Raw genomic sequence first — 1,101,672 nt, 5'->3', positions numbered from 1 at the left:
GATGTAGGAAGGAGTTAGGGGCAGAGGGGGCGAGGCAGGGAAAGATAAAGGGAAAGGCCCCGGAGTCAGGCTCCTACCCATCCCAAGAATACAGAGATAAGACAGTAAAAACAGAAAAAATAAACCTCCCTAGCTCCAAAATGTTAGGAAGTATCCCCCTTTAATGGCTACTAGGCTCACAGAAACCCCAGATGTAGAGAAATATTATGGAGGAGAGATTAACCGGTGAGAAGGAAACACCTTGTTTGTGCTCATTTTATACAGAAACATCTTGTTTGTTACACGTCCACCATATTCCTTCTAAATGTCCACCCCGACATTGACAAGAAATTTACCAACTTCCCTGGTCAGTGTCCTGTAAAAGACAGACCCTACAAGCCCTCGGTGGCGACCCTGATGGGACCCCTCTCACTTTTGAGAGCTTTCTCTGTATCTCTGCTTAATAAGCCTCTATGGCTTTGCTCGCTCTCCGTTGTCCATGAGACTCATTCTTGGACTTGGTGAGACAGGAACAAGCTGTCTCGTGTCAATACCATCACACCCCTACCCCCTAAAGAACCCCCCCCTACAAATTCCCAAGATGAGTAATATGCCTAACGGAATACCACCAGCAAGTCTATGCTAGTAGTCACCCCAAACATACAGTTAGGATTCAAACTTGGACCATCTCATCCAAGGAACAGACCTTTTAACCACCATGAATTACAAAGAGAGCCAAGAAACGGAGTTGTAAGGACTGGCGTCAATGACTTTCTTCTGAACTGAGCAGTCAGCTGCTTAGAAAGACACTTTCCACTAGTGATAATCTCATGAAAAAATATCTTTATTTGGAATGACTGTTTTTATAGAGTTATGGTCATAAGCTCATATCTTATTCATACTCTAACTCAAGAAAAGATCAACATTTTTACCTTCTATCTTTTTTTTCTCCGAGGCTCAGCTCTTTTCACTTGTAAAATTAAAATAAAACACCTACCTGTATGGGGTTACAAGGATTAAATTGGATAATATGTCAAATGCCAAAACACTTAGCACAGTGTCTGACACAAACAAGACCTAGAAAATTTTACTTATCTTCCTAGAAAAAAGAAAGAAAAGAAAAAGTGTTTCTAAGGCTATCTTCATGTATTAACCACATAAAAAGGTCAGGTGCCAAAATAAAATATATATCATTTCTGTTTAATGGCTCTATCTCTTAATTTTCTTTGGAGATATACTCAAAGACACTTTTTTTTTTCTGATATCATCATTCTGCTGAGATCTTGAGAAAGGATTTCAGTGATTTCACAGATGAGAACGAGATAGGAAGCAGGGGGGCCCATCTTCACGATCTTTCATAAACTTCATTCCAGAAGAGCTAGAGCATGTGCATGGCATCCGGCCCAAACGCACCCGAAGTCTCTGTCCCCCTGACTACCAGAGCCACCAATCAGCATACAGCCCAATGCCCATCTTTGAGGAGACTGTATTTTGAGTTAGAGACCGACTCCCAAACTCACAAATCTGATTCCATTAAAATTGATGTGACTTTATACAATCTTCCTTTTCAAGAACTCATCGTATTATCTTTAAAGACTTTTAGCCTCATTTCTTTCTTTCTTTGGTTTGCAGAATTGAGAAGACAAATAGGGGAGAAACCATTATTTGATGTTATGCAGGGAGTTTAGCAAAATCCTTGCTCTATCTGGAGGGCAGCTCTGGGTTCACATAGGAGTTCACAGTTTGATGCTACACACTGGGGCATCTCTGGTGAAGAAGAGGACCATTGTACATACTCCTATTTTTTTTTTTTAAAACTTTTTTTTTATTTTTATTATTTATTTATTTATTTATGATAGTCACAGAGAGAGAGAGAGAGAGGCAGAGTCATAGGCAGAGGGAGAAGCAGGCTCCATGCACCGGGAGCCCGACGTGGGATTCGATCCCGGGTCTCCAGGATCGCGCCCTGGGCCAAAGGCAGGCGCCAAACCGCTGCGCCACCCAGGGATCCCCATACTCCTATTTTTATAGGATAATCACTCTTCATTACCTGATGCTTAATTCAATGTTTCTAAAATTCAAAGCCCATATTAATCTCATTTAACACAATAGCAACATTCATTAAAACACATTTCTTACTTAGTCTTGATGCCTTCTTCACAATTGTCATATTAGAGATAATGTAGTAGGGATAATTTTGTTTTAATGCTGAGACCTAGAGTCCCATCATTTTTGTTGTTATTGGTGCAGATAATAAACTATTAAATTCCAATATTCTAAAAGATTGCTAAAATGACTGAGCATCTGTTAGTTTGAGCTCTTTCTCCCTAGGGCAGCGATTTGAATTTTTGGAAGTTAAATTTTGTTTGGTTATTTGTGTTTGTTGAGGCAGGAGTATTTAAATCTCAATACAACTTTTCTTCCTTCATGTGAAGGAATTCCCAAAGAGTTTATATTCTCTTTCTACCTCCCATCTGCCCTGCCTCAGGCATCTAAAAGGATTCTGGTAAGGAAAACTAGAATGTTCTTTACTCTGTTGGAATGAGAAGAGACAAGCCTTCTGGGGGAAGAGAAGGGTTTGGTAATATTTTCCCAGTCTTTGGGCCCAAGCCCTTCCTAAAATAAATAATTCAAACCGTTAGAGATGTTTCAGTGCCTATCAATCCAAGGTGCAGAAGGGTGTGTCTGGTGGCTGCGCTGCCAACGGCTAATCGAAGACTTGCTTATCATGAATGTATTCATGTAGGAAATAACTTGGTCTGTTCAAATCTTACACAGCCCATGAGACCCAATTCACAGCTCTGAGTAAAACTGCAGACTCCCTTTGATAAGATTGTGGGGGGAAATGTGAAATATTTTTATAAAAGTAGAAGCACTGTAAAGACTTCAGGTAGATCACTGATGTGTTTCTGGACTTTTCTGTCAATAGCATCGCTAGAATTAATTGCTCACATACAGCTACTCTGCTATCCCCTCACTTCACCTGCACACACGTTAAACTCACCTGTCTTGACAGGAACAAGCAATTATTTTGGGATTGTTTGCTATACCAGTGTTTAGTGTAACTACTCTACTGTACCACTGAGAATGTTTCCTTAGTTTTTGAATTTTGAGGAAGCCATACATCATATTTTATTTTTATATGTCTCAAAAATGAAACAGATCATCTTCATAGTTTCTCGGTGCCTCTTAAAGTTTATAAAGTGGAGGAATTCATAACGCCAGGACAAAACGTGCAGCTCTTGGTTTTCACTGAGGGGTTTGTAAGTACTGGTTTTATCCTCCAGTTTATTTGGGGATCTATTTTGTTTCATGTAGAGGAAAGGAGAGTGGATTAGGGCCCTGGAAGAAGAATAAAATAAATTGTGATTTTTCACTTCTCAAATGTTGAATGTTTTGTATAGATTTTCAATGGTCTGTACGTGCCAAGTGTTTCCCTGTCAGTTCTATATCTTTTACACTCTTATAACGTCGGCTGTGGCTCTTCTCATGCAGACACAGAACCCAATGAGTGAAAATGCTAACCAGCCCAGAGCCAGGGGCTGAGAGGTGGGAATTAATTTCAGTCTTCAGATTTTTCTCATATTGAACTTTACTAGATGGATAGTGCTGACCCTTGCTCTTATTAATTCACTGACCTTACATTATGTGATAAAAAATTACTTAAGGAAAATTTTATTTGACAATTTGAGGATGTTATATGACTGTCAAAAGCAAATTATACAATTTTTTCTTCTCTAACATTTATGCTTTCTTGCAGTTTTTAAGTTTTATCAGTCAACATACATTTCACTGAGTTTCTCTTGTGGGTAGGACCTCCTAAGATTTCCTTTAAAGGGGACAAAAGGATCCATGAAACATGGATTTTTCTCAGAGGAGGTTTTGGAGGGAGCTAAGGCAGCCCAGTAGAACATAAACAGCCATTCAGGCACTGCTTGGTTAACTACCCACTAAGTAACATAGAGAATTCATGTTAGAGGGAAGGTAGTCAGTGGGCTGGAGCTGTTGGGATGTGGCACTTGTCCTAAGCTTTAGAAGCAGCTGCAGTGTAGGGTAAAAAAAAAAACAAAAAAACAAAAAAAACAAGAAAACAAAAAAACTAAAATGGGGCTCAGCAGACCTTAGTTCTCACTTTAGACTGGACTTGAGTGAGTCATAGAATCACCCTGTGTCTCAGTTTCCTCATCTATAAAATAAAAACCTTGGGTATAGTTTAAGGGCTTCCTTCTCAGTTCGGCCAGGTGTGGTGTTCTAGTCGCCATTGTTTACTCTTTTTTTGCTCACTTCTTAAATACGGAAGTTTTATTTTCGGAGCTTTCCTGTTCTAAATCTGTGCATTCTCAGGGTTTATCTCATCCTGTACATGTGGTTCAAGCCAGCATTGCCTGAAGTATGGGATATAAACCACTGTGGGAATGGAATGATTTTAGGGGCTCATGCTCATCCAGTTAGCTAATACTGAGTCACATAATGAGAACCTCATGTCCATTTTAATGCTTTTTCTATCCAGTGTGCATCAAGTTAGGTATGAAACTTAAATGCTGTTCTAAAATGGGCTAACCATCCTTGGTAATAGAGGAATGCCATGCCTTTCTTTCTTTCTTCTTTCTTTCTTTCTTTCTTTCTTTCTTTCTTTCTTTCTTTCTTTCTTTCTTTCTTTCTTTCTTTTTTAAAATTTATTTATTTGAGAGAGAGAGGGAGAGAGTTTGTGAGTTGGGGTGAGGGAGAGGGAGAGAATCTTCAGGCAAACTCCCCGCTGAGCTCAGAGCCTCACATGGGGCTTGATCTCATGACCCATGAGATCATAACCTGAGTTGAAACCAAGATTTGGATGCTCAACTGACAGAGCCACTCAGGTGCCCCTACAGGAATGCAATGCTTAAGAGCAGACCTTTTTTTTTTTTTTTTTAAGATTTTATTTATTAAAAAAAGATTTTATTTATTTATTTAAGAGAGATAGTGAGAGAGGGCATGAGCAAGGGGGATAGGGAGAAGCAGACTCCCCGCTGAGCAGGGAACCACCCCAACCCCACCCACAACATGGGGCTCAATCCCAGGACCCTGTGATCATGACTTGAACCAAAGGCAGTTGCTTAAGTGGCTGAGCCATCCAGGTCCCCTAAGAGAAGCACTTTTGACAAACAGGGATAGAATCTGACACTGTGTCTTTGTAGTTAACTTTTACTCACAGCAAGTGATACTGACTTTCTGGTGGTAGTGATAGTATAAATTTGTCCCTTGATTTATTAAAGTAAAAAAAAGATTCATTTGAAGAAAAACTTTAAGTAAATATGTGATCCATACTAGGAGCAGAATTATGAAGGTGCTGTGGTATGAGAATGACTGGAATTTGAGAAATGGTACACTAGAGATCTAGAAAACCACTAATGCATCTTCATCCTCAATTGATTTATTTAATGGTTGTCAATGAACTGAGCATGAGCTCCAAAAGGCACAGTATGGATCTGGATAATAAAAAAGAGTATCAGATGTTATTAGATGTAAGAGCACTGACTTGGAAATGATCTCACCTGGATTCTTCTAATTGCCTCAGTCTCTTTGCTGAAGAAATCTGTGGGTGGCCCAAAGCAGAGGTTTTCAAACTTTAGGTAGGGGCATCAAATTCACATGGAGAGTTTCTGAAAGTATAGATTGCTCCCTTGCACCTTCAGAATTTCTGACTTAGGGCCCGATAATTTGCATCTCCAAGATACCTGATCTGGAGACTATACTTGTTCTAAGCTAAGCCTTGGACAAATTACTTATAACATCTTTGGGTCCCGTTTTCCAAGGAAGTATTTAGCTAAATAACATAGACTTACAGAGTTTTTTAGAATTGGAAGCAATGGATCCTGTGTGTCCTAAAGCATGTTATGGTTATCATTGCTGTTTTTTTGAGAAGACTTAGATGCTATTTTAATCATTATGTGCTTATATTAAGGTGTATTAGAAAATCACAGTGCCTCAAGCCCATGATTTTCCTGCTCAAGAGGGGCTTAATATCAGTAAAAAAAATACTGAGTAAAAAATAATATGGGTCTTTCTTAGGTTGTGATGGGAAATATGAATAACGGAATTGGGAAATGCTGATTCTTAAAGCCTTATCTCTTGGCTGGATCTCCATTTTAAACTTCAGTTGCAAATAACCAATAGATTTTTTGATTCCTCTCCATGGTTTTAGGTCAAGCATTCAACAACTCTTTTTTTGATGATAGTAAGTGCTTCCCTAGTTGGTTTTCCTTCTAATCCATCCGTTCTTCACATTGTTTCCAGTGGAATCTCCCTAAAGTACAAACTGGAGCATGTTACTCCTCTGCCCCCAATTCATCAATGGCTTCCTAGTGGCTAGAATAAAGTTCAAATTCCTTAGCATCTTACACAGGCCAGGTGATCACCCTTCTACCGTCACCCTCCACTCTTCTCCCATATTTACCTAAGATTTGTTTTTATTGAGCTACTACACATATTGGATAGCTCTCCTCCTCCTAGATCCCCGGGCCTTTGCACATGCTAGTTCTCTGCCATAAGTACCCTTCCTCTTTTTTTTTTTTTCCTTCCTCTGATATTCTGACTGATTCCTTCTCAGTTATCAGGGCTCAGCTGAGCCCATCCCCCAGGGTAAGACACTGTGCATGTCTATCATAATATCTATCATTGTATTTTTTTTAGATCATAAAGTGTATGATTAGAAATTTCAAATAAGACAGAAGTGTAAAGAAAGCCCTCCTTCCTAGCTTTCCCCAGCCTCACTCTTCCCCCTGGAGGTAACACTATTAATAGTGTAGAGTGTTTTCTAGCCCTTTTAATCTGCATTTACAAACATACATATAAATAATAAAATCTATCTAAGAATATAGTTCAGCAGCTTGCTCTTTTTTTTTTCATTTCAGATCTCATGGGCATCTGTGTACATCAGGGCTTGAAAATATATCACTGGTTTTTTTTTTTTTTTTTTTTTTTTTTGGCTATTGCCTTTTCTTCAAGGAGAGATCAAGGAAAGAGACTGACTTTCATGTCTCCAGGGTTTTTTAGAAATGTTAGAGAATCTTCATTTAATGCAGCAACTTGTCTTATTTTTAATCCTTATTTTATGTCCTTGAATAAAAAATATCTACACTGTTTTCAGGAGAAATTTCAAGTAAAACTTAATAACTGACATTTCTTATATTATTTATCTATGTATTCATTTATTTATATCTTCACTCTTATGCCGCCTGAATGGTTTTTGTCCTTTTGACCCTCTGCCACACTTCTAGGACCCATACTTGAATTTTTTATATTTGAATTAAACATTTGGATGTTTTAAAATATTATTGAATTTGATTTTCACTGTGACTCTGAGAGCTAAGCAAGACAGAATTATTCCTCTTTAATAGGGAGGGAGTTGAGGCTTAGAGGAAGTTGCCTACCCACAGCCTCAGCATTCTGTCCCACAGCACCATGTTCATGTCCTCTGGCTGTCTCTTGTTTGCTCAGGACTCACCACTGTGACGTCCCCGCAGAAATACTCTGTATCTACACCCTTTGATATAAAAAAAATCTAGTCTGTTTAGTTTTCTTTGGATGAATTAATTAACACTAAAATAGTCACACTAAAGGTGACTTATTATGGCCCTTCTCAGAGTCATTATTATAGGAGTTGATGAATCACTCTAAATGAATAAGAATCAGTAGGAACTGCTGGAGAAAATAGTTTTAATCTAAATAGACTTTTTGGTGTACCCCAAACAATTTTATATGAAAGATCCTTTGAGGGCAGCCCGGGTAGCTCAGTGGTTTAGCGCCGCCTTCAGCCCAGGGTGTGATCCTGGAGACTCGGGATCGAGTCCCGCATCAGGCTCTCTGCATGGAGCCTGCTTCTCCCTCTGCCTGTGTCTCTGCCTCTCTCTCTCTCTCTCTCTCTCTCTCTCTCTCTGTGTCTCTCATGAATAAATAAATAAAATCTTAAAAAAAAGAAAGATCCTTTGAATCCACATCTGTGAATGAAGTCATAACCTAATGCTGTGTCTTAGAAGGACACAACCAGCTCTTAGCATACTTTTTTTTTTCATATTCTATTTTTTCACTTTTTTTTTTTTGTGATCCATTTCAGTCAATTCTTCAAGTAATCCTGAAAGGAAAGTCAGACTTGCCTAATTTTTTGGAAAACTTTTCTTCAGAATAGCTGACAAAGTTTTTGAACCTTTGGTATTCATTTTTAGTAATAACCCTTCACAAAAATGACCAAAATATTTTCAGAAAGTAGACCACTGGGGGACCTTTCTACTGTGCAATTGCCACCTGACTCTTGAGATCCCAATTCAGTTCTGTGAACTGAGATTTTCATTGCTACAGGATGATTGGGAAAATTAATAGCAATTTTCTCAAAGCACTTGGAAGTCCATAGAGGCCATTTATTGTTTCAACAAGATATTCTCCCTCTAGCATGTACATATTATTGTTTACTAAACAATGAGGGCCCAACGAGGAATAAGACTTGCCCCTTGCAAAGAGTTTGCCTTTCTTCCTTATATCTGCATGAAAAGATTTTCTTTTCTCTAAGAGGGATATTGGCACTGAAATCTCTAATCTTTTCAGAAGGATAACTTTTTTTTTTAAAGAACTAGGCTGCATCTTTATCAGCCTGATTTTTTAAAAAAAAAAATCCCTGTGGTGCATTTAAATATACATAGAAAGATGATCAGAGACTCTAGGAAGAAGGCAGAGCAGTGTCCTGATGGGAGTGAAGGAAGGCCAATAACATCTGTCCTCTGAATATGGAAAGGAGCTGCAGGTGGCATAAACAAGGGTCTGGGCAAACTAATTAATACATGAGAGGACATCAGGAAATGGCTTCTCTGGTTTGCTGTAAATGAGATTTAATGAAGTTTAGAAAACAAATAAAAAAAGAAAATCTGGGAATAATCTAGAAATAGATCTGGTTTCTCCTATTATCTCAGTTTGTGAACCAACACTCTATCAATTATTTGTCGTATAATGATGATGTTATTAGTAATAGTAGAGGTGGTCGTGTAAAGAGTATCCCCAGTGAGCTCTGTGCTAAACATGCTAAGTACAGATTGAGTCTATCCTATCCTTCACATAGTCTTTGGAGTAGGTGCTGGGATCCTATTTTACAGATGAAGACTCTGAGTCTCAGCACTAGTAATCTGCTCAAGGATGAAAGCAAAGAAGTGCAGGAGTATGAGCCAAACCCCGTGGCAGCCAAACCAGCCGAACATGGCCCCTCAAGTACTTATGCTTGTTGACTTTTCCATACTGTGGATTGAGCTGTGATGTTCTTCATGTGAGATAAGCACAATGAAAAACCGAAGTTGCAAATGAGGAGCTCCTCTGGCATTCCAGGACTCAATATTCTGCAGCATTTACAATACTACTGATAAAATAAATATTGTGGGGGCAACAGTTTTGATATTTTACTGTATTCTTTGCATTAGCTATCATTTAGGCAACCACATTTAATGGGCATCCACTTTGTGAAACTGACTTAAATAGTGTGTACACTTACTAGGAAAAAAGGATTCCTGACTCATCTCTAAGAAGCCGTGTGGAGATGGTGATCCTGGGGAGATGGGGAAGAGGAGAAAGGGCATAAGAAGAGGCAATGAATGATAATGCTCTTCACGTTTATGTCATTGATGATTAGAACATTCTAAAAAATTTTTTTTTTCATGACTTCTAGTTTATTATCCTCTTTTGGCCTTGACATGTATCCTCATTGATTTTATCAAATTAATTGAATACATTCTGCACACATTCATATTTATAAATTAATCTTCTGAAATGTTGTAGCAATTTATACTTCAACCAGGAAAATGTACTTAAAGTGGTTTTCTCTAAGGATTTTTCTTTAAACCTGGAAAATTTCAAATGTGATGCTAATTAATTACCAATACAATTAACAAACAAATTAGTTTGTGATTGGAGAAGACTAAAAGGGTCTTGATTCTTTCTTCTTACTATAAATTGAAACAGCTAACAGAAAATAGCTGTGACACTGTTCTTGGTATGATGATGTTGGCCTTTTTGACTTTTTTGTCTTCATAAATTTTCTTTTAAAAAATATATTACAATAATATTACATATTTACTTTAGAAAATATAGCATCTTAAAATTGGTTTGCATTGCAGAAGATAAAGCAACATGTGGCAATTGCTTAATTTCACTACCTCAGCCACTTTAACTGAGTAACCTTTGTAATCTAAATTTACCCTGTTTGACTTCCTAATCGTCTTCCCCTGCACACCCTTCCCAATTCCTATCTCCACTAGCTTCCCCTCTTCCCTGTGTTTGTTTACCCTGATGGAAGGAACACTGAACCAGAAATGAGAAGCCATGAACTGTGCTTCCAAACCCATATGCTAACAGTATGATCTTAGGAAAGGCCCCCTATGGCTACAGTGGATTGCCAAGATGGCCCCAGATTTCTCAACTTTTATATTCATACCCTTTGCTTATATCCTCCTGCGTTGACTCTGGGCTGGACCATGTGACTTGCTTTGACCAATGGACTTTAGCAAATGTGACATGCACAGAGACTTGCAACATGGTTGCACATTTGGCTTACCCTTTTGCTGGTCTTGGAACTCTGTGACTGCCACATGAAGAGACGTGGCTTGGCTGGCCAAATGATGAAATATGTGCGACCCCGTCATCCTATCATCATGGACAGACACTGAGCGAGGCCATCCTAGGTCAGCCAGTTGCTGGCTGACTCACTAGTGAGGCCAGCTAAAATTAGCTGAGCTAACCCAAACTAGAGGAACCTGCCTTGCTGATTGACAGAATTGGAACTCCACAAATGATTTTTTTCATTATGTTTTGGTCTGGGTTGCTCACAGCAAAAGATAACTAATATAAAATCCAATTAAAAAACCCAAGCAATGAATGACAACATATCTACTATCTACCCCAAAATACTGTTGGAAATTACATGAGTTAAGAAAGTAAGGATGCCTGTGATGGATAAAACTTCTGAAGAGCAGTGTTCAGCAGTGTCTTGTGTTTGATCAGCAACTGGGTGTTCATCGAAGAAATGAATGGATAACAAGCTACACAATTACTAGGTGGCAGTAGTGGCAGCAATAGAATAGCCAAATATTTTAGATCCCCAAATTAAGACATTTCATTTTTTAAAAATTTAAAATGTTAATATATCAGCCATGTTGAGAGAATTGTAAAGAGCAAGACAGAGCAGCAATGGCCATCTGAGCCAACTGGGCTCTGGTCACAGGCAGGGCAGCAGTCCCGTCAGGGTTTTCTCATTGTGGTCAGGAAGATATTGCCAATCACTGTCTTCCCTGTTGGCATTAAACCTTTCCCAGTTATTTGACTTTGATCTTTTAAATTTTACTTACTTTTTAAAAGGATTTTATTTATTTATTTGAGAGAGAGAGTGGGGGCTAGGGAGGAGCAGAAGCAGAGGGAGAAGCAGGTTCCCGGGTGAGCAGGGAGCTGATGCAGGCCTCAATGCGGGGCTTAGTGCAGGGCTCGATGTGGGCCTTGATCCCAGGAGGCCTTGGCTCCTGAGCTGGGCCAAGGGCAGATGCTTAACCGACTGAACCACCCAGGCACCCCTACCTTTTTTATTATAGCTTATCTCGGTTCTATCTGAATATCATTCCCATGACAGTAGTTATAGTCTCCATAAAAAAAATTTTTGAGAGCTAAGTTTAGAGGTATAAAGATTCTACTCTGTATAATTGCAAGGACTACATAGTAACTCAGAATTATTCTAATGGGAGCAACTATTTTCTGAGCTAAAGATAATTAACTCAATAGGGTCTATAAGGAATACGTCTGTGTACTTTGATTCCCATTTATCTAGTGGAAAAATATTTTTTTTCAATCTGATTATACTGTAAAATAAAGATCATATAGAGAGTACACAAAACCTAAAGGTAGTATTTTTTGAAAAATTATAAAATGAATATCCATGTAACACCATCCAGGTGAGAGATGGAGCCTTGCCTTCACATCAGAAGTTCCTTGCTGGTCACATTCTCCCCCTCACACTCTGTCCTTCACTAACCCTGATTCAATCCTGAACTCGAAGCCCGACCTGAATCCTAACCCTGTTAGGTTAACCACAATCTTTAATGATGATCAAGGTCTTGATTAGTTTTATAGTTTTACCCCCTCTGCAGAGTTAACCAGCAATGTGTGAAATCTTTAAACACTACAGTTTAGCTTTGCTTGTTTTTAATTTTATATAAATGAAGTCATTCTGTATATATTCTTTTGCACCTTGCTTCTTTCACTTATGCTATTACTTGCTTTGTGAGCTGTAGCTTATTAAATTTCATTGACAGGTGCTTCTCCATGCATGGATACACGAGACAATTTACTGTTGATGGACACATCAGTAGCTTCCAACTTTGGGATCATATAAGCAGTGTGGCTGTGACTATCCCTTAACATCTCCTCTTGCACATGCACACACGTTCCTCAAGGCAGTGCCCTTTTTGGGTCATAAGATAAACATATCTTCTAATTTAGTAGCAGAGGCCAAACTATTTTCTAAAGTGGCACGGCCATTTTGCCTGCCTCAAGTGGTCTGAGCGTTCTCAATGTTCCACGTCCTTGTCAGCACTTGCTATTGTCATTCCTTTAATTTATTTTTATTTTTAAAAAAGATTTATTTATTTATTTGAGAGAGACTAAGAGAGAGAACACAGGTGAGAGGGACAGAGGGAGAGGGAGAGAGAATCTCAAACAGACTCTGCACTGAGGGTGGAACCCAACATGGGACTTGATCTCACAACCCTGAGATCATGACCTGAACCAAAACCAAGTTGGCTGCTTAACTAGCTGAGCCACTCAGGGGCTCTCAGATTTTTAAATTTTGCCAATTTGGTGGGCATGTAGTAGAATCTCCTTATGATTTAAATTTGGATCTTCTAGTTATTTTATGAGACTGAGCATTCTTTATACATTTGTTAGCTATTCAGTTTCTTTTTTATGAAGTGTCTGTTCATGATACTTCATGTGTTGTTTATGAAGTGTCCTTTTCTACGCTTTGTGCCTATTTCTAACGTTTTGTAGGGTTTTGTGTTTTTTTTTTAACGTATTTTGGATATGAATGTTTGTCTTGTTTTACATGTTACAATAACTTTTTTCCATTCTTGGGATTTGTTTTTGTTTTTGTTTGTTTTTACTCTACTAATTTGTATCTTTTGATGGATCCCAAAGTTCTTAATTTTAATATACTGAAATAGATCTAATTTTTCCTCTTTTGATCGCTTCTTATGTCTTACTTAAGAAAACCTTTCCTACCAGAAGACACAAAGAAATCTATCAGCTCCTAAAAGCTTTAAGCTTTATCTTTCACCATAAGCGTATAACATACCAGGTACTGATTCTCACCCGTGTATGAGCTAAATCTGTAATTTCATTATTTTCCATATGGATACATACTTCTTCCAGAACCATCAGTTGAAAAGAACATTATTTCTCCACTGCCCTGCTATGCCATCTTAGTTATAAATCAAGTATTCAGGTAGGCATGGGCCCTTTTCGACTCCTTATTCTGCTTCATTAGTTTACTTGTCTATTCTTGCACTAATGCCACATCTTCTTAATTATCGTTACTTTATAATAAGTCTCAATATCTGGTAGAGCAAGTCTTTATGGTGGTTCATCCTCAAGAAAGTGTTAGCTATTCCTTCAGGGAAACCAGAAAGACAAATTTGGAATCTACTGGAATCATTCAAGCAAAAGATGGTAAGAGCCTGCATTAGGATCATGGGTATATGATGGAGGCGAGGGGCTGGTTTTAGAGCAGTTCAGGAAAGAATCGGAAAGAATGCCAAACCATTACTTATAAATGATATGAGGGAACAGGCTTTGGTGGGGAAAGATTATATGAATATATCAAAGAGAAAATAGTGAACAGATAGCAGCTTCTCCTAAACAGGCTACCTACAGGCTATGTGGAAACTTTTACAACAGTAAAGTTTTGGAAGGTTAAAAAAAATAAAAAAATATGGAGAACTTTGAAAGAACCGGAGACCTACAGTAGATATGAAACTGGTGATTGATGATAAATATATTAACAAGAATTATGCATGGCTCCACTTTGTTTAGTATTATTTTTCCATTTTTGACATTCCTAGCAATAAGTTTTTCAATTTCTACATCTGGTGCCATTCAGGTAACTTGATTTGAGTTTGTAACATAAGTCTTGCTGAAAATGCATTCAATATTTTCCAGTTGATAGTATCTTCCAGGCTTTGACTCATCCTGTGTTTTCTAACAAACTCTCTTATCATTTTTTTCTTTTATACTGAATATTTTTTTCTGATATATTCTTTAACAAGTTCAAGAAAAGCAGATCAAACAATAACTAGGCTAGTGTGGTCAGACTTCATATTTGGTCCCATTCCTGTTAAGAGATTACTTAATAAGATACATATTAGTTTGTGACTGCTAGTTGATTATTAGAGAATTTTCATTTGCTTTGAAATGTAGGAATATTTAATGTAGTAATTACACAGTCAGATGTTTCACACCCAAGATCACACCTTCTATTTCTATTCCTTGGCCTTCTGAGTTTTGCACTTTTAAAAGAAATGGGCCCTCTGGAGCATGACAAATTTGACTTAAAGGTATGTGCAACAGGATGTTATTTTCTGTCAAAAGCTAATAAAACTGTAGGTTCTCTCTTCTTGTTTAGAACTCATGGGCTTGAGAATTGCTAATGTAAATTCTAATCTTAGACCTGTTGGCATGGCAAATTTGGGAAAAAAAAAAACCTCAGATAATTGCTCAAGAGGTATAGATTAAGGTTGCAGTAACTATAACTAAGACATGTTTAATTTAGTGAATTTTAACCTGATTTTCAAAAGTAATAGTGGGATTTACAAATGCGAAAAGAAAAAAAATGATACGATGTAGGGACAAATGCAGCTTAGAACTTAGATGTACCAAACTTTGTGTGTGTGTGTGTGTGTGTGTGTGTGTGATATTGGTGTGGGTGAGGAAGGTTGTTTGAACTTTTCAGCTGTTAACTTTTCAGAGTGAAGGATCAAATCTCTGAAGCAATAGTGGCAGGATGCCTGGAGAAGAAAGAAATAGACCCTGACTGCTCCTTAAGAATGTATGGTATGTTAATAAACATGCTTATAGATCCAGCAATTCCACTTCTGGATATTTATCCGAAGAAAATGAGAACAATAATGTGAAAAGAGCACCTCTGTGTTCACTGCAGCATTATTTACAATAGCTAAGATATGGAAGCAATCGAAGTGTCCACTGACAGATGAATGAGTAAAGAAAATGTATATATGCACAGCGGAATATTATTCAGCCATAAAAAGAAAGAAATCTCGCCATTTGCAACAACATGGTTGGATCTTGAGGGCATTATGCTGTAAGAAATAAATCAGAGAAAGACAAATACCGTATGATCTCACTTAACATGAAATCCCCAACGCCCCCCCCCCAAGACACCCCGCAAAAATCCAAAAAACAAAAGCCCAGAGCTCTCAGATACAGACTGGTGGTTGCCGGAGGTAGGAGCTGAGGGATGGGCAAAACGGGTGCAGGGTCCAAAAGGCACAAGCTTTCAGCCATAGGATAAATAAGTAACGGAGGTAGCGCACGGCGCGTGGCTGTGGCTAAGAACACCGTGTTGCATACTTGAAAGCAGCTGGGAGACTAGATCTTAAGAGTTCTTATCACAAGAAAAAAATGGTTGTGACTACGTGAGGACACGGATGTTACCTGGACTGACTGTGGTCACTTCACAGCACCTCCAAACAGCATGTCGTTAGCTCGTACACTTGAAAGCGATGCCACGGCGTGTGTCACATACACCTCAGTAACAAAAATAAGTATGTTTACGTGGTACGAAGTGTGTCCCCTGGATTCAGGACGTGGCGTAAGTCACAAAACTTGGGCTCAAACTCAGCCGCGTTTTGGGATGTGTCATCTGTGTTTTGCCTCTCAGGGCACATGGTTTGCTCTGGATGGTTCTTTCCTGGGGCCTCCGCAGTGAATTGAAGGGAATTCCCCCCGCGAGCTGGTGTGGAGCCTCCAGCAGATCCTGCGCTTCCAGGCAAGGCGTCCTCTCCGCTTGCTTTTCAGCGGTCGTAACAGGTGCTTCCCGGAGTGGGGCGGTCACGCGTTCCCGTGGGGACAGTGGTATCAGGAGCGGAGCTCGGTGTACACCAGACTGCACCAAAGGGTCTGGAGCGGCCTGGGTCTAATCGGGAGACAGAAGTCACATCGTAGGTCGGACTGAGGAAGTTTGATATAAGAATCTTTAGCTGCAATAAAAGAGTAGCTGGAGCTGCAAGTGCCTTTATTTAGCACCTAAGTGGGGCTGGAGAAGACTGCGGCAAAGACGCCCTTGGGAGGACTTGAGAGCTCTGGGATAAGATGTGCGTTGGCCTTTAGCTAATGGCAGAGAGGCGGGCGGCCTGGAGTCGTAGGCAAGCATTCGGCGCCAAGGTCGCGGGGGACCGTGGCCTGGTCGCGGGGCTTGGGCCCCCGGACACCTGCTGCCCCTTCCCAGGCTGGGAACTGCCAGAAGCCTCTTTGTCTCGCGACGCGCCTTGGGCACCCCGAGCTGGGGGAGCAGGCCGAGTGTTGAGAGGGTCCCGGGCTCTGGGAAGCAGCGCATTCAGGACGTGCGTGGCCGCCCGAGGCCACTCGGTGCTAACACAGGCGGGGGCAGTGAAGGCGGCCGCGTCAGCAGCACAGAAAGACTTGGGGACGCTCTTCTCTCTGTGGGAGGAGGGCCCTGAAGAGAATGCGGGCAAGCAGCCCCCCCTTTTTTTCCCTCCTGTTGACAAATGACTCAAAAAGTTTGATATTTTTCAGTGTGTTATGGAATATTAATTTGTGCAGTTATATAAAATGGGGCAACTTCTTATTTGTGTTTTTAAAGATAAATGCAAGCCTTCGAGAGAGTCACATTCAAAGAAGCATGTCCAGGTAACCACAAGTGATAAAACATCCAGCCCCTGGACGACAATAAAGGGGACGCAACTCGTAAACCCAGGGAGCACTTCTACATCCCTTTTCCGTCTTTGCCATGATCCTTTCTCATATCATTTACGTTGGAGCCTCTCTTCTGTGACCCTCACCCTCACAGAACAAGTCTCCTTTGTCTCCCGAGCCGCACGCCTTACTCTCTTGCCTCCTGTCGTTGTCTTTCTCCTCTTTTGTCCCTCAGCGTTGTCTCTCTTTCCCTCCCTTCTACTAACTTTTCTTGCCTCCTTAGGTTTCCTCTCGGGCCCTCGGCTGGCTAACCCAGGCCTGCCCGACTCAGTCCTTGAACTAGTTTGTCAGACAAGCTCCTCCCGAGGCAGAGGCGGGAGGAGCAGCAGGAGGGGGTCTCATTCTCTTCACGGGGGGGGGGGGGGGGGGGGGGGAGGCTGGGAACATTAACCGATTATAAATCCTGTCCCCTTCACACTTTCTCCTCATCAATCTTTGTTGACTCCTGCAAAGAGATATTCAATATTCAATATTTAAATGTTCTTCTGGAAGTTCTTTGAATTTACAACCTAAGGCCACCCTATCCTTCTTCCTCTTTACTGGGCTGTACATCATTTCCCTTGGTTCCTTGGGAAGGACAACCGGGGGAGGTGTGAGCCCGCGTGCCCGCGCACATGCACACACACGCACAGTCACACATCATTCTCCCTCTAGAGAACCTTGAAATCCATATTAGCATTTAAACTTTTTTGCCCTCTAGTATCTCTGCTCCTTAGAACTTGCAAAGAAAATGTATTTCCTCGGGGACCACATTCAAAGTTCCATGTTCTTTGGAGGCGTTCTCCTGCACAGGCAGGCACCAGCGGGAGTGCCAGGGAACGGCACCTGGGTGGGCACCCAGACACTGTTGGGTGCAGCCCTGCCACATTGGAGGCACGTGAGAATGCACAAGACTCCATGCTGGAACTTCAGGCAGCTTCTTCTTACCTGCAAACTAAAGAAAATCACGTTATGATGGTTGAAATACATCTTCGTTCATTATTCTTTTAAGGAGTATATTGGATTTTACTGTTTTGATGGCAGTCAGCCACGATTTACTTTCTAAAGGTGGTAGCCATGGTTTATAGACTACCTCGGCTTCCTTTCTCTTCTGGAGACGCGGTAAGATTATGCTGCCTATGGATCAGGTGACTAGAATTTCCAAGCCAGAGCGTTTCATTGGTACCACAAGACCCTACTGAGTTGTCTTTCTTTCTTGGCAGGGCAACTGGTCACCTTCAAGATGGTGACTGCTCCATCAGCCAGGCCCTAGTGCCGGAAGATAAAAGGCAGAAAACTCAGCCGCTCTATGACAGACATGTCACGTAGGAGAGAAATAGGCATTTGTTGTTCTAAGGCACTAAGATTTGGGGACTGTTTGTTACTTAGCGTAATCTTATGCTGCTTATGTAATTTAGCTTATCTTTACCAATTCCCTAAACACAAACATTTCTCTTTTCCCTACTGACAGTATTTTTTTGTCTTGGATAAGTACCTTGACTAACTATAGAACTTTAGAACTATTGTGCAAACTTCTCTTTTGTGATCTTTCTGCCTTTGGTTTTTGGAAGAAACATTTATGAAATTAATACAAATAAAATTACCTTTGTAGCAAGGGTCCCCATATACAGGCTATGTCTTTATTAAAATTATTGGAAAGTGAGAGCTTTTCACTAGTGTAGATCTTGTCTGATTTTCTATATTAATTTCCAGATGACTTCCTTCATTGTCTCTCACTCATTCATTCGTGTATTCATTTATTTACGTTTTTGTTTACTAAATTATATGGATGCCAGGCACTGAGCTAGGTTGGAGATATCAGTATGAATAAGGCATAGTTCCTATCATTATTTTTATATATATATTTAAAATATTTATTTATTTATTTATTTATTTATTTATTATTTATTCATGATAGACATAGAGATAGAGAGAGAGAGAGAGAGAGAGAGAGAGAGAGAGAGAGAGGCAGAGACACAGGAGGAGGGAGAAGCAGGCCTTATGCCAGGAGCCTGACGCGGACTCGATCCCGGGACTCCAGGATCGCGCCCTGGGCCAAAGGCAGGCGCCAAACTGCTGAGCCACCCAGGGATCCCTCGTTATTTTTATATTAAATTACTAACCCATTTCTTTTTCTTTAAACCCATTTCTTGCTTAGAAAATCTAGAGATTGTTAAGACAGAAGGTCATTTTATTTTATTCTTAAAAAGATTTTATTTATTTATTCGAGAGAGAGAGAGAGGGAGAGAGAGAGAGAGGATGATAAGGGAGAGGCACAGAGCAAGAGGGAAAAGCAGATTCCCCACTGAGTGGGAAACAGGGTCTGATCTCAGGACCCTGAGGTCATGACCTCAGCGGAAGTCAGATGCTCAACTGATTAGGCTGCCCAGGCATCCCAAACAGAAGGTCATTTAAAAAATAGTTTGCATTTAAATATGTAAATATATTAAATAAAAGATATGTAAATATCTTGTACATGATGAGCAGATTTCAAGCTCTTCCAAGGTATTAAAGAAATGTATATAAAACAGGCGAGGAGCTTCTTGTTAATTCCATCTACGTTTAAATCTTACAAATTTTGAGATGACCAACTTGAAGTATATTCTACATGTGATAGTAGCTTTTATGTGTATTCGGTAAAACCAAAATAACTGATCTAGAGATACATCAAAAGCTTGGCGAATTGTGGAAGTGGGTAACTTTTATTGTAAACTTGTTTTCTTTGCATATACCGAGTGTGATGATGTTACATATTTTCCCACACATAATGGTGCTTCGAAACGGTCATGCAAGCGCAACAATGGTATCCTCCAGTCGCTGAAATAACTCATTGCAGGGGTACTTGGCTCTCATGGGAAACCTTGCTGGTACCTGCTGTATTCGGTCACTGGATAGCTTCCCACCATTGAGTTCTGAGTTTGGTTTAAAAAGCTACAGATGATGTTTACCAGGATTAAAAAAAAAAGAATTACAAAAAAGCAACACAAAAAGAGTAGAGCCCTTCCAGGTTGAGCCCTAATAGGGAAGAACTAAGAGACGAAAATGTATTGGAAAATGTTCACATGTAGGTGATGAATTTTTAAGATGAGAAATGAGGTGGTTGGGTCACAGGCATGGGATGAAGAGTCTCTCTCAGAACAAGCCTCCTCGGCTGATTTTTAGGTAAGTGTTTCTGTTGAGGCTAACGTCGTATCTTCAATGAGTGTGCGTATCCTTCTGTCTCGATGATAATCCTGAAGATTTCTGAAGTGTGACAAAATATATTCTCTAATGTGTGCCATATCCCAATGTCATATTCATATTTGGGAAGAAAATATTCTATGATATTATGTTGAAACATTTATATGTGAAATAAAAATTTATTACTCTTTTCCTGTATTTGCCACCAGAGATGCTCTTGGTTTTTCCAGTGAGTTTTTAAAGGGCTTTTTATCTCACATTCCTGCCAGTACTTCAGGTAACAGTTTGTTAGCTCATTAAGTTCAGGAACATCAGAGGGTAGACTGGGTCCTCAGGGACGGAGCAATGAAATATAGTGTATTATATTGGTGTTAATCCTGTCCATTGACACTAGAATTATAAAAGCATTATATTACAGTAAATTTGGCTCATTCTGATAAGGATAAATGGGAAAGAAGGTATAAAAGTCATGCTGTTTAATACTAATTTTTTGTCTAATAAACTTACAGAGAAGCAGTTTCAATCATGGGGAGTGAGAAAGATGGGGAGAAGGACAGAGGGCCACAGCAGAGCGTATGTGATATCATGCCTCTCGTAGAGGTCAATGGAATTGTTAATATTTCAATATACATAACATTGGCCAGGTATTAAAAATAGGATTTAAATGTATGAGAGAAACTTAAAACTATCTGAGAGATCATGGACCTCTTTGAGAGCTATGGATACGCACGGGTGATAATATTGACTGAGAACCATAGATAAATGAAAGAATTTGATTTAATTTCTGGCTTCTTTTAGAGAAAGCCATTTGAACACACACACATACACACACAAGCACATTCATTAACCATCTGCTCTAAAATCAAACAGCATAAACATAAGCCTTTAGCCAATATATCCAATAAATGCTAAAAAGCACATTGCAATCCTCTGTGGGTACCATTTAAAGGCGAGAAAGAACATCAGAAATGAAGAGAGGACACAAGGCTCTGTGGTATCTAATGAGCAGTGTTCTCATTCCAGCTGGCTGGGCTTGGAATTCCAGCATTACCTAGGACCAATGCAGACAGAAATTATGGCTTTCTCAGTGAACTTTGCTCACGGTTCTTTAACGAACATTATTCTTAAACTGAGAGGCTACTTTGAAGAGAATAGCTCCAGCCAGCCATCGCTCATGGAAGGACTCTCTTGGATATACTGATTTTGATATAGTGATACTACATCACTGGACACTCGTGAAGGGTGGAGATGAAGGTAGGGAACAGTGGATGAGGGAGGATCTCTCCCAACCCCCTTCCAGACCTATGCTTTCTCCAGTCTATGTGGACTATGCAGTAGAAAATTCTGCATAAGAATTAAAATTCTTGCTTTGTCTATGTTCCAGCAATGTCATGGCCACCCTTGGGGGTGAACTGGTCTATTCATACTGTAGAAAAATGAAAGTTAACAATGGTGCACTTTCCTGCTTACTGAGTCTGCACTCTGGGTAGCTTAGAAGTCTTTAAGTTGCAAGGTCATCCCCAAATCAATATTATCTGTATACATTATTAATCATTTAGCAGTCCACAGATATTTACTGAGTGCCAAGTATGTGCCAGGCACTATGTTGGCTGTTGGGATAACTGACTGAGCAAACACAGGCACGTACAGTTTCACCTCTGTGCTTTTCCTGTGCTGGAAAACATTGCATCTTTCTCCCAGTATTTGTTCTACTTGAACTCCAAGGCCAAGCTCAAGTCTCCATCTGCCCTATGAAGCTTTCATTCACTACTGCTTCCCAAAGCACTTTCTCTACCACGTCATGGTATTTAATTATATCCTTTCTGAGCTTCCTCTGCGTCTCCTATTTCACCTAGCACAGTGCTTGCTGGCCATGTAGATAGCTCAATAATTACTTCCGATCGATTACTTTCCTCTCAACATCATACTATTATTATGGACAAATAAGAAAACAAAAAGAGAAAGTGCTTTGGACACACACACACAGATAAAGAAAATGCAGTTAAAAATCTGATACTTGGTAAGAATATCAGGATCTATAACAGGAAGGAAAAAATAGCTTTCCTGTCAAAGCAAAGTAACAAAGGTTCTGCAAGCTGCTACAATTTTGTAAGAAAGATAACGGTCTTCTCTAATTTGGTTTGAAAATTCTATATTTGTACCTGAACTGTGTTTTAGTTTAGTTGCAGCCTCTATGTTTGAAAGTAGACAGTATCGCTCAGGCTTACTCTTTGTTTTTTTGTTTTTTTTTTGACTCTTTTACTAAATGACTGCCACATGCAAATACGTTTTCTGTGCCCAAAGCAATAACTAGATGTTTAAAAAAAAGGCACCCTTGCCAAAAGAATTCTGCTTGACTGTCTATCACACAAATTAATTCCTCTGAAAACAGGCTATTTTCACATTTGCTTTAATGGTGCTCAGAGCAGGTAGTTGTGATTTTTTGCTAGGTCTTACACTCATGCGCCCTCTGAGTATTTTGTTTGGTTATGGACCATTAAAGAGTGGGGATGATAATGTTCCATCATTAGGCGATCATGCAGAGGATGAATTTCTCTTTCCGACAAGCAGAGTTAAAAGACGATTATTCTTTCCCCACTTTCTTCCCCAACTAATAGATCATTTAAAAGCCATAGAAGTAGAGCCTTTTAAAGAGCTCCAGGAAATATTTTTAACAGTGATAGTATATTCTTGCCCAATTTAGAACCAAAAAGAAAAGAAAAGAAAGACATAAGAATTCCTGGGGTAAAATGTTCATGTTGGTGATTCCTTCCTTGTCCTCCCCCAGGGTGTGGTTCCGCCACTGCAGGCCAGCCAGGGTTAGAGAAGAATGTTGCAGCTTTCCCATTGGGTATTACGGTCCTCAAATCTACGAACCTAAGCCAGGCTGCTGGCCTCAGAATGCACGAGGTGCTGCAGTTGTCCGACTTGCCCATTTGTATTGAAACCCACTGGATAATAATGAATCAGCATCGTTCAAAAAGACTAAAACACATTAAGATCTTTTAGCCATTTCAATATTTCCTAAATGAAAGAGGTCACTTTCAAGACAATACTTAGCATTCATATTCAAGGATTTTGAACTCAGTGAGTTTTAGGAAAGGTGAAAAATATGTTTTCATAATGCCTTGCACATGACGTATTAGATGCTTTGTGTATTTCCTTAGTTAGGAAAGTTCCTTGGTGAACATACAACTTGCCAGAGAGCAGTTGTGAATAATGATGTGGTGAAGAGCACACACTCTGGGTCAGACCACTGGAATTTGCCTCTTATGCCCCGTGTGGATTGGAAGAAATTGTTCAATCTCTGTAGTGGGCTGACTGGTGGCCCCAAAAAAGATATGTCTCTGCCTCAACACCCAGAATCTGTGAATGTGAGTTTACTCGGAAAAAGAGTCCTGTGGATGTACTTAAATTGAGCATCTTGAGATGAGATCCTTCTGGATTCTTGCATGATCCCTAAATCCAATGACGTGTGTCGTTATAAAAGAAAGGCTGAGGGATATTTGAGAGAGACACACAGAGGAGACGTGGCGTGAAGATGAAGGTGGGATTGGAGTTATGCATCCACAAGCCCAGGGCCACCAGAAGCTGGAGGAGGCAAGGAAATGTCCACCGCCAGAGCCTTCAGAGGGAGTGTGGCCCTGCTCACACCTTGATTTGGACTTCTGACCAGCAGGCCTGTGGACGAGTTTTAATTTCCGTTGCTTTAAGGCATGCAGTCTGTGGCCATTTGTTACCGTGGCATTAGGGAGCTAACACAACTTCCCTAAACTAGAGTGTCTTCAACTACGAAGCAGGGATAACCGTGGAATAATAACCGCCACAAAGAGTTGCAGTGTGGACTGAGCGAAGTTTGTAATGTAAGAGCTGTGCGTGGGGTTAGGCATAGAGTAAGTATTGGTCAGTCTTAGAGACGACTGTTGCTGTTGTTCAATGAATTCTTGTTTGGTGAATTAATTTCATACTTACTAAATCTAATGGTGACTAAAATATACAAACTGGAGTGATCTTAATTCTTCTTGTATAAAATATTCAGAACTTGTTGGCCTGCCATTTCCTTTTGAAACCACTCCCCCACTTCTGTCTGGAGCGTCCAGATAAGTGGTATCACTTTCTCCATTGCAACCCTCTTAATTATTAGAGGCCCAGAATTAGGAGAACATGTTAAGGTTTTCTCACTCCCTTCAACTGTTATATTCTATAAGTTTTGCGATAATCAGGCTCAATGGCAAAAGTTTTTCCCCCATTTTTCCCTCACTTCTCTTCTTAGAGCAACAAGTTTTTATACCTGCTGGAATTTATATATATGAATTTTTAATATATATTTGTGTATATAATTATATAGAATAGATAATAAATTATTATATATAATTATATACTATTATATGATATTTATAAATAATAATATACTTTTATATATGTCCTCTCCTCTCAGAGATGCCCTTCACTGAGGAGCTCTGCTTTAAAGGGGGGATATTCCCAGACCATTACACAATACATTTGTTAACAATCACTGATTAGTAAGAGATCATTCGTTATTCTCATCTGCTCTTTTCATTCGAGTGCCTGGTCAGGATATCATAAATCTAATATCCCAAGATTGAGAGCCAGGTAGTCTCAGTGTTATATACTCAGGACCCACAATATTCAGCAGGGTATCCGGCCACTCCATTGATGTTCATTGAATGGACAGAGGTGGGAAATCCTGACTCCTTGGTCTGGCACAAGAAACCACTGTTTGTTTCTTTTACTGTTTTGTCTCTAGGATAAGCATAGACTGTTTCCTTCTGCTTTTTCTGCTTACGGATCATGACCAATGTCGATGTCTTCTTCAGCAAAATAGGAACATGCGTTAGCTACGTGAGGACAATTAGCTCTCAGGCATAATTCTAAGAAGACGTGGGTTATCTTTGGTGATCTCTTTATACATGTGTGAAAGTGAGCATTCCTTCTAAGGATCTGCTGACTTGGGGACTCACAATTGAGTTATGCCGTCTTTTCATCTGGGGATTGAAGCATGAAAATCACATTTATGAGGGTGTTTCAAAAAAGATAGGAGATACAGTCTTGTCTGTGATATAAGCTGAGCCTTTCTCTTCGTGATGCCCAGGGCCATGGTTTCTTTCTTACTCTTCAAGTCTAGGCCAAGATACCATAGAGAACATGGACAGTCATCCCTTCTGGATTTGGATATTTATTTATAAAATGTTTTATTTATTTATTCATGAAAGAGAGAGAGAGAGAGAGAAAGAGAGAGAAAGAAAGAGAAAGGTAGAGACACTGGCAGAGGGAGAAGCAGGCTCCATGCAGGGAGCCCGACATGGGACTCCATCCCAGGTTCCCAGGATCACACCCTGGGCTGAAGGCAGCGCTAAACCACTGAGCCACCCGGGCTGCCCTGGATTTGGATATTTAAAAACAAAACTCACATGCATGCAAAAGGATAGTCCGCCCGATGCAAGCCAAGAGATATGCTACTAAATTGAGGAAAATCACATGTTTGTAGAGTATAAAAGATTGTTTTATGGAGCATGAAGATCTATAGCCCTGGGAGGTTCTATTTCAATTAATAGAAACAACCAAGATATCCTTCAATAGATGAATAGTTTTAAAAATGTGATAAATCTACACCATGGAATACTTAGCCATAAAAAGGAACAGACAAGAGATACATACAACCTGGATGAATTTCCAGGGGATTATGTTGAGTGACAAAAGCCTATTACTAAAACTACGTACTATGTGATTCCATTTGGGTCACATCACTGAAATGACAAAATTATAGCAATGGAGAACAATTTAGTACCTCTTGGGAGTAAGAGGAAGATGGGGGTGGAAGGGAAGGTGTGCCTACAAAAATGCAACACGAGAGGTTCTTGGGGAGATGGAAATGTTCTGGGTCTTGACTGTGTCAATGTCAAAATCCTGGTTGTGATATTGTACTATAATTTTGCAAGATCTTGCCATTGAGGAAAACTGGTCATATGGGTTCTCTTTATTATTTCTTAACAAATGATATGAATCTAAATTACCTCAAACTAAGCAGGTTAATTATACAAGTGAATAGTGATGAGAGGATGATGACAAGAAGATGATACCACCAAATGGAGTAACTAGATTGTCCTCTACTTAGCTATAAGTAAGAGGGATAGTTGTATAAAGCATTGCTTTACAGTTAAAATAATGTATTTGAGACAATATAGAGCGGGGAACTCAGGCGTCTGATGCTGTTGATGCTCAGGCGTCATCCCCTGGCAGGGATGGTAGCTTCATATACATAATTTTAACTGTAGCCAAAGTAAGACAGAAGGCTAGCATGAAAAATAGCATCATTATTGTGCCTTATTGCTAAATTAGAGGTATTCTCAGCTGCTTAATATGCTGTCATTTCTCTTCGTCACTTCATATAGATAAAAAACACTAGTGGTTCTATTGCATGAGAGAAAATCTTAGTTTGAAGTATATTAATAATAGTACTAAGTCAAATTTCAGTAGGGGCACTTGGATGTCTCCTGTTGGTTAAGCTCCCAACTCTTGGTTTCCGCAAGGGTCATGATCCAGGGTCGTGAGATAGAGCCCCACATGAGGCTTTGCCCTCAGCCTGGGGCCTGCTTGAGATTCTCTCTCCTTCTCTCTCTTGCCCCTCCTCCCTCTTGTTCTCTCTCTGTCTCTCTCTCTCTCTTTCTCTCTCTCTGAAATAAATAAACGAAATCCTAAATTATGCAAAACTGGGGATTATTTCTAAGACACTACTATAAAACTGAAGAAAATAGGGACACCTGGGTGGCTCAGTCAGTTAAGCAGCTGCCTTCAGCTCAGGGCGTGATCCCAGAGTCCTGGGAGCCCCACATCTGGCTCCCTGCTTGATGGGGAGCCGCCTTCTCCCTCTCCCTCTCCCTGCCACTCCCCCTGATTGTGCTCTCGCACTCTCTCTAATTAAAAAGAAACAAAACTTAAAACTGAAGAAAATATAATTCTAGTGTTTTATTTTCTCAAAAGTCAAAGTGATGGAGAGTGATTTGAATTTGGAGGAAGTTACTGCCCGGTAGACTGAGATTGCTGGTTGCTTACAGTTTGAGGTACAGGGGTGGTACCTGGCAATACAAAATGGACTCATAACCTGCAAGTGACTTTTGGCACATATTATATTTAAAATTTGTTTTTCAGATAGAAAAGACTATATTTAAATTTTAGTCACAATATCCCATACAAACATGCCCCCAACATTGAAACGTCTTACAACAGGGAGAGATTATTTGCATTTATAAAATACTTCAATTTTTCTGAAACAGTAATTAAGAGACCTCACTTGATATGATTGCTAACAATACAGCACATGCAATGTTGAAACATACCAGTGTCTGAACTCAGAAATAAATTTCCCTACGTTTCTGCAGCATTTTTACTCTTTTTTTGTTTCCTTCTAGTGTGTAATCAGTTGGCTTGTGGTTCTCTCTCTGGTGACAATTTTATATGCCGCATATATCCTAGTCAGCTGCATAGAGGCATCAAACCAAAATAGCAGGTCAAAATAGCAGGGCATATTTATTGCCAGGCACTGTGCTCAGCATTCACATGGGATTATCTCACTTCATCTTCACAACCACCCTATGAAGAGGACACTCCTATTATCCCCATTTTCTAGATAAAGAAAGGACGGCAGTTTCAACGTTGGTAGCTTGCCCAAAGCCGTACAACCCCTTTGTCTAGTACTTAAGTGTGTGACTTAATGTGGCAGTTTATTTGCCTTATAATTATTTTCTTTGGAAAAAAAGGGGGCTATCTTTATTGTTACCTAATGGTGATGTTGGGGTCACAGGTCTGGATTAGAACCCAAACAGGTCCACTGCACTAATCTTCACTTCAGACGGTACCCCTCCAAGAGTAAAAGGGGCTATGGAGTATCAGTTACTAGAGACGGCATGACTTCGATACCTAAGAGCTCCATTTCTGGTGACACTCACATGGAATCACACTTTTAGGGGGGACTGCTAGCCGCTTTTTACTTAGTTTTATGAAGGGAATCTCTGAAGCCTTCTGAGAAAAACGGGATCAGAAATCATGAATTATGTTGTGTTTGGATTATGTGATTATGGAAAAGTTAATCGAATGGTCTAGAATTGCAGTTTCCAAAAAGTTGTAGAAACAAAAACTACATGCCTACAAACCGAATGTTTCTGACCACAGCTTAATACCCGGACTTCTTTCATGGGTCAGCTCATTGTTCAAATCTTGCCATCTGAAATGTGGACTCTTCCATTAATACTTTTAAGCCTCTTTGACTACTTTTCTCTTTCTTCTGTGCAAATACTTCACATTCTTGTGAATCAAAACTTCCCCGTGCTGTTTATATCACCCTTTGGGCTCTCCACCTCCATCATTCTTTACACCGTTCCCTCTGCCTATTTCCCCCTCCTCATTCCTGTGCCCAAGCTATATTCTCTTTCCCAAACATTTTCCGATCCTCTAAATGGAACACAACCTTGCCTTTCTTTGAAATGCAGCACTTATATTGAGTATCACTAATAATTGTAACATGGGCTGTTTCCAAATTTGCCAGTATTAAGAGTTTGCATGTATCCGCTCCTTTCACCCTCACACAAAGCCTGTGCTACCTATTCTATTATTGCCCCCATTTTCCAGATGAAGACAGGTAGGTGGGTAAGCATGATGGGACTTACCCATGTTTATAGAGCGGGTGAATTGCCGCTAAGGGGTTAGAACCTCTGGCCTCAGACTGCAATTGCATTAATCACCTTCTACCTTGTGATATGATTACACTTAAACATTTCATATCTCCTTCTGGATCACACACTTGATCACAAAAATAAACCTCCCTTCCCCATTTCCACATTTCTTTTTTTTTTTAAAGATTTATTATTTATTTATTCATGATAGAGAGACAGAGACAGAGACAGAGACACAGGAGGAGGGAGAAGCAGGCTCCACGCCTGGAGCCCGACGCGGGACTCGATCCCAGGACCCCGGGATTGCGCCCTGGGCCAAAGGCAGGTGCCAAACCGCTGAGCCACCTGGGGATCCCCAACATTTCTACATTTCTATGTCCCTCTGGAGCTTTATGTGGTAAGGGCCTAACATATTTGTTGAATTAAGTTGAAGTTCTTTCAATGGTTATTATAATAGCTCTTTGGGAGGTAAATAAAAACTTTCAGGTATTTGCAACAGGTAAAAAAAAAAATGTATCTGGAAACACATAATTCCCACTGTATAAAAAGACTTACTTCTTCCTCTTAATGCTTTCGTCTTTCCTGCCACCACCCTGTTCCCTATATCAGTACATGTAAATGCCACCTTAATCTTCGGAAGAGTGTGATCCTACATATTGAAGTGAAGTGAAATATCAACATAAAAGATAATGCTTTCTATTCTTTCTTTGCTTTTCATTGTCTTCTTTTATAATCCACACAATTATCTGGTTTTGGTCCTACCGATTGTTCAGTATGATTGTCCTTATCAAACATAACTATGTTTGGTACAGAAGAATTTCAAATAGTTATTTCACATTCTTATATAATAAACAGAGTTGATCTTTGGCATGTGTCCCCTCGCTCTCCCCCAGTTTCAAAGTGTTACTTAATAAGGGGCAGAGGTGTACTTAGCAGCCTTACATTCCCTGCTGGTCTTTACCATCTGGCACATTTTCTTGAAGCTTGTGACATAGATTTTTTTGAATGTCAGAGCAGGAAAACTTCTTGTTGGAGAGACACATTAGATGTCAATCATCATTAAAATAGAGATCTCTAGTGTCAATTCCCACAAATGGAAGAATTCCTGCCAATCAGCGATGGGGAATGGTGTTAGTATGGTGAGGGCAGGACAGCTTCTGACGCTGGTGCACCCATGCGGGGGTTAGTACCTGCCGGGTTCTCATTTGCCCCGTGACCTTTAACTTTGGGCCTTACCACTTAAAAATTCTTATTAAATCCTGTGTTAAAAGACTACTTATGAATTCATAGTTAACTTTCTAATACCACTGTCATTATCAGAGAAATAGCTTAAATATGTAGCATATCTGAAAGTCTATAATGGTGTTCTAATCCCAGCAATTTCACACTCAAAAACCTAGTCATAAAAGAAACCATACCCACCATTTTCAAGCCTATCAGATGATTAAAGGATATACACTCCCCAGAGAGTGGCTGCAACCATACTCCTTACTTCTTACTGAGAATCTCCCGTGTGCAAGATTTACCATTCATTGACACAAGGGACCACTACCCAGTATAATTTGTGCAGGGTCTCTGCCCTCCAGGGAGTAAAATCTTGTGAAGAAGTCAGTATGTGCAGAGGAAGATAACTATAATACAAGTCAGCGTGGGATAATTTTACAGATTTGAACCGATAGAGTAGTTGTTTTGGGTCACAAACTTAAAAAAAATTAAAAAAAATTTTTTTTTTTTTTTACCACACTCCACTTATTAAGGTCAAATTCTCTATGGTCCAGTCAGATCATTGATGGTCACTTTCCAGGAGAAAAGAAATGGGTAAAAAAAAAGCGACCAAGAAAGATTTAAGTAAAATCTGTTGATACCAACATTACGTGAATCACCTGTAATTAAATTTATGAGGATATGGGTTCATGCTTTTAATTTTTATAAAGCAATGCTCTAAAAACTAAATAACAGTTTTATCACATTCCATCTGGCAATATATTACAAATTATTAAAATAGAACAAGCTCACAGACCACACTAATGACATATCAGTGTACACGCAAATTTTGAGGAAGTTATAAAATCATCTAGTTTAACAGTGGTGTAATGGATGAATAAAAAATAAGGTCTTCAATTCCAGTTAGTAGACAATCAAAGATGCAAACTATTCATGCAAATATGCATTACTATCCACTATGGACTTACCCAGATGATCCTATAAAAACCAGGTTAAAATAATGATAGCTGACATTTATTAAGAAGCCACTGTGTCCAGCCCCTACTCTAAATGCCCGGCAAGCCCTTCCTTTAATTTTATGAGAAACTGCCAAGGAAATTGGGGAAGAGAGAGGTTGAGCAATGTGTCCAGTCCACAGCTAGGTTGTCCACTTCAGAGCTGATATGCTAACCTCTGTTGCTAATGTCCAAGGATGGGAAAGGGTTCAAAAAAGAAAAGTGAAAATTGCACTCACTAGACATCATGACAATATGAAAGTACTCTGATGATGGGTCAATCACCAAGAACATAATATGGTGAAATTTCCTACTATTTTTGAGTGGGTGTGCATGAACGAGCTTGGTGTGACATTTCAACTCTAATAGGACATTGAATTGGAGTTCCCTGCAAACTTATTGATGTAATGATCTTAATATATCAATACCAAATTTTAGTACACTTATCAATTCATGAAGTCCCTATACCTTAGTAGCAAGTGGAAATAAAAATACTCTTTTGAAGAAAGGTCTAGAACTTTTGGTCCAGTGAATGGTGCAGCAGAAGAGACTCTCCGGGCCCAGCAGCAGCGAAGGGTATTATTATTTGTTTATTTTTTTAATTCAATTTATTTAAACTAAAAACTAAAAATAAGAACAGTTTATCCACTTCTATCCTTCACTCCCCACCTCTGGCACTGCCCATCTATTCTTTGTATTTTTGAGCTTATAAAGATACATATATATATATATATTTTTTTTGATTCTACATATAAGTATAGCATATGACATTTGTCCATCTCTGACTTATTCCACTTAGCATAATGCCCTTGAGGTCCATCCATGTTATCTCAAATGGCAGGACTTCACTCTTTTTTATGGCCGAATGATATTCCATTATATATTATATACATCTCATATTATCACAGTTTTGTGTATACAGAATCATATATCGCTATTATACATAGTTTCATATGTATAGTATCATGTATCAAAATTTCCGTGTCTTGGCTACCTATTTATGATAGATATATTTTTATATATATCTATATATATATATTTATATATATATATAGATATATTATTTATATGCTGCGATAAACGCAGGGGTGCATATATCTCTTTGAGTTAATGCTTTCATTTTCTTTGGATAAATACCTAGTAGTGGAATTGCTAGACCATATGGTACTTCTATTTATAATTTTTGAGGAAACTTCATGCTTATTTCCATAGTGGCTGCACCAATTCACATTCCCACCAACAGTGCACGAGTGTTCCCTTTATAACCTTGCCAACACTTGTCATTTCTAGTCTTTCTGATAATAGCCGTTCTAATGGGTATGAGGTGATATTTACATTTATGTGATGATTAATGACACGGAGCATCTTTTCATGTACCTGTTGTTTAATCTGTATGTCTGCTTTGGAAAAATGTCCATTCAGATTTTCTGCTCATTTTTTAACTGGATTGTTTATTTATTTATTTGCTATTGAATTGTATGACTTCTTTATATTTTTTGTATATTAACCCTTTATCAGATATATGATTGGCAAATATGTTCATCCTCTCCACAGATTGCCTTGTTATTTTGTTTATTGTTCACTGTGCAGGAGCTTTTTAGTTTGATGTAATTCCATTTGTTTATTTTCGCTTTTGTTGCTGTTGCTTTTAGTGTCAGATGTGAAAAATCATCACCAAGACCTATGTTAAGGAGATTGCCACCGATGTTTTCTTCTAGGAGTTTTATGGTTTCAGGTTTTATGTTCAGGACTTTAATCCATTTCAAGTACTTAATTTGTGTGTATGGTATAAGATAGTGTTCCAGTTTCATTCTTGTGCATGTGGTGGTCCAGTTTTCCCCAACAAAATTTATCAAAGAGATTGTCCTTTCCCCATGATTATATTCTTGGCTTTTGTTGTGAATTAATTGATCATATATGCATGGGTTTATCTCTGGGCTCTCTTATTTATATGTGTGTTTTTTTGCTCTAATACCACGCTGTTTTAATTACTATAGCTTTGTAATATAGTTTGAAGTCAGGGAGTGTGATGCCTCCATCCAGCTTTGTTCTTCTTTCTCAATAGGTATTTTAAAAAACCTCTTCAGGGATTTTTATGGTTTCATACAATTTTTAGGACTGTTTTCTCTATTTCTGTGAAAAATGCCATTAGAATTATGTCAGAGATTGCACTGAATCTGTAGATTGCGTTGGGTAGTATAGATGTTTTAACAGTATCATTTCTTCCAATTCATGAACAAATATCTTTCCATTTATTTGTGTCTTCTTTAATTTCTTTTATTAATGCCTTGTAGTTTTCAATATAGGTCTTTCACTTCCTTGGTTAATTTATTCCTAGATATTTTAGGATTCAATTATAAGTGGGTTATTTTCTTAATTTCTCTTATGATAGTTCATTATTAGTGTATTGAAATGTTACATATTTTTGCATATTGATTTTTTTGTCCTGCAACTTCTCTGAATTTATTTATTAGTTCTAATGGTTTTCTGAAGGAATCTTTAGGGTTTTCTATACATAATATTATATCATTTGCAAATAGTGGCAGTTTTAATTCTTCCTTTTTGATTTGGGTGACTTTTATTTCTTTGTCTTGCCTAATTGCTCTGACTAGGTGCTGTGGCTATTTTTTGAAAAAAATTTTCTGGATCAGAAGAAAAGGAGTGCCTTTTACTTTGAGACAGAGTTGGATTCTAATAGTGATTATGCCATTTACAATCCATATTGCTTTGGGAAGTTATTATGTTTTGTACTTCTATTCTTAGTTCCTCATCTCTAATATGGGAATAATACTATTTAACTTACAGGACTTTGTGAAAATTAAGTGAAACAGTACCCAAAATGTTCCTATCAAAGTAGGAGATACAGCAAAAATTTGATAAATACTAGTTTTCTCTTCTGCTCATTCTACAAGAAGAGTCTTTAATTATTCCCGGGTAGTTTCATGATTTGTAGCATAATTCTTTTTTTCTTCCACATACTCAAATGAGAGGCAGCCAAGCAGAACTCAGAAGCCACCATGTTGAGTTAAGAGACTTTGTTCAGTTACTGCCATTAAAAATATTGTATAATCAGGGTGCCTGGGTGGCTCAGTTAGTTAAGCATCTGACTCTTGATCTCAGTTTAGGTCTTGCTCTCAGAGCTGTGAGTTCAAGCCCCATATTGGGCTCCATGCTGGGCCTGGAGCCTACTTAAAAAAAAATACTGTGTAATCTAGTGACTCTGCCTCTTAGCTGCCTTCATTATTTGTAAAAAAAAAAAAAAAAAGAGGGTGATGGGCCCGATCATCTATAAGCCCTAATAGCTTTAACATTTCACGGAAGAGATACAATTGGAAATGTAGATCCCTCTTGTTAATAGCAAAAAATAAAAAAAATATTATGTGCTTGGAAATTGAATGTCAGCATTGCTTCTAGGAAGACTTATCTGGATTTATGAAGTTTTGAGCACTTAAGTGTTTCAAGACCCCAAGGTTATGACCTTTAGATAAGCAGTAATTAGTTTTTCTGTTCAAATTTTGCTACAGAGCTATAAAAAAGCAAATTGGTGCATAGGATTTTTTTCTGATGATGCTGAGTGAACTAGTTCTGTTCCAGGGGAGGGAAACTACCCTGAAACCATTTGTCAGCTGATCTCATTTTACCATTCATTCATTCTTTATTTGTTATGCTTTCACTATGTGCCAGGCAGTGAGCTAGGTACTGAGGAGCTGAATGCACACACCTTATGTTTATAATCCACCTAAAGAGAAGGACAATTAGCCACTTAGTAAAAATAATAAATGACAGAATGTTATACTAATAAAGTGCAAGGCACCTATCGTCATTATTTTAATAATAATGTAAACACTTAGTAATAATAAACACTTAGTGTGTTTAATAGGTTAGAGAAAGCCTATTGGAGGAACTTAAAAAATAAGTGGAAAATGATTGGGAGTTGTGGGAAAGACCACAGTGTTTCTGTTCGAGTATGAATGATGACCCCAGATAGTACATTAGAAATATCATGTTTGAGGGTTTGAAAGAAGTATGATGAGGCTGGGAATGCTAAGCAGTCATTCTGGAAAAGTACATGGCTCCAGAACATTGTGTGGAGAAAGGGGGGCGGTGGTTCTTGTAAGCCTTTGGAATGTGTCCTGCAAGAACCACTGAAAGAGGCAAAACAAGACCAGATATTTCAGGCTTGAAATTGTGGCGTATGCATTTGGACAGGAGCAAAGTTTGAAGCAGACAGACAAACTAGAAGTCCTTTGTGAGAAGATGGTAGAGCAGGATAGGTTGGTGGCAGTGAAGAGAGAGAGGGAGAGACAGACAGATGTCTGTTGTGAACCACTTAGTGTAAATTATGAGGACAGAAAGCCTATAAAGAAGAAAGGGAGTGGGCGCCTCAGGGGCTCAGTTGGTTAAGCATCTGGCTCTTGATTCTGCTGAGTCATGATCTCAGGGTCCTGAGATTGAGCCCCAAGTTGGTCTCCATGCTCAGCGCAGAGTCTGCTTGGGGTTCTTCCTCTCCATTTGCCCCTCCCCCTGCTTATGCAGGCATTCTCTCTCTCTCTCTCTCCCTCTCTCAATAAAATAATTAAAAAAAAAAAAGAAGAGGAAAAGGAAGATGTTCCTCTGCCTGCACTGCTTATACCCTAGGTCCCCAGGTGGCTTACACCTCACCTCTTTCAGGACGTTGCTCAATTACTTCTCAGAAGGCCTTCTTTGGGCCCCTCTTTTAAAATTATTCTTTCTCATACCATTCCCTTTCTCCTGCTCCTATTTTCTTTTTCTCCATAATATTATTCTCTGATAGTCTACGTGATTGTTTCCTCATTTACTTATCCATCTCTCTGACTTATTAGGATAGAAGCTCCATGAGGTAGATTTCTGTCTGGGTCTCTGGTATCTGACACACCAGAGTTGCTCAATACAATTTGTTGAATGAATGATTGAGAACAGCATAGACAAGGGAGGTTTTCGTAAAATAAGCTGGAAGAGTAGAGTATGGGAAGCCGTGGGAAGCAATGCTGATGGGAAGGGTCTAATAGAAGCAGGGAGGTGAAAGATAGAAGGCAGAAAGAAAACATGCAATGCCCCAAGATCCTTAAGGAGGTAGGTAGGGATAGGACCTGGCAGGGGGAAAGGAACCGACTGACCCTGGTAAGCTGACAAGCTATCTTTCATTGTAAGTAAAAGCAGAAGAAAAGATGAGTGCAGATGCTGCTGTGTCTGTTGGTACGGGGATGGGAAGATGAGAAACAGATTTCCAGCAGCATCCATGCTGTATTGTGATTCCTTTGCAGCAGTGCTGAACAGCCTGGTGGCAGGCACAGGTGGGATGGAGAGCTCCATTCAAAGAGAGCGAGGCTTCACACTCTGAAAATGAACAGAAGAATGAGAGAGGTAGGGCATTTTGGCAAGAAAGTAGTTAAACTATAGGCTGTAGATTTAAAGTAAACTCTGTTGAAGTATACACAGACAGAGAGCTGCCCATGCCATAGAAATACAGCTTGGTAAAGTTTTACACCCTCAACACACCTGTGTAACCAGGACTAGGACAGTATCATGAATTTTGGAACTTACTGCTGAGTGGATAAGAGTGAGGACAGATGGGAGAATGTACCAGGAACAGGAAATGATATTCTGATGAGATTACAGAATCCAGGGCACCTGGGTGGCGCAGTCGGTTAAGTGGTTGTCTGCCTTCAGCTCAGGTCGTGATCCCAGGGCCCTGGGATGGAGCCCCATATTCGGCTCCCTGCTCAGTAGAGAGTCTGCTTCTCCCTCTCCCTCTGCCCCTCCTCTGTCTTGTGTGCTCTCTCTCACAAATAAATAAAATCTTAAAAAAAAGATTAAAGAATGAGGCAGAAGTTGAATGAGAGGAAAGATAGGATGTTATGACTACAGAAAGACGGCTAAGTGTTTCATTCCAGGTTCTAGGTTTTGGTGGTAAGCTTGATGTGGTCTTGGGGCGGGTCACTGATGTCAGAGGGGAGGAGCTCATTTGGTGTCACTAAAGCCAAGACTTTTGACAAGGTATCTACTTGAAAATTTGGGTCATCCAGGGCAATGGCAGGACTTCAAAGTCTTAAAGGCGCATACAGGAGGGACCTGGAGTTCAACAGGTAACGGCAAGGCACAATGGTAGGTGGTGGAACAATGGAAGCTGGCCTTAAAAGAACCAAAAAGATGAAGAAAGAACAACAATGAAGGGCGAGGGGTGTTGAAGTTGCAGTATGGTTTGGAGGATGGTGACCCCACCTTCGGCTTCTGTGGAGCAGGGGGCAGGGGGGGACGTTCAGTCCCTGCTTGAAAGGGCTCCAGGGCAGGTGGACCCTGGGGCAGAGCTAGTGGCAGGGGAGGCCAGGGAGTGAAGGGGATTCCCATGTGAAGGTTGGTGTTGGAGGAGTGTGGAAATCCATGAGTGGATTCCCAGAGCATATAGGGGTGGGTTGGGGGGGGGCAAGGAGGTGAGTAAGACATTTTGTCTTTTTGACCAGGACGACTGTTCACCTCTGGACATTGTTACTGCCCCTTTGATTGCCTCATGGTAGGATTCTTGTGTCTTCTCTTCCCTAGATGGTCCCTATCTCACTTCATCGATTTCCTAAGTGTTCTTCAAGGGGAATTTCATTTCCTCCTGTGAGAGTTGGTATTCTTTGTAAAATTCTGATTTCATCTAGCTCCTTAAACTCACCTCTAGCTTTTAATGCCTTGCTTGGGTAAATGATTACATTTCAGACATTGCAGAGGATGATTCAGGAAAATTTGGTTACCTCAATGACCAAAAGAGGAGCCATTATTTCTCTTTAATTTTTTGAAGTAACTTAGCTCCTTCCTTCTTCCTTCCTTTCCTTCCCTTTTTGCTTTCTCTTTTTTTTCTTTCCTTACTCCAATTATAACATTTTGGTATAAGGACTACGTTGTTTCTCTGCCATTCTCCATGAGTGGTCTATTATTTTATTTTACTTTATTTTATTTTTTTAGAGAGAGTGAGAAGGGGTGAAGAGAGAGGATCCTAAGCAGGCTGCATGCCCAGTGCAGAGCCTGAAGCAGGACTCGATCTCATGACTCTGAGATCATGACCTGAGCTGAAATCAAGAGTCAGATGCTTAACCAACTGAGCCACCCAGGCATCCCCTGAGTGGCTTATTTAGATTGCTACCTTTTCACTCAGTAAGTCAAAACACTTATATCAGTCCCTTTGCACAGTATTAAAGACCCTAATAGCTACAAACTCTGCTTTGATGGAGGGTTGGCAGTTTAATTTTTGAAACTAAAAGGTGTCTACCACTAATGAATGGACTTAAATTCATGGCAAGGATTCTGATTTGAGGGAGAAAGCAAAGAAGGTAAACAAGGCCCTACTGTCAAATGAACCATTACAGGAGCAAGATGCTAATCTTCAATAACACTTCCTGATTTAATTAAGCATAATAAATACAGATGAAATCTAGGTTTACTCTCCTGTATCTAATCATTATATGATATATCCTTATTTCTAGAGGGGGTATTTAAGATACTTTCATTCACGTACTGCAGATGGTGTCTAATGTTTCAAGTCTCCATGGAACATATTTATTTAACATCTAATTGAGTAAGGCACCATGCTGGGTATAATGTCAAGAAAAAATATCTTATAAGGTTATAACGTAGGAGGAGAATTATGGAAGCATTTTCACATTTCTTTTCCTCATATAATCTTGCCCTAGTCTTTAAATATACCTTAGGGTTTTAAAACGTGTAATTTATTTATTGCTCTGTTTTAAATAATGGTAGAACTTAAGAAATTCCATTTTTAAAGAGCCACCACTTTAACGCATTCTGTACACTATCACCTTCAAGACATCTTAATACACAAGCACGTGAATACATTCATGAGTAGCATAAATAAACAAATGTAAAAGATGCATATTATAGACACATTACAAATGCGGATTTATTATAATACAGAATGGGATTCTTGAGGAGGCAGTTCTGTTAATATTTTTTATGTTCTCTGTATGTGACATCAACTATATTTCAGCTCCTTAGGAAGTGTTAGGAGTTGTCTTGCATGAATAAGTTAGTTAAATTCCTTTCAAGTTTGGCCTTAAAGTTGTTTAATAAGTATCAGATTATTTTAATGTGAAAATATTTCGTTTATTTATTTATTTATTTATTAAAGATTTATTTATTTATTTGAGAGAGAGAGTATGAATACGAGCAGGATGGGCAGAGGGAAGGGAAAGAGAATCTCAAACAGACTCTGTGCTGAGCACAGAGCCCAAATGGGGCTCAGTCATCACGACCTGAGCTGAAACCAGGATTTGGTCGCTCAAGAATTGTTTCACCCAGGTGCCCCAAAATATTTCACATTTTAAAAGCAGGTATTCTATTCTTCCTGAGTTTTCTATTTTCCAGGTTAAACAGTACCAAGTTTTCCATCTGCCTTTTTATATGACACAGTCTTCTATTTTTTAAAGATTTACTTATTTATTTTTAGAGAAGGGGTGGGAAGTAGAGGGAGAAGGAGAGAGGGAATCTTAAGCAGACTCCCTGCTGAGTGTGGACCCTGACATGGAGCTTGATCTCGCAACCCTGATACCATGACCTGAGCTGAAATCAAGATTTAGTCACTCAACAGACTGAGCCATCCAGGCGCCCCTCTATGACAGTTTTTACATGGCAATCTGATTGTCTATGTCTGAGGAAACTCATTTGTTCATATCCGATTTAAGGCATAATACCCAGAAACAAGTATAAAATACTCTTAACAAAGTCTGATTCATGAAAAGCAGAAGTTTCACTTCCTACACTTGATCTACTTAACGATTATTATTAATGGAACAGATTTTATAGTAATTGGCTTATTTTGTCAATATATCATCATTTGTACTTTATTCATTGTCAAATAGACCCCTTAAGGTTTTAAAACTCCTGTTAATAAGTAATAGCCATAACAGTTGTAGCTATTGAGTGCTTAATAGCTGACAAGCACTGTTTTAAACACTTGGCACATCTAACAATTATTATCCTTCAGTAACCTTACAAATCAGGTATGTTAATTCTTTTTTATTTATTTTTTTTGGTTTCAAGTTTTTATTTAAATTCTAGTTGGTTAACATATAGTGTAATATTGGTTTCAGGAGTAGAATTTAGTGATTCATCACTTTCTTCTTTAAAGATGAGTAAATTTAGATGTTGCATAAGGCCATGGAGTTAGCAGGTGGCAGATCTGGGATTCAAAGTTGGGCAGTCTGGATCTGGGCTCATGTTCTTATCTTGCAGTTACCTTTCCTAGATAATCTGATTTACATACTCAGGAACTGTAGATGCAATTATTACTATTTAAAAGAACATTATACTTTGGAATAGTTTTAGCTTTACAGGAAAGTGCAAAGAAGTAGTTTTCCACATACTGTGCCTCTAGTTTTTCCTATTTTACATAACCACTTGTAAAAACTAAGAAACCAACATTAGTGCATTACTATTAGACTGCATGCTAAGTTTTATTTTAATTTCACTAGTTTTTCCACTAACATCTTTTTTTCTGTCCCCAAATGCCATCTAGGATACTACATTACACTTAGTTGTTTGGTCTCCTTAGTCTTCTCTGGCCTATGACAGCTTCTCAATCTTTCCTTGTTTTTGATGACTTTGACAATTTTGAAGAGGACTTGTCAAGTATTTTGTAGAATGTCTCTCAATGGATTGGTCTGATTCTCTTTCTCATGATTAGACAGCAGTTATAAATTTTGGAGAACAATGCCAGCGAGGTGAAATGCCCTTATTGCATCATATTGGGGCACATGCTATCAAAATGATTTATCACTGCAGATGTTTTTTTTTTTTTTTTTATTGGAGTTCAATTTGCCAACATATAGCATAACACCCAGTGCTCATCCTATCAAGTCACTACAGATGTTAACCTCAATCAGCTGTGCAGGTTGTGTTTGCTAGGTTTCTTCATTAGAAAATCACCCCCCCCCCTTTTTTTTCCTTTTTATTTTTTAATTAGAGATTTTGGTCCAGTGTTTCCCAAGACATGTTATATAAAAATACTAGATTTGTGGGAAATTAATTGGTATTACTTGAATTAAGGTAATAAATTAACTAATTTATTACCAAGTAAATATGGAAAATATTGGTAAACAAAGGTATGAATTTTTCTTTATTGCAGTGCTTCTCAGTGCAGGTTTTTTTTAAGATTTTTTTTATTGGGGTTCAATTTACCAACATACAGAATAACCCCCAGTGCCCGTCACCCAATCACTCCCACCCCCCGCCCTCCTCCCCTTCTACCACCCCTAGTTCATTTCCCAGAGTTAGCAGTCTTTACGTTATGTCTCCCTTTCTGATATTTCCCACATATTTCTTCTCCCTTCCCTTATATTCCCTTTCACTATTATTTATATTCCCCACATGAATGAGAACATATAATGTTTGTCCTTCTCCGACTGACTTACTTCACTCAGCATAATACCCTCCAGTTCCATCCACGTTGAAGCAAATGGTGGGTATTTATAATTTCTAATAGCTGAGTAATATTCCATTGTATACATAAACCACATCTTCTTTATCCACTCATCTTTCAATGGACACCGAGGCTCCTTCCACAGTTTGGCTATCGTGGCCATTGCTGCTGTGAACATCGGGGTGCAGGTGTCCCGGCGTTTCACTGCATCTGTATCTTTGGGGTAAATCCCCAGCAGTGCAATTGCTGGGTCGTAGGGCAGGTCTATTTTTAACTCTTTGAGGAACCTCCACACAGTTTTCCAGAGTGGCTGCACCAGGTCACATTCCCACCAACAGTGCAAGAGGGTTCCCTTTTCTCCGCATCCTCTCCAACATTTGTGGTTTCCTGCCTTGTTAATTGTCACCATTCTCACTGGGGTGAGGTGGGATCTCATTGTGGTTTTGATTTGTATTTCCCTGATGGCCAGTGATGCGGAGCATTTTCTCATGTGCATGTTGGCCATGTCTATGTCTTCCTCTGTGAGATTTCTGTTCATGTCTTTTGCCCATTTCATGATTGGATTGTTTCTTTGGTGTTGAGTTTAATAAGTTCTTTGAAGATCTTGGAAACTAGCCCTTTATCTGATACGTCATTTGCAAATATCTTCTCCCATTCTGTAGGTTGTCTTTTAGTTTTGTTGACTGTATCCTTTGCTGTGCAAAAGCTTCTTATCTTGATGAAGTCCCAATAGTTCATTTTTGCTTTTGTTTCTTTTGCCTTCGTGGATGTATCTTGCAAGAAGTTACTGTGGCCGAGTTCAAAAAGGGTGTTGCCTGTGTTCTTCGCTAGGATTTTGATGGAATCTTGTCTCACATTTAGATCTTTCATCCATTTGAGTTTATCTTTGTGTATGGTGAAAGAGAGTGGTCTAGTTTCATTCTTCTGCATGTGGATGTCCAATTTTCCCAGCACCATTTATTGAAGAGACTGTCTTTCTTCCAATGGATAGTCTTTCCTCCTTTATCGAATATTAGTTGCCCATAAAGTTCAGGGTCCACTTCTGGATTCTCTATTCTGTTCCACTGATCTGTGTGTCTGTTTTTGTGCCAGTACCACACTGTCTTGATGACCACAGCTTTGTAGTACAACCTGAAATCTGGCATTGTGATGCCCCCAGCTCTGGTTTTCTTTTTTAAAATTCCCCTGGCTATTCGGGGTCTTTTCTGATTCCACACAAATCTTAAAATAATTTGTTCTAACTCTCTGAAGAAAGTCCATGGTATTTTGATAGGGATTGCATTAAACGTGTATATTGCCCCGGGTAGCATTGACATTTTCACAATATTAATTCTGCCAATCCATGAGCATGGAATATTTTTCCATCTCTTTGTGTCTTCCTCAATTTCTTTCAGAAGTGTTCTATAGTTTTGAGGGTATAGATCCTTTACCTCTTTGGTTAGGTTTATTCCTAGGTATCTTATGCTTTTGGGTACAATTGTAAATGGGATTGACTCCTTAATTTCTCTTTCTTCAGTCTCATTGTTAGTGTATAGAAATGCCACTGACTTCTGGGCATTGATTTTGTATCCTGCCACGCTACCGAATTGCTGTATGAGTTCTAGCAATCTTGGGCTGGAGTCTTTTGGGTTTTCTATGTAGAGTATCATGTCATCGGCGAAGAGGGAGAGTTTGACTTCTTCTTTGCCCATTTGAATGCCTTTAATGTCTTTTTGTTGTCTGATTGCTGAGGCTAGGACTTCCAGTACTATGTTGAATAGCAGTGGTGAGAGTGGACATCCCTGTCTTGTTCCTGATCTTAGGGGAAAGGCTCCCAGTGCTTCCCCATTGAGAATGATATTTGCTGTGGGCTTTTCATAGATGGCTTTTAAGATGTCGAGGAATGTTCCCTCTATCCCTACACTCTGAAGAGTTTTGATCAGAAATGGATGCTGTATTTTGTCAAATGCTTTCTCTGCATCTAATGAGATCATATGGTTCTTGGTTTTTCTCTTGCTGATATGATGAATCACATTGATTGTTTTACGGGTGTTGAACCAGCCTTGTGTCCCGGGGATAAATCCTACTTGGTCATGGTGAATAATTTTCTTAATGTACTATTGGATCCTACTGGCCAGTATCTTGTTGAGAATTTTTGCATCCATGTTCATCAGGGATATTGGTCTGTAATTCTCCTTTTTGGTGGGGTCTTTGTCTGGTTTTGGAATTAAGGTGATGCTGGCCTCATAGAACGAGTTTGGAAGTACTCCATCTCTTTCTATCTTTCCAAACAGCGTTAGGAGAATAGGTATGGTTTCTTCTTTAAACGTTTGATAGAATTCCCCTGGGAAGCCATCTGGCCCTGGACTCTTGTGTCTTGGGAGGTTTTTGATGACTGCTTCAATTTCCTCCTTGGTTATTGGCCTGTTAAGGTTTTCTATTTCTTCCTGTTCCAGTTTTGGTAGTTTGTGGCTTTCCAGGAATGCGTCCATTTCTCCTAGATTGCCTAATTTATTGGCGTATAGCTGTTCATAATATGTTTTTAAAATCGTTTGTATTTCCTTGGTGTTGGTAGTGATCTCTCCTTTCTCATTCATGATTTTATTAATTTGAGTCTTCTCTCTCTTCTTTTTAATAAGGCTGGCTAATGGTTTATCTATCTTATTAATTCTTTCAAAAAACCAACTCCTGGTTCTGTTGATCTGTTCCACAGTTCTTCTGGTCTCGATTTCGTTGAGTTCTGCTCGAATCTTTATTAACTCTCTTCTTTTCCTGGGTGTAGGATCCATTTGCTGTTTTTTCTCTAGCTCCTTTATGTGTAAGGTTAGCTTTTGTATTTGAGTTCTTTCCAGTTTTTGAATGGATGCTTGTATTGCGATGTATTTCCCCCTTAGGACTGCTTTTGCTGCATCCCAAAGATTTTGAATGGTTGTATCTTCATTCTCATTAGTTTCCATGAATCTTTTTCATTCTTCCTTAATTTCCTGGTTGACCCTTTCATCTTTTAGCAGGATGGTCCTTAACCTCCACGTGTTTGAGGTCCTTCCAAACTTCTTGTTGTGATTTAGTTCTAATTTTCAGTGCATGTTTAAATGCCTATCTGCATTGTACTTCTCCAAGAGAAGATAATATGTAGTGTTTCCAAATTTTGTATGATATCATAATAGTTAAAACATCTCATTTTGTAAAAAATACTTTAGGAATGGCTGCTTTATCTTGGATCCCATCATACCTTCTGGTCTAATTACAGCTCATTGATGTCTTAGAAGACACTTGGCAGAGAGTCACCTGTAAAAGACCACCTACAGGGATTAATTTTACTATTTCTTGGCATGTCCATCAAATTATTTATAAGATGTCATGTGACTTCATCTTTAATGATTATTACTTCCATTAGCATTCCAATTGAGTTCATTTTTTCCCAAAAATTGTTGACTTATAGGCCATGTAGTAGTACATAAGTATGACTATACTCTTGTAAAGTCATAATTAAAATATTTTTTGGAACTGTTATTTTGGAGTTTCTGTCATAGTTTGCAAAATACCTTACATAAGCTCATTGGTAGCAAATTTTCATCACTGTTTTGGAAGCAGTGAGTAACTCAAAGTACAATGAATGAAGTCAGTAATCAAGATGGGTAGTAGAGTTAATTTTTAAAAATGCAACTATAAAGTAAGAAAAGTGATTTTTATGTGTGTCCTGAAAATTCTTTTTGATGGTTATTTCAGGAAAAAGTCCAAACAAATTTTTGGCAGGATCATGGAAATAGATAACCTCTAAGGTTTGGGAGGTCCTTAAACTGGCATGCAAGAGACTCTTAGATAAGCTCACTGTTAAATTTTGACAGAGACTGATAATTCTTATGGACTTGGTGGGTGATTTGTCCAAATCATATACCTAGTAAGGGTTAGTGCCCCAATCTACTCTACAAAATCACTCTTTATAGTACTACTGTGATATCTTCACTTGGTCAACCACGACAAAGAGTCAGGCATCTTTCCTCTCCACCTAATTCCCGGCACCTTTCCTATCTACACTGATGATGTGGCAAGTAGAAAATCAGGCAGCAATGGGATTGTCAGAAGTGAGATGTGTGACGGGGCAGGTGTCAGGGTAGGACTGTGTCAAGGGCAAGTATTGAGAAAAATGAAGCCATTTCTTTTGCGTATCTGGGAGAATGTTGCTGGAGTTGAGATCCTGAACTTCCTCTGCTTTCTTCTCTAAATTCTTCTCACCTGGTTGTCCTAAACATTTAATTCGAGTGATCAAGGGGCTTTCAGACTTCACTAATTTTTAGTTATTATCTCCAGGTTTTTAAGTAACCCTAATAAGCACAGATTACCTCTTTATGTTTTTTACTTTCAATATTTTTTTTGTCTCCTGAGGAAATTAATATAGCTACAAGTAATGCCATGAAATTCACTGAAACGACATAATTTCAGTGAAACCAATGTGATTTCATTCAAAGTAGGTCCATTCTGGCAGAGAGAATTGCATTTTCCTCACATTTTTTTCCCCCCTTATTAAGGCATTCCTCTGCCTCTGGTCTCAAACAGTTTCTCAGTTTCTTTGCAGGAGGTCTTCTTTTAAAAGTTCTTTTCTGCCACAGCCTATTTTTATTCCTCTCTTTTGTATTTTTATATTATAGCACTATTCCACATCTCAAATTATTTGGAAGAATACATCCATTTAAGTTAATATGACTTCTCAGAAATACTTCTTTCCTTAAGTCTTACTTTGGATTTTTTTTTTTTCATGGATCATTAGGATGAATAAGACAACTTGGGTCCAATGAAGAAGAACTGGGGAACTGGGTTTGATGTCAGGGGACCTGGGCCTTATCATTGAACCTCTCTGAGCCTCAGTTGCCATGTGGAGATCCCATGGGTAAAGGTGAGGTTGTTTTAGGTATTATATTCACAGACTATTGTCTCACAGACTTATAGGATATGATTATGACTCTAGGAATCATAGCCATGAAAATGAAAGACAACTTTAAAACAAATGTTCCTTTTTGAACTATGAAAAGATAGTGTTTTGTTAACCAAAGATATTTTCCCTTTTTAAAATATTTTATTTATTTATTTTAGAGAGAGAGAAAGAGAGACCATGGGGCGGGAGGTGGGGAGGAGCAGAGGGATAGGGACAAGCAGACTTGTACTGAGCGCAGAGTCTAACACGGGGCTTGGGGCTTGATCCCAGGACCCTTAGGTCGTGACCTGAGTTAAAATCAAGAGACAGATGCTCAACTGCTCAACTGACTGAGCCACCATTACCCCAAAGATATTTTCTCATACTAGCAGAAGTATGGACTTCATTGCCCAGCTTTTTCATAATTTGTCATTCTAAAAATAAATACTTCCCCTCCTCCCCCCAGCATTTCTATACTCACAGGTACATTCATTTACAGATAAATAAATAATTCCCAAGAGTTTTCAGATAATTTTATTGGATAGTTTTTATCTATTTAAAATATAATAATTCTTATCTATTCAAAAATTATCTGTCAGTCTTGGAACTGTCCTCAATACCTGCATGTTCAGTTACACACTATCACATGGTTATCCTATGTATTTCTGTCATTTATAAGCACACCAACTAATACTCATCAGTGTTCAGGGGATGGTCCCTTTAAGAGGGAAAAAAAAAACAATTTTTTTTTTATTTTTTCTTTTTTTAATTTATTTATGATAGTCACAGAGAGAGAGAGAGGCAGAGACACAGGCAGAGGGAGAAGCAGGCTCCATGCACGGGAGCCTGATGTGGGATTCGATCCCGGGTCTCCAGGATCGCACCCTGGGCCAAAGGCAGGCGCCAAACCGCTGCGCCACCCAGGGATCCCTAAAAAAAACAATTTTTGATGAGAACTAAAATCTAAGGCTGCCAGAATTTTTAGGGCACTGGCAATGGTTGTTATGTGGCTATGAAACACTGTCCTGTTTAACTCATACCCCACCCGCATTACTTTCAGCAAGACTACAAATCCCTGTGAACTTGTTTATGGGGGATCCCTCTTACTTAGTTGGAATCAGTCCCTCAGGGTCATGGAATAGGATGTACTGAGACACACAACCATGGTGGATGCAATATCTGGACAATGGCTGACAGGGGCTGGAGGAAAATCCATCAGGGCCACCCTGCTTTATCTCCAGAATGACAGAAAGAAGAAATTCCAACTCCACCCAAGTTCCTCACTCAGAAGTGGGCAATTGTTTTCTGTTAGCAGTTTCTAGATGATAGTGAACCAACAGCTCCCTTAAATTCAGTGCCCATCACTGTGACGGGTTTAGTTTCACATGACACCCCCACCCCTACCCCTTTAACCTCCTGCTTGAATCAGTAGTGTATTTAGTGTTACCTGAAATATGGTGCGAACTTCTCAAAGCAAAATACAACACATATTTCCTAGTTTTTAACAAAGTAGAGTCTGTACCTTCTGAGACATTTTGGTTGCTTTTCTTTATTTTGGAATAAGGAAGCTGGGAGGATACTGATGGCGGACTCTGCTCGACTCACAGTTAGTGCGAGGGACAAGGACCGTATAAGTGTTTTGGAGAATTAGTTATAACCATTTAGCTAAGGCTTTTTAACACTTCTAGGCTATATGAAAAACAGTGAGAAACACTTATGTTTTTTCTCAGCTGTTTGCATGTATTTGGGCAAATTTGGTTAAAGTCATACTTATCTAGCCAGGTAGAAACAAGCTGCCTCTTTTCCCCCTAAAACATCTGTCAGTATTAGTTTTGGCAGCTTTTTTTGATTCATTGCCTGGTTTCTCATTACCCACACCCGTTTTCATAGGCACCCCTCTGACACCTGTCATCGCCAAACAACCATCAACTAGCTTGGCTTTCACATCATGAATTTACGTCAAACCTAAGAGAAGGTTAGCACCTAATGCCAGAAAGGTGCAGTTGGTTTTCCTCTTCACTCTTTATCTCCCACATCTAAGACACTAATCATAGAAAAGGGACCAGCATCTTTCTTTTTCCATATAGGAAATGTCTGTCTTTATGTTAACACTAAGGGCTTTCTGAGTCTAGGAGACAAAAAAGGGATAATTTCATGTGGAACATTACTGATCAAGCAATACCTAAGGATTAAATTTTGAGGATTTTTAAAATTCATTTTTATCAATAGATAGGAGCCAAATCTCTATTTTTCACTGACTTCCATTCCTACATATGTTTATTGATTTCCTTATTGAATGGTAGGAGTCAAGTAGTATTCATTTTCCAATGAGGTTGGAGCTATGCCTGAGTAGAGAATATTCTCTATCTCTTCTCATACCACACTTCTCCAGTTAATACAGTCTACAGCTATATTTATGTAGAGGGAAAAGTGATTTTATATTTATATGGATCCCACTATGATGTAGACAGGTGTCCTCATACTATTCTTATGGGGTAGATACAATTATCTGCACATCTTTTTCTTACAGATGAGGAGATTCAGGCTTGGAATGGTAAAGTGATTTTCCCAAGATCACAGTTTCTAAAAGGAGGAACCAAGATTTGTACACATCTGTCAACTTTTATAGCCCCTCCTAACTTTATTAGCAGCTCAGTCACCATAACATGCACAAGAGGGGACAAAACAATAAATAGTCTTTTGTTACTATCATGTAAAATGAAAAACTAAAAAATCTAACAAGTTAAAGTGAGGTCCTGTATCTATCAGCATCTTCTAATTTCACCTACTCTCAAAACCATGTGATTGCAATTAACATGAACAAACGTAAAGAAGTCAATATTTACAAATGATTTTCAAATTTTAATTGTCATTATTTAGTCTGTATTTCTGGACATCAGAATAATTTATTGACTTGATTTTAGGCATTCCCCACAGATTACAAAGTCTAGGTCTTGAAGGATAAGATCAGAACATTTGTATTTTTTATCTATTCTGCATTTTAAAATACAAATTAGGGGAAGCAGCAGATCTGCTTTGACCTGCTGAATCATGCATGGGAGTTCTGTAGGTGTATTATTATCGTTAATTCATATTTTCACTGGGGACTGAAAGTTCTCATTTGGTTGGCTGGACAAAGTATGCCATTAATCCTTTTTTCTCTTTTTATGGCTTTATTCTTCTCTGAGATGGTAACTTAGATCAGATGCAGGAAACCGTCTCTGGAAAAAAGAAGAATGTTTTTATTTATTCTAACTTGGATATTCTGAAGTCTGTCATATTTGGAACATTAAAATACTATGTGCTTGACCAATCAAGAATGGCAACTGTTGGCTACACAAAAAATCCATATGGAAAACCTTCTCCCTTTTATAAAGCACATACAATGTAGTCAATATGACACAGTTCAATATCATATTCGTTTTATGTAATCAAATGAACAGCACATTTATCCAGAGAGTGCTAATATAATAGAATGATTATCAGCAAAGCAGAAGACTTTTTATATCCATGCTATAATACAATGATGTATGTGAAATTTCAATAATGGCCTTCTCTATCGGGAAAGGGTGGCATTAATTGAGTTGGTTTCCCATCAGAGGGTGGTAATCATCAGCTTTCCAATGGTGTTGATTTTTATGCGAACACAAAATACCAATTCATCCCTAATGATATTTTCTGTAATAATAGAGATATTAATTCAAGTTCCCTTTTCATTTCCCAGATCTTTTTTTTTTTAATTTTTATTTATTCATGATAGTCACAGAGAGAGAGAGAGAGAGAGGCAGAGACACAGGCAGAGGGAGAAGCAGGCTCCATGCACCGGGAGCCCGACGTGGGATTCGATCCCGGGTCTCCAGGATCGCGCTCTGGGCCAAAGGCAGGCGCCAAACCGCTGCGCCACCCAGGGATCCCTCCCAGATCTTTATATTTACTATTCAATCACTCTACTTCTGCTCTCAAGGAATATGTGCAGACCTTGCGGGAGAGAGAAGCAAGACAAAGACAATGCCCTGGAGAATGTACAGTCTCTTAAAGGTGACAGGCGTCAATAGGTAATTGAAACGCAGTGAGTTAAGTGTTATGTCCACTTCTCACCTCCCTGTACTCCTCAAACCCATCATGTGATCGAAGCCATCAATAATCTCCCTAAAGCTAAATTCAACACATTTTGCTGTTTCAGTTGGCCTCCTGCAAGTGCTTCGCATTGAGAGCCATTCCCTCTCTCTCTCAGACATCTCTTGGCTCTTGGATTCTATAACATTACTTAATCTTATTTTTCTCCTATTTCTACAAATACCACTTTTCATCCCTTTTTAAAAGGGCATTTCTATCTATCCTGTAGTGGCACCCAGAACTTATTTTCTTTTTACTCTGCACATTTGCCATTACTTCAGTTATAATCTTTGAACTAATGGTAAAATCTGAACAGCCACAGGTGTGAAGGCAGATGGAGCCATGGGCATGGCGGACCAGGGGACAAATGATGAAGAGAGGAGAGGGAAGGGATCTTAGGGGCTAGAGCCAATATACTGTGGGGGAAGGGAGCATTCTGTAAAGATCCTCAGCCTGTGATTTAGTTGGCCCCATAATTTTAAGGTCAGAAGTCACAGAGCTGCTTCCAAATTGCTTTCTCAGTTATGCTTAGATACTTGTACTTTGTCCGAAACTAGCAACCTTTTCCTCAAAGACTTTCTTCTAGTCATAAATGCTGCTCTAAAATTTAAGAATACACAGTTCCTCTCTTCTCTTCCTCTCAGACACAGTAAAATTGTTTTTATTCTGAGAGGAACGACATTGCAACGCATATTTTCCTTTTTAAATGGAAACTTGTGCAAAAAGTGTCACCCAAAGTTGGTATGAAATCAGCAGCTGCCATTGGAGGAGAGAGAACTATAGAAGTGAGGGCAGCAGTGAGACAGGTGATGCGGGCACCTCTGCATGCATGAGCATCTGGAACGTGTGTGTGTATGTTTGTGCATGTGTGTGTGACAGAGAGATAAAGAGGCAGAGACAGAAAGACAGAAAGAGATAAGAATGGAGATGCTTTTATTGCATGGCTTCTCAGGCATTCCCATTTAGGTGTCTCTCATGAGAGAAGAAAGGGGCACACATGTAACCTAGGAGAATCCATCATGGCCTTGTGCCCTTCTGGAACATCAAGGTGAAAATTCAAAGTTCTTTGAAAGATTATGGTTCATTTCAAGAAAGAAATCAAAAGTATCTCACTCCCTATTTTAGCCATGCCTGTTTTCATATGAAAAGAATATTTCAAGTAACTTGCCAGAAAGATGCTATTGCATTAAATCAAACAATTTCAGAGAATGGTGCTGAAACTGATAAAGGCAATCCCATCTGATAGGTTCACAGTCCTGGCAGTTTTGAGAGCCCAGTTTCAGAGGAACATAAACCTACTAACGGGAATTGTTTTTATCATTGCTTTTCAAGCTCTGTTGCACTGGGGAGAAATATTCTGATGCTGCCGAAAAGGCAGCAGGGTGCAATGCTTTCAGTGCCTCTTGGTGGAAATTTTGATAAGTGTATATTCTTGTGTGTGTCATTTAGCAGATTAAAAGGGACTTTGATGGTACTCTCTACTGCTCTAGGTAGATCATTCATTGATTTACTCCAGAAAATACTTTTTCACTGCCTACTATGTGCCAGGCACTCTTCTGTTACCATCAGTGAACTTGGCAACCAGTTTTTATAAGGAAGAAAGACAACTGAAAATACTATTGATTATTTTAAGACTGATGCTATATTTTAATTTCACGTAACTGACAAAGAAGAAGGCTATAATTTCCAAAATAAATCTCTTCATCTAACGTTCAAACATATTTTTATCACGGTGACCATGTTATGTATATTGAAAGCATTCATTTATTCTTTGCGCTCATGGACTGAGATATTTACTTTCAAATTAATATCTGATAAAGAGGTCAATTTTGAGAGTTGTTCCTTGCCATAGCACGCATAGTGGTTTTGTTTTTCTATCAAAATTTCTAGCTACAGGTCGGGATCAGATCATTACCTCTCCTCAGCCGCTCCAACACACATTGCTCTGATAGAGCACATTTTCAAAATCACTTCCATTTCCACTATAAATTTAAATTAAAGTAAAAGGCACATTCGTTGCAGTGAGATATTCCTGGTGAATGATGCAGCATCTGTCTGCTGGGTCTCAGGGTCCCTTGTGAGGGCCATGGCTCTCTTGGATTGTCATTGTCTTCAGACCAAACTGTGGGGCCATCCATGCACATCTTCTAGTCCAGGCCTACCAGGGCTTATGAAATATCATTTTTCTAAAACCTGAGGACAATTTTCTACAGACTCTCTCACATTGCTAGGATACTCAGTCTTGTGCTCTACCACCCGGTGAACCCGGATGCTTGGATGAGTGTACTTACCTCTTTTTGTAAAAGAATATCACAGCTACCTTACAATGTTGTCTTAATGATGCCTTAAATTTCTTAATAGAAAGTGCTGAGCACACCGTCCGTCACATAGAAAGCACACACCAGGTTTAGTATTCTAGAATATATTCGAGTTTTTAATAGTTAATTTTAAGCAAATCTCTTAGTTCACACAAACTGAGCTTTCTAATTCATGATATAAATTGTTTTCCAAATCCATCTTTCTTCTCTTCCCTTATTTTGCCCCACACCATATGTTTAGAGATGATATTTGGATAAGTAGTCCATATATCAGACCACAGTGTAAGAGCAAAGATGCCTGCTAAGCACAAAGCTGAATGTCAGGACAGGACCTAGTGGCTGACCTAGTTGTGGGAATTTTAATTCAAGAAGTTTTAAAAATGTGTCTGAGTTGTGTATGCCTACCCAAAATTTGCTTTGCAATGAGCTAGACGTTTTGTATACTCTTTTGTTTTATTTTCTTGTTAGGTGCATTTTATTACTTGCATTTTACAGATAAAAACAAAGAATGAAACATCTGAGCCTTGGAAAGGTTAGCGGCTTTTTGAAGAACTTATAGTTAATCACTGGTTGAACCAAGATTTGAATACAGGACATTTTGGTTCGAAGCCCTGGGTAGATGTTGCCCTATTAAAACAGAGCAGAGAAGTTCAGACATTTTGACAGCACCATCACAAACTTGATGAATTTGTTCTTGTTTATTGATTTTTAAAAGTATTAGCCAATTGAAGACTAGTGAGAATCAAGGACAAGTAATAATAAAGAAAAATGTATCTAGGCATTTTGATCTCCATGGACGCTCTATGATTTGAGTGAGTTATGGCTCAGGAAAACATGGCTTATCAGACATCATGGGGGCAGGTGGTGAATTGGTTTGGAAGGATTTAGATGCTGGTGGATTGATTCATTCCCCCCGAGCCATCCGCTTAGAGTCTGAACCAGTTCTTACTGGATTGGTCAAAAGGATATGGCTCTTGCCCAGGTTGTCTTAAAGGCTCTACCTACCATCTTAAAAATGTTCCATAGTTCATTTAAAAATAGCATTCATACTTTTAAACTATAAAACAATATATATTTATTCTAGAAAGTTTCTAAGGTATTCAGAGGTATTTCCTTCCAGTTTTTGTCAGTGCCTATGTAACTTGTACCAAATTCAAGTCTTTATATGCTTTTCTCATATAAAACAACTATACCACATACATTTTCAGTATCATTCAAAGATTCTTTGATATAGTGGGTTTTATTTTATCTTATAATAATATTGTTTTTCTCATTATATATGCATTCTAACAAATATCCCTTATTGCAGACAATTTGGAAAACACTAAAATGCAAATAAAAATTACCAGTAATCATACCACTCCAAGATAATTACAGCTAATTTCTTTCCCTATAGTGTTTTCCATGCATATATGTGTTGGATATGTAATAGTAGCTCATTTTATGGAATATGTCCTATGTTCCAGATGCTATTCTAACAACTTTCAATCCTTAGAGTAACCCTATGACATCGATATTATTATAGTCTCCATTCATTTTGGAGAAAGTGAGGCACATGAGGTTTGAAAACTTGCCCAAGATTACACAGCTAATGATAACAAGAGTTGAGATTTGAACCCAGGCAATCTGCTCCATGTCAATACTCTTTCTTCTGATATGATACCGCTTCTCTCTATGTCATAAGAGATTATATGGACTAATTTAGAGACAAACCTTAAAAATGTAACGCCACTATATTTCATTTAATGTGGGGCATCATTTATTCTGTTGCACCATTATTTTATGTATCACTAGGGAAGAAAAAAGCTATCAATTATAACTGTAAGATGCCATTGAGTATAACCTACATCTCAATTTCAGAGATGTCAAAATGTGAAAAAAGTGCCTTTAAGAAAATATAAAATCCCACATGTGATGAATGTTTTCTGTCATCAAAAAAGCACCACCAAAAGCATTCTTTAAAAATACCATATAAAGGTGGTCTGGGTGGCTCAGTTGGTTAAGGGTCCAATTCTTGGTTTCTGCTCAGGTCCTGATCTCAGGGTCGTAGGAGTGAGCCTTGCTTTGGGCTCTGCGGTCAATGGGGAGTCAGCTTGGGATTCTCTCTCTCCCTCTCCCCCTGCTCCTCCCCCTGCTCATGCAAGTGTGCGTGTTCGCTCTTTCTCTCAAATAAATAATCTTTAAAAAGATAAAAGTACCATAGAGTATTGTACCATATACATACACTCCAATTTGTTATTATTCAGTCCCCTAGTTTTTTTTCTATTTTTTTCCTAGCTAAAAAGAATGCTGTAAATATGAATAATATTCTGCTTATGGACCTAAATATTTTGCACATCTCGAATCAATTCCTTGGAATAAGTTTTTGGTTGTATATTTTTTTTGTCAAAAAGTGTCAATATTTTACTATTTTTCATATTGTAAATTTGGGGGAGGGTATTTTACTAGTTATTCTCATGTTCAAAACATATATACTCATTTTACCTTACATTTGTGGTGGAATTTTTCATTTCATTTGGACATTTTCTTCTTCTCCTGCTCAAATGGCCTCCTCAAAACCTGAAAATGAATGCATTCTAGAGTTTACACTGGAAGCTAATGAAGACATGTCTGAAATAAAATATTTTTAAAAATATTCAGTCTAGGCTACATTTGTTAAGAAAGAAAAAAAGAGAAGTTAATTGAAATTTCAGGCTCAATTTTCAAACTTCATCATGGCTTACATGCCCTATTTCTACACTAACTCACCTGTGATTGCTTATCCTCCAGTGTTTATTTCAGTTATCATGCTTTTTAGTTCTGGAATTTCACTTGTTTCCTTTTATAGTTTCCACTTCTCTGTTGAGATTCTGTGTTCACTCATTAAGTAAGATCCCTTTTTCTTTTACTTCTTTGAATACATATATAACAAAAGCAATAGAATCTTTGCTAAGCCCAGTATCTGGGCCATCTTAAGTTTGGTTTTTATTGTTAATTTTTTAAAGAAAGATTTGCTAAAGGGGCATCTGGATGGCTCAGTCCATTGGGCATCTGACTCTTGATCTTGGCTCAGATCATGATCTCAGGGTTGTGAGATGGAGCCCTGCCTTGCCAATGTAAAGAATAACACCCCGTGCTTACCATATCATGTACTCTCCTTAATGCCCATCACCCAGTCACCCTATCCTCCCATCCACCTTCCCTTCAGTAATCCTCTGTTTCCCAGAGTTGAGTCTCTCATGGTTTGTCTTCCTCCCTAATTTTCCCCCACTCTGTTTCTCCCCTCTTCCCTTATGGCCCCTTTCACTGTTTCTTATATTCCACATATGAGTGAAACTATATGATAATTGTCTTTCTCTGATGGACTTATTTCACTCAGCATAATACCCTCCACTTCTATCCACATTAATGTAAATGGTAGGTAGTCATCTTTTCTGATGGCTGAGTAATATTCCATTGTGTATACAGACCACATCTTCTTTACCATTCATCTGTCAAAGGACATCTCGCTCCTTCCACTGTTTGGCTATTGTGGACATTGCTGCTATGAACATTGGGGTGCAAGCGTCCCATTGTTTCACTACATCTGTATCTTTGAGGTAAATCCCCAGTAGTGCAATTGCTGGGTAGTAGGGTAGCTCTATTTTTAACTCTTTGAGGAACCCCTCCACACAGTTTCCCAGAGTGGCTGCACCAGTTCACATTCCCACCAACAGTGCAAGAGGGTTCCCCTTTCTCCACATCCTCTTCGACACTTGTTGTTTCCTGTCTTGTTAATTTTCCCCATTCTGACCAGTGTGAGAAGGTATCTCATTGTGGTTTTGATTTGTATTTCTCTGATGATGAGTGACGTGGAGCATTTGTTTATCTGTCGGTTGACCATTTGTATGTCTTTGGAGAAATGTCTGTTTATGTCTTCTGCCCATTTCTTGACTGGATTGTTTTGTTTTTTGGGTGTTGAGATTGATAAGTTCCATATAGATCTTGGATACTAGTCCTTTATCTGATGTGTCATTTGCAAATATCTTCTCCCATTCTGAAGGTTGTCTCTTAGTTTTGTTGACTGTTTTGTTTGCTGTGCAGAAGCTTTTTATCTTGATGAAGTCCCAAAAGTTCAGTTTTGCTTTTGTTTTTCTTGCCTTTAGAGACATGTCTTGCAAGAAGTTGTTGCTGCTGAGGTCTAAAAGGTTGTTGCCTGTGTTCTCCTCCAGGATTTTGATGGATTCCTGTCTCACATTTAGGTCTTTCAACCATTTTGAGTTTATCCTTGTGTATGGTTTGAGAGAATGGTCCAGTTTCATTCTTTTGCACGTAGCTGTCCAATTTTCCCAGCACCATTTATTAAAGAGATTGCCTTTTTTCCGTTGGATATTCTTTCCTGTTTTGTCAAATTTAGTTGCCCATGGAGTTGAGGGTCCATTTTTGGGTTCTCTATTCTGTTCTGTTGATCTATGTGGGTGTTTTTTTTTTCTTTCCAGTACAATGATATCTTGATGATCGCAGCTTTGTAATAGAGCTTGAGGTCAGGTATTATGATGCCCTCGGCTTTGGTTTTCTTTATCAACATTACTCTGGCTATTTGAGGTCTTTTCTTGTTCTATAAAAACCTTAGGATTATTTGTTCCAAAGATTTTTGGATTGAATATTGAATATATAGGAAATATGCTTTTTAGATTCTGGATTCTGTTACATTCTGAAAAGAGTTCTTAGTTTAGAAGCCAGTTCATTTGCTGAACACTTTGAATTGCTCTAGACTTTAGTTTGTCCTTTGCTGTTGCATGTTTGGGGAAAGCTTAGGTTATTTCCTCTGGCTTGGAAGAAGAGACATCTGTCTCTTCTGCAGATCTTGTTGGAGCTTGGTTTTAGGCTTTCTTACACATGCCCAGAGTTGATCTTATAAGGGCATGATCCTTTCTTTTAAAGTGTGGTGTTTCTGAAGTCTCAGCTGTGTACTGGAGTTGCTATTAACAAGCTGCCCACACTGGTGGTGCCAAACTCCAATTGTTCCACAGAGGGGCTCTTTCTGTAGTATGGCTTCACATCTTGTAACTCTCTTCTACTCTCAAACACAAAGCAACCAGTATCTCTTCTGCCCTGTGTGGCCTCACTCTAAACATTGGCCCAGCAGTCAGCCATGGACTCACAGGAAACCCATTCCATCAACAGGGACTTCATGGTTCCTTTTACACAGTCACCATGTCTAATGACTGCAGTTCTCAGTCTTTTCACTTACTCTGAATTCTATTCTCTGTCTTCTCCACTCATGCTCTGCTAGGACTCCAGCTCTTTGTGCTGTGTTGAAGGAAATTATCCCCAGGCAGGAAGTGGCGGGTACTGGTGAGGTTTGCCTTGCGAGTTTCACTTCTTTCTGAGGTTGCAGTTTTGTAATGTCTGTTGTTTGCTCTCTGAAACAGTAGCTGCATATACTTTGTCCAGTTTTATAGTTGCCTACCATGAGAGGTCTAGTTCAGTACCAATTATTCTGTTGTGGATGGACATTTTCTGTTAAATGCTGAAGTGCTATTTTTACACCTCTTCTCTAAACATACTGGTATTTCTCTAGGAGGCACAGGAGGACAGAATGAGGAGTAACTTATGCTAATTCACCATCATACTTTTTTTTTTTTTAAAGTAGATTTATTAGCACTTGCCAGGAGTTAGTCTCAGGGAACGTAGAAAAGGAACAGATAGGTATTCACAGTGACAAAATCTTTCATGACCCAAATGCTGTGTATTTCCTACCTTCGTCATGGTAAGTCTTAGTTCAGAGATACTCATTCTGTTCGTTTGCTCCTGTGATGTTAGAATCCTCACCACACCATCCTATAGCAACTGATTACTAAGCTTTGTGTGATTATTTCCAGTGACAGGGAACTCAGTGCTTTTTAAAGCAGCCTAGTCTATCTTTGAATGGCAAAATTCAAAGCTAGACAATGTTTCATTTTGTTGAGGTGAACTCTTTCTCTTAAAGTCTTCCATCAAGTATCTTAGTTTTATTGGCTACCAGTGACTCATAAAACTCACCTTTCACAACAGCTCTTCAAATACTAGTAGACAAAGAGACTATTCCTACTGAATCTGCTGTCCTCTGTGGTTTGTTGGGAAATTGTTCCGAGGCAGAAAATGGAGACAATTGTGGATTTTCTCCTTCTTGGAATTATAGTCTTATATTGTCTGGTTCCCACCCCCGCCCCGAAACACTTATTTTGTATACTTTGTCCAGTTTTATAGTTGTTTACTGTGGGACGTCTGAGTACCAGTTAGTACATCATGTGGTGTTAACATGTTTTACATAGCTTGATTTTATATTTTTGAGAACTCAAGCTGTGGTCTCAAACCTTGGAATCATACCAGTGTCACTGAGGCTTTATCAATTTATTAAGTGCTCTATAATCTCTGTGAGGTAGGTGTAATTTTATCCATATTTTACATATAAGGAAACTGATGCCTTTCTTCACATAGCAGTGAAGATATTTGGTCAATATTACACGGCCGGAAAATGAACATTTCTGGGCCATATTCAGAACAAGAAGTAATGTGCATTTAGGGTAGATTTGGTTTTTTTTATTATCTCTTTTGCTGAGTGAAAGTCTGATTACTTTTTGGCCCTTTGCTAGCTTTGGCGAAGCTTATCTCTGATATCTCCTAATCTTGATTTTTTTTTTAATTTTTTTTTTATTTATTTATGATAGTCACACACAGAGAGAGAGAGGCAGAGACACAGGCAGAGGGAGAAGCAGGCTCCATGCACCGGGAGCCTGACGTGGGACTCGATCCCGGGTCTCCAGGATCGTGCCCTGGGCCAAAGGCAGGCGCCAAACCGCTGCGCCACCCAGGGATCCCCCCTAATCTTGATTATTAAAAACATAAAATTACATCCTTATTTCATTCCAAGTTACTCATGGAGAGTAGAACTGATTACAATTTGAAACCAGAAACTATTTTGGGGGATTACAAACCCCTTATTGGAATGTACGGTCCAAAGAGGCACTAGCTTTTTGTCTATTTTGTTCACTGCTATATCCTAATGCTTAAAAGAGTGCCTGGAAAGAAATGTACACCTAATAAATATTTGCTGAACAAATACAATTTTATATTTTGTTCAATTTCATAGAGGATAGAACCACATTTTTAACCTTCTTTGTCTTGCAACTATCAAGGATAGCTGTATTCCAAATTTTTCACTTGCTGTAATACTTTCTAAAACCAGAGATTATTTCCATTTTTTCATCGACTTCTTTGTATATATTTACCTTTTGCCTTATACAGATGTTACCTCTCATGTTAGAATACGCCAACACAAGGCTTGTTTTAAGGATAACTTGATATTGGTAGAGTATTAGAGATTTCTCATTTCTTTGACATAAATAATAATACTGATGCAGAGGTAGGTATATTTGGGCCCCAAAGTGCAGCATTTTTACAAGATAGACACTTCCTTTAACAAATTAGTTTCTCTGACAGTTCTGAATTGCAAAGACGAAGAGTACGTTATTACAATTATTTATTTTTTTAATCAAAGAACTATTGCACTTGAGTTTTTCTCCTATATACCATATCTTTTCAATTCGATTTTCATATATTATCATTGTTTCATGGAGCTTGCTAGTGTGACTTCATGAAATCTTGTTTTCATAGCATGAAATGCCAAAGGCTCCATTCCCCAGGGATTAAAAGTATCCAGTGCATATTTCATGCAGTCACTAAAAGGAAAGCTTTGAAATATGGCCACATGGTGACCTTTTGTGCTTGGGAAAATTGGCCAAACCAGCCTGGGCCTGACAGAGGAGAAAGGCAAGTAAGATGAACAGTGTGTTGTGTGCATGTATCCTGTAAGAGTGGGGCATCTTTTGTAAAAATATAAATACAGGACAATTCTCAGATTCTGAACGACCACTTTTGGAAACTATTTTCTTCTTAAAGGTAGCTTTAAAAAAAAAACAAAAAACAACAGCTTTATTGAGGTATAACTGGTATACTGAAATCTGTACAGGTTCAAGTACACCAACCAAAGGAGTCCCGACACAATGGTGATGCTGAAAGCATCACCAAAATCAAGGTCATAAACATACTGTTGATAGTTTTTCTTTAACTCTTTGTCTTGATGAGAAGAATGTTCTTTATTTGGTCAATAGGAAGGAGCTTTTTGGGTTGCAAATGGTCAAAGAGCAAGCGAAAGCTGCTTGGTCAATAAGGAAAGAGCATAAAAGAAGAGATGCCTCTGTTGTTAAGAGCTATCTCAAAAGAATGTTTATTTTTTTATTTTTTTTAATTTTTATTTATTTATGATAGTCACACACACACACAGAGAGAGAGAGAGAGAGAGAGAGAGAGGCAGAGACATAGGCAGAGGGAGAAGCAGGCTCCATGTACCGGGAGCCCGACGTGGGATTCGATCCCGGGTCTCCAGGATCGCGCCCTGGGCCAAAGGCAGGCGCTAAACCGCTGCGCCACCCAGGGATCCCTCAAAAGAATGTTTAGACATAATTTTTCTCACAGAAAACAAAATATCTCTTGTAGAAATTGTACACAACATTATGCCCCTCTTCTTCCTCTTTCTCTTCCTCTTCTTCTTTTGCATAAGGTAAATAAAATATGCCAAAGATGTAAACATTAATGAAAACTCTCAAATATCACTGGCCTTATCGAAATAAACAATTTGTAGAGACCATAAAATAAAATAAAAGCAATCACCCATCTTCCTGAGGACAAATAACTCATGGCAATCTTTTTTACAATGGAAGCCTTTTGTCAGCTAGCATTCTGTTATTATCATTATTTTCCATCTTACATTCATTTTGTAGAAGCTGCACAAAGACAGCAGGTGAGAAAGTGTTCCAAGGTTTATGCTCAAGGACTGGATGCACTTTGGAACCATCCCTGGTTCCCCTCTCCCCACCTCACAGCCAGGAAATCCCGTGGGCATTACTCAGATCCTGTCGCTTCCCAGCATCACCACTGCCGCCACGGGACACATCCCCATCTCGCCTGGCTTCTGCACTAGCCTCCACAGGTTCTGTTCCACCCTTTTTGTACAATCCATTTTCAATGCGGTGGTTGGAGTTGGCCCTTGGATAAGCACACCAAATCACGTCACTGCTCTGCTCAAACTCTGCAGTGGTTCTGTTTCACCCGGAGTAAAACCCTGAGTCCTTAACCACGGCCACGAGGTCCCAGCCCAGGGGGGCTGGTCTCCATTATTGCTCTGATGTCATCTCTTACCCTGTTCTTGGCAATCATTCCACACCAGCCCCACCGGCCTTCTTGCCTCTTGACTACATCAGGCATCTTTCTACCTCAAGGTCTTAATGTGAGCTCTCCTTCTTGCCTGAAGTGCTCCTTTCCCAGACGCCCACCCAGATATCTACTTTTAAGATCAAACCTTTGCTCCAACCTCACCTTCTTAATGAGGCACCCCCTGCCGCTGCCGCCCTAGTTAATATTGCAACCTACCTCGCATCCTCCACCCTGCATTTCCTGAGTCCCAACTCCCCTTTTTTAAGGAGATATCGCCTCTTCCTATACTATATCTTCTTTATTATAAAAATGTTTTTTTTTAATTTTTATTTATTTATGATAGTCACAGAGAGAGAGAGAGAGACAGAGAGAGAGAGAGAGAGGCAGAGACATAGGCAGAAGGAGAAGCAGGCTCCACGTACCGGGAGCCCGACGTGGGATTCGATCCCGCGTCTCCAGGATCGCGCCCTGGGCCAAAGACAGGCGCTAAACCGCTGCGCCACCCAGGGATCCCTCTTCTTTATTATATTTACTGTTGTCATTAATCTCTGTCTGAACCTGCTTCCTCCCACCACCAAACATGAGCTTGATAAGGGCAGATAGTGTTTTATTGTCTGATATATGCTAAGGACCTAGAACTATACTTGGCACATAGCAAGGTCTCAATGAATGTTTAATGAGTGGATAAAAGTTATTTGGTTCTCTGAATGAGTGGAAATCTGTGGCTGCTATTTAAAGTTTCTTATCAAACACTTTAACATTATTTTAAATTAGTTTTTTGAATAAGCAATAGGAACACACGGCCCACAACTGAGAAGGAACAAAAGGGTATATAGTAAAATTAAGTCTCCGTCACATCTCCCCAGGTCATCTTTTGAGAGGCAATTCATTACTAGTTATATTTCTTCTCAAAGGAATTCTATACATTTAGAAGCATATACACATTTATAACCTTTTATATTAACATAAATGATATCATTTTATTCATCTTGCTTTTGGTATCTAACAATGTCTTGGTGATTATTTTACTATAGTACATAGATGACCTCTCTTGCTTTTTTTAACAACTACACGGCAATCCATTTATTTATGTACTATGGGGAAGCTATTGTTTCCTCTGACGTATAAGGCTGCAATCACTGTCAAGTGCATGTGTTAGCATAGTTGCAGGATATGGTTCTGGAGAAGGAATTGCTGGGTCAAATAACATGCATTTTAATTTTGAAATATACTGCCAAATTGTCCACGGAAATGTTACCAGTGAACACTTTCCCCAATGTATGAGGATTTTTATACTATTATATTGTGTGTTATTAAAGATTTTGATATTTAATTAATTTTGTTTCAAATCAACATGGCTAATAATAAAAAATAAAAACACGATGATAGTACAGAGTGAAAGCTCCCGAGTCTTTGAGATCCTTCATTTACAACCTCCCAAGATGATCAAGGCTAGCAGCATTTTGCATGTATGTTCAATACATATGTTAGCATTATATATACATGTAAAATTCTTTGCGGAGGTGCCTGGATGGCTCAGTTGGTTAATCATTGGCTCCTGTTCTCAGCTCAGGTCTTGATCTCAGGGTCATGAGCTCAAGTCCCACACTGGGCTCCACGCTGGGCATGGAGCCTACTTAAAAAAAATTCTTTTGTACACAAGTATAAACACAATATAATAATACACTGCAACTTTTTCATTTGACAATATATCATGGGTAACATTCCAGTTAATACATATAATACTGTTTTATTACCTTTTTTTTGGCTACACAATAGAATATATACCATGGTTTGTTTAACCTAGTCTGTACAGATGGAAGTTTAACATATTTTAAGGATTTTAATTGCAAACAGTGCTGCAAAGGATGGCTCTGTATGTGCATCTTTAATTTGTTGTTTGTTAATGCAAATACACTTCTAACAGTCAAAATATATGCGCATCTAAAATTTTGATAGTTCTTTCCCAGTTACCCTCTAAAATAATGCTGTTCTTTAAATTAGATATCTTGTTTCCTTACATATCGTTGTCCTTTATCATTATTATTTGTGAGCAGAATTGGGATTTGTTCCACTGATGTGGACTGGAGTGTGTTCTAATGGGATGTGACACTGGAAAAGGAAATAACCTTTCCACTGCCAGTGGGGATTCTCCCCAATTCAGAGACTTCTGTGGAATGCTCTGTGTAGCAAACCCAGTGTATTTCAGATTTCTGGAGAGGCCTGCACTGCTGAGAAGGAGGTGAAGCTACTGAAGTTAATGGGGAACTTTGTTACTTTTAAAATTTTGTGCACTGAGGTTACCGTCCTACAAAAATGTTTCCCATATGTGTCCTCAATTCTTCATGGTGACTCAGAGTTGCTATTATAGCAAATGAATTGTCATGAATTTTGCATTATTGTGATCATCCTTAAACATCCTTGCATGCTGCCTAAACTCAAGAGACACAGTTATTTACATATATTTTCAATCTATTTTAAAAGGATATATACATGGTAATCCAACAGCTCATTCATTCTCCGGTCTCGATAGGAAAACTGGGCAAACATAATGCAATAGTTTGCTAGTTGATTGCAAGTATACAACGGAGTGAACTACAAAATAAATTACTTCTAATAAAGATGTAAAGGTTGGCAGGCACGAAATCCAGAGAAGTTGTTGTTGTTATTTTGTTTTCCCAGAGGTAAGCAAACTATTTATTGAACATTTGTGCCAGACTTGTTTTATCTATCAAATGATTTCCCTTTGTTTACTTTGGAAATTTTTCGTCTACCATTTTATAGGGAATAGCTAAATATTTAAAGCACCCCACTTTGTAGATTCTAGACTCCAAGGCATTACTTGTGACAGCTTCACAGGGCAGTTGGTTATTTCAATACCAGGCCAGAGAATGGAGAGCAGAAGCAATTATAAAGTACAATCACCTTGTTGTGGCGGAGATGGGGCAACAATAGAATAGAGCCAACCAGAAGCCATGTGAGAGGAATCTGGTAAGAACCAAAGTTCCAGCAAAGACAGGGGTCAAGGTCAAATGAGGTGAGGCAAGAGGACCTATGGCTTAAGTCCAAGGAAGTGGTTCCCGAGTTTGAGTGATCATAGAATTGTATGATGATCTTTGTGAAAAAATAGATTCCAAGGTCTCACTGTGAGACTCCAGTTGAGAAATCCTAGGGGGGAGGGGCAGTGGGCAGCTAGGAATCTACATTTTCACAGCTGATCCTACTGCAGATAGTTTACCTACTGCGCAGTGAGAGAGAGTCAACATCTGGAGAGTTATCCCAGCCTAAGGATCAGAGGTTTGACCAGAGCATCACTGTCAGGCGGGGTCACTGTACTCCACTGGGCAGAAGATGCTGCTCCCATTTTGTTTAATGTACCTGGAAGAGGCCAACTATCCCTGCACATGAATCTGAGCTCTCGTGGAGAGATAGACATAAGAGAGCCCATATCTTACACTAGACAAAAGTAGTGTCAAATTGATAGTTCTGTTTTAGTTGTGCTACTGTCCTTTGACATTTGTGACTTGAATTCAGATCTAACCTTTTGTGACTTGAATTCAGATCTAACCTTTGAAAGTTTGTGTAGCGTTCACTTTTACTCAGTTTTTCCTGTTTAAGAAGCTAATTTGGCTTTACATTTAAATTCTTCCCACTCCAGCCTCCATTTGAACAGTTTCTATGTGTCTTCCTTTTTTTTCCATTCTCTTCCAAATGAAAGTTTGTTTTCTCAGTAGGAATAGTGAATGACTTTAAATCGGACAACCTAAAGAACTACTAGTTTCCATGGACCTGTGATTGACCTTAATCAGAGGATCTAAACTCAAATGCATCAAAAATTTTGGGGAAGAGGGAATGCAGGGAACAGGGTGTGAATCAAAAGGCAGTTACTTCAAACTGATAAGTGTATGACCTGCCTAAAAACATTAAAAATGCAAAACAAAGCACTGTGTCATCAGAATACCATATGATTTCACTCATAGGTGGAATTATAGGGGAAGGGAAGGAAAAATAAAATTAGACAAAAACAGAGAGAGGGGCAAATCATAAGAGACTCTTAACTCTAGGAAACAAACAGGGTTGATGGAGGGGAGGAGAGGATAGGGTATCCGGGTGATGGGCATTAAAGAGGGTACTGGAAGTAATGAGTGCTGGGTGTTGTATGCAACTGATGAATCACTAAATTCTACCTCTGAAACTACTAATACAACATATGTTAATTACAATGAATTTAAATAAGAAATTAAAAGAAAAAAAACAGGTCTTCAGACCAAATTTTGATGACCACCGTTCTATTTATGTCCTTGACTTAAAAGTCTTACATTGGTCAATCTGTAGACCCTATCTCAGTTGGTTATGACTTCTTAGTGATACTATTTGAGTGACACTGCAACAAAATGCTGTGTGCATATTAGAACACAAGATGGTACAACAGGAATTTGGGGATATATTAGGAAGAGCAAGAATAAGTAGATAGGGAAGAGAGAGAGAGAGAGAGGGAACATACAAGCAAACTACCTACTATATGCATGACCTTGAGTAAGCTACAAAGATTCTCTGAGCCTATTTCATGTGTAAAATGGAGACTGCCTTAAGGTTCAAAGGAGATAATACTTATAAAACTTAATACACTGCTGGATACATAGTAGGCACTAAATAAAATCCCTTAATTGACTTTATGTGACAAAATTTACTGAGAATATTCTGAAGAAGATGGGATGTCTGTAGCACTAACATACTATATATTACGTATAGAGGGAGAGGGAGTAGACTAGTATCAATATAATAGTATGAATATAACATCTATAATGTAAATATATATTTATATGTAAATATACTATATGCTTATATATAGTATATATTTTTCTAGCACTAATATACTATATATATATATTTGGTGGTGTGAAATATGATACAGAGCCCTGTCCAAGGCTAAGTTGGAAATGTTAGATGCAGATTGCTCACAGCTGAGAACAAGGCAGACCACGTCCTATGGCTACTAAATTCAGAGGCACACTCCTACTGAATTTGTTTTCGTCTTTGTTTTCCCTTTCTCTGTCACTTCTTGCCAAATCCAGGAAAGGCACTCTTTTCTTGAGTTTTTCTGAAAGGCAATCCCACCCAGAGGTTATGGAGGGAACCACTGCTCTGGGTTTGGGAAAAGGGTAGGCAAAAGAAGTCAATTTCTACCCAATGACAAAGAGCAGGTTTCAAGGACGGCCTAGCTGGGCACCTTAGACGCTCCGATACGCCCACACAAAAGAGCCAGGGCCAGATTTTTCCTAGAGAACAGAGCTTGAACTCCTCAGCTTTGGAAATTTCCTGTGGTCTTGGAGAAGCTGCATATCCAAATGAGTAGTGGCCGGATCCATTCCTTTTCCATTGATGTCCCATTACCTTTCTTTCACACGTGTTCTGTGAAAAAAGGGGTCACCAAAAGAAGGTGAAGAGAACTGTGGGGAAAAGATATTACCGAACTAAATGATAAGATTATCTGAACTGGATTATCTGTAGGAGAGAGATAAAATCTTACATCATACATGAGGGAAAGTTTGTTGGATTTGACCGGGCATACTGAAACGGGCACAAGAAGTGTTGTGGTCTGGGCAGGCTGTGGGGAGGAGTAATACTGCAGTTTTAACAACATAGCACGCTTCGGGCAGCACATGTCTGAGGTCTTACTCATACTCATACCTGCCACACAGGTATTGCTCTGAGCAATCTCCCCTCTTATGTTTATCTTGGTAGCTCCCCTGTTCATTGTCCTAACCTCCCTATAAATAGCTGCATGCAGGTTACAATGAAGGGACCCCAGTGTGGAGCTGGGCTCCCGGACTCATTTCTGCTCGGAACTGCTTCATTTCTATGGTTATCACATCAGCAACCTTGACCTCATTAAGCTGAGAATCCAAAATATTGTCTGAATACCTAATGTGAGTCAAGTGCTGTACTCCGTTAATTTTCGCATTTCTTCATTCAAGATTAATATTTGTTGAGAGCCTGTTTTGTTCCAGATACTCTTCTAGGTGCTGGGAACACATCTTTGAACAAAACAAAGCCCCCCTTTCTCATAAAGTTTACACTCCAGCGGAGGCATGCAGATACACAAACAAACAAGCACACCAAACTAAGCTATGTTCTATGTCAGGGTAGAAGATGTGATCCAGAGGGGGAAGTAGTGTTTGAGCAAGGATCCAAAGCAAACGTTACATGAGGCCATGTAAATACCCACAAGAGTGTTCAAGGTAGAAGTTACAGGTCCACAGTGGCCTTGAGACAGAAGAGTACCTGGCACGTCTGAGAAACAGCAAGGAGACCCACAAGGCTGGAGATGAAATAGTTGGTGACATGGAAGTAGTTATCAGGGAGCTCACCAGGGGCCAGATTGTGACCCATCATTGAAGGCCCTCAGAAGGATTTTGGATTTTATTCCACTGAAATGGAAAGGCCTTGGAGGGTTAGAGTGTAGAACTGACGTTTTGAAAAGATCATTGCTACGTGTATGGAATGTGTCGATTGCATGGACTGTGCTGTGATGAACACGGTGTCACTTTGTTCCCATGTACGATGATAATGCACACACTCAACCCGGAGTGTTGTCCTGTTTATAAGGCAAAGTGTGCTTCAATTATTGTTCCATGGAATGATATGCCTCATGTGATGAGATGCCTCGGACGATGCAGTGCTTGAAGGACTTGCTGTTGCCTACGCGTGTCTTTAGTTGAAATCTGTAGAATAGTTTAGCCTATTTCAAAAGTTGTCGTGACACTGAAATCTGGAAATGTTCTGTTCCACGCTTTTTGCTCTTTACATTTCATAAATGCTCTAGCAGACCCGAGTCTGTCTGCTGGAATTAGGAAGTGGTGGTAAGTATCTTAGTTCAGTAAGTCCTAACTTAAAGTGTTGTGGCTTAAAAAACATCGTATTGTATAAAAACTGGGATCTTTTTCAAGCCTTATTAAGAAGTTTTGCCTAATGTCAAAAGTGACTAATAAAGGAACAAGGCATCTTGTTTCCACATAATTGTAAATTAAAGCACCCCAGAGATGGGCAAAATCTTTCCGAAAAAAGAAAATAAACATTAAAAGAAACAATTAAAAAATAAAAAGTGTTGTAAGGCTTCAATTAAAACCAAGAGAGAGCTAGGGTCAAAGACAAAGGAAAATGTATGAGCCACAAAAAGAGACTTCAGAAGACAGCAAAACACCACTTTTAAACCATGTTTGAAATGTCTTGGTGATCCTCATTAAATGTTCTTTATTTTTAGAATAAGCTGAAATGTTCCTGGAAACTATTGTGACATGGCTAAAAAATAAGATAATATATTCAACACATAAGCTAGGAAGGCCGTAGAGAAAGAGAATATGGTGTTTTCCCTCACAGCTGAGTTCCTTGGTGAATTAGGCTCTAAACGTCTGTGAGAAATTATTACTGAGAAATGAGATAATACCCCAATACGAAATAGAATATATTGTCACTGAAAACAAACTTGCATATTTTATTTTTCTCCATAAAACAATAAATTATACCCATTTTGTCAGTAATGGACTTAATAGTGAGCTAAAATATAATTAAAAATGAGGGAATTAAGTCAATTTTTTATTAGGGGAACACTAAACTAGAAATATGAACTTCTCTACTTCAAGAGGTAAAAGGTCTCGATATGCTGATTGATGTCTTTTTAAAAGATGCACAACTTTTGGTGATTTAGGCTGTTGTCAGGCTACTTTTGACTGTGCCCATTAATCAAAATATTTCATGCTAAATAATTTTTATATATTTCTTCCAAATACAATAGAATTGTTAGTTTCTATATACAGTTATACTTACTTGTTTTTGAAACGTGAAACTATCTGGAAGGACTCGTTACTTGTGCACTCCACGGTGGTGTGTGGATTCCAAACCCTGAAATAACTCAGTTGTGAAGGCTAATGGAAAAGAAATCCTTGTGCAAATCAAGTAGACGGAAACCCAGGAACATATATGACCTCGGTCAGTCGGCCTAATCTTTTTATTTTTTAAAGATTTTATTTATTTATTCATGAGAGACACACAGAGAGGCAGAGACACAGGCAGAGGGAGAAGCAGGCTCCATGCAGGGAGCCCAATGCCGGACTCGATCCTGGGACCCAGGATCACACCCTGGGCTGAAGGCAGTGCTTAACCGCTGAGCCCCCCGGGCTGCCCAGCCTAATCTTTTTAATTACAATTTTCTTCATCTATGAAAATACAGTTACAGAAATATTAAATGAAATATCATCTATAAACATCTAGCATAGTAGATGCTACATAAAATTTTTGTTCCTTTACTATCTAATGAATCAATTGAGGGATATCTTGATGGTGGTTATATATAAAAATTGACCCCAATAGGTAAATTCACGCTAATTCATGAATTTAAAGCAAAAGGGAATCGAATCAGTATTCCCTAAACTGTAATCTTGCAGCTAACATGACATAATATTTAGCTCCAAGCACAGACAAATTGGGAGTAAATGGCTTGTTTTGATGCCTTCAGGTTTTTAAAATTTTGCACTCCTTTTCTTGTTCTGTTGTTGTTCTCTCACTGCTTGCTTTTTGAGCAACCTATATCATAGATTTACAGAGTCCTAGAGTATGAAAGACTCTTGATTAGAACATGAGAAGCCTTTGTTCTTATGTAGCAGTTCCATTGACAGCCTGCCTAACAGGTGGTCATCCATCCTCTACTTGCATACTTTCAACCAAAGTGAGTTGTAACTTGTCTAAACACACTTATATTTTTTAAGATTTTATTTATTTATAATAAATACTCAGAGAGAGAGCACAAGCAGGGGGAGTGGCAGGCAGAGGGAGAGGGAGAAGCAGGCTCCCCTCTGAGCAGGACCCTGGGATCATGACCTGAGCCAACTGAGCCACCCAGGTGTCCTAAACACACTTAGATGGAGCAGTAATCATTTTTTCAGACCCCCTGGAAGCTGAGCATTTACTTGCTTTGTTTATAACAATGGAATGTGAGCAAAAATGATACACATCATTTCAAATCAGAGATTTAAGCCATTGAAGCACCCATCCTCCATATACTCTCTACTTCCTTCGAATGAGCCAGATCTTGGATTACAGCTCCATGCAGCTTTAACCAGGCAAACAAATAAGCAACAATAAAATGAAAAACCTCAAAACAATATTGAAGAGCCCGGGCTCCAGAATGACAATCACCCTCTGTCTGGAATACTGTGGATTGTTACATAATAAAATAATAAAATTCTATCTTCTTTAGGCAATTGAATTAGCATTCTCTCTCTATTATTATTATTATACTCTATTATTATCCTAACTCATGCAAGAATTAGGCTATTCTATTCTCTGGAAAAGATTGGTTAAGACTGGGTTTATCTATTTTTTTGAATGTTTCCTAGCACTGGCTTATAAAATCATCCAAATAGATGTTTAGAGTTCATCATAATGTTTTTAAAATTTTTAAAATCACTGCTACATAACTAGAAATTGGTTATGTCCCTCTTTTTACTCTTTTTAAAATATAAATATGTTTATATGTTTTATTTTATTTTTTAATATTTTATTTAAATTCAGTTTGCCAACTATATAGTATAATATCCAGCCTCTTTTTACTCTTGATATTGTTTAGTTATTTAAATTTTTTCTTTACCATTCTCACCAGTTATAATTTTAGATTATATCTGTCATTTCACAGAAGCAACTTTGGCTTTGTTGATTTTTTATTTAATTGTTTTGTATTTAATTCAGGTTCTTTATTTTTTATTTTATTCTTGTTTTTTTGGGAGTTGATTCTATTCTTTCTATCCTAAGTTATTAAGTGAGAAATTTTAATTAATTTCTAATAGGAAACCAGTATTATATAGAAGTATGTTTTTAAATTTCAAAATTTAGAAATGAAGTAGACATCTCAAGGAATTAGTATCAATTACTGAGAAGGATATATTAAAATATTCTGATATTAAATTTGTCAGTTTCTCTTTGAGGTTCAATTCCCTTTTCCATCTTTTTTTGCTTTATATAATTTAAAGATATGTTAGTTGGTGCAAATAAAAATATATATATATTTACTGTTTTTAATGTCTTTGGACTTACTGATACATTTTCTATTTGTTTTCTTTCTTTTTGCCTTTTCTTGAATGAAATTTTATTTTCTTTTTGGTCCATTTTCCCTCTTTACTGTGTTGAAAATTAAACACTGTTATCCTAAAAGTTTAAACATGCACATTAAACACAACAAAGATTTAATCTAATAACGCTACCCTCTCCCCAAACAATGCAAGGATTTTCTAAATGCTCTAACATCATTGCTATCTCATACAGTCAATATTTATTCAGATTTCAATATGCTTACTATTTTCTGCGGAGGTTGCTTTTAGGCAACAGGGTTGAGCAATGGAAACTAGATGGAAGTGAAAGGGCCACCACAACTACCAAGCTGAAGGCAAATATGCTCACAAGTGACACACCTCAAAATAGCCGTAGACCCTAACCAACCATGGGGTACTTACAACCAGGCCCAGTTACCAAGTAGGGAAAATCCCCTATGTTCCCATATTGCCTCACTCCCACCTATAACTGTGACCCCTTGCCATTGCCTGGTGGCAGGCAGTCTCTGCTTTACCATCTTGCCCATGGCTCCCTGGTGGTGTATTCAGTAAACTTCTATCTCCTTTGTTCTGCCTTGCGTGAATCCTCCATCCCATGGGGTTGCTGCACATTTGGTGACCCCCTCATCCTATCAAGGAGACTCCCACATTTTCTTTACTCAATTTGTCTTTTTCATATTTTATTTATTCCTTCTGGAATCATATTCTTTATCCTGAAAAAATGTTTTTTTCTTGCAAAAAGTCTTATTGTTTCCATTTGGTCTTAAGCTTGAGAGAGGGCTCCTGGGTTATTGAAAAGCTGCCAGGTGGCTGGAAGGAGAGGCGGAGGCAGAAGGACTGGTACCAGGGGAATGTCAGAGGATCGCTTCCAGGCCACCGGGCTCCAGAGACTCCTAGTCATGCTTGAGGGTGAGCCTTTGGAAGAAATAACTTGTCCAGTGAGCCTGGGGGCCAGCCAGCCTGCAGTTAGTCAGGTGGTCGCCATCCTCTAGATGACTCTCACCTCCTCATCCAGGAAGTGGTTCTCTAGGAAGTCTTAGAGGTGGGGTCTGCACAGGTGGAACCCAGGGCATGCAGATCCAAAGAGCCTATTTCAGGTTCTCCAGGACTATGGCACCTTCCACAGTGTCCAAGGTTTTACCCCACTTATCTTGGGACAGCTTCTGCACATGTCTGAAGAGGATGCCCTGCCTGTCCCCACCTCCTGCGCTGGTTTTGCATTTTCTTCTTTTTTTTTTTTATTTGTTTTTATTGAAGTTCAATTTGCCAATATATAGTATAACACCCAGTGCTCATCCCATCAAGTGCCCTCTTCAGTGCCTGTCACCCAGTCACCCCATCTCCCCACCCACCTTCCTTTCTTCAACCCTTTCTTTGTTTCCCAGAGTTAGGAATTTCTCATGGTTTGTCTCCCTCTCTAATTTTTCCCACTCAGTTCCCCTCTTTTCCCTCAAAGTCCCTTTCACAATTTCTTATATTCTACATATGACTGAAACCATATGATGATTGTCCTTCTCCAATTGACTTACTTCACTCAGCATAATACCCTCCAGTTCCATCCACATCGAAGCAAATGGTGGGTATTTGTCCTTTCTAATGGCTGAGGAATATTCCATTGTATACATAAACCACAGCTTCTTTATCCATTCATCTGTCGAAGGACATCTCAGCTCGTTCCACAGTTAGGCTATTGTGGACATTGCTGCTATAAACATCGGGGCGCAGGTGTCCCGGCATTTCACTGCATCTGAATCTTTGGGGTAAATCCCCAGCAGCGCAATTGCTGGGTCGTAGGGCAGGTCTATTTTTATCTCTTTGAGGAACCTCCACACAGTTTTCCAGAGTGGCTGCACCAGTTCATATTCCCACCAACAGTGCAGGAGGGTTCCCCTCTCGCCACATCCTCTCCAACATGTGTGGTTTCCTGTCTTGTTAATGTTCCCCATTCTCACTGGGGTGAGGTGGGATCTCATTGTGGTTTTGATTTGTATTTCCCTGATGGCAGGTGATGCGGAGCATTTTCTCATGTGCGTGTTGGCCATGTCTAGGTCTTCCTCTGTGAAATTTCTGTTCATGTCTTTTGCCCCGTTCATGATTGGATTGTTTGTTTCATTCCTGTTGAGTTTAATAAGTTCTTTATAGATCTTCGATACTGGCCCTTTATCTGATAGGTCATTTGCAAATATCTTCTCCCATTCTGTAGGTTGTCTTTGAGTTTTGTGGACTGTTTCTTTTGCTGTGCAGAAGCTTCTTATCTTGATGAAGTCCCAATAGTTCATTTTTGCTTTTGTTTTTCTTGCCTTCGTGGATGTATCTTGCAAGAAGTTGCTGTGGCCAAGTTCAAAAAGGGTGTTGCCTGTGTTCTCCAGGATTTGGATGGAATCTTGTCTCACATTTAGATCTTTCATCCATTTGAGTTTATCTTTGTGTCTGGTGCAAGAGAGTGGTCTAGTTTCATTCTTCTGCATGTGGATGTCCAATTTTCCCAGCACCATTTATTGAAGAGACTGTCTTTTTTCCAGTGGATAGTCTTTCCTGCTTTGTCTAATATTATTGACCATAGAGTTGAGGGCCCACTTCTGGATTCTCTATTCTGTTCCATTGATCTCTGTGTCTGTTTTTGTGCCAGGACCACACTGTCTTGATGACCACAGCTTTGTAGTACAACCTGAAATCTGGCATTGTGATGCCCCCAGATATGGTTTTCTTTTTTAATATATTCCCCTGGCTATTCGGGGTCTTTTCTGATTCCATATAAATCTTAAAATGATTTGTTCCCACTCTCTGAAGAAAGTACATGGTATTTTGATAGGGATTGCATTAAGTGTGTGAATTGCCCTGGGTAACATTGACATTTTCACAATATTAATTCTGCCAATCCATGAGCTTGGAATATTTTTCCATCTCTTTGTGTCTTCCTCAATTTCTTTCAGAAGTGTTCTGTAGTATTTAGGGTATTGATCCTTTACCTCTTTGGTGAGGTTTATTCCTAGGTATCTTATACTTTTGGGTGCAATTGTAAATGGGATTGACTCCTCAATTTCTCTTTCTTCAGTCTCATTGTTAGTGTATAGAAATGCCACTGATTTCTGGGCATTGATTTTGTATCCTGCCACGCTACCGAATTGCTGTATGAGTTCTAGCAATATTGGGCTGGAGTCTTTTGGGTTTTCTATGTACAGTATCATGTCATCTGTGAAGAGGGAGAGTTTGACTTCTTCGCCAATTCGAATGCCTTTTATTTTTTTTTTTTGTTGTCTGATTGCTGACGCTAGGACTTCTAGTACTATGTTGAATAGCAGTGGTGAGAGTGGACATCCCTGTCTTGTTCCTGATCTTAGGGGAAAGGCTCCCAGTGTTTCCCCATTGAGGATGCTATTTGCTGTGGGCTTTTCGTAGATGGCTTTTAAGATGCTGAGGAATGTTCCCTCTATCCCTACACTCTGAAGAGTTTTGATCAGGAATGGATGCTGTATTTTGTCAAACACTTTCTCTGCATCTATTGAGAGGATCCTATGGTTCTTGTTTTCTCTCTTGTTGATATGATTTATCATGTTGATTGTTTTACAAGTGTTGAACCAGCCTTGCATGCCAGGGATAAATCCCACTTGGTCATGGCAAATAATCTTCTTAATGTACTGTTGGATCCTATTGGCTACTATCTTGGTGAGAATTTTTGCATCTATGTTCATCAGGGATATTGGTCTTAGAATTCTCCTTTTTGGTGGGGTCTTTGTCTGGTTTTGGAATCAAGGTGATGCTGGCCTCATAAAATGAGTTTGGAAATATTCCATCCCTTTCTATCCTTTGAAATAGCTTTAGTAGAATAGGTATTATTTCTTCTTTCTTTCTTTCTTTCTTTCTTTCTTTCTTTCTTTCTTTCTTTCTTTCTTTCTCTTTCTTTCTTCCTTCTTTCCTTCTTTAAATGTTTGATAGAATTCCCCCAGGGAAGCCATCTGGCCCTGGACTTTGTGTCTTGGGAGGTTTATGATGATGCTTCAATTTCCTCCCTGGTTATTGGCATGTTCAGGTTTTCTGTTTCATCCTGCTCCAGTTCTGGTAATTCATGGTTTCCCAGAAATGCATCCATTTATTCTAGATTCCCTAATTTGTTGGCATATAGCAGCTCCTAATATGTTTTTAAAATCGTTTGTATTTCCTTGGTATTGGTTGTGATCTCTCCTCTTTCATTCATGATTTTATTAATTTGAGTCTTTTTTCTTTTTAATAAGGCTGGGTAGGGGCTTATCTATCTTATGAATTCTTTCAAGGAAACAGCTCCTGGTGTTGTTGATCTGTTCTACAGTTCTTCTTCTGGTCTCTGTTTCATTGAGTTCTGCTCAAATGCTTATTAACTCTCTTCTGTTTGGTGTAGGTTTTAGTTGCTGTTCTTTCTCCAGCTCCTTTAGGTGCAAGGTTAGCTTGTGTATTTGAGTTTTTTCCAATTTTTTGAGGGAGGCTTGTATTGCGATGTATTTCCTTCTTAGGACTGCTTTTGCTGTATCCCAAAGATTTTGAATGGTTGTATCTTCATTTTCATTAGTTTCCATGAATCTTTTAAATTCTTCTCTAATTTCCTCATTGACCCATTCATCGTTTAGCAGGATACTCTTTAACCTCCATGTGTTTAAGGTTCTTCCAAATTTCTTCTTGTGATTGAGTTCTAGTTTCAAAGCATTGTGGTCTGAAAATATACAGGGGACAATCCCAATCTTTTGGTACCAGTTGAGACCTGATTTGTGACTCAGTATGTGGTCTATTCTGGAGAAAGTTCCATGTACACTTGAGAAGAATGTGTATTCAGTTGCATTTGGATGGAAAGTTCTGTAAATATCTGTGAAATCCATCTGGGTCCAGTGTATCATTTAAAGCCCTTGTTTCTTTGGAGATATTGTGCTTAGAATATCTGTCATTTGCAGAAAGGGCTGTGTTGAAGTCTCCCAGTATAAGTGTATTATTATCTAAGTATGCCTTAACTTTGGTTATTATTTGATTGATATACTTGGCAGCTCCCACATTAGGGGCATATTCATGATTGTTAGGTCTTCTTGTTGAATATACCCTTTAAGTATGATATTGTGTCCCCCTTCATTTCTTACTATAGTCTTTGGGATAAGCTTTAATTTATTTGATATGAGGATTACTACCCCTGCTTCCTTCTGAGGACCATTTGAATGGTAAATGGTTCTCCAACCTTTCATTTTCAGGTTGGAGATGTCCTTAGGTCTCAAATGAGTCTCTTGTAGACAGCAAATAGATGGGTTTTGCTTTTTTATCCAGTCTGAAACCCTGCATCTTTTGATGGGATATAGTATTCTTGGCTGCATGTTCTTCTCATTTAGGACCCTTTATATATCTTGCCAACCCTTTCTGGCCTGCCAGGTCTCTGTGGAGAGGTCTGCTGTTCATCTGATATTTCTCCCCATATAAGTTACAAATCTCTTGTCTCAAGTTGCTTTAAGAATTTTCTCTTTATCTTTGGGCAGCCTGGGTGGCTCAGTGATTTAGAGCCACCTTCAGCCCAGAGCATGATCCTGGAGACCCAGGATCGAATCCCACATCCGGCTCCCTGCATGGAGCCTGCTTCTCCCTCTGGCTATGTCTCTGCCTCTTTCTCTCTGTGTGTCTTTCATGAATAAATAAAATCTTAAAAAAAAAGACTTTTTATCTTTGAAATTTGCAAGTTTCACTATTAAATGTCGAGGCATTGAATGGTTTTTATTCAATGATTTTGGGGGGGGGGTTCTTCTCTATCTCTTGGATCTGAATGCCCGTTTCCTTCCCCAGATTTGGGAAGTTCTCAGCTATGATTTATTCAGATATGCTTTGTGGTCCTCTCTCCCTCTCTCAGTCTCTTCTGGAATCCCAATTATATGTAGATTCTTCCTTCTGAGGCTGTCATTTATTTCTCTAAGCCTTTCCTTATGGGCTCTTAATTTTTTTCTCTTTTATCCTCAGCTTCCTTCCTTACTATCAACTTGTCTTCTATGTCACTCACTCTTTCTTCCACCTCATTAGCCCTAGCAGTTAGGACCTCCAGTTTGGATTGCATCTCATTTCATTGATTTTTAAGTTCAGCCTGATTAGATATTAATCCTGCAGTGATGAAGTCTCTTGTGTCCTTTATGCTTTTTTTTTTTTTTTCCAGAGCCCAGTAGCTTTATAATTGTACTTCTGAATTGGCTTTCTGATATCAAATTGTAATCTAAATTCTGTAACTCTGTGGCAGAGTACTGTTTCTGGTTCTTTCTTTTGTTGTGAATTCTTCCTTCTAGTCATTTTGCTCAGTGCAGAGTGGCTGTATGAGCGGGCTGCATTAAGAATATCAACCACGACCTGAGTAAATTTCACCCTAGATTATTCTTATAAGGTCAGAGACCAGAGAATGAAAGCAAAGACTTTTGTTCTGAAACAAAAGGACAAAATAAAAGGACCACTAAAGTGAAAAACAAAATTTAAGACAAAGTAATAAAAATAAAAAGCCAAAAACCAAACCAAAGAAGAAGAAAAAAGAAAAAAAAAGTAAAAAAAGAGGAAAAAGAAAAAAATGGAGGATGGTGGTGGTGGTGAAGAAGTTGTAGTGGTGGGAGAATGTAGTCTACCTGAGGGGTCCTAGAGGGTAATCCTCTTGGTTCTGAGTGTATTAAGTTCTGTATGTTAGAAGATGCTCAGTCCCAAATTTATTTAAACCAGTAATACTTGTAGAGAGCCCCAACATTGACCACCAACACATAAACAAGATAAAAGAGGGAAGCCTAATGGGAATGAAGAGAGAATATAATCTCACAGAATGAACCAGCACAGTGTTCCACTTGGTTCTGGGTGCATGTTGGTCATATTTCGTAGGTGCTAACGTCCACCATTGTAAAACAAAACAAGGCAGAAAAAAACAAAAGAACAAAAAATAAAAACCCATATCTTGTATATCTCCTAAAATTAAATTGAGTATGTTGAAGGGAATCCAGAAGTGAAAGATGTATCTAGGACCTGTAATTGTAGAAATATGAAAGTCAAAAAGGAAAAAACTTAAAAATAAAGAGCTGGTAAAATATTGTAGTTAAGGTGGGAAAAGAGAAAAATATTGGAAATTTTTAGTCTGATATAAAAATGAGTCTTAATGGAAAAAGAAAAAAAAAAGGAAAAAAAGGATCCTCTTGCTCTGTATACTGTTTTCCCTCAGTCCTGGAGCTTTCTAACACTGCTTGGTCAAGAGCTTGCTCTTCCCCTGTCCTTCCAGCTGGTCTTCTGGGGGAGGAGCTGCCATGCTGATTCTCAGGTGTGTGCACCTGGGGAAGATGTTCCACCCCCCCTGCTAGGGTGCCAGGCTCAGTGGGAGCTGTTGACCCTGTGAGGTCCCTGTACCCTGATGGCCCTGCCCCTCCCAGGCACCAGGTGAAACCAGGAGGAACAATAACACTGGTGGTGGCCAGCTCTCCAGCTCTGGAGTCAGCTCCCCACTAGTAACTAACACAGTCTCCCAGTCTGTACTGGCCTACGTGCTCTTGGAACCAGCGCAGGGGTGCTGCTCTGCACAGCTTGGGGGTACCCAGCAGCAGGAGAGTTCTGGCTGTTCTGTGCCCTCCCTGCTTCTGCCTATCCCAGGGGAGAATGCAGGATCACTGGCTTTGTCCACTTGGGCACCCTCAGCTAAGAGCTGAGGCCAACCAGGTCTCTGCAGGGAGGAGGGTGAATCAGGGCCTGCTGTTGCATCTTCAAGAGATGCTGAGCACCTTTCCACTTCTCCTCAGCCAGCCTGTGGAAGAAGCGGCCCACACTTCTAGAGCCACATGGTTGTGGTTGAAGTTTCTAGAAGCCCAGAAAGGGGTAGTTGCTGGAGGCTTGCAGGGGCATGTTACTGGGCAGTTGATTGTGACCTCCAACCAGGTGGAGTAATTCTGACTAATCTGGGAGCTCATGGGTGATTGGTAATAAGAGATAAACTCAAAATAGGGTGTTGGCTGGTCCTGGAGGCAGAGGTGGCCAAGCAGCTGGCTCTGAAGTTTGCCACTGGAACAAAGGTTGGAGGTAGTGGGAGGGCTGGTAGAAAAGGGCGTGCTTGGGTCTCTTCCATCCAGACGTGGTTGAAGCAAGAGGCAGATCCCAGGACCTCTGGGTATACTGCTATCCTGAAACATATTTTTAAAAAATATAGTGGAAGTATCTTAATTGAAAGTTGTCATTTTTTTAGACTAAAAAGGTGTAATTTCATTTCTTTTTGAAAGTTAGTTTTGCTGTTTATGAACTTATAAATTATGAGTTATTACTTATCAGCATCTTGAAAATATAATTCTAGATTGTGCTATCGCTGAGAAATCAGATGTCAGTCCTCATCCTCCTTCCTATGTAATTAATTTCCTTTTTCTCTTGAACTGACTTTAAAATTTTCTATTTCTTTGTTATGTGTAGTCATACTGTGATATAATGTTTAAAAAAATGTTCTGCTGAGAGTTCATTTGGTTTATTGAATCGATATCTTAGTATGTTTAGTCAGTTCTGGATATTTCTCAACCATTATCTCATCAAATATTTTCTCTGCTCTATTGTGTCCTCCCGTGGAGCTCCCTCCAATTTGATGTAGGTCAGGTGTGCCCACCCTGTTCTCTGTGCATTATCCATTTAGTGATTGCTAACACCATTTCTCTGTCCCTTTCTCTTGTAACTAAGGAAACCCAGTTTTAGAGGTAGAAGTTTTCTGAGCAAAGATAAAGGCAAAGATTTGTTACTTAGAATCTCCTCATCCTCGTTTGATGTAGAGTCTCTTTGTCAGATGCTTCCTTTTCTTGATGGATGTTTCCAAATCTACCTATAATGAAGTTCAGACAATAAGTGCAAATACTTTTCTCTCTGTTCTACTTTATTCTGTTAATTTCCTTGCTGTCATATTTTTAGATGTTCTTAGTCCCAGACTTGTCCAATTTTGATGGTTTCTGTATTCTTAGCTAGACAAAGCTCATTGAGTTTCTTTGATTGCTTAGATTAAAAGTGTATTATCTCATCTGCCCAGAAGGGTTAGTGAATTAGGTGCCCGAGCACCTTTGAATGACAAAGTGTCATCTCCTTTGTGAGTCATTATGCTGGGCTCCTAGATCTTTGTATTTTGTAATCATGAGCACTCATGTATCGATGAAAGTTTTAGAAAGGTGTCTGGGAAGGCCCTAGAGAATTAGGAAGAATGAACTGGTTGTCATCAACATGTACAAAGAATCCTATTTTTAATGGCCTTTGGTGGGGGTATGGTGTGTTTAATATACCACTACTTTCTTAAAGGACAATAAAGTTGGTTTCTTTACTTTTGTTCTGGTAACTTTTGAAGGTAGTCAACCATACTATATGAGGGGGCAAGACCTAATGAGTTAGTAAGACTTTAGTTTAATGAAGATGAACAGGCATTAAAAGAAAGGAATCCTGTACTTTTTGAGTAGATTCCTTATTATTGGCTAATGAGGGCCTTGAGAATGCACATTTTATCATTTACTCACTAGTTTTGGTATCTTCAATTTTAATTTATTATTTTTATTAACTAATTTTAATTTTTTTTGCTGGTTTTATAGGCCAACAATGACATGTTTTAATTTTTATTTCCTTTACAGTGAGTGAAGTAAACATCATTTGCAGGTAATTATTGTAGTATTTCAAGGTAAAGAAACATGCTAGATGTATACTTTAGAAACAAATATTGGAGTACCTGCTATATAGGGTTAATTTATGGGTTCTATTAGGTGCAGAAGTTAATAGAAGGAACAGCTCAATCTAAAAATCATGGAATGTTACATGAAGGAGATAATAACTTGAAAGATGGAGATTTGTGATCTAAATACTTGGTTCAGGGTTCTGATTCACCTAACACTCATTCACTAGTAAGTAGGGTTAGAATTTTTAATCAGAGCACTTGATGTGACTTTTGTTCAAAAGGGAAAGGGACAACGATGAAAAATTTGATGTGGGAAGTAACCATATGTGAGCCAGAAATCTACATCCAGCAAGTAGGGGCCTGGCAGGTTCCAGATAATCTGTAAAGTCTTAAGTAGCCTTGACCATGGGCTGCATTCATTTAAAGGGGTCAACCTAGGGAATTAAGTCTGGCCAAGAAGGATGGAATTTCCTAGGTCATGCACTTGCTTCAATGTTCTCAGAAAGACAAGCTAAGTGGAGTAGATGGGAAGGGGTCTAGTCTGCCTTCAGAGTAATGGTGGGAGTAGAGGTGTCCTTTCTGCTCAAGCTCTTGTAGGAGCAGGGTGAGAACCTTCTCAATTTGGAAGCAGTAATTCTCCTGTCCCTTTTGATATATAGAAAATAGTTCAAATAAGAGGCAGAGGACCAAATTCCCTAACTTTTATAAAGTGAAATGTTATTCTTGAAGTGGCTGGTCAGACTGCTCATAAACACTCAGATTTGGGCATGAGTGAATGTTAATTTAAGGGAGTGGGGGGTATGGTGAATCATTATTTACAACTCTCTGTATATGTCTTGTACCGCTAGAGTTTCTATTGTAATTTAAATGAAGGTTGTTTGGATACAGAGCTTGATCTTTTGATTACAATTATCCTGAAGTGGTTTTCTTCCTTTCAAAGGCAAGGGGGGTAGCAGAGCAGGAAAAGAGAGCATTCCCAGGTAGGCATAGGTGAGTAGGACCGCACAATTGAGAATAAACCAATTTGGACATTTGCCGTCAAGGTGTGTTAGCAAATAGAAAAAGAAGTGCAAGCAAAACATTATTTTCTATGCTTAAAGGAACTGAATATGGTTCTCAGGCCGTAGAACGATACCAGCCTGAACTAAACTCTGTACAGCTTTTCATTCTTTGTGGGACTTCTGAAAGCCCTAGTTAAAGCTTCTCTTTCAGCTATTATCGAGGAGAGAGATTGAACTTGTTGGCCAAAGCAATATTTGTAGTCAAGTTTCTGACCTCTAGAATGAGGAAACAGGTAAGCAATTTCCTTTATGGAATGCTCCCTTGCACAAGGCTTATTGCTTTGTGTGTGTGTGTGTGTGTGGTTTTTTTCCTTTTTTTTTTAAAAGATTTATTTATTTATTTATTCGAGGAAGAGAGCATGGGTTTACCTGTGAGTCGGTGGGGGGTGGGAGGGCCCTAGGAGAAGGACAAGCAGACTCCCTGCTGAGCACGGAGCCCTACATGGGGCTCCACATGAGGCTTGATCCAGGGCTAGATCCCAGGACCCTAAGATCATAACCTTGAGCCAACATCAACAGTCGGACACTTAACTGACTAAGCCACCTAGGCACCTCTCTTGGGTGTGTTAAATTTGCAAGGCATCACCATCATATGTGATTCACACATTAAAACTGCTGATAGAAACAAACCTGGCCAAGAAAAAAACATTTTTTTGGTAGCACTATTATAGAATGAGAATAATAATAATAATATATTCTAGTTCTTTTTTCCAGTTGATATATTGCTCTCATTCTATCCACTCCGTTAAGTTTTATCTCTCTCTCCTTTTCAATCCTAGTCAACTTTTCTTTATCTGTTCCTACCTATTCTATTATCTTATTTCTACTTTTATTCTTCTAAGTATTCCTCTTCTTTATTTAGATTTAGTTTTCCTCTCTTCTTTAAAACTCTATCTCAGGAACCACCACGGGAGTCTGTGTTGCTATTATTGACCTGCTGACATTGTTTTTGATCAAAAGCCTGAATTGTAGTTCAATTACATTGTTGAAGATTTACCTACTAATTGATCTGGGATGTGAAGTCATTCTTCCGGTGAAAGACCTAAAAAGGGTTGGTGAAAAGCCTGTAATGGAGGTGAAAAAAGCAAAGAAAAACAACATGGAATTTTTACTTGTTCATTTCTAGAGCAGTGTAGGAGAGATATGTAAATAATGAGGCTATTTATATCAGCTGTCACTCGGCTTCCCCGAGAAGTAACTGCAGCTCCTTTAAACAGTTCTTCCTGGCATCTATTTGGATGGGTGATAACTGTAAAGCACTTTCAGTGTCAAGAACTATACATTTTAATGCCATTTTTCATTTTAATCGAGTTGGAAGCTTTGAGAACAGTTCTGATGGAAATCTTCAATTGGCCCTGAAGATTTACATTAAACAGTCACATTAAACAGTTCAAGGAAAAACAACAAATACATTGTTGTCTCAGCAAATGCATAATCACATACACGACCAATTTGTAATTGAGGATGAAAGAAGAAAAAGAACGCTAATGTTTTGGAACTGATTGGACATATTTCCCACTGGATATAGGATTTTTTCCCTGATTTTAAAAATGCAAACATTTGGAGTATTTAAAACAAGTCTGCTGCTGTTTTGCTAAATATTTGTTAAGACGCTTATTTTGCTTTTCTGGAAAACATCCTGTGCTCTAGGCTATGTGATTCTTTTCAAAGTTTCTTTTAGTAAATGTTTTTATTGAGCTCATGGATCCTATGCTTGAGAACATACGTTTTTATAGTTTTATTTTATTTTTTAAAAAGAGTTTATTTATTTATTCATGAGAAACACACAGAGAGAGGCAGAGACAGAGGCAGAGGGAGAAGCAGGCTCCCCACAGGAAGCCTGATGCAGGACTCAATCCCGGGACACTGACCACTGAGCCACCCAGGTGGCCCTATTTTTTAAAGATATATCAGGTATATCTTTTCCTCTTATCTTTTACGTTTTTAAGTGTACTAACTCTAAATCACATGAAGCTAACTCACTGAGCATGTATCTAGAAATAATGAAACTTAAAAATTGGACATTTAATTCTCTGGCCCACTGTATTAAAAAAGCTTTGTAAATCGTTTTTGTGTTCTTTTGTTTCCATTATACAATTCAGCATTAGGAAAATTAATATGCTTTGTGACTCATTTGTTTTCCTTTTGTTTCCATTCTATAGTTATGTATTATTAAAAATTGATACTATGCTTGCATGAGAAAAAGCTCTCTTTTTATTATCAGGACTAGGGATCTCGGTTCAATTCATTTCTCAACATGCACAATTCAAAAAAAGAATAATTCTGTCCCTTCAAAAGCTTTGCTGTGGAGTCGATGTTATGTCTTAAGAAACACACAATCTTTAGTGTTCCGAATACATATAGAATGTTAATTCTGTAAAACTGGGTAGCAAGATTCTAGCCATAGCTCCTTCTGCTGGGCACCATTTTACTTCTTTGGATCACATTCCCCTCATTGGTAAAATTGGAAGCCATACTTTTAATTTGCAGGGTTTGAATATAAGAGGAAGTAATTGATGACAAATGCTTTGCAGCACATGGATCTTTCCTAATGCAGGAGTCAAGATTGTCTTTAACTTTGCAGATCTTCACAAATAGTCCTTCTGTGACCTGTAAAACCCATGTGAAAATAAAAACTATCTGATAACCCAGACACAAAAGCGCTTATCCTAGCCATCACACTCACCTGTTAGTGATGCTAGCAGTTTATTTCACCTCTCTGTTTGTCAGTGGATTCAAATATACTGTCAAGATAAGGAGATGGACTCGTCTTACAGTACCACTGTGAAGCATAATCAATAAAAAAGAATTTCACTGTTTAGAAAAATCACAAAAGACATCATAAATGCTATACAACAGTGTTATAATTCTACCTCCCCAGCATAACCTCTGGGATTAGTGTGTTTCTGTATCCAAATAATGCACTGACTTCAGTACAAAGGAAGCAAATGTAATTTTCCTGCCCATTTTTCACATCCAAATGCTCTTACTTCCTGAAATAGTTCATTCAGATTTGATAACAGTCACATCTTCATTGTACACTGTGTAACCTCTGTTGCTTAACGTTTTCATAAACCCAGAGAATTCACACACATGTAGCCCCTGATTATTCACTGCTTTGGGAACAAAAATAGAAGGCAAAGCCACAAGCTAAATGGTGTTTAGAGAACATTCTTGGAAATGACCTCTGATCATGGGGAGAAAAGCAAAATCTTAGACGGATCAAGCCAGTTTCCTTGAAATACCTCACTCGGTCTATCAGAGTATCAGTCTGCAACAACACAAGGTGATTGGAAAGCAAAGAGATGCACAGGCCAACACTATAAATCTCCAAAAGAGCTAAGTGAGAGATGATATTATTCATACTATTTTTTAAAAAGTATTATTTATGTATTTACTCTTGAGAGACACACAGAGAGAGGCAGGGACATAGGCAGAGGGAGAAGCAGGCTCCCTGCTGGAAGGCTGATGCGGGACTTGATCCTGGAATTCTGGGATCATGCCCTGAACAGACGCTCAGCCACTGAGCCATCCAGGACATCCCTATTATTGAAACTCTTACTAGAGTTCTTGGATGTGTTAGATCGTGGTGAAGTGTGTTATTTTCGTCCTGCATCCACCTTGAGGTGGAACTCACCAACTTGCCTTGTCCTCTTTGCCCATGCCCCTGCCCAAAGTAGATACAGTTCCACTACTCATTAGCAAGTGAGTGAAATTCTACTTGAGGTTTAGTGGGGAGTAGGGGAGAGAGTATTTCAGAGAATGGGAAGAGCACAAGCGAAGAAGAAACATGAGTATTCCAGGAATTGAATGGAGGTAAGTGTGGCCGGAGCCTGGAAAATAAGTAGGAGCAGGTGTCGGATGGAGCTGAGGACAGGGAAGGGGACTGTCTTGATAGGCCTCATAGGCCAGAGTAAGGATTTTGGTCTTTAAATCCTTCAAAGGTTTTTAAACTGGGACAGGGTGTAGAGAGAATGGAGGCCATGTACCCCCGTTTCTGTTTTCCTGTGATAGCTCTGAATAGAATTAGTAAATTGAAGTAAGAGAGAGTAAGTAGGGATGGACAAATAATTAGAAAGCCTGTGGTTATCCACTTTTGACATAATGGGAGCTTGCACCTGAGAAGTAGCAGCTGAGATGGAGGGAAGTGAATACTTGTGAGAGTTCACTGGGTTTGATAGGAAAGTGAGGAAGGGAGCTTTCAGAGATGGCTGATAGGTCTGAGGCTTGCATAACAGGATGAGAGAAGGTGGCACCATTCACTGAGACTGAGACACTGGAAATAGGGAAGATCTGGCCAGGATTTCTTGTTTTATATGCTGATCTGGAGAGGCATGTGAGGAATATATATGGAGATTGGCTCTATGAGCATGGAGTTCAGAGAAGAGACCTAAGTTAGACATAACATTTTGGATCATTCCTGTATAGTTGCTTTCTTGTTCTTTATTTTTTAGATTTTGTTTTTAAGAAAGCTCTACCCCCAAGGTAGAGTTTGAACTCCCAACCCCGAAATCAAGTCACATGCTCTACTGACTGAGCCATCTAGGTGCCTCGTTGTTAACTTTTAAAAAAATAGATTTATTGAAATAGAGTTCACATACTGTACAATTCATCCATTTGAGGCATAGAAATAATTCCATGACTTTTAATGTATTATAAATACGCCCACACCACCAGAGTCTATCTTACAGCATTTTCATCTTTCCAAGAGGAAAATTTGCATGATTTCACTGTCACCTCAGCCTTTCCTTAACCCCAGACCCTAAGCAACTATAGATCTACTTTCTGCTTCAATGGATTTCCCTGTTCTGGACGTTTCACAGGGATAGGAGTCATATAGGATGTGGTCTTTGCATCTGGCATCTTTCACTTAGTATCCTATCTTCCGGTTTCATCCATGTGATTGCAGGTATCAGTACTTCATTTCTTTTTGTGTCTCAATAATGTTCCACGATATGGATGCACCACATTTGCTTACCCAACAGTCATGCAGCTAGGTGTGATTGTCTAAGAAAAGATTAATGTGTGAGAAGAAAATAGGGCTTCATGCCACACTTTAAGAATTTCTTACATTTAATGGCCAGATGGGAAAGAATGAGTTTGTAAAGCACATGGAGAGAGAACAGCCAGAATGATAGGGGAAAACCATGGGAATTTTGTGTCTTGGAACCTAAACAGCAAGAGTATTTCAAAAGGAAGGAAAAGTTAACAGTGCCAAACACTGATGTGGCTGAGTGGGGTGTAGACTGAAGAGTATCTCTCAAGTTTGTGGGTATGAAGCTCATTAATGACTTCAGCAAGAGCTGTCTTGGTTGAGTGATGAGGGTACACATCATCCTGGAGCAGATGGAAGAGCCAAATTGAGAAAATGGGGACAGAAGATGTTAATAACAACAGCAATGTTTTAAAGAAGCTTGACTGGTAAAGACAAGAGAAAAGGAGAAAAGAAGCTTGAGACCCAAGGCATATGTGCGGCCTAGGAAAGGTTTAAGGAATCTTAACCAGATCTGAATGATTTAATTGTGAGGAAGAGGTGGGCACCTGGGTGACTCACTTGTTGAGCATCTGCCTTTGGCTCAAGGTGTCATCCCAGGGTCCTGGGATCGAGTCCCCCATTGGGCTCCCCACAGGGACCCTTCTTCTCCCTCTGCCTTGTGTCTCTGCCTCTCTGTGTGTGTCTCTCATGCATAAATAAATACAATCTTTACCAAAAAATCAGGAAGAAGAGGTAAAAACACAAAAGAGATCTACAACAAGTGAAATGGTTCCCCACACAAGATAGAAGAATAGACCTCCTGCAGGAAAAGAAATAATCCTTCCATAGTAACAAGAGGATAAAATGGATACAGTCCTAGATGGGTGTGTATATTTTTGACATTTGGAAGATGGGAGGATGCCCATTGTCAGGCTTGTGTTTTCTCTGTGAAGCGGAGGTAAGGTCATGTGGGAGGAGGCAGGGAGACAGGTGTTTGAGGAGGGTAGGGAAGGTTTGAAAATGTCATTGGGGATGCGGGAGGATGAAATGGCCAGTGGAACTTAGACTTCTGGGCAAGACTGTGGGCTTGGTTGAGGTGTGATCATGAATTTGTCATGGAATCCATCAACAATCAGATATTTATTGTCACTTCTTCTGGAGGTTTTCCTACACTCCTTAAAAATGGGTCACTTCCCTCCCATCATGGCCCATAACCTGAAGATGAGGTTTAGACCTTGGCCTTTAATTTTCTATTTCTGTTCTATCCATCAGTGCTCATTTATTCAGAAATATTTATTTAGTGCAAGTACGTGCAAGGCTCTCCACTGCTTTGACAATTCCCTATTCTTCTCTCACGCCTACCTCTTTGCCCTTTAGACTAGCTTTCTCCTGTTTCCTTTTCACTTCCTTCTTTCCCCTTTGGTTCTATATCTGAGGATTGGGAGTTTTTAGGATTTTCCCCAGGTTCTAATGGCTTTCATTCATGGACAGAGAAGTATGTCAAGCCTGGAGGTGATATGTATTAGGACCCACAATTAGATGGGGCATGGGTAGTCTGCAAAGCCTGTGTTACCATGGTGCCCATGTAGACCTAGGATAGAATATGTGGAATGTGTTATATTTCAATGGTTTATTTATATGTTCTCCTTACTAGACTGCCAAGTATGATAATTCGTGGATTTCAGTAACCACATTTGTTTGTTTAATAAATATTTATTGAATTACTATATGCCTGTGAATTACTATGTACAAGAGGGAGGGGGATAAAATTAGAGCATTGAAAAGAAACAATATTTTTTTCATGGAACTCAGAGTCCCATAGGATAGATACATGGTTGAACATATACATTATAATATGATGTGACAAAGGCCAAAATATAAGTATGCAGGACAAAATAGTTAATATAAAAGAGTGTGGTCAGGGAATATATTTGGTGAGAATTTAAAATGATTGCAGTGGTCAGTTGTTTACCAGGCAGGAAGAAGATGGAGCAGGTGAGTGGTAGAGCCTTATAAGCAGTTGAAACCATTAGCCTTGCTAAAACCTACAAAGTTTGGGGAAGACCAACAGGAGGGAAAAAAGGAAACAGGCAGAGGCCAGATTGGGAAAGGTCTTTTTATCCACACTGAGAGGGCTTTATTTGACAGGTGATATAAAGAAGTGAAGAGCTTTAAGCAGTTAGAATGATGTGATCTAAGTTGTCTTTTTCTTTTTTTAAATATTTTATTTATTTGAGAGAGAGGGAGAGGGACAAGCAGATCCCACGGCTCAATCCCACTACCCTGAGGTCATGACCCAAGCCGAAATCAAAAGTCAGCCACTTATCAGACTGAGCCACCCAGACACCCCTAAGTTGTGTTTTAGCATAATCATTCTGGAGGTAATATGGAAGATTGCCTAGAAAGATTGAAACTTAGAAAAAGGTGATCAGTTAAGAGTTTAGACAAGAGATAAGGATGTCCTGAACTAGGTTGTAGGAGTGTCAATGCAGAGAAAAGCATAGATCCAAGATTCATGGAGAGGAAGGAATCAGGTGGACTTGTGATTGACACAACGCAGAGGAAGAGGAGAGAGAAGACTGAAAAGTGACCCCCAGATATGTAGTCTGTGTGGCTGGTGGCACCACCAATGATGACTCTGAGTACTAGGTGAGGATCAGGTGTGGAGAGAGTAAAAGATCCACATTAGACACGTTAATTTGGGAGAGCCCTTGAACCTCAAGGTGGAGGTACACAAAAGGCAGATTTACAGAGGTTAGGGAAGAGGTCTGTGTGAGGAATGAAGAATTGTAGTTTTTAAGCTTGAGAATAGCAATTAAAATCATGAGAACAGAGGAGATTGCCAAGCAAGGGGTAAGAGTGAAAAGAGGAGAGACTGAAACATAGAAGCTTGGGAAATACGAATAGTTAAGGGTGTGATAGAAGGAAAAGAGAAGACAACATAATAGCATAAAAGGGCTAGAGAGGTAGAGGAGAAGAACCAAGAGAAGCCAGTGAAGGAGACAGGTTCAAGGTGAAGGGTAACGAGTGTGAAAAATGGAAAGTGGTGAGGATCTGGTCTTGTTCATTGGTTTGAGAATTAGCGTATCTTAATGTCTTTTGTAAGTACAATTCCAAACGTAGGCATGAGGATCGTAGATTGGTGTCAAAAATTATCAGCAATCAGATATTGCCGGGTTGAGGGATAAATGTTAAGTGAGGAAAACAAGAAATGAAGTGTACGTTCAAATACTTTTAAGTGTTAACACCGCCAAGACGATGAAAGGGTAAAAATAATTTAGTGTCCTCCAGTAAGAGGCTCATTAAGCTTTTTTTTTTTTTTCTTTTAGGTACTCTAGGGCCAACAGGTGGGATGCAGATTGTTCTGTATGGCTCCACATGCCACTATAATCAATGGTGAGTAGATATTACCAAGAGAGAAAGTATTATAATAATTAAGAGCTATAGAAATGTCCTCTTAGCAAGGAGGGAAATTCGTTACCCTAAGACATGTTGAAGATCTCTGAGTAGCCACTTATCACAACACTGGAGATGAAAGTTCTGTATCATTTAAGGGTTTGAGAGAGAGCCTCTTTCACATGAGACTCTGTTCAATTATTATCTTTTGTTTATAATGGCGGAGAGCGGTAATTTGAATTTAGATTATAACTCTAGGTGACAGGCCTCTAGACTTGCTTTATAATTCTCATTTTTTGTACTTTTTTCTTCCTGTTAAACCTAAGCATGTGCTACCAGGAAACTCTTTGCCTTTGATCCCTACCCCATTTTGCACACACCACACCCAGTTGACCAAAGTGGTCTCTTCTCTCATCCACGTTAACCTCCTTTCCCTCCCAAAGCCCTCTCAGATTAGCCTCGTCCAAGTTCCTGTCCCGTTGGTTGTTCCAGCCGACTCTTCTCTTACTGGCATGTGCCAATCCACAGGTCAGTGACACAGCCACCACTTGTCAGGGTGTCAGAAAATCTACATGTACTTATATGGTTTCCCAATTTGGCAGGCAACTGCCATCCTGTATCAGTGTCCCCTGAGTCCACCCAAAAATTTAAAAAAGAGTGACCTTGCAAACAAAGAGCTGATAGGAAAAAAGAGATTATTGTATAAGATGATACACTGTTTAGATATGTCATGGTTTCCTACGAGGAAAAAAAGCCAGGTTCAAATAAATAAATAATAATAATGAGGAGGGGACAACAACAGGAATGTGATTACTGTTTTCTATTTATATGTGTTAATTGATTCATGAATGATAGTCCTGAACTGTATCCGTTCCTGTTATACGTACACATTACCACCAGGGCTCAGAATTCATTTAAAGTGAAGCTATTAGAGGTAACTGTTTTCTGACTCGTTGACCTGCGTATAAATACTGCTTTATCTTTCCATAATATATTATACATTAAATCGCTTTCTTGAGATGAAAGTGCTAAATATAAATTGACATTTCGCTGGTTCAGAATTAACATTATAAGATCAATTGATATACTTACCTCACAGAATTACTTATTCCTTTTATGGAGCCCCAGCAGCTATCAAAAGCCAGGTAGTTAGGCAGTACGGGGCTGAGGCTGTAGGGTAGTGCAGTACGGGGAGGTGGCTGGGCTTGCTGGCACCTAATGGCCGGAGCTTGCTCTGACTTCACACTTTCTATTTTGGACTGCCTTGCCGTCGGGCTCCTGGTATCAGCTGTTTTTGAGAATGGACTCACCTCTAAACAACCTCCTTCCCTGCCTCCCTCTCTCTCTCTCTCTCTTTTTGGATAGCTTTTCTGTACACATAATAAAAATAAATATATGAAGCAAGTATATAAATCAAATGTAAATCTGCTATGAGTGTGTTAAGGGGCTCTCCTTTGAGTAATTGCATAATTTTTAGAGCACAAACATGTCATCAATTTTAGGTTCTGAGAGACCACACATGCATATATTACCAATGAAATAGATTGGTCAAGGGAGCACAAACCATAATTGATTATGCAGTTGCTATTGCTTCTTGTTTTCATTTGGATTCTGGATGTATAAACAATATTTATTAAATCATGATTTTTTGGTTTTATACTCAGAACTTTAAGGTTTTTAGCATTCTTCCATTTATTGGGTACAGCTGTTGGCTTTACTGACGTAGCCGAGATGGAAAAATTTTATTAATAGAATAATGAATAGAGGTTGGGCTTGCTTCAATAATAAATAGCTCCTTGAGAATAAGTAGTATTGTACTTCCCAGGCAGCTGTGGGCAGTGAGGAGGGGGAGCTGGACGGAAGTGTAGTCTTTGGGATGTAATCTGGCACAGAAGGAGAGGAGGAGCCACTAATATGGCAAAAAACTGTGAGATAGATGGTCTAAAATCCACCCCCCCCCATAATGCCTATAATCTTCGGGAAGTGTATCATACTCTGAAAATCAGGTGACCAGATATTTTGTGGAAACATGGATGGGACTGAGCTTCATTTCTGAGATAGAGCCCAAGGAAATAAGGTTAAGAATTTACAGAAATCACAGAAAGGAGGATTCTGAACTTAACAGGCCATGATATTGACTGTTCAATCCAAATTTACTTAAATTTTTAAGGGAAGCAATGCCCCCAAATAATTAGTAGGTTACATCTAAATAAGAGTTAGCATAAAAGTGAAAGACTAAGTAGAAATATTGCTCACATTCTTACAAATGGCTTTTAACTGCATGTTGGCATAAACCTGTAGCTACCATATAGACAGGATATTACCTTTATGTAGTATAAACATACATGGACTTTTTTTTTTTATTACTCATCTCAGATTGATTTGGTATTTCTGGGTGGGGATCTACTAGCCTTTCCATTCTCGCAACTTCTCACAGAGTCTAGTAGATTTCAAGGGTAGTTAATTAATGTCATTGATTGGCCTGCTAACTGAGTGACAGCAAGAGTAGGTTTCCTGTCTGCACGAGTGAACCCAAATATGGAAGGGACAAAGGCATTGACAAGAGAGTTGGAAAAAATGGAATAAAAGAATTAGTAGAAAAAAAAAAGAATTAGTAGAAAGAAAGAAATATTGAGTACTCGAGATCTACATAATGGACTTACATAAAAATTAGGGTAAAAACCTTAATTTTGTTCCACGTTGTGATATGTCATTAAAGTTTCAGTAAGTGATACATGCCATCCATCAAACAAAAACCAAAATTAAACAAAACCCAAAACTCTGTGGCTTAACAGAAAAAGAGAGGCATTTTAATGTGAGGCAAGCTTAGGTGTGATCCAGTGGGGGTATAAATAGAAACGGAGTCTGTGTTTCTCCAAGTATGATTTGCAGACCATCTGTATTATAATCACGTGACGCACTCGTTAAAATGCAGAGGTATGAGCCCCACTCCAAAGCACCACGTCAGAGTTTCTGGAAGAGAGGGCTCAAAAGTCTGTTTTTAATCTGCACCCCAAGTAATTCTGATGTACTCAGGTTCGGAATCACTGTCCTGGAATGCAGATTTCCCTATGGTTTCAGAGTTGATGGATAGGATGGATATTACAGAGGAGGAGGAAATGACGAGGGAATACTTGTTGGACACTAGACAGGCTGATGTGGCAGTGAACTTGGCTCTATAATAAAACAGACCAGGAGTTGACTAGATAATACCTTGGGCAAGCCCTTTAATTTTTCTGATCCTCTGTCTTCCTTCCTGTGAAATGCAAGAAAGAGTAGTCCTTTAGGGTCATCGTCATGAATAACGATCATTTGTGTAAAGAGCCTGACAGGTTGTAGGGCTCCTCGTAAATCAGGGCTCTAATCCCCTCCCTGGGAAAGGAGGTTTCACTGTGCTCAAAGTTAACAACCCTAGATCCCAGAAAACTGCCTGGAAGTGTAGGGATCTCACATTTGAAGAAAATGTTTTATAAATAGGCCACCTAACCCAATCCAAACATCACCAACACCACATACATGGAGGACAAATAAGATTCCATAAGAAACCCATGCCCGAGAGAAAAGGAAATAAAATTTGTCCTAAGAACGTGGTAAAATAATACATACTTCCTACTGCTTTGTGCCAGGACATGATTAAAAAGGAAAAGTGTGATTTCCTAAAGAGCGAAATAAATTATTTCAGCTAAATTTGATGGGCTTGGAAAGATAAATGCCGCAGATAACAAAGAAACTAAAATTATAGCTCCAAGGAAGTAGGAGACGAACATCAAGTTTTTGTTGTGTGGGTGATTTAATCTCAGAGGAGCATGACAAGAAGACCTGAAGTGAGGAGAAAAGAAATGGTGGGTAAAGCTTGTAAACGCTCAGTGTCCCTGTAGCAAATCGATATAGTTCTGACTTTGTTTCTAGGAGGAAATAGCCGTTTCAGGCCCCCGGTCCTGATATAGCAAGTTAGGGTTGCAAGATCACGTAGTTGCAAAGGACTTTTTTGAAGTGGGGAGTGTAATCCATTTTTTTAAAGTTTTCAAAGTGAGCATTTGGATGATTGTCGGAGGTAGATTTTAATTTTTATAGCCTTTTTAAAAAAAGTGGGGGAAGGGGCATAATGTCTTCTTAGAGGATCCTAGCATCATTTCTTTTTTGTAGTTAATTACGTGGTTGAGGCTCTGGTGTTGAACCACTAAAAAGAGAAATATTCTGGTAGTAGTTAGATAGTTGGCATCAGGCACTTAGCAAAGAAAACAAGACGTCTTTATAAGTTAGTTGGTGTAGTTTCCCACCCCCAGCTTTATTGAGATATAATCGACCTATAACATCGTGCCAGTGTAAGCTGTATAGTGTGTTGATTTGATGGGTTCATATATTACAAAATTATTACCGCCACAATGTCAGCTAACACCTCTATCACATCACATGATTCCTATTTCTTTTTTGTGGTGAGAACATTTAAGATCCGCTCTCTTAGCAACTGCCAAGTATATAATACAGCATTATTAACTATTATCACCATATTGAACATTAGATCCCAGAACGTATTCATCTTATACCTGGCATTCTGTATCCTTTGAGCACATCTAGCCCATTCTCCTTCACTGCTAACCACTACTCTGGTCTCTATTTCTGAGTCTTTTTTTTTTTTTTTTAGATTTTATCTGTGAGATCATGCAATATTTGACTTTCTCTGTTTGACTTAGGCCTTCATGGTGCATCCATTTTTGTCTCAAATGTGGGACTTCCTTCTTATTCATGGCTGAATCATATTCCATTATATATATATGTATATACATATATATATATATATGGCACATTTTCTTTATTCATTCATCCATTGACAGACACTTGAGTTGTTTCCTATTTTGCCTATTGTGAATGATACTGATTTCATTCCTTTGGATATATATCTAAAAGTCAGATTTCTGGATCATATGGTATTTCTAGTTTTATTTATTTATTTTTTTTAGGAACCTATGTTATTTTCCATAGTGGCTGTCCCAATTTACATTCCCACCAACAGTGTCTGAGGGGGTCCCTTTTCTCAATAAACCCACCAACACTTCTTATCCCTTATGTTTTTGATGATAGTCAGTCTGACAGGTATGAGATGGTATCTCATGGTTTTGATTTGCATTTTCCTGAAAATTAGTGATGTTTAGCACTTTTCACATACCTTTTGGCCATTTGTGGAGCTTCTTAATATCTATTCAATTCCTCTGCCCATTTTTATTTTTATATATTTATTTTTGAAAGATTTTTATTTATTTATTCATGAGAGACAGAGAGAGAGACGGCGGGGGGGGGGGGCAGAGACACAGGCAGAGGGAGAAGCAGGCTCCATGCAGGGAGCCTGACGTGGGACTCGATCCCGGGTCTCCAGGATCATGCCCTGGGCTGAAGGCAGGCACTAAACTGCTGAGCCACCCGGGCTGCCCCCTCTGCCCATTTTTAATCTAATTGTTTTTCTCATATTGAGTTGAGTTCTTTATTGACTTTAGATATTAACCCCTTGTTAGATATATTATTTATAAATATTTTCTCCCATTTCAAAAGTCGCCTTGTCATTTTGTTGATTGTTTCTTTGCTGTCCAGAAGCTTTGTGTGTATGTGTGTGTGCAGAAACTTTTTAGTTTAATATAGTCCTACTTATTTATTTTTGCCTTTGCTACCTTTGCTTTTGGTATCAGATTTAAAAAAAAAAAAAAAAACATTGCCAAGACCATGTCAAGGAGATTTATCCACATGTTTTCTTCTAGGAGTTTTATAGTTTGGGACTTTAAATCTTTAACACATTTCAAATTAATTTTTGTCAGTGATGTCAGATGGAGATGCAATTTCATTTTTCTGCATTTGATTTTCCAGTTTCCTCAGTGGCATGTTTTGAAGAGATTATACTTTCCTCATTGAATATTATTGTCTCTTTTATAAAAAATTACTTGATTGTATATCTGAATATCCTTTTCCATTGGTCTATGCGTTTATTTTTACACCAGGATCATAGTGTTTTTATTAGTATAGCTTTGTAGTATAGATTTTTAAAAAGATTTTATTTATTTATTCATGAGAGACACAGAGAGAGGCAGAGACACAGGCAGAGCGAGAAGCAGGCTCCATGAGGGGAGCCTGATGCGGGACTCGATCCTGGGATCACGCCCTGAGCCAAACAAAGGCACATGCTTAACTGCCGAGCCACCCAGGTGTCCCTGTAGTATAGTTTGAAATCAGGAAATATAATGCCTCCAGCTTTGTTCTTTCTCAGGGTTGCTTTGGCTATCTGGGGTCATTTGTGGTCCCATACAAATTTTAGAATTGTTTTTTCTATTTCTGTGAAAAATGCCATTACAATTTTCATAGGGATTTCATGGAATCTTTTTTTTTTTAAATAATGCCATCCAAGAAATAGATTTGACAATACTACTCAAGAATTTTTTTTAATGATTATGTTTTTTGCCCGATGCTAGGATTGATTCTTAGCTTAAATTGAACCCAAAAGTCCTTTCAGAAACAAAAGATCAACCGTTTTTCTATTACTAATAAAGAAGAAACCACCAGTAAAGAAAGAAAAAGGAGAGAAAGCTGTGGACCACAGAACCCAACAGGGAGGTCCTTCCTCATTTTGTGTACACCTGACAGTTCATCAGACCCTATTGAAAAAAGGATAAAGTTCCCTAGAAATGAGTTTATCATAATTTTATTATTTATGCTATTAGTTTATCATAATTTTATTATTTATGCTATTAACACTAGATGACAATAGACAATCTGATAATTGTAGATTTCCATGGGAAAAATGCAAGACATCCAAAATAGAATGATCAGAATAAAAAAGGAGCATCCCAGATTAATCTAGAAGAAAATTGTTCATTTGACCATACCTGACCAAAGGTTTTCACCATTTGCTAGGTATTGGATATTTAGAATACATGCTCCATGATATTACTAAGCACCTAGTAAATACCCAACACATGCGGGAGAGTCAGTGGCCAATTAAAACATAGACTATGTTGTCAAAGAGTCTAAGGAAACTAGAATTCCACATATTGTCTGTGTGTGTGTGTGTGTGTGTGTGTGGACACGTGTATTAAATATGAGCTTAATGTGTTCTAAACTATAAATGGTCATATTTTGTAGAATAAACTTTTTCATTCATTATCAATCTTTTCACTGTATTTCTTAATGAACTGCAAGACTACGCTACTGAGAGATAGCTAGAAGAGGCACGTTTACCTGGTTTTTCAGTCTGGATAGCAGTGACTCTTTATGACCAGGCCACCTGTTATATCCTCTGAGGAACATGGCTCTAGCAGGCTTATTTGAAGCTCGAAGTGCTATACATTCTGAACAAAGACACATTATTCCTTTAAAATAAGAAAAAAAAATCACTGTGAATGGTTGTACAGAAAAAAGCGATGCTAAGTACAATAGATAAAATAGTTATTAGCTTCCCTTTAAGAGATTTCAACAAGAATCTAAATCTTTTTATGGGGGAGAATCCAATTTTTTCACAAGGTGTATCATTATCATCTGGGCATAATTCATTGGCAGGGAATGATTCCTTACACAGATACTGGTGATAATATAGCATTTGCATTTTTCAGAACTTTATGTTTAAAAATGAATAATGGGTGAGAATAGAATCCTAATGTGTTTCTATCTTCACTGAGACACCAACACCTCGCTAGCATGACTTCATTGTGCCAGACCCGGCTGAAACTGCCAGTTTGATATTTTTAAAAGTATCCCTTCTAACCACCTCACCTAAAACTTCAAAGATGATTATTATAAGCTTATTACATCCTCTTGGTGATTTTTGGTATTTCTGGTAGAGGAAGTTTGCTTTATTTTGACATATGGTATAATGATCACATCCAAATGGACAGCATGGACTTCCACCAAGAGGCCTTGACTTGTTCCTTCCAAAGCTATTTAGTGTCCTCAACCAGACAGCCGTAGTCATGCTTTTAAGTTTTCCACCTGATTTGAAGGGGAGGCGAGAGACCAGCTTGACTATTAATATATCATATATAATATATATGAGTTCAAAAGCCTTCAGTTAGTTTTTTCTCCTCAAATTCATACAAATGGAGTCACATGTGAGAGTAGTGCCTTCAATTGCTTCCATAATGATTAATTGCTGAGCAACAAAGGCTTCCGCAAATCCTCTGAAAGAACATCTTGCTGGCTTACAATTAATGCCTCTCCTTTGACAAAGTCACTAGCAGGAAGAGGGGGAAAGAGCTGATGTTCAATAGTGAGCACACCTCCATTTGTCATAAGCCCAAGCTAAGCTTTTCACAGCTGCTTTTCATTTTCTTTGTCTCCAGCCCAATAACCTCTAAACAAGGGAAATCTCTCCTTAGTTATGACATGACTGAAGCACAAAGTGTTAGCTTTTTGAAACATTCCAACCCAATCTCCTTCCTTTCTCTTAAATACTAAGCATGAAGTCATAAATTAGAAAATGCATAGATTTTCGGTTATAATCCCATTTATTAAGGTCTGACAGAGTAACTCCATCTCGTTAAATCTAGTTGCAGTGCAGTAAGATTTATTAAAGGGAACTGTAATGCATCTCGTTAAAAGAAGAGCTGGGCACGTCTACTATATTCAGAGTTAATGGTGATTTAGAAGAAATGTGCAGAACATTTATTTTTCTTTCTGACTTTATGACATTTTTGAAAGCCACAAAAATAATAAACTATAAAATGTAATTCTTCTCTCTAAAAGATTGTCTTGTGGGTCTGGTATTTCTCACTATCTAAAATGCATTACTGTACAAATTTTGCAGGTACACGCATCTCTGTTAACAGCAGAACACTTGATAACAAGGAAGCCAATTGCAACAAGTCCACGTACTGTGGAGCCGGAGGTGTTCTTCAGTTACTTTCTCATCTAAACGGTCCCATAAGACAATGTAATCTTGGTCCTTTGGCTCTTGCATAACAAACCATTAAAAATAGAAAAATCATCTTAGTGGTAGGGTTATTCTTAAAACTCTGATGAAATAAGCAACAGCAGACTAGTTAAATGGCTAAATAGCAAGATAATAGAGATCACTAGTCGGTTGTTTTTTTAAAATTTTGCCAGGAATGAAAAAAAAATCTGCAAATGTTGCAAATGTTGCTTCGTTGCATTGGCCATTCATATAGGAATGCTTCGACTGGGCCATAAGATCATTCAGTGGTGTATGCCTGAAGCGTATCGAATAAATGTGAAAGAATATTTTCACAGCATTCTGTGAACATGAAAAAATAACTGGCTTCAAAGGCACATATGGGTGTTTTCTTCTATAGGTCCCTCTGGCTGCTGCACACCACTGGGTCAACTGTTTTAATAGGCAAGCGTCTGTGAGCAGCAAACCCAATGTTTTCTGTATCTATTGGTCCTATGGGCACGCAGCAGTCATTCATCTCTATTGGTCAAATCAGTGATGGAATGACTAAGTTGATAGGAGATTTTTATTTTTTTGACTTATAGGTCTCTTTACGTTTTTAGCCAATAAAAGATAAAGTATCAGTAATAGGGAGAAAAAATATATTAATGTCAGTGGTTGGAAATGCAATAATTTGCCAGTTCTTCTATGTGAATTGTCTGCCCTTTGATTTGTGGGCACTGCCTTTGGGCTTTCTGGCTGCCTTTTTTCTTCTACACGATGTATCCTTTTTACTTTTTCTCCCATTATTCCCATGCTTTAGGACCTGGCTTTCCAACTACAGTCCATCCTTATTATCACCTCCTTCATTAGCATAGTGGAGTGTTAATTGTATTTTGACAACTGCTTTCTATTTTTGTGTCTTCTATTCAATGCCCTAAATCAAGAAGGGATCATTTCTTCACTGAAAGGAAAATCTTCAGTGGAATAATAACAATAAATAGTTTAGTTATTTTTTTTAAACAGAGATATAATTTGGTCTGAATAAAGATGAAATATTTCCATTATGTTTTGAGCTGAAAAGTTAAGGTCACAGGAATGAAGATTAAAAAAAGGCAAGCCAAAAAAAAAAAAAAAAAGGCAAGCCAAATGAGAAATAAGTAAGAAGAAGGATCAATTGTTAACTAGCATTAGCCAATTATCCAGGTAAATGCACTTTGCTCTTTCATTCCCTGTTTGTGGCCAGTTTACAGAATGGAGACAAGAAGGTTAAAGCAACACTCACAATTGAAATATTTTTGTAACTTCACTCATTTCACTAGTAGCAAAGATTGCCATCATTTATTGGAATTACTATGTGTCAGTCTTTGTAGTGAGAACTCGACCCACATCAGCACACATTTAATCTTCAGAGCAACTCTATGACTTAGACTAAATCTCCATTTTATAGATGTGAAAACTGAGATTTATAGAGGCTGAGATCATATAGCTACTTAGCGGCAGAGTTATGTGGATCCAAAATCCATGCTTGTAACTGAATACTCATCTATGAATTTTTTTTAAAGATTTTATTTATTTATTCATGAGAGAGAGAGAGAGAGAGAGAGAGAGAGAGGCAGAGACACAGGCAGAGGGAGAAGCAGGCTCCATGCAGGGAGCCTGAGGTGGGATTCGATCCCAGGACTCCGGGATCATGAGCTGGGCCAAAGGCAGATGCTCAACCACTGAGCCACCCAGGGATCCCCTCATCTATGAATTTAATGAACATTACTCTGCTGCTGCTCTCAAGAGGACACAGACTATTTGGGGGCACAGGCTTAAATTAATCATTAAGGCTATGTTTGAATTTATATCTTTATTTTATTTACTCATTCCTTTTTTAAAAAAATATTTCATTTATTTATTCATGAGACACACACACACACACACAGAGAGAGAGAGAGAGAGAGAGAGAGAGAGGCAGAGGCACAGGCAGAGGGAGAAGCAGGCTCCATTCAGGGAGCCTGACATGGGACTCGATCCCAGGACTCCAGGATTACGCCCTCGGCCGAAGGCGGGTGCTAAACCACTGAGCCACCCAGGGATCCCCCGCCCCTTACTCGTTCTTTTTTTAAAAGAAGATTTTGATTATTTGAAAGAGAGAGCACAAGCAGGGGGAGGGGCAGGGGGAGGGAGAAACAGATTCCCCTCTGAGCAGGGAGCCTGATGCGGGTCAATCTCAGGACACTGGGATCATGACCTGAGCTAAAGGCAGACGCATAACCAACTGAGCCACCCCAGCGCCCCTGTTTCAGGTCTTATATTCAAGTCCTTACCTCACTTTTAGTTGATTTTTGTGTATGGTGTAAAATAGTGGCTATTTCATGCTTTTCTGGCTGTCTAGTTATCTCAACACTATTCGTTGAAGAGATTGGATGTTCTTGGTTCCTTTGTTGGAAATTAACTGATCATAAACATATGGGTTTATTTCTGGGCTGTCTATTCTGTTCTATTGATTTTTTATGCCATTTCCATATTGTTTTGATCATCATAGTTTGGTAATATAGTTTGAAATCTGGAAATGTGCTCCTTCTAGTTTTGTTCTTTCTCAAGATTTCTTTGGCTATTCTTTTGTGGTTCCATAGAAATTTTGGGATTGTTTTTCTACTTCTGTGAAAAGTGCCATTGAAATTTTTATAGGGATTGCGTTGGATCTTTAGATGTTTTTAAGTAGCATAGAGATTTTAACAGTATTAATTTCTAATCCATGAGCATAGAATATCTTTCCATTTATTTGTGTCTTCAAAAATATGGAGTAGCTGATGGATTAAAAAAAAGACCCAACCATCTGTTGCTTATAAGGGCCTCACTCCAGCTTTTTTTTTTTTTTAATTTTTTTTTTATTTATTCATGATAGTCACACACACACAGAGAGAGAGAGAGAGAGAGAGAGAGAGAGAGGCAGAGACATAGGCAGAGGGAGAAGCAGGCTCCATGCACCGGGAGCCTGATGTGGGATTCGATCCCGGGTCTCCAGGATCGCGCCTTGGGCCAAAGGCAGGCGCTAAATCGCTGCGCCACCCAGGGATCCCCTCACTCCAGCTTTAAGGACACATAGAGACTGAAAGTGAAGAGATGAAAAAAGTATTCCATGCAAATGGAAACCAAAAGAAAAGCAGAGGTATCTGTGCCTACATCAGGAAAAGAAATAGACCTTAAGCCAAAGGCTGTAACAAGAGACAAAGATTGTCTTTATGTAATGATAAAGACGTCAATTCATCAAAAGGATATAACAGCTGTAAATATTTCTGCATTCAACATAGGAGTACCTAAATGTATAAAACAAATATTAATGGACCTGAAGGGAGAAATAGGTAGCAATATAATAGCAGAGAACTTCAAGACCCCACTTTCAACAATGGATAGATCATCCAGACAGAAAGTCGATAAGAAAAAATTGGCTTTAAGCTACATGTTAGATCAGATGGACTTAACAGACATTTACAGAACATTCCATCCAACAGCGACAGAGTATAAATTCTTCTTTAGGAGAATGTTAGGCAACAAAACAAGCCTGCGTAAATTTAAGAAGATTGAAATCATATCAAGCGTCTTTTCTGACCACAATGGTATGGAGCTAGAAATCAATTATAAGAAACTGGAAAATTCACAAATATGTGAAGATTAAGCAAATGCACCTGAATAACCAATGAGTCAAAAAAGAAATCAAAAGGTACTATCTTTTTTTTTTTTTTTAAAGATTCTATTGATTTATTAGAGATAGAGAGAGAGAGAGACAGAGACACAGGCAGAGGGGAGAAGGAGACTCCATGCAGGGAGCCCGATGTGGGACTCGATCCCAGGTCTCCAGGATCACACTCTGGGCTGAAGGCGGCGCTAAACCGCTAAGCCACTGGAACTGACCCAAAAGATACTGTCTTGATGCAAATGAAAGTAGAAATACAACATACCACAGCTTATGGGATGCAGTAAAAGCAGGTCTAACAGGAAACTTTATAGTGATAAATGCCTACGTTAAGGAAAAGGAAAGATCTCAAATAAAGAAGCTAACTTCACACCTCAAAGAACCAGAAAAAGAAGAACAAACTAAGCCCAAAGTTCTAGAAAGAAGCAAATAACAAAGATCAGAGAGAAAAATAAATGAAAAGAGACTAAAATAGAAAAAAAATAAAAGAAACTAAAAACTGTTTTCCTTTTAAATTTGCCACTTTAAAAAAGTTATTTATTTATTTATTTATTTATTTATTTATTTATTTATTTAAAAGGGAAAGCATGCACATGCATGTGGGGTGAGGGACAGAGGGCAAGGAAGAGGGAGAGAGAATCTGAGGGCAGAGCCCAACTTGGGGCTTGATCTCAGGACTGCAAGATCATGACCTCAGCTGAAATCAAGAGTTGAACATTTAACTAACTGAGCCACCCGGGCACCCCTTGTTGTTTTTCTGGGTTTTGTTTGCTTGTTTGTTTGTTTTAGAGAGAAAGCACATGCGCATAAGCAGGGAGTAGATAGGAAATGTAGAAGGAGAGGGACAGAGAGAATCTTAAGCAGGTTCCATACCCAGTGTGGAGCCCATCTGGGGCTCAGTCTCATGACCTTGAGATCATGACCTGAGCCAAAATCAAGAGTTGGATTCTTAACTGACTGAGCCACCCAGGACCCTAAGAGCTGGTTTTTTTTAACTATAAATAAAACAAACTGTTAGGTAGACTTACCAAGAAAAAAAGAGGACTCAAATAAACAAAATTATAAATCAAAGAAGAGACGTTACGATTGATACCACAGAAATACAAAGCATCCTAAGAGACTACTGTGAACAATTATATGCTAACAAACTGGATAAATTCCTAGAAGCACACAATATACCAAGACTGAATCATGAGGAAATAGAAAGTCTGAACAGATTAATCATTGGTAAGGAGATCAGATCAGTAATCATAAACCTCCTAACAAAGAAAACCCCAGGACCTGATGGTTTCACTGGTGAATTCTATCAAATATTTAAAGAAGAATGAATACCCATCTTTCTCAAATTCTTCCAAAAAATAGAAGAGGAGGAAATACTCTCAAACTCACTTTATGATGCCTGCATTACCATGTTACCGAAGCCAGGAAAGGACATTGCGAGAAAAGAAAACTATAGGCCGATATCCCCGATTGAACATAGGTACAAAAACCCTCAACAAGTTACTAGCAAACTGAACTGAACAATATATTAAAAGAATCATTCAGGGCAGCCCGAATGGCTCAGTGGCTTAGCGCCGCCTTCAGCCCAGGGCCTGATCCTGGAGACCTGGGATCGAGTCCCACGTCAGGCTCCCTGCATGGAGCCTGCTTCTCCCTCTGCCTGGGTCTCTGCCTCTCTCTCTCTGTGTCTCTCATGAATCAATAAAATCTTTAAAAAAATAAAAAAAATAAGAGAATCATTCAGCACAATCAGTTGGGATTTGTTCAAGGATGTTTCAACATCTGCAAATTGTGATACAGTACAATTAACAAAATAAGGGTAAAAAAAATCCTATGATCACCTCAATAGATGCAGAAAAAGAATTTGACAAAATTCAATATGCTTTTGTGATAAAAATGCTGAACATCCTGGGGACAGAAGGAGCTTCCCTCAAAGTAATAAAGGCCATATATGACAAACCTACAGCTGATGCCACACAGTAGTGAAATGCTGAAAGCCTTTCCTCTAAGATTAGATTCATCTCTTTTCTTCTTGTCCAATATATCCATCAGAACAGTTCTTGGTTCTAACTCCAAAATACATTCTTTCCAACGTTCTCAATCATGATCACTATCACTTTAGACCAAGATACTACTGTTGTGATGCCCTCACTATTGTAGGACCTCACCAGTCGGGTCCTGTGTTTCCACAGTCTTGTCTCCTCTACGAATGACTTCTTGCATTCACCCATTTAAATAATTTCTCAGTACAAAGGAATTCTTCCTTTAAGTCATAGGAACAGACGTGTTCTTAAAAATAAACACTACCTTTAATTCCACAAAAGATTCAGGTTTGGATTTCTTTGTAGATTCTCCCCAATTAGTAGTTATTTTGCAAGTTGCCATCCAGATTAAGCCATCAATGAGCACAGGGGAGGAGTGTTGGCATTTTTTTATTCTTGGGGAAATAGACGTAGGTTTCAAATATTTTACATACAAACGATGTTTTTATTACAATTTCTTTGCTGTACAAAATTGAGAAACAAGCTTCCGTTTGTGGATTCCTGCTTAAAGGTCAAGAACATAGTCCACTGACTACAATGAATCTGTGTGTTTTTACCATGATCGTGAATAAACAAAAGGCAAGCCACCATTTCTGTGATTGCAATGTTCCTCCTATTTCATTTGGTTCTTATAAAAGCATCAGGTGAATAGCTCTGCCTCTATTTTCACTGTGTGACCATAATAGTAAACAATTACAACCAGGCTCGTTTTTCTTATTTACAAACAACAATTTTTATTAATACTTCACTATTTTAGCTTGTGGATGACAAAAGTCACAGGGCTTAGGGGCTAAAGAGGAGGGGAAAGTTAGGGTATGTATTCTACTTAGATTTGTATCTTCGTTAGTTAATGCTCTGTTTTGCTTCCTGAAATGTCCTCTGATGTCAAATCAATAACACTTAAACCATAAGAGAACCCAAAGACTAAACACTTCTAAGGGGGAAAAAAAAAAGATTTGTATGAGCGAATTGGGTTCCAAACATACTAAGAAGCAGAAGTGATGGTTGTTAACTTGGTTATGGTATGGAAATTCGGTTAATAGGGATTCTGAGGATGACCGCTGGTCACATCCTCACTCTGGTGTGTAGATTAGAGCCTAAGAACTGTTCTCCTCCTCCTTCTCCCCTTTTTCTCCTCCTCCTTCTCCCCTTTACCTCCTCCTCCTTGTCCTCCTCCTTGTCCTCCTCCTTTTCCTCCTTCTCCTCCTCCTCCTTCTCCCCTTTACCTCCTCCTCCTTCTCCTTCTTCTCTTCCTTCTCCCCCTTCTCTCCTCACATCCTCCTCCTCCTCCTTTTTTCTCTTAAGAAGTCTTCTAATTAATGCCCCTCTGACAGTGCACATACAAAAGACAGATATGCCTGTTTGTGGATTCCAGGGCCTATTACTCATTTTGTTTCTCAGCTCTTGGATTCATCCTCTTGTCTGGTCTCCTCATCCTCATCCTCCCCAGATCTTGGATATTACTAACTTAGCGACTTCCACTTTACTACTGTATTTACTCCTCTGTGTATTCAGTTGAAAGCACTGCTGGGCGGGAAGTAGAGAAGAAGGAAGTGTTAATGCTATGAAGTTTCATTTGACTACATCTCTAAGATGTATAATGAAAAGCTCTTGCAACTTTAAATTTGATTTGCTATAATTGAATTGTGGTTACAACTCCCTAGCAACATGTCTATTAAGTGAGGAAGACCTGTGTTACTGTTTCTTGGCAAACTGGCTAACTGGAAGGCAAATTTTTATCAAGTGGTATGTAGTGCTTGTGCTAATGGAAGAGGTATTTCAAAACTGTTCATAATGATAGGTATTTTTTAAAATATTTTATTTGTTTATTCATGAGACACACACACACACACACAGAGAGAGAGAGAGAGAGAGAGAGAGAGAGAGAGAGAAGCAGGCTCCATGCAGGGAGCCTGATGTGGGACTCGATCCCAGGACTCCAGGATCACGCCCTGGGCGAAGGCAGGTGCTAAACAGCTGAGCCACCCAGGATCCCCATAATGATAGGTATTTAATGTATTAAAGGATACATACAATATTTGTGGTTATTTTTGAATTCTTTGTATAAATTATTTACTATATAGGCCTCACGAAAAATTCGTTACTAGCTTCTTGGTGAGGCTGGCATTTTTTATATATACTTTTGGGCTACTCCTCATTGTTAAAATATAAGTTAGCTGTGTTGCAAGTTATTTCTAAAATGCATCCTGGTTATTTTGGTTCCAAACTCCTCCAGTGCTGACTAGGAGGGTCTCAGTTGTTTTCAGCTGTTCTTTTTTAAGAGGCAAATAATAATCTATATTGTTAGTGGTTAGTATAGAATTTTTTCTTGCCTTTCAGAATTGGAGAAAATCCCTAAGGGTTAAGAGCAAGGCATTCATATGGGATGGTGAGACTTCTGTGGTTTTTTTGCTGTGGTTAAATTTGCATTTAGGCGGCCAGTACATGGGAAATGAAAGATAGTCTTAGTGGTTCCTGGAATTTAAGTGTTCTTGGATTCTTGTGCTACAGAAAAAATGAACATGGGAGTTTTCTCCATCCCAGGTAGATGGCTGAGAAAAATTATTTGACTTGCAACATATTTGGGGAAAAACTAGGAAGTCCTGTGAAATTTCAAGAAAATAAGGTATAATGTATGCGGACACTTGAACTTCTCCTTTATGCTGTGTGGCCCCAAACCTCTCATGATACCTTCTTGTGTTCCTTTTCTCTAAACTAACTCTTTTCTCCCTGATGATTGTGAATATTTTTGCTATTTTGCTGTTTGGTTCTATTAACTGTTTTACTTCTTTTATTAAAAAAAATTCTCTTTGCTGTTATTCAAGTCAGTCACTGTACAGAGATGATGTTGTCTCTTATTATAAATGATGGTTCCCCATGTAGTCTGTGAGACAGTACGTCAGAAATTACAAAGGCACTTAATGTGTAGATTCCTCCCCCCCCGCCGTGTGTGTGTGTGTGTGTGTGTGTGTGTGTGTATCTGTTTCCTGGGTTTTACCCCATTTCCCAGACAATTCTTATACAAAGCACTGTGTGAAAACCCTTCTGGCACATTCTAAACCACCACACATGACCCTTACAGAATAATGAAGGTTGTTCTCAGTTGGGTCAGATACTCAGATAGTAAAAGTTCTTTAGGGGGGTTATGAAGAGATGAATTTAATTTTTAATTTAAATTCAATTTGCCAGTATATAGTATATATCATTAGCTTCTGATGTAGTTTTCAGTAATTCATCAGTTGTGTCTAACACCCAATGCTCATCACATCACGTGCCTTCCTTGATCCCCATCATCTAGTCACCTGGCCCTCCCACCCATCTCCCCTTCAGCAACCCTCTGTTTGTTTCCCAGAGTTAAGAGTCTCATTCATGGTTTGTTTACCTCTGATTATTTCCCATCCAGTTTCCTGTTCTTCCCTTGTGGTCCTCTGCACTATTTCTTATATTCCGCCGATGAGTGAAACCATATGATGACTGTCCTTCTCTGATTGACTTATTTCACTCAGCATAATGCTCTCCATTTCTATTCACATAAATGTAAATAGTAGGTAGTCATCCTCTCTGATGGCTGAGTAATATACATATCACATCTTGTCTATCCATTCATCTGTTGAAGGACATCTTGACTCTTTCCACAGTTTGGCTATTGTGGTCATTGCTGCTATGGACATTGGGGAGCAGGTGTCCTGGTGTTTCACTGCATCAGTATCTTTAGGGTAAATCCCCAGCAGTAAAATTGCTGGGTCGTAGGGCAGGTCTATTTTTAACTTTTTGAGGAACCTCCACACAGTTTCCCAGAATGGCTGCACCAGTTCACATTCCCACCAACAGTGCAAGAGGGTTCCCCTTTCTCCACATCCTTACCAACGTTTGTTGCTTCCTCTCTTGTTGATTTTCACCATTCTCACTGGTGTGAGGTGGGATCTCCTTGTGGTTTGGTCTGTATTTCCCTGATGGCAAGTGATGCAGAGCATTTTCTCATGTGCCTGTTGGCCATGTGTATGTCTTCTTTGAATAAATGTCTGTTCATATCTTCTGCCCATTTCATGATTGGATTGTTTGTTTCTTGGGTGTTGAGTTTGGTAAGTTCTTTATAGATCTTGGATACCAGTCCTTTATCTGATGTGTCATTTGCAAATATCTTCTCCCATTCTGTAGGTTGTCTTTTAGTTTTATTGACTGTTTTGTTTACTGTGCAGAAGCTTTTTATCTTGATGAAGTCCCAAGAGTTCATTTTTGCTTTTGTTTTTCTTTCCTTTAGAGACGTGTCTTCCAAGAAGTTGTTGCTGCTGAGGTCAAAAAAGGTTGTTGCCTGTGTTCTCCTCTATGATTTTGATGGATTCCTGCCTCACATTTAGGTCTTTCATCCATTTTGAGTTTATCTTTGTGTATGGTGTTAGAGAACGGTCCAGTTTCATTCTTCTGCACATGGCTGTCCAATTTTCCCAGCACCATTTATTGAAGAAACTTTTTTTCCAGTGGATATTCTTTCCTGCTTTGTTGAAGATTAGTTGCCCATGGAGTTGAGGGTCCATTTCTGAGTTCTCTATTCAGAGACAGAATTTTTTTCTCTCTGTGTATATGAATATCCCTCTTATGAGTTTTTTCTCTTTTACCGGAGTTTCCTGTGGGTTTGGGGTATTAGAACGAGACCAGGTCATTGTAGCTTGTGAGGATGTGCCAAAATGAGCTTAGAGGTAAGGGGAAAAGAGGCAGAAAATAGCATTGAAGCGGGCTTTCATTTTGGGGCAGTTCTTGGATTAAAGTGGACAGAGCAGATAGGGTCCTCTCAGCTTTCACAAGGTTCAGGGAATGGAGTCCTGGCTAGTAATAAGATATTTCTTTGCTTGGAAGACATCATCTTTATTGTAAATGCTCCTTGGAGAAATTGCTGGTGCAGCTAACTTCATGGAAGAAAATGTGATATGACTGGTGGAGTTACGGTTCTACTTCAAGTCCTAGGAGACATGATTAGCCAAGAATGCTACAGAGAGAAATTGTGTATGTTGTAGTTAGCAGTAAAAGTCCTAAGGTGCTTCTGAGTGTGTCACTATCCTGGGGGACCTATGCCTTTTTTGACTGTCATGTCACATTTAAAAACAAAATAAAAATAACATGATCCAAGCCCATTATTAAAAAAATCAAAGTTATCAGTATTAAAAAGCCTTTTTGAAGTCTTTCCCTTGATATGTGCTCCTGGACTATCACTATGGACTTTCTGCTCTTTAATTTCTAAAATGTAGTTTTGTTTGGGTTCCATTTGATTCTGTGTTGACTATGAGAGCCCCAGTACTCTACGTGTTCAAAGCAGGTTCAACTGCTAAAATATAGCCTACACCGCAGAGAAAGGAAGCCTTGTAGGTCCTTTCCAGGCATTTGCAGGCCTGTGGATGGGTTCGTGAACTCTCACAGAGGGATGGTTTAACCCACATTCATCCTATTTAACTTGACCATTTAAAAGGCTGACCTTTTTATAATGTAGCAACTAGAACAGATTCCACATCTCTTTTATGGTTGAACTGCTTTCTTTCTAACTTGTTATTTTTTATGTGTGAAAGCTTTAGATCAGATACTGAGAAGCTCATCACACTAAAGGGAGCTTAATTAATGTCAATGGAAAATTCACAGAGAAAATAAAAGCAGCAAGCAATAGAAATCACATAGGCTAGATCTAGAAGCCCATTGGGAATAAGCCCACGAGGCTTAATGTCTGAACACAGTCTATCAGATCAAGGAAGGGAGAATAAAAAGTTGAATCTAAGTTAAAAGAGAAATCCCTCATTGCTAGCTCAAAATTCTGCATTCAGAAAATCCTAAAGGACCAGACATCCAACAGAGTCAAATCCCTTTGCTTTTTTTCTTTTTTATTTATGTTAAACTAGATTTTTGTATGATATGGCATGTGATAGGGCAGGCCTCCAGGGAAGCCTTTCACAGGTGGACCTAGGGCCTGGTTTGGGAGTGAAAGTATGGCTTGGAGTATGATCACCTTGGTGACCTTTATCACACAAGTATGAATGTTCTTTCAGGCGAAGCCAGGAGAATCATCAAGCACTTAGCATATGTTGGGTCTATGACAATTGTAGATTCTTTGGGTCACTGTTTTCTAATGGCTTCTATCTTCTTGCTCTAGTCTTCACTTGATTTGACCCTTTGGTGGTGTGACATGGCACCGTGGACCAGTACTCTTGAGACTAATTCAAAAGACTGAATCTAACAAGATGTTTAACATTTCTTAATTCTCCTGCAACCTCTGATTATGCTTGCCATTTGTGGATTATGTATTTTCTAAGGTCTAGGTTATAAAAATAATCAGACATTTCCCAAATAGTTGTTTGGCTGTTGAGGGTTCTGATAGAAACGCCAACAGACTTTTGTGCATATTGCATAGATTGTCGTGGGAATGTCAAGAGCTTGCAGTCTTTTTGGTAGCATAGCAACAATTCCAGGCATGACTGTTGTCAGCACACTCAACAGAACAGCATGTTCAGGGCTTTCTTGTAAGGCAGTAGTAGCTGAGCCAGTCTGACCCAAGCTTGCCCTGGACTGATTATGCCATGCAAGGTGCTAATCCCGTGGAAGGGAACTGAATTGTGTTTCAAAACATTCCCCTTTTGTTGTCTTATGAATCAAGTTGTGTTTAAGGGCTTTTGTTATTTATGTCCACACATGAAACACATCTTATGGTATTAAGATAAAAAAAAATCCTCTTATATTTCATTTAAGATGTTAGCTCCAAAATGACTAAATATTTACTGAAAAAGGAGAGCTTTCTGTCCATTGATGTGATTGTCTGGACATTAGCTTATAGTTATTGGTTTAATTTGCTCCACTCCTCTCCCCTCAACAGTGATTTTCTTTTTTTTTTTTTTTTTAAATTCTTTATTTATTTATGATAGTCACACAGAGAGAGAGAGAGAGAGGCAGAGACATAGGCAGAGGGAGAAGCAGGCTCCATGCACTGGGAGCCCGACGTGGGATTCGATCCCGGGTCTCCAGGATCGCGCCCTGGGCCAAAGGCAGGCACCAAACCACTGCGCCACCCAGGGATCCCAACAGTGATTTTCGAAAACAAAGTAAAACCAAACCAAACCAAATCCAACCAAAGAAAGACCAAGTAAGTTCTGCAACACCAAGCAGCTAACGTTTGGGCATCTCCACTATTTGCACAAACAAAACCAAGCATTTCACTAATATCATCTGATATTCATGAACCCTAGGGGTTATTATTATCCCCATTTTACAGATACAGAATCTGAGGCCTAGAGAAAATGATTTTATCAAAACCACAGAGAAAGTTGGAGGTGGGATGGAGGGCCAGGTCTATCAGACTTCAAAACCTGTTCTACAAGCCACTTTCTCTTTTTCTTCAAGGACTGTGATTTGCCCAGCACGGGGCCTGACACGTTAGGCCTAGAGTGACTATGTTTGGACTGATTTGATCCAGCTTGACACATATATTCAGTTATAAAATAGTGGAAGGTAAGAGGGTGCTCTCCATTTCTCTAGATACTTTTTTTTTTTGTTATTAAGGTTTTAATTTTAATTCCGGTATAGTTAATATACAGTGTTAAATTAGTTTCAGGTATACAATACAGTAATTCAACACTTCTGTACCTTAGTCCATGCTCATCATGATATGTGTATGTACTCTTTAATCCCCCTCATCTCTAGGTTCCTTAAATTATATTTGGGATTCTTTTGGAGAAGTCGGAACGCCAGGAACCCAATATAAAACTCAAGAACCTTATAGATGTGGTATAGACAGCTCTCTTACTTGGGAACTTAGTTTTCATGGCCCACATGACAAGCTGGCAAATGGGAGAAGTGAGGGACATTTTGCTGAAGGAGTCGAATGAGGTGAGTAAAAGGGAAAGGAAATGGATAAATTTGTTGTTGCCTCAGAGGTTAATGGAAAATATCCATGCTTTGCTGAGCATAACTCACTGCATAAAAGATGTAGCAAAGTTGCTTAACAAGGTCACTCAGCTCTGGGGAGATTTTTGATCTATGTTCAGTCAAATCCTTTCACCTGCAGTGGCCGGTCAAACTTTGCAAGTGGAGTCAACCAAATTAGTCACCCGAAATTCAAGCGCCTGGATTGCACTTTCTTAGGATTTAATTCCTTGTCACTGTCGCCACCTGGGAATGACACCTCCTAATTGAGTGTATTCAGTGATGCCCAGAGGCTTCTCTGCTATAAGCCCCAGAGGACACCTATTTATCTTATTTAGATTCAGGCTATTTGCTGACGAAAGGCATTTGTGTCAGCAGAAGGAGCCAGCTTTGGAAAATAAGGAAGATTCCAACAGTGTAGTGATCAGTTATCACTGCATCACTTTCTAGATAAACAAAAAAGAAATAAAATTGTTTAAAATGTTGAAAGAATAAACATCGGGTTAAATATTAAAACCAGCATTTTTTGGTCTCAGCTGCCATCATGAAGCATAGTGCCTTGGCCCAATTCCAAGCCACTCAGTATAATGTTTCTATCCAGAGCCCACAGTAATGAGAGGAGATGTCAAAACCACCTATTCATGGTGATGCTGCATTACTCGAGGTCAGTCTCCTGGAAATCCTTGAACCTTACTATTTGAATTTTATCATAATGAGCTGTGATGACATGCCTTGATGGATTCTGTTTCTGAGAATATTACAACACGTTGACTGCTTACTATGATGTTCTAGCAAAAGACTTGTTTTCGTAGGATTAGATCTATTGACTTCTTGTGCAGTGACTGAGCTCTTCAACAATTGTCACCACCATCTTGGCTGAAGTATTGGGTTTAATTAGATGCCTCTCACCTGAACTATGGCGGCTACTTTGGTCTTCCCCGCTCTTGTTACTTCCCACACCAATTATTCCTATGCCTGCCTATTGCTGAGATATGAATCATAACTTTGTCTGTGACACTTTTTCTGCACATGCAATTTTTATGTCTCCGTATTGCCTACAAATGAAATCTAAAAATCTTAACCCAACACAGTCTTCCAAGTATTTGTCCCACATTTAACGGTCCTGCATTGAAATCTAGCAGTGCCCTCTGTATGCAACAGATATTCTTCTCCCATATTTTTGCTCATGTTTCCATTGTCTCCTGAAATTCTCACCTGCCCTGTCTTATGGACATATTTTCCCTCTGAAAGCCTATCTTCTTCCTTGAAGTTCTCTGTTGCTCTCAACAAGGTATATTTTCTTTCCTTTGAACCTTTGTGGTATTTAGCATCTCTCAATGGTAATTATCTTTACTCTTCATTTTCATTCTTTATTTTGTCTCTATGGTCATTTATAAATGTGTATCCTCTAACCAGGTTGTAAGTAATACGAGGTTTATGTCTTATCTTTGTTTTACATACAGGAGGATCTTAGTTAAAATTTATTGATATGAATTGAGCTCTTGCTATTAAGGCCAATTTAATTTCTTCCAAGCTTCCACTTGTTTCTTTTCCATCAAGAGAATAGTATCATTGGTGATACTCTAGCACCTGTAAGTTCATTTAACAGTATTTGAAATACTAATGTCTGTTGGATGTGATCCATCTCTAATGTGGAAAGCAAGTGGGTTAAAGCTCATAGGAAGAGGTTACATTTTTGTCTGAATTTCCTCCTACTTTGAGTTCTGTCATCACAGGAATTAGCCTCCTGTGGCATTTAATTACTTACAATGCTCCAAACTACTTGTCATTCCACAAAATTGGTTAAACATTGTGTTTTGTTAAAGATGATAAGTAAAGCTCATTTTCCTGTAATTCTACATATATTTACTCTGGCAGGAACTTGAAGGTGGAGATTGTACCCAGTAGCCTTTTTACACTTAACTGTTGTTGTTGTTGTTGTTGTCATTTTTTTGTTTTAGTTCTCAACGTCTCCTCTGGCATTTCAAGTACTCCAGAGACGAAAGTGATGGGTATGTGTTTCAACAGTTTGAAACTATACTGAGACTCCACTCAAGAATAGTAGCATTTCAAACTGAATTGAAGTGAAAGTTCATCTTACAGGCTATCATGCTTCATGAGGGACGCACAGGACAAGAATTTGCTAAAGGGTCAGTGGGCCATTCAATGATATCTAGTTCTCTCCGGTTCACATACATGCCTGAAGACTTAAAAGCCAGCTCAGAACTCCAATGACGTTTCAGGCAGAAACATAAATTGGAATTAAAGTCTAAGTTTAATTAAAGTTAAGTTAAAACTATTGTTCAAAATATTATTTTGGCAGCTTATACACCATAATTTAAGCTTTCTGTGTAAACTCTTCAAGATCTGATATGTGTGTATAATTATACCCAATCATTAACTTCCTTAATGCCTCTGTAATGGCACCTATTGTACTTTTGTTGTCTAGGGCCTTTTAGGACAATCTAGAACAGTTAAATAATTTCAAGATAAAACAGAAAAAAAAAATCCCTCTCCATTTTTAGGCATGGACTAGATACCATTTTTTTGGCCTAACTAAACTCTGAACTGCAATGACAGTGACTCTATTTATATATATCATAGTTACCATCAAGAAAAAGGTGTTTAGGGGCACCTAGGTGGCTCAATGGGTTAAGCATTTGTGTGGTTAAGCGTCTAGTTTTGGCTCAGGTCATGATCTCAGGGTCCTGGGATCTAGCCCTGCATTAGGCTCCCTGTTCAGTGGGGAGCCTGCTTCTCCCTCTCCCTCTGCCTCCTCCCCCTTGCTCATGCTCTGTTTCTCTCAAATAAATAAATAAAATATTTTTATTTTTTAAAGAAAAAGGTAAGGTGTTTATATCTATTCCTGCTGGTGTTAGAACTTGTATACTTGCCAGCCTATACAGCTTTGAGATGTTGTTATAATGGGCTTTTTATAAGCATGATGATACATCTAACTTCCAGTTTCTGTTGTTACTTTCCTCTTTATTGGAATATAGCAGCAAAATTAATGACCTTTAAAATAAATATGCACTAATTTTAGAATAATATGCCTTAAGTTGCTCTAGAAATAGCGGTACTGCAGAGGCACAGTCTGGTGAGCAAACTTAGCTAGTAATCATCCCAGCATGATGCCAGGTACTTTTCAGTTGACATCAGTCATTCTCAGCCACGTAGTGCTATGGGGCGCAGAGGCTTTGGGATTATGCTCAGTGACATTGTTTTGTGATTGTTAGCATTAGAAGGTGGCTCCTGGATGAAGGAGCAATGGAGATTATTCTGGAGCCTACGTTTGAAAAAGGCAGCAGATCACCAACACTGGCAATGTGTTGTATCTTAGAGAAATCTTAGCAGACAAACACTTGACAGGACCACAAAATTAAAAAGACTGCCAAGTCTGGGACGTTTTTGAATATATTAACTTTTTATGCAGTAAAGACAGAATGGCCCAACTGATAATTGTACATGAATTCTGGCTGCTATTCCAGTGCACATTTTCATAACTTATATTTAAACTTTTTAAGTTGAGGTATAATTGACATACAACAATTATGTTAGTTTCAGGTGTACAATGGTTTGATATTGTGTATATCAAAATAATCACCACATAAGTCCAGTCTAGTCTATGTCACTACATAGTCCCCAATTTTTTTTCTTGTGATGAAGATTTTTAAGATGCCCTTCTCACAATTCTAAAGACGTAATACATTATTAACTATAGTCACCATGCTGTATATTGCATCCACTTGACTTATTTTATTTTATTATTATTTTTTAAAGATTTTATTTATTTATTTAAGAGAGAGAGAGAGAGAATGAGAGAATGTGGCAGGTAGAGGGAGGGGGAGAAGCAGAACTCCCACCAAGCGAGGAGCCCACTGCAGAGCTTGATCCCAGGATCCCGGGATCATGACCTGAGCTGAAGGCAGATGCCTGACTGACTGAGCCACCTAGGTGCTCTGACTTATTTTATACTTGGAAATTTATACTTTGTGACCTCCTTTGCCTCTATAGCCCACTCCCTGCCCCCTGCCTTTGGCAACCACCAATCTGTTCTCTGTATCTATGAGCTTGTGTTTTTTGTCTTTTGGGTTTTACGGTATTACTTTTTCTGTGTCTGATTTATTTCACTTGGTATAATGCCCCTGAGGTCCATCTATGTTGCCACAAATGGCAAGATTTCATTCTTTTTTTATGGCTGAATAATATTTCATTGTGTATTTTCTCTTTCTGTTCATCTATGGATGAGCAGATAGGTTGTTTCCATATCTTGGCTGTTGTAAATAACCAATATGCGATAAACCCCTATGCAATAACCATAGGGGTACTTATATATTTTTTTCAAATTCGTATTTTGTTTCTTTGGATAAATGCCAAAAAGTGGAATTGCTGCATTATATGGTAGCTCTATTTTAAATTTTTTTGAGGAACCTCCATAATATTTTCTATGCTGGCTGCACCCATTTAAATTCCCACAAATAGTGCACAAGTATTCCCTTTGCTCTACAACCTCACTCACTAACACTTGTTATTTCTTGTCTTTCTGATGTAGCCATTCTAACAGGTGTCAGGTGGTATCTCATTGTGGTTTTGATTTGCATATCCCTGGTGACTAGTGATGTTGAGCATCTTTCCATGTACCTGTTGGATAAATATTTTTTGAATATTTGTTTAAAATCAGCTATTATCTCGATTTTATAAAATGGTAAAAATATATAACTGACAATGTTTTAAAGTATTGGAAACTATCTCAATGTTTTTTCTTTTTAAAAAAGATTTTATTTATTTGAGAGAGAGAGTGCGAGTGAGGAGGGGTGGTGGGTAGAGGAAGAGGGAGAAGTAGACTCCCCACTGGGCAGGGTACCCTACTTGGGGCTGGATCCTAGAACCCCGAGATCATGACCTGAGCCAGGGAAGACACTTAACTGACTGAGCCACCCCAGGGTCCCCTCATTTTTTATTTTCTTATGAGAAAACTAATACTTCTTTAAACATTTTAAAAGTAACTTGATTTTTTTGTGTGTGTGACCCAAACCAACCTGTTAGTAGAAAAAGCTATTTTTGGAGCCAAGCATATTGCAGTATGAAGGGTGGGTGAAAACTGTTTACTTTGTTATTTTTAATTCATAGGATTCATAGGCATTTCATATAGACCACCCTGGGTCAGTTCTATGTTTATAAATTTGTGTCTATCCATATTTTGGTCAGAGTGCTGGCAGGAAGCAAGTGACCTTTGAGGTATGTTTGATGAAGGGGCTGTTTTAAAGTTGCGGGTAGCTCGGACGCCTGGATGGCTCAGTTGGTTAAGTGACCTGCTCAGGTCATGGTCTCAGGTTGTGTGATCAAGCCCCAGGTTGCTCGCTCAGCAAGAAGTCTGCTTGTCCCTCTCCCTCCTCCTCCCCCTCCCCCTCTGTCCCTCTAGTACAAGTGCCTGCTCTCTCTTTCAGTCTTAAATAAATAAATAAATAAATAAATAAATAAATAAATAATAATTTTTTTTTTTAAAGGTTGTGGGTAGCTTAAGCTAACCAATAGGGAATGCTAATAGCAATTATGGGAAATCATTACCATCTTTGGCCTGATGGAACAATGAAGGCATTTTTACTGGAACCATGGGAAAGGTGTGGCTGCAAGAAAGGGACACTCAACAAAACAGGTATGTAGCTACTGTCTCCCTGCTGGCACGGAGGGAGCTGGGGAATCACTACATTCTTTTTCAGATAGCATTCCAGCACCCTGCTGTTCTCCGCTGGCCACACCCAACCAGAAGCCAGGGGCAAGGTAATTGGTTGATCTGATCCTCAGGGGCTAGCCCCTGGGTCATAGAACAGGAGGGCAGTAGTGGATCTGGACAGTGTGGATCTGGAAGGTCAAATGGAAATGCTAGCATACCTATTATATCGTCAGATCTTTTAAATAATGACAGTGAACATGTTCATTCACATGTGTTGGTAGAAAATCTTACTGGCAAAATATCTCAAAACCTTAAAAAAATTCTAATTTTAAAATGTATTGTAAGCAAATTTTATAAATATGCACAATGACCAAGCTTACGAGAATGTTATTCAAAATAGTGCTTAAAATAGTATAGAATTGGAAATAGTTCTAACTGCCTTAAAGCAAGAAATTGATGAAGTAAGCTGTTTATTTAATTTCTTTTTTTTTTTAGTTTTAGTTTAAATTCTCATTAGCGAACATACCATGTAATATTAGTTTCAGGTGTACAATATAATGATTTAACATTTCCATACAACACCCAGTACACATCACAAGTTGTAAGTTGCTGTTAATTGATACAGAGAAGTAATATTAAATCATGTAAAATGATACAGAAGCATATCTTATGATGTGAAACTCCATCTCATAATTTTTTTTTAAGATTTATTTCAGAGAAAGAGAGTGTGGGTGAGTGGAGGAGGAGCAGAAGGAGAGGGAGAAGGGAAGCAGACTCCCCACTGAACATGGATCCAGATATGGGGCTCAATCTCACAACCCTGAAATCATGATGAGCCAAAACCAAGAGTTAGAGGCTTAACTAACTGAGCCACCCAGGCACCCCCCATTTCATAACTTCTTATAAAATAGTCTTAGGGTATGACCTTATTTTTGTATGTAAAGAAACAAAAGATTAGAACGGAGGTCATCAAAAAACAGTAGCTTTTCTGGTATATTATAGATGATTTTTTAAATACATGTATTGGTTTGTCCGTAATTTCAGTATGTTTTTCATGGTGAATATACATAGTGACTTGGTAATTCAAATAATATTTTCAGTTAGGTCAAATAAAAACTATGCTGAAAGGGGAGCCCTTGAAGGCCTTGCATAAGGAACAAGGCAATTTTGCTTCAGTTAGGAAGCATAAGGTCCATGAAAGTCCCTGTTGGGATTGTAGAAATCCCAAACTGAATCAGGAGTCAGGCCGACGGAGGGGCACCTGAGTGGTTCAGGCAGCTAAGCGTCTGCCTTTGGCTCAGGTCGTGATCCTGGGGTCCTGGGCTGGAGCCCTGGGTCTCCGGCTCCCTGCTCAATGGGGAGCCTGCTTCCCTCTCTTCCCTCTGCTCCCACCCCCACTCATGCACACTCATCTTTCAAATAAATAAATAGAAATCTTTAAAAAAGAAACAGGAGTCCAACAGATGGAGTTCAAAACATTCATGTTACCACTGATGAAACTTTTAGACCAGAGCTTAGGTAGACAGAAGCAATAGGTCGCCAAGTTCTATTCTCAGACTAAGACAGCTAGCTCTTTCCGTTAGAGCTGGCTCCTTACCCTCTCGTCTGTGCGCTCCGGGGCCCTGTCCCTGGGTGGTGTAGACAAGCAGAGCAGTGTGCTCCGGCGGGAAGGCCAGTCACAGAAATAGCTGTGTAGGCCCAGTTCTTTGTCTAAACTCAGTAGTCTGAAAAGTCAGTTCTTCTCTCAGGATGGAGAAAATAATGAAAGAACTGCATGGGAAAAAACCCACCAAATACTTCACTCTTACATTAAAAAAAAATCAATATATGGGTGCTCATAAGCTCCTGTTATCGTTTCTTTGATACCGAGCTAATAGGAATTATATTCAAATTAATACAACAGACATTATGTCACCTGCTATCAGCTACGTCATTGACAGCTGCTAGGGATGTACATATGAATAAGACCTGGCCCCTGAAGAGCTCACACCCTAGAGGAAGTAATAGGATCACACCCCGCAAAACTAACCCGCAGCCCTCTCTGTATGTTCAACTGCCTCGCTCACCTGTTTATACTTTAGGCTCTCAAAGTCAGCATGTCCACAACAAAATTCATTATCCTTCCTTGTGAAATTGTACCTGTTCTTGGTTTCCCTTTTTTGGTGAGGGGAACGGTCAACCCAGTGGCTTATGCTGAAACCTGGAAGTCCTCTTCAGCAACTCTTCTCCTTTAATCCCACATCCAACAGAGGATCAAGTCTGGTCAAATCTATCCCTAATTATCACTTGATTTCATTACCCCTTTTCCATTTAAATGGTCTCTTTCATCTGGGTGATGCCAGATGCTGCCTAATGGATCTTCCTGCCCACAAATTCCTATCCTAAAATGCTGCCTCATGTTGGCACTAGAGTGACTTGTATTATATGCATAATTATGTTCTTTCCTTATATAAAAAGTATTGGATGACTCCAAGGTTAGACTACAGCCCTGTGGGCAAAGATTCCTCTTATCTTCTCTCTCTAGTTTTTGCACCTCATTTCTCAGCACATGCTTTTTGTTGTTTATTTTTATTTTGGTGTTCCCAGCATAACAAAATATATGTGGTCTCCTTGTGTGGCATTCTCTTACTTGTCTGGTCCTTGAACCTATTGTAATTTTTGTTTGGGATACCCTCTCCCACTCTGACAAATTCCAAATTGTTCTGAAAACGCTATTAAAGCAGCACTCCAGTGGTTGAGTTGAATTGCCATCTTCCAAAAGCTATATCTAAGACCTAACCCATAGGTATCTATGAATGTGACCTTATTTAGAGAAATTACACTTTTACAGATGTGATTAAGGCAAAGATCTCAAGGTGAGATCATCCCCAATTAGGATGGGCCACAAATCCAATGGCCAGTGTCCTTATAAGAGACGAAAAGAGAGAAGACACAGAGACATGCAGAAGGCCACATGGGTGAGGAGGCAGAGATCAGCATTGTGCTTCCACAAGCCCAGGAACAGCTGGCATCACCAAATCGGGAAGGGAAAGGAAAGATCATCCCCTGGAGGATGGCCATGCCAACAGCACATTGATTTTGGACTTGTAGCCTCCAGAACTTCGAGAAAACGGATTTCTGTTGTTTTAATCCATCCATTTTGTGGTCCTTCGTTATAGCAGCCCTAGGAAACTAATGAAACCCCTTCCATGGTAAGCCTGTCTTGGGGAAGCAGTATCAAGTTTACGGCTGTACATGCGGATTTTGGTCTCAGGCAGACCTGTATAGTGAACTCACCTTAGTAAAGAATAATTGTAATTGGGGCTAGATTTCTGATTTCTCTGAGCTCCAGTTTTTTCATCTGTAAAAGGAGTCATAATATTGACCCTATGGGATTGAGGGGTAAATCATGGGAATCCCTGGATGATGTATAAGACAATAAAGACAACCGATGGTATTATTCTTCTTCTAAAACCCTTACCCCCTGTCAAAATTAAGTGCCTCCTTTTTCTGTGTTCCCTTAAGCAACTTTTACAAACTCCCATTATGGTGCTCATTACTTTGTAATCCCTTTATTTTATTTTTTTTTCTTCTTTTTTTTTTTTTGTTTGTTTGTTTGTTTTTTTTTTTATTTATTTTTAATTTTTTTTAATTGGTGTTCAATTTACTAACATACAGAATAACACCCAGTGCCCGTCACCCATTCACTCCCACCCCCCGCCCTCCTCCCCTTCCACCACCCCTAGTTCGTTTCCCAGAGTTAGCAGTCTTTACGTTCTGTCTCCCTTTCTGATATTTTTATATAAAATATGTTTACAAATATTTTCCCCCAGCTGCCTATCACACTCATTAAAGGCACAACCATATCTTATTCACTCTCATCTGCCCAGTATGTCAAACAGAGCCACGCATGTGGTAGGCAGGGACAGTTGAATCGAGGGACTGTGGTACCATGGTGCTTTCCAGGACGGGGCCTGGCGCTACACTACAGAAGTGGATGTTATTCTGTGGTGCTCTGCAGGACTCAAAGATCTATAGGACTTATGGGAAAACTCTTGCAATTTATGCAGAGACAGCAATTGACCCATATAAACCCATTTATTATTGAACTGCTTTATTGGTTTTTTTTTAAGATTTTTATTTATTTACTCATGGGAGACACAGAGAGAGGGGCAGAGACATAGGCAGAAGGGGAAGCAGGCTTTCTGCAGGGAGACTGATACGGGGTCTGATCCCAGGACCCGGCATCACAACCTGAGCCAAAGGCAGATGCTCAACCACTGAGCCACCCAGGTGCCCCTGAACTATTTTATTTTCAATTTTAAAATCACAGAATCATAAACTAATGCAGGCCTATATCTTCATGACGTTGCGCAATAATTTCTTCCTCTAAGTCTATGCTGAGACTCCTCCCCTCCCCCCTTCCTGGGCCACGTTAATACTTTCATTTTCTGTTTTATACATTTCTACTGTTGCACTTTCAGAACAGAATAGTTCACATTTATTTACCTAATTGTCTAGGCTATACAGTGTTTGAGGACAAGCTCCACGTATTATGTCTTTATCTTTAGTGCCTAGCCAGGTGCTTAAGTGTGTAATAGGCAATAATGTGTATTTCTTGAATGAACAAATGAATGAATAGAATCCTATTGTTTACAGGTGATAAGAGGCAAGATCAGAGATATTTAAATTGCTCCCAGTTACCTATTTGAAAATATGAGATCAAAACACAGAACTATCAGGACCACGTTTTATACTTTTGCCCCACTACACTGAAAGGCAGATACTATTTGGGGAAATACTGAGTCCTATCCAGTATGGATTCTAATTCTCACATGGAGTCGTAGACTTTGCCTACAAGTTAATCATTCACCGCTTCCTATTTTCCAGCCCATTGAAACTTGGAACACAGAAGAATTGCGAAGCCTGGATGGCTTGTCATGGACGAGGCTGGTCTCTTCCCAGGAGGCTGCTTTCCCATTTGAATCATAATTCATATGCTGTGCTTTTTAAATTTAGGCTTCATGGAATGTCAAACGTTTTTTATCATGGGTTGCATAATGCAGCCCATTTATGGAATGGCCGTGGGTATAATAATCTTTTCCATAAGGCTAGTCCCACAGAGGGGAGGGTTCCATCATGACACGGTGATGAAAGCTAATTACGTGTCTCCATCCGTAATCCTTCTTCCGTCAGGCCAAAGAATGACTATCAGGAGATCGCCAGCTGGACCACGCTCCTCTCTCGCTCACACTCTGTCAAGGACTTTATTTACCACGGAGACGGAAAGTCTCTTTCCTCCTGCCTTAGGGCTTCTCCGTATAATTTTGACAGCCTTTACTTTATCAAAGAAATTGCGTCAATTTAAAAACTGTAGCCTCCCCCTCACTATGGGCGAATATCAAATTTTAGATACAGAAGGAACTATTTAATGCCGATTCAAAAGAGAATTTAAGGCCAAATTAGAAAAGATTTATCCTCTTGAAAGGCCATTAGTGTCATAATGATCCCTGTGGCATCCATCCCTTCAACAAGATTTCTTCAAGTTTGAGTTTTCTCCAGCCTCCCCTATTGTTGGATGCTCTAAGAGGGAATACATGGCCCGGGCGTGTCAGGGTACGTATATCCTCACCAAAGGGGGGCCACGTTGAAGATCCCAACCTGTATAGCTGTAGGGAAGGATTCCTGATCGATGAGGTAGTTGGTAGAGAGACGTAGAGGCCAGCATCTCCGAGGCTGATACATCTCATCAAGTGGCAGAGCCAGGGCCACTAAGGACTTCGTGGGTCTTTTCCAAACAGCAGCAGACACGTCCTTACAGATCAGGGCGTACCCTGACTTGGTGTGTGGTTTTTCTCCTGCTTTTCTAGGCATAAAGCAAGGGTGCCATGGCTTAGCTGCGCACTGGAAACTTGCACATTGTTAATATCTGGGAGCTCTTTAAGGAAATCTAACGATTGGGCCCCATCCTGGTCCAATTAAATCACAATGTCCCGGGATGAGAGCCAGGCATGGGTACTTTAAAAGAGTTTCCTAGAGCATTCTTTTGGGCTTTAAAGCCATATCCAATCTTCAGTTTTAACTTGTGGTCACCTTAGGGGTCTGACATAGTCCTCAGAAATGTATTTGAAACGTCACAGCACGACCTTCCACTGTGCACAGGCTACCAGATTGGTTATAAACTGTGTTCTCTTGCCTCGGTTACCCTTCGTGCTCACCACCACAAACTCCCTCCCCAAGGCACAGTTTCCAAACAAGTACGAAATGCCAAATTTAACTGAAAGGTCAAATCAGAGTAAGACCAGGGTGAACAGATGCTACGCCCCGAAGAGTTCTCGCTTGAAATGCCTAAACAAACACGACCAGGGGCAGGTAAGTGGCACCGGGGAAATGTTCTAGGGACACAAAGTCTTTGCTCCATTCCATCTGCTCTTACTTCCATTTAGTCCGGCCGTCGGAGGTACCCTTGTGTGCCTCCCGCACTGCTCCCTGACCGTAATCGGTTGCATCTTCCCCAGAGTTGGACTCAAGGTGAAGTCATCAGGAAAGACCTTATATATCCAGTTAAGAACCAGTTGAGATGGAAAGAAAGTGCCTTATGTGATCAAATCAAGCCTTTTCTCCCAGCGATCCACCTGAACACCTGGCTGACAGCGCTCCGAGAGAGTTGGCTCCTGAGGCCAGGCCCCGGGTCTGGGGCCTCCACCATCTGCTGACCTGAGAGGAGAAGTGTTAGGGTTGCTCCTTCCTAAGTAGGATTCACTACTTGTGCTGACAGGACTGCAGCTGTGGTGAAACCTCTATTTGTTCCAGTAGGTTCTTTCGTTCCCTACCGGACCGTCTTGTAAATTGGCAGTTATAAGTCATGACAAAGAGACCCTCTCGAGGTTGGCAGGTGTGATGAGTAAGTAACATGCCGACGTATCACCTGCAGTGCCACGACCTCTCAGCTGTCCCGCTGAGATAGGAGAAACCTCTCCACCTTTATCAGCTCTCGCCAGTAAGTATGAAATCTCAGTTTCTCTTCACCACGAGCCTTGGACCTTAGTTGGATTTAATCTTGTAGCAGCCTCTAGTTTTCCTGCTCTTTGAAAAGTCGAATCTATGTAAAAGGAAATGGAGTAAGCTGGCATCGCTATCGGGCTCACTCCAAGTAAATTCACTGGCTGATGAAAAACACCATCCCCTAGAGTGGAAGGAGCCACTGAGGAGCAATCCCTCGATGGATTAGCAGTTTAGGGCTAGATTGGATTATGGCCATCAGATTTAACAACTAGAGTTTAAGGGGCGCCTGGGTGGCTCAGTCGGTCAAGCACCTGCCTTTGGCTCCGGTCATGATCCCAGGGTCCTGGGGTTGAGCCCCTAGTCAGGCTCCCTGCTCAGTGGTGGTCTGCTTATCTCTCTCCCTCCCCCTCATTTTGTGCTCTCTCTCACCCGCTCTCTCAAATAAATAAATAAAACATTTTTAAAAAAGAAAAATCAGTTATAGAGTCATTATGTTTTATTTTGTTTATTTATTCATGAGAGACACAGAGAGAGAGGCAGAGACACAGAAGGAGAAGCAGGCTCCATGCAGGGAGCCCTACATGGGACTCGATCCCGGGACTCCAGGATCATGCCCTGGGCCAAAGGCAGGCGCCAAACCATTGAGCCACCCAGGGATCCCCATAGAGTCATTATGTTTTTAAAATTGGGTCCACTTCATCAGATTGTCCTCTATTTAGGTTTAGAAGACTCATATTTATTTGTATTTATTTTATTTTGTTCTATTTTGTATGTGGCATCAAAGGTAAATAGTATGATTTCACCCCATCTTTCACATAGTCCATTTCCTGCATGTCAAACACTAGTAACTGAGTTTCTATAAAAAAATAAACTTACATTGATGAGGCCTTTGTTTGGGAGTATCATAATTCAAACCTCCCCCCTTTTTTGGAGTGGCTACTGATCCTGATGGGTTTTTTGTTTGTTTTGAGTTACCATTATGGCCATATTTCTGAAACTAAATTCAATAATAAATTCTCTCTACTAATCTCCCAGAGAAGCTAATTTAGTTTTCATGCACTTAGATTATAATAGCTTTTAAAAGAAATATGGATTATAAGGTGACATTCAAAATTCTTGACCTATTATTAAAAAGAGCTATAATATATTACTACATTTATAATATTATCAGAAACTCTTAATCCACTGATTATTCACTTGCTAGACAGTGAATGAGTCACAATTCTTTAGAAACATTGTGATTTATCATCTTAATAGGAACTTGAATATTTTAGAAATGAGACAGGGTATAACCTCAGGACTCTTTTCTGCTATTGCCAGAATGGTTATTCACCTGGGAAGTTTATATAACTGTTAGCAGGATATGCTCAGTGAATGGTGTCTGTGCTGCACAGCCTGGAATTGCTTTTCTATTTTTCTTATAAATCCCTCTAGTCATTAGGCCACCATGGAATAATGGCCAATGACTCATTGCTTTTAAAATGGAAAGGACCCAAATTCATCTCAGCCTTCTGCCTTTCTCCTTATTTTGTAAATATATATAACTTGATATCTCTGGTTATTGTTTTGTATTTGTATATTTTTTAAAAAGACTCATTTATGAGAAAGAGAGAGAGAGAGGAAGAAGTGTGTGCAGGTAGGGAGAGGGGCAGAGAGAGAGGGAGAGAGAGAGAATCCCTAAGCAGACTCCTGCTGAGCGCGGAGCTGGAAGCGGGTCTCAATCCCAGGACCCCGAGATTACCACCTGTGCCAAAAGCCAGAGCTGGATGGTCAACCAACTGAACCACCCAGATGCTCCCCCCCCATTATTGAATTTTTTAAAATAAAAATATCCTCTCTTTGTAGTCTACTTGCAGCCCATTCCCAACTGTTGGAACCACGGTGGTGAGTGGAACTATGCGGAGCTGCTGGGTCAGGTATAGATTGGGCTTGTAACACAGAAGGAATCCTGAGGTTCCTAGGAAAAGCAATTCAAGCTGCTTGGAAACAGTGGTGCTTTCATAATTGTTGGCTAATGTCTTGTCCTTTCTCATCTCATTACAGTTTTCTCCTTTTTTTGGAGAGCCCCGTTTCCTTCCATTTTAATTATAATACTTCATCCTCCTGATCCTAGGAGTGCTAGCATAACCCAAGCTGGAATACAGAGTAATTGCTTTTCATTTTGTTGCGTGTGCTTTAGGGATTATGTCCAAAACATCTGTGCCAAAACCATGTCAAGGGAGTTTCCCCCTCTGTTTCCTTCTAGGAGTTTCATGGTTTCAGGTCTTTAAGTCTTCGATCCATTTCAATTTCATTTTTGTGAGTGGTATAAGCCAGGGTCTAGTTTCATTGTTTTACATGCGAAGATCCAAATTTCCCAGTCCCACTTACTGAAGAGACTCTTTTTTTCCCCCATTAAGTAGTCTTGACTCCCTTCTCAAATATTACTTGAGCGTGCAAGCACAGGTTTATTTCTGGGCTCCTGATTCCGTTCCATGGTGTATGTGTCTGTTTTTATGCCAGTACCATATTGTTTTGATAACTACAGCCTTAATATATAGCTTGATGTCAGAAAGTGTGATGCCTTCAGGTATGACCTTCTTTCTCAGGATTGCTTTGGCTGCTTAGGGTCTTTTGTGCTGTATTTTCCACTATCAGGGCAAATAGCCACTATCACCAAAACTAATACACTTACATGAAAAGCATCTTATTATGAATATTTTCTTAGCAATAAACATGTTTATTTTGTAATGATATTTTTATTTTTCGAATATCAATATTTTGATTAAAATTTTAAAAGACTAAGTCTGAACTGTCCAATGACCCTGAGATTAAGAGTCGTGTGCTCTACCAATGGAGCCAGCCAGGCAGGCATTCATGAAATGTGCTTTATATAAAAAAAAACGTTGAACAGTTTAGTCTTCACAATTCTTGTCTTATTTATTTATTTATTTATTTATTTATTTATTTATTTATTATTCATTCTTGTCTTATTTAAAGTTTAAAAAAGCCAGACAAAATATTCTGCTTTTTCCTCTCATAAATAGTTTCTTCATTTAGATCGAATGAATAATATATGAAAAAGAAATATTCATTCTCTAACTGCAGGAGCAATTATTACTCTTACAAGCTAGATTATCTTTAATGGCATCTGATTACCCAGGACTCCAATGTCTTTCCATGAGTTCACTTGGGGAGATACTCTTGCAAACCTCACTGGCCTCCTGAAGTTCACTGTGGTCAATATTATAAACCGTATTTACAGCATTCCCGTGTCACTTGGGGTTGATCACTTCGAGAGATTTCCTTTTGTGTCACACTGACTGGGGCTGAGGCTTTGGGGCGTCAGCAAAGGCCCAGTGATAGAGCAGGACTGAGGTCTCTGCAGTGTGACAGGGCTGGGTGTGTCAACAGGAGAAAGAAACAGGAGACTGTTTTGGGTGTGAATCAAAGCCCTTTGAGCCTGGGAAACCTGATGTAGAGGGGAAAAGACAGCAAGAGCACCATGGTGGAGAGGATCAGAGCAAGGGGAGCGTCAGCTATCTGCTCTGATACGTGCAGTTGGAGGTCTAGAGGAGCAGAGCCGGCTGCTGGGAAGACTTAGGAATGGCTCTCAGGGAGCTGATTGTGGGAATGTTGGGATAGGGCAACCAGAAGTCTAGACGTCGGGCAGACCAGACCCCAGGCAGGGAATATCATCACTGGAAGGAATGTGCTTAGTCCAGAATCCAGGTAATGCAGGACTTAAGTCACTGAGGACCTGTGTAAGGGCCGGGAAGCTCACATTGTACTGGAACGTGAGGAAGGGCCCAGTGGGCGGGACTCAGTCAATCCACAGTGCCATGGGCTTCCTTGCTCTGAAGAAGATGTTTACTGATTCCCAACTTCAGCTAAAATCAGACTAAAAATAGTATCACTGATAATATTAGTAGCTAAGACTTACTGAGGAATTTCTACATTCTAAGCACTGTTCTAGGTCCCTTCTATGTATTAACTCATTTAAATCTCAAAGCAACCCTATGAGGTAGGTTCTGTCTTTATCTACAGTTTATGGAAAATGAAATCAAGGCTCAGTAACTTGCCCACAGCCACACAGCCAGGAAGCGGTGGAGCCCAGGTTAGAAGCGGGCAGTCTAGTTTCAGAGCCTGTGGTCACTTTGCCTTTGGGCCATTACAGTACTACGCATCATATCGATGTCAAGCGCTGTCCCGGGTTGGGATTTCTGGGAAGCAGATTCTGAGACTGTCCTTGAGATCCACACCTGTGGGAAATGAAACAGGATTGGGGAGATGGAGAAGTTAATCCATGGGAGCTCTGGAGTCAAAATGACTTGAGAGCGTTGTTCCACGTTGGAATAGAATGACCTGGCTGCCCCAGGAATGGCATGATCTTGGGACAAGACAGTCCTCGGTAACTGAGGCATTTATAAAGGAGCATACAGCGAAGGCTGCCCATTGACACCATTCCTAGAAATTGAGAATTTTCTTTTTTTTTTTTAAGATTATTTATTTGAGTAGGGGAGGGGTAGAAGGAGAGGGATAAGCAGACTCTGAGCTGAGTGTGGAGCCTGACATGGGGCTCGATCCCATGACCCTGAGATCACAACCTGAGATGAAACCAAGCGTCAGATGCCTAATTGACTGCACCCCCAGATGTCCCTGGAGAACTTTCTTAAGGGGGATTTTATCTGAGCAGTGCATCTCTATGTCCATTACAAGTGCACTCATATTTTCTGAAAGAATCTAGAAAGTATTAATTGGACTTTAGTCCACTATTCATGTTCCTTCATAGAATGACCTTAAATTCCAATTTGCTCAACACAATTCTGGTTCACACTTGTATTTCCAGAGTAATTATTCATAAAAGTGTTTGGGTTGGATATAAATTGTTTTGCTTCCTGATGTCCTTCTCTTTCTTCTTATTCCTCTACTAACCCTCTTTTTTTAGTTCAGTTTCTAGAAAACTTTTATTTTTATAGAGATAAGCACCCTGACTTTGTTTATAAAATCTTTCAAAGATAAAACAATTACCAGGTCTGCCATCATCTATCTTTTATAAGCATGCTAGCTGAAAGAAAAACTTGAAGTTTGAAAATCACAATTAAATATCTTTTCTTATATTAATACTCATGGGATGGTATTACCCAAGGATAAGTTTTCTTTAGTCTTGTAAAATATAAAGATGACTCTCGAATTCCTTAAGACTGGGTACATAAATAGAATAAGGTCTGTTGCAAAACTTTCACAGAAATTTTGTTTTAAAAGCCGGAATGAATGAAAAAATCTTCAGGTCTCCTTACGCTGTATTCAAATGAAGCAATATCAATACAAACGTGTGAATTTTGCTAGGACGGTCACACCCCATATCCTTTACCTTGGAACCAAAATAGCTTTGCCAATTTTTCTCAATTATTTGTGTGAGTTACAAGGCAGTGTCCCCTAAGACCTGAGAAATAAGACTGTACATATCCTTCTGCAATGGCCTCCCAACTAAATTTCTTTTCTCACAACCTATCAGGAAGGGTTGCCTGGCTTTTAGAGGACAGTCGTGATTGTGATTTTCCCTGGTGATGCTCTGCAGTGCTCAAGGCCTTCTGCCTCATGGCCCCTCCTACCTACTGGGAAGGGGAGTCGCCCTGCGCCCTCTCAGGGCTGAGCTAGATGCAGCACTGATTGTTTTGAGCTACATCAAGTCAGTCCTGTTGCTTGCACACCTTGGTCATGGATCACATGTGGATCACATCAAATCCCTGGAGTGGGGCCAAGGACACACCACAGGTCCTCTCTGCTCTCTTGTTTCGCTCAAGTTTGGTCCAGGCATCTAAACACAAAATATCAAAGGTAATATTTGTGCCCTGCACATGAGCTCACTAAACAGATGCCTGGAGGGTCACTGACCTATCAGTTTATCAGATAACATTTTATTAAGGTAACAAACATATTGTTATAGTTAACATTTTATTAACATTTCATGAATGTCGTTAAGATTACATTTTCAAAGAGCTAAATTGGTAAGTCCCTTAGTGGGCACATGTTAAAGATTCATAGATTTATTTGACTTACTGATGTTACAGAATGACAAAGTTGAAACTACACACATATACACATGTGCCTGCGAAAAATGAATTATGGGAAGAATGCTAACTAAGAGTGAAAACTGGAAAATGCTGTACAGGGCAATACAATGGTAACTTCTAGGTTATCTTTTCTAATAGTAATCATTTTCATCTCTCCTGCACAAAAATAATTTGCGACTTACCCATCTCTTTTTTAAGTCTGAGCCCTAATAACTAATAAATAGTAATTCAAATAAAGTCACATTTCTTCGGGAGTCAAACAACCTTCAGGGAATCAGATATCCCTTGGGTGGACTTGTTATATAATGTGCTGGCATGATTTTGAAAGAGCTTGCTGTAATATTCTTATTTTGAAAAAAATATTTTATTTATTTGACAGAGAGGAAGAGCAGAGAGAACTACTTATTTATTTGACACACACACAGAACTTGTACAAACAGGGGGAGCTGCAGCAGAAGGGAGAGAAGCAGACTCCCCACTGAGCAGGGAGCCTGATGTGGGGCTCCATCCTGGGAGCCCCAAATGAGCTCATGACCTGGGCCAAATGAGCCACCCAGGTGCCCGTTTGCTGTAATATTCTTGCCTTATTTTCAAGTTTTAGATCATTTTTGCTAATACAGATACACCATAGCAGGACTCTGATTCCCTATTTAGGCTGAACTGAAACCCCAATACATACAGAAGGATGCGCAGAAATAGAGTTCACATTTAGTGAATCAGGGGCCCCAGTAGCTCAATATCGGGACAACTTGATTAACATTAAATTTTTTACAAGATCATCTGTTTCTGAAAAACATCCCCAATTCTACATGTGGCTAGCCACATGACACATACCAACATATCAGTCTGTTAGTGTCTCAAAGCACTTTCTGAATTTTAATTAAAAATTATTTTGTAAATCCATATGCTTTGTGCATATAAACATTAAAAATAAAGTAATTATATGTAATGTAATTGAAATTGTAAAGATTGTTCCACTTCCGATGCACGAGGGAATATAAGAGTTTGCTAATCTCATATGGCAGCAGCCTTTGCCAACTGGCTTTTCTCCAGAACTATTACTCGTTAATGTTCCTAAATGTGCTACTATCATCACTGTTCAATAACAGAACGTTGTACAGTAATCTGAAGTATCTAGAGAGAATTGAGAAAAACATACTGCTCTCATTTTTGAACCATTTCCTTTTTCTTTCTATAGGAGGAAACCAAGAACTGGATTAAATAATAATAATTATTTATTTACTTAAATATGTCTATTTATAGGCTGTAAAAGATATTGGCAATCAAGGGCACTTAGTTGTGCATGAAGAAAATTTGGAACTGGTTTTTCCAGTGAAAAGACACATTTTACTAATTCTAAACTGCTACCTACATTAACCCACATTTTTGAATATATATTTATCTTTTCAAAGAGTTTTGTCTCATTACTTGTATTTTTATATGGCTCGTATATGAAATAAGCCTTCAGATGGGGCTCACTCCTGTGCAGTATCTTTCTTTACTCTGCAGTGAAACTCACTTACTAAGAAAAATAATCGTTCGTGAAGACTTCAGTTTTTCTAGGAAGGCACAAAGAAAATGTGAGATATTCATTATAATGGGAACACAAACATTTTTCTTTGACTTATTCTGCTGCAGAGAATTTACTATTATCTACTATGAAGTTCACATTTGTGTGTTTTTAAAGAATTTCAAATAATTGGTGATGTTGACCTTCTAATTCTGTTAGAGAATAAACTGTTAACCCAGTTTCTCTCTCTCTTTCTTTTCTTTCTTTCTTTCTTTCTTTCTTTCTTTCTTTCTTTCTTTCTTTCTTTCTTTCTTTCTTTCTTTCTTTCTCTTTCTTTCTTTCTTTCTTCTTTCTTTCTTTCTTCCTTTCTTTCTTTCTCTTTCTTCTTTCTTTCTTTCTTTTCTTTCTTTCTTTCTTTCTTTCTTTCTTTCTTTCTTTCTTTCTCTCTCTCTCTCTCTCTTTCTTTCTTCTTTCTTTCTTTCTTTCTTTCTTTCTTTCTTTCTTTCTTTCTTTCTTTCTTTCTTTCTTTTCTCCTTCTTCTTCTTGCAAGTCACATTAACCTCTCTGCCTCCTAAATATTTTTTTATTAAAATTCTATGTCTACCACACTGTAGAAGTATCCTATGGAAAATCACAGAAAATTAAGCTTCCTTGTCTATTGTTGATTTGATATTCAATGGAGTTATATTAAAATTTGTCTTCAGTGACTGCTTTTTCAGAGGTCATAGATCTCAGCTTTTGGATGCCCATCATTGAATGTTCTTTTTCCCATGTTACTTGGTAAAATGATATATTTCAGATCAGGGAGATAAGTTAAGAAGCCAACTTGATCAGATTACAAAAGGTCATTCAAGTACCTTTTTTTTTCAAAGTGGTTTGTTTATAGTCGGACTAAGTGTCAAGAAATTCTGTTATGCAGTTGTGCACAGCAGGGATAAGATAAAATGTACACAGGACTAATAGCAGTGTGGGAAATGAAGTAAAATCCAGGAGTGATAGCATCATACTTAAGTGGGATAAAAGTTACTATTTTTTGATTGAATGACTCTATAATATAGCATCAATTTTACACATATTAAAGAAGTATGGACATGCTTCTTAAAAGTATAAAAAGTGTAAAATTATTATGGACTTAATAGTTCTTCCAGTTGCCATAGGACACAGAAATATTTTGAATATCTGTTTGGTCCTTCTTATCTGCAGTACTTGCACTATATTCATCCAGAATAAGGAAAGAAATTCCTTAAATATATGGGTTCGCTTTTGAATCACAGTGCAAAGATTCACTATGCTTTAAGTACTCAGCAGATATTTCTTAAAGGCACAAAATTGAAGACAATTCCTATATTTGTTACTGAATTGTAAATGAAGTCTTAAAGCTGCATAGCTGAGATATGCTTAACTACATCATTTAAGGAGGGATCATTACTTAACATTCTTACTACAAGTCCATATGAAACAAACAAAAACTTTTTATCTTTTAGCATCCATATGATAGGGAGAAAAATTACTTCTTCATTGAAGTCAAATGCTTTAAAATTCTATTTATTTGTCTAGTTTTTTTTTTTTTGAAGATTTTATTTATTTGAGAAAGAGAGCATGTGAGTGGGGGAGGGAGCAGAAGGGGAGGGAGAAGTAGGGGAAAAGAATCTCAAGCCGACTCTGCACTGAGTGTAGAGCCCTATGCAGGACTCCATCGCAGGACCCTGGGGTCGTGACTTTAGTAGAAACCAGGAGTTGGATACTTAACCACCTGAGCCCCCCCAGGTGCCCCTAGTTATTAACAGAGAACTAGTAAAATAAATTATGGTGTATCATTGCAATGGAATGTTCTATAGTTCATTAAAAATAAGAGTAGATCCATATTTCCAGGAGAAAAGTCATGTGTTATATAGCACTAATTGCTTAAACAAAGTTTTAAAAGACTCCCTTCTGTATGTCTTTTATCTTTGTGTATGCTAACAGTTTCCTAGAAGGAAATCTAGAAATCTCCAGTGAAAAGTTTGGCTGTGGATTTGAGTGGGAAAACTTTTATTTTTGTACTCTTATGTAATGTTTGGTTTTTAAAATTCATGTTGATGTTTTACTTGTAAAATTTAAAAAAAAATGAATTTGATTATTTTAAAGATTGGCTGGTTTTCCTCAGACCCTACTTTCTCAATGTTGTATTCTGGAAGGGGGAGGTTTAAAATAGCAGAAACTCTGCTTAAACTAGCTTATGCAAAACATGGAAGATATTTTTTTTTTCATTTATCATCTTTTCTTTCTGCTGTTCTTTATGGGTTGGCTCCATTCCAACTTTACAGTGTTGTGAAGGAGACAGCTCCTGCCAGCATTGAGGCTCACATCCTCATGGCTTTATTTACCATTAGACACAAAAAGGGCTCTCCACCCCCAACACCCTCAGCCACACAAAGGAACTCTGATTATTCCAACTTGTGTCATTTGCCAAAACCCTGAACCAATCCAAACATAAGGAATGGTGTTTGCAGACATATGTGATGTGATTGCTCCAAGACCCAAAGCCAATTATTGTGGTAAAGAAAATGCAACCAGAATTTAAAGAGGGCAGCCTCTTTCCCAGATAAGGGAGAGGTTCTAGGCATGGCAGAAACCACAACACATAAGCACTACATTTGGGAAATATATTTAGATATTATTATGATTAATAAAGTGGAAATTATTTAAATGTGTTAATAAGTCAACAATGGCTTTTGCCATCATAGATTTTCTCAAACATTAGACACTAAAAATATAAGTTCCTTTTCATAGGAAGGGGATACAATTTTATTGACATTTTACATTTTCTCATGTTCAGAGAGTTGAGACCACTTGGTTGAGGTCTGGAGTAGATTGTTGCTAGTATCCAGGGAGAGTGAGAACAGATGGGGAGAGATTTGGATAGTAGAAAGTAGAGAAGTTGGAAACAGCCAGTTATGGGGGCAGAAAAGAGGAGAGTAAAAATTATGTTATTCTAATGTTCTGGTAGTTATTTTTAAAACTTCATCATGAAATAAGAGTATCTAGATATATAACAGCCATGAATCAAGCCTAGTAAGGAATATTTTGTCTTCCACTTTTCCTTTTACTCAATACAATTATGTAGAAGCAATATCTTTTATTATTGTTTATTTAAGACAAGAGTATTACTGTGCAAAAGGGTATGGGAATGCCAAACCTAGGGAGAAGTGAGCAAATTAGGGAGACAGGTGCAGGACTTTTGGATTTGGGTTTGGTTTTTATAAGAAGCATTTTCAATAGCAAGTGCTTGATGGTACTATCAAAATGTTTTTGGCAGAGCGGTACTGAGAAAATCCCACTGGGCTCCAAGGGCGAGAAAGAGTGATTTAATAGTGACACTGTGTCTTGGTGCTGCTGTTTTGGTCAGATAGTGAGTATACCTGCAGCTATGGGTAAACTGAGGTGCTAAGGGAGGTTGAAAGGATCAGCTATTACATTTGAAAAATGTTTTTTACTGTAAGAAACATCACTTCCATCATGAACAACACATATTTCTAAACACCTACTATTTGATGTAGGTTTTTAAGTTTCTGGGATGAATTTGAACTGCCCCTTGCAGCAAGGAAATTCATTAAGGGAGAATCTGCCATCAGCCTCTGCTTCCTAATAGAACTTAATGAATACATGGACCATATAAATCACCGGTAATTCAATGCTTACTTAATGTTTATGGCCCAAAGAGGAATCGGTTGGTTCTACTGAAATGCATTACAGTAGAACCTGTAGAAAATACAGGGTATTTTCTGGGATTGTCCAATCTGGGCTTTAGAGTTTTCCCTGAAAATGGCAGGTTCAGTGTTTTGGGGTTCTTTTGGCTTTTTTTATTTTTATTTTTTATTTTTATTTTTTTTAGTTTTAGTTTTTTTTTTCCCCCCACAAATGTTTGAAGGAATTTTGCATCTTGGGATTTTAAAAAAAGCCAACAGAGGAAATGTTAGTCTCCCATTACTAAATGTCCTCCTGGCTATGGTAGCTTGGACAAAAAGTAAATGCCTCAGGGATGGAGTCCTAATGCCCAGTCCTAGAAGCAACATAGAGGGGTTGGTGGCCACCATGGTGGTTTTGCCCAATGCCTCATGGAAGCAGCCACCTGCAGGCCGTGTAAGGTGTGGCAGGGCCACCTGAGCTTCCTGGGGACCCTCTGTTTTGCCAGCCACACAGGGCCAGGGCAGGACAAAGAGCAAGAGCGTGTGCTTGCCAAGCCCTGGAGTCAGAGATGAACATAGCTTTCCTGGGCTAGTGGCCCCATTGGGGTAAGAAATGAAGAGTGAGCAAGGAGGAAAACACAAAGAAGTGCCAATGGTGGCAAAGTGCAACCAGCTATAGCTACAGGCACTGCGTGGGTTTGGGCCAGAGATCTAGCCCCCAGCCCCTTTTAGAAGGAAAAAGACAACCAACAGCCATCTGAATTTGTGAATGGCTGTCTAATAATCCCAGGACAAAATCAGGACCTACTCAAGCCTAAATTTTCCTAATATGGCTGCAGAGATGTTTGGTGGAAAGTTTTGCTGAGTATGTTATGGAATGGGCTGGGAAAGACCCATAGGGCTTCCTACAGAAGTTGAGTCAGCCCCTCCCTCTCTGTGCCTAGCAAGTGTGAACTGTTATGGACACTGGCCCGGAAGACAGAGGCCAGAGAACAACAGCAAAGGAAGAAACACAAACATGGAGTAAATACTGCAAAAGCTAAACAATCAAAACAGAGTTGAAGGACAGACAAGCTCTGCAACCAGAACAAAATCATTTGGCAAATTATGAAGCTCTGGAAGGACCCACTAATATTTCATCTTTGGATTTTATGAAAGTATTATTTAGTAAATGAAGTCCAACAATACAGAAATATCACATTAGTTCTAACTTCAGTATTGCAGTGACTTTTAGGTGTAGGAGTAGAGGTTGGATTGGGTCTGTGGACAGTCATCGTACATTAGCATTTTTTTACGTTACAGATTCTTTATGACTGCTTTAGGCATTTGCCATTTTGCAGTTTATATACCAAAATGAGAATAATGTATGGAGAAAAATATAGATTATTCAAAAAACAGTTCACAACAGGATCCTGTTCGGGATGAAGAAAATTATGAAAAAGTCATACCTGTCCCCTCTGAGGTGAAAAATGTGCTTTGTCTTAAATGAGATACAGTAAATTCATCGTATCTTTTATCATTATTGGTAATTTGTTGGAATAGAATCATTTTTGCTTTCTCAAAGCCAAACAATATTATGGGTAAGTACTTCTGTTTTTCTGATTTTAGCCTTGAAATATTAGTAATAATTGACTCTTCCTTTTATTTCATTTAATTAATTTTTTTTGAGAGAGAGAGAGAGTGTGAGCAGGGCAGAAGGAGAAGACTAACACTGTAATTTAAAGCTTGCAGTAAAAATGCCACATATTGTGGTCCCTTGGAAGCAATTTATTCTTACTTGTGCTAAGTAGAAATGTGACATGTTTAAGATGTCTTGTCAGCTAATTTGCTGACTATATAGATATCACTTTTGTTTTTTATTCCGTTCTTTGTTTCATCTCACATGGTAGTGTTGTACTGTGCCCTTTGATCAAGTAGGTTCAAAGCAAAAATTTAAATTTCAAATTCATTTTAAGGAATTCTTAAAGAGTAACAGCTGGGTTATGCTGAATAGGTGGTAAAGTATTAGAGTTTGAAAAAATTTTGTTGGGAATAGTAGTAATTTGGTGGAAAAAGGTGGATTATATTAAAATGAGAATGTGTTAGAGGAGCTTAAAGACTTTCTTCAGTTAATTGGTATAAATTGAAACTTTTCACTATTAAGCATGGCTTTTTTAAATGGATAACCCCACCTATGCAAACTAAGTCAGTCAGCCACCTATGCAAATATCATATGATTTCACTCATATGTGGAATTTAAGAAAAAAATAGATGAGCATAGGGGACGGGTAGGAAAAGTAAAATAAGGCAGAAACAGAGAGGGAGACAAACCATAAGAGACTCTTAACTATAGAAAACAAAACAAATTAAAGGTCGCTGGAGGGGAGGTGGGTGGGGGGATGAGGTAACTGGGTGATGGGCATTAAGGAGGGCACTTGATCTCATGAGCACTGGGTGTTATATGCAACTGATGAATCACTAAATTCTACCTCTGAGATTAATAATACAGTATAGGTTAACTAAATTGATTTAAGTAAAGAATTTTTTAAAATAAAAAAATAAGATGACCCCACAATTTTATTCACTATTAGGATTTAATACCTTATTACTACTGTTTTTCCTACTTCCAATTAAAGAATTTTGTTACAAAAAGTGCCCAACAGCTCTAATTTAAAAATGAAACCAGCTACAAAATGAATTTTGATACTTTTTTTTTTTTTTTTTGTAAATAAACGACTCAATTGATAACCTGATTTAGGATTTACTATTTAAATGTTCCAGGCTCGGGGAATCCCTGGGTGATGCAGCAGTTTAGCGCCTGCCTTCTGCCCAGGACATGATCCTGGGGTCCCGGGATTGAGTCCCATGTCGGGCTCCCTGCGTGGAGCCTGCTTCTCCCTCTGCCTGTGTCTCTGCCCCTCTCCCTCTGTGTGTGTGTGTGTGTCTCATGAATAAATAAATAAAATCTTAAAAAAAAAATGTTCCAGGCTCTCTTGCATAGGAATTATTCCAGGGTATTTCTCCAATTCATTTGTTTAACAAATTCATATTAAGAGCCTACTATCTTTGCTAAGTGTTAAGGATACAGAGGATGTAATTCACTGTTTTTATTAGTCTTATAATTTTATGAGGGAGCATAGACATTAATCAAGCATGGTTAATTTTCATTATTTGTGGATTTCATATTTGCAAATTCATTTATTTGCTAAAATTAGCTTTTGTGGTCGTTTGCAGACATGTTCAGAGTGGCAAAAATTTGCAGTGCCTGTGCATGCTTCCAGCTGAGGTGGAGCAAGGCAATGCTTTACCTTCTTGTTTTCGTGTCCATACTGTAAACAAATGTACTTTTCACGGTCTTGGTGTTTAGTGTCACATTTTCCACTTATGCTTTTTGTTGGTGATTTACCGATTTTAAATGGCTCCCAAGCATAGAGCTGAGGTGCTGTCTGGTGTTCATGAGCTCAAGAAGGCTATGATGTGCCTTCTGGAGAAAATATGTGTATTACATAGGCTTCCTTCAGGCGTGAGCTTTAGTGCTGTTGGCTGTGATTTCAGTGTTAATGAATCAACAATATATATTAAATATACATATTTAAAACAGAAACACATACAAAACAATGTCATGTAATGGTTAGTTGATGGAAATGCTGTGACTAGAGGCTTCTTAGAAGAATCTAACGATTCAATGTTCATGGTGACTTTATGTAATGTAATGAACAAAGAATAGCAAGAATTGGCTAATTAAAAGTGGACAAAATACTTTAAAGACAGGACCACATTGAGTATGGTATCTGTTTTATTAGATATTATAGAGCTCATCATAGAGCTTATGCCCTATTTTGTCATATATTTATACACTTATTTGGGATATAGAACATTGTGTTTCTTATCAAAATGTACAGAATTTATATTCAACAGGACATAGAGCAAAAATTTCAACTTAAAAGATTATAGATGCTTATACTTCTGTCTTCTAAGTTATTATTGGTAGTATCTAAAACTTTTTTTGTTAAGGACTTTTTAAAATAACCTATAATTATCACACTACTTCATGGCAATTGGCTCTATGGTGTGGTATCTGGGAACACATGAAGGAGAATGAGAGAACTTTCAATACTTCAATGTTGTTCCTTAAATGTACTGGATTGGAAACCAAATATGTCTACCCACATTGTTTTTAAAGATTTTATTTATTTATTCATGAGAGATACAGAGAGAGAGAGAGAGAGAGAGAGAGAGAGAGAGGCCAGAGACACAGGCAGAGGGAGAAGCAGACTCCATGCAGGGAGCCCAACGCGGGACTCGATCCCAGGACTCCGGGATCATGCCCTGGGCTGAAGGCAGACACTAAACCACTGAGCCACCCAGGCATCCCTGTCTACCCACATTTTAAAAGATTGTGCTGGTTGTCTTTCTCTGATTCATATAGATGCAGCTTTATTTATTTAGTAATTTTAAACTTAGGATAAAGATTTCAGGAATCCTATCATCATTATCTTCTTACTATCTAAGCATTAGTCTTTATGAGATCTCAAAGAAAGCTACTGTTAATATATATTTTTTTACCTCTAATACTGTGAATTACTCTTTTTCTTAATCAAAATAAAACAATGAAGGTTGCTTCTGAAGGGTGTATATGTATATATAGAGTTAGCTATTGCTTGGAAGTTTGAAAAGTTTTGTTTTACTTATATTTCCTTGTTTTAACACAACAAAAACTTCTGCAGATCACGAAGGCAAGAAAAGGATGAAAACCTTAGATGACTCGTAAAACTGCTGTTTTTGTTAGTCTAAAATGTCAAAACCCAGCAATTTTATATGGATGCAACTTATGGATCCTCCAGTTGGCCAGCTGGTGGTGAGGAGTGGCTGTTAAAGCTGCCAAATGGAGGCCGGGGTTTGGAAGCAAAGACCATCTTTATCTGCCAAATGTCAACACAAGCCATTGCCTTTTTCTTCTTCTTTTCTTTCTCCCCCCCCCCCACCCTTCCTTCCTGTCTTTTTGGTAACAATTTTATTGAGATATAATTCATTTACTATGAAATCTGATCATCTTTCTTTAAAACAAGAGAAAAAGTCTATACCTTTATTTATTTACTTTTTGGTAAGTTTAAATCCTTGCAGGATGTGGCATCAGCTGATGCTGTGGCCAGTGGACTTAGCAAGAAGGTTGCTTCAGAATTTGACCTGACCCATGCCACTGTTTCCAAGAGCACAAGTTACTTTTCTCCAGATTACTCTGGTTTTATTCAGTTTGCCACCAGGAGTCACTGTGTTATTCTGCTTTGTCCACATAAGCACATCTCTTTTAGTTTTATATTTAAATTCAATTTAATTAACATATACTGTATTATTAGTTTCAGAGGTAGACTTTAATGATTCATCAGTTGCATGGAACACCCAGTGCTCATTACTTCAAGTGCCCTCCCTAATGCCCATCACCCAGTTACCCCATCCTCCCATCCACCTCCCCTCCAGCAACCCTCAATTTGTTTTCTATAGTTAAGAGTCTCTTACGGTTTGTCTCCTTCTCTGTTTCCAACTTATTTTACTTTTCCTTCCCTTCCCCTATGTTCATCAAAAATCATATGATATTTGTCTTTCTCTGACTGACGTATTTAACTTTGCATAATACCCTCCAGTTCCAACCACGTTGTTGCAAATGGCAAGATTTCTTTCTTTTTTTTTTTTCGGGTGGCTGAGTAGTAGTCCATTGTATATATGTACCACATCTTCTTTATTCAACTGTCAATGCACAACTGGGCTCTTTCCATATTTTGGCTATTGTGCACACTGCTGCTATAAACATTGGGGTGCAAGTGCCCCTTTGAATCACTGGTTGTGTACTTTGGATAAACACCTAGTAGAAGCACGTCTCTTGCCTAGATAGAATTCAGTCTCATCTTGAGTATCCTGAAGGTGTTTACCTTCAATTTTAAGAAGAGCTCGGTGCTCCCTCTGGTTTCAGAGACCCCAATTATAGCCAGCAAAAATAGCCTTGGGCCATACCCTTCCAGATATATTTGTGGTTTTAGGAGCCTCCGCAGGCTCCAAGTTGGTGCTAGAACTCATCTAAAGTCTACAATTCGGTGGCTTTTAGAATAATGACTTTTTAAAGCTAATGCAAGGTCAGTGGCTGAGATTTACTCATACGGATGATGACTGTACCAGTCAGTGCTTAACCAGAAAAGCAGAGACAGTAGGAGATACATATTGCAGAGATGTATTTCAAGGAATTGACGTATGATTGTGCGGGCCAGCTGGGCAAGTCTGAGATTCATAGCACAGGCCTTCAGGAAAGGCAGGCTGGAAGCTGTTCGCGTGGCCTGAAGTGGCAGTCCACAGGTGGGATTTGTTCGTCAGGGAAGCTCAGCCCGGCTCTTAAATCATTTGAAACTGATTGACTCTGGCTCATCCAGATTATCTAGCATAGTCTCCCTTACTTAAAAGTCAATTGATTGTTGACTTTAGTCACATCTACGAAATACCTTCATAGCAACAACTAGATTAGTACTCAGTTGAATCACTGAGTAGCGTAGCCAGGTTGACACATAACATCGATCATTACAATGACCTAGAAAAACCTTTTCAACATCTGAGTAGAAACAATGAAAGGATTTTATAGAAAGACACAAAACTGAAAAGCTATTTTATGTGCCAGAACACTCCGCCATGCATTGAATTCTAGTCTTGCTTCTGCTAGCTTTCAAAAGTGGTTAGGGGTTTTGTTGCCATTATTATTATTTTTCTGAGACGTTTGAGAATAAGTTGTAGACTATGATATTTTACTCTGAATGTTTTAGTGTAAATTTCCCAAAGATGGGCATTTTCTTATATAACCACAGTAATCAGAATCAGGAAAATTATAGTAGAAAACCATAACAGTACTAAATTCTATGGACCTTATTAATATTGACAACTGTCCCACAAATTAAAGCAAAGAAAAATAATAATTCAGAGTCTATCTAGAATCATGCATTACATTATGTCATGTCTTTTTAGTGTCCTTTAATGGGATAGTTTCAGTCTTTGTCTCTCATGATCTTGATTATTTTTTTTAAATTTTATTTATTTTAGAGAGAGCATGCATGTATGAGCATTTACACGTAGATTTACTATTTTTACTATTTTCTAGATAGACTTCTACACCAGAGATGTACAAAAAATGTCCTAAGAAGCATAATTTGTTATAACAATAATCAAGAACAACTCAAATGTCAGTCAAAGTAGAATTGGTGAAAACACCTACATTGATCCGTTATGTCAAAGGGTGCAACAACAAAAAACTCAAGCCAACTGAAAAAGCTCCCAGTGGCCAACGCTGGAACAATGAGAGCAAGAAAATAAATTAACAAAGCAGTATTTTGTTATAAGCCAAAGTTAGAATTAGATAAAGGTTGCACACACTGTGAATACACTAACTGCCATTGAGTTGTTCACTTTAACACAGTTAATTTTATTTTCATGTGAATTTCATTAAAAAAAAAGGCAATTAGCAGCAGGATTAGCACACTAATAATAAAGTCAATAGGGTAGCATGACATCACTCCAAATTCTTCCGTAACAGTCTGTTTCCTTAGATTTCCAGGGGAAAAAAATTCTATGGTGAGAAATAATTGGATTTTGTATGGTAGGGAAATAAGAGCACAGAGAACTGATATTTAGAAATTTGCTGTCTAAGGTATACACTCTCCAGCAAGTATAGTTGGGGTCATATGGACTCAAAGTATTAACAGTTGCTGTTCATGAATAAAGGGGTCTTTCATTTATTAGATTCTTTTTTTAGAAAGTGGGACACTAAAAAGCAGATTGGCAGCTTTTTGCACTTGGACAGGACTTTTAAAATTTTGACTGTTAGGGGGACCCTGAATGTCAGTATCTTTAGATTTTTTTCTCAAGGGCTGGTCAGATTCTTCAAACAAGTAGGTTGTAATTTTTAGCAAATAAAAATATATGGTGCTCCACTAGACTTTATTTCATTTAAGCAAAGAGTAATTTTGTAGCATAAATGTGGCCCAATTATCACTTACATTGACAAATTATTCATTTCTCTATCTGAAAATCCAATTTAATTGAGCATCCTATGTTTTATCTGGCAACCATATAGACAAGCTCCTTATAATCTCCTGCTTGGTGTATAGAATTTTTTTTACATCTGTCAATTTATTATTTTTATTTTTTATTAAGTTTTTAGTTAAATTCCAATATGGTTAACATACAGTGTTATATTAGTTTCAGGTGTACAATATAGTGATTTGACATTTTCATACATCACCCAGGGCTCATCCCAATAAGTGCCCTCCCTCATCCCCATCACCTATTAATCCATCTTCCCCCCCACCTCCCCTCTGGTAACCACCAGTTTGTTCTCTATAATTAGGAGTCTTTCTAGGGGCACAGAATTTTTGCCGTAAGCATTCCTAGAGTTAGTGTCAAACAGAAGACTGGAGCTACCATGTTTCTTATATAAGATTTCAATGAAAGCCTCAGTTTTTACAATCACTATCTATTTGATCCCTCAGGAGAATAAACTTCCAGTCTTCTGCTGGGGCAAAGGCCTTTTGGCAACTTAAATCTTCTTAATCAACTTTTAAAATTCTACGTCTAATTTTAGTTCCATGTTTATGCCTACTTTCAGTCCTACCTTCATCCTTACTTCTAGATTTCTAGATGTACCTGTTAGTGTCAATTCCTGATGAGTTTTGCCATCTCTGGTGGCAACTGTGTCTCTTCTAGGCTTTCTCTGCACCCAGTTTAGGATTAAGCCTACTCCATTCTTTTATGACAGTTATCACTTACCATCTCTTTTTCAGCTTTATAAATGCCTCTGTTTGGGGAAGAAGCAGAAGCATATATACATCTTTAAATGTTCTTTAAGCAGAAGTCAGACTGTCTAAGTCTGTTCAGACTCCTATAACAGAATATGCTAGACTATTATGCCATACTGGTTCTAACAACAGAAATTCAGTTCTCACAGTTCTGCAGGCTGGGAAATCCAAGGTCAAGATGCCAGCCGATTTGGTGTCTGGTGAGATCCTGCTTCCTGATTCATAACAATCCATTTCTTTCTGTAAAGTCCTCACTTAGTAGAAGGGTCAAGAAAGTTCTCTGGGGTCTCTTTTATAAGAGCACCAATCTCATTCATTAGTACTCCACTCTCATGACCTAATCACCTCTCCAAGGTCTCATCTTCAAATACTATCATATTGGAGATTCAGTTTCAATATATAAATTTGGGGGGCACACAAAAATTCTATAGCATAGATCTAGATGTTTTCGTAGATAGCATTTAAAAAACACAATCTTAAGTAAACTCTCCCTGACAATAAAAAGTGAGAGAATAATTCCCATTCATCTGATGAGGGAATATAATTTTGATTAAAAAGTCAGAAAAAATATTTTTGAAAATGCATTTCACTTTTTTACCGATATTAGGAAACCATATCTCAAGCAATTTATTTATATTAGAGTATTTTAATATTTATATTAAAATATTTAAATATAAACATCTTGAGCAAGTTGAATTTTATACCAGGAATATAAGGATTTTCTTAACCTTTAGGAAATCGGTCAATGTAATTAATCAAAGACACACACACACACACACAAATATATAGTTATATCAAATAGAAGAGGCATCTGATTAAATTCACCATATCTAGTTAAGAGAAAAATCCACAGATAGGGTACCTGGGTGGCTCAGTCAGTTAAGCATCTGACCCTGGGTTTTGGCTCACATCATGATCTCAGGGTTGTGAAATTGAGCCCAGGTCGTGCTCTGAGCTGGGCATGGGACTTGCTTAAGATTCTCTGTCTCCCTCTTCCTCTGCAATGCACCCCCCAACCCTGTGTGTGTATATTGTCTCTCAAACAAAGCAAAACAAAACTTAAACAAAAAAACAAGAAGAAAGAATAAAAGAAAAGAGAAAAATTCACAGAAAACTGGAAATAGAAAAGTAGGGGCACCTGGGTGGCTCAGTCGGTTAAGTGGTTGCCTTCAGTTCAGGTCATGATCCTGGATCCTGGGATCAATCCCCGCATCGGGCACTTTGCTCAGCAAGCAGCCTGCTTCTCCCTCTCCCTCTGCCTCTTGCTGTCCCTGCTTGTGTGCTCTCTCTCTCTCTCTGTGTCAAATAAATAAAAAAGAAAAATAGGGATAACCTATCTTCCTACCAAATATCAAGACTGAACATCGTATTTATCTACCAATTATCAAAACTAAACTTCATATTTATCATTAAGAGCATTCCAATTCATGTCAAGAACAATGAAAAGGTGCCCCCTATCTCTGGTACTAATCGGATTGTACTAAGAGCTTTAATCAGCTCAGTAGGTGGGAATATGAAATAAAATATAGCTTTTACTCTTTACAAAAAGAGATAGTCTACCAGGAAAATTCAAGAGAATCCTCAGGCTAATTATTAAAACTATATAAGAGAAGTCAGCACACTGTGATTATACAGTAAATATACAAAAGTGAATTACAACTTTATACATCAGCGGTTTTTTTTTTTAATTGAAAATGTAGTTTTTCAAAAATAGAGGAAGTATAAGTACTTAGGTAAAAATCTAATGAAGTTTTAGATTTTTACAGACAAAAATATAAAACTCCATGGAAAGATATACCTGAATAAAAAAAAGTTTACGGCTTGGAGAATTCAAAAGAACAAATATGTCACTTAACTCCTGATTGATTTTATTTTTACTACAATCCCATTTAAAATTCCAATAGGGTTTTTTGTGATTTTTATATGAAATTTTAAAGGCCAATTCAAAAATTCTCATCTATAAGTTAAGGATTAAGAATAACCCACAAATTTGAGGAGGGCAGACAGTATGGATTCACTTTAGCAGATACGAAGATTTATGATGAAGCTGTAGAAATTTAAAAAGTGACAAACCAATGCAAAGTTTGAATACCAGACTAAGGTAATGCAACCAGGAGCTAAGAATGAGACTCAATTGTGTGAAGCCACTTTGTAGATTACAGAAGTGTCATTACAATTCCAGGAAGGACAGATGGTCTGTTCAATACATGGTGCTAGGACAATTTGAGACAGTAAAATTAAATTCTTATCTCACAATATGCATAAATTAATCTCAGACAGATTAAAGGCCTAAATGTAAAAAACAACACTTCCAAATACTTAGCAAAAATATTGGAGAAAATATTGTCTCAGCATAGAGGAGGCTTTCTTAAATAAGATGCAAAAAAGCACAAACCAGAAGTTAAAAGAATTGATCATTTGGTTTACATCAAAATTATAAATTTCCACATTTCAAGAGACACAATAATCAAAGTCATATCTTAAGAAAAAAAAATGTTTTCAACAAAGGATTAGCATCCAGAATGTTTAAAGGACTGCAAAGCAATAAGAAAGAAGACAGCATCACAATTCATAGGTGAGTGAGCCCAAACTGATCAATACAAATATGAAATGGCATCATTATTAGCCAGGGGAATATAAGTGAAGATGTGGAAGAAATATTTTATGATCATCAGATTAGAATTTTTTTTTTAAAATCTGAAGATATTAAATATCATTGAAGAAGTGGAGGAACAGGAACTCTCATACGTATTACGAAGGGAAGGGTGTAACTCAGTGCGACCATGTTGGAAAATTACTTGCTTGTCTTTACAGGATGCTCTGGCTTTCAACCCAGAAATTTCACTTCTGGGTACATATGCGTAAGGAAATATATGGCAAGAACCTTCAATGAAGCATTGTTTTTAAGAGAGGAAAAAACTGGAAACAACTTAAATATCAACCAGTTGGATAGCAGATGCATTAGTCGGGGTATTTTTTTTAATAAATTTATTTTTTATTGGGGTATTTTCATATAGTAGAAAACTAGTCAGCAGTTAAACATGAATGAATAGCACTGTACGTATCAACACTGACAGTGCTATGTGGGACACAGAGAATCATAAATGGGAGTTGAGAAGTAATAGGTACAGTTTAATAGGAGTTTAAAAATATGTATAGGAACAATATAAAATATTTTTATGGATACATATGCATAGAGCAAAATTGTAAAATTATGCACAAAAATGATAATACCAAATTCAGGATGGAAGTTACATGTGGAAAAGAAGAAGGAGATGGAAAACAGCAAAGAGATACAGTAGGCTTTAACTGTATTTGAAATGTCTAATTTCCTTAAAAAAAAAATCCTCTAAGGCAAATATAGCGTGATATTAAGGTTGACAAAGCTTGTGTTAAGTATATTATTCTATAGTTTTTCCATATGAAATATTTTATAAAACAAAATGAAGATACAATTTAGGCATAAAAATGAGAAACTTCAGAGCATAAGTTAAAATATTGGATGTATCATGCCGCAGGTCACTCTAAAAATGCTTCTTTCTTCACTTCTGCTAGTGGGCAGTTTTCTCTGGCCTGCCTCCCTAATGAAGAAAACCCAGTAGCAGAATCTCTCATTGTATTTTAAAAATAGAGATCAAGTCCTGCTAAAGTCAACAGGCCTCTAAGTATTTTTATTGGCCATTTACTTGGCAACTCCATCCTACTCCCAACAGCGCCCATCTCACATCTTCCCACCGTTTCCCTGATTTCTTTCCATCTTGGTTTCTCATTCTTGTTTGGTCACCTGTCCCTAGGAGGACATCGGGTGGGATGACGTGTCCCTAGGAGGACATCCCGGTGTCTGTTCCTTTTCCTCTCCAGGCTCAGAGGACAGGTCCCCTTTTTCAGGAGCTCAGTGCTGCACCCTTAGGCATATCCCGAGCACTTTCTCCCTTCTACTGTATCCTCAGCCTCTTCTCTCTGACTTTCTCACTTTCTCCGTGTCTGTTCTCTTATCTGTAAGATGGAGGCAATACACACTAGTTTCCAATGTTGTTACAAGCATCAAATGAGATCAGAGAACCTGTGAAAATGCTAACTTTTCCTATAACAGCTATATGTCTTCAAGTATTGTGATTTATACTCTAGGTTTTTAAGTGTAGAAAGATTTTATTGGCTCCCTTAGAAAGGTTTTATATAGTATTGTTCTCTAAAATACCTACAGAGAACAGTTGCAAAAATAGATTCATAAGCAGAAAGCAGGAAAGGAAAACAGGATTACATGTATGCCAAGTGTTAAGAGGGAACTGAAGGGAAGATACTTAAAGGTATGAGTTTGCAAAGAATTATTCATTTGATAGTCATTTTGGGTTGTCTTCGCTCTACTTTTTTCCCCATAAGGTGATATTTTCTTCTCTAGAACTAATCAGAAAAATGTTTGAGTTCTGAAAGTACATGTTTTAAAATTGATTTAAAAAAATGACGTATTGTCTTATGTTCAAATTTGTAAATTGATATAGCGCTTTGAATGAACAGCAGGACATAAAAACACTTTTGAACAGGAACAGTATTATGAAGCATTACAGATGCTTCTTTTGGACTAGCTGCTCATTTCCTAAATAGATTTATTTGATAGCTTTTCTCATTTAATAAAAGGATGAATTAGAAAAATATGAACAGATTGTAATAACCAAAAATAAATGAACTTGACAACCTGGAAGAGGAGCAATTGCCAATGGACTGAATAATAATGTAGGAGAACTTTGGCATGAACAATTTATGTATGAATAAGAAAATTCTTGACATTTAAGTTTAGAACAGACTGCCTAGAGTGGATTTTGGAAAAAAAAATAACATTTTTAATATCCTAAAAAGTATTTTCTAAAATATATTGTCAACTGTGTTTTACCTAACAATTTTAAATATCTTGCTTTTCTCTCCACCTCCTCCCTTCTTCTTTTATTTCTAAAATCAAAAATAAAATCTTGATAAAGATGACTCTAATGAACACTATAGAACTTATTATTTTGATTCCGTATTACCCCTAAAAAGTGAAAAAGTCCATCTTCGGCTTAAATATCTTGATTACAGTTGGTATCTTTGAAAGTAGAATCATCATCTTTTTAGAATTTTCATTCTAGCTGTTCCTTGCTACCTGTGTAATCCTTTTTTTTAATTTAAGTTTTATTTTAATTCCAGCTTAGTTAACATAGTGTTGTATGAGTTTCTGGTGTACAATATAGTAATTCAACAGTTTGATACAACACCCTGTGCTCATCATGACAAGTGCCCTCCTTAATCCCCATCCCCTATTTTACTCTCTCCCCCCAACCCATCTCCCCTCTAGTAACCATCAGATTGTTCTCGATAATTTAAAGTCCATTTCTTGCTTTATCTGTTTCTCTCTCTCATTTTTTCCCTTTGCTTATTTTGTTTCTTAAATTCCACATATGAATGAAATCATATATTTACCTTTCTTTGACTCTCTAGCTCCATCCATGTCATTATAAATAGCAAGATTTCATTCTTTTCTGTGGCTGAATAATATTCCAGTGTGTGTATGTGTGTGTATCTCACACCTTCTTTAGCCATTTTTATCCATTGATCAAGTAATGAACATTTGGGCCGCTTCTATCTCGGCTGTTATAAATACTGCTGCTACAGACATGGGGGCGCATGCATCCTTTTGAACGAGCGCCCTGCTGCCTGTGTGATCTTGAGCAAGTCGCTTAACACCGCCGAACCTCAGATTCCTCATATATAAGAAGAAAATAATAATTCAAGAATATTATGATAATCAAAATGAAGTAATGTCTTTGACAGTATGTTAAAAACTATACATTTTATGAACTATACAAAAATAAGACCTTTACGTGTTACACGGTATCATTGCCTCATTGCAATTGTCCGGAACCACGTATCAGAGCATCTGGGCAATTGAGCTTTTATTTTTCTTTCATACATTTGGCATTGCGGAGAACCATCCAAGCAGCCAGAAGCCAATTCTGCATGAATCTAGTTAAGCATTTAGTGGAGGACCTTAAAGAGGGGATCGACTCTCTTTGGATTGCAGCTAAAGAAGCGAAGGCACAGAAAGGGAGAAACCCAAGGGAAAAAGCCACAGCTCACTAACAATTAGAGCAGGACTCGGGGCTCAGGTGTCCTGAATCTTTCCTAATGGCAAACCTTTCATTCTTCCATCCTACCTTCCTTCTCGCAGGATGGGGATACAAACCAGCGTTTATGGACTCTGAGCTCGCTCTCAGGCACTTTCTGTGGGTTCTTCCAAACGACAAGCATTGGTTGAAGGGGAATTTAAAGATAAAGAAGGCACCGCCATTGCCCACAAGCAACCACCGAGCAATAGAAGAATAAATGTGTCTGAAAAGAGCTGCGATAAACTGGGATATGTGCTTTAATATAAAAAAAAATTTTTTAAAGGGTCAGCACTAATACTAACGAGGGGACCAGAGAGGTCAGCGTAGATTCCTGAAAAAGGAGCCGCCGACTGATTTTCACGGGGACTTGTGTGTGTGTGTGTGTGTGTGTGTGTGCGCGCAGGGGAGGGGGTGGACCTGAATGAGAACACCCCAAAGAAGAAAGGACAACGTGTGCGGAAGTAGGGAGGAGGGCGGCCCGGGCTCAGCGGGTGAGCCTCTGCCTTGGGCCCAGGGCGTGACCCCGGGTCCTGGGATCGAGTCCTGCATCGGGCTCCCTGCATGGAGCCTGCTTCTCCCTCTGCCTGGGTCTCTGCCTCTCGCTCTCTCTGTGTCTCAATAAATAAATAAAATCTTTAAAAAGAAAAAAAAAAAAAGAATAGTGACGTCTTTGCAGAACAGCGGGCCCGTGCAGCCCAGTGCGGGCGGGCGGGATCCCCAAGAGGAGGGCGAGCAGGGCGAGGAGGGCGAGGAGGGCGAGGAGGGCGAGGAGGGCGAGCAGGGTGCCAGCTGGGGGGTCCCTGAAGGACGATGGTGCGGGTTGCTACTGCTCTGGCTTAGAAGTGAGACAGTCAGATGGCACGCAGATGCCTGTGAATAGGCAACCTGAACCAGCGCTTTAGTATTACCACTCCTCTGGGCATCCCCTGCCCCACAGGTTTGGTCATTTAAAAATTTCAAATTAAAAAAGCAACTCATGAAAAAAAATGTAAGAATCAATATGCCTGTCAGTTACATTAATTTCTGCTGGCCAGCATGTTCAGGGAAAGGGATTTTCAGCAGTAAGCTCATGACTCAAGGAATGTAGGGGCGAGGAGGGGCGAGGGGGGCGAGGAGGGGCGAGGGGGCGAGGGGGGCCGAGCTGGGCGAGGAGGGGGAGGAGGGCAAGGAGGGCGAGTAGGGGGAGGAGGGGCGAGGGGGGCGGAGGAGGGGGAGGAGGGGCGAGGGGGGCGAGGAGGGTCGAGGAGGCGAGGAGGGGCGAGGAGGGGCGAGGGGCGAGGAGGGGGAGGAGGGGCGAGGGGGGGCGAGGAGGGGTGAGGGGGCGAGGAGGGGGCGAGGGGGGCGAGGAGGGGGGAGGAGGGCGAGGGGGCCGAGGGCTAAAAGGCGAGGGGGAGGGGGAGGAGGGCAAGGAGGGCGAGTAGGGGGAGGAGGGGCGAGGGGGGGCGAGGGGGGGTGAGGAGGGTCAGGAGGGGGAAGATGGTGAGGGGGCGAGGGAGGGGCGAGAGGGGCGGAGGAGGGAGGGCGAGGAGGGGCGAGGAGGGAGGAGAAGGGACGAGGAGGGAGGAGAGGGAGAGGAGGGGTGAGGAGGGTTAGGATGGGCGAGGAGGGGAGGGGAGGCCGAGGAAAAGGCGAGTAAGGGAGGAGGCCGAGGAGGGGAGGAGGGCCGAGGAGGGCGAAGGAGGGGAGGAGGGCCCGAGGAGGGCGGGCGCGGCGCGTGTGCGGCGGGGAGCTGCGGGTCTCCGGGCGGCACCGACCCGGGTCAGCGGCTGGTCCCTCCCCAGCGCGGCGGCGGCGGCGGCGGCGGCATCTCCCCGCGCAGAGCCCGGAGGGTTGCAGGGGTCACTGCGGGGGCGACGGGGGGGCGCGGGCCGCAGGGCTCCGCGGCCAGGTGCGCGGCCGGGAGCTCGGGGAGCCTACGGGGAGGGCCCAGGTCGCACAAGGGTGGCGACAGCCGGACGGACGCCCTGGGGTCCGCTGCCTAACGCCGGCAGCCTCGGGCCGCATCCCCGGGCGGGGGACCGCGCTCGCGACCCCCAGGGCGCCGGAGGGCCCCACGCGCATCCCGGCCCCCGCTAACCCCGGCGGGGCGCCCCGAGGCCCGGTCACCCCACTTGGGCCCGGGGCCGCCGCCGTCCTCTTGACAAGTGGCCTCAGCAGCGCAGGCTGCGTCTCCTGGAAGGGCCGCTGCGGAGGTCAAGGGGTGTCGGGTTCCTTCGCGTCCCTAAGGCAGGCGGGAGAGACTGTGCCTTAAAAATCCATTAATACAGCTGGTCTTTTTTTTTTTTTTTTTTTTTTTGATTTTTAAAGATTTTATTGATTTGTTCACGAGACACAGGCGGAGGGAGAGGCAGGCTCCCCGCGGGCCGCGTCCTGAGCCCAGGCAGATGCTCAACCCTGAGCCGCGGGGCCCCCATCCAAGCCCATCGCTCGTCAAAGTCCTCAGTTTCCTGCTCCGAGGCTGAGCAGCCGCGCCCCCGCCTTAGTCCGCGCGCTCCGAGGAGCAGAACCAACAGGATGCGCGGCCCAAAGCGCTGCAGCCCGGGCCCAGGGCAGTCGGCGGGCACCAGCCTTCTCGCTGCCGGGGCCCAGTTTGTTTCTGTGCAGGCCTCGGCCGTTGGACCAGGCCCGGCCACACTGCAGAGGGCGATCTGCTTTACTCACTGATTAAAATATTGATCTCATCAAAAAAAAAAAAAAAAAAGAAAAAAAAAACCCTTTCACAGCAACATCCAGAATAACGTTTGATCAAACACCTGGGTGCCATGGCCCAGTCAGGCTGACGTGCAAAGTTGCCCATTGTACCATCTCAAAAGCATGTTCCGAGAATTAAATGATTTAATACGCGGGAAACACTTAGGACAGGGCACCTCACATTCATTGACTACTAAATCCTATTATTTTGTGGTTGTTACTATTCAAGCAGTTACTCAGCGTGGCATTGGAAAAAAAAATGCTGTTTTATAGCTCGTATAAGGAGGATATGAGACATTTTAAGTGATCATGAAAAATAGCAAACGTGATGGAGATAAGAGCTTCCTAGTAAATTGTCGGATGTTCGCATTCAAATTGAACCTTTGTCAAGAGAAATACATTTAGGTATCTATCCCAAAGCAAATAGACTGGAAAAAAAAATTTCTTTTACAGAGCTTTCCTTGGCACTTTTAGAGATACAACTCTTTCTTTCCCCGTGGCTAGAAAAAGCCCAGTTCCTCAGATCGGATCAGGAAAAGTAGCTTGCTTCCATTTAAAGCTCAAATCTGTTCCTCGTCTTTCTCTCTCTGTTTTGCTACTGCTGGGAAATCAGTGTAAAATTAAGGCCCAGCTCGTAAAGTCTTAGGCCGCGGCAGAGCTACATTATTCACACTTAGTTCAAATGAAGAAGTTCGTGACAACCAGAGAAGTCCTGAAAGATCCACAGGTCCCAGGAGGACTTGGCTTTCTGCCCCATAGATCATTCGAGAACGTACCTGGGGCCACCCTGCCCGCCCCCTGTCGCCTGGTCCTGGGGATCCTTTGCTGCCTGCTCGGCTGCCCGCCTGCGGACCTGACCCCTTCGCCCAGAGCTCAGAGATGAGCAGGTGCTCGCTGGCGGTGATGTGCCCTCCCTTTCTTCATTAATTGGGAATTCCCTCAAAGCTTTTTTTTTTTTTTTTTTAATTATACTTTGTCGGGAACTCTCTACTCAGATTCCTTAATAAGCCATCTCTTTGCTCAAACAATTTTCTGACTTTCCATTTATTTCAAGATGGTTTGAAATTACCATCTTATATTATAAACACCCTTGGTCCCCCCCACCCCCCCACCGCCCATGGACATTGAATTGCTTGCTTTCCCCTCTCTGGCATCTGGGAGTTCATCCCACGTGTCGATCACTTTGAAGCTTTGGGTATGAAAAAGCGTTATTCTGCTGCTTTCCTTTTGTCCCAAGCTCTTTGTTTCTCAGCCTTATTAATAGTTAATCTTACAAAGGCCTCTGCTCGCTTTGCAACTGCAGTCGTCCCTAGGTGGGTGTTGGTGTAACGCAGCCGGCCAGGGTGAGGAGGGGCAGGTGGAGTGGCTGCTCGACTGGGTGAATTGAGGAAATCAGGCAACGGTGTTATGGTGCCCTTTGCCCCTCCTCTTGGGTCCCCCCGCCCCTCCAACTCTTGAAGCTGTGCTCCTCCCTTTCCGTTCCTCCAGCCAGTGCTCCTCCTCTGCTTGAAGATCCTTCTGTCTCCGAGAAGCTAATTTTTACGTGGGAGTTAAGGACCTCATGGTGCCCAGTACGCGCTGGTTAGCTAGCTTGTGCAAGCCCACCCTGAATGCCTGTTAATCACTCTCTTGAGACCCTAGAGATCCCATCCTCCCTCTGTGTTCCCATCCAGCAGAGTATGCAGAAGAATGTCTGTTCAGCCTTTAAGGTCAGCGGCTCTGGGGATGGCCAAGTAGGAGCATCTCCCTTGGAAGGAAAAATGTCCGGGTGGCAAGCCTTGATAGCCTTGCGAACACTGGCGGTGCAGGAGGTCAAGGGCCACCGATAGTCGCTGGGTTAAGTTGCTATGATATAAAAACTTGCTGCAGGTAGATGGCCATAGCAGACGCTTTGTCCAGCTGGCCACTCCTCAACTCCCTGTCTGTAACTTCCCCCAATACACCTATGTCTCCATCCCTGTCTCCAGTTCTTTTGGCTTAGAGTCCGCTGGGGTGTGGTGACACGAATGTTACTTCTTATTTCCCTTTTACACGAATACCATCCGAGGAGAGCAATGTTCAACCCAAAGAAGCAAGAGTTGAACCCAGGCTCCTGGGTTGGGTGGACAGCATGTCCTTCCAACCACATTATATAGGTGGTTTCATACTCTATTTGTCTGAGAGTCTCTAAGGGAGGCCTCACGATGCAGTAGATCGCGCTGCTTCCCGATAAGTGTACAAAATATAATACAAACTCCTGGTTCCCCATTCCGACTGCCCGGCCGTGCTGGTCTATTCATCCCCCAGTTGCTGACAGTATTAGCTGCTGATCATTCACAGCCTCAAAAGAATTCCCACTCACCAATCGAAGCCTCCTACCTTGAAAATTCCTGGGCAGTTGTCCCACCTCTGGGTCAGCCCACCGCCTCGGCCAGTGCTGACTGGGACACAGTACACAATCCCAGCCACCTCACCTACAGCTCGAGCTACGGAGGGTTACAATTCAGGCTCCTGACTTTCTCATAAATAAACTCAGAGCCCGAAGCTGGTTTCAGCTAACTCACATCCTTGCCTAGGACAATGCCTTTCCCTGTTCTGTTTCCTGCACTTCCTTCTAGAGTTATCCTGAGAGTACTGCCTCAAAATCAGTTGCACAAGAACGCACCCTTAGGCTCTTGCTTCTAGGGGACTTGACTGAAGGCTCTGAGCTTTGGGAACCAGCAAAGCATGGGACCTGAAAGAGAGGAGGGGGCATATTTTGCAGAAAAAAATCTGGTATTTAAAATTAAAAAAAAAATAGCTCTGAAGCATCAAGGAGAAAATCAGAATTTTGGCTTTTTATTTTTTATTTTTTTTTAAATTTATAATAGTCACAGAGAGAGAGAGAGGCAGAGACACAGGCAGAGGGAGAAGCAGGCTCCATGCACCGGGAGCCTGACGTGGGATTCGATCCCGGGTCTCCAGGATCGCGCCCTGGGCCAAAGGCAGGTGCCAAACCGCTGCGCCGCCCAGGGGTCCCAGAATTTTGGGTTTTTAAAAGGGTTTTGTATTGCTTACATTTTGAATTACACGTGGCAGGACGTCTAATCTCTTGAGTGCTTAGTTACTCTATATGTCTTAATCAAACATTGGCAGGCAGGAAGGAGATCTCTCACAGACTTTGTTTTTCAGTCACTCAAAACTGCATGCCTCTGTGGATTCATTAAAGGAAAAATATATATAAATTTTATTTTATTTTATTCATTTTTTAAAAGATTTTATTTATTTATTCATGAGAGACAGAGAGAGAGAGAGAGAGGCAGAGACACAGGCAGAGGGAGAAGCAGGCTCACTGATGTGGAGAAGGAGCCTGATGTGGGACTCGATCCTGGGTCCCCAGGATCACACCCTGGGCTGCAGGCGGCACTAAACCGCTGTACCACCGGGGCTGCCCTATATAAATTTTAGAATTCACAAATTTAACGATGTGCAATTCTCATAACTATAAATGAATCTTCCAAAAGAAGAGCTTTGGTGAGTTTCTAGGTGGTGATGCCTACTGCAGGGGTTTTGCATGTGGCCACTCTAGGAGCTAATCCTGCTCCAGGGAGGTATAAGAGGCTCTGGTATTTTCTGCATATTAGAGGAGGTCAGACCACTTCCTGTCAAAACCCCGAGCTTATTTTGCTGGACATCCTGTTTAGAAATCTCTCTTGGGGTGCCTGGGTGGCACAGCCAGTTAAGCCTCCAATGCTTGGTTTTGGCTCAGGTTGTGATCTCAGGGTCAAGCCCTGAGTCAGGCTCTGGGGAATCTGCTTGAGATTCTCTCTCTCTCTTTCTGCCCCACCTACTCATGCTCTCTCTCTCTCTCTCTCAAATAAATAAAAATCTTAAAAGAAAAAGAAAATCTATCTCAAACACAGGGAAAACCAGAAGAGTTTATTTAACCTTCCATGGCAGCAGCTTAGGACTGACCATGCAGCTGTGCAAACGTAGGTCATCCTCCTAGTAGATGGGCCGTATCTCTTCAGTGTTCTAGAGCCCAGAGCCTTGTCTGTGTCGCTTCACATCTCACACTGAAAGCAGCTAGATCCATCCATGTAAGGCACGCTTTCTGCCCATAAAGTTAACACCTCCCTTGTTCTCATTCTGCATCTCCTATGGTTTTGCTCTAATTAGAGGACTTGCCACCCCATCCCTGATCTACTTCCGGGCCTTCTCACTTCACCTTGGTGTTTGGGTTCACGTGGTTTGATTCTCTGCTTCTCCTTTACTTTCCCCTCTTTCCTACCTCCTCACAGGAGCTTCTGCAGATGGCTAACCCACTTGGGCATCTTCCAGGGTTGTCCCTGCCCTGACTCGTTTTTCAGTCATACTGTTGTCTCGTAATGTCTTTGACAATGTCCTTCATGTATCCCTTACAATAGAATAAGACAAGTAGAACACAAGGGAAGCCACCAAACAATCACTGCCGAGTTCCAAATAGATTAAGCTCTGAGATTCTACTACCTTTGCTCCAAGTTCTGTGACACCCCAGTGGGATGGAAGGTGAGCTGATTTCTTGAACCTTTCCATTGACCTCATCCCATCGACCAGGTTTCTCACTAGGGGGATGCTAGCTTACAGGATGCCCCCCTCTCCATGTTGCAATTCCTAAAGCTCTGGGACCAGGGTCAAAACTCTTTTTCTATGCTGACTATATGGTTTGCTAACTATCTCTTATTGCACCTACTATGTGCACATCTACACTGTGCCAGATACTCCTAGTCATTATTTTTAATCCTTATTGCTCATGCAGGGGTAAGTGTTATCTCCATTCTGCAAATGAAGTTGTGATTGAGAAGGGTGAAGGTGAGACATTAAGTGACAAATTTGATTAGTGTCTGACTTTCGAGCCTGTATTTCATTGTCTCTTTTTTTACTGTCATCCAACCCCTCATCTCAGCCTAGCCACTGTCATTTGCAGGGTCCCCCCGTGTTAGTTATCTCTTGCTGCATAGCAAGCTTAATGGCTTAAAACAACACACATTTATCGTCTCCGATTCCATTGGTCAGAAGGCTGGCCGTGACTTAGCTGGCTTCTTTGCTCAAGGTCTCACAAAGCGTAAGCAAGGTCTCAGCTGGGCTTCATAACGTTTTGAAGCTTGGCGTCTTCTTTCAGCTGTTGGCAAGATTCATTTCTTTGCAGCTATATGGCTGACAGCTCTGGTTTTATTGGCTGTTGACTGGGGGTCACCCTCATCTCCTAAAGACCTCTCCAACTTCCATGGGCAAAATACGGCTGTCACTTCTTGAAGAGCAGCAGGAGACTCTCTCTGCAGTGTGCTATGAATGGAGTCTTATAAATTTACCATAATTAGAGGAGTCATATCCCACACCTTGTCCATACTCCATTGATTAGAAGCAAGTCACAAGTCTGACCCACACTCAAGTGGAGGGGATCCTGTGGGGAGGATCTTACTGGGGTCACATGAGGATGTTTCTGCTACACTCCCTTACCAGAATTCTCACAAGGCTGCTGGGGAAGGTTAGGAAGGCATAGCCCGGAGCACAAGAGAGAAAGTTCCTGCTGCAGCTGCAGGTTCCAGCTGCCATTTTTCTCCCCCATGTAAGTGGGGAGGATATTATTTATCTACTTTGCAGGGGCAGGGTGACAATTTGGCCATAGAATGCTTTTGATACCCATGATGAAAGGCTCTTTATAAAGCCAAAGTACATTTTTTTCCCCAAAAAAGAAAAATAGAAAGAAGTCATCTGTTGCTAGGGAAACCACAACCTTTTGCTGTGCTTATTTGGAAAAGAGGCATATTCAAGAGTCTTCACCGTAGGAACAGAGATTGTGCTTTATGTTGGTGAGAATAAACAAAGGAAAAATATCAATCCTCTCGAATGAAAAAAAAATCCATTATCTTGTATCTTGCTGAAAAGATTTTATTCTCAGGGGTTCAATTCAAGATTCACCCCTCTTTCCCCCTGCTATTTTTGTCTCGAAATTTCCTTTGAAGTTGGCGGAATCTTTGGGTCTCGGCAAAACGCGAGAAGCTGAAAGGAGACTGGGCAAGCTAGCAAAAACTCCTTTCAGGCTGGCCTGTGTAAGAGGCTATGGGCTCCTCCCCTTCTGTCCAGATCGTGCCTGGGCACTAAGTCAACAAAGAGTCTCACAGCATTCCCTCTGGTACTCATGCTTAGCATGTCACCAGACTTTTCATATCATTGCTTAAATGATCACATTCTTCTACAGACACTGTGGTTCGAGTCATGCTTCTAAAAAGGCAGTTCTGTTTTCAAGTATCTGGAATCTTAGCTACAATAGTCTGATGCAATTGGACTCAAAATACTGCCTTTAGACCCTGTAGATCCAAGTCTCCATTGTGGCGTGGGAAGCGCTTCCTCTTCGAGTGCCCTGGTGAACGGGCCCCAGGAGCACAAGCCTCCCATCCGCAGGGCCAGGCTGCCTGCCACCGTCTCTCGAGGCCCAATGGAACTACTGGTTACAATCTCTTCAGGGATTTTCTGGGGATATCTTACTTGTGGAAGGGTGGAGGGGACACAGAATGGGGCTAGGAGGAGCTAGTAACTAGAATGTTCTGACCTACAGAAATATTGTTACATAACATTGGTGTATGTCTGAGAACATGACTCTGGGTTATCTTCACTTAAAATCTAAAAATGAAGAGAAAAGGCTTCTGGAAATTGAGGAGACTATTAATTTGGATTGGCCTTGTGTGTAGCCTGAATGCCATGAATTCCTCTCCTGTTAGTCTCTGTAGGAAAAGTATCCCAAAGTGGATTTTATGTCTTCTCTCCCTAGGTAAAGAACTGTGTGCTGTTGAAGACTGTTTTCTCCAACTCCTTCAAAATGTCCATGATCATCAAGAGGCTGGGGAGAGGAGTGTGGATTCAGGAACCTGAGGTATCCAACACCCACGTTCTGGGTAAGTAGAGCCTCGCAGGGGGGTTGCTACAATGCGAACGGTAGATAGTTACCTAAGAAAGGGAATAACTATTTTATTTCTACTTTTTGTCTGGAATGTTCTTCTCATACTTCTTTTCTCTGTGAGACTACTTGTGTCCTCACGAGGCACTATTTTATTCATTATTGTGGTGACATTAAAGCTTTTTAATTCAAGCTGTTAAATTCTCTCTTGGAAAAATTCTCAAATGATTGCAGCTATAGTTTAAACCAATCTTACACTGAAGATCCTAAATATAATTCAAATAGATGTGGAATAAAAAATGCATTTTTTGGTTCAACTTAAAAGAGTTAAAATGTGAAACTTGAAACAGTGGTTAGAATTACTATTTTGCCATAGTCATTTGTATCATAATAAGAAAGAATTATATGAACTAGATTTCTAATTATCATTCAATCTCAATAGGGCTTAAATTTATAACTTTCTAAAGGAAAAAACAGCCATTTTAAATTCTGCATCTGCCCACAAAAGAAACATTACATGAAGCCAGATGTGTGAATTATGGCAAATTATATGGAAAACTTTAGGGAATATGAGAAGTAGGAAGGTTTGAAAAAAGCAAATGTGCCATTGTATTCCCCAATTTTCAATATTACTATACTAATAACTAAAGAAACAATGATTTTTGTTAGAAGCTAGGAGTGAAAATGCTAATATTCTTCTAATTACAAGTTATGGGCAGCATAATATGTTACTAATAGCACTAGATGCTTTGTTAGTATTCATAGTGTAAGAAAAAAAATCAAAACCACTCAGTTTGACATGGTTGCATATCAATAAAGCTTAGCTGTTTTTAAGCTCTTCTTCAAAAGTAAATCTGACAGGCTAGTTTAAAAATATCTATCTACAATCTTTGCCTTGTAGGTTTCTACATTGATGTGAGATAAAAAAAGCATCAAGAAGGTAAATGAAATGGGCAGAAAGAGTAAGAAAAATTGGAAACACTTAACTGTGGTTAGCTTGGTCTGCCTGGAGATAACAGAGTGTATGGCTTACAGTGGTAAGTTAACTCATCAAATGTATTTACTGATAGTTCATCTACTTGCTATTTTAGATCGATTCATAGCCTAAATATAACGCTCTGGGAGCAGTAGTTTCATAAAGTGGAAAAGAGAATTAAAAATTAGATATAATTCTAGAAAACAATTCAAGAAAAAATTTGCTAGGTTTGAGAAAAATCCATCTTTCAATGTCAAATTAAACTTAATTCTATGGCTATATTAACAAGTTAGGAAATGACAGGTGTTGGCAAGGATGTGGAGAAAGGGGAACCCTCTTACATTGTTGGTGGGAATGCAAGCTGGTGTAGCCACTCTGGAAGACAGTATGGAGGATCTTCAAAAAGTTGAAAATAGGACTACCCTATGACCCAGCAATTGCACGATGAGGTATTTACCCCAAAGATACAGATGTGGGGAAACAAAGGGGCACCTGCATCCCAATGTTTATAACAGCAATGTCCACAATAGCCAAACCATGGAAGGAGCTGAGATGTCCATCGACAGATGAATGGATAAGGAAGATGTGGTGTCTATATATATAGACACACACATACATACAATGGAGTACTACTCGGCCATCAAAAAAAAAAAGAAATCTTGCCATCTGCAACTACATAGATGGAACTGGAAGCTATTATGCTGAGTGAAATAAGTCAATTGGAGAAAGACAATTATCATATGGTTTCACTCATATGTGGAATATAAGAAATAGTGAAAGGGACTATAAGGGAAAGAAGGGAAACTGGGGAAAAATCAGAGAGGAAGACAAACCATGAGAGACTCTTACTCTATGTTGGCGAATTAAATGTAAATAAAAAAAGAAATTGACAATTAAAATGGCGAAGTTTCAAATACATGACTAGAAAATCTCCTATTCTTTTTCATTGGCCAGATACTGTCATGTGACTTGTCACGCCGCATTTGTCGTGGAGGGTGAGATAGTCACAGACTCTGCTGCCTCTGCCTTGTTTTGCTCTGTGGAAGAGGAACAGACATGACATCAGATTTGTATTTTTCAAATCTCACACTCCCTTTGTGCATATACAAATGCAGATACGACATTTTATAGTTGAAATGTACTTTACCGATCAACGAATGATAGATCTGAGACCTAGAGATATAAAGTGGTTTGCCTCAAGTCATGAAGACACATAGTATTGGAGCCAAGACTAAAGTGGAAGATTTCCTGGTACTTAGTTCAGTGCACTCACAGCACGCCACTGAAGCACCAGAATTCGTTTTAATTGTAGGAAGTAAATATAAAAGTGTTATACTGTGATTTTTGGGACTCTTTGTGGACTTCCACAGGACACGTTTTCCAAATGATTTTGGAAGCTTACGTTAACACCTGCTGCTTTTAAATAAATGAAAACGTTTTCATTCTTTATAAATTTTTCCTGCTTCCACTATAAGTGCCAACAACGGTACCCAAGCTGTCAGTATCTCCATTAAAAAAATACAACAGAAAGTGGTTTAAAAAGTTTTATTAAGGAAATGATGAGCTGAATTAGAGCCAGAATTGTGACTTGGATGTGATTGGTTACTAATTTCCATAGTTTGTCATCTTTCGCTTTCCCACAGATAACTGCGCTGATAGAGACCCCAAGAAGATTGAGCAGTGATTTAAACATCTTTTATTGAGGTTAGCATGTTTAAAATGAAGCAAGAAATGCATCTGGTTAGAATTCAGAGTCTTTGCAGTGAATTGTTTCAATAACAATGCTGATGCCAGTGGATTTTAAATATTCTTAAAAGGGTTTGCAAGTGCACACCAACATTAGGGAATAGCCCATGGTCACTTGGAGCTTAGTGGTAAGTGCTAATGTCAAGGGTTCCAGCCAGTATTTTCCCTGAAATCCCAAAGCCATTATTTGATAGAACTCGAATTCAAACTTGCCTTGTCAGATAGACTGAGACAAATCTAGCATATAAAGGTTAGTGAGCAAGAAATCATACTGAACTGAACTTTGCCTTCTCAATAAAGAGAAGTTCTTTTTTTTTTAATTTGTTATAAAACTGCTTTATTTATTTATTTATTTACTTATTTATTTTTTTGGTATTTTTTTTATTGGAGTTCGATTTGCCAACATATAGTATAACACCCAGTGCTCATCCCGTCAAGTGCCCCCTCAATGCCCATCCCCAGTCACCCCATCCCCCCGCCCACTTCCCCTTCCATTACCTTTTGTTCATTTCCCAGAGTTAGGAGTCTCTCATGTTGATAAAGAGAAGTTCTTAAAGGAACTGCTTGTTGGGGACCAGAATTTGGCCTTGACATCCTCAGGTCAGGCTGCGGATCTCAGCTGCTGTCTTACTACAACTTGGCATTTTTAGGGACTTGCATAGCCCATAATATGAATCCATACTTAACTCTTTAATATGATTCTGATCACAGTTAGAAGCATGAAGGCTAAGATAATATTTTTGTGGTTTTTAAATCTAGAAAAAAGTTTTAATGAGTAAGGTTTGGTGGGACATTTTCCTCTCAATTTTGTCACTTTGATGTTGTCACCTGGCATAACACAATGAGAATACAGCCAGATCTTAAAACTAGGTGCCCATATCTTACCCCTATTTGTGATACGTAGAGGTTGGCGAACTTTTACTATAAAGGACAAGATAGTAAATGGCTAAGGCTTACGGGTCATGTGGTCTCTGTCACAATCACTCAACTCTGCTATTGGATTGCAAAAGTAGCCACATGAAGTAGATAAATTAATGAGCACCACTGTATTCCAGTACAACTTTTCGCACAAAACCAAGATGTAGGCTGGATTTGGCCGATGAGCTGTAGTTATAGTAACATATCTAGAGTGAGAAAACTCTTCCTAAAAAAAAAAAAAAAAAAAAAAAATTCCCTAAGCTTTGAAAGTCTCTTCGCTAAACTCCTGGGAGAATGATTCCGTGGCATGAGTTTTGCAAAAACAGTTCTTTGTAACTTTATCTCCATTCATAGGATATGTGAATATATACTGAGGTTAGTTGGTGGGAAGCAAAAGAAAAAAATCAACCATTATTCTCTTCATTTAACAGATTATGAGGGAGTATAAGACTAACACTTGCAGAGATTACAAAATAAATGTAACTGATTTGTCAATGCCAAAAGATAGAAGTAATCAATTTAGATCACTGCAGCCTGGAAGTCTACTAAACAGAATGAATTATCCAGCCCATTAATTTAAGAATTGGCTTGTGTTGTGAGAACTTCTCTAGTTATTGATACTCTCATTTATATTTTGGCCAATGAAAGAGTAATTTGCCATTGTAATTGACCTCTTAGATCTTGAAAAAAAAAAAAAACTAAAGATAATTCCTATTTTTGAGGCATATGTTTTATCATCTGAATTGCTGTTAAGAATTTATAATACCACTGGGTAAATAAATAAGCATTGGCCAATAAGTTGCTTGAGGAAAACCAGACAGTCTGCCAAATTAAAAAAAAATCAAATATAGGAAAAGTTCAACGTATTTCCTGTGTACTTTCAAGATATTCCATTTGGTTTTTAGTCTCTGCTTAGGGAGCAGAAGCTATGAGAGTATTGTTTCTAGATACGCTGTACTTGTGTTTTTATAACTTACATGAATTGTAGACTGATAAGGGCTGAGGAGGTGTTAGGACCAAGAATGAAGTTATAGGGCATGATGAAAATAATAGAACCAATATGCTTGATAAATAAGTTTGTTATAGGTTCAATGAAGAGTAGAAAATTAATAGAAAATTTATGCTAAAATATGAATATGATAACCAGGCATATGTAACACTTGATTTAATCATTTTTTGATTCTAGAAAAGGCAAAAATGTGATGGCCAACCTACAGGATAGCCTCAGTGTTCCTGCATTCTGATATTCAGTCCCTTTGTGTAGTTGCCTACCACAGTGAATAAATACGGACTTGTGTGACCTATGGAATGTATAAGAAATATGACTTTTGAGGCTAGATCATAAAAAGCATTTTAACATCTGATTTGCTCTCTTGTGGGTGGCTCATTTATTTTTAAGATATATATTTAAGGTGTATAACATGATGATTTAATATACATATAATAGTGAAATGATTGCTATAGTCAGGCTAATTAACATATCTCCTTACCCAGGCACCATTTTGTGTGTGTGTGTGTGGTAAGAGCGTCTGAAATCCACTCACTCAGCTATTCCAGTATTCAGTACAGCATTATTGCATATAGTCAGTCTCCTGTTGTACATAGATCTCTGGACTTATTCACCCTACAGAACTGCGACTTTGTACCCTTTGACCAAAACCTCCCATTCCCACCCCCACAAACAGCCTCTGTTATCTCTCTGCTTCTGTGAGTTTGACTTTATTAAAATACATTCCATGTATAAGAAAGATCCTACAGTATTTGTCTTCCTCTGTCTAGCTTGTTTCACTTAGCCTCATGTCCTCTAGGTTCATATTGTCACAAATGGCAGGATTTCCTTTTTTCTTGTGTTTGAATAATATTTCATTATATATATATAGAGAGAGAGACACTTTCTTCATTTACTCCTCTGTTGACAGACACTTGAGGTTTTTTCCCATATCTTGGCTAGTGTAAATAATGCTACAGTGAAATGGGAGTGTAGATATTTTTTCAAGATACTGATTTCATTTCTTTTATATATATCCCCAGAAGTGGGATTGCTGGATCATATGGCAATTCTATTTTTAATGTTTTGAAGGATGTTTATGCTATTTTCCATAGTTTACATTCCCACCAACGGTGTACAGAGGTTCCCTTTTCTTGACATCCTTGTCAACATTTGTTATCTTCTGTCTTTCGGATGATAGCCATTCCAACAAATGTGAGGTGATATCTGATTTACATTTTCTTGATGATTAGTGATATTAAGCATTTTTCCCCATATTCCTCTTGGCCATTTGTATGTCTTCTTTTGAGAAATGTCTACTCAGGGCCTTTGCCCAATTTTAAATTAGATTATTTGTTTTCTACCATTGAGTTGTTTGAGTTCTTATGTATTATGAATGTTAACTCCTTATCAAATGTATAGCTTGCAAATATTTTCTCCCAGACCATAGGTTTTCTCTTAACTCTGTTTTCTTTGTAGAGCTTTTGGGATCATATTCAAAAAATCATTTCCAGGCCAATGTCAAGTTTTTTCCTGTTTTCTATTTTTATGGCTTCAGGTCTTTAAGTGTTTAATCCATTTTGAGTTGATTTTTGTTTATAAAGTGAGATAAGGTTCTAATTTCATTCTTCCTCACGTGGGAAACCAGTTTTCTAAGAAATATTATTGAAGAGATTGCCTTTGTGCCATTGTGTATCCTTGGCATCTTTGTTGAGGATCAATTGACCATAAATGCATGGATTTACTTCTGGGCTCTTTATTCTATTTCATTGGTCTCTATGTTTATTTTTATGCTGGTAGCATGCTGTTTGATTACTATAGCTTTGTGGTATATTTTGAAATCAATACTGTGATGTCCTCAACTTCTTTAACTTCTTTGTTGCTGTTCAAGGTCATTTTGGCTATTGACAGTTTTTTTTTTTGGTTCCATAGGAGTTTTAAGATTGTTTTTTTCTATTTCTTTGAAAAATGTCATTGGAATATTGATAGGGATTGCACTGAATCTGCAGATTGCTTTGAGAAGTAGGAACATTTAACATTATTAAGTATTTACTGACATGAGATATCTTTGCATTTATTTATGTCTTCTTTAATTACTTTAATCAGTGTTTTATAGTTCTCAACATGCAGACCTTTCACCTTACTGATTAAATCTATTCCTAGTATTTTATTTATTTTATTTTATTGTATGCATTATCAACAGAGTTGTTTTCTTAATTTTTTTGGATTATTCATATTTAGTGTTAAAAATGCGACGGACTTTTGCATGTTGGTTTTGTTTCCTACAACTTTACTAGATTCATTTATTAGTTCTAACAGTTTTTTGGTGGAGTCTTCAGGATTTTCTATATATAAGATCATGTTATCTGCAGAGACAATTTTACTACTTCCTTTCTGAGCTAGATGCATTTTATTTATTTTTCTTGACATATTAGTCTGGCTAAAACTTCCAGTACATCACTGAATAGAAGTGACAAGAATGGGCATCCTTGTTTTGCTCCTAGTCTTAGAGAAAAAGCACTCAGCTTTTCACCATTGAGTATGACGTTAGCTGTCAAATATGGCCTTTATTTTATTTTATATTTTTAAAGATGTATTTATTTATTTGAAAGAGAGAGAAAGAGAGAAAGTGTGTGGTGGAGGGGCAGAGGCAGAGGGAGAGAGAGTCTTAAGATGACTCTGCACTAAGCACGAAGCATGACATGGGGCTCAATTTTACAACCCTGAGATCACAACCCTGAGATCTAGACCCGAGCTGAAACCAAGAATCAGAACCAGCTGTGCCACCCAAGCACCCCATATATGGCCTTTATTATGTTGAGATACATTCCTCCTATAGCCAGTTTGTTAACATTTTTATCATGCAAGGGTGTTGAATCTCGTCAAATGCTTTTTTGGCATCTATTCTGAGGATCATATGATTTTTATTGGTTTAATTTGGTTAATGTGGTGTATCACATTCATTGATTTACATATGTTAAAACATTCTTGTATCCCAGGGATAAATCTGGCTTGGTGATGGATCATGGATCCTCTTAATATTCTGCTAAATTCAAATGATTAGTATTTTGCTGAGAGTTGTTGCATCTATCTTCATCAGGGATATTGGCTTGAGGTTTTCTTTCTTTGTACTATCCTTATCTGGCTTTAGTATCAGGGTAATGCTGGCCTTGTAAAATGAGTTTGGGAGTGTTTTTTTCCTCTTTAATTTTTGGGAGAATTTTGAGTAGAATTGGGCTAATTCTTCTTTAAATATCTGGTAGAATTTACCAGGGAAACCATGGGCTAGTTATGGAGTTTTCTTTGTTGGGAGGTTTTGGATTGCTAATTCAATTTCTTTACTCATTATTGGTCTGTTAAAACTTATTTCTTAATGATTCTGTCTTAATAGGTTGCATATATCTAGGAATTTATCATGTCTTATTTGTTGTCCAATTTATTGGTATATAGGTTTCTTTCCACTTGCCCTTTAATTCTTCTCTTGAATTCAATTTCCTGCATCTGGATTCTCTGTATTTCTCTTTCTTGATTCAGTTCCCTATCTTAACAATTCCAGCTACCTTGACCTTCCTGAACTCTGAACTCTGTTTTCTCAACTCAAGAGAACCACTGGGTTCTATTTGGGTTCTGCCTCCCTGCATTGCAACCTGAAAACTCTCTCCTGGCAGTAAGTTGGGGCATTTTTAGATCCCTCTTTGTTTCCTTTTTCTCTCTCAATTCTGCCTATTGGTTCATATAGTTGGTCTAATCTTTTAGTCCTGGTTACTCCTTAATGAATAAAAGGAATTCTAGGGGAGGGGTTTTGATGGGATATGGGAGATTTTCTTGTGGTATAATTTTATATCCAGGATATGAGGTAAAGTTCATATAGTTGGTCTAATCTTTTAGTCCTGGTTACTCCTTAATGAATAAAAGTAGGAATTCTAGGGGAGGGGTTTTGATGGGATATGGGAGGAGATTTTCTTGTGGTATAATTTTATATCCAGGATATGAGGTAAAGTTTTACTGTAGTGCAATATCCCATAAAAGTAAAATCAGTTTTAGTATGTTTTCCAAATACATCAATTCTTGACTTTCATACCTTAAGCGAATTGTTAGGAAGATTATAATTGGTGATTATTTGCCTCATTAAGTAACCGTAATATTATGTTTAAGCATAAGAATATTTGTTATTAATTGAAGAATTGAAGGTAATGTTATTTTTTCCTGCTTCATATATGTAATATTTAAAAAAATTCCATTACTTAAAAACTTTTTAATTAATTGTATTATTATTAGGAAGTTTTGCTTTAGGTACTAATCATATTCTTTATATACTAAACCACTAAAGCTATTGATTTGTGATTTGGTTAACAATATTTAGTAATCTTCCCTAAACAAGATGCCTGGATCAATTAATTGTGTGTAACCATGTATAATTCTAAAGTTCTCTAGGAAACACTAGCTTTGGGTCACAAGTGAAATCACATTTATTTTTATATCCCAATTCTGAAGATTCTCAACAATACCCTTCATGTTCAAGCAGTGTCTTAAAGCATTTCTCAGCTATTTCTGGAAATCCCCAAAGGCATGTCTCATAATGCCTATAAACCAGTCTTATATCAATGAATCACCTGCGGTTCATCATATAGCATCCACCATTTTTGACATTCACTATATATAAAGTCACTGCATGAAGTCACTCTGCTGATATGGCTGATGGCACTCATGGTGAAAATATCACAGCCTTTGCCAAGAGCATCATCTCATGATTCTTAGAGTAATAGCATAGTGTTGGTTTCTATAGAGAATATGCTTGGAATTTCTCCCAAAGTCACTCTTAAAATAGGTCAATTTCTGGCATTCATTCTTCACACAGAATCTCTCAAATATTTTATTAAAAATAGTTCCATCAGCTTCTAGCCTTTACTTTTCTAATCAATGTGATTCAAGCTGGTTTAAGGGAGTTTAAAGGGTAATAGATATAATAAATTTACTTAATTATCCTTTTTCCTTTTCTCCCTAGGGAACCTTGACCTAACCAAGCTACGACCTCTTTCTTCATAACAAAATAATTACCTCCATGTGTATTAAAGTATACAAATTATGTACTGAAAGAGGATGGAGGCTATTCCTATCAACAAATCAAATTACCGAGGTACTTTTAGAAAATTGATGCCAGAGAAGTTTTGAATAAATACATTATAAAATTCCCAGTCTCTATTAACTAGGGATGATTAATCCTATTTTTTTAAATCAATATGTATCAATACATGGGTCATTTCCTATAACTAGATTGTGTAGTTTTCCTGAATAATGATCCATTGTACTAAGTGCTTTACATCTGTTAACCTAATTCTCACAATAACTTTATGCATTAGAAACATTCATATCTCCATTTCATAACTTCCCTGAGTTACTATAGGTAGACAGGAGAGGAGCTGGGACCAGAGCTGTGTTAGTCTTACTATGATGCTTTGCCACTTTAAAGAAGTAAACTCTATAAATATTTAAGTTGATTATAATTTTGAGCCCCATTTTGAACACTTGTACATTTTTGATATACCTTTAATACCCATTTATCCTTTAAAACTTATAAATAGTCATATATGGAATTTAAGAAACAAAACAAATGAGCAAAACAAAAAGAAAAAAAAGAGAGACAAACCAAGACGCAGATTCTTAAAAAAAAAAAAAATTATTTATTTATGAGAGACACAGAGAAAGAGGGAGAGACACCAGCAGAGGGAGAAGCAGGATCCCTGCCAGAGCCCAATGTGGGACTCAATTCCAGCACCCCGGGATCACGCCCTGAGCTGAAGGCAGATGCTCAACCACTGAGCCACCCAGGTGTCCCGAAGCTGATTCTTAATTATAGAGAACAAACTGATGATTACTAGAGGAGAGTTGGGAAAGGGGATGGGTGAAAGAGGGGATGGAGATTAAGGAGTGCACTTGTCCTGATGAGCACTGGGTAAATGGAAGTACTGAATCACTCACTAGATTATATACCTGAAACTAATACTACATTGTGTGTTAACTAACTGGAATTAAATTAAAACTTCATAAAAATCATAAATTATTTTTTAAAATTGTCAGATTGTGGATGGAGCTACATAAGCTAAGTATATGGATTAAAATAGAAGATTCAGGGGTCCCTGAGTGGCGCAGCGGTTTAGCGCCTGCCTTTGGCCCAGGGCGCGATCCTGGAGACCCGGGATCGAATCCCACATCGGGCTTCCGGTGCATGGAGCCTGCTTCTCCCTCTGCCTGTGTCTCTGCCTCTCTCTCTCTCTCTCTCTATCTCTGACTATCATAAATAAATAAATAAAAATTAAAAAATGAAGATTCAGTAAAACCACTGTGTATTTTTAAATATCTTATACTGACTGTACAAGATTATTTTATTTCTCTTTTATTTTTGAACTTTTAACATATTTTCCTACATATATACAAACATATATACATACTTATATTTCTTGATAATGCTGGATATTTGGATATTAGTCTATTATACTTGAAGATTATAAAGATAATAGTTTTGTTTTGGGGTACTGTGGATTGGTATCTTTTACTCTTTCAAGTGTCATAGAGATACATCTGCTTAAATTCATTCCAGTGTGCCTAACTCTAGGCACAGTAATGGACCAAGACAATTTTTTTCTTTTTCTTTTGTTGGTTTTTTTTTTTTTTTTTTTTTTTTTTGAGTAGACTCTATACCCAGTGTGGGGCTTGAACTTACAACCCTGAGATCAAGAGTTACCTGCTTTACTGACCGAACCATCCAGGAACAACAACAAAAAAGTTTTTTTCAAATACATTGCTAATCTTTAATTTTTTTAAAAAAATATTTTATTTATTTATTAGAGATAGAAAGAGCATGAGCACTTGCACAAGTTGGGAGAGAGGCAGAGGGGGAGGGAGAGGAACAAGCTGACTCCACACTCATCACCTAGCCTGACAAAGGTCTTGATCCCACATCCCTGAGATCATGACCTGAGCTGAAATCAAGAGTGGGTCGCCCAACTGACTGAGCCACCCAGGCACCCCAAATACATTGCTAATCTTATTTCACTGCATCCTCTTGTTTAAAACACTTGATCCATCTAACACATTCTAATGTTAATACGTTAGAACTAAAAGGGGGAAGTAGGAAGGGAAGTGTAATCATTTTGTGCTCTGAGATAGAAGTAGCACTCTTGCCTTGGTGTCAGGGCCAGCTGTGAGAAGTCGATTTCAGATATTTGTCTAGAGATTTATCTGGAAAGAATATTGCCTGCAACTGTCATATGATATCCTCAGTCTAGGTACTTCTCTGTAATTATGATCGAAGGGGCCCCTTGAACAGGCTCTTGAGCAATCAAACAGCTAGTCGTTCCCTTGGTGTGTTGGTACACTGCATGCAGTTGGTGTGTCAAGTCATGGAAGCAATGGGAGAGGATTTTGGTAAGGGAGAGGTGGACGATTCCGATTTGAGTAATTAGGGTGTTGCAGTGTGTAGCTTAGAGACACTAAATGTCTGGGGGGGGTCAGATGGTCAGAAGAAGGGGTAACATGAAGGAAAAAAAAAAGGAAGCATGGATTATGTTGATTTCAAGGTTTTATTGCACTTAAACTCTGTGTTCAGCTGAATTCCAGGGGTCAGTGCTATCAGTCGCATCTTTGACTCTACTTAGATATGTCTACTTATCCTAAACCCAAACAATGTTTCTCTTGCTCCTCAGTTTCCCTGAGAGTCATTTACTTTTGTTTTTTCTGCCCTCTTTAATTCTCTGTTGATTAAGGCTTAGCTTTAAAAACATTTTTTTCACCTTTCCAGTAGGAATCCAAAGAGTTCTCATCTTGAAATATCACTTACTAAAATTCCTTTTCAAGTTAGTTCATTAGATAGCCACCAAGGGTTAAGGATTGTTATTTGACACATTTAATAATTTGTATTGTACACACGAGCTATACTGAAGCATCTGAGAAATGACTTCTATGGAGTCCTTTGCAATTGACAATGACCAACACCAGGAAAATATTTATGTCAGAGGAGAGTTTGTGGAGGTTCCTGTTCATGGAACAGGGTCATCTACACAGTGTGTAAACAGGTTAAATGCCATTCACTGCAGTGGGGCTTTCAGAAGGGTCAGCTTTCCTATCCAGCAAGTCTTTTAACTGTGTGATTCTTTATGTAGGCTTAATTCTAACTTTGTCTATACCTTACCAAGTGTATTTGGACATAGTACTAAATATACACATTCTAATTCTTTTTCTCAATGATGTTTTCATTTTTAAGCAGTTTGTCGTATTTAGAATATGCTACTGTATGTTTATGATCTTATATGATTATAAGAAAATTAAATGATTTCTTATGATGAACTGAATGGACACTTGTCTTTCTTGAATGCATGGGGAGTTTTGCCCTTGTATATGCTGCATAAGAAACATCTAACCAATATCAAACATAATATATCCTGTACATCCGTGTAACCAATATAGATGTAAACCACATGTGGCAAACATGATTTGCCACGCAGATACCCCTTCGAGAAGGTATGTTTGTTAGCTGTAGCCTCCTCTTGTTAACCCCTTTGGGCCCACCTTAGTTTGTGAGTCAAGGTCATACTCTTCTTGAGGTGAGGCAGTCAGTGGTGAAGCAAGATAGCAGAACAAAGGCATAGCCATTTCTACCCAAATGCGATTCCTCTAACAGATCATCTCTGCTCCTGTGCTCCCCCTGGGGTAGGCAAATGCTGTTAGATCTGCATGGCTGCCCACAGGTCGTCCAGCCTGATCCCACCTCTTCTTTTCTGCTTTCACAGATGTCACCCCCCAGAAAACTTTCTGTACTCTGAACTCTGTCTCAGCATTTGTTTCCTAAAGTCAGAACCCAGTTGCAATTGTAGAGTTTTAAGGTTCACCTTAAGCTTTTGGCTTTCCTTTTAATCTCCAATTTCTCCCTAGAAATGTAAGAATTAAAGAGAAAATCTTGGGTGCCTGGGTGGCTCAGTTGGTTAGGTGTCTCTTCAGCTCAGGTCATGATCTCGGGGTCCTGGGACCAAACCCTTAGGTGGGCTCCCTGCTCAGCGGGGAGTCTGCTCTTCCTTCTGCCTCTGCTTCCAGCCTCAAATAAATAAATTAAATGATTCTTTAAAAGAATTAAAGAGAAAATGTAACATAATTCAGTCTTTTTTTGGATAACTGCTATTATTGTTCATCCTCCCTGGGCCTTCTAGTTGCATGAAGAGAGTGAAACCAGTGTTTACAAATATACCTGTCCTTTCCTGGCCTCAATTTTAGTGCTACGGAATGAAGATGGCCATCTGCAGAACGTTAAGCTCAAATTTAAGCACCATCTTATCTTTTTCATTAAAAAGGAAAAATCCAGCCTATCTTTCCAGCTTGATAAAATAGACTACTGCCTTCTAATTGGTCATTTTAATAAAAAGAAAGTGACTGGTAATCATATAAGCTTCAGCTATTTAAAAAATGTTGCTTCAGTAACTGTTATACGTGTCTGCTCTAATGAGCTTTCCCAGATCTCTATGTGCTAGGAAATTCATTTGGGTTATTTAAAGTCAATTGTATGAACCTTTAAACATGCAAAAATGATGTTAGTACCCTATCCTATGGTTTCTAAACTTTAAACTAATGCTGAGATGGTTTTTATTGGGTTAATTGGCTAAAATATGAAGTTTCTAATTGCCAAGTCCATACAGTGTGTAGAGGAAAAAGAGATGAAATTCTGCTTTCATAGGATAAGATAAAAGCTCTTTACAGCTTCAGTTGGCTGGCTGTTGAGAAATTAAAGAAGGTAACAGCAAAAGACCCAGAAAATACTCCTCTTCCTGGAGTCTTTTTATTCTCTAGTTTTCTCAAACCATTACGGAATTTTCAACATAACATTTTTAAAAGGCCTTATCTTAACAATTTTAAAAGGCCTTATCAACATGTCTACATTTCTATCACAGCCCTGCTACCCGCCTTTTGTGTAAAAATGGCGTCGTTTAACTCCCTTTAAATTTGGTGTTTTGGTCTATAACAAACTTCTTCAGGAGGCTGTTGTAATCACCAAATGGGAAGGTATACATGAAAACACTTTGTAAGCTTAACAAGGTCTATGCTGGTATCAAGTAGTAGTAGTTGTTGTTTTGTATTATCAAATCTAGAAAACAGAATGTATTGATTTTGAAAAAAGTTATTAGGTATTTTGCAAGGAAAATGAGGCAAATGTATTATTATCACAATATCGTCATTTCAACCACAAACAGCTTGGACAGCTTGGAAGGGCATAGTGACTGTGACTCAAGTCAATCAATTTCTGTGCATTTGAGATTTGGCCATCATAGAGCGTGCAACGAGACATAAATCTTTTTGCGAGATTCATTTGCTAAGTGACCATGTACCTCTGAATTTGAAATATATACAGTTGCATGTATTATTGAGGACTTCTTGGTTTTGGTATAACATATTCTTGCTCATATATTCTTGAATTCCTTCTTTTCTTCTCTTCTTTTTTCTTTTTCTTTTTAGTTAAGAAATACTATTTGTATGGAGTCATGTGTGGCTATATATGTGAAATTATATGAGGAAAGCTTTTCATGGCATAACTTGAGCCAACTTTTTTTTCCAGCAGGGCTACCTTTCTTATAAGTATCTTTCTGTATCCTGGAGCTCATTTATCTTACTGTGGTATTCTTCTGCAAAGGTAATCTGATTTTATTAAACGAGGGAGTGACAGGATGTTTCCTGAGATGTGTTTTGCCAACGGGAATATGGCATATAATGTATAGGGCCTTAACTAAAAAATCATCAGAAATCCTATATAGGTATAAGTCACTACATCAAAACATATTTCTGTTCAAAACAACATATTTATGTTCAGTCCAGAAATATTTTTTGAATGCCTACTATGTGTCAAAACTTTGGAATTGTTGAAAATACAACATAACTACCCAACAAAAGGAAACAAGATAGCCATTATTCCCTCATTAATACATTTGATTTTCTTTGGGTTTTAAAATAAAATTTAATACACTCGCTTCATTAAAATTTCAAACACTACGTAAGATTGACATAAATGAAAAGTGAAGATCTCTTCCCTCCAAAATTCCCATTAACACTCCTTGAAGTAACCACTCTTAAAGTTTGTTGTGTATCCTTTCAGAACGTGTACATGTGTATGTTCAGTATTTGTTCAGTATTTGCTGTAACAAAATACCATAGACTGAGTGTATTAAACAACAGACATTTAAGGCTTTTATTTACCACAGTTCTGGAGGCTGGGAAGTATAAGATGAAGTTGCCAGTCATTTCAGTTCCTGGTGAAAACTCTCTTCCTGGCTTGTAGGTGGCTGCCTTCTTACTGCATCCTGAATGGTGGAGAGAGGGATCTCTCTCTTTCTTACTCTTCTTATAAAGCCACTGATACCATATTATGAGGGACCACACTCATGATCTCATCTTATACTACCTTCCAAAGGTCTCATCTCAAAATGTCATCCCCTTAGGTTAGGACTTAACATACAAATCTGGAGGGAGGGGACACAATTCAGTCCATAGGATGATAGGTATATACACACACACATATATGTAAATATATGAAATATATATAATGTTATATGTGTATATATAAAACATTTGACTATATTTAACAATTTGAATCATATCATACTGATGGTAAAGCATTGTAATTTTTAAAAATAGATTTATTTATTTATTTTAAAGATTTTATTTATTTATTCACAAGAGACACAGAGAAAGAGGCAGAGACATAGAGGGAAAAGCAAACTCCTTGTAGGGAGCCTGATGTGAGACTCGATCTCCGGACTGGGATCATGCCTTGAGTCGAAGGCAGGCGCTTAACGGCTGAGCCAGCCAGGTGTCCCAAAATAGAATTTATTTTTTTAAAGCACTTGTAGGTTCACAGAAAAATTGAGTGGCAGTATAGAGACTTCTCATATATCCCCTGCCCCTTCACGAGCATTACCTACCCGCTATCAACATCTCCTTTCAGAGTGGCACATTTATTACAATCAATGTACACACTGACACATAATCATCTCCCAGAGTCCCTAGTTTAAAGGGATTCACTCTTGGTCTTATACATTCTACAGGTTTGGACAAACAGAATTACGTGTATCTGCCACGATGATATCATACAAAGTAGTTCATCTGCTCTGAAAATTCCATGTTTCATTTATTCATCCCTCCTTCTTCCCTAACACCTACTGATCTTCTAACTCTCCCCAGAATTTTGCTTCCAGAATGTTACGCAGTTGGAATTACACGGTATGTCATCTTTTCACCTTGGCTTTTTTTCACTTAATAATGTGCATTTAAGTTTCTTCCATGTCTTTTCATATCTTGATGGCTCATACCTTTTTAAGCTCTGAACAATATTCCATTGTCTGGATGTACCACAGTTTATTCATTCACTTACTGAAGGACATCTTGGTTGCTTCCAGTTTTGGCAATTATAAATAAAGCTAATATAAACATCTATGTGCAGGATTTTGTGTCAACATAAGTGATTAATTTCTTTGGACAAATACAAAGGAGGGAAATTGCTGGATTTTGTATGGTAACAATTTGTTTATACTGCCAAACTATCTTCCAAAGTGGCTGTACTATTTTACATTCCTACCAGCAGTGAATGAATATTCCTGTTGCTCAACATCCTCACCAGCATTTGGTGTTGTCAGTGTTCTGGATTTTGGCCATTCTAATAGGTATGTTTTGTTTTAATTTGAATTTCCCTGATGACATTTGATGTGGAACATCTTTTCATAGGCTTATTTGCCATCTCTATATCTTCTTTGTCGCAGTGTCTGTTCAGGAATTTCCCTCATTTTTATATTAGGTTGTTCGTATTCTTATTGTTGAGTTTTAGGAGTTTTTGTTGTTGTTTGTTTTTTAGTTTATGGATAACAGTTCTTTATCATATATATCTTTTGCAAACATTTTCTCCCAGTGTGTTTTTTGTCTTGTCATCTGCTTGATAGTATCTTTCACAGAACAGAAATTTTTGCTTTTAATGAAGTCTAGCTAATCATTTTTCCTTTCATGGATCATGCCTTTGGTGTCTTTGCTACACCCAAGATCATTTAGGTTTTTCTCTTATGTTATCTTCTAGGAATTATATAGTTTTGCACCTTGCATTTAGGTCTGTGATCAATTTTGAGTTATTTTTTGAGGGGTATAAAGTCTGTGTCTAGATTTTTGGGGTTTTTTTGCATGTTCATTTCCAGTTCTAGCTCTACTTGTTGAAAAGATTCTTTTATCCATGGTATTGCCTTTGCCTTTGTTCAAGATCAGTTGGCTATATTTATATGGAGCTATTTTTGAGCCTTTGTTCTCTCCCATTGTATTATTTCACCAATACGACATTCTCTGGATTACTGTTTTATCATTCGTCTTGAAGTCAAGTCGTGTTAGTCCCCCAACTCTGTTCTTTCAATATTGTGTTGACTGTTTTGAGTATTTTGCCTCTCCATATAAACTTTAGTATCAGTTTGTTAATATCCCCAAGATAACCTGCTGAGATTTGATTGGGACTGCTTTGATTTTGTATTTCAGATTGGGAAGAACAGACATTTATTTGACTATTAAATTTTTCTATCAATGAACATGGAATATCTTTCATTTATTTAGTTCTTCTATGATTTCTTTCATCAGAGTTATGTAATTTTCTTCATATAGATCCTATACATATTTTGTTTTATTTGTACCTAAGTATTTTATTTTGAGGGATGCATTTGACTAATTTTACATGAATAATTTTCATTGTATGAATAATGCAGTAAAAATATTAAGGAAAATTTCAAAAAAATAAAATAATCAAAATAATGTTACGCATATAGTTTTGCTTATTAATATTCTCTTCCAGTTATTATCTATATGAATACCTAATTTGCAGTTATATTTGCATATATTTGCATTGCAAATACCCTTTTAAATCCCACGCTTAAAAAATTGACATTGATGTGAATGTTTTTCTTGTGACTATGTGGTCTTTATCATTAGCCTTGTCAAAAACTGCAAGTATGTATATCATTATTCATGCCTGTCAATAGCTGATTTTTTTTTTCTTACCATAAGTAAGAAGTTGGTTTTAAAATTCACAACTTACTAGGAAAAGTAGTAGGAAAATACTCATATATGGCTATAAGTATTCTGTAATTTTCTAGTTTTGTGACTTTGAGTAAGTTCAGAATTAACTGTTAACTATGCTTCATTTTTCTTATTTATAAAGTAGGTTCAAGTAATTCATATTTTTCCTGAAGTGTAATGAGGGGTAAATCCCATAAGCTATTTTAACTCCTTAGACTATTTACTAGCTTATAGTATGTGCTCAATAAATGTTGCATGTATATGTTTATTAATCAAAAATATTAACAAATACTTATTAAAATGATTAACATATTTCAAATGTTAGATATACAGTTAAATCAACACCAGACATTTTGAAGTCCACAAGGAATACTATAAACCAAAGGATTCTGCAATAATTTTAGCAAAAAAGTAATCCAGTATTAAAGCTATTTTTCTTTTCTGTTAACACAACAGTAAAAGATGAATAGACCAGTTATGGATGACTCAACTTTTCCCATTAATCAGAAACTTCAATTGACTCAGTTGATTGCTGACAGCTATTTTCTGAATATTTACAGAAGGCAGTGAATGGATGACCCACAGAAATATTATTAGGAGAAGATGCCACATAAAAATGCAGTAGACCGTGAAGAGTTTACTGTACTTAGCAAAAAATATAACATTCCCAGGGCTTTATCCTTGCCAGTGATGAAATAGTAAGCCTTTATGCCTAAAATGCTGGCATTCCAGAAAGATGGATGTCTTCTTTCAAAGTTCTCCTGAACAAGCCATGAAGAACAGCATTAGCTGACCCTAAGGGTATGGTTGACTTTGCTACACAGAGCAGCAAGAGTGACCTTAATTCCATATCCATCAATGAGATTTATGATCTGCTTATAAAAGGCAAAAAGCAGAAAATACATTAAATGCTAATAGAATCCACAGTAAAAACTTTACAAGGAATATACATATGCATGCACATATGCACACATACACGAACATGGATATATTTTGATTGTTGCTTTGCCAGAAAGATATGCAGAAGGACCTTCAATGTGTGTCTTGATTCAAAAAAGGCTGAAAATGATGAAGATATATATTTTAAAGTAAGTCATGGCCTTACCCTCCTTCTTGATACTTCTAATGATCCTGAAATTTTCTCTTAATGTTTTTTGTTGTTGTTGTTGAGAAGGAAATCTGAGTAGATTGGATCTATGCATAATCATTTTATGGTTGAGCAAAATTTTATGTTCCTCTACAACAATCCAAGAGAGACTGGGATTTCTTCCAGGAGCTATCCTGTGCTTCGTTAATTTTAAGGCCACCTTCAACTACACAGATCGTAGTTACTTAAGAAGAATTCCTATACCATAAGGACAGATAAAATTTCTATTGGATATTTAGGCATTTGATTCTTTTCCAAAAATCATGGGGAATGTTTTCTGAAATTCTAGGGACAAATGCAAAATTGAGCACATTCAGGAATCAGGTGATCTTTCTTTGCAACAGTTTATGTAAAAAACAGTTTCATCAAAAATTGTTTCCTGCTGGAGTTAAAATAATAAAATAGAATTTCGATAAAACCATTTGCAACTTGGAGAAAATCGGAAGTTGAAATTTGGGTTACCATCAAATTTTTAATAGTGTAAGAACTCTAGTCTTGTTTTCAGAAAACTAGGGGAAAAAAGACAAGGAAAATTTACTCTGTATGAAGATTTTTAGTTCACAGAATCTTACACTTTAACAGAGCCTAGACATCATTCAGCCCCTGCCACACCACCCCATTAAAAGACCATCTCTCCTATTTTCCATGGTGTTTTTGTCATATGATCATTCATATGCCCTGATATTCCAGCAGTTTTACTGTTGGACACTTCTAGTTGCTGAAATCACTTATATGGAGATGCGACTCCTCCTTAAAATACTCACTAATTGTTACTGGATCTGCCTCGAATTAGGAGAGAAGATTTGTTTCTTTTGTTTACTGATGTCATTTTATGAAATAAAAAAGTCATAACAGCTTTAAGAAAACTATTTTGCTCTTCTCAATCTTTTCTTGCTTAGGCTAAGCCGAGTTATACACACAGATTTTGGAGCCCAGCTGAGATAAGATTCCTCTTTGCCTCTACCTAATTTTGTGGCATTGTTGAACCTTTCTACATCTTAGTTTCATTGCCTATCAAATAGCTAAGAAGCAACTAACCTTGTACGTCTCTGAGACTTAAATAACAACCCATACTCTCAGCTTTTTTTAACTACTATTTTTAATTTTCTTGAACCATTCCTTGTGTAACTTAAATCCTTAAGAGGTAGAATGGATCCAGATAAGTTTGATTTGAATCCATTTCTTTGAAAAAGGTCAGTGTTTAATTTCTGTAAGTTTCTGGGAGTGGAGGTTGAGAGAGACAAAGGGCAGAGAGAAGGATGAAGGGAGGGAGGATGAGAGGAAGAGGTGTTTGTGTGGTGCAGTTACATTACTCTGGCATCTGATGCTCAGGGATTTTAACTCCATTGAAGTCTTGCTTTTCATTTTATGGATAATATTACTTCTTTTATTTCTCCTGGAGTCAATCTAAACATGAAATTCAGACCCTTTTTTTTTTTTATTTTAAAAGGATTTAGAAAAAGTTTCCCCAAAATTTGCCACTTTAGGGACATTTTGTAGACTATTTTGAGCTGAAGGCAATCAAAACCCAGTGGCCTTAAGAGAAACTTGTTTCCTCCTTTAACAAATTCCAGAAAAAACTAAGTGAGAGTTCTTTTCTAGTATTAGAGTTATTACCAGAGATAGATTTTATGTGATGACCCACCCGCATGGCAGGACAAACATCTAATTACCAAACATTGGCTCTTCTTATTGCCCTATGACTAGCCCTCCATCCTTTGAAGCCCCAGGTTCCTATCCCATTGCTGAACGTAGGATGTCACATATCCTCATTTTACCTTTCTGTCTTTGAACCTCTCGTGTTTGTGGTTTTCCTATATATATACAAAAGTAGATTTTCTTCTGTTAATCTGTCTCATGTCAATTTAACTTTTAGATTAGCCATTAGAATCTTTGAAAGGTAGAATAAAATCTTTCCTCCCCAACAATTACATGCACTCAATCATACACACATATACACATCACATCAAGTCTCTGACTATACAGAAAAATTAATAAAAGTTTGGGAAATTAAAAAAGCTTTTGTTTGTAGCATATAAAAACTTAAATATGTGACATCTTTGTTCTTGCAGGGAGGGAAAAATAATTTTCCCTCTATCCTTCTAGGTTCTTGGCTAAGATTGACGTGTAATAAAAAGATTAACAGGAGAAAAGCAAACATACTGAATAACATGTACGCCTCCGGTATACATGGGAGGTAACCAGGAAAACTGAGTAACTCCCTGAAAAGGCCCAAGCCGCCACCTTAAACACCATCTCTAGCTAAAAACAAAAGAGATGTTGGGGGTGAGAGTGGGGGTGGGGGTTGGTGGGCAGAGACCGGTTATGGGAGGCTACCAGGAAAAGCACAATCAACCAGGGTAGGGTTGCTATGCATTAAGTCATTGCCAATAAGTTTCTTGAGATTTAGAGGCATCCTCCTCTTCCTGGGACAGAGAGGCAGTCACCCTTCCAAATGGAGATTTCTCTTATAAATGTAAATGTCTCTTACAAAAGGGTAACTTCTATTTAGTTGTCAAAATATTTCCTATTTCTTAAAGATAATCAACCTAAAATAATCCTTTTGCCAAAGAGACATATTTTAGGGGGCAAATTCTCCTCTTCATTCTAAAATGGTTTCTCTAGGGGCACTTGGGTGGCTTAGTTGGTGGGGCATCTGCCTTTGGCTCAGGTCATAATCTCAGGGTCCTGGGATCAGCCTCACAGGTCTCCCTGTTCAATGAGGAGTCTGTTTCTCCCTCTCCCTCTGCCTCTCTTCCTCCCCTCCATTCTCTCTCTCTCTCTCAAATAAATAAATAAATCTTTTAAAATTTTTTTAAAAAATAAAACATTTTCAAAAAAAAAAAAAAATAAATAAAACATTTTCTCTACATTCAAGTATGTGTCTTTGTCACTGCTCTTTTCTGGTCTCCTCTCCTGCAGAAGCAAGAGCACCAAAATTCCTCTAGGGAGTTTCCCTCATTAAAAGGATCAGATTCTTAAGATGCAATTAGTCTAAGAGTATTAGTGACAGCTATTACAAAAATGATTTGGCTCTAATTAATAAATTTCTTTTTTTAGAGATCTTATCCTTTCATAAAATTCAATAACAAAATAATGTAATCCGACAGAGAGTTTTTGGTATTGTCAATGTGGGGAGGCAGTTTAGCTATTTATGGAAGATCTTTAAACAAGAACAGTTTTTATTACTTTGAAATCACTTGCAGATGTTATTCAATATCTTTGCAGTTGCCATAAGATCAAAACTAAGATATGGCACTTGTTACAGCCATCTGTTTAATGCTTCATTGAGAAACTTTATTCTTTAGCTTTTTTGATGTTACTTTTATGAGTCTAAATCTCTGCAAAGGTAATGTTTAAAATCATTGTCTTCATGAGTACCTTACTTGTGGGGTTTTAAGCCTGTCTTCACTACTAAATGAGATTATAAGCTATATGGAAGTAGATATTCTGGTATGTTGTTTCCTGTTATTTGCTTATCATTTGGCACAATGTCTGGCACATGGGAGAGTTTCAGTAAATGTTGGTAGAATGAGTGAATGAACGAAAACAATTTTTAAGATTCAACAGAATAAAAATGGCAAAAATCACTCAATTCATTTTTAGATAAGGAAAAAAGGGGCCTTAATAACTGTCTAGTTGCCCAGTATAAAAAAATTAAAACCACAGTTTCAATTATTATAAGCATTGTTACTATGATTGGGCATTAATCATAATCACATACTCAAAAAGCCTAATTATGAGTTGATATTACAATTAAAGGTTATGGAGAAAAGCAAAGGAACAGAGCAGTGAGGCCTAATTTTGGTAATGGTTGAAATTGCTGTTTGCTACTCATATCAGAATAATAATTATTGGAGCACCTGGGTGGCTCAGTGGTTGAGGATCTGCCTTTGGTTTAGGTAGGGATCCCAGGGTCCTGGGATGAAGTCCCACATCTGGCTCCCTGCGTGGAGCCTGTTTCTCCCTCTGCCTATGTCTCTGCCTCTGTCTGTCTCTCATGAATAAATAAATAAAATCTTTTAATAAAAAAATAATTATTGGTAAAAAATAGTATGGGAATAACTTGTTATTTTTTTAAAGATTTATTTATTTATTTATTTATTTATTTATTTATTTATTTATGATAGACATAGGGAGAGAGAGAGAGAGAGGCAGAGACACAGGAGGAGGGAGAAGCAGGCTCATGCAGGGAGCCCAACATGGGACTCGATCCCGGGTCTCCAGGATCGCGCCCTGGGCCAAAGGCAGGCGCTAAACCTCTGAGCCACCCAGGGATCCCCTAACTTGTTATTATTTAGATAAATGTAGATAGAATTTTTGCAAGAACCATTTCTTAGATATTAATATACAATCACCACCTTCCTCTCTCCTCTTCTAGTGAAAGACAGAGATCCAAGAGTCTGAATTCTGAAGCCAGGCTGTCTGGGTGTAAATCTCAGCTCCGTGCCTCCCAAGTCATTCATCTCTGGACAAGCTGCATAACTCTCATTGCTTCCTTTCCCCACTTGGAAAATGGAGATGATAATGTACCCACTGCCTAGTATTATTTAATATTTCTAATCTCCTGGCTCCCTCTCTCTTTCTCTTTCTCTATCCTTCCTTCTTTCTTTCTTTCCTTCCTTCTCTTTTTCAAAGCAGTATCCCCTTAATTGCTGCATCCTTTTATAACAATTTTCTAATGTGCTTTATATTAAACTGAGCCATATGAAATTGGTTCATTGTTGAAGGGGAACAGAATGTATCACTTCAAATCTGCCTCTTTGGCGAAAGGATTATTTTAGGCTGATTATTTTTAAGAAACAGAAGACACAGGAAATGTAGATATTACTCTGTTATAAATCACATTACAAGGGAAATCTCCGTTTGCAAAGACTGTCTTTCTCTCTATGTGGGAAAGAGGGGGATGCCTCTAAATCTCAAGAAACTCTCATCAGTGAAGAAGGTGATGACTTAAGGCTTAGCAACCTTACCCTGGTCTATTGTGTTTTTCCTGGTAGCTTCCCATAACTGGTCTCTACCCACCCCCCCCCCCCCAACCCCACCCTACAACACTTTCTTTTGATTTTAGCTGGAGATGATATTTAGGGTGGTGGGCTTAGGCCATTTCAGGGAGTTACTCGGTTTTCCTGGGTATCTCTCATGTAATACAGGAGGTATATATATTATTCAGTTTACTTTTCTCCTGTTAATCTGTCTTTTTATTACAGGTCAATCTTAGCCAAGAACCTAGAAGGATAGAGGAAAATTATTTTTCCTCTCCCACAATATTTTTTTGGGAGAGACTATAAAATGGGAATATATAGTCTTTAGGAAAGATACAACAAACTTAAATGAGCAGATAAACAAAGTTTGAGTTAAGATAATGTTTGAGTTAAGAATTTCTTTATTCTTTCCATAGAGAACTCTTTTTATTCCCCTACTGAAGAGGACTATGGCAATTATTACATTACATTTTACCCCTACAACTTTATTTAAGACTTTTTTTTTTTTTTACATTTCGACATCTCTGACACTGGGATGCATTTTACAATCTGTAGAGCCTAGTAGTTACTGTCATAGAGATGCTCCGGTTATCATAGAGTGGCTGTCATTGTGTGTACGTGGATGTATTTTTAAAAAATATTTATGTATTTATTTTAGAGGGAGGAGGGGCAGAGAGAGAGAGAGAGTGAATCTCAAGCAGACTCCCTGCTAAGCAAGGAGCCCCCATGACTCTGGGCTCAATCTCACCTCCCTGAGAACATGACCCAAGCTGAAATCACCAGTCGGTTGCTCAATTGACTGAGCCACCCAGGTGCCCTATGAATTTAGTCATAACTGTACATATTGTCATTGGATTTATGTGCATTGCTGATATTAAATATTTTGAGTTTAATTGTGATTTGAGATGTCTAAAATATGTTAATCTATGGTTTGGCCTTTTCTGAAATCTATAAAGAAAAGCGAAGGAAACAAAACAGTGAAGACTAATTTTGGTATTAATGACACAAATATTTGTCATTGTCATAATAATCACAATTGTATTATTTTCTTCAAAAGTAAATACAAGTGCTTTGTGGAAGCTCACAAGAAGAGAGACTCACAAGAAGATTAAGTTGTGTTATATTTTGTTACCAAACTATTTTCAGAATGATTGCATCTTTCACTGTGAAGGCAAGATAAATTGTTAAAATCCTCAGATTGGACTTTTTAAAATTTCAAAGTAGAGATTGATGGGATGAGAGAGGTTATTTCAAAAAGTATGATGTGAAAAACGTATCTACATGAAAAGAAAGTATTTTATCATAGAGCAATTAGTATTTAGTTAGTTCTTTTAATAAGCAGTACATAAAATAATGATGTATCGTGCAATCAGTGTCATTTTAGATTCACTGAGACAAAAGAGAAAGTATTTTGAGTTTGACCATTAAGTGCAATGGATTTTAATTTCTTCAAAATATATTACTTCACTGCTTCCCCTGTGTGAGACAATAGAAGAATTAAATGCTGAATTGGTTTCCTAGGGCTGCCACAAAAGTACTACAAAGTTGGTAGCTTAAAACGAGAGAACTCTATTGCTCTTCAGCTCTGGAGGCTAGAAGCTCAAATTCAAAGTGTTAGCAGGGCCATGCTCCCTCTGGAGCCTGTAGGGGACAGTCCTTCCTTGCCTCTTCCTATCTCTTTGTGGTGCTGTCAATCCTTGGCATTCTTGGCTTGCAGCTGCATCAATTCTGTTTCTGCCCATGTTGCAGATGTCTCCTTCTGCATCTGGATCTTTGCATGGTCTTTATCTCACTTATAAGGACACCACTCATATTGGATAGGGCCTGCCCTAATGACCTCATCTTAATTTATTACATCTGCAAATACCTTCTTTCCAAATAAGGTAACATTCACAAATGATGAATTCTAACAGAGGTTAGAATTTCAACTTTTTTTTTTTTTTTTTTTTTGCAGACACAATTTAGCTCATAACAAATGCTATTTGTGAAACAGAAAAGATAATAGAGATATGTGTTCATCCCACAAACTGCTTACATTTTGGTAGAGTATATATTAATTATTTGTATAATCCCTTCCTTTGTGTATGGATGGAACCTGTTCCTTGCTTCTAACAATGGAATGTGGCAAAGGTAATGGAATGTCATTACTGTGATTACGTTATAATACATACAAGGCTTTGTCTTGCTGGAAGACATATTAGAGAAGCTGCCCCTAACTGGCTCTGAAGAAGCAAGCTGCCATGAGTAAGTGCCCGTGTTGGAAAAACCCATGTAGCAAGGAACTGAGTAGCCTCTAGGAGTTAAGGGCTGTCACCAGCAATAAGCTGAAACATCTCTGTCATGCAGACACAAGGAATTGAATTCTGCTAACAATCCAAGGAAGCTTAGAGGCAGATTCTTCTGTAGTCGAGCCTCTATTGACAATCACACCCGTAGCCAGAACATAAATATACGGTACGGCAAGAGCTTAGAGCCAAGACCCAGCTAAGCTGTACCCAGAATTTGGGCCCACAGAAATTATAAAATAATAAATGTGTGTTGTTTTAAGTGGCTAGGTTCGTAGTCACTTGTAATGTAACAATATAAAACTAATACAACATAGATAATATTATGAGCTTTTCAGAGTGGTTGTAAGAAGTAAATAAGGGATGCATGTAAAAGAATCAATAGAGGGCCTAGCATATTGTAGGCACTAAGCACGTTAGTTCCCATGAGTTTCCTTTCTTTCAATCTAGAATATGAAATTCTAGTCACAACTTGAAACTAAGTCGTTATTTAAAATGTGATGAAATGGACAATAAATTGACCTGCATAAAAATTATGTGTATTAACACTTTGCTGCTTTTAATAGTAGTATAAAAAAATTCAAAACCAAATTTGTTAGAACGTTCATACTACAAAAAGAGATACACAGATTCAAAGCAATCCGCATTAAAATCTCAATGAGATTCTTTACAGACATAGAAAGACTATCCTATGGAATTCCCATGGAAACAAAAAAAGACCCCACTAGTCAAATTGATCTTGAGCAGAAAAAGCAAAGCTGGAAGCATCATGCTTCCTGATTTAAAATATATTACATAGCTACAATAACCAAAATCATATAGTACTGGCATAAAAACAGACATGTAGCCCAATGGAATGAAGTAGAGAGCCCAAAGATAAGCCCACACATGTGTGGTCAACTTATCTTGGACAGAGCTGTCAAAGATACACAATAGGGGAAAGACAGTCTTTTAAACAAATGATTTGGGGAAAAATGGAAATCCACATGTATGAAAAGTATGAACCTGGAAACTTATCTTACATCATACACAAAGATAAACGCAGAATAGATCAGAGATTTAAACATGAGGAACTGCAAAACTAGAAGAAAACATAAGAAAAACGTCATGACATTCCTTTTGGAAATGATTTCTTGAACATTACATCAAAAGCACCAGCAACAAAAGCAAAAATACAACAAACAAACAAACAAACAAACAAACAAACAAAAACAACCAGTGGGACGACATCAGATTAAAAAGCTTTGCACACTGCACAGCAAAGGAATCAATCAAAAGTTAAAAGGTAACCTACAGATAAGGAGAAAATATTTGCAAACATCCATCTGATAAGGGGATAGATACTTCTCTAAGGGTCAACAGGAATATGATAAAATGTTCAATGGAGAGTCACATTATATCATTAAAACAAAGAGAATAAGTGTCAACAATGTGGAGAGATTGGACTCTTGTGTACTTTTTGTGGAAAAGTAAAATGGTGGGGCCATTATGGAAAAGGGTTTGGGTTCCTGAAAAACTTAAAAATTGAATTAACATAAGATCCAACAATCCCACAGAAGTATATATCCAAAATAATTGAGATCAGGATCTCAAAAGAGATATATGCACTCCCGTGTTCTTTGCAGCATTATTCATAATAGCCAAAAATACAGAAATAATCTAAATGCCCACCAACAAAGGAATGAACAAAGAAACATTTATCGTTGATGAGAAATCTTGTATCAGTCTAGTTTTTGTTCCTTTGTAAATAAACTCTTTTCTTTCCTCTTTGGAAGCATTTCAAACCTTCGTTTTATTATCGGTATTCTGAAATTTTACAATTTTATGTGTTCTACTTGGTATTTGTTTGTATGTTTGTTTGGTTATTATATTGGTTAGTTGTAGGTCTTTAAATATGAAGCCTGGGGTCTTTTCCTTCTAGGAAATGCTCTTATGTTATCTATTCTGTGCTTTCCTTTTCCAAATTTTCTTTATTCTTGCTCTCTAGATTTTCTAGATTTAGAAGGTAGATGATTTCATTTATGTGTATATTCTATCTTTCCTCATATTTTAAAATTTAATCAGTCAAGTAATAGATAGCCATAGTATTTTGTATTTCCTCTTTATCTTCAATTTTACTATTGGATTTATTTTAATTTCAGCAATCATCATTTTATTTTATTTAAAGATTTTATTTATTTGACAGAGAGAGAGAGCACAAGCAAGGGGGAGCGGCAGGCAGAGGGAGAGGGAGAAGCAGGCTCCCCACAGAGCAGGGAGCCCAGTGCAGGCCCCATCCCAGGACCCTGGGGTCATGATGTGAGCCAAAGGCAAACACTTAACCGACTGAGCTACCCCGGTGCCTCTGCAATCATCATTTTAATTTCAGAATTTTTTCTTATTCACTGAACAAGCATGCTGTTCTTGTTCTATGTCGACGGTATCTTATTAAGTGACTCTGAGGTATTAATTTTAAGTTCTCTTCTGTTCCCTGAATTGTCCCTGTCTCTTTGAGTCTTTTTTTTTTTTTTAAGCTTAAAATTACTCTTTTATATTCAGAGGTGCTTCTTCAACATTTAATATTTTCTGGTTGTCCTGTGTATGATTGAAACAAAATAAAAGTTGATTTGAGACCAGCATATTGAGCTTGTCTTTTGATGGCTATGCATCACTTTAAGATGTTTGGTAAACACTGATGACAATATTGGGACCATGTTGCCTAGATCAGGAGCCCAGAATTATTTAATTATTAATAATTAAATTATTCATTTAATTTTTGTTTACTTAGAGAAAAACTTCTAGATTTTTGTGCTTTGATTTCTTTGTTTAGATCACGGAGTTAAACAATTTGGGAGGCCATTGGAAAAGGAATCTTTTATATGAATGTTATAAATATACTGTATTTATATGTGTTCAAAATTTTTTATTGATAGGAGTGCATGATTGGAAAAGATTTCAGAGCTCATTGTTGACAACAATCTATTCAAATGAATATGATTTTTAAATGAACATGATTCAAATGAAATGAATCCATCAATTAATTAATGAAAGTGAATTGAAATGAATTAAAATGAAATGAACATCAAATAAACATGATTGAATCATTTAGGCTTTGGCCTATATGATACAAATTAAATGGCCTTTTACATTACATTAAATGGGCACTAAAATTAACTTCAGCGTGTTTTTTATATAACTAAAACATGGAGTGGGATTGCAACAGGTGACAACATGAAAATCATTTCTGTATCAAGATAGGTAATCCTATGGGTGCTAGTTCATTGATATAAAATATTGTTTTTATATAAAATCATTCTAAACAGAATGTAATCCTGCTGAATATGCTTGCATGTTGAGCTCCTTTCTTATGAGGATAATTTGAGCTTTGGAAGTACAAGAAAAGTAGTACTATCGTGCCCTATCCAAAATGCAAGTCAGCAGAATTCTGTGGAAGTCCTAACCATGACAGAGTACATGACATAAGGAGTAATTTGGCTAATTCCTCAGGGGATTTTAAGAAAGATCTTGTCTTGCAGGCATTATCTAGTTTCTGTCTTCTCATTAATTAGCAAATACTTTGTGCAGATACTTTACAAGGCAGTCTAATAATAATAATGATGATAATACACACAAATGACAAAATCTTCCTCATGTGTAATAAAGATTTAATATAATTTCCACTTTCAGGAAGTTTTTTTTTTTTTTTCTAAATGTAAGCATGTTTTATTTTATTATGGTAAGAACCTAGTATTTTAAGTATTTTCTTAAGTTTTTAAGTGTAACAACACCTTATTGTTAACTATAGGAACAATGACATGCATCAGATTCCTGCAGTTTGTTCAATGTATTTAACTGAAACTTTATGTTTATTGATTAGTAACTCCCCATTTCCCCCTTCCCTTAGCTCCTCGTACCTGGTACCACCACTCCACTCTGAATCTATGAATTTGACTAATTGGCATACCTCATGTAAGTGGAATCCTGCAGAATTTGTCTTTCTGCGGCTAACTGAACTCGGGATAAGGTCTAGGGTTCTGTCATGCTGTCCCATATTGGAAAATTTTCTTCTTTTTTAAGGGTAAGTACTCTTTTTCTCTTTTCTTTTTTTTTTAAAGATTTATTTGTTTATTATAGACAGAGAGAAAAAGCACAAATGGCAGGGAGGAGCAGAGGGAGAGGGAGAGAATCTCGAGAAGATCCCCTGCTAAAAGTGGATCCTGAAGCAGGGCACCAATGACCCAGAGATCATGTCCTGAGCCAAAATCAAGAGGCAGAGGCTTAATAGGCTGAGCCACCCAGGTGCCCCAATGCTAACTACCTTTTTTAAAGCTAAAAGGTATACAGTGGCATATATTCCATTACATGACCATGCCAAATTTTCTTTACTTATTCATCTGTCAATTGTAGCCCAGATGTTTCTCAACCTTGGCTATTGTAAATAATGCTGCAATGAGGTAAGAATGCTAATAACTCTTTGAGATCTTGATTTCAGTTCTTTTAGATAAATACCCTGAGGTGGGATTACTGGTTCATATGGTAACTGTGTGTGTGTGTGTGTGTGTGTGTGTGTGTGTTTTCTTTTTGGGAGAAAGAGAGAGAGCATTCACGAGCAAGGGGGGAAGGGCAGAGGGAGAGGGAGAGAGAATCCCAGGTAGGCTCCATAATCAGAGTAGAGACTGACACAGGGGTCAATCTCATGTCCCCAAGATCATGACTCTGAGATTATGACCTCTGCTGAAATCAAGAGTTGGACACCCAACTGACTGAGCCACCCAAGTGCCCCAATTCTATAAAATTTTTTGAGGAAATTTCATAGTGTTTCTCATAGCAGCGATACCAGTTTCCTTCCCACCAACAGTGCGCAAGCCTTCAAATTTCTCCATATCCTTACCGATACTTTTGGTGTTCTTGATAATAGCCGTCCTAGCAGTGTGGTGTTGCATCATGGTTTTGATTTGCAATTCCCTGCTAATTAGTGATATCGAGCATTTTTCGTGTATCTGTGTCTTCTTTGAAGAAATCTTTATTCAACTCCTCAGTCCATTTTGTAAATCTGGTTTTTAGTTTTTGTAAATTAATTTTAATGAAACCTAATTCACTGTGCAAATGATTTTTCTAATTTATTTTGTGAGACAAAATAACTTAAATGTACAGGGAAACTCACTTTGCTTTTGCCATCTGCCTCCTCTCCAACTGTCCCCCCTTTCTTTATTTGTTCTTAATTCTGACAGAATAATCTGAAGAGGAGTAGGAGCTCTGCTGTGAGATCTCTCTTTCTTTTTTTTTTTTAAGATTTATTTATTTATTCATGAGAGACAGAGAGAGAGAGAGGCAGAGACACAGGCAGAGGGAGAAGCAGGCTCCATGCAGGGAGCCCGATGTGGGACTCGATCCCAGGTCTCCAGGATCACGCCCTGGGCCGAATGCAGCGTTAAACCGCCGAGCCACCCGGGCTGCCCAAGAGATCTCTCTTTCTAATACTTATTCATTGTGATGCTAAGCAATTAGTTTCATTTTGTCAAATGCATAAGGATAACACAACAACAGTGGGCTCATTAGATTGTTTGGAAGACTGAATTAGATAACATACGTGACAGTGCCCAACATTGGCTAAGTAGACAGTGTAGTCTTGAAAATAATTTTCCTTTTCTGGTCTAATTTTTACTCTTCCTATCCAGGTTTCCTTTATTCCAATTGACCTTTAGTTAAGCTCTTTGTAATGTATTATGTACTATGTCCAGTCTAGTACATAATATCTTATACATCTTAATCCTTAGGCAATTTAGATCCGTCTGAAAATATAGCCCACCGATGCAAGATCCCATAGCCAAGTTCAACTTAGCTATTCTTTCATGGAGAAGTTTCCTTCATAAGAGAAACCAAAATCAAAGTTATATAAAACTCGAGAATCTCCTAACTCTGGGAAATGAACAAGGGGTAGTGGCAGGGGAGGTGGGCAGGGGGTTGGGATGACTGGGCGACAGGCACTGAGAGGGGCTTTTGATGGGATGAGCAGTGGATGTTATAGTATATGTTGGCAAGTCTAACTCCAATAAAAAATATACCAAAAAAAAAAAAAAAAAAAAAAAAAAAAAAAACAACCACGAGAATTTTGGCCGGTAAAGACCTTAAAGAATTCTTTCTATTCTAATATTTTAGTTTGTAGATTACCCTTGTCCTTCATTTTTTCACCCTTTTTTTGTCTGCCTCTTAGCTATTTTTATAGCTCATTAGTGCCTCTCTCAGAGGGTGGGCAATGGAAATAAAAGAAGCTGAAACTCAAACTCAGGCAGTACCTATGTAACATAAAACAGACCTTCAGGGATGAAAGAAAATCCATGGGGTCGGCTGTGGGGATCTTAATGACAGAATTATACTCACTATTTGATTTCATCGTAATCCACACAGTGCTGGCCAGCTACTTAAAATCATTTTATTCTTGAAATAGTTGATTGGTACTCATTACTCCAGTGATATCCATCAGCCAGCCAGGCCATCAAGCATGCTTGAGTAATTGTCTTGATCTTTGACTGTTGGGATGTGTCTCCACATACCTTTTAGTCCCATCCCGGTCTGTGTGCAGATCCACTTACCTATTCTCATTCCACATCTGCTTACTAGGACTTGGCATCTCAAAGCAACTTCAAATTTAGTAGAAACCTGTCAGATACACTATATCCTAGGAACCAATATAGTTAGTGACTTCAAGAGGATAAAAAGATTGGATTTTACTCACATTTAATGATTCAATGAAAGAAGGATTGGTTTACACTCTTGAATGATCTGTTCTGTGTAAGGTTAGGCTACCAGTAGTTTTCCATTTCTTCCTGAGAGTTTGTTTTTCTGTAAATGTCATAGTCCTTGCCAAAAGTATAACTGACAAAAAACTGGCTTGTTTTTTAAAACATCAAAATCCAGTTTATTACAACTGGTTACATCGACAATAGCTATCTTCGTGTTATATTTTGTTAACATGTTCTATTCATACAATTGATTATGGAATCATGGATGTCTGTGGATTTCAAGTAAGCCTGCTTTACCTTCTCATGAGCATGAGAATTAAGAGTGGGATTGCTGTGTATTGGCTTGATATGATTTCAAACCCACTTGTTTGTGACTTAAGCAAGGTTGTTTTAATCTACCTATTTATGACAAAGACAAAAAAATGAGGTTGTTTTTAGAAGTAAAGTTGTTTTGACATAATAACGAAGTAAGTTGTGTCAGGGTGTCATCATATCATCTGTTCTTACTGGTAAGGACTTAGTAGCCCAGCTCCTAAAGTGTCCCACCTGGAGCTTATCAATAAAAACATGAAGAAGCAACTATGGCAGGAGGACATTTAGATGATAATACTGTGAGTTTGTGAAGACTATCCAGAGTGTTCTATCTGGGCCAGGTAGCACTTTGCTGACCTAAAACGGCTCTCTAAAGATCTTGGGGCATTAGCTCCTGCCACAGTCAAGGTAACTCTTACCAGCAGTGACAAAAGCCATTCAATGGGCCCCCAGGCCCTTTTGCCCATGTTCCTTAGCGACATGTTCTAGCAACAGGGGATTTTTATTTATGCACGGGCAGCGGGGCATGAGCTCTTCATTGGCTAAGCCTTCTCTCCTAGTACCAACTAGTGTAGAGGTGCACCTCGACTAAATTTGCACTTTGTTCCTTTTCTCTCGTCTTGCCTGGGACAATAGTGTGATTAATCTATCATTGATTTGAAATATGTTATTTCTTTATTGGCTTATTAAGCCATCCCATATGCTATTAGTTTTTGAAATTCTTGCAGGGAATCTGCAATAAATAAATTGTTGGCAGAGACAAATTCAGTCTCTGAGTATTAATTTGCCTCCTCAGAACAAAACAGGAATATAGTCACTTGAGTAGTGTGTAAATAAGTTATATTTTAGAAGCAGCACTAAACTTCTGGCCAGAATACTTCTCTATTGTTTAGCAATATGAACTTCAATAAAACTTCTGAAAAACCTATGTATTAAGTGTTTCTTTTAAATTCAGTGTCACTAAGTCTTTTTTCCCATAGAAATAAGATAGAAAGCCCTGAGAAACTCCTACTCAGACACTCGTTGGATATTTCATTTGCCTATTGTTGGCTTAACATTGTTCACACCAGTTTTCAAACCTTATTCAGGTTCCCAAAAAAGTGTCTTTGAAAACTGCGGTGTTAAATATTGGAATTCTGACCCCTGCCCCCTCCACCACCAGCACCATTGGTTGAAATGACCAAAACTGCCTTCTCCGTGTTGGAATGACCCCACTAAGGGAAAATTGGAGTGACTGTGGCAGAAGCGTTTCCTGTCCAGGTTCACGTTTACAATATTTAGACTGAAAACACTTCTGACAGGACATGCTGATGAGGCAAAGAGAAACGGGATTAGGAAGAAGAAGGAGGAACAAAAAATGAAGAATTTGTATGAAGAGAAAGGAACAAAAGGTCTGTCATCTCTTGAATTTAGAACTATAGGAATATGTCCTGTGTCCCATGGTCTCAAAGAGAGGGAAGCCAGTTGCTGAAAGTCTAATCTTCTTTGAATATCTCTTTATTATTATTATTTCTAGAGGAATTAGGCTGAAAAGGAAATGTGTGAGGTAAGTTGGCAAAGTGTAAAATTCATTTCACACCCATTACTGGGTCTCAAGAAACTAACTCAAAGATTTGAAAGGACAAGTCACTGTACGTGTGAGGAGTAATAACCTGGTCTTCAGAACACTGCAGTGGCAGACAATAATCCCTTTGTGAAAACTTATGACAGTAGTGAAATTAATTAGCTTTCTCCTCCAACTGTGTGAGGGCTACAGCAAGAGTTCGAGCTCAGAGGAACATCCCAGCGGGGAGCATGGACTTCAGAAGGGAACAAGGAGCCAAAGTATTTTTCTTTCACCAAATTGTCATGATCATGTCACAAAGCAAACGGATGAAAACAACAAAGATGGCACTTTTTTCCCATCTTGAGCATTTAATTGAGATCTTAGGTTGCTTTTAAAAATGAAATATGGGTAATTAACTCTCTTATCAGACAACAGCCAGACTGCAATGATTATTTAGAATAATTAGAAAGGGAGTCTGTTCTATAGTCAACATGACCTTTTTCATTTATTAGGTTGTTTATCTGGCTGCTTTAAAAAGTTTTTCCAGAAACTTTTCTTTTTAACTACATGGGTATCTTTGTCGTCTTTATTAATTAATTGATTTTTAAAAGTCACATTCAGAATTCCACGCCTTGCATTTGCAAAGGTCAGGAATGTGTTGCACATAAATAGCCTGGGGGGGCATCCTATAAATAATATTTCTGATTTTAAAAGGTCATATGAAAAGGAAGAAAAAATTCCTCTTTGTATTTCATGTGTCTCAGACATATCACGTGCTTTTTAAATGAGCCCTTTGCCCAACATACCATGTAATAAGCTCTTAACAATATTTCCCTCTCTATAATCTGGATTTTACTGGGACTAGGTTAGAAGGAAAGAATATGCCTCGTATGGCTTAGCAACTGGTACACATCTGATTAGGAGAAATTATTGGAAGCATGAGACTTTCAGAATTAAAAGGAATGTTAAAAATTAGCTTAAATAACTTATGTTACCAAAGAAGAAATAAAGACCAGGGATGTTACATGACTGTTCTAGTAAAAGAACTACTAATATCAGAGTGGAGCTAGAACCTTGGTATTCTGATTCCAGTTTTGTACTCTTTCTTAATGTTATCAGTGAGCAACTGGAAAGTATTTCCTTTAGAAAGGAAGTATTTCCTTTAGAAGAAGGGTCTTCACAAAGCACATTCTGAAAAAACAAATCCTAATTAGAATTTATTTTATTTATATTTTATTTTAAGTAAATCTTTACTGAAGTATGATATAAATATATAAAGGTGTCAAATAATACCTGTATAATTTCATGAAGTATCTCAAGTGATACTTTGGAACCAAAACTCAATGAAATAGAATATACTGCAACTGAGAAGCTCCCCCTTGATCTTTCCTCAGTCTCTACTCTTACCTCCTCCTCAGAGGCAATCACAATTTTGATTTCTGTCTCCATATATTGGGTTTTGACTGTTTTTTAACTTTATATGTAATTATGTTCTTCTGATCTGGCTTCTATTTCTTCAAGATTTTGTTTGTAAAATTTACCAGTGTTGTTTTACACATTTTGTTCCTTTTTATTGATGTGTGGCCATCCTTTGTATGAATATGTCACCAATTGTTTATTTGCTCCAATACTGATGACTGATTAGGTTGTTTCCAGTTTGGGACAATTACAAATAATACTTCTGTTGGAATTACCCAGAATTTTTAATGTTATCTATCCTGGAACATGAGTAGTGGGGTCTTACTGTGATTTTGATTTTCATTTTCCTAATTGCTAATTATCTTGAATACTTTTTCATATTATTTGTTGACCTTTTTGTATTTTCTCTTTGGTAGTGCCTGTTCAAGTCTTTTGCACATTTTTCTTTTGATTTCTCTACCTTTTTCTTATTGATTGGTAATAATTCTTTAACCTTTCTGGATGAGTTATTTGTGAGTTAAACACATTACAAGTATATTCTTGACTTTTTACTCTCTAAATAGTATGTTTCGATGAAAAGATGTTCCTAATTTTAATGCAGTCCAATATAACAAGTTTTCCTTATGGTTAGTGTTTTTTTGTGTGTGCCCCACTTAAAAATATGTGCTTATCTTCAAGACTTTGAAGATATTCTCCTGTGCTATTGAGTTGATTTATTGCTAAACCTTTGATATTATATCCATAAACCACTTGAAATTGTTTTTGTGTACATGATGTAAGGTAGAGAACTGACATTATTTCTTCTCATAAATATTCCCAAGTTTTTCAGTGTAATTTCTTGAGAAGACTGGACTTTCACCACTGTTTTGTAATTCCCCTTTTTTCCTAAATAGTGTGTCCTTTTATGGATGTTTTTCAAGACTTTCTTTACTGTTCCATTGGTCTATTGGTCTTTGTGCCAATACCATATTTGTCGAATTTCTCTCTATTCTATTTTTTTAAAATGCCTATTAGTCATAGGAGTTGGCCCTTTCCTTCCACACTCTATTTCTTTTTTTTTTTTTTTAAGATTTTATTTATTTATTCATGAGACACATTCTCTCATGTGTCATGAGAGACACAGCGACACAGGCAGAGAGAGAAGCAGGCTCCGTGCAAGGAACCCAGTATGGGATTTGATGCCGGGACTCCAGGATCATGCCCTGAGCCGAAGGTAGACACACAATCGCTGAGCCATCCAGGCTTCCCAATTCTATTTCTACCTGCAGCATTTTGGGTAATTTTTTCAGATTTATTTTCCAGTTTATTGGTTCCTTCTAATGAATATTTAATTTGCTGGAAAATCATTCCATCAATATTAAATTTTTGTTTTGAAGTTCCATTAAAGTCTTATCCTATTCATAAGATTGTGTTTATTTCTTACATCTTTAAACATGCTTATATTCTTTCAGATTATGTTCCATTATCACAAGGTTTTTATAATATTAATGTTTATTTGATGACTCTCACAATTTTGTTTGGGGTTTATTATATGTTCATTTTTAGTTAGGATTTATTTTTTCTGTGTTAATCCCTCGTGACAAGAAGAAATTCCTCTGAAGAGGTTCAGGGTTTGCTCCTGTCAGGTACCTTGTTATCATTAGTCTGGGGACAATTTTTATGTTGAATCTCAACTTTCTGGGCTACATGCCAATGCAAACTCAAAATGTGTGTTAAGTCAGGCCCAAGATTTCTTAGCCATCTATTTTTTTACCCAGAAACTTCTTAGTCATAAACCTTATCATATCTCAAAAAGAGTGGAAATAAGGTCAGGTGTGCCTTGGCAATAATATATGTGAAATATTCCAAAAAAGGAAAAAATATAGAACAAATATAAAATGTCATTTGCAAGGTAAGGATATGAAGAAAAGAAAACCCTCGTACATTGTTGGGAGCATATATTGGTATAGCTTCTATGGAAAACAAAAAATAATATTACCATATGATTCAGCCATTTCATTTCTGGGTATTTGTCTGAAGGAAAAATGAAAACACTAACTTGAAAAGGTAAACACATTTCATGTTCACTACAGCATTATTTACAATGGCCAAGATATGAAACAACTTAAGTATCCAGCCCTGGGTGAATGCCTAAAGAAAATGTGGCATATACATACAATGGGATATTAGTCAGGCATAAAATAGAATGAAATCTTGCCATTTGCAACAACATGGATGGAACTGGAGGGCATTATGCTAAGTGAAATGAGTCAGACATGGAAAAACAAATACCATATGATTTCACTTATGGTGAGATCTTTGGTTTTTGGAACCAAATGGAAACCAAAATCCAAGCTTATGGATGCAGAGAATAGGCTGGTGGTTGCCAGGGGCAGGAGGAAGGGGCGGGGCGTGAAATGAGTTAGGGAGGTCAAAGGGTGCAAAATTCCAGTTATAAAGTAAGTGTTGAGGATGTAACCTACCCATATGAGGACTATAGTTAATAATACTGTATTGCATACCTGAAAGGTGCTAAGGGAGTAGATCTTAAAAGTTTTCATCAAAAGGAAAAAAAATGTGTGTCTATATATAGTGACACATGTTAACTAGCATTATCATGGTGATCATTTTGCAATACGTAGAAATATTGAATCATTATATTGTACATCTAAAGCTAATATGTTATATGTCAATTGTATCTCAATAGCAAATGTCATTGCTTTTTATCTCATATAAGGATGCTATTCACGTATGTTCAGTACAAATACGCCTTACAATACTTAGTCGCCTTCCTTATTACAACAGTTGTAATAACAAATTGAAAATCTAATTCAAAAACAGGGGGAAATCTTCTTTTCTGTGGTAGGCTGCCAGTGGAATTTTGGCTCTGAAAGAACGCGTATTTAGCCTTTTCCTCATCAACATTTCGTAGTTATACTTCATCTCCGCCCGGCCCCACTTTGGTTAATGACAGAATGCAAACTCTGACATGCCTGCCATGTCTGATGCCATGTCTGCTGTACACTTAGGTATACAACTCCAGTCATTGCTTACGTGACTTCATTGCTTCAGTGACTATGTATTAAACGGATCAGATGAACCAGAGAGTTTTCATCCTGCCACCAGCTGTTCTAGAAACTAAGTCTCATTATGTATACTAAAGGCAAATACACAGCACTTTGTGAATCATGCACTCTCTTTCAGATCAATGGTCAGAAGGATTCCAGGCTTAGCAAAGAAGCAAATAATGAGAGAAAAAATCAAGGAGAGCAGGGTTGGAGTTAATTCATCTTTGTTACAAATCTTCATCGCAAAAATATTGGCAGCACCAGCCGTGAGATTCTAGCTAAGGATGAAAGGAAGAAACTCCTATTGTCGTTCTCCTGGGGAAATAAGGACTAAAAATGAATTGGACTGGGGAAAAAAATACCAAGTAGAACATTCTCATCTGACTGATCAGATTTCTTCATAAAGCAGCATATCTAAGAGTTTCAACTTGCTCCTGGAGAGAATTGGAAACATGGAGAGATGCAAATTATAGGTGCAGTAAGAAGGAAAGTAAATCCAACAAAACACTTTCATTCCTTTTATTTTAGTGAAATATTTCTACCTTTTGAGAGAAAATGAGTGAAAATATCAGTGAGGGTGACAAAACATGAGAGACACCTAACTCTGGGAAACAAACAAGGGGTTGTGGAAAGGGAGGTGGAGAGGGTTGGGGCGACTGGGTGATGGGCACTGAGGGGGGCACTTGGGATGAGCACTGGGTGTTATGCTATATGTTGGCAAATTGAACTCCAATAAAAAAATAATAAAAATAAAAAATAAATAAAAAATAAAAAATAAATATTTCTGCCTTTTTTCACTCCTAATTTCATTTTTATTTTTATTATGGTTCATGTAATTCATGAAATCCTTAGTTGGCACTACAACAATCAAAACTGTAAGCCTCCATTTCCATGCTAATGTGTCAACTGGGAAACTTTTCCTTTTGTATCACCTGGATTTAAATGTTCCCTCAGTCACAAATTATCTTAAAGTGGAAACTGACCTAATGAGAGTTGAGAGTGGTTTTGCACTGGGAATAATTTTATTCAATTTGTTAAACTCTCAGAATCTTAATAATGGATTTTTCATGTTTAAAATGTTAGAATGGAATTTGATTTTATTTTGCATATACCTTCTGCAAAGTGTCAATTAGCTTTTTCCTAGATCTAAGTGGGTTTTATATAGGTTGAGTTACGATGGATACTGGCTCATGTATGAGATAAGGAGGACATGCAGTTGGTTCCTTATTTTAGAGGCACTGGTAGGTTGGTGGTGAAACCTGTCAGGCCAACTGCAAGAAGACCCACATTCTAAGCCATCTCCCCTTTGCCTGGGCCAAGATACTAGCTCATGTGAAATTGCAAATGCTCTTGTCATTGCTCTCTTTCTCTTCTCAATAGGAAAAAAAAATTAATCCTGCTACAGATAAAGGTTAGCTATTTAATGTACCAAATGAATTAAACCAAGGAGAATATGGAAACTGCACAGAATTTCCCAAACATTTCTAGTCATTCTTAGCTTGACCAAATGCTGTAAGTAATTAATTCTGTAAGAAATCCTAACAAATTCAAATATTTAAGGTCAGATATATACCTGGTTTGGAATTGGATTATATTTAGTTTTTTTAAAAAACTTAACATTTATCTAGTAAGCTTTGGCTCTGTCCAAGCAGAATGGTACAAGACCAGAAGTCTAGCAGAAATTTACCTACTTATGACTTAACTTTCTATTTTTCTTTAGCTCCAATGAAGATAAATTTATCCTTACCTTAATGCCACCTCTCTAATAGCTAATGTTTACTGAACACTCATTTTATGACAAATCTGACAATCCAGGTGATAGCCAGTAAATAATTTATCTATCTACTTATCACCTATCTAGCTATCTATCTATCCATCATCTATCATCTACACTGATTCTCAAGAAAGACATCTATAAGAAATTATGAGTATATTTGCTGTAAATGGGTATTGTGTTCTTCTAAGTGTTTAAAGGCTGCATTTTTTTTTTCACAGCAAAGGTTCATATTATTGAATTTCTTTTGCTCCCTAAAGTTTCCTCTTATGTCTATCTTCAAATTAAATTACATAGCATCAGTTAGGGTTCTTTCAGTTACAAGAGACAGAAAGTACTTAGATTAGATTAAACAGAAAGAATAGTAGCAAAATATTATCTTATGTAACTAAAGAGTCCAGGGACAGCTTGATCCAGACGCTCTGGAGATGTCATCAGGATCATATTTCTTTCTGTGTGGTGCCAACCTTGGCTGCCACCGGTATCGGATCTACATGCGCCAGGACAGGCATGACTTGCTTTCTCCCCCCAGCAGATCCATGTACCTCTCAGAGCTAATTTTACTCAACTTCATTTTGTCATGTGGCCATTCTTAAGCTAATCACTGTGCTTAGAGAAATGCTATGCTTTATTTGTCCAAGCCTGGATCATATGTCCACTCTTGGTAATGGGTTGAGGGAAGTGGGTGGGCCTATGTGATCCATGTGGACTAATGATGGACATTAGTAGGTGTTCAAATAAAATTTAGAAAATTATCATTATAAGAAGTGGCATAGATGCTGTATGGTAAAAAAAAAAAAAAAAAAAAAAAAAAAAGGCATACTACAGTGTCCCTAATACTTTACAAGTGATATGGACTCCCTTTGTAGAAAAGCCATGGTATTAGGGCAGAATGAATGAAAAAAAATGACATCAAATACTGAATTTTATGGCAAAACATTTAAAAATGCTAGGTATTTTTTTTTTTTTACCAAAGACCAGAACATCATTTTTGTAAATTAGCTATATAAATGATAGATAGTGAAAATAAGATTACCAATATTAATTGATGACTAAAAATAAATAGAAAATGTTTATTTTTAATAAACTAAAACTTTTAAATATTAAAAATACTTAGATGCTGTATAGGAAGATAAAAAATTCTTCATTGAATTAAGAATCTGGTCTATTCTCCAATCCAGAATTTTTGGCAAAGGGTCTTATTTTGTGGAGAAAAGAAAGGACAGATACTCAGAGCATTGCTTTTTTTTTTATGATTTTATTTATTTATTCATGAGAGACACAGAGAGAGAGAGAGACAGAAGAAAGAGGCAGAGACACAGGCAGAGTGAGAAGCAGGCCCCATGCAGGGAGCCCAACGTGGGACTCGATCCTGGGTCTCCAGGATCAGGCCCTGGGCTGAAGGCAGCGCTAAACCACTGACCCACCCCAGCTGCCCCAGAGCATCGCTTTTTCTAAGTGACCTCATAACAATGTAACTTCCATGTCAACACACTTCACAAGTCCCCTGGTATTTTATTTGCTGCTCTTCTCCTGGCCTTGTGGGTAATGTCTGAAGTATGGGGCTGGCATGTCCTACTCAGTCCTCTTGCTATCACTAGTGACACAAGATTATTGGAAAAGGAGTTTAGTTAGTAGGAAAGTAAGCACAAATTCCAAAAGCAGAAAGCATATGGAAGCTGAAATCCTTCATCGCACTTCATGCCCATGGTCTAGATATATTTCACTTCACCCTCAGTGTCTAATGAGATGGAGAGATTTTTTTGGTCCTATTGTGCCGTTGACCTTAGAAAATTACACACAGGGGCACCTGGGTGGCTCAGTGGTTGAGTCTGCCTTTGGCTCAGGTCAAAATCCCAGAGTCCTGGAATTGAGTCTAGCACCAGGCTCCCCACAGGGAGCCTGCATCTCCCTCTGCCTGTGTCTCTGCCTCTCTCTGTGTGTCTCTCATGAATAAATAAATAAAATCTTAAAAAAAAAAAAAAGAAAATTACATACAATTTAACCCTGGCTAGGGTAACCAACCTTTCCAGGTGCTTGCATACATTGCAATTGATTATCTCTCTTAGGGAATTAAGATTTCTTTTTTTTTGATATTTAATGGCTGTCATTAGTGAAAGAGGTTTTTTATTTTTCCAGCCTTATTAAAATATAGTGGATATACAATGCTGTGTAAATTTAAGGTATGCAACATAATGATTTGGTATATGTGTTCGTTGCAAAATGATTACCACAATAGAGTTAGTTCACACATCTATCGCCTCACATACTTACCGTGTGTGTGTGTGTGTGTGTGTGTGTGGTGAACATTGAAGATCTACTCTCTTAGCAACTTTCAAGTATATGATACAATATTGTTAACTATAGTCACCATGCTGTACACAAGATCCTCAGAGCAAATTCATTTTATAACTAGAAGTTTTTACCCTTTGGCCAGCATCTCCCCTTCCCTCTCAACCCAGTTCCTGGCAATCACCATTCTATTCTCTATGAGTTCGGTGTTTTTAGATTTCACATATAAATAAGATTATACAGTATTTGTCTTTTTCTGTCTGATGTATTTTACTCAGCATAATGCATAGATAGATGATCGATCACATTTGCCTGGTAAACTTTGAAAAGCAACTGATTAATCACGGGGTGGGGAAGTATATGATCAGAGATTGAGTGATTAATGGAACTTTTAACTTAGAAACTTAGAACTTTTAACTTGTAAATTAGATGTGCAAAGATGAACACAGTACTGCTGTTTCCTTCTGAGGCATAAGAGGTTTAGAATTTTTGCTTATTAAAAAAGTGGATTATGTTTACATTTTCATTGCATATAAGTTTGCCACCATTTCAAAATGAGTAAGAGAGCTTTATGACTAACTGGCTTTAGTTCTTTTGGAGTCTTTTGTATGTTGGCAATGGTTACATTTTCATGCACTCAAAGTAATATTACTCAGAATACTATTACTAAAAGATATAGCTGACACTTATTGAATATTGACTAATTGCCATTGCTTCTTGTAAGCACTTTTTTTTTTTTAAAGCGGCAACATATTTTTAGGATATCTTTTTTTTTTAAATTTATTTATGATAGTCACAGAGAGAGAGAGAGAGGCAGAGACATAGGCAGAGGGAGAAGCAGGCTCCATGCACCGGGAGCCCGACGTGGGATTCGATCCCGGGTCTCCAGGATCGCGCCCTGGGCCAAAGGCCCATGCCAAACCGCTGCGCCACCCAGGGATCCCACTTGTAAGCACTTTTAAAGACTTTTTCTCAGTTCAGATTCCTGAACAGAAAACCAAATCTGCATATCTAACTGCCTCCTGGACATCTTTCCTTGAGTATTTTGAAAACACCTTATCATCTTCAACCTCAAACTTTCCCTTATTCCATATTTTCTAGGTTAGTAAACTGCATCTTTGTCCAGTCAATCCCTCAGTCTTGGTTTTGGACACTATATTTGGCCTGTTGTTCTTTCATTCCATCCTGATTAATGAAGGATCAATCCCTTTGTAGAAGTTAATTCTAGTTGCAAAATGCCCTCCATTCTTCATCTCCATGGCTGTCACCGGGTTTATGTTCCCTGCAAGAGGCTTTTATGGATCTTCTTATCTCTACCCTTGCTGCCCTCTGACCTATGCTCCACTCTGCAGTCAGAAACATAGCTTGAAATGCCAATATGCTCATGCCACTTCCTTATGAAGCACCATCTACCTTTCCATCTGCCTCACTGTCTCCACCCCTACTCCATACTTCAGCATTTCTGGATATTCAGGTCTTAGTTTACACAACACTTCTTCAGAAGGATTTCCTTGACTTCTTACAATCATTTTGGTACAGCTATCATAAGTCAAGAATATATTTCACTTTTAACACCTCACAATTATGTATATGCTATGCTATCTTCCCCATAAGACACAGAACACAGAAAGGCAGGAAATATAATCACATTCACCATAATATTTAGATTGTCTAGCATAGTGTAAGCAACTCCATAAGTATTTTTTGAATGAATGAATAAATCATTCATGGTCCTCCAGTTCCAAGCCTGGGCTCTTTACACTATGCTATTCTGTTCCTAAGTACATTTGTATTTAACTTTTCATATCATAAAATTTAAATATTTGCCACAGGGCTTGAATAGGAATACCCAATATACAGTCAATTACAGATATTTACATTTTGTTTTCTATTTTAGACTATAGTTTAGTCTTTCATAGTAATAAACTTCTCAGGGTTTTTATTTTTTTATTTTTATTTTTTTTGTAAATCCTTAGTAAAAAGATCAGAAAGGAATGGATGCTTTTGAGTGAAAGTGATTAAAGCACATTTTAAATAGTGCTGGATTATCCTAAGGCAAATTAAAAATGTGCTTCAGGGGAAAGATTTTGAATATTGACATTTCTTGAGAAGAAAAAAAGTAATCCTGATGAAAAAAGTCAGAAATTTGTTAAACTTCCTATAACTCATCTTTATCATTGATTTTACTTTTAATTATACAAGAGGGCCCATAATATCAGGATTACTAAGGGCCTTAACAGGACTCAATTTTGAAAATTAGTATTGAAGAAAAATGTTTGATTTTCTACATTTTCTAAACCAAGGATCTTTTCCTTTCTATAATAATAAATGAGTAGTATCATATCTCAGATACTATGGTAGGTATTTTACATGCATTATCTCGAATTCATGTGATCATGAAAGTTAGGCATTATCCTCCCAGTTTTATAGACAAAAAAAGAGAGAGAGTTAGAATGGCCGGGTAATAGTAAGCTCCCTGGCCTGCACTTTTTTCTGGCAGGTCACACTGGTTCACTGCGTGTGACAAGGGATATGACTTCTTCTTCATCATATTCATCCCGGTAAGACAATTCCAATGCTGACTATGCAGTAGGATTGCATATATTGCTCCAATCTGCTTAAATTGGCTACTGTGCAAAACTGATGTGAAGCCCTAGCAGCTCAATAGAAAATCTATATGTTCCAACAGAATGCCCACAGGGAAGCAGCAGATCTCTAATTTGGAACAATCAGCACAACAGGGAGTGTGGCAGGGCTGTTTTAAAGAAATATACAAGAGTTTCAGTCATTGTAGTTGACAGAAGAACTGAGATTTATAGTGAAAACTAAGCATTTTCTTTAGAATCAGTCATTGCATGGGTCTGGAGTCAGCAGCTGAATTTCCTTCATTCAGGGCCTGGTTATGTCACTAACTGCCGGAATGATGTTATTTAGACACAGAACGGTATTCAGTACTCATAAAACTATGGATAAAATTTGAATAAATAAAAGTTTCCATGGTAAAACCAGTTTGATCCAATAAAGTGATTGAATAAATCAAGTTTACCCAAGAAAGTTTGGAAGTAGCTAGAATGAATTGGGGAAAAGCTGCAATTGTAATTTGTGAGAGGTACTTCTTGAAGATGTGATCTACCTTTTAGAATTTTTTGGCTTCTTTCCCTTAAAGCGACGTGGGCCAACACCAGCTGTTCTCCTTTGGGGGCACGGGTATATTTTGGATGCTCAGAAAGAATGATCGCGTGGAGACCTGGATACAACGTCAAGGAGAACCCAATGTGTATATGTTTGCCAGCATTTCTGAAGATATGTGTAAGGAAGGTGGTAAGAAAAGTTAGTAAATCATGTGGTAATTTAGTCAATGTAAAATGAGTACCTAAAAACCAAAGAACTGCCCTTATCCCAAAGGCAGCGTAATATTTTTCCTTAGTTTTAATTCACTAGAAAATTTCCTCTTTCTCTCTTTTTAGATTTCTTTTTCACAATGCACAAATGTAAGGCAGTCCTTCCCTTTCTAAGCGAACCTCCTGCTGACTATTGGCCCTTCCTCCCCGTCTTAGTGCGTTCTCCTATGATCTCTACGACACTGCCTGTCTGACTTTCTACTTGGTGCTTCTTGCCTGTTCACATAAATTTCAGTGAGTCACAGTGGCTGTGCCTATTATAACAATTCAACATGCAGCTAATTTTGTAGTTGCAAATGCACCAACTTTCTCGAGAGCACGGGACATGATGTTTAGAATATAGTGCTCATAAAGCCAAGTGTCTTTATTCCTAATTGTAGATTAATTAGTGTCACTCAGAGAAATCATCCATTTTAAGGGTGCCATTAGGGATAATAATCTCTGACCCCAGGGATCAAGCATGTCATTACATATAAGGTGAAGCAAAGGTTGTCCATGTCCCCTGAGATCCATTCTTCACTTCCTCCACAGGAGGCGTGAATAAACACTAAGGAAAAAGGCTAGATGGCATTTCTCAGCTTCCACCGCAGCAAAGTGTGGCCATGCATCATCCGAAGCTATTTAGTGGGGATGGGAATGATACACTGGATGGACCTGGGTACCTAAGCCTCAGAGTAGGAGAGCCCAACCTTGTAGTGCCCATCTCCAGCCTTCTTGAGAAAGAAATTAACTCCTATCTTGTTGAAGACAATGTTATTCTGGGTCTCTGTTACTCAAGTGTGAGCCAATCCTAAGTGACCTTATTATAAAGGAAAGAGTGTGTGCCAAATTTAGTTTATGCACTCCTATAAGGAAAAAACTGTGATTGTCTCCATAAACTACTATTGGTTTAATTTAGAACTAATGTCATCAGAATATTAATCAAAATGATGAAAATAGTTGAGCATAATACTTAATAAGTGAGCCTTCAGGATTATAATTTTCATTAGCCAATTAAGTTTAACCAAAAAAATATTCAGTGTGGGTAGCCGGGGTGGCTCAGCAGTTTAGTGCCGCCTTCAGCCCAGGGTGTGATCCTGGAGATCCAGGATTGAGTCCCGTGTCGGGCTCCCTGCATGGAGCCTGCTTCTCCCTCTGCCTGTGTCTCTGCCTCTCTCTCTCTCTCTCTCTGTGTCTCTCATGGATAAATAAATAAATAAAATCTTTTAAAAAAATATTCAGTGTTATCTATTAGATAAAATTACATGAGAACATATACAGTTCACCTGATTAAGTACCAAGTACATAGTGATTGCTCGGTAATAATTGTATTTTCCTCCTTCTAGTTAAAGGCACTGGGCTTCCCTTATAAAGCTCTTGCTATTTATTTTTATTATAAATATCATTAGAAAATAGTAGAATAGTTACTTGCCCTGACCTAAAAGATGCCTCCACTATAAAAGCTGTCAGATAATCTAGTTATACTCTTTAGAATGATTTTTTTTCTAAATATACAAATTGTTTTATTTTAAAGTAGCAATTTATTCCCACTAGGTACATAGTGACACTAATGGGGCTCGATAAACCACACCTCTTGGAAGCAATGCCCTCAGGTGGTGATTGTGTCTTCCAACACTGACACTGGGCTTGGCCAGGTGATTTGGTTTGGTCAACAGGACATCAGCAAACACAGGGCAAACAGAGCTTGATATACATTTACACAGTGTAGTTTGCACTTTTAGAATGTTGCCGCCACCTCTTTATGAGGCTTGGACTAGCTTCCTTTGGGATGAAAGATCACACAGAGAAAAGAGTCCAGCTGTCCTGGCTCCCCCAAAGAGCCCAGCTCTCAATAATCCTCCAGTCAAAGACAGCTGCTCATGTGAGTCTGGGTGACATCACCAGAAGAACCAGAGTCATGAGAAATAATAAATCATTATTGTTTTACACTAGTAAAATCTGGGGTGATTTGTTAGCCAGCTCTGGATAACAGATACATTCATACACAAAAACTTCTTTGATGTGTGAGATGTTTATATGTATTTCATGAGAGATGGATTATACGTGGATAGCACCTTAGCAAAAAAACTTCCCTCATCTTTCATGTGTTTGACCAGAAATGACAGGAAACTATTAACTACTTGTGCATTGCGTAAGCTCTAACCAGAGACTGACACTGAGGTTGGCTGCATTAGGAGCCTATCCATACAACAACACATTTTATTTATTTTATTTTATTTTATTTTATTTTATTTTATTATTTATTTTTTATTGGAGTTCAGTTTGCCAACATATAGCATAACACCCAGTGCTCATCCCGTCAAGTGCCCCCTCAGTGCCCGTCACCCAGTCACCCCCAACCCCCCCACCCACCTCCCTTTCCACCACCCCTAGTTCGTTTCCCAGAACAACATAAACTATAGAATAATGTATCATAAGAACTTTTAAGTATTTTGTCTTTAAATTTCAGAAACTTTAGTGGAAGCTGAAACTCTAGATGGCAGAGAGAAAGAGAGGAAGAGGGAGAGAGGGAGGAAGAGAATGAGATTCATTCTGACTATATTTTTAAGAAGCAAATGACTGAGAAACCAGTCATGCAACACACTACACTGTTTGCCTGTTTTCTAAGATATCCCTTTGTGTGTTAATTCCATTAGTGAGAGATAGTGGTTGGAGGCTACTAGATATGGAATTAATCTGCAAGCCAGGCCCAATCAAATTCCCATTTGCTTTTCTATCTTGATGGAATCTGCTTTCTAGACCAATGTTTTCTAAATATTATGTCTTGAAGTCTTTTTAGGACATGGAAACAAAATATAAATATAAATATTAACATAAAATATAAAACAAAATTAACATAAAATATAAAACAAAATTTAAATATTCTGTTTATGTGTATTAAATGGTATTTGTTCCATAATTTTAAAATCTCCATTCCAACTCTAAACTATCCCTCCTTATCATTTGCAAAACAAATGAACTCACTGCTAGTGAGGGTCCTTCCTTTTGATTCAGGCTTATGATAATTCTGACATTTTTTAGAGTAAAGTATATATTTTATTACAATTTTGTTACTTTGATAAATCATCTTTCATAGTTATTCCAAGACTCTTTTGTCATATGCACGATATGCTGGTTAAATACTGAGTCTGAAAACCAGAATATCTACATCCTAGACCCAGAAGTAAGAGTGTCTAGTCACATGACTTATAAACAAATGATTTAAGTTCTCTAATTAGCTTTCACTTCAAAACACAGGCTTAGTAATGTCCTCTCTGTTTTCTTCAAAAACTTTTTGAAAAACCAAGCAAGATCACCTAGGTGAAGGCATTAATTGATATTAATAATGCCTTATAATTTAGCGTGAATAATATACAATATTTGAAATTATAACTGAAAGATCCTTCCTTAAAATTTTCTCATTAAGGGGATCCCTGGGTGGCTCAGCAGTTTAGAGCCTGCCTTTGGCCCAGGGTGTGATCCTGAAGACCCGGGATCAAGTCTGCGTCGGGCTCCCTGCATGGAGCCTGCTTCTCCCTCTGCCTGTGTCTCTGCCCAACCCCCTCTGTGTGTGTCTCTCATGAATAAATAAATAAAATCTTAAAAAAAATGTTTTCTCATTAATTCATAAGTACATATGCATTATGAATTTGACTCAGTACATTGAAGATAATTCTATGGACAGTGGACTAAGAAATAGCCAGCTCTGAATATATTGACAGAATATTATTTAGCAGGGGCTCCCTGGGTGGCTCAGTCGGCCCAGGTCATGATCTCAGGGTCCTCAGATTGAGCCCTTATTCAGGCTCTGTGCCTGGCAGGGAGTCTGCTTGAGGATCCGCTCTCTCCCTCTCCCTCTGCCTTTCCCTGCTTGCACTCACCCTCTCTCTCTCTCTCTAAAATAAATATTCAATTTTCCAAGGAAAATTATACACAGAGAAGCAAAACAAGTTTTTAAGCAGAATATATTCAGGTCGAAAAGAACAGATACTGAAGACAGGACACTCTCTGTAACACCGTGGCTAGGACGAAGCAAACAGCTGTGCTCTTCACTCTGCAAGAAGATTAACTACAAATCAACCACACAGCTCTGACAGCCACACCGAGAAAGGCCCTGTTACACGGAGGAAATGCTTTATGCCAACATTTTTTTTTTTTTTAACCAACTGGAATAACAAACAGTTTCAAATGCAGTGTCAGGTAGGATGTGTTCGCAGGGAAGACGCTGTGGGGACACAGGCTGCAGATGCTCCCCTGCCCAGGCAGGGAGAGTGGGGAGCCAGCCGATGGACTTGGTGTGGTGAGAAGAGGGATCATGCTCAACAGCTTTTTTTTTTTTTAAAGAAATATTATTGAGGAGAAATAAGAAAACTTCAAATCTGGAAAAATGAAAGCATGAGGAAATGACACATTATTATAAAAGATCCTGTGCCCACTTTGGGGACTTTCCAAAGTCATAATAGGATTATTTTGCCTTTTGAAATTGTTGGTTAAACATGATGTGAACTTTATTCAAAGTGACATTTGATCTACTTTGCTTCATTTCAATTATGACTGAATTTCTTACTAATATATCTTGGCATTTGATCAGTAAAATGTTTATCATTTCCTCTGAATGCTAAATTTTCTTTGTACAGCAAACAGTTTGGAAAAAATATCCTAGGATATACAGAAAATACATTACAATGTTATTTCATGCCATCAATCTTACATTTGACTTCAAAAACATTATTTGAATCATTTGCATGAAAACAAAATCTTTGTCTTTTAAGAGTTTATCTCCTCCTGCTGCTATTTGTCTTATACTGGATTATGACTTCAAGTGAGGGAAACACAGCAGGAACAGATGAACTCTTAAAAATAAAGATCCTGTTTTCATGCAAATACCTCTAATAATTAAAACAGAGAAATGGGGAAGTGCAATTCGTACACAATTCTCCGACAAAATCCAATAGAGTTTTTCAAGAATGAAAAGGCTTTCATGTTTTGATTTAACATCTGAAGTCAGTGGAGTTTGCATATGTTACTTTGATCTTTAAAACCTTATGTGGTCTTGATGCTAGTGACTTTCAATGAGGCCTCTTCGATTTCCTGCAGTCCTCTTTCTCCAGAGGGCCAAGGAGGAACTAAACAATTGTTTTTTCTCAGAGTTTAGTTTGCAAATATTTGCTGTATTAGAAGATAATAATGATGTGTGTGTTTAGAAGTACATATATGTCAGTGCATATATGTGTGTATATATATATATCTAATTGTTACAACACTTTGTATTCTATTTGATTAGCAATTTTTAAAAATATTTTATTTATTTGAGAGAGAGAGACAGAGACAGAGAGTGCACAGAGGGAGAGGGAGAGACTCCTCGCTGAGCAGAGAGCCTCATTCGGGGCTCCATCCCAGGACCCTGAGATCATGACCTGAGCCAAGACAGACACTTAGCTGCCTTGCCACCTAACCCACTGAGCCCCCCAGGTGCCCCTGATTAGCAATTTAAATTAAAATACATTTCTCTGACAAAATAGTAGTTTTCAGTCATTTCAAAGATGGGAATCAATATTTGTTATCAAAGAACTTTGTCCTGTGCTAGGGCCTGTCTAGGACAACATAACAACTCTGCAGCTCTGCAAACCACCACAGACCTCCTTTGTAGGAGTTGCTCACTCACGTAGTATCAGCGCACAGGGACCTGAACCTCACGGTGACAATAGCCCTCTCTCCCTCTGCTTCACTGGGAACACCCAACCTCCTGTAACAATAGTAAACAAAGAGTGATGGAGGGAAATCCCGTAATAAAGAAAAGTATAGAATCAACGAAAAGCTGCTGTTTCTCATCCTCTCCTGAAATCTCCTTCATCCCTATCTGTAAAATCTATCCTCTTTTCTGCCCACACAGGCATGAAGTGGATTGATTTTTTTCCTTTTTCCATGGTTGGTGAGATCCCTTGTCAGTCCTTTGCCACAACTTTGCAATTAGCAAGAAACCTCGCCCGAGGAAGCTAACCGTGAGCTCAAACTGGGAAAACTGGATTTGCTAATCAAATGAGTGGAAGGTTGCTGTTCTCGAGATGTGAGGACTTAGGAATGACTTCTCAAAATGATGATTTTGTGGTTTAGATAAGCTGTGGCTTGGGTGATGATCCCCAGGATATATGAGTGACATCAGGGACAAAGGTTGACATCTGCAAACAGGCCCCACTTCTTCACTTACGAGGAGCCTCATGCGGTACTTCTTTCTTCCTGGCACCTCAGGCCTAAGGTAAAGCTCTCAAACCTACCGCCTTCTCTTCTACTTTAACCCAGACTTTTGGAGACTAGATAGATAGATAGATAGATACACAGATAGATAAATAGACTGATAGATAGAGATGATCTGTCTACGGTGGCTTAGGCTTATTCATGTTTAAATAGATGGGAGGCAGATGGAGATCACCTCAGTATAAAAACAAAAGCAAGAACAAAACCAAAAAAATGACAATGACCGTCTGAAATCGAAGGTCGGACCTCTGGGCGGATTGTAACTACCCCTGAAACAGAAACCACCAGCCAAGTCAATCCTGAAGATTCTATGCTTCTCAATTACAAAGGGCGAACATCAGGTTTGTGAGAATGATCTATTCTTATTTAACCATTCAGTTTTAGTTGTTCTTGTGATATTTTACGTTGATGATAAATAATAAATATGCAGAAGCAGTAAGTTGACTTCCAATTGTCCTCTTGCCTACAAATCTCACAGGAGCCATTCACTTTTTGTCACCAGTTCGACCTAAATACAGGAACATGGAATCACACTCATAGTTCTGTAATACGTTCTACGTTCCCGGTGTTGGTGCATGGCCATAGCACAGATGTCACCCTCCACACGTGAGTGTGAGCCTTCCGTGGCCGGTGAAGAGGCATTCATGGATGGTACAGACCACACTCAGACTGGCCTTGTCAGCCTGACCCTGGGGAATAGTTGATCTTTTCTCCTATTCTGCGGCATTACCTTAACGTATCATCAGTTTGTTTAGTGTAAGAAATGCACCTTTTCTAGTCTAAACCTGTTTTTACTGTGAATTGCTCAAACAGATGTTAAGAAGAGTATATTAAGGAGGAGGCTAACACTGCTAACAGCCAAGGGGATAACTCTTCCTTCTAGTCTTCTTTTTTTCCAAATCATTTCCCCTTTGGTCACCATAGATATGTCAGTTTTCCTTTCTTCTCTTACTCTTCTAGTCCCTCCAGATTTAGGGCAAACTCTTTGCTTAAACTTTTTTTTTTTTTTTAATTAATGGCACAACTTTAGATAATAATCAGAACGTCACTAGCCTAACACCTGTGATCTGGCTCTTAAAAAAAGCAAATTTTAATTAGTATGCCTCTTGATGCCATACAATTGGCTACAGTAAGTAAAGAAAAGATTTCCTTTTCTAAAAACCTTTACCGAATGGCCTACCTGGTTGACCACTGGATATTAACAAAGTCCTGTGGTGTGAGAAACCCAATTTAAGAGCAATAATAATGAAAAGGTGAAGAAAGCCAAGACTGCCTGTGTCAACTACAAAAATGAGATGAAAACATTTGTCTAAGCCTTTACTATTTTATTAATACTATCTTTCCCTAATTTAAAACTTCTATTGTATTTGAAAGGAATAGTGACGACTGAAGGGAATGTATGATTAAAGAATTATTTTAGGTTGAATATCTGCAAAAAGCTCCCTAGAGCAAATACCTGTTACCTCTTCACCCAAAGCATTCTCATTCTGTGCCAGGCCTTAGTTTGGACACTTAATCCCATCAATCTGATTCCCTGCAGGGCTATCCCATAATTACAAAATTACATAGGTCCAAAATGTGCATAACAGACACTTGTTCATTTCCCTTCTGTTATAATCTGGTTAAGTTTCCCCTTCTAATACAGTAACTATATCAGCGAAGTATTTTACAGTGGTATGATGGTTAATTTTTTTAAAATTTAAATTCAATTAGCCAACATATAGTACAGGTATGACAGTTAATTTTATGGATCAACTTGGTTGGGCCATGAAGTACTCAGGTATTTGATCAAACATTGCTCCTGTGAGGGTGTTTTTGGATGAGCTTAACATTTAAACCAATGGACTTTTAGTAAAGCAGATGCCTCCATAATGTGAGTGGGCCTTATTCAATCATTTGAAGGCTTGAATAAAACAAAAAGATCAGCCTCTCCCAAGCAAGAGAGCATTTTCTAGCAGATTGCCTTCATCTACATCATTGGTTCTTCCTGGTTCTAGAGCTGACTGCCTTCAGACTCGAGCTGGAATATTGACTCTCCTGGGTCTCTAACCTCCTGGCTTACCTTACAGATTTCGATTTGTCAGCTTCCATAATCACATGGGACAGTTCCTTATAAGAAGGAAAGAAAGAAAGAAAGAAAGAAAGAAAGAAAGAAAGAAAGAAAGAAAGAAAGAAAGAAAGAAAGAAAAAAAGAGAGAGAGAGAGAAAGAAAGAAAGAAAGAAAGAAAGAAAGAAAGAAAGAAAAAGAAAGACAGACAAAGAAAATGTAATGAAAATCATGACCTATCCTTTCTGAATTGGTGGAAAAGTCTTGGGAAGTTTGGACCCTGCCTTCCATGGAGTAAGACCTTAGGACCCTGCGTTCCATGGAGTAAGACCCTATTTTTGTTCTGGCCAGCACTAAGGATCCTTCTAGTTCTGGCTATGAATTTCATTTAGTCCTGGGCCTGGTGGTCCACCCAGCACATCTTTTTTTTTTTTTTTTTTTTTTTAAGATTTATTTATTTATGATAGACGGGGGGGGGGGGGGGGGAGGGCAGAGACACAGGAGGAGGGAGAAGCAAGCTCCATGCCAGGAGCCCGATGTGGGACTCGATCCCGGGACTCCAGGATCACGCCCTGGGCCAAAGGCAGGCGGTAAACCACTGAGCCACCCAGGGATCCCCCACCCAGCACATCTTGGTACGTGAACAATTTGCCTCTGCCACAGCGACCATCACTAGCTTCATCCATTCTCAAGCTTGCTAGCCAAGTAACATCTGCTTTCTTCTAGAGTTCTACCTAGAGCACATGGGATTTGGGATACCTGTCATAACACACATGAATCTAAGGAGATTTTGGAGTGCTACCTCTAGTCCAATCTCTGCCTCAAAATGCTGTGCCGCTCCTTTTATATTACCACTTTGTGTTGATGTGAAGTGCCGTTCAAAGAAGTGTCCTTAATGAGGTGGGAGCAGGATGCAGGAGCCCTCTGGGTCAGATGTTAACACAAGTGAGGGATGAAGAGATCCTGAACATAATTCCTTTCAGTTTCACCTTCTCATCTTCTCCAAATACCATTTTCTTTAGATTTTCCCTTACTTGTGGAGAATTCCTTTTCTATGTTATTTTGCTTCCTTCTTTATTTATACTATATGCTGGAGTCTAGGCAAACTGCATTAATACTTTTTCTAGGTAATAACCTTCCTTCATGGTGTAGCCATAATGGCAGAAAGAGTTATAGGGGAAAGAACTGGGCTAATAAGAAGGGAAAATACATTGGTTTAATATTTTTAAAACATGATTCCTGTTACATTCTGAAAGTGACACTACTTCCTTTGATCACTTGGCCATTATGATATTATATTGCTACATTTATATCTGTGGGTTTCCACTAAATGGGATCGAATTCTTTCTTCTTTAGTTTTTACTGACAGTTGAATTGAACAAATAAAAATAAATCAATATTCTATAGGTTCACCACTTGAAATATAAAATTTTGGGTTCTGTGAAAGGTGGTAGTAAATCTTTTATAGAAATGGAGAACTTTATAAACATTTTATTTGGGTATGTGGTTCCTTAACATAATATTACCTTCAAAATGATTAAACAGCCAAAATGATTTGGGGGTTATGTCATGGTTAACTGCAATGATCAAACTATGCCAATGGTTTCACACTTTGAGCTGAATATTATACAGTCGACTAATGTTTATTACTATATGATTTACTTATTATTTTTAAAAATCTCAGAAATCGGAATAGGTTCTGCTATGGTTGGTGGTTTTAGAATATTTTGCAACATGTATCAATTAGGGTTTATGATGTAAATGGGCTTTTTTTCTGCGGACTACTCTGACCTCAGCTGCAGAGGCTGGTGGAAAAAGAAGAAAACCTCAATTTAATAGCTAGTGTTCAATGTTCTGGGTCCAGGGAAGCATAGGAACTCAGTTCTGCATGAACCACAGGGTTCTAACTTGGCTCTTTGGGTGCTCTAAGCGTATAGGGTGGGCCATATCTGAAGTTAGGTGGGTGACACAATTCAGACATGGGAAAGAATCACAGAGGTTTGGGAATCTGTGTCTTAGGTAGAGGTTTCTTAACAGCTAGACAAGATGTGAAGTCCTGATCAGTTACCCTCAGGTCAGAAAGGGCTGCAATCCCAGTGGGGAAAAAGAAAATCCACTGATAATTTTACTTAGAGCTGAGAAGTATGACAAGGGCTCAAGGGTTCAAGGAAAGCTGTGGCCTGAGCGAAGGAAGCGTTGAGGACACACTTGCTTAATGTGATCCCAGCCTTGGCAGAAAGATGAGTTCTACAGCTCCTCGGCTGGCCTCCGGTCAGCGATGAATCAGAAATGGAAACACTGGTGACTTGGGCAATAAGCACAGATGTTTAAAAAGCAGACATCCTTCTCTTCCTCTGGTCCTTGTTAAAGGGTTGACCTTCTTTGTCATTTCAAAAACATGTGAAAACCACGTTGGACATCCCTACTACTTTCTCTGTTGTTGTTTATTCATTCAACAGGTTATTATTGGGCTTCTGCAAGGTCAGGGGTGAGGATGTGGAGCTTAACAAAACAAGTAGAATCCCTGTCCTCACTGAACAACCTTTCTCATGGTGGGAGAGATTGAGAGCAAGGAAGTAAACAAAGAGTCAAGAGAATTTCATGGTATGATAGACTCGGAGGGCAATAAACTAGGTACGCTGACAGAGAGTGGCCAAGCGGAGGGCACTCTAGGTGGATGGGCAGAGAAGGCGTTTGTGAAGAGGCAACTCTTGCGCAGAAGTGTCCATGATAAGCAGGGATTGGCCACGGCAAGATCAGAGACACCACAAGGAAAGCACTTAAGGCAGGAAAATCTTGGATCCGTTGAGTTCTATTGAAAAGCTTGTGAGACCAGACCACAGTGAGAGAGGAAGAAGGCATCCATTGTGAAGTAGACATGAAGGAGACCATGAAGCCTCAAAAGTGACAGCAAGGAATCAAAATTGTATTCTAATACAGAGAGAAGCCATCAGAAGGTTTTAAGCAGTATTGTGATAGTGTCACTTTTTTTTTTTATTTGCTCTTTTTGGGGAAGCAGGGGAGAGATTGTTTGCCGGGTTTCTCCACTGTTTACTGATTTTCCCTTTCCACGCACTCATCTTTGTAGGTAAGTCATTAAATCGAGGCCACATCCAAGGAGAGGAAAATTAAGCTCCACTTCCTGGAAGGGAATGGAATGTATCTTTGGAATTATTTGGACATTGCTTTATGCAGGTTGTATATTTAATCCTTATTACAACCTTATGGGCTACATGTGCTGCTCCTATATCCTGAATTTACAGATAAGAAAACTGATGCATGCATAGGGCGCTCACTTAACTTTCCTAAGATCGCTCAGTTAGATTTGATAAGGAGCATCTAGTTCTATAACGGCAGTTTTCTACCCCTACTACTACTGTTATTTCCTATAGATCCTGATTAATGAAAACAATCTGGAAAATTAATTATGAAAAAGATGAAGACTTTTGGTTCCCTATCCAATACCATTAAGCGTAAGAATAGAGAAATTATTTTATTTTTATGATTTTTGGAATTTTTGAACACCTGACCACTATTTCTGGGTAATAATTTCATATTTTCTAGGACTAAAGAAAATCTCTTTTAAAAAGATGTTATTTATTTATTTGACAGAGAGAGAGAGAGAGAGAGAGCACAAGCAGAGGGAGCAGCAGGCAGAGGGAGTGGGGAGCCCAAAGTGGGGCTTGGTTCCAGGACCCTGAGATCGTAACTGGAGCCAAAGACAGATGCTTATCAGGCTGAGCCACCCAGGTGCCCCTAAAAAACATCTTGAATGCATATTTGATCACTTACAAATCTAAAGAAAAGAAAATACAGAAGGGATGTGCATGTACCATTTTATGGCTGTTGCTAAATCAATTCTATTAGCATTATTCCTGGTTTTAATGTGACTAGTGTTTCATTGAACTTATTTATAAAGTTATTATGGTATTATGCATCATAATATGTTTGAATAAGCTGATGATCCATAAGCATGGCTCTTCTGCTTTGTTTACCACTTTTATGTTATGTGTCTGGTGATTTCCTGTAATCTGGAGGAGAATGTTTTTATGGTATTATTCTAAAAATATAAAAATTATTAACAAAAAGTGTATTGTTTGGGGGCTTCTTTTTAAGACGAAGAAAATGTTCAAAAGTTGTTGTGTCGGTCCCACAACTCTGTAAATAGACTACAAATCGTTGAACTGTATGCTTTCAAAGGATGAATTATATGGTATGTGATTTACATCTCAAAAAGGCTGTTAAGAAGAATATGGTTTAATTCTGTCACAATACACACCCGTGTATTTTGCCTTAGAGTGAGGAATGGCTACGTCAGTTTTCTAGATTGTACCTTCTCGTTTGGGCCTCAGTAGGCAGCACCAGCCCTAGGAACGGTCGTAACAAGGAACAGTGATTAGGTCCTAATGTGCCAGGTCCTATGCTGAGCATTTGGGCACATTATTTCATTTAATTCACAAGGATATGTAGCTGTTGTGTCCACATTTAATAGATGAGAAAGCTGAAGCTGAGGATGGTAAGTAATTTAACTTCATTAACACAGCTGGTTAAGTAGTAAAACCGGGAAGTAAAACAGTTCTGATTTCAAATACTGTACTTTAAATTCCTGTCCTCAAAATAAATAAATAAATAAATAAAATACAAATAAATAAATAAATAAATAAATAAATAAATAAATAAATAAATTCCTATCCTCTCCTGTGATCCCCTCTTATGATGGTCCCTTGCATTGAGATAGTGAAAGATAATATATGTCTTTCTGGCATAAGAATGATTTTAGGCTGATGGTTTTTAAGAAACAAGCAGACATAGGAAATGCTCTGAAAACCAAGAAATTACCCTTTTGTCAGAGACACTTACAAGAGAAATCTCCATTGTCTCCTTCTGTGTACCAGGAAGAGGAGGGAAGACTAAGGTTCTAGAAACTTATTGGTGGAGAAGGCAGGAACTCAATCTGTGTAACAACTATACCTTTGATTGCTGTTTTCTTTTTTTAAGGTTTTACTTATTTGTTCATGAGAGACACACAGAACGAGGCAGAGACCCAGGCAGAGGGAGGAGCAGGCTCCATGCAGGGAGCTCCATGTGGGACTCGATCCCAGGACCCGGGATCACTCCCTGAGCTAAAGGCAGATGCTCAACCACTGAGCCACCCACGCATCCCTTTGATTACTCTTCTTTGCTGAGTAGCCTCTGATGACTGGCTTCTCCCCACACTCTCCTTCCCCAACATCTTCTTTTGTCTTTAATCAGAGATGTTATTTAAGATGGTGGCTTGGACATTTCAGGGAGTTACTCAGTTTTCCTGGGTCTCTCTCATGTACACAGGGGTATACATGTTGTGAAGCTTCTGTCAGTTTTTCTTCCGATAATATATCTTGATTTTAGGGATTGATTGACTGATTGATTAGAGAGAGAGAGAGCACGAGCAGCAGGGGGAGACGTACAGGGAGAGAGAATGTCAAGCAGACTCTGAGCTGAGCACAGAGCCCCACACAGGGCTCGATTTCACCACCTGAGATCAGAACCTGAGCTGAAACCAAGAGTCAGCCACTCAACCAACTGCACCACCCAGGTGCCCCTGTTAATCTATCTTTATTACAGTGGGGTCTCAGCCAAGAACCTAGAAGGGTAGGAGAAAATTATTTTTGTTCCCCCACAGTGGAAAATAGAGTAAATGATTGCAAATGTTCTGGAGAAGAGCAAAATATACCACCCCAAAATATGCCTCTTTGGCATATTGATATTTTAAGCCAGTTATTTTTTAAGAAACAGGAGATACAGGTGAAACTCTGAAAACTGAATAGTTAACCTTCTGTAGGAAGCATTTACATTTTTAAGGGACATATCCGTTTGTAAGAGTGTCTTCCTCTCTGTACCAGGCATAAGAGGATATCCAAATCTCTAGAAATGGAAAAGGCATGGAGTTTGCTTAAAAAAAAAAATCAACCAAGTAGATTTAAAGATCTCACTGGCTTTATTCAAAGATTTATGGATCAGGAAGCATCCCAAGTAGCACGTAGAAAGATGCTCCGAGGAGGTGTACAAAGTGGAAGGGTTTTCTAGGTAGAAATGGGGCAGGGCAATTAGCAAAACTCAAGAAAGGATTGTTTCCGGCAAGGTCACCTTCCCTTAGGGGGAAAAGCAGGGAGGTTTGTTAGGTGGATTAACTCAACTTCCGCTGGCGGATGGAGAGGGCTCCTTGACACATTACCTTAGTGCTGAGCAGAAAATTCCTGATTGACTGGTTAAGACTACTGTCCTGGGGGAGGTTGGAAGCGCAATTCCATTAGGTAGCAAGCTCCAGTTTGGTGACTTGGGCGAGCATCAGTAAGTCCATTGGGGGCCTAGGGTTTTCTTTCTAACAACTTAAAGCTCTTTGTAATTTGCTTCTGTTTATTGTACTTTCCCTCATAAACTCCCATAACTGACCCCCTACCCCCACTGTCTTTCTTTTGTCTTAAACCGAAGACGATATTTAAGGTGATGGCTTTGGCCATTTCAGAGAGTTATTCAGTGTTCCCGGATCTCTCCTATACACAAAGGAGGCATATCTGTTATAAAACTTTTGTTTGTTTTTCTCCTGTTAAACTGTCTTAGGTCAATTTAAATTATTCGCCCAGCCAAAGGACTAAGGCAGGATGAGGGGAGATTTCCTCCCCTGCAGAAGTTCCCTTGAGGGATACCCTTTTTCTCTGTACTCATTTTGTCTTCCTTACCCTCCCCTCCTCCTTCTCTGTCTTCTCCTCTTCATCCTCCTTGGTTTTGGGCTGAAAACTAAAAGATAATGAAGAACTTTGGGAAAAAGTAGAAAACAGAATTTGTAATTCAGGAGTAATGGTAGTTTAATTAAATTCTGGCTCTCTTCTGCAAGTTTTATAGAGGAAAAAGATATGGTCTTGGACTTTATTGTGCTATAAAATCTTGATTCTAATTTCTAAGATTAGACTTTCTTTTTAAGGTTACCATCTGTCTGCTACTGGTTCAGAGTGGCCATAGATCACTGGGCTTGTATAGTGGGACATTCTGGAAAGAGAAGGGGAGCAGAGGAGATAACTGTTACCTAGTTTTTGGGTGGGGCGGACTATCCATTTTTTCCCAAGAATATTGCCCTTCATAATCTATGAAGGCATCATGGTATTTTCTGTCATTTAATGTCATCATATTTATCAAATTATATATCAAATATTCATTACGTGCTTCCTATGTGCCAAAGACGTTCAGAGGAAGTCTCCCCAAATTTGCCACTTTGGCATGTGGACTGTTTTGAGTTGAAGCCTATTGAGACCCTATGGAATCAAGAGAAACTTTTTGCCCCTCCCTTAATTTCTTAGAAGAATCTAGATTGGACTACTTTCCAGAATTACGTGGAATTATCTGAGTGACCCATTTGTATGGCAGGACAAACATCTAATTACCAAACTGCTCTTATTGCCCTGTGAATTGCCCTCCACCCTTTGAAGTCCCAAGCTTTAATCCCACTCTTTAGCCAAGGATGGCATATATACCTCATTTTATCTATGTTTGAATCTCTCACGTATGTAGAGTTCCCATACATACAAAATTAAATTTGATTTTCTTCTGCTAACTGTCTCAATATAATTCTCAGTCCACCCAAAAGAAACTTTCAAAGATAAAGGAAAATTTTTCCTCTTCAATAGTTCATAGCACTATTGCACAGTATTGGGGCCAGGAGTAATTGGGGGTCTTTATTATTCCCGGAATTCCATCAGCCTCTCTGCTACCACACGTGCCCCCAGATAAATATATAACATAAGTAAAAAACATTTGCTTTGAAAATGAAGCTTTGAGCAAATCCCCTAATTTGTACCTACTTTCCCCTTTAATAGAAGGTGCTGCTAATCCCTTATTATAGAGGAATTTTGGAATTACCACTCTTGTTGTAGATATTTGGGGAGAACCCAAAATTTATAAAGCATTGTCTTTTCCCTCAAGGAGCTTAAAATCTAATTGCAGAGTAATTACACAAATCTGTGGGGAAAGTAAATAGCAATAAAATACTCACCATTTTTTATAAGGCACCATTTTTATAAAAACTCAGTCTCATTTTCCACTCTTTAAAATCAAATTCGAAAATCCGCAAGAAGGGGTGCCTGGGTGGCTCAGTCGGTCAATCATCCGACTCTTGGTTTTAGCTCAGGTTGTGATCTCGGAGGCCTGGGATTGAGCCCCAGATGGGGCTCCCTGCTCAATGGGGATCTGCTTCTCTCCCTCTTCCTCTGCCCCTCCCCCTGCTTGTTCACTCTCTCTCTGAAACAAATAAATAAATCTTTTTTAGAAACCAGTAAGAAAATGCCCAAGGGAGCTGGAGGCAGAGTGGGGTGGGACACCACGCAGGGGAGGGCAACTGGCACAAGCGGGCATGTGTTGGGCTAGGTGTTACGATGGGTGGTGGCACTGACGGGATGGGGGGCTGTGTGGCTGGATGGCTGTGGCCATACAGACCAGACCCCCCTGGACCCTGTCACTGGGCTGCCCATCCAGCCAGGCTGCCCTCCTGTGATCGTAGGCAGAGGAGGCCTCTCCCAGCTTAAGGGCAGAGAGGCTTCAGAGGCCAGGCCAAGCCAGTGTGTCACAACCTGCAGTTGCTTTTCTGTGGTCCCTGAGCTTGGGTGCTTAGGCTAGGGGGAGGGGTGAGGGCTGCAGTGAGGGTAAGGAAAGCAGAATTCGCCGTCCCCAAATATCTTTTTGCCATAAGGATAATTTTAGGCTTAGTATTTTTAAGAAACAGCAGACAAAGGGAAAGCTCTGAAAACCAAGTAGAAGTTACCTTTCTGTAAGAAATATTTACATTTATAAGGGAAATCTCTCCTTAGAAGGGTGTCTTCCTCTCTGTACCAGGAAGAGAGGACTGACTAAAACTCTAGAAACTTTTATCAATGGAGAATGCATTGACCTAAATCTACATAACAACTTTACTCTGTTTACTGTGCTTCCCCCCCCCACCCCATGGCCCTCCATCACTGGTCTTCCTCTACTCACCATCTTCTTTTGTCTTTAGCTAGATTTGTTATTTAAAATGGTGTCTTAGGCCAATTTAGGGAGTTACACAATTTTCCTGGGTCTCCCTCATGTACACAGGAGGTATATGTGTTACCAAACTTCTGTTTATTTTTCGCCTGTTAGTCTTATCTTTATTACATTGGATCGTCAGCCAAGAACCTAGAAAGATAGAGGAAAATTATTTTTCCTCCCTTTCAAGGGCAAGCAGCACCTGCTGCCAATACCACCCTCCTGGCCAACCCCCATAGTGTCTAGGAAAGGTGGGAGTGGAGGCAACTAGTGACACAGGGGCTTTTTGGAAGGAAGGTGCAGGAGCCCAAGTCACTGCGGGAGGCCAGGGAGACAATGGGCCCTCTCCTCTACCAACTGACTTGGACAGGACCATGCAGGGCTCTGTTCCCAACATGGTAGGTATCCCAGTGGGAAAATTCAAGTAGGTTTGCCAATTCAGGTAGTCACAAAGTCAATATGAGTTCCAGAAGCATTCACAAGAAGAAGGGAGGTCAAGAACCAGCTTCTAGAGCTCAAGACCCAGATTTCAATCCTTTTCCACCACTGACTATGTGACCCCTGGCTTTAGTTTTCCTATCTATGAAATGGGAAAATAATAGCACCCAACTCAGAGGATATGGTGAAGAGTAAATAAATTAAAACAATTAAACTGTATAGAACAGTTCCTGACAGCACAGAGTGATGTGTTAGCTACCACTACCACTATTGTTCCAGAAGGTGGGGCAACCTCAGGTTGCCGTGATCAGGGGAGCCGCTATGAAAACGGAAGTCGATTGTGCTGGGTTTACACAAAAGGTTAAGATTTGAGTGGAAGGAACTTTTAAATCAAGACACTAGAACACTATGTGTGAAGAAGTGCATAGTGTTTATCATTATAACACTGCAACTAATTTTGTCTCTTCTGCGTCTCATCTGATCAGGATCCCAGATAAAAGCTATTAGCACCTACTATCAATTTGTAATGGTGGGAAAGAGAGAATCATTGCAGCTAAACGGTTTCACAGTGCTTTCTAATCATCATAATATTAAAGATGATAGTCGACACAGAGAAGTTCTAATGGGCCAAGCATCGTTCTGTGTGCTTTCCATGCATAGGTGACCTCACTTTATGTCAACAGTTTTAAAAGGTGTTTTATTTTATTTTTTAGCAGATAGTTGATTGAGAGGCACAGGGAAATTAGGGACCTTGCCTATGATGCCTGTGCTAGACAGTGGTGAAGATAGGCTCTGAATACAGGGAGCCAGGTGCCAGAGTCTTCATTGAATTTAACCCATTAATGAGGCAAGAAAATAGGCTTACAATGGTGTAGACAGAGAAGGTGTTATGAGGGATGCAAGATTTCGGTACCCTTGAAATCCTATCGTTTAGTCTACTTTCTGCTCTGTCCCAGGGTATCAGGGTTCTGGTGTCGAGAAGCTGAGAAACAGAATGAACAAAGCAACCTGATGATTCCAAACCACTGTGTGCAATGTGTATAGTTACCAAATAGGTAAATCTGGGGATAATTTCTCTGCATTATGAAAAGTCTAATGTGCTACAGTTGGTTTAAAAACATTAGCATTGGGGGGTCATATTTCATTTTATATTCTCACATTCACGTTGCACATATCCACTTTTCTACATAAAGTCAGCTCAGAAGTTGGCTTTGAGCTTTGCATTTTACTAGGTAGGTGGATACAAAACCTAGCCTGGAGGCAGAAGCAGGAACCAAATATCTCAGCAGGACCTTTCCAGAACTCTGATTCTTGGGTTATACAGCAACCTGAGATAGGTAGGAGAAGTGACTCTTGGAACAATTTCCAGAAGGATCACACTCCATTTGTCATTTCATGTTCTTGACCCAGAAAAAGGAGAAGCTATTTAGATGCAGTGGCTGGAACTTTCACTAAGTAAACAAATAAAATTAATGGAGCACAGTGTGTGGCTCTGTGTGTGTGTCTTTCCATCCCAATGTCATATGTCATGAATGATTAGGAAGTTCTAAGCAAGATGAAGCAAATAGCAAAGCAATTTGTAGTGTAAAATGTAGATTTATTCAGCAAGCAATGCTTTTGACCACATGGAAGCAATGATAGCTCCTTAGGAGTTTATAATCATGGTACTAGATTGCAAAGATGGTTTATTTGAATAATAAATAAGATGCTGTCAATACTTGCCAAGAATGACATTTATTTACTCTTTATTATATGGATATTAGCATGTGCTGTAAAAAATTAAAACAGACATATATGACTAAAGTGAAGAGACTTTGGATTTTAGAAGATGTGAGTAAACGTGCACCTTTTCTCATCGTTCATTCTTTCCATGTCAAGTCTGCCACATTTTATTGCCAGTTACTTTGAATATGCTTCTTTGCATTTACTAAAATGTCTAAGATAGTATTGTTCCTCCACGGTTGATCACCAGAATTACCTGGAAAGATGTTTGTATAGAGCTTTTATTTATTGAATTTATTCAATTTTACTATTGAATCAATTTATTGAATTTATTCCTTATCATTCTAATTCAGTAACTTTGTGTCAGAGTTCAGAAATCTCTATCTAGATTATTTTATGATTATTAAATCGATTAGATTTCTAAATTATTGCTTCCCTAAATAATCAAAAAGGGCTTCATAAACTTGACTTGAGCTCAAGCTTCCCAAAGCTCATTGGCACACTTACCAAAAAGGAAGCATAATATTTATCAAAGGTCAACTGCATGCCAACCAATTTACTCACATTTTAAAAATTTTATCTAGTAGCCGAAGCAGTTATGTAAGCAATGTATGTTCGCATAGCTGATAGATAAGAGTCAGGATTCTGATTCTTTCCATCATGTCATACTACTCTGAAGCAACTGTTTTGGCTTTATAGAAGAAAAAAATTAATTGGATAAACACTTTCCCTTTCAAGCAATTATTTCCCTGTTTATGAAGTAAGTGAATATCTTTTTGTATCATTGGAACTCGGCGGTTAAATAGGATAAAATATTTGTGACTCTTATATAACAGAAGGCAAATATTTCGGTGATCAATAATTATAGGCCAGTGATAAAACAGTTTAAGGAAAAAGTCCAATATTTTATGGTAGTAGCAGAAAAAAATAATTTTTGTTTCTTGTTTGTTTCTTGTTTTAAGGTTTCAAATCCTAACTCCTAGACATTTCTCTCTTGTAATTTCCTGGTATATATAATAAGTGGTATTTTGTTATATAGGAATAAATTAAGCCACCCATCCAAATTTACATTATAAGCATACATTACTAGGACTTACGCCAGTAGAATTTGCAGTTTGTCTGGAATCTAAATTCACTGATAAATATCCTGTCAATACTATTTACAGTCAAGACTGTGATTTTGCTGTCATTTAGATTTATTTTAATACTAAGACATTTCATAATCTTAACCAAGCTTCTCCTTTGAATTCAAAACATTGTCAGGGCTGGGAGTGTTTCTCTTGTTAAGATGACATTCTCTGGGAAAATGTATGTAAATAAAGAAACCGTTGAATTTGGAGGAAAATGGGTTTGGGCCTCCAGGAAACAGTGAGGGTGGGACCCAGTGATGATTTGGCATGGGACTCTGGGATCTCACATCCCAACTTGTTGACAAACAGTAAACGCTTATACTTTTGTGATGTCTCTCTTTTTGAATATTTGTTTATTTGTTTGAGAAAGAGAGAACACATGAGCGAGAGGGATAGAGGGAGTGGGAGAGAGAAACTCATGCTGACTCCATGCTGAGCAAGGAGCCTGACATGGGCTCAATCTCACAACCCTGAGCTCGCGACCTGAGCTGAAACCAACAGTCCGTTGCTTAATCTACTGAGCCACCCAGGTGCCCCTGTGTTGCCTCTTTGAGATGCACCACCTTTCTTCTCTAAAATTGTCGATTTTCCTTTTATCCTCATGGCCTAATGAGTTTACATTGTTCAGATTTAAACAATGGCAGGATTTATATCTCCACATGTATTTTTGTGGGAAATAATAATCAGAACAATTCAAATAAGGCAAAAGTCCATGAGAATAGCCTGCTTGTATCCTTTAAATTCATCTCTTCCTTCTTGTCCCATCCCTAAACGTGGTATGCATTATGTTAAGCTGTTTTCTGTGTATACACTTGTGTAGGTTTGGCTTTCTTTTATATATATATATATATATATATATATATATATATATATATATATATTTGAGACATTTTATTCAAACCCTTTGTTGTCTTTTGTTATTGTTTTGCTTTCCTTTTTGCAAATCTTTACAAATACGGATAGATTTCATTCTTTATTCAGATTGTTATGAACAATAGACATCCCTATACATAAGTTTGTATTCATGGGCTGTACTTTTTGTAAGATATATTCTTAGAAGTAGGACCATTTGGCTGAAAGATATGCACATTCAAAATATTAAAAGATATTGCCAGATTGCTTTCTTTTAATTGCATCCATAGAGTATGAGAGTTTCTGAATACTACACCCATTTCAAAACAAAATGTTCTCTTTTAAAATTTTGCAACTGAATGCCCCAAAAGTTAGTATCTTTATCTTATTTTGAATTCCATTCATTACTAAAATAGGGAGTCTATTTGTATGTTTTAATATTTGCAGGTTATTTGCATTTCTTGTTCTGCTAATTCTTTGGAATCTTTGGCCAATTTTTACTGAATTTGTAAGAACTCTTTACATATTATGGAATTTACCGTTTACCTGTTACACAAACCATTTATATGTTGTAAATATTCTCTTCAAATTGTTGCTTGTGTTATAACCTTGCTACACCATTCTCTGAAAAGAAGCTTTAAATTTGTATGTAATGAAAACATTTAATTTTCTGTTATGACTGCTTAGAACTGTTTAGAAATCTTCTCTCAACCTAGAATTATATTTAAAAGCTTTCCTGTATTGCCTTCTAATTATTTTTTACATTTATTTTTTACATTTAGATATTTAAATCTATCCAGAATCCATTTTTAAAAATTATACAAAATAAAATCTAAATTAATTCTTCCCCAGAGTTACGTTATATCTAATTTCCTGAACATCACTCATTTACCATCCCTGCTTTAATAACCACTAACATATAGATATTTTCATAGATTTATATAATTTTACATGCATATACTATATATTTATACATATACTATCTATGAATGTAAGCAGGCTGCATGTAAATATATATATAGTCTAATATATATATATATATATATATATATATATATATATATATATATATATATATTTGGGTATTTTTATTTCCCTGAGGTTTATTTATTTCATTGAATGCCAATAGCACATTATTTTAATTAATGTATTTTATAATACATTTTGGCATATTAGAGGGCAAGTCTCTACTCATGATCTTTTTTCTCACATCTTTTTTTGTGTACTCTTATACATTTAATTTTCCAGATGAACCTCAGAATCACCTTAAGATCCATTTAAAAATCCAATTGAGATTTTGATTATGTTTGCATTGAATTTATAGGTCAATTTGGGAAGAATTTATGTCTTTATAATATTGAGCCTTCTCAACCAGAAAATTAGCATGATTCTCTACTGATTCAGGTATTCATTTATGTCCTTCATTAAATAAAGTGTGCTTTACATCGGTTTTGTACATTTTTTCTGAATTTTATTGCTAGGTATATCATCTAGGACTAGGTTTGGCTGAAAGTAAAAAAGACTCCAAGTAATAGTGGCTTAAATAGGGAGGAAGTTTCTTTCCTTCTCATGTGCAAGTATATCACAAAGGGTTGGTATGATAGCTCTGCTGCAGTCTGCAGGGCCCCAGGTTCCGTCCACTTTTCCCTGTCATCTTTCAGATGTTAGCTCTGGTCCTCATGATTCAAGGTAACTGCAAGAATGGCAGCCAACATATCTGTATTCCAGGTGGGAAGATTGAGGAAAAGATAACACAAGAAGGAGGCAAGGTGACCATCCAAGTATCTTACAAGGAAGGCTTCTGGAAATAGAATGTTTCCACCTATTCCCACTTCTATCCTGTGGCCAGAATAAGAAGTCCCGTGGCCACCCCCTAGTGACAAGGGAGTCTGAGAAATATTTCCTTTATTCTAGGACACTATGAGTCAACAGAAAGTCCAGCATGCTATTAGAAATAAGGGACAAGTGGACTTTAGGGGACAACTAGCAGCTCCCACCACAGTAAATGCTTCTTACTTTTTGTTGCTTTTATAAACATGTTATTCTGCAATTTTTAGCACACCTTTACTTATGATTACGTAAACAGAGTACAAGTCACTTGTAACTTGAGAAGTAGTGTTTAAAAAATCCTATCTGATAAAACATAGAACTACATCACTGTGTAGTTAATAAGAGGACCAAGATGAGATCATGTGGCAGCCTGATGGAGTTCTAGGGTCAGGCCATAGGATCCAAATACAACGTGGTGCTGCCTGCAGATAGTTCTGCACTCTCTGCCTACTTTGGTTTGCTGGGGTGTCAGACAACTTAAGGAATAGTTAGATCAAACAGTACTCCTTTTATTGATACCATTAGGGAAGATCAGGCTGGTAAAACCCTGTAAACATGGGAATCCACCCTGTCCTCTCCTGCAGTTGCCCCCAGTTGCCTGTCCAGCATCATTCTCTTTCCACGTGCCCCTCATCTAAAGGTACAACTTTAGCCCACCTTTCATTTAGAACTGGCACCCAGAGGAAGCAGGGTGTTACTTGCATTACATCAAACCCCCATCAGTGGGAGGTACATTACAACCCAGGTTTTTGGAAGCATATGCATGTTGTCATGTAAGTCAAGAAAAAGGTAAATTATAAAAAGTGAGCACAAATCACATATAACTCCAGATCTTGAAAGTGCAGAATATTCTTTTTTCTCCCCTCCCTCCCTTTCCCTCTTCCTTCCTTTTTTCTTTTTCTATAAATTTACAAGAGGACTGTGAGATGTGGGGTAGATTGATTTGCACAGCTTTGCTGTTAAATCATCCACTCTGCCACCTATAGTGTTCAAGCTCTTCCCATATCATTAATCTCAACTACTGAGCTGATGGGAATTGGACTCTAGGAACAGGTTGTCTGCCAAAGGAGATGTCCCCAGGCGACTGTTTACAATAGTTCTACCAGTAAACCAGCTTTTTGGTTTTTGTTTTTAAACAAACCAAATAAAAATAACAATCTGTTTTCCCCATAGGCTGATGAAATAGTTCAAAATGCGTTAGAACTGAGATGAAAATAAATCACCTCTCACACCTTCAGGACTTACGAAATTGTAATAACTAAGAAAAAATGTATAAACAGTAAATAAAGGACTCAGTTATACTTTTAGTGCGTGGATATTCTTGCCTGGAGTGAGACAAAACCATTTGTGTCACATTCCTTCCAGGCATCGCCGTGTAACGTGGTGGGGCTTAGTGGTGGGGATGAGAAATTCAAAAGTCAGGCAGTACTGGTTTTGAATCTCACCTTGACCCATTTATGTAATTTTGGCTACGTTATTTGTTCCTGCTGTGGTTCAGTTTTCCCATCTTTTGACCGAGGGTGATAACTACACTTTCCCAGTAGTGTTGTGAGCATCATGCAAAGATTTTAGACCATAACGAACTCCGTAAACATGAGCTATTATATTATATGAATATTACTATTTCTATTCTTACCATGTGAAGTTTTTTATCTAAAGTCTGGACTCTAAGGGAGGCAAGGGAAGATCCCAACCCTTAACATGCTCATAGCATAGTTTGGGAGAATATACATAACCAGTTATAATATATCTGATAAATAAAGGTATAATGCTTCTTATTAAGGAAGAAATCATTCTGTTTTTGTTGTTATGACTTCTGATGAATTACAAATAAAGGCCTCCAGTGAACCACACTTCCTTGTATTTATGCCTCTATGCAACGCGATACTAGACTCTCTCTCGTAAGAAATAAAATCTACTCTGTATTCCTTGTATCTGGACTGGCCCTGAGGTTTCTTTGGCAAAAGTGATGTTGTATGACTTGCAAGGCTAGACCTTAAGAGTTCTTGCTATTTCACTTTGATCTTTTGGAACACTTTAGCCACTATAATGAAGAATCACTGTTTAGCTTCCTGGAGGATAAGAGACCATGTGGAAAAGAACCAAAGCACTCCAGGCAACACCCCATGCCGAATGCCAGATCGGTGAGCAAGGCCATCTTGGATCATCCAGCCCCAGCTGACCCATGAGATGACTGCAGCCCACATAAGTGATTGCAGGAGAAACCAGCAGGGGAACCACCTGCTTGAGCTCAACTCAAATTACTCATGGACAAGTAAATGGTTTTAGTTTTAAGCCACCAAGCTTTGCAGCAATAGTTGGTGGTTTGTTACGCAGCAATAGTTAACCAGTCAACCAATCCACTTTTGTATTTCATTTTCCTCTATAGACTCTTTCCACTCACAATTTAAAGGCCCAGAGTTGTGCTTGTGCATATTTCTATAAAACACACATGCTGCATCCTAGGACTAGATGTTTCAACTTATGCTTGCTAAGTCACCGTTCAGATGGAAAGATCTTTCTTTGAAAGGAGGGAAGTTGCAGTATACAGACTATAAACCATATGATGTAAGAAAGAACAGACAAGTTTATATTCTTTGAAGGTATCTGCTTGAAATCTAGTGAGGATGCTTTGCACCGATATTGTAAAATCAAAGTAGATATGCGGTAATGTTTTAATAATTAGAATTCTGAAGGGCCATTTTCCTTGGCAGTTGAAACATTTAAGAGATCAGGAGAAACTGGAACCTGAACCACGAAAGGTTTAACCATACTTTGTCTCAGGGAATGTCAATCATTTCATCTTTGCAAATGACCTAAGACCAAGAAGTAACCAAGGCTAGATGCAGGAACTTAGGGAACACCTCAGAGGTAAGCCATGTTCTTGAAAACAAAGACTTGAAGAAGATAGGAAAGGTGAAAATGTAGGAATTTTAGTGGTTGAGAAAGGGTAAAAGATGGGTGTTTAAACGTGGTTTGCCCTAAAATCTGAAAGAAGAAACAATGGAGGGAGGGAGAAAAGGAAGGAGGGAGGAAGGAAGGAAGGGGGGAGGGAGGGATGGAGGGAGGGAGGAACTTTCTGGGAACAGATTGGAATCTTTCCAAAAGTCTAAACCAAAACCAACAGAGGTCTCATTAACTGAAGAATTGAAACTCCTTACAGCTCAGAGTAAGGAAAGCCCTTGAGAGAAAACCAGGGAAGGGCTTCTCCAAGGTCTGGGAATCCTTGTAGAAGTCACAGTTTCCTGGCAAACTTACTTGGGCTCATGTTAAATAAACATCTCACTTTGATTGTTTCTATTTTTCCACTTCATAAACTTAGTTACACAAACAAGTTAAGAATTTCAACTGTATTTTGGTTTGACAATATTTTGCTGTAAAACTAGAGGAGAACTCAATCTTAAAATACAGATGAAGTAAAAAAAATATAGATGAAGTTCTCATTTCCTTAAGACACAATTTATTGAGAAATGTATGGACACACTATCTTTGCTTGCTTGTCCCCCAATTACTTTCAGCTCACTGCAATCAATTTTTTACTCCTTGTCAATCATTGACTCTTCTAGTCCCTAGTGTGCATTGGAGACATTTTAGTTTTTATTTTTCATGTCTAGTGTAAAGGACTTAACAAGAATGTGCACTTCATAAAATTCTCTCTTCCCATGATATCTTTGACTCCGGGTCTCCCATCTCTCTAGATTCCCTCTCTCTTTTTGTCCTTTAAAACGCCAGTGGTCCAAGGTTCTATTCTTTTGTTGGAACTCTTTTTTCCCATAGTTCTTCATGTCAATATTATCCACCCTCCTTCATATTTTTAGTATCACCAGCAAGTTGTTTACCCCAAGATCTGTGTCTTTAATCTTTATTTCTATCTCAGCTTAAAATTTGTGTATTCAACTGTCGTCTGAGCATCTCCTGGAAGTTCCTGCCATCTGACACTAATCTTATTTTTATTTCCCAAACTTGCTCTCCTCCCACTCCCACTTTTTGTCAGTATGAATTCATCTTGTCGTATAAGATAGAAATTTCAGTCATTCCTGACTTTTTTGTCTTCTACCTCAAACACTAATTAGTTACCGAGACCTGTTGACTAGTATCAACTTTATTTTTTTTACCCATTTTTAAATTGGTTTATTAGTTTCATATTAATGAGTTGTGAAATTCGATATATATTCTACACATGAGTCTCTTATTATATATATAATTGGCTGATATGTTGTCCTGTTCAATAGGTTGTCTTCTTACTTTCTTGATACTGTCTTTCAATACAGCTATTTTTAATCACAATGAAGTCCCATGTATGTGTGTATTTATTTTTAAAATTTAGTTTTTATATCAACCTTAGATAGTCAGGAATATATGTTTAGTCTCTCACTTCTCCCATCCAATTATAATGTCGCCATCAGAGGTTTCTTTGTAAAACCCAAATCTAATCATCCTGCTTAAGTACCTTTGGCGGTATTTTATTTTCTATCAGTTTACAAATCACTTCAGTTTAATAGAAGTGACACTTCACAGGATGGTTTCATGGTACATTTTAGTCTCATTTATAGCCACTTTCCCTGCAATTAATACTGCTACCACAGAACTATGCTGCATTTCCCGAATATATCATGTAATATCATACTCCATGTCCCTGCACTTGCTAATCCATTTGCATGGCTGTTCTTCTTGTCCATCTGGTTATGAAATAGAATAAGGAATGAAACATTCCCTAAGACACAGCTCACATGCTGTTTGTGCTATGAAGTCATTCTTGACAGTTTCAATTTTTCCTCATAGTCTTTTATAAGAACTTTCATATACAACTTATCACACTGAATTACAATCATTTGTTTGTCAACAACAGTAAACCTCAAATATCCAGTCCCTAGCATAAACCTTGACCTTTGGTATGATAGTCATGTTTACACCAATCCTACGGTTTGTGAATGAATGGATGATAGCACTTGATTTTCTTGTGCCAGACTGTGATATTCTCTGTCATATTTCTAACACAAATCTTCAAGCTAAAATAAAAATGTATGACTTTGTAGTAGAAATATGAATCCTTCTTATTTAGTGTTTCCTTTCAAGAAAATGTGCTAGAAAGATTGACATTAATAAGACAAGTGTTGATGACTTGATTACTTTTCTCCTTCTCACCCCCAAGCTGGTTACGGAATCCTTCGGTTACTGATTATAATACTCCCGGCAATGGTGATTTTCATCTTGTTGAATGTGAATTATAGATTCAAGTCTGTAGCCAAATCAAGGTTCTTTTTTATCTGATTTAAATTTCCACATCATGAATAATCTTATCAGCTTGCACTTTTCAGTGCATTTAGTTAAGTTTGTTTGGAGGCTCCATACATGGTCTTGTATACTTCAATGAAAGTTTAAATGTGGTGGTTATTTAGAAAATTTTAGAGTGATAGGTGATTTTTAAAAAGATTAAAGACAAAACATATATTGATTTTCTTAATGGTGATTATTCAATTTTATTTAAAATACCCATTTAAAAATTCTGCCTTTTTTCTGGGTTAGTGAGCAGATAATTAAACAGAAAAATCTGATTAAAATAGCACTTGTTAGAAGTTAGAAATCCAATGATTTTGTTTGTTTTTATTTCATTCTTTAAATAGTTACATATAGGACACCTGGGTGACTCAGTGGTTGAGCATCTGCCTTTGGCTCAGGTTGTGATCCTGGAGACCCAGGATCCAGTCCCACACTGGGCTTCCTGCATGGATGGAGCCTGCTTGTCCCTCTGCCTGTCTCTGTGTCTCTCATCAATAAATAGTCTTTTTTTAAAAAAAAAATCACATACAATTCCATTGAATAAATGGATAATGATTTAACTAGATCTTGACTGAAAGACATTTGTATTGCCTCCAAGTTTTTGTCATTATCAGCAATATTGATGTGAGATTTTTTAATAAAAATCTGTTGTCCAACTTTCAGATTTTTCTCAGAGTGATAGAAGAGAAATGGTATCTCAGAGTAGCTTTTCTTTTTTAAAAGAGTTATTTATTTATTTATTTATTTATTTATTTATTTATTTATTTACTTATTTGAGAAAGACAGGTTATGCACAAGCGGGAGGAGGGGCAGAGGGAGAGTGATTCTCAAGCACACTCCATGCTAAGGGCAGAGCCTGACACAGGCTTGATCTCATGACCTGAGCCAAAACCAAGAGTCAGGTGCTTAACCAACTGAGGCACCCGGGTGCCCTTCACACAGTAGTTTTAAAATTTTATTTTCCATTATCAGTTCTTAAGATCAACTGAACATCTTGCTATATGTTTAAGGACCATATGCATTTCTCTTTCCATGAGTTGTGTGTTCATATATCCTGCTTATTTTTTTTTAAGATTTTATTTATTCATGAGAGACACACAGAGAGGCAGAGACACAGGCGGAGGGAGAAGCAGGCTCCCTGCGGAGAGCCTGATGTGGGACTCGATCCCAAGACCTCAGGGTCACCGCCTGAGCTGAAGGCACTCAATCACTGAGCCACCCAGGGGTCCCATATATCCTGCTTATTTTTTATCGTTGGTCTTTTTTTTTTCTAATTTAAAAATCTATTTAAATATTAGAATTGTTAATACTCTGCCAATAATAAAGTATCATATAATTTGGAAAACATGATATATAGTTGGAAAAAATGATATGAATTAAAGATATTTTTGTGTTTTAATTTTTTTATCCTGATCATTATTATTTAAATTTTTTCCATACACAAGAGTATGGAATTTAAAAATTAAAATTTATTTATTTAGTCCAGTTGATCATTATCTTAGTGCATCTTGATTTTGAGTATAGTTAGACAAGTTTTTATTCAGATCCAAGTTATAGGAAATCTCTCTGAAGAGAAGAGGCAGAGGAATGTTATCTCAGAGATGATATGCCTCTGATGATATGCCTCATGTGTGCCTCTGGACACTTGAAAGAACCATTCTAGAAGGTGATAATTTCTTTTGTATATCACATGCATATTAACTTTTTAATGCTACACTTTGAAAATTAATATTGTGTTTAGTAAACTTTAAATATTTACCCAGTTTCTTTTAGTGATAAGATGATTTTGTACTTCTCAGCTAATTAAATAGAATGCTCTCACTGAGGTCATTTGAGGTCTTTTATCATAACTCAATATTGGAAGAACGTATTAATATACTCACATCATAGAGATGGTTGCAAAGAATCACTAATTTATCATGTGATTTTAAGTGAGTTGACATTAGTGGACTATGAATGGTAAAATGCATAAAACAAGAATAAATTCCTTTACTGGTTTGAAATCTCCCTGGTGTAACTGCTACATGAATATTAGAATTTTGCAGCTACTTTAAAGAAAGTCTTATGCAAATAGATAACCATATACATTTTTTTCCGGTACCAGCTTATATTCTTTGGATATGCAACAGATTCTTCCTTTCATAATAACTCCCTCCATATATGGTAGTAATTTAAAGACTTCATACACATATTAGCCCCTCCAAAATCTTATCATCTTATATTATGGTAAAATACCCAATATACGACATTGTGCCTAAATAGGTGTTCCCAATTGTATGTTATCATTCGTATACAACCAACATGGTATAAAATTTGTCAAGATTTAATTTAGATTACTAATAACTTCCCAGTTTGAAGACAATTTCATTATATATTTTTAAGCATCTCAAAAATATCTGCTGCATCTTATTTTTTTCTTTTTATAACAGTGAGAACTCAAAGATATGGTGTTGAATAGCTCATTCAGGATCACAGACTTAGTAAATGGTGGAACCAAGACCCAAGCTCTGGTTTCTAGACTTCACATATTTCTCTAATACTCCTACCCAAGCAAAAAGATATGAATATTTTAACATACTGTTCAAGTTGTTTATGAGTTCAACCATAAAGTGCAAGATTTTTCAACTAATTATCTCTAAATGATACAAGCAGAATGAGTATGTAAAAAATGAGCTTTTTAATATGTAGTATAAGCACAATTTAGCATTTGAAAAATACTGTTAGTTCTGTGTCAGAATATGTGAGAAGTGCACCACTATTCTCTGTGAATGCTCTCTCCCAGAGTTTTCCAAATAATACCACTGTCAATTTCACATACTATAGTTTTGTTTTGTTTTTTTAACATTTTCACATAATATTTTTTAAAAGAGAGAGTTTGGAGGTAATGTTGATCACATCCTGTATCTTTTCAATGCCCGAATAAACTTTTAAAATCAATCCATTAGTTTGTTTTTTTTGTTTTTATGAAGCTGGGAATGAAAGGCTTAACTTTTCATGAAATGGGATAATTTTGAAGCAAAATGGACTGATTCACTGGTTGTTGCTGTGACAGGTAATGATAATTGACATAAAATAAAGAATTCAAGGAGATAAATTGTGATGTTTACAATGGTTTTATCAGCAAAGACTTCTTGGAGGAAGTAACATTTGAACTGAGGCCTTAATGAGGTCAAGAAGAAGATACCTGGGATAAAAATATTTGAAGAAGAGAAAAATGTCCAATGCAATGGCTCTGAGGAGAGAGTGTGTCTGTCTGGTTGGAGAAATAGCCAGAAGCCAGTGTGGTTGCAATTAGTGAGTCAGAGGGTGGTAAGTTATGCTAATGGACAGTTAGCCAGTGCCAGGTCATATGACTGTTGAACTTTGTAAATTTAGGTAAAGACTGAATTTTTTCTAAGGATGAAGGGAAGCTACAAAAGAGTTGTAAACAAGGAATGTATCAGCCTTAATGTCTTAAAGGAAATAATATGACTGCTCTGTGGAGGAAAGACAGAACAGGAGCTGAGAATTGGATAGGATGATTTGACCACATTCTAGGTGAGGATGAAGGATGGCTTGAAATGGGGTGATAGCAATGGTGGAGAAGTGGAGTGATAAGATTTGTATTATGCTTTAACAGAATTTGTTGTTGGATCTGATGTGGGATTTGATATAAAATGAGACACCGAGAATGACGGCACATAAATGACAGTGCCTTTACGGAAAGGGGGAAGCCTGAGGGAAAAGTGTTGGTACTAAGAGTTGGCTTGAGAAACTTATTCAAGTGGAGACTTTTGCATATATTAATCTGAGGTCCATCAAGAGAGTTGAGTCTGAAGTGAGATTTTAAAGCCCTCAACATAAAAATTATGTGTAAAGCCAATGAAAATGGAAGAGATCACCCAGAGAATTAAAGTAGATAGGGACAAGGTAGGATGAATAAATCCCTGGAGCACACCTGCACTACATGTTGGAAAAGGAAAGATATCCATCACAGTAGATAGAGCATGGTCAGATATGAGAAAAACTAGGGGATATGGTGTTCCAGAAACCAAATGATCGTCTATGGCATTTTGAGAAGGATATGATTGAATGCTTCAGATGTCCCCAAGAAGTCAAATAAGATGAAGACTAAAAATAAAATACTGGAAGAAGTATTGCAGAGGTCATTGATTAACTTGACAAAAGCTGTTTTTGTACAGTGGATGGAATGAAACCCTGACTGGAGTGACTTCTAGACAGAACTGGTGAGCGTGAAAATAGAATTAAAAAGTGTGGACAACAAATTTTTTTTCTGTACAGTTTGATTTTTTTTTTTTTAGGATAGGAGAAATGCCAGTACACTTGTATGCTGGCCATAAGATCCAGCAAAAAAAGAAAAATGAATAATGCAAAATAATTCAGTGTACTTGAGGAGGATCACTCTTGGGCAGATAAGAGGAAATTGGATCTAGGGAATAAGGAGAGCTGATACCTTAGTAAAAGCAGGTGTATTTTTTCTGTTTTACAGATGGTATAATGCGTGAGGATGAGGAAGCTATCTAATGAGAAAGTCTTCATCTCCATGTGAGAAGGAGGGGTGGATTATTGAGGAGTTCAAGAGAGAATAGAAGTTAGGAAATTATTGACTGAGAAAGTCAGGATGAATTGACTAAGGCAGTAGAACTGTAGGCAGCGATAAAGGTTCACTGAGATTGGAATGGTCTGGAATAAAAGTGACAGATCATAAACTTGAGCTTGATTTGGGCAATGACAGATCATAAACTTGAGCTTGATTTGGGCAAATACTTGAGCTTGATTTGGGTCAGCAAATGTAGTAGAGCAGGTGAAGAGTCTGGCAGCTGTCGTTTCTAAGTAGTGATCATGTTTAAGCCTGAGAGAATGACCATATTAGTTTTCCAAATAATTTTGGGGTTTAGAGGACACCAGCTTTCACATAGGGATACACACCACAGTATTGTTCTTGTATTAGAGAGATTATCTGATATTACACTTGTTATTAGTATTCTAACAAGGCCAATTAGTGTTTAGAGTAGGCTTCTATTCCAAAAAAGAGTGTTAATTCCAGAAAGTGAAGCAGAAACCCAATTCTTACAATGAGAAGGAACAAAGATGAGAGAAATGTGTTGTTCAGTGAGGACCCAGGTATCTATGATATACCCTGAATCTAATGCATTATATCTTGTCTCAGACAGCAAATCCAACTAGGTAGGGCCTCCTAATATATTTTTCTGGTTGGGTTAGGCTAAATGTCCATGTGGGACTGGGCCTCCAAAGAAGAACCAAGATCATGACAGATAAATAAATCTGAAAAAGGCAGGACTGAAAAGAGAGTTTTGAAGAAGTTTATAGAGTTAGTAAGAGTTCAAAGTTGTCTACTGGAAGTATAAAAGGGAATGGTGGCTCTAAAGTTAGCTGAAAAAGTAAAACGTTTTCAGGACCAGAATTGAATTACAATGTTTGGTGAGTATATTTGATGCTGTTTTCATTCAGCTAAGATTTAAAAAAGAAAGCCTTCATCTTGCGACAACAGAAAGCATGCACATCCATCTATAAAGATGATTTTTTGTTGTTGTTGTTGAACTAAACTAAAGCACAAACTGATCATGTATGTCCTTGGATAGAGGATATTGAATGACAGAGGGTACAGTATCTTTAAGCATAGTTTTACAATCAGTAAGAAAAGGCTATACAATCTGTTTTTTTTTTTGTTTTTTTTTTATAAATCCTCCATAAAAATAGAGGGCTTGACATTGAATTGTAACAAGGAAAAGGCAAAGCTATGGGGAGCAAAGATGAAGTTGTGCAGAAACTTTTTCCAAATGGTCAAGCTCAAAGCAATGTCAGAACATGACACCTCTCTATTAAGTGGGTAATTAACACACTCATGAAACAGTTTTCAAATATCAAGTATTTAAAAGAGTTTTGTACAGATGTTGGAGCTCATTCAATTTGTGTTCAAATCCTCTGAGAGCTCCTAAGAGTACCGATATTTTACACTCTTGATTATAGCAAATCCTCGTGCTTTAGATCCTCCACAGCAGGAAAGACAGACGTGATACCAGACATGACACCCTGCCAAGCCATGTAGGGTGTCAGGGATTGCCACAGCTCTGCAATAGACCTCTATTTAGTGTTAGAGGTCAAGACCTCATCGATGCTGCTCACACCAGTTCCTCAAAGGAGATGGTAACTCTCATGTAATTTTCTGTTTCTTTGTCAATAAATGTCTTGCTGAACGATGAGCTCTTTACATAGTAGAATTTGCTGATAAATTTCAACTCCGTATTTTACGGCTTCTTAGATCACCATCACGAAATTGATTCACACCTTGTAAATTTCTGTTAAGAAGGGTTTTCCTATGTTCTCTATGTCAAGGAATAAAGATCGAATAAAAATACTTCTTCTTTTAAAAAATTTATTGCCTTCTCTTGTTTTTAATATACTGAAGGCTTTGTCCTGTATTATTTGCTATATAGAATGCTTAATCCTATTTTGGTGGCCATTGGACTCAAATCCTATTTAACTATGCTTTTATTAAATCTCTTAAAAAAAGAAGGGGGGGGCACCTGAGTGGCTCAGTGGTTGAGCAACTGCCTTTGACTTAGGGCGTGTTCCTGGGGTCCTTGGATGGAGTCCCACATCGGGCTCCCTGCATGGAGCGTGGTTCTCCCTCTGCCTGTGTCTCTGCCTCTCTCTCTCTCTCTCATGAATAAATACATACAATTTTTCTAAAAAAGAAATCTCTTATTAATCTTTTTTCCACCAACATAACTTAGCAGCAGATGAATGCTGCTATTTTCTAAAAGAAAAAAAATAATTATTCTGTTTATTAAAAGCATTAGATAGTTATGAGAATTTGGCTATAAAAATATAGTAGCCAAAAATAAAAAAGATAGTTACATTTTTTTAAAGATTTTACTGGTTTATTCATGAGACACACAGAGAGAGGGAGGCAGAGACCCAGGCAGAGGGAGAAGCAGGCTCCCTGCAGGGAGGCTGACGCGGGACTCGATTCGGGGACCCCAGGGTCACGCCCTAGGTCAAAGGCAGGCGCCAAACCTCTGAGCCAACAAAGGATCCCCGATAGTTACATTTTAAATTGTAAATAATGATGTTTAAAAGCTCTTTTGATGACATTTCACTGTAGTTTTTTCTTTAAAGAAAACTTAGACTTAAGTTGACCCAGCTATTTTACAGATTCTGTGTGTGTGTGCATGAATTTTTATATTGTTGATAGTTTTTTGGACACATAGAAATGTACTAGTCGCCAATTTTCATTCATTCTCTCACAATGAATGAAAAAAATAATTCTCTCAGAATGAATATTTGATTTAGAAGAGAAATACTTTATGTAGGCTATTCAACTGTTTCAGGTACTATTGGATATAATTACATACTTTTAATGGTTTATTTTAAGAAAGTGTGTTTTTTTATACATTGTGAAATTAATGAATAATTAAAGCTTAATACAACATGGCTTGACTAATTATGGGAATATATATATTTCAACTTACTGTATTACTTAAAGTAAAATATTTTTTCTTCTACTCACATATCACTAAAGTATATATTCTCTCTACTAAATAAAATTGAGAAGGCTTCTTTATAAAGGTTTTGAAAATTCACTATTTTGTAAAATGACTCTAAGTCTGAGTCATAATTCTGCCAAGGGTTAACTGTGGAATCTTATAAAAGCCACTTAACCTTTCTGGGTCTTAGTAACATCATCTAGACATGGTTTAAATGATTTCTGAGATCCGTTTGAGCTTAATATTCTAAGATTCTGTGAAATCGTCAAGCTGTGTCAAGATTTTTATGAAAAATAGATAACAATGCAATTACAGTGCCATGTCAGTTGTGTTATGAATAGCTGTAATAATAAAGTATACACATTTATCAGTAGACGTTTCTTTAGTGAGCCGGTGTGCTGACCACCGAAAAGGTAGTGTATTTTCCCCGTAAAAGGATTCAATTTTTAAAGTAAATACTCTCATCTTCTTAAATCCACAGGTGGAATAGTTTGCTACCCAGGGAAATCTGAAAGAATTATGCTTATGCTTACACAAGGTACGTTGACTTTAGGGATAAAATACATAATGCACACAGCAGATTAGATAGTTTTTCCCTTAGAAAATGACTTGTTTTAAAAAGAACTGGGTAAAAAAAAAAATAAATAAAAAATAAAAAAAAAATAAAAAGAACTGGGTAAATATAAAGACTACCTAATTTAAATATTAAAAACAAACAGATCTTTAATAACAAAACCAGCTCTTAACAGTTTCAGAAGATTTTCTTAAGCATTTACTCATCTGATCCTCATAATGTGTTAGAGAAACAGCACAGATGTTACCATTTCTATTTTACAGATGAGGAGAAAGAGTGAGAGAGGTGAAGTGCATTTTCCAAGGACTTACAAGGAATGCAGAGGTACCAGCTTTCCCACCCTCCTCCCAATCCCACAGGGGTGTCCTTGGGCTCTGTGCTCCATGCTGGGGGAAGGGTCAGGAACAGGAAATTCAGTCTTGAGGTCAAGTATGCTAGGGGAGACACGAATAGGTCAGCAGTTATCTCAGCAGTTGTTGGGAAATAAGAGTAGCTTCATTCAATCCTCCTCAAAGATGCGGGTGGAGGGTTTAGAGGTCTCTCAGTTTCTTCTTGCTTGGGAAACTGTAAGAAGGTGAAAAATCAGGCACAACCTTCTTTGAGAATAAAACACACAGTTCTTTTCTAAAGGATCCTATTTATATTACACAAAAACATAAAATAAAAACATATAAAACAGACCTTAGAGTGTTGACTTGTGAAACTTGCCTCTTGGCCATGGCTCCTTACTTCTCTCCGTGCTCCTCCTCCCAAGAGGCCTCTGTAAATCTCACAGTCCAAAGTCTTACCTTATCCCCATGTTTCCATCTCTTCCCAGGAAGAAAGGAATTCTTCTGAGATCTTGTTAATTCAAGCGTTTCAGTTGCAGCCTGTAGGCCGACTGCAGCTTATTCTGCTCACTTGCTCCTGATATTGTAGGAAGTAGGGGGGGTTCTGTTCTCCAAAGCGAGTGGGCATTCTCATTCTCATTTAGTCTTTCCCACACAACCCAGCAAAGTTGATGCTGCATTTCTCATAAAATACCTAAAATTATGATGTTTCAAAAGGTGAATGTTGATTTTCTTTCAAAGGCTGCCACAACAGTATCACATGAAGAAAGCTTACTTAGACTACTATTGTGACTTAGGCCTTTCTAAGTCACATTGAATGAATAATCCTGACCTTATTTTTCTAAGAAACAACTGACAAATTGCAGGGTCTGCTTTTTATATACAAGGACCAATTCATTAGCCATGAATAACGCTGAACCATCTGGTATGGGAGGAGTCACCCCAATGTAGATTATTTTGATATCAGATTTTCTGCTGACTAGGGATGAGGTTGTATTCAGTTCATCCCAATGATGTGTGTATGTATATAAATAGATATGTATATGTGCACATATGTATGTGAATGTGTAGATATATCATGTGCATATGGATATGTAGATATGATATTCAATTTTCACTACTTCATGTGGCCTTTCAATTTGACAAATCTCTAAGTATTGCTTTCATGTTAATAATCACCATGAAAGACTTTGCCAGTATTTTCCAAAATTTTCAGTTTTCTTTTCTTTTCTTTCTTGCCACATGCCTCCTTGAAACTAAGTGTGGCAAAGTGACTTTTTGTGGGCAGGAACAACTGAATGAAAGTGATGCATGTCACTTCTAGTAGAACCACTTAAAAACCACTGCAGCTACTTCATTCACATGACAATATAAGAATGCAGACTTCCCAGGTGCCTGGGTAGCTCAGTTGGTCAGTTCAGGGTCCTAGGATGAAGCACTGCATCAGCCCCTGCTCAGTGAGAAGTCTGCTTCTCCCTCTGCCCCTCCCCCAGCTCATGCATGTATGCTCTCTCTCTCTCTCTCAAATACAGAAATAAAATCCTTAAAAAAAAAAAAAGATAGACTTCTGTCCCTAGAGGAATCCGTGTTGGGCATCAAGAGTGAGTGAGAAATAAGCCTTTATAATTTTAAGAGTGAGATTTGGGGTGTTTATGAGAACAACACAACCTAGCTTATCCTGACCATTAGAGCAACTCTTACCAGGATCTTTTAATTTGTTGAATCTTGCTACTTCTTTTCTCTCTTTATATCCCTGATCTCTTCTAATGCTATTATGCTCTATGGAAATAATTTTTATTTTTTTATCAACATAGCTTTATGGAAGTTTGTGTCTGTTTTTATAGATATAAATTCTGTCATTAACCTCATGCTAAACTTATTGTCTATTTTTTCCGAATGCTTTAAATATGCAATATTTTGTAACCTAATGGCACAATTTTTAATATTGCTACAGAGGTCTTCTTCTGAACAAATCATTTAGAAATACTTGAGTATTCTATAGAAGAGGAATAAGAAGAAGAACACATAGGCAAAACTCATAAGAGGTATTAGGTGTGTATATATAATGTGTAAGCAGGTAGCTTGTGAGATGTAGGCCGAATGCATAAGATGAGCCAAATAAGATAAATAAGGTAGTAAGCAAGCTCTGTGTGAGATGAACATAGATATAAAGATAGATTAAGAGACACCTAATATTTGTGGCACCGTAAATATATGGGAGGCACTAAATATATGCAAATGCTTGAGTACTCCTAAGGTTTTAATTTGGTCACTCGTTGGTAATGTCCATTCAGGCCTTATATGTCTTCTACTCAAGAAACACAAATAAAATCCATAGCTTCTCATAGGCTGAGTCCAGTGAGATTTTTCAAATGGTGAGTCCGTGATTGCTCAGGCACACTTACCCTGCATCTCTCTGGTAGAGCAAGTATGTGTTCTGGTCCTAGGCTTCTTCTGTTTGTGGAAACTATTTACTCAAACCTCAATTCTTGTGCTTGTAACTGTACCATTAATGGATAGTGTAGCTCAGAAGAAAGAGGTGACATCCCTCTGTGTGTACGTATATATATGTGTATGTGTGTGTGTGTACACACAAAGAGAGAGCGACAGAGATAAGAGAGACAGAGAGAACTGCATAACCCAAAAGCTAGGTAGTACAGTCTTCCACTCTGCTTGCATACTATTCCAAGTGCATAACCTTTGCCATCTGTTCCCCTTTGTTTCTTGGTACGTACCTTAATTGATTAAATAAATCATATTATTTGAGCATTTTAATTTGTTCCATGTGCCTTTCTCTTCTGTGGCCTTTAGGATCTTGCCTGCCAGTATATTAAAAGGAGACCTCTGCATCAAAATAATTTGCATCATGACAGGTTCTTCATAACAGGATGTATTCTATTTTAAGGCTGGACTAGTAGACATTTTTACAATACTAGTTTGGCTGCTATATTTGATGATTATTAATTCTGCTATACAACCTTTGAAATATATTTGTAGATATGCATATTTGTTTTATATTTCTGAGAAGTTGCCCAAAGAAGAATGTACTCAATGCCACAAACCATCCTCCAGTGCACACTCCTTCAAACAAGTGGATATCCAAAATATTTTATGACTCTTTCACAAACTTTGTTTAAGGGCCTTTTATGTGTAATGCATTATATTAGATAATGTGGAAATTACAAACGTGGAGGGGATATAACATCTGTTTTTAAGGAGCTGATGTCTTACAGGGCAAGGAATGTTCGTTGAAAGATAGAATTAAAAATGTAAAATGTAAAAACATACCATGATAGAGTACAACAGAAATCTAGAGGCAGGATCCAGAAGAAGGAGGGATGTCATTTATAAAAAAAGAATCTAGAAAGGCTTTTGTGAATTTAGGAATGGAAGTCACATGTAAAGATAAATATTTGTCAAGGAAAGCTGACTGCCTGCTATGGGAACTTACACAATGCCGTTATCTTAGAATTTATAAAGTGGCAAGGTCAATTCAGAAGTTAATTTGTCTTATTTTTAAATGCAAGGAAGCAGAAGCAAACTTAATAATTCTGCTACTATAGTAAAAGCACACCGAAAGTTTATAATTCTATGGCAAAATATTGAAAAAACATGAGTGCAAACATCTTGGGTCAAAAAGCATGTATTGACCATGGAGTTATCTTCCAGAGGACAAGATTACATAGTTATTCTTAAAATATCCTTTAAATGTAAACTTCATACAGTACATAAGTTGCCATTAAATAAAATAAGACTTATAAAATATTATTGCCAACTCTTACCAATCTCACGAATCTTGCCATTTTAAATATGCTCCACTGTAACAAAATAGATAAATCAATGATTTTAGAAAACTTAGAAAAATACCAACATGCATTCTTTTGAGTGTAACTAAAAATATGGGAATGATACAGTGCTTCTGAAATTTTAGCTATTCTTTTCACTTTTTCCTTGTTTAGTTTTTACATGACATGTTTAGCTGCTATAGTGATCTCGATTTCTTGTGAACAGAGTAATAAATACTGCTATATATATATATATATATACACATACAAGACATTAATGGGATTATATGTACATGTATATATTCTTGCCCAATTTTCTAGAAAATACCAGATCTTTTCTCATCATGCCTCTTCATCCAAGTCCAAAAAATCCGGCAGGGTCAGCATGGTCGGGCATGCAAGTTCTGTCCAGGGTGCTGAAGCCAGCCTTTCTGACTCGAGTCCATAACCTCACCATGAATCCAGTAAAGCACTCCTTTACTGCTCTACACTTACGTGACTAAGGAAATCTCAACTGCACACTCAAGAAATTGCCATCATTTTTTATAGATGGCTCAGAAATTAAAACCCATTAGTTAGTCCAAGTCTAATATCATGCCTCAGCCTTGCGTGTACTTCAGAACTCTTGAAAGAGCTCACTTTAATAAGTACACAATAGACTGATCTGTAGACTGGAATCATAGTTTAATAGTTTATGGAATCATAGTTTAATTTTCAAATAAACTGTACCTAAGTGAATGCTTACCAAGAGGGTAAGTGATGTCCTTTTAGTTGGGAAATACTAATAACAAGCATTTAGTCTTTCCAGATACTGTTTGAAGCACTTCATATATATGCAATCATCACAACAACCCTATAAAATAAATACTGTTAATACTGTCATTCTATAGATGAGGAGCTTAAAATTCACAGCTAGAAAATGGTGGAACTAGGATACTGCACCAGGAATATGGGCCAAAGTATTCCCTTATTTCTAATGCTGTTGTGTGTATGTGCTCATTAATAATAATCAATTCTATCTGGTAGTTACTTAAATAGAGACAGTATTGCACAGTGATTAAGGAGGCTCAGAGGATAGACTTGGGCTCTAAATACCACCTGGGACATTAATAGTCACAGCAACTTTGCAAGTTGCTTTCCATTTCTGCACCTCAGTTTTCTTATCTATAAAATGAGTATAGAGCACTGGGTAGCTCAGTGCTTGAGTGTCTGCCTTTGGCTCAGGTCGTGATTCAGGGGTCCTGGGATCGAGTCCCGCATCAGGCTCCCTGTAAGGAGCCTGCTTCTCCCTCTACCTATATCTCTGCCTCTCTCTGTGTCTCATGAATAAAGAAATAAAATCTTTAAAAAAATAATGCTTGTTGCATAAAGTTGTTGTGAGGATTAAATGAGTTAAAGTATGTATTCAAGAAAATAGCTGACATATAAGTCTTAAGGAATATTATCTGTCATTGTTGCATGTTTCCATGAATGAATCTCTAACCAGATTTTTGATAAATTTTGTCATGTTCATAAGAAATTTGTAGCCAAGGCAGCCCAGGTGGCTCAGCGGTGTAGCGCTGCTTTCAGCCCGGGGTGTGATCCTGGAGACCTGGGATCAAGTCACACTTCGGGCTCCCTGCATGGAGCTTGCTTCTCCCTCTACTTGTGTCTCTGCTTCTCTCTTTCTCTGTGTCTCTCATGGATAAATAAAAAAAATCTTAAAAAAAAAAAAGAAATTTGGAGCCAAAGGATATGGCTTAAATATTTAATTTAATTTTAATTCTTATACTTTGATTTTATGGTTTAAATATAAATGTTTGGAGGCACCAGGATGTCTCAGTGGTTGAGTGTCTGCCTTTGGCTCAGATTGTGCTCCCGGAGTCCTGGAATCGAGTTCTGCATCAGACTCCCTGCAGGGAGTCTGCTTCTCTCTCTTCCTGTGTCTCTGCCTCTCTCTCTGTCTTTCATTAACAAATAAAAAATAAAAAATATATATATAAAATAAAATATATATTAAATAAATAAATAAATAAATAAATAAATAAATAAATAAATAACTTTCACTGTGTTTCCCTCCCACATATACATCTTCTAACTTCGGTCTATGTAGCTGAGTAAATAAGAAACAATTATAAATTGCAAATGAAGACATCCAGATAAGCAGTGTTTTTCATTGTGCAGCTAGTTTACAATATATGGTACTGATAACATAAAGATAACCAATGAAAAATATTATAAATATTTAAATAAATAAATAAAGTTAATAAAGTTATAAATATTTAATATGATTAAAATTATTCTGTGTTTAATACCTAGGTACCTCATGAAATTTTGGTGTACAAAGAGAAAAACCAAAATGCAAAATTGAGTTTTATATTAAAAATTTCAAAGTCAATGTGAGAAGTAAACAAGTAGAGGTATATATATCAAGGAGCATGGAAATAAAAATGAGGAGAGGCATCTGAGGGAGATTTCAAAGAGTGTAAGTTTTTGACCTTCTGGATTAGTATGTTGTCTGAAAGAATAGCTTTTAAGGTGCAGGTTTGAAGTCAGATTTCGAGTCTTAATTTTACACTTTATGGTTGTGTGAACTCATGAAAACCCCTTATGCTTCATCTCATCTATTGAGTATTAAATGACATAATGCATACAAAGTAATTAACTCAAACTCTAGCTTATTGGTTTTCAGTGTAGTGTTTCTATTATGGAAGATGACAAAGAATTTGCCATGGAAGGGTTATTGAGTGTGGCTGAGTAACTTTTAGAAATAGGAAGATGACCTAAAGCAAAGAAGGAGGAAATGGCACTTAAGTAAAATGTAAGTGCATGTAGGTTGAGCAGTAGAAGAATAAACTAGAAAATTAGAAAGAGTCTAGATTTTATTTTTAATATGAGTATTCTTTTAATGTATGTGATGGAATACTTGATTCCTGGGTGAACACATAATGACAAAGTCAGTATGAAGTCAGTCATGTTTTACATGAGCTAATATTTAATCACAGTAGCATATATTTCTTAAAAAGTAGTATGTGTATAATTAAAGCTGATTATTCCACAGGGTGCATAAGGATTTACAAGCTATTTGTAATAACTCTAGTTGGCAACTGCTACCAATGATAAAGAACACTGAAGATTTTGCCTAGGGAATGACATCGTCAGGTTTGCATTTGAGAAAAGGATACTCTGTTCATGGTTGAAGGATGTATTGTGTAAAGGTAGAAGAGAGGGTGAGGCTGTAGGCATGAAATCAACTAGAGTCCCTTTCAATGGTTTGGAGAAGGGTTATGTATCAAGACATGTCTGTCTCAATAGGAAACGAAGACATTTAGTAAAGGAAATAATTACTGATATGTGAGCAGAGTTAACATAATCAATGGGTTATGACTAGTAAGAGTAGGAAGCCATTACCACCCTTAAGCCTTACTACTAGGTTTACTTCTCTTACGGTGTCATGAGACCCTCGTCGAGGGCAAGAATCATGGGGAAAGCTGTAATCATGGAGCACAGTATGCATCCGAACCACAATGAAGCCGAGAGGGAATGAGGGAAATATAAACTCAACTCTTTCTCTTCCCACTCTCCAAATCCTTCTGGTACCTCTGAACCAGTCCCCACCAGAAGCTAGGGAGCAAAGAAAACTCCAAAGAGGTCCACTCTCTGGAGAAGTGAGAAAAGCAAAAAAGAAGAGAATTAGGGGGTCAGGCAGAGACTAACCAGCACAAGATGAAAAGGTCTACATAAGAACAGTGGCAATGAGCATGCAGAAGTGGGAATAACTACAAGAAATGTTTACAAAGTAGGATCCATAGGACTTGATGACTCTATCATATCCCATAGGACTCTACAAACACACCTAATAAGCTGGAAAACATGCAATGACAGAATGGTATGATGTCAGTTGTGTTTTAAAATAACTGGATTTAATTAATCAAAGTAGAATAATTTGTTTAAAAAATAGTTGCATATATGCATTGATTATTCCAGTGGAGTACACATGAGAGGAAAGATCTTGCAGTGATATTTAGATTTCTTACTTGAAGACCTGGATGAATGGTGGAATTATTTACCTAGAAAAGGATTACAAAAGAGATAAAAAGGAGAAAGAGGGGCTAGAGTTGGAGTTAAGAAAAGGAAGTCAATAAGTTGCATAAAGTTCATTTTAAAAATTTTATTTTATTTTTAAGAGAGAGAGAGAAAGAGAATGGTTGGGGGGTGGGACATGCTGAAGGAGAGAGAGAATCTTAAGCAGGCTCCACAACCAGCACAGAGCCCACATGATGCAGGACTCCATCTCACAACCCTGAGATCACAACCTGAAACAAAATCTAGAGTTGGACACTTAACCAACTAAGTCACCTAGGTGCCCCTCATTTTGATTTTTAGCAATATTATTTAGTGGTGTATTGGAGTTTATAGCCAACGTAGTAAGATAAGAATAATCAAATAAAAACTATAGATAATGGCAGTAAGACAATATTTTTTTTTTTTTTTTTACCATTGACAGGTAATATATCTGCCTAGGAAATCCAAGAAAGTTCAAAACTAAAAACTATTAGAATGAAAGAGAGTAATAAAGTGGCTGCTTACAATACCAACATACAGTGATCAATAGCTTTCTTAATCATTATTTACAATCCATTAGAAAATAGAATGGTCCTATGTGTGAGGATCACTTTTAATGGTTGAAATCCTCATTTATTAGACACTAGTTGGGTTAATCAAGTTCCCAAAGACTTTTAAGTTAATATAGCTCTAGAGTTGCAGTACTGGCAACTTGTTTGGAGAAAGGTACAGCATACAGGTCTACAGTGGAACATAACAATTTCATAGCTGGTCATCATTTACTGAGGAAAAAATATCTCTGCGTGAAAATTACCCTCCCACCTGTTCAGGACAACTGCAGAGAAAACTCTCCTGCTTAGATAAATGGCTTCAGGGTCTCAGGTTCCCTGGCAACAACTCCAGAGAGCTTATTAATGTGATATCAGGAAACTAAACTATGATTTTATAACATTGACAGTTCTGTTAGACTCAGCAGTGTATTGAAAAATGGGATATTGGTAGGCCCAAACAATTTTTTCCACTTCATTTTTTTTTGAAGTTTTATTAATCCCATGACCCTGGGTCTTAAAAGCATTGGTTTCCCTTTTTTTTTAATATTATAGATTACTCTTTAATGAACATCTTTGTAGATAAATATTTTTCCCCTGGATTTCTGCTTACTTCTCTATGATACATTAAAAAAAATCAAAACACTACCTCAAAGGCTATAAAAATCCTTAAAGCACTTGGCATGTATTATAAGTTATAAGAATCTTTACTTGATAATGAAAAATTGTATCTCAATTTTTTAATTTGAATTTCAGTTTAATTTTCACACTTTTTTTGCCAATGGCAAAAGTTTTTTTTGTGTTTTTTTAAAATGTCTCTTTTCTTCTTATCTACTGAGGTTTTAGTGCTTTTTATCAATTTATATGGACTTGTTATATATCGAATATGCCAACAATACCTGCTGAAAACACTTAGTCCAGGTTATTAAACTTTAAATTTTAATATGGTATTTTTGATATTCAAAAGATTTTGTTGTTTAATAAAATATATTACTATTTTAATTTTTGATTTCTTTCATTGCTTTTAGAAATTCCTTTTCTATATATTCTTAATTTATTTATTTTACAATGTTTAACACAAGTCTGTCTAGACCTAATTTGGCTCATAAACCAATAAAGCAAATAATTTAACTTGTACATCAGATCTTTATTACATAAAATGGGAATAGTGATTGTACCTACCTTAGAAGCTTGCTGTAAGGTTTAATTAAGTTAATTAATGTAAAGGGCTTAAAGCAGAGCCTGGTGTGTAGTGGACATTCAATGAATGTTAAACATTATTATTCACAACCATTTGTCCAAGTTCTAAAATCTAGAAATCTATGATTATGGAAAAGAATGTTCACAACTCATTTGGCATAAAATGCGACTGAACTGCTGTATGGCTTATTTTATCACGCTTGGTATGAATCTTCATATACTTCACTGCAGACAGAATGCTGTGTTTGATTTCAGGGGTGCTGGCCTAGGCCCCTGTGGGGATAATATACAAAATACATTAAATACTCCATGCTTTCTTTCTAAAAGAATAAGTGGACAAAAAGGTTTTAGAACGCAATTAGGTCCTGAACCTGGATTTGGGACTGTATTAGTTACTGGTCAGCTGCTAAATGCTGGGTACCATTTCAGGGATTATCTGCGTGTTATTATTTTATTCAATCATCACGATGATCCAGTAATACATTTATTCATTCAACCAGTAGTTTCTAGGCTCTGTTCAGGGTGTTTGGGATGTATCATTCATAAAACAGTTTAATTTCTCCTTCTTGCTCTGAGACGGCATCTCATTTCCTTGAGACTACATCATCACTCTTGTCATAATGAATAAAATAAACTTTTGGGAGGAGTGAGAACGAACACTATATTAAAAGTACACTAGATTTGCACATGTATCTTGATTTAAAAATATTAAAATAAATCGAGGAAAATTAGTTTGGATTGTATTTTACAGGACAAAGTGAGGTTCAGAGAGATTAAGATATATTGAAATTAAGGTATAGTAAAAGGTAAAATTGGAGTTATCACCTTTTTTAAAAAAAAATTATTTATTTATTCATGAGAGACACAGAGAGAGGCCGAGAGAAGCAGAGTCCCCACAGGGACCTTTTGAACCTCTTTCCACTGTTCCATGTTTATGCCTATTGGAAAGGTCCCTAACAGAATAGATTTCCTTGTCCCCCTCTCCTCTTCCTTCTCCCTGTTCTTGTCCTAGTCGGTGAAATCAGTTACACATAATTTAATGTTCACAATATCTGTTCAGGTCATAGCTCAGGAGGCCCTGTTTAGACGTGTTACGAATATAACCCTACCTTTGTATCCCACTTCTATTCTACTTTCTTTCCTTGTAAAATCCTCTCAAGTGAGAGGTGTATAAGACTGGTATCATTAACTTCCTTTTCCAAATGAGAAAGATAAGGTGACTAGGTTAAATGAATTGCTTAAGTTATAAAATACATCATTAAGAGAGTTAGGTCCAGAAGCAAGTTGGTAGCATTCTGAGCTCTTTCCACATGGCTCCCAAAATACTTCAGGAATTAAAGTGGACTTGGAAAATCAGGAACGTCTCTTAGGGTCTTTCCTTAGCAAATATATTTGTCCCTGTTTGCTCCTATAATAGTTAAAAAGATAGAACCTTAGGAAAGTAGTCTGCTGTAAAGATTAAGAACTATGACTCACTGAGAAACAAAGGGTTGCAGAAGGGGAGGTGGGTGACTGGCACTAAGGGGGGGCACATGATGAGATGAGCACTGGGTGTTATACTAACTATATGTTGGCAAATTGAATTTTTAAAAACTTAAAAAAAAGAGCTATGACTCAAAAATCAGAAAATTACCTCCCTGTTGTGAATATTTCATTCTGTGTTGTCCTTAATTCTATGCCTATAAATGGGGTCAACTAGGATAACTGAAGTAACTTGGATATATATACATATACAAAACAAGATCTGGCTGGAAATATTGTAGGCAGATCATTCATGCTACTATTACAGCTGAAAATGATGAGCATCTGATTAAGAAAATTTCCTACTTAATACAATGAGGAACTAATACAGGCTTAGGGAAGTCAGCCTCTCTACTTCGCAAAAACTTTCATTTTAGGAGAAATTGTATACATACCTTTTTTTCATAGCCTGCTATTGCTATACATAGTGTTCCCTTTTCATAAGCAGTGCTGCAGTTTCTTTCTTTCTTTAAAATATTTATTTATTTATTTTAGAGAGAGAGCACAAGTTGGCGGGAGGGCAGAGGGAGAGAGAGTAAGAAGCAGACTCCTCGCTGAACCAGGAGCTTTCACAGGGCTCAGTCTCACAACCCTGGGATCATGACCTGAGCCGGAATCAAGAGCCCTAGGCTTAACCAGCGGATCCACCCAGGTGCTCCAGCAGTGTGGCCATTTCAAAAAAGTTTTCCTCATCTCTTCCTTCACCTTTAAACAAAAGCTGTTCCTCTATGACCACTTCTATGTCATGTTAGGGCCAATGACCAGCACTACAGACAGAGCAACTAGAAAATGAGCATAAGATCATGAGATGGGCCGCCTGCCCTGTAACATAAGAACGCTTAATGGCAGAAGAACACACTGAAGCCAAAGTAAAAATTACATTAATATCGAGATCACAAGTTTGCAATAAATTAATTAGTCTGCTAACATATCTTTTATGAATACAAGGATCACTATTGTTTGTATACATTATTTAATTTATGAGAGATTAATACAAAAAGCTAGTTTAGCGGGAAATCTCGAAAGAATGATAATCTGCTATATGTACCTTCTAACCTTTCCACAAATCCACTCAAATAACCCGTGTTACCCGAGTTGCTGAACATCAGCCAATTATCAAAAAGGTAAGATAAAAAAAGGACTTTGAAGAAATCTATACGAAACCTTTCTATTTAAAGAAGCTCAGTTATACATTTGCGTCTGGGGAATATTACTTTCTGTGATTAAAAAAACATATGGGACCTTTGAGATATAATATGTAAAATGATCTATTTTCCTTGTTAATATTCACGGCAGGGAAGAAAGCCTTAATTTGAATAGGTGATCTAGTTTACCTTCCCAGACCCACAAATGGATTAATTGTATAGAGAAGATAGCTTTGCTGAGGTTTTGTTTTTACTTAAATTAATGGCTTATGGTTATTTTTTTTTAATTTCATTTTATGGTGATCTGTCTCCAAGTGCAAAAATCCCTGCCTTTGCTTTATATCTAAAACTCTTTAAGGATAGATGGAAACTAAAATTTATTTGGTATCCTGAGGTTCTTTTTCCTTGTAAATAACCTTGGAAACATTCCTCAACAGGGATAATGAAAGTAAAATTCATGTTGAATTTAGTAACTGATGACAGAGTTCCCAAAAAACACATTGTCCACCTTGCCAAATTAAATATATATGTATATATATACACACATACACACACACACACTATATATATATATATATATATATATATATATATATATATATATTTAAATGAAATCATCATGCTTCCATTTTCTCAAGGCAAAATTATCTAAAAATTGCTGTTGTGCCATTATGAGGGCTGGCTGTATGCATTCAAGATGGCAGAAAAAAAATCTTAAATTTGACTTGTTACTACTTTAGTTGCCTGGACAATTTTTGTAATCTCTCTAGGTACCTGTTTTTTCATCTGCAAAAGAAGTTAATAACACATTCATGTTGGCCGGGTAATTTTAAAGATCAAATGGACTAATGCCTGTAAGCACTCAGCACAGTATTTGACACATAATAAAGGCTTACTAATATTCGTTTTGCTTATTATTTATTATTTATCAACAGTTAACAAATTTGTACCCAGGAGAACTTGTTTTTAAAAAGCAATTAACTAAAAAAAAAAAAGCAATTAGCTATTAATGAGTTTATTAATTCAGATAAAACCAGAGTATAAAAGTTTTATAGTTCATGAAATCCACAAGGGAAAATATTAAAATATGTCTACTTTCCCACCCAAAACATTCATTGTTTTGGTGAAGAGAATCATGTATCAATATGAAAATATGGAGCAGAGCATCAATAATCGAGGCAAAGTTAATATTTCCACTCTGAATCTTCAATTCTAAGGCTTAATACATTTAAATAAGATTAGTATGTAAGTTAGGTTTGTAAGATATGAGCTTGGATATAAATTTTTTCTAAGAAATATGATCCTTTTTTCAATGTAACAATTGAATGTTTTGTTTTAGTTATTTATAGTCATCCATTTGGATAAAAATATCTTAAAATATACAAGAAGCATGACTTAAAAATTACAAGTAGGGAAAAAAGAACGCAATGGAAGTGGGAAATGTCAGTAACCCAGGCGGGGATCTTGGTAGGTTGATACACACTGGGGAAGAAGTTCTAGAGATGTAGTCAATTAACTTTGTTAAAATAGAGGGCCACAGTGAGAGCTCCAACACATTATTTTTAATTTTCTAAAACAGCTAGAATAATAAAACTGATTATTTTTCCATAGGACCCATAAACCTAAATTATGAGGGGGTGATTATTAAGCAAGAACATTTATCTGGGATCAAAGAACTGCAATTCGGAAAATGCAGATTTGGGTAGTTACCCAAATCGCATTTCACTAGGGAGCAAAAGTCAGGAGTTTTTAAAGCAAAGAGGGATTGCTTGTGTATGTTATTTACAAAGAGTTTTTGATTGGCGTTGGTGGCAGGAAAAAAAAGAAATCTTGGCTGAAAATAATTAGTTGCCAAGCAGTCTCTTACTATAGTAAGTTGTAGGTGTTTGGGCAGAGTCCTTGGAATATTTGTGGTTTGGCCCAGTTCAAAAGTTCGTGCTTCCTCCCCTAGGAAAGTGAATAAGCCCACATCCTTAATGGCCTGTTGATTCCATTTTAAAACCTTTTGACATAAGTGACCTATTTCATTCCACCTTTCACAGACCAAATACATTATCACGTATGAATGTGTTTCATTTTTCTTAAAGGAAGAGATAGAGGTTTTACTTTCAGCCCTTTAGAGCAGTGATTAAAAAAAGAAGTGAGGGGTATTTTTTTTTTTCTGATCTTTTTGGTTATATGTCTAAGTTTGCTAGATCTGTTAACTCCCTATGACCTTCTTGTCTCCACACTTGTGTGTTAGTCCAGAGAATGCTGAAGGACAGCAAGATAAACAGAGGCAATGAAGATAGATGGGGCATCAGAGAAGCAATCTAGGAAGGAAGGTTTACAGCTTGACCTTCTGATATACTTAGAACAGCATCATTAGCAGTTCTAATTACTTTTTTTCAAGCAATTAGATTGTTTGTCTATTCTCAAAGACGGTCATTGCTTACATTACCAGATTCTTACCTCTCTTAGGTTTTTTTTCATCTACTTTCTTTCCTAGTTGCCCTGATTTTTAAAAATACTCATTTCTAATAGTTGTTCGTGCATTTTATATGTTCTTTTGTACTTTGATTCGGAGGAAAGGCTAAGTGGCCATTCTTAAAAGTTTTTTTAAGTCTCTGAAAAGAATAAGGACATCAACAAGGATGCGAAATACTTATATATTAACAATATAATACATAAACGGTACTTAAAATATTTTAATTTGAAAACAAATGTCAACACTTGCAGATTTCCTATTTTCAAGCTATGTGCATCATGGTCTTTCTGATACTTTATTTTTTTTTTTTTGAAGATTTTATTTTCATTTGAGAGAGAAAGAGATAGAGCACAAGCAAGGGGAGAGGCAGAGGGAGAGGGAGAAGCAGACTCCCTGCTGAGCTGGGTGCCCAACATGGGGCCAACATGATCCCAGGGTTGTGGGATCATGACCTGAACCAAAGGCAGATGCATAACCATCTGAGCCACTGGGGCGCCCCAGCGTGTTATTTTTTAGAAATAATTTCTGATCCTGCTCTTTCACACTTAATTTATTACCCTTTCCTAAGAAAAGTCCCAGTGGATTTCGCAATTCCCCAATGGATTAACAAGCCTCTTGAAGAAAGTTGTTATTGTATTGGGTCTTTCTCTTGGCATTTACAAAGATTAAGATGTTCCTAATTGTACTTATATTTGCAATGAACTCTAGTCCTGGTGTCTACACCTCTAGAGGACGATGGTGGCTGAAGCCACGGGCAGAGTCAGCACGTCCCTCAGTGGCGGTCGTCAAGTTTCCTGGCTGCCCCGCATCACCCGCTGATGCTCAGTTTCTTGCAGGGATGACAGGGGCAGGTAACTGCGGGGACTTCCAGGGACCCCGGGCCGCTCTGGTTAATGAGTGCGAGCTCAGCTGCCCGGATCTGTTCTGCTTTCTGCGCGAGGCCGCCCGGGGGCGGTGGGGGGGGGGGCGGCTGGGTCTCGGATCCCGGGCGCGTGTGCGTTCCTGTCCCCGGCCCCCCGAGGCTGTCTGTCTGTCTGTCCCCCCGATAGACCACCGATTGACACTGTAAAGAACGTGGGGCCCAGACACGGTGGACGTCACGTGCTTGATGGCCTTCGGGGAGCCTGGGGCTGGCGTCGGCGGGCGGCCGCGAGCAGGCCGTGGGGCCCCCCCGGGGGCTGGGGTCCGCGGGCAGCGCCAGCCGCAGCGTGTGCACCGCTCAGCCGCCCCTCGCGGAGGCTGCCTCGGCGCCGACCCCCAACCTCCTCGCCGGGGCGGGGGCTCCGGGGGCGCCGGTCCTTGCGCCGGCTGTCACCTAGCGGCCCCGGCCCTGGGGCGCCCGAGCGGCCGGGAGGCCAGAAAACTTTCCCCGCGCCCCTTGGCTTTGCCGTCAGCCTCCGCACCGACTCCGGCATCGTTGCCGCGGGGCGCGCACTTCGGGCCCGGGCTTCCCCCCCATCCCGGCCCCCGTCTGTCCCGCCCCCCCCCGGGCCCTCCGCGCAGACCCGTCCCGGCCGCACCGGGGACTGCGCGACCCAGAGCGGGCAGGTGGCGGGCGCCCCAGCTCCGCCCCCATCCCGACCCCCGACCCCCCACCCCCCACCAAGTCCCTCCGCGCAGACCCGTCCGGGCCGGGCCGGGCCGCGCCGGGGACTCCGCGACCAAGAGGGGGCAGGTGGCGGGCGCCCCAACCCCGCCCCCATCCCGCCGCCCAAGCTCCTCCCGCCAGCACCGCCCTCACCCCTCTCCCCCCGCAGGTCCGCCCCCGACCCGCTCCTTTCCTGCCCCGCCTCGCCCCTCCGCGCAGACCCGTCCGGGCCGCACCTGGACTCTTCGACCGAGCGCCGGCAGGTGGCGGGCGCCCTCAGCCCCGCCCCCATCCCCGCCCCCATCCCCATCCCTCTCCCCCCCAGCTCCGCCCCCCGCCCCCCTCCCCGCCCCCGACCCTCCGCGCAGACCCGTCCCGGCCGCGCCGGGGACTCCGCGACCGAGCGCGGGCAGGTGGCGGGCGCCCCCAGCTCCGCCCCAGCCCCGTCCCCATCCCGGCCCTAGTCCCGCCCCCGGCCCCGCCCCCACCCAGGCCCCGCCCCCTCCCCCCCGCCCCTCCGCGCAGACCGTCCGGGCCGCGCCGGGGACTCCGCGACCGAGCGCGGGCGGGATGCGGGGGCGCCCCCGCTCCTCCCCGCCCCGCTCCTCCCCGCCCCGCTCCTCCCCGCCCCGCCCCGCCCCGCTCGCCCCCGTCGGCGGCGGGGACTGCTGGCGTCGGCCCGCGCGGCTCCCCTCCGCCGGATGACATCATGGGAGCCGAGTGAGGCCGGCCCGGCGAGGGGGCGGGGGAGCTGCGGGCCGAGCCGCCGCGCGTCCGCGGGTGGGGAGGAGCGCGCCGCCCGCCGCTGACAAAGGCTGGAGCTGCTGCGCCGCGGGCCGCCTGTCGCGCTCGGGCCGGTGGCCGCCCGGGCCTCGCCGTCCGCCGGTGAGTGGCTCTGCCGGGAGCGCCCCCGCCCCGCCCCGCCCCGCCCCGGCCCGGCCCCGGCCCCGGCCCCCGACCCCGCGCGGCTCGGCGCGGCCCCGGCTCGGAGCGCGGGCGGCAGGTGCCGGAGCGCGGGCCGGCGACGAGCGAGGCTCCGGGGGGGACCCCGGCGGCTGCAGCGCGGGCCCGCTCCGTCCGGGCCCCGCCTCTCCGGGGCCGCGGGGCGCCCACCGCGCCCGCCCGCCGGGTCCTGGCCGCCAGCCGCGCCCCCGGGAAGCGCGCCGGGGCTCCCGAGGGCAGCCCGCGTCCCGGCGGCGGCGCCCAGTGCCCAGGTGCCCGGCGGCCGTCGGGTGGGCTCGGGCTCCGGGCGCCTCGCGTGCTGCCGCCGGCGGGGCTGGGAGCGGACTCGGACCCGGGGTGTCCTGCGCCCCCGGCGGCGGTCGCTGCTGCAGGCGCCGGGCGAGCCTCGCAGCCCCCGGCGGCCGGCGGACCGGAGTCTCCGCGAGCGCTCGAGGCACCGCCGGGTCGGGGACGTCCGGGGCGCCCGGGGCAGCAGCGCGCTCGGCGCAGGGGCGCGGCCGGGCAGGTGCGCGGCCGGGCAGGTGCGCGTTTTCCCGGGGCGCCCGGGGCAGCCGCGCTCTCGGCCGCAGGGGCGCGGCGGGGCGGGACAGGTGCGCGGCCGGGCAGGTGCGCGGCGGGGCGGGGCGGGGCAGGTGCGCGGCCGGGCAGGTGCGCGTTTTCCCGGGGCGCCCGGGGTCACTCGTAGTGTCGGGCGGTCCCTGCGGGCCGTGGGGGCTCCAGCGCGGGGATGCGCCGCCTCGCCGGGGCCGGGCTTGGGTGCTGCGGGGACTCCGGGCTGCGGGAGCCGCAGGACCCCCGCCGACCCCCGCGCCCCGAGCCCCGCGAGCCCCGCGCCATCAGCGAATTCCCCGGTTTGCCCGGACTCCGGCTTCCAGGTCGCAGAGCACTGGCGGTACCTACCGGGATGTCCGATTTCAGCGTGGAGCCATTTCCAAAAGAAGCACGAAAGTTTGCTACTTTGGGGCTCCGTTACCTTCTGTTGGGGCTTCGTCCGCCGCGATCTAGAGCAGCCGAGGTGTGAGCCGGGGCCGGCGTGGGCCGGGGCGGGGCGGGGCGCGCCGACTGCCCGCGGTTCGCGGCCCAGGTTCCAGGGCCCGCCTCCAGCCTCCGAGCGGGGCCCGGCCGGTGGAAGAAAGTAACAACCTGTTATAACGCAAATCGCAATTTTACTTTCTTTTTCTTGAAAAGGCTGGCTGGCTTGCCTTGAGACCCTTGCTTTTTCTTTAAAGGACAGGTGATCTTTCCAATAGCGTAGAATAAAAGTGAATTTTCTTGACCAGCGATTGATCTTCTGGTAAAGTGGGAGGTCTCTTTAGAACAGACCTAGGGGAGGATGAGTGGGATTTAACCATGTGGTGGAAGTGGAAAAGGAGCTGCCTGGATGAGATGAGGGAGGGAGATTGTACTGGATGTAACTGGTGGGACTAAAAGGATGTCACATCAGTTTTTGGCTTTTGCAAAAGCTCACTATTGGCCTTTACACACTCGTCGCTCCTCCTGGGAAGTCAGTAATTAGATTTTTGATTGTGTTAGGTTATATTAAGAGGTCCCTGATACGAGCTTACCCGGATCCAGGGCTTTTGGGGTTAGCAGCGACATTTACTCCGTGATTCAGAAGTAATTTTATTTCATTGTTTCCTGACTTCTCATCACAAAGGGCTCCACCTGTTTGTTCAAAAGTTTTATTGCTCTTTAACTTTGCTGTACGCTTCCCTTTATAGTAAAAGTTAAGGGGCTTTAACATGAAGGTTCTTAGAGAACCTGTTGCCGATGTTGGCTGCCTTGCTTACATATTAGAGTGACAAAATCTCTTTGAAATAAGCCCAGTGAACATAGGGGCTGCTGATGTGCTTATGCGATGGGGTGTACCCAACATAAAAATACGCATTTGTTTCAAATATATGTAATCCCAGTCAGACAGTGAGTGAGCAGTCGTAAGCAGGAGGCATACGGCATTTGGCTAGTGGTATTTGGGAGATGATAGTTCCTTTAACAATAGAATATGTTATTCCCTTTATGTGGTAAGTAAAAATCTCCATTAAAGGTAACAGGTTACGTTTTATGTTTGAAATCTTTGGCTTTGAAAATATTTACCCAAGAAGGTAAACAATGACCTGGGTGCATACACTAGACATACACTAGAATATGTGAGGAAAGTGCTCAGAAAGTGTAAGCATCTTATAAATATATATGATTTCATATATTTGATAGGCAGTACAATGTTGTCTTTAAAAATACGAAGTAAAATAATATCCCTGAGCTAGAGAGAGAATATTATCACGATGTTTTTTAAGGTATTCACAAATACTTGGGCATCTTGTTACATCCGGTTGCTTAGCTGGGGAGGTAAGAAGAAGTTGCCTTATAAGACAAAGGCAAAACTATAGTATCTTGCCCAGAGGAGGCAACAGGGATGTTTCAAGGTCATAGAAAAGAGCGTGATGTCAGAATGCTGGAAGATTCCTAAGAAGAGAGTATGTAGGAGGACTAGGTTTCTATTAGACGGCCTCCTGTTTTCGCTGTTGCAGTTGTCTGATTTGAACAGCTACTGTAGGGTCTGTAACACAGCGAATCGCTCCGCCTTCCTTGAGGCAAAATGGTATCTTGAACTCAGTCAGAGATGGTCTTATGGGCTTTTCCATGCTGTTTTTCAACTTCCAGTTTAAGGATGTTTTATGGATCACAAAACATGCAGTGTTGACTTTTGTGTAGGCCTTCCATACGGAAATTGGTCAAGTAAAATCTTTTTGACTGAGAAGTTTTGGTGGCTCAGCTTCTTTGGAATTGTAAAGTTAAGAGTGATAGTCAACTATTGTGAAACGGTAGAAAACATTCCAGAGTGTGAGAGTATCTTATTTATTGGGTTAAAATAGCATCGTTAGTGGAGTTTTTAAAAGCCAAATTCAAGGAAATTTGACACAAAATCTCCAGAAGCCAGAATCATCCTTTTGTTTCGTATTGGACACATTGTGCAACTGAATGGGCCTCGATGACACTATTACTATTTTGTTAGAGTTTTCGTTTTTAAATAACCTCTACCCCCAAGATGGGGCTTGAACCCGCGACTCTGAGAGCAAGAGTTGTGTGCTCTGTTAACCGAGCCAGCCAGACACCTCTATCACATATTTTCTATTTCCCAGTGTCAGAATGATGAACCCTGGGTCGGAAATACGTGTTCTGGCCTGGCTTGGTCATGCAGCTGAGGACAGGCTTCAGATCTCTTGAACATTAATTTCCTTCCCTTCAAAATAAAGACGGTAATATCTGCCCTGCATTTCTCACAGGGTATGGTGCACACAGCAAATGAGCTGATTTCTATTTTACACAACTAGTATTTTTAATTAGTGGCATTCTTGACAATTCATTTATTGCAATTTGTCATAAAAGTTGTTAAATGGGTTGTTGTATGTCTTTAATTGCAAGTTTACTAGCAACAAATTCCCTCATTTTTTGTGCCTGAACATCTTTTTATACAGCCTTTATTTTTAAAGACTGTGTAAACAGGACATAGAATTTTGTTTGGCAGTTTTTTTTTTCTTTCAAACCTGTTGGTCTTGTGGTTTTGAAGATCATGTGTCTTTGTCTCTGGCTGATTTTAAGATTTTTCATTTGTCTTTATTTTTCTTCTATTTTACTCTGATGTTTCTAGGTAGTACAGTTTTCTTTTTATTTATCCCCCTTAGAATTTGAGGAGCTTCCTGAATTTGTGGATTGGTATGTTTTCGATGAAATTCATCGGCAAATTCTTGACACAGAGCTCTACTCCACTGTTGCTTTTCATTTTTTTTCTGAGATCTCAATTATAGGTTTGATACATGGTTTCACTGTGCCCAACATGCTCATACTTGTTTCACAATTTTCTCCTCTTTCTTTCTCTATATATACTTGTGCGAATATTTTCCTTTGACTTTTTCTTCCAGTTTTCTAGCCTGCTTTCCATCACTATACCTGTTATACTGTCAAGCTCATCTATGGGTTATTACTCTAGTTACTGTATTTTTTCGGTTTTCAAATGTGCATTTCATTCTTTTCTATAGATACCAGTTAATCTATTTTTTCACCTTTTTCCTCTGTTACTTTGAACATACTAATCAAAATTCTTTTAAAATTTTGTCGGTTAATGCCAATAATTGGGTTACTGTGAGCTTTTTTTTCAGTATCTCTTTAGTCTTGGTTTTAGTAATTGAGTATACAGATTCTAGAGGCTCTAGATGATTCATTTAAGTCCAAAGAGTTGTCAGCTTTCCTTCTGCTAAGCAAAGAAGATGGAGAGGTGGCCAGTCCTGTACTCTAATCAGTGACTGGGCTGAGTCAAGTGCTAATAGTCTTCATACCTTGGAGGGGAACCTAGCTGCTGAGGCATAGATATTTAGAGCATCCCCTGGAGCGTTCACAGGTACTAAATACAATTCAGGGCAATACTTCTGAGAATCCTGCTCTTCGGTTCAGAAGCTTTCTTCCTAGCATCATCTGTATAGCTTCGTATGGCAGCAAATGTCATGGGTAAAACTATGCGTGTGTCACCTTGATGTTTCATCGTTTATTTCTCACTCAGATCTCGGTGCCTCCTGTCCCTAATGTCTTTATCTCCAGCCCCACAAAACTGCTAAAACGTCTGCTGGATTCCCTGTCCCATATGTGTGGTCCCCTGCTCAAGCAAAGCCCATATTCTCAGCTCTTGGTGTCTGTCTAGATTGGCAAATGCCCCCACTCTTCAACCCGGGGGGAGAAAAGCATCATCAAAATTAAGCTCCCCCCTTCAATGCCTCCTGCATCTGAAATCTTGAAGCTAGTAAATTCAACTTCATGGTGACTAAATATAATAAATTGGCAAAACTCGTCTTTCTCCTAGGAGTGCTCTACACGCAGCACACACACACGTGCACACGTATGTATGTAAAAACTCACTTTTTTTTCTGAACATAGGCATCCCATGATCCGTGAATCACTCTAACTTTGCAGATGGATCCCACATATAGGCAGTGAAGAATGCAGGAAAGCCTGGAGCTTCCCTCTTCCTAGAGACCGTTGTCCTTTATCAAGTTGTTACTGATAACAGAGTGGTATCTTGTCATTGGCATATAATAGAGTCAATAAGTTAATAGCGTGTCAACTTCTTTTCTCATTGGTATGTGGACGACTATCCCCCAAACAAGAATATATTTCTTCCAGAAGAAATGTTGCAAATGGTAGTTAGTAGCTTTAGAAATAATGTCTTTAACAATATACTTCAAGTAGGGCTTAAATTAACTACACTTCTGTGGATTGACCTAGAATTTTTGTGGAATCTGTCTAGCGACGGATGGATACTCAAAGTGAACTAAAATATACAATGCTATTTTTAAGTGATTGTATATTCCAGATAACATATTAGAAGTCACCGAGCTTCCGTCTTACAACCAGGGTGTTCAGAATGCCGGGAATGGGGTCTACCTGCCCGCCTTCCCCTCCGTGGCCTGCGCGACGCGAGGAGATTCGGGGAGCGTGGGGAGAGTGAGAAATTCGGGGCCGTGGTGTGGCTTTGCTCGTTATCTGAGGCTGACGCTCCGATGAGCAGTGCTGTGACTCTCTCAGGGTGTGTCCCGTGCCCTTGGGCCTGCCATACATCCTTTCAGACTCACTTCCAATTGTGTCCACGACCCTGGCAAACGAGGTAGGCAGGCCGTGCCTCAATTGTGTTGGCTTCTCACCTGGAACTAATGCTGAGTACCTTTTGCCTTCTGCTTGGTGGTTTTAGCAGCGTGCCTTAGGTCTCCCTCTGCCCCTAAAAGTGTAGCCTCAAAGTGGGGAGGAGCTAACGCCCCTTAAGAAACCCCTCAGTCAGTGGGGATGGGTGGGCGGTTGTGCGGGAAAGAGGCTTCTGCAGTTCCTCCCAGGGGCCAGGTGGAGTGGAGCCTCACTTGGCCACGGTGACAACCCAACTCCATATACTTGTTTGGGTTGTATTTCCTATTTCACTTTACATGGTGCTTCATTCTTATTCTCTGGGGTTGCCTTTTATTTTGTTATTTTTAAGTATATTTATTTATTGATGAGAGAGAAAGAGAGAGAGAGTTAGAGAGAGAGTTAGAGACACAGGCAGAGGGAGAAGCAGGCTCCACGCAGGGAGCCCGATGCAGGACTCGATCCCAGAACCTTGGGGTCACGACCTGAGCCAAAGGCAGCCGCTCAACCGCTGAGCCACCCAGTTGTCCCTGGGATTGCCTTTTACTATTAGCACATAAGTTTTAATTTTGCATTCTGCTTTTAAAGAGAACTTGGCCTAAGATTCATGCCAAAATACTTTTTTTTTTTTTCTGTAGAGGAAAATGAAAAAAAAAAAAAAAAGAAAGAAAGAAAAAGCATCAGACTAAGCCACATCCATTTACGGTGGGAAAGGTGGTAGGGAAAAAGCTAAAACAATGTATTTTTCAAAGGTATTTGGTTTACAAATCCGTCATCTTTCAAGTTACCAAGTGAGGCCAGTGAAAGAATTCTTTTACTAACTATGAGGTCATCCGTGGACCTAATCAGTTTCCTTCCCTCCCTCCCTCCTTTTTTACTTCCCCTTAATATATATTCCCTGATTAGGTTCTGGTGGTATAATGAGTAGTAAAATGTGGCGTGATTACTGCCTCTTTGGAAAGTTTTATTTCTGTGAAATTAATTAGGTAACTACACAAACAGAAGCACACGTGCCAGAGTGAATGCCTTGAAGGACAAGAACACAGTGACCAGAAAGCCTGTTGTAGGAGTCTGACTTAGCGAGGGAGATCCGGGCCAGCCGCCTTGAGAGGGTGACACTTGAGCTGCCATCGATCAACAGGATGAAAACGAGTTAATTAGATGGAGAGAGAAGGGAAGAGTTTTCTAACAGGGGGACAGAGGAAGCGTGCTCAAGACCTGTTGTCCGGAAAGCTTGACAGTTTCGAGGGAGTCCAGATAAGCCCGAAGGAGGGCGATGTGCCAAGTAGGAGGGACTGTCACAAAATGCTGCTTTGAGTATTAAAGGATGAAATGTGTACGCATGTATGTATGTGATTGTGTGTGTGTGTGTGATGGTGACAGTAAGGAGGGGCCTTGTGAATAAACCAGATGATGTTGGAGCAAAAAGCAAATCTATGCAGGACCTGGGGAGAACAGTATATAATCCATGCAGACTAACAGATACTTAAAGTCATGGATATTTAAAAATGTGAGAATTGTAGGAATTGATGATTTTTAGTTAGTGGATTTCTAGTTACATAGAGTTGAAAGATAAGGGATGAGGTATTTATTCATTTATTGATGGATTTATTTGTCCTACCTCTTGATGATATCTTAAGACCTGCATCAAAGCTTCTAAAACTCTATATCTAAGTAGTTTTATATTGTTACAAAATTTATAGATTTTAATTAGTTATTTGTTAATTTTTAGGGTCGTAATTGTAGGTAGACTTTTCTCTTTTAAAAGCATTTCAACTAAAATTTGACTTGAGATTGATTTTAACAGTGTAACACGGAGCGTCTGTAGAGATGGTGCTGAAGCATGGTGCAGGGCCACATTTAATTACTCCGTCCCAGATGAGTTCCTGTGCTTAAGTTTTAATAAAGTTAAATTGCCTGCGTACTCACACAAGTTTGGATTCTGGTTCTGCTAATTCCTCCCAAATTTGAAATTCAGGGAACTAGAGTCAAATTATTTTCCACTTAGAGCTATATTTCCTTTGATATTTCTTAGCAATTTTGCCTTAATGGAACCCAAAGTTCTATTCCAGACACAGTGTGAAGTGACCCTTTTTAAGATTTAGCATAATATATACAAGAGCTCTTGCCCACAATTCTCCCTTTTTAATTATATACCTTGGTTTAGTTTTATTGGTTACTTTCAAACTTAACCTTTTATGAAATCTCTTAATCCTGTATTGTTTTTAAAATGTTTAATAAGGGGCACCTGGGTGGCTCAGTGGGCTGAGCATCTGCCTTTGGCTCAGGTCCTGATCCCGGGGCTCTGGGATCGAGCTGGTGCGGTGTGGGGCTCGCTGCTCAGTGGAGAGCCTCCTTCTCCCTCTCCCTCTGCCCCTTCCCCCCGCCCCCCAGTATGCACATCCCGTGCTCATTCTCTCTCTCTCTCTCTCTCTCTCTCTCTCTTGCTCTATCTCAAATAAATTAATAAAATCTTTTAAAAATGTTTAATAAGTAAATGGAGAAACAAGTATTTATTCAGTAATTACTACATGACAGGAAGATTTGTACCATGAACAATAAATAAGAAGGGATTAGAAGTGGGGGAATTAATTGGGCAGATTATCGAGATGTTGAATAACAAGTATAAAAGGTAAAGTGTGGGACTTCTCGATTTGTTCCTTACAACATTCATAGTAGAGGATAACTACCCTTGGACTGTGAGAAACAAAATCGGAGAAATATCTCCTCCTTTAGTTTCTGTAGACAGACACAAATTAAGAAACCAATCTTAAAAGCAGTGGTAATAGACACTGTTTCTGTGGACTTTTGTCATTAGGGTGAACCATAGTTACCAATACTGTTAAATACTGTTAAAATGTTGCAAAAGGTGTTAAAATTTTTCCACCACTCAGGACTCAGTAACTTGGTTTTTCTTTAAACATTAAAAGGACGTATTTCAAAATGTTGATGGTGGTCATAGAACTATTGTTGGTTTTTTTTATCCAACTATTTTATCCATATTTTCCAAATAATCTTTAATAGGTATGATTTATTTTTGCTAAAGTAAATAAATACTTGAATGAAAAGAAATGACCATCTGAGACAAAACTTCAAAGTGATAGCTTCCGTTAAATCTGAATTGTTCTCTTGTGGGGGTTGGTTATTTTTTTTTAATACTTTTGTGCATGAATCGCAATATCTTTTATGATAGAATTACATATAGAGAAAAATGATATGAAAGGAATCTTCTATTTCATGCTAAGTTACACTCAATGGAGATACATCTAGTGGGAGAATTTCTTTGAATAATTTGACTCTCAATGGTATAGGATACAACTCTTACTGGGATCTAAGAATTTTTTTCCTTGAAATATAGTGACACAGTACACAGCGTTACATTCTTTTGAAGTGTACAGCACAGTGACTGGACAGCTGTACATTCATCACGCTGTGCTCAACACAACTGTAGCTACCATTTGTCACCATACGATGCGATTTCAGTACCACTGATTATGTTCCCTGTGCTGTGCCTCTTATCCCTGGGACTTACTGGTTCCATGACTGGGAGCCTGTATCTCCCACTCCCCTTCACCCATTTTGCCCATCACCCAGCCCTTCCATTCTGGCATCCATCAGTTTGTTCTCTGTATTTATGGGTCTATTTCTACTTTTTATTTGTTTTTTGGATTCCACATATTAGTGAAAATTATACGCTATTTGTCTTTTTTGGACTTATTTCACTTGGCATAATACCTTCTAGGTTCATGCATATTTTTGCAAATGGCAAAATCTCATAATTCTTATGGCTGAGTAATATTTCTGTGTGTGTGTGTGAGAGAGAGAGAGAGAGAGAGAGAAAGAGAGAGACCACATTTTCGGTATACCTTCTACGGTCTATGGACACTTGGATTGCTTCCATCTTGAGTATTGTAAATAATTGCAATAAGCATAAGGATGCCTGTATCTTTGAATTAGTGTTTTTTTGTTTTTCTTTGGGTAAATACCCAGTAGTGGAATCAGTGGATCAGATGGTAATTCTATTTTTAATTTCTTGAGGAAACTTCATACTATTTTCACTAGGGGCTGCACTGATTTACATTCCCACTAACAGTGCATGAGATTTCCTTTTTCTTCACATTCTCATTTTTTTCTTTTTGAGTCTGGCCATTCTGACAGACATAAGGTAATATGTCATTGCATTTGCATTTCCCTGATAATGATATTGAGCATGCTTTCATCTGTCTGTTGCCTAACTGGATGTCTTTTTTGGAGAAATGTCTTTTCAGGTCCTCTGCCCATTTTTTAAATTGGAATTAATGTTTGTTTTAAATAAGTTATTATCATCACTGACTTATTTTAGTAAATAACTAAAAGAACAATTTAAAATTACCAAGTTTTCCTTTTATCTGTTTTGTGAAGAGCAAAGAGTAACCTATATTTTTTCCTTTCTCTCTCTTTTTTTAGTGGTGGTAACAGTTATGTCGATTGCAGACTCTGAACTCACAAGCCCTTTAGTCCACATGGGCTCCTACTCACTTAGCAGCTGTGGTGTGAATTTGATCACGTGCACCCACCTTATCATGTGGTTGCTCGGGGGGTGTCTATGCTTTTAGAAATGAAATGCTTTTATATTCTTCCTCAATGAGAGAAAAATGATTATATTTTACTTAGGGAAATGTCTGTTACGTAGAGAAAATTTGAAAATTTATTTTTAAACAGAAAAGCTTAGTTTCCCTATTAGAGAAATGGGAGACAATGGTCATTGGAAAAGCTGACTGACTCTAAGCCATAAAAAGCTGTTTTAGAATAATGTCTATTCATTTGTGAGGGGACACTGGCCCAAATTGCTTAATGCTTTTAAATGTTGATTTCCTTTTCTGCAATACATGGATAATAGTACAACTTTCTATGAGGGTTGTCATGAGGATTAAAGGTAGTAAGTAAATCTCGTAATAAATAGTAGGTATTTAATGTAATAGTTCATACCATTGTTAAAGTTAACATAGATTCTTTAAACTGTCAGGTATAGTTTTTTTTTTTTTTAAATGAGATGTATGTTATACACAAAGTTTTGAGTTGTCTTGGTACTTTTTAGGTGTGGATGAAATTTGGAGATTTAGTTGCATGAGACAAAGAAATTTGGCAACAATAACCACCATCACCTCCACGTAGATAAACAAAGGAATAATGGAGAGTATTAATAATTGGCATCATTATACAGCAAGTGTATATTTTCCCTTTCTCTTCCTTTCTTCTTTCTTTCTTTCTTTCTTCCTTTCTTTCTTTCTTCTTTCTTTCTTTCTTTCTTTCTTTCTTTCTTTCTTCTTTCTTTCTTTCTTTCTTTCTTTCTTTCTTTCTTTCTTTCTTTTTTTTCTTTCTTTTTTCTTTCTTTCTTTCTTTTTCCTTCTTCCTTCTTGAATTTTCAATAATGAAAGCATTTCACTTTGATAGTGATATGAAGGAAACTTTATTTGAAGGATAAGTTAATTGCTTAATTATTATTTTGTGAAGCGTATGCACCATAAACATCCCACCTGATATCAAAGGGTATTTTTACTAGACCATAGTAGTATAGTAAACACAATGCAAAATAAAAGAATAAGTGTGGAGTTTTTTCAGCATTTTATAGCTGTCAAACTTCAGGTAAAGCATATCTATTGTAAAAAAATTTAAACGACATAGAAATATTGAGTGAAAAATAAAAGTCCTCTTTAATTCCCTTTCAACTCAAAAATATTGACTTTCTTCCTGAGATTTATCTAAAATATATACATTTAAGTCTCACATACACCATATACAGTGATGCTCAGATAGATAAGAACATACACATTTTGATAAATATGCATTGTGCTGTGCCTTGTCGTCTTATAATGTCTCTTGGACATCTTTTTTTCATGTCAATGTAGTCTACCAACTGTATGGTATTACATTTATGGAGGTGTTCTCCAATTATATTTCTAGAAAAACTTGCGTGTGGGCATAGAGACATAAATTTATGATAATGTCATTTGTGCTAATGTAAAAATTCTAAAAATTATTAATTATAGTATCTTGAAGCAATTGAATACTATGTAGATGTTAGAATGAACTAAAATTTCCATGTGTCAGTGTAGCTCAATCTTTAAAATTTGAGTGAAATAGGAAGCTTCAAAGGATAATTATAATGTTATATCACTTTCAGAACCCTTACAACCATAAAAGTAATTTTATATATTAGTTATAGCTACTTAAATATGTAGTAAAATTGTGAAAATGTAGAGGCTAGATTTCTGTTTTCAGCAGATCTTTACAGGCCTGTCTATCCTTACAGATGATGATATTCTCAGTGTGGTGGTTGTGTCAGTTTACATGTCCTTCAGCAATGTTTGAAGAATTATCAGATTTCTTATTTTTTGCATGTAAAAATCTAAATAACTCACTGGTGTTTTGTTTTCCTTTACACAGTTAGTGCTGTTGACCATTTTCATATGTTTTTAAAAGATTTTATATATTTTACATATTTATTTGAGAAAGAGAGAGCATGTGTGTGTGTGAGCAGGAGGAGGGACAGAAAGGGAGAGAGAGGATCTTAAGCAGAGCCAGACACCGGGCTCCATCTCAAGATCCTGAGATCACGACTGGAGTCAAAACCCAGAGTCCAACCAACTGAACCACCCAGGTGCCCCAGAGCATTTTTCATATCTTATGAGGACCATTTAAATCTTCTCTTTTGTACATTACCTTTTAAATACTTTGTTTTTTCTTTCCCCTTAAGTTCGGATTTTTATAATTCACTTCTAAGAATTGCTTGTACACACCTTAAGTACTTTCTATCGTTTATGTTCATCGAAAATACTTTCTTGTTCTCTCTTTAAAAATTGTATTACAATGTCATTTATTACGTAGAGATTTTGAAATTTTATTACTCTCAGTTTTAACATTCATTTCCTCTATAAATTTGGCTTTACTTGTTGGAGGAGTCTTTTCTTAAAGATTATAAAGAGATTCTAAGATCCAGTTCCGTATTGAAGGCATTAATGCTTTGCACTAAGGTCTCTGGCATAGTTGGGATTTTTTCTGGTTGTTCAAAAGTGGAGACCACGATCCACTCCTCAACCCCTGGCCTATAACATAGCCAACTGTTCTACCTTAATTTTTCCATTGATTTGTAAGGCTAAGTCTGGCATATGTAAGTGTCATATATTTAAATCTATTCTGTCTAATTCTGTGCCAATGCAATACTTGATTCTTCGTTCCTTTGAACATTATAAGCTGTCTTTATGTCTGTCAGAAAGAATTCTACTCCTTAGTTTTCAAAATTGTCTTGGCTGTTTTTATAAACTTTTCCATGTTATTGTGGCATCTGTCTGTTAAATTCCATAAAACATTCTACATGATGGATATTCTTCAGTTGTTTCTTTAGACCAGTTCTCCATGGAGCTCTGTCCTTTGTGATTCTTTGGCTTCTGACTTCTTATTGGATTTAACCGGTGGGAGGCACCAGCAGGAGCCTGGGGAGAGAGCGAGCGAGCTAAGGGAGTTTATTGCTCTGGCTCCCTCTCTGGCTTTAGCAGATGTGGCAATAGATGGGTACATACTTCTATTCCCACAAGTCCTGTATTACAAGGCTCCGGTTCCATCTGGATTTCCCTAACTCCAGAGCTTCCCTTCCATCATGTCTGGGAGGTAGTGGTGGTTGTGGTAGTGAAGGGAGAGATAACAAGCAACATCCTTCCTTTAACTATCATCACATCTCTGTACCAAGTCCCTTTGGATGTGATTTATCTTTTCTTTAAGCCTCTGGCTTATCCCCTGTTGGGGTTGGAAGTGCATTGATTTTATAGTTTAATTTGAGAGGACTGTCATTTTTGAGATAGAGCCTTGTAATCCACATATATGTTACACATCTCTATTTATCTAGTTCTACTTCTGGGTGCTTTGATGATATTGTAAACTTTTTTTCTATAAGGATCTCCCTTAACTTCTGTAAGTCTTATTCCCAGGATGATTACTGTTTTTTTTTTCATAATTGTGAATATTTAAAAAGACACACATTCTAAATTGTTGTTGGTGATGAATATTGATTTCTACATGTTGACTTTCCATCCAGCAAACTTACTATTTTGCTTCTTCTGGTAGATTTTTTGAGGTTCTTTTCTATATACTGGGTAGATAATCATGTTGTCTCTGTATCATAAAAATAATAATAACAATCATTGCTGACACTTATTGAGAACTAACTTTTTTGAAAGGTACTTTAAGCAGAATCACTTATTTAAACTTTATTTCAAATCTATGATATAGATACTGTTTTTATTGTGTATTTATACTTTAAAACAATTTTTTTGAAAAATTTATTTATTTTTCCCTAGTTTTATTGAAATATAATTGACATAGAACACTATATAAGTTGAAGGCGTGGAATGTGAGGTTTTGTTACACATATGTGCTATGAGATGATTACCACAGTAAGTTCAGTTAACACATCCATCATCCCATATAGTTCCTTTTTTGTGTGCGATGAGAAATGGGAGATCTCGTCTCTGAGCAAGTTTCACGTATTCAGCGTGGTATTGTTAGCTACAGGCAGCATGCTGTACACTACATCCCCAGAACGTATTCATCTTATAACTGGAAGTTGTACCCTTGTGCCACCTTCACTAGTTCTCCTCCACCCCTGGCAGCCGTCATTCTTCTTCTGTTTCTGTGACTTTGGAGTTTTTAGACTCTACATATTAAGTGAGAACAGACAGTGTCTATCTTTCCCTGACTTATTTCACTTAGCATAATGCCCTTATTATCCATGTTGTTACAGATGTCAGGATTTCCTTCTTTTTTATGGCTAAGATTTCACTATATATATATACATTTTCCATATCCATTCGTCCACTGATGAACACTGAGGTTATTTCCTTGTGTTGGCTCTTGTGAATAATGCTGCTATGAACATGGGGGTGCAGGCAGTGATTTCTATTACTTCAGATATATACACAGAGGTGGGACCGCTGGATCATATGGTAGTTCTATTCTTAATGTTTTAAAAAAGCTACATACTGTTTCGCATAATAGCTGTACTAGTTTACATGCCCACCAGCAGTGCATATGGGGTCCCTCTTCTCCACATCCTCACCAACACTCGCTATCTCTTGTTTTTTTTTGATAGCAACCATCCTAACAGGTGTGAGGTGGCATCCTATTGTGATTTCAATTTGCATTTCCCTGATGACTAGTGATGTTGAGTATTTTTCATACGCCTGTTGGCCATCTGTATATGTTCTTTGGAAAAGTGTCTATTCAGGTCCTCTGTCCATTTTTAAATTGGATTATTTATTTTTTATTATTGGGTTGGAAGAGTGTCTTGTATATTTTGGATATTAACTCCTTATCAGGTAGATGATTTGCTAATATTTTCTCCCATTCCATAGATAGACTTTAAACAAATTTTGATTTTTTCTTTTTCTCTGCAGATTTTTAGTTTAATATAGTCCACTGCTTGATTTTTGCTTTTGTTGCAGTGCGCTATTGGTATCATATCTAAAAATTCATTGTCAGACCAGTGTCAAGGAGCTTTTTCCTTATATTTTCTTCTAAGAGTTTTATGGTTTCAGATCTTACATTTCAGTCTTTAATCCATTTCAAGTTAACTTTTGTGAGTGATGTAAGGTAGGGTTCAATTTCCCTAATCGAGAAAAAAGAGGATAAATAAAATCAAAAGTGAAAGAAGCGACATTATATCTGATACTTCAGAAACACAAAGGAATATAAGTGATTACTATGAACACTTCTATGGCGATAAATTATACATTGCTACCAAATGAATATTGGTGTCAAAAAGTCAGAAATAATATCAAGAAAAATAATATGAACATATACTAAAACAAGAACAGCATGAAGAAATGGGGTTATTTCTAGGAGTATGTGGGAAGTTTAATTTTTGAAAAATTAATCTATTAACATAATTCATCCAGTTAACATTTTAAGGACAAAAATTATCAGAGATGTTCAGTAGACACTCCACATTTCTGATTAAAATCATTAGTAAAACAGTAGAAGGAAAATTCATTAGTATGGACGAATGCATATCTAACCTGTTACAATTTTGAAAATTCAAAATCTCTGAAAATATAAGAATCTCTTCTATCACCATTATTATTTTGTAGTTTTCTGGAGATGGTGGTCAGAGGCTAAGAACATGTATCAGGCAGAAATTTGGACAGGAGTAGACGAATTTATTGTTGTTTGAAATATGACTGTACAACTGTATGGTAGGGGTTTCTGTGAAAAATCTCCCTCCCTGCGGTGCTTGGGCCCTCTGAACAGATGTCACTCGTAACAAGATTGTCTCCCTTTGGTAGCCAAACTATACCTAAAACACAGAAGAAATGTAGATCTTATGTTATAAATGAAGCAGCCTTGCTGTAGTGCAGTGGTTTGGATATAGGTACAAAAGCTATGTGGCTGGTAGTAATGGCAAATGGTGAAGGAATTATTTTGAATCAAACTACTCTAGAACACATAGAAATGAGAAAATCATTCTAATTCTTACGGAAAATGTGAATAGCATATACATTGAAATAAATATGTAAAATTTTTATAATATAAAAAGATCCAACATAAAATTTCAGTATACTAAAAAGCATACTGAAATGTAAACACTATGAATGAGATTATATAGATAACTGGAAAGTTTTAGGCAAAAATGTAAATATTTTGTTAGAGTGCTAAGATTAGGGTTGCTTTATTTCGTTTTGAAAAAAATATATATTTAATATTGTTAAATCATCTTTTTAGGAAAATGTTTCCAAAAAATCATAGCATTGTTACACGGTTGTGTAGAAGGGTCAGGGCCTAGTGCTGTGCATATACAGCACACCCTGCCTCCTATGAAGGTGTAACACAAGAAAAGCACAATATTAACCTACATTTATGTTACTATTTAATTTTCTAATAGATTGTAGGCACATACATTTTTCAGTTTAGTTATCACTACATCTTTCACATGCTGGCTTTTCTGCAGGTGTGCAAACTTTAGAAGAGCCAGGACTATGTATCCATGGGGCCTGCCCGACAGCCTGGCCATAGCTAATTATCAGACATAAAACCCCTGGACTGTTGGTTGGAGCAGATCACCCCTACAAAGTATGTAGGCATAGAGTATTATCCATATTTTTATGAATGATAAATTTGTTTTGAAAGGTTAATGATTGGGGATCCCTGGGTGGCTCTGCGGTTTGGCGCCCGCCTTTGGCCCAGGGCGTGATCCTGGGGTCCCAGGATCGAGTCCTGCGTCGGGCTCCCGGCATGGAGCCTGCTTCTCGCTCTGCCTGTGTCTCTGCCTCTCCCTCTCTCTCTCTCTCTCTCTTTGTCCATCATGAATAAATAAATAAATAAATCTTAAAAAATAAAAAAGAAAGGTTAATGATCTTGGCCTAATAAGGGTTGGCAGAAAGCATTCTTTTGTATTAGGAACCCTATTATTGTGCTTCCTGGGTTACATCATATTACTAGTAACATCAGGAGGTCCCTACATTCTCTATTCAACAGGAGAATCAGTGAGGTGATATGTGGTGTCAACCCAATATATAAGGAAAAATATACACAGATGCCTCTTGATGATAATACCCTCATTGACTAATAGCGTACAAGCAATTACACCGAATACCAGTTTTGTTTACAGCTGAAGAGCCAGTTCAGAAGTGAACACATGATGCCTTTAAAACCTTTTACTCCTTGAAAAAATGAGTGGGAAATATCAGAAAGGGAGAAAGAACATGAGAGACTCCTAACTCTGGGAAACGAGCAAGGGGTGGTGGAAGGGGAGGAGGGCGGGGGGTGGGGGTGACTGGGTGACGGGTACTGAGGGGGGCACTTGATGGGATGAGCACTGGGTGTTATTCTATATGTTGGCAAATTGAACACCAATAAAAAATAAATTAAAAAAAAAAAAACCTTTTACTCCTTGAGTAGCCTTGCCTCTAGTGTTCTTTCTTCCTTCAAAGTTCCCTGCCCCAGAACTTGCTGGTGAAATTTGGTGGCTTCTCTATGATAGGATCCTGAGAATTCCTTTTAATCACTGACATTATTTTCATATTTTTGATCCTTTCTTATATTTCCAGCTACTCAAGAGAAAATGTACAGTCATAGTTTTGGGACCCTGGCATCCTCTCTCAAAGATAAGAATTAACTTAGATTGGTCTACTACTGTTTGTCAAATACTCAAATATTTAGACTTCTTACTTCTTGAGAAAGAAAATTGGCTTGTCTTAATATACTTGGTTTCTGCCTTCATTTCTTCTCAGATCCAGTCTATATTTATTACATTTTTTTATTGAATATCATCGGGAAATGTCTTTTTTTGGTACCATTTATTGATTCTATGAAAGTTTGCCACATGTAAGTTTGAAACAGAATGGAACACATGCACATTTTGTGTATACTACATTGTTTTCTTGTAGGATTTACTGTTAATAAACCTTTTTCCGCCTGGAGTATTGACTTGGGATTATAGCAATTGTGTATGCAACAAGAGTTTATGTGTCCTAATCAGGATTTCTGTTAGGTGTTGTGAGAAACAATTCTACCAATTATATTTTATAGAACAGAATATTTCCAGAAAAGCAACTAGAATAAAAATGAGGCAGTTGGATAGGTTCAAAACTAAAAGAAAAGAAAATATCAAAATGAGAAATTGGGACAGAGGAACAATTCTTTGTACATATTATTATGTAGATGAGTTTCTAGCTACAGCAAAAGTCTATGTCTCTGTTGCTCAGTAAACTGTGTTAAATAGTGTCACATAAACTCCCTGTTATTTTAGATTTCTATTTTCTTCCCCTGTCTTAATTGTCCTTTGATAGATCACAAATTACTATTTATATTTTAGCTACTAGTAACAGAAGTGCACCTTTGGAACCTCGGTTGTATTGGTTACTGCTTTGTGTTGTCAAAGATAATTCCTGACCTCTGGGTAGTAAAATGTGACTGGTTTCCAATGCAATTAGTCTTAAGTGTCTGTGTCAGTAAATTTTGGTAAAAGGCCACTGATGGAGGTAGAACTTCGTAGATAGCTCTTGTATGGCTTTGACCTTCATCCACACAACTCCTATGCGCCCTGGTGCTCATGTTTCTGGGGCATTAGCACTAATAAAAACAATCGTCGTTCATTTAGATTTTTCTGGGGTGGAATGCAGCACCATTTTCTTCTAAGAGTTCAGATAATGGCCATTTTAAAACGAAATAGGATTGTTCACATGGGTTTGGAGGATTCTGTGTTTTAAAGTGTGTGTGTCTCTGTTGCAGAGATGATCACATATATATAACTGTCCATAGATTTTAGAAATATTCATTGTTCCTCGGAAAAGATTTTCTGCGTAAGCCATTGTCTTTATCTGTTCACCTACTGTATCTTCCATATTCCAGGGATACTTAAACTACATATTTGGCAATAAAGCCATTTGGTGTTTATTGAGGGGAAAAAAATGAAGAGTCAACCTTAGAATTCTACAAATACTTAACATACCCATGAGGTTTCGTATGCCTCTGACACTCTGGATTTATGTTAACACTTTTGGGCCAGCCAGGTAGGGATACATGATTAGATTTGTTAGCATTCATTTTTATAAATGAAATGACATGTTTTATGGTCATTACAGCACAGGGTTATGTATATAATTTCAAAATCCATTCCAAAAGTTATAGATGTTAAGCAGAGTTATACTTTAGGAAGTTTCCTTTTAAAATTGTACACATTTAAAAGGGAAACATCCGAAAGGCATGACAAGCATTGATGTTTATTATGCGACAGTAAATCCTCCTGGTGCAGGGTTCTTTCGACTGTATTCAACTCCTGCAACCAAAAACAGCTTCCTGAGATTGTAGGGAAATACAGGCAAAGCTCATAGTTGCACAAAGGTCTGCAAAAACAAGAGAACTAACTATCACAGGGGCAGAGTTCAAGTAAAAGAAGGGGAGGGAGAGGGACTGAGAGAGAAACTGACTCTTCCCAGATAAATAGCAATTGCAGTAAATACTGCACATATTTTGTAGTATCCGTAATGGAGGAACACAAGTTCCATCACAGATCCATGTTGTACAGAGCCATGTGTTAGCAAGTGGGACAATAAATAGCTAGAGTTAAGAGAGGGCAGTGGTTGATGAAGGATCTGATTTAATTTGAACTTTGGATAACTGTAGACAAAAAGACTAAGAATTCTTGTAAGGAATATCAGACCTTTGATATAAGAAAGCACCGGTTTGAAAAACAAGTGTGGAACATGCAACTTTGGAGGAAGAGAAGACAATCAGCTGTCATAACATGCAGAGGATACACAGGACCGAGGTGGGTCCGTTCCAGCTGTATTCAGTCAGTGTGTCACCAGTGCTTTTTGTGGATGATTGACCATTAGGACCAGAATCCTTGCACGTTGTTAGGTTCATTGTATGTGTATTTACTTAGCTAATTGTTAATAAACCATATGCATATGGCTTATTTCCAGTTGTGGGTTTAGGTATTCTCTTCTAAATATTTGTTTCCATAAAATTCAGAGTTGGAATATCCTTTCGGCCATTATTATAAAAAAGCATGCGAAAACAATTATTGCAATTGGAATTTTAGGTCCCATAGCAGGGATCACAGTGTTAAGGGCCATTTACTGCAGTGTTTCCCCAGGTTCATCCATGGATTAGCTAAATCAGAATATTTTATTTTTTTAATTTATTTTTTTAAAGATTTTATTTATTTATTCTTGAGACACACACACACACACACACAGGCAGCAGAGGGAGAAGCAGGCTCCATGCAGGGAGCCCGACGTGGGACTTGATCCCGGGCCTCCAGGATCACACCCTGTGCTGAAGGCGGCACCAAACCGCTAAGCCACTGGGGCCGCCCCAAATCAGAATATTTTAGAAAGGCTATTTAAATGCAGAGCCCCACCTCAGACTAAGTCTTTGGGCAGAGCTGAGAAATCTAGATTTAAACAACTCGCTTAGGTGATGCACGTATACGACAAGCGCCAACTTTACAGAATGCTCTTAGAATAAAGCCTATTCCTGTTTGAGTGTGGACGCACACCACAGCCGTACAACAGGCATTTTTTTTTTTTTTTGGAATCTCATTTTTCTTTCCAGCACTTCGCCCTCAAACCATTTTAAAGTGAAGAAATAATAGAGACATAAAGGTCTACAAATACCAGGAATGTTTGTTATGGATTCTTTAGAGACTGAGAATTCTCCTGCTTCACTCAGCAGGGGGGCAGATGCCTCAGAGGCCTTTCAAGCCCCTGGTAGTGTCACAAGTAGCCACCTGCTGTGTTACACATATTGCAAAGCCTGGGGGGAAAACAGATTTTTTTTTTTTTTTTTCAGTGGATGAAGCTGGAAGCTTTTATCTTGTAGATAAATCCGGTGGGAGGAAAGCCAGGGGCTTTGCTGGGTCACAGAGTCATCATTATGATGCTCTTGCTAATGATTGCACTAGGACAGTTAATGAGATGAGCTGGGGCGAGTGTGGCTGCATAGGTGCCTAGTACCTGCCTGGCATGCTGATGCCATGGACTAGTCCTGGGGGTTGTGCTCACACTGGCTGCCCACATATGACACTCTCTGAAATAATGCCATTTTTTAATTTAAAAAAAATCGCTATCAGTGGTTCGCAGATTTTGGTGAGAATCACGGTCACCTGGAGAGCTGCTCAAAAATCCAGATTGCTGGGCCTCACTCCCAGAGATTCTGACAGATTGAATTAGAACAACAGTCCATCATTTTCCCAGTGGCCTCTGTCTCCGGGGAGATGGGCTTGCAGGTGGTCACTAAAATACAGGCACTATGTTAGAGCACGACCAGGACTTGAGAGTATTTTTAAAGAAGAGACATCGTTACAGCGAAGAATAAATTGAGCTCTAGATGACGCCTTATTTATCTCGGACCCCAGCTAGCTCGTTGAAATTGCAGCATACAAGTAATTTGAAAATTCCGGTGCATATGCAGTTGGTCACACTGTATTTTTACCTTATGCATAGAGTGGGAACTGTGGACTTCTCAGCCTGATGTAAGGCATATCAGGAGGAAGGACTTCAGATGAGCTTAACTGGGCATCAAATACTCGAGGAGATGTTCGTCTTCAACAGAGGAAGTTGCTGAGGGGTCCGTGTTGGTGTGCAGCAGCAGCAGCAGCAGCAGGAGCAGCACGACTGAAGGGTTTCACTTGAGACACACCTGCTGAAGTTTGTGTGGAGCTCTTAAATGCATCAGACGACAATACTCAAAACGGTGGCAAATGAGAGAAAGAGAGAATTTCTCCCAAAACATCACCTCGGGCACAGAGAGCACTATCTCTCGGAGCCACCACACGCGCAATGCCACACATCACTGGAGTTAATAGAGCGCTTAGAGGCACGACGTGAATGTCCACATCTTCCAAACAGCCTCTAACAGCTGGGTGCAGAGGAGAAGAATTGCTTTCCTTATAAATCCACCTATTGAGCCAGCAGTGTTTACTCTGAATCCCCAGAAGAAAATCAGAATCTTTGTTTTTGTAATGTAAGGTTGGGCTTTCTGGAGTAATTAGAAAAAGTCCTTTCTTAAATAGATTGAGAGATCAGAATATGTTAGCCCGCCTTCCTCCAAACATTTTAAAAGAAATTTTATTTATTTATTCATGAGAGACACAGGCAGAGGGAGAGGCAGGCTCCCCGCAGGCAGATGCTCAACCACTGGGCCACCCAGGTGCCCCCTCCTCCAAACACTTTTTTTTTTCTCCAAACACTTTTAAGAAAAATGTTATTGCTGTGAAAATACATGGACAAAATGAAATGATCGTTGGTGCCTCCTTTTACATTCCTATGTTTTCATTTTTTGGTAATGTCCAGTTGCTAAATGTCCGGTCTTATCAATACCTAGAAAAATCCAGTTCTGAAAAGACAAATATTAATAACATTTCCTATCTTATAAACTATGTGGAACTTGCTTGAGTAGCCAGAAAACAGGTTTCATTTTCTTGGAATGATATGAATAATATTAATCTAATTACAACTTAATTCGCAACCTGATGATCTCATTCCTTCCTTAATGATGTCTGCTTAAACGAATGAACTGCTTAAATTAACCAGGTCTACTAACTCCCATTTACTCAGAGTGCTATCAGCTGATGCCTTTTTTCAGGCTTTTAATGACCCCAAGGCAAAAAATCACATTGAAAACATCATTTCTGGGACGCCCGGGTGGCTCAGTGGCTGAGCACCTGCCTTCAGCTCAGGTCATGATCCCGGGGTCCTGGGATCGAGTCTTATGCCTCTGCCTCTCTCTCTCTGTGTCTCTCATGAATAAATAAATAAAACCTTAAAAAAAGAAAGCATCATTTCTTTTTGCAAATATCCTGTTTAGTGTCATTTTTAGATTCTTGCTTTTCTGTTTTTTCATCTCAGTTTTTTCTTAAACCAAGCCAAGGCTTCTTTTAACTTCTAAGTCTTTCTCTGTTGCAGAGGAAACTTCTCTGGGCCTCATATCCAATATTGGTGGGCCAATAACTCTTTTTATTTTTTAGCATTTAAGCCCCTCGGTCATGTTGCCTATCTCCAGGCTATGCACTTCTGACCTCTGTCTATTTCTAGTTATTCCGAGATCCTGGGAGCTTCTGGTGTGCATCTCAGTCTTTCCTACCCCCCTGGGCTCACAGTCCAAGGAGCAGATGTTTCCTAGCCAATGGGGCTCTGCAGGTCTGTTCCGAGCCACACCTTGGGCAGTAGTTGTATACTGTGGACTATCATAAGCTCAAGGACGTTGAGGGGCAGATTTTTGTGCCTTCTTGGGGAGTGATTCATATTCTACTTACTAGGAAAAAATAGCCCACCGTGTATAATTTCTGCAGTCCTTCCTCTTTCTTATCATTCTCACCTTGCCACCTGTCACCTGAGCGCTGGAGATTTACACAATCTATGGGAGCATCTGAAACTCTTCCTGATGCCATGATGCCTTTTGAGGTTGGTTGACATTCAGTACTAAAGCTAAAATAATAATTCATATTCATTTCTGCAATGCCTCTGCCACTGTAGGGTCCTGAATTTCTTCTATATTGAAGATCGATTGAACTATAATTGGAATTATTCTCTTAAGCGTGTTTTATTACATTATTATTTTTTAAATTGGCATTTCTTATATGTCTTATGTGTTGTGTGTGTGTGTGTGTGGGGAGAAGATTCCCTCTGCCCTTCTAGGTACTTTTTGGCTGGTCTATTAATTAAATTGACATCCGGCAATATGGAGAAGAAGCCCCAAAGGGCAAATAGGGCAGTTGAAGCTTATATGCCATTTTGAGCTAACGACAAGGGGGTAGGGGCCTGGGAGCTTCAAAGGGAAGGAAGGTAATTCATAGGAAGAAGGTAAGAGCAAATATTTGGTAAAGAAGTGCTTTTCATGCCACACAGAGACAATGGGACACAGAGAGGACGATGAACAGTGCCTGCTGTGCTTCCCCCAGCTTACCACACCTAGTCCATACTCTTTGTAGCTCTGTCTGTGGTAGCTCTCTCTCTTCCTGAGCCCTCTATCTAAATTCTTAGAGGCATTTAAGGGAGAGGCAAAAAACTCTTTTTGAGGTCTTCATTGTCTTCAGCTCAAAATAGTTATATGCCAAAATGGCACATTCTGGGCTGGCATATTCTGCTTCCCCTCAGTGGGTGTGGTAGCCTAAATAATGCCCCCCATCTCCATTTCCTGATTCCCATAACCTGTGAACATTACTATCTATGGGTATAGTGTGTGTGTGTGTACATGTACATATATATGAACACACCTACATACAGACACACAGAAAATGGATTTTGTAAAGGTGGTTAAGTTAGAGTTCTTGAGAAGGGGGGAGTCATCCCGGAATATCTGGTTTGGCCAAATGTAGTCACAACAGTCCTTAAAGAGGGAGATAGGAGGAGTCCTAGTTGGAGAAAGAGATGTGATGACAGGAGCAGAGACTGAAGCAATATCCTTTGAAGTCGGAAAAGGCTCCAAGCCAAGGAGTATAGGTAGACACCGGAAGCTGAGAAAGGCAAGGAAACAGATTCCATCCCGAGAGCCCGCAGAAGGCATCAGCCCTGACAACTCCGTAACTTTCCAGTGAAACTGATTTTGGATTTCTGACCTCCAGAACTGTAAGATAATAAATTTGTGTAGCTTTGAGCCACTAAACTTGTGAATATTATAGCAACAATAGGAAACTGATATGCTTGGCATAAGTATGAAGGAGAGTATTAGACTTGCTTTGCCCTAATGATGGCAGATAATATTTCCCAATATTTTACTATGCTATAAAATTAGATCAGCACACATGATTTTTGAACATAAACTCTGGGCACAGTGAGGTAGTATCATGATAACAAAAATAATAATACCTTTTTATTTTCTAGGATTTTTGAAAATATGTGTTGGATTAAATATGTATGTGCGTATTACGAACATGAATATGCTTTGCATTCATTGCAAAGATTACAGTTTAACCCCCCACAGCTCCATGAAATATGTGCTGTCGTCTTGGGGCACCTGGGTGGCTCAGTGGGTTAAACATCCGACTCTTTTACTTAACTCAGGCCTTAATCTCAGAGTCGGGAGTTCGAGCCCTTTGTTGGACTCTATACTACTGGGCATGGACATACTTAAAAAAAAAAAAACATATGTGCTATCACCCCAATTTTACAATGAAGAAATTGAGGCTTAGTTGACCAAAATTATTCTATCACTAAGTGATAGGATGGAAATTCCAGCGTTGGTGTTTCTGACTCCAAAAGCCAAATATTCATTTAACCACTACGCTATTTTGTCTTCTGTATGTTTGCAATTTCTTAAAACCCTTTGAGCACATTACATGTGACTTTAGTGTTTTATCTCAAATGCCAAAGACATAGTTTTCCCTACCTCTTCCTTGCTTTTCCTTTCATACTATTTTCCTTTACAGGTAACTGCTATGTACTGACAAAACATCCCTGTAAGAATTGTGATTCTGATTATGATATTCAAGTTCTATAAATTATAGAGTATTTGAAGTCTTATGAAAACCCTTCCTCTTTAAGATTGCATTAATTCCAGAAGCATTCCTGCCAGAGGACATAAAAACTATAATATTGGACAAACACTGGAAAAATAAGTACTGCACTTTAAAAAAGATATACTAGAAAAAATACCACCAGAGTTTCTTATATAAAGATTAGTTCTGAATGAGATTGTTAGTGGAAAACGGATACTTTAAAATTGGGAGATGTTGAGTGGCTAATGGTTTGATAATATTAACTTCGTGCTTTCTTTGAATAATACTGTTGGAGATGAGAATGGAAATGCAGAGGCATTGTAATAACTTTCTCCAAATTTGACTTCTGTTCAGGAGCTGGGCCAGAAAATGTTTTTATAGTTTATTTAGCATTTTGAAAAGTCCAATGAACTCTTCCAAGTTACTAGTATAGGTTTTAGAGGACACGTATTAAATACCATGAAGTTAAACATGAATTTGTGGGCAGATTTATTGTGGTAACTGACAGTAGATTGATTACCAGAATTGATTCAAAAGCTCTGGTAGGGAGAGGGCTTTCTTTTTCTCCTCTGCCATTATTCCACTCTGTTCCGTGTGCATCACTACTGTCCTTTTATGTCTGAAAGAGTAAAACTTTTCCAGATAGGAGGAGATCCTCAAGTGTACAAAAGCTTTGCTTACTATTAGAACTTTAAATCAGGTTTTGTGGGTCGGGAACTGTCCTTGCTAGAGAAGATTCTTGAAGAAGACAGGGAGCTTGTCTGGCTTATTCTTTCTGGTATCTCCAGTATCTGGAAAAGTGCCTGAAGTATAGAAATGTATCAACAAATACTTTTTGAATGTATGAATGAATTGGCCATACATTCCCTGCTATGGTCACATAAAACTAACGACCAGGAGATCATATATTTGTGTATATAAGAATCACGTCTCCTGTTCCCTTTGCTTTTTGCCTCACGATGCATGCTTGTTATTGTTATTAATTCATTCTCTGACCATAGTTTTATTTCTGTGTAGAAATGATATTGTTAACTGACCCCCAACCCCCATGAAGTTTAGAGCCCCGTGGCTCTCAGATCAAGCTCTAAGCCCTCTCAGAAGGGTTTCAGTATGTTCCTTTTTACTTGAATCCTTTGTGAGGACCCAAGGAGAGTGATGTCTCCTTGTAAACAAGGTACCATTTATCTGTGTCTTTGGCTTCTCCAGATCATGAGAACATACTCTGAAATTCAGAAGAAATTGGCATTAGACAAATCTCAACTTTAATATAGGAAGTAGAAGAGTCTTGTTCCTATTACTAAGTATTTTAATTAAATCCCTCTATTCCTCATTTTTTACTGCAACAAATCAGTGTGAACTCCCAGTCATTTCTTCCTGTCCCCAAATAAAGGCAGAGTATAAATTAGCACTGCCTACGTGTGATCTGGGCTGCTGAGCAAGCTCTATACTTTTAAACAAGACTGATCTTCTACAAGGTCAGGCACATTCTCTTGAAGCCAATTACTGGGCAAAATGTCTAGATTTTTATCTCTCCCTCCTCTATCTGGTCCTAGAAAATTATAGAAATACCAGATTACTACTCCCTGTGCCCCCCCTTCCTCCGGGCAAGTGTTCCATTCTCTTTAATTTGGTTTATTATTTAATTCTACTTGCCCTCCCTTTTCCAAAGAAAAATTTAAAAGTCTAATAGGATTTAAGGATAAGGCTGACTTCTTAAATGTTGTGTATTGGCAAACTGAATATACCGAATAAATTGTATTAAATGTCAGGAGCACAAATACTTTCCATTCACTTTAATTAGCTTTAAAGTAGATTTTTTTCATTTTGCTCCTTTGAACAATTTGGTTCTTGAGTCTGGTTTATCTCACTATCTCTAAATTAATGTCCATGAAGTATAAAAACTCCTTAGTGACTCCAGAACTCATAATGAGCAATTTTCCTTAGTACTGTTTTCTATTAAACAGTAAGAGTTTCATCATATGTTTCATTTTGAGGGGTAAGATTAGGAACGTTCTGATTATTCTAAGGGAAAAAAATGGCAGCGCGGTGGAGATATAGGAACTAAATAATTAACCCACTTTGGGAAATGGGGTTAGCTGCCTTTTGTTAGTATGAAAAATTAAACGAAAATAAAAATAGCTAAGAAGAGGCAAAGGAAATAAATTCAACATCATTCATTAATATGACACAGGTACAGCAGGTGCCTTGAAAGAGTAGGACGATGGAGGACAACATCTGGCCCCTTTGCCTGAAAGGGAAAAGAAAAGAACTTACTGATTCTTTGTTGTTCCGGCTTTGCAAGCTGTGTAAGTCACCAGTGGCAGTTCTCATTAAGCAGCATTTGGAAGGACAGACAGAAATAAAATCTGGGATATCTGATAATGGAAGACATTTGAAAGAGGTTTCTGGGACTGCATATCACTTTATTCAGCTCAGTCCAAAATCAAGTGTTCTCTCACAATGTATTTTTATGTGTTCCTCATTGTATTCATTCAACAGGTGTTGATCACCTAGTATGTGCCAGACTCAGCTCGAGGCCCATAGGAACATCGGTAAATAAACAGAAGTCTACTTCTCCCCAGGACAGACTCTCCTGGAGGGCAATCCAAATTGTAAACACTAGGCCAGAATGAATTAAAAAAAAAAAAATCTAGAAATGTGAATGCTGCTATATAAGTCTTTTTAAAAAAAGGGATTAAAAATGAACTAATTAACATTATATTTTGCCTACGTTTATTTTTTACTTTTTATTTTTTTGGTTCAGGATATGTGAAGAGGCATATGAAAATCACTCACTGTAGTGTATCTGGGTTTTTGTAAACCTGCATTCACTCTCCATTTGTTCAACAGATTAGTAACCCTAGTGCCAGGTATTGGTTCTATGCGCTGCACAGTGAACCCATCCTCTAAAATGATTCAGCAGCATCTCTGAAATGAGAAGACTGAGCAGTCCACATTTGGCTGTTTGTATTTCAGCATATAGACGTATGTACGCAGGTTTGAAGGTGTCTGCGTTTGTCGGGACCATTCATTACTGCACTTAGTACTAGAGATACCAAGGGGCAGAAGATGAAAATCTGGTCTCCAGGGCCTTTTGGTCTAGCCATTAGATGTATTCTTTAAATACTAAATGTGTGTGAACGGTACAGTTTAGGTATGTATTCCTTTCGTAAAATAATGGATTGTAGAGAACCATAAAACATATTTACTTTTTAAAGGTATGGGGAATTTTTTCCCCATGGCAATAACTCTACCTATTCAAGAAGGTTTGACTCTGTACATTTATGGAATATAAAATTTTAGTTATTCTAATATTTCTTTTGTCTCATTATTACTTAGACCCAACTCCTAAGAGACTCATTTTCTATATCCTGATATATCCAGGGCATTATCTGTTTAGGTCTGCTTAGCTCATTTACTCAGAACTAATGAGAAGAAAGTCCCAGCTCTGATACCCGAGGGAATGGACTGCACATTTACCATCTTGGCTCTTCACTGTAATGGTGACTTTGACTCAGCAGCAGTCAAACCATTGGCCTGATGACATTCATCTTCATGTTAAACATGCTCTTTATAGAAATACCCAATCTTGTTCATTTAATTACCAATGAATGCTTTATGAATGATTTTTAATATTGTGAGAATCATTGAAATAGGTTTTAGTATATTCTTATTATAGAGTTTCCTATATTTGCAGTGTGTTAACAGGTTCTGGAACTCAAGATTACAAAAGAGTGTTGGCAAAAGTGAGGGGAATAAACAACTTGGGAAAACATGGAAGCGGATGATAAAATAACATAACTGTATTTGGTAGGGAAGCCAACTCCTAATGGTAATACTTGCAGTTGACAACCGTTGATAGCGAAGCAGTAAGCAGAGTCACATCTGCATGATATGTGAATTACAGAAACAGTTTAAAGTTGTGACTTAATGGATTACAGATTTAGAACCTAGCATAGTGCTTGCCACCTGAAAATTGTTTAGTTACCGTTGGCCAAAGGGGAAAAGTTAACTAATGAGTCCCTGAGTTGACTTTGGTTATGAAGAACCAAACTTTTTAAACACAGAGAGCTGAAGACTATAGTTTAATCTTCAGTTTTCTTAACTTTCTCAGTTTCTTAAATTGCCTGGGGAGGTCAGTTCAGGATAGGTGGTTTCCTTTGTTGATAGTTGACCTGCAGCTGGACCCAGTCAGTGGGAAGCTTTTTACTCCCACCCCTGTCCTTGGAATGTTCCACTCACCAATCCCATAGCCAGAGAGTTGTGTAGACTTCACAGAGTAACGTGTTGTTAGACTATCTGGACCGCGTATGTGACTCAACACAGTTAAAAACCTCAATCTAAATTTGTAAGAGTCCTACAGGCAAGTGCAGAGATCTACTTATCTTGGGCACCACATAGAAAATGAAATATATGAAGAATGAAATTTTTGTCAGTGAAGGTGAACCATTCGTTGTTATATTCAGGCCACAGCAATAATACACACAGAGTAAACAGAAGACTCTTTGTGCTCAGAACCAAGAGCTCCAAAACTTACCCAGTACTGGCTTGGTGTTGGGCTAGCTTTCTTGCTCTCTCTCTCTCTCTTTTAGGAGATCACTTGATTCTCACTATGGTGTGAGAGATTGATGGACAGAAGTCTCCTGAGCCATAAAAAGCCAGTTAATATGAATTATCACTCACTTATAGGGGAGAAAGATTTTTGTACACAGCCAGCTTTATTTTACCCCTTACCTGTGATGGGACACAACCTTTGCTTATAATCTCAACAAGAACAGAGGGGCGGGTGTTTGCAACCTGGTGGTAGCCTTGCAAAGTTTGCCTGCCACGCCAACAAAAACCGGCGAGAAGAAAGTAGTTCTCGTACTGACAACCTTCACAGATTTTATCATTAAAGCAAATGTATCCTAAATACATGTACAAGCAACTCCTACTCTGAAAGAAAGTGTTCTTTCAATAGATGGGTTTCTGCTTCCAAGATGCATTACATGAAATATGGATATTTGCTTTAAAGGAAAATAAATAATAAAAAAAAAACTTGTCCTATAACTCTTGCTACATACTATAAAATAAATGCGATAAGGAGACTGATTTGCATGAAAAAAGGATGGTAGGGACCTCTGGATTCCATGAGGCTGGTAGTTTATTTTAAAGTGGATGTTGCACATACTGTACTTAGCCGGAAAGACAAAATCCTTTCTGGTTACTGTCTCCATTCTTTTTTGCCTTGACCAAATGCCCACATTACTGTACAACACCACTGCCTGCTATTTACTCAGCATTCCTACCTGACAGGGGCTTTCCTGCAGGCTTATTGGCAATTTTCACAATAGTCGATTTGGTTGTTTAGTCTCTTATCTATCCAGAAGACAGCGCTTTCTTTCCCTACGGTTGTCTGGTTAGAAAATCTTCCTTTTCGCAGCTGTGAACCTTCTGCCTCAGCAGTTTATATTCATGAGTTTGATACTAATGTTGTCTCTCAGTACAGCCAATGCAAGTTCATTAACTTCCTTTGAACAAGGAACTCTGTTCTCTCCAAAACTACTTGTTTTTAGTCGAAAAAGAAAAAGGTTTCTGTGAAAACACCGTAGAGTATCCTAAGCTTGCCTGATTGGTGATGGGGAGAGAGAATAGACATCCGTACATAATAGTCACCTCTGATTTTTATTATGCAAAATCTGAAACGCACACAGTGACAGGAGGACAAGGAAGTGAGCCCCGGTGTTTCTGTTGCCTGGCTTCCACCGTGATCAACTTGTGGCCAGTCTTGTTTTGTCTTTCTTTCACATTCCTCCCCTTCCCCCAGATTATGCTGAAGCAAATCCCAGACATTTCATTTCCCTTGTGTATTTCATTATTTGTATTTAAGGGCTAATAAAAAAAAGATGACCCAGGAAAGCACAAGCCCACCTCAAAATGAGCAACATTGGAAGTATAGTTTGATATAGGCAGCTCCTAATCAACTAATCACATTAAAATGTTTCCTTTCTTTTTTTTTTTTAAGATTTTATTTATTCATTCATGAGAAACACACACACACACAGAGGCAGAGACACAGGCAGAGGGAAAAGCAGGCCCCATGCAGGGAGCCAGATGCGGGACTCGATCCTGGGTCTCCAGGATCACGCCCTGGGCCCAAGAGCCCCCCCACACCCTCGGGCTGCCCCAAGTGTTTCTTTTCTAAGTCAACTTGCAGAATCTCTCACTCAAAACTATGCTCTGCTGATGCTGACTCGGCATCCCCAGTGCATCACAGATGCCCAGTTAATCAAGATGCCGTTAAAATGTGGCACTAATTGCACTGAGTTCTAGGTGCTGAAATCAGGGCTTTTCTTTCCTGTGCTCAAGGGCGGCCCTGAAGTAAACCTCCAAATGCAGTAAAGCTGATCCTTTCTGCGTCCCGAGCCCCACCTCTCGCCTGCACGTCGCCCTTAGGCCTCAGAGCGGTGGCCTCGCGCCTTCGCGCCTTCCCACCTTCCCGGAGCTGCTCCCTTGCTCCTGGCCCCATGCGATGCGCTGGTCTCTCCGACTCCCAGTTCCAGAGTCCATTTTAATAGGAAAGCAACCTGTACACCAAGATATGTGAGTCAAAAATAATCGTTTTTGTAAAAGCAGCCTTTTCAGTATTTTTGATAACAGCCTTTGGCTATGGTCTAGCTCATTCTTGTCTTTTTCTGTTTGCGTACCTCTCCTTTTTAAAAATCATTTATTTGTTATTTTTTGCATACCCTCTCATTTTTGTTTGTTAAACCTGCCAAAGGAACAGACGGAATAAGAGAAAAAGTTGGAAGGGGAAGAAGAGAAGATGGAAAAGAAAGACACAGGGAAGGGGAGATCTAGGAGGGAGTTGAGTGCTCTGTGGGACATTGCCCTGTGTGGGACCCTGGCATATTTCTAAAGAACAAAAACACGGGGAATAGGAAAAATGTATGGGAATGTCCATGTCTTTATTAAAATGATTTTTTTAATGGCAGGAACATGAGAGTTTTTATCGTCTTCTCTGCCATCCTATGTGGTTGAAATTTTACTTAATAAGGTTGCAGATAAGCTAGGGTATATACATATATATAATATATATTATATATAATAGTATAAGAGATTGTAATGAGGTGGAGAATATTCAGAGAAGTATTCTGAGACTTTCACTTTACCAGCGTGCAAAAAATTCATCCTGAGAATATACATATACACACACACAATAGATGGGAATATATGTGCACATACACAACACACAGATCACGTATGCATTCATAGCACTATATAGAAGTGTGACAAAGAGAAGGAAAACCCACCTTGGGGTGACTTAAGACATTTTTTCAAATGCTTTATAAAGTTACCAAGTTAAGGCTTGCAATTTTAAAGAGAAAGAATTTAAGTGCTCTCCGGTGGCATCGTAGAGCGCTGAAATCCACTTGTAGGCCAGAATCCGAGGAATGCCCTTTTGTTTTTTCTCTTCAAAATCTTGGGTGGCTCAGCGGTTTAGCACCTGCCTTCGGTCCAGAGCGTGATCCTGGAGACCCGGGATCGAGTCCCATGTCGGGCTCCCTGCAGGGAGCCTGCTTCTCCCTCTGCCTGGGTCTCTGTGTCTCTCATGAATAAATAAATAAAATCTTTAAAAAACCCAAATCTTGTGTTTTAACAGGTTGTTTGGTGAAGCATTTCAAAGAATGCTCTAAATCACCTTATTTCCCTTTTTCTTTCTTTCACAAAACCTTAATTATTCTCCACTGTAATTAAATCTTGCAATTACACTATTTTTTTAATGTTACTTATTTGGAATGGCCCGCTCTTTACTTTCCCATGTCTATGCCACTGGGAACATCTATAGGCTGATAAGAAGAGGTGAAGCTATTCACTTAGGAGAAGAAATGTTACTTTTTTTGAATAAAAGGGGAAGACAGAAATACTAACTGGTGGTATAAAAAGGTCTGAAAATTATTTGACAGATGTTTTCATCAGAAGGGTGCTAATGGTTAAATATCTCAGGCTTTCAAGCTGCTTAATTATCTATAAAGACCCAAAAAAGGTAAAGCTTTAATTCGAAAATGGCTGTGCTTTCATGTGTCTGCAAGTAACATTCAAAATTGCTTTTATAGACCTGGGTCATCATCATACTAGAGCTACTACGCCTGGCAGAAAATGGGATTTTAATTTTTTAGCAAACATAGGTAGAGTTTGAATGGTGGGTGACAGCTTCATTTCTCAAGATGTGGGTAAAACCTGCGTGCCATCGTACAACCCTTCAGACAGGAGCTCTGTTGCCAAGTAGGATGGTGGTGGTCTGTGTGCTGTAATCGAATCCTGCATCAGTCGATATTGTGCTTCTGGTCCCCTTAGTTCCACGCAGGGGACCGAGTCCACGTATGCTCTTCCCCATGTGCTTGCAGTATTTTTACTACATCTTCATATTCGAATATCGTCTGTCCATATATTTATAAGGGCAAGTACATCAGCTTTATTATTATTATTATTTTTTAGATTTTTGAGCATATCTGATTTGCAACGTCACGTTACTTTCAGGTGTACGACACGCAGTACATCCAACTTCTCTAACGTCACGCCGTGCTCCCTGCAAGTGTAGCTCCCATCTGCCACCCTGCAAAGCTCCTACGATGCCCTCGACTATATTCCTTGTATTCCTGGGACTCATTCGTTCCATAACTGGAAAATCAGTTCCAATTTTTAAGTGACAAATTTAATAATCCTGAATTTCACAAGTCGCACAGGTTGAACCCTGTGGAGCCTTCGTTCTGTGATTGAGGGCGGAGTTCAGGCCTGCCTGGGAGCACCACCGAGCCCTTTGCAGCAGTCCTGGCTTCTTGGAGAGGCAGGCTGAGTGAGGGAAGGAACCGAGACACGTTTATTTGTGACCTTGTTCCAGGAGCAGCCTTTGTCCCCCGTGGTGGGGGGTGAAGATGCCCCCCCGGTGAGCTGTTTTTCTGGGAAGGCTTTGTGGGCCCTGAGCAGACACTACACTGCTGTGCTGGGCAGGTGACAGAGTGGGGTTTGTGGGTGAAAAGGCTATTTCTTCTCATCTCTCTCAGGTTCTGGAAGTTAATCAGATGGTTTAGAAGCAGAAGGCCAGAGTGCCCTTGACATGGGCCTGGCCTTTTCACAGAGGCTCTCTCTTGGTCACCCCAGTAGAAGGGCTGGAGCCAGAGGGGAAAGCTGCGCAGACAGACGCTGTGTGCTAACTGTTCATCTATTAGACCTCCGGGGAACACGGGGGCCCCGCCGAAGGGGTGGTGGAAATGTTACCTGAGTACAGGGGGGCTCAGAGCCCTGTAACTTGGGCACTAACAGAAGTGCACCTTTTCTTCCTCCCTCCCTCCTTTCCGTTCCTTTCATCACAGGCTGGTGAAGTCTGGAGCACATCGACTACTTCTCTTTTAAAAAAATTTTTAAAAGATTTTATTTATTTATTCATGAGAGACACACAGAGAGAAGCAGAGACACAGGCCGAGGGAGGAGCAGGCTCCATGCAGGGAGCCCGACGTGGGACTCGATCCCAGGACCCCGGGGTCACGCCCTGAGCCCAAGGCAGACGCTCAACCGCTGAGCCACCCAGGCGTCCCCTTTTATTTTAATTGAAATATATACTATTTTAACACTTTGGGCAGGAAGGGGTTGTAAATTTAAGAAGAATCAAATGTCACAATTTCCATACATGAAAGGTTGTCGCGGAGGTCAAGGGCAGTTTGCTTTGGCCAGAACACATCTTTTAATTTCTACCGATAATGAGGATTTTGTTGGTTTCTGGCAGTTTTTAATCTCATTCCAGGAATCAGATGACAGAAGTTTGTTTTGGGTGGAAAGTCCCCTTCTTTCCCTAATGAAGTAAAGCTGTAGAGCGTTTGGGGGAATCATTAGGGGATGTTAGAGTTGTAAGCATACAGAGTGTCGCATGTCCTGAGGTTGGTAGGTATTTGAAATACATTAGTGATCCCGCCGTGAACAAAAATTCCTAATTGGGAGTTTATTCTGTGGCAAGGATGCTTAAGCTAGGGATCTTTTGTGGTTTATTGCAAGCCACTTGACTGTTAGCGTGTGAGTTATGTAAATTCACATTTAATTTAAAAATCTACGTATTTTTTGTCTGTTTAAATGAATTACGTAGGAGTTGATGCACTGATTCAGCTAATGATTGGTCTTTGTTCTCCAGCTGCCATACTATCATTAGAGTTTGGCTGCTCTAGGAAATAGGTAAAGGCTGACACGGAAAAGAATTTTTAGTTACCTGCCTTGGCAGGAACATTCTAACTTTAATCGGAGTGAGGTTTTAAAGTATCTCTTTACATTGGATGGATACCCAGTTGGGGAACTCCTAAGTCTAAATAGTACTTCTCGCAGTTTTCAAAATAAAGAAATAAATATTTGCAGTTGTCGCTAACATTTCATTATCCTTCAGAACACACCTAATTTGTGGGGCTCATTTTCCCTTTAATTGTTCAGATATGAGAAAATATGTCCCATATTAAAATATTGGTCTACCTCTAACTCTAGAATATTCTCCACAGATATTTTTAAAGCCCCTTAAAAATTCACGCTCCGCAGTTAACCCTCGGCTTCTCTGATTCTATCTACTCTCCCTGAGGGTACAGGACAGCCTGTATCTTACATCCTGATGACACACAGGTTTTGCCCTTTTTTTTCTTTTTTTAGTTAAAAAAATTAATTGAGGTATAGCTGACATATAACAAATGAGTTTAGGGGGTTACAGCATAGTAATTCCACAATCCTATATGTCACACGATGCTCACTATGATTAAGTGTAGTCGCCATCCGTCACCATACAAAGTCATTACAGAATTATTGCCCATATTCCACATGCTAGACTTTTCATCCCTGTATCTTGTTTATTTTATTTTATTTTATTTTATTTTATTTTATTTTATTTTATTTTATTTTATTTTATTTATTTTTTTATTTATTTTATTTTATTTATTTTATTTATTTTATTTTATTTTATTTTATTTTATTTTATTTTATTTTTTATTTTTTTATCTTGTTTATTTTAAATGTAAGTTTGTACCTCTTAATCCCCTTCACCTGTTTCTCACAGTTTTTAACTCCAGCCAACCATCTCTCCTGAGTCTCAAATCTGATGCCTGATTGCACACTGGCCATCTATTCTTGGATGTTCTCCACCAACCCATGCTTGGCCAGCCCCGTGCTGGACATCTTCCTCCCATCTCTAAGAATGGCTGGCTGAACCAGCTTTCCTCCTATACAACCCAGAAACTTCATGAGCCATAAAGTCATCCCAGATTCTGTTACTTCCCTAAATTTTTGTATCAATTGGAAACCTAGAATTAAAGATTGGTTTCCTTCATTGCTGTTTTATTTTTTTCTTTCTATCGACATTGCTTTAGAACAGGGTATCATCAGTTCTCCCCAGATTACTGACCTGGCATTCGATGTGGCCTCTGCGCCGTGTCACCCCCTTTAGTTCACCCTGGACCCAGAGTTCAGGACTATCTGAGCTTGTCACTCCTGACTTAAAAGCCTTTCAAAATCATGTTCCCAGACATACGATATCCTTCCTATCTTGCCCCCCTCGTGTCACTGACTTTGGTCCCACTACTTTGGTCTCCCTACATTCCTCACCCCTTGCCTCAATTTAACACCACCTGTTACAAAGGTACTTGAGCCTCCCTCTGTGATGCCATGAGGCTTTATTCTCTTATCACTTAACCAGCTTTGTGCTTCACTTCTCCTCCATTCTTCAAGACGCATCTTAATGGGCACCTCTGGAAGGGGGTTTTGTTGACTGCCATTGAACCACGTCACTTCCTCTGTTTTTCTCAAAGGACTCTGCATGTACCTAGCACCGCTGTCTGTGGCCCTGGGACTTGACAGTTGCTGGCTGCTTGTCCCTCTTCTCATTAGACTACTTGAGGTCAAGGCTATATTTCTTATTACTTTTCTATCTCTAGTGCTCATATAGCATCTGGCATATAGTAGACACTCAAATGTAATTTGGCTGACAGGAATCCAAGATAATGACAATAGCTAACACTGATTAGTGCCTGTGTGTGCTAGGGATTGTTCTAAGTCCTCTACATGTTTTCACATTTATTTCTTAATTTAATTCTTTTTTTTTTATTGAAGTTCGATTTGCCAACATGTAGTATGACTCCCAGTGTTCATCCCATCAAGTGCCATTTAATCCCTATAACCAGCTTTATGGAGCAGGTACCGTGATTAACCCTAACTGAGACACAGTGAAGTGGAATACCTGGGATAACAGCAAGGAAGCAGGAAATCCGAGATTAAACTACAGGCAGTCTTTTACTGGGCTCCAGAATCTGTGTTCTTACCTTCTGTGTATGAATAGATGAACTTTGTGGTTTGATCGAAAACTTAATAGTTATCTCAGAAAATTTATACTTGTCTCGTTGCCAAATCTAGTTTAGATAAATAAAACTCTACAAACAGCACTTTGAATTTGTCAGACAGATATTGCTCTGCTCTATATATCATCAAATATTAGCTTCCTATAGTTATTTTGTGTTATGCCCAATTTCTCTTCCACCTACCGATTCATGGGCCCTTGCCCATTTCTCTGGTAGGTACAGTTTCCTCTCCACTAGGCACAGTTTTCCTAGCAAATACCTAGAGTCGTCTATTGTATTATTTTATTGTATCTATTGTATTATTATTATTGTAGTATTACCTTTATCTCCCTAGGCATCCAGTTAATCCTTATTTTAAGAAATAATAACTTTCATAGAACAGCTTTCCTTTCATTCAAATTTAACTTCCTTTTGAATGTAGTGCAGACCTGCTGGGTGTCTAGATCTGAAGATGGTCTGGATGAAAAGGCCCAGCTATTTTCGTAAAAAAAAAAAAAAATTATTTGAGTGTAGTTATCGCATGATGTTACATTGCTTTCAGGTGTACAACGTAGTGATTCAAGTTTAGACGTTATGCTGTGCTCACCACAGGTGTGGCTGCCATCTGTCACCATACAGTGCTGTCACAGTGTCATGGACTGCATTCCTTATAAAATCCAGCCGTTTTGCCTCTAGTCCTATAACAATGACCACACCCCATCCTGCTTTTACGCTGCATTTAGCCTTGTTTAGGAACTTGCTGTTTCCGTCATTGTAACCTCAAATGTGAGCCACCATCCTGGTGAAGGTAAGAGAGACGTGAGAAGTAAAAGACATCGTTGAAAAATTAAGATAACAGCAAGCTTTATTTTGCTGCCTGATGAGACAATATACTGATTCTGGAGTTTGAAATGGAAGCCATTATGGATATTTTTACCATTAAGACACGTTTTCAAGCACTTATAACTGAAACTTTTGGAATAGACATAAAAATGTAAAATAATGAACTGTGACTTTAGTACTTGCTGCAGTGTTCCATAAAAGTATGTTTTTGAATCTTAATGGAAAATGTTTTTATTTTTTATTTTTTTTGCTTTTATTTTTTTCCCCTTGCCTACTAGGTATCAAATATTTTGTGTATTGTATTTATTGCCATATTGTATTACACATTTTTTATGAAGTGGAATGTTTCTATCACATTTTTATACATCCTAGGGTTCCTATTTTATTCATGAGAGTCTTATTTGTCTATGTGATCTCTTAGCTGTTTGGTACAATTCTTATATTGGCTTTGTCAATAAGTTTTTCTTAAGATTTTTTTAAATGTAAATTAAAAAATTTTGAATTAGAGCTTTAAGTCATCTGACATTAACTTTTATGTATGGAGCAAGTAAAATTAGGGGGTCTGATTTAACCTTTTAAGGTGTGTACCCAGTTATGTCAATTATTTATACATAATCCATAATTTAAGAAAACCAGTATTGAACTGCAATTTTGTCATAGAAGTTTATGCAGAAATGCATGTACACACATATGCATATAATATGGATTTATATCTTTCCATTGATTTATTTATGTTTGTTCCCATGCTAGTAGCATATCAATATAATCATTATCTGTAGTATAAAGCCCATCTCTTTCCTTCCCAATATTTCTTTGTTGTTGTTGTTGTTACTGTTTTTAGATATTATTGGGAATTTATTTTTCCATATGAGCTTCTGTATCATTTTATTCAAGAAAATACAATTCATCTCCATTTCATTAATTTTTTTTTTTAGTTTTTCAGAATAATTTTATTATTTTCTTCATATAGATCTTCAGACTTTCTTATGAAACGTATTTCTAAAAACATACTTTTGTGGCTCCTGCAGATATTTTTTCTCATTTCCTTTCAAAGTATTTATTGTTGAAATAGAGAATATTGATTTTTTTCAAATTAATCCTGTGTTCAGAAATTTATCAAATTATCATAAGGATAAAATCATATTATTCATTTATCACACAAAGTTTCATATATTCTTTACCATTATTTATACAGATAACTTCATTTTCTTGTCTAATTATACTTATGAGGACCCCCAAGTTCATATCAAATGATACTGTGACTCCCTATGCAATCCCCAATTATAATTTGAGTTGTTTTAGTGTTTCAGTATTTGGGATCATACTAGCTGTTGATTTTTGTTAGGTAATTGTCATTACAGGTAATTAATGTTCTTCTATTTCTATTTTACTTAGAATTCCTTTTAGGAATATATGAAATATATCAACTATGTTTCCTATTACTAATGATGTGATTATAAGATTTTCCCCCTCTGTTTACTGGTAAAATTGATGTTATCAGATTTCCCGAAATTGAATCACTCATATGCATATTAAGAAATATTAAGAAATATGCATATGTGATTCAATTTCGGGAAATCTGATGACATACTAATTCATATTCTTTGTGTAAACCCTACATGGGTCATGGGATATTAGCCTTTTTACACAGGATTAGATCCTGTTTATTAATATTTTATTTAAAATTTTGCATTGACATAATTAAAATTGGTTTCTTTATCTGTTTGATCATTATTAAGTTTTGGCATTAAAGTTATGCTGTCTTTTTAGCATCAGCTGAAGAATTTTGCATGTGCTTTCACATTGTTAAGTATTTTAAAACTTTGAAAATATTTGTTCTTTAAAGGTTAGATGTTAGATTGAATTTTGCTATGAGTCCGTCTAATTCTGGTTCTTTTTAAAATAGATTTTCATCACCTTTGCAGTCTTTCTGTTGATAATTGATATATGTCAAGATTTCTACTCCTTCTTAGATCCAGCTTAGACATTTAGATATTGCTATGAAATATTTTGTTTTCTGTTTATTTAAAAATTTATTGCCATAGTTTCAGTTACAGTGTTTTCATTCATTTAATGTCTGCCATGGCTGATTATGTCTCTTCTCAATCTGAATCTGTATTTTATGGTAGCTAGCCCCTCCTTAAGCAATTGTCTATCTGTTTCATTGTTACCTTCATGGAAGTTTTGAATTTATTTGTTTTCTCTGGTTTTAATTAATTTCTGCCTTGAATTGTATTAATTTCATTTTTCAGCTTTTAAAGTAAATTTTTGTTATACCTGTTCTTATAAGCATGTTTATTGATATGTTTTTATCTTTAATAATAAAGGCACTAAAAACTGTTTACCTAAATATAGCTTTTATTACGGCCCATGTATTCTCAGATAGTGTTTACTTATTTATATGCTATTCATGTAATTTGTATTTCAAATACAAATTTGCACTCTTTTTTGATCCATGGGTTATCTTAGTATATTTATTACTTTGAAATAGGTTAAGATTATTTAGCATTCCTAAATTTAATGGAATATGGTCAGCATATCTAACCCATGAGATCTTTGTAAGAAAAAAAAACACAAGTTTTTCTCATGGTCAGCTATATGATTTGTTTTTGTTAATGGCCACGTACATACTAAAACTTTTCTAATTGAGGAATGTAAGATTCTATATGTAGAAACACTTAAGTTAATTTCCTTGATTTTGAAAGTGAAATTCCTCTTTCTCTTTATGATTTCCATTTATAAATTTTTTCTATTTTTAATAACGGTTCTTCCTTTCGTTTTTAAATTTTTTTTTTGGTAACAGCTTTATTGAACTATAATTCACATATACAATTCGCAAATTTAAAGTGCATGGTCATTGTTTTTAGGGTTTTCACAGAGTTGGCCAATAGACACATGAAAAGATATTTCTTGCTTTAGCCATTTAGCTATTATATTTTTGTATGTGTAAGTTTATAAGCATCATGTCTCTTCATAAATTATATCTTTTGTGACTATATAATATGCCACTTGACCTGTATAGTTATTTATAGTGGTTCCATTTATCTGATAGCATTATTGCCATTCTTTGATTTTTTTTTGTTTCCATTTACATTGTTTTTGCTTTACCAATCCTTTTTTGTTATCTTTATCACTTTGATTTTAGTGAGTCTTTTATTTTATTTTATTTTGTTTTTTTATTTTTATTTTTTTAGTGAGTCTTTTATTAATAGTTTATAGCTGAGGTTTGCTTTTTAATTCAGACAATTTGTCTTTTATTATTTTTTTAATTTTTATTGTTTTAGAAAGATTTTATTTATTTATTCATGAGAGACACACAGAGAGGCAGAGACACAGGCAGGGGGAGAAGCAGGCTCCTCGTGGGGAGCCCAGTGTGAGACTGGATCCTGGGACCCCGGGGTCACGCCCTGAGCCAAAGGCAGATGCTCAACCACTGAGCCACCCAGGTGTCCCCACAATTATTTGTCTCTTAATTGGAGAATTTGTTACATGACTGATATACAAGTTTATTTTTTGTATGGATAATAATAACCATTTTCCCTCAGAAGAAATTCCCTTCCTTTTCCTTCTGCCTCACGCACCACACACACACACGCCAGTCTATTTTTGCTTCTTTTCTTCCTACTCCCTCTAGGCTGAGACATTTTAATCCATTGCCCTTCACCCACAACTCCTAGTTTTGAAGTCACTGTAATACATATAATTTCACTCATCTGTAGAATTTAAGAAACAAAACAAAGAAAGGAGAGACAAACAAAAGAGGACAAATTGGTGGATGCCAGAGGGGAGGTGGGTGGGGGATAGGCGAAATAGGTGAAGAGGATAAAGGGTACACTTAACCCTGATGAGCACTCAGTTATGTATAGAATCATTGAGTCATTATATCATACACCTGAAACTAATATATAACACTATGTTAATTATACTTCAATAAAAAATAATTAAAAAATTACGTTTGTTGTCAAAATTAAATGAAAAGTACTTAAGACATGGCTTTTGATATGTAAATAGTGATTAAGTATTGTTTACTGTAATTATTACCATTAATTACACTATTTTCCACTTGGATTTATCTGTTAGTAAACATGTTACAAGAATCATTGGTCACCATTATTTACTCTTACCAAGTGTAGGTCTCATGTTCTCTTTCCAGGTCATATTTCAGTTGGAGGTTATGCTAATCTACATGTTTGCATCACAAATGAATGACTCCTTAGCTTGGTCCAGGATTCTTGGGGTGCAGTCCTTGAATTTCAGTCTCTAGATGTTTTTCCAATACCTTTTTCTTCTGATGTTGCGGGTGAGAAATCATGCAAGTCTGATGACTTTTTCCTCTGCAGATAACTTGTTCTTTGTTGATGGAATAGTGTAATATTTTTTCTTTCTGTCCTTGATTGGTCAGGCATTTTTACCAGGATGTATCATGATTTTTATCTCCTTGTATCTTTTCTCCATTACTAAAATATATGCTTTACCTGATTTTTTAGGCCACTAAAACAGCGTCAGCGGGATCCACATACTCTTTAAATTCACATACTGTATCCTATTGGACGTCTTAATTTTAAAAATTATTATTATCTTTTAGTATTGTTTGCTAGCAGTCTTTTTCTTTGTATTGCACTTGTATCTCCTTAGGTATTCTGATATAGTTTTTGTTGGTCATCAACTATCTCCAGCGGTTCTCTGTCACCCACGTGTTGTTTACTTGATTTTCTCTCCTCTTTGTTATTGGATCCCTTCAAACATACTGTGAGGTTACTTTAAAATCATGTGTCTTGGAGTAGCCCAAGTGGCAGTCATCCCACACAAAACCGTGCCTCACTATTTGCCAGGTCCTCCCCTAGCACTCTCTGATGCTGGTCTTCAGGCCTTCACTCAATCTGTAGTTAAGAAGACCCACACCAGATCTAGTTTCTCGAGATAAATCAGCACCTCACTTACACCTGTGTGGCCTTTGGCTCAGGAAGGGCAGTGAGAGTGGAGCTGGGACTGGAAGGGGAGAAGGCCATGTCTGGTGGCCATCTCTCAGGAACTGTAAGTTCCCAACTGTGTTTTTCTGAATTTTTAAATTCCTAATCATATTTAAGGACATGACTATAATTTTATCTTGAGGAAGCTTTTGTTACTGTGGACTCACCAGTTCCAAGGGTCTGGATTTCTTTTAAGGATCTGAATTCCTGGGTCTTTCTTTCCTGAGCTATAGTTAGTTGATACATTTTAATATTCAGTCATCTTCTCTCTCTATGTTTGCTTATGCATGTAATGTCCATGTATATCAGGGTTTTAGGTGTAGTTTCATGAAAGAAACCCATGTTAGACAAGAAGCCTCTATTTGCTCATTGGTGGCTTTCAGCTGGTGGAGATGAGGATGTGCAGACAGCCTGGTTCCTTTCCTTCAGAGTTCTCTGATTTCTTTGACTTCATTCATATGAAAAGGAATTCATCTTACCCACTATTACCCATCATTTGAGGAGCAGTAATGCCTTAGTTCTGTGTCTAGTGTTGTGCGAGGCCTCTCCTTTCATTCGAGATTTTGGGAAATATCTGGCAGAGAATTCTGGAATTAATTCCCTAATAAGCAAATTCTAGCTCAGAAAGTTTTCATGATTCCTAGAAAAATTAAGTGGAATGCAAACTCTATGGAGATAGATACATTGTTTTGGTTTCCATTATGTCTCCATCATCTAAAATAATTTCTGGCATAAAGTAGGTGTTAATAAAATTTTTTGAACAGAAAATTGGCATCTGTAAGTCACGGACATGTGAATGTATAAAAAAAACATATGATAGGCATTGTCCTGGACTACATGATTTAAAAAAAAATACACATAAGTTTTTGCAGATTGTTTAGTCTCATTCTAGGATGTAAATAGGACTCAGGCATACCCAAGCTACGTAGAAGTCATTCACAAAGCCTATTATCTCACCTATGTCTTTGTTTTCCTCTTCAAATAAATTAACTGAACTAAAGAGGAAAAGCAGTTCTTTAAAATATGCAGTAAAACTTTAAGAATATGACATTTTTGTCATGTAAGGTATCCTTACATCAACGAGCTTTATCAATGATAATTTTAAAGACATTTCTATGACATGTGGGTTTATTAAAATAGAACATTTTTAAAAATTAAAACGATTTTTTCTCTCTTTTCCATGGAAGAAATCTTGCATATAGCAGAGTTTTAGGGTGTGAATCGGCCAGATGAAGGCACCTTCTGTTTGGGATGCTGTGTGTCTTCTTTGCTCACTGTGGGCATCAGGAAAGTACAATTGTCTTTGGGAGTTGGCCCAATTCAGGTGTCCAGGACAAAGCCTGAAGAGATTCTTTAACTCTGTGCTTTATAATGACAACCAAATAAGATGAGTATTGTCAAGTCATAGGATGAACTGAAGATTATATAATTAATTTAAGCAGAAAGTCATAAATCTTCTCATATGTAAATATGCCACAAACACTATAGGTTAGTGTTCTGGTTTTAAATTTTAATTTCTTTTATAGGAAGTATTTTCATGTCTAACTAAAATGTAAGGGCAGCCCTTGGTAATCTAGGTTTTGCAGGGTGTGCTAACCTGTTTTTTGTCACGTCACACACAAGGCATCCTGCTTCAGGGCATTCAACAATAACTGCATCGGATCCCAGTGAAGGTATTCAAGGGTCATACTTTAGAAGGTCACCATTCAAATGCACTTCTACAGACCAACTGTCCTTGTTCCTCAGTGTATGAAACTTGAGGTAATTCCTTCTGTATTTACCACATTTTTAAAATGCCTGCCACTTCTTTTGTCCCATACTGTTTTCTCTCTTTGTAGGGTACTCTTACTCTCTGACGTCTGTCTCTGTGTCTTTCTATGTGATAGCCAATCATTTTCACATAATGGTTTCTGAATTAGGTTGTAGTAATAGGAAGACTTTATGGTCTTGCACTTTTCAGAAGGGAGAATCAGTTCCAGATTGAGTATGATAAAACCAAATGGCCCCTTCCCACATCAAACAGTTCCTCAGGCTATGGGTTTTACTTTTTAGCTATCCCCCATATGGTGGCAGGTTATAGTGCACTGTCTTCTTCCAGAATGCAAGTCTGTAGTTGTTCAGAGCTAACATTTTTTTTTTTTTTAACAATAGCCACGTACTAGGACCTGCTCTAAATGCTTTACGTTTGTGAATTCATTTAATCCTTACACCAACTCTATCAAGTATATTTTGTTGTTATTCCCATTTTTGTAGATGAGGGACCTGGCATAGACATACATTAAATAACTTGTCCGATTCATACTTTTAGTAAAAAGAAGAACCAGGATTGGAATGCAACCGGTCAGGCTCCCAAGTTCACGTTTGTAACTGTTATAACACGCTGCCTCTCAAGACCTTGCCTTTGCACTCTTTCTGGCAATAAACAGAAGTACAACTTCTGACTTGTCAATACTAAATGTATTTAAACCAAGAAATGGAATCAGGTTGTAGTTCTTGATTCTAAGTGGAAACAATCCCAAATTGCACAGCTGCGTCTGGACGTGTTATTACCTGGGTGTTATGGCTGATTAATAGATCCTGAAAGTTATTTTTTTTAGCCAGACATTAAATGCCTTACCAGGAAGGTACAGATGAACAGAGATCAAGACACAGTCCCCTAATCCGCATCTCCCACCTGCTCGCAGCCTGTATAGAGCCACTTATCCCTTGGCCACAGTTTCTCCTAGCCATAATCAATACAACTAAAATCCTGCCCATCTGCAGCAGCCTCTTCTACGTTATTTGATTTCCTTCCCAAGGCACAGTCTCCTGGTTGTTTCTCAAAATTCACTCTGTCTTCTTGAGTAAAAGTATGGCTCAGACAAGACTAGTTTCCAATTCTACTTCTTCAAAGGGTGACAGGTGACTAGGTTTCTGTCAATGAGAGGAGGCCAGATATGGATAGGGTGCTCAAGGAGGCTCTTCTCCGCTTGCTTTCTCTTGCCGAGTTGGTGGGTACTATGGTTCCAGGGCAAGCCGCCATCGTGGACCATGAAAACATGGGTCATCTTTCACGACTGGCTGGAGGTGAGCTAGAAGGAGCCTGGGTCTGAGTACAGCTTTAAGAACCTGCTCTACTAGCCATGGACCCCACATGTTCTGACTTCTTTTAAGTACAAGAGAAATAAACCTCTGACTTGTTTAAGCAACTGCTATTTGGGGTCTTATGGTATCCTATGGCTGACCTTAACTAATGCGTTCTCTACATAGAGTGGTACCAGTTTCGAATAATAGAACAAAAGGACAGTGGAAAACCAGGTAAACAAGGACACCTGGGTGGCTCCGTGGTTGAGCATCTGCCTTTGGCTTAGGGTGTGATTCCGGGGTCCCGGGATTGAATCCCACATGGGGCTCCCTGCATGGAGCCTGCCTCTCCCTCTGCCTGTGTCTCTGCCTCTCTCTCTCTCTCTGTCTCTCATGAATAAATAAATAAAATCTTAAAAAAAAAGAACCCAGATACTTTAAAAAAAAAGAAAGAAAACCAGATAAACAGGTTAATAATAATTTACCCATGATGTTGTTTACAGTAGATGTAATTGCTTATCTTGGAGTAGTAGAAATTTATTTCTTTTACTTACATTGCTTTTCACAGCAAATAGTGTTTATCAGAAAAATGCCTCTAGAACATTATCTGCTAGAAAGAAAATATAACAATCAAGACAACACTAGAATAACTCTTAGCATAAAAGATATATTTTTTTCAACAAAAAGATATACTGGGTGGCTCAGTGGGTTAAGCGTCCTACCCTTGATCTCAGGTCAGGTCATGATCAGGGTTGTGAGATGGAGCCCCACGTTGGAGTCTGCACTGGGCATGGAGCCTGTTTCAGATTCTTCCTCTCTTCCCCTCTCCTGGGCTTCCTCGCCCTCCCTCTCTTAAAAAAAAAAAAAAAAAAAAAAAAAAAGATATTCTTTGATTCTCATACGGATGAAGTCTTTCACTTCATTTGGCAACGTTTTTTTTTTTTTTTATTATTGCTGCTTTGAAAGAAGTTGGGTTTTTAACACTATTTTTGATAGGTTTGGTTGTTACTGGTTTTTATTTTTAATTTTTTTCTCTATTTTTAAAAACACCACATTGGTCCTGGTATTTAAACAAAACTTTTCTTGCTTTCTCTCCTTTTCCACCTCTTGCTCCTAAACAACTTACTGACTTGGTTGCCTCCCCAGAATGAGCCAACTGAGATCTGAATACTAACTAGTAAGCCAAAGCTGTTTATTGCTCTAAAAAGTAGCTGCTGGTGTGACGTCTTTCTCCTTAATTTACCAACATTCCCCTTCCCCCCAAAGTACTGAAGTCACTGTTACCTCTGGCATGGCAGGCTGGGGCCCAGGGGTCAGCAGAACTGACTTCCAGTTTGGACCCTACCACTGATGAGCTGAATGACTTTGAGTAATAAAAATTGTTAACATCTAATCACTCGTCTGATGAACTTGTAGGCAGTTTTCTGATCACATGTTTTGCATGTTTTAGTTCGTTTGGTCCACATAGCAGCCCATTGAGATGAGTATTATCATCACTTCCAGTTTGCAGATTAGAAAATTGAGACAGAGATTAAGTAGTTTGCTTAAGATTTTACAATTGGCAAAGTAAAGGAGCTAGACTTAAACTCATCCAGTCCGGCTCTAGAACCTGCGTTCATAGCCTGTATCCTGTTCCTCAACTTCTTTTACTACTCTGATACCATTACTCATTTCTGAAATAAAGCTGCTTGTCAGCCAATCTTTTTGATAGCTTGAATTTAAAGAGTTTGTTATTAATGTAGCATAACTAGATTATTATTGGGTACGACCTACTTATGATTCACAGGGATCGCATATAACTAATAGTCTCCCAATACCCCCCAATGCACTAGCTGGATCCCTCGGGACAAATAAATTTCCTGAGGCCACTGAAAGCTTTCAACTTTTTGATACCCATCGGTAGCCAGCCTGGAACAGCTAGAACAAGTTCTAAATAATCTACACAATGGACTGTTAATTCAGACACTAGACAAATTTGTCTCATATGTTTTTTTTCTCATATTTTTTTTTCCCTGTTGCAATCTGACAATGATCCGTTGGTATGTCTACCTTCCTTCCTTTTTTTTTAATTTTTATTTATTTATGATAGTAACACACACAGAGAGAGGCAGAGACACAGGCAGAGGGAGAAGCAGGCTCCATGCACCGGGAGCCCGACGTGGGATTCGATCCCGGGTCTCCAGGATCACGCCCTGGGCCAAAGGCAGGCGCCAAACCACTGCGCCACCCAGGGATCCCCTCTACCTCGCTTCCTTATGATAAACGTAGTTGACTGGATCCTGATGGTTTGGAACGCAGTTTTGCATCTCGGAGTGATTTTTACCTTGTAGAATTAGAAAACTTTGATCTAAATATTGCATATTGGTGTATTAAGTTCTCACATATCTACCATGCTTTCACAGTGGTTTGCTGACTATTGTATCAAGATGTTAATGAGTCTTTTGCATTACTTCAGTATTTTCCGCAAGATGGCATTGTAATTGAAAGTTAAAGGTCTGTGGAAAAAATTTTTTTTAGGTTAAATTAACCCAATACAGAATAAAGCTAAAGTTGGCCTTAGATGCTCTTATTGGCATCGTTCACTTGGTTTTAATGAGATCTGAAGTGTTTTATGGAGCATAGACAATCTTGGCGCTTAGTGCATAAAATGCAGCTTGGCCAACTCCCTCAGCATCCTGCCATACTTGAGTAAACTGTGGAATAGCTTTTCTGTGTTTTATTCATGTACCGCATTTGATATTTACTTGACAAGTGACTTTTAAAATAAAATTTGAAAGTTGAATTGTCACTATTACAGATAAGAGTTTTTAGTGTCGTAATCAAAAAATATAAATTTTCCAACATTTTCTTGGTTGAGCAAAGAGAAAAGGACTTGAGAGATTTCATTTTCCTTAGCTTAGGAGAATAAAAGGCATTGCACTATAAATGTAGTGAAAATAGCATCTGTCATACAGTAAGGATTTAATAGATGTTAAGTATACGAGTAAGAAGTAATAGGATGGCGTGATGGTGACCTTAAAAGATGTGATGGCCACATTAATACATTACTGACAAAGGACTAACAAATATTTATTTAGGATTTCATGTGGCTTAAAAATAACCAGGTATTCTCTAGAATATGATAGATTTTCTGACATACATCATTACTGGTGTATCTTAGTTTGGTTGGATTTCTCCAGGGTCAGAATATGGCTCACCCTAGTTGGTGCAGGTGTAAGTATAGACCACCTAAACACCTGTTGGCCATAGTAAAGGTATTTTTGTAAGTACAACAAAAAAAGGAATTATCTAGAGTCAGTGATTTACATCCACCTCAGAAAACTTCTTAGGTAAAATAAGCAGTGAAATCTTTCGCTGAGCCTGTGCGTGGTATGAAGACAGAGAGCAGTTATTCCTACGTGACTTTCCCTAGAGAAGCCTGATGCATGAGATTAATCCAATTGGTTCCAGCATTGTATGGATCTGTTGTGCTGGCAAATACGATAAAAGATAATTAACCTTATAGACAAGTTGTGATGAACACCACATCTTAAGATCTGAACCTGAGAGAAAGTGCATTTTTCTCTAGTCTTTACAGAAGTCGTGATGAAAGAAATGATTTGTTCTGATACAGACTGGAGAATGCCATGGAACAATTTGGGGTAGACAAGACTAGTCAACAGAACATGCTGAATGAGCATAAATGAAGGATTCTCTATAGAAGCTAAAGGATTTTAACTTTATCTTCAAAACAGTGACGGATTTTTCAACAAGAGAGTGTTGGAATCTGATGCTTGTTGAAGCACTTCCTTTGGCATCTGAATAGAGAATGGATTAAAATGGATGCGTTTGAGGCTGGTTTTCTTTTAGGCAAAAGGTAATGAAGATCTGAACTAGGGCAAATTAGTAGGGTACAGAATGAGTGATGGATTTGAGAATCATTTTCGAGCAAAAATATGTCAGAGCTTGTTAATTGATTGAATGTGGAAGAGGAAGGAGACTCATCTGACTCAGTTTGCTGGAATGAGTGACTGGGTAGATTTATTTTTTATGCATCGAATTAGGCAATCAACGGAGAGGGGTGTTTTGAGAAGATGATGCATTCAGTTATTCATGGGTTTTGTTTCATTTAAAATACACATGATTTTGGAGAAGAAAGTCATTAAGCTTAGTACTTATTTAGAGCTGCTGATATTGTTACTTAGGGAAAAAGAAAGGAGAAGAGGAAGAGGAAGTTGGAGGCCTCAGAGAGGCCAGAACCACTTCATTGTCCTGCCCTGGCTTGTCCTGACCTTTGTTCTTCTATTTCTGAAATGTTATCTGGGAAGCGTGTGTTTACTCTGCAGAGGGTCTAGACTTTTGGCCCATCATGTTCTGAACTGAGATACTGGGGGAGGTCACCGCCGATCTGTCCTGGTTGCTTAGTAAGTCAGGTGATTGGACGAGAGTCACTGCAAATCTACACATTGATATTTAGAAATCTACAATATATTAGTTTGCTTGAGTTTCCCGGACAAGGCATCCTTAGTGCCAACATCCTCAGTATTGGAGGGTGTAAATATATTTTCAGAGAAATCCTGAGTGATCTCCCAGCTCATTGTTCTAAGGTAGAGTCATGGAGTCTGTAGATCTGTAGAGGCCATGGAACTCATGCAGGGCTTACCGTGTATGTCAACATTAGTTACTTTTCTAGTGTAAAATATCTGCCTCTTCAACATGAACCTATCTATCTTTTATTTTTTTTAAAGATTTATTTATTTATTCATGATAGAGACAGAGAGAGGCAGAGACACAGGCAGAGGGAGAAGCAGGCTCCACGCAGGGAGCCCGATGTGGGAATGTGGGACTCGATCCTGGGTCTCCAGGATCACGCCCTGGGCCAAAGGCAGGCGCCAAACCACTGAGCCACCCAGGGATCCCCAACATGAACCTATCTTGAGTTCAAAATGGAGAAGGAGGAAACTACTCTGAGTGGCAACCGAATAAGAAGTTTTTATGCAAATAGCATTACTTTCTTTCCCAAGCTTAGATTGTTAGGGTCAGTGTAAAGAACATAATTTATAGGTGCTTCATTTGCTTTTAGTATTTAGGGGCATCTGGGTGGCTCAATCAATTAAGCTTCTGACTCCTGATTTCGGCTCAGGTCATGATCTCATGGATCATGAGATCGAGCTCCTCTTCGGGCTCTGCACTTAGCAAGGTGTCTCCTTGGGATTTTCTCTCTCTTTTCCTTCTGCCCCCCCCCCAATAAATCTTTAAAAAGAAGTAAAAAAAATAAAGTACAGCTTCTTGAGGAGAGTGCTTTCTGTACTGTTCTAGGAGAACATCCCAAATATAATAATAATATTGCCTTGAAGCTTCTGGGATATCCATGTCCTGTATATTGAATTTACCTTTCCTAAGGTTCAGTTGGGAACTCATCAGAATTCTTGGAAGATATGAGAGCCGATTCACCTGTGCCTGGGGTAATGACAATTAATACTGTCATCTGTTTTATCATAAGTAGTGCCATAGGTAAAAATGGAATTTTTGACTTGCATTGAGAAAAGTAAATGATATATGGTCATCATATGTCTTATTTGAAACTTGGGGATCAAAGAGAAGAAAAATGCCAAAAAAAATCAGTTCAAAATAAAAGATAAGAGAATCTTTGTTTGAAACATTAATTACAAAGACATAAAGCTTCTCTCCATCCCAGGAAGAATTTCATGACATATATTTAATTATATTATTTAGTCTCTTTATTATTTGATGCATAAACATTAGAATCTAATTTCTAGCCACCATGCAAATATGTACTTATTATGTGAAACAATCTGCCACCAAAAATTCTTTGGGAGTAGATATAATCCAAAGGGGGTTTCAAATTCTTCATAAATTTCATCTAATCAGATCATGAAAAAAACTCACACAAAAGATAATCACCAAGATTAATGTGACTCAAGATGATATTTGGAACCACAGTTTTTCCCCCTAGCAACTGGGAACAAACGACATGAATCTCTTTTTAAATGTCTCAGAACTTAAACACACAGTTTGGACAGATGGTCAATGGAAAGGTTTCTTGTAGAATCGTCCAATAAATTGTAATCTTTAAGAAAATGCTATTTTCCATTAAAATATGCACAGCAGAGGCATCAGTAATTGTATATATACCATTCCAAAATGTTCCCAAATGGTTAACTTTTCTGTCATATTAAGTCATAAAGCTGAAGAAGATGTTTCTATAACTGAGATTCCTGGTTGTTTTGTTTTGTTTCTGCCCTAGGATTGCCCTGGAGAATGACGGAGTTTATTTAAGAGAATCTTGGGTGTTTGGTGTTTTGAGTAGTAATCCTCTTAATAATAGCTCAGTACATGTCTGTCTGCAATTCAGTATAGAGCACAGTCAACTAAAAAGAATAACTGTTTCAAGAACACTTACGTGTTAGCATACTAAATAAATGATAGAGAGCAACTTTGCCTCTGGAGGCGTATGTAGCATTTACAATGCTTTTGGAGTGGTTCTACTTTTTCTTTTCCCTGGAAGTTTAAAAGATGAATTGTAAGGCAAAGCATCATAAGGAGGAAAGTGTTCTTAGTGGAAGTTTGAGCACACAGTCTTAGAGCTAGGTCTTTAAAATGGAGTCTTTTCAGGTTTTAATGTAGACCTACAAATTGCTAGACGGAGAAGAAAAAAAAAATGGTATTTATCCTCCACTGTCATTATTACAAACATTTCTAAACTCTGTGTGATAAATTACATTTTTGTGTTTTCCCAATTATCTCATTTGGATTTATTCTCTAAGTTTTCTTATGCAACCATATTTTTACTATTTTATTTAGTGATTTAAAATTAAGGAGCTATGAGTAGCAGCCTTAAGCAACTATATAATTTCTCTTAGAGCAAATTGTTATGCATGGTAGAGGATTAAATACCATGAAATAATAACTATATTATCTACTGTTGTAAATAAATTTCAATTTCCTGATAAAGATAAAAACGCATTTTCATAAACAGTGGTTTTAATGGTCTCTTGAATCATTTTTTAAAAATAAAAATGCTTTCATTTCCTAGTAGTCCGATAAAACTCAAATTACATTTTTCCTAATGATTTGGAAAATAATTTAAGAGAAACACCATTTTGTGTGTTTGTTTGAATAACAACAACAACAAAAATGATTTGTTGTGGAAGAGACTTCCTTCAGCGCATGAGTCTGGTTTTACACTTTGTTCTTGATATGGCAGCTATCAGGCTTCGGAAAAAGAACAAGCCATGTAGTAGCTATTTCTTATTTATTATTAAGTCATTAAACAAAGCCCAAGGGTGCTGCTACCTGGCTTGCCCAAAAGTTCCTCATGCGTACCCAGTTGGCTGGTTTAGTTCCTTTTCCCCCCTTTAACATCTTGAGAAACACCATCTAATACATCTTACTCAGTTGAACCTGATTCAGTCCCACAACTAGTTATTGGTTGGTTACTCTGTTCTTGAACTGGGCTAATCCTAGAATTAGGAAAAGACATGAATTGCCCCTCTTTGCAAGGCATATATAATTGTGTCGAGAGCGCAAGTCATATTTCATTGATTTGTCCCAACCAATTTTATTGATTTACCCACCACCACAGACACTTACTCTGAATTTTGGTGCCTTGCACTCAGCTCCCTGCTTGGGAGTGCTGTGCTGGGTGTTCTTGATCCAGAGGTGAGCACGGAACCTACAGTATTCTGTAGGCTTGCTAGCTACCCTTGAGGGACTCTACCAAAAGAGTGACATGTTGGCTCTTTCTGGAATATAGAGGGAGGAACAGGGCAGATATATGGAGAGAAAAGCAGAGAGCTATGGTATAAACATACCTTCACATAGACAAGTATGATATACATAGTCACATATATGGTATGTACACATGTAGAGAGCGTGGATAGGGATGTAAGCCGTGTGTGTATGTGTATGTAAATGTGTGTGCACGTACACACATACTCCCGTGCACACGTGCGTGCACACGCACAGAGTATTGATTGCGGATTAACCAACGCTTGGTAGTTTCCCAGAATTATAGAGCTGAAAGGGATTAAAAATTTCTCTGCCACACATGCCAATGGTGAGATCAACCTTCTTTGAAAATATCTAAGGCAAAATACGGTACGCTTGGAACTGATAGGACACTGCATGTTAACTATACTGGAATTAAGGAAAAACTATCTAAGGCAAGTGATCCTGTAAGTGAATTTCTATCCTTTCTCACGTTTGTTTATTCTTGCTACTTAATTTTTCTTTATGCTCCAGTTGATGCTCTTTTTTGCGTAATAGAGATTTTTATTATCTATCATCTGTCTGTTTTTAGTGATGAGATTTTTATATAACCTTGAACTACACTCTCTATTTCTTCTCTGGTTCTTATCTGCATGGTCATTTTATGAAATCACATGTTTAAAGATATTTCTTATGTTTCATTTTCCCTTAAGTAATAGCATTTGTAATCATCTTGCATAATTAGCTGGGCTCTTCTGGAGCTTGAGTGAGCAAGAACGACAAGGAGTGCGGAGTGAGCTGATTTTCTAAGAAACTGGTCATGCTCACACATCAGCACCTTTAGTGTGTGTGATCTGAGATCAATAGATTTCTACCGGCGATATCATTTTAAATCTTTACTGATTTCTTTGTCCTGGGATCCAGAAAAGAAAGTAGCAGATAATTTATTTCCCGCAACTGCTTGTTTAGTTCAATCTAAGTATAATTTCTAAGTCGATGTTTGCTGATACATCTCACATTCAGTGCTAGGCTTTGATGAAATTTCCAGACTCCTCTGCAAATTATGTCAAGTTGTAAGCATCATTATGATTTTTTTTTTTACTTAGAATTAAATATGTCATGTTTAGGTTGGTGGTTTCTGAAAGGACGCTTGATCTCACTACTCTAGGTAGAGAGGCACATTTGCTAGTCCTGTCACTCCAGCTTTTCTCATACATTGCTCTGTATTCATTAGTGTGTAGTTACTCCATCTGGCAGATATAAAAGAGTCAGTGTAGCTATAAGACAACTTGAAGATTTGACATGTTTAGTAGGCTCAAGGGGCCAATAATGTGAATGAAGACACATGATTTGAAAGCATTTACAGCACAATAGTTTTGAAGACTTGAACATTAAGCTCATATATTCTTCCCGAAAGGAGGCTCTTTTGAGAGTTGTAGAGGAAAATATTCTCTTCCCACTTTTAGGCCACCGCTCCTCCATTGTCCTGAACCCACCACTCCCACTGTTAGTCTTTCTAGAATAGTCTGTCCTGTTCCTGAATAGCACTTAATCATAATTTGTACTTTTATATCTGTATGTATGTTATATTTATTTGGTCAGTATCTGTCTTCCTAACTAGAGTGCAGTCTCTTTGGGCTCTTGCCCTTTTGGGAACTACAGTTGTTTCCCAGGTCTTCTAGTTTCTCGACCTTGTTGCATTTCTGGAGTTTCCTTTTGCTTTTGCGTACTTTTGTGGTGCCTGTACTCCATCTCCTAATTGGAACACCAATTTAAGGCATAAACTCTTTCATAAGTTAATCTGTACCTTTAGTAGGCACCTTTAGCATTTGGTACCGTCCTGTATACAAAAGATGACAACCTCAATCCACGAGAAGAATATTCCTGTTGTGGTCGAATTTAATTTCTAGTTAGGTCAGTGCAGCAAAAGTGGAATGGCACTGGATTCAGGCTTTCCCTTCCTTTTGTCCGAGGGATTGGACCGGGGATGGGGGGTAAGTAAGAGACCGTGAGGTAGACGGAGATGCCACGGTTGGGAGGAGAGGGGCCCTGATCTACCCTGGTCCCACATCACTTACCAACTGTTGACAAGCCCATCGTTTAATCTCAGCCTTCAGGAAGTAAACCGGTTGCTGCCACTTTTTCCTTCCATTCCTGTGCGTGGAGCCCCTTCAGATCCATTATTTTTAAACGCATCCAAGTTAATTTGGTTACTCTCCTTTATGCTGGGCTGGAAGGAACAGTGTGAGACTTGCTTGGGTTTTTCTAAATCCCTGAGAGGCACAATTCAAGTTCTCCTTTTCTCTAGATTTATAAAGTTACCTGAGGGTTCTGCAGGACAGGAGATGAGTTGTGGGTTGTAGAAAAGTCTAGTTTGTATTCCTTTTGTGTTCATCCAAATCTTTTAGATCCTTTGTTCAAGCAAGTGTTTTTCCTCTTCTTCCAGGTCAAAGCACTTAAAATGAAAAAGTCAGAAAGAAATAAAGATTATAGGGACATAGTGTAGGAAAATATGCAAAATGTGTGTCACATCTTTACATCTCACCTCCCTTCCCAAAGTTAAAATTGCTCATTGAGCAATGTTGTCATTGATAATCATTCGTTTGTGGCATCAGTATTTTTTGTAGAAGAGGCTAAATTAACATTTTTCTCTTTTTATTTTATTTTTATAAACCTTCTGGATGCACACGGAATTACATTAGGACATTCGTTTATCTTTTAACCTCGATAGTCCATCCCAGTTTTAGAATGAATATTATATCCTTTGTCACAGCAAGTATAGATTATAATCTAAATTCAAGGAATATCAGAAGGATCTGGGAGGTAACCTGAAATCAAGTGACTATTAATGATTTCCTGAAACAAAATAATCTTATTGCATCGAGAAGACTTATTTAAAGCCAAGTAGTAAAAAAAAAAAAAATAAAATAAAAAAAATAAAGCCAAGTAGTGTGTAGGACAGAGATGAGGCAAAATAATGGGGAAGTAAGTTTAGCAACATCATCAAACAAGCCTTGATTTATTTCTGGCCTGGAGTGCAGCCTTGGACTTTTCATTCTAGAATACAATTTCTTAAAAAAATGAGGTTGGTTGGTTTTAGCAGAGAACTCCTCAGGATTTCATAGAATTCTATAATTTTAATAAAAGATAAAGAGTTCCAGCTGAAGAAAAAAAATGCCACAATCTTGATGAGATTACTTAATTTTTTTTAATGATTATTAAAAAAATGGTCCTGACATGTTATGGAAAGATGAACAAATCTGGAGACTACAACCCTTGAGAATGAATTTTTTTGGACAGTGATAAATTCTGGGGAATGAAAATTCCTGGCTGTGTTTTTCTCTATGAATCACATTTTTATTTCCTATTTCCTATATAGAGACAATAACATTATTTCACTTTAATGTAGCTTTGTGAATAAGACCTATGTGCATTAGTAACAATTAGTAGTAGCATTTTAAAGGTTCAAGGCATTATTAAATATTTGAAGAGAGTTTATTTACTTATTTTTTGAAGTGAGTTTAATTGTAACATGCTTCAGTATTTTTTTTTGTATTTGTGAAATCTGCTCACATATGAAAATATGCAGGAGCTTTCATTATTAGTTCCTGATTAATAAAATATGAAATGAAGTTTGTACAGAAATACTTTAAACGAATAAGATACTTTTTTCTATGAAATACCACTACTCAATTTTTGACGTAAAGATTACTCATGAAAGCATGGGATTTTAGGTCGGAAGATGTGTTATTCTCAACTTCCTCATTTGTTCGTGCTGTCAATTATTGGCGCCTCTGGAATAGGACCCAGGTGGTCTGATTTCAAATGCAGGGCTGTTCTGATCCTATAAGTCACTCAAGGCTTCTTTTAGTTCTTTTCAACATCTGATCTTTTCCTGTCTAAAATATTCTCTTCCCACTTTTAGGCCACCGCTCCTCCGTTGTCAGATTTGAGCTAGATGGCCTTCATCCTGAACCCACCACTCCCACCATTAGTCTTTCTAGAATAGTCTGTCCTGGTCCTGAATAGCACTTAATCATAATTTGTACTTTTATATCTGTATGTATGTTATATTTATTTGGTCAGTATCTGTCTTCCTAACTAGAGTGCAGTCTCTTTGGGCTCTTGCCCTTTTGGGACTACAGTTGTTTCCCAGGGCCTAGGACACTGTCTGGCACAGAGGGCACAATAAATCTTCAATGAGTAAGTACAGGTGAGAATTGATGAATCCTTCGAAGGGGTTCACTGGAATCACAAAGATGTTGGGAACTCAGATTTTGTCTACATTTACGAATCTATTTGATGAAAACATTCAGATTTATCAAAACATAAAAATCGAAAAGCAATTTTTCTAAAAAAGAAAACTAATTAAAAAATGAATGGCTTATTTACTACATTTGGCTTTCTTCTTCCCACAAACAAAACAGAGCAAACAAACGAAAGCCATCCTGTGGGCCCAGTAGCCATAGACATAATCTTGCTGTTTAAGGACATTTGTAAAGATGCGGCATGTGAACAGAATAGCTGCGTCAAGGACATAACATTTTGTTGTGAATATTTAAGTTATCAGGAAGTATTCATAGGTTCTGGAATCACGGGTGTTTTCATTGTACTTTAGGGAAATAGCATCTTGCCATGTGCCTTGCCACAGCCCTCGTCACCTCAGAGTGACTTAACACTTCAAACCCACACTAGCTAACTACTTTAGAATTTATGTACATTCTCGGAAATTATTATTACAGAACTCTGAGCCTGAGCTGACCCCTGCTGACTGACTCTAAATAGTTTGAAAATGAGTAAAGACATGGAGAGTGGAAAGGGGATACCCAAAGGGGCCCCACAGGCCTTCTCAATTGTCTCAGATGCACTTGCTGTATCATAAGAGCTCATAGTTTGCTGCATAGTAATGTGTGCTTTAAACTGTTGGCTTGGTTTGCTTCTTTAGAATTTAATAGACTGTTGCTAGGGGCCTCACAATTTGCATTTTCCTCCCCCTATACCTTGCTCTGTGCTCATGAGTTCATGGATTATCTTCAGGGACATCTATCTCTACTTGTTTTTCCCCCTTTGGTTATAGCTAATCATGTCACATTGTTTCTGATATTTCTCTTCCAGTCTCCTGCTTATGATCCTAATTGCAAGCTTCTGCACGATTTCGGGGCTTGCAATCTTCTAGTCTTTAGGGATTAATTCATAATTTGATTGTTTTCAGGAATGTGATTTAGAGTGAAATAGCTTGCAGTAGTCCATTTGGTAAAGAATCGAATAGTATGTCAGCTTGATATCTTAAATGCCAGCGGTGGGTAGGGATAGGGGAGCTTTTACTCAGATTTATCAGTGTCTTGGGGTGTTGATGATCACAGTAAAAGCCCATAAGACCTGTAACTTTTCTCCTTCTTAATAGCAACTAAGGAAATAAAATTCCCTTTCCTTTGTCTGTCATGAATTTTACTTCAGATCCCAGACCTGAAACTTGTGTGTGTGTGTGTGTGTGTGTGTGTGTGTGTGTTGACAGAGATTGGAGGAACGGAGTAGAAGTGGTTATAGTGGTAAGGGTGTGCTAAAATAACGTCAAACCCCGTGAGTTATACATTTAGTTAATAGTACTTGTTCCAAGGGGGGACAAAAACACGTGAAAGGGCATGACCACAATTCCATGAAGAACGAAGGATGCCTCTTCTGTGCCAGGCACAATGATAGAGGGTGTGCTCACAATCTTGATGCTCCTGGAAAGTGTTCTCACCATAGATGCAGCTGTCATTTCTTGGAAGAGAAACGTGTATTCTTATTTAAAAGTTGAGTTTCTTTAAGTTATTACACAGAAGCCAATCATACAGGTTAGTCACAAATGTTAAAGCAGAGAGGGGCCTACCACGTTTCAGGGGCTAAGCCTCACTGAGCTGGGTCGCAAGTACGTGTGTTCACACATGGGGATGCTTTATTCCCAATTGGGGAGAAAACATGGATCAACTCAAGTGACGGAGGTAAGACTACAGATCCCACGGTGGTGAGCCTGTGCAGTTCGTAATGTCTGGCCACTCCCACTCCAGAAAGATAAACATTTGTTGGTGACTTTAAAGATCTCTTTTGGAAGACCTTTATTGGTAAACATGATGATATCCTTGGAATTACGTCTAACTCAACTTTTCATTCTGCCGGTAGATTCCTTTCTTTCTTCAAGCCTTAACAGAGTGCTGATTAGAAATATTCTTTATAATAGAACTCATAAACACTAAGTGTTTTTGGGCTTTTCCTCAGCCTTATCTTCCAAAAATGGAATTCTCTGTGTTTTAGGAGTTATGACACCAGGGTTAATAAAGCTTCGCCATTTCTCAAAAGAGAGATTTGAGAAATTTAAGTTGATCTTCAGATTTTTCATGGCAAAATAATGAAGTCATTTTTAATTCAAGATATGTTAAAGTTCAGATATGCCATTTAAAATTTTTAATTGTGTTATTTTGGAACAATGGAACAATGTGCTTGTGTAGGAAGGATTTAATGAATCAGATACAAAAGACAATAGCCCATAAGAGGCCCAATTTAGTAGAGTTCCCAGAGGGTCTCTTATAAGCGTTGGAGAAAGTGGGAAGAGGCCTTTCCTATTATGCGGTGCTCAGTCTGTGCATCAACAGCGACAATTATGTAAGTTGACCTATGGCTGCATTTGCCATCACCACTTTTCAAAAGACCCGTATAAATCCTGAAAGCTCCATCAGTTAAACCTGCTGTGCCTCCGTATATGTCAAAGTATCTTACTCCTACCTTAGAGAAAAAGAAATCCATACTTCTCTCCTGGACTAACCTGTCCTCTGCCCCCTTTTCTTTTGCCTCCTCTGCAGTCCGAGCTCATCATTTGTCTTTGGTCTTACAACATTCTCTGTCCTTTCCCCTCCTTCATGCCATTCCTTTTGCAATTCAGTTTTTCTTTCATACTTCATTTTGACTCCTTTGTCACAGTCAGCTAAATTCATGACCTCTACCAGCCTTCAATCTTCCTAGAATGTTTTCCCATCCACTTTGGGACATTTTCATTCCTTTTGCCATCTAGGAGATTGAACCTTTGGCATTCCTCCTTTATTTTATTGATTTTTTTCCCCTGTTGGTTTTCTTCTTTGACTCTTTGTTTATTCACTCATTAGATGTATGAGTTCATTAAATTTCTGGCATTGGCCTTTTTTATTGGCTCAGCCTTCCCTCCTTGGGTGATTCCACCCAGGCCCAAGGCTTAGCCAGGAGTTTGGTGCTCATCACTCCTGAATGTACACATCCAGCCTTATCCATTTTCCTCAGCGCTGAAGGGAACTTTTTTTCCGTTGGATGGACTTTTCCACCTATTTATTCTATAGAATTAAGTGTGGTTAGATCCAAACTTATCTTTTTTAGACAGCCTTACAATTGTTCTGTGTCTCTTATAGTTTGATAGCTACTTTTTACCCAGGCTAGAATATCAGTAGGTAGGGCTCTACTTTCTTTTCCTCATTTGTCAAATTCTGGCAATTAAATCTTCAAAATATTTCTCTTTTCCAATTCCTGTCTTTCATTTCTACTGCCATTGGTGTGGTTTGGCATCTTTGGGTTCTTCAGTCTCTAATGCCTTGTTTCCTTTCGCATTTTTTTCACGTAGCCATGAGAATTAATTGCTTCTCTATAAAACTTAAATATCTTTGGGCATTTTAAGATCTGGTCTTACCTCAATTTAGAGTGTCTTTTTTTTTTTTTTTTTTTTTTGATGAAATCTCTCCAAAGACCTCTTCTGAACAAATTAAACATGCTAGGCATTTATGTTTGTGTGGCTTAGCTTCTTGTTTTCCTGTCTTCTCTTTATCTGTTGCATCCTCCTTATTTCTTAATGCTCAGTTTAAATGCCACTTCTTTTTGGTCACCACCCTGAATCAGACTGGCACATGAGTAAATCTCTCTCTTTTATCATTTTGCATGTAATTGTTGTGCTGATGCACTTATGACCTGCAAACTAGTATCACTGTTAATTTTATGCATGTCTTTCTCCACCAGTATTGTAAAAATGTTGTTCAAGGAGTGGGAATTGTCCAGGAGACTGGGAAATCTCTAGAGAGGAGATTGGGGGCGTTGGAAAGTAATACCATTTTTGGAATTTCAGATTATATTGAGACTTCCATGGATAGATGAGAAGGCCAGGCATAGGTTTTAGGATTTATAGGTATATCAGAAGCTCATTATGGCCAGCAATCAACTCCCATAACTATATAGCAGTTGGCTTCAGCCAGCCAAGTGTATAATTTATTGTCTGGGATATTGTTTCAGGCAGAGGATTGTGAAGGAAAGCTTAGAGCGGCCATTAAAGCAAACTCTTAGCAATAATGAAAATGGTAATAATGGTAATGATATTACGTAGAAGGGGAATAGAGGAGGAAGAAGAGAAAGAGCCACTTAGGATTGAATTGAATGCCTAGTCTTTCCGAAGTGTTCTGGTCCTCTAAGCCTAGGTATAGGTATCTTAACTTTTGATTTTTATTTGTCATTTGTAGGTTGCATGGCTACGGATCGGTTTCCTATATTTTTATTCCACTGAACACATTTGCTAATATAATTTTGTCAGGTAATTAGTGAATTCTATTGAAAATTGAAATATTTTACTTCTAATGAATGTACTTTGGGATTTATTTTTAAGATGTGCTTTAGTTGAAAGAATCCATAATCACATATATCTTTGTTTCAGAAAAGAGAATGCTATGAAAGGCAAAATCATCCGTCTTCTGTGTCCTTCTCTAACTTTTTTCCTTTGCAAGAGGTGAAAATGCATTGCATGGAGTCACAGCTCAGTAGCCAAAAAGTTTGGTTATTGACCTGAGAACATCCTGGAAGATAGACTGGAACAATATTTGTGGTACCAAATAGAAAAACTCTCCTCTGTACGCTTAGAGTCTGTGTGGCCTCAGTCGGAATGCTTTGACTGAGCTTGTCAGATTTAATTCAAGAAGCAAAAATCCAATATTCTTAAGCTCCAACAAATTGTGCTTTATGTACTTTTGATTACTTGATTCCTTTTCTTTAAGCTAATACTGCATTTCAATAATAATGGCAATTTCTAAATTTCCCTTTTATTATTTCAGGCCTGCTGCTTTCTGATGCAATAATTTCTTTCCATTACAGTATTTCTAAGATTTCCATTAACATGTCAAAGTTGTCAGGACTTTTGGTGTTATTTTTTTCCATCCATTAAAACATAGATTTCAGGATTATTGTGGACAGTTAAGGGATTTGTCCTCGGAGGCTCTCTTAATGGAAAGAACGTAGCTCTATGAAATGAAAATAATGCTACCTCCTTCCACAAAGCCTAGCACAAAGTGGGCACTCAGGATTAGTTGGATGAATACATGCTTCCTGTATGTTTTTTTAATTATGCAGGTTATTTTCCTGTATGTTTTTTAAATGATAATTTTGAGGGGCCCCTGGGTGGTTCATTTGGTTAAGCATCAAACTCTTGGTTTTGGTTCAGGTCATGACCTCAGGGTTGTGAGATTGAGCCCCTCATCAGGTTCTGTGCCAGCACAGAGTCTGCTTGTCTCTTCTTCCTCACCCTCTACCTCTCCCCTGCACTCTCTGTGTCTCTAAAATAAATAAAGAAAATATTTTTTTAAATGATGATTTTGAGCAGATACTTGATTAGTACGTATATTTCAGGAGGAATATATTGTGGGATAATACGAGTGCATATTTTAAGATATATTTTGTTTAAAATGTCAAGATTTTTAAAGAAAAACTTGAAACACATTTGTTTTTCTGTGCCTTATTTTACTTAGCCTTTCTTTATTCTGAAAAATCATCTATCATTTTATTCTAGAGTACACCCGAAAGTGAATTATCTTTCATCTATCACTTAACTCCCTGTAGCTGTAGCAGACTACCCCACTTCGCTTCAATTTTTATGTTAGTTTAACTTGGAGAATATTAAAGTATAACCTTTTTCTAGAGATACTCTCAAAAAAAGCAAGTCTTTCCAGTAACCAGGGTGCTATTTGCTATTTGTCTACAGAAGCAATAATATATTGCCCACAACCTTAGAGACTTAATACTTGTGTAAGCATCTTCAAAGAAATGCCCATTTTTTAAGCTCTGGTCGGTGTTTAGTCTAACTGTAGAAAACAAACTTAAAAGGCCTTTGGGATAATGTTTAAGAGATAACTGTAAATCTGTGTGCAGGTATTGTACCACATGTTATAATTTGAAGCAAAATATGAAAACAAAAAATATACAAGAGAATTGTCTATATTCTGGGCTATAACACAGGTGGTAATGGGTTACTCCCCATGAGTATTGACTGCTCAGACGTTGTAGAAAATATCTGTTACAGAAGGATTTCAGTCATAGGGTTTTTTTTTTTTTAATTTTTTATTTATTTATGATAGTCACAGAGAGAGAGAGAGAGAGGCAGAGACGCAGGCAGAGGGAGAAGCAGGCTCCATGCACCGGGAGCCCGACGTGGGATTCGATCCCGGGTCTCCAGGATCGCGCCCTGGGCCAAAGGCAGGCGCCAAACCACTGCGCCACCCAGGGATCCCGGGTTTTTGTTTTTATTTGAACTTGTACTCATTAAGAGAGGTGCTGTTTCAGGCTAATTAATTTGTTTAGTATATTTGCCCTCTCTTTGCGATGTAAACTCACTTTGGAGGGGCCTTTAGTTTTTAATCTGTTTTCATTTAGCATTTTAAGTTACTTTTATGTACTGTTCCATATAGTAAAAATACTACTTGGTAGTGGGTGTTTCATAAAGAAAAATGCATTAATGTTGACATATCCAAGTGCTTTTACCTGTTAAGAGTAAAAATTGTTAATATGTTTAGAGTCCTTTTAAAAAAAACTCTATTTGGATCTTCTATTTTTATCCCTATCATTTGGCATTATATGAAGATATTTTACTAGATTAGATCGTTGTGGATTAAGACCTGTCTTGCAAAGTTATCAGAATTGAAAAATCATAAAGCCTCAAACTCAGGAAGTTCATAGTATCCATCTATTTAATATTTAAGTAAGCATATTTAAGTAAATTTTTAAAAAAGATTATTTATTTATTCACGAGAAACACAGAGAAAGAGAGAGGGAGAGAGAGAGAGAGAGAGAGAGGGAGACAGAGACACAGGCAGAGGGAGAAGCAGGGTCCATGCAGGGATCCCGACGTGGGACTCGATCATGGGTCTCCAGGATCACACCCTGGGCCGAAGGTGGCACTAAACTGCTGAACCACCCGGGCTGCCCCATGTTTAAGTAAATTGAGTCAAATAGGTTCTACATTTTATGGCTTGCTCACTACTATACTTTTAATACCCTTTATATTTTAAAATAATTTTGAATTTATAGTTACAGAGAAGTTGCAAATATAGTATAGGCAATTCCTACACACTATTTGTTTTTTCCAGCTTTTAACATCTTCTATAATCATGGAACATTGAAAAAATGAAAAAATGAAAAAAAGAGCCCATTAGTTCTTACTGCAGTATTATTTAAATTTTTTTTAATTAAAATTCAATTTGCCAACACTCTTAACTAAACTACAGGCTTTGTTCAGACTTCACTGTTTTTCCACCAATGTCCCCTTTATATTCCATGATCCCATCAGGATACTGTGCTGTATGTCATTGTGTCTCCTTAGTCTCCTCTGGCTTGTGACAGTTCCTCAATCTTTTCTTATTTTTCATAAACTTAAGAGTTTTGGGGAGAACTACTCAGCTATTTTGTAGAATGCCTCTCAGTTTGGTTTATCTTACTTTTTTTTTCATGAAAGACTAGAAAATAATTCTACAGAGATGAAGTGCCTTTGTCATCACATCATGTCACATTGGGATACATGCTATCAAGGTAATTTATCACTGGTCACATTAATCTTGATCACCTGGAAAGAGGAGTGTTCCCCAGGCTTCTGTGCCCTAACGTTGCCTTTCCCTGCCCTTCCCATACTCTTCTTTGGAAGTGAGTTAAGTCCAGCTGACATTCAAGGTTCCCTCCCTATTTTTAATGATTTAGGAAATACGTGGAGGAAATTTCTATATTGTTTTAATTGAAAAGAGCTTTAGTAATTCCTACAATTTCCTGTTTGCTTTCTATAATCAATCCACTATATTAACCTGGTATGTCAATTGTTTCTCTTAGTACTACAGATCTATAAGATAGAGGTTATTATTCCATTTTATAGATGTGGAAACTAGAGTCAGAGATTAAGCACTTTGACAAGGTCGCAGAGAACAAGGGCATGAACCAAGGATTGTTGGGTGCTGAAACACTTGCTTTTAACTGCTGAGCTATACTACTTCCTTGATAGACATCTCACACCTTAGCCATAAAATTTGGCCATAAAAAGTTTCACATACTCTTCATTCTGGCTTTTTCATTCTATTTAAATAAAACATCCCATATGTTTGGAGAGAAGAAACTGGTGGTTACCAGAGGGGAGGAAAATGGGGGAATGGGTGAAAAAAAGTGAAGGGAATTAAGAGTACACTTATGATGAGCACTGAGTAATGTGTAGAATTGTGAGACATTATTATATTGTACACTTGAAACCAGTATAACCCTGTATGTTAACTATCCTGGGATTAAAAAAAATGAAACATAAGAAGAGAACCTGGAAAATAATAAAATGATTAAAAAATGTGTATTTGGAGCAAGTATTTTTATATTAAAATGTATATCTAACTTGAAAGTTCACCTTTTCTAGATAACATTTTCATGACGAAATGCTTTGCAATCATAAAGTAGATGTGGGATCTGAATTTGAGAGTGACTATATGCAAGTGCATCGATATTAAAGATGTTGAAACTCTGCTAGCAGTTAAAATTTCTTTGACCATCAATGGAATATTTGTACTGTGTGTTAAAAAAAATCAACAGCAATGACAGATACGGAAGAAATGTGACCCATCTTCACAAAGTCAATGATCCCCTTCCTATTGGGGAAACTTAAGCATTACTGATTTTGTGACAGTGGTCTTGAGTCAAAAAAAAAAGTCATTAAAACCTTAATTATTTCTTAAGTTAAAGTGAAGTTATTTTTTAATTGAGAATTTCTAAATGCTTCTTGATATGATTTAGTCTAATTATATAGAAACAAAGCTGGGGATTTCTGTTTAAGGGATTTCTACTTTGTTTCGGAATGCCAGACAGATTTCTCTTTTAACTGTTGATGTGTGTATGTTATGGTTGTTTTGCTTTCAGATTCATCCTTAATTCCTCTTCATTCCATATAAAAGTTATATTTAATCAATTATCAAGTGCTATTGATTGTAACTAACTCCTCAATATACCCTCCATCCTCCACCCTGCTGTATTAGTGTAAGTCATCTCTTTCCACTTCTTTAGTGAATGCTGTAGCTCACCAGCTGGTCTTCCTCCTCATATTTTTATTCTTTTCTTGTATCTTATACCTTGATTATGTGACATATTTTCTTAAACATTCCAATGCCTCCCTCATATACAAAATTGATATTCTAAGATATATTCACAAGTTGCTTAAAGACTTGAAAGTTTGTCCAGTTCTACCCCATTGTAAGCAGTTGCCCTTATAGAATCTTATACTCCCATGACATTGAATCTAATGTGGTTCAAATAAAATCTTGCTGTTTTATTCTTTCATGACATTTCCTACTTTTTTCTTGTGGGGAATGTCTTTTAGTGTCCTCTGTGATCATGATAGGTCTCTAAGTCATTTCACCCTTATACTCTGTTGTAATGATTTGTAAGTATACATTCTTCCCTACTAGACTGTAAATGTCTTGAGGCCAGGAAATATGAGATATTTTATTTGCGTTGACAATTTCGATGACAGTGAAATGCATGTGAAATAGAAGTTTAATAAATACTAAGTTGAATTGAAACTTATAATGTATAACAGATATATCTTAATTGATTGTGTGAACCTGCTAAAAATGTTATTGATTTGAGAAGATTTCATAGAGAAAACAGAAAAAAAAAGGAATTGTAAGGGAGAGGAAGAAAGAAATAAAGATCTTAAGAACCAGGTGATTTATGCAGCATGTGAAAAAAATATCATCTAGGGGCGCCTGATTAAGCACCCGCTCTTGATTTCAGCTTGGGTCATGAATGTAGGGTTGTGGGATTGAGCCCTGTGTGGGGCTTCATGCTCAGTGTGGGGTCTGCTCAAGGATTCTCTCCTTTTTCCTCTCCTACACCTTCCATCCCACGTACTTTCTCTCTCCCTCTTTCTCAGATAAAAAAATCTTTAAAAAAAATATATCATCTAGAGTCAGGACAGCAAATGTTTTGCTTTAGTATGGACTCTAGTCAGTTGGTTGTGGCTGGAGCCAGGTGTGGGAAGAATGGTTAGTCTCTAGCAGAATTCACAGGTAAAGAGAGGGGCACCTGGCTGGTTCCGTCGCTAGAACATGTGACTCTTGATCTCAGGGTTGTCAGTTTCAGCCCCACACTGAGTGTAGAGATTATTTAAAAATAGAATCTTTAAAAAAATAGTAGAGATGCAATGGGTTTGTAGTGCTTCCAGGGGCACAGGAGGAAGGATTGGGCTTGTTGAATTACATCTGGAGCAGTAGTTCTCAGCTTTTTTGAATGTTGAATATACACGTATTTACATGGGAATATTGTTTGGATTGAAGCATAAATAAGATAGTTTTCAAGCTATTCAGTTTACTGTCCCCTAGATTCTTAATGATTAATGCTTATACCAGCATGTCCTGATGCTCAGGTGGAGAATTGTTGATCCTCAGCAATGATTTCCAGCCATTGGCCTTAGATTTTTGTGGGGCAGAAGAGCTATTGCAAGGGCCATTCATGTCTACAAACATAACAAATGTGATCTTCAATTTAAAAAAATCATTCAATTATATGTACTAGTAATTTTAAAGACATATGCCAATTATTGTGGTCTTAAAAATTATCTAAATATTAATGTATAGTAGCTTCTTATCATTATGAGTTTTCTCAATTAGTGAATATTGAAATACCATAACAATATCATATAGCAACACATTATTTTTTTCATGTTCAAATGGTTTCTTATACTCAGAGACAGTGGAAGACATTGGTTAAAAGAAGAAGACACGGAACCAGATTTGACTTTCATGGGTGTTGTTAAAGAACAGTGCCAGGAAAGTCGAATTCAGGGTTAGGAGAAAGAATTAGTTATATGGCATCCAGAGTCATACAAGACTACTAGAAGATTTTAGGGAATGGTGACATTGATATATCAACATGCAGGAAAGACAGCTTGCTAAATGTGATTTAAATTATTACAAAACACACATGCTTCTGACTTTATTGTCCTAATAACATTAATTGAAAAAAGTCAGTTACTAGTATTAAGGCAAATTCATGGGCACTGTTTTTCATTGATTCTAAGATGCACGTATTTTACACATCTTTACCATTTCTGAAATTAACATGAAGCTTGCTATTGTCCAATTGCTGATTGAGATATGGTTTTTGTTGCCTCTCTATGGATAGATTTGGTTGTGGCATGTGTCATTCCTGGTGGCATGGCAAGACAACCACAACATCTCGGTGGTTCAGTAGACAAGCTCTGTGAAAACTATTCACAGGGTATGGGTTTCCTCTGCGTTATCCAAAAACTGTTTATTGACATCTTCTGGTAAGATCAAGAAAGCATCAGCATCAATACCTGCAGTGTGGATATAAAAAGCTTGGAGACAATATTAGAACTCTCTTTTAAGAAATACTGCCTCACCAGTTTACTTGGTGGCATAGAGGATAATTCTGTATGAAAAAGAAATAAACACTGATTACTTTGAATTGTAAAATGTTTCATAGAAGTTTGACTCAATGTGAAAAAAGTTTTAGAAATTACTCATAAGCAATTATTTTGCATGTATTTTTCAACAGGAATTGGTAGAAAGAAATCTATGGTTAAATTAGTCCAAAAGAGCTCTTTCAACAAGTATTAAGATAAATATTATGAGTGATATGAAATTAAAGTGTCAAGGATTTAAACAGCAGATGTGTTTTTTTCCCTTCCTTATTGGTAGAGAAAATATGAGATACTTATAGTTGATAGCATCTTAAATTAAATATAATAAGGCAAATTACCACTGGTTGGTAATATGTAAACCAGAATTCACTGTTAATTGAAACTTTAGCAAAATCTTTTAGATAGTATCAACAGTATTTGTTGAATGAATGAATAGCATTAGAATATCTTAGAGAATATAATACATCTAAAGCATCTTTGTAAGTGATAATTTATATGTTATTGCATTTAAAATGGTAATCCAGACATCACTCTCTATAAATCAGATCATTTTGTTATAAAAACAGTAATTCTGTGAACAAGTAGTTTAAAGAAAATTTATTACACTTATATTCAAAGCACTAGAAATGACATGTAATAAATGATTTTAATTATATGTAAGTGAAAATCCATTACATTCGATCTTTTCCAAAACAGACTTTCTTGTCTATTACTGCAATCCAAATTTATTTGAGTGATCAAGAACATCGTTTTATAGTGTTGAATTATAAAATCAAATGGAAAAACTATACCAGTCATTCACAATTTAATTCTTTTTTTAATTTTTTAATTTTTAAATTTTTTTTTCACAATTTAATTCTTAAGCTTTTGAAAGTTGTAATCTGAAGACATGCTTTATCATTAGCAGAGTTTGAGTTCTCTGGATACTAACATGTTTTCTGGGCTACTGAGTGTTTTTTAAAATTTCACTTAAAAATTTAGATAAACAATTGTAATACTACAGATAATAATATTTTTAAAAATGTCTGCTTAAAATGCATAAATTCGGAAAGATTAATACATGCAAATATATTTTAAATAGGATCCTAGTGACTTATTTGTACCTGAAGTTATTTGGATCTGTTCTTCTTTTTCCTTGCTTGAAAATCTATTTTTAGAAGTTAAGTAGAAATAGATTTGAAGGATAATTCTTCATGATCTTTCATGGGCTACTATATGACAATTTGAGATGACATAAAATCAATTCTTAGCTGTTATATAAATGAAATATGAATACTTTTCAAATTATTTTCATTATTTCACAGAATTTCCCTTTTTAAATTATATGATTAAATATTCATTTATGCATTTTATCTGTAAGCCACATAATTGAAATTCTCAATATATTATTGGCAAAAATTAGGTAAATAAATAAAAAATGTTTTTTGTTTTTTTGTTTTTCTTGTCTGGGGGAGGGATGAGGGAGTTCTTGGGTTCTTAACTTCTTCTGAAGCAGTCTTTTTTTTCTTTTCCTCAATCATGGTTCTAATTTAATGACATAAGAATTTAAAATGGGGAGGATCAGTTTTAAGCTTTAGGAATGATTATGAATATAAATGACTTTTGCAAAGCTTTTCACTAGGAAACCTTAAGAGTGCATCTAACATTCTTGCAATGCAATATTTTTTGTTTCAATTAATGAAATTTCAAATAATGTAAGAAATAATGTGTAGGTTAGGTCTTCTTGATTTTTTATATAATTATAGAGACGTTACTGTTCATCTGTTCATCAGTCTTGTACTGGGTGATGGGCAAGCCCCAGGATAAGTCAAAGTGTGGAGAATGTAAATGAATAAAATAAAGCTTCTGACTTGAAACAGTACATTTATTAGTAGGGAAAATAGGCAAATAATGTGTGAATGCTATTTTAGAGTCATGTGTGAGGTGATTCAAGAGAGGGAAATGTGTATATGGTGAAGGATTTAAGAACAGTTTCAGAGAGAGTGGTGAAATAAGAGAAGTCATAAAGGAATTCCATGAAGGCATAGAATTATTAAGAAACAGCAGGTCATTTGTTATGGCTGAAGGGTAGACCCCAGTAGTAGGAGATGAAGCTAGAAAGATAGGCTGGGATTAGAGCATAAGGAGCTGAATATTTTGATCTTTATAGTGATAAACCACTGAAGTATCTAATATTTATGGTATGATATGGTCAGTTTTTTAAAGGTCCTTATAAAAGCAGGATTGAAAATGGAATGGTAAGAGTGTTTAGAGGCACAAAGACTTATAACCTACAAAATTTTGATCATATGTGAAGTAAGGGAGACAGACTGACCAAGATTGACTCAGTTGTTGCTTCAGTCAGGGGAATGATGGTTTGAACAAGAGGGTTTTCTTTAAGCACTCCCAGCAGCCCACTAACCTCCTACCTTCTGCAACATTAATGTATTGTTTTCCTAATTTCGTTTATTTATCTCTGTGTTTTCTTGTAGTTCACTGAAGTTCCTTAAAGAATTATTCTGGATTCTTTTTAAAAAAGATTTTAATCATTTATTTATTTATTTGAGAGAGAGAGAGAGAGAGAGAGAGAGAGAATGGGAGAAGGAGCAGAGGGAGAAGGACAAGCAGACTCCATGCTGAGCATGGAGCCTGATGCCGGGCTTGATCCGTCAATTCTGACTGAGAAAGAGTGACCTGAACCAAAATCAAGAATTGGACACTTCACTGACTGAGCCACCCAGGGATCCCAAGAGGATTATTCTGAATTCTTTGACAGTTCAGTTCTCCATTTCTTTACTGTTATTGGAGCTTTATTAGTTTCCTTTGATGGAGTCATATTTGCCTGATTTTTCATGATCCTTGTGTTGATTCCTTGCATTGATACACATCTACACATTTGAGTAATTGGGTTTCTTTTCCAGACTTTTGGTTTGACAAGACAGTTCTTTACCAGGCAGCTCAGTTTGGATTTCCGGGTGCATCTGTTGGTAATGTCCTTGGACAAGTGGGGCCTGCTAATATGGGCTGGTTTTGGGTGGGGCAGCTAATCAAGTTCTGAGGTCAGGAATGGTGATGGTTGGAGGGAGAGTATACCACGTGGATGAGAACAGATGGATAGGACTGCTGGCTTGGTTCTTTACCCAACAAAGGATGGGTTCTGCAGTTGCCTAGGTTCTCTGTCTGGGGCTGGGTACTATATTTAGTAGTAGGTGGGCTATGAATTAACCTGACTCTAATCCTAACATTAATCCTAACCCTAAAAAAAGCTTCTGCACAGCAACAAAGTGAAAAGACAGACTACAGAATGGGAAATAGTTTTTGCAAACCATATATCTGATATGGAATTAATATCCAAAATATATAAAGAACTCATACACTTCAATAGGACCCCTTCCTCTACATAGCCTAATTAAAAAATTGGCAAAGGACCTGAATAGACATTTTTCCAATGAAGATATATGAATGGCCAACAGGTACATGAAAAGATGTTCAGTAGCACTAATCATTAGGGAAATGCAAATTGCATATTAAAACCACCATGAGATATCACCTCATATCTGTTAGAATGGCAATCGTCAAAAAGACAAGAGGTAACAAATGCTGGCATAGATGTGTAGAAAAAGAGAACTTTTCTGCACTGTTGGTGGGATTGTAAATTGGTGCAGCCACTATAGAAAACTGTGTAAGGTTCCTAAAAAATTAAAAATAGACCTATCATATGATCCAGCAGTCCACCTCTGGGAATATATCCAAAGGAAATGGAAACAGTAAATTGAAAAGTTACTTGCATCCCCATGTTCACAGCAGCATTATTTATATTAGTCAAGACATGGAAACAACTGAAGTGTCCATTGATTGGTGAGTGGATAGAGAAGTTGTGGCATTCATATAAAACAGAATATTATTCAGCAATAAAAAAATGAGGAGATACTACCATTTGCAACAACATGGATAGACCTTGAAGGTATTATACTAAGTGAAATAAGTCTAACAGAGAAAGATAAATTCTGTGTGATCTTTCTTAGATGTGGAATCTAAGGCAAACAAAACAAGACAAACCAAACTCAGAAAAAGAGATCACACTTGTGGTTACCAGAAGCAGAAGGTCAAGGAAGGAGAAATTGGAAGAAGGTGGTCAAAAGGTGCATCCTTCTAATTTAAGAGAAAAAAGTACTAGGTATGTAGTGTGTGATATGATAACTATAGTTAATGCTGATGTATGATCTATAGGAAAGTTGTTAAGAGAGTAAATTCTATGAGTTCTCATCACAAGGAGAAATTTTTCTTTTTTTCTTTTTCCTTTTCCTTTTATTATATCTATATAGGAAGGTGGATGGTAGTTTAAGCTATTGTAATCATTTCACAATATACGTAAATCAAACCATCATGCTATATACCTTAAACTTACACCATGATGTATGTGGATTATTTCTCAATAAAACTGGAAAAAGCTGTGAAAAGCAAAACTTTAAAAGTTTTAGAAGAAAAAAGGAAGAGTGAATGTCACTTATTGTTCATCCATCATTAGCCTCTCTAGTCTCCAGTTACTGGTGTTTGTTTTATAATGAGCACTGATATTTACCCAGCCAGAAGATATCTATGGTAAACAAATGAGGACAACAACTTAATTAGGGTTAAGTTGAAACTTACAGAATTAAAAAACAAAAACAAAAACAGGATATAGTAAATACCAAAACAACAACAACAATAAAAAAAAAACTCAACAACTCAGAAAATATTTTATTGGGGACATTTCAAATCTCAAGCATTCAAGATTTAAGTCCTTTTTACTGATCCAGTTGCAGCAAATTGTAATAAAACAATTTGAAGAGGCAAGGGATAAAAAAATTGTAGTAATAGGATTTGTTTATAAGTTTTCATTATTGAGAACTAAACTGGTATATATTTCCCTGACAGTCAGTTATAAATGCTACACGATTTCTGAGAAAATAAAGGTGTAAAATCCTCACATATGTCTTGAGTCTTTTCTAAAGATTTCAAAAGGACTTCATTCAGGAATAGAGCAGGTCTCTAGAAATGTGGTGAGAGATGAAAATTTGGCTGGTACTTACATAATATAACCAGGGTGAGAGGATCATTATAATTATTGGACAGAAGGGAAATCTCTTTTTTATTTATTATCTTTTACTGTGATATTTCATCTGGCTTGATAACTTTGTCTTTTTTTTTTTTTAAATCTTCTCTCACAGTTCATTAATTCTGCTTTCACACCTAGGAATTCTCATTCTGCTTATTTCTTTTTTAAATTTTTATTCATACAGCTCCTCCTTTTCTGATACGGAGCAACACAGTCTCATCTCCATCATCAGGAAACATGCTCTTTGTGATCCGAGTGGCTATCACTAAAAGCCCTAGCTAGGTACCATATGCTTTTCTTATTATTTCATTTCTTGGAGTTAATTCCAATGGATTCTCTTTTCCAACCCCTACTGAAATCCTTATTTTAAAAATCACAAATCTGAATTTTAATCTATTTTAGAGTATCCCATGTAGTTCTGGCTCTTGTAGTAAGATTTTTTGTATCTGTCTTTGTCCTTTGCCAGTAACTCTGGCTGCACCTAAAGTCCATGAAAACTCAGACCTCACCATTGAGTCTCTTCTTACCTTGAGAATCTGCAACCCAGGATTTTCAAGCATAAGGTTCATGGATTTAATCTTTGCCTGTGACATTTCTGTTTCCTTCCTACACCCACATAACATTTCTTTTTTAGATACTCATAAGCTTCCCGTAGCAGCCTTAGTTAAAATTGTATCTTTGTGTTTCTGGGCCAGTTTATATTAATAGTTGTAGAATTCATTTCAGTGTGCTCTGATTTTTCACTTTGAGAAATATATCACTGTGATCTAATGGCTTAGTAAACAAATTTCTAAGAAATTTTATTTCTGTGTGCAAAACCTTATGTGATACAGTCAACAATGAACTGTTGTCAAGTGAACTTCTGGGATCTTCTGTGAAGACAGATACTAGTTTAGGTTTCCTGTCATGCCAGTCACTGCTTCCACCAAAATGATGAAAGAGATATTTTTCTTTTGCATATGCTGAAGAGATACTGGGAAGATCTCTAAGCTTGACTAAGGGATTACCTATTTAAATCCTAGTAAAGTTGCATACAAGGTAATCAGGACCAGTGATGTACTCTCAATGACTTTTAAAAATTTGACTTGCTGACTCTAAGGAATGCATTGGAGTATATTCTCTTAATCAGGATATCCAGTGACATGCTTGCTGCTTTGATATTGAGATCCCTGTTACAATATGACAACTTCGTCTTAAACTGTATTGTCATTTAGCTTATCCTGGAGGCTGTCCTTTGGTGTGACAGGCAGGAAACCTCATTGTTAAATGATGACGGGTAGTCCTTGACTATTTGCCCTTAAATGAGTTCATTTTTTATGAGAATGAGTGGTTTTCTCTTGTTTCCGCTCCCATGAAATTCCTACCATACACTTGATTATTGATAGTGGACTTTGAAGAACCCTTGAACTGAGGGAAAAATGACCTTTAATTCATTCACTTTGCATTATGTATAAACACACACATTATGTGCATATGCATACGCACGTGTCATATAAGCACACATGAGGAACAGTACGTGAGATAATCTAGCATATATTTCTGTGCTTTTTAGGAAAGGATTATCGCTCATGGTATCAAGGAACTGCATCACTTTCTGTCTGCTGCTAGTACTTTATATTTTCTGAAGAAATATGTTGTTTTGGGAAAGTACTTGAAATGAATGATTTAGCAATTGCAAATTACAGATTTTATTTATTTATTTGTTTGCTTATTTGTTTATTTGAGGGGAGGGGGCAGAGAAAGAGAGCAGAGGGAGGAACAGAGAGAGAGGGACAGGGGGGCTCCAGGCTGAGCACGGAGCTGGATGTGAGTCATGACCCTGAGATCATGACCTGAGCTGAAATCAAGAGTTGAGCATTTCACTGACTGAGCCACCCAGGCACCCAATTGTAAATTAATTTGCAGTAGCATTGACAAAATTGTGAATAGGTTTATAGATAGCAGCGTGTTTCAAAGATGTTGAGTGATTGATAATAGAAAAAAATAATACCGTTCAGTGATTGTTGGATTTAGTTTTTTGACCACTAATGGTCATATAGAGGGGAAACATAGTTTACTTTGTTTTTAAATGTGATGTCTCGCTGATTTCTTATGTAGAATTGCAAGATAAAATACATGCTATCCAATTAAATTCAAATTGCAGATAAAAAAGGAATACATTTTTAGTATAAATATGCAGTATTTGAGACATATGTAACTAAAAATAATTATTCCCTGTTAATCTGCAATTCAAATGCAGCTGGGTGTCTGAATCCAGAGTTGAACCTCAACCCACTTAACTCACTTGATGACCATGTGGCTTTATTGCTATGGTCATCGTATTGCTTAGGAGAATAATGTTACAAGGATTATGATGAAATTCCATATTTGGAAGGGGAGGGAAGAGTAAAAATAATCATTTTGCAAGAGTTCACATACATTGTAGAAAGTAGCATATTTTTTATTTTTCAGGTATTCAGTGCTTTAATTTCACAGTGATAGATAGGAAAGAGCTGGTAGCTCTTACCTGAACATATGATCAGCATGACCAAATCCATGTGTGATCTCATAAAACTTATATGTTAATCTTATGGGATGGATTTTATTTATTTGTTTGTTTATATCCGTGTTTCAGGTATACAGCTGTATAATTTGACATCTGTATATATACATAGTGATCACCACCACAGCTCTTGTCCTACGTCGCTGTAGAGCTGACCTTTTTCACACATTGTGCTCACCCACAACCTCCTTTCCCTCTGCCAACTGTTAAGTCTGGGTTGTTTTATTTTGCTCATTTGTTTTGTTCTTTTAGATCCTACATGTGAGTGAAATCATATAGTATTTGTCTTTCTCTGTATCACTTATTTTGCTTAGCACAATACCCTTAAGACCTTTGCATATTGTCATAAATGACAAGATTTCATTCATTTCTTTGGTTGATTAGTATTCCATTGTATAAGTATAGCACATCTTTTTTATCCCTTTTTTTTTTTTTTTTTGATAGACTTTCAGGTTGTTTCCATATCTGGGCTATTGTAATAATGCTACAATGAACATGGTGGTGCATATAGCTTTTTGAATTAATGTTTTTGTTATATTCACATAAATACTCAGAAGTGGAAGAGCTGGGTTATATGGTAGTTTTGTCTTTACTTTTTTTTTTAAACATTTATTTATTCATAAGAGATATATAGAGAGAGGCAGAGACATAAGCAGAGGGAGAAGCAGACTCCCTGCTTGACACCCTGAGCTGAAGATAGGTGCTCAACCACAAAGCCACCAGGAGTCCTTGTCTTTAATTTTTTGAAGAACCTCCATATTGTTTTCCATAGTGGGTGCACCAATTTACAATCCCACCAACAGTGTATGAGGGTTCTTTTCCGGGGATCCCTGGGTGGCGCAGCGGTTTAGCGCCTGCCTTTGGCCTGGGGCGTGATCCTGGAGACCCAGGATCGAATCCCACGTTGGGCTCCTGGTGCATGGAGCCTGCTTCTCCCTCTGCCTATGTCTCTGCCTCTCTCTCTCTCTCTGTGACTATCATAAATAAATAAAAATTAAAAAAAAACAGTGTATGAGGGTTCTTTTTCTGCTAACACATCAGTTCTTTTTGATTCTAGCCATTTTAACATGTGTTGGGTGATATCTCATTTTGGTTTTGATTTGCATTTCCTTACTGAGTGATGTTGAACATCTTTCCATGTGTCTGTCGGCCACTTATATATCTTTTTTATTGCCTCTGTTTGCTTCTAGGAATTTTATGGATTCAGGTCTTCAAGTCTGTAACCAATTTTGAGTTTTTAGTATAGTGTAAGATAGTGGTCTACATTTATTCTTTTGCATGTGGCTGTACAGTTTTCCCAACATCATTTATTGAAGGGACTGTCTTTCTGCATTGTATGTACTTGGCTCCTTCTTGGCTGCTCTGTCATAGATTAATGGTCCATATATGTATGGGCTTACTTCTGGGCTCTCTGTTCTGTTCCATTGATTCGTGTGTCTGTTTTTATACTAATACCATACTGTTTTGATCACTATAGCTTTGTTGTATAGTTTGAAATCAGGAAATATGCTGTCATCAACTTTGTTCTTTTTTAAAATTGCTTTGGCTAGTTGGGATTGTTTTGTGGTTCCATACAAAGTTTAGAACTATTTGTTCTAGTTACATGTATCCTATGTAAATAGCAGTCTGTTTTAAGTTGATGGAAACTTAATTTGAAACATTTAAAAGCTTTACCTTTTTACTTTTCCTCACACTTTACATCTTTGATGGCACATTTTACATTTTTTATTTTATGCTTCCCTTAACTAGTTATTAGAATTTTAGTTAATTTTACTACTTTTATCTTTTTACTTTCACGCTTGCTTTATAAGTGATTGATTCACTACCTTTGTTACATATTTACTTTTTTCAGTGATATTTTTGTATGTTTTCTTATCTTTCTTTCTTCTTTCTTAGTGTTATTTCTTTTTGACTTAAAGAAGTCCCTTTAACATTTATTGTAGCGCTTATTTAGTGGTGATAAATTCCTTTAGATTTTGCTTGTCTGGAAAGGTCTTAATCTCTCCTTAAATTCTGAATGGTATTGTTACTGAGTAGAGAATTCTTGGTTGGTAGTTTTTTTTCTTTGAATATTTCATGTTACTTCTTCTGGCCTATAAGGTTTTTGCTGAAAAATCTAGTTATAGTATTATATTATATATATAATCTATGTATTTATATTATATATTATTTATATATTTTATTTATCATATATATTTATATTATATAAATATAATATATAATCCCTTTTGTAATATAATATAATCCCTTATATAATCCCTTATATAATATAATCCTTCACATAATAAAATCCCTTATATAACAAGTTGTTTTTCTCTTGCTGCTTTTAGGATTCTCTCATTATCCTTTTCTTTTACCATTTCAATTATAGTCTATCTTGGTGTAGATTTCTTTTGGTTCATCTTATTTGGAACTTTTTGCACTTCCTTGACCTGAATATCTGATTTCTTCTTCAGATAATGGAAATTTTCAGCAATTATTTCTTCAAATAATTTTTCTGGCCTGTTTTCTTTTTCTGGGATACCTAAAATGCAGATTTTATTCTACTTAATGTTGTTTCCAAGGTCCCTTAAGGTAGCTTCACTGTTCTTAATTCTTTTTTCATTTTGCTGTTCTAGTTGGGTAAGTTCCATTGCCTTGACTTTCTACTTTATCCAGTCTGTTATTGAACCCCCTTTAGTGTATTTCTCAGTGCAATTATAATTTCTATTCATCTTTTCTTCTATTTTTTACTTCTTTGTTGATATTCTTACTGTGTCCATCCATTCTTCTCCTGAGTTCAGTGAACACCTTAATGACCGTGACTTTGACATTTTTATCAGGTAGGCTGCTTATCTCAGCTTTGATTAGTCTTATTCTGAGGTTGTGCCTTGTTCTTTTGTTTGGAACATATTTCTGTCTACTTATTTTGCCTCTCTTTTTTCTATGTATTTGATAAGTCATCTACTTTTCTTAGTCTTGAAGATACAACATAGTGTGGGAGATGTTTTATGCAGCTGAGAAGTACAAAATCCCCTGGTTACCATAGCCAAGTGAGCTCTGTGTACCTTCCTGTACGTACTGATGTGGTCATAGCTGTGGTGCTTAGATGGGTGGTGCTGGCACTCGGTTTGGCTATGCAACTGTGATGGCTGCAGTGCATTTGTGAGTGGGGATGGTCCCTGGCCCTGCTCTGGTGGGCATCTGGGACTGCTTCAGTTGTCATGAGATTGTCAGTGGAGCATGCCCACTGGCATTAGTAGGTGAGAGGGGGAATCCAAAATGGCTTCTGGTGGCGCCAGTATTAGTAAAAGAGATGGTTCATAAAAATGACCTCCACAGCATCTCAGTCCCCAGAGAGAGTCCCTGCTGTTTCCTGCCTCTCCAGCAGAGGCTTTAAGTTTAGTAAATAGGTCTCCTGTACCTATAGTCTATGTGCTTCACAAGCTGGTGTTTTTATGCTGTTTTCTGAATTTGAGTGAGTTTGTGCATTAGCCCTTTTAGAGCAGGTTTTGAGTTCTCTACAGTTTTATAGTTTTTCTGAATGTAATCTCTGTCGACTTTCAAAGCCCAGTATATTGGGAAGAATCTAAGGTTTAGGGTGTTTGAGGTGGAGCTTAATCTCTTGCTCCTAAGGGAAAAGTTTCATACCTTTGTTATCCTTCCCAATTGTGACTTGCCCCAGCTGGGGTGTGGTTTTATTTTTGGTGAATCTCTGTCTTTTCCCTCTTGATGCTGTCCTTTTATCCTTTGTTGTGGAGGCTCTGTTCATTAAATATTCAGTCCTTTCAGAAAGACTTTTTCAGGGTCCTTTCCATATGTAGTTGTAGATTTGTTGTGTCCATACTGGGCAGATGAGTTCAGGATCTTGCCATCCTGCCATCTTGAATCCAGTTCCTAGAATATTTACTTACTTACTTACTTATTTATTTATTTATTTATTTTTTATTTTTAAAGATTTTATTTATTTATTCATGAGAGAGAGAGAGAGAGAGAGAGGCAGAGACACAGGCAGAGGGAGAAGCAGGCTCCATGCAGGGAGCCTGACACGGGACTCGATCCTGGTCCTCCAGGATCACACTCTGAGCTACAGGCAGCACTAAACCACTGTGCCACCAGGGCTGCCCTAGAATATTTATTTTTAATCTCAGTGGCATCAGAATATATAGAGAGCTCTACTCAAAATTAGCTTTTTTTAGAAATGGATATGATTTGGGTGATAAATTATTTCTCTAGGAGAATTGAGGGGAAAAAGTTGAAGTGCTTTTTCAAAGAGAAGAGGGAAAAATGTAAGATTATGTCAGTTACAGAGAGAGAGATAAAATGAAAGGTCAGTTGTGTTTGAAATAAAAATGAGCTGTCATCCAAGAGACTTCATGACAAGTATTGAGAGTCTATGTTTCTATCTGTGCCAACTTTTCTTTTTAACACTGTGATTCTCTAAGTGAAAAACAGAAAACAATAATAGTTAAGTAATAACTTATTGGGTTATTAGTGTGTTTATTAGTTTGTTAAATTAATTTAGGTAAAATATTTTGTGCTGATATTTTTAAAAATTCCTGATGGAATTTGTTAATCATGTAAACTTGCAATAAGGAAGCCCTTAGGAATAGTAAGATATGTGAAAAGTAGTGTTTTATTTTAAGACTAAACTCAAACAATGCTATGTTATTTTTGTTTCATTTGTTTCATTGTATTTTCATTAAGAAAATATCTTAACTGAAATCTAACAAGTGAGATAATATGTATGAAATACTCAGGGTAAATGATTGACATATACTAAGGGCTTAGATACTGTGGGTTGTTGTTTTTTATTATTCACATGATGAACTTTCTGACACAAGTTTCATAAAAATCACATAGCCAGAGCTTGTGACTAAGATTTCACTTTATTTTTTAAGGAGTTGAACATGAGTAGACTATCCCTCTAAATACTGGAGTGGGAGGAGGGAGGGAGGAAACAGCTTTTTTTATAGTCATTTCAGTATATGGAGTTATTCCTTGTTCTTCCAATTATCTACATTTAGATTTTTATATTGGTGCTTTATTCTTCTATTTGCATGTTTACTCCTCACCAAGAGTGCTGGTGGGGTAAGATGAGAACAAAGTCGTCTAGGTTGCTACCTTTTTTCATGAGTTCTGCTGTGAAAGAGTATGACCTGACATAGAATTAGTTTTTATTTTATATAATCTGTGACTTCAGTTTAGCTTCTTTAAAAAGATATGCTTTGAAGATAGAAAAATTACTAGGGTATGCAATTTAAATAATAAAATGTTCTTATTAGTAAATAGCAGTTCATTTTTTAGACCCTTTTTTGTTATAATGAAATATTAATGTCTAGTGACATGTCTTACAATGGTCTTTGTTGTGAAGCTTTTACTATCCTTAAAATCTATAATCATGTTATTGTGTAGCATGTCAGGTCATTTCTTATAAACACTATTTTATACTCCTGCAAAAGTAGTAAAACCACTTTTGTAAAATAAACACTCATTGAAGAGATTGCCATTTTATATTTTATTATGTGATCCATACATGAAAGAGAAATAAAATTAGCCACTATAAATGCATATGTGTTTTAATTAAGATTCTAAGAGAAACTTCATTCTGTGTTACTTAAAAACCCAAGTTATTTGAATTACTTTGCATCCAATTTTTCTATGTTGTCTTTGGAAAAGATGTACCAAGTATATGTCATTGAACTATATTTTACTTCTCAATGTCTATCAAGGAAGAAAAATAGTTACGATGGTTGGATATCTGTGCCTTTGGACCAGTTGTTCTTAACATACGAGGCCATTGTTGGCGGCCAGGCATCTCTGAGGGCAATAAAGCATATCCCGGAAGTCAGAGAGTAAGACTAGACTATTCTCCATTTTCTTAAACAAAGCTATTTAAAACTGTTTAAACTTTTTAAAAACACAAACTGATCTTTAAGCTTTTACAAGCTGAGTTGCTTTTTTTCGAGATATGCAGTCGTGACCTGAATACTCAAATATTTAATTATGTAGTTGTTAGGATGTTATAAAGTTCTATGTGCCCAGAGACACTGTAAGACATCCTATTTCCTCTAGGATTTTTCTACTTTGGTGAACTGAGCCAGACCAACTATCTTTTTCTTTTTTGTCTTCTTTAGCTTAAGGACTGTGATAGACTAGTTGGTGCTAAATGTCTTTCCCTTTGGTCTCCTCTTCCTTATACATCAGAATACTTAAGTGATTAAGTTATCAGAATCTTTTAGTGTTACCTAACCTCCACATTAAAATATCTAAAACCTTATCATCTCAGGCCCTAGGCTTACTCAATTTCAGTATTTCCTATCTCCAATTCTTTTTTTTTTTTTTTTAAAGATCTTTTAGATTCTGGTTTCTTATCTTTTTTTTTCTTTTTAAATATTTTATTTATTTATTCATGAGAGACACAGAGAGAGAGAGAGAAAGAGAGAGAAAGAGAGTCAGAGACACAGGCAGAGGGAGAAGCAGGCCCATGCAGGGAGCCTGACGTGGGACTCGATCCCAGGTCTCCATGGTCAGGCCCCGGGCTGAAGGCTTTGCTAAACCACTGAGCCACCCCGACTGCCCCCTATTTCCAATTCATTGCTTAATGCCCTCCAATGGAATTGATTTCAAACATATACTAAATTAATCTTATTGTTGAATCCAATTGTCTTTTTTTTAAAGATTTTATTTATTTATTCATGAAAAACGCACATAGAGAGGCCGACACATAGGCATAGGGAGAAGCAGGCTCCCAGATGCCCCCCAGTTATCTCTTTTTAATAAGTCATTCTCTAACTTAATAATTTTGCCTAAGCCCAAAAGAATTACTGATTCTTCTTTTATAACAAAATAGTCCCTTGTTATAAATACAACAAACCCAATCAGAGTTCAAAATCACACTCCTATTTGAAAATCCCTGTTCCCTTTGTTTCTATAATGTTTACTACCTCCACTATGCTCCATATACACTCCTTCTTGAATTTTCTTCTATTTTCCTCCTACTGTTTTGCTTTTCTTGGCAAATTTTTAAAAATGTCTCTTTTGGTGCTTTTGGTTCATGTTGCCTTTTTTTTTTTTTTTTTTTTTTTACTGTGTATAATCTACAAAGTCTTTGGTGAGTACATATATACTGATGAGTGACCAAGATTTTCCTGAGCTGCTAGCACTTCTAGAAATCCTCACTTGGATACTCAGAATGTCTCAAAGAGAATTCATCATGATGCTTTTGTACCACAAACCTCTCTTTCTCTTTCTTTCCGTCTTCTCTCACTTAGTGGATCATGCCATTTCCCCTTATTTCCAAGGCATCTTCCTTGAGGGCAAGTGTAGAAACAGACTTTGTGAAAAAAAATGTGAGCAGTTCCTCTAAAGTGGCTTTTATATGTTGTGAATATGGCAGGGAAGGTGTGTTTGTATTGAGGAGAGAGGAAAGACATGACATTCTGAATCCAAAGTGTGGAAAATGAGATTATGAAGTAAAACAAGTTGGCTTTTGGGGACAATATTGAATATCCATTTGAATTTTTTTCAGCACGAGAACTGAAAAATCACGGAATGACATAGAAAGAGTAGTAATAGACCTAATTAAATAAACTACTTTACTATATCATAAAGGTGGCATTTCAAATTAGTGGAAAGAAATGAATTATTCAAGAAAAGATGTTGAAACAACAGGCAACTACTTGGAAAAAGAATAATGTTGGTTTATTCCTTGCAACATGAACCAAAATAAACTCCAGATGGATTATAGATTTATGTTCAAATATTGAAAACAAATTTATTACACATGTCAACTTAGCTGAGAAAAATAGAAGGCTGTATGATTTTCGCAAATGTAGGTACATTTCAGAAACAGATATGAAGCCCTTGAAGGTATAAATTCAGACTTCTTTTTTACATCTCAAAATTCTTAATATTTATTTTTTAAATATTGTTGACTCATTATACTAAGTAAGTAGATAGTGGGGAAGCCACTAGGTAAAACTAGTATAGATTTTTTCCATTTTCCTATTCCTGAGTTCACTCTACCTGGATATGAAGACATTGGCTGTAATTATGTAGTCCTGAAAATTTTTCGGATACTATTAGGACAAAAACTAGTGATTACTAAGTGAACCAATGAGCAGTTATGCAATCCTTTGGGGAATGAAGAGAGGAGAGAATGAGATGTGTTCTCAAAGTATTTGTCTCAGGACAATATGGGAAAGATCCGTTGCTCATATTCAACCTAAATACCCAGAAGTCTTGAATCAGATGTTTCTCAGTGTTTCAGTTATATTCTTATGTTACTGTTTCGTATAATCTTCAGGAACCACAGGCATCATTAATTGGCAAAATTACATGAATGACAGACAGTAGTGAGATTGAGCCCCAGAAATATTCAAGCAAATGTCTGATTGTATCATGACTGCTTTTAACTTGTTAAATTCATTCATGGCACAAATGACTACTGAATAACTACCACAAGGCCTCCTCCTTGAGGCCTGAGCATACAAGTCCTAATACTTTACATCGAAGAGCTCACATTAAAAGTTAAAGGCGGTAGAGTTTAGTAAGCACTGTAATAGGAATAAAAGATGTGGGAGCACCATCCGGACCTGGTGAGTAAAAGAACACTTCCCTGAGGAGGTGATGCCAAAGTTAAATCACGAATGATGACGGCAAGGGTCAGCCAGGAGCAGATGTGGGGGGAGTGGAAGGGAAAGGCATTTTCAGGCAGAAGAAAAATACGTATATGGTTATGAGGCAAGAGACAGTATGGAGCATTTATAGAGTGATTTAGTGGGGCTGGACTCTAATAGGCAACACTAGGGAGTGGCCAGATGGGGGGCTAAAGGTCTGGATCATAAAGAACCCCTATATCATGCTACATTCATGACTTTATCATTAGGGCAATATGAAGCAGTTGACTTGAGACCATTGTACAGCCATTTCCTATTTTTTCCTCTCCATTTCCCATTAATACCGAACAGTATTTTTGTTCATTTGTAAAATGACTTCAGGAACCAACATAGGGAACATTAGTGGCAGACTTTAGGGTACAAAAATGCCACTTTTAGGAATGGCTAGTGGAAAGTTGTTTTCACACAAGTATTTTTAAGATGTTTTCAAGTTGACAGTGTCATTAAATTTCGTTTAGTGTCAGGATTACAATCAAAGCTGTGAGAAATGTTTCATTTTGTGGGGATGGCTTACTGCAGCCTTAATTCCATGATGTCTAGTGGTTCTGAGACTAGAGGGGGCATCAGAATCCCCCTGAGGGTTGGTTCAGCACAGCCTGCTGGCCTCACCCCAGGAGCTGTGATTCAGCAGGTCTAGAGCGGGGCCTGAGAATCTGCATTTCTGACAAGTTCCAGGGGATGCTGTTGCTGCTGGTCCCACATCACACTTGGAGATCCACCGTAGGGGAGTGGGGGTTTATCTGCGGCACCAGCGATGGCCATCTGGGCTGCACATCACACACCTCACCGCAACCTGCAGAGGAGGTTGGTTTGTCCAGGTTTTTCTAAGAGATGAATTGAACTAATCACAAAATGTCTTGCACTTTGGCAAACCTCAGTCACACATCTAAGACCAGGACTCTGCCTCTGAGGTACCTGCAACTGAAGACCCGCCGGGTGATTCTCATCCCCACGTCAGTCACGTGTCAGCTGGCCCACTGTCTTGCGTCCGCTTCCTTCCTTCACCACTTCCCTCTACCCTGTGGGCCTAGCTTCTAATTTACAGATTCTTCCACAGTCAGGCCTTCTCTGAATGTCACTTCCACCTTCTTGCATTAACTGAATCCCATTTCCGTGGAGTTTGTATCTTCTCCCTCACATCACATATCTCCAGGAAGGATCCTCCTTGCTCACAGCTCCTGCTTTCAGATCATTCTAACTCTTTCCTCCCACCATTCTGTCACCTTGAATGCTCAAACCATCTGGTTCTACCAGTGTCCTCACTCCTACCCTCCAGCTTGCTAATTCACCAATATTGTGACTCTTTGCTTAAAACTTTTGCAGCCCTGTCATCCTACATCCTGGCCTTCTAGTGCAAGGAACTGCTCACCTTTCTCCACTGCTACTCACTGGCATGGTTCCACGACAGCCTTGTCACCCATGATTTTACAATCTCCAATATCTCAGTTCCAACAAGTTGCTCTCCGGATACCGCCTACCAACTCCCCTTATCTAGGAGCAGTGATTCAACGGCATCAGCCCTTCCAACACATTTACCCATTCTACTTTGTCATCACCACCATCTTACCTCCCTTCTCACATAATTCCTTATTATAAACTCCCTTGTGAAGACCCTCAACTCTCTTGTTCTTTCCCTCAAAAACACCTAGCTGGGCTTTGATGAGAACATTTACCGTTGCTTGCCTTATTTGAACAAAAAGGGAAATATTTTGTGTCTTATAATTTGGAAGTATGAGAATTCAAAACAGCTGGATCCAGAGATTCAAGAAGGATCACTAGCTTCTATGTCTGCATCTCTTTGTTCTGTTTTTCTCTCTGAGTATTATTCCTAGGCAGTGAGAAAGACTCCCCAGCAGCAGGAGACTTAAATAATCCATAAAATCAGGCGACTTAGCAGACAGGAGATCTCTATCAATCACTTATAAATGACTTGACTCTCCTTGCACTCTGTGTCCGTCTCTACATCAATCACTGTGGACAGTGATTTCTTATTAAGAATTCAGTCTTTGAAGACATTTGGGCCCAGGTTCAAACTTCAGTTCTGCTTTATACTAGATTTATGAGTTTAATGGAATAACCTTTCTAAACCTCAGTTTACTCAACGCTAAAAAAAAATAGGGATAATGATAAAATGGGCATAACAATAATATTTTTCTCATAGAATTATTGAGAGGTTTAATTGAGATAATCCATGTACTTGGTATAATATATGGCACACAATAAATATTCAAATATTCAATGAACTGTTAAATCTCATAATCTATTTTCATATGAGATTAGACAATGCTCCTTCAAATAACTTCTGTCTTAGAGTTTAATTTTTCTTATTGTTTTATTTCTAGACTAACACACAACTTAAGAATCATGGTGTAAAGTTTTCAAAAAGCTTTTGTTGGCTCTTTAAGGTTTGTTAAACCTATAGATAAATTGAGTGAACCCATGGGTTCCCCAGAAACATGGTGCATTTATTTCTATATTCCTTGGTAAGTTTAGAACAGCTTTTATATTTCTCATTATATATATTTGTAGATATAGAATAATGTTGGTTGTCCTTGAAAATGGGATTGGTTTTTAAAATCTTATTTTTAACTGATTTTTGCTTGTATATTAATAATCCATTGCTTTTGAATATGCACTTTATAATTTGCCACCTTTCTGAATGTTCTTAGTTCTCAGAAGTTTGTATATTGATTGGATTATGAGGTAGACTGTCTTGTGCACAGATGATTTTCTGTCTTCCATTTTATAACTTAAAACTTTCATTTTGTTAGTACTTTGAGTAGAACTATAAGAATATTTCAATAGATGGCAAGGAATAAGGTGATTACCTTTTTAACTTGTTTCTATAACTTCTAGTGCAGGGTAAGAATGTAAAAATTTACCCAACTGTGCTTTTGGCATCTATTGAAAAGAATATATAATTTTCTCTTTTAAATTATTGATGTGATAAATTATATTAATCAGTCCTTAAAAAATGATTTTTTTTAAGTTTCTAGAATAATGCATACTTAATTGGGTATTTGGTTCACGCTACATAAAGCTGGTTTTAATATGATAATATTTTAATTAGGATTTTTAATTTGTATTCAAAACTAAGATTGGTCTGTGGAATTTTGATTTTGTTTCTTTTGTCATATTTAATATCAAGGTAATTTTAGTCATACACAGTGATTAGGGAGGCGTTCCATATTCTTCTACACTCTGGAATAGTTAAAAATAATATAGGAGTTATATCTTCACTGAAAGTTTCATAAGACAAAACAATTCTCTGTGCCAAAGAATATTTTTTTGTGGCAATTTAAAAAATTTTAACTTTTAGTTACTTTCTAGCATACTTTATATATTTCAATTTTTATTTCTTCCCATTAAGCTTGATGTATTTATCTAAAAATGTTCAATTTAGGAACATTTAGATTTTATTATTACATATTTTTAAAAAATATTTATTTACTTTTTTCAGAAAGAGAGAGCGAAAGTGAGAGAGAGAGAGAACACACCATAGGGGGAGCAGCAGAGGGCGAGGGAGAGGCAGGGAGCCTGATGTGGGCCTTGATCCCAGGACCCTGAGATCACAACCCAAGTCGAAGATGCTTAACTAACTGAGCACCCAGGTGCCCCTTATTACAGAATTTTAAATTGAATCTCTTATTTTGAAAAAAGGTCACTTATGTATGTAACAACTTTCATTTATTTGTGTTTCTTGCTTATTCATTTTGGCAGAGGTGTTGTATTTTATTATTCTTTCAAAAGAACTATTATATTTATTTATTAATTCTACTATTTTTCTATTTTTTTCTGGTAGATTTTTTATGCACTTCTTTCCAAAAAATCCTTTTACTCTCTTTTCTTTCTTTTTAAAGATTTTATTTATTTGTTTATGAGAGACAGAGAGTGAGAGAGAGAGAGAGAGAGAGAGGCAGAGACAAAGGCAGAGGGAGAAGCAGGCTCCATGCAGGGAGCCCGACATGGGACCCGATCCTGTGTCTCCAGGATCACGCCCTGAGCGGAAGGCAAATGCTCAACAGCTGAGCCACCCAGGCGTTCCTAACTAAAAAATATTTTAAATCTTGTATAAATTTTCATCAGGTTAGAAATTTGGCTGCGTCCCCTTCATTGTTATGTATTCTAACTCTTGGCTTTTTCTCCCTGACCTAAGAGGTATAAAGATCACATTTTAAGTGGTGTACAGATTTTGGTTAACCATTTATTAATTTTCAGGTAAACTAGAAAACTGATCTGAAGTGGGAAAAACCATAAAGGGGCCTAACTAATACAGTGTTAGCTGTGTATGTATGCATTTGCACGTATAGATTTTTGTAAATCTGCATGGTTTTTTTTTTTTTTAAAGATTTTATTTATTCACAAGAGACGAGAGAGAGAGAGAGAGAGAGAGAGAGAGAGAGGCAGAGACATAGACAGACGTAGAAGCAGGCTCCATGCAGGTAGCCTGATGCGGGACTTGATCCCGGGTCTCCAGGATCAGGCCCTGGGGTGAAGGTGGCACTAAACCACTGAGCCACCAGGGCTGCCCAATCTTCATGGTTTATTCGTGGGTTTACTTTTACCCTTCTTAACTCATTGCTCAGTCTAAATCCTCTGAGGGTGGAAAATACAGTAATCAGATGGTGTGAAAGAGAAATTACTCTAGGTGTGTAGAGCACAGCTATTATTTGGTTTTAACTGCACTCCTCCCCCCCCCCATTTCTTTTGTATGACAGACTGATTCCAGAGGAATTAATCCATATTGGGTTTTGTCATCTATGTTAAGGTCTCAAAATCTCTTGACAAAAGAGGAGATCAAAGAATAACTGTATCTGCTTCTATTCAGATACATTTTATTTCAAAAGCATACACAGAGGAGCTGCTGATAGATCCTTAGGAAAACATATTCACATGGAACTTCCAATCACACTGAGCCGTACTCGAAAGATTTTTGAAGGTCAACTCTGACATACACTAACATTATACTGTTTAACCCAGGAATTATTTTAGTCTTTGATTAATGGGCATATGTTTGGTATGTAATATAATTTTGTGAATGTAAATCAAATTGTAACTTAATTAGGTTGATTTAGTGGCTTGGGAGAAAGCTTTAAAAATTCCACCCCCCTCCCCAATTTGTTGCTATTTTTGTCTTTTAAAAAAGTTTTTTACTTATTAATTTGGAAACTTGCTTTTAATGATGGGTCCCTTAATTGGGGACTAATGTGAATGCACTACTTAGCCAGTTTTCTGTAATAATCCCTGCTATCTGGATTTAAAGGTACATCAATTTTTTCTTTTCCTCATTCATTCAGTAGACTCTTACTGACTACACCTAAGTGCTAGGTACTGCACTAGACACTAGACAAATCAATGGTGGCTCAACACGGGGTCCCTGCTTTCAGATTTACAGTCCGGTAGGAGAAACAGAAATTGTTAAAATGTGAAAGTGCATTTGTGATACATGTCACAAGACATACGTGTTGCTATGCCAGCATACAGTAAACAGCCTGGAAGGACAGGGAACCACTGTGGACAGGATGGATCTTCTGCTGAGATTGAAAGTTGAACAAGGATTTGCCAGGAAAAGTGAAGAGAAGATCCTTCTAGGGAGGGAGAGGAGCATATAATGTGCCCTGAGATGGGATGAAACAAAATATATATAAAGAACTGAAGTAAAGTCTAATGTGGCTCTATTACAAGTCAGTAGGAGAGCAGTTGAACAGAGGCAGGAGAGGAAGATGGAGCCTGCGTTCTACAGGGCCTTGTATGAGATTTGTTCTCTATCCCAAGTGCAATGTGAGGCCCAAGGAGTGCTTTAAACTGGTGGTGTGATCTGATTTAAATTTATTATTTCATTTAAAAAATATTCATCAAGTGTCTGCTGCCTGTCAGACATTGCTCTAGGCGTGAAGTTACAGCGGGGGCTAAAGTAGGCAACAGGCTGTCATCTTGCAGCTTATGTGATGCAATGTTTAATAGGTCAGAGATGGCCTCACAGAGGAAGTGACATGTGAGCAAGAATCTGCAGAAAGCGAGGAGATTCAGGGAGGGAACAAATGATGCAAAAGCCCCACAAATGCAAGTGGACCCGATGAAACGATTGTAGTTGGTCCAGAACGGATACCCCAGCTCAGAGAAGACTGAGCTTCCTCCTGGGATGTTTGCATGTTGGCTCTTTATATATGTACATGCATGCCCATGCAGCCATGCACTGTGCGTGCATATAGTGGGCCATAATTTAAGCAATGGGCAGGGATAAAATGGGTCACAGAGGTAACGTAGAAAGAGAAGAGAGACTAAGGCAAGGTTGTATGGCTGGCTGGAGAAAGATGAAGTGGCTCAGAAGATGGGAGAAGAAGACCCACAAGTCCATTGGGTGATGGAATTCAAGGAGAAAACACACTTGTGGCTACATCGCTAAAGGCTGCTGAGAAGTAAGGATAAGAACTTCAACATATTGTGAATTTAGTAACTTCAGTGTTAAGAAATCCTTCTCTGATGGAGTAGTGGAAGCCCAGGCCATTAGAATGGGATAAATAAGATATGGAGAATGTGAGAATAGGTCAATTTTTGAAAGCTTTTCAAAAATATGAAAAGAAGAGAATAAATTATTATTATTATTATTTTAAGATTTCATTTATTTATTCATGAGAGACACAGAGAGGCAGAGACACAGGCAGAGGGAGAAGCAGGCTCCCTGCCAAGAGCCCTGTTCCGGACTGGATCTAGGGACTTCGGAATCAAGACCTGAGCCAAATGCAGACGCTCAACCACTGAGCCACCCAGGTGCCCCATAAATTAGTATTTGAAAGAGATTGTTGAATTGGAGGGTTTTTTTTTCCCCATAGGGGAGACTGTGGCATGTTTAGAAGCTGATGAGATCAAACTGAGATGGGGATGTTGAATATACACATGAAAGTAGGGAAGATGAATAATAGTTAAATTGAGTTAACTCTAACTAAGCAAGTATCATGAATTTTTGTGGTGGCACAACTGTGGAGAGGCAATGTCTCTTCAGTAAACAAGGGAAAATGACATTATCTTTTCTTAGTTGAGTATTTGACTTTGGTCATTCACTGCCTCATTCTTGCTTCACCAAAAATAAATGAAATCTACATATTCCATACCTTTGCAATGCATGATGGTTTATAAACAGCCCAATTTTAGGAGCTGATATTAAGTACCTGAGTGGAATTTAATCAGCCATTAATCTCTTTCTCAATTCTGAGTTATTTATCAACTTTATGTCAAGGGACAAGGAAAAATTATCCAAACATTGTTTAGTACAATCATCATTAATTAGTTAACACTTACCGAGAGAGGCTTTTAACCTTTTTCTCCCCCAAGGATTATTCTAATGTCAGACTAGAATAAAAAATATCTATAGTGACTCCTAACTCTTCCAGGCTTAACATTTATTATAAGTCAATTAGCTCTCTACTAGAAGCGAGGGGATGAAGGGCTGGTGGGAGTCTGTGTAGCGGCAGCAGAATAAAACAGAAAAGGAAAACAGCTTCTAGGAAAATCCTTCCCAATTTCTCTTTAATAGTTTTATATTTTTGACATGATTAATGACCCATTTTTGTTTATCCTCCATTTCTTTTCGTGGAACTCCTTGTTGATAGGCAGTTACTACATTTAGATTAAGGGTAAATTAGCTTTATTTCTTATACTTTTACAATTTTCAGAATACTATTTACTCTTAAGAGTAGACTCTGAAACACATGGTGTGTCATGTAGAGAGTTACTAAATCCTGGCCAAATGGGAATATTTCAAACCTAATCAACACTAGCGTTCTTTACTTGCACAAACAATGAATCACAGGGGATTTGGGAATGGTTTTCTCACATCTAATAAAACTTTCAAATTGATTTTTCTTTTAATAATTTATTTCCTGGCTGATCCATATGAATCCCTCTTATTAAGAAAAAATGAACTATCTGGGATTCACTGAAGAACCATATAACTCCTTGCTAATCATTCAGGGAAATATTCCAGGCTTAAGCAACTTAAGACTAGATATTGAACCCACAATTTGCCGTAAGAAAACTCTAAAATACAGATAAGGCCCAATAAGTCATCTTTATGGGCTGAGGGGATGGTTAAGTCGCATGTGTCCAAGACTTAAAATTTGCCACCCACTTGCTCACCAAGAAGGAAAAGCTCCAGGTAGAGTAGAACCTGAATAAACAAGATGCTTGTTTCTTTCAGTAGAAAATAATTTACCATCACTGTCTAGTTAGTTTTAGACTGGGTAAATTTAGCTTTGTGATTTATTGCCTAAGACATTTTCTTCTTTACAGTAAAGCCTCATGTCAAAGGAAGTGATTTTGGAGGGTTGCGAACCTTTGATAAATTACCTGCAGTTCTGGCAGTTTGAGCTGAATATTGATTTCTCTATTCCTCTTTTAAGAAGAACATTTATATTTGTTTATTCCTTTTTCAAAAAAAAAAAAACTTTGGAACAGCTCTTGCTTGCTTTCTTCTTATCATAGTTTCAGGGATTTGACTTGCTTCTATGAATAAGCTGGTGCATTTTCAGAAATTGTCTGATTAAAAACCCAACTAATGGAGTTTCATTAAATTTTAATTACTATGACTAGTGAAACATATACATCTGTCTTACTAAGGATATTCTACTATAGTTAAGAGTTATAGTAATAGCCTCTGTTTAAGATCAGTCACTTGAATCTTTTCTAAGTCTTGTGCATGTTGGAAGTTAATTTTCTTTCTTAGGAGGCCATATTCATTCTTGTAAGCTAAACAAATGAGTTTTATGTCTTAGCTTAGATGGCTTACCACTGTCCACTTGTTCTTCAGTAAGAATCCTATAAAAACATTAACTTTTATTTTTCTATGAGTTTAAAATTCAATGCATGCCTCGTGTGTAAAAGTTGAATTACAGACAGTTAAAACACATTATCCCACTAATGTAGGAGCTAATATTTTGGTGTGTTTTGTTTGATATTTTACATTAAAATATCCTTGCATTATATTTGTATATAATTGTGGACATGTATATACAACCGTGCATTATAAATCTACACTTAAGAACATAAGTATGTGATATACTATTAACTCAATTGGAATATAACTTAGCAATCCATTTCTTTATTGTTGGCTCTTTGGGATTTTCCACCACTGTAATTTCTCAGTTTTATTATGTGAATAATATAGATGTTAAGTGGAAAGTGTAAATGTAGAGAATGACTTTAAAACAAATACTAGTGTATACTTGAAAAAATAGAATGATGCTTCTCTCTTTCCAACCAAAATCTTTTCAACCACTCAAAATCATTGCTTCCCTTTGTCCTTTTCTTTGATTTTCTTATAGTTTTAGCACACCCAGATCTGCTGCTAAGAAGTACCTTTTTCATATCTTTGAACTTTATAGGAATGTAATAATATTTTACATATTCTTTCCCTGCTCTTCTTTTTCTTTTTTTCACAAAACAACATGTTTGGGAGATGCATCATATCTGCGTGTGTACTTATAGCTGATTTATATTAATGGCTTCATATTATTTCTTTGTTTGAATAGATTCAAGGTTTTACTTGTATTTCTGGAAATTTGGGTGATTTTCATTTTTTTGCTGTCACAAACAATGTTGTAAGCATTCTGTATATGTCTTCTGGTGCATATGTGCAAGGTCCTCTTGGGTAAACGCTAGCAGCAAAACTGCTGGGTCATCACATATACATATTTACAACTTTATTTTATAATGCAGTATTTCATAAAGTGGCTGTATTAATTTACATTTTATTAGCAATAGAGAAGAGTTCCTGTTACTTCACATTTTTATATACATCTTTATATCACATATAATAATACTTAATTTTAGACTACTTAACTTTTACCAGGCTAGTGGATATAAAAGAATAATTTCATTAATGAGAATGAGCTTCTTTTGATGTTTATTAGCCATTCTTTTTTCCTTTTTTTGTTCATGTATTTCATTCCTCTTTTTACATTTTTTTGTTGATTTTTGAGAGCTTATTATACCTATTCTTTTTTTAAAAATATTTTATTTATTTATTCAGAGAGAGAGAGAGAGGCAGAGACACAGGCAGAGGGAGAAGCAGGCTCCTCATGGGGAGCCCAATGCGGGACTCGATCCAGGGTCTCCAGGGTCACGTCCTGGGCTGAAGGCAGCGCTAAACCGCTGAGCCACCCGAGCTGCCCTGTTACAACTATTTAAAGTTTATAATTTGTCTTGCCACTTTGTGATATCTTCAAAATATAGAAGCTTTTTATTTTATTTATTTTTTAAAAAAAGATTTTATTTTATTTACTTGACAGAGAGGAGAGAGAGCCCAAGCAGGGGAGTGGCAGGCAGAGGAGAGGAGAGGCAGGCTCCTCACAGAGCAGGGAACCCATAGGGGGTCCATCTCATGACTTTGGGATCATGACCTGAGCCAAAGGCAGACATTTAACCGACTGAGCCACTCAGGTGCCCCTGAAACTTTATATTTTAGTGTAATCCTTTATGCATTTTTTCACCTTGGCATTTGTATTTCTTGATTGTATGACATACTAAAGGTCATAAAAATTCTCATTTATTATTGTGTAAAAGTTTTAATATTTTTCTGGAATCCATCTTGATTTTTGTTTATGGTATGAGATAGGTATCAACTCCAATTGTTTTCCAAGTAGATAACCACTTGTTCCTTTGCTGCTGTAACAAAGTTTAGACCCGTTTATCATTTTCCAGTTCTGTACGTAAGAGGTCAGACATGAGTTTCATGGGACTAAAATCAAGTGGTCAACAGGACTGTGTTACTTTCTGGTGGCTCTCGGGTAGAAGTGATTTCCTTGCCATTTCCAGCTTTCAGAGACCATGAGCATTCTTTGCTTTGTGGGCTCCTTCTCTTATCTTCAAGAGCCAGCAGGGTCACATTTCTCTGACTTTTGTTCCCTTGTCACAATTCTTTCTTTCTGAACTTTGTCACTTTTAAAAACTCACATGATTAGATTAAACCCATCTGGGTAATGTAGGAAAATATCCCCACCGATAGTGTGTATTCTTTATTGTATCAGGAAAGTCCTTTCTGCTTTATGAGGCAACATGTATTCACAGGTTCTGTGCTTAGGGTATGGACATTTTTAAAGACCGTTGCTCTGCCTGCTATTTTACTTGCCCTAACATCATTGATTAAATTGACCATCATTTACTTAGTGATCTGCAATGACATCCCTATGAATTATCAGAATTCATATAAGCATTTCTCTTGCTCTGTTTTATTCTTTTGGTCTCTCTATTCAGACATCCTAGTATGTGGATTTATTACTGCAGCTTTCAAATGAGTCTCAAAACTTGTCAAGGATGATAAGTAAAATGGAGAGTATTGAAGTAGAGAGATTGGGGGTGTTAGACTGCAATTTTAAATAGGATGATCACAACGGCTTCCCACAGAATGGGACATTGAAGAACACACTTGAAGGACATAAGAGGGTAATTCCTGTTTATCTGGAACAAAAATCTCCCAAGCAGAAGCTACCAGAAGGGCAAACACCCTCAAGTAGGAATATGCTGGAGTTTTATGGAAGAGGAAGGAGGCCAGTATGACTGCAGCAGACTCAGCCACAGGAGAGTTCAGAAATTGAGGCCAGACGGTCGGTATATGGGTGCCAGATGGGGGACATTTCTCAAGCCATTGCAAGGATTTTACTTTTACTGTAAATACTGTGAGAAAGCAGGAGAGGTTCTGGAGTAAGAGTAGTAGCATAAGCTCTTATATGTTTTAAATGAACACTCTAGCTCTGTATTGAGAATAGATCGTAGGGGTCAAAAGGAGAAGCAGAGGGGCTGTTTAGGAAGCTCCTGCAAAAAGTTTCATGAAAAGAACAAATCAGCAAAAAAAAGTAGCAAGTCCAAGCTGACTGTGAAAGAGAAACAGAGAAATCTAAATCTTATCTCCTCATCTTGAATCAGTAGGCTAAACCCTCTTTGCAACCAAAAAAAAAAAAAAGGAAAATTAAAAACAGAACCCAGCCCTGACAGTTTTACAGGAGGAGATCTAGTAAACACGTAAACAGCAGTTAATGTTACAGAACTCAGAGGCAGGAAAATGGGGCACACACCCCAACTAATGTTATGAGAGAGATATAACCTGTCTGTTAAAGTTAGTTAAAAGTAGTACAAGAAAAGAAAATTAAAGGTAGGTCCCTTTCAAGAATATAAACCCCCAAATCATTAGAAAATGGTCACGAATGAAAAAACCGTACATGAGACACCTCCAACTGAACCAGAAGGCCTGGCCTTCACTACACCATGACCAATCTTTTCTTCTAGTAAAGGCAACACTTCCCGTCAGGTTGCTGAGGTGTCTTACGGCCTGTTTCTTCAGATAACATTCAGAATTGAGCCTCCACTATAATCATTTTAGTCCAAACAATTATTTTCATTTTAAGAGGTTTAGTGTGTGGTTCTTTTCCTTATCTTTCTGGATGATTTTTAATTTTCTAATATCCCTTAGAGTTTGATCAGGAAAAGAGAAGCCACACTATTTATTCCAGTAATAATGGTTTATTATTAATTAGGGGCTTAGAGCACCGTTGGGAAAGCTAGGGAGACAGACATGGGAAGAGCAGCTAGACGGGATTAGAGGAGCCCTGCTTTGTATCGGGGATCTCAGCCTGAAGGTCTGCGTGGGGACAAACCCCAGAGCTTAGGGGGATTTCTGAAGAGGCTGTAAATCCCACCGGGATTGAAGTGGTCTGCAAACTGTCCCGTCTGCTAAGCCTGCCAGGTCTAATCCCCAAACTTCCTGCATATAAAGAGTCCTCCTCCCTCCCCCTTTCATCTGTCATCAGTTCCTTTCAGTAGCAATCTCCAACCTGTGCACCTGGTCAACACAGTTCCCAGACGTAAATGGGAGTGATCAGGGTGGTGGCAGGCTGGCCATACCACACAGGCTTTTGTTTGTGTGTGTGTTTGTTCTTTACTCATAATTTTGATTCCTTTTTAAATTGCTTAACCTCATTAGCATATTATTCATAATTTTGATTCCTTTTTAAATCGCTTAACCTCATTAGCATATTATTCATAATTTTGATTCCTTTTTAAATCGCTTAACCTCATTAGCATATTATTTATAATCTATATGTAATAATACAAACCTTTGAAGTCTTTTTCAGGTTTGAGTCTGTTGCCCATGTTTCTGCTCACTCTCCTTTGCTTTTCTTTATCATGTATTTTGTGATTTTTGTCTTTAAGGCTCGTGGTCTTTGAAATTTGATATATGGGATTTCTGAAGGCCTGGTTTGATGGGGGTGTTCTTCCAGAGAGGATTTATTTTATTTCCCTTTTATTTTGTTTCTGAAGTCTGAGGGCTATCATACAAACAGAATCATAAGAATTTATTTCAGCCTTAAAGATTTGCATTCTAGTCTGACAAAATAACATGGACAAAAGCAACTTTTAAAAGAACCAGTCACTAAAAGAACATGATAAATTCTTCAGACTTCAGACTGTTACCAACCTGACACCATTTTGAATTAAATTCTCAGCTTTGCAGGTTGGGGAAACAAACAGGTAGTGTGAATTTTGGCTGAAACCTGCTTGAGACTTGAATCCTGATTACAGACTCCACAGGGAGCACTTTCTCCCTGCACTCACAGCTAAAACCATAGGGAAACTTAACTGGCTGTCTTGCAGAGCTTATTTATTTTTTGTTTCTAGTTCACACTTTTACTGAGCGTGCAACACATATGAGGATCTCAAAACCAGTTTTGTACTTTGTATGAACCCTGGGTTTGTCTCCACCCCTCTTACTCCCGTGTGACTCAAGATGTCAGCTGCTGCAGTCATCTCAAGGTTGACTGGGGGTGGGTCTTCCTCCAAGTTCCCTCACATGGTCCTTGGCTCAGTTCAGTTCCTCTTAGGTTGTTGAACTGAAGATCTCAGTTTCTTGCTGGATGTTGGCAGGAGCTAGGAGCGGCATGGACCTCTCCACTGGGCAGCTCACAACGCGGCAGCTGGCCTTATCCAAGTGAGTACAAAGAGAGATCAAGGGAGGGAGAAAGGAAGAAGGGAGAGGGTATTTATTTTGTAAGCTAATTTTATAAGTGACATCTTATTACTTTTGTTGTATTCTCTTTAGTGGAAGTTAGTCACTAGGTCTAGCCCACATTCAAGGTGAAAGGACGACATAAAGAGCCTCATGCGTAGGAGGCAGAGATCATTGGAAGCCGTTTTAGAAAGAGCCACAATATCTTACCCAGAGTATGTCATATTCAGAGCTTCGTAATACGATCTCTTCTCTGGTCACTCTAACAGAAATGACTCTTCCTCCTATATACTTCCATCTCTCAAGTTTTCTTTGACTCTCTTATGACATACAGACCTCTATTTTAGATATTTGTGTCTATCTTGATTTTTCAAAGGCATCTAAATTCCGTGAATATTGGCCTGTGGTATTAATATCATTTCATCTCACCAAACTGTAGCAGCCTATTCAATATTGACTACATACTTGATTGTTAATGAATATTTCTTAAGTGGCTGAATTGAATTATTAACTTACCTCTGTTTTTCCCCTAACTGGAAGAAGAATTTATCATGTTCGTTTAGTGACTGGTTCTATTAAAAGTTGCGTTTGTCCATTTTATTTTGTTAGACTAGAATGCAGATCTTTAAGGCTGAAATAAATTCTTATGATTTTGTTTGTATGATAGCCCTCAGTTTGTTTATCTAACCCCTGTTTTTATATGCATAGTTCCTCTTGAAATAGGCCACTGGAGGGAATTCATCAATCTTGGTTTCTCTTCTGAACTATAAAAATAAATATTTAATATTCAAGTTTAGAGAAATAAACTTACAAGTCAAAGGGTTAGGTAGGTTGTGAGACTCACTGGTACTATGAAAGCACAATGCTGATAAACGTGGGTCCCAAGAATTCTGATTAGAATATCAGAGGCAATATGTAGACACTTATTTGTTTTGAGAATGGACCGAAATAATGAGTACATTTAAAGCTATGATAACTATTAATATTCTTAAGTTGGAAATATAATTGATTTCTAACGATAATAACCATTTTTGCTAGTATTATTTTAATAGTATTTTATGGATTTTCAATGCCATTCCATTCATACTCAATATATCACTTCATCCTTAGTAATATTTTAAATTAGGCAAGATAGCATATGCTGTTGTTCATATTTTCTTGCCTTTAATTTTAGTTTCATTGTGGAAAGAACAGTAATATGAGATTCTAGTCTCAACAGATTTTTAAGTATACAACACAGTGTTGTTGTATATGGCATAATACTGCACAGCAGATCGCCAGATGTCTTGGCTTATTCACATTGGTTAAGTGAAATTTTATATGCATTGGTTAATAACCACCCTTTTCCTTCTTTCTCTAGCCCCTGGAACTGCCATTCCATTCTCTGTTTCTGTGAGTTTGACAATTTTAGATGCCTCATGGAATCATGCAGTATTTGGCCTTCAGTAATTGACTGACTTCACTAAGCATAATGTCCTCAAGTTTTATCTATGGTATCACACAATGCATGACTTTCTTCTTTTTTAAGGCAGAATAATATTCTATCTATCATGGAGTCTGAAGTTAGAGTAACAGACTTAACAAGGCCATGTATCCAAGGAAGAATAGACTGGATCAGATTTCTATTTCTCACAAATGACCTGCTTGAGTATAGCTTTTATGATCCCTTTAGCACTCTGTTCTAAAGATAAGACATCCATTTACATTCTTATTCATTCATTTAGTATTAGTTCAGCATTTACTGCATATTCCAGGCACTATTTTAACTGTATGTAGGAGTGAACAAGCGTGGTCCCTGCTTTCATGGAATTAGAGTCTCTTAGCAGAAACAGATATTAAACAATAAAGTCTCCCCAGTTATTTTAAAATTGTAAATGTGATAAGGTACCAAATGGCCAACAGTGGTTCGTAATTTAGTCAGAGAGGGAAAGCAGTTAGGGAAACCCTCCTTGAGCCAATGCCATTTAAGCTGAATTATGATCGATAATTGGTAATTTGTCAGGGAAAATTGGTCCAGGCAAAGAAGAGCAGACACAAAGGCTGAATGTGGGAAGAGCTTGTGTTGGTATCAGAGTTAAAATCTGTGTGAGTGGCTGGATCAGAGTGAGGGAGGAGACTGGCAGGTGCCATATCACCACCCATGGCCCTGTAGTTCATGCTAGGGATTGGGAGTGTCAGTGTGGATACAAAGTGGTATAAGTTGGGAGCAAAAGCAAGATCCCATCAAAACTATATCTCGAAATGCCTTTATTTTATTTTATTTTATTTTATTTTATTTATTTATTTATTATTTTTTTAAAGATTTTTTTATTTATTTATTTATTTATTTATTTATTTATTTATTTATTTATTTATTTATTTATTCATGAGAGACACAGAGAGAGAGAGAGAGGCAGAGACACAGGCAGAGAGAGAAGCAGGCTCCATGCAGGGAGCCCGACGTGGGACTTGATCCCAGGACTCCAGGATCATGCCCTGGGCCAAAGGCAGGGGCTAAACCACTGAGCCACCCAGGGATTCCCAGGTTTTTTTTTTTTTTTTTTTTTTTTTTTAATGCAACTTAAACGTGTGCCGTGTTCACTTTCAAGAAATGTTGAGTGCTTAGTACTAGCCAGGCACAGTCCTTAGCTACTTGCATAAAACATATATTTGAGATTTGCAGAATTTCTTTAATGGAGAATCCAAACACAAGGTCCATATCTGTCATCTGGATATTTTTATAAACTCCTTGCAATGATTTTTATTTGTACTACTTTACAGAATTATAACTGACTGTGAAGTAGGTAATGATAATGGTCTTCTCTTCTATTTTTAAAATTTCTAATTATTTAATGGTAAAATTTCCAAATGATGGTGACAGATCTTATATCTCGATTTTGATGCTTACTAAATCTCCATGCCTCAGTTTCCTCATCAGTAGAAAGGAATGGTTGCGAGCAGTGTTTTTCATATTACCCTGCAGATGAGAAGGAGATTTTACTTTCCCATCAATGTATTATTGTTGAGCTGCCTCATTCTAATCTTGGCACAGTTTTTCATTTTAAAAGGTATAAAGATGATTAAACGCAATTTAAATTTTTAAACATATATACGTATTTGCAGGTATCAAATGTAGTTTTGTGGTTTACATTCACAACACATATTAAAATTTCTTTGCTTTCTTTCTCATGCCATTGTTTTCTAAGTGTGTGTGTCTCTTCTTAACCTGTCTCTGATTCTCATTCCTGTAGTCTTCCTCAGCCTCCTTCTATCTGCTGCGTCTCACTTACTAACACACATAGACGCACACTGAACTTGAAAATTATTCTCTTCTGTTTTTCTTAAAGCTTCCCAAAAGTCTTTCAAAAAATCAGCCTTTGTAAACTCTTACTTTGCTCACCCACCCTTCCTCTGCCCTCCTCTTCTTGCTACAATTTTTAACTTATGCTATTATACTAGATAGGGGAAGTACATACTCAAAAAATTTTTATTACCTTTATCGTTATTAGATCTCTCTGGTTCCCATGTATGAGGGACAGGATACAATGCTTTTTGATTCACTCTAAAATTCATCCCACTCAATGAATACCCACTTATTCCTTCTTTTTCTATGATTGAGAGTTCATAACTGTCACTGTCACAAACACTTTAGCATCAGTATAACTGAGCACTATATATCCCTGTTTCATATCCCAAACACGTGCTGGCATCTTACCTGCCCAAAGTTCCACACAGTCCAGTGGTGACTTCAGAGTTGTCCACCCAGGCTTGGTCTGCAAAATGAAAGGAGATTGGCTCCCCATTAATAATAGTGATCTCATTTCTACTGGGTGTACAATTGGCATTGTTTCCTCAGATGTACAAGTGGAGATAATGATTTACCTTATCAGATTATGAAGCATATTTGTCTTCTAGGGCTACTGTAAAAAAGTATCTTGAACTGAGTGGCTTAAGCAGGAGAAATTTATTGCCTTATGGTTCAGGAGAAGTTCAAGAACTTCTCACTTTGTGAAAATGTTAGAGGAGGGACCGTGCCAGGCCTCTCTTCTAGGTTCCAGTAGTTCCTTGACTTGTGGTAGCAGAACACAAATGTCATATGGCATTTTTTTTATATAAGGACACAATCATATTGGATTAGCATGTCCCACCCCCATTCATTTTACATAGTTACATTTTCAGTTTCCAAATAAGATTACATTTTGAGGTACTAGGGATTAGGACTTTAACATTCGAATTTATGGGGGGACACAATTCAATCCTTAACATGAAGATTGAATGAAATTATATATGTGAAGAATTTAATGAAATAGCTTTAATATAGAAAACAAAACTACATTATCTCTTCATTATATATTTACACCTTAGTATTATTGGCGTATATGTAGGCTTGTTAAAGATAGAGTTACTCATCTTTGTGTTCCCCACTCCTTCATAGCTGATAGCACGGGGCTACTCCAGGTAGTAAATATTAGATAAATGCTCTTTGATCCTCTATATGCTATTGCACAATTAGATTCTGTATATCTACTAAAGTTGATGTTTCTGTGAGTGTCTATGGCTAAACACAAAGTCAGAAGTGTTTAGTAAATCTCTGGAGTGAGGGAAAATCGCATGGGTGAAATTATCGGCCAGGTTTTGCTCCCTTCAGCTGTGTGTCATGTTTGGTTGGTCAAAAGAAATATCTGAAGTGCAGCCCTGGAGCACACTGGGTAAGTACGCACAGCAGGCGAATGGTTACTGGAAAAAATGTGCCAACTAGAGAGAGAGAAAAAAAGGAATAGTTAATTTAGCATTTGTTTAAGTGAAGAATGATCTACAAGTTCCACTAAATTTAAGTAGTCTTAAAGGACATTTCATTGACAGATTTATCTTATAGTCCCTTACTTTGTGTAACACTGCTTCGTACAAAGCAATTTATTGAACTCCATAGTCTCATTATTCTGGAGGTTTATAAGGTTAAAAATACCTGGAGTTTTGTGAGCGGCAATAGCATGAAGTGGGATATTATTAATGCTGAACATGTATACGGTACCTATGAACACATAAAGACTGAAGCTTGATGGTCAATGACCCCGAGTTAGAAGAAGAGAAAAGAGAAAACTTTATATTAAATTTTTTTTAATGTCAAAAGAAAAGAACGTACCTCCATATTTCTTGGATATTGTATTTTCACAACTTGGTCAGTGGTTCTTATTCCTGGTGGGATGTAGGAATCACCTGGAGATATCTAAAAACCTGCTGCAAATCAATTGAATCATTGCTGGGGGTGGCCCACTGGCAGCCAGTGTTCAGAACCACTTTTGGACCAGAGTTTTTTCTAGTGGCCACTGAGGATAGCAAGACCTCTAGGAAATGTAAATTATAGAGTGGTAACTGAAAACGGTTTAGCTGATCTCCAAAGTGCTGAACATAGTAAACCTAATGGATACTTTGGAGTGACCGAATCCAAGCAAATTCTGGAAATCATGTCCCAACACTATTTCAAGAGCCACACAGAATTTACGTATATACATGTGTTTCAAGAGTGTCGTGGATATACCATTCCTGAAGAAAGCAGACTGCTGAACTGTTACCTGCCTAATGTTTTATTTGTAGTTATGTAACCTAGTTAATCATTATAGAACAACCAACATTGATGGGTAGGTGATGCACAAGTCTGGCATGAAGTTAGGAGGAATGTGATTAGCTTTTTCACCATGGAAGACTAGACTCTGTGAATTTAATACAGATTTATTGTTAATTGCTAATTTTTTTTCTGGAAAAATACCTAGGTTTTGCCTATAGATATTAAAAACGTGGTGCCTATTGTATAGGTAGTGCTTGTAGATTTTTCTCTACCTTTTTAAAAAAGAGCTAACCATTTGACATGAGAATGGACAGATTTTCAATGACCACATAGTTGATTTTATAATCTCATTTATGCTGGTTCATAAATACTGACATATTTTTGGACCCCAAAGGTTAGTATTTGCTTCTATAATCCAAACATGTCATTATTTTTCACCATTAATAAAAGCTTTAAACTTTAAAGATAGCAATTCCCCCAAATAATCAAACCAGAACTATTAAAGTGAGCAAGAAGAGTGATAAAAAATAAATTAAAAAAATAAATTCAGACGTTCTTTGAATACATATTTATAATCAAAGGACTACAGTGTATTTTGAAGCCAAAAGTAAAAATGCATTATAAAATGTCTGCATAAAATGATCAAAACATGAGCCCCCAAGTACATTTCCTTGATATAGTAATTTTTCTCACATTGCAGAAACTCATTTTAACAATTGCATTCAGTGGCAAAGAACTGTAAGACTCAAAAGTAAGATTAACTATAATCCATAGGATAGAAGATGATTAAAGCTCTGAATTAGGAAGAATATCACACCCTTAATTAACTGTGGAACAGAAACCAGAACTCAGATCTCCCAACTCCTAACAAGACAGTGTTACCTTCTATGAATCCAGTCTATAATCTTAAAAAAGAATTTTTTTTGTCTCTCTCCTTTACTCACTGGCTTAATTTCTTGCTTTGATGCTGGCTTTCACTTAAATTATCCAAAATATAAAAATAGGAAAGTTTAAAAAATATTGTTTCTATCTTAAAAAGTCAAGAATTTTATTTTCCTGTATTTCCCTTCAGAACCTATTCAGACACACAATTTTATTACAGTTTTCCTTTCTTCATTTCTTACATATTTAACACCATTTTATACATCATTACATCATATATTTATATATTTTATATTTTGTTTTTTATGTTTTTCACATACATATTTTGTTACTAGCACGTTTTTCCAAAAATATGAATTAGTTATTACGTCACTATAAAATTTTTTTTTACGTCACTATAAAATTTAGCCTAATAAACTATAAAACAGACATGTTAGAAAGAAAAAAGAAAAGTGTAGAATGGAACTAGTGATTTATCGTAACACATTAGCAGTAAGAAAAAGTTGCAGGTATAAACAGATTTGTGGGTCAGCCTGGGGGCGGGTTGGCTTGTGTTTACATTCAGAATAGGCAGCCTTTCATTTCTGCATCACATTTTAGATTTACTTTTCTTTTTCTTTTTTAAGATTTTACTTATTTATTAATGAGAGAGAGAGAAAGAGAAAGTGAGCACGGCAGAGGGAGAAGCAGACTCCATGCAGGGAGCCCAACGTGGGACTCGATCCCAGGTGCCCAGGATCAGGCCCTGGGCTGAAGGCAGCGCTAAACCGCTGAACCACCTGGGCTCCCCACATTTTAGAGTTTCACTGAGTGACTGCGTTGTAATTTTAAGTAAGACTTCACCTACAGATTGATATTTGTGACATTTCCAGTATTTGTAAATATTATGTGATGAACAGTGTACGTAAAGCTCTTTTTTTTTTGTCTACTTTATAAGCATAAGTTCCCATGAAGATGGAAATGTTTGAGCCTTAAAATGTAATATTAGGTTATTTTCCATAGAAGTCACAAATATGCTGGTGTAATCAATTTATGAATACATTGGCTTTCTTATAGCCTTCTCACCCGAGAGTGTCATTTTATATTTTTTTAAAGATAAAAAACACTTAGAATTAACGGGTGATACAGTATGAGCATTAAAAAAATATGATCAAAAGACACACCAAATTGACTGTCTCTGTTTATATTCCTGGCTTTATGTATGTCTTGGGCATAGTTGTTGGAAGTCTTCTTTTAACTTATTTTATAGTACTGGGTTTATTCATGTGTTTGACCAATTCTTGGATTTAGCTTGATTGATATTGTCATAAAAAGTTATTTAGAAAAACTAGACTTCCAAATTATTTTAATAATATTTTTCATGATTTCTTTTATAATACCTAAAGTTTTTTTTTCTTTTTCCTTTTTCTTTTTATTTTTTCTCTATTTTATTTATTTATTCGTGAGAGAGAGAGAGAGAGAGAGAGAGAGAGAGAGGCAGAGACACAGGCAGAGGGAGAAGCAGGCTCCATGCAGGGAGCCCGATGTGGGACTCGATCCCAGGACCCTGGGGTCATACCCTAAGCTGGAGGTGCTCAACCACTGAGCCACCTGGGCATTTTTTTCAATCTGTAGTCAGTTCCCTTTTTTTTTTCTTTTCCTGATAGTGCCCATGTTTCTTTCCTGTCTTTTCTGATTATTCTTTGAAGATAGTTTTTAAAAATGTTGTTAGCTCATTGTTTTTATCTTTATGATAATATTTTCTCTTTTTCCTTTTTTTTTTTCTGACTTGTGTTACAAGTAAGTACACATTTTCAGTCTTTTTGTTTTCACCTAGATGCAGTCAGGAATATAAATTTTATTTTGAGCACCACTTCAGATATAACCTAAGATTTTGGAAGACAGTGATATTATTTTCATTCAATTTGAACTTTGTATTCTCTTTTCTTTAATATTTGAATTATAAAATTTCCAGATACTTGGATTCTTGACTCTTATTGTTGCTTTCTAAGTATTGTATTGTGATCAGTGATTAGATAATAACTTTTATGATATAATAAAAAAATTTTCTTGGGCATGGAGTATCTTCCCATTTGTTTGTGCCATCCTCAATTTCTTTCATTAAGGTATTATAGTTTTCAGAGTACAAGTCTTTCATCTCCTTGTTTAAATTTATTCCTAGGTATTTTATTATTTTTGGTGCAACTGTAAGTGGTGTTTTTTAAATGTCTTTATCTTCAACTTTGTTATTAGTATATAGAAACACTTGTGATTTCTGGATATTAATTTTGTATCTACTGTTTAACTGAATTTGCATATTACTTCTAGTAGTTCTTGAGAATGCCTTCATGGTCTACTAGCTAGTCAAATTTAATAAATATTTCTTTTGTATATTATTAGAAGATTTATTCTCTATTAACTGAAGGCACAAAACAATCAGATCATTTGTTAATTATATCATTCATAACTTCGATGCATATCTTGTTTTTTACAATGCATTTGGTCTAAAGAGTTTCTAAAGAGTTATATGAAGTTATCAAATTTTTATAATCTGTTGACTTTTCTGAAATTATATCAGTTTTTCTGTATATATTTTAAGGATGTAAGATGCATAAATAGTTGGGACTTATATCATTTGGTATCTTTGTCCTTTTGGACAAACTTTTCATGCTCACTTCAGCAGTATATATACATTTGGACAAACTTTTCCTCTTTGATTTTAATAATTCAAGAACTGTTTTTTTTTTTTTTTTTTCCCAAGAACTGTTTTATTTTGTCTGGTTACTTGTGGCATCCTATTTCTTTTTTTTTTCTTAACAATCTGGTGCCATTTGATTTTAGGTGGGTCTGTTACAAGCAACCTAAGTTGAATCTTGGTACCTGTGATATTCTCCATCTCTTTAATAGTTGAATGTAACTTATTTTATGCATGGTATTATTGAAGAGTTTAGACTAATTTCTGCCATATTATTTTTTTCTACTTTTTTTGTTTTTGCTTGATGTTTGATTTTTTTTTTTCTCTTTTTCTTGTGATTTGGTAGATCATTGCATTTGCCTTTCACTGGTTTGGCATTTATAATTTATATTATTTTAGGGGCTATCCTTAAATTTTTGTTTCTGTTTCTTAATTTTTTCCCAGCTTTATATTTTGAAATAATTATAGACTCATGGAGTTACAAAAATTGGATAAAGATATCCATGTACCTACCACCCGGTTTTCTCTGATGATAACATTTTACATAACTACAGCACAGTCCCGAAAACCCCAAGCTGGCATTGATATATATATATATTTATAATGATATATTGATATCATTATATTATATCAATATAATGATATATATATATAATTTAGTAGTCTGTACATTTCACTAGTTTTTACATGATTCCTTTTTTATATGTGGGTATATATTTCTGTGACATTTACCACATGTAGAGGTTTTTGTATAATCTATACCAGTCAAGATACAGAACTGCTCTATCCACAAAGGGACTCATTCATACTACTTTATGGTAATATTACCTTCCAGCCCACCCTTTGCTTACCACTAATCTGCATCGCTACAATTGTTATTATATAAGAATATTATATAAATGAAATCATACAGTCTGTAAATTTTGAGATCTTTATTTTCATTTTGCATCCAAATTTTCTGTGATTCTGTAGTTTGTTTCTTTTTAATGCTGAGTAGTATTCTATTGCATGGATGTCCCAGATTTTGTTTATCCATTGACCCCTTGAAGGACGTTAGGTTATTTTGAGTTTTGGTCTAGTATAAAAAAAGCTGCTATAAATATTTATGGACAGATGTTTGTGTGGACAGATGTTTTCATTTCTTTAGAATAAATGCAGAGGAATATGCTTATTTTTAAAAAGATTTTTAAAATTTATTTACTTGTGAGAGACAGAGAGAGACAGAGAGAGAGAGAGAGAGAGAGAGAGGGAGAGAGAGAGGCAGAGACACAGGCGGAGGGAGAAGCAGGCTCCATGCAGGGAGCCCGACGTGGGACTTGATCCCAGGTCTCCAGGATCACACCCTGGGGTGAAGGTGGCACTAAACCGCTGAGCCACCAGGGCTGCCCTATGGAATTTTTTTAAACAATCGAAATCATTAAAAAAAAAGAAATCCATTGGTGCCTTGTGATGTTTTGGAATAAAATTATTTAATTATTTTTCACATGTCTTCCTTAACCTTCCTAAAGTCATCAGTTCATTATTTCATCAATTTTGAAATGTATCCTTTATTTCAAGATTTATTTCTCTCCCATTAAGATTTTATTGTTTTAGCAGGCAGCTATGTGTGTAGTATTGTTGTCTGTGAGAATTCTGCTGGAAGAGTGAGTAAAGCAATATAGAAGTGTTTTCATTGAAGCCAAGTTTTGAATTTTTCAAAATCACCGTGAATCATAAAAGAAGCAGCAATAAAAATTTCTTTTATCAATATTACATGAAGTAATTTGCCTTTACCATCATCCTGATACATAGAGTGCAAAACCACATTCGTTTACATACTGTATAAAACAACAATTTAAAGATCAAAAGTGATCATTATTTCAATGTGAATTTCTCTTTGGCTTGAAGCTAAAATTTGGCATTTGTGGGGTTGTGCAGGATTTGTCTAGGAGAAGGGCCAACAAAGAAAAGCTGCCAGGGCAAACATTATATTTCATTACACATAAACATCCTCAAATGTTCTCAGTCTTATGCCTTATACTTCTTCTTTTTTCTATTGATCATCTCATAAAATGAAAGCAAGAGATTGTGAGTTTGAATTGAGTAAATATAATTATATGTTCTGTGTTTGAAATGGTTATACCTTAGAACTATAGAAAGAAATGGCATTCGAGGCAATGTTAAGCAGAGCAAATTCAAATAGATTTTTGCTAGGGAAATAGAGTCCACAAATGAATAACTCAGAGAAAAGAAGAACACAAGGTTTGTATTAAGTATTTATTTTAATGTAATGATTAGCACATTGTTGACTATTTGTATTCAATCACGATGCTCGTAATAATTGTTCATTGTAATATATTTCTTTATCTTTGTTGTGGGTCTATTAAATGTAAGAAAAAACGACATCTTTCAAAGCCTTCTCAGTGTTTCTCTCCCAAATTAAAAACAGAACAAAATAAAACAGGGAATAATGAGTTAGCTCAGTTAGCACATGTTTAATACTCTTGGTTGATAGATTTGAAGGCCTTGATTAATCAAGACTCCTCTTCCTCATTGCCCTTTTACATCATAGTTCCTTCTTTTCCTTGTTGTGGCAGTGTTGTTAAAATACTTTATCATCCTATTTTGCTAGATTCTAGTAATTTTTAAAATTTAAACTGCTTTAGTTGTAATGATGTTATTAGTCATTAAGTAATTAAAAACCAAATTCTAATTTATAATGCTTTATGATTAATTGATGATTTTTAAATAGAGAACTATTCAGAATGAACTTAAGATATTTTAATGAGATATAGAAAAGGTTATTATAGCTAACATACTTAGCATTTGTTGTCTAACAGATGAACTTACAAGTTTTTGGGAATGTTTTTTAAAATATGGTTTTCAGTGATTCATTTAGTCAAAGCAGATTCTGCTCTTTAGAAAGGAACATTTCTGTCAATCTTCCAAATATATTCTATAATGCAAGCTTCTAATTAGAAGCTTTACCACACAAACTTTGCATCAGGATTTTGGCATCACATAAATATTGCACATTCTTGGTTTTTTCGTTCCCAAGACACTTAGTCATTTGCGTGTGTGTGTGTATTTCTTAAAAGTAACTGATAGTTTCTCTTTAATTTACTTTGATTTTGAAATCAAAATAAAATCATTATCAAATACCCTAATTTAGTTACTACTTGGTTTTATTTTTTTATTAATATTAATACAACTTTCTCTACCATGATGAAAGTTTACTCAGTTAATGTTTTATGCTTATAAAGGCTAAGGGCATAGGAAGGTCTTGAAAGCTAGTCACGCCGAGTTTTAGTCTCAATATTTTCATGTACTTACTCATTTATTAATTCATACATTCATATATTGAACCAATAGTTATTGAGTGCCCTTTTGGGCTCTAAATTTGGAGTGGGGCTACAGAAATACTTCAGATACTGGAGCTATACCCCACCTCCAAGTTAGAATCTTTGGACTAGATGCAAGCCATCTGCACTGCACGCTGTCCAAATTCCTGACCTACAAAATATGTAAGCAAAATAAAGTGGTTGTTGTTTATGCTACTAAGTTTAGGGGATTTGTGTTACAGCAGTAGATAATTTGAACAGATGGTAAAAATAAATTCTTTGGACAAAATAAAAATTGTTATACTATCTGTCTTTTGATATCTCTGCTGGAGCAGAGAACCTTTGATAGTGCAAGTGTACAGATACTATATCACTACTGTCATGCCTGTTGAGATTCTTATGCCTCGGTAAGGCCTCCTCTCCCAGATTGTCAGTAGACTGACCAGTCACACATCCTTTCCATTGAAATTGCAGTCTCCCCCACAAATGTCTGCCCACTCAAACCAACAGAACCCGTCCTCTTGCACTGGTCTGTAAAGTACCTACAGCAGTGGATGGGCAGTGCTGGGACATGCCCCTAATGATGTGAGATCCTTGTAGAAACTTAAGAGGTTGGAGTTCATTCTGATGCAGAGGCAAAGCATCTGGTAAAAAATGACCTAGTCAAGGAAAGGGGACCCCCTGACCCTACCTAGAGAATCTCAGAGAGCTACCTATATCTAGTTGTTTCTTTCACTATCCGTCCTCCTAGGCTTAAGTAAAACAGTAATGAAAGGGTTACCAACATATATACCATAATTCCATTTCTACAAATAAAAAAATATGGGGGATCCCTGGGTGGCTCAGTGGTTGAGCACCTACCTTCAGCCCAGGGTGTGATACTGGCCTCCCAGGATCGAGTCCCATGTCGGGCTCCCTGCGTGGAGCCTGCTTCTCCCTCTGCCTGTGTCTCTGCCTCTCTCTCTCTCTCTCTCTCTCTCTCTCTCTGTGTCTCTCATGAATAAATAAATAAGATATTTAAAATATAAAAATAATATGTGTGTGTTTGAGCATGTATGCGTGAAATCTGTCTGTGAAAGAGTAAAAGCCAGCCTTGGAGGGAACATGCCATATCACCTAGAGTGGATAATTACTTCTGAGGATAGAATTAGAAGAGATAGGAGGGTGGGTTAGAAAATGAGAGTTAACTCTCTGTTTCTGTCTCTATCCTTCTCTCCCTCTTTTTTTTTCCTTTTTTTCTCCTCCACCCTTCCTTCCTTCTCTCTTTTGTTCTGAATATAGCAGAACTAACTCATTACAACTTAGATCTCATCACAGATCATAAAGATCTGTGTGTTTAAAAACTTGGTCTCCCAAAAGTCACGTATATTCCACATTTTATCAGACACCCCATACGTATCATGGCAGATGAGCTCAGTCTCTTTTGTTTCAACTGTTACGCAGCAGCCAGCTCTGCCTAGGTGCCAATAGACATTCTTAGGTGCATCCTGACACCTTTTATCTTATGTCCCAGGTGCATAGCCCTCTTCCCCTGCCGACAGGCTTTTTTGTTGACTCCAAAGTGTGGGTTGCTAAACATTCGTGCAAACAAAATTCAAAAGTGTCAGAGATTTAATAGTCCATCACAGAAACTTTTGACCATTGCAAAAGGGAGACAGTCGGTAAAGATCTTCCTCCTCCACCCACCATGTAATGTCCTAAGATGAACTATGTGTGGCAACTCAGAAGACAATCCTGTAAGATTGCAGTCACATTTAGCCATGGCCCATTTGATGAAGCATCCTCACATTATATCTTGCGTCTGTCCTATTTCACTCCCTTTGTGTGGCACTCCTGTTGACTGGGATTGCACTTTATAAAATTATAACATATGAATCTATGATTCAGGCTCTGCCTTCTGCTAAACCTTGTATAAGACACATAGAAAAAAGGTCTTTTTCCATTTTAGGTCTCTTGTCCAAACCTCAGACGCATACTGTCTTGGCAAATTGTTCTCAAAAAGAATTAAGATTGTGGCCAAATGTTAATATAAGGCTTGAACTCAGTGAGTGCTGAGAGTGCACTGGGCCAAAATATCAAGTGAATATTTTTGTATGAATATAAAAATACAAATATAAAAATTAGATTTCTACTATAGTAGAAAACATTTCTTGATATGAGTGGCCAAGGCCCATTAAAATGAGCAGTGAGAATGATGATTGAGATGCAGAGTTCAGATGATGTGGGCATGTAAAGCAAGATGAAGAATGAAGTCTCCATTGGAACTGGTCCTGGAAACTTGTCTAGACAAGTTTATTTATTCAAGACAATATTTATTGTCAAGACAATATTTATTGCGGGAAGCCATCTCTAAAAGATGGCTAAAATTCTTCCAAAGTAAAACCAAATATAATAAAACATATGAAACTACCCCACATGCTAATACCTTAGAGGTCACTTTTAATGAATGGTTTACTATTTATATTCTAATAGAAAAAATTTTAAATTCATGAGTTAAAAAGTGAACTTAAAGAACATCATTGAAAGAATAGAAATAAAGCATATGACTGATGGGTACCAGAGCCGGAGCAGGAATGCAAGTCTCTTGATTCTTTTTCTCTGTGTCCCTTGGGGTCATGCAGTCTTTTAAATGACCAGGTCTGCCCTGTGTTGTAAATTCAGCATCCGTCTCAAGGCCTAGCACCTAGAAAATACTCAGTGAGCATATATTGAATTAATAAATAGCTGTAACCACACCATAAATTTTTAAAGTGAAGATGTTCTCTTGCTACACTTAAAACTCATACTTACCAAAGCAAGATAGGAAGGAAAGAAATGCTTTCTGTAAGATAATAATGGTATCCAATTAAGAATACTTTCCTGCATTTGGAAGATTTTCATCAATGTGAAGTCAATATTAAGTTCAAGGAAATTGCAGAAAGAAACTAACACACACATACACTTGGAAGAAAAATTCTGTGAGATTTCAAGTTTTCAAGAGATGATCTATTTTAACACTAATGCTTTATGATGTCACAAGTTTGTCACCGGAAATGTTGATGGGCTCACAATTTGGGTGAGTTACCAAAGTCTTCTAAGTACAAAGCATTTTCAAGTTTTGTCAAAGCACTTTCTTGTTCTCAAAGCAGCTTTTTTTTTTTTTTTTTTTTTTTGAGAGAGTGAGAGAGAAGAGAGAGAGAATCTTAACAGTCTCCATGCCTAGCACGGAGCCCAACAGGGGCCTTGATTTCACTACCCTGATCTTGAGATCATGACCTGAGCTGAAAGCAATAGTTGGATGCTTAACCAACTGAGCCACCTAGGTGTCCCTCAAGCATGTTTGAATTAGTGCTAGTGTACTGTGCCCGACAAAGCAGTCTGTACACTGTGTAATCCCACAGGAAAATCAAAGCTGTTTAGGACTGCCTAACTATAGTCATGTCAAACCACATGATTAGGAAGATCTCTAGGGAGGCATCTTTTATTTTGATATACTACTAAAGTTTTTTTAAAAAGTTCTCAAGTACTGAAAGAAAATTATATTATGAGTAATAGAAAAATTGGACCATTGGCAAATTTTGAGATAATGTTTTTAAAACTGCGGTATACTTTAAGTATAGGCAAGAATTAGTACATAGGCAAAACTATGCCTTAATCCACACAAAATAGATGCTCCAGAGTTCTTGCAGTAAAGGTCAGGACACAGCCATTTTGCCCCTCACTCAGAGCCTCTTCACCTTTATTGATACTCAATTTAAATAGAACTGTAGGCTGTGCCACATGCAGAAGAATGAAAATGGACCATTTCCTTACACCATAGACAAAAATAGACTCAAAATGGATGAAAGACCTAAATGTGAGATTAGGAATCTTTCAAAATCCTAGAGGAAAACACAGGCAGCAACCTCGGTGACCTCAGCTGCAGCAACTTATTGCTAGACACATCTCTAAAGACAAGGAAAACAAAGACAAAAATGAGCTATTAGGACTTCATCAAGATAAAAAGGTTTTGCACAGCAGAGGAAACAGTGGTCAAAACCAAAGGACAGCTGACAGAGTGGGAGAAGATAATTTACAAATGTCTTATCAGATAAAGGGCTAGGATCCAAAATCTATGAAGAACTTATCAAACTCAACACCCCAGAAACAAATAATCCAGTCAAGAAATGGGCAGAGGACATGAACAGACATTTCTCCAAAGAAGACATACACATGGCCAACAGACAGGTGAAAAAATGCTCCGCATCGCTGGGCATCAGGGATATGCAGATCAAAACCACAATGAGATACCACCTTACACCAGTCAGAATGGCTAAAATTAACAGGTCGGGAAACCAGAGATGTTGGAGAGGATGTGGAGAAAGGGGAACCCTCTTGCACTATTGGTAGGAATGCAAACTGGTGCAGCAACTCTGGAAAACAGTATGGACGGTCCTCAGAAAGTTGAAAATAGAGCTGCCCTACTACCCAGCAATTGCACTAATAGAGGTTTATCCCAAAGATATAAATGAAGTGCCCTGAAGGGGCACCTGCACCACAGTGTTTATAGCAGCAGTGTCCACAATAGCAAAACTGTGGAAAGAGCCCCGATGTCCATGGACGGATGAATGGAAAAAGAAGATTTTTATATATATAATGGAATACTACTCAGCCTGAAAAAAATTTGAAATCTTTCCATTTGCAATGATTATGCTAAGCAAATTAAGTAAATTATGAGAGTATTAGGCTAAGCAACATAAGTAAATCAGAGAAAGACAGTTATCATATGATCACACTCATGTGGAATTTAAGAACAAAACAGGCTCATTGAGGAATGGAGGGAAGAATAAAATTACAAAATCAGAGAGGGAGACAATCCATAAAAGACTTTTAATCACTGGAAACAAATGAAGGTTGCTGGCGGGGAGGGGAGTGGGGGGATGGGTAACTGGGTGATGGGCAGTAAGGAGGGCACAGGAGGTAATGAGCACTGATGAATCACTGACCTCTACCTCTGAAACTAGCAATACATTGTGTGTTAATTGAATTTAAATTAAAAAATGAATACATTAAAGGCTCCCCCCTCCAAAAAAAGAACTGTAGGCTGTAAGATAGAAAAGCTTAGGAAATAAAAAGGTTTGACACTAATAGAAAAATCCCTCATTTAACCAGAAAAATAAGTAGCCAATTTGACCAGAATTTGGCTAATTAAGGTTTTATGTTTCTAAATATACATTGTTTCATTACAGACATGCTTTCTTTCTATAGAAACTCATTTAGTAACTATTTTTCTAGATTCAGTTATAATATTGCTGCTTGAAAAATATCTTTCAGGCCCATATTTTGTTAAAACTGTAAAACGGGCACTTTTTTAACCTTTTCAGATGATGTTTAGCTTCAAATCTGTCTTCCGAGGAAGATTTAAGGGCATAAATAAATATAAATTTACTTCATTAGTGAACAAAATGTAAAATCATCAAAGGATGTCTTCTGGAGGGCTCAGTTCTTTCCTTGTGAAGAACAGAATATGCCACCCCCAAAATATGTCACTTTGGCATGTGGATTATTTTCAGCTAAAGGCAGTGAAGATACAGCTGATTCAGGAAGAACTTTTACCTCCCCCTTAAGAGCCTAAAATAATTTAAATAAGAGGCCTGGCCCAGAAAGAGATCAACTACCAGGATGTAACTTTTTTTTTTTTTTTTTTTTAATCTGAAAGACTTAGCAATATGACAGGGGAAAGATGTAATTGCCAAACATGTGTTCTTTTTATCTTCCTGGGAATTCTCCTCTCACCTGTGAAGGCCCAGACCCCCATGCCATTCCACACTCAGGATAGTGTATAAGCTTCAGTTGCCTGACTGCGTCTGGATCTCATATTTTTATGGGGCTCCTGGATTTAATGGAATTAAATATGTTTTTGTTCTGTCATTGATCTTATGGCAATTGAATTATTACACCAGCCAACACACCTAGAAGGGAAAATAAAAAAATTCCACCCCTACACTTATAAAGTGATCCAAACTGTGCCTCAGTGGCAGGGTTAAGGTGATTCACATTTGTAAACTTAAGCCTTTTCATCTGCAAAATCTTTTAAATGTCAATATGAATAAAGCTAATCATTGTTAGCTAATGGATGTATCACAATTTTTCTCTGTTGGCTGAGTTTCTGTTTAGATGTTCAGTCACTACAGAGACAGAGGAATGGGTTCTCAAATGCCAGAGTTTTCTGAATATGTTTTTGAATTTTGAACTCAGAGTTATCAGCTCAATGGATTATTTTTTCAAGAAAAAACTATGGAATGTCTCTACTCTAAAAGTTGGGAAACTATCAGTGCTAACATGTTTTTAAATACATTGATTCCATGTGAATTTCTACTTAGAGCTTCTAATAGAGACCCTATAAGTAGTAGTATCTGAGAACATTGTTATTTTTGTTCAATTGTTTTGAATTTTAGAGTGGAAATAATGGCTTCCAATCTATAGATAAATCAACAATATTTAAACATTTCTTGAATATCCCTTAAAATATGTCACATGAATCAATATTTCATTGAGGCTTTCCAAAGTACTTTTTAGCAATCTTTTTTAAAAAAGAGATAATAGGTTTTTATTTTAGTATTTTTAAAAAACACATACTCTTAAATCAATCCTTCTTTTTTAATATTAGTAAAAACTCCATTCCTGAAATATATTTATGTATCTTTTCATGTTTTAGTTTGGCAACTATTAGGCCAACTCTAGATCAAAGCACTGAGCTTCATTTAGGAGGGATAGTTTAAGGTCAGAAAGAAGCTCTTTTTGAGTGGCATTATTTTTTTAAAAAGAGAAGAAATGTTAATAGAGTAGAAAAGCAATATCAAAATTCTTTGCAATTAATAAGGGAAAGAATTATTTTACACATTTTTATGTTAGATATTTTTATATTTCTGTGTGTGGATACGTGCGTATTGTAAGTCATAATACAGAATGTATTTGATATTGTGGGTTGTAGACAAATAACGAAACTAAAACAATTTAGTAACAAGCTTGATGTAAATTATTCAAGGGAAAATAATCCATGGGTTGAGGAAGTACAGTGTCTCACCAGCAGTGGAGCGCTCTTTTCTGAGGGATTTTGTCCAAGAGCTAGTTTTATAGTGCATTATAGACAATGTGAAAAGGGGCAAGATTGCCTGGGTTTATATATTAATGTTACTTGGAAAGATCAGGGAACAAGGAAGTAAGTATGGAACTCAGAGTTAGCTTGGTATTTGAGGTTTGGCTAATTGAATATACTGTTTCTGGTCAAGTAGAGCATTTATAGGAGCATGTAAATTTGATATGCTGATGTGGCATGCCAGGCAAGAGTGACTCTGTCTTGAGCCTAGAAATTCATTTCAGTGGAGTCAGAATATTTGAAGGTCCTTAGTCTTAGAGATGCCTACAGATAAAGGGAAAAGAAGTAAAAGTAGAGACAGTTACAAAGATAAGGAAGCACAAGACACGGCAACATCAAATGCTAAGCAAGAAAGGGACGATACATGGAGTGATCAAAATTATCAAAGGGTGGACTAAGTGCTTCATGTTTAAATGAATTATAAGCCAAAGCCATCAGATTTGACAGGAAAAAGGTTTTTGGTGTCAACGAAGAATGTAATTTTAATTAAGCGTTGGATGCGATGGCCAGACTTTTTATTTTTATTTTTTATTTTTTAATAATAAATTTATTTTTTATTGGTGTTCAGTTTGCCAACATACAGAATAACACCCAGTGCTCATCCGCCAAGTGCCCCCCTCAGTGCCCGTCACCCAGTCACCTCCACCCCCTGCCCTCCTCCCCTTCCACCGCCCCTAGTTTGTTTCCCAGAGTTAGGAGTCTCTCATATTCTGTCTCCCTTTCTGATATTTCCTACCCATTTCTTCTCCCTTCCCTTCTATTCCCTTTCACTATTATTTATATTCCCCAAATGAATGAGACCATATAATGTTTGTCCTTCTCCGATTGACTTATTTCACTCAGCATAATACCCAGACTTTTTAAAGAATTAAGGGCTTATAAGGAGATGAAGTCATGTCATCAGGTATAAGTGATATCTTCTAAGATTTGAAAATAAAGGAAGTGAGTAATAGTTAAAGAATAAATCATGGTATAGGGAAAAGTTGATCAACATGGTAGAAAGTTCAGTCTATTTGAGAGAGATGTTTGGATTTTGAAATTTAAAGAACCAAGTGAGAGAGAGGAAGGTGAAGTAGTTACACAATGCAGAAAGCCAAGGTGGATTTACCAGTATAGAGAAGGAAAAGCTTTTCTCTACTTATGAGTTCTTTTTGCTGGTCTCTTAATTAAATTGACATAAAACAGATTAAGAGGAGAAAAGGAAATTTAATTTCATTTGAATGAGATCTCCTTGAAGACATGAGAGGCTCAAAGACAGTCGGGCAGTGAGGAAGACAATTCGTAGGAAGATGGGAAGAGCAAATGTTTGGTAAACATACGTTCGCCATGTCATGCAGAGACTGTGGGACCAGAGAGGAATTTGAGCAAGCAGGCCCTGCCTCGCTCCCCCCAGCTTGCCACACCGAGCCCTTGTTCTTTGTAGTTGTATCTGCTGACAGCTCTCTTGCTGGGCCCTCTAAATTCTTAGAGTCATTGGAGAGGGGAAGTAAAATCTCTTTCCGAGCCCTTGATGTCTTCAGTGCAAAATAATTCATGCACCAAAATGGCACATTTTGGGAAAGGACATTCTGGACCCCTTCATGCCATGCAGTTTGCGGAAATAGACAATGACCAGTGAAGTTGGAGATAGGCTCAAATAGGAGGGTACATTCAGGAATGTATCAGATTAACCCAGTTGGTAGAGTCAGAAAAATTAGCCTTTAAATTTCAAAGCCATCATTTGAAATGTGTTCTAGTTCAGCTTTCTTTATTCATGGATTCTGTATTTGCAAATATACCTACTCACTAAAATTTCTTTGTAACCCCCAAAGCAACACTTTTGGCATGTTCACTGTTGCCTAACATGCACACAAAAGCATGAGTTACCGGATCCCGACGTTCCCAGTGACACTAACTTCTTGTTTCAGTCTTACGCGGTGAACGAGTCTCCTTTTTGCAGTCTATTTTGTGGCATGTTTTCTACATTTTTTTGTGCAATTCATTCGTGATCTTACTGTGTGGAATGGCCCCGTTGAAATGGCCCCAAATGTAGTACTAAAGTCTAGTAATTTCGTGTTCAAGAAGGCTGTGCTATACCTTATAAAGAATGTTAGAATAAGAGTATGTTAGCTACAAGCATCATTCAGGCATGAGTTCTAGTGAGTTCAGTGTTAGTAAAGCAACAGTGTGTATTTAATTCAACAGAAGCAGGCATGCAATGAAATATTTTTTGATCAGTTGATAGAAATATGACCAGATAATCACAGAGACCTAATATATATAGTATTTCTCCTAGAAATGGTGGTTCAGTATTTGCTAATCCAGTGTTTACAGTGACTATTTAGAACATAACTACTGTGAATGACAAGAATTAATTTTACTTTTAAATAGTCTGTATTTAAATGGATTATTTACCTGGAATATTAATAGTCTTTTAAAATATTTCTCAGTTCTGTTTTATTGTGCCTTAATATTTTTTTGACCAGGGGGCATAGTATTTGATAAAACATTTTTCATAAGTTTCTATACTGAAGCAAAGAAAATGTATTTTATCTTTTCACAAAAACCCAAACTAATTATTTGGAAGAGACTTCATAATAATTGATTCAATTGTATGGATATTTCAGGTGATAAGCATTAAAAATGATTTTTGTGTTGGGGCACCTGGTGGCTCAGTTAAGCATGTGATTCTTGATTTAGGCTCAGATCACGATCGCAGGATCATGGGAAGAGACCTGCTTTGAGCTCTGTGCTCGGTGGGAGTCTGCTTCTCTCCCTCTCCCTCTGCCGCTCCCCCTGCTTACACTCTCTTTTTCTCTAAAGTAAATAAATCTTTAAGAAAATGATTTGTGTGTTAAAACGAATTTTTTAAAAAAGTTCTGAATACTATTATCAACGTTTATGCTATAAATAATAGCTTTGGTATGCATCGGTATGGCATATATTGATACGTGTGTTTTCTCCATATGAATTTGTATCTCTAAGTAAAAATTCATTTATAAAGTTTGGTCAATAGTGTGAACAATTCCTTGATGTTTTCTAAACCTTCTGTTTTATTGGTTCAGCTATTTTTTCCTACAAGCATTTTTACAATAATGTTACTATTTATATTATCAGCGAGGAAACCTGCTAGAGAAATGAAAAGTACTTCAGGGCAGTAAGCTTTAAATGTTTTTGGTGGGAAGTATGGAATAAAAATGTTTGAGGACAATCTTCTTTTTTAAAAATTTAGTTAAGTTTTGCTTAGTTAACAGAGTATTAGTTTTTAGGTAGAATTTAGTGATTTGAGGAAGACCTAGACATGGCCAACAAGCACATGAGAAAATGGTCCGCATCACTGGCCACCAAGGAAATACAAATCAAAACCACAATGAGATCCCACCTCACACCAGTGAGAATGGGGAAAACTCACAATGCAGGAAACCACAAATGTTGGAGAGGATGTGGAGAGAGGGGAACCCTCCTGCACTGTTGGTGGGAATGTGACCTGGTGCAGCCACTCTGGAAAAGTGTGTGGAGGTTCCTCAAAGAGTTAAAAATAGACCTGCCCTACGACCCAGCAATTGCACTGCTGGGGATTTACCCCAAAGATGCAGATGCAGTGAAACGCCAGGACACCTGCACCCCGAAGTTTCTAGCAGCAATGTCCACAATAGCCACACTGTGGAAGGAGCCTCGGGGTCCATCGACAGATGATGGATCAAGAAGCTGTGGTCTCTGGAATATTCCTCAGCCATTAGAAACGACAAATACCCACCATTTGCTTAGACATGGATGGAACTGGAGGGTATTATGCTGAGTGAAATAAGTCAATTGGAGAAGGACAAACATTACATGGTCTCACTCATTTGGGGAATATAAAAAATAGTGAAAGGGAATAAAGGGAAAGGAGAGAAAATGAGTGGGAAATATCAGTGAGGGAGACAGACCATGAGAGACTCCTAATTCTGGGAGATGAACAGGGGTAGTGGAAGGGGAGGTGGAAGGGGGGTGGGGGTACTGGGTGACGGGCACTGAGGGGGGCACTTGATGGGATGAACACTGGGTGTTATGCTATATGTTGGCAAAATGAACTCCAATAAAAAAATAATTAAATTTAAAAAATGGCCAAAGGGGAAAAAAAAAGAATTTAGTGATTTGTCACTTAAATACAACACCCAGTGCTCATCACAAGTGCCCTTTTTAATACCATCACCCATCCAGCCAATCCCTGACTCACCTCCCTCCTATGGTTTGTTTCCCTCTTTCTTTTCTTCCTCTCTAGTTGTATGTTCCTATGTTTTTCTTTTTTAAAACCTGTTTTCATTCTGAGAATGAGATCATATGGTATTGTCTTCTCTGACTGACTTATTTCACTTAGCATAATAAACTCTAGTTCCATCCATGTCATTGCAAATGGCAAAATTTCATTCTTTTTGATGGCTGAGTAATACCCCATTGTATGTATATACACCACATTTTCTTTACTCATTCATCGTTTGATGGGCATTTGGTCTCTCTGCATAATTTGGCTATTGTTGATAATGCTGCTATAAGTGTCCCATTGCGTGTATCCCATCAGATCTGTATTTTTGTATCCTCTGGGTAAATACCTAGTAGTGCAATTGCTGGATCATAGAGTAGTTCTATTTTCAACTTTTTGATGAACTTCCATACTGTTTTCCAGGCTGCACCAGTTTGCTTTTCCCCCAATAGTGTAAGAGGGTTCCCCTTTCTCTGCATCCTTGCCAACACCTGTTGTTCCTTGTGTTATTAAGTTTAGGTATCTGACAGGTATGAGGTGGTATCTCATTGGGGTTTTAATTTGTATTTCCCTGATGGGTGACACTGAGCATCTTTTCATGCCTCTGTTAGACATCTGGATGTTTCCTTTGGAAAAGTACCTATTCATGTCTTCTGTCCATTTCTTGACTGGGTTCTTTGTTTTTTGGGTAGCTGAGTTTGATAAGTTCTTTATAGGTTTTGGATACTAGCACTTTATCAGATATCATTTTCAAGTATCTTCTCCCACTCTGTAGGCTACCTTTTAGTTTTGTTGATTATTTCCTTCCTCGTGCAGAAGCTTTTTATTTTGATGAAGTTCCAGTAGTTAATTTTTGCCTTTGTTTTCCTTGCCTTTAGAGACATATCTAGAAAGAACTTGCTATGGCCGAGATCAGAGAACTTACTACCTGTGTTCTCTTCTAAGATTTTGATGATTTCCTGTCTCACACTAGGTCTTTCATCCATTTTGAATTAATTTTTGTGTATGGTGTGAGAAAGTTGTCCAGTTTCATTCTTCTGCATGCTGCTGTCCTGTTTTCCCAAGACCATTTGTTGAAGAGACTGTCTTTTTTCCATTGGATATGCTTTCCCTGCTTTGTTAAAGATTAGTTGACCATATAGTTCTGTGTCCATTTTGGGGAGGCCAGTAAAATTGGGAGTAATTTGGTGTGCAATATATATAACTAATAAATTGTTTATTATTATTACTTTGGATTAAGTATTTAAATGTATTTTTGCTTGTATTGCTCACTGAGGTTTTTGAGGAGTAATTGAAAGTAGCTTTGGGGGTGCCTGGGTGGTTCAGCCAGTTAAGCCTGCAACTGCTGGTTTTGGTTCAGGTTGTGATCTCAGGGTTGTTGGTTTGAGCTCTGCATTGGGCTCCATGCTCAGTGTGGAGTCTCCTTAAGTTTCTCTCACTATCTGCCTCTGCCCTTCCCCCTGCACATATGTGCACACATGCACATGTACTCTCTCACTCTCTCTCTCTCTCAAATAAACCTTTAAAAAGAGAAGAAAGTAGCTTTGTACAGGTTGGGGATGGTCTAGATGGGTGATGGGTATTAAGAGGGTAGTTATGATGAGCACTGGGTATTGTATGTAAGTGATGAATCACTGAATTCTACTCTTAAAACCAATATTGCACTGTATGTTAACTAATTAGAATTTAAATTAAAAAATTGAAAATAGAAAAAGCTTTGTACTGAAACTCTAGAATATTTGGAGTATCAGGAAGATCCTAATCCTAAAGAGGATTACTTTCTACAATAAATACAAAAAATAGCATGTTAACAATAGAATAGAAAAGATAGAACACAAGATAGAACACAAGCTTTTCCCTGTTTAAATATGTAAAAGATGTAAATACATTAGTACATAAAATAGAACAGAAAAAATAGAATACTGCTTATTTACTGTAAAAGGCCAGGATGTGAAAAGTGAAAGAAGAAGGAAAAAAGAATTAAAAAAAAAAAAAAAAAGATTCTGCATCCAGCCATGGAGCCCAACGTAAGGCTTGACCTCACAACTCTGAGATCAACACCTGAGCTGAGATTGAGAGTTGATGCTTAACCAACTGAGCCCCCGGGAACCCCTAAGAATGAATTCATTTTTTAATGTCAGTTACTACATATAACTAGGTTTCTTGTAGTTTCTTTCTAGTTTCATGTAGCTTTGGTGGAGAAAGAAGAGCAGCAAAGAAATTAAGCTAGAACTTAAGAAGTAAACTACAACTTTTATCAAGACGTTCTAGATCTCAGCATTTATGACAAAAGGAGCAAAACACTAGGACTAAGTTTTAGGTCAGGCTCAAGAATTTTCCTGAAGTATAAATATAGTTGTTATGTATCTAATACGTTACAACTAGTATGAGCTAATGTGAATATGAACTGATAAAATTCAATGTTCTAAAAAGTGAGTTGATGCTCTTGTATGTTTTTGTTCTGTAGCACCATCTAAGATTTGGAATTTGAGATATGGGGAAATGGGGATTATGTCCGTGGTTTTGTATGTCAGGAAGACAGGAACTAAGCTGGATATAACGAAGAATACATTCTTGGAAAGTTTGCATTGGACACACATGAGGGGAGAGTGAATTAAGAGAGAAAGAAGTCTGGGGGGAGGGCAGTTTTAAGGAATGTCTTATGGAAGGTATGTGAGAAGAAAGAGGTGTGTGAAGGAAGAGAAATTAGAGCAAACTGGAGCAGGAAAAACAGAGAATAGAGTGCTGCAAAGACATGGATACCTCAACTTGATTTAAGATACAGTGAAACTTACGTTGGTGTAAAACCACGTTTTTCCTCTTAATCAGGTCCCAGCGAAGACTGTCACACTGTCTACCTCACTAAACCTGCTGAGTAGAAATTTGGTTGCTAAGGTAAAGAAGGATTCTGGTAAGGGTGGTTTAAGTGGAAACCTTTCCCATTTTATCTGATGTTAAATATCTTTTTAAAAAATTCTGTATCTGTCTTTGATTCAACATCCTATGGAGCCTAGAAATCACATCATTTTCATTGTATATTTCTGTGGATTTAAGAGATTAAGGAGAATTAGTTCTAATACCAGGGCATATCTCGAAAAAGCTTATTTCAAATAAATCCATTGTAAAATTTCATCATCTTTATCTTTGAATGTTCCCCTTAGAAGTGTATGAAAGTAATGCATTTTGTCAAGGGAAAAAGGACACGTAGGCTGAAACCCTGTATTGGTCATTTATCATGACTACCATAGAGGTGTCAATAAAATAATTTTACTGACTAAAGCAAGGTAATGAATGAAAGATTTGTATTATTTTTATGATCATCTCTTGTTCATTTCACTTAAAGTTTCTGGCAAAATTAATTACAGGAAAGATACATATGAATATATTATGGTTTTGAAGGCATGCACCATAAATAGCTCTTGTATAGTTTATTCAGCATGTGCATACATTATAAGACTTTAGAAAAAGGTGTTGGAAGCCTATCAGATGAAATGTATTTCTGTTGTTTATCAAGATATCAATAACTCTAGCTTTTCAAACCATTCAGTAGTATCCAGAAGTTAATTGTTATCTTTCATAGTAATTTTAGATAGGAGACAACTCCGGTGTGAGTTTCCCATGGGTGCTCTCTGCTTCATCTTTATTTTTTATTTTTTTGATTCATCGTAATAGAACTCAATTGATAGAGGCATTCCAGAAGTAAATATTTAAGGTGGTAAAGCATAAATTCTCATTTAAAAAATATTTCAGAAATGATTTGCCTTCTGATTTGAATTTCAATTCACAAAATCTATGTGGCAACTACATTATAAGAAAACATAGCTTTCTTGTAAATTAAGATATTTATAAAATGGCTTTTTAGAGATAACATTTACATTTTATGATTCTGGTTTCTTTTTCTGATGGTGATGATAGTATTGGTGAATCCTTCCTTAGGTTTCAACAAATTATTTATAGGATTCAATTTCCAAATATATAAAATAAAGGAGACATTTATTTTTCCACAGACTGATCAGCACAGTAATATCTCAAGATCTGCTCTACTTGGCTGGGCAAGTTGTAGAGACAGAGACTGCGAGGAGTCTACTCAAGGCCTGGTTTTTAAGGGCATGGGCACCATCCATAGGTATTAGTCTTGTTCTATCATTGGCCCCGAATCCTTCAATCCAGGATAGTGGTGTGTTATCAGAGGCAAGCAGAGCCAGGCCCTGCTGAGTGCAAGGTGGGAATGAATAGAAGAATCAGGCAGGCAGCCATGCAGACAGATTTTGGTCTGTAAGTGGTGACTGAGGAAAGTTCTGGGGATTTGGGTGGGATAATGAGTAAAATGTCAGGCCCCGAGAGATTATGTCATTGCTCACATTAATAAGACAACAATTCAGAAACAAATGAGCAAGCTTGGGATCGGGTTATCAGTACCCTCTGAATAGTCCGGATGTCACCTTAGAAATAAGCAGAAATGAGCAGTCATGACTGCTGCATCCCAGACTAAGAGCTAGAGAGCAGACTTGCAGATCTCTTCTATTCACGTATTTAACAAACACAAGGATGCTATTAAGTACCAAATACTGTGTTAATGATTCTGACTCCAAGAATGATTCTGAGTCCAAGAATGCTGTGTTATAGATGCTTAAAAACTTCTGTATAATGTCAGCATTATTTCTAAAGCAGAGCTGAACCTATGACTAGGGTTCAGGGAGAATTTTTGTGGAGGTAGGAGATGAGAAGGACTTGACAAAGGTAGTTACTCTCAGTGCTGAATCTCATCTTAACTGTGCAAGAAGTTGTATAAACTGGGCCATAATACATCATAAGTGGATGTGTTTTTGTGTACGTGCATGCATGTTGTGTAACTATTGCATTTCGCACTGACACTGAAGATACAGCTAGAATTGTATATACGTAAGATTTCTCAAATTTTAATACTCCTTGACCAACCAAGCATAGGATGAATTATTTTATTGCCACAATTGAATCTAACATATTAAAAGACATTTTTATTATGATATAATTCAAGGGTTTTTGTTTGTTTGTTTTGTTTTGTTTTTAAGGCCAGGGTTTTTTTTATTCAGTATATTGAGATCTTGTTCATGGGTGAAAAGAATAACCACATATTAAATACAGTATTGTCAAAGAATCTATAAAACAGTTGAATGGCTGCCTATAGGCCAAGGGTGAGTTTGTGGTGTAGGAATAGTATTTCTAATCTTCAGGATATGAGAGACAGGAATTTGTATTTTTTTTTGATTATCAGTTGTCATTAATTGACATAAATATTTCTGTGCCTGATGCCTGTCACATATACTTCTTTGTCATCATATAATCCCTTGTCATAGTGAGACATTACATGAACCCGTGACTTCATAGACTCCCTTGTCAACGTGCGCACGTGTGTGTGTGTATGATAAGTCTTCATAAACACAAAGACACAGGTAGATTCACCTGTAGTTCCAGGAATAATATTTAAGCACTGTGAGAAATTTGTGGTGCTTTGCAGCAAAGATTATAAATGTTGTATAATATCTCTATATATTAACCTTCAAAAACTAGCAATCATTTTTGTTCAGCAGTCAAGTGAAGACAGTGATTAGAGCCAAAAGATGATGAATGAAAATGATATGGCTTGATTAAAATTAGGTTTTACTAAAATTAGTACTGACTTTGTTCTTTGTGAACTAATCAAGCTTGTCATGTAAGTTGTTGCCTTTTTTTTTTTTTTTTTTTTTTAGAATAGATTCTATGTAATTGAAATAATATGGTGATTTAATTCCAAAAATTTCACACTGGTCAGTCATCCTATTATACATTTTATAATACCATTACATGAGTTAACTCAAGATACTTACTGATGATATGACTAGGGGTCATTTAATCATTTTTATTATAATTATAGCATTAAAGCATATATAAGTTGTCCATAATCAGTCATAAGAACCTGGAAGTAGAGTTGGTTATAGAGTTAAGAACTTATTCTCCTGTTGAAATACATTACTCTCACTTACCTTTATAAGTCTGACCTGTACCATTACAGGTTCAGGGAAAAGAGTACAGAAGAGAATGCATTCCGTTAGTAATTTAATGTTCGGTATTCATGTGTAATTTGGGCTGAGAGTTAGGAGCAAAAGACAGGAAATTTGGTCTACAGCCGCGAATTTTGATCCTTAGCATTTAGTCCCCCACTGCACATCATCAGAATGCCTACACACATTAATAACTCTTTCATTCTGTTCTACTGCTTAGGATTGTGTGCGTCAAGCACGTCAGGGTGTCCTGTTCATATGTCCCTGCTAGACTTAAAATATGACATATTAACTGTTTCAAAGTTTGAAGGATTTACATGTTAGATTTGCTCTTTTTTGATCCAGATTGCAGGAGTGCGTTCAAGGGGAAAGGGAGATTCTAACCTATTAAGAATCTAATAATTGGAGTTTCTAAATTTTAGCAGGCTTTAAAGAAATCAATTCTTCATCAATGGAATTATGGAAGAAATAATTATGTGAGGAGTACTATAGAAGAAAATTTCTGTTGCAATGTGATTGGGTGACCTGTACTTTTATCTTACCTCAAAACTGTATTATTATTACTTTAAAAAAAAATCTCTTATACTTTTTCTTTCTTTATCAAAGTAATGTAGACTCAACAGTAGAGAGAGAATTTGGACAAGGTGAAGAAAATGCATCATTTCTTTTTGCTCCTCACCTTAAGTCTCAGACTTTTTATTTAGATTTTTTTAGTCTCAGACTTTTATATCCATCCACATCTTGTTCACTAAGCTAGGATTTACTACTTTTACGGAGGAACTAGAATTCCTTACGCATTTATATTCTATTTTTATATATGTATTGTTCTCAGATTTCGAGGCAGCAGTGCTTTCAGGGATAGGATTGTTCTGATATTCCAGGGATTCTAAAATTTTAGTACGATGTTTGTTTGAATTAATACTTCATTCTTGTTTCACCAATCTGTACATTGAGCAATAAAAATAAATGCCCATTTAAACTCTTTACCGAAAGTAGTAACGGTAGCACATATTAATTATTTATTGCTGCATAACAAATTACTCCCAAATTCAGCATCTCAAAACAATTTAAGAGTGGCTTAAGTAGGTGATTCTTGCAAGAGTATCTAATGATATTGTAGTCAAGATAACCAGTCTGGGCTACAACCAGTGGGAGGCTGAATGGGGCTGGAGGTTCCACTTTCAAGAAGGATCACTCACATGACTGTTGACCCAAAGGTTCAGTTCCTGACTGTTGACTCAAAGGCTCAATTCCTCATTGGCTGTTGGCCAATGAATACTAGAATACTAGAAATGTCCTGAGGCAAGAATAAAATTCCCTAAACTGGAATATTAATTTCTTTGAATGCTAGTGGGTAACGTTAGAGAGTGCTTTGGGTGCAAGTAAACTTAGAAACTCAACAACCAAACAAATTTATCAAATTAAAAGCATTTTTTTGCCAGAATTTTCAGAGCTTTTAATTTTTTTTTTAAGATTTTACTTATTTATTTGAGAGAAAATGAGCCTGAGCGGGATTGGCGGGATTGATGTGATGAGGGGGTTCTACCCCAGGACCCTGAGATCTCAACCTGAGCCAGACGCTTAACCAGCTGAGCCACCCAGGTGCCCCTGGAGCTTCTAATTTTTTTAATGTGAGTCACTATTCTCTAAGAGGAGACTATAATATGTATGTTATATGTCACTAAGTATGTTCCCAATATATATTTTACCAAGCAACACTTTATTTAAAGAGTGGTATCACTATTTCATGAAACACACTGGTAGGCTATCTCCAGAGGGATTTGACTGCTAAGGAATTTGAACTCTGTGTGGCGGCATGAAAATCACTCCTGAGAGCATTTCCATTCACATTTACAATGAATAGTGAAATTTTTTATGCATGAATCTTCTCAGAACATTAGGCCTAGCTCACATCAATATCTGTTGGCTGAAGAATGAACTCAACAATATTTTTCATCTGCTCTTCCAATAAGTTTATATTATTGCACGCACCTTTCTGTTGCCTTTTGAAGAAATGCTCGAGTCCTCAAATGTTGCTAGGAACTGCCAGAGTTGTTACCATATATATGTGTTTGCATAATAGCTCCCAGCTTCTCCCTTCATATTCTGGCTAAATCAGAATGAAACAATAAAATCATATTTCCTCCCTATAGGTTTACTGTTTTTGTTTTGCATTTCTAATACTTCATTATTGTTTCAATTCCACAATGTTCCCAATGAGGTCTTTCCTCAAATTTCTCCACCTCCTTTCATATTCCTCCTGTATAAACTGATAAGTAGTTCATGCCCTCTATCAAATACTGCCCGTAAGGTAGCGTAACACATGTCATCAACCCTGAGCATCATCATTTGTAAAATCTACAATCTAACCTTACTGTTTTTGATTAGTCACACATATGTTATAAATGATTTCTCCCTCTCTCCTTTCTTCCTCTACCTTTTCCTCCCTCCCTCCCTCTCTCTCTCCATTTTTAACTATTTGGCAAATGGTATAAATGGTACCTGTGAAAAGCTGAGTGATGGGGATCACCATGTCTGCATGTGCTAACAGGGCTTATTTCTTTAACACAAGCTCCTTTTTCTTTAACACATTATTTTACTTACAATTTAGTCTGTCTACCTTCTTAATACACATAAATCATATATTTCTTTAACATACCTGGAGAGCCACCTTTTTTTTATGATGTCCTCCTTTTTTTAAAAGAAGATTATATTTATTTGTTTGAGAGAGAGAGAGAGCCTGGGGAGGGGCAGAGAGAGAGGGAGAAAGGGTCTCAAGCCGACTCTTCACTGAGCATGGAGCCTGATACAGGGTCTGTCTCTATTCTGATACAGATCTCAAGACCAAGACCTTGATCTGAGCCAAAACCAAGAATCAGCTGTTTAACTGACTGTGCCACTCAGGACACTCTGCCCCTTTTAGGACATCTTTCTGCAATATTTCCCATAAATTGACTTCCTCATACACATAAAGCATATAGAACTAAACTAAATGAACAGGAAGGCAGGAGAAAATAAAAAGACACATGTTGATTCAAAATCTGAAATGCTAAAAATATCAACTGCTATTCTAAAGAAAAGTGTTGACAGGTGGTATTCAAATACATACATATATTTTTTTTTTACTAAAATGACAAAACAGCTCACATTTACCTTCTATAGAGAGTATAATAATAAAGTGTACCTGCCTAACAGATTGAATTAATTTAAAGATCACCTACATAAAATTTCAACCTTTCTAGCTTATTAAATTATAGTCAATTTCTGGAAGATGTTTGATAGCAGACACCAACTGTTATCTCCTTATCATCCTGGCCCGTCAAGGCTTTTTCATTGTTCACTGCTACCTAAACCTTGCTTTCTTCAGGTATGGGTATATGTCCCTTGCACTCAGGGAACGTGATTCAGAGAATTATCACAATTTATCAAAAATAATCCTGATAAACTCATTTTCCTTAGCGCATGATTGGTCTGGGAATGGACATATTACCCGGTTTTGACCAATAGAATGTGAACGATCTACTGGATAGCATAGCCACTTACCCCTTCCCCTTTCTTTTTGGAACACAGATGTTCAAAAGTGTAGCAGCAACTGTTTTGTGACTTTGAGGTAATATGCAAGAGTCTAGAAGTCAACAAAGTATTGATGGAGGAAGGGAGAGAGAAATCCTGTTTTTCTGAAAGCTTCACTGAGCATCTGTAATCAACCCTGGGTTTCTGTCTCTAAATGTCTATTTGAGAAAAATAAATCATCATTTGCTTAATTCACTGTAGGCAGGTTGGTTGTTTTTTCAACTAAAATAATATCTATTAGATGAAAATTTGATGCCGTATATTTATTTTTACTTAATTATGGTTTACACGAATTAAGTTACTTTTTGAAAACTAAGTTAATGCTGTGTTTTCATGAATTTTATTTTCTACTCTTCCCTGAGATATCAGTTGTTCTCTCTGATATTTAGTTCTCCCATAATCACTATCACAGTTTCATGCATTTTGCCCCAGTTATAATATAATTTGTATAATTCCTTATCTAGTATCTTTTTTATTCATTAGATATTTGCTATCTTAGATGTGTTGAACATTAGAGCACAAGATATCCCATAATGTTGATTATGAAATCAACTTAAATCTAACTTTTACATTTAACACAGTAATACAGATTTACTCCTGTGTGTCTTCAAGAATGGTTTCAGTGTGGAGGTGATGTTCTTCTTGTCAAGAATTCATCAGCAGATTCATATACTCTAAATGCCATGCACGAGATTTAATAATGTCCATTAGTGTATGTTTCAAATTATGGAGTGCATCTTTTGAAGGATAAAAACTACTTTGAAGTCTTCCAGACTCCACTAAGAAAAAGAGTAGAACAAAACAAAAATATTTTGAGAGAGCAAAGGGAAGTTACCGAAAATGCCCCTGAAACTATTTTACCCAATGATGTTCCTGCTGCTTTATTTTTGTCACAGTAGTGGGTTTCATTTCTAATAGCTTTGACTATGATCTGTAGGGATGACAAAGTGTAATTTCCAAAAAATTAGAAATGTAACCCTCATACAAGTACAAAATGTTTACTATTTTATTCAAATAATTAATTAGATAAGACAGATAAGATGGCAAACCAGGAACAGCTGGGAAACTGGGATTACTTAGTCCATTTGCAAAAGCATTAAAAAGTGTCAGAAGAAGGTTGCTTAGGTTACATACACTCAAAGGTGGTCATCGTGACTTCCAAGGCAATAAAACCATCTTTTCTACTGGATACAAATCTGAGTTAACATATAGTTTCACAACATCTTTAATTAACTATAATTAAATAGACATGGCAAAGTCAAACAGGTACATTCTCCTGGAGATTTAAGTAATCCTTGAGTCGTTTGCTTAACTATGTACGGTGTAACATTAAGAGAGCATATTGACCACCAGTTTTTTTTTTTTAGTCGTTTTTCTGAGTTTTAATTAAATTTTAAGAAGTTAATCAGAGATACTCTACAGTTCACAATTTTTAAAAATGTTCAGAGGTACTGAATTTTTAAATAGCTCCCTTTGAGTTTTGATAATTCTTGCTTCCTAAATCATTTTAGTGTTATGAAGGCATAACCCATATACTACCTCCTACCTTGTGTTAACATTTCATCTGTGAGACTGAATTGAAATATTGTGCTATAATATATCTCTCTGAAATTCATAAAATGAGACTGGGTCAATGTATATATGAAATACAGTGGAATGTAAAGTTTTGTATTCTAATTGATTCTTCATTATAGAGATAAAATTGATGCCTGTTCTCTATATCATATATTACCATATTGCTTCAAAGAAAATTTGAAGATCATTCATTTTAGACTAGAGATTAAAAAGAAAGAACCTGAACTTCAAAACTGATTTCCAAAATGGGGTAAAAGCAACTGGTGTGGGAAGACAGATCTCGTTTTATTAATGGATTGCTTGTTTTTTGAGCCATCTTATTCTTTAGCTACTAATTGTGATAACTATAGGACTAAATATTCAATTTTAATAGTATTCTATATGATTAATAATAAAAATATGCTTCACATCTTTATAATTCTCCTCATTGGAGGCACAGTTGAGACATCCCTAGGAACACTCACGTAAGGGTTTCTTTACAAAAATGCAAGTCTCATGTGAAACAAAACTAAGATTATACTTCTCAAGAGGGAACTTTAGAGTAGAACATTAGGGATAAAGTAATATCTGTCATAACCCAAAGACTAATGTCTGGATATCCTAAGAATTCTAGTCTTTTGGATACCTTCTACATTGATAGCTAAGTAAAATGGCTCATGCCTAATTTTCTAGCAAGGATTCTGTGTAGGCTGGTCATCTTTGCACCTCCTTTTCCTAACCCCATTTCCAGCTCACAGTTGCACCTCCTGTGGCTCCTGTCCTTTCACCCCATTTCCCTTTATTCTCCATGCTCATTTAATGCAAACCTGTGAACTTGAAAGACTTCCGAAAGTTTGAGAGTGAGATAGAGAGATGACAACATAGAAAAGAATAAAAATACCACCTAAATTTGATTACTTAATACTGCAGTTCTCAGGCTCTGATGGTCCTTTCTCATTACAGAAAAGTCATTTCTTTTCTTTTCTTTTTTTTTTTAAGATTTATTTATTCATTAGATAGAGTGAGAGAGAGAACAGGAGGGAGGGGGAAAGAGAATCTGAAGCAGACTCCACACTGAGTGTTGATCCTGACATAGGGCTCAGTCCACAACTGCAAGATCATGATCTGAGCCAAAGCCAAGAGGTGAATGCTTAACTGAGTGAGCCTCCCAGGTGCCCAGAAGAGTAACTCCTTAATGGCTATTTCCAGTAAGGTCTCTTCTTCATTATTTCTAGATATTTCACTATTGTTCTAGTCTCATTTGAATGTCAAGTATTTATTTCCCTCTGTATAATTTTATTTGCTTTATTATTGGGGGAAATTTAGCACATTATCTAAACATTTTTCATAAAGGCTTTGATTATCCATTGAGCCTGGCCTATTTCAATTAAAAAATATTCTTAAAACGTATTTTTAAAGAAAAGGCTTGAGACTTTTATGATGAAAATACTTTCCCTCCCCTAGATAGCAGAAGTTAGACTGTCTTTTTTTGAAAAGGGTCAAGTTTATTTTCCTCTTCCAGTTATTAACGTATACCTCCACTAAAAACCTTCTTCACACGTGAGCCCTGCTTTCACATGGTTTTCTCATGGAATAAGATACCTGGGGGGGCATAGATAATCCCTTCACTCTGGGAGAGTCACCGGGGTGAGGGCCTTTCCTCAGCTTGCTCTGGGAAGTTTTTTCATCGTTTATGTGGAAAGATAGGAATACTGATGTGTGGGGAGCACCTTTCACATTGCAATTTGGCTTCCTGGGGATGTACGTGTACTGGAGCTCATGAGTCTGCTCTTCCCCTTTGTGTTGTAACTATTTTAATAAGCCTTATAAATGTCTGAACAGGACGTACTCCTGAGACAAACGTAGGACACCAGTGCTGGCATCTGGCACAGTCTTTATCACCAAAGGTGTCATTAGTCATTTCCTGGCAAGAACTATTTTTACTTACTTGATTGTAATTATTTGAAAATGACTGGTTTTGGGCACCTGGGTGGCTCAGTCAGTTAAGCATCTACATTGGGCTCAGATCATGATCCCAGGGCCCGGGGATTGAGCCCCACATCCAGCTTGCAGCTTAAAGGGGAGCCTATTTCCTTCTACCTCCACCTGCTGCACCCCTGCTTATGCTCTCTGTCAAATAAATAAATGAATAAATAAAATCTTTAAAAAGCGAAATAAAAATGACTCTTTTTTTTCAGAAAAAAATGTTTTCCCTTTGTAATAGGTTATCTTCTATCCTTAGTAATACTAGTTGGCACTTTTCCCGAAGCTTATATAGAGCTTTTAGCCTTTGATAGAGAGATGAATGAATGGTAAATGAATACACGGAGTATTTTTTTGTTTTGTTTTGTTTTATTTTGTTTAACAAATGTCTTAAAACTTTTACCTTTAGTCTTATTGTATTCCAGGCTAAATCAATTAAAGCTTACATCAGTATCCCAGCTAGTAGAATGTAGGCAAATGATACTTGTCCCAAAATTGTTTGGGGAAGTTATCTGTTGTATTTGAATGAGGTTATCCAGAAAAACCTGGCTAACTACAAGTGAGTTGTAATTTAGTACTAATATTTAGTCTGAAGTAGTGGAATTTTATTCAGCGGTAGAAGAGAATCATCGGCAAGCTGTTGAAACATTGACAAATTTTTGTAATCTCTGATAAATGAGAGTGATAATGCGCTTGCTCTAAGGTTTCCATTTATTTCTAGTAGTTCTAATCCTGCATTTGTATCCAACCTATATTTATTTTCATGCTATTGATTAAGGTGTATACATTCTATTTCTGGAACATTTATGAAAATAAATTTGGTAACTTGTAATTACATATATTTTAAAAATTAACAAAATTAATATTCTTGGATTCCAATAATTAATAATATTTGTAGATCACCGAGAAAGACGGAAGTATTATCACTTAAAAAATATTATCATCTTTTTAAAGGCAGGAATTTTCCCTACCGCAGCAGAGACCTTTATAAGAGCCTTGCTTTCACATGGTTTTTTTCATGGAATGAGATACCGGTAGGACATAGATAATCCCTTTATTTTTCAAACCGGTAAAAAAACTTAGAGTATAAGGTCTGTATTTTATAATGAAGCTCAGGATAATTAAAATTTAAATATTTTTCTTCATCAGTAATTAATCTAATCCAAGAAATGACTTCACTTTATTAATAGAAAAATTAACTAAACTTGATCATTTCTTTGTTAGTAATTGGGTTCCAGCTAATTAAATTTTCACATAATTATTTTTCAATCTGCCACCATGTCTTGTAAAGCATATTTTTTTCTTCTTTTTCCTTATTAGCATCACATACCCTTTCACCTTAAATTGGGAGATTTAATGAAATACTAATGAGACTTTCAGATTCAAAAGAATATTAAACAATGTTATTTTCCAAGGCATTTAGAATAAAGAGCTGAAATTGCACATCATTTTTTCTTTGGCTACCTGACAATTTCTCCTAAAAGACATTTTTATTTCCAAACAAATCAACTTACAGTGTTAATACTTATGGTGTTTTCTTTGATAAAGGTCAAGGGAGAAAATGGCTAAGCCACAAAGGGAAATACTTTCATGTATTCAAATGTCGGCATAATTACAAACACATTTTTTTTCATAAAGACTTTCAATGCGGTTTAGGTTTATTCTGTCCTTGGGAAACATTTCCTGTGTTGCTGACCCCATGCAAAATTGAGTCCTAAGTATTCTCATTAATTATATAGGCCTTAGATGAGAACCAAGTTAGTTTTATTTATTTATTTTTGCTGTATATTCTTTGATCACTTCTAATTATATTGCAGCAGTTTTATTGCATGATTTTTTATGGAATAGGAAGATAGTTCAGAATTTTCTCCAGCATGGCTGAGTGAAAATTGTTTTTACTGCTGTCACTTTAGAACATTACATTTCAACTTTATAACTTATTACTGGTAATACTGTACAATTCTATGGGACTGCTATCAGTTTTCTTGATTTATTTTAATGTTCTTTTTTAAAAATTTTATTTATTTATTTATGAGAGACACACAGAGAGAGGCAGAGATACAGGCAGAGGGAGAGGCAGGCTCCCTGCAAGGAGTCGGATGTGGGACTCTGATCCCAGGACCCTGAGATCATGACCTGGGCCAAAGGCAGGCGCTCAACCACTAAGCCACCCGGTCGTCCCTTTTTATTTTGATGTTCTGGTATTCCTGCTTAGCCTCATCTCTTTCTCCTCAAATCCTTTAAATTTTAGATTCTCTCTCAATGTCACTTCATTAGTTCTTTAAGTTTTTGACCAAGTATAGCGCAATCAAACTATGTCAAGAGTCAGATCGGTAATGGGAAAATATGGTAAGGAATTCAGACAAGAGGAATTGGTGGGGATGGTGGTGAATCAGAGTGTATGCCTTATCTAAAAGGCCTTAAGGTTTTGTTGTTGTTGTTTTAAGATTTTGTTTATTATTTATTTATTTATTTACTTATTTATTTATTTATTTTCGAGAGAGAGAGAGAGAGAGAGAGAGAGAGAGAGTGCAACTGTTGGGGACCAGCAGAGGGAGAGGAGCTTCACATGCGGGTTGATCTCACAACTGTGAGATCATGACCTGAGTGGAAATCAAGAGTCAGAACCTTAGCAGACTGAGCCATCTACGTGTCCCTAAAAGGCATTTAAAGTGTTGAAAATATACTAAAACTTTCTGCTTACCAGAGGAAAACAGATGCTTGGCTAGAAGTTGCCCAACAATCTACCAAATTGTGACATGTCTTCTAAACTGAGAAAGAATCTGAAGATCAGAATTTTAAGCACCTCAACTACTGACAATACTGTGGTCGAGCTACCAGTGGGATCAGGATGAGTCCTTTACACACTCTTTGATCTGAGCTCGGGATCACATCGTCAGATCATATTGGGCATTTGAAAACTAGAGACATTTTCTTGAGGATAATGGGGGTTCAGTGAAGTGAAATGATAGTAAACAAAGGTGTGTTTTAGAAGGAAATTTTGTTTATATTAAAAAAATGGATCGTAGGCTTGCAAATACAATATGGTTTCATGTTAAAGAGATAGGAAGCTATCAGGGATTTGTGTCACAAATTGTGAATGTAGTTGCTTAAAACAACATCCGTTTATTATCTTAGAGTTCTGAGGTCAGAAATCTGACTGGCCGCCACCCAAAACTACTGCTGCAACTTCTCTTCTAATAATACCATTTCTTTCCATATTGTAGTGCCTGGATTAAGTACCTTATTTGTATTTGCTTATGTAAACGTCATAAGAACACTGTGAAGTTTTCAGTGTTGTGCTCATTTTAAAGATGAGGAAGCTGAACAGCGATGGTTACTGGAATTTTTTCCATCAGCAACTGATATTTCTCCCATCGTGCTCCCTTTCCCACCTCACCTAAAAATGCAAAGGAAATAAGGAGTTTCCTAGGATGCAGGAAAAAGTCGAGCTATGGCTGGTGTGCTGAGTTATTCCTCTCCCTACTCCAGGGTATTAACGGTGTCACTTTAACATTTAGCTAAAGTAGTGCCGTCCTTTCTCCTCCCAACGACTCAGAAGTAACTTTTCATAAAAGTCCCATAATGGATCCCTCATCGTTCATGCAGGAAAATGAGAACTATTACAAATATTGCGAACAATTACAGGGGATTTCTTACAAAAGTTTTGGGACCGTTGGAGGAAGATGGAAATTGATGTATCTCTGATATTAATAATTCTTAGAAGGTTTTTTTATCCTGTTGAGATAAAAAAAAAAAAAAGGAGGGAGTGGGGAAACCAGAGGCCAAGAGCAGTTCTGCGACTGGAGTCCACTGCTGCCTAAAGACTGACACTGCAGACACTTCAAAGGCCGCTCGAGTCTCAGGCCACCTGCTAGTGACAGCATGACCACAGACTCCACTGGAGGCAGAAAGAAGAAAAGTTTCTGCCTCTCACTCCTTCTTTCTAGTGTTTTGCACTCGTAGAAACCAAACTAATCCAGCAGGAAGGAGAATCCAGAAAATGTGATTTGTGGGTTTCCCAGTACCTTGAAATAGAAAGGGCCTGGAATCGTCCAATGACTGGGATGCTGAGGACAAAGGCTATGGGACACTGGGACAGTTCGGGAAGCTGTTTGTTTCTTCTTCATACCCATCTTCCAGTCTTCTCCATCGATCCTTCATTCTTTTCCTCCGTTTTGGAGGTTTTAAGGGAAGGAGATGTCTTTTTTTTTTTTTTTTTAAAGAAAGGGAGAGAGATTGCAAGAGCAGGGGAGGGGTGGAGGGAGAGAGGGTCTCTATCCCAGGACTCTGGGATGACCTGAACTGAAATCAAGAGCCAGATGCTTACCTGACTGAGCCACCCGGGTGCCCTGTCCATGTATTTTTGAAGAGTCCTTCCCTTGTTGAATTTCAGCGCCATCTGCATTGCTGGAGTCTTCCTGCTTCATGGTACAGTCCGGACACAATGTCTCCTTTTACCCATACTGTCCACCCCAGGCCTGTACTACCGTAGATCTTACTGTTTTTATTTTGGGAGAGAATTCTTGAGATCAGTTTGTTTTCTTAAATCTGGTCTTCCGATTGAAGTTTTGATTGCAAAAATGTTCAATTATAAAGATATTCTCTTACATGTTGTCTAGAAGCTTCATAGTTTTTGCTTTAACACTTAAATCTACAAGCCACCTCAAGTTGAATTCTGAGTACGGGATGAGATGGGTGTCAAGACTAATTTTTTTTCCATAAACACATTTCTTGTTACAGCATCATTTGTTACAAAGGCATTCTTTTCTTTTCCCTGTATATTCAGCCAGATATTTTAAATATTCCATTTTTTCCTTTTGAAAGTCTTTTAGGTGTATTTATCTTTATTTTTATGCTTGCAGTAATTTAAGAAGCACTTACAAAAATGTCTGCTTTTGTTTGTGTTTGCTAACCATGGAAAATTAAATAGTGTTCAAAGCATGCCAGTAAGAACAGTATCTTTGTTTCCGAATAAGAACAACCTTACACTTGTAAATTTATTTCAGAAGAGCTCCGCGTGACGTCTAGTTGATCCTTTATAGTGCCACAAAATACTCAATTGAATAGGAAAAATAAGGTGTCCCTAGTAAGTGATAAAAAAAACCTCTCATTTCAATTTTTACCAATCACAGAAAAATATCCAGAGTTAGACATTTTAATTTATCCATTGTTAGTGCCAAAATGGTAACATCTCTCCCCAACTTTTCTAATTCTCCAGGGTGCTGGCTATTGCTTATAGCTAACTCTCTCTCAAAAGATATACAGAGGAGTGAATGGGAAAGTACTAAATCGGACATGCAGAGTCGTTCTGCTGTGCTTAAAGCCCTATTAAGGCTCAATATTTCTGTTCATCTATTGATTTTTAATATGCATATCACATTTTTCTCATTATGCATGTCACTGCTTTAGTTTTTGTGTTCCATTTTTAATTTAGTTTTAATTCACAATTTTTTAAAGTAACAATGCCATGAAAGTATGATAACGAGTATCATTTTGTAACTTAGTCATATATTTATTTTTATGAGAATATTCTGATTAGAGTATATTTGTTAGTACTGACAATGTAAAATAGACAATTTGCTTCTTGAAAATTTTAATTTCACTATAATCAAGAGTACAGTATTTAGTTTCAAATGTACAGTATAGTGATTCAGCAATTCTTTTTTTTTTTAAGATTTTATTTATTTATTCACGAGAGAGGCAGAGACACAGGCAGAGGGAGAAGCAGGCTCCATGCAGGGAGCCCGATGCGGGACTCGATCCTAGGACCCCAGGATCATGCCCTGAGCTGAAAGCAGATGCTCAATGGCTGAGCCACCCAGGTGTCCCTGATTCAACAATTCTAGACATTAGTCAGTGCCCATCACAATAAGTGTACTATTAACCCGCTTCACCCATTTCACCCATCTGCCACCTCCCTCCCATATGATAATAATCAATTATCTATAGTTAAGAGTCTGCTTCTTAGTTGGCTTCTCTTTCTCTTTTTCTCTTTACTCCTTTGTTTTGTATATTAAATTCCACAAATGAGTGAAATCGTATGGTATTTACGCTTTTCTGACTGACTCATTTCATTTAGCATAATGCCCTCTAGGTCTATTCATGTTGCTGCAAATGTGAAGATTTCATTCCTTTTTATTCTTTTTTATGGCTGAGTAATATTCTGTTGTGTGATCACCTGTACATTTATGTGTGTGTATGTACACACCACAGCATCTCTGTCCATTTATACTGCTGCAGTAAACACAAGAGTACGTAAATCTATTTAAATTAGTTTTTTTCTATTCTTTAGTAAATAGCCAGTAGTGGAATTACTGGATCTTAGGGTAGTTTAGTTTTAATTTTTTGAGGATCCCCATACTGTTTTCCACAGTGGCTGCACCAGTTTGTTTTCCCACCAACAGTAAACAGGGTTTCCCCTTTCTCCACATCCTCGCCAACACTTGTTGTTTCTTAGCGCTTTGATTTTAGCCACTTTGACAGGAGTGAAGTAATAGCTCATCATGGTTTTGATTTACATTTCCCTGAAGGTGACTGATGTTGATCATGAGCATCTTTTAATGTGCCTCTTGGCTATGTAGGTCTACTTTGGAGAAATGTATGTTCATGTCCTGTGCCCGTTTTTATTTTATTTTATTTTATTTATTTTATTTTATTTTATTTTATTTTATTTTATATTTTATTTTATTATTTTATTTTATTATTTTATTTAATTTTATTTTATTATTTAATTAATTTTATTTTATTTATTTATTTTATTTTATTTTATTTTATTATTTTTTAAAAATTTTATTTATTTATTCATGACAGGCACAGAGAGAGTGAGAGGTAGAGACACAGGCAGAGGGAGAAGCAGGCTCCATGCTGGGAGCCCGATGTGGGACTCGATCCTGGATCTCCAGGATCACGCCCTAAGCCAAAGGCAGGCGCCAAACCGCTGAGCCACCCAGGGATCCCCAAGCCACCCAGGGATCCCCAGTGTGCCCGTTTTTAATTGGAATTGGATTATTTGTTTGTTTTTGGTGTATAAGTTCTTTATAGTTTTTGGATACTATTCCTCATCAGAAATGTCATTTGCAAATATTGTCTCCTATTCAACTGCTTGTCTAAGAGTTTTGTTGATTGTTTCCTTTGCTGTGCAGAAGCTTTTTTATTTTGATGTACTCCCAATAGTTTATTTTTGCTTTTACTTCTCTTGCTTCAGGAGACATTTAGAAAAATGTTGCTACGGCCGATGTCAGACATTACTGCCTGTGCTCTCTTCTAGGATTTTTATGGTTGCAGGTCTTATATTTAGGTCTTTAATCCATTTTGAGTTTTTTTTTTTTTTTTTTTGTATATGGTTTTTTGTTGTTGTTGTTATGGTGTAAGACAGTGGTCCAGTTTCATTCTTTTGCATGTAGCTGTTCAGTTTTCCCAATTCCGTTTGTTGAAGAGATTTTTTCCCAGCGCATATTCTTGCTTCCTTTGTCAAACATTAATTGACCATATAATCATGGGTTTCTTTCTGAACTCTCTATTCTGTTTTATTGATCTATATGTCTCTCTTTGTGCCAGGACCATAATGTTTTAATTACTATAGCTTTGTCGTGTATCTTGGAATCTGGGATTGTGATATCTTTAGTTTCGTCTTTTTTTTTTTTTTTTTTTTCCCTAAGATTGCTTTGGCTATTTGGTGTCTTTTGTGGTTTCATACAAATTTTAGGATTATTTGTTTTAGGTCTCTGAAAGATTCTGTTGGTATTTTGATAGGGATTGCATTAAGTCTGTAGATCGCTTTGGGTAGTATGAACATTTTAACAATATTTGTTCTCCCAATTCATGACCATGGAATATCTTTCCAATTTCTTTGAAGACACAGAAACTATGTTTCTGTGTCTTCAACTTCTTTGATCAAGATTTTATAGTTTTCTGGGGTACCTTGGTTAAGTATCTGTCTTCAGCTCAGGTCATGGTCCAAGGGTCTTGGGACTGAGCCCTGAATTGGGCTCCCTGCTCAGTGGAGAGTCTGCTCCTCCTTCAATCTCTGACCCTCCTTCTGCTCATGCTTGTGTGCTCTCTCTCTCTCATTGCTGGTAATCCCAGTATTCAAATTTTTTATTTCTTCTTGATTTGGTTTGAAAGGTCATATGTAGACATCTAGCAATTTATCCATTTCTTCTAGATGGTCAAATTTGTTGGCATATAATTTTTCATAATATTCTGTTATAATCCTTTGTATTCCTGTGCTGTTGGTTGCTCTTTCTCTCTTTCTTTTCTGATTTTGAGTCTTCTCTTTCTCTTTCTGTCTTTAATGAGTCTGGCTAAAGTTTATCAGTTTTGTTGATCTTTTCAAAGATCCAGATTCCAGTTTCACTGATGTGTTCTATTGTTTTTCTTTTAGTTTATATTTTGTTTATTTTCACTCTAATCTTTATTATTTCATTCATTGTATTTGTTTTAGCTTTTGTCTTTTCTACTTTTTCTAGCTCCTTTAGGTGTAAGCTTAATTTGTTTATTTGAGATTTTTTCTTCTTGAGGTAGGCCTGTGTTGCTGTAGACTTCCTTCTTAGAAATAGTTTCATTGTATCCTAAAGATTTAGATGGTTGGGTTTTCATTTTCATATGTCTCCATATATTTTTGGACTTCCTCTTTGATTTCGTGGTTTCCCATTCATTGTTTAGTCATATGTTATTTAACATCTATATGTTTGTGTTCTTTCAGATTTTTTTTCCAGTGATTGATTTCTAGTTTCATAATGTTGTGGTTAGAAAAGATGCATGGTATGACTTGAGACTTTTTGAAATTGTTGATTTGTTGAAACTTGTTTTGTGGACTAATATGTGCTGTATTCTGGAGAGTGTTTCATTTACACTTGAAAAGAATGTGTATTCCACTGTTTTACCATGAAATGTTCTCAATATATCTCAGAACCATCTGATCCATTGTCTCATTTAAAGCCATTGTTTCCTCACTGATTTTCTGTTCAGATGATCTATGCATTGATGTGAGTGAGGTGTTTAAATCCCCTACCATTATTGTATAACTATCAATAACTTCTTTTATGTTTGTGTTTAGCTGCCTTATATATTCAGGTGCTCCCATGTTGGGTCCATAAATATTTATAATTGTTGTATCTTCCCGTTGGGTTGTTCCATTTATGCTTATCTTGTTTGTCTCTTGTTACAGCCTTTGTTTTAAAGTCTATTTTATCTGATACAAGTATTGCTACCCTGGCTTTCTTTTCACTTCCATTTGCATGATGAATGCTTTTCCATCCATTCACTTTCAACCTGCATGTGCTAAGGTCTCTTGTAGGTTGCATATAGATGGCTCTTGCTTTTTTATTCATTCCATCACCTTTTGTTTTTCGATTGGAGCATTTAGTCCATTTACATTTGGAGGTATTGTTGATAGGATTATACTTACTGCCATTTTGTTACTTGTTTTATGGTTGTTGTTTTTGTAGTTCTTTTCTGTTCCTTTCTTTCCTTGGTCTCTTCTCTCACTGTTTGCTGGCTTTCTTTAATGATGCACTTGGAGTCCTTTCACTTTATTTTTTGCATATCTATTACTGGTTTTTGATTTGTGGTTACCATTAGGTTTACATGTAATATTTGTTCATAGAGCAGTCCATATGCAGTTGATGGTTAAGTTTGTACCCATTATGAAAACAGTAAATTTTTACTCCTTGCCCTATCCCCTCCGTGTTTTCAGTAAATGATGTCATACTCTACATCTTTTTATGAATCCCTTGTCAGATTTTTATAGTTATACTTAGTTTTACTGATTTTATGCTTCTAATTTTTCTTTCTCTTGCTTATGGTCTTTCCTTTCCACTCAGAGTCCCTTTTAACCTTACTTGTAGGGCTGGCTTATTGGTCTTAAATTCCTTAACTTTTCTTTGGGTTGCTCTTTCTCTGTCTCTATTCTGAATGATAACATTACTGGGTAGAGTATTCTTGGCTGCAGATTTTTTTGTTTCTGCACTTTGAGTATTTCATGCCATTTTCTTCTAGCCTGCAAAATTTCTGCTGAAAAATCAATTTATAGCCTTATGGGGTTTTCTTGTATGTAACTTTTTTCTCTTGCTGCTCCTAAAATTGTCTCTTTATTACTATTTTTTTTTTTTGCCATTTTAATTACTGTGTATCTTGATGTATACCTCCTTGGGTTAATTTTGTTGCAAGGGGCTCTCTAGGCTCTCTTGCCTCCTGGATCTGGATTTCTCTGTCTTTCCTCGGATTCAGGAAATTTTCAGCTATTGTTTCTTCAAATACGTTTTCTGCCCTCTTTTCTCTCTTTTTACCTTCTTTCTGGGATTTCTATAATGTGAATATTATGCTTCATGGTGTTACTGAGTTCCCTAAGGCTATTTTGAGTTATCATTAGCCTTTTTTCTTTCTCCTGTTCAGCTTGATTGCTTTCTGTTAGTCTTTCTTCCAGATCACTTCTCGCTTTTTCTGCTTCCTCTAGTCTACAATGTATTTTCTTTGGTGTATTTTTATAATTAGTTATTGAGGTCTTCATCTTGATTGTTTTTTTTTTGTTTGTTTTTTCCAATTTTTGTTGAAGGTCTTAGTTAGTCCTCCACTCTTTTCTCAAGTCCAGTGACAATCTTTTGACCATCACTTTAAATTTTCTATCAGGCATATTACTTACCTCTATTTTGTTTAGATCTCTTGCTGTACATTTGTCCTGTTCTTTCATTGAGCCATATTCCTTTATGTCCTCATTTTGTCTGATTCTCTGTGTCTATTCCTGTGTATTAGGAAAATCAGCTCTGTCTTTTGCTCTTGAAAGTAGTCGCCTGATGAAGAAGATGTCCTTTGGTGCCCTGTAGTGCAATGTCCCCTGTTCACCAGAACGTGGTGCTTCAAGGGTGGATTCTATGTGTGTTGCAGGTGCCCTACTGCTGTGGCTGAGCTTTGTTTTGCATTCAGTCCAGTAGTTTCAGTGCTTCTCTTTGTCTATTGTTAGGAGGGTTTGGTCCTGTGTTGTTTTTGGCCTGTCTGGGTCTACCTTGGGTTTCTAAGACAGGCATTCTCACATGTCAGTTTGCTTCCCAACTGCATCTTTGCTCTTCTTGTTCTCTTTTATGTGACTCCGTCTCTCCATTTAAATGTGGAGAGTCTGTTCTGCCAGTCTTTGATTTGTTTCCAGGGTTATTTATACAAATGAGGGCATTAGCTAGTTGTAACTGTAGGATGAAGTGAACTTAGGGTCCTCTGACTCTGCTGTCTTCCCTGGAGGTCTAATCATATATGATTTCTTATTGTGATGAAGAATTAAAACATTTCATTTGAAAGTTCAATCTCAAAAACTCTCAACTATATTTTTTTAACTTAAGGTATTTATTAAAATCTCCCTTTCCTGATGTCTAAAAGTTATTCTTGCAAACCAGTTGATATAAGTTACACTTTTCAAAATTTTATTTAAAATTATTGTATAATTGGCATATAACATTTTATTAGTTTCAGGAGTACAACATAATGCAGTATCTGTATATATTGCCAAATGATCACCATAGTAAGTCTAGTTAGCATCCATCAACACACACATCATGAATTTTTACTTTTTACAGTGAAAACTTTTAAGATCTCTCTTAGCAACTTTCAAATACATAAGATAGTATTATTAACTATAGTCACAGTGTTGTACACTACATCTCTTGTAATAGTTTATTTTATGGCTTGAAGTTAATCTTTTGATCATTTTCACACATTTCTTTTACTCATTACTCTTGCCCCTGACAGTCACCAGTTCTGTTTCCATGAGTTTGGGTGTTTTGTTTTATTTGTCTTTTTTTGGATTCCACATATAGGTGATACCATATTGATATCATATGGGATTTATATTTTATTATGTGATTTTTTTTTCACTTTGCCTACTGCTCTCAATATTCATCCATGTTGTCATGAATAATAAGATTCCTTTTTTATGCCTCAGTAATATTACATTGTGTGTGTGTGTGCATGTGTGTGTGTGTGTGTTACATCTTCTTATGCATTTATCTATTGATGGAGACTTCGGTTGCTTCCTTACCTTATTTAGTGTTTTCATTTTTTTTTTTTTTTGTCTGAATGCCCAGCAGTGCAATTATAGAGTCATGTGCTATTTCTATTTTTAATTTCTTGAGAACCCTCCATCGTGGCTGCATAAATTTACATTCTCACCAATGGTGCATGAGGGTTCACTTTTTTCTCATCCTTGCTGACACTTGTTATTTCGTGTGTTTTGTAATAGTCATTCTTTTGGGTGTGAGGTGATATCTCAATTTCATTTTTCCAATGATTTTTTAAAAGATTTTATTTATTTATTCATGAGAGATACAGAGAGAGAGGCAGAGACACAGGCAGAGGGAGAAGCAGGCTCCATGCACCGGGAGCCCGACGTGGGATTCAATCCCGGGTCTCCAGGATCGCCCCCTGGGCCAAAGGAAGGTGCCAAACCACTGCGCCACCCAGGGATCCCAACCTTCAGTCACATTTTGACCCTTTGCTATTTTGCCCTCCTCCCACATATTTTTGTTTGTGTGTATTTATATATGTGAATATATTTGTAGATATTTGTACACATATATATATTGGAGTCTGAAATAAGATGATGAAACAAACACATGTGTGTCTTTCCCCAACTCAGGAAAGAACAGAAATTAAAGGAAAAAATCTGTTGACATCCTTGGAAAGATTGAAAAGAAAAGAAACTTTTATTAAATAGTTTAGAGCACAAGCTCTGGAGATAGACTTATTGGAATTTTCAGTGTTTGACTTATCACATAATGGTTAGATGATCTTATATAAGATACCTTAGTTTTCATCATTTCATTCCGTGGCAAAATGGGGCAATAATTGTTTCTTACATGACTGTCATGAGGATTAAATGGGAGAGATGTGTGCCAAGAGTTTTGCATAGTGCTTAGGACGTAGTATAAGTTCAGTAAAAGTTGTTGTTGTGTTGTTCTCATTATTCTTTTTCTCCTTCTGCTTATCAGCATCATAATCATTGTTAGAGAAATTATTAGTTACTTTCAAAGAAGGCCAAATTCCACATGACACCACAACAATCTTCCTTCTCAGGGACTATGTTTCATCGAATTTTTACATTATTTCCTTGATCTCTCTCTTTCCAATTTTCTTTCCTATTAAGAATTCAAACATGTTGTAGTGTCTTCCATCTTTAAAAAAATACTCATTTAAATCTGCCTCTGCTCTATCACTGTTCCTTCAAAGCAAAATTTATCAAAAGAATTGTATAACATGTCATCTTTACCTTCTTCCTTCCACTTTTGATTTCAGCCATTACCATATGGCTAATGAGTTGGACAAATTCTACAGCTGTGTTTCTCCTTTACTCCCACACCCAGTACTTCTGATACCATATGTGTGGGTTTTTCCCACACACCAAGCAATTCTCTGTGATACTGAGTGTCCTATAATTCAATTCTTTTTTTTTAAAATACACCCTAATTTAAAGCACCAGGTTTAGAGTTTATATGAGACTTTGTTTGTTTGTTTTTAAAGATTTTATTTATTTATTCATGAGAGACACAGAGAGAGAGAGAGAGAGAGAGAGAGAGAGAGAGGTGGAGACACAGGCAGAGTGAGAAGCAGGCTCCATGCAGGGAGCCCGATGCAGACTCGATCCCGGGTCTCCAGAATCATGCCCTGGGCTGAAGGCAGCGCTAAACCGCTGAGCCACCTGGGCTGCCCTCAATTCAATTCTAACCCTAGTAGGAGTTAGTACAAACACCACAAGTTAAGGTCTTAGTCCTTCACTTCATAATTCAGTCACAATTCAGTCCCCTGGTTATCCACAACTTTGGTCCAACTTGGCTGCAAATTGGAGGTTCCCATAACATGTTCCTTGATCAATTTGCTACTTTAGCTCACAGAACTCAGGGAAATGCTTATGCTTAGTTTACCTGTTTATTATATGATAAATGGCATAGCCAGGGATATAGATGAACAGTCAGATGAAGAGATACATGAGGTGAAGATTTGAAGGGTCAGGCAAAGCAATTTTTGTCCCCATGATGCCACCCTCTTGATAGATGGATGAATGTCTCTGAATCCCAAAGTATGTTGAGATTTTTTATGGAAACTTCATTACGTAGGCATGATTGATTATTAGCTCTATTTCTAGCCCCCCTCCTCTCTCTAGGTAATGGAGGACTGAAATTGGTAAGTTTCTAATTATGGTCTGGTCTTTTTGGTGACCAGTTCCATCCAGGAGCTACCAGGAGTCTTCTTATTAGAACTGAAGACATTCCTATCACTCAAGAAATTATAAAAATCTTAGGAGCTCTGTATCAGGAACCTGAATCAAAGACTAAATGTTAGAACAAAAGATTCTCCTAGCACTCCTATTTGCAAGTTTTCTTTATGAGCTCTGTATCAGGAACCAGAGGCAGAGACCAATATACATACTAATTTTCCTTCTGCCTTTCTGACTGTATTTTGTTCACATTGCTGGCTCCTGCTTCTTTTTAAAAATATTTTATTCATTTATTTAACAGAGAGGGAGAGCCAAAGAGCACAAGCAAGGGGAACAGCGAAGGCAGAGGGAGAAGCAGGCTCCTCACTGAGCAGAAAACCCGATGTGGGGCTTGATCTCATGACCCTGGGACCATGACCTGAGCCGAAGGCAGACACTTAACTAACTGAACCACCCATGCACCCCATCCTACTTCTTAATATACCCTTAAATATTGAAGTCCTTAAGGCTTAATACTGGATATATCTGCTTATTACTTAGCTTTGTTCATCTAATCTCACAGTATTAAACACTATGTCTATGCCAAGGTACGTTAATATCCATATCTCCAAATGATTTGAATCTTCAGAGCTCCAGCCCATATCTACAACTGTCTACCAGACTTTCCCTCAGACACACAGGTATTCCCACAGACACACAGATATCTCAAACTTAATATGCCCCAACCTGAACTCTTAAATTTTTCTTCCATATCTGTCCTCTAATTTTCTTCATTTTCATTTATGGAATCCACATTCATCCAATTGATCCTTCTAGAAGCTGAGGTTAGCCTTGATATCTCTCTTTCTCATCTGCCCTATGTATATTGCCATAAAACTGTCAGTTCTACTTTAAAAATGTTCTGTAGGTTTAAGTCATCAACTTCTCTATGTCAGCATCTCAGAAATGCTGATAAATGATCCAACTGTTCTCACACATAGGCAAATGTAATCATCATTTTCTTATCACTATATTTCTTCCTTGTAATCAATACTTTTTATTGCGATCAGAGTGATATATCAGTTTTTCATTACATGTTCTTTACTTTATACCAAAAACTGAAATAGTCTAGTAAAACTTTCTTTTGCACCACTAGTGGAAGGATAATTTTCAAGGAAAAAATAGAAAACATTTAATTATATGTAACTGGCCTAATCAAGATGTTTATTCAAGTAACTCATTTCAGAGCCAATAAGGCCTAATTATTTATTCTTTTTCACTGTTCTTTAAATCCTTTTTTTCTTTTGGTGGTTTAAATTCTTCTCATCGTTAGTTCTAAATTGCACATGCTTTTCATGAAACCTAACATTTCTTCTAGTGGCCACTCAGTAAAATTAATTAAGATATTTTTCATATCAGTAAAATATTCCAATTATAGATACATGTTAAATGAAGAGGATTGATTTTAGAAGAGGCAGTGATTCATGAAAGGAAAAGGCAATTTGTAACGTTATATTTATATAATGGGGACAATTAAAAGCACTGATATGATTAAAATATTTCTGGAGAAGACACACTAATCTGCTTTTTTCACTTGCATTTGCCTACATAACATTAGTCTGAGGAAAAGTGTCATTTCTTACAAGCTGGATCAATGATCAAGCAAGAGAGAAAAAGATAGGACTCTTTGTAGGTGTATCAGGTAAGAACAGTGCTACAAAGTAGAACAAAAGAGTTCTTGTTTTGTTTCATTTTGGTCTTGGCCATTCCTTGTTCGCCATATATCGGGATCTCTTTGCCTTGATGTTGGTTGCTTTCCACCATGCATTTTCCAGAAATATATCCTAAGTCAGCTTTGTAGTTTCAGAAACTGTCTGACTACTAATCCAGCTACTTCCTCTTCTCCCTGGGTACACAGCTAGACTATCTGTACTGGACTTCCATGATATTAGTATGACTGAGTTCCCGCCAGTGAACTAGGAACTGTGAATTGTAAGAAGATTCCAGCCCTGGGTTTGTAAGCTTTCTTTGTGTGATATTCTATACTCCTGAGGCTTGATACATAGGTGAGCATGGAAATCTTAGAAACCACATTTGGAGGGAATTGTTCCTGAATTACCATTTAGTGGAGAGTCATCTGATGAAGAAGAACATTTTGTCTTTACCTTAATATCAAGCCATTGATATTTTTGATGCTGTATCCATCAAAAGAGCAATGCCTTGCCTTACCTTACTTTACCTTACCTTACCTTACCTTACCTTACCTTACCTTACGTTTCCTTACCTTTTCCTTACCTTTTTTTACCTTTCCTTACCTTTCCTTACGAATACAGGGACACCTGGGTGGCTAAGTGGTTGAGTGTCTGCCTTCAGCTCAGGGCATGATCCTGGAGTCCTGGGATCAAGTCCCACATCAGACTCCCTACATGGAGCCTGCTTCTCCCTCTGCCTGTGTCTCTCTCTGTCTCTCTCTCTGTGTCTCTCTGTTGAATAAAAAATCTTTTAAAAAATAAATAAAGTTAAGAATACAAAGGAGCTTAAATGTCCAGTTTTCATTATCTAGAGCTTTCACTCATTCCCTTCTTTTGAAATAGCACTGTTTTTATATGAATCTGTAATGGTTCTTATCTTTACTCTCTTGCTTGATCATTTGTGCAGCTTGTGAGGAATGGCAGTTATCTCCAGACATGTTATGTAGACATATCCAAGTGAGGGAGCAGAGAGTACTGTGTTTCTTTGGCAAATATCTTTATTTTTTTATTATTTATTATTTATTTATTTATTTATTTATTATTATTTATTTATTTATTTATTTATTTATTTATTTATTATTTTGGCAAAATCTTTAGATGGCATCTGGGAAGACACAGATTTAACTTAAGTTTAACCTCTGCAGTTGGTCCATGGAGTTTCAGGTTCAGTTAAAATGCCTTTCTGGATATTTAAGGCTGGGCATTAAGTAAAACTGGTATTTCTGAGTTTGCAACGGGAGCTCCAAGGAGATAAAAAGAATCTAAGCCCAGGGGTATCAGAAGAAGCCATCTTTTGTAAATGTAAAATTAAATTCTGGGACTTCCCTTCATAGAACACTTTGCACTTACCTTACCATTGCACTTGAGTCAAATTTCATAGTATTCATGTGGCCTACCAGGCCCTGGCATCCAGTCTGGCTTCTTAGCTTCTTCTTAAGATTTCTCTAGTTTGTTCCACTCCCATAAATTATTCCATCCCTTGGAGAGCTCTTTAATACTGGGGATTCCAATATGTAGTCAATCCCCCCTTGCTTGGGATGCTCCTCTCTGAAAACTTTGTCTAGAAGCTCCTACCTTCAAGGCTTGGCTTAAATATCACTTATTTAGTGATGTCTTAACTACTTCCATCCCAGTCAAAATTGTGGGTTTTTAAAAAATTTTTCTTAATAAAGTATTGTTTTCTGTTATTGAGGTGATCACAGTTTGTATTTATAAATTGACTTTTGTGGTGTTTTGCTGTTTGTTTTATTCCCATATGCATTTGCTTATTCCCATATGCATTGCCTATAATATAGTATTAGGAAATACTTGTCAAGATGAATAAATGAATGAAATTAAAACAGAAAATTGAAAAGTCTATTAAATTTGCTGGCCTACTATTGAGTAAACATTTCCAAATTGGCAATGCTATACCAGTGTGATCATGTTATACAGATGTATTAGGAGATAATGTTTTTATGCGTTCTAAAATGCAAAAATAATGATGACTTCATTTTGGCATATATATTATTGTTCTTCAGTTTTGTTAAGAATGGCCTTCATTTTCCCTTCCTCTCTTAAAAATAAAATCAAGGAGGAGAAGTACTTTCTGTTGTCAAATGAGTTTATGCGATGAATACTTAGTGCCTTTATACAGTAAGTTCTTGGTAAATATTAGGTATTATATCACTATAAAAATTTTTGTTTAGTATATATGGTACAATTTAATGAAGTTATTATAAATTTTCATTTGGTAAAATACTTATAATTTTATAATTAAAAAAGATTTTATTTATTTATTTATTTGAGAGCAAGGGAGCATGAGCACAGGAGATGGGGGCAGAGGGAGAGGAAGAAGCCGACATCCCACTGAGCAGGGATCCCCACCTGGGCTTGGTCCTAGGTCCCTGCAATCATGACCTGAGCTGAAGGCAGATGCTTAACCGACCGAGCCACCCAGGTGCCCCAGATACTTACAATTTTAAATTTGTTTTTTCTTTATGTGTTTTACAGGGTAATTTTTGTAAAGTGTTATTGATTTACACTTTTAGTTCCAACAGTTACTATATATAATTGCTACATATAGTGCTTATTATTCCAATTAAATATATGAAGATCCTATGTTTACTTACATAAAAAAATATAGCCTAATTGTTAATAATAAGTAATTTTAAAGGGATTGAGGCACTGATTCAAAAGTCACTTTATGAATTTTTGAAAACTAATCTTTCCTTGTTTCAATTAAAGATAAATGTAGAGTTGGATGTTACAATAAGTTTTAGTCTTGAGCTTAATTTTTATGTTTACATTATTAAAGTTGAGCCTATTTTTAGTGATCATTGCTGAAGTATGAATTTAGTTGTATATCCTCAGAAGATAATTACTATGAAATATATCATTCTGAAAAGTTCTGCCAAATTGTGTAGTGTGGTTGGATTTTTAGTTTCCATTGATTACCTTACAGTTTATTTTTATTATCTTTTTATAGTTGTAGAGATATCTGTCAGTGTTTTAGGCTAATTGCATTTCAAGAATAATTAGAAAGATGTTTTGTTAAGTGGTAAATTCTGGCTCACTGTATCAGTTGGATAGTCAGAGCAGAGATATTACAGAAACATTTCAAATTCCTAGCAAGTATTTTGGAGAAAACAAACAAACAAAAATGATCCCTTCGTACCATCTAGTCCCTGGTGGTCTGAGTGGCATCTATGTGATTGCTCATTCAGGACATTTTTGTTTGTTTGTTTATTTATTTATTTATTTATTTATTTATTTTTAGTTTCTGAAATTTTATTATTTTTAATACATACATTTCACAAATAGAAGCTTTCAAACACCACACACAATCCCATAACCAAATGTTTCAGTTTTGTCAACATTCTTTAATTATTTACACTGTTGTCACACTTTTGGTTATTTTAAATTAAGGAGAAACTTAAAATCTTATATTACATAAACCTTAATCCAAGAAAATGGACAATGCCAGTTTGTTTCATGTCAGTGTATATTCCTTCATAGGAAGAGACAGCCTAGTGATTTTAGAGCAGGTACTTAGCTACTGTACAGACCAGGGTTCAAGTCTAGATGTTTCGGTGTGATTCTTGAGAATTTACCCCACACAAACCTTATTTTTGTTTCTCTAATGCAGATGACAGTAGTGCTTCTATCACTGAATTGTTATAAGTAGTAAATAAAATAAAAGTTTTTTGTATGAATTGGGAACATACTGACTGCTTAATAAATACAAGCTCTCATCATTACTAGGTAGGGAAAATGCAGCCAATTTTTATACACAGGTTGTCTCTCTTTCTGTCTATGACTAACAGTGAAATTAATTCTTAGGTATCAGTTTTTAATGCAGGATTAAGAGTGAGGTTTTCATTTAGGATTAAGTAAGAATACAGGATTTTAAGGCATTAAATCGTAGGAAAGGATACAGTAAAACACTAGATGAGATTAAAACACGTCCTCAAAGAAAATGTTCACTGCATTTGGTTACTTTTTGTTTTAAGATTATTCGATACTATTTTATTCATCTTTGTTTATACTAAAAGAAATTGGGTTCCTTGATTGTACAGAGACATCTAATACCAGAATGGTAGGAGAGAATTTCGTGTCGTAAATGTAAAATTAAATATTTAATGCTCCCATTTAAATTTACAAGCCCATGAAGAAATTGCCTTCTGATGAAACTGAATGAGGCTGGAAGTATTGCTGCAGAGAAAATTCTTAGTACTCTGCTCTGAGTGTCTTTTGACACCTTCAGCATTACCTTTGACATTCTTTTCACAGCCTACGCCATTACTAGCTTTCTGATGCCTGTCATAGGATGCATTTTCAGGGTTCCAGGCTTTCTGAATCAGACAAGTTTCTTGCATATTTTATTAAGCACAAAGTTTTTAACACAGAATGGTTAGATATAACTGGGTCATTGCTACTGAACAGTGAATGACACATTTAATGTCATTTTTCACTGGCAAAATCTGCTCTGTACTTACAGTGAAATATGACTCACACAAAGTGAAAGGCTCATATTATTTTCCTCTTGCCAGGCTGTCTCAAAGAGTGAAAAGTAAAATCGTGATTTTTAAAAAACAAGTTCCTTTATGGAGGTACATGCCTAAAGTCAGGAGGAAAACATTATTCATCCCAAACCATTTCTGTAAGTGAAAGACAGGTTTTTTTTTTTTTTTTTTGGGGCACTGTTAAACATATATTTTTAATGTTTGTTCTTTTAACTGTGTTCAAAATGATGAACAATCAAGATGTATCATCTTTTGCTTTGAGGCAATGACATTAAATCTGGGAGATTTTTGACTTATAATGAGACCTCATGCAGCAAGCTTTTATGTAGCTTGCTATCAACTGTATCTTAGCACATAAAGAATAATAGAGCCTATTCCTCATATTTAGTGAGAAGAAAAAGTCCCGTTAAAACAATTACAGAAGAGACAATAGGTGCTAGTACAGTTATGTTCAAAGCATTATAACGAAGTAATGATTTTGGAATTATAACACATCTGTTAATATATAATTATTTTATTGCTTATAATTAGAATTAACTTGCCTGTGGATCTGTATGTAAACACAATAGTTGAATAACACAAATTTTATAAGTTATATAAATTATACATTTCTATTTCATTTATACTTCATTTTCAGTTTTCTTGTCTCTTCCACTTTCTCCCTGATATGCCTCTACCATCATGGATATCTATTCTCCAGTAGGGGTGTTTTTGCCAGGGCTCCAAATAAAAAGTGAGACATATCTCTATGATTTTCAAAATTCTCCAGGAAGGGTTAATTTTACATGTCAATTTGGCTGGGCTCTGGTGCTCAGATGTTTGGTCAAATATTTTCCTGGATGTCTCTCTGAAGGTATTTTTTGGCTGAGATTAACATTTAAATTGGTAGACTTTGAGTAAAGCAGATTGCTCTCCATATTTGGTGAGCCTCATCCAGTCAGTTGAAGGCATTAACAGAACTAAGACTAATCTACCCTTAGCACAAAGGAATTTTGCCAGCAGACTATCTGTGGTTTCAAACTGTGGCTTTTCTCAGTCTCCAGACTGCTGGTCTACCCCATCAGATATGGATGCACTAAGCCTCTGCAATCACAAGCCAATTCCTTAACATAAATTTCTCTCTATATATACACATTCTGTTGGTTCTGTTTCTCTGGAGAACTGTGACTAACACAAGTCCCCTAACCAGCTTAAGTTTCTGTGGAGTTTTATATCACCCCTGCTGTTTGGCCCTGAAGAGGGAATATATACAGCAGGGTCCCACATGATCATTCTATAGGTATCATCTTCCCATCTTCCCTTCTCTTCTCCTGACCCTTCAGAAACATTTGCCTTCATCCACTTCTTCCCCTTCCTTCCCTCTTCCTCTTTTCTTCTCTTCCTCTCTCCCTCCAACTTAACTTTCCTTTCCTTTCCTTTCCTTTCCTTTCCTTTCCTTTCCTTTCCTTTCCTTTCCTTTCCTTTCCTTTCCTTTCCTTTCCTTCCCTTCCCTTCCCTTCCCTTCCCTTCCCTTCCCTTCCCTTCCCTTCCCTTCCCTTCCCTTCCCTTCCCTTCCCTTCCCTTCCCTTCCCTTTCCTTCTTTCCTTTCTTCTTTCCTTCTTTCCTCCTCTTTCTACATCTCTTTCCCCCTCTCTCTATTTCATCTTTTCTGAGTATCCAGAAAGAAACAGCTCTATTATCTTATACCCTCCCTTCTCTGTGGTTAATTATAAGCTTTCTGCTTGAGTCTGCAAGGCTTAACATGTAAATTTTTAAGGCAAAGCTCTTATAATTCTGAAAATCCCACAAAACCCCAGTTAATGCCTGATTCAAAGCATTGAAATCCAGGGCTTTCATGATTACTTTCCATATCAAGAAAGGAAAAAAAAAAAAGAAAGAAGAGCAAACAAACAAGAATCAGAAACTCAGTCCACTCCTTTCTTCTGTGTGGTGTGTGTGTGTGTGTATTGCCAGTTTGTTTTAATGATGGATAGAATTAGGTCAAAAGAACTCTTTAAAAGAATGAAAATTACATTGACTACATCAAAATGCTCTCCCATTACAATTACTGTAGGTTGGCCAAGGAAATTCAAAGGAAGAAACATATGACTTAGTTTCGAGGGTTCTGAAGAATGCTCTTATGTTTTGCAAATGACATAGCAAACAGTTGGAAGTATTTGGGGACTATGATTATTATTATCTGGGTATAGCAGAAGGAGGTAACAGGACATAAAGTAGCAAGATACGGTGGAAGGGTATGGATTTTAATCATACAAAATTGGATTTTAAATGCTGGTTCTAATCCTAGCTATGTAACTTGGACAGGTTTTCTTTTGTTTTCCCCCACAAGCTAATTTTTTTTCATATATATGAAATATATATATGAATATATATATATAAAATGAGATTTTTTTCATATATATATATAAAATGGATCACCACAAAGCTGCCTGATAAACATTTTTGGAAAATCTATTTTTACACGTTCTAGTCTTCTAAAAATGCTTATCAAATTATACCATTCTTTGGCTTTATATATCTTGTTACATTAACAAGGGTTAGAAAACCCTATTTCCTATCATCATAACCCATAACCACTTCCTGCCTCTGTAATGGTATTTCAGCCTACTTTTACCCCTTGCCCTCTGTGATTCAGCCATATGGAACCATCTTAGTTCATGAAATCCCCTGGCATTCTCTCACCTTTGGGTTTTGGTATAGATTGTGTCCTCTCCCTGTGACTCTCATTCAGCTCTCTTCTTAGCTTAGGTAACTCCTGTTCACCTTTCAGATCGTTTATGCCATTTTGTTGGATAGGCTTTCTAAATGCTCTAATCAAATCAGCTTCCTGAACTGTAGGCTCCCACACTGAAACTAATTCTATGTAACTCTCATAATACATGAAATTACTTGTTGCATGTTTTTCTTCTCTACGAGTTGCAAACTCCAGTATAGCTAAAATATTTTTGTTTTGTTCACTGTTATATCCCTAGGACCTAATGTAGTCTTTGACTATGAATGCTCAATAAGTATTTTGTTTAAGTGAGTAGAAACATAAAACACCAAATTCAGAGGATGAAATTATCTTTGGTTATGTTTTCCCTTTATCTCCCTAATATTTTTAGAAATATAATATATACTTCATTTATACCAAAAAGAATTAAGACCTTCTACATTATACTAAGGAATTTGGATATTAAATTCAAAGAATTCTTTCCACAAACAAAATTCTTAATTTCTATCCTCAGGTTTCCCTGTTCTTCCCCGTTGAGTTGACACCACCATCCCTCTGGTTGCTCAAACCAAGAATCAAGATGCTGTCGTTAATTATTTCTTTCCCTTCACTCTCATATGCAATTTATTAACAATTCTTTGTGACTACCTTCTAAGTCACCATTGTTTCCCTTTTCCAAGCTACTAACGGGTCTTGATGGCACAGCTGCAGTAGCCTTCCAACTCTTGTCCGATTAAAAATCCATTTTCTCAAAGCAGTCTTTTAAAACATAGATCAGCTTTTGAACTGAGAAGACTTCAGTATCCTCTTGCCATTTTAAGATAAAATCCTTGTGCTTTTTCTTGATCTGTAAGGCCAGTGTGAGTTACTTCTAATCTCCTCCGCTCTTTCCTCTGTCTCACAAATTTTAGCCAAACTGAGCTGGCTTTCTTTTTGTTTCCCTGTAATCCAGTCTTTTCTGCCTTGTGCCTTCACACTGGCTGTTCACTCTGCCTGGAATGCTTTCGGCCCTGGGTCTTAGCTTGGTATTTACCTTCACAGGAACCAACCTTCAATCTACATGAATCTCCAGTTGCTCCCTGTAACACCATTCTGTTTTCTTCTCTTCCTAGCACTTATTACTATCTGAAATGATCTGTTTTGGTTGCTGATTTATTTTTTTCTTTACTCTCACTGAGATATATAAGATCCATTAAAGCAGGACTCTCTGATTTTGTTTAACTGCAGTAAACTCGGTGCTGAGGTTGTGGAAGACATTTGGTTTTTGTGGAATGAATTATTGAAGAAATATATACCATTTTTGTAGAGAGATAATCGTGGGAGCAATTTAGTTTGCAAACATTTGTTAAACTATTTGTGTATCTGATAAGAGATGGTGAGGACTTGGTAGAAAAAGGATATGAGAACAAAGAAATATGTTACAGAACTGTGCCTTGAAAGATTAAATACAATTGAACTAGTTAGGGAAGAAGCACATCCACAAGAAAGCACAGGAAACAGATACGAGATATATTTAGAAAATATATCTGAGTATAGCTCAGAGCACAACACATCAGGGGGTGGGGAGGTGAAGTGCACCTTATTTTCTTGGTTATCTTAATCTTGTTAGGACTTACGCTGTCCTTGTTACTTCTTTTGGAAAACATCTCAAGATGACTGTTTAATGTTCACAATGATGTTTTACAGACATATAGTGCATAAATAATATGACAGGCATAGGAACCCAAAATAATGTGATGAATAAATCATTGTAGAGGGAAAGCCAGATAGATAGGCAGCCAATGATACAGTGTAGTAACTGCACTGGTACAAACATCCATACCATGTTGTGTGCACAGAAAAGGGGCACTTCTTGGAACCCAGAATCACCCAGGAGGACCCCCTAGAGAAGTGCTATCTTAACTGATTTTTATAGAAAAAGTAACCCAAAAGCAGCTGGGGAGTACGAGGAGGTCTCAGGCAAAAAACACATGAGTAAAGGCACATAGATGAAAAAGTACAGTGCTTTTGAGCACAGTTTCAACATTTCGTTTCTTCTGGAGAATATAGCTTTGGGTACCAGGGAATGAGGGGGGACTGAACCATATACCCAGGGCCCAGAGCACAGAGGACTGATAATATACATCCTGATGAGCCGATTGGGAAGACGCTGGGAAGCCTCTGAAACTTCAAGCAGGGGACAAACATGGTTATATCTGTACTGTAGAAGTATCATTTTTCTGTTAGCCTGGTAGATGGATTTGTGGGATGCAAAGTAGGGGATAAAGTTCAGTATCAGAAGTTTATTGGGTAGCTGTGTACAAAATAATGTTGAAGGTCTGAAACTCAGTAGTGACAGTGGGGATGTACAGAATGGAAATACTTTGGGAGTAAACCAGGGAAATTTATAAATGTTTATTTTCGAGACAGTTTACTTATGCTCATTAGGATTATTTCTCTTGCCTTGTGTGGGTTATAGGATTTGGAACATATGATCAGTCTAAGCACACGTAAATCAGCAATCCAAACAGGAGTGTTAAAATCTATAAAAATTTTACTGCTGGGATTTGGGATAATTTCTAGTTGCTGTTTCTCATTTTATTTGAACATATTGCTTATATCCTTTTAGTAAGGGTTTTAAGGAAATTTATTCTATTTTCCTGGAGTTGTAAACATTTAGCTCATACTTCTCCTTTTTGGTTATGGCACCTATTAGAAGGTTGGACAAAATGATCCTTCTCGATTCACTGATTAGAAAATAAGACCAACTCCTCTGCCCCAACCCACCACGGTATTTACGCAAGGCCTTGGAGGCATTTACTGGTGGAATTATGGCTCAGACACAGATTTCCGAATGCTTATTCTAACTCTTCTCAATAGATCTCTGTATTGAGTTATCTTCTTCCTAAATATCTTTCCCCTAAATTCTATACACTGTGAAAAAATTATTTGAGGGTAAATACTCTTTTTAAATAAGGTATAGTTAGTAAACATAGAACACATGCCTAGTAACTGCTGAAAAAGATCTCATGATCCTTATGTAAGAACTAATTAAAACCAGTAATATTATTTGCTTTGATTACTAAAACCAGAGAAGTCTCAGAAAGGAGAAAACTATTTCTCTGTAGAGGGGTATATATGGCTTTGTAATTTTATTCCTGTATCATTTGCCATATGTAAAATGGTTAAATGTTTTGGTTTAGTTATAATTTGACAGAACAGATACAACTGAGGTGACATTATGAGTGAGTGAAGTCACATTTATGATATTTTATAGCACTTTAATTACATTTTAGAAAGCACCAATAAAGGAGAGATTTAGCTTTTTTAGAAGATTATTTTAATATTTTGTTTGTTCTTTCATTTGAGAGGAAATCACACCAATGTCCTTTTCTGCTTTCTGTGCTATTTATTATTTTTTTAAAGAATTTATTTATTCATTTTAGAAAGACAGAGATGGGGAGAGTGCAAGCTGGGGAGGGGCAGAGGCAGAGGGAGAAAGAGAATCCCAAGTTGACTCTGTGCTTAGTGCGGAGCTCCACACCAGGCCCAATCCCTCAATCCTAGTCCATGACCCGAGCTGAAACCAAGAGTTGAATGCTCACTTACCTGAGCCACACAGGCATCAATCCCTGTGTTATTTATTGTCTGCTATGCATATTCTCAGGTTTCTTTTAATCTAGTCTATAGATTCAGGGATAGAATCAACCAGTTCCAGGTCTCCAAAATTGAAAAATCAAATGAGTGATTGAGAAGAGTGATTTACTGATAGTAAGACAGAGATTCTTGTGCTTTCGCAAATTATCTTCAGTGTGGGCATCAGATAATATATCTTTTCATCTTGAGTCACACACAGCTTTTTAAAAGGAAGCTATAGGTGCTAGAATAATTTGTCTGCTTGACCCGTTTTACCTGTCAATTCTTTCGCACATAATATTAGAAAGTATTAACTAGGACAACAGTTTTATAGAACATTTCACTATCAATTATCTTTTTTCTCTCATTCATTCTTTTCTTTTTTAAAATTGTAACTCTTATATAGGAAGGCACTATAACTTAGTTAGGAATTTTTGCTCCTGCTTTCAAATGAAATAAGCTTTGTAATGAAAAGAAAAAATGGAAAGAAAAAATTTACAATGAAAGTGTTGATGAAAAGATAAATTACAATGAATTTATTGCTAAAGCAAATTTTATGTAATTTTGGGGAAGATGCCTATTTTGCTTTATATCTTATTTTATATTTTATTTATTTTGTTATTTTTAAAGATTTTGTTTATTTTAGAGAGAGAGTGAGTGCATGGGTGTGAGAGGAAGAACCTTAAGCAGACTCCCCACTGAGCATAGAGTCTGATGTGGGGCTTGATCTCATGACCTTGAGATCATGACCTGAGGCAAAATCAAGAATTAGAGGCTTAACCGACTGAGCCACCCAGGACCCCTCATATTACATTTTAATTAAGACTTTGATTTACAAACCTGAAGAAATTCAATACAATTATTATTTTAATAGTATGTCGGAAATTACTTAAGTGGTGCAGAATCATTGTATAGAATCAGCGAAGCATCCTTGGGAACATTATGCATATATCCATTTTAGCAAAAAAGTGGGTAAAAGAGATATCCTAGAGAGTAGTAATAACTAGCAATAATCAATAGCAATAAAAAGTAGTAATTAATCATAGGAATAGCAGTAATCTAACAGAGGACATCATCAATGATACCTTTATTAATCAAGGCACATAGCAGTGTATCAATTGCTGGAAAAATGCAGCATCACAACTATATCGAACTTGAATTTTTGGTACTGACATCTTTATTGTTAATATAATACAGAATTATAAATCTCAATAGATTCTAGTCATGTCAGTTTTAGTTATTAATACCAGATTTCAGTTGTTCCTAACTCAAAGACACTGTGTGTAAAATTAAAAGTCTATATAGAATTTCAGTAAAAACTCAGAAAAGATTTATAATTTTTGATTAGTTTAAAAGCCAGAGAAAAGGAAAATGAACACAAGAAAGGGAAACTCTAAGGAAAAGGAAAAGGAACACAAGAAAAGGAAACTCTTTAATATGACCATAAAGCTTAGAAACCATGTTTGAAGTGCCATTTGTCTATATTTATAGAACTTTAGTACTGGTCTAGATAGTCTATCAGATTCACTTTAGTTCTGTAATTATCTCATTTTTTAAATGATGAAAACAAGACCATAAGCGTCTCAATTCTGGATCTAGGAACAGGCCAGAGAATTTGAGAGCCAGGATGAAACCACAGATTATATACTGGGTCCCTGTGCTGCACAACAGAATAACTTTGTTTTCGTTGTCATGGAAATTGTTGGAATTAAAAGATTTTGGAGATCTTAAGATTTGTACTTTACTTAGTTTCACTATTTTTACCTTATTAAGCTAGCTAAAATATTTTTCATATCCTAAATATATCACATTTTCTATAAAACATAAATATAAAAAATCCATATCTCTTTTTACTTCTTTCTTCTTCTTTTTTATAGTAGCATGAGAATCTTGAGATTTTACATTTAATATTTTATTTGGAAAAACACCTTTTTTACTCCATAAACATATGAGTGCTTATTACATGAAAATCAATTAGCTAGATATGGGGGTTGGTGGTGCAATGATTAGTAAAACATGAATAGTATTCTCAAAGAACTTAGTGGAGCGAGTATAAGGAAAATGTTTTCTTTTAATAGTAGAATTTTCAGATGTGTACATTGGTGCATTAGAGTTTACCATAATAATTCATTTTAGAATTTCTGAAATACTGAATTTTATTATTTGATATCAATGGTTAAAGCCATGCTTTTCTCCTTTCTTATGAAAACCTATTAGATGCTCATAGAACATGGCCTTAACGTTTTGATATTAATTAATAGTATCCTGCTAAATTTTATTGTAGAATGACAGCATATAATTAAGAGATGTAGAGTGTGAGTGTGAAAAGTTAATTAACTGCAAGATTTTGACAGACACCAGGTAATTAAAAATTAAAATGAAAATAGTTTTTTAAAAAAATTTAATTATGCTTTATTTCATATTATGATGCTAAGAAAAGTGAAAGGGGATGTTTTCCATTAGCTAGATTTGTTCATCCATCATGGTAGTTCTCACATTATGCTCCCAATGAAGTCGTAATGCACTTCCCACCTGCAGTGCCCTTAATCTGTTTCTGAAAGTAATTTTAGAAATTAGAATACTGCTGTGGCATTAAAGTTTAATACTTCATTGGCACCATAGGCAGAAACCACTATAAGAAAAAAAACCCTACAAAATTGAAAATAAAATAATGTTTCTTACCCTTTTCTCTTCACAAAGAAATGGAACTTGTGTGTAATACAGTCATAAGGACAAATAATTTAATTTGTGACTCACTGTAATGCTCTGGTAGCATTAGCTATTCCTTATTACGTTTTGCTCTCAGTTTCCTGATATTTTCATTTTGTCGATGATTCTGATTGATGTTGCCAGATTTTGAAGGAGCTCATTCTTGTGAATCGTGGACCATGATCATTAGGATCTTTAAAATGGGCTCTTGTCTAGTGCATATTGAAATCTTTAGACCACCAACACCACTTATTTAGAACTTCTGACCACAAAAATAAGATTTCTTGGAGTATGTGAATAAGAGCCAGTTGCTTGGATAACACAAGGCTCTGTTTGGGGAGTCAGATGACAGGTACTGGACTAGTAGCCTAAATGTTGCAGGTCTCCTTATAGGACTCTAATTGACAAGTGCTAGAAGATTCAGGACAGCATTTAGTTTTTCACCAAGTATTTATTATTGAGTGTTTACTGTGTGATGATTATTATTCTAATACCGAAGATGAAATGGTGAGGAGACATGTAACTGCCCTCCTGGAGCATCCATTGGATTGTCCGTACTTAGGTGGACAGAAGTGATTTTGATTCATGAAGTGAAATTCATTCATTCTATTGAAGAAAATCATGTTAAAAGTATCTTCCCTTTATCTTTCTTGGAAACTCAAAATTTGTCTAGAAACTTTTCATAAGGAAGGTGTCAAGTGGAAGACAAAAATCCTTGGCATAGTAGCTGAATGCCCCTAGTGTGGACTAGTGTTCTGAGTAATTTCTTAGTGGGAATAGAGGAATTCTTAATATGCCTAGAGGAATTCTTAATATGCCGAGTCTAATCTACCTTTACCAATTTTACTAAATATTTGTATTTTAAAATTCTATAATTTATTATTTTTTAAAGCATTAGTTGGTTTTAGAGAAAAATGTGAAGAAATCTATTTGCTTCAACTTTCTAATATATTATGTATTTTAGAACTATACCAAATAGTGATTTTCACAAGTACAAAAATCACATTTTTAGTATAAACTTGAATAATTCTGTAATCATATTTAGAGTCATTGTTCAAAATTGCACTTCTTAGAGCAAAAATAAAATAAATAACAGATTTCCAACAAATATATATAGGCAGTTACAGAGGTAATTACAAATATACTCAGAAAGTAGAACAAGTTATTGGTGAAGTTTCTTTGTTAAATAATACTGCGCATTACATATTATAGAAAAATAATTAATTTTTAGCATGTGTTGTAACAAACATTTGTTTTATAGCTGAATTAATCAACTGATGTGCTGATTAAGAATCAGCTCTTGGGCAGCCCTGGTGGTTCAGTGGTTTAGCGCCGCCTTTAGCCCAGGGCGGGATCCTGGAGACCCAGGATCGAGTCCCACATCAGGCTCCCTGCATAGAGCCTGCTTCTCCCTCTGCCTGTGTCTCTGCCTCTCTCTCTATCTCTCTCTGTCTCCCATGAATAAATAAATAAAATCTTTGAAAAAAAAAATCAGCTCTTGACATATGTGAAACAGAGAATGAGGTAGAAGTGTTCAGTGGAGATTCAGGTCTACCTATATAAGGATTAAGAAAAGACATACTTATTTTGACGTGAAAAGATTTTGCACTGAGTTTAATCCATACTCTGAGTCTTGATTATATTGCATATTGAAGGAAATAGTGAAAATTACTATTATGGTCTTGTCACTACCACCAAATATTATTCTTTTAGGTATGCCAAGAAAACCATGTAACTTTGCTTGTCAACTCTGAGGTCAGCTGACCTTTGAAGATAAAGACAATTTACCAAGTGTTGGAAAGAAAACAAATAAAATCAAAAACAATATGAAAATGAAAATATTGTTTCTTGATACCAGAAACACAAGACAAGTTCTGTGATTTCAAGGAACGTGTCCAAATAACCATCTTAGTAATTAATGTACCCTAAGCCCAGAAAAGCCTAAACCTAAGCTTCAAAACTGAAGGAGACAGATTTCTAATTTTTATATATCAGGGGTTTCCTATGAAGATGAAGTTCAATAATCAAGAATTTAACAGTCTCTTGATACTCATTCTAAAATTTTTTCCTTTGAGAAAATATTTTCTCTGTATACTTGGATATATGCAAGAAGCACAACAAAATGTGGTAAAAGCAGGGATAAATAGTTTCTAGGGAAAAAAATAGTTTCTAGGGCTGTACGCATTCAAAAGTCAGATTTGAATTCTGTGAACTGCCCGTTTTTCCCTTTTTCTTCTCAGCTTTCTAGTTTTGAGTGTGTGCCTTGCTCACTGACTGCTTCTGGAGTGCTAGAAATGGCCCTTAATGAGAAAACATTCATACTTTCTGAATCCCTACACGACCTGAGTATTCTGAAAGGCTTTACCGTGCCAGAAATGATTGCCATTTATAGTAATTTATGTTAGATTAGATATTTTCAATTTCTAGAGTCAAACAGAAAAGATAGGAACACTGATAGGCAGTAGAAGCTCTTGGCCATTGAGAAGATTGAATAGATCTATGTTAATGAAAATAATCATAAACAATATAATTCCTTTCATTATGTAAAACAATTGTGACAAGTAATTCTAAAAGATTGTGCTTTATTTTTATTGCTAAATATTATATTAATTTTTAAAAATTTATCTATAATTGAGATGCACAGTGTCAAGCACTCAGGCAGGTCCTAACATTAGCAACTGTTGCCGCCGCTAGGTAGGCCTGTTAGGTTTCCATCAATTAACCAGTAAGAGGACAACAAGCCCAAATGATTTAGACAGTTTCCTCCTTATAGAGCAGCAGGCGGCATGAGCTCCAGGTCCACGTCAATTCCTGATATGGAGGAGGCCCCGTAGACACCCTAAACACCGTGATTCTGTGTCACAGCTGAGGAACTCAGGAAATCCCTGACTCACAACAGAGCTGCTACTACACCTGCTCCTCCTCCACTTCCGAGAGGGACATTATCCATATCCTGCTCTGGAAACCACTCTGCCCTCTGGCCCAGAAGAGACCCTTTCTTTATTATCCTGTAATAGCCCCAGGAGAGGGAGGAGAACCTTATTATCCTAGTTTAGAAGCAGATCTGTAGCCTGACCCACAGCAGGTATGTCAAAGTCCTCAAATAAAACCATTGAAGTCCTTTGCTCGGGTGTATGGAAATATCAGAACTATGGGGAATATTTCCCAATGCACACATCCATCCAGTACCCATAAATGTGGTCAGATGCTGAGAGCCTAAGTAAGATTAGAATATAACATGCATTATACCCAGATGATGATTGCCTCAGTCATAGTTTAAGGCAATTTGATGCCATTTCCAATCATTTTTAATATAGTCTTACAAACATAAAACATACTTTTGACACACTTAGGCCTCCTTGACCTGATCCTTGATCATACCTTTGGACATACTCTCCCTTCTTAGCTTTGGGATTTAGTCACATACCTTCAAGGCCCTGTCCAATACCAGATACCAAGGTATTGGTATCTCTTGTATTAGAAGAAACTGATAATATCTAATTAATTAAATGGTAGGAGATAAGGATGAACTCCTCTGAGATCTTTAATTTACCTAAAACCTAAGATTCCCTAAATAGCTCAGCATTGCCCTGAGGCTTTTACTCTTATGGGCCTCTCCTAAGAGGAAAGTCTAAAAAGGCATAGATATGAGCAAATCTTAATTTTTTAAATCTAATTTTTAATTAGAAATGAGAGAGCTCCTTCTTTTCTCAGATCATACTGTCTCCTGTTTTAAGAAGGATTTGACAGTAGAGCAAGGCAAAAAGCTTCCTTCCAAACGAGTACCAATAAATGGAAGTGGCTTGTAGAATGGATCACCGCTTCAATGACAGTCAAAAGGAAGAAGCTAGGAGTGAGCAAAGTATCTTTTCTCAGAATCTCATGCAATTGGGTCATATAGAGCCTGGCTAACAATGATATAGAGTCTTCAGGGATGGCAGATTTTTGAAGGGAGAGCCGTCTACTAATATAACAATCAATAGAAGCATTTTTTTTTTCTATCCTTGAGAAGACCCTGAACACTAGTTAGGCACATTATTCACCTGGCGGTTGTGGGGCTTCAGGATTATTCCATGTTCTCAAAGATTATTGAAACTAGAAATCCTATTTTCCTATTATGCCCTATTGTCCTATTAAGCCCTCAGCTAAAATAACAGACTGTTGCCAGGAAATGTAGGTAAGACCTTACATATGTTTTTTGGGTAACTAGTTCTACTATCTCCTGCGAAATCAAAGGAATTTTAGTGTTTATTTTCCCTGAAAATAACTGACTTATTTTTGTAAGTCACCTGGGTATATTCTCGACCTCAGTGAGGAAAAGTTTTATATTTGTATCTCCCCAGAGTTAGTAGCGAAGATTTGTGTAAATAGCTCTTCTTTTAGGAGAACGGAGTCTCAGGTGACTTGAAAACAAGCATGAAATTTAATTGTTGAAATACATTGCTTTCCTACAATCTATATATCTCCAACGACTTAATGTTTTTTCAAAGAGTAGATGGCTCTATGGTAAAACCTGTTGTGCTAGCGCATGGCAACATTAGATAAGACCTCCCTGCTGTGTGCAGAACTTAGAAATTGATTAACCTTGGAAAAAAATTTCCTAATAAGGTTATTGAATATAGTAATTGTAATATTTCTGTTATTTAAATAAAAGCTAAATTCAATAAAATAAGCATTCACCCAAATGCCTTATGTGTGCCATATGTTTACCACATAATATCAGCATTAGAGCCTTAATCAAACTAATTTAGTATGCTAATGCTGACATAAAGCAAATCCAAACAGAAATAAGCCTCCGAGTAGGGATTTATTTGGTATTTTTGCTTTTTCTTAACACTCATCCTTGTTATCTCAAGATAATTCTCAAAGAATTTATGAGGGCAACCAAATTTATTTAGAATGACTTACTGTTTCATACCAATGTTAATTTTATTTTGCTTCTTAATTTTATTTTGTACTTTTTAAAACATTGTGGTAAAATACACATAAAACTTAACCATTCTCACCATTTCTATGTACGCAGTTCAGTCGCATTGAGTACTCTCACTTGTGCTACCGTCACGACATCCACGCACAGAACTTTTATCATCTTGCTATACTAACATTTTTATTCAATCCACTCTCTGCTGGTTTGGGTATTAGTATCCAGTCCATAATCACTAAGAAGCTGGGCTGTCTCCCAGGCATTGTGGCTAGCTTAAGACAAAAGGGACAGTCTGGTTCTTGCTCTGTTCTCTTGTGTATGCCAGATGGTCAGCTCAATATCGAGAGCCCATTGTCGCCTCCAGAGCCATACTCCAGGAGAGCAGTGTTTGGTTATGTCTGTGCTTAAGGATATTATTCTATACTGAATTTTAAACCAAATCATTTCTTTTTCATTTTGTTTTATTTATATTTTATTTAAATTCAATTTGCCAACATACAGTATTACACCCAGTGCTCATCTCATCATGTGCCCTCCTTAATGCCCTCTTCCATTTACCGCATCCCCCCCTCCCAACCTCCCTTTCTGTGACCCTTTGTTTGAACCAACTCATTTCTGTGGAAGGTTTTCCTTTCTGTCAGGCAAACTCCTGGCTGCTGTTGAGCATTGGTATAACGTTTCTCGTTGCTTTCTTCAGTGCAGATTGTATCTTCTTGTGAATATAACTTGACGGTAGTGGTGTAAGTCTCGGTAGAGGGGAAGACTGACTTTCTCTTTCTTGTGGAAGCTAAGAGTTGATTCCCAACCAGTAAGTAGGTAGCGTAGCAGGGAAAGGTTGAAATCAGGTGTGTAGGAAAAGCATAAAGATAATATTTGCTGGAGATGCTATCTTTCTCAGTTTATTTCAAATCAAATCTTGCGATTTTATACAATCAGTGGGTGGTGGGAAGAGACAGAAACTGTAAGTGGAAAACTAAAAAGCGGTTTAGGAGAAAATTGGAACATCCAAGTGGTTTGCCATAAGGTATACGGAACTTTGCAGAGAGAATATTGTATTGCTGAATAAATAGATTTACATTTTAGTGAGTCTCTGCCCTTGTTGCTGAGAAAATATCTATATCTGAACCTCAGGTTTTCCATTCCTAATGATTTCCCATTACTCTCAGAAAGATGTCCAGACTCCATACCAGAACTTTCAAGAGACCCCAACAACTGGTTGGGGTCTGGTTCCTTCTACAAAGGAACATCATCTTGGAACACTCTTTCTTCCTGCTTCTCTCTTTCTCTTTCAGTTAGCTAATAAAGCAGTAATTTCCTTTCCTGCCTCTGCTTAAATGTCACTTTCTTGTGAAGATATCTTTCTCCTTCTCCACACTTGATTAAATCCCCCGGTATATGCTCTCCTAAAACCAAGAACTTTATTTCTCATGAAGTTCGTTGCACTTTATTTTTTTAAATGCTTTTATTTATTTATTTGAGAGAGAGAAAGAAGAGAGCACAAGCAGGGGGAGAGAGAGAGGCAGACTCCCATTAGCAGGACTCTGGGATCACGACCTGAGCCAAAGGCAGACTTTAACCGACCAAGCCATCCAGGCGTCCCTCATTGCATTTTATTTAAATTGGGGCTATGATTGGCTTTCTTCTCTGCTATATATTATATTCTATGATGGCAGTTACCTGTAATCTTGTCAGTGTTCCATCACCAGCGCTGTGTCTGGCTTATGCCATCAGCCTGGGATACTGATAAAGTACATAAATACACATGTAAAATATGTGACAGTAAAAGTGCTGAAAGAAAACATAAGATATTTCCTTTATAACCTTGGAGTGAGAAGGCTTTTCTAACTCTGATTCAAAATTGAGAAGACTGAACGAAAGAAGAGATTGATGGTTTTGACCACATAAAAATTAGAAACTTGTACATAGCAAGAAATCCCATAAACAAAGCAAAAGGCAGGTGACAAACTGGGGAAGAGATTTTCCACTCCTATTACAGACAAAGGGTTGTAAAGAAATAGAACAACATCTCAGTGGATCAAAGAACAACGCATTTAAACAAAGAGTTCTTTGACATACTTTTCATGCGTAGCATTGGGAGAGTTCAAAGGTTGGTAATACACTTGTTTGGTGAAACTGGGGGGGAAAAGGCTCTCCCCCATTTTCATGATGGAGTGTTTGAACATTCCCTGTAGACAATAACTTGTCAATAATTAAGGTTGCAAATTGACTCAGTAATCCCACTTTTGAGTATTTAACTTAGAGATAAATTATATTTTATAAATTATATTTTATATTATATAAATTATATTATATAGATTATTATAGTAACAAAAGATTTAAAATAAATCAACTGTCCATCAATAGGTCACAAACTGAATAGATTAGTGTATTCCTAAAATAGAGCACTATGGATGAGAGAATGGAGAAGCTCTTTGGTTTTTAACATGGGCATGTTTCCAGGCACCCGGGCGGCTCAGTGGTTGAGTCTGCCTTTGGCTCTGGTAGTGGTACCAAGGGCCTGGGATCATGTCCCACATCGGGCTCTCCTCTCCACAGGGAGCCTGCTTCTCCCTCATCCTATGTCTCTGCCTCTCTGTGTCTCTCATGGGTAAATAAATAAAATCTTAAAAAAAAAAGTCGGCAAAAATAAATAAATAAAATTAATAAAAATAAAATAAAAATTAAAAAATGGGCAAGTTTCCAAATTTTATTGTTTCAAATAAAGTTTTAAAATTCTTTAATATTGTTTAAAATTATAATATGCTATATAAAGTATAGCATATTATCTTAGGTATCAAAAAAGAGTAACTCTCTACTTTCATATATGACTACTCTGTGTATAGCCTCTCTAAAGAATAGAAGAAGATAATAAGTGTGATTACCTACAGTGAAGAGGGAGACACTGAGTAGATGGGAATAAGGCTGGGAAGTGAGTTTTTCAATGGTATACATTGAAAAATGCTTTTTAACTTTTTCATTTTTGAACCTTGCAGGCATATTATGTATTAAAATTTGATAATAAAACAATTAGAGAACGGAATATGTTGGAAGTTTTAAAAATATTAAATACAAGGAAAGTATAGGAAATGAGCTTGTTTATATCAGAGGGAAGTTAAAGCTAAATGGGCAATAGTCTTCAAGCTTAATTCTTGGACTCAAAAATGAGGGATTTAGACCTTGATATCTTGGTCACTTCAAAATCTGAGACCTTATCATTTGTCATGAAGGTTTTTTAGAGAACCCTTTAGAAGTTATAGCCCAATATTTTCTATCTCCATTAAGAATAGCATGAAACAGTGTGAGAAGGAAAAATATGATGTTGGAAAAATCCTAGGAAAAATATGATGTTGGATTCAATGGAAAAATATGATGTTGGATTGGGAGAATTTCAAATTATCCGTTTCTTATAACAACAATCTTGACTTACCCATGTTGGGCATTACTATGTAATGACTTTGAGAGCTTCCTCTTTGTAGAAGTTAAAATAATTTACTTATAAATAACATCTGATTAATGTTATGGCCTATAGTAATTTAAAAGTATATAAAGTTAGAAAAATGACTCCAACTTCTTCAGTCCTATTCTGCAAAGATAATTATGATACTGTAACTGTTTTTTCATGCACAAACATCAGACATTAAAATATGTGCATATGGTATATTATGGAAGTACAGAAGAGAAGGAAGGAAAGAAAAAAGGGAAGAAGAGAGAGAGGTTTTCTTTGCAAAAGAAGGAGTTTATCATATAATTCTTTGCAAGTTGCTTTTTTCACTTATACATATGGCTTGTTTAAACTTGATACACCTACCTCAGAAGATATGTTACATATGATTTTTGCTTTTTGAAATTTATTAATGTATTACTCATACCTTAAGGTGGCTGATTATATTTTTGCAAAAATTGTGTGAGAAATTAATGGGATAAAAATTGCTACATAGCAGTAAAATTGATATTTATATGTATAATATTTATGTATCTATATATATACATATTTTGTGAAATTATTTGATAAATATAGATCTACTTGTGTAGACTGCAAGCTCCATGAAGGCGGAGATTTGTACCTCTCTTCTGCTCATCATTTTATCTCTACTTCTGAGCTTAATTTCTGGCATGTGCTAATGCCCAAAAGTCTATCAACTACGTGCGTGAGTCCAAAATTCCATGGTAGGGAACAGATGGGCAAATGAAAGAACTTCAGTTTGAGGGCACAAAACAGGTTTCATAAGATAATTCTGAGATCTTACAAGATGGAATCCCCCCCAAAAAATCACTTCAAAGTTATTTATTTCCATGATAGTTTTTAAATGAAGTTCCTATAATGAACAGTGCTGAATTATGATGCTTCTTTGGGAAGGTGATTTTATTTTTTGCACCATCAAATGTGCTAAGTGCTGCTTAGAACATGACAATATAGTCTCAACTCAAAGATTTTCTTTAAATAAAATGTATTTTTGTTCCTTAGATTTGTCAGCTTCTTTAGACATTGCTGCAACACAATTCACAAAGTACTGTTATTTTTAAGTTCTGTGTCAAGTTAATGTATTTCAGCTGTGACTATGTCACAGCTTCTTGAAATTCTGTTTGTAGTATCACATTACAAATTCCCCGAATGTAAACAGAATCAAATCATTTGCCAGCATCAGCCTTCTCTCTTGGGACTCAATCATGCATACCACCTACAAAAGATGATGTGTGTTGTAAATTAGGACTTTAGGCAAAAGGTGAGTTTTCCCTTCTTTTTCTATAAAGCTCATTAAAATGGACCAACGAACAAAATCCACAGATAAGCATTCCATCAGTAATGAAACGCTTAATAGCTACAAAACACTAGGAAGCTAATCACAAAGGCATTAAAATTTCTACCAAATCAGGGTCCTTTTAGATATCTGTTCATTTCCCTAGAGGGCACTGTGCAGTGGGAGATGCACACAGATTAATAAAATGAATAAAGGAAAGATGATGTAGAGAGGATTGTAAAGCATAATACGTATAAATATATTCCTTACCTTACATACCATACAATATATATAAATTTATATATATATATCTAGTGTGTGTGTGGTGTGTGTGGTGTACATGTGTTTGATATACACATAAATGTATATACCAGAGTGATAAAAAGAGGTACACAAGACCATGTTGGGAGCTAACATTGAAGGTTGAGTAGGAGTTCATTAGTCAAAGAAGGAGGTTAATGTATTCTAGGCAGAGAAAATACTCAAGCAAATGCTTTGTGGAGACAAAAAGTTGGTGGGTGTGGGGACTTAAGGAAGGCTTAGGTGGCTGACATGAAAAAAGAAAAGAAACAGCCTTGCGGGAGCTTGCAGGCCATACTAAAATTTTGCTTTTATCCTAAGAGTAATGGCACTCTAGTAAAGGATTTAAAGTAAGAAAATGAAATGCTGAGATTTTTATTTTGAGAAGATTTCTTTGGCTGCAGAATTAAAAATGAGTTTTAGGGAGGAAAGTGTTGCCTAGGATGGATGCAAGTTGCCCAGGCATAAGACTATTATTATATGGTTCAGGTAAGAGGGATGACAGGTAAACCCAGTGCAGTAGAGACAGAGATGGTAAATGGACATTGCAATTCCACCGGCCTTTATCCTTCAAAAACTAAATTCTACATGAGTCTAAATTTTACTGCTCACTAATTAATTACTTACAAAGTCTTAACAGATAGTAAGATTTAGGGGTGCCTGGTTTGCTCAGTCAGTGAGTGTCTGACTCTTGATTTAGGCTCAGGTCATGGTCTCAGGGTGGTGAGACGGAGCCCCGTGTTGAGCTCCACCTGCACCGTGGAGTGGGTTTGAAAGTCCATCTCCCTGTCCCTCTGCCCCTCCATCCACTCAAGTGCTCGCTCCATCTCTGTCTAAAATAAATAAGTAATATCTTTAAAAAATAGCAAGCTTTAAAGTAACTTGTAAACCGAATTTATTTCTGAGGATTAGGGTGAATTAAGCATACCTGTGTATTTGTTGTCTGGATGTAAATAAAATGTTTGGTATCTGCTTAAAGATGATATATCACTATCCCTTTTGCAACATAAGTCCCCTTATAAAATGAAGGAGAATCATGTGAGCTATCATATCTTAATAAGCCTTAAGCCTCTATTCTATTGTTTTTTTTAATTGTTACCAGATGCTGTATAATTTTCAGAAGAGGTGCAACCCTAAATTATAATTTAACTATTATTAGGTGAACATTAAATAGACATCAGATTGCAATTTCATATGATTGACCTTCTTGGAAGATTAGTTCAGGTAATCTTCAGTTTTACAAACTCCTGTGTAAAAGTGCAAATGACAAAGCTTTCTTCCTCTTTTCTTCAAATTTAACACATGCTGACTCGCTGAGAAATCTGTATCTATTACATCCAATAAAATTCTTATCAGAGCAGAAGCCATAATTCAACATAAGTTCTGAACTTAAAAAAATGTACGTATGTGCCTCATTGTGAAATTTTTGACAACTATACTTCAGAAAAATTTCATTTCTTTTTTTTTTTTTCATTTGTCTTTTTATTTCAGTGCTCTCATTACTAAAAGATGTGACCTTTTTTGGAATTCTGTGATTTCAGTCAAGAAGCAATTATTCAGCACTTATGAGGTATAAATACTAGTCATTGCTGGAGATTTGGTGGTGAATGAAGCAAACATCCAACATGGAGAGTTTTACCCTCCAGGATGGAGTTACATTTTGCTGGTCTGTCCTTGCTGTAAACAATCAGCCGGTATTCAGATTTTCCTGCCACTGGAAATTACTGAAATATTCTTAGGCTGAACAAAACTTTCTTCTCAGTACTTTTCCCATCCTCTTTAGTCTTTTTATAGGTTATAGACCATCTAATTGTTTTTATGCAAATCAAATTTTCTTTTGAGAGAAAAATATCTCCTAGAGATTTTACCAGATGGAGAGTAATTAACTACAAATGAGAAGACATATTAATAGTATCTTATAAAAAGGACATTTGTCATAATAGCCTTTCAGAAAACATGTATAAAGTTTTCTTATTAAAGTGTCCTTTACAGGGGCACCTGGGTGGCTCAGGGTGTGACCCCGGGGTCCTGGGATCAAGTCCCTTATCAGGCTCCCCACAGGGACCTGCTTCTCCCTCTGCCTTCGTCTCCGTTTCTCATGAATAAATAAATAAAATCCTTTAAAAAAAGGAATAAAGTGCCCTTTACAACATGTGTATGTGTGTGCGTACATGCACGTGCGTGTGTGTTTTAATTCCAGCTAATTAATTCTAATAGTTGACTTTTATGGTAACCCCTAACAGTAATTAGGAAAATCGCATTTTTCAATGGTTTCTGTACCATTTGGGGGACATATTGAAACTATGAATATCATTAACTATGAATAATATTAGTTGATATTATTAACTTTGAAACGATTCAATGTTATTACACAGTGTACTATTTCATAATCCACATAACCTTGCTACTTTTTTCCTTTATTCGAGTCCAGGTATTACATATTTTGCCATGTGAACATGGCTGTGAGAAGTCGATACCCCAAAAAATGACAATACAGGGCTGATGAAAAGGATTTCCTTGTTAATTCTTAGTAATTTTGGCTTAGATTTAATAAGAGTTTACTCTGTACAGGACCCTGTGCTACGTGGTTTTCTTAAAAACTAGTTTTATTGAATCCTAGAAGGAAGAGGCTGTGATTTATCTTTACCCCACCTCCTGCTGCTTCCACCCCTTGGGGTTATGCACCTGATTGAAACTGCTTGTGCAGCCAGGAGATTCCTAGGTAGTGCCAGGTAGTACCAGGGTGTGTTCTCTTCCTGAACCCTACCACCCGCCAGTAGAGGCAAAGCTGGTGCCCTCTGCTTTTCTTCTCTGTGAACTGAAGCCCTGAACTTATTCTCTTACTCTTACTATAATCATTTTACCTTGGATAAAAAGCCAACAAATACCTGTGACGTCAAATTTTTCAACTCATAAGAGAAATGGTTCTCCATTTCTCTGTAATTTCTGCTTTCCCTAGGCCTGTAGTCCGATTACTGTTTTATGACATTTTTCCCACCTAGAGCTTTCTTTCTTTGAAACTTTAACTCCTGTAGTTAAGTGTACCATTTTTTTTTGGAAAAGTCAAAATTTCATTATTATTTGGCATAAATCTTTATCTTAAAAGAGAAAACACTAACCACCTCCCCCCAAACATGATACAGTATTTAAAATTGTAGCAATGTTTAAATTTTCATATGCAAAATGGTGCCACCAGTAATCAGTGGGAGGCACAGAGCACATCACTTACTGCTTGAGGTCCTTAGGTCGGATGGGGACGTACGTAAATAATTATAATTGTTTTCTGTTATCTCATTAATTCAGAAGGTTACATCAATGGGGATAAGGAAACCTCACTGACGTTATGTGTCCACCTTGGACTTCTCCCTGCAGCTACGCTGGCTTATCTGCCTTCCTTCGGAGAACCCCATCTCCCCAGGACCTATAACTTTGCTCTTGATTTTCCACCTTCCCTTTATGAATTCCTCAGTTTGGCCTCTGTGTAAGTGTCCCCCCCTTTTCCCCAGAGGCTTTCCTATCTACTCTGGCTATATCAGTGGGGGGCTAGGGCCCTCCAAGATAAAGGTACCTGTATAAAGAATTTATCCCTTTGCTAACAAGACTCTCCACAATAATTGCAAGCAAGATGAGACAACTTTATTTTTATTATTTTTTAAAGATTTTATTTATTCATGAGAGACGCAGACAGAGAGGCAGAGACACAGGCAGAGGGAGAAGCAGGCTCCATGCAGGGAGCCCAGTGTGGGACTCCATCCCAGGACCCCGGGATCACGTGCTGAACTGAAGTCAGATGCTGAGCCACTGAGCCACCCAGACATCTTGAGGCAACTTTATTGTATTATAGTGAAGTATTTTAATTTAGAGACATGTTCTGTATTTGAGTTATGAATGTAATTGGGTTCAAGGATGTTTTTTTCAGGAAACTGAGGGGTTATTTGATTTGTGACAGTGTTGCTGCATATCAGTGCCCTGCTTTAGACACATAAGAAGTGTTCTCTGGCGTTCCCTGTAGGGCAGATTGCTACCCCTGAGGACCTCTGATGATAGAATTATTGTTCCTCCCTGACTACTCAGTGCAGTGATTTATGATCTGAAGGAAGGGGTGCCAGGATTACACTGAAAGCCATGTTCTCTCTCTGTGTGTCTCTTTCTCTTTCTCATGTGCACGCACGTGCACGCACACAAACACACATAGAGAAATTTGCATGCAGGTTAGTGTAGGTGATTTATCTGAAGTCATGAAAACTGTAGCTCTTAGTTTCTGCTAGGTTTAGGACCATCCATTTTTCCTCTTTAAGAAACAGCCCTAAGTAAGTGTCAATATTAAAACTTGCTTTAAAAAAAAATAAAAAATATAAAACTTGCTTTTTGTTGACTTAAGTCTGGTGAATCTGTATACTTCATTAAAAGGCCTACCTTATTAGAGGGAAAATAACTCTTTCTTAGTTTTACTTTGAACTTGAAGGTATATCTGTATAGAGTCTGAAATGTTGGGCTGCATTAATTGTTTCCCCAACAATATCCTTTGGCATTTACAAGTCATGCAATTTTTGGTGCATTGGCAGTTGCATTACTAGAAGTAAAAAATGTTGGATTCTGTATTTGGTCCTGACCCTTACTAATTGTATAGTTTTAATAACTTTATAGCTCTGAATGTTGATTTTATTACCTACAGGGTGATCTCTCTTTTGATCATAAGGAAGTTATTTATGTGAAATAACTCCTACATTTAGTCATTTGATTAGGATTATGAGCAGCTTCCATGTGTAGGTACTATTCCAGATGCTAGAGATAGAGCATGGAAGACTAAAGTCCTACTTCTTTTCAGCTTCATTGCAATACACTTGAAAATTCTCCACAAAGGTAAATATTAGAGAACGATGTCTAACTTTATTATGTATTACTTATGTGGCTATGCAGTCCGCTTAATTAAAGTGTCGGTTTCCTAAAGTAAGAAACATGCCTTAATTCTGTTATATTCTCTGTAAAATATTTATATATTTTTTGTGTACATATATATATAAATATTTTACAGAGAATATAACAGAATTAAGGCATGTTTCTTACTTTATATATATAGTAAGAGTCCAAGAGGGGCAAGGAGCAGAGGGAGAGGGAGAAGCAACTACTCCCTATTGAGCAGGGAGTCCAATGCAGGGCTCAATCCTAGGACCCTGGGTTCATGACCTGAGCCAAAAGCAGATGCTTAATGTACTGAATGCCTACTCAGGTGCCCCTAAATTTTTTTTTTTAAGATTTTATTTATTTATTTAGAGTACGTGTTTAAGTGGGGGGAGGGGCAGAAGGAGAGGGAGAGAGAGAATCTCAAGCAGATTCCCCACTGAGCATGGAACCTGAGGTGGGGTTTGATCTTACCACCCTGAGGTCGTAACCTTAGCTGAAATCAAGAGTTGGACACTCAACCCACTGGTCCACTCATGTGCCCCTATGTGAAGTCATTTAAAAAAGTTATGATTTTTTTCCCCTTGAGATATGCATCTGTCTGAACAGAAAAAAGTCATATAATACCTTCAGGTAGTGCTGGATGATACTAAAAATTAGAGGATATTTTGCTTGTGTATCTGTGCTTATGAGTAGCACCAATGAACACATTAGGGTTAATAATTCAGTCAAGTCTAGGTAGAAAATAATTAGGTCTCTCTCACTCAGCCTTTGGCATTGCTGTCTCAGTGGCCAATCATATTGAGTCAGGGTCTGAGGTAGTGAGATAGGAGATATTTTTAGGTCATACTAATACCTCTTGTTATTAAAAAGTCTCTTGAACTTGGTCTTGAGGGAGTTGGCTAAGACATCTTTTAAAAAATATCAACAGATTGGTATTTTAAATCATTTTTAATCCCATTTCCCAGCAAATGTCTTTCTTTCTTTCTTTTTTTTTTTTTTGGTGATGGGCTTGAGAATAATTGATGGGTAATTTTAGGAATATTACTGGGTTATTGAAGTCCACATGAAAATAATTTAGAAAAGGTTTATGTGGCCATATTGGTCCGAATTTTCCAGAGAAACTGAACCCATAGAGTTGATGTTGCACTCTTGAGTCTGAAGACTGCAGACTCAATTCCTTCTGCAGGCACAATTCCTTCCTTTTATGAAGATCTCAGTCTTTTCACTTAAAGCCTTCAGTTTATTGAGTGAAGCCCATCCACATTATGGATGGTATCTCCTTCACTCATTCTACTGATTTAAATGATAGTCATACCTCAAAAGATAGCTTCATAGCAACAGCAAAACTGGTATTTGACTAAGTAACTGGGTACCATCACATAGCCAAACTGACACATAAAATTAACCATCACAGTGGGGTCTTATGAAAAATGAATTATAGACTTTATATTGCTTAGAAAAGAGATACAGTAAATAAATATTATGGAGAAGACCTAAATTTTACCATTAGAACTATTAATATGGTCACGTGTGGGAAAATAGGGGACAAGGTTGTAGGAAACTGTACCTAGATTTATACCTTGAAGGTTTACATATTTTTAGCTTTTATCTTTTATTATTGAGGTATAATTGACATACATTTTCTTAGCTTTTATCAACATAAATTATGAAGAATTTTGTAATAACAGTATAGTGATTGCAATGATATCAATTGCTAGTTGCATATTCCATGCTGATTATCTCATTTCATTTTCACAAATCTAAAGTAGACACTAACATTATCTCTACCATAAAGATGAGAAAATTGGTGCCCAATTAGGGTGAGACTTGTGCTAGCTTGCAGAGATAGTAAGAAGCAGAGCTAGGATAACTGTGGCATGTGTTCAGGATTTTCTGCAGCTATCATGGTTGAAGACAAGTCCTAAATGAAAAGCTCTACAGTTTTTAGTCCTTAAATACACCATCTAGATGGACCCAGAGTATGTTACAGCTAATTTTTATAAGGAGAAATTCCCTTTCCTCCAAATTATAAACAATTAGCTGGCATTTAATGCCTTTTAAAAGATATGGTTCTTCCTCCTTAATAATTGCCAGAATTTGTTTCTCAGTCAATCTTTTCTATGAAGATTGTTGGGTGTTAGGCACAGCTCTACAGCTAATTACTCTTGTTTTTAAATAAATATATTAGAACAACATAAGATCACTTTCAGTGTCACCTCTAACTAATGGAAAAATATGAAGTCTTATAAGCTTCATAAAAACACTTAGCTACTGATGTTTCATACCACCTTGGGAGAAACAATTTCAACATGTCCAGTAATAGGATTGAGTTTGCTCTGCCAGCTTTTCTAATACTTTACCACTCCTCACCTTATGCTCTTGGTTGCAGTTTACTCTCTGTCTTCTGAATAGCATCATAGTTGGGTTTCTAATGCCTAGCACAGTATCTGGTGCACAGTGCTTAATAAATAATTCTAGAAAAGAAGGAAGTTAGGAGGGAGAGAATATTCCATAGATACATTCACTTTTTAGCTCTGTATTTACTTCAGTGTACTCCTTTATTTATTATAAACCACGCTTTTACTTCTGTAATGGGCAACGCAGAAACTGACAGCCTATAGAAAATTTATTAGTGTTCATGCAGGTGATTATGCAGTCTTCTCAGCCCTCCTCCTGTATTGTCTTTCTGCATCTCTTGCTGTGGGTTTGTCACACATTTTAAGGCCCAGGATTGCACATTTGGATCTCAGCATGTGCCAAGCCATGGTGAGAAATGTTTATCTTTGAACTTTTATTTGAATGCAGAAAGTAATATTGACTAGCATTTTCTAAAGGAAAGTTTTAGGATGCTGGTTGATACTGTAATGTCAAATAATTTCTGCAGAGTAGTTACCCTTTTAAAAACCTCTTCAGAAATATTCCTTAGCCATAGAATGACCTTTGGTATAAACTTGGGGAATATGTGTTAAGGAAAGATGGACATTGCATTTGTTATTATTGTAATTTAATAATTTGTCTAATCTGCTATTGTAAAAGTAATCTACATCGATGGTATTCAGCTCAGAGAGTCAAACACATTCAGCTTTAGTTTAAAAGTAATAACTAGAAAAATCAGTCCTGGTAAGATTCATTTTGATCGAAGTACAATTGGGTAGCCAGTATTATAGCCAAATGTTAATATTATTGTTTGTCATTTAAATCTAATCATATTTACCATTACTTTTTTTGTTTTGGTTTTGTTTGTTTTTAGTATAGACTTCAAGAACAAATTACTTTTCAGGTGAAAAATTAATCTGTTCTAGAACTTTTATTGAAATTGCTCCCAGAAGTCTAAATGGAGAATTAAATGCAAGACCTAAATATTTGGAAATAAATAATTTGGTTTATTTTTTACTCATAATTTGCACATTGTACTTCATCAGTTTCCACTCCATTAGATTTCAATTTTAAGAATTCTGTGACATAACTATTACAGTGACATTTAAAAAAATTGTCCTTTGTATAATAATCAAACACACAAAAATAATGGAACTTTAAGAAAATCACATACAGATATTTTTACCTTAATTTTCGTCCTTTAATTTTCTTTAAAAAAGATTCTCATGTGGGGATGGAGGTGGTAAAATTGTGCTCCCAGTGTATGTGGTGAAGAGGAAGGGAAAATATAATAACTTTCTTTCTTAAAAAAGATTTTATTTATTCGAGAGAGAAAGAGAGAGCACACAAGTGGGAGCAGGGAGGAGCACAGGGAGAGAGAGCGCGAGCGAGAGAGCGAGAATCTGAAGCAGAACTGGTACTGAGCGTGGAGCCCTACTTGGAGTCAATCCAATCCCACAACCCTAAGATCACGATCTGAGCCAAAGCTAGCAGTCTGATGCTTACCCGACTGAGCCACCCAGGCGCCCCAGTTCGATAACCTTCTATGGAGTTTGTAACTAGCAAAGTTTGTTCTTCTATGGTCTGATATCTTTCCTGATATAAATTACAGACTTGGAGGAGGTAAATTGACTTTTAACTCAGAAATTGTTTTGTGTGCTCAACTGAGATTCATTATTTTTTTTTTTAAATAACTTGTCAATGCCTATTTTGTATATTGGGAGACACTGGTGAGGAAGAAACTTCTAGTTGGCTCAATGAGCTTTCAATATTATGAGAAGGACTGGGCAAGGCTTAAAGTTTTACACTAATTCTTTATGAGAGAAAAGTAAACTGGGGCCTCTAGTGCTTAGAAAATGTTACTTTATAATATTCATCCTGACTCAACAAGCATTTAAGTGGTTACTAGAAGAGATATGCTGTTTTTGCTGCCCATAAACAAGGATGTGGTTTTCTTACAGGTTTTTACTTTATTATATTTGACTAATTTACTTGTCCTCTCTGTTCTAAGGCAATAGGTAAAAGAAGGAAGCCACACAGAGGACAAGTTGTAGTTCCTGGTCCAAGAGACTAGAGAGAATGAAGAGTGATGGATGGATATGAGGTAGAGAAGAAAGGAGTCACTAAGGATGGGGAAATAGAAGTGATTAGTATAAACATTTCGTATCAGCCTGCAGTGTTCTATTTGACCTCTTAGTTCTATGCTGTGGGTACAGATGCATGTTGGAGAGGGTTGCTGCGATGTGGAGACCATGGAACAGGCCAGATGGATGGAAGCAACAGTGAATTCTACAAGATAGAATGCAGTATTCCTTCATCAAGTCAGAAGGACATCCTTAACCAAAGTAGAAAAAAAACTAGAAAAACATGGGATTCATTCTATCACCGTTGTTTTCTTAAACTTTCATTTGCATGTTGGTGAGAAATCTAAATAGCAAAGTTTAAAGGGCCGAATGCATTTTTATTTTCTTAGCACTCATTTGCAACATAATGAGACATTTGAATGACAGGAAAAGTTGGTACACTGAGGAATTTGATAATGAGTTTTATTTTTAAACGTACTGTTCTTTAAAAATATACATAAATTCCAGTTAGGCTTTGGATTCTAGTATTTGCCTTTCTTCATAAGGTTTGGAAAAAACTAATGTACCCTTGCTTTTTTTCTTTAATGGCATGGTAATGTGCTTTGATAATATTTCTTATTTTTTAAATTATTTGAAAACTATTCCTGGAATCTCCTAATCACTTAATTCACTTAGTATGATACAGTATAATAAGTGTTGTGATCATATGTGGCCACTGGGTTATACATTTTCGAAGCAAGTGGGTGGACATAAATAGACACATATATATTTATTATGTTATTACTCTCTTGTGAATATTGTTAATGTTGCTTCATTATATAGTCATTTTTCTAAGTCAAGAGTAAATTACAGTAATGGAAACATTCAACTTCATAATCACTGTCTCTTTGTACTATTTACGATGGAATTTACAAGCTTTTCAATATTCTCATTGGAAAGGAACTATTGAAATAAATGGAGAATGATAAATGTTTACTAAAAGGGCAAAAAGTACTGTGAATTGCAAATGTGTGCATAAGAAAATAGGACATTTTTTCCTGGTAGGCTAATTACACTTACCATTCAGTTAATTGCAGTATTTATTGAATGAAAGAATAAGCATTTTAAAACATTGGCTACATTAAAGGGTAAACCTTTTATTTTCAATTTGGGATCTATATTAGAAGCCAACAATAATTAGTTATATAATTCTAAGTTGATGTCATCAGATTTTCTTTGACATCTTTATTATAAAGTCCATATGAGCCATTATAATTACCCATGAACATTTGTAGCCTGTGAACAAGAATACGTTTTTCATGCTAATCTGCACATCATAATGGCTTCCCCCCTGTGTTCTAGATCACATTTCCTCTTACCTCTACAGGGATTTGTTCCATCAGTTTTGAATAAATTTCTTCCTGCCATTTAGCTAACTTTTCACATGTTCTCTAAAATTCATTGTAAGGGTGATCTCTTCTAGCATTCTTAGTCAGATTTACATGGCTCTGCCCTGCTCTGCACCAGGACATGGTTCTCCCATCACAATCATAAAAAAAAAAAAAAAAAAAAAATTACACTATGACTAATGATTGACTGAGCATCTATAACAGAATATAAGCCTTTCCAGGGCAGGAAACATAAATAAGCCAATCATTGTTCAACACCTATTAAGTGCTAGACGTGGTCATATACAGTATCTCACTTATATCTTCACAATAGTAGTGATAGTGGAGGATAATGCTGTCTCTGTCCCAAGCTCAATAAACATTAATTGATAATATTACTAATGCCAATAATAATGTTCTTGGTGAGCCTGAGAATATACAGGCTAAAAAATAATAATGTTATAAACTCTATCACCCATTTAATAGGTATCATTGACATTTATAACAGCCTCTGAAGTTATTTTTATTTAAGGCAGTTAATTTCTGCTAAGCTTCATGAGGAAATATACCTTTGCACATATGCTAGGGCTTTTTATGGCCAATACAGAATAGTTTAACTTACTGTACTTCGAGAACGACACACTGAAATTTTCCACAAAATGAGTTTACTGTTTCCATCAAAATATGAAAATTTAAATTTTGATTATAAGTGCTGGTTCGTGTTCATAGGACCTAAAGTGCTATCCTTTCTGTTTTTCCTTTTGTTTGGTTTTCCTGGACACCTGCCTTTATGGGAAGATAGCTGAGAATTTTGGCTTTCAAAATACACCTGAGTCCAATTAAGTAGGCGAGGAACACAGGGAGCAGTAAGAGTAAGAAAAACTGGCCAGGAAATGGCATACGAGACACTGTTGCTAAATGAAGGGTAAATGCATATTTGTGGAGGTGATAGATTTTTATTTCTCCAAGTGGTTTTAAATTGCTTGGCTGTGCTCTCTGGCTGAAAATGATGTATAAGTTACTAAGTGAGTGAGTCATTCTCGTAAGTACAGAAGGTAAGAGGGGAAGGTTGGGCCACTAAAACAAATTACTCACGGCACAGCAGTATGAAAACCAGTGTCCAGCAGGCTTGGGTGGTCATATTTGTACAATTTTCATCTTTTTAAGAAACACTTTCTTTTAAATATGTGGAGAACTCTTTGCTTTTAAAACTATTTATGCTTTTAATGTTGCATCCATAAGTTACGTGTCTCTTTTTGGGGTTTATGAATTATCATTATCCCAACAGAATATATTTTAAAATTAGGAGCCTGTTTAGAGACTGGTTATTTTCTCTGTAATCTATGGCCTGTCTTTTTAAAACACTCAGCATAGTGATACAAGATTTTTTTTGGATAACTTGATTATTATATACGTGAGGAAATAATGAAAACCCTTAAACTAGATTCACACTTCATTTGGACTTTGATGGAATTTTATTAAGCTGAACAAGCTCACCAAACATGCCTATATATTTATCATCTTGTGCATGAAATAAGGGTGCCAGAGGAAAAGGCATGAAAAAACAAAAGGAGCACTTCAAAGGCAAGAATCCTGATTAGGCTGATGGAATTCTATCCCCAGGTTGATTTTTGATAGGCATAAAATTCTTTGAAATTCTTATCCCAAATTCCAGTGAGAGTGTGTCTTGTTAAGAGCTGCGCCTATCATTCTCTGTTCCTTGCATGAATTAGTTTCTAAAAATTCATTGCAAAGGAGTGGCTTCATTATTTGCTGAGTATATTCAGCTCGTATTCCTTCATATGTGAGACAAGCAGACATGAAAGACCCAAACCAACTGAAATGACGTTTCACTCCTCTTCTTTGGCTCTCCAAGGTGCTTAATGGCTCTGGTGACAGGGCAGCCACTTGACGTGTGGGGTAATAGAGACACGAGAAGGAAGGAATTGAAGGGAGGAGCACTTAGGCTTAGCCGACAATCTCAAAAGATGAAGGAAGCAGTGGAATTTAAGGTCACCAGGGAGACCTGAACTCCAGTCATCTCACCTCCCCTCAACGCCCACCCACGTGTGATCTAAAGTACAGGATCCTTCAGCCCATACATGATTTGTGTTTTTGTTCTACAAAAGATTCTTTAATATGGAAACTACCTTCAGGGGGCACAAACTACTTAATGGAGTGAAAGTGAATAGCATAGATGTCTTAGTTCCGGCTGCTGTAACAAAATGCCCTAGACTGGGTGGCTTATAAAACAGATACATTTTCTCAAAGTTTTGGGGATTGGGTGTTTGAGATGAGAGTCCCGCCATGATCGAGTTCTTCCTGCCTTGTGGACTGCCCATTCTCCCCTTGTTCTCACATGGTGGGGGCAGGGGTGGGGGGGGCGGGAGGTTGGGGTGCAGAGAAAGAGAGAATAGGGAAGAGAGAGTGCTCTCCCCTGTCTCCTCTTACAAGGACACTCATCTTATAAGATCAGGGTTCCATATGATATCATTTAACCTTAAGAAGCTCTTAAAAGCTCTGTCTCCAAATACCGGCATGTTGGGGTTTGGGACTTCAATGTATGGATTTTGGGGGAACACAAACATTCAGTCCATAACAATCTATATATAGTACTAATTGTCTCTGGATCAAAGCCTTTACCAGGAAAATGGCCAGAACTGTAGCTTGAAAATTCTCTCCCTTTATCACAGGATTGTTGAGTCATCTGAAATGTGCTCTTTGCATTTCGAGGCATCTGGTCCCCTTCTCTTACTTACTTCCTCCCTTTCTGCATTGCACTGACTTTGGTGAATTCAGTTGTGGCCATAGCCAGGAATCTTTCTCTTGTATTGACGTCACCATTCTAGATGCTTTCTTCTAATGGTTGAGTGGGTCAGGGAGGAATGCAGGGAGGATCCTACTTTCTCCCTTGCTGTTTATTATTATTATTATTATTATTATTATTATTATTATTGTAAGACAAATAACTTTTATTTAAAAATGTTACCCATTATTGCATATTTGGTTTCATTTTACCTTTATATAAACACTATATGATAGAGTTATCTCTAAATGAGATTAGTGATTTCTGGGTTAAACAGTTAGAAACTGGTGGAGTCATGATTCAAACCCATGTTCACATGCATTCAAAGCGTTTGATAGTCTCACAGTCCACCCAGGTTTCTCTAGTTTAACAACAGATCAAGGAGTCATTGAAGCATTATTTTCTTATACCACCATAGCAGTCCACACTTGGACCACAAATTATTTTGTGTCTGTAATTTCACATATACAGCTCACCTAGTTCAGGCACTAAATGGAAGTTAGTACTGGGAACTTCTTTGAGTAGGTTACTTTTTTATATCATCTCTGAATAAGGATTAAATTTATCAGGGATTCTCTTTCTTGGCCAGATCTGAATGTTTATTCAGAATGTCTTAATACATTTCAAAATATTGTTCATGAAATGCTCTTATCTTTTCATATATATGCAGGGTCTTTTCACTCCTGATACTTGTAATTTGTATCTTCTATATTTTATGATCAATCTGGGTAGAGGTTTATGTATATTATTAATATTTTCAAAGTACCAGCATTTTTGGTTCATGGATTTTCTGTAGTTTTTAAATCTATATTCTATTTCATTGATTTTCTTCTTTAATATTTATTTTCTTTTTTCCACTTACTTTGGGTTTACTTGCTTTTGTTTTTCCTGTTCTTAAAAAAGTGAGGTCTTTGAACAGAGGACTTTTTTTTCCCCTCTTCTATTACAGGAATTTAGTGTATATTTTGTTTTCATTTTCTTTTTTTTTTTCTTTTTTTTAAGATTTATTCATCGGAGAGAGGGAGAGAGAGGGAGATGGGGGAGAGGGAGAGAGAGTCTGAAGCAGACTCAGTGCTGAGCACAGAGCCTGACTTACAGCTGGTTGCCACCATCCTGATATCACCCACCTGAGCCGAAACCAAGAGTTGGACACTTAACTGCACTACCCAGGTGCCCTTGTTTTCATTTTCTTTCAGTTCAATATATGCTTTTTTTTTTTTGACTTTTTCTTTGACCCAAGGGTTATTTAAATATGTGTTATTTACTTTCCAGTGCTTATGAATTTCCCAGTACCTCTGTGCTGTTGATTTCTAATTTAATTTCACCGTGCTCTGAGAACATACTTTGTGTTGCATTGAAACTTTTACGTTGAGACTTACTTTGTGACCCAGATAGAGTCTATCATGGTAAATTTTCCACGTTATCTTGAAAATAGTCTGTTTTTTTGCTGTTATTTACTGGAGTTTTCTATAAATGTCAACTAGGTCAAGTTAGTTGATAGTGTTAGGAATTGCATGTAGTTGCTAATGTTATGATTGTTTTTTCTATTGTTTATTCAAAGAGGGTATTAATTCTTTCTCTTAATTTTTGATTTGTCAATTTCTTCTTTCATTTGTATACATTTTTTTAAAAGATTTTATTTATTCATGAGAGAGAGAGAGAGGCAGAGGGAGAAGCAGGCTCCATGCAGGGAGCCCGGCGTTGGGACTCAATCCCAGGACCCCAGGATCACGCCCTGAGCAGAAGGCAGGCGCTAAACCGCTGAGCCACCCAGGGATCCCAGTTGTATACATTTTTGCTTTATGTATTTTAAACCTTCAATTTGTCCTACCTTTTATATTTTTTTCTTTCCTTTCTTGAGTTCTTTTGGATTGACTGAATGTTTTCTTTTATTCTAGTGTTTTCCTCTACTAGTTTGAAAGTTGTGCACACTGGTATTCTTTCAACATTTACACTCCTAACATGCATATTTTAAAGTCAGATATCAATCAGGATCTCAGACTTCCTTCCGAACATTACAGGGTAATTTCTTTTTTTTTTTTTTTTAAGTAATTCTTTTCTTTTAAAAAAGATTTTATTTTATTTATTCACAAGAGGCACAGAGAGAGAGACACAGGCAAAGGGAGAAGAAGCAGGCTCCATGCAGGGAGCCTGACATGGGATTTGATCTCATGTCTCCAGGATCAGGCCCTGGGCCAAAGGCAATACTAAACCACGGGGCTATCGGGGCTGCCCACTACAGGGGAATTTCAATCACTTTATTTCCAATTACTCTGTGCCTCATTTGTATGTTATTCTGGTTTTCTATTTTAGTTTTATCCCTATTTTTAATTGCTTTAATATTATTATGACAATTTTATAAAGTATTTTTTTCCTTTTCAAATATTACCATATATTTATCCATTTGCTTCCTTTTTATTTCTTCCTCTACCTAAGACATTCTCTGTGGAATAACTTTATTTTTGCTTGAAGAACATTCTTTACAGTTTTGATTGAATAATTCTGTTGGGGTCAAAACCTCTCAGTATGTTTCTAAGATTTTCTTAATTTATCCTCATTCATAAATGATATTTTATTGAGTATAGAATTCTAGGTTGACATTTATTTTATCGCAACAGTTAGGAAATAGTATCCCACTGTTTTCTGGATACTGTTGTTGATCTTCAGAAGTTGGCTTTAGTAAAATTGTTGCTCTTTTAAGATGTGATTTCTATCTAGTTGCCTTAATGCCTTTTGTGTGTGCATTCTGCTCTCTCCCCATGATTTTGCTAAATGCTATTTTCTTTTTTATTTGCCCTGCTTTGAATTTTTTGGGCTCTTGCATTTGACTATTAGGCTTTTCATCCATTTTGGAAGACTCTCAGCCATTGTCTCTTTAAGTTTTACCTCTGTCTCATAGTTTTTTTTTTTTTTTTTTTCACCTGGGACCTTAGTTATATATTGTTCTGAGTATCTTTTTTTGACCTCATTTCCTTTTTTTCCCCCTCTTAGATGCTACCCATATGGATCACATTAATGCTCTCATTTGCCCTCTGGTTTCCAGATATGTCCAAATAATGTGAGGCACAGATAGCAAGCAGATCAGAAGGAGGGAGGAAAGTGAATCTGGCCACTTACTGCTATTGTTCCCTCATTGCCCAGTGAATGACCATTTACTAAAGGTCATAGCTCCCATAAGGCAGCCATCCTCATAGTTGTCCTCTCTGGCTTCCATTATCCTTTCTTTCTTTCCCTCTCTAGGTCTAGAGTAGTGGCGCTTCCCACAGTCTAACTCTTGTATACTAAAATATATCATGTAGTTCCCTTAAACTGGCCCCAAATTTGTAAAAGGTCACTCTTAACCTCTCCTCAGATGACCCAGTTTGTACTGTTTCTCAATCAGACTGTTTCTCATGGATATTTATGATACCTCATCATTGTATCCTTAATGGCACTTAATGTGCTTTTCGTAATTGGTACCTCTGTGTCTGTGTTACGTTTGATGTAATTTCTTCCAGTAAAGCCCTATTTCTTTAGTTGTTTTAAGATGAATTTTTTAAAAAGATGTATTTATTTGAGAGAGAGAGAGAGAGAGAGAGCCAGTGAGCACGTGTGTGTGCTTGCAGCCGGGGGATGGGGCACAGGGAGCGGTAGAGAATCTCAAGACTCATTGATGAGCTCAGAGCCCTAGGCAGGGTTCAGTCCCAAGACCTGAGATCATTGGGGATCCCTGGGTGGCTCAGCAGTTTAGCACCTGCCTTTGGCCCAGGGCGTGATCCTGGGGTCCTCGGATCGAGTCCCACATTGGGCTTCCTGCATGGGGCCTGCTTTTCTCTCTGCCTGTGTCTCTAACTCTCTCTCACTCTCTCTGTGTGTCTCATGAATAAATAAGTAAAATATTAAAAAAAAAAAAAAAAAAGACCTGAGGTCATGACCTGAGCCAAAATCAAGAGTGAGACTTTAACTGACTGAGGCACCTAGGCCCCTCCTAATGATGATTCTAGATTAAATGATTATACTTCTAACTTGTAAAAGTTCTGTTGAATCTTTATCAAATTTGTTTGATAATTTATTATAATCTGGTTTTCATTCATGTTTTATCTTCTTGTTTTATGTCATTGTACATATAAAACATATTTTTTATATGCTGTCTGCTGACTTTTGTATTTGAAGTCTTCGTGAATCTGATTTGCTGATAGTTATTTCTTGCTTCTTTCTTATGCTTTGCTTCCTTTAGTGTTTTGTGGCTTTTTGAAAATGAGTTCATATATCTTAGAATTTAATTTATGGAAATTTTTTAAATCTTGGGAATAAGACAGTTTCCAACAAAGGATTGATTTTTTTTTCTCCACCACATCCTTCAGTGAACTATATCAGGGGTCAGTATAAATGAAAACATTATTGGAATTGGGTCCATATGGGGGATGGCTCATGATTATTACTAATTATGAGCATCGAGCTAGGTATGTCTAATTCATTTTCATGGAACTCTGTTTATAACCATTTGGTGTTCTGAATCTGTCAAGTGGATTTCTTCTTTTAAGTAATCTACTTGGGAGAAGCTCCAGGCTTTGTCTTTTAGGCTTTAAGCTGGGCTAACATCAAGCCAAGTTTATGGAGTCTCATAATTATCTTCAAGGTGAAAGCCAGTATTTTACTCTTACTTCTATCTTCATTTAAGTGTTGACCTGAATAATATTTATTATTATTGTTGTTTTTATTATTATTGTCATTTTAACATCTAGTGAAGAGATTTAAGAATATGCTTCCTAAAAATCTTATTCAGCATTCATAATTGTTTTAGTTGAATGGTCATTTAGTGAATCTTGTTGGTGAAACTGCTAGAAACAGTAGGCATCATTTTATTCTTATCCTCTTGTCATTTTGTATTAGGTATGTCTTTTTTAAAGAGCATAGAGTCCATTTTACTTTTATTAAATCTGAGATTTCATGTCTTTTAATTACATGGTCTGTCCTATTTTATCTTGTTACACGCTCTCAGATCTTCAAAATTCCTTACCTGGGTTATTCTTTAAAAGTTTTATGGAGAAAGTAACCCTTAAGCTGAATTGTGATGAAGACATAACTGTCAGTTGGGGTTTTGTAATAAGAGAAGGAAAGAACACTTGCTGTCAGTGGTTGAATTCATATGTTCATTTTGGGTCACGCTATTTCCATATAAGAAAATTATATCTAAAGCTTTCTTGTTTCATGTTAGTTACCTTCCTAAGAAATGAGTTTTCCTGATAATGGATATTTTATGGTTCTTTAATTATAAAACATTTTCTAATCCTAATATTTACATCAGAAACCTAAAGTCAGATTATAATAATGAAATTTTAATATGCATTTCTAATGAAATATGAGACTTGAAAACCAATAAAGTCTTTGGAATTCATCTGTAGTTAGGATGGCTGATAATATTTTATTCCACATAACAACAATAATAAAAATAATGATAGTGGCTATCTTTAACAATAAAAAAAAATAATGGTAGCGACTGTCTTGAATAGAATACTAAGAAGGATACAAGGATTAAGTCCTGGCTAAGTAGGAAGATAACATGAGAGATAAGTAGTATGTTTCAACAAAAGCATTTTATAGGCCAAAACAGTGAATGTCACATATCTGTCCAGAGTGATTAAGTTCAATGTGTTCATGTTACAGATGAAGAATAAGATCCAGAGAAGAAACACAGTCTCCTGGAGTCAGGCAGCTCTTAAGAAGCAGAGAGAGGATTTAGCTCCAACTCTGACTAGAAATTCAATTCTTTTTTTTTTTTTTTTTTAAAGATCTTATTTATTTGAGAAAGTGCATGAGCGATCAAAGTTCAATTCTATTCTACTTTATCTCCTGTTAGGTTACAAGTTTTTTCTATCTCTAATCATTTTTCCCAGAAATATTTCATAATTATTTCATTACAGCTTTTTTTATACTGATGTTATAAACTTTTCTACATACCTATAAAGAATCATGTGGGCTAATGTTCAAGCTAATAATGGGAACATTCTGTAATGATCTGCAGCATACAAAAGCCCTCTTGATTGCCTGAAGTGAGGAAAATCTCTATTAACTACTTAGTCATTATTTCCAATACAGTTTTTTAAAAAGTCATTGTTCAGTGGCACCTGGGTGGCTCAGTCAGTTAAGTGTCTAACTCTTGATTTAGGCTCAATTCATGATACATCAGGATTGTGAGCTCGAGCCCTGTGATGGGCTCTGTGATCAACGTGGAATCTGCTTGGGATTCTCTCTCTCACTCTAAAATTTAAAAAGAAGTCATGGTTTAGAGTAAAGTACAGTAACAAAGTCCTAATGAATTGATTTTCCAATTCTTCCTTGTTTGTGTCTTTTATCTACATTGTCTAATAAGAAAGACAAAAATGTTAATTCTATTCAAAGCAAAAAATAAATTAGATATATTTTTTTCTTAAATAGGACTTTTTTTACAGTGGTAAAACCTGTCTGTGACTATTTATGCAATTTATTTAACAGAGATGTGGTATATATTTGCACCATTGCACATAATACCTAGTTCCCAACAGTTGTCAGTTGATATTTTTTAGCATCAACTATATGTGTGGTATTAATCATTACAGTAGCTCTGTGAAGTTGATTATTTTATTATTTCCATTCTGTATAAGAGCAAACCAAGATTTGGAGAGATTAAATAATTAGGCCACAGTCATACAAATCAGTAGTGAAATGGATTCTAAATATGTCTGATTGCAGCACTTGAGTATGTTGACCGCAGCACTGTACTGAAAGCTAAATGGTACTAAAATTAGGCATTAACAATGCATAAATATTTCAGATATCTAGATGTAACATTTCTGAGTACTATGATTATTGAGACTCAAGTTTATGAGAAGTATGTATAATTATTATATAAATTGGCTGCTCAATTAATGAATCATTTCAGAATTCAACATCATAAACATATGTCAGTCAAATAATTAGGTGGTTTCAAAACAATTATCTTTAAAAATAAAATCCACAGTGAAAAGGAAATGTTACTGGAATAGTATGTGGCAAGCAGTAGAAGAAAATCGAAGAAGAAATATTGGAAAGATTGAAAATAATCAGAAAACAGCTTATTAGAACTTGAGTAAAAAAAACTCCAAACTCAGAAAATCTAGAAGTCTCAGAGAACAGCTATTTATTTGATATTTTGTGTGTGTCAGGCCCTGCACTAGGTGGTAAGAGTATATAGATGAATAGGATGTATTTCTTTCTCTAAAGGAACTCACAAATTACCACATAAACTCATCAACAGTTAATAATAGTAGAATGTAAAGTACTAAAACCATTCTGGGGTAAGAGGGATTTACCATTCTGGGTAAAGAGTGATTAATTCCATATGTAGTGGGAGAGCTTAGGGCAGGACAGAGTGTGGGCAGGGGATGGGTGCAGGAGGGTCTGGGAAGGCTTAAGGACTGATTTGGGATCTAAGCTGATCCTTTAAGGATGACAGAATTTGACCAGGTGGAGACAGGGAGGGGCGTTTTAAATTGACTGTAAGCAGAAGGCACAGAGGTAATATCTCGTGCTTCGGGGAGCGGTATGATAGGAACAGGGAATGTTTATTATTGGAAAGAGTGTGTATTCTTTTTCTATTGCTGTGTAACAAACAGTCAAAAATTTAGCAGTTGAAAGCAGCATTCCTTTTTTTCAAACAATTAAAAAAAATTTAATTCCACTGTAGTTAACATATAGTGTTAGGTTAGTTTCAGGTGTACAATACAGCAATTTAACAATTCTGTAAATTGCTCTTAAGTGGACTCTTAATGCCCTTCACCCATTTCACCAATGCCTCCCACTCACCTCTCCTCTGGTAATCATCAATTTGTTCTCTATTATTAAGAGTCATTGTTTGGTTTGTCTCTTTATTTCTCTGTTTTATTTCTTAAATTCCACGTATGAGTGAAATCATATGGTATTTGTATTTCACTGACTGACTGATTCCACTTAGCATTATACCCTTTAGGTCCATCCATGTTGTTGCAAATGGCAGGATTTCATGCTTCTTTATGGCTAAGTAATATTACATTGTGTATATTATTCCGTATCTTCTTTATCTTTTCATCTGTTGATGGACACTTGTGCTGCTTCCATAATTTGACTATTGTAAATAATGCAGCAATAAACATAGGGGTGCATATATCTTTTTGAATTGCTATTTTTCTATTCTTTGGGTAATACTCCAGTAGTGGAATTACTAGGTCATATGGAAGTTTTATTTATTTTTTTAACGAACCTCCATATTGTTTGTCACAATGGCTGCACCAGTTTGCATTCCACATCCTCACCAACACTTGTTGTTTCTTGTGTTTTTGATTTTAGCCATTCTGATAGGTACGAGGTAATATCTCATTGTGATTTTGATTTATATTTCCCTGATGATGAGTGATGTTGAGCATCTTCTCATGCATCATCTGTATGTCTTCTTTGGAGAAATGTGCCTATTCATGTCTTCTGCCCATGTTTTAATTGGATTACTTGTTTTCTTGGTGTTGAGTTATATAAATTCTTTATGGATTTTGGATACTAATCCTTTATCAGATATGTTATTTCCAAATATCCTCTCCCGTTCAGTAGGTTGCCTTTTAGTTTTCTTGATTGTTTCCTTTGCTACACTGTGTGCTTTAAAAAAAAAAAAAGTAATCACAATCGATTAGTTTTGCTTTTGTTTCCATTTTTGGGGAGACATATCTAGAAAAATGTTGCTATAGCTGAGCTGATGTCAGAGACATTACTACCTATACTCTCTTCTAGTATTTTTATGGTTTTAGGTCTCACATTTAGATCCTTAATCCATTTCGAGTTTATTTTTGTGTGTAGTGTAAGAAAGAGGTCCAGTTTCATTCTTTTGCACATAGCTGTTTAGTTTTCCCAACACCATTTGTTGAAGAGACTGTCTTTGTCTCCATGCATATTCATGCCTTTTTGATAAACATTAATTGACATATAATCGTGGTTTTATTTCTGGACTCTGTTCTGTTGATCTACATGTCTGTTTTTGTGCCAGTATCATACTATTTTGGTTACTACTTTTTAGTATATCTTGAAATCTGGGATTGTGATACCTCCAGTTTTGTTCTCTTTCAAGAATAGTTTGTGGGATGCCTGAGTGGCTCAATGGTTGAATATCTGCTTTTGACGCAGGTCATGATCCCAGGGCCCTGGGACTGAGTCCCTCACCAGGCTCCCTGTGGGGAGCCTGCTTCTCCTTTTGCCTATGTCTCTGCCTCTCTCTCTGAGTGTCTCATGAATACATAAATAAAATCTTTCTTAAGGGGTTCCTAGGTGGCTCAGTGGTTTAGCACCTGCCTTCAGCCCAGGGGGTGATCCTGGAGTCCTGGGATCTCGTCCCACATAGGGCTTCCTGCATGGAGCCTGCTTCTCCCTCTGCCTGTGTCTCTGCCTCTCTCTCTCTCTCTCTCTCTGTCTCTCATGAATAAATAAATAAATAAAATCTTAAAATTTTTTTTTTAAAGATTACTTCAGCTATTTTGGATCTTTTATGGTTTCATACAAATTTTAGGATTGTTTTAGTTCTATGAAACCTGCTGTTGGTATTTAAGAGTATTTGTTCTCCCAATCCATGAGCATGGACTATCTTTCCATTTGTTTTTTTCTTCAATCACTTTGATCATTGTTTTATAGTTTTTAGAGCACAGATCTTTATCTCCTTGGTTAAGTCTATTCCAGGTATTTTATTCTTTTTGGTGCAATTGTAAATGAGATTGCTTCACTTTCTGCTGCTTCATTATTAGTCTATAGAATTGCAATGGGTTTTTGTGTACTGATTTTGTATCCTGTGACCTTACTGAATTCATTTATTCTAGTAGTTTTTTGATGGAGTCTTTAGGGTTCTCTATGTGTAGTATCATGTCATCTGCAAAGAGTGAAAATTTTTCTTCCTTACATATTTGGATGCCTTCTGTTTGTTTTTTGGGTCTGATTGCTATGGCTAGGACTTCAGCACTATATTGAAAAAAAGTTGTAAGAATGGACAGCTTTGTCTTGTTCCTAATCTTAGATGAAAAACTCTATTTTTGACCATTGAGTATGATGTTAGTTGTGGGGTTTTCATATATGGCCTTCATTATGTTGAGGTATGTTTCTTCTAAGCCTACTTATCTACTTTGTTGAGTTTTTGTTTTTTGTCTTTTTAATCATGAATAGATGTTGGACTTGGTCAGATGGGTTTTGTTTGTTTGTTTTATTTAGTTTTAATTTAGTTTTTTTTCCATCTTTTGAAATGATCCTCTGGTTTTTATCCTTTCTCTTGTTGATGTAGAGTATCTTGTTGTTGGATTTGTGAATGTTGAACCACCCATGTATCCCAGGAATATATCCCACTTGATTGGGGCACCTGGGTAGCTCAGTGGTTGAGCATCTACCTTTGGCTCAGGTCATGATCCTGGGGGTTCTGGGGTCAGCTCCCAGCATCAGGCTCCATGCAGGGAGCCTGCTTCCTCTGCCTATGTGTCTGCCTATCTCTCTCTGTCTCTCATGAATAAATAAATAAAATCTTTAAAAAATCCCACTTGATTCCAGTGAATTATTTTTTTATATGTATTGTTGGATTCAGTTTGCTACTGTTTTGTTCAGGGTTTTTGCATGTATGTTCATCAGAGATATTGGCCTGTAGTTCTCCTTTTTTTGTAGAGTCTTTATCTGGTTTTGGTATCAGAATAAGACCGTCCTCAAAGAATGCCTTTTGAAGCTTTCTTCTCTTCTATTTTTGAATTGTTGGAGTAGAATAGACATTAACACTTCTTTAAATGATTGTTAGATTTTACCTGTGAAGCTGGTCCCGAATTTTTGTTCTTTGGGAGTTTTTTTATTACTGATTTAACTTTATTGCTTGTAATTGGTCTGTTCAAATTTTCTATTTCTTTCTGATTCAGTTTTGAGAGATTGTATGTTTCTAGGAATTCATCCATTTCTTCTAGGTTGTCCAATATCTCACCATATCATTTTTTCATAATATTCTCTTATTAATCCTTTGCATTTCTGTGATGTCAGTTGTTATTTTTCTTTTTTCATTTCTGATTTTGTTTATTTGGGTCCCTCATCCTCCCCCCTCTCTCTATTTTAATGAATCTGGCTGAACATTTATCAATTTTATTGATATTCTTAAAGAATGAATTCTAATTTCATTGATATCATCTGTTTTATCGTTATTTTCGTTTCTGTTCCATTTATTTTTTTCTCTAATCTTTATTATTTCCTTTCATCTACTGGTTTTGGATTTTGTTTGTTCTTATTTTTTTAGCTCCTCTAGGTGTACAGTTAGATTGTTTATTTGAGATTTCTCTTGCTTCTTGGGTTTGATCTATATTGCTATTAACTTCCCTGTTAGAACAACTTTTGTGCATCAAAATATTTTGGTCTGTTGTGTTTTCATTTTCATATGTGTGTATTATTGTAATTACTCTTTGATTTCTTGATTAACCCATTCATTGTTGAGTAGCATGCTATTTAACCTCTATATATTTCTGTTCTTTCCATATTGGTTGATTTCTGGCTTCATAGCATTATGGTCAGAAAAGATGCATGGTACAGCTTTGATCTTTTTGAATATGTTGAGAGTTTATTGTGGCTTAACATGTGATCTATTCTGGATAATGTTCTATGTGCATTTGATAGAAATGGTCTTCTGTTGTAGGATGGAATGTTGTGAATATATCTGTTAGATCCATCTGGTCCAGCATATTATTTAAAGCCATTGTTTTGGGGCATGTGGGTGGCTCAGTCAGTTAAGCATCTGACACTTGATTTTGGCTCAGGTCATGATCTCAGAGTTGTGAGATCAAGCCACACATCGGGCTCTACACTGGGCAGGCTTAAGATTCTTTCCCCCTCTCCCTCTGTCCCTCCTCCTCCCTCCTTCAAAAAAAAAAAAAAGACATTGTTTCCTTATTGATTTTCTGTTTGGATGATCTATGCAATGATATAAGTGGGATGTTAAAAACCCCTACTATTATTGTGTTACTTGTGAATTATTATTTCTTTTATGTTTATGTTTAGCTGCCTTATGTATTTGGGTGCTCCCATGTCAGGTGCATAAATATTTACAACTGTTACATAACAATTTACGATTGTTACATCTTCCTGTTGAATTGTTCCATTTATGATTATCCTGTTTGTTTCTTGTTACAGTCTTTGTTTTAATGTCTATTTTGCCTGATATAAGTATTGCTACCCTGACTTTCCTTTCACTTCCATTTGCATGATGAATACTTTTCCATCCATCCATCCATTTTCAATCTCCATGTGTCTTTAGGTATGAAATGAGTCTCTTGCAAGCAGCATGTAGTTGAGTCTTGTTTTTCATTCCTTCTGTCACCCGGTGTCTTTTGTTTGGAGCATTTAGTCCATTTACATTTAAATTAATTATTAATAGGTATTAATTATTGCCATTTTGTTACTTGTTTTATGGTTGTTTTTAATAGTTCTGTGTTGCTTTCTTCTCTCTCTTCTCTCATGGTTTGTTGGCTTTCTTTAGTGGATTGTATTCATTTCTCTTTAATTTTCTCTTCATTGTTACCTGTTTTTGAATTATGGTTACCATTAGCTTTGTATGTAACATCTTTTACATATAGCAGTGTATATTCAGTTGATGGTTGCTTAAATTTGAACCCATTGTTTACTCCTCTTCCCCTACCCTCATGTTTTAGGTATATGGTGTCATACTTTGATCTTTTTATTTTGTGAATCCCTTGACTGTTACAGATATTCTTATTTTTACTGCTATGTACTTCCTAATTTTCTTACTCCTGCTTATGATCTTTTCTTTCCATTCAAAGAGTCAGTCCCTTTTAACATTTCTTGTAGTGCTGGTTTGATAGTCATGAATTCCTTTAACTTTTGTTTGTCTAGGAAACTCTTTTTCTCTTCTTCTATTTTGAATGACAGCCTTGCTGGATAGAGTATTCTTGGCTGAAGGCTTTGTTTTAGTTTTTTTAGTTGTTTTGTTTTGTTTTGTTTCAGCACTTTGACCATTTCATGCTACTCTCTTCTAGCCTGTAAAGTTTCTGCTAAGAAATCAGCTTATAGCCTTATGAGGTTTCCCTTGTATGAATTTGTTTTCTTTTGCTGCCTTTAAAAGTCTATCCTTATCACTATTTTTTGTCATTTTAAATGCTGTGTCTCTCATTGTAGACTTCATTGAGTTGATTTTGTGGCAAGTCTCTGCCTCCTGGTTCTGGATTTCTGATTCCTTCCCCAGATTCAGATTCCTTCCCCAGATTCAGAACAGTTTTAGCTATTATTTCTTCAAATACATTTTTTGTTCCTTTTTCCTCTCTTCTTCTTCTGGGATCCCTATAATGAGAATGTTGTTATGCATGATGGTGTCACTGAGTTACCTAAGTTTAGTTTCATTTATTATTGTTTTCTCTTTGCCATTTAGTTTGGTTGCTTTTTATTACTCTCTCCTCCAGGCCACTGATCTTTTCTGCTTCCTATAATCTACTGTCTATTTGCTCTAGTGTATTTTTAACTTTAGTTATTGAGTTATTTGTCTCTGATTTTTTTTTTTTATATTTTCTATCTCTTTGTCAGGGTTTTACTGAGGTTCCTCCACTCTTTTCTCAAGTCTCATAAGTATCTTTATGACAATTACTTTAAATTTTCTATAAGGCATATTACTTCTTTCTGTTTTGTTTAGGTTTCTTGCTGTGCTTTTGTCCTATTACTTCATTTGGAACATATTCTTGTCTCCTGATTTTGTCTAAGTCTCTGTCTGTTTCCATATGTTAGGAAACTCAGCTGTATCTCTTGCTATTGACAATAGGGGGCTATGCAGAAGTGGTTCTCTAAGTGCTCTATAGTGCTATGTCGACATCCCTGTTCACCAGAACCTAGTGCTTCAAGGATGTCTCCTATGTCTGTTGCAGGTGCCCTACCATTGTGACACTGAGCAGATTTTTTCTTTAGTCCAGGCATCTGCAATGGCTCTCTCTGCCTGTTGTCAGCAGGGTTGGGTTCTTTTGTTGTTATTTGGCCAGTTTGGGGCCACCTTCAGCATGAGTTGAGTGAGACTAGGCATTTGCCAGAGCTGCAGTAGCACCGAACTTCAGGGCATTTTCACTGTGTTGTCCCCTGAGAGACTTTGGTTGGTGGGTAGGGCCTGTAGTCCCATGCTGGGGCTGTAGTTGGACTGGTGTATGTGGTTTTCTTCCCCCTCCCTTGTTCAGGAGTCACTTTGGAGTGATGGTGGCCCCTGTCAGGACTGGTTATATACTGTCAGGCTTGTAGCATCACTTTGAATAGGCTCCAAGTAAGAGCATATGGGGCAGGAGGGGGTGGGCAAGTGCACAGGAGAACATGGTGGTAGGTGTGTGGTGTTAGCAAGGTTTGTGGAAGTCTGCTGTGGGAGGGGATCTGGAGTTACTTCAGAAAACTGCCATAGGGCTGGACAGGGCAGGTCCATGAGGTGAGGGGCACATAGTACCAGCAAGATGCTCTTGTTTTCCTTGAGGGGATGCCTGACTGGAGGGGGCACATCCACAGAAGAATGTGTGGGTGGAGTGTTTTGGTAGCTAGTTAGGTAGTGAGTATTGGCACTTTGCTGGTTGTCTGCAGGCATCCATCTATCTGGTGGGAAAGGGAATGGTGTCTGCTGGCTCCCTTATTTCTGGAGAAATCTTTCAATGATCTCTGCCCCTCCAGCACAGCTCTAAGAGTACTGTATACTCTCAGCATTTTTCAAGCTGCTGCCTCTATGCTATATCTCATTGAGGCTGTTTTTAGTGCTGTCTCTTTAAGGGGAAGAACTCCACCCTCTTGGCCTTTTCAGAATATGCCCCACTGATTTTTAAAATTCTAGGTGTTAAGCCCCACTTGTTATAAGAACTCTCAAAATCCAACCTCTGGTTTCCAAAACCAAATGTTATGGGGATTCATCTCTGTGAGGTCCCGCATGCCTGGCTTGCCTGGCATGGGGATCTGATCCTCTATCCTCTCTGCACCTGTAGCATCCCTTCTTCTTGTTGGCAGTGCCGCAGGTCCTTTTAGCTCTGGATCCTGTCTCTGCCCTTCTACCTTCTTTGATGTGACTTCATCTCTACATTAAGCTGTAGAGAGCCTGTGCAGTCAGTTTGTGTATTGTTTTCTGGGTTATTTACACTGATGTGGGTGTTATTTATTTGTATACACGGGAAATGGTGAGCTTGGGGTCCTCCTACTCCAGTGTCTTCCCTGGAAGTCTGAAAACAGCATTCCTTTTTTGCCTTACAGTTTTTGTGGGACAGAAGGCCAAGCATGGCTTAGTTGGGTTTTTTCCTAAGACTCTCAAAGGGCTTAAATTAAAGTGTCGGCTAGCCTACATTCTTGTCTTGAGGCTTTGACTAAAGAAAGATCTGCTTCAGAACTCGCTCGTGTTTTAGGTGAAATTTATTTCCTTGAGTCCTTAGCTTTGGTGGTAGCTTGCTTCTTCAAAGCTAGAAACAGAGATGGAGTCTCTGCTTCCTCTAGTCTATGACTTCTAGGCTGTCTTAAAGGAGTCATCTGTTTAGGTCAGTCTTACCCAGGATAATCTTCCTTTCAATTAATTGATAAGGGATTTTAATTACATTGGCAAAATCCCTGCACCTTTGCTACTTAAAGTAATCTAAGGAAGTTAATGACATCCTGTCACTTTTGCCTTATTCTCTTGGCTAGAAATATGACAAGATTATGCCCTATTATAAAAGGTGGGACTCATTGGGAATCACCTTGGGGGATCTCTGTCGATGAGTGTGTAATAATGATGGATAGGAAGGAGTACGAGACAACCTGAGACAGGAAGTCACATCTTGTAAGTTACAACCATTCAGACTAAGACTAAAATCTTTTCGTACAGTATCCGTACTACTTTTCCATCATGGCATTTTCAACCAGCATGTATGTATAGGTATGATTGTTTAACTAATGCTGTTAGTGCCTTTCTTCTTCCATAACCTATGATCTCTGTGAGGGCTGTGTTTTTTCTTCCCCTTAATCATTCTTTTTTAGGCCTAACACAATGGCTAACACATAACATTTTTTCAATTGAGTATTCATCGAATGTACTAAATTACACTAGAATTTTGGACTTGAGTTCTATTAGAATTACAGAACCAGAAGTTTTTGAAACTGAGTGTTGCTTTACTCATATTAAGTCTAGTCAAACTGTGGGGATACACTGAATGGACAGGGTGGGTTATTGCTAAGAGACTGTTTGACAACCTAGGCCAACCTTGTTAACAAATACCAAATTGCAGTGGCTTAAACCAACTACAGTGGTTTGTTTTAGTCTTATTTGATTTGTTTTTTAGGTTTTTTTCTCACTAACGTCACAGCTCAATGAGTAGCAGGAGTCTCTCTTCCATGGCGTGACTCAGGGACCCAGCATCTTTTAGGTAGTAAAATCACACATACAGACACATATATATGAATACATGTGGACAAACACACACACACAAACATGCACACATAGACTCTCTGAGATTAAATTACCAGACTCTTTGAAGCAAGCCAGTATACCAAGGAATAAAATCCTTGCATGGATGATTATGCAGAAGAGTTTGTGAGCTTACATCAGGGATAGTACACATTAAACCAGAGGTAATACACATCTTTTCCTTCTATGTCTTTTTGCCTGGAACTTGACCATATGATGGCCTAACTGAAAGAATAGTTTGGGTAATGTGTTTAGCTATGTGGCCAGGAGCAAAAGGCAGATGAATTGGCGAATAATTGGCCAGTCTCTGCCACAATTGGTCTTTCTTATTGCCAAATACCTATTGTCTTTTGTTTTCTCCCAAAACTGGAACGCTTTTACCCACTCCCCGAAGAATATAACTTAAAAATCCCATCCAGTTATAGCAACTGCTCAAAATCTAATCTCTTTAAATAATGTGCAGTCCTTCGAAATGGTTACAAATGTGATTATTGGTGTTCGAGTTGATTACCAACTAAAATCAAAATACAAGTTACTTGCTTTCCATTTCCTCTCGTTCATCTCTAGCCAGTATGCAATGGTAGGGCAATACAGAATATCAGTAAAATGTCTCATTCAGAAAATATGAGAATGGGAGATACAAAGCAATCACAGCAATGCTGAGGTCCTGCTGGGCAAGCATTTGATAGACTCTACCCTGGAGATAGGAAAAACTAGATTTTGCTTCTCCTTTCTAAGAGAAATGCCTTTATTCACTTTTCTCTGTGGATTCTCTTTCTTCTCCTGGGAAGGTATTTCCTGTAATTTATCCTTTTTGGGCCATATCTGAGCTGGGTGTTGGAGAGAATGCACTCCCGAGAGGCTGCTCAATCTTCACAGCCACCTTTTGCTGAAGCAAGCTTGTGGTCCTGAAAGGTGTTTTATAGCTCAAACCATAAAAGGCTATTTTATTCTGGGTTTGCTGTTTCTTTGGCATATCATTCCTTTAAAACTTGGTAGTAAGTTGTAGACAATTATACGAGCCTGTATTTTCCTAGACATTCTGAAGTCCAATTTATTTCTTTATTTCTTTTTCCTCGTAAGTCTCTCTCATCTTAAAGGAAGATACTTTGAGGCCACAATAGATGAAAAGGCCACACTTGACATTTGATAGAGATTGAATCTTGTTCAAAAGAAATTGGCTGGGCATTTGTTGCTCACGGCCTTTTAAAATTCTCTCTCATACAGTTGCAGGTATAGAAGCAAATGGATCTTCCAGTCTTAAATACTTCAGATTTCTGTGTTTCTTTTCAGCCCGTGTACCATTTTGTTTTCAACTGGTACATTGGCCTGTTCTTTGCTGAGCACATTCTTTTTTAAAATATCTTGCCAAAGACAACTGATAGAAGTCAATTGCACAGTGCTATAAGCCTTTCCAGCCGATGTTCCCGAAGCTCCAGATTCCGTACCATTTGTCTTCTGAGTGATCCCAGGTGGCAGCTTTAACAAATATTTTACCATCACATGACATGGGCCACGATTTTTTCAGTTTCTGATAACAATTTATCTTCTGCCAATTGGCAATTAAAATTAATGGTAAGCTTTTTTAAAAATAGTAAAACCAACCTTTTTTCGAGGTACCAATTTTGGTACTGGTTATCATATGTTCACTACTGTAACAAACAATCCAAAATCCCAGTCTCCTAATACACTGAAAATTTCATTTTCACAGCATAGTCTACAGCAGGTTGGCAAAGATGAGGGGTTTAGACTCTATCCATGAAAACACCTCAGTCTTAGGTTCCTTTCATCCAGAAGCCCCTATTATCTAGGGTCTTGAAGTTCTCTTCTGATTCCTCTGGATCTGACCAGAAGTGCAGAGAAGGAATGTGGAAGATTTTGTGGGAAGTTTATAGTCCAGGCAGTACACATCACGGACCAGCTGGTATATATCACTTTGCTCAAATTCTTTTGGCCCAACACTGTCACGAGGCCTCATCTAACTGCTGGAGAATCTGGAAGAGGACATCTAGCCATGTGCTCGGGAGAGTATGGGAAATAATTTTGTGACTCTTTAGCCAGGGTCTTCCATTCCACTAGAAAGCTCTGGTAACAGGATTAAGCAAGATACGACAAAGACTAAATTAGGCACTGAATGTAGAAAAGAAGTGATTATTTATTCACTTAGTAAACATGTACGGAATGTCATCTCTGATCCAGATAATGTGCTTAGGTGAACTAGACAGCCCAAATTACTGCCCTCCTAGAACTTACATTACAGTGAGATTTAGAAGGCATCTTGCTCTTACTCTGCACCATATATAATCATGTCACATTTAAATAATTTAATATGGTATATAAATTTAACATGAGTATTATTAAAAAGCATATATTAATGATTATCTATCTATCTATCTATCTATCTATCTATCTATCTATCATCTATCTATCTATTTCTGTCTGATATTTAGAATACTCTTCTGGGTGTGCGGAATGGAGTTAACCTAAATCAGTATTTTGTACCTCTGTAGCTAGCATACATTCCCAGTGGGTTGATGTCCAAACCATGCTGAGGCAGGTGGGTGATAAAGTTGCAGGACCTTAGTGGAGGGGGAAGGATTCTTAGAAGCAGAAATTTCATGGAGACCATGTTATTTAAACTGGGCCTTAAAGGAAAGGGATGAATAGAAGGAAACAAGCTGAAAAGAATATTCCTGGTGAAGGATGGTTGGGAACAAATGTAAGAATAGGAATGGGAATAGTGAGTATGAAAACACATATATGGGTCAGTTTGGCTGGGGAAAGGTTGCTTGTGGGACAGATGTGGTAATATTGGAATTAGAGACCTTTACTTTTTCTATTTCATGTGTTTGATTTAAATTTCCTTATAAGAGGCAAGTGTAGATTTTATAGTCATTATGAATTTTAAGCGAATTTGTCCTCATCAAAATTGTACTTGTTCTCCGCTATAAGTGCTGCCCCCATATGGTAAGATGTTGAAATGTGGTAGGAACAGTCTTTTTTAGCCAATTAAAACATTGACTTATTTCAGTGCATGCCACTGACTAAACATAAGTTAAAAGACAAGATCTTGCCATTTCTTTTGGGTTTTGAATATAATACTGCATGCATGTAGATACTTTTCCAATATGCTGCTGATGAGTTTAGCCAAGTGAATATAGAAACAACTGCTAAGAATGACTAAAACATTCTTCTGAAGAATCATCAAAAAAGATTGGAAAACCTTACCGAATTACCATTGAAGTTGTATTTTTTTTTTCATGTCTGTTATGGATTGAATTGTGTTCCCCACCCCATATGCTGCATTTCTCACCCATAATATCTCAGAATGTGATGTTATGGGACTTAGGGTCATTGCAGATTGTAATTTAGTTAGGGTGAGGTCATAGTGGACTAGGGTGGACTCCTGATCCAAAGTGACTTTTGTCCTTATAAGGTGGACATGTGAAGACACAAACACAAACGAAGAATGTCATGTGAAGACTAAGGCAGAGATCGGCCTTATGCAACTGCAAGCCAAGGAATGCTAAAGGTTTCTGACAGACTGGACATTAGGATGGGGAAAGGAAGGACTCCTATACAGGTTTCAGGGGAGTATGGCCTGGCGGGCACCTCGATTCTGGGCTTCTAGAGCTGTGAGACAATACGTTTCTGTTGCCTTGAGTTACCCTGTTCATGGTATCTTATCATTGTAGCCTTAGGAAACCACTGCAATGTGCAATGGAATAAATCCAGATGTACAGTTTTTGACACAGGGTAGTTTGCACTGTTTTTTATAAATTGTAAAGTCTTCTTCTTCAGTTCTTAAGGAAAATATTTTGTGTTATCCTGAATAATGAATGCCTAGAAGTTATCTTTTAAAAATATTAAATAATGGGGCAGCCCCGGTGGCTCAGTGGTTTAGCACCACCTTCAGCCCAGGGCGTGATCCTGGGGTCCCGGGATCGAGTCCCACATCGGGCTCCCTGCATGAAGCCTGCTTCTCTCTCTGCCTGTGTCTCTGCCTCTCTCTCTGTGTCTCTTATGAATAAATAAATACAAGCTTTAAAAATTAAAAAAATAAAAATATTAAATAATGATGTTAATATCAGCTTAAAGAACTTGTTTTCCAGTGCTATTTTTTAGTTATTCTTCAGAAGAGTGTTTTAGTCATTTCTGTTCTTAGTATGTTAATATTGTCTTGATTTTAGATTTGGTTAAAATATAAATAAGATGTATAAATATACAATATGTAAATATATACTGTAACATCATCTCAATTATTTGCATTTCTAGAATTATATTCTAGTTCTGAAGAATTTCCATTAATAAAAACATGAATAAACTTATATGTGGGTATAAATCAGTGAAGTAAAAAGCAAATTATAGGAGTGAGAGAGGCAGCAAAATCATAGGAAAACACCTTAACTGATAAATGAAGATAATGACTCAAGAACAATGAGTCATTTAATCTCTGAAAAAGCCTCACGTATTTCATCTGTAAAACTGGTATAATACAGAGATGCTTTGAAGATCCAATAAAGGAGCACATCTCTTCAGCTGATAAAATTCTTGGTGCTCCAAGTACTCACAATAGTCCTGGTAACAGTTGTGTGGCTGTTAGGCTGGAGGATCCTGAATAAGGAGGGGAACTGTGGGGCACTCTTAGCCTCTCATAAAATGGCAACAATTTGAACTTTCTTTTCCCTATTTCTCTATCAATACTACGTTTTCCCTTATTTTCCTATTGAAGCCAGAGCTAATTTTAATCAGTTCAACAGTAGTTTTCAACCATGTATCAGATCTTTTTAAATGAACAATTAATATGTAAAGACATATTCACTATTTTCAAGAACTTAAATGAAAGTTTGGAGTTATTAAGACTCACTTGGAGTTCTTGTTAAAAATGTAGAATTGGGGGTTTCACATCTAGAAATTTAAATTCAGTAGGATTGCAGTAGGATCCAGATTCTGTATTGTAACAAGGACCTTAGATAATTCTGGAATTTTTGAAAAACAAACAAACAAACAAACAAACCTCTGGTCTTAATGATCAAAAAAATGATTGAAACAGCCCATTAAGTCTTCATTACCCGAAGTCTAAGTTCTTTATTACCTAAATGGAGACTTAAAAATACATGATTTTTTAACACTAATATATGTTACCTTTTTAAAAAAATTATTTAAATTCAATTAGTCAACTACAGTACATCATTAGTTTCAGAGGTAGAGTTCAGCAGTTCATCAGTTGCATGTAATACCCAGCACTCGTTATATCACGTGCCCTCCCTAATGGCCATCACCCAGTTACCCCATCCCGCCACCCACCTCCCCTCTAACAACCCGCAGTCTATTTCCTATAGTTAAGAGTCTCGCATGGATTTTCTCCTTCTCTGATGACTTCCCATTCAGTTTTCCCCTATGATCATCTGTGTTGTTTCTTATATCTCACATCTGAGTAAAACCATATAATTGTCTTTCTCTGATTGACTTATTTGGCTTAGCATAATACCCTCCAGGTCCATGTAAATGTAAGTATTTATCCTTTTTGATGGCTGAATAACATTCCATTGTATATATACACCACATCTTCTTTATTCATTCATCTCTCTCCATGGACATCTTGGCTCTTTACACAATTTGGCTATTATGGACATGGCCGCTATAAACATTGGCATACAGGTGCCCCTTCAGATTAATACATTAGTATCTTTGGGGTAAAATACCCAGTAGTGCCATTGCTGGGTAGTGGGGTAGCTCTATTTTTAACTTCCTGAGGAACCTCCATACTGTTTTCCAGAGTGACTGCACCAGCTTGCATTCCCACCAACAGTATAAGAGGGCTCCCCTTTCTCCCCATCCTTGCCAACATCTGTTGTTTCCGGAGTTGTTAATTTTAGCCATCCTGACTGGTGTGAGTAGGTATCTCATTGTGATTTTGATTTGTATTTCCCTGATTCCAAGTAATGTGGAACATTTTTTCATGTGTCTGTTGGCCATGGGTATGTCTTCTTTGGAGAAATGTCTGTTCATGTTTTCTGCCCATTTCTCGGCGAGATTATTTGTTCTTTGGGTGTTGAGTTTGATAAGTTCTTTATAGATCTTGGGTCCTAGCCCTTTATCTGATGTGTCATTTGCAAATATCTTCTCCCATTCTGTAGGCTGACTTTGAGTTTTGTTGACTGTTTTGTTTGCTGTGCAGAAGTTTTTTATCTTGATGAAGTCTCAATAGTTCATTTTTACTTTTCTTTCTCTTGCTTTTAGAGACGTGTCTAGTGAGAAATTGCTGCAGCCGAGGTTGAAGATGATGCTACCTCTGTTCTCTTTTAGGATTTGGGTTGATTCCTGTCTCACATTTAGGTCTTTCATCCATTATGAATTTATTTTTGTGCATGGTGTAAGAATGTGGTCTAGTTTCATTCTCTTCCATGTGGCTGTCCAATTTTCTCAACACCATATCCTTTTTCCATTGCATATTCTTTCCTCTTTTCTCGAAGATTAATTGCCCATAGAGTTAAGGGTCCATTTCTGGATTTTCTATTCTGTTCCATTGATCCATGTGTCTGTTTCTGTGCCAGTCCCATACTGTCTTGAAGATTACAGCTTATAATAGAGTTTGAAGTCCGGCATTATGATGCCACCAACTTAGCTTTTCTTTTTCAGCATTTCTCTGGCTATTCAGGGTCTTTTCTAGTTCCATAAAAATTTTAGGATTATTGGTTCCAAGTCTGTGAAAAATGTTGATTTTTGATAGGGATTGCATTGAATGTGTGGATTATTCTGGGTAGCATAGACATTTTAACAATATTTCTTTTTCTAATCCATGAAATATTTTTCCATCTCTTTGTATCTTCCTCAATTTCTTTCAGAAGTGTTCTGTAGTTGTTAGAGTACAGATCCTTTACCTCTTTGGTTAGGTTTAGTCCTAGTTATCTTATGGTTTTTGATGCAGTTGCAAATGGGATCAATTCCGTAATTTCTTTCTTCTGTCTCATTGTTAGTGTATAGAAATACAACTTATTTCTGTGCATTGATTTGTATCCTGTCACTTTGCTGAATTCCTGTATGAGTTCTAGCAATTTTGAGGTGGAGTCTTTTGGGTTTTCCACATAGAGTATCATGTCATCTGCAAAGACTGAGAGTTTGACTTCTTTGCAATTTGGAATGCGTTTTATTTCTTTTTGCTGTCTGATTGCTGAGGCTAGGACTTCTAGTACTATGTTAAATAACAGTGGTGACAGTGGACATCCTTGTCATGTTCCTGACCTTTATGGAAAAGCTTTCAGGTTTTCTTCATTGCTGTGGGCTTTTCGTATATGGCTTTTATGATATTGAGGTATCTTCCCTCTATCCTTACACTGTGGAGATTTTTAATCAAGAAAGGATGCTGTATTTTGTCAAATGTGTTTTCTGCATCAATTGAGAGGATTATATGGTTCTTGTCCTATCTTTTATTAATGTGATGTATCATATTGATTGGTTTGCCAATGTTGAACATTATTCCTTTGCAGCCCAGGAATAAGTCCCACTTGGTCATGGTAAAGAATCCTTTTGATATACTGTTGATCCTATTGGCTAGTACTTGGGTGGGAATTTTGGCATCCATGTGCATCAGGAATATTGTTCTGTAATTCTCCTTTTTAGTGAGGTCTTTGGTTTGGGGATCAAGGTAATGCTGACCTTATAGAACAAGTTTGTATGTTTTCCTTCCACTTCTATTTTTTGAAACAGCTTCTGAAGAATAGGTATTAGTTCTGGCCCTGGACTTGTTTTTTGAGGTTACTGCTTCAATTTCCTTGTTGTTATAGGTTTGTTCAGGTTTTCTATTTCTTCTCGTTTCAGTTTTAGTGTTTATAAATTTCTAGGAATGCATCCATTTCTTCTAGCTCACCTAATTTGTTGGCATATAGTTGCTCATAATATGTTTTTAAAACTGTTTGTATTTCCTTAGTGGTCGTCATGATCTCTTTTCTTTCATTCATGAGTTTATTAATTTGGATCCTTTCTCTTTTCTTTATGAGAAGTCTGGCCAGTGGTTTATCAATTTTATTATTCTTTTAAAGAACCAGCTTCTAGTTTCATTGATTTGTTTTACTGTTCTTTTAATTTCTATTTCATTGATTTCTGCTCTAATCTTTATTATTTCACTTCACCTGCTTTGCTCTTCTTTCTCCAGCTCTTTTAGGTGTAAGTTTAGCTTGTATTTGAGACTTTTTAAATTTTTTCAGAAAGATTTGTATTGCTATGTACTTTCCTCTTAGGACCACTTTTGCTGCATCCCAAAGGTTTTGAACTGTTGTATTTTCATTTTCATTTGTTTCCATGATTTTTTGAAATTCTTCTTCAATTTTCTGGTTGATCCATTCATTCTTTGGTAGAATATTCCTTAACCTCCAAGTATTTGAGTTCCTTCCAAATTTCCTTTTGTGATTGAGTTCAAGTTTCATAGCATTATGTCTGAAAATATGCAGGGAATAGTCCCAGTCTTTTGGTATTGGTAAAGACCTGATTTGTGACTCAGAAAAATCTATTCTGGAGAATGTTCCATGTGCATTTGAGAAGAATGTATATTTTGTTGCTTTGGGACAGAATGCTGTATGTTACTTTGGATTAAAGGATGCAATTAAAGTATGAAATTAAAAGATGAAAAATTTTTTTTTTCATTTTTCAATGTTTAATACCTAAACTTCCAAATTACTTCAAGAAAATCACAAACTTCTCTAAAATTAAAGGTAGGCAGAGTCCAAAACAAGTATTTTTACCTATGTAAGCCAGATACACAATTGTATTGGAAATAGTTATTTTTGCAACCCCAATTTTTGTCATTTTCTAGTGTTTGAATTCTATGTGATCTTGCAGAAGACCTGGTGAGTTTTTTTTTTTTTTTTTTAGTTTTCTTTTTTTATTTTTTATTCTTTATTTTTTTTTATTTTTTATTATTTTTTTAATTTATTTTTTATTGGTGTTCAATTTACTAACATACAGAATAACCCCCAGTGCCCGTCACCCATTCACTCCCACCCCCCGCCCTCCTCCCCTTCTACCACCCCTAGTTCGTTTCCCAGAGTTAGCAGTCTTTACGTTCTGTCTCCCTTTCTGATATTTCCCACACATTTCTTCTCCCTTCCCTTATATTCCCTTTCACTATTATTTATATTCCCCAAATGAATGAGAACATATAATGTTTGTCCTTCTCCGACTGACTTACTTCACTCAGCATAATACCCTCCAGTTCCATCCACGTTGAAGCAAATGTGGGTATTTGTCATTTCTAATAGCTGAGTAATATTCCATTGTATACATAAACCACATCTTCTTTATCCATTCATCTTTTGTTGGACACCGAGGCTCCTTCCACAGTTTGGCTATCGTGGCCATTGCTGCTATAAACATCGGGGTGCAGGTGTCCCGGCGTTTCATTGCATTTGTATCTTTGGGGTAAATCCCCAACAGTGCAATTGCTGGGTCGTAGGGCAGGTCTATTTTTAACTGTTTGAGGAACCTCCACACAGTTTTCCAGAGTGGCTGCACCAGTTCACATTCCCACAAACAGTGTATGAGGGTTCCCTTTTCTCCGCATCCTCTCCAACATTTGTTGTTTCCTGCCTTGTTAATTTTCCCCATTCTCACTGGTGTGAGGTGGTATCTCATTGTGGTTTTGATTTGTATTTCCCTGATGGCAAGTGATGCAGAGCATTTTCTCATATGCATGTTGGCCATGTCTATGTCTTCCTCTGTGAGATTTCTGTTCATGTCTTTTGCCCATTTCATGATTGGATTGTTTCTTTGGTGTTGAGTTTAATAAGTTCTTTATAGATCTTGGAAACTAGCCCTTTATCTGATATGTCATTTGCAAATATCTTCTCCCATTCTGTAGGTTGTCTTTGAGTTTTGTTGACTGTATCCTTTGCTGTGCAAAAGCTTCTTATCTTGATGAAGTCCCAATAGTTCATTTTTGCTTTTGTTTCTTTTGCCTTCGTGGATGTATCCATTCCTGATCAAAACTCTTCAGAGTGTACGGATAGAGGGAACATTCCTCGACATCTTAAAAGCCATCTATGAAAAGCCCACAGCAAATATCATTCTCAATGGGGAAGCACTGGGAGCCTTTCCCCTAAGATCAGGAACAAGACAGGGATGTCCACTCTCACCACTGCTGTTCAACATAGTACTGGAAGTCCTAGCCTCAGCAATCAGACAACAAAAAGACATTAAAGGCATTCAAATTGGCAAAGAAGAAGTCAAACTCTCCCTCTTCGCCGATGACATGATACTCTACATAGAAAACCCAAAAAACTCCAGCCCAAGATTGCTAGAACTCATACAGCAATTCGGTAGCATGGCAGGATACAAAATCAATGCCCAGAAATCAGTGGCATTTCTATACACTAACAATGAGACTGAAGAAAGAGAAATTAAGGAGTCAATCCCATTTACAATTGTACCCAAAAGCGTAAGATACCTAGGAATAAACCTAACCAAAGATGTAAAGGATCTATACCCTCAAAACTATAGAACATTTCTGAAAGAAATTGAGGAAGACACAAAGAGATGGAAAAATATTCCATGCTCATGGATTGGCAGAATTAATATTGTGAAAATGTCAATGTTACCCAGGGCAATATACACGTTTAATGCAATCCCTATCAAAATACCATTGACTTTCTTCAGAGAGTTAGAACAAATTATTTTAAGATTTGTGTGGAATCAGAAAAGACCCCGAATAGCCAGGGGAATTTTAAAAAAGAAAACCATATCTGGGGGCATCACAATGCCAGATTTCAGGTTGTACTACAAAGCTGTGGTCATCAAGACAGTGTGGTACTGGCACAAAAACAGACACATAGATCAATGGAACAGAATAGAGAACCCAGAAGTGGACCCTGAACTTTATGGTCAACTAATATTCGATAAAGGAGGAAAGACTATCCATTGGAAGAAAGACAGTCTCTTCAATAAATGGTGCTGGGAAAATTGGACATCCACATGCAGAAGAATGAAACTAGACCACTCTCTTTCACCAGACACAAAGATAAACTCAAATGGATGAAAGATCTAAATGTGAGACAAGATTCCATCAAAATCCTAGAGAAGAACACAGGCAACACCCTTTTTGAACTCGGCCATAGTAACTTCTTGCAAGATACATCCACGAAGGCAAAAGATGAAAAATTAAAGGATAAAAAAACCCTTTTGAAGGAGAAAGTAAGATGAAGAGAAAGAGACTTTAGATAAGAAGATTCATTTTCATGAAGAAACTTTTTCAGTGGAAATCCTAAGTCCACAGCCTCAACAAAAATTGTTAAATATGTACAGGACAGAGATTAGAAAACATATATTTTGCTGCATGAAAATTTTTCAAATTGAAAAAAATAACACTATATCTTTGTTTCATTATTTGTAATACACTTTTTAAAAAATTAAAATTAAAAAGAATCACCCAACATGGTGTTTGAACTCTCAACCCTGAGATCAAGAATGCCATACTCTACCGACTGAGCTAGCCAGGCACCCCTGAAACACTATATCTTTAGTAGGATTAGTGGAATCTTAATGAATTACCAGAGTTCTTGAAATGTTCAATAATGCTAATTCTATAAAAATCATAAAGATGCAGTTGTTTTTGTTTAAGAAAAAGTTTGTGTTGGTTATTTATAATGAACAGGTATGACTTTTTAGGTGGGTACAGCAGGATATGGTGAATTAGGATAGGTCTCATGCTCGAAGTTGGGAGATGTGAAGTTAATCACCCTATGTCATTAATTATTTCACTAAGTTTATCCAGCCTTTAGTATATCTGGAAACATCATTTCTACATCTGTAAAATGAGAAACAGAGGCTAAATAATTTTTAGGTTTTGTTCCATTTCAAAAAGATGTAATTCTACGTTTTTGATTTTCAAAGTATCGATTAGCAAATTTTATTGGAATACTGGAAATTTATTATTTTTCTTTAAAATGGCCTATTGACAAGACATTTTCATAAACATCTATTTTTGAACATTAATTATTGCTGATATTTACTCCATAAAACATGCGAAAGTAGATGTAAAGTGTTATACTTTTTTTTGAAAAGTATTCATTTGTAGAAATTCATACCTATTACCGACACTGTATTAATAAATGTATCCAGCTCACATTATGTTAGCTCTCAAGTGGTGCACAATACAATGTTGGCAGGTAAATAGAGTATTCACACGTATCTGGAGTTTTATAGTTTTCAAAGCAATTTCTGAAAGTTTTATTTCAGTTAAGGTTAGAAACTGAACTTTATTTCAATCAGAACTTCAAAGAAAAGACATGAATATGTTAATGTATTTTAAACCCTGTTGTAAATATGTATATATTACACATATTGTTTTATCTGATTTTTATAATAGCATACGTATTTTAAAAGTTTACATTAATATTAAAAAACTATTTTCAATGCATAAAAATAAGACATTGTTTAAAATCATCTATGATGAATTTTTAAATATTTTGATAATTTGTATGAAGTATATTCTGGAATTTGGCATACTTAGTCTGTGGCATAAAAATACCATTTACTCATCAACACTGATCTTTAAAAAGTCAAACCACTGTTTTTCCAAGTTGACAGAATTTTTTCTCTGCATATGGGCATGCTTTCTTTATTAAAAGAGCATTATATCTCTTTTCTACCTACATATAGGTGATATTGTATAAATAATAGTGTTCGCTCATTTTTCTGTATTTCCCAAATTTAACATTTCATGTTTATATATTTTTATTTTATCTCAAAGGTTCTTGATTACCTTCCCACCTCTTCCCCTGTGAGGTACTTGAGGTAGTTATTCCTTCCACAAACTAGAAAGTTTTCTTTTTGGTTCAAAATATAGAAGTGATTTCTAAGTAGATAAGCAGACAACAAGTGTATTAGAGATTAATAGCTTTCTTTTATATGTCAAAGATAGTTTGAGTTACTTCTTTGGTGGTTGAGCTTTAGTGCATATATGTGTGTTTCTGTGTGTGTGTTTGTATATTTAATCTAATCATTATGTTTTCTGAAAACACAGTTCATATATACTCTATCAAATTCTCTGGGAAGTTGGGGGAGAACATTTTTTAAAAAAACAAAAATGACAAAATAAAATACTTTTTTAAAATTTAGAAGTGATGTTGATACCATCTTGGATAAAGTAATCTCCTCAAAGTCGCTCCAGTTCCACTGTTTTAATTTAATTATACTACGTATCAGCACCTGAAATTACAATTTGGTGTGTATGTCTGTATATAGGTACCTATTTAATATTTTATTTCTGCCTTTTCCACATTTCCACTAGAATATAAAAGCTCCATAAAGGCAAGAATTTAGTCATTCTTATTTAGCACTGCAACCACAGGACTCAGAACAATGTGTGGCAAACAAATGAGTGGATGGATTCGAATTATATGTGCCGACATCTGCCCACCCAAAGCATTCTCTCAAACCTGAGGATTTGAGAAGGCCAGGAAAGATGTAATTTTATAAACAAAGGAAGTAAAAATTGAATGTGATTAGTGGTTAGGGGATTGAGAATGTTGGCAAATGATACTTAGGGTGAGTTAGAAATACTACTGGTCTTATTTTTTTTATTTTAGATATGAAATAATGTAAAAAAAAAAAAAAGAAAGAATGTGAAAAAATAGTCCAACATTCAGTGCTTTCTTTGCTGGTAGCCACTTCCAATGGAAGGAGGGAAGCCTGTTTTTCTATTTGAATGAACCCTTAAGGAAAGTAACAGAGCTGAGTTTTCAGAACCAAATTCTATGAGCATAGCAAAATTCAGAAATTGAGATAAGGAATCTCTGACTGTCAATTGTACTAAAATTCTGAGCACCATTTCTCCTGGGTGAGACAAGTGCCCTGTGGGGAATCTTAACTTCAGGCAAGGGACTGTTGTTTGCAACCTAGGAAAGGTAATTCTATCCTTGGTGTGTCCATTTGCAAAATTTTATAGGATACAAGTAAAGCTTTTACCACGCAAAGGATATCCATTTTGTCACTACCACTGACGGAATGGGTAATAGTTTCTATATTGTAATTTTGTGCTTATGGGCAAATGGATGCGCAACCAGTCTTTCAAAATCCAACTGGCGGAGTTTCTGTATTTTTATCCTTGGAACTGTCTCAGCTTTCTTGTTCATTGTTGTCTTTGTTTCCTACTGTTATGTTAACAAACTATGAACAAACTTACTGGCTTGAAACAACTGAGATTCATTTTCATATAGTTTTGGAGAGATCCAAAATGGGTCTCACTGGGGTAAAATCAGATGTCAACAGTGCCTTCCTTCTGGGGGCTCTAAGGGAGGATCTGATTCCTTGCTTTTTCCAGCTCTTATAGAAAACCCTCATTCCTTGCCTGTGTCCTCCTACTATCCTTAAATCAAGTATTTCTCACACTTTTGTGTGACATTTGTAAATGTCTCACATTTCTGACACTGACACTTCTCCCTTGCTCATTTAAGGACTCTTGTGATATCGTTGGGTCCACTCTGAGGATCCAGGAAAAGCTCACCTGACTAACAACCGTGATTCCATCCACCACCTGAAGTGTCCTCTGCCAAGTAACGTCACCTATTCGTAGATTCTGGGGGTCAGGAAGCAGGCATCTTTGGGAGACCATTTTTCTGCCTACCAGATTGTATATTTTCCTTATGAAGATTTGGGCTTTTCCAAAAACGAATACAGCACTAGAAAAGGAAAAACTACACTTTCTCTCTGGTTGGAATGGCCTCAGTCTAAGATAGAAAAGAATCTAAAACCTTGTTTATTTCTGGTCAGTTCCTTCCTCAGAGGGTAAGGCTCAAGGCTGAGGGAGCAGGGTGAGGTCAGAAATGTCAGGGCCGAAACTTATTTTTTCTAATTAGACTTTTCCATTCTTTAGAAGAAATGCACATCCTTTTATACATAACTACTTATTTGCAGACACACAGGTCTCAAATAGCACTTCTTGTATAATGTTTTTTGTACATTCCCTGCGCTTAATGGAACATGGGAACCTTGGGAAAGTCTTGAAACCAGTGCTTTGCATTTGCAAAGAACAAAACACTGGGAACTCTCAAAGTTTTTAGAAAATAAAGTTAATAAAAATCATTTAAACCTCTATTATTGGGGCACCTGGGTGGCTCAGTGGTTGAGCATCTGCCTTTGGCTCAGGGCATGATCCCGGGGTCTGTGGATAGAGTCCCACATCGGGGTCCCTGGGAGGAGCCTGCTTCTCCCTCTTCCTATGTCTCTGCCTCTCTCTGTGTCTCTCATGAATAAATAAATAACATATTAAAAAATACTATTATCTGTTCAGGTGAAATTTAATAATAAGATTCATGTATTTGACCTCTGTGATAGCTTCTAAGTAAGAATTAATCTCTATGATTAACTTGCAGTGGCATTTCACTTTCTAATTGCGTGCAGGTAAAATTAACAATTGCTTTTTTTTTTTTTTTTTACTGTTTTTAACTCTAACATTGTTTTATGAGGCAATTGTACAGTGTCTAAATAGAAAAACTCCAGACGCAGATAATTTATCCTGTTGAATAACAAAGACATTTCTGTCAATAAATCAGGAAATCAGATTATTTTTCATGTGGGTCAGGCCCAAGTGAGACACTCATAACTCCAATAAAAGCCATGATTAATGATGTTCGAATATTAGAAGTTCGAAATTTTGACATAAATTTATTAAGTATCCAGAAATCCATAAGATAATCCACACCTTAAACATGCAGTCTTAATTTCTTTTCACTACTCATCCAACTGCACTTGAGTAGCTTTTTATTTAACTGACTTTTATGTTCAAGACTATGTGGATTCATGGTATTCCTTACCAAACCTTGAATTTTTATTACTGATTCAAATCTAAAAATGATTATTTTTACTGGTGTAGTCCTTGAAGCTATTGCCAGAGAACTAGCTTTAGCAAACAAAGACAAAATATCATCAAAACATCTTGGTTAAAAAAGAGATAAAACTCTTAAAAATAGCCATGTCTCAGAAGAGGTGATATGAATGATACACTTTCCCAGGCCTTACCCATCTCCTACTTGTCATGCCACAAAAATACTTTCTTACTGTACTCTCTGAACCATGTATTTTTGAGATGTTGTCTGTTGGATTCAATAAAAATTCACTTCTTCAAATGTGAGGAGCTCAGAGGGCGTCTGTAATTCATAGAGGACACTAAACCTGTGTGATCCTTGCCTACAGGAAATTAAATGTGTGTGTGTGTGTGAGAGAGAGACAGAGAGAGAGGGATAGTCAATTATATTTATCTATCTATCTATCTATCTATCTATCTATATATATATATATTTAACATTTGTAATTTATTATACATAATAACAAATTTTACATGTTATACATAATAACAAATTACAAATGTTAAATATATATGACAATTACATTAGTGTCTTTGTCCATGTGAATTATTATGGATGATAAGAAGAAAAAAAAAGGCACCATTTGCGTAAATCTCCAAAATTACTTAATAGGAATTAATCTTTTTTTTAAAAATAAGAATTATTTACAATGGCATAGTGATCAGTTAGCCAGAATTTTCTAAAGGAATTGAGACTTATTTAATAATAGTCAACTTGGTTAATTGCATTTTTGTTAAAATGACAATTTTCTTTTTATTTGTGGACCTTAATGGAATGGTATTGGAACCCTAGCTTCAGATGGTGGCTTATGTAAAGTCAGTATAGAAGTGGCCTGGCTCACCCAAAGATTTTAGACTTACTGGGAAAACTAAGTATGAACAGTGAAGCTAGGAGAGGGATAAAGCACTGGTGGACTGGGGTAGTGACTAATTGAAAAGTGGCTGTCGACAATCAGCAGTAGTAGATGACTTCAGTAGGATTGGATCTATGGAGAATGGAGTTTCCCTGAAGAATCTGAATTGTCTGTTTTCACTAGTCCAGTAGTGCTTACTTTTACACTGTCTCCTTTTGGAACTATATTTAAGAATTGAGAAAAATCCAAGGCATCTGGGTGGTTTAGTTGGTTAAGCGTCTGCCTTCCGCTCGGGTCATGATCCCAGGTTCCTGGGATCAAGCCCCATGTGGGCGGGCTCCTTGGTCATCAGGGAGCCTGCTTCTCCCTCTGTCAGTGTCCCCCTACCCATAGTTGTAGTTTCAGGATCTTCTGGTCCCTGGGACTAGAATTCCCAGGTTAAGTTCATATGTTTTGTTTTAGTTTTTAACCTCAGTTCAGGATAATCACAAGTGGGTGATTGTTACCATAAGGCATTTTTGGTTATAAGGAATGAAAGGAACTGTACTGTTTCTTAGAACATGACAGTTTCCTAATATCTCAATTGAATTTGATTATTAAAAAAACCTACCTATGATCGTGTTAATTTTGTTTTATTAAATTTTTACCCGATTTGAATATTCTACAGGTTATTCTTTTTTGTATTTAGCTAAAATCCACAAAGACTTTTTAAACTTAATTTGCATTCATCTGCGTAATTACATGGGAGTATCAACGTTATTCCTAAAGGTCACTTGAAACAGTTATTTCTATACCTTTGGGAGGATATGTGAAGAATTTGTAATTTTATTAACCAGGTTGTCCTCTTATTTACCTAAAGCTTACATATTGCCATTTAGAATGATGCCCTCTGTTGCAACTAGTAGGCATGCTATTTTTTTTCTTTTCTTTTTTTTTTTTTTTTTAACTTTTTTTTTTAAATTAAAAGAGCCAACCTTGCTGTCAAGTGCACTGACTGGACAGGACAAAAGCTAGATGAAAGAACAACTGGGAGAATGATTGGTCTGGTAATCTTAATGGACGTGAGAGGAGGAGTTCCTTAGATAGGTTTCTTAATAGGGCTTTTTTTTTTTTTTCTTTTGGTAAGTAGTTGCCATGAATTGCTAAAAAGGAACTTGCTCTGGCTGTTTTCCAGATGAAGCAGATAACAGTTAACCCTGGTTGATTATATAGAGAAGAAGCCAGTAGGTATATCAGAAACAAATGGACCCTAACAGATCTTAAAATAGTCCTGGAGACAAGAAAATATTCTAGAAGTCCTCATCCTAAGAGAATGCCAGGGGTAGGGTATATTTGCTAAAGGAAGGATCAGAAAGCCAGTGTTGCCTGCTGCTACCACCAAAGGGAGCGGTTGGCGATTAGTGTCCATCCTCCCCCTGCCCATTTTCTCTTTCTACTTAAAGATAAACTCATCAAATAAACCACCCCATGAAGCCAATTCCAGAAGCTTCCACGCTTCCACTGAAAATAATAGTGTCAGGTTATGGGGGCCTGTTACTTACAGGACCCCTTGACACTTAGGTTTGCAAATAGGTTTTGATTCTTGTGCTAATCCTAATGAATTGTTGGAATGGCCTTGGAGCACTGTCTTGATGATGTTTGGGAGGCCATGTTCAGGTCTGTTGAATAAGGATGTTATGATTAGTTGGAGATCTCTTTTATGGGTATATAGGTACAGCATGAGTAACTTAACTAGAGTTCAGCTAATAAATACATCTATATCCTTAATGTATAGGGGCGTATTTTATGTTGATATGGAGGGAGAAACGTTGGTGCTGTTAGAAGTCAAAAGATAAAGGCTCAATTCAGAAATGGAGATCTTGATTTATTAACTGGTCTTTAGATTATTATTATTATTATTATTTTTGGTCTTTAGATTAAATAACATAGGTTATACCTGAGAAAATAGGATAAATAGCAAACCTTTGTTCTTGGGGGCAGGGCAAGAAAAAAATGACATGAGATATGTTATCTTTTGTCCAGAAATTTAGACCCAGAGTGGGTCTAAGTCTAATTTAGTATCTTATTTTCCTAAAGGTTAATACAGTTCATGATATTTATTATACATTGTATTTTAGCATTTACAGTAGCCATCAAATACACAGGCTGTGTTTAGTGTTTTTTAAATTTTAATTCTCTAGGGTTGGTTTTCCATTCTGCTTAAAGCATCTTTGAATTTTCAAACAAAGACATTCTTTTCTCCTGCTCTGAAGAAGCAAGCCTTGCAGCAAGGATGAACAGCTTCTCCTTTCAGGTCTGTTTTTTTCTTATATAAATACTACATGTAGTTCATGTAACTCCAGCACTTTGATTTTATTTTCCTAACCCCTTACTGACAGGAGAAGGTAGACATGTTACATATCCCTCCTCATTTTTCTGGCTTTAAGTGGCTCAGTTGCTGCTAACCAGTATTTGAGGTTTTATGTAGGGGAAGTCACTGCCTGTCAGAATGTGAATATTACTTATGCAAAAAGGATTAGGTTAACGAGTGTGAGATCTGGGGAAATTTTAAAATATCAATGCTTTCTACTTAAGCTTGGGTGCAGGAAAATTGAATAATGTCATTTTTTGAGATTTTCCAGATCTCTTCCAGGTAAGTTAAAATGTTAAGACAACAGCATTTCCTCTGGCACATGGCATTCATGTATGTTTATTGTTGCATATTATCAGGTTTTCTAAGACTTTCTATGTGTTATCTATTAGCTAAGATTCCCAGTTTTGTGAATTATCATGTTTATCTCACCATAGATCTTCATAATTATGCAGAATTCTTAGATGTCTGTTTTCATTTACCAGGCCATAGAAAGAGATCTTTGCTTTAGTATCCATTTCATAGGTAATTTAATTTCAGAGAAGGGGAGTGAGGAGTTCCAATGAGATAACCAGGAATAAAATTCTGACTTTTTTTCTATTTTGATTTGTGTGATGGCTAAATCCTTGCCTTACCAGTGTAGGATTTCAGAATACATTTAAAAAAAAAATTAGATTGCTCAACAAAGGTAGCCTTTGCATTTCTACTTGCCCATACAAGACTTCAGTCCTTTTCAATGGTCTTATATATTCCCGAGAACCTCTGAAGGAGCTCACTCCCATGCTCAAGAAGAACCTTCAAATGAAGGCATAACACCAGTGCCCTCTCAGGCCCTACCCCTCATGAGATCACCAAGACAAGCTGGGTGATGGTGAATGACTATCTCTTGCTGCTGCTCTTCACTGTCACCAACACTCTGCCCCATTCTGTCCATGCTACTTCATCTTTCCTTAACTTACCCAAATACAAGCAGGATATAACTGCACATTTTTGGTAAGTCTGTCTAAAAGTTTAGGGAGGGGGCACCTGGGTGGTTCAGTCATGATCTCAGGGTCCTGGGATCAAGTCCTGCATTGAGCTCTCTGCTCAGCAGGGAGTCTGCTGCAGGATTCTCTCTCTCTCCCTCTCCTGCCATCTCCAGAATAAATATATCTTGGAAAAATAATATAAAACTTTAGGGAAAACTAAAAAAAAAAAAAAAAAAAGGAGTAGAATGCAGTGCTAACATGCACCAACAGAGTTGGTTCCCACAGAAAACACAGGTTTTCCTTTTACAGGGTCTGTTTCAAGGGTGCTTCTTTGTGTAGCTACTGGCTTGTCCCCATTATGCAGGTACCCCAAACCCACTATTACTAGTCCTCCAAGAATATCTATACCTTCTAATCCACGCCCTACTTTTTAGGAGTGACTCCAATCTCCAGGGTCAGGCCTTGTTCTCATATTCTCACTTCTGGTCACAGTATCTTACTCTTCTGTGGCTCACTAATACAGCAAACCCTTTATTTCATCTATAAGAATGTCTTCTTGTATTGGCTCTCTCCCAGGACAGTCATATCATTTCCCAGAATGTAGTTTGGCTAGTCTTAAATAGCCCCCCATATAATATAGATGTTAATTTTATAGGGCATATTGGACTTACCCAAGCCCAGACCATTTTCTTATTAATGTCTTTTATCAAATGTCTTTCTGAAGATCTAGGCTGAAGTCTTAGGGGCCTTAGGTTTTTCAGAGTAACTTCTCAACAGACATACATACACAAATAGTAGTCAAATATTAAATTTATAAAAGAGATTTTATTTATTTATTTATTCATGAGAGAGACACAGAGAGAGGCAGAGACAGAGGCAGAGGGAGAAGCAGGCTCCCTACAGGAACTCTGATGCCGGACTCAATCCCAGGACCCAGGATCATGACCTGTGCCGAAGGCAGGTACTCAACCACTGAGCCAACAGGTGCCCCCAAATATTAAATTAATACAGAAAGTCTCCTCCTGAAGAAGCATTCAGGTTAATGACTTTGTCCAGAAACAATAGGAGATGACTCTCTCTATATTTAGATTAAAGAACCTTTCTAAGTTATTTTTCCAGAACTAAAGATGAGACTCATGCCATAGATCATGTTAAAAGTGCAGCCCAAACTAGTTGCAATTTAAAAATGATAGCTTCTCCATAGGTTATGCCCTTTAAAGTTGGCATACAGCCAGCCAACCAACCAAACAAAATTAAAATATCCTTTTATACTTGTTTTTGTTGTTATTAACTTAGTTGTTAATTGCTAGATAAGCCTTCCTGATCTCTTGAGTCATAAATAATCTCTTTTCCTAAAGTGGTCCATTAGTGCTTTGACCCATTCTGTTTCATGGGCTTTTTAATCATATTTGGGTACTGTGTCTTTTTTACTATATTGTTAATTCTGAAAACAGAGACTAAGTAATTTTTATTTTTGTTTCTGTGACTCTCTCTATACCACTGTATCCTACTTTTGGTAAGCACACCTCTGTTTTTGGTAAATAGATGTCTTTGTATGTACCTCTTTCTTAAGAATACGAGTCTTACATTATGGACTCTTATTTAATTTTTATGACTGCTTTAAAGCAAATAGTAGTAGACTCTTAAAGCTACAGGGATGTTCCCTTTAATGCTCATGCTTACTGATACAGAGGTTGTCATGTTAAGAGGTTAAGTCAGATAAGCGGGTGACTTCACTCCCTACACTACAGTTTTCTCATTTATGAAATGAGTATGCTAATGGTTCCTTCCTAGTAGTGCATTGTAAGGACTACTTGAAATTATTTCATTAAAAAGCTTTCAGAATAGCTTAAAATATTTTTTAAATTTTAATTTATAGCTTAAAGATTTTAGCTCAGTCATAGTGAGGGGAAATCCTTCCCCAGAGACATGGAAATAGTACAAATGATTAGATATAAGCCTGGAATTTACCCTTTATCATTAATGATGTACTTTGTGCATTGTTCTCAAATTGAAGATATTGAATTTGTTTCTTTTTTTGCTTGACATATTTTATGAGGAATACATATTTGACATATTCCGAAAAAGGAAAAAGAGCTATTATTATTAGATATTGGCCCAGTGAACCCAATCCATAGATAGCATTTGCCTGGGAAATCTGAAACCTACAATCCATTAATATTATGAAAACATGTTGATAGTTGAATTTTTCTTCTGCTATTAAAAAATAATCACTCTGTTGATGTTGCATGAAAGATATTACCGTGTATTTTATCATCAAGTTTTGTCTGTCATGTTCGATTGTCATAATATCATAGAAATATATTAACATAATTATTTTTTCAGAATAGTTCTTTTTTGACATATTCTGGAGTTTCAGTCTGGTAAGTAACAAGGTTGTCTATTAAGAAAAATCTTGAAGGAAGTTCTGACAACTTTAAAGTTAGAAAATGTGTCAGAATTATAATACAAAGTAAATGCCAGTGGTAAAAATTACATTAATACTTAGACAAATGATGAGGGCTGTGAAATTTGAATCGAATGGAAAGGAAGCATTAAGACAGCAATATATTTGACTAAAGTAAAATTTGTCCTACACTTTCAATCTCAAAATAAATTTTCTAATTTTTTAAAAAAGATACGAACAAATTGTTTAGACACTTAGTTCCTTTCATTCCCTTGGAGGCCCACCAAGACTGTGACATAAGTCTTATCACTAATTCTCTTTTCCAGAGATATAACTTAGTAATTGGGAGAGTTATGTGTCAAAAGTTTGCATTCCTGTTCTCAAGTTGTAAAGTGACATGTTTTTAGATATAGCTAGTCCTTGCCTGGCACTATATTTTCCATACCCTCTTCTCTTATATACTGCATAGACCATCTCCTTTGGTAATGATTAGATACAGGGAAATATGTGGCTTTCACAGTCTCAAGTAATCTTTTGCTGTGGGGTGTTTATATGGAGGGGGTAAAGCACCAGATGTTATTTATACATAGCAAACAAATGACTTTATTCTGAAAGTGGGAATAGATTTGTCTTAACTTTTGCCTGAAGGCAATCTATTGCAGCTTACGTCCTCTTGGTCACTTGGATCTCTGCCCTATACTCTGGCTTGTGATGGCTCCTTACGGCCTTTTTGCATCACCATGTCATTTTAGATTGAATACCACTCCATTCTCTCACCTTCTAAGTAACTCCTATTACAGTCTTGGATGCTGATAACTTAATTCTCAGGATGATGGAGTGAATTACAACCTAAGGAAAAGAAATAATGAAAACTAAAATTTGATGCTAAATTATAAGTTTGTAGGGGAGAAGAAAAAAATGCTTTAATTTTTACAAGAGTCCTTTCACAGAAACATTTATTCCTCATTTGATAGAAGACTCATCAAATTCTTGTGACTTTCCTAAGAAGAGCACTTTACTTCTTTTTATTATTAGCTTTGTCTTAAAAACTATGCCTAAGGATCAATCTGATTGAAAGAAAGAAGGCACTTATAGTCCCTTCCCAAGAGCCATCTATTCAAAATCATCATCTTTAGCTACACAAAGACCAAGCAAAACTTAGAAATTATAGTTGTTTTCTAAAAATACTTTTTGATATTGTACTAGATCAATATTTTAAGGAGGCTTTTCACTGTCACTACCTTTTAAGGATTGAGGAATTGAAATGTTCACTACGAAGAAGAATGCTCATTTCACAAAGAGAACGAAGGCATTTAAAGGCACTGTTACGAGCCCACTGAATGAGACAAACTCCACATAACTCTTAGAATCAATAATCTGATAACAAGACTTGGGAAAAATAGGTTAATGGACTTTTCTAGCCAGTTTCTGTCTTAAGGATGATTTTTTTCTGCTGTATTATACATTTGTTTATGTTAACTGGTTTACTGCATGTATAGTCAACCAGGACCAAACCAAACAAAACCCAACCCTTTCCTTATCTTTAAGTATTAAATTCTTCTTAAAAGAATTTTACTTAAATTCTTTTAAGAAGAAGCTAAGCTTCAAAATCTTGACTCAGGTAGATTAAAACATATTGCCCAGGGATCCCTGGGTGGCTCAGCGGTTTACGCCTGCCTTTGGCCCAGGGTGTGATCCTGGAGCTCCAGGATCAAGTCCCATGTCGGGCTCCTGGCATGGAGCCTGTTTCTCCCTCTGCCTGTGTCTCTGCCCCCACCTCTCTCTCTTTCTATGTCTATCATGAATAAATAAATAAAATCTTAAAAAAAAAAAAAAACACTGCCCAAATTTTAGTGGACAAAGTGGGTAGACGTTGTAAAAAGTAGTCCTTACGCAATGGTGCTCAAATAGAATTTTTCATAGGGGATTAAAGTCGGAGCCAAACTTTCAGAAAGTATTTTGGGTGAAATCTGTCACTTTGATTACTTCCCAGTGTGAGGTTGATTAGAAGTTTCTGAGTTTTTTAAAGAGATGTTTCTGTGTCTCTTTAAAAAATATCCTTTCTTAAAATCTGACTCAGTCCATCTGAAAAAACAAATGAAAAGGAATATTCTAAGTTTGTGTATAAATTAGACATAAAGAGAGCACTTGCCCCAAGTAAAACCTTTGTAATGAGATAAAAATCAAGGTTCTTAAAATAAATGCTATTTTTTCTTTTGTTCTTTCTATATTAAAGCATAATTGACATATTAGTTTCAGTGTACAACATAATGATTTGATGTTTGTATACTTGCAAAATGATCACCACGATTGTTCCAGTTACTATCTATTGACACACAAAATTACAAATATTTTTTCTTGTGCTGAAAACATTTAAGATGTACTCTTTTACAAACTTTCAAATATACATTATTATTAACTGTAGTCACCATGCTGTACATCATAGCCCCATGAATTAGTTTATAAATAGAAATTTATAACTCTTGACCTCTTCTACCATCCAAACTACCCCCCCCAACCCAGCTCCCATCTGGCAATCACGTCTGTCCTCTGTATCTATGAATTTTCTTTTTTTTTTTTTTGGTTCATTTGTTTGATATTGATTTTTTAAATTTATTTTTTAAAGATTATTTATTTTAGAGAAAGCACACAAAAGTTGGGGAGGGCAGAAGCTGATGGAGAGGGAGAAGGAGAAGGAGAGAGAGAACCTCAAGCTGACTTCCCATTCAGCAGGAAGCCTGACATGGGGCTTGATCTCACAACTCTGAGATCATGAGGAGAAATCAAAAGTCAGATGCCTTACTACCTGAGCCACTCAGCTACCCCTGTTTTGATTTGTAGATTCCACATATAAGTGAAATTGCGTGGCAAGATTTCATCATTTTTATAACTTAGTAGTATTTCATCTTATATTTATATATGTGCATATACCATGTGTTATTATCCATTATCTGTTGATGGACACTTAGGTTGTGTCCATATCTTGGGAATTGTAAGTAATACTGCAATGAACATGAGAATATATATATCGTTTTGAATTAGTGGCTTTGTTTTCATGGGATAAATACCTATAAGTGAAATGGGTAGATCAGATGGTGGTTCTTTATTTAATTTTTTGAGGAACCTCCATACTGTTTTATATAGTGGCTGCACCAATTTATATTCCCCCCAACAGTAAATGAGGGTACCCTTTTCTCCACATCCATGACAGCACTTGTGATTTCTTGTCTTTTTTTTTTTTTTAAACAATAGCCATTTGAACAGGTGTGAAGTGATTTCTCACAGTTATTTTGATTTGCATTTCCTCATACTTAGTGATGTTGAGCATCTTCTCATGTGCCTGTTGGTCATCTATATTTTTTTTGGAAAGATATCTGTTCAGATCCCCTGCCTATTTTTTAATTGGATAGTTTGTTTTTTGCCTTTGAGTTGTAGGAGTTCTTTATATATGTTGGATATTAATCCTTCATTGGATATAAATTTGCAAATATATTCTTCCATTCAGTATGTTGCCTTTTCATTTTCTTGATGGTTTCCTTTGATGTGTAGAAGTTTTGTTTTTTAACTTGATGTAATCCCATTATGTATTTATTTATTTTAAAATATTTTACTTATTTATTTGTTAGAGACACAGAGAGGGAGGGAGGCAGAGATAGGCATAGGGAGAGGCAGGCTCCCCACAGGGAGCCCAAAGTGGGACTCCATCCTGAGACGCTGGGATCACGCCTGGAGCCAAAGGCAGATGCTCAAATGCTGAGTCACCCAGGCGTCCCTCCCTCCAGTATTTATTTTTTATTTTGTTACTCTTGTTTTTGGAGGCAGCTCCAAAAAAAAAATCATCACCAAGAACTACGTAAAGGAGCTTACCACCTATGTTTTCTTCTAATTTTATGGTTTCAAATCTTATAGTCAAGTCTCTGATCTATTTTGAGAGTCTAGTTTCTTTTGCATGTGGTTTTCTGTTTTCCCAGCATCATTTACTAAAGAGATTGTTCTTTTCCCATTGTATTTTCTTGACTTTTTTGTTATACATTACTAGTCATAAAATTGTGGGTTTTATTTTGGAGCTCTCTATTCTGTTCCATTGAGCAGTTTGTTTCTATGCCAATACCATTCTGTTGTGATTACTGTAGCTTTGTAATATAGTTTGAAATCAGGCAGTATGATGCTTGCAGCTTTGTTCTTTATTATGATTGCTTTGGCTATTTGGGATCTTTAGTGGTTCCACAGAAATTTTAGTGTTATTTTATTTATTTCTGTGAGAAACATCAATGGAAATTTGCTAGGGATTACACTGAATCTGTAGATTGTTTTGGGCAATATGGATATTTTAACAATATTATTTCTTATTCCAGTATATGGATATGGGATATCTAGTATATGAGCATGGAATATTATTTCAATATTCCAGTATATGAGCATGGAATATCCTTCCATTTATTTGTGTCTTCTTCAGTTTTTTTCATAAATTTTCAGTGTACAGGTCTTTCAGCTCCTTGGTTAGATTTAATTTTGTACACTTAATTTTTTTAGATGCAGTTATAAAAAAGGTTGTTTTGTTCTCTTTCTGATAGTTCATTGTTACAGTATACAAATGCAGCTTATTTTTGTATACTAATTTAATATCCTGCAACTTTATTGAATTCCTTTATTCAAACAGTTTTTTTGGTGGAGTCTAGGGGATTTCTATAAATAATTTCATCTCATCCACAAATAGTGACAATTTCACTTCTTTTTCTTCCCAATTTGGATGCTTTTTATTTCATTTCCCTGCCTAATTTTTGTGATTAGGACTTCCAGTCCTGTGTTGAATAAATGTTGTGAATCATGTTGATTGATTTATAGATGCTGAGCCATCCTTGCATTCTTGGAATAAATCCCTGTTGATCATGGTATATGATAATTTTAATGTACTGTTCAATTTGGTTTGGTATTTTCTTGAGGATTTTTTTGCACCTATGTTCATCAAGGTTATTGGCCTATAGTTTTCTTTTTTTGTGGTGTCCATGTCAGGGTAATGCTAGATTCAAAAAAATGAGTTTAGAAGTCTTATTTCTTCCAGTTTTTGGAGTAGTTTGAAAAGGATAGGTATTAAACCTTCCTTGAATATAAGGTAGAGTTCACTGGTGAAGCTATCTGATCCTAGACTATGGTTTGTTGGGAGATATTTTGATTATTAATTCAGTTTCCTTACTAGTAATTTTTCTATGGACATTTTCTATTTCTTCATGACTCAGTATTGGGATATAGTATATTTCTGTGAACTAACCAGTTTTTTTCTAGATTGTCCACTTTGTTGGTATATAATTGTTCGTTGTAGACTCATGATTTTTTTTTGGTATCATTTGTAACACCTTTTTCATTTCTGATGTTATTATTTGAGCCTTCTTTTTCTTAGTGAGTTTAGCTGAAAGTCTGTCAATTTTGTTCATTCTTTCATCCCAGTTCTTAATTTTATTCATTATATTCTCTTTTTAGCTTTTATTTTCACCCTGATCTTTATTATTTCCTTTTTCCTATTAACTTCTTTATACTAGATTTGTTTGTTTCTCTTTTTTCTAGTGCCTTTAGGTATAAAGTTAGATTGTTTATTTGAAACTTTTCTTTCACTTTTCAAGGTAAACCTTGTATCACTATGAACAATCCTTTTAGAACTGCTTGTGCAGCATCCCATGGATTTTGGTACATTTTCTTTTCTTTTTTTTCATTTGTCTCAACGTTTTTTGATTTCTCCTTTGATTTCTCCATCAACCCATTAGTTGTTCTGGTTCATGTTTTGAAATCACCACATAATTGTGATTTTTCTAGTTTCCTTCTTGTAATTGATTTCTAGTTTCAGTCAGTTGTGGTCAGAAAAGATGTTTGATTATTTCAGTCTTCTTAAATTTTCTGAGATTTGTTTTGTGATTTAATATACCATCTATTTGAGAGACTGTTCCATGTTCATTTCAGAAGAATTTATATTCCACCACTTTTGGATCAGACATTCTCTATATATCTATCAAGTCCATCTCGTGTAATGAATCTGTTAGGATTGTGTTCCCTTGTTGACTTTTTTTGTCTGGATGAGCTATCCATTGGCATAAGTGCATTATTATATTTCCCTGTTAGTATTGTATTGTCAATTTCTGCCTTATAGTCTGTTAGTACTTGCTTTATATACTTAGGCACCTCTGTTGAATGCATAAATAATTCACAAATTTTATGTCTTTGTATCGGATTTTTTCTTTTAATTATATAATCATATACTTGTCTTTCATTATAGTCTTTGTTTTAATCTGTTTTGTGTTATATAAGCATAGCTCCACCAACTTGCTTTTGTTTTCCATTATTATGAGTAAATATCTTCTCCCATCCTTTCATTTTCATTCTGTGTGTGTCCTTACATCCGAAGTGAGTCTTTTCTTGTAGGCGGTTTATAGATGAGTTTCATTTTTTAAAATATCTTTTGACACTGTGTGGTTTGATTGAAGAATTTTGTCCATTTACATGATACTTATAATTGATAGGTACTTATTGCCATTTTGTTAATTGTTTTCTGGATGTTTTGTGCTTCCTCTCTGTTCCTTTCTTCTTTGCTTACTCTCTTGTCTTGTGGTTTGATGATTTTCTTATTGTTTTGCTTGGATTTCCTTCTCATTATATTTTGTATCTACTATAGTTTTTGCTTTGTAGTAACCATGAAGCTTACATATAACTTTGCCTTTACTAGTGAGATTTTTATGTTAACATACTTTCTTGTTACTAAATAGTGCCCTTTCTTTTTAGGTTAAAGAAACCTCTTTAGCTTTTCTTGTAAGACTGGTTTAGTGGTGATAAACTCCCTTAGATTTTGCTTGTCTGGGAAATTTTTTTCTCTCCTTCAATTTTGATTGATAATGTTGCTGGTTAGAGTATTCTTTGCTGGAAGTTTTTTCCTTTCAGCATTTTGGATATATCATGCCCCTCTCATCTGACTTACCAAGTTTCTGCTGGTAGTCTTATGGGGATTCCCTTGTATATAATAAATTGTTTTTTTCTGGCTGTCTTATAAAAATTTCTCTTTAACTTTTGACATTTTAATTATTGTTTGCCTTGGTGTGGCTCTTTTTGGGTTCATCTTATTTGGAACTCCCTTGGCTTCCTGGATCTGGATGTCTGTTTCCTTTCTCAGATTAGGGAGTTCTCAGCCATTACTTTTTCAAATATGTTTTCTGTTTCTTTTCCATCTTATCTTCTTCCCCTGGGATCCCTATGATACAAATATTGTTCCATTTGATCTCTTCTAGGTCCCTGAAGCTATCTTCACTTTTTAAATTTTTTTTTTTCTTTTTGCTGCTCTGTTTGATGGGTTCTAATGCACTGTCTTCCTTGGCCCTGATTCTTTTTGTCCCTTTTTTTTTCGTTTTTTTCCCCCGCTTTATCTAGTCTGCTATTGAACCCTTCTAGTTTATTTTTCAGTTTAGTTATTGTATTCTTCAGCTCTGTGACTTCTGTTTGGTACTTTCTTATATTTTCTATCTTTTTGTTGAAATTTTTGCTGTGTTCATCCACTCTTCTCCCATTTGGTGACCATCTTTATGACTATTATTTTGAACACTTTATTTAGTGAAGTATTTATTTCTATTTCATTAAGGCTTTGTTTTATTTTTTTTATTTTATTTTTTTTTTTAGGCTATATCTTCTTTATTTTTTGGATCATATTTCTCTGTTTCCTTATTTTGCTTGACTCTGTGATTTTATATTCTTGGTGAAACAGCCACCTTGAAGGAGTGGCTCTGTGTAGGAGACGAACTTTATTATTCAACCTTGCTCTGGCACTTGATTGTCTCTTGAACCTTCGTGATTGTTTAAGCAGCCTGATTAATTCTAGATAGCTTACAGTTTCTGATGGTATACCAAGATCTGTCAGTGTCTCTAAGAGGGGGATCTCAGTCAGCCTCTGGTTTCAGGCTGATTTGGAGCCAGACACTCAGGCTACAGTTTTAAAAATACGCACATTTAGGGGTACTTTGCTGGCTTAGTTAAGCCTTGACTTTAAGTCATGATCCCAGAGTCTTGGGATCAAGCCCCGTGTCAGGCTCCCTGTTCAGAGGGGAGTTTGCTTCTCCTTCTCCCTCGGCCCCTCCCCTGATCCTTTTCTCTTATTTAGTTTCTCTCTCTCTTTCTAATAAATAAATAACATATTGAAGACATTTTTAAAAAATAAAATACACACATTTATAGTTCTGTGTGATCACAGTTGTAGACCCTACTTGCTCGTTGACCAGGTGGTCTGGAGGTGTCCCTTGAGTGACATAAAAATCAGGGCTCCAGATCAGTGTAAGGGCTCCTTTCTGGGAGGTACTGGTGAGTTTAGTGAGGCTAAGGCAGAGTGCAAGGTTAGCATTTCCCAGTCTACATTCTCTGAGAGCACCTCTGCAGTCTCTCGATGTGTGGTAAACCTGAATTCTGCCCCAGAGGCTGAGGTTCTAAAGCTAGTAATTAGGCTTTTTAAAAATATATTTTTTAATTAGGCTTTTTTTTAACAAAAAAACTGGGGGCATGTTTCAGTCTGCTGTTTTTCACCTTCAACTGATAGCCTGCCAAGACCTTTTTCTCCAATAATTTCACTTCCCTTGGGCCTAGAAATATAAAACCCCTTGGCCACTAGACTCAGGAGATCAGAGTGTTCTATATGGGAACTGCATATGCCTACTGGTTTTGGAGATGCTATGGGAGTGCACAGGTTCTAGGAGTTCCCACCAGCTTTTCAGCAAGTATGAGAGCACAGAGCTGGGGTCTATCCACTGGTTTTATCGAGGCACTGGGAGAGTACAGGCCAGGGCACATTTGGTGGTTTTAAGAGACAGTGTATGTGGGGGGTACCTGGGTGGCTCAGCAGTTGAGCATCTGCCTTTGGCTCAGGTAGGGATCCTGGGATTGAGTCCCACATCGGACTCCCCACAGGGAGCCTGCTTCTTCCTCTGCCTGTGTCTCTGCCTCTCTCTGTGTGTGTCTCATGAGTAAGTAAATAAATAAATAAATAAATAAATAAATAAATAAATAATTAAATAAAATATTTTTCTAAAAAAGTAAGAGACCATGGGACAGTGCAGGGGCAGGTTACACCCACTGACTTCAGTGGGATAGTGGGAGAGTTTTATGACTGCTTGGGCTTCCAGTACTAGCAAGGTAGAAGGAGAATACAAAAATGGTTCCCGCTAGCACTGGTGCTAACAAGATAGAGGGAGAGCACATGCCTGTTCCTCTGTCTCTGAAGAGAGCTCCCAAAGTCCTGTGTTTGTCTCTCTGGCAGGTGCTGTAAGATTAGCAGATCTCCTTCCCATATAGTTTAGGCCATTTTCAAACTGCTGGTTTTGCACTAGGTCTCCTGGTAAGTAAGTTTGCCTACATGCCCTTTAAGAACAGAATCTGTGCTTCCTACAGCCTTTGGGTCCTCTGAACATAAGGTCTATTGGCTTTTAAAGGCAGAACTTTGGGGGCTTGTCTCTCTGGTGCACGTTTCAAAGGTTGGGGTACTTATATGGGGCATAAAACTTTTGCTTTTCAGGGAGATGCTCTGTATTTTTTTAAGGCTTTATTTATTTATTCATGAGAGACACACAGAGAGAGGCAGAGACACTGGCAGAAGGAGAAGCAGGTCTTCACAGAGAACCCGATGTGGGACTCGATCCAGGGACCTGGGAAACACACCCTGAGCCGAAGGTAAACAAACACTCAACTGCTGAGCTACCCAGGTGCCCTGAAATGCTCTGTATTTGTTAGATCTTTCCCAATTGTAGGTCACCATGCCTGGGTTGGGGTTTTTGGCAGGACCACATCTCTGCCTCTCTTCCAGGTCTAGATGGTGACTCTTTTATCCTTTGTTGTACAGGAACTGTTCAGCTAGTTTTTAGGTCTTTTCAGAGGGAATTATTCCTTTGTTCCTTATGTAGTGTCCATGGGAGATAGTGAGTTCAGGATTTTCTGACATTGCCATTTTGAACTGCTTTCTGTTTCTTCTTCTTCTTCTTCTTCTTCTTCTTCTTCTTCTTCTTCTTCTTCTTCTTCTTCTTCTTCCTTCTATTTCTATTGAGCAGTAGCACAAATTATCTTAAATATTTCATTATTATATATCTATTCATCACAGAACATCACCCCTTACCATGGTATGCTGAAACTGTCATCTGCAGAGGAATAAGAAATGGAAATTTGATCACTGAAATTAAGGACTCTAGATGGAAAATGTAAGGGTAACAATTTCTCTACTGAGAATAAGAAGAAATGTTCTTAGACTACTCTTTGAGAGATTCAGTTGAACAAAAGGAGAATTTTCTAAAATGAAAGTAGGGCTCTTAAGGCATTCACACTGTTGTTAAGGGAGACCAGAAACTCCTCTAGAAATTTCCAAAGACATGATAGACTCTCATAGTCTTGAGAATAGTATTCTATTGATGGTAGCAAGGAAAAGTAGATAACAACTTGAGGAAAACTGTAACACACATATAAGGAGTCTATACACAAAGTAAGAGACTATCAAAGCTAGAGTGAACCAGCCTTAGAAACATTTGTCATCCTTTAGTGTTGTTTATTAGTTTAATTTAAAAATGGAGAAATGTTTTAGGAAAAAAAAAGATGCATTTATTTCCTTCAACTTCATGTTTAGAGGCAGTTTTAATTGGATTTATTAGTACAAAAAAGAATTAAAAACCAAAGGAGCAAGGGAAACAAGAAAGAAGCTAAAGTGAAGGCTTGGAAAAATAGAAAACATTTTAATTTACAACGAGATAAAATAGTTTTCTGGCACAAAGATGTATAAGTATTACCTTGTTTCTCATAGTCATTACTTTTTTCTAGGCAGATATATCACTTCTAATGTATTTAATATTATAGGTAGAATTAATATGTTAATATTTTTAGCCTTCAACATTTTAAAAATGATTTTCAAAAAAAAAGTGTTCAGCTTTGAATTACTTCATTTTCTAGAGATTGCTGAATGATAATAACCATGTTTTACTGCAAATGTAGAAAGGCCATTTTATATTTTCATGATCTTGATACCATGGTACTTGAAGAAGTGCTATAGGGACATATTTGTTTATGATAAGTCATTAAGACCTTATAATGAAATCATAGAATTTGGTTAAAGTTACATACTTATCTTTAATCATTATCTTTGTGTTATAAATATATTTTTTATATGTCTCATCTGGCTCCAAATATCTTTCAATGTCTTCTTCTTCCTGTGTGTCCTCATTATAACCACTATCTGCCACCACACCTTTTGGAAAATAGCCTTAGCTGAGTGGCTACCAGTATTTATTCAGGCACATAAATGCCAAAATGAATCTTCCTCCAAAAGAGCTAATATTTCCCACATAATGGTGCTTTTATCTGGTTCTCCTTAAGAAATGGACATGATTTATCTCCTAACTTTCCGCCGAATCTTCACTTACCTGGAACTGTATTACTTTATATATAAAATTATTTATGTGCTCTATTATGTGTGGACGTATAAGTGGTTGTGCCTATTGGTGCAATAAAGGTAATCTTGGTGAACGTTTCATATATTTACATTTATATTATGCTAACACTTTATCTAAATAGGTATGTCATTTGTAGTCCTATATGTATATTCACGTAGATATTTGTAAATATATTAGTAACCAGTACAAATATTTTAAGAATAGAGAACATGGGAAGCCCGGGTGGCTCAGAGGTTTAGTGCCGCCTTCAGCCCAGGGCCTGATCCTGGAGACCGGGGATCGAGTCCCACGTCAGGCTCCCTGCATGGAGCCTGCTTCTCTCTCCTCTCTGCCTCTGTCTCTCATGAATAAATAAAATCTTTAAAAAAAAAAAGAATAGAGAACATTTTTTTTCTCTATTTCTTTTAATTGTGGCACCATATAAAATGTATTCTAACCTTATAAGTTTATATCAACTGTATCTTCCCTCTATGTACTTGCAAACAGATGCAGTCTCTCTCTCTCTCTCCCTCTTTTAAAAGATTCTAGTGTCATTACTTTAGGGCTTAACTGTAAAAAAAGATTCTAGCTCTGGGTTTAAAAGAATCTAGATTTCTAGAGTGGACCTCTAAGCATTCTGATTTGCTAGGATTAAGAGAAGATTGAAGCATCTGTACTTTTAACAGAGAATTTTAGAGATTCTGATGGCAGATATTTCTTGGACCACATTTTTGAGTATTCTGTTCCAGATGATGATCAACTAGGTCAGTATCAAATGCAATTTATGGATCAAATTAATTTACCTCTGTTGATGGCTTTAGTAATAAATATTAGCAGATCCTTCACTAAATTGTTGAGTGGTCTTACTCCAAGAAGAATACCAGAATTAAAAAAAACCCTACCGTGTTCTATATTCTCTTTGTAATTAACCTCATTGCTGTGGGTTGTGTTTCCAAATGGAACAATATAGTCATAATCCACTCGTAGCTCCTCTCCAGTATTTCTAATTTAAATGTAGCTGAGGAGACTCTGCATGGAAGGGAGATGACATGAGCTGCACCAATAACCAAGAGGCTCCATTCCTTTTCTTTGGATAAGAAGGTCTCAAAAACAATGATCAAAGCAGGTTCTGCATGGAACTCCTTCAGAAGGCACATAAAAAAATCGAGATGTAATAGCAAAAGTACTCATTATCCTGCCTAACCCTGACAAGGTGCTATCCAGGTACAGAATACTTACTTCATACCTTGGTTGTGTGGGGAAAATAACTGATCAATTAAGCTTGGAAAATTAGTTTTTCTCAAGACTGATACTTTGGCAGACCTCATAATAATAAGTAATACTTGTGCCTTATTAAGCACAAGTATTAGTGCCTTGAGTATTGTTTTTTTTTAATTGGTAATACATGCAATATGCTAACATAAATTCAGAACTAAAAAAATAGAGATAGAAGTAATTTTCTGTTTTATCCCTGTACACAGACCTCTAGTTCCCTCCTTAGAGGTAACCGCTATTAGGCATTATATGTGTATTTCCAGAGTCTGTTGAGTATGTGATGTGTGTGTCTGAAGGGGGGTCAGGGGTGGAAGGATATAAATAATTGCAGGTCAGGAAATTCCCTTGATTTGAAAATAGCAGGAGACATGCATTGAAGAGTGACTTAGTGGTCTGAGTTAATGTCACTGAGCAGCATATTTACCACCAGAAAGCCACTTAGATACCAGAGGATATATAAAATATTCTTCAAGTAAGCATGTAGTCTGTGAGGGGGAAAAAATGGAGTTTTTAAAGCAGATACTGCTTTCAGCAGACAACAGAAATTTAAATGAGATGCATTTTAACATAATGAAAATTATCAGAGTTTTAAGATTCCCTTCTGAGACTGTGAAAACACTGGTACTGAATACTTGTTCTGGCAAAGTAAAATCAGTGAGTACCCTATTGTACTAATGTGTTTGGAAAGCAATCTGGAAGTAAAAGGAGAAATTGTTTCCCTTGACCCATTCATGAAATTTCTTTGTAATATCTAAAAAGGTTTTAGAAAGATAAATAATAATGGCCCAAAAGGGGTAACGTTCCTACTGATTATTGAATAAGAATGAATTTGAAAAATAAAACTTTATTTGAATGCCTACTATTTATAAGAAACTGTGCCAGGTTTATAAAACACTGGAGGAATTTTCATTGTAGTTAGGAAACCATATATGTGAAAACATCTTTGGCTGTATCTGTTTAGAAAGTGAGGCTATTCTAAGTGGAATCTGGGAATCACATTCTTTTCAGACTAAAGCTACTCTTTGTGTTTCTTGCAAAGTACAGTAGCACTTTTATATTAATGAGAGGATCACTAGCAGGGGATAGATGGGTAGTGTTCCCTGCATGGATACGCCAGATGCTCCTTTAGTACATATCAAATTTCAAGAATTTTAGTTCTTTTTTGGACTATACTTCTCCTAGCCCTTTCCAACAGCCTACATAATTAATTTTTGGTAAAGTTATCCATAATCCGGTAGTCTTTGGACATCAGAGTATATCACAAGTATATCACCTTATTTTATTTATTTATTTTAAAGATTTTATTTATGTTTCATGAGAGACACAGAGAGAGGCAGAGACACAGGCAGAGGGAGAAGCAGGCTCCATGCAGGGACCCCGATGTGGAACTCGATCCCAGGTCCCGGGATCACGTCCTAGGCCAAAGGCAAATGCTCAACCACTGAGCCACCCAGATGCCCTATATATCACCTTCTTTTACGTAAAATTCCTTTGTTGCACATATGTGTGTGTGTTTCTGCTTATATTTTAATGTGATGAAATTTTAGTTAAAAAAAAGACTATAAAAAAAAAAGACTATAATGATTTTGAATCCAATAAAAGGATATTCATCTTCCTTGTCCAAGTTCACCACCAATTAAAAGATAGGAAATATGATGACTGGAGATAAAAAGTAAGTTTCATTCTTAATAAAAGCTACATCAGAATACATAGCTTAAATCCATGAATACAGTGGACCTGTCCTCCCACCTTGAACTAGGTAAAATTTTCCATCTAGTCATTGGCTCAGTTGGGCAGTTGCAGTCTTCCACTACAGGGCACACCCTTGATTGCAGTGAACGAGAACACTCTGGAATGCATACATCCTTCTGAGACCTACTTAGAAAGTGAACCCTGAAGGGATTGAGTTGATTTTCCCCGTTCCTTCTCTCAAGTGCACCCATCCGATTACTTATTTTTCTTCCTCCCTGGGCAGTTGATTTCAGATCTGAGACAACTACAGTACAAGTAGTGCTTGGGACATTGTATTCTACTAGAAATTAAGGAAGTTTAAGGACTAACAGGACCATGTTCAGAGGAATGATAACCAGAGGTTTGAGGGTGTTCCTACAGGATACATTCATGACATGAGTATCCCCAGATGATAATATCTACAATTGATTATAATATCTGGTATAAACAATTCATGAACCCCAATAATAATAGATATTTTTCAAAGATGTGTTAGATATAACTGTATACAGAATGGTAGAATTGGAAATTCAACATTTACAACAGATTCAGGGAAAGGTCATCAATTAATGGTAAAACCATTATGTCAGTGATTGTTGAGGAATAGGTTATTCAAATGTTGGCAAAAGAATCCAGCAAAGATTGCAGAAGGAAAATGTACATTTACATTTTGTCCAAAACTGCCAGTCATGATCTTAGCCAAGTGAGTACATTTATAGTTGATTATCACGTCTAGTAGGGCAATGTGATAATTTTTAACTTTCTGATATGATGCAGCATGAGGAAAATCATCTACAATGCATTCTTGCTTGTAATGTTACCCTGAACACCCCCAATCCCAGCAAAAGGAAGAAAGAGGAAGGAAGTTAAGGGAAGGAAGGAAGGAAGGACAGAAGATGGGAATAGATGAATATAGGAAAGGAAGAAAGAAGGAAGGAAGATAGGGAGGGAGGGAGGGAAGGATTTCTATTTCTGCCCAGAACACTTGGTCACTCTTGAATCATTTACACTACTAGCACAAAGGCAGCTACCGGCTATTGTTTATTTTGTTTAAATTTATTCTGTTGGCTATTCTGTGTAGGATTTCTTACTTTTAGGAGCTAGTACATTTCAAGTAGCAATTCAAAAATTAGTATTAATGCTAGTAATGATATTGGTATTAATAGGATTTATAAGTAAATATTCTCTTGTAATTTTTCTGGTGAGGACTAATTAGTCAACACATTCCTGAAAAAGTCATTTGCTTTTTTAAATAGAAATTTACATGGTATGTATCATATGTATTCAATACACAAACTTCATGTAGGAATTACATTTTTATGAAAAGCTGGTTAATTCACTGAAGGCCACTCAAGAGCTATGCTAATTAAAATGGTGCTGTTTTATGGAGCAAATGATGTATCCATAGCTACTCAGACTAACAGTTACAGGAAACTAGTTTGTAAACAAGGCCATCGTCAGAATTTTAAAGGCTTCTTTGATAATTAATTTTTAGGATTTCCAGGTTCAAAACCTAGAAGGACAGCCACAAATAGTTTCCTGTTTACCTATATTCATTCAAAAGAGGAAAGTATAAATTTATATTAGTAAAATATAATATTAATTTGTTTTTCTCCATCAGTTCTTGGAAACTATCTTTTTCCTTGATGAACATTACGATGCCATTATAAAAACTGCTCTCTCAAGATTTAAAGCAAATTAGGTTTATGATTATGTGATTGTGTTTCCAAATGCCAAATGTAATTTGCTCTGACAGGAGGAATTTTCTCCCATAGACAAATGTTCAAGTTCTTCCATTGTTTAATGGCAAAATAAATAGAAAATTTCTCTTTTTGTACCTGAGTATACTTTATTTAGCTTCCCTCCATCTGCTCTGCAAATGCTCTTGTAAAACTGTATCCCATGGCAACCCCCAATGGCATTTTAGCTCTGTCTCCCAAGTGAGCTCATCTCTCCCAGGGAAACCACCTTAGGACTGCAAGGACAGCATTGCAGTAATTTGGAAGGGGCCTGGTTTTTGAGAATCACCCCCCACCCCCAATTTCCAATATGGACTATAGGTATAGCATATATATTCCTTTATGCTTACAAGAAGATACTTGATTTTCACATGATGTTTGAATCCTGTTTAAAACCCAAAGAAGAAAGGGAGTCATGTTATTTTACAGAATCACTACTCTCCTGTCTGTAGACAGAGAAATGACAGGTGATCATTTTTTTTTATCAATGTGAGGGAAGTCTTCCATCCTAGAGAGTTACATGAAATAAAAGCTTATACATTTTGAATTTTAGTGGGAAGAAAAACCCTCAAGTCCATTTATTTCATATTTATAATATATAACTACACCAATTAACTTGTTAATTTTTGCTGACAGAATTTTGGAATACTGGAAAGAATAGTGAGCCAAAATCAGCTAACCTGGGATGTCTTACCAGGGGGGGCACTTAGGTCAAAGTGTTTGGAAGTCATTTAATCTTGCTAAGCCTCCTTTTTCCAGTTTAGAGAATGGGTGCAACTTCATAAGGCATTGTGAAGATAAGAGATTCTTCTAAGAATTTTTCATTAATGACAAAGCACCATGCAAGGTTTATTGTACCACTCACTCTACCTCAAAATTTTATTATTGTGAATATTATCTATACACAGTTAAAACAGTGATACTGTAGCTTTAAACACATTTATTTAAAACAATGAAATGAAGTGAAATTCTAAATGAAATCATTGGTATTTGAAATCTTGAATGAGAAAAGAATAGTAAATTGCTTCCTGCCTTTTTTGTCTTTCTTATGAAGCCAAAACACTTCATAACATTATCTGAATTTAAAAATTGCTTTTATACCTTTGAATATACATCCCTATTTAATAACTGTTTTCAAAATATAATTAATTTGAAATACTTTAACATTCTGTTGTGATAAACCACTATGAAGGAACTAAAATTCTCAGATGTGCTTAAAAATATGTTATTTTAAAAATATCTTACTCTTTTTCCTTCCAGTTGTCATTGGTGCTTAAATTTAAAATTATAATGTTTATAAAAGTAAAGTATGACTTTTGCTTTCTAATGAATCTTATTCAAAACATTACTCTAATTTATTACAGATGCTTTTACAAAACTCTGGATTGTACATTACAAATACGCTTGATCAAAAAAAAAAAAAGACAAATATGCTTGATCAAAATTTGGTAACAATAGCAGTAACTTTCTAAAGTATATGTGATGATTTTAGAAAAATGTTAAACTATAAATTTATTTAGAACAAGAATTTCTTAAAAAAAAAACCTTTAATGTTTGATTATATTTACTAATACTGAAGAAACCATGGGAAAGAATCTACATGGAGCCAACATTTATGTATAATAAAAATGATATAATGAAAAAATCATGTACATAATAAAATCATATTATCAATAATTCAAAGAAGAGTTAAAATAAGTTAACTGGAAATGCTGTTATCAGTGTACTTTTCAGTGACTACCTCTTTGAGACTTTGCCATCACTTTGGATAATTTATTCTCAGATAATTTATTTCAGCTACAAAATTAGCAGGAGAGTCCCAAATGGATTTATTTTGGCTTAACTACAACCATACAAAATAGGAAAGTACAAATTTATATTACAAAATACATTAATTTTTATTGATATATTTTGAACTAAATGTATTTTAAAACTATATTTTTTGAACTAAATGTTTTTTAAAGGTATTGGAATTATGTTTTTTAAATGTGTTGTCAAACTATTATAAAACTGCTTAATCAAGTTGTTTTTGTTTTCATTTTTGTTTTTTGTTTTGTTTTTTAAAGATTTTATTGATTTATTCACAAGAGACCCAGAGAGAGGCAGAGATATAGGCAGAGGGAGAAGCAGGCTCCTGGGAGGGAGTCTGATGTGGGACTGGATCCTGGGACTCTGGGATCAAGCCCTGAGCTGAAAGGCTGTTGGTCAATCACTGAGCCACCCATGTCCCAAGCTTTATCAAGTTTTAAAATGAGTTAGATTTATAATTATGAATTTGTATTCTTATTTATTTTTTATGTATTTATTTTAAACTTTGTTTATTTATTTGGCTCCATGCCCAGCTTGGAGCCCAGTGTAGAATTGAATTCATGACTCTGAGATCAAGACCGGAGCTGAGATCAAAAGGCAGATGCTCCACCAACAGAACCCCTCAGGGGCCCCTGAATTTGTTTTTTTAAATAACAAATCACACTTACCGTGACAGGAGCTCCTCTTTCCTCCTCCTAATCACTACTATTCTGATGTAGAACACAAAAAAATGCACATTCTAGATGGGTTAATATTTTGCTAAAATATCACTTTAAGCTTCTCTGTGGTAACCTTTTCTTCTACTGGCCTTAGAGCCTTTTAGTTAGGAGAAGTATTTAAAATGTCAAGCCCTGCACTCTTAATCTTACCCTTATTTCAGTTTCCTTCATATTCTAAGCAATCTAGTTCAAAAGCTAATAAATGGAACCAAAGGTAGGCATTTATACAGAATGGGGGTTGAGCTGTGAGATAATAGAGCAGAGTGTTGGAGTTCAGGAAGCATAAACAGAGCCCACCTGGGGGAGTGCTGGCCTCCTATAAGGTATTGGACTCTGATCCTGGTGAACAGAGTGGCCACAAGAAGAAAGTAATCCCATGCTGGATGTTGGAGCCCAGTAGAGGGAGAGGTCTACAAAGGGAAGTGGATCACAGGACATGGTGCATGTTATTTCATGTTCGCAGAATATCTTTAGTGTACGGTGGGAATGTTGGGTCAGTGGGTAAATCCATGAACAATTTTGTAGGGTATTGCCGAGACTTTACCATTCTGAGTTCTCACCAGCAGTGCGTGTCTGTGTCTGTGTGTGTGTGTGTATTGTTTCCTTACAGTTCTGCCTAAATGTGTTCTCAAGGTTTGTTTGTTTTTTCCACAACCTGATAGGTGAGAGATGATACCTGAGAATATTTTTAAGTTGCATATTTTTAAGTTATGAGTACATGAGAATAATTTCATGTGTTTAAAGATCATTTGTGTACAGGCATACCTTGGAGATAATTGCAGGTTTGGTTCCGGACCACCACCACCAAACAAATAATGACGTGAGTCAAATGAAGTTTTTGGTTTCCTGGTACATATAAAACTTGTTTCCATTATACTATAAAGTGTCCAATAGCATTATGTCTAAAAACTGCAACACACATATCCTAATTAAAAAGTACTTTACTTAAATTAAAAAATGCTCACTATCATCCAAACTTTCAGGGAGTCATATCTCTTTGCTGGTGGAAGGTCTTGCCTTGGTGTTGATTGCTGCCGTATGATCAGGGTGGTGATTGGTGAAGATTGAGGTGACTATGGCAATTAAAAAAAATCAGACAACAATGAAGTTGGCCATATCCACTGACTCTCCCTTTCACAAATGATTTCTCTGTGGTGTGTGATGCTGTTTGATAGCATTTTACTCACAGGAGAACTTCTTTCAGAGCTGGAATCATCCTCATAAAGTCCACTACTGCTTTATCAACTAAGTTCCTATAATATTCTAAAACCTTTGTTGTCATTTCAACAGACTTCACAGCATCTTCACCAGCAGTGGATTCCATCTCAGAAATCCACTTTCTTTGCTCAGCCATAATAATCAAATCCTCATTCTTTCTGGTTTTATCATGAGATTCCAGCAACTCAGTGTCATCTTCAGGCTCGACTTCTAATTCCAGTTTTCTTACTATTTCTGCTGCATTTGTAGTTACTTCCTCCACTGAACTCCTCATAGCCCTCCATGAGGGTCAAAATCAATATATTTTGAACTTCTACTCATGTAGATATTTTGGCCTTTTCCCATGGATCATGAATGTTTTTAATGGCATCTAGAATGGTGAATCATTTCCAGAAGGTTTTCAATTTACTTTGCTCAGATCCATCTAAATACTCTGTGGCAGCTATAGCCTTACAAAATGTATTTCTTAAATAAGAAGACTTGAAGGTTAAAATTATTCCTTGATCCACGGCCTAAAGAATGGATGCAGTGTTGACAGGCATGAAAACAACATTAATCTTGTTGTCCTTCCCATCAGAGGTCTTGGGTAACCAGGTACTTTGTCAATCTACAGTAATATTTTTAAAGGAATTTTTATTTATTTATTTTTTGATCAGTAAGTTTCAACACTGAGATTAAAATATTCAGTAAACCATGTTGTAAACAGATGTGCTGTCATTTAGGCTTTGTGGTTTGTGGGTTCCATTTATAGAGCAGAGGCAGAGTAGAATTCCCATAATTCTTAAGGGCTCTAGGGTTTCCAGAATGATGAATGAGCATTGGCTGCAGCTTAAACTAACCAGCTGCATTACCACCTAGGAAGAGGGCCCATCTTTTGAGGTTTTGAAACCAAGCATTGACCTCTCCTCTCTAGCTATGAAAGTCCTAGGTGACATCTTCCAATATACAGTTGTTTGTCTACATTGAAAAGCTGTTGTGTAGTGTAGCCACCCTCATGAATTACCTGAGCGAATGTGCATAACTTGCTGCAGCTTCATCAGCACTTGCTGCTTCACTTTGCACTTTTATGTTATGGAGGTGGCTTCTTCCCTTCTTGTAGCCTCCTTACCCCTTTCAGCCTTCATGGAATTGGAGAGAGTTGAGTGGATTAGGCTTTGGTTTAAGGGAATGTTGTGGCCGACTTGTTTTCCTATCCAGGCCACGAAAACTTTCTCTATATCAGCAATAAGACTGTTTTGCTTTTTTGTCATTTTTGTCTTCAGTGGAGTAGAACTTTTTGTTTCCTTCAAGGACTTTTCCTTTGCATCTGTAACTTAGCTACTTGTTTGGTGCAAGAGATCTAGCTTTTGGCCTGTCTTGGCTTTCAACATGTTTTCCTCACTAAGCTTAATCATGTCTAGCATTTGCCTTAAATGAGAGGTGTGCAGCATTTTTTTTTTATACTCGAACACTTGCAGGCCATACTAGGGTTCTTAACTGGCCTAATTTCAGTATTATCTCTCAGGAAATAGGGAAGCCTGAGAAGAGAGAGACTAGGGAATGGTCTGTCAGTGGAGAAGTCAGAACACAATATTTATCCAATAGGTTCTCTGTTTTACATGGCTGCACATGGTCCATGGTTCCAGAGCAGTTACAAGAGCAACATTCGAGAGCACTGATCACTGTCACCAAAACAAATACAACAATAATGAAAAAGTTTAAATATTGAAAAACTTACGAAAATGTGACAATGAAGTGAATAAATGCTGTTGGCAAAATCAGACCAATAGACTAGCTCAATACAAGGTTACTACAATTCCTCAGTTTGTAAAAAACTAAGTATCTGTGAAGCACAATAAAGTGAAGCACAATAAAATGAGGTATTTCCATATCTTTTCATGTGAATTCTCTGTTCGTACTTTTTGGCCATGTATTTTTTTAATTTAAGCATAATTAATGCACACTGTTATATTAGTTTCAGGTGTACAATATAATGATTCAACAATTCCACACATTTCTCAGTGCTCATCAAGATAAGTTTACTCTTAATCTCTTTTATCTATTGTTCATCGATGCCTTCACCAACTTCCTCTTTGGCAACCACCAGTTATTGGTATTTAAGAGTCTGGTTTTTTTGTTGGTCCTTTTTTCTTTGTTTGTGGTGTTTCTTAAATTCCATGTATAAGTGAAATCATATGGTATTTGTCTTTCTCTCACTTATTTTACATAGCACTATACTCCCTAGGTCCATCCATGTTGTTGCACATGTTAATATTTCATTCCTCTTTTTATGACTAATATTCCATTATATATGTATATATATACCCCATCTTCTCTATCCATTCATCTGTTGATAGACACCTGGATAGCTTCTCTATCTTGGCCAGCACAAATAATGCTGCAAAAAACATAGGGTGCATATATCTTTTTGAATTAATGTGTTCATTTTCTTTGGGTAAATATCCAGTAGTGTGATTACTGGAATGTAGTACAATTCTATTTTTAACTTTCTGAGGAACCTCCATACGGATTTCTACAGTGGCTGCCTGAGCTTGCATTCCCACCAATAGTGCAGGAGTTCCTTTTTTTCTACATTCTCACTAACACTTGTTATTTCTTGTGCTTTTGATTGTAGCCATTCTGACAGCTGTGAAGTGACATCTCATTTTATTTTTGATTTGCACTTCCTGATGATGAGTGGTCTTGAACATCTTTTTATATGTTTATTGGCCATCTCTAAGTCTTCTTTGGAAAAATATCTGTTCATGTCCTCTGTCCATTTTTAAATTGGTGCTGAGTTGTTTAGGTTTTTATATGTTTTGGATATCCCTTATCAAATATATCATTTGCAAATATCTTCTCCCATTCAGTAGATTGCCTTTTTATCAGTGGTTTCCTTTGCCGTGTAAAAGCTCTTTAATAAAACATTTTTTCAAAAAAAGCTTTTTATTTTAGTGTAGTCTCAATTGTTTAATTTTGCTTTTGTTTCTATTGCCAGAGGAAATATACCAATTGTCAAAGTTGCTGTCTATGCTTTCTTTTAGAAATTTTATTGGTTTCCGGGTCTCATATTTAGATCTTTAATCCATTTTGAGTTTATTTTTGTGTATGGTGTAAGAAAGTGATCTAGTTTCACTTTTTCGTGAATGTAGTTGTCCAATTTTCCTAGCACCATTCTGAAGAGGCTTTTATCCATTGTGTATTCTTGCTTCCTTTGTCATAGATTAATTGACCATAAAACTGTGGGTTTATGTCTGGACTGTTCTGTTTTATTAATCTATGTATCTATTTTGTGCTTACCATACAGTTTTGATTACTATAGTTTTTTTTAAATTTTTATTTATTTATGATAGTCACAGAGAGAGAGAGAGAGAGAGAGAGGCATAGACACAGGCAGAGGGAGAAGCAGGCTCCATGCACCAGGAGCCCGATGTGGGATTCGATCCCGGGTCTCCAGGATCGAGCCCTGGGCCAAAGGCAGGCGCCAAACCGCTGCGCCACCCAGGGATCCCTGATTACTATAGTTTTGTAATATATCTTGAACTCTGGGATTGTAGTACCTCCCACTTTGGGCAGTTTCTATAGGGTTTTAAATTTGTTTCTCTTTAATTTAAAGGAGTATGGTCAGTATTCATGGCTATTTGTCTAAGAGCTTAGTTTGTATATTAAATTTGCTTATGGTACATTCTGTCATTAAAAAATGTATATGAATACATTTGTATCTTAAACATTTTAAAACATTTGTATGTCAGTGAATATATTTGAATTTTCTTTTATTGCTCCTGGATTTACATCATTGTCAGACTATTTAGCCTTCATGTGGTAAGGACTAAGCCATAGTTTTCTGTTATTGTTGTTGTTTGTTGCATGTATTCAATTTATTATTTTTTTAGATTTAAATGTCTTACCTACTTAAGGCACTTCTGCTCTGTGGTGTTACATACAGATCTAATTTTATTTAAAAGACTACACATTTGTAAATACATTTTTATTTAAGAATTTATTTTTTCTTTCAGAATTGTATTGATGAGTCTAATTCTTCAGCGTCTTCTGTGTGTACTTATGGGCCAGTACAATATGTTTCAATTATAAAGCCTTTATGACATGTTTTAGTATTTGGTAAGGGCAAAATATTCTCCTTTTTTTTTTTTTTTTGGCAGAGTTTGTGTTTTATTTATTTTTTTTTTAATTTTTTTTAAATTTTTATTTATTTATGATAGTCACAGAGAGAGAGAGGCAGAGACACAGGCAGAGGGAGAAGCAGGCTCCATGCACCGGGAGCCCGATGTGGGATTCGATCCCGGGTCTCCAGGATCATGCCCTGGGCCAAAGGCAGGCGCCAAACCACTGCGCCACCCAGGGATCCCGAGTTTGTGTTTTAAAATGAAAAACCACCACTTTCATTCGTCCAGCTTCTGAAGGAAAACAAAAGTTCTCAGCATTCTTGGGAAATACTTAAGAATGTATAATTAACTTGATAAAAAATATTGTTTTATGCTTGTATCACATCTTTCATAAGTAATTTAAAGTTTTCTTCATAGAAATTGAATTCTTTTCCTGATAAATTTATTCCTAATCTGATTTTGTTGCTTTTTCAATTTGAGATATTTCCTTGTATTATATCTAGAAATATATATGAAAGCTATTAATTTTGAAAGTCAATTTTATGTTTTTCTGTCTTACTAAATTTGTTGTTTTTACATTGTCGGAGTTAGCATTGTTTTTGACTTGGAGTTTCATCATTTGCAAATAGATATTAATCTACCTCTTTCTTTTTATTGCTTATATTTCTAATTCTTTTTTTCTTATCTGATTGCTTTTACTACTAACTCCATTGGTAATGAGCACCACTGTCTCATGTCTTAACTTTAGTGAGAAAGCTTAATAATTTCCTCATGTAAGTGTTGCTTCAAATGAAGGAGTCAAGAAAAGAATTAAAAATTAAAATTAAAGTTAAATTTGACCCCACTGACTGAGAAGGGACCATATTCCAAATTCTTATAACATTAGCTTATATACTTAGGAAATACATAGGTGTACATCAGATCCAACATAAATGAGAATTTCTTTTAAGGTAATTATTTTCTGAGGTGTGAACTCTGTACCAGGTAGTTGGAATTTTCTTTCTATAAATATAACTTAATGATAAGTAGCAGCATAAGAGATTGAGATTAAAGTATAAAAACTGAAGGGCTGTTAAAGCCACTGGCTTTTCTGACCTGTAATGGTTCTTACTTCTTAACCCATCCGTACCTACCTAGCCCCATCTCTCAGAAACATGTGCATCCAGTGAGTGATTCTTGATATCAGATGTGCCTGGGATGTACAAGACATTTCATGTGTGTGCTCTGTTTTCTATTTCTATGCTATGTTTTTTGTCTTCCTGCTTTATTGAGACAAATAAAATTGTAGGATATTTAAAATGTATAACTTGATGATTTGATATACATATTCATTGTGAATTCCTCTCATGGAGTTAATTAACACATGTATTACATATTTACCTCTTTGGGTTTTTGTTATTGCTCTTTGTTTTGTTTGGTGAGAACATTTAAATTCTGATCTCAGCAATTTATAATTAAACAATGCAGTTTTTTTCAGCCATAGTCACAGTGTTGTACATCAGATCCTCAGATATTATTCATCTTATAATGACACTTTCATCAATCTATATCCTCTTTTAGCTTGAAGTTGGTCTTGGTTAAAGTCTAGTGTCTCATGAACTTGACTGTCATTCTGAGCCTGCAATTCAGGAAGGGAATTATAGTGACTTTTGCATGATAGGTAATTCTATCATGTCAAGTATGTACTTACCAATTGCTATTGATAATGGTCTTAAGAATGAATTTTCAGTGATACACCACATTAATAAAAGAAAAGATAGAAGCCATGTGATCCTATCAGTAGATGCAGAAAAAGCATTGGATAAAGTGTAACACCATTCTTGATAAAAACCTTCAACAAAGTAGGGATAGAGGGAATATACCTTAGCATCATCAAGGTCATATGTGAATGACCCACAGATAATATCATTCTTAATGGGGTAAAGCTGAGAGCTTTCCCCTTAAGATCAGGAACAAGATAGGAATGTCTATTCTCACCATTGTTATTTAAAATAGTACTGGAAGTGCTAGCCTCAGCAATCAGACAACAAAAAGAAATAAAAGGCATCCATATCAGCAAGGAAGAAATCAGACTTTCACTCTTCACAGATGACATGATACTCTATGTAGAAAACCTGGAAGATTCCATCCAAAAATTGCTGGAACTGATACACAAATTCAGCAAAGTTGCAGGATACAAAAATCAACATACAGAAATCTGTTACATTTATATACATCAATAATGAAGCAGAAGAAAGAGAAATCAAGGAATTGATTCCACTTAAAACTGAACCAAAAACCATAAGATACTTAGGAATAAACCTAACCAAAGAGGTAAAAGATCTATACTCTGAAAACTATTGAATACTTATGAAAGATATTGAATAGGACACAAAGAAATGAAAAAAAAAAAAAACTATCCCATGCTCATGGATTGGAAGAATAAATATGTTAAAATCTCTATCCTACCCAAAAGCAGTCTACACATTTAATGAAATCCCTACCACAATATCACAAGCATTTTTCACAGTTACAACAATTCTAAAATTTGTATGGAACCACAAAAGACCCCAAATATTCAAAGCAATCTTAAAAAAGAAAAGCAAAGGTGGAGATACCACAATTCTGGACTTCAACCTGTATTACAAAGCTGTAGTCATCAAGACAGTGTGGTACTGGCACAAAAACAGATGTATAGATCAATAGAACAGAGTAGAAAACCCCGAAATGGACCCAGAAGTATATGGTTAACTAATCTTTAACAAAGCAAGGAAAGCAATATCCAATGGAAAATAAGACAGTCTCTTCAACAAATGGTGTTGGGAAAACTGGACAGCCACATGCAAAGGAATGAAACAGGACCACTTTCTTACACCATACACAAAAATACATTTAAAATGGGTGAAAAACCTAAATGTGAGATAGGAAAGCATCAAAATCCTAGAGAAGAATATAGGCAGCAACATCTTTGACATCAGCTGTAGCAACTTCTTGCTAGACCTGTCTCCAGAGGCAAAGCAAACAAAAGCAAAAAATGAACTATTGGGACTTCATCAAGATAAAAAGCTTCTGTACATTGAAGGAAACCATCAACAAAACTAAAAGGTAGCCTACAGAATGGGAGAGGATATTTCCAAATGACACAGTTGATAAAAGGCTAGTATCAAAAATCTATAAAGAACTTAACAAGCTCAGTACTCAAAAAGCAAATAATCCAGTTAAAAAATGAGCAGAAGTCATGAATAGATATTTCAGATGTCTGATGTACAGATGGCCAACAGATAAATGAAAAGATGCTCAACATCACTCATCATTAAGGAAATACAAATCAACACCACGATGAGGTACCACTTCACATCTGTCAAAATGGCTAAAATTAACAAGACAGGAAAGAAACAACAGATGTTGGCAAGGATATGGAGAATGGGGAACCCTTTCATACTGTAGGTGGGAATGCAAATGAGTGCAGCCAGTCTGGAAAACAAAGTTTTCAGTATTCAAAATGTTTAAAATACCACTATCCTATGACCTAGCAGTTACCCTCCTAGATATTTGCCCAAAGGATACAAAAATACTGATTTGCAGGGACACATGCACCCCTATGTTTATAGCAGCATTATCAACGGTAGACAAATTATGGAAAGAGCCCAAACATCCATTGACTAATGAATGGATAGAAGTGATGGTACAGACACACACACACACACACACACACACACACACACACACTGGAATAATACTCAGCCATCAAAATGAGTGAAATCTTGCCATTTCTAATGACATTGATGAAGCTACAGTGTATTACGCTAAGCAAAATAAATAAAGGAAAGACAAATGCCGTGATTTTACTTATATGTTGAATTTAAAAAACAAAACAGATGGACATAGGGGAAGGGAGAAAAAAGAGAGGGAGGCAAACCATAAGACACTCTTAAGTATAGAGAACAAACTGAGGGTTTTCGAGAGGAAGTGGACAGGGGATGGGTTTAATGAGTGATGGGCATTAAGGAAGGCCCTTGTTTTGATGAGCACTGGGTATTATATGTAAATGGTTAATCACTAAATTCTACTCGTGAAACCAATATTATACTACATGTTAACTAACTGTCGTTGAAATTAAAGAAAGAAAGAATGGGGCATAGTTGGGTGGCACAGTTGGTTGAGCATCTGACTTAGTTTCAGCTCCGATCATTTGAGATTGAGCCCCATGTAAGGCTTTGTCCTCAACTGGGCGTGTGCTTGAGACTTTCTCTCCCTCTCTCTGGCCTCCTCCTCCTCTCTCTCTCTCTCTCTCTCTCTGTCAAATTATAAATAAATAAATCTTTTTAAAAAATGAATGTTGAATGACAAAAATATTTTCAGCATTTAGGATGATCATAAGGTTTTTCCCCATAAATCTACTTATATGATGAACTGTGTTAATGCATTTCCTTTTTTTTTTTAAAGATTTTATTTATTTATTCATGATAGAGAGAGAGAGAGAGAGAGAGGCAGAGACCCAGGCAGAGGGAGAACCAGGCTCCATGCAGGGAGCCCGACATGGGACTCGATCCTGGGTCTCCAGGATCATGCCCTGGACTGAAAGCAGGTGCCAAACCGCTGAGCCACCCGGGGATCCCTGTTAATGCATTTTCTAATATTGAACCAACCTTGCATTTCTGGAATAAATCTCACTTTGTAATAATATATTAAGTGTTTTAATGTGCAATTAGATTGCTTGCTAATATTTTACTTATGATTTTTTGTGAACAGACCTATATATATTCATTTGTAGTTTTCTTATATAGTGCAGTTTTATCAAGCATTGTTATTATATTCACTTCATAAAAAATAATTGGAAATATTCTTTTGTATATTATCAGGAACAATTTATATAGCATAAACATTTGGTCTTAGGCAATTTGATTGACTTCACCTGTGGAAATATCTGGGCCTGGTTCTTTTGTCTGCTTTATAATTTTTCTCCTTCTTTGGAAGTGGATTCATTTAAGCTTTTTTTCTATGCTACTGTCAGTTTCTGTAAAATATATTATCTTATGAAATTATACATTTCAGGTAGAGTTTCCAATATATTTGCATATACTTGTGCAAAATATCTTAGGAGTTTTGAACATCATCGTTTCAAGAGTTTTTATGTTGTTCTTATTTATCAGCTGGTGTTCCTATGATTTCTATCTCCTATTCATTAATTTAGCTCATGGTTTTTATGTTTTTATTAATTTTTTTCTCAAAAGATAGTTTATTACTATTTCTTTACAAAATATTTAACCTTAGTGTTTGCATTATCTTTATTTTTTCCTTCCTTTAGATTTACTTTTTTCCAAGATGTTGAATTTCACACTTAAATATTTTTCATTTGTACTGACCTGTGTATTTAAAGATAGGAATTTCCTTTGATTAATGATTTTATTATATATCATAACTTTGACATCCTGTCAAAGTCATTACTTTTAAAAATATTTTAACTTTGATGTAAATTATCTCCTCAAGTCTGGAATTGAGGAAGTTTCTAAAAGTTTTGATTGTCAGATTTTAACAATTTTTTGTTATTATTTTTTAGTTTTATTGAATTGTGACTAAGGGAATATTGTTTGTATTATTTCTACTCTGAGACTTGCTATAATTTTTTAAGCAACTAATGTATGGCCAGTTTATATTAATATGAAGGTACTGTGCCTTCTATTTTTTGTGTATAAAAATCTTAATTAGCTTTTTAGGGTTATATATATATATATATATATATATATATATATATATATATCTTTATGTATTTATTTTTCCATTTGTGTTTTCACTGGAGAATGAAATTAATGTTTTCCTAGCAATTTCTTTCTTAATTTGCATGAGTTTGTTTATTTTGAAGGTGGTTGTGGTGTTTTGTTTTGTTGCGTTAGTGTTTTTGGATCTGAATTTTACTTTCTTGTAGTACGTTTGGCATTTCATTTTATTTGCATTAACTAGAATACCTTTACATATCTTTTTATATTTTGCTTTTTTGAATCCATTTTGTTTATTGTGGATTTTATATTCAGAATAGAATTGAATTTTGCTATAAAAAATTAAAGGTGAATTGAGAAAGTTTACATTTATTAAAGCTAGTAATATATATTTGTTTTCAGCTCTGTCTTACAAAAATCAAGTTATCATGTCTATTACATTTTATATAACTTTAATTTATTAGGTTTTCTGTATACTATCTTTTTTATTTAGCAAGATTTGCATCTTTATTTTAGCAATTATATTTGTCTTAATACTTGTTGCAATTCTCTAACTACCTATTTACTTATCTTTCTGTTATTTGGTTTGTTAGCTCTAGGTTTAAGTAATACTTTTTTTTTTTTTACATACTTTCTATGTGCCAACCAGTATAGCCTTCTCTCTTGCTTCCCTTCTCATTTCATAGTTGAATCATTTTTACTTTGTCTAAGTTCATAAGCTTTACTTACTATTCTTCCACAAACATCCTAACCTGTATTTTCCTCTTCGGTTCACAAAGAATGATGCAATGTTCATCACTACCTGATTTGCCAAAATTTCCCTAATCATCTCTTGATTAGCTAGAGCTCTGTCAAAGGAAGGGTTCATGAATATAGCATCCCCTGAGTACTTGAAAGCTTAACATTGTTTTCCTAAGCCTTGATGCTTAAGCATAACACAGCTGTATATAAAATCATCTCATACCTTTCATTACTTCATTGAAAATGTTTCTCCAGTATTTCTGTATTTGGCATATTTCATTCAAGAAGTGCATGGTCAACCAAATCTTCATTAGTTTCTCCATGAAACATTTCTCCTTTGCTAGATGTCCAGAGAATTTTTTTCTATATATCAAAATTTAATAATTCTATTGGGATACTTATTAGAATATGTCTTGTATTTGACTTTGATTTTCGAGTACAGATCGGAACTTTCAGTACATAAATATAACATTTCTTTTTGGAATACTTTCTTGAATTATACTTTTATATATTACTTCTATCTCATTATGTGATTTTTTTTTAGTGACCATAATTATATGTATTACAGATTGTTTGCTTCTATTTATCTCTTTGCTTAAATTGTCTTTTTTTGTACTTAGAATTATGCACTCTGATTGATGTTATCTGTGTTCTGACACCACTGGGACTCTACTCACCTGGGTTCTATATTTCTAATCTACCTCTGCTTAGGAATGGATGTGAATTCTCAATATTGATTCCAAATAGTCACTTACTTGTTATTGAATGTTTTATAACTGTCGCTTAATTATGCCATAAAATACGGGTGATTTTGTTTCATATCCTTATTGATATCTATTTTTTGGAGGAGGCATAAAGAGATTCAAATTGAGGCAACTGAAATTTTATTGTGGAAATCAGAAATTCACAATTCAGTTATTTAGACAGTTTCAATATTAATATGTTCCAGTATTGAATTTTCTGCTTTAAAGTTTGATATATTTGATAGTCTTTGCAGAGAAATTCTTTTTTCTTTTTTAAAAGATTATTTATTTATTCATGAGAGAGAGACAGAGAGAGACAGAGGGAGAGAGAGGCAGGCAGAGACACAGGCAGAGGGAGAAGCAGGCTCTATGCAGGGAGCCTGATGTGGGACTCGATCCTGGATCTCCAGGACCACACCCTGGGCTGAAGGCGGCGCTAAACCGCTGAGCCACCCGGGCTGCTGGAGAAATACTTTTTAACAATTTAAATTTTGAAAAGTTACATTTACATTTGACAAAGGATATTCTGGGAAAACATTTAAAATTATTTGGTAAATTACTACTGCAAATACTTTGCAATGCATCACAAATGTCATGCTAAAGAATGTCTTAAGATTCGTAGTTACTGTTATCATGATTGCTCATGAATACATATTATTAGTAGATTAGGTCAATATTAAAGTACCAAATAGTTTTCACTTATAGATATCATAATCCACTATATTGCATACATCATCTTGAAACTTTGTCCTTGGGCCCTAAATTTCAGTATCACTTAGGAACTTGTTAGGAATGTACAATTTATAAGTCCAATTCAGAATTACTGCATCAGAATCTGTATTTTATAAAGGTCTCTAGATGGTATATGCACATTAGAATAGGATAAGCATTGATCTAAAATATTGAGAAAGTTTTTTTTAATATTATAATATGTTCTTTTAAAGTAGAAATTATTCTATTATTTAAGGAGACATAGACTTGACATATTGATATGGCTTTTAATTTTGGATGGGCTAACATCTAAGATTGGATGGACTAACAATGGAATTCATAATCAAATTAAGTCATCTTTTTTAATTCTGGTCTTGGCCCCATGGCAGAGATTAGTATCAATGTCAAGAGATTCAGCCATTATCGCTTTGATTTTTTCTCGTGCTTCTAAGAGATACACATACATACAGACACTGATGCACAGACTTTGGGTTCTTGCATATATTTTTTCTATAGAACTTTTTTGAAATGCTTTTTATCTGCATTGTTCAATACTGCAGATAGCTACATGTGCCTCTTGAGTTTTTGGAATTATTAAAAACTTGATAATTTATAACTAATTTTAATTGCTTAAATTTAAATTTACATGTGGTTATTAAGAAATTAGTATGCGGCTACTGTGTCAGAGAAACTATGTTTTTAGAAAAATTTTTATTACTTAAAATTAAATTTACATGTTACTAATGTTTTCCGGAATAGGAAACTCTAAAACAGAAACTAGCAAACTATGGCCTGCTTTTGTATGGTTCATAAACTAAGATTTTTAAAAATATTGTTAAAAGATTATAAACACACACACACACACAAGAATATGCAGTAAAACCTAGAGTATATGCAGCTTGCAAAGCCTAAAATATGTAGTATCTGGCCATTCACAGAAAACGTGCTCTGACGTGTTACATTTACTTAGTGCAGCATGCAGAACTAGGAAATAAATTTAAAAGCAGGTGTTTTGGAATGTATACCATTGTCCAGCCTTGTCATCAAGAGATTTATAAAAAAAATTGCTTGATAGCTTTGAGATTTGAGGTTATGAAGCATCAGTTTAACTTACATATTGAATATTCATAATGTTTTCATGTTTATGGTTGACAAATTTTCAATAACATCCAAAATTTAAGTGAGGCCAAGAAAATTGTAGAGATCTTCAGCGTCATAAGACAATATCAGTGCTGGTCAAAGAAATTTTGCTTTCAGACCAGACAGAAAAATAAGAAGTTTAAAATTGCTTAGAATTTTCTTTTGAACATCACTTCCTCAAATCAAAATTTTACTGGTCTATTACTTTTTTGTATATTTTGTATTTTTTGTGTATATATTTCATATATTTTTCATATGTTATGTTTTATATATTTATGCATATATTTATGACATCCACTTAGTCATCAGTTTTTCCCTCTAAGTTCTGAATTTTAGAAATCTGCAAAAACTACAATTTGTTGCAACTCCTGGAAAAAATTTCTCAAAAATGTATACATGAAAATACTGAAAATTTCAAATTACCAAATTCTCAGTCATTATAATTTATTATACAAAGCTTATTATATTATGAACTGTATCTAAGATAATTTGAGTAACATTTAGGATTTCCTTCAAAGAGTGATTCATTACTTCTGCAATAAATCTAATTATTCAACTTTATATATTATTTCTTAAATATGTGTCATATTACTTGATGCCAATGTTTGTAGTCTGAATAAATATCCTTTCATAATATTATCAAGTTTTACTATGATCTTTGCCAAATGCAGAAAATTTTCAATTATCACTCTCAAACTTTCTTGGATGATCTTCTGAACACATTTGCTTTGCCAGAGTCAAAATTATGTATATTATATGTTCAAAAACATGCCATCTCTTATTTTAATTTAGTGTCTCTTCTTCAACAAAAGTAGTTATTGATTTTTCCAAGTTAGATTTACATTTTAAATACCTGACACTGTGATTGCTGTTCAGTCTACTTTATTCATGTTTACTCACTCCCTGTAATTGATTATAGCTCATTCTCAAGTACTGATTGATATTTTTTATACCTGCATACATTCAGACTAACGACAAGATTTTCTGCATAAAGTAAACAGAATATACTGATTTTTTTTAATTTGAAAGGATTGGAATATGACAAACATCCCATCTATGCTGACTTTTGTAAAGTCAAACTTTCTTTTATGAGATGAATGATTCTTAGCAAGAACAGCTCATTGATGATTATTAAATATCTGTCCACATTTTGGGACTTTAGGGGAATACATTTGGTGTAATGAATTTTTCAGGATTTTGTTTTTCTGCTAATTTTTCTTGAAATTTACTAGTTAGGGGTGTTTGGGTGGCTTAGTTGGTTAAGTGTCTTCCTTTGGCTCAGGTGGTGATCCTGGGGTCCTGGGATTGAGCCCCATGTCAGGCTTCTTGCTCAGTGGAAAGTCTGCTCATCCCTCTCCATCTTCACCTCCCCCTGTTCCTGTGCAAGCTCTCTCTCTTTCAAGTAAATAAATGAAATCTTGAAAAAAGAAAAGTCACCAGTCATTGTAGACATAGAAGTGGGAGATAATTTCACATCCTGTTCCATTTGTGATGATTCATACTACAATCTGCTAAAACTAATAGGTCTGATATTTGTTTCCCTACCATTTTGTTTTCATTCTGTTCCATTCTCCAAAATGTTCTTCAGGGTTCTAAATAATTTTCTTTTTTTTTCCCCCCTTTGGTGCAAGGTTTACATTTTTTGTTTTTTTGTCTCAGTAATTTTCATTATAATAAAATAAGCTTATAATAATTGTGTTCTAGTAACTTTATTGTAAATTTTACTGTGTTTCCACCACTTAGGGAAGATAATAAAGCATAATATAACATCATATAATAAATAACTTACTTTGGAAAACAACAGCAAATTTTATTTATTTTTTATTTTTTTAAAGGTTTTATTTATTTATTCATGAGAGACACAGAGAGAAAGGCAGGGACACAGGCAGAGAGAGAAGCAAGCTCCACGCAGGGAGCCCGATGCGGGACTCAACCCCAGGTCCCCAGTATCATGCCCTGGGCCAAAGGCAGGCACCAAACCGCTGAGCCACCCAGGTGTCCAACAGCAAATTTTAAAACATCATTTAATTTTTCTAATGATCAGATTTCCACACTAAATATTTTTTATTCTGTCACAATGAGTTGATCATTATATAGTAATCTCTTATTTAAGTCTATGTCAGTATTTATTTTTGGATTACTACTGATTTATTGGTAGCAGTTACATAATCATTTGTATCATAATGAAAGCACCTTCTAGACCTCAACAGGGGACTCTGCAATACATTTACAGCACTGTTGCAGTAAACAAAATATAGTTGATGTGAACTTCAATGAAAATATAGTCATTACATTAATGTGGTGAGAGATTTTTTAATTTTATGAATACATATATATTACATATTAAAGTAGATAGGTTAGATAAATAGATATAATGATTGGTGGATATATCAATTCAAAGCTCAGCTACTTTGAATTGATATTTAGAAGCACATGTTGTCATAGATGTTATTAAATCCACACTATATTGTGGTTATTTAATCAAATTTGTTTCTCCTTTATAAGCTCTAGTAGAATGATGTACATTGACCTATTTTATTACAATAGAACAGTTTATCCCATCTACCAGAAGTTAGGCATAATAATTGTATAAACAAACTATTTTGGGTTTAATATTTATAATAAAAATATAAAATAAAACTGTTTGAAGAGACTGGGACACCCTTGGATGTACTATGTTCAATCTGAATAACCAAACCCATCCAGCAACTTTAGTGAAACAATTTCACCTTTAACTTAGAGTCTCCCTCTTTCTGAAAGAATCTGGAAAATCATCATGGCGGAGTGGTTTGAAAGATAAATTGCAGATCTAATCATTATGTACCATCTGTTGATTAAATCATGACATTCTCCCACTTCTGCTTGAATAATTTATTTGTGGGATAAATTTATCCATACAGTTCTTTATTCACTTAATTCTTTCTCAGGATTCTCTCTAGTTATTTATAATTTTGACACCCACCTCACCACATGGCCAAAGATGTAAGAATGCTAGAGGTCACCACAGTTTTGTCTCAGACTCCCTCCTTTTTCCAAATACATGTCACTTAACGTAAGCTTTGTTCCTTCCTTTCTCCCTTCTTCCCTTACTCCCTCTCTCCTACCTTTCTTCCTCCCTGTTCCCCTTCCCTCCCTTCCTTCTTTGCTTTGTTGACTTGCATGCCTTATTACACAAAAGGAAATAGAGCTTGGATAAGTACATATGAAGAAAAAACCCATCTGGTTTATTAAGCTTTTGAAAGACTAGCTTGGAGAGCCTAAATTGATGAAGTAACCATGCCTAATAGTGATCTCATGCAATTAATGTCAGTATAACTTATACACAATTTGTTAGGGTTTTTATTTGTTTCCATTACGATATTAGATCCATTGGTATTTCACGATACTTTATATTTGGAACTCCGATGTTAATAATGAAATTCCGTTTAAATTGTATAACCTGTATAAGTCAGGTCCTTTGAAACATGGAAAATGTTCATGTTATCCAGTTAATTTAAGCAAAACGAGGCAGCTTAAAGCTGGATGACAGTAGTTGGACTATTCTGAGCCAAAGAAGGATACCTTTAATTTGTAAAAGAAGTTATCTGCAATTGCTGATGGGTATCTGATCGGTCATATTCTGTGTGTTTTGGGTATTTGAGAATGGAAAACTTATTTAAAAAACATTTAGTGAAAGTAGAAATAAAACGAGGACTTATTTGCTTTTAAAGTTGCATTGATAACTTACAAATTCATATCAATTCTCATATATACTGTATTCTTCTCTTGTAGAAACTTTTTTGTTATTGTGATTTCTCGGATTTTCAGTTTGTTGTACATTGTTTGAACTTCATCTTTCTACCTTATGTGCTTACAGTGTGTTCCTAATGGTAGCAGTCGACTTTCATAAATCAATGTATTAATTCTACAGACAAGCTTATTTTAAATAACTATTACAGCCTCCACTTTAGCTCCCTGTACATTTATTCTATAAATAGATACAATTCTAAAATGAAAATGTCATATTTTACCTACAACTACAATGTTTACATATTCTTTGAAAAAGAATATCCTCTAATAGTTTGTTAAAATACCACCTTGTGGGGACACCTGGGTGGCTTAGCAATTGAGTGCCTGCCTTCAGCTCAGGGCGTAATCCTGGGTCCCAGGATTGAGTCCCACATCCGGCTCCCCACAGGGAGCCTGCCTCTCCCTCTGCCTGTGTCTCTGCCCACCCCCCCGCCCGTGTCTCTCATGAATAAATAAATAAAATCTTAAAAAAATACCATCTTGTGATCTTTTTTCATGTACAAAAGAATAAGGAGAGATTGTAAGAGACTGGTGCCAACTCACTGTATGGACAACTGGCATTCTTATTCCTTTCAACCAGACATAGGCAATTCAATATTGAGGCCTTCTATTGAAGTGAATCCTAAAACAAATAAAGGATGGAATAGTTGGTGTTGTTTTATACATAGGGATGTGAAAGGCAGTGAACCAGTTGACTTGTATTTCTTCATGGTATGCTGCTTAGAACGTGTAAGGCTCCAAAAGTGAACCTGTTGCTTAGCGTCGCACAGTGTTCTTTTGTATATCTTCTAAATGCTCCATTTTTTTACTCATCCTCATTATGTTTAAAACATTCTGTGGATTTCAGACTATCTTCATGAAATAACTATATCAAACTGGGACCAGGTATTCTAGTTTGAGTTTTAGTTTGTCCTCTGACTTTGGAGCCATTGCTGTATATTTGCTGCTCAGAGGCATCTGAATGTCATAAACAACTTTTTTTTGGTCTTATACCAGAAAAATTGTTTTGAAGTTTTTTATTAGAGTATAAACCTTCAGTTGATTCATTCTTAATATACTGAAGTAGCTTGATATTTTCAAGCTATTTAGAAATTGATGGAAATTCTTTCTCACGACCTGAATGTTGGTACAAATGGCATTAGGAATACTCTTTATTGTATTATTTGGTTTAAAGATTATTTAGATAGGCCTAGAGTTGTACGCTATATATGTGGTCTTTCCATTAAACAAACTTAGTTTGTTATAGTTACTTTTTTTTTAAGTTCAATGTTTAAATTTTTAAGTTCAATGTGTAAAATTTAAATTTTCTTTTTCAGGAAATGTGCCCGAGAAGAGTTCTGAGAGAATATATTCAGTTGTCCTCCTGTGATTAAACAAGACGCTGCTGTATTTTGTAAGTTCATCTATTTTTATCTTAGATAGAGAAGACTTTCTTTGCAGACAACCATATTTTTCATTTGGAATTAGAGTCAAATTTTCATTAATGGAAGGGTTTTAATTGATTGTTTTTTTTTCCCAAAGTTTCTTTTACTTAGATTTTATTCAATTTTAGTGAATAGCATTAATTTTTAAAATGAACTGTTTCTTTATATCTATTAGCCAATATTTTAATGACTTGTGATAAGAACTTTATCAGTTGAGCTAGATGAAAGGAGAAGTGCTGTCAATAATACTGATTTTTCTGGGCAGTATATTGGTAATTATAATGTCCTCCGTTTCAGTAAACAAATATATTTAATTTTATCTATAATAACTCCCTCATGATGATAACTGAATACTGATTGTCTTTGGGGAAAATATGGATTTTATTTTGTTACTAATATAACTTTTACATTCAAGGATTATAATATTCATCATGATGAAGTGCGTACTACATAACTTTGATGTACTAGAATCTAATATTCATACTTTCATATGATAAAAGGAAAACAAGCAAAGGCTTCTGTGTGAAGAGTCATGAATGACATTAAATTGAGTGTCTCCTGAACCTTCAAATTTAAAACCCTTCTGGTTGTTTCAAAGTTAAAATATTTTTTGATTTCAGTTTCTAAGCAGTTTAAAGCAAATAGTTTCCCCTCTTTTTTATAAGCTACCTTCAGATACTGATATAAGATAATCTCATTGCCTCTAATTAGTTTCCTATGAAAGACCCAGTAGAGTGAAAGAATGTAATACATGTCATTTATTTTGACTTTTGCTTCCTTCCCTTCCCTTCCCTTCCCTTCCCTTCCCTTCCCTTCCCTTCCCTTCCCTTCCCTTCCCTTCCCCTTCCCCTTCCCTTCCCCTCCCCCTTTCCTTCCCTTCCCCTCCCCTTTCCCTCCCTTCCCCTCCCTTCCCCTCCCTTCCCCTCCCCTCCCCTCCTCTCCTCTCCCCTTCCCTTTTTTCTTTTTTCCTTTCAGCAGACTATTTCTACCAAACAAAAAGAAACATTATGCTGTATCTGTTCATAATAAATACAAGATAAATCAAATAAATGAAAAGATATACCTAAAGGTTTGTAATCTGTGGCATAGTAGCCATTCTAAATGCTTTTCATCAGAAGTATTTTGTTAGCTAGTATTTTTAAACAACTTAACTAGTGTTGACTATGATAACATTAAGCCCACACTTAAAGGCAGATTTTAGAAGCCTCTATAGTAATTTGGAGAGCATGAATCACTTCAGAAAGATCTTGAAATTGATGGAGAATCACATACAATTAAGGGAAATTTGTAAAGACAAATATTAACATGTGTCATAAAGAAAAAATACGGATACAGATTAACACAAAAATGATCTTAAGTTATGGCATAGCAATTCCACTTTTTTCAAACCCTATTCTTTTTAAATTTATTTTTCAATTTTATTGAGAAATAATTGACATACATCACTGTATAAGCTTGAGGTATACAGCATGATGGTTTGATTAACATATATAATGAAATTATTACCACAATAGGATAAGTTTGTACCTTTTGACCATTTTCCTTTAATTTCATCTCCTCTTACCCTCTGCCTCAGTAACCACATATTTGATTTATTTTTCCATGAATTTGGTGTTTTCTTTTTAGCTTTTTAAGATTCCACATTTAAGAGAGATCATACAGTATTTGTCTTTCTCTGACTTATATCACTTAGCATTAGCTTTTTTTTTCTGAAGTTTTTATTTATTTATTTTAGAGAGAGAGAGGCATAGTGAGAGAGAACACGATCAGGGAGTAGAGGGAGAAGTAGGCTTCCTGCAAGCAAGGAGCCCAACGTGGGGCTCAATCCCATGACCCAAGCTGAAGGCAGACGCTTAAGTGACTGAGCCACCCAGGCACCCCATAGGCTTTCAGGTTCCATCCATGCTATCCAAATAGTAGAATTTTCTTGTTTTCCTTTTTATGGCTGAATAATATTCTTTTATGTGTGTGTCTAGTCTATACTAGATAGACAGACAGATAGATAATATATATTATGACTTCCTTATCCATCATCCATTGTTAGCCACTTAGATTGTTTCCATACCTCCTTAGTTATGGTAAACAGTGCTACTAAGAACATGGGAGTGTAGAGGTCTTTTCAAATTAGAATTTTTGTTTCCTTTGGGTATATTCCAGTAGCATTGATGGATCAAATGGTAGTTCTATGTTGAGTTTTGCTGAATAGGATGGTGATAGTGGGTATGCTTGTCTTGTTCCTGACGTTAGAGGAAAAAAATGTCAGTCTTTCACTGTTGAGTATGATGTTAGCTCCAGGTTTGTTATACATGGCTTTTATGTTGAGATATGTTCTTTGTATGTCTAATTTTTAAGTGTTTTTGTAATGAATGAATGTCGAATTTTGTTAAATGCTTTTTCTGTATCTGTTGAGATGATTATATAATTATTTTCTTTCATTCTATTAATGTGGTGCATTATATTGATTAATTTGCATTGGCTAACTATCCTTGCAAACCAGGGATAAATCCCACTTGGTTATGGTGAATGACCCTTTTAATGTGCTGCTGAATTTGGTTTGCTAGTATTTTGTTGAGAATAGTGAATTTTTTGCATCTCTATTCATCAGGGATATTGGTGTATAGCTTTGTTTTCTAGAATATCAGAATCTGGCTTTGGTATCAGACAAGTGCTGGCCTTAGAAAATGAGTTTGGGAATGTTCCCTCTTTTTGTTTGGGGGAGCTTGAACATACTTGGTATTAATAATTCTTTAAATGTTTGGTAAAATTCAACAGTGAAACCATCTGGTCCTGGGCTTTTCTTCATCGGGAGATTTTGGATTACTGACTCAATTTCTTCTCCCTTTTCTTATAGAAATGGAGAGGGAGAGAGAGAATCTTAGGCAGGCTCTGCATCTAACACAGAGCCCATTGTGGCTTGATCTCATAGCCCTGAGATCATTACCTAAGACAAAATCAAGAGTCAGATGCTTAGCCCACTAATCCACTAATCCACACAGGCACCTCTCAATTTCTTTAATTGATCTGTTCAGATTTTTTATTTCTTCTTGATTCAGTCTCAGTATGTTGTATGTTCCTATAAATTTTTCCATTTCTTCCAGGTTGTCCAGTTGATAGGTATATAGTTGTTCTTAGTAGGCCTTTATGATCCTTTGTATTTCTCTGGGCTCAATTATTTTTATAATTATTTTTCTTCTTGGAAACCATGGAGTCTTTACCTAAAATACTGCATTTAATAAAAATTGTTGATTTTTTACTAAAGATTTATCTATCTGTGTATCTCTTAAAATACATTTTTGATCATTGAATAGCAATAGTATTCAATGACTATACAATTTATATTAATAGGAAGCATTTGTTGAATATTTAGAATGTATCAAATCCAGTGCATGAAAAATGGCCAAGAAATTTGGTGTTGAATTTGACCTGTACAGGTTTATCAGTGGTGAATATACCTTTTCTATTTGGATTTTATAGAAGTCTCCTGTTCTACTACTACATCAGTTCCTACACATCTAAGAAATTCAATTTAGGAACCATGAAGGTATTATTAGAACTTAGATTTGTAAAATGTAAGAAAGAGTTTTAAGAGTCAGGAACAAATATATTTTTGCCTTTGGTCTTACCCCTCTTTATTATTCTGAATGCTTGTGATGTATTCATCTAGTGAAAATCTGTAGTATATGGAGAAAGTTGAGGAGAAAAATAAAAATTATGGTCAGAAATTCTGAGAAGCAGTATCTCTGATAAAAATTTTAGAGAAATAGTATTCATTTAAAAAAGAAAATAGTGAAATAACTGAATATTATTCTTCATATATATGAACTGACTGCAAGGAAAGGTGGACAGTTCATTATTTTGTAGTTATTTAAAAAAAAACAAACTATAATAAACCTGGACTGATAACAGTATAGATTTTCATGATGTGAGAATTTTTAAGCACTTAAATACCTACAGGTAGATGTTTCAAAATCCCATATTTTGAAAGATCTCTTAAAGTAAAGCCTATCCCATATAACAGGGACTATCTAGTAGAAAAAATGCTAATTAATTTAACATAACATCTTCTAAATCTGTGATTAAATGATCATAAATTAGTTACTGTTTTACCTTCTGTAATAGGTCATTAGCTTCAATCAAATTGGCTTTGATTTTTTGAAACCATACAGAGGAGGAAGCTAACTGGTTTAATAAAACATCTCCTGCTCAACGATGGTCCCAGTTGAATAACTCTCTAGTCCCTAGTGGAGAATTAGTACAGTTTTCTCTAAGGTTTAAAAGATGATCAAAGTAGATCATTTGCCTTTGGCGGAAGATCTTTCCTACAGCTACGGTAATTTTATCTGGCTGTAATTCATCTAAACAAATGTTTTAATGAGCACATTAAAAAAAATCACAGCTATCTTTTTACTGCCCATGATTGCTTTTCCCTTAAGAGAGGATTATATTTCACAGGTAAAGCCTATCAGTAGAGGCTACTCCCACACCCCTCCAGTATTTTAGACACTGAGTGATTTAAGCTTAGAATTAACTGTCTTCTGGCTTACAATACTACTTATTTCATAGACTTTGTTTACCTAGACATTCAGTAGAGATGAAATTACCATTATATTTTTTGAGTTTAAAAAATAAATTCAGGAATACAACAAAATGAGTATTTGTGCTAAGAACTGTGGGAAATAAAAGTACAAAATGTGAAAACTGCTTCTAAATTGCTATAATCTCATTGTGGAGCAAAATCAGTTATATAAAAATTAGATGTAGAATTGAAATCACTAAAAAGTATAGACTATAATTCTCTCACCTTCCACAACGTCTTAAGGCTATCTTTTGTACGCCACATATTTATTCAAAAAGATGTAGAAAACAAGCAATCACTGAATGAACGAACCGTTGCATTTATTCAGGAATCAGTGTAATCAAAATTGGGATGTAAAATATTGGTAAACCTTAAATGGATAATTAATAGCCGAGATCACAGGATAGAGTAAGAACATTCTTAATGTAAGAATTTACTTAAGATATATTGATACTTGCCAGATTTAAAGATATTGGAGAGAAAATTTTCTGAAATGAGTAGTAGGAAACAAAGTTAAGTAGATAAAATTAGTTGAAATCATGAAAGATCTTAATTCCATGGTGGGAAGCCTAGGCTTTTATTCACTGGGAGGGACAGTGAAGAGAAACATTTCAGTGAAATTCTTTTCTATTAATTCTTAACATTTGATGTGAGAGGAAAGGGTGGAAAAAGAATCAAAGATGATGCCATAGTTTTAACTCTGAATAAGTGGGTGAATGTGCAATGAATGGTAACATGAAAATTAAAGCGGTACGGTGGATGGGGCAGTTTATATGAATAATGCATACAGTGTGATCTTCTAATTTTGGAAATATTCTGAACTTACTTTTCAGAAGTTTCTTATCTCTAACATATTTTTACCTCAATCCCATTCTTATTTTTTTTTATCATTGGCATTTTTTATAGTAAAACAAATGGGTCATTTGTATTTATTTTTATTGTATACTGTTGCTGCTACTCTAGTTTATCCAAAGGTGAATTTTTAAGTGAAAAAACCTGAGAGTTCTTGAAATGTTGAAAAAAAGAATATTTGTTCCTTTTCTAGTAGTTTTTACCCACATAAAGTCCAGAGTTGACATTCAGGAGTAATTATTTGTTTTATTAAAGACATCAGTTTATTTTGTATTCATGGACATTTTGTAGTCACAAAATGGATTTGATTCTTTGTTTCATTTACAAATACTGGTTTTACTTTCCTAAAAGATAGACACTTGGTCAGAAAGATTTAAGTATGAAGTTGCAGCCCAGACATTTCATTTGTTGGTTGGCTTGTTCCATGATAGGCACCTATTTATGCTATGGTCAGTTAGTAACTTAGATATTGTTGAGAAGATAAAATGATGCTTACCCTGATGCTTAAAAAAATTTATTGAGCTATTTAAGCAATATTTGTAACACTATGCATAGGGTATATGAGAGTAGTAGAGATAGCATAATTACCTACTGAAGAAAGTTGACATAAAATAATAAAAAAAGTAACTTAATGGTTCCCTAGGTGCCAGTGAAGAGTAATGTAGAGTAAAAATGTCTATTAGTAACTCTTAATGAGGATTATGAGAATCAGAGAGATTTGTTCTTGAGGACTTGTTTGGGGCTCTAGCAATCATTTGTGATAGACTGGAGTTAAAACAATGATTTCAGCAATGCAGACTAATATTTCACATTCTGGGTTTAGATCTACTTTTACCATTTTGTTTTTTACATATATCACAATCTACTTTTTTTTTCACAATCTACTTTTTATTGCCATTACATATTATCTAATCTAAAAGTAATTTGTGGTGATTGACAAGACAAATGTAGACTCTGAGCTCAAAACCAGTAGTATATGATGCATGGGTTATGCTGGGCACAAAATTGAACAGGAGATTGTGCACATTAAAACCAACCAAACAGCCCAGTGAACAAGTGTGTTGGGAAAGCTGTAGCATCTCAGTGTACATTTGAGTTTGTTAGATTCCTAACAGGAAGGATAGTTCAATGGAACTCATGCGTTGTGAGGATGCTGATCCATTTGAACAACATAATGGCCTATATTCTCAATAGAGACCTTGTAAAATGTGAGAAAGACCTTCCAACACATGATCAGCCTTTGGTAGACTCCTGAACAAAACTTAATGCAATTACATGAGGAAGCAAAGTGATTATGGAAGCTTTCTGATTATGTGGAAACACAGGGAAAAAGCCTGAAAAATTCTGAAGGAGTAAATGTTGGCAGCGTATTCCTTAGACAGTTATCTTGAATATGAACTGTCTCCCATAGGCTTTAGCCTATATCGCTGGCCATTCTGTTTATCATCAGCAGTTGAGGAACTTCCACTCAGGATGAAAAGTTTTGTCAGGAAGAAACTCTTAAATGCTTAAGAGAGTGCTAAGTGGTTATCTAGAAGTTTTGTGTGTCTTCCTCTTAAAGATAGGAAAGAAAATCCTAAGACACACTACATACCATTAACCTAGTAAAGCCTTAAAGTTATCCTTAATGAATTGAATCTGATTAAAACTCCATTGTGACAAATTTGTTAGGTAAACACAGTTTTCAAGTAGAGTGACGGAAAATGTGCACTTTTCCCCTGCTCTCTCTTTATCTGTGTTCTACCCTAGGGAGTTATGGCACTTTTGTTATTTGGAGTAAAGCTCTTAACACCTCTAAATGGGAAAAAATTACTCTGTAACAGAAGTATAAATGCGTAAGTGCACAAATTAGAAGTCTCTAAGAGGAAAATTCACAGTTTCTTTTCAGTTAGCGGTTTGTGTATAGAATAGAGATCAATACAGTGAGCATCAGTTCAATAAATAACGATTTTTTATCCATTATTCCTTCTCATGAGTTGCAGCAGTGGCCCTTGCTGTTAGGAGAGAGACGCTTACTTCTTCTTTGTCCATAGTTACTATCGGTTGCCTCCTTGGGCATCCATGATACAAACCATGATAGAATTTAAGAACCTTAGGCTCTCCATTTTCTTGCTTTTGAAAAGTTAACAACACCCCCCCTCCCCCAACACGCAAGACTTGAATGTGTTGCAAAAATTCAGATGTTATAATCTCAGAAAAATATTGATGAAATTTCCTTTTGAATTATTTATTTAAAAAAGATTTTCTTCAAGTGTGGCAAACTCTGATTCGTTTTCTCAGCATAATTAACAACCGTGACTTCCTATTTCATTTGTATTAACATTCACATTAATGAATTCACCTTTTGCTTTGCTCTGTACTTGATATTGAAAACGTTTTATGCATCATCGATTCTTACTATGCTCCAGATAATTGGTCCTTGTATAGCAACTTATATAATATAGGTCAGAGAAAAATAAAGACTTTTCCAAGAAATAGAATTTGTCTTAAAACTGATTTTGTTTCAGTGAGGTCATTATCAACATGGAAGATATTTTGACAACAAATCTATAAAATTATAGAAATTGAAAAGTATGTAAGTTAAATTCATAATAAGACAATCACATAATTTTGTTTAGTTCAGTCTATTTAACTGTATTTAATAGACTGACAGGTAATATTGTTGCACATAACCTCAGATCTCCCTAAAAATTCCAGCTTTCTATTATTAAGTAAATGAAAATGAGCTTCTTGCAATCCATGCAGTGGTAGAAAAATGCATAATATCAATCTGCTGAGATGTTCTGATTTCCAGACTATTATTTCACGTTTGTCATTCTGTGAGCCTTCTATGGGTTGAGCAAAGTATACAAGTCCGACCTTTTATTTATGCCCTTGAGAATACTGGTTCAGACTTTCTACTGTATTTTGAGGAAACTGTGAATCAACACTTTGTTGATGACAAATGCAGGTGCTTGACTGTGTTTTGAGTATTCCACACACAAATCCGGCATTGGTCATATTTTGAATGCTGAATCCGCACAAAGGAGTAATTTCTGCTTCACAGTAGTACAGAAAATTCTACATTTGGAACAAAAGAGGGGGAAAATTGGGCCATTTACATGGACTTTTCCTATGGTTAGAGCAGTTCCTCAGTGTTCTTAGTCTAAAGGCAAAATGGTCATGTAACTAAATGCATTATTCATGATGTTTGTGATCAGATGAGAGTCAGCAACATAGATACTCAGCTTCAACCATTGCACAAAAATAGTCAAAAGAATTTTCGCAACACATTCAAGTCTTAATCTAAGTATATCTCTCTTCTCTGATTGAGAAATCCCCATTCTTAAAATGACTAGGAATATGTCCCTATATATTGGTGGTGATACCCTGTCACTTATGTTATGACACAGTAAATCACACAAATTTTAAATGCCAGTCCTAGTGTAAGACTGAAGCACAAGACTGAATATTACACTGTGGGATAAGACTGAGGTGTATTATGAGCTCAACTAGAGGCGGAATTAAATTATCCCCTTGAATTGAGTCATGACATTTTAAGACTGCTCTTTAATAATTCCTTTTCCCAAAAGAAGCATTTCCTGGTAATATTTTCTTTTCTGTGTGTGTGTTTTTTTTTTTTTTTCCTCTGCTCTCGATTTCAGGATTGTCTTCCTAATATACTTGGTCTGGAACAATTAGATATGTGACAAACTAAACAAAAATATGTTTTATTATGAATTGAACCTACATATTGTTAATAAACAGGAAAGATCAGCCAGCACTTATTTTTAAATTAGAATAAGTGTTAGCTAATGTAATGGCCTTATAATGATCATGTCTAAAGATAATATGAAAATCTGTTTTAGGGGATCCCTGGGTGGCGCAGTGGTTTGGCGCCTGCCTTTGGCCCAGGGCGCGATCCTGGAGACCCGGGATCGAATCCCACGTCGGGCTCCCAGTGCATGGAGCCTGCTTCTCCCTCTGCCTGTGTCTCTGCCTCTCTCTCTCTCTCTCTGTGTGACTATCATAAATAATAAATAAAAAAAGGAAAAAAAAATTAAGAAAATCTGTTTTAAAACAGGGATTCTTTAAAAAAAAAAAAAACAGGGATCCTTAATATAATTTCTGTGCTGTATCAGTAACCAGTCAGAATCTGAAAGATTAAAATATACATGTTTGTGTGTATATATATATATATATATATTTGCTATAAGAGCTTTTTATAAGGATCTATATAATTGCAGGAGCTGGTGAGATGTCTCTAAGGCTGTCATGTTTGCATGTGATGCTGGAGTGTAAAATTCTGAAAAACAGGATAGGCATTTGGCAAGATAAGACGGATGTTAGGTGTTAGGTGGAAAAGAGCAAGCTGTAACTCCAAAGCATTTGTTGAAACCAAAGAAAATGGTTTGAAACTCATGTCACTTCTTACTTTTTGCTGCTTTACACTTGGATGATGTCTATGTCATACATGTTTCAGAATAATATTTTTAATATTTTAAATGCATAAAATAAAATGCAGAAATTACCCAGAGAATCGGTTATATTAAAATAGTCATCAAAACATGGAGAATCAAATTCATGATATAGTAACAGGTAGGCTTCGAAACATGCTAAATAACAAGATCCAGGCAAATATTTAATGTTTAAGAACAATAGTAATTTTGAAGCTGTGGTGAGAGTAAATCATACTTCATGATATTTGTAACAAAATGTGATATGAAAATAGTTTCTATGATGAAAAGTTTATCGATGAAATCGATGAAAATATTGCTATTGTGGTTTGTTGGCTTAAATCATACTTCAAAAAAACGATCAATTTTCATCTAGAGGTTAGTGAAAATAAAGATACGACTTTTCTTTTCCTAATCCACATGCACAGATCATCTGAATTTTATTTATGGACCCCATTGATAGGATCTGTAAATCCTAGGATGGAACCCCTCCTTTGGGATGTCTCTGGTATAATAAGCCTCACATTTTTTTTTTACACATCTATAGTTATAAAGTCTTAATTATAATGAACAGCATTTCAGTAGGACTCTGTGAAAAGTAAAATTAACATTACCACGGGAATTGGCATGCTAAATTGTTAGTAGGCTCTCTAGGGTTTTCCATCTAGCTTTGAGGACTTCAGTGATTTCTTTATAGTTTAGACAGAGTAAAATAGCACCATTTGGGCTTCTGAGTATGGCAGTCCCTAAATATTTTCAAATAAATTACTTTCCATCTGTATTTTACTTATAGGGGATTTTTTTTTTTTTTTTTTTTTTTTGCATGCGGTAAGATTGAATGGCTTTTTTTTTTTTTTAAGATTGAATGGCTTAAATGGATATCGGTATGTGGATATAAAGGGAAGTATTTAATATTAGTATAGAATATCAAATTTCTGTCACAGAGTGTTTTTAAATTGTGTTTTCTTTAACTTTAGCCCTTTGTTACTCTGTGTTCAACCTTATTTGTTCCTGCATGCAGTCCTTAAGAAAAGAAGGACTCCGGAGGCATGATTTTAGTTTTCTTTTTTCTTTCTTTGATAAAATGAGATTACATTGTGTAAATTTTTTTTTCACATTGTGTAAATTTAAGGTGTAAAAGCTGTTATGTTGATGCACTTATATATTGTAATATGTTTCCTCTTGAAGCAATTTTTAATCATGGTTTTTAAAATTTTTTTACTGATATAGTTGATATGCAATATTACATTAGTTTTAAATGTACAACATGATGATGACATTTATATATATTATGAAAAGATCACCACAATAAACCTAGTTATCATTGTCACAGTATGAAGCCATTACAATATTATTTACTCCCTATGCTGTATTTTACACCTCAACTACTTTTTTTATTTTATAACTGGACGTTTGTACCTCTTGATCCCCAATCTGTCTCACCCATCTGCCCACACTCTTCCTCTGGCAACCACCTGTTTGTTACCTGTATTTATGTGTCTTTTTCTCTTTTGTTACGTATGTTCATTTGTTTTGATTTTTTAGATTTCACATGTAAGTAAAATCATATGGTATTTGTCTTTTTCTGTTGGACTTCTTTCACTTAGCATAATACCCTCTTGTCTATCCAAGTGGTTACAGAGGACAAGACTTCATTATTTTTTATGGCTGAGTAATACTCCACTGTGTGTGTGAGCATGTGTGTGCGTATCTATGGGATGGATTATTGGATTATATAGTGTTTGGAATTGTTGGATTATGTGGTATTTATTTTTAACATTTTAAGGAATCTCCATATCGTTTTCAATAGCATCTGCATTATTTTGCCTTCCCGCTGATAGTGCATTAGGGTTCCCTTTTTTCCACACCCTTACCCACACTTGTTATTGCTTGTTTTTTTGATACTAGCCCTAATGGCAGGTATGAGGTGATGTCTCATTGTGGTTTTGATTTGCATTTCCCTGATGATTAATGATGTTGAGCATGGTTTTATGTGCCTGTTGGCCAACTGTGTGTATTCTTTGGAAAAAATGTCTATGAGGTCCTCTGCCCATTTTTAATTGGATTATTTCAGTTTTTTGGTGTTCAGTGATATGAGTTCATTATAGATATTGGACATAAACCTCTTGTCAGAGATACCATTTGCAAATATCTTCTATTCTGTAGGTTGCCTTTTAGGTTTTTGGTGATTTCCTTCACTGTGGAAAAGATTTTTAACTTGAGGTAGTCCCATACTTTATTTTTGCTTTTGTTTTTCTTGCCTGAAGAGACAGATCAAAAGACTATTGCTAAGATCAATGTTCAAGAGTTTACTGCCTATTTTTTCCATTAGCAGTTTTATGGCTTTAGGTCTTACCTTTTGGTCTTTAATCTGTTTATTTTTGTATATGGTATAAGAGTGGCTCAGTTTTATTTATTTATTTATTTATTTATTTATTTATTTATTTATTGGCATGTATCTTTCCAGTTTTTCCAAGAGCATTTATTTATCTTTTTAAGATTTTATTTATTTATTCATGAGATCCAAAATGAGAGGCAAAGACCTAGGCAGAGGGAGAAGCGGGCTCCCTGAGAGGAGCCCTATGTGGGACTAGACCCAGGACCCCGGCATCATGATCTGAGCCAAAAGCAGATGCTCAACCACTGAGCCACCCAGGCGCCTTGTCCAAAAGCACTTATTGAAGAGACTGACTTTTCCTCGTTCTGTATTTTTGCCTCCTCTGTTGTAGATTAATTGACCATATAATCATAGTTATTTTGGGGCTTTCTATTCTGTTTTGCTGATGTATGTGTGTGTTTTGGTTCCAGTACCCTGCTGTTTCGATTACTACAACTTCATGGCATAGTTCAAAATCAGGGAATGGGTTACCTCCAGTTTGTTCTTCTTCTTTTTAAAGATTGCTTTGACAATTTGTGGTCTTTTGACAATTTCTTCCATGCAAATTTTAGGATTATTTGTTCTAGTTTTGTGAAAAATACCATTGATATTTTGATAGAGATTGCATTAAATCTGTAGACTGCTTTGTATAGTATGGATATTTTAAGAATATTAATTCTTCTAATCTTTGAGCACAGAATACATTCCCATTTATTCATGTTGCCTTTCATTTCTTTCATTGTTGTCATAGTTTTCAAGGTACAGATGTTTCACCTCTTTGGTTGAATTTATTTCCCGGTATTTTATTCTTTTGATGCAATTGTAAATGAGATTGTTTTCTTAATTTCTCTATCTGATGGTTTGTTATTCATAATAGAAACACAATATATTACTGTATAGTAATTTTATATTCTGCAATATTACTGAATTCATTTGTTTATTGCTTTTAATATTTGAGAAACCAAAAATAATGAAAACTAGGATATTTTTTTCTTTGGTGGAGGTTTAGAGTTTTCTGTATTTACTGTCATGCCATCTGCAAAATGTGACAATGTTACTTCTTCATTACTATTTTGATACCTTTTATGTCTTCTTCTGGTCTGTTTGTTGTGGCTAGGATTTCCAATGCTGTGTTGACAAAGGTGGTGAGAGTATTCTTGACCTTTAAGGGAAAGCTTTCAGTTTTTCACCATTGAGTATGATGTTAGCTTTGCGTCAGTCTTATGTTATTTATTATGTTGATGCATATTCCCTCTACACCTCCCCTTCATGTTGACAGTTTTTATCATAAATGGCTATTGACTTTTGTCAAATGCCTTTTCTGCATCAATTGAAATAAAAGGATAAACTTCATCTTTTTTTTAAGATTTTATTTATTTATTCGTGAGAGACACAGAGAGAGTGAGAGAGAGGCAGAGACACAGGCAGAGGGAGAAGCAGGCTCCATGCAGGGACCCTGACGTGGGACTCGATCCTGGGTCTCCAGGATCACACCCTGGGCCGAAGGCGGCGCCAAACCTCTGAGCCACCCAGCCGCCCTCAACTTCATCTTAATATGGTTATCATGTAGACTGATTTGTGGATATTGAAAAATCCTTTCACCCCTGGAATAAATTCAGTCAATCATGGGATATAACCCTTTTAATGTATTTTTAAATTCAGTTTGCTAATATTTTGTTGAGGATGTTTGCGTCTATGTTCATCAGGGATATTGACCTGTAATTTTTTTATGTGTATGTGTTGTCTTTGGTTTTGGTATCAGGGTAATGCTGCCCTCAAGAATGAGTTTGGAAATATTTCTTCTTCGATTTTTTGGAATATTTTGAGAAAAATAGATATTAAATCTGCTTTAAAAATTGGTGGAATTCACCTGTGAAGCTTTTTGGTTCTGGATTACTTGTTGGCAGTATTTTGATTACTAGTTTAAGCTTACTAATATTAATTGATCTAATCAGATATTCCGGTTTTTTTCTCTGTTGCAGTCTTAAAAGAGTGCAAGTTTATAGGAATTTATCCATTTCTTCTAGATTGTCCAATTTGTTAGTGTATAGTCTTTCTAATAATCTCTTATAATTCTTTGTATTTTTGTGATGTTAGTTGTAACTTCTCTTAATGATTTTAATTATTTGGCCTTTACTCACTTTATTTTAATGAAACTGTCTAAAGGTTTATCAATTTCTTTTATCTTTTCAAGGAGTCAGCTCTTAATTTCATTGATGCTTTCCATTTTTTAAAAGTCCCTATTTCATTTATTTCTTCTCTGATCTTTATTTCTTCTACTAACTTTGGGCTTCATTTTTTCTTCTTCTTTTTGCTTTCTTTTGGCATAATTTAGATTTTTAAAAAAAATTTATTTCCTGAGGTGGGCCTACATGGCTATAAACTTGCCTCTTAAAGCTGCTTTTGCTATGTACAGTAGGTTTTAAAGTGGCATTGTGTTTCAGTTCTCATTTTTCTCCAGGTATTTTTTTATTTCCTCTTTCATTTTTTTGTTGACACATTGGCTGTTCAGTAACATGTTGTTTAATCTCTACTTATCTGTGATTTTTCCTGTTTTCTTCTTGTAATTGATTTCTAGTTTCATACTATTTGTGGTTAGAAAAGATGCTTGATCCATATTGCATTCTATTTTTAGTTGATGGTTATTTAAGGTCAAATTCATTCAAAAAACTCTACATTTTTACTCCCACCTCCAAGTGTTGTGTATTTGACATCATATTTTCATCTTTTTATTTTGTGTGTCCCTTAAGTTATTATTGTAGATATAGTTGAGTTACCACTTTTAACTTTCTTACTAGCTTTTTAAGTGGTTTATCCATTACTTTTACTATATGTTTGTTTTTATCATTGAGATTTCTTTTTATAATTTTCTTCTAGTTACGGCCTTTTCTGTTAATAGAAGTCCCTTTAACATGTCTTATAAGGCTGGTTTAGCGGTGATGATATGTTTAACTTTTGCTTTTCTGGGACTCTTTAGCTCTCCTTTAATTTTGAATGATAATCTTGTCAGGTTACAATATTCTTAGCTGGGGATTCCTTGTAAATAACTAGTTGCTTTTCTCTGTTTTTAAGATTCTTTCTTTATATTTAATTTTTGACATTTTAATTATAGTGTGTCTTGGTGTGGAGCTCTCTGGACTCATCTTGTTTGTAGGTTTCTGTGCTTCCTGGCTCTGGATGTTTCCGTTTTTAAGTTAGGGAAGTGGTTAGCTATTGCTTCTTTAAGTAAGTTTTCTCCTCTTTCCTCTCTCTCTTCTTCTGGAATCTGTTTAATTTGAATGTTAGTATACTTGATGTTGTCCCAGAAATTCATTCAGTTATCCTCATTTTTTTTAAACTGTTTTTTTTTGTTGTTGTTGTTTTTGTTGTTGTTATTGTTGTTATTTTTGTTCATTTGGGTGATTTCTACTACCCTGTGTTCTAAATAGCTGATCTATTCTTGTGCATCATCTAATCTTCTGTTGCACCCCTCTAATGTATTTTTTATTTCAGTCATTATATTGTTCAGCTCTGATTGGTTCTTTTATATTTTCTATTTTTTTGTTGAAGTTCTCACTATCTTCATCCATTTTTCTCCTGAGTTCCATGAGCATATTTTTGACCATTACTTTAAACTCTATCACGTAGGATGCTTATCTCTGTTTAGTTTTTTTTTTTTTTTTTGAGGTCTTGTCTTATTCTTTCATTTGAAAGATTCTCTTCTATTTCCTTATTTTGCCTCAGTGTTTGTTTTTGTATATTAGGTAGATAAATTACATCTTTTGGACTTGAAAGAGTCATCTTATGTAACGGGTACCTTGTGATGCCCCAAAGTCCATTCCTTTCTGATCACTGGAACCAAGTACATCAGAGATGTCTCCTGTGTGGGCTGACATGGGTTCTTCTGTTATGACTGGGCCACCTCTGCTGTGGGCATGCCAGAGGGTGAGGCTGGCCCCTGGCCTGGCTGTCTGCAAAGCCCTGTTGTGACTCTTGTAGATGTGCTGGTGGGGGAGGCTAGCTGTTCTGGGGGGCACTGGTCCAGGCCAAGTCCATCCACTGGTCATATTGGGTGGGAGCTACTTTGGGGAGGCATCGATCCTGGCTGAAGCCTCTTCCTGGGTGTGGCAGTGTGGGAGCCACTTTGGAGGGGCACCTGCTGGGGTGGCCAGGTAGGTAGGGTAAGTATATGGGTGGGGAATGCCAGGGTGAGGTGAGTGGTGTTAGCAAGGTAGATAGTGTCAGAAATAGTGCTTACCAACACCAAGCAAGCTAGAAAGAAAGAGTAATATATATATATATAATATAAAATAATATAAATATATTATATATAGAAAATATATAATATTTTATATATTATATATAATATTTATATTATAAATAGTATATATTATATATAAGTATATATAAATATATTATATATACACCACCTGCCAGTGTTTTTGTTCCAGAGAAAGTTCCTATAGATTCCTGTTTCTTTAGCACATGCCATAAAGTCATTCAATAAATCTCCTTCATGTATATAGCACAGGCATTTTTCAAACTGCTGCCTCTGCGCTGGATCTTCGAGTGAGTGAATCTGTATGCCAGCCCCTTGAGAATGGCATTTCTGTTTTCTATAACCCTCTGACTCTCTTGGAATTGAGACTTCCTTGTCTTCAAATCTAGATATTGTGGGGGCTTATTTTCCTAGATCCTCAGGCCTGGAGTGCCTGATGTGGGGCCTGAACCTCTTGCTCCTTAGGGACACCTCCCCATTTGTGATAGTCCTTTTACTTTTGGATTATCATGCTTGGTTGTGAATCCTGACTAGACCTTGCCTCTGTATCCATCTGGATGTGACTTTGTCTTTATATATTTAGTTGTGGAAGAGCTGTTCTGCTAGTTTTCAGGTTGTTCTCAGAGAGAGTTGTTCTATATGTATGTGTAGTTTTGGTGTTTTCATGGGATGAAGTGAGCTCAGGATCCTTTTACTTCATCATCTGATCTTTATACTCCAGGTTTAGCTTTTTTAGATTCCATATATAACTGATATCATATATTGCTTATTTTTCTCTGTCTGACTTACCTCATTTAGCATAATATGGTCAAGGTCCTTTCACATTGCAAATGGCAGGATATCCTCCTTTTTTGTGGTTGAAAACTATTCCATTGTGTGATATATACCCCTTTTGGCAAACTATATATTGTGTATCCTGGTAAGGAGCTAATATCCAAAATATATAAACAATAAGCACAATTTAATATCAACAAAACAGATAATCTGACTAAAAATAGGCAAAGAGGGGGCACCTGGGTGGTTCAGCTGGTTAGGCGTGAACTCTTGATTTCAGGTCTGGTCATGATCTCATAGTTGTAAAATGGAGTCCCATGTCAGAAGCCTGCTTGGAATTCTCTTTCTCCTTGTCCCTCCTCCTCCTCCTTCTCTCTCTCTCTCATTAAAAAAAAAAAAGCAGAAGAGAATTTTTGCATCTATATTCATGAGAGATATTGGCCTGCAGTTCTCTCTCTCTCTTTTTTTTTTTGTAGTGTCTTTATCTGATTTTGGTATCAGGGTGATACTGGCTTTGTGTAATGAATTTGGAATTTTTCCTTTCTCTTCTGTTTTTAGAATAATTTGAGAAGACTAGGTATTAACTTTTTAAATGTTTGGTAGAATTCATCCGATGAGCTGTTTAGTTTTGAACTGTTTTTGCAGCATTTTTGGATTACTGATTCTATTTCATTGCTGGTAATCAATCTGTTCAAATTTTCTATTTCTTCCTACTTTATTTTGATAGGTTTTATGTTTCTAGGAATTTATTCATTTCTTTTAAGTTGTCCAATTGTTGGCATATAAATTTTCATAATATTCTGTTACAGTTGTTTGTATTTCTGTTGCGTTGGTGGTTATTTTTTCTCTTTCATTAATGATTTTGTTTAACATATTAGCAAACAGAATCCAACAATACCTAAAAAAAAAATACAGCACCATCAAGTGTGATTTATTTCTGAGACACAAAGGTGGTTAAATATTTATGAAATAATCAACATGATACATCACATCGGTAAGAGAATGGGATAAAAACGGTATGATCATTTCAATAGATGTGGAAAAAGCATTTGACAAAGTACTACATCATTCATTATAGAAACCCTAGGTCAAGAAGGAACATACCTCAACATAATAAGGGCTTTATATAAATAATCCACAGCCAATATCATACTTAATGGTAAAAAAGTGAGAACTTTTCCCATAAAGTTAAGAACAAGAGAAGAATATTTATTCTTACAATTATTATTTAACATAATCTGGAAGTCCTAGCCACAGAATTTAGACAACATAAAGAAATAAAGGCATTCAAATTGGTAAGGAAGAAGTAAAATGCTCACTATTGCAGATGACATGATACTATATATAGAAAACCCTAAAGACTCCACCAAAAAACTCCTAGAACTAATAATGAATCAGTAAAGTCACAGGATACAAAAAGTAATGTACAGAAATCTGCTGCACTTAATAATGAAGCAGCAGAAAGTGAAATGAAAACAGTTGCAATTACACTTGCATCCAAAGCAATAAAATATCTGGGGATGAGCTTAACAAAGAGATAAGAGACTCTTAAAAATATAAAACACTGGTGAAGGAAATTCATGATCATGCAAATCAATGGGAAGGCATTTCATACTTACAGGTTGGAAGAATAAATATTGTTAAAATGTCTCTACTACCCAAATCAATCTACAGATTTAATGTAATCCCTGTCAGAATACCAATAGAATTTTTCACAAAGCTGAAACAATCCTAAAATTTCTGTGGAACCACAAAGACCCTAAATAGCTAAAGCAATCTTCGAGAAGAAAAACAAAGCTTGGAAGGATCACAATTCCAGGTTTCAAGTTATGTTACAAAATGGTAGTAATTAAAACAGTGTGGTACTGGCACAAAAATAGACACACAGATCAGTGGGTTAGAATAGAAAATCCAGAAGTAAACCTACAAATTTATGGTCAACTAATCTTCGACAAGGGAAGAATGAATACACAATGGGAAAAAGGCTTTCTCTTTAACAAATGGTGTTGGGAGAACTGGACACCCACATGCCAAAGAATGAAACTAGACCATGTTCATACACCATATTCAAAAGCAAATTCAAAATGAATTAAAGACCCAAATGTGACACCTGAAACCATAAAAATCCTAGATGTGAGCATAGGCAGTAATATCTCCAACATCCGTTGTAGCAACATTTTTCTAGGTACGTCTCTTGAGGCAAGGGAAACAAAAGCAATAGTAAACTACTGGGACGACATCAAAATAAAAAGCTTTTGCACAATGAAGGAAACATCCAGCAAAACAAAAAGGCAGCCTACAGAATGGGAGAAGATATCTGCAAATGACATATATGATAAGGGGTTAGTATTCAAAATATATAAAGAACTTATACAACTCAAAACCCAAAAACTAGTTCAATTAAAAAGTGGGCATAAGACATGAACAGACTTTTCGCAAAAACAAAAAACAAAAAACAAAAAACAAACAAACAAACAAAAAAACAACCATACAGGTGGCCAACAGAAACATGAAATGTCACCGAGCATCAGGGAAATGCAAATCAGAACCACCTCATACCTGTCAGAATGGCTAAAATAATAATAATAATAATAATAAAAACAGAAGAATCAGCAAGTGTTGGTGAGGATATAGAGAAAAGGACACCCTTGTGCACTGTTGGTGGGAATGCAAGCTTGTGCGGCACTGCGGAAAACAGCAGGGAGCTTCCTCAAAAAAATTAAAAATAGAACTACCCTAAGGCCAGTAATCACATTACTAGGTATTTACCCCTACAGTACAAAAACATGAATTTAAAGGTATTCATGCACCCCTGTGTTTGCTGCTGCATTTTTTACAATAAGCCAAACTATGGTGGCAGCGCCCATGTCCACTGATAAATGCCCAGATGAGTAAACTAAAGTATGGTGGTGAAGGATTTATCTCAAGATGGCAAAGCTGGTGAGCGGCGGGTGGTGAGCTGTAGACCTTGCAGTAAGAAGTCTGTATTCCATGAAGGCTCTCGAAACTTTCTTTTCTCCTTTCCAACTACTATGGGTATTATTTCTGGTTAGTGTTTCTTTGTGTAAATGACAGCTTCTAGAACATTATTAAGTATTAGCGATGATATGGGTGCCTTTTAGCTGTATTCATACCTTAATGGGATTGCTTTTGGTTGTTTACTATTAAAGTTCTTTGGAGAAGGGTATTCTTATTTTATGATAAAGGTAGCTTTGATAATGTGAAGATGTACTCTTACATTTCTGTTGAATTCAGAATATTTCTATAAATGTGTTTTGAATACTATTAAATTATTTCAACAGTAAGATGATCATAGGTGTTTTTCTTTTGGATCAAAAATATATATTTTGAGAGGTTTCTAAATAGCTAACAGTCTAGTGGTAAATAGCACTTAGTCATGGTGCTAAATTGAATTTACCTAAAGTTTGCTTTTAATATTTGCATTTATATTCTTTTTTTTAAAATTTATTTATTTATTCATGAGACACAGAGAGAGAGAGAGAGAGAGCCAGGGACACAGGCAGAGGGAGAAGCAGGCTCCATGTAGGGAGTCTGACGCGGGACTCAATCCCGGGTCTCCAGGATCACACCCTGGGCCAAAGGCGGTGCTAAACCGCTGAGCCATCCGGGCTGCCCTATTTGCATTTATATTCTTAAAGTAGCTTTATATTTTGTAATCTTTGTCAAGTTTTTATATCAAAATCACATTAGACAATTCTCAGTCTTTGTGGATACTTGTACCTGGTCTCTTATTTCCCCACCCTTTCTCTCCGAGCCAAGAATTGGTTGTAAGAAGGAAGGGCTTATTAACATTATCGAAGGTTATCCTTATGGCACTAGGGTCCATGGCATCACCTTAATGACTATTAAGCTGTGATTGCTGGCGTCAGCGGATGCCAGTCTTACTCCATGTTCTCTGAACTTTGTTAGAGCTCAGTGACTCCTTCTTGGGCCACTTTGGGCACCTTGGGCTGGATCGTATTATGCAATCCTTTATTCTTTCCTCCACTTAAGTCTCAGCTCACTTGGCTTATACCTGCACCATGCCAGATTGCCGTTCTCCCCTCACTAAGCTGGGTTCATGGCAGGCTGCAGGCTTTAAAATACGTGTACATACATAGAATAACCGAAAGAGACTGAGAAGTACAAATCATTTTCTTTCCTTTGCCTGAGCACAGTTCAGCTCCTTTAACATGGTGAGCTGTCTTTTCAGTTCATTCTAGGCATGTCCTGCACAGCAGACATAAGAAGGTCCTGAATGGTGACGCGGATCTTAACTATTCCTCTCAACCTGTCAAGTGTGCTCCTCCTTCATTCGGAGTGAGATCTTAAAGAGTGACTTGGGACGTGTGTGTCAGTTGGATAACAAATAGTGCTGTGGTTGTTTCTATTAGAAACATTAAGTTATTGCTGAATTGGCCATCAGGGTGTTGGAAGAGCTGGAGGGGTAAAAGAGGGAAAGATGAAGTTTGGGTCAAAAAGAAGAAAAGATGAGGCAACTCAAGAATTTGTAGCTATTGTTTTTCTCTTTTGCGCTGGAGATGCAAAAACTTCCCCAATACGCTCTAAGGGTTGTGTGCAGAGAAGGCTTCTTGCTGGATCCCAGATGCCCAGGAGCTTAGTCTGGTCTAAAGCAACTGCGCCTAGAATTCTCACTGCCTCTGTCCTCTCCTTCAGTTCTGAAGCTTCTGCGTCACTGTCCTCTTGCCGGATGCCACCAGGAACCTGAAGTGAAGTCACATTTCCTTCTTCCCTGCCTACTCATCTTCAGTCTGTGCCTCTTGTTCGAAGACTTTATTTTATTTTTAAAGATTTTATTTATTCATGAGAGACACACACAGAGAGAGAGAGAGACAGAGACACAGGCAGAGGGAGAAGCAGGCTCCATGCAGGGAGCCCGACATGGGACTCGATCCTGGGTCTCCAGGATCGCACCCTGGGCCAAAGGCTGGTGCTAAACCACTGAGCCATGCGGGGATCCCCACATCATAGACTTCTTAACAACAGTGCAGAAGGATGGGAATGGAGATTCAAAGCAAAGGGATGAAAGAAACCTTTGATTTCTCAGTGTCTCTTCTCAACTTCAGACGCATATATAATTTTTGCACAATAACCGTGGTTTCACGCTCTGCCTAGTATGATAAAACTATATTCCTACAAATGTAAGGAATGGCTCTTAACCTCTTTCCCAAAAGGAAGAAGCAGTGTTTCATTAGGCCTCATATCCATCCCTGAGGATGGCAATTCTTGTGGTTTAATAATAGTCCCACTGGATCTGCTGCAACCTAAAAATTATATTCTAAAGTATACTACTTCTAGCACTCTTTATAAAACATATAAGGAAAAGGAAGAGGGAAAAATAAGTTAATATATTCAAACAAATAAGAAAAGACCATACGAATCTGTAGCTAATGGCTCACTTCTAAGACTATAACTTCCTTGTCACCACCATTCTCTGTTATTAGCCAGAACCTCGATTTATAAAGGTTCTTTATCTGAGAGACGACCCAAACTTTTATTTCCGGGAAAGCTTATTCTGCAGTCCTGTATCCCTAGGGTTACTATAGTTTTCCATGAACGCTTACTATTGGATATGGAAGAGTAAGAAGCTCCAGAAAGTCCCTGGGTTCCAAGCATAATCTTCTCTGTCTTAGTGTGTACAAGTAAACCAATTTCCTTCTCATAATTGAGATTAGTCAGTGGAACCAGTAAAGTTAACTTTCTTCTTCACCAATTAGCTCAATAAGATGAAAATTCAGTAGTAGACTAGTGGCAGTTTCAATGTCCAGTTAAATTGAAACAGTATTTTATGCCTTGGGGGAAGCATTACACCCTTGGAAACAAAGAACTATGAACCATTAAAGACAAATGTTTTGGAAATGGAAGTAAAAATTCTGCAGGCCGAACTGGTCTAATAGAGAAATCCTTTCCACTGAAACCTTGATTTCTGGACCCAGTTATTAAGCATCACAAACTTATTTAATCTGTGTATCACACCCTTTAGGACTGCATTTCGACTATACGGAGCACTTGAATTGGGACTCCAGTAGGCTAGTCTGCCTTTGATGCCGGGTTAAGTCCCTTTGGGTTAAGATAAGGTATGTTGTAAGAACAGCAACTTTCCTGACGTAGCCTTTTTTTGTTCTTTGGTTAAAACCAATGTCGTCTGGGATAGATGATGGTAAATAAAGCCTATATGGGTTTCCAGACTTTCAGGCTTGCAGAAACATTTTGCTCAGCAAGAACAAATGCATTACCGGAATAAACGCCTGTTCCAGGGAGTGCAACTTGCTATTCACACCCGGATGGAAGAGACTCAGTGTAACTTAACCTACTGGGAAGTGGCTTGCTGGTTTCTTCCCAGCAAACTATTGGTGCAGTAATTGAGGACTTAATATTAGTTTTTGTTGTAGGCAATTTAGGCACCCAGCAATAGTAGTAGCTAGATAAGCCTCTAAGAAGAAAGACCGTGTTGTTGAGCCATGTATGATTGTTGTCCCCACCAATATGGCTACTTTTTGCCCACTTTACTCTGGGGTGAGGGGAGAAATATGACAAACATGTACATTTTGAGTCATCTTTTAAATTTTTTCTGCCTGATTTTTTGGATCTTCTGCATAAACATACAATACAAACACACACTCATATACAAACACACACACTCCATTTTGTTAACACTTCATGGGTTTGCTTAGATGCTGTTTTCTCTAGCAGTTTCTCTATAATCCCAGGAATTGGTTAGGTTCTCTTTTTTGTGTCACATGATGCCCAGTATTTAGTAACATTACAACATTTGTAAACTATATTGTAATTACCTCTTGAACAGCAGTCCCAATTTGACTGGAAAGTACCCGTAGATAGGCCATCTCTTGTTCATTTTTTAATCTCTATTTGCTAATTCTTGTTTGTAACATAGTATTTATGCTAATACTTGTTGGCAGCAATTACAAGTTTTTACTTAATATTTGCATTTATTACTATTTGGAAGAATATTTTTAAAAAATCAACTGTTTATCCTTTTTTGAGTGCTCATCCAAACTTTGTTATTAAGAATACCTATTTTTATTAATCTATATTCTTAGAATATGACACTAATTTCCTTTTCTTAAAATGCATTGGAATTTTCCATAGGATTGCCTGAAGGATTTGCTTTACAGAATATTTCAACATTTTAAAAATGTGTATGTTATCAAATACATAGCCTTATGCATAATGTTTAAATCCAGTAGATATCATTCAGTACTCTCTATCTTTTATTACTTATTTATTTTTAATCTATGAGGTCTGTCAGTGACTGAGAGAGATGTGTTAAAATTTCCCATTCCGTCAAAAGCTGGTATTTGTTACCAGACTGATATTGGTGTGATATTACTTCTTTCACAGTCCCTTTGGGCACTGGTTAAATTACCTTCTGAAGTTTGAGAATGAGTGGAGACTCATGGCAGGTCCTTCGTCCTGCAGTCATTTTCAGGGTTGCTCTGCTCTTCTGAGGTGGAGTGATTTCCTTGGTCCACAGCCTGGGTCTTAAATGCTTCAGTTAAGTGGGATTCATGGAGACAATAGTCTTCTTCATGATCTTTTCTGCCCCAAGCTTCTGTGTTTTACTCATGGTGTTCAAACGAGAGCCATTCTCTCCCCGACCAGTTTTTTTCAAACATCACGAACATTCTGATTAGTTTCTCTCTTAGGTTTGTCATTTTGACGTCTGCACTGCTTTTGCCACCTGATGATGTTTCTTAAACTCATTCTGTCAATTGTCAGTTTATTTCAGTCTCACTCAGATTTTGGCCGCTGTATTACCTGTTGTAATATATTTTCTGTGCTACAACTTTTTGCCTCTTAATATTTTCTTAGGTATTTTATTAATGAATCTGGAGAATGATTCAAAGATAATGTGATATTTTCAACCAAAATTCTATGAACACCATTATCATGGAGCTGCACTATAATGTCTTATGAATATGCTTTTTATCTATTGCTTGAATCATGGTACTTAGAAATTTATCAACTGTAAATGGAATAACAAAAATCATTTGTAGAAATATCTATTTTATATTTATTTAGGATAAGTTCATAGACATTTAATGATCAAGTCATTGAGTTACAATATTTCTAAGCCTTTGGTATACAGTGAAAACTTCTTTCCAAATAGTTTGAGTTTTTTAATATTTACATCAACACATCATGAAACCCTTTATTTCGATAATTCTCAGCTATACTAAAATTTTAATTCAAATTCTCTTTATCCAAAATTGCATGGCGAAGTGGTTTTTCATTGAATTAATTTATATTTAATTAGTTAATGATTTTTGTATTTTTTTCATATTTCATTAACTCCTTGTATTTCCACATCAGCTTATTGTGGGATAACATATTTTGCCTCTTTATCTTCAGACTTTTATAATATTTCTTACCAGTAAATATTCTAGTTCAGTATGAACTCACATCAACTTTTTATTTTTATAGAAGTATATCTTTTGTTAAAAAAAATTATCAGATATTATATCTAATCAGCATGTATTCATCTTTCATGAATACAAATATGAAGGTAAAAATCTAATACATATTTTTTTTCTAATCTAACATTTAGTTGCATAGGTGATATTAGGTGTCATGCTTTGTTATTTAGTTAATTCTTTCTCAAGAAGACATAGAAAATAAAACAGGTTGTAATGAATACTATCTGCTTTTCACAAGAAAGGGACACTATTACCTTAAAGAATAGATTTTATAGTTAAGTGCAATTTAAGTTACTGCAGGAAATGTAATGCTCCCAGCTAAATCTTAGGAGTACCACCAGGATCATTCTAGCTAAGCTGTATATTTCCATCCAGCTCAAACCACTTTTATGTTGACTCTATCAAAATATTTCCAAACATACATACATACGTACATTTTTTTAATTTATTTAAAGATTTATTTATTTACTCATGAGCGACAGAAAGAGATAGAGAGAGGCAGAGACATAGGCAAAGGGAGAAGCAGGCTCCCAGCAGGGAGCCCGATGTGGGACTCGATTCCGGACCCTGGAATCATGCCCTGAGCCAAAGGAAGATCCTCAACCGCTGAGCCACCAAGGTGTCCCTTCCCAAACATTTATAAGTCAAATCTATTTCTATTTTAGGATATATCTCATCTTACGTGTAATTAAAAACAAAGTAATCCCTTATAAAATATGCTTCTATGTCCAAAAATTCTGTCTCTCTATTTCTATGATTATCTTACTAAGATTTTTTTGGGGTTGATAGGCTTTATTATTTTTTAAAGATTTTATTTATGTATTTGACAGAGAGAGCACAAGCAGGGGGAGCAGCAGGCAGAGGAAGAGGGAGAAGCAGGCTCCCTGCTGAGCCAGGAGCCTGATATGGGGCTCAGTCTCAGGACCCTGGGATCATGACCTGAACCTAAAGCAGATGCTCAACTGATTGAGCCACCCAGGTGCCCCATGGATTGATGGACTTAAACGATGTCATCTGAACCTTTACCCTTCCATGTTACACATAATCTTTTATTTTAAACATTTATAAATATGAAATAACCTTGATAAGAAAACGTTGTCATTGAAATCAATTTTATGTTAACTTTTCAACCTATAGAATTATCTATCAAGCTATTCTTACTACTCTTTGAAAGCCAATTAATCTATCACCTTTTGTGGAAGTAGGGTAATATTTGCATATTTGTGATCAATGCATAAATCATGAATTCTGAAAGACTTCCAGTTATCTCTCTTGAAGACTAAATACATTGAGAGGAACAAATACACTTTTAGCAAAGTTGGTTAGCTATATTATTTCTCTGGCATCTAAATTAGTTCTGCTTCTGACTTCTGATTTCTGATTCTAGGGAAGGGAAATAATTTTTTGGTCTCTAATATCCCTTCATGTATTGGAAGACCACTTTAGGTCATGTCTCAGATTAATATCTGTATTTAATTTTCTGTTGCATTCCAGTGTCAGTCATCCTTTCCTTCAAATGTAATAGTGATTCTGGAATTACTGGAGTGATGAGTCGTGATGATTTTTCAGATCCCAGTTGGGTTTTGTGTCTTAGAGGGTCTGAGAAAATTCTGTCAGTTATGGAATAGAAGGAATATTTATTTCCTTGAGGAGACCACAGAGTTGTTTTTTCTAAAATCCCTTGGATTTATGCTAAACTAAACATTAAGTTACCTTAGGCTAGTGTGCATATAGCTGGGAACCTGGGATGAAGAGAATTGGCAGAGGAATAAATTGATTGTAAACAAAGAATATAATTTTAATTAAATATGTAATTTTAATTGACTCAATGTGTTTTTATGACTTTCATCCATTGATGACTACTAGGAGAGCCTACATGAATCCTTTATCCTACCATCTGTTTCACTCTTCTCACTGATGGTACGTAGTACACATGGCCTGTATATGTTTTTATTTCTTCATATTCTTACACATAAGAATTACAACTACTTTTAAGAAGACTAGAAACTTTTTTCTAATTAAGAATATGATTATGGGGGCACTTGGGTAGCTTAGTTAGTTCAGCATCTAATCTAACTCTTGATTTCAGCTCAGGTCATGATCTCAGGGTCATGGGATGGAGTCCTGTGTTGGTTCTGCATGGAGTCTGCTTGAGGTTCCCCCTCCCTCTTCCACTGTCTTTCCTTCTTGCACTTTCTCTCTCAAATAGATAAATAAATCTAAAAAAAAGAATATGATTATGTTAATTCATTACACCATATCACTTTGAAATATTTATGTAATATTTTGTACACATAATATGGAATAGTTCTAGCCAATGCTAATAAAGAGGGAGAGAAAATATTTCCTCTAATCATAGAGATGTGGTTACTGACTCTTTTTTAGCATTCTTAAGTCTCCAAGATAGATAAAATCTTAGTAAATTGTCCAAAACATCCAAATCCAATTGGGTAAGTTACTGTGTTTCATTTCTGAGTTGAAGTCATGTAGTAGCACCTCAAAGCATTTGTCTAACAATTTGTCTGCAGTTGCTAAGACATATTCACTTATCTCTTCATTAAATAAATATTTGTTACATACATACTGTGCTCCAGACATTGTAACGAGAGCTTTATTTTATAAACCTGCTAAGTTTTTAAGGTTAGTTTTCATATCATTATATACCTTCCATTTTGGAATTATTGTTATATTATTTACTTTCATATATTTCAGAGGTATATTCCTCCTCTCAAGTCACCATCCATCTTCCCAAAATTATATTAAGTGATATCCCTCTACGTTCACGATGGCAAATCATTAGCAGAGATTATTTGTGAGTTTTTGGTGATAATTGACATTCCTAATTAGTATTTTCTTTTTCACCTATTGTCTATTAATTCCTTAAACTCTAATGTGATGTGGTTGACTGACAAAAAATAGAGTATGAATTCTTCTGGGCTTACATATCGACTCTGCCACTTTTTAGCTATGTGGCTGCTCACCTGAAGATTTGGATTCTTAATGTGTAACATGGGCATGTGAAAGAGTTCAGTGAGATAATGTATGATATATAATCAACATTCAATAAATATCACTCTTAATAACTGGTATTTACAGTAGTGAAACACATTGAACTTTTCATGATTAAATGTGAAATATACTAATGAAGAGTCTAAGGTTACTATTGGCCATTTATATGTTCTTTAAAGAAAGCACATAATATTTTGAAGCAAAAATTTTAGTTCAGAAAAATCGTAATGTATTGTATTTTTCTAATGATAGTCACTTGAGAAGATCACCTCCATAGCAAGTGTGTAATTTTAGCTGGCATTCATAAAGTTCACATATCAGTCTTAGACATAGGAAATAGAGGTGTGCCCAGGTGTGTCAAATTGAACAAACGCTTGAAAAATGGAAGCATATTTAGAAAAAGAAAAGTTATTTTTTATCCTTTAGGACTAATGATGTTTAGCCTTTGATAAAATTATGTCTCAATCTTTAAAATGAGTCAGCAAAACATTATTTTGGAAGATTGTGCTTCATTTCCTTTTAATTGGCTTTTCCTTCTTTTCAGTTATTTTTGTCAACAGAAGTCATCAATTCCTTATAATAATTAAATTACTCGTCCTCATAAAATTTTTATGTAACTCATAGAACCAGGGTATTTGGCAAGATTTATGTTTTTCATAATTCAGTGTTTACCTGGCTTCAGTTGTATCCTGTTTTATCTCACTCCTATCCAGAAAAATGATGAGGAATATATAATCATAATAGTTTTATAAGGTTAAATTTGCACTAGAATTGTTTCAGGTATATTGAAAAAACCTCAGTTGGCATTTGTCTTTGAGAAATCTGTAATAACCATACTTTTCTTTAGGTGCCCAAGAGTTTTATTCTTGATAACTATGCATTATTTTTAATGCTCAAAAATTCTTACATTACAATATTCTTTCTTTAGTCTATGCCTTGATGTCAGTGAGAATTTGGCAAATAAAGTGACAAAAATGTACTTAAAGGAAATGTGCTACTGGTGAGAGTGTAATATAACTTGTTATTACTGTTCTGTACTGTTGGGTTGGAAAATATAATCCTCTTGTATCTGAGTAGTTTTATTTTTTTATCTTTAGCTCAATTATGTCACTATACATAGGTAAATAAGAGATTCTTCTAAAGTACATGGTTTTGAAAAAGCTGACAATCTCTTTTTACGTAAGAGCAAATTTAACTTGGACTAAATCTTTGTAATTTATTGCTTCTAAAAATCTCACAGAACTAATAGTTTTTTATTTTTCTAAGGATTTAAAATAAATTAGAAGTCAAAGCATATCTTAGATTGATACGAAGGCCTATATAAACAGTCTTGAGATACGAATTTTGTTGTGACTCAAATTATAGATCCACTTGCTGGAAAACATGCCAGTTGCTGGAAGTGGGTACAGCTTCGAGCTGGGGTGGTGCTGTGAAATGTACCATTGGACTTCAACAAAACAAAGCAGTGTATTTCTTTGGAGTCCTCCTTTTGCTGATTGCATCTATACTGTTTCCTTTGTAATAGCAAGGCGAATCCTTTGGCTGGCTGTTGTCCATTCTCTCATACCATTGTTGTCCCTTTATGAGCTAGGAATAGAGCCACCACACCAAGACTCACTCCTAAAATGCCCTTTTATTTATTTATTTTTAAAGATTTTATTTATTTGAGAGAGAGAGAGACAGGGAGACAGAGCAGGAGCAGGTTGAGAGGCAGAAGCCAACTCCCTGCTAAGCAGGGAGCCCGATGTGGGGCTTTGATCCCAGGACCCTGAGATCATGACCTGAGCGGAAGGCAGATGCTTAAACAACTGAGCCACCCGGGTGCCCCTTAAAATGCCCCTTTAGAAAGCGTATGGCAAGTGGATCACTAGCATATCAATTTAATTTTGTATGACACTTGGTCCAAGAGAAAGCCAACTGATTATTTAAATAAAAACTTTCAGTAACTTAAATTTTTTCTACACCCAACCTCGTCTGAATTTATTTCACCACCCCATAGACACCATAGCCAAGACTTTCTCATCTCTGACTCACTGCAGCTCCTCCTTTAGTTTTGAGAAGAGGCAGTAGAGGCATCCCATTGGTGACTTCTTTTATCCTTTTATAGTATAGCTATAAAAATATCATGTGTTCAAAGTGAGGGGAAGGAAGGAAGTATAGTAAATAGGGAGGCCTTCCCTGTCAAAACCACTGTTTTACATATCTTTTCTAGTGAGATATAGGAGAAAATATCTCAATACGTGCAAAGAGCTTTGAAATAGGAGATTCAGGGCAGAATCATGGCAACATGAGTTTTTAATGTCGATTCTAATTTGAGTCCTCCACATGGCTGGTGCTGATTTGTAGCAGTGATTTGTGAGGATGTGCTTCATTACAATCCTGTCTCTCCTCTGCTTAAAATGGATTGCAAGTCGGGATGAAGGCACCAAATTTGGCTAATTTCAGGAATGATCACATTGCTTGCTTCGTGGGTTTGAAAATGAGACACAATTTATGAATTGGACTATTTTTAACACATGCAATTTTTTTGCCATTACTCGTAACAAAGCAATAATATAATGCCCAGTTACTTGATGTCTTTTGTAGAGTGCCCTTCTAATAATTTGCCAAGTTAAAGTACAGATAATATTGGTATGTATGCTTTCCAGGAAATGTATATATTTTTTTTAATGAGGTGAAGATTTTATACTCCTTTTCTACTTTTTCTTTTTAATTTCTTATAAAATTGACATCCTCCAGATTATAAGCTAACTCAAAGCCATGTTGAATACCAAAGGTAGGGGAAGGGCAGATAATAATTATTATAAAGTTCTTTCCTATGTTGCTTCATTTACTATGCATTTTTTGGCAAAGTATACAATGGGGTTTATACATTGATATATTTAGGCTGATGAATAAGAAATGGAGCATCTGTTGCTAATATTCTAGAGGATAATTTGCTTCACTAATACATAATTTCATGCCTTGTGAAAAAGGGAGAAACTTTTGACTGCTGAAGGTGAAACGAGAAGATAGGCTTCACTGGAGAAAAACAAACTTCCTGTTCTTTGGAGAATTTGACATTTACAGGGAATATGCATATGCATGGATGGGGAGGAGAAGCCTTTGGGGGAAGTAGCCTCCTGGGGCTGTTTTCATAATTTGGAAAACACAGATATGTGAATAAGTCGCCTTGCTGTGTTGGCAAGATAGACAAGATGACATACACAGACCGTAGTGAACAGGCCTACGTACATTTGCCAGCCAGATGGTACAAGACAGTTTATTAGGAGTGTTTTTAGATGATGTCTTCATTAGTCTTCTTAGTCAAGATGACTACTAATCTAGCTTGGCTCCAGTGGAGCCATGGATAAAATGTACCCATAGTGGGAAAAAACAAAGGCTAAACATATACATAGATAAGGGTCTACTGACCAGATTTCTTGGTAGCTCACAATGATAGTGAAAGACCCAAGATCTGGTTTCTGCATTATTCTGTGTGTGTGTGTGTGTGTGTGTGTGCACATGCACGCCATGTGTGTGCATGCATGCTTTCAGGACTCGTAAACCAAGTTAGGAGACCTGGACAATATGAAAGGCATTTTTTTTTTTTTTTTGCCACAAAACTAAGAAGACACCTTGTGCTATGCTGTTAAGTGATGAGTAAAGGAACATTCACAAAACTATGTATAACTTCCCGCATTCTCCTGGAAAATCTCCCAGGATTCTGGCAAGTTTTTCTTCTTTGGAGAACTCAGTTTGTATCTATGGACAAGGAAGAACAGTATTTTTTTTTAATTTAGGGATTTTTCATAAAAGTTCTTATTTTACAAAAGTCTTTCTTTGCTAAGTTATTCCAAGAAGTGCTTACATATTACAAAATAATATTGTTTTGTAATAAATTTATATAAAGTCAGTTAACAAAATCTGCTAGAATTATTATGTTATGTGCTTTTCTGCATCAGAAATATTACAATTTTGGGCAGTCCTGGTGGTGCAGCAGTTTAGCACTGCCTGCAGCCCAGGCCCAGGGCGTGATCCTGGAGACCCAGGATCAAGTCCCACATTGGGCTCCCTGCATGGAGCCTGCTTCTCCCTCTGCCTGTGTCTTGCCTCTCTCTCTCTCTCTCTCTCTGAATGAATAAATAAATAAATCTTAAAAAAAAGAAATATTACAATTTTGATAATTTAATCTATAAATAGTATTTCTCAGCTTGAAGATATTAATCTTTTTTGGCATTCTTAAATTACAATGATGTGAAAAATTTACCAATCATAACTGCTTTGACCTTTGTTCAGCAATTTTAAAAGTCTTTTTTTTTTCTGTGACTTGAGAATTTCACATATAATTCCCTGAGAATTTAGGTACTTCTCTGGTTTTCATGCTTTTAAAATATTTTTATCTTTTACTTTTGACTCTTCAGCTTGTGTTGCAAGAATACATATTTGACCATGATCAAAAAAAAAGAGAATGTGTATATAATAATGTACTATTGAACAGGATTCTTTGAAATCTATAGAACATAATGGAGAACAAATCTTAGTAGAAGCTTCTGGTTCACTAAAGGAAAATGAAGGAAGCGTTTCTTTGAAAATGTTTACCTAGTCTATGACTCAAAAAATTTCTTCTAGTGAAAATCTAGGCTCCATTTTCTCCCTCAACCCTGCCTGCTCTCATCTCTGTGAGAGTGGAAATACCGTCAGGATGTATTTTGATGTTGGAAAAGCTGGGAATCTGTCTTATTCCGTGTAGTCTCAGGACTACTTCTTCGTGTAACATAGCCACATGGCCTCTTAACCAGATGGCCAAAGTACGTACCTGTTGTCACAGGGCGAGGCTTCCAGGCCTTCTTAAGGCTTAGGTTGAGAAGTGGCAGTGTCAATTTTTTTTTATTTAAATTACTTTCTTTTAAGATTGTATTTATTTATTTGACAGAGAAGGAGAGAGAGAGCAAGAGAGAGAACAAGCAGGGAGGGCTGCAGGCAGAGGAAGAGGGAGGAGCAGACTCCCCACTGAGCAGGGAGCCTGACATGGGGCTCCATCCCAGGACCCCAGGACCATGACCTGAGCCAAAGGTAGATACTCAACTGACTGAGCCCCCCGGGCACCCAGGCACAGTGTTAATTTAACTGAATTCTCATAGTGAGCCTTAGTGACAGCCCCAAATCAAGAGAATTAGATTATACTGGGGCATGAATACTAAGCTGTGGCTTATTTTGAGCAATGTATTAGACTACTACACTGGTATTATATCACCATTCACTCTTTCCATAGTAAAGTTGTAGAGTATGTGTGTTGTGAAATTCTATTTTATTTTGATAATGGTCAAATTATGACTACTGGAAACTAGATAAATAGAAGTAGAAAAAAAAAAGATGAAATTCACCAAAAGGAAAACACATACAAATCCTTTTACAAATGAATGTAAATAATTAGGAAAGCTTCTAGATGAGAAGATTCACTGAATTGCCATGTTGGAAGCTCTTCCTGTTTTATTAAATTAGGAGTTTTATCAGGTCCTGGTAATATTTTCTTAGGTATCATTTCATAATGAATTTTTAAAGAGATTTTATTTATTCATTAGAGACACACAGAGAGAGGCAGAGAGAGAGGCAGAGACACAGGCAGAGGGAGAAGCAGGTTCCCTGCGGGGAGCTCAATGTGGGACTTGATCCCGGGACCCGGGGTCACACCCTGAGCCAAAGACAGACGCTCAACTGATGAGCCACCCAGATGTCCCTTATAATGTATTTTATTAAAAATAAGAAGACATGTTGTCTAGACAAATACATTACAATAAAAAACTTGTACATATTTATTAACATTGTGAAGAATAGAGTTTCTATAATAGCACTGGCTGTGGCAGTCACTATAACTGTTGATTGCTTTTTGGTAAATAAGTATAATCATTGTGATCATTTGATTTCCATTTTGTTTTATTTAATTTTGGCTGATCTAACATATAATGATGTAACATATAATGTTAATATCATAATATAAAATATATTTTCTAGTGAAATAAGAAGCAAATACATAATGTGATAGGAACATAGACAAAAAGACCGGTTAAGTAGTTTCCAGAGAAATAAAAAAGGCCATAAAAAGATGTCTAACATCCTTAAAAAGAAAAGAAATGCAATATAAAGTAATAGTGGTGTACAATTTTTCATCCATAAAATTTACAAGAAAATAGACCCATATTTTGGGTAGAGGGATTGTAAATGTGATTTCTAAACATCAACACATTATTATTATTTTTATTTTATTATTATTATTATTTTTTTAAGAAAATTAATTGTTGGAATTCTTTGAGTCCTAAAATGAAAGGTGTCTTTCTTCAAAGAGATACTTGTTCTCTCTCTGTTAAGCCCCTGGCTCACTACTCTGAAAGGATGGCCTCTTAGATCCCATCCGTGCTGTGGGGGCACACTCTGGCATTTGATGCTGTCCCCTACTCCTTGTAACTATTATCACAACAAAAGAATATACATCATAGTGACTTAGTTAATACTGTTCTGTATACTTGAAAGTTGCTAAGAGAGTAGATTTTTACATTGCTCAGCACACACACACACACACACACACAAATTGTAATTATGTGAAGTGATGGATGTGTTAATTAACCTTATGTGGTAATCATTTTGTGAAATATACATATTTTAAAAAGCATATATCATTCAATTTGGCAAATGCCATCAGGACAGAGTTCTAGCTTCCATTTAATGATCAGCATTCTAGCTATCACTCAGATTTTTGGCTTACATATCAGCTATTACTGCAATAATGCTGTGTAATAAATAATCACAGTAGTTCAGTGATAGACAAAAATATGGATATATTGCTGATATATCTGAGGCGGTTCTGAGAACCTGAGGGGCTTGCTTAAATGTGCAGGGGTCAGCTTCAGTCAGCAGAAGACGGCTACAGCTGGCATGACGGTGATTTGACACCACTTAGGATGGTCCTCATCCTCTCCCTGAGACGAGATAGGGCTAGCCTAGGCGCAGTCCTCTCCTGGCTCTCTCAAAGGTTATGAATGAAAAAACCTAAACGCCTAAGCACCTTGCAAGCTCCTGCTTTTGCAGCATGCTCACCAATATCCCATTGACTCAAAGCAAGCCACATGGTAAAACCAGAGGCAGAGTGGGAGGTCACTACACAACAAAGGGTAGGGATACACTTTAGATTGAAAAATGGGGGCTTTTTTTTTTTTTTTTTACAATTTAGTGCAACTTAGTAATTTCTTATTACCTTGTCAGTTTTGTGATGCTGTTACAAAGTTTATTGTTTTTATATTTACCTAATATTTTTGCTGCTTTTGTTGGTTTAGATGGTTGAAATAGAGTAGCCTAAGAGAACAGAAGCTGTTTTCATTGATTTGTTTTTTAAAAAATATCTATAATTACTGATCTATTTTAACATTTTGAGGCAAGTGTTGTCAAATACAAAACACATAATTACAGTCATCATCACAAATGCATGAATAATTAATTGAACTAAACATTAATGTAATTTAGGGATGTGTTTGTTTTGTTTGTATAATCAGATGAAAGATTAAGTCTTTCACTTAATAATTGATTATATAGAATTATAAAATAATAAAATGAAGAAAAAATGACTCATACTACACTCTCTAAGAAATCACTACAGATAGATTTTTAAAAATAATTAGTGTTATTTATACTACATATAGTATTTCATTTCACTTCAGAACATTTTTTTTAGTTGATAAGTACTCCCATACTAATACTTTTAATGACTATGTTATTTTATTTTATTGTTTATCACAATTTATTCAGCCAAACTCTTATTTTTAGACAGGTTAGCTATATTTTTTCAATATTATAAATAATGCAGCAGGGGAATACTCATGTAGATTTTTATGTATTTTATGTTTATTTCTTTAGGATACATTATCTGTAATAAAATGAATTGATTGCAGTTTATGCCCATTTTCAGGGATGTGATACCTATTTCTTTTCTTTAAGAAGAAACAAAATATTATTTTTATTTATTTATTTATTTAACTTAAAAAAACTCCAGTGTAGTTAACATACGGTGTTATATTAGTTTCAGGTATACGATACAGTATTTCAATAATTTATTACTCAGTACTTCTCATAATAAGTGTACTTTCAATCCCCATCACCTATTTCACCATCTCCAGCCCACCTCTCCTCTGGTAACCATCAGTTTGTTCCCTATACTTAAGAGTCTGTTTTTTGGTTTGTCTCTCTTTTTTTTTCCCTTTGTTCTTTTGTTTTGTTTCTTAAATTCCACATATGAGTGAAACCATATGGTACTTTTTTTTTTTACTGGCTTCTTTGGCTTAGCTTTATACTCTCTAGATCCATCCATGTAGTTGCAAATAGCAAGATTTCATTCTATATTATTTATTAACAATATTCTATTATATATAATAGGGCACTATTATGCTGTATACATATATATATCTATATATATATATTATGCATATATAAGCTCTTTATTCATGCATCATTCAGTGGACATGGGTGCTTCCATATCTTGACTATTGTAAGTAATGTGGCAATAAGCCAGAGGGGTGCATGTATCGTTGAACCAGTGTTTTCTTTGAGTAAACACCCAGTAGTGCCATTACTGGATCTTTTGGTAGTTCTATTTTTACTTTTTGAGGAACCTCCATATTATCTTCCACAGTAGCTGCACCAGTTTGCATTCCCAACGGTGCATGAGGGTCCTTTTACTCTACAGGAATGTGATAGGTATTTCTCTATTTGCCTCCAGAAAGAGGCACATGTTTACCTGTTGCATGCTCCAGAAATGAATGAAGACCACTACAATGAGATCAAATTGAGGATATTTATTCAGAGCTTGCTGTATCAAAGGAGTCCGTCACTGTCACTTGCATTTGGTAGAGACTCAGAGGCCATCAGGCAAGACTCAGAGGCTGTCAGGCAAGTGGGAAAGCTTTATGGTGAAAGAAAAAGAAGGTTTACAGATATACTCTGATTGGAATTTATTGAAATGTGAAAGTTGGAGGCAAGCTAACTAGCAGCAGTGCATCTTATGTGATGGGTTTGGGGAGCATATTTAGTTTTCTCTAACTGGTTCTGTGTTGGAAGCAGGGGCAAAACAAAACAAAAGCCTAGAACAACGTGTGAGTTGTTGATCAAATTCTGACTGTTCCTGGGCCAGTTGATGGCAAAGGTTTGATTTTTTGACTTGTTTTTTGTAGAAATTATAGTGTGGCTTCCTGGACTTCTTATATTGAATTCTATTGCCATTAATGGTTTGGCTATTACTAATTTGTATATTCAGTCTTTCAATACCAAAAGAACCATCTAAGAACTAACTAAATGCTTAATTTACATTGTGATTGTATTTATTTCAAAAAAATCACTTTTAAATTAGATATTCATGGAAGGCTTTGGCAAAATAATTGATCAATAGCAAAGTCTCAGCAATTACCAGCTAATATTATTTACTTATTTAACTTTCTAAAATAGTATATTAAGCATATTACCCCTTAAGCAAATTAATGGCATTTAATTTCCCATATGATTGCCTTATTCAGGCAGCTGTAAGAGAATGTCATAGACTGGATGACTTATAAACAACAGAAATTTGTGTCTCAGTGTTCTGCAGACTGGGAAATCCAAGATCAAGGTATCGGCAGGCAGATTGTGTCTTGAGAGCCCACCTTTTGATTTCATAGAAATCCAGGTTTTTTTTAAGACTTTATTTATTCATGAGAGACAGAGAGGGAGGGAGAGAGAGAGAGAGAGAGAGAGAGAGGCAGAGGGAGAAGCAGGCTCCATGCAGGGAGCCCGACATGGGACTCCATCCCATGTCTCCAGGATCAGGCCCTGGGCTGAAGGTGGCATGAAACCGCTGAGCCACCCGGGCTGCCCTAGAAATCCAGTTTTTTGCTATGTCCTCATACAGCAGAAAAGGCAAGGGATATTTCAGGAGTTTCTTATAAAAGGACACTAATCCCCTTCATAAGGGATCCAGCCATGGGATCTAATCACCTCCCAAAGGCCCCTTCTCTCAATACCATCACATTGGGGATTTAGGTTTCAATGTAAGACTTTTGGGAAGACACAACATTCAGGATAGCAAGGATAGGTGAAAATCTTTAGCTGATTCTCAAGACTTTCATATTCTGTCCCTAATGGTACATCCAGGAGTCACATGCCTATTCATAAACTCAATTCATAAGCCATAACTTATTTATGTCTGCACAAGTCACTGTATATTAAAGAAAGTTTGTTTCTGAATCTATTAGTTTTCCTTTTCCAAAATTCTTTTCTCCTTTTATATCTATTTGAGTTTTACAGTTCTTCAAAACTCACTAATTTTCTACCTCCTATATTAAGATTAGTTACCATCAGACTCTCTCCTATTTTTATTGCACTTGCTATCATGAGTACTAATTTGATATTGTATGCTAATTTATTCCTATCTTATATGACCAGTTCAATTATATGCAGAGGCAAACATTCTTACACAGCTTTATATCTTTTTATTGCTGAATGTAATAACTTCTATTAATAGGTACTCACATATTTCTTGATCAATTAATGTTTTCTTGTGAAACCAAGGATCTAGAGTGCTAATAAAGTTCTTTACTAGAGAAAATTACTTAGTTTCAGGATTTTAGTGTTCCCATTTTTGTAAAGGAGATAATGCTTTAAATTTCCTTTCAGAGAGATGAAAAAGAGAAATTTAAAGTTTATCTGTTTCTAGAGAAGGCATTATGTAACGAATAATAATGCTGGCAGGAAAACAGAACTAAGCATTGGGAAATAATAAAGCATTTATATTTGTTGTAGGAAACATATTATGACCTAATGTCAGCAGTTTCTATGTTTCTTGCTGCTTATCTTCTACAGTGTTTCAAATAGGGAAGAAGTCATGCCTTTTGTCTGTCAGAAATGACTTTTTCCCTCCAGATTTTGACTAGCTCAAGCTACAGAGCAAAAAAGCTTTTATTATTCCTCTTTCTGATTTCAGTTTTTTTGAAGAAAATCTACAGATGATGGTCATATTGTTGGCGCTGGAATTATCTATTTGATATGAATTCCACTTTCTGGCAGGACTAAAAATTCATAAAAGACAAAACGAAACATTTCTCTTTCAGATCAGAGTGGGGTATTTGGGAAGAAGAAGGTATAAAGTTTTATTTCATGTAGTGTATACTTGCAGTAGGAGCCAGAAATGCACAGCAGGGCGAGAAATTTTAAAAGCAAAATTTATCACTAAGAAGCTATGGATTGTCAGTAACAACCTGAGGAGATTTCTTACAGAAAAATACAAGAACAGCAAAGTGTTTCAAGTAATGGAACAAAATAAAACTTTAAATATTCATTATAACAAGTTGGATTAATTTAGGGGAAATATCATTGTCTGTGTTTGCTTTATTAACATAAATTTTTAAAAACATATTAAATAAAATAACAACCTCCCATTAAATGCAAGTGAGATTAATATAGTTTTATTCCTTGATGGATAAAGATGCTGTGTATTTTAAAAATGTTTAATATTTTCTTATATTTAAAACTACTGTATTTTAAATCAATATTAATTTTTGTTTTGAAAGGAATCAGAGAGAAAATATTTTTTTTGGTGAATTGGAGGTTTATTTGTGAATACTGTATACCAAAAAACTCAACTGCTAGGGAAGAATTATATTTTCTTTTAAAATTGAAAAATACTATAAAGTTGAAGGTACTATTTAACTATTATTTTTACAAACTATATTATCATACAAAAGAACTAAGACATTAATGATTACTTTTTAAATTCTAAAGACAATCTATAGCTCAAAGATCAAAAAAGATACTTATATTATATAACTGGATATTTTTATATTACATAATTGGATATTTTAACAATGCATTGTGATGTTTGGCCTGGCATAGAGGGTTCTGACAGATTGCATTAAAAGTATTTAATTACTCACTAATATTCAGGAATAGAATTTACTTTGCACTTCCTAGAAACCTTTCCAAATGAAGTTACATAGTATAGAATTAAAATAAACATGTAATTTTTCATTAAAACCAGGACATTTTGAGGAGGAAATAGAGCACTGACTAATATGTTGGGCCAACTGGAGGAAATTTGGGCCATTCTAGGCAAATCAGAATATGTTGTCATCCTCTAAATAGTGCACATTGAACCCTTACCCACATCCCCAACTCACCAGGTTTTTCAATGAACTCTCCCTTTTGGTTTCATAGTCATGTATACATTTTAATATGATTCTCGATAAAGACCTTTTTATTTATCTTTTTTGTAGAGGGTGGAGGGGAAGACGGAGAGGGAGAGAGAGAGAATCTTAAGCAGGCTCCACATCCAGTGCAGAGCTCCATGTGGGGCTCAGTCTCACAACCCTGAGATCATGACCTGAGCTAAAATCAAGAATCCAATGCTTGACCAATGGAACCACTTTCCCAGGGTACACTAACACTGGATTTTATTAAAGGCCTCTATATATCACTTGTGTCATGAAAATGTTAAATATGATACATAACTCTTTTTTAATTTTTAGTTTTTTAATTTTTTTCATAACTTCTTTTTTTAAATGCTATTTTTCATGTTTGGAAGCAATGTTTGCAACAACTCACTTTCTCTGTGATGCTTACAGAGATGTAGAAATGTAGTTTAAATTTTAAGAATAATACCTATATTAAAAATATCTATATTATAAGAGTTCAAGATAAAATCTAGAAAAATTTGAGGACAATTAAAAAGACTCTAATTTTTGTCAAAATTAAGGGAAATAAAAAGGAACTAAGCTTATCCTATGTAAGGCTAAGATGATATAATCTTCACAGATGCCAAATTGAGCCACTTGAGTACAAAGTTACTTTCTTCTTTTCCCATTCTCATTTCCAATTCCCATTTTCCCATTGAGAATACTTCAATAGACATATTCTAAAAAAAATTGAAGATGTAGGGGTAAATAGTTATATCCTAAGGTACTGAATGAAGTTTCATAAATGAATCAGTTATTCATATTTGGGGACACATGATGAATTGAAGAATTGAAAGACCAAGTAGGGAAGGTTGGAATTCAGAAACAAAGTACCCAAATAATATGACAGTTTTTAAAAGAAAATACTAAAAAAATAGCTTGTGAACAGGTAGAAATAATAGCATTGCGAGTGGGAACCAATGAAATACTGACATGAATGTCTTATGATTAATTAGTTCCTTTTTGTCTTTCTTTGTTATTCAACTTGTAACTTACTGGACTGTTGTAAACATAGAAAGACCAGTCATCTTTTAGATAAAGTCTATTATGATGACTTTACAGAGTGTGCAGTGATAGGTTAGTTGTTTGAATTTGTAAGTGATAGAAAAACCACTGCCAAAGAGTATTGATTAATAAATTGATGTAAATTTTAGGACCATCCTTTAGCAAGATGTAACTTGTCTCTTCAAAATTTTTGTAAGCAATAATATGGGCAGGAGATTATTAAAACACATCTATCAAATCAGAATGTGATACATAATTGAAAAAGATAAAATACACGGTTTAGGAGAAATGTGGGGAAGAGTATCTCCAGTGGTGCATATAGAATTCATCTTTAGATAATTTTAGCTATTTAGGTTGAGTGGAAATTTATCTTCTTGTAACTTTTACTTTTCTCTGTCTTTATTCCTTGGGAACTGTAAAGTATTTTGAATCTTTTTTTTCTAAATAAAAACTATTCAGTTATTTGAAAGCTCTCATGATTATATTGGTAAAAATCCTCAATTTTTCCAATTACTTGTCCAATGACATGATTTTGCATTGTATACAGTATTTGTTATTACTATTGGTCAGAGGATATTTTTATACACTTTATCACATCTTATTCCAGGATAATAACTAAGAAATATTATCTGATAAAATTAGCATGGTATGTGATTGTCATCTCCCTTTTTTGAGATTCGATTTCCTGTTAATATAGCTGGAAAGCATACCAAAAAGTGAGAGATCACTATCTATTAAATTTTCCAACGTATTTTTTAGTGTAAGCTTATTCTAAACTAATGTTTATATAATTTGTAGTAAGATTAAAGTGCAGGTCCTTAGCTAAATTCTTGTACTTTTATGCTATACTAGCTAACCTAGTATCAAAATATGGATATTTTGGGAGAAAAAGAGACTGTACTTCATTTAAAAATCTCTGTTTTTATTTGTACAAAACTATGATATAGATAGAATGTGACCCAGAAACAGAGCTAAAATTTGATTTTGCAAATTGATTTATATACTAAATTATCTGGTTTGTTTTAGAATTTTCATCCTACACATTAGAAAACTGAGACACAAAGAGGATAAACAGCTTGACAATGTTTATGTCAATACTAAGTGGCAGGCCTGAGAATCAATTAAAAGGGTTATTTACGTACCTACATCTGTGAACTTGTTGCAAAATATTTTGTTGATTTAATTCTGTCCATCTTTTTTTTTTATTTTTTTATTTTTATTTTTTTATTTTAATTTTTTTTTATGATAGTCACAGAGAGAGAGAGAGAGAGAGAGGCAGAGACACAGGCAGAGGGAGAAGCAGGCTCCATGCACCGGGAGCCTGATGTGGGATTCAATCCCGGGTCTCCAGGATCGCGCCCTGGGCCAAAGGCAGGCGCCAAACCGCTGCGCCACCCAGGGATCCCTAATTCTGTCCATCTTGATGATAAATGTTAAGGCCACATTTTACTATCAAATTTTCATTAATTTAAAACAAGTATACAATTGAAAGTCATAAGATAACACAAATTTGTGAGTTTCACATAGTATGACGTTTAGGATAGATTTCATTGATAGGAACTAACAAAAGTGAACCAGCCATCATGATTATGGACATCTGTATTTATTTATATAGGTCAGTGTTGATTGGAAAACATAAAATTAGTGTAACGAAGCTTGCATGTTGTTTAATGCTATTTTTATTGCTAAGCTTGATGCTACACAAAAGCTGCAATGCCTCTCACATAGCCAGGACTTTTTCCCAATAAATTATATAATGCCAAGAAAGTTGAAGCATGTTTTATTTATCCATCCTAAAAGTGTACCAATCATGTAGAATTTTTATTGTGATTTTGAAAAGGCTAAAACAGTAACAAAGCTTGACTTGGTCTCAACCCAAAAACCTTGTCTTGGAGCATCCAGAATTGCTTATCACATTGCTAAGAGAAAGAACCCATACACGTTGGAAGGCACGTGGGGAAGCTATGTTCTGGAGATGTCAGGTTGGTTTATGAGGAAGCAATCTGAATCGGTGCCTCTATAACAGGACATTTTTTCTATCAGAGTCACTGATAATTCTTTTAATATTTTGAAGCAAATGATGGAGGAATTGGCAGCTCTAATTTCCTTTCAATATACAACGAAGTGAAGCTGCTGCTTCTGTTCTTTCAATACAACCAGCTCTAATGTTCAAGCATCAGCTATCAGTAAGGAATTCCTATTTTATGAGCCCCTTTTGCAAACCACTAAGGCCATCATTATCTTCAGATGGTAAAATATCTATGCCAAGCCAGATGTCAACTGGAAAGAAATTCTTGTTACTCTGCATAGATGGAGCACCTGCACTTTTTGGCAACATATCTGAATTTAACTTAAAGAAAGAAGCTCAGCAGGCATCATGGTGACTCATTGGTTTCTATATTGTGGATATTTGCATCAAAGATTTTGACAGCTATCCCAAACCGATCTCTTGCATTGCTCTGTTGTCAGTTTCATCAGAGACAGGGGTCCGAACAACCAGCTTTTCAAGAGGTTTATTTTAAAATCAAGAAATGGAATAAAACATGAGGTTCCTTTTAACTATATTAGTGAACATTCGCTTTCAGTGGATATGTCTCAAAAAGATCGACAAGACTTGTGGTGAGCATCCCATAATGTATAGAGATGTGGAATCACGATGTTCTACACCTCATACGAATTAACATTGTTCATCAACTATACTCCAAAACAAAATTTAAACTCAAATTTAAGGGCAACTGGGTGGCTCAGTTGGTTAAGTGTCTACCTTCGGCTCAGGTCATGATCTTGGGGTCCTGGGATCAAGCCCTGCATCAGGCTCCCTGCTCAGCAGGGAGTGTGCTTCTCCCACTTCCTCTGCCTGCCACTCCCCCTACTCATACTCTCTTTCTCTCTCCCTCTCAACTAAATAAAAAGTCTTTAAATTGAAATTTAAAAGTTGATTACATTTTAGCCATTTCTTTGAGGGAAAATAATTGCCTTTGTCAGCTAAGGTTACGCTTGACTACACGTAACAGGGGGAATACAGTGTTACTTAAAGATAGAAGCTTCTACGTCCCTCTCACATAAAGAGAGTCCAGATATAGATAGTCCGAGGGTCATGGCATTTCCATCACGGATCTAGGCTGTTGTCTTCCTTCTTCTCGGCCTTAGCCCATTGTTTCTATCCTTACAGCTACCTCATAAACCAAGATGGTTGCTTCATGTTCGAGTTATCATTCTCCACGAAAGATGAAAGACAAATGGGCATTTTTTTTTCTTCAGCTACATCAATGCAACTTTCTTGGAAATCCTATACAACATACATATTTATATGTCCCCGGCCAGAATTCAGTCCTGACCATATCCAGTTATAAGGGAGACTGGAAAATCTAATCTGAATCATATGATAATGTATCTAGAGAAATAGCTAGTTGAAAGTAAATGAAAAGTAAAAATGGAAGAAATGGAAGTAGAAATGAAGATGGGATAAGCAATTGCAGTTTCTACCAGTTGACTTAGAAAAATTATTTGGATGTGTTTCTTTTTAGCTTGACTTAATTGATGGATGTTCTGGCGATAGGAATAAGTTAATGCTTTTCAATCAAGGCACTGCAGTCGTCATTATAATTATTAAGACAAAGGTATGAGTAAGGCCAGCTATATAATTCGTGGGGCCCCCTGCAATATGAAAATGTAGGCTTTCTGGTCAAAAGCAGGAAAAAAGCTTTTTGTTTTCATTTGCAGTCTCTCTCTTGAAATGTCACGGTGTTTTTATTTGCTGTTTAATGTCATATCCTCTCAGACAGAGAGATGCTCCTGGGGTGAGTACCAAATTCATAGTGCTTGGGTCACCACTCTGCAGCTCCACACAAACCTCCCACTTTCACATGTAGACCCGTGCTGGGGACAGGGTGGCTGCAGACACTTATCAGTGTGGGAGAGAGAGGTTGAGAATCTGTCTGCCTTAGGGAGACTGGGAGGGAGCAGAATGAAGGGTCATATGGAAGCCGAGGCCCCAAGCCCCCTGGCACTTGCCCCACTGTCCCATCAGACTTCACTAACAAAACACAAATTAAAGATAATATTGTTAGTAGCTTCACCCATTTCCAAACTGTTCACTTAGAGTAACAGATTGGGGAGAAGAACTCATATAACCAGGACTCCCTTTATGGGATTATTTATCAGTACAACTGCACAGGGCTTCATATTCGGAAGGAAACTCCACTGCATGGCACATGGAGACTAAACCTTTGTGGCTGCCATCTCAAAATTCTTAACAATATTATCTGGTTTGGTTTAGTTTTGGATTTTCCAGAGACAAACCTTGACAAGAATGTTCCTGTGAAGGTGATTCATTAGGAAGTCTTTCCAGAAAAGCTCAGTAGGAGAATGGAGAAGTGGAGCAGGAAGTGCAGGAACCCAAGTGGGATTCTAAAATGTCTCCTGGGAACTTAGCTTCAAGTGCTCAGGAGATCTCTTCAGCCAGTGTAGGTCACTAGGTCACACATCTGAGTTGTCCTGCAGTGGTAGGAGAGATGGATTATCTATAGCTCCATACCTGCAGTTGAAAGGTAGCCTCAGGAAGAAGTTCCCAGGTACTGTTCCCCCAGTAGCATGCAGCCCACATCAACTGGGGCAGTCTGAAGGGAGCCCTTTGATAAGGAAATGGAGGTACCAGTTGTAGGAGACCGAGCACGCAGAGTCTGAGCATTGTTGCACTACTGGAATGGTAAAAGGGACAGGGGATGTGGCCTAAGCACCACGAGCATGTGCTGTACTAACTATCCAAAACTGAAAGGCTAGTTCTGTGGGCTACAGTTGGACATTTTCTATTTTTTGTTTTTTTTTTCCCTGTTGCTAATATTCATAGACAGTTGGAAACATTGTGAAGTTCTCTGAAAGTTACTCCTGCAAGGTTGATGTTTGCACCTTGTCTTGGTGACGAAGATGAGCAACATCAGTAATGCAGACTGGACTAAAGAAGAACAGATTTTAGTTGAACAAAAAGCTAACAGTCACTTCTAACATTCACAGATCTTCAAAAAATCAGGTCCTTCATGTTAGAAGCCACATCGGGCAGAGTTGATAATGGGGATATAAAATAAAGCTGATGGAGAGTGTGGCATGCATATGTATATGTGAATTCTTCTATAAAGTAACTATAAATTTAATCAAGTTTCAAAGCAGTAGTCCCCACAGGACCATTACTCTGGGACTGGATTCTTTTCCCTAATCCATGCTACTACTTACTTAGCATACATTAAACCCAAAAGAAGAATGTTTAAGTTGACTAAAAGTTCAGTTTTAATTTACATGTGTCTATAATTACAATTCATTTTACTTATTTATCCATCTGCTAAATATTTGTTTAGTACTTAGTGCCTGTGTTCTGGCAGAAGAGGGCTCAGTGAAGATATTCTTGACCACCCACACCAAAGGGCTTTCCCAACTCTAATGTCTTATCACTTTATCCAGGGTTATTTCCTTAATTGCAGTTTTCACTAAGTTACTGTCCCTTTTTTATTTGCCCACTTATTTATTTCTTTATTCTTTTATTTTTTATAACCCCCACCATATTGATTAGAGGACTGGATTAGAATACCCAAAATAACTTGCAACATTCATATTACATGATGCTATAAAAAATATTTTTTTAAACGATTAGAGACATTCCAAATCAAGATGGGCTTCTTCATAACATAGTTGTTTATTACTACTGTGCTCTCCCATCTTGGTGTCAGGAGCTGACGTGGGTCTGGGATCTTATCTTGCATAAAAGATAGCAAGTTAGCCTGCAAACTTCACAGATCCTGAGAGAAGACACAGGCCTTTGGGTCATCGTGCCTGGCACAAAGGCAGAATAAGCTTCAGCTGCATCAGTTACTCTTTCTTTACAAGTTTCTGAGAGTGATGAGGAGCAGCCCAGTTGCATGCTATGCAGGGAGTAAGTCTTTGTCACAGCCAAGGAACCCTAAATTTCAGAAACTTTTAATCTTCTAAGGGACTGCTGGTAGGCCTATTCAATCTTTGCCCAGGAGGAGGACATTATCTTTATTATCCTGATTCGAAAGAGACACAGTCTCTAACTTCTAAGCCCGTCTGCTATGCAAACATCCTTGAAGAGATAATAGAAAATAAAACAAAAAAAAAAAAAGCTGTCACAATATGTATAGAAACACACCTCAGAGGAGTTGTCTCAGAACACTAGTGCTAATTTTCCGTGTGTGTGTGTGTGTGTGTGTGTGTGTGTTTAGTAGAAATAAGCAAGCATTGTCATTTGACTTATTTAACTTCTGTTATTTATTGTCTGGAGGTCAGAGTATTATGTATGTATCTTGATGTATTCAATATCTGAAATATCATTGTGTACTATTTCCTTTCCTTGGATGCAAATAAAAATTCTTTTGCATTTTGAGAGGGTTATGTGGGTAAAAGCAGAAGTGCCCTGTAGCCTAAAGTATTAGAATTTCTTCCTTATGTTGAAGGAAGCCAGCTAATTTTCTACAAATTCTGTATTGTCTCTAAACTTTTGTGGTCTTAATGCATTCTGTGTTTTGTTTTCCCCTCAGCACTAGGAGTAACGTGGCAATTAAGTATCTGGACTATGGGATTAGATCTAAGGCAAATGCTGACTCTGCCAGTTACTAGTTATATGTTCTTGGGAAAGTTAGTTACCCTCTGTAAGTCATGGGTACCTTTTCTAGTAAGGGAGGAAATAGTTAGACCGATCTCATCAAATTTTGAGATTTGGTAAAACATCTGACATGTTAACATGCAAAATGCCACCTATTATAACAAATCTAATTTGGGAAATATAGAAAAGCATGATAGGTTTATGTTTCATAGTTTTGTTTTTTTTTCCCCCACTAGGAAAAAACACTATTAACATTCTGGTTTATCCACTGCAGGAACATAAACACACACACACACACACACACACACACACCCCTCACATATGGAGTCTGTCATATATATTTATGTTCTAAACTGCCCTTCCTTCTTAAAAGTATGTCAGGTACATTTCTTTTTTAAATTTTATTTATTTATTCCTGAGAGACACAGAGAGAGAGAGAGGCAGAGACACAGGTAGAGAGAGAGGCAGGCCCCATGCAGGGAGCCTGATATGGGACTCGATCCCGAGTCGAGACTCCAGGATCACGCCTTGGGCCGAAGGCAGGCGCTCAACCACTGAGCCACCCAGGCATCCCATGTCAGGTTCATTTCTCAAATTGGCTAAATATTCTATAAAAGACATGCTTATCTGTGGCTGTACAGTATTATATCATGCAGATATACTATAACTCAAGCAATGCATATACATTTTTATATATACCTCTGAGATGAACATCATTATATATAAGATAAGATCCAAGGAGGAGAATTGGAAGGCCTAAAGGAGTGAGCATATTAAAATCTTTTGAGACATGGTACCAAATCGATCTCCAGGGTTCAGCAAAATGGTGATAGAATCTGCCGTTTTAAAAGAATTACTCGGGTTGCTGTGTAGTAATCGAAGGCAAGGGAGGAAGTGGGGGTGTGAGTTAGAATAATACATGTCGAACTTTAGGGTGTCTATGATCGCACGGGACACCATTCAAGTGCAGATGCTAATTCAGTGGTCTGCAGTGGGCCTGTGACCCCACACGTCCAGCAATGTCGCAGATGATGTGGATGCTGTCTGCTGATCTGTGGACCATTTTTGAATAACAGGAAGCTAAAGGACAATTTCAATAATTGAGTTGGGAGATCATGGTGGCTTAGATGAGAACATAGCAATGGAAATGTGGAGGTTTGGTGTATTTTAAAGGTAAAGCAAATCTAATCTTTAATAGCCATTTCTCTCTAGCCCAGTTAATTAACCTCTCTGATCCTCAGTATCATAATTTGTGAAAAATGGACTATGATACATATGACCAAGATTGTTGTAATAAACCAGAAAATGTTTTATGAGTAACTTTTTCTATTTAATACTTTGGACTCTTGCTGTTAATTAATAGTCAAAACATATTAGCTTTTAATAGCATATTTACTCTCTAGAAATTTTTGGTAAGAGAATTTTATAGAATTGGTTTTTTGATGCTTTTTTTTTTCTCCTAATCTCTAGATTAGGGGTAGATGAGATAAGTAAAGGTATATAAAATCTTTTGTAAAGGCAGCTAACAGATAATAAGATTTATCCTACTTAAGGAAAAGAAGATGAAACATTTTACTCTGACAATTAATTCTAGACAGATATCTTCAGTCATTCATTTGTACTAGTTGAAATATTCTAATGGGAAAAATAACTGAGACAAAACTTCCAAAGAATTGAAAAGGTTTTTTTTTTTTTTTTTTTAAAGATTTTGAAGCTTGGGATCCCTGGGTGGCGCAGCGGTTTGGCTCCTGCCTTTGGCCCAGGGCTCGATCCTGGAGACCTGGGATCGAATCCCACGTCGGGCTCCCGGTGCATGGAGCCTGCTTCTCCCTCTGCCTGTGTCTCTGCCTCTCTCTCTCTCTCTCTCTGTGTGACTATCATAAATAAATAAAAATTAAAAAAAAATAAAGATTTTGAAGCTTGAAGCCACAATGCTAAGAGCTGGATAAATTGAGATTTGCAAATTTTTAAATGTCAAAGGCAAAACTTTTAAGGAAAACAGTTTCAATGTTATTACTGGGTAGGAATGAGATGAGCAAACTGAAGTAAAAAAGGAGACGGGATTTTGATGGATCACAAAGACAATAAGATATATGAAAGAGAAAACTGGAGTCATACTGCATTTCTTAAAAGTGCAAATTAGTTTTTTACTACGTTGCTTTCTTAAAGAACATTAAAAACTGAACACAAGATAAGGTCAAACAATTTGTCCAAGGCCTAGCAGATGACCTTTGGTTTTCTTCGAGGTCTTGCATTTTTTTTTTAGAAGTGTTCAGAAAAAGGAGCTGGCAGGTGATATGAAAGTGTAGTTTAGATGGTTTGATTAAAGTCTTTGTTGTTTAAATCCTCTCTAAAGTCATCAGTCATCACTTATTTGGGTTCATTAGCTTTTCTTCTACATAGAATAAGCTATATTTCATATTCTTGAGTTTTAATTTGGTACTGAGCAGTGATGTGCTTTATGGATTAGTTTAGAATAATTTGCAATATTTGGAATCAACATTTATGAGATAAGTGTTGTATTTGATGGAAATGCCTAATAGATTTCAAGTGTGAATCAGAGGGGCACCTGGGTGGCTCCTGTCAGTTAAGAAGCATCCAACTCTTGATTTCAGCTCAGGTCATGATCTCAGGGTTGTGAGATCAAGACCATTTTCAAGCTCTGTGCTGGGCATGGAGACTGCTTAAGATTCTCACTCTTAAGCACTGGGAGTTACGCTATATGTTGGCAAATTGAATTTAAAAGAAAAAAAGATTCTCATTTTTCCTCTGCCTCTCCCCTTCTCTCTGTCTCTCCCCATCTCTTAAAAAATATATATAGTGTACACAGAAATAAAAGTATAAATGTGTTTAAGCTTAGTTTTAAAATTTTCTGTTTATAAAATCAAAACTGAGGAATAATATGTTTTTCAGATGATTTGGGAATTTGACACCTGATAGAAGACCAAGGACATTTTTTTTTCAATTTCATTTTTATTAACATGATGTTGTATTTCATATCTATTGAGACTTTTGTTTTGTTTTGGCTTTTTCCTTTCCTTGTTTTGGTAGAAAAAAACAAAATATGTTAATTGTCATAACCATTTTTAGAGAATTTCGGATGTAATACATACTGTCCTGGGAAAGAAAATGGTGATATAGAAGGAAAAAATAATACTCTCTTTTAGGAGCTACAAGTCTAAATTGGGAGATAAGGTAAATGAGAAAAGATACTTACAAATACAAGACACTAACCATTTGCCCACAGAGGATTTGTATAATATGAACATCGGAATTTATCCAATTAGAAATTTCTTTAGGCCTAGATGGTCAAGGATGAAATTTTTTTTTTTTTTTTTTTTTTTTTTTAGGATTTAAGCTAAGCCATGAAGGATGGCTATGATTTTATTCAGCAGAAATGGCCCACAAATATCTTTCTGGAAGATACATATATGTTCAGAAAACCAAAAAGCAAGAACAGATTAGACTTAGAATATCTATGTAGTCACATGGAGGGTGAGCACAGTAGTAAAACCTGCAACATTAAGTAGGGATATGTCACTATATTAGTTTTCTGTTGCTGCCATAGCAAATTACTAAAATGTAGTGGCTTAAAATCATTTGTTTATTAACTTGTAGTTCAGCAGGTGTTGGTCAGCCTAGGCTCATATCCCAAGGTTCTGGAGGAGAGTCTGCTCCCAGGTCATTCAGGGCTCCCATTGTCATTTCCTTTGGTTGTAGGACTGAGGTCGCTGTTTCCATGCTGCCTGACAGCTAAAGGCCATTCTCCGCTTTATTGACGTCCTCTGGCAGGACTCTATTTACGTGGATGTCATTAGGATCAGAAGTAGAGTGACCAAATAAGTGTTTTAAGAAAATTAAGTGGGCTATGCTTAAAAGCAAATTTCCTTTATTTCAAATATATGTTGGTTTGTTTATTTATAGATTTTATTTATTTATTTATTCATGAGAGACACAGAGAGAGAGAGAGGGCAGAGACACAAGCAGAGGGAGAAGCAGGCTCCCTTCAGGGAGCCCGATGTGGGATTCGATCCCGAGTCTCCAGGATCACGCCCTGGGCTGAAGGCAGACACTCAACCACTGAGCCATCCAGGCGTTCCATGTGTATTTATATTTAATAACATTTATGAAGACTTACTTTTCTTTGGGGAATATTCATTTATTTTATATAATTAAGTTTGTGGTAGTGATTTTGTCCTGAGGTTTAAACTCTAATAAAACATATTTTTAAAGTCTTTTTATAAAAATATTAATCTGTATTTAACATGAATTTCCCTTTTCTTCATCAAGCTATCCCTTTCTCTTAAAGAAATCTGAAAGCATTTTCTCTCCCATAAATTTTTTTTCTGTGAGCTTTCATCAGAGTAACTGACTGCTTTCTTTCTCCATGTAGATGGTCATATTGGTCATATTTCTACAGTTTCTTTTACTAATCCTCATACTAATTATGTAATTCAATTTTCTTTGCACTCATAGATTACATTGGTGTCTTGAAAATATTGTTCTTTATGTTGACTGACGTATTTCAGGATCTAATATATTTATTTTTATTAATATGTCTTATCTTGAATTATAAACTCATTATAGGATAAAGGTGATATTTCTGCTAATAAGCTACTACTTTTTAGGGTAGAGCAAAGACATATTAAGCATTTAATGACTTATTTTGGTGGGAAAGATTCAAACTATTATATTCATATTGGTCATTTAAGATATACGAATAATTAATGTCAGATAATACTCTGAAATAGTGCTTATAATTGGAAAAATCTTCACTGTCTGCATCAATTAATCAAAAACTGGAAAAGAGCACCTATTATGTATTGGGAGACAATTCTCCATGGGTCTTTTGTGTGTCTGCACATCTTGTGAACAGAGGCACTGACAGCTTTTGTTCTGGATGGTCTTTTTAAGAATATTTCCAAGAGAAACAGACCTGGAAAATTAGAAATATTGTCTCTTCCGGAAAAGAAGGAAGATTTGTTGGCTGTCCATATAAAAATATGTTGCTCTGGGGCAAAGGCTCATTATAAAACATTAAGATTGAGATTCCTCTCCTGGAAAGCAACCCACTGCATATGCAGATGTCACCTCTCTATGTCAATATGTGATAATTGGGGTGTGGGGAACTGGGGCAAGAAAATGATCATATTTTGGCCAGTGCTATTGCTGTGGGTAATTAGCTGCTTTCCTCTCTGACTCAGGAATTCTGTGTTTCCTCAGCATCTGCGAAACTGAGGCAACCTAGCTTGCGAGCTTGCGAATAGAGTAAGATCCCAGACCCTTCCTAGTTCTTGACATTATGTTTCAGATATTTTGCTGCATGTATAAAATAGAATAAACTATATTTTTGCCCTCATGTAGTTAATAATCCATCTGGGCTTGTATTTTTTTTTAATTTTTATTTATTTATGATAGTCACAGAGAGAAAGAGGCAGAGACACAGGCAGAGGGAGAAGCAGGCTCCATGCACCAGGAGCCCGACGTGGGATTCGATCCCGGGTCTCCAGGATTGAGCCCTGGGCCAAAGGCAGGCGCCAAACCGCTGCGCCACCCAGGGATCCCGGTCTGGGCTTGTATTTGATACAATAATGACAGAAGAAAAAAATTATGAGGAGGAAGTTTATTACAGGACCAACTATTCTTTTAACTGTTAGTCCAGTATATTTCCCTTTTTTTAAACTAAGCCACAATACTTTCATCAGTGTAATTCCATTATTTCTGCATAAGCAAAAAAGCTTGACTAAATTTCACATAACCCTAAAAATTTGTTGAGAATATTAATTTAAAAGTAATCAAAGTTGCACTCACTTAGAAACTTTAAAATCTTTTAGAGTCTTTGTTTTTCATTGTTGTTTTTTGTTTGTTTAGTTAGTTGATTGGGTTCTTTTTGAGATTTGTAGGAATACTTTGATTTTTGCTTTTAATTTTCATACAGTATATTAACTCTGTGTGTGTGTATGTGGTGCATGTGCATGTCTGTGACCTTTGGTATTTGTAAGCAGAACTACATCAGTTCTATAATCCCCCAAACTGCTAGAGGGTCCTTATTTTTTTAATTATTTTTTTAAGTTTTTGAAGATTTTATTTATTCATGAGAGAAGAGAGAGAGAGAGAGAGAGAGGCAGAGACACAGGCAGAGGGAGAAGCAGGCTCCATGCCGGGAGCCTGATGTGGGACTCGATCCCGGGACTCCAGGATCACATCCTGGGCCGAAGGCGGGCGCTAAACCGCTGAGCCACCCAGAGATCCTCAAGGGTCCTTATTTTAATTTCCATTTCCTTCATTACTGTAAAGGTTATCTTTTCTTGTATTTCCTGATCACTGCCCCTCCTGCTTGAGTGCCTCTATACCAAATGAGTAAGGATTCATATTCTAATTAAAATAAATCATTTCATGAGAGGTGAGGTTAGACTCAGGCAACGGATGGCGCATGCCTGGAATTAGGCCTCAGAATCTCCCTAATAGCCTTCCTCCCTCTGTCCTCCTCAAACCACTTTAGGGTGTCCTTTTTTAAAAAAATTAAATATTACTTTCTCTCCCGATCCTAAAATAACTACCACAGGATTGTTGTCTGGAAGTACAAAGGGAACAGAGGAACTGAGATTTTAAAATGGAACTGAGGTTTTAGTGATCAGGACTCTTTAGGCCAGTGGTTCCCAAACCTTAGCCTACATTAGAATCACTAATCATAATCACTATTCATCATAATCACAATTCAATCACTAACTGATTGAATCAATCAATCAATTTATCAATATAAAAACATTGATTGCTGGGTTCCACCTCCATAGTTTCTGACTCAGTGTATCAAAATCAGAATTAGCGTTCATAATAAATCCCCAGGTGATACTGATGCTGCTGGTTCTGGGACCATGCCTTTGAGAACCACAATTCTATGCTATTGGCAAAATAGATGAGAATCACTATGGTGGTAGTTGTGGCCTATAAATTGATAAAGTAGACATGAATCTTATCCACAAAAGGCTTCCAGGTTAAAAGAAGAGATAAGACATGTAGAAGACCGTGATTTCCAGCAGAAAGTCTAAGTGCCATAACGAAAGGTGTCAATATAGTGCTGCGGAGGGTGAAGGACGGAGAGGTTTCTGGCAAAGGTCTAAAGGGTGTGGAGGTCCTGGTAACTAGGGTAGGCTTCATAGTTCTATTCATGGCTAAAGTCTCTTCTTGCCACATAAATACTCACTCTGCACATTTAGATGCTTCCATACAATTCCACTTATATGACAAATATCTAAGTATACTTGCCACATGCTGAGAGCTGGAGCTGGATGGCATGGTTGGCTTCATAATATAATATGTGGGAATAGCTTTATTACATTATGATTCTTTTAACATTGTCATTATAAGAATTTAAGAGATTAAAATTGAATTTAGGACCTCAGAAACAATAAAACCGCACATTTTTAGGAAAGGTGGTAGTGAACATCTATTTGATAAAACTATGCACGCATTTTAGAAGGGTGGAGTCTTTCAACCTAACTCATCAGATGGATATTAGATTAAACAATTCAGAATTTTGGGCTATATTCTGCAATCCTTTGCTTAGAAAATGGTCTTTCTAAAATCAATTTCTATGCTGAAAGCTAAGCACAAAATAAGGCCACTTCTTTAAATACAAGACAGGCATAAGTAAAACTAACCCATTTGCTGGTGTTGAGCAAACTCTTACTTTGAGTCTTAAAAAGGAAACAGGAAAACATCACCATGTGTATATTTAGTGCAAAATCCAAAACCATACTGATGTTTAAAATATATTTAGCATTATCATCTTTTAAAAATCTACGTATCGGGCAGCCTGGGTGGCTCAGCAGTTTGGTGCTGCCTTCAGCCCAGGGCGTGATCCCGGAGACCCGGGACCAAGTCCCACGTCGGGCTCCCTGCAGGGAGCCTGCTTCTCCCCCTGCTTGTGTCTTTGTCTCTCTCTCTCTGTCTCTCTCATGAATAAGTAAATAAAATCTTTAAAAAAGTGAATAAAAATAAAAATAAAAATCTACTTATCATTAACACACATTCATCCCAATTCAGAAGCCTAATTAAAAAATAATTTCAAAAATAGTTTTATATTTTTTAATTCTATAAATATATTTCAAATATTTTTGTATCTATGATTAGTTATATACATGAATTATATAAATTCAAATATGTATTCTAAAAATTTCACAAGGTGTATTTTATATTATCCAAGATGAATATGCACATTCTTAGCCTCTTTCTTTTTTCTTTTTTTTCCTTTTTAGCCTGTTTCATTTGGTCATTTCTACAAGTCTTAAGTATCATAAAGTTGAACTCAGGTTTATAGTACTTAGTGTGGGGAAAAATCCACCTATGCAAATGCTTTGCAGTAAACAACACTTTATTTTCTTAAACCAGACGTCAGGAATTCTTGAAATACTCATTTAATATTCCCTGAAACTTTACTACCAAGTAGCACTGTACTACAATAGGAAAGTAATATGACTATGCTTTTATTTATTTATGTGGTGTGAAGATGTGGAGAGAAACAGTGTTTTACAGAAAATTAACTTGAGCTATAGTGAATAATAGATGAAAGTTCATGTTTCAGTGTGCCTTCTCTTCACAGTTCTTTCTCTTAATGAAACTTCCAGGGAGTCGATGTGTTTGGCCATGTGAAATTGGGAAGTGTGATAGATTTTTTTTTTTCTGATTGTAATTACATGCACCCTGTGTCTTTGGTGGTAATAGCATTTAGAAAGGACTTCTGTGTTAAGAATATCACCACTGTTCACCTAATTTTGTTGCATAGGTTTTTACTGTTGCACAGTAAATTCAATTTTAACCCAATTTCTTTCCATGTAACTTTATTGGCATGTCAAAATCAATACATGTTGCTCTCCAAGGCAAGAAGTTCCACAAGGAGAGTCAGGTTTTATACTAAGCCTGTAGCTCCTATTACTTTTTTTTGAAACATCTCAAAAAGTTGGATTGGCAAATTGTGAGTTTATGTTGAATTTAAAAAGTAAAGCAAATATACGGAGCTTTTTCCATTTCTTCAAATTAACGATGAGAGCTGAATGGATTATTTTACTCCCTTATCTGATACACACATGTACATTTATTTCTTCAAATTCTATATGTTAGAAGTTTATATAGACTATAAATTTGAAATGCATTGAATTAATGAGTTTTCCTTCAGCTGAAGTTGCTTAATGATCTGTAATCACACCTCATTGCCTACCTATTTATTTTATTATTATTTTTATTTCATGTGTTTTATTTTTATTTTATTTTTTTTAAAGATTTTATTTATTTATTCATGAGAGACACAGAGAGAGAGAGAGAGAGAGAGAGAGAGGCAGAGACACAGGCAGAGGGAGAAGCAGGCTCCATGCAGGGAGCCCGACGTGGGACTCAGTCCCGGGTCTCCAGGATCAGGCCCTGGGCTGAAGGCGGCGCTAAACTGCTGAGCCACCGAGGCTGCCCTATATCATGTGTTTTAATCACTTACAGTCATTATTATCTTTGATGCTCAAATTATCCCTTGTTTGACCAGTAGAGCTTTTTCAAGGTGACTCCTGTGCCCTCCTGTTGGCATCCCTGCAAGTTGTTTGAGGTTTTTAAACAACCTCAAGGTTGTTTGTTAGGTTATTTCTTTTTAAAATTAAACATATTATGTTGCTTCTCTCCAGTCATCATTCCCAATACTGGTCCCCTAATACCCCTTTACTTTTATAAATATATATAAACTATTCAATTTATTTAAACCCCAAATAAAAAAAAACCCAAATAAAACAGTTTAACCATTTCTTCCCCCACCCCCATCCCTCTGCCTCTGGTAACTACTTCTCTGTTCTTTGTGAGATTGGTTTTAATTTTAGGTTATATGGTGTTCTTTTTTCTCTAACTTATTTCACTTAGTATAATGCCTTCAAGGTCCATGGATACCATATGTGAGATCTATTTATCTATCATCTATCAATCATCTATCTCCCATATTTTCTTTGTCCATTCATCCATGAATGGATACTTAGCTTGCTGCCATATCTTGGCTCCTGTAAATAATGCACTTTTTATTTTGCTGATGGTTTCCTTTGCTGTGAAAAGCTTTTTCAGTTTATTATAGTCCCACTTGTTTATTTTTTATTTTCTTGCTTTTGCTTTTGGCACCAGACTAAAATAATCACCATCAAGACCTATGTCGAGGAGTTTACCACCTATGTTTTCTTCCAGGAGTTTTAAGATTTCAGGTTTTATTTTCAAGTCTTTATTCCGTTTTGAGGTAATTTTTGTGTATGACATGAGGTAGTGGTTCAGTTTCATTCTTTTACATGTGGCTGCCCAATTTTCCCAGCACCATTTATGTTACAGACTGTTCTTGCCCCAGTGCATATTCTTGGCTTCCTTTGTTGTAAATGAATTGACTGTATATGCATAGGTTTATTTCTGGTCTCTCTGTTCTGTTGCATGATCTGTGTGTCTGTTTTTATCCCTATATCATGGTGTTTTAATTACTATAGCTTTGTACTACAGTTTGAAATCAGGGAATGTTACACCTTCAGTTTTCTTTTTCTTTTTCAAGGTTACTTTGGCTATTTTCAGTCTTTTGTGAATCCGTACAAATTTTAGGATTATTTGTTGTATTTCTATGAAAAAAAAATGCCTTTGGAATTATGATAGAGATTGTACTAAATCTATAGATTGCTTTGAGTATTTAAAAATATGAATTCTTCAATCCATTAACACAGAATACCTTTACATTTATTTGTGTCTTCTTCAACTTTTCTCATTAATGTCTTGAAGTTTTCAATATATAAGTCTTTCATTACCTTGATTAAATTTATTCCTAAGTATTGTATTCTTTTTGATTCAATTATAAATTGAGTTATTACCTTAATTTTTTATGGTAGTTTGTTATCAGTGTTTAGAAGTGCAACAGATTACTGTATGTATTGATTTGTATCCTTCAGCTTTAATGAGTTTGATTAGTTCTAGCAGTTTTTTGATAGAATCTTTTGGGTTTTCTACATATAATATGCTATTTGCAAATAGTGAGTTTTACTTCTTCCTTCTGAATTTGGGTGTCTTTTATTTATTTTTCTTGCCTAATTGCTATGACAAGGATTTCAATAGTGTGTTGAATAAAAGTGGTCAGAGTGAGCATGTTTGTCTTGCTACTGTTCTTAGAAGAAAAGTTTTCAACTTTTCACCATTGAGTATGATGTTAGTTATGGGATTGTCCTATATGGCCTTTCTTATGTTAAGGTATGTTCTGTCTATACCTCCTTTAGAATTTTTAATCGTAAATGGATGTTGAATTTTGTTAAAAGCTTTTTCTACATTTATTGAGATGACCATAATGATTTTTATCCTTTCTCTTGTTAATGTGATATATATATACATCACATTGACTGATTGGCTGGTGTTGAACCATCCTTGTATTCCTGGGATAGATCCCATTTGGTCATGATGTTTGACTCTTTTAATTTATTGTTGAAGTCATTATACTAATAAGTTGCTGAAAAGTTTTGTATCTATGCTTATCAAGGATATTGACTTATGTTTTTCTTTTCTGTGGCATCCTTTTTTGATTTCAATGATCTCTGCTCTAGTCTTTGTTATTTACCCCTATTAACTTTCCATATCATTTCTTCTTCTTTCTCTAATTATATGAGATATAAAATTAGGTTTTTCTTTCTGTATTTGAGGCTTTTTTGTTTCTTGAGGTAAGTCTGTTTTGCTATGAACTTCCCTCTTCAAGCTGCTTTTGTTGTATCCCATAAAATTTGATATGTTACATTCTATTTTTTTTTTTTTGGTATCAGGGCATAATTATGAATTCTCTTTTAATTTGTTTTTGACCCATTTGTTGTCTAGTAGCATGTTGTTTAATGTCCACATATTTGTGAATTTTCCACTTTTCTTCATGAACTTAATTTCTAGTTTCATACCATCATGATGACAGAGATGCTTGATACTATTTCAGTCCTCTAGAATCTATTAAGACTTGTCTTATGGCCTAACATGTGATTTAGCTTGGAAGATGTTTCATGTGCACTTAAGAAATAAGGTGTATTCTATTGCTTTTGGATGGAATAATCTATAAATATCTGTTAAATCCATTTGTTCTTAATGTTTCATTTAAGGCTGATATTTTCTTATTAATTTTCTGTCTGGATGATTTATTCATTGATGTAAATGGGTATTAAATTCCCTACTCTTATTCTATTGCTATTTCTTCCTTTAGGTCAGTTAATATTTGCTTCATATATATAGGTTCTTCTATGCTAGGTGCATAAATATTTACAATGTCATATTCTTTTGTTGGATTAACCGCTTTATTGTTATGCTACACCTTTCTTTGTTTCTTATTACAGTATTTGGTTTAAACTCTTTTGTTTGATATAAGTATAACTACTCTATCTTTGGGTTTCCATTCTCATGAGATATCTTTTTCCATTCCTTCACTTTTAGTGTATGTGTGTCCTTACATGTTAGATGAGTCTCTTGTAGACAGCATATAGGTAGCAAGTCTTGTTTTGTTTATTTATTCATTAATTATTTATTTATTTTGATTTTGTTTTCACTTTAATCCATTAAGCTACACTATGTATTTGACTGGGGAATTTAATTTAATCCATTTATATTTAAATTAATTATTGGTAGGTATATGAGTATTGCCATTTTGATAAGTGTTTTCTGGATGTTTTTGTATTTCCTTTCTGTTTCTTTTTCTGTTGATCTCCTCCTTTGTGGTTTGATTACTTCCTTTGGTGGTATGCTTATATTCCTTTCCTCTTGTTATTATTTGTGTATTTACTGTAGGCTTTTACTTTGTAGTTACCATGAAGTTTGCATATCCATTTATATCTATGACAGTTCATTTAACGTTGATGACAACTTAGGTTTGACCTCATTATAAAGCTCAAAATTTTTACTGCCTCCCTGAATTGTATATTTTGTATATTTTGATGTTATATTTTACACAATTTTATCTTGTGTATACTTATCCAATTTTGTAATCATAGCATTTTTACTACATTTGTCTTTTAATTTTCATAGTAATTTTATTTAAAAAATTTAATATATATATATATATTTTTTAAGGATTTTATTTATTTGACAGGAAGAGAGCACTCATGTGAGCAGGGGGAGGAATAGAAGCAGAGGAGAGAGAGAAGCAGACTCTGTGCTGAGCATGGAGCCCAACTTGGGGCTTGATCTCATGATCTGGAGATCATGAGCCAAAACCAAGAGTCAGATGCTTAACTGACTGAACCACCCAGGCACCCCTTAATCTTCATACTAGTTTAGAAGGGATTAACCCACTAACTTTACTGTGTACCCTTCCAGTGGTATTTTTTTTCTCATGTGTATTTTTGTTATTAATTAGTGTCCTTTCTCTTTAACTTTATTTTATATTAGTTTATTTTTAGTGAATTATAAACATTATTTGTTTGTAGCACTTGAAACCATGCAACTGGACATAATAAATTTAGTAATATAAGTAAGGTTTAATAATCTCACTTTATAACAAATTATCTTTAACATAAAATAATGCCACAGGATTTATGAGTGTATCATTTATAAATTGGTAAACAGTTATCTAGATAGAGTGAAATTGAGACCAATGGATATAAGAAAAAAAGATTAGGGGGAGATGTCCAAATTTCATTAAAATCGTCATCAAATCAGATTTTTAAAATATACCACATTAATAGAAAACTTGAGATACAGTAAGGCCAACGGATCATGAGACAGTTATCATTAAAAAGAAACTATCTTACAATTCTCTGGAGAAGGGGAGCATGTCACGTAATGGAGGGGGCCACACAAGGAAGCACAGGGATTGAGCAAGAATATTGTGGTGTTCACTGGAAGGAACTGGTGAATCAGTGTAGGTAGGCTTAGATTGGCCAGTTTTAATGACTTTAGAAGGCTCTGTGGCATAGGGGCTGTCCATAGTTTTCTGGCATCTGGCTCTGGGGTGATTATACCTAGAGTATAAGAGCCTTATAAAGAAGGTGGTTGTAGTTGTGGATGCTAAATTGGTTGATTTTGTTTTGAAAAGTATGCTCCCAGGAGCAGGACTCTTCTCAGAAAGAAAGAATGTCGGTCAGTGGGAGAGAGGCAAATGAAGAGGGCAAGAAGTCAAAGGAGGGGATTTGAAGATTATTATGGGGCTATCCACAGCTGGCTGTATCCAGGAGACATGGAAAGCAGCTGCTAAAGCATAAGTTTGCAGAAGCTAGAAATATGGTTAATATATTAGATGAACTGGAAAATATATCTGTCTTGGTTACTCGGGTTTGTTCCCTAGACTCATTCTCTGCCTTCCTCTGCTGTTGTTCTGGGGCTTGAGAGTCTGGCCTTACTGTATTGCATCACTCCATCTGCCTTTCCTTCAGGATTGCAGTTGTACTCAGCAACTTCCAAGGATTGGAAAGGGGAAGAAGAATGGGTCTGGGCAGGTCTGGACATTTAGCTTCTTCTTGCTCCCTTCTGACCTTGTTCTGCCTCTAATTATAACCTCTATTAGGCAGCACTTCACCACCTCAGCTTTTCCCAGTCTCTGGAAGTATTCACCTGTCCCTTTATACTTAGGGCTATGAATTATCATTGTTTCTACCCCATGAGTGCTTCCGCATCTCTTAGATTTTCTGCATACGTCTTTAAATGATCTCTTCAATATGCTATCTTTAATTAAACTATGACTATGTCATTTTTTTCCTCTGATGATACTCTAAAATGCTGCCACACTATTCCTAGTAAGGCATGGCCCTGCCAGTTCAAGCTTGGTGAAGAAAGGTGCCCTTTGTACTAATAAAAGGATGCCTGTTGCCTTTGTCTAGCTCTACAGCTGGATGCAGGGCTTTGTTAGTAAGCACAGGCTCCATGTTAGCTCCTGGTAGCCTCCCTGCCTTGTTCTTCTCAAATTAGACAAGAGAATAGAAAAACTATGCTGCCCTTCTTCCTATGGAAGAATAGCAAATAGAGAGAGAAATGGAAAAGTCCCTGCCTGTCACACAAAAGGTTTATGGATGTGATTCTCTTTCTTAATAGAAGTATACATTAAGAATGTGACTCTGCTGGTAATTCATAATTTTATAAGATTGTATTCATTTAGATAGAATAATACTGTGATTCTTAAGCATTAAGATATGAAAGCTATAGATATTATGTTTATGGCCTTCTGTAACAAAATATTATTTTACATTTTATATTCATTGATTTTTCCATTATATATATTATGGACTTACATATGAGGTTATTTATATATGGAAACACATAAGATGTAGAACTTCTTTTTGATGGAAATTTACAGATATATTGATGAGACCCAACTTGAGCGTGCTCTGAACTAATATCTTCTAGAACTTAGAGATTTTGTGAGGATTTGAGAATAATTTGTACAGAAAAATTAAAGCATTTCTAATAAGGTGGGCATGAGGAAGAGTAAAAAATGAAGATGAGGGATAGAGGAATTTAGATAGCCAAAGATGATTATAGCAGTACCCAGCAAACGGAAGACCGGAGAAGCAGACCTACTGAGGCTGGGAAAGGGTTCCAAAATAGTAGTTGATAGGTGACTGAGATTTATTGCTTATCAATGTACATTTTCATTTTTATAGTATATTCATACTTTCTAACATTAACTATAGTTGTAACCAGGCTTTGGATTTCATCATTCCTCGTCTCTAAGTACATTTTCTTTCTTGATCACCTGAGAAGTGACATGGTTTTAAATATCATCTATATTCCAACAACAATTAGAAAATTTCTACCTCCACTCTTGTCCTCTCTCCTGAATTTCAAACTTGCATTTTTAATCGCCTACTGGATACATTTGCTTGAATGTCTAATAGACATCTCACATTCAATATGCCTTTCCCACTCTCAGACCTGCTCAACCCACTATCTCAGCTGGACACACCACCCTGCATCCATTTACTCAAGGCCAAAATCTTAGGGTTGCATTTTGTGCTTTTCTCTTTCCTTGTATTAAATTAACTGTGAAATCTTGGTGCTTCTACCTTTTATTGGTGTTCAATTTGCCAACATATTGAATAACACCCAGTGCTCATCCCATCAAGTGCCCCACTCAGTGCCCGTCACCCAGTCGCCCCCATCTCCGGCCCATCTCCCTTTCTATCACCCCTTGTTCGTTTCCCAGAGTTAGGATTCTCTCATGTTCTGTCTCCCTTTCTGTTATTTCCCACTCATTTTCTCTCCTTTCCCCTTTATTCCCTTTCACTATTTTTTATATTCCCCAAATGAATGAGACCATATAATGTTTGTCCTTCTCCGATTGACTTATAAATACAGATCTTCAAAGCAGTTTGCTTCAGTCTTTCAATCCCCCCTTCAAGTTGTTGTATAGAAACAATGACAACCAGCCAGTGGTATCTGTCAAATTGCTGAGAAACAAATAAACAAAAAGAGTTGCTTGGAAACCATAATTTAAGGGGGTGTATCTCTGGGTGGAGTAAATACGTTCTCAGAACCTCATTACCATTAATTCAAACTAAAACATACAGCATTTCATGGACCCATTTTTAACAGCTTTTTAAAAATAAAACTCTCTTAATTGAATCTAATTTCTTTAAGGTTTTCATCCACATAAAGTTTACTTAGAACCCCAACCCAATGTGTTTGTTTTCAGTATTTTCATTTAAAAAGCTTAACAGTTTTTTTTTTGCCAGTGTCAGTATTTCCTCCTCCTCCTCCTCCTCCTCCTCCTCCTCCTCCTTTCTTCTTTCTTCTTCTTCTTCTTCTTCTTCTTCTTCTTCTTCTTCTTCTTCTTCTTCTTCTTCTTCTTCTTCTTCTCTTTCTTCTTTCTTCTTCTTCTTCTTCTTCTTCTTCTTCTTCTTCTTCTTCTTCTTCTTCTTCTTCTTCTTCTTCTTCTTCTTCTTCTTCTTCCTTTTAAAATCTTCTTTTAAAATATTTGATGGTTTATTTACATGGAAATACTGGGTTATGTAGGTATTTTGCTTCCTTGAGAAGTTTATGCACAAGTTTCTAATCAATAGGCAAACAAAGAGGGAATTTTATATACTGTACATTGAAAAGTATGTTTAGTTATTTTCTTTCTAAAAGTTATGAGGTTATTAATTTCCTAAACTAGTCCAAGGAATTTGCTTTTATATTTTATAGTTAAGGTTTAGGTAGTGATCGTTACTCTTCTAAACCTATGGAGAACCTCCAAATTGTATTCATGTAAAAGAGGATGAATATTTAACATAAATCTACAGAGAAGCTGTGGATATAAGTTGTGGTTGTCAGGTTGTTGATGAATCGTTTATTTACCATGAGCACAGAGTAATGCTACTGCTACTCCCTATTTATACCCTGTGTATGTTTCTGCATCCATTTACAAGATCCTAGGTGAACCTTTTAAATATTGATTTCCCTAAAACAGTTAATAAAATAGTTGACTCTTTGATAAGAGACAATAATGTCACATATTCACGTAATACATCTTAAAAAATTATACAACTACTCTTCTGTTGGTCAAAATGCTGACTAAAATATAAAAATTTATTCACATGCATAAAATTAATGGAAATCAGTGGCATTTTCTATTCGATATCTTGCTAACAGTATAACATGCTATGATGCACAACGCCATTGAAGGCATCTGGAAGATAATCCAGCCCTGGAGAAACTATTGTTTCATATTCAGGGGAATGTGGACTTTGTGTTCCTGAAAGACCTCACTGAGATGAGGGACAGGCTGTTGACCAATAAGGTTCAAGCTGGGACGTGTGTCAATGCCATAGCTCTGTGTGAAGTCACTGCCCCCCCCCCCCAAGAACACTGGAAAGACCTCCTTCTTTTAGGCTTTAGGGATCTCCAGGGGCACCATTGAAATCCTGAGTGATGTGCAGCTGATTAAGACTAGAGACAAACTCGAAGCTAGTGAAGCCACACTGCTGAATAGCTCCCTCTTCTCCTTTGGGTTGAGTATCCAGCAGGTGTTTGACAGTGGCAGCATCTGCAACCTTGAAGCATTTTGGCAACACAGAGAAAGTACTTCCTGCTTCCTGGACAGAGACCACAGCATTGCTAGCACCTGCCTGGAGATTGGTTACCCAGATGTTGCATCCAGTACCTCATTTTAACGTCATGAATAGAGGCAAGTCCTGGCTTTCTCTGTGTAGACTAATTACATCTTCCCACTTGCTGAGAAGGTCAAGGCCTTCTTGGCTTATCCGTCCGCATTTGTGGCAACAGCCCCAATCAAAGTTGAAGCAAAGGAAGAGTTCAAGGGGCTGGAGGAGGATATGGGATTTGATCTCTTTGACTAATCACCAAAAAGCAACCAAGTCAGCCAGCGTCTATTTGTAAAACAAGGAAATAAAGACTTCTCTAAAAATATAATAATAATAATAATAATAATAATAATAATAATATAATATTATATGTATTTAGAGGTAAATGTGTGGAAGTCAAGTCATAACATATACCTTTGTTAAATTCTCTGGATGTGGGAACAAGAGACCTGTATATGAGATGCCCAACTCTCATCTCTTGTCTGAGTGACTTAATAAAAATTATTTAACGTCTCTGAACTTTCGTATTGTCTTTTATAAAAGTGGGCTAAAGATGACAAATAAGCATTCTGAGAATTAAGTTAGTACTACACCTACAAAAAAAAAACAATAAAAAAGAGCTTCGTAAACTGAAATATTTCTTTTTGTAAAGTACTGGGCTGTGCCATGATTTTTGTTTTTTTAATAAAATTAGTGTTGTCCATAATATTTACCATAGAGTCTTTTCAAAGTTCAGATGAAAAGCTGTTTATGAGGTAGTCATGACATATACTTTATCTTTTGAATGAAAAATAGTGACAATCTTGCAGGTAGTATTTTAATTTTTATTTTATTAACTGTAATGTTTCTTGATCTCACTCCATACTGTATTGACATATACCTGAGTCTTGGTTTTATCCACATATATATGCATTTGGTTATTTAAGCTTGTTGCAACCTTAACTCTGTTAAGTGGATTTGTTAATTTGGCCTTACTTGTATATTAAAGAATACTTTTATTGTAAATTTTACTCAGTGATAGATGAGTATAGATGAATTAAACATATATTATAATAAATACTTAAGAAACCCAAACCACAAAAAATATTTTGACATTTTCTCTGTCACTATAGACCCTAAAAGATTTGTCTTAGTTGGTGATGATGACTTATAATATATAAATAATTTGCCTTGGATTTTATTTTATTTCTTATTTTATTTTTTTACATTTTATTTATTTATTCATGAGAGACAGAGAGAGAGGCAGAGACACAGGCAGTGGGAGAAGCAGGCTCCATGCAGGGAGCCAGACATGGGACTCGATCCCGGGTCTCCAGGATCACTCCCTGGGCTCAAGGTGGTGCTAAACCGCTGAGCCACCCGGGCTAGCCTACCTTGGATTTTAGAGTTGTTCATATAATTAAAGAAATTGCAAACTAAATTAATTTTCTTATATGCAGTCTCTAGTTTAATAATTCTGAAACTCAGTTTAGTCATTGGCCACTTTTGAGAATCAGTGTAAGATATTATTCTTCTCTACAGAAGAAGATGCAAATTCCCACACACTGGATATATTGCATGAGGTTTCAGAAGATTCCTGGATCTCTATTGATGTCCATAGATCCACAGCACCCATATCATGGTATCTTGCTTGAGTAATGAATTATTTTTTCTTTCTTAAACTGAGGTATAATTGACATAATGTATTAGTTTGAGGTGTACAACATCATAATTTGGTATTTACATATATTGCAAAATGATCACAGTAAGTTTCATTATCATCCTCCACTGTACATGGTTTTGATTTTTTTAATGAGACCTTAAAGTCATCATCACAGGAACAACATTTTGGAGTAGTTAGTTTTATTTAAAAAAAAACAGACATTTGGATATAATTTATAACACAAAAATGAAAAAGAAACTTTCCTGTAGCCCGATCTGGAGGAATTCACTTTTCTCTTGGCATTAACCATGCCATCAAATCCTGTTATACAGCTTCACCTATAATAACTGGGTGTTACATCATTGAACTGAAACAACATAGTTTTAAACCAGTCTTCTTGCTAGTAAACATTTAGCATGCTTATATTTTTTTAATATTATAACGCAACTACAGAGAACTCACTTGTAGCTAATGAAAGATTTCCAGAAGTCAGATTGTAGAATGAAAGGTTACAAACTTTTTTTTTTTTTTAAAGCTTCAGGTTAAATTACCCTCTGGAAATGTTTTACCAGCTTTAATTACTACCAAGAGTTGATAGCCAAGGTCCCACTTTGCTGAATCCTTGCCCCTACTAGATATTGGTACTCAAATACAAGGCTGCAACTTTTGAATATAAAACTTAGAATTTCATGATTAAGTAGGCTTTAAAAATCAAGCTAAATTATCTATGATTTATACAGTATCAAAAACACCTTTGACTACTAGGGTCTGGTCACCACAAATGTGGCAAAGGAGTAGAAGCCTCAGAACAGGCTTTTCTACTCGTGATACTTGGAGCTTGGAAGAGCAAGGATCAATAAAGTAGGCAAACACAGCTGTTAGACAACCAGAGTTTGTATCTCAGTCTTAAGGCATTTTAACTATAAAATCATAGGCAAATTATGTAATCACTCTATCACTCTGAAATCTGGTTTACGCCTTTGGAAAATGGAGTTAATATCATTGTCCATTTCATAGATTTTTTTTTTGCCAAGGTTAAATATTGCAAATCAGGATCTTAACATGGTACATACTAGGAGTAGGTAAACTTAATATAACTTTACTATTATTATTCTTTGTTGGTATTGGTAACCATTTTTATGATATTGTAGCCTGTTGCAAACCAAAAAATAATTTGGGCAATGCAGATTTATTTCATTATTGTATAATCATTTTGGGTACTTTAACTTCAGAAAGATTTTTTGTTGTACTTGGTGTTTTGGATATATTCTGAAGTTCATTTTTATGAAGCTGATGACTAGAAAATCACGGTTTAATGTGTTAAAATTGGATAGAAAAATGAACAATGGAACATATGGAAAAGTGGGAAACTAAGGTGAAATTGCAAGGCATACTTTTGACTCCTCAGCATATTTGTCATAAAGGAATCATTATGCCTCTTGTACATTTTTCTGTTGCTTTTTTTCAAAGAAAGTAAAATTTTAAGAAAGATACTTCTAACAAAATATCTCTGAACTTGAACATCTTTTTTATTTTAGATGTAATTACCCATTTTTAAGTAGACATTGTAGTTTCAATTAACATGATATGTTGCACATAATCTAAAGCAGCAGTATCCCACTTCAGGCTCTTGCTCCAGAGGCAGTTACTGGAAACCATTCTTTTACTTTTCTTAGTGAGTGCACTCATTAATATTTATTACTCATACTTCTAATTCTTGCAAGTATTCTTGGATTACCACAGACACAGATAAAATTTAGCTTATTTAGGGACGCCTGGGTGGCTGGCTCAGTGGTTGAGCGTCTGCCTTCGGCTCAGGGCGTGATCCTGGAGTCCCTGGAACAAGTCCCACATTGGGATCCCCGAGGGGAGCCTGCTTCTCCCTCTGCCTGTGTCTCTGCCTCTCTGTGTGTCTCTCATGAATAAATAAATAAAATCTTAAAAAAAAAAGAAATTTAGCTTATTTATATAACCACCTCCAACCATTGCTACTCCCCCATGTTTTAATGTTTTAAGTGAGATTATTATGATGAGCTATTCTATGAATAGCTTTGCAACTTTAAATACATAAAGAATCTCCTATATCTTGTTCCATGAGCCGCAGACATTAACTTTTGACTTTTTACGACAAGCCATGAGAATTTTATATTCTCATCCCTAAACCTCCATCATTTATCTCCCTTCAACTTCCCATAAAATTCCGATACAGCTTTGTGTGGTGGAGGGTTGTTTGTCTTGCTCCCCACCTTTTATAGACCAAAATGTAGCATAGCTCTCTTACATGTTCAAGATTATCTTCTCGTACCATCTTCTTCTCTCCACTTACCTACCTCTTCTGATCCTTTTCAATTCACCACTCTAGTCTCAGTTTGCCAGTTGGAAATGCCTTCTTCTCAAAGACATACTGGTGCATTCATGCTGAGAGTCATGCTGCAGTGCTTATCAGTTCCATATAAATATATTACTATGTGATACTAGGTTAATCGCTAAGTAGAGCCTTTTATAAGCTTTAACTCCTCCGCAATGTGATTTTCTCCCGCTTTCTTGCATTCCCTCCGGTGCCTAATACCATTCTGGACACCCAGTAAACATCCTTCAAGTTGTTTAATTGTAAATAAAAGTCATTACACTCAGGCATGTCATTTACGTTAGGGTGAATCTTTTGTGTTAAAATGAACCTTTCATAGAAAATGCTTCTGTCAACAGGTAGTTTGATCTTGAAGAAGGATGAAAACATAGATGGCAGGTCATTATACAAGGTTACTGGAGAGCCGCTTTTCATCTTCACTGACAGAGTTTATGTTAAGAAGAAGGTTTAGTTTTAGGAATAATATTAAAAATACTGGTATTGCATTTGAAAGGGTATAGAATAGAAAAAAATATATAAACTTATGTTCTAAATTCTTTAAACAACAAACTAGATTCTCATTTTTCTCCCAAAAAAAACCCATCTTTGATGGGGGGAGAATACTTGTGTCCTAAGAGATACTTTAACTTATTACTATAGTAAAATAACATTCTGTTTGGGTATTGTAATAGCACTGCAGGCGACAGATGGCAGTTCCACTTGTGGTGAGCCCAGCATAATATGTAGAGTTATCAGATCACTATGTTGTACACCTGAAACTAATGTAACATAGTCAACTATACTTCACTAGAAAGAAATCAAATTCTAAATTTAAAATGGACTTTTTATAAAAGATTTTATTAAAAGTGTCCAGAAATACTATTGTTTATAAACAGAGGAAAAAGGAACATATGTCTTATATATTGCTTTGTATATTGTATACTGTCCCCTAAATGGTTTTACTTTTCCAAGGGTTTTTTCTACTGACTGTTTTCAGTTTGTCACTTATAAAATCTCTATGAAATTAGAAGCCAGAAAGGAAAAGAAGACACTTTTTCAAAAGTTGTTTTCTCAAAAGAATACAATGTTAAGAGAAATATAGTTTTTTAAAAAAACTTACATCTGTGAGAAATAAAGCATTTAAAAATTATCTATGGATTTAAAAAGAGCATTTGAAGCTATGAAATCCCTGATGTGTGTTTCTCATAGGACTTTAATGGCTGCTACCTACAAATCCTAGAGTAAATTTAAAAAGTTGCTCCAAGTGTCATATTCAAGTAACCCTAAATTTATCACTTAATAAAGTCACTAGAAATCAATACAAAGAAGATGAAATTTAATAAGGTTTAATATGCCCAGCATATTAAATGCACACTACACCTATTTTTGGACAGCAAGTGGTGTCCATCAGTGCTTCCCAGTCCATGGAAATGTTCCATTCTTCTGTGTATAATGAGGTGATCACTAGCCACATGTGGCCGTTGAGCACTTGACAGGTGGCTAGTATGACTGAAATAATGAATTTTAATTTCATTTGTTTAACCGCATGTGGCTAGTGGCTAATGTATTGGACAATACAGTCCTAGAGAAAAGGAGAAGTTGGATACAATGTTAGTGTCCTGGCAGGAAGTAGTTGTACAATCAACAGGACTTAAGTACAATTAAATTGTGACAATATATTTGTAGAAGTAGATTACATCACAGAATAGCTCAAAAGATGGGAAAGAGTAATTGAGAATCATTGTAAGGCTCTTACAGTACAAAAATAAAGTAATATAAAGAGTGGTTTTCAACAAGTAGTGCTGGGACAATTAGATGTCCCTGGGCAACTAAATTGACTTTGACATAGACATCACACCTTGTATAATGTTAACTCAAAATGGATCACATTCCTGTGTATATGATGTAAAACTATAAAACTTTTATAAGAAACCAGAGGAGAAAAATCACTTTTTCCTTTTGCTAGGCAGAGTTCTTGGATACGATACAAAAAGTGTACTCCAAAAAAAAAAAAAAAAAGAGAGAGAGAGAGAGAGAAAAGAGTAATTGGACTGTATAAAAATTAAATATTTTGCTATTAAAAAAAATACTTAACTGAAAAGACTCCAGGAAAGAGTCCAGCAAAGTAGGTACAGGGATGAAGGAAATAATAAGGCCAAGGCGAAGCCCAGAAACAAGCTGGGGCGGGGTGCCTTTTTACCCAGAGTTGGTGGGGCTAGAGAATCAAATGATGCTACCAAAACCCAGACCAGCTCAATTCCTGGGAGGGGGCCCTCCAAGGGGAGCTGCATTTGGTGAGGAGATAGCCATTGGCAAAACTATGGAGGCAGGGGGTACCCCAAGAGATAAATGGTCCACCTGTAACGTTTGCTCTCAACTTTCCTACTTTTACTTCCCAGGTGGACTCAGGAGGGTGGGAGAGCCTGCCTGTTGTAGGCCACGGAGGTTGGCTTCTCAGCATGTAACGAGGAGCAGAGGGAGAGCACGTGGGCTGGGGAGAGTGCTCCTCTGATACTACTCTCTTTACCAGTCCGTTTCTATTTTCGTCCTTTGATTAACTTCAGGAAAATGCATTCCAGGAGTGCCTGGGTGGCTGAGTTGGCTAAGCATTGGACTCTTGGCTTCTGCTCAGGTCATGATCTCAGGGCTCTGGGATCGAGCCCCAGGTTGGGCTCCATGCTCAGTGGGGAGTCTACTTGAGATTCTTTTTCTCCCTCTCCTCTTTCCCCACCCATGCATGTCTGCTCTGTCTCTGTCTCTCTCTTTAAAGTTAAGAGAAAGAAAAAAGAAGAGAAAAGATGCATTCCCAACGTGGAAGGAATCTGCAGATCCGTGGCCACCATCTCTTTACAGAGCAGGGCAGTTCAGTCATAGTCTTACCTGTATCTTAGATTATACTGAACGTCTAGGTATTTTGCTTTCTTCCAAAGCTATTTTTAGTTTGATTTGTGGCCAAAACTCCCTCTGGAGAAAGCTTGGGGAGATCTACAGTGTATACTTGTTGCCATATTGCAGTTTTTCAAGATAACCAAACCTCCTTCTAAGTTAGTATGTTGCAGGTCTATAAACTGATTTAGGTCCAGGGGTAAAGGGGTGGTGAAACCCCAATGGTGATTTGATTCAAGTTTATCCCCACCACATGCAGGAGCTTTATTTCCTATTTTATCCAGAATTCTTGGTGAATACTCTCACACTGATAGTATTGGCTTCATCCTAAATCACAATTTCTCGTTCTTACTATATCATCCTTAGATTATTTCCCAACACCGCCTTCGGCTCTTACCAAATGAAGTTATCAAAGATCCTGCAATTAAAAAAAAAAAAGAGCCTGCAATTCCTTCAGTGTATATGGTTTCCCCTTTTGGAAAGGACTATGCACTTTTGTCTCTGGTTAGTACTCGAGTGTAAGACTCATTATTAGGCTGGAGACAATGAGGGGTGATGGTGATGATCCTGAGAATAATCGGCATGTTGGAAGGCAGCTGCACAAAGTGAAGTCCCTGAAACATTTCTTTGCAGGGACGACCGCTTCTGGGAGCTAGAGTTCAGAAGCTGCTTCCATTGACAAGAACATTTCAGGAGGATTTGTTTTCATTTCAGAATTTCAGCTTTGATGGGTTTTGCCCAGGGTCTAAATCCCTGTGATTGTGGCTCCACGCCTTCCCAACTGGTTTGTCTCCATTAGCATGGGTGATTTGGCAAGTTGTCCACTTCACTAACATTGCAACTCTGCGTCTCCTACAGTTAGACCTTGGGTTTGATCCTTAGCCTTGGTCTTCCTAATCTACGACAAATCAGGGAGTTTTAAAGCTGCTATTAACATTCTGTATAATTCACCTGTGACGTGAATTGATCACTCATCGTTTTGGACATATATTTATCTGTGTGTAAATTCTTTAGAATAGTCAGAAGGAGTCATCCCATCCCCAAATCTTTGCGATCTCCTTTTTTTTTTTTTTTTTTTTGCTGTAAAAACTAAGTGCAAAAGGCAGTTGATCACTCAATGATTAGCGCTCAATCAGGAATTCATTTCATGTCATTCTAGTGAAAAAATTGAAAATTGTGGCTTTGCAATCACACTTTAGCAGGTTATCAATCTGCTCAGGTATATATGAGAGCAAACTGGTCACAGAATCCTGCTCATGATACCAGTTTTTGTATCTGCGTTGTGCCAGAAAACAACGTATTCATAATGGTTTTACTAAAAATAAAGGAGTAAATAAAGCTAAGTGAACCAAAAGGAATAGCGAGGCGGTCCACAGGTAATCATAGTGAGAATCCTGGTGGGAAGAGCAGAGAAAATAGTGCATCTGGAGAGATCTAGAGCAATTGAAGAACCAACCACTCAACAGGTGTTACAGCTAAACAGAAAAGCAGCTACTGTTGGAATTTTAATGAAATAGAGAGGAGATTGGGAGGGTAAGTACCTTGACCTCAGCCTCCACAACCCTCCATTCCCTGCTGTGCCTTGCCTGGCAAACCCAGCCAAAGCCAGAGGATAAAGCAGCAGAGCCGGGAAGGGCAGAGACTAGGAGAGAGGCCAACAGGAAGTAAGGAGCATAAACATTTTAAGAGAATGTCTGGCAATTTTTGAAAGACCAATATGTTAACTTCTAATGTGGCTACAGATTTTAAAGTAAAACTTCAAGTAACTAACTTCGCAAATGGATTTCACGGTATAACGTAGGTGCCACCCAAGAGCACCCTGTCCTGTTGTATGAAAAGTATTATGACTTGAAAACTCTGTGTCATTCTGTGAGGTGTCCATTGTTACTTTGGTAAGTGAAGTATTTGCATTTGGTGTGCAAATTATGGCAAGCCACCTAACTGTAAAATGCAGATGGTTCCATTTACTAGTTACATCGCTTACACAACTGCATGCAAATAGTAACAAACACAAGTATGATAATTACTATTTTTTTAATTTGTCTTTGTTAGGAGGTATGTAGTGGCATCTAATTTTGACTTGATTTACATCGCCAGATTACTAATTATGTTGAACGTTTTTTTCATAGGCTTATTTATCAATTATATATCATTGATGAAACATCCATGAAAATAATTTACCAACTTTGTGTTGGGTTGTCTTATTGTTGAGGGATAACAACTCTTTTTCATATTTGCAATGTTTAACAATGCTGCATGGACAGATAAAGATTTAGGTATAAATATATATATATATATATATAAACATAGGTATAAATATTTGTAATCATATAAATAAAAAATTGAAAATATATATATATGTGGAATAAGAAAGTAAGCCATGGAGTAGAAGAAAAAATATATCTTATATATTATTTACATATTTTGTTATATATCATATATATGTATATAATATATAATATTTTCTCCCATTCTGTCTTACCTTTTCATTTTTTTAATAGTATGCATAGTATATCAAAAATTGTGGGATGTGGGATGATATACTATATTTTCATTTTCATTCATTTCTCAATGTTTTTGAATTGCCCTTGAGATTTCTCCCTTGGCTCATGGGCTCTATTCAAACATATTGATTGATATCCAGTAATTTGGGGGATTTTCTAGATTTCCTTATTATTGACTTCTAATTTTATTCCATTGTAATCCGAAAACAAATATTCGATTATTTCACCTCATTTACATTTATTGAGTATTTTTCAATGCCCAGGGTATATCCTTGTGAATGTTCCATGTGCACTTGGAAAGAATTTCTGTTCTGTAGTTCTTGGGTGGACTTGGTAGACAGTGTTAGCATTTCTTATAATGAAGACCACTTTATCAGTTATTATTTGTGTGAAAATTATCTTATTTTTGTTTTGGAGGATATTTTCTTTGGTATTTAATTTGGAGTTGACAAGTTTTTTTTTTTTTTTCCAGATGTACTAAAGAGAAGTTGGTGTGATTCTTATTTTTCTTCTCTCTCTCTTTTTTTTAAGTTTATTTATTTATTTATTTATTTATTTATTTATTTATTTATGAGAGATACAGAGGGAGAGAGAGGCAGAGACACACAGGCAGAGGGAGAAGCAGGCTCCATGCAGGGAGCCCGACGTGGGATTCGATCCCGGGTCTACAGGATGTATAAAGGGGCCTTTATACAGATTTCTAGAGCTCTTTCTCTTCAGGTTCCTTCTGATTCTTTGCTTCACAAGTTCAAGCCATCTTTAGTTCCTTCCACCTCAATCTCTATATCCTTCACTAAGATAGACAACCAGGTTTTGGTCTTTTTTTTTTTTTCAATTTTTATTTATTTATGATAGTCACAGAGAGAGAAAGAGAGAGAGGCAGAGACACAGGCAGAGGGAGAAGCAGGCTCCATGCACCGGGAGCCCGATGTGGGATTCGATCCCGGATCTCCAGGATCAAGCCCTGGGCCAAAGGCAGGAGCCAAACCGCTGCGCCACCCAGGGATCCCCCAGGTTTTGGTCTTATTCTTTTCTGTACCAGAGTCCAGAAATTGCCTCTAGACACATTGGATAATTATAGAAATCATCTCATTGATTCCCTTTTTCATGAATCACGATCTGTGCTGCCTGGATGCCTGATGCCTGGAAACATTTGTATTTTTCCCAGTTTCATATTTCTTCACAGCTGTTTATACTAATAGACGGTGGGAGGGGAAGCTCAGAGCAATGGAGGCAGAAATCTCCCTACCGTAATTTTTAACATTTATACCACTCCCTTCCTGGTACTATCTACCTTGTTTCTTGTATCATTACCTGAATCTGTGGTTTCCATTCAGCTCCTAGGTATTTATAATTTAACTTTTTGAGAGCCTAGAATGTTTGTGATCTATGTGCTTTATACCTTTTATATAATCTAACCACAGGCTTCTTAACTTTTTACATATTGATCCCAAATGAAACAATAGCTTTCTAGTACTCTCATAAAAATTCTTATCTAACAGTAAATGATTGTCTTTATTTAAAAGCAACCTAATATTAGCCTCTTTTTAAAATTAGCCTTTTATTTAAGAGAAATGATAGATTATTGGACAATATGTTTGCATAAGCTTTAAACTCTGTTTTAAGGGGAGATTTTATGTGATAATTTTAATATGGTCTAAATGGTCATCACTTTCTTTCGTGTCTTATTTATTTGTTTACTGTAGCTATTTTTAAGAAGATTTTGGGTAATTGCATTCTTTTCTACAACAGATGAAAAATCATCAGTTAATTTTAAAATTATAAGCAGAGATTTACATTTTTATTCCTTTATTATGTTGATGCTATTTTCTGTATAAGTAGTAAACATTTTAGTAGTGATTGTTCTTCTATGAAGGAAAAGATATCAAATTTAAAATTATGTAAAATGTTTATAATAAAATCATAGTTCAGATTGCATTTTATTTCCAAACAAACTATTGATACTTGTCCATTGTGGGGTCTGGGAATAAGTACCTCTTAATATTCTTTTCAAGTGTTCTTTCTTCTTCAGTGTAACCTCTTCAGGGACTAAAAATAATTATTAAATTCAATCCAACTAAGAAATTGTGTTAGTAAATATTCTAGCCCAAATATTATTCCTTTAAAATATCTTAGACAAAGTTGTTCAGTTTCTCTGTGTGTGCCTGTCTGTGTCTTTCTCTTTCATTATAAATTTATGTTCACTGAATGTTTTATTTAATTTACCAGACAATTCCTCAAGAGCTCTTAGGGTAGTAAATTAAGTTTGTTTTTAAAGTTTAGGTACTTCTTGAGATTACTTGGCATCCATGGTGACTGCCATCTGTGAAAATTTTTAGGAAACAATCTTCTGCTGAACACTTACCTTTTCAGTTCAATGATTTAAAATCTTGCATAAAAGCAGTTTAGAATCTCTGTGTTTCGATTAGTTTTTCAACCAGTTTGAAGTTAATTTTCTAGACTTTGACCTACTAGTACTCTATTGACTCCACATTTTTGGAGAAATGTCCAAATAGCATGGGAACTTGTGATAGATATATTCATTTTGCCTGCTACTATGAAAACAAAGACATTATTATAGAGCGCATTGAGCGGAGTGTCTGCTATTAAAGTTTGAAGAGCAATCATTGTTTGACTTTGTGGCATGGACTGCAAGGGCAGCATAATCAGAGTACAATGATGAATCTGATTGGCACCTCACACAATCAATATTGTAGTTTTTCTGCATTCTATCAGTACTTTCTATTAACATCTTCTAAAGGTGCTTGTGTCACACAGAGTTACATTTAATCTTAAATCAGTCATTGACTCTATGTGAGAACTGAGCCAGTCGCATCTTTCAGAGCTTTAGTTCCTTTCTCTGTTAAATAGAGATAATAATTCTGCCTAGAGGGCACCTGTGTGGCTCAGCGGTTGAGCATCTGCCTTTGGCTCAGGTCATGAGCCCAGAGTACTGTGATCTAGTCCCATGTCGGACTCCCTGTAGGGAGCCTGCTTCTCCCTCTGCCTCTCTCTCATGAATCAGTAAATAAAATCTTTAAAAAAAATTATGATGAGAGCCAAATTGGATAACATATATGTATAGTGCCTGATACATTATTTGGCAGATAGTAGATGGCTTAACAAATAGTAATTGCTATTGTCATCATTATTATTTTCTACAATATAACAACTCAGATTCGTAATAATAATACTGAGCTACTCCAACCCTCTGATAATGAAAAATTACATTGTATAAAACTACAGTTTGTATTTAAGGTATATGCTATTTCCTTAAAATTCTCAGTTTTAAAAAAGTATTATTCGGCTTAGCATGCATATTTCTATTTATTGAACAAGGGAAAATAATTCCCTTTACATGTAAGATAACTGAGTTTTAGGGGCACCTTCGTGGTTCAGTCGGTTAAGTGTGTGCCTTCAGCTCAGGTATTGATCCCAGGATCCTGGGATGGAGACCTGCTTGGGCTCCCTGCTCTGTGGGGAGCCTGCCTCTCCCTCTCCATCTGCGCTCCCCTTCTCCGCCCCCCGCCACCCTGCTTGTGCTCTCTCACTGTCAAATAAATAAAATCTTGAAAAAAAGGTTCTGAGTTTTACTGTGTGATCGGATGCCCCTTTCTTAAGAGTTGGAAAGAACATACCCAATTATATTTTTAAAAGTTTAGTTTCCTATTCTTTTGAATATAAGTACAGTTTTTATGATTGAAACATTTATGATGTAATCTTAAATTGCAGACATGAGTGGTTAACTCGTACATAGTGCTTACTCCATGACAGGTCATATGCTAAGAAGTTTATGGGCATTATCTCATTTAATTTACCATAGTACTCCTGTGTTAATAATTAATGGTGTTTATAGAAAAGACAATGAGAGAAAACTCTCAGAATCTTATTGGCTTAGGAAATTGAAAAATCTAGACAATCATTAATACTGTTAAAAATAAAATATTTGAATGATTATTATAGTGTTCTAATAGATTTTGGAGATCTAACCATAAATACAGATAGCATCCTCTAAAGATGATGTAGTATACATCTGATAAATCTTTTGGTTTATTCTTCTTAGGGAGTAATAATAATGCTCTTAAATATTGAATAGCCCATTTTCAAATAGTTTGTAGCATTTCATGCTTCATTTTATATCCTTTAATCTTCTTTAAATATGTCTTTCTCTTTGAAATTTTCTTATACTAATAACTTCAAAAAATCTTTAGTACTTCAAAGTTAACTGTTTTAGGAAACTGTCCATATTATTTCTTCCTCCTTTTAGAGCTTATAAATGTAGAATTCATGTGTGTGTGCTTCAGTCAATCACTGTAGTTAGAAAGAGTGTGTAATCGACAAACAATATATTTTAACATCTCGGCAGGTAAATTCCTTACATTTGTTGCCACAAGTTGATGACTTAAGTCTTCTGTGATAAGATCTAACCTCCTATTCCCTGTGGTTTTCTCTTTCATTTTCTCTGCTATCTTTTATGGTAAGCCATCAATAGCAGCTGGCTCTCTGACTATTCATATTGAATCTTATTTTAATAAAGTATATGGTATCATAATGCTAATATCTTTACACAAGGAGCAATCTTACATACTAGGTAAACACAAATCTGATGTCACAGTCTCCACATTAAAAGATACTTCAAAAGTTATTGAATCCAGTTTATTTTAAATTTGGCAATGTCACATTAGTTTCAGGTGTGCCACAGTGATTCAACTTCTATTTATGCTATACTCACCACAAATTCAGTCTTTAAAAAGATTTTTACATTTATTTGTTAGTTGTCTCAATAAGTGGTTGTGTATCCTCTATTTGGACATTAAGGTTCAAACTAAAAGAATATCTGTTTTTTATTTCCACAGAGCTCTAGTTTGTCATGATTTTTTTCCCTCATATTGACTCAGATGGACCTCTAACTGTTGAAATAGGTTCAAGACAGGGAATACATGTTCCATTACTTCGAAATACACCTGGCTTGCAACTTGAGTTCAACCATTTACCAGTTGTCCTATCCTATTTTTCTGGCTCCTTCAAGCCTCTATGACTACACATACAAGAACACACAGAATGCAGACACCGGTGTGCACTTTTCATTCTCAGGCTACTTTCAAAACTGCTTTTCTCTGGTCTTGGATCTCACTATATCATCCTTGGTCTTCTTGTTCTATCCTTAGCTACTTGCCTTGGACTTGATGCTCACAGCTCTTACCTAACTAATGCTCTGGCTCTTGATCTTTCTCATTCCCATTTTCTTTTTTTTTTTTTTAAGATTTTATTCGTTTATTCATGAGAGACACACACACACAGAGAGAGAGAGAGAAAGAGAGAGAGAGGCACAGAACACAGGCAGAGGGAGAGGCAGGCTCCATGCAGGGAGCCTGACGTGGGACTCGATACTGGGTCTCCAGGATCACACCCTGGGCTGAAGGCGGCGCTAAACCACTGAGCCACCCAGGCTGCCCTGTCATTCTCATTTTCTAAAAAGACACGCGATCTTAGAAACCAATAAATACTACTCTTCTCCTAAGACAATCCTCAGGACCCTCTGCTTCATCTGGTCCTTTTAAGCATATTACATATTACACATATTGCATATATTACATATTACATATCATGCCTCATAGGTTTTCCTGGTTTTGCTCTCATGGGAGGCAAAATGAGTAACATGTCTTTCTTGATGCTTGGGTTTCAGCAAATTGCTTTCTAACTTTTGTACACCCAGCATCTGCCTCCCACCAGAAAGTATTTCTAACCTGAAGAAAAATGTCACCAGATTTGATGAGCAATAGTCTATTACATAGAGTTAAAAACCAGGATAGCTGAAATGTAAATTTATCCTTTTAAAGATTACTTTCCTCTTTTCTAGAAAGAGATCATACCTATCTTAGCCATCTGAATATGAAGTAGGTAATGGTTAACCAAAACTGCTTTAATGCATAAAAAAAAGTGTTAAGTGTAAACAATGAAATTAGGAGTTAAGGTTTCAGTTGTTCCTTATTTTCCATTAACTTTATTATAATGGTAAATTTAAAAGTTGGTATTTCCATTCATATCAGAAAATAGATTAGAGCATAACAATCTTAAAAATAACAATGTATGCAAAGGAAATAGTGAATTTAGCACACTTTTTTTCTCTGGGACCATTATATTAGCTACTCTAAGTTAATGAGTAACTCTTATCTTATTTCACTTAATTATTTCTAAAACTCTGCCACAAATATAAACTATAAAGAATAGGGGAAAGCAATATTCTCAAAACTATCAAGAGATGTTTTTCTATACTCAATGGTCTCTTAAAGTACATTGTTCAATTGGAGTTATAGCCAGTTATTTTTTAGTAGCTCAGTAAAAGTGTATTACACTTTTAGGGGAGGGTTAAGAGTAAAAATGGTTGGAAGAACCTGTCTATAGGAATGAATTCGTTTCCTAGGGCTGTTGTAACAAAGTACCAAAAACTGGATGGTAAACCACAGAAATTAATTGTCTCACAGTTCTACAGGCTAGAAGTTCAAGATCAAAGTGTCAGTAGTGCCCTGTTCTTGCTGAAAGCATTAAGGAAGCATCTGTGGCAGCCTCTAGCTTCTGGTAGTGCCTTGGCTCATGGCAGCACAACCCCAAATTTCACCCAGCAGTCTATCTCTATGCATGTCTGTCTCTGTGTTCAAACTTCTTCCCTCCTCCCCCCGCCTTTTTTTGAGGACACTAGTTGTACTGGATTGGGGCCCACACTAACGACCTCATTTCAAATCCATGGCATTTTTAAAGACCGTTCTCCATATAGAATAAGAAGGTACTGTGGGCTAGGGCTGAATTATGTATTTGTGGGAGACATAATTCAACCCATTATAGGGAGTAGTATAACTCATTGAAAAGAAGTCTTATTAAATTCTGGTGGGATTCCATGTCCTATTTCCAAAGGTCTACAAGGAATATATGCTAGTTTTTAAAAAAATAAGGATAAGTAATTTGTCTTCAAAAAGATCAAGAAATAGTTTTGTAGACTCACTGGTCTCATAAAATACATTGCTCAATTTTGGGTTAGACCTATTTATTTCTTAGATTCTATTATTTTGGACAAAAACACCCAACACCTTAAGCTTCAAAAACTGGGAAATTAGTGGTCATATATTATTTAAGGCAGCGTATTTTTTTATCTTATAAAAGCTTTATTTAGTGTATTAAAACTATTCAGTAAAGTGGGTAAATCAAATTTTCATTTTAAAAGTTGGAAAATATATTATGTATTGGTTTTGTCAAAAGATGGTAATTTCTAAGTTCTATTTCCCTATTAAAAATATTGTGATAATTTTTACATTTGGTTGAGAAAAATTCTAGGTGAAATAAAATAGATATATGTTCATCTGATAGGACCACCCTGAATTAAAGATACTCTCTATAAGAAAAATGCTTATTAGGGTTGGCTAAAAATGTGTGACTGTCCATAAATAACTTAGAAAATCAATACTCCTATAGTCAGTTACACTTTCATTCTCTCAGTGATATTAGATACAATGTTTTGGCCATGACATTCATGACTATGGAAAAATTGCCCAAGTCTGCTGATTATTTTGGAATTTTAGAGATAACATCCTATTTAGTGACAGAAAATGCAAAATATAATATAATAATGATTTTGTTATTATGAATATCTGCCAGATATGAAAGAAGAATATATAGATTTGCTTTCTGAATTTGACCTATTGTTTCTTACATGACTTTTCAAAGTACTGATTATATTGTCAAAAGAATCATTTGTCCTAAATACAATTTACTCTGAGAACATTAATAACATTGGCTTAATGACTTTTTTTTCATAAACAGTGGGTAATGAGAGCAAAAAAAAAAAGGAAAAAAACCTAGATAATCCTCAAACAATAATTATTCCTTGAATAATAAAAATGAGCTCTTTCAGAAATTAAAAAAAAAATCTTTAGTAAAGGACGATTTCCAAAGAGAAGATACATGTAATTCACAATTATACTACAAAATGTATTTCTTTCAGACTCACTAAGAGAAAGTAAAAGCATAATATAAATAAATAAACAAATAAAATAACTTGTTTTTACTTTAAAACTCATCTAAGCTTTATGTTCATCATGTTGGTTCAGATCATGCAAAAGGGCAAAGAGTCTCTGTGAATCAGGGGATTGTTCTGCATTGACTCTGCCATCAACTAGTCTTCACTTATGTTAAATCATTCAGTCTACCGGGACTTAATTTGGTCATCTGTAAAATGGTAGGGTGCTTTCTGATTTTTCTTTTAAATACAAAATTCTATGATTCTGTTTTCTACTTAAACTCAATAGACTAGAAAGAGAGGTTTATGTATAGGGAATACAAATAAATTATATTTGAGCAGATACATATAACTTTATATGTGGACTCACATTTTAGTTAGGAATCCAAAATGACATCATTTGTTTTGTGTTTTTGTGTATGTGCTTGTGTGTATGCACTCATGTGTGTCTGCATCTGTGTGTGTTTGCTTGATTAGGATGGTCAGGGCCAGTTCTCCTTTGCTTAGTATCTTAAAACCATACAAGAAGCACTTAGTTAAATTTGCTCTTTAATTTTCTGATGCACTGTTAGAATTTTGACATGAATGAGGAGAAACCACTGTTTTCTTGTTTAAGTCATCAAAAGGCTGAGAGGAGCTGTGTTGCTAGGCTCTGAGAAGGCTGGGGTTTATGAGACTTGAAACACATAAGTGTTAAGTTCCAGAATATGGAAGGGGAGGGAGAGCCACTGCCCTGTCACCCCCACTACTTAGAGATAAGGGTGGGGAGGTTCTGAAGCAAGTCACTTGAATACCCTCTCTCATGCCTCCAATTTGCTACGGATGCCAATCGATCCTTCTTGGATGACTGCTTTGTATTTTCTGAAGATGTCTGAAGAAATAGATATTTACCCTAAGAGCTTTGATCCTATTTGCTTTTTCTTCAGTCAGATACCCTAGTATTTTGAAAGTCATAGAGAATATTAACGAAGATTAACTATAGATTTATGTACTTGGAGACAAGGCTGCTTAATTTTATTTGCCAAAATAAATCTTGTTTTTTTTTTTTTTAAACTCTTTTTTTTTATATATTTTTTATTTATTTATGATAGTCATACAGAGAGAGAGAGAGGCAGAGACACAGGCAGAGGGAGAAGCAGGCTCCATGCACCGGGAGCCCGATGTGGGATTCGATCCCGGGTCTCCAGGATCGCGCCCTGGGCCAAGGGCAGGCGCCAAACTGCTGCGCCACCCAGGGATCCCCTAAATCTTGTTTTTTAAACAAAATTTTAATTTCACTTATCTGACCAAGAAAATAAAGTACAACATATTTTATTGTATTTAATCCTAAACTATGTTCCTAAAGCTGATTAAATATTAATGTATGCTTACCTTCCTTAGATTTTTTTTAAGATTTTATTTATTTAATAATGAGAGACACACAGAGAGGCAGAGACACCGGCAGAGGGAGAAGCAGGCTCCCCACAGGGAGCCCGATGTTGGACTCGATCCCAGGACCCCGGGATCATGACCTGAGCCAAAGGCAGACTCTCACTCACTGAGCCACCCAGGTGTCCCCCTTCCTTAGATTTTTGATTACTTACAACATGCAGTTGTTTTGTGTTTTTTAGAGAATTGAACAAAATGATTGTTTTTCTCTTCCTCAGCAAATTAAAATGGAGCAAAGATAGTCCTATGAAGTTAGGAAGGAGATTCTGTTTCTGATGAGACTCTTTTGTCATGAGCATAATATGAAAATACAGTCTAGTAGAAGTATTTCAGTGCCTGCTATAGTTATCACACATTTTATGTAACTGTGACAATGACAATTGCCATTGATTCTCAAAAAGACTGAAATAAATTCGTTGGCTCCATTGTAGTCTGCTTTCAACTTCAGAAAACAGATGTGTCCAAAATTAGGACCAATACTTCCCAAAGAATAAAATCAAAGACCTGGAGAGGTCATCTGACCCCATCATCCTGTGTTTAGTATTGAAGGTTGATCATTCAGTTGCTTCTGAAAAGTCTTCAGGGACAGAATTTCTTTTTTTTTTTTTTTTTTTTTTTTAGGGACAGAATTTCTGCATTGAATGGATATTCTTCTAATTACGAAGGGTGTTTGCACATACCAAATAGAATCACGGTCGGATTTCCACAGTCAGACAAAACCCAGGAAAACACACCCATTTAGAAATGCTTCATTACAATGCAGATTTGTTACAAACCTAGAACCAGAAATTTTAATTGTTTTTATTTTTTTTCTTATTGAAATTTTATTTTTTTCACATTGATCTTGTTTTGCTTATTTGAATTTTCTATAACTCTACATTAGCATATGCTTCAGCATTTCCCTGGTAGAAATAGCCCCCCTCTGTGTGATTTCCCCCTTCTCTGTGAGATACAAATTTTAATGCCGTGATGTCTTGCTCACCTGTTTTTCCCAGTAACCTCTGACAGTGGCCATCAGGTGCACTGTTCATTGGTGGGTCCAAAACCCACTCAATCAACAGGGATGTGTTATGAAATATCCTTTCCCCAACTCAAGATGCCTTGTTTCCATTTTCAGAATCCATTTAATGTTCTTATCTTTATTACTTATATGACCGCCCTTGATGCAGTTACAACTTAGATACTGCTTTGCATGGACTTGTTCTTTCTTCTAGCCATTGGCCTGGTTTCTTTCCTCTCTTTCCCCAAGTTTTAGTTAGTGACACATGCTAATGGCCATGTGTGGCCTAACCCAACTGATAAAACTTAAACAAATTTTCTGTTATTTCAACGAGTGTCTTGAACTTGCACGTGCCAGTCTCACACTCATCTCTGTGAGGAAGTGACTACAGACCTTCTCTCTGCTAAGCCCCAACTTGGACCCCAGTTCCTCCTTAAGATCATCTATTTACACCTGTGATGATTTTGTTTGGTGTTCAAATCTTCTTTGACACTTTACATTCTGTATTGTGTTTCAAATATTGATTGTATTGTCCCATGTCTTTCTCAGACTGACTGACCTGTGTCTGTCATATCTCCTTAGTGACACAGCAAACTCCTTGACTACTGAAATTGTCCCTTATAATTTTGTATGACCTCCTACCCCTTAATCCCTAGCATGGCTCAGAAAACATAGAATATTCTCAGTAAATGTGTGTTGCATTATGAGGCTGTCCAGTTAATGCATCAGCAGATATTTACTTGGTTCCTTGTCTTTGCCTGATACTGTGTTTCTTTTCTTCCTTAATTATAGTAAAAATATACCCTTTAGAGGCCTCTCTTTTTTTTTTAAGCTGACAAAGATTGAAGTAGGTCTTACTTAGAGAAATCAGATGCATATTTTTTCTGTTTTCTTTTACAACTGGAGACGACTTAGGTCATCAAGAACAAATTTAGAATCTCTTAGAGAAAGCTTCCGTCCTAACATTAGAATTACCAACTGCAAATGCCAAATTTAGTAGCCAGAGGCAGTAATTGAGGTACTGTTCCCAGAGCCAGAGGGTTGGAAGCCACAGGGTGGAAGCAAAACAAATGTAATTTGGGCATGAGTATGCAATAGTGTCCAGGTGGAGAGTGAATGTTCCAGAAGGGGTTTCAACACTAATTAGAGTGAATAGTTTCCACAAAAATCAAGTTTGGAAGTCTGGATCATGTTTTGAGACTGTGTACACAGATACAAATTAGCTGAATGATTCCAGAATCCACAGCTCCTGTCTGGTAGCTTGGCCGGTACCTGATAGTGCTCAGTTGTTGAATGCGTAACAGGCCTCTCGTTTATTCCCTAGGGTTTAATTACTGCGCAGGATGGACCGTGCTCCCATAGGAGAAATGCATTCCACAACATTTTTTTTTTTTTTTAGGTTTGGATCGTTGCACAATGAGTCATCCCAGAGCAACTCCATGCTTCTAGTTGGCAGAACAGTTTGGGAGCTTCTTTAAGAAAGGTGTTAGGTCCAAGTCATTGACGTCAGGTGATGTTACGTTCCAGCGTTCTAAGGCCGTGGAGCACCCCAGAGTGTTAAAAGCCCCTTTTCCCCCCTCAGTAGTTTCAAAATTGTGGAAATCCAGTTTATGGGACCACCTAATACAGTACCAGCTAAATGTTTATTAAATATCCTGGTTATTCATTTTTCTTGTTATTTCGGAAGCATTTACTTGAAAAACCATAATAAACCTTCTCTTGTTTAGTATCTAAAATGCTCCAGGAAGTAAATATCCTTTTCCTTGAAATGTGATTTACATTTTAAATTTCGAGATAAAGCTAATTGAAATAACTCAACCACATAAATCACATTAACTTGAAATTCAAATCTGATTTTTGAAAAATCTCTGAGTAAACAAAGGATAACTCACATGCATAATGAGGTAAAGGATTAAGACAGCCATTTAGTTAATTCAGGCTAAAAATCTCCTTTCCTGTAACATCAATGAATATTTTAAGCAAAAGTACTGGAGTCTAAATTATCTGGAAAGCTGCCTTAGCTTTTCATGGAGTTTTTCATGGAGGTAAACACTAACAATATTACTTTTTCTAAACAGATTCATAATTTACATTTTAGTATTTGTCACACACCATTAAATTTACAGACTTCTATTTCCAACCTTCTCTTAATTAAGATAGTCCTTCTAGACAGAGGGATTAATGATTATTTTTTTCTTTTAAGATTTTACTTATTTATTCATGAGAGACACAGAGAGAGAGGCAGAAGGAGAGACAGAGGCAGAGGGAGAAGCAGGCTCCGTGTAGGGAGCCCGATGTGGGACTCGATCCCAGGACCCTGGGCCAAAGGCAGGCGCCCAACTGCTGAGCCACCCAGAGATTCCCCTGATTATTTTTAAAGTAAGGAATTACCCACCTCATAATTACAGGTCATAGGTGTGATCCTTAAGCTACAGCAATTTTTAAGCATTATCATCAATTTAACTTTGGACATGGCATTTTTGGAGGAGTTTGGCTTTTAGTCCCTTCCTTGAAACTTCTGTATTTAACAAACATCCGGTGTAAACGAAGAGTGATGATGAGCAAACGCCAGGGTTAGGGCTTCCTAACCTTCTTGTTTTTTACTATTTTAAAGCAGAAATTTGTCACACGGCAAACTTTAATTAGCTTATTGTTCTTAAGCTATTATATTGACATAGTGCAGTGGTTCTCAAAATTGGTTTGTATCAGCATCATCTGTGAGTCTTTAAAAAAGATTTTATTTATTTATTTGAGAGAGAGAACAAATGGTGAGAGGGGCGGAGGGGGGGCGCCCCGACCTAGGCCTTGATCCCAGGATCCCAGGCCCCTGACCTGAGCTGGGGCAGACGCTGAACCCAGTGAGCCGGCCAGGCACCCTCATCTGTGATATTCTTAAGACCTGCCCGCTTCAGGTTCTTGCTGCGGCCTTATTGAACTCGGATCTCTGGTGAAGTGAGTCTCAGGTATTTATGTGTCATGATACCTCCGCAGGTGAGCCCGCTGCATGGGAGGAGTGAGGGCGTGTGCCGCTGCAGAGCTCCTGCCAGGGGGGCCACTCAAAAGGAACTCACATTAGAGCAAACCTAAAAGTATATTGAAGCATTTATTTCTGCAAATCTTTAAATGAAGGTTTTTTGTTTGTTAGGTTTTTTTTTTTTTTTTTTTTTAAGCAATCTTCATAGTGATTATTGTTGGCTAAATTGCCAAGGACAATACTTCTCCTTTCTACCTTTTGTCCCTATTCCGACTTCTAAAGACCTAGAGCCGTCACATGGAAAGGGCATTTCTGCTGTGGAATACAGAGCTAGTTAGAGATGCACTGCAGCCAGAAGCTGCTCTGAAGATCTCCTGTGTGACTGGGGACAAATTAGAACTTATAAGCAATGTCTGAGGATGTGTAAAAATGACAGATTTTTGGAATTTTGCTTCCTTTGGGGCGAAGAAACACAAAAGATGCGGAGAGATCCGATCTATTCACAACGTCTGGAAAATATAAAGCACGTGCATCTAAATTGAAAAAGAAAATTCTGTCCTTTTAAAGACAAATCCCCGAATCCCCTCACAAGGAGGGAGTGATCACGGGAGAGAGCCATCTGAAAAATGTAATGTATTCTGAGAATTCACTCTACTGGGAGATTGCGTTTTTTCTTTTTTTTTTAATTTCAAGGGCAGAAATTTTGATTAACCATTTAACACCCCCCCCCCCCCGGCCCTGTATTAACCGTTGAGGACACGGTGCCACCCTTGGCAGGGGCTGTTTGCTTCCCCGGGAGGCAACAGGAGGCCCGCGGGGACCCCAGCCAGGAGATCCCGGGAGCACAGGGAGCTGCAGGGGCGCCCTGGTGCTCGGGCCTCCCCGCGGAGCCCTCGGGCCTGCTCCCTTCGGTGCCGGGGTCCCCAGGGCGGGGCGGGGCGGGGCAGGGCAGGGGCAGGGCTGGGGCAGGGCAGGGGCAGGGCAGGGACAGGGCAGGGGCAGAGCTAGGCTGGGCAGGGGCAGGGCTGGGGCAGGGCAGGGGCAGGGCAGGGGCAGGGCTGGGGCAGGGCTAGGCTGGGCAGGGCTGGGGCAGGGCTGGGCTGGGCAGGGGCAGGACAGGGGCAGGGCAGGGGCAGGGCTGAGGCAGGGCAGGGGCAGGGCAGGGGCAGGGCTGGGGCAGGGCAAGGACAGGGCAGGGGCAGGGCTGGGCCAGGGCAGGGGCAGGGGCAGGGCTGGGCAGGCCGCCCATGACAGGCAACTGCACCCGCTCCGGCTCCGCTCATATATATATATATGGAATGCTTAAATGCAAGATCCAAGAAAGTTCTGGAAGGGAAATTAGCAAACAGATTTAACCTCATAGCATGGGGTCAGTGAGGAAAATTAGATGGTTTGGAGTGAGGTCGGTTCATCTATATCTTGAGAAGCCATGACCCTGAGGAAGCCACCGGGGAAGGTCCCTCTATAAAGAGGTTCATAACTCCGCATCCCTCCAGCTCTCTCTTTCTCTAGTTGGGTACAAAGATTGACCAGTCCAGCTTCTTTAAATCTCATTTGCCTACTTCCGTGAGTGGGCCACACTTTGCTCCCGTTAATCCACTTTTCCCTTCTTTTTTAGATATATTAACACCACGTGTTAGGCCGCAATTAATTCACCTTAGAGATTTGGCTTCTTGACCTCTGTCTCTTACAAAGGTAATCCAATTCTTAGACTTCTAGGTGTGACTTAATTTCACACTCTGTAACTAGAAATTATGATGATCATGTAAATTCCCACATTTAGCCAACTAGCATGTATTTTTAAAAAAAATAATTATTTAAGATTTATAAGCCAAGGGGAGGAGGGCGGGGGGTGGGGGTGAATGGGTGACGGGCACTGAGGGGGGCACTTGACGGGATGAGCACTGGGTGTTATTCTGTATGTTGGCAAATTGAACACCAATAAAAAATAAATTTATTATTTAAAAAAAAGATTTATAAACCAATGTCTCTGAGGCCTACTGTATTTCAAACATTGGAATAAACCAGAGATCACACCAGGGGTGTTCCTGCCACCTGCATTGCGTGCTGCCACACGCTCCGTCAGCACAGAGTCCATATCTCAGATGATAGTTTCGTAAGAGGAGAAAAGGGGCTTCAGATGCTTTTCTTCTAACCTCTTCTCGCCCACAAATTGACCATGCATGGCAGCCATGCGTTAGAAGGTTTGAAGAGAAAAACACACAAACAAAAACACCTTTGATTGTAGGTACATTTTTCTTTACTGTTTTCATGATTTTATGATATTTCTCTACTTCAATTCCCCCCCCCCCCTTTTTTTTAAATGAATATTTACCTCTCCTTCCTTTTTCCTAGGGTTAGGATGCCCCCTTCAAGATCTCCTCCTACTCTCGTTTCCAAGGACAGCCACACTGGGCTACCTTTCCTTATTCAGACTGGTTGCTGACCTGGCAACTTGAGGGAATTGAAAACAATATGGCATTTTGATATATATTCTTCATTTTGAACAGAGTGGATAAATTATTATTTATCTGGAAGATGATTGATTAATTCTATTTTTAGTAGAAAATCATAAAAGTTAAATAACATAATCTCAAAGCCAGAGACTAAATTGAGATTAGCCGATCTAATTTCACACTTTATGTGTTTCTTTGTAATTATGGTACCATAACTCTTTCACATTCCTTAGCAAAATTTTTAGAAATCAAATGACCCAAGGGGCACCTGGGTAGCTCAGTGACTAAGTGTCTGCCTTCGGCTCAGGGCATGACTCCGAGGTTCCTGGGATCGAGTCCCACATCGGGCTCCCTGCAGGGAGCCTGCTTCTCCCTCTGCCTGGTCTCTGCCTCTCTCTCTCTCTGTGTCTCTCATGAATAAATAAATAAAATTTAAAAAATAAAAAAGTGACCCCAGAATTAGAAAGCCTCTTAAAAATTCTTAATTCCAAAAAGGAAACCCAAAGAGAATAAACAACTTGCCAACATCACATGACTGGTTCGTGGTAAAGTTGGGACGATAATACAGGCCTTGTGACTGCCAGTCTAGTGTCCTTTCTATTATTACTGCATTTGGTGATTTGTTCCTCAAGGCACAAAAGTACAGTCCCAAAGATTTAAAGAGTTAATATAATCCCCAGATCTGCTAGACTCTGAATAGGTTGAGTTTGCGTTTTTGCGGTTAAAGTTACTTGCCTATGACCCATAAGGTCCAGATGGGTATATAAAATGGGTCCCATTTATAGAATATAGCTGGAGTTAATTTAGTCAAAATTCAGAAAATAAGATATAATTAAATAATAATGGGCAGAACAGTAGCGAGGACACTGCACTGAGATTAAGCATACAGGACATGGAGTCCAGCTCCACCAAAACCTCTTAAGTTTGAGTGAGTCACTTACCTCTTCAGCTTGTCCCCTGGAGAAAAAGTACATTTACTAGATCCTGTTTAAACAGTAAGGATGTTTTATTTTCTTCTGTTATTACTTGAACGTAATCATCTGGTCTCGCTCCACTCTGGGCACGTAAAGGCCATGATTGTCTTCAAAGGTGTATTTGGCTCACGTATGATAGGACTGAGTAGTGAGGGAGGGCTCACCCTTAGGGGATACCTGTTGTCTTGCTACGTATCATTCATTCTTCCTTCTGGTACCAGTGCTCAGAGAACCAACCCTGTCCTTCCTCAGCCTTGCGATTGGGGAGGGTCTTGATCGCCTTACACCAGTCAGTATGTCATGATACTGTGTCATCATAATTGGTTCAGGAATAGCTCTATAACTCCACCAGAATCAATGGCACATAGAAAAATCCTTTAAAGGACTTTTGGGGAGGGAAGTCGCATTATTCCTGAAGACCTCTGGAATAGACTTACTCTCCTTTTCTGGACAGTTTATATGAGAACATGAGTTCTAGATTTGGACATTATGAGGGAAAAGGTTGGAGCTTCAAGGCTGACCAGAGATATTCTGATGCTGAAGCTGACTTGGAAATAGGGAGGGCAGAGGAAGAAATGTGCACATTTCCCCTGCTCTTTCTTTAGCTGTGTTCTACCCTAGGGAGTTGCAGCACTTTTGTTATTTGGAGTAGAGCTCTTAACACCTCTAAATGGGAAAAAAATTACTCTGTAACATAAGTATAAATGAGTAAGTGCAAAAATTAGAAGTCTCTAAGAGGAAAATTCCAGTTTCTTTTCAGTTAGAGGTTTGTGTATAGAATAAAGATCGATACAGGGAGCATCAGTATGGACGAGTGACTGGGTTAGTCCTTGCTTGAAACCAACCCCTATTTAAAACCAAACCACTTTCCAGTGAAGTGATTCAATTCCTTTATTGTTTAAACCATTTTTTTTTTTTGGTTGAGTGTATATCACAACATAACAGGGTGCTGAAGGATTCTTTGTCAAAGGGTGGTCACCATAGTTTTCTGTATTGTTACTTGAGCAGCAGCTGACTTCAGAGCTCGGAGATAGCTGAGATCCAAGTAAAGTAATTACAGACATTAATTTATGAGTAACTGTGCATATTTACCCAGAACGCTCTGTTTTAACTAACTGAAATACATTTTTAATAGATGTGAAATGCTTTGCGGAGAATACCAGGGGGGAAGAAGGCTAGTTCTCTTTTCTTCAGAAGAATACTTTCCAACCTCTGAGTGTCAGTGGAATATTAGAGTCCTATGTGCTTATTATAGCGAATCCCACTGAGTCTACTAATAGTACTGAAATAGTTTTATATAATGAAGACTAGGAAATATCCAGATTATTATTTACTTTCAGCAATGACATTACCATAATGTACATTAGTTTTCTTGTTTAAAACAGATGTTGTGGGTAATTTCATTAATAACTAAGACTGAATAACACATCTTATTGACAATTAAATTATTCAAAACAGTAATGCTGATACACCTTGAACAGTATTTTAATCTTAAAAATTTTTTTATTTTTAAAACTTTTAAAATTTGAATATAGTTGATACACAGCATTATATTAGTTTTAGGTGTACAATATAGTGAATCAGTACCTCTACACATTATGATACGTTCATCTCGAGTGTAGCTACCATCTGTCACCATACAACTGGATTACAGTATCATTGACTATATTCCCTATGCTGTGCCTTTTTTCCTGTGACTTATTCCTTCCAGAAAGGAAGCCAGTATCCCCCACTCCCCTTCACCCATTGTGCATATCCACGCACCACCCCCACCTGCCTCTGGCAACCATCAGTTTGTTCTGTCCTTACAGATTTGATTCAGTTTTTTGTTTGTTTGTTCGTTAGGCAGGTAGACTGTCAAAAGTCCTCTCTGGTGTGCATTTAAAAACTTTTATTATGCATTCATGGCTGGTTTAATGAGACTCAGTATGATCATTGTGTTTCAAAGATCGTTGATCAAAAATCTTGATGTGGAGGTGTCTTGGGGCATGGGAGGCATAGATAAAGCCACGCTTGTTTAATTAGGCAGGATTTTTAGAACTTGCTGATTGGCCAGCATTTAACTCGATCTTTTGCAGCACTGACAATGCCAATGTGGATTTAGAATCCCGTAATCTGAAGCACTGATGAGGAAAAAGGATAGCAGTCTAAGTATTGCTTTCCCCTAGTTCATGCCTACGAATATCACCCAGAGCCACTTGGAGCAGCCTTCATAACCTCCAGGTGAAGATGAGAAATGACATCTATTCGATACTCATTCTGTTTCCTGTCTCTGCAGCTCTGTTAAATAATTGAAATAGGCATGACATGAGGGTACAACTGGTGATAAGACTTTGCTCTTAAAAGAGTGACAAGGAGATTGAAGAAAAGGACAGTGTTCTGGGGTGCTGAGTGTCTGACTTGGGCTTTCAGCCTCTCACTTTACACGTTGATCATTCCATTCATCAAACCTTGCAAACCTGGGTATGAAAACAATTGCAGAGGATCCCTTCACCCAACCACGGCCAAAGAATACAGTACACATTCTCTGATACAGAGGAACACTTTGAATTCTTTAGGATTTGTACTTTTGATGTCAACATCAGAAAGTTTCTTAGGGAAAAAGTACTGGCAGCACTAAACCATCGGACATGCAGTGCTGCAGGGCACAGCAAATGAAGCTCAAGCGTAAGATACAGAGTAAAAAGGTATTTGTTAGGTGAGGCAGCAGTGTATGTTTTCACAAATTATTAAATTCTTTACAGATAGCAGTTATTCCCATCCATAAACCATACCAATTATTCCTGCCTTATTCCTAAAAAGCTCCATGGAGCAGTGAACGGCTATGAATGCTTCATATGTGGAAGTTATATGCTTACGTCGTGTAGACTTAGGTCCACAGCACAGTTTTAATTTCCAATTTTATTTTTCAAAATCAATTTTCATGATATTACAAAATATGAGAGAGACCTGTTAAATTTTACGAAGCTTTAGAAATTCAGATTCTAGCAATATGTTTTATTTTAACCTGGAACTACTTTCTATATGACCGTTTACTGTGAAACTACGACTATAGTTCTTTCAAGTTTTGGAGGAAGGGATTTCTGCATACGATTAGCCAATTATACGGCAAAGGATTCACCTTTGATCGTTGGTGTTACCATCTAACTCAGACATGTTGTTTGGTGCCCAATGGGAGTATAATAGAAACTCACACTTTAGAATTAGAAGGAATCTCTTTCATGTCACTTGATACTGTCTGTGTTGAGAGGCAAGAGTGAGGTCATTAAAAGCATGTTGGGCGCAAATCTGAGCTTTGCACTTAGCTGTGGGATCTTGGTGAGATTACTTAACATCTGTGCCTGAGTTTCCTGAGGTGTAAAATAGTGACAAATATGAGGACTACTTTATAGAGTGATGAGAATTAAAATGAGTTAATGTTTCTAATGCAAGGGAGATTCATTGGGACAAAATAAACACCATTATGTGTTTGATAAATGAAAGTGCTAAAGAAAGCAATTCCCTGTGTTCACCATATTTCTTATCAGCATATTTTATTACTCATAGTGAACATGACTCATTAATTAATACCTTCCATTAATGATGAGGTGATGAAGAAATATTTAGGGTCACATGGCATCATAGAAGGAGCCTTTTATAATGATAATGACCTAAAAAAATAAAAAGCTAATTCATTGCTATTTGAAGTTTGCCAACACTCTGACCTCTGCTTGTACAGACCATATCTATTTGCTTTAGATAAGTGAAACCTAACCTTAAGGCTTTCTGTTCCTTTCTTAACCTTAGTCTCTTAGCTGCTAGACTGAGAATTCTCCAGAGTCAAGAATTTGCAGAGCAACACATGCTCCACGTGTGAAATTTCACTTTTATTCCATGTACATATTGCCAGGTCTTCCTTACTTATGCTAATATTTTTCAAAATTTCATAGGTTTTTAATTAAAACTGAATACTGTAGATAAATGTTATTTATTTTGATAGTTCTTTGTACTTCATCTTTATTGTGGTAACATTCTTAGTTGCCTCTTTTTTTCCCCCGTTTCTTTAGGCATTAAAAAGAACAGGCCATGTTAGGAAGAGCTAAAATAGCCAATGATATTGAAGGGAAAGTTTTTGAAAGTTCATATGTATAGGATAATTTTGTGAATATTTGAGTACTTATGGAAAGCAGTTTTTTTCCCCTAAATTATGGTAACACTTAACAAAATAACATCATGCTGAATAGCTTTTAAATGGTCTTCAACTATACAGTGATGACTTTTTTTTTTTTAAAGATTTTATTTATTTATTCCTGAGAGATACAGAGAGAGAGAGAGAGAGAGAGAGAGGTAGAGACACAGGTAGGGAGAGAAGCAGGCCCCATGCAGGGAGCCCGATGCGGGACTCGATCCCTGGACCCCAGGATCACGCCCTGTGCCGAAGGCAGGCACTAAACCCCTGAACCCCCTAGGGATCCCAAAGGTGATGACTTTTTGTTATAGCTATTGAACTTAAAGTTACTGGCCTGGTTCAATTCTACATGAATTGTACTGTGAAAAGTATTTTCCCTTTGGGTAAATCAGTGCTGCACACACACACACACACACACACACTCATATATTTATAATCATCATTATTAATCTATTACTAATTATTGAACACATACTGCAAGTTCAATAGGAATTGTTTTAAGTACTTTTCATGATAACTTACAACTTCTCTATGAGATAGTATTTTAGTTGCTATTTCTGTGCAATGAATTGCCCCAAACTTAATAGGTTAAAACAACCATTTTATAATGTTCATGAATTCTCTGTGAATCTGACAGTATGCAGTGGGATGTTTTACTGTTTGTGGCTGTGACTCCAAGTGTGTGACTCTGAGGTGGCTTCAGTACTAGGGACTGAGATTTTCTGAAAGCTCATTCATTTAGATGTTGGGCATCTGCATTGGAGGATCAGAAGACTAGGATTGCCAAATGAAAAATTACACGTGACCTCTTCATGTGTCATTGCATCCTCACAGCATGGTACTTTGGGTTAATTAGACTTCATACGTGGAGGCACAGGTTCTGAGTGAGTTTTCCAGAAAACAAATCAGAAGCTGCATTGCTTTTTATGACCAGCCCTCAAACTCCACCCAGCACCAATTTTGGCAGTAGCCATTTAGTCATTTTTACCTAGATGCACCAGCAGTGGCTATAGATCCCACCTTTTTTCTTTTTTTTTTTTAAATTAAAGTTTCATGGACATATAGCATTCATTAGTTTCAGGTGTACAACATAATGATTTACTATTTGTTTATATTGTGAGATGATCACCTTAATAAGTCTAGTTACCGCCTGTCACCATACACAGTCACAAAATATTTTTTTTTATTATTGTGGAGAAAACTTTTAAGATGTACTCTCTCGGGAACTTTCACTTTATTTATTTGTTTGTTTGTTTGTTTATTTATTTATTTATTATTTATTTATTTATTTATTATGGCTTAACTTTTTATTTTAGTAAAATTCAAACACAGCACATGGTGTGCTAGCATCTGAAACCAATACGATGAGCAATTACTAACTTACAGTGAGTGACTTGAGAGGTTCAGTGTCCAAATTCAGCAAGTTTCAATCCCTCTTGTTTACTGAAAGTATTGCTGGCTGATAAAACTGAATGCAAGTCACCAATTATGGCACTACACAAAGATAACCACATATTTGAGGATTGAAAACATGCCAGACAGTCACTGAAAACCAAACAAAACACAGAACTAAACAAAACTCACAGAACCTTTGGGAATGTGGATACTTCCTATCAGTGCCCACAAGTGTTTCATTAATATTTTAAGACAAATGTATCAAAAGCTTGGCATGCTTTAATTTCAAGTTGCCAATTTTGTCTTATATCTTGTCTGACAATTTACAGCTAGTCACATCACCAGTGTCAGGTCTGCTTAATTTGGCTCACTCTCTTACTAGAACTTAACATGAAAAGCTCACACTACCCTGAAATACATTATTTCACATATGGTAACATTCAACACTCGAGTGCCAGTGTTTTTGTACTATTGTTTGGTTGAGTTTCTTTAAACTTTTAAAGAATTCACTTTTAGACTTATAGAAATATTTGTCAAAATGTTCAATAAATGCTACACAAACTAGAAGCAAAAAGGATCTAAAATCTGTCATGTGCAAATAGTTTTCTCTCAAGTGTCATTCTGTGGTCCCAAGTAAAATTTCAGAATCTAGTTCTTAACAAGCTGTGTTCAACAATCTCTACGAGAAAAACTAAGATTGGAAGTTTAAGGACACGTACACAAGATCTCTCTCTCTCTCTATTATATATATATATATGTGTGTGTATATCTTCTCTTTGCAGTAAAATAAGTACTTTGTAAAAAGTTATGGGCAAAATATACAAGAATCTAAACCTAGACTAAGTGAAATAGTGGCATCGCAAATGATAATACTGTCAGGTGCACCTACTTAGTGGTTTTTAGAACAGGGCACAATATACTTGAAAACCTATTGGACTTTAAGAAAGATTTTGCCTTAAATTTTAAAGACCACTACATTCCGGTCACAAAAGCAGCAACAGAATTCCAAGTGGCAGAGGCATTTTTAGTGGTGGACAATCACCTTTGGCCAAGCTTATCACAGAGAGACTATAACCATACTGGGAACCTGTGCAACTACAACAGACTGCAGCTGCACTATCTAGACATCTTATGCACTTTATTACGTATTTTCAACCTGTGTGATCTCAAATATTTCAGTTTGTTGCTGTTCTGACCTACAGTCTATAGGTATGAGCCATTTTGACATTTCAGCACAGCTCAAAGAAAGTAAAGTGAATCTGCATTAAAATAAAGCCTGCTGCATGATCCCTTCTGCTCATATCCTCTCGACCAAAGGACACTAACACTAGCATGCCTGAAAGACCAAAATCCAACCAGTCCCATAAAAAGACTGGTCACTCCCATGGCCAGCCATCCTACCATTTCAGTATTATTACAGCAGGCATTAGAAGAATCTAACCAAAAAAAAAAAAAAAAAAAAAAGGAATCTAACCAGTTGAAATCTCCTTCAAATACTTTTGTTATTAAATCTTTAAAACTTTCCCGTAGGAGTAGTATGCCCACATTTGCTTACCTTAAAACTAATAACCTAAACATTAAAAGAGAAATTACTTAGTATTTACATTAACTTTGAAGAATGCTGTGAAATCTATATGAGTATATTCATACACGGCACCTCATCCTGCCAAGGATGGCTCATATTTAACAACTCCAAGATTCTGGGTGCCTATCCAGGGTAGAGTGAGCAAATCAGAACTTTGATTTAGTCCAGTTTGCCACATTAGAAACTAATTCTGCCTTCAGATGTTTTTCTCTCCAGGATGCAAGTACCAGAAAGTCCTAACACAAGGTACTGCCTCAGTTTTTTTTATTTCCCCTCTTATCTACGGATGAATTGAGGATTCCTGTTAAGTTGTATCACACCTGTGTGCCAAGGTTTGGTTTTGCCAAGTTGAGTAAGTTTAGTTTTTCCAAACGGTTGATATCTTGAGCTCTACTGAGCCAACAGGACAGCAATATAATAAGTTGTCTAAAGTTAAAGTCACAGAACATTAATAAACAAGTGACCCTCAGTCACAAAATTATAAATGCCGATTGGGATGAGAAAAAGCAGGAGAGGGGTTAATCCAAACTAGAGCAGTTGAATTTTCAAACCAATTTCTGAATAAGGCTCTCTCGATTGTTCATTTCTTCTCGTGACTTTGAAGCTCCCTTCAAAGAATCACACCTGGTGATGTACTGCAGGGTCTTGAAGCTGTAAGGTATAGTCTGGTAGGTTCCATGTGGGCTCCATATTAGCTTGTTTGAATGGGTGACTTTGTTGCAAAGTAGATTCAGTTGCCCCACCAGTGAATGGCCTGAGAATTCTACTTTCCACCATGTCCATCACCACCGTAGAAGCCTCCCTAGCCACCTCCACCATTTCCTCTGCTGCTGTGAACCACCTCCAACACTATGGCTGCTGCTTGCATGTCTGCTCCTAAAGCCTTGGCAACTTTAATTTTTTTTTATTTTTATTTTTTTTAAGATTTTGTTTATTTATTCATGAGAAACACACACACACACAGAGCAGAGACATAGGCAGAGGGAGAAGCAGGCTCCATGCAGAGAGCCCGACGTAGGACTCGATCCAGGGTCTCCAGGATCACGCCCTGGGCTGAAGGCGGCGCTAAACCACTGAGCCACCCGGGATGCCCCCTTGGCAACTTTTAAACATGGAATATAGTGACGTTAACTGTAGTTGCCGTGCCATACATTGCATCCCCATGACTGACTGACTGATTGATTTAATAACTGCAGGTTTGTGCCTTTGGACTCCCTTAACCCATTTGCCCACCCCCACTACCTGTCTCTGGAAACTGCCAATCTGTTCTCTGTTTCTGTGTGCTTGTGTGTGTGTGTGTGTGTAGATACATGCATGCATCATATATATGTATCTGTATATACTACACATATAAGTGGAATCACACAGTATTTTTCTTTCCCAATCTGACTTATTTCACTTCATATAATGCCCTCAAGGCTCATCCATGTTGTTGCAAATGGCAAGATCTCATTCTTTTTTATGGCTAAATAATATTTCAGTGTGTGTGTATGTGTGTGTACATTATCCATTCATCTGTTGATAGACACTTAAGTTGTTTCCATCTCTTATCTGCAAATAAGGCTGAGATGAACATGGGTGCGTCTATCTTTTTGAGGTAGTGTTTTTGTTTCTTTAGATAAATACCCAGAAATGATATTCCTGGTTCATACAGTAGTTATATTATTAATATTCTGAGGAACATCCATACTGTTTTCCATATGGCTGCACCAATTTACATTTCCACCAAGAGAGCACAGTTGCTTCCTTTTCTCCACATCCTTGTGAACGCTTCGTATTTCTTGTCTTTTTGATAGTAGCTGTTTTGACTTGTGTGAGGTCATATCTCATTGTAGTTTTGATTTGCATTTCCTTGATGATTAGTAGTGTCAAGCATCTTTTCATGTACCTGTTGGCCTTCTCTGTGTTTGTTCTCTGGGAAAATGTCTATTCAGATATTCTGTCCATTTTTATTTATTTTCAATTTTCTTTTTTTCCCTGCCCATTTTTAAATTGGATTATTACTCTGACTTGTTTTTGCTATTGTGTTGTATGAGTTCTTCATCTATTTTGGATGTTCACCCCTTATCAGATATATGAATTGCAAATATTTTCTCCCATTCAGTAGGTTGCTTTTTCATTTTGTTGGTGTATCCTTTCCTGTGCAGAAACTTTTTAGTTTGATGTAGCTGCACTTGTGTATTTTTTTATTTTGTTGCTTATGCTTTCCAAAAATGTGATTTCCAAAAAATCGTTATCAAATCTCATGTCAAGGAGCTTTTCCCCTGAGTCTTCTTCTAGCTCTTGGTTTCGCTGATCTTTCCTATTGTCTGTTTAGTCTTTACTTATTTCTGCTGTAATCTTTGTTGTTTCCTTTCTTTTACCAACTTTGGGCTTTGTTCTTCTTTTTCTAATTCCTTGAGGTGTAAATTTAGATTGTTAACTTGAGATTTTTCTTGTTTCTTGAAATAGGCATTTCTTTCTATGAACTTCTGTCTTGTATTTCCACTCTTTCAGGATATTTTTTTAATTCACTTTTGATTTCTTCATTGACCCATTTGTCATTAGGTAACATATTTTTTCATATTTGTGAAATTTTCAGTTTTCTTTCTTGTAAATGATTTCTGGTTTTATACCATTGTGGTAGGGAAAGATGGCTTGATTATTTTTTTAATTTGATAACACTTGTTTTGTGGCTCATTATCTGATCTATCCTGGAGAATGTTCCATATGAATTTGAGAGAAATGTATACTTTCTTGCTTTTGGATGGAATGCTCTGTATTAAGTCCATCTGTTCTAATATGTCATTTAAGGGTGATGCTTTTCTTATTTTCTCTCTGGATGATCTATCCATTGATATAAGTGGAATATTAAAGTATCCTACTTTTATTGCATTGCTATCTATTTCTCCTTTTAGATATTTGATTTCTATATTTCAGTGCTCCTTTATTAGGTACATAAATATTTACAGATTTTCTTGTTGTATTAACTCCTTTATCATTATGTATGATCTTCACTGTCTCTTTGTTTTGAAGTATACTTTGTCCGATATCAAAGTTTAGCTGCACCATATTTCTTTGGTTTTCATTTGTATGGATATCTTTTTCCATCCCTTCACTTTCAGTTTATGAGGGCATCAACCTTATGTCTGCAGTGAGTCCTCTTTGTAGGCAGCATATAAATGAGTTTTGATATTCATTTGGCCATTCTATGTATTTGATTAGAATATTTAGTTCATTTACGTTTAAAGTAATTATTGATAAATATGTACTTATTGCCACTTTGTGAATTGTTTTCTGGGTGTTTGGTAGTTCCTCTCTTTTCTTCTTCTCTTGTTCTCTTCCTTTGTGATTCCTTATAGTGGTACACTCAAATTACTTCTTCCTTATCTTTTGTGTGTCTACTGTAGGTTTTTGCTTTGTGGTTACCATGAAGCTTAAATATAAAAACTTCTATTTATAAAAGTGTCTGTTTTAAGTTGATATCAACTTAAGTTTGAACACAGTGTAAACTCCTACATTTGTACCCCCCCCATAAATTTTATGTTTTTGATGTCACATTTTATATATTTTTATCTTGTGTGTCCCTTAACTAATTGTAGTTAGGGGTTATTTCATTCTTAGTTAATGTTATTTTTACTACTTTCATTTTCTAACCCTCACTCTAGCTTTTAAGTAATTAACCCCCTACCTCTACTGTATATTTGCCTTTTCTAGTAAGGTTTATACTTTCATATGATTTCTTGTTACTAAGTAGTGCCCTTTTTTTCCTGCCTAAGGAGGTGCCTTCAGCATTTCTTGTAAGGCTGTTTTACTGGTGGTAGATTCTTTTAGCTTTAGCTTGTTTGGAAAATTATTTCTCCTTCAATTCTGAATGGTAGGTTAATTGGATAGAATATTCTTGGTTGGAATTTATTTTTTTCAGCTTCTGGCCTGCAAAATTTGTGCCACTCACTTTTGGCCTGCAAAGTTTCTACAAAAAAATCTTCCAATAGCCTTATGTGGGGGTTCCCTTGCGTATCACAAGTTGTTTTTCTCTTGATTAAGGTTATATCTTTGTCTTTGTTTAAGATTATCTCCTAAGATTATCTTCTTGTGTTACAATATGTAGATCCCATATTTCGCTGGAAATAGTGTCAGACAACTTTGGGTTCATGTTTTTAAACCACCACTATTCTTCTGGAGCCACCATTACTTGCATTCCTTCCCTTATATTGCAGGGTACAAAATACAATTATTTTTTCCCCAAGCCCTCTGAAGTCTCACTCTATTTCATCATCAATTACAAGTCTAGGACTCTGCCATGTAAACTTTCCAGTTGGGTTTTTGAATACAGTTTATCTAGTATGGTTGTTTTCAATCTGAAGAACCTAAAATAAGCCGACAAGTCATCTCTTTACTACACATTTAGCCTACAGTGGCTGAGTGACCTCCGTAGACACTCCTATTCAGAAAGGAGGGAGATAAAAGACACACAGCAGTCACTGGTCCATAACAATTCTGAAATCCAACTGCATATTTTTCATGAGTGCTTTGACTATGGTTTATTCCTACTTCTCTAAAGCAGTTTTTGGAGACTCAGTTCTGCTCTGTATCTCTTGATTACTCCTTTTACTTTATTATCTTTTTCCCATAAAATTTGATCTGTACTTCAAATAAGAAACCACCTCAAGCTTGCTTCCTACTCATGAAAGGTGGCAGGTCCAAAGGCCTCTTTTTATTTTGGACTCTCTCTGTTTATTTCAATCAAAACTGACCAATTTCTTTAAACATTTTGTAGGTTTCCTGCGTTTTGATTTATAATCCATTGAATTAGACTAAAGTCATACCCACAGTTCTCTAAGGTAAACTCAACTGTGTTGGCTTCATGTTAGACTGATGGACAGGATCTTAAAATTATCAGAATATCTATTATTTAACAGAGGGAATTTGCCAGGGATGTTCTTAAGATCCTTTCATGGCTTTTATTTCTTCCAAGGACTTAGGAGGCACTATTTCCAATCTTTCTAAGTTCTTACCAAAGAGTTTACCATTCCCTTGACCCTTACCATTCCCTCGACCCTGAGATGTTTACATGAAAGGAATCAGGATTTGATATTTTCCCTGAAGCATTTCTCTAATTTGAGACTCTTTTTCTGGGAGAGATAGGGACCGAGAAATAGTTTTGTTTTTAAATAAAAGGAGCAAGTCCTGCCTCTTTCATATTTCCTATAAATTTTGCTTAAAATCAAAAGTTTTCTTTCAGTTTTTTGCTACTCTTATATCTTATCATATGTAACTTGTAAATCCCTGTAGCTATTTTCCCCATCATCAGTGGTAATGTTGCCAAACTTTATGCCAATAACAATGGTCACCCTTTTTGTTAACCTCCAATAATAATTTCTTTCCAAATTCCCCATTCTTTATCAATAGTCTCCTTGAGGTTTTCCAAGCTCTCACAAATCATCTTTTCAAGGTCTGTATTAATCAGGGTTCCTCAGAGAAACAAAAGCAATGGAAGATTAGATAGATAGGCAGATAGAGATGAATATAGAGAGATGTATAGAAAAAAAGATAATTATTACAAGGAACTAGTTCACATTATTACAGAGGTTAAGAATTACCAGGATCACAAACTGGTGATCTGGAAACACAAGAGACCCTGTGGTGGAATTTTCTTCCTGAAAACTGTCAGGCTTGAGGACTCTCCCCCGCCCCCCCCAAAAAAACGCAGTTTTTTTAGTTCAAGTCTGAAGGAAAAGATGCATGCCTCACTTCAATCAGTCAGGCAGAAACAGTTTGTTTTAGCCTTTTAGGCTCAGTTCTATTCAGGTATTTAATTGATTAGATTAAGGCCACTCAGGAAGGGCAATCTGCTTTACTCAGTCTAATGATTTTTTTTTTTTTAGTCTAATGATTTAAATATTAATTTTATCTAGAAACATCTTCACAGACAGACCCAGAATAATGTTTGGCTGAATGTTTGGGAACCCATTGGCCAGTCAAGTTGACACACAAAATTAACTGTCCCAGGGTCCTCTAAACTTCTGCTGGACACCTGTTTCCAAAGCCAGGGCACATGTTTAGGGGTTTTATGGTAGCACCTATCTTCCAGGCACCGTGATTCTGTTATGGTTACAATTGCTACATAACTAATTACCCCAGAACTTAGTAGCATAATACAAACATAATTATGTTTATGAATTCTGTGGGTTGGAAATTCAGACAATAACAGCAGGGATGAAGCATAGTAGCATCGCATCATCCCTTTTAATTGTTTGTTCATTCATGTTTCTTCTTTTTTTAAAAAAATATTTATTTATTCATGAGAGACACACAGAGAGAGAGGCAGAGACATAGGCAGAGGGAGAAGCAGGCTGCATGCGGGGAGCCCGATGCAGGACTCGATCCCAGGACCCCAGGATCATGCCCTGGTCCGAAAGCAGATGCTCAACTGCTGAGCCACCCAAGCATCCCTGTTCACTTATGTTTCTAATACTTGCCTTAAGATGACACCAAAATTAAAAGTGCCAACTAGAGTACCTGCACATGCCATTTTTTGTCACTTGCCTTCTTCACAGCATGATGATGTCAAGATAGTCAAATTTCTTAAATGGACGCTCAGGGCTTCAATTTCGAGTATTTCAACAATCAAGGCAGAAGATGCATCACCTTTTATGATCAAGTCTTGGATGTCATGTAACATTATTTTTACTTGAGAATGTTGGTTGAAATAGTCACAAGCCCATTCTGTTCAAAAGGAAGTGTCACAGACCCTGGCTTTTGAAGTGAGTCATGTCAAATAACTTACGAATCATATTTTAAACTACCACAGATTGGGGTGTCTGGGTGTCTCAGTTGGTTGACCATCTTATTCTTGGTTTCAGCTCAGGTCATGATCTCAGGGTCATGGGATCCAGCCTCAAGTCGGGCTTCATGCTCAGTGTGGAGTCTGCTTAAAGATTCTCTGCCTCTTCCCCTGCCCCCATTCTCTCTCTAATAAATAAATAAATAAGTAAGTAAATAAATAAATAAATAAATAAATCTTTTAAAAAAGAATTAACCACCACAAATGGTTACTGTCATCATCTTTATTTTATAATTCAGGTAATTTGGGCCCAGAAAGATGTGGTATTTTTCCAAAAATATACACTTAATAAGAGGTAAAGCCAGGATGTAAATCTAGGCAATATGACTCCAGAGGCCATATTTAAAGCTACTCTATTACCTTATTTTATTCCCAATGTGCAACATACAGGTGAGTTTTAGCATGCTAGACCTTAAAGAGGAAAATTCATGGGACGCCTGGGTGGCTCAGCAGTTGAGCGTCTGCCTTTGGCTCAGGTCATGATCCCAGAGGTCCAAGATCAAGGCCCACACAGGGCTCCCTGCAAGAGTCTACTTCTCCCTCTGCCTATGTCTCTGCCTTCTCTCTGTCTCTCATGAATAAATAAATAGAATCTTTAAAAAAAAAAAAGAGGAAAATAAACTCCCATTTAAAATTGATCATGTATGTATTCAATATGCAGTTAGTTGTGCCAACAAGAGCCAAACATGGGCTAGGGTACTGAAGATACAGTAGTGAACAAAAGGGACATAGTTTGTCTTAATGCAGCATTAAATCTATTTTCTCATTGTTTTTCTAAGAACCCACTTCTTGCAATAGATCCTTGTAGTTTTTTAATGTGAATGTTTATTTTTACTATAGCAGTGATGGCCTCTATTTATTTTTGTCTTCCTATATTCAAGGCCTTTTTTTTTTTTTTTCTTTTTGATAGTGCCTCTTAATGTCGTTTCTGGACTTAGCTGTGTGACTTCCTTTGGCTGGTAGGGAAGTAGAAAGAATGATGGAAGTTGAGCCTTGAAAAATACTTATGCATTAGCATTTGCCCCCCTGCTTTTCTTTCAAAGTGGTTAAAACCAGAGCACCAGTGGATGATAAGAGAAATGAAGACCAGTTACTTCTGTTGTTCTCAGCAGTAGATAGCCCACCAGTCGCTGTATGCGGAGTGAGGCTGTCAAGGACCAGTAGCCCTTAGTTGACTGCAGATGTATGGACAAGACCAGGAGACTATCCCAGGCCCAAATATCTGTTGGAATCATGAGCTAAATGAATGGTTGTTGTTTTAAGTTTTGTGGTAGTTTGTTACACAGCCACAGAAACTGTTATATATTTCTTTAAAATATATTTTATGTTTTTTTTTGTTCTAGAGCCTAACTTTGCACTCGATAAATTTCTACAGCTTGTTTTGATATTGTCTCTGAAGAGGTTAAATGTAGTTTTTATGCTTGCCACATTTTTTTTTTGAAAAGACATGACAATCTATTTTAATACCACATTTACATATAGAAATCATCTTTGCTAGATTGGTTAATTTCAGCTGCTAAATTAACTTTACAACCATAACAATTACATTGATAGTGACTAATTCTGGTTCTTCCATTTAGATTTCTATACCTAATGGAGCTCTTTAAACATATATGGAAGACTTTTTAGTACAAATATACCTTCTAAATAAATCAAATACTTAAAAGTAGAGCATACATTAATTTTTAAAAATGAACAATTTAAAATGCAAACTGCAAAATCTTTTTCATGGGGCTCTTTCCCTTGACTAATTCATATTTCAGTCTTTATATGACATTTAAATGACACAATAAAAGGCATAAATACTTAAATATATAATGTCTTTGAAATAAAATATTATAGTTTCAGTAATATTAGATGATGTCTCAGGAGACTGAGTCTTCTCATCTTTATAGAAACTCTCCAATTTATCGTAGATTAGAGAACATATTTTTAAAAATATGGGCGCAAACACTGACTTGTCTTGATCCTTTCAACCATTTCCTGGCTTTGTTTCTTTTGTTTAGGCTTTAGCTTCTCCAACTCTACCCTGGTTTAGCCTCCATGCTTAACACAATTAGTCTTGCTTCCCTAGCGTGCCAGCTTCAAATATCTGCTCTCTTCTGACCTCTGCAAACGTTCTTAGATTTACTGCCTTTACAGTTTCTTATGGAGAGGGACTCTCTCCACTAGTTTACTTCTATGGATCTTCACTAACAGGGCTAACCTCACGGGCAAATCTAACATGATAAACCAGTCCCCCTATAAAACACTGCAATTGAGTTATATGTAATTCAACTGTTTTTTAGGTTTCCTATGGCCAGTAACCAGGGGCTTTTCTTCAGTTTTGGGCACAGAAACCTCATTTCTGCTTTAGGGATCGGAATTTACTGTTTCCATTTACCTGTATTGCTTTGCCCCTAGGTCTTTATGTGACTGACTCTATCCATATGTCTGAATTTAAGTAGTACCACGGCTCCCTGTTCTGGTTTCTATTTGGTTTTATTTGCTTCATTAATATGGATCACAGTCTGAAATTGCCTACTTCTTCTACTTCTACTTGAAAATAAGGCACATAAGTGAAAAGTGTTTTTTCTCTCTTGCTGGTTATATTCACAGTGCCCAGAGCAGTGCTGGCACTTTGCAGCCTCATGGGGAATACGAAATGGAGAAATCATATTTAGAATTAGTGAGATGATAGTCTCACTCTAGTCTGTACTGTTCAGAACTTGCCAGAAGTGTTGTATTAATTCCAATTTTTGCATTTTAAGAGCACTATCGACAAACTAAAGTATTCCAAGAAAAACTCAGGTGAAGAGGCTTGAAGCAATTTTTCTATAAAAAAATCTGTCTTTAGAGGATGTATAGGTGTGTCTGAGAGAATAACTATTGTGCATAAAAACACAATTTTTGGAACTATTTGGATAGTTGGCTTAGAGGAAAGGGATTGAATATGTTCTATGGAGCACTGGAGTGCACAGCCTAGAGTGAAAAGGACACTGAATGTCAAATTCTGATAGGAACTTAAATTAAAAGTAATCAAACTCATATTTTTAGATAAAGAAAAATAGGCCCTTGAGTGTTTGTACCAACATATGCCCCCAAGATGTTATAGATCTTGAGGTGCAGAGTTAAAACTCAAATCCAGGTTTCCTGACTCTCATTGATTGTTCTTTACACTATAATTTATTTATTTTCCACTTAAATATCATTATTTTCTCAAAAACTTGAAGGAGCTTGAGGCTCCCTTCATTAATTTGTTCATTCAGCAATCTATTCAACAAAAAGTTATTGAGTGTTAACTAACTGCTAGCTTTCCAGCAGTTAGGCATAGAGTGTTATTCACATAGATGAATTCCTGATCCTCTCAGAATTTACTTTCCATCATGTGTTGGAAAAAGCATTTGACCAAGTGTGATTACTGAGTTCAGATTACTGAGGTTAGTCTTGTAGGGTGGTAGCATTTTTCTCTATACATAAGAACATATTAATATCAAGAATTGGATTTTTCAGGGACGCCTGGGTGGCGCAGCGGTTGAGCATCTGCCTTCAGCCCAGGGCGTGGTCCTGGAGACCCGGGATCGAGGCCACGTCGGGCTCCCTGTTGGAGCCTGCTTCTCCCTCTACCTGTGTCTCTGCCTCTCTCTCTCTCTGTGTCTCTCATGAATAAATAAAATCTTAAAAAAAAAAAGAATTGGATTTTTCAGTGTGAAAATAAAAGGGACGCTTCTTGAAGCAGAAGAGCTCCCCTGTCTCTGAACCATTCCAACAGGTGGAGAGGATTTGGAGGAAATATCTTAGAGGAGATTAAAGTTCCAAGTGGAGAGAAAGTCGAATTCCTTTTCCTTCAGAGTCTACTATGCTCTGTTTTGAAGCTTGCCCAGATCACGGTTAATCTTTTACAAAAGAGCTAATGGATGGTGCAGTCCTCAGGTGGTCCTTGGACCCGTGGGAAAACAGCCTAGATTGCATGGTTTAGATCTGGAGAACTCCTGGGTCCCTGTTATTAATCTGATTATTTTCAAGACAGTAAAAATAGAGGTTTAAGCATACTATACAATTTTAAAGTAGAAGGCTTCTCTCCAAACAAGTATTTTTAAAACACCTGCCATGTGCCTAACACTCTGAAGAGATGTCACGAACAGAAGCTGGAAAGGTGTCATGCCATAAGAGTAATTAAGTCCTTGTGCTGTATTGGAAGCTCTGTCTCTCTCAGGCCATTGAAATGTATAAGCTCTACCCAGCCCTTGCTCTGTCCTCATTATTATCTTGTCTTTTCCTTGCCAATGTCACTTCGGTGAAGTAATTTATTTTTTTTAAAGATTTTATTTATTTACTCATGAGAGACACAGAGAGAGGCAGAGACACAGGCAGAGGGAGATGCAGGCTCCATGCAGGGAGCCCGACGTGGGACTCGATCCCGGGTCTCCAGGATCATGCCCTGGGCCGAAGGCAGCACTAAACCGCTGAGCCACCCGGGCTGCCCCGGTGAAGTGATATAATAAGTGAAATGTACGTTTCTTAGAATATAAGTGCTGTTTATTTAAATAGTGGTTGCATATTTCAGATCATTTGGGGACTGCATTTGTTGCCATTCTCCTTAATTCTACCCCCAAACAAGTGTTAAGAACTGAATAATTTCAGTACATTGGATAGCATCCTTTCCATCTTTGCACTCTAATCTACATATTTTTGTTGAATGATAAGTGTATTGATTAATAAGCTACACTGCATCAAGTTTAAGAAAAATTGGATCATAGAATCATACTGTATATAGCATATATTTCTGTTTCATGTCATTTGTTTTGATCTGTTGCCCGTCCAGATGGACTACAACATATGCCACTTTGAACACTAAAGATAAATAATGAAAGGATAAACTTACAGTCTGAGAAAAATCATTTTTAGTCTTACATTAAATCTAACTTATTTTTCTATAAAGGCAGGAGACTGTTAAAATAAATATTCCTGTTGCCCTGTCATGTACCAACTTCATTGTCAAGAGTCAGTTCCCCAGGAAGTATTATTTCTTCCCTGAAATCTATCACCACACTGACAGAGATCTCTCCGAACATATTTTAAGCATCCTCATTCCAGCACAAAATTTGCTTTAACTTGTAGAAAATGCCATAGGAAACATATTGAATTTCATGATGCCACTCTTACGTTTTTCTTACTTGAAATGGTACTCTTAGATATTGAACTTAGCACAAGATAGGAAAATGCAAATAATTTAAGAGTTGTACATATGAAGAGAGGATCCCTGTTTCTCTGGCAGTGAGTGAGCTACATTTCTCCTCTAGGAATACCTTCCCACTCTTTTTGTGTCCAAGTTCTCAGAGAAGCTGTTGACCAACCCAGAGAATACCTACCCAACTGATTGGGTCTCTGCTGAACACAAATCCCAACCACGTACCTATGGCTAGCTGCAACGCCTACAAAGGCTGCTTCCCCTCTGTGAACTCTGACATCCAGGCTATTTCTAGAACCTCTAAGTCCTATAGACAAGCACCGCTACAACACCACTTTCCCTGCTTTACACAGGTCAGGGGAAGGAATTAAGCCTAGCCCTTCTAACTGATGCACTGTGGCTGGACACAGTGAATTTGGGTAAACAATTTCTGAGCCAGGGAGTCTACTCTTTTTTTGTTGCATTTTATTCTCCAGGGCTTCTTTTAATTCAGAGCTGTTTGCTGGAAGAGGGGCAGATGGAAGAGAAGTGGTGCTGAGTGAGAGAGGAAATGATTGCCAAGTATTAGGATTTGGGTAGTCTGCATCTATAATCCTGTGCTTCTCTTAAGTGCAAACAGTATAGTGTGCCCAACTGGGAGAGAAGCCCAAAACCACAGGAAAGCAGAAAGCATTTATTCAGTGCTCAGCATAGAGTAAGAGCTGGGCAAATGCTGGCAAGGTATAATGGTGTTTTTGATGAATGTTCTTTGCATGCGTTAAATGCTATAAATATTATTTAATAACAGTAATACATGCAAATGATTGAAATTTTTCTGAACTTTCGAGGAAAACATAGTACATGATGATAATCATTGCCTTTGCAACAAGTAGTAAAATGTGTTTTCAGATGCTGAAATTTGGAAATTGCCCAGCTAGAAATTCAAGTCTAAATTTTCCTCACTTAATTTTGACCTGTTTACATAACAGAAGTGTCTTTAAGTGAACATTAAAAGTCCCTTCCAAAAATGAAACAAGACTTTCATTTTCCCATGTGCATAAGGTACAGTGAGTAGGACCCAATGAGCAAACAAGAGGCTATTGGCAAATAGAGAATTCTCATGGAGATAGAAGAAATCTTGAATTTGTTGCTGTGACTAGAGAAATACTTGCGGCAAATGAATATTTCTAGTGGCAAATACCTGCCCTGGTCTAAAAGACATTTCCAACCATGCAGGAGGGACTCCTATGAATTTTATGTGTCAAATTGGAGGGGTTTTTTTCCTTCCAAGATTTTATTTAAATTCACATTAGTTAACATATAATGTAGTATTAGTTTCAGGAGTAGACTTTAGTGATTCATCACTCCCATAGAACATCCAGTGCTCATCACAAGTGTCCTCCTTAATGTCCATCCCCCACCCACTTCCCCTCCAGAAACTCAGTTTGTTCTCTGTAGTTAGGAGTCTCTTATGATTTGCCTCCATCTGTTTTTTATCTTATTTTATTTTTCCTTCCTTTCTCCTATGTTCATTTGTTTTGTTTCTTAAATTCCAACAACAAAAAGACATTAAAGGCATTCAAATTGGCAAAGAAGAAGTCAAACTCTCCCTCTTCGCCGATGACATGTTTCTTAAATTCCACATATGAACAAAGTCATATGATATATGCCTTTCTCTGACTTATTTAGTTTAATATACTCTAGTTCTATCCACCTCCTTGCAAATGGCAAGATTTCATTCTTTTTGATGGCTGAGTAGGATTACATTGTATATGTATGTATTCCACATCTTCTTTATCCATTCATCAGTCAATGGACATCTGGGTCATTCCATAATTTGGCCATTTTTGATGGTGCCTGCTATAAACATTGGGGTGCATGTGCCTCTTTGAAAAATTGGAGGATAATTTTGATTTTTAAATCAGTGAACAGGTTGCTTTTCATAATGTGGATGGGCCTCATCGAATCATTTGAAGGCCTGAGTAGAACAAAAAGATTGGACTCCTTGAGCAAGAGGAAATCTCTGGTAGACTGCTTTTGAATTTCATCTGCACTGTTGGCTTTCTTGGGTCTCTGCCTACTAGCCCACCCTGCAGATTTTGGGCTTCCCAGCCTCCATAATTGCATGAGCTAATTCCTTATATTTAATCTCTTTATATATGTTATTGTAATGAGTATATATGTTATATACATATAAATATATATATATATATACATATACATATATGTCTTTCTCTTTGGTTCTGTTTCTCTCTGTTTCTCAAACACCCTGACCAATACAACTACCATCAGCCTTCAGGTGTTCCTTTTTGTTGCACTAGCCCAAGGAAAGAGTGGGGACCTGGGAAACTAGCTGGGTGATAAGGCAGAAAGTGAGAGAGCATAAAAAACATTGATGCCTTTGGATAGAAACACTGCTCTTGTAATGTTTTGATTGGACTAGTTATGCAAAGTGCCAGTCATTTGCCTTTCTTAAAACATGTCCTCAAAGTTAAAAATAAATAGATTGTGAGGAATGCAGTAGCCTAGTAAGATCAAGTATTGATCACTGATCTTTTATTTCCCCTTTCCTTCCTTCCCACTATTGCTCTTGACTAATCTCTATCAAGGAACTTGTTTGACTCTGTCAACAGGTTAACTAAGTAAAAGATAATTTGACAATATCACTGCTTGGCTTAAGTGACTTTGATTACTCTCTACTGCCTTATTAGTAAGTCTAATTTCCTTGTCACAGTACAAACGGTACCTTAGTGACCTGATTCCAAAAAACGTTTCTCCTTCCCCATCTTGCCAGGGTTTTTTCACTCTCCTGTTGCTGTAGACTTATTGACTTACTCGTCACTGTCTGAATGTACAACTATACTGACATTTTCCCCCTCTACTTTGTGTAGAACAGTTTCCTGTTCTTGGGTGGTTGAATTGTTAGGCCCAACACAAAAGGGAACTGAGTTGTAAAATATTTTCCATTCCCCGAATCAGAAAAATCCCTCCTTTTTTTCTGTCAGAGCACTTTTTTTATATGTCTGTAGTCCCATTGTTAACATCAGTTTTTGGTAGACTTTGCTGCATGCAAGTTTGACTCTTCCTGAAGCTCTAAAGTAGACCAGCCTGGCTTAGAAACTCAGCTGTGCCACTTGATAGCTGTGTAACACTGGTGAGTTACTTCCTTGTTAAGGTCCAGTTTCCTCATCTGGAAAATTGTGAAAACAGTAGAACTATTTTATGTTTAATAGTATTATTAATTATAATGAAAGTATTTAGAATAGTGCCTGACAATATAGAAAGAGCCCTAAAATATTACCTTCCATTCATTTATCTCTTGGCTCTTTGAGAAATGTTGAGTGTCTATTATGTGTTGGGCATTATTTGTCATCATCACCCTTACGATTTTTGAGTTCACATTCATTTTTCAGTGCTGAACTTGTAGTCCAATAAATGTCACATAGATATTCATTATATGTTTATTGATATAAGAATTTCTTTGGTCATTAGGCTTAAACACTGGGAAATTGGATGTTCAGTTTTTGTTCTATTTATTAAGGTAAAAAGATACAGCCTATGGCTATGAAAAAAGTGCTTTATACCCTAAAGCTGTTTTCTTTAATGGCTCAGAATTTAAATAACCTAATTAAAATGAAATAATATCTTCCTTGTATGCAAAATAGCTATGTTTATAAAGGTATAACACATTGTGAAATTATATTGGAAGCATCAGTTTATAAATGGTACGATTCTGTATTTTTGTCTTAATGTAATATAGCATTTTAGTATAATTAGATATAAGTTTAACTTCTGAAATATTAATAATCTCAACTCTTTGAAATAAAATCAATGCAACTTTGCAGGAACTACATATATAACATTAGCTGTTAGTAATAACACACAACCTCTATTGCCAAATGCTTAAATTTTATAATTTTTGTGTTTACCATGTGTAACATTTCTCAGTCGTCAGTATAATGTAAGTGACACACACAATTATGAGAAACACAAATAAAAGTATGTCTTTTCCCGCAAAAAGATACTGCACACCTTCTCAGGTATCAAATACAGGACCTTTTAGGTGAGTCTACCACCATCTGTGTCATATACGAAGTTTAGTAACAAAGCATACTCCTTGTTACGTGCTCTGATTACGTGGCTTTCCGGATGCCTGAATTGGTCCACTTATGGGATAATTTACATCAATTGACTTGGTTTAACTGTATAGTATTAAAATATTTTCAGGCTAATAGTGCAGATATTATAAATTCAATGCTATTTTAGAGGTGGATATGTCACGTATTCTGATAAAAATGTCATAGTAGAAGTGGAGCCAAGAAAGAGGTGGATCTGCATTCTTAACACAGCCATTTGGAAATGTTGTAGAATTTTACTATCTCATTGTCTTAAAAGAGAGCAATAGAGCCTAGTCAGAAGGAGCCCATTCATAGAGAGTTTCCTAATCTGTGAAATGTGGATGCTAAAAAAATATTTCCTAAAACATAGGGTAATCATGAGGATTCAATGAGTTGATGTTTTTAAAGTACTTAAAATAGTGTTCTAGCACTGTGGCAAGCCTATGCCTGGATATCTCACTCTTAACAAGAGCAATCCTTCCCATGTTTGAATGGAGTGCTCGGAATCTCCATAGCTTAGAACAAAATCTCGTTTTTCTCGCCCATCTTCCACTAGTCTATTTAGTAGCTGGGTGCTGTGACTATATTCCTAGTCATCATTTTTCCAGGTTCCAGTTTAAAAAGTGCTTATTAAATGTCTCATCCCTTGCGTTTTTTAAACCACTTGAAAATCTAACATTCCTTTAGTGTTTCAATCAGTTTAGTGTTTCATTTCAGTTCACAGACGTAATCCTTAAACTTCGGTAGAACCCTTGCCATGTAGCACCATGGAAAAACTATCAGTAATTCACATTTTAGATTGAATTTTTATTTAATTTTACCTAAAAAACAGTCCGGCACCGACTATAAATGTGAAGCGCTGTTAAAAGAATTATACCAGTATAATTTTGACCCAGAATTAGCTCAGAGCTGATCATTTAAGGCAATGTTTCTGAATCAAATGTAGGAGGCACTGGAAAATTTTGACATGATTTGTATGTTTGTAGGAAGTCACAGCTATGAGGGACTTTACATTGAATGGCTCTGCTAAGGCAGAGATGAACCACATGGCACTGCCCATGGAGAGAGTTACAGAGGAAAGAAATCACAAAGGAGAGCAGCCAAGAATGAGAAACTTAGTAGATAGACTTATTTTCAGACTTATTTATAAGTTTTTGGACTAACAGTTTAGAAAAGAGGGTTTTGGGATTATCTTAACTTGAGGGTTCTCAAAATGTGGTCCTAGGCCTGCAGTATCAGCATCATTTGTTATGTTTACTTGTTTTCAATAATATTTTCAGATCAATATTTTCAATACTTCAACTTATACAAATACCTTGGGGTAAAATCCAATGATTCATCACTTGCATACAACACCCAGTTAGAAATGCAAATTCTTGGGCCATATTTCAGGTCTTCTGAATCAGGAAGTCTGAGGGGATGGAATCCAGTAATCTGGTTTTCACAGACCCTCTAGGTGGAGCCTTACCATAACCTAACCCTTACTGTATGTAGATAATTATTCACATTCGTGATTAAGTTAAGGCTTATGAAACTTACATCATTGTGATCTCTAAAGAATTGCTGCATGTAGAAGTCATGTATGTCTTTTAGTTCTGAAGATAGAAGCAGTTATTTTCTGCTTCTTTAGTGATAATGAAGACATAGACAGCTAATAATCCAAAGTAGTATTTGCTTAATATCAAATGGTTATCAAATTTATTATTTGTAATAATAAATACTATAGGTATTCAGAGAAAGTAGCATACCCACAGAAGCAGGTGATTGTGGAAGGGGTCAGGAAATGGAATTTAGGAGATGTGGATTGTCTTGTTCTAGCTCTGGATTTCTAGGCAAGCCTTCAGCTTATTTATAGCTGAGAACAAACCATCCCAAACTTGGTGACCTACAACAACAGTTTATTATTATCTCTCATAATTCTGAAGGTCTCCTGGAGTTACCTGGGAGATTCTTGCTTGGGTTCTCTTGTGTGGCTACAGTCTGAGTGCAGCTGGGGTGGAGTTCTCCAGAAGTTTGACGCAGCTGGATGTCACTGAACACCACTTCTCTCAGGCCTTACTTGGCCTCTTTCTCTCTGCCTCCAGTGTCTCATCCTCCAGGTGTCTCCATAGGAGTTGGGTTTCTCACAGCATCATGGTCACAGAAAAGAGCTCCCCTTACCATGCGGCTGGCTTCTGAGAAAGGAAGTGGAGTTCCAAGTGCTCTAAAAGACCTGGAATTGACGTAGCGTCAGTTCCACCCTGTTCTATTGGTCAAAGCAATCACAGATGAAGTCCTGATTCAAGGGGAGGGAACACGCGGGTGACTGTTTGGAGGTATGGTGTGCTGGAAGGCCATCTTTTGGAGACTAACACAAGTCACTGATAATTTCTGGAAAATGCTGAGTATGGCTTAGATGATCTCTGGAATATTGTTTCATGTAGTTTCATCTTTGCATGATCCACAAAACTTCCCTCCATAAATTGTAATTCACCAAGGAGAGAAGTAACATGTATCTGGAGTAAATATGATCAATTTTCTATTCCTGTGGCATTCTGCTTTCAGTTGGTTACCGGTACAGGGTGTTGAAAAAGAAAAACCAAGGAAATATTTCTTTAGGTTATCAAGCCACTAGCAACCTCCCAGAAAAATAGGTCTCTGATGTTGATGAAACATCCTTGCTTTAATTTTATCTCTGTAATCAGAGCACACTAATACCGCAGGCTGTATCACAATCTCGAAGTGATGATATATATCCAATGCATTTTTAAAGTCAGTAATACCTTATAAATTCAGTTTAGTGTTTTTTTGGGGAGCTCTAGTCCCATTAAAGTTATTATTCCTTAAAAATAATGGTTCTATTCTGACTGAGATGTTTTTTGAAATACAAAACTCTATAGAGAAATGCAGTGCCCTTTAGGAAATCCTATTGAGTGGAAATAAATGTGAATTACCTTAGATTTTTTTGAATATACAGACTCTGTTGTTCAGAGTATTTACCTCATGAGATCAAGGCAGATGTCATATCCTTGAATGAAAGTCATTGAAGTTTTTCCATAGAAGCAAAATAAAATTCTAATCTCTAAATAATGAAAAATTTCCTTTTAAAATTGCTTATTCTTTAAAAAATTGTAAAGGACTTTTAGAAGATTTGAATTTATACTAGAATCCTTATGAAGCTTTCTTGCTAGAATGCCAAAACCATCTTTTGTTTAATATATTACTGTAGTGTCTGAAATTTTAAAATGAAGAATGGAAATGTTTATATTTTGTGCTTAGACAGTTTCTTCTTTGACACTATTCATATTTGAATGCCTAAACAGAACATTTTTTTCCACAGTTATAATACACAATATGTGTACAATAAAGTACCTGCTATTCGAACTTAGGTCATAATCATTGCATAATTTTTAATTATACTCTTTATCAGTTAATTAGGGGATGTGGACTTGTGCTTTTCCACAGAAGACATTTTGCTTCCTCATCTAGCAACCTCTAACTTGAAGCCTTCCTAGACCACTCTATGTAAGTTGTCAGCCACAACACCCCACCTGCCCCCCCACCCCAACTCATTGCTTGCAAAGACCAAGCACAGGACTTGGCATAATGAAAATATGCAATTATTTGGTGATTGAACCAAAATCTTTGTCTCTTTAGTTGAATGGAAGGTATTCCTGGTCTCAAATAACTTTACTTTGCACCTTTGAGTGTCTGTCTTTTTTAAAAGATTTATATTCTTATTTTCGAGAGAGAGAGAAAACATGAGCAGCGGGGAGGGGCAAAGGGGGGGGGAAGCCAACTTCTCACTGAGTGCAGAGCCTGCCATGGGTCTTCATCTTGGAACTGGAGATCTTGACCTGAGCTGAAACTAAGAATCAGACACTCAACCGACAGCCACCCAGGCACCCCCACATCTTGAGTTTCTAAGATCACCTGGACTAGGGCTGAGTCTATTAGTTTTTTAATTGCAGCATTTCCCCATTGAAAGGAAAAGCCTATGATGTTTTTTTCCCCAAAGCCAAAGAGATGGCTTTTTATTGGAGGAGGAGGGGGGGAGAAAAATATTAGAAAATCTTCCTTAGAAATAAACCTTAACATAAGTACTAACAAGTTATATTCAGTGTTAATCTTTAAAATGTTCTATTTTTACATATGGGAAAGTCACATTTTAAACATTTTAATTGATAAATATTTCTTAATTTTAAAATAAAAAGGAAAATTGAAAATTTCCACCTAGCCCCCAGAAAACTGGGTCATGACAGTAAAATGAATGGAACAAATGAAAATCACTAGAGCGTATAGTAGAAGAACAATGACTATTGTCTTCTAAAAAATGACAATATGTTCTGCTATTTACAGCATTTCATCATGGAGTTCCGAGTCTGGTAATGACAATTAGTACAATTACTCTCAGTATCTTCAGCATCGCTGTATCAAAGAAAGTATTTTTAATCTTATTCTTTAACTTTAGGGAAATCCTTTTCCCCAAAGGACTAAAAAGAAGTTACATAAATTGTTTTTAAAGATTTTATTTATTTACTCATGAGAGATAGAGATAGAGAGAGAGAGGCAGAGGGAGAAGCAGGCTCCATGCAGGGAGCCTGACATGGGACTTGATCCCAGGACTCCAGGATCACGCCCTGGGCCGACGGCAGGTGCTAAACCACTGAGCCACCTGGGAACCCCAAAAAGTCACATAAGTTTTTAGATCAGAGAATGGCATAGGTATTTGCTAAGAAAGGGTAATATGGCAGTTGAGTTGTCCCTTTGATCATATAATGATGCTCCAGCTAATATGGGAAAGTGTGATAGATTAAGATATCAATTGTGGGGAATAGTACATGACATTGTTTTGTTTTGTTTAGTGTTTTTGACACACAGTGTTACATTAGTTTCAGGTGTACAACATAGTGGTTCATCTTCTCTATACATATGTTATGCTGTGCTCACCCCAAGTGTAGCTACCATCTGTCACCATACATCTTCATGACAATATCATTGGCTATATGATAAGTTTTAAGCGACTGGCAAGTGATGCCTTCCCACATAATTTTTTTGTTACTTTATTTTTAATTATTATTTTTCTTTTTTTGTAAGTAATCTCTACTCCCAGCATGGGGCTTGAACTTAAGCCCGAGATCTCAAGCCAAACTGACTGAGCCAGCCAGGTGCCCCTCTTTTATTTTCTTGCATCCGTTAAATGGGTGCGAGATTAAAAGGTCAGTGGTACTCAGCTAGTCTCACATGTTAACAATGGTAGAAACATTTGACTTTCATCCCTTCGAAGAGCTGAAGAGTCAGGGATGGGGGGGTCTCATACGTTTCTCTGTCGCCTTGTCTCTTTGTCTCATTTTTTACCTACATCCCTGGATGATTCGAGAAGGAAAAATAACAGCTCATGTTTTTGAGCATCATGTTTTCATTTCATCTTAAATGAAAGCACTAGTGCTCATTTTAAATATAAAAATAAGCAGTATCACATATGTTAGTCTTCCCTAAGATTGTTAATGCTCAGTAGAGAGATGGTCAATACAGGATTGGGTAATTATTTAATAATTATCTTACAGATGAGTGTGTAAGTTTTCTGTTGCTGCTTATGGACTGAATTGTTTCTCCCCCCCCCCCCCCAGGTTTATGTTTTAGCCCTAACCTCCGAAGTGACTGGATTTGGAGATTGGGACTTCTATGGAAAGAATTAGGATTAAATGAGGTTATAAGAGTGGGCCCTAATCCAGTAGGATTGGTGTCTTTATGAGAAGAGGAAGAAACTCCAGAGAACTCTCTCCACACACACAGAGTTAAGGCCATGTGAGGACATAGGGAGAAGGTAGCTGTCCGTCAGCCAGACAGAGGTCTTAAAGAGAGATCTCACCTCCCACCAGCAGTGACAGCACCTTAGTATTGGATTTCTAATCTCCAGTACTGTAAGAAAATACATTTCTGTTGCTTAAGCCACTCAGTCTTTGGTATTTGGCAACCTGAGAAGACTAATTTAGCTGCTAAATGAACTTACTCCAAAATTTTCTGGCTTTAAACAATCATGATGTTATTTGCTCCTGATTCTGAGGATCTGGTATTTGTATATAGTTTGGCAGGAGCAGCTCTTCCCTGCTCCCTGGTATTGACGAGGTAAGATCAACTAGGTGGGGGACAGGGAGGAGATTTCAAGGTGACCTCAACTCACATCTGGGGCTTGGTGCTGGCTGGAGAGTCACAGTCTTTTTTCCATGTGTCTTTTCTTTCATATGTTCTAATTTTCCAGTGATAAGATGCCCTAGACTTCTTTACATGGCAGATGGGTTCCCTCTTTAAGAAAGTAGAAGGTGTAAATCGTCTTAAAGCCCAGATTCAGAACTCCCAGGATGTCACTTTCACTATTTTTTATTGGTTAAAACAAGTCATCCCAAATACTCTGAAACTACTGGGAGACTTTGTGCCTGATAAAATGAAACCACATTATCAAGAATGAACTCTCTTTTTATGTAATAATTTCAGTGGATTGTAGAATTATGGGAGACTTTAAATGACCAGTTTAGAAAAAAAAAAAATGACCAGTTTAGGTGACTAAGGCAATGTAAATAACATAGAGCAAGAAAATGGAATGAAAAAACTGTTCTTAAAATTTACTGAATATTGCTCTTTTCCTAACAAAGGCTAAACTTTATTTTATGCTGTGTGATCCCAGGTTTTTATCAATATGTAAAATAGTATCTTATATGTATAAAGAAACAGCTTATAAGTATGTATAAAATCAAGAGAACATATTTTCCATCAGTAGGTGAATGGATAAAAATATATGGCTATACATAGATATATATCTCACATCTTTATCCATTATGTATATATAAGTATATATTAGTATATATACACACACAATGTTGTTATACAGTCAAAATAGAATATTACTCAGCCACAAACAAAAAATGAGATCTTGTGATTTGCATGAATATGGATGATCTAGAGGGTGTAATGCTGAGTCAAAAAGTCAGAAAGAGGGATCCCTGGGTGGTGCAGCGGTTTGGCGCCTGCCTTTGGCCCAGGGCATGATCCTGGAGACCTGGGATCGAATCCCACATCGGGCTCCCGGTGCATGGACCCTGCTTCTCCCTCTGCCTGTGTCTCTGCCTCTCTCTCTCTCTCTGTGACTATCATAAATAAATAAAAAAAAGTCAGAGAGAGAAAAACAAATACCATATGATTTCACTTACATGTGAATTTTTTAAATTTTTTTACATGTGAATTTAATAAACAAAAAAAAGAGACAAAGACAGAAAAACAGACTATTAAATACAGAAAACAAACTAATGGTTGCTAGAGGGGAGGTGAGCGCAGGGATGGGTGAAAAAGGTGAAGGGGAATAAGAATATACTTATTGTAATGAGCACCGAGTAATGTATAGAAATGGTAACTAATTATATTATACACCAGAAACTAATGTTTGGCCCTGTATGTTAATTATATGTCAATAAAAAGTAAAACATGTTCATTCATTAATTACAAAGCTAGCAATTATTTATTGAATGCTTACTACCTACTATGTGACAAGCTTCTGAACGCTGGATATACAGTAGTAAAATAAGAAGGTCCCTAATTTTATTATCCTTAAGAAAGTCCCTAACAAAATCATTGTAATCATTGTAATTTTAATAGTAATTTTAAGTTTCTGGTGGGGAGAAACATATAAACATACAATTATGTGTTGAGCAAAGTGGTATGCACAATTAAAAAAAAAACACAGAAAAAGAGAGAAAGTGATTGGGAGGCAGCTGGGAAAGGGAAAGGTTGCTATTTTAAATAAAGTGCTCAGGTTAAATCTGTCAGGAAAGGTAAAATTTGAACACCTGAAAGTAATTAGGGAGTTAAACATGAAGATATCTGGAAGGAAAAGCCTTCTGTGCAAAGGCCCTGTGACAGTAATGTTCTGAAATGTTCTAGCAAGCACAACTGAAGCACATGGGGGAAAAGATGGAGTTGAGAAGTATTCAGGGTCAGACATGCTATTTTAAGACTGAATTGTATTCTAAATGTGATCAGAAATTATCTGGGTTTTCAAAAGGCTCTCTGAATGCGGTATGGAAAATAAACTGTAAAGAAACATGGTTTGAACAGAGAACCCATTAGGAAGCTATAACAGGAGTCTGGGAAAAGAGATAATACAAATCAGTATCTAGGTGATACTTATGGCTGTCCAGGTAACTGGTCAGAGTCACCATATCCAATGATCTACCTGCAGGTTGGAAGTTGGGAGTAGAGAAATCGTCAGAAATGACTTAAATTTTTTTCAACTTAAAAAGTTTGAACAATTGAGCAACTCAGTGATGAGTAAGGGCTATTTCCTTGATTGGAAACATTTGAAAAAGAGCCAGCTTTGGTATAAAGGAAAGCAAGAGTTTAGTTTATATGTAGAAGTACCTAGTACTATTTCTGGCACACGTCTAAGTAGATGCTCAATCAATCTGGCATCTTCTTTTCCTCCTTCAAAACTACTTTTTCTATAACACAATAAAAAGGTGTCCCTCCAGAAAGGTAGATAAGAGCCAAGTTCTTGACTTGACAGCAAAATAAAGCATTTTGGCTATGAATTTTCATCAAAGCAAATTTGAAATTGGTGGCTGGTATAGTTTCCTGGACAACACACTGCTATCTACTCATTTTTATGCTAGTTTTGTTTTGTCTGCTTGAGCTTAACCAAAAGAACTAAAACCATTGCTAAGATTAATTTCTCGTTGGTTACTACACATACACTGAATTTCAGAAAGAAATTTATCACATTACATTGGTGATTTTGGAGTTTAATAAATGTTTTAGAATTTAGTATCATGGTTTAATTACATAGTTATATTTTTTTTCCAAAGAAGAACTATTCTCTGCTTAACTGTGAAGTTTCTATTGGTAAATTCAACTTTAAAAATATAAAATTATGAAGAAATTTTATTATTTACTTTTATCCAATTCTTTAACAATAGTTATTTAAGTAATGAAAGCCACATGAAGTTTATAAATTTGGGGGGAAATTAGAAATCATTTTCTGAGTTTTCTTTTTTCTTTTTTTAAAGATTGTATTTATTTATTCATGAGAGACACAGAGAGAGAGAGAGGCAGAGACACAGGCAGAGGGAGAAACAGGCTCCATACAGGGAGCCTGATCTGGGCCTCGAACCTGGGACTCCAGGATCACACCCTGGGCTGAAGGCAGACGCTCAACCACTGAGCTACCCAGGCACCCCATTTTCTGAGTTTTCTAATAATATACATGTAATGTAGATAAATATCCTAGGTTAAATGAGATGAGTAGCAGCAAGGATGTTTTTGACTCAGCACTTTGTGTATTTTGGCTAAATATGTAACCGTTATGATATCTTCAGCTTTAAAGTCCTTGCAGGAAGACACACAGCTTTATAGGTGTTATTTCAAATTGAACGATGAGCATATTATTTAAATGCTTACTTAGATATGTACTATAGAAGGTCATTTTGCCACTCCAGATCTCCTTGTTCATTTCCCCCCAAATCACTTATCAATTATATCAACATATAAATTATACTATTTATTTAAAATGGTTTGTGTATCATATATTAAAATTCTATATCTAACAGAATCTATTTTACTGATTTTTTTTTGTTTTTCTTGGCTTTATGGAAATGTTCTCTTTGGTATGATCTTTATTTGTTTCTTAAGACAATTAACTGACATGAAAATCTTAGTGCTAATTTACAAATTAGCTAAAAAGACCTACTGTTTAGCCTGTTCATTCCAACTGTGGCATTCTGGCAACAGTGCTAGCTTCCTTCATTGATCAATTCAGTAGTGACTTCACTAATGGGATTTCCAAAGTACAAAATGATTATATGCTGTGTTATTTATGTAGCAGTGGTTCCTTGGGTAATTATTTTTGAGTCCCTGCTAGATGGTAAACATTTTTAATAGATACTTATTGAACGAATGAGTTGAGGAAATCTGGCTTAGGACTATGACTTGAGCAGAGATTTCATTTTACTTTGGAAAAATTTTAGATCTACAGAAAAATTTTGAACATAGTATGAATATTCCCATATACTTATCACCTGTCTTCCCCTAATTTAACATCTTACATAATTACAATTTTTACCTATTGCTTTTATCAAAATTATGAAATTGACATTGCTACTATCCTATTCACTACAGACTTAAAAAAATTCACCATTTATTCCAATCATGCCTATTTTTATGTCCCAGGATCCAATCTAGGTTACCACATTGCATTTAGTTATCCTGTGTCCTTGTCTCTACTTGTGAAAATTTTTGAGCAGACTTTGACATGTGTCCAAAGTAGTTGAATGTGTAGAGTTTCTAATATATTTTGTATAAAAATGAAATTTGTTCCATTTATTTATCAATTCCATGATTGCTGATTAAATAACTATCATAATATACTGTTATTGGCACTGGATATAAACAGAACTATATTCTCATGCCAGAGAGGCGCTTCATTTCTTGTGAGCAAATAATTCCAGCAATGACCTAAGTGCTGCAACAGAAGGTTAGGGAGGATACAAGGGAAAACATCTGACTACAACTGGAAACATTAAGTCTTGAAGGAGAGAGAGACTTTATAGGTAAATAGACCTAAGACAGGGAACAGCATATGCAAAGGCACAGGAGTCAGCACAGTTACTGACAAAACTGTGAAGTGAGTGATTGAGTGATTAGAAAATATAATGGCCAGGGGAAGCCAGATCCTGTAGGACTTAAATGTTGTGCTAAAAACTGTGGCTGCATTTCCAAGGCAATGACAGCCACTGAATTTTTTTTTAAAGCAGAAATTCTAAGACATTCTCATAGGATCATTAGATTATTCTGGGAAGTTATTCCTGTTTACCAGATTTTTAGTTAGAACACTGTTTTTCTCAAAGATTCAATTTCCTTTAATGTTTAATAAGGATTCATAAATACTTTAGGACTCATGCTATCATTCATAAACATTTTTAGAAGTTAACTCTCTCCGTAAATAAATTTTAGTAACAAACAATGAAAAGATACCTATGTCTTACCTTCTTTGTCCAAATTCACATATTTTCCTACAAATAAGAAATATAATGAGACACTAAAAGTAAAGGCAACAAAAGCAAAAATAAACAAGTGGAACTCCATCAAACTAAAAAGCTTGTGAACAAGAAAAGCTATCAACAAAATGAAAAGGCATCCTAGTGAATGGGAAAATTTTTGTAATTTATATATCTGGCAGGGGTTAATATTCAAAATATACAAAGAACTCCTACAATTCAATAGCAGAAACAAAAACAGCCCAATTAAAAAATGGGCAGAGGATCTATTTTCCAAAGAAGCCATATGATGGTTAACAGGTATATGAAAAGATGCTTAATATCACTAAACATCAGGGAAATGCAGATCATAATGATAATGGAATGGAATATGGATATGGATAATGGAATGGAATATCACCCGATCCCTGTTAGAATAGTTACTATCAAAAAGAGAAGAAATAAGTGTTGGCATGAATGTGGAGAAATGGGAACCTTTGTGCACTGTTGGTGGGAATGTAAAGTGGGGCAACCACTATGGAAAATAGTAGGAGGCTCCTCAAAAAATTAAAAATGGAACTACTACATGATCCAATAATTCCACTTCTGGGTATTTATGTGAAGGGAATAAAACTCAAACTTGAAGAAAAGATACCTGCACTCCCATGTTTTTTGCAGCATTACTTACAATTGCCAAGACGTGGAAGTAACCTAAGTTACAAGGATGAATGGATAGAGAAAAGGTGATATGTACACACACACACACACACACACACACACACACACACTCAATGGAGTATTATTCAGTGTTAAAAAAGAAGGGAATCTTGCCATTTGAGACAACGTTGATCATTATGCTCAGTGAAACAAGTCAGACACAGAAAGACAAATACCAGGTGATCTCACTTATAAGTGGAATCTAAAAACAACAACAAAAGACCCAAAACAACCAAAGCCTGAAACTCGTAGATACAGAGAGCAATTGGTGGTTGTCAGAAGTGGGGGAGGAGGACGGGTGAAATAGGGGAAGAGGTCAAAAGATACAAACTCTCAGTTGTAAAATAAATAAGTCCCAGGGATGTAGCATGCAGCATGGCGACTGTAGTTAATAATACGGTATCGTATGTTTGAAAGTTGCTAAGAGAGTAAACTTAACATTTCTCATCACTAGAAAAAGATGTGTAAGTAAACATGGTGATGGGTGTTGACAAAATCTATTGCGGTGATCGTTTCACAATACACACAAACCAGATCATTATGTTGTATTTCTAAAACTAATGTTATGTGTCTCTTATATCTCAATAAAAATACATCATGGATATGGATAAAACTGAGGACGGTAGGGGAACATAAAGAATATTGCTAAAATCTGTAATCAGTTTTCTGAGTGTGGAGAAAGGTGTTGCTTTTATGAAAGGATTAACATTTAATATTGCACTGTAATTTAACTAACTAGAATTTAAGTAAAAAATTTAAAAAGACAAAAAATAAAAATAAAAGGACTAGCATTTTAAAATCCCAAATAGTTTAAATAGTCTGTTGAAATCTCCAAGTCAAGCACCAAAGAGAAGAATTTTATCTTGAGCTTATATAACGTACAGGGCCAAATTACCAGTTTTCAGGCAAGGCCATGCTGTTTTTTTGTCCATGTGTTGGAAGCCAATATTATTTCGATCTTGCCACTTTGAAGCATAATCAGCATCACTTGAGAGCTACTGAATCAATACCTGCATTTGTAACAGGTTCCTCTGTGATTCACATGCACATTCAAGTTTTAGAAGCACTAATTTAAGACATTTTTTATTAGATTTTTATTTTTTTTCTTTTTTTAATTTATTTTTTATTGGTGTTCAATTTACCAACATACAGAATAACCCCCAGTGCCCGTCACCCAGTCACCCCCACCCCCCGCCCTCCTCCCCTTCTACCACCCCTAGTTCGTTTCCCAGAGTTAGCAGTCTTTCTCCCTTTCTGATATTTCCCACACATTTCTTCTCCCTTCCCTTATATTCCCTTTCACTATTATTCACATGCACATTCAAGCTTTAGAAGCACTAATTTAAGACATTTTTTATTAGATTTTTTTATTAGATTTTCAAATTTATATGAAGAAGAATGTGATGGCCATAAATAAAATCTTGGCTATAGTTTATTTTTAAAAGAAGAAAACTTGTCAAGACAATGGGCATGCTAAAATTCTTCTTGAAAGGAAAGAATGTTGCATATAATTATCAATCTTTTTAAGTATGCATTTTATTTTTGCCGAAGAGCTTGAAAGGGACAAATGGGAAAATTGTTTTTAAGCATCTCTAAATGTCACCTCATTATATTTCACTCCTTCTGATTATGTATTTTTAATGAGTGAATTGAGATTTATTGTTTCAACCTTCCTAGAGAGTTTTAGTTATGGAATATTAAATGCTGGATTCTTGAACCTACCAATGAAATATTTGGGTTTATGTTAAACTTGACTTTTCAAAAATTCTTTTACAATTTTTTTATTTCTCAGGGATTTAATTATATCCTAGTGTTCTGTATGATTTCTGCAAGAGCTAAAACTCCCCACTGTATTTTAAGTGAAATTTTAATTGATGAAAGTGACAAATGATTTACCTTTCACAGGACCTGTATTATTTAATTATTTCTGTGTATATGTAAAAGTGTCTTCGGCTTATTATATACAAACTATTGTTAGAACTACATTGATTTTTGCCTTTAAGAAATTAGCATCAAAATATGGGATGCTAGCTTGCTCATGAATAATTCTGATTCAGTTCTCTGTTGTTATTTAAGACAGAGGTCAGGAAACTTTTTCTGTAAAGGGTCAGATAGTAAATATTTTTTGGTTTTGTGGCTCATATAGTGTCTTATGTATTTAGTTTTGCAATTGTGGCATAAGTATAATCATGACCAATATATAAACAAGTGAATATGAACATATTCCAATAAAACTTTATTCATGAACACCAAAATTCCAATTTCATATAATTTTATTCTTCCTTTGATTTCTTTTAACCACTTAAAGGTATAAAAGACACTTTTAGCTCATGGCCTGTACAAACAACCTCTAGGTTGGATTTGGTTTATAGGCTGAGTTTGCTGCCTTCTGATAGAGGACAGTGCGTATATGAATGTATATGGACAGTGGATCACTATTGACTAGAGATTTAACAGGAACCTGATGCCTTCATCATAGTAAACCATAACATTGGCATTATGTTTTTGTTGATTTGAAGGGGAAACCAGAAACAGAAAGAGAGAGAAGTAAAGAGAACTAAAAATCGTTGTGAATTTACCGTGAACCCTGTGTTCCTCCTCTTATATATTTCATCTTGTAGCTTCACCATACCCTGATAAAATACATAGTGTTATCAGCATTTTACACATGAGAAAAATTGAGGCTTAAGTATTGTTTTGAGGCCATGCAGCAATTCAATGGCAGAATTATTCCAGGTCTGACTCCAAAACTTGAGATATTTGTACTATATCACACTGGCCACAAGGACTCACCCAATGGTAATACATACTACATATTAAAACAGAATTATTTTTAAAGAGTTAAAGGAGACTGTCAGAAAATGGAATATTTATTTAGAACCTTGAGGTGGAATTCTGACAAATGGTTGGAAGGTGGAAGACCGTCCACATATAGGGGTGCAAAGCTCATAAGAGTGTAGAAGCTGAAAAATAGACAGATGGGAGATCCCTGTTAAGCTCCCAGTAGACATGACATCGTCTTTCATGTCATTCCCCTTCATTTATCTTCTTCTTCCCCTTTGTAATTTCTGGCCTTTGTAGCCTAATGAAAATGGACTGGTTTACATTCTTCTTTTTACTAACTTGTCTTTGTTCTTGGCCCAGATTTTCATAAAGTAAACTCCTTGCTGATCATTTCGGAATTCCGTGTCCTCTAGAAAAATTTCAGAAAACACCTTCCAGTTTTCCACCAATTGTACTTGGCGTTGTGCTGTAATGAAAGACTAAAGGAAGCAGTTGATAGAGGTTATGGCTTTCACACCCATTGCCTTTTGTATTTTCTCAAAGTAGATGCAGCCCGTAGCTATTTAGATGATATGTAAATTATATTGGTCACAATATTTGAGGTAAATAATAATTACTACACAGGTGGAGTGGTGAATATGCATCTTATACAAACTCTTTTTTTTTTTTTTTGTATGGTGGGCTTTTTTTTTTTTATTTTGTATGGTGGGCATGTTGAGAAACACAACTCACACTTCCCTCTTAATAACTCAGTCTCACAATTACTGTTTTGCTCAAGTTTTAGGCATTTAAGTTGTTCTTTGTGCAGGAATCCCTCATAGCCAAAAGAGCTGAGGTTAAGACTTAACACAGAACATTTGCAGGAGAATCTAGAGTAAATGTTACAAAAATTATATGAGACAGTTCTACAGTAACACATTTCGCATGTCTTTGGGTTGACATTTTCTGCAATGTACATGATTATATAGGATAAAGAATAAAAGGCTGTATGAAAGATTCTCTCACCAATGAAATCTACCATATTAAAAAGTGTTCAACTTTGATTCAGGAGAAGGAAAATCTGGCTTTATATTTGGAAGAGGATGCTCAAATGTATGTTTCTCGTAGCCTAATGTTTATTTAGGGAAAATTAAGCAATTTTCATGGAGTCTTAAAGAGATAAGAGATCAATAGAATTTTTGTTGCTACTAGTGACTATTTTCCATGATTTAAGAAATGTCCTGTCTGTTATAAATGTTAAATTATATGACGAAATAAAGAATGAGGAAGCACAGGAAATACTTTATGAGTGTTGACTTCTGCAATTCACACTATGTAGTATATTTTGAAATAGTAAGATGGGGACGGTCTGCTTATGAAATTATCATTGTAAGGTACCTTTAGCGATAGCTTGTTGAAATAGCGTATATTTGGGGCGCTACAGCCATGGGTCCAATCTTTCTTTCCTAAATGATACTTTGGGCTGATCTAAGGTGTTCCTTTATCTTCAAACTCACTTGTCTTATCTACATAAGCTACCCAGGCAAGACCCGGAAAGCAAGCTATGAACTCTAGTATGTGCTTTTGACAATTATCCGGAGACTCTTTCTGCTTTATCTTTCTACTTTTTCTCTTGCGTTGTCTTCCTTAGTTCCTGGATTTCAATTCTTGGTCCTTTGAAGCATTTCATGACTACCTTCAGTCAGTCAGAGTTTTTCTCTCTCTTATTTGCGAAGACTTTACTTTTCTTCTTGATATTAGCTCTGGTTTTAGTTTGAACCTATGCATTCTCCACAAGAAAGAACCTGTTTGCTTAAATGGGCATATTTTTCAGATTCTGCTATCTGTTACCTTATCACAGGCTCACACTTGTGTTCATGGTTCTTTGCCTCTAGGTAGCAATCTGCTTTGTAGGTAAGAGTTCAGGCAAAGGGTTAATTTAAAGGCAGCAGAGGAAGAGTAGGAGTTGGTGATAAGTAGATTTAAAGACAAAATTACAGACATGTTTAAGGACAAGTGTAAATATAGTTGACTATTTCCAGAAGTAATAATCCTTTTTATCTCCTGACCTCTGTTAAGATCAATTTGACTTATTTCATCTAATGTTTCAGTTGGAAGTTTAACTAATTTTTCAGAATATCCTCAAAGTCAGTGAAGTAATAATTTTATTCTTTCTTTTTTTTTGAAACTTAACTCTGTCCAAGACTTGACATCTCATGCTTTTGCAATAACTGTAGTAGTCTATAAATTAATTAAAAGTCACTTGGCTCATTGCCTTTCTTGTACAGTGTCTTGTGGAGCTGACATCAAGGTGAGGTTCTAACATCAAGGAGAAATAGGTGTCTTTAGATCGATTCCTTGAAAATACATTTTTAATAGACTTATTCATATAATACAAATATTCCTATAAATTAGTATATTCTGTCATCCTAAAGAGTCATTTATAATAGTCAAGCATCAGAGCATGGATTACAGGAACCTCAAATATCACAGAAGCCCTTGAATGGATCAAATGGCTCCAGGATTAAAATCTTGCTCCCATTCACCATCCTGTACCCTAGGATGTTTCTGATTTTGGAATCTCATGCTCTTCAACTCATTATACTAATCATTGAGGTTTTTTAATGCTTTCTTAACTTCAGTTACTTGCTCAGGTTTCCATGGTATTTCCAAGTTGCTACTGACTGCTCCATTAAATGTGGACTTCTCTACTTGTTTATTCTTATTTTCCACTATTCCTCCATATTATATACCTGTCACAGCACTGCACTTAGATTTTCTTCTGTGTCTTTGCTTTTGTTGTTTATTCTATTTATTATGCCGTCTCTTCTCTTCTACACGTTAACTGAATTCAGTACATACTTTTAAGTTCAATTCATGTCCTATCTACATAAAACCTTAAACAAGTTCACCTTGATCAGTCTTTAATTTTTTATGTGTATCATCTTTACTGAAATAACTGGCAATTAATTGTTACCAATTAAAAAGTTGGTTACTTTTCACTAACTTGGGTTGTTTTCCCAACTTGATTGCAAATTTCATACAGTTAAGGAATTAAAGTTTTTGCTCTATGAATTCCTAAAATACATGTATTAAGTTCTTAGAAGACTGCTCTTTCTAATGAAAATAAGTGTGCTCCCTAGTAATATATCAGGACAGCTACAATTAGTTTAACCTCTAAGAACTGGCTTCTTAATATGAAAAAAAAAGTAGCTAATTATAATGTCTGATTTGATAGTAACATTGTTAATGAGCCATTAAAACAGATAATACAACATGTAATGTCATTTTAGGACACTGAATATTTAGTTTAAGATCCTCTTGTATGTTTTGTGCCTTTAATTTTATAGCTAGATATTGGTTTGGTGCCTTATGTAGGTTTGTAATGTGCTGTAGTAGAAGACCTGCCATGACCAAGAAATGAAAGTAGAAGGATAAGAAGGCAAAATATGCAATCAAGAAGGAGTAGTGATGGCTGGGAATGAAAGCAGAGAAGTCCACATTGGGGAATATTAATATATACCTTTAGAATTTTGGTAATAGTCAACAGAAATAGAAACAGGTCAATCATATGTCTCTCTATATTCTCAAAAGATGTAATAACTACAAAACAGTGTTTAGTCCCTGGTATGAAATAGAAAAAATAAGAATTATGAACTAAAAGTAATTCAGCATACACAAAAGGAAACAAAGTTACCTAAAAGGCAGGTGGCTGCTAGACAATATAAGCTATTCTACTAATTTCCTATATCTATTCTAAAATGTTACAAATTTAGTGACTCAGTACATCACAATTTATTACTTTTCTAGTAGATGTCAGAAATCTAAAATTGGTCTACAAGGCTGTGTCCTTCAGGAGGCTCAGGAAGAGAGCCCATTTCCTTGACTTTTCTATTTTCTAGAGGCTGCATGCATTCCTTGGCTTGTGGTCACACATAACCCTGACCTTTGTTGTCCTATCTCTCTCTCTGACACTGAATCTCTTGCGTCTTCCTTATAAGAACCCTGTGATTATATTGGGTCTGCCTGGATACTCTAAAATAGTCTCTCCATTTTAAGATCTTTCACTTAACCATGTCTTCAGAACCCTCTTTGCCATATAAGGTAACATATTCATAGGTTTCAGGGATTCAGACATGGACATCTGTAGGGAGACATCATTCTGGCTATCATAACTACAAGGACACTAGCACCATACCTCATCATCTTCTACTCTAAGTACATGGAAAAGGGTGACACACACACACAAAATGCTTCCATCTGGAATTTTTAGACCATATTGTCAGTAAATTCTTATCGTATGAAGTGAAATACTTTTCTCCAAATGAACTTAGGTAGAGCGTTCTCATGAGGCAAAATTTTCTGATGTATTATTCCTCATTTACACCATTTCTTTGTGCACATGCTGATCCAAAACATTCAGATATTCATTGTTCACTGAATATGACATTTTCTTTCATATCCCACAAGCTTGTATAAATGGCAAATGCCTACATTAAAAAATTCTGTTAATATGTGACATATATTTAAATACATATCTGGAATTTCTTTATCTTTGTAGAATTTGGTAGGTTTTCTAATGGCATAAAGTGGTAACATATCAACAAAATGTTGCAGTGATATTCAGTGGGCATTTTTATTAGTAACATAAATCCGTCCCATGGAAGACATCATGGAAATTTTAATTATTTTTTGATTACTTAGAGCAATTATGAAGATGCTACTGTGACTTTAAAAGCATGGGCACAGGAGTGCCTAGGTGGCTCAGCGGTTGAGTGTCTGCCTTCGGCTCATGGTGTGATCTTGGGATCTGGGATCAAGTCCCACATCAGGCTCCCTGCAAGGAGCCTGCTTCTCCTTCTGCCTGTGTCTCTGCATCTCCCTGTGTCTCTCATGAAAAAAAAAAAAAATCTTTTTTTAAAAAGGCATGGGTATAATCAGGTAGAGATAGCAAAATTACCTAAAACTAAATTGATCAACATTGATTGTCCACTTGTGCTCAGCATAATCTGAAGCCTTTGGGAGAACCCAAAATGAGTGTAAGCATGATCTGTTCTACCAATCTATGTAATACATACCAATCTACATATATTTATAGAAACTAAATTTCATTAGAAATTGGAGATGAGCATAATAGTCTTGGGTTAGAAGAGTTAGGAAACTTTTCTGGAGAATACAATTTTAAGTTGAGCCATACAGGTGCATTGGTTAGGCAAAAATGACACCATGGGCCAACAGACTGAGTTGAGTTTATATAAAAGAATAACATGAAGAGAAAACCACGGTTAGATTGGGTTGATATTACAGAGTCTATTATGGACAGATTTAGTGGGGTAACATTAAAAGGTCTTTTAAAGACCAGTAGAAGAATTCAGACTTGATAATACACAGGATATTTAAAAATCAAACAAACAAAACCCTAGAATGTAAGGTGTCTCCACCCCACATGACATAGAATATATGTCTTGAGGTGTTGAGGGGCAATGATGGGGATTTTTGTCTATTTTCTTTTCACTGATATGCCAGGTGCTTAGAATAATACCTGATATATATTGAATTTTATTTTTTTCTTTTTCCCTGGGTGTACTAAGAGTACCAGATGAGGAGCTGGGTTCTATTTTTCTGTAACAGAGATCTAGGAGTAGGGACTCTGTGAGACATTGAACTGTCCACTCAGCATTAGAAAGATGACTCTGTGCAGGCTCTTTCAGAAGACCAAACCATCTCCAGACTCTGTAAGGCATACAGCAACCATTTCTAGATAAAAGCCTGTTTCTTAAACTAAGAAGCAGAACATTTGAATAAATTTTCATGATATACTTGTGAATTTATCCCTTTTTAAAAATCTATTGTATTCTTTGGAATGTCAAAATGACTCAATAAATGAATTAGTTATACACAGGGAAAGTGCAATTTTCAATTAAGTTCGTATGCAAAATATTGAGTTGCTAATAATAAGTTTCTTTAAAGAGCTAATAAAGTTTGCAGCTGATGTAAAGATCTGTAATTGTGGCATTGCCAGGACTGAGTTCAATAATCCAGACCCAGGGGATTTTTTTTTTTTTTTGTAACTTAACTGTTAGACAAGCTAATATAGAAATAGTACTTGTGGCGATTTTTGATACCATTTGAACATTATCCTACTTGCACCTACCAAACATAATGAACCCAAACAGATTGAAAACATAGATATTATGATTATTATAAGAGGTTTTCTTTTATATGACAGCAGACATTTTTAGTTACTTTATTTTTTTTTTCTTTAACAGCTACTCTCCAGTTAGTGACCTAAAATAACCCTTAAGTTTTCATGACATAGACCCCCAGGGAAAAAAGTGTCTGGCCTACAGTCAGGAGTTCAGAGAAAACCAGAGATTTTTTATTAAAGGTGAAATTTTTTATTTTCTTGAAATCTTTAGGAGTAGAGGCTAATGTAGAAATGAGAGGGGCATACCATATATCTGAGACTCCACTTTTGTGAGTGTTGCTTATGTGTGTAAGACAGTATCATTTTGTATTTTACTTGTTCATTTAAAACTATATCAAAAATAAATTGGCTCATAGAGATAGAAGGGTGAGGTAGCAACCTGTGCTTGGAGTCCCATGGAGATAGATTTATTTATTGAGAGAGAGAGAGAATGTGTGTGAAGAGGAGGGGCAGAGGGAGAGGGAAAGAGAGGATCTTCAGCAGGCTCTAGCCCCTGATGTGGGGCTCAGTCTCACAACCCGGAGGTCAAGCTTGACCTGAAATCAAGAATTAGACACTCAACCAACTGAGCCACCTAGGTCGCCTACTGCCATAGATATTAATAGTTGATACAAGCAAGTTTATGATTCTCAGCCTATAACTGCATCTAACCACTTTTTAAATTTTTTAAAAGATTTTATTTATTTATTCATGAGCGATACACAGAGAGAGGCAGAGACACAGGCAGAGGGAGAAGCAGGCTCCCCATGGGGGGCCTGATGCAGGACTCCATCCCAGGATCCCAGGATCACCACCTGAGCCAAAATCAGATGCTCAACCAGTGAGCCACCCAGGTGCCCCTGCATCTAATCCCTATAGATTGATACTAATCCTTGTAAGACTAGAATCAACCAAATCGTCATGGATGTCTCTGGACATAAGGCAGAATGGAAAACCGGGAGTAACTGGATTTCTAGTCAAGTAGTAACATGTGCTTGTTCAATTTATGCCTCTAGTTAATATGACTTTGAACAAGTTATATTATGGATGTTGCCCCAGTATTGCAAGTTGGGTTTTTTGGAGCAGGTGTTAAGAGGAGTTTGGGGTTTGAGTTGTTTCCTAGACATCAACATTTGAGGAGAAAGAGAGAGGAAGGAGAACTGAGTTGAGGAGGAATTTGAACTGCAGGGGAGACGCAACACAGCTTTGGCTTCAGGCTGAGAGCTGAGAGCTGAGGAAAGAATGCTGCACATCGGAGTGGCCCATGAGTGGCTGCAATCCTTGCGCTGCTGTCCCCCTACCTGGCACACTGACTCACTGGATGGGACTGTCCCTGAAGGGGCATGTCAGCAAGCGAAGTGGCTTTCTGTAGCTTAAACAGAAACTTCTGTAAAGGAGGTGACATCTGGAGACAATCTGTGGGTCACAGACACCCCAGCTAGGTGAATCCTCCTTCAAGGGCAGCATATTTCCCTGTCTGCCACCCTGAATCAGCAAATGGCAGATTTAGTGAAAGACTGGGGTGAGCATTTTGTATGAATGGTAACAGGTGAATCATAAGAGGAATAGAAGATTAACATTGTACCAAAGTATGATTGTGCCCATATGAAGCCCCGCGTCAGACTCTCTGAAGGCTCCAGAACCAAAACAAGCACAGAGGTGCAGTCTGAAACACCGTAAGCGCTTAACTTGCAGAACACAAGCGTCAGCTCATCCGTTAGGGATGTAAGCGCATCCTCTGAGTTTCGTTTGTCTTGAATCTGAGTCCCTTTCTTCTGGAGAACAGAATGTTGATTTTCCTTTGGAAAATACTATTGTCCTGTTGGGTCAAGTGTTCTGCTGTCTCGTGGCCTGGGAGTAGGCACCTGACCTCAGCTCAGCCAACTGGGTGCATTTTCCCTTGATTTTGATTTTTGAGAGGCGTGGCAAAGTAGGAAAGAAACGGCTGAGGCTGACTCCAGGTGGAAACTGCCTGAAGAAATTGCCCTCAAGCCTTGTTGCTTCCTTGACTCCTGCCCTGCTTGAGATCTAAGTATTATTACAGCTTGGTTTTGATTCTGTGACCTATGTAGTAATCTTCCAGTAAATTCCTTATTTCCTCCAGTGAGTTAACCAGAGCTACTTTGAGTTGCTTTACAAAGTAACCTTCCGCCTTCTACCTATGGTACCCAAGCTGCTCTAAGATAATAATAATTATGATGGGGATCCCTGGGTGGCTCAGCGGTTTGGGGCCTGCCTTTGGCCCAGGGCGATCCTGGAGACCCGGGATTGAGTCCCACATTGGGCTCCCGGTGCATGGAGCCTGCTTCTCCCTCTGCCTGTGTCTCTGTGCCTCTCTCTCTCTCTGTGTCTATCACAAATAAATAAAATCTTTAGAAAAAAATAATAATTATTATGATGATAATTACCATGTAGTATAAGCTGATTTTCTAGATGAGAATGCTGAAAGAACCAGTACATCCATTTTGTTTTTGTTTGTTTGTTTGTTTGTTTGTTTTTTAGGAGAACTCTCCACCAAATAAATATAGTTCCACATCAGAAAGAGGGTAATGGTGGATGGTGTGGACTATAAAGGAATTAATGAGTGAAAACAAAGAGAAAGCTAATTTGCGTAAATAACTTTAATTCATTATGTGTGAATTTTCAGTCAAAAGAACTGTCCAAAATGGATCTGGGGAGGTCAAGAGTTCCTCCTATTAATCCCTATGGGGAGCTAAAATAGAGGAGAAAAATGTGCTGTTTGACTATTGATGAGGATGGATTTCCCTTCAATCTTCCCATCACAGTATACTCCACGATCACTGCGCAATTACTTGTGAGGGAAATGAGCCTTTCTCTCTCCGCCCAGATAATAATTCACCCCTTCCTTGAGCTCACATTCTCTGGAATACCTGCTTGTCCACAGAGGTAGCATAATGTCAAGAAGCTGCCCAAGAGGCTTGTAGGACAGTCACCTTATCATCTTGATGTATGTCTTAACAGGAATGACAGACAGAGAAATACTGTCTTATCCAGAAAGTCATGTTTCTAGAAGAGCTGGATATGAAAGGGATTGTTGAAACCCGTGGCTAATTTCTCTGCCTCACTCTGTTATACTACAGCATTTTCAGAATGACATCCAAATTGGCCATGGTGGTTTTGATCACTTTTCCAGGGCACCGATGATATGGAACATTACAGCTTCACAGATATTTCACAAAGTCAGGCCGCAATTTATGAAATAGATACTATAAAGCAATAGAAAATACATATTTTAACATGCCGTTTTATTGTTCGTGACAGGAAATACAACAGCTTTTATGGAGAAAGTGTTTCTAGTGTAACTACCCCTTCACACCAAATTTCTTATGTTGCACGTTCGACTTTGACCAAAAAGTAAACACAGAAGAAAGTTCTTTGGCTTAAGAAGCATAATATGGAACAAAATAAACAGGTTTTACTTTATCGTATTTATATGAAGTATATCTGATGTAAGTTAACACTTTTAAAAAATCAAAGCATAACTTTAAGCTAAAAACATTTGCGTAGCATCTTCCAATTGCCAAGCACTGCTTTAGGTGCTTTACATATATCGGATCTTTTAACCAGCTGTGCAACAGCTCTTGTGACACGGATACGATTATCATCCTCTTTCACAAACGAGAAAACTGCGGTGCGTAGGTGTGCTGTCCTCCAGGGACAGGCCAGGAAACGGAGGGATGTCTCCCGAAAAATCAGTGGTAAAGAGAAACCTGTCCATTGGGCAGAGTTCGTAGCAGTAGTATATTTTGCTGGTTTTGTGTGGATTGAGAAATACCCATGAAGGTCACACAGGTACTAAGTAGCCATAATTTGCAATCAGGGAGGCCCATCCAAAATCCAAGCATTTATTCTTTACCGCTGTCTATCATACATCACTCGTTGCAATCAGAGAGCCCTGTTTCTTACCTGGTGCTTCACCTGTCATGCTTACCCCCTGCTTGGATGGTTGCTCCTGTGCTTTCACTTTCACAGTTTTTTTTGGAATATCTTTTCCTTTCCCTTAATTCCATTCAGTGCCCATTTCAATCCTAGCTCCTTCACAAAGCCTTTCTCGACAACCATAGCGAAGATCGAGCTTGCCCTTCTTTTCTCTGTTAAAGCTCGCAGTGTGTGTATCCGGCCACCCCCACTGCTGAACACCTCACCCTTTTAGCAGCAGAGATCAATACAAGGCTCCAACACGGCACCTTTCTCAAGGGCAACCAGCCAGCCTCCTAATTGTTCAGTGATTGCATTGGATACCTTCCAACAGGAAAGAGCCAGTGATTTGCCCTCACTGGAACAGGATTCATATTCTGAATATACATTTGCCCTCTCTGCCCCAAATGCTTCTATTAGCACCAATATCTGTGATCTTACTTACTTTTGTTTTGTTCCTAGGACATTGCCTAGGACCACAGTACTCATTTCACACCAAAAGAAGTGTGCTAATGGGCTCATGCCCGTGGAATTATCTGGTCTTATTCATGCACTCTGTCAGTGTAAAGTAAGTAGCCCGAAAGAATGATGGAATGGTCTATTGAAAACTCAATCACAGTGCAGTTCAGAGATTATACATGCTATACAATCTAAAAAGTGAGATTTTTATCTTATAAAATGGAAAATCTGTTATGAATCTGTGACCATGATAGATCATGTCATTTTTTTTCTCTCTCTTTTTTAAAGATTTATTTATTTATTCATGACAGACACATAGAGAGAGGCAGAGACAGAGGCAGAGGGAGAAGCAGGCTCCATGCAGGGAGCCCGATGTGGGACTCGACCCGGATTCTGGGATCACGCCCTGAACCAAAGGCAGATGCTGAACCGCTGAGCCACCCAAGCGTCCCAGTGTCATTTTTTTTTTTTTTTCTACAGCTAGAATATATGGGTCTGGAAATCAAGGGCGGAAGAGGGAGTGGCGTCATTCACTGTTTCACTTCCTAGCCCATTTGCAGAATTTTTGCATTTCTTGCCCATAACTTAGGCTTTCCTGGTTTGGATTTCTTAACTTCTATTTTTTTTTTTTTTTTGATTTCTTAACTTCTTGAGGGAAAAATTCTTTCACCAGGGGACACAATGGTTTCACTGAGTTAGAAGTTGAGACTGCCATCTGGCTATTTTGTGCTTCGCCCTTTAGTGAACCAATGAGCACATTATTGCCCTGACTGGCATGATTAATCCTGATACAGAGGAGTAACTGGGTGACCGCTACTATTAGAAGCTGGAGAAATGTGTCAGTGAGTCCAGCCCGTTATCTGCGATGCCTCCAAGCCCAGTGGCAAAAGCTAGTGAAAAATTATAGAAACCCTATATAGGACCGCCGAGGATTCAGATTTTTTAGAAATGAAAATGTAGACTACCACACATGCTGCCAGAGACAAGGGGCATATGGAATTGTTAGTCGAATAAAGAAGTTTAAGAAAAACAACAATTACGGCTCTATGACCAGTTACAAAATGAGAGCTTCATCAATATGGGTATTTTATTATATATTTGTGTACTTGAGTATACACACATGTGTATATGTTTTTGTACGTCTGTGTTCACTGATTTCCCTCTTCCTCCCACCTCATTTTCTTTATTATTTTATGTAAGGCATGGTGGTGGTGGTTTACTTCAGAAGTTAGTCTTAAGGTTCTAGAAATATTCAGGTGAGACGGTGACTGAAAATTGAGGAGTAATGAACATCACCAGAGAGGTATCAACTGCTGTCAGAGTATATGATGGTTTGGATTTGGAACCTCTCTCTTTAGGGAGAAGGAGTTATTTCATTTATAGAAAGATATTTGCAACTTGTTATACAGAAGCCTAGAATTGGTACCGTTTTGATGGGATGGACTCTGTCTAAACTCACTCTTACGTACTCTGGGGATGCTGAGCTTGATAATCTGAAAATTACTTTCTCCTTTGTCAGCTGATTCCCGTGAGGTCACCCAATCAGGAAAGCTGGAGGGAGGTGGAGAGGCAGGAAGGAAAGTCTTGTTCCTGTCGGCATTCAGACCAAGTTCCTGATGCCCCTCTCTGTGTTCCTGACGTCCCAGGATTAGCCAGATGTATCAATCAGGCTTCTACAGAGAAGTCGCCTCGGCTTCTAGGATGTGTATATGTTCAGAGAGGGTTGTTTTAAGGAATTGCTTCATGTAAGTATGGAGGCTTGGCAAATCCAAAACCAAAGGCTGCCAGTTGGGAGATTCAGGGAAGAGCTGCAGGTTGGAGTTCAAAGGAAATCCACTGGAAGAATTCCTTCTTCTCCGAGGAGGAGGAGGTTAGTCTTTGTTCTGTTAAGGCCTTCAATGGATTGAATGAGGCCTAGTTACCCTGTAAATCTGCCCTACTCAGACTCTACCAATTTAAATGTTAATCTCATCCAAAACCGCAATGTTTTAGCGTGGGCGCTATAACAATTTTAGTATTTTGTTGAGAATTTGTACATCCAAAAAAAAAGAATTTGTGCATCCATGTTCGTCAGGGATATTGGCCTGTAGTTTTCTTTTCTCAGTAGAATCTTTATCTGATCTTGGTATCGGGGTTGTTGGCCTCATAGTATTACTTTGGAAGTTTCCTTTTCTACTTTTTGGAATAGTTTGAGAGGAATAAGTAATAACTCTTCTTTAAATGTTGGTAGAGTTGGCCTGTGAAGCCACATGACCCGGGACTTTGGTTTGTTGGGAGATTTGGAATTACTGATTTAATTTCTTTGCTGGTTATGGTTCAAATTTTCTTTCTTCCTGTTTAAGTTTTGGTAGTTTATATGTGTCTAGGAATCTGTCCAGTTCTTCCAGGTTGTCCAACTTGTTGGTGTATATATTTCATAATATTCTCTCATGATTATTTGTATTTCTGTGGTGTTGGGTATTATTTCTCCTCTCTCATTTGTGATTTTATTTATTTGAGTCCTTTCTTTTGTTTTGATAAGTGAGACTAGAAGATTATCAATTTTGTTAATTTTTTCAAAGAACCAACTCCTGGTTTCATTGATCTCTTTCATTTGTTTATTTGTTCGTTCCTATATCATTTATTTCTGCTCTAATCTTTATTATTTTCTTCCTTCTGCTAGATTTAGACTGCTTTCTTGTTCTTTTTCTAGTTCCTTTAGGTGGAAGGTTAGGTTTTTATTTGAGATTTTTCTTGCTTATTGAGCTAGGTGAGTATTACCATATAGTTCCTCTTAGGGCCGCTTTTGCTTCATTTCCATGTTTTGGACTGTTATGTTTTCATTTGTTTCCATGTATCTTTTTATTTCTTCTTTGATCTCTATTCATTGTAGAGTAGCGTGTTGTTTAACCTCCATATATCTGTGGGTTTTTTTCAAATTTTTCTTGTGGTTGACTTCTAGTTTTGTAGTGTTGTGGTCACAAAAGATGCATGATATGAAAAAAAAAATTTAAAAAAAAAAGGGATCCCTGGGTGGCGCAGTGGTTTAGCGCCTGCCTTTGGCCCAGGGCACAATCCCAGAGACCCGGGATTGAATCCCACGTCGGACTCCCGGTGCATAGAGCCTGCTTCTCCCTCTGCCTATGTCTCTGCCTCTCTCTCTCTGTAACTATCATAAAAAAAAAAAAAAAAAGATGCATGATATGATTTCAGTCCTTTTGTATTTGTGGGGACCTATTTTGTGACCTAAAATGTGATCTATTCTGGAGAATGTCCCATATGCACTTGAAAAGGATGTGTATTCTGCTGTTTAGGATGGAATGTTTGATAGGCTATATCTGTTGAGCCTATCTGGTTCAGTGTGTCATTCAAAGCCATTATTTCCTTGTTTACTTTCTGCTTAGATGATTTGTCCATTGGTGTAAGTGGGGTGTTAAAGTCCCCTACTATTATCATGTTATTATCAATTAATTCTTTTGTGTTTGTTAATAATTGTTTTATGTATTTGGGTGTTCCCCTGTGGGTGCATAAATATTTATAATTGTTATATCTTCTTGTTGGTAGTCCCCTTTGTGATTGTATAATGTCCTTGTCTCTTTTTACAGTTTTTGTTTTAAAGTCTAATTTGTCTGATATAAATATGGCTACTCAGCTCTCTTTTGATGTCCATTACATGATATTATGTTATGTGTTTGATGGAGTCACTGAGTTCCCTAGGTCTGTTCTGGTGTTCCATAATTCTTTTTTCTCTCTTTTTGTTCAGCTTCATTATTTTCTATTATTTTTTCTTGTAGGTCACTAATTCACTCCTCTGCTTCTTTCAGCCTGCTGTTCATTGTTTCAGGCCTGTTTTCAATTTCATTTATTGTCCTCTTCATCTCTGATTGATTATTTTTTAACTCTTTTATCTCTGTGATAAGGGTCTCACTGATGTCTTCTCTGTTCTTTCAAGCCGAGTGAGAATCCTTATGATTTGCTTTATATTCTCCATCAGGCATGTTATCTGCATCTGTTTTATTTAGAGCTCTGGCTATGGCATTGTTCTTTCATTTGGGATAAATTCCTCCATATTGACATTTTGCTAAGTCTTTGCCTTCTTCTCTGTGTTAGAGAAGCCAGTTATGTCTCCTGCTCCTGAAAGGGGTCATGTAATGCCTGGGGACTGGTGCACCAGGGAGTGTCCCTAGTGTGTGCTGCGTGGGCTTTGCTATTGAGTTCTGGCTTCTCTATCCTTCACCCAGTTGTCTGTATAGGGTATCCTTGTTTGCTGTGGGCATTATTTGTTCCCTGGCCAGAATGTGACAAGTTTTAACTAAATGTGCTCTGGTCTGCTTGTGAAATGAGATCTGACACTGGCTCCACCAGAACTAAGGCCCTGCAGAACTGTCTGGTTAGGAGATGTGGTATGGGTGGGGTTTGTGCTGGTGTTTCAGGGGAGAACCTGCCACACTGGGAATAGGTCAAGCTTAAGTGAGAAGGGTAGTCACGCCAAAGCATGATGGATGGGGCTTGGCGTAAGCAGGTTAGGCAGCCACTGTCCACACTGAGCTGCTTTCGTCAGGTGGCTCTGTGTTTATGCTGAGGGTCAGGGAAGGGAAATAGCAACAGCCAGCACCTTTGTTTTTGCAGATGCATCTTTGTGAATGCTGCCTCTCAGGGAAACTCCCCAAGAAGAGCAAATAATCTCCCCACTGTGTGCCCCAGATGTTTCCCAGATCACTGTTTCCATGCTATCTGCCCCTAGGTTGTTTGCCCACCTTCTCTCCAGAAGTAGCACAGTGTCCTGCAAGCTCTTTCTACCAAACTCGCTGACCTTTCTAACTCCAGACTTTAAGCCCCACTGGTTGCAAGAACTCACAAGACTAAGCCCTCATTTTCCAAGCCAATGGCTTTGAGGAAACATTCTCCTTGTGTGTTCCCTCATATGCTCCTTTTTCTCGCCCTTCTTGGCAACCATATCTCCCTCTTTGTAGCACTCTTGATCCATTTCTCCCCTAATCTATGTCTCACACTTCCTACCTTCCTATATGTGCCCTCTTCTCTCTCTTTAGGTGTGAAATTTATTCTATCCATCCTCAAGTCAATTTCTGGGGTATTTAGGATGATTTGATAGTTATCTAGTTGTGCTTGTTGGGCTGAGACAAGCCTAGGGTTCTCCTACTCTACCACCATCTTGAAATTTCCTTGGGTGAATCAGCCCCCAAAATCTTAATTCATTCCAATATGGACTCTGAAGTCTAAAAAGTTCAATGTCTCATTTAAATATCATCTAAATCAGATGTGAATGAAACTAGAAGTATGATGCATCCCTGAGCCAAAATTTTTTTCTCCAGCCACGAACCTTTGACCAGATGAGTTTTGTGCTTTCAGAATGTGATGGTGGGGTAGGCATAGGATAGACAAATATTTCCCAGAAAAATCCAGACTAGTATCTGACCAAATATCTGGGCACCATGGCCCAGTCAAATTGACATATGAAATGGTCATGTGAGATCACACTACCCTCAAGGGTGCAAGCCATAGCTTCTTTCAAACTCCTTAAAAAAAAAAAAAAAAAGATTTTATTTATTTATTCCTGAAGACAGAGAGAGAGACAGAGAGAGAGAGAGAGAGAGACAGAGAGACAGAGAGAGAGAGAGAGAGAGGAAGAGACACAGGCAGAGGTTGCCTGGTATGGGACTTGATCCCAGGACTCCAGGATCATGCCCTGGGCCAAACGCAGGCACTAAACCACTGAGCCACCTAGGGATTCCTTCTTTCAAACTCCTGAGGAAGTATCTTTACCAGGACCTCATACCCTTCTCAAGGATCTGAGTCCTAACTCTGCTGCAAACTTCCTTTGAACTTCTGAGGTATCGTCAGAAGGTAGTTGGTACCTTTATTCAAAAGGGTTTGGATTCCAGTACTATGGTGACTCTCTGAACTTTTAAGGTTTGAAAACCTTGTATCTTTCCTTTTATTTCCCCAGTCTGGGAAATGATACCTGGTTCCTTCCATAATTATCTAACTTTTTGTTTTTGTCCTTATCTGCTTTAACAGTTATCAACCCCATTTAACAAATTCCCTTTGTCAAATTTTCCAAATTTAAATATTTCTTGCCATTTCTATTTTATCTGTTAAATTATATGTAATATACTATAATTACTCTAGTTCAAGATGTTTAGCAAAGTACTATAGACTGTGTGGCTTATAAATAGCAGGAATTTATTACTCACCCTCTGGAGGATGGAAGTCTGAGATCAAGGTACCAGCATGGGTGGCTTCTGATGACGCCCTCTTCCTGGTTCACTGCCGACTCTCTATTGCTGGGCCCTCACGTGACAGAGAGCAGAGATAGAAGTAAGATCTCTCGTGTCTATAAAGCCACTAATCCCATTCATTCTCATTTATCCTCTTGACCTAATCACCTCCCAAAGTCCCCACATCCCAATATCATCACATTAGGGAGTAGGATTTCAACATACAAATTTTGGGTGAACACAAACATTCAATCCATTGCAATACTTCTGGCTTTCCTGGGAACAATCCTAATTTATGTTTATTTTTCTAGTGTATTTTAATAGTGCCTTTTTCACTCTCAAAAGTATCCTAGTTGAACAATAAATTATATGATCATGGCAGAACTATAGAATAGTGTACTAGAAATCAGGATACTTGGGATCTGGTGTTGGGCATGTAAAATAAATTAAGCTGTTAGTAGTTAAGTCGAAAGTTATGCACAGATTTTTGGCCATGCAGGGGGTTGGCACCCCTAGTCCCCACATTGTTCAAGAGTCTATTGTATTTTATAGCTTTCAGAATATCAAGAAAGCAATGAGTACCTGACAGACATGCTTTATTAGTTTGCTGAGACTGCCATAATAAACAGCATGGACTGGGTGGCTTAAGCAACAGAATTTTATTTTTTCTTAATTCTAGAGGCTAGAAATTGAGATCAAGGTGTTGGCAGATTTGGTTTCTCTGAAGCTCTCTGTTTGGTCTGCAGGCATCTACGTTCTCACTGTGGCCTCACATGGTCATCCCTTTGTGTCTGTGGCTTAATTTTTTCTTTTCGTATGGACATCAGTCATGTTGGATTACAGCCCACTCATACCAGTCACTTTTTAAATTAATTACCCTTTTAAAGACTCCATCTCTAAATACAGTCAAATTCTTAGCTATTATGGGTCTGGATTTCGGTATAAGCATTTTGGGAGACACAGTTCAGCTCCTAACGCTTGCTGACCACACATCCCAGCCTGTTCAGAATAATCCCAATTTATAGCTGATGTGCTGGGCAGATGTTTGTGAAAGCCTCTTCTCAATCTCAGAAGTGTTTCATTTTAGACCATAAATTTGTGGTTTTCCTATTTAAAGGTTATAAAGTTACTTAAATAAAGTCACAATCTCTCTTATTTTCTTTCTTTGTCTCACTGTCATTTCTAAGACGATTTTACATATATAATATATTAGAACAGTGGGATCTCTGGGTGGCTCCGTGGTTTAGCGCCTGCCTTCAGCTCAGGACGTGATCCTGGAGACCCAGGATCGAGTCCCACGTCGGGCTCCTGCATGGAGCCTGCTTCTCCCTCTGCCTGTGTCTCTGCCTCTGTCTGTGTGTGTGTGTGTGTGTGTGTGTGTGTCTCATGAGTAAATGGATAAAATCTTTAAAAAATATATATTAGAACAGTGAAATTTCAAAATTTATACTAAAACAATTATGTGTTTTAAATTGTATTACATTGAAAATTTAAAACCCAGTGAAAGGAAATCAGAAATTAAAGTGCTTACAGTAGATTTGATCGCTCTATTCATACACAGTTTTTCTTGAGTTTGTTACTTTTCGTAGTACTTTTTTATAACCAGTTTTTATAATATTAATATATAACTTAAATCCTGATCTTAATGTTTTTGTTCACAGACTGCTAGTAACAGAATTAGAATGTCATTTCTATACAGAGCTTTCAGTCAAGAAGAATATAGCAACTCACCCTTCTGAAGTTACAATAATGCAATTTAGATTATCCCAAGCCAATTAAATTCTTCCTGTCCTGTTTTCTTCACTGTAAAACATGAGTTATAATACCAACTATCCTAGAATTCTAAAAATTGCAAAGTTCACATAAATGCTAAGTGGATTCCTCTGCATCTACCACTATCTCTTCTTCCCTATTCGTTTTCACATTGCCTCTCTTCTAGCCCTTGTCATGCTGTTTATGCTATATTTTTGTTCTGACCTAGCCATTGGGATATTAGATTGAGGCAAAGGCATTGTGCTGGTGTGGTTTGTTATACTTTGAATGCTGCAGAATGATTGGCATATACATAAAAGTAAATATTCATAGAAGGGAAGAGTAAATTAATGACAAAAGAATGAATGGATGAAGTGGATAAAGGCAATTTGCCTCAACTTTCTCTACTGTAGCAAATTACATAAAAGATCCACGTTAGATATCCCAAGGGCTTGAGTAAACTGTACGTATGCCATTTAAACATCAAATGCTTAATTCGGAAATGGGCAATCCTAAAAAAGAGGAGAACTCATGGGGAAAAAATTTACAAAATTTTTCCTTGTTCTTCACTTGGCAGAAAAAATTTTAAATCTCGGTATTAGTACAAAAGCTCTTTGCTCATGAGTCTTTGGTTGCATGAGTGCCTGTGGTCTCTATCCAAACAGAATGCTAATCTAAAAATAAGTTTGGTCTAATATTTTGTCTTAGAATTCTTATAAAATGGATACATATTAACTCTAGGCACATTTTTAATTTAACAGTCATCTATAGAAATTCTTCCATCTTTCTTTTTGGAGGACAATTTGGTTATCCTTGGTCTCATCTTTGTATATAGTCTACTCTAAAATTACTCTACATACTAATCAACAAACCTGTTTTGTTTTAGTAGTGGAAAAGCTACTTGTTAGGATCATTTTAAAAGAAGTATCACAATCATGAAATCACGCATAAAAATCTAGATTTCACTTTGATAATATAAAGTAGGCACTTCTGCAACTTAAAATTTGCATGGCTTCATTACTATAGAAAACCTCTTCCCTCTTTTTTTTAAAAAAAATTTCTCACATGAAAGCGTTGGCTGAATATGCTATGCATATTCCCACACTAAACTTTAGTTTCAATGCATGTAACTACTTTGGCCAGTTCTTTACAAGGATAGTCCTAGCAATTTATTTAAAATTGAAATTTCTCTTAACTACAAGGCCTGAATTATGAATCTCATTAGGCCTGTCTTATCTGGAGTCATGTGAAACATGAAATCCAACTGGCGGTTGGAACTGACACAGTCTAAGAAGGGAACGCTAATCACATCAAGTTGTGTTGTTTCATTTTACATGTCGAAGTGTGAAGTCTCATTACAAAAAAGGGAGAGAAAGACCAACATTTGAGCTTATCTTAGTAAAAAAAAAAATTGAAATACTATTTGAAAACTTCTCTTTCCCAATCTAAGATGTCTAACTGAATGGGGATTATTAGCCATTATAGCATTTGGATAGCTTCACATTAGCTTTGTTTACTCCAAACTGGATTTTTAATCAATTGTTTTTAGTAATATTTAACTATTCTCTGCACTACACATTCCATTCTAGAACTTTCTCCATTCTAATTTTGCTAGAACTTTCTGGATGATAATGCCTGCCCAAGTTTTAGTTTGTAAATGGTGAACTTTTCCTCTTTTAGTCTCCTCAAAATATAAATGTCTTAGTACCAAATAAATGCAAAGTAAATCTTAAGTGAAACTCTGCTGTACTACATATACCAGAATGTATATATTTTTTAAGAAATGTTAAATAGTGATGATTCTAAGGATTTGTGAGGATGTAGAGCAACTGAAATTCTCACGTAGTATAATAGGGGTATACATTGATGAAACCATTTTGGAAAATAGAATTACTAAAACTGAACATATGCACACACTGTTTCCCAGAAATTTCATTCCTATGTATGTGCCCAACAGAGAAGAAGAGTACATGTGTCAGCAAAAAGACAAGTACAAGAATACTCTTAGCAGCTTTATTCATCATAGTCCCTAATGGAAGGAACCAAAATATCCATTAACAATTGATGGACAAATACGTTGTATTTATACAGTGCAGAGAAGAAAACAAAGCAAAATAAAACTACAACTGTTTGCAATAACGTGGAAAAATCTCACAAAATGTTAAATGAAGGAAGCCAGGCGTTAAAACATACATAATGGAAGATTCCATTTATGTATAGTTCAAAAACAGACAAAACTAACTGATAGTTATTTGAAGTCAGGATAATGTTTATCTCTATGAGGGATGTTAACTGGATGTTATGCGTCTTGATCTAGGTGATAATTACATAGTCATGCTAATTTATTAAATGAAAAAAAGGGGCACGATTAAAATTTTGTCACTTTATATATAGGATATCTCAATTAAAAAGTTCAAATGATATTTCTTTTTTTAAAATTTCATATGACTATTATTTGCATACGGACCTTGAAAGGAGCTCAAAAATTCAATACTTTAAATATATTTTTAAAGAATGTTATTTATTTATTTGAAATAAATAGGAGAAGGGATGGGGGAAAGGAAGGAGGAAACAGACTCCCTACTAAGCATGGACCTCCATGTGGAGCTTGATCCCAGGACCCCGAGATCGTGACCTGAGCCGAAGTCAGATGCTTAACTGACTGAGCCACTGGGTGCCCCTAAAACTAAATACTTCTTGGTGCAGAGGAAACTTTGGGAAAGTAATAATATATTTTAATCATTAACTTTCTTTTTTTATGTTGGAGATTTTATTTTTCCCCTTTGCTAGGATGCGTTTATTAATGTCAGATTTCTGTTCATTTGTTAATTAGCAAGAAAGTAATGTGTTATTAACTAATTATTAACTAATAATTAAACTATGCCCTCCAAAATAAGCAGTTACTCTGTGAGATTCAGTTTAGTAAATGTCCATCACATTTAAATTCAATTTTGCCAGTCTTCTTATAGTCTACCCAAGTATTTATCTTCTATGCTCATATGAAAATTACTAGATTTTTAAAAAATTCAGTAACAGATACAGATTTTCATGGATAATTATTTCTTTTGAACAAAATTCTAGATGTATCTTCCTTGGCCTCTTTTATTTTTTAAGCATCTCATATTTGTGTTGAATACAAAAAAATAATGTAGCAATGGGTTGATTTAGAATAATTATTTCCATGCCAAATAATTATTTCTTCACAGTTATTAAAGATGGAGCTATTAACTAAAGGTCGTTTCCACTTGGAACTACATATTACATTCAGTTACTGAGTTATCTGGGATGTTTCTGGAATGTGTCCTTGCATAGGAGGTAAATTTGTGGGCCCCTCTGTCCCCAGCAAATGCTGCATATCTGCACCTCTGGTCAGAATGACTTCATGTATGAACAAAACCTTATGTTGTTTTCCAAATACTCTTTTTCTTCTCTCTCTTGGATGGAATTAGTCTGCCAGAAAGTATTATCAGATAAATAGAAAAATAGATTTCAAAGCTGCCAGTCTTCGGCCAAACACCATCCCTTCTCGTGACAAGGTCTTTAAAAATTTTATCACTGAGTGCAGTCCTCTCTGGGGAAACCAAATTCAAATCCATTGGAGAAAAAGAACAGGAGAACTAGTTTGTTTCTTTCGGACCTTAGAAAACTCTTTGGGATTTAGGATTCTATAGTTTTGCTCATGACTACAAGTCATTGTCAAGTTATTTTATACCTGTACCCATAGGGCTGGGCCAAAAATAAATGGACTCATGGAGATAGGGATTTATCTCTGGCAATAAACTTTGTGTAAGTATGTATCATGTTCCTGTTTAATTTCTTTTTCCTCAGATTTATTACATTATGGGACGCCTGGGTTGCTCAGTGGTTGGGCCGCTGCCTTGGGCTCAGGTTGTGATCCGGGGATCCAGGATTGAGTCCCTCATCGGGCTCCCTGCTGGGGACCTGCTTATCCCTCTGCCTGTGTCTCTGCCTCTCCCTCTGTGTCTCTCATGAATAAATAAATAAATCTTTAAAAAAATCTTAAAAAAAAAGATTTAAAAAAATCTTTAAAAAAAGATTTATTACATTATGAATTAATTATAAATGGGGTAAGGAGGAAAGGTGGACAATGAGAGCAAAGTGTTGTGCACTTAATGACCTTAATCTATTTTTCATTAATAGTTTTTTAAAATTCTGTAGTGGAATGTTTAAAAAAAAAAACTTAAATTTTTCATTTCACGCCATCAAAATGGTACTTTCTTTCCAAATCAAAATAAATCTGATCAGAGCCTAGGGGTGGTGGCGGGGAGTCTACAGCTGAATGCCGCCTATTCTTAAAGTAAAAATATCTTTTAAATGAGTTTCCTTCTTGAAAAAAAATCAGTGTATTGGTCATAAAATGCTGTTGTTAAAAATAACTGAACAAATAAAGTTTGCTTTGAGATGCACAGGTTTCAAAGTATAATCTCATATTTAATTCTGTAAAGCTCTCAGTCACTTGTTCTCATTTTCCTTTTCCTATATGTTTAATTAATTATACACATTTAATTTATCTTTCTTCCTGTTTTTTCTAATGCTAATGTTATTTCTTATAACTAAGTAAGATACGGAATAAAATAATTTTTTTGGAAGAATGTTTAATGGAAAATTAAAATAGCTTTTCCTGAAAACAAAAACAAAAACAAAAACTTAAGAGCTTGGCCTTCAGGGTAAAGATATCCAAGTTGGACATCCAGCTCTGGTACCTCCTAGTCATGTCTCTTTGATCAGATTTCTTATCCTCTCTATCCCTCCGTTTCTACATCTGAAATAGTTATACCCACCCATAGTGTCCAAATGATCAAATGAACTTACGTTTATAAAGGTTTTTTTTTTAAGATTTTATTCATTTATTTTTTATTCATGAGAATAAATGACACAGACAGAGAGGGAGAGGCAGAGACACAGGCAGAGGGAGAAGCAGGCTCCATGCAGGGAACCCGATGTGGGACTCGATCTCAGGACCCTGGGGTCACACCCTGAGTCAACTGCTGAGCCACCCCGGGATCCCTATGTTTATAAAGTTGTCAGCGAATACATGCTTTATTAAATAAAATAAATAAATAAATAAATAAATAAATAAATAAATAAATAAGAGCTCAAAAGGAAGTAAATAGGAAGGAACTAACTCATCACCCCACCATTGACATAGCCTTTAATTTTGTTAATATGTTCTTTTCTGTCATTGCTCCTTGTTTTATGAGACTTATATGCACATGGATCTGACTATATTAGACTACGTTTTCTGATAAATTTTGTGCACGTTTTATATCCGTATCCTGCTTCTTTTCCATAGCTCATGATGTCTCTTCACTTGTAATACTTGTTCTAATCTTCACATGTCCAAAGTCCAGCCAGCCTTGAAGGTTTTAGTCAAAGATATTGACACCTTCTCCCATTATTTTCTAAAAAAATAAGATGTTAATTTCCTCTTCCTCTAAAATTATGAAGCAAGTTGTTCATTTATAGCATTTAAGTGCTTCCTATCTTGTGTTATAGCTTATTGAATATGCCATGTCACCTCCTAGACTGTAGATCTGTAGATGTTGTATAAATCTAAACCCTATGTATTGAGCACAATTCATTGCACGTAGTAGATGTTCAACAAATATTGTTGAATGAATTAATGAAAGTTTGATTTAATTACATATTAATACAAAAATATATTTTTTTCTAAAAATCAAATATTCTAAAAATGTTTATTGACAGGATGAAGTAAAATATAATGTTAAGTGGTATAAAACTCTATAAGCAGTATGATTTCAGTTTTCTAAAATAAAATATGTATTCACCTCCTACCTATCATCTATCTACCTATCCATCTATCTATCTAACTTGTCTAACCTAATGTGAAAAGACTGGCAGGAAACTTCCAAGATGTTGACAGTATGTATGTCTGCATTATAGAATGTGGGTGATTTAAATTTTACTTTTTTGAAAAAATGTCTACAATTTCAACATATCACCTTTATAATTGTAAAAACTTAATATGTAACAATGTAAATGCCTATAAAAGATAAGATTATGTTAGCTTAGAAATATAAGGCATGTAACATCGTCTTTGAATAGTTTAAATTAAATAGATATAATTAGATTAAATAAATTTATCTTCTGGCTTTTAGCATATTGATCTTAGACTCACTGAGATGAGGTAGCCCATAAGATAGTGTGTCCTCTTTTATTCTAAGTACAATAACTAATTTGTAATAAAACCATAATGTTAACGTGGAGAAATAAAAAAATAATTTTCAATAAGAAATCTTTAAAGAACTACTAAATACTTTCCATATCGAGCTTTTAATTTTGAAAACAAAATGTAGTTTTAACTTATTCTAAACATGAGAAATCGGGTAGCCCAGTGGCTCAGTGGTTTAGCACCGCCTTCAGCCCAGGGCGTGATCCTGGAGACCTGGGATCGAGTCCCACATCGGGCTCCTTGCATGGAGCTTGCTTCTTCCTCTGCCTGTGTCTCTGCCTCTCTCTGTGTGTCTCTCATGAATAAATAAATAAAATCTTAAAGAAAAAACATGAGAAAGCAAAGAGCATGTAGAAGGAAATTAAGAAATACCTATAGGGAGCTGAACAGGAAGTTGGTGAGACACAGCATTAGAATTTTTCTTAAATGATTCACTTTCAAAATGATTTTCACAAAAAAAAAAATGATTTCCACAGTGGTGCACTTATAAGGAATAAAGACTGTACATTTTGTTGATTTTAGAAAAAAATATTTGTCATTTCAAGAAAGCAATTGGAAATGAGTTTAATTGATCTTCCAAAATTTATTTTCAAGAGGTTATTAAGTATAATCATCTTTTACAGTTAAGCAACCTTGGGTCACCATTAGCATGCTCTTCAAATACATATTTTATAGCTTTTGTCAGAAAGTCTTTCTTCAAACCCTGTAAAAGTACACGTACTTGATATTTGTTTACTTAAAGAATACCTTCATCTTTGGCAGAGTTTCTTCTATTTCTCTAGTTCTTAGAATAAAATATTCTTATGATTTACTTGACTGGGCTGAACTGAACTTTATTGGTAAGTGATTTTTCTTAATAATTGCCCTGAAAAACATTTGTTGAAAGAAAACACATTTGTTATGTATCTATTGGAAGAAACAACTCCATGTAATAAAGTGGAAACAAAGGAGTTTGCTCAATGAAGAATATCTATTGACATGGGTCATTTGGCATTAAAAGGGAGAGTTAATTACTCTTTGTGACCTTGCTTTATTTAGCTGAAATATATCAAATGTAGTTATGCAAATACATTAGAGAGACACATTTGAAATTCAAATGTTATAAAATCAAACGCCACTAATTCAACACCCAAGTCATGAATTGCTCACAGAATTGCAAATTTCTGTAGTTGTATGTGAGTAACAGATGGATGAATTGAATTTGTTCAATAGTCTTTGTGTCATGGGAAGCCTTACTACCAGAGATGTCTTGGTAAAGTATAGCAGGTCAGTTTCAAAGGAAACTCATTTTGTTGAATACAAAAAATTGGCCTAAAATGAAAAAAAAAAAAAAAAAAAACCTATTCTATTTTTATGATGTGGGAGATACTAAAGTAGCTAAGTACTCAAGATTCATGAGAATTTTTTCCCAACAGAAAAGTATATTAAATACTTTAGAAGAATAAAGGAGAAAGTCACTTTTTCCTCCAAAAATTTTAACCCCGGTTTTTCTGAGAATTGAACAGTTCTGATCAATCAGAAATTGATTTTTTTCATTATCATGGTATCACCTTTATATCTTTTTTCATTCAACAAAACTGTAATATTCTGGGGAAGAAAATAAAGCCATTGAAGAGAGTCCCCAAAGTATGTTCTTACATTTTGCTATCTAATTAAAGATAATTATATTGTCCCATTTTGTGCTCTTACAATTCCGAGTCATCATGAGATGGTTCTTGAAATGGTTCTATGAACACCATCATCCATGATGGTCCTTTTTCTTAGAAGCTACCACACATTGCCCTTGGATTGAACGCAAAAATATAAAATAAGTATAAATTTCTAGATCTACATACTTTCTTTTGAGCTGATAAATTTATTCAACCTAACAGACTTGTAAACATCTTAAGTCTGATGCCTTGAGATTTTTAGTTTTCTCTTTAGGCAAGATTATATTTAAGCTACTCTAAATGAATGAGGGTCTTCTCAATTTCCAAACATCTACAGGATAATTAGATTCTGCAACAATTCATTGTATCATATGCTGTTTAAGAACATTTCCGTCAGGCTGTGTTTTCTTCTTCTCATTTGTATTTCCTACTCAGTATTTTAAGCTAATATAGTTTAAGATTGCTCTCCTAAGAACCAAGACATTTGCTATCAGTCCTGTTGGAGAAAATTCAAATCTATAATTCAAGATTTGAACATGATAAATTTTTCAAATTATATATCTCTTAAGTTTTGACATTATTAAAAATTTACAGGTTTTCTTTCTTACTATTATTTTCTAAATTATACCAGTTAGGTAACTTTGGGCTGAATCTCTTTTACTTTTTATGAGCTTCTGTTTATAAGATGTTACATTGTTCAGAGGGCGTTCCTTAAGAATCTGTTTAGTCCTGGAAATTTAACCCTAAAACACAGAGGCATGGTTATCTTCAAGATTTATTTTTCCAGGAAGACTCAGTAACTCATTTCACTCAACATATTGCAAATTTCAGTTAAAATTTGAAGCTATGGCAAAAATACTTCCAGGCTCCTGACCCTTCTCTCTCTGTCAGCCCATCTTTTACCAGGACCCCCGACAGTACATGTGAGCTCAGAAGTAGAGATCATGGATCAAACTGAGAACATAATGTGGGGGAACATTCCCAGGACCACTGGAGGGAGGCACACAGGAGCCATGTAACATAATCTGCCTTCAGAGAACTGGCAGGCTCTGGAGGACAACACCACCATTCTTTAAGAAATCTGAAAAATATAGAGTGAATAAAGCAAAGTATGGTAGGCTTGTAAAAGGCTAATAATATAAGAGTCATTGCAGGTGAAAGCAAAGGGTAAAACCAATAGAAAAGAAGACCAAGGAAGCAGCGTCAGGGTTCAGCAATACCAAGCATGGCATATCCTTGACCAACCAGGAACTTCATCCCTGACCAATCCTGAGAGTTTTTATACAACTAATTCTTGGAAGAAGGTGAACAAATGGATATCCTGGTACTTATGCATGAAAAGCCATATGTCCATGTTTCTAGCTGGACCAGGGTGCTTATGGGGGTGGAAGAAAGCAGATCTTGACTTCACACCATTTCTAATCATACAATTTCCTAACTGGTCTAGGGTCAACAAAATGATTCTGCCTTTTGAATACCATTTCTTTCTTTTTCTTTTTTTAATATTTCATTTATTCTTGAGAGACGCAGAGAGAGAGAGAGGGAGAAGTAGGCTCCCTGCAGAGAGCCCAATGCCGGACTCGATCCCAGGATCCCGGGGTCCCGCCCTGAGCTGAAGGCAGATGCTCAACCACTGAACCACTCAGGCGTCCCTTGAATACCATTTCTATGTCAGATCCTGTACATGTGATTATCTCATTTTAATTTAATCTTTCTAGGAATCTTTCTAAAAGCTTATGAATTATTAGTCATCCTCATTTTGAAGATAAAGATATGCACTTATGAGACTTAATTACCTACCAAGATCACACTCTAGTGAGGAGTAGATGTTGGATTTGAATCCGGGTTGTGCTCTTTTTCTTAGTGATATATATGTTTTTCTGCTTATTGCTAGATCTAATATCGTACACTTCCTATTAAATGCCATTAAAATGGAGGAGCCCTGAAGACATAGGCTAAAAATCAGTTTTCTAGCTCAAGGGACTTGTTAAAATATCTTTGGATATTTTCAGCTATTAAAACAATTCGGTAGCCTCTTTTGAAAATAAATGCATTGAGGCTACTGAGGGGGGCACTTGGCGGGATGAGCACTGGGTGTTATTCTGTATGTTGGCAAACTGAACACCAATAAAAATAAATTTATCATTAAAAAAACAAAAAAATGAAAATAAATGCATTGATACAATAGAATTTATGTTCCTATTATATACGGTTCCTTACATGGAACTATATAATTGAGTGTAATGATAGGAAAAATGGAAGTCCTTTAAAATATATTTTTTTTAATTAAAAAAATCAACATGTGTATTTCTAATTATAAATAATTTCTATTCATTGTACAAAAGTAGGTAAAATAAAGTTAAATGTAGAGAAAGAAACATGCACACAAACTTTCCAATTCAAGATGTCATTTTTATATCCTTCCCAGTTGTGGAGGTACAATATTGATCTTTTGGTTAATTTGTAATTTTTAGTAAAGTATTTTAGATAATTCATATTTTCCTTCTTTTTATAAGTTATTTATTCACATCCACTTTCTTATTATTTTTTCTTTACCTTTTTTTTCCCAAAGATTTTATTTATTTACTCATGAGAGACACAGAGAGAGAAAGAGAGGCAGAGACACAGGCGGAGGGAGAAGCAGGCTCCATGCAGGGAGCCCGATGTGGGACTTGATCCCGGGTCTCCAGGATAAAGCCCTGGGCCAAAGGCGACGCTAAACCACCAAGCCACCCAGGCTGCCCTTTTCTTTACCTTTCTTAAAGGACTTTTTGTCCTGTCTTGTAAACACCGGCCAACTCTAATATCTTTCTTCAATATTTTCGCGACAGATTTTAAGCAAATGAAAAATATTCTGACATGTGCTCTTTAAACGAAATACAAATCATAATAGTACTTGTTAGTCAGTGGTAACACTGGATTCCTGCTCATGATTTTGAGAGAACTTAGTATCATTTCATGGATCGAATGTCAATATAATTTCTTAAGTAAAAATAAATAGCCTTTTGCTTTAGAAATGTTTATGGGCTTGCAACAGCATATCTGCCTATAGGGAAAAAATTTTTTAAAAACCCATCAAACTCATGTCAGAAACATTAATTTCTTACAGGTTTAAACTGCAGGAGAAAAGATATTTATTAAGACTGATTGTTAACAAACATCCATACATAAATTCCACACTGATGGGAAAACACATGTAAATTAATGCAGGAAGTATTTTATTTTTCTCACAGAGCTTGTCTTGAATAGATAATGCATTTATCTTTTGTTCCTTACTGCTGATTTCTAATCAATTAATTCTCAATCCACACATTAAAAAATGAGCATACAATAAATAAACGAATAAACAAACAAACAAATAGAAAAGGGAATGACTTTTAGGTATAAACTTTTTTATTACCGAAAAAGAGGAAAATGTTACAAACACTTTAATGGACAAAATCATCCATAATTACAAAGTAGTCTGTTTCTGAAGATAATAATTTTCCCATCACTTAATTTTTACTGTCATACCATCTCCCCAAAATCAAAGATGCTAGATTTTCATAACCTTCTCAACCTCTGGCCCCTTTTCCTAATACTCTTATAGTTCATTGCAATTATCTTCATATGTTGCCTCACCTAACCTTGTGTTCTTTTAGAATACCTGACATAACTGACAAAACTCTGGTATCTAAAATATACAAAGAACTGGGATGCCTGGTGGTTCAGTGGTTCAGTTTTTTGGCTCTGGGCGTGATCCTGGGGTCCCAGGATCAAGTCCCTCATCAGGCTCCCCACATGGAGCCTGCTTCTCCCTCTGCCTATGTCTCTGCCTCCCTCTCTGTGTCTCTTGTGAATAAACAAAAAACACCTTTGAAAATAAATAAATAAAAATAAAACAAAATACATAAAGAACTCTTAGAACTCCACAGTAAGAAAATGAATGACCTGGTTTAAAAATGGGCCAAAGAGAAGATACCTCACCAAATAAGACACAAAGATGGCAAATAATTGTATGAAAAGATTTTTGACATCACAAATTGCAAAATAAAATGAAATATCACTATGCACGTATCAAAGTGGCCAAAATTCTGACAGCACCAATATTGACAATATCAAATATCGAAGAGGATGTAGGACAGCAAGGATCTCCTTCAGGACTGTGAGGACGCAAAACGGTACAGCCACTTTGGGAAACAATCCGGCAGTTTTTTTTTTATAAAACTAAATATACTCTTAGCATATAACCCAGCAATTGTGCTCCTTGGTATTTACCCAAAGGAGTTGAAAACATATGTCCACACAAAACCCTACACGTGTCTATTTATAGCAACTTTATTCATAATTGCCAAAGCTTGGAAGCAACCAGGATATCCTTCATAGGAGAATGGATAAATAAACTATCATACATTCAGACAATAGGATAGTATTCTGTGCTTAAAAAAAAAAAATAGCTCTCAAGCCATGAAAAGACATGGAAAAACTTCAAATGCATACTACTAAGTGAAAAAAAGCCGATCTGAGAAGGCTACATAATGTACAATTCCAACAAAAGGACATTCTGGTAAAGGCAAAAGTGTGGAGACCATGAAAATGAAAGGATCAGTGTTGCAGGAGCTATCAGGGGAGGGATGGAATGGAGGAATTAGTGAAGCCCAGAGGATTTTTAAGGCAGTGACACTATTTTATAGGATACTGTGAGTGCATGCGATTATACATTAGTCAAAATACAGAATGCACAACACCAGGAGTGACCCCTGATGTGAATTACGGACTTTGCATGGTGATCCTGGGTCAGTGTAGCTTCGTCAGTAGCAAGGAAGGTCCACCCTGGTGGAGGACTTTGGCAGTAGTGGAGGGAGCGTGCACGTGGGGGGCAGGGAGCGTATGGGGAATCTGTACTTTCTGATGATTAATTTTGCAGTGAAACAAAAATGTCTCCATAAAATACAGTCTATAAAAAGGGATAACCCTGGAGGTTCCTGTAGATGACTTGTCTGATAGTGCTGTGGAGAATTTAACACACTTAGTAGAATCAGGGCCAAGTAAACTCTCTGCGACTTGAGGGTTTACTTGCACTCGGCGCTCACGCCCTCACACACCTGTGCACCTGCTGCTCCTCTCAGATTCTGGCCTGTTCTGGTTCTTGAATGACTTCTATTGTGCCAGAATGGGGTAACTCCCAGTTTGGGTGCCAGTGTTCCTAACTTGCATCTAGGGGTAGGGGAAAGAGGGTCACTGGCTCTGAGACAAATGCAGTAGGGCCTGCAGGAGTTTATGGGGTTCATTTTGGAAAGACTGTGGGTTAGCTCCCAGTTAAATGCACCCGCACCTACACTCTCCAGAGATGTGCATCATCTTGCCCGGCTCTGGCATGCTGCGGAGCTCCGAGCTCTGAGCTCCATGGCCCTTCTGAGAGGCACCTTACAACAGATTCAAACCCGCTTCTTACAGAGGTCGGTGGTAGCAGAGTTCATTTCCACGCTTCCTAAACCACCCAGTGGGCCATTAGAATGAAATACTCTCTGCCCGGGTTTTGAAAGCAGAAGGCTTTTGGATCAAACCAGTGGCCAAGTAGGAAATTAAGTCAAGGTCTCCCTGAGCTAGGCCAGTGTTAATTCTACCGACTGACTGTTTAGGGGTCCTGTAACTGTTCTAAATATAATCCCTAATTTAACAACTATGGTTCAACAAACTATGTATATTTTAGCAATAGACTTTTAGAACAGTTTTAGATTTATAGAAAAATTGGGCAAATAGTACAAAAGGTTTCCATATAACCCCTCCCAATAGTTTCGCATTATTAAAATCATATTACATTAATATGGTATGCTTATTATAATTAATGAGCCTTTATTGATACATTATTAGTAACTGAAGTCCATTGTTTATTCAGATTTCCTTATTTTTTTTATCTCACATCCTTTTTCTGTTCCAGGATCTCATTAAGGATACCATGTTACACTTAGCTGTCATGTCTCCCTAGACTTCTCTTGGTGGTTACAGTTTTTCATACTTTCCTCGTTTTAGATGACCTTGACAGTTTTAAGATAGGATACTCCTCTACTGAAATTTTTCCTGGTATTTTTCTTATAGTTAAACTGAATTTATGGGTTTTTGGTTTTGGGTTTTTTTTTTTTAAGATTTTTATTTATTCATGAGAGAGAGAGAGAGGCAGAGACACAGGCAGAGGGAGAAGCAGGCTCCAAGCAGGGAGCCTGACGTTGGGACTCGATCTCAGGTCTCCAGGATCATGCCCTGGGCTGAAGGCGGCACTAAACTGCTGAGCCCCCTGGGCTGCCCGAAGTTATGGGTTTTTGGAGATGAAGAATGGAGTGATGAAGTTCCATTTCTCATCACATCATATCAAGGAAGTATCTGTTACCTTCCCCCCCCCCTTTTTTTTTCCAAAACTACCTATGAGTTTCCTTAATTTCTTTTTTTCCTCTCTACTCCCCCTTCCAATGCTGCCCACTCAGATTTTACTCTTCACATAAGAGCAAAATGTACTCTGTTTTTTTTTTAATAGATTTTATTAATGTATTTACTTACTTAGAGGAAGAGTGCGCTGGAGCCCAACGCGAGCCCTATGCCGGGCTTCCCTTGGGGTTCGATCTCATGACCCTGAGGTCATGACTTTAGAGTCTGACAGTTAACTGACTGAGCCACCTAGGCACCCCTACTTTCTGTTTTTTAAATAAAACAAAAAATGCACCTGGTTTAAACACTGTCCTCCCCCTAATGCATTCCTTTACTCTGAGAATAAAATATACTAAGACCTCACCTTGTTTTGCAAATCCTCTGCCTATCTCTCCAGCTTTATTTTACCTACTTCCCCACTTTGCCCCAGCCATGCTCTTCCTAGAACACACCAGCTCCAACTATTCAACACAGACATTATGCAACAGTAGCTGAAAGACCCACTAATAAAAGCTAGTGTACAGTCAGTCCCTAAGGTAACGGTAGGTGCTTACCTAAGACAAAAATGACAGCAGTGAAACCGAGTTAGAGTCTGAGACATGTCTCTAGCAAAGATCCATTTGGTTTGTATTATCTAGAAGCTTCACTCATTATTCCTTTATTCTCCTCCTGAATCTTAGAAATTCTTATCCACTAACTTTCCACATATACTTTGGAAAGTTATCAGGCTCTCAACAAAATAAACATGGCTGATATTTTGATTGATTGTTATTTATAAAGTAATTTGAAGTATTTGATATTTTTATTGTATTGGCAAAATGGTGTATATTTAAATGGTGTATATTTAAGGGAATATTTAATTCCCTTATGCCAAAACTTTATTCTTTTTTCTAAGAATAAAGCATTACTTCTCTCTTCTTTTCACTTTCTGGTTATTTTTTTCCCCAATATTGGGAGAGTAGTCATATTTTAAATTCCATACCCTAACAGTTGTAATCTTGTAAGTATTTCCTCTTATAACTGACTGTTTTATTGTATGTATTTAATAGTCTGTAGGAAGAGGATTTAAATTTTATGACTATTTGCAGATTTTTTTTTCTCTCACATGCATTGCTTTCTGAAAACATTTGTCAAGCAATTTCTTTCCCAGAGAACTTATAAACCCTTAACTTACAGTAGGGAAAAATTACATTGGAAAAGTCTGCTTTTTAAAACATTTTTGTAATTACATTTATTGTGAAAAAATGATTGCTACTTTCATGAAATGGTATTTATACTAAGAATTTGATCACAATGTCCGTAAAACAAAAGAAAATTAGTTCATAGTTAACATTTTAGATGATGTTGAAGGATCTTGTAAAAAGTCCCTTTATTATTTTTGAAAGATTATTTATTTATTTTAGAGAGCATAAGCAGGAGGGGCAGAGGGAGAGAGAGAGAGAGAGTCTTAAGCAGACTCCATGCCGAGCAGGGAGCCTGACACGGGAATCAGTCTCATGACCCTGAGATCATGACCTGAGCTGAAACCAAAGAGGTGGACGCTTTTACCGCCTGAGCCACCTAGGCATGACTTTTTCATAAGTTTTGATGTCTTTTCCTCTTCTAAATGGAAAGTGAACGAAAATTCTTCTATACACTATGTAAATAATGTAAAACTTGAATAATAACTATAAAATACTATTTATTTCGATGAATATACAAAGAACACATCAAAGAATGGAAATCACTGTGCTGCCAGTTGCTGCTAATACCCCTGTCTGCTTTAATAGCTGCCATCACCTGCTGTGCAAATGTTAAACATATAATCAGGGGGAATGAAAGGCAAGAGTCCAATCAATTAACATTTATTGATGCCCAGAATATGCCGGGTTTGTGCACTTTGACTGTGGTGACAGTTACAATAAGTGACAGCAAGAAATGCCAAGGGGAAGGACACTGGAGCACCAGCGATCAGAAAACAGTAGAATCGGTGTTATGACAGCTTCATGTGTCTCACACAAGTGTGCCATTACAAGGTAAAGCTCAGTTTCTCCTCGATTATCTTCATCTTTATCAAAAGCATATTAGACATTGGCTAGCAAGTTGCCTAGGTTAAACCCCCAATTTTTAGTGCAGATTGTGGACCAAGGAGGGGAATTCCCTGGCACTTGCCCATGAGAAATGTAGGATTCTACAGAGTGGGATTTCAAGACTCATTTGTAGGAAAAATAGGAACTTTCCTTGTTAAAGGAAGAAGGTTCCAGACATTAGAAGATAGCATTGAAAAAGACTTACCATTTATATAGTAGAGTCCCAGAGAAGGGATATACTCTGAGTAAAGGCTAGTGTAGCTTATTTTTATCCCAAATTAAAGCAGCCACACATCCCTCTTTGGGGATGCAAAAAACTAATCAAAAACCCTATAATCATCAAAAATAGTGAAGTTAACATCAAGCTCTGTAGCCAATATTGAACATCATTATGCATGTGTGTTCTTCACACAAAACATAAAAAACATAAAGTTACTTTTTGCTCTGTAAGGTACTTTGACTCGTTAAAGAGAATAATATAATAAGATCTGTCTTTTATTACAACTTTGTAATTTAAAAAAAACCCAAGGCTTTAATCTCTAAATGTCTCAAAAATCTGTTCAGATACTGTTATCAACAGACTGTTCCACCAAGAAAACTTAGATTTGATTGCAAATTATAATAGAACATTTTAACTTTCATGATGTATCATTTATCTAGGAAAAGCATCTCCGTGACTTGTTTTAAATTATGAGTGACTTGCTTTATAATAATGTATCTTTTAATTTACATAGTTCTTTATAATTGTCAAGAGTATTTTTACATATTTTATTTCATGTGACATTATCCATAGTGACTTCCAAAATAATTTTCTTATTCCTGCAGCGTTACATTTTGGTTTCCATGGATTAGACTAGGTTATGGCCACTGGACAATTTTGAAAATGCTATTGTTATACTGACAGGCAATGTGATTGTTTTGTTTTGTTCTGTTTTACTTATTTCACTATAGCAGATAAAAAGAATAAATGTTAGCTGTCTCAATGGTCAATGTGGATCACCACATAATTTAGTTGAAGCTAAAAAATGGTAATAACCAGGAAAATGGTCAAAACAATCAAATTAGCCATGGTTAAATCCAATCAGAAGCCAACTTTTGTGGATTTTAAGGATTCTTATGTGCAAATATCTTTTTCCACTCATATCTGTCTTTGAGGGCAATCCCAAATGTCGCTTCTTTCCCCATTCCATATAGCAGTCTGGATAAATCTACATTTAAAGGTTGCTGGTTCTTTGCTCCTCTTTTTTTTTTTTTTTTTGGTCAGACCCAAAAGAGAAAATTCCTTGTGTGTCAGTATCTATTCTCTTCTCCTTAAGTAAAGATTAGCTGGACACACGATGTCCTAAAATACTTACTGCCTTGTTCCTTCTCCCTCTCGGCAACTAGGAGTGACAATCCCTCAAGTCCTGTCAGTAATTTGTAAGCAGAAATGTTCTCATAAAAGGAAGCAGGTTTCTCTCCTATTTTTTTTTCTTCCTCTTGGCTGGAATGCAGATGTCATGGCTGGATCTAAACCATGGAAAGAATCTACATTCCTGAAGACTTCACAATGCTGGTCCATACCAGCTCTAGACTAAGGATTTTTTTTCTAAGAGGAAAAATGTCTTACTTTGACCATTCTATTAGTTTGCTAGAGCTGCCACAACAAAGTACCACAGATTGGGTTTAAACAACAGAAATTTATTTTCTCACAATTCTGGAGGCTAGAAATCTGATGTTAAGGTGTTAGCAGAGATGATTTCTTCTGAGGCCTCTCTTCTTGGCTTGCAGGTTGCCATCTTCTCTCTGTTTTCACATCGTCGTTCCACTGTGCGTGTGTGCTTCCAAATTTCCTCTCTTACAAGAAAGCCAATCATATTGGATTAGGGCCCACCCACATGACCTGACTTTATCTTAATGACGTTTTTAAAGCTCTATCTCCTAAAATATCACATTTTGAAGTACTTAAGGTTAGGACTTCAACATACAGATTTTGGCAGAATAGAATTGAGTCCATAACACACTCTTTTTTTTTTTCCCCACTTGTAGCCAAACATTCCTGACTGATAAGATATAGAGGATATCCAAGTGTTATAATTACTGATGGGGAATAGGTCATTAGACGATTTGACTTACATGTATGGACATAGTAGGCTTCCTAGACCTTTCATCTTCTGAAACACTGACTTCCCAATCGTCTTAGGCACATACATCCCCTTGACAGGGAAAGTCTGTCCCACTAAGCTTATTATAGTAGAGCAGAGACCAAACAGAAAGTGTGCTAAGAAAGAGTACCAGAAGGAACTAAACCATATGTGTACAGTGATTTCTCCCAAAGCCACCAAACAGATTGCTCATTCACTCCCATCCTCTGAAGATAAGTGATGAGAAGAGAGGACAGACTTCAAGTCTCTAATTAAAAATGCTTCACATGGATGACTCTTGATCTTAGGGTTGTGGGTTCAGGCCCCACACTGGGTGTAGAGATTACTTTAAAAAAAGAAAAAAGATGGTTTAGGTTGCCTGGCTGGCTCAGTCAGTAGAGCATGTGACTATCTCTGGGTTTTAAGTTTGAGATCCACATTGTATACAGAGATTACTTTAAAAAAAATTCTCTGCATGGAAATGTGAAATAAGGAGAAATAACTTTTCTCTCAGTAATAATGCTGAATAAAGTACCTTTCACATATCTGCTACTATTAATATTTTTTTCATGTTATTTTGTATTTAACCTTCTATTAAAGACTGCTATCTTATTGCAAAACCAAAAATCTTGAGTATGTGACATAAAAGTTTACCGCATTTATTATTAATCACTCTATCTCTTATATGGGAGACTTTTCACCAGGAACATTTAAAGATTACTACTTGGGAAATTTTGTAAAGTTTGTAATATCTGAAATGTTATATGTATATCATCGGAATAAAACATAATACATGGGGAAAAGAACATACCATTGAGAAAATGTTGAAGCCCTGAAAACAATGTGCTCTCAAGATTTAGCTCATTTGCTGGCATGGACCTGAGTTTGGCAAATGATGGCCTATGTGCCAAATCTGGCTTTGGGCCTAATTTTGCAAATAGTTTTATTGTAGTACATTATTTATGTAACAGTTATGGCTGTTTTATACCAAAACATCAGAGCTGATTTATTATAAGAGAGATTGTATCACCCACAAACCCTAAAATATTTACTATTTGGCTCTTCCTGAAAATATTTGCTGACCTAGGCCTAGAAAGAGTCATATTAAATACTATCATTTTTAGCCATTGGTTTAACTTTTTGAAATGCTAAATTATATGATTGGTTAGATATAACTTAGTTATTCATAGAAAATTTTGATGGATTAATTCAGAGATAAACTAATGAATTCTACATTTGTTCACAAACTGAAGATTTGGTCCTTATGTGTAAAATTTTTTGCTACGCTGAGAAAATTATGATGCCTCCTAATCTAGGCTAAGAACCAGTGTTCTAGTTAAGATACAATTAGATCACTTTGTTTCCAGTGCACCCTAATGAGAAAAATATGTCAATAATTTTTTAAATCAATTTAACACTGTAGGTAGTGAAATTTTTTTCTCAGTGTATTAATAAGTAAAGATATTTATTCATTAACATGTCTCAGTTTTATTAATTTCAAATACAAGCTACCTCTCCGATACTGTCTTTTAAATATACATATCCAAATGACCTGATCGTTTTCTAGTACATGATAAAAAACAACCACAGAAAACTCTGAAGTCATTTACTATATTTACTATGGGTTACCCCATTTTGCTCTCTGTGAAATTAAAGTTCTTCAATTCTTCAAAATCTATTCAGAGTTCATTCCTTAGTATAATGTATTAGATTATGGAAGATAAGCCTTTATTTTTAGCTCACAAATCTGAATGCAAATTCTGATTAACTTTTGCTTAATGAAAAAAAAAAAGAAATTTAGTGCTGTGTTACAAACCTTGCCCCTCCCACTGTACTGTTGAACCCCGTCCCTTATAGAGGGCAAATATTTTCAATTACAGACATAAAGCTTGTTTTCTCTCCCTTGAAAATATTTTGTAGTGTTTCACGGTAATTATAGTATGAGTGTGGATTAAACATGATTATAAGTGTCATTTATATTTACCACAGTAGGATACAACTTATGGGCTTGCAGTGACAGAAATACTTATGTTTGTGCAGATGAAAGATAATGTTAAGCCTCTGAAATCGGAATCCTGGAGTGCTGCAAGAGTTTATTACCATCTCACATTCAAACGCTTACTGTTCCTCTTTCTGCTGGTAGTTTTCCATAGTAACCACTACCTGAACACATTTAATTAAATTATTTAGCAATTTAAATTAAATTAAGTTAATCCAGAATGGGCTGTTTAAAGAAAAATATTACTCTACAGTGTATCAGTTAACACTTATTAAAAGTAATTTTTAAGCCTACGAGTGCCACAAGAACTATAGTATTGGGGAAAATTATAATGTTAAAAAAGAGAAAATAATGAAATGTGTTATTGACTTTATTTTCTTAATGTTGTGTTCTGGCAGAAGGAGAGAAACTTCATTGATCCACTGGTTTTGTTCTCTATTGTCCCTATAGACTGATAATTCTTTACTGAGCATGTGTTAGTAAATCTATTTTTTTTTAATTTATTTATTTATTTTTTTATTGGTGTTCAATTTACTAACATACAGAATAACACCCAGTGCCCGTCACCCATTCACTCCCACCCCCCGCCCTCCTCCCCTTCTACCACCCCTAGTTCGTTTCCCAGAGTTAGCAGTCTTTACGTTCTGTCTCCCTTTCTGATTTTTTTTTTTTTAAAAGTATGTAGCCTTTAAATCCATCACTTCCATTTACAGGAATGTAAATGCAGATATTAGATAGAAGGACACCCAACATGGATTACTTAGGATAAAAAAAAGGTCAATCTTTGGCAATATGTCAGTTGTGATCTAGTCCTGTGATGAACTATCGCACAGCCATTTAAAAACAGATATAAGATTAATTTTAATTGAATCAATAAATGCCCATAAATTATAAGTGTAAATAAATAAAATGCACTTACATATATACACCTATGTATAATATGTAAAAATATATAGATGAATACAAAATACACACAAATACATACAAATGTAAAATATATAAATTTTATAAGCATATGAATTTTGCTTAATAGTTATCACTGGGGTGTGGGGTTTGCATTTTTTTCTCCTCTCTTCTCTTTTATATTTTCCTAATTTTCTTTACTATATATTGTATTGGTTATTGACTAAGACAACTGGGAAGTGCATTCAAAATTTAAGAGCATTGATCAGCTATGAGTTCTAGGAACACTTGCTCTGCGTATGGCAGTTTTTGCTGTTATACACCCGGTCAGTTCACACTCTCCAAGATGCAGTGAACATATTCCCGAGTCATCTATGCGCAACTGTCCTTTCAGTTCGAACCAGTGATTGTTACCTCTCTTCAGATGGAGCAGAACAAATATTTTGTTCACATAGTGGGCATTTCATTGGCACGTCACCATTTACAGGAATTTAAACGTTTTAAAGTGATGTGCTTTTTCACCCCAGGAGAACTAATAGAACCAGTAAATTACATAGCTGGAAATGATCCTTTTAGTCACCTGTTCTCCCCTTCTTATTTCCAGCTGTAGAACTGAGAACTTGGGTATAACTAATATCTTGTTTGAAAGGACCAACCTACCTCAGAACCAAAGTGCATTGCTGTCATTCCCCCATATTTCACTTATATGTATATTAGACTGTACGCATGAGACAGTGCTTTTACTATATCTTTTTTTTTTAATGGAGCACAAATGATTGTTTTTGTTTTAGTCTAAAGTTAACCAGCCATCCTGATCTGTTTGGGATTCTTGATTTTATCACTGAAAGCCCTATATCCTGATAATCCCATTATTGCTGGTAGATACTGATGAGGCAGGTTATTTAACATCCATGTATCCAATCTTGCCAACTTGCACTAGAGAACATTGTGTTAAATGCACCTGGCTGGAGTTTACACATTTCAGGTCAGTGATCTAGTCTTAGCTTCTCGTATTTAGTGTGATTGTAGTGAGATGCACACAGGATTACTCTTTGATCACGTTTTGCATTCCTTGACCCAGACATCATGGCTCACCATTAATTCTCTAATTCATCAGACTCACGTAAGTCTGCCTTGTTGGATGTGTCCTCCATTCTGGGTAAATGAAATTCATGGACTTTTCCTTTATAGCACTTCTAAGTTTTGACCCCTGTGATTTAGGAGTACCCAGAGTTCCCATCATCTAATTTACATGTTTAGCCTTCCTCAAAATCCAGCAAAGATTGTCCACCTACATAATATATACACATGATCACAACTCGTTTTACTCCACTTGGCATTTGATGAAGTTGGAATTTTATTTTACGTCAACTAATGTTGACTCTAAGTATGTTTTCCATGTAAGTATATTTTGATGTCTAATACAGTCTTCATAAGCAACTTGTAAGTTTCTTTTTTTTCAGCTTTGAGATATAATTGACATATATCATTCTATAAGTTTAAGATCCACACATGATGTTTTGCTACATGTATATATTGCAAAAAGTTTAGCACAATACGAATCATCACATCACATAATTACATTTTTTTGTCTGTTGTTGAGAACCTTAAAAATCCACTCTCAGCAACTCTATGCAATATAATATTATTATTAACTATAATCATTGTGTATATCCCCACAAATTATTCATCTTATAACTGGAAATTTGTACCCTTTGGCCACCTTCATCCTTTCCTCCGTTCCCCACCTCCAACCCTGACAACCAACAATCTGTTCTCTATTTCTGTTGGTTCATTTTTCTTTACACCTACATATAAGTGATATCATACAGTATTTGTCCTTGACGGACATGTTTTACTTAGGCCTAAAGACTTCAGGGTTCATCCATGTTGTCACAAATGGCAAGATTTACTTCTTTTTTATGTCTCAATAATATTCCAGTATATATTCATTTATCCATTTGTAGAGACAAGGGTTGTTTCTATGTCTTGACTATTGGGAATAATGCTGCATTGAATACGGGAGCGCACACGATTCTTCAGTACAGTGATTTCATCTCCTAACGATGTATACCCAGAAGTAGAATTGCTGGATCATGAGGTAGTTCTACTTTTAATTTTTCGAGGAACCTCCATAATGTTTTCTATGGTGACTGTACCAATTTGCATTTCTACCAGCAGTGCACTAAGAATCCTTTTTACTCACACCTTTGCCAGCACTTAGTAACTCTTGCCTTTTGAAAACAGCCATTCTGAAAGGTGTGAGGTAAGACCTCACTGTGGGTTTGATTTTGCATTTCCCTGATAATTCGTGGTCTTAAACACTTTTAATGTACCTGTTGGCCACTTGTAGATCTTTTTTGGAAAAATGTCAGTTTGGGTCTTTTGCCCATTTTTAAATAATAGATTATTTGGGTTTATTTTTGATATTGAGTTGTATGAATTTTTTACATATTTCAGATGATTTGTAAATATATATATTTTCTTTGTTTTTGAAGGTTGTCTTTTCGTTTTGCTGATGGTTTCCTTTGCTGTGTAGAAGGTTTTTAGTATTGATGTAGTATTTATTTTTTATTTTAGTGTTTACGCTTTTGGTGTCATATTTATAACATCATTGCTAAAACAAATTTTCAGGAAACATTCCCTATGTTTCTAGGAGATTTATGGAGTCAGGTCTTATATATTATATAAGGTCTTATATAAGATATATATAATATATATATTTAAAGATTTTTGTTTATTTTATTATTTATTTATTTATTCATGAGAGAGAGGAGAGAGAGAGGCGCAGAGACACAGGCAGAGGGAGAAGCAAGCTCCATGCAGGGAGCCCGACTGGGACTCGATCCCAGGACCCCAGGATCACACCCTGGGCCAAAGGCAGGCACTTAAACCACTGAGCCACCCAGGCTGCCCAGGTCTTATATTTTGAGTTAACTTTTGTGAAAGGTATAAGAAAGGGTTCTAATTTCATTGTTTCACATGTGAATGTCTAGTTTTCCCAGCATTGTTTATTGAAGGCTGTCTTTTCTCCATTGAGTATTCCTGACTTCTTGTCAAATATTAGATGACTGTATAAAGAAGGGTTTTTTTGGGGGGGAATGGGGGCTCTCCATTCTGTTGCTTTGGCCTACGTGCCTGTTTTTATGCCAGTACCATACATTTTGTATTACTTTAACTTTGAAATATAATTTGAAATTTGCAACAGTTATGCCTCCAGCTTTATTTTCTCAGGATTGCTTTAGCTTTTTGGCATCTTTGTGGTTCCATACTAATTTTAGGATGGTCTTTTACTTCTGTTTCTGTAAAATATGCCATTAGAATCTCATTAGGGATACCATTGAGTCTATAGGGTACTTTGGGAAGTATGGGCATTTTAATAATATCAGTTCTTCAATCCATAAGCATGGGATATCCATTTATTTGTGTCTTCTTCAATTTCTTTCATCAGTGTCTTAGAGTTATCAGTGTACAGATCTTTCACCTAAGTATTTAATTGGTTTTGATGCTACTATAAATGGGATATTTTTCTTAATTTATTTTTCAGATAATTTGTAATTCTGCAGAATCACAACTGACTTATGTTGATTTTGTATCATGCAACTTTGCTGAATTTATTTATTAGTTCTAACAACTTATTAGTTCTAACAACTTATTATCCTTATTAATAAATTAGGATTTTATTTGTGTCATATCATGTAAATATCAAAAAGAGACAATTTTACTTTTTTTTTCTGATTGGGATGGCTTTTATTTATTTCTTTTTCCTTGTCACTCTTTCTAGAATTTATAGTACTATGTTGAATAAGAGTGGTGAGAGTTGGCACCCTTGTCTTGTTCTTAACCTTAGAGGAAAAACTTTTACCCCTTTACCATTATATACAATGTTAACTGCGGGTTTGTCATATGTGGCCTTAGTATGTTGAGGTATATTGCTGCTATATCCAATTTTTTGAGAGTTTTATCATAAAATGTTGATTTTTGTCAAATGCTTTTTCTGCATTTATTGAGGTGATCATATAATATTGTTACAATTTTATTTTTATTCCAGTACAATTAACAGCGTTGCATTAGTTTCAGGTGTACAACATAATTATTGAACAATTCTATCCATTATGCAGTGTTCTTCATCATGATAAATGGACTCTTATTCCCATTCATCTATTTCACTCATCCCCCACCCACCACCTTTCTGGTAACCAACAATTTGTTCCCTATATTTAAAAGTCTGGTATTTTTTGTTTGTTTGCCTTTTTTGTTTTGTTGTTTTGTTTTTAAATTCCAAGATGATCATGTGATTTAAAAAAAAAAGATTTATTTATTTATTTTAGAGAGAGAGAACATGAGTAGGGAGAGGGGCAGAGAGAGAGAGAGAGAATCATGAAGCAGGCTCTCTGCTGAGTGTGGGATCTGACAAGGGGCTTGATCCCAAGACCCTGAGATCATGACCTGAGCCAAAATCAAGAGCTGGACTCAACCAACTGAGCCACCCAGGTGCCCCTGAAAATGATCATGTGATTTTATCTTTCACACTCTATTACTGTGATGCATCACAATTATTGATTTGCACATATGGAAACATCCTTGTGTGTGAAGGATAAATTCTACTTGTATGGTATGCGATCACTTTCATATTCTGTTGAATTCAGTTTGCTAGTCTTTTGTTGAGAATATGTGCACTTATATTCCTCAGGATATTGAACTACAGTTTTCTTTTCTTGTACTGTCCTTATTTGGCTTTGGTATCAAGGTAATTTTGGCATAAAATGAGGTTGGGGTGTCCCCTCCTCTTTGATTTTTGGAAGAGTTTGAGAAAAATTGGTATTAATTCTTTAAATGTTTATAGAATTCCCTAGTGAAAAACAATTTGGTCCTGGGCTTTTCTTTGTTGGATGGTTTTAATTACTGATTCAATCTGCTTACTCATTATTTGTTCAGATTTTCTGTTTCTTCATGATTTAGGTTGTAGGCTTCTAGGAATTTGTCCATTTATTCTGGGTTGTCAGTTTCTTGGCATACAGTCATAGTAGTCTCTTACAATCCTTAGTATTTCTGTGGTATCCCCTAAGTTTTGGTTTGTTGTATTTCGACTTCCTGTCGTCTCAAGATTTTTAAAATTTCCCTTTTGATTTCTTCTTTGACTCAATGGTTGATCAAGAGTGTGTTGTTTAATTTCTGTTTATTTGTGAAATTTTCAGCCTTATTCTTGTTACTGATTTCTAGTTTCATTCCATTGTGATCAGGAAAGATACTTGATACAAGATTTTTAAAATTTCCCTTTTGATTTCTTCTTTGACTCAATGGTTGATCAAGAGTGTGTTGTTTAATTTCTGTTTATTTGTGAAATTTTCAGCCTTATTCTTGTTACTGATTTCTAGTTTCATTCCATTGTGATCAGGAAAGATACTTGATATAATTATGATATATCCAAAAATATTTATGATATTTTTATGATATGATATGATATTTTTGGGATATATTTATGATATATCCAAAAATATTTCATGTACACATGAGAAGAATATGTATTCAACTGCTATTGGATTGTAGGTTCTGTATGTATCTGTTAGGTCCATTTGGTTTATAGTATTGTGCAAATCTGATGTTTCCTTATTGAGTCTTTGTTTAAAGTGGAATAAGTCCCCAACTATTATTGTATTACTGTTTATCTATTCTTTTAGTTTTCTTTTATACATGTAGCTGCTTTGATGTTAGGTACACAAAATGTTTGTAATCGTTATATTATCTTGATGGACACTTTTATCATTATATAATGACTTTCTTTATATCTTTGGACCATTTTAAATATAAAGTCTGTTTTCTCTGATATATGTATGGTTGCCCCTGCTTTCTTTTGGTTTCCATTTGCTAGAAATATCTTTTTCCATCCCTTTACCCTTTCAGTCTTGATTATTAAGGCTAGAGTGAGTCTCTTATAGGCAGCATATCACAGGATCCATTCAGCCATTCTGTGTCTTTTGATTAGAAATTTTTTAAAGGTCTTACTTTTTTTTTTTTTTTTTTTTTTTGAGAGAAAGGCAGAGATGCAGTCAGAGAGAGAGAAGCAGGCTCCATGCAGGGAGCCCAATGTGGGACTTGATCCCGGGACTCCAGGATCACACCCTGGGCAATTGATTAGAAAATTCAGTTCATTTACATTTAAAGTAATTATTTATAGATAAGGACCCATAATTGCCATTTTGTTAAATTTAAAATTTTTTTTAGGTTCTTCATTCCTTGCTTCCCACCTTGCTGTCATTGTGACTTGATTACTATTTATAATGATATGTTCACTCTTTTATCCTAATCTTTTATGTATCTCTGCAGCTGGATAGGGTCACTATATAGAATTGCTTGTCAGTTCCATAACTATGTTCTGCAGTTGGGTGTAGTCACTGCCTGGCCTCTCTGCTTGGGCAAGGTCACATGTTGTGTTCAGCATTTTGCAAGACTATTGGCTGGGTTCTGCTGCAGGGCAGGGAAGTATTGAATGTAGACTGGGCTGTGCTCCATGGCTGAGTATTAAATGTAGACTGGGTATTGAAGCTGCCCAAGGTTACTAATTTAGACTTGCTGGCTATTTGAGACCAGAGGGTACACATAACAGCTAGATAGGGCTGCTGGCTCAATTCTTTGCCCAAAGCACACCTACAGGATAGGCTCTGAGGCTGCCTGGATTCTCTAGTGACATGGACTGGCAGCTATTCTTAGCAATTGAAGGGCTTTGAATTTGCTTCCATGCCCAGGCAGGGTGTTAGAACAGGCTATACAGCCAGTAAGGCCCATTGGTTGGAGACCTGAATGAGTCAGAACCTCCTACCAAGCTTCAGTCAGGGCCACTGGCTCAGTTCTCCAGGTAGACAGAGCTGCTTGCTGTGATTTCTGCTGAGGTGCTGCTCCAAGCATGGTTCTAGGATGGGCTACATAGATACCCACATTTTCTATACCAGCTTCTTGGTTAGGCAGGACTGGAGGCTACCCTTAGATGTATGCTGGGCTTTGGAGTTGCTTCCCTGTCCAGGTGGGGCCTAGAGCAATCTCCATGGCCAGTATAGCCCCTCAATTCTGTGAGATGAAAGGTATAAAATAATCAGAGGGAGCTTCCCATTGAACTCCTTGGCCAGATAGAGCCATTGGCTCCACCACGCAGATGGGCAGAACCACTAGCTGGGATCTCTGCTTCAGTGCAGCTTTGAGGAGGTAAGCAGTTTATCAATGTCCGATCACCAGTTACCCTCAGACCTGTCCTCTCTTCTCTGTTTGTATCTGATACTCAGTGGTCAAGCCCCACAGATCTCCTCAATGTTCCCTATGAAGCAAGACCCACGTGTGCTTCCTGGGCAGGACTTGCAATGCTGGGGAAGCTGAATATCTATCTTGGGCTCTTTTTTCCCCCCACTGAAGATACTATAGGCTTAAGTGGTTCCTCTTGGGACAGCACTGTGCCAGCCTGGGGGAGAGGTAATGTGGTCCAATGTAGCTGCTCCTCTCACCCTCCTAATATAGTTTTTCTCAGTCTCTGTGGTACGAAGGCGTGCTTCACTATCATTTCTGGGTTTGGGGATTTTCAGTCATGCCTTATCTTTTCAGTAGTTGCTAGCTGGTCTTCTTGTAAGGGGATTGAAGTCAAGAATGACCTATATTGCCATAAGTCACTCCTAACTTAAAAGGTTCTAGGTCTAAAATACAATTAGTAAATATATTTTCTGTCTTTTTGTCTCTCTGTCTCTTTCTCTGATGGTGTCAATAGAGTTATCTTTAAGTAATGCATGCAACACACATTTTGAATGTCAAGATGCTTCACTAATACTGTTGACTTAAACCTTTATCTATGGCAGGGTGAAATTTCATTTTGATATGTGCAGAAGATGATTGCAGGTTTTGGTATTAGCTACTGATTAAAATCTTTTGTGTGGGCAAGATGTAGGCTGTGTTTTGATCTTCTTAATCTTGATTACCAAGCTATATTGCTAAATTAATCCTGTGAGATGAACCATCAAGACTATATGTCCTCTTATATGCTTGTCATTTATAGGCATCAGCTTGTCATAATATTTGGACAAATATCTTGAGAATGGAGTGTGTTATGTGCGTCCAGTTGAGCTGTAATTTTTAAAGGGATGCACCAAATGTATCCCAGTGCCAGTCTCCAGTCCCTTGTTTTATTCTTAAGACACCTTACTTCTGTTGGTGTTAGAATAGGTGAGCTGGGTGCTAGAAACTCTTGCATGAGTTTCCACATGTATTATCCTGAAATAATAAGCCTTAGGGAAATAAGCTAGGAGTCAGACTTTCTTAGTATTTGAGACAGTTTGAGCTAGTGTCTAGGAGAAATGAATCAAAAAGAATAAGGCAGACTGACCAGAGCAAATACAGAATTACAATTCTAGTTCATTTCAGGCTGTCAGTTCATATAAACATTTTCCTTTCATACACTATCATTATCTTATTTGATTGAAAATGAAATCTAGAAGTTAAGATTATTGCAGAAAGTTATGATCTCAGAAACTCTGTACAAATATATATTTGATTGATTTAGCACGAAATGTGTTATTCTTTTATGATCTAGGGACTTTGTTTAGATGGCAACATTGATAGACAAATAAGGTAGGCAGCATCTCTTAACCTGTATGTGTTCCTCCAAAACATTACTAAATTTTATACTGTAATCTATTGCTACTCTTAGAATTCATTTGTCTCCTGTATACTCCCTACTTTTTCTTAAAAGGAAACTAAATAGAATGACACAAACACACACAAAAAACCATCAAGCTTTTACTGACACATAAAATGTATATTGCATTCATTTACAGTTTAACGTTGAAAAAGATATATAAAATAAAGATATTGCAGTACAAATAGAGAATCTAAAAATCATACAGAATAGGAAATGCAAATATATAAAATATATAGTGTGTATGATTAAGCATACAATTTAGCTGTGTGCTTCCAAGGCAAATGTGGATAAGGACTGCTCTGTAATTCTTATTATCTAATAATGTGCATCAGTTGTTGAAGGAATGGCAATAGTTCTGGCACTAAACTTTATAAAATAATTTATCACATGGATCCAAAAACAAGAGTCAGAGACCATAACTGATAATATCCTTTTTTAAAGATTATTTATTTGAGAGAAAGTGAATGAGAGAGAGAGAGAGAGAGAGAGCTTGAGCGGGCAGGAGGGGTAGAGGGCGAAGGAGAGAGACAAGCAGACTCTTTGCTGAGCATGGAGTCTAACATAGGGGTTGATTCCAGGATCCTGGGATCATGACCTGAGCTGAAGCCAGTTGCCTAATTGACTGAGCCACCAAGTGCCCCATGATAATATCTTAAGAATGAATTTGTAAAAGATACAGAGAATATTCTTCATAAAAATATTTTACCTGTTGATTTTCAATGAAAGCCAAAAGCCAATGATTACATTTACTGGCTGAAACTATGTTGGTAATTTGGTGTGTATGTCTTCTATTTGATATTAAAGTCAAGCTTTAGACACCTGGCCACTAAAGAACAAGAGATAGTGTTTTCCTTAAGTAGTTTTTGTCCAATGCTGATTTTATTGAGTAGGACTTTGACAGAATCAAGTGAGTCATCAGTTCAATGGTAAACTTCTTGTCCATAGCCTGAGGTACAAAGTGCAAACCTGCTATATTGCTGATAAAGGAAAGAACATATTATTTGGATTCTAGCCAGATACATAACAAGCTCTCTAGTCCATCTTTTAGGTCCTCTCATCTTCATTCTAGCCTTTTGTGTCCCTTCAACTTGACTAATATTCTGACTCTCCAAAGTAAATCCTAATGAACCTGGATACTTCTCAGATTCTCCCTTTATACCGTTTTTCTCCCCAGTTGCACCTTAAGGCCCAAGGGAGATGCTTCATTCTCTGTGAATAGAAGTTGATGGGGAAGCTGTTGATGAGGAACAGCTAGTGGTCAACAAGAAATTCCTCCTGTGGGAGATGGGATGAAGCTGTAACTACTTAACCGTTAACACTTTTGTACTAAATAAACTATCAGTAGTTCTAGTGGTTCAGAAATAAAATATAGTGACATTGTGCCATATATCCATAGGATAGCTTTTAACTTTACACAGAGATTTAACATCTTAACATATATTCTTGTCTGTCTGAAAGATGTAGAATTAGTATGAATTATAAAGCTACTTATGTTAATAGGGAAAGAATGGAAAACATTTTTGAGCTTTTCATATAAATTGGAAGATCTAGTAAAAGAGTTTTCTAATGGTAACTAGTTAAACTGACTGTATGACTAGAATACATTATCATCGTAAGATATTCATTCACTCATGCTATTTTAAGGTTGCATTTCCAGAGATCAGATTGAGGAGGAGGCATCAGTAAATGTGGATTTTCCAACCTAAAGGATTATCTTAAGAGTCTGATCATGATCTCAGCCTTCATACACATTACAGTTAACATTAGAAGATATTCAGAAATAAAGCAACAGTCCAGGTTGCCTAAATCTGTGACAATGTCTTCAGGGATTTGGATTGGACTTTATTTACATAGCAGAACTGTCCCTAGCCCTACTTTCAGTGGACATTTTTTTCTTAAAAAAGTTTCTTTCTCCTTTGTCTGTGATAGAAGTCAGATGTATATCCTTGAAAATATATGCAAAATACACTTGAGATTGAGGTTAGCTCAATATTGGGATAGCCATGTTCTACTTCAGAAGTTTAAGTCATTAAGCTTTAGAGAAACGGTTTAGAGAAGAGTCATTAAAAGAGCACATTAAGCTTGTTTTAGATTTAGTAAGTTGTTCAAATAAATCATTAACCATGTTAATGAATGTTCATATTGGGCACTTAATAAATATTTGTTGAATGAGATTGAAAACTGTAATAGGCTTGCCCATTTAGAATTATTTTATAATATTCTTCACTTTCTTTGTTCAAAATTAAAGTATAATAATGGTCATAATACCCCAGTTCTTCAGCTGTAGTATTAGGGATATCCATGTTCTCTAATAGATGATTTTAAGTCTGTTAAGTATCATCATAATGCCCTTAGGAATCATATTCCAACATACTTTAAATATTTGTTCTAAAACATGAAACATAACATTTTTATTAATAATATCTCTTAAAATATAGAAAAACTATTTTGAGGCATAACAGTAACAATGTTTTTGCTTTTGTAGTAGAGCAGGTATCAGTTATTTGCTTTCCTTAGCAATGCAAAATACAATTTAGAAATCATGTGTACTGATCCACTGCATAACTGCATGTATTTGTTACATGGCTAAAGAACCAGCACTGGGAGATTCAAAGGGGGTTAAAAAGTTCATACACACACACTCATAAAAACACACATACTTTTTTTTAAATTTAGAAATATCTAGGATATATATTAACTGTTGCTCCACCTGGAATGGGGTATAGGATTGTTTGGTTCATATGAGAGAGACCACATGAGCAGAGAGGAGGGGTAGAGGGAGAGCAGGGAGCCCAGTGCAGGGCTGGATCTCAGGATCCCGAGATCATGCCCTGAGCTGAAGGCAGATGCTTAACCACTGAGCCACCCAGGGAGCTGAGTGGGAACAATTAGGGGGATAAACCATGAGAGACTCCTGACTCTGGGACATGAACAAGGGGTAGTGGAAGGGGAGGTGGGTGGGGGGTTAGGGTGACTGGGTAACTGGCACTGAGGAGGGCACTTGACGGGATGAGCACTGGGTGTTATACTATATGTTGGCAAATCAAACTCCAATGAAAACAAATGAAAAAAAAAAGATTTTTTGGTTCACAGCGATAGAGGGGTTTTCACAAGGCAAACTGTTGTCTGCTCTTTGTGGGCAATACGAGTCATTCTGGTGTCAGCATCAGCAACGTTGAAGACAGCAGAGGGACACTTGGTGAGTAGATGAGTTGTGAGAGCATTTCAGCTTAGGAAAGTGAGGTTTACTCATTTCTGGCCCTGCTTCTTCAAGTTCTAGTTCAACTTTCAAAGCTCTGATGCAGTGTATCGCAAGGTATTTGTTTAATACATGAAATAAAGGTTATTTAGTTGAGATAATTTCAGAAACACCTGTTTATCTCATTTAAATAAAAGGAGATAAGCATACAATTGTTTATTTTTTTTATTTTTTTTTTCTTTTCAATTGTTTAATTTGCTGTTGTAGTCAAAAATTTTATCATTATTTTAAATAACTGAATTGGATTTTTTTAACCTAAAATCTCCAATTAGTAATGAACATAAAATTTATGTAGAATATTCAATAGTTGGTAGAATAACAGAGTTTTTATTCTATATAAACTTTAAAAGTATCTTTTTACTGTGTAATGATTTAAATAAAATATGTGTAGTGATTGAAGTGATTGTACTTAAATCTCTCTTATTCAGAAAGTACAAATATAGATCATATGAAAGGCCTAATGCCAAATACACTTATTCTTTATTTAACATATGGCATGCTTGTAATAATTCCTTAACTGTTTTCAATTTGGTTAATAATATTTTCTGTTCTAAAACTATTCAAAACATAAGTTTAAGGCAAATTTCTATATATGTTACCCGTTTAGAATTTAGCCTTGGTATCTTATAAAACTGCTATGAATCACTGAACCACCACCACCCCCACCAAAAAAAAAAAGACCTGCAGAATAACTTCAAGTTAACCTGCAATTAACTAATTGTTAGAAAATTCTAGAAATCAGAATGGCAATAATCAGAGTCTTTTGGCTCTTCAGTTTTGAAGACCTTCTACTTATTAGAAATCATTTTAGAAGTGGAGGTCATTGGTAACAGTCTGCAGGGTATGAAGGGAAGTGCATTTGGAAGTATAATTTTGAAGGTAATGGGTTGAAGAAGACAACACTCCTCTGAGAAGGGGGGAATGGGACAAGTATTGGAGAAGGAGAACAAGAGCCCACACTATGCGGTTGCCCTTACTGGAGCCCTAAAGAAGGAGTGATGGTGGATTTGGCAGTAGTTTTGGAGAAAGTGGCCATTATGTATAGCAGGGAATTAGGACAAATGATGTTCAGAGACTGGAAAGTGCATCCATTTGCAGAAATTAATAATAATACTCTTACTGTGATTGGCAATTGGATCCATTCTAGAAACAGAGTCACTTATGATTATTTCCTTTTGATGAAAAGATGACAACTGCAGTTATTCTCTCAGTCTGGAAATCTTTAATCTAAAGTTTGGGCTTTTCTAGAAGCACATACTGAGAATTTCCTCCCTGGAGCTCTTTGTTTAGGCGTGAAAAAGGCATTAAAGATGCAATAGGTGGTTTTAACAAATGTATGCAAATTACATTATGATGAAAATTGTGTCTCTAAGATTTTCTCATTAAGAGAAGGGCCAACAATCAGTAAGTATAAAATACTTCACGTCTGCAGTTTGATATATTCACTGTTCCAGCACCACTTAGGGTACCCTGTGAGCCAGCGATAGCGTTCGCTTGGTCTGTGTGATCAACTGTCTCTAATTATGGTATCAAAACACTTGAAAGGATGTGTATTGCTTTCTTAATATTTAAGTAGCTTTTTTTTTTTAATTCTCACTCTCTGATGGTAATGCTCAGTATTACACCTGTAGAGCTAATTGAGAGATCCCTGTGGGGTCTAAAGGTGTGCATGGCAATAGCCATGTTGGTCTGCTTTGATGTTTTGTCAGTAATATCTTGTTTTCGAGCATTGTCGAGTATATCTAACAGTGCTTTTGACATGTGTTCTCATCCATTCCCACAGACTTTTCATTGCCCCTCTTTGAGGAGGTATTTGGGGATATGAAAAATACTAATGAGCTGAGGTTGTTCCCCACTGGCAACATTTTTTCTGCTCATCCAGCAGTTTTACAGCAGAATTTTTCACTTAAGTGATGTGATATAATTCCATTCTCCACATGGAAAAATGGAATTTATTTAGTATTAATTTTAGAGAACTAGAGCTTTTAGACATAAAAGACAACAGCAGTCAAGCACTTGATGCAGAGCCGTATTCACACTGTTGTTTATTCTGGAGTTCCTGAAATGAGTGCTTCAGTAGATGGGATAAAGGGGGAGATTATAGATGCCTTGGTTAGTCCCATAAATTTTGCAAAACCTCTGAATATCTGAAGTAGAATACACCAATTGCTCTACAGGGAAGAGAAATGCCATTCCTGCTGTAAATCTTTACTGCCCATGCCTTTGCAGCCCATTTGTCTGTCTGTGCCGTTCTATAACAATTTTAACTCTGAAAAAATATCCCCAGGGTTGAAAACTTATTAAAACTCTCTGTGTGGGATAAGTATGCTGCCTTGGGTGCTCTATGGAGCTGCAAAAAAGAGAGAAGGCTGGTCCTGCCCCTAGGGGCAGTAAATCTAATGAGAGCCAGAGGCAAATAAAAAGGACTGTGTACAAGACAGGTGACCAAATATTAATAAAGACACCTACATTCATAAAAAAAAGGCTGAATAAAAAGCTTGCCATCAGGTTAGTGAGCTATACTATGCCAAGAACAGGACGTGCACTAGCCCTACTGCTACTAATAACTACCACTGAAATCCTCTGTACACTAGGCGACTTGTTTACCTCATATTAAATCTTTATCACAACCTTTAAGATAGTATGATCATCAGTTTACAGAAGAGAAAGGTAATTTCTTTTTTACTAATAAGACTTTATTTTTTAAGAGTAGTTTAAGGTTCACAAAAAAAATGAGGGGAAGGTACAGAGACTTTCCGTATACTCTCTGCCCAGCACATGCATAGCCTCCCTCGTTATCAACATTCCCCACAACAGTGCTTCTCTTCGTTACCATTGATGAACCTGTGTCAACACATCTCCACCTGGATTCCTTAGTTTACATTAGGGTTGACTCTTGGTGTGTACGTTCTATGGGGGTGAATAATGACATATATCCGTCATTATGGTATTATGTAGAGTATCTTCACCCTCTCCCCTGAAATAACCTCTGTGCTCCCTCTATTTATTCCTTCCTCTAATCCCCAGCTGCTGGCAGCTGTTCATCTTTTAACTGTCTCCATAGTTTTACCTTTACCACAATGTCATACATTTGCAACCATAAGATATATAGTCTTTTCACATTGGCCTCTTTTACTCAGAAATACGCATTTCAGTTTCCTCCCTGTCATTTCATGGCTTGATAGCTCCTTCCTTTTTAGCACTCAATAATATCCCATTGTCTGAATGCACCAAAGTTTATTTACCTATTCATCTAACTGAAGGACATCTTGTTGCTTCCAAGTTTTGGTGGTTATGAGTAAAATAAAAGCATCTATAAACATCTGCGTGCAGGTTCTTGTGTGTACATAGTTTTATAGCTCATTTGGGTAAATACAAAGCATGATTATTGGATGCTATGGTGAGAGTATGCTTAATATTGTAAGAAACTGCCAAATTGTCTTCCAGAATGGCTATACCATTTTGCATTTTGAGAAACAATGAATGAGAGTTCCTGTTGCCCTATATCATTCACAGCATTTGGTGTTATCAGTGTTCTGGATTTGGCCATTCTAATAAGTATTTAGTGGTATATCACTGTTGTTTTAAGTTGCATTTCCTTGATGACATACGACATGGAACATTTTTTCATATGTTTTTTTTTTTTTTTCCATATGTATATCTTCGTTGGTGAGGTGTCTGTTAAGGTGTTTGATCAATTTTTTAATCAGGTCGTTGGTTTTCCTTTTGTTGAGTTTTGAGAGTTATTTGTATATTTGGGGTAACAGCCCTTCACCAGATATGTCTTTTGCAAATATGTTTCCTCCCAGTCTTTAGCTTGTCTTGTCATTCTCTTGACATTATCTTCAGGAGATCAGAAATTTTTACTTTTAATGAACTTTGGCTTATTAATTCTTTCTTTTGTGGATTGTGCATTTGGTTTTGTATTTAAAATGCCATCACCATACCCAAGGTCATATGGGTTTTCTCCTATGTCATTGTCTAGGAGTTTTATAGTTTTGCATTTTACATATATCTATGATCAGTTGTGAGTTAGTTTTTGTTAAGGTCTATGTAGATGTCCAGTTGCTGCAGTGCCATTTGTTGAAAGACTACCTTTACTCCATTTTATTGTCTTTGGCTTTTGTTCCATCGTATTGTATTTGGCTTTTGTCGGAGATAAAAAGGGTCACCCAGCTAGTTTATCCTTGCCAAAGCCGGTTTAACCCAGGTCATCTATTTACTACTCTATGATGATTCCATAGTATGTATCATTTACAATCAAGAAGTATGATTGTAAAGGTTCTCAACAATTTGGCATAAAATTGTGCCGTGAACTAAAGGATAGTAAAATGCAATCTAGTTCTTTTTATGGTAGATAGACCTTAACCTGCCATAAATATCTGGCATTGCTTAAACAGTTTTGCTTTTGTCATCTTGGAACCATTCTCTTTTAAAATTTTTTTTTTATTGGAGTTCAATTTGCCAACATATAGCATAACACCCAATGCTCATCCCAAGTGCCCCCCTCAGTGCCTATCACCCAGTCACCCCAACCCCTCGCCCACTTCCCCTTCCACTACCCCTTGTTCATTTCCCAGAGTTAGGTGTCTCTCATGTTTCGTCACCCTCACTGATATTTTCACTCATTTTCTTTCCTTTCCCTTTATTTCCTTTCACTAATTTTTGTATTCCCCAAATGAATGAGGCCATAATGTTTGTCCTTCTCTGATTGACATTTCACTCAGCATAATACCCTCCAGGTCCATCCACGTCGAAGCAAATGGTGGGTATTTGTCGTTTCTAATGGCTGAGGGATATTCCATTGTATACATAGACCACATCTTCTTTATCCATTCATCTTTCGATGGACACCGAGGCTCCTTCCACAGTTTGGCTATTGTGGACATTGCTGCTAGAAACATCGGGGTGCAGGTGTCCCAGCGTTTCACTGCATCTGATATCTTTGGGGTAAATCCCCAGCAGTGCAATTGCTAGGTCATAGGGCAGGTCTATTTTTAACTCTTTGAGGAACCTCCACACGGTTTTCTAGAGTGGCTGCACCAGTTCACATTCCCACCAACAGTGCAAGAGGGTTCCCCTTTCTCCACATCATCTCCAACATTTGTTGTTTCCTGCCTTGTTAATTTTCCCCATTCTCACTGGGGTGAGGTGGGATCTCATTGTGGTTTTGATTTGTATTTCCCTGATGGCCAGTGATGCAGAGCATTTTCTCATGTGCGTGTTGGCCATGTCTGTGTCTTCCTCTGTGAAATTTCTGTTCATGTCTTTTTGCCCATTTCATGATTGGATTGTTTGTTTCATTGCTGTTGAGTTTAATAAGTTCTTTATAGATCTTGGATATTAGCCTTTTATCTGATAGGTCATTTGCAAATATCTTCTCCCATCTGTAGGTTGTCTTTTAGTTTTGTTGACTGTTTCTTTTGCTGTGCAAAAGCTTCTTATCTTGATGAAGTCCCAATAATTGATTTTTGCTTTTGTTTCTCTTGCCTTCATGGATGCATCTTGCAAGAAGTTGCTGTGGCCAAGTTCAAAAAGGGTGTTGCCTGTGTTCTCCTCTAGGATTTTGATGAAATCTTGTCTCACATTTAGGTCTTTCATCCATTTTGAGTTTATCTTTGTGTCCTGTGTAAGAGAATTGAACCATTCTTAAAATTAACTATTAATGATTAAACCACGGCATTGACATTTAATTCATTGTTGATCCATTAATACACATGTTTATGATATGTCTAACCTTTCCGTTTAAAGTTCTCAAAGAACCAGCAAGTCTGTATTCCCTTAGTGCCTTCCATAATACAAAACATGTAAGCATTCTAACATATGTTAAGTCAAACTGAATTGAAGACAGAATATCTTAACTGAGACTTTCTCACTGCTTCTATCAGCTGCAATGTTGATTTTCTATCACATACAGTCTTTGGTTACCTTTCTATAACCAATAGATGACAACCATTATATAAAAAAAAGTTGTTTATGGAATAGATTAAATCAATAGTAATTAGGATTAAAGAGATCTTTTTTAAAAAAAATTTAAATTAATTAATTAATTTGACAAAGAGACAGAAAGCACAAGCAGAGGGAGAGGTAGGGAGAAGGAGAGGGAGAGGGAGAGGCAGGCTCCCCGCTGAGCAAGAAGCCCAGTGCGGTGCTGGATTCCAGGATGCTGGGATCATGACCTGAGCCAAAGGCAGATGCTTAACTAACTGAGTCACCCAGGTGCCCCAAAGAGATCTTTAACCTTCTCTTTGTTGTTTACCTTATTAGACTCATTTACAGAAGCCAACTACAGGGTAAGTCCTTAAGTACTATTTTTTAAGCCGGAGCCTATTGTGGGGATTGCATATCCTGGGAAAGAGGTTACAGAAGCAAGAGCAGTTGTTAGATCAGAAAGGTCACCATATGGAAACATTGAAAAAGAAGTTTTTGAAGAAATAAATTCTGTAAATAGGAATATAATATGTTTGCTTGCCAGTTCTCCCTAAATTCTTAAATTTAATAGAGTGGCAGTCAGAATTCATTCATTCAACAAGTATATTTTCAGAGTCTCCTATGTACCAGTCATTATTCTGAGCTTGAGGTTTGGCAGGGAACAAATCTTCATGGAGTTCATATCCTAGTGGAGTAGGAAGACAATAAAAATTAATATAAAAGACCTATCTATTGGATAAAAACAAATCAGAACAGAAAGATAAGGATTTCTGGGGAAGGGGATCAATGAAGCTCTCACTGAGAAGGTAACATTTGAGTAAAGACAAAGAGCATGAAAAGAACAAGCTATGTTGATACTGGGAAACTGACTTCATGGCTGAGGAAAATCATTGCAAAAGCCCCGACTTGCAGCATGCCTGGTGTGTTTGAAAAATAGCATAGCTTGAATAGCAAAATGTACCTACCATGTTGCTATTTAGTAAGGAAGGGAAAAGCAGGTGTGTGTGTGTGTGTGTGTGTGTGTGTGTGTGTAGTGGTGGCTGAGATTGGGAGTCTATTTCCAAATATGTTTGAGCTATTTATTAGATATTCCAATGAAGATTTCAAGAATTGAGGGGTATGTATGAATCTGGAGGTCAGAAGAGAGGGTCAGGATATGGACATTTAGGAATCATACACATTTAGATTGTGTTTAAAACACAACGAGACTGTTAATATCAGCCAAAAACTGAGCCCAGATAAAGAACAGAGGTCTGAGAACAGATCTTTGGGGTGTTCATATGTTTAGAAAGGGATATGAAGTAGAATTGGCAAAGGGAATGGACATAAAGGATAAGGATATAGGAGGAAAATGAGGAGAGTACCATATCTTAGAAGTGAAGTGAAGAGTGTTTCAAGAAACAGAATAATCAATCATATAAAGTGCTGCTTATAAAGTGAAAACTGACAACTAACCATTAAATTTAACTATGTGGAGCCATTAGTGACCTTGATAGGAGAAGTTTTAGTTAAATGGTAGAAGTAAAAGTCTAGTTACAATTGGATAATGAAATCAGGGAAGAGGACATCATTTAAAAAAAGGAACTATGGGCAACTTTTTGATGAGTAGGAATCAAAGGAACAGAGTAGCTACTATAGGATAAGGTAGTTTGTCTATTTAATATGAAGAAATTAAAATGTATTTGTACATTAATGGAAAGAGTGAAGTAGATAGAAAGACACTGATGATATTGGAAAAAGCAGAAAATTATTGGAATGATGTTCTGGATACAAAGAAATGGGTTGGAGTACCTGGGTGGTTCAGTCAGTTAAGTGTCAGATTCTTGGTTTTAGTTTGGGTCATGATCTCCTGGTCATAAGATAGAGCACCACATCAGGCTCCATGCTGAATGTGGAGTCGGCTTCCGATTCTCTCCCTCCCCTCTCTGCTCTTCTACTTGATCGTGCCGACACACACACACACACACAACTCTCTCTCTCTCTCTCTCTCTCTCTCTCTCTCTCAAATAAATAAATAAATAAATAAAATCTTAAAACAAAAGAGGAGATGAGTGGTACTCAAGCAGAGCACTAGAGGGCATGGGCTTACATAGGGCCAGGGAAAATTTATTCATAGGAAAAGGAGGAAGATAGATACATGAGCACAGTTGCAATTTGTTGGATATATGGAGTGGCGGAGATATCTGAAGTTCCTGTATTTTCTTAGAGCCACAGTAAGCCAAGTCACAATATGAACACAAGGCTGGGGAGGAAGCGCAGAAGTGTGGAAAGAGAACTCCAGATAGCAGTGTAATTGCTGGGTCCACTTGAAGTAAGTAGTCTTAACTGAAATGGAGACCAGTTAGCACAATTGTTTTTGTTTTTCTTTTTTTGTTGTTGTTTTGTTTTGTTTTTGTTTTTCTTAGTATCTTCAGATAGATACTGAATAGGCATCAGATGGAATTTACCAGTGTTGGAATTTTTCCAGGTATGAAGAGTCATGAGAATGCAAAGAATGAGAGGATGAATGGATATAAGTGAGTAATAATGATGGACTTTGAAATCTAGGTTTTATAAGGATAAAGGTGAGAGCATAAGTTAGGCAAGAGACAGAAAATGAGGGTAGGCTCAGTAAATTATATATCCCAGTGGGACTAAAGAATTATTGGAGTCACATATCTAAAGCTAGAAAGATATGAAGTACTAGGCAAGAAGTAAGATGTCTGATCTTGAGATTAATGATATAATGTTGCTTCTGGAAATGACAAGGTAAATGTAGTATGACTCAGCCTAGATTGGTCATGATGGGTTAGTTCAAGGGGTGAGATCAAGGGACTTAGAGGCCACTGTGTTTAAATGGTTATTAATGTGGATATTGAAATTACCAAGATTTATTTAGGGATAGTAGAGTGAACAATGGGATAAGAACTCAAATATTCAAAAAATGAAGGGGAGTGGACCAAGGGTGAACTGGCAGCAATTGAATTCATGTGGATGGTGTGATTTGGTGGTACATATTTTTATTTTTAGGCAGGAGGGTAGGGGAATTATCTAGAAAAACTTAAGGAGCTTGGATGATTCCCACCTCCCAATTATGTGGCATCAGGGCTGTGGGGGAAGAGAGTCATCATTGTACATGTGAGATGGTAATTTCTCATTGTGTTCAATTATCTTTTTCAAGCACTTGAGAAAATCAGCTATTTTTGATCAGATAAGTGCTGGGATAGTAGTCAGAAAGACTGATATGCCAACTGTGGATAAAATAGATGGCAGGCAGAGATGTAGGAGGGAGATCAACAATAAGGCTATTTATTATACCTGCCCAGATGAGAATTATAAGAATTTTGGAAGGAGTGCCAGAGAAGGACAGTTTGGGGGAAACCAAGAAAAATACTGTATGATGAAGGAATTCCAAGAAGATGATTGACATTCTTAGATTCTCAGAAATCCCTAAAGACATAAGGATGGGATACTTTATATTACCATTTACAGACCAGAAAACTGAAGCACAAAGAAAAAAATGATTAATCCAAATTGCTTGACTGATTACTACCAAGCTGGAAGCAGAGTTCAACCTTCCTGACTACCAGACAGTGCTGCGGCACAAACAAAACAATCAGATCCCAACTGAATCCTGTAGTCTCTGTTCTTCTTGCTTTTATCATCACGGTTACTGTTGTCATAATTAACTGCATGCTAATAAACACTAACTTGAATAGAACAGGAAATTATTCTTGATTCTTTTTCAACACAATATATATTTAACATAAATTTAACGGAAAGCAAGAAGACACAATCAAAGAAAAATAGGAAGATGCAATCAGAGGGAAGTGTTCGTACACTGTATTGTATGATTGGTTTTAGAAAATCATTTTTATTTCACAAAACAGCAATTTCAGTGTCCAACAGTGCTACTCACAGCAAAGTCATTGAACCACTTCTGCTGGGAACCTTTATCTCCCATTTTCATATGTGCTGATTGTCAGGTAGTGGGGGGTCATGTCTTTGCAGTGAGGGCAAATGAAGGGGTCAAGGGTTAGTCCTGAGAGAGTCAAGGGGCGTTGTCCGTGTATTTCCTGCATTCAAGTGATAACTGAGGCACTCACTGAGCATACCCTCTCGCAATGTATGCGATTAAAGCATCTACTCATACATCAGTAAACTCAGAAGATCAAAAGCAAACATTGGTCGCCCCAACTGTCCCTATACGACCTTCTTCAGAAGAAGAACTTCCACAGCATCAAACAGGGGACTTTCCTAAGTATGTGGGCCAGCAGACTGAGAGATGGAAACCCTCAAACACATCCTCTGCCCTTCCTGCCTCCCACCTGCACTGTGCTCCCTTTGGAGGGCAGTGACTAACCACACAAACAATTAACTGCAGAGACATAGACGTAGCCTCACTTTTATTTCAGATTATAGTTGTTATGTTTAGGTTGAGATGATTGCCTTTCCGTAGCAAATATGGTACTTATCATCTACCAGGCATCACCTTTTGAGCCAGTTCATCAAGCACCCAGGAAGTGTCGCTAGCTCAGGAAGGCAGCTTGTCCTGAAATGATTCATTCCTGTTTAGAGGAAGGTAATTATTATCATAATTGTGTATGTAGACATCTTAATCATCTCAACTACTGGAGACTTTGGTGCTGCAAATTTTCTAGTCATTGCAAATGCATAAGTTCTACATGCTTGTTTGTAGGTGGGACTGCATATATGTGCACGTGTGTGAATGAGTGCACTTCTCATCTTTCAGCAAGATGGTTTTAAAGTGACTTCAGTGTGTACCCATCTCCATTCGTACAGAGGTTGACAGTGAAACTTATCTCTTCATTTATTAATCCTGGATTCTATAATCTATATAGTTTTGCACTGAGCATGTTGAGTATGAGGACAAGATTATCGTTCAACTCTTGCTTTAAATTTACATAAGTAAATACTTATGTGGCAATTTTGACAAATACTTAGATAACTATGGTGCAAAGTGCCAAATGCTACAATCAGGATGCTGTAATAGCATAGAGGGAAAATTGCCAAACCACCCCAGCCTTGGAGGAAGGTTTCTTCTCATAGTTAGCTGAGTCCTGAAGAATGATGTTAGCCCACTGTCCCTAAGAGGGAATAATATTACTTTGTACCTGAGTGGCCTTGTAATTCCGAATCACCATCTCATACTGCCTTATTTTCTGGGATTATGCAAGAAAAAAGGGACATAGGTGAAACCATTTAATTGAAGTGTCAAAAGTTAGCGTTAATACAAGTTAGTGAGGAACATCAGGAGTGTTCCTATGCTGTTTGACCAGAGATCAAATTTTGAGTAGGTAAGCGGTTCTTTTTCTGGCTGAATTATTCATGCTGCCTGTGAACACTTCTCTGATGGTGTTGGTTCCTGGCTGCCTGACATATGGTGGATCTCTGGCTCACTCTTACATTCTCTAATGAGGCTTCAGTGAATGTTTTAGGGATGCTACTAAATGTCCCTTCATCTCGTCTTAAAAGAAAATCATTACTATTAATTCGTACACGTATTCAAAAGACACTTATTAAGTAAGCTTCAACTATGTGCCAAAGGCTCAGTTAAAGTTTCTTAATGTTTTCTCATATAAATTTTAGAAATAGTAATTAGCTATTCAAAAATGGAGACCAAATTATGTAAATTTTTAATAATTATTTACCCAGCTCCCCTTCCCATTTGTATGCTTAATGTGTCAGAAGACAATTTTCCATGGGTGTCTTGCATTCGGCGTATCTCGTGAGCAGAGGCACTGCCTGACTTTGTTCTAAACTATCTTTTCAAAGATATTTGTAGAGCAGACAGCCTTGGAAGATAGAAATTGTGTCTCCATCAAGAGCAAACGCAATTTGTTTACTGTCCAGTATAAAGAAGATAATGTCTCTCTCAGACAAAGGTCAGGCGAGCTTACCATCCTTTATAAAACGCCTGTAAGCTCAGGGTTCCTGTCCTGTAATGCAGGCCTTTGAGTATGCAGGTTAGCACCAGGCCCTCTCTGTGTTAACTTGTGGAAGGAGCTGGCACAAATGTTAATCCTCTGGCTATGGCTGTTGCTGTGAGGAATAAGGTCATCCGCCTCCGACCCTGGAGTCTCATGTCTTATGCCAACATCCATGAAACTATGGTGGCCAACTCATTCTCTTGCAAATAGGGTAAAATCTCAAGACCCTTTACCATTCCTGACATAATGTTCTCTTAAATTGTTTTTCTACACCATCATCTTCTTTCCTTATAGTGAACAAAATAAGTAAATACAAGTAATCTACAAACAAGTAATTCTTTTTTGAAAAAGGTCACTTAGGGGCACCTGGGTGGCTCATTCAGTTAAGCATCTGCCTTTGGGCTCAGGTCATGATCTCCGGGTCCTGGGGTTGAACCCCCTCGTCAGGCTCCCTGCTCAGTGGGGATCTGCTTGTCCCTCCCCCTGCTTTCTCTCTCTCAAATAAATAAATACAATATATATATATTTTAACTCACTTAATATAGTGCTTTTATTCTTATACCTGTATTCTTTAGGATAGATATTTGCTGCCTGATGACAACTATAGCAGCTTGCATCTTCAAAACTCAAGCAGCAAGTTTATCAAGGGGTATTCTTTTGAGACTTAAGACATGTTTATTACATGGACATAATCATAACTATAAAGCAACATTTTTGTTGTTCTCAGTAATTAAAAATCAATATGCATTTACCCCATTGTTTTTTCCAGTGAAGGCAGCCAACTGCCGTCCTCCCCATCACCCTCTCCCAAAGCAGAGTAAGATTTAAAATGTAATAAACAGAAGTCTTGTCCTAAGGCACCTTAGCCACATTTTTAAAGCATATTTTTTTTGAAACCAAGCTATATAGAGCCTCAGTGGACCATCTGGTTGGATTGTGACCAAGCTTAAAGGGTCTGCTCCCACTTCAAACATAGTTTCACTCCTGTACGTTCTGTGTTTTCACATGTCTGTCTAAGATTTTAGGCATAAATGAATGAGAGAATGAAGGAAGGAAGTAATATATGATGAGGATATAAATAACTACTCTAAATTTTTCATTTAAAAGGTTTCTAGTCTGGGAGAGAACTGGTTAGGACAGTGCAGTGTTCATGCTTTTTCTTCCTACTTGTTAACTTAAAATGTGAAATTGAGCAGGTATGGCCATTTGACATTTTTAATTTTCTATATATTTAAAATTAAATAGTTAAATACTAATGGGCTGAGGTTTTTTGTTTGCTTGCTTTTTCTGTTTGTCTTTAATCTGTAGAGACCTTTTACTACATGTTTACCTGAGAAGAGAGAAGTTAGGGGTACCTGGCTGGCGCAGTTGGTTAAGCAACTGACTCTTGGTTTCATCTCAGGTTGTGATCTCAAGGTCATGAGAGTGGGCCACTTGTTGGGTTGTGCACTCAGTGGCACAGAGTCTGCTTGAGACTTACTCTCTCTCTCCCTTTTTCCCCCTCCCCTCCACACATGCCCTCTCTCTCTCACACACACTCAAATAAACAAATTAATAAATCTTAAAAAAAATAAGAAAGAAAGGGGGGAGGTTAATACCAGAGAGTATCATTTGATGATCATGAAATCAGGACACAGTCTTCTACCCAAATTACTTGCTAATGAGACAAAAGGTCATCATGAAGATTATTCATCATCTTTAGGAGGATGATTATTAAGTAATATATATTAAAGGAGGAAAAACAGAAGTACAGGGCAATTTGTTGTGCTTTCTGCAGTAACCCGCTTTGGCTGTCTTTGGATTAGCCCCTAGATGATAAAAGGAATCAATGTTCCACTAATTCACAGTAGTGAGCAAGTCAGGAGGAAAGAGATCCAGAGCCGTAGGGAACAGTGCAGTGTATTATGGGAATGCACTGGAAAGCTCCTGCTTGTCCTGTGCAATGATGACAACTTTTTTTTTAGCCTTTTGTTTTCTTTTACTTTTGGAGGTTGAGAGAGCTCATAAATTTCTGTAGGCCAAAGCACTCCTTTGTGCAACATATTTTGGAGAATAAATGCTGTGGATCTATATCCACTGGAAATTTATGTTAATCTTTAAAAATGAGAAAACAAAACCCAAAGCAAGAACAGTGTGCAAATCATTCAATTAGGAATCTTGGTGTTGTGTTCTTTGGTTAACACCTTCTGTTCTAGAGTTCCCTCTTGCAAACTCAGGCATTAAAATTATTTACCATATGAGCTAGTGATGTCATTTATCTCCATGGGACCTCAGTAAGAAATGAGGAAGACAATTACCTTCTCATAGTGAAAATTTAATTACTGTTTGTATGCTGCCAAGATAAAGCACGGAAATAATTATTACTAAAACATACAACAGAGCTCTCAAAATTGTGACCTGACAAGATTTTGGTGACCTTTTCTCTCTTCGTATGGTGTCTCTTGAGCTTTGAAGCTTGCTTTCATCTCCAGTGTTTGAAATATAGGTTAATTATACTAAGTAGTGTGAAGTCAGAAAAATAAAATGAGTATAAACAACAGTAACATATTTTAAACTTGCCTGACACAGTTCTCTGAACATTTATGCATGTATGAGACACTAGTCTGTTACTGGTATTGTACTAGGAAGCAAAAACAGGTCAACTTTGAGCTCTAACATGTATTTTGGCAGTGACAACAGAGAGCTGGCTCATCCGGGGTTAATGATATTTCCAGAATTTGAATATTATCAATCCGAAAATATGTAATTATTATAAAAATCAAACCTGTTACATCACATAGCGTATCAACCACATGTGCACTAAAAAAATAAAATAATAAATGGTAAGTAATAAATGTAGAAATAAAAATGTGTATCTGTTTCACCAGGAAAATAAATGGTCTGAGTGTTTAAATGGAAGGAGTGTAGTGCAGGGAGTTGGTTTTACAGATAATGTAATTGCTGATGAACCACTCCTCATTCCTCTGTATGTCATGTGATATAATCCTTGATTCCTTTCAGATCACCGTACCTCCCTCTTCTGTAGAAAACACTAGCATCAAAGCTCATTCTATCAAACTGTACCACTTAATACCCGCCTTTGTTACAATCTGTAGGGCATTGATCAATCCTCCCTATTCCTTGAGAATGTTAGCTTCTAGATAATGATCTTCAAATTGCTCTCACTTCTGTTCAAAATGGATATGTTTCTTAAAAATTGTTGCTGTAATAATTGATCCTTTCAGTTTTTTTTTTTTTTTATAAATTTCTTTGTCCTTGTCTTCTCCAATATTCTTCTCTCTATCCCAAATACGACATTCCTTCCTAGGGCCCCACCTTTAACAAGTTTAGTTTAATAGAATTTTCTGCAGTGATGGAGATGTTCTGATCCTATGCTGGCCAGTATAGTAGTCCTACAGACTGAATGTTTGTGTCCCCTCAAAACTCATATGTTGAAACCTAATCCCCAATGTGATGGTATTTGGAGGTGGGGTCTTTGGGAGGTGACCAACTTATGAGGATGGAGACTTCATGAATGAGATTAGTTCCCTTATAAAAGTGACTTCAGAGAACTCCATTATCCCTTCTTCTATCTGAGGATATGGCAAGGAGATGGCCACCTTTAAACCAGGAAGCAGTCCCTCACCAGACACAGAATCTGTTGATGCCTTGATCTTGGACTTTCCAACCTCCAGGACTGTGAGAAATAAACGTCTGTTGTTTATAAACCACCCAGCCTATGTTATTCTCTTATTCTGGGAGCCTGACCAGAGTAAGACAAGAAGCCAGTAGCCACGTGTGGCTATTGAGCACCGAAATGCAGTTAGTGTGACTAGGGAAGTTAATTCTACTTTTATTGAATTTTGATTGATTTAAACAGCCACATGTGGCTAGTCATGGCCATCTCATACAGTACAGCTTAGACCTTGTCATTAATAATAACTCTTCCTGCTCCTTCATCTCATTTTTGTGTATAACCCCTTTCTCACCACCATGCTTATACTTCTAGCTCACTTTCTTTAGAGCCAGTCTCCAACAATTGTTAGATATCTGCCCCCTAGGCCTTGAATCCATTGACCTTACTACTTTTCACTGTCTTTAGCCCAATGACCTTCTCATCAGCCTCTTTACACAACTCCCGATTCCATGATCCATCATTGTAATCACTTCTTTGTAAATGCCATTCATCTTGCTTGCCCTTCTTTTCCTTCTGGGTATTTGGTAGGCAGAGCTCCAAGCCTGCTTAAATCTAATTCTTTTCCTGCTCTGGACACTTACTTGTGCCTTGAATGTAGCTGGAGAGAAACATGCGAGCCTCCCATATCTCCCTTTAACTTCCTGGCCACTTAACCATAAGCAGACCTTTAGAGCTGCTCGAAAATCCTATTTATCTAACTTATTCACTCTCACTAACCTAAGCAGCCATTTCATACCTTTACTTCTCTCCTGAGACCCTGAGGCCTCACCCATCCTTCCTCTCAATTGATGTCCTTTCTTCATATTTCACCAGAATAGAACCAATCAAAAGAGAACTTCCACAAGCCCTTGCACTATCATCTACCCATGTCTGGATCTGTGCCTATATACTTGACAATTCCCTCCTTTTGTTGGAGATAAAATGCCACACTCTGAGCTAAGGCAATGCTGCAATTGTGACTTAGATCCAATTCCCTTCATCTTACTCAAAGTCACTCATGAAATTTTTTCAGAAATCATCCATTTTTTCCCTTGTACTCCATAGTTCCCATCAGCTTACCAGCACGCTGTCATTACACCTATCTTAAACAACAGCAGAAAATCTCATAACCATAAATTTTAGCTATACTCTATTTTTCTATTTCCATTGACAGCAAAAATTCTCAAAAAAAATTGTTCACACTTGCTATTTTTACTTCATGCCTTACCTTTCCTCTTGAGCCCACTCAAACAAGATTCTCTTTGTCTTCATTGAAATTATAGTGTCACGGTCCAGTGACTTTCATTTTTCTAATTTATTTACATTTTTTAAAGGTAAACTGTTTTCTTGTTTTGTAGGTTTTTTGTTTTGTTTTGTTTTTATTTAAGCAACCTTTACGCCCAAGGTGGGGTTGAATTCACACCCCAAGTGTAATTTAATAGCCTAATTTAATAGCCAGATATCAGTTGTCTTCTGACAGAGTGTTTGACCTAGGTGGTTACTTTCTCCTCCTTTTATAACGCTCCCTTCAGTTGATTTTCAGGACACCCCACACTCCCATGTTTTTCCTCCTACTTAACTTTATTAGCCATTTGTTTTCTCTCAGACTTTTCTACTGGTTCTGTACAACCCCCCCCCTTTTTTTACAACCCCCTTATTTATCAATCTTGTACTACTCTAGGGCTGAATCCTTAAACCTCTTCTCTATTTCCACTTACCCCCTAAATAATGTCATTCATCTCTTGAATTTAAATCACATCTATATGCTGATGACTCCCAAATTTATACCTGCATCCCAGATATCTCCCCTGAAGTCCTTTTTTTTTCCCCTGAAGTCCTAACTCAATACTTGACACTGTACTTTGATGTTTAATAAACATTGCAAATTTAAATAAAATCAAGTTCTAATCCTCTCTTCTCCAAAACCTAACATTTTATATTGCCCCCCTCTCATTAAGTGACTGCTTCATTCTCCTAGTTGTTCTAGTGCAAAACCTCAGTGTTATCCTTCATTCACCTCTCACCCTTCTTCCTACTTCTTCCCCTGAACCACATCCAAACCATTAAAAATGAATCCAGAATCTGGCTACCTCTCTTCATAGATGATGGATTATGATGCCCAAACCATCATCATTTTTCTGCTACTGGAAGAGCCACTTCATTGGTCTTACTGAATTTACCTTTGCCTGCAATCTCATGACAACCAACAGCTAGAACAATCCTTTTCAAACCAGTTTAAATTTACACCCCTTGGCTCATTCTCCATTACCTTTAAAGCCTCATCACTTTCCATGCTCAGATTCTCCCTCTACACCAGCCACATTTTCTTGCTTTTCCTGGAGCATTATCAGACCTATTCTCTTTTGCATCTGCCCTTCCTTCTGTGTGCTGGGATGGCTGTTGTATCTCTTCATCTTTACTATCCCTTTTTATGGACTCCTCAGCATCACATTTTTGAAAATGCCTTACCCTAGATGGCTCTGGTTTAGAGTCTACCAGTAGAGCTTCTGGAGGTTCTTGAAATTCACAATGTTTTAAATTCTTAAAAACTTAAATTTTGGTACTTAAACCAGTACCCATACTGCTGGCTGAAGATTCCCTGACCTTCCCTCCCCAGCCCTTCCAAAGCTCATGTAAGTGTCTAACGTGTATGAAAACACTTCATACTTAGAATATAACGAATGACTTCTGTTTTCCTGAGTGAAACCTGATATATGCTCTGCAAAAAAATAATCTTCCTTTTAAAGCTATCTTCTACCCTTTTGACTTCCTTCAGATATCTACTTTCTGTCTTATGTTAAATAATATCCCCCCGTTTCTTATCTGCATTTCCTAGTTTATAGGCACTGATTTACCTCCACAGTATTTATTACTGTATGACATACTTATAGTAACCTGCTTATCTGTTTAATGTCCTTGCCTCCCTGATAGAATGTAAGCTTCTTTAGGCCAGAGATAGTTTCTTTTTCATTCACTGCTACATTCTCATTACAAGAAGCATGTCCAGCATATAGCAGATTCCCAATAAATATTTGTTGAATGAAGGAAGAAATAAAGTAGATTGAACTTTAAAAATGAACCTGATACTAATGCTTAAACATTAACCCATTTAATCCTTTTAACAACACAATAAAGTGGATGTCAGTATCATTCCATTTTGTAGGTGAGGAAACTAGGCAAATATACATCAAATAATTTACCCAAAGTCTCACAGTTAATGGAGATTAAGGGTCATGGTTTGATCTCTGCCAATCTGGCTTTGAAATCTATACTTTTATTTTTGGCATTGTGTCGCTTCTCAAAAAACAAACGCCAAGCAAAAATAGTAAAATTGGGGAGAGGAGAGCCCATTTTAAAATTTCAAAACATCCTGAATATTTTGTGATGTAAACTTAGAAAATTCTTTTTAGTTATTAATTCTGGCATAAAAGCATCAGAAATGGCAGCATGCATTCCTACATTTGAAATATAACAAAAATAGCATATGGCATTTATTGTTAAGGAAAAAATATTTTTTGATCTGTAGATAATGGTTTGGCAGTGATCACCTACCAGAAAGAGTTATTATAAGGGTATATGCAGAAGTGAGCTAAGGATGATAAGGGGGTCAGAGTCACCGTCTCGGGAGTTATGTCTTCTGGTCTATAAAATATATTAGAAAGGGAATCAAGATCAGAACATGATTATCATTGCATAAGAGGGATGACCAAATGCGACCTCAGGAGATACGCAGGCAATTTGAGGACTAAGTTCCAAGAAATTTGATCAGGATCCCTTTGGTCAGTCTTTTATCTATTATCCTTACCCTTTTAATTCCACTCATGTGACATATATTTGTTGAAATATGTTTCGCTGTACTACATGGTGATAAGATTATATCAGAGAATATGACACAGTTCCTGCTATAGTTACATTTTAGTAGGAACACAATAAATTACCATATTCTATAGCCCCTATTGGTTAAAGGTGAAGCCTCTGGATTCCCACCTGTGTTCAGGTCCTGCTTCCAAGACTATATCTGAGCAAGATATTTAATCTTTCTGCACCTCTGTTTTTTCATCCCTAAAATAAGAGATGAAAAGAATATCTACCTCATAGTTTTTTTTTTTTTTAATTAAGGACACAGTTTTTATTATTTACAGCAAAAACTTAAAAATTAAGAGTGGCATAATGAATAAATGCTAAGATAAAGAGAGCTTATAAATCATTTTTAAAAAGACTAACAACTGAGACACCTGGGTGGCTCAGTGGTTGAGCATCTGCCTTCGGCCCAGGGAGTGATCCTGGAGTCCCCGGATCAAGTCCCACGTCAGGGGCCCTGGAGGGGCCCTGCTTCTCTCCCTGCCTGTGTCTCTGCCCCTCTCTCTGTGTCTGTCATGAATAAATAAAATTATTAAAAAAAAAGACTAACAACCAACAGGAAATTAGGTAAGGGATATTAACAAATGGCTCTTAAACATATGAAAAGATGCTACTTCACTGATGCTAAGACAAATGGAAAATAGCACTAAAGGGAATACCACTTCTCACCTACCATCTGGTAGGTGGATCAAACAGTTTGAGAGCCCCATGATAGAGAGGGAGGGGCCAAATTCTCAGGCTGCCATACTCTCATGATGAGAGTATAAACTGGTCGCACACCAGAGAAGATCAGTTGGCCACATCTATTATGCCTTGAATGTGCAGCCTCTTTGACCTGCCGTTCCAACTCTGCGGGTCTACCCTCCCATCTGTGCTCACACCATTGGAGATGTGTGTCCAAGGGTGCTCACCACAGCACTGTTTGTTAGCAGAGAGGTGGAGATGACTTCAGCGTCCATGGGCAGGAGCTCCAGGCAGCCCTGGATGAGCCCTCTGTGGACCTTGTTCTTCCTCACCTGGAGTCCACTGACCAGCTTGGCTCGAGGCACTCACAGAAGGGCTATTGCAGTCCTTTTATTCTCACACAACTATGACATCAGAACATTTCTGATACCAAATGTATGGGAAATTTTGCCTGCAATTCTCTGCAACACCAGCTGGGTGACCTACTATTTAATTCAATTCTAACACTTTCTCCCTGGAAATAGTGTCAAATCCCACAAGATAAGGGCTCAATCCCACAAGATTGCCCCCATCGCACTTCAGATGCCAATCACAAGTAATAAGCCCCCTAGCTGTGCAACTTCTATCCAATTTGGGTGTCATTTAGAGATTCTTATGACCTCCTCCTTGGGTTTAGTTAATTTGCTAGAGTATCACAGAGAACACAGGGAAACCCTTACCTTTATCAGTTTATTGACGGATATGATAATGGAGACAAATGGACCGCTGGATGAAGAGATGTATTGGATAGGGTCTAGGAGGGTTTTGTGCACAGGAGTTTCTATCTCCGTGGAGTTGGAGTGCAACATCCTCCCACTATGTGTATGTGTTCATCAACTTGGAAGCTGTTAGAACCTGTCCCATCTTCCTCATATAGGTGTGATCAATTATTAATTCCATTTCCAGTCCCTCTCCTCTCTCTGGAAGATGAAGGATGGGGCTGAAATTTCTGAGCTTCTGATCATGGTTTGGTCTTTCTAGTGGAAAAAGACCAAGTAAAGTAGTGACCAGCCATCATCCAGGAACCATCTAGGAGCCCACCCTGAGATGCCTTATTAGAAAAATTACTCCTAGTACTCTTATCAGTTAGGATTTTATAAGGGCTTTAGGAGGCCTATGTCACAGACTGGATCAAAGAGCAAATATTAAAAGAGTGTCTCCTAGTGTTCTTATCACTCAGGAATTTGTAAAGGTTTTAGGAGTCTGTGCCAGAAACTGGGGGCAGGCATATATATATTTTTTTTCTTTTTTTAAAGTTTTTTTTTTTAATTTTTATACTCATGATAGACACACACACACAGAGAGAGAGAGAGAGAGAGTCAGAGACACAGGAAGAGAGAGAAGCAGGCTCCACGCCAGGAGCCCGACACAGGACTTGATCCCGGGACTCCAGGACCACACCCAAAGGCAGGAACTAAACCACTGAGCAACCCAGGGATCCCCTATTTTTTTTTCTTTTATCCCATATATCTCATCCTGTGATTCTTGGTACTGAAACTTAGCTCAGGCATCAACTCAGAGGTTAGCTAGCACTTATTTGATACCATGCTATAAAAATTGATGTAATTTATTGTGCGTGTTGATTTACTTAGATATGTGCATCTAGTTTCACTGGGGTTTGTGTTGTACTCTTTGATGTCCTTAGCATCTAGCGCAGTACTTGACCTGTGGAGCAGAAATTAAACAGCAACAAAATAATAGTGCTTGCTGCACCCTAAACTGTATGGGAGGAATGTTATGTTCTACAAAAAGAAGATCTCAGGCTGCCTCCCAAGAAACCTTCAGAGGGCTTGTATCTTGATAAATTTCCAAATATCTGTCTGGTCCTCGGCCTTAAGTGTTTAGTAACTTGGCTTGCACACCAATACTTAATTCACTTTTAGGAGTAGACTCTAACATAATTAGATATAGAAGACTAGACTACTATTTATTAATTAACAGTGAGAAATGGCTCTTATGCAGACAAGAATACTCAAAGTGCAAGTGATCAGCACGTTGTTTTGCTAAAGACAGACCTATGGGAGGATTGTCAACCGATACATGTCGAATAAATAATGAAGCAAGGCAAAAATGCACAGGTGAGCAATGGAAATAGGGATCCAGAATTCAAGGGAGAGTTCTGGGTTGGAAAGCTTGGTACTTGAAGATGTCAAAATGGAAGTCTTTTAGGCGTGAGAATTTGAGTCAGGGAGAAAAAAGGGTTTGGGGTAATAGTTTAGGTAACCCTTGACTTTTTCGTCCTAGTTTTCAAAAAATGCCTCTTCATCTTAAGGGAGGAAGCTTCCTTGCACCCCATGGCTGATGTTCTGGGCTTTGAACTTGTCAGCATCAAGGATCTCTTAGGTTTTTTTCCTGCCCAAATCTCCATCTTTCCTAAACCTTGACTGTGAAAAGTGTAACATCCTTATACTTTGGAAGTGAGAAATCCTATGTAGTATCCCTCACATAGGGAATCTACACAGGTAGATCACAAAAGGTGATCACAAAAGGCTTTTCATCCTTCAATTATATTTACATTTTCTGCATTTTTTTTCTTACATGAATAAAAGAATCTCCAACCTCATCCTCCTCTCTGTTCACTACATTGAACTTATTTAACCACAGAATTTGGATAATTTTGGTAATGCCTCCCTCACGTATATTTTCCTTACAAACTGCCTCACAATAATTTAAACCAATGGTCTCCAAAAATTTTTTTAGGGAAACGCTGTATTATTTAAAAATATTACCACAAATTCCTCAATATATTTTATTTTTCTATATTTATTAATAAGCTGTATACAATAAGCTATGTCCTGGGTTATTATATTGTGTAAGACTATAAAACATACATAAAAATAGAAATTTTAAAAAGTGAGAACTGATAAAATACGTATCTTAAAATGTATTATATTTTAAGTGTTATCTATTACAATGGTTTTATATAATAATTAGCTAATATTGCAAAGTCCTAATCAAGAAATGGCACATACCACTGATGATACATAGAGGACTTGAAGCATCTTTCAAATAGCAATCTTAAAAATTTTGTTATTTGTGACTCCATTTAGGATCTACTTAAATCATCAGTATTTCGTATCTGTAATGTGCCTGAAAAAAGAGTTTGGTATCCCTTTTTACAATAACTTTTGGCTAGTTTTACTTTGTTATTTTCAATTTTATTCCTCTTTAAGTCTGCTATACACCACTTTGTCCAATGAATGAAGGTTAATTTACTATACTGGATCAAATAATCTTAAAATCCATTGAAAAGGGTATGTCTAAACCAAGGGAGATTGAAATATGCTAAAAATAAATGATCCAGGGAGCCACTGTCCATTTGTCTTCATGAGGGACATACACTTTTAACTCAAAGAACCTTGCAGAATGTGTTACAGATTGAGTGAGGATGCTGATGCTGGTGCCAGTCATTGCATATTAATGTGTAGTAAAGCTTAGTTTTCTTTATATTTACATATATGTAAATCCCCCTAAGTCCTATGCACTGCCCCATTTTCTTATTTTACTTTGGCTTCGCAACTGGCTTAAATGCAGTAAGCACTTTTCCAGATTTACCCCCAAATGTCACCAGCTGCATAGGGAAGTAATTCACATTCCTGGAGATTGGGGCATTAGCTTTAAAATGACAGTCATTTTTTAAAATGTAGGTCTTGTCTGTCTCCCGGCTGGGCTATCTCCTGGTGTATAACTACGTTTATATAAGTTTGAGAGGGAAGCTTAAAGGTTGCAATTTAGATCAAAGATAAAAGAGGTCTCATTAAATGTGTTCAGGGTAATTTGAAATCAATCATCTCTGTGCTAATTGTGTTTAAAGCCCTGGTGACGCCAGCAACACCTGTGATCTTCCCAGGTACCAAGAGATCTTGGAACTGGGGACTATTGGTAAAAATGAGGAGAATGAGGTGAAGGTGCCTGTAGCACTGCTATTTTATTACCTTTGTTCCCATGGGTTCTCAGAGGAAAGAAAAGCTAGGGACAGTCCATTTTGCAAATTTATTTATTTAGAATACTTAGAAAAATGAAGGAATGCCCAAATATGCTCATAAAATATAGTACATTTTAAGATGGAGAGGAAAACAGTAGAGATGTGTTTATTTTATTATTACTACCAAGTTTACTTAATAAAAACTCCCTTCCCCTTTTTGGAAATACTTTAAACAGCAGTTTGGCCCCCAGATCCTAATGGATGAGTTATCCCTATCAGGGTCTCCCCAGAGACCACTTAAACTGGACCATTCTACAAAGTTATGGTTCCTTGGGCTACTCCACTAAGTGACTTGGGCATATCTGACAATCAACCATCAATTCCTTTATTCAGAAACCAGTTTTAAGATACTATTTATAAAACCTAGTAAATCAGAGATTTCTCCATCATTGAGTAAATGAGGAAGTTTCTTTAATAATAACTGCTAGAGGAAATGGCCAGTAATCACACTATATGTGATTCAAAGACATGTTGATACTTTCACCCACCAAACAAAGATTTCTGAACATCAGTTTGTTATTTTTGTGATAGGTTGATTAAATATCCTTAGATCTGGTGGAGACTGGGGCAGGCAAAGAGCTCAGTATTGATGGGTATAGAGACTGAATATTTACCAGCAGTGCCCTGTAAGTTGAGTTGCTAGATTTAGCGAGTAAAAATACAGGACACCCAGATAAATATTAATATAAAAAACAAAAAAAAAATTTTTTTTTAGTACAAGCATGCCCCATGCAGAATTTAGGGCATGCTTGTACTAAAAAAATTCATTGTTTTTCTGAAATTCAAATTTAACTAGGCATCTTATGTTTTATCTGGCAATTCTATCTATAAGCCTCAGGGAAAAAATATTCCAACCATAATATTTCGTAAAATCTCTAGTATTGGCCCTCAGTATTCTGTTACCACAGAGTACATTACCTGAGCATTTTTTTCATAGCATATCTGAAGACACCTTAATTAAGAGTTGGATTGCTTACTAGAAATTTTCAGCAGGTTGACAGACAATAAAGAATACAGTTAAGAACCCTTAATGACTGGGTGATTATGAGCTTTCCTATCTTCATTTGTAAAATGGAAAAAATACCTCTGTATGTAATTATCTGCTTTAAATAAGAATCAGTAATAAATCAGCTAAATGGAATTTATTTATAAACGGAATAGAATGTAGTATTATTGCTCATACTCAGTGATAGAAGATAGAAGCAAAAGGATATTTACATCCGCTTCCCTTTTCCCATCTCAGTTCAAAAACAAGGCTTAATGCTTAAAAATGTAGACTGTAATGCTTAATTGACTTTCCTGCGTTTGGTCATATTATCCGTGATAGCGCAAGCACCCAGTTCCAGCTAGATATCTTTCTAAAGCATCTTGAATATGTTTTGCTGTTGACTTTTATTAAACTTAAAGTACTCTGAATTCCTATAAGGTCAGCCCTATCCGTATTCCAGTATTATCATCAAAGTGCATTCCAGAGGTGAGTAGGTGAAAATGCATATGCTGTGGTGCATCCTGAAGAGTAGGAAAGTGGATCATTTGGAGGAAAGCAGTAGATGTGACCCACCAGGCTTCAAACTCTCAGGTTGCATCAACAAATAGGTAGAAAGGTGGCCAAGTCCCAGGTGTCAGAGTGGAATCTCATGGGCGTAACATAACTACATTCAAACCAGAGATGCCAACATCTCTGAGCACCTTAGTTTGTTTGAATGATGTGTGGTTAACTGGGCCTCCTTTATTGTTTTCCAGTCATTTGGTATTTTTGTTTACTTCCAGTGACGGGAAGCTGTATAGGCAAGAGCAAGTGGTAGCAAAGGGAGCACCTCCTATGCTTCCAGGACACCTGGGAATAAGTGACAGTATGTGGGAAAAGTGTGATGGGCTTGTCTTTTGCACACCTGGCTCCCAGGTGCTGGGAATTATGTATATTTCATCTTCTCTGGGGTGTAAAAAATATATTCATGAAATTATTTTTTAACATTTTAATGTGATATCAGCATTGGGCATCTAATATCATAACAGTGAGAGGAAGAAGAAAGCCTATAAAAAAAAAAAGGTGAGCCAGTGGTGTTCTTCAGCGGGCTATGTGAGAAGTCGCAGGAGACGGCAGTCAAAGTAAGACAGTAATTTGCACTACTCCTATAAGATGATGAAACCTAAATATAGGGCAATTTGTTTATATATTCATAATCCCTTTAATAATACTGCAACTGTTTAGCTGACTGAAACAGCAGTTTCTGCCTGAAGGTAAGAGCCTAGATTAAATAGCTTCTAAGATTCCCTCCTCCCTGGGACCTGTGAGCTCTCAGGCTGTCTGGGGACCTTCTGACAGCCCTCAGTGGTGTAGGGTAGCGTTATGGTGTCATCTTTGCTTCGGCAAAAAGAGGTTAAGTGGATTCACTGATTTCATTATTTCCACCAGAGACGCAATCTTATATTTATTTCAATGATAAATGCTTCCCACGATTGTGGACTCTTAAAAGCAGCTTCAAAACCAGAGATCCAAAAATCTCTTTTTCTCTCTGCTCTGTGAAGTACTATATTTCTGCAAATTAAAGTGAGAAGTAAGTCTCTTGCCCTGTAAAAAGTGAAAATAAACCAGTAAATAGGATCTGATACCGCAGACAGTACTCACAATCCACTATTTATGCAGCTTTCTTCGTGAAGTGACCAAGTTTTTATTTATAGATGTTTTCACTGGGGTAGACTCACAATCAAGATATTTCGTTTTCATGGCACTCCCTTGAGAGGATGACAGTCAAGAAACATTAGTCTACCACGTTTCCTCACGTGTAAGAGGTAGAGTTCAGGTTGCTGTCAGAGTCAGTAAGTAGTGCCCATCCGCATGCGTCGACTGTTGGTGTTGGGGTCATGGGCCCAAGTAAAGTTCACCGGTGCGTTTCTGTTCTTAAATCTTTTTGTGGTATTGCCCATATTTGATACATGCCTCATCTCTTCTCCCACCTGATCCCCACCAGATTGCTTCTGGTAAGTTCACGTACTTCTCTTCCCCCTCTCCCATGTTCACTCATTCTGTAAAGGAGACACTTGGAGGACAGAAAACATGTCATATTTATTCCCCCTCAGTGCTTAGCAGAGGGCACAGGGGGGTGGCAAGGATATGTTTGTTGAAGAGTTTTGTTCCTCACACCTCACAGAGTGAATTGGAGACATTCTGCAAGTTTAAATGTGTGCTTGGATGTGACGAGACCATGAGGTGTGAAGCTCTCCGGTGTGTGTTCCATGCTGTGGCCCGTGACAATGTCAGTGTGTCAGACCCCTCAAGCCGTAGTTTAATCTCTACTTATTTCTAATGCATCTTGGGGTAACATCCTCCTCTTTTCCTCAAGTGACTTTGTCAGTGTGGAGGGATGGTGGTGCCCTCACACGGGTAGGACAGGACGTGTGGAGCAGGAGTCCAGATGGACACTTGGGATGTCTGTTGAATATTTAACAATTTTAAGTCAAGCTAATGTACTTTAAATAAATATGTGCTGTCCTACATTGAAAAATATAACTTTATGAAATCATTTGCCTTTTGAAAGCATAAAAGCTATGTTTTTCATAACTACAAATTAACAAAAATTCAGATATATTAATTTAATTATTGTTGCTTATGTCCATGTGTGCCTTGTTAATGGAACAACAATGTTTGGTGGAATAATGCAATAAAACCTTCCTAATTCATACCTTATTTTATATTTGTTCAAGGAAAGTTATTTTCTAGCTTTTTTTTTTTTTTTAAGCTATTCAAGACACATACACACAGAGAAGAGAGAGAGAGGCAGAGACACAGGCAGAGGGAGAAGCAGGCTTCACGCAGGGATCCTGACCTGGATCCTGAGGCTCCAGGATCATGCCCCAGGCTGAAGGCGGCTCCAAACCACTGGGCCATTGGGGCTGCCCTATTTTCTAGCTTTTATTTTGACAAAATAACTATGCTGTTACAATCAATACTTTTAATATAACTTGGATTCCAGGCAAAATAATAATCCAAGGATTGAAAGAGTAAAACATTACAGGGTTCAAAATATAGAAAATGCAAGTATATTGTAACAATGTCCATTAAGGTAAAAGTAATATATAAAAACTTTAAATTATTTTCATATTATTTATTATGAATTATTTTTATGAATACTTATCTGTTGTAATTAAAAGGCAAATTATAAATTATATTTAGTAAACCCCCAAATTTAAAAGCCAAATTATTTTAAAGGCGAAAATTCAGGGTTTTTTTTTAACATTTTTATTTAAATTCCAGTTAGTTAACACTGTAATATTAATTCCAGGCGTATAGTATCATGATTCAGCTCTTCCACGCATAACCTGGTGCTCATCAGAACAAGTGCTTGTGATGAACCCTGGGCATTATACGCAACTGATGAATTATTGAAAATTATATCTGAAACTAGTGATGTACTGTACGTTGGCTAGTAGAATTCAAATAAAATAAATAAATACTTTATATGAGACAGATTAACAAGAGAAAAAAAAAGAACAAATACTTAATCCCCATCATCTTTTTAACCCATTAGTCCACCCCAAAGGTGAAAATTTTAAATTTATTTTCTGAAAAATTTCTTATACTTTATTAAATAATTTTATACAAATAAAAGTATTTTCAATTCTACATTCACGTAGTTGCTGATGTATTGATCAGCATCAGTTTTCATGTTATAACTCAGTATATATATATGTGTGTGTGTGTGTGTGTGTGTGTGTGTATAGACATACATAGTGTCTATGGATAGTACATGTATATAGTATTTATATATTTTTGATATAAGTATTTGTAGTAAACTACTATATATGTAGTATGATGACATTTGACAATATTGTAAGTTGTTTAATATTGCAAAATTATCATTATTCACCATGGACCACTGTTGTAAATGCCTTGCTCGTTCATTATGTCAAGCACCATGAATTCAAGCCTAAAGACAAGCAGAATTTCCAAATAGTCCCCATACTATATTCACCGCCTTTTGTGTTCAACATACACACACACACACACACACACACACCCCCCTCCAACTCCGTTATCAAATAAACCTTTGAATTATTAAAATTGCGTAGGCTTTTTGTAAGATTCAAACAATATGTAGCATATAAAGTAACACATGAAGTTCCTTTCGTGGAAGACCCCTTATGTACTCTACTTCTCGAGTAATTAGTTAACAGTTTGATATAGAACTTTCTAGATGTTTGCCTGTGTGTAACACACATACACATACACACATACACATACACGTGCACATTCTGTTTTTCAGTGTAGGGCAAGCTACGTTATATATTAGCTGAAACTTGCTTTTCCACTTTAAATGATGCATCAAGGGCATCAACCTCCCTCTTTGTTTATAACGTAAAATGGATTTAATTATATCCCATGAAGGATGTTCAGATTATTTCTACTTTTTAAGAATAATTATAAATAACTCTTCCATGAAAGTTAAATGTATATAAATGTTACATAGATTTACCTGGTATATATGGGTACAGTTGTGCCACCTGACATAGCTGTGCTGGTGTCCTGAGCTTGCCCTTTTCTAAGGATAACATCTCCTTGCCTTGGTTGTCCCACGGCTGAACCCCAAGACCCTGCATACCTCCTCCTGATTAAAAAACTACAGAAGTGATACCTGGCCCACAGACAGTCGCCAGGACTTTATTACTGTGTGCTCAAGTTATACAAAATATTAAGAAAGATTTTTCTCTATTATAGCTCTTTTTAAGACCACCTGAAAAAACGTGTTTCTCTTTTAAAATCCTTCCCTGGTGAATATCTAAAATACTGTTAATAATTGAATGCTTAATATTGTTCTGTGGGAGCAGGTTGTCCTTTGTTACTTGTCCTTTCTCAGAGGACAGAGATTTTGGATGCCTGTATATTATCCAGTTTCACACAAATGAACACTCTCACGCTTCTCTCCAGGTCCAGTCCTGAGCATTTCTTTTTTTTTTTTTTTTAAGATTTTATTTATTTACTCATGAGAAACATATAGAGAGAGAGGCAGAGACACAGGCAGAGGGAGAAGCAGGCTCCATGCAGGGAGCCCAACGTGGGACTCGATCCCGGGTCTCCAGGATCCCACCCCGGGCTGAAGGCGGCGCTAAACCGCTGAGCCACCGGGGCTGCCCAGTCCTGAGCATTTCATGGGAGGGAAAGGGGCATCATCCAGATAACACCAAGAATTAACTTCTCTAAATAGCCTGCAATTGCTAGTACAAAAGGCTGATTTCAGATGGCACATAGATAATGGTACCTATGATTTATTTTTTAATTCTACGTGAACCACAAACTACTGAGAGTTTATCTTGTGGGCTTAGGAAGAGTCCTTCAGTTATGTCTGTTCTACTTCAGTTCTTCTCAGCATTCATAAATACTCATGCCACTGGATTCAAGGTCATGCCATCCCTCCTGCTAAACTCCAGAAGTACAAAGGGATGGGATGGGATTGAATCCAAAGGGGGCCGAGGGCATCTCAGATCCTGAGTTAGAAGAGCTTTTGACCCACCCCCACACACACACCCCAGGAGATTTCTGAATTCTTAAAACCCAGGCAACCCAGACTCAGTACCTTCTTGGTTGACTAGCAGGACACAGATTCAGTCTGTTTGGATCTGAGCGCAGATTCATATTGATGAGCAAATAACTTTTTTTTTTTTTAAACCAATACCTTCCAACTCTGCTGCGTACTTCCACTACTACTTACCGCCCCTTTTTTAATGCTCATCAGGATAAAGAAGCAAACCTGTACTTGGAACGTATCTGCCAAAAGTCTATGTGATGACAGGGCACTTAGCAGAATTCCCACAAGTGCTTGCCAGATGAGGTCAGGGAGAAAGAGAAGCAAGCAAAGGGAGCAGAGTGCTTTGTTCCCTGACAAAGTGGCTGGAAGAGAAGAGTAAGAAACATGCAAAGACCCTCTCCAGATAGCTTGATAAACGCCCTACAAATCCACGTTGAAAGTACAGATTCATCTCCTCCACTTGCATGCCTCTACCTACATGCACACCCGCGTGTGCACACGTGCTTGCATGTACTTGAATGATGAAGGCCACGGGAAGAGATTCGGCTTAGTTCCAAGTGTAGCCAAGTCATTGGAGCGCTTTAGACATTATACGGTTACCTTTTTAAAAGTTAACTCTGACTGCTCCGTGAAGATCATGGTGTAGGAGACCAAGAATATGAGCAGGACATCAAGGGTGGTGGCAGTGTAAGTAAGACTTCTACGTTTCAGACAGTTGGCATGTAAGAAGGTGCTTAGTGAACTGGGGAGAAGCAAACAAGAGTTTGGGGACTTGGCAGGTTGAGGTGTTGAACGGGGATTGGGCCTATTAATCTATAGATAAGGAAAGTAAGAGGCTGGGGTGGTGAGACGGTCTGAGAGTACAAGCTTCCATTCTCCGGGCAGCAGGAGAGGATGTACCTCAGCGACTCTCAACCCTGTGTGTCCATTAGAAAAAAAATAACAGCACCCACATCCAAGTACAGACTAATTAAATAAACATTTCTGGGGTGGGGCTGAGGTGATGGTAATTTTTAAAACCTGTCCAGTCGATTCTGGTGGGGATTGAGGAACATTTTTGGAAGAAAGAAGGGGACTAACTCCTAGACATGTACAAAGAACAAGATAAATGGTGAACCTATTGAGATGAAGTCACCGATGCCTCCATCGCTCAGACATCTAATCAAGAACATTTCTGTAGCAATGAAAATAACTGATCTTGAGATCACAAGTGATGACAGATAAAAGGAGCTCATAAGATAAGACTGTCATTATCATTTATCCAGTACAGTTCTAAATACAGTCTTCATAGAGTTACGCACGGATAATAGCTACCATTCAGAAATCTGTAGAGTCTTAAAAATATATTTTAGGGCTACTTTTTGCTTCCTAAATCTTTAAAGAATCCTGATTAAAGAGTGGTTTGGCACAATTAAATATATGATTGAACCCATAGTTATTTTATTGTGGCTGATTAATTCATCATCAAACATTATTAGCTCAGCATTTTGCTCTGCGTAGTTCTCTCTACTAATATTTCTTCTTTTAATTATTTGGAAGGTCTAGCTAGTTAATTTTCTGACTTAACTAGTGAATTGATGAAAAAATATTTCACAACCACATGCAAGTTTGTAAAAATAATCAGCAGTAGGCTGTAAAAAAAAAAGCAAAAGATAATACTTTGTATTTCTGTCCTCATCTGTTCTTTTTAATCTTTCTTTTTCAAGAGGACAATATCATGTATTTTCATGATTTCTAATATTACTTCTGTACCTATAGCTATAAAATCTATAACCCTAGGTATCCCTGGGTGGCTCTGGTTGAGGGTCTGCTTTTGGCTCAGGGCATGATCCCGGAGTCCTGGGTTCAAGTCCCACATCGGGCTCCCTTCAGGGAGCCTGCTTCTCCCCCTGCCTGTGTCTCTGCCTCTCTCTGTGTGTCTTTAACCAATAAATAAATAAAATCTGTGAAAATATAATAAAATAAAATAATCTATAACCCCAAGCCTAATCTCAATCCTATTTCACAAGAATTCTTCAAACTGTTAGCTGAGGACTTGCATACGGAGGCCCTGCTGGCATCTCACACACCATACTGACTAGGGAAAGCAGCTAGGAATCTGCTTGGTTTTTTGGGTAAGATGTATTTATTTAAAAAAAAATATATATATATATATATATATTTATTTATTTGAGAAAAAGAAAGAGAGGGAGAGGGAGAGGGAGAGAAGGAGAGGGAGGCAAGCAGGAGAGCCTGATGTGGGGCTCCATCCCCGGACCCTGAGATCATGACCTGAGCTGAAATCAGGAGCCGGTCACTTACCCGATCAGCCACCCACATGCCCCACGGAAGCTGTTTAATAATCCAAATGAGAGGTAGTGCTTAATTAATTAAGCAGGAGATAATGTGAAGACACTGGACTTGTGATACATTCTAAAATCAATCTTTGTAATCTGATGGCCGACGAGAGGCTTGGGGAAGACAGGAACCACGGATGACATCAGCATTTCCAAGCCAGGAACCTGAGGGAATGAGAAGTCTTAGCCAAAAAAAGGAAGTTTTCGGTGACAAAACAATTTTTGAAGGGAAGTTCCGTTTTAGACCTGCCATTCCTTTAGGAGACCGAGGTGTATGTACTAGGAGTTGGCTGTTGGGGTTGGATTTGGGGAAAGAAGTTAGGGCTGCATTTTTATATTTAGTATTCAGGTGTCAATTTTTGCTGTCTAGAGTTTGTTCAAGACAGTTTCTGGGCATTTTGGTACGTTTAAAATGAGGACATTACGTCTAATACACTCAAGGTTTTTTAAAAAAAAATCAAATTCTAATATTTTACTTAATCTACCATATGCATGTGTCTCATGGTTCTGTGCTCTCTCATTCGGTCATTCTCTTTGCCTAAAGTCTGCTTTCTTCCCTTTTCCAAATATCAGTTTATTGGTCAGCCTTCAAGGTGTGCGAAATTGCCTTTCCTTAGAGCTCCTAGTGAGATTCAGGTCATCATTCCTCTGTCCTCCCCCCCCCCACCAGGCAATAGTCCCCAAACAAGTAGAATTAACCTGACCCTGTAGTATTGTTTGCATAAATCTTACAGTTTACAAAATCCTAATTAGCTCACTTTAGCACAGATTCTGTAGTTGGGTTTAAACACGGAAAAACCGAGGTCAGTTTCCACACATTAGCACCTGCAATAAAAGGAGACGAAGACTTCAACATTGTATTCAAAGCAAAAGACAAGGTTGAGGAGCCCAATTTCCATTCTGTCACCGGACAGGGTAGGTGGTGCTGTGGAACTTGTGAGTACTTCGCACTGCATGTGGTGATGTGGGATGTAAGGAAAGGACTGGATTTTCTTTTATATTGTGATTTTAAGCATCATCAATTTAAGGTTATTTTGGAAGAAACTGACAGATTTTTGAGATTTCATAGATTTTGTTGCCAAGTCTTACTGAGTTACTTTTTCCCATCATGACTTTGGCATTGAAGAGTTCTAAGAAACTCAGAATCGTGGCCCTCCCAGTGAGTCCCCTGTGGATGTCCCAAAGCTGTGAGAACACATCTAACTAAAGACCAACCGAAGAACAAATTCACAGAAATTATCACTGATACATTAAAAGGACATGCAGGCATTCAAAATCAAATTCAATGTGTGTATTAAGTTAAAGCAAATAAAAACAAGCCCATTCCACCACTATGAGTTGTCCTGCGCCAGCTAGAGCCTCAGAAGGTGAATCATAGAGATGCTATGTAGACACAAAGTCAAAATCTGCAAAGAGATTAACAAATTTTATTGCATTTGAAAAGTACTTCAAAAAAATAATAAATAATAAAAAAAAAGAAAAGTACTTCATATCTCTTTGGTCAAAGTGTAGGCCTCAGAGTATATGTGATGTGTGGTTGTTTTTTTTCCCTGTACATTTGGAACCATTTTGGGAAGAACAAATAGAAAACGTACCTTCAAATATCCCAAAGGCAAGTAAAACAGTGCAGAAGTTTTCTGAGAATTTCAGTTAATCCAATGCTTTCATTTGTCTAAAAAAAATCTACCCTTTATAAACTTTTGTGAACTAAGCTAAAGCGCCACCTCAGTGATTTAAAATTGCACCAAGAATAAGCCAAGACCCTTAAGGAATATCCTCTCCATCACTTACTTGATTAGATACCACATGTCTCTCAGAATATCTTCCCAACTTCAGTCCGTATCTAGCTGATGCCTGTAGCCGCACAACTTTATATTAATAGTGTCGATCTGATTTTTTAAAGGAAGTGTACTTTAATTGCTAGCTGACTATACTTCATTGAAACGTCCAATGCAAGTGACCCACTAGTGAAAAATGCCAGGCACTTGGATATCCCTTTGTCTATGCTTCTTTGGGACTTAGAGTATTTGGGGTGGAGAGCTTATGTTACACACCAGAACTACCATACCAGCTTTTTTAAAAATTTTTTTTATTTATTTATTCATGAGAGACACAGAGAGAGAGAGAGAGGCAGAGACATAGGCAGAGGGAGAGGCAGGCTCCATGCAGGGAGCCTGATGTGGGACTCGATCCCGGGACTCCAGGATCATGCCCTGGGCTGAAGGCAGATGCTCAACTACTGAGCCACCCAGGGATCCCCATACCAGCTTTTAAAATACCATATAACTCTACTCCAAAGATAAAAAATAAAAAATAAAAATAAAAATAAAAAAAATAACTCTACTCCGGTTGGCACATAAAACAGCTTAGGCTTCTGAGCGTCCCCTTGCCACCTAGCTGCCCTAGCACCTCTAGTGATCCAACAAGCACAAGGGTCATATCTGTTGCAATGGTAGCACCCGTGCCATACTGGCTGTTAAATACTCTGAATGCCGCTCTCTCTCGGTGATTATTGCTCTGATGTCTAGATCTGTCTCTGCTGCCAGACTAAGATCCCTATAAGAAATCAGCCTAGACGTCATTCATGCTCATGGCCTTCCAGTGTCTGAGACATAGAGGGGGATACTTGGTACATTGAATTGAAATCTTCAAAAATTCTTTAAAAAGAAGTGTTGAACCCAATATTCAGGTTTCAGTGACTGTCTTAGCCCAGGTAGTCTGGAAGAAAGAGGCTGAGGCAAGGCTGACATGCTCATGCTCTGTTAGGCGTAGAATCTCAGAGCAGCACAGGTGAAGGAAGGCCTTTGGGAGGTTCTACATTCTCTTTCTTCCCATAGCTTCGCACGGACACTTAGCCAGTTGGCTTGCACACAGCTGTGTGCAGAGAGAACTTGTGGAAACGCTGGGCCTCAGAATAGGCCCTGAGCAGGGAGGGCGGGCAAGGGATATTGTGTCCTTTTTTCCCATTTTATGTCTCTCACCAATCTTAGTTTTTTTGCACGGGGGCACTAAATCGCACACTCCTGGAGCCTGTGACCAGGCCACTAAAGGCAGATGCCGGGGACGCCAGAGCTCCTGTGAATCACCACCAGGTAACGCAGGCTGTCAGAGCAGCTGACACACGCCAGGCCTGACCCAAGCCTGACTCCAAAAGAGTCGGAGATAACCAGGGTATTAGGAAATGAGGCGACAGCAGCAGAAGGGCTGTGATGGGAGCAAAGGGCCAAGTCCCAGGGGCTAAAGGAATCCAGATTGACACATAAATAAGAAGCAGCTCAGCTTCTAAGAAGCTGTTCCTTTTGGACCCTTAGACTTGGTCCCCCCACCCTACACCATAACCCTCGCTACCATCACAGAGGATGTGAACTTACTAGATAGAAAGCATAACAACAGACTTTACTTAGGTTTCAATTTTATCAGTCTGATGGAAGGAGAAAAACCTTAAGAAGTTGATTCCTTTTCCAGTTTCTAGTGAATTCGGTTTCCCTAGTGTGACTTTATTATTTTGAAATAAATGTTGAGAAATATCACAACATGTGGCCATATATATATTTATGTATATATACACACATTTTCTGGTATTCTGGTATGGACTATCTTGAAAATATTTTTTCATGATTTTTGTTTGTTTCCTAGCTTTGTTGAGGTACGATTGGTAAATAAAATTATATTTTTTAAAGGATGTGATGTGATGATTTGGTAATCATATGCATTGTAAAATAATTGCCACATTCAAGTTGATTAACACATCCGTCACCTCAAATGGTTGTGTGTGTGTGTGTATGTGTAGGGAAGACTTAAGATTTACTTTCAGCAAATTTCAAGTATACAAGTATTATTAACTATAGTCAAAAGGTGTACATTACCTTCCCATAAATTTTTCATCTTGAAACTGAAAATGTGTACCTTTTGACAAACGTGTCTACATCTCCCCCACCCCAGGCAACCACCACTCTACTCTGTTTCTGTTGAGTGCAGCATTTTGGTTTTTTTTTTCTTGAAAGTAGCTTCAAAGTAAAATATGGATGATTTGTTTTGACAAAAACACTTCTTGAATGCAGATAACTTGTAGTTGACCATATTTATCTCTTAGTTCAAGATATAGCAATGCTGTGATATAATCTCTTCTGATATAAAAGCAAAGAAGTTTACCTGCCACATTACCTGTTGTTGCAGAAAAGGCAAGCCTGGGGCACCTGGGTGGCTCAGTGGTTGAGCATATCTGCCTTTGCCTCAGGGTGTGATCCCAGGGTCCTGGAATCAAGTCCTGCAATGGGCTCCCTCCAGGGAGCCTGCTTCTCCCTCTGCCTGTGTCTCTGCCTCTCATGAATAAATAAGTAAAATCTTAAAAAAAAAAAAAAAAAAGAAAAGAAACGAAAAAGAAAAAGAAAAAGAAAAAGAAAAGGAAAGCATGATTTTCAAGTGTATCTTGCCTCAGATAATTCTTTGTTGAGAGCTTTCAGCTTCCAAACAGCCGCCGAGTCTGCTTTTATCTTCTGTTATGGGTACAGATTTACCAGTTTTCAAGTTTACCTGTGTAGTTTTTAATGAAAAATTAAGGGTTCCTGCATTCTAATCAAGTGTTGTTTGTACCTTCCCTTTGGGCAGGCAATCGACTTAGTTTTACTTAGTTTTACACCTTTTCTTCAGGGTGACACACTGGCTCAGACAGCTCCAGAAAACATTCCGTTGACATAGGACAAAAGGATTGCCCAAAACAATGCAAGATACCTAAGGTTATTTTCAATTAGAATGTAATGACACTGACATATTTAGAATTTGGTTCCACTGCCTAGTAAAACATCCAATTCCATCAAATGCTTGATTTTATTGTGTTACTTAATTTTTTCTTCCTTTAAGCTGCTTCTTGACCAAGTTAATTAATAACAAACTCTGGTATCGAATATCCTTCTTGCCTAATAAAACTCAATTATTTTCTACATTAATGGTCATGAAATTAGCCATTTTAATAAACTGTGCAAAACAGACTTTTACTGGCATTTGATTTTGGATTGCCCATTAATCATCATCATCATCATCATCCCTGGGCTCAAATATTAACAAATGAAGATGTATTTTATAGAGCTGCATAATAAAGGAATAAGCATAATATTTTCATATAATATAAATGAAGATATCAAATGTATAGCCTGTGACCATTATCTTCTATGTCTGGTTTTATAGAGTCACATACATACACTTTAAGGTAATCAACCAAATGTGATAAGTTTATTTTAAAATGATCATGCCTTTCATGGCAGTTCACTCATCTATTCTGCATTTCAGTTTTTGTCTCTTTTACTGTGAATTCCTCCAGATGGCAAAGACTTATTATAAAGATCTCTATATGACCTCACATAACACCATGAGCAAGAAGGTACCTAGTAAGTAGTTTTGATATTACAATAGATAGACAAAAAAAAACAGTTGAATATTAGTTACACTATTTTACTCTATCCAACTTGAGTTTTTTTTTTTCTTTTTTTTTTTTTTTTTTTTTTTTTACCAATTGGATCTTTCACAAAATACCTCCAATTGTGCCAGATTATGTAAAAAAAAAAAAATGCTGCTTTGCAGTGATTTCTTAAATATGATTGTGAATGAGAATCCTACCGTAATGTGGAGAAAAAAGAAAAAAAGGTACTTTGTCTCTCACATATGAAAACCCATGGTTTATGTTTCATTGATTGTTTTCTTTGGTTTCAAGCTATCTTAATCTTTCTTGGAGTTAGTATATGGGAAAGGCAACATCTCTAGAATGAGTTTCTTTTAATTCACCCCATTTTGCTTGACTAATGTGTTGGGTAAATGGGACAGCAATCAGGGAAGAAACATGCATTTCAGATTTTTGTCATATAAGTTAATTAACTTTAAAAAATAGTTTCATACTGCTGTATGTAAAACACTATTCATAGGAAATCGACAAACAAAACCAAACAAAACAAAAACTTGAGTAGTAGGCAGAAATTCAACAGCTCTTCTATTTTGTCCATATCCTAAATATAGTTGGACAATGGCAAGAGTAATAGAAAAAAGGATTGGTTCGGGTGATAAAGGTTTTCAAATAGAAAATATTTCTGACGCATCTTAGTGAAAATAGTCATTTGGAGCAAGTAGACACTAAGTATAACACAGGAATTAAGAGAACTCTATATGGAAGATTGAATAATAATTCTATTATCAATCATGTTTTTCTTATATTATTGTACTTGAGCTACATGGAAATCCTGTTTCACCAGAAAATTGACTATTAAACAGTGTAAAGTGTGGTTATGTGTTGCACCTCTGACTCAGTAACCAAATTCCTACAAGATTAATATTTAAATATGCAAATGTCTTAGATTTAAATATCTTTCGTATTCAGGCAGTCTTAGGAGAGTTCCCTATTTCATAAGATGCCAATTTCCAATCTTGTTCCCTCCACTCTTTTTACAGTTGACTAAGTAAGATGCCAGCTTGAGATTTGGGGTTATGCCAGAGATACGCCAGGGCATGGACTATATATAATAATGACAAGAAAGTCTTGATTTTTAACAGTATAAATGTTGGACAAAGTCTTCTATCAACTTACCTAAATCATGAAGGGATTCATAAATATAGCTACACAGTTTTGAGTAATGTAGAATAGTCATTGCTTTAATATTATTTAATAGACTTTGTGTCTTTTTATCTTAAAAAGCAGACTTTAGTAATATTCTTTAATAGGTGAACTGCTCGAAAAAACTTTTTTATTTCAAGATTTCTCTGTCCTCCTTGTTTGATAGAACCTATGTGGAGAGCATTTTCAACAGTAGCAACGTATTATATGCAATTTGTGTTTTTATTTGATGGTGAATTCTGGGGTCAAAGAGAGCAAGAGATTAATGGCCCTAAAGCAGATTTTACACCTGTTCTGGAATTGCAGTCTCTCAGGTCAGGGCTTCATTTCTGCAACGTCCTGGATGTGCAAAATTGAGTCGGTTTGCTCATCATCTGAACAAATCTGTTGGATTGCTCTTGTTACTGAGATTTACCATAGCCAAAGGTCATTAAGCATCTTTGTAACAAATTCCCTAAAGAATAGTCTGCTATTTATACCTGGCCGCTCAGAGGCCCTCGTTAAACTTGCAGAAATCCTTCAAGTTATCACAGATCTGGAATATGAATGACCCCTCAGTGTTAACGGAACTCACTCCTGTAATCCCTGACCTACACCAGGCCTTCCTGGGTTTTTTCCTGCTTCTGTAGGAGTCTTTTTTCTCTGCCTGCAGTAACCTTGCTCCTTCTAGGCTATTGTTTAAAGCTTCAGACACTTATGCATTATGAATTAACTTTTAAGAAGATGTTTGGCATATTGTAAAGAATCTATTAAATGTTACTGAAAAATGTGTAGTCAGGAGTATAGCAACAGGCTCAATATCATATTAGAGCTTTCTATTTCACGTCTCTATTCATCTTTTCTGGAAAAAAAAAAGGATCCTCTGAGGTTGATTGTCATCACAATCTCTAAAAGGATATAAAGTCCACCAATGTCCCTTTTCATTTTATTGTGTCAAAAAACAAAGTTTCCTTTTTTTGTCTTTTATCAGCAATTTAACGTTTTTCTCCATAAAGAAAGAGTACATTTTAAATGTCAAACTTGTCTTCAGATGGATCTTCACAGATGCCATTTTAAAAGTTACTATTCACATATCCAGATTTAGCTCTCATGGAATCAGTTCCAAATTACACATTTGTTTATGTATAAGTATAATCTTTTCTCTTTTGTGGTGAAATTAGACAGTGACAGTAGAACTCTGCCAAAGATCCTGAGTTTTGATGTATTCGAATTAACTTTTATTTTTCTCTTTTAGCATTAACTGTTGAACAGTTTTCCACAATATATCTTAAATTCACTGGTTTGGTGTCACATCTTTTTGTCATTATAGTAGCTTGCAGTTTTTGTGATATCCTCACAAAACGACCTTCTCTCTTTATAACTTTAATTTTAACGTGCATTTTTTTAAATAAAACATTCTTATACATTCTGTGTGTAGACAGTGTTCAGAGTGTTCAGCTTTGGTTCATAAGTGTTTGCTTTTCACTAGTGTATAGAAAGTGTTTTTTTGGCTCTCTGCATTTCTTCTTTCTATTTCAATATTCATTGAACATTATTGAATATCTGCTGAGTGCCATGATCTGGTTTTGGTCCTGGATATATGAGACTCATCTGAAAACACCCTTATCCTTTCCTTAGAGTGCTCTTAATGTAGGTGGGAAGGCAGGCGATGAACGGGTAATAATAATGCAGTGCGGAAGGCACTCTGCTGGTAGGGTAGACAAACTAGCAGGTTCACACAGAGAGGGCAGCAGATAAGGAACCAGGCAAAATATTACAGGGTTATTGCTGAAGTAGTCTACCATACAGAGCCTGACGAAAGTATGAGGGCAGGACAGAAACATCACAGGCATATGAATACAGGACAGACTGCAAAGTGCCTTACCAGAAGGATCAGTTTCTCAGAAAAATAATTTAAAAAGTAATTTTTTGAGTGCAGCCCCTCTGGGAAACAGGATGGAAGCTCCTCCAAAAGTTGAAAATAGAGCTACCCTACAACCCAGCAATTGCACTACTGGTATTTACCCCAACGATACAAATGTAATGATCCATAGGGGCACCTGCACCCCAATGTTTATAGCAGCAATGTCCACAATAGCCAAACTAAAGAAAGAGTCCCAATGTCCATCGACAGATGAATGGATAAAGAAGATGTGTTCTATATGTACAATGGACTACTACTCAACCATCAACAAAAGAAGTCGTGCCATTGCAAAGACATGGATGGAACTAGAGGGTATTATTGCTAAGAGAAATAAGCCAATCAGAGAAAGACAGTTATCATATGATCTGACTCATAAGTGGAATTTAAGAAACAAAACAGGATCATAGGGGAAGGGAGGGAAAAATAAAACAAGATGAAATCAGAGAAGGAGAAAAACCACAAGAGACTTTTAACCATAGGAAACAAACTGAGGGTCACTAGAGGGGATGTGGGGGGGGGTGGTGGTGATAGAGTAACAGGGTGATGGCCATTAAGGAGGGCACGTGATGTAATGAGCACTGGGTGTTATATAAGACTCATGAATCACTGACCTCTACCTCTGAACCTAATAATACATTATATGTTAATTAATTGAATTTAAATAAAGTTTTTAAAAAATAATTTATTGAAAGTTAATATACCTTAAAAAAGAAAGATATAACTTTTATCATTTTGCATTTTGGATATTGCTTTCTAATCAGTGAAAGTGTAATATTTAAAATTTGGATATTTCAGAATATTTATGTCAGTGCTTTTGGAATTTGGACAAAGTAATTTCAGGGAATAGCAAAGAATACTTTATGTCAAATAAGTGTACTATAAAAATAAATTCTTGGTAGTTGATATCTGTCAGCATTATTAGGTCAAATGCCCATGATAAAAGGATATTGAGTTTCAATAACATATTCATCTTATTTTTGACATTAAAATGTAATTCTGATTAGGTCATACACAATAATTTGAATGCTAAAAAATACGTACCTTTTACTGTATTATATAAAAAACTGTGTGTTCAGTTAACCTCATATATGGAAGGCAATCCACAAATAAGCTTACATATGTTTAGTATTACAAAATTTTGTTAAAAAAACTTATATTTATTATGAATACTAGTAGTTCTCTAAAACCTAAAGACATCAGATGGCAAGTTTAAACAATAAAATATTGGAACTCTTTTTTTTCTTACATTTTATACGAGTGTCACAATTGAAGACTAGGTGGAGAGGGAAAAGAGAGATTCATTATGAACGAGTAACAAGGGTTTTACTGATTTTTGGCATGTATTTGAAGATAAGAAATATATTTATCTGAATGTAACATTTATAACTTCCAAAAGAAGGTTAAATGAACTACAAAATATATTTGGAATATAGTTTGGAAGACCAGGCTTAAAAATAGACAAAAAAGGGGGTGGCTGGGTGGCTCAGTCGGTTAAGCTGCTGATTCTTGATTTTGGCTCAGGTCCTCATCTCCGGGTCCTGGGACTGAGCTCTGCAGCAGGCTCTGCGCTCAGCAGGGAGTCCATTGAGGATTCTCTCTCCCTCTGTCCCTCTGCTCTTCCCCTTGCTTGTGCCCTCTCTCTAACATAAATAAATAAATCTTTTTTAAAAATAGGCAAAAAAAGATGAACACCAATGGTGGGTGATATTCAGGCACTAACAAATGCCCAGGGTTACATTAAGAATGTAAAATATATACCAGAAACTTTCGAAATTATTAAATTATATCTTTAATTGACTTCTGGTTTCCTACAGGCCAATGTAAAGAGAGAAACAAAGCTTTTTCAGAGGTGTTAAAGTCAAAAATATAAAATCTCTTTTTTGGTAATAAGAAATTTAGTAGAAATTTCAGCTGGTGGTACAGGGAAGGGTAGGAATAGAGAACAATAGTCCCTTAGCATGGACAAAATGGAAGGAAAGTTGTATACAAAATTTTATTATCTCACAAGTTTTGCCAAACTTGTCAGGAAAAAAAAAGACTCTACATTCATAAAAATGGTGAAAGTCCCCAAAATAAACTTTGAAATTCAAGCAAGTCTATATTTACACTCATATACATTTTTTCATGTTAGCTATGCAGAATTTTATATTTATATTAAATAATGAAAAAATAAATAATGAAATAACCTAGTTGTTATGTCTTTAAGTGGGACAATAAGAAGTGTTTAAAATATTAGATATGAAATGTTTTGTCACATTTATCTGTTATAAAGGCCTATGCCTTTCAGAAGCTTTCCTTGAGTAAAGAGTGACACATCATCTTTGAAATCAGCCCAAAAGCAAGAGTTAGAAAGGAACCTTCCTGGAAGCCATATTTTTAGGGTCAACGTGGATAGTAAAAACTATTTATTTGAAAATTTTAAGCAAAACTACCAGATATTCCAGTGACTTTCAAGATATAAGACATAAATCTCTAGAATGGATTGCAAAGTTATTGCAATCAGGACTTAAATCCAGATGGCAGTGCATTTTCTCAATAAATCTGTATTTAAAATACAGTTACTCTTAAGTCAATGGCTTACTAAACTTTTTATAATAAAAAGATGTTTCACACTGGAAAAAAACAGTTGGAAATCCCTATTTTATTCAAACACCTTTATGAGTATTTATAAAGCTACTCAAGAAATTATGTTTCTTGACTTTTTTCCTTCTTACACACTCACACTCTCATGCCCTTGGTAAACAGAATTCTTGAAGAAATGGACATGTCTGGTGCACAAAGCAAAATGTATTCTTCAAACGGATAAAATTCTATAAATAAAATGCTATAAATTTCACTCTGTCACTAAACTGTCTCATTTTAAGAGAAATGAAGGTGGAAATTAACCTATTTTCAGCCCAGTAATGATTATTTTGCTTGGGACTTTCAGTAAAATCTCTTTAGTCACTTTTTTTTTCTTTTTTCAAATTTTTATTTACATTTCAGTTAGTTAAATATAGTGTAATATTAGTTTCAAGTGTAGAATTTAGGGATTCATCACTTACGTACAATACCTAGTGCTAATCACCAGTGCCCTCCTTAATGCCCATCAGCCGTTTAGCCCATCCCCCATGCACCTCCTATCCAGTAACCCTCAGTTTGTCCCTGTAGTTAAGAGTCTGTTTCTTGGTTTGACTCTCTTCCCCCAACCCGCACATCCATCTGTTTCCCTAAATTCCACATATGAGTGAAATCATATAGAAATTATCTTTTTTTCTGATGAGTGACTTATTTCACTTAGCTAATGCTCTCTAGCTACATCCACGTCATTGCAAATGGCAAGATTTCATTCTTTTTATGGCTGAGTAATGTTCCATATATACCACTTCTTCTTTATCCATTCATCAGTCGATGGACATTTGACTTCTTCCCATAGTTTGACTATTGTTGATAATGTTGCTACAAACATCAGGGTGCATGTATCCCTCTGAATCAATATGTTTGTACCCTTTGGTTAAATACTTACTAGTAGGATTGCTAGGTTAAAGGGCAGTTCTATTTTTAACTTTCTGAGGAACCTCCATACTGTTTTCTGGAATTTGCATTCCCACCAACAATGTAAGAGGCGTTCCCTTTCTCTACATCCTCACCAACATCTGTTGTTTCCTGACTTGTTCATTTTAGCCATTCTGATGAGCGTTAAGGTAATATCTCATTTTAGTTTTGAACTTTAGTCACTTTTTAATCCTAAAAAAAGTAATACACATTCTTCTGTCAATATCCTGTAGTTATTTATTTTTCCTACAAAGGTAAAAATAACCCCAATCAAAATTTCTAACTCCATCTACAACCTTTCTCTGTAGTAAGTGCCTGAACCATATAATTTAGAACAATTTGTTAGAGTAATTAAATCATTAGTCTTTGGATATGTGCACTTTTCTACTGGCTATTGATTAGAACTGTATATTGAAATGAAGTAGAGTTTTCACAGACCTGAAAAATAGAATCTACATTTCATTTTTTAAAATAAGTGTTTTTCAAATGTTATAATAGTATTATATTTACAGAAAATTTGTGAACATAATACAGACTTCCTGTATATTCTTTACCCAGTTTCCCCTATTATTATCTGGCATTAGTATGGTACATTTGTTGCAATTAATGAACCTATAATAATGCATTAAAATTAACTAAAGTCTGTGCTTCATTTAGACTCTCTTCATTTTTACTTAATGTCATTCTTTCGGCAGCTCATTCAGGATATATTACACTTAATCTTCATGTCTCCTGATGTTCTTTGGACTGTGACAGTTTCTCAGACTTGCCTTGTTTGAGCACCTTGACAGTTTTGAGGATTATTGGTCAGGTATTATGTAGAATGTTTCTCAACTGAGACTTTTCTGATAACTTTTCTGATTTTTGGACCTCAGTTATAGGTTTGGGGGACGAAGACCCCAGAGGTAAAGTACCATTTTCATTATATCTTAAGAGGGTGCATCCTGTCAACATGACTTCTCAATGTTGATACTGATCTTAATAACCCAGCTGTGGTGGGGCTTGTCAGGTTTCCCCATTGTAAAGTTACTCTTTTTTTCCATCTTCCCCAATTGTACCCTTTAGAAAGAAGTTAAAACTAAGTACAGTCTGTAATGATGTGTGGGGAGTTCATGTTTCTCCTTTGTCTATGAGGTAATCTATCCGCATAAATTATTTAGAATTCTACTTGAGAGATTTGTCTAATCTCCTCCATTGATTTCTTTATTCAGTCATTTATTGCTAAAATTGTGAACTCATGGATATTTTTTTGTACGTTTTAGGTTACAATCTCAAACCACTTTATTTTCTTCTTGGATAATTCCAGCTTTGGCTCCTGTGTTTCTTTGGCATATACCCATAATTGTGTTTGGTTTGCTTGTTTTGTTTTGTTTCTCAGAATTTCCTTACTTTCTGGCACTACAAGTTGCTCCAGGTCATCTTCTGTATTTCCTTCCCCAAACCAGAAATCAGCCATTTATCCAAGCAGCCCTGGTTCCTTTCATTGGAAAATAGTATTAGAAACCAACATCTGGGTACTAAAGTGTCATTGCTTCTAGGCCTTCCCAATGGACAGAGCAAGGAGACGAATGTGTGTAAACTAACACATGCATATACACATATTTATAAGTATTTCTATATGTAATCCTATGCATCTATATATGCTAAACATGAGTTCATACTGATGTGTCCAACTGAAGTCATACTGATGGCTCCATCTCTAATACCACATGGCATGTGCCTTCTCCCATTGCTTATCCGTAACCTCCCACTCCAACACTGAGAAACCTGGCCTTTGTTATCTGCCAACCACTGACTTAATTGTCCAATTCCAGTATATGTGTATAGCTGTACCACAGTTGTGAGCCCATACCTCCATGGGTAACAATTTTATGACCACAGTGCCTATATATGATTTTTTTTTTTTTTTTGCTCAATCTACAGACTTCACTTATTTTTAAAGTTACTTAAGTCAGCACATTTTCTTTCACACTACACGGCGATAGTTTCCTACATTTCTAATATACTTGGATTGTGTTTCATTTCCATCTTGGGATCCCCCAGCCTCTTAGGTGACATGACTTAATTTGCATGCATTTCAACATTCGTGCTCTGTGCTTTGAAGTTCTGTAGTTGTTCACAAATGTAAGTCTAATGTATCCACCATTACAGTTTCATATAGAGAGTTCCACTGCCCTACCATGGGTCGCTTTACTATTGATATGGTTTTGCTCTTTCCAGAATGTTATACAACATTCATCCATGACTTTTTATCACTGAACAGCTCTTTCCTTTTTATTTCTTTTTTTTTTAAGATTTTATTTACTTATTCATGAGAGACACAGAGAGAGGGGCAGAGACACAGGCAGAGGGAGAAGCAGGCTCCATGCAGGAAGCCCAGTGTGGGACTCAATCCTGGAACTCTGGGATCACCCCTGAACCAAAGGCAGACGCTCAACCACTGAGGCACCCAGGTGCCACTCCTTTTTATTTCTGAATAATTTACCATTATAAGGATGTACCACAATTTGTTTATCCATTCACCTATTGAGGGATATATTGGTTGCTCTCAGTTTTTAGCATTTATGAATAAAGCTACTATAAATATTTATGGACAGGTTTTTGTGGAAACATAAGTTCTTAAATCAGTTGGGTAAATAGCTCCAGGAGTAATTGCTTCATTGTACGGTATAAGATTATGTTTACCTTTGTAAGAAACTGCCCATTGCCTTCCAAAGTGGCTGTTCTGTTTTGCATTCACACCAGCAATGTATGAGAGTTCTTGTTGCTTTGTATTCTTGTTAGCATTCGGTGATTTCAGTTTGCTGGGTTTGAGCCATTCTAACAGATGTTTAGTGGGTATCTCATTGTTTTGAATTGCAATTCCCTAATGACATATAATGGGGAACATCTTTCATATACTTATTTCTCATCTATGTAACCTCTTGTTGAGGTGTCTCTTCAGATTGTCATTTTTTACTTGATTGTTTGTTTTATTATTGTTGAGTTTTAAGAGCTCTTTGTATATTTTGGATACAAGTTCTTTATCTGATATACAGTTTTTAATATTTTCTTCCAGTTTGTGGCCTGAGATTTTATTCTCTTAAGAGTCTTTCACAGAGTAGAATTTTATAATTTTAATAAATTCTAACATAATTTTTTTCTTTCACAGATCATGATTTTAGTGTTGTACCCAAAGTTACCCACATTTTCTCCTTTTCTTCCAGAAGTTTTATAGTTTTGCATTTAAATTGGGTATGTGATTAATTTTGAGTTAATTTTTGTGAAAGGTGTAAGGTTTTGTATCTAGATTTGATTTTTTACATGCAGATGTCCAATTTTCCAGAACCATTCATTGAAAAGACTATCCTTTCTCCATTCAATTACCTTTGCTCTTTTTCAAAGACAAGTTAGCTAAAATTGTGAGTCTTTTTTTGGACTCTCTTCTGTTCCATTGTTTTTGTGCTTTTCGCTTTTGCTAATATCACACTGACTTGATTAGTGTAACTTGATAGTAAATTTTGAAGCTGGTAGTCTGAATCTTTCAGCTTTGTTCTTCACTATTGTGTTGGCTATTCTAGATATTTTCCTTTCTTTATATAAATTTCAGAATAAGTTTGTCAATACCTACAAAATAGCTTGCTGGGATTTTGATGGGATTGTGCTCAGGTCTTAACAATACTGAGTCTTCTTATATCCATGAACACAGAATACGTCTGTTTTAATTTAGATTTTCTCTGATTTTTAAGATCAAAATATTGTAGCTTTCCATATAGATCTTGTAGCTATTTTATTAGATTTATATCTAAATATTTCTTTTTCGGGTGCTATCGTAAATGGTATTCCTTTTTTACTTTCAAGTTTCAGTTACCGTTGATGGTATGTGGGCATATAGACATATAGGAAAGTGACTGATTTTTGTATATTAACCTTGTATCTTGCAAATATTTCTTACACTTTGTTATCATCTCTATTTTCTCCTTCTGGTATTCCAGTTATGCACATGTTTCATCTTTTAAAATCGTCCCATAGTTCTTGGATATTCTGTTCCTTTTTTTCTTTTCTTTATTCTTTCTTCCCTTTGCATTTGAGTTAGAGGCTTCTGTTGCTCTATCTGAAAGCTCATTGATACTTTCTTTGGGCATGTTCAGTCTACTAATGAACACATCAAAGCATTCTTCATTTCTGTTGTAGTGTTTTGATTTCAAGCATTTCCATTTGATTCTTTCTTAGAGTTCTCATCTCTCTGTTTATGTTACCCATCTGTTCTTGCATGTTATCTACTTTTTTCAATTACAGCCCTTAATATATTAATTATAGGTATTGTAAATTCCCCATCTGATAATTCTGATATCTATGTCACATGTGACTCTGCCTCTGATGCTTTTTAATGTGTCCTCAGGCTGTTTTTTCTTGCTTTTACTAGGCTTTCTAATTTTTTTTTGTTGAAAGCCACATATGGTATATCAGGCAATGGAAACTGCAGTAAATGCACCTGTAATGTGTGTTTCTGTTACCCCGGCTAGAAATTGAACAGTATTTAATGTTTGTTAATAGGTATCAGATGCTGTAGATTCTTCTAGTATCTATGTGTTTGTCCTGTTGACTTTGAGCCTCCCCAGGTACTCCTCCTCAAAGAGAGCTTGCATCCAATTTTTTCATCTGTAATCTGCTGTTCTTATCCTGAAGCCCTGTTGATATGATGGTAAGGTACAGTGGAAGAGAAGTGTGCTGTAAGTTTATGATTAAATCTAAGTCTTTAATGGCCTGTGGCCTTCACATTGTCTCTTAGCTTCCCTCTTCACCTTAGATGGGTCAGGAAGGCTATAAAGGCTTGGAGTGTGAGAAATGCCTTTCATTCAAGTAGGTTAATCTGACTCTGCTAAGATATTTTCCCTGAGTAGCTCTTATAGGGGCACTGTAGGGGCATTTCATGGTGGTTCCTCTTCCTTTTCCCTGCTAGAGCCACAGTGGCATCTTTCTTACCTATTTATCATGAGATCTAGATAAGTTACCTAGTGATAAAACTCAGCAAAGTGTAGGCTCTTATTAAGATTGCCGCCTCCAGGAAGTTCTTATTCTCAAGCTAGTCCACATTGTGCCTCCAGTAATACATCAGAATTCCTGCATGTCACCACCGGTTTGTGGTTTCAGCAACTTTTCTTCATGAAATCAGCTATGATTCGTGCATTCACCTGTCTCTCCATATTTTTGGGTGAAGGTTTGTTCTATAATCTCATTCTCTGATGGTTCCAAGAAAACTAATTGATTTTTAGTTTGTTCAGTTTTATCTTTTTATAAGGATAGGAGTGATGATCTTCAAACTCTTTACATGTCAGAACCTAAGCTAGAAAACTTCTCTTTGCACTGCCTCGCCAGAAGAGGCAATGAGAACCCTATTTGCTTTTGTCATGACATTTATTTATTAACCACCAGGCCTCCCCACAAGACTAGAGTAACTTAAAAGACTTCCCATAAAGATGAATGCTTCTAAATGTAATTGTAAGGTAGAGGGAAAATTATTAAAAATAATATTGTATATTAAACATCTTACCTATAGTTCAAGAAAAAAAAAACACTGAAAAATTTGAACCTTCACTATGAGTCACCTTAGGATATTCCCATTGCCTTACTTTACTCAGAAAGAGCCCTTCCTTATCTTACTCATTTTATTATCAACAATTATTTATTGGGCTCTATGTCAGTTAGAGTTATACACCCTACAATACAACGAGGAACCTCTCTCTCCATTTGAGAAACTTCGCATCCAACTCACAGAAATCAGAAGGCCCTCAGGACATATCTTCATTTTGTTGCTGGGTGAATTGGGGAGACTTCAGACCCTGGGCCTTGACCCAACCCATCCCAAAGGTGTTGCTGAAGGTTCTTGGTCTTGTCATGAAAAAGAATTCAAGGACAGACATGCAATACAGTAGATGAGTGACATAAATGTGAAGATTTAAAGTACATTCTCAAGATGTGAGAGCTGAGAAGATTAAGAAAGAGCTCCACGCTTAGAGTTTGGGTTTCTATATTTTATGGGCAGTTTTTAACAAGGGGATGGAATATTCATTACTTGGGATGAGGAAGCAGGATTTCATGCTTTTTCTTCCTAATTTGGTCAGGGGTTTCCTGTCACAGCACCCACCATTTTGGGCCTGTCCAGTTTGATCCAGCTTCTTGTGAAGTGTTGCCAGGACAAGCCTGTGACTTTCCTGAGAGCTGGCCTCCAGTTATCCTGTCACAACCTAACTAACCACCTTTGTGGTTTGTAAACTTAACAAATAGAGTTATCTTGTCGAAAGCCTATCTGATCTAAATTCTTCCAGAATTCATCCTTAGCTGACAGTCTTTGGTCTTTGACAGTCTTTCAGCACTCTAAGCCTTTGAGAATAATTCGTAGTTGTGTGTGAACACTTCAGAACATCTACACAGAGATCCAGGGTTGCAGCTGGTGTGTGTTTTAGGCATGCATGTTATAGTTTTCTGAGTGTCTAAGGAATATTCTTAGAAAACACACACACACACACACACACACACACACACACATACTCCTTTAAAGAACAAACATTAATTCTCAGAGATGTTGCAGTTCAATGAGGAAGGGAAGCATATTCCCATCTGTCCCGTCCTTCCCTTATTCGTGAGGTATTTCTTTCATGATGGAGATTGACTTCATTATTATTACAGGGATAGAAAATGTTCAAAGTTGAGATTTATATTTCTTTTTTTAAAAATATTTTATTTATTTATTTGAGAGAGAGAGAGGGAGAGAGAGTGAGAGTCAACAGGCAGAGAGGAAGAGGAAAAGAGAGAGAGAATCTCAAACAGACTCCTTTCTGAGAATGGAGCCCAATGTGGGGCTCGGTCTCATGACCCTGAGATCATGACTCAAGCCAAGAGTCTGATGCTTAACCAAGAGTCGGATGTTTAACTGACTGAGCCACCCAGGCACCCAGAGATTTATATTTCTTAATGACACTTAGCAAAAGAAATCTACAGAAAAATCTCTGAAATTTTCAATTGAAATACCCTTTGAAATCCTTAGATAAGGACTATTTTCAAGTCTCAAGTCTGAGGGTGGCTGTCTGTTTGAGACGGAGGGAACTTTCTTGGTTATATGAACATGGTGAAGATGGGACGCATTTGGCTAAGCCCTTAACTATGCTGGATGTGATATGGTTGGAAAATTTTAGAAAGGAAATAGTTGAGAAGGAAGAGAAGCAGGGTGGGGTCAGGCAATTGCATCTCTTTTTTGTGCTGGAAAGATTAAATTACATTAGTCTTGAGGTACAATAAGGTAAGTGTAATAAGCTTCACTGGGAGAAATAAGCAAAGCTTTCTCTCTGCCAGGCTGCACAACTCCAGGAACACCACTTTTGTGGTGTTTTATGTGAAAAGCATCCCTTGAAGCACAGTGCCATTTATAGGGACTAGGATGTGAATGAGCCTCCTGGAATTATGCAGCACAGCTAGTAGTGGCGGAAACCTTTGGAATAGTAATCATTTCAATTTTCATGTAAATTATTTGTAATTTTCTTTTCTTTGAAAATTCATCTAAAATTAGCCTTTTCCTTTAGCTGATATACTAAAGGAAGTATCTTTTCTGAGTTTTCATAGTACTCATTGCACTGCTATCAAAAAGTCCACTTACTTGTCACTTTCCCCCATCAGCTCTAAACTCAGGGACTACCCTGTACTGAGAGTTCTGAGCACAGTGTCTGGCACAAAGGAAGTATTCAGTAAATGTCTCCTGAAATGAAGTAAATTATTTTCCATGAGGTATATCCAATCGCCTTGCATTTTTTTCTTCCTAATTTTAATTTGTTGTCAATTTAGCTCACAGAGAATACACTGTGCTCTTATTTATTAAATTAAATATCTGCTTGAAGTAGCATATTAAAATTAAGCTTAGTTAAATCTCAATTTCCTGTGATCATTATATAAGTTGCTCATTGCTGCGGCTCACATTAGCTTGCTTTAATGGTTAGATAGCAATTAGCATAAATGCTTAATGACCACTTTGCTATTCTGATATGTTACTAATGATACTTACAGTTTAAAGTGCTTTAGGGTTAATTATAAATGCTCATAATTTGCCTACCCTTCTGACTGATAATACATTCTTACACCTAAGACTATGGTAAGTACTCTAGACCTGTGTAGGAAGAATGTTTGGTTTACAGAGGCCCAGTAGTCAAGAGGATTAACCCTTGGGTTATCTCAAATCACCTAAACTATTTCTGAAATTTCTACATTATCATCAATGATTCAAAAAAGATGTCTTAAAAATGAGACCAAAGTCTGGGGGTTTTGCAAAAATGGAAAAGGAGCTACTGTTTGGAGCGCCTACCACTGTCTCTTACAGGAATTTATGAGATGAGGCAATGGATGTCCCCTTTTTTCTCCCTACTGCTCTCCCTTTCAATTTGCCTACATTGTTTTGTTGTGTTTTGTTTTGTTTTTTGAGGCCATTTAAACTTTGTTTTCTTCCAGATATAATTCTTTGAGTCTAAGTTGTTGATAAAGTCAGTAGATATTTATGACATAAAGCAAGTCATTAATCAAAATTTCTCTCTAGTAATCTGATGTGAATGTCCGGATGTAGTGATACAGCCATCGCAGGCCTTTTAAAAATATTTTCATGGGATCCCTGGGTGGCGCAGCGGTTTGGCGCCTGCCTTTGGCCCAAGGCGCGATCCTGGAGACCCGGGATCGAATCCCACATTCGGGCTCCCGGTGCTTGGAGCCTGCTTCTCCCTCTGCCTGTGTCTCTGCCTCTTTCTCTCTCTCTCTGTGACTATCATAAATAAATAAAAATTTAAAAAATAAAAAATAAAAATATTTTCATATATTCTTAACTTATGTAATAAAAAGCTAAAGTGAAGCTATGAATTTGGGTCATGCTTATCATTTTACACATTTAGGTTTCTTTGTAAATATTTCTATAAACATGTTCAAATCTAATTATAAGCTTTGCCATCTTCTGGGCCCTAGCCTTGTATCTTCCTCTCCCCCCCCCCCATAACAAAGAGTCTAGTGTCTATGGTGAATATTCTGTGATGATTATGAACATGTTATTTAGGTAAAAGCAATACATATTTTAGTTTGTTGAATTATGTAGCCTTCCTGGTCATTCTAGAATTAAGATAATAACTGTTACACGCAAAATAAAACTAGAATGCTATTGACATTTTATTATACCACTTCAGCAAGTGTAGCCAAAATTTAACAGCTCTTATCACGATGACTTGTTGATGAGCAGTTCAGCAAAAACAATTCAGAAAGATGATTCACACAAGCCACCTTGGGGCGGACATGGAAGGTCAAGAGGAGCAGGCTGTGCTTTGGGATTGAGTAAATAAGTCTACAAATCTGAAAACTAGACAGTCAGAAATATCCTAGTTACTTTTGAATATTAAAGTTCTCTGGAATGTTGCACTGAATCCAGCTCAAACAAAAAATGACAAAGTGTAGCTCTTTCGTGCCTGCCTCAGTACCTACAGTATAGCAGGGGTTCAAGGAATACTTAAGGATTCATGTTGACTGAGTGAGGAGGAACGTAGCTATAACCACCACTACCACCACAAAGGTGTGCTGCAAATGAAATTAAATCTATCTAATCTCCGGAACTGAATGGGAAATAAGAAGTTGGTTGCCTTTAAAAACATATCCCAGAATGGGTACTGATGATAATCGTATTTCATTGGGCCACTTTGTTATGCTTTTTATTTTATTATACTTTTTAATTCATGCATGAATCCAACATTTTATTATAAGTACTGAAGTGATATTTAATTATAGAGTTAATTTTTTTTTAAAAATGGCAAATGACTTACAAGTAGAACATTTGTTTATACTTGATTAAACTGTTTTGGTCATTATGTATCATTTCACTCCTTGCCTTTGAATAAAGATACTCATTTTCATTTACTCTTAGCACACTTCAAGAAATGTAATTAAAAGCTGATGAGTAACCAAGATACTGTGTACTGGGAATGTGGAAATATTTACTTTCTGTGGAGTGTGAATTAGTCGGATATGCAGATTTTGTATAACATAGATAAGAATTTTCAATAAAATCTCAAGCAATTGAATGGTTGAACATTAATAACTTGGTGCTCATTCAAGCAATTATTTTCAAGCTCCCCTCACCATTTCCCTGTACCTCAAATGAATGATTCACCTAAATTGATGGTCTTATTAAGAAATCCATTCCACTGAATATCTAAAACTTAATTATATGCAAGATTTTTATTGAGGTATAATTGACATATAATATTGTATTAGTTTCAGGTATAAGACAGAATGATTTGATATTTGCTCATAATATGAAATGATCATGTCTACTTTCCCCTGTCATCATATAAAGTTACATAGTATGCAAACAATGTTATTGAGTATATTCGCCATGCTGTACATTATATCTCCATTACTTATTTATTTTATTTGGAAACTTGTACCTTCTGACTTCTTTTTGTCCACCCCTCAGCCCTCCTCCCTCCCAGCTGACTGTCCAGTCTGTCCTCTACATTTATGAGCTTCGTTTTGAAAATTTGTTCATTTGTTCTTTAGATTTCACATTTAAATGAATTCACACAGTATTTGTTTTTGACTTATTTCATTTAGCATAATACCTTCATGGTCCATCTATGTTGTCACAGATGGCAAAATTTCATTTTTTTATGTCTGAGTACTATTGCGCTGTGCATATATCTTCTTTATCTGTTCATCTGTTGATGGACACTTTGGTCATTTCCATATCTTGGCTAACGTGAATAATGCTTCTGTGAGCATCGAGGTGCATCTATCTTTTCAAGTCAGTGTTTTCATTTTCCTAAGATAAATACTCAAAGCAGAATTGTTTGATCATGCGGTAGTTCTATTTTAACTTTTTAAGGAACTGCCGTTCTGTTTTCATAGTGGCTGCATCAGTTTACTTTGCTTTCAACAGTGTACAAAGGTTCCCATTTCTCCACGTCCTCACCAATACTTGTTATTTCTTGTCTTTTTGATAATAGCCATTTAGACAGCTGTGAGGTGATATCTTGTTGTAATTTTTATTTGCATCTCCCTGATGATTCATGATGTTGAGCATGTTTTCATGTGCCAGTTGGCCATCTGTATGTTTTCTTGGAAGAAAAGTCTATTCAGATCCTCGGCTTATTTTTTAAACATTTTGTTGTTGGTGGTGGTGAGTTATATGAATTCTTTATAAATTTTGGATATTAACCCCTGATGGTGTATATGATTTGCAAATATCTTCTTCTATTCAGTAGATTGCCTTTTTATTTTGGTGATGGTTTCCTTCATGGTGCAGCTTTTGATTTTGATTTTTAAAAATATATATATTTTTGCTTTTGCTCCCGTTGACTTTGAAGTCAGATTCAGAAATATATTGCCAAAAGTGATGTCATGAGTTTATTGCCTATGTTTTCTTCTAAGAGTTCTATGGTTTCGGGTCTTACATTCAATCCTTTAATCTATTTTGAGTTAATTTTTGTGTATGGTATAAGACAGTGATCCTGTTTCCTTCTTTTATGTGTCGCTGTCAGTTTTATCATCACCATTTATTGTACGGACTGTCCTTTCTCCATTGTGTATTCTTGTCCTGTTTGTCATAAATTAATTGAATATATATTCGTGGGCTTACTTTTAGGTTCTTTATTCTGTTCCATTGATTTGTGTATCTGTTTTTATGTCAATACCAGGCTGTTTGATTACTGTAGCTTTGTAATAAAGTTTGAAAACAAGGAGCATGTTGCCTCTAACTTTATTCTTCTTTCTCAAAATAGCTTTGGTTATTTGGGCTCTTTTGTGGTTGCATACAAATTTGAGTGTTATTTGTTCTATTTCTGTTCTAACTGCATTGAAAAATACCATTAGAATTTTGATAGAGACAACATTGAATCTATAGATTTCTTCTAGTAATGTAGACATTTTAACAATATTAATTCTTCCAGTCCATGAACATGGAATTTCTTTCCATTTATTTGTGTTTTCTTTGGTTTCTTTCATCAATATCTCATAGTTTTCAGTGGACAGATTTTTTTACCTCCTTGGTTAAATGTATTCCTAGGTCATATTGTATTCTTTTTGATGCAGTTGTAATTGAGGTAGTTGTCCTAATTTCTCTTTTTTGTAGTTTAAGTGGGTTTTCTATATAAAAAATCATCTCAGTCACAAATAGTGACAGTTTTACTTCTTTCTTTCAAATTTGGATATCTTTTATTTCTTTTTCTTACCTAATTTCTCTGGCTAGGATTTGCAATACTATGTTGAATAAAAGTGGTAGGAGTGGGCATCCTTGTCCTGCTCCTTTTCATAGAAGAAAAGCTAAAAACTTTTCACTATTGAGTACGATGTTAGCTATGGGCTTGTCATAGATAGCCTTTATTATGTTGAGCCATATATCCTCTATACCTGTTTTATTGAGAGTTTTATCAAACATGGATATTGAATTTTCCCAAATGCTGTTTCTGCATCTATTAAGACAATCATATATGATTTTCATCCTTCATTTTGTTAATCTGGTACATCATATTGATTGATTTGTAGATGTCAAACCATCCCTGCATCCCTGGATAAATCCTACTTGATCATGGTGTATGATTTTGTTAATGTATTGCTGAATTTGATTTGCTAATATTATGTTGTGAATTTTTGCATCTATGTCCATCAGGGATATCAGTCTATCATTGCGTGTGGAGTGTGTGTATGGGGGGTGTGATGTTCTCCTCTAGTTTTGGTAGCAGGATAATGCTGGCCTTGTAATACGAGTTTAGAAGGATTCCCTTCTCTTCAGTTGTTTAGGAAAGTTTGAGAAGGATAAGTATTAAAATCTTTGACTGTTTGGTAGAATTTACCAGTGAGACCATCTGGACTGTTTTTGAGGGGAGGTTTTTAATTTAATATGAATTGTTCTATTCAGATTTTCTATTTCTTTATGATTTACTTTTAGAAGATTGTATGTTTCTAGGACTAAGTCCATTTCCTCCAGGTTATCCAATTTGTTGGCATATAATTTTTCATAGTAGTCTCTTATGACCCTTTGCATTTCTTCAAGGTCAGTTGTATCTTCTCTTTCATTTCTGATTTTATTTATATGAGCCCCCTTTTTTTCTTAATTAATCTAGCTGAAGTTTATCAATTTTGTTTTTCTTTCTAAATAACCAGCTCTCAGTCTCATTGATCTTTTCTGTTGTCTTATTAGTCTTTATGTCATTTATTTCTGCTCTAGTTTTTGTTATTTCCTTCATTCTGCTAAATTTGGGCATCATTTGTTCCCCTTTATCTCATTACTTTAGGTGTAAAGTTAGATTGTTTATTTAAAGATGTTCATGTTTCTTGAGGTCGGCCTGAACTTTCCTTTTAGAACTATTTGTGCTGCAACCCATAGACTTTTTTATTTTCATTCATCTCAAGGTATCTTTTAATTGTTTCTATGACTCCTATAATGCAGATCTTATTCTGCTTAATGTTATCCCATAGGTCCTTTAGCTGTCTTTACTTTTCTTATTCTGCTTAATGTTGTCCCATGTCCTTTAGCTGTATTTACTTTTTTAACTTTTTTTTTTTATTTTATTTTTTATACTGTGTTTGGGTGAATTCTACTGCCTTTGTCTTCCAGGTCGCTGATCTTCTCTTCTGCATCAGCTATTCCGCTATTGATCCCCTCTAGTATATTTTTAAGTTCAGTTATTATATTCTTCAGGTCTGCTTGGTACTTCTGCTTGGCACTCTCATATTTTTTTTTTATCTACTTGTTGAATTTCTTTTTCCTCTCATCCATTCTTCTCTTGAGATTGGTATCTTTATGACCATTACTTTGCAGTCTTTATCAAGGAAATTACTTATCTCCATTTCATTAATTTTTGTTCCTGGAGTTTTATCTTGTTCTTTCATTTGGAACTTATTCTTCTGTTTTCTCACTTTGCTTGACTTCTCTCTTTCTGTGTATCAGACAAAACAGCTATCTCTGTCTTGAAGAAGTGGTCACAGAAAGATGGCAAGTATTTCAGTGTCTGGGGTTGAGACCCTTCCCTAAACTCCCTTTGATTGTTTCAATCCCATGGAGCCCAGAAAGTTTCTGTGGCCACCAGAACCAGGTTCAACTGACATTCTCTGAGAGGACTGCATGCACCTGTTGCCTTTAGTGAGGCGTGGAGGAGCCTGCCTTTTGGGTTTAGCAAGGTGGTGCTGCGAGGATGCACCAAGCTGGAGTATGCCCACCTCCTGGGTTTAGTAGGTCAGGGTTGAGATTCAGTGCAAGTAGTGATGACAAGGTAGAGGGAGAGCACAAAAACGACACCCACCACACCTTTCTTCCAAGAGAGAGTTCCAATAGGCCCCTGACACTCTAGAGATGCTTTAAAAGTAGGCAGTGGATCTTTTTCATATATTGTTAACCATTTTTTAACCTGTTGCTTTTGTGCTGGTTCATTTGGTTCATTTGCTGGGTCCCAGGGCAAATGAACCTGTACAAACACTTTAAATTAGAAGTCTTGGTTTCCGATAACCCTTTAGGTTTCCTAGATATAAGACTCTCTGGTTTTCAAAGACAGACGTTTGGAGGCTTGTACCTCTGCTGCAAGTCCTAAGAGTTGGGAGCCTGATGTGAGGCTTGTGCCCTTGATTCTCAGGGATATTCTTTTTATTTGTGGGTCTCTACACTGGGAGCAGAGTTTTTGACAAGACTCTACACTGGGAGCAGAGTTTTTGACAAGACCATATCTCTGCATCTCCTACCCATCTCAGTGTGTCCTTTTTATCCTTTGTTGTGGAGGAGCTGCTTAGTGGGTTTTCACATTTTTTTTAGAGAGAATTTTCTTTTTTCCTCTTTTTTCTTTCTTTCTTTCTTTCTTTCTTTCTTTCTTTCTTTCTTTCTTCTCTTTCTTTCTTCTTTCTTTCTTTCTTTCTTTCTTTCTTTCTTTCTTTCTTTCTTTCTTTCTTTCTTTCCTTCTTTTTCTTTCTTCTCTGTCTTGCTTTCTTCCTTTCCTTTCTTTCCTTTCTTTGTGAGAGACACAGAGAGAGAGGCAGAGACACAAGCAGAGAGAGAAGCAGACTCCATGCAGGGAGCCCGATGTGGCACTCGATCCTGGGACTCCAGGATCATGCCCCGGGCTGAAGGCAGGTGCCCAATCTCTGAGCCACTCAGGCATCCCCAGAGAGAATTTTCTATATGTAACTGTAGATTTGGTGTGTCCATGGGAGGATGTAAGTTCAGGCTATTCCTATGTTTCCATCTTGAACTGCTCCTCTAAAGTGTTTTTTTATATAAATTATCTATTTACATTGTTCAGATCCATTTAACTTGAGTATTTTGTCATTTAGAGTAATAACTCATCAATCCGTTAGTGCAACCTTTCTTTATGTTACTTTTCTTAGTGCTATGAAATGTGCTATTTTGAATCTCTGAAATGTTATAAACCACCAGATTGCTAATTGCTTTGGATGCTGTGAAAAATAATTACTACACATTATTTTTGATATTTAATTGACAGTGTAATGCATTTAACTAAAGACCTGCAATAAACTATTTCTAATTACTGAGTGTGGTGGAGTGGAAAAGTAGGCTGTAAAACTTTACAAGGGAAACAATGTTTCCTCCATTACATTAAAAAGTCATTGTTGATAATACTTTTCCACAGACAAAAAACAAAAACTTCCCCAAATGGAAAATTCTGGAAAGCTACAAAGATTTATAGAATACTTTTACTTGGAATTCAGTGGGGAAAATTTTTAAATTATTATTTTTGAATAGACTGTGCTGGTGATGGGGTGATGGATGTCATGCCATGCCTGCACTACAATTTCTCCCTCTTCAGTTGGCAGAACTTTATGAAGGAGATAATCATGCCACTGCCAGAATGAGTAATCTTTATCATTGACCAGTGTTCAATTTATTTTGCATCTGTAGGGCATTCAGCTGAAAAGCTCTACCTAATTTTAGATGTCATTGAAATATGTAGATATAGGAGGAACTGGAATTGTTTTTAGCTCCCAAGGTAAGAACTCCTGTTATAAACTGCTTCTTAAAAATAACATTTAGAACCAGATGTAAGGAATTCCCACAGTCTAGAAGTGCTACAAATTGGAGTGTAAAGAATGTTAGGCTCTTTGAATAGATATGTTCTGTTTTCATTGCCTTATATTTGGGATATTATTAATAATCAAAATACTCTTTTTTTTTCCTTACCATAATCTCTGGTTAAAATATGATGTTTCCATTGGTACGTCTTTAAATTGCTTATTTAATTTCAATTATGTACATTTTCCAAAAACAGACAACTAAAATAAGTGAACTGTTTCAGGGAATGTAAATTATTTTCAGAATTTCAGAAATTGAAAAGGGATAAGAGGAAGGAGAAAATGCTGGGCTGGTGTGAAGCGATAGCCCGTAACCCTCACAGAATCCCAAACAACACGCGAACACCCGAGATCTCAGGGGATTTGGCTGATGCCTCACAAACCTCCACGTTGGTGAGTGAAAAGTTATTTTTTCCTCAAAATGGCTTGTATGTAAATTGAATGATGCAGAAATCTGGAAAGGGATAACTTTTAAAGTAAACATTATTCTTGTTTACAATAACATTTGCATTAGCATTATATTGTTCATATAGATTCAGTGTAATTTATATTAATAAAAATATCTAATGTCATATACTATTAGAGCTTAATTCAGATTAAACAAGAGTTTCTTTTTCCTTGTATTTCTTTTGACCTTGCCCTTTCGTTATGTTAGTGACCTTAAAGAGTTAAAGTTTGTATCTTGCATTCTACACTGTGTAATGGAATCAGTAGAGGAAAATGAGTACAATTATCCAAAAATAATGAAAAATCAGAATCATGCCCTCTGTGTTTTCCCATATATGTTCTAAAAATGTCTGAAAAGAGGATTAAAATTATAAATTTTATGCAAAACTCTGAATTAAATAATTGCAAAAATAATTTGAAGACTGAATCAATATTTTACTTTTTCTTGTTTTGTTTTCTGCTTTAAGTTCAACTACCCAGCTGTAACTATCCATTGTTTCCCAGTGACTAGGAAAAGAGAACTCAATACCAAAGGAATTTTCTGCATTCTTTGTTTAGATTTGGTTGCAACATTCTTCATTTTTATGTAAAGTAGAAAAATTGTATTCAGTCTCTAAGTTTTAAATTGACATGTTAGATATATTTTAATTATTGTTTTGCCATTTTATATGAACACAAGTGTTTTCATTAGCCTGATTTATTAGTTGATGAATGTATAATTAAATATGAGCAAAGATTTTAGGTTTTTTTTTTTACTTAGAGTTATTTGATAAGTTCCATTATTTTATTTTATATTATTTTCCTATTTTTATTTTTTTTTTAAGATTTTACTTATTTATTAATGAGACACACAGAGAGAGAGGCAGAGACATAGGCAGAGGGAGAAACAGGCTCCCCACAGGGAGTCCAGTGCAGGACTCAATCCTGGGACTCAGGGATCATGCCCTGAGCCGAGGGCAGACGCTCAACCACTAAGCTACTCAGGCGTCCCAATAAGTTCCATTATTTTAAATAGAAATAATAATCCTGAGCAAATATTATCGAGTGAATATCAAGAGAAACCACCTGAGGGAATAGCCATTAGTCAACAAAGCATAGAAGGGGGAATTTTGCTTAAATTCCATCATCTTAGGTTGTGAGGAAAGGGCTGGGGGTATGAAAAAAATACATGTAATGTAGTGATATAGTCAAAGTTCTGAGGAATAGATTTTTAAAATTATCATCTGCCTTGTTTCATCTCAAACATGATCTTTAGTAAAATTTTTTTCAATAAAACTGCTTGGCATAAGTTAACACCATTTAAAAATATGTTACACAATAGTTATATATAAAGCTGGACTTTGTCAAGTATCATGTGAAGGCTAAAAATTTTAAAACAGAAAAATTCTTTTGTGCTTTTATTAGAATGACTTTAGTGCTTAATTTATATTTCATAGAACCATAGACCAAAACCATAAAAATTCTTGAGTAAACATTGGCCTTGCTTTCTCCTATAATTGGGTAACCTAATATTAGTTTAATTTACCAGATGTGGACTGTGGCCCAGAAAAAATTAATTGAATTTCCCAGTGTCACTTAGCTAGTAAATGATAAAAAGATTGCTGGAAGCCAGGATTCTCAGGGCAAGGCTTTTTTGTACTACACCATGCTGCCTCACTTTCTTGATGACATTTCCTTCCCATCCAGATACTTTTAGTAGAAGGAAAAGTCAGGAAGTTACCAATTTCATAAATCCAGTAATTAATATTTTAAAATCTGATGCTGTCTTGAATGGATAACTTCTAGCCACTGAAACATAATTTCACCATCTGTTTCTTAACAAAGAAAAATAAAATATGACTTTCTTATGTCATAGCCAGTGTGTCTTAGGCAGCTCTCCTTCACTGTCAAATGATGATTCAAAGATACATGAATCCTCCTGCCATCTTTTAATGCTCCTTCTTAAGGACATGGCTTCTTAGGTGCCTGAGGAAAAAGGAGAGACTATGGGAGTCATTGTGCATATGCTATTATGGAGCAGCCTCGAATGTGTGCATACTCCTCCACTGACTAAACCTATCTCATGGCCCCATCTGAACTGCAGTGGAGGCTGGTAATATGCTAGGAAGCCATATGACCAAAGAAGAGCAGATGGAATTAGGGGGCGCCCAGTCCATCTCTTCCTTAGACCTCTCTCTGGTTGCCAAATATTCAAGTCATGTTTGCACTCCCTCATGAAAAAGAGTTATTACGTTAAAAGAGAAATAACACAAGTATTTCAGTCACTGGGTTCAGTTCAACCCCATGAGCACTGATTACTTATTGTCCTCATCAAGTGGTGATGATGGTGAATCACCTATGAATAAATTATCTGTATTTTGCAACCAACTCCCAACATACATATATACCAACATATAGGAAAGGAGTGGGAAAAGGGAAATCACAATAATACTCATGCTTGGAAAAAGAATCGGGTACACATATGGAAATCAGAGGTGAAATCATACTAGACAGACATTTTAAAGTCTCCCTAACCTAGAGGTCAGGGAGGATCCTTGAATAGGCTTTGACCCTGATCCCTGGAAGATCGTCTTTGTTTGTGGTCTCTCTGGCCTCTGGACGAGCTCTTTGGGAAGTTCTTCATTTCCTTTTATTCTCCTTGTCAACTTTTAAATTGCCTGTTAAGGGTTGTATAACTTTAAAATATTTTTCCTATTTTGGGAAAATTATGAGACTGAATTGTTTTAAATCTTAAATGTTTTAAGGTTCATATTTCTGGGATCATGGTATTTCAGTACTACAATTTTCAGAAATCTTCAAAGGGTTCTGGTCTATTTGCTTCCTGATAGTCCATGTGCCTAAGAAAGCTCTTTCTTGGATGCCCTTGACTTTCTCTTCTCATGTATCTGTCTCAAGATGACAGTATCTTGAAAATTAGGCTGGAGGACCGCATCCTTGACCTGATCTTTGTACAGAGATACTTTGTTCAACTGAGAAGTTTTACTCAGTGTCAGCTCTAAATCTTATATTTGTCTTGAACTACTTCATACAATTGTAAATTTTCGCTGCATCTTTGTTACTCAACACTTGCATCAATGTCATATCTCATCATCTGGGGTTTAGAAGAAGCCAGATGTTTTGTCCAGTGAGCCCCCAAACTTCCATAGTCTCCTTATACCCAGTCAGAACTGCTTTCATACTCGTTCATGAGCTTCTTTGAACACTTTGCTGAATGTAGCTAATAGTTATTAACATACATTATTAATTTTTGTTTTCCCATCTATTTTGAGTATTGCCAGCCCAGCAGGTCCACTGTCTGACTCTCAAGTTAATCCAAACAGCAGTTTTGCCAAGAGCTTTGCCAAAACATCAGCTAGATGGCATTCTACCTTTGAAATTGGTTTCCTTGCCACCCACTGCCCCACCACTAAGCAAATGACAAATATTTTAGATTTTTGTTGTGGTCGCATAGGCTTTGATCACAAATTTCTATATTTAGGTAGTTATAAAAGTTGAGGTACAGTAAGGAAAACAGTAAACAGTAATTCTAACAAAGAATGTAATATGAACATTTATTCAATTGGCTCTTGGAGGACTGAAAAAGTTCTTTTTTAAAAAAAATGTGTGTGTTTAGTAACTGTAAGAAGTGACAACCACCCATACGGCGAGGTGACACTGGGAGGAAGCAGGAGTTTTTTGAACCTAAAAGGCTGAAGGAGAAGCTCCTCAGAGTTTAAGGAGAGATGCTTCTCAGCTGTTGTGGGAAACTTGAGTTCAGGGGAGGACCCTAAGGATCTTCGATCTAGACCCTGAAGGAGAAGCTCCTCTCAATCCTTACATATTTAAGTGGGAGGAAGAAGGGATGGTACACTAAGAATAGTTATGAGAGTGTGAAAAAAAAAAAAAAACTTAGGAAATGGACCTGCCTTTCACTGCTGACTTAAAAAAATCATGGCTGCGATGACACTAGCAGAAACAGGGTAAGCAAGAAGCAGCTAATCCTTGCTCTGTCCCTGTCTTCTAGTTTCCATTAGCACTAGTATTGGCAGAAGCTGACCAAGAGGTCAGTGTCAAAGGAGAAATCTGGTTTGAAGGCCCGTAGCTCCAGCATCTTGAAGTGGAATATAGAACTGATTTAGAGCTGAGTAATATCAGCCTAGTAATTGGTATAAAAAACTATGAGTAGGAGCTTGAACAAATAAACTCAGAAATTTCAAAGGCTTAGCCTGATTGAGCTTTGCTTTTGCTCATGACTCACTCATTTGACTCTCCATCAATGAATGCGTAGATCCCTGCTCCTTCCATCTCTTGGGACTACTGTCTTAAACAAAGGACGTCTGAGTTTAGCAGATGAAATAAGGGAAAGAAAATGAGTGGATGACCATGGAGCTATCTGGTTAAGTTTGAAAGTGATATGCATCACTTCCGCCCTGATGCCCTTGGCTGGAAACCAATGACAGACCCCAGGGTATCTGTCAGAATGATGAGAAATATGGTCTTCCTATATGACTAGAATAAGGAAATTGAAAGCATTCAGCCAGCATCTACCACAAATGCATTCCTTTGAGAGGAGGCAGGTTTGTCCTATATTTCCATTTTGCATATACCCATACTTTTATTACTCCTCTGCTGTCATCCAGGGCATTTGAGGCTTTCCCGTACAAATCATACTCTATCTAAAGATGACGGTGGAGATGAGGAGGAGGAAAAGGGAGAAGGTGATTATTAAATGCCAGGAGTTTCCTAAGTATTTTACACCTATTCTCATTTTGTGAGTATTAACTCACAAGAATCTGATGAGGTAGGTATAATCATTATCCCTGTTTTGTTTTGTTTTGTTTTGTTTTTTTAAAGATTTTATTTATTTATTCATGAGAGACACAGAGCGAGAGAAGCATACAGAGGCAGAGGGAGAAGCAGGCTCCGTGCAGGGAGCCCGATGCAGGACTCCATCCAAGGACCTTGGGATCATGTCCTGGGCCGAAGGCAGGTGCTAGGCCGCTGAGCCACCCAGGTGTCCCATTATCCCTGTTTTGGAAAGGAAACTGGATAAGTTGGATAAGGAAATTGAGGCATGGAAAAATTTTAAAACCTGCCCAAAGCAACCCAGGTAATATTGATGAGGCTGGGATTCCAGCAATCCAAACAGTCTTAATCTGGAGGGCCCCTCTGCCGTGTCTCCTCAGGTTGGGGGGAAAACAGTCATTATTTGAATTGTATGCATTTGGCTAAACACAGATTGTGAATGAGATAATAATATATGATAGTGGGGCATAAAGACAAAAGGGCCTTTCCTTAATCTCATGATTACATGTGACTGTTAAGATTATTCTCTACTCTGCACTGACTGACATATAAATATGGCCAATTTTATAGTCATTTTCATCACTCTCATCAATAATTGACCTAATTGAAAAGAATAATTTTGTTTTGTTTTGTTTTTTATTTATTTGAGAGAGAAAGAGACAGAGAGAGGGTGCAGGAGCCAGGAGGGAGGAACAAAGGGAGAGGGAAAAGCAGATTCCTCACTGAGCAGGGAGCCCTACATGGGGCTCAATCCCAGGACCCTCGAGATCATGACCTGAGCCAAAAGCAGAAGCTTAACCAACTTAGCCACCCAGGTGCCCCAGAATAGGGTTGTTTGTTTGATTTTTTTTTAAATCTATAAGGTAATTCAGACTACCTGCTTTTTAAATTCAGAAAATATTTATTTAGCTTAAATAAATTTCAAATTGAATAAAACCATCAAGAGATTTGAGAGATTATAGTTATTAAGCAACCATCTCTTCTCTACTGCACCCAAAGGGGTGAGAGAGCCCCTTGTAGGACAGCTAGGGAAGAAATCTCTCTTTTAAATTTATTGTAACATGGTTCACATGTTAGAAATAAAAGCAAAATGCCCTAAACTGACTGTATCCTTAAGCAATATCCTGAATGAAATCAGAGTTTTGATATTATATTTAAAGTGAGAGTGAAGGAGATAATAATCAGAAATTAAAAGGGGAACAGATTTATGAGTTAAAAATATCCATAGAAGACAAAACGGGGAGATCAAAAATGTCTTTTTTTAGGTAGGCAACAATGACTCCAAAGAAAATCACTTTCCTATAATCAATGATGAATCTTTGAGGCTATAAATAGGTATTCATTAGGTAGAGAAGAAGAACAGTGTCACTTGATGTGTTTGATGAGGTAATTTGCCACTTCCAACCATGTATTCATCAGCTTAGGGCACATTGCGCATCCTTCTATGTACATGGTCCAGGATGAAGTGCTTACAACTCTAGAATTAAGAGGGAAGCCTAGATAAGAAAGCATTCAAGGATTTAATATCTGTATGTTATACATTTATAAACCTGTATAATTTTCAAAGCAGTCTTTATGTCCATCGTTTCATTATAGCTCACAACCATACTGAGATGAACACAATACAAATTTAATTATTCAGATATATAATGATATGGAGCTGTTCTTAAGAGTCTTGATTCACTTCAATTCGTAAGGCCACAAGTCTTCTAGTTTCTAGGTTATTTATATACCATACCCATTATGAGAAGTTGATACTGTTGTTTGCATTATACAAGTGAAAATATCCTAACTCAGAAAGGTCAAATAATCTGAGTAGCAGGCAAGAAGGGAGAAATGGTAAGTCTGATTTCTTCTGATATTTTTTTAGGTTTTATTTATTTACTCATGAGAGACACACAGAGAGAGGCAGAGGCACAGGCAGAGGGAGAAGCAGGCTCCCTGTGGGGAGCCCGACATGGGACTCGATCCCAGGACCCCGGGGTCACGCCCTGGGCTAAAGGCAGACACTCAACCACTGAGCCACCCAGGCATCCCAAGAATCCCATTCTTTATCATTTGGTGAATACTGGCATCCCCTGGATATCATACAGAAAATAAATGCATAGAATTTGTATAACTTAAAATAATTAAAATGACCTTACCATTTAACTAAACAATAATATCACAAAAGCAAAATTTGATGAAAACAAAGGCAATAAGTCATTAGAGCTTCTTCTATAGACAGTTGGATATAACATTTTATTTTCCTTATTCTAAGCCAAAACTTGAAATTGAGGTGGAGTGGCTATCACTTGCTATGCATAGCCATATCCAAATATAGTAAATTGAAGTTCTTTGTGTTAAAATTAACAAAATTATTTATTTATTAAGATTTTATTTATTTATTCATGAGAGACACAGAGAGAGAGAGAGGCAGAAACTCAGGCAGAAGGAGAAGCAGGCTCCGTGCAGGGAGCCCAATGTGGGACTCGATCCCGGGACTCCAGGATCACACCCTGGGGCAAAGGCAGGTGCTAAAGCGCTGAGCCACCCAAGGATCCCAACAAAATGTTATAAATTACTGCCTTCTACTCATAACATTCGGCAGTGAAATTGGTTAAATTGATTAGAGTGTGTTGTATTGAATCTAGTATATATTTAATCACCAAATTGGGGTGAAGAATTACATCCTTTTGATTATTGACCATAAAATTTGATCCAAGTCAACTGTTGAATCACAGATGTTAGCATATCAAACTGAGGAAGAAAGTAATCTGCTTCATAAATTAGTAATATGGGGGTGATGTGTATTATATAAGTTAAGGAGATGGGTATGTGGGCCATGTATATATTCTTCATAGATCATTTCTTTTTCTAGATCTTTCCATGGCTAGCTTCTTTGTTCAGAACTTGGTATATCTTCCTAGCAACCTTGATTAGAGTTACTCCTGGTCTCGCACCCATTTATGCCTCACCCGTTCATTCTATGCCAGTTCTGTGTTGCTTTTTTTTCCACAGACTCATCTTTATCTGAAAATATTCATATAAGCATGAATGCATGTTGATTTTTCTGTTTCTCTACTTTGGATATAAGATGAAAAGGGGAGATCTGTCTTATTTACCTGTGTATCCCTGGTCTTTGGAGCATAATAGGAACTTAATAAAATTTCTAGAATGGATAAACAGCTTGAGCAGAGAGCATGAACTAAGGGAAAGCGAGTTTTGTTTGCTTATAAAGCTCTATTAAGTGTAATAGCTCATATATTAAATCCCTTCTTTTTATCACAAATGCCATACGCCTCAAGATATGGAAGAACTAATTTAAAAGATCAAACAATTCTGAGATGGTTTCTATGACCGAAAATTTTAGTTTTTGAAGCTAAAATCAAGATTGTAAAAAAAAACATTCTACTGAAATAAGATGCTACTTTCAGTAAGAAGTTAGTGTTGGAGGTAGTTTGCCCAATGCATAAGACATAGAAATGTAAATTTGTCCTTAATTTGAAAAAAATCAAAAAAAATTTTTTTTAAAAATCACACTTACTAATTAATATTTATCAGAGTCATTGTCCTCACTTTCTTCCTAACTCGGCCCATCATTCACTTTTAGTCTTACCAGGCCAGGGCAAATCACTCATCTGCCTACAGACAGTGGACTAGTATTGTCCCACAAATATTTCCTCTCCTAGAAACCAAATAAAAGGAAAATAGAAAGAGGAATTGGAGTATATTAAATTTCCCACTAAACCCACAGACTTATTTTCAACAGGCTCACCTTACTTCTCTGAGCCGGTGGACCAGTTGTTTATTGTGCAGTGGTCTTATATGCATTCTGAAATGCAGTCAGGGAAGATAGAATTTTTTCTTTTTTTTTTCTTTTTTTTTTTAGTTTTTTTCTTAAGCTCATTTTCTTTTCCCTTTTAAATCTTTCCTACTTGATCATTTATCAGTTATTGTTTTTAATCGCTATTACAAAAGTCTTTACTAAGTACTGCCAAAGTCTATAGTGAATGGAATCTAAAATTTTATTAGAATAACTGTAAAACACAAATGAGGGAAATTAAATAAAAGACATTATGCCTTTCAAGAGCTTTGATTTTTGTAAGAAAGTCAAATCATTAAAAATATAGCCCAGTGGTTGTTATAGAAACAGATTGAATTGAAGAATGCAAAGGGGGAGATTGGTGCTTCAAACATCACACTAGGAAGAAAAATTACATTCATTGTGCAGCTTAAGGTAATGTATTAACTTTAATTGTATAGTTACTGAACAGTGTCAAAACATGATTATTCACAATAAAATAATTGATCTAAAAATGCTCCTCATATGAAGAGATCTTTTCCTGTAAGGAGTAAATCACGAGATCATGTTCATAGCTGCTTGTTATCAAAATGTGTCATGACTGTCTGTTTAATTTAGATATAAATTAAATTGTGAGCTCCTCTGAAAGATGTGGAATTCTACTATTTGTATAGTATTTAGAACACATTGATTTTCAAATATTTTAATCTGATTATGAGGACCAATGAGCAGAGTTGCGTATACCCAAATAGGACAGGCCTCAGGTGTGTATGTGAAATTGAGGCACACAGTTTTTCTCCACTCCCAAATGACACAGATGACAGGGAGGATAAGTTGACTTGATATTTGTCGAGTCAGCTTGTTTTTGCCTCAGAATAAAAATTGTACCTGGAAATAAGTGGAACGTGTCAGAGTCAGACTGAAGAACTCAGAGCTATTTCTGTGTAACAGTCTTCTTCAATCTTATTCAAAAGACAAGTAGGATCGAGGTCTTAGGTAAATTTATATCTCAAAACACAATAACTAATAGTATAATAATTTTTAAATGCCTTTTCTATGCCGGAAGAGATTAGATGTGTATCTCAAAACTTCATGGTAACTCTGAAAGTAGGTTTTGCTGTTCGCATTGCACAGATAGAGGAACTATGGTTGAGAAAGATTAGAAAAGTAGAAAAACAGGAATCCGGAGTTCTAAATGATTTCAGTCCTCTATGCTATCTTAGAGAATATTTTATTCATATAAATATTTGACAGGCAGTTATATGATATAGCATGACGATTCTTATCCTAGAATAGCTGCTTTTTAAAGATTTATTGATTTATTAGAAGAGAGAGAGCACACAAACTAGGGGAGGGTATGGAGAGGGGTATGGAGAGAGTCCCAAGCAGACTCCCACTGAATGTGGATCCTGAGGACACAGGACTTGATCTGAGGACCCTGAGACCATGACCTGAGATCATGACCTGAGGCGCAATCATGATTCAGAGGCTCAACCATCTGAGCTTCTTAGGCACCCAAATAAATTATCTTCTAATCCACCATTATAGCTATTGCGCTACCTAATGAATGAATTGTTTTGTATCCAGGGTTGTGAATTGCTGAGTTGTAGTTTGGGGCTCCAGAGCTGTTGTTACCATGGAACAAAACAAAGATAAATGAATCACAGAGGAAATCAGTGATTCAGAACAGTTCCCTCAGTGTAGGAGGTCCCTTCATTTATTCATTTAACTAGTCTCTATTGAGAGTCAGCTATGTACCGAGCGCTATGCTATGCAATAAATATATATTATTGGAGGAAAAAAAGACACCGTGCTTGATTAACCTCAAGAACCTAGTCAAGAAAAGAAGTAAATGAAGAGGTCAAGAGTAAGATACACAAAGGGTGTCAGAGAAGCCCTTAGATGGATACCTAACCCAGCTGTGGAGGTTAGCGTGTTCCCCAAAGACCCCTAAGAGTTATAAAGACTGATATAAAGAGGGTGGTGGTAAAGAGAGAAGAGGAAGGGGCATTTTGTGACGTTATATAAATGTTTAGCATGGAAAAATTAAACCTCTGTGTTCTGTTTACTTTTAAAGACATATCGTCTATTTTGTGTAGTAAGTAACTGAGAGAAATACACGTAAACTAATATCAAAGATGATAACTTTCCATAAATAGTAGAACTAAACTAAATATTTTTTTGTATAATTTATCCAGCCTTAACATCCAACATGTAGTTTTAAATATTAGGCTGTAGCAGCACTTCTAGTAATTAAGTGGCCACGTGAAGGTAGGCCCCATTGAGAGAACAATGAGCCTTCCCAGTGAGCAGTGCAGAGGAGCTGTGTGTCAAAACATATTCTTTTGAGGAGGAAACATGTACCTGTAAATGTATATGGATTTGCTCACTTGGCAAAACATACAGTGGGAAAATAATACAATAAAAATTAACGTTTGTTGAATACATACTAAGGACTAGGCTCTGTTCTGGGCACCTGATAGGTTAGCAATTCATTTATTCTCCAGGACAGGCCTGTGTGAAATATATGAAACCCCCATTTTCAGGAGGAAAGAGGTAACTTGCCATGTTTGCCCTGCTACTAAACCTCATTCAAGCATCCATGCTCAGATACTCTCTTTCTTTTCTTATCTTTTCTCTTCTAAGATTTTATTTATTTATTTGTGAGAGAGAGACAAAGAGAACACAACCAGGAGGAGGGGAAGAGGGAGCAGGAGAGGGAGCAGCAGACTTCCTGCTGAGAGGGGAGCCCAGGAGCAGGACTTGATCCCAGGACCCGGAGATCAGGACCTGAGCCAAAGTCAGACACTTAACCAACTGAGCCACCCGGGTGCCCCCCTAATACACTCTTCTATGATGTAGAGAATATGCCCAGGGAAAGATAAAAACACTGACTTTATTAGAAAAACATTTGAGATTCACATTTCAATCCGAACTTGTTGCGCATTTTGTTGAATACATTATATATTACATTGCATATATTGTGTTATATTGTGTGTATTTTATATATTGTACAGATTATATACATTACATTGTATATACACACATTACGCATATTAATATATATGTGTTATTTGTAAAATATTCATAACACTTCTTTAATATAGGTATTATATTCCCCATTTCACAGATAGGGAAACTTAGGTTTTGGCTAAATATTTGCCAAGGGGATTTATCCAGGATTAGAAATAGGTCAGTTTAGTGCATTTATATAGGAGCGCTAATCCTTTCTGAGATTTTTATTTGCATCTACTAAATGTTAAAGTGCAAATGAAGTATAGTTTAAATAGTGTTTAAAATGAATTTGGAGATGAAAAACATACTTTCTGGATTTATATTTGAAATAATTGATTGGTTGAACATCCTCTTGGATACTAGTAATTATCAGCTACATTTCTGGGGAACTGGATAAGGTTATTTAATATATTCCCTTGTGTTGGCTTAATTTGTTTCAACCATTTAGCACAATATCATCCAGTATAATGTCTGTTCAACATATGAGGCAAATCCCTTAGGTTAAAACAACCTTTTAGTTGATGGCCTGTTAAATTATTTTTATATCACCTTAGTAATTGTCAACGGTAATTATTAAGTGGAATAATTCATGAAGACAGCCTTGTGACTCCACATTAGGAAACCAGCAACTCAAATGAAGATATGGGAACTTAGCCACCTGGTTTCCATGTATGTGTTCAGTGCAGCCTACAGGAATAAAATTTAATTTAACGATCCAGTAATTCTTTAAAGATAAAAAATGAAATCGCTTTCACACTGCAGTTACCAACTTGTCAACTTTCGCAGATACATCATCACACCAACCAAATTTTATTACACTTACGATGACAAGACTGCAAACAAAAATTGGTTGTCCTGTTTTTGTGGGTTGAGTAATTTTACCTGTGGAGATGAGACAAATCAGCGCTATTCAGTGTGTATAACATTGTTGATGTTGTTACTGCCTCTTCAGTGTAAGAATAAACTTAAAAATTAGTGCAGTTATATGCATAGTGTTTTGTCAAAGCCCAAAACCACATTATTCACGATATTTTCTGAAATGTCTTAGGATTAGGTCCACTGCCACTGGCTTGTATTAATTTTTTGTATTACAGAGACGCTTAATAGTGGAAAATTGTTTAAGAAAACCTGTTCTTTTACCTAGTCTTCATGCAATGTGTTTGCTGATCTTTGTGTTACTATAATACATTGATTTTGTTACACACAAGGAGATGCAAAGATTAAAAATAAATCTGCTTCTCTATAAAAAAAATTTTTGGACTTTCTTCTACCTTCTTACATTTAACAGGGACCAAGTGATGTTTTCTTATGAGTTTAAAATTGTCTCTCTCAAATCATCTACTTTTCTTTAATACTTGATTTTCTATTCAGATGTATACTTCCCTTACAGGGTTGTGATTTACCCCTTTGTCTTCCTGAGATCCCAAAGAAGGATTATATAAATACACAAAAAAGGAATAAATCCATGACAATGAAAAGAGATCCCAACATATTTCAGAAATACAGAAAGCAGAATTTATTTCGTTTCTCTATCAATTTTGATAAGTGACATTTTTCTAGAGATATGACCATTTCATTCAAATAATATGAGATTCTCAAACTTATTAGCATAAAAGTGTTCATGTTATTTTTTAATTCCTGTAAGACCTGTAATGATGTCCTCTTTTCCTTTCTGACAGTGGTATTTTTAATTAGTCTCTTTTTATCATATTTCTTGCTAGTTATAATCATTACATTTCAAAGAACAAATTTAATACTTTGTCATTTTGTTAACATCCCTGTTGAGATATATATTAAATACTATTAAGTCTACTAATTTAAAATATACAATTGAATAGTTTTAGTCTATTTACAGAATTGCACAACCATCAGTGTAATCTAGTTTTAGGACACTGTCAGCATCCTCAAAGAAATTTTTATCCACTAGGAATCAGTCACCAGCCCTCCCTCCAACCCCCCCAAGCTTAGGCAACTACTAATCTACTTTTGTCTCTATAGATTTGTCTATTCTGGATTTCTGCTACAAGTGAAACTGTACTATATGTGGTCTTTTGTGACTTCTTTTACTTTGCATGATGTTTTGTTTTGTTTTTCTTTTTCCTTTTTTTTTAGAGAGAGAGAAAAAGAGAACAGGTGCATGAAGGGAGGGACGGAGGGTGAAGGAGGGAGAGAATCTTAAGCAGGCTCCATGCCCAGTGCAGAGCCCGACACCGGGCTTGATCTCACAACCCTGAGATCATGACCTGAACCAAAATCAAGAGTCAAATGCTCAACTGACCGAGCCACGCAGATGCATTTTTTTTTTCAGTATGATGTTTTTGAGGTTCATCCATCTTGTAACATGTGTCAGTACTTCATTCCTTTCTGTTGCCAAATAGTATTCCATTGTATCCATTGTCTGAATACACCACATTTGGTTATTCATTCATCTATTGATTTGAGTTGTTTCCACTTCTTGGCTCTTGTGAATGATGCTGTTATGAGCATTCCCATACAAGTATTCATATGAGCATATATTTTCATTTTCTTCAATTAGATGCTTACAAGTAAAATCAAGTGGCCATATGGCAACTCTATATTTTAAACAACACAAGGAACTGCCACAATATTCTCTATAGTGGCTGTACCATTTTAAACTTTCACCAGGAATGTATGAGGGTTTCATTCTCTCCAGCACTTATGATTGTCTGGCTTTTTAATTATAACCATCCTAATGGGCATAAATGGTCATTGTGATTTTAATTTTTACTTTGCTTAATAACTAATGATGGAGAGCTTGTTTTCAGGTGTTCATTAGCCACCCATACATCTTCTTTGAGAAAAAGTCTATTCAATTGTCTTTTTACTACAGAGTTGTCAGAGTTATTTATATGTTCTGAACACAATTCCCCCATTATATATGGTTTTTATATATGGAAATATTTGCAAATATTTTCTCCCAGTTTGTGAATTGTCTTTTTACTTTCTTGATAATATTCTTTGAAGCACAAAAACATTTCATTTTGATGAAATCCAACCCATCAATTTTCTTTTTTATTGCTTGTGTTGTTACTATTGCGTTGAAGAAATCACTGCTTGACCAAAAATCAGAAAATTTACTCCTGTGTTTTCTTCTAAGAGTTTTATAGTTTTAGCTTTTACATTTAGGTCTGTGAGCCACTTTGAGTTAATCTTTGCACATGTTGGGAAGGAGGGATCCACATTCATTCTTTTGAATGTGGGTATTCATGTAATCCAATCATTTCTAGTACCATCTACCACTAACTAGAAAAGACTATTCTTACCTATTCAGCTTGGCTGAGTATTTTTAATTATTCTGTCCTTTTGATTTACTATTTTATTTTATTTACTTTGGGTACAATTTGTTGTTTGTTCTCTAATTTCTTGAGACAAATACTTAGATCATTGAATATCAACTTTTCTGATATGGGCATTTCCAGGCTATAAATTTTCCACTTTTAAAACATAGCCTTTAGGGAATCCCTGGGTGGCTCAGCGGTTTAGTGCCTGCTTTCGGCCTAGGGCGTGATCCTAGAATCCCGGGATCAAGTCGCACATCAGGCTCCCTGCACGGAGCCTGCTTTTCCCTCTGCCTGTGTCTCTGCCTCTGTGTGTGTGTGTGTGTGTGTGTGTGTGTGTGTGTGTGTGTCTCATGAATAAATAAATAACATCTTACAAAAAAAGCATAGCCTTTTAAAACATCATTTCCTTATATGACATAGGAAATATATTATTTTTTAAACTATCGTGTAATTCAAAATAGTTTCATACTTTCATTGAATATTTTTAGCTCACAGGATATTAGAAGTATGATTTCTTAGCTTTCAAATTTGGGGGGATATTTTCTAGTTATCATATTATCATTTTTTGCATCTTTTGAAATTTGTTCAAATAGCTCAATATCCCACCAAATGGTAACTCTGATAGATGTTTCATATGTACTTGGAAAGAATGTGCATTTTGCACTTGTCAGGTGCAGTGTTTTATAAAAATCAATTAGCTTAAGTTTGTCAATCATGTTTTTCAAATACCTGTATTCCCACTGATTTTCTTTTTGTTTGCTTGTTCTGGTAGTTTTAGGGAGGTATGTTATTGTCTTCCACCATGCTTATAGGTTTATCTTGTTAATGTTACCAATTTTGCTTATATGTTTTGAAGCTGTGGTATTGGTTTCATAAAATTTGATCTTCCTCATCTACTAACCATTTTATCTTTACAAAATGTTCCTCTTTATTCACAGTAGTGATTCTTTCCTTAAAGTCTACTTTGATATTATCTTTGTTATACCACCTATTAGTTTTTGTATGATACATGTTTTTTACATTATTAATACTTTCATTTATATTTAAGTTGTGCCTCATATATATATGTATCTCATTAATAGTTGTACTTTTGTATCCACATGGAAAATATTTGCTTTTTAATTGAATTTAATCCGATGGCTTTTAATTTTGGTGTTTTAAATCTGCTATCTCATTATTTTTGCATGTGTGCCAACTATTTCTTTGTTCCCATTACTTTAATTTGAATCATAGCTCTACCACTTCCTACTTGGGTAATCATGGGCAAAGTTCAGAATATTTAATTGATTTGATCAAGTCTGACAGCCCTGGATTGAGAATTCAGCCCTCCTAGCTCCTAGTTCTGCCTCTGACTGTGATTCATGGTATTTTCCATTCTGAATCTGCCACTCACTAGTGGTGTATCTTTAAATTAGATATTTAACTTCCCTGTGATTGTAAGCATATGGTGCTTTTATTTTTTTATTTTTTATTTTTATTTTTTGTATATTTTTTATTAAAGTTCAATTTGCCAACATATAGCGTATCACCCAGTGCTCATCCCATCAAGTGCCCCCCTCAGTGCCTATCACTCAGTCATCCCAACCCCAACCCACTTCCCCTTCCACTACCTCTTGTTCATTTCCCAGAGTTAGGAGCCTCTCATGGTTTGTCACCCTCTCTGATATTTCCCACTCATTTTCTCTCCTTTCCCCTATAATCCCTTTCACTATTTTTTTTTATATTCCCCGAATGAATGAGACCATATGATGATTGTCCTTCTCCGGTTGACTTACTTCACTCAGCATAATACCCTCCAGTTCTACCCATGTTGAAGCAAATGGTGGGTATTCATCATTTCTAATGGCTGAATAATATTCCATATGGTGCTTTTAATGTTGCTTCCCACCAAAATTGCATTCTTATCTCTACAAAACTATCTTATATTTAGAGCAATTATTAAAACCCATATTAGAATTATTTATTTCAACTTGATCACCTAAAATTCTACTCCTTCAAATGATTCTCTCACAGTTTTCGGTTATACCCTGTGATCAAGCTCCCTCTATGCTTGTTGCTGCCAGAGGTCTGCTGGGTATCACTGTTTCAAAGGAGGACATTTTCTTCTGCTGTTGATTACTGTTTCCACCCCTCTGTTAGCTTTGGCCAAAGGGGCCTTTCCTATTCCTTGTCTTTATCTACCTTATTCCCAAGGTAGAACTTTACTCCTCATAGCAGAGAGTAAGTTACGTCTCTTAACTAGCCCTGAAGAGCAAGGTAAAGAGTAAATGTGCGTCAGAAAATAAATTACAACTACCATGCAGGTAGGGTTCTGAAGATGGATCCCTATAAAGCCAGCTTCTTCCAAGTACAGGGAAACTTCTCACTGGAGATATTCTGAGAGCTTTATGCTAATTCCTTACACTAAGGAAAGGAAGTAATATTTCACTCAATCTTGGCTAAGACTATCATGCATTGCCCATCACCAGCCTATCCCAGGGGGAACGGTGCCAAGCTCAGTCCAGTTCATTTTTATTTTTTTCTCCCAAGAGACTCTTTATTATATTATTCTTTCCATGTTACAGATGGGAAAACTGAGATGAAGACATCTCAAGCAAATTTTCCCAGTTACTAAGCCAGGTAATAATAAAGGAAGAAAAAGAAACTTTTTCTAGATATAGTAACTCTTTATATAAATTAATTATGTATGATTTTGTGAAATACATGTGAAACTCTCAAGTTTGAGATGTATAGTCAAAATCCATAGATGAGTTGCATTCCTCATCTGCCTACCTTTCTAGAAAGATTTCTGGCTGAGATTTTAAGAACCCTGGATATGATCTAATCTATTCCTATACACGTATTATAAATGATGGGAAGAATGTTATCCTAGCTATTGTATTGGACTTTATTATAAATATAATTGATATATTTACATGATTTTGCAATAATAAGTAAGTCAACCTATTTAGAAAGCTACACTGATCTAAGTATATGCCCAATGAGGACAAGGTATAACTACAAAAATTAAGACTCCATATGTGAAAACAGTCATATTTTCTCATAATGCTTTATTGAAATTGAACATGCATAATAAATCATGTATGTCCTATTTTAGTTAGTGTACATATCAAAATTTATTTGGTTTTATTTAAAATTACTTGAAAGAATGGAGAGCAGTCTATATAATTTCTCAGTAGTGTTAATTTGACAGGTTTTTGTCCAATTCCTGTTACTGTTCTCTTAAAATTACAACTTTTATGTGCATAAAATGAGATTACTTTACACATGCTTTTATTCCTGTGTCAAACACAGAATTAACTCAGGTACTGATTTACAAGTGCAGTTCTTTTGTTTTGTTGTGTTCTTGGTGAAGAACATATGTGAAATACAAAAGCATGTTGCAACTTCTTTTTTTTTTTTTTTTTTTGCTGTAACAAGACAATACATAAAATGGCTTATGTTCATTGCCTTTGCTTGTCAGAATGGTTGAAAAATGAAGACAGGGCTCCCAGTGGTTCCCGTTGCTTACTGTGGATGTGGATGTGATGATGAGATTATAGCTCACTGTGTTTTCCTTCTAATCGCCTCAGGGGAGTTTTGACTGATATTACACAAGGGTGGGCACACTGAAACACACTGTTCCCCAGCAATTGTCTCCATTTCCATAAAAATCTCTGAATTACGTGCACTTTATTCAGTTGTCTTTCTAAATAAAATACCATGCTCCGTGTCATGTTATTCTTGTTTCGTATGAAAGTAGCCCAGATCACCGGTCTCAGGCAAAAATCATAAATGACATTTTGGATCAAGCGTTCAACTGAGCTAGATGAAGGAACTTAAATCAAATTTTTCAAGTGTGGGGAGCTTTTTGCTACAACTTTCTAGTTTTGCCAAATGAGTTATAATAAAAATCAGAAAACAACTTAATTTTTCACGTCACTGTCACATTAGCTCATTTTATTCTCACATCAATTACGTGTATTGTGGAGGACAGATATTATTGCCTCCATTACACACACAAGAGCTTGAAGATTAAGGGGTTGATTCAGGGTCACACAACTTATCAAGGACAAAACCAGTACTGAAATCCCGTAATCCTGACTTTCTGCCTAAACTCTTCATTTTCCTGAATTTTGTACCATTCTAATATCTTTATGAAAAGCATTACATTTATCCACTTGCCCAAATTAGAAAGTACATTTTTTTCCTGTCGTGTACCTCCAATCCCTTAGAAAGTGTCTTGATAAATCTACCTCAGATATGTCTTTTCAATTGTCCTTTCCTCAGTTTGTGCTTTCATATCTGCCCTGTAATATTTCATTGGTCTCATAATTTGTCTTTTCCTTCCAGATCATACTGTGTCTAATCTGTTTTGAACTTTGCTTGAACGTTATCTTTCCAAAGCATAAAAGGAACCTACTGCTCTAAAACCATCAGGGGCTCAGTATTGTCTCTCACATGCTGCGAGCTTGTTAGTGTGGTGTGTAAATGAGGACCCTCACCCTCAGCCTATGTATGTATGTATGTGTGTGTGTATGTATTTATTTATTTATTTTTAAGATTTTATTTATTTATTCATGAGAGACACAGAGAGAGAGCCTCTGTGTTTATTAACATGAATTCCTTAAGTGGTTCAAACTCTTGCCACATAAACTACAAAACCAAACTAAAGTCAAAACAAAACAAAACAAAAAACAAACAAAAAACCCACAGGAATGATGAATTCCAGCTTACAAATTCCTTCAGACCATTTTCTGTTGCCTTTCATTGTGTTTATGGATCAGCTTTCAAGTTCCCTTTTTCCCTGAAACCTGTCATCTGGCAGTTTGGCATTTTATTTTCCTTTATTTCTGTTTGGATTGGGATTTAGTAAATACCTGACTTTGGACTTGAGACTTGGTTTTAAGCTAGCAGCACCTCTGGGTGCTGTGCCTAGAAACATCCGTTGGTTCTAAGAACAGAAAACTCAGTTGAGAGCTATCTGGCTTTCATTCCCTTTATCAGTCAGGGTTCAGTATGGGAAACAAAACTACTCTGGGAGGCCAACTAAGACAGGCATTAAGCTGTTGGAAAGGCTGAAGTATTTTTCAGCTGAGCTTCTTGGAAATCCTCCTAGAACTATCTACTCTTGGGCTCACTGAGAAGAGTGCTAAGTCTGAGACCGCTATTTGTCCTAGACAACGCTGGAACAAGAACCCCCACCCACTATCACAACTGTCTCTCTGCATCTACAAAATGAATAGCAGATGCTTTACTGCTGCTGAGGAAGCTTAACATTTTCACAACCCCTGATTGAAAGAAGGCAGCAATTGGCTCACAGGCACCAGAAAGAAGACCTCATTTCAACTTCTCTAAATCTCAGGACAATGTGTAATCCATGGACCTAATTTGCATGAGAACCCTAGCTGCAAGGGAATCGGGGAAAAGCTGTTTTCAGCTTTGTAAATCTGGAAGGCTACAGGGATAGAGGCTGGGTGAGCAACCCAGGGTCCTCAGCATCCTTCCAGCTCTGGCTTCTGTGCCACTTCTCTGACAACTCCAACCTTCCCTGCCTCTCCCCTCCGAACTTTCTTTGTTTCAGGTATAGCCCAACTCCTTTAGGCCAACTTGACCCATCCATTTGTTATGATTGCAGATAAAAATATATGTATTAACGATAAGCAGAAAAAAAGAAGGAAAAACATTTTTAGATAATCTATGAAAACTTTTGAATTTATCAGACATTGTTACATCTAGTCTGCAGTTAGCTTCCAAATATTAACTAAAGCAGGTAAGAACCTGGAGCCAACTATAAAACGAACTCCATTCCTGGAATTCTCACATATTTTGAACTAAGCTTTTGAAGGCTCTAATTAATATGTTTACAAATTGGATTTACCCACAAAATCCTGACACTCTCCATTGCTCCAGGCTACAAACACTGTATTTTAGAAACGAAACCCAAAATTGGACTGACCAGGTACAATCTAGCTGCTATTTGAAAAGTAGTTTCAGAAAATTAGGAAGTCAGGCAAGGCCAAGTTATGAACCCGGCAGACGCCAGAACAGGCGAGAAGGTTATCTCCTGTGTGTAGGGGGGCCTGTGGTCCAATTGTTTATCTTAATTAATTTACACACAAACATAGCTATTCCCATTCTCTTCAGTCCAGACCTCTGAGGAAACTTTTAAATTCATAATATAAGTGTGCATTTCCTAAAGTAATGCTGGCATTTGAAAGAGTGTTTCCAGAGATGGAAGTTTGGGTTTTTGATATTGGTGTGTGTGTGTGTGTGTGTGTGTGTGTGACAAATATGCTCGTGACACAGAGTGTCTATAGTAGGGTCTATGAGATGACATTCAAATTCCTTAAATTTGGGTTTTTATACTAGCTAAAACAGGCCCTCTGGTCTTCTCTGCCTTTATATTGCAGAGTAAGGATGGAAAAATTTTTTATCATTTATTTTCAGAATATGATGGTGTCTCATGAACTGTTTTGAGCATCTCTGAGTAAAGTAAATTCTTTGGAAATCCACCACAGACAGGTCCTGGGTGAGGAAATATGCATGGAATGGTCAGAAATGCAGATTTAAAAAATATATCTTCCCTTTCAAGTGCTCTTTCCTCTTGCTTTTTTGGGGTGTGAAAGGGTTCTGGTTGTGCTATCCAGCACCCCACACTCCAGAGTTGATTCAGCTGGTCGGCCTGGCCGGTGAGGTGCCCCTTCCTAAACTCTTTGTTCTTTGGGTTTTTTTTTCCATCTGTCCTGACCCTGTGTGTTCATTTGAAAAGACTATTGGGATGAGAAACCCATGTTTTTTGTTCTTCAGTCATGCACAAGTAGCTGGATACTCCCTGTCTGGGACTGACAAAGATGGTCTTCTGCTTTTGCTTAACAGGAAATTCAAGATGTAGAAATTATGAATGTCTTTGTTGAATTTATTTGTCAAAAAATCTAGAACCCATAGCACTTGTTTTTTTAACAAATTTCTTCTTAGTATATAACACAGATTCACATAACCAGAAGAGTTATGAACAGTGAACAGTGGTGTTCAGGGCTAAGAGAGAAATTAAAATGGAATTTTATTATCCACAGCAAATTATTTTTTTCCTTGTGAGTTGTTTTTGAGGACTTCTGTGTATAAAAACTGAATACTTACTTTTCCTATTTTTAATGTAAATACCCCCTTATCCCTCTCTCTCTCAACATCAGTTTTACTTACATCTCAATAAAAATGTTTTTACCTTACTTTCATAAAAATACTCATTTTAATCCCTTGAAATGTGCCTCCATTCAGCTGCATTACTTAAAAGTCTTGTTTATGTAAGAAAAATAACCACAGGATGAAATTCTGTAATAGCTGAGGCATTCGATTTTATTGAAAAATGAGAAAAATAAGAATGATATAAAATGTAAAAGCAAGTAGGAGGACCAGATGAATATAAGATTCAATTATTTCTCATACTTCATTTCAGTCTTCTAGTATCATTCAAGATGCTTCTGTAAAGTTAAGACAAATCTTAAAGAAACGGGGACATTTAAAAAGTAAACTGAAAGCAAAAGTTGTCAATTATGATGGATCGCAGGATCACCAGAGGAGTCTCTGTGGGTGTGTGTGTGAGGGTGTGCATGTGTGTAGGTGCACATGTGTGGGTGTTTGGTGGGTTAGAACACACATAGTCGTGCCTCATCTCAGATCCTCTGAATCCACACCAGTGGCATGCATTCCCATAAACAACTTACACCAGAGCCTGAGTCTCATCTAGATTTGTGCTTGTTTAGCTGTATTGGTTTAAATCCCCAAGCAAGACAGACAAAGGTCTTATTTTCATTGGCAACATGTCTAATTGTATGGTCCATTCAGTTTCAAGTTTGCAAAATTGCAAAATGGATTCTATATATGCATAGGGCACGTAGAATGCACAATATTACTTGTAGCTTAGGAAGCGTCCCTGAAGTAGATCCGTGATACATATCATTGGCCGTAAGTAGTAGAAAGGAGTTTCTCTGTTCAGCTGTGCCTTACTGAATGCTAATCATGTGGCAAGCATTGGACTAAGCTGAGGGACGCTCTGCTTTTGTCAAGCCTCTTCAAGGAACTTACAGTCTAAAAGGAAACATTTAATTCAATGATAGAAATAATTCACTAATCACTATTTTATTTAATTTTTAAAAAGATTTTATTTATTTATTTATTAATGGGAAACACAGAGAGAGAAACAGAGACACAGGCAGAGGGAGAAGCAGGCTCCCTGCAAGTAGCCTGATGCAGGACTGGATTCCAGGACCCAGGGATCACGACCTGAGCCAAAGGCAGATACTCAACTGCTGAGCCACCCAGATGCCCCACTAATCACTATTTTAACCGACGTATTTATTCGGTGGATTGATAAATCATGTCAGTTAAAATATAAATTTAATCCAGGTATTACAAAGACATTATTTGACCTCAGTTCATGTTTTTTATAATGTGACTGATTAGAATAATCCCTTATAAAAGTGTCATGTGTTGTAATCTCCAGTTAGGTTTTGATCCCTAAAATAGCTACTTCTCTCTCCCCAAGGCTTTTCTAATCCAATGGAGAAAAAGTCAATATATTGATCAAAAATCTGGTTATTGAAAGACAATTGAAGCTCCGTAAAGCATCAGTATTCCCAGAAGAGGTTCATAAGTTAACAGTTCTATGCCAGCGCAGATCTTATATTCAGTCTAAGCTGAATGAATATAAGGTGACATTCCTTACGATCTGCCTCTCAGAGCTGATATAAGAATGAATATAATATGAATGCTTTTAGTTTCCATTGGGAATGGCAGCAAAAAAGAGATGTTTTTATTACTGGTTCCCTTTCCGATTCTAAAAATGAAAATGTTCGTATTTTCTATATGCACAAGGAACATAAGTTTACATAATCTTCAACTGTAAAACATATTTTGTAGTCATTAGTTCTGCAGAGATAAAGGTGAGGAGCTCATAAATTTTACCCAGTTTTTCTTTATGGGAATTGTGAGAAATACCTCAATGTTGTCATTTATAAGTTAGACTCGCTAATATTATTTTTCTGTTGTGCCTCCTTTGATCATGTTGTTATCTCTGTTGGGAACAGCTCCACGCACTTCTTAGCTGCTCCCAGAATTATCCGTGGACTTATGGAGCTAAGCATAAATATCATAACAGCCTTGTAGCCTTTGGAAAGTAAGTCTTGTTATTCTCTCCAACACCTATTGTTTCCCCATAGCACCTATTATGTTTTCTGATGATTTAATCAATATGTTTATTTGTTTATATTTGTCTGTTTCCCCTATGAACTCTATGAAAGAGGGTGTATGTTGGTTTTGCTAAATTTTGTATCCTAGTGCCTAATACAACACACTTAGGATCTCAAATATTTGTTAAATCTATAAATACCACTGGAATGAATATAGTCAATGAAATGCATGTTTATGTGCAATTTTAGGGTACTTGTTTTTGCAACTATAACTTTGAGTGATTATTTTATGAAATGTTTTTAAGTCTTCTATCAAGAAGGGCAATCAAAAAGTAAAATTTCTAAAGTGAAGTTTTTATATAATTAATTGTGATTATTTTTCTTTATATTGCCTTTTTTCCTAAACCCAAGAAAGAAGAAATGTCTTCATTGATGTTTGTTAGACAGTTACCCTTCAGAGACGTGTTTACAACTGTTGGATTCATAATGTGCAAGTAAATTGCAAGTGCCAGATTGCACTAAAAATTGCAAATTGCACTACAGCGTTGTTACATTACTAGACAATAAATTACAGAAATTAAACAAGGTATGGTAATAAATCAGCTAGAGAATAAAACATTCCATCAGCTATTTTGAACATCTCATAAAACCTTTTGGCTATTTATCAGTATTTGATATCTGTGAAAGTTTCATGACAACCAAAGGCCAAAACATATACTTCCTATCCTCATTCACTGAGGATAGTTTTACAAAAGTGTTCACTTTTATATAATAGCCAATGCACTGCCATCATCTCCACTGGAGGGACATAGGACAGTACACTCAATGTCTGGATAGCCATGCATAATCAGCTTTAATGAAGCCTCCGTTCATACAGGAAGAGGTGAAAGATGGATCGCCAGGAACTGACCTATATCATTATCCCATTGAAATATTAAAATCAGTGACCAAACCTTAAGAGAAAAATATTTTGGTGAAGAATAATTAACTTAAATGATCAATCATTTTATAAATATGAAATTCTGCATAACCATTTATATTCATTCCAGATTTTAGAACTAATAGTTTATAAGCTGAGAAAAGATGGATTGTATTCAAAGATAATTTATTAATGGTAAATTCCTATATAAGAGAAAGGTGTCATACAAATAAATACTATGGGACCTTTTTTGAGGGATAAAACCTCTAGGTTGGATTAACAGCTGCTCCCCATGACAAATGAGAGTGAACAAAGTAAGGTTCAGTATTGTTAAAAAGTAGAAAAAGAGAAGTACGTCCAAATACACAGATACTGAGAGCATATAGTACCAAAAATAATAGCGGGTCAAATGTTACTTTTTCTCATACAAGTTTCAGCCTCTTAACACCTAATTTAGGACAAGTGTTCATTGTACCAATCACACAGCCTTTAGATCCTACTGTGAACATATTTATAATTCAATAAATGATCCTGTAGAATGACTGGAAAAGAAAAAGTGTGATCAATACAGCAGAGAAGTTATCAGTGGGAATTCCTGAGCAAAGAAGAGCAAAGAAACGTAGAATGAGAATACAGCATCTCATAGCTCACAGGGAAGACTGTCCTTAACGGAAAAATAATGCTTTTCTCCAAGAAGGACCTGTATGGAAACTTAATTTTAAAAAATTAGGCATAGAGGGTGCTTGGGTGGCTCAGTAGTTTAAGCATCTGACTCGATTTCAGCTCAGGTCATGATCTCAGGGTTGTAAGAGCGAGGCTGTTGAGCTTTGTCCTGGCCATGGAGCCTGCTTAGGAGTTTCTCTCTCCCTCTTCCATGCCCCCCCTCCAAAATGTAAAAATAAAATAAAATAACAAAATAAAATATTAGGCATAGAACCTTATTTATATATATACACACAAACACTTTTATTATACATTTATACTTTAATATATATTATATATTTGAATTTGTGAATTCATATAAAAGAAATACATTATCAATATAAAACCACAAGGGAAAAATAGAGAAAGACAAATACCATGTTATTTCATTATATGTGAAATCTGAAAAACAAAACGAAACCAACCAACCAACCAACATGGGTACAGAAAACAAACTGATGATTGCCAGAGGGGAGGGTGCAGTGGGGAACTGGTGAACTTGATGAGGGGATTAAGAGGTATAAGCTGCCAGTTATAAAATAAATAAATCATGGGGATGTAATGTACAACATAGAGAATATAGTTATTAGTATTGTAATAACCTGGTATGGTGGCAGAGGGTAACTAGATTATCAAGGTGATCATTTAGTAACGTATAAAAATATTGAATCACTGTTATACTCCTGAAACTAATATAATGTATGTCAATTATAATTGAATTAAGACATATATGAACTAAAAAGGATTTTATAAATTTTAAATTTCTATAGAAAAGGAATATATTAATTTTCTCTCAATTTCTATTGCCAATTTTTTAAATAACTCAATTTTAAATGTACTTTTGCTTAAAAGCACATTGACTATATTTCATTAAATATAAAAAGCTGAAATACAATTTTCCTGAAGGCTTGACATTTTTTAATCATCCTTTTTTTTAAATTTGATCATCCTTATCATTCGTTTTCTCTAGGTTATATTATTTCAACATACTTTAATTATCTCTTCTGATCATTCTACTTTGTAAATGTTTATGCTCTTGCAGTGATAATGATAAAATAGTTGAATCAGGATGGAAAATTATTGACTTAGTTAATCATCTAAGACTAATGACCACTGATATGGTTTTCGAAACAACAATCATAGTTTACATTTGATCATAACCTGCATTTGGTTGGGAAATTGCTTTTGCTGTAAAATTTGAAAAGTAATAGTCTCTTAAATCTCTACTTAAATCTTTGTCTTTTATTAGACAAAATTCAAAAGTGATCAGAGCAGAGTGTTTAGAATTTATTAGATTTGAGTGCAGATTATTATCTATAGTTGATCCAGGCCAACTTATTTTAAATTCTCTGATACTCAGTTTCTGCATCTCTAATGTGAGAGCAATAAACCTTCCTTGCTGGATAGCTGTGAGATCTTCTATACTAAGCAGGTGGCAAAGCAATTAGCATTATAATTTTTTTATGACACAAGCTTTGGACACCAGAATACTTCTGGAGAACTAAGTTAATATGGAGATGTGAAGGAAATTCTTCATCCCTTCCCTTACTCCGTGGTGGCCTAAAAGTCTACCTATTTCATAAGTGAGTGGCATTAAGACTAAAGAAAATAAAGTGAGACCATATGTGTTCACAGCATAATGAATTCAACAGCAGGTGAAGGGGAGGAGAGGTATGAGTGGTAATGGTCATAGAGTCCACAGTTTATAGCGGGTTTTCTCCACCCAGATCCATGAATGGAATTCCAGGCACTACAAATCACCGTATGTTTAAAGTTCTTTGTGAAGTATATTTTCCTGGAGGAAGGAGTCACAAGTTTTATCATGTTCTCAATGCCATCTATGACCTCCATACCTCAAATAGCTGGCTTAAAATACAGCACCTTTCTTTCTTTGCCTTACTGTTTGAATAATTGGCAAATAAATAGATGGTAGTGCGTTTTTAGTGATTATGTCTGCATTTTCCCAATAGTGTATGCTTGTTGCAGAGAGTAGAAATAATGATAAGGCAGGTGACTTTTAGAATGGAAACTCAACAGAGAAGGAATGAGCCTTCTTTGTGATAAAACAAGAACCATGTGATCCAATGCACAGAGTAGATGTTCATGATAAGAATTGCAAACCACTAATCCATACAGCTACATAGTCCTTTCGACTCCCAACCTAGAAATCAAACAACAAATGATTTGTATCTAAGAATTCAAAGTTGAGAACATGGTTAAAAGACAGGGTAAATGGGGGACTCCTAGGTGGCTCAGTGGTTGAGCATCTGCCTTTGGCTCAGGTAGTGATCCCAGGATCACTGGATCGAGTCCCACGTCGGGCTCCCTGCATGGAGCCTGCCTCTCCCTCTGCCTGTGTCTCTGCCTCACTCTCTGTATCTCTCATGAATAAATGAATAAAAATCTTAAAAAAAAAAAGACAGGTAAATGGGATGCCAGTTGAGCATCCAACTCTTGATTTCAGCTCAGGTCATGATCTCAGGATCATGGGAACTGAGTCCTGCATTAGGCTCTGCACTCAGCCTGGAGTCTGCTTGAGATTCTCTCTCTCCATCTCCCTCTGTCCCTCCTCCCCTCGCTCATGCTCTCTCTCTATAAATATGGTAAATAAAAAGTGATTGAGTCTGCAAAGCTTATAAAGAATCATGCAAAGTTATGATTTTATTAATTTTATCTAATGACATGATCTTATAACCCCACCAATTTTTTTGCATGTCTGCTGTCAGAGGCAGTATGAGGAGGTGATGCTATTGAGGGAGTCTTGGTCTGTGCTTTCTCTTGCCAGAGGAGCTTCTATTTTGTGATACCAGAGGCACAGATGGTACTTTGCCAAGGTGGGATTGTAAATGAATAGTTCTATTTTCTGAACCAGTAAAAGAGAAACTCTTTTTCCCAGGGCCTTGGCAATCAGTGAGAGATTTAGAATTTGAAGTTGCAACTTTCCACTTCTGTGGTCTTTTGTCTACAAAAGACAGCTTTTCCTTGATTTGTTAAATTAGTCATTTCTCAATTAAGTTGGAAGAGAAATGGAAAACTAGAGAGAACCTAAAACCTAATTAAGGCAGTCACTTTCTAATTCTGCTAACAAAACTCTAATGAACTTTTAGTTTATTCTCTTGGAACTTTTAGATTTTTGTCCCATAGTACTGTTTGATTTGCATCATGGTGTTATTTAATTTACCACAAATTTACCAGCCTGATGATTGATATTATTTATATTTATATTTAATATTATTCCACAAATATTTATTGAATACCTACTATTGTCAACCCTATACTAGACATTGCCTATATGGGATTCTTGACTTCATGGTCCAGATAGAGAAATGGCCATTAATTAACTAACCAAACATGCACAAAATGTGAAATTGCAATTATGATGGATGCTAGAGAGGAGTGGTAATTGTATAAAAGTGTACATAATTATAAAGGAAGGCTGCTTGGAAGAAGCAACAGTTGTGTGGGACCCGAAGGGCAAGAGCTAGTTGAATCAAGAAGGGAGGAAAGTGTGTCCCAGGCTGAGGAAACTGCCTGTAAGCACCCATGGTAACAAAGATTATGGTGTGTGTGAAGACCTAGGAGGCCAGTGAGATTGGAGCAGAAAGAGCTGGCCGACCTACAGGATGCAGCTGGAGAGATGGGGCAGGACCATACTGGGCAGCGTAGGCTAGGTTGATGAGCTTTCTTTTTATCCTAAGAGGCTAAAACATTTTAAGCAATTAGGTGACATGATTACATTATCCTTGCATTTTAAAAAGCTCCACCTGCAGTATAGAAAGTGCTGTGGGACAAGAATTAGTTGTGGATAGACTACCTGGAAGGCTATTTTGGTGTCTCAGGAAAAAGATGATAAAAGCACAGACTGGAATTCATGGGAGGTGGTGTTTAAAGGTGGAAAGAAGTGAATGTGTATGAAATCTATAGAATCAACTTGGCAGGATTCAGGCTGCCAAGGGCTAAATGTGGAATGAGAGACGAGAAAGATGCAAAACCACCCTAGCCTTCCAGCTAGCAGAATTTGATGAATGTGTTCCTATTATTAGAAAACACTGGAACAGAGTGGGTTTGGGTAGAGTGCGGGGAAGATAGTAAAATTCATGTTGGCTATTATGAATTTGAGAGCTTTTTGAATATCTAAAATAAGATGTCAGTGGACTTTGAATAAAAGATTTGCCACCAAAGAGTGGTCTGAGTTAGAGATATATATTAGTATGCCATTGAGTCTGTGAGCATGAATGATTTTCCCTGTGAGAAGGGATAAAATGAGAAAAATGGATGGCCTAGAATACGGTCTGAGAAATTATAAATTTTAATAGCCAGGTAGTGAAGGATGGCCCTGTAAAGGGAGGCAGAGAAGGAGCAGCTGGAGTTATAACAACTAGGTTGTGACGTGGAGGTTTCTAAATGGGAGTGCTTCGAAAGGAGCGTTGAGGTTGGCATTATAGAATATTGGTGAGAGGGCAGATAAGAATGAAAAGTGTCTATTGTATTTGATGGTTCAAATGTCAGCAATGACCTTACCAAGAGCTATTTCAGTGGAGTGCGAGGAGGGAAGCCTGATTGGCATGACCTGGAGAGTGAGAGGTGAGAAAATGGAGACTGTGGGAACAGACAACTCCTTTGGGAAGTTTGTGAAGAGAAGAGAGCCTTACCTGGAGGAGAACACAGGACCAGTTGTATGTTAAAAAACAAAAAACAAAAAACTTAGATATATTTTCTTTTTATCATCACACAGACTTATACATGTTTAAAGGATGATGGGAAGACTTCACGTGAGACGAAGAGGCTAAATATAAAAGTCAACAAATAAATCATTTAGGTTATGGTTTCTGGAAGGCAGGAGGGAATGAAAACTGTAGCATCAGTAGGGAGAATGGCCTTCGAGACAAAAGTACAGTTTCTTCGTTTTAATAGGAAGATGACAGAAAGGGTAGGTGTATTTGCAGGTTGGTTTGTGTCATTGGTGTTGTGAATGTCAGGGAGGGGGGTGGTTTGAGAAGATGAAGAAATCTCTATCTGAGATTTCTAGTTGTTGTTTTTTTTTTTTTTTAAGTAGGAGGTGAGATCATTTCTGAATATGAGGAATTTGGAGAGGTAGGAGGTTATCAGAGGTTTGATGAGATTTGAAGTTTTGAAATGGTTGGGGCAGATTGGAGAGAAAGTTTTCAGAGAGACAGAGTAAGGTTCACAGAGGGTATTTCAGGGTATTTTTGAGTTTGGTAATCATTAATTTATAATGGAACGAATCTGACCTACTATGAATTCTCAAGCAGCACTTCTTCTCTGGGGAAGCCATAGAGAACTCAGATGCGCATTGTTTCATTCAGACCTGTAGTTCTATGCCATCCACGTGCAATGAGACAAATAGTGAGGCAGGGACACTAGAAAGTATGTTAGTGACATTTTTAAAAACCTATTGATTATCAGCTTGATAAGCAGAGAAGTGAAGAACATAGAGAGAGGCAAAGGAATGGCATGTCCAAGAGTGGCTTAAAGATGACTGTCATGGGCATGATTGAATGATAAAGATGGTTGTGGAAGTGCATTCATTAGAGATGATAGCAGGTCCAAGCTGTGACTCTGGGGTAGATAGCTGAAGTGGAAGAGGAGAGAAGAGCATCGGGGATAAAGAGAAGAACATTGGACAGAGGAAGCCATGGTGATGACGGATCATTAGGATGAATATTGTCATTAGATAATTATCAGCCTCTGGGCCAAAAGAAGGTATGAGCCTGGTGCCAGAGTCCTCAGTGAAAGAGGAGAAGTGAACAGGATGTCTGCAGGCATTAACAAGATGGTCAGTGTGATAGTTTGTGATATTAAAAAGTGTGATATCACACTGTGATAGTTTGTGCTTCAAAAAGATAAGTAGGTATAAGGGAGCTTTAATGGGGAACAAAAGGAATGCCAATTTAAGTTCGTGACCATAAAGTTGATGAGATGGTGAGAAAATAGCCCAAACTGCAAAACTAGTATCTTCAGAGGCAAACCAGAAGTCGGTCTATGAATAGAGAAGATATGGGGGGCTTTGCAGGTGACAGTTCCAGAGGGTAACATGGAAGGATTTGCGAGGAGGGGAGGGAATTAATGGCTGAGTTAGGGACAAAGAAGGTCAGAAAAATCTGGAAACAATATACTTGGTTTAACATGTTCCCTTCTTATCAAGAGATAACAGAAAAGGTTTTTTAAACCAAAAGGAAATATTAATTCACTTTGATTAGAAAAACAAATATTATGACATGCATCCCTTATATCTATCAGGATTCGTGAAACATGGACAAAGGGATGTTTTGCAAAATCCCACAGGATTAACAAGTGGAGAATCTTTTATTATCTTTCCCATAAAAGAAGCAGATTAAAACATAACAATGGAATAGGAAACAATGGAAATATTAGTAAATGAAGCAACGTAGAGCAAGCTAAAACAGCGAAGTAATAGTTTTATTATAGGTACTTTCCCCATTTGTTTCCAAAAAACATATGAACCCTTGACAGCAATGCCATCAAGTCCTGGTTGGTTGGTAAATTTTATTAGTAACTCAACTGAAGGTCCGTACTATGAGGGTGCCGTCCCATTAGACATATTCTTCAATGCAACAGATGACGAAGTGTGGCCTAAAATTGAAAGTAGCTCCTACTAATGAGTAAAGAGATACAGGGTAGGAACCATTTGACACCAAGGAAAGATGATGTGCTCTCTGAAATATGTGAGATAAATAGATAGATACTTATATATCTATATTTACAAATCTGGATATATAAAGCAGAAAAAACAGTGTGATGAGGAGAGCAACCAGAATTGAAAGGTCATAAAGGAACAGCGATAGAAACAGGGAGACGTTGGTTTTTTTTTTTTTTTTATCATTTTGAGTAGGTTGTAATTGTTGAAGACATGTCTAGCATTGTTTTTCATCTTATGATTATTTCCTATATATATGTATTTTTTACTATTTCCTATAGAGTCTAAAATAGTCTGGCGCTTGCAATCACGCAACTAAGTGTAAAACTGGTGAGAATGTAATGGATAAAAGCAAAGCCTGGTGCAGTGAGGCAGTGAATAGATGTGAGATCACGAAGATCCAAGTCCCGCCCAGTCTCCACCACTGAGCAGCTGTGGGCCTTCGCCAAGTTAGTAGTTCCCCTGACCCTCAGTTTCTTCCTTTGTAGAGATCGCCATGAGTCCCGGGAGGGTGGCTGGGAGGGTGGTGTGAAGTTCTGTAGATAGTGCGACAAAGTGCCCGACTTACCAGATCTGCTTCGCGTTCTTTCCTTGAGGTCGTGCCCTGTAGACCTTGACCATGGGCTTGGGAACCAGACACCAGATTCCAGCCCTACTACTTACTCGCCCTTGAGCTTCGGCCAAGTCTCTTATCCTTCCTGCACTCCAGTGTTCTCCTCTGTAAACAGATAATAACACCACTTATCTCAGAGGGCTGTTGTCAGAATTAAACATGTTTATGCCTCTTTAAACACAGCCCTATGCGTAGTAAATATCCAATAAATATTTATTTGTAAAGACTGTCTTAAATGCATAAATTATGGAGTAGTATTAACTAATTAGAAGCTTGTGTTTATGGTATCATTAAGGTTAGGGTATCGGCTCAAGAAGGGGAAAATGTATGAAAATAAAGAGTTTTGGTTGAACCATATGTCATTTTTTAAAAATCACACTAAGGCGGTTCACTGATCTGATGTGGTCTCCATGCTTTTTCAAGATCAGTATAATTCATGGTACTGACCTGCTAACGAGCATATAGGACTCTATAAGAAGTGCTCTCCTGCTCGTGGATCAGCCTCAGTTTCTACTCCCCTCTCTCGGCCGATCCTTCAATGCCTTTGCAGCAGTTTAGATGTAATTACAAACATCTGGTCCCACTGATGTCCCTTTAGCTTTACAGTGTTATTGCTCAAGCTCCAGACACTCTTTTTAGAAGCACCATTTTATTGTTCATTTAGTAGAAATGAAGCAACTCTGAGTGCAATATGGTTGCAATGAAATAAGTAATTTCTGGCAACCCGTAGAGACAATGTTACTACTTTGTTCTTGGTAAATACATGTGCACTTCCCTTGAACATATTACTAGCAAATAGTATTTACTTTTTTCCATCTCCAAAAAAGGGGAAATGAAGGGAGATAAGATGACTTTTCTGAAAAAGATAGATGCTATTTTTATTGTCCTTCAGTTGGCTCATTCCCTTATACTTTTGCAGATAGTTTGCACGTTTTTTTGTTTGTTTGTTTGTTTGTTTGTTTTTTTCTATGAGAAAATGACTAGATGCTCTTCTGGAATGCCTCTTGCAATCTTCTGGTATCTTACACAATTTACATAGACCAGGCATAAAAATCATTAAAATTCTTGGAAGATTTTGGTAGCCCTAGTATTCTGAGATCTTTGAAGAAAAAGGTTTTACTAATGGAAAAATAAAAGCACAGAAAGGTCAACTGCGCAAAAAAACTTGGCCATGGGGGCTTGTATACGTGGTTGGAATCTCAGCCCTTCCACCAGACAGCGGTGTGATCATTACTGAGGTATTTTCTTTTTCTGATCCTCTATATAAAGTAGGGCTATTAATACCCATAAAGAGGGTTGTGAAGATCATGTGGGTTATTCAACCAATACTGTGCATTACCCATAATAAATGCTCTGTTAAATTTCGTCCCTTCCTTATCAATAAGTACACGTTGCACATAATTTTAGCCAACAGTTTTCTACATCTGCCACAAAAGAAGTTTCTTCAAAATTGTAACACGGTTACGTAGGTATTAAAGAAATATAAAGTGAGACCATTTATTTACAAGTATATTCATTATCAGTAGGATCTCTGGTTGTTCTTAAAGTCTTGATTTCAATGGAAAAACTCATGAGAACGCATTATGATAAAAGTAAAGTATACAAAGATTTTCTTATTGTTTTGAAGCAAAAGTATTAAAATGTATTCATGTAATATTTAAAGTAGATGCCAACTTAAACTTTATCATTATAATGTTCCCCTTATGACCATACTTTCTGGAAAAACAAAACAGATTTTCTTTATTCCTGAGTATATCTGGTTAGCAATTGTGGCCTTTTCATTCTATTTTAACTTTTAAAAAATGATGCTGACTGTTTTTCCCATGGATACACTTATTCAAACTTCAAAAGCTGGTAGAAAAACTTCAAATTTTCAAACTTAAATAATTTTATTATATTTCTTTTGATAAATAATAAAATTCTAAAGAGAGATACAGATATTTTATGCAGTTGTAGAATTTTAAAATTATTATAGCTTGTTTATATAATGTCAACATCTCAAAATCCTGTAGTGTTTGTTGATATTTTTTATAGAAAACTAAAATAAAAAATAAATGATTTGCCCAAAGTCACACAATACATGTGTTTGACCCAGATGGATCCTAAGTTTTCTATTAGACCCTCTCAATTTCTATTATGCTGTAAAGTTTCTTTCCCCTAAATAACATGTAGTTGTGACAAACAATTTTATAATCCTATTATAATGATTTTTTTCCCAATTATATTACTTACTGGCTTCTGAGATGTGTGGTGTTTGCAATTAATTTAGTCATTTTATAGGTTTATTTTTGGCTGAAACTGCTTAATGAAGTAATCCGAATCTTGTATATAACAAAATTAAGTGAATGAAACTAATTTGTATATTAAAATATGGGTGGATGTAATGCAATTTCAGTTTTTGTTCTTTAATCTCTTTTTAAATTAAGTTTTTAAAATTTTAATACCAGTATAGTTAACATACAGTGTTATAAAAAAAAAAAACATACAGTGTTATATTCTTTAATCTCTTTTTCAAAATATAATTGACTACAAGAAGCTTTGTAGAAGTCATACCTATATAATATTCTAGCATAACATTCTGGCTGGGTTAGCATTAATGCATGCTACGTGTTGTCGGAAGGAAATCTGGGGCCAGAGTCGTCTTGTGACTAATAACACCTATTTACAGATGACCAACCAGGATAATAAAGTAGTTTAACAGAATTGAGGCAAGATATCAAGCAACATGCAAAGAAACCAACAGAAGGGTCTGAGAGTAGAGTCAATATTTTGGGGTCAGACAAATATAGGTTGGAATCCCAGGTCCTGCACCAGTCAGCTCTGTGGGAAGTGTGGTGAGGGTTACTTAAGCACTGAGACCCTTGGATTCTTCTTCTCTGAAGTCACTGAGAGGGGTTCAGTGGCAAGTGCATAAGCTCAGAAATCAGCTTGGCAGCATTCAAGACTCAAATCCATCAAATCCAGGTAGCTTCCAACGTGTGCTAAGTGCACAATTCCAAGTCCATAAACCTCTGAAATCCCAGTGATTTTAATAGTTTATCTGCCTTCAATACCCCTCCTGTGAGGACCTGAACTATTTATAATGTTCACTTATCCCACTTAATGTGAAGGGTCTACGTTTTGCTGCTGGCATCACCCGATACCCTATTCTGATGTTATAAAATTTAGAATTCATGTATCATACTGCCTTTTAAAATAAAATAAATAGTAAAATTCTGAATTCCAAAGCTCACTTCCTTCCAAAAGTTTCTAAGTAGATGCTGTGATCTATGCCTACCATCTCAAAGCCTCAGTCAGCTTCCCCATCTTATGAAATGAGGATGAAAACCATGCCCGAATCACTAAATTGTGGAGACTAAATGACATATGGAAGTTGCAAAAGTTTCCTTGTGTCCTTTCATTCTGATCTTGGTTTTGTCTTTGTTTTCTGGAGAAAACAGTTAACATGAGCTCTACCCTCTTCACAAATCTGTAATGCACAATAACTTATTGTTATCTGTAGACATACTATGTTTTGTAGTGGATCTGACACTCATCTTGTATAACTGTAACATTATTATTATTATTATTATTATTATTATTATTATCATCATCATCATCATCATTTAGGGAAGAAGAGAGTGAGGAGAGGGGCAGAAGAAGAGAGAGACAGAGAATCTAAAACAGGTTCCACGTCCAGCACGGAGTCTGATGTGGGGCTCAGTCTCACAACCCTGAGATCGTGACCTGAGCCAAAATCAATAGTTGGATCTTAACCAACTGAGCCACCGAGGCACCCCTATAATTGTAACTTCATACCAAGAACTTGATTATTTTTGGATAGAAATTTGAATTTGATACTTTGTAAAAGAACATTGAAGGCCAAAACAAAAATAGGCATCATGGAAGATTTCAAAATATTGTTAGGCACTTTTAAATTTATTTGTGAATAATACTTTTTAAAAATGCTATTGAATTACAGACTATGGAGAGCACCATTGTCCTTCAGAGTTTAACATTGCTAAAGATCTTAAATCAGCCCAGAGGGGAGGCATCCTCAGACCTATACACTGAACTTTCCCTCTTATTCTCTTCCTCTTTTCCCTTTATTTTTTTAGAACCTCAGCAACCTGAGGATGGAGTCCAGGCTGGGGAGGGCTCCTAAAGGCTGACTCTAAAAGGGTCGGTTATTGATTGCCAGGCCCCTGGTACCAGTCTCTCCCAGTTATAGCTTGGTGGTCAGGCATTCAAACTGGAAGTGGCTACCAATCTGATGGTTTTTGCTTAGTTTTCAATGGGACCATTTACAGGAAACCTTATAGAGAAAATCCAATGACAGGGGAAAAAAAAGTAAAGTTTTGTAGAAGTTACTGAACTTGATGAAAATCTATACTTACTTGTATCACTTTATTATTTATACAATACAAATTGGTCCTTACACTCTAAAATTATATGTTTATTTTAAAATAGTTTTCATTTTGACCAAAAGCTGGTCACATATACATCATATATGTGTACATATTCAGCGTTTATATATATTTTTTACATATATGTTATATAAAAGTAAACAAAAGAAAAGAAACATCTTTTGCTCATACTGATATCCTCAGCAGATACTATTTGCTCCTTGTAGTTTTGGCTTTCCATATAAAATGTGACCTTTTCTTCTGTCTTATTCTGTAACTGATTCCCACCCTTCACTCCACCTTCTTCCTCTTACTTTATCTGTTCTATAGCCTATAAATAATAATGAGGACATGATTTTAGATTTAAAGTCATAATAAGAGTGAACCAATAGCAATTTAACATTTTCAGTTCTTGTGGAAATTTTCTCTTACCAATGAGATAAGCAGAAATGGTATTTATGACTAAAGTGCTCTTTTGAAATAAATAGGAAAGTGTGAAATATTATAGATGTCATTATAAAATGCAAATATCACAGCAGAGTGGATTAGACAGAGAGGTCTCAGCTGGGTTTTGCTTGAACCTATTACTTTGTAAATACTGGTAAAAAATTTTTCTTTTCCTCTCAAATAAGTAGATAAATAAATAATAAATAAATAAAATATTTTAAAAAGAAAAAAAGAGGCACCTGAGTGGCACAGATGGTTGAGCATCCAACTCTGGGTTTTAGCCCAGATCATGATCCATGCTCAGCGAGAAGTCTGCTTGAGATTCTCTACCCTTCCCCTTGCCCCTGCACTTGCTCGCTCCCTCACTCTCTCTCTCTCTCTCCCTCTAAAATAAATAAATAAAATCTTTTAAAAAAGTTTTTCTTGTTATTAGTAAGCCACTTTGCATTACCCATAGCCATGCTAGTCTCACATAAATCATGACATTTTTGTGTGTTTACCAGAGAATATTATTATTAATTGGCTTACCCATAACTAAGTATTTTAAAACTTTAAATCTAAAATCATGTCTTCGATATTATTTATAGGCTATAGAACAGATAAAGTAAGAGGGAGAAGGCGGAGTCAGGGTGGGAATCAGTTACAGAGCTACAAGAAGGGAAAGAGGAACAAGAAGGCTTGATGTGTTTGGGATGACAGAGTAGAGATGGTTGCTGGGTTTGAGGTCCCAGCTCTGTGAAGTGGCTGAGACAGTCTAATCTAACCTCCACCCAAGCAATATGTCTCATTTATCTCATTATATGCAAAAGTGGATTTAAAAGCATTTCCACGTACCCTTCCTCTCACATTCCCATTTCAAGATCCTTGCCTTGCTTGTATGCGTTTTACCAATGCTGTTGCTGACTCTGAAAAACATTTGTGTTGACCGGTACTAAATACCTGAAACGTACAATGAAAAGACATTTTAATTGATACCTCCGATTGAAATTTCCTTTCAGCTGTAGCATTTCAAATTCAGCCTGCAGAACTTCCACTAAAGTAGGGCAATCAAGCCGGGGGCCGGGCTGCCAGTTGTGTACTTGAATCAGAAAAGCTTATCTAGAAGAGCCAGGTAGTTACCATGGAGAAGGGGTGTTCCAGGCAGCACGTGATCAGTGACATGGACATTTTGTTGTATGTGACCAGGAGTTATTATTGGATTTGGGTTAGCTGTGGTTTTTGTTACAATTCCATTGCCTAGTCAGAAATAAACTAAAGTCACTCAGTATCTGCATAGAAGTAATTTTTCCTCTCTCTCAAAATACTGTGTCACAAAATAGCACAACAGGAAGCTTGCGGTGCTGGAAATGTGTGTGGGACTGAGAGGAGACAATCCGGGGGAAGAGCCTGGTTTTTACTGTGATTACCCACTGAGTCTGTGACTAATCACTTCAGGGTCAATTCTGTAATTCAGAAGTACAGGCTTTTAAAATATTGTTAGAAAAGTGGCAAACCTTTGGATATAACAAATTTATAACAAAAATAAAAACTTGTAGAAAATACAGGAAAGCATAAAGAAGCAAATAAAAATTACCTGTGATTTCACTATCCAGAGTTAAGTACCATTAAATCCTGGATATATTTGTTTCTACTGTTTGTTCTATATCTATTTCTTAGAAAGATTTATTTATTTATTTGAGAGAGAGAGCACAGGGGTGGGGCGGAGGGAGAAGGAGAGTCTTGAGCAGACTCCACGCTCAGCGTGGAGCCCCACGGGGGGCTCAGTCTCAGGAACTTGAGATCACAACCGGACCAAAACCCAAATTCTGACGGTTAACAACTGCACCACCTGGAAACCCCTGATCTATATCTATTTTTTTAACATAGTTGGAATAATTGCACATATGAAATATTAAAATTTTCTTTTTTACATTTAAACAGAACCCTGTTCACTACTTTACTGTAAAGTCTTCATTGAAATTATTTCAATAGCGGGCTGCCTGGGTGACACAGTCAGTTAGGCATCTGACTCCTTGTTTCAGCTCAGGTGTGATCAGGGTCCTGAGATCGAGTCCCACCTGGGAGCCCTGCCTCAGCATGGAGTCTGCTTGGGATTCTTTCTCCCTCTGCCCCTCCTCCCAAATAAATAAATAAATAAATAAATAAATAAATAAATAAATCTTTAAAAAAGTAAAATTATTTCAATCAATAATACTTATATATTAAATAATATTTGTAAGATAAAAATGAGATGAAAATTATAAAAGCTGCTTGGAACAAGTACTAAATCGCTTTCAAAATACCAGTTTACATATCCATAAAGGGTTTACAAATACCTATTTCACATGTAAATATACACACCATAGTATATACATGCATACACAGCATATAATATTTGACCCAAAGCTGTAATTCGTCTTGCATTTCCTTTTATCCATGATACATCTTTGAAATGTTTTTTAGCCATTTAGGTTTTCTCTTTGTGACTTGCCTGTTTATGTATTTGACCCATTTTACTCCTTGCAAACATCATTACCATCTTTTATCGATTTATATAAGCATTCCACATAGTAATTCTTTCTTTGTGAAAATGGTAGCACATACTGTGCTACATTTCTTTTGTTCAATTACATTTTCAAGAGTTTTTGACAAACCAAAGTTATATTTTATCTAACATTTTTGTATCATCTTCCATTTTTAAGCTTAGAAACTGGTTTTCGCCCCAGTGCTTGTTCGGTATCGACCTTTTTGGTTTCTTCTAGTTTTTATGGTATCTTTTTTATATTTATCTCCTTATTCCACCTGGAATTTGGTTGGTTGAAGACTATTTTATTAACAGGATTTTTTTTTTTTATTGTGAATGGTCATACTGTTTTGGACCAATGTGAGCAAATTTATTGGTTGACAAAATTGGGAAAGGAGACATTGTACCTGAGGAGAATAGTAGATGGGACCAGACACCAGGATACCTCTAACATGTCTCCTCTCTGCACACAAGTTTCATTTTCTTTTTTTTTTAAGATTTTATTTATTTATTCATGAGAGACACAGAGAGAGAGGCAGAGACACAGGCTGAGGGAGAAGCAGGCTCCCTGTGGGGAGCCTGATGTGGGACTTGATCCCAGGACCCCAGGATCACACCCTGGGTCAAAGGCAGATGCTCAATGCTGAGCCACCCAGGCATCCCCCCAAGGCATTCTTAAGAAAGAATGTCAATTGTCACATAATGGGTCATGTGTCTTCCCTAGGTCCAGTATTAAAATTGTACTCTGCATACAGGTCAGAGTACTCCCCACCTTGAGCCACATGGCTGGACAAGGAAAGAAGTAGTTTCCCAAAAAGGAGGGGCTGCAATTGACAGGAAGGGACAAGGTGCTAGATGGACAGGAAAGTACTGGAACTCTGAGGTGGAAAAGAAACTTCCTTTTAGTGTTCTGTTGGAATTTGTGTCCCTTTTTGGAGTTTTCTGGAGTTTGCCCAATATCCCTTCATCCCTCTCTTCTCACTCATCCGGAATGTGGAATCAACTGAGGCGGGCAAAAAAAGACATCAGACAAACGGCAATTAACACATTAATATATATCTTGTAAAGTTGACTGGAGAAGATAACATTCCCATTACCCAACAGTTGGATTTTTAGTACGTTAATGCTAAATTGAACCTGTCCTTTCATGCTACACCTTTGCCCCTAATAAGGGAAAAGCTCCCTGGTAACCCCAGTAAAGAGATGAGCAGAAAATCCAGGCATCTCCCCCAAGGACAGGTGCTTCCACGTTTGGAAGGGATTTTTCTTGTGAAAGCGAATAAAACGAAACCAGAATTAGGAGGATCCCTGGAGAATGCAATATTTAAGAGGTTGATAAATGAAGAATCCTCAAAAGGTCCTCCAAAAAAAAAAAAAAAGGCATTTTGACACCAGATAAATGGCATTTATCTTGTTTGAAGATAAACAAGGAGAGGCTTCCGTAGGAGAGCCTGGTTTGTGTTAGTGTTGTGACCATGAAATCCACCCACTGATCATCATCACTCTGTCACTACACAGCAACTAACATGGTGGCATAGAATTTAGTAATGCTAGACTTCTTTTTTTTTCCCCTTTTGAAGATTTTTATTTTTATTTTTTTATTGCCCATGTCCACTTTTATCCCAGGGCATTAACACATAGCATAGAGATCTGGCTAGTTTAAACAATTGATTTTTGTCACCTTGAAAATCTACTCCTTTTTACTGCCATGTATTTCTTTCTATATTTTCCAAATATTCTGACAAATCTTTCAGTTGTACAAAACAAAAAACCATTTCAAATAAAGTAAAACAGAGGGTCATAGAGGAAAGGAGGGGAAAGTAAAATAATACAAAATCAGAGAGGGAGACAACCCATAAGAGACACGCAACCATAGGAAACCAACAGGGTTGCTGGAGGGAGAGGGTATGGGGAAGCTGGGTGATAGGCATTAAGAAGGGCACTTGGTGAAATGAGCACTGGGTGTTATACGCACCCGATGACTCGCAGAGCTCTACCTCTGAAACTAATAATACACTATATGGCAACTAATTGAATTACAATAAAATTAAAAAATAAGCAAAAAGGCACTTGTTGGCTCATATTAATGGAAAGAATATGGAGATAATTCATAGAATCCAGACTTTCATTCACTTAAGGAATATTTTTGAGCACTTGTAAATTAGTCATATAGCAATCAGTAATACAAATACAAAGTCTTTGCTTTTTTGAAGCTTACATGCTAGACTTCTTAACGGAGCATTGTGTGCTCCAGTAATTTCAAGCCTATGTCCTTGTCAACATAAAGAAAATTTGGGAGCCAATAACTCTAGAATCCAATGTCATCGTGTGTTGACTATTCAATTAGGAAAATCTAATTGAGAATTGATATTGAACATTTGATTTTTTTTCGTGCTGCCACTGCTGTGCAGTAAGACAAGCTCAATTTAATAAATACATGTAATAACTCCAAAGTGCCATGGTAAATTTTTCAACAACTTTGCTTTTGAGTTTCAGAATGTTTGAATTTAAAAAAACAAAAAAAAAGAATGTTTGAATTTGTGTCTTTTAGAAACGGGTTTTTCTTTTGTTTTTATTCATTATAAATTTGTTGAATCTTAAGGAAAGCTATGCACGTTTCTGTGTACAGTGTATGATATGTACAAAATCCCGTCTTGCCTTCATGGATAATACAGGCAGCGAGTGTGTCTCGGCATAATCCAAAGGTGAAAAAAGCAGGTCATTCCAAAATTGGAATCCTTGAAATTTCCAATTTTGTAAAGAGTTAATTAATCAATTTATTTGGAGAGAGAGAGAGAACAGAGAGAGGAGCAGAGGGAGTGGGACAAGCAGACTCCATGCTAAGCAGAGAGCCCGAAGTGGGGCTCGATCCCACGACCCTGAGATCATGACCTGAGCTAAAACAGAGTCAGCTGCTTAACCTACTGAGACACCCAGGTGCCCCCAAAAGAGCTGTTTTTAAAATGAGTAATTTGAAACACAAGCGACTAAGAGGCAATGAGAATTGGACATACAGGGGACAGTGAGGACAGTACAGGAAGCAGACTAAACGGGAAAATTTGAAGAAAAATGGTGAGGTGCAAATAAGTCGTTCCTGTTTCAATGCACCAGCTAATAGGCATCAATACAAACTTCGAATCTTTACTCTATGAATGACTCATTCAAATTTGCATGGAATGTTATTTCATTACAGTTGTAGTTCTCTAGGAGATAAAACTTCTTATTTTCTCACAAGAGAGTACAAAACAGGAAAGTTTTAATTATTTGATTTAGTCTGATGCTTCTTGCATGATTTAATTAAAAGTTTAATTACTGACCACTGATTTTTCCTCTAGATATTTTCATATTGTTTTCATTCAATAATTCTGTTGAACTGTAATTTTCAAAGTTAAGTTTGTCCCAGAGTCTCCTAGAGAGCTTGTTAAAACAGACTGCTTGTTCCCTGACCCTGGAGTCTCATTGAGCAGATCTGGGGTGGAACCTGGGAGTTTGCATTCCTATCAAGTTCCCAGGTAATGCTTGGTGCTGCCAGTCTGAGAGTGACGCTAGGCCAGTGTTGTAGAGAATTGATGGTACCACAAAATGGAGGTACTTATTACTGTACTTGATTTTCAGATATTTCAATTCTTGTTCTGAAGTGAACCATGTCTCTGGATGTTGGCTGCTTAAAGTTGGAGATTTGCAGGACCTGTGGGAATACGGTTTTATTAGTGAGAGAAGTTGTCTATGAGGAGTGCTGTGTAGTGCTTTAATGACGGTTCTTTAATATCATTTCACTGAGATCTCAGTTTGACTCAAGAGCTGTTTCTAAAAGATTATTTTTTTCTCAATCAAGGGTGCATTTTCAGCACTAACATGTCTAGAAAAGGAAGGACATCCTGGAAATGTATAAAAGCCTGCCTGCCGTGGTGCAGGTTTGCAGAAGCATGGTTTATGAATCAGCTGTTGTTTCAGCTACAAAAACTCAGAAATTCAATGCTTAGTTTAAAAGTGGCTTCAAATAATTCTTCCAAGACAATTACTCTCTTATATTTACGTAAGAATGTACCTATATAGAAATATTTTGCTAAAATACACTATTGACTTTGCAATTAGGATTAAAGACTGGGATTACTTCCCCCCCACACACCCCACAACTAATTGAAATGGAAAGATAATGACAAAACCAACAAGTAAAACATCTACAGTAGGGGAAAAGAATGACTGACTTAAGCTTCCTGTAAAAATACCACCTTTTACTAACAGTATGACAATCTCAAGTGGCCACTGTGCTTGCGCTGTATGCTAAGTATCACATGAAGGAGATTTGTGATTGCAAAGCTAAAAGATATTTAATACTCACTGGGTCTAATTAAAATGTAAAGTGTAGAGACACCTGTGAATTCAGTAGACAGCATGAGTATACTTTACAAACACATGTTTTACATTAAGAAAATATTATGTGTAGATATTCAGAAATAACTTTACTTCCCAATGATGTATACCTATGAGGACCACTCCATCCAGAAATTCCAACTGGGGTGTTTTCGCAAGAGTTCAACAGATTTAAATGTCTAGTGAGTTAGAGGAAACACATTAAGATGAAGCTTAATGGAGTCGTGAGGTAGTAAATAAGTGCTGCTTTTATTACTTGAATAGAACACAAAGAGTCATTTCTTCTAAATGAAAGAGAAAGTGAAAGAGTGAAAGAGAAGTTCTGAATCAACATTAGGGTAGTCAAGATAGTGACATACTATTGCATTTACTGTGATTGGAAAAAAGCACCTGGATTACCTTAACTGATTCGGTGTATCATTCCCACCACAGAGAAGAGCTCAATGTTTTGAATGCATCTTGCTTTTTATAAACAAAACAAGATCCTGATAGTAATATGTACAAAGTTATAATACAGGCCTTGCGAAAATCAAGTGAAATTGTGATCAATGGTTTCTTCTCAAGAACTGAAATATCTAATGTATGTGCGAAGTTATTTTTGCTTTCCAATTTCAAATACCAAGAAATACTCTTCGGGTGCCTGGGTGGCTCTGTGGGTGAAGGGTCTGTCTTCAGCTCAGGTCATGATCTCCAGGTCCTGTGATCAAGCCCCCACGTCAGGCTCTCTGTTCAGTGGGGAGTCTGCTTCTCCCTCTGCTGCTTTCCCTCATTTGTGATTTCTCTCTCGTCTCTCAAATGAGCAAATAAAATCTTAATAAATAAATTAAATTAAATAAAAAAAGAAATACTCTTAACATATTCCTGTAAAAATAGTGCGACTGATGAACCGTATGCTGAATACTTCCCCAACAATTAAAAGAAAAAATAAATATATAATAAATACATATACAGCATGGATGAGTCTTAAACCTAATGTTGAGCAGAAGAAGCCAGGGACACAAAGCATATTCTTTGTTATTCTATTTGCGTGAAGTTAAAGAACAAGCAAAACTAGTGGATAGTTTTAGTGGATAGTGATAGAAGTCTAACCATTACGTCTTGTGAAGAAGAACTGATGGGGAAGAGGAAATAGTGAGCATAGGGTGCTGAAAATATGTGTTTTGATCTGGGTGCAGCCATGGGTGTAAACAGATGTAAAAACTGCATTGTGCTTTATTTATACTTAAGATTAGTATAAATCTTCACCAACTCTATGTTATACCTCAGTAAAAGAAGAAAACAAATTACTATAACGATTTCAAGATCTTTCGGTGGCACAATTTAAATATTTAAATATAACATCTTGGGAACAGAACAAAAATGAGACTTCACTTATAGAATTTCAGGAAACTTGTATGTAGATGTCCAGGGACAATTTTTTTCAGGAACTAGGTACATGGAATATTACACTCTATCCTTATATTAGCTTTTGGATGATTCCTAAGAGTCCATTTGAAATCCTTCCAAGATCAAGAATTCATGGATTCTCTGTGACTTAACAACAGAAAATTTAAGACTTAACCTGTTATAAGTTCTGGATAAAAGATTAGCTAAAATGTTCAGAATTTTTGTTTATTTGGCTTTCTTTAAAAACAAAGCACAATCTTTGTTTTCTCTCTAATTCATAGTGACGTAGTGATGGTATTTGAAAATCCTTAAGAATTGCCTGTGGGGAATAAAATGTGAATGTCGGAGTCTTCTGTGTGTGCCAGTTATAGACATGAGCAATTTTAAGACCTGGTGTCCTTCCCCATGAGTATTCCAGTTCAAGGTACAGAGAGAGTCCACAGGATTTAAGAGGAAAATAATTGATTTCAGAGACACTTTGAACTTCTCGGTTATTACCCGTTTATTCACTGATGTGAAAACTGGCCTTGTTCCCTGGAGTTTAGAGAGGTTGGCAACACTGTGCCCAATGTCTTTCCCCTGATAGAACATCTCCAAAAAGATTTGCGATTTCCTTTTACAGTGATTCTTGATGTTGTGTAAAATCTGAAGACTTCATTTTTGAAAAATCAGTTTAAAAAGGAAATTGTATCAATAATTATTTAAAGCCTCAATACCTGATGATACTTTGTTGTTTCTAGCTTTAATGCAGTAAAAAGAAAGCCAAGTATAGTTTACATAAAATAAAACCTAGAATTATATTTTTATTTATCTTTTTATTGTCACTAGAATTTTCTGTGTAGAAGACTGTTTAGAGGAGGTGGGAAAGAAGTGACTCTTAATGTGTATTAATTTGTATTTAAGATATAGTAAAAAGAAGGAAATCCTTAGGAATTGTATATTCAGTGTTTTAGTAAAATACAGTAACAGGAGAAGACAGCATATGTGCTAATAAAACAAGAGGGCATACTGGTTTACAATTATTAATAGCAATTTAAAATTTGGAACCAAAATAATGCAAATTTAATTTAAAACTATTAAAGATTTTAGTTGAATTCTTCATCATTAAAGAATTAAATAATGATTAATGTTATTTTTAATTTTTAAGCTCTGTAAAGACATTACATGTTTTAAAGAAATTTCTTGGGCAGCCTGGGTGGTCCAGTGGTTTAGCACCGCCTGCAGCCCAGGGCGTGATCCTGGAGACCCGGGATCGAGTCCCACGTTGGGCTCCCTGCATGGAGCCTGCTTCTCCCTCTGCCTCTCTCTCTGTCTTTTATGAATAAATAAATAAAATCTTTAAAAAAAGAAATTTCTTATCCCATAATCTAGTGAAGAAACATCAAATATTTATTAGTAGGTGCGCTCATTTGTCTTTTATTATTAGGTTTCAGTCAATTATGGTTAATTACCTTTTTACGTGCTAGTTGTCAGTTGCCTGATTTAGCAAAAATTGAACTATTTAAATCATTTGTGTCTTTTCAAATCTTCTCATACATTGTATTCACTTCGAGAAGGGTACACAGCATTTTTGCAAGCATGCTAAAAAAAAAAAAGTGGATTCTTTCATCAATAAAACTTAGAAATTGAGGAAGATCAGACAGTGTTTTGTGACAATCATTAGAAGAAATCACTAAGCGTCTCTTTGAAGGAACACTTAGCTAAGTGCAATCTCATAGAATTTCTGTGATGGTGGAAATATTGTCTGTAATTTCCCAAAAGGTAGCCACTGGCCACAGGCAGCTGTTGAGCGCATGCACTGCGCCTGGCACAAACGAGAAGCTGTTTCATATTATTTAATACATTTAAATGTCACATGGCAAGTTGCCACTGTGTCGGGCAGTGCAGCTTTAGACTTATAAAAATCATATCGAGGCCTTTGGTGAAGACAGTAATACCTACTTGGCTACTACAGGTACCACTGAGAAGATGGAATAACCCAAAGTTGGTTTGGTACATAGACTGCGCCTCATACTTTCTAGGTGTTGTAGATAAGTAATTTTCCTTCCTTTTCTCGTGTGGCTCAATACTTAACCATTACTGCTGCTCCTAGAGATTTGCTGACCTCTCAGTACTTTTTATTGTTTCCTGTTCTCTTTATGTTCTTCTTCTAAAATTCTCTCTCTCCTCTCTTTCTCTTTGTCTCTCTCTGTGTCTCTCTCTTTCCTCATTTAACTAAGCAGTCCATCCACTTCACTGTGTTGTTATTTCTCTTCCTTCTATTTCTACTCACCGACTTTTGTTTTCTCCTTCCCTTTTTGCTGGAAAAGGGTACTCAGCAATTACTTCCCCTTTTCAAACTACTCTGTAGTTTGAATGATCTTGCTTGATTACAATTTGGCATTGAATACAGGAAGAGTAAGTCTGACCTGAGAAAGTGTAACTATAACCCACATCTCATTTAGTTTAGTAATTCAAAAATCCCCTTAGACTGAGAATCAAATTTAATGTGATACTATGTTGGTAACGTTCCCTAAGTACAAAGACATATCCACTTTTGAAGAATACACCTTCAATGGAGGCCTCCAAGAACTTCCAAGTTAATGTTCCAAGAAACATGAGCTTAGAGTCTAAAAGTATACACAAATGCAAATGACTCTCATATGAATGCAAGCACGAAATGACAAGAGACGGCAAAACGAGACCCATAAAATTAACATCTTAAAATTATCAGACGCAGAATATTAAATAACTATATATGATATGTTAAAAGAAGTAAAAAGAAACTGGAATTATGGGTAAAAAGAAATTCTTAAAAATATCACTAGACTTAGAAAGTCAAATGGATCTCTAGAAGTAAAAAAAAAAATGTATTATTAAAGCTAAAAACTCAGTGAGTAAGTTAAGCAACAGGTTAAACATAGCTCAAGAGATTATTACTAAACTGAAGTATTAAGCTAAGTACCCAAAATGAAGCACAGAGAAAAAGAAAAGGAAATTATAAAAGAGATAATCAAAGCTGGGAATAATGTAACAATATCTAATATGATATCTATCTTGAATTCTGGAAGGAAATAATAGAAATAAAGGGGTTGTGGCAATATTTGAAGAAATAATTTGGCAACTTCAAGAATTAGGGTTTTGGGGTTTTTCTTGGTTTATTTGTTTCTTTCATTTAAAGATTTTATTTATTTCCTTGAGAGAGGGCAAGCGTGAGAGCAAGAGAGAGAGAGCACAGAGGGAGAGGAAGAAGCAGAAGCCGACTCCCCACTGAGCAGGGAGCCCAAGGTGGGGCTCAATCCAGGACCCTGAGATCATGACCTGAGTGGAAGGCAGACACTCAACCAACCGAGCCACCCAGGCACCCCAAGAATTGTATTCTGTTTGTTTTTGAGTATAGTGGACACACAATGTTATATATTAGTTTCAGATGTGCGACTTAGTGATTGGACAGGTTTATACGGTGCGCTGTGTTCACCACAAGTACAGCCGCCATCTGTCCCTCTCCATTGCGGTTATAGTATAAAGGACTGTGTTCCTTATGCTCGGCCTTTTATTCCTGTGATATACTCATTCCATATCTGGAGGCCTGTATCTCCCTCTCCCCTTCACTTACTTCCCCCAAGCTCTCCTCTCTCCCCACTCTGGTAACCATCAGTTTGTTCACTGTGTTCACAGGTCTGATTCTGCTTGTTTGTTTGTTGATTTTTTTAAGATTTCATTTGAATGGAATCATATGGTATTTGTCTTTTTCAGTCTGAGTTATTTCACTTAGCGTAATACCCTCTGCATCCATGCATGTTGTCACAAATGACAAGACCTCACCCTTTTTTATTTCTGCGTAATATTCCATTATGTATCTATATACCACATTGTCCTTATCCATCTGTCTATTGATGGACACTTATGTTGCTTCCATGTCTTGGCTATTACAGATAATGCTGCAATCAACATAGGAATGCCTGTATATTTTTGAGTTAGTGTGTTTGTTTTCCATGAGTAAATAAATACCCAAAAGTGCAATTACTGGATATATGGTATTTCTATTTTTGATTTTTTGAGGAACCTCCATATTGTTCCCACAGCGGCTCTATCAGTGTACACTCCCACCAACAGTGCACAAGGGTTCCTTTTTCTCTTTATCTCTACGTGTCTAATGTACGCGTCTACATTAGACAAACCGAGCATAAAAGTTGTGAGATATGATCAGACTTAATGCATTCTTAGGCCATTTTGTTACTCAGGAGGAACATAAATATATCGCTATACTTCATATTTTATTAAGTAGGAAGGTTAAAAGCCATAAAACTACCAGTAGGAAGGTTAAAAGCCATAAAACTACTAAAAAGGTAAGAATAAAGTATAGAACTACCAAAATAGTGAAGGGAAAATAATAGAACAAGAGGAGTAATCCAAAACACATCCAGAAAAATTATGGGGATAAATAAGCATCACAATAGATATAATAAATTAAGTATTCTCACAAATTAAAAGGAAAAGATTGTCAGACTGTACTAAAAAATATAGTGGATACTTGAGTGGATCAGTCGGTGAAAGGTTTTAGCTCAGGTCATGACCTCAAGATTTTGACATCAAGCCCGACCCACATTGGGATTCTTGCTCAGCCCATAGGCAGCCTAAGAGTCCCTTTCCTTCTCCCTTTGCCCTTTCCACTGCACTCACTTCTCTCTCCTCTCTCTAATTAATTAATTAATTTGAAAAATAAAAAAAAATAAATATAGTATTGTGCTATTTTTGAGAGCTACACATAAAGACACAGAAAAGTCAAAAAATAAAGGATGGAAAGAAAGAGGTTACGTAAAGCTAATATTATCCCTTCACCCTTCCACTGCTCCTGCCAAAAACAAAACAAAACAAAACAAAAAAACAGAAAACAACACACACACACACACACACACACACAACCAACAAAAAACCCAAAACCAGAACTTACATGGCAATAGTGATATCAACTAAACTTTAAATCAAATTTATTGCTAGATAAAGCCCAACTACATACTAATAAAAGTTTCAGTTTCCTAGGAGAAAATGATAATTATGAATTTATATGCATTAATATCGACCAAAACTTGACAGAATTACATGGAATAATTGATAAAGCCCCATCCTAATGGAAAAAGATGTAACACATTTCTGTCAGTAAATGACAGATCAAGGGAAAAAAAATAACAAAGTTACAAGAAGCCTAAACAACATAATCTGATCATTTTAACAAGATTGCATCTCATACCAGTAAGAATTAGTTAGAAAATATTATTAATATATGTGGGAATTAATCCAACCGAAAGTGCGCAGCATCTATGCAGCAAACTTTTATTGAAAAACGCTGACACAAGATGTAAATCGATGTGATTGGATAGAAAAAATCAATTTTGCAAGCTGAGATTTTTTATGAATTTGATTGGTAGATACAATTCACTTCCAACAGAGGTTGATAAAATGAGTCCCAAATATATACAGAGAGAAAATAGGTGAAGAATAGCCAAGACAGTTTAGCAAAAAAACAAGATGAAGGATAGAACTTACAGTTTAAAAGGATGTTCTATTGATTGATTTTAGTGGTGGACTTAAAACTGTTTTTTTTTTTCTGTTTTTTTTTTAACTGGTTTTTTTTAACCCCCCAATTAGTTAATATACATTTTATGTCCATGTGCTCTACTTCACAATTTTTTTTAACTAAAAGAGTATAAATTTAGAGGCTTATCTGCAGATTTGATGACTAAAATCTAGGTTATGATATCATAACTATCATATCATAACTATTGGTACTGATATCAGTACCAATATCATATATATGGTACTCTTACTAATTGTCATTCACCTTTAAAAAATAAGATGTATTTTAATATAAATGCAATGCTTGTATAATTTAGAAAATGTGGAAAATACAGAAAATATACAGTTAAATCAATAAACTAAAAATCACCGTGAGTTTTACCATCTAGTTTAAGCACATTGAAAGTCATTGTACTTCTACTTAATGTGTGCATTTGTTTGTGAACGTGTTTGTGAATTTTTATGGAATTACCATCTTATTATGTATCCATTTCTGTTATACTTTTTAAATGTACCATTACAAATTTATCATTTGATGTGTTAGGAATTTTGCAAAACTAGACATTTCTCTTTTGAAAAAACGTAGTTGGAACCGATAGACTTGGTCAAGCAGTGCTTTGAAGAAATAGCAGTATTTTAGAAACCCAAACCTGACAGTGAGGCAGAGAGTAATTATGATCATATCGCTGAAAATATGTATGATGCGTAGGGAATATGTATTTTCAGTAATCTAAAAAAAAAAGCAGGGAGAAGAGAGAGGAAATACACATCTCACACACTGATGGGAGTCTGAACCCCCCGCACTGTGCACCACAGCTGCTACTCTGTTCCTCCCTAAAAGGACGTACATAGGGCTTTCCTTCAGCAATTCCCTCACAGAGGATGTTTCCACTAGTTCGCATAGTTGACAAATTTATTTATATCAAGAATCACTGCGAGAGAAGACATAAAGTTGAACTGAATAGTATGTCCAAACACCTTCTACACTGTCCCTTCAGGCTCTGCCTAAAGTCACATTTATCTCCAAAGCCAGGAATATCTTGGGTAGTGTTCCAAGGGAGAAGCAAGAGAAATTTCCTAAAGGTTGAGAAATTCCTCCCTTGATATCCACATTTTCTCCGCCAGCTGGTTGGGGAGAATTACAGGCTTTTGTGCTGATCTGGTCTCCAGCAAGGGATTTTTATAAACCCAGCAATGCTAGTAACACTTGAGACTTTCCTAAATGCTGTTTTCAGTCTGTGGAATATATCCCTGTTGCTGTCTAACAAGAGAGAATAGTAGGATGGTATTTGCATTGCCATGGCAACTTACATCGCTAGATTGAGATGACATTTTTGCCTGTTTAGTTCTACTTTTCATTTAAGGATCACATTTTTTTTTTTTACTGCCTTTTAATTGGAAAAAAAAACCACAAGTGGGTGTGCATACACAAGGAGAAAAACTGAAATTTACTTAACATCTGCTGCGTGTCAGACACTGAATCGAGTTGTTTATGTACATCACTGCATGCGTCCTCCAAGAACTCTGGGAAGGAGGTCTCGGTTCAGAGAGGAGGAGGCTTAGAGAAATGTCAGTGTCTTGCTTTGCTTAAGGTCAGATGTTATGAGGCAGCAGAACCAGGGACCATCAGAGCCCAGAGTCCTCTCATTCCTGGGCCCGTGCCTTCCTCACTACCCCACGCCTCCTCCATGGTTTCTGGCCAGGTTCCTTGTCTAATTGTCCCCTATAACTGACAACAACCACCTAGTGAAATACCAGTAAGTACCTTGAGATGTACATTTTTTTTTAAGTGTTGTGCTTCTTAATGTTTAAGTCTAAATTCCACGTATGGAAAATTGCACCTAAATCAGGATTGACTGATTATGTACTACTCTTCAGTTAAAATGGTTATTCAAATGCTTTAATTGCATGCCATGTGCATTAGAAGATGATACCAATTAAGTAGTTAGGGTTTAGCTCTACATACGATGGGGATTTAGCTGTGCACTGTGGAAAAAAAAAAGTATATCCATATCTTAATATAATTTTACAGATATAGAATGTGAAATATGCATTGCAAACATTAGATTATGATTTGTTGAACATAAAAAGATATGTGTTGGATTATATTTTGAACACGTTGATGAGAAGAGCAAAGTAACAAAAATGAATTCTATTTACAAGTCGTTGAATTAAAATTAAGCTGATGATTCAGCTCTTCGTAGAATCTGAATATTCTGTTTATTAAAAATGGGATATCATTTCTATACATTTCATCATAGGACTTCTTTTTTTCTTCAAATAGAAGGACGTAAAGGCAAATGCAGAGAGAAGGTTCCTTAGTGATAGACTTTAGGAGATGCTTACATCGTTTTGTTGAAATGGTAAATGTTGTTAACCCTAAGGCATTGGTGACAAGAGAGGGAATGAAACTGAAATTTCTCCTTATTGATCCTGTCTTTTTGAAGAGGCAAGGGAAAGGAAGTGGTTTGATGTCAAGGAAAAAGTGACATCATGGTTTAAGCGCCACACCATTTCTCTTTCTCTCCAACCAACAAAAAAAGTCTCAGAAGCAGTTACTGTTTGGATAGTTGAGGGACATTAACATTTGAAATCAGGAAAATTTCTACTTTGAAATCAGGAAAATTTCCACTCAAGGAATGTGGGCATAAGGCAGGGAGGAAGTGCTGGTGGACTAGTGGGCCCTCGAAGCAGAAGGCCTACCGGGAAGTGTGGAAAGGCTGGCCTGAGGCGTACAGCAGGGGGAAGGAAGAGTGATTGTGAAGACACTGGAAGCCTGACTTATTCACGGGCAATCAGAAAGAAATCGAAGGGAAGAAACAAATTGAGGATGCAAGATTAAGTTGGAAAAATTATGTTGGTTCCATGGAGCCCGGGGCCAAGTGGGGGGGACCTGCCTGGGAGGATAGATCTGCGGGTACCAAGGAGGGGAACGCTCTCCAAGAGCCGGGGCCTCAGCTCTCTTCTGCAGCCCTGTAATACCCGCCCTTGTCAGTCAAGAGGTGGTGCTTGGAACTGGTAATGATGTCGCATTTTAGCAGAAAAACATTGTGATTGACAGATTATTCTGAAAAGTTCATATGAATATGTATAATTTCCAGAGCACAAAAAAAAAACCACTAAAATGTTATGAGTCTTATACATAATTACCTTTAAATGAAACTGTAGCGCTCAAAATAATTTCACGTGATGTTCTTTCGGAGTTCAACAGTGCTGTAAGTGGGCTTGGTGTTTTACTCGGGCCACGTTTTAATAGAAACCCATCTGCAATGGAATAACTGTAATAGTAGCATACAGACCGTCCAGCAGTGGCCATATATCCACACGCCCGTCGTAGGTCTCTAAATCAGAGGCAGTTCGTTCTCAAGTGGAAGAAGAAAACACGTTCGGAGATGCCTTTGCTTGGGCAGCGAGCAAATGTGCTCCTACTGTATTATTTTCTTTATTAGGCCGTTGGCACCCCTAGGATGCTGTGGTTTTTATGTCCTTAGAGCTCCTTGTTGCAGGGGCCTCTCGTGCAAAATCAAAAGTCATCATGTGGTTAATTTTCTCACTCCTTTTCCAAAAAAATATACTGAAAGGACCCTGAAAACGTGGTACATATATTCAGTGCTAAGGGCGTTGATGAGAGACTCTTCCTGATGTAGACACTGGCCCTTTGATCGCACCCCTGGTGCGCTGACCACCCCCCGGCCCGGTCACCCAGCAGCTCGGGAAATCCTTGCTACCCTCCCGCCGTAGCTGAGAAGGTGGTCCGCTCTTCTTCCCTTGCTTCTCATCCCTCTGCTGCCTGAGAAGATGCTCCCCTCCGCACCCCCACCCCCAGCACCTTTGATTGAGTTTGAGGTCATCTGTGGTGTCAGAGGATGGACAGTTCACGCTCACCACTGCACTTGCAAGGTCCAGGCTCTGCATTTCTCTGGGTCCATTTCCTAAGAACTCTTCCTTCAACCTCTTAGATTCTTCTAGATAAGCTGAGTCTGATTTTACTCTGAAGTGCAGGTGGATTTTATTTCAGATCTTTGTGTAGCTGAAGAGACATTATTAGCATCTAAGAGAAATTTGCATGGACAGATGAAATATGCTGCCTTCTGAGGCCTCATGGAAATCCTCCCTATTAATAACCACATTAGATGGAAGACTTGGGTTTTTTATCGTTTCACCATCTTTCTTCTATCAAGTGGTTCATTTCTGTCCATGTCACTAGTAATTTTAAAAAGCCACTGCCAAAAAAAAAAAAAAAAAAAAGCCACTGCCATCTGTCTTTTCAGGACTAAGGGCATTTGATTTCACAAATAACAGCAATAAGGGCCCATCTCACCTTTTGGAACGATTAAAACCATAGGAAAATCCAGGACTATGAAGCTGTGTGCTCCTTTTTAAATTTTCTTGTTAAATACAGGGAGCAAGTAATTGCTGTACATTTCCTTCTCTTATTTTTTACCATCAACAAGGCCCACAAATGCCAAGACCACAAGAAGCTACCGTAATCTCGGTTTATGACAGGCCAAAATGAGATCTCTGAATGGATGGTATCATGGGTGAAATGTGCATTTTGTAACCCGAATCTCCGGGCTCCACCTGGTTCAGTCTTCACTCGCGTCTCACTCAAAGAATAACAACCAGAAGTAAAAATAATAAATTTTTATTTGACTGTCTCAAGGCAGAGGGATGGAGATTTAATATAAAACTCTATCACCATTTCTCCAGATCTTCCTTTTCTCATTCGTCCTGATTTCAAATAGCCCAAAGCCACTCCAAAGACTCTCTTCATAATTCACTTTCACTTCCATGGCAAAACGATCTTCCACACTCAAGCCCTGCTGCATTTCCTTCTCTTTCTGCCAGCCCCTGCCACCCACATTTTGCCGTTGTTGTTATCTTTATTAGGTGGATCACATTAGCATCTCTGGTTGCACTCTTTCTCTTTTTATTCCTTCCCTGGGGTTTATCCACTAAGCAAAACTCTCAAAACAAATCAGGCCCAGAAACTGACTCAGAAAGCAAATATCTTGGCTCCTTTTAAGTTGGGGCAAGAGGAAAAATCATGAATACTCATGTGTCAAGAATGTTTATTCTGTTTGGTATACATCGACACACATGTGCCGAAATGCATTTCAGAAGCTGTTATTATGATTCTGTAGTTTCATCACCAACTATAAGAAAGACATTCTCGCATTATATTAATGAACTTTTTAAACTGATTAAGGTGTGGATTTAATCTACAATGTTACCATGAATTAAACTTCAGCATCTGCTAATAAGCCTTGAGAAACTACATAGAATCTTTGCATTATCTGACCTTAGAGGGAGGCACCTATGTACATAAACACCAAAAAATACGTCTATGTTTCTAATATATGTTAACAAGTTCATCTTTGTTCACATATGCCCTAAAAAAATGAAATGGATATCTGAGACAATGAGCTATTTGTATGGTTCATAAGAAAAATAAATAATAAGTGTTAATAATTTGCCAAATAGTTTGTAGCAGGTTTTTGGTGGGAGATTTAAATGCATTATCTCATTTAATTCTCTGAGATTTACTGGGATAATATCAGTTTTCTCTTGTCATACATGTAGCACAAGGCAGAGCTAGACTCAAACCCCATTTATTATTCTTAGTTAAGTTTCTTGTGAGTGAATGACTGCCCTTTGCACCCACCCATTGTTTATACCTACCAAATGCTGTAATGACATCAATAAAATAAAAGGCATTCGATAAAATATTTGAAAAGATCAAAATTCTTCTCACTCTAGATATTTATCATGTACATTCTTTTTTGTGTGTGATTATTGTTATTGAACTGGTGCTCTAGGAACTCTTCAGTGTTACAGTATTTTCAAATTTGAAAGACATGATTTTTACTTTTATACTTACATAATTAATGACTATATAAAATAAAGCAGATGTATCATTTAACTCTATAATGCTCTTAGATTTTTACTTAACATGTGACCTTTTTAAAACATTTTTCCTTAAGATTCTCCAATCTAGTTCCCACAAATCCATTACTGACAAATTTAAAGAAAAAAAAAAGAAAAGAAAGCTGAATTACTGTCTTTTCTCTATATATTAAAACAATGATGATTGACGTTATTAATGTTTACTCCAAGAAGTATATCTCAAACTTTTTTTTTCATGTGCATGTATCGAAATCAAATACTTATTAAAATGCCATTTTTATACCCCACCACATTTCTGCTAAATATACAAATACAAATATACAGATATGGGAAGAGAAGGCCAAGAATCTGCATATATTTCTCTGCACAGTATTTGGATGTTTAAAATATGAAGTAATGAGCAACAGAATAAAAAAGAGTTTTACATTAAACCCAAAGAATAAAATAAATATCCGTGAATCAATATTGATACTAATAAATGTTTGAATAAAAAAGTAGGAGAAAAAGAAGCAAATGTATTTTTCAGAAAAATTCCAAATTGAAAAGGCATAAGGAATGAGAGAAATAGAAAGCCACCATTAGAACACCCCAATAATAATGGCTACAGGTAAGATTCACTGATAGGTATTAAAATTAGTGGGGAAAATTTGAAGGAGGAACAGTATATTTGCATAGCCCCGAAGTATCTTCCCCCAAATATGTATTAATCATGTGGCTATTCTAACATATTTTCCATTGTTTGATTCTGCTCCCTGCAGGGGTAAAGCTTAATTCCCCCTCGCTGACATGCAAGCTGGAGTAAGGGGCAATACTCTAGGCATCAGTAGGAACAGGTATCCATAGCACGCCCCTCCGGGTGTGATGCAAGGAGAAAGGCACTTCACCTCTAGTGTGCTGGCTCCAAATGCCTAATCCTAGTCTAATAAAAGATAAGACAAACCCAAATGGACGGGCATTCTGCTAAATACCTAGCTTAGGAGTCAGATTCTAACGTATCAAGATCGTGAAAACAAATACTGAGAAACTTTCACAGATCAGAGACTAGGGGAACTTGTTGAATGAAGGCAACCTGGTTTTCCTGATCAGATCCTGGGAGAGAAAAAGACATAAGTGAAAAAACTAATGAAGTCTCAATAAAGTCTGTAGTTTAATTACTCTTATTGTACCACTGTTAATTCATTTTGATAAATAAACTTAGATAAAATTTTAACACTAGGTTGAACTGGTTGAGGAGTATACGTGAAGTCTATCATTTTTGTTGACTCTGTATTATCTTTAGAACCTCAAGTATTAGGTATTACAGAAACACCTCATACCAGTGAGAATGGTGAAAATTAACAAGATGGGAAACCACAAATGTTGGAGAGGGTGCGGAGAGAGGGGAACCTCTTGCACTGTTGGTGGGAATGTGAACTGGTGCAGCCACTCTGGAAAACTGTGTGGAGGTTCCTCAAAGAGCTAAAAATAGACCTGCCCTACGACCCAGCAATTGCACTGTTGGGGATTTACCCCAAAGATACAGATGCAGTGAAACGCCGGGACACCTGCACCCCGATGTTTCTAGCAGCAATGTCCACAATAGCCACACTGTGGAAGGAGCCTCGGTGTCCATCGGCAGATGATGGATAAAGAAGCTGTGGTCTGCGTATATGATGGAATATTCCTCAGCCATTGGAAATGACAAATACCCACCATTTGCTTCGACGTGTATGGACCTGGAGGGTATTATGCTGAGTGAAAAGTCAGTCGGAGAAGGACAAACATTATATGGCCTCATCATTTGGGGAATATAAAAAAAAGTGAAAGGGAATAAAGGGAAAAGGAGAGAAAATGAGTGGGAAATATCAGAGAGGGTGACAAACCATGAGAGACTCCTAACTCTGGGGAGCAAACAAGGGGTAGTGGAAGGGGACGTAGGAGGGGGATGGGGTGATGGGGTGACGGGCACTGAGGGGGGCACTTGACAGGATGAGCACTGGGTGTTATACTATATTTTGGCAAATCGAATTCCATTAAAAAAAATATACATACATACATACATAAAATTTTTTAGAAAGTCCTTTTTGGCTCATATGGTAACATATTTGTTGGAGGATTTGGATATGGACATCTTTAAGGGGGACATTGTCAGCAGTAAACTTGTTAATTTTAATCATTGGAAAGATATTGTGCTAATATATTAGCTATGAATGACCTCTACATGACTAAATGTAAAACAGCAGAATCTTACATTTATTCTTTGGTTTTTTTTTTTTTTAAGATTTTATTTATTTATTCATGAGAGACAGAGAGAGAGAGGCAGAGACACAGGCAGAGGGAGAAGCAGGCTCCATGCAGGGAGCCCGATGCGGGACTCGATCCCAGGACCCCGGGGTCATGCCCTGAGCCAAAGGCAGACACTCAATGGCTGAGCCACCCAGACGTCCCTTAGTCTTTAATTAATGGCCACTAACAAGAATGAAGTATTGTTCCTTCATGTATTCTTACATTGTGTTTCATAAGTAATTTTTTTTTTTGAGCATGAAGAAAGAAAGCCATTGTCTTTAGTTTTGTTTTGGTTGTGACTAAATGAGAATAATAGAAACTTGCTTTATTTATTTATTTATTTATTTATTTATTTATTTATTTATTTGAGAGAGAGAGAACACAAGGGGAGGGGCTAGAGGGAGAAGGAGCAAGAGAATCTTAAGCAGGCTCCACACTCAGTGCAGAGCCCAATAGAGGGCCCCATCTCACTCTCTTGAGATCATGACCTGAGCCAAAATCAAGAGTCAGACGCTTAACTGACTGAGCCACCTGGGCACCCTTAGTAGCATAATTTTAGAGCAACGTTTGACAGTACTTCTGTTCAGAGAGACACCTTAACTATGATTGAGGATCAGGGTGTGAAATACCATCTCCTTTAGATAAAATGCCTGCAACACATTTTGAATCAGAATAAGCTAGAGAAATGGACAAGTAAATTGTGGACATCTGTATGAGAAATTATGGGAAAATTTTCAGGTGTAAATTAATATACTTGAGGGAACAAATGCCATTTACGTCGTTTTTCTGTATGTGATAATGGAGAACCACAAGTTGAAATACTTCATTGGTAATCACATTCAGTTCTGAAATCAGTGATTCTGATCCCTAGCAACACTAGACCTACACACTCAGTGCAACTCAAATGTAACTATCTGAGAGTTTCTTAGGACTAATTATTTCTCTAGGAACTCTCTTGTCCCAGTGTGGCTACGAACACATTTTTCCATTCTTCAGTCAGTGTCTTGGCTGGTACAAAAGGTTGTTGATTGAGAGCCCAGGCGGTGGTTTACAGGAGTGAAGTTGAGAGGCCTACAAATCAGACAGAAATCTTTCTTTGCATGTGGGATTTGAATTTCACAGCGAATACTTGGTAGACCTATGAATCAGGAATATCTCAAGTGGAATATATACTTGTGGGCATCACGGGCTTTCCATCAAAGTTGCTGTTAGGGAAAGAAAAATCTGACTTGAAAATTAATCACTAGGAGAACATATCTGTTAATTGCTCATTATATTCTTTATTTGCTAAGCATCTGTGACTATTGAATAATTACTGACTTCAGCAGTTTCTGTGAAACAGCATTGCCTCGTAGTTATTGTTCCAGAAATGGAGAGCCAAATAGTAAGCAGAGTATTGAAGATTATATGTCAATGGCACAGAAGAAACCGACCCGCCAGCTGAGTTGTTCGGCGTTCCATGACAAATTTCTCCTGGGTCTCCACACACGTTCAGTGCATTTAGGATTCCTCCAGCATAAAAACATTCATCCATCCATCAGGTCATCTCATCTACCTCCTAAGACTATCAAGCAGTACTTTAACTGAAAGAGTCACAACAATTGAAGGAATTTAGTCCTCTTATGGGTATACATTCGTTCCTATTATGCTATTTACCAAAATGAAATTTTTACTATGGTCCATTGTCACGGGACAGAGTATTCAGGATACATGAAATTTTGGCCATAAACGTTGATTTTACAAAAACGAAAAAAAAAAAAAAAAACATTAGTGAATATTACATAGAGTAAATGTCCTCTTTATCAGCACAATCAAAACCAACCTTTGGTCATTAGAAAAATTGATTTAAAAAAAACAAAATTATATAAATGCATGTTTATTTACTAAGGTTTAGGAGACACGTTTCCTTTGAAGAGGGAACCACTAATTGGAGTTATTTGCTATCTTGCTTAGACCATTTAGGATTTGTCATTTTAGTTTATTTAAATTGAATCAAGCGCTAAAAGAGTTTGATTTAAAAAAAAAAAAGCACCCTGAGATCCAAATTCTTCTAAATATTAACATTATTTAATCCATTCTTTACATCTTCACGTGCACCTTATTCAACAATATTTTTATAAGTATCGACTAGCCTTTTTGTATAGTTCCAAAATTACAGTGTTAGTGTCCATGTAAGCAATTCTTCTTTTAATAATAGTAAATGAATTTGCATACTATTTAATTAGATAATGTGATTGATGCTATTGTAGAAATAACTACCTTTCTGCAGAATCACTTTTCTTCTGTATATGCAAGGCAATATTTTCAAATTTCCCTTGTAGGTAAAGATAATCATGTAAACAAGAATGTGAGGAAAAAGTGTGCTCTGGTCCATTAAACTTCCCAGAAAACTGGCTCTGTGCCCTATTTCACTTCTTGCAGACTGTACAATAATTACTAGAGCAACATCAAAGCCGGATATTGAAAACAAAATACCTTCTTTCTTCACCTGGGTCCCCAAAGACCTAGTGGGGAAGTCCTTTTAGCATCAGTTGGGACTATCCATTCTAGAGAGTGAGAAACAAACTTCAACCAGCTTGAACCATTTCATTTTCATTAATCATAATACAGAAATTAATGTCTTGAGGTGAGGTGCTGCAATAACAAAAACTTAAAATATGTATCATTAGGATGGGGGTCGTGCAGGAGGCTGCAAGCAGGAAGCAAACAGACTCTACAAACTGGAAAGCTCTAAGCTGGATTTGATCAGGGAAAAGTATTTGATGAAACTGTGACCTGTACTATCTAGAAAGACATACCAAGTGCCAACCAAGCCCATAATTCCAAGAGAAACATTTGGAAAGAGGAAGAATATTAGTGTGCATTGGCTGCTGCTCCATGCTGCGAACAAACTATTACTAGAGATAGACCAGCTTTGCCTGGTTTGCAGGCAAACAACAAGATTAGAAAAAACTCATTAACACAGGGCCAAGAAGTTTCAGAAAAGCCAATAGCTCCTGTATCCCCAATAAGAGAGATTGTTGTACAAAAATATTTTTTTAAGATTTTATTTATTAAGGAGAGACAGAAAGAGGCAGAGGGAGAAGCAGGCTCCATGCAGGTAGCCTGACGTGGAACTCGATCCCAGGTCTCCAGGATCAGACCCTGGGCTGAAGATGTTGCTAAATCGTTGAGCCACCCGGGCTGCCCATACAAAAATCTTTTAATGCCCTCTTCACATTGCGATATTTTCTTGCCATTTTCCTATAAGAGTCCCAGCCTTTCAAAACAAAGGAAAAAATTTTATTTATTTTATTTATTGTTTTTACTTATTTTTTTTTTTTAGAAAAAAATTTTTAAAAATCTACATTCCCCACCTCTTTTGCCCCTAAAGACTGATGATTCAGGACCAGGGCCAGGGCTTGCGTTAAGTAAAGCAAAGCGCCCATGGTACAAAATGTAAGGACACACTCCCTCCCTCTCAGGTGCACCTGTAGCTGCCTCCCTTGTCTCACTCTGGGCCCACCCTTGGTTCTGTCCCTTAGACGTGTCCCGTGAGACTTTTGTTGCTTCAGAAGTGACTGTGAGCTAACTGGGATTTACGGCTGGTGAAAGTAGTAGCAGAGGCAGTGGGTTTTCCAGGTACTGCAGTGGGACACGTCTAAAGTTTAGAACTCTGAGGGTCGGAAATGTTACTATTTCCTAGTTTTGTGATCTTTAAGGTTTCTTTAAGCTTCAATGGTATCACCTGTGAAAGAGTAATAATAATTTGTATATCATGCAGTGGGGGAGAAAAAATACCTTATTCCACGGCCCTTTCAAGTTCTCAGCTAGGGCCCCATAAAAAATGACAAATCAACAAAGGAAAAGCATGCAATTTATTTAATACAAGTTTTACGTGGCATGAGAAGAAATGCAGACTTGAGGAAGTACTTAAACGTAGTTTTGTGTGAGGTTTGATGAAGAATGGGAAGTTGTAGGGAAATGTGATAGGATGAAAGAGAGGGTATGAGCTAAGTGTAGTAGCTGGGACAACAACAATTTGTTCAAATTTTTGTAGGTGACTTGAAGATAAGGAAGTCTGTACCCCAACCCCTCCCCACCCCGCCCAGGTGTAGAGAAGGCCCCTCTCACCATGAGGGTTCTATAATCTTCATGGAGAAGTCAGAAAGTCCTTTCTGTACATGCTCGTTCTTAAATTCCTTCAGCTTAAAATATTTAATATACCAAAGTGTTCTCTTCTGGGGTAGCATGTCCTAGACTCCATCATAAGCTAATTTTGAAAATGAAACATAACATGGCACAAGGCACTGAGCAGATAATCAATAGACATTAGTTGTGTTTTGTTAACATCATGTATTGCTTTGGGAACTACGTCATCCATGCTTCTGATCTTTCTTAATCTCTCAATCGAAGAGACCAACGTAATTTCCCTTGTTCTTTTGTCCCTGGCATGGCAGTGTGCTATTATTTTAATAATCTGGATCTCCACACTATCATTTTTCTCCTCACTCAATTTCTTATGTTGATAGTCAACTGGGCACGTCAGTTCTGAGACCAAAGGCTGCACATCTCTTGCAGGCTTGTTAGAGACTGGAATCCTAAATCCCAGTCCTCTTACTTCCTACTCTTCAGCCCCAATGCCAATGCCTGTCTTCACAGCACGCCCTTGCATTCATGCTGTCCATCCCTGTGGACATGCACCTGCTTACCCATGACTGCTTGGAGGACCGTCCCGACACTCTGTCTTGATCACCATACACTGCCTGTGGCTATACTGCTGGACACTGTCAAGCTGCCTTAACACTTTTTCCATTGCGTATTGTTCAATATACCTTGAACACTGATCTCATCTCAAGGGGTTTATCTTGCCTTTCAGTGAGAGTGCTTGTGTTTTTTTCCTGCCCAATTTCCATTTTTTTTCAAGGGTTGTCATAATACTAAAGCCATTCTGTCCTGATTTAAAGGAAAATGTTTTTTCTCCCTTTACTGAGTCAAAGTAATAATTTTCTGCTTGGAAACAGTGGAAGGGCACTTTCTCTAAATTTTTAATATATATATTCCAGATATTTGAGCACATACCAAGAAACCATAGTGTGATATGCCTATTACATATAGTGGTTTAATCTTAAGATGAACATCGTATAAGCAGCTCAGAGGGCAAGATGTATCAGATGTTAGTCTGAACGAAGCACTGACTCTATCTCATTTTCCCTGTGCAAGAACTGAAGAGAACATTCTGGAATGCCACAGCTTCCTTAGATTAACGATAATGTGCATATCTTGCCTTTGTAAAGGCAGACTCTGGCTTGGGCACCTCCATCGGTAGGTATGAATCACGTAAGACTACTCCAAATTTAGACTCATTTTGTCTTTGTCCCTGTTACAGAAAAATGTTTTCTTTTTTTCTATTATCTCTTCTTTTTCTGGATTCTTTTCCTCCTTTACTCCTACTGTAGAAAACCTTGAACCTTTGTAAGACGACCTGTGATAATTAATCACATTCCACACAACTCCTGTGTTAATATTTTCCTTCCCTACTGATTTAGCAGACTGGATTGCTTGCCAACCTTCAATCCCACTTATCAGCCGACCTCCTTGGTCACTGGTTTTCTTATCTCACTCACCCTCCCTACCATGTTAGTCATAACGTCTTCAGTTCCAAGTAGTGATTCAACATGAATCATGCTAAAAGCTCCCTCTCCAGCACCCCCAGCACCCGAGTGGGTCTCACATGCAGAAAAGTCCAAAGCTATATCCAATTCCCCGCCAGGTGGAATGTAGGTCAAGACTTTTTTTTCTCTTCTCTTAAATTAACTTTTCCTTATGTCTTACACCAGTCAAAACTCCTATCCTACCAGCATGTGGATCCCAGCAGTAAAAGGGTATCTTCCCTTAGAGTTCTGGCTGCAAAGTACCAAGGAGGAGCCTGACTCACCTTGCTTCAATCGCAGGCTGTTTTCTCAAACAAGAATTGTGGCCAGGGAGGCGTGAGGGGCGGCATTCTTACTGGCCAGGCCTGGGCCCCTTGGACACTGCTGTGGGAATATGCAGAGAGCTCTATCAAAATCACAGGAAATGATTTCCTCACAGAACAAATACTTCTATTATCAGAGAAAAGAAGGTGTGGTTGGCCATCAGAAACCGTCCACCCATCGACTGCCCAGTATCCAGGCACGCTTTTTCAAACTTGATATTCTTAAATGTCTCATTCGTATAAACCAAATATTCCTGTAAAATCAGAGCCATAATGTCTCACTTTCTGCTGGAAATTCTCTTCTCCTACAGCCTTCACCTTCAAGTCCAGGACTGCTAAATCGTGAGCCTTCCTCTGTGATAAAGCTCCAGAGTGTCTCCTCATGAACAAAGAACCTATGTCTAATATTGAAACTATGGATAACAAGACATCCCAAATATAGTGCTGGAAGTTTCAAAAGGAATAACATAAATTTTTAACTTCCGCTTTAGAAAAAAGAAGAGAAATGAAATATAATATGTCCCATTGGGCAGCGATAACAAGGATTCCTGCCCTGGAAAAGAATGATTTCCTTGGTGAGTTAGTTTGACAGCCTTCCCTGCTGGGCTCCGAGAATGTCTTTCTTGTTTACTGTCATGACCACATTAGAGAAATTTCTCCTTCTTGGGGCTGTGCATTTCACTTTTCAAAGGTGTGGGTTTGGAGTTCTATGGGCTTGGCTTAAGTTTTATTTATTTTTTAAAAAGATTTGATTTATTCATTTAAGAGAGGTAGAGAGAGAAGGGGGGGGACAAGCAGGGGGAGGGGCAGAGGGAGAGGAGAAGCAGACTCCCCGTGAAGGCAGGGATCCATATCAGGACTCAAGATCATGGCCTGAGCTGAGAGCAGATACTTAACCAACTGAGCCACCCAGGTGCCCCTGCCTTAAGTTTTAAACAACAACAGGTTCTTCTTTGCCAGATTTTGGGCATAAATAATGTCAGTAAGTTTTAGGCAAAACAAAACAAAACAGTATCACTAAGACTATGCTTGCATCATGGAATTTGATTACTATCCCATTGAGTGAACAAAATTGAAAATACTATTTTTGCCTAAACTCATTGATATAGGTCTTCTATAATAAAACACATCTTAAGAACAAAAATAATTTCTGTAAAATCCTCACTCTCTTCATTGTGTGAGAAAGATTATGGCCAAATTCCCAAGTAAACTCTTCAACGACTGGCTCTTATTACAGAAAGAATCTACCAGAGACAGTGAGGAGAACGCCTCCTTGTAGGTGAATTATACTGAAGGCTGTCTGCACGGTACTTCTCAGGCACGAACGGTCTTCTGCCTATTCAAATCCACATCCATCCCTTTATTCATTCATTTCCTGCCTCATTTTTACAAAGGATTTGACATAGCTTATAGGAATGCATACACTATAAACAATATATAAATAACTAAAACCAGGTAAGGAAAAAATACGTTTAAATAGAAACTTAAGGGATCCCTGGGTGGCGCAGCGGTTTGGTGCCTGCCTTTGGCCCAGGGCGCGATCCTGGAGACCCGGGATCGAATCCCACGTCAGGCTCCCGGTGCATGGAGCCTGCTTCTCCCTCTGCCTGTGTCTCTGCTTCTCTCTCTCTCTCTGTGACTATCATAAATAAATAAAAATTAAAAAAAAAAGAAAAAAATAAATAGAAACTTAAGAACTGGAAAGAGGAAGCCTTTGGAGGAAGAAAAGAGTAAAAGAGATATGTTGTACCTCTCCATTTTAAAGTTGACCAAATCGTTTAAAAGGAAAACAAGGAAAAATAATAATTACATCAAACTCAAATTTAGAACAGTAGACTAGGTACCACAAAATGAGAAGTTGCTATCAGATATTAAGTCCTTTGTACCAACCCAAAGAACTTAAAATAACATATTATTAAGTGACCTTTAGTGAATATCTACCGGTGCTCTGCACTGTGTTAAATATCTTACATATATTATTGCTTTCAAGGCTAGTAACAAGCGTTGGGTAGATATTAAGGTTGATAATTAACTATACACTGTAATGACCAGAATCTGATGGATTGGGCATGGATTCTTACTGGTCCACTCTTATATTTTGCCAGGTATTCTAAGTATGTTAAAAGTCTTTCTTTTAGGATGAGAAATAAGTCTAAAAGAGGATAAATAGTTTCCCCAGGGAACTGATGGCGGATTTAGAAATTTACCATCCCAGTATTGCTGACTCCGCAATCTGATCAGCTAACTTTTTCACTCTTCTGTTCACACCAGCAGTTCGTAGTCAGTTCTATTTCCAGAAAATCATAATTTATTTAGTGGAGGACAATCTTCAGGACCTTAATAATGTCTCTTCTTCTTGAGGAACGAGTACTGAAAACTTGAGGGGGCATGAGAGAGACAAGGACAAGACACTAAGATACTGCTCAGCATCAAAAACTTTGTGAGTGCCTGAGCGTGCTCATCCTGATTCTAGGTGTTGGACAAAGCTCGTGCCACATATATCTTACATGTTAGCTCTCTTCTTTCTGCACCCCATCCTAAGAGAGCAAAAGCAAACCTCGTAGAGCACTCATCCTCTATTCCGTGTGTAAGAACAAAGGTTATAGGCATAGGACAGATCCTGAAATAATCCCTTCAAGCCTCAGACCCCATTATTAGGAGTAAATTTTTGTTATATATGCATCTGAGTATTTGAAAGGTAGGGAAGTTTGTTTGCAGAATGTTACTTAAAATCTAATAATGTGTCTCCTTATTTGTGGATAAAAGTGAATGACTGCTGGCAAAGGGAAGTGGAGAAGTGGGCTGATCTCCTTGCATGGGGTAAACCCCATCAAGTGACCTCAGTTTGATCTTCTCTCTAGTCTGACCTTTTCTCTAATCTGGCCCTTTACTATTCATAGCAAAATGGCCATGAGGTTGATTGGCGATGTGGGGAACTGGTTGTTTCAGGGTGCAGAGAAAGAGAGCAGCTTTGCAGTTCTTTTTATGAAGCCAACAGAACTCTTCAGAAAAATAATACCTTTGAAAGGATTGTCATTGGTACAACGGATCTAGTGTAGTTTAAATGTTATGAAGTGAATGCTCCAGTCTCTAACTTCTGCCTTGATTGTAGCTTAATTGTACTAAAAAGGTTTAAAAAAAAAATCACGTTCCATTCTTACATTTACATGCTATCGAGAATATTCCTACATTTATACGCCTTGGTTTGAGATACTGAACTAACAAAAGGAACAATGTGTCATTGTAATGAGAAGTCAGGTTTCTAAGATCAACCTGTTGAAAAGAAACTCAGTTTTTTAACAGCCTGCTTTTTTTAGGCTTGTCACTGAGTTAGATTCTCAAAAAACACCTTTTGGTTGATTTGATTGCCCTATTCTTACTTCTGGGCAGTATTTAATTTTCAACTTAATTTACAAGAAATTGTTAACATACCGTATTCAGAGCTCGTGCCAATCTGAGGTATACAGAACTATTAGGGGTGGACTAATGAGCCACTGAAGTATTCTCAGGAAATTAATAAACAGGATTTTGCATGGAAAGCACTCCTTGCTGCCAGATGTGACGTGTTACAAAAAAAGAAAAGAAAAGAAAAAGAAGAAAATGATTTCTTTGGGGTTTCTGAGAAATAGTTTTAGGTTTAAGGAGAGAATAAGATGTTTAGTTAAAGAGCTCTATGATGAAGGGTAATATTTTACCTATTCAAGACTATAGTCCCCAAAGTTATACTCAAGAGTTAGTCCCTAGGCCTTGGGAGTTCAGCTACCGGATCTTGTTGCTTGGGTCACAGACCTCAGGGGACAGCTGGCAAGGAAAAGTCAGTCTTCTGAAACCAAATTCATACTGCTTTTTTTTTGCTTTACTGCATACTTTTAAAATGAATGATGTATGAGGACAAATAGTCCCCACACACAGACAAAAGATTTGAGCAGACATTTAACCCAAGAAGATATGAAAATGGTAAATATGCACATGAAAAGAAGATACCCAGCATCATTGTTCATTAGAGCAGTACCCATTAAAATTAAAACGGATACCATTGCCCGCCCACTAGAATGGCTACAATTTAAAAGTGTGAGAATGCCGGGCAGCCCCAGTGGCGCAGTGGTTTGGCGCCGCCTGCAGCCCAGGGCGTGATCCTGGAGACCCTGGATCGAGTCCCACATCAGGCTCTCTGCATGATGCCTGCTTCTTCCTCTGCCTGTGTCTCTGCCTCTCCTTCTCTCTGTCTCTATGAATAAATAAATAAAAAAATCTTTAAAAAAAAAAAAAAGTGTGAGAATGCCAAGGGTTAGTAAACATGAGGAGCAACACTTTTGTATTTTTTATGAAGTTAAACATATACTTATTTACCTTATAACCCAGCAACTCTAATCATAAGACAGTTACCCAAGTGATTTAAAAATGTGTGCCCATAAAGCATGTACTGAAATATTTGTAACAGCTTTATGTATCATATCCAAACTCTGAAAAAAAAACAAAATGTTCATCAACTGGTAAATAGATAAGCAAATTCTGATATATTTAGGTGGTGAAATCCTGGTTACCAATAATAGAAAGGTATGAATTGAAATACGAGCAACATGGATGAGCCCCATAAACATTATGCCAAGCGAAAGGAGCCCAGACACACAAGAGTACACACTATGTGACTCTGCTGATAATACATTCTTGAAAAGGCAAAACCGTAGCGATTGAAAGCAGCTCAGGGGTTGTGAGTGGCCACAGAATTGGGTGGGAAGAGAGCGACTGCAAACGGACAGTAGGAAATTTTTTGCAATGATGTGACTATTCTGAATTATTCCTGTGGTGGTCAGTTGCTCAACTGTGTACATTTGTCAGAACTCATCAAATTGAATGTTTTAAGTTGGTTAGTTTTACTGTAAGTAAACTATCCCTCAATAAAAATGACAAGAGAAAACAATATACAATATAGAGGAGGAAAGCAGTAAGTAAAAGTGCCATCACTTGCTTGGATAAGATCGCCTCTTGTACACAGTACTTTAATACTCCTGAACATTTTTCAGAAAATGAAAATACAAGCCTGCCAAGTCAAACAAACAGATAATTTCTAAATAAAACTTATGGTCTCTGCTGATTCCAAGTTCTTGATTTTTCAGTATTTATCATTATGGTATTAAGAACATAACTTTATTTATTTATTTGTTTGTTTGTTTGTTTATTTATTTATTTTTAAAGATTTTATTCATTTATTCATGAGAGACACACAGAGAGAGGCAGAGACCCAGGCAGAGGGAGAAGCAGATTCCCTGCAGGGAGCACAATGTGGGACACGATCCCGGGACTCCAGGATCACTCCCTGGGCTGAAGGCAGACGCTCAACCACTGAGCCACCCGGGTGTCCCTAGAACATAATTTTTAAAAAGAATCAATTGTAAATAACCCGTATTATTTTTCCACAATGAATATTTAGTATATTACAATAGAAGTCCTAAAGCATAACCCAAAGTGTCCACAAAAGCCACAAAGGACTTTAAAATAATGTAATGCAGACATCTGAGAGAAAAATAGATGCATAACTTCACACGATGTTTTTAATTTATGGATACATCTATTCCTCATTAAAAAAAAAAAAAAGAATGAGTGAAATGGTCCGTCAATATCAAAAGAAAATCTCTTTTTGTGGAGTTTATATTCTCAGTAAATTCCAGCTGCAGAGCTACCTTTTGAAAGACCCATTCATCTTCAGAGAAGGCACAACCTTATCATCATGGAGATTAGCATACAACTTAGACATGATTCATTGACCAAAGCTTCTGAGAAGGCAGTGTCTTGACCCAGATGCAGATAATCATAAAACGCTCTGAATCGCATGGATTGAAAGTCTGTGTGTTTTCTCTTTAAATATGAATTACAAATGATTTCCTTTGCAAAGGGGTTGAATCAACAAGCAAAACAGGTTAGAGTAGGAGTTGGTGAAGAAAGTCACAACAGCAGTGTGTCTCGGGCGGTGGAAAAATTGCCACGGATTGTTCTATGCTCTCAAAACTAGTTATTTCACCTACGTGTTGATAGAAGGTGTGTACTTTAAATTCAAATCTTTGTGGATATTCTCAATCATGTGACCACACTAATCCCTCTACAGCAGTGATGATTTTAGCAAGAACTGCCCATAATAACTTCCATATATTGTCTGACTTCTATAATTTTAGCAGAAATTTTACAGAAAACAATTTGAATTATCTTCTGTGTGTAAAAAAATGTGTTTGAGGGTTGGAGACGTGGAAATAATGTGAGAAACAGCCCCCGATGGAGAGTCTAGAAAGGAAGAAGACGTGAGAATAATCAAGTATTATCAAAAGCAAAGTGCATTAATTACTTGCATAAGAATGAAAGCTAAACACGATTGGACTATTTGAGCTTTTTCTGGATGCACACTTTAAGAGTCTCCCTCTTTTACCACATGTTACATTGGTAAGTCCCAATTATCTAAGCAATAACAAAATATTGAATGAGAGAGGAAGCAAGGAGGAATGAATGGCAGAGAGTGGCAGATCTGGGTTTCAACAGAAGTCCTGAAACTTATTGACTTAGCAACTTTGTGCAAGTTGCTTTTTATTCTCTGAACCATAATTTCCTTATTTTGGGACCTTACCTGAATGTACCATCTTACAGGTATTTGTTGTAATTTAAAGACAATGTACGTGAGGACTGAGGAAAAAATGCCTGACGTATAAGTAGGATCTAAGCAAATTGCTAGTTTCCTTTTCTCTCCACTTGCTCCCATGCCGTTTCAGATGCACGGCCTATCAGAGCCTTCTTGCCAGAAATGTCCCCCAAAGCCGCACTCTATCCAGGAGATTGTTAGCAGTGTTGCCAGGGCACTCTGTCACCTGTGCTCTCATGGTGTCATAACATCTTAGATCACCTGTAGATGCTGATGGTATATCAGATTATGGGCAGACTCCTCTTCCCCCCTCTTTTTTGGGCACCCATCACAAGCTGCTCTAAGTGACCCCCCGTTTCTGGTCTCCCCTTCTTCCCTTCTTTTCTTCTCTATTCAACTCAGAAAGATTTGCTCACTATCTTCTCCTCCATTCTGTTTCACACAAACCCGAGTGCTTTTCCTAATGTTGGTCTCACGCCTGCCCTTATCATCATATTACAACCAGGGAACCAAGCCCTTTAATGTGTCACTGAGGATTATATCTGCTCTCTCACGCCCTCCCCAGACTACGAGTTGGCATCTCCCTCTTCAGTCTCCCTGCACTGAATTGGAGCCGATCAGGAGCCAGTCACATATGGGTTTTCCCCTTTGAGGTATAAAATGTTAATAATTCATATATTCATTCAACAATATTGGAATGACTGCTACGTGACAGGCTCTGTTCCGAGCATAAGGGACATCACACTGAGCAAGACAAAACCAAGTCCTGTTCTTGTGCAGGAAGGAAGGAGAGACACACAGTGAACAAACAAGTAAGCAGATACACACCTGAGTGTGATGGGGAAATATGAAGCAATGTGCAATGCACGGGGAGAACGACGACAGGCCTGTTGAAGCTGACGCTTGAGGAGACAGCTGAAGGGAGCAAGGACATAAGCCACGCTGGCATTTGTGGGGAGAGAATTCCGGATGAGGGAACACGGATATGAAAGCAGAAAGGCAGGAGTTTGAGAGTGGCTGGGACCGAGCGAGCCAAGGGAAAGTAAGTGGTTAGAGACGTAGCAAGAGCGAGCTCAGGCCCTACCTTGTGGGAACCAGCGATGATGCTGTCGAGAGAGAAGGAAGTGCATCCGAGGCTTTTGAATGGAGAAATGTCACAACCTGACTTTTCTTTAGGGGGAGAGACTTGAAACAGACACAGGATGAAAATTCAAATCTTCTGCTAGACGGTGCTAAGGTTGCCCAACAGTTTTGAGGCTCCGCTTCCTCCTTTAGAAAATGGGGAGGATAATAATAACGGTCTTTTTAAATTGAGAAAATTAAACGAGGACTTAACAGAATAACAGAATGCCTAACATATGGTGAACACTTTACTGAAAGTACTAAGCATTATCTCATTTACATTTGTCAATAATCAGCCTTAATTTTCTCCATCATAATGTCTTTCTTGGGATCACATCTAAATAACCGTGGAAACTGAATAGATGCCAAAAACGTTCATTTCATTATATTTTAAATATGAGGTCTTGAGCCAACGTAAGCGAAATCCAGAGAATTTTGGGGTTTAAGGCAAAGCAGCCAAATCAGGTATGAAAATCTAACTTCTTGTGAATAGTGACTTGACCTATTTTATACGACTTGAGAGACACCATTTATGGCTCCATTTTTTTTTTTTTTTGTAAATACAGTCATGAACATATTCTAAGAGAAACAGATGTTTAGAACCTTTGTCTTGCTATTTATTCCTCACTGATTTATTCTCAAATGACAGTCTTGAAGACATTATGTAAAATGCCATAAAACCACTTTGAAGAGTATCATGGCGGGGATTTGAACACAGGGGTGGAAGGGGGTTATTATATAGGAGACCATAATGAGCTTGCATTCTTCAAATTCACCAAATTTCTTTATAGAACTCAAGCATGGAGTGTTCTAACTGCACTCGCTGAATGCATCTATATAATGTGAACTGCTTAACATATTCTAGAATTGCCATGCAGCAAACAAACCAGCGTGAAACAGCAGGCCAGGAAGGTAGTGTCCCCGCTGATTGCGGAGAGTGACACAGGCAGGACGTGAAGCTGGGGTGCAGGTGCAGGGTCAGGGCTGCGAAGGACAGAGAGCGGCCTCCCAAGGCTGGAGGCCTGGCAGACCAGTGCGGATGAGGCTCATTGCTTGTGTCCGCCTCACACTTCACAATCTCTTAGGTCTAATAAAGCGTGAAGGAAGGTGGGAGCATGTCCCCTCTCCTCTGCATTGTCCGGTCATTACCGTGACCCTCTGGAGAGGGCCTTGCAGTGAGCCAGGCGCAGGCAGCGCTTCCCTTGCAGCCCCCGGGACAGGATGAAGCTGTGTCATCTGTGGCTTGTAAACATCTTGGGGAAAAAAAAATTATTATTGTTCCCTTATTTAAAATCTTGAGCCTGTATAGGTGATCCTCTGTCCCTGATCTTTGTGTCACAGTGAGAAGGAGCCAACAGGCCAGCACACCCTCCTCCAGGCACTGGCCTGAGCTGGGCCCCCCCGGGCTCCCTTTGTGCGGAGGCCAGTTCCTGGGCGGGCTGCACAGGCCTGGTGGCTCTGTCCTCGTGTCCTCGTGTCCCTGGGTCCGGCAGGAAGCTTCCAGAGCCTGCTGCACGCCTGTAGAGCGCCAGGCCCTGTGCTCCGCTCGCTCCTCCCGCCCAGTCCCGCTGTCCGGCTCCTTTCTGTCTCTGAAAAGCTCCCCGACACTGCTCGGCCACCATCCGCAAACTGTCCCTTGCCTTCAGGCCTTGCCAGCGAAACCTTCCCACTCACTGGTAGCAAATTAAACCCTCTCCCTTGACAAATAAAGTTCAAGCCTGCAGACGTCGTGCACAGCCAGGTATGTACCCCCGTCCTGTCCCCTCCCTCCCTCCTTCCCTGTTTCTGAAACTGCAGGGATTGCTCTCCCCTGGGGCCTCGGTGGCCCCGGGTGGCACACGTGACTCAGATGTCCTCCAGGAGTCCTTGCCTCCGCATGACCCCTGAGGATGTAAATATACGGGTTGGACTTGCACAATGAAGCTACCTGATGAGCCAGGTGGCTTGAAGGAAGAGACGTTAGCAGGGTGGCCCAGGCCAGTCGCAGGAGCCCCTGGGAGTAGAGTCTTTTCTCTGGCCAAGGGCAGAAGCTAAAGGCAAAGATTCCAAGCCTGAGAAGCATTCGGTGAACTGTTGCTGGCTTGACGATGGAGAGGGTGACGTGGCCAGGGATGTGAGTGGCATCTGGAAGCTGAGAATACCCCCCACAGACAGCCTTCAAGGAATGGGAACGTCAGTCCTAGGACCACGAGGAACTGAACTCTGCCAACAAGAAAGAGCTTGGGAGTGGATTTTTCCCTGAACTTCCAGGCAATCCGATTGACACCTTGGTTTCAGCCTTGTGATAGCCTGAGGAGCAAACCCAGTCGTTCCTACAGGACTGAGAAAATAATGGCTATTTTAAGCTACTAAGCTTGTAACAGTTTGTTACACAGAAATAGAAAACTCATACACCCTAGATCGATTCTCACCTCTTTTCTAGGAATCTTTTTTTCATTAAACTATTTCCGCCTCTCCTTGCCGTCCCACTTGTACTGTCATCGCTACCGCCACCCTCAGCACCGCCACTTATAATAGCGAGTGAATGTGCTAGACGCTACATTTAAATACTTTGGATTGATTGTTCCATTAAAGCTTCACAAAAGCCAGGGTTCTTATGAAAATGCAGATTGAGAGACTGTAGCTCTGGGCTGGGGCTTGAGATGCTAACAGACTGCCAGGTGATGCCTCTCCTCCTGAGCTAAAGCTCTATTTATAAATATAATTCAAGAAATTCAACTAGATTTTGTAGTTGCATAACTCGCCCTAGTGAAATGGGCAGTTCCTCTTAGGTCCCATTTTTGTAAGTTGGATAATGGTGCTGACTTGACTTTGATCGAAGTATCTGAGTTCTTAGGTCGCTGTGTCTCAACCCGAGGTAGGGTGGGGAGTGGAATCTGGTTCCTGAATTCTGTCTCTACCCCTGACACCAGAACTGCTAGAAACAGTGCCCAAGAAAATGTATTTTTAATAAGCTTCTCAGAGGCATCTTATGTTGCTCAAAATAGGGTTTCCGCAACATCAGCACTATTGATCTTTGGGACAAGGTAATTCATTTTTCGTGGGAGGGTGGACTGTGCGTTGTAAAATGCTTAATAACATCCATGGTCTCTTCTTACTAGATGCCAACAGCACCTCCCTGCCCAGTTGTAACAACAAAAAATGTCTTCGGGTATTAACAAATACCCTCTGGGCATCAAGAATCTCCCTTGGATGAGAACCTCTGATCTAAAGTTCAAGGATTGCTAATTTAGATTTTAGCTAGGAAACAGATACCTAGAAGTGCGTAGGTTAGTACAGGACTCAGTCGCTTTTTTTCTACTAAAAAATGCACTTAATCTATATCCATACAAATATGATATGAAAGTCATAGCATAATTTAACTTGCTTACCTAAAAATATCTAGGTAAACACTAATTATTTTATTTCCAAGTGGGACTTTTTTTCAAACTTCACTTCTGAATTCACAGTAATTTGCTATTTAGCTTGTGATATCCTGGTTTATACTCAGGCCTTTATAAACATGAATAGTAGTTCTACTTTGCAAAAGACTCTAGCCGTCTGATAAAAGCTATAGAAAAAAAAGGATTTAAAACTTTTTTTCATCCTCAAAATTTGTCACAGTGAAGTACTCTTTCCATTCCATTCCAACTCCTGTCCATTTTTTTTTCATCCGGTTTGTTGGTTCTTTGCTTCTAGCAAATATCTCTTCTGAATAGCATGCTACCCTTTTCTCTCCACACGTAAGACAGATAAATAAAAATCTGATTTTGAAATTTGGCCAGGGTCTGTGTAAATCCCTATCACTATTATGTGAGTGTGTGTATGTACTTCTCAGCGAGGGAAAATTTACTCTGACAACCGTGCTTCGACATTACATACCAATAATAATGCCTCTTTTGAAGCACATAATTAGTCTTAAGTTTATTCTTAAGATAGTCTTGCAGCTAAGCCAGTGTGTGTCTGTGTGTCTGTGTAGCTTCCACTAGTCATTTGCCATCCTTGACACAATCCTTTGCTTTCCATCTGAACATTTGAAGCCTTGTTTTAAGTTACAAATCATCTAAAGCAAGATTTTGAATATGCACACACTGATTCCTTGGCCACGCGTCTCCAGTAGTTGGTATCTAGTTGGTGTGGTAGGTGCCATGCTAGGGCATTACAGTACAATCACTCATTTAAAAATTAAGTTTATTCCAGCTTCTGCTAACTTCTCAAATCCAGAGGCCATTCTAGAAGAAATGATTTACTGGACAGTGATGTGGTGGTTCTGTTGAAGTTGACTTGAACGCTGCTCATGCGTTCTCCTGTCAGTCACTTTGCTTTTATTTAGGAAAACGATGCCACAGAGTTGAGTAGGAACATGGTCTCTAGAGCAGCACAGACATGGGTTTGACTCTAGCTACGTGGCACCACTTTGGCAAATAACTTAAGTTCTCTAAATCTTTGTTTCCTCGTTTGTAAAAGGGGATGAACCAACCTCAGATTCCTTGTGAAGATTCAAAGCAATTAAATGTGTAAAATGCTTAACAAGGGATAAGGCCATGGAAAGCATTCAATATATAATGTTTATTACATTATAATTTTATTTCTCCTAATCTGTTGCCTGTTTGGCTGTCTTTCTTAATATTAGGGGTAGACACACCAGCATGGCTAGCTCAGTTGTTTATTTGTTCATTCAAATTCCTTCTTAAATATATATATTTAGCATGTAAATTTATATATATAGCTGTAAGTCACTTGTTAAAGTAATTTTTGTCTGCTTTCTAAAAAGCACAATAGAAGAACTACCCACAATGGCCTCTGCTAATTGAGAAGAAACAGGCCTTATTATTATCTGGATATCATTATCTGCATTATCATTATTCAAATGATATGCAACTTAAGGTACATATTTACACTAAATATTCTCAGCATAATTGTAGCCACCAGGGCATTCAGATATTTAAGATAGAATGATTTAGTATCAACTGAAGAACTAATCATTTAAAGAATGAGAAAGGTTAGAAAATTTAATCCTATTTCTGTAGGTAGAATGGCCATTGACTTAAGAGTTTTCACTTTATTATGTACTTTGCTATGCATCTGCCAGACTCAAACCAAAAAAAATGAGGCATAATTTGATTTTATCGAGAGATGACTTTTCAGAAATTCACTACAAAGTGCAAAAGGTTATAGTCAATAGAGTTCCAATAAACATTGTATTGTGCATGACTCATTCAGTCTTTGAAATGTATTCAATCTCTTGCAAAACATAATTACCTCTGTATTTCCTAAGAAAAAGGGGAGAAATTGCTGAAGCATTGTGTTAATAAGATATTTCAAACTGCTTTTCCCTGATTTTTTGGATTTAGGGCAACTGAATTACTTTTTTGTTTTGTTTTTCTCTCTAAAATTGAAACAAAGCTACCCGTATTTCCGAGTAATTTAAATTATAATTTGTTCATAACCTTGTAATAAAACTGATTCAAAGTATCTTTGTGCATAAATCATTGAAGCTGTGTTCATAATGTTCTTTTTTTATTTTTTACTTAAATTCAATTTAGTTAATGTATACTATATTATTAGTTTCAGGAGTAGAGTTTATTTATTCATCAGCTGCATGTAACACCCAGTACTCATTATATCAAGTGCCCTCCATAATGTCCATCACCCAATCATCCCATCCCCTACCCACCTCCCCTCCAGGAACCTTTAGTTTGTTTCCTATAGTTTAGAGTCTCTTATGATTTGCCTCCTTCTCTGTTTTTATCTTACTTTATTTTTCCTTTCCTTCCCCTATGCTCATCTGTTTTGTTTCTTAAATTCCACATAAATGAAATCTTATGGTATTTGTCTTTCTGACGTATTTCGCTTAGCCTAATACCCTCGAGTTCCATTCGTGTTATTGTAAATAGCAAGATTTCATTCTTTCCGAAGGCTGAGTAGTATTTTGGATATATATAGATCTTCTTTATCCATTCATCTATTGATGGACATTGGGGCTCTTTCCATAATTGAGCTGTTGTGAACATTGCTGCTATAAACATTGGAGGGCATGTTCACCTTTGAATCACTATGTTTGTACCCTTTGGATAAATACCCAGTAGTGCAATTGCTGGGTCATAGGGTAGTTCTACTTTTACCTTTTTGAGGAATCTCCGTACTGTTTTCCAAAGTGGCTGTACCAGCTTTTCAACAAGAGGGAAGATCAAAAAAAAAAAAAAAAAAAGAGGGAAGATCAACATTCTATAATGACAATTCTGATTTTCTCTCTAATTCTCCTCTTACTTTTTATTTCAACTTTATTGAGGAGTAATTGATATATAACATCGTTGTAATTTGATATCCTATACATTGTCCTCCCATCCAGTTAATTAACACATTTATCACCTCACTTATTTATCTCTGTGTGTATGTGTTTTTGATGTGTTTGAGAGAGAGAGAGAGAGAGAGAGAGAGAACATTTAAGTCTACTCTCTTAGTAAATTTCAGTAACACAATATAATGTTGTCAACTGTGGTCACCATGTTTTACATTAGATCATTGGAGCTTTTATGTCTTATGGCTTAAGGTTTTTATACCCTTTTACCAACCTCTCTGAATTTCTTTTTAGTCTGAGACTATGTGGCAGCTGAAATGGTTTTAAGATGTTTTCTAACATTAACCAAATTAAATCTTATTCCATATATTATTTGTCATTTCTCTTAAGGAATTCCAGTCTTATAATCTAGTGACTGGAGAAAATTAGATAAGTCAGGGCCTACATCTCTCAGTAGTGAGGAAACTGTATGAGATTTCTAGTCTTTTTTCTTATGTGAAGAAAGAATTGGGGCTTCTGGAAATCAGTTAATGAAACTCATATACTTATATCATGTTTATTGGTTACATTTGGACTATTTTAGAGAGAAAAAAGAATCTGTGCCTTTAAAATGATAAAAAAAAATGGTATTTAAAAAAAGTCTTATTCTCTTTGGAAGAGAGGTAGGTTTGAGAGTCTCAGGGTTTGTTGTGATTTAAGAGTCAGTGAAAATCTCCAACTAGGAAGATCTTAAATTGAAAGCAAAGGGTATAAATTTTTTAAAATAGTGAAATTATGAAAAAATGTAATCTAGATGCTTCGTGTCAGAATTATCAGAGATTGCACAAGCCCCTAGACACTTTAGAGAATCTTCCGTGAAAGTCGAATCTTAGAATTATATTTTTAACTTTTCTCCTTAAATCTTTGAATACATAGGATAGTTCATTTAATTTTTTTTTGATAAAGAAGTTTTTTGGAGTTTTTAAATTTTTTTTAATAAATGCACTCCTTCTGGGTAAATCTGGCCATTCTTCTACAGAGAGCCTCAAGCAAAATATTTAAACCACAGGGGAAAAAAATACCATTTCCTACTTGGTAAATGGGAATGACAGAAAAGTACAACTACAGTCATGGGTAGTAGCATTTATAAATTGCATAAAATTATTTTAGTATTTTTTTAAAAGATTTTCAAGATACCGTAGGTACAAAATGAAACAAAATAAATAAAAGCAAATTCTATAATGTCACCTTGAGGGAACAAGTAAATCATTCCTTCAGATAAGAGGGTAGATCAGAGCATAAAGAGCAGGAATAAGGCTAGTGTAACATTTGTGTCACTTCAGGGTCAAAAATGACGATCTTGGGACTGAACACAGGACAGTGTGTCTATCAATTGACAAGGAGGCAGAATGAAATCAATCAGATATTCACAGGTTATACAAAACGGAATTTCTTCTTGTCCAGATTTCTTTTCCTCTCCTAATGATGAGAATGGGTGGAATTTCTAAGGAGGAAACTGTAGAATCAGGCAGCTCTCCAACACTGACCAGCTCTACACCCTTGGGCAAGGTACCTGACTTGCCCACGTCTCTGCCTCCCTCTCTGAAAAAAAACACAACATATATTTTTAAGATTTTCATGATGATTAAATGAGATAATGACAAAATACATGATCATGCCTGGCATATAGTAATTATTATTTTACTACCAATAATAATAATATGCCTATTGACTGAAGTTATGTAATATTAGGAAAATCACCAAGGGAAACTTTTTTTTTTACACGTATAAGAAAAAGTTGCAACAGTCTTATTGCAGGTCCCAAAAACTAAAATTCTAATGTTTCATAAAATTATGGCGTGGAAACAGGTTCTGTAATACCAAAGGATTTCTTTTTATTATCAAGAGATAAACAGTCCACTGGCTCAGAGAAATAAAACAAATGTTTAACTGACTCTTTAATGAAATTTCCTATTATTTGTATGTAATTTGTGTTGTGTTGTGGTTTTTTAGATTGACTGAGGATTATAATGCATTAACCTTTAAGGAACCAGTTTCCTCTCTTATTTGTGGGAGGGGCATTTTCATCTGCAGCCAGGACAACAGTGTTGTAGGTGGTCTGCCAGTGGAATGTGGTGGATAGCTACAGGGTGAAAATAAATTGACAAGCTCTAAGAAGACAACTTCTTCAAGGACATCTGATATGGGCGCAGATAAACTAGTTCCTTCTGGAGCGTTGGCATACAGGGATGTAGGGAAGTCAGAAGTAACCCCAGAGTCTAGTGAATTTGAACCTGTCTCTTAGATTTAAAGTTAGTGATTGGAGGTCAAAAATATGTGCTTAGAAATCAATACATTTGTTATTTATTTCTCCTTGATCTCCCGAGGTCAAGAAAAGTGGGTTGGAAAATCCTTATTCATCTCATCTTTGCTAAGATGAGCCAAACAAACAAAGGATTTGGGGATATTATTTTGTTTTGTTTCTTTTTCTAGCCTTGTTTGAGTATGTTGTTGCTGTTCATAAAGGAGAACATTCCCCAGCACTCCTCAGGGGGGGTTCTTGATGGAACGATATCCATAGAGAGCCTATTGTGACACCTATACTTGGGTCATGGACCTGAAAGTAATTTCCAGCTGCTCAAAGGCACAGCAACATTGTACTATGTAAGAACTATTTAAAGAGTACAAGTTTCCATCTTACCCCTTTTTCTCTTTAACGGCTGCTTACCCGACCAGATTTTTTTAAACTTTAGACTCAATCCCTTCCTTTGGGGGTTCATTTTAGACTATGAAAGTGAGTATACTGAACCTGCATGTAGATTGTATATATGAATAAAAATATTTCTTGAAAAGCCATAATCAGCCATTTCTATTTTATTTTTTATATCATATGCTAAGTCTCAGACCTTTAAAAGTATAGAGGTAAGGAGTAAACATGGGAGAATTGAGGCAGATAAACATTATCTTCTCTAATTTACATAAGCATTACAAGACTTCTAGATCTTTAATTTTCTCCAAAGTTATATTTGTTTTCTCTGGATAACACTTTCTACATGCATTTTTCCTTTAGTTTCTCCAGGTGAGAATAGAAATCTCAGGAGGAATGCTTAGATGATTTATAGGTGTCACCACACCTCTGGTATAAAAATATCGTCTTCGGTGATATACCATTTAGGAGTATTTTATTGTTTTATAACTTGTCAGGAAATTGCTGGAGTTTGACTCTTATTATGATTGCATACTCATGTGAGAACTCATTGATAATCATAAAAAGAAACTCACAACATAAATTAAGGAAAAAAGCAATCTTAAAACTGTCATTCAGGATTCTGAACACAGAGAGAAAAAAAAATCCTTTCCTGAAATACATTGCAGACCTCCCTTCTCCAATGCCATTTGCTCTAACCAGTTTATTCCATTGTTTTTTTCTTACCCAGGACAGTGAAATAAGGCTTCAAGCACATAGTTGACAATTATATTAAAAAGAAAATCTATTTGGAAAGGTAGTGGCTGGCTTTAATGGTAGGTACCCTGGAAGTCCAAAGTTTCATTCTCAGCTCAACTGTGCAACATTGAAGTAAAGTTATCCTTGCACACCTCAATATCCTCAGCTATATCTCATAAGATAATAATACTTGCTTATTCACACATTTTATAAGGATCAGTGAGATGGTATATAAAAATGTATGGAAACTGAGAATTCCATATAAATATAAGGTAACTCTTCTAACCCCCATTCTGAGAAGTACATTAGACTTAAGAAAACTTTATAGAACATAATAGAATAAATAAAATGTCATCTAAATAATATAATTTTCTTAGTTTTAATTGCCCATTTCATTTTCTTCCAGTACATCAATTTAGTCTTATGACTACACAACTAGGGAATAGTCCATAAATATTCATAATTTCAGGATGCAGCCAGGTAGCCCCAAAACATTGATACTTAGACCTCTTGAAAGTGGGAAAGTCACTGGTTCTGTCTGAGACAGTGATGTTTAGCAGGTACTCCCTGAAAAAAAATTGCATACATATTCATACATACATTCATTATAAACTTTACTGAAATCCAGGATCTGTAGCACACAACTTACAAGTGATAAAATTTGCAATATTCTATTGTAGATTCCAGATAGCCTGTTGATTTTCCAGATTGCTTTACGTACTTTTTGTAGTACGTTGTATTGCAGCCAACATATGGCTGCAATTGACAGATGAGAGTTGGATGATGCTTTTGTTTTATTTGACCGTAAAATGAGAGTGAAACATCACAAATGGATGTGGCAACATCACTGGTTAATCAGTGGTCAGTGACAAATGCTTTCTTTGGTAAGTTAGATCATAGTCTTCAATGCAAGAGGAATATTTCCTCAATTTTTTTATGCTGCTTATACTATAATGGCTACAGAAAAACATGCTTTTAAATTGAATTCCCCATTATTAACATTTTCTCTGCAACCTTAACTCTAACAGTCTATGGGCAAATAAAACTTGACTTGTAGAATTTACCAATTTCAGTGATATACTCTCAACATGACTGATATTGAGCTACCAATGTAACTGCATTAAATTAGATTTGGGAAAAGAAGAACAGTAACACACCATTATATATATTTCCACCATACAGATACAAGAGATATAAATACCCTCAAGAACCTCGATAATATTTAACTATAGTAAAATAATTTAGAAGTAATAAGTTTGAGTGTTTATTATTTTTGTTTTCATATAACCTATTTAATTGTGGCTTTATATAACTTGACTTTGTAATAATGCCTGGCATCAACAACTAGTCACAATATTACTGAAGATTTAACAATTAGCTCTCATGAGCTCCAGTACAAGAGAGCCCCAGCATACTATTGGTCCCAGGTTATGGTATTATAGTGACAACCTGCAACAAACAAAGTTGGAAATGATTGAAACTAATAATACTCAGCTGCTGACCCATCTCTGTGTCTAATAATCATTAGAAATTACATAACCTTATAAACCCTCTTGGGTTTTCTATCGATACATCTATATGGTCACTATAGATGTGACCAGGGAATTTGAGACTTAAGGGCACATAATATTCAGAGATGGGTATTTCTTGGAATTTCTCTAACCCCAGTGGGTGAATAATTTTCACTACAAGGCATAGTTTCTCAAAGTAAAAAAAAAAAAAAAAAAGACTAGCTATGAAGCTCTATCATGTCCTGTTATGAAATGTAAGCCACTCTTCCTTCAAAGAACTAGCAAATATAATAACCTTAGAGATTTTTCCATGCTAGATGGCCTCAACTCTTAACACAATAAAATAAGCATCTCAGCCACTAAAAATATTTTAAGGATTTCTTCATGTGCTTTCTATGCCTTAACATATTCTTCCTCCTATATTAAGTACATCTTATTAAGTTGTGCTTCTAGCTTCCAGTTATCAAAGCAGGAAACCTAGATGTCATACTCATTCTCACATCTTGAAAATTACCAAGACCTGGTGATTCTTCTTTTTAATCAGTGTATCCAGAGTGCTGGAGCAATATCCAGACCTGGGAAATGCCCAGTAACTGTCTTAATGAATGGCTCAGCGGGCCAACTCAGGCACAGCACACACACACACACACACACACACACACACACACATACACATGAAATGAATAGGTCTAGACCTTGGGGTGGAGGAGTAAGACATATTTTTTATCCTAATTGACTATGTTGGCATAGTTTTCAGATTATGTTTAATTCTTCATAAAAAATGTAAAATGAGAAATTTCAAGAAAGCTTGTGGCTATATCACCAGAAAACTTTGACAGATAAATCTTAATGTGGTGCTGTTGTCAATCTAATTACTTGCTTACTTAATACACACTAGAAAAGAGTGAATGATGTTTGGGACTAAATAATTCACTGCCAGTATGACAGTATGACTCATTAATTAAAAAGGAGTGCTCTCAGTGTCCTTAATATGAAAGCCTTTGCTATCTAGTACAAAATGTTCCCAAACAAGGTATGGACAGTCAAATGCCGTGTGGAGTGTACTGAAATATTCCTCTTCTTTATTGATCTTTCTAAGCATACAGTACAATGCTAAGTGGGAAGTCATTCAGAGAACCTCTCAAGCAGTGATTTTTAAACTTCTGTTGGTGACGGTCCCCAGTGACAATTTTATAAAGGCCTGCATTCTTCTCTCCAGAAAAATGCGTAGGCACATATGACAAATCATTTTGCATGGAATTTCCAAAACTTTTAATCTACAGATTGAAAATTAATGCTCTAGAGAAACTCAGTTTAAGCAAGCCTTAGCAAATAAAATTAATTAAGTCAGGGAAGGGTTGATTCCTCCCTGGACAAGAGAAGAATGGCCCAACTGTAAAAATAAATATACTCTTGCTCAATTAACAAGAACAATATCAGAACAGGTAGGGAAGTAAGGACAGAGTACAGGTCATGAACTCATTTATCTCACTAGAGGATTTCCTAGGGCCTCCCTTGATTTCTGCCCTCAGACTTCATTAAAGGTAGAATGAATAGTAAAGATCTATAGTGCAGAGAAGAACTGCATTCTGACTGATTTAGAGAGAAATAGGAACCATAAAGTCTTCTCATCTAAGCTTTCTCTTTTACTACACGTATAAAAAATAAATGTTAAAATTGTGCTCAGAATGCTATAAGCACATTTTATGATCCCAAAGCCAAGAACATACCATTTGCATTTTGCCTCTGTGGTTTATGTTGTTCCCTGAACATTTCAATATAATTAGAGCCTTGTTATGTGCAGTAGGAAGATACATGATTGCTTTATAATGAAGAAGACTAGAATAAGCTTATCAAATGGCCATTTGTGTTTTCATTATGCCCCTACTCTTATTATCATATTCATAATGAACATCAGGAAAGTGTATAGTAAGAAACTTAACTCCAAAACAGCTAATACACAATGTTAAAATAAGATACATGATCACGTTAACCCTGTAGATAAAGAGTTTTTCATACGTTCAATAAATCTGTATTAGAAAGTTTATTTAGATGTTTAGATTACTTTTTTACATGTTTAGATTATTGAAGTAATTGTGCTATTTGGATAATTTAAAGTCATTATATGTTTACAGTAGTCAAAGGGGTGATAATGAAAGGACTAATTATTTCTAAAAAATTCTGGAATATAAAAATCTTCACTCTTACACTTAGATTGACTTTGAAATGTATATGTATTTCATTTCAATTTTTTGTGCACCCAAAGGGATTTGGAGATTGGGACAATTTTGAAGATAAAGTGTCCCAAATAATGCAATTTTGCTTTAAATACCCAATTAAGAAAAGGTATTTTTTTTTTCTTTCTACATGATCCAAGTAATTGTTGGAATTCTCCTCTTGATTACATATAACACATTCATAGTTATTTTTGGTCATTCCTTCAAACTACACTACAAGTAACCCTTCATCAGTTGTTAGAACAGAGTTTTATGAAAACTAATTTCATAAAATACCTGTGTATTAATTGTCTAGGCCAGACACACAATGTGAGATAAAATAGTGAATAAATGAAAATATCTGAATAATACAAAGTAAAAAAAAAAAAAAAGACTTTTCTGGAAGAATAAAACTCAACTGAAAGGAACACTTTAAAGAAAAACTTGGGAAAATACAGATAATTACCTCAATTTCTATTTCATTTAGCTATTTAAAAGTACTACATTTCTATGAAAAGAGGTGTCTTCATTTCTGTCCTATTCCCTGTTTCCCATTGCTGAAACAGAACAAAATATTACTTGGCTCGAAAAGACCAATGACATCTGGCAGTACATTGAGAAAGGAAAGTGAGAGATCTAAAGGCTTTTGATACCAGTTAGTATTCTTTATCCTAAAGAAAAAATATTTTGTAGTGTTTTAGGAAACAAACAGATTCAGTCCCAAAACTGAGTGTGGAGAAGGGAAAGGGGAAGAGCAAGGTTACGTGTTGTTCTTGATGGTTGGAGAATTACTAGAGCTAAGTACTTGCTTAGATCATCCATGTTCCCAGGCAATGTGTGGTGGCTTTGTCATGTGTCAGCTTGGCTAGGCCAAACAACATTTCCCAAAATTCTCTTCACCTCTAACTCTGGGCTTGATGGTAAAGGGCCTCTGCTTCCACTAGACACCAGTCTCTTCAAGGGCAGAGGCACATGGGCTCATGGGCTCTAATTCGCACTCATGGCTTCTCCTTGCTCTCCCCTACTTCACGTCAATCTTCCCTTCTCCACCTCCTGCCTCTCTAGCATCAGACACGAAGACAGCAGAAACTGCTGACCCAGCTCCCAAAATTGTGTAATGTCAGATCTATATGACAAACCCTTTCGTATATCAACATGTGCCTTAGTGGTTCTATTTGCATGATTAAAATCTACTGATATGCTAAACTTCTTCTTATCAGCATTAGAGCTTCTTATATTTTTCTAGTTTTAAAATGAATGTCTCCTGGGACATCTGGGTGACTCAGCAGCTGAGCCAGGATGTGATCCCAGGATCTGGGATCAAGTCCTGCATCGGGCTCCCTGTGGGGAGCCTGCTTCTTCCTCTGCCTGGGTCTCTGCCTCTCTCTCTCTCTTTCTCTCTCTCTCTCTCATGAATAAATAAATAAATATTTAAAAATAAAATAAAATAATAAAATAAAATAAAATAAAATAAAATAATAAAATAAAATAAAATGAATGTCTCCTAAATGCAAATAGTTTTACCCTTGTATCGCCACTATACCAATAGTAATTCTATATGGTTATCTCATTGGGCGTATTTTTATTCGCAGAAGTATGTACACTTCATTAGATATTTTCTATGGAGTCTGGAATTTAGGGTTGGGTTAATAATTGAGAAGCTGCAACTTCAACAAGTAAAGTCTAACTTTCTACCTCTTTAAGTGTAGCTGAAATATGTTTGATGAAAACTAAGTCACTTCCACTTTCTAAAGAAAAGTAAAATGGAAAGTAATTTTATAAGATGGAATATTAACCATCTACAATAATTGAATTAGCAGCTTAGAAATTGGCTATATCATAATAATAAGACCCACACTGAATTTCTGAGTTAATTTTAAAAACAACTTCTGCTTTTCCATACAAGGAAACAGAATTTAAACGTGCTCAATTCTACATTGCAATAACACCCAAAGGAAACAGCCTTTAAATGTAAGTTTTTTTTCCAGTTCTTCTTCCCTTGGGAAAACCTGTGAGTAGAAATACTTGTCAGCTTGTCAGCATATGTGCAAACTGATAGACATCAGCCAAACCCAAAAGGAAAAATTTTCCAGTTACTCTGGAGGAAGGTAAAGGCATCAGTCTCTATGCAAGAATATGGACTAAATTAGTTACAACATATGGAAGATAGAATAATGGCCTCCCAAAATGTCCACATCCTAATCCCCAAAAGTTGTGAATATGTTGTATTACAATGGCAAGAGGTAATTAAAGATGCAGATGAAATTGAGGTTGCTAATCAGTTGATTTTAAGACAAGGAGATTATTGTGCATTATCTGGGTGGGCTCAAGGTAATCACTAAGGTCTTCTAACGGAAAGAGAGAAATCGAAGAGTCAGAACCAGAGATAGCGTCATGAGAAAGACCTGATCATCCATTGCTGCCTTCAAAGAGGGAAGGGAACCAGGTCAAAAGGATGTGGACAACCTCAAGAGCTTGCATAGGCAAGAAAACAGATTCTGTCCTAGAGCCTCTGGAAGGAACACAATCTTACTTATAGCTTGACTTTAGCCAGTGGTACCCATTCTGGACATTCTGACCTCCAGAACTGTAAGATATTAAATTTGTGTTAAGACACCAAGTTAGTGATAATTTTTTATAACAGCAGTAAGAACCTAATACACATGGTATCAGAGCAGAACAAGCAATTGAAGTCAGCAGCTTCAAGAGAATATTTGTGCTCACATCAGCTCTCCAATTCTATTAAAAATGAAGGGAGAAAATGGGAATAAATGAGTATTTAGACAAAATTCACATAAAGGGAAATGTACTCATAATGAGAAAATCATAAGGAAATTTTGTTTTCCCAGGTTTCTAACTTTTATGAAAGAAAAAATTTTAAAGAGAAGAAAAAAAGATTTAAATTAACATGTGCAACACTGCCTAACTTACATCTCCATGGCCCCCACTGCATTATATCTTTTGATTATGCAGAGTTCATTTCAGCTCATTGTAGATTAAATCGAATAGTGACATTCCCAACTGGACTACCAGATGGAATCACATTTTAATTAACTTTTCAACCAGCATACAGATGTGCTTCTTGTGATCATTATCAAGAAATCATTTGCTTTCAGCAAAATGAGAAGCCCTGGTGGCAGATTGTAGGTTAGAATGATTGATCACATCATGAGATCATTAACCTTAAAATGCTTTTAATCATTTATTGACCAAACGAAGGAAAATCTTACAAACCTTTATTGAATATATCTAAGACACATGATCACGTACCTTAAGGAAATATTTGCATAGTAAAATGATTTTTACATATTGATATATATTAATAATGGTTTATATACATACTTGTATATGTATATGATATTGTTAACTTCCAAAAAGTCATATGTCTTCTGACATTAGGCTTCCATACATTAATGAAAACATATACCATTGAAAAAAAGAACTTGCCCTAAAACTGCTTTTTGTTCTTCATCACCATCACATAATTACAAGTCATAGTTGATGCTTTAAGAATAATAAAGTTCCTACCTTCTAAACATTTACATTTTGAAAAAGATCACTGTCATGAATAATTTATCCCTAAGTAGAAAAAAATTAAAAAGTGAAGTAAAAAGTGAAACATAAAAGATAATCGGAAATTATATAGAAAGGAAGGAATAGCTTTCATTTATACAACTTGTTTTATTTAATGTTTACTTCAGTTCTTTCAAGCTACAACTAGTAATCTAGTAAACTGGGACTGTAGTAATTATAAACACTAGTAAGTAAGAAGTCTTTATAATAGTTAAAAGCCTTTTTTTTAATTCCAAGATATACAAGTGAAAGTAGATGTGTAAAATAAAATTTCTATTGCTATCAGTCATTAAGTTACTGCAATATGCCCAATATCAAAGGAAAAACAAGAGGCATATGTCTTTGAAAAGTTTCAGGTTGTGGGAGACTACGAGGCAGGCATTTTAGCAGGTGAGAACCACGCTCAGATTATTTGGTGTGTCTTTTAAGGTATCAAGGTGGAAAGCAATCCATCACTCCTTCCGTCCTAACTCGTAAAAGTCCCGGCATGTCTATTAACCTAGGTATAAACTGTTCTCCAAGTGAATTGAAATTGCAAGTGAGGCCTCTGTCCTTCAAGAGTCAAAGTGTATCTATTATAGGAAATTAGGCTTCGTATTCCTAGGTGACCACATAAGCTCTCTGGACCTCAGTTTGTTCATCATAGAAATGACTCATTTCCAATTGTAATTAGTACTTAACCCCCTTTTTTAGTTAAAAATATTTCATGTGGAAGCTTGGTACTTAAAGATGAAGGTTGAATGTCTTTAATAAACCTTGAGCTTGAGGGGGGAGCCTGGAGCCCCTTCATCTACATGCAGCTCCCTGACCTCCTCGGGACCCAGACTGAAAACTAGCACAGTCTCCTACCCTGGAACAGTCCAGCCCATCCCTGCCTAAGTATTATTTTCTGACATCATTGAGGCAGCAGCAAGGATAGGCCCCAGCCTTCCAGGTCTTTCCATCTCCCAATCAGGTGGTTGGCCTAGGAAATCTGGCCCTGAAATTATTTGTTCTTGGATAAAAATGACCTTGAAAGAGAAAACCATTGGGAAAAGAAAAGAAAACGACTAAGAGGAGAAAAAGAAATATTGGTTAAGAAAATAAATAAAACTCTTTTAGAGTCTTAATAATCTGTATTTTATCATCTCTTTCTCTAGAATCTCATCCTGCCTTTGTACTATAACCGAGTGGGAAAAAATTAAGTCATGAACAAAATAAATAAATTTCAGGGCAGGAGTGAATGCTCTGAAACATCACTTTAACTTGTTAAAAAATATATATTTTATTCCTTTATTAGAGAGAGAGAGAGAACACGAGCAGGGGGAGCGGCAGGCAGGGGGAGACGGAGAAGCAGGCTCCCCACGGAGCAGGGAGGCCAATGCACGGCTCCATCCCAGGACCTGGGATCATCACCTGAGCTGAAAGCAGATGCTTAACCAACTGGGCCACACAAGCGCCCTCCCTTTAACCTTTTTAACAGGCTGGACTCAAACTCTTTCACTATGAACGAATGACTTCTACTCTTTTTGAAGAACTCCTACCTTTCCCTTTTAATGTTTTGCTGCCCCTGAGCTTAATGCTAGACAAAATAGCGTCGGCCTCCTTAGATAATATTTTCTTCAGCTTTCCCTAAGCGGGCATTCCTAGGATGCAAAAAAGTGGCATCATTATTATGAACGCAAGATAGGAACAGCAGAGGATCCAAATGACAAGCTGGATTGAAGCCAGTCAACACTGCCGATGCTTCTTATGTCTACATTACTCTGCAGTTTATTCAGAAATTCTTTGGCAGTAACTATGTACTAACAGAGTTTAATATATGTGTGAAGTCCCTGGTTCTACCCTAACTTCGTGGTGCTTTAAGTCTCTTCTCATGTAGGCCCAGGGTCTATTATGTAGGAGGGACGCCAGTCCCCAAGAGAAGCATCTGTGGGGACTGAGGTTTGCAGACATGTGACCTCTCCAGCAAGTATGTTGATAATGAGCTTGCAAGTTTGCCAGTTTAAGCAAGGTCTTTCCTACCAAGACTTAAATTTGCAAACGTTACAGATTTAAATTACAGGAAGAGTTAGTTTATGGAAAAAAAACTCCTACAGTAACTATCAATTTCCATTTTCAGCGTGTGATTCGTAAATCTATATAAGGCTCCAACATACCAAAGATGGCAGCGCATTTCCTCTCCACCCTCTATGGCCACTATGAGCTGCAACTCTCTGATGAAAGGAATTTAAAAACTCTTAGGAAACTGTTTCCTTCATTTCTTTGTACACACTGGCTTTCTTTCGTTTGAGATATTTCTCTACTAACTCCTTCTCCAGATACATAAAATATCAGAATCCTAGGAAAATTTACCTGAGGAATTTGAATATAAACACCAAGTTTATATTAGACACTCGGATATAAGCATTTTATTCAAATTTCACTCTTCATTCTCAGAAAAGATGAAAGTTGGGTTCCAAAATATTTTTTCTTCTTCTTCATTGTTTTAAATGGACTTCCTTTTGTGCTGTTTCTCTCCCTATGAGTAGAAGCCTATATTGGTGTAGTAGAAAAAGCCCTGGAACAGCAATTAGACAACAGAGCTGGATTTCGACTCTAGCTTTTACTAGCTCTACGACTTTAGACAAAGCATTTCTCCGCTCTGTCTCAGTATCCGACCTTATGTATGGGTTCTTGTGATGGTCTAAGTATTAATTATATGCCAGTGTGTTCGTAAACTCAATGTTTCTCCATCGTTAAGTAGTATCTGAGTTGCTTTGAAAGAGTCACAAGTAGCCTCAAAGTGAAAAGCATCTGGATCACGTAGGCAATCGCTACATAGACAGGCAAGATCAGATTATGTAATAGAATGAAGTTTCTCTTACTGCTCTTTGGAGAGGGTAAGGTTGCCATCACCAGAGCTCAGGATAGGAGGTAAGGCCTACTGATTTGGATCACGCTGATAATGTATCATTGCTAATACCCTTGAGAAGACAAAGGCTGTGTACACTTTGACATAGTTTTCTGTCTTCCAGGAAATGTCTCACTCAGCAACAACGTTACTGAGCTTGCTCACTCAATCTAAACACCCATCAGGGGTATAGATTCTCTACTAGCTCCTTCATTATACTAGAAATACAGCACTGCTTCGTTACTTATTTGGGGGATGTTATTTCCTTTTCAGCTGCCCAGTAGTCCAAGGTGCATAAATCAGCCAAACAAATTGGTTCACCTCGAGTCCTTTTCTTTCAGGAAGAAAATTGGATCTTTGCTCTGTGCTTCACTTTTTATTTCTTTCTACATGATCCGCCCAAAATGATAGTGTCAGACACAGCAAGACAGTTGTGCTCACTGTTGGTGTTAAGTCGGAAAATTAAATTGACAGAGAAAAACAAGAGCCCCAGTATTGTCAGGGACTCAACATGCAATGTCTGCTGAAGCTAGTGTCTGCCAACCCCAACTTCTCAGGTAGGCTAATGTAGTGAGCTTTACCCGCTGTTAGAAGTCTAAGTCACAAAGGACACTAGTCCATCATGTAGCGTATTTGAAAGAAGGACAAAAACCTCATTAACTGTAATAGATGACTTCCCAGCTGCTATCAACTAGCCAGGAGAGAACAGCAATCACGGTGTCATTTGTTGATCTGGAAATTTGATTCTGAGTGTAAAACCAGGGTTCCTCAAGAGCAATACCGGTGACATATTGGGCAGGATAAGTCTTTGTTGTTAGGAGCTTTCCTTTGCATTGTAGGATACTTAACATCCCTGGCCTCCACCTGCTAGATGCCAGTACCCTACTGCCACACGCCTACTCGGAGAAACCAAAAATTTCTCCAAACATGGCCAACTCCCAAGCTGGAAAAATCACCAACTTAAAAACCACTGGTCTAAATATAAAGAGGATCAAGAGACTAGAGGTAAAAGGTCAGGATTATCCTTGGGATCTTGTTTTCCCTTTCTGCTTCCTTACCTGCTCATATTCTCCTTCTAATCTCAATGCTGCTGAAAAACAAATTCCTGTTTCTGTGTAAGTTGGGATATGACATTTTGCATTCTATGTAGGCAGAAAGTCTTCAGTGGTTTTAATCAAAGCAATACGATTCTAATTATGGAGTTTTAGACATTGAGCCCTCGCAAGGTCATGGTGTTAGAAGTAAATGGCATCAAAAAGGTTAATTTAATTTTCCCAAAAGATCATTTTCAGATTGCAGCCAGTAATCTGAGGAATCCAGACATTGTCAGCTTTTCATTATTAATGGTGTCATATTATCAGTAGTAATCAATTCACCCACTGGTGTATGATCGATCCCATCTCAAAAATCCAGTTTGTCTAGACATACAGATCTCACTTTATAAAGTAGATGTTGTTTTCTCTCCCAACCTTCTGTTCTGTGTCCTTTTAGCATAGCCACAGATTTTGCTGTTCCTTTTTCCCTCTTGGTTCATGTGATCTGAAAAGGATTCCAGCCCCGGCTGCAGGAATGGTGCCCACAACACGGACCTTACCAGTTAAGTGGAGACTTAGCCGAGTATATAAAGATGTAGGAAAACTTTCTTTTCTGTTGGGCTTGAACCAAGTGTACAAGGCTGAAACTATCTAGAACTATTATAGCTATATGGAGTCTAAGAATGCACGTGGGCATGGAAGAGAACAGAATTCAACAAAAAGATGAACAACCTCTCCTAATGACAACTTTGAACTTTGAAAACTGTTCAACATCTCAACCTTCCAGTTAGCAATCAGTCAAATCAGGTTGAGTTTTTTGTCCCTTGTAACCAAAAGACTCTTAACTGAACGTGTAGTTATTTCCCATTGTCCTTGGAATTGACATTTGCTTGCTTACAAATAATCCCCTATGCCAGGTGCCTTAAGTGATGTCTGCTGTTCCTTTTTTTTTCCTTTTTTGTTTTTTGTTTTTGTTTTTGTTTTTGTTTTTTTTTGGTTTTGTTTTTTTTGTTGTTGTTTTTGTTTTGTTTTGTTTTTATGTCTGCTGTTCTATTGCCATTGCTGTTAGGACTGGCATTGACACAACAACAGATATCCATGCAAAAGGTGATATTTTCATGAAATTTCATTGGCCACAGAAGAAGAAAGGATGTTCTTAGGAATACATTCCAGGATGCAGGGTTGGGGAAGTCCTGAGAGGTTCTAACCTTTGAATTCTGAGACTTACTAGTTCATGTCTACATTCCATGGCTGGGAGGCTTACAGATAGGAAATGCAAAAGCACCCAGGATATAGAAGTAACCCTGTTTTCATACTAGGAAGACAGAGTGCAAAAAAGACAATGAGCGAGTGAGAAAGTTTCTTCCCTCCATTATAGTTATGTTACAGTCAGAAAAGGCAATGCCAAAATTACATTAAATCTATATATAGATTTGGGAGATGCCTGGGTGGCTCAGGGGTTTGGCTCCTGCCTTCAGCCCAGGGCGTGATCCTGGAGAACCGGGATTGAGTCCCACGTCGGGCTCCCTGCAAGGAGTCTGCTTCTCCCTCTGCCTGTGTCTCTGCTTCTCTCTCTCTGTGTCTCTCATGAATAAATAAATAAAATCTTTAAAAAAAATAAATCTACATATAGATTTGAAAAGTAATATCCTTAAATATTGGATCTTTCAGTCATTAAGATCAAGTATATTTATCTACTCTTTTAAGTATTTTACTGTCTTTTAATAAAATTTTATAATTGTCTCATAAAGCACTTGCTCACCTGATGTGAAATCTCTTCCTACATCATGGAGTATAGTTTTATGGTAGTACATAAATTTGCATGCTATTATTGTATGTTAATTTTGTATCTAGAAATATTTTTAAAACCTTCTTAGTTGATTCTAATACTTCTTTGTAGATAATTTTGAATTTTTCTGTATAAAAAAGAAATGGCTAATTAATTTTCTTCCTCTCCTCTGTTGTGCCTTTTATTTCTTTTGTCATGCCTATTGCATGGCTTAGTCTCCAACAGTATTGTATACAAGTGGTAGCAGCTGACATCCATGTCCTGTTTTTAAGTTTGAAAAAAAAAATGCTTTTAGCATTATGCATTTAGTATAATGTAAATATGCTCTAGGTTTTTTGTGACCAGTTTTATATTAAAGGAAGTTCCATTCTATTCCTATTTTACAAAGAATTTTTTATGTTGAGTTGATGCTGAGGTTTATCAATGTTTTCTACATCATTTAGAATAATTATGTTACATTTATCCTTAAACTCTTGTTAATGGGGATCCCTCATTAACAAGTGGCTCAGCGGTTTAGCACCTGCCTTTGGCCCAGGGCATGATCCTGGAGTCCCGGGATCGAGACCCACATCACGCTCCCTGCATGGGGCCTGCTTCTCCCTCTGCCTGTGTCTCTACCTCTGCCTCTCTCTCTCTCTCTGTCTCATGAATGGATAAAAAAAAATCTTTAAAAAAAAATTCTTGTTAATGTCTTGAGATATATAAATTATCTTTCTAAATTTAGTATACATTAACATTCCAGGAGAAGTACAGATTTCTCAATTTTTTTGCATTGTTCCATAACAATGGATTCGGTATTCTGGCATTTTTGTTTTTGAGAATTTTGCATCCGTGTTCATGGATTGGATTGTCCTTTAATTTATTTCTCTTATATATTTTAGTTTGGGTATCAGAGATATGCTAACTTCATAAAATGAGACTGAATAAGTCTTTGTTATTCTTTGGAGGACTTTGTGTATGCTTGAAATTATTTATTCCCTAAAATTTTGGAAGAACTCAATTGTGAAGCCGTTTGGGTCTTGTGCTCTTTTCATAAAATATCTTTAGCTATTGATTCAGTGTCTTTAATAGTTATAAGGTGCTTTAGCCTGGGAGCCCCAGGAAACAGAATGGTCTGAGACAATTCACTCACAAGAAGCAGGAGTGAGGGGAGAAAAAGAAATAAGATAGAGAGGGATAGAGAACTAATATTTGGATGTAATACTGAGTTAGTCACCGTTAAGTGTTCCAGCTTGACTGGTTTCACAAAACAGCCCCTGAGTAGCTGTATAACCACAAAATATCATCAACTCAGTAGTTTCAGAAGATACAGTTGACAGAATTTAACTGTTCATGATAAAAACTCTGAGCAAACGAGGAATAGAGAAGAGATTTCCCTCAATAATAAAGACCATCGACAAATACTTAGAGCTAACATTATGCATAATGGTGAAAGCAGACTCCCTAAGGTGTGAAAAAGTCAAGGATAAATGTCCTCACTTCTACTCAACATTTTACTGAAGGTCCTTGCCAGGGCAAGAAGGCAAGCATAAGAAATATAGAAGTTATAAAACTCAGAAAGCAAGAAGCAAAACTGATTTTATTTGCAGATGACCTGATTTCACAGAAAATCCTAAGGAATCCAAAAACAGAATACGGGAATGCGTAAATACAGCCAGAAAAGTCCATACAAGGTCAAATTACCAAATACACAATATATATTTTTTCTTACAAAAATAATTTTAAAATAAAATAAATCAATATTTATAATAACATAAAAAATACAAAGAACTCAGGAATAAATTCAGCAATATAATGAGCAAGATCTGTACACCTAAAACCAGGAACTGCTACAGGGGAAAAATATATTACTAAATCATTCTTGTTGTAGAAATTCAATTTGGTTCATCTTGGATTCTGATGAATAATTTTTAATAGAGTTGTCTTATTGACTCATGTATTGAATTATTTCATTTATTTCACTAAACATTTTGAACATATTGCTCATCTCATACTTTCAGAATTTGAAGCCTTTGCATGTCCAATTCACCGGTCAGTTAATTTGCTGGCTTTCATATGTGATACCTTGGTTTCTTGGGTATTTTGAGTCTTGACTGTGAGCTCATATATCCCAGAATATTACCTGTGGGAATTGTTTTGAGATCTAAAAGCAGGTTCCGTCAGAGAAAATTTATATTTGCTTCTGCTAGTACCTCAGGCCACTACCAGCTTGAGATCACTTTAAAATAAATTCTCAGCTTGAGGTATTTTGGCCCAGCCATGTAATGTGAATTCAGGCTAGCTATAGTTACAAATTCTCAGGGGAAAGTATTTTTCCTGTCTTCTAAGTACTGTGCTTCATGAAAGACAATCTTCTTTATAGTCCCCTGAAAGGAGATGAAATTTTTCCATTTCCTCATGACCCTGACAGTTTAATCCTTTAATGTTGCAGATTATATGAGTCTCTCCTATTAGACTGCATTATTGGCAGACCCTGAACCTAGTTTCCTTTACTTAAGCAAGGTGTGATATTAGAAAGTGCTAATCATGTTCACTCAGCTTTCAAAATGTACTCACGGTCAAAAGCCATTTTTTAATAGTCTCCTTATCTCTCTGGATCTGTGTCTTATTTAGTTATTGGTCTCTGAGTAAAAAGCCTCAGTCTACCAAACTGCCCTGCTGCTGATGTGTTAAGATCAGGATGAAGGCTCATGAGGTGAAGGGACTTTGCTGGCTTATGAATAACACGACACGGGTGCCAGTTGCCTGAACCACATTTCTAATGAAACAAAGCCTCAGTCAAAATACTAAATGTTAAACATTATCATAGAGTATGTTTAAAAAAAAAAGTATTGTAAGTTGAGACAGCAAAAATGGAGAGCAGAAAGTGAGTGTGAGCAACAGGGATTCTCTTCATTGCTGATGGGTGCACAGAATGGTACAGCCACTTTGGAAGACAGTTTGCCAGTTTTTTACAGAAGTAATCATACTCTTATGGTGCTAACAATCTCACTTCTTGGTATTTACTCAAGTAAGTTGAAAACATATCCACCCAAAATTTTGTACAAAGATAGTTATGGCAGCTTTATTCATAGTTGCCTAAATGCTAAAGCAACTAAGATGTCCTTCTGTGAGCAAATATATAAATAAACCGTGGCATATCCAGACAATGGAATATTATTCAGTGCTAAAAATAAATAAATAAATAAGCTGTATGCCTTGAAAAGACAAGGAGGAAACTTAATTGCGTATTACTAAGTGACATCAGCCAATCTGACTTTGAGCAATAATGATACGTCAATGTAGGTTCATCAATTGTAGGAAATGTAGCACTCTGGTGTGGGATGTTATGGTTGCGGAGATGTGCATGTGTGGAATCAAAGAGTATATGGGAAATCTCTATACCTTCTGCTCAATTTTTTTGTGAACCTACAATTGCTGAAAAAACAAAGTTGATTTACAGAAATTAGAGGGTGCATGGCTCAACCTTTCCAGCTTCACATCAACGTAGCTTCTCTGAGGTGAAAGGAAATTTCTCAACTCCTTGGAGGAAAAGAAACAGTGTTGTCTATGCAGGATGCTCATGTGCTTTCACATTACTGGTCTCTAAAATTATTTAGAAAACAAAATGTAGATTTACAAATCAAAGTTATAATAATGCTAAGTTTTAGATTTATAATTGTATTAGTCTCTTAAATCATCTGGCAAATAAATATTGGGGTTACAAACTATTGTTAAAAACAACACTAGATTTTATATTTGCCAACATATGTCTTCACCAAGATCTTTATTTCTTTACATGGCTTCAGTTTGCTGTCTAGTGTCCTTTGGTTGTGATCCACAAACCTCCCTTGACAATTGCTTTCAGGGCAGATCTAATGGTAATGACCTCCCTCAGCTTCTGTTTAACTGGTAATATCTTAATTTCTCCCTCACTTCTGAAGGACAGCTTTGTCAGATACAGAATTTTTGGTTGATGGTGTTTTTCTTTTTTTTATACTTCAGATATATTGGTCTACTGCCTTCTGATCTCCAAAGTTTTTGATGAATAATTTGTTGATTTTATTGAGGATATCTTGAATGTAATGAATCACTTCTCTTAGTATTCTTTTTTGTCTTTGGCTTTCAAACGTTTAATTATTAGGTGCTCAGTGTCCATCTCTTTGAGTTCATCTTACTTAGATTGTTGAGCTTCTTGGTTGTTTGTATTCATATATTTCAACAAATTTGAGAAGTTCTCAGCCATTATTTCTTCATATGTTCTCTCTTCCGTCTCTCTTATCCTTCTGGAAGCCCATATACATACGTTGATCCATTTGATGGGGCCCCACAGATAAGGGGCCTTTAGGCTGCATTCACTTTTCTCCAATGTTTCTTTCTTGTCCTCAGACTTGATCATTTCCAGGTACTAACTTCCAAGTTGCTGATTCTTTCTTCTGTCTGTTCAAATTTGCCCTTGAATCCCTCCATTGAATTTTTCATCTCAGCTATTGTTCTTTTCAGCTCCAGAACTTTTTTTGAATTATTTTTAGGTTTTCTGTCTCCTTACAGATATTTCCATTTTGTTCACACATGATTTTCTTGCCTTTCTCCAGGATCTTCCTTTAGTTCTTTGATAATCTTTACAACAGTTTTTTTTTTCTTTTTAAGTCTTTGTCTGGTAGATCTGCCATCCAGTCATTTTTCAGGGACAGTTTGTGTTGATTTTTTGTCCTTTTTCAAAAGGACAAAAAATAAGCCGTACTTTCCTGCTTCTTTGTATGCTTTGTGACATTTTGTTGAAAATTGGACTTTTGAATCTAATAATGTGGTAATTCTGAAAATCAGATTCTCCCCTTTCCCCACTGTTCATTTGGATATTTTGTTTTTAATTTTTTAATTATTGTTGTATAAAACAAAGTAGCAATACAATCTTCTGTGCTGTAGATCAGTCTGTGAAGTAAATTTTAAGTATTCTCGGGTTTTTTCTGAGCCTGCACTTCTCCCTCAGCATATACAAGTGACTTTCTAATTTCTGCATATAGTCAGTTGCTTTTGCATATCCTAGTCGCTTTCTGGAATCCAGAAGGGGAAAAAGAGAAAAATAAAAGGGGTAAGAGGGACTCTGGCCTTTTAAATCCCTTCAAGACACTTTAGCTGGAGGGAGAAGTGCTTGTAACAATGCAGGGGGTGGGTGTGTATGCAACAAAAATGGTCACCCACTTCTTTGGCATCTGTACATCAAGGTGAAAAGCAGCAATCAGCAATGAGGACACAGACCCCAGTATTTGGAGCACAGGGGGTTTTTCACTTACCCTTGCTCTTGCAGACTGTTCCTAGAATACATCCCTGTCTGACTGCCACAGAGCTGGGCAGTGGGGGCTGCCAAAATAGTTATAGCAGACAGATTCCACCAGTGTAATTATTGTCTAGGTGGGGAGACAGATTCCTGACATCTTCCCAGAATCCTGCTCCCCACTGTGTTTTTGCATGTATGAATGAGCACATGAGCACATTAGTGTATGTCCCTTGAAAAATAAGCCATACAACACTTTTTGGAACTGAGTATTAGAAAACAAATGTCACTTCTGAGATTCTAAAATTGTTATATGTTTTTTTAACTGGTAATCAAAATTTGAAACTTCGTTTTTCTTTTTGATTTGGTCACCTGGGAGCTCAGAGCCTAATTTTCTGCTATATTTAGTGGGGGGCGGGGGGAGTATAGGAACTTAGTGTCTATTTTTCATAATTTATTATATTCTCTTTGTCTCTAGTTTTACATAGTCTATGAATATGTTTTCTGGTTCAATTTATTTCAATTTTATTGTCTTTCATACATTTTTGTAAGTTGTCATAATCCTTGGTGAAATGAGGCAGCATATAATCATATACATAAAAGGATAATTATTTCTTACTTTAGAGCAAAAAAGTATAATGGACCAATTTATTGCTTGGCATTCTTCTTTCAATTGTACCTTAAACAATGAACAATCAAGGGAGGAAATGTTCTATAAATATTACTTCCTTGTTTTTCAGGTATTATTCTAGGCATTTTTTTATCTTAATCACTTGACCTTTCACACATTTGCCAACAAATTAGATATTTTTCTTTCCATGTCATTCACAGGGTGTATGAAGTTTTATTATAACTCTGCAACTGAAATATGAAAAGCATCAGTCTGAACAAAATATCATGTAGTCTATTTCCTATGTTCTCTAGGAAAAAAAGACTTTGGTACGATAACATAAAGAAGATGCTGTGAAGAGTTACTCAGTGGATCTTTGGCATCTTCTTATCCTGACAACCACCACAATAAAAATGCACATAATAGGGAAGCCTGGGTAGCTCAGTGGTTTAGCAATGCCTTCAGCCCAGGGCCTGATCCTGGAGACCCGGGATCAAGTCCCACATCAGGCTCCCTGCATGGAGCCTCTTCTCCCTCTGCCTGTGTCTCTGCCTCTCTCTCTCTTTCTCTCTCTCTCTCTCTCTCTCTGTCTCTCATGAATAAATAAATAAATAATCTTTAAGAAAATGCACATAATAATAAGTCAATCAGTGCTCCCTGAGAATAAGTGAAGTACAGTAACTGAAAACTGCTCCAACACCTGCTCATGGAATAGGAATTTAGTTGAAAGTAGGAGTCAGTTTCTCAATTTAAATTGACATTTTATGAAACATTTCTTTTTTATATACTTCTCACTAAAACTAAGGTGATTTATTGCATAGACTCAACCAAAGCTGCAGCTAGAGTCACATGTGTTGTGACACAATTGAAATCTAAGTTGTGATACAAATTTCATATATCGGCACCAGCTGCTGGTATTTACTTTATTTTTTTAGAGCCTAAGAGAGATTACTAATTTCAGCAAATGTTTAGCATTACTTTATCAGTTAATGCTAAACATAGAGCTGAACTCTATGAAAGATAGTGTGTTATCTTTCCATTGTTATAATAATCGAATCTATTTAAACAGTCGAATCTATTTAAACAGAGAAGCAAATTAGGTGTGATCATTTGTGTCCAGTTTCTTTATACATTAACACTGCCATAATCAGCCACAGTGACAAGAGCCTCAGGATCACATTTCTCTTAAACATTCTCTTACTTGCCTGTCCCTGTTCATTTGGCTTAGTCTGAAAACAGTCTATAGATGCTTGGAAATTCTGCTCAACAAGCCTCTCTCATCTGCGTATCTGTGGCCAGCTTGTGAGAGCCAGGGGAGTAAGCAAAAGCACTGAAACGGTTCTGGTTACTTTGAAGCCACATCAGATAATTCTATTACCTTTGTTTTGAATCTTTACTGAATTCACAGTATTAGGAAGCATTCCAGAATCCATTTGTTATATTGCTTCCTTCCAGATTCAAGATTGTCCTCCACCTCTGTTCTTTTCTCCTAATAGTCCTTCTAGAATGAGAGTCAAGGACACTGTTTAAAGGATATTGCTTTATTTTTCTGCAATTAAGAGAAGATAAGCTCTGCAGAAACATGCTCTAAAACTACACTTAAAATAGCAATGGGCAAACCTAACACGCTAATTACCTCCTACAGTATACCTTTCCTTTTGGGGTTAAAGCACTAGAATAACTTCGATGTAATGTCTGCTTAAGTGATATACATTTAACTGACCAGGTATGTGTGTGTGTCATGAGTGCAAATGGCTTTGTTAAAAAAAAGAGCAGCAGGACAAAACCACATGAAAATGCTATTTATCACCCATAGCACCATAGTCTTCACACTGAAATCTTATCAAAGGAAGTACTGCTGAAACTAGATGAACTGGAGATATGTAAACAGGACATTTTTAAGTGCAGAAAGGGTCTCACCCTTCTGATTTATCTTCCAGGAATAGTCCCATACAGGTCAAGTGGTTGATTCAGTTCCTCTGACTCTACACTAATAATCTAAACACTGGTTCAAATAACTGTTTTCTTTAACTTTATTTCTTCATTGAAAACCTGTGTTAATTATACACATCCACAGAGAATTTTTTTTAGTTCATATATTTAAATGATCTCTTCTGAATCCTGCTCCAGAGCCCATGTCCTTCAGAAATTCCTTTTTACTGGAGCTGAACCTATAACTATGCTGGCTGGCCTATGAGTGAAGATATCACTACCCTCAACTCATCACCTGAATATGATCTTTGAGTGGTTTCTCTGCTCCATTCTGAGTAAAACAGGTCATGATAACAAATATTAGCATTGAGGAATTCCAAAAGTATTTTCTCTGCAGGTATAAAATGTATTCAGATGGTCACCATCCTGAATGTCTTGTAATTGTAATTTTGTACTTTGACACACACACGTGATCCCTGAATCCTCTTCTTTTATTTCTCCTTTCTCTTTCCCTGCCTTTAATTGTTCTTCCCTGTCTAGACTTTTCACAGGCACCCACAGGCATTAACATGTCATTTTGGACTAATGAGTGTGTTGATGGACAGATTAAGCATCCTTATTCTCTCACCTGGGCTTTATGATGACAGCGGTCATTGGCCAGGATATAGCTTTAATTGCTGCTTTTGGAAAATTATTTCTCTTTCCAAGTTAATTGCTCCCTGATTACCATAGAGAACAATCTTCTGACCTTGACTTTATTAGTCCTGATTTTTTACTCACTGAGCTATCCAATCCAAACTATTCCCATCTGTTTCTCTCAGTACAGTGCAATTGCTCTCCAGGATAATGGAGTAAATGAGAATTTCTCATAAGGGATCCCCATGGAGCTAATGCCTACATTAACAGTCCCAAAGATGTTACTGGAAATGTCAGTAGGGTAATGAATGAGGTAGTGGAGCATGGTGACTAGAAAGACATTAGAATGAAGATTACTTGCTGGCTCATGATCAGATTGAAGTTCTCGTCAGTCTGCTTCCACACAAAGGAAGAAACGTTTCCTTCTCGTATTTCTGTAAAGCAGAGAAAACACCAAGATATCATATTTATTACTCAGAACTTGGCAATAGGTATTATCAAGGAAGGAAAAAATACTCAACTTTAGGCTGAAGGTTATCTGTTTTTCCTAGAGCCCATTAACCAAAAATGTTCCCAGAGGTGAGCCCATCTTTCTCCATGGCTCCTAGCCTGCTACCATGTTCTAAGGGCAATTTCTGTCCCATTAATTAGAATCATCGTTGACCCTGTTCTCTCTTCTCAGGATCCAAAGCCCAACTCTCTCCTTAACACCATCTATGAACAGGGCTTTTCTCAACCCCAGGACAAGGTCCAGTCTTTCCTGCTCCAGCATGATGGTTGGAGAGGGCATCCATTTCCCTCGGGGGAAACCCCCACTCCCAGCCCAGACCTTATTCCTATACATATGGAGTGGTCTTATTTTCTTCCAAGTCAGAAAGATAAGAGTTAGAAAAAGCAGCACATGCCTTAAAGTCTAAATTATTGAATCTAAAAAATTGGGCCATTGGAGTCCAGTAAATAGCTATAGTTGGACTAAACATAATTCTGATTATTTGAGGATGAATTCTGAATTACAGACATATTTAATTTGTATTACTTAACAGAATAACAAAAATATAGAAGATCGATTTTCTGGATTCACAAATCCAGAGATTGTTCATTTACAATGAGTATATACTTTTCTTGTCTTAGCTTCATTTAAAAATTTCGTCAAATTCCACATTAAAATGCAGAAAATGTTTTGAGTCTTCAAATGTCAATTTTCTAGTTTCAATCATTTGAAGGGTCTAATTCCAGCCAATATGTAGTAGAAACTATTGTCGGTTTTAAAATAGCATTTCCAGGGATCCCTGGGTGGCGCAGCGGTTTGGCGCCTGCCTTTGGCCCAGGGCGCGATCCTGGAGACCCGGGATCGAATCCCACATCGGGCTCCCGGTGCATGGAGCCTGCTTCTCCCTCTGCCTGTGTCTCTGCCTCTCTCTCTCTCTCTGTGACTATCATGAATAAATAAATAAAAATCTTAAAAAAAAAATAAATAAAATAAAATAGCATTTCCAATCATGAAATGGGCAAAAGACATGAAGAGAAATCTCACAGAGGAAGACACAGACATGGCCAACATGCACATGAGAAAATGGTCCGCATCACTTGCCATCAGGGAAATACAAATGAAAACCACAATGAGATCCCACCTCACACCAGTGAGAATGGGGCAAATTAACAAGGCAGGAAACCACAAATGTTGGAGAGGATGTGGAGAAAAGGGAACCCTCTTACACTGTTGGTGGGAATGTGAACTGGTGCAGGAATGTGAACTGGTGGAGCCACTCTGGAAAACTGTGTGGAAGTTCCTCAAAGAGTTAAAAATAGACCTGCCCTATGACCCAGCAATTGCACTGTTGGGGATTTACCCCAAAGATTCAGATGCAATGAAACGCCGGGACACCTGCACCCCAATGTTTCTAGCAGCAATGTCCACAATAGCCAAACTGTGGAAGGAGCCTCGGTGTCCATCGAAAGATGATGGATAAAGAAGCTGTGGGCTATGTATACAATGGAATATTCCTCAGCCATTAGAAACGACAAATACCCACCATTTGCTTCAATGTGGATGGAACTGGAGGGTATTATGCTGAGTGAAGTAAGTCAATCGGAGAAGGACAAACATTATATGTTCTCATTAATTTGGGGAATATAAATAATAGTGAAAGGGAATATAAGGTAAGGGAGAAGAAATGTGTGGGAAATATCAGAAAGGGAGACAGAACGTAAAGACTCCTAACTCTGGGAAACGAACTAGGGGTGGTGGAAGGGGAGGAGGGTGGGGGTTGTGGGTGAATGGGTGACGGGCACTGAGGGGGGCACTTGACAGGATGAGCACTGGGTGTTATTCTGTATGTTGGTAAATTGAACACCAATAAAAAATAAATTTATTAAAATAAATAAATAATAAATAAATAATAAATAAATAAATAAATAAAATAGCATTTTGTCCCGCCCATGTACTCAGTATCTAAAAGCCAGCCCACAGCTGACTCCTAATACAATCACTTGGGAAATGTTTTAACAGATCAGGCTCTGGCCAACCACTCTGTCCCCCATGACTCCATCAGGCATCTCCCCTTAGATGCAGCTCTTACGTAGAGGGGAGATAACTGGCTTCCAGGCAGAAAAACAATATAATACTGTGATTTCAGTTCCTCCTCTGGACCTCATGTGTAGATATCAGCAAATTCTTTATCCTCCTTGACTTTAATGAACTCATTTTTAAAATAGGGTTTTTTGTGGGGCACCTGGATGGCTCAGTTGGTTAAATGTCTGACTTGGTTTCAGCTCAGGTCCTGATCTCAGCGTCATGTGATCAAGCCCTGGGTGGACTCCCCACTCAATGGGGAGTCTGCTCTATCTATCTATCTATCTATCTATCTATCTATCTATCTATCATCTATCTGTCATCTATCTTCCTCTGCGTTTACCCCTGCTCATGCACTCTCTTTCTCTTTCTCTAAAATAAATAGATAAATCTTTTAATTTTTTAAAATTAAATAGGATTGTTTGAGGATGGAATGGGATAGTGTATGTGAACTGTTTACTAAGCCATATAGTCCCTACAAGTACAAGGGCCTGTAATTAATGTGCAGATTCTCCTTTCTATAGCTCAGTGATTTCCCTTCTCTTCTTACCCCTTTGGAAAGAGCTGGAATAGTTTCCATAGAAGACAGGAATCACAGCAGCTGAACTGCACCTGAATAGTTTCATAATATAGATTATTATTCAGTTTCTTTTCTTTAAATGAGAAAACAAAGATTTTTTTTAAAAAAGTAATTTATCTAAGATCATTTTGTTACCAAAGGGCAGATTCAGTATCTGAACACATATCTTTGTTTTCAGTATAAATCCTCACTCTCCCTCCTAGAGTAGAGGTGACAGGGAGTATGTCCATCTACCAGGGTTTTGTGAAGACTAACCAGCATGATCAAGCAAATGTCCCATGCACACAGCTGGCCAGAATAGACCTTTTCTTGGAAACTTTCTACTAGACCATTTGTTTATAATATATACTGCATAATAAGTGGTCATTAAATAAATGGGTTTTCCTTAGGGGGCAAACTAAAGGCAATGTTAAAGGCAAATTAACCTACCAGTGTCCTCTCTCCTTTTTTATTCTCTAGTCCCTCGTGCACTCACACAGACACACACACGTCAGTAACAATCCTGAGCAATTAATCCATGACACCACGAGTAAAAGAATAATTGGGGTAACAGAACAGTGCTGGAAATTTGACCTCCTCATTTCACGTAGAAGAAAATGATGACTGGGGGATTTTGAATGACTTGCCCAGGGTCACATAACTAGTATGTAAAAGAGCTGAGTTTAGAACCCGGTCTTCTGAGTGTGGGCAGGGTGTTCTACACCACACCTTCTGTTATACAAAGAGTGGTGGGTAAGAGTAACGTGGATAAGAAAGAACCAAAGAGAAGGTAGTTCACAAAAGGACAACGTTGCGAAAGGACAACCAGCAACCTGAAGGGTGTGAGAGGAAGATGGGAGATATCTATACTGACACATGTTTTCTATTCGAAAGCTTACAGTAGATATCATGGAAATCTCTTTTTTCTCTGATTGCCACCACGTGTCCTCTGGTAGCTCTTGTCTAGCGAGATGCATAACTCTTTGGGACCTACCTGCTTTAGAGTTTCCCCATTCCACTATTGACCTATTCGGTGAGGACGACTGCATGCATTACCTCAAGTGGAATTCATACTTGGATACAGTTCTCTACGAATCTCTTATACTTCTGCGTATCTTGCCAGCAGAGACACTGTGCTCCATACCGTCTTCCAGAGATTTCATATAATGAAGACGTTTGGAAGAGAAAGGTCGTGTCTCCCTCTGCAGCACAGGGCAGGCATGCTTACTGGACATTACAGTTGATTTGGGTTCCCAAAACTCAGGATTTCTCTCCTGGGACACAGTCCACTCCATATAGCATCATGGGTCTCCCACCCTGTGGCCCAGTGTCAACTGGGCCATGGAGCACCAGCACGGATGCTGATACCCTGACTCCTGCAGGTGTTCTAAGTAATAAACCACTCTTGTCTCCGATCCACGAGTCTTATGTCTCATGCCTGCATCAGTTAAATCAGTTGGACGTGTCCTGGGACCAAACCATAGAATGGCGGGCCATACGCGTGCTCTGCATTGAAGGAGGTCAGGTGAGAGCAGAGGAACGTGGTGGCAGCCGTCCGGGATGGACCCAGGGAGTTAGTGTCCACGATGCCAGGTGTCTTGATCAAGGGCTACGGTGCCAAGCTCTGCTGTGTAACGAGCAGTAGGGCTCTCATTTTAACTGATTGTGAATCAAGCCTAGTTCAATCATGAAGCCGCCTGTAATGATCCGTTAATTCACATAACAGTACGTAAGTGGCAAAACGTGATTGCCACTGAAAAAAAAAAGAATCACAATTTATTATGTCTCTCACCATCATTCAGGCATCGTGACTGGCCTGTGTGCAGAATGCTGTCTCAAGGGGCCTTAGACCCCACGTGGGATGCATGCAGAGAACAACAGGCTTTTTACCGCAAGATATCAGGAAGCCCTAAAATAATGATCGTTGCCATACTTTAAAGAAAATGCACCCTAATCTTAACATGGAAGTGTGAAGAAAAATAATCTCTGAAAATCAGCACATAAAAGAAGTTTAAATGATTCCAAATAACTCGAAACTTTTTCTAAGAGAAGATTATTTCCTCCTGAGAACGTATGCTGGATCCCATCTCAGGGAATTGCCCACGATTATGTCTTACACTGTTTTAGGCGTTAAGTCCTGAGTAGTGTTCTTTAGGGCTTTGAAAAGGAGGGAGGGGGGTGTGAGTTCATGGGTTTTCAGTGTAGGGTGTTGACCAAGCACGTGGTGCATTTTGAAATTACTGTTGCATCCCTTCTCACGCATACGGCTTTGCCACCGTGCCTGGAAGGGACCTCAGGAGTGGGATGGCCTTCCCATCACACCTGTCATCTAGACCCTCAGCCTCCGCAATGTGACAAGGATCACGTCTCCAGTGAACTGGACGATGGCATTCTGTCTCTGGTCGTTCATATCCAGCAGGTAGTCTCAGTCGGTGGCGACTGCACAAGGGATCTCTGTGGTGTGGCAGGTGGCCTGACTGCACGGACACTCTTTACCGTCCAGTGTGCTTTACAGCGATTGGGGTAGTTGAGATATGAACAAATAATCTGCATGTACACATTTTTAGAGTAAAGAAACGAAACATCAAAATGCCATTAAATTCTGTGTTGTTGAATATAGTACTGAGTGTTCCATTTATTTAACAGACTGGTAGTTTCTTGCATGAAGCAAATATTAAAAACCCGAGAAGAATTTGAGAAAAAGAAGCAAATCTTCTGAAACTTCAACCATGGACTTAAAGAATTTTGTCCCCTTTTGTCCTCCACAGTTTTATCAGTAGCAACCGACACTTCCATTAGAAAAGTCTTAGGGAAGGGACGCCTGGGTGGCTCAGTGGTTGAGCGTCTGCCTTTGGCTCTGGGGGTGATGGAGTCCCACGTCGGGCTCCCTGCATGGGGCCTGCCTCTCCCTCTGCCTGTGTCTCTGCCTCTCTGTGTGTGTGTCTCTCATGAATAAGTAAATAAAATTAAAAAAAAAAAAAAAGACTTAGGGAAAGAGGTAGAACTTAGTTAATGGGCCTGAGAATTAGGAATATTTATGATGTTTGAGGTAATTTGTAATTTAAAGTACGCTTCAGGTTTTAAAATTTCATGAGTGCTTTTTTTGCTATCCATCCAGCTGTGGTTTTTGTCTTTAAGGCAGTGAAATATTTTTCTCAGGCTAAATCCTAAACAAAAGAATGAAATTGTGTTCTGCTTTGCATTTGTGAGAACCGCAGGTTGGGAGAGTGTTAATCACCTGGCATAAAGCACTCTTTAAAACACCATTTTCAATAAGAAAAATATCCCTTTATTAGGTACATAAAGACGTTTGGGGCATGTTTTGGTATCTGATACGAATGTACCAGGTGGCTGATAATACATTACTTCTCAATTTGAAGCAGCTTTTGTTACATAAAAATTTTGTCACAAAAAACTCTCATGTGTCCTATTACCTAAGAGGCAATAACAGATGATGAAAATATCCTTACAAAAATATACAAAAGCTTTCTGATGCTAAGTATAATTTGGGATCTGACCAAGGCATGAGTGAACAGAACCGAGCTTTGTTCGGTCAAGTACTTTAAATGGCGCCAAGGAAGACTTTGGTTCTCTGGTGGAGACCTCTACCTGAGAAACTGAGGAAGGCTCACGTTTGCTTCAAGAGCCTGCAGTTGGATTAAAATACGGTCTACTAGTTAAAATAGGTCTACTAATTAAAATAGGTCTACTAATTAAAGCCAATATGAAAGCAGATGTGGATCCTCTCTGGCCTTTTCTGAAGCAACACAAGTCAGGACGAAGCCACTTTGTTAATACCTGGTCTCCAGGGCAGCTTGCTGAGTCCAGGTAAGCACGTAACCTCCCCGCCTTCCTCAGCACAGGCACAGCCAGACCACCAGGAAGCCTCAGGTGCTTCCAGAGGCAGCTGAAGAAAGCTCAGAGCGCTGGGAAGGGAGTCAAAAGAATGGGTGGAACCGCAGGAGTCATCTAGTTAAAGGACATTTAGACACCAGGCCTCCCTCTACTTCTGGAGCCTGACAAACAAATGAATGCTCCCTTTCTGTGCACACAAACGCCTCTGCCTTTGTGCCTGAGCTACAAGATACGGTTTAAAGCAGTCTAGGCACAGACTTAGGTTCGTTTCTCTACCTTCACGTGCAATGGACGTGCTTATTTTAAATATGTCATACGCAACACGTTCAGTTGCACATGACATATTTAAAATGTCATAAAAGTTTATCAGACTTTTCGCTTTTGTGTACTAAGAGGGGAAACTAAAAAGGAAAGTAGGGTTAAAAAGGTATGAACAAAGTAAATTATATTTTATGCAAGACTTCATTTGTAATTAAAAACAATTTCTTGTTCCTACGTGCACAAAAACTACTTGTTGACTGTAGCAGAATAAAATCATTCTAGTGGAGTACTGTGGCATTTTGTTTTATGTTTCTTAGATGTGATATAACTCAGTGTCATTTACTATTGATTTTTTTCCAACTCTTAGTTTCTTTAAAATATCCTATGTTTTTTTTACCGTATATCCCTTAGGCATCATAACTTGCTATATATTTTAGGCATCACTACTCCTTTCAGCATGATCCTTTGCACTCTGGGGAAAGCTAGGTAGGGAGCAGTATATGCAATTTTTTTAAGACTCCAGTCCGACTACATATAGCACTGCAGCATATCATAAGAATTAAAAAATAAAAGGAAAATTTTAAAGAAGGGACAAGGGCTATTCCAGTGCAATAGCACACAGAGGAAGGTTTAATATTCTCTATATCATTGCATCAGCGTTTCTTTATGCATAATATCTTAGATATTGTTGTAGGTGATGGAGTTGTAATACTGAGCAAAACAGAAGGTTCGCCATTGTCATAGCTGTCACATTCTAAAGAGGAAAATTGGCAATAAATAAATAAGCAATTTCATGTAATACCAGGTAATTATGGTATCCAAGGAGATAAATGGACTGGGATATTGGGATCAAGAGTAAAGCATGATGAGTGTGCAGGGGTTGCTATAAATAGTGTGGTCAGGGAGGGCTTCTCTGAGGAGGTGGCATTTGATTAGATAATTTTAAAGAGTGAGCACTTTAAAAAGTACTTACAATTTGTGAGTACCCGTGTGGAGAAGGAAGGTGTGTGCAATTGAGGGAATAGCAGGTGGTCCTGATGGGAAGCATATTTGACCATGATGGAGACCAGATGGACTTACCAATGGAAAGAATGGCTATAAAAAAGCAGATGAAACCTTAGCCAGGGGCCAGATCATGTAGAAACTCCTATATCACTTCAGGAACTTTCAGTTTTATTCTAAAAATTCTGGGAAGGCAGTAGAAGGCTTTGAGCAGAAGAGCGGTAGGATCTGATTTAATATAATTTTACAAATGTATTGAGGTATAATTGACATACTGTATGTTGCAAATGTTTAAGGTACACAATCTGGCAAATTCTGACATATGTATAAATAGGTCAAAACCATTACTGCAATTATCATAATGAACATAACCTTTTCCTAAAAGATTTCCTTGTACCTCTGTGTAATTCCTCATCCCGCCTCTCCCCAGTCAACTACTGATCCGCTCTATCACTGTAGATTGGCTTGACTATTCTAGGTTTAGACATTCCATTCTAGACCTGGAATATTATAAAATGTGTGAACTCTTTTCTGGTCCAGCTTCTTTACCCAGCCTGATTATTTTTAAGGGTCATCCACGTTGTTGTGTACATCAGTAGCACAATACTTTTTATTGCTGAGTAATATTCTATTGCATAAAAATTCCACAGCCATTGGTTTACTTCTTCGCTTGCTTATCGCTCCACCTATTGAAGGGCATTTAGATGATCTCCGGTTTTTTGCTATTACAAAAAAAGACTCCTATGGAAATTTGTGTACAAGTATTTATATACTTTAATTTCTCTTGGGTGAAATATCTAAAAGCAGAATGAGACATAGATTAGATGTGTATCAAGCTTTTTAAGAAACTGCCACGTTATTTTCCAAAGTAGTTTACCTTTATACATCCCCCTCAGCAGTGCATGAGGGCTCCCACTTCTCCATACCCTGCCAACACTTGTAATGGTCGCTTATTTTGTATTTTGTTTTTAAATTTGAGCCATTCTCATTGGTGTGTAGTGGTATCTCACTGTGGTTTTAATTTTCGTCTTCCTAACGATGAACTAGCAATGTTGAGCATCTTTCATGTGCTTCTCTGTCATCTGGATGTCTTCTTCGATGAAGAGTGTTCAGATGCTCACACCTATTTTGAGTTGGTGGTTCTCTTATTGTTGAGTATTGAATTAAGGGCTTGCAGTGAGGAATGCTCACAGGATCCTTCTTCCTGAGTGGCCTGACCTACTTTTTAATAACGAATTCTAGTTGCAGCGAGGAGAATGGATGGTATATGTGGAGAGGTGTGTTGGGCCATAGGGAGCTTTACCTTACTCTTTTTTTCTGAACATAATTAAAATTCTGTTTTAAAATGCATCCATTTAATTAAATGCCCAGGGCTGTATGAAAGATTGGGACAGCGATATCTCCTTCCCAGTGCAGTTATCTAGGGCAGGCCTTAGACTGAATTGCTCTTATGTCTCACTATCCTAGGGATGACTTAGAGTTAGAAGAGTAAATGCGAGTTGCCTATTATATATCTATGTGGAGATATAGATGTAGGCAGTTGGAGATGAGCAGGAAGTTGGACAGGTGAGTCTGAGATTCAGAAGAGAGATCAGACAAGGAGTTATAAACTCAGAAGCCTTCATCCTATTGGTTATTCTTAAACCCACAGAACCAGAAGAACTCATCCAATAAGTAAGTATAAACAGAGAAGAGAAAAAATTAAGAGGTAATTCCTGGGACACTTCAACTTTTAGAGAATTCAGCCCAAAGACTTACAATGGTTAATGGAGATGGGGCTAACATAGAGGGAGACACAATGAAGAATAATTACTTTTATTGATGTGTGATGCAAGAACTCACTGAACCACAGTTGGCAAGCACAGGTCATACTCTCTGGATGTAGAAAAAAGAAAACAATAGTTATAAGAGCATTGAAATTATTTAAAAGGCAAACTGTCTCTACTGGCAGGTGTGACTAGGCTGGTTTCTCGATGTTGATACGTGGCTTCTTTGGGCTGATGTGGGTGCAAATACTTTATAAAAATCAGCTTTCTTAATGGCTGTGCCTGAAATGAGAACCAACATACTTTGGTTTGGGGGGGGGGAAGTTGTGACAAATGCTTATTAAATAAGTTCATGAACATATATGGGTTCTGCTGTACAACTTTATGCAAGTGAACAGTCTACATGACAAGGGGGTGATGACTATATTGGGTTCCACATGGCTCACCCAGTGGAGGTCAACGTTAAGGGAAGTCATGTACTAAGCTCCAAAAATAGAGCCTTTACTGCTGTAAAGTAGCAAGATGGTTATAACTAGGTGAAACATGGATATTATTTTTCTTGGTACACACTATTTTCTATGTGAAGGTCACATGGCTCACAGTCCTTCTTGTCTTTAAACTCTTTTTTTAAAAAGATCTTATTTATTTATTCATGATAGACATGGGGGGGCGTGGGGCAGAGACCCAGGCAGAGGGAGAAGCAGGCTCCATGCAGGGAGCCTGACGTGGGACTGGATCCCGGGATCCCAAGATCATGACCTGGGCCAAAGGCAGCGCTAAACTGCTGAGCCACCCAAGGATCCCCCTTGTCTCTAAACTCGTATCATCTGCTACTTCTGTGAACTTCAGGTTGATAACCCCACTGTTCACTCATTAAACATTCTTTAACATCAATGAAATATATATATGTTATATATATATATGTATTTTATTATATAATATATATTATAAGTTTTAATTATTTGCATGTTCTTTAAATCTGCAATTTGTTCACTGCATTGTCAACAAGCTGTAGAGTGACATAGCTGGGTGTCGTCAATATTATTAGTGTCAATGAGTATCTGCTGATTGAATGAATGAATGAAACAATGAATATTGAATAAATTCAGCTGAATAAATGCTGGACTTAGGGCAGAAACTGAGTTGCCACAGTTAATTAGGGCCCTAATGAATCACTTCACTCATTCATATCTATTTCATCCATAAAAATGTAAAATTCAAGAGGTACCTCTTAGATCTGTTTTTTAATAATACCCTGATTGCTCATGCTAATGTATTTCTCAATACAGCATTACTTTTAAAATACTGATTTGATAAAATGTGTAATTTTATGCCATGAAAGTGAAGTGATATCTTAAAAGTTAAAGACACGTGATTGCTCATATTTCTCATCCTTTTTTAAAATTTCAAATTAGAAGATCATTGGAAGCCATGAAAAATGAAATGATGCACTCTAACCACGATAGTTTAAAAAAAGTGAAAACAGGTATTAACTAGATAAAAGCTAAGATATTTACATAAATTGGCTCATTAAATTCTTCTAATAAAGGTACTTAATGATGAGTATTATTATTATTTTTATTTTACAGTTTCAAAAACAGGCACAGAGAAGATAAATAAGTTTCCCAGGATCACACAGCTAATCAGCACATGATGGAACCAGGACTCTCCCTCTTTAGGATTTCTGACTTGAGAGTCTATGCCCTTAAATGTTGTTCTGTACTGCTTCACAATCACAGGCTGTGCAAGGGTAGAGGATTTATTTTTAAATTAATTTCCTAAAGCACTTATTGAATGGAAAATGCATTATTATCACTTAAATTCTCATTGTTTATCTTACCAGACTTTGTTTTCTTCTTTGGTGCCACTCTTTTAGTCACGCATTTTTTATTACTTGAAACATAAACTTCTCACTAAAACGAGTAAGTCAGTGATTATAATGTTACACCACTTAGGACATTTTTTTCCAGAGACATTATAAATTAACATGTCTTATTAACTTAAAACCTTTATTCTTCTGTAGCCATTTGCCTTGAAGAGAAGATCTGCTAACTTACTGATTTAGAATAAGCATTGGCAGGAGCTCTCTAGATCTCAAATAGTTCCTAGACCCAAGGTTGCTGCTTGGCAACCAACTCAAACTTTGGCACTTCAGGCACGTTTTGGTTTTGGGATGATGCTCTCTCTCTTGCACGTCGCTGCACTCTAGCCCTCCAAGCTGCAGCAAATCCCTAAGGGACAGTGTTGAGAGTGGAGCTGACCCAGGACAAGCAGGTCTACACCACTGCAAGACAAACAATATGTCCTTCGGATTTCATATACAAAGGGAGCATATTCATAATCCTTGAACATGACAAATTCCAAATATATGTTTATAAGTTAAGATTATGCCTGCATTTATAATAGAAATAAAGGATTTTTTTTTTTTTGGTTTTACAGGTTGCCTGATTGTAAGTTGACTTTAATTTAATTCTGTCTGACATCTTAGAACAATCAATATTATCATCTAGAGGGCTGTGAAATCACTTTTTCATATTACCACAAAGGCAATTTGCAAGTTACTCCGTACAAATAAATTGAACATCTTGTACTCTGAAACAAATTTAAAAAATAGGAATAAAGCCAGATAATTATATCCATTTAATGCTTGTTTTGTTTTTTTTTTTTTCATAAACTGAATCACATCAACCAGATTTATAGGCCTCCTAGAACCTGCCACTAAGTAAAGAACTATCATAAAATTTCAATTTTGTTCTTTCAAAAAAACTAATTACATAAGCACATGAATCCTTCTAGTGATAAATAATAATATACTAACAATGTTTTATTTTGAATCACTAATATTTTGATGACAGCCCCTATCGATCTTCTTATGTTCTTTATAAAATTTCTGTACTTTATATGTTTTATGTTTTTCAAAAATTTTAGAAACTAAATTGTTCCCCGGACTATCTTCTAGTACATGAAGATCTAGGAAGTGTTGATTTTTATTCATCCCATAGAGTGTGGTTGAAAATTCATTAATTGTTTTGAATCTGCTTGCGGTCAAAGGTCTTAATGCTTTTTGAACTTCTGATATTGAAGTAGAGAATTTTTGGCAGATATGCCACCCTTATTTGATTATATTTTATCCCTAGAGATTATTTCTATTATGGGAAATTCAAATGTCTTTATTAAGTAGTCATTAATTCATGTTCCTTCTGTGCACATTTATGCATATCTTGGATCTCAGTGATTCCCACCAAGAATTAACGTTTAGCCCCTTCAGATTTTTGCATCTCAGTGGTAGAAATCGTGTAAACACTTTATAAACTCAAAGCCTAAATATATAAAATCTAATACCTTTTCTGATGGAGAGTAAACTAGCAGTATTAGTTTACGATATTAGAATTCCAGGTAGCATATTTAGTGGCTATCAGACCACTATTCTTTCTATCTCTTTTAAAATTTTCAGCTCATTATCCTAAGTCAAAGTGCAATTGCTTCTGGTTAACCCAGTACCACTAAACATTCATAAATAGCGTTATCACATGGAGAAGTTGGCAATATTGTATATGAAATCCAAAATATAGTATACTATGACCAAAATCAGCCCAATGTTGATTTTTATTTATGACTTTATAATTTAGCCACATTTTAAAAACAAGTATGGATTTTATTTTTTCCATTATAAATGTATGAAATAAAGGCATATTTTATTATTTGTTAGTGAAACATCATTTACATTACTATCATATATTTATTGTCTATTATTCTCAAGAATACTTATGCTGCTGTCTAAAACAAACAGAATTGTTAGTAGTTCTCTTTAATTTATTAAGTATCTGTGATGTTCCATGCAGGTATTGGATTTGATTTAAATAGAATAAAAATGCAACTGGAAATATAGTCCCTTCCCTTGAGTAACACGTTATCAAGTAATGATAGTATAATAATGTATATAAACTTACTCCCAGGTCAATTTCATTAGTAATTGCTATTTATGTACAATGAGTCTCCAAAATTTTTATGAAAGAAGTTTGAAGACAATAATATAGTAAGAACCTGGGGCTATGGGAGTTTTATGTAAGTTGAGTTTATATAGCAAGCAAATATTTACTTACATTCTATGTTTTGGGATGACTTCTGTGTGGTAGAGAATCAGGGAGGTCATGGGAATCCAGTGGCTAAAACTTTTCATTTTAGAGCCACTTTATAATATTCTTTATTGAAACACATTCCAGAAATCCTACTCAATCTAGTACTTAATATTGCTAATTGTTAAAAATCCAGTGAAAGAATAACATGAGACACTGAGAAGTAGTGACTGGTCTGAGGAAGTCACATAGCCAGTGAGTATGAGCTGACCTAGAATTTGAAAAGAGATCTGACTGCAAGTTCATTCTAATGCTTGTTGATGATGACATATTTACTAGTTGATATCTTTTTGATAGTCAAAAATCACTTCTCCCCATCTCTTTATAGTATACATATTTCCACATAGCTGTCCTTTACAATATGCCAACTTGTTAAGACTTTTCTAGAAGTGACCAAGGCCCACTGAGGCTTAGTTTTGAGTGCTATGAAGATGAGAAACAGAAGCGGACATCCTGTTCCACATTGGCCTTACCCTTACTCTATGAGACAGAGTCTCATACCTCTACCACTATCCGTAAGAGAGATTTGAAGGGATGGTGTTATGTTTATGAGAAAATGTTTCACAACGTATTTCGGAAACTAATTTTTCACATTTTCAAGAAATGGATTCAGAACTTCTATTTCTAACAAATTCTGCCTCTTAGGTAATGAAATACAGGCTACATGAAAATAAGATTTAAAGTTTATGTAAAATGTAAAATTAATTATGATATGATTTGTTTAGCCCATTATGTTCCATGCTAAACGATTTATCCCCACTTTCTAATTTAATTCTCACTATTATCAACATTCTACAGGTGCTTCCACAGAAATTGAGCAAATAAGTATTTTGCCCGAGTAGCATCTTAAATGGTGTAGTTTGAATTTGAGTCCAATCATTCTGGTAAATTTACCATTTATTAGCTATAATACTATATTAAGTAATAACTCTCCAGTGTCATTCCTCATCATTTCCTCTTGGATCCAAGAGACTGCATATGTGGAAAAATTAATTTCATTTTACTATGGCCTTTTGTGAGGTCACCTATTTTCCTACCCTCTATCATTTGTCTAATCATGGACAAGAATCTTGAAATAATTGTCTGAAGTGTGAGTTCAGTTTTTTTTTTTTTGGTTTGGTTTTGTTGTAAAAAATAGCTTAAGGAAGGATTACTCTCTATAACAATGGAGAAAGACTGAGAAAGATAGAGGGAGATAGATTATGTTAAAACTGTTGTAATAATTTAGAAACAATCCAGCTGTGATGTTTTCCTGCATGCATGAGATTTGCATGTGTGCTATGATTGACTCTCAGGCTTTCTTCTTAAAAGAGCTCCATGGAATGTTGCCTTAAGAATTTGTAACTCCAGGGGAACCTGGGTAGCTCCATCGGTTAAGTGTCTACCTTTGGCTTAGGTCATGATCCTGGGGTCCTGGGATAGAACCCCTCATCAGGCTCCCTGCTCAGCACAAAGTCTGCTTCTCCCTCTCCCTCTGCTCCCTGCCCCCAGCCCCACTTGTGCGCTCTCTCTCTCTCTCACTGTCAAATAAATAACTAACATTAAAAAAAAAAAAAAGAATTTGTAACTCCAGACTCCCTGCTAGGCCAATACTATCATATAATGAGAAATTTGTCAAAAGTTGCCATAAATAAAGGACAGTGAGGGGAAAGGCCTGAAATTTGGACATAGTACCTTTCCCGATACCATGCTCCTATCCACATCTAGCTCGTTGTGCCTATTTATCCAACTAGGAAAATCTCATGTGTCTTCAGTGATTTTATAAAACCAAAATTTACATACCCAAGGATAAATTTCATCACATTTCTTTATATGTTACTGACAGAAGGAAGGAGGGAGAAAGTTGAATAATGGAGTGGGGACAAGAATAGAAATCTGGCACAAGAATGGAACAGACTGGAAGTAGCACATCACATGTAAGGCTCTTCCACAAGTACAGAAGGAAGAATTACGAATCTTTGCATGGATCATAAACTTGCCTAAACACGTACTTGCATAAACGTGTATGTATGTGTGTGTGTGTGCCGTGAAGATTTTTAGAATTTTTAAATACTATTCCAGAATTTGGTAAAAAAAAAAAAAAAAAAAAAAAAAAACACCAGCCTGAATTTTCCCTGATATTGTCTTAAGAAATATATGGTCATTAAAGTGCTTTTAATGGAATGGAAGATGAAAAATGCTAATGAAAACACCCCACTGTGCAGCACGTTTTAGGTGGTTGGTCTCTAATATGGGGACTGTCTTACAAACATGTCCCCAATCTTAAATTAAAGCCTTAGAGAGAAGTGATTTAACTCTAATACAAAAAGTAGTTTGAAAACAACTTGATAGATTTTCTAGTAGCTGCTAACTGTGGTAGATAAAATATGACCATACCTCTAGAGCAACCTTCTAAGATCTTAATTTGATGAAAACTAAGCAAAAATTAATAATGATCATGATCATGATAAGGCTCTGCAAAGAACAATAAAAATGACCTATCTCCATCAAGGTACAGAGAGAAACAGATGACACTTCTAGATTGGATAATTTGGAGGGCATGACGAGCCTACTTACAGTGGGTGTGAGCAGAGCATATAGAGGATGCAAGGGGGAGTGCAGCCCTCCCTGGCTAGAAACAACAGGGGGTATTATTGCCACCCAGGGCTTGAACAGGCAGAGAGAAGGAGCATTTTTTCAACACGCAAAGACACCGTGGGTTTTGTGGAGAGGGCTGCCTGACAACCGCTGATTCCTGCTAAGGGACAGAGCTGCCTCTGGTGATGTTTCAAAGAGGGAATCACTACTCCGCCTCATTGTTCTCCATTCCTCTACTCTCCTACTGGCGGCCTGCTTTGGGGAGTGAGATCAGAAGCCAGAGAGCAAAGGGTCTGCTGGGATCCACCCAGGTGTGCCTCCCGGGCACAGATCTGTGTGAAGAGCAGGACATGGGTCTCCAGTGACAGACCGATGTCTAGCATCCCTGCGACTAGAACATCTGGAACTCAAATGAACATACGAAGTCTTTACTACTCTGAGATTCCAAGACACAAAAAAGACCAAAAATCGGGGGAAACGTGTAGCATTTCTGAGAAAAGCAGCCAGTGAATTAATAAGGCATGGGACTTTGTATATACTATCTTGCAAAAAAAAAAAAAAAAAAGACTTAAAAGGAGACTGGCAATAGATTTTTTTGAAAATATTAATTAAGAGTACTGTGATAGAAAGCATATGAACCAAAAAGAATCTTATACATGCATCAACAAAGAATACAAGAAGTTTTGTAAATTATGTGTATATTCTTAGAATACTAGGGGTGTGGTGAGCTTCCTGTTTTTAATGTGAACATAGTCACAGAGAACAGAATTGTGAGAACCAGTAAAAGTGCTCGTATTTCACTCTGATAAAGAGTCAAATGTTGTACACGAAAGCTTGGGCTGACCTTACTCTATTTACTGTAAAAACAAACCAACCAACCTAGCAGGAATCAGCTTTCCAAACAAGCCACTAGACCAAAACCCCTCCTCCTCCAGGTTAGCAGGCAGCCGGTGCCCCGTCTGTCCTTTCGTGCCTGCGAAGATGTGTAGACGAAGCCCTCGGGGCCTTGTCTCTGCTGCTCTGGCGTTGAGCCAATGATTATTTTACTGTATTATTTTTCTTTCCCTCCAAATAAGACTCCTCCATTTGAAACATTTGCAGCCCTGGAGTGTCTAGGAATTAAAGTTGCTAACTTGTTCAGAATGACCCGTCAGTCATCCACAGAGGCTCTTTCTTTTGGAAGTGTGCACACTAAGAGGGTGTTTTTGCATGACTTTTTTAGGGAGGGTTGGGAGGGTTTCATCACATGATTTTTATACTCTTCATTTACTAGCCAGTACCATTGTTTGGACTGTCTGAATAAGTTTAAGGCTCTTATTTAGTATGATACTTAGCATGATCAGTAAGTTTTTCCATTAAATTTGGTATTTGGGAATATGTTTATTTTTAAGGAAATTAAGAGTATTTTCAGTAAATTCTGTATAGTGCAAAATTTAATAATAAATGTGACTGCTGGGGCACCTGGGGGGCTCAGTAGTTGAGTGTCTGCCTTCGGCTCAGGGAGTGACCTTGAGGTCCTGGGTTCGAGTCTCGCATCAGGCTCCCCCCAGGGAGCCTGCTTCTCCCTCTGCCTGTGTCTCTGCCTCTCTGTGTCTCTCACGAATAAATAAATCAAATCTCACTTGATGGGATGAGCACTGAGTGTTATACTATATGTTGGCAAATTGAATTTAAATAAAATATTAAATAAATAAATAAAATCTTGATAAATCAATAAGTAAAGAAATGTGACTGCTGACCTATAAATGTCCTTTTCACTAACCTTCCTATAATTCCAGCAAATCCAGGCTTCATAATCCTACTAGTTCTAGTTATATTTGTATGACATCTTACAGTAGATTAGGGACAAGATTTTTCAAAGTGTATTTTATTTGCTTCTACTAGTTTTGAAAAGGTGACCACCCATTCACGTATTCTTATGCCTATTTTGCAAATTCAGCAAGCCAAGGCCGGAGAACACAGATGATCTTCTTATGGTCACATGGTTAGCAATGAAGCTCTAATCCAAATGTCATAACCACACATCCTGGGAGTTTTTATTCTCACCAATCCTACTTGACTCAATAATTAATTTGGTACCTTTAGGTTCCATATACTGTACTGTCTTGGGGAATATAAACATACTTTCCTTGCAGCCCTTTTGATCACACACACACCCACACACACACGCCTTTCTCCCTTTATGATATGTAATCTTTGATGAGTAAGACCAACTTTACCATTTTTGTTTCTTTAATTTTCTTAATGTGATATTTTATTTTATTTTAAGATTTTATTTATTTATTCATGAGAAACACACACACAGAGAGAGAGAGAGAGAGAGAGAGAGAGAGAGAGAGAGAGAGGCAGAGACACAGGCAGAGGGAGAAGCAGGCTCCAGGCAGGGAGCCCGATGTGGGACTTGATCCCGGGTCTCCAGGATCATGCCCTGGACCAAAGGCAGGCGCTAAACTGCTGCGCCACCCAGGGATCCCCTTAATGTGATATTTTATTTTTAAAAACTATGAAAAACAAGTAAAACTATAACACCCAAAGATGTTTAAAGAAAAAGCTAGACTATCCCCATAGGCCTCTCTGCTTCCTGTGATCCTACCAACCCGAGGGACTGAAGGTAATCTCTGTGAATAGATGGTGTGGTATTAGCCAATATTGGATGAGCATATTCTTGCTCAGTCAAAAATATAAATGTAGATGCACAAATATATCTAGATATTATTCTTTACACATTCTTCTCTACACATTATTCTTTAACTCTTTTTATTTTTCACCTAAATGATCATGGATATTATCACTTACCAATGTGTAGAGCTATAACTTCACATTTGCATTATAATTTCTGTGTGCACATCACATCCATATATAATTTTACATAAATGGGGATCCAAGATGCTCTTTTTCTTTTTAAGGACTCTTTTTCCCCCTTGTCTCATTTCTCCTCTTTCACTGGACTCTCCTCCTTCCCCCTTTCTCTCCCCCCAAGAAACTCATGTTAACACAGTCGCGAGTATCCTTCCATGACTCTTTCTGTGCTCATAGAGACACACACAAATACACGTCTACACATGACTATGTGCACACATAGATGCTCATAGAAGTTCTGTCCTTATATATTTTTCAAACAATCACATGATACCACTTCTCGTTTTACTCTCCTGCACTCAGTCTCCTTGTGTGAAAACCTCTTTGGTCAAATGGCAGAGAGCTAATCTCTTCTATTTCATAACTGCACAATGTTCCAAAATGTGGCCGTACTGTAACGTATGTCATCATTTCTCTATTGATGAGTATTGTTTACCCCATTAGTCAGGAGGGAGAAATCGGGCTTTTGTTTCAACCTAGAGAAATCAGACTTTTGTAAAGATCTGTTGCCTTGTCTGGGCGAACAAAGAAAAGAAACTGGAATTATTTAAAGCTTGAGAAAGAGACCCACAGAATTGAAACTCCTGCTCCTAAGGAAGGAAGGAGCCAGCAGGCTGGTGCTGGTGTCTACGACAGGTGGAGTCTGTGTGTGGGGTTGGTAGAAACACCGTGTCATGTACTCAGCAACCGCTGCAGGAGGCACTGCGGCTTCCTGGGGGAGAAGCGTTTCTAGGATGATCTTCGCACAAGGAGCAGATGCCATTGTCCTTCGCCAGCCTTCTGCTTGGCCTCGTTGGTTCCCCCTCTGAATGGAGCTGCCGAGGGAGCTGGGGGACCAAACAGAAATGTGGTTTGCAGAGCCCCGGCCTCAGAGTGCAAATTAGGAGAGTGGATTGAAAGCTTTGAGAACACCAGCCTAACAACTGGCACATCTTTACTGTCAAGACTTTTGTGGGATTTTTTTTTTTTTTTCAGTTAAGAAGGGTGCTGTAATAAGTGTCCTAATTCTCATATTCTTATGAACCAGTGCTTTTATTTTTCTGGGATAGATTCCCAGATGGCAGATTAGTGCATAAAGTGATATTTTTAATTTTAACAGATGTTGCCAGATGTTTTTTTTTAAATAATACTGCAAAAATGCACACTTCTACTGGCAATTTTTGAGAGTACTCTTTCTTCTTATCCCCACCAGCAACAGAGGGCTATCACTCTTTTCAATCTTTCCAGCATGATGGGTGTAAAGCAATGCGTTGTTTTTACTTTAATTAGCATTTTTTCTGACAGTTTGTGATTTTTAAGCATTTTATCATGTTTATTAACAATCTGTAGTCTCTTTTTGTGAATTTCTATCCCTATCTTTTACTTATTTTTTTTTTCTATTGGATTTCCTCTGTTGCATCTTTCATGAATGGACAAGAACTCTTTGCATATTACAGAAATTGAACTTTATCAATCTTCTATGTTGTGCTTTTTTACAACTTTATTATTTGTTTATTCACTTCAATTTTTTTCCAGACATAATATAATCAAATATCACAGCTGCTGGTTCTCATATTAGTTATATAGACTTTCCCTACCCCAACATTGAATTTATAATTTAGGCTTATTTCAAGTATTTTTTTATTGTTTACATTCAAGACTTTTTTCCCTCTGGAGTCTATGATTGTATATGCCATTTAGTATGAGTTTGATTTTTTTCTTCCATGTAGATAGTTGTGAGAAGTATTTATTATGTCAACTTTCTTTTCAATATTGACTTGAAATACCAATTTTACCATATGTGAAATTATTTTATGTGTCTGGATTTTCTGTTCTGGATTTCACTGGCCTTTTGTCTGATTCTTGTGCCAATGCCATGTCAACTTAATCAGTGACTTTTAATATGGGCTAAGCCTGGTAGAAGGAGATCTCCTTTTTTCATTATTTTCTTGGCTATTCTCAGGCATTTCTTTTTCTATATATGTTCCTTAAATTAATTTTATCTATCTCCTTTCTGCGTCACAAAGGAAGAAATAAACCCCATTGGAGATTAATTGGAACTACATTCTATTTAAATGCCAATTTGTGGTCAAGCGGTGCCTTCATTTGTTCAGATCATGCTCTCCTCAATAAGATTCTATAATTTATATTTTAATAAGATTTTATGATTTCTTTGTTAAGTTTATTCTTAAGTATTTTATGATTTTTGTTTTTATTATTACATTTCTGGTTATTTATTGCTAGAAGGGAAAAAGCTTTTGATCTTGCAGTATTTCCATTAGGATACACTAAACTGTCACAATAAATAAATCCAAAAAATGTGAGGGCTCCAAAGAAATACAAGTTTATTTATCTTCCATGACAATTTAGAATGTATGTTCTAAGTTGGAAGAGGGCTCCTCACCATGTGATCATTCAGGGACTCAGGAAGACTCAGCTCTGCTGTCTTTAATAATGCGGCTTCCTGGCTTGCTCTGAGAGTCACCATCTTAGCACCAAGCAATAGAAAAATAGCATGGAAGAAATTTTAGATTTATGGTACAGACAGGAAACTAACAGTTGTGAGCTCTGTTCACACCTCCCTGGAGGGAATTTAGTTAAGGCAACCTGTGATTGAAAGGCATATTGGGAGATAGAATGTGACTGGAAAGATGTATACCCAGATACCATTCTGTTCATACAGAAGAAGGGATGATGCATTTTAGGAAATTGAGTAGAATCTGCCATTGTGTAATTACCCTGTTTCTAGCCATTGTAGTAAAGACGCTACTTGTGATGAGTACTGGGTATTGGAAGTGATGAATCACTGATTTCTACTCCAGAAACCAGTATTGCACTATACGTTAACTCAAATTTTTTTAAAGTCTCATTAATTGTAGTAGTTTCTTGTTTAACTGAATACACTTGGAATTTCTATAGTATCAGTAAGAAAAGATTGTTTTGTTCCTTCTTTTCAATATTCTCTCCTACCAAATACTTTTATTGTCTTTATATTTGTTAGGAACTCTAGGATAGTTGAATACTAACAAAAGCAAACATCCGTAGCAGAACATCTTTAACATAGTTCTTGTATTTTACCATGTAGAAAAATTGAGGGCATTGATTTTAAAATATTGTCTTTATCACTTTAAGAGGTTTCCTCCAATTTTTATTTTACTTAAAGCTTGCATAGTAATAAGACTGCAGAGGTTGGTCAGATATTTTTTCAGCATCTAAGATCATAATGTTTGTCTCTTTCAATGTATTAATCTAATGAAATGTTTCCAGATTTCGTAATAAGAAATTATCTGTAATAAATCCTGTTTATTGTATTTCTTGTGTATTTTCTGTATACACCACTCATGTGTCAAAGTTACATGCTACTCTTTAGATACATGCTAATATGTTTAAAGAATTTTTGCATCCAAGTAAGACTCAAGCATACTTTTCTTTTCCTTCTTTCCTTCTTCTTGGGTACTGACTTAACACATTTGAAGCTCCATCTGTGCAAGATTAATAACATGAATTAGGGGACTGTATGTTTCTGTGGTCGAGAATAACGTAAAAAAAATTGAAACTCTGCGTTCTTAAAAGTAAGGTGAAACTCACTTGTGAAATCATCATGCCCTTATTCTTTTTAGGATATACAGACTTCCATTTACTTATATACTCTCTTGTTATTTAGTGTATCTATTGAAGTTTTCCTCTTCTTCAATAAATTCTGAGAACTTTTGCTTTGCTAGGATATGATTCATTTTTTCTAGGTTTTCAGATTTGTTGCAATGGTATTATATGTAGCATTCTATTATAATTTTTCTAATTTTTTCTGTGTCTTTGGTTATTTATCCTTTCTCGTCTTATCTATTTCTGCTTTTTGTTTTCCTTAATAAGTCTTACTAGAAATTCATCTATTTTCCTGCTGTAAGAAAATATTTCTTTATTCTTCTTATTTATTTCCATTTAATGAGTTTCAGCTTTTATATTTTATTATCTTCTTACTCTATTCTTTTATTGCGCTTCATTACTGTTTTCTTTAACAATGAAAACATTTACAGTTACAAATTTTTGTCAGGATATAGCTTTTGCAGTGTTCCCTATAGGTCTTAGTATAACATTTTTAAGAATTTCTGGCTATAATTTTTCAGACAGTTTTCATTTCGTTGAACCAAGCATTATCTAAAAATGTGTTAATTAGTGGTGATTAAATTTATTAATCACATTTCAAGTTTCTATTTCTAATTTTACTGTCTCAATAGCAAAAGAAAAATCTCTACTTGAAGTTTTTTGTTAAGGTATTATTTGAGGGTAAGTCAATTTTAAACGTTTCATTGAGTTAAAAACAGCACTTTTCATTTAGTGGACATGAATTTCTCTTACATATCTATTAATCAAGTCTTATTGCAGTATTCAGTTTCTCTGTGTTTTGTTTATAAGCCACATTGCTTTCAAAGACTTTTCTTCTTACATCTTTTAATTACCTTAGCAAAAATAATTCCATTTTCTGCTTAGAATTCTTCAAAACTGCCTCATTTCTTTTTCTTCTTTCAAATATTCTTGACTTTTACCCTGGACTGGGAGGGGGGGGCGATGAGGGTGGTCAAGGAAAATAACTAAAGAATAGCATTTTATCAGTGAAGTGTGTGGATCTTTTTCTGGTTTCTTCACTCAGGAATAGTTATTTTCCTTTAGTTTACATAAAAAATCTCCTTCAAATTTCCTTACTGCCCTCTTCTGATCAATGATATAATATACAGAGTATTCATGTGTAGATACACACACGTCCAGCCATATTGTATATTCTTTGACACAGAGCATTGCGTTTAAAAGGAACTATGTCGTTTTCCTTAGATTAGAACATTAAAAATATGTTAAAATAATTTAGTAATGATTTTCTCATTTGATAATCATTTTTCCTCTCTGGTAATAAAAATCCAACCATGTTTTGTAAGATCATATTCTAAAAACAACTATTATTATACAAATAATAATCTCAAAACAAAACTATCAGATACATTTATATCAAACAAAAATTAGAAACTTCTTTAAAATATTAAAAAGCACTTATGATATTAGAAGTCTGTCCATCTTCATACTGTGAATGAACTTCTAAAATCAATCTACTGAGATAGCTGCTCAACTTTACTGTGTGATGAGCCCATACTTTTCATGCAAACTTGTCTGAAACTCTCGTTGGTTCCAACTTTTCGTGACCTACGGGGTCACCACAGTTTGGGTACCAGTAACTTATGTTAGATTCTAAGACAGCGTCTATTTAATGGAAGGTAAAGAATTTAAACTGACCATAACGAGGTATGACAACCATATTTGACTAATCTACAAAGAAGAATATGTCATTGCAATAGTAATGGGACAAGCACCCAATTAATTAGTAGCAAATTCGACAGATTGCTTTGGAAGTTTTCCAAGAGAAAAGTGTTTCTGGTGCTTTGCTTCAAAGAGCAGGGCAAGCCAAACTTCCTTAACCCCCTTGGGTAGAGAGAAATTTGATTTTTTTCATTCTTAAATTTAAAATGCCGGCGCCTTCTCCACAATAGAGACAGAATTACAGGACAGAGAAACTAGGATGTTTATGCTTAAATGATGAGTCTAGTAGCCTGTGATGATCGGCCTGATTTTTGAGGGTGCTTCTTGGGTGCTCCCGCTCCCTGTGAATACTAATGGGAATGTTATAACCGTGCAAACTATAAAATGTCTTCATGTACAGCTCATTTGAGTCTCCCAACCACCCCCAAGATGTCACCTCCTTTGTGTCACAGTGAGGAAAGCCCTGGATTGTCTAACAGTGTGCTCTTGCCAGAGCCAGTGCATTACCAAAGGGCAAGTTGCAAGTCAGGCCAGCACAGCAATGGTGTGTACCCTCCGTCCCCTCTGTTAACCGGAATAGAAGCAACAGGGAACTCAGCCATGGCAAAAAAAAAAAAAAAAAAGTAAGCTTTGCCTTCGTTCCTTTATTTCTTGCAATGCCTGGTCTTGTAGTAGGAGAAAATAGAACCACGGGATTTCAGGTTAAAAGATCTCCTGAAGTACTAAGAAGAAAATGCCTTCTCCCCATTAGATGGGACGTTGCTCATGAAGAGAATGGGAATTATCTGCTCATGAGAACCTCCTGCTGAACTCACAATTGTGGAGGGAACCTGACCCTCCTGGTTTTTATCTGAAAATGCCACAAAGTCCTATTTGGTTTGAAAAATTCAGTAATCTGATGCCATATTCAATTTGTATAGCACTTCTGGGTTCTCGCTGAAACACCTTTCAATTCTAGTTCCTTAATTGTGTTTTTAAATACCACGTAAATATAGAATACACAATGGAACAACCACCACAACAAAATTGCCCCCAGCCTATTACACTATGTGACTTATTTACCTCTGCTCACACAATAGTGTGTCAAAATCCCAAATTTCACTCAGCGGGGAAGATGGATTGGTTTTGTTTTCTGGTCTCTAGAAGAGGAGTTGAGATGTCAGGAGAAAAGTCCTTCTCTCCATCACCAGAGGAAGCTAATCAAGGCAAAATGTCTGCTGGCAGCATGTTCATTAATCTCCAGCTGGATCACGGGCCTGTTAGGAGGTGTAACTAATCGTGTCGCTGTGACTCATCTTGGTCTGTAATAACACGCTCCACAGTGACATCAGTGGTCGTATGAGATGGATGTCACACGTAAGGGAAAAAATACTGTTCTGCTGAAATATCTGCAAGCCTGTGCATGACACGGTGACAATTTGCAGTAAATGCAGCTACTGTGTCTCCACAATAACATTTGCCATATCCTGTCATCACTGTGTTTCTGGAACCTTCTGGAGCCATCATCGTGGGGCAGTTTCAGACCTGCAGGTTGTTAGATCAGCTTAGTTCTCAAAAATGACCCGTGTCAAGATGCACTGGGGTTGTCTACGCAGGTCTACTTGGGCGCTGAGTCCAGATGCTCAGAAAATTCTTAAAAAGACTCCTAAAGCATCAATTCAGACTCTTCACAAACTTTTGGTTTCTAGACCAGGTTCTTTCAAAATTTTCTCTGCAGAAGGAAAGGTCTACCGTGATTTTCTTGGTACGTGTAAAATGCATGATTCGCATACATTTGGATTTGTGACTCAATTATTCACTAGCAGATAATCGGCCAAGTAGAAGGAATAACCAGACTGGACCAGACAGGAGGCCTCAGGTGGCCCCGGCTTGGGCATGAGCACTGCCACTGCTGGGAAAAGACTGCCTCTGGGCTTTGAAGAGGGGGCTCCACTCTTGAAGGTCTCTTTCTACCTTAAAGTTGTATGGCTTTAAAAAAAAAAAAACTAGCAGTTCCTAAGCTTTTTTTTTTTCATGCTTTTCTACTAAATTGGAAATCCTTTAAAGGGACCAGGACTAAGGGTACAATTTTTTTAAAACGTATTTTTAAGTTTTAGGTGTTAAAATCATTGTTGAATGTTTTTGATTTAAACAACGGAGTGTTTTAAATTTAAAAATGTCTTTATATTTTAGAAGCAAATGAACATCAAAGACGAATAACAAGTATTTTAAAAGAGCAGGAGTTAGGTGTATGCACCATGTACCTGGTATACAGTAATTACTGACACTAGAAACAGAATTTACTCAGAATTTCCTGGCAGCAAAAGCGAAAGAGGAAATAATGGACTTAAATCCATTTTGTAATTCATTTCAAAGGAACCACATTTATTTTTCTAGAGAAGTGAGCATTTCCTGGTAATAAATACTCCTAGCCTGATATATATACCCTCATGCTCATTGAAACATTTTCACAAGGACAATGATATGTACTAGAGAAATAAAATTTGGTGAGACAAAAGCCATTGTGTAAGCAATTTGTGTATCTTTTTTTAAAATTTTTTTGGCAATTTGTGTATCTATCAGTTGACTAGCATTTACACGTTGACCTGCGCTGTGCTTTCTAGTCTCTGCAGTAAAGACTATTGCTATATTTATAATCAATGTCTCTAATTTTATTTTTCAGAATGACAAATCCCCAGGGCGATCAGCAAGTCGATCAAGTAATATTTCAAAAGTAGGTAAACTATATTTATTTGTTTATTGATTTTCATATTTTATGAGTTCAAGTAAAAAGCTTACAATGTTTAACCTCTAATTGTTATCTGTGAGCAGTACACAAATATCACTTGTTTTTTTTTTCAAATATGACTTGTTAATGGTTTTAACTGTGATAAAAAGACACGATATCACACAACTAAAGTAGTTATTTTTCCTTGTCAGTATTTTGTGCAAAAGACAATTTGTTACTTTCAGAGTGTTGGGCAAAGTATGTTTTTTTTTTTTCCCCCTCTTATTTCAAGGATCATGGAGCTGTCACACACCCAACTTGAAACTGTATCAACATTCATGGTACAATTTCCATGAATTCAGTTTTTCTACAGGTTTGGGCTCATCTATGCTCATATTCACCAGGATGAGTTTTATAAATAAGACATTAGTTTAGTCTTATTTGTTTTATAGAGTCAATGGATGAAAAAACAAAATACTTCCTGGACTATCTATAAATCTAAGCAAAACAGCAGAGTATTGAAAAGATTATGGCATGGCAGGGAAACTCTGGATTTTTTTTTTTTTTTTTTTTTTGCCTAGAAAACAAAAAATTAAGGGCTATTCTCTAAAATGAGATACAATGCAATGTACAGACTTTGTGTTTGGGGAGTGAGAAGTCATTTAGAGCCATTTATCAAACTGGAAAATTATGATTTCCAAAAACATAATTCAGACAGAGATGGATTTACCGTGAATAGGACTTGCCCTACAGGGCCACCCACTTGCCAGCACCCCCCACAGCCCTGAGCTTAATTTTGTGTATGTGAATTTTATATTATTTTATTTCAGGAGAGCCAGCCCCCCAAATAGTTGTCAAGTCTAGGCACCACGGTACCCAAATCCACTTCCAATTTAGGGAAGTGTTTTATTTTCAGAAAAAAAGAACTTCATTACTCCTTGAAAAATAGCCATGGCCAAAGGGTCAGCATTTTCTGCAGCTCGTTTCCCGAGGCCAGTTCTTAGGAGTCAATGCCAAGATGGTCAGGTGACTCCTGCAGACACACTCGGCTGCTCACAGGGGTGCAACCCTACACTTCGGGAACTCTCGCATGTTCAGTAAGAGCACGTATGCGTGTCTGTTGCCCTGCGAGACCACAGCTGTGTTATGATGCTGTGCACCATACAAGCATCCTTAGAAGGATAGTCCAGAACAACAGGCAACAGTCCAGGCAACGATGCTGGGGACAAGACGTGGGACTGAACATCTATAGCTCCATCCAGATCTGAGGACCTTCCCAGCCGTCTGAGAGCCAGTGTGGGCTGCTACTAATTCTGAAGAAAAAAGAGGATCTGGGTGTCTGTTGCTGTGCTGTCACTTCTTTCTTACATGTGTGTGACCATGAAACATTCCCTTAGCCTCCCTGAGACACAGCTGTCTCCTCTGCGACTTGAGGGTGACCGTGTTAGTCCCCTGAAGGCTCCCATAAGCAGCCGTCGGTTAGAATAGTACCTTTCAAATGTCTGTCCTCTTGGTCACCTTGTGAAGAGCCTTGGCTGCAGCTGCACAACACCAGCATCTCTCTGAACTGGAATGTTCACGGTGACCTGGAACCTTGTCAACATACTGGCCAATCCTTTGTCCTGCCAAATGTCGTCTCATGATCCAGAGGTAGGGTCATCGTGCATTCCCGAGCTGCTGTTTGCATCTGACGTAATGCAGCTTGTTTATAACTTTGAACCTTTTAACGTTTTCTTTGAGAAATAAAAAAAAGTCAGGAGTGTAGTTTCCCTTCTGTGAATTCGTCCCGGCTCTAATATGTATTAATTGCATCGCTGTGTGGGAGACGATTAATGACAAAAATGCATTATATTGAGGGAAATGAAAGGCTCTCTTCATAAATAGTCTAATTGCACCAGAGCAAAAACTCAACTATCAGACACCCGTAGAGATAAAAAGATTGCTCTGTGCATGTTTATTTTTTAAGCCAATATAACTTTCCTTTTTGTCCATGTTCAGAATGACAGTCACAAATTCTAAATACATTGTTGAGTCCTCACTACTTTTTCACAAATTATTAAGTGATAAACTTTGCATTATGGCCAAACAACTTACCAAGTGTGAAATGGCAAAAACTAGCAATACTTGAGCCCTGTAACTTTTAAAGTGGTGGAGAAAAAAAAAAATATTAAAGCAGAGCAAGGATGTTTTTCCTCTCATTTTATCAAAATAATTTTTATGTCAAAAAAAAAAAAGACTGAGCTTTTCAAGGGGGTGATAATCAACTGAACAGAGTAATTAAGAGCATGGATTCCAAAGGAACTGCTTAGGAGGGTTATTTAACTTCCTTAATATTTTAGCTGTAAAAGAAGAATATATAATAGCATCTAGCTCTTGGAGTGGTGCTTAGAACACTGCCTGGCTCTGTGCAAGTATCAGCTATACTTATTATGGGACTCTTAATTATTTCTATCTCAGTCAACGGCACCAAATAGGTTCTCTGTAAATCTTTTTTGTAAACAAGTGAATTTGAGACACGAGTTACAATATATGCATTGTGTTTTGAGTGTGGTAAGAATAAATAATAGACTGGACAGGATTGAGTAAGATGTTAGAACATAGTAAAATAGGGGTGCCTGGGGGCTCAGTGGTTGAGCCTTTGGTTCAGGTCATGATCCCGGGGGCCTGGGATCGAGTCTCACGTCAGGCTCCCTGCATGGAGCCTGCTTCTCGCTCTGTCTGTGTCTCTGCCTCTTTGTGTCTCTCATGAATAAATACATAAATAAAATCTTTAACAGAAAAAAAAAACATAGTAAAATAGTGTTCTGACATAATTTTATTGAAAAAATACTGTACATTTCCATTTCCAAAAAAAGGGTGTGTAGGGGCACCTGAGTGGCTCATTCCGTTAAGCATCTGTCATGATCCTGGGGTCCCAGGATTGGACCCCACATAGGGCTCCCCCTTCAGTGGGAGTCTGCTCTTCCCTCTGACTCTCCCTCCTCTTGCTCTCTCTCTCACTCTCTCTCTCAAATAAATAAAATCTTTTTTTTTAAAGTGTGTACATGCATATACATATATATATTTAACAATAATAAATTATCTTAGGTCAGGAGGAGTATTACTCATGGTGGGCATCTTTCTTAATTTTTAACAAGTTTGTGTCATCCCCAATCCTTTGATACAGGAAAGTCCCAGATGCTACAGAGGATTCCATCCCCGGTGGGCTAGCAGAACTGTCCACCACACTACTGAGTCTGCTTTCCTTCCTGTTTCTTGCAGTTCTCTACTGAACCAGCAGACCTTTCTAATCATCAATATTTGTGAAATGCCTCCCATTAGTACTCCTATATTCTGTACTGGAAATGAGGACTCCCAGGTACTCAGTGAGCCTACAGTGATGGAGTTGAGATCCCACTTATATATGAATACAAACATATAAATTAATAAAGTAGAACTGATAACTCCCTGTGCAAAAATAGTTAACAGAGCAAGCCTGAGACTCTTATCTGAGAAAGGCCTGCTGGCCAGGTTTGCTCCTGGCTGGCATCTGGGAACTTGGGATTTCAGAAATGACTATATAATCCTAAATTATAAGAATAGTTCACTGTGCCTGAACTGTGAAAAAAAAAAATCTGGTTTATCCAAAATACTTGCCTTCCTTATGAAAGTCTGGAAATTGGGCATATGCTAAGCAATGGGTTACCCACATGATGAGCTTCCAGTGAAGACTTTGGGCACCGAATTTCTAATGAATTCCCCTGGTAGCTAGATAGTACTTCACATCTGTTGTCACAAGTTACTGCTGCAGGATTTAAATGTATCCTGTGTGATTCCACTGGGAGTAAATTTGGAATTTTGCTCCTGATTTCCTCTGGACCTCACCCCATGTGCCTTTTCTTTTTTTCCCTGATTTTGCTTTGTATTATGACCATGGTTATGACCATAAGCTCAGTCCTGTAGCTTCCTAGGAAATCACTGAAACTGAGTGTGGTCATGGGAACCCCTTCTACACTGGCTAAAAAGGTAAAGATGGAAGGGAGTTGAGAGAATGGTCACCTGTATTTGGTGAGGAGAGGATAGCATCAGAGATGATTGCTTAGAAGAATGGCATATACACAGAGCCTCAAAGAATGGGTGTGACTTGATCAACTGCCAAGAAAGTGTGTTTAAAGGGATATAAATTTAAGACATGGACATACAAGACAGACCTGTGACTCTTGCTTTTTTTCTTACTCGAATAGGATTTGTGTGCATTGGATATGTTAAAGTTGATGCAAAAGCTACAGAGAAACTACATAGGTTTAAAATAATGTATGTGAGATTTTCAAAATATCTTCAGTGTGAACACAGCAGCATTCATTTATCCACACTTACTTTTTTTGTTTGTTTTTTGAAAAGCTGCTTTTGATATTAATGCTGGTTACTGCTTTTTAACACATATATGGCTCCCAATAGGTTCCTCAAGATGTAAATTAGCCAAATTTGGCCTTTCTTTTATATCTTCTAGGGTGAGGAATCATTATATTCAACTAGCAACAGCATATTATGTATTTCACAGGGAAAATTTTTCAAAAGCAAACTGTCAAAAGGAAAGAAAGCCTTGTACTTTCAATTCAAATCAACATCTAGAATTTTCTTTTAAATAAAACACTTTTAGGCTTTTTGGTCTATGTGGGAAGCAGCTCACAAAATCTAATCTACTTATGAAAAGAAACTCAAAAGCCATCACCTTAGCAAAATATTTCAGATAGTTTCCATCACTTTCTCTTCAATTCCCTAGACTCCTTTTACTTGACAAAGGTTCATCGAAATTATTCTGTTGGTCTTTACCGAGAAATATCAGATATAAACTTAGGTGAAGATGGTATATGGTGTATGAAATAATATTCCTAAAGCTCCATCTTCTCTTGCCCATGTGCCCTAGTTTATTCTGCAGTAAATGAAGATGCATGGCAGAGTCAATACAATTTATTCAACAAACACTGTTTTATGGATATACTGTGTACAAACCATTACGTAAGTCATAGCATTTTAAATCGATCTTTTCTCTTGATCAAATACATACTGTGATTTTACCTGTGTGAATCTTTATTTCTCCATATTTTGCCAGATTTGCCTTTCCAGTAGTCCAACATATTCTCCAGCAAGGTCAAGGGGAAAGTGTTCCCTAAATGGAAAATATATTGGGAATTCTTTCAGCTGAACCTGAGCCAAGCATTTGCATCTCTGAACAGGTGTTTAATGTTCTGACTTATTGAGAGATCCATCTTGGTTTGCTCATGCAGGGGACCCATAAATCAGTCATAACCTCAGACTATAGACCTTTAGAGGGTAAGTTTGATAGGGAAAGTGGGATGTATGATTAGGAAACGACTAGAAATGAGGTAGACTAATTAGAGAACTGCAGCAGAGCCTGAGTCAGGGTCTATCCTGAGACCAAAGCTGAGTAAATGAGCGTGGCTTTAAATTTCATTGAATTGGTAAAGATAGTAGTAGAAGATTAAGAAAACCTGAAACTTTATATCCTGGGGCTTTTCCTCTGAATACACTCACTCCTTAGGTGATCTCATCTAGCCTCACGATTATATGGAATCAGTATGCCAACTAGTCTCAAAAAGAGATTTCTAATCCAGATTTATGCTGCAAATTCCAGACTCAAATATCCTACTTAAATTTTCCATGTCAGTGTAATAGAAATCTGTCTTAGGTCAGATTGCACAGAAACAGATCCTAAAATGGGATTTTTGTTTTGTTTTGTTTTGTTTTGTTTTGCAATATTTTACTATGGAGAAGCCATAGAAGCTTAGGAGAAGCCATCAAAGGAATGGGAAAAGCAGGACAGGGAAGAGGAGGAAGTCAAGAATAAGTTTTCCTGATCCTGCAAGGGGACCCTGCAGTGTAAAATGAGCTGAAAGTTGTTCCCACTTGAGCTATGGAAACAGGACCTTCATCTTCCCATATCAGCCATTCACTAGCTCAGGGTCTCCTAGAGAGAGAGAGAAACTTCTAGACACTTGGTGACTCTCTTCACATGCAGGTAAAGCTGTCTGCGAAGCCAAGGGCAATTCTCCAAAGAGAATCATGGTTTCAGGACTCTAGACACAAAACTACCCAGAAGCAGAGTGAGCCATGTACTGCAACAGTGAACGAGGCCAGGCTGGATTTTGGTGGCACCCTGGCAGCGTCTGTTATGGCGCATCAACTGCACCACTCAGATCCGTATGAACTCATTCCATCCTGTCCTGGATACTTACACATCATGAGTGGTCATAATTTCCAAGGAAACAATTGAAAAGCAGAGATTAGTAGAATAGGCTCTTGCTATTGCAATTGCCAAAGCCATGAGTGACTCATCATCCTCTCCTATCACTCATTCCAAATATCCTTCCTTCTTGGTGACCAGCTCTCTGAGGCTAGGTGGCTTGCTGGTGAAGTTCTCTGACCTCCAGTCTTAACTGCTATGCCCTTAAGAGGCTGCGGTTGCTGTAACCGAGCATTTGAAGTTAATCCAGGGTCTGGCTAAAAAAAAAGAAAAAAATTCCTGCAGTGGATTCCCCAAGTTTAAAATATGTCTTGCTTCCGCATTATGTAGCAGCAACCCTGCCTCTCCATAATGGACAGGTCCAGCTGTTGAGTGAATCGTTGCTCTACCTACCAGACAATAGAACTTGTGTTATCAAGTTCATGAGGGAGAGCTCCAGTCATGCGGTCAGCTGATGTCAATGGTCAGGCCTTTGGTCTTTTCTGGAGCCAAGGAAGATGCCAGGAGCTGCTTTCCATGAAGAGAACTCTACTACGGTAGTGTGGTCTTGATCTCGACACTAGGATTTTCACAGCAATTCTCCATTCAAGACTTGACTGAGAACCTGCTCTGTGTTTATATACCGTGGAACCTCTAATACTACGGGATTTGCAGCTTAGAACGACTCTGGCATCAAGGTTACTTATACTGAAGTCAAAAGTGCTGCAGAAACTCCTCTCATTTTTGACCCAACTCAGAACTGGTAGCCTCCGGAGTCATCTGATAAAAGATAGCATTGTTCCAAAGTGTGGTCTCTGCTGCCTCTAAAACCCCGAATCCTACCAAGCACTCGGGTCTTTCTTAGCGGTAAAGAGAGAGATAAAATTTGGCCTTCACTCTGAAGGGAATGTATTGACATGCACAACACAGTGGAACCCCTAAAATCTTCACTGATCAAGGCCAGCTCCCGACTGTCTGTGCTTTTTCTCCTGTGCTCTAGAACACACATGTCCTCATAAGGCCTTCGGGTTACTGGCCTTAACTGCTCTTTAGATCCGCTTAACGTGACATCATCACACAGTAAACTAATCTGATGTTTGACAATTGACCCTCAATGGTCACCTCCAGTCTATGTTGTGACAAATCCCTGGGGCAGGACCAAGAATGTCTACTGCTGTCCACACCAGGGGAATGGAAGCTGCCTCTGAGCCGGCTTTGATCCATTTATGATGACCAGTAAAAAGAACACATTTGGGGCCGGTAGCTTCATTCTGCTTGCCGGGCCTCACACCCCGTGGTGCTGGTCTGCAGCACAGTAGAGCGAGTGCCTGGGTACATTTGCCACTGTCTGTTGTCATTTGCCTGACCCACCAGGTTTCTATTTCAGGGAACAGCCTGAGAAATTAAATGGTGACATGATGGAAACCATCACCCTCATATCCTTTCAAGTCTGTTTTTCACACAACAGCCAAAACAATTCCTTGCAAATATGAATCAGATAGTGTCTTGCTCCTGTGTCAACCCTCCAGTGGTGTCCTGTATCAGAGTAAAACATAAATCCTTGCACTGGCCAAGGAGCCCTAACCTGGCCCTGCACTATCTCTCTAATTGTATTTCTTATCATCCCTCCTACCCCCACCCCCCCATGCCCGCCCCAGTCACTCAGCTCCAGACACACCGACCTCTTGCAGTTTCTCGAGCACAGGCTTTCGCTGCAGGGCATTTGCCCTCCAGGCTCCTGCTGCTCAAAATGCTCATTCCTTGGATGTCTACGTGCTTGGCTGCCTAGACTTTTTTCCATTTCTACTTAGATACTATCTTCTTATCAGTGAGGACCTATCTTCTTTCCTGCTGCATTTTTAAGGATTTTATTATAATGAGTAATAATTTGTTTAATAATTTGTTCCTATTTAATTTAAGCTCTAAGAGAACGAGAACTCTATTTCTTTGTTCAATACTGCTTCCTCAGCACCTAGAAAAGTGACCAATACGTAGTATATGCTCATTAAATATGTGTCAAATGAATGAATACAGCCTGTTTTGTTAGCTTTTTTTTTTAAAGATTTTATTTATTTATTCATGAGAGACACAGAGAGAGGCAGAGATTCAGGCAGAGGGAGAAGCAGGCTCCACGAAGGGAGCCCGATGTGGGACTTGATCCCGGGACCCCGGGGTCACGACCTGGGCTGAAGGCAGACACTTAACCAGCGAGCCACCCAGGTGTCCCTGTTTCGTTAGCTTTAGAATGTCTGCTCTTAACATGGACTGTGTGGATACACAGAGCAGTCAGTGACTCTTGGACCAGGCCAGTATAAGAACGTGTTACCAGTACACACGAGATAGATAGAACGTGTAAGTGTTTACAGTAGATACCATTGATCCCACCCAAATGCTCAGTACCAGCCACCCTCCCCTAGCTTCTTTGAATGTTTTCAGATCATTCACCAGCTGTCTCCCTCTTCAGAGACTTGTCCTAAGTCAAGCGGTAGCCCTTCACCCCATATACATAACACGTGAGCATTTTTTAAAACCACACTGTAATGAGGACCAAGGAGCATCTATTGCAGAAAAGGCACTGAATAGTCAGGTGGAAAGGATCTCTTACAAGTGGAGTTTAGCCAGCCTGTGTCCTGAGCACCCCCTTTCCTGTCCAGAGCTCCTAAATGGAGGAGCCATATTGTCAGAGAAGGTCCATAGCCATACATGGACAACAATGCCTTGGTCCCTTCCTTACCAAGGGTGAATAAACACCCCACCGATGAATGAATACTTAACCTGTCAAAAGCAGAGACTGATGTTGAGCCCCCAGATTTAATAACGTGTATCAAGAAGACCATCCAGCCATTTGCAATTTGATTGTGTCAGGTATCTTCCAGTTTGGGCTTGCCTGTCACGTGGACCTGGAACTAGGGTGAAATAAGGGGAGCACTAGGCCCCACACAGATTTTAAGGGGGTATCAAAAAACTCAATAACCAAGATAAACTTTAATGCAAGACTTCAAGAATCAAATGTTCTACAAAAACCCCATGATAAATGAAATAACAGAATTTTAAATAAAAACAGGATCAGTGCTATGTTAGGCCCATGTGCAGCCAGAGGCAAAAGAAAAAAAAAATCTGCAATACTGACTTTGTATGTATTTTAAGTTTTAATATCTGTTCATCGTGGGTTTTTGCATTAATTTTCATTTTTAAAGAATATGACTTTAATTTTTTTTCTCTTGCTTACTGAATTCTTTTGGTTCTTTCTTACTTTATGCCTCTTGCTCCTTCACTCTCTTCCCAACTCTGTACCTACCTAAATTTAAACTAATTGCAATTATATAAAATGTCAGAATAATTTCTTCAGTTGCGCTGGCGACATTCAAGTGCTCAATAGTTACAAGTGATTAGTGCTTGCTACATATATTGGACAATATAAGTACAGAACGTTTCCATCCTCAGAGAAAGTTCTATCAGACAGACACTGCTGCTCTAGAAAATCTGCTTAACCCCTCTATGGAAAGAAATAATTGAAAGGTACCTAGATGTTTTCAAAACAGCCAGAAAAATAATCCTAATCTGGACAATACATGATACTACCTAAAATGTCAGTTTGTAGGTTCTTAAATCCTGATATCTGCCTGTCAGCTTTGTTTGGCCAAGGGAAATATTCTGGTAACAAGAAATATTGAAGACAAGAACTATTGTTCATTAATGAGCCCCCAGAATTAATGACACAGTTGTAATTGCTGTAGGCATGTAGGAAGTTGTTTTTCCAGACCAGATCACAAAACAAAAATGGGCCAGTATTTGGCTCCCATAATAATTCTGAAAGAGAATGAGTAACTTGTGGGTTTGTGGTGCCAAGGGTGGGAATCATCTCTCGCCACTGATCAACTGTTATAGGAGCAGAGACAAAAAGCAGCCTTGCAATGGTAGTTTCTTTTCCAGTGGAAAAGATTCATTTTAAATGAAGATGATTGCATTCAATTTAATTCTAATTTTTGCAGATACTCATATATTTCAGTGTGATGAATCTCTGATGAAATAAAAGCATACATTTAAAGTCTAAGTAGCCATGACATGTGGAATGTTGGGGGCTGGGGGTAGACGATGGTGTAAGCAAGAGAAATGAATGCTGTCTGTTGATATTCTAAGCAGTCATAACTTCCTCCTTCTGGATTTCCTCAGCTAAACACTTAATACAAGAAAAATTGATCTTAAGCCAAACTGGTTCTTCTTTTCTTTGAATATCTTTAATATCGATAAACTATACAGTATTCCTTTAAATTTGTATTATCTAACTTGGTAGGTTGATGGCAACACCCTTGAATTTTTCACCTATGATTTTATTTTAGGAAGCAATTTAATTTTGTAGATTTCCCCACTCCTGACAGTTAGCTACATTTAGTTCCAGCAACTATAAAGATTGAAGTAAAGGACTTGAATGTATTTGAGTTCAAATATTGCAGGTAAATAAAAGAGTATTGTTTAAATCACTGAAAGCCAAGGAAGTCCGAGTTTTTGATCATCATTAATCTATTTACACAGAAGGTGATATGTTGATATATTTTCCATAGGATTACACCAGCATCTCTCACTGCTTCTCTCCTTTTCTGTATTATTAAATGTTTGTTGTATTTGAAAAAAAAAAAATTATAGCCTTGGCTCTTTTTCTTTTTTTTCCAGGTTACAGTTATATCCTGGAGTTTCTTTTTTGCTTCTCCCAACTCCATCTTATTTGGTTACTTGCTACCATTTGTTTCTTTTCAGTGTCCTTCATCATCTCCAATTTTTGAGCTCTTTCCATGTATCCTACAGTGAGGAGAATGTTGGCAGCTGTGTTGTTAATGTAATTAATGTGCATAGTCAATTTGGATTGACTAGGCCAAATAAATCCACTTTGAGACTTAAACTACCCAATTTGGCTGTCTTTGTTGATCAGATTAGCTGGGTAATTGTCAAATCTCTAACCCACTAATTACTGCAGAGATACATCATGTATTCCCTCATTTGATTCACATTTCATTGAAATTTACAATCAAAGCTTTACGAAAGAACGGTGACATAAATAGCACCAGTTTAAGATGAAAGTCAATAACCACTTCCATCACTTTCGTCTCATCTTTGAGTGAAGGAGGAAAGGGAAAAACCATAAGAATACATTCTTCCTACTGCCAAAGTAGGAAGAAACAATGAATAACCCAAACTCTACATCCACTAGACCTAAAACCCATAAACATCGTACTTCCCTCATGACAGACTGAAATTCTCAGGCTTAATAGCTTTTTATTTTTACCTTTAAAAACGAAAGTAGGGTAATTAATTACTTCTTGGTTCCCCATAGGTCTTCAGTTAGCCAGAAAGAAAATTTTTGCTGACCAAACTACAATAAACTAGTATTTTATTTATTCACACAGCAAATATATGCTTTGTGCTTGTTCTGTGGTAGGTGAAAGAAACATAGCTTCTTACCTCTTGTAACGTATGTTGAACTTGAGAGGGTATTGGACAGGTAGCCCAAGGATTACTGTTCCATATAAAGTAGTTTCTTGATTCCCCAACTTGGCATTAGAAATTACAGTTAAAAAAAAAATACTACATCTGGGGTGACAAGTTGTTTTGTAATGAAAATTATTTTCTATTAGTACAATACAGGATTGGGTTTTAAGTTTCTTGAGGTGAACTTTTACCATGTCTTATTATTAATTGATTTTAATGAGCACTTGCTTTGTGTCATTTCTTGGGCACCTTCTATGGGTCAAGCATCCTAATTGGTACTGTACACATGTTAGCACTAACCCTGACAGGCACATTGTTAGATGGGTTTACAATATAAAGATTAGAAAACTAAGTCTTAGGTTAAGTAATTTACCCTAAATCATAAAACAAGTTAGAGGGAGCACCTGGATTTTTAACCTAGGTATTGTACTCAGAGTAACTAATCCACAGCCTAATGTGCCAGACCACCCTCACGGTCCTCTCTAACTTGTCTTCAGTGTGACATGCATAGAAGTGAGAATGGCCATCACAGATTATGTAGGACTCACACTATAGAAGGAAAGGGAAGTGAATTCAAAAACAATTTGATAATTAATGTGGTTGTACTAAGGAAAGATTTAGGGTGGCTTATTTTGATAGGCCATAGATAGCCATTTGGGTTTCTTAGAAGCAGAAATGGCATAATAAAAATGACACTTAAAAATGTATTAGAAGCCTATACGAGGTCTATTTAAAATGTATTCATAATCCTACCTAAAAACATACTGAATGCAAAAACTGAATGCTGGTTAATGATACCCATTCTGAAATATTTAGGAATGAAGTGTACTTTTGTATGTACCTTACTTTGACATGAGTCATAAAAATAAGATGGATTTGTGAATGGATAGAGGGGTGGATAAGTAGATAAATATATGATAACATAAATTTGGCAATATGTTAGAAATTTGGGTATTGGCATACTGGTGTTACTGTATAATCCTTTCAGCTTTTATGTAGATTTGAAAATTTTCAGAAGATGCTAGAAAAAAATAGAAACAATGATAGAAATATGGGATCCCTGGGTGGCGCAGCGGTTTGGCGCCTGCCTTTGGCCCAGGGCGCGATCCTGGAGACCCAGGATCGAATCCCACATCGGGCTCCCGGTGCATGGAGTCTGCTTCTCCCTCTGCCTGTGTCTCTGCCTCTCTCTCTCTCTCTCTGTGACTATCATAAATAAATAAATAAATAAATAAATAAATAAATAAATAAATAAATAAAAATTAAAAAAAAATGATAGAAATATGTAGAAGATTGGAGAAGCAGAGAGTCTGCTCAGAGACGTTACAATAAACTAGACCTTGAGTAAGCTGTTGAGTACCTGGAGAAGTTAATGACAGTGGGAAAGAAGAAGTATCGATCATGATTAATATTTGATGTAAAGAAATGAGTTATATTTAACAATTAGAGATAAGAGATGAGAAAAAGGAGATGAATCTTTTTTTTATAAATTTATTTTTTATTGGTGTTCAATTTGCCAACATATAGAATAACACCCAGTGCTCATCCCATCAAGTGCCCCCCTCAGTGCCCATCACCCAGTCACCCCCACCCCCCGCCCACCTCCCCTTCCACCACCCCTAGTTCATTTCCCAGAGTTAGGAGTCTCAAGGAGATGAATCTTATTGAGAGAGTCCAGCCTGGTAAAAAGAACAAATGGGGGTGCTTTCATCATCTGGCATTAAGCTCCTTGATGAGACAGGTGCCCAAAAGCTGGCTTTCCTTTGAGTCACTCCTGTAGCAGAATTTTTTTTTTTTTTGAGACTTCCCAAACTGGAAGTCTCCTGGACATGGGCCACATACTTTGTAACCGATTGCCCTAAAGCTCGTTTTACTGGCTACATCGATCTATGTATCCCATGCCACGTGCTCTTCCTAAAATGTGACATTCACATTCCTCCATCAAGAAGAAGGACTTATGTTCCCTCCACTTGCAACTAGGGAGACCTTCATACTTTCTTCAACCAGGTAAACAAAGCTGAAGTGATACTGTATGTCTTTCAGGGCTAGGTCACAAGCTTCTGCTCGGTCATCTCTCTCTCATGACATATTCATTGAGAGCCCTGACATGATAATTAAGAACACTGGCTGTCATGAAGCTGCCATGCTACAAAGTGCACATAAAGAGTTCACAAAGGGTTAGAGATGCCCAGGAAACCTCAGCTGTTACAGCTCCCAGCGGTTGGTCTTCCCAACCCTGGTGGCAGACAGATGAGTGAATGAGCCTCCATTGACTAGTGCCCTCAAGCTTTAAACCTCCCCAGTTTTCACCAAGCCAAGCAGAGAGAGTTGTTCTTGTTGGGCCTTGTTGGGCCTTGTTCAGATTGCAGATTTGTGAGCAAAGTAAATGTCATCATTTTAATCTACTACATTTTGGGATAGTTTGTTATTAAACTATCTTAGGCCATACACACAGACATTTTCCATTAAGGTCACTTTTTCCTAGCTGGAAGACCTGATTTCTTTTAAGACTCCTTAAGACTCCTTGCTCTTTAGCCATGAAAGTACATCTTATCCCAACTAGTTTTCTCTCCCCACTCTGCAGCAGTGCCCACATTCAGTTAATCTCTTTAAATTTTTGTAGGTGAGACAAACAGTAATCTCTATAGCTTCCAAAATCTGGATAGTAAATATCAAACTCAGGCCTACCACTCATCCATATGTCACCTTTGTGCGAGGTAGAAAAAGGTATCACTTACCCATGATATTTCCATCTATCGTAAGATTATCGTACTACATACTGATTTAGTAGAACAAAATATTTTACTGCCACTTGATTGAAAATCATTTTACTATACTGAACTATGATGTCTATAATGAGAAAGACAGCCCTAGAAGGCAGCGTACAATCTACACACCACTCCATGTTTCCCTAAATCTCCTTTTACTTGACTAGAGATGGATGGGAGTGTTTCTTTCAACCACACTGAATATCACTTCTCTCCTATCATTCTTTCCCTCTTTACATAGCCTGGAGATGCTTAATGGTCTAGAAATGTCACAAAACTTGTTTTCAGGAGCCATCTCTTAGCAAGCCCTACATAGACACACAGACCTTTAAAATATGAGGATTCCATCAGAATAAAATAAGAAATTTTAAAAACTGTATGTTACCTATAGTGGAATTAAAATTTTAAAAATATAATAAAAATATAGAGAATATTGTTTACATTTCGAAAGTGCAGTTCGGAAACACAAATGGTCCCATTTAGCATAGGCCCAATAACATCTAGTTATTACCCATCTATTCAGCAAGTAATTATTGATTTCATATTTATATATATAATATACATACAATTAAATATATATATTTTTTGAAATAAGATGTACTTTCACTGCTAAGGAATGTGTGTGTGTATGTGTGTCTGTGCGTGTGTGTGTGTGTATATAAGGCATAGTGCCAGGCACTAGGAAAATAATGGTGAGCCATGAAAAGTACAGTGTAATGAGTTATTCGGGCAATCATAAAACCATGGAAATACATAATGGCAACTTTGATAAGTATTACGAAGGAATTTAAGTGATAATGGAGCATCTTGGAGCATGGTCTGGGTTGAGAACAGAGATTCAGGATTTATCCCACAGAGATGCTGTTTCTAAATATAAGAAACCATATCCATGGAGAGTAAATGTATGAAAAAAAAAAAAAAAGATCAGACGTCTAAAGATAGAGTTGCAAGAAACACTCCTAGAGGCACAGAGGAAGGATGGCAAGGAGCCCTGCAAGAACATGAGAAGTGGTAAAGGAGGTAGGAACAACCCTGAGTGCTGAGCCTTTGGCACACCAGAAAGGAGGATGTTGAGCAAAGGGGTGGTAGTCTAGAGAGCACAATTCCACAGAGTTTAGGGAGAGCTAATACCGAGAAAAGATTGTGAAGTCTGACAACCGTGCAAGCACATGTTATCTCCAACTGCAGGAAGAGGGTCCTGAGTTTATGATGAAGACACGAGGAGCTTCGGAAGGAAGAGGAACTCAAATTAGAATATGGATCCAATAAGGCTCTCCGAGTTTTAGAAGGTAAAGTAATAGTTAAATTAAAAAAGGAAGATAGGAACAACCTGTGCAAAGCCATAGAGAAACAAAAGAACACATGTGACATGTTCTGGAGCTGCTAGTAGTTTGTAGCCAACGGTCACATTTGAAGAGATGACAGGCATAGAGCTCGTAAGATAGGTAAGATCATGCCAGGTCCTGGGATCACCTTAAGGAACAGAGCTTTACCAAAGACAAAAGAAAACAAAACTGACACTAATAATATTCTATACGTTAATTAATTGCATTTAAATAAAATACCTAAAAAAAAAATAGACCTTTACAGTGACATTATGGGGAACGTTGAAAGATTTAAAGCAGAAACTACTATCGAGACGATCTGAGTTTTAGGAAGAGCACAGTAGAAATAAGGTTGGTCAATTTAGAAAAGAAAAAAGAGGTCAGTTAAAAGAGAATTGCAGTGGACTCAAGCGAAACACGGGAGTTTAAGAACCGGAGCTAAATATGAGATATCCTGTAAGAGGGCAGATATAGAGGGCTTGAGGACTGGAGTTGGGGGCTAGATGAAGAGGGAGCCTCGGTTTTCGTTTGTATTAGCAGCATGAACGCGTGGGGCGTGTTCTGCACTTCACTGTGAAACAGGCACAGGATAGGACACGGGGTTGAGGCAGTCTGGGGTCTTCTAAATGGCAGCAGGCTCTAGGCAGAGTGATCTGGCTACAGGAAAAAAATAGACCTACCGGTATACACTCAGGGATTTATTTCTTCTGGAAAATGATCAATTTAGGCTGTCTTTAAATCTGGAAAAGTATTCCTAGAAAATCCAATGATCTTTGGAAACTCATGACACAGGTAGAAACATAAAGCACAGACATCCTCATTTCACATTCTCCACTCTGGCAGGAAGGAAAGGTATTTCAGCTGTCTCCTTTTTCAGTTGATTTGAGTGTTTTGAGAGCCAAACACTACACTTAATGATTTATGGCCGCAACTCACAATTCCACCGAACGGCTTAATTCCTCTGCCCAGATCCCACACCGCAGTGCCACATGCTAATGCCCAGGGTACGTGACTCATTAGTCCATGCGATCATTTTTGAAAAATCAGCAGAGCCATAGAAATAAAATGTTCGTTTTTTAGGTCTTATTTAGTGGCCAAAGCGGTTTTATCTAAAAGGAGCTGCTTTTACACTTACGGAAAATCTAAGAGTCACTGTGGTTATCTTGCTGACTGAACAGCCCAATAAATAAAACTGTGAATATGTGGATAAACAACAAGGCATGGACCTAAATCTCATTAAACTTCCATGATTCCAAAATCCTAATGCCATGAAATGAAAATGCAGAAAAATCTAAGGTATTCCTAAAACCATAAAGTAGGCCCCAAAGAGACACAGACAAGGAAGAGGACAGCGTTCAATGTGCTGCTGTCAGCCGTGTTCCACGTCACTCACACGAACAGCTTAGTTCCTGTACAGGGAATGCTCCAGGATAGTGGGAGATATACGTAGTGTTTATTCTAAAATTACCTAGTGTGAGACTTAAGACATTTGTTTCCTTAAAGGAGTTGGCCTGACATTTGAACTTCCCTATAAAATTGCATTAAATATGTATCGGCTTGGAGGGCCGACCAAAATAGAATAATGCATTTTCAATTTAGTCTTGGTTACACTTGACCTGTTTTAAAGTGTTTCTTTAATGAAATGGAAGCTATACCAAAATTAATTCTATGCAAGTGGCAGAGCAGGTTCTGTGTTATTTAATCGTCATGCATACCCTCCGCTTCGCCCGGGTGTAGAAACAATACAGAGATGGCGATTGCTTTAATCTGGCAGGTCTGATAACATTGTCATCATAATCGGAACGAAGTTCAAGTGGTTTTCTGACCTGAATGTAACACTCGTGTTTTACTGTAAGAAATAAGGAAGGGCAGAGAACCAAGAAATCCTAACTGTGGCAGTTTTAGCCTGTAATTGTACTAATAATTCTGTATCCAGGGCAATTGAGCTAAGGAAGAGGGGTCAAAAACCCAATCTTCTTCATTACCATCACCAATTTATCTGCTAAACAATAGGCACCATTCTGGGCACTTTTCACATGAATTAACTCATAAGTGAGTTCATCTTACCACCTAGCCTGCTTGTTAAAAACCATGCTGGTGGGCAGCCTGGGGGCCTAGCACCGCCTTCCGCCCAGGGCATGATCCTGGAGACCCGGCTCCCTGCATGGGGCCTGCTTCTCCCTCTGCCTGGGTCTCTGCCTCTCTGTCTCTGTGTGTCTCTCATGAATAAAAAAATAACATCATAAATAAAAATAAATAAATAAATAAATAAATAAATAAATAAATAAATAAATAAAAACCATGCTTTGGACAGATGAGAAAACTCAAGCCCAAAGAGTTTCAGTTCCGCAACTAGGCAAGGCGGGAAATCTGGGATTCCGAAGGCCTTGTGTCTTTCCTCTCCACCGTGCTTCCCTGTTCGGTAACGTATCAGCACACCATGTGTGGCAGGCACTCTGCTGGGTGGGATACGCAATACCTAGAAAGTCTTAGTCTTGATAGAGCTGTCACACTAAAGGGAGAGCCCAACACAGACGAGTAAAGAGGTATTCAGGATGGTGTTATCAGATGGTGGCACGTGCTGAAGAAACAGACTTGGCATAGAGAATTGGGGGGGCGGGGCAGGCGGATAGTTGTTTGCTCAATTGTTTGTTTTCAGTGTGACATGAAAAGACAAGGCCTTTCTGGGGAAGACCTACTGTAAGGAAAGACCCGAATGACAGAAAAGCACTGGACATAAATGAAAGAGGACTGTAACAGGGAACAGTAAACTCCGAAATCTGAGCCAAGAAAGAGCTTGGCATCTTCCAAGTACCAGCAGAAGGCGAGCTTGGCAAAAACGTATTAAATAAGATAGAGAAGGGGATCCCTGGGTGGCTCAGTGGTTGAGCATCTGCCTTTGGCCCAGGGCGTGACCCTGGAGTCCCAGGATCGAGTCCCAAGTCGGGCTCCCTTGCATGGAGCCTGCTTCTCCCTCTGCCTGTGTCTTTGCCTCTCTCTCTCTCTCTCTCTCTCTCTCTCTCTCTCTGTCTATCATGAATAAATAAATAAAATCTAAATAAATAAATAAATAAATAAATAAATAAATAAATAAATAAAATAGAGAAAAGAATGAAATAAGGTGGGGATGAATCGTGAACCAAATCATCCGGAGACTTGTAGAACTCTCTGGATTCTGTTCTAAGAATAGTGGGAAGCTATAGAAGAATTATGATAAAAAACTGACATAACCTAATTTACATCTTAAAAATACTGTTCTAAGATTCAGTGTGAGGAATAGAGTGTTTATGTTTTGTCTACTTGATTGCAACTTCTGGGAGGGATATGTAAAATATCAGATGACATTTTTAAAAATTTTATTTATTTATTTATTTATTTATTTATTTATTTATTTATTTTACTTTCATTTTAAACCCACTGTAGTTAACATACAGTGTAATATCAGTTTCGGGTGTCCAGTATAGTAATTCAGCACTTACAATACCTGGTACCCACCCCAAGTGCACTCCTTAATCCCTATCACTTATTTCCACATCTTCCCACTCATGTCCCCTCTGGTAACCATCAGTTTGTTCTCTATAGTTAAGAGTCTGTTTTGGTTTGCCTCTCTCTCTCTCTTTTTTTTTTTTTTTTTTTTGGCCCCTTTGTTCATTTGTTTTGTTTCTCAGATACCACGTATGTGTGAAATTAAATGATATTTGTCTTTCTCCGACTGATTTATTTGACTTAGCATTATACTCTCTAGGTCCATCCATGTGGCTGCAAATGGCAAGATTTCATTCTTTTTTATGGCTAATATTCCATTGTGTATATATGAACACTCTTCTTTATCTTTATCAGTCAGCGGACACCCGGGCTATTTCTATAACTTGGCTCTTGTAGATAATGCTGCTATAAACATCTGGGTACGTGTATCCCTTTGAATTAGTATTTTTGTATCCTTTGGGTAAATACCTAGTAGTGCAGTTGCTAGATGGCAGGACAGTTCTATTTTTAACTTCTTGAGGAATCTGCATACTGTCTTCCACACCGGCTGTACCAGGTTGCATTCCCACCAACAGTGCACTAGAGGTTTTTTCCACATCCTCACCAACACCTGCTGTTTTTTGGGTTGTTGATTTTAGCCATTCTGACAGGCATGACGTGATACCTAATTGTAGTTTTGAATTGTATGTCCCTGATGATCAGTGATGCTGAGCATCTTTTCACGTGTCTGTTGGCCGTCTGCATGTCTTCTTCAGAGAAACATCTGTTCATATCTTTTACCCATTTTTAATTGGATTATTGTTTTTTGGGTATTGAATTGTAGAAGTTCATTATATATTTTGGATACTAACTCTTTATTGCATATGTCATTCAAAAATATCTTCTCCCATTTAGTAGATTGGTTTTTAGTTTTGTTTGTTCTTTGCTTTGCTGTGCAGAAACTTTTTATTTTGGTGTAGTCCCAATAATTTCTTTTTGCTTTTGTTTCCATTGCTTCAGAAGACATACCTCGAAAGATGTTATTATGGCTGAGGTCAGAGAAATTACTACCTGTGCTCCCTTCCAGGATTTTTATGGTTTCAAGTCTCAGGGTTAGGAGACCGGATCAGCATTAGGTCCTTAATCCATTTTGAGTTTATGTATGCATAAGGTGCAAGAAAGTGGTCCAGTTTCATCCTTTTGTATGTAGCTGTCCAGTTTTCCCAACACCATTTGTTAAAGAGACTGTCTTTTTTCCCATTGCATATTCTTGTCTCCTTTGTTGAAGATTAATTGATCGTATAATCATAGGTTTATTTCTGGGCTCTCTATTCTGTTTCATTGATCCATGTGTCTATTTTTGTGACGATACCATATTGTTTTAATTACTACAGCTTTGTAGTATAGTTTGAAATCTGAGACTGTAATACGTCCAGTTTTGTTTTTCTTTTTCAAGATTACTTTGGTTATTTGGGGTCCTTTGGGTATCCTTTTTTTTAATAAATTTATTTTTTATTGGTGTTCAATTTGTCAACATACAGAATAACACCCAGTGCTCATCCTGTCAAGTGCCCACCTCAGTGCCCATCACCCAGTCACCCCCACCCCCCACCCACCTCCCCTTCCACCACCCCTAGTTCGTTTCCCAGAGTTAGGAGTCTTTGATGTTCTGTCTCCCTTTCTGATATTTCCCTCATATTTTTTCTCCCTTCCCCTTTATTCCCTTTCACTATTTTTTATATTCCCCAAATGAATGAGACCATATAATGTTTGTCCTTCTCCGACTGACTTATTTCACTCAGCATAATACCCTCCGTTGGGTTTCCACACATATTATAGGATTTTTGTTCTAGTTCTGTGAAATATGCTGTTGTTATTTTGGTAGGGATTGCATTTAATCTGTAGATTGCTTTGGGAAGTATGGACATTTTAACAATATTTGTTCTTCCAATCCATGAACATGGAATATCTTTCCATCTGTTTGAGTTGTCTTCAACTTCCTTCATCAGTATTCTATTTTTTGCAGAGTACAGGTCTTTTTTCACTTTCTTGGTTAAGTTTATTCCTAGGTGTTTTACTCTTTTTGGTATAATTTTAAGTGAAATTGTTTTCTTAATTTCTTTTTCTGCTGCTTCAACACTAGAGTATAGAAATGCAGTGGCTTTCTGTATATGGATTTTGTATCTTATAACCTTACATATATATGTCATATATATAGAAAGAGATATATATGAGAGATACCTGAAGACTCCACCAAAAACTACTAGAACTGATAAATTTAGGAACATGTATACACACACACACACACACACACACACATAAAATCATGTCATCTGCAAATAGTGAAAGTTTTACTCCTTCCTTACCAATTTGGATGCCTTTTATTCCTTTTTGTTTTGTTTTGCAATTGCTGTGGCTAGGACTTCCAGTAGTGTGCTGAATAAAATCGGTGAGAATGGATATCCTTGTCCTGTTTCTGACTTTAGGGGAAACTCTCAGGTTTTCACCATTGAATATATGATGTTAGCTGTGGAGGTTTTTTGTTTTGTTTTTGTTTGTTATATGTGACCTTTATTATATTGAAATATGTTTCTTCTAAACCTATTTTGTTGAGAGTTTTTTTTCATGAATGGATGTTATACTTTCTCAAATGATTTTTCTGCATCTATTGAAATGATCTTATGGTTTTCTTCTTTCCTCTTGATTATATATATATATCTCACATTGCTTGAGTTGCAAATTTTGAACCACCTTTGCATCCCAAGAGTAAATCCCTCTTGATTGTGATGAGTGATTTTTGTGATGTATTGTTGGATTGGGTTTGCTAATATTTTGTTGAGGATTTTTGCATCTATGTTCAGCAGAGATACTTACCTGTAGTTTTGTTTTGGTTTTGATTTTGGTTTTTGGCAGTGTCTTTATCTGGTTTTGATGTCAGGATAATGCTGTCTTCATAGAATGAATTTGGAAGCTTTCCTTCCTCTTCTGTTTTCTTGAAATAGTTGAGAATAGGTATTAACTCTTCTTTAAATATTTGGTTGAATTCATCTGTGAAGCCATCTGTTCCTGGACTTTTGTTTGTTAGGAGTTTCTTGATTACTAGTTCAATTTTGTTGCTGATAATTAGTCTGTTCAAATTTTCTATTTCTTCCTGATTCTGTTTTGGGAGGTTATACATTTCTAAGAATTTAATTCATCCATTTCTTCGAGGTGGCCTAATTTGGCATAAAATTTTTTATGATATTCTCTTATAATCCTTTGTATTTCTGTAGTATCAGTTATTATTTTTTTCTCTTCCATTTCTGATTTTGTGGAGTTCTCTCTCTCTCTCTCTCTCTCTCTCTCTCTCTCTCTCTCTCTTTGATGAGTCTGGCTAAAGGTTTATCCATTTTGTTGATCTTTTCAAAGAACCAGCTCAAATTTCATTGATCTGTTCTATTGGAATTTTTTTAGCTCCAATGCTAATTGTTAATCTGTCTGTTTATCCTTGAAAAGTTTTGATTTATGTGTTCTGAGTCTGTATTATAGGTTCACATATATTTATAATGTAATGCCTTCTTCCATTTTTTCTTTTCTAATATACAACATCCTTGTGTACTAAGGTTATATTTTTGTCTTTAATTATATTTTATTAGACACAATTCCCTTGTAAACTGAGGAAGATCTATAATATAATTGCCCTGGAGATTTAGAAAAGGAGAAACTAGAGGACACCTAACATGTGAGGTCACTTAACCACTTAACCATTCCACTTGTTTTCATCAGCTCTTCAGCTCATCACTCTGATTTCCTTGTTTGTGTTACTCTGTTTTAGGGCCCTGATTGTACTTTAAATCATCATTCTCTGGGTATCGACAAAGAGTTGGATAATGAAAATGAAAAAAATAATTGTCTGAAGGCAATGAGAAGAGAAGTAAGAAAAACTTGAAATAACCCCCAAAGACTTCCTCTTACCACTTTCCCACATTGTCAGTTCAAGGCCTGGGGCAGCCTCCTAGGGATGGATCGAGTCAGACTGTTTTTTAGCTAACTCTTGTAATTCATGTTTCCTTCTGTCATCTTTAGTTTTTCCAAGTTTGATTTTGAATAAATGGCCAGGAAACCATGCTTGATTAGCATCACCAAAGGAATAGAAGTTTTGGGTTTTTCCCCCCACATTGCTTTGAGATAGTCAACACTGTTCTTATTCTCCAAATCCAATTCATAAATTATGCTCATGATGGATTCCAAAAGTAGTATATAATATATCAAAGTCTATGGCATATGGCAAACACTTTTAAAAAATGAAAAACTTGTGCCTTTTATATGTCGCTTATGGATTTCTCTAGGAGATCGTGGCTTTATTTCTTCTTTCTTTAGATGTTGCAATAGCTTACTTATTTTTGCCACCTACATTTCATGTAATAGCTATTTTACAATAGCTAAAAAGAGCAAATCCTATTTAATAAAATGTTTTTATTCTGTTAGTTTTGTTTAAATATAAAAAAAATCTAGGAAATTCCTATTTTTGTTGTCAAATTCTGACCAAACAAATAAGAAAAAGAACAACTAAAAGCCAGGTGTTAAGATAATTAAAAGGTTTGGAAATTCCAAAACTGAACATTAAAATAAAATGCAATTGGGCAGCCTGCGTGGCCCAGCGGTTCAGTGCCACCTTCAGCCCAGGGCCTGATCCTGGAAAACTGGGATTAAATCCCGCGTAGGGCTCCCTGCATGGAGCCTGCTTCTCCCTCTGCCTGTGTCTCTGCCTCTCTGTGTGTGTGTGTGTGTGTTTCTCATGAATAAATAAATAAAATATAAAAATAATATAATGAATAAAAATAAAATAAAATAAAATGCAATTGTCATAAAATCCTAGTCAGAATCTAAATTAATACAATATTTTTGTATTTAGTAATACTCATTCAATTAGGCTTTTGCTAAATGTTAAATAGGACAATATTGAGCAAAAATCTTTTTTTAAAGATTTTATTTATTTATTCATGGGAGACACAGGGAGAGAGGCAGAGACACAGGCAGAGAAACAAGCAGGCTCCCTGTAAGGAGCCCAATGCAGGACTTGATCTCAGATCCTGGGATCACGCCCTGAGCGGAAGGCAGTCACTCAACCACTGAGCCACCCAGGTGTCCCTTGAGCAAAAATCTTTAAGTGGACATGTCATTTAATTATCAAATTATGTCTGAAGATGTATTCTAAGAAATAATGAAGATGCACATATACATTAGTTTCTCTAAAGCTGCTTATTTTAGCTCAATGTGTGTGTGAAGCTAAATAATGGCCCTCCAAAGATGTCCATGTCCTAATCTCTGGAACTCGTGAACACGTTGCCTTCCATGGCAAGGGATTTTGGAGATGTGATTAAGTTAAGGATCGTGAGATGGGAAGATTTTACTGCATAACCTGGGTAGGCCCAATGTAATCACAAAGGTTCATATAAGAGAGACACCAGAGAATCAGTCAGAAAAAGGACGTGTAACCAAAGAACCAGAGGTTGACATGGTGTACTTTGAAGACAGAAGAAGGGGCATGAACCCAAGAAATGCAGGTGACCTCTAGAAGCCGGCAAAGGCAGCAAAATGAATTCTGCCCTGGAGCCTTCAGAAGCACAAAACTCTGCTAATATCTTGATTTTAGACTTCATACCTCCACAACTGTAGGATCATAGATTTGGTTACTTTAAGCCACTAAATTGGTGGCGATTTATTAAAGCAGCCATAGGAAACTAATAAAGTCTATGATAGTAAAAAAGTTTAAAACCCATGCAAAAAGTATGCTTAATGGACCCACTGAAATTGTTATAGGACAATATTTTCTATGCTTATGTTACTAAGTAAAAAACATCTTACAAACGTAACATTTAAGTCATTTTTAACAAGGAAATTACAAATAGCAATAGCTTTATTTTTAAAGTGCTTTTTTGTGTTTCAGGACATTTTAAAAAGTTTCCCATGTTTTAGCTCAATTACCACTCCAAAAGGTGAATATCATTATCTCCATTTTTACAGATGAGGCAATTAACGCATTGAGAGGTTAAGATACTTGCCCAAGATCGTACAGTTAATGAGTGACAGATCTGAAACTAGGATAGGAGACCCCTGAACTTGCACTTAGTCCTCTTTGTATGAATAACACTGGACAGTAAACAAAACAAATGTATATACAACCCTGATAATGCTATGTGATGAAAAACAGGCAAGCTTTAGTGTCTTCTTTTCTTTATCTGAACAATAAACTTTAATTACTTTGGAAATACAGAAAAAATAAGTTTTAAAAAGATAGAAAATAATAAAGTTTGAAAGATATGTTGATGATCTTTAGAAAAATACTTCCTATTCTCATCTTTATTTTTAGAAAAATTCACTTCTTTTTTTTTCAAATTAAATTGTCACAAGGATATAACTTAAATATGTAATTGTCTAAAGAATAAAATTATGTCATGACCTACTTGATTATATACCATTCAGAGCTTTGCAAATCTAACATGTGTATATTTAAATACCAGTGCCTTTGCTTATGAAGATCAGTAAAATACATATGAGAAAAGGTAACATTAGAAACTGAACTAAAAAATTAACCCTAGGGGGACGATGGTATCTGGTTAGCCTCCAGTGTGGCTCACCCCAACACCACTTACAAGTGAAGTACAAAGACATATAAAAACCTACCAGAATAGAGTCATACCCCTCCCCCCCAAAAAAGCAATTGGTAGAAGACTTGTGTTTTTGCTGAAAGTAAGATAACTCTGAGACTCTGCCCCACTGGAGCCCTAATTCAAAATATGAAGTCTCTACTGAAGCAAAATCTTGACAGCTATCCTTCTACCATGAGTGCTTTTTGAAGTAACCAAAGTATTGATCCACTCAATCACTCTCAGCCTTTGTATATCTTTTTTTTTTAAGATGTATTTATTTGTTTTAGAGAGAGAGACGAGCGCCAGGAGGGACAGAGGGAGAGAGAAACTTTAGCAGACTCTTCACTGAGCTCAGTCTGACACAAGGTTCCATCTGAAGACCCTGAGAGCATAACTTGAGCAAAACACAACCAACTGCGCCACCCAGCGGCCCCTCAGCCTTTGCACATCTTGTTGGTGATTGCATTTCCCCAGAAAACAGAAAGGGAGATGAGAAATGGCTATAGCCATGGGAAGAGATAAGATACAAGAGTCTTTGTAACAATAAGTAGCAATTTTGTTTTTTCATCTATCTCATCTATTTATGAGACCAGGTAGTAGCTCTAGGAGCATTCCTCTATGCATTTCACTGCTAAAACAAGAAACTGGGCAAGGAACTACCTCCTCCATAATCTATCTACATGGTAGGGAAGGATTTAACCAGCAAAAAAGTGGCCAGAAGGGAGGAAGTCAAAGATAATCTCATGGTCTTCCCATTGGCATACATCAGGTCTGCTTGGCTGTCCTCTTGTTAGAAGATTAATAAGCAGAAATAAACGTTATAATTGCCAGGTACCACAGGACAGCAGAACAGAAACACCAGAAGATTCAGAAGAAAAAGAAAACCTTTACAGTGACGAACAATAAGAACTTTAAATTTCCCGTTAACCATTGTGTCCCCAGCTCCCAAAACATTTGTGTGACTGAGAGTGGGTGCTCGATACACATTCACTGACTTAATAAATAATCTTTTTGTGAAAGTATGCTACATCTTCAGTGAGGAACAAGAAGTCTTGAAATCCATAAAGCAAAAGGGAAGCTACAGAGAAAATAAGCTGAACCAAAAGGAAAAAATAAGGGAAACGTAAAAGTAAGAAAATTTAAAATGCAAGTGCAATTGAGAGAGTAATAAGTGATAGATGTAATTTCCTCCTTTGTGTGTATCACTTATTCTCAATCTATGACTTCTCTTTTATTTTTTAATGTACAGAAATATTAGATTAAATATAGTAGGATCTCTTTCTCTCTTTGTTCTTTCTGGCTTCTGGTTTTTGTGTCTGATTTAGAAAAGCCCTTATCATTCTAAGATGATAATTTTTCCCATTTCTTTTATAATCTTTATGTAAATCTCTTTAATTCAACTGAAATTTACTACTGTGCATTATAATAAAATATTTGTGTTTAATGAACGATATTTAAAGAAATCTACTTTAAATCTCACAATAACAAGTTAATTTGGGTCATCACTACCACCAAAGACAATTATAAAAAGCCAAAAATTATAAAAATTCTTCTACTTGAAAACTTTAGAGAATTAATGCTACAAGGACAAAATAGCAAAGACCCATAAAAGATAAAAATCATGAGAAGGGGAGCTTGGCATATGGGCTACTTTTCTCGAGAGGTATTTACCAATTTCAGAAGTGGCCAAGCAGCTGAGAATGTGAGAAGCCAAAGTAGGAGTCCAGAACTGGCCCAATCAGCGACCTGGTAGAGGCTAAACACAAGGATTAAGTGTAAGCAGGAAGTAGATACGCCTCACAGCACCTGCAGCTCATTTAAAATCATTTCAATGCCTGGGGAAAAAATTAACGAAATTCTGGATCACTAGTGATACTAGTAATGAAAAAGAAAATTCTCACTTTTCCTCAGATTATTTCTAAGTACTCTGGTGAATACAGTGTCCAATGAAAGATAACTGAGCATACATAGAAACAAGACCATAAAATTAGAGGCAAGTAAGGGTTCAGTCATGAAAACAGCAGTTATAGTCATCCTTCTAGATGCTTTTAACATGAGCAGTGGGGGCTTATACCAACCCTAGAAGATCTGAGGGTCGGAAGATCTGAGAAGCTACCCCTGAAAGTTGTTGCACTCAGCTGAGCACAGTCAAGGACTTCTCAAAAGCTTTCCATAAGATGCTGCAGTTCTCAGGAAGTTCTCAGAAGCTTCCACAAACTACCACAGTCTGCAGAAGTGAAATGGGTGGAATCTCAAGAGTTCATCAGAAAGCCTCTGTAAATCTCAGGCCTGCCCACAGATTTAAGCTGCAAACGCCTCTAAAGAATAATGACTTCTTTTCCTCTTCTGCCTTCCAAATCACTTCCAAAAGTCTCTCACCTAGAAGTATGTGGGGAAAGAGATTTTGAGAACTATGTCCTTTGGGTTATTTTCTTGGTTTCTAGAAGATATATAGAAACCTGAGAGAATTTATGGGGGTTTTTATCTAGTTTTATTTATCGAAGTAATCTCTATACCCAACATGGAGCTCGAACTCACAACCCCAAGAGCAGGAGTCTCATGCCCCTCTGACTGAGCCAGCCAGGCACCCCAAGAAATCTGAGAGAATTTCTTAATTAACTCAGAACGGCAAAGGATTTTTAAACTATGTGATAGAGAACACTAATCATAACAGACAAGATTAATTAATCGGACTGCATTAAAAGGAAGAGATTCCACTCATCAAAAGACACCATTATGGAGTAAAAAGGCAAGCCATAGTTTATTAAAAGCTATTTTAAACATATATAACAGACAAAGATTACATCCGGAATATGTATAAAGAACTATGATCCAATAAGGAGGAAAAATGTCAGCTGAGCCTAAGAAAAATGGCGGTTAAAGTCCTGTCACAAAAGAGGTTATCCAACCAGCTAATAAACACAGGAACGGTATTCAAGCTCATGAATAATCAGAGAAATGCAAATTCAAAGTATAATGAGATACTATTACATAGATATTAGAATGGCTACAATTTAAAAGACTGAAAATACTTAAATGTTGGAGAGGATGTGGAGCAATGGGACTGGGTGGGAAGGTAACTTGAAACAACCACTTTGGGGATTATCTCCTAAAATTGAAGATACGTATTCCTTAAGACTCAGCTTTTTCACTCATTTACACATGCAATAGAAATGTGTGCCCCTTTGCATCAAGATACATACAATAATCTTTATCAGAACTTGACTTTTAATAGTGCAAAAATTAAAGCATCCAAATTCATATAAAAAATAGAATACATAAACTATGGCATGTTTATAAAATGGAAGGCCGTGCAGCCTTGAAAATGAATGAACTACTTATACATGTGAAAATTTAAGTTAACCTCCAACATAACGCTGACAGAAACAGTCAGTAAATAATACGTACTATATGGTTCTGTTTATACAAAGCTTCTTTAAAGCTATATCATAGTTATTAGGACCGCATATATAGATGCTGAGAATATTTTTAAAAATAAAGAAAGGAAGTACCATAAAGGAAAATAATGATTCTCTATTATGGGGTAGAGGGTGTAGGTGACCAAAAAAAGGCCTGAAGACTGCTTCTAAAATAGGGGTTATGCTCTGTGTGTCCTGACCTAATTTATTTTGCAATAATTCATGGAGATTTCTAGTTAATTTTGTGAACTTTTCTGAAAGATTATACTGCTAAGAGGAGTCAGTTGTAGGCTTCTCACACCACCATTTGTAGTTCATTCAGTGTACCATCATCAACTGTAGGGAAATGATCAAAGGGAAGCGACGTAAGGGGAGGAGGGTGGGGGGTGGGGGTGAATGGGTGACAGGCACTGAGGGGGGCACTTGACGGGATGAGCACTGGGTGTTATTCTGTATGTTGGTAAATTGAACACCAATAAAAAATAAATTTATTATAAAAAAAAAAAGAAATCTTACTTTGCCTTGCAGAGATGTTATCCCAAGCCATATTAGGCTTCCAACCACTCTATTTTGTGATTTAGCCTCCTTTAGTCCCCTGACCCAAGCCTTTTGCTGACACCATGCTTCGGTGGTAACAAATGTGCTCTACTGTTAACCTCATCCCGTCTGGTTTCCTTCCATAGGTGTCTGCTAAGGTCCTGGTCTGCCTAAAGACCACCTCCCTTGTAATATGCTCTAACTTTTCCCTGTCCATTCCACCTCTGTCTCCTCCTCTTCCTTCTTAGAATTAATCCTTCCTCTATGCTATCCTGCGTGATACACATGATCCTACCAATACTTTATCAAACAACATGGGTGATTCAGTCCATGAAGTGTCAGACTCAGGTCATGATCCTCAGGGTCGTGAGATTGAGCCTCGCCTTGGGATCCACACTAAGTGTGGAGTCTGCTTAAGGTTCTCTCTCTCCCACTCCTCTCCCCCCATTCTGTCTCTCTCTTAAAAACAAAAACAAAAATTCACAACATATACATTCATCGTTTGCCTTTCTGCTTCGCTTGTGAGACTGGCCATTCCTGAGGGCAGGTACTTACTCTCCTGCCGGCACTTAGCTCACCGCCCAATCTCACTGCGATTAGGACCTCAACACTTGTGTTGAATGTAACTCCCTAATTCACTGCCAGCTTGGTGGTGAAGTTGTGAAATCTGGATCTGTTTCGAATATACCCAAAGGACTCTAGTAAAATTTCTTCTCCTTACAATGGTTGAACTACACTGAGTGATAAGACAGTATCATTATCAGTTGGTCATACATTATGTCAAATAAATAGTATAGCTTAATCACTAAAGGGCCTCCATTGTTTGTAACTAGAAATTTATAACAGATTGTGATAGGAATTGTGTATATATATTCACTGTAACATAAGCCTTTCCAAAATAAGCTTTTTAAAAAGCAGGGCCATAAAAAAATGACATTTCCATCAAATTTTCAAAGTCTAAAGTAATGGACATCATGCAGCTATATAATCAGGTAAAATATGCTAAAACTAATAGCGTTATCCTCAGGAACTCTCTGTTATTCTAGGGGCTTCTACTTATTTCCACTCTTACTTGAAGATTAGGGAAAATAAGTATGTAGATTTTGAGGTCAATAAAAGATTTTATAACTCCATCAGTAGAATACTGTTTTCAACACCTTCTAGTTTATGGGATATTTTTGTTGTTCAAACCTGTGGTGTCGGGAGGAAAATCATATGTAGTTAATGACTGAAGTGTGTAATATTTTTCTCTTGTTGGTGAGTCCTGTGATAGCAGCCCCTGCGGTGTCTGCCAAGTATGTGTGGGTGATCATGTGACTCTATAGCATAGCTTCAATTTGCCCCTCACCCCGACCCCACGCAGAGTCCAGGAGCTTCATTGTGTGCTCTGTCATAGTGTCTGTAAGTATTCTCACTGCTGGGTTGTCATCGTTTTTCAGTATTTTGCACCTAACAAACTACTGGCTTTTTTTTTTTTTAAAAAAAAAGTGTTGAGCAAATTTTTTGTTTATGGAACTTCTCCCATTTTAATCACCAGATAATAATTAAATAGCAACAAGGCAGTGTATAGAGAGAATGGTCTCTTCTCTCAGGAAGCTTAGAGTCCATGGAGTCTGTGTATAACACGAGAATGCCAAAAATTCGTGTTTTGTGTTTTTAGTGTCATTTCTGTTTAGTGATTTAAAAGTAGAATTTTAAACTGCTTTTAAATTATATTGTAAAATGGGAACACATAACGGTGGTTAGAAACAGGAAGTATAAAGCAGAACCTTGACGTCTCTGAAAATAAGCGAGAGAAGAAAATTCGGAAAATTCTATCTTGTGACATGACATTTCTCATCTGATTCTACTGCTCCCTAAAAATATCTAAGTTGACAATGAAGACCACCGTAAGTGCTCAATCCATTTATTGAGACTAAGCACAGCAGTTAACTCAGGAAGAACCGACTGTCACTTCTAATATGAATGTTTTATATTTATGGAGATGCAAATGGTCTAAATCTGAATGTGTACTTGCTTGGCAAATTCCTGATAATAAATTCATAAAATAATCTCTTCTTGCTGCAACATTTACACAGCACTGACACAAATCATGAGAGTGTTTTATTTTGGGGTGTGTGCGTGTGTGTTGCAACCAAAAAGAGGAAGACCTGGTTAGGAGCATGAAAATGGAAAAACACTTGTTTTAATGCTCAGATATTTATTCAAAATCACCTACAGGATGAAGCTCATGATATAGACAAAATATAATAAAGCTGTGTGTTATAATGGCCAAAGCTTTATCAAAGAAAAATGACACCATAAATGACATTTTATGGCTTACGGAAGACAAAGGGCTCAGATGTTCTGCTTCATCCCGTTCTTTACAACTTGATAGATATAGAGATACTAATGATTGGGGTCAGTTGTTGATATGTTGATATTTATTCTCAATATTTGAAATGATGATGTGTATAAAGTACTCAGCAGTAAATTAAGCAAAATAAGACATTTTAACTCACTATGAGCTTTTAGTGAGGATGTTTGCATAACATAAATGTTTCATAAACATGAATGTTTGCCTTAGGGGCCTGGGGGTGCTGCCCACATCAAGACCATTGGACACGGCACCCCCTCAGCATTCATCAGAATCGCTCACTTCTGAGAGAATGTCTCGGTATGCCCAACGGAGTAGTAAAACTGGTAACTTTTAGGTATGAAAAAGTAGTTTAATATGTCTTTAGACCAATTTATGATAAATTACTGGCTATCTTTGGGAGTTTGCTCTGTAACAGATTTATTCTCTTTCAGGCAGAGGGTAACAATGGTGAGGGTCTGGTTTGGTTGCAACATTCTTTTTTCATGGAAGCCAGAAAATGTCACAACAGAGGGGCAAAGGATGGATGGATAAAGGGGAATTAATTCACACTTCTCCTTAATAATCTTCAAACTCTAAAGCTGGCTTATTTAACAGGGCTTTCTCTTTCAATGTTACATGCTCTCAAGCAGTAACTACAAAAGGACACTATTTCTCTCACACATAGAAAAATTGTTGTAATGAAAGTAAATTATGGTACGAGTAGAAGAACATTATTAGTCATCTTTACTGCCAGAAAATGCACGTTGGAGAGGATTTCTGTGACATAGAAAGAGGGGACAGTTCCTTAAGACACTCTGTCACGTGAGCATCTGAGCCTCTTCGGAAGAGGCTGCAGCTAACAGTTCTTACCCACTGTTCTATTTTTGGCAGCATTTTCAGCATCTCCCTTCAATTATATCCTTGACAGAACCTTTTAAGCAATTTAAGCACATTGTAATTTGTATCTGTACAGTTACTTTACTCTGTATTGCTAAATATTATGACATCAAGGGTGACATGGGAATTTTCCTGTGCACTAAGACTTCCAGTGGAATCAATTCTCTTTAATTCTGCAGAAGGTTCTTGGGACCAAGGCCATAGCATCATGCCCAATAACTAACAGAACACATGGACAAGGATGCATTATGACTTTCCTAGGCCAAGACACTTTTGCCTTGATTGGCCCCTTCCTGGATAAAATAAAATTATGTTTTATGACCACATTAGTATAAGGACAAATATAATCTACTCTGGATTCATTATTAGACATTTTTGTCATAATATTTTCTGATCCTAAAAGTAATTAAAGTCAAATTTCCATGAGCCCTTAAAAATATTGCAAGCCCTAGGACCTCTTCCTACTGTGCCTGGCAGATAAATTGGCCTTGCAGAGAGAATATGTCTTTATTCCATCATGTTAGGAATTTCAAACATGGAATCACTTCCATACAGATTCTGGTCTGTTTTGTAACGATTTCTGAGGACTCCTCAGTTCTCTGGAGGTCCTGTGCAAAGTGGGCAGGCTGGTGGAAAGATCTTCTCCCTTTCCTCAAAGAGAATATTTTTAGCTTAATCTGCTTTATATTTAGGGGTCCTTTGTAATTGACTTGGAGGAGGGAGGCCTTACTAGCTTTTTAAAGATTTGAAAATCATCGATACAGAATCTATGCATTAACAAATATAGGTCAGTTACTGTATCTTAATCTTTTAATTAACTTGCTTTTTTGTATATATCTTGAAATTTACTGAGCAATGTGTGCTCAGTAAAATCTCCATATGTGCTGTGATTATTAAATACAGGAGTACATTGTTCTCCGACCAGGAAGAGACAAATAGAGATGGCATTACACAGGTTCTTTGCTTTAAAGTCCTTATTTTTTGGTTTATAAAACAAGCCATTTTGGTCAGACTTCTTCAGCATCATAAATGACTTTGAATTTCATTGTATATGAAAAATAAGGTAGTGAGAATACTCTGTTGACTTATTTTTCGGTGTTTGATTCCCCGTTAAACAATGCAAATTCGTATATCACAGCTGATTGCATTTGTCAGCTGTTTGGGGCTTTTGTCAGTTTTTTTTTTTTTTTTTTTTTTTACCCTATTTTGACAAGTGTGTTTAGGCCTTGAATTAGCTGTGTGGATGTCTCAAAGTTCTGAACAGCCTAGTAGTGAGAGATTATTAAAGGAGATGCAAGATGCAGAGTGGAGGATAGACTGGTAACTAGGAAAGCCTACGGGCTTTTAGCTTCTATCACTTTTCATGTAGTTGATACCTATTTCTGAATATATGTAACAGGTATCAGCATGAGCTTGTGTTACATTGCGATTTATAATAAATATATATTTGGTCTTGAGCCCCAGTTCTGGCACAGAATCCCTAAAAGCCTTGAAATTTCCTAAGTATATTGATAAAGGTATCTTGATAGTCATAACAAACCTCAGCCACGTCTGAATGTGTTACTGAGGTGACCTGAGGACTGGTTGCCAGGTGAACTAATCATGAACAGAGGGTTAGAACTTTCCATCCCATCCCCTGATTTCCACAGAGGGGGGAGGGTTCTAGGTTGAATAATCACCAATGCCCAGTGACTTAAGCAGTCCTGCCTAAGTAATGAAGGCTCCATAAAAAACCAAAAGGAAGGAAGGGGGTTCAGAGAGCTTCTAGGTTGGTGAACCAGGAAGCTTCTAGGTACCACCATGCTGGGCCCCTAGGCACCATGGGGACAGAAGCTCCTTCATTCAGGACCTCACTCCATGTATCCCTTCATCCTGTGGTTTACTTCTATCTTTTGTAATACGTCAGAAATCTAGTGAGGAAGTGGGGTCTCTGAGTTGTAGGAACCACTCCAACAAACTAATCAAACCTCAGGAGGGGATTGTGGAAACTTCTAATCAGAAGCACAGGTGACAACCTGGACTTGCGACTGGCATCTGAAGCTGCAGCAGTCTTGCAGGACTGAGCCTGTGGCCTATGAAATCTCATGCCATCTCCACGTGGATAATGGCAAAAGTGAGTAGAATTGTAGGACACCCAGCTGATGTCAGAGTTGCTTCTGGGTGTGAGGGAAACCCCTTTCCCTCAACACAAATGCACACCCATGCACATGCCGAACTTGGGTCCAGAACCCTTAGCTTGTATCTATTGGTGTACATTAAAATCAGAAGGTTCTAGAAATAGAATAACTCTAGGGTCAGGGCACATGGAGAGAACACTGGATGAGGAAAGAGGTAACCCTGGCTCTGCCACTTACTACCTGCTTTTGGACTATTCTTTTAGCTTAACAAACCTCCACTTTCTTGCCTACAAAATCCATTATTTTCAAAGATGAAAATAAGGTAGTTAGAGACTAGTGATGTTGCAGACAAAATGGTCTGAAATAACTCCTCATATTAAAACTTAGAAATACTGGATTAAAACATAACAAATATTCTGACCAGTGCTTAGCTGTGTGAGCAAGAAGGGCAGAGAAATCTCCAGGAATCAGAAACGAAGAGGAAACCATAAACCAGAGAAACTGGCCTGGGTTGACAGTGTGGCGGTCTGAGCCAGTCACTTGTGATCATGTGGTCATGTCAGTGCTCACTCAGAGTAGAAGACAAAGCAATGGGCCTGCATGGGATGCAGAGTTAAACATTCCCCACCCCCTATCTTAAAAAAAAGGCAAAGGCCCTTTAAAATGCTGCTGTTTCAGTAAAAATATCTACGAGGGGAAAAAAAAGAAATCCAACCACCCACATAGAGATAAAAAGGAAGACACTTGTTCTTTTTTTAGCCTGAATTCATGTGTACAAGGGGAAAAAAAAATCCTCTGAGAAATTTAATCACAGATTCGTAATACATTCCAGTTAGGGGCTTTAATTCGTATCATCTGCATGACCCAGAATCCCCGAACTTACAACACTTTTTTCTAGGCCAATGATAACCCCTAGTAAATAAACATGATCACCTCTGAGGGAGTATTCCCTCACTGAAAAATGAACAGATTTTTCACACACTGTAGCCTGGTGATGATGAGCTTCCAGTTCAAGCTTTCAGAAGACACAAGGAACAATCTCCATGAGGAAGACTAAGCAACACCAACAAATAGAATTAAATCTTCAAGATCATCAAATAGTCGAACGAATTAAATAGAGATTTTTTAAATAGCACGTTTAAAATTATTAAAGACATAAAAGAAGGATCCAAGGTTAAGAAAATATCAGGACACTGTGAAAAAATGCAGGGAGTTTAGAAAAAAAAATATTGGAAATGCTAGACATGAAGGATATAGCAAATGTATTTTTAAAAACTCAGTAAGCAATTAAACAAAAGACCAGACATAGCTAAAGACCAGCTCAGACTACCATGGAATTCTGTTTAATCATGAAGATTACACACATTTACACATATTCTCTTTTGAAATTTCACTCAAATTATAGCCAAAAGAAATGTTTTCATTGTAAACACAAACAGGTAAAAAAAAAAATATGGAGAGGAGACAATAGTAACAAAATATGGGAAGCTGGAAAAGCGAAGAGTACCTCAGCAGGTAGGAGAGTGGTAACTTAGTATAACGTAGAAAGCTAAAACTAAGCCAGCTGCTATGAAGCAAGAAGACAGCTGTTTCATACTATAGAATTCCAGAAATCAGAGGCAACTGAAATATGAAAATGGGATACAAGTTAGGCTGGATAAAAAGAAATTAGATTGAAAGTGCATGTGAGAGACAGAAAGTCCTGCAGATCTTTTCTGGGCCCCAAGTTTCTGGACGACTGTCCCTTCTCAATCTTGGCAGAATGACTCCCATGCATTCTGGATTTAGGATTATCAGATTCAGCTAAGGATGAGGTTACTGTTGTAAAAATGATTTAAGTGAAAATCTGTATTATGAGCAATGATGACTCTTCTTTCCTCTCTTGGTCCCAATATGCTGGCATCAGCTCTATGTTCCAAGGCAAGAGTTGGCAGGATTTATTTTTAAGAAACTGAGGGAGCAGGGGATCCCTGGGGGTAGCTCAGTGGTTTAGCACCTGCCTTTGGCCCAGGGCGTGATCCTGGAGTCCCGGGATTGAGTCCATCGGGCTCCCTGCATGGAGCCTGCTTCTCCCTCTGCCTGTGTCTCTGCCTCTCTCTCTCTGTGTGTGTGTCTCTCATGAATGAATAAATAAAATCTTTAAAAAAAAGAAAGAAAAAGAAAGAAGAAAGAAAGAAAGAAAGAAAGAAAGAAAGAAAGAAAGAAAGAAAGAAAGAAAAAGAAAGAAAGAAAGAGAAGTAACAGGGAGCAGTGAAAATAGCTGAAGATACTAATTTGAGAAAATTTCCCCCCAAACAGTCGAACTTGAGCACCCTAGAGTGAAGGTCATCTGTTAACTTGACTGAAACACACACATAGAATTTCTAATCAGCTTTTTAGTGACTTAAATATGAACCAATATCCAAAGAAAGAAAACAGAGACAATGAAATAAGCAGAAGGATTTTTTTAAAATGCAATACTCCATAGAGAGACAAGATACTGCATCTTTAAAACAAGTAACTTTTAAAAAGGAAGATCCCATGAATAAAAAAGAGCAATTGGATATTACAAATAAGAGACAGAAATAAGAAGCAATTTAAAAGTCTGGAAGAGAATGTTGAAGGAAATTCCCAGAAAGCACAACAAAAAAGACAAGAAAAATGAAAAAGATAAGAAAACTTGATAATTATTTCAGGAACTTCAACATCCAAATAATGTTCAAATAAGAGTTCTAGTGTGAGAATATAAAAAACAAACAAATGAGTTGAAATTATCAAGGATATTATTCTTCAAGAAATAATTATCAAGAAAACATCCTCCAAGTGAAAGACATAGGTTTCCAGATTGAATGGGACAAATGATTGCCCAGAAAATTGTAATTTTAAAAAATATACAACACTTAGATGAAGACAACATCCAACACATTCAAAAGAGGAAAATATTTTGTTTGAAGTATCAAGAACCAGAATGACCCCTAACCCCTCGATTATAACACTGGGATCAAGGGAGGGGGAGGAGTAACTAGTTCAAATTTTTTAAGGAAAATATTTCTAATCTAAAATTCTGTATTCAGTTAGGCAATCAATTGAATAGCAATGTAGAATAAAATTTTTTTCCAAAATTGAAGTCTCAAAAATATACATCCCATTCTCTGGTACTTGCTGAACTCTGTATTCTTTGCAAACAAAGAAATGCAACTAGAAAAATGAAGACACTGGACCCAGGAAAAGGGCATCCAAAATGGGAGAGACATGAGAGAAATCATGTATACTAGGACCAAAATTTAATGTAACACATCGCTCAGCATTTACATAACCAAAATTATTACATAGTTATATGAAAGGAATAGGACAGGTTATATGGGTGGAGGTGGGTTTACGATCTCTGATCTACTACAAAAGGTAGAAATTTAACATCTCACACAAACTTCATTTGCCTCAGATTTCTCTTTTCTCTTGCATTTTTCCATCCCATTTTGTTTTGTTTGACATCATTCACTTTAGCTACTGACTTCATTCCCTACATTTTAGCTCTTTCTTGAACATATTCTAGTCAGGCCTTTATCATAGCTTTGCTGCTGTCAAGGGCAGCAATGATTTCCACATTGCCAAATAACCAATTCCCAGTATGTGTCTTATCAGACTTCTTAGGACACTTATCCCAGGGCTTTTCTCTACCTTCTCAAAGTCCTTTCTCTTTTTCATTTGACTTACAAGGCCCCTTCTCTGTTGGTTTTCCTCCCACCCAACCTGTGTGAATCTTTTACTGTTTCCTCTTCATCTTTCTGAGCTCAAAGATCAAAGTGCTCCAGGGTTGTATCCTTACCTCTTATCTCAATCTTTATCCAATTTATTTGTTTTTACAGGAAAGCAAACAGAAGTTTATTAACATATATACCTCACATGTACGTGGGAGTTAATCAGGGAAAATGAGTAACTCAAAGTAGTGTCTTAGAACTTCAGCTTAAATATTGTCTTTAGCTATAGACAAAAGGAAAATAAGCTGTGGAAGAAGGCAGTTAGATAAGGAGTTACCAGGTAAAGCACAATAAACAAGAATAAGATTTTTTTTTTTTTTAAGAATAAGATTTATTATGCAGATTTAACTGGTTGTCTTCTCCACTGAGAAGGATACAAACTTGTCTCTGGGGATTAGCCTTGTCCTACATGACAAAGGGGCATGGAAGAGGGGAGAGAAAAAGGACAGCTTTGTAAATTTATGTCCCATTTAGGGGGAAATTGGGGAAAGGTAAAGAGCTTTTCTTGTATCTGCTTCTACTAGTTGCCTTTAGTGCAAAATTATCTTTATACCAAAGTGGCATCTTTGGTGAGGGCATATTCTGCTACCTTTCTTTCTCTACCTTTGAAACTTCCCAAGAAGTTTCATGGTTCAGAAGCTAAATTGGTAGATTTCTCTGTATCTCACTGAACCAGTCACCTAGTCCTGAGAATAGATCAGTTCAGTTTAACAGTTGTGTCTCATTTCAGAAGGTAGGGGTTGAGGGTGGGCTTCTATCACAGTTAGGCCTATATGTTGTTAGAAATCCGGTATTCAGTAAGAAGCATTTGTATGGAGACAAAATAAAACAAAAATCGATGATTGGAGCAGACTGTAAACCAGTTTCTGAGCCTAGAGGGAAGCCTGTCAAGAAGATTTCTAGATGTTGGGCTTGAAGCATCTTTTGCAGTCTGAATATCTCCGCTGGTGTCATTGGGTGTTTCAGTGAACTTTCTAAGTGGGCTGTACAGCAACAGGCACAACAGTTGTCAAACTGTTGGAGGAGAGACATCATAGTCAGAAGGAAGAGAAAATGCAAAGTCGCTCATCCAGAAAAAAAAAATTGGGAACCCGGGGTGGCTCAGCAGTTTAGCACCGCCTTCGGCCCAGGGCATGATCCTGGAGACCTGGGATCAAGCCCCATGTCAGGATCCCTGCATGGAGCCTGCCTCTCTCTCTGCCTGTGTCTCTGCCTCTCTCTCTCTCTCTCTCTCTCTGTTGTCTCTCATGAATAAATAAAAAAAAATCTTTAAAAAAAATCAGTGTGTTGAAGGAACAGAAAGGAAGAGCATGTGGCTGGCACATGGAGAGTAACGGGAATTTTGTAGGAGATGATGTCAAAGATTTACCTCGTGGGACTTCTTTCAGCCATGGTAAAGAGTTTGAATGTTATTCTAAGTATGATAGGAAGCCACAGAGATATTTTAATTAGGGGAGACAATGTCAGTTTGATATGAAATCTACTATGTCAGGAGTAAGTGCAGACTCATGGGAGCACCTTGAGAGGCATCCTAAAAAGTCTAATGGAATCAGAAAAAACTTCCTCGGTATTATTCATGAGATCACAAATCATTCGGAAAAGTGAAGCATAGGATGTAAGGGAGAGACGGAAGAGGCTATAAAGATAGCCGGGGGCCAGATCATAAAGCCTCATTAGCTACAAACAAAAGCCAGGAAAATGGAGTATCATTGAAAGAAAATCCACTTAGCAGGCTGCTGATGTCATTTAGTCAAGAATTAATGCCTTGAACTCATTTTTTTTTTAAAGTGTGATTGGAGAAATGTGGGTAGATTAGAAATACTAAGGAAGAAAAACTAGAACTCGGTGTTGGCTCAGCAGTGGAGGATAGTGTAAAGAGAAAGGAGCTAAAGACGAAACCAGATTTTCTATTAAACATGGTATGTCAGACCCCATCTACTCACTTCTGCTTTTCTTTAGGCTGCCACTAATATAAAGCTAAAGGAATTTTTAGAAGCATAAAACTGTTAAAAATAGGAATAAATATTACCGTAAAAAAAAAAAAAAAAAAAAAAAAGAAACTTGTGGTGTTTGAAAAACTGATGGAGCTATAGGACCTGAAGAAGCAGAGTCGAGAAAGCAAACATCTAATGTTGCAGTGGGAAAAACTAAGAAACCACTCAGTTCACAACAAGGAATTCCCAAAACGTCAACCGATAACTTTTGGAGGTGAGGACAAAGGTAGAGGTGAAACTACTAGTACAGGCTGAAAGTCTGGGTTAGAAGCAGTTAAGACTTCAGCTGATACTGTATTTGAACCTACTAAGAGGAAAACCAATAGATATGGAAAACACACCGAGAGGAAAATTCTTAAGTACACATCTTAGCAAACGAAAATATAGCAATTAACTGCAAGAAGCCACACCCAGCTGGTTCCAAGGGGTACCCAAAACAAACCATTTATTAATGTATCCATTTATACAAGAAATATGTGTTGACACAATACAACATGATTAGATCCTTGGTCCTGGAACTAAACTTCCTGGGTTCAAGTCCCAGCTCTAACACATAGTTATCTGTGTGACTTTAAACAGGATGCATCACTCATCTTTGCTTAAGTTTCTTTTGTGTAAAATAGGACCATAGAAGTCTCCATTTCATGTGGTTGATACAAAGATCAAGTTAATATTTTTAAACTCCTGGCATGTAAGAACAACATAAGTGTTTGCCACTGCTTCTATTGCTACAACAGTCCGACTGTTCCAGACTTAAGGATTCTGGTCAAGAAAGAGACAAAAGGTAGTCTTGTGATATTTTAAGGGGGAAAGTAAGCAGGTCACCATGGAACCAAGAAAAGCACAAAGTAATCTCAAGAGGGTGAATAAATGCTGCGAAGAAAATGGATTTCCATGTTGGAATTATCTGTGTGCCAGATTAAATAAATGAGTATGTAAATGGAAAGATTTTAATTGGCATTGTATTGTTTCTCGGTGGAATTTAACTTCCCTGATCTCCTTTGAGAAAGAAGGGAGCCAGGGCATTCTGGCGGTTTAGTGTCACCTTCAGCCCAGGGTGTGATCCTGGAGCCCCAGGATCGAGTCCCGCATCAGGCTCCCTGCATGGAGCCTGCTTCTCCCTCTGCCTGTCTCTGCCTCTCTCTATGTATGTGTCTCTCTCATGAATAAATAAATAAAATCTTTAAAAAGAAAAAAAAAAAGGAAAGAAAGGAGCCTGGGGCCCCCGAGTGGCTCAGTTAGTTAAGCTTCTGACTTTTGATTCTGGCTCAGGTTTGGGAGATGGAGGCCCACATGGGGCTTTGCACTCAGTGCAACCTCTGCTTGTCCTCTCCCTCTGCTCCTCACCTCCCACCCCCTGGCTTACCTCTCTCTCACTCCCTCTCTATCTCTTAAATAAATAAATCCATAAAATCTTTTTTAAAAAAGGAAGCGAACATAGTGGGTGTACTAGACACTTTGCACCTGATTTACTGTGAGCCTTATCACCACATGCAATGCAGGCAGTGTTATCCCCATTTTACAGACAAAGAAATGGTGAAATTCACTAATTTTCAGGGGGCTCAGGAGCCATAAAATTAGTGAGTGGCAGAGCTAGGATTCAAACACAAGTTTGTTTGACTTCAAAGCCCAGGCCACATAATTTCATAGTTTCTGGATACTTTCATCTTTTCTGTAGTATAAATATGTATTTTTTCCTAACATGAAACTTAGGAAGTGGCCTTGTTTTCCCTTTTTTATCTTTTATTAATTAACAGATATCTGTAAAGCATTTCAATGCTTGATTTTGTTAAGTTGTCACAGAGCTTTCAGCAGCTTTTTAAATCCAGCTTCATGCTTCTCAGTGACCTCAAAAAAATGATATCAAATATTTTTGTAAAAATCGTATCCCATGGCCTTTTATCTCGTACGCTCATTCATTATTTTTATTCTCTATGCTAACTTTAAGCCCTGCTCATCACTGATGGGCCTTCCACCTGAGATCTATCGAGGACTGTTTATTTCTCTTCATTAAGAAAGCCTCCTGGCTTGCTGAGTCCTTGTCCCAACCTTGTCATACAGGTGAATAGGCGCACACTCTTTGTCTCTAATTATCAGCAAGTGGGTTGTGCTTATTCAGCTCTTTGTTTTGCCTTTATCCTCACAGGGATATCCTTTCCCTATTTTCTTAAGGTGGGAATGAGTAGAGCCATTAAACAGATGTATCAAGGACACAATGACAGAACCAGGTATAAACAAGAGAGACCCCATCGTGTATCATAGGAAGACTTGATTAGCCAATGTTTGAGGGAAAATGCTGCGTTTTTGTTTTGTTTTGTTGTTGTTTTATCATCATGCACTTTAAAACTGACATGAGGCTAACAGATGATGAGTTCCTTGTGAGGCTCTCCTGTGGATGGACTCTGCACTCCGAGCTACTGGGGACTGGCAAAGCTTAGCTTCAATGTTGCAGATGCTACTTATGTCCTAAAAAATCTAAATTTCACCAGCTCAGTCTCTCTGAAAGATTTGAAAAAAAAAAAAAAAAAAAAAAACAAGGATTAGCACCAATCATTTTCCCCAATGTCTCTTCTTTTGTGCACTATGTCTTGATTTATAACTCTCTGCCTATAAATTTCTTTTATTGTAGAATTAGGTATTCCTGTGGGTTTAAAGGGAGTTAAGCTTAGAGTAGTTAAATTCCAAAAATACTCCTGGAAAATGTTCTTTTTGTATGATGTAAGTCTATATGAGGGCTCTGGTAGCCTATTTCAGTGCAGAGAATCCATTCGTTTTAATGGAATATCCAATCTAATGGAGCATATTGTACTCAAAGAAAAACTCATTCTCAGGAATGTGCTGAACCAGGTAGATAATTTACCAGAAATGAAGTTAAGTTCAGCATATTCTAGAAAAATGAATCACATGAGGCTTGGATCTTGTGCTGTGCATTCAACTTAAATAGCACTGTTTGCCTTCTACAACCATGATGATTTGAAAGAAGCCAAAAATATAGTCACACTGGGAAAATAGGCTGATGTGAACTCCCTGTGCTTTTTACATGTTTTGGGGTTTTTTTGTTTTTGTTTTTTTTTAACCAAAGATGGCATCTGTAGCAGTACCGCAGAGCATTACAGGAAAGGACAGAGATAAATTTTTTAAGTTGTTAGAATTGTGTGTCTGCATGTTTTCTTTGCTTTTTCTAGTCATATGAACTCTTTTATTCTTTTTTCTTCTCACACCCATTCTTCTTTGAGTTGCTATTTAATAATAATAGGGTTGCAGTTTTAATAGAAATTCATTTTCATGTCTCCATCCTTTCTTCTCCATAATAATTTGCAGCTTTAATTATTTTTATTTTCCCTGTAAGACTGAATTTTTCTTTTCTCTCCAACATTTTTTTTAGTACCTGGTATTGGAGGGGGTCATCTGGGCTTTTCCCCATGATTTTTTACCTTTACTATAGGATAAAGTTCAGGAAGCTTTTTCTGTAAAGAACCAGATAGTAAATACTTTCAATTTTGTGGGCTGCATAATATATCACAACTACTTAACTCTGTCACTGTAATGTGAAAATAGCCATAGACAATAGGTATGTGAATGAACATGGCTCTGTTTCAATAAAATGTTAATCACAGAAACAGGCAACAGGATGGATTTACCTCATGGGCCATAGTTTGATGAAATCTTCACAAATAACTACTGGAGATGCAAAACTGCCTAACCTGCCTAATTTCATGCACCAAACTCCAAATGTTTCAGTATAAGACTTAACATTGCTCATTCACCAAAGTTCACACTGTATATAAGCTGAACGCAGGACCCCTAACTCTTGGACGGTGGTCTGCACAGTAGATAATACATTCAGTATCTACAGTTCATCTCACTAAGTGTCCATCAATCAAGCATAATATCTAGAAAGTACGATTTATATCGAGGTAAACATCTACTTCATCTCAATTTCTTGTGTTTTAACTCAGAAAAATAATTTTTCTTCAAATACAGCTTGGAACCTTTTTTATTAACCAAATGATCAATTAAAAAAAGAAAGAATGGAAAGAAGGAGGGAAGGAAGGAAGATGTTCTTAATGTAAAGGGGAAAATCCTAAGTTTTATTTCGTGTTAATAGAAAAATTGTATGAGATGATATTCTTCCTTATAGATCAAAACTTATCAAATAAGCTATGGGATGTGCTCCAGTATTTGTGGCAAACTTAAGTTTGAAGGATATTTATAGAAAAAAAATATTTACTTGCAATGGTTAAAACGTGTTTAAGAAAACGTAGTCTGAAAGAGCATATAGAAATATTGGCTTTACCTTACCTAAATGCTATAGACTCTGTGATTAACATTTTCAAAGAAACATAGATAGTGTCACTTATAAAAGCACTATTGAATATACATTGTAAGAAAAACACACTTTAAATTTGAGATCACAGGAGAAACATTGTGCGATAACATTGTCATTTTTACTCTTGCATTCTTCTTCATCCCATCCTTATTAAAAATCTATATAATTTTCTTCCTCATGATTTCCCTCCATTATAACAAAACAGCAACAAAAAACAAAAGCTAGTTTTGAAACACCAAAAAATTGCTTACCCCTCCTAGCCCTGACCTCCCAAAAAAGGAAAATCTAAAGAAACGTAAATCATTGAGACCATTGCTAATTATTCAGGACCAACACTAGTGTATCAGTCTTGGTTCTCCAGAGAAACAGAACAATAGGAAGAGTTTTACTGTGAGAAATGGGCTCATGAGATTATAGAGGCTGAAAAGCCCAGCCATCTGCCAATCTGCCAGCTAAAGACCTAAAAAATCCAGTGGTATAATTCCCTGTCCAAATTTCTGAGAACCAGAGAAGATATTGGTGCAAGATCCCATCCAAACATGTGCAAAAACAGAACAGTGTCTCCCAGGTCAGGCAGACAGGAAGAAAGCAAAATTAGGCAAATTCCTCCTTCCTCTACTTTTTTTGTTCTATGCAGGCCCTCAAATTTGATGATGCCCACCCATGTTGAGGAAAGTGATCTGATTCAAATACTAATCTCATCAAGAAATATCCTCACAAATATACCCAGAAATAATGTTAAATCTGGGTACCTCTTCATCCAATCAAGTTAACACATAAAATAACCATCATACCTAGGAAATTACAAGAATAACTATAGTAATTTTTCCCTTTAATTGACTATTTCAAAATCAACATTTGGGAATCTTTTATTCATATAAATGTAGTTCTTCTTTCTTATCCATTATACCCCCATAGTTAGCAGTAAACCATATTTTAAAAAAAAAACAAAATATAGAAGTGTGACATATCAATTAGTGCTTATTTTTTTTCTTATTCTTAATATAACCTTTCAGTTTATTGCTTAATAACAATATTAAACAATTCAATTCGTTGTAGTCAAATAATACTTACTGTAGCTCTCCGTAGATAAAGATGTTTTAAGGAGGATTATTTTGATAGGCCCAGAGTACATAATACACTAGCTCTCCAAATAAGTTCAGCAACTCTGGAGTTCTGGAGGAGAATCAGAGGGATAAATAACATATCTAGTAAGATCCCATTAAAGACCCCCATCCATTTGTTTTAAAGCAAATGAAAAAATCTTCTTGTAACACTAGCTATGGAAAGAACTCTATAAAGAGATCTAGCAAACTTGTCTCCTTAGTCAAAAGATAAGTATGCAATGAAGCCAACAAAATGCAAGGCAGTGATTTATAAATCCAGTGAGAATGATTTATCCAGAACTGAGGTGACACCAAAGCAAATAGTAGCAACTATGTACTTCAGTGGGAAAATAAATCCAGGTGATCCAGTACACTATAGGAAATTTCAACACCACTTATTAAAAGGCAAGAGAGACTTCCTGCAATTAAACATTAGTTAAAAAGAACCAAACTTTTACTGTATTTATTGTAAAAAAGGAACAAATGAATCCATCTATTCCCCCCCCCAGAGAAAAATGGAAACCTAAAGCCAACTCCCAAAATTACCATCCAGAGAACACACTCATTTATGAGAACCTATATTCCTAAGCTCAGTTAAATTTGTTGAGTAATTGATCCAAATGTAAAGTCAAATTACTAACTCTTTGTGATGACCTAACAGACCAGGAATTTGGCCTGGGAAATACTACCTGTGAAAAATGAGGTCATGGAACGTTGTGGCACAGGGGATGGAGGGTGGGAAAACTTCCATATGAAGAGGAACACATGTTGTATGCAACTGATGAATCACTAAATTCTACCTCTGAAACTAATAATAAAGAAGAACCAGAGGAACACAATGTCTCCATTGGTAGATCCAAGATACATTTTATGTTGACTTTCAATTTGACAGCTTCTGAACAATTGTACACAAGGTCAATCAAGCCATAGAAATGAGGAATATTTGGATAATATTTCATTCCAACATAGATAAACCAACTTTGTTCCTTGTCCTACTAGTCTCTAGCACCAGTCTGGAGAGGAAGAATCTAGCAATAAGAAAAAAGAAGAAAATAAGTAGAAACAGAGAAATACTTGCCTAGAAAGTTGCCTTTAGGAATTCTTTAGAGTTTCTAAATATATCCATCAGATTTATGTTTCTCAGTGAAGTTCCATTTGTCTTGTGGCCCAAGAAGAAAACACTTGTTTCTGGTGTAGGGAAGGTAAAATTTCTCCTTAACCTCTTAGGGTTCCTAACAGAGACTGACAGAAGACAGATGAACAAGAAAAAAAAAAAAAAAAAAAGAGTACAAATTTTATTTAATAAGACTTTGCATGTACCTGACAATCCCCACAGGAAAATGAAGACCCTAAGAAGTGACCAAGCCTGAGAGCTTATATACTAGGTTGAACAAAGAGTGGAAATTGTGGAAAAGTAAGTAAAATGCTTGGGGAGACTAATGGAAGATAACAGTTATTTTAGCAATGTCCATCTGTACAGATTCCTCTTAACCTCAAATCCTTGTTTCTGGTTATAAGAATGTTTCTTCCTGGTATATGGAAGACATCTTTCATGTAGCAATTTCATCTCCTGCTTTCAGAAAGAAAGGGGGAGGTCAGAGTGCCCTTTTTGCGCCTGCTGTTGTTCAAATGCCTTCAGCGCAGAAGAATCAATATGCCAAAGCAGTGTATTTTGGGGTGGCGTGTCCTTGACTCCTCACTAACATAAATATTTGCTTCCCATTGAAGTAAACTTAGAGATATATATTAACTTCTGTGCTAGTTCAGGAGTTAATATCTTTCTTGCAGTCTCCTATTCCTGGTGTAATAACCATATTTAATAAACCCTGGGTTTTCAGAAGGCATACATCCCAGACCATTAGTAAATCCGAGATTGATGCATGTCTTAGAGTTAATTTCCTTTTGGGAACCAAAGCAAAAATAAGCTATTTGGAAAGCAAAAACAAACTATCAAAATAAAAAGCTTTTCCACCACAAAGGAAACCATCAACAAAACAAAAAGATAACCTATTGGGTGGGAGAAGATGTTTGCAAATGTTATATCCGATAAGGGGCTAGTAATATCCTAAATATATAAATAATGTATACAACCCAACACCAAAAAGACAAACAATCCAATTAAAAAATAAGCAGAGGAGCTCAATAGATATTTTTCCAAAGAAGAAATACAGATTGTCCACAGACACATGAAAAGATGCTGAACATCACTCATCGTCAGGGAAGTGCAAATCAAAACGACAATGAGATATCACTTTACACCAGTTAGAATAGCTAAAATCAGGATGACAAGAAATAACAAGTGTCGACAGGAATGTGAAAGAAAAGGAACTCTCCTGCACTGTTTGTGAAAATGTTAGTACAGCCACTGTGGAAAACAGTATGGAGGTTTCTCAAAAAATTAAAAACAGAAATACCATATCGTCTAATAATTCTACTACTGGGTATTTACCCAAAAGAAAACACTAACTCAAAATGATATATTCACCCTTATGTTTATTGCAACATTATTTACAATAGCCAAGATATGGAAGTAGCCTAAGTATCCACCAATAGATGAATGGATAGGGAAAATGTAGTGTGTACACACACGCACACACACAGAGGAATATTATGCAGTCATATAAAAGGATGAGACAACATGGATGGACCTAGAGCATCCTAGAGGATATTATGCTAAATGAATAAGTCAGACTGAGAAAGACGAATATCGTTATGATTCCATTCATAAGTGGAGTCTAAGAAAATGAATAAACAAAAAGCACAATCAGATCTATAAATACAGAGAACAAACTTAAGCCAGTGGGGAGTGTGGGGGTGGATAGGCATTGTGGGTAAAGGGAAGAGTGAGATACAGACTTCCAGTTATGGAATGAGTAAGTCACAGGAGTAAAAGGTGCCTCATAAGGAATATAGTCAATAATATTGTGGTAGTGCTGTAACGGGACAGATGGTAGCCACACTTGTAATAAACATAGCATAATGTATACACTTGTCAAATCACTCCGTTGTACACCTGAAACTAATGATAATGTGTGTCAACTATACTAAAAAAAAATTTAATTTCCTTTTTTTTCCCCTGCAACAACCATCATTTCCTTAGGCTATTGTTAGTCATGATAACTAAATTACAGGAATTATAATAACTGAAGATGTTCTCTTTCTTCTTCCAAATGGTGTTATTACTTGATTCCCCCATGATGTCTCAATCAAAGCTAAACTATCATTTTATTCTTGAAAGGTGACAGTTTTGATGGAAGAGTAATTCAGATGTTAATAAAGCAGACATTACTCAGCAATTAACATGTAGGAAATGCATGAATGACATATTATAGCATTGAACAAGTGTATGGTATTTTCCAGATGCTAAAAGTTATTTTAGGGACAACAGAGGGACTGTACTTATAGGTTGATATGATAATGAGATTTTGCATTAAAACCACAAAAACACAAATTATAAATGAAGAAAGTTTGAAAACTGAGACTAATATTGTGACGTCTTTTTCTAGCTTTTCTTGTCTTATTGTCCATTTTGCCCCTTTGGCATTTGAAACAGAAGAGCAAACATTCTCTCTGATATAGATGATATGATTTTAATGAACAGAGGGCGGCCTTAGCAGTTAGCCCAATTATTAGATCATTAGGTTAAAGATCTATGAATCAACTATTCTGAAATTAAATTAAATCAACTATTCTAAAATTAAATAGTTTAGAATTATATGTTCTCATTCATTTGGGGAATATAAATAAGAGTGAAAGGGAATAGAAGGGAAGGAAGAAGAAATGGGTAGGAAATATCAGAAAGGGAGACAGAACATAAAGACTCCTAACTCTGGAAAACGAACTAGGGGTGGTGGAAGGGGAGGAGGGCGGGGGGTGGGAGTGACTGGGTGACGGGCACTGAGGGGGGCACTTGGCTGGATGAGCACTGGGTGTTATTCTGTATGTTGGCAAATTGAACACCAATAAAAAATAAATTTATTATTTAAAAAAATAAAATAAACTATTCTAAAATTAAACACACATATAAGTGTGTGTGTGTGTGTGTGTGTGTGTACACACTACATTTTCCCTATCCATTCATCTATTAGTGGATACTTAGGCTACTGACATTTATTATTTTGTGAATGATGCTGTATAAAAATCCAACTGATGCAGTGACGCAGGCATGCAGCTGGCAAGCTGTTTAACTTGATGAGTACAATAGAAGATGGCTGTTCAATATACTGTGTTTTCCTGAATTTTTTTTGTATAAACATAAACATATTTGGACAAATTTTGAAATTCTTCCAGGCTAAAATTATCCATAGTTATGGCCCATGGTATTGAAATTTAATATCTTACCTACCCTTTTCTCTTGCACTTGTGCACCTCAGTGGTTTGTTCTGATAGCCCTCGGCCCTGCCTGTATGTATATCTTTGGCTAATTTCCTTGTGATCGTTTACCAGCTTTTTACTCAAGCACACATTTTGATAGGTTTCCCAATACATATAAGACGATGCCTACACTTCCCTGACGTCATCTGACTCTACAGTTTAACCACAGGAAATAGCAAGACCCCATAGGACTGGGAATATATAACTCTCAAGTCATTTCAACTCATTATCAACAACCCTGTTGAGAGAAACATCATTAATAAAGTATTATCTGTCTCTAGCTTTTCCTCTAGCTATTTATTCTAAAGTTGATTCCTGAAGTAAGCCAGAGTATAACAACGAGTATTTTACATCCCCTATTCTACTCTCCCGTAGGGTTGTTTTTCATTGACACAAACTAAATAAATCCGGGCCTTCTTGCTCCCAATTTAAGTCCTGTGTCAACACAAAATATCATGCGGAAGAAACGATACCCCAATTCTGAAACCACTGGTGAAATAGTTCATAAAAGTTTTCTTGCAGTGGCCTGTGGATTGGAGGCAGAGGTAGAGATGAAGTTGGAATCGGGGAAAAAAACATCACACAGTAGGAATTTGTGAAGAGGGGTGCCTGGGTGGCTCAGTCGGGCAAGCACCTGCTTTTGGCCCAGGTCGTGATCTCAGGGTCCTAGAATCGAGCCCCTGAGCCCCGTATTAGGCTCCCTGTTCAGCAGGGAGTCTGTTTCTCCCTCTCCCTCTGCCTGCCTCTCCCCCTGCTTATGTATTCCCCTCAGTCCATGAGATAAATAAATTTTTTAATTAATTAATTAATTAATTTCCGAAAGATCCTTTCCTTCTCTCCATCCCACAAGTGCTCATTCATTAAAACAGCTGTTCGTCTTTGTCCCATCCTTAAAACTCTTAAAGCCGTTCTCAGCTCCTTATCATTCTGCCTCTACTCCATCGTCTTCGTAGATCTTTTTTATTTCCTTTATCAAACTTTTCTTTTATAGTAAATCCATCCCACCTCTCTTTGTGCTTTAAGTGTCACTATCTGTCAATCCAAATAGCATGATAAAATACAAGGCAAACAAGCAGTGACGATTTTTAAAAGGGAGAAGTAAGGGAAGGAGCTAAGAATATTTCATAATGAACACACCAACGAATTTCAAATACATGTTCATTCTTATTTTCTGATGGGATAATGTCAAAGTAAAAATTTTCCTGTCACGCTGAATCCTACTTTGACATCCTGCTGTTGGAAAATAATCATGGACATGTGTTTGGAACTCATGACTATATTCATCATGAAAGTTGTGAACCATAAATGTTCAGCACAATGGCCCTTAAATGATCATGTAGAGATAAAAGTTCTTTTCGATTTCAGCACCAGCAATTGTAAAATGTACTTGTAATATTTCAGTTTGTTTTTATCTTGTGGAGAGTACAAATCATAGGATTCTTTGTACCAAGGACTAAAAACTTTTAACCACATTTGAATTTTTGCTCTAGCTAGTGTCTGCAAAGGTGTGCGTCTCATATTACTGGATCTCATTTCTTTCTTGTCCCATTGTCTTCTTACATTTTTTTTTAAATTTTTGAATTATGGCTAAAATACACATAACACGAAATGTGCTACCTTAACCAATTTTAAGTGTATACGTTCAGTAGCATAACATATATTCTCATCATTGTGCAGTCAACCTCCAGAACTCTTTTCATCTTGCAAAACCAAAACTCTATACCCATTAAACAACTCCCCATTGCCCCCTGTCCACAGGCCCTGGAAACCACTTTTCTACTCTTTGTCTCTGAATTTGACTACTTTAGGTCTCTTATATAAGTGGAATCATACAGTGTTTGTCTTTTTGTGACGGGCTTATTTCACTAGCATAATGTCCTCTGGGTCCATTCATGTTGTAGAACGTATCATTCCTTTTTAAAGCTGTATAATTATCCATTGCCTGTATACACCACATTTTGCTTATCTGTTCATCCATCAATGGACGTGTGTGTTATTACCACTCTTTGGCTATTATGAATAATGCTGCTATGAACAGGGGTGTACAATGATATCTTTGAGGCTCTGCTTTCAATTATTTTGTGTATGTACCTTAGAAGTGGAATTGCTGGATCATGTGATAATTCTATTTTTAACTTACTGAAGAACTGCCATGTTATTTTCCATAGCGGCAATACTATTTTACATTCTCAACACCGACAGGGCATAAGCATTCTGATTACTTCACATCCTTGCTAACACTTGTTACTTTCTGGGTTTTTTTTTTTTTTTTTTTTTGATGGTAATCAACCTAATATGATCATCTCATTGTGATTTTTATGTGCATTTCCCCAATGATTAGTGTTGTTGGGCTTGTCAGTCTTTTGTGTATCTTCTTTGGAAAAATGTCTACTCAAGTTTTTTGCCCATTTTTTAATTGGGTTGTTCTTTTGATGTTGTGAAGTTGTAGTTCTTTCTATATTCTAGATATTAATCTCTTCTGTGAAATATGATTTGCAGATATTGTCCCATCCTGTAGGTTGCCTTTTCACTGTTTTCACTGTTGATTGTACCATTTGATGCCCAGAAGTTTAAATTTTGATGTAGTGCAATTTATCTATGTTTACATCTGTTTTCTGTATTCTTCATATCATATGCAAGGAATCATTACCAAAACCTGTGTCATGAACCTTTCCCTCTATGTCTCCTTTTCTAAAAGTTTCCAACATTTATCTTAATCATATTTTGTCTTGTGCTGTCTGTATCTGTGTATTATTAGCATTTACATATGCTGTTTAAGTTACCTTAAATTCATTCTTAAGCGAGCTTGGGAGATATACAGTCTTTTAATTATCCAGCACTTTTTTTTAACACAATTCCCTAAGCCTTTCCAAACCAATAAGCATTCTCATGCATATTTAAGTCCTGGAATTTATTTTACATTATATATTTGAATCTTGAAGCATATGTATTTATTCTGTTTACTGTATGCCTGAAATGCTTCATATTTCAGAAGATCCAGTTTAGAGCAATAACTAAACAAAATTTTGATTTTCTAAAATACTGTGAAATCATGGCTAGAATTCATAAAGTTTTAAAAACCACAGATACCCAGACTTGTCTGCACAACATATGGTATATATGAATATAAATATATTTTTGCTGTTTTCCCCTTCCTTCCCTCTTTTCTAATATTTTATTTTCTTTTTATTTTTATTTACTCCTTTTATGACCTTCTCTTGCCTTTTTCTTTGCCATTATTTCTCCATTCCCAATTTTGCTCTCTTTCCTTATCTTTAACTTTCTCTTCATTTATTTTCCTTTCCTTCTTTATTTTGTCCTTTCCTGCTTATAACTGCACTCCTTTTATCATACTCTATAGCAGAAATTAATAACCTCTTTCCTTGAACATAGAAATATTCTTTGGTTCTATGGCCTCCAGCCTCTCTTTTGTCACCACAATTCATTTTTCACAATATTATCAAACTAAACCAAATTAAGATTATTTTAACTCAGACAAATAGAACAATAGACTGTGTCCTCTTTAAATCATTCAGTTCATTGAGTTTTGACATAAAACTCTGTCAAAATACAGAACATTTATATCAACCCCCCAAAGATTCTTTAGGCTTCTTCCTATGTAGGTCTTCCATCGATGCCCTCGGCAGCCACTAATCTGCTTTATGCCACTATAGATCAGTCTTCATTTTATAAATGACTTTGGACTATATGTAATCTTATACCTGGCTTCTTTGACTTAGCATAATTATTTTGCGATTGACTGATGTTGTTGCATATATTAGTAGTTTGTTCCTTTTTAAAGCTGAGTAGTATCCTAAGGTATTGACGAAGATTCGGACTGTTTATAATTTAGGCCTATTGTTGATAAAGCTGCTATAAACATTCACATGAAAGTCTTGGTGTGTTTGGACATATGACTTCATTTTTCTTGGGTAAATACATAGAAGTAGAATGACTGGGTCATGTGGTAGGTATATTTATTAGCTTTATGTGAAACCGCCAAGCGATTTTCCTTTTTGCCTTTTCCCCAGGAATGTACAAAAGTTTCCGTTGTTTTGCATCTTTGCCAGTACTTAATATTGTCAGTATTTTAAATTGTAACCATTCTAAGGGGCATGTAGTGATATGACTTCATTTTGCGTTTCACAGATGATTAGTGATTTGAAATATCCTTTCAAATGTATGTTTGAAATTAATATCTGTTTTAAGTGGCTGGTCAAATCATTATCGTATTTTTCTTGGGTTTTTATTATTACAAAAGTTTAAGAATTCTTTATATATACAATTGTCTTTCCCAATATGTACCTCCATTTTCTCTTTCTTTCTAAAAGCAAGAGTTTTTAATTTATATGAAGTATAATTTACTAATAATTTATTTTATGATTTGTGCTTTTTGTATTTAATCTAGAAAATCTTGTCCTAGTTCGAGGTCACAAAGAGTTACTCCAATATTCTATTCTTGTGGTTGTGCAGTTTTAGCTTTTTGTTTTGAATAAATCATTTTAAGTGATTTTTAATATGTTATAGGGTAAGGATTGAGATTAATTTTTTTTCCTGTGGATGTTCATTTGTTCCAGCACCATTTCTTTGAGGTGTTCCAGCACCTCTCCTCATTGAATTACCTTGGCACGGTTGTCATAAATCAATTGATCATATTTGTGAGTCTATTTCTGCACTTCCTATTCTGTTCCGTTGATGAATTCGGATGTATTTTATAGTTTCGGTACTATTGTAAATGGATTTTTAAAATTTCATTTTAAAATAGACAAATCTTTTCTAAGGACACTTGTTCTCATCCTGATCTCCTAATCAGAACCTTCACTGATTACATATCAAATAATGTAGAACACTGCTCAAGCTAACATTGAAGTCCCATCATTGTCTAAAAATCTTCCTTTACAGATTTATCATTGACATCCAGCGTTTACAATAAAATTAATTACTCACTGCTCCAAAAGTATACTCCAAACTTGCATGAAAAGATCAAGGATAGGGTATAAGCATACAGTATATATGTAGATCGATGAATAGTAAAGGACCCTGATATAGAAGAAGGAGATTAAGCAAATTAGAGATTAAGCAAATTCTGTGTGGTTTCGGAGGGCAAAACTAGAATTATTGCTGGAAGCCACCAAGAAAGTTACTTCAATGTGATATCATGATGACACATAGTTAGATGGTATGATTCAAGAAATGCAAGGGGTGCTCTTAGGAGACCATGAATTCTGTTAGTGGCCAAATAGGGGCTGAATGACCCCCCCACTGGGAATGTTATAAATGGAATAATGGTGTCAGGTGGGGATTAGACTATGTGTCCTTTATAAAGCCCCCCCTAGCCCTGAGATTACCTAAATACATTCTCTAAATTTATTACTTCTTTAGGTCATTAAATATCATTTTCACAACCAAAAAGAATCTTTGAGCTTTGGGCCCATTTATGTTCCCTAGAGCCAGTTTAATATTTCATTATAGACTTAATTCTTCAACATGTTACTCATGAACCACTGCTGAAATGAGTGAAGGCTTTTTTTTAGAAAAGAAGTTTCTGCAGCAGCATTTCCCATCTGAAGTTCTAGAATCATTCTTCAGAAGGTATTATTAATGTATTACTAAATAAGAGAAGCCATTTGTAAATGATTGTGCTTGATTATTCTTTGTCACATCCATAAATTATATATTGGGTTCTCCTAGTGAAGTGGATCTAAACTGGTCAGGGCAGCAGGAGGCAACAGCTTTAGCATTTTTCAAAACAATAATTAATTTTCAAAATGCCAAGGCCAATTGGCAGTAGTTAACATTGCCCCCAGAGCATAATCGTGGCCTAGATGCCATAGAGACAAGTTGTCTTGTATTGCCTATAAATGGATTCTCAGAAAACCTAATTTGAAATTACTGCCTTTAATTATACTGCTGATATAAATAACTTTGATAAAATTAGTGCAGCTGGCCTCTTGTTTGTTTTTCCCACTTAAATGCACTGTACAATATAATCATCTGAAATAAACATCCATTACAAAGAATGCTTCATTTCAAAGAACATATTATTCTGCTCATCCAGCCAATTGTTATTTTTTCCTCCCCAGCCACATTTCAATCTTGCACCTATTAAAGGGATGAACAAATTACCAAGCTCTCATAATGTACCAACTAGTGAATTAAAACAATTCATTGCTGCTGAATAGGGCCATGCATTTAAAAGATTTTAATTCATTTGTATCCTCAATTACCGTGTTTTCTTTTTAAACAGACCCTGCCAGCTTAAAAATTGTTGAGAGACATACTCTTCTGTGCGATACAGTTATGTCACTTCCTAAATAGAAATCCCGATCTTTAAAAGAAAATGAAAGACACATCTCTCGTTCGATATGCTTTTTAACTCCAAAGTCCAAGGAAAGGGTCCCAAAAGTTATATCCAATGTTGGCCTCAATTCCTTTCTTTTGAAGGAAGCAACTGAATTGCCTCTTTTACAGAGAAGAATGGAACCCTTTCTTCCTGGTTCACTGTGATATGATTGTCATCTCTATCTCTACTGCAATCAGGACAGGATTTACCAAGGTCAATTCAACTTGGTCCAACTATTACCAACCTCGGTTCAGCTCAATTCAACTGTTGCCAAGCTCAATTCAACCCCACAGCTCTTGATTAGCTACCTGCTTCATATAAGGCACTATGGAGGTTTCCAAAATGAGTAAGACATGGCCTTTTTTCTCCATCTGGAAAAGAAGCAAAAAAAGATTAACTGTAGAACTCTGTGGCAGTTTGGAAATGGTTAGATGGGAACACAGATGATAAATGCTAGAGCGAGGGTGATACCGTAAAGAGAAGTTAAAAGAGCTGTTGGAGTTCGAAGGAGAATGGCTGTGCATAGAGCTGAGAAAATGAGGGAGGCCTCGAGGAAAATCCCACAGCTTCACTTTTGCTATTTTCTCTACAGAAAATGGCATAGAAATCAAAGTATGAGACATAGTCGGTAATATGATAAATATGGATATGATCATATGATAAATATGGATATGATTGTATTGACAGACAAATAAGCGAGGTTTTTCCCAGAATTCAGGAATTAAGAGGAGTGGCTGAGTTAAATACCAGAAAAATAAATGGGAGTCAAAACACAAAGGCCCCCAGATCCCAAACTGGCCTCTTGTATTTATTAAGTAGTGGGGAACCACTGAAACCTTCTCATAGGACAAAGGAAACACATGGGGTTATACCTTAGGAGGATAAACCTCGAAGCTCTGTGAGTATACAGATCAAAATCTAGAAAAATGAGAGGCAGTGAGAGCTGTGAGAATACTTTCCTCTCTCTAGACGATTAACTGCAACAGGCTGAGGAAAGGGCCAGGAGTGGAACTTCATCTTCTTACAATGAGACTCAGATTGGGCACCGGGTCTGTATCTAGAGGACGTGTAACTCAGAAGCATGGGAGGTAGTCCAGACCAGCAGGTGCAGGGACATCAGCCAGCCAGCTCATCTGATGATCGGGCCCGCCCTAAACCTCCAGTGTCTGACTTACGGAAGTAAGGCCCAAGGACAGGGACTTATTACGGGTAGCTTGTTCGGGAAGTGTTCCCTAGGCAGTGAGGGAGAAGGAAAGTGAGACAGAAAAAAAAAAAAAAAGGAGAAGGCAATCGAAGGGTGTAACGGAGAAGGCGCTCATGTGGCAACAAGGCTTGATTCCACCGGGATCTCCTTATGAAATATAAAGAATGTCCCCAAGGCTTGACACCTGGGACTGGGGACTGATGGCTCATCCTTCAGGCTCTGCTCCCTTTTGACAGAGAGCTACTTACGGGTAATGTCTCTGTACTTTGGGCTTGAGCTTATACACAGGCTTTGGCAAAGTATCCTCAGTTGGTAGCTGGCCAAACTGGACCTGCCAATCTCTTTCACGGAAGCTTCCAAGGCAGTTAACAAAGCCAAGCAACTGTATATCCTTAAAATTACCATTGGTCCTTACCCTACAAATTCCAGAGCTCCTGCATGCTTCCCTATCATCTGCACCTCAGCAAAGCCAGTAATTGTGATGCTACAGCTCACTAGGCATTATCACCACCGCACTTCGACCAGCAAAGAGTTCCCTGTGATGTTTGATGATGAGTGACCCGCCTCCTAAATTCTATCTGGTAGTATTTCTGCCACCAACCATCTCTCAGTCTAGGTTCCCCTCAAAGCAGTACTGATGACAGGACTTTTGGTGCAGGTGGCGTATTTCAGAAGTCATCCCAGGAATCATAAATGAGAAATTAGAAAACATTAGACAAGGTGAGCAAAAAGCCAATTTAAAAGTGCATTTTGAAGTCAGCTGTGGCTCTCATGGGACCCCTGAGAGATATCCAAAAGTGTCCTTCAGAATTTTCTACCTGAGGGATAGAATGGACAATTTCCCCACAAGCTTCTGACTCCCATTTTTTTTTACATTTGTTCCTAGAAGTATTATTTCCCTTGCATTGAGGCTCGTGCAGGGCCAAGTGGGTTTTTCCATGGTTTTAGGAGTAGATGGTAGAAGCTAGGTTGCACTCACTTGAGATGGGACATTCTCACCAAGAGTTCAGTTGGTGTTCACAAAGGAATTGTTCACTAGGGCTGCAGTTATCAGAGGTGGGCTGAGATGTGACACGGGGTACCAAAGGCAACTGCCTGAATCTGTTTCTCTATCTCCCAGGATGTCTACCTTTGACAAGGTAGACTGGGTACCATGATGGATCCTCAACTCCTTCACAGAATGGTGTCCATTTATTCCCCCAAGAGACATTCTTTCCTCTCAAAATCAGCCTATCATCCCTTGCTCCCAGGGTTCAATCTTGACTGCTGCCCAAGCTTTTCTTGAGTCTGATGGATATCAGTGGGAATGGGTGGCGTTTAAGAAGAGGAAATGACGTGAGCTGGTACTTCAAAACAAATCCCCTGCTGTGCCCTCCCTGCTGACAATCGCTGTTCCATCTTTGTTTTCAACTGTCTATTCCAGTAGGACATGTAGGCTGGCACAGCTTGGCCTCTGCAGACCAGTGGGGCTCTACTTGCTGGCCTTCTAGGGCCTTCCAAGGCAAGATGGATTCTGCACCATTAGCTTTAGCTTCTCTTTTAGACCTCTCAAACAATCTAGCCTTAGGGTTAGCCTAAGTCTAACCCCTAATGGTGTGAATTGCCAAAGGTAGTCTTGGCTTTTCTTTCTTTGGAAGGATTTTCAGTTCCTCCCAAAACTTGATGTGCCAAAAAGAGCATTAGGACAACCTTAAGTGCTACTCTTTTCCTTTTCTCTGGCCTGCATCTTTCTTTAATGCACTATTTCTAATCCATAAGATTATAGACGCAACTTCAAGATTGCTTTCTTCTACATCTAGATTTTGTAATCAGCCAATGGTACAGCATCTTAGGTATCCCACATGGCCCTCAGGATGAAGTGTGGTAAATTTTGCACAATACAAGGGGAAAAAACATGTGACTTTCTAAAAGTAATCTCATTCTCTGTATCTTCTTCTTGAGTTCTCTTTATGACTGATATGGGAAATGTTTGATTTTTTTTTTTTCAAAGAAAGCTCGCAGTCTCTCCCAGTTCCAAACTTCAACACATCCAGTCTTTCAAGGTTTCTTCCCATTATCCCTTAAATTTTTAGAATACACTAAGGCACATTCGTTTCTTTAGAGTTCTCTACTGCAGGTTTTTACCAGATTTATTGCTAAGACACCAAGACCTAGTGACAGGCTCTGACCTTCCATTCCACTTGAGTTTTCATTGTCATTGCCAGGCCTTTTGCCCGATGGTCTTTTCTGTGGCCCCCTGTTACAAAGTCACATTGACTTGAACTCTTGTTGACCCTTGCTTACTTCCCCAGGCTAGCAATCTCAATTATCTCTCACACACTTGGGAAAACACAAGGAAACATATGGATTTCCTCACTGTACCCCAGTCTGGAAGAGTAGGAAAACTGGTACAGGTCCATCTGCCTCTGTCACTTCCACCCAACCATGTAGGTGCTATATTAGGCACCTCTCTTGCTCATTAAAAAGCTAATCTGAAAGACATTGTAGTCTTTCCAGGGAAAGGAAGAACAAACATCAGTCTCTTTGTTTTCCCACAACCATCTCCTGGTGAGTCTTGCATATATCCTGTCCTGCCTCCACCTGTTCTCCCCAAACCATGTTCAACCCAGGATGGATAAATGGCGAAGTCTCTCAGGAATTTCATCCTTCATTCTTCTCTCCCTCTCCTGTTCTTCAACAGCAGGTAATAGTGAGCAGATAGTAATTTCTCTTCCTGTAAACTATAGATTTAAAGTCAAACCCTTTACCTCTCTACACTATCGGTTGTAGTAAAACTATGCCCAGAAGTCCAAGATCTTTTCTACATGTATAAACATGAGATTTGAGAATTTCAAAAACACTTTTCTCTCTCAAAAAAAAAAAAAAATCAAGGGATCCCTGGGTGGCGCAGCGGTTTGGCGCCTGCCTTTGGCCCAGGCAATCCTGGAGACCCGGGATCGAATCCCACATCGGGCTCCCGGTGCATGGAGCCTGCTTCTCCCTCTGCCTGTGTCTCTGCCTCTCTCTCTCTCTCTCTCTCTCTCTCTCTCTCTCTCTATCATGAATAAATAAATAAAATCTTTTTAAAAAAATCAAGCTTTCAGGAATATTATCACTGGAGTCTCAGGAAAAAAAATATCTAGTATGAAATTAGAAGTAAAATTGTATCCCCTTTGACCTAAGCCAGTGGTTCTTAACTTTGGCTGCACATTGTGTCACTGTGGCACCTTTTAAAAATACTGACGGTCAGGTCCTGTACCCTGAGGCCCATTCCTCAAAAGATTCTGGAATCCAGCCAGGTTAGAGAAATTTATTTGAAAACTTCCCCAGTGATTCTAATTTTTAGCCAGGATTGAGAATCACTGACCTTCTGTCTGAGTGAGAGGATACTGTTGAATCCACTGTGGGGAGAAAACATGATTTGCTGGGAATGAATAAAAAGAATTCTAACATTCTTTGATTATAACTCTTGTACATTCCACAAAGCAATTATCTGGTCAGTGATTTCATGTTACCATCATAAAAATTATTTTACGTGGATACCATATTGAGTACATATAACTGAAGGATCAAAGTGGAATTCAAAGAAGCTAAATAAGAAATCACTTTATCACGTAAATATTAGATGAAAAAAATACCAATCCTGATTTTTGATATTAACCGTTGTCATCTATGATATCATCATTAATATGATTAGAAAGTTGGGGCGCTGGGGTGGCTCAGCCAGTTGAGTGTTCCACTCTTGGTTTTGGCTCAGGTCATGACCTCGGCTCGTGAGATCAAGCCCCTACATCAGGCTCCACACTCAGCACAAAGTCTGCTTGAGATTTTCTCTACCTCTCCCCCTACCCCTCCTCACCTCTCTCTCTCTTTCTCGAATAAATAAATAAATCTTTAAAAAAATTATTTTTCCTTTTACTAAAATTAAAATTTTAAATTATAAAAGTATATAACCCGAAAAATAAAGGTTCTCATAATCCCACCTCACAAAGTTAATCGCTGCTAATGGTTGGATGTACACCCCTCCAAGTGTGTCCTATTCATATGATAGCATACATCATGAAAGCATTTACCCAAATGAGATCATACTATATACAGTTTTGAAGCTTAACTTTTCACCTAAAAATATATTCTACACGTGTGTGTGTGTGTGTGCATGTATGTGGTGTATCTCATTTCTTAAAATGGCTTATGTACTTCAGTGTTAATAACAAACATTTGAGTTGTTTCCAAACTCTTTGCTATTGCAAACAATACTACAATGAAATTCTTGTCCTAACGAACATACCTTTGGGCAATTTTGCAGGTGTTTTCATAAAATTGATTCCTGTGAATAGAATTTCTGACTTGAATACCATAGACATTTTCTACCTTGATAAAGGTTACCAAATTTCCCTCCAAATAAGTTGTGCCGATTTACAATTACTTCAACAATATATGTCAGTGCTTAGTGTCCCCCACCTTGACTATAGTAGGTATGAATCAATTTCTTAATGTGCTTCCCGAGCACCAAACTGAATATGTATAAACTAATACTGGATGTGAGCTGTTTGAAGATTCTTGATGAACAATAAGGATGATTTCTATTTCCTTCAAAATACTTAAGGGTTATAGACATAAATGCTATTTGATTCAGTCTCGTGGTGGACCAAAAAATCCTCCAAAGGGAAGCTGCATGTTTTTCAATGTTCTGTGTTGTTACTCATTGACAAATCACATTCTTGTTGTAGAAGGTACATTTGCTTAAACCTGAGAGACTATAAATTTTTTTATTATGATTATGCCTGTTTCAACATCCTTTCCCTGTACAGCTTCATAGGATTGACTTCGATGTGTTGTTAAGTAGCCATGGGTATCCATGATGATACTCAACATATTTTGGTTCACATCATCAGTGATTTGAGGTCTTCATCGCTTTTTTTAAAAAAAAATGAGTAGTAAACTTCACTTTATTCAGTGGCTGCTGCATGCAGAGCTCCCTACTAACCTCAGTGATTGTATGTGGGATGAGTGGTGCCCAATCTAATAAAACTTACTGTTTACTGCATAGAGCACAGAAATGCTTATATTTTATAAAAAATGACTATATACCTACCTGTTCAGTGGATACAGAAATGAAGTTAATCTGAATTAAAAATTTGAAATAAATGAGTTTTGATAGAAATATTGAAGGATATAATCAAACATGGACTGGTGGGATCCCTGGGTGGCGCAGCGGTTTGGCTCCTGCCTTTGGCCCAGGGCGCGATCCTGGAGACCCGGGATCGAATCCCACGTCAGGCTCCCGGTGCATGGAGCCTGCTTCTCCCTCTGCCTGTGTCTCTGCCTCTCTCTCTCACTGTGTGCCTATCATAAATAAATAAAAAAAAAACAAATTAAAAAAAAACAAACAAACATGGACTGGTGTTCAAAGATGACATTCAAATATTTTAAAAATGCAGTGTTCATGGATTGATAGGGAAGCCTCTGATAATTCTAAGTCAGAAGTGTGCAGATGTAAATTAGTCCGTTGGAGCATGCTGAGAACTTCCCTTTTGGCTCCCTGTGTCCTCTGCCTAGAATATTTTTAATCTCTTCTTTAATAACTCTAGCTTGCCTTTTAGATTAACTTAGATCTCATCTCCTATATTAGTTTCCTATGGCTGTTGTGACAAATCACCACAAACTTGTTGAATTAAAACAGCACTTTATTATCTTGTGGTTTTAGAGGTCAGAGGTCAAACATGAGGTCACTGAGCCAAAATCGAGGTATCAACAGGACTGCATTCCTTCTGGAGGGTCTAGGGAAGACCCTAGCCTTATCCAGCTTCTAGAAGCCACCTGTGTACGTCCTTGGTCAGGGACCCCCTTTAGTCTCCTCCTGTGTAAAGAAGTATATTACCAGGTGGCTAAGAGAACAGATGAAAGAGAAAGATTCCTCATTCCAAACCTCTGCTCCAGCACCTACTCATAAGAAGCAGCACCAACTTCTCAGTTTCCTTATTGAAAACATGAAAATAATTACAGCATTTAACACACTCGCTTCTCGTGAAGATTAATGAACAGACAAATGAAAATTCACTGACAGTGCTTGGCACATACTATTCACTCCAAACAGTTACTATTTCCCACTCGTGAGATTACTGTAAGGATTTAAGAGGCAGTTGATAAGGCCACAGCACAATGCCGGGCACGCAGCCAATTCTCAGTACGTTCTAGCTTTTGATTTATCACCATCATCTGTAGCAAATACAACAGGCCAAAGAAGTCAAACTCCGTGAAGAAAATGCTGCGTTTCAAAGGCAGGAGTTTGGTGAGATGTGCTCAACTCTGTGCTAACAATCTGAATTGGTTCAGGTTCTGTTATTGTCGAGCTCAGTGTGATCACAAGGTTAAAAGGTACGAAAGGTCAATAACGTTGTGATGGATGGATTTTATTAGTTTCAGTGATGAAATAATAATAGCAATAACTGTAGGCTTTTAAATAGTGCAAAACGTTTTCAAATACATGATCTCCTATGGCCTTGCTGTGACTTCATGTTAATTCCAGGCAGTCTCTAGCAGTCTAATGGCTACTTGATTATTTAGGCTTCCCAGATTATTAGCATTCTTGGCGGACCACAGCCTTTATATTCTTCGTATTATGGAATATTCAAGTGTCACCCATTGTTTCCAAGGCAAATGAGCCATTCCACTTAGATGTTTACAGTAAATAGAACAGAAACTTGTGGAATCATCTTCCTCTCTCATAAATGTAGCAACAGCTAAGTGGTACAGCATTTCAGCTGTTCCAAGTTCCTCAAACAAGTTTTACTTTTGCAAAACGAACCCTCCAACTTCCTATATGTTGTGAGCTGCCTTGTGAGCAACATGACCGGCAGCCACGTTTGCTGTAATTTTTTAAATATGTGGAAAAAAAGCAAGATATCGACCATGTATTACCTTAACCAAGATGCCAAATTATCTAACTTGTTTCTCCAGGCGAGCAGCCCAACAACAGGGACAGCTCCCAGGAGCCAGTCAAGGTTGTCCGTCTGTCCATCCACTCAAGACATCTGCAGGTAAGTGCTCAGCAAATGATCCTATTTAATATTGTTCAGACCGATGTTTCGTATTCCTCTTGTAGATCCCTAGACTGTGGCTCTTGCTTCTGCCTTACATTATCCATGGACAATTTATACTGGCTTAATTTTTCCCTGTTTAGTGCATTTTCTTCATTTGATCTTTATTTACCAACTTCTGGTCCATGCTGTCATTTTCATCATTCTCTCTCTCTGTTTTCCCATGGCTCTCCTCTCCATTCCCATCTCCCATCCTTTGCCTGCTGCTTTGTCTAGATCTGCCATCTTGCATGACATGTCAGAAGATGCATTTGAGCAATGCACCCCTGTCATGGGGCTGAGCCCTGCTAGGAGGGAGTCTGGTAAGAAATCAGTAAAACAGAGACCTAGGAGGAGGAGGAGGGCCTCTGAGAGATACGAGCATGCAGAAGCACAAATAAGAGGGAGAAGAAAGGATTTTCACCTCCAAATCACAAGCCCCAGGGGGAGCGAGCGCTACACAGATTCTTCAGATTCATCTTCCACAGACGAGACTCACTGGATTCAGGCAAAGAGAAGAGCCCAAGTTCAATTCCGACGGTCGCGAAGAAGAAGGAGAAATAGCCACAAGCCATGTGGAAACGCGGATGCGTCCTGTGCTCCTAATGGAATGGCCCTGGTAGATGTGCAACCCGAAGGTAAAAAGCAACAGGAGCTGACTGAATGCGAGAGCTGCTCCTTAAAGCTCTGCAGAGGAAAAGGCACAAGGTACCAGGAATGCAGTCTTTCCCTGCCAACAGGAGCCTTCGAGATGAAGAGAGCCTCAAGGCAGCGCGAGGAAGGCAAATACCAGCCCAGGGATCTGCAGCCCTCGCACCGCCTTGGCCACTATGAAACGATCCAGAAAAGACTTTCAGAAGCAGATTCCAGCACTGATATATTGGCAGGAGCAGAAGGTGGCAAGTATGCGGATGCTGCTGGGTTCCAGGTGAATAATTCTGTGCAGAAGCCTCCTGCCACCTACCATGACGGGTCTGATAATTTAAGAATATGCAGGTCAGTCACTGTAGAGAAAGGCCTGGGGCCGTCCACATGCATTTCTGCCCGCTGTGAGTTAGGCGTGCGTTTGACACCTGCCCTCGAAACACAGCATTTATTCATACTATTGCTTGTCTGATTGGATGGGAGGTGATAAAACAAGGACAGGTGCGTAGGAGAAGAAATAACAGGGGAGCATCCATGGGTTTGCAAGCCGTTCCAGAAAAGAATTCGATTTCCTCTTCACCCTTCCCATTAATTGGATAACGATTTATCCTGGTAAATGGACTGACAGACCAGTTGGGTCCGGTACCTGTTCTAGTTTTAAGACAAGACCAGTGGAGGAAATATGAGTAAGAGTGTAGGAAACCTTGGATCCTTTCATGCAAATTTGGTGAACTTTAGCATCCTGATAGAAAGATATTCAAGGCTTGGGTTTTTTAAGGTCAGATTTTATATCAGAAAAAAAATCTTCTCTGCAGTTAGTGCTAATTTGTTCTCCAATTGTCTGACTCAGCAGGGTAATTCAAGACTGAAAGGACACAGACACAGGTCATGGACATATCAGTGGGGTTGCTGGAGCCTTCAGGGAAGGAGAACACATTAACTTTAGTGATAATCGCGTCCTAAAAGGTTTCAACGTGTAGGCATTTCATAGCTGTGAGACTCCTTGCAATTTTTTCCCAACCAGTATGCACTTTCAAAATAACATAAAGGGAATAGGAATTATATGACTGTCCATGCTAGTGGGCACAAGGCAGATTTTTATTTTATTTTATTTTATTTTATTTCATTTTATTTTATTTTATTTATTTTTTAAGGTAGATAATTTTAAACAAAACAAATACTTTTACGCTTTCATGTCACACCCTAGTCATTCAAGTTGGTCAAGTGCAGTTTTGTCGCATAATGTTTGGTTGTTTGGGGCTCGTCTTCTGAAAGTTAAAGTTACTTTATAAACGTGTGTGTGTGTCTCATGCAAATCACTTGACCCAGAAAATGCTGCCCCTATCCATTCAAGACAGGACAAGGAAGTTTAAGGTCTGGATGTAAACAATTTTATAATGGTTTGCTTATCTGCAAGTTTTATAAGATTTTTATAAAATGTTCATTCCTTTATTCATTTAAGCACCTGTTCTGCATCAATTCTGGGCACTGAAAATACTGCAGTGCAGGGGATTTGTAGTGTCTGACCTGTTTCTTAGAGCTCACAGTCTAAGGGGGAACACAGAACCAAAACAAACTATTTCACAGTTGATATATAATCACAGCCATGATAAGGAATATGAAAGCTCAGAAAATGGAAGCTTCACCTATTTTGAGAGATCAAAGAAGAACTCTCTTAGAGAGGTGACAAACGGAGACTCGTAGAATGACAGGAATTGATCAAGGAAAGAAACAGGGAAGACCATTCAGGCCAAAAGCGTCAGTGCACCAGGCCAGGAGGAGCAACATGTCTCAGTCCAGGGAGCTGAGAGTGGGCTCCTGTGGCCAGGGTGCGATGAATGAGGGGAGAAGGTGGCGGAGAAGAGGGGGGAAAGGCCACGTAAAACCTGCTCAGAGATCTCAAAAAAGGGACACCGTTTGTTTACGTATTAATGTAAGTTTCTTATGATCTTTTGAATATGATTTAAGTGTGATTTTGCTGAAATGTTCGGCTCTGGGACAAAACACAATTTCCACTCTAAACTAAGAGCTCCCCACTCGCGGCCATCTGTTGTCATTCCCTGAATCTACTTCCAACATAATTTAATGAAAGAAGCTAGTTGTAGGCTTAATGGTAATTGGAGAAAAAAGTAATGCTTGCAATTAAAGTCGTGTCTAATTCTCCTAACTTAAAAACGCTGCTCGGAAGGAACATTTTCAAAGACAGGATATTTAACTTAGACTTCTATTAATGAAAGTAAGATCGATGGGCCTATTCTTATTATTTCTTGCTGTGGGTTATCATCAGAATATACCCACTAAGCAAATACGGGGACTGCATATTATACTAGTGCTCAGGGCAAAAAGCAACAAAAAACTTGATTCTTCCCTTAAGTGGCCTGTTACCTAGGGGGAGAAATTGCACGCACACCTGAAAAGATACAAATTAGATAGCATAGGGTGAATTAAAAAAAAAAAAAAAAGGAATACTGCAGAAATTTTAAGACAGAAAAATTTCTGAGAGCTGGAACAATCCAGAAACCCCATTAAGAAGTGGGATTGGGACTAAGAAGAGTAGAGTTGGATTGACAGAGAGGCATGCTGGGCATTGCAGGCACTCCAGGCAGGGGAAATACCAGGAGCCCAGACAGAGATGAGGGAATGACACTGAAGAACTTTGTGTGAGCTTAAATGATGAGGTTGGAAAGTTCACATAGGTTACAAGTTTGGTTTTTGGATTTTTTTTTAGTGTTTTTAAAAGATTTTATTTATTTGTTTGAGAGAGACATTGCACGTGAGCCAGGAGGGGAGGGCCAGAGGGCAAGGGCGAAGCAGACCCCCCTCCCCATGAGCCTGGAGCCCAACTCAGACTCAGATCCCAGAACCCTGAGATCATGACCTGAGCCAAAGACAGACGCTTACCCCACTAAGCCACCCAGGTGCCCCTAAAAAAACTTTCTAAAAAAGACTTTGTAAAGAAAACATGCATATCTTTCCAAAGAGTTTAACTGTGTTCAGGACATCTTTGTTTCTCAAAGATGCCTCGATGAGCCCCTTTTGGTACCTAACAGGCTGCCCTAGAAGCTGAGAAGAGATCAAGGGGATTGTGCTTCCTTTAGCCCATCTTCAGTCAGAGAAGCTTCCCGATTACCTCTTGCATATAATGGAGTTCCATCTACTATCCCTTTAGGAAGAAAAGATTTCGCTGCAACAAAGAATACAGAGCAGCCTTGGCTAAATACAGTAGGCCTGACGGTGACTGTCGTAGACAGAAGAATAACACAGACAGTCGCAGTGGCCCTGGGGCTGCTTTGGGAAAGGAACCTAGATTTCAGAGAACAAGTTGCAATAAGGTGGAATGTGTCCTGCTTCGAGGTAAGTGGGATTAGGATGAGAAAGAGTAAGGGAAGGGAGGAGAAGCATTCCACCCCCCCTCCCCCGCGACCGGAAGCAATCTTGGTGCTTGCATTGGTGAGAGCATAAGACAAGGGGGTCCAGGGTGACTCCAAACCTTGGAACTCGGGGGACAGTAAATGTCGCTGTCACTGACAAAGGCAGAAGAGGGCAGGGGAGGCGGTTTGGGGAAGACACGATGAGTTCAATTACGGGCAGGCCGTGTGTGGTGGCAGTGGCCTTGCAGGGTCAGCTGTCCCGCACGCGGTATGAGACGTGTCCCCAAAAGGCAGGGGAGCAGCCACAGCCGGTGCTGTGTAATTTTGCAAGCATTAGTGAACTAGACACAGACGGACACTAAACAATCGCGTATTTGCAATTGTTATTAACGTGACGCCTTGGCCCGGGGCAGCAGCCCAAAGACACTGATGATGGGAATCTTCTCGAAGCCAGGGAGATGGGGTCATTCTCAGGCAGCTGACCATGGTGACTGGGGAGGGAGCGAAATCTCTAAATGAGACGGTGCAGAGGAGAAAGGCCTTCGGAGGGACACAGCCTCGGCCCGGGGTCCCCCGTGAGAGAAGCAGCAGCTGCCTGTGAACTTGCACGCCTGCTGCTTGGGACACGCGCGGGCAGAGCCAGCCTCGGCCGCGACCACAAAGCAGAAGCTCCGGAGCCCTTCCTCCTTTGCTGTTCCTGCCATTTGCTCCCAAGTGGGCACCGTACCTGCTTTCCCACCCTCACCAAAGCCTTCTTCAGAGAAGGTTTCTCTCATTACGACGCACAGGAGACTGAAGTCATCGTGCTGTCTCTTCTCTTCCCCAGACTAACTCTTAGTCATTCTTTCTTGGATGAAATGCAGTCTCTTGGGGACCCCTTCATGATGCTCACCACTCAAGCCTCCCGGGAATCACTCCCGTAGCATAATGTTTCATTGCCGACACGCAGGTATTTTTGTGATTGACCGTTTCAGATTTTTTTCCTGGTGTCCACAGTGCCTAGAACAGGGCCTGGCAGATAGAATGTACTCAACATACCATTTTTGAATGAGCAGATTTAGGGAAAATGAGTTTTTCTAAGGGAATTATTCTTACCATGTGAAATCGATGTGAAAGCACTAAGTGACCGGTGTGACCTCACCTGCCAGGGAACCAACGTACAAACTCTACATCAGCAGAGCTCAGGCCTTAGTGGACGTTAGCATAGACCACAAGGCTTGTTAAAGCACGGGTTAGTGGACCCACCCAGGGTTTCTGATCCCATTCTCTAGGGCTGAGTCCATGAATTTGCATTTCTAAAGTGTTCGCAGGAGATAGAGATGTTGCTGATGTAAGGGGCCGCATTTTGAGAACCACTGCTCTGTGCTACATTTCTCCTGGGCCTTAAGTGGAACAAAAGCACAAATAATTGAAAGGATGAGTTTGGGGGGCACCTTGGTGGTGCAGTCAGTTGGGCGTCCGACTCTTGGATTCTGGTCGTGACCTCAGGGTGGTGAGATGGAGTCCCCGCATTGGACTCTGCGCTCAGCACGGAGTCTGCTTAAGACTCTCTCCCTCTGTCCCTCCCCCTGCCCATGTATTCATGCTTTCCTCTCTCTCTCTCTCTCTCTCATAAATAAATAAATAAATAAATAAATAAATAAATAAATAAATAAATAAGAAAAGATGACTCTGGGAAGCATAATTACCATTTTCTGTCGTAGTCTATTGAGTGCTGACACAAAGCAAAGTTAGGTTACTGTCTTGTAGCTCGTCGCACTGCTGTACCAGTAAGTGCTGCTCATCTGGCTTAAACCATAGACTGACAAAGCCCCGACTCTACCAGGAACTCCCATGTCATGGTTTGCCTATTGTGTCTGTTCGAACCCACTTCCTCATCACAACTACCCCCATTTCTGACAGAGTTCACAAATACCCTGAATTTCCAGTTTGGGGCTGTTTTTTCTTCTGCAGTGGTTATGTCCAATCTCTAACCAGATCTCATCGTTTGTTTTGCTTTTGATCTGTGCCCTCTGTCTCATTGTTAATGTCCCATTTTGATCGTTCCCTACACTCCCCTTCTTTCTCCACATCCGCCCTGTACCCTAGTACCTGCTTTGGTCAGGACTCTTCTATCGGGTTAAATTTGACTGAAACCAATTCAAACGAGCTTAAACAAGAAGGGGATGAGTTGGCCGCAGACATAGGAAATCCAGGTATACAGATGGCCTCAGAGACTGCAGAGATTCAAACAATGTGGTTCTCTCTCCTCTCTGTGTGTTCTCACTTTCTTCAACTGCAGGCAAGCTTCCTCTGTACAGCAGAGGGAAGAGACAGTGTGGGCAGAGATAGCTTTAGGCTTACATTTTACCAGTCATGACTTAACAGAAAAGAGAAATGTTCTCTTTGAGCAGTTACACATGCATTTCCAGGGATGGAATAGAATTAGCCTGCCCTAGGTCACAACCTTGGGCTAATCATGGTCTCCGGGGGGGCATTGGGCAGGATGCCTGGACCAAGCAAGTCCTTTGGTGGGAAGGCTGGTTTTAAATGTGACTGTTGGCAACCCCTCCAGAACCCACTTTTCTTTGGGGAAAAGACATTTCAGTAACAAAAAGAATAGCATCAGTCCCAGATAAAGTGGGACAAGAATTCTAAGCTGGAAAAAATAAACAAAGCAGTAGCGCTGAACTACCATCCAGAGCAGCTCTCCCCCTTCCCAATGTCTTTCTCCTCTTCTCCAAGTGCCCACACTGAGATATGCTTTAACATTCATCTCGTTTTTATACTCTTCATAATGCTTTTTTCCAAAACTATCCTGGTGCACAGTGATCTTTTTTTCCGGATTCCCATAAGTTTTTGTAGTCGGTAGCACTTCCTTAGAATTTGCTTATTTTCTAGCAGCTTCATGTGTGTTACTTCTCTGTTTCTTATAGACTAAGCTCCTTGAAGTACGAATTATGTCTTATCCCTATTTCATGCTCTCCACAGTACTCAGAATAATTCTAACATGTAGCAGTTGCCCAAAAAGAATTCTTGGAATGGCTTCAAAATTAGAGGTTGCTAAAAGAGTAGATGCAAAACCATGGGGGAGAAGAATGGGAATTGGGTGGCACAGGGTAATTCCACCAATGGTTTATTTAAAAGAGGAAGAGCCCAAAAGTAACTAACTCCTGATGATGTTCTAGCCTAGTCTGGGTTGGACAGTGAGTTTGAAGGTATACTTTATATTGTTTTGCCATAACTTTCTTTATGCACAGTCTCATTTTTTTAAGAAAAGTTTTGGAGGAAAATGAGAAAATGGTAACAATTATCTGTTTTTTGACTTAATTCTTAAATTGCCATAACTTTATACCAGGTGTGGGGAAATGGGAAGAGAACATTTCTAAAACTCAAAATGTTCATAGCAGAAAACCACTTTCCAAGAGCAACACAATCATGCTTTTTGACAAAGCACTAGCATTTGTAAGATTGATTTAGATAATTTTTTAATAATAGGCCTGAGGTCCTAAGAGAATTATGTTTAAGACGGATCCTTCTTATCCTTGTCATCGGATCTTTGTAGTCATTTATTCATTCATTCACACAGTGAACAACTATTTATCGGAAATTTACTTTGTATCAAAGAGTGTTCTAGAAGCTGGAAATACAGTGGGAAATACAGCAATGGCCCCATCCCTCATTAACTTATATTCCACTTGTTAAAACAAATAATTAAACAAGCAAATGTAAGAAAAAAAAAATCCATGAATGAAGCTGAAGGAACACATTGCATCTCATAGAACAAAGCAGGTTTCCCTGAGAAACTAATAATTGAGAAGAAATCCAAAGGAGAGAGCAGAGAGAAAGGACAACCTGTTCCAGGAAAAGGATATGGCATCGGTAAATACCCAGAGATGAGTGAGATCGGGCATAAAAAGATTTGAGTGTGGCCTCACAGCAAGTAGGAGGAAGGGAATGGTAGTCAACCATGGAGTTCTTTACCAACCACAGTTAGGAGTTTGGACTGTGTTTTAAAGTCAAGGGTAAATTTCTGTATGCTTTTAAGGAAAAAGAATGACGCTATCTCCTGAGTACTCCGGAAGACCACTCAAGCTGCTTTGGAAAACAGATTGGAGAGGCCAAGACTGAAGGAAAAGGAAACCAATTAGAAAGACACAGCTGCCCCAGAGCTGGTGGTGGCTGTGAGAATAAGAAAAGTAGACAGTGGGGCACCTGGGTGGCTCATTCCGTTAAGCTTCCTACTCTTGGGTTTGGCTCAGGTCAAGATCTCATGGGTCCTGGGATGGCATCTCATGTGGGGCTCCATGCTCTATGGGGAATCTTCTTGAAGATTCTCTCTCTGCACCCCAGCCCCCCGCCTTCCTGCTCTCCTGCGCTCATGCACTCTTTCTCTCACTCAAATAAATAAATAAATCTTTTTTTAAAATAGTAGCTAAAAAAAAGAAGTAGATGGATTTTTAAAGTATTATGAAAGTAAACAAACAGGATTTGACGATAACTTTTACATATGTATCTGATTTCAAGTTTCTGATTTAGAAATCTGGGTAAAATTTCAGATCACAACAAATAATTTTTCAGTGGGACATACACATACTAAAAAAAGTATTTATTGTTTATCTGAAATTCAAATTTAACTGGGTATCCCTTATATTTTTGCTAAGTGTGGCAGTGCTAAGCACAGCAAGGTGGAAAAGCATTGTTAGAAGTCCTGTTGAGGTCCATAACTATGAGTTCATGTGGCCACAGATGGTAGGAAGCGTAACTTAGTTCTGCAGTACGTCATAAAGAAGGCAATTGAACTTGGACCTAAGGGAGTGGCATCATGAAACATCTAGATTTCACACTTAGCACAGCTTTATATATGTTTCTCCATATATCTCTAGATATATTTGAAATTTAAAAACTGAGATAATATGCTCTACAAATAAGATTTTTAAAGTAAAATAACATTTCAGTTAGTTGGTTTGCTCTCCATATTTATTTAGAGGGAAAAAAATACTTCTTTTTACCTTAACACTTTAGATAAGTATTACAGCAACGGGAAGACTGGGTTCGTAGATTCCTAGATCATCTAGTTCACTCTCCAGTCTGATCTTTGAAGACCCTTGGAACATCAGCACACACCATCATCTTTTTCTCCCTTGGACATTCAGTTTCCTGGGACAGTCTCTTTTTAATATCTCTAATTGTGAAAACATTCTTTCTAGGCCTGTGTCCTTCTATTTTCTACCTATTAGTCCTAGATTTATATTCACTCAGTAACGGATTTTTTAAAAATTTTTACGGTATTCTGCTAATTCCTTCTGTTACTTTTTCTGTACAAAGATGAGACTGATATTCTATTGTCCAAAGTCCATTCTATGAGCAAAAGATCAGCTGCGCAGAGTTTTCAGTATTCAGGTGAGAAAGGTCTCCTAATAAGAATCATTTATTTCCAAGAGGTGACAGACTCTTAAGAAAGTTCATAAATTTATTCTTTTCCTTAGGCTTTGCCTTTGTTTTGCTGAGTCTTATAGGAAGTAATAATCATCTTTCTCCTGTTCATTTTAATAACAGCTGAGTTGGTAGGAAATATGGATATGAACACCGTTGGTAACCTGTCATGGGTGAATTAGTTGGGATTACTCAACGTAGAGTCACAGGGTCTCACTTTCAAGTCTTGCTTTCTCTCTACTGGGAGGCGTCAAACTTAGAAAAGATAAAATGGCTCTTTCTTTGTCTATGTGATCGAAAAATGAGAAAAATGCAAATATATGCATTACTAATATGATAGTGTTGTAGACCTAATTTCTTTCTTTGAAATGAATAATTACGTTTATTGCAGTCCTCAGCAAAAGTTCAGATTATACACTATGCTCTTTATTCTATGGAGTAAAGGGTTCTCCAACAAAGAAAATCTTAACTAGCACCACATTCTAATGTTATCAGTGTATAGTGTGATTTCACATAGTCTTTCAGCATTTATCCAAGTAATTCATATTTTCAATGAACAAATGTGATGAACTAAGGCACTGATAGTTATACACACACATGACATTTATGAGAAAATAACTTGAAAGGCTTACAAAAATGGCATTTTATAGCTTTTTTTAAACCTATATCTTCCAAAGACATGCCTTGTTCTTAGCAAGACTTTTTGTCTTCATTGTTCTCGATTTGGGGGATAATCTGTCCAGGAGTAGAATGACAGTGTCATCAATAATACTGATTGCCTTGACTAATAGATTATCAAAAACCAAGTGGATTGATTAATGGTCTTCTAATTTAGGTAAATGGGTCACTCTGATTTTTGGAAATAGCATGTATTCTGTAGGCCAATTATTTAACAAGTTGTGCTTTTAGAGAGGAAAAACGAGAAAAAATGGACATTTCTCTACCTATAAAGCCATCTTCAAGTAGATTTGAAGATATGTAGGCATTTTCCAACCTCAGGAAACTTCAGGCAAAAACAGACATATGGTGCTCCTTCAGACATGTAAATCAGTATTTACATATTATAAAGCTGTTTAAACTATACTACATTTATCTCTTGTTTGTTCATTTCTAAGTTTGTCAAATACTCAATTATACCGAAGTGCAAAATACTGAATAAGAAAAAATACCAATTAGGTAGAATTTATCTTCTTCTTAATTTAAGAACAATATGTGTTCAGGATTACAATTATTTTGAACTATGTACCTTCTTTAATGAACTTATATCTGTCTGGCGATGTGAAATTTCTTCTCTGTGTCAAAAAAAAAAAAGAAAAGAAGAAGAAAAAGAATAGCACCCTCTGTCTTCTCTCACTTATACAAATTCATTTTTACACATATATAAACACACACACATATATATATGCAAACAGAAAATGAGCACTATATATAAACCGATGAATACTGGGTACAGTGCTTGTTGCTACCAAATCATAATTTATATCTGAGAATTTATTTATAGTGTGAACATTTCCTCCATTTCCAATTACCATGTTTAGGTTCTCATCTTCCTTATAACCATTGCAGAGTAGTTACACATTCATTTCAAATCTTCTGCAGTCATCCTCAGACATAGGCAAATTTAAACACCACTGTCTAATTGGGTTCAGACATTAAAATGCCCCTGGAGCAGCCTGGGTGAGTCATCTTTTGTTCATAGCACTCTGACAGCCTTAAACTCAGCCTGATGTTCTCCTTGCCTCCTCTGTTGGATACAAGGGGGACTGGCGAGGTCTGTTAGTTCCCCTTCACTCCCTTCCAGGTTTATGCAGAACTGAAGATGCCATAATACAGGAGATCCTGTGTTTGGAAAGCTTCTTAAAGCTGGATTTTACTTTAGATATTATGCTGCAAACTTTCTTCTTTCCTTCATGGTGATCTAACAAGTGATCATGAAACCTTCCTATTTTCTGCCTTCCTTGTACCCCTTTGTTCTTATCTGGCCCCTCTGAGCCCCACCTTAGTAAATTCTGATGTCTTGATTTTAAAGGTATTTTGATCTGAGCTAGCTCACAACTCTCAGAGGGCACAGTCAAATTAAAATGTTTTGCCATACTCTGAGATAGTAACACTGGAAGAAATAAAGGAAGAAAAATAAGTAACTAGAGTGAAATAGAAGTCATAGGCACTGCCAGAGTGTTCCATGCATTAGAGGAGTCTTGATTCCAATCAACATTTGAAAGCCTCAAAATTCTATCAGTTGGAACCAGACAAACCCAGAGAGATCATTTCACCCAGTGGTTCTCGATCCGGGCTGCATATTAGACTCACCAGGGAAGCTTTAAAAAACAACAGCAACAAAATGTTCCTGCAAGGACCCCATCCAGATCCTCCGGGAAGTGATGTCTCAACACAGCACGTTTCTAAAAGCATCCCAGATTATTTTAATGAGCGGACAGGGCCTGAGAATCACTGATTTGTTAGCCTAATCTCAAGTGCACAGATCGATGCCCAGAAGATACACATATTGCAAGAACCATGCTTTGGGCAGGAGGTCCACTTGGCAGCACTTCTATAACCTGGAAACACTAAAATGAAGCCTGGGGGTGAACAACTGGTACAGATTCTTTCTTTTCAGCTCCTAAAACCATTTGGGATAGTAGTTCTCAAACTTGACAAGTTGATTGGTGGAAACAGAAGATGTAGTGGCTTTTTACAGCTTTCATTTTGGATCAAACCTCAAATTTCTCATCTAATTGCAGTTCACTTCCAAATGATACTGTACGAAAAGCAAACCAACAAACTACTAAATCCATGGTTCTCAGAGTATAGTCTGTGCACCAGTAGCACGAAAATCACATGGGAACTTGTTAAAATGCAAATTATTGGATCCCAACCCAGATTCAACCCTGTTGAACCAGAAACTGGGAGCAAGTCCCAGCTGTCTAGTTTAACTGGACCTCTGTGAGAGTCCAACACATGCTAACGTTTGACCACCGCTGAAGTAGAAGCTACAGATGAGAAAACAGGCAGTTGTAATACAGGGTGTTTATGTTGCAATGGGTAAATACAGGGAGTTAGGAAGTATGAGGAAACGGAGCCTGGTGCACGTATGCACATGAGGGAAAGCAACGCCCAACATAAATAGAGGAGATGATTTATGTTTGATGATTTTCTATTTCTTTCTTCAATGACTTGACATACTGTATATATATTGATATATGTGTGCGTATATGTAAATGTACACATATATATAAGTGTGTCTATACACATTTACACATGTGCATGAATGTACACACACACTCCAAAAGGATAAACTAGAAAATTAAGAAAAATCAGGACACACGAAAATAAGGGTAGAAGAATACTACATCTGCAAAAATGCTTATATGGAAATTTACTACAAATTTAATTTTCATAGCACAGTGGCCAAAGCAAAGGAACAGGTTTCATGTGAAACCAGGAACATATTTCACCTGAAGCCAGGAACATGTGTCACGTGAAATCTGAAACAGGTTTCAGATGAGACACATCTTCTATTAGTAATGAGGAATGACTAAGCAAAATTTCTATCATAATCATAATGAGAACATTTCAATTTAGTGGATGATGTCCCAGGTAATAATGAACATGTTCCACGGAAGGCCACTTCCTTTAATGACCGAGTGCTGGCACAGGACAGGGTTAAAGTCCTATCATGCAACTGAAGAGCTGTGTTAGGATAAGTGCTTAAAAGGATGGCTTCTGCAAACTCCAAAACTCTAAGACAGCCAGTATTTATGGGAAAAGAAATGTCATAGAAGCAAATATCTGTATCCACTGGCAGCCTGCACTTTTTTCTTGATAAATAGCTCAAGATCAATTCTCGCTGGTGTAACCAGAGGGAATTAATTTCCCATGACATATAATAACTTGAACATTCTTCCAAGAATGATTTTTTAAGATTATATCATGCTTGGTTTTATTTTGGTCTGTTTCGTTTTCATTTTAGTCTTAAATAAAATGTGCTATTGCAAAAGCCTGTTGGCTTTATAAGAAATACAAAGATGTAACATAAAAGTCATGACTTACGTATTTTCTATCATTTTGCATGATCTACATACAGTGTAGTAGAGAACAGTTTGGGATAAAATTATCTGAAATTTGCTTAAGAGCCTCTGCACACCTTCCCAAACACTGAGCTACTGTGACCAAGTGTAACCATAGGTTGATGCCACCCGATTGAAAGAGCATTGGTATCCATTTCCCACCTGACCTCACAGCCATATCCTTCAGCATCCCTTGGGAAGACATCTCAGCCCAAATTCCACTCTGTGAAAAAGTAAGGCTCACAAATGTGTTTAGGTTTTGTAGCCTCTTCATGCCTTTGCCAGTGGTGAGTTTGCACGCAGACTGTCAATATGTTTATCATTAGTGAGACGCTGAATAATGTAGATGGGCTATTTTGGCTCCATTTGGAACTATTTCATCTCTTTACTTTTTGTCAAATGCCCTTAAGGGATCAAGTACAGAAATCAGCAATCTCTGTGGCTCACTAATATAATTTTTTTTTTTGAGAAAGAGAATCTTATGCAGACTCCATTCCCAGCATAGAACACAGCATGGGGCTCGATCTTACGGCCCTGAGGTCATGCCCTGAGCTGAAATCAAGAGTCAGATACTTAACTGACTGAGCCACCCAGGGTCCCTTCAGCATGTACTTCTTTAGAGAATAGCCACATTAAATAACTGTTTGAAAATTAAAATATAATTTAAAAATAAAAAAGCAACTTTCCTTACAGTAACTGTCAAGAGGTTTTTAAAATATTAAGCCCAAAATTTTACCTTCTTTCATGCTCTATGCATCAAAGAAAAAAACGATACCATTTCCATCAATATCAAGAAAGCAGAGGAATGTTACTGTTGTTTCATGTTATGTATCAGCCATAAATCATCAAAAACCAAAATAAACTGGGAGTTAGTCATGACAACTATATACTCTTTATTTTATTTATCTCACATCATGTTTAGTGGAACATCATACTTGAGGTTTTTACTGTTGCACTTGCATTTTTGCAATTGCATTTTTCACTTTCATAGTTTATGCATGAAGAAAGTTCTACTATACCTTTCATCAAGCTCCATGTGTAAAGTCATCCATTTAGCTTTTTTTGTATTGTTTTTGTCTTCAAATAAAGACAACTGCTTCACAGACATTTGAAAAGGCAAAGAGGGAGGGGGGATGCGAAATGATTGCATCTGGTGTATATAATTAATGAAATTCATTTATACTGAGTGCGGAGGAAAAATGATATCAATTTATCAGTTAGATTATTTCATAGTGAAAAATGCTGTTCAAAAAGAAGGAAGATCAAAAGGTGACGAAATTACAGGAATACAAAATGAGGCCAAGCACTGAGGAAGACTCAATGGACAGTGATGAGTACTGAGAAAAATTGAAACACATCCACATGCGAACACAGCCACAACCAGGCAGGTGGAAATGCTGATGATGCAGGAGGAGAGACCTCTTCAGCTGTAGGAACTGAAGCGGAACCATCATATCCCAGAATGGAATGTGTGAATACACACGCTTGTGTAGATCATAGATGTCTCCTCTAGCCATGTGAAGTATCATGTTTTATACACTTAGAATTTCGATAATACAAGATATCCATGGTGTTGGCGTGTATGTGTGGGGTGGAGGTGGGGCACAAACTATTCTTAGCACTTTCTGTCCTTCCAATGAATAAGTGCATTGGGTAGAGGCAGCAGATGTTCAGTGACAGGGTTAACACCTGCAAGTTTGTATTTTCATTACAGTAAAATGACAGTAAGTGCAAATCCTTTGGTTCCTACATAACCAAAATGTTACAAGGGCTGCTCCTGGAGAGAGACAAACCAAGAAACAGACTCTTCACTGTAGAGAACAAACTGATGGTCGCCAGAGGGGAGGTTGGATGGGCGGATGAGTGAAATGGTGAGGGAGATTAAGGACACACTTATCACGATGAGCGCTGAGTGATGCACAGGAGTGTTGAGGAATCACTATATTGCACACCTGAAACTAATATAACACTGTATGTTAACCACACTGGAATTAAAAATAAAAGCCTTAATGTGATTTTTAAGCTTTTTACAAGACAAAGTGGGGGAAGAGGCCTGCTCCTGAAGCTGGACGTGAAGACAGCAGGAAAGCGATTCACATGTACTAATAATAAGACGTAGCACTTTTCTGAATTGTTCAAATGTTTAAATCTATCCAGCATCCATGGATTGGTTAACTTACTAAAGAACGAAAAAAAGCAAATGAAGTAGAATTGGAAAATTATTCTTAAATCTTTGTAATTTTTGTTTATTCTCATATGTCTTTTAGTGATGCTATAGTAGTTGTGGTTATTGTAATGAAAATTAAAAACAGAGAAAACTATTCTAATTTAAACTTAATTACCTGGCTAGATAATTGCTAGATTTGGATATATTTCCTTCTAACCTATTTTTATGCATATAATTTTTAATAGGATTATACTATGTTTTCAGTTATTTCTGTTAATGACAAGGTATAAAGTTCATACACATAAATTTCGGAAAAAAAATTATTTTGGGGGACACCTGAGTGGCTCAGTAGGTTAAGTATCTACCTTGGCTCAGATCATGATTGCAGGGGCCTGGAATCGAGCCCAGCATCCGGCTCCCCATTCAGTGGGGAGCCTGCTTCTCCCTCTCCCTCTGCTTGCTGCTCCCTTGTCTAACTGGAAAATCTGTCAAGATTCTGAATAAATAAAAATTTTATGATTTATTTTTATAAAGCACTTTATTTTTTTTTAGATTTTATTTATTTATTTGACAGAGAGTGAGCACAAGCAGGGGGGGAGCAGTAGGCAGAGGGAGAGGGAGAAGCAGGCTCCCACTGAGAAGAGACCCTGACGTGGGGCTCTATCCTAGGACTGGGATCATGACCTGAGCTGAAATCAGATGTTTAACTGATTAAGCATGTGGATCTTAATTTGGGTCCACAAAATTGTGCTTTCTGTTCTATGATTGAGAAGCAAATGGTTGGAACAATGAAGTGGTATGAGAACCCTTCTGGACATACTACGCACAAGGAAAATATGAATTAGAGACAGGAAGTAAGGAACCACATCATTAATTATCTATTTGTCACTCTACTGCTAGGTGGAAAACTATATTGCAAATACAATTACTATTTGAAATAATTATTTGTTATTGGCAATTCAACTGCTATTTGGAAAAAATGTCCTTCAAATATTATTATTCATCGAAATATCTCTAATCCAAGATAGTAGAATATATGGGAAAGTGTGAAACTACTTCTTTCTGTTTTTCAGAATGACCTTCCCATACAATGTAACTTAAGTTAAAAATTAAATCACAAACATGATGGCTTCTAAGTGGTACCTGTAGTGACAAACAAATGCTCAGAGGCCCTGAAGATAGGTTGATCTTGAGCATCTGTACGGAGAAGCTTTAATTAAAGCCCTGAAGTCAGTGAGTGTGTCCCTTACTGCCGTTGTCCCACAGCTCATCCCCACCTCCCTTACTGATCAGTCAAGTTTCTCCAACTTTGCTTATACAGCATCTCGTGCTCTCTCTTTCCATTCTCCCAACTATTACTCTGGCTCCTGTGCTTACTACTACTGATTTTGACTATTACCATATTCCCTTCTTTTTCTTTCAGATCTCTGAGGTGACACAGCCAATAATCTTACTTTCTTACTCACATTTTTTAGTGAGTTTCCACTCCAGCTGAATACGCTTAAGGCTTTTTATGTGTGTGCCTCTGTGTGTGTGGTTGTTGATGTTGACACTGGATGAAGGAAATGCATTTTAGGCTCTCCGTAATCTTGCTTTAGTTCTCAGCGTGACATCTCCCTATGATCCTATCCAACCTTGTCATGTTTGTTATTCTCATGTGTCTTTAGTGATGCTATAATAGTTGTGATTATTGTAAAGAAAATTAAAAACAGAGAAAACTATTCTAACTTAAACTTAACTACCTGGCTAGATTTGGACATATTTCCTTCTAACCTATTTTTATGCATCTGCCAAAATTCTCCCCACACTCCAATACCAGCTATACTACACCTTCCACTGGACTCTGACCCCTGCCCCCACCCCTAATCTGTACATATCTTGCCCTCCCTTGCACACAATAGCACTGGATATGGCACACATCGTTGTAACTTGCACTCTAGCCACTTGTGCCTTTATCCAATGTGTAAACTGGCAGCGAATAAGGTCTACGAAGGGCAAAAACTGAGACTTACTCATCTCTGTTTTTATCACAGCACCTTCTGTAACCTCTCATACGGTGCATAGACAACAAACTATTTGTTGAGATGATTAAAAATGAAGAATGAAGTGAATAAATGAATAAAGACTGACTCATTCTTCATTCAGAGGGGCTGGAGCTGCCATAAAACAGCAGTATTGCACAAACACACTCACTTGCCAGTTTAGAAGAATTCATATGCAGAAGCATATTTCTAATTCATGCGATGCATTCTTGGTTATCTGTAAATAAATTACCTGCTCCGTCAATTATCCATGGCAGCTTGAGAATTCCTTTGATGTAATGCTCAGCCAGATAAGATTAATGAGTGGACCAAAAAACGGAAGGAAGTCATGGTTGAGAGTGAGGTTATGAGGATTCAGAGACTTAGCAGTTGCAAAGGAGCCTATCACAAAATCAATTTGAATCAAGAATCTCTGCTAACTCTGGGAAACGAACTAGGGGTGGTGGGAGGGGAGGAGGGCGGGGGGTGGGGGTGAATGGGTGACGGGCACTGAGGGGGGCACTTGACAGGATGAGCACTGGGTGTTATTCTGTATGTTGGCAAATTGAACACGAATATAAAATAGATTTATTATTAAAAAAATAAATTAAAAAAAAAGAATCTCTTCCACAAGCAGAAAAGAAAAAGTCTAAAAAGTTACAATGATTTTTCTGGTACTCCTGTTATTATGTATGTGCAAAACCTCTACTTTGTGTCTGACCAAATATATTTCTTTGGTTATATCTACACAGAAAGCAAATAAGTACATATTATCTGTCCTTTAGTTTTTCCTGTCCCGCCAGGCAACCCACACGGCTGATAACTTTAAGAATATCTGCTTAGAAGTATCTCTAATTTAATTTTATCAGTCTTACAATCAATCCAAAAAGATCTCAAGGCTGATATAAAATGAATGCCTGTGACATGTGTGAGAACGTGGAGAAAATTGTTCATCGGGTCACTCATTCAACATTCATGATGTATTTATTCACCTGTATGTCACCAAAATTATAACATAGGATCTGGAAAGATAAATACTGCTGGAGAAAATCAGTTCCTTTATCCAGAAGTAGGTTATACTCTGAGCTCACCAGCAGAGTAAGGACAGGGCAGCAAAGTGGTGGTTAATAGGAGAGGAATTATCCCGAAGGATAGAATTCATCCTTAGGTCTCTCCGGACTTGGAGGACTTGGACAGCTTGAGTGACCCCAAGATTGCTGAGAGAGATCTGCTCTGTTGTTGAATACACTTGAGGGCTGACTCGTGGGACTCTACGCTCCAGTACATGGGGTGGGTGTGGGGATGGCGGTGGGGGGTGGCCTCTGACATACTCCAAGAACCCATGGAAACTTCCCAGAAAGTCCTCAAAGAGGACCTAGCCCGCTATGAGACTAAATCTCTAGGTTATACAGGACAGAGGAGTCCTTGTGTGAATCCTCGAACCCAATCAGGGTTAAAATTCCTGGTATCAATAGGATCAAACCATGAGCAGAGGTGATGACAGCCGCAGGAAGAACAATTCAAATAGGATCCTCCTAGGGTGCCTGGGTGGCTCCGTCAGTTGGGCATCTGTCTTTGGCTCGGGTCAGGACCACAGAGCCCCTGGATGGAGTCCTAGTCTGCCTCCCTGCTTAGCCAGGAATCTGTTTCTCCCTCTGCCCCTCCTCCACTCATTCTCTCTCCCCCCCCACCTTCTCCCCACCAAAAAATAAAAAATAAAAATAAATAAAAATAAAAGGAATCTTCCCAATCCATTGCAGCTCACACAACCAAACTATCTATAAATTCAAATATAAATTCAAATAAGAACTGGCCTCCCCGGTTCCATGATTGGCTCAGCGAGGTGATCATTATCTTTCTCCACTGTTTTGCATCAGCGTGATATCTGGTGGGAAGAAAATGTGGCTGATGAGCTGCAACTTTGTACCAGCTCCAGGATCAAGTCAGGAGCCAGGGACATTGCTATGTCACTGTCTTTGTTGTTGATCATTCCCTACAGCTCTGTGCAGATGGTCTGAGGCTTTGAGCAAGTCGGTGATGACAAATTAGGGTGTGAAATTAAACTCAGGAAGTCGTGCTATGTACCAAGGTTTTTCTGAGTTGAAAATATTCCTTTCAGAATACAAAACACTTTTAAAAACCACTTGTGTGTGAAGAACTGTCACTCATCTGTAGATGTCAGGAAGACTGTCCACCAGATTCAGAATGACCAGTCTTATGATTACAGAAATTGTATTAGCTCCGTAGAATATTTTTATTCTTAGGTCATAACTGTATTTTTAATTAGTGTTTTCAAGACCTTCTTAATCTCAGGCTGAACGGTAGCTTGTTGCTTCATTTTAGAAATTGGATTTATAAGGTTTTTTTTTTAATTCCAAAAATGTATGCTGATTCTATATCAATAAGAGTTGGTGGAAACATCTGTTAGTGAGAATAATTAAATGCTGTCCCTCTTCTCTACTTATTAAGTAAGAGTTACTTCTCCTTTCTACTTGCCTGACTTCCTCTGGTGCTCTGATAGGATATAAAATTGGTTCACCTCAGTTTAGTTCCTCAAATGCAAATTAAAGAATGCGTCCTATAAGTAAGGATCATACACTTCTCACTTTCATTATAAGTGAATTTTCCCGAAACATAAACAAAGCACTGGTACTGGGTAACAAGTTCTGAGAATTGCCAAATCATCTCACTAAGCCATCTCTTTTGATCTCTTTGAGCTCCATTCATGTTTAAATAATAGCATTCCCAGGCCGTTTCTGGTCCAGTAATTAGCCATCTTTACCCTGACTTTTTAACACTCTTTTCACTTAAACTACTCTTAGCGTCATGCTGTACAAAGAAAATCCTGCCCCCCAAAATTAATAAACAACAATTTTTCTAGGTCATAATAGCAGAGCCTACGTAGGTGAAATAATTAACAAACAAAGACCAGATCTGTGTACTATAGGATTTAAGAGCAATGAAACCCCAAGAAATGGAGGGAGCATAGTAGGGAAAGAAGATCCAGAGGTTGTTTCTTTGAGGGTGTGGGTCTTAGAATAGCTTCAATTTAGATGAGGTATGATCCAGAGGGAGACTATCACAGGTATGAGGTCGTATTTGATGAAATTCCCAGAGGCAGATATTCCCAGAGTGCAATAGGCTGAGGAGATAACCATCTCAATATTGATTGAAAAATACTATTTAAATTGAGCACTTAATTTAATCTTAATATTCCTATGAAGTGTAGACACTGCTATTTTCCTACTTTATTGATTAAGAACTTGAAAACACAAGAGATCAAGTACTTTAACTGACATAGATAGAGGCAGAACCATGTATCTAAGGCTGATTGCACTTTTCACAACCACACCAGTGTTCCCTAACTTTTTTCACATCATGGCACACGCAGAACATGGTAACATTTTGAATCAACAAGGGCCGATGGACAATACGCCCAGTATCCTTTACGTAGCCTCCAGGCCGACAGGAATCAAGATGTTGGCATGGCAGGAACTTACCTGTGGCAAAACTCACTGTTTATCAGGTGCTAGATCGTGCACCGTGCTACTATACCCATATGTTGGGAATTAGCAGGAAATACAGCAGGAGAGGTAAAGTAAATACACATTATGGAAGGTCATAGGACAACCAGGTGAAGTAATTTGGATTTTATTTGATTCCTGAGAGAGTTCTTGAAGAGCGACAGTAGTTTCAAATCTGAATAACTGTATGTTTTGAGAGTGATTTGAAAAGAGCTAAATCTTAAAGACACTTCATGTGTCCGTTGATCATTCAAAACTGCTAGGAGATGGCAGTGAGGAGGAAAAGAGAGAAGATATGGAAAACATTGAGTCTAAAGAATATGGACGTTCCAAGACAAAGGCAAGCTGAGAATGGGATACTTCTGAAATGGCATATTTGGAAAGAAGAGCTAGTTTGAGAGATGGTGAGATGTCGGAGGGATTAAGTGTCCTACTGGGGATACCTCCTGACCAGCGTTAGAGAACTAGCTGAAGCTCCTTGCAAGTAGAGAGGCAGAGGTTGGTTTTGGAGATGAGTGTTTTAAAACCACAGGTCTAGGAGTAATGCTGGAAATTGAAGTACAAAACCCCCAAGACAAGCAGAGGGGAAATGATGACAAAGAAATAGTGGCAGGAGGGAGGGGGTAGAAATCCATCTGTGGGAAAGAAAAAAATAACAGAATTGCAACATTAGAAAAGAAATTTGAGGTCATCTTATTTATTTACCCTTGCATAAGCTCCTGTTATACTATGCCTGCCATACAAATACCCTACTTATAGCTGAGTACTTTCAATGATGGGAAATTTGCACTGTCTTGGGGTAACTCATTCCATCTCTGGAAAGCTCTGGGTGTGTGTGTGTGTGTGTGTGTGTGTGTGTGTGTGTGTGTGTATTTTAGGGAAATTTATTTCCTTTAACTTCTACTCATTGGATCTCGTTGTGGAATAGAACAAAACCAGCTATTTCGCACAATAGTTTTTCACATATCTAAATGCAGCTGTCATGTAATTTCCCCTTCCTTGCTTTTTTTCCCCCTCCAAAATGTTAAGTATGGTAGTTAGTAGTTCTCTGTATTTGTCCCAAAATTACTGTGCTCATATTTTATTTTTTATTTTTATAATTGGCATATATTAGTTTCAGGTGTACAATGATTTGATATCTTTATATATTGTGAAATGATCACAGTAAGTCTAGTTAACATCCTATACTCATATTTTAAAAGGTGTCCCTTTGTCCTATAATTTTGAATTCATAGAAGAGACTTAGCCATGAATTTGCATCTGTTGAATTCTATATTCTTTCCCTGTCATCTCTTACCGTGAGGTCTCACCCACCAAATCATATCATATTTTCATCTCACCTATCATTTCTCACCTTCCCAGCCTCCAGAATCCTAACATCTTTGGTCTGTGCTCCATAAGGAGCCACTGTTTGATCCCTACAATCATCTTATATGCCCTTTTAATTCCACTTTTCCCGACTTTATGGGCTAGTAGTCACAGAAGCCGCAAAGGGAAAAGGCTCAAGAAGGAGGAGTTGGCCAACAACACAAAAAAAAAAATTAGGAAAAATGAACTAGAAAACGTTTTCAGACTTGACTGTCTCAAGAAGGGTGTTGGTAGCTTAGCAGAAAACTAATCGTAGGAGTGAGGTAGATCATCTGTGACATCACAGGTCTTTGAGGTGAAGAATGACAGAGTCCTACAAACTGAAATGCAGGTATGAAAATTTGAGTTGCTTTTATAAAAACATCCAATGCATTGCATCCATCATCTAGCAGCAGTTTTGTTGATTTTAGTGATGATCACATATATGTTGGCCTAATGCCTTACCTTAGGGTAGTGTTTACATTTTGTAATATTTTCTCATATGTCGTATTTGAGCCTTACAATAGCCATGTAACATTTCAAAGATGAGAAAAGCAACTGTCTGAAAACTTATCTGAGGCCACTCAATATACAGATCTAAATATATTCCCTCACCTAGCTTTCCTCGAGACATGTCTGTGATGACTGGTGTCGGTAGCTAACTCACCTGTACAGAGTCGGAATCCCTGACCTCGGCCTCACAAGCATGGGCTCTAACCAGTTTACCAAAGTAGCCATCAAAACCAATTAGTCCCAGTACAGTGAAAGCAATGGCATAGGAAAACAAAATCAGTAGTCACAGCAGTAGTACCCCATAGTCCCACGACAAAATTAATAAATATTTGATTGCCTATAACGTGCCAGGTACTGCACTCTTTAATGTCCTTTAATCCTCATGACACTCTGAGAGGTATTTTTAACTTCATTTACACGTGAGTAAACTGAGAACCTCTCCAGTTTACTGGAGCAGAAAGCAAGCATGTGAGCCAGGATTTGATTTGTTTGTGAATCTCAAACACCAAGTAACTTCATATTTTTAATTTTTTTTTCTGTGATGGGGCCCCTGGGTGGCTCAGTCAGTTACGTGACTGCCCAGAGTCCTGGGATCTAGCCCCTTGTGGGGCTCTCTGCTCAGCAAGGAGTCTGCATCTCCCTCTGCCCCTCCCCTCTGCACTCTCTCTCTCTCTCTCTCAAATAAATAAATAAAATCTTTTTAAAAAATTTTCTGTGACAATGTGGGGAAAAAATACAACAGAAAGGATATGAATTCACCCATGAGGGATATGACATATAGACAATCTTGGTCCCATTTCATCCCACTTTCAACATCAGTTCTTCATGGTTGTTGTAACTTCCAGTCTCTCGAACTCACCCTTTCCCCAGGATACATTAACCACAGGATGGCTTCACTCGCCCCCTGGCTCAGAGTGTAGACCTTATGACTAACTGTCTTCCCACTGTGTTCGCTGATGCATCAGAATCCTTCACTCCTCTGTCCTTCCCACTTCTGACTTGGTGATCTCAGGACACGTTGGGTTGTGCTACAGCTGTAGGCTTGCTCTCCGACTGCTGAGCGCTGCTGATCAAGGCAGTGTTGACAGCGGCCACCTAGGTGTGTGCAGTCTCATCTCACCGGGGACCTCACTGCCGCTCCATGGTTCTATTCATGCTCGGATAATTTCCCATCACCTTCTCCAAGTGGCTTTTCCTAATTACTCACAACCTCTCCAGCGCCGTAACCCCATGCTCCCTGCCATCTGTTGAGCACACACACGCTCTGCTAGATAACGGAAGACAGGAAGACACCCCCCTCCCACCCAGACCAAGCTACTGCAACTCCTCGGTCTCCTTTACTTACCCTTTTCCCTCTACATCTTGTTCACAGGAAAAGGCATGTTGACCTTCCCAGTGTTTTCTTCCACTTGTCCAAAGACATTCTTCTGCTATAGTTCCTTTCCCCATTTCCAAATGGGGACTTCTCAAGAAACTTCTTTTAACAGTGGGGCATTCTCTAGCCTATTTTTTCTTAAACTCGCCTCTCTGTGGCACCTTTGGTTCTGCTTATGAACAAGTCCAGGTTTTCCCTGTTAAAAATAAATTAAAAATAAAATTTCCTCTAATCTGCTATTCTCTCACTGCTAAGCTCTATTTTTTCAAGAAGAGAGAATTTTATATCTGTTCATTCATTTACTTGACCTTTAGCTCCTCATCCACTGCTTAAGACCTTTCAATATGGCCTCCACGTGGACCACATGGGTTCTAATCATTTTTAGCCTTTTTAGTAAAGTGGATTCTAAGAATGAATGCCCAACTCTGCAGCAGGAGAATTCGTTCTGAGTAAAGATTAACATCCAAATTAAGCCATTACAAACATAGCTGTATCCATAATTACTGTGCTTAAGGATTATTTAATTGGAGAGGGGTTTGGAGAAAAATGTAGGCAGGGACAAGGAGAGATAGATCAGAAAGACTTGCCAAGAGAAAAGGGGGAAAAAATGAAGGGAGGTCCCTGGATGGGTCAGTCAGTAGAGCTTGCAACTGTTGATCTCAAGATTGTGAGTTCAAGCCCCAAATTGGGCACAGAGCCTACAGAAAGAAAAAAGCAAGAAAGAAAAGAAAAGAAAAGGGGGGGGGGAATGGCATGGAATATGGGAAAAGAGAGAAAGAGAGTTAAGAGTCTGTCTGACAACTACAGGGACAACTGCCTTTAGGAGTTACATATCATAAATGGGCTTTGTGGCCACAGCTAACATGAAAACCAAGCAAGGTTCTAGACATCTCTACACATTCTTCAGGTTGAGGGTCTCCAGTCTCCTCCCCAGTGTCACAATATTGTTTTAAATTCATAATGTCTGGATGATCATAATAGTCCAAATGGGGTACCTGCCTCCAGATTCTGTTCTCTCCTTCTCAATCCACCTCACATGCTGATGCTGTTGTCTGATTTCCTTTGCATATAGCAAGGACTAAGAAAATGGGAATGAATGAATGAATCAATGAATGAAAAAAATCCCCAAATTACATAATCACTATGACCCTCACAAAGACTTATTTTTAGTGATAAATTATTTTTAAAAAACTTATATAGAAAAAAAAAAACTTATATAGAAAAAAATATATCCTACCAGAGCCAAGAAGCCTCCACCAGGGAGGGGGTGGGAAGCAGTGGAGGTCATTTTAAGGTACATAAGACCCAAACAAAACCCAACAAAAACCTACTTTTCTTAAAACTCAAACGTTAAGGAAGGGACTTTAAGTGCACACGCACACGTACACACACACACACACACACACAGACAACTTCAGAATTTAATTTGCTTAATACTATTTGGTGGTCTGCTTTTCACAGAAAGCTAAAAAGTTACATGGAAGTAGAAGTTTATTCAAGTCATAAATGGTAAAAGTCTCAATATATATACTGATTGGACCGTAAGCACCCATTGAAAAGGGTAAAATGCCAATAAAATTTGTAAATTCAGCTTATTCTTGTCAGTAGGTGACAGCAATGTCAATCACCAGTAGTTTTATACAATCACTCATTGCCCAAGCCTCAACTTCCTATAAGGTAAAAATGCATCAAAATTATGACTATTTTACCATGCAATTTTATTATTAAAATTATTTTCTCTACACAATTTTTCTGTTAGAAAAAGCATGTCTATGTTTTTATTACTGTGTTCTAGTTTATAATTTAGCAATTGTGGTCAGTGTGAAATATATCAGCTTAAGAAGCATTTAATTCTTTTCCTAATGGCATCATCACATTATTTTTTAATTTCTAGGAGATATTCGAAGTTGATATTTAGCTCTTAAGTTCATTTAGAACAATCTCCACATGATTTGAAACAGACTCGGGGTCCAAGTTGAGTTGGGTGATTTAGAAAAAAATCAAAATGCTAAAATCATGTAAAAATAGATCTTGTGAAATGGAATGATAACGAACTCAGCTTCTGATTTTTCCCTTTGGGGAATAACCTTAATTTTATGAAGAAATGAAATTGTTGGTGGTGCTTCAGGTAACAGTTTCTGCAGAAATTTTAAGAAAATGAATCTGTAAGACATAGGAAGTTGGACTACAATCAGTAAACTGTTCAGGTCAGGTTGAACTCAGTAATCAGCAAGGTCTTTGTTTAAATCTACTTATGAATAAATTACTTTTTTCATGTCAGTAAAATAAAAAAATCAAAGCCTTGGAATCATCTTGGCAGCTGTGCAGCATTTGACGTGATCTTTTTTTAGTAATAAATTATCAGATGGCATTAATTGCAACTTTTTCTTGTTCAAATGAGAAATGTTGGGCCTCTCCCTGTAGACCGTTCATGCATGTGCAGGTCTCAATGCCAAGCCAGGGAGGCCTTTTGTTTTTATTGTGGACTTCTCTGTGTAACCTTTACTTCAACTTTTTGTTACCTGCAGATGTTGGGGTGATGTATTTTGTAAACTTTGCTTTATTTTTGTTGGGAATGTTCATATATTCACTTTAACCCAGAATCACCGTTTTTTTTAAAGGTTTGTTGATTTATTTGAGAGAGAGAGGTGTGTGCACACACACTCCCATGTGGGTGGGGGGCAGGGGGAGAAGGAGAACCACAAGCAGACTCCCCACTGAGCTCAGGAGTCAGAGGCGGGGCCAATCTCGTGTCCCCAGCTGAAACCCAGAGTCCGACGCTTAACTGACTGAGCCACCCGGGTGCCCAGAATCGCCACATTTAAGGCAAGAGTAAGCAAATGTTTCCTGTGAAGAGGCAGGTAGAAAATATGCTGGTCTTTGTGACCAGATGATCTTTGCGGCAACTCTCAATTCTGCAGTTACGGTGCAAACTCAGCTCTAAACAATACATGAATAAATGTGTGGGGGTGTGAGTCCATAAAACGCTGTTTACAAAATCATGCAGCAGGAAGAACTGGACGTTGTTTGCTGACTCCTAGTCTAAAAGAGTATCTTTGTGTAGAGGCAGAGAGATAAGAGAGTCAAGGAGAGAAGAAATATCAACTTCTCATTTCACTGGCCCCAATAAATATTACGATCAAATGAAGCTATAGGAACCCAGATTTGTTCTCACTGGTTCCTCTTATAATAAGTTATAGTTTGTTGATGAAACAATTCTTTTACTCAACAAACATCTACTGAACACCTATCACGAAACCAATACTCTATTGGCACTAAGTACCATGCAAAGTGCACCTCGCCCCGATTCCTAGGACCAGCACATTTGGCAAGAGAGATATTCTGGGCTTTCATATAGGCTCTTGGATAATTTTTAGTTTCTCCCACCAGGTCAGCCTTTCCTCTGTGGTGCTACATCTAACACTACTACTTCCTACCTCAGTCCAGGGAGGAAGGAGGACTGATTTTGAACTTCCCTCTGCTCTCATCTCATCACTCCCACCCTGAGGACTTTAGAAGTCAGTGCTCTTTTTTTATTAGACTATTTTTAATTAAGAAAAAGAGATTCAAAATACTAGGGTACTGTGTCATACTTCTTTATTTTGAGGTTAGGGAAGGGCTTGGTTTCAATTCCTGTATCTTACTGCGCTGACAATTAGAGCAACCATTTCATTTCCTCTCAGGAGACAGCTAAGATACATAAATATGTTTCAAAACTCCATTATTTATTTATTTTTTTTTTCATTATTTATTTTTTTAAAGATTTGAATTATTTATTCCTGGGAGACACAGAGGGAGAGAGGCAGAGACACAGGCAGAGGGAGAAGCAGGCTCCATGCAGGGAGCCCGACAAGGGATTTGATCCCGGGACTCCAGGATCACACCCTGAGCCGAAGGCAGACGCTCAACCGCTGAGCCACCCAGGGATCCCAAAAATCTATTCTTTAAAACCCATGCTCCTGGAGGGTAGGGCATATAGATCTAAAAAGAAAGAGCAGCAATTCCAACATTCTTCAAGGCTGCTGCTGCTGCAGCTCAACTTGAAAGAGTAAATTTATAGATTTTTTTTGATATATGCCATTTATATTTTTTTTAAAGATTTCAAAAAATATTTCTAATCAAATTTATTAATTTCTAATAGGCTGGGTAAATCACAAGAATTATAGAATTGCTAAGATCTGAATTCAAGATCTTTAGGTATGAGAAGCTTATCTCATTTAATGAGGAAAGCAAATTCTTTCCAAAAATCTATAGACGAGAATAATGAAGATTTCATAGACTGTGAATCTATAACATTCAAATTCATACCAATTCAATAAAGGTGAACTCTGAATTCTTCAGAAGACGTAATAATTAACATTTTAAAACAATAGAGTTTACCATACTCGAACTTTATGAAATCAATTATTTTTGTGACTTGTTTTTCCTAACTTTTAAACAATGATAATTATTGACAGTTTAGGCCATTCATTGTGACCAAATATGTGTACATGTTCCTAGGGGAATCTTTGTAATATTTCCCTTTTTTTGAGATTTTATTTATTGATTCCTCAGAGACCTGGAGAGAGGCAGAGACCCAGGCAGAGGGAGAAGCAGGCTCCCTGCGGGGAACCCCCTGGGGGAATCGATCCCGGGACCCCAGGGTCACACCCTGAGCCAAAGGCAGATGCCTAACCCCTGAGCCCCCCAGGCACCCCTCTTTGTAATATTTCCAACCTGAAATTTTCAACATTCACATTATCCTTTGGTAACATGTTACATTTTTCAGAATTCCTCTACGTTGGTCGGATACCATGGGCACCAGACTCCACACCTCCACACCGTGCTCCTATAGAACTGTCATAACAATAAAACAATAAAGAGATCAGACCCCAACATTCCTTACAAAGCTGGTAAATTGCAGCTTTTCTTTATGAAATGAAGCTTATGCTTGTAGACGCATAAGCATAGACCGGGCAGGGGCTACGGCCTTCGCGAAGGGTGAGATGGTGGCGCAGCCCCAGGCCCTGGTGTCTCAGGCCCAGTAGCAGGGGTGTACGCAGCAGGTGGAAGGAAGCTGCACGGAGCCCGGATTCGGTTCTAGACCAAGCTGCAGTGGCTCGCGCACGCTCCCCCATGTCAGGTGCAGCTGTAACGCAGTCTAGGGCGAGCGAGGGAGGGACCCCAGGTGGGAAATGCCCTCCGGGAGCTCTCATCCTGCCCGCTGTGTCCTCCCCAGGATCTGTCACTGCGAAGGAGACGAGGAGAGCCCTCTCATCACCCCCTGTCGCTGCACAGGCACCCTGCGCTTTGTCCACCAGTCCTGCCTCCACCAGTGGATCAAGAGCTCAGACACGCGCTGCTGCGAGCTCTGCAAGTATGACTTCATCATGGAGACGAAGCTCAAACCCCTCCGGAAGGTACGGTATCCGCAGGAGCTGGTCTGAAGGAGAGCGCCTGCACGCACCTTGTACTCACCTGTTTCTTTCCCCGGTCGCATTCGGTGGGTGCTTCTCTCTGGGCGGGGCGAGGGGGGTCTCGTGTTGGGCTCAGTATGCAGAAGAGCAGAGTGCTTGCAAACCATCCTTCATCCTTGTTTTATGTTCTAGGGCCCCTGATTGTTATGTCATTCTGCAAAATCAAAAAGAGGGTGTGTGTGTGTGGGGGGGTATGTGCTGGTGTGTGCATCTCTATATAGTATAGAGCACAAATATACTTGTAATTTGATGTAATTGAATTGATGGGGATGGTGAGAGCATTGGACCGACCGGGGTCAAGTCCCTGGAAGGTTAGGCCAATGGATTTTACTTTAAATAATATGAACTCGTCTAATTTCCTGAGAATCGGGACATGAGGTAATAAAAGAGAACGTCTTCTTCCATAACGTGAACTCTGCTGGGTTTGCCTCTATCTGGGAATTTGGTGTGATAGGTCACGCGTAATTGGAGTAGATAGACCAAGTGTTATTTTCCGTCTTGTGTATCGAGCTATAAGAGAAAGAAAAGTATTTTTTAAAGATTTTATTTATTCATTAGAGAGAGAGAGAGAGAGAGAGAGAGGCAGAGACCCAGGCAGAGGGAGAAGCAGGCTCCATGCAGGAAGCCCGACGTGGGACTTGATCCCGGGTCTCCAGGATCGCGCCCTGGGCTGAAGGCAGGCACCAAACCGCTGCGCCCCCCAAAGGATCCCCGAAAAGTATATTTTTATTTACAAACTTAATCTTCAAATTCCTTACTTACATTGCTCTAAAGCATGAAAGTAAGAATATGAGTCCAGGGGATCCCTGGGTGGCTCAGCGGTTTAACGCCACCTTCGGCCCAGGGCGTGATCCTGGAGTCCCGGGATCGAGTCACACATCCCTGAGTTCCTGCATGGAGCCTGCTTCTCCCCCTGCCTGTGTCTCTGCCTCTCTCTCCCTCTGTGTCTCTCATGAATAAATAAATAAAATCTTAAAAAAAAAAAAAGAATATGAGTCCAATATAGTTAGCATCTCCCTCAAAGCTAGCAAAGGGCGACTTGTGAAGGACACAATGAAGACCAGGAACTTGATGTAATCCGTGCCTTAGAGCTGGGCTCCGGGTTTACGGCGCAGCTTATCTTTCGACCTAAGTGCAGCCTTACGTATACTGGATGCTTCCATTTCCAAAGGAGAGTACGGAGACTGCAGTTTAAATAACGATTCTGCCTAGAGCTGCTTTTTCATTTAAATTAAATGCAAAGCAAAAATTGGATGAGAAGAACATGGCTTAGACATAAGCATGATGAGCTCCAGGATGAGGAGAGGTGTCAAGCAAACAGGAATATTCCAGCAGGAATCTGGTTGGTTGCCGGCCATTGGAAGTCTTCATTACTTCTGTAAATCATGGAGAATAGCATTCCTCGCTTTTTGCACAGCCTTGATTTTTAAAGTGTGCACATGGTTTATGGAGGTCAGAATTGATGTTGGAACGGCCTCTGGGCTACGCATGGTCTTTTCTTAGCATATGGTGTAACTTGAGTGACAAAAGGTGACACTGTTCCTCCAGGTCCCAGAGCAATCAATGCCAGAAACAGAACTGGACCCTTGCCCTTTGCCCTTTGCTTCGTCCACTGAACAGATGCTACGTGGTGTCTGGAGTAGCTAAATGACACGTTGTGCTCTTTGATTCTGTAAATTTGTCTTCCTGTCCCTCGGAGAACTACAAATAGTTTCATAGCGTCTTTATATTTCTCATTGGGTTTTTTTTTTTCAACTTCCGTCTATATAAAATGCTCATTTCAACTTTGTCAAAAGTAATATTTCAACTTGTGAGCAACAATCTGGGACCATAAAATACTCAGATTTTCTCTTCTCCATACTCTCTGTCCCTACCCCCATTCTTGTATAATAAACAGTACGCGATGCTATATGGACCTTGAAACGCCGGAGTCTACCTTCAGCTTCTGTGGAATCATCCCTTCTACACACCTACGATCCTTTCTTAGTATCCCGTTCCCAATAATTTCCAACCCCGTTACGAGACCCCTTTCTTCTCAACTAACCTATTTATAAACCAGAGAAAGGCAGTGAATACTTCTATCTTTTCAAATCTTCTTAATAATGAATATGTTGTGGCAACCCAGCGGGCACCTACGAGCTATCGATTAATGAAATACCCTGCTTTCTTTTTAAGAAAACATTTCCTGTGTCATAAATATTGATGAAAGACAGCATCTCAACATGCACCATTGTTAATAGCATTTAGGTACCTACAGAGGATGTTCGAACCTAATCCAGAGGTTGCTTCCTGACAGCCCATAGATGTGTTTTATTTGACCCACAGGGCTTAAAATTTGAAGCAGTTGCCAACGTTTAGATGTGTAGCTATTTCATGTAAAATTCCACTTATCTGTATTTGTTTGAAAATCACAGTATCTGGCTCTCCTGGAACCGCATTCCCGTAAGACAACATCCAAGGGGGAGCTACGTGGAGCTGAGTGGTGGCTAGAGCCTCTAAAAGGCCACTGGCTTTCCAGTGCTCCCATTTCTCAGCCCTCCCTCGTCCCCGCCCCGGAGAGTCTGTGCCATCCCCGACTCTGCCATACCGGAGAGTCGGTACCATTCAGTGGTACCGACTGAATGCCTCTGTTGCTGTCGTGCAGGGATCTGAATTTTCAACTCCTGGTCAAACATGTGAGTCCTGGATACGAGAAACATCCATTCTTTCCCTGGCTCCATCATTTATATGTTTTAAAAACCTAGAAAAGGTATTCCAAACTCGTACTTTCTCCTTGAAAACGATGGGGCATTGGCATAATGTTTAAACGGCAGCATCCGAAGTGACTGCACGTTCAGGAGTGATGTGAGCTCTACAGATATGAGGCGTTTGTAAAGTGTTCGAGATGGTTTATTTTGATGGCACGAAGATTCATCAACAGTTTTCTTTTGATCGTTTTTAATTGGTCTTTACGAAGAACAGGTATAGCCCTGCTTAGAGCATATACGAAGCACATCCCATTAATTGCTCTCGACTCAGTAATTCCATTACAGTTTATAACATTCTAAAGACCAAATGAAACAATTAGTTTAGCTAATGATTCTGAGTTTCTACCATTTGCCAATAGAGCCAGGAGATCCTGTTTCGATGAAATGGCTTCTTAAAGTGGAAAGGTGCAAATCCTCATAGGCTGACGAACCTCAGGGTTTAATAATCCCTAAAGAGATCAGTAAAACCTTACTTCATTAATTGCTACTATTACGACACCAAAATCTCCAGTTAGTAAATTCATCAAAGTATCCTAATGTCTCTAGAAGAAAAATCTTTAAAGTCTAAATAAAATCAAAGGCTTCTTTGAAAAAATAAAAAAAGTAATTTGCATCATCTTCAAGTCAGCAGCTCACCTACTTTTCTAACACTCCATAGGGGTGCCTGGGTGGCTCAGTAGGTTACGCACCGGCCTTGGCCTCACGGTTCCGGGATCCAACCCCTCGTGGGGCTCGCTGCTCAGTGGGGAGCCTGCCTCTCTCTTTCTTCCCTGCTCACACTCTCTCTCTCTCTCAAATAAATAAATAATTTTTTAAAAAAAATAAAAACACTCAATAAAAGCCCCATGAGTGACCCAAGGTCAGAAATAATTCTCAGGGCCCGGAAAAGTCAAAAAGATAAAAATATACAAAGCAGTGCAGTTTGGAAATGGATACAATAAAATCTTCTCCTGTTCTGAAGCTGGAGAATTGCATGAGGTTCAGATTTGAGTCTGAACGGGAGAGACTGGCTGCTGGCTATGGAGCTGAGCTTATGAGGACAGCAAGTGTCCGACAGCTTTATGTTCTCCCCTCAATTATTTCTTTATATAGTTTCTCCTATGCAAACCATGTGACAAATACATGATACAAAATATTCAACCGTATGCATCCTTTTGTCCCCTGTCGCATTTTTAAGTGAGGCCCTGAATCAATTACCTTGGCTTTAGTACTGATTAGATGGAACCGTATGCACCTGTCATTTTTGTAGATCAAAACAGTTGAATATTGGAAAGTTCATAAAACATAAGTTCTGTGTGAATTTATTATGCCAAATAAAAAGGAATAGTCATTTTGATATTTCTGCATTTCCACCATAATGACTTCCAATGCATTACTTGAAATATCTACTTAAAAAGAGAGAGAGAGAGAGAGAGAGAGAGAGAGAGATGCCCGGGTGGCTCAGCAGTTGAGTGTCTGCCTTCGGCTCAGGGCATGATCCCAGTTCAGGGATTGAGTCCCACGTTGGGCTCCCTGCATGGAGCCTGCCTCTCCCTCTGCCTGTCTCTCTGCCTTTATCTCTGCGTCTCTCATGGATAAATAAAATCTTTTACAAAGAAAGAAAGAAAGAACTGTATTTGACAAATACTATGCTAATTCCTTCCTTTCCCCCTAATTTGATGGAACATTTTTCTTTCACAAGAGCCAGTGCTAGTTACCATAGCAGGCCAACTGCCCAAAGGTCATTTTTGATTCTCCACTAATCTGGAGGTCTTGGTCTTAAAACTGCACAGGTCAGAGAACGTGGTCAGATTCCTAGCTGGGGCCTTCTAGGTACCCCATTGGAATAATGCTGCCTCGCGGTACATAAGAAAATCCAAAATGCTTCTCCATTATGGAGAATTTGGAGTTTAACTAACACTACTGCCACATACTGAATTTCTACTATGTGCCAGATATTTAGAATATGTCGATTGACTTTTATCTTCATTACACAGGAAGCTTATTTTACAGATGAGGAAAATGAGACACAATATCAGACTCGCTTAGTAACACACACCCCGGGGCTCCCTGATGCTGGAGCTTGCGCTCATTGTGCCGTGCCACCTGCCCTAAGTGGCCGTAGTCTCTCTCTTTTATCATCAAGACTTCAGGTCTTATTTAGACCACTCGTAATGGAAATCTTTCAAAATAAATCTTTCTAAAATAAAAATTCTTCCAAAATCTTTCTTCTTAAACATGGATGTTTTAACCCAACGTGTTTTCTTAATAGTTACATCGTTATGTCCCCATCGCTCATTTTGCAAGTTGGGAGACCTTCACTGGCTGGATAGCTTGAAACGCATTGAAAACTGCTTGTCTTTGTTGACTTTAGAAATATGAGTGTCAGTTATTTAAGCAGCAAAAATGAGTTTCAGCCGGGATAGCAGAGAATCGCAGTTTGGGTCAAGCAAGCTACGGCAAAACCATAGACCAGTCCAGAGAACTGAGGAGAGGAATGCTGTTCTACAGGTGAAAGGGGCAAGTTGGGAGGTTATTATAAAGAAGAGAGTCCACTGGAGTAAACTTGGGAATTCAAACTATGGTGGCTTCTCGTTGGCTGATTTGCGACCGTCTCTCATTGGCTGAGCTCCTTTGGGTGAGAAGGGAGGGCCCAGACCTCTCTTCCTCCCGCTGAGATCTGAAGTAGCCCAAGTGGTTTCACTTGCAAGATTCTGTTCTTCCTGTTGGATCTGCAGTTGACGCCGGTAGTAGTAGGGACTGAGAACTACCCCCCCTCACCCCCTTCTGGCCTGCTTTTAAACAAGATTTTCTTTTATTAATATTCACATCGTTCTGCATCTGCCAACCTGCTGTGTTTTGAAAGCCCTTGGTAGGGGCAGAGAAAAGCTTTCCTCTCTTCCGTTTTAGGTCCTTTGGCCGGCCTGATGATTCAATCTGTAGAAGACAGATTAACACTAGGAAAACATGTTACATGTATGCAGGGGACGGACCCAGGAAAACCAAGTAACTCGCTGAAATGGGCAAAGCCATCACCTTAAAAACCATCTTCAGCTAAAGACAAAAGAAGTCTCCTGGGGCAAGGAGGCCAGCCAGGGAGGTTGCCAGGAAAAGCAGTACTGGGCAAGGGCAAGGGTGTTAAGTAGATTTAAGTAGTTGCCTCTGCACTGGGAGGGGCCCTGGAGAGGGCACGGAGACATCCCTACAGGTGGAGGTTCTCCTAAATGTAAGTGCCTCTTACAAGAGAGTAACTTGTTGGATTTTTTAGAGCTTTTCCAGGACTGCTGTGTTTTTAAAATAAGCAAGTCAAAATAATCAGTATGCAAAGAGGCGTATTTCCGGGTGGCAAATCTGCTCTCTTGCCCCTTTTATCGGATTTTGTTGTTTTCATCCTTCCCGCTGTCAGAATCTGCGGCCGGGTCTCTGTTCGTTCGGTGGCCCTCGCTCAATATTTGACATAGCTACTGCTTTTCTGCTTCAATCAACAACAAAAAAAATCAAGAGTTACGGGATGCCCAGGTGGCTCAGCGGTGGAGCGTCTGCCTTGGGCCCAGGAGGTGATCCTGGGGTCCTGGGATCGAGTCCTCCCTGCAGGGAGCCTGCTTCTCCCTCTGCCTGTATCTCTGCCTCTCTCTCTGCATCTCTCATTTAAATTTTATTTAAAAAAAAAATGAAGAGTTACAAAATAGAATCTATGAAAGGCCCGGTTCTAGATGAACTTCTGCAACATCCTCTCTTGATCATTGGCAAGAGTTTGTAGGGAGGACGAGCATTTTGGCATCACTCCAGAATGCTTGGTCCTCTCTTTGGCATCCTTCTTAATTCTCAGTTTTATTTGGAATTGCATGATTTAAAAAAAAAAAAAAAAAGCCCTCAGCAAATACAGTGTTGATGTCTCCAGGCTATTTTCCTATCATCAGAGCCTAGTCTGGGGGGAGTAGCTGTACTGTTTCATTTCTTCAGAAATCTGTAAGCTTGGAGGCGATGAAAATCCCTGCCCTCGTGTGAGGCTAGATACAGCTTTCTCCATACCTGCGAAAAATATCCACACTCGTCATCTGCGATGCATGTTAGCTCTGTCCTCTTGCTGTGTTTCGGTTCCAGGATAACACGAGCCCCGAGTGCAGTCTCTGTGATTCCCGACACTCGCAGAAAATTACTTTGTTTTCAAACATCACACTTTCCTAATAAACCTAGTAAGCTTTTCGCAAGTTTCTCTATCCGGTGGTGGTGGTGTCTGCAGCCAACACTTCCCCTACTTCTCACTGCTTCTTTCAATGAGAAGAAGAGCCCAACAGGCTACTTAGCTGGTAACCGTGGGACGGGAAGGGGTAAGTGAGCCACAAAATAATAGAAATATCATTAAAAGGAAAGCATTTCAGCTCAATTGGAGCATTAGCTTTTCGACTAAAATCCTTTGGTTTGGTTTGTGTGTGTGTGCGTGTGTGTGCGTGTGTGTGTGTGTGTTGTATTTGTTTTCTTGCTGTAGCACATGGCAAGAAACTGTGCCCCCCCATGGGGACAGCAGGGCAGGTGGCCAAGGGATCCACGGAGGCAGAGCAGGAGAGAGACGTCTACTGAATACACTGCGAGGGTGCAGGGCCCGGAGAGGAGAGGCTGGGAGGCCATGGGGGGCACAGTTATGGGGCACAGCGAGGGACTGTGGGGATGCAGGAAATTTTCTCTTTTTGGTTAATCCCAGGGACTGTGCTGCTTGTCGCTGGCCAGCCAGGGTCGAGGGCTCTTTCAGTGGCAATTGCTTACCGAGCAGCTGGCATCAGCTGGGCAGTCACTGGGGGCCCTTCTCTGCCCAAGTTTCTGTCGCTCGAGCCCGTTGCCTCAAGTGGCCTCTACCAGGCCCTCAGAATTACAGTCGGTATTCCAATCAAAATAATATTAAATGGAAGTAGAGAGCAGTGCCAGCATGTCTTATGTCAGACGATTAGGAGATGGGAAATACAAGGGTCTCGTGCTTTTTTTTTCTAATAGATACTTGAGATTTCTCCTGTGGCCTCATCCTTTTGCCTTTTGATAAAATACTAGTAGTTGATTAGTCTTCTTCTTTTAAGATCTTATTTATTTATTCATGAGAGACACAGAGAGAGAGAGAGAGAGAGAGAGAGAGGCAGAGACACAGGCAGAGGGAGGAGCAGGCTCCATGCAGGGAGCCCGATGCGGGACTCGATCCCGGGACCCCGGGGTCACGCCCTGGGCCAAAGGCAGACCCTCAACTGTGAGCCACCCAGGTGTCCCTGGTTAGTCTTAACAATTTAAAAAACAAGAAGACTAATGGGCCGGGATCCTTATTATAGAATAGTTTGTTCAAAATGGAAATATTCTTCCCTAGGGAGCAGAAAAGCTTATTGGTTTGTGAACTTCCATCCATAAGCACAGCCCTCCCTCTAGGCGGATCTGAACTCCAGCCCGTAACGAACTGTGTTCTGCATCATTGTTCTAAGAAAGCTCCAGTCGTGACCAGCTCACTCGTTCACTCAACTCACTGTATTATCCACAATGGGCCAGCTGTGCCCAGCAGTGAACCAGATAGGAAACAACCACCACAACGACCCCGCTCCCAGAGTGCCTCCACTGCAGGAAGGACGGGAAAGGATGAATTACTTACACTATTTTGTAATAAATTTGAAAGGCCTGGCAGTCCATGGATGGCGGTGTGGGGATAAAGAATTTTCTGTAAGTGCAGAGGGACTGGTAAAGGTAGTTCAAAGAGAGCAAACCATCAGATGTTTGGTCTTTACCCGTGAGACTGTCCATATTAAAGGATTTCTGTTTGTGAGTCTCTGCAAATACGTAGTGGAATGGCTCTCCCCTTGCTCTCCGTGCTTCACGTAACCTAGGCAAGTCAAGCAGGTGCTACGGAGCCATTGGAGACCCAGGACGCTGGGCACAGAAAACTGGGACTACAGAACAAGATTTGACAGAGGGTGTCGCACAGGAGCCTTAACCATCTCCCGAATAATCGTTGCTGGCTGGAACATTTCTCCTTAGCACTTCCTTATCAGAAGTTCCAATTATATCTTCCTTCAGTTCTGTTTCTCTCTTTGAAAGTTATTGCTTGAAGAACATAACCTCCCTTGCTTGGTTAAGAATGTCACCTTGTGTTGCCATTCCAGATATGAAAAGAAACACTTAACTTTCATTACATTTGATATTGGAGTCTTTAAAGAGGATACAGTTCCATCCTTGTGGAAATACCTTTTTATCTGACAAGGACAAGGGACACATGAAATGGAACTTCTTCTTATATACTCTGTATTTTGATATTTGAAATATAAACTGTGGTTGAAATGAGGGAATCAATATTACAATGATCCATATGGAAATCATAAGAGCATCCAATTAGAATGTGCAGAAGCATATGCATGTCTATGTGCACACGCACACACGCACACACACACACACAGTTACAAGTAAAGATTCCCCAAAGCATCATCTTATGACTAAGGTTTTTTTTAATGAGAAAAAAAAAAAGCTATATTTGTGTTTCGTTTTAAGTTTTCTTAAGATGGCATAACAATTGAGTTTTAAATTACTTCCATATTTAAATTTTCCTCCAGCTAAAGATTTCTCTCTCTCTCAGCTGGGATTATTTCTTAATTCATTTATCCAGTTTCTCAAATCCTGGCATAAAATAAGAAAAATTTTCTCGTAGACTTTTGGTTGATTTTTTTGGAATTAAGGCACAAGGAAATATAGACTTTTTTTTTTTTCAAAAGCAGATTATTTTAGGCCAAATCAAGTTGCTCTCCCTTCACATTGACAAGTGAGAGAAAAATGAGGAAGACTTTGACATGATCTACCCGGGATGATGGTGTCTGGCCCTGTGGTCCAGGCCTCAACATGCTTGTGCGATATTATCAACATTTAATAAGATAGATGTCTGACAGATTTCACTCCAAAGAGACCTCATCTCTCACAAGCCAGCTGCCTTCCAATTCTCTATTTTTCTCTACCGTCAAGTAACTCCTCTTCTTTTAGCAGTGAAGCCACCCACTGCTTCATCAACCTCGTGCTATTATCTTGCATATGAATGTTTCACCCCGAATTAGGCCAACTTCCCCAGCAGCCACGGGGATAGCAGAGCCTGCCCTGGGAAATGTACCGCATGGAATATTAGAAACGGTGGGGGTGGGCATAGCCGGAAGGGAGGCAGAGGGGCTGGGCAGTCCATACTCAGTTCTTTTTCCCATTTCCTCTGGTAGAGAAGTAACTGATGAGCAGAGACAGGCAAGCTTTGTTATTCTAACCGAGGTCCCTCCACAGGGAAACATGAAGCAAAGAAAAAAAAAGAGAGAGAGAGAGAGTGAACCCTAACAGAAAATCCAAAACACAGAAAACCCAAAAATCCAGGGATAATAAATACTTTGAAATTCCCTTTTTTCATTGAAATAAAAGGAAAATAGCTAAGTTAAAAAGAACGAACAGTTCAAAACAGTGGGAAAAAATAGCGCTGGGCTAAGTAAGAATCAGAAGGTGAGATTTTAATTTTTAATTTTGATTCTGCTGCTGAGCCTTGCCTCAGTTTCTCCATCTGCAGGACGAGGACTGGACGAGTTTATCTCTTAAGTTTCTTTTAACCTAAAATTCTGTGGTTTCGTGAAAAACAAAGTGAGAAATCAACTTATTTAAAAGGAAAGAAAGAAACTTCATATTTAAATGAAATGTAAGCATTCAGAAGGAAAAAGTCAAAGAGATGTAGAGAGAATTCGTCACATCCACAGCAGCTCAGGTGATGTTGCCCGGTGGCCTGGGGAGACCCCGAGGCCCTGCGGCCTCCTCTGCCCTGCCCAGCCCCGCGTTTCCCTGGAGGCTCTTGGTCTCATCGCTGTAAAGAATTCAAGGAGAGACCAGACACACGATGTTTCTTAAAGAAGGCTCTGGAGATGCGAGAGTGGGTGAGCTCAAGGCGGAGCTTCACTCCAGGTTTAGGGTCTCTGTTAGTGACAGATGTCAACTGGGCGGGGAATGGTTATTGCCTGGGGAGGAGGCGTCTTGGGAGCAGGGCTTCATGCCCTTTCTCCCTCGCTTGGCCAGAGTCTCCTGTCTTCTTTGTCTTGAGCCTGTCTGGTTTGATCTGGCTTCTTGTGGCTTTGTTTTTGGAGGGTTGCCAGGACCGATCCCCAGCCTTCCCCATAGCTGGCCGTGACCACCCGTTGGCCGGCCGCCAGGCCCCCTAAAGCCTAACTAACTGCCCATCTGACAGTCGCACAGCACTCGGTGCTGAGTCACACGAAGTCCAAGGTCCGCGTCCTAAGAGGGGTCACATATGCGCTGCCTTGATCTTGCTTATTACCCTTCAGAGCAAATCATGGTGAGAAAACACGATAGATTGTACATTTGAAAAAGAAAACCATGAAAAGGCATGATGAAAGGTGGGCGGGGGAGGAGAAAGGGAGAAAGAGGAGGAAAGAGGAGGAAAGAAACAGGAGAAAGGAGTCGGAGGACAGCTGAGGAAGAGGAGGCATCCTGAGAGGTGAGCAGAAGCTGGACGAAGGCCACCCTTCGTTCTCTCTTATGAGCTGTAAGCAGGTGGTTAAAGGTTAAAGTAAATTAGATCCAGGTGATGCTTGGCAGCAAAGCTGTTCTGAAGCCCTGAGATGTACATGGAGCATTTTTTTTTTCAATATACAAAGTATTTTTTTTCTAAAGCTGTAAACAGAAAATGAAATACATGGAGCATTTCTGACCCTAAGAAAAGAGACAGGCTGGGCCGAAAGCCCTTTTCTCCTTAGCACAGTATAGAAAACCAGGTGAGGGATCCCTGTGTGGCGCAGCGGTTTAGCGCCTGCCTTTGGCCCAGGGCGCGATCCTGGAGACCCAGGATCAAATCCCACGTCGGGCTCCCAGTGCATGGAGCCTGCTTCTCCCTCTGCCTGTGTCTCTGCCTCTCTCTCTCTCTCACTGTTTGCCTATCATAAATAAATAAAAAAAAAAAAATTAAAAAAAAAAAAAAAGAAAACCAGGTGATTGCAGGTCTAAGCAAATTAGCTTAGTCGGGTCTAAGAAAGGATAACTATATTTTCTTGAAAGCTAGGGTTTCTGTAAATGCAGAGCTAGTTCAACACAGAAGTGAAATTGCAATGGAGTATTTTTATCAGTAAACAAAGCTAACAAATGTTTAAGCTGGATCTTTTCAGCGTCTAGGAAGAGACACTGATAATCTTCCGTTGGGCTCTTTATATATAAGATCATCCCAATGGCCAGCCGTGTCGGGAGGACCACACGGAGAGGTTCCAGTAATGCCCAGTTCTGATTCACTTCTCCCACTTCATTCATTCAGTCGCCAGCTATTTATGTACTGAGTCCCTGTGATGTGCCTGTCACCGTCCCCGACACCAAGATTATAGTGATGAACAAGCAAAACGTTTGGATCTTGGAGAATATATACATTCTTGGGGGGTAAGGATGAAGGCGAGGAGTTTGAAAATGAGTTACTTGTAATATTTTGAAGTAGACCTCAAAATGGTATGGGAGACAATTCTTTCTAGGTGAAAAAACTCTTAATTTCACCACTGTCCCACTGGCCCATCAGGGGAACCGTTTAATAAAGAAAATTAAGATGAGAGGGTTGCCAAGCGGATGTCAGGAATCAGAGCTAGGAAGATACGTGAAGACAAGCCTGTCCACACTGGCTGAGAATTGCCAAGTGTCTCTGGAAGGCCGCTCAGTCCCACAGATAATTTCCTCTGTATCAGGAAACAGGCTATCTACAGGAAGGAAGCCGTCGGATTTTATGATGATAAATGGCAAACAAGGGCCGTCCAGGGGGTAAGATGAGGCACAGTGAAGCCTGTGGCCTTCTGAATAGATGCGCTTACCCTAAACGAAGTAGTAACTACTCATCTCTAGTGGCTTGTTGCCAAATCAACTACTTCATCAGATGAAGTCCAAATTCCAGATTTAATGTATCTCTTCTAAATTTTAAAGCATGGCAATAACTGATTCGAACCTGAAAACTATTCAGGCAAAGCAAAGCAGGTCCGGGATCAGCCCACAGACCAAGAGTTTGTGATCTCTGCTGCACAGAAATGCCCATTGCGCAATGGGGAGGGCCTAGATTGCCTGTAGGGAGCGGCTGCAGTCAAACCCCCAGCGAAGTCGCTTGGTGGCTTTAGGGGAGTCTTGTGTCCTGAAATAGGATCTATTGGGAAAATGGAAGGTGGAAGGAGGGCAATCATACCTTCTTTGCCAACTTTTCAGGATTATACTGAGGTGTAAAATGGTGGAAGTAAAAGTACTTCGTAGACGGTGAATTCCTACAAAGTGATGTTATCTCCCCCGGCTCTCCGTTATCCACACGGTGCCAAGTTCACCTTTCCAGTCTTCCTAAATAATTAGTTAGGATTGAATTCACTTTGAGGCCAACAGAAGAGCAGCACGCACGTTTTCAACAAGGCATTTAGCAGGCATTGAATTATTAGGGGTACATGTGTTGGTTTGTAGTCCAGTCATTTCGAATGGATGGCCATCGGGTAAGAGTCAGGCTGGTGTAAGTTTGCAAGTCTATCTATAAGGAATTTGCCAAGCAGATTAATAAAGTAAGCAGAATTAAGACAGGAAACATCAGCATACCAAAGCTTTTTCAGGAGTTCATAAAAAATGTTAAAACAATCAGCCACGCCTGGCATATTTGAACAAAATTTATTTTGCGCTTACCTCCTAAAGGGTTGTGCTCCGTGTACCAGGAGGCCATTTGCATATGAACAGCAGATATGGTAATTAATCACTTGTACAGGTTCGTTGAAATATTTCTTTTAGGGGCGCCTGGGTGGCTCAGGCGGTTAAGTGTCTGCCTTCGGCTCAGGTCACGATCTCAGGGCCCTGGGATCGAGCCCCATGTCGGGCTCTCTGCTCAGCAGGGAGCACCTTTCTCCCTCTCCCTCTGCCTACTGCTCCTCCAGCTTGTGCTTTCTCTCTCCCTGTCAAATCATTAAAATCTTTAAAAATAACAACAATGCTTTAAAAAAAAAAAAGAAATATTTCTCTCAAAGACTTCTTATACAAAATAATCCAGTAGTTCAGTTATTTCTATTTACACTGTCTGACTAATGTGCTGATCCAGAACTTGAGCTCTGGAGCCAGCCTGCCGGGGTCTGGGTCCTCGATCGTGGTCATTGTAGCAAGTGACTGAATTTTTCCATGCCTGCGTCTCCTCTTGTGCTAAGTGGAGATAAGAAAAACAGGTTCCCCCACGCGTGGTTGTTACGAGGTCTGACTAAGATGGTACGTGGAAAGCATTTAGCAGTGTGTCTGCAACATGATGAGAATAAATGTTAACTATCCCTAAATGTAAATTTTATTTTTTTATTTTGATTGATTGATTGATTGATTTTTAGATTTTATTTATTCATGAGAAACACAGAAAGAGAGAGAGGCAGAGACACAGGCAGAGAGAGAAGCAGGCTCCATGCAGGGAGCCTAACGTGGGACTCCATCCCGGGACTCCAGGATCACACCCTGGGCCAAAGGCAGACACTTAACCACTGAGTCACCCAGGGATCCCTATTTTTTTTAAACAATATTTTCATTTGTTAATGAAAAAGAGAGAACAAGCACGGGGAGTGGCTGAGGAAGAGGGGAAAGCAGACTCCCTGCTGAGCAGGGAGCCTGCCACATGCTGCATGTGGGGCTCCATCCAGGACCCTGAGACCATGACCTGAGCCGAGGGCAGATGCTTAACTGACTGAGCCACCCAGGGGCCCTAAATTTTAAATGACTTTATTTTCAACTTCACCATATTTTCTATGGTCCCAGAATTTCCAAGTTAAAAATATCTTTTGAGATTACAACTAGTCTTTGAAACTGTATAAAGCAGTAGACCTCCTTTTTTAATGCAATTTTATTTGGAATTCAAAATTATGAAAGAGTAAAAAGGCTAACAGTTTGCCGAGTAAACTGAGACAGTGCAGTGCGACTCAGGAGAGCCCCAGCTGACTGAACTATGGGACTCATAGAAATAGGATAGAACCATCTCATGTCAGCAAAGCCAAAGTTGCTTTTTGGATACACACTGTCTACGCTGGAACAGCTTAGAGTTTTGGGACATGTGTTCCAAAGGACCGTGTACACAGGTTGGGTATGTGACTTCAACCCTCAATCTTGACAAGCCAAGTAGTAATGGTCAGCGCAAGAACCGCGATGTCAGATGGAAGCAGCAGCAGTAAAACCCAGCAACTGCTGTAGCCAAGGGCACCAAACCGTGCCATTTCAGTGACTGGGGGGAAGGCCTCCAACCCACAGCTGCTGCAGATACATGTCCTGTAGTTCCTGGAATCCCAAAGCCTATGTACCTGATTCACCTAAGCCTTCTGGCCCTGAACAACCTCAAACTGGTGCCCCCATCTTCCTTAAACCACTATTCCCGGTGACATCCGTAGACCAGTCTGTGCAACTGTAAGCCTCAGCTGGAGAAAATGATCCCACAGCCTAGATCATTATCTCTTCCTGAAGGTGTCCTGGCTACGAGGGGCTGGCTGACGTGATCCTCGGTCTTTCTGACTCAGCCACACAGCTCCTGAGGAAGGTCTGTGATCCAATAGCCTGATCATGAGGAAGGTATTTCCAAACACTTTTAATGGGGAGACTTAAGTGAAAAGGGCCAAGCTTAAGGATTAATCTGTACAAAAAATAATACCCCCACCACCTTTTCTCATAGCCCACATCTTCTGTCTTCCCTTTGAGTAGCTCTTCACCCAGATTTCTGAATCACAGACAGTGATCCTGTGGCTTTGAGGAAATAGCAGAAATTAAGCTCCCAGTTTACCCCCTTGAGTTTAGTTCAAAGAGACACCCCAACTGGGGTGTTGGGGTGGCTCAGTCAGTTAACCATCTGACTCTTGAGTTCGGCTCAAGTCATGATCTTGGGGTCATGGGTTTGAGCCCGCATGGGGCTCCACGTTCAGCACGCAGTCTGCTTCAGATTCTCTCTCCCTGTCCCTCTTCTCCTCCCCCCACTCGTGCAATCAATCAGTCGATCAATCAAATCTAAAAAAAAAAAACAAAAACAGAAACAAAGAGACACCCCAACCAAAGTCATGACAAATGAACAAGTCTTGCTCTTCATGGGCCATCATTTATGGCCTTTAAAACGTTTAGATTTTTGTGGAAATGGGAAGATTTCAGGGCTGGAAACTTATAACATACAACCCAAGTGATATTTAAACACTTCTAGTGAGGAGGGAAAGAGTGAGTTTTTAGTATTCTTTAGGAAATTGCCATAGTATTGGTATTAGAACTTGACAAAGAAAGCTTAATTGGTTAAATTGCATATTTATGTTTCAAGCTCCCATCAATTTAGAAAAAATGAAAAAGTAGATTTTAAGAAATCCCTTAAAAAAAAAAAACCCTTAGAAGTCAAGTACCTAATAAAAAGTATTCAGTGAAATACTTGAAAAAGCAAGATGTGCGAATATTTCAGAAACTAAAATAAAAGGGCAAAAAGGAGTAAAACAATTTTTTTAAGTCTTAATAAAAGTAGTCCAGAATTAGATTAAGAAAATGCCCAGATACTTAGAATAAAGAATAAGGCAAAGAAAATTATCAAAGAAATAATACAAGAGAGCTTCTCAAAAATAAAGACATGATTATCCAGCACAAATGAATAAAGACTTAACTAAAGAATACAAAGAGTTTTTTTAAAAAAAATGGCAAATTCTAGAAGCTTTCAAAGTGCTTCTTATGAATTCCATTGTAATCATGGTGGTTTTCTCAACATGTTTGAGAGATGGTGCAGTAAGAATTTGAATATTCTAAAGAAATATTCAACCACAACCTCAATACTAAGCAAAAATACCTATAAAACATAAAAATAGAATAAAGATTTTCAGGCAATGCAAGGATTCTCAAAATTCGCATCCCATACCCTCTTAGGTAACTTTTCAAGGAGGTGCTTGAGCAAAATAAGGGACTCGATACAGAAAAACATGAGGGTTAGAGAAGCACAGGAAGCAACATAGCAGGGGAGCAAAGGAACTTCCAGGACAAAAGTTGTGCACCAAGCATTTCTAAGTTACTTGAAAGCAATCACCCCTGGGAATGGTTCAGAGGAAGAGAGTGGGAGGGGGGAAAAGGAGACCAAGACAGTTACTAGCTCAGAATGAAGAATAAAACAGAAGTTTCACGGTTAGAGGTCCCCAGAAAAAAATCAATTTGATAGTATATCTGATTTGCTTGAGAAATAAAATTGAAGGGCTTTGGATGGATGTAATGAAGAATATAAAACAAGAAGGTAGGTACATCCTAAGCAGAGAGTTGAAAGGGAGTTATCTTTAAAATGCAACAGAAATGGGAGCCCTGGGTGGCGCAGTGGTTTAGCGCCTGCCTTTGGCCCAGGGCGCGATCCTGGAGACCCAGGATCGATCCCACATCGGGCTCCCGGTGCATGGAGCCTGCTTCTCCCTCTGCCTGTGTCTCTGCCTCTCTCTCTCTCTCTCTCTCTGTGTGACTATCATAAATAAGTAAAAATTTTAAAAAATGCAACAGAAATGTACTGATTAAGTGAATTCTTACTCTAGAGCAGCAATCCTCAAACTCTTTGGCCTCAAGACTCTTTTACCCCCCTACAAATGATTGAAGACACCAAACAGCTTTGGCTTCTGTGGGTTATACTCATCAATATTTACCATATTAGAAACTGAAACTGAGAAATGTTTCCTATGTACTTATGAAATCATTTAAAAGTAACAAGAAACATTTGTGTGTTAAGGTTAAGATACGACTATTTTTATGAAAAATTATATTTTCCAAAACACAAAAATGTTTAATGAGAAGAGTCGCGTTGGTTTTCATTTTGTAGAGCTATCAAATGTCTAGCCTAATAGAAGACAACTGAAATCCCATATCTGCTGCATTCAGTCTGTTGTGATATCATACATCATGTACCTTCTGGAAAAATCTGACCTTTCACAAACCATTAAGAATTATTCTTCAATAGTTTTGACACTTGAAATGGTCCCTTGAAAGAACCCACTGATGACCCATTGAAAAACACTCCTCTAGGGTAATACTTGACATCTTAATGAACACCAATTTTCCATAGATATAATATGATTTCTTATATTGATATAACCAAAATAGCCATACAGATACCCTAGGAGTATGAATGTGACTGAGGAGGGCTCTGGGCAGCATTCAGTCACCAATAATAATAATAACACATCAAAAGATGATGTGCAGTAGCACATGAGTTGTCAATAGCAGCAGAAGCGTATTACATAAAATGATGGCGGTAAGTACCAGAAGCATCACCCAGCATATTTTTTTTTCAGTGACTGTCTCTAGATGACGGTAAAGTAGGGTGCAGATGCGTAGAGCGGGAGATTGTCGTAAAACGAAATTCTGTGTAGTCTTTAAAATGAACATTTCCTTATTTATGGAAATAAATCTCAAAATATGAATCAAGTTTTGATGACTCAGTAGGCCTCAGGTGGGGCATGAATTTTGTAGTCCTCACCAGCTCCCAGGTGATGCCAATTAGAACCATGCTCCTTTAGCGTGTGCTCATATGAGGAGAAAATTATTCCTAACTCAGAACTTTTGATCATTCTGATGGTATCAGAAAGAAAGTCCCAAGTAGGTTGGATTGTCTTTTATATATCTCCCGTATTTTCAAAAACTCTTTGAAAGATAGTCTCAGGGATACCTGGGGGGCTCAGGGATACCTGGGGGGCTCAGGGATACCTGGGGGGCTCAGCGGTTGAGTGTCTGCTTTCAGCTCAGGGCGTGATCCCGGATCTAGGGATGGAGTCCTGCATCAGCCTCCCCGCGAGAAGCCTCCTTCTCCCTCTGCCTGTGTCTCTGCCTCTCTGTCTATGTCTCTCATGAATCAATAAGTAGAATCTTAAAAAAAAAAAAAAAAAGGTTCAGAATGTTCATCAGGGAACAATTTCTAACTAAAATTTAAAAGGAAATAGTGGGCAAACTGGTAAAATCCTAATAAAGTCTGGAGTTTAGTTAAAATTAATGTACCTAATGTTGGTTTCTTTGTTTGACAAATGTGTCATGGTAATAAGGTGTGAACATTAGGGAAAACTGTAAAAAATTGAAAAAGTTAATTTTAAAATGTTAGATAAAAGACCAAATAACAAAAAAGGTAAAAGCCAGTGAGAAAAGGAATAAAGGGGGGGGCCTAGACACCTTCCTGTTCTTCATTTCCCTTTAACCTCTGATAGTTTCTGAAACCATAAAAAATCTTTGGCCTCTACAGAAGAAAGATTGGCAACCACCAAACGTAACATTTTATTTTATAAGGAAGAAAGCACAAGACCCAAAGATTATTAAGCATCTTACTCAAAATTACACATTTGTGTAAAATAAGGACCAGAATGGAAGATTTCCTTCTGTGCAGTGTTTGTTGCTTTTCACCAACTGCAGGTTTTATTTAGATATGTCTTCCTTGATTCTCTAAAATAGAGAGGTTTTCTTCAGTGCAACCAGAAGATAGACTCACATATGTCACCCAAATTGCCATGTGAGACTGACCCATGTGTGATCACACTAAGTGAATCAAAGGCCAGATGGCCTTATCATGAAAAATGGAATTACCAGAGAAAGATGAGTTCCGTCTTCTTGGGTAAAATTCCTGTTTTCCTGGGGTTCCTTAAGTGTTTACATGGAAGGTTAGAGATTTCCTTGTCAATCGATAAGGTTAAAGGACGTGGCTAAGAAGGCAGTTGCAGCTTAGCATTTGCTTGGATTCTTGATATTCTCATTTTGATTGAGAAAGCCTGATCTTTGGGATTGAGTCAGAGGCTGTCCATGCCTACGTCTTTGGCACACTTCCCAAGTAATACGCTCAGTTTTCCACCTGGTATCTAGTCAGTGAGCCATTGCTGATGCTGTGTCTGTACAGTTGTCACTTCTAAAGATACACATGGAAGCAATGTGTCCATGCATCCTCTCGCATCCTTTAAATTATTCATAGGTTTGGAGTATCGGGTTTTGCCTCCAAGAGACATAGAGCCTCACAAATCACACTGTTTAGTGCAAGTGATGGGCTTATCTACTAGGCTTCCTGTCGGTTACACTGGAGAAAGAAAATGCATGCAACTTGGAACAAAGCCTTTCTTTGTTCTTAGCCTTCATGCTCAGTGGCACATCGTGCGAGGTTCCCCTGGCCTGGCCTATGTTGGAGCTGTCCCTGCCTGCCCACTTACACTATCCAAGCTCATGGGAGCTCGGGCCAGTGCTTCTCAACTTAGCTATTACAGAGGCAGTTCCTCTGCTTCTAATAAGTGTCTCCCAGGTCCCAATTCCCTGCCATGATCTTAAAGCCAGGAAACACAAGAGGGAAGGGCAGCCCAGCCACCTGGTATGTCCCCTTCACTCAGGGCCCATCTCTGCTAATGTCAGATGCATCACAGCATGGAACCAACTGAAAACAGGACTCATATTGCAGTTGATGCCAAAGAAAAGCAAAGCTCTGCTTACCCCTAAACAGAAACTCATTTATGAAAGGAAAATCCAAACTCCTCGTTCAAAATTGCCTCATGGTGACTTTTTAGAAGCAGAGAATCAAAATTGTGTACTTAGAACAGTGCCGCAAAGTGGTACTTGGTGGGGGAAGGAAAAGCTTGTTCAATAACGTAGATTTTCTAAAAACAGGCTTTGTCTTGGAAGCCTGACGGTTTACAGATAAATCTCTCCTCAGCCCTGCCAAGATAATTGGACTAAAGGGCACGGATGTTAACAGGTTTTGTTTTCTATTCAACTACTAACTAGCTGTGTTGTGGTAATCTGCATTACGCTCATTATTTAAGAATCTGGAATATGGCAGGTGATATTCCTCCTGGAGAAGCTTTGTGGGAGGCTGCAGGGGAAGTCAGCAGGGTCAGGGCAAGATGCATTTTTCTTAGCAGGATGGGCTTTCCGAGAATATGCAGGAGCTCCTGGACTTCCGTTGGCGGGCCTGGTGGTGTAGAGAAGAAGGGGCAGGCTCTTGAATAAGACACTTGTCCTTGCTGCTTTTGTCCTGCTTTTCCTGAATGTATTGCCCACCTAGATTTTTCATCTGTTTTTTAACAAGGTTCATGATAAAAAGTGAGAACTAGTATTTCACAGGTCAGGTAACCCTGCCTTACTGTGAGATTAGTTTTCTTTTAACATAATTTGGTGGATGGTTTGCAATCTTCAAATACCAGAAGGTCTTGCATTGCCATGGATTTCTTGATGCAACTAACCCATGTTGTCAAGGCAACCCACTTCATGTTTTCTCCACTCTAGAAAACCATTTCCAATGTTGCAAACCTTAACTCATAATCATCTCTTATAATACACAGGGTCAAACACACCCTCTGTATGCGCAAGCTACGACTATTTTTTATAAGCTATCGTGTCATTACAGTAGAAGAATTTGGCTTGAGGATAATGTGTGTATTAAAGCGTTAAAGTTAAAATAATCCCACAGCATTTATGTCCTATCTCTGCATTTCCAGGAGATGTGAGGGTGTTTGCTGCAAGCAGTCACATTTTTGAAGCTCCGGGAACAATGTTGACGCATTCTGACTAATTTCTATGTAAATTGATTGCAATCAACAGCTTTTTCATGGTTTGTGAAATTAAATCACTTAAAAGACAAAGTATTTTCCAAGGTTACTATCACCCACCTATTATATATTTTCTCCCTTTTTGAGTCAAGGCCCCGTTTTAAAAGTTCTTCCGTGTAACTGGGATAACTCCACAACTCTCTGAGAAGCTGGGACAGCATCACGTGAGAGCTCAGAGACTGACATCACGGGTGAAAGTGTCCCTCAGATATCTGGACTGCTTGCGTGGTTGACTTAAAAGAAAATCCCAATGAAAGGATAGTAAGGATCATTGGATCCGGTTAAAATTCTTTCTGAGGTATAAAAATTTAAAGACTTCATTTTTAGCCTCACCTTGGCAATTCAACTCACCGTCTACATTTAAGTCACAGAGTGATCAGAAGTGGTTCTTAATCCCTCATCCACTACTGCTGGCCTGGCTCTCTAGTTAGTTTTCCAAACATTTATAAGGCTTCTTGCCCCTTACATTTTTGTTGGAAAGCTGATTGCATACAAGGTAGCCGTGTTTCATTTCATGATTCCCAAAAGTTTCAGAACACAAATATGTGGCTTTAAATGAAGTTTCTATATGGGTCTCAATGGCTTGGAGCATCTTCACGTTGCACGTTTATTAGATAAGACATACTTCAGCCCCTTTCAGCTGCCATTCTTATTTGAACGAGCTAAAGAATTTTATCCATATAAAATAGTATAAATTATCATATCCACTCTTGAAGAATTGGCATTATTTTCTTTCCATTATTGTGATTTGACAGGTGAGGCATTCAAACGTCAATCTACAAAGCCTTTTAGGTTACCTAGCTCAGCCCTCTTCTGTTATATCCTTCACAAATTAGTAGCACAAAGGGTTTGAGCCTGCTTGCAGAGATACATGCCCAAAGGTAGAGCCAGTGGTTAAGGAAGGAGGTTGTAGGAAAAAGAAGTGAGTAAAGTAAAACCATAAGGCAAACATAAGGGGGATGCGCACCATGGGTCCTGTATGCTAGTCACGTGGGACAGTAATTTGCTTCCAAAAGTATTAGCAGTCAAAGCAGAGACAGAAATGTGGTGAATTAAATAATGTATAAGATATAAATGTAAATATTTTAGCAAATACATAGATTATCAGATTACTGAGATCCTAGGGAAATTTTCTTCTTGGGTTACCATTAACTAAGTTTGGTAAAGGTATATGTTTTTTACCTAAATGCAGTATATTAATGGCCACAATAATCAGCCTGAATTTCCTGGTTGCGTATTGGTGCCAGGTGCTGTGCTGCATGCTTTGCTGTATACCCAACCTCATTTCACCCTCCCGAAAATCATGACATCAGTGTTCTTATCATAGCATCACAAGTGAGAAAACTCAGGCTCCGAGAGGTTAAATAAACTAAGGTCTCCGTTTTTACCTGGTGGAGCTGGGTTTCTGTCTTACATCAGTGTTCCGTCCAAGTCAGGGGTTTTAAGCATCATCCTCCACTGCCCTCTGTGGTTCAAAGTAGGGAGTGAGATGTCTGCCTGGATTGTTAGGAAATGCCTCCCAGGGAGGGACGGACTTGAAATTGGTTATGAGTGGTGACTAGATGCCTCCCAGTGAGATATTAAGAGTTGAGGACAGTCTATGCAAGAAAATAATACATTTAAATGCACACAGGATGCATAATTCTCAAACTGAAGATAGCTGGCTTTGCCAGAAAGTAAGATAACCATAGGCAGGTTTCTCAACTTCCCATCCTCCTCTGCAATGGAAGTAATAATAGGATGCCCATTACAGAGAAGTTTTGGGAATTAAATTAACAATGCAAAACTATTAATACTATAGTTAAGACAGATATTAGATGAAGCTAAACAGGAAGCAAGTGCCAGGGTGGGGTGCCGGGGCGGCTCAGTCTCGAACCTCTGCCTCTTGGCTTCAGCTCTGTTGTGATCTTGGGGTTGTGGGATCAAGCCCTGTGTCGGCCTCCGTACTCAGTGGGGAGTCGGTTAGAGGTTGTCTCTCCCTCCGTCTGCCCCTCCCCCTGTGCCTGTTCTCTCTCAGATAAATTTAAAAAAAAAAATCTTGGAAAGCAAGTGCCAGGTTATATCAAATGCTTTGCAAAAGAATTTCAACTTTACTGAGAAGGACATGGGAAGACAGTAAGAGTACTAAATAATGAATTAGTATCTTTGTACTTTTGAAAAATCACTCTGCAGCGATGTATGGAGAATGAATTGCCCTTGTGGGTGAGCCAAGCACAGCATGCAATCTAGAAAACAATATGGATTCAATTAAAGCAGTAGCTGAGAGGACGGACAGGAAGGCACTTGATGGGATTTGGTTACTGAGCTACCAGAGCTGAGCTGAGAGATGAGGTGTAGGAAATAGTCCATGATGCCTCTCAGCTTTCTGCCCTGAGCGATTGGATGAAGGGCTTCATTATTAACTGGGGAAGAATATACATAGAGATGAGCAAATCCGGGGAAACAACATAAGAAGTCCAGTAAGGACACATGAGCTTGAGATGCCTATGAACCAGCCAAGTAGAGGAGTGAGTCTGAGAGTAACTGAATCTAGACTCAGAAAGAAATGTGGGTAGAAGTCATCAGATGTCCCTGGTAGTAGAAGCCTCAGGCTCAGATGAATCATTGAGGGGTGCGAAGGTGTGATGAGAATGTGGATGAACATGGAGCCTCGGGGACCAAGAGGTAGGGGCAAGTGGGTAAGAGGAGCCAGCGGAGAAGGCTGACCAGCAGCAGCCAGAAAGGGGCACCAGACCAGCGAAGAGGGACGCTCTGGAAACCAAAGGCTTAAGTTGAAAGAGTCAGGTAGTGGCAGGTGCTGCAGACAAGACTCAGAGTAAACATAAAATTAGGAGGTCACCAGTAGTGTCGGCAAGACCCAAAAACGTCAGTGGAGCAACACTTTCCCACAGCTGGGTTTCAGAGGATTGAAGAATCTATAGAAGGTGAGAAAGAGTCGACATTCAGGGAAAGATAGACCAGGCGTTCTGAAATGTTGCCTGTGAAGCAGTAAGCAAGTCAAGTGGCCTTTGGTGAAGCAGAGAACCAAAGAACGTGGTTTTTTGTTTTGTTTTTGTTTTTGTTTACTGGAAATCAACATATAAGAGTTCTTAAAAATCAAGAAGATAAACAACCAATAGGAAAAAATATGGGGAAAAGCAACGCAAAATGAAATGCAAATGCTCAGGAAATATACACACACACTTTTCCATCTTAAAAGCAATCCAAAATATGAACACTTAAACAGCCTGGTATCAATTTTATCCTCTTAAATTGGCATTTAAAACATGCTCATAGTGAGATAATCTTCGTAGAGGACAAATTTGACAGTACCAGAAGTCTTAAATATGTCATACAATGTCTCCTTTAGGTTTTATTTCTAAAAATTTACCTCAATGAGGTGATCATGGATGTGCACAATATTTTGCTACGCAAATTCTTGGCACAGTCTTAGCTGTAACAGTGAACAAATAAATGTAAAACCTAAAACAATAATACTTCCAGAAGAAGCCATAGGAGAAAATCTGTATGACTTTGGGATAGGCAAAAGTATTTAGAGGTTAAACCAAAGACAATCAAAATTTCTAATAGTGAGCTGGTGGCAGAGACTTCGGCTGAACTATGTGATAGCATATATGCAGCCATTATAAGTGGAATTCAGTGACATTCATGATATAGCGTTACATTTAAGAAACTGTTTTCATTAAGTATGTTAGTATAATGTCTCTTTTGTATTTAAAAATAAAACTTATTCAGCATTGTACTGAAGATTTTAGCCGGGGTAATAAAGCAAGGGGAAAAAAATCAAATTAGAAGCAACATAGTTGAGCTGTATTTGTTCACAAATGACGTGATTATCTACCTAGAAAATCAGATGGACTCTCTGAAAAGCTATTTGACTACTAAGTGAATTTAACGAGATTAACCAGGGTATATAAGATCAATACATAAAAATCAAATCTATTTCTATATACTAATAACAAGCTTTTACATTAGAATTTTTTTAAAAAAAAACACATCATTTGCAAGAGCACTAAAATTATTAAACACCTCAGGATAAATCTGACAAAAGAAGCACAAGATCTGTACATTAAAACCAACACAACATTGCCAAGAGAAATTAAAGACCTATGTAAATAGAGACATCTCATATATTCATAGATTGGGAGGCTCAGTATTGTGGTCAGTCCTCTCCCACTCCAAACTGAGTTATAGATTTAACACAACCTCAATTAAAAAAAAAAAAAAATCCCAGCAGGCTTTAAAAAAATAAGCTGTCAAACTAAATATAAAATTCACATAGAAATGCAAAGGAGCTAGAATAGCCAAGTGATTTTTTTTAAAAGACAAATCTGAAGGAATAACTTAAGTATCTAACTTAAAGACATATAATAAAGCAACAAGAATTAAGGCAGTGTAGTCATATTCATCAAGACCAATAAATCAATGAACCAGAGTAGAGTCCAGAAACAGACCACACATCTATACTCAAACAATCCTTTTGACAAGGATGCAAAAGCAATTCAATAGGGAGAGGATGGCCTTTTTAAGAAATTTAAAAAATAAATTATGATCCACATCTCCCTCTATATTTAAAATTAACTCAACCTTTAACCTATAACTGTGAAACCTAAAACAATAACATTCTAGAAGAAAACATAGAAGCAAACCTTTTGGTGAGGATATGACACTAAAAAAAAAAAAAAAAAAATCCGTAAGTGAACAAATTGCTATCATGGATTTTGTCAAAATTAAAAACATCTATTATTCTAAAGTCACTATTATGATAATGAAATGTCAAGCCACCTTTTGGGAATATTTCAAATCATACATCTGATAAAGGACTTGTGTTTCCCTCATATAAAGATCTCTGAAATCTCAACAGTAAAAAAAAAAAAAAAAAAATCCAGCAACCCAACAAATGAAAATGGACATTTCAATAGACACTTCATCAAAAAAAGTTACACAGATGGCAAATGAAAATATAAAAGATGTTCAATATCATTAGTCATTAGAGGAATGCAAATTAAACCCCACAGTGGGGCCCCTACACAGCTATTAGAAAGGCTAAAACTCCACAGACTGATCACACCAAACGTTGGGAAGGCTGTGGAGGAACTGGAACCCTCACACACTGCTGGAGGAAATATAAGGTGGCGTAACCACTTCGGGAAGAAGTCTGGCAGTATTTTAAACAGTTAGACGTGTGCCTGTGATATAATTAGCTATTTTACCCCCAGGTATTCATCTGATAGAAATAAAAATGTATGTTCTTACACAGGCTTGTACACGACAGTTCACTCAGTAGTCCCCGACCGGGATACCGCACCAATGCTCATCCAGTGAACAAATGAACACATTGCAGTAGAGCCCGACAGTGGAACACTAGCAGCAGTGAAAGGAAGGGATGTTGATACATGACCCGATATGCGTGCATCTCGAAAGAATTCAGCTGAATGGAAAATGCCAGACAAAAAGCCCACGTGTTGTTATAATTCCATTTCTATAAAACCCCAGAGAATGCATTCTAATCTGTGACAAAATGACAAAAATGCGTATCACTGCTTGCCTGGAAAAGGTGCAGCGGGGGGGCTGGGCGGGAGGGATTATAAAAGGATAAGAGGAAACTTTGAGGAGTGATAGTTATATTCACATATTTCACCGATAGTCCTAGTCCTTGTATATTTACATCACCTGCGGTGAGGGTCTCGCAGGTGTACGCATCAAAAACCATCAGCTTTTACACTTTAAGTGCGTGCAGCGTGCATGTCAGTTCTGTATCAATAAATGCGGTTGCTTTCTAAAATTGTGTAAATAGAAACCTGGGGCTTGGTGGCTTATGGTTGCTCATTCTTGCTTCTCCCAAATAATAATAGGATTAAAGCCTTCCCATTACCGCTCTACTAGATACCCGAGGCTGACCGCCCCCCTCCCTATATGTGCAAATATTCTAGAACACTGTAAAAGGGAGTGTCTGTACCCGCTCCAGAGAGGGGAGAAGCTCTGTGGCACAGAAGGGGACACTCCTTTTTGGTGGCCAGTAGGTCAATCAATGGGTGGAGGCGAATCCTGTCCTCCGGGGCTCCAGCATGGGTACGTTTTCCCTCTTCCCTCCATCCTCTGACCTCTTCTTAGCACCAGCAGAAAGCTGCCTCTGCACTTTCCTAATTATCAGTCACTCCCCCTATCTCTTCACCTCCATTGTGCTGGGGCTTCGAAGAAATAAAAATATATGAGAATTCAATCTCCATGTTAAGATAGTCTGAATGCTTACATTCTCACATATTTCACGTGCACATAAAGAAGAAAAGATGGAAGATACACCCTGAAGACATTACTGATGATTTTACGTGATTTTCTTGTCTGGGTTCTGTAAGTTTTCTATAATGAACGTGCAGGTGATAAAAGCAATGAGCTACTGTAAGAGAAGAAGTGGGAGAGACAGGCCAGCAAGTTAGCTTGGTGGAAGGGCCAAGGGGCCTCCGAGAGAGAGAGAGAGAGAGAGAGAGAGAGAAATTAAAAATAAATGAAAAGATACAATCAGAGGATCAGGTGTCGCGGGGAATGACCAGTTTGGACCGCAAAGGGACATTTTGTCCTCTTAGATAAGAGGAAAGGAAGTAAGAAGGGTGTGATGCAGTTATAAATACGGCTTCGTCTAGAGACAGGAAGTGAAGGGAGTTTACCCACGAGAGGATCGATGTCCTCCCAAGTGGAAGCTATATTTAGTAAGCCCCACTGTTGAGACCTCAGCTGTCACCCCCCTCCCCCGGAACCCGGAGGGAAAAACTAGTAGCAGAGACTACCAGCCAGTCACCGCCTCCCTACTTTATCCTCCATACAGCTATTAGGGTGGCATTTTAGACCCCGGGTAGCCCTAGACCCTAAACACCTTCCTACCTTGCTCCTTGGAGATTGCTTAAACTTGGCCCCCACCACCAGTCCCCGGCCGGGGACCCCCCACACGGTGCACCTGCTCTCCTCAAGCACCTGGAGCGCCTCTTCCTTCCTACAGACCCTGTCCACACAGGCCGTCCCACTTCTGTTCATATAAATCTGATCTCACAGATCGGTCACTTTGTGGGTTTTGTCCCCAGATTCACCTACGTCACCACTTGGTGAGTTCAGCAGCAGGACAGTGGTCCCATAGGGGGCCTGAGGCCTCCACCTTCTCTCAGCTACTCCCCAACAAACTCCACCCCTCCTTCTCCCCATGTCCTCTGAAGGTACAAACTCTCCCTGGTGTCCCACTCAGAGATCAGCCCACATTTGGGTCCCCGGAGCCTTGCTTGTCACTCCGATTCGGCATCAAGAACTTTCTTTTGAACAAATTCCATGAAGGAAACCGGAGAAGAACACTTTCTCCTTTTCCCCACACATCAATCTGTGTCCATCTCGGGTTCCATGTTCCCGGGCTTTGGGTTGAGACTCAAGGCTCTTCGGCATCCAGTCCTGCCCGCCCTTCCCACCTCACTCTTGCTCATGCTCTGAGTCTCTGCAGTTTTCTCAGACAAATCTCTATCCCACAGAACCCTGCAAATTTTTACATAACCCGAGGTTCACTGAACCTCCCCTCTTTGCCCCTTTTGTCATGCTCAGCTCAAGTACTGGAAGCATTTTATGATCTTTCATAGAAAGAGGATGTTTAAAAAAAAGAAGGAAGGAAGGAACGAAGGAAGGAACGAAGGAACGAAGGAAGGAACGAAGGAAGGAAGGAAAGATGTTTAAATGGGAATATTTTTTTATTTTTTTTAAATGGGAATATTAAACATTCCTCTTCAATTTCAATGTGGGTAGCTAAACCTCACCTCTTGCTTTTTGTAAGAACAAATTAGTAGAATAATAATAGATTGGCTTACCATTTGATTGCTATCCCTTTGCAGGGATTCAATGGCATTAGAGAAATCGACAACTGAATCTGCTGTGGGAAAAGGTGTATCAGAATTTGAATGCCTGGGAGTGGAGGACATGGAGAAAGAGGCAAGGCCAACCCGTTGTTACGAGCCTTCTGAAGAGACTGGGGGGTGGTAGGGAATGACAGGCTATTAAATAAGAACTTTTCCATAAGAATCCCTCTCATATTCACTTTGCACTCTTAAGCTCTAGGAAGAAAAATGGCATCTGTTCTAGAATGTGAACAAGTATCACTTGTGTCAAAAGGAATTCTACAGAGAGAGCAACCAGACATAAGGGGTCCTCGCTCGGAACAGATTTCTTGGCAAGGGCTCCTGGAGGTCCGGAACAGATTGTTTTTCGCGTCCTCTGAGCTGACATAAAATGCTCGGCTACCCAAAAGCTGTCCTTGGTCGAAAGCAACTTCTTCTTAAATGGAAGGACACAAGGTTTGGGGATGGTGGGATGGGACACAGTTGCCTTTCTTGGAGGGCGAAATATGGGGACACAGTCGAACATTCCCATGGAAACAAGAACTCCACATTGACTCCCAGCACCAGCACTAGGCTGAGGGAATCAGCATTTGAGGCGTGGAGTCCACTGGAAGTGCTGCAAATGAGGAAACTGGCCAGTCGGGGTAGTTTTCCAAACCTGTCACATCCCCCAAACCTAAGTTTCATTTCTTGCCTGCGGAGATTATACGTACCTCCCGCCCTTCCCTGGCCCAGAGCTTCCTTGTTTTATTAAGAAGCGGATGTGTTATTCTTACATCAATGAAGGGGGGGGCAGGGGGTCATAATCGGGAAAGCGGCTCAGACCTCTCTGAGAATCCAATGGAAAGCACGAACCTCTCCCCAGAAAAAGTAAATGCAACATTTTACCTGCAGTTTAGAGAATTTCTCTACCCCTGGAAGCTCCAAAGAGCTCCACGGTTTAATAAAAAGGCTCCAGTCTTAGGACAAAGCTCTTAGCAAAGGGTCAGTCTCTGTAGTGGCAAAACAAGCTTAAAGGCAACACAGTGAGCCAACTCATTATGCTTGATGTCAAAGTGATGATGAAATGGATTTTATTTGTATCACCTTTGTGTTGTCATATCTAAAATATGAATCACTAGTTAGAGAGATGAAGGCGCCATTGTCTGCTATTTAAGCCGGAGTAGAATATATGTTTATCAGATTTATTTCAAATGTTTACGTGAGAGCAGAAAACCACCACCACCAACACGAAAAACTCACCCCGGTCACGTGACACCCAGTGTTCAAATGTGACACTACTATTAAAGCAGGATGGAAATAGGATGAAGATTTTTTTTGGGGGGGGGGGTGGAGGGAGTCCTAAAAATAAGTATTGACAACGAGCTGTCAGTGGCATTGACATTGCACAATAGAGACTCCACGGAGAAACCTCTTTTTCTCTGCTGCCACCCAGAGGAATCTTTCAGAAAAATAACCACACACATTCACGCACGCACACGCACACATCAGACAGTGGGAGAGGCCTAGAAGCGTCGATGAAGTCAAAGTCCGAAGGGCAGTTATACGGGGCCCTGCTCCAATACACAAGCTGCCCGATTCTGACACTAACGTGAACGGCAGGAAAGCGGGAATTTGGGTTATCCTGTTCCCTCACCCCTGGAAAACATCTGGTAAGTGGTGATGCTTCAGGAATTAGCTCCTGAATGAAAAAAAAAAAAAAATCCACTTGGAAAACAAACAAACTTACCGTATTCCCCGGGGCCAATCAGTTCAGTCCTCCAGGCCTCAGTGTCTCCAGGGAGAAAATGAGGGGTTAAAATCCGGTGTTCTCGAAGGTCTCCCGGTGGCCCAGGCTCTGCGGCTCTGCACGTGTACGGCACGTGCCTCCTCCCGCCTGCACGGCTGGGGTCCTTCCAGGGACAAGGAGCCGGCAGTGGCCAACGTGGGCCCCCACGAACTGCGGGGACTCCCCGAGGAGGAAAGAAGGGAGGCCCTCGTGGGAGAAAGAGGCACGAGGAGTGTGTGATTCTGGGGAGGGCTCCTTTCTTCTGGGGAAGGACCTCCGAGACGCAGCGGCAATTCCAGGAGGCCGAGGCCAGGCCTTAGACGTGCAGAGGAGGAGGAAAATGCCATGTCACGGGAGGTGATGCCGTCCCTCCCTCTGTTGCTTTCGTGAAGTGACAGCCCGTAGTGAAACCACCCCCCTGGACACGGCGCCCTAGACCCTAGATCTCCTGCCAGCTGTGAGAGATCTCTCATATCATCTCTCCCAGGTATCTCTCCCAGATATCATCCCTCCCAGAGATCTCTTCCAGAACATACGGTGTATTGTTCACCGTGAACTTCAGGAGGAGACAGACAGCAGAGTGTTGGTGGAATATTTTAAAATAAATTGTGTTGAAGCGCACCTGTTGAGTCTGTAAGCAATTGGTGTTCTTATGAGACACTACCGATCAACCCAGACGTGGCTGAGGTTTTTTGGGGGAGAGGAGTGATGGTAGGGAAGTGGAAATCTTTTCGGCCTGGTGAAAAAAAGATTAGAAATCACAGCATCTCTCTAAAATGTTTCCCTAAACGTTGCTTTTGTCAGAGAAGCAATCCTCAGACTTCTGCACACCTAAGAATCAGTTGGAATGATTAAGAACGCAGATACCTAAGGCCCCCCACATGGATCTGGGACCGAGCCTCAGAATTTGCAGTTTTTTTTAACTGTTTCCAGAGCAATCCCCAGGCAGAGGTGGAGCCCGCCTCCCTCCGCACACACTGGCTGGCGACTTTTCTTTCCGGCCCGTCGTCTTCGCCGTGTGTGATATCGTTGCACCCTCTAGTGGATGATCATACCCAGCAATTTTTTTTTTCTTACCCTACAAATATCTTGCTCAAAACTTGGGAGAGGTCTTGTCTCTCCTGGACTCCTTGAAAGGAAGCAACGGGAGATCAGCGAAAGGTTTATGAGAAAAAAACGCTGGCTCTCACATCCAATCCACGTGTACGTGGGCCTGCATTTAACGTGTAAGGAATATGCACACGTTGTATGGAAAGAGGACCTTTTAACCCTCGTAAGTTTGACTGAATGGGATACAGCAAATATGCTTCACACAAATATTTTAGTAACTTTGGATTTACAAGTTTCCAGACTCCTGAGACCTGTAATTTTGATGTTGTCACAAACCAGTTTTCTACAAGTGCCTTCCAACGCCCAGCACAGCAAGTTGGGTGTTGCCGATTGCTCCCTCCGAGCATCTTTTGGTGCTCGGTGGCCCTTGAGACCCCTTGAGTCACCCCTAAGGGCCAGAGCTCTTCTCAAGGTTCAGAAAATACTGGCTCTCTATTTTTTACCTCCTGGCTTCTATCTGCAGAACCTGGGTTACTGATGCTAGTACTTCAAGGACCACAAACCCAGTCGCCCGGGGCACCGAGCGGGTAACCTAAGTGAGTCAAGCGAGCAGGGCGTAAAGCAAAGAGAGCGGTGGGGATGCAGCAAACTGGGTTTGTTCCATTTCGAGGAATTTGAAAACTAGTCACATTTTTGCTACTTTTTGCCCACGATGGGCCTGAGAGCCTTATGGATCTTTGTCTCATAAACCAGTTAGGGACCCCTGGCCTGCTTGAGGGTTTACTAAAGGCTCGTGAGGTGTGTGTGTTATCGTGAGCGATTGTAACAAATACCGTGTACAAGAGGCAGTACCATCCTCCCAGTTTTGCCCACGAGGAAACTGGAGCTTAAGGAGGTAGTTTACTTGCCTGCCCCCCTTCGGTGGACACTTCCTGCTGGTGGCTCTAACCCAGGTTGGCCAAACCCCAAAGTCTGTGTTCTCGGTGACTTCATTCCAAAGCCTCTCCAAGCATGTGGCTTCTTCCCAGTTGGACCTGACAGTCACTCTGTGCTCCCCAACTCCCTCCTGGGGCCCCCCGGTCCGACCCCAGCCCTCCTCACCACCACCACCCCCGTCCCAGGTTCTCTCTATGTGTTCATTTGGCCTCTGATTCTCCCAGTGTCTTTGCATTCAGACAACCTCCCATCTGGTCTCGGCACCAGCATGCTTCCTGCTGTTACAACTGTCGCTGTAAACCACTGCGGCCAGCACGCGACATAACTTATTTCTGCTACCGCTGCTGTGAGAAGCGCACCTTCTCCTGGAGCTATAGGTGATATTCAGTGTTACTTAGATTTTTGGTCTAAGTCGGATTTGCCCTGATAGGACACCTCTACTTTTCTACTCAACTGGGCTATTTCCAAGTACTACTGAGTATATGGTAAAGTTAAAGTTCCATTCTATCAGTTGGCCTCGAAAACTCCATTGTTTTTAAAAGCCAATGTTAAGAGTCCTCGAACACAGAAACCCAAGGTAATTACCTTTGGAGGAGAATAAGCTATTTCTTTCACCTACCCATTCGCAGGTGACTTCTTCAGTTGTGCAATCATGAAGAGAGAATAGCAGGCCTGGGGCGTGTTTCTGGAGGTTTCCTATGTTCTTTCCTCAGGAAACACATAATGATAATCCACACACCCATATTAACGCTTTCCATTTACTGGAGATGCTGGAGTCACTTCAACCTCTTATGAAAACTGTCACCCAGAACAGTATTTCTTTGGGAAGTCTTAGCATAACATCTTGAACTGAATTTCCAGACAAAAAGAATGAAAACTTACCGAGGCATACATCGCAACCTGGGATATATTTTTCTTTCAATCCTAACAGAAAAGCAGTTATCATTGTGCAGCCTTTTGAACGATTCGACTGACGTTATGCAGAGTAAATTATCCACTTGCCCTTCTTTGTACAAATAGGTACCAAAAACAGACTGTATTTCCCTGCTATGCGATTCCTTATTCAGAGAAAAAAAAAAAAAAAAAAAACCTGTTTGTACTGGGAAAATAGTTGGGGATGGGTGGCTTTGACTGCCTTAATTCTGTATGAACAAATCCCAGCTCAGCCTTTCTTCATCCTTGGGTGATGTTGTCAATGTGATGCATGAATCTAGAAGGTAAAGACAATTGAAGTTTGATTGGATATGGCGCTGCAATTTCCAAGTTATGATAGCCCCTAACATTTATTGAATTCTTGCTAAGGACACAATACTGCTCTGCACTTAATACGCATTACCTCCCTTCAACTTGACCTTGCAAAGTAGCTAGTGCCCTTATCACGATTTACAGGAAAGGAGATGGAAGGGCAGTGAATTAAAATAACTCACCCAAGATCACCCAACCCTTAGTGGCAGAGTCAGAATTTGAACCCAGAGCCCTCGTTTTTTTTAACAAGTACACCGTGACTCGCAGACCCAGTATGTTGTGAGAGTCCGTAGCTCGCTCCTCGGCGCTCGATTCAGCCAGGCCCGGGTGTGCAGACTGGGAACCAGCTCCCTAGAGGATTCTGGGACACAGCCAGGTCTGAAAACTACTTCTCATTATAAAAGACTCCTAGAACGGATAATTTTTCTTTTTATTCCAGCCCACGTTCAGGTAATGTCCAGCGTTCAGTAACTCGAAATGCGGAGGAAGACAGACTTCGTGGTGGCCAGATGGAGCCACTGATTTCAGGTTCCCAGGTGTTCCGGGAAAAGGTCTAAACCATTTCTCAAAAACAAATACTGCCAATTACTCGCAGTATTATCTTAACCTAACTTGGGTCCCCATGACTGTTTTCCCCCAACCCTACATCAGCACGTGCTCGGACGATCCCAAGATGGTAGTCGTTAATCTCATATTTGCATTTCGATTGGAGTTTTGGGGGGTTCATCTGGACACGCGGCCCATTCCTCACTACTTGTGCTTGCAAATTTTTTTTGGATATAGGTCCTAATCGCTCTTGCAGGACAAGACCATCTCCTCTTGTCCTGTCCTCAAGAGACACAGAGGAGCGACATTCAACCGGAGGGAGGTATAAAATTCTCCTTCACAAAAAAAAAAAAAAAAAAAAATCTCTCTCGCATTGGACCATGCATGAGAGATGTTAAAGAGTCAGTATCTGTGGACCCAGAGTGGAAGAGACAACTATGGGGGCAAACAAAGACAATTTCCGGAGATTATAGTGGCCACACAGAATATTTATGGATATAATGTTTAAGTTTGGGCGCCCAGGGAGGAAGCCAGGGGAGCCGTGTAATTTGTGGTTCTGTTGAGGGATCAGTTGGAGTCTTGTACACTTTCTGACTTGTGTCCGATAACGAGCACCTTACCTTGACCAGGTCCCCACCCTCCGCATCTCAACCTGGCTGTGGTGTTTTCCCATCTACCACCAGGTTTGTAGTCAATAGCACTGAAAGCCTGAGTAGGGTCCAGTCTTCTTCCAGGGTTCTTTAGTCCATTTTGGAGACAGAAATGACTTACCAAGGCATATCCGTGAACTTGAGGGTTCATTAAGGTCTCAAGAGTCATGCCTCCTGAACGTAAAGAGTCTGTTGTCTGGTTTTCTCCTCCAGCATTTGATTTATAAGTAAGAAAATTAGATTTTAATATATTGTCACGTACCTAAACACTAATCTGAAAACTGAAATACAGAATGAAATAGTTTCTTAAGTGACTAATGAGCCAACACGGAGTTATTCTATTTCATTTCAAACAAATTCACTGATGTTGTGAAATCTTTCCATCACAGCCAGGTAACCAAACCGGTTTGGTAATTTTCCTTCCCTAGACCACTACTTAGTTTATGGCAAGGAGTGGCAGGCGCTACTTCTAGCATTGACTCCATCGAGGTCACCATACAGCTCTGCCAAGTGCCATCAGTCAGGTGGTTCTCAGACTCCACCTTGCGGCCGACTCACCTGAGGGTTAGTGAAAACACACAGTGTAGGCCCCCAACTCTGGACTCTGATTCAGAAACTCTGGGGGTGGGGCCCCAGATGTTGCATTCCTAGATGTTAAAAGCTCAAATCAGGCATAATAAGATTTTTAAGAGTTCATTCAAGCAAAACTCAGTCTGAGTCAGGCAGTGCAAAGCCAGGAATGGTGGGGAGAGTGGTGGGGAGCTCCTTATCCACAGGCCCCGGGGGAGGGGCGCATGCAGACAAAGTGCAGAAGCAAAGGAAGGTAATCATGGATTTGATGGGCCGAAGCTCAAAGTCGAGTTGGCTCTTTGTGATTGGTTATCCTTGGGTTTCCATTTCTGAACCTTTTGGCATTTATAGGCTCCGATTTTGGTTAGCTTAGGTAGGCTGCCCTGGCATTAGAGCCACTGGGTCCTGGGCCCAGGGTCCTCCTTGCTTAGTTTGGCACGAACAGGCCTCAAGCTGATGCTGATGCTTCTGGGGAACACTTTTTAAGAACCAGAAAACAGATTCTTAAGTACAGAGAAGAGATTCACGGCCGGGCGCGTGGGCAGCTGGGGAGTGGGGCCTACAGGCCTTCAATTAGGGGAAGACCAAGTCACAGGGGTCAAAGGTGCAGCACAGGGAATAGGGTCAAGGGCATCCCAACAGAGTTGGGTGGAGACAGGTGGTAGCTACGCTCGTGTGAGCACAGGGTGACTACAGACCTGTCGAACCAGCGAGCTGCACGCCTGGAACCGTGCAACGTGGTGTGCCAGCTAGTCCTCCACCAGCCCACAGGGAGCCAGCGCCCCCCACCCCGGGCCCTGCAGGGACTCCACCCCCTGGTGCCTCTGCAGGGTCCGCTTGCTCTCCCCCCCCCCCCCCCCAGGAGAGCTCACCGAAGGGTGCGGGTAACGAGCTTCCCCGACGTCATCCTCACCCACGTGCAGCAGGACTCTACAGTATGACCAGCAGGTTCGGGAAACGTCGGTGCTCGGGGGCGGAGGGGCAGGGGGCGCCCGCGGAGGTGCTGCTGCGCTGACCCGCCTCGCTGACCCCAGCCCGCGCTCGGCTCTTGTGCCAAGCAGCTGCAGGCAAAGACCTTGAGAAGCGTCCCTTTGGGACGCTGCTCCTTAACGCCTTTGCTGCCTTCTTCGGTGGGCAGCTGGGACTGGGACGGGAAGGAATGCCACTGAAAGCCCTTAAACCCTGAACCCGCACCGGCTGGTCTCGCAGCGAGCAGCGGGGGGGGGGGCCCGGGAGCAGCCGCGGGCGGGGGCGGGGGCGGGGGCGGGGCGGAGACCGGGGTCCACGCCGGCGTCCCGGGGTGCGGGGGGTCGCTGAGGCCTTGAACGCCGCGGGCAGCGGCGGGGGCGGGGGCGGCCTCGAGGGCCGTGGAGGCGGGTGCGCGGGGTGCCTCGGCCCGGCGGGGAGCGGCGCCGCCCAGCACCCCCACCGCCGGCTTCCGCCTCGGCTTCGGAGCAGTGAGCAGCCCCGGGTCCCCTCGGGGCGGGGGCGGGGGCCGGGGCGGGGGCGGGTGCCCCGAGGGCAGGCCCCGCACCCCGCAGGGGCCGCTGCGAACCTGGGTCTGTGCCCTGCCCGCGGGGCCCGCCCCCTGCGGGGTCACCCGGTCACCCGCACCCGCACCTGAGCGCCCCCTGCAGGGCCACCCGCACCGCACCCATCGCCCCTCTGAGCGCCGCGGGCCCTCGGCTCCCTGCACCCCTGCACCGAGGCGCGGCGGGAGCAGCCCCAGCTCCTGCGGCCTCCGCGTCCGGCGCCCCGGACACCCCGCGGGCGCCCTCTGCCGGCTGTGTCGGGAGGGACACCCCGCAGGCCGCCGACCGCACCCCGGGAGCCGCGAGCGCCGCGTGCACGGCTGGCCCGGCGGGCAGGGCTGCGGGCTCCGCTCCGACGGCGGGGCTGGGACGGTGGTCGGGACGCGGAGGCCGGGGCCGGAGGAGGCCGGGGTCGGAGGAGGCCGGGGCGGGAGGAGGCCGGGGTCGGAGGATGCCGGGGCGGGAGGAGGCCGGGGCGGGAGGAGGCCGGGGTCGGAGGAGGCCGGGGCGGGAGGAGGCCGGGGCGGGAGGAGGCCGGGGCGGGAGGAGGCCGGGGCGGGAGGAGGCCGGGGTCGGAGGAGGCCGGGGCCGGGAGGAGGCCGGGGCGGGAGGAGGTCGGGGCGGGAGGAGGCCGGGGTCGGAGGAGGCCGGGGCGGGAGGAGGCCGGGGCCGGAGGAGGCCGGGGCGGGAGGAGGCCGGGGTCGGAGGAGGCCGGGGCCGGAGGAGGCCGGGGCCGGAGGAGGCCGGGGCCGGGAGGAGGCCGGGGGCGGGAGGAGGCCGGGGCGGGAGGAGGCCGGGGCCGGAGGAGGCCGGGGCGGGAGGAGGCCGGGGCGGGAGGAGGCCGGGGCCGGAGGAGGCCGGGGCGGGAGGAGGCCGGGGTCGGAGGAGGCCGGGGTCGGAGGAGGCCGGGGCGGGAGGAGGCCGGGGTCGGAGGAGGCCGGGGCCGGAGGAGGCCGGGGCCGGGAGGAGGCCGGGGCCGGGAGGAGGCCGGGGCGGGAGGAGGCCGGGGCGGGAGGAGGCCGGGGTCGGAGGAGGCCGGGCGGGAGGCGGTGAGGACACGAAGCTGGCCTCGACCCGGAGGCGGCCAGGCCCTGCCCCCCCCCCCCGCCCCGCCCCCGCGGGGGAGCAGGACCGTCCCGGGCCCTTCCCAGTCCTTCCCCTTGAGCCGCTGCGGGCCGGGAGGGTCATCTGGGCCCGCCGTCCGCAGCCGCAGGGGCCTGGCGAGCCCGGTGGCCCCAGGGTCAGCCCTGCCCGGAGGCCCACGAGCCTGAAGAACGCGTCTCGGCCGCTCCTCCAGGTGCTCGGCCCTAAGGACACGGTCCCCGCGGCTGTGGCCCGGCGGTCACACAAGCGCCTGCGACGGGGTGTGGCTCTTCGGTCCTGAAGGTCCTTCCACCCACCTGGACCCTGCGGGGCTTTGGGCGTGCGAAGCCGCGTTTGTGCACCGCCCTGCGCTTACGGGCCCTTTGGATGCGAGGGGCCGCAGACCCGTCCCCGGGCCCCAGAAGGCTGTCGCGGGTGACAATATTCCGTCCTTCGGCAGGCAGGTTATTCAGGTTCCCGTGACAAAATCAGTGACGTGACCACAAAACACGATGGATGACAAAAGGGAGTCTTAACAATCGGCCCTTCACGGATAGGCGTGGACTAGTGCTGGAGGCCAAGGTTGAGCAATTAAAAAGTAGATCTGACTTTCCTGCAGCTGCCGTACCAAGATCTCTCCATTTTTTTATTTGGAATAATACATAAAATACGATTTAAGGGAAATCAAAGTACAAGATGAGGTGTGAATTTGTGATGGGCTCCGACACCGTCGCCAGGAGAGCTGTTGACGAGTAGCCAGCAGGAGGGGATGGATGGTGTTTGGAAAGGAGACATTTATTTCTCCTGAAGTGTTCCCAGAACTTTCTGGAGCATCAGGGTCGGCGTCAGGTACGGTGCTTTCTCACAAATGAACCCGTAGGCCCCTAATCCGCAGACTGCAGGGAAGTCGGGAAGATCCCCGTGTCCTCTTACCGGGAAGTGCGGGTGAGGCCGAGGCCAAGGCCGCAGGCGGGGCCCCAGGGACGCGCTGCTCACCGGGCTGAGGTCCCTGCGCTTCTCGAGACCTGTCCCTGAGGCTGCGGGATGGCTGGTGGGACCCCGGCCATTAACTACGGATTCCAGGTGACGAAGAAGAGAAAATGAAGGAAGGGAAGACGGGGCCGTTCCTGTGTCAGGAGCGCAAAAGCCGGGCCCCGGTAGAGGCCGGGCCGTGTCGCTGGTGGGATCCAGGCCTTGCCCCCCTGCCAGGCCAGGCGGAAAGCGGAGTCTGTCGGTAAAGGAAGGGGGAAGAAGGTGTCCTCGCCCCAAACCCCTCGGTCACAGCCTCTGCCACAGTCTGCGTCTTGGGGAGATGACGCAAGTGGCCCAGAGGACTTAAGCAGCTTCACCCGTGTCCCAAAGCCGGTGGCGGAGCGTTGACACGGGCTCTCCGGCCTCGGCCTGCTGGTCGGGGAATCCCGGGCGGGGACGGGGACGAGGGGAAAGCAGTAGGGCCCTCTGGAGTGCCGAGGATTTTGCTCTAGCAGGAGCGTGATAAGTAAAGAATGGGGAAGTCCTGGATTCTCGGAGGTTTGGCTTCTCTACTAAGATCACAGGGATCTGATGTTCCCTTAGAAATAGTGCACAGAAAACTAACGCAGAAGTGAAGTGACACCGCAGCGGCCGAGGCGTCGATCCCCGCCGGCCTGTCTCTCCGGAGTAGGCAGTGGACACATCCCCCTACACACCCTCAGTCGCTGCTGTGAGACTGTGGGCCCCTTCTCCCCAGAGGAGCAGCCCTCGACTTCCTGAGGCGTACGGCGAGGGACGGTGACTTCGACAGTGGTGGCAGCTAGTAAACCAAGCCTGTGCTTGAAGGGACGGGTTTTTCCCATTGCCCGGATGATAGTGTGTTCTTTAGGGCAAGGGCTGTGAGCGGATGTGGACTTGCCCTCCCCGCTGTCAGGCAGCCCTTCAGACGCCCCTTAACGAATACACACTCGGGATGCGGCCCAGGCTCCGCTTACATACCCACCCACGAGGAGATTACTCATTACTGCTTATGAGGCAGTACCACGAGGGACGTGCAGGGATGCGGGGGGGGCGGGGGGGGCAGGGGGTGAGCGTCTGCCAAAGGACCCTGCCCGGCGTCCCTTGTTTTCATTTTAACATATATTGAAGTCGTATAGAACTCTAGGGGTTATGATTCCGTATCTTTCCCACCGCAGAGACTTACTGGAATGTTGTGTCATCTTAAAATGTGGGTATTTTATGCTTGTCCCCCGTTCGCGGCCTATGTCTGGGCTCTAAACGGGGAGCAGGGGTCCCTACCTGGAAATCCCATGTCGTGTGACTCATTTCTGATTGCAGTGGGAGAAACTACAGATGACCACGAGCGAAAGGAGGAAAATATTCTGCTCTGTCACCTTCCACGTCATCGCCATCACCTGCGTGGTGTGGTCTTTGTACGTTTTAATAGACCGGACGGCGGAGGAAATCAAGCAGGGCAACGACAACGGTAGGAGCACGGGTCTTTTCTCTTTCCTCCTCTTGGGTGCTCCCAGGCCCCCGGAGCTGGGTGGGGAGCTGCTTCCCCGGGAGGCCTTCACGGGGGATACGGCCGTGTAGGCCCCTCCGGTGGTGACCGGAATCCTCTGCCAGCTATCTGGGGTCCCCGGCCGGGCCGCACGATGTAGCAAGTCCCCGAAGCCCTTGGAAGGGCCAGACCTAGAGATGCCACACGTCACCCCGGCTTTCCAGGAGCCGATGAAGGAGTGTGTGCAGCCAGATGTGAAAAGGCACACGAACAGCTGGGAAGTGGAGAGGTTTTGTCTTTTCATTCAATGCACCGTAGCCGTTGCGCCTTTTAAACCATGATTAAGACGATGCTGTCTTCGAGAACGTGCCGTCGCTGATCAGCTCCGTGTAACGGGTAGAGCAGGTGCGCACGGTGGCCAGAAAGGTCACCGGGCTGTTGGGGAAGGCTGCCCTCGAGCCTGCAGGAAGCCGTTCACGGGTCCTGGGGGGTGCCAACATCCGGGGGGCCTTACTGAGGGCAGCGGGCACGGAGGGCTGGGGGGTCGGCCTGGCTCGTGGCAGTCAGAGCTGCTGGGGGGGTTCCCCTGCGCCCGGCCGGCCTGCACCCGGGGGAGGAGGTGCCGCCCCCAGGGTAGGCCACCGGGGAACCAGCACAGGGGACCTGCAGAGAGGCCACACTGCGTGTTGGCAGGGGCCAAAGGCTCTGTGCGCCTCCCCCAAAAAGAGAAAAGAAGCTGAAAGACAAAGATGACCGGAACTAAGGGGAGGAGGTGAGGGAAAGAAACGAGGAGGAAAAGCAAGTTAATAGGGAAGGTTTTATTATTTCTCCCTTGGTGTGGACGCAGTAACAGCAGGAGGGACGGACAGCTGTACTCACGCTGCCCCCTGGTGACTGCAGTGGGCACCGAGCGCACCCCAGGGTCGCCAGACACCCGGCAGGTGGCTCCTGGGTGGCTGTGGGTGACAGGGTGCAGGGTGAGCCACGGGTGACGGGGCTGCAGGTGAGCCGTGGGTGATGGGCTGCAGGGTGAGCCACAGGTGATGGGCTGCAGGGTGAGCCGCGGGTGATGGGGGTGCAGGGTGAGCTGCAGGTAACGGGGCTCCTGGGTGGCTGTGGGTGACAGGGTGCAGGGTGAGCCACAGGTGACGGGGCTGCAGGTGAGCCGTGGGTGATGGGCTGCAGGGTGAGCCGCGGGTGATGGGGGTGCAGGGTGAGCTGTGGGTGACGGGGCTCCTGGGTGGCTGTGGGTGACGGGCTGCAGGTGACCCGCGGGTGACGGGCTGCAGGGTGAGCTGCGGGTGACGGGGCTGCAGGGTGAGCCGAGGGTGACAGGACTGCAGGGTGAGCCTCGGGTGACGGGGGTGCAGGGTGAGCAAATTCTTGGGCCGCAGGGGGGCGGTCCACAGCTGATCGTCTGCCTTCGTGATCCCAAGTCCTGGGATCGAGTCCCCCATGGGGCTCCTTGCGGGGAGCCTGCCTCTCCCTCTGCCTGTGTCTCTGCCTCTCTCTCTCATGAGTAAATAAATAAAATCTTTAAAAAACAAAGAAAGAAATGCCAATACTTGGCTTCTCCACACCCCAGACCTATGGTCAGAGATTGTGAGGACGCGGCCCAGCAACTTGTGCCTAGGAAGCCAAGAGCGGATCCCTGCGTCCTCTGAGTGTGGGGAACCGTGTGCTCACCTAACATCCTACGCTAACCCGCCCCACCCCCCTCCCATCTGGATTGCATATTCTAATTACCTGGGAGTTTCTACACCCCACGAAGCCCGAGTTTCGTCCCCAGAGGTCTAGATTTAATTATCCCTTATGTCATTCTTTTTGCAGACACGGTAAGAAGCGCTGCCTGCCAGGATGCCTACCCTACACTATTGTAATTGCTCATTTAGTTGTAAGTCTCCTGACACCAGTAGACTGAGGTGAGAGCAGGCTGGGCAGGGTCTGTCTTGCTCACCAGCACACCCCTGGGGCCGAACGCCACGTCGGGGCCCTGGCAAGGGGCCCAGTGGACGTTGCAGAAGGAAGGATGAGGTTGTGAATGCCTCATACCCACACTTCCCTACCTTTTCTCTTTTAGATTTTTTCTTCAAAAGAATTTTTTTTTCCTTTCTCAGTTCTGGGTGGATGCAGGATTTCAGACCAGAGGCCCCCAGTGGATTGTCACTCAGGTCCCTCCATCAGAAGAGTTGGCTTTCCAATATATATGGGTCAGCTTTCTACTGGACACTTTTAAAAAATTATTTTCGCTTTCTTAAAAGCAAGTGAAAATGAGATGACTATCATCTTTGGTGCTCAGAGTGTTCGAAGTAGGAAGCAAGATACTTGTCAGGAAGCAGTGCCCACGGCCGGAGCCGCTTCCCAGGGGGACAGCTCCTAACTCGGGGAATTTCAGATGGAAACGATAGCGACTTCCGCAAAGGGAATGATCTGTACCTCATGTTCCAGCTGTATTCAGAGCCCGATTTCCCAAAGCACATTTATAGGTAGTGGGGGCATCTGCCTGAGTCGGTATTATGTTCATCTCCCTTTGGCATTGGGACCGTGAGTGCTGAGCCTGAATTTACTTTTAAAGTCTGGGGAAAAAAAAAAAAAAAACCTGCTGAATTTAAAAGTCAAAATATTTTAAGTCTGCCTTGAAACCTTCAAAATCATTGGAAGAGGAACAAACCGTCCTCCCTTAACCCAAATTGAGGTTGAATATAAAACAGCAACATTTTTTGAACTGTAATAACAATCCTGGAGGGAAAAAAATCCTTTATGTGTTTTTAATGGTTGTTCTTTTAGATTAAATAAGCCTGCTGCCCCAGACAGTTCTCTCACTTCTCTGCCTGTAGTGGAAAAAAAAAAAAAAATCAGACTCTTGGTGCTTGAAACTTGAACACCCCCAATTACCCATTGCTTACTCTAATTTGGGGGAGCAATGCTCCTCCTGCCTACCTTGACATACTCTAGAAAAATCCTCCAGTATACTATTTGTGTGTTGAAAACAAAACAAAACACAAAAATGGAGGCCAAGAAAACAAATATTTATACTTATTGGAGAGATTATAGGCACAGATTGTTTTTTTTTTAAATTTTTAAGTATAGCTGACGTACAATAGGCTTCAAGCGCACAACGCAGTGATTACACATTATATACATCACAAAACGCTCACCACAGGTAGGGGCAGTGGCCGTCTGTCCATACACAGTCCTCACAGTATTGTGGACGGTAACGCCTGCACTGTACTTCTCATCCCCATGACTTACTCGTGACTGCAAGTTTAGACCTCTCCTCACCTACTTCAACTTTTCCCACCTCCTTTCCTCTGGCAACCAGTCTGTTCTCTGTATTTATGAGTCTATTCCTGTTTTTTTATCTTGTTTTCTTAGATTCTTCATAGAAGTGAAATCGTATGGCAGGTGCACATTTTCACGTTGCCCCAGAACTATTTAAATGCATACACCACAGGGGGACTAGCATAACAAACTGGTTTTTGTTTTTTGTTTTTTCCTCCTGCCTGACTCACTTGTGAGCCTCTAAGTATCTCTAGGGCAGGGAGATACCTGCTTCATTTTTCCGAGAGCATTATAGGGTTGGTAGGGATTCGAGAACTGTTGCTGGCTCTGGCTGACCCCAGCCGATGAGAAGTCTGGTTGTGCCATCCTTGTTAGCTATTATCATCTGCTTCGAGGAGGTGCTACACATCACTTCCCAGCAATCCATATATTGTCCTGTTGAGCACTGTTACTTAAGCATTCCTTTTTATTTTTTTTAAAGATTTTATTTATTTATTCAAGAGAGAAGAGAGAGAGAGAGGCAGAGACACAGGCAGAGGGAGAAGCAGGCTCCATGCAGGGAGCCCGACGTGGGACTCGATCCCGGGTCTCCAGGATCACGCCCTGGGCTGAAGGCAGGCGCTAAACCGCTGTGCCACCCGGGCTGCCCAAGCATTCCTTTTTAGACGTCATTATATGTGCTATTATTGTGAACGGCCCAAACGTGATTGGTGCTGACTTAAGGTACTTGTCAGAAGGCCTGTGTTCTAGTTCCGCCTTGGTCATGGACTAGTTACCTTGAATAAAATAACCACTCTGACACTCAAATTCCTCATTTGTAAAACAAAGCTGGACTGAATACCCGTCACAGGTTCTTTCTGATTCATTTTTCAAAGACACCCTGGACTTGACCTTGCATCAGACAAATTGAATCATTGTGTTTATACAAATACTGTGTGTGTGTATATATATATATTTTTTGTATAATTTATACACATATATTTATATATTTTGCTACATATATTCATATTTGCATATGCTTATGTATCTTTACTTACCACTAAAACAAGGAAAATGTTACAAGTATGTGAAACACTTTTAAAAAATAATTTATGCAACCAGAGAGAAGCAACAAGGAGAAAACCGCCTGCCTAGCCCCACCACGCACACACACCCTTACACAAACACGTTTTATAACTCTGCATGACCTAAGCACCCAGCAAAAATATCCCAACTTACCAATGAGATGCTTTTCCTAAATATAGTCACTGCAGCTGTTAAATGAGACAGGTTCTCCTCTGCCATTTAAAAGGCCTTTTAGAGACAGTCCAGGTGTCTCCAGTTACATGATGGACCACATACTGCACACAGAATACTCTGAGAATTCCACTTTAATAGCTGGAAGAGATTTTAGAGATCACTCTTTTAAAGGTTGAAGAAAGAAGTAATTTGCCTCCTGTGCAGCTTTATTATAAACACCCACCTGGGAGCTTGCCGGTCTACTCAATTAGACCTAAAGAGAAAACAAAGCAAGATGTTCCAGGTGACCTTGCGTGTGTTCCTCCAGTGGACAGAGCTGGGAAGCAAATTTTCCGAGAAACAATACAACTAGAAAGAAAATAAGGCTGAGAGTCTGAAAGGGGATGTATCCCACTTTACAAACAGTCGTCATTGTAGTCTGAAAGTTTGTCATCGATGTTTCTGGACAAATCATCCACGTAGTTGCCACTTACATAGTTCAGGACCTTTTAGTTGATTTTTGGTGGTTTCTGAGCTTTTCTCCAGGAAGGGAACTGCTGGCTGGGAAGGATGCCCAGACCTACAGGGTGAGGAGGTGTGGCTGGCAGCCGACCGGACCTCCTCCTCTCCTGGGGGTTTTCATGGCCTGGAGTCCAGACGGGGCAGCCGATGTTGAAGCCCCTCGACGTTAGCAAGGTCGTAGTTACAGGCACCAGGCAAAGCTTTGCTCTTGATCTACAGCCCACGTCGCACTTAAATCACTCCGAGAGCACCAGTGACCTACATCAATATGGCATTTTCTGTGTCAGGAACTACTCACTTAATCCACACCAACAACCTTGCGAGGTAAATGCTACTCTTAACCTCCATTTCTAACTGGTAGATCAGTTACCTCTTGCTGTAGGACCAATTAGGACCAATTATGCCCAAACTTACGGACATCAAACCACAAGCATTTATTTCACTCCCAATTCTGGTCAGGTGGGCCCTGCTTCTGGCCGTGGCCGGACTGTCTGCTGTTGACCAGGACTGCCCTCCTCCACCAGGCTGGTGGCCGGCACACTACTGGCCGGACGACACAAACAACTGAGCTGTTTTCCACCACACAGGGCTTGATGGCCCTGCCTTCTTCGTGTAGCAATTACAGTCTTAAAAATTAGCAAGAGAGCAAACCACACACACAGCGTGAACACTTTTGAGGTTTCTGTTGTGTCCTATTTGCTGCTGTCCCGTTGGCCCAAACAAGCCACAGCCAGAGTCAAGGAGGGAAGGGACGGAAACCAAGGGACCCAGTGATGGGGGGCATGAGCCGAATGGGAGTAGTTTTGAACAGGCTACCAGAGCTGAGGGCACTGAGACCAAAGCAAATACCAGCTAACAGGTTCTCAGTACGTCAAGGACAGGAAACAGCTATCTGAATTAGGACACGGGAAGACGTAAAGACTGAAGTGGCTGATTCTTAGGAATAAAACCCATAATCCTCAGGGTGTCTGGGTGGCTCGGTCCATTGACCGCCTGACTCTTGAACTCGGTTCAGGTCTTGCTCTCGGAGTTGTGAGTTCACGTCTTGCTCTGGGCTCCACGCCCAGTGTGGGGCCTACTTAAAAAACAAGAACAAAAACCATAATCCTCAAGAATGAGTGGGGGATTTTACACAGAAAAATGGCCTTTGAGAAGCCATCCTGTAGTAAGGCATATCCAATTGGAGTCTGGGCTGCAAAGAAATTGAATAAAAATTTGGGATTTTGGTATTTCCTAGCCAGGAAGGAGGGTGCTGTTGGGTGCAAAGATGAAGAAAGTGATTGTAAAGGAGATAAGAGACAGTCAGTGGAAGTGGTCCTGTTTATCAATAAAATCTGGTCTCGGATTCCTGAAAAGGAAATGCCCTTAAATAGCCCCAATCCATGTCACCTGACTCAATCCCAGTGGGAAATGCAGTGAATACCTGGAAGAATTTTCTATGTGAAAAAACAATTTACGAATTTTTATTCTCTCATTCGTTTTTTTATTCAAGTTCTAGAAATAGTCACTTTTACCTGGAGTCCCCAGTTTTCCTCTCTGGCTTGCTAGAAAAATCTCACACAGACTCAGAATCCCAAGAAACTATCACGAGCTGAAGGGTGCCTTTTGCTTTTCTCGGTCTAAAGTGCTTTTATTGCTCTTTACATATAAAGTTCCCTACAAATTGTGGCCTGATTTCTCTGGTTCGGGTGGCACGACACATTCAGGCAGACATAATGGAGGGTTTGGATTCATCTGCCTGGACTTTAGGAAGCCTCCAGTATCACATCATAGGACAAATCTGCAGAGCGTCTTAGGGCTCTCACAGCCTGTTAGCATGCTGCTGCGTGCGGTCAGCACGGACGACAGTGCAGCTGCCCAGCACCGCGTCACACACACGCACTCACTGAAAGGAGGCCTAGGATTTAATCATCACACGTTGAGGCTGCTTGAGAACTTTATTGCCCATTCCTGTGGGGTTGGCATGACATTATGAATGGTGAATGAGTCAAATTTATCTATGATGAGGGCCAAGAAAAGACTTCTATCTCCTTAGAAAATGGTTGTGGACAGAATATTTGCTCCTCCAAGCTCCTTCAATTCCTGCGCAAGAATCTCCAAGCAGTTTCCGATTGATGTTTAGGAGGATGGGATGCGGTTTATTCCTAAACCCAGGAACTCCTGAGAAAAGATCCCAAGCGCCAAGGAAGAAGCACATACAATCCTTGGGCTTCGGAAAAATGAACATATGGGAGAATTGCCTCAAGTTGGACTTTCTGGATTCCTTTTCCAAACTGGGCGGGTAGAAACAACTTTGTGCTTTTAGCATTTCCAAGTTTGGGTTCCAGCTTCAAATATGTGTTAGTGAGGACAAAGAATTGTTTCCACAAAGGATCCACAAGGAACAAGATGTTGTCTTCTCTTTTCTACCGCCCTTCCTTATTGTGTACATTCTTTCTTCTTTACAGAAAACAGCATAGAACTGACTAGTCCAACAAGGTTGAGTATGAAGACAATTTGCTGAGTCTCCATAATAAGGAGGTAAACACATGTTACCCATGAGAACATTCTTGGAAATCCACTTAGCCCCCTGTTAGCATCTCCTCTCACAGTATCCTTATCGTTGAGTTTCCAGGATAAAATCTTAAAACTGTTCAATAACATCTTTAAAGGAAGTAGAGATCTTGCCCACTTAGTCAAAAGCAAAGAGTAGGCTCAGACTGTCTCTGAGAGAAGATGGGCATGTGGACAACAGGTTTGCACCTACATGGCTCCTGGATGTGAGGTGGGGAGATAGCCTGTACCCTAAGCTTGTTCGAGGACTATACTGGGCTCCTTGACTTCCCAAACATATGAAAGAGGAATGACTGGAGAAACAATCGATCAGAGAGCTTTGTGAAAGAAACCGGAAGACTCAGCCTGTCTCCCAGAACTGGCAGAGAAAATGGCTTGTTACTCCTGGCCCAGATTCTCAGGTACGCTATGGGTTCTGGTCACTATTTCAGAAAGGAGAGGTAGAGCAAGAGTGGAGACTTCTTCATATCACCCACTCATGAAAACAAAGCTTCGTGGACAAGTAGAGGCTGGCGCCTCTGGTTTATACCGAAGAGACTGAGGCAAAGCAATCCAACCTGGAACCTCAAAAGCTTTCATTCATCCTTGAAATACCTACTGCAAAACAAAGACCAACTGACATAAGTTCTGTGTTTGTCGAGGTTATCATGTAGCAAAGTAAAAGTAACTGGTCCGAAAGTTGACTCTTACGCCACAAATGGAAGACATAATATGAAACTGGAAGAGTGGTGAAATTTATTTCCAGCTGGAAATTACTTCTGAGCTGGGACAGGCAGTCATGCCGAAACAGGGAAGCAAAGCCCAGAAAGGAGGAGGACCACGGATGAAGCCTCAGAAATGGGAAACATCCAGGCAGTACTGTGATGTAGCAAACAGAGGGGAGTTAGATGTACCCACGGGGACTTCTCCCCCCCAAATGGGAGATAAAACATGTTTTCTCCAGTTTGTCTGTGGTTAAAATGTTCCAAATACATACGAAATACTGATCAATACAGTAGCCAAGAGCAAAAGTATCCTTCTAAATTTGGAAAACTTCAAGGTATTTGATTTGTACTTTGTACTTTGAATCCTCCCTGCAAATTTCCTAATAAAGAAACTTTAAGTGATTGCCTTCCACAAGAACTCTCCACCCCAGCACTACTGACACTTCGGACTGGATAATTCTTCGTTGGGGAGTGCTATCCTATACACTGTAGGGCGTTTACACAGCATCTCTGACATCTGTTTGCAAAGAGACACCGGGTATAACAATAAACAGTATTTCCAGACATGTTCCGCGGAAAAATACTAGCCTCCGCTGAGAACCACTGATCTACCCCGGAGTCTGTATGTCAGATGACTGTTCTCCTTGCATTGATAGAACAAAGGTAGGAGCTAAACAAGCCCTCATGTCTGTTTTCCTACAGAAGCATAAAGCAAATACCGGTGTTACAAAATATAGGTAGGACATTCCTTTTACTGTATTTATCGTTATAGGGAAAAGTAAATAAAATCCAAAGTAGAATCATAGACTCTCATACATCATGATTTCTAACCGACTCCTCCTGGTCCCACATACCAAACCATGCTCTTGTTACTAGACAGCCTTTCACAGGAGGGGAGACAGCTGCCTTCCACCATCTGCATCCTGGTGTGGGCAAGAGAGCTTGACCATGATATATTTAACATTCATAATTATGTGCGGCCTAGATAATGTTATAGTCAGAGAAACTCTTGTGAAAGTCTTAAAAATTGTGAAAGCCAGTTTCTAGTTGTGGTGGCACAAAATAGGAGGAAATATCGATAACTAAGGAAGTGGTGGTTCTCAGGGACAAAGACTCCTGAAACAAAAATGACTAAAATACTAAATGCTATGCACATCTTTACTTAGAAATTCTTTCTCTCTCAGGTGAGATGTGGTGGCTTCTCTCCTTCACTGTCTTTTCAATTTTAAGGAGAGTGATGGTGGGGAGGGGGACCCGTATGTATGGTCCTATAGAATTACCTATCACTTTACCTTTTTAAAAAGATTTAAAATGGATTCTTTCACTTAGTATGTTCACTCTCTTTCCTTAAAGATTTAGCAGTAAGAAATCAATATCAAGGTAAGTATCAAAAGTCTAACAGTACCTGATAACCACAGCAGGTACTGGACATAGGAGAAATAAGATCATTATAGTGGTAGGGGAGTTTCTTCATGTAGAAGTTTAAGTGCCTTTAAAAGAACAGAAAGCAATTAAGCAATTCTGGTTATAATTTTTACGGCCTGTTAACAGTATTCCTTATCCGCAAAGTTTAGCAGGCAGGCGTGGCCTTTTGAAGGAGTCATAGAAAAAATTACTAAATCCATTGATAACTTGGTGATAACATTCTCTTTTTCTGACTTCAAAGGTGTCCTTGAATGGCCATTTTGGACAAAACTGGTTGTGGTGGCCATTGGCTTCACAGGAGGCCTCGTCTTCATGTACGTACAGTGTAAAGTCTACGTCCAGCTATGGCGCAGGCTGAAGGCCTACAACCGCGTGATCTTTGTGCAGAATTGCCCCGACACTGCCAAAAAGCAGGAGAAGAACTTCTCGTGTAACGTACACACGGACACCAAGGACGCCGTGGTGGTGCCTGTATCGCACACAGGTACGAATCCACTGCCGTCTGCAGAGGGCGGGCCCCCCGAGGTTATACCAGTGTGACAGACCAGCTGGGAGCGTCTTCCCTGAGGACCCTCTTCCGAGCCCTCAGCCACTACACGTGACAGAAGTGATCCTGACGCGCTCACTCCCTTCACCCTCTCCTCTTTCTCCTACTGACTCGTTTTTCCAGACTTTGCTCAAAAAGGAAAGGACCAAAAAACCACCAATGACCAGGATCCCAGGAAGCAGTCCACAGGGTGACGCAGAAATGTGGAAGTCAGCAAGAGACGGATTTCTAAGACAGTTAAGAGCCAGTGGAGCAAGGGATGCTCATAGGCAGGGACGGAAGCCTGAGTGGACACAGGCATCCTCACAGGAGCAGGAGCAAGTGTAAGAATACAGGCTTGAACTGCAATGTGTATTTCTTCCAAGGCCTTGTGTTGTTAACTGTCTCATCTGGAAATAAGAAACACCCTTGGTTTTAAGCTTGAAATTGTCTGCATCATCCTTCAGTGGTATCAGAAGCAGACGTGGAGGATGCAGTTTGATGCTCATACTCTGACAGCTAACAGATTTTTATGGCTATAGTGGAGTCCAGTTGTTTTAACAGATGCATGTTTTTAAAAAATAGATGCAATACGCATTTGAAGATATTAATACTTAGAATCACGTTTAAATCACGAACAGGAGATTTCTGGGTGTAATTAGTGCTGTTAAATACCCACAGAAGCTACCACCAGCTATTAGGTCGTATGTTTTATCTGGTCCCTCTAAAACAGTGTTGTCCAACAGAAATATAACGTGAGCCACAAATGCAGACCGCATACATACGTTTAAAATTTTCCGGTAGGCCCATTAGAAAAAGTAAAAGGTGAAATTAATTTCTATGTTTCACTAACACTATATATCAAATTATTTCAATGTTATGAATATTAAAAATTGAGACCTGTTACACCTCTTTTTATGAACCAAGTCTTCAAAATCCAGTATGTATTTTATCTTTATTGTGTATCTTAATTTAAACATGTTGTTCAATGCAGCCCTAAAATCAGAGGCAGAGCCTCTGCTTCATTTAACAGTTGACTATTTCAAAAGAGCAGCTCGATTCATTCTTTTATCCAAAGTCTCATGAATGGTATAGTTTTATAAAGCACTAAATTAATCAAATTAAATAACCTGGTTGGTTAAAGAGTTAGATGAACTTACCACTTTGTAGTGTGAAAAAATGAAAATATGGAAAGATAAAATGATCTACCTGTGGCAAAGTTCTGAAATTAACTTGTTTGCTACTATGAGGCACATATGATAGGGAAACAAAAATTAAATATTTTTGTTAAGTCAAATGTGTAAGGTTTTTTTTTTTTTCTTTAATCCACATGTGGCATCCACTTGACAGAGGAATCATTTTGACTAAGCATTTAGACTTGATTTTTAAGAAGCTGACAGTATTTCCCTTGGTCAGCTGGAAAGTAAAGATATTCAACAGATTTTGTGATAAGTAATAAATTGAGTTGTTTAGGTTTGGCAGTTCAGTTGATTATTGTGTTCTTTGCATATTCATGTAGAACTGAAGCGTGAATGATATTGCAGTGAGCTAGATTAATGATTATAGAGTTAGTGAACCATCAAAGATGTCTTTTATTTAAAAAGGTGATTTATTTTTGTTAGCTGTCATTATTTATTATTGTGAAAAGGCAACCATGATGGCCATAAGAACCAAAGCACGGGTCTCGCATTGCACAAACCTGGGTATCGCATTGATGCACTTTCTAATTATCAGTGTACTTGTTCTTCATGGATTATCATAGAAAAAAGGAAGAGGAAATAACCTTTTAATGAGGAGAAAGATACGAGTATTAGTAGTGGCTGACACGGAGTCCATATAGTCACAATTTCTAGAAATAAAGAAAAGGTAAACAATGTCAATTTTGTGTGTGTGTGTGATGTGTGTGTGTGATTTCATGTATGTACATGAGAAGAACATTAAAGTTTTTGGCCAGTCAGAAAACAAAAGGTTTAAATCTCTTCTTTCTTAAAACTTGTTGTGGAGGGTATGGACTAAAAGGCACAGGGAAGACAGAGCTGAAGTAACTGAAGTTGTACTGTAATTTCTGCACAAATAAGGACGTTAAGTTGTGATTTTAAAAAGATCTATGAACCGTAAACAAACTAAACTTTGTATTAACTTCCTCTTAAATTTCCATTTTAAAGGTTTAAGATAAATACTCATGAATAGCTAAGTTTTGGGTGATTTAAACATGGCACTTCACCCAATAAATTGACCTTGATTCAATTTTTCTGTTAATTTTTCTAAGCTTTTTACTAACCCATTCTTCCCAGTGATTAGCAATGGCACAGTGTTCTTTACAAATATTCCTGGGGCGGGTGGGGGAATCGGTCACCAGCAAGCCATGAAATCCCAAATTCTTTTACATTTGCTCTGGAAGGAAAAGAATTATTTACCTTAATTACCACCAAAAATACTGTTTAAATTCTGTACAGACCTAAGCAAGATGGCTAAGTGCATTGCTCATTTCTCAGTGGGAGATGATTGGCTAAAATAGGCCTTGTTTATTAAGGGCTACACTTAACACTAAGAAAACATTTCTAGAATGAAAAGTAAAGATAAGCATTACTGTTTTAACCATAAAATATGACATGGTGTTTCAATACCATACCTAAATTCTCAAAATTAATTTGTACAGGCTTTGACTTTCTTGTAATAAGAATATAGTTCCCTAGCAGGTTAAAAGCCAGCTTTTTATTCTGCTACTCTTCTTACCTTTATAAACCCTGAACTCCTGAATTTAAATCTTTTAAAATTTCCTGCAATGGCTGTTTATGGTTCAAACTATCTGAAATAATGATGTGCATTTAAAACCTAATATTGATTTTCTTTCCTATTCTGTGTGGCAACTGCCCTTTCAGTGAAAGGATTTGACTTTGTTGACAATACTTTTTGTGGACTGGACATACCCTTCAAAAATGACTCTCCAAAAGGACAATTTTTTTGAAGCATGTTTACCTGCTCATGTAAGAAGTAAAATGGAAGTGAATCAAAGGACTGAAATTGAAAAATGAACACGCAATTCTGTTTAAAACCTTGGCTTTTTATAATCATGCATCTGATAGTATCAATACCATAAAACACAGACACTTATGCTGTTAATTTTTCAAAGAACTCTCACTTTTATTGTGTCAAAGATTGAATTGTAAAGGAATGAAATCCCAGTATTTTTTCTTAAAGTGAAGTCCAGAATGCAATGACGCTTAAGAACAAACACAAGCAAAACAAACAAAAAATCAAAACAAAAATGATCCAATCAACCTGGGATACAGCAATGGAGAAACTGAAAAAAAAAGTATTTATTAAAGGAGTCTTTCAAAATGCCCCAAGATGAAATCTCACTCGGAGCTGCTATTACATGTGATTATCGTCCCAGACAGCCGCATTTATCCTGTTTTCCAAGAGGCCCTTAGGTACCCCTAAAACACCTACTATTTGGCTGGAAAATTAGCTCATTAGAGCAATGGCATCATTAAGATACTCTGTCAAGGGGGTGAGGTGGGGAAGATTACTGCATTCATTCACCTGACAGTTTACCTTTCCTTACCTTACCTTTGAATATTCTGGAACAAAGTGGAGCTCTTTAAACTTTTTACCATTATTGTAGTTGTTATGTAATAACTGTATAGGACTCATATTTTAATTAATAAGAAAGATGAAAAACCTTTTTCCTTTCCTTAACTCAGCCCAAAGGTGCTATTTTACATATCAATACAGCTCAAAGGAAGTACTGTTATTTTGGGCTGCAGTGTTTCCTCCAAATCTGAAGAAAGCCCATTTTGAAATTGGAGATCATATTAAAAAAAAAAAAAAAAAATTTAACTGTGTGCAATTTTTGAGATTGAGCATTTGTACTTTTTTGGTTTTACCTAATTCTCTTGCATTAACAACTTATTGTTTTGTGAATAATGTGTACTAAGACAAATTAAGGAAAATAATTATCTGTGAAAGACTTTGTATATTAAACAAGTGACCTAAACTTTTGTTGTGGTTTCTGTACTCTTTGCCTAATTTACCAGGATTTCTGCAGGTATTTATTTGCAACATTCAAAAAAGCTTGAGTTCTTAAGATTTTATAATAGTCTGGGTTAAGCAGGGTCTGAACATATTCATATTATGTTAAAGCCAACATTGGTTGGCCAACCCTGACATTATAGAAAGGAATAAAGAGGTGCATTAATTAAGAGGTTCTTTAACTCAGGGAAAGGGCAGTGCAGGCAGAAGGAAGAGTAACCAACATCCTCAGTGGAAGTAGCAAGCAAGATTCAATTACTAAAGAAACAGCAAACCCTTGTTGGAGTCAGACAATTATTACCTAGAGAGATAGCGAAAGAAAGGCAAACTGCCAGCTCTCCATGAGTCTTGTCCCAAGGGAAGACACAAAAAGGAGAAAGCATGAAAGATGAAAGATAGGGGATAATGCAATATAAGGAGCAGGGCACCCTGGTGCCAAGATGCTGATTCCATGTTGCAGCGAAGCAACTTGTGGCCTCCGGCTACACCATAAAAAGCCTCACAGTGCAAAGTCTCATACTTCATCAAAATCCAGAGGCAATGACAAACTGTCTCACATGTCCTCCTTGGAAGACAGGGAGGCAAACATGAAGTGGCACATGGTCGTCCCTACATGTCCCATATCCTCGTGTTCCAGGAACATCATAGGGCATTCATTCGAAGGCTCGGGTCACCCTGAACAAAGTCTGACCTAAGTGGATAAACACAAGGTCATCAGGGTACCAGCAGAGCTGTTCCACCATAGAAAACAGCTTGGCCATTCTAGGAATGGACAGAAGGCCTGTGATCTGAAGTACAGTTAGCCAAGGGCAAGTGGAAACAAACTGAGCTGGAGAACCAGTCAGAAATCAAGTCATTTCAGGACTCTTTGGCCATGGAAGCGAACGTGAATTTCACTAGAAATGTGATGGATGTCAATGTAGGTTCAGCAGTTGTAACAGATATGTGACCCTGGTGGGGAAGGTCAACGATGGGGGAAGCTCTGCATGTTGTGGGGGCAGGAAGCAGATCTCTTTACCTTCCTTCTCAATTTTGACATGAACTTAAAATTGCTCTAAAAAATAAAATTTCAAAAAGAAAAACGTGTTTAGAAGCAAAGTTATCCCGGAGCACCTGGGTGGCTCAGTCAGTTAAGCATCTGCCTTCAGCTCAGGTGTCAGAGTTAGCTGCTCTGAGCTTAGAGACGAACCATTAGCCTATAGCCGTGAAGTGCAGCTTTTTGGCAAACTATTGCAAGTAGACAAAGTCCAGCCTGCGGCCTATTCTGTGTGTGGCCATGAACTACGAACGATCTTTATATTTTTAAATGGTGGTAACACATACACACGTGCAGAAATATGCAACAGAAACTGAATTTGGGCTGCAATAACTAAAATATCTACTATCTGGCATTTTACAAAAAAAAACCAAACAAAAAAAAAAAAAACAACTTACCAGCCTCCAGCTTGCACATACCTGCCAACAAAGTGAGTTACTTTTACTCTGTTCCATGGCCATGAATACTACAGAAGCTGTATTACAAAGGCATACTATGGACACAAGAGGAGTCCAGGTGAGGCGGCACAAGTTATCACTGCAGAGAATACACATTCTATAGACAGAGATTAAGAATATCACTTAAAAGCATCAATCTAACAAACTATCTCTTAGGCTACTCTCGTCCAGCCAGGAGCAACATGACAGTCCTTGCCATGTTATTATCCATAATGATATACGATAAAATAGGATTATGAAATATAAAGATTATGCTAAGTGGTAAAATAAATTCATTCACTCAACAAATACCTACCTATTCTAGTTCCAGGTAGTGTGCTTGTATTTTTGGTTCGATGGCGTAGGGAGAACTAGGAACAAATGTCTGAGGGGGAGGATGATCTGCCATTTTCTTAAGTTATTTATCTAAGAGTATGCCTTTTAAAATATCAGACAGGATAAAACAGTTTTTATTCTCTTTACTATAATTTAAGGCTCAGTTTTTATAGCCATCTTGAAACAAAAATGAACCAGAAAAGAGGATATTTTCCAATGACTAAAGAGAGGAACATCTGTAACCATAAAACTGTATTACAAAGATTACTAAAGAAAAGCAAATCAGCATCAGTTAAAAGACTGAAAATGAAATAATCAGAACTTTAAAAAGTGAAATTATGAAAATAAATTTTATTTTTAATTTTCAATAAAAAAGCTGTTAACATTTTAAATAAATTGTTAATGAAACTTAGTTGATATCTAATCTCTTATAGCACTAATGTTTTATATTTCTGTTCTTGAAAATAGTCAAATATTTAGAAAATAGCCTTTAGAAAACAGCCTAAAAGATAATTGCATTTAACAAGTTCTATGAAGAACAATATTCTAACACATCCATGGCTTTCATGATACTTAAAATACTGTTGTCACTTAGCGTCTCTCAGAAGAATAAATAACAGAAATAAGTAACACAACCACAATAACAGATTCTCTGCTCATTAGTTGTTTCCACAAATAAAGCCATCAGTTTTCATGAGAAAGCAGAAAACAACATACAAAGAGTTAACCTGAAATCATTTATCCCCTTTATCAAAAGATAGAGTAAGAGTGGGAGACCAACATCACAAAAATAGTCACTATTTTTTTTCTTTACCATTTAACTCTGGCTTAAAGACAATAAAAATAATGTATAGTCCATCAGTGTATATTTATTCCCTATCACATTTTCCCTACTTTATAAGGAAAATAGGTCTAATGTTTAAGAGGAAGATTAGTGAAACACTATTACTGAAAGCCAATTTTGCTATCATCACGGCTCAAGAAGGATCCACAGGACTCTTCCACAAAACAGGTTGCTCTATAAGCCCTAGAATATGAGATCAGGTGATCCAAGGTAAACATGAGAGGAAAAATAAAAAAATCAAAACACTTTCTATTCCTTATTCATATCACTCCCTTTGTCCAGGAAATTTAGATTAAATAGATCTTAGATTGTGCTTTTATTTCACTACATCTATTTCAACAATTTAATGTAAATGAAAAGTAACATTCATTTTTAAATGAAAATCGTAACATTTTTTGACACTGCAAATGGGATTCTCATCATGAAACAAACTACACAACAAGTTGTTGTTATCTACACAGTTATTTACCATAATCAGGTCAAACATAACTTGATGCTCTCAATTTACTTACTTTCACTTCAAACAAAGGACAATTATGCCACTGCTGGCATTTCCTCATCTGAGTCACTTGATTCATCTTTTAGTTCCAGTTCCCCTAAATCTTTGTCTACAGCTGTAAGAGTTTTCTTCTTGCACTTCTTGGGGACTGCATCGTTAGCACAGATTTTTCTCATTTTAATGTTTGGCAATTTCTTCAGATCCAAATCCCATTCCCTAAACAAAAGAGAGTACGTAAAGAGGCTGCGGGGGTGGGAGATGGAGGAGCTGTCAATACTTAAAACTCTGAAAGCAGTAGAAGAAAGCTTAATAAATTTACAGCAGTTTCAAAAACACTAGAAACAAACAACCTATGCATTAGGAAAAAAAAAAGTCCCAAGAAGTGAGGCTTGCTTTCGTCCATCCTTATCCTCTCGTTAACCTACAAGAGCAATAACTGCACAGAGATCCCCACATACCCAAACTTCCAACGTAATACAGAAAAATATTAAGACAGAAGTGACAAGGAGGCTCTATTCCATTGGTTTATTCTCCCTAACCTGAAGACTCCATCTTACCAAGAACCTCAAGAAGCAATGACTCTATCATACTTGCAACTATTCAAACTGCAGTCAGAAAAGACTTTTTTCTTTTTTTTTTTTTTTAAAGTTTATTTATTTATTCATGAGAGACATACAGAAGAGACAGAGACATAGAGGGAGAAGCAGGCTCCTCGGGCAGGGAGCCCAATGGGGGACTCGATACCCGGATCTGGGTTCATGCCCTGAACCAAAGCAGACGCTAAACCGCTGAACCACCCAGGCATCCCAACACTTTTCTTTTTACACTTCGTGGTAGTCAGTTTTAGTAACCAAAAAAATGTTATGGTTACAACAGAAAACTTCATCTTTCAACCACTAGACTAACTAGTTCTTGACAATTTATTCTTTTCTCCGGTGTCACTTCCAAGGAACCATCTTTTCCAAAAGAGGGTGCTGCAAATAGTCTGGGGATAGAACTTTGAGCCATTGAGTCTGCTGCTATTAGTTTATCTTTGAAAAAAATACGAATTGGGAAGCAATAGTGACATCAAGTTCTCTAAAGTATTTTATTAAGGTATTTAAAAATATATTTGAAAAATATAATCACCATGTCACTATCATTTCAGTGCACACCAGGTTTGTGTCTCATGTATTTTACATGTAGCCTCAAGGAATCATAGAGAGAGAGAGACTTACCTAAAAGTTCTCAGATTACCTGCATTTACAATGTCTGGAATCTCTGGGAAAGAAAATAATTTACACCCATTAAGTAGTATTCTTTAAATCACAACATTTTACAGTTTCCTTGTTTATTATCTCAGATACAAGTTAGTGGCAGCAAGAAAACCCAAAGCAAAACAAAATTTCAAAGCACAGCCATAATGCTATATGAAAAGGAAGTTCTGGCCCTCCTGCATACCACAAACTAAAGACTGAAATGATTTGTCTGTTGTAGCTTCATTTTTTATCAGTTCTTTCGTCAGCTGCTAAAAAAAAACCAAATCTTCGTGGATTTGTGAATAAAAAAAAAAGAAAAAGCTCTGAAAGTATAAAGGGCTTAGTTTAAGAAGGTGATTTAAGAAAAATGCTATTCAATGCTAAATTCTAGCACAAAATCTATAAAATGAAATAAACTTATTAATGAAATAAACCATGACCTTTTAATCTATGAAAGACACCTGGCAATTTCTAACAATGCTAGATTTAATCTAAAATGCTAGATTTAAAAATATATTTTCTTGGTGAAAAGTACAATTTATTTTCAAGTATATATTTCATCCTGGCAAGATAGAGTTTATCTGAGAAATGCAAGGATTCTTTAATATTTTTAAAAATCACATTATTCAAAATGGGAAAAAAATTTAAATGAACTATAAATCAATAGATGCTCAAAGCAGCACAATAAAAAATCCATTTTTTAAAAAGGTTTTATTTATCTATTCATGAGAGACAGAGAGAAAGAGGCAGAGACACAGGCAGAGGGAGAAGCAGGCTCCATGCAGGGAGCCCAATGCGGGACTCGATCCTGGGACCCCGGGATCAGGACATGAGCCAAAAGCAGATGCTCAATCACTGAGCCACCCTGGTGCCCCTAAATCCATTTTCAATAAAAAACTAGGTACATTACCATGATTAGAAAATTTACCATAAACCAATATGCATGATCATAGTTATCAGTAAAACACAAATGGCATGTATAACTAGAACACTGCTGCAAAAATTCTGGCCAATGCAATAAAATATTAATTAATATCTAGGATCAATGAATGAAAAAGATAAAATAAAAATGCTTAACACAACTGTATGCAAATTATGACAATAGTTTCAGAAAATATGAGTATAAGGGGATCAAGTGTTTAAAAGGTGTAAATTAAACACCATTTTTAAAAAAAGAAATCCTACTAAGAGTCAGAAATAGTTTTACCACCATGGGGCAAAGAGGAGAAATGTAAGGATCCAGAATTCAACAACAATTTGCCCAGGTTAATAGGCCCCTATAAAGCTGTCAGAGATCTCAAACCCTTCACCAGACACACTACCTAACTCTGGAAGAAGCAGCGTGGAACAGCTGGAAGAACAATGGATCTGAGTTTTTGTGGTGACTCAATCACCAATACATGTGTGACCTTGGCCATGTTCGGTTAACGAATTGCCAGCTTCATGGTCAACAGACTTTAGGAGGAAAGAACAGCAGCACAGAGACCAACTGGGAGGCCATTAATGGTACAGTTGAACCAATGGTGGCCTGGGCTAGCAAGGGGCTGGTAGTAGCAGTTAGTTAACCAGATGCAAAATACATTTTGCTGATGAGCTGGATGGAGTGTGAAAATGACCACAGGTTTCTGACCTGAGCAACTGGGCAGCTGGTGATACTGCAGCCTGAAACAGATGCTGCGGGAGCAAGTTTTAGGAGAAAAACTAGACTCTGCTTGGGGACATGTCAGGTTTGAGATGCCTAGAAGACATTCAAATAGAGATTTTGAGAAACCCTGGTTTGATAATACGAGTCTGGAGTTCTAGGGACAGGTTAGGGTTGACAGATACAAATTTTGAAGTTATCACCATGTAAATGGTATTTAAAACCACAGGCTGAAAAAAAAAACAAAAAACAAAAAAAACAACCCACACAGGTTTTTGAGGGACACGTGGCTCAGTGGTTGAGCATCTGCCTTTGGCTCAGGTCATGATCTCGGAGTCCTGGGATCGAGTCCCACACATTAGGCTCCCCACAGGGAGCTTCTCCCTCTGCCTGTGTTTCTGTCTCTCTCTCTCTCTCTCTGTGTCTCTCATGAATAAATAAATTAAATATTTTTAAAATAAAATGATAATAATAATAAAACCACAGACTGAATGAAATGCATTAGGAATTGATATAAATAGGAAAAAAGCAACAGCCCAAGGAGGGGGTCCTAGGCCAATATTTAGTTTGTGAAGATGAGGAGGATTCAACTTAGGAAACTGAACTAGAAAGAAAACTATGGAAGTGCTGGGTCTTCTTTACCAAATGAAACGTCTGACAAGAAAATGAAATGATCATCTGTATCAAATGCAGCAGAGAAGTTGACTGAATGAGAATCAATGCCCAGTAAAGCAACTATTTGCGTTAGCAACTCAGAGGTCATCAGTGTACCAGTACTTGTAGTTGGGTGATGGAGAAAACAGCTAATTAAAGTGGGTTCCAGAGAAAAACCAAGATGAGGAGATGGGAGACCTACGAGCATAAACAATTTTATACTCTTACAAGGTGACTATTCAGTGAAAGGGACACTGGCATCACTGCTTGAAGCTCTTCCCGAACCTCCTGTATTACACTGTATAAGGCATCTTGATAAATAAAACTTCATGTAACTTTTATTTTTTTATTTTTATTTTTTTTATTTTTTAAGATTTTTTAAATTTATTTATTTATGATAGACATAGAAAAAAAGAGAGAGAGAGGCAGAGACACAGGCAGAGGGAGAAGCAGGCTCCATGCCAGGAGCCCGACGTGGGACTCAATCCCGGGACTCCAGGATCACACCCTGGGCCAAAGGCAGGCGCTAATAAACTGCTGAGACACCCAGGGATCCCCTCCATGTAACTTTTAAACAAGTGCCAAAGTAGGTATACTATTTATTTCAGTTTTTAAATTGAAGAAAAGAAAGCGTGGCGGGGGAGGGTTAAATAACTTGTCCTGCTATACGGTAAGCTCTAAGGGTTTAAGTCGAATCTGTCTAATGCTACAGCTATTTTGTTATTTTTTCAGTGAAGAAGCTCACTTCTTAGAAATGATGAAGAGGAACTGCCAACTTTCCTCTTTTAGAAAACTCTGGTAACCTAGTAAATCACCATTTGAGTGACTCTACTTTTCCCTTCTCGTGTCCTAAATCCCATTGTTAACTTTTTAATTCACCAATTAAGAGTCAACTTGTGAAACTCTGGGCACCTCACCTTCAGACCCTAATGAAGGTAGAACCCCAAGTTCACACTCCCTTCCTCTCTCTCCCTTCCACCTCCCTGTATGGCCTTGGGTGTTCTATGGACCTTCTAGGCCTTGTGAGCAAAAATTTCATTTTGTCTTTTTTTGTTTGTTTTCTCCCAAATTTCCCTGACCGCTGTTACTGAGGTGCATCCCTGCAGTCATAAGAACCATGAGGCCGTACCAGCCATAACTCTGGCTCTGGCTGGAGAAATACCTAGGGTGGCTCAATGCAAGTACTAGAGGCCCAGGTGAGTGTCTCAGGCAGTTCTAGCTGATAGCATCCCTATCACTAGGCTGGGCCCAACACAACGGTTACCCACAAGATATTTCCTTTTAGGGTCTTATACTTCAGTGTTGTTTATTATCAAAACTTAAAAACTTAATTTGCTATTAAATATTTCATTTATACTGTGCTTTTCAAGTAAATCCACATACTATAAATGCTGTAACATGGACCAGAAATGGAATGTGAATAAAGTAATGTTTAGGACCATGGCAAACCTGAGAGTACATGGTCAAGTCTAAAAGGGACAGATGTTACTCCACTGTAGCAGATTATGTTGCCAGGCTAATTGAATTTTTTTTTTTTTTTTTAAGCCAGAAATCTACATGCTTCATGCAAAATCGACAGATTTATTCTAGACTGACAATTAACAAGCCAATCAAATACCATTTGCAGGCCATGTTGCCTTTGGGTTGTCACCTGTTTGTGGGCTTTGCGAACCTTAAGTACCCTCACCAAGTGCTTTTTCTTCAGACAATGTTGGTAAACTAACAACATGCTTGTCTATAAGAATGGTAAGAGATGCTACAATGCTAAGAATGAATGTTCAATTTCTGAAGTTTTTCCAAGAATGACTGCAGCTACTATAGCTTGGTCCTACAGGAATTAGAAAGATAAAAAGGGCACAGCACCTGCTCTAAAGAAACAGAGATGCAGCTAGAGATAGGCAAGTAATAAAGCAAATTAGAAATGTGCTGGAAGGAGAGGAAAACTTTACTGTCAGGGTAGAAAGATATGATATCACTATCATCACTATCACAAGTGACAGTTTTGAGAATTTAAGAAGAAAATAAAAATAAAAAATTATTCAATAGACTCACAAAAGAAATCAAAGAAAGAAATTCAAACTAAATAAATACAATAAATAAAATCAAAACCTTGAAATACATTACAAATCTGATATGACTGTGTATTTTAGAAAGAAAAAAAGAAAATGAGAACACACCAAGGCCATATCCTTCATACTGTTGTCGCTCACGCTCCATTGTCTGTTTGATGACTGTCTCCCGGGAATAGTGCCGCCTTCCCTGCCTGTCTTTGATGCTGTTATGTAATTCAATCTGCTCTAGTTCACTGCTGAATCGATTTAAATACCTGAGAAATAAGAAAGCAATTTGAGTTACAAGTCTACCCACCATTTGGCTTACAGTACATCATTTAAAACAAACCCCAGCCTTCGCCCATCCTTGAAATTTTTATATTCTCCTGAGTTCCTTGTATCCTCAGACTTCAGACCCTCCCTGAATAGTCCAAGCATGCCCAAAATTTCAACATCCAAATCACTGCTTGCTATTCAAGTATCTGCTAAACTCCAGACCCTCACACTCAACCACCTCCTGAACATCTCCATTTGGATGTCCCATAGAAGCTTAACATATCAAAAGTGAACTTGTGCCCACCTCTATCCCCACCCAACCCCCACCAAAACTGTCCCATCTTTTTTTTGGCTCTCTACTTCAGAAAATAGCACAACCATCCACCCACCTGCCCAGATGAACAACATAGGTGTCCTCCTTGACTCCATTTTTTCCCTTTTATGTCACATCCTAAGTTTTCACTAAGGATTGTGACTTTCTACCTTCTTAATATTTCTGGAATCTTCACTTCTCTTCACCATACTGCTACTAACCATGGAGAGGCCAGCATGCTCTCTTGCCTAGATTGTTTCATCAGCTTTTCAACAATGTCCTGCCCAAAGCCATGTCCCCTCAGACCACCATCCTCATTCTCACTACTATAACATTTCTAAAGTTTAAATATGATCATCTCAGGTACCTACTGTAAAAAGCTTCTTATGGCTCCCAATGTCCTTTGATAAGGTCCAAACTCCTACAATGATCCTTGAGGTCTTTCATGAGCTGCACCTGTCACTGTCACAATGCCCTCCTTGAGCCTGTTATTTTGGTTATATTAAATGGCCAGCAGATCACTAAATATGTCACTCTTATATCTGATACTGTTCTCTCAGCCTAAAGGCTCTTGAACTAACCCACCTCAATCTGCTAATTAGGAAGCCTTTCCCGATCCCAAGAAACCAGGTTAAGTAAACACTCAGAGGCTGGGAAAAGTTATAAGCCTAGTGGAGTAGCTACACCAGGGTGTGAGTCTAAAGCTTTCATGATAACAAAGCCCATTTAATCCTCTATTAAATCCAGGACAGAACTCAGTCTCTTAAAGAACCAAACTGGAGAATTCCCCTTTTCTGAGCCTTTTGCTCATAACATGCCCAGTGTTTACCTTTCAATTAATTCACAAGCATCTTTCTTTGAATATCCTACTTTTTTGGGATCAAGATGACTTTGAAACCACTGCAGTTTTTCACCTGTAACAACAAGTATCAAAATAGATTAACATCATAAATCAGCACCTAAGCAATGAGCATTCATTATAATTTTCAACATCAGTGTGTTTAAAATAGTATCAAAATTTATTTCAATGTTAAATATAAAGGCTTATGTGGGCTCAAAGCTAATTAAACCAGTCTGTCAGAAATCAAATTGTCACATTTTAATCCGGGGAAGAGACAGGGGTGGGTGAGATGCTTTTTGATATATATTATCCAATAAGGATGCATGAATAAAAAAAAGAATATGTTAACAGAACACGAAGTTCTAAGTATTTAAAAAGCAAAAGATAGAACACTTGTCTAAAATAATAAAAATGAAAATTAGATTAGTGGTGAGGATAACACTAATGAACATTTAATAAGCAGCAGGCGCTATATCAAGAGTTTTACCATCCTTTGAGGATTATTATCCCTATTCACACATGTGAAAGGTTAAGTAGCCTGTCCGGGTACTCAAATTAGTAAATATATTAACCATACAAGATCTGTCAGATACCGTGCAAAGAGTAAATGTGACCATCAGGGTCACTTTCAGTTACGGCCATACCTGAGATACGGATGACCTACTTAGAAATACTATTCTATTACCTGAGAAAGCATTGAAGATCAGTATTCAAACAAAAAACGAACAAAGCCTAAGTCACTATTTTTTAAAAAAATTTATTTATTTGAGAGAGTGGAGAGAGACTGCAGAGAGGGAGAGGAAGAAGCAGATACCCGTAGACCAGAGAGCCAGACATGGGGCTCAATCCCAGAACCCTGAGATCATAACCTGAGCCAAGGCAGATGTTTAACCGACTGAGCAACCCAGGTGCCCCTAAGTATCACTATTTTAAAGTCAGGCTTCTAAGTAAAAATTTACTAATAATAAATCTAGCCAAAAAAAAAAGATGGTGACACTGAGATACAGACAGAGGATGCACATATCCACATCACTAAATATAAACTGCTGTTTCTAAAATACTTAGGCCACAATCCTTCCTAATTCTAATGGTTAGGGAGCTAGAATTAAACTTCAAGAGAAGGAATAGTAGGTAGACAGACAGATGGATAGATGTAGGTAGGCAAGCTGATAGATAAATAAAAAATAGTTTCTGAAAAACTGAGCTAGATATTAACACTTTTTAAGAGTTAACAATTGCTTTTACTTTGTTTTAATTAAGTCCAGTAAAGAAAAGTCCCTAGAAGAATCAAAAGAAAAATAGGTACAGAGCAGAATTTCACTACAGTTTAGCCAGAGTATCAATGAGTAAATTTACTTACCAATAAGATTGAGACGCAATGCCTTTTCATTTTTCAATCTTGGAAGAAAGAGTACATAAGGTATTAGAAAATTTCCATAACAAATTTTTTAAAAATCTGTCAAAAACAAACAAAAACTGCCCACAGAATCTTAAGTCAAGGATCATTCTTTTATACAAATGAAAATAATTTGTTAGTGCAGAAACACTGAACACCATGCTTTTCTTTTAAATCGCTGGAACAAAATGTTTCTAGAAACTTTCCTTTAGCTCTTCAGTGACTAATGACTAAAGGACACCTATAGAACAAATCAGTTTTGAACACCAACAAAAAAAACTTGACTGGATTATGAATGTTCAGGTGGATAATACTTATGCACAAGAGTAATGAATACCTTCTAGAAGATGAAGTGTGGCCACCAAGACCAAAAGGCCTTAGTGTCACCTTTTAAACTTCAACAAGAACAAAAATAGAATGTTTACTTTTCATAATTTGAAAAGAATTTTAATAAGAAAAAAACTGATTTATTCTCAGAAAACAATCTAGGAAATACATGATTCCTATTGTTGGTATTCTAAACATTAATTCCTTCAGGAGACCTTTGGATAGTTAGTTTTTGCCACACTTTATGCTACTCACTAGAGATACAGCAAAGAACAAAAAAGTTACTGTCCCTGCCTAACAAAGCAGACCAGATTTACCCTCCCACTTTAAACAACTAGAAAACTGGGAGAAATAAAATGAAGCTTTCTTTAAGCAAAAAGTTTCAGGCACAGAATGGGAGAAGATGTTCACAACACAAATAACTAACAAAAGGACTTGCATTCAGAATATGCAAATACTTCTTACTACTTACTTAATAAGACAACCTAATACCAAAAAGGGCAAAAGACTTTAACTGGTTTTTCATATCAAAGACATGGAAATGACCAAAGGCACATAAAAAGATATTTAAACATCACTGGTCAGGATGTACAAAATTAAATCAAACTAGGATACTATTATACAACTATCAGGATGGCTACAAAGTTTTTCAAAAAACTGATAATACTGCAGGTTTGAGTGTATTGATATGGAGAGAATGTAGCCCTAATACATTGATGGTGAAAATATAAAATGATACTATCACTTTGGATAAAGCAATTTCTTAAATACTAAAATGTGACACCTATCATACAACCAACAAGTCTTATAAACTTAATTTCATATAAACTCAATTTTCTTACACACTTTAACATACAATCACCATATGACCCAGCAATTCTAGTTCTAGAGAAAGAAAAATGAAAACATATGTCCAAACATTGTACATGAATGTTCATGGCAGCATTATTCATAAGAGCAGAAGCTGGCAAATTTTTTCTTAAATGACTGGAGAGTAACATGTTAGGCTCTGTGGGCCCTGTGATCAGTCACTAGAATGGTGGTTAGACTGTTCTACTACCAAAAACCCAAATCTGTACACTGAAAATATGGCTCTTTTACTGAATACTCTTTATACCTCAAAGTTGATTTTCAAAAATAGAGAATAAATTCATTCATTTCAATTAAGCATAGAGCAAATAACAATCTAGTTAGAAATCAGGTTGAGGTAATTCTGAGTGAACTCAATGGGTCCTGAACTAGACTGGTTATCAGTTGGGATAGAGAAAAGTAAAGACATTTGAGATTAATTCTCTAAAGTAGTTTTTCCTACATTTCTACCCATTATGCTCAGTTTCTCTCTGTTAGTTTCCTATACTAAGTCATTGTCTTTTGGTATCTAGGCTTCTTGGTTGTATACTCTGCAGGACAAAATATGATACTATATACTAACAAAATATTGCTAGGTTGAGAAATCATAAAATAAAGCCAAAATAACACAAAATAGCCATCTACGGGGTGCCTGGGTGGCTCAGTTAAGTTGAACGTCTGACCCTTGATTTCGGCTTATGATCTCTGGATCATGGATCAAGCCCTGCGACAGGCTCTGTGCTTAGCACGGAGTCTGCTTCCCCCTTGCCTTCTCCCTCTGCCCTTCCTCCAGCTTGCTTAGGCATGCTCGCACTTCTCTAAAATAAATAAATCTTTAAAAAAAAAAAAGAGCCATAAGTTCTCTGTAAATTGTGCATCACCTGAAATATACTAGTCTTCAAAACATACTAGTTTCTTTTAACATGAACAGAAGCAATATTCCACATAGTCCTAAATTGGAGCATTCAAATACTGAAAAAGAACACGTCTGAGCTCTTATTCTGTTGCTATTCACTCCTGAAGTATCTTTAAGTAACCAGAGTCTATCAGTAGAGTCAACTTGACCAACCAGCAGGTCTGTTTTGTATCCTTGACCACTAGTCAAAGGTACTGCAAGATAATAGACATCCTCCCTGATCTCCCCGCTACCTATGTTTCTCCCTTAAAAGGACCTTAGGAAGAGGTACAAAGAATTCTCAGTTCTGTGTAAAAGCATAGAAATTGGATACTTTATGCTGCCTGGCTACCTCTGTTCCTTAGAAAAACCAAGTATCTTGGTAGGCAGAAAGTTCACAAAAGGTGTTAGTATCTAAAATGGTCCCCACTGATTCTTGTGTCTTGATAGCCATGTCCTTGTGCTGCCTGAGTGTGGCTGGCTAGATGTAGAGATTTCAAACAAATAAAATAACACAATAGCAATGGATGTCATTCTGAAATAAAGTTTCAAAGACTGTTTTCCATCCTAGCTACCTTCTCTTGTTCTATCTCAGAGCCTGTGCTCTGTCAGAACCAAGCCATCACGTTGTGAGTAGCCTATGGAGAGGCTGGTGTGGCAAGGAACTGATGCCTCCAGCCACCAGGCAGCCATGACTTGAAGTCTACCAAAAGCAACATGAGCGAGCTCGGAAGCAAAATCTCTCCCTGTTAAGCTCGGAGATGAATGTGGCCCTAATAAGCATTTTAACTGTAACTTTGTGAAAGACTGAACCACAAGCATTCAGTTAAGTGGCACAAGAATTCTTGGCCGAAAAAAAAAAAAAAACGTTTCAAGCTGCTATGATGGCACAGAACTTCTTATACCGCAATAGGTAATTAAAGCAGTACTTGATAACTGCTGTCCATTATTAAGAAGCCATGGGCACCTGAAGTTCAAGTTAAGTCCTGCTGGTACCTTTTCTATCATCTTGCTCACAGTTATCCCAATAGTCTGAGTATCTTGTAATCATCCATCTCTCCAAAATATGCAACTCAGCATTTCTGTCTTGCTGGGAGTACTACTCTAGTGCAGGAAGATCAGCAACATTTTATGTGTTTATGTCATTTAAAGGAAGATGATCCATGGTCAATGATGCTGCTACTCAAAAAGCTGACATCTATGACAGGCGTAAGTCTGTTTCATAAAATACATTACATACTACTAAAACTTTGTATTTGTTTGCTTCTGGAACCATAATGGTTACAATGAGGACCTCTTTAAAATAAATGAGAACAATCTGTTTAGAACATTGTCTAAGTAGAAAAAATTAAGTATTATTTTTCAACTGTACTATGAAAATGGAGCTTCAGCCCAATAATGGAACCTCTTTAGAATAAGTTATATAGGAATCAGCATGCTGTTCAATTTTATCCTTCCATAATTCTTTTATAATGTTGATTCTGTAAATTAGTGCATAAAATCCTGAAAATACCTGACAACATACGACTCTAGACTCACTAGCAAAGCACTTACAAGAGAAGCCAAGAATTCAGCCTAATTCTAACTAATTCTAAAGCTGTATTTCCTAAAATATGCCATATATACCAGTAGTACTATATAAGCTGATCTTATTTTTCAGTATCTCAGACACAGAATGAAATCATTTTTAAACAAGTTACTTCCCCCATTTTATTTTGATCCCCTCCAATTACAGTAAGAAGACAACTTCATTTAATGTTTATTTTATAAGTCTTCCAACCTTTGCCAAATCTTTTCACCAAGGATAAAGCAAGCATGCCTCAGACTCAGACCATATAGGGGAGGCAACAGTTATCTACTTGATTGTAATACAGATCAAGTATCTCCTTCAAAAAGATATGTAAGGGTAAAATATTCTAAAAAAAATATTAAGTAAATAATACTATGGGTCAGCGGTTCTCATAGTGTGGTCCCTAAACAAGCAGCAATAGGATCAACACTACCTGAAACTCATTAGAAATGCAAAATTTGACACTGCCCCAGACCTGACGGAAATTCTAGGGGAAGGAACAAAATTTTAATATGCCCTACAGGCATATCTTGCATACACATTAAGTTTATTAAATACTAGTACAGGTGGTAACAAAAACTGCAAAATTAAAGAAGTAGTAATCATGTCAGAAGACATAGCAAAATTCATGAAAGTGATACATTAATTTCTTAAAGTTTGAAAATAACTTTTTTTTTGGAAAATAAATTTTAAAGCAATACTGCTATCATCCCAATAACCTTTTTGGAAAAAAAAAAGAAAATTTGATTATACTATCACAGCACTTGTCTATTCTCTTTGAGAAACCTTCTTGCCAAATCACTGGGAACAGCTAACCTTTACTAAATATGTGTTTAGGTCTAGGGTATGAAATTAATATATAACAATGAACATGCCGGTTTCTATCAGATAGTGTGGAAATGCGTCTACCATTTATTAAAATGGTAAGGCTATTTTAAAATAGCTAAAATGATGATTTTTGTCTTTACAACTTCATTTTAAGTAAATTTTTGTCTCTACAGCAGCTCCCGGGGGCTCTCACAGGCCAAATATGGGGGTAAGAATTGGTGAGTTATACAGGGTGGCTGCTGACCGTAGAGGGTAGACTAAGGGACGGGAGGCAGAAAAGAAGGGGAATTACATACACATTTTGAATTTCTAAGAAAATTATACTATGGATTCTTCACATCAAGAATTCAAACCAACTTCCAGAATGGCATAAGGATCTATGAAATCCACTCCTCCATAAAAGCAGAGAGAATACTAACAAAACTTGTTAAATTCAACTTTTTCAGAAGTATGAAAATTAAGCAAAGGCTTCCAAGAATCTAAGGAGCATTCTGAAGAAAAACAGCCCAGCCCAATCTCTGTAAGAACAACAAATCTGCGATGCTATAATATACCTGATCCATCATCCTCTGGTCATCTCTGCAAGTGCTGGAAACCAATAGACCAGCAACTCAAGGTAGTTGTAAAAACCACCTTCCTAAGAGCTACTAGAGAGATCAAATTTGGAGTTCCCCAATAGATCCATCCCCAGAGAACTGCTACCATTTGACCTGACAGGAAGCATGCTGAAAAGATGGATTCTCAGAGTTACTTTGTCTTTATGTAAACTGACTTAGAGCTCTCTCTGTAGGAACAGCTCTATCTCCAAATTATTTCTTGAAGATAATCAGCAGCAATCATCTAACAAAGCAGCTGCCTCAGTGATATTACCAGTTGGGGGCTAACAAAAGGTGAACCAAAAAAATTTAAAGGAAAATTGGGGGAATGGAAGGTCCACAGAGGACTTGAAAGCAACCCCAACATATCCCTGGGAATCTAGAATGCCATATGCACATTAAGGATTATGTTTATGCTAAGGAAAGATCTAAGAATGTCCTAATCTCTCACTTCTGGCTAACCTTGAGGCTCTGTGCAAACAAGAAATTAAGTAAACTGCATCCTGGTGTGTCAAAGCCAACAGATTCACAGAGCCTCTCAGCAAAGGCTGACTTATTAGCTAAAGACATTTAAAGAACTCTGTCCAAACATGAGCTGACTACCAACTGAGCAGAAACATCACTGGCCACACACAACAATTAGACTTTACAGAATTAGTCTGGGAAAGTCACAAGGCAACAACAAAACTAAGGCAAACCTCATTGGGTATAGGGGCTTGGGGTGTCTATTTAACAGAGTCGTCATACTGTATTATTGTAAATGTCCAGTTTTCAACCAAAAATTATGACACACACAAAGAAACAGGAAAGTATGGCCCCTTCTCAGGGATTAAAAATAGAATCCAGTAGAAACTTTCTAAGGAAGCCCAGACAGTTGGACCTACTGGACAAGGACTTGAATACACCTATAACAAACATACACAAAGAACGAAAGAAAATCTAAAAAATTCAAGGAAATTATAAGAACAATGTTTTACCAAACAGATAATATCAGTAAAGAGACAGAAATTACAATGATGAGCCACATAGAAATTCTGGAGTTGAAAGATACTACAAAATGAAAAATTTACTAGAGAGGTTCAACAGCAGTTTTTTTACTGGTAGAAAAAAATAATCCACAAACATTAAGAACATGTTAGTTGAAATTATCCAGTATGAGCAACAAAAGTTTAAAAAAAAGAAAAGAAAAATGAAGAGTCTCAGAAACCTGTGGGCACTACTGAGAACACTAACATATGTATAATGGGTGTTACAGGACAGGAAAGGATAGAAAAGATATTTGGAAAAATAATGGCTAAAAACGCCTCAATTTGATGAAAAACACTGTTTTTCATTGTTAAGCACCCAAAAGCTTAACATACTCCATGGAGGATACACTTAGAGATCCACACCTACTAGACATACCAGTTAAACTATTCAAGACAAAGAACATCTTTAAAGTAGCAAGAAAAGTGACTCCTTGCACTCACTAAGATAAATAGTTAAATTCTTCTCATCAGAAACCATGCAGGCCAGAAGGCTGAGGGATGATGTATTCAAAGTGGTAAAGAGAAAGACTGAACCAAGAATTCTATATTCTAAAGTTTCCTTCAAAAATGAAGGAGAAATTAAGACATTATGAGACAAAACTTAGAGAATGTCTCACTTTCAGACCTGCCTTATGAGAAATACTAAAGAGAGTCCTACAGGCTGAAATGAAAGGACAGTAAACAGCAATGTGAATCGAATCCACATGAAGAAATAAGGGGCACCAGTCAAGAAAAATATAACATAATTACATAGTTAAATATAAAAGACAGTATAAATGTTTTTTTGTGTGTAACACCTCACCTCTCATAAGACAACTGCATAAAAACAATCACTGTAAAACTGTGTTTATGGGATCACAATGTATGAAGATGTCATTTATAGGCAATAATAGTACAAAAAAGGGACAACAGAGCCACAGTGATGCAAATTTTTTGTATACTACTGAAATTAACTTGACATTAATCTGAAACTAGATTATTTCAAGATTTAGTTGCAATTTGCAGAGCAACAACTAAGAAAGTAACAAAAAATAGTGGTCTCCACTTTACTAAATGATTTCCACACATTACTAAATCAATTCTCAGTCCTCATATCAATCAAGAGCAAAGGGCCATGGCTTGATCACCACCTTCTCTTTGAAACACAATCTTCTTTTTCCTCTTTCCTAGTCTCACTTGTTAGATCCTTTTTCCAACCTCTAAATGAGGTAGGCCTCTGGGATCAATCTTTGGCTCTTCCCTTTTCTACTTACATTTATTCATTAGATGATCTTATCTAGTCTCATGACTTACAGTCCCAGCTAGAAGCTTAGGACTTCCCAGTTTGTGTTGAATCCCTATATGTATCCTCTGAACACTAGACCCAACATATCCAACTGCCTGTGCTATATTTCCTTCTATATATCTAATAGACTTATAGACACTTTAACATACATTTTTAAAAGGTTTTACTTATTCATTCATGAAAGACACAGAAAGAGAAAGGCAGAGACACAGGTACAGGGCCCCCTGCGGGAGTCTGATGTGAGCCTCAATCCCAGGACCCCGGGATTATACGCTGAGCCAAAGGCAAGTGCTCAATCACTGAGCCACCCAGGCGTCCCCAGGTACTTTAACTCATATGCCCAATATATAACTACACAGCTCCTTCCATCACATCTTTCAGCATTCTGCTCCAATATGAACCTCTTCAGATAAGCCACATATGATTATCCTATGTAAAACAGAACCACTCTACCACTCTCCATCCCATAATTCTTTTTCCTTTTTCTTCATTGCACTCATCACAACCTATTTAAGTGTATATTTCTGCTTCAGGTAAGCTCTACAAGAGCTGAATCCTTGTTTGCTGTTTTACCTTCAGTGCACAGAACATACTTAACATTTGTTAAAGAAAGAAGGGAATACTGATTAAAGATAAATGCATAAATGGGCTTTACAACAATGCACAATACAAATGATAAAAAAAAAACTTACTTTTCCTTTTTTTCTTGTTTGTGGACCTCTCTTGTAATTTGAGCTGCTTTTCTACTATATGGATGGATGACTTTTTTTTCACGTCCTACAGTTTTTCCCTTTGGGGCTTTAGGCTAAAACATAAGAAAATATATGACATACATAGTCAGATATGTAAAAGGTTTGTCAAAAAATTGTCTTTAGAAATAAATTTAAAAAACAGTAATATAAGAAATACCATAAGCCAGAAACACTACTATTTATCAAGAGATAAATAAGACCTGTTAAATGACTGGAACAGTATGTATTTCCATTGTCATACAGCAACGATATATTCAGAACTACTCTTGAGTGATATAAGAAAAAGAACGGCAGAGAAAAGGTCAATAAACCCAGCTCTTCAACCAAGTGTAGGTAAGGAGGTGAGGAGAGAGTTAAAAATTTGTGTCACAGTTAAAAAAAAAAGTTGGGGAGATAGAAGGAACACATGATGTTCATGGGAGCCTGACTGTAAAGGTTGCACATGGAACAGAGTGGGCACTGAATCAAGCAAAATCAAACTTGGGTTCATAGAAAAACAAGAGGAAATAATAGAAGGCATCTCGAAATCAGCACATCCAAAAAAGAACGTACTATTTTCCCATTCAAACCTTATGCTAGCTAAGAAGGTCATAATTCATTCAGTCCATTGAACTAGACATTCAGATAATTCTTTATTCCTACATACTTCTATGTTTTATCACACCTGTTTTTATTTTGGAATTAGATCTGGCTTCCTCTAATAGAACCCTGAAATAATAATACTGTAACCTGATAAAGTTTAGTTCTCTCCTATAAAAAGCAGGAGTATGAGGTTCTGCTTCACAAAGTCCCCAGAGATCCAGGCTCCTTCCACCTACCATTCTTAAGCTACAACCTCCTATGTATCTATATAGTTCAAGATGACTTAATACCAAGTCTACACTCCAGCCAGTGAGAAGTAGAAAAGAAAATCAAAAGGCATACCCTTTTCCTTTAAGAGCAAGATCTCTGAAGTTGGAGTCTTCTGTTTACATCCATTGACCAAAATTTAATCAGTGGGTTACGTAAGGGAGAATAGTAAGTTTAATTGTTATTCTCAGAAAAAAAAAAAAAACATTATAAAAGAAAAAGTCTATCTGGGGACAGCTGGCAGTCTCTAATATACCTAATCCTCAAAAAAGGTCAAGTGTTCCTAGAATCTTCTCTTCAAAACTATTGTCAATGCCTTAATTCAGCCTCATGGTTTTTCATGATTAGGATGGCCTTTAGATTCTCACTGCTAATTCTTTTTTCATGGAAGTCTCAGAGCTTACTTTTCTGCAGTATTTATCTAGTAAAATACTTCTCCACTGCTAACGAGCTCACACATAGGTCCCAACTCCTTCATGTGGAAAACAATCTATCCCCAACCTACTTCTCCAGCATTATTTTCATTCTTCAAAACACCCTTCATCCCATTCTTACTGAACTTCTCCTCCATTTCCAGAACACACTTTGCTATTTCATAATTTCTGGAGACTGCACTTGTTACTTCTGCCTGCAAAATCCTTTCCCTTTCTAATTCCTTCATAAAATACAACTCAAAGTCACTCCTCTGTAAAACTTTCTGCAGAATTAAAATGACCAATTCCTCATTCACACATGTATTCATTCCTTCAGAAAATATTCACTGAAATACACCAACAAATATTCACTGCTCACTTCTTGATAAACCTGACCAAGATAACTCCAACTCTGAAACCCAGAATGGCAAGAATGGCACTGGAAGATGGTTACAGATATAGAATACTATGAAATCATCACACAACAGTACAGGCATGCTTTGTTTTACTGTGCTTTGCAGATATTGTGGGGGTTTGGTTTTGTTGGTTTACAAACAAGGTTTGTGGCAACCCTGCAGGGAGCAGGTCTATCGGCACGATTTTTCCATCAGCATCTGTTCACTGCATGTCTCTGTGTTGCATTTCAGTAATTCTTACAATATTTCCTTATCATTATTATTGTTAGATGGGTCATGGTGGTCTGTGATCAGTTAATGTTATTCTTGTAATTGTTTGGGGCACCATCAACTGTGCCTATATAATAAGCAAACTTCATCAGTAAATGCTGTGTGTGTCCTGACTCTTCTCACTGACCATTGTCCCATTTATCACCCTCTTCTCAGGTCTATTTCCTGAGACAGAACAACATAGAAATTACACCAAATACTAACCCTACAACGATATCTACTGTTCAAGTGAAAGCAAGAGTCATATATCTCCCACTTTAAATAAAAAGCTAGAAACAACTAAGCTTGGTGAGGAAGGCGTGTCCAAAGCTGAGACAGGCCAAAAAGCCAGACCTGTTGTGAGCACAAAGGAAAAGTTCTGGAAGGAAATTTAAAGTACTATTTCAGCGAACAAGGAATGATAAGAAAGCAGAATACCTTTAATACTGATAAAGACAAAGTTTTGAGTGCTCTGGATAGATCCAACCAGCCACAACATTCCCTTGAGCCAAGGCCTAACCCAGAGAAAGGCCTACCTCTTTTCAATTCTGTGAAGGCCAAGAGAGGTGAGGAAGCTGCAGAAAAAGTTTGAAGCCAGCAGAGGTTGGTTCATGAGGTTTAAGGAAAGAAGCCATCTTCATAACATAAAAGTGCAAAGTGAAGCAGCAAATGCTGATGTAGAAGCTGCAGCAAGTTATCCAGAAAAATCTGATGTAGAAGCTGCAAGTTATTATAAAGAGCTTTAATGTACATTTTCAATGTACACAAAACATCCTCCTACTGGAAGATGCCATCTAGAACATTCATAAATAGAAAGAAGTCAAAGCCCGGCTTCAAAACTTCTGATGACAGACAGAGTCTCTTGTTAGGGGCTAATACAGCTGGTAACTTTAAGCTGAAACCAATGTTCATTTATCATTCCCAAAAATCCTATAGCCCTTAAGAATTATGGGAAATCACTCTGCTTGTGCTCTATAAATGAAACATACATCTGCTTATAACATGGTTTACTGAGCATTTTAAGCCCAATGTTAAGACCTACTGCTAAGAAAAAAAGATTCATTTTAAAATACGACTTTTCACTAACAAGGTACCTGGTGGCCCAAGAGCTCTGATGGAAACAATGAGATTAATATTGTTTTCATGCCTGCATCCATTCTGTGTAGCTCATGGATCAAGGAGATTCTGACATTCAAATCTTATTAAAGAAATACATCTTATAAGGCTACAGCTGCCATATACAGTGATTCCTCTACGAATCTGGGCAAAATAAATTCTTGAAAGCCTTCAGAAAATGATTCACCATTCTAGAAGCCATGAAGAACATTCATGATTCATGGGAAGAGGCCAAAATATAACATGAACAGGAGTTTGGAAGAAGTTGATTCCAACCCTCATGAATGACTTCAAGGGTTTCAAGACTTCACCCAGAAGAAGGAACCAACTACAGATGTGGTGGAAAAAGCAAGAGAATAGAAATATAAGTGGAGTCTCAAGCTATGATTGAATTTTGCTGCAATCTCATGATGAAACTTGAATGGGCAAGGAGTTGCCTCTTACAAATGACTAAAGAAAAAGATAACTAATGAAGACAAAATAATAATAATAAAGCAAAGTTTTACTCTTTGGAAAGGTAACTTTCTTCCACATATCCTAACAAATAAAATGCTTTAAAAAAGAAAAGAAAAAGGTCACAGAACCCCCAAGAAAAAGTTACTGATACTGCTAAAACTTAACAGCTAAAGTTACAGAGGTATAACATTGTTTTAGCAGTATGTCCAAGTCTATAAAAAACTTCCTTTAAAGATTCAATAAAAACTTTCTTTAGAAAAAGAAATAGTTTCATAGCCTCGGAGTATGATAATGTTCTCATCACTTTTAGAAGTCTCCGTTTAAGAACCTCCCAGACTCAGTACAAAGAAGAAACAAAGAAATTGAACTTCTATTCTGATTCAGGTGTAGTTTGTGGTTCCTTGTATTATTCATGAAAAGGTTGCCTCAGGGCAGGGTATAAATATATAATAAGGCACAGCAGTATGTACAACTTGCTAAATGTTAAAACATGTTCATGTTTTTCAATATATTAAAATAAAAAAGAAATATTTCAATAGGGAAAAACTGCAGTAAAACCTTATCAAAATGTTAACGTATTAAAAATGTCTTAACTGAAAAGTTAAAAATCAGTTAATATCTCTTAACTGAAAAGCAATTAATCTCTATCAGTCAGGGGTTCTCCAAATTTATTTGTAGAGCAACTAATAATTCATAGAATAGTGCAGAATGTAAACATATAAAACTAGGGGTGGAGGAAAGAGTTTGAGGTGTATTTTCTATAGAAGATTAATATGTTTCAACTTTGAGGGGATCCCTGGGTGGCTCAGCGGTTTGGCGCCTGCCTTTGGCCCAGGGCGCGATCCTGGAGTCCCGGGATCGAATCCCACGTTGGGCTCCCGGTGCATGGAGCCTGCTTCTCCCTCTGCCTGTGTCTCTGTCTCTCTCTCTCTCTTTCTCTCTATGTCTATCATGAATAAATAAATAAATAAATCCTTAAAAAAAAAAATATGTTTCAACTTTGAAAAATACAAGGGCAGCCTGGGGGCTCAGCGGTTTAGCACAGCCTTCAGCCTTCAGCCTTCAGCCTTCAGCCTGATCCTGGAGACCCAGAATTGAGTCCCATGTCGGGCTCCCCGCATGGAGCCTGCTTCTCTCTCTCTGTCTCTCATGAATAAATAAATAAAATCTTTAAAAATAAAGAAAATGATTTGAGTCAAATATCTGGATGCCCAAGTTGAAGAACGCTAGCACAGTGCAGGGGAAACCAAGGACTGAATGGAACGATGGCTAAAGCCTAATGTCACTACAAATGTAGCCCCTTTGCCTGACTAGAAAAAACTCTGGCCTTCACGGTTGCTCATGATCAGCTCTGTCTTTGGTCTTTTCTCTCTCTCTGTCTCTCATTAATAAATAAATGAATTAAATCTTAAAAAAAAAAAGACAAAAACAGCATTTCCATTCCAAAGCATAACTAAGGCACTGTTTTGAATAACTACGCTTACTTTGAAAAGTTTCTGGCACCACAAAAATATTCCAGTCAGAAAGAAATATTAAAAGTAGCTCCTTCCTACAATCTTTAGGAATTACTTCAGAAAATTTATTTGGACTTGTAATTGAGAGGAACAGAAGAAAACACATAAACAGTTTATTCAAACAAAAAAAAAGAATAGAAAGGTATTTCAGGGGCAATATGCTTCAAATATTCCTGTTAAAATCATAAACAAAAAGGAATTTTTTCTTTCTTTTTTTTTAAGGAACGTTTTCTAAAAGACCACGAAGGTCATCAAAGAATCCAGGCTCAACAAAAGACAGAAATGCCATTTAGACTACCCAGTGTAACTAGAAACCTAGAAAAATGATTATTACACCAAACACATTTAGAGTACATAAAGGTATACAAATACCTAAAAAAAAGTCATACCTAAAACTGAGAAAGCTTATAGTGTAACATTTTAAACACCAAAATAAATTTCAAAATATGATAATACTAAGTCACTCAACACTAATGACATGATGAAAATGAGATGGATTAATTAAGAGAAGCTGCTCTTTATTTTGGCAGTGAATATACCATGAAGAAATCCAGAGCATTTTCCTTGCTTTACAGATAAATATGACACCAATGACCAATCATTAGTTAGGGCTTCCAGTAGGAACTTAATGGTTCAGCACATAATCCTTTCTAAACCCTATCCAATTCTCAAGGGCCATTTCAAATTAAAATTTATCTCCTCCTTAAAGTACCCAAGAAAAACTCCTTTGGGCCTGAGAACCTTTCTCCTTTGGTGGTATTTGCCATGTAGCACCTAATATTATACTGCGTTGACCAGTCATTTAACATTTACAAAGTCATTTACACTTCTCAACAGTGGCTCCTTAACGACTATAAACACGTCATATCAGGCTGTAAATAATACTCTGAAAGAAGTAAAAAAAAAAAAAAAAAAAAAAGATGATGCCCCAAGTAAACACTCGCTAAGCACCCACTGTACATTAAACTACCTGTGAATTAAAAACATTAAAAATGGTCTTTAAAAGTGTGAATTATCAAAAGTGTGAATTATCTCAGATAAAAATAATTTTAATAATTCATACACACTGCTCTCCTTAAGAATATCTTAATAATTCTCTCATGCAGGTTTCAATTTTATCTTTCATGTAAAAAAATCTAACATCAAGTTCAACTTCTTTTATTTCCAGACTTACCTACAAATACCTAGTCAGAATTAACCTTTCTCCCATATTCTCTGCTACCACTTTTTACACTTGTATCTTGAGCTAGATTAGTTTTTTTTTTTTTTTTTTTTTTTTTAAGAATCACTGAGCACATATTACCAGGTACTAGAATAGGAACTAAGGTTCCAGGATCAGCATCAGAACATGGACTTGCCCTCATGGAGCTTACAATCTAGTTATCTTGTAAATAACTATATACTTTACTTAAAAGTCCAGAAAAATGGCCAGAAAGTAGAGGATCCTCACTGAAACTATATAATAGGTGGGCCTAATTTTTGGAAATCAAGAAAAGCCTCCCTGAAGAAATAACCTGAGATCTATTTGTTTAAAAAAAAAAAAGATGACACAAGATGCTTGTACAAAGAACAGTTTGGAAGGAGGTAAAGAGTGAGACTACTAGTAGTACGGAGGCCATTAAGAAGAGCTGAACAGTCAAGTGGCCTAAGTATGGTGACAGTGAAGGTGTGAAAGAAATGGCAACATTTGAAATACAATGACAGGACATGAATATGGAGGACTAGGGAAAGGGAGGAGAGTTAGGGATGCCTCCCCAAGTTTGCAAGACAAGCAACCACGTGGTCAGAATCACCAATTACCATTAGGATAGAAATGGCACATGGAGACAAGGGGCATCAAGAATTAACTTTTAGACATTAGTTCAAGAAGCCTGAGCAACAGTTAAGTAAAGTAGAGATAAATACTAGTCTGGCACTTAGAAAAAAGATCTCTGCTGAAGATGTAAATTAGGGACGACCTGAGGATATAGGTGGTACCTCAAAGCCACTGGAAATAAGATTCTCCTCAGTAAAAGAGTAAGAAAACAGACTAGAACTAAGCTCGGATGAAATACATGTATTTGATGAGCACCTACAATATAATGGACACTTATAAAATCATTAAGAAAAAGACCTACAGGGGATCCCTGGGTGGCGCAGTGGTTTGGTGCCTGCCTTTGACCCAGGGCGCGATCCTGGAGACGCGGGATCGAATCCCACGTCGGGGTCCCAGTGCATGGAGCCTGCTTCTCCCTCTGCCTGTGTCTCTGCCTCTCTCTCTCTCTCTATCATAAATAAATAAAAATTAAAAAAAAAGAAAAAAATTAAAAAAAAAAAGACCTACAACCCAAAATAAAAACAGGAAAAAGAATACAAACAAGTCACAGAAAGATAAATACAAATGTTTTTAAAATATTGAAAAGACATGTGGTCTACCTTAAGAGAAATATAAATTAAAACTATAATAAAATAGAATTTCTAGTATATAAGACTAGAAAAGATTTTAAAAATTATCAACACTGCATTACCGAGAACGTGGGTGAGTTAGTGGTCTCATAAATAAGCAGTCTCATGAATAAATGCCCTCCTTCTGGAGTACAATTTGATAGACCTTATCAAGATAAAAACCACACGTCTTTTGACCAAGGAATTCTATTTCTATTAATTTATTATAGAGGTACATATTCACACATGTACCAAAAAACATAAGAATAATCAATGCGGCAGTGTTTGCAGTAGTAAAAGAAAAGCATGGAATCAGCCTAAGTATCCATCAGAGATCTGGTTAAACAAATTGAAGTAAAAGCAAACAATGGGTTATTAGTTGTAAAAAAAAAAAAAAAAAACCCAAGAGGCGGGCAGCCTGGGTGGCTCAGCGGTTTAGCACCACCTTCACCCCAGGGTGTGATCCTGGGGTCCCGGGATCGAGTCCCACGTTGGGCTCCCTGCATGGAGCCTCCTTCTCCCTCTGCCTGTGTCTCTCCCTCTCTCTCTCTCTCTGTCTCTCTCATGAATAAATAAATAAAATCTTTAAAAAAAAAAAAAAAACCCAAGAGGCAGAACTCACATAGATCTCTAAAATTAGGGTATCAGGGATGCCTGGATGGCTCAGTGGTTAAGAGTCTGCCTTTGACTCGGCATGAACCTTAGATGAGGATTTCCAAGGACGAGTCCCACATCAGGTTCCCCATGAGGAGCCTGCTTCTCCCTCTGCCGGTGTCTCTGCCTCTTTCTGTGTGTCTCTAATGAATAAATAAATTAAAATCTTAAAAAAAAAAAAAAAAAAAGCTAAGAGAAAACAAGCAAGGGGCATAAGTGTGTCTAGTATAAAAAGGGGAGTTAGAGGATATATATATATATATATATATATATATATGCTGGTACATGCATATGAAATATCCAAATGGCTAAAAAAACTGTTAACGGTCACTGTTTCTCAGGCGAACTGAAGCATTAAGTTAACAGAGTTGGAGGAAAACTTGTGGTAGGTAGGAAATCTGACCTCCCTTCCAAAGACATCCATGCCTCAATTCCACAGACTTGTAAATAATTGATCATTCAGGGCAAAGGGGACATTGGAAATGTGATCAAAGATCTTGAGACTTGGGAGATTAACCCTGATTATCCACATGGGCCCAATGGGGTCCTTATAACGAGGAGGAAGGAGAATCATTATCAAGAGAAGGGGTTGTGGCCTTCCCTAGAGGAAGAGCCTCTTAAAGAGAAGAGTCCTGTCAACACTTGATTTTAGCAGAAGAATAAAACTCACTTTTAGACTCCTGATCTCCAGATATGCAACGGTAAATGAATCTGTACTGTTTTAAGCCATTACATTAGTGTTAATTTTTCACAACAGTAATACGAATTTAATATACTTTTCATGTACAAACATTTTTTACCATCTGATTTTTTTTAAACCATGCACATACAACATTGTTCCAAAAAGAGGCTGTATACTAGGTTGCTTTTCATTAACACATGTCCTTACTTTTACTCTCAAGAGCAAGTCAGCAGGTAATCTCTTTAAGATTGAGGTGAAGTAACAGACACAAACACCAATGGAACAGAATTGAGAGTCCAGAAATAAGCCCATGCATACATATATGGCCAAGAACACTCAATGGCAAAATGACAGTCTTCCATAAATGATGTTGGGAAAACTATACTCATATGTAGAAGAAAGAAATTGAACCCTACCTCACATCACTCACAAAAATTAACTCGAAGTAGATTAAATATTTAAATGTAAAGCCTAAAACCATAAGACTTCTAGAAGGAAACATAGGGGAAAAGCTCTGACATCGACCTTGGCAATGATATTTTTTTGGATATGAAACCAAAAGCTCAAGCAACAAACCCAAAATAAAGAGCAACTACATCAAACTAAAAGGCTTCTCCACAGCAAAAGAAACAATCAACAAAATTAAAAGGCACCTTTCTCAAAAAAATAAATAAATAAAATAAAATAAATAAAAGGCACCTTTCTCTATGGGAGAAAATATTTATAAACTGTCTCTGATAAGAAGTCAGTACCCAAAATAAATAAGAAATTCATACATTTCAGTAGCAAAACAAACCAATAATCAGATTTAACAATGGGCAAAGCGTATTTTCCCAAAGAAGATATATAAATGGCCAACAGGTACATAAAAGGGTGTCCAATCACTAATCATCGGCGAATGCAAATCAGAACCCCTGTAAGATATCAACTCACATCCGGTAGATTGGTTGTTATCAAAAAGAGAGACCACAAGTGGTGGAGAGGATGGGATTAGTGGAACACTTACGCACTATTGGTGGGAATGAAAACTGATACAGCCACTATGGAAAACAGCAGAGAGGTTCCTCAAAAAATTAAAAATAGAACGAATATCTGATCCAGCAATTCCACTCCTGGGTATCTATCCAAGGAAACAAAATCACTGAAGAGGTATCTGCACCTCTCTTTACTGAAACCTTATTTATCAGAGCCAAGACATGGAACAACCTAAGTGCCTTTAAACAAATGAGTGAATAAAGAAAAAAAAAAAAAAATATATATATATATATATATACCTACACAATGGAATATCAATCAGCCATAAAAAAGGAAATCCTATTATTTGCAACAATATGGACAAAACCTAAAGCATTATGCTGGGAGGTAAGTCACACAGAAAAAGACAAATGTTGTATGATCTTACATATATGTGGAATCTAAAAAACAGTAAGCTGGTGGTGGCCAAGGGCTGGGGTTGGGGGAAATGTTTCAAGGTGGTCACAAACTTCTAGTTATGAGTAAAGTTCTTGAGATCAAACATACAAGATGATTACTGCAGCTAACGATACTGTCCTATACACTTGAAAGTTGCTAAAAGTGGCAGCTACGTGAGATGATGTATTATTACCTAAGCTCATTGTGGAAGTCATTTCACTATATATCAAATCATACACTGTACGTCTTAAACTTATACAATGTTCTAAGCCAATTACATCTCAATGCGGCTAGGAAAAAAATTTTAATTGAATCAAAAAATTTAAATTTAAAACCACCACCACCACCACAATTTAGTAATTTACAGCTTGCATTTATAGGTGAGTCCAACAGCACGAAATTCTTGTCATTAAGGAATATGCAGTGAGGTCAAGGAACACTTAATGCCCTCAGTTACATGTCAAGGTAAATCGAGTGAGGAGGATGGCATACTTTCAAACGTTTTATAATCTAACTAGGGAGGAAAATAAACACACTTAAACTTTATAATAATGAGATCATATAAAAAAAGAATATATGGGAGTGCCTTGTGGCATAGTACACACCAAACTAAAAACTTTTAATATGCTAAAAACTTTTTGCCATGCAGAATAAAGAAGTACTGGGTGGGATGAATTAGTTTGAAAAGACTGTTCACATTAGTTGAATCAAGTTTTGGTATAACAAAGAAACAGGAATTTGGAAAGTTCCCAGAGGGAATAAGAAATAAAAGTAACAAGACTAGACAACTACAAGCTCCACGGCTAACCATTTACTACTATTACTGTATTTACTAAGTGCTAGACGCTGGGCTTAGTGGCTTCCACTGGATTTTCCCTGGCAGGTCTACGAGGCACCTCCTGGGGATCATCCCCCTCTAACAGGTAGGACAACTGAGGCCTGGAGGCGGTAAGTTCACCAAGACCAAATTTTAGCAGAGCCAGGTGTCAAACTCGGTCCTCTGGGACTCCATAACCACACTCCAAACTGTACTGAGACGTTTAGAGCAGCCGATATAAAAAGATGGAGAAATGAATGAATGAGTAAGTAGGGAGAACCTCCAGGGCCAAGCTGAGCTGCTTTAACCTCAAGGGCGCCCAGAGCAGAGCCACGGGTCGTGTACCAGGAAACCGAAGGGCGGGAATTTGCCAGGACAACAGACTCCCAGGCCCCCTCCGCTTCGTGGGACAAGGCGCTCCCCCCACCACGCGGCCCAGGGCAACTGCAGCCAAGTGCCAACCGACCCAGTGGCACTGCCTCGGGGCCCGCTCCGTACCCCGGGGGCCAGGCGGCGGCGGCGGCGGCGGCGCAGGGAGCAGGGAGCCCCTGGGCCGAATCCTCGCGCTCGGGGAGGACCCAGAGCAGAGGCCGCAGGGACGCGGGCACCGGGGGCAGCAAAGTGACCGGCGCACCGCAGGAGGGCAGAGCAGCGGGGGACGAGGCCTTTCGCGACCACAAGCTTCTTCACATTGTTGCTTTTACGAAAAACTGGTGGAGCTCAGCGGTTCAGCATCGCCTTCGGGACAGGGCGTGACCCGGGGTCCCGGGATGGAGTCCCGCGTCCGACTCCCTGCGTGGCGCCTGCTGCTGCCTCGGCCTGGCCTGGGTCTCTGCCTCTCTCTCTCTCTCAGGAATAAATAAATAAAATATTTAAAAATAAATAAATAAAAACTGGTTGAAAATAAATATTCATCAAACTGTATCCTAAAAAAATCAAACAGTGTCCTAGTCAGGAATCATTCTAAGGACTATTCTAATGAAGTCTAAGTTTAAAAAAAAAAAAAAAAGGCAGAAACCAAAAAAGAAGAAACCATCGTATTTGCAACATAACGTAAGGGGTAATTTTAAGCAAGGGAATCCTAAATACGGGATCCAGATGCTGATCCAGAGCCCGAGGGGCTCCTGAACGTTGCAGGTTCATGGAAAGGAAACACCAGAGGGTTTCAGAGTTTTCTTCCTTGGAGCGGACAACGGATGGACGAGATCCTTACTACGAACCTTCCCGCGTCCCCCAGCGACCTCCTTACTACGAACCTTCCCGCGTCCCCCAGCGATCTCCTTACTACGAACCCTCCCGCGTCCCCCCAGCGAGCTCCTTACTACGAACCTTCCCGCGTCCCCCAGCGACCTCCTTACTACGAACCCTCCCGCGTCCCCCAGCGAGCTCCTTACTACGAACACTCCCGCCTCCCCCAGCGATCTCCTTACTACGAACCCTCCCGCCTCCCCCAGCGAGCTCCTTACTACGAACCCTCCTGCGTCCCCCAGCGAACTCCTTACTACGAACCCTCCCGCCTCCCCAGCGACCTCCTTATTACGAACCCTCCCGCCTCCCCCAGCGACCTCCTTACTACGAACCCTCCCGCGTCCCCCAGCGACCTCCTTACTACGAACCCTCCCGCGTCCCCCAGCGAGCTCCTTACTACGAACACTCCCGCCTCCCCCAGCGAGCTCCTTACTACGAACACTCCCGCCTCCCCCAGCGAGCTCCTTACTACGAACACTCCCGCCTCCCCCTCAGCGAGCTCCTTACTACGAACCCTCCCGCGTCCCCCCAGCGAGCTCCTTACTACGAACACTCCCGCCTCCCCCAGCGAGCTCCTTACTACGAACACTCCCGCCTCCCCCTCAGCGAGCTCCTTACTACGAACCCTCCCGCGTTCCCCAGCGAGCTCCTTACTACGAACCCTTCCGCGTCACCACACACTCGATTCCTCCTAAAAAACGGCAGGACAGTCGGAGCGTCCGGAGGAAGGAGGGCGTGGGGGCGGGCCCGGGGGCGGCGGCGCCTTCCCAGCTCCCCGACCTTCTCCCCCGCCCCCCGCGCCCCACATCGCTGAGGAGCACGGAGAGGCAGGCGCGACTCTCCCTCCGCGCACACCCCCCCGCCCCCGCCGCTGACCCACCGGGCCCGCCCGTCGGCCCCTTCCCGCGCCGCAGCACCCCGAGCCCGCCCCCCCGCCGCCCGCGGCCGACGGGAGCCCGCCGGAGAGCTCGGGGGCCCACCATGCCGCTGCCGTCCTCGCGGCCCCGCGGGAGCCACCGCCGACCGCGATCGCTCGGGGGAAGACGCGGCCTCCACACACGCGCTGGCCGCGGAAGCCGGGCGGCACGGCCGGAAGGGGCGGGGCAAGTGCGAGCCTCTGAAACGTCCCCGGGAGCCCGCGCCGTGTCTTTTTGAGCCCGTGTTTGGACTTCCCAGCCCTAGGCCGGGCGGCTTGCGACCCCCCACACGGCAGGGACCGCCCCCCCCCGGGGCCGGAGGGCGAGCAGGCCCGCGTCCAGGGTGAGGCCTGGCGTTTGAGCGGAGCTCGCCGACGTGCGACGCCCCCGGCCAGGGGCTCCCGGGGTCCGCGTGCGGGTGCCCGGCGACTTCCGGCCGGTGCGCAGCCCCGCGGCACAGCTTCCGGCGCGGCGAGGTGGGCGGTCCCCGGCGGGCGGTGAAGGTTGACCCGACGCGGAGGCCCGGGGACCGCGGCTGCATCCTCGGGCCTGCGGTGCGAGAACCGGACGGGAGGTGCACGACTCCAGGCCCAGATGGAAGCGGGTTTAAGCCCGAGTTGGCTCAAGGAGGAGCAGCGGCGTGCGGCTGCGCGGCCCGGGCACCTGGGTGCACACCTGGGTGCGGCCACCTGGACTCCACCGGGACTCGCAGCCCCAGGACCCGTGCGGAGGCGCGAGGCGCCGTCCTTGGGGTTTCCAGGGGGAGGGGCCGCCCGGGGACCCCGGCCATCCTGAGAGGCTCATTGCCCCCCCCCCCCCCTCATTTTAATTTGGATTTTGAAAATTTCCCCCGTTCAGTCTCAATCCTTAAGTCGCACTGGCTACGGGCAAGACCTCCGGTGCAAATTACTCCGTAGCTCCGTGTCGCTGTTCGGGCGCCACCTGTAAAACAAACAAACAAAAAAATATGTAGCAAATGTAAAAGAGTTCTACAAAGTAAGCCTAAAAATAACGATGATGACCAAGATTTGGCCCTAATTCAAGGTATATATGCACCAGCGTGATGAGCGGAATGGGCCTCCTCTCCTCCCCTCCCAGTGCGACGCACCCGCCACCCAGTAACTGTGGGGCCAAGGAATTTAACAGAAACCCCCTGGGCCTGGGCTAACTACACCCTGCGCTGCACGCCCCCCCCGACCCCCCATGACCTGCTTAGGGCCTAGGGCGCCCCCCACCCTGGTCAGGCCCCGAGGCCCGCTCCTGTAGGAATGCGGGACCCCCAACCCCGGAGAATGTAAACCCCGCCTTTTAAAGATTTTATTTTATTTATTTTTATTTTTATTTTATTATTTTATTTTATTTATTTTATTTTATTTATTTTATTATTTTATTCATCATAGACATAGAGAGAGAGGCAGAGACACAGGCAGAGGGAGGAGCAGGCTCCCTGCAGGAGCCCGACGCGGGACTCGATGCTGGGACCCAGGTCACGCCCTGGGCTGAAGGCGTCGCTAAACCGCTGAGCCACCCGGGGATCCCCTAAACCCCGCCTTGTGCCCACCCAGCCGGACCAGAGCCATAGGCTGGTTCAAACGGTCGTATAACAAATAATTATGGACCAACTGCTCCCAATTAAAAAACAAATATTTCATGTTGGATTTAAGACACACGACTGTATCCTGGTTTTGAGAGATACCTCTAAAATATAAGGAAACAGGACAATTAAAAAATCAAATGGAAAGACATATGCTAAGCAAATAGTAGCCGAAAGAATATTAGTACAAATATATGAATGTTCTACGAAACAGGAAAAAGTATTATGATGCTTCGAGGTCACTTTTTAATGATGAAATTTTCCATTTTAAATTTATAGTTACCTAATACCATAGCCCCACATGTAAAATGGAAAGCCTGATAAAATCTCAAGGAGTAGTAGAAAAACAAATTGCTTTGTGGGGAAATTACCTTTTTTCACTAATTAATTGAACAAGTTGATAAAATACTGACAATGATTTGAAAGACTTGACCGCAACATAATTTGAACTAATGGATCTATTCGGAATATTGCTTCCAGTGCTTGCAGGAACACATACGTTTTCAAACATATATTATATAGTTATCAAAATTATCAAATATTGGGCCAGAAAGCAAGTCTAAGCAAATTTGAAAGGATTGAAATCCTACAGAATGTGTTCTCTAACCACCATGCAATAAAACTAGAAATCTACAAGATAGCTAGACAATTCCCATATACTTAAAAATTAAGAATAATACTTCCAAGTAAGTCATATGTCAAAGAAAAAATCATAATGGATATTAGAGAATATTTTGGGTTAGGGTTCCTGGGTGGCTCAGTGGTTGGAGTGACTGACTGCCTTTGGCTCAGGTCATGATCCTAGGATCCTGGGATCCAGTCTGCTTCTCCCTCTGCCTATATCTCTGGCTCTTTCTCTGTGTTATTCATGAATAAATAAAATCTTAATAAAAAATATTTTGGGCTGAACAATAACAAAATACTACATATCCAAATTTGTGAGATATATCTGAAGCAGTAATTAGCTCTTTTAGTATAAGTACTACAGCCTCAGCATAAACACTAGAGAAGAAAGGCTGAAAATTAATGAACTAATACATATCAAAGGGCCAGAAAAGGAACAACAGAAGAAATTCAAAGAACAGTAAAGTTGATACATTCCTGCATGCTCACTCAAAAAATTGGAAAAGATACAATTAACCAATATCAGAATTAAAACAAGGTGGCATTACTTCAGATTATGCATGCATAAAATGCATAAAAGGATATTATGGCCAAATAAATAAAACGGACAAGTTCTTAGAAAATAATATAACCTATCGAAATGGATACAGAAGAATAGAAAACTTGAATAGTCTCATTATCATTTTAAAAAAATTGTTACTCAAATATCTTCCCATATTAAAATTACAGGTTCAGATTTCTTAGATTTTATAAATATATACAAATAGGGATAGAACAGCACTTCCTTAATATGTTAAAAATGTGGGTTAGTAGTGGTGACGGTGGGCATCATTGTCTTATTCCTGACCTCAAGAGAAAGCTTTTGTTTAGCCATTTTGGAAAACCACTCTGGCAATATCTAAAAAGTTGAGACGTGTACATCCCCTACCCCTGCATTGTCATTCCCAAACACATACCCCAGGACCGTGGGCATATGTATCTCAGGATATACATACAAAATACACATAAAATATTATGAGAATTGCTCATAATAACCCAAACTAGAAAAAAAAAACTAATTGTTCCTTAACAAAAGGATAGAAAAATAATCTGTGGCAAATTCCACGGAACAATGAAATGAGCAAACTACAGCTATGGTTAAACATGGATAAATTTCTAATTATAGCGTAAAAATTATAGACAAAATGATGCATCCAGTAAAATTCCATTTATGAAAAGTTCAAAAGTAGGCTAAATGAGCTACTCTGCATTTTTCACAGATATTTTCTTAAGTGGCCAGTGATCTTTCAAAACCTCAGTGGTGGTTATCTTGGTGTTTGCTTTACAATTTTTCTTTATGTGCCACATTTATGTTTTATGCACATTTTTGTTTGTAAGCTATACTTTCACTGCAAGAGGTGTTAACAAATTTTTAAGTGTGAATATATTACCCCATTGTCTCTTGAATCTGGTACTACTGATAAGAAGTCTCATGTTGATCTAATTTTTTGTTCTTTTGTGAGTGAGTGGCTTACTTTTCTGTAGGGAATCTTCTAATAATTTCTGTTGCCTTTGCTCTTCAATTTCGCTATAGTGTGACAAGGTTTTGGTATTTCCTAATATATATGGGTACGCTATGGATCTTTCAATTTCCTTTTTTGGGAAATTGAATGGATGTTGGGAAATTGAATTGAATGTTGATAATTCTATTCTCTGGATCCTCTAGCCCTTCTTTTATATTATCTATCTCTATTAATTTTTACTGCCCCTGGGTGAGTTCCTGATTTGATCTTTCAGTTTATGTCTTTGTTCTTTGCTATAATCATCCTGCTATATATTCCATCTATTGTCCTCTTCATTTCAACTCTTATTTTTCACATGGCATATATATATCATATATCATATGTTTTTTCTTTTTTTAAAGATTTTTTTTTATTTTTATTTTTTAGTTTATTTATGATAGGCAGACAGTGAGAGAGAGAGAGGCAGAGACACAGGCAGAGGGAGAAGCAGGCTCCATGCAGGGAGCCAAACGTGGGACTCATTCCCGGGGACCCGAGGATCATGCCTTGAGCCGAAGGCAGATGTTCAACAGCTGAGCCAACCAGGGGTCCCTATATCATTTGTTTTTAAAGTAATTTCTTATCCTTTTTGTTACCATATCCTTCCTCAACTCTTTTCAATATATATTGTGCTTATTTAAGATTATTGGTTCCAAAAAGTGTGCTTTATCCAGCATGTGTTGTTTAATTATTTTTTTCAACATTCTTTTCAAGCAGTTGTACTCCTCAGGTATGGCTTTTCCTTGAACCTGTGATACCACATTTCACCGATCGAATCAGCTCTCCTCTCCTCTTATGTGTACTGGGGAAGTGCTGAAAGTTAAACTCTCAACTATGTCCTTGGAAAATTGAGTTTGGTTCCACAGAAGAGAGCTCCAGGGACAGCAGAACTTTTGCTGACAGGAGAGCAGGAGGCACCAAGGTCCGAGGGCATCGACCCGACATTCCTGCGCCTGTCCTCATCGGCTCCTTATTTTAGCTGGGCTCCGTCTTCTCTGCTAGTGCCTCATGATGCTGGGAGGCCAGTGATGTTCCACATGACTAAGGTGAAGTAGGAGAGACAGGAGCTACAATTACACCCTCTCCAGATCCTCCCCCACCTGCCACGGATGTCCTCCTACCAGGCGACTGCTATGTTCTCTGCCTGCCTCCCGCCCCATCATTTGCTAGTCCCCATCCTCCTCCCATCCTCCTTGGGATTTCTCAGTTGTGATTCTACTTCAACTGCCAATTCTTTTCTGTTTCTATCATTTTTTCGGGGTTGATTTTGGAGTAGACTGTGCTACTTTATCATTTCATCCTACTTATTTTTAGAAGTGCTGATTATATTAGTACAATTGGCCTTTTGTTATACGTGCTATAATTTTTCTCTTGACCTGTTTGTGACAGTGTTGGGGAGAAATTATAAAATGTCTTTCAATAGGGAGTTAGTTGTTATGTAAATGGTTTAAAGATGGACCCTGTATATGGATCTTTTTTGTTTTCACCTTCACAGCAGTCTGGGACCTGGTAACTCAAAAGCCTAGTGGTACCAAATTCAAATTTTTATGCATCCAGTTGTTTGAATTATAGTTCAAAAAGGGAGATTTTTAGCTATTTCGAGCCTTCTTGTTTTGCATACCCAACCATCACCAGAAATCTGTTAGTCATAAGTAAGATAAATCCTGAGGCTGTAAATCCCTTCAGAATTCTTGGACTTAGAGTCTCTCCACCAGCTGGTGATTGATATCACATAGACACACAGCCCCTTCTCCAAACCCTTTCCCTAATCCACCTCTCCCCACTCCAGGTGGTGACCTTCACCATTCCCTTTGGAAGAAGTCATGAGCTGAAGGACTCCCCTCCCAATGCAAATCTGTCAAATCTCCTGCCAAATAAAGCACTTACTGTGCTATCATCTCCTGGTCTTATCCTTGAACTTGCTACAGTAAATATTTAACAAACAATTTTTTGCTGCTGTTTTAATAAATGATTGAAATCCATATGTACCTATGCGGGAAAATGTTGTATATATTGTTATTCATGTTTAGAAAATATCTGGAAGGATACACAAACTGTTCATCGTTTATGAGATTAAGATTGAAGTTGACGTTACTCAGAAAATAAAATTGTTTATTCTACAGAGTTTGAATTTTGAAAATAATGTATTTTATAACTTTTTTCCAATTAAAAAAAATGAGAAAAGTTGAATTTAAGGATCAAAGTGATCAAAGATTGTGGTGTCATTAGAGATGTGTTAACGCAAACAAAATAAAAGGGCTAGTAATCAACCTTGGGCTTCAAGTGTGCAGATCCTAACCTCTACTACCTCAGAATATGACCTTATTGGGACTTAGGGCCAACACAGGTGTATTTGGTAAGATGAGATCACTAGTGAAGAAGGGTGGGCCTCTAATTCAAAATGACTCATCCCTGAGAAGAAGATTAATTCGCACATGACACACACACACACACACACACACACACACACACACACACACACAGAGGATGGCATGAGGATACTGGAATTATGCTGCTACAATACAAGTGTTATGGATAGAATTCTGCACCACCACCCCAAAAAAGATATATAGGAGTGCTAACTCCTACCTCAGAGTGTGATCTTATTTGAAGATTGTCCAGAAGTGTTCAAGTTAGAACAAAATAATTTAGGTGGGCCCTAACCCAATATAACTAGTATCTGTCTTTAGAGAAAGGAGGAATTCGGACCCAGACATGTGTAGAAGAAATAGAATGTGAAAAGCTACAGGGAGAAGACCCCCATCTACAAGCCAAGGAGAGAAACCTGGAGTAGATCCTTGCCTCCCAGTTCTCAGAGGACTTAACCCTAGTCACACATTGATTTTGGACTTCTAGTTTCCGAGCTCTGAGACAGTAAATTTCTTGTTTAAGCCATTCTGTTAGAGTAGACCCATCAAACACTCACCAAAGCAGATCCACTGCTTCCTCCACTTCTTGTTCTCTAATTCTACTTGCTTGCATTAAATTTAATCTTCTAAATCTAAATTTAATCTTAATATACCATGTATATTTTTTTCTGGAGCTACCAATACAAAGAACTCCCTACCTAAGTCCTCTATTAACTGACTTGTGCACTATTGCAATAGCTGTACCTTCCCTACAATTTTTTTTTCCAGCTCCATCTTTCCTAACACTACCGAAGCAATTTTTTTTTTTAATTTTATTTATTTATGATAGTCACAGAGAGAGAGAGAGAGAGAGAGAGAGGCAGAGACACAGGCAGAGGGAGAAGCAGGCTCCATGCACCGGGAGCCTGACGTGGGATTCGATCCTGGGTCTCCAGGACCGCGCCCTGGGCCAAAGGCAGGCGCCAAACCGCTGCGCCACCCAGGGATCCCGAAGCAATTTTCTAAAGCACTCCCATGATCAAGACATTCAGATGATGAAAATCTTTCTATTATAACACCCTTAACCCAAGAGCAAGAGAACAAAGGAAGACTAAGAAACTATTCACTTGGCTTTGTTTCAAGGTCTTTTCAAAGGCAGGCTTCTTGTTTCCCCCCTCACCGTTTCTCAGCATAAATCTTTTCTTCCTGTGGGATTAGTAATTCTCTTTTCTGCTCTCATAACTTTGTTCATTTCCTCTCTTATTTACACTAACCAAGATTCTACTCATTCTACGAAGTATACGTCAAAAAATTTCCTCTTCCATGGTGCCTTTCCTGGTTGATGGCTGAGAGTATTCCTTGGCCCTGGTTTTACACTTGGCACCCATAAGCACTTACTATAATTATGTGTGTGCCGTCTGTCTTGTCTGTTAGATTTAAGTCCAGTATCTGGAGACCGGAACATCTTTGGATCATCTATAGAGCATTGCATAAGCTTGTTATCTATCAAGCATGCAATAAGAAATGAATAAATTTTAGATAGCAAAAAAAAAATCTGCTTTGGTTCTTAAGCATAAAAAATATTGTTTCAGGGCAGCCCCGGTGGCTCAGTGGTTTAGCACTGCCTTCGGCATGGGGTGTGATCCTGGAGACCCGGGATCGAGTCCCACATCGGGCTCCCTGCATGGAGCCTGCTTCTCTCTCTGCCTGTGTCTCTGCCTCTCTCTCTCTCTCTCTGTCATAAATAAATAAATAAAATCTTTAAAAAAATATTGTGTCAAAGATTGTTTTGAGCGTGAAGACACATGTAAATCAACAGCATTATAAGATTATGTACACAGAGCAGCCAAAGTTAAATATTAATATGTGGTAGACCTTGTGAATTGTCTACCAGTACTGGTTCTTCCTTTTGTCTTAGTATTTTAACCTCTTACCCTAAGTTTTGACAGAGCAATGGCTATGAAGCTGCATTTCCCAATATCCCGTACTGTTGGGTATGTCTAGCAGGTAAGTTTTCACCAATGGAATATGAGAAGTAAAATTAATAATTTCTGGGACACCTCCTAGAAAAGAAATTGATTGCCTTCCTTCTTTCTTTTTTTGTTGTTGTTCTTTCCTATGGGAGGAGGAAGTGGACAGGACAGTTTCCACTTTCAACTTTGCAGATGAGGCATTACCTGAAAGAATGACTGGATAAGACAAAAACAAAGAATGTGGGACTCCTTAAAACCCATTGAACATAGGGATCCCTGGGTGCCTCAGCGGTTTGGTGCCTGCCTTTGGCCCAGGGGGCAATCCTGGAGTCCCGGGATCGAGTCCCACGTCGGGCTCCCGGCATGGAGCCTGCTTCTCCCTCTGCCTGTGTCTCTGCCTCTCTGTCTCCCTCTGTGTGACTATCATGAATAAATAAATAAAATCTTTTAAAAAAAATAAATAATAAATAAATAAATCTTAAAAAAAAAAAAACATTGAACAGAGCTACCTGGCAAGACTGGACCTTCCACCATCTTCCGAATATTTATGTGGAGAAGAAACAAACTTAAATCTTACTTGAGCTACTGCTACTTCCTTTTTTGTGTGGTTGTTTTGTTACCATAGCCATACAACCTGGAAAATATTCTACAATACAGTAATAAAAATTGAACACTTATTCTAAACAAGATACTGAAATAATCTTCAAGCATCATTCTCAATAGCTATTATGATTTCTTTGATTGAATTTCAATAAAGTATAATAACCAGTGTTTATAATGATGGCCATTAGTCACCAAAGAAAAGGTTAATGTTTCATGGACCCTTTATAAGAAGAAAGGTAGATATATTTGATGTATTTTAGAGTTTCACAGCTATTCAAATGCAAACTTTGTGTGTGTGTGTGTGTGTGTGTGTGTGTGTGTGTTTAACAGAGCAATTCTAAATCTCTCTCTGGAAAATTCAGCTGACCATAACATAGGGATTTTTTTTTCAAAGTTCTTAAAAAGAAGATTTTATTAGACTGAGCTTTGGGGGACATATTTTTTAAATGACACTGAAAAGGTTAGCAATAATTAGTACAGATAGGAATCCCAAACTCCAAAGTCTTCTGGGGTCAGAGTGGTAATGTCACTATATGGAAGACAGTAGAAAATGGTGTAGCTTGGACTGTTGTTACCCAGAGAATATCTGTTCCTTATAAGGTACTAACATTCAAAATATGTTCAAATACCAGTTGAGGCTCTGATAGAGTAACTGGAATGAGACCCTCTAGCCATAAACAACTAGAAAACTAGACAAACTATGCAAGTTTCCATAGACTGGAAAACAGACAACACAAGACAGTCATCCCTAAAAAGACATAACTGAGGTGAGCCATATCATCTTCCTGGAGGCACGTTCCAGACAGCGTTACAGGGAAGGGTGTCTCACACAGAGCAAGGCAGTTCGGTAGAGGCAAGGGAAGGGAGACCAGAACTCCGGAGGGCCAATTGGCTAGAATTTTGGAATGAGATTGCTTACAAGAAGGAACATGCCAACCCAAAGACCTCTAGAATCTTCAAAGATGTATCCTTGTGCAAGGTAGACTTCTACAAGGACAGGCAAGTGACAGCTTGGGAGCAATAAATCAAACCGTTCCCAGAGCTCACATTGTGCTGAGACACATCTGAGTCTTGACCAGCCGCAGTGGAGAGTCCATGATGACACTCGGCATTCGGCGGAGAAACCTCAGAGAGGCTACACTTGTGTGTGAGCTAAACTAACACCAGAGTGAAGCATACTTTATATCTATCTGCCTTAATACACTTAAAATTCTTAAGATCACCAAGCTGCCTGATAGAGTCCAACATTCTAAAGGCTTTAACAAAGTAAAATCTAGCACTGTAAAATGTACACCATTTAATAATAATAATAATAATAGTAAATTAGTTATTTCAAACAGCAGAATAGAAATCAGTGAAAAAAAGAGACAGAGATAATAGGCTTACCAGAGAAGTACTTTTCCCCCTCAGCTTTATTGAAGTAAAATTGACAAATAAAATTTGTAAGTTTAAGGCATACTATGTAATAATTTAATAAAGTGTATATAATGTGAAGTTATTAGCACAATAAGATTAGTTAACATATCTTTCACTGCACCTAGTTATATTTTTCTGTGTGCTGTGAACTTTTAAAATCTACTCTCTCAGCAACTTTCAATAGGAAACACTGTGCTGTCTGATACAGTCCCAGAACTTATTCATCTGAGAAGCACTTCCTCTTTACTTTCCTGAATATGTTACTGCCTGTCCCCACCTCCCCTAAATAAGAACCCTCTAAACTATGGGAAAAGTATGATAGGCAATAAAAATATCTGTCATAATTTTCAAAGCAATAATTCAAGAAAGTAGAGCACCAAGAATCTTCCTCCCTTGCTCCATAGTCAGCCTACTAAACTAAACAAATTCAAACAATGGAAGAAAAAAGATGAAGTCAGCATGTGTGCCTTTCTTTTATATAATTCCATTTTAACAAAATTCAACAGTTCAGGGAAGGTGTAAGTGAAAAGCCAATGTTTCTAACCTCTAAATAATAATTCACTCTCACATTGCAAAAATGTTATTT

The 1,101,672-nt window shown here is 37.7% G+C and overlaps 2 protein-coding genes, 5 long non-coding RNA genes and 2 pseudogenes across 16 annotated transcripts; 4 read left to right on the top strand and 5 right to left on the bottom strand.

Annotated features, from left to right (window-relative positions):
• The first annotated feature begins 91,126 nt into the window (after positions 1-91,126).
• On the top strand, positions 91,127-122,885 carry LOC112654750 (uncharacterized). The gene is made up of 6 exons (XR_003133326.3): positions 91,127-91,196; positions 113,164-113,271; positions 113,464-113,649; positions 115,647-115,697; positions 119,193-119,341; positions 122,190-122,885. It is a non-coding gene; the product is annotated as an uncharacterized LOC112654750 (long non-coding RNA).
• A 36,766-nt stretch (positions 122,886-159,651) lies between these two features.
• LOC112654720 (uncharacterized) lies at positions 159,652-202,991 on the top strand. Of its 4 annotated transcripts, none has more exons than XR_003133291.3 (8): positions 159,652-159,718; positions 161,982-162,105; positions 163,009-163,144; positions 164,727-164,787; positions 171,741-171,872; positions 186,340-186,487; positions 193,112-193,285; positions 202,411-202,991. It is a non-coding gene; the product is annotated as an uncharacterized LOC112654720 (long non-coding RNA). The 4 variants fall into 4 exon arrangements; XR_007402458.1 differs by lacking the exon at positions 159,652-159,718 and adding an exon at positions 161,561-161,660; XR_003133290.3 differs by lacking the exon at positions 164,727-164,787 and having other exon boundaries at positions 202,411-202,990.
• Positions 202,992-246,517: 43,526 nt separating this feature from the next.
• Positions 246,518-252,221, bottom strand: LOC118350794 (uncharacterized). The gene is made up of 4 exons (XR_004805298.2): positions 251,252-252,221; positions 250,504-250,539; positions 247,181-247,415; positions 246,518-246,956 (listed from the first exon to the last, which is right to left on the bottom strand). It is a non-coding gene; the product is annotated as an uncharacterized LOC118350794 (long non-coding RNA).
• An 11,541-nt stretch (positions 252,222-263,762) lies between these two features.
• MARCHF1 (membrane associated ring-CH-type finger 1) lies at positions 263,763-1,058,091 on the top strand. 3 transcript variants are annotated; one of them, XM_035699270.2, is made up of 9 exons: positions 263,763-263,904; positions 531,395-531,471; positions 775,200-775,348; positions 907,558-907,608; positions 972,835-972,914; positions 973,191-973,949; positions 1,002,617-1,002,797; positions 1,043,696-1,043,843; positions 1,044,086-1,047,950. In XM_035699270.2, exons 3-9 carry the CDS (start codon positions 775,238-775,240, stop codon positions 1,044,193-1,044,195), a joined length of 1,440 nt encoding a protein of 479 aa, XP_035555163.1. In that variant the 5' UTR covers positions 263,763-263,904; positions 531,395-531,471; positions 775,200-775,237; the 3' UTR covers positions 1,044,196-1,047,950. The 3 variants fall into 3 exon arrangements, with proteins under 3 accessions (XP_035555163.1, XP_035555162.1, XP_025295229.1); XM_035699269.2 differs by lacking the exon at positions 1,044,086-1,047,950 and adding an exon at positions 1,053,807-1,058,091 and having other exon boundaries at positions 263,767-263,904; XM_025439444.3 differs by lacking the exons at positions 973,191-973,949; positions 1,044,086-1,047,950 and adding an exon at positions 1,053,807-1,058,091 and having other exon boundaries at positions 263,777-263,904.
• On the bottom strand, positions 512,888-514,617 carry LOC112654518 (tigger transposable element-derived protein 1-like; annotated as a pseudogene).
• On the top strand, positions 593,880-598,593 carry LOC112654517 (60S acidic ribosomal protein P0-like; annotated as a pseudogene).
• LOC112654818 (uncharacterized) lies at positions 622,886-624,589 on the bottom strand. Its single transcript, XR_003133391.2, has 3 exons — positions 624,304-624,589; positions 623,242-623,360; positions 622,886-623,064 (listed from the first exon to the last, which is right to left on the bottom strand). It is a non-coding gene; the product is annotated as an uncharacterized LOC112654818 (long non-coding RNA).
• LOC118350795 (uncharacterized) lies at positions 994,308-1,003,261 on the bottom strand. Its single transcript, XR_004805299.2, has 3 exons — positions 1,002,856-1,003,261; positions 997,369-997,594; positions 994,308-994,798 (listed from the first exon to the last, which is right to left on the bottom strand). It is a non-coding gene; the product is annotated as an uncharacterized LOC118350795 (long non-coding RNA).
• On the bottom strand, positions 1,044,665-1,091,236 carry TMA16 (translation machinery associated 16 homolog). Of its 5 annotated transcripts, XR_004805297.2 has the most exons (9): positions 1,091,051-1,091,209; positions 1,077,760-1,077,872; positions 1,069,654-1,069,691; positions 1,068,282-1,068,366; positions 1,066,990-1,067,138; positions 1,062,496-1,062,538; positions 1,061,292-1,061,494; positions 1,059,582-1,059,717; positions 1,057,211-1,059,180 (listed from the first exon to the last, which is right to left on the bottom strand). XR_004805297.2 is itself a non-coding variant. In XM_049094362.1 (8 exons), the coding sequence occupies exons 1-7, from the start codon at positions 1,091,051-1,091,053 to the stop codon at positions 1,061,314-1,061,316; spliced, it is 612 nt and encodes a 203-aa protein (XP_048950319.1). In that variant the 5' UTR covers positions 1,091,054-1,091,209; the 3' UTR covers positions 1,044,665-1,048,520; positions 1,061,292-1,061,313. The 5 variants fall into 5 exon arrangements, 4 of the variants coding, with proteins under 4 accessions (XP_048950319.1, XP_035555165.1, XP_025295232.1 ...); XM_049094362.1 differs by lacking the exons at positions 1,057,211-1,059,180; positions 1,059,582-1,059,717 and adding an exon at positions 1,044,665-1,048,520; XM_035699272.2 differs by having other exon boundaries at positions 1,057,211-1,059,717.
• Between the last annotated feature and the right edge of the window lie 10,436 nt (positions 1,091,237-1,101,672).

The sequence above is a fragment of the Canis lupus genome, chromosome 15, assembly GCF_003254725.2.
Source record: "Canis lupus dingo isolate Sandy chromosome 15, ASM325472v2, whole genome shotgun sequence".
Classification (NCBI taxonomy): domain Eukaryota; kingdom Metazoa; phylum Chordata; class Mammalia; order Carnivora; family Canidae; genus Canis; species Canis lupus.
This window is presented reverse-complemented; position numbering and strand designations above follow the sequence as displayed.

Excerpts from the sequence above, each read along its gene's own strand:
- MARCHF1 (XM_035699269.2), top strand. The coding sequence starts at position 775,238 with ATGCTGGGCTGGTGTGAAGCGATAGCCCGTAACCCTCACAGAATCCCA. Across the intron at positions 973,950-1,002,616 it reads GATAATTTAAGAATATGCAG|GATCTGTCACTGCGAAGGAG; the intron begins GTCAGTCACTGT and ends TGTCCTCCCCAG. Across the intron at positions 1,043,844-1,053,806 it reads CAAGCAGGGCAACGACAACG|GTGTCCTTGAATGGCCATTT; the intron begins GTAGGAGCACGG and ends CTGACTTCAAAG.
- TMA16 (XM_025439449.3), bottom strand. Across the intron at positions 1,068,367-1,069,653 it reads ATTGCGTCTCAATCTTATTG|GTGAAAAACTGCAGTGGTTT; the intron begins GTAAGTAAATTT and ends TTGTTGTTACAG. Across the intron at positions 1,067,139-1,068,281 it reads GCTTGTGAATTAATTGAAAG|GTATTTAAATCGATTCAGCA; the intron begins GTAAACACTGGG and ends CTTATTTCTCAG.